At 45.1% G+C, this 1153433-nt stretch overlaps 1 protein-coding gene across 2 annotated transcripts; it reads left to right on the top strand.

The window, feature by feature from the left end:
* The first annotated feature begins 93675 nt into the window (after positions 1-93675).
* Positions 93676-95745, top strand: LOC141252948 (uncharacterized). Of its 2 annotated transcripts, none has more exons than XM_073670706.1 (2): positions 93676-93947; positions 94149-95745. In XM_073670706.1, the coding sequence occupies exon 2, from the start codon at positions 94777-94779 to the stop codon at positions 95611-95613; it is 837 nt and encodes a 278-aa protein (XP_073526807.1). In that variant the 5' UTR covers positions 93676-93947; positions 94149-94776; the 3' UTR covers positions 95614-95745. The 2 variants fall into 2 exon arrangements, with proteins under 2 accessions (XP_073526807.1, XP_073526806.1); XM_073670705.1 differs by having other exon boundaries at positions 94146-95745.
* Positions 95746-1153433: the final 1057688 nt, after the last annotated feature.

The following is a 1153433-nucleotide window of genomic DNA, read 5'->3' as shown; positions in this document are numbered from 1 at the left end:
ATTAGATGACTTTATTCTTCAGGTCGGTGTGATTACAGCAATACCAGAATCATATGGGGTTTTTATGACTGACTGCTGTCACACACTAAAAGACGCATTTTTTGTAAAATCTAGTTTTTGCATCGCCATATTTTGAGAGCTATAATTTTTCCAGATTTTGGCAGACAGTTATGTGATGGCTCGTTTTTTGCGGGATAACTTGACGTTGTTATTGGTGCCATTTTCAGGCACGTGACATTTTTTGATCGCTTTCTATTCCGATTTTTGGGAGGCAGAATAAAAAAAAACCAACAATTCAGGAATTGTTTTTTTGTTTTTTTTTATTCTGTTCCGCGGGTGGTAAAATTGATAAGGTAGCTTTATTCTTTGGGTCAGTACGTTTACAGCGGTACCACATTTATATTGTTTTTCTATGTTTTGCACTTTTACATAATAAAAGCAATTTTATAGAAAAAAATATTTTTTAGCATAGCTTTATTCTGAGAGCTATAACTTTTTTATTTTTCGGATGATGGAGCTGTATGGCAGCTTGTTTTTTGCGGGACGAGATGACGTTTTCAGCGGTACCATTTTTATTTATATTTGTCTTTTTGATCGTGTGTTATTCCATTTTTTGTTTGGCAGTATGGAGATAAAGCATTGTTTTTTGCTTCTTTTTTTTTTTTTTTTTTACAGTGTTCACTGAAGGGGTTAACTAGTGGGACAGTTTTATAGGTCAGGTTGTTCCGGACGCGGCGATACCAAATATGTGTACTTTTTTTTTTATTATAATATTTATTGATGGGTACATTATATTTTTATTTTTGGTGGATTAATTTTTTTATTTTTTTTTAATATTTTTGCTTTTTTTTTTTCTATATTTTTTTTCACTTTCTGGAAGCTTATATAATTTATTACTATGTCCCACTCTGGGACTTTCACTTTTTTTTCTCTGATCGCCTGCATGGCACAGGAATGCAGCACCATCCCTGTGCCATGCAGGCTGTCAGCGCAGGACAGGGAGAAGATTGTTTGGAGATGCACTGCGCATGTCCAAACAATCTTCCTGCTGTCTGGTGACCTGGATGTTGTCATGACGACATCGGGTCGTCATGGCAACACCCGGGAACTCTTTGCAGACAGCGCTGGAAGCCGAAAGAGGAGGTGAGTATCTGCGATCACCTCCCCTTGCCCCCGCAATGCTGCGATCGACTTCGATCGACTTCGATCGCTGCATCGCGGGGTTTAATGTGCTGGGAGCGGTACCTTTGGAAACCGCACTGATCGGAAGAATGGGGACATTTTATCCCTGACAGGACACTTTTATTCCCATTTTAAAATGGAGTGGCAAGTGGGATGTCTGACCGCATGTCCATTCATTCTCATTGGGGCTTCCAGAAAAAAACAAGCGCAGCGCTTGCAGCCACTGAAACAATGAATGGATCAGTGGTCAAGTTACACATGCCGCTCCAGTCTAATGGGGATAAAAGCTCCACATTCTGACGATCAGTGCGGGTCCCAGCGGTCAGACCACCACCAATCAATAAGTTATCACTTATCCTGTGGAGAGGTGATTATTTGTTTTCACCAGAGAACCCCTGTAAGTGCATCTTGTTCCAAATATGTAATCACTAATGGAAATTAAGAATCTTCTCCTAATTAAAATCAGAGAGAACAAATGACTTCCATACACAATTCACTATACCAAGATTAATAATACCACTTACATGCGAGAAATACTGCTACATTATGATTGGACTACATGCTGTATATAGTGACCAAATAATACCACATACAAGGGAGAAACACCTCTACACCGTGACCAGACCGCATATTACAAGCATAAAGTGACCAAACAATTCCACATACAAGGGAGAACTGCCGCCACACCATGACCAGACCACATATTGACCGAATAATACTACATACAAGGGAGAAATATCGCGACATCCGTGACCAGACTACATATTACCAGCATAAAGTGACCAAATAATTCTACATATAAGGGAGAACTACCGCTACACCATGATCAGACCACATAGTGACTGAATAATACCACATACAGCGATAAAAACGGCCACACCATGACCGGACCACATATTACCACCACATAGTGACCGAATAATTCCACATACAGGGATAAACACCGCTACGCCATGACAAAACCACATATTACGACATAGTGACTGAATATTACAATACTGATCATTTATAAAAACCATAATACTGACAACACTGTTATTACAAACAGTGACATTATGCACCCCACTGTATATGGTATACAGTGTATAGTGTAAGTGTACAGGGATCACCAATGACATTATACACAGGCGCTCTGTATATATTGTCAGTATACAGGTGATACAGTGATCACAGGTGAAATTATACACAGGAGCTCTGTATATAGTGTACAGTGTACATTTAATACAGGAATCAACACCAATGACATTATACACAGGAGCCCTGTATAAAGTGTCAGTGTAAAGGTAATACAGTGATCACTGGAGACATTATACACAAGAGCTGTGTATATATTGTCAGTGTACAGGTAATACAGTGATCACCGGTGACATTATACACAAGAGCTCTGTATATACTGTCAGTGTACAGGTAATCTCTCTCAAGTAAAACTTACAGGTCAAGCAAATTCTTATCCTCTCTTGCTGACAACTTTATCTTCCAAAAGTTAGGGGAGAAAACAAGTGGATCTGCTACTTTGGATATAATCTTTACAAGCAGGGAGGAAATGGCTGTGGAGATAAAAGTGTCTGGGACTCTAGGAGGCAGTGATCATGCTATTATAGAATTTTGGATAACTAGAGGAGGAAGACATGTGAAGACTCAAACTTCAAGGTTAGATTTCAGAAAGGCAGATTTTAAGCGACTCAGAAAGAGAATAGGAGGGATCCAATGGCTGGATGTCCTTAAGGACAAAAATGTCCAGGAAGGATGGGAAATTTTTAAAAATGAGATTCTCAAAGCACAATCGTTAACAATCCCAAAAAGTAGGAAGAATGGGAAGCATTTAAGGAAACCAGGATGGATGAACACAGAACTTAAACACATGCTAAAAAGAAAGAAAGAAATGTTTATCAAATGGAAAGAGGGAGGCATATGTAAAAAAGATTATTATGGAGTCTGCAGAACCTGCAGGGCACGTATCAGGTTAGCTAAAGCTGACAATGAATTAAGGCATGCAAGAGATGTCAAAAGCAATAAAAAATGATTTTGGGGGTATATCAAAAGTAAAAGAAAAGTCAAAGATGCTATAGGATTTTTACAGGATGAAAATGGTGAAATGGTAAGAAAGGATGTTAAGAAGGCCGAACTTTTTAATTCCTATTTTGCATCAGTTTTCTCTCAGAAAGAAAACGTAACATCAACTGATCTTCACTGTCCTATTAAAGGAATAGAAGAATCCAGGTTATCTGTAAACAGAAAGATTGTGAGGGAATATTTAGCTAACATAAATGAGTTCAAGTCTCCAGGTCCAGATGAATTACACCCCAGAGTACTGAAGGAGATCGTAGAAGAAATTTTAGAACCATTCTCCATAATCTTTGAAAATTCTTGGAGAACAGAAGTCCCAGAAGACTGGAGAAGAGCAAATGTTGTTCCTATCTTCAAAAAGGGGAAGAAAGTGGACCCAGGGAACTATAGGCTGGTGAGTCTGACTTCTATACCAGGAAAGATCTTTGAACAAATTACTAAACAACTTGTATGTAAGTACCTGGATAAAAATGAAGTGATTAACCAGAGTCAGCATGGTTTTGTAACTAACAAGTCATGTCAGACTTTACTTAATTTCCTTCTATGACAGAATCACTGACTGGGTGGATCAGGGAAATGCTGTAGATATAGTATATCTTGACTTCAGCAAAGCATTTGACAAAGTATCTCACACCATCCTTATTGAAAAAATGACCAAGTATGGCATGGACAAGGCAACTGTTAGGTGGATTCATAACTGGCTTAGTGATCGGACTCAAAGAGTGGTCGTAAATGGCTTCACATCCAGTTGGATGAATGTCTCAAGTGGGGTACCACAGGGCTCTGTCCTGGGACTTGTATTGTTCAACATCTTTATCAATGATTTAGATGAAGGAATTGAGAGTAAACTGATTAAATTTGCTGATGACACAAAGTTAGGAGGGATATCTAACACTAGAGAAGAGAGAGAGAGGATTCAAAACGACCTAAATAAACTGGAGCAGTGGGCAGCAACTAACAGAATGGTTTTTAACAGGGAAAAATGCAAAGTACTACATCTGGGCAATAAACATGAAAAAAGTATATACAGAATGGGAGGAGTAGAGCTAAGCAACAGTACATGTGAAAAAGACTTAGGTATACTGATAGATCATAGACTAAATATGAGTCAACAGTGTGATGCAGCAGCAAAAAAGGTAAATACAATTCTGGGATGTATTAACAGAAGCATACAGTCTAGATCACGTGAAGTCATTATCTCACTTTACTCCTCTTTGGTCAGACCTCATCTGGAATACTGTGTCCAGTTTTGGGCACCATATTTTAAAAAAGACATTGACAAACTGGAGCAAGTTCAGAGAAGAGCGACCAGAATGGTGACCGGTCTGCAAACCATGTCCTATTAGGAACGGATTTGGGAATGTTTAGCTTGCAAAAAAAGAAGACTGATAGGAGACTTAATAGCTGTCTACAAATATCTCAAGGGCGGTCACATTGTAAAGGGAGCATCTTTATTCTCATTTGTGCAAGGAAAGACTAGAAGCAATGGGATGAAACTGAATGGGAGGAGACACAGATTAGATATTAGAAAAAACTTTTTGACAGTTAGGGTGACCAATGAGTGGAACAGGCTGCCATGAGAGGTGGTGAGTTCCCCTTCAATGGACGTCTTCAAACAGAGGCTGGACAGACATCTGTCTGAGATGATTTAGTGAATCCTGCTTTGAGCAGGGGGTTGGACCAGATGACCCAGGAGGTCCCTTCCAACTCTACCATTCTATGATTCTATGATTCTAATACAGTGATCACCGATGACATTATACACAGGAGCTCTGTATATAGTATATAGTGTACAGTTAATACAGGGATAACCAGGGACATTATGCACAGGAGCTCTGTATATAGTGTCAGTGTACAGGTAATACAGGTATCAAGAGTGACATTATACACAAGAGCTCTGTATATACTATATATAGTGTACAGGTAATACAGTGATCACCAGTGACATTATACACAGGACTTATGTATATAGTATTCAGTGTATAGTGTATGTGTACAGGTAACACACTGACTTACCAGTGACGTCTGTAGATGAAATCCTTCATCTTCACTTTTTTCCTTCATCCAGCACAGTTTGCCATTACTTCTTCCAGCCGGGACTTGTCTCTTCAGAAAATAACACACAGTTATCAGTAGCTGATTACTTCTAGAACACATTCACAGACTTATACACTACGCCAGATGAAGAAAAAAAGTGACATAGTGGCGCCCTTTACAGTAGCAGGATCCCCCTTTTGTCCCCCCATGTAAAACAATATTCTAAAAGGTAAATTATTGTACAGCAATCCATCACCTTGACAATCCAGCACCCACACAATCCAGCACCCTCACAACCCAGCATCCTGAAAATCCATCTGAGCCCCTCCTCTGACCCTGGAGCCAAGACCCCTATGTCCCTTGTGCCAAACTGGGGCTGAGCTCCCCAATTATTATTATTATTGTTTATTATTATAGCGCTATTATTCCATGGCGTTTACATGTGAAAGGGGGTATACATACAAAAACAATTACTATAATCTTGAACAAAACGTGACAGCGACAGTAACAGGAGGAGCGAGGATCCTGCCCACGAGGGCTCGCAGTCTACAAGGGATGGGTGAGGATACAGTAGGTGAGGGAGAGCTGGTCATGCAGCGGTATGGAGTAGCAGTGGTTACTGCAGGTTGCAAGCTTGTTGGAAGAGGTGGGTCTTCAGATTCCTTTTAAAAGTTTCCACGGTAGACGAGAGTCTGATATGTTGGGGTAGAGAGTTCCAGTGTAAGGGGGATGCATGGGAGAAACCTTGTATGTGATTGTGGGAGGAGGAGATAAGAGGGGAGTAGAACAGGAGATCTTGTGATGATCGGAGGAATGTACCAGGAGACTAGATCACAAATATATGGAGGAGACAGGTTGTGGATAGCTTTATATGCCATGGTTAGGGTTTTGAACTGGAGACTCTGGGCAGTGGGGAAGCAATGAAGGGATTGACAGAGAGGATAGGCTGGGAAACAGCGGGGTGACAGGTGGATTAGTCGGGCAGCAGAGTTTAGGATAGATTGGAGGGGTGAGAGTGTGACGCCCAGCTGCGCTCGGTATCACAGATCCTAGAAGGGTGTATTGATGGATTCCTCCACAATAGGCCCCCATAACCATTCACATATCTCCACCTTCCACCTCAGACCACCAGAGGGAGCCCGTTAGGGATAGATAAATAGGGGAGGTGGAGCCAGGCAGCAGTTAGTTGTGAGTCTAGTTCAGTCTGGTTTAGCAGTGAGTCCAGTGCAGCCTGAGAGGAGTTACCTCAGAGGACAAAAGCCTGTTCCAGCTCCTGCAATTGCTATCCTGCAGTGTAGCTTATCCATATCAAGACTCCGGGTAGCTCAGAGAGGTGAGCTTTGGGTGTGCCAGCGCCATAAGTTCGGTGAAGCGCGGCAAGCTGCCGTTAGTGTGAGTAGCCTAGTGAGGGCCCGAGCAGGCCAAAGATGAGACGAGAGTTAGTACATAGGGGGCAGAGGAGCTTAACTGGCTCACCCCGAAACAGTTACCGGACACCGGGTCCGAAGCTTACCGGGATCTCCACGACCCAGCAAGATAAGCCGGAATCCCTGGAGAACTACAAGTCCCAGGATCACTAAAGTGCTGATACATAACAGAGCCAGGAGACACATAGGCCCCGTAAGTCGGGAGCATGCACTCAAAGAAAAGGACCTACCACAAGGTCAGCCAGCGCAGGACAGAGAAAAGTTAGGCCTAGCTCCAGGCAGGTCAGAAACTTACTACGCAGAAGCAAGAGACAGGAGGCCCAAAACCCGCTCATTGGGGAGGATCCTGACATACACTCTTCACCCTACAGTGCTCCGGGACCTGTCTGAATTTCTATCAGTAAAAGGTACTGAAGTGACTATCATGTCTGTCCTTGTTCTTGCTCTGACCCGGCTGGGTCTCGCCTGTCCTGCATCCATTTCCCTACACTGCCCTGAGGCCTAGCTCCACCTGTGGGGAGCTATACCATCAAGCTGCCTTATCATCTGCCTCAGTGGACTGCGCAGCGCTGGTGATCTCACCAGAAGCCACAGGTGGCGTCACAAACTCTTTAATAAAATAAACAACCATAACCGCTTTTTAAGGAGCGACCCCAGGGTACCGGCCCGGGAGCCGACCACCGCGACATCCCTACAAGGCCAGGCTAAAGGCCCAGGTACCGAGTCATCCCCATTCCCCTGGGCGAATCATCTCCAACTGGCATCATGAACAGGATCACGTGCCCGCTGCAACGTCGGAGTGTTATGCCCGTTGCCACCGTGTACTGTGTGCCTTTATTCTGAACTGTGTACGTAAAGTTGTGGTGAAGATTGCCGCCATTGTTGGGTCGCTGAGCGAGAAGAAGGGCGTAACCGTGGGAAAATTAGGGCGTACCTACAAAAGAGCGCGAAGTCCCGGACACGCCCCACGCCTCAACGTCAAATTGGAAAGCACCAGGTCCTGTAAGGAACTTCGTTGAACGCACTGACGAAGGATGCCAGCGACGCAACGTCCTGAAGACAACCGTCACCTGCGGAGCTGCGGCCTACCAAAAAAAAAGTCAGAAGGTAGGACACGGTTAACTAGGGGGGCGCCAAGATGTCCGATGAACAGCAGAACGTCGACCTGCCGGTCAATGTCCCTGAGGTTCAACCCGCGCCCGATGATGAGCAGGCCAAAGCCGCTGCTCCACCAGCAGCGCCTGTAACACCTGTCATTCCTATGACTTTACCGTACATTCCTGAAGCAACGGCAAACCAGATACCCTGTCTGGATTCAAACGGAAGATATGTGGTATCTTGGACATGTACTCTATGACCGGCAAACAAAGAGCCGCCATTGTATTAGGACAACTGACCGGTGCTGCGGAACGGGAAGTGGAAACATGGTCGGCCGCAGACCTGGAGTCAGTGTCCGCAATATTCCAAAAATTACAGACTGTCTTTGAGGACCTTACTGAGGCAGACCTCCGGATGAGGTTCTACAGTTGTTCCCAGACTGAGGTCTCCAGAGGAAAGCAGGACTGTGCGTTGGTGGCCCCTGGATCATCCAGATGCCACCTTTGACAACCTTAAGGACATGGCTATAAAAGGACTGCAGCCCCTGGAAACAAATGCCATCCAACGTTACCAGGGTGGGGCTAGCACAGAGCCTGATACACCCACCTTTTCCCCAGTGGCTGCTGAAGCAAAGGTTCCAGCAATGTCCCCTAAAGAGCTGGACAGTTTGCGCTCTGAGGTGCGTCAGTGGAGCAAAACCCTGACCACTGTGCTGAGTGCTCTGCAGTTGTGGACGGAGCCCGAGGAAGGAGGGAAAATCCTGCTAGCTGATAGCCCTGAGAATGACCCCTGGATGCGAAGGAGGAGGAGGCTAACACTGCCCTCGCCGAGGACCAGTGACAAGCGCCGTCCACCAAGGGACCCAACCTGCTACCAATGCCGTAAGACCGGACACCTCGCCCAGAAGTGTCCTTTAAACGAGAAAACCCTGGGTCCGAGGGCCGACACCCAGGAGTAACCTCACCAGGCCCATCAGACTGGTACAACAGGTTCGTCGGAGGAAGACCTTTCCTGTCCATTGTGTTGGATGGGATCCCGACGCATGCTCTGCTGGACACAGGATCTCAGGTAACGATCATGCCTGATGTCCTCTACAAGAGGTTCTGGTCCATGGACGACTTACGTCCGCCAGCTCCAAATTTGTCTGTATATGCCTCAAATGGACTCCCCCTTAACTTACTCGGGGTTAAGAATGTGACGGTAAAGGTGGGGAGAGTGGAGCTGATGGACCAGGGACTAATTGTAGTTGAGACTAATCCTGATGACACCAACCCGTATATGATACTTGGCACTAATATTGTTGGTAATTGTTTGGGAGAAGTTGTGTTCTTGCTCCAACCGATAGCCGACACTGCCAGGCCAAGACAGAGGAGGGCACTGCAAAGGGAAATCCGAGTCCTGATGTATCAACAACAAGTAAGGTTAACAGACGGTGAAATCGGTAACGTGCGGGTAAAAGACCCCATACCCATTGTCGTTCCCCCAATGAGTGAAATGCTCATCTGGTGTAGAGCTGCCATAGGTCTTAGAGGACAGAGCTACTAGGCGGTAGTAGAACCCCTTTGCTCCGAGCATAGACCCACGCTCTTAACCGCCAGGGGAGTGGTAGATGTACGTAATGGGAGGGTGCCCGTCCATCTTCTCAATTTAGGGGAAGAGGAGGTCAAACTGCCACGTTATGCCACTGTTGCCAAATTACATGCTGTCAATAACAATTGCATTCACGAGGCGGAGTGCTTAACTTCACCAGACGAAGTGGAGGATAATGACCCTGCAACCCAGGTGGAGGATTGGTGTCAACAGCTCCATGTTGGAACAGACACCACTTCTGCCCTCAAAAACGGTGTACACCGGGTGGTTCAAGAATACTCGCAGGTGTTCAGTAAACATCCACTTGACTTCGGGAGGGTTAAGGGGGTTCAACATCATATCCCCACAGGCAACCATTCCCCAATCAAAGAACGTTATAGGCCTACACCCCCAGCTCACTACCAGAAGGCAAAAGAAATGCTGCACGACATGAGGAAGGTGGGAGTAATAAGGAATAGTTGTAGTCCCTGGGCGGCTCCCCTAGTGCTGGTTAGGAAAAAGGACGGGAGCATGAGAATGTGTGTAGATTACCGTCAAGTAAATCGCATTACACATAAGGATGCATACCCTTTACCACGCATAGAGGAGTCTCTAGCTGCCTTAAAGTCTGCAAATTACTTTTCCACCCTTGACCTCACTAGTGGGTACTGGCAAGTAGTTGTGGCTGAGGAGGATTGGGAGAAGACGGCCTTCACCACCCCGATGGGACTCTGCGAGTTCAACAGTATGCCGTTTGGACTCTGCAATGTCCCTGGAACATTCCAGAGATTGATGGAGTGCTGCCTGTGACACCGCAACTTCGAGACTGTGTTACTTTACCTGGATGACGTGATAGTGTACTCCAGAACGTACGAGGACCACTTGAAACACCTGGCAGATTTATTTGAGTCACTGTCCCGGTACGGGATGAAGTTGAAGCCCTCAAAGTGCCACCTGCTCAAGAGGAAGGTACAGTACCTGGGGCACATTGTCAGTCCGGAAGGGGTATCACCAGACCCGGAGAAAGTCACAGCCATCTAGAAGTGGCCAAAGCCGAAAAACCTCAAGGAGGTGCGTCAGTTCCTGGGACTAGTAGGATACTACCGGAGGTTCGTAAAGGACTACACTAAGAAAGCAGCTCCTCTGCAAGACCTCCTGGTAGGGCAGTCCCCCAAAGGCAAAAATCCCCCATTCCACTGGGGTAAGGAGCAAGCTGAGTCATTTCAGGAGATGAAGGAGATTCTGACAGGCGATGAGATCCTAGCCTACCCTGACTACAGTCAACCTTTCCTGCTTTATACAGGTGCCAGCAACGAAGGGCTGGGCGCTGTTCTAAGTCAGAAGCAGAATGGCCAAGAGAAGGTGATCGCATACGCAAGCAGGAAGCTCCGCCCGACTGAGAGGAACCCAGAGAACTATAGCAGCTTTAAGTTGGAGTTCCTGGCCTTGGTCTGGGCCATCACTGAGAGGCTAAAGCACTACCTGGCCTCCAGCAAGTTCACTGCCTTTACTGATAACAACCCCTTGACCCATCTTGAAACAGCTAAGTTGGGGGCACTGGAACAACGATGGATGGCTCGGCTGTCGAACTACCAATTTACAATTAAATACCGGGGGGGCGCAAGAACGCCAACGCCGATACCCTGTCTAGGATGCCACACCAGTCAGACACAGAAGAAGAAGTGGATGACCTGGAAGAGATAGAGCTACCTGCCTTTCATCGGAGTGGGATGTTCCACAAGCAACGAGCCTCCAGGAAACAGCATGGAAAGACGTTAAACCCCCTGCCTCACCACAGCTGGAAGGAGACCCAGGACAGTGACCTGGTTGTCAGCCGCATTAAGGAGCTGATAACCCAAGATGGTGCCTCCCTGGAGAAAGAAGCGTCTCTGCAAGCAAAGCAGCTGTGGAACGAGAGAAGGCAGCTGTTTATCTACCGTGAGAAGCTGAGCCAGAGGTACGTCAATCCGAAAACCCATGAGATGGTATGGCAGATAGTGGTCCCGAAGACAGACATCCAAATGGTGTTGGAGGCCTACCATGATCAGGCGGGGCACTTTGGCTGGAAAAAGCTAGAGACCCTGCTGAAGTGTTGATTCTACTGGGTAGGAATGCGCAGCTCCATTGAGAGCTGGTGCAGGGACTGTGGACCTTGTGGCCTAAGAAGAAAAGACTTCAGCAGCCAGAAGGCACCCCTGCAACCCATTAAGATGACTCGACCCCTGGAGATCGTGGCCCTGGACCATGTCAAGCTGTCCCCCAGCAGATCAGGGTACTCCTATGCTCTAACTATGGTGGATCACTACTCACGTTTCCTGGTGGTCGCCCCCGTCAAAGACCTGACGGCAGAGACAGCAGCAAAGACGTTCCAAGCGTATTTCTGTAGACCTCATGGTTACCCTGAGCAGGTGCTGACGGACCATGGCCCGGCCTTTGAGGCTGAGTTGTTCAAGGAGTTCTGCCATTTGTACGGGTGTAAGAAGATAAGAACTTCACCGTACCACCCACAAACCAACGGTCTCTGTGAAAAGATGAACAACATCATCATCGACCTGCTAAAAACCATACCACTTGAGGAGAGAAATCAGTGGCCAGACCTACTACCTGACCTAGTTGATCTGTATAATCATATACCAGTAAGTTCCACCAATTGCACTCCGGCATATCTCATGCGGTCAAGGCCAGGAAAGCTGCCCATGGATCTGGAGCTTGGTGTTGATGAGCCTGAAGCTGATATGACCACTGAGGACTGGGACAAGACCAGACAAGAGCAGTACAGAAGGGTACAAGCTTGTGTTGAGGACAGTCTTACTCGGGTGAGAGAAAAGCAGGAAATGCACCACAACTAAAACGCACCCGCAGAGCCTTTCATACCAGGTGAAACAGTATTGAAAAGGAAAAGACGTAACCACAAACTTGATGACCAGTGGGAGGGGAGAGAGAAGCCTACACTGTGTTACCGTCAGGTTTGACAACAAAAAGACTTGTATAATCAGTCGAGATGAAGGAAAAACATCTACAACAGTGTCCAGGGACCACTTAAAGTTGTGTCCAGATTTACTGAAACCTCAGGAACAAGTGCCTCACACAATCCAGGAAGAACCTGAAGAAGCGGTGATACAAACTGATCTAGGAGACTTCCCAGCAGATTGGCCTCAGATAGGAGGAGCAGCAATCATCCCAGTACTCCAATTCTATGAACAGCCAGAAAACCCTCCACAGCAAGTTGAACCTGTAAGTGCTGCAGAAGAGCCAGCTCAAGAAGTATCCCCGGATGAAGGATTCCCGGTAGGAGCAGAGCAAGAGGGCCCAGCCAATGGTAGACTTGCCAGTCCTAGAGAGAGGTTAAGGCAGTTTTACAACATGGTCACACGTAGAGCTGGTAGAGTAACTGAGAATACAGACACTTACACCCCACCAACCACCGCACTACGCAGATCAGCACGCAGCACGAGAGGTAAACCCCCTGCTAGGTACACGCAGTAGATGGTCAAAATTTCTGAAAGTGTAGATAGTTACCCTTGCGGTATTAAATTGTAATGTACTGTATTACTGTGTGTTTTCAGGCATATGTTTATTAATTTGTGCTTTGCCTATTTACTTCCTTAAGTATCTAAGAACTGCGTGGCTGAGGACTGTGTGCAGCCCAAAAACTGCTTTTGTATATAATTGTGCTCCCTGGAGTGCCCCTTTTGGTGACCTCAGAAGAAAAACCTGTCTGGAGTGGCTCTTTTGGAGGTCCAACTTGGGATCTTCATGCCCTGCAGCCACCCCAGGGCCTACGTAGAGGGTTTAGGACAGGTCCCTCAAAAACCACAAAGTACTCTATCTTGTGAGATGGACATCCAGTTTTGGAACCTCACCATAGGAGACTTGAATTCTGAGGACACTCTGTATTTGTTATTGTTGTGTAACGTTTAAGATTCGTGCCTCCCATAAAGGGAAGATTGTTTTTGTATTGCTTACGTTTACTATTGTTATTGTTTTATAAAATGGACTTCAGCCCGGGAGTCCTGAGTTTAACTAGGGGGGAATGTGACGCCCAGCTGCGCTCAGTATCACAGATCCTAGAAGGGTGTATTGAAGGATTACTCCACAAGAGGCCCCCATAACCATTCACATATCTCCACCTTCCACCTCAGACCACCAGAGGGAGCCCGTTAGGGATAGATAAATAGGGAAGGTGGAGCCAGGCAGCAGTTAGTTGTGAGTCTAGTTCAGTCTGGTTTAGCAGTGAGTCCAGTGCAGCCTGAGAGGAGTTACCTCAGAGGATTAAAGCCTGTTCCAGCTCCAGCAATTGCTATCCTGTAGTGGAGCTTATCCAGATCAAGACTCCGGGTAGCTCAGAGAGGTGAGCTTTGGGTGTGCCGGCGCCATAAGATCGGTGAAGCGCGGCAAGCTGCTGTTAGTGTGAGTAGCCTAGTGAGGGCCAGAGTAGGCCGAAGGCGAGTGGAGAGTTAGTATATAGGGGGCAGAGGAGCTTAACTGGCTCACCCCGAAGCAGTTACCGGACACCGAGTCCGAAGCTTACCGGGATCTCCACGACCCAGTAAGATAAATCGGAATCCCTGGAGAACTACAAATCCCAGGATCGCTAAAGTGCTGATACGCAACAGAGCCAGGAGACACATAGGCCCCATAAGTCGGGAGCGTGCACTCCAAGAAAAGGCCCTACCACAAGGTCAGCCAGCGCAGGACAGAGACAAAGTTAGGCCTAGCTCCAGGCAGGTCAGAAACTTACTACGCAGAAGCAAGAGACTGGAGGCCCGAAACCCGCTCATTGGGGAGGATCCTGACATACACCCTTCACCCTACAGTGCTCCGGGACATGCCTGAATTTCCATCAGTAAAAGGTACTGAAGTGACTATCGTGTCTGTCCCTGTTCTTGCTCTGACCTGGCTGTGTCTCGCCTGTCCTGCATCCATTTCCCTACACTGCCCTGAGGCTAGCTCCACCTGTGGGGAGCTATACCATCAAGCTGCCTTATCATCGGCCTCAGTGGACGGCGCAGCGCTGATGATCCTCACCAGAAGCCACAGGTGGCGTTACAAACTCTTTAATAAAATAAACAACAATAAAAGCTTTTTAAGGAGCGACCCCAGGGTACGGGCCCGGGAGCCGACCACCGCGACATCCCTACAAGGCCAGGCTAAAGTCCCGGGTACCGAGTCATCCCCATTCCCCTGGGCAAGTCAAGAGAGTGTTGGAAGGGAGACCACAGAGCAGGAGGTTGCAGTTGTCAAGGCGGGAGATGATAAGGGTGTGCACTAGTGTTTTTGAAGATTTGTGGTTGAGGAATGTGGAGATATTTTTGAGTTGGAGTCTGCAGGAAGTGGAAAGGGCTTGGATATGTGGTTTGAAGGAGAGATCAGAGTCCAGGGTTACCCCAAGGCAGTGAGTTTGCGGGTCTGGGGAGAGTCAACAGCCTTTGACGTTGATAGATAGGTCAGTTGGGGGGGTTGAATGAGATGGTGGAAAGATGATGAATTCTGTTTTATCCATGTTAAGTTTTAGAAATCTAGCAGAGAAGAAGTATGAAATAGTGGACAGACATTGTGGGATTTTGGTTACTATGGAGGAGATGTCGAGTCCAGAGAGGTAGATCCATGCGTCATCAGCATAAAGGTGATGCTGAAAGCCGTGAGACTCTATGAACTGTCCTTGGCCGAAGGTGTAGATGGAGAAGAGCAGGGGACTTAGAAATGAACCTGGGAGAAGGCGCTGGGGGACTGGCGAGAGAATTGAAGGTCTTGAACAGCTGTTTAGGGTTGTGAGACAGGGATGATATGAGAGATGAGAAGTATTTTTGCTTTGCTGCAGTGAGTGTGGGCTTGAAGGTAGTGAGGGACTGTTTGAATGCGATGAAGTGCTCATTGGAAAGAGACCTTTTCCATCTACGCTCGGCAACCCTGGAGGCCGTCGCAGTTCTTTGCTTTGGCTGGTGTGCCAGGGTTGCCTGTTGATTGTGCAAGCTTTGGTATGAGTGAGGGGGCCAACCGAATTGAGAGCTTAGCACCAGGGACATGGGGGGTGTGGCTCAGCAGTTGAACCTTCCTATGTCCCTGGCCTCATATGAAGCACAAAAAAAGAAGAAAAAAAAAGCCTGCACCATGTTGCTATTGCGGTACAGACTTTCTGCACCGCAATACATTTCAACTTAATGTGCGTCCTCGGACGCACATTCAGTTGAAACCTGCGGACCCCCTCTATGTCCTGCTCGGGAGTTCGCAGGGAGGTGCTTGTAAGAAAATATCCCAGAAAGTCGAGATACAGCACTCTCATGTGATTATAACTGACAAAATTTATATCAAAAAAGTTTTTTTTACTCAAACGTGATTGCTATAACTTCACTATTATACAATACAATTATTAGAATGTCTTCTGTGACTTTTCAAAATAATGTTTCAGCTCATCCTGAATCTTGTTCACATATGCACAGTGTTCAGAGGGAAGATGGCACCAATGAAAACACCAAAAGATGCTGGCACAGAAAGCCACAGAAGGAATCTGTGCAAGAGATATGAATATTGCAAAGTTATAACTTTCTTCCATTATATCACAATCACATTTGACACAAGCGTTTGAATCACGCTTGGACAAAAGCCCTCGGCTCTTGGATCAGAGACCCCGCAATGTCATCGCGGGGTTCCAATATTTGCCATGGTGGCCCAATGGCAGATGGAGGCACTATGGATGCCGTCTGGCCTGGGATCCCACGGTGTCCGTCTTTTTATTAGGTGTGCAAAAAAGTGCAGTTGGCCACAGTTTTGTGAACCTCTGAAAAAAAAGGACACCACTAAACAGAGGCCAGACACAGTCCAGAGTAACTCTGCTGCCTTATTATAGTGAATGCAAATGCCCATTTCCCTTTTGAGCCCCACAGTGTGCTGAAACAGCAGTTAGCATCCACATGTTTGGCATTTCTGTAGCGGTGATAGCCCACCTAATTTACAGGTGCATGTCTACAGAAGCATGAGCTGGGTATAACGTACTGGTCACTACAATGGCAGTTTGCAATTTTCTCTCAGCAACATCCAATGCTGCTTGTTTCTGGAAAACACCCATGTAGTTAAAATCTTCACCACACCTGTAGATAAATTCCCAAAGGGGTATAATTTCCAAAATGGGGTTATTTGAGGGGGGATTATGCTCTTCTAGCACTTAGGGACTCTGTATATGGAGTCCACAAACTATTCTAGGAAAAATCTGTGCACCAGGAGGAAAATAGCGCTCATTCCCTCCCAAGTCTCGCAGTGTGGCTAAGCAGTACTGTATAGCCACATATTGGGTATTTCTACATTCAGCAAAAATTGTGTGACAAATTTTGGTGTCAGTTTTACCCATTTCCTAGGGTGAAAATGTAAAATCTGGGGCTAAAACTAAACTTTGGTGTTAAAAATATAATTATACTTTCTTCACTGCTCATTGTTGTAAGTCAACATGCTCACTGCACCCATAGATGAATTAATTGAGAGGTTTAATTTGTAAAATGGGGTCTCTTATTCTGCTGTTCTGGCACATTAGAGGCTCTGGCAATATGACATGGCGCCATCAAACTATCTCAGCAAAATATGAACTCCAATATGGCGCTTCTTCCTTTCTGAGCTTTGCCCTGTGCCTCAAAGTACGTTGACCACATATGGGGTATTGGCATGCTGAGGAGAAATAATACAACAAATTTTGGGGTAAATTTTCTCCTGCTATCCTTGTGAAAATGAAAATATTGGGGGCTAAAACATTTTTGTGGGAAAAATATATTTTTTTCATTTTCACAGATCAACTTTGTAAAATTCTGTGATGCAGCTGTGGGTTGAAGGTGCTCTTCACACATGTAAATAAATTCCTCGAGGGGTCTAGTTTCCAAAATTGGGTCACTTGTGAAGGTTTCCACTGTTTAGACACATCAGGGGCTCTCCAAACATGACACGGTGTCTGCTAATTATTCAAGCAAATTTTACATTCAAAAAGTTAAATGGGGCTCCTTCCCTTCTGAGCCCTGCCGTGAGCCCAAACAGTGGTTTTCCCCCACATATGGGGTATCAGTTTACTCAAGAGAAATTGCACAACAAATGGTGTGGTTAAATTTGCCCTGTTACCCTTATGAAAACACAAAATTTGGGGCTAAAATCATTTTTGTAGGAAAAATGTAAAACATTTTTTTTATGGCTCAATGTTATGAACTTTTGTGAAGTACCTGGGGGTTCAAGGTGTTCATTGCACATCTCTATAAGTCCCCTGAGGGGTCTAGTTTTCAATATGGTGTCACTTGTGGGGGGTTTCCACTGTTTAAGCACATCAGGGGTTCTCCAAACGCGACATGGCTTTTGCTAATTATTCAAGCAAATTTTACCTTCAAAGAGTCAAATGGCGCTCCTTCCCTTCCGAGCCCTGCCGTAAGCCAAAACAGTGTTTTTTCCCCCAAATATGTGGTAATGCGATGCTCAGGAGAAATTACACAACAAATTTTGGGGTCGATTTTTTTCTGCTACCCTTGCGAAAATGAAAAAATTATTGTCTAAAGATAAATTTTTGCGAAAAAAAGTTAAACGTTCATTGTTTTATTTCACATTCCAAAAATTCCTGTAATGAACCTGAAGGGTTAATAAACTTCTTGAATATGGTTTTGAGCACCTTGAGGGGTGCAGTTTTTAGAATCGTGTCACTTTTGGGTATCTTCTGTCATATAGGCCCCTCAAAGTCACTTCAAATGTGATGTGGTCCCTAAAAAATGGTTTTGTAAATTTTGTTGTTAAAATTAGAAATCACTGGTCAACTTTTAAAATTTATTATTTCCTAACAAAAAAAATTTTGATTCCAAAACTGTGCTGATGTAAATTAGACATGTGGGAAATGTTATTTATTAACTATTTTGTGTTACATATCTCTCTGATTTAAGGGCATGAAAATTCAAAGTTTGAAAATAGCAAAATTTTCTAAATTTTCCCCAAATTTCCAATTTTTTCACGAATTTTACCACTATCATGAAGTACAATATGTCATGAAAAAAACATTCTCAGAATCAGTGGGATCCGTTGAAGTGATCCAGAGTTATTACCTCATAAAATGACACTGGTCAGAATTGTAAAAATTGGCCTGGCCGTTAACGTGCAAACAGCCTTTGGGGTTTAAGGGGTTAAAGAAAGAAAAAGAAGGTTATGGAATAGCTGATACACCTAGAAGTAGACGACCATGGAAAACTTCCTCCAGAGTTGATCACATTATTAAGAAAAAGTCAGGATCTGATGTCCATAAAAGTACTGTACAGATTTCGCAAGAAATGAAAGAAGAATATGGGGTCAAAGTGAGTCGCCAAACTGTGGTGCGATGGCTAAGAGCAGTAGGGTTGAATGCATGAGTTCCAATCAAGAATCATTTCACCTCTGCAAAGAACCGGAATGTCCGACTTCAGTTTGCCAAAGAACACAGCCAATGGAAAGAGACAGATTGGTCTAAGGTGTTGTGGTCGGATGAATCCAAGTTCAATCTGTTTGGTGATGATGGCAAGCACTATATATACTGCCCAATTGGAAAACGTAATGATGTAAGGTACCAAACATCTACAGTGAAACATGATGGTGGCAATGTCATGGTTTGGGGCTGCTTTTCTGCATCTGCCATTCTGCCATTGGCCTTCTGTATAGAATTGATGGAAATATGAATGCTACTATTGAGAAGGATATACTGAAGAATGTAATGCTGCCACATGGCAAAACCAAAGTAGCCAAGGGATAGAAAGTCCAGCAAGGCAATGATCCTAAGTACACATCCAATTAAGTAAAAAATTGGTTAGCAAAGAAAAATGTTCGCCCATTTCAATGGCCAAGCTAATCACCTGATTTAAACCCTATAGAGCACCTTTGGGATGAGTTAGGGTGAAGAGTTGAGGCCGGTACCCATAGCAATAAAGATGAATTGTTTGCAGATTTCCAAATGGAATGGAGCAAGATCCCTCTATTGAATACCCAAGTGGCATCAATGCCCTGTTGGTGTAGTGCAGTAATTAAAGCAAGAGGTTATTCTACAAAATACTATGTTATGGTATTGTAAACAATGAATTACTTTTATATTGTGATCAATAAATAGTATATGCAGAACTTTTGGCAGTCAGTTTTCTTTAATTAAATGACCATACCTATATTCAAAAGCATTTTGGTTAAAATTAAGGTCTTGCATGATAACAACTTCATGCACTTTCAATTCATCACCAGGAAAATGGCATTACAACAACCAGACAGAAGTAATCATACTTTAAAAAAAAAGCAAAGCTTTTGGTTACTTCTGTATAAGCACAGTAAAAACTGAAGTTATCAGACATTACATCATATTCTCCCCAGATTATAATCATCATAATTATTGTAGCAGTCATCATATACCCCTATCTAAGTTTATTAAAAGGATTGTCCGGTCTCACAAGAAAGGTATATAGTGACAGCAGACTGCTGAATGGTTAGAATGTGAGTATTAACAATGCATGACAACCTCACTTGTCACTGGTTCACTCCTCTGAATGGTACGCCTTGCGTGTAAGCAATCTGGTGGACCCAGTTGTAAGACCAGATCCCTGTACAGGGGGTAAAGGGTGAAGGTCATGGTTCTTCTGGAATAAGCTAGATAGAGTGGCTTGTGCTAAGTCTGTCCGAGGTAGACTTTTGGAGCTTCAGGCCTCTCACAGAACATCATTGTTCTCAGCAGACCATATACTTCAAGAAGTCCAGAGCGTGAATGCAGAGTGATACTAACAGCTGCACTATGGACAGTTGAGCCCTTGCTGCTTGTTTCACCTGCACATAACAATAACACAGATGCTGCTACTGGCTGCTGCCAGTCTAAGTGTATCAGTCAATGAAGGAAACAGACATTTGCCACGCTTTATCAGACTCCTCAAAGTGCCACCTGAGGCGAGACGCTCATCTCATGGATGGACTTTCCCTGATGTGTGTGTGTATATATAGTGTCTATATATACAGATGTGAAGACCCGGCGTCTTCCGTGGTCATAACACTACTCAGACAACACAGAGTGAGGGTAAAACGGAGTGGCAATACTTTATTGAACCACAAAACGAACAATAAAAATATAGAACAGTACCAGCAAGTACCCAAGATGGTAAAATATTACACAGTCCTAACCCTTCCGCTGGCCCGCCTTGGATAGAACAGCTGCGACTTTGGGACTTTCAGGTCCAACTACCTCAACAACCAAAGGCCCCCGCTTTTGGCGGGCCTCTACCAAGAGGAGATAGCGGCGAGCTTAGGAAGCTAGCAGTCCTTTGAGGTACAAGGCCATGGGACCTGAGTGTCCCACCCTGGCTTCTCCGAGAGTTTCCATTAGGCCAGATGACTGGCTATTCCCAATCTAGCTTCTCCGAATGTCTCAATGGGTTCCAGGCGACCGACTTGAGGTTCCACCTGGTAACCTCAAACAACATATCCATGAAGCCAGGTGACTTCATCGTAACAACCTGGTCTCCCCAAATGTATCCATGGGCTTTCTGATGGTCAATCGAGCAGATCCGTATGTTTCCAGTCAGGGCCTTATACCCTTAGGCTGGAATCATGTAGAATCCAAATCTAGGTCTCTTTGGTTAAAGCCATGCTTCCAAGCTGATGGTCTGAAAGAGGCACGTGTCTTTTTTAAGTATACATCCACAGATTAAGGGTTAGGGATGATATTATTCCACAGGGCTCAGGTCTCATTGTTAGTGCATTTAATCAATTTACATAGTTGGTATAACAGGGGGCTCCTTTAATCAACATTCAGATGGCTTTAGTATAATATGTAATTAGCATATTAACAAACATCATTGTTCACAGACCCAAGGGGAGACAACAATCAGGTTTATACAAATAGTATGACCTTCTTGACCAGCCACAGAAATACACATATATTCATAAGTCAACAGAAACACAATAGTCTATTTCTCTTGGTGTAAAAAATCTAATCATCTGGCTGATTAAGATTATAAACTGTATCGTCACAACAGTCATGGCCAAAAGTGTTGGCACTCTTGAAATTGTTCCAGAAAATAAAGTATTTCACCCAAAACATTATTACAATTACACATGTTTTGTTATACACATGTTTATTTCCTTTGTGTGTATTAGAACAACACAAAAAAACAGAGAAAAAAAGGAAATTGGACAATTTCACATAAAACCCCAAAAATGAGTTTCCAAAGAAATTCAAGCTGTCCTGCATGATCAGGGTGAAGCTGTGTCAGCATGAACTATCCGTCGGCATTTGAATGAAATGAAACGCTATGGCAGGAGGCTCAGGAAGACCCTACTGCTGACACAGAGTCATAAAGCTAGACTGCAGTTTTCCAAAATGGACGTGAGCAAGCCAAAATCTTTCTGGGAAAGCGTCTTGTGGACAGCTGGTGTCATTACTTTCTATGGCTATTTGCACCTCTCTTTCTTCATGTGTTCAATACCTTTACCTGTGTCAGTTCTCATTATTACATGAAACTTAATTTACAGACATCTATGTTTTGATTTCTTTACCTGTGGTGATTGAATGACTGGTTACCGACATCTGGTGAGAATTTCATGTCAATAGAACCTTTAGAAATATATTTACTTAGAAAATTGGTGACGTCACGTGTAGAGATGAGCGTTGTTCTACTCGAACTGTTCGCCAATCTCAAATTCGAGCTGTTTTGGGCGGTGTTCGAGCCGTCCGGCGAACACGAACAATTTGAGAAAAATTCGGCTGTTCGAGGTTATGTTCGATAACTGTTCGTGCACCAAAATCATAACTGGATTTTTTCTCAGTAATGATGAAAATTAATGTTAATACGCAGTTTGAGTGTACAGCGGGGTGGGGGGAGGGGCAGGGGATGGATCTCTGCAGGAACAATGAAGATCTCCATTTTTTTTTCTCTTTCCCGCATTTGCAGTGGGGAGGTGCAATCTGTCGGCCTATCAGCAGCGCACACACGGAGTGAAGTGCTTTTTTTCACACAAGCAAGGGCATGGGTCATTGGCAGTGTATGTCACATGTCCTTGCCCTATAAGACCAAGCCATTTTCCCCGTCGCCACCATTTTCTCACTGCTGCAGCTGCGTGTTAGACGGCACCGCTGTTGCTGTGTGCGCTATACCTTGTTAATTTCAAGCCAATTTTCGCACAAATCTACAGATAGCTTGGGAGTAGGGAATAGTTGTGATTGCAGTCCTTTTAAGGACTAGGTTACAGCATTTCCTACGACTTTTATCAGGCAGGTCTGTGCTCTTAAATAGATAGATTGTGGGAGTAAAGACTAATTGTAATTGGAGTCCTTTTCAGGACTAGGTTACATCAGTTCCTATCAGTTTTTGCCAGGCAGGTCTGTGCCAGTGCTGTGCAAGTTTTTTTCACAGCATTTGGCTGAATCTAGCAAAGCTAATCCTTTTTGGCCTATTGCAGAGTGTGTTAGTCAGTGGAGTAGCCTATCTGTGTTGCAAGATATACCACCTGTGTATAGAATACCAATTTTTTTACTGCACCTAGTGAAGTAAAATCTTTTGGGCATAGCATCATTCTGTTAGTCCATCTATACTGACCTCCATCAGGTTGCAAATTGAATATAATTTTTTTCTGCATCTAGCTCTGAAAAAATATTGGGCTTCTAGCTGTGTGTGGGACTTGTTCTATTAATCCATCTATACAGACCTCCATCAGGTTGCAAACTGAATATATTTTTTTCTGCATCTACCTCTGAAAAAATATTGGGCTTCTAGCTGTATGTGGGACTTGTTCTATTAATCCATCTATACAGACCTCCATCAGGTTGCAAACTGAATATATTTTTTTCTGCATCTACCTCTGAAAAAATATTGGGCTTCTAGCTGTGTGTGGGACTTGTTGTATTAGTCCATCTATACTGACCTCCATCAGGTTGCAAACTGAATATATTTTTTTCTGCATCTACCTCTGAAAAAATATTGGGCTTCTAGCTGTGTGTGGGACTTGTTGTATTAGTCCATCTATACTGACCTCCATCAGGTTGCAAACTGAATATATTTTTTTCTGCATCTACCTCTGAAAAAATATTGGGCTTCTAGCTGTGTGTGGGACTTGTTCTATTAATCCATCTATACAGACCTCCATCAGGTTGCAAACTGAATATATTTTTTTCTGCATCTAGCTCTGAAAAAATATTGGGCTTCTAGCTGTGTGTGGGACTTGTTCTATTAATCCATCTATACAGACCTCCATCAGGTTGCAAACTGAATATATTTTTTTCTGCATCTACCTCTGAAAAAATATTGGGCTTCTAGCTGTGTGTGGGACTTGTTCTATTAATCCATCTATACAGACCTCCATCAGGTTGCAAACTGAATATATTTTTTTCTGCATCTACCTCTGAAAAAATATTGGGCTTCTAGCTGTGTGTGGGACTTGTTCTATTAATCCATCTATACAGACCTCCATCAGGTTGCAAACTGAATAAATTTTTTTCTGCATCTACCTCTGAAAAAATATTGGGCTTCTAGCTGTGTGTGGGACTTGTTGTATTAGTCCATCTATACTGACCTCCATCAGGTTGCAAACTGAATATATTTTTTTCTGCATCTATCTCTTAAAAATTATTGGGCTTCTAGCTTTGTGTGGGACTTGTTCTATTAATCCATCTATACAGACCTCCATCAGGTTGCAAACTGAATATATTTTTTTCTGCATCTACCTCTGAAAAAATATTGGGCTTCTAGCTGTGTGTGGGACTTGTTCTATTAATCCATCTATACAGACCTCCATCAGGTTGCAAACTGAATATATTTTTTTCTGCATCTACCTCTGAAAAAATATTGGGCTTCTAGCTGTGTGTGGGACTTGTTCTATTAATCCATCTATACAGACCTCCATCAGGTTGCAAACTGAATATAATTTTTTTCTGCATCTACCTCTGAAAAAATATTTGGGCTTCTAGCTGTGTGTGGGACTTGTTCTATTAGTCCATCTATACTGACCTCCATAAGGTTGCAAACTGAATATAATTTTTTTCTGCATCTACCTCTGAAAAAATATTTGGGCTTCTAGCTGTGTGTGGGACTTGTTCTATTAGTCCATCTATACTGACCTCCATAAGGTTGCAAACTGAATATAATTTTTTTCTGCATCTACCTCTGAAAAAATATTTGGCCTTCTAGCTGTGTGTGGGACTTGTTCTATTAGTCCATCTATACTGACCTCCATAAGGTTGCAAACTGAATATAATTTTTTTCTGCATCTACCTCTGAAAAAATATTGGGCTTCTAGCTGTGTGTGGGACTTGTTCTATTAGTCCATCTATACTGACCTCCATCATTTTGCAAATTGAATATAATATTTTTCTGCATCTAACTCTGAAAAAATATTTGGCCTTCTAGCAGTGTGTGGGTCTCATTGTATTAGGCCATCTATACCAAGCTCCACCAGCTTTTCAATTAATAATAATTTTTCGCTGCATCTAGCCCTGAAAATAATTTTTCTTCCCAATAGTGGTAGCAATAGAAATATGGGGCGCACTCCTGGCTTACAAAAATATACGCTTCATAACAAAAAACACCAGCTTAGCGCACTGCATTAATAAGATGGCATCATCGTCTCTCCCAGTGCTAGGCCTACTACCCAGGCTAGCATTCCTGTGCCTAAAACACAATGTATGGGTCCGCGCTAGCCACTATGCTGAGGGGTCTAAAGCTGCTGCTAACGCTTTATAACAATTCAATTGGCAGATTTTCACAGAGCTCTTCCACAATACCCACCCATCGGGACAACAGTTGCCCACCTTCCCTATGGGATCTAGTGGCGAATAGTTGATGCCATTAATCAGAGCGTCAGTTGCCCCGTCGACGTGGCAAGCATACGGTAAGGCATGGGAAGAGTGGACACGACTAGTAGCAGGCAGACGGGTTGACCAATGTGAACAAGCCAGATCACAAGTCACCATAGAATTTCTCCACCAGCTAATGATGAGGGGCATATCAGGGGCGTCAGCGCAGCAGTGTCTGACCGGAGTAGCATTTCACTTCCAACTACTGAATTGGGGAGATGTGACAAAGATTCATCATCAGACAATCCATAAAAGGGTGGAAAAGGGGTCAGCCAAGTCAGGAGTGTAGACGTCCCGTCCCGTGTCACTAAAACTGATTTCTCACATCATATCCCTAACACCATTAACATGACACTCACAATTTGAAGCAACACTACTGTCTACTGCATTTGTGATCGCCTTCTTCGGGGCGCTATGCATAAGCGAATTAGTCCCTCAATCCAAAATTAGCACCAGTGGAGGCTTATTACACCAGGACGTAGTCATAGGCAATAATGCAATACGTCTACGCATACACAAATTGAAAATGGTTCCAGCGGGCAGGGGCACTTGGGTACTTCTACAACCCACAAACGGTACACTGAGTCGGGTAACAATAGTAAAACCATATCTAACCATCAGATCACAAAGTAATTTGTTCCTATCACACATTGATGGGACGCCATTATCAAGATACCAGTTCCAAGCTATATTTAATAAATGCATAACATCGGCAGGGAACCACCCCAAAGATTACGGGACACACTCATTCCGCATAGGCGCGGCCACAGAAGCAGCAAGAGCAGGACTGTCAGAAACGGAAGTTCAGAAGATAGAGAGATGGTGATCCACGTGTTTGGCAAGATACATAAGACCGGACTTGTTATCCTAACGTGGTTTGTTTCTTTTACAGGTGACGCTAAGCCAACAGTGTGGGTGATATGCCACTCGTATATATATTGGGCAGATTAAAGGGCGAAAGTCCGCCCAGGCGGGAGGAAATTAGAGTTTCATAACACATATTTCAACTGGAGAGGTATTAGAGGCCTGCTATGGCCACAGGTACTAATGGAGGTAATCAAGGTAGGGAGAGAGGCAAGATGTCTGGTCATCTTAGTTATACAGGCCGGTGGAAACAACCTAGGTCATCACAAGAGCGCATAACTAATGGCAATAATGAAACTAGACACTGAGCGCTTCAGAGAATTTTTCACAAAACTAGCTATAGTATGGTCAGAGATTGTGCCGATAGCGGTATGGCAAGGTGCGCGAGACATCACGGCCATCGAACGGACAAGGCGGGTAATAAATATTCGGATGGCAAAATTTAGAAGAGACAGAGGCGGTGTAGTGGTACGACACCGACAACTGGAAGGAGATAAAGCAGGCCTCATACGGCCCAACGGTGTTCACTTAATGGATATTGGACTGGACATATTCCTGTCAGGACTCCAGGACGGAGTGGAACAAGCGTTAAGAGTGATGGGTGGGGGTCAGAGTCCTGCATACGAGTACGCAGGATCCTCCGTGGCCTGGAAATAGAAAGGACATGTTGGAGAGTTACACTTGTTGGCCAAGTTGCCGGAGTGGAGACCCAGGGCATGCTGCAACAAGCTGAATTATTTTAGAAATAAAATGTCTTTCTAATGGAATGAGTATAAAGAGTTAATAAAGCTGTGACCGATCCTCACCCATCCAGTTGTAAGAGTTACATTATTGTATTGTCAAGGAAAGGGGGGCTGTAGGGGGGCTGAGCGTCTGGGTTTGGTTGGGGGTCCCCACAGTCTGCCTAGGCTAGATGCATTTAAAAATTCTTATTAGATACACAGGCGGTGCAGCTTGCTTCGCAGCTGGGCTACTACGCCCAAAGTATTGCCTAGGCTAGATGCAGTTAAAAATTCTACGCTGACTAGCAGACACTGAAGATTTGGAGCAGACCTCTGAGTAAACAGCTCTTCAGACTCAATCATCTGTGTTACCCCAAGCCATAGTGTATGTAGTTTCTTACAGTTAAAAGGGGGGGGGGAGCGACCCAACCCACCTGGAATTGACGATGCCAACGTCACGTAAGACACAGCAAGGGGACTCCAAAAAGAGTTTCCATTTTTTCCCAAAATTGTGGCACAGACACCACTTAACCCTAGAACGCATACCTGGGGCCTCGCAGTCCCGCCCTGTTAATTGTTTTCTATTTTCTGCAAGATTACTTTAGTTAGAATTTTGAAACTCTAGGTATTCTTCATGTATATAGTTGTTTGTCATTTGAGTTTGAGTTATTCAATGTTATTTGCACACGGGCCTAAAAGGCCCCAGGTATATGAAAGTGTAGATTTTTATGGTCATGCGTTCTAGGGTTAAGTGGCATCAATTGCCCCACAGTTGCTTAAAACGGTTGGTGAGGTGATATTACCAAATCCTCAAGCTTTTAGCCTCCCAAGGAAAACACAGGATTAGAAAAGTCCTTGCGAATCCATGATTTGTTCATCTTTATGAACGTGATTCTGTCTACATTCTCAGTGGACAGCCGCGTGCGCTTATCTGTCAGCACACCATCAGCAGCGCTGAACACACGTTCAGAGAGAACAATGGCTGCAGGGCATGACAAGATCTCCAAGGCGTGAGTGGCGAGCTCCGGCCATTTTTCCAGATTGGAATACCAAAATGAGCAAGGGTCCAGTGACACAGTCATGGCTTCGATGTTCACTTGGAGATACTCCTGCACCATCCTCTCTAGGCATTGACTATGTGTCAGACTTCTTGTCTCCTGTGCCCTTGCAAAGGATGGTCTAAAAAAGTGGTGAAACGATTTCACAAAATTGCTGTTACCAGCAGATACTGTGTTACTGTTACGGTTTGAGTGATGAAGACTCGACAGTCCCGCGGTTGGCAAGTTAGAACTGTGAGATTCACTTCGTGCACCACTGGTGTTTTGTGGAAAAACACATGTAAGATTCTGCAACAGCGTCTGCAGATACTCCTGCATGCGTCAATCCCTTTTTATGGCAGGAATTATTTCGGCAAATTTACTTTTGTACCGGGGATCTAAGAGTGTGGCAACCCAGTAGTCGAGATTACTTCGAATTCTGCAATCTGAGGGTCATGTTGCAGGTAGTGCAGCAAGAAGGCACTCATGTGTCTTGCGCATCCAGGAGGACCAAGTCCTTGTTGTGTTGGTAGCGAGGTAAGAATCATGCTTCTTTCCTCTGCCCTCTCCCCCCAACCTCGCACAACAGAAATGTGATCAAGGTCTCCCTCATCTGATGAGTCTTCCATGCCCATCGCCAGTTCATCCTCCACTTCTTCCTCGGCTCCTGCACCTTCCTCAACAGTTTGGCTGCTACCATGCGCCCTGTTTAATCCCTCTCCCCCACCCTCCCATGCCTGCCTCCTTGGTGCTGCCAACCGTCTGGACCTTGGAGATGTTATCCCTTCCGCATACGACTCCTCCTCTACTTCCTCCACCTCCTCTTGTCCGACCACCTGACTCTGAATTCTGTTTAATGTGTGCTCCAGCATGTAAATCACCGGAATAGTTATGCTGATAATGGCATCGTCGTCAGCACTAAACATCTTCGTCGCCATTTCAAAACTGTGCAGAAAGGTGTGTAGCGCCCCTGAGGGTGCAGTCACCACAGAGTTACTGCATCTCACCCAGAGGTGTGGTATCTCACCCTCAGGTAAGGAAGGCGTATGGCTCGGGACCCTAACATCTGCACCCAACACATACCCGCAGTGGGGTTAGGGCGAGATTGCTCCTAAGGGAGAGCACAGTCCCAGGTCCCTAGCTGGTGGGAGGATCCTATGTAGTGGGTGCTTAGGGGAGCAGCTTAGGGGAGCACATGACAGGGAGAGTATAAATAGGAAGCCATCTTAGAAAGAGCAAGCCAGTCAGAGGAGGAAAAGTGACAGGAGCAGAGGCTCGGCATGAGCTCTGCTCCGGAGGCGGGCCTAGCCTGGGAGGCCCAGGACTGAAGGAGAGAAGAGAGGAGTGGGAGCAGGAAGGCTCCAGGAACCGAAGGGACCCTAGGGCTACGGGCCGTGCAGAAGGCCACCTGTACTCCCGCTGCTACCAGGAGGTAGAGGGGTCAGGCCAGATAAGGGGAACCGGTCCCTCAACTAGAGGAGAAACAGCAAGGCTCAACTAGAAACCGGAGGCTGCAGCATTTCATGTACTGCAGGCAAAAGTCCACACCAGTCTCACTAAGAAGGTAGCCACATAGGACCCAGGGGACGGAACACAAGTCGCCCGCCAAGGCCCGAGGATACCGGATAGGAGTGTCACTGGGTGTGAGGTGCAGGGAGAAGGCCAGAGAAAGGACACACAGAAGGGGGTCCTGCTAAGTACTCCGGAGCTATCTAGGGGTGGACTGAGCCCCTCACTGAGTACGCACAGTACGACGGGTGAGATAGCTCTGGTACCTGTAATCTGGACTGCAACAACTGTGAGTAAAGATCTTGGGACTGCATCACACGGACTCTGTGTTCATTACTGACTCCCTGCACTACAACCACCATCATCCACCCACACTGCCCTGAAGCTACACTCTTCCTGTGGTGAGTAATAATACCATTGCAGCAAAACCACCAGCTTCAGAGGACTGTTCCGCAGCGGCGGCCCCTTTGGCCGCACTCCACAGGTGGCGTAGTCGGACATTATAAAATCCATATATACAAATTACCGTTTGATTGACCGCCCTGGGTCACGGACCGGGTCACCGCTACAGTGACTACAACCCCCAGCGTCTACCGGCCCGGCTCTGGGTACCCCACGGCCCAGGGGGTGCGTCAACTTCATAGGTCCCTGATCTGAGACCACTCCTGCTGTGTGATTTGCCCCACCTCTGGATCTCGTTGGCCCAGGCTATACGTCAGAAAATATTGCACCAGGGCTTGTCGGTGCTGCCACAGTCGCTGCAACATGTGCAGAGTTGAATTCCACCGTGTCGGCACATCGCATTTCAGCCGGTGAACTGGCAGGCCCAACGACTTCTGTAGAGATGTAAGTCGTTGAGCTGCGGGATGTGAACGGCGGAAGTGAGCACACAGCGACCGTGCCCTCTGCAGAAGGCCATCTAGTCCGGGATAGTGGGCTAAAAATTTATGGACAACCAGGTTCAACACGTGAGCCATACAAGGCACGTGTGTAACATTGCCCCGGCGAAAGGCCGCACCCAGGTTTGCAGCATTGTCGCACACGGCCTTCCCTGGTTGCAGGTCCAGTGGAGACAACCATTCATGAAACTGGGTCCCAGAGCTGACCACAAGTCCTCAGCTGTGTGACTCACATTTCCCAGACATTTCAAAGTAAACACTGATGCCGTTGAGCCCTGCTGCCAGCATAGTAAGGAGGTGCGCAGTTAGAAAGCAGGTGGCATTACCAGACAGGCTTTGGGTGCAGGTGGAGGACCGAGAGGAGGTTGAGGAGGCAGAAGCAGTGGAGGAACTTCTAGATAAAGAGGATTGACGTACAACTCGCGGGGACGGCAAGACTTGGACAGCAGCCCCTTGTCCTGCTGTCACCATAGTTACCCAGTGCCCTGTCAGCGACATGTAACGCCCCTGTCCATGCCTACTCGTCCAAGTGTCTGTGGTGAAATGCACCCTGTCACACACAGAGTTTCTCAAAGAAGCGGTGATGTTGTGTACGACATGCTGGTGGAGCGCAGGCACACCTTTCTTTGAGAAGTAGTGCCGACTGGGCATCTGGTACTGGGGCACTGCGACGGACAAAAGGTCTCAAAAATCCACTGTGTCCTCCAGGCGGAAAGGCAGCATTTCTGTAGCCAACAGCTTGCAGATGGTGAAATTCAACCTCTTAGCTTTCTCATGGCTAGGAGGAAATGATCTTTTACTTGTCCACATCTGAGGGACCGAGGGCTGGCTGTTGTGCTTTGACGGGGTTGAGTAGGGTGTCCCTGGCAAACTGCCGGTCTGTGAGGAAGATGCAGGCGGACATGTTAGGTTGCCTTGATCCAAAGGTGGTGCTCTCGATGTCAGAGAGCTCTCAACACCAGCAGGTGTTTCCACTTCCCAATGAACTGACGACCTGCCAATCACACTGGCTGTTGCAGGTAAAGAGGTGGCAGGTCTGCGTCCAAAAACATGTGTGACTGCTGTCCCCCCAGTCACAGAGGATGAAGAGGCCGCGGATGCACAAGATGGGGCAGACGGTGGTTGGCCCAGCCTGCTAGGCCGCATTGTAGCACAGTGAGCTTCCCACTGCAACTTATGCTTCATATCCATGTGACGGTACATGCATGAAGTACTTAAACTATGGATTTTTTGGCCTCTACTTAGCTTTTGGTGACAAATATTACAGATAACACGAGTTGGGTCATCCTTATCGATCTGAATAAATGCCCAGGCTATGCAAGGCTTAGAGCCCATGCGACCTGAAGAGCCACTACGACTTGTGGTCAGAGGCGGAGTTGTGGTTGAGGATGCAATTGTTGACGTGCTTCCAGTACTCCGTCTCTGTCCAGGAAGGCGCAACCTAACCTCGTCGTCAATAGCATCTGTGACGCCCCGCTGCGCTTGGTATCACAGATCCTAGAAGAGTGTATTGATGGAATCCTCCACAAGAGGCCCCCATAAACATTCACACATCTCCACCTTCCACCTCAGACCAGCAGAGGGAGCCCGTTAGGGATATAAATAGGGAAGGTGGAGCTAGGCAGTTCAGTTCCCCTGAAGAGTTCCTGCAGTAGAAAAGCCTAAGAGAGGTCAGTCTGCAGTGGAGTTCAGTCTAGTCTAGAGAACTCAGTTAATAGTTCAGCAGTGGAGCACGAGGCTCCTGCTAGCTAGATTCAGGGAGCCCAGATAGAGCTTAAGGTGTGCCGGCGTCATAAGATCGGTGAAGCGCGGCAAGCTGCCGTTAGTGTGTATAGCCTATTGAGGGCCCGAGTAGGCCGAAGGCGAGTGGCGAGTTAGTACATAAGGGGCAGAGGAGCTTAACCAGCTCACCCCGAAGCATTTACTGGACACCGGATCCGAGCTTACCGGGATCTCTATGACCCAGTAAGGCATAACCGGAATCCCTGGAGAACTACAAGTCCCAGGATCGCTAAGGTGCTGATACGTAACAGAGCCAGGAGACGCTTAGGCCCCGCATACTGGGAGCGTGAACTTCAAGAGAAGGCCCTACCACAAGGTCAGCCAGCGCAGGACAGAGACAAAGTTAAGCCTAGCTCCAGGCAGGTCAGAAACTTACTGCGCAGAGGCAAGAAACAGGAGGCCCTACACCCGCTCATTGGGGAGGATCCTGATATGCACCCTTCACCCTACAGTGCTCCAGGATGTGCCTGAATTTCCTCCAGTAAAAGGTACTGAAGTGACTACCGTGTCCGTTTCCGTTCTTGCTCTGACCCAGCTGGGTCTCGCCTGTCCTGCATTCCCCCTGCATACGCTGCCCTGAGACCTAGCTCCACCTGTGGGGAGCTATACCATCGAGCTGCCTTATCACGGGCCTCAGTGGACTGCTGCAGCACTGGTGCTTCTCACCAGATACCACAGGTGGTGTCACAAACTCTTATAAAATTAACAATTATCCACCCTTTTAAAGAGTGACCCCAGGGTACGGGCCAGGGAGCCGACCACCGCGACATCCCAAAGGCCAGGCAAAGGCCCGGGTGACCTCATCGACTGGCTGACTGTGGGTTGACAGTAAGTGGGATCTCCAACCTTGTCATCATCACCCTGTGTGTTATCACACCCGTCGTCCTCAAAGCCAACCTCTTCCTGCCCTGACCGAAAAGTCAAGTTGTCGCTCCAATCAGGTATTTGAGTCTCATCATCATCTTCATCATTGTCTCCACCAACAGGAGTTACAGTTTGGGAACGAGGGTCTACATTATGCTCAGAACCTTCTTCATCTGGTCCTGGATCCGACTTATAAAGATTCTGGGCATCAGTGCAGATCATTTCCTCGTCTGGATTAACAGAAGCTCTGGAGCAGACCTCCGTTTCCCAGGCTATAGTATGAGTAAACAGCTGTGCAGACTCAACCATCTGTGTTACCCCATACTCAGACGGGCAGCTGGAGACTTGGGAGCTGTGAGGAAGCAAGTGCGATTGGGGTGACACCTCTGAGGACTGGAGTATTTGTGATGTTGAAGTTGAGGTGGAGGAGAGCCCACTTGAAGGAGCACTTGATATCCGCTGAAGCACCTGCTGTTTTTGTGCCTCATCTGGAATTTGTAGCGATGGGCGTGTCCGTAACAAAGGGATCGTATCACATTGTCCACGAAAAGAAGTCGACATGTTAGTTTGGCTGGAAGATGGTCTTTCTTCTGCAGATGTTACTCCCCCCCCACCGCGGGGGGCTCGACCCACCAGCGGACAGGCACCAATATTAGGAGAGGGGGGCTGGCCGTCAGGGTCCACCGCGGCTCTGGCACAAACCCGGCGACACGGAGGTGGCACGGGCAGGAACGGACTGGCCGTGTCGGCTTCTCACTTTTTGGATTGTAGAAGGGCATGACATGCCTATATCTGTGTCTCCCCCTCCTTTTACTCCTCCACCTCTTTTATTTTCGCATGACTATATGTACTTGTCACTTTTCCATGTGTTAGTTATGTCTTCTGAGCAGTTTGTCAGCTTTTGGACACCTTTGAAGGTGTTTTCTATGTGTTTCTATGTGTTTTTGTTTGCCTGCCATTGGTTTTAACGGTGTTCGAAGGTGTTCGACGAACAGTTCGACGAACAGTTCGGCGAACACACGGGTGTTCGACGAACCGAACCGAACTCGAACACTACGGGGGTGGCTCAACACTAGTCACGTGTTCAATACTTATTTCACCTGCTATATATCTATATGTACACACGCCTAACTCATCTTAAATCACCCAAAGAATATTTGCAAGTAATGATGTTTTTTTCTATAACTCAAGAAGTAGCTACATCATAATGAGCACATTATTGTGATTGGGCAAGCATTACAGAATGACCAGGTGAACACTGTCGACTTTTACTCTGGTTGAAAAGTGAAAGCTGCAACCTATCTTTTGATTGAACCATGTGACACAGTGCTGCAATCATAGGAATGACGCAGGTCCAGGAGGTAAATATGCTTTTTTTATTTTATGATGCACAGTGGAGTTGTTAATAAGGGGTTGTCCTGTATTAGTATTAGTACTGTGGTAGATCGCTCACTCAGCTGCACAAGGAGGTAGACACAGGTACGCTGTCTCTTTAAACTTTTGATTGGTTTATTGAGATGCAGCATAAACCAACACTAAATCCATAAAAGAAAACACGGCCCTTTGAGCAAAACAGGGAAAACAAAAGCAAAATGGTAACACAAAAGCACAGTCTTTGTGGTAGCAGGGATCCGCCTGCTCAGAGTTCAGCTACTCCACGTGGTTCAGGATAGCTCCACACAAACATGTCTGTAGTTCCTCTCTCCAGAACAACCGAACAACTAATGCCTCAGCGCGCCCCTTTACAAATGATGGATTAAGCCCTCTCAGCAAATAAAAAGCTGGAGGAAACTTAAAGGTTTTAATTCACTGAAGCTAATAGCCTCAGGGAAACATCTCCCCTCCAGCACTTTAACAGTGACTTTGTCACAGTACAAACACAAACGGAGATCCTGCTTTGATCGCATTAAAAGGATTGTGACATAATCAATGCCAATACTATGAATGTGTCCAGTGCCGCCTATTAGACGTAGGCATTATTGCAGGTAAGGGCATTGCATAGCTTATAAGTCTGCAAGAAAAAAACTCACCTCTTAGACATACTGTAAATGAACATATAGCCTAAGGTCCATTACAAGCAACTTCTCTATTGCTGGGGCATTGTTAGAAACCAAATACTTTTTACAGTCATGGCCGAAAATGTTGGCACCCTTGAAATTGCTCCAGAATATGATGTATTTCTCTCATAAAATTATTGCAATTACACATGTTTGTTATCCATATGTTTATTTCCTTTGTGTTTATTAGAACAACACAAAAAAAACAGAGAAAAAAATGGCAAATTGGACATCATTTTACACAAAACCCCAAAAATGGGTCAGACAAAATTGTTGGCTCCCTCAACTTAATATTTGATAGTACACTCTTTGGAATAAATAACTGCAATCAGTTACTTCTTATAACCATCAACAAGCTACTGACACCTCTCAAATAGAATTTTGGACCACTCCTCTTTTGCAAACTGGTGAAGATCTCTCATATTTGAAGGGTGCCTTCTCCCAACAGCAATTTTAAGATCTCTCCACAGGTGTTCAATGAGATTTAGATCCGGACTCATTGCTGGCCACTTCAGAACTCTCCAACGCTTTATTTTCCTTCAATTCTGGGTGCTTCTTGTAGTATGTTTGAGGTCATTTTGCTGCTGGAAGACCAATAACCTAGGACGCAAACTCAACTTTCTTAAACTGGGCACTACATTGCAACCCAAAATCTTTTGGTAATCTTCAGATTTCATGATGCCTTTCACACAGTCAAGGCACCCAGTGTCAAAGGCAGCAAAAACAACACCAAAACATCTGTGAATCTCCACCATATTTGACTGTAGGTACTGTGTTCTTAGTAGAATGATGTGCTTTACCTAAAAGATCTATCTTGTCTCATATTGCCACCAGAAGTTTTCCAAGAAGGATTTTGGCTTATTCATGTACATTTTGGCAAACTGCAGTCTAGCTTTTTTATGTCTCTGTGTCAGAAATGGAGACCTCCTAGGTCTCCTGTCATAGCATTTAATTTCATTCAAATGTCTACAGATAGTGTCGATTGTCACCGCTGCACCCTGAGCCTGCATGACAGCTTGAATTTCTTTGGAACTTGATTGGACCTGCTTACCCACCATCTGTACTATCCTGCATTGCAACCTTTAATCAATTTTTCTCTGCCGTCCACGTTGGGTAGATTAGCTACAGTGCCATGGGTTGTAAATTGCTTGATTATTTTACGCACCATGGTCAAAGGAACATCGAGATCTCTGCAGATGCACTTGTAACCTTGAGATTGTTGATATTTTTCAATAACTTTGGTTCTTAGACAGTTCTCTTCTCTTTCTTTTCTCCATGCTTAGTGTGGCACACACACACAATGCCAAGATTGAGACAACTTCTACTCCTTTAACTAGTTTCAGGAGTGATTTTAATATTGTCCACACCTGTTATTTGCCACAGGTGAGTTTGAAGGAGCATCACATACTGAAAACAAAGTTTCTTACCCACATTTTTGGGAAGGTGCCAACAATTTTGTCGGGCTTGTTTTTGAGATTTTGTGTGAAAATATGCCCAATTTGCCTTTTTTCTCTGTTTTTTGTGTTGTTGCAATGCACAAAAAGGAAATAAACGTGTGTATAACAAAACATGTGTAATTGCAATAATTTTCTCTGTGAGAAATGCTTCATTTTTTGGAACAATTTCAAGGATGTCAATACTTTCGGCCATGACTGTATATGCTCTATTGGGCTCAGCCTTTCCTGGTATTATATGGTTATATGGTCAGCCCTCCATTTGTATGTTGACAATATAATACCAAATATTCATATTTCAGCAAACCCAAAATACACTATGTAAGCAAAAGTAGAAGAACACACCTTAATCACTAAATCAAAGTTTTTCATTGCCACAAATCAGTTTGTGTAACTTCTTTCCACCTAAATATTCTAGCCATGAATGGTATTATAGAAAAATGGAAGTGTTTAGGAACCACAGCAGCCATGAAGTGATAGATCACTTAAAGTTATATAGAGGTAGGGCTGAAGCTCATAGTTCAATAAAGTCACCAACACCAACGCTCTGCAGACTCAATAACTGTTCCATACCTCCTTTGGAAATTAACATCACAAAAAGCATGGGCTTGGAGTTTCATGACATGGTTTCCAAGCCAAGCAGCTGCATTCAAAATTACCAAACACAATGACAAGTGTCAAGTAAAGCTCGCTGCCGCTGGACTCAGAAGCAGTGGGCTTCTATGAAATCAAGAATCACAATTTTATATCTTGAAGTATAATGCATGAGTCTGGGTTTGGTGAAAGTTAGGAGAATGTTACTAGCCTGACTGCATTGTATCAACTGTACAGATTGTTGGAGGAGGAATAATGTTATATGGGTGTTGTGGAGGGCTTGGCCTAGGGTCTGACGCCTTTTTACCACATATAGGCATTTTGACTTTGCTGCATAGGCCGCGACAAAGCAGTTATTGCCTGGTAGAGTGAATAATGGAAAGTAGTGTCAGAAACTTGGATCAAAACCAGAGATACCTGGACAATGATAAAATTGGATTTCAAAGGAATAGTCAGAGGATAGTCGGGTTCACATGAAGAGGATCAGACGGAGATGTATGGCAATTGCAGCCCATGGGTCAAGTCCAGAATAGCACTCCTCCTACAGTAGAGTAACAAGCAAAGCATGCTGTGTGGCTTCTACACCACCACTGAAGTTAACTCCTCCTTCCTTGTTTTGTGTGATGCCATGGGAAAATCTACCAGTAGATGCAGCTGCCATGGGGAGAGGGAATGGTAGGCATGTAACATCACGTCTCTGATTATTAGTTAAATTCAGTTATGACACTGCTCTAAATCTTTCTGAGTGACCCATAACAAGGACACTATTGAAGAGGGAAACAGCTGGGACTGTTGCCCAGGTGCTTCAACAATTCCAACTCTTAGGGGAAAAAAGCCAATAACTTGTAAAAATGTATCTACTGTATATGGAATCTCAGAATTAGATTTTTTTATGTAACTGAGCGATTCTGAAATCAAGTCTGATTTATTACATACCTTAAAAAAATATTGTTATTCAATAAAATATTACAAAATCTGTTGGGCATGCATATGTCTTCGACAATGACACCATAACCTTCATTTTTTTAATTACAAAATGTAATGTAGTACAAAACAATACTCAATACTAGCTACAAGATTGTGTGACATAGGCAAAAAGGAGAAGACTGGAGTCAATGATCCTGAAAAAAGAATCATAATTTTATTTAACAAAGTTGAAAAATAGGAAAAAGATCTATAAAAACAGGATAAAAAAGGGAGGATACACAAACCCTCCTGCATGAATTATATATATCTAAATAAAGAGCTAAGTGCCTTAAAGGGTAACAGCATGTCATATATTGCGTCAAAGTCCAAGACTAAGCAAATCTGCACACGTATGTATAGATACATGTTACACGCACGCCGCTAGATTCAGATAGGGGTGAGACAGGTTACATGAATTCTTTGGAATCCTGGAGGAACCATTTCTCAGAGCGACCATAGACCATGTGCTGCAGCTTCTCTCAGGCGCACAGGGGTATTGACCCTCAGGTACAGACACGTAGGTTGTTTCACTTGCTGACCAGACACACTTGACAAGAGTCCTCATAAATGGTAGAACAGTAGCATTTAATAAGCCGCACAGCCCGTGCAACTTAAGTCTTATGAGCAACAAGTTCCAGTGACAAACAGTACAATTTCCTTAGCAGCACAGCAGTTCACAGTTTTCCCAGTAGCACAGGACAGCACAGTTCTAATGCAAAGGCACATTAATGAACACAGCATTCCTTACAGCACAGCAGTGAGATGGAGGAGGGGGGAGGGTTTGCTGAGGGAGATGATCCCTGTGACACAATTTTTTCCAGTCCTTATCTTTCTGCCTGACAATACTCTGCACTGCTAGTTCAGGAACTCTACCTGACCTGTGCTTAGCTTCACTCCTGACTTGAATCCTTTTCACTTACAGGGGCACTTCTGTGAGATACAGAACACACACACCACCTTTCTCTTTGGCTCCAGCCAGACAATAAACAACTTCCCCACAATCCCCCTAGGGCTCTGCTAAAACACCCCCCTTCACCTGTGACTGTGTTAACCCCTCTAGTTGCTTGATGCTTCTGGAGCACAACGCTTCCTGTTTCCTGTGCTTGTGTTACTTTTAATAGTTGCTGAATGGCTTTAAAGCAACAGCACTACTTCTGTATGTCACACTCTGCAACAGCACTACTTCTGCATGTCATATACAGGTAGGTGGAACAGAACAAAAACTTTTTTATACTATATTGTGCATATAAATGTATATAGTCAAATCACTCAGAATAAGAGTAAAAAAACCTGATTTTTTTATCCCATATCTTACCAAACTAATGCAGGGGGAATGAGAAGGTATGGAGGGGAAGAAACAGGTCCCCAATAAGCCTCGACACGCACTTCGCGTTATATGTGGTGGCTTTATCAAAGGGGAAATACCTTGCCTCACATCAGCAAAAGGACCTTAATATAGACAGATTCAGCGGTCACATGGAGTCATAGACTGTGTATTGCGGCGCACACCCTCCCAGGCTGCTGCATCACCGAGGAATGTCCAAAGCCGTCATGCTGAGCGGCGCATGCACGTCAGTATTACTGACGAATAAGGGGCTGTGTCCTCGAAACGCGTCCAGTTGTTCCCCTCCTAGGGACATGTTGTGACTTTTAATTTTGAAATAAAAGGATTTATCGCATGTGGCACCGGATTTTACCTCTTCATATATTTTTACAAGAGTCAGCCTGTCAGCATTTTCAGTTGACAGGCGGATGCGCCTATCAGTTATAATTCCACCGGCAGCACTAAAAACCCGCTCTGACAAAACGCTAGCGGCAGGGCAGGCCAGGACCTCCAAGTCGAAGAGAGCCAATTCATACCATGTGTTCAGCTTGGATACCCAATAATTATAAGGCACAGAAGAATCACGTTAAGTTTAAATTAATGGATTTTTATCGATGAAATATGGAACAGATCTGGCTTTATTCTGCAGTGAGAACAAGCAAATGGAGCAGAAAAATGGTGCATTCTGGATTGCTTTTTAAGCAAATAACCAGGATTAAGATAACAAAAAATTTGCCCTGGCCCCTGATATCTGGGGCTATGTCTATAAATATCTGTAAGAACAGCAGCAGCAGGAACGTTCAATGGACCCTATTGCACTATATGCACTGCAGTCTGCCACATACACTGCCTGCCTGCCAAATTCCTGCTATCACCACTGAATATATGCATCTGGATCAGTCCTCAGAAGAACTGTTAGTTCATTTGGATATATATATGTATATATATATATATATATATATATATATAAATATATGTTGTGGAATACCTATACTAACTATGAAGAAGCAAATCTCTCCCTGACACAGCAGCAGCCCTCCGTACTCTGCCTGATTTAGGGGTAAACTGTAATAAGAATGGCAGCACCCGGTCTTACATACACCTGATGATGCTGTGCGGCCAGCCAATCACTGTAATGCCCACAACCAACATGGCTACGGCATTACAGTGCATGGCAGGCAATCCCTGCATGTTCATTGGCTCTCTAAAGAGTGCCAAACATGCAGGGAGGGGACCCGAGTTCCCGCCTGAGCAATACTCGCTGAGCGCCGAGCTCGTCGAGCACAGTGATGCTTTGGCGAGCGCGTTCGCTCATCACTAGTAGTAACACCTTTCACACTGCTGATGGTAAGAAAGAGTACAAGATCCAGCAACGTATTACTTGTCGTATTGAAAACGTAATCTATTGGGCAACCTGTGGGTGTAATCTTTTCCCATACACTATAATACAGCATTATGGTATGTTAGCCATCCATTCTAGAGTAGGGGTATGTTTTTTAATCTTGATTTTAGTTTTGTATGCTAATTACTCCTTTCTATTTTCATTATCTGGTTCCTGTTGTTTCTTTTGTGCTGGTGCCCCCCCCCAGCAACCTTAATTCTTGGTTTATCCCTTGGGACTGCATCTTCTTGTAAAAATGGATGCTCTGGAGGATTTATAAATCGTACTTTCAAGTTTCGGTCGGACTGTACAGAGATGGGACAAATGAGATATTCATTACAACTAGTGTTGAGCGAGCACTAAAATGCTCGGGTGCTCGAAGCTCGGGCTGAGCTCACCGTGATACTCGAGTGCTCGACCCGAGCAACGAGCCCAATGTTAGTCTATGGGAGACCCGAGCATTTTTGCGGCGGCACCCCCGGCAGTCTGTAGAACGCCTAGAAAGTGCCCAGAACGATAGTGACAGTGTTCAAATGACATGGGGACAGCATGGGGATCGCCCCAGGAAGTATTTCTGACCCCCAGGTCACTGCTGTCAACAACGTGGTCAGCGGTATTAAGCCACTTTTACGGGCTCACAATAAAATATTCAAAAACGAAACTCAAACTGTTTTCCTGTGAAATATGTTAAGGAACATCCTTTCCTCCTTTCCAGGGTAAAGACTTGGGTATAAGGTAAAATCAATAACCAAAAACAAAAATACTCCTCCACACCTTGGGCTATGTTCACACAGTTGGACACTGGGATGCAACACGTCCTCCAGACTTAAAGGATTGCGGGTCCTGGGTCAATCAGGCTTCAACACAAAGTTCAGAAGGTAGACAGCATAAGTGGTTGGCCTCCTACACAACGAGTAAATTATTCATGATCATGAGGCCATCCATCTCCTTAGCTTTCTGTTCCTTGGAATGCAAGCGCATGTATGTAGTAGCGGCTAGGCCTGAGGTGGTAAGCATTTTGGCGCATATCCTACCTCCTCCGAGGATTGCTTGATGTTTTCCTGCTACTATCCCAGTTCTATGACTCCCGTTAAAACAAAGCTTCAGGTGATGAATGATGGATGAGGTGGTGGCAAAGGAGAAAGAGCAGGAGGAACAGGGACCATTCAAATCAATATCAGGCCAGTCAACCAGACATGTCTTGAAGGATATGTTTCTGTACCAAAAGGAGCGGTTCGGCTACACAGTTATAGGGCATACAGTGAGTGCAATGCCTACCAAAATTTTCGAGGCACTCCAATGCCCCTTGGAAGTGACATGGAGGTCAGAGGGCCTTAACTAAACTGTTTTTTCCATTTATAGCAACTGGGTCTCCTGTACACTGTTGGCCTGAGCAGTGAATGTAAGGCTTTCCAAAAACTATGAGGAACTGCAATGCCCCTTGAAAAAGACGTGGATTACAGCGTACTAAAAACCTTCTACCCGTTATTGGGGAGTGGGTCTCCCTTAGTGTTCGCCTATGCATTGAAAAGCAAAAGCTGACTAAAATTAGGAGGAAATGCAATGCCCGTTGGAAGAGACGTGGAGGTTAGAGTTAATTATAAACAACATTTCAATGCCCCTTGGAAGAGCTGTGGAGTTCAAAGTGGTTTAATAAGACGGTTTTAATGCCCCTTCGAAGAGACGTGGAGGTCACAGTAGCTTAACAAGATGGTTTTAATGCCCCTTGGAAGAGATGAGGAGTTCAGAGTGGTTTAACAAGATGGTTTTAATGCCCCTTGGAAGAGACGTGGAGGTCCCAGTGGAATAAAAAGACAATATCAATGCCACTTGGAGAAGTGGTGGAGGTTACAGTGGAATAAAAAGACAAAATCAATGCCCCTTGGAAGAGTGATAGAGGTCGCAGTGGAATAAAAAGACAATATCAATGCCCCTTGGAAGAGTGGTGGAGGTCGCAGTGGAATAAAAAGACAATATCAATGCCCTTTGGAAGAGTGGTGGAGGTCCCAGTGGAGTAAAAAGACAATATCAATGACCCATGGAAGAGACGTGGAGGTCACAGTAGCTTAAGAAGACGATTTTAATGCCCCTTGGAAGAGACGTGAAGTTTAGAGTGGTTTAACAAGATAGTTTTAATGCCCCTTGGAAGAGACGTGGAGGTCCCAGTGGAATAACAAGAAAATATCAATGCCCCTTGGAAGAGTAGTGGAGGTCCCAGTGGAATAAAAGACAATATCAATGACCCTTGGAAGAGACGTGGAGGTCACAGTAACTTAACAAGACAATTTTAATGCCCCTTCGAAGAGACGTGGAGTTCAGAGTGGTTTAACAAGAAGGTTTTAATGCCCCTTGGAAGAGACGTGGAGGTCACAGTAGCTTAACTAGACAGTTTTAATGCCCCTTGGAAGAGACTTGGAGGTCACAGTAGCTTAACAAGAGGGTTTTAATGCCCCTTGGAAGAGACGTGGAGGTCACAGTGGAATAAAAAGACAATATCAATGCCCCTTGGAAGAGATGTGGAGGTCCCAGTGGAATAAAAAGACAATATCAATGACCCTTGGAAGAGACGTGGAGGTCACAGTAGCTTAACAAGACGAATTTATTGCCCCTGACAAGACCCATGCAGTACAGCATATTAAAAACATTATTCCCATTATTGGGGAGTGTGTCTCCCATAGTCTTTGCCTATGCATTCCAAGCAAAAGCTGCCAAAAATTAGGACAGATGAACTTGCAATGCCCCTTACAAGAGCCATGCAGTATAGCATATTAAAAACATTATTCCCATTATTGGGGAGTGGGTCTCCCATAGTCTTTGCCTATGCCTTCCAAGCAAAAGCTGCCAAAAATTAGGATGGAGGAACTTGCAATGCCCCTTACAAGAGCCATGCAGTACAGCATATTAAAAGCCTAATTCCCTTTATTTGGGAGTGGGTCTCTCATAGTCTTTGCCTATGCCTTCCAAGCAAATGCTGCCAAAAATTAGAACGGAGGAACTTACAATACCCCTTACAACAGCCATGCAGTACAGCATATTAAAAACATTATTCCAATTATTGGGGAGTGGGTCTCCCAGAGTCTTTGCCTATGCCTTCCAAGCAAAAGCTGCCAAAAATTAGGACTGAGAAACTTGCAATGCCCCTTATAAGAGCCATGCAGTACAGCATATTAAAAACATTATTCCCATTATTGGGGAGTGGGTCTCCCATACTCTTTGCCTATGCCTTCCAAGCAAAAACTGCCAAAAATTAGGATGGAGGAACTTGTAATGCCCCTTACAAGAGCCATATAGTAAAGCATATTAATAACATTATTCCCATTATTGGGGAGTGGGTCTCCCATACTCTTTGCCTATGCCTTCCAAGCAAAAGCTGCCAAAAATTAGGATGGAGGAACTTGCAATGCTGGTAACATGGACCACAGTCACCCTGGTGGTATACTGGTGGTGGAGGCTGAGGATAAGGAGAAGAGCAAAAACAGCCAAAATGAGGAAGCATATACCCATGTGTGGCTGTGAAGCGGTGCATGGGAATACACCTCCCAAAATAACACAGTGGATTTGACTTTATGTTACTCTGCTGTCATTTGGTGGTGATGAGAAGTCTGGCCCAATCCAGCCCTTGTTCATTTTGATAAGTGTCAGCTTGTCAGCATTGTCAGTTGTCAGGCGAGTGCGATTATCAGTTATAATTCCCCCAGCGGCACTAAAAACACGCTCCGATAACACGCTAGTGGCAGGGCAGGCCAGTACCTCCAAGGCGTACAGAGCGAGCTCATTCCAAGTGTCCAGCTTGGATACCCAATAATTAAAAGGCACAGAGGAATCACGGAGGACGCTGGTACGGTCGGCAAGGTACTCCCTCACCATCTTTTGAAACTTTCCACTCCTTGTGAGAGTACCCCACGCCTCAGAGCCTGTAAGCTGGGTGGGTCTCTGAAAACTGTCCCAGAACGATGACAGTGTTCCCCTGCTGCTTCTGGATTGGAGCTGCGTCTCTCTCGCCTGTATGCCTTGGTTGGTCAATGAACTGTGACCTCTGCCGCTAGCGTGTTCAGATGGGAATTTTTTTAACAATTCTGCAGCAAGGGCCTTCTGGTACTGCTCCATTTTTGTAGACCTCTCCACCTCAGGAATAAGAGAGTGAAAGTTCTCCTTGTAGCAGGGGTCTAAAAGTGTCACCAACCAGTAATGACTGTCACCCAACATTTTGACAACGCGAGGGTCATGGTTAAGGCAGCGTAACATAAAGTCAGCCATGCGTGCCAGACTGGTAACTGGCAAGACTTCCGTGTCCTCACCAAGATGATGACTGACCATGCTCTCCTCCTCCTCCTCCTCCCCCCTGTCCTCAGGCCACCCACGGTGAACCGACGGTATGACAGTTGTACAGGTAAAACCATCTACAGTGCATGAAACCAGCTCCTGTTCTTCCTCCTTCTCTTCCTCATTGTCCCTCAATGCACGTTGGGATGAGATGAGGCTGGGCTGTGTGTAATCGCCCGCTATGGCTTCTTAATCCATCTCATCATACTCTGGCTGCAATGCCTCCTCTTTAATTCTCTGCAGAGAGCGTTGCAAAAGACAGACAAGTGGGATGATGACTCTAATGATGGCGTCATCGCCACTCACCATCTTGGTGGACTCCTCAAAGTTTGTCAGAATGGTATATATGTCAGACATCCAGGTCCACTCCTGAGGTCTTATGTGTGGAGTCTGATCTGAATATTGACGGCCTTGTTGCAGATGGTACTCCACAACTGCTCGCTTCTGCTCACAAATCCTTTGCAACATGTGGAGGGTAGAGTTCCAACGTGTGGGGACATCACACACCAGTCGGTGTGCCGGAAGCTGCAAACGCTGCTGCAACACAGGAAGGGTGGCGGAAGCTGCAGCCGACTTCCGAAAATGAGCTGACAGGCGGTGTACTTTGTCAAGCTGATCTGGCAACTCGGGGTACGATTTAAGAAACCGATGAACCACGAGGTTAAGCACATGAGCTAGGCATGGTACATGTGTGATCTCGCCTCGCCTCAGAGCCGCCACCAGGTTACGGCCATTGTCACACACGACCATGCCTGGATGTAGGTTCAGCGGTCTCAGCCACAGATCTGCCTGCTCTTTCACAGCTGTCCACAACTCGCAAGCAGTGTGAGGTTTGTCACCTAAGCTTATGAGTTTCAGCAAGGCCTGTTGCCGCTTGGCTGAGACAGTACTGCAGTGCTTCAGCTTGTAACTGATGTGGTGATGACTGAGATGAAGGCTGAACATGAGGAGGAGGATGATGCGCAGGAGCTGTACACTGTGGGGACAACTCTGACTGACATAGGGCCCCAATCCTCAGTGTGGGGAGGATGTGTTCCGTCCCAAGGTCCGTCAGGGTCCCGGCTTCCACTATGTTTACCCAGTGTGCCGTCAGGGAGATGTACCGTGCCTGGCCACAAGCACTTGTCCACGTGTCCGTTGTCAGGTGGACTCTCCCAGTAACTGCGTTGTTGAGGGCACGGCAGATGTTTTGGGACACATGCTTGTGTAGTGCGGGGATGGCACACCGGGCAAAATAGAGTCGGCTGGGGACCGAGTACCGAGGGACGGCCACCTCCATAAGGTTGCAGAAGGATTCCCTCTCCTCCAGCCTAAAAGGCAGCATTTCCAACGCAAGCAGTTGTGAAATGTGTGAATTTAGGAATGTGGCCTGTGGGGCGTTGGCTGCGAATTTCTGCATTCTTTCAAAGGTCTGGGATATGGACAATTGAACGCTGTTGTGGGACGTGGACGTGGACGTTGATGCTGTTTCTTGAGAAACTGCCATAACAAGTGAAGACTGAGAGGAGGGGGCATCTTTGCGTGCCGTATGGACAGGGGATTGCCTTGCACGCAAAACAGGGGGTTCTATTACACACACAACAGCGTAAGAAGCAGTGGTGACACCCGCTGACACTGGTCGTGGACCCTGGGGTTCGCCCCACAAAGTCGGGTGCTTTGCTGACATGTGCCTGATCATGCTGGTGGTGGTCAGGCTGGTAGTTTTGTCACCCCTGCTGATGCTGTCCTGGCAGGTGGTACAAATGGCCTTTTTGGGGTTATCAGCAGAGTCTTTAAAAAAATTCCAGACTCTGGAAGACCTACCGGTTGTACTGGCGACGTCCCTCGTGTTGGTGTTATGGAGAACGGTTGCCCGTCTTCTGTGTGCGGCCACCACACTGCTTCTTCCTGCCTGTTGGGGTACTCTGCCTCCCTCCCCCTGTGTGCTGCTGGCCTCGCTCTGTGTGTCCTCCTGCCACGTTGGGTCAGTTACTAGATCATCCACCACCTCCTCCTCTTCCACTTGCGCACCACGGTCCTCCTCCTCACTTCATGGCAATTGTGTCTCGTCATCGTCCACCTCTTGTGACAAATTGCCAGCTTCGCCTTCATGTGGCCGTGGCTGTTCAAATATTTGGCCATCGCTGCATGGGATCTCCTCTTCCACCACTTCAAGCGGAGCAGGCGAGGGGCCTAAATATGGAAATGGACCAGTGAAAAGCTCTTCAGAGTGTCCAACTGTGGGATCAGTTGCTGTCTGAAGACATTCGGCATGGTGGGAGGAAGAAGCATCAGGGTGATCAGTTCGCAATAGTGGTGTTGTTGTGTGCTTCCATAGTAATTCGGTCAAGAACTGGGAGCGAGAAGATGTGGCTGTTGGTTGTGGCACATTTTCACCTTGGCCACGGCCCCATCCTCTGCACGCACCATCACCAGAACGTCCAGTTCCACGTCCCTTGCCATGCGCCTTGCCCATTGTAAATGAAGTAAAATAGCTAACACTCACACTATCAATGGCAAAAGGGTAATAAAAAGGAGATTTGAACCGTGGAAGAGGAAAACCACAGTTCTATTTCTCTGGCCTGCGCCAGAATCTTTTAAACAGATATATTTGTGTCTGAACAGTCAGCGAGACACTCAAACTGTTTTTTTCATGTAAAAAAGGCAAAAAGGTGGATTACACACCTGATTTGAACCGTGGAAGTGGAAAACCACAGTTCTATTTCTCTGGCCTACACCAGAATCTTTTAAATAGATATATTTGTGAATGAACAGTCAGCGAGACACTCAAACTGTTTTTTTTATGTAAAAAAGGCAAAAATGTGGATAACACCCATATTTGAACCGTGGAAGAGTAAAACCACAGTTCAGTTTCTCTGGCCTGCACCAGAATCTTTTAAACAGATATATTTGTGTCTGAACAGTCAGCGAGACACTCAAACAGTTTTTTTATGTAAAAAAGGCAAAAAGGTGGATTACACCCAGATTTGAACTGTGGAAGAGGAAAACCACAGTTATATTTCTCTTGCCTACCCCAGAATCTTTTAAACAGATATATTTGTGACTGAACACTCACAGACACACTCAATTATTCTTTTTGGGGGGGGGGGGATACCAAAATGTTAATAAGACGGGTATTTGAACAGTCTGACTGAGAAAGAAAAAAAAAAAAGAGGATTTAGTTAAAAAAAAAAATATTTTTCCTGGCCCCTGAGACCTGGGGCTAAGTCTAGCAATTTGAGCAGCAGGAACACACAGGACTGTAATGCAGTGTTTGTTGGTATAACCACTGCGTCTCCTATACAGCCTGCCTGCCTGCCTGATATCTGGGATGGATATTAGTCCTCAGAAGGACTGTTTGTTTGATTTAGCAGGCTTTAGAGACCCTACACTACCTATTTCGCAGTATAAATCTCTTCCTAGCTCAGCAGCACTCTCCCTCCACTTTCTGATCCGGAGCGACTGTGTCCAAGATGGCGGCGCGTTTTTAATTACTCAAGGAGACGCTGTGCGGCTTGCCAATCACTGTAATGCCCACAAACAACATGGCTGCGGCATAACAGTGACTGGCTGGCAATCCCTGCATGTTCATTGTCTCTGTAAAGAGCGCCAAATGTGCAGGGCGGAGACCCGAGCTCCCGCCCGAGTAACCTGAAAATGCTCGGTGCTCACCGAGCATCCCGAGTAGTGAGATGCTCGGGCGAGTACCGAGCAGTGTCGAGCATGCTCACTCAACACTAGTTACAACATGTGCTAAGATTGATTACAATAATGTCGTTAATATCTGTATCTCATTTTATTGTTCCCGTGCCTTGATTTGTCTTAGTGGGTAATGATTGGTAATTCCTAGTTTTTTTCTTCCCTTCTCATTTTTTCTCCTCCTCCCATGTGGTGTGCGTGCGCCCCTCTGGCCTTCCGATGTCTGCCGGGCGCTCTCCCGGCATCTCCGTGTGCGCGGCGCATCCTCAGGTGCCTGGACTCCCCAGTGCTCCCGCGCATGCGCCGCACAGCATGGCGGCCGTGGGCGTTCCTCGTTGACGTGGCAGTCTGGGAGGGTGTGAGCCGCAATTGACAGTCTAGTGCTCAGGACCTGCAGTCACATTGGATGCCATTTGACCGCTGGATACACCTATATTAAGGTCCTTTTGCTGATGTGAGGCAAGGCATTTCCCCTTTGATAAAGCTACTACATGTAACGCGAAATGCGTGTCGGTGCTTATTGGGGACCTGTTTCTTCCCCTCCATACCTGCTCATTTCCTCGCATAAGTTCGGTAAGATATGGGCTAAAAATGACATTTTTTTACTCTTATTCTGAATGACTTGACTATATACAGTACATTTATGTGCACAATATAGTATAAAAAAGGTTTTTTTGCTCTGTTCCGCTTACCTGTATCTATGTACACATGTGCTGATTTGCTTAGTCTTAGACTTTGATGCAATATATGATATGCTACCCTTTAAGGCACTTAGCACTCCGGTGTTTTCTCCGCTCCATCCGGTCTCTTGTATGGGTCGCGGTGGTGTGACGGACCTGCCATGACGTCATTTGGTCATTTGACAGGTCACGCGACTGCTGAAATCGGCGGTCGCGTGACCTGTCACATGACTCAATTACATCACCGCAGGTCCTTTCCCACCACTGCAACCCATACAACACACCGGACGCAGCGGAGATAATACCGGGGGCCATCGGAAGATAAGTATAATCTTTATTTTTTATTTTTTAACATTCTTTTTTTTTAACTATTACTTGGTCACACTATATAAATCCATGCCAGTTGCATGGATTTATATAGTGTGACCAAGTTGTCAAGCACTTTTCCAAGTGATGCTAAAATCGCTTGGAAAAGCGCTTGATAACTGTTATGATCTGCAACATGTACTAAGGAAAGAAAGGGGAAAGCTGTCCCTACAGTAAGACTAAGCTGAATCCCTACGATGTAGCGGGCTTAATGTTCCTTGTGAACAGACCCGACTTAGTCCTCGGCTAGTCTGAACGAAGACATATAGAATAAAGGAAGGAGTCCCTAAAAGAACTAAGGACAGGAACAAAAATGGGACACCTCCTGAACAGAGAAAGTTGTTGCAGAACACAAAAAGACAAACTGACAAAAAGGTAATAGAGGTCCCAGAAGGACCAAGCGAACTGACAGAGATAAGCACAGAAACATCTGGCTAGAAAAAGTCAAACAACACTGAAGTCCAGCACAGCAAAAAGGGCGGAGCTGGAATATAAAGGCAGATGGTTACATGACCGCAAAACACAAGATGGAAAAAACAAACAGGAGGGTTCTAACAGTACCCCCTCTTTTATGAGGATCCTCCGGATCTTCCAGGCCCACGCCTATCCGGAAACCTCTTGTGGAAAGCTCTAACAAGCCTAGGAGCAGAGACATATCTGCCCTTACCCAGGAGTTATCTTCGGGACGGAAACCCTTCCAGGAGGCAAGATACTGTAATCTCCCATTATGCCATCTAGAATTCAAGATACGACAAATTTCATATTCATCGTCTTCCACCACAGGAGGAACTGTGACAGTGGCATCCCTATCTGATACATCAGCCTTTTTCAACAAGGAAACATGAAACACAGGATTAATCTTCCAGGAAGTAGGGACATCCAACCTAACTGCAGATGGGTTAACAACCTGAAGCACTTTAAATGGACACACAAACTTAGGACCCTGTTTTTTAGAGGGAATCCTCAACCGCAGGTTCTTTGAAGACAACCAAACCAAGTCACCCACAGTAAACAAAATCTCCTTACATTTCCTGTCAAAATACTTCTTGGACTTCTTGATAGCCTCTTGAAGGTTGCAACATACATTAGTCGAAATTCTCTCCAAATCACCGGAAAAATTCTCGTCCTCCGCCACAAAACAACGCAAAAGCTGTTCTACATCCTGGTTCTTTCTTTCAGTCTGTGCATTAGACTCAGGATTATACCCAGACAAAAATGACAAATGGACTCCCAACCTGTCACAAAAAGCACACCAAAAGCGAGCCACAAATTGAGGTCCTCTATCAGAAACAATATACATGGGAACGCCAAGAAGCTTGACAATCTCCTTAACAAACGCCTTAGCGAGTGTCTTGGTGCAGGGTAACTTAATGACTGGAACCAAACGACACATCTTACTAAAACGGTCCACGACCACGCAGATGACAGTAAAACGCTTGGGCACAGGAAGATCAGTAATAAAATCCATTGTGAGATGCGTCCAAGGCACACTAGGAACCTCCAGACGGCAAAGCAACACTGCAGCAGGAGTATGTGAAGCCTTTGACCTAGCACACACTGTACATTGATTCACCCACTTCCACTTAATGACTTCTTTCTGCCATCCAGGCCACCAAAAACTGCGACTGATAAGTCTCCTAGTCTCCGAAATTCCTGGATGACCTGCCAACCGAGACTCATGACACTCCACAAACAAATCTCTCCTAAAGGTTCTAGGTACTAACAACCTCCCATGGGGAGTGTTAGATGGAGCATCATCTTCAGCTTTCAGAATCCCATTCTCCAAAATGGAGTCCAATGCCGCCATCGCAACTCCTTTCTGTAAAATGCTCTCCTCCTCCTCGGCACCGACCGTAGGAGAGAAGCTGCGAGATAATCGGCTTTAACATTCTTAGTACCAGGAACATAGGTAAAAGAAAAATGAAATCGAGAAAAAAAAAGTGCCCATCTAACTTGACCGGCAGCACCCAGATAGATCAAATTCTTATGATCTGTGAATACCTGAATAGGAAATCTAGCGCCTTCCAAAAAATTACGCCAACGTTCAAATGCGGGTTTAAAAGCCAGCAACTCCCGATTTCCAACATCATAATTCAGTTCGGTTTCCGAAAATTTTTTCGAAATGAAGGCACAAGGTTGTACTCCATCCCTGTTCTCCTGAGACAAAACTGCTCCGACCCCCACCGATGAAGCATCGACCTCGACCAAAAATGGCTTGGTCTCATCAGGCTGCTTAAGGATAGGGGCAGAACTGAACCTCTCTTTGAGATACTTAAACGCTTCAATGGCCTCAGTAGTCCACTGGACCGTATTCGCACCTTTCCTGGTAAGATCAGTTAGAGGCTTAACAATTACAGAAAAATTCTTAATGAATTTCCTGTAATAATTGGAAAAACCCAAAAATCTCTGTATAGATTTCAAACCAATAGGCCTAGGCCATTTCTGCACAGCTTGAACTTTCACCGGGTCCATCTCAAAGCCCTCGCTGGAGACTATGTAGCTCAATAACTAATTTTCTGCACAGCAAACTCACATTTCTCCAGCTTAGCAAAGAGTGAATTATCACTCAATAACTGCAAAACTTCACGTGCACTCTACCAAAGGGACTCTAGATTTGGTGAATAAATCAAAATGTCATCCAAATACACAATCACATTCTTACCAATCAAAGGTCTCAGGATGTCATTAATATGGTTCTGAAAAAATAAATGCAGGTGCATTGGCAAGACCAAAAGGCATCACCAGATTCTCAAAATTACCTACCGGAGTGTTAAAAGCAGTTTTCCATTCATCACCCTCCTTCACTCTTAACAAATTGTATGCCCCCCCGGAGATCAATCTTAGAGAACCACTTGGCCCCCACTAACTGGTTAAACAAGTCAGGAATTAAAGGCAATGAGTAGGAATTGCGTACGGTAAACTTATTAATTTCACGAAAATCCAGACATGGATGTAAACCCCTGTCCTTTTTTTTAACAAAGAAAAATCCGACTGCCACAGGTGTCTTAGAAGGTCTAATGTGACCAGCAGCCAGGCTAGTCTATATGTACTCCTCCAAGGCCTTTCTTTCAGGGATAGTCAGATTAAACAAGCGACTCTTGGGAAGAGTAGCTCCCGGAACAAACTCAATGGCGCAATCATAATCCCTATGAGGAGGTAAAACTTTTGACTCCTCCTCCAAAAAGACCTCCAAAAATTTTGAATATTACCAGAAATTCCCCTTTTTCCACAGCCGCAATGCTATTTATCATATCACTTCGGACTCCAAGACTTAATCACATTAGTAGACCAGTCCAGTAAAGGATTGTGCAGTTTTAACCAAGGCAAGCCAAGAACGACCGGAGAGGGTAAATTATCTAATACAACCAAGTCCAAAATTTCTTGGTGTACTCCATTGATAGTGAGGGGAAATGCAGCAACCTTGTGAGTAATACATTTCAAGGGAGTGTTATCAATTGCAATCACAGAAATAGGTGATGACAAAGATTTGGATTTCAATTTAAGTTTTTCCAAAAACCCTTTATCAATCACATTAAGTGTTGAACCACAATCCACAAATACCTGAAATTCAATCAAATTTTCCTGCAAAGTAGTACTCCCTGAAAGAAATACTCCTGCAGAGCGTAAACAAGCTATATGGGTGTACCTGACCTATTTTTTTTTCCTTTACTTAAACGAAGCTCACAATACTTAATCAAATAGTCAGCTTTACTACAATAAAGACACAATCCCTCAGCGAACCTCCGGTCTCTTTCCTGAGAGCTGAGTGACATCGCCCCAACCTCCATCGGTTCTCCGCCGTTTGAGCAGATTTTCTGGGGGCTAGGACCTGGCATTACAGGAGTCTTTACCTCATTCAGCCTGGACCTCAGCCTCCTATCCACACGAACAGCTAATTGCATGGCATCCTGCAGAGTCTCAGGTGCGGGGAATGCAATTAGCAAATCCTTAACCCTTTCACTCAGATCAGCAAGAAATAGACATTTCAGAGCAGGATCATTCCATTTGACTTCTGAAGCCCATCTTCTAAAGTGTGTGCAATAATTTTCAACATCACCTGACCCCTGATTCAAACGCCTGAGTTCTGCCTCAGCAGATGAGATTCGATCAGGATCGTCATATAATAGACCCATAGCAGAAAAAAATTCTTCTACCAACCTTAAGCATGGATCATTAGGTTGGAGAGAAAAGGCCCACCCCTGTGGTTCATTGTGCAAAAGTGATATAATAAAACCAATGCGCTGTGATTCATTCCCAGAGGACCTTGGTCTCAAATGAAAATATAAGAAACAAGCATTTTTAAAGGAAAAAATAATCTTGCTGTTTACCATAAAAAACATCAGGCAGTCCTACCTTGGGTTCCACAAAATGTGCTCCAGAACAGCTACTCACGTGTTGCTGGAGCTCGGCCACCTCCAGAGACAGTCCCTGCAAGCGTTGAGCCAAATCCTGGAATGAAACCATACTGATCCCCGAATTTCTTTCCTTTTAGTTTTTTAGGCTGGACTTACTGTTATGATTTGCAACATGTACTAAGGAAAGAAAGGGGATAGCTGTCCCTACAGTAAGACTAAGCTGAATCCCTACGATGTAGCGGGCTGCCTGTTCCTTGCGAACGGATGCACTTTAGTCCTCGGCTAGTCTGAATGAAGACCTATAGAATAAAGGAATGAGTCCCTAAAAGAACTAAGGGCTGGAACAAAAATGGGACACCTCCTGAACAGAGAAAGTTGTTGCAGAACACAAAAAGACAAACTGACAAAACGGTACTAGAGGTCCCAGAAGGACCAAGCGAACTGACAGAGATAGGCACAGAAGCACCTGGCTAGAAAAACACTCAACACTGAAGTCCAGCACAGCCAAAAGGGCGGAGCTGGAATATAAAGCCAGATGGTCACATGACTGCAAAACACAAGATGGAAAAACAAACAGGAGGGTTGTAACAATAACCCGTATGTAGAAATGCATGCAAAAACGCTTGACAAACGCTTCTACCTGGCAGGAAAAACGCATGTAAAATCTGCATGCATTTGTCCTGCCAGGGAGAAGTGGAAAAAATATGCAGCATTTCTGCATCGTGGGCACTTAGCCTAAACATGCAAATATCCTCTTCAAAGACGAGGAGGAGGACTTGAAATCTAGCGTCAGATTCTAAAAGTTAATATAGACCCTTTAACAAACTTTACTACATGACTGAGGATAAGAAGCCAAACGGGAAATACCATTTGCAGATACATGTTTTAGGGTGTTTACCCCTCCTCAAAACAAACCAGAAAATCTGGTTTGTGCAGGTGAGAGGCCTCTGACAGTGGATCTAAGGGGGAACTTATGTCCATTTGAAGAGTGCCAAAGCTAGCGGAAGGAGACTTATTGGCCATACAATGCTCCTCTGCGAATTTATATATGCAAATATCCTCTTCAAAGAGGAAGTTGACTTGAACTCTAGCACTACCTATTGGATGTAGCAATCCCAAAAGTCAATATCAACTCTTTAATGAGCCTTGACACATAACTTTGAAGTTCAAGTCTTTTTCCTCTCTGAAAAGGCTATTTGTAGAGATGGGCAAACCCAAACAGTAAAGTTCGGGGTTTGTATTGAACACCTACTGTTCGGACATGGACCCCTAACATGGACTTCCTCAGGAAGCCAGTGTTACTGTTCAGATTTGGCAGCCCAAACATCTGTGGTTTCCCATACTGTTATATGCATGACAGCGGGGGAAACACGGGCTCTGATTGGCGATAAGCTCGTTACCGAAGGTTAGAGAGCTACGGGCTCAAGCTGAATAAAGACACAGCCTGAATAACGACACAGCCTGAAAAAAATACTTCATTTGAAATAAAAGTCCACACCATTTTACACATTTATTTAAAAATAAAAAACACAGTAATACTCACCTAACGCCTAATCCAATGAAGCCATTGTCCCTTATAAAAAAATAAATAAAAAAGCAAATTTATACTCACCTGACATCTAATCCCTGAAGCCAAGAATAAAAAACAACCATATCCCTCACCTGTCTGAAGAGTAGAGATAATCCATAATCCAAGTCCCACAACAATCCGGAAAACTTGGAGAGCAGTCACATCAGCAGTCATTGCTGTGACTGCTCTCCAGGAAAGCAGGCTCACACTGACACAGGAGTGTAATCGCTCCTGTGTCAGTGTGTAGCGCTAAGCTGCGATGAGAAGTTAACTGGAGTTTATCAGCTGATGAACCCTGGTGAACTCACTTATGGTGAGAACAGTCACATGGATTATCTTCACAGCAGACAGGTGAGTTTTACAGTGGTTTATTATTTTTTATCTTTCACAGGTGACAAGGGCATTGAGGATTAGGCATTAAGATGAATACTCCCATCAGCAATGCCTGCTCTTGCTGCTGTCAGCAACATCAGATGTAGGCTGATGGGAGTAGTACTGTCATCAGCTGACGTGTTTGATTAGCAGTATGCTTTTTACCGCTGGTCACAGTCGCAGCTGCCGGCTTACTGTCATCTGACAGCTTGAGCCTGCTGCTCTCTGACCAGCGGTAATGATCTTACCACCGATTAGAACCCGTGTGCATAACAGAGTGAGAAACAACAGCTGTTAGGGCCCCCCATCCATATGAATGTGGTCCAAGTTTGGTTTCAAGTTCGGGCACCATTCTGGTACCCAAACCCAATTTTTTATAGAAGTTCAGTAGAACCCGCCAGACCCGAACATCCATGGGTTCACCCAACACTTGCTATTTGCATATTTAAATTCCCACAAGAGCATTGTATGGTCTATAAGTCTCTTTACGATGGCTTGGCACTCTCCACAAAGAGAAACGTTCCCCCTTAGACCACCAGACAGATGTCTCTCACCTGGCCAAATCAGATTTCCTTCTTTGCACTGAGGAGTAGTAAACTCCCCGAAACACATGTCTGCAAATGGAATTTCTGGTTTGGCTTCTTATTGTCATGCCTTGGCTTGGGGATTCAATCCAGTAACCTTTTGCTTCATAGTCAGTTCTCCTGCCTGCTGAGCTATTGCTTTTTTCTTCCCTGTCCTTATGCAGATGGTTGTTATTGCCCTTATTTTTCCTTTCTGGGTTTATTCCCCTTCAGGTGTTTCCCATTGTCCCATTTTGGTTGCATTAGGGGTTGGGCTACATATATTTTCCCTTCACTACACTTGCTTTCTGGTTATACTTCTAAGTGAGTTATTGCTAAAGAGTTCAAGCTCTTAAGCGAAGTGATTTTCCCAGTTAGGCAAACACCAATTATGTTTCTGCTAAGAGTTTGTTGGTCTGCCTTCCCAGCACCGTTCCTTTCTCCTCAGTTAGGTTGGTGAGAGATTATTCTTGTTTCATTTATTTATTCTCCTTAGTTCCCCTGTGTGCATGTGTTTAAGTTTTCTCATTTCCTTCTGCACACTTTCTCTATCTTGATTAGCTGTGCACAGTGGCCTCCCCTCTGGTTCCTCAGGAGGTACGAGAAACTCCTTAGATGACCTTTTAAGGATCCAGGTCTGAGGTGGTGTATTTTAGTTGTGCGGCTATGGATTGTCTAATCTGTACAGGGTCTAGTAGGGTGTGGGTGCAGCTTCTCTGTGTTGCAGGCTTTATTATTCCCTTTACCCCTGTATTTACAGTGGTGGCCAAAAGTATTGGCACCCCTGCAATTCTGTCGGATAATACTCAGTTTCTTCCTGAAAATGATTGCAATCACAAATTCTTTGGTATTATTATCTTCATTTAATTTGCTTGCAAGGAAAAAACACAAAAGAGAATGAAGCAAAAATCAAATCATTGATCATTTCACACAAAACTCCAAAAATGGGCCAGACAAAAGTATTGGCACCCTCAGCCTAATACTTGGTTGCACAACCTTTAGCCAAAATAACTGCGAACAACCGCTTCCGGTAACCATCAATGAGTTTCTTACAATGCTCTGCTGGAATTGTAGACCATTCGTCTTTTGCAAACTGCTCCAGGTCCCTGATATTTGAAGGGTGCCTTCTCCAAAATGCCAGTTTGAGATCTCTCCACAGGTGTTCTATGGGATTCAGGTCTGGACTCATTGCTGGCCACCTTAGAAGTCTCCAGTGCTTTCTCTCAAACCATTTTATAGTGCTTTTGGGAGTGTGTTTTGGGTCATTGTCCTGCTGGAAGACCCATGACCTCTGAGGGAGACCCAGCTTTCTCACACTGGACCCTACATTATGCTGCAAAATTTGTTGGTAGTCTTCAGACTTCATAATGCCATGCACACGGTCAAGCAGTCCAATGCCAGAGGCAGCAAAGCAACCCCAAAACATCAGGGAACCTCCGCCATGTTTGACTGTAGGGACCGTGTTCTTTTCTTTGAATGCCTCTTTTTTTTCCTGTACACTCTATGTTGATGCTTTTTCCCAAAAAGCTCTACTTTTGTCTCATCTGAGCAGAGAACATTCTTCCAAAACGTTTTTGGCTTTCTCAAGTAAGTTTTGGCAAACTCCAGCCTGGCTTTTTTATGCCTCGGGGTAAGAAGTGGGGTCTTCCTGGGTATCCTACCATACAGTCCCTTTTCATTCAGACGCCGACAGATAGTATGGGTTGACACTGTTGTACCCTTGGACTGCAGGGCAGCTTGAACTTGTTTGGATATTAGTCGAGGTTCTTTATCCACCATCCGCACAATCTTGAGTTGAAATCTCTTGTCAATTTTTCTTTTCCGTCCACATCTAGAGAGGTTAGCCACAGTGCCATGGGCTTTAAACTTCTTGATGACACTGCGCACGGAAGACACAGGAACATTCAGGTCTTTGGAGATGGACTTGTAGACTTGAGATTGCTCATGCTTCCTCACAATTTGGTTTCTCAAGTCCTCAGACAGTTCATGGTCTTCTTTCTTTTCTCCATGCTCAATGTGGTACACACAAGGATACAGGACAGAGGTTGAGTCAACTTTAATCCATGTTAACTGAATGCAAGTGTGATTTAGTTATTGCCAACACCTGTTAGGTGCCACAGGTAAGTTACAGGTGCTGTTAATTACTCGAATTAGAGAAGCATCACATGATTTTTCAAACAGTGCCAATACTTTTGTCCACCCCCTTTTTTAGGCTTGGTGTGGAATTATATCCAATTTGGCTTTAGGACAATTCTTTTTGTGCTTTTTCATTGAAGACAAATTAAATGAAGATAATAATACCAAAGAATTTGTGATTGCAATCATTTTCAGGAAGAAACTGAGTATTATCTGACAGAATTGCAGTGGTGCCAATACTTTTGGCCACCACTGTATTTATTTATTTTGCTCAATTATATAGCACCATTAATTCCACAGCGCTTTACAGACATTATGGGCACTGTCCCCATTGGGGCTCACAATCTAAGTTCCCTATCAATATGTCTTTTGGAATGTGGGAGGAAACCGGAGAACCCGGAGGAAACCCACGCAAACACGGGGAGAACATACAAACTCCTTGCAGATGTTGTCCTTGGTTGTATGAGGGAGTTACGTACATAACACATCCTTAGTTATGTGGCAAGGCTTGTTAAGATCTATGTTGACTTTTAGGATTTCTAAATCCAATAGGTGGAGCTATGGTTCAAGTCCTATTCCTCTTTGAAGAGGCTATTTGCATGTCCACATAGTTTAACACTGTCCAAACACTACTGTTTACAAGGGTAGCAATAAGTTGTCAAAGGATTTTCAATAGGACTAGCGTATGAAAGGCAACCAGCAAAATTCTAAAAAAGATGTTCCACAACTATTGTACTGAAATGCCATGAGAGCTGTCAAGCCAGGTTTACCACTTATAAATGCAACATGCATCAATATTTTTGTTTAAAATGCCTCAGTTTAATAAATTATCATCGGTCAGACTTTTATACTGAGAAAATGCAGCATGTTCAAATACCAACAACAAAAATATTTCTTAAACAAGTCATGAATTACACATTATAAATAGATAAAATGTGATATATGTGCATTCAGTTCACCAAGTATATAGCCATTAGCCAGTAAACATAATTGAAGGCAGCTATCGGTTAACATGCAAAAATTATCTTCATACTCAGACGGTAGACATGATCTGTGACTGTAATCTCTGCCTCATAAATGACTTCTGCTCTATTTATTGGATAAAAAGTAGGATTATTATGTTACACAGAGGATGAATGCTCTGCAGCATTATTTCAGATATGAATCATTTATGATTCACGATATTACACTATTTTTAATGATGATGATAACAAATTAGAGTGTTAGATCCATAACTCAGAATAATAAATGTAGCAAAAAAAGTATAATATTAACCATTTTTATTGCTCTGAAATAAAAAAGTAACTTTGCAGGTGATGTTTAACATCTTATTTTGTTTGCATGCAACCCTATGATAACAGTCTACAAACACATCTTGGTATTAAACTCCTTTCCAACTCCTCCCTACAGATCCACCCTTACCTTGTATGGAATTTGGTTAAGGACTACAATTTTTCCCAAAAGAAATGTAAGACAATACCATGATATGCATGCAAAACCCTTGGCTGCTGTCATTCCTATCCTTACCACTGAGCTACCAAATATTAACATTTATATCATATTTATATCATATACAGTGGGGACAAAAAGTATTTAGTCAGCCATCAATTGTGCAAGTTCTCCCACTTAAAAAGATGAGAGAGGACTGTAATTGACATCGTAGGTAGACCTCAACTATGAGAGACAAAATGAGAAAACAAATCCTGAGAATCACATTGTCTGATTTGGAAAGAAATTTTTTTCAAATTTTGGTGGATAATAAGTATTTGGTCAATTACAAACAAGCAAGATTTCTGGCTCTCACAGACCTGTAACTTCTTCCTTAAGAGGCTCCTCTGCCCTCCACTCATTACCTGTAGTACTGGCACTTGTTTGAACTTGTTATCAGTATAAAAGACACCTGTCCGCAACCTCAAGCAGTCACACGCCAAACTCCACTAGGGTGAAGACCAAAGACCTGTCAAAGGACACCAGAAGCAAAATTGTAGCCCTGCACCATGCTGGGAAGACTGAATCTGCAATAGGCAAGCAGCTTGGTGTGAAGAAATCAACTGTGGGAGCAATAATTAGAAAATGGAAGACATAAAAGACCACTGATAATCTCGCTCGATCAGGGGCTCCACACAAGATCTCACCCTGTGGGGTCAAAATGATCTCAAGAACGGTGAGCAAAAATCCCAGAACCACACGGGGGGACCTAGTGAATGACCTGCAGACAGCTGGGACCAACGTTACACAGGCTACCATCAGTAACACACTAAACCGCCAGGGACTTAGATCCTGCAGTGCCAGACATGTCACCCTGCTTAAGCCATTACATGTTCGGGCTCTTCTGAAGTTTGCTAGAAAGCATTTGAATGATCCAGAAGAGTATTGGGAGAATGTCATATGGTCAGATAAAACCAAAGTAGAACTGTTTGGTAGAAACACAACTCGTTGTGTTTGGAGGAGAAAGAATGCTGAGTTGCATCCAAAGAATATCATACCTACTGTGAAGCATGGGGGTAGAAACATCATGCTTTGGGGCTGTTTCTCTGCCAAGGGACCAGGACAACTGATCCGTGTACATGAAAGAATGAATGGGGTCATATATCGTGAGATTTTGAGTGCAAACCTCCTTTCATCAGCAAGGCATTGAAGATGAAACGTGGCTGGATCTTTCAGCATGACAATGATCCCAAGCACACCGCCAGGGCAACAAATGAGTGGTTTCGTAAGAAGTATTTCATAGTCCTGGAGTGGCCTAGCCAGTCTACAGATCTAGACTCTATAGAAAACCTTTGGAGGGAGTTGAAAGTCTGTGTTACCCAGCGACAGCCCCAAAACATCACTGCTCTGGAGGAGATCTGCATGGAAGAATGGGCCAACATACCAGCAACAGTGTGTGCCAACCTTGTGAAGACTTACAGGAAATGTTTGACCTCTGTCATTGCCAACAAAGGATATATAACAAAGTATTGAGATGAACTTTTTTAATTTACCAAATACTTATTTTCCACTAAAATTTGAAAAAAAATTCTTTCCAAATCAGACAATGTGATTTTCAGGATTTGTTTTCTCATTTTACTCTCATAGTTGAGGTCTACCTATGATGTCAATTACAGGCCTCTCTAATCTTTTTAAGTGGGAGAACTTGCATAATTGGTGGCTGACTAAATACTTTCTTTCCCCACTGTACATTTTATGACAGAATATCACAAAATCATATATTTTTAAAGCTTGCAATCTCATGCCACATACAGTTAGGTACAGAAATATTTGGACAGTGATTCAACTTTTAGCATTTTAGCTGTTTACCAAAACTTTTTCAGGATTCAGGGATATAATCAGTATGGGCTTAATGTGCAGACTCTCAGCTTTAATTTTAGGGTATTCACATCCAATTGGAGTATGAGTTTAGAATTTACAGCTATTTAATATTTAGCTGCCTCTTTTTAAAGGGATCAAAAATAACTGGAGAATTATCTGAAAAGCTCTCTAATGGGCTTTATGGGCTTTTCCCTCACTAATCCATTATCACTTAAGCAGGTAAATGGTCTGGAGCTGATTTCAGGTGTGGCATTTGCATTTGGAATCTGTTGCTTTGAATCGACAAAATGTGGTCAAAAAAGCTCTCAATTGAATAAAATCAGACCTCTGTTAGGCTGAAAAAAAAGAAATCCATCAGACAGATAGCAGAAATGTTAGGAGTGGCCAAATCAACAGTTTGGTAAATTCTGCCAAAAAAATAATGCACTGGTGAGTAGAGATGAGCGGTGTTCAACTTGAACTGTTCGCCAATCTCAAATTAGAGCTATTTTGGGCTGTGTTCGAGCCGTTCGACGAACACGAACGATTTGAAAAATATTCGGCTGTTCGAGGTTATGTTCGATAACTGTTCGTGCACCAAAATCATAACTGGATTTTTTCTCAGTAATGATGAATATTAATGTTAATATGCTGTTTGAGTGTACAGCGGGGCGCGAGGAGGGGCAGGGGATGGATCTCTGCAGGAATAATGAAGATCTCCATTTTTTTTTTCTCTTTCCCGCATTTACAGTGGGGAGGTGCAATCTGTCAGCCTATCAGCAGCGCACACACGGAGCGAAGTGCTTTTTTGCACACAAGCAAGGGCATGTGTCATTGGCAGTGTATGTCACATGTCCTTGCCCTATAAGACCCAGCCATTTTCGCAGTCGCCACCATTTTCTCACTGCTGCAGCTGCGTATTAGGCAGCACCGCTGTTGCTGTGTGCGCTATACCTTGTTAATTTCAAGCCAATTTTCGCACAAATCTAAAGATAGCTTGGGAGTAGGGAAGAGTTGTGATTGCAGTCCTTTTAAGGACTAGGTTACAGCATTTCCTACGACTTTTATCAGGCAGGTCTCTGCTCTTAAATAGATAGGCTGGGAGTAAAGACTAATTGTAATTGCAGTCCTTTTCAGGACTAAGTTAGATCAGTTCCTATCAGTTTTTGCCAGGCAGGTCTGTGCCAGTGCTGTGCTAGTTTTTTTCACAGCATTTGGCTGAATCTAGCAATGCTAATCCTTTTTGGCCTATTGCAGAGTGTGTTAGTCAGTGGAGTAGCCTATCTGTGTTGCAAGCTACACCACCTGTGTATAGAATACCAATTATTTTACTGCACCTAGTGAAGTAAAACCTTTTGGGCATAGCATCATTATATTAGTCCATCTATACTGACCTCCATAAGGTTGCAAACTGAATATAATTTTTTTCTGCATCTACCTCTGAAAAAATATTTGGGCTTCAAGCTGTGTGTGGGACTTGTTCTATTAGTCCATCTATACTGACCTCCATCAGGTTGCAAATTGAATATAATTTTTGTCTGCATCTAGCTTTGAAAAAATATTTGGCCTTCTAGCAGTGTGTGGGACTTGTTCTATTAGTCCATCTATACTGACCTCCATCAGGTTGCAAATTGAATATAATATTTTTCTGCATCTAGCTCTGAAAAAATATTTGGCCTTCTAGCGGTGTGTGGGACTTGTTCTATTAGTCCATCTATACTGACCTCCATCACATTGCAAATTGAATATAATATTCCTCTGCATCCAGCTCTGAAAAAATATTTGGCCTTCTAGCAGTGTGTGGGACTTGTTCTATTAGTCCATCTATACTGACCTCCATCAGGTTGCAAATTGAATATAATTTTTTTCTGCATCTAGCTCTGAAAAAATATTTGGCCTTCTAGCAGTGTGTGGAACTTGTTCTATTAGTCCATCTACACTGACCTCCATCACGTTGCAAATTGAATATAATTTTTTTCTGCATCTAGCTCTGAAAAAATATTTGGGCTTCTAGCTGTGTGTGGGACTAGTTCTATTAGTCCATCTATACTGACCTCCATAAGGTTGGAAACTGAATATAATTTTTTTCTGCATCTACCTCTGAAAAAATATTTGGGCTTCTAGCAGTGTGTGGGACTTGTTCTTTTAGTCCATCTATACTGACCTGCATCAGGTTGCAAATTGAATATAATATTTTTCTGCATCTAGCTCTGAAAAAATATTTGGCCTTCTAGCAGTGTGTGGGACTTTTACTATTAGTCCATCTATACTGACCTCCATCAGGTTGCAAATTGAATATAATATTTTTCTGCATCTAGCTCTGAAAAAATATTTGGGCTTCTAGCAGTGTGAGGGACGTGTTCTATTAGTCCATCTATACTGACCTCCATCAGGTTGCAAATTGAATATAATTTTTTTCTGCATCTTGCTCTGAAAAAATATTTGGCCTTCTAGCAGTGTGTGGGACTTGTTCTATTAGTTCATCTATACTGACTTCCATCAGGTTGCAAATAGAATATAATATTTTTCTGCATCTAGCTCTGAAAAAATATTTGGGCTTCTAGCAGTGTGTGGGACTTGTTCTATTAGTCCATCTATACTGACCTCCATCAGGTTGCAAATTGAATATAATATTTTTCTGCATCTAGCTCTGAAAAAATATTTGGCCTTCTAGCAGTGTGTGGGACTTGTTCTGTTAGTCCATCTATACTGACCTCCATCAGGTTGCAAATTAATATAATTTTTTTCTGCATCTAGCTCTGAAAAAATATTTGGGCTTCTAGCAGTGTTTGGGACTTGTTCTATTAGTCCATCTATACTGACCTCCATCAGGTTGCAAATTGAATATAATTTTTTTCTGCATCTAGCTCTGAAAACATATTTGGGCTTCTAGCTGTGTGTGGGACTTGTTCTATTAGTCCATCTATCCTGACCTCCATCAGGTTGCACACTGAATATAATTTTTTTCTGCATCTAGCTCTGAAAAAATATTTGGCATTCTAGCAGTGTGTGGGACTTGTTGTATTAGTCCATCTATACTGGCCTCCATCAGGTTGAAAGTAGAATATAATTTTTTTCTGCATCTAGCTCTGAAAAAATATTTGGCCTTCTAGCTGTGTGTGGGACTTGTTCTATTAGTCCATCTATACTGACCTCCATCAGGTTGCAAACTGAATATAATTTTTTTCTGCATCTACCTCTGAAAAAATATTTGGGCTTCTAGCAGTGTGTGGGACTTGTTCTATTAGTCCATCTATACTGACCTCCATCAGGTTGCAAATTGAATATAATATTTTTCTGCATCTAGCTCTGAAAAAATATTTGGCCTTCTAGCAGTGTGTGGGACTTGTTCTGTTAGTCCATCTATACTGACCTCCATCAGGTTGCAAATTAATATAATTTTTTTCTGCATCTAGCTCTGAAAAAATATTTGGGCTTCTAGCAGTGTGTGGGACTTGTTCTATTAGTCCATCTATACTGACCTCCATCAGGTTGCAAATTGAAAATAATTTTTTTCTGCATCTAGCTCTGAAAACATATTTGGGCTTCTAGCTGTGTGTGGGACTTGTTCTATTAGTCCATCTATCCTGACCTCCATCAGGTTGCACACTGAATATAATTTTTTTCTGCATCTAGCTCTGAAAAAATATTTGGCATTCTAGCAGTGTGTGGGACTTGTTGTATTAGTCCATCTATACTGGCCTCCATCAGGTTGAAAGTAGAATATAATTTTTTTCTGCATCTAGCTCTGAAAAAATATTTTGCCTTCTAGCTGTGTGTGGGACTTGTTCTATTAGTCCATCTATACTGACCTCCATCAGGTTGCAAACTGAATATAATTTTTTTCTGCATCTACCTCTGAAAAAATATTTGGGCTTCTAGCAGTGTGTGGGACTTGTTCTATTAGTCCATCTATACTGACCTCCATCAGGTTGCAAATTGAATATAAAATTTTTCTGCATCTAGCTCTGAAAAAATATTTGGCCTTCTAGCAGTATGTGGGACTTGTTCTATTATTCCATCTATACTGCCCTCCATCAGGTTGCAAATTGAATATAATTTTTTTCTGCATCTAGCTCTGAAAAAATATTTGGGCTTCTAGCAGTGTGTAGGACTTGTTCTATTAGTCCATCTATACTGACCTCCATCAGGTTGCAAACTGAATATAATTTTTTTCTGCATCTAACCCAGACAATAGTTTTGGCCTAATACCACAGTTTGGCCACTCAGCTCTGCTCGGTTCCAATTCATTGTTTTTTTTGTGAAAACAACTCCAGAGTTGTGAATTAGTTAACCACCAAAATGAGTGGAAAAAGGCCTGCTGCTGGTGGAAAGGGGAATAGGCGTGTTGGGAGGGGGAAAAAAGGTTGTGTCCGTGGAGTAGGTGTTAAAGCAACAGTAACATCTGCAGAAGAAAGACCATCTTCCAGCAAAACTAAAATGTCTACGTCTTTTAGCGGGCAATGTGATAAGATCCCTTTCTTACGGCCACACCAATCGCTACAAATTCCAGATGAGGCACAAAAACAGCAGGTGCTTCAACGGATATCAAGTGCTCCTTTAAGTGGGCTCTCTTCCACATCAACTTCAACATCACAAATACTCCAGTCCTCAGAGGTGTCACCCCAATCGCACTTGCTTCCTCACAGCTCCCAAATCTCCAGCTGCCCGTCTGAGTATGAGGTAGAACAGATGGTTGAGTCTGCAGAGCTGTTTACTCATACTATAGCCTGGGAATCAGAGGTCGGCTCCAGCGCTTCTGTGAATCCAGACGAGGAAATGATCTGCACTGATGCCCAGAATCTTTATGAGTCGGATCCAGGACCAGACGCAGAAGGTTCTGACCATAATGTAGACCCTCATTCCCAAACTGTAACTCCTCTTGGTGGAGACAATGAGGAACACGATGATGAGACTCAAATACCTGATTGGAGCGACAACTTTAGTTTTTTGTCAGGGCAGGAGCAGGTTGGCTCTGAGGACGACGGGTGTGATAACGCACAGGGTGATGATGATGAGGTTGGAGATCCCACTTACTGTCAACCCACAGTTAGTGTTGAGCCACCCCCGTAGTGTTCGAGTTCGGTTCGGTTCGTCGAACACCCGTGTGTTCGCTGAACTGTTCGTCGAACACCTTCGAACACCGTTAAAACCAATGGCAGGCAAACAAAAACACATAGAAACACATAGAAAACACCTTCAAAGGTGTCCAAAAGCTGACAAACTGCTCAGAAGACACAACTAACACATGGAAAAGTGACAAGTACATATAGTCATGCGAAAAGAAAAGAGGTAGAGGAGTAAAAGGAGGGGGAGACACAGATATAGGCATGTCATGCCCTTCTAAAATCCAAAAAGTGAGAAGCCGAGACGGCCAGTCCGCTCCTGCCCGTGCCTCCTCCGTGTCGCCGGGTTTGTGCCAGAGCCGCGGTGAACCCTGACGGCCAGCCCCCCTCTCCCAATACTGGTGCCTGTCCGCTGGTGGGTCGAGAGAGCCCCCCTGTGGTGGAGGCAGCTCTAAGCTTTTTAATTTAAATTGTCCCTCTAATTTGAATGAATACACTTTAAATCCATTTAAAAGGATCTATTGGAGGGCAAGTCTCATGCCAGCAGCCGCGTAATTCCAGCTCCTGTAGCGTCCACTAAAGCTGCTGCAGTTAAAAAGCTTTTATAAGGATCGAGCTCGGCTGTCCACCGCAAGGCATCCTAGTGCCAGTCCCAGCCCCTATGCCTTGGGGTGCCTCCTGATGCTCTTCACTAAGTATCCCGTGGTCCCGAAGCATTTCCTTTGAAAAAATTAAGTGTCCAAACTACAGGTGGTGTAGCTTGCTTAACAGCCGGGATAATCCGCTGACTAGCAGACACTGCTACTAGGCACAAAGTATTTCCTGGGCTAGATGCAGTTAAATATTTGTAAGTAGATACTCTCGTTGGATGCTGAGAAAGCATTCCATAGAGTCTCCTGGCACGCCATATATGATTCTCTTAAAAAGCTTGGGGTAGGGGTCTAGGGGACCCTTTTATAGCCAAAATCACGGCCCTGTATCACAATACGTCACCTAGGCTGAAGATAAATGGAACTGTAGCACCGAGGGCTCGGTTGCTACAGACGTATTGCACCTCACCCAGAGGTGTGATATCTCACTCTCAGATAAGGATGGAGTGTGGATCAGGACCCGACACCTGCATGCATTACACCACATTGCCGTGGGGCAGGGCGACCAATATGCCCCTGAGATGGGCACGACAGTCCCTGTCCCTGGCTGGAGTGGGGGGAGGGAACACTGAGGAAGGGGAACCCTGCAGTGCAGGAGCAGGGAGGAAGCAGTTCCTGGGTGCATTGAGAAGGGAGTATAAAAGGTGGGCACCATCTTAGTTCAGTGCAGAGAAGTCTGAGCAGAAGTGGCAGGGAGCAGGGGCTCTGCATGAGCTCTGCTCCGGAGGCGGGCCTAGTAACAGAGGCCCAGGCCTGCAAGAGGGAGAAGGAAGGAAGAGGAGCGGAGAAGGCTCCAGGAACGAGGAATGAAGGGATCCCAGGGGTGCGGACGGGCGAGTCGCCACCGCACGCCCGAATCCACCTGCGTGGAGGGGTCAGGCCAAAGGGGGAGACCGGTCCCCGAACTAGTGGAGGCAGGAAACGACCCTCAGCTAGAAACCGGAGGCTCTGACATTTTATGTGGTACAGCCCCTTGCTCCACCCGCTAGGAAGGCACCACATAGGGTCAGGGAAACTGGCGCCAAGTTTACCAAGAGGAGGCCCGAGGCAGCCGGACAGAAGTGTTGGTAAGAAAGGCCAGACAAAGGACACACAAAGGGGGTCCTGTGAAGCGCTCCAAAGTTATCTGGGAGTTGTCTGAGCCCCTCACCTGGTGAGCACAGTACGACGTGGGCAGCCGTTACCTGCAGACGTGGTCTGGATAATAAGAACTGTGAGTAAAGGCCCTGAACTGCATCACTGACTCCGTGTCGTTACTGCTGCTGCCCTGCACCAGCACCCCCACCCTCCGCATACACTGCCCTGAGGCTATACTCCTCCCGTGGGGAGTTATGCTACGCTCTGCTGCACCCACAACACCAGCCTTAGCGGTCTGCCCTGTAGCGGCGGTTCACTCTGACCGCAATCCACGGGTGGTGTAGTCGGACATTTAAACATCAAAACCACATAAATAGTTCCGCCACTGGTTTGACCGCCCTGAGCCACGGAACCGGATCGCCGCCACGAAGACTACAACCACCAGCATCCACCAAAAAGGGTCCGGCTCCGGGTGTCCCAAGGCCCAGGGGGTGCGTCAGAACATTTTCATCACCTTTCACAATCACCAATGGGACAAGGCAGGGATGTCCTCTGTCCCCTCTCTTATACATCCTAGTGACGGAGCACCTGCTCTCATCAATTCGCCATAACCCCAATATTAGGTGGATTGAGGTGGGAGGCACCGAGTAGAGATGAGCGTAGTTCTACACGAACTGTTCGCCAATCTCAAATTCGAGCTGTTTTGGGCGGTGTTCGAGCCGGTCGGCGAACACGAACAATTTGAGAAAAATTCGGCTGTTCGAGGTTATGTTCGATAACTGTTCGTGCACCAAAATCATAACTGGATTTTTTCTCAGTAATGATGAAAATTAATGTTAATACGCAGTTTGAGTGTACAGCGGGGCGGGGGGAGGGGCAGGGGATGGATCTCTACAGGAACAATGAAGATCTCCATTTTTTTTTCTCTTTCCCGCATTTGCAGTGGGGAGGTGCAATCTGTCAGCCTATCAGCAGCGCACACACGGAGCGAAGTGCTTTTTTTCACACAAGCAAGGGCATGTGTGATTGGCAGTGTATGTCACATGTCCTTGCCCTATAAGACCAAGCCATTTTCCCCGTCGCCACCATTTTCTCACTGCTGCAGCTGCGTGTTAGACGGCACCGCTGTTGCTGTGTGCGCTATACCTTGTTAATTTCAAGCCAATTTTCGCACAAATATACAGATAGCTTGGGAGTAGGGAATAGTTGTGATTGCAGTCCTTTTAAGGACTAGGTTACAGCATTTCCTACGACTTTTATCAGGCAGGTCTGTGCTCTTAAATAGATAGATTGTGGGAGTAAAGACTAATTGTAATTGGAGTCCTTTTCAGGACTAGGTTACATCAGTTCCTATCAGTTTTTGCCAGGCAGGTCTGTGCCAGTGCTGTGCAAGTTTTTTTCACAGCATTTGGCTGAATCTAGCAAAGCTAATCCTTTTTGGCCTATTGCAGAGTGTGTTAGTCAGTGGAGTAGCCTATCTGTGTTGCAAGATATACCACCTGTGTATAGAATACCAATTTTTTTACTGCACCTAGTGAAGTAAAATCTTTTGGGCATAGCATCATTCTATTAGTCCATCTATACTGACCTCCATCAGGTTGCAAACTGAATATAATTTTTTTCTGCATCTAGCTCTGAAAAAATATTTGGGCTTCTAGCAGTGTGTGGGACTTGGTCTATTAGTCCATCTATACTGACCTCCATCAGGTTGCAAATTAAAAATAATTTTTTTCTGCATCTAGCTCTGAAAAAATATTTGGGCTTCTAGCAGTGTGTGGGACTTGGTCTATTAGTCCATCTATACTGACCTCCATCAGGTTGCAAATTAAAAATAATTTTTTTCTTCATTTATCTCTGAAAAAATATTTGGGCTTCTAGCAGCGTGTGGGACTTGTTCTATTAGTCCATCTATACTGACCTCCATCAGGTTGCAAATTAAAAATAATTTTTTTCTGCATCTAGCTCTGAAAAAATATTTGGGCTTCTAGCAGTGTGTGGGACTTGGTCTATTAGTCCATCTATACTGACCTCCATCAGGTTGCAAACTAAAAATAATTTTTTTCTGCATCTAGCTCTTAAAAAATATTTGGGCTTCTAGCAGTGTGTGGGACTTGGTCTATTAGTCCATCTATACTGACCTCCATCAGGTTGCAAATTGAATAAAAAAATTTTCTGCATCTAGCTCTGAAAAAATATTTGGGCTTCTAGCGGTGTGTGGGACTTGGTCTATTAGTCCATCTATACTGACCTCCATCAGGTTGCAAATTAAAAATAATTTTTTTCTGCATCTAGCTCTGAAAAAATATTTGGGCTTCTAGCGGTGTGTGGGACTTGGTCTATTAGTCCATCTATACTGACCTCCATCAGGTTGCAAATTAAAAATAATTTTTTTCTGCATCTAGCTCTGAAAAAATATTTGGGCTTCTAGCAGTGTGTGGGACTTGGTCTATTAGTCCATCTATACTGACCTCCATCAGGTTGCAAATTGAATAAAAAAATTTTCTGCATCTAGCTCTGAAAAAATATTTGGGCTTCTAGCGGTGTGTGGGACTTGGTCTATTAGTCCATCTATACTGACCTCCATCAGGTTGCAAATTAAAAATAATTTTTTTCTGCATCTAACCCAGCCAATAGTTTTGGCCTAATACCACAGTTTGGCCACTCAGCTCTGCTCGGTTACCATCCATTGTTTTTTTGTGCAAACAACTCCAGAGTTGTGAATTAGTTAACCACCAAAATGAGTGGAAAAAGGCCTGCTGCTGGTGGAAAGGGGAATAGGCGTGTTGGGAAGGGGAAAAAAGGTTGTGTCCGTGGGGTAGGTGCAGAAGAAAGACCATCTTCCAGCCAAACTAAAATGTCTACTTCTTTTAGCGGACAATGTGATAAGATCCCTTTCTTACGGCCACGCCAATCGCTACAAATTCCAGATGAGGCACAAAAACAGCAGGTGCTTCAACGGATATCAAGTGCTCCTTTAAGTGGGCTCTCCTCCACATCAACTTCAACATCACAAATACTCCAGTCCTCAAAGGTGTCACCCAAATCGCACTTGCTTCCTCACAGCTCCCAAATCTCCAGCTGCCCGTCTGAGTATGAGGTAGAACAGATGGTTGAGTCTGCAGAGCTGTTTACTCATACTATAGCCTGGGAATCAGAGGTCGACTCCAGCGCTTCTGTGAATCCAGACGAGGAAATGATCTGCACTGATGCCCAGAATCTTTATGAGTCGGATCCAGGACCAGACGCAGAAGGTTCTGACCATAATGTAGACCCTCATTCCCAAACTGTAACTCCTGTTGGTGGAGACAATGAGGAAGACGATGATAAGACTCAAATACCTGATTGGAGCGACAACTTTAGTTTTTTGTCAGGGCAGGAACAGGTTGGCTCTGAGGACGACGGGTGTGATAACGCACAGGGTGATGATGATGAGGTCGGAGATCCCACTTACTGTCAACCCACAGTCAGCCAAGAGATGAGGTCAGCAGAGGAGGTGGAGGAAGATGCTAGTGACGACGAGGTCAGGTTGCGCCTTCCTGGACAGAGACGTAGTACTGGAAGCACGTCAACAACTGCATCCTCAAACACAACTCTGCCTCTCACCACAAGTCGTGGTGGCTCTTCAGGTCGCATGGGTGCTAAGCCTTGCATAGCCTGGGCATTTTTTCAGATCGATAAAGATGACCCAACTCGTGTTATCTGTAACATTTGTCAGCAAAAGCTAAGTAGAGGCCAAAAAATACATAGTTTGAGTACTTCATGCATGAACCGGCACATGGACATGAAGCATAAGTTGCAGTGGGAAGCTCAGTGTGCTACAATGCGGTCTAGCCGGCCGGGCCAACCACCGTCTGCCATATCTTGTGCATCCGCGGCCTCTTCATCCTCTGTGACTGGGGGGACAGCAGTCACACCTGTTTTGGGGCGCAGACCTGCCACCTCTTTACCCGCAACAGCCAGCGTGATTGGCAGGTCATCATTTTCTTTGGAGGTGGTAACACCAGCTGGTCTTGAGCGCTGTCCGACATCGATAGCACCACCTTTGGATCAAGGCAACCTAACATGTCCGCCTGCATCTTCCTCACAGACCGGCAGTTTGCTGGGGACACCCTTATCAACCCCGTCTAAGCACAATAGCCAGCCCTCGGTCCCTCAGATGTGGACAAGTAAAAGACCATTTCCTCCTAGCCATGAGAAAGCTAAGAGGTTGAATTTCACCATCTGCAAGCTCTTGGCTACAGAAATGCTGCCTTTCCGCCTGGTGGACACAGAGGATTTTCGAGACCTTATGTCCGTCGCAGTGCCCCAGTACCAGATGCCCAGTCGGCACTACTTCTCAAAGAAAGGTGTGCCTGCGCTCCACCAGCATGTCGCACACAACATCACCGCTTCTTTGAGAAACTCTGTGTGTGACAGGGTGCATTTCACCACAGACACTTGGACGAGTAGGCATGGACAGGGGCGTTACATGTCGCTGACTGGGCACTGGGTAACTATGGTGACAGCAGGACAAGGGGCTGCTGTCCAAGTCTTGCCGTCCCCACGAGTTGTGCGTCAATCCTCTTTATGTCATTTTTCCTCCACTGCTTCTGCCTTCTCAACCTCCTCTCGGTCTTCCACCTGCACCCAAAGGCTGTCTGGTCATGCCACAAGCTTTCTAACTGCGCAGAAGGGATCCTGCACACCTCCTTACTATGCTGGCAGTAGGGCTCAACGTCATCAGGCGGTTTTTACATTGAAATGTCTGGGAAATGTGAGTCACACAGCTGAGGAGTTGTGGTCAGCTCTGGAGAACCAATTTCATGAATGGTTGTCTCCACTGGACCTGAAACCAGGGAAGGCCGTGTGCGACAATGCTGCAAACCAGGGTGCGGCCCTTCGCCGGGGCAATGTCACACACGTGCCTTGTATGGCTCACGTGTTGAACCTGGTTGTCCAGCAATTTTTAGCCCACTATCCCAGACTAGATGGCCTTCTGCAGAGGGCACGGTCGCTGTGTGCTCACTTCCGCCGTTTGCATCCCGCAGCTCAGCGACTTACATCTCTACAGAAGTCGTTGGGCCTGCCACTTCACCGGCTAAAATGCGATGTGCCTACCCGGTGGAATTCAACTCTGCACATGTTGCAGCGACTGTGGCAGCACCGACAAGCCCTGGTGCAATACGTTCTGACGTATAGCCTGGGCCAACGAGATTCAGAGGTGGGGCAAATCACGCTGGAGGAGTGGTCTCAGATCAGGGACCTATGCACCCTTCTGCACAGTTTTGAAATGGCGACGAAGATGTTTAGTGCTGACGATGCCATTATCAGCATGACTATTCCGGTGATTTACATGCTGGAGCACATGTTAAACAGAATTCGGAGTCAGGTGGTGGCACAAGAGGAGGTGGAGGAAGTAGAGGAGGAGGAGTTGTATGCGAAAGGGCTAACATCTGCAAGGTCCAGACGGTCGGCAGCACCAAGGCGTCAGGCATGTAAGGGTGGGGGAGATGGTTTTATCAGGGCGCATGGTAGCAGCCAAACTAGTGAGGAAGGTGCAGGAGCCCAGGAAGAAGTGGAGGATGAACTGATGGAAGACTCATCAGATGAGGGAGACCTTGATCACATTTCTGTTGTGCGAGGTTGGGGGGAGAGGACAGAGGAAGGAAGCATGATTGTTACCTCGCCACCAACACAACAGGGACTTGGTGCTCCTGGATGCGCAACACACATGAGTGCCTTCTTGCTGCACTACCTGCAACATGACCCTCGAATTGTGAGAATTAGAAATAATCCTGACTACTGGGTTGCCACACTGTTAGATCCCCGGTACAAGAGTAAATTTGCAGAAATTATTCCTGCCATAGAAAGGGATGCACGCATGCAGGAGTATCAGCAGAGACTGTTGCAGAATCTTACATGTGCTTTTCCACAAAATACCAGTGGTGCACGTAGTGAATCTCACAGTTCCAACTTGCCAACCGTGGGACCGTCAAGTGTTCAGCACTCAAACCGTAACAGAACCACAGTATCTGGTGGTAACATCAATTTTGCGGAATCATTTCACCACTTTTTTAGCCCATCCTTTGCAAGGCCACAGGAGACAAGAAGTCTGACACATAGTCAACGCCTAGAGACGATGGTACAGGAGTATCTCCAAGTAAACATTGAAGCCACGACTGTGTCACTGGACCCTTGCTCTTTTTGGGCTTCCAATCTGTATAAATGGCCGGAGCTAGCCAGCTAGAAACCGGAGGCTCTGACATTTTATGTGGCGCAGCCCCTTGCTCCACCCGCTAGGAAGGCACCACATAGGGTCAGGGAAACTGGCGCCAAGTTTACCAAGAGGAGGCCCGAGGCAGCCGGACAGAAGTGTTGGTAAGAAAGGCCAGACAAAGGACACACAAAGGGGGTCCTGTGAAGCGCTCCAAAGTTATCTGGGAGTTGTCTGAGCCCCTCACCTGGTGAGCACAGTACGACGTGGGCAGCCGTTACCTGCAGACGTGGTCTGGATAATAAGAACTGTGAGTAAAGGCCCTGAACTGCATCACTGACTCCGTGTCGTTACTGCTGCTGCCCTGCACCATCACCCCCATCCTCCGCATACACTGCCCTGAGGCTATACTCCGCCCGTGGGGAGTTATGCTACGCTCTGCTGCACCCACAACACCAGCCTTAGCGGTCTGCCCTGTAGCGGCGGTTCACTCTGACCGCAATCCACGGGTGGCGTAGTCGGACATTTAAACATCAAAACCACATAAATAGTTCCGCCACTGGTTTGACCGCCCTGAGCCACGGAACCGGATCGCCGCCACGAAGACTACAACCACCAGCATCCACCAAAAAGGGTCCGGCTCCGGGTGTCCCAAGGCCCAGGGGGTGCATCAGAACATTTTCATCACCTTTCACAATCACCAATGGGACAAGGCAGGGATGTCCTCTGTCCCCTCTCTTATACATCCTAGTGACGGAGCACCTGCTCTCATCAATTCGCCATAACCCCAATATTAGGTGGATTGAGGTGGGAGGCACCGAGTACAAGTGCTCTCTATTTGCTGATGATGTCCTAGTATATATCACTCAATCACATATATCCATCCCTGCTGTTATGGCTGAAATAGATCACTTTGTTACATGGTAAAATTTTAAAATCAATGCAGCGAAGTCTGAGGCCCTCGATGTCTCCCTCCCTAAATCCATATAGGATTCCATCCAGTCCAACTTTCCCTTTGCCTGGCCCTCACAGGGTATCAAATACTTAGGAATTCCTATTCATAGAGACCTCTCCCATCTATGTTATCTTAATTTTGGGCCCTTTATTGAACAATTCCATACAGACCACAGTTGGCAAGTTGGAACTGTGAGATTCACTACGTGCACCACTGGTATTTTGTGGAAAAGCACATGTAAGATTCTGCAACAGTCTCTGCTGATACTCCTGCATGCGTGCATCCCTTTCTATGGCAGGAATAATTTCTGCAAATTTACTTTTGTACCGGGGATCTAACAGTGTGGCAACCCAGTAGTCAGGATTATTTCTAATTCTCACAATTCGAGGGTCATGTTGCAGGTAGTGCAGCAAGAAGGCACTCATGTGTGTTGCGCATCCAGGAGCACCAAGTCCCTGTTGTGTTGGTGGCGAGGTAACAATCATGCTTCCTTCCTCTGTCCTCTCCCCCCAACCTCGCACAACAGAAATGTGATCAAGGTCTCCCTCATCTGATGAGTCTTCCATCAGTTCGTCCTCCACTTCTTCCTGGGCTCCTGCACCTTCCTCACTAGTTTGGCTGCTACCATGCGCCCTGGTAAAATCATCTCCCCCACCCTCACATGCCTGCCGCCCTGGTGCTGCCGACCGTCTGGACCTTGCAGATGTTAGCCCTTCCGCATACAACTCCTCCTCCTCTACTTCCTCCACCTCCTCTTGTGCCACCACCTGACTCCGAATTCTGTTTAACATGTGCTCCAGCATGTAAATCACCGGAATAGTCATGCTGATAATGGCATCGTCAGCACTAAACATCTTCGTCGCCATTTCAAAACTGTGCAGAAGGGTGCATAGGTCCCTGATCTGAGACCACTCCTCCAGCGTGATTTGCCCCACCTCTGAATCTCGTTGGCCCAGGCTATACGTCAGAACGTATTGCACCAGGGCTTGTCGGTGCTGCCACAGTCGCTGCAACATGTGCAGAGTTGAATTCCACCGGGTAGGCACATCGCATTTTAGCCGGTGAAGTGGCAGGCCCAACGACTTCTGTAGAGATGTAAGTCGCTGAGCTGCGGGATGCGAACGGCGGAAGTGAGCACACAGCGACCGTGCCCTCTGCAGAAGGCCATCTAGTCTGGGATAGTGGGCTAAAAATTGCTGGACAACCAGGTTCAACACGTGAGCCTACAAGGCACGTGTGTGACATTGCCCCGGCGAAGGGCCGCACCCAGGTTTGCAGCATTGTCGCACACGGCCTTCCCTGGTTTCAGGTCCAGTGGAGACAACCATTCATGAAATTGGTTCTCCAGAGCTGACCACAACTCCTCAGCTGTGTGACTCACATTTCCCAGACATTTCAATGTAAAAACCGCCTGATGACGTTGAGCCCTACTGCCAGCATAGTAAGGAGGTGTGCAGGATCCCTTCTGCGCAGTTAGAAAGCTTGTGGCATGACCAGACAGGCTTTGGGTGCAGGTGGAAGACCGAGAGGAGGTTGAGGAGGCAGAAGCAGTGGAGGAAAAATGACATAAAGAGGATTGACGCACAACTCGTGGGGACGGCAAGACTTGGACAGCAGCCCCTTGTCCTGCTGTCACCATAGTTACCCAGTGCCCAGTCAGCGACATGTAACGCCCCTGTCCATGCCTACTCGTCCAAGTGTCTGTGGTGAAATGCACCCTGTCACACACAGAGTTTCTCAAAGAAGCGGTGATGTTGTGTGCGACATGCTGGTGGAGCGCAGGCACACCTTTCTTTGAGAAGTAGTGCCGACTGGGCATCTGGTACTGGGGCACTGCGACGGACATAAGGTCTCGAAAATCCTCTGTGTCCACCAGGCGGAAAGGCAGCATTTCTGTAGCCAAGAGCTTGCAGATGGTGAAATTCAACCTCTTAGCTTTCTCATGGCTAGGAGGAAATGGTCTTTTACTTGTCCACATCTGAGCGACCGAGGGCTGGCTATTGTGCTTAGATGGGGTTGATAAGGGTGTCCCCGGCAAACTGCCGGTCTGTGAGGAAGATGCAGGCGGACATGTTAGGTTGCCTTGATCCAAAGGTGGTGCTATCGATGTCGGACAGCGCTCAAGACCAGCTGGTGTTACCACCTCCAAAGAAAATGATGACCTGCCAATCACGCTGGCTGTTGCGGGTAAAGAGGTGGCAGGTCTGCGCCCCAAAACAGGTGTGACTGCTGTCCCCTCAGTCACAGAGGATGAAGAGGCCGCGGATGCACAAGATATGGCAGACGGTGGTTGGCCCGGCCGGCTAGACCGCATTGTAGCACACTGAGCTTCCCACTGCAACTTATGCTTCATGTCCATGTGCCGGTTCATGCATGAAGTACTCAAACTATGTATTTTTTGGCCTCTACTTAGCTTTTGCTGACAAATGTTACAGATAACACGAGTTGGGTCATCTTTATCGATCTGAAAAAATGCCCAGGCTATGCAAGGCTTAGCACCCATGCGACCTGAAGAGCCACCACGACTTGTGGTGAGAGGCAGAGTTGTGTTTGAGGATGCAGTTGTTGACGTGCTTCCAGTACTACGTCTCTGTCCAGGAAGGCGCAACCTGACCTCGTCGTCACTAGCATCTTCCTCCACCTCCTCTGCTGACCTCATCTCTTGGCTGACTGTGGGTTGACAGTAAGTGGGATCTCCGACCTCATCATCATCACCCTGTGCGTTATCACACCCGTCGTCCTCAGAGCCAACCTGTTCCTGCCCTGACAAAAAACTAAAGTTGTCGCTCCAATCAGGTATTTGAGTCTTATCATCGTCTTCCTCATTGTCTCCACCAACAGGAGTTACAGTTTGGGAATGAGGGTCTACATTATGGTCAGAACCTTCTACGTCTGGTCCTGGATCCGACTCATAAAGATTCTGGGCATCAGTGCAGATCATTTCCTCGTCTGGATTCACAGAAGCGCTGGAGTCGACCTCTGATTCCCAGGCTATAGTATGAGTAAACAGCTCTGCAGACTCAACCATCTGTTCTACCTCATACTCAGACGGGCAGCTGGAGATTTGGGAGCTGTGAGGAAGCAAGTGCGATTTGGGTGACACCTTTGAGGACTGGAGTATTTGTGATGTTGAAGTTGATGTGGAGGAGAGCCCACTTAAAGGAGCACTTGATATCCGTTGAAGCACCTGCTGTTTTTGTGCCTCATCTGGAATATGTAGCGATTGGCGTGGCCGTAAGAAAGGGATCTTATCACATTGTCCGCTAAAAGAAGTAGACATTTTAGTTTGGCTGGAAGATGGTCTTTCTTCTGCACCTACCCCACGGACACAACCTTTTTTCCCCTTCCCAACACGCCTATTCCCCTTTCCACCAGCAGCAGGCCTTTTTCCACTCATTTTGGTGGTTAACTAATTCACAACTCTGGAGTTGTTTGCATAAAAAAACAATGGATGGTAAACGAGCAGAGCTGAGTGGCCAAACTGTGGTATTAGGCCAAAACTATTAGCTGGGTTAGATGCAGAAAAAAATTATTTTTAATTTGCAACCTGATGGAGGTCAGTATAGATGGACTAATAGAACAAGTCCCACACACCGCTAGAAGCCCAAATATTTTTTCAGAGCTAGATGCAGAAAAAAATTATATTCAATTTGCAACCTGCTGGAGGTCAGTATAGAAGGACTAATAGAACAAGTCCCACACACTGCTAGAAGCCCAAATATTTTTTCAGAGCTAAATGAAGAAAAAAATTATTTTTAATTTGCAACCTGATGGAGGTCAGTATAGATGGACTAATAGACCAAGTCCCACACACTGCTAGAAGCCCAAATATTTTTTCAGAGCTAGATGCAGAAAAAAATTATTTTTAATTTGCAACCTGATGGAGGTCAGTATAGATGGACTAATAGACCAAATCCCACACACTGCTAGAAGCCCAAATATTTTTTCAGAGCTAGATGCAGAAAAAAATTATTTTTAATTTGCAACCTGATGGAGGTCAGTATAGATGGACTAATAGACCAAGTCCCACACACCGCTAGAAGCCCAAATATTTTTTCAGAGCTAGATGCAGAAAAAAATTATATTCAATTTGCAACCTGCTGGACGTCAGTATAGAAGGACTAATAGAACAAGTCCCACACACTGCTAGAAGCCCAAATATTTTTTCAGAGCTAAATGAATAAAAAAATTATTTTTAATTTGCAACCTGATGGAGGTCAGTATAGATGGACTAATAGACCAAGTCCCACACACTGCTAGAAGCCCAAATATTTTTTCAGAGCTAGATGCAGAAAAAAATTATTTTTAATTTGCAACCTGATGGAGGTCAGTATAGATGGACTAATAGACCAAGTCCCACACACCGCTAGAAGCCCAAATATTTTTTCAGAGCTAGATGCAGAAAAAAATTATATTCAATTTGCAACCTGCTGGAGGTCAGTATAGAAGGACTAATAGAACAAGTCCCACACACTGCTAGAAGCCCAAATATTTTTTCAGAGCTAGATGCAGAAAAAAATTATATTCAGTTTGCAACCTGATGGAGGTCAGTATAGATGGACTAATAGAATGATGCTATGCCCAAAAGATTTTACTTCACTAGGTGCAGTAAAAAAATTGGTATTCTATACACAGGTGGTATATCTTGCAACACAGATAGGCTACTCCACTGACTAACACACTCTGCAATAGGCCAAAAAGGATTAGCTTTGCTAGATTCAGCTAAATGCTGTGAAAAAAACTTGCACAGCACTGGCACAGACCTGCCTGGCAAAAACTGATAGGAACTGATGTAACCTAGTCCTGAAAAGGACTCCAATTACAATTAGTCTTTACTCCCACAATCTATCTATTTAAGAGCACAGACCTGCCTGATAAAAGTCGTAGGAAATGCTGTAACCTAGTCCTTAAAAGGACTGCAATCACAACTATTCCCTACTCCCAAGCTATCTGTATATTTGTGCGAAAATTGGCTTGAAATTAACAAGGTATAGCGCACACAGCAACAGCGGTGCCGTCTAACACGCAGCTGCAGCAGTGAGAAAATGGTGGCGACGGGGAAAATGGCTTGGTCTTATAGGGCAAGGACATGTGACATACACTGCCAATCACACATGCCCTTGCTTGTGTGAAAAAAAGCACTTCGCTCCGTGTGTGCGCTGCTGATAGGCTGACAGATTGCACCTCCCCACTGCAAATGCGGGAAAGAGAAAAAAAAATGGAGATCTTCATTGTTCCTGCAGAGATCCATCCCCTGCCCCTCCCCCCGCCCCGCTGTACACTCAAACTGCGTATTAACATTAATTTTCATCATTACTGAGAAAAAATCCAGTTATGATTTTGGTGCACGAACAGTTATCGAACATAACCTCGAACAGCCGAATTTTTCTGAAATTGTTCGTGTTCGCCGACCGGCTCGAACACCGCCCAAAACAGCTCGAATTTGAGATTGGCGAACAGTTCGAGTAGAACAACGCTCATCTCTACCCACAGTCAACCAAGAGATGAGGTCAGCAGAGGAGGTGGAGGGGGATGCTAGTGACGACGAGGTCAGGTTGCGCCTTCCTGGACAGAGACGTAGTACTGGAAGCACGTCAACAACTGCATCCTCAAACACAACTCTGCCTCTGACCACAAGTGGTGGTGGCTCTTCAGGTCGCATGGGTGCTAAGCCTTGCATAGCCTGGGCAATTTTTCAGATCGATAAAGATGACCCAACTTGTGTTATCTGTAACATTTGTCAACAAAAGCTAAGTAGAGGCCAAAAAATACATAGTTTGAGTACTTCATGCATGAACCGGCACATGGACATGAAGCATAAGTTGCAGTGGGAAGCTCCGTGTGCTACAATGCGGCCTAGCCGGCCGGGCCAACCACTGTCTGCCCCATCTTCTGCATCTGTGGCCTCTTCATCCTCTGTGACTGGGGGGACAGCAGTCACACCTGTTTTGGGACGCAGACCTGCCACCTCTTTACCCGCAACAGCCAGCGTGATTGGCAGGTCATCATTTTCTTTGGAGGTGGTAACACCAGCTGGTGTTGAGCGCTGTCCGACATCGATAGCACCACCTTTGGATCAAGGCAACCTAACATGTCCGCCTGCATCTTCCTCACAGACCGGCAGTTTGCCTGGGACAGCCTTATCAACCCCATCTAAGCACAACAGCCAGCCCTCAGTTCCTCAGATGTGGACAAGTAAAAGACCATTTCCTCCTAGCCATGAGAAAGCTAAGAGGTTGAATTTCACCATCTGCAAGCTCTTGGCTACAGAAATGCTGCTTTTCCGCCTGGTGGACACAGAGGATTTTCGAGACCCTATGTCCGTCGCAGTGCCCCAGTACCAGATGCCCAGTCGGCACTACTTCTCAAAGAAAGGTGTACCTGCGGTCCACCAGCATGTCTCACACAACATCACCGCTTCTTTGAGAAACTCTGTGTGTGACAGGGTGCATTTCACCACAGACACTTGGACGAGTAGGCATGGACAGGGGCGTTACATTTCACTGACTGGGCACTGGGTAACTATGGTGACAGCAGGACAAGGGGCTGCTGTCCAAGTCTTGCCGTCCCCACGAGTTGTGCATCAATCCTCTTTATCTCAAAGTTCCTCCACTGCTTCTGCCTCCTCAACCTCCTCTCGGTCCTCCACCTGCACCCAAAGCCTGTCTGGTCATGCCTCAAGCTTTCTAACAGCGCAGAAGGGATCCTGCACACCTCCTTACTATGCTGGCAGTAGGGCTCAACGTCATCAGGCGGTTTTTACTTTGAAATGTCTGGGAAATGTGTGTCACACAGCTGAGGAGTTGTGGTCAGCTCTGGAGAACCAATTTCATGAATGGTTGTCTCCACTGGACCTCAAACCAGGGAAGGCCGTGTGTGACAATGCTGCAAACCTGGGTGCGGCCCTTCGCCGGGGCAATGTCACACACGTGCCTTGTATGGCTCACGTGTTGAACCTGGTTGTCCAGCAATTTTTAGCCAACTATCCCGGACTAGATGGCCTTCTGCAGAGGGCACAGTCGCTGTGTGCTCACTTCCGCTGTTCGCATCCCGCAGCTCAGCGACTTACATCTCTACAGAAGTCGTTGGGCTTGCCACTTCACCGGCTAAAATACAATGTGCCTACCCGGTGGAATTCAACTCTGCACATGTTGCAGCGACTGTGGCAGCACCGACAAGCCCTGGTGCAATACGTTCTGACGTATAGCCTGGGCCAACGGGATCCAGAGGTGGGGCAAATCACGCTGGAGGAGTGGTCTCAGATCAGGGACCTTTGCACCCTTCTGCACAGTTTTGAAATGGCGACGAAGACGTTTAGTGGTGACGATGCCATTACCAGCATGACTATTCCGGTGATTTACATGCTGGAGCACATGTTAAACAGAATTCGGAGTCAGGTGGTGGCACAAGAGGAGGTGGAGGAAGTAGAGGAGGAGGAGTTGTATGCGGAAGGGCTAACATCTGCAAGGTCCAGACGGTCGGCAGCACCAAGGCGGCAGGCATGTGAGGGAGGGGGAGATGGTTTTACCAGGGCACATGGTAGCAGCCAAACTAGTGAGGAAGGTGCAGGAGCCCAGGAAGAAGTGGAGGACGAACTGATGGAAGACTCATCAGATGAGGGAGACCTTGATCACATTTCTGTTGCGCGAGGTTGGGGGGAGAGGACAGAGGAAGGAAGCATGATTGTTACCTCGCCACCAACACAACAGGGACTTCGTGCTCCTGGATGCGCAAGACACATGAGTGCCTTCTTGCTGTACTACCTGCAACATGACCCTCGAATTGGGAGAATTAGAAATAATCCTGACTACTGGGTTGCCACACTGTTAGATCCCCGGTACAAAAGTAAATTTGCAGAAATAATTCCTGCCATAGAAAGGGATGCACGCATGCAGGAGTATCAGCAGAGACTGTTGCAGAATCTTACATGTGCTTTTCCACAAAACACCAGTGGTGCACGTAGTGAATCTCAGAGGTCCAACTTGCCAACCGTGGGACCGTCGAGTGTTCAGCACTCAAACCGTAACAGAAACACAGTATCTGCTGGTAACATCAATTTTGCGGAATCATTTCACCACTTTTTTAGCTCATCCTTTGCAAGGCCACAGGAGACAAGAAGTCTGACACATAGTCAACGCCTAGAGACGATGGTACAGGAGTATCTCCAAGTAAACATTGAAGCCATGACTGTGTCACTGGACCCTTGCTCTTTTTGGGCTTCCAATCTGGATAAATGGCCGGAGCTCGCCACTTACGCCTTGGAGATCTTGTCATGCCCCGCAGCCAGCGTTCTGTCTGAACGTGTGTTCAGCGCTGCTGGTGGTGTGCTGACAGATAAGCGCACGCGCCTCTCCACTGATAATGTAGACAGACTCACGTTCATAAAGATGAACAAATCATGGATCCGAAACGACTTTACTACCCCTGTGTCATCCTGCGGAGAGTAAAAGCTTGATGATTGGTTAAAATCACCTCACCAACCGTTTTAAGCTTTCAAATTACTAATCATGTTTATCTGTATCTTGGCTGGAAAATAATTTGGGCTTTGTAGCAATGTGCAGTACTGATTCTATTAGGCCATCTATACTAAGCTCCACCAGATTTAAAATTAATAATAATTTTTAGCTGCATCTAGCCCAGAAAATAATTTTGGGGCTCCGAGATGCGCAAGACACATAAGAGCCTTCTTGCTGCACTACCTGCAACATGACCCTAGGATTGTCAGAATTCGAAGTAATCCTGACTACTGGGTTGCCACACTCTTAGATCCCCCACACTCTTCGATCAACCTTTTCATTTTAATAAAGACCAAAAAAATGGTTATTTTTTAAATTATAAGCATTAGCAGGTTATTAGAAACTGAAATCAAACAGTTTTCAACTCAAAACTTTATTCTAGGTGATGTTACATTTGCACATAGGACCCCTTGTTCGAAAGGAGCTTCTGAACTCTCTCGTCCATTGAATTTGTCAGGTTTTGGATGGTTTCTGCTTCAATTGTTTTGCATGAGGACAGAAAACCCTCCCAGAGCTGTTGCTTAGATGTGAACTGCCTCCCGCCATCATAGACACTCCTTTTGATGATGCTCCAGAGGTTCTGAACGGGGTAGAGGTCAGGGGAGCATGGGGGTCACACCATAAGTTTGTCCCCTTTTATGCCCATATCAGCCAGAGATGCAGATGTATTATGTGCAGCATGAGACGGTGCATTATCATGCATGAAAATGATCTTGCTGCGGAATACACGGTTCTTCTTCTTGAACCATGGCAGGATGGGGATCCTAAAGGTGCTGACAATCTCTCTCCCCATGATTCCAGCCCAAAACATTACTCCACCTCCTCCTTGTTGGCGCTGTAGCCGTGTTTGCGTGGGGTGTCCATCAACCAGCCATCCTCCACTCCATCCATCTGGACCATCGAGCGTTGCACGGCACTCATTCGTGAACAAAACAGTTTTGAAATCAGTCTTCATGTAATGCTTGGCCCACTGGAGCCGTTTCTGCTTGTGTGCAGTGGATAGAGGAGGTCGACAGGATGGCGTACGCACAGCTGCAAACCTTTGAAGGACCCTGCAACTTGTTGCTCGGGGGACGTTGGAGGCACCAGCAGCTTCAAAAACTTGTCTGCTGCTATGACAAGGCTTTTTTGCCGCTGCTCTTTTAACCTGACGTAATTGCCTGTAGGAAAGAGTCCTCAATTTGCCCTTATCAGCACGCACACGTGTGTACTGTGAATCAGCTACATACTTCTTGATTGCCAAGACACTTCATCCTGATCATCGCACAATGTTGATTGTAGTCATGCCTTGACCAAAACACTCCACAATTTGTTGCTTCTCAGCAGCCGACACATCCTTTTTCTTTCCCATTTTGGCAGAAAATGTAGGCTGCTTAATAATGTGAGACAGCCTTCTTAAGTAGTCTTGCCGTTCATTGGACACACCTGCCAAACTAATTATCACAGGTGTCTGCAATTGCTTACAGTGATATAAAGAGCCCTGACACACATCACCATCAATGAGTTTAAATGACAAACAAACAAATTCTTCCCTTATCACTCCTAAACACTTTTTGCATAATAATTTGGAACACAGTGTACATGTCCTTTTCCACAAAACACCAGTGGTTCACGTAGTGAATCTTACAGTTCTAACTTGCCAACCGTGGTCTGTATGGAGTTGTTCAATAAAGGGCCCAAAATTAAGATAACATAGATGGGAGAGGTCTCTATGAATAGGAATTCCTAAGAATTTGATACCCTGTGAGGGCCAGGCAAAGGGAAAGTTGGACTGGATGGAATCCTATATGGATTTGGGGAGGGAGACATCGAGGGCCTCAGACTTCGCTGCATTGATTTTAAAATTTGACCATGTAACAAAGTGATCTATTTCAGCCATAACAGCATGGATGGATATATGTGATTGAGTGATATATACTAGGACATCATCAGCAAATAGAGAGCACTTGTACTCGGTGCCTCCCACCTCAATCCACCTAATATTGGGGTTATGGCAAATTGATGAGAGCAGGTGCTCCGTCACTAGGATGTATAAGAGAGGGGACAGAGGACATCCCTGCCTTGTCCCTTTGGTGATTATGAAAGGTGATGAAAATGTTCTGATGCGCCCCCTGGGCCTTGGGACATCCGAAGCCTTTTTGGTGGATGCTGGTGGTTGTAGTCTCCATGGCTGCGACCCGGTTCCGTGGCTCAGGGCAGTCAAACCAGTGGCGGAACTATTTATGTGGTTTTGATGTTTAAATGTCCGACTACGCCACCTGTGGATTGCGGTCAGGGTGAACCGCCGCTGCAGGGCAGACCGCTGAGGCTGGTGTTGTGGGTGCAGCAGAGCGTAGCATAACTCCCTGAGGAGTATAGCCTCAGGGCAGTGTATGCGGAGGATGGGGGTGATGGTGCAGGGCAGCAGCAGTAACGACACGGAGTCAGTGATGCAGTCCAGGGCCTTTACTCACAGTTCTTATTATCCAGACCACTTCTGCAGGTAACGGCTGCCCACGTCGTACTGTGCTCACCAGGTGAGGGGCTCAGACAGCTCCCAGATAACATTGGAGCGCTTCACAGGACCCCCTTAGTGTGTCCTTTGTCTGGCGTTTCTTACCAACCCTTCTGTCCGGCTGCCTCGGGCCTCCTCTTGGTAAACTTGGCGCCAGTTTCCCTGACCCTATGTGCTGCCCACCTAGCGGGTGTAGCGAGGGGCTGCGCCACATAAAATGTCACAGCCTCCGGTTTCTAGCTGAGGGTCGTTTCCCACCTCCACTAGTTTCGGGGACCGGTCTCCCCCTTTGGCCTGATACCTCCACGCAGGTGGATTCGGGCGTGCGGTGGCGACTCGCCCTTCCACTCCCCTGGGATCCCTTCGTTCCTCGTTCCTGGAGCCTTCTCCACTCCTCTTCCTTCCTTCTCCCTCTTCCAGGCCTGGGCCTCTGTTACTAGGCCTGCCTCTGGAGCAGAGCTCATGCAGAGCCCCTGCTCCCTGTCACTTCTGCTCTGACTTCTCTGCACTGAACTAAGATGGTGCCCACCTTTTATACTCCCTTCTCAATGCACCCAGGAACTGCTTCCTCCCTGCTCCTGCACTACAGGGTTCCCCTTCCTCAGTATTCCCTCCCCCCACTCCAGCCAGGGACTGGGACTTTCGTGCCCATCTCTGGGGCATATTTTTTCGCCCTGCTCCACGGCAATGTGGTGTAATGCATGCAGGTGTCGGGGTCCTTATCCACACTCCATCATTACCTGAGAGTGAGATATAACACCTCTAGGTGAGGTGCAATACCTCTGCAGCAACCGAGCTCTCGGGGTGCTACAGTTCCATTTATCTTCAGCCTAGGTGACTCATTGCAATACAGGGCCGTGATTTTGGCTATAAAAGGGTCCCCTAGACCCCTACCCCAAGCTTTTTAAGAGAATAATATATGGCGTGCCAGGAGACTCTATGGAATGCTTTCTCAGCATCCAACGAGAGTATCTAATTACAAATTTTTAACTGCATCTAGCCCAGGAAATACTTTGTGCCTAGTAGCAGTGTCTGCTAGTCTGCGGAATATCCCGGCTGGTAAGCAAGCTACACCACCTGTAGTTTGGACACTTAATTTTTTCAAAGGAAATGCTTTGGGACCACGGGATACTCAGTGAAGAGCATCAGGAGGCACCCCAAGGCATAGGGGCTGGGACTGGCGGTAGGACACCTTGCGGTGGACAGCCGAGCTCGATCCTTATAAAAGCTTTTTAACTGCAGCAGCTTTAGTGGACGCTATTGGAGCTAGAATTACGCGGCTGCTGGCATGAGACTTGCCCTTCAATAGATCCTTGTAAAAGGATTTAAAGTGTATTCATTCAAATTAGAGAGACAATTTAAATTAAAAAGCTTAGAGCTGCCCCCACCACAGGGGGGCTCGCTCGACCCACCAGCGGACAGGCACTAGTATTGGGAGAGGGGGGCTGGCCGTCAGGGTCCACCGCGGCTCTGGCACAAACGGAGGTGGCACGGGCAGGAACGGACTGGCCGTGTCGGCTTCTCACTTTTTGGATTTTAGAAGGGCATGACTTGCCTATATCTGTGTCTCCCCCTCCTTTTACTCCTCCACCTCTTTTCTTTTCGCATGACTATATGTACTTGTCACTTTTCCATGTGTTAGTTATGTCTTCTGAGCAGTTTGTCAGCTTTTGGACACCTTTGAAGGTGTTTTCTATGTGCTTCTATGTGTTTTTGTTTGCCTGCCATTGGTTTTAACGGTGTTCGAAGGTGTTCGACGAACAGTTCGACGAACAGTTCGGCGAACACAAGGGTGTTCGACGAACCGAACCGAACTCGAACACTACGGGGGTGGCTCAACACTACTGGTGAGCTTGGGAACTCAAAAAGGTCTTGATGTCCACGAAAACCACCAGTGGTGGATGATTGCAGAATGCTTTCCATGGTGAAGAAACACCCCTTCACAACATCCACCCAAGTGAAGAACATTTTCCAGGAAGTAAGTGTTTCAGTATCTAAATCTACCATAAAGAGAGTAAATACACAGGGTTCACCACAAGATGCAAACCATTAATCAGCCTAAGAAATAGAAAGGTCAGATTAGATTTTACGAAAAAATAATCTAAAGAAGCCAGCCAAACCAATTCAACCTGTACGAGAATGATGGAAAGAAAAAAGTATGGCGAAGTCTTGGAACGGCTCATGACCCGAAGCATATCACATCCTCTGTAAAACATGGTGGAAGTAGTGTGATGACATGGGTATGCATGGCTTTCAGTGGTACTGGGTCACTAGTGTTTATTGATGATGTGACTGAAGACAGAAGCAGGATGAATTCTGAAGAATACAGGGCAATACTTTCGGCTGAGCTTCAACCAAATGCAGCAAGGATGATTGATGGAACTTCACAGTACAGCTGGACAGTGACCCAAAACATAATGTGAAAGCAACCCAGGAGTTTTCTAAGGTAAAAAAGTGGAATAAGTCCAAGTCAATCACCAGTTCTCAACTCTATCGAATATGCATTTCACATGCTTAAGACAAAACTTTGCTTTGAAAAGAGGAGAATACATCACATAAGATGAATGTAATAAAAACTTATATACAGGGAATATGATCTCACCTCATTTATATAAACTATGGTAATTAATATTGGCTTTCCTTTAGTATAGCATAGTCTTCTACATAAGAACTGTGGAGACATGTCTTTCATGTACTGTGTTTGTAACGAAATTTACATATACCAAACTGTATATAAGTTTGTATTGCATTCATCTTATGTTATGTTTTCTCCTCTTTTCAGAGCCAGATATAACTTACTCCTATTTCATACAGATGAGCTTACATTATTATCTTCTTTGGTTTATAATGATCTGGCCAGTGATACCTCTTTAGTGTCCCATGCTCCATGATGACTGTTGGAATCCATGAACCCCTTGAACCCCTCTGGTGACACATAAACCAGCACTTTCCTGCGTCGTGATCCACGTAATCACCGATGGAACGCATACTTCCTACTTATGACATGCACGCCGTTCACATGACGACTCTCAAGTCACGCCTCCTACCAATCACAAACTATGCACTGTCTGCAATACCCTCACTTCCAGGGGTGACGTCACATCCTGTAACGCTTCGGGCACTTCCCTCCCATTGGTAGCACGTTCCTCTTTAGTCCAGCCCCCCATCTTAATATATTAGAGATCTCTTTAGGTTAGTGGCACTCACTATGAACCAGCTTAGATACCGCATTCACCATGCCGCCTCTATCTCTGGCACATAAGAATTTGAGTATGTTTTCCTGCATGACATGTATTCTTCTATGCGTGGTACTTTGGTTTAGATGTGGCTTTTACTTATCCTCTGTTCATTGACATTTACAGATGATATGGTTTTCTGGATACTGTGTCCTTCTTTTTTACTTGCTGAGCAGTCAGGTAGGTTTAATATGACATATTACTAGCCCCATAGATAGAATATACTAATGTACCTTCTAAAGTTAGTTTGAAGAGGCAGTATGTAATTTTATGTATTTTCTCATTAACTATTTTATAAATGTACATTGACCATTTTCCTCTATCTGGATGATGGTATTTATGTTGATAAGGTTTCCTTTTTCATTTTATTTGTAGTACACTGATGAAGGTCTTATAGACCAAAATGTCTGTCTATGGTTTCCAGACTTCAGGCAGTCATTGCCTGCAAAGGATTCTCTACAAAGTATTAAAAATGAAAATTTTACTTACAATAAGGTAAAGTTAATTTGTCCAATTACTTTTGAGTCCTTGAAAATTCCTAACCGTTTCACAGGATATAATTGTTCAACTTCTCTAATTAAACTGGAAGTCTGCACTTCAATTGCATCTTAGCTGTTTCATTTTATTTAAAAAAAATAGTGGCGTGCTGAACCCAAATCACAAAGATTCTGTCACAGTCCAAATATTTCTGGGCCTGACTGTATCTTGGGATTTGTTGACCCAAGAGTATAGGTCTTCTTACAAATTACAGTTCTTGCATTTTTTGTCAAATGTCTTTTCATTAAAGGACAACTCTGGTGATTTTTTAATTTTTTTTTCCCATTGGTAGCAATGATGAAAGTATGTGTAAATAGTGGAGTAACATATACAGGGTGGTCCAAAAGTAGGTGGCCAGAAAATAATAACATTCATTTTGATTTATATATAAAATTATATTTACTAACACAAGCATAACATTGACAATTAAATTTTATTCTGAAAAATAATACAAAAGCCCTTAAATTTTATCAACGCAGGTGCTCAAACTGTTTTTCATTATAATTTGCACAGCTTTGAAGTCTGCCTCTTAAGCTTCGACAAACTTTTTTGCACAAGTCTCTTTGGGTATTAATTTCTTGAAATGCATCTCTTATGTAATTTTTCAAATCACTGACACTTTTTGGTTTTCGACTATAAACTTTGTCCTTGAGTACTCCCCAAAAGAAAAAATCCATTGGAGTCAAGTCTGTTGAACGTGCTGGCCAATCAAGTGGGCCTCTTCGGCCAATCCATTTATTAGGAAATGTTACATCAAGATACTCGCATACTACTCTTGTATAATGTGGAGGGGCCCCATCTTGTTGGAAATAAAGGTCATTTGAATTAGGCTGTTGCTGTAACTAGGGAACGACTTGATTCATTAGAATTTCAAGATACTTATCTCCTGTGACTGTTCCATCAAAAAATATTGGTCCTAAAACACTAAAACTTGAAATACCACCCCAAACATTGACACCAGGCTCATTTAGTTGTTGCTCTAATGTTATATGCATGTTCTCATTATACCAGTGAATACAATTATGTCTGTTAATATGGCCGGATAATTTGAAAGAAGCTTCATCACTCCACATAATGTTATCTAAAATTACTGGATTTTCTTCAATTTCGTTAAGCATAATCTCACTAAATTGCAGCCGCCTGTCTGGATCATCCTCCAATAAACCATGGATTAGACGTGGACGATAAGCTTTCCACCCAATAGATTTCAGGATTCGCATGATAGAAGCTCGTGAAATTCCCAATTCCAAAGAGGCTCTTCTAGTGGACTTTTTTGGACTCTGAACAAATGTTTCAGCAACAAGTTGTTTATTATCTTCTGCACAGACTGTTTTGGGTCGACCAGTTTTTGGAGCATTAAGGATTGTGCCAGTGGCATTGAATTTGTCACGAATGCGGTAAATGGTTTGTCTCTTTGGGGCTTGAGTACAAAATGTTTCAACCCAATTTGCTCTAAAGGTTTCAGCATTTTGAGATTTCCACTACTCTGTTAAAATCCATTTTCTTTGATCTGTATTTATATTATTTGCCATTATGTGTTATCTGAATTATCTGAAAAGGAAACAGATTTGGGGGAGATCTGTGAAAACTAGATCTGTGAAACTGGCTCAGTTTCCCTTAGCAAACAATCAGATTCCACCTTTCATTTTCCAAAGAGTCTGTGAGGAATGAAAAGTGGAATCTGATTGGTTGCTAAGGGCAACTGAGCCAGTTTCACTTTACACCATGTTTGATAAATCTCCCCCTTCATAACCTTATTACACTTTCTGTCCACCTTCTTTTGGACCACCCTGTATTTACCGGTCACCATCTTCTGCCATTTTCAGCAGCGCTCACGTCCACTCCAGTATGACGTGACCAAAGTTGTGACCTGCCCAATTACACAGTGTCTCATGTATGAAGTGGAGGTCACTTTTAATATTTTATAAAGGCAAATCCATGAGACACAGAATGAGACTCTCTTAAGATTTTTAACGAATTTATAAAGCAAATGACAAACTTTGTGAGGTATGCATTGTGTTTTACTACAGCCAGGTGTGCAAAGTTTGTCAGTAATATCTGTAAAGTCACCAGATAGGTCCAATAATGTGTGCTCTGTTAAAAGGAATCTGTCACCTCCAGAAACATTATTTACTTTGCAGATATATTGCTAATTTGCAGACAAAAGAGCATTGGAATTATGCCTTGAAGGCTTATTGGGGCAGTGACTAAAGGGAGAAGATAAAGTTATGTGCTCCCTACAGCTGCTTGCTTCCACTCATTGGGGTGGTACAGGAAGTCGTTACAGTCACTGCTCACTACATAGCGAGTATGCTATATATGTAACAAATTTTTATTTTTTTTTGTTCCTGGGTACAAAGTATGTTTTCCTAACCTGTTATGCCTGAAACAAATAGAAATAGTTGTTGTTCCACAAAAACTTTGCTTCTTTGATCAGGACAATGAAATTTTGAAATTTGTCTGTTTTCGGGAAAATTCTCAATTCGTATTCAATACTGAATAGTCTTCTAGAATATTCTTGAACTGCTACAATTGTGCAGAAGATTCTACAAATTTCCAGAATTATCTAGAAGTTTCTAGAAACTTTTAGAACTTTCTAGAACGTTCTCGGACTATTCAATAGTAGTCATACAAGTATAAAAAGCACAGGTGACTTGAACCAACATTTCGGTTTAAGTTATTGCTGAGTAAGAGAATAACGAATCATAGTTAAAAGGACACTGTCAGGTCATTTTTCAGTATGATACTAATATTACCCTTGAATAGGGCCTGGGCAGACATTTTAAAAACGTGTAAAATCATTATTCTACCCTTTGTAGTTTCCATCATATCAGCATTGTCAGTCCCTGCAGTGAGCTGGTTCATTAGTCCTCTCCATTATAAACAAACAGGAATAGTCCGGCTGCCATATAAACTGTCATGTAATTATGCACTTCCTCTCAGCAGCTCCCTCCTCCCTCCTCCCTTGGCTTTCAGTGCAGCGTCAGATTTCAGTTTCCATAGGAGCTACTGTACTGTTCTGTTGAGGACACGGAGGGAGAGAGCTATTTGTTTTAGATGGCATCAAGAGGTTGTTTGCGCCCAGCAGATGCATTTTGCTATGTGTGTTGACAATTTATAAAGACAAGAGCGAGAAAGTATTCCATGAAAGCATGATGTGCGAGGCCTGCAAGGCATATTTCGGCATGCCTGTCGGGGATCAAGACAAATTCTGGGCACCTCATTTCACATGCGAATATTGCAAAAAAACTCTTGAAGATAAGGTGAACAATTGCTGCTCGTTTAGATGGTAGTGCTTTATTTTATAGAATTTCAATGAATTAGATCTACTACAGTTTAAGGAGTTGCAATTGACAAAATTTTCACATATGTCAATGCACTATATTAAAATATGTATTAAGCAATGTGTAAAATTTCCTGCTTTCAAATTTATATAATTAATTATGTCTGCTATGTTACAGCAGAAAAGAGAGCCATGAAGTTTGCTATCAGGCGAATTTGGCAGCAACCGACAGACCACTCAAGCAACTGCTACTTCTGCATGGTGGATCCTGCCAAACGTCACACAGGCAAGAATGCACCTCAAATCGTTTATCCAGACATTCCTTCTTCCATTGCCCCAGTACCACACTGCCCCGAACTGCCTGTCCCAACTCCCCTGAAGAGGGATCAGCCATCTTCAGGAAAAAGCAGCAAGTCAGACAGTGAGGAAAATATTGGAGATCAAGATTAAGTTTTCACAGATGTGGTTGAGGAGAGAAGGCCATACTTTCCTAACCAGAAAGACGTCAAAGATCTTATCATTGACCTTCGCTTCCCAAGTTCAATGCTGAGCTTCTGACATCCAGGCTCAAGCAGTGGAACTTGTTGGAAGAAAGCGTGCAAGTCACAGATCAGAGAAAGCGTCACCAAACATTTTCCAACTTCTTCAGTCGGGAAGATGGGCTGTGCTTCCGCAACAATGTGGCCGGTCTTTTTGAGGATATAGGTATCACCTGTAACCCAAGTGAATAGTGCCTATTCATAGACAGTTCATCCCAGAACCTGAAAGCCGTGCTGCTTCACAACGGACACAACTACCTGTCTCTCCCTATGGCTCACTCTGTGTATCTCAAAGAGGATTACCTCAGTATCAAGATTTTGCTAAGTGCCTTGAAGTATGACGACTATGGATGGGAGGTCATCGGAGACTTCAAAATGGTGTCATTCCTGATGGGCCTTCAAGGCGGTTTCACAAAATTTCCTTGTTTCTTTTGCCTCTGGGACAGCCGTGACACTAAGGCGCACTATCACAGAAAGGACTGGCCACAGCGGACCGAGTTCTCTGTGGGGAAGAGCAACGTCAAGTGGGAGCCGCTGATAGAACCTCTGAAGGTGCTGATTTCATCACTACACATCAAGTTAGGCCTCATCAAGCAATTTGTCACGACTCTTGACAAGGAGTCAGCAATTTTCAATTACCTCCAAGATCTCTTTCCAAAGCTATCCGAGGCAAAGGTCAAGGCTGATATCTTCGTCGGACCCCAGATCAAGAAGATCATAGAATGTGACGAGTTCGCCAAGCTGCTGAACAGGACGGAGAAAACAGCTTGGAACAGTTTCATTGCAGTGGTTCATCGCTTCCTGGGTAATCACAAAGATGAAAACTATATGCAGCTGATTCAGACTCTCATAAAGAGTTACGCCATAATAGGATGCAGAATGTCTCTCAAAGTCCATATCATTGATGCTCATCTTGACAAGTTCAAGGAGAACATGGGAGCTTACTCAGAGGAGCAAGGTGAGTGCTTTCATCAAGATATATTGGACTTTGAACATCGTTACCAAGGACAGTATAACAAAAACATGATGGGGGACTACATTGGGGGGCTTCTTCAAGAACGCGATTTGCAGTACACTCGCAAATCTAGAAAACCTACTTATTTCTGAACTTTTTTCAGTGATTTTTGACTGTCTTTGTCTATTTACCATGCAAGTGTTGTTTTTTATCAGACCGCATGAATGACAATGTAATAATTTCCTTTTTTAATACAATACAAATACAATAATTACAACATTTTTCTGGGCTGTGGTCATAAAATCAAAGTTTGTGCTGAATGTAGTCGTTTTTCCCTAGACTTTAACCCATTTAAAGCCCATGACGTACTAATATGCATCTGTGCCCTGGGACTTAAGAGCCTGGCCCGTATTAGTACGTCATGGTGATGGCGCATGCACACAGGCTGTGCGGGCGCGATCGCCGCCGGGTGTCAGCTGATTGTCACAGCTGACACCCGGTACAATGTGCAGGGAGCGGTCCCGCACCGCTCCTGGCACATTAAGCCCCGCAATGCTGCTATCGAAGTCGATCGCAGCATTGCGGTAGCTTAGGGGAGGTGATCGGGATACTCACCTCCTCTTCCGGCCTCCAGCGCTGTCTGCCGTGGCTTCCCGGATGTTGCCATGATGACCCGATGTCGTCATGACAACATACGGGTCACCAGACAGCAGTAAGATCATTTGGTCATGCGCAGTACATGACCAAACGATCTTCTCACTGTGCAGCGCTGACTGCCTGCATGGCACAGGGATGGTGCTCCATCCCTATGCTATGCAGGCGATCAGAATAAAAAAAGTGAAAGTCCCATAGTGGGACAAAGTATACAAAAAAAAAACTGTCAGAAAGTAAAAAAAAAAAAAAAATGTTTTTTTAAAAATATTAAAAAATAAATAAAAAAAATAATCCACCAAAAATAAAAATATAATGTACCCATCAGGAACGACCTGACCTATAAAACTATTCCACTAGTTAACCCCTTCAGTGAACACGGTAAAAGGAAAAAAAAAAAATGAAGCAAAAAACAATGCTTTATCATCATACTGCCAAACAAAAAATGGAATAACATGCGATCAAAAAGACGGATGTAAATACAAATGGTACCGCTGAAAACGTCATCTTGTCCCGCAAAAAACAAGCCACCATACAGCTCCATGAGCCTAAAAATAAAAAAGTTATAGCTCTCAGAATAAAGCGATGCAAAAAAATAATTCTTTCTATAAAACAGCTTTTATTGTGTAAAAGCACCAAAACATAGAAAAACAATATAAATGTGGTGCCACTGTAAATGTACTGACCCGAAGAATAAAGCTGCCTTATCAATTTTACCACACGCGTAGCAGAATAAAAAAAAATAAATAAAACAGTTCCTGAATTGTTGGTTTTTGTTTATTCTGCCTCCCAAAAATCGGAATAGAAAGCGATCAAAAAATGTCATGTGCCCGAAAATGGTACCAATAAAAACCTCAACTTGTCCCGCAAAAAACAAGCTGTCACATGACTCTGTCGGCCAAGATATGGAAAAATTATAGCTCTCAAAATATGTGTCTTTTAGTGTGTGACTGCTGTCAATCATAAAAACCCAATATGATTCTGGTATCGCTGTAATCGCACCGACCCATAGAATAAAATAGTCTAATCACTTATACCACACTAGGAACGGCGTTAAAAAAAAAACGCTAAGGCTGGGGTTGGGGTTGGTGTTAGGGTTGGGCTAGGGTTAGGGTTGGGGTTGGGGTTAGGGTTGGGTTTAGGGTTGGGGTTAGAGTAGGGGTTAGAGTTGTTTTGTTTGTTATTTCAAAAAAAAAAAAAAAGATGATATGGCGACTAGTGTTGAGAGCAAGTGCTCGCTACTTGAGTTTGCATTGGGTGCTCGGGTATGCACTGAGTATCGCGGGTGCTCAGGTGACATGCTCGAGTCTCTGTCCCATATGCCTCATGGCCAAAAAAAATCTCACGGGGATTGCCTGCCATGCATGAGCGATCCCCGCATGGGTTTTTTTGGATGTCTAATAACCGTGAAACATGCGGACAGGGACTCGAGCATGTCACTCGAGCACCTGCGATACATGGTGCATACCTGAGTATCCGATGCAAACTCAAGTAGCGAGCACTTGCGTTCAAGACTGATGACAATTTGTTCAATATGATGACCTAATGTTATCAAATTCTGTGTCGTACCTCTGGGTTCAAAATGTTCACTATACCCCTTGATAAAATCTTTGAGGGGTGTAGTTTCCAAAATGGGGTCACATGTGGGGGGTTTCGATTATTTCGGCACATCAGGGGCTCTCCAAACGCGACATGGCGTCCGCTCTCGATTCCAGCCGATTTTGCGTTCAAAAAGTCACACAGTGCTCCTTCCCTTCTGAACTCTGCCGTGCACCCAAGCACTGTATTTTCCCCACATATGGGGTATTGGCGTACACAGGAAAAATTGCACAAACGTTTTTGGGGTCCATTTTCTCCTCTTACCCTTGTGAAAATAAAAAAATTGGGGCTAAAACATCATTTTTGTGGAAAAAGTTAGATTTTTTTATTTTCACAGCTCCATGTTATAAACTTCTGTAAAGGACTTGGGGGTTCAAGGTGCTCACCACACATCTAGATAAGTTCCCTGAGGGTCTAGTTTCCAAAATGGTGTCACTTGTGGGGGGTTTCCACTGTTTAGGTACATCAGGGGCACATCCGCTAATTATTCAAGCTAATTTTACAATCAAAAAGTCAAATGGCGCTTCTTCCCTTTTAAACCTTGCCGTGCGCTCAAACAGTGGTTTTCCCCCACATATGGGGTATCTGCTTACTCAGGAGAAATTGTACAATAAACTCTATGGTGCAATTACTCCCATTATCCTTATGAAAATGCAAAAGTGGGGGCTGAAAAACATTTTTGTGGGAAAAATGTGTAAATTTTTTTTTTACGTTCAATGCTATAAACTTCTGTGAAGCACCTGGGGGTTGAAGGTGCTCACCACACATCTAGATAAGTTCCCTGAGGGGTCTAGTTTCCAAAATGGTGTCACTTGTGGGGGGTTTCTACTGTTTAGGCACATCAGGGGCTCCCCAAATGCAACATGGCGTCCGCTAATTATCAAGCAAATTTTACATTCAAAAAGTCAAATGGCGCTCCTTCCCTTCCGAACCCTGCCGTGCGCCCAAACAGTGGTTTTTCCCCACATATTGGGTATCGGCATGCCCAGGGGAAATTGCACAACAAATTTTGGGGTCCATTTTTTCCTGTTACCCCTGCAAAAATAAAAAAAATTAGGTCTAAAGTAACATTTTTGTGAAAAAAGTTAAATGTTAATTTTTTTCTTCCACATTCCAAAAATTCCTGTGAAGCACCTGAAGGGTTAATAAAGTTCTTGAATGTGGTTTTGAGCACCTTGAGGGGTGCAGTTTTTAGAATGTTGTCAATTTTCGGTATTTTCTGTCAAAGTGACTTCTAATATGATGTGGTCCCTAAAAAAATGGTTTTGTAAATTTTGTAGGAAAAATGAGAAATTGCTGGTCAACTTTTAACCCTTATAGCTCCCTAATAAAAAAAAAATTGGTTACAAAATTGGACTGATGTAAAGTAGACATGTGGGAAATGTTATTTATTAACTATTTTGTGTGACATATCTCTCTGATTTAAGGGCATAAAAAAGTCAAATTTTGAAAATTGCAAAATTTTCAAAATTGTTGCCAAATTTCCATTTTTTTGACAAATAAACGCAAGTGATATTAAATAAATTTTACCACTATCATGAAGTACAATATGTCATGAAAAAACATTCTCAGAATCAGGGGGATCCGTTGAAGCGTTCCAGAATAATTACCTCATAAATTGACAGTGGTCAGAATTGTAAAAATTTGCCTGGTCCTTAACGAGCAAACCACCTTGGGTTGTAAAGGGTTGTAAGCAGTTGAAATATTACACTTGGAAGCCATGAACAAAAATTTTGTTACATAATCTCTCCCCTGCACTCTGACTGACAGCCTCCACTGCAGCATGTGTTTGCAGTGTTTGTTTACAGAACAGGATTTTAATCAATGTGTAGGGGAGTGATTAAAGCTGCACTCATTAAATAGTGAGCGGTGATGGTAACAATCCCCTGCCTTGACCAATGACTGAGAGCAGGTGGCTGCAGGGAGAATACAAGTTAATTTCCTGGTACTCCAATAAGCCTGCCAGGCAAGATTTAAAGAGAAGCCATTACCATAGAGCAGAAGGAGCTGAGTAGATTGATATATAGTTCTGTGAGAAAAGATTCAGTGTAACCTATGTTTTAATAATTTAAACCTCTGCTCTTTCTGGTATTTTGGGTCCAGTGGGTGGTCCTATCAGTAATCGACAGCTACCTCTGTATGCACACTTAGGGCTCTTTCACATGTCAGTGTCCGGTATGTGTAGTTACAGTTTCCACATTCACTGGGGACACTGACACACGTAAACCAATTCAACATGTCAGTGTGTTTCCACAGACCATGTGTCCATGTGATCCACACGTAGACATGTCCATTTTTGGCTGGCAGCACCGATCACATGGACCCATGCAAGTCAATAGGTCCGTGTAAACACGTACTGCACATGGGTGCCATCCGCATGACACGTACCGGCGCTTGGGAATTAGCGGTACAGTTAGTGCTGTTCCCAAACGCCGGGTGCTGAACGCTGCCCTCATCATAGTCTCCTGCTGGTGCTGCGATCAGGCTTGAGCGATCATATGGACTGCATCGGGGGACACTTAGGACAAGTGAGCATATGGATTTTACTCTTATTTTACAGGTGGAGACACCGGGAGCAGACTACAACTCTCATTATTAACCTCTGCTGGTGCTGATTGCAGCACCAGCATGGGACTATAATGAAGGCAGCATTCAGCACCCGGCGCTTAGGAACAGCGCTAACTGTACCACTGTTTCCCAAGCGCCAGTACGTGTACTCCTGATGTGCACACGGGCTGCACATGTGTGCCACACAGGAGCACATGGACACACGGACACGGATATCTCCAGTAAGGGTTTTTCAAGTACCGGAAATACCAGGATGTGTGAAACCTGCCTTATGCAAAGAAAGCTGTCAGTCACTGTTAGAACTGCCCACTGGATCAAAAATTCCAGAAAGAGGAGATGTTTAACCCTTTATTGACCTTGCAATTTTCCGTTTTTGAGCTTTGGCTTTTTTCCTCCCCTTATTCCAAGAGCCATAACTTTTGATATTTTTCTCTCCCCATAGTCATATGAGGGTTTGTTTTTTGCAGGATGAGTTGTACTTTTCAAAGACACCATTCATTCTATCATGTGATGTAATGGAATGCTGAAAAAAAAAATACCAAGTGCGTTGAAATTGCAAAAAAAGTGCAATTCCACAATTGCTTTTTGGGTTTTTTATTTACCATGTTCACTATATGCTAAAACTTATCTGGCAATATGATTGTCCAGGTCAGTATAACTATGCAGATCCCAAACATGTACATTTTTTTTTCATTTAAATTGTGAAAAAAATGCAGAAATTTGTAAAAAAAAAAATGTTTTGCTTAAGTCACTATTTTCCGAGACCCGTAACGTTTTCATTTTTCGGGATCTGGGGCTGTGTGATTCTTCTGTTTTGATTTTTTTTTTATTGTTATGCTGTTTACCTATCAGATTAATTTATTTTATATTATTGATAGTTCAGACTTTTACGAACACAGCATTACCAAATATGTGCATTTATTTCAACTGTTTTATTTTTAATGGGGCAAAAACTTTTGTGTTTTTTTATTTTTTTTATATTTTTAAAAACATTTTTTCTCCCTCTTTACTGTATTTGTATATACAGTAAATACAGACTGTCTTTAGGATCATTTGATTGCTTCTGCTGTACGTAGCAGTGCAATAGCACTGGTATGTATAGCAGAAATTATGATCTCCTACAAACACCAGACCCCCGGCTGTCATGACAACCCATCGGCGCCCCTCCTTAACCTGGTGACAGTCACACCGATGGGCGGGCTGAATGACGTGCTTCCTGCTGGCATGAAAACTTGTTAAATACCACTGTCAATCACTGCCAGCATGTGCTGGGAAAGATGTGGGCTCGGTGTGCGAGCCGGAATCAAAGGCAGGGACACGTAAATGTACGTCAAAGGTCATGGAGGGGTTTAATTATTAAAACACAGGTTACACTGAATCTATATATAAATCCACTCAGCTCCACCTGCTCTACAACATGGTGCTTGCCAATTGGTCTGCATTTTCATGGTGACAGCTCCTTTTAAATGATATTTACCTGCAAGTCACCACTACATCTGCAGATAAATAGCATTTCGGGAAGTTAAAGGTTTCCTTTAACCGCTTCTGACATTGTATGTAACAATACGTCCCTGTGCCCTGGGCTTATGGACCAGGTATGTATTTATTATGTCTCCTCTTTAATGCGGCACCGCGACCGAAGTTGCGGTGACAGCATTAGAGTTCTGGTGCCATCTTACCTCAGGGTAGATGGCGTCGTTATCCTGGGGGGTGTCGCCGCCCCCAGCAACTACGATCGCTGTGATTGGCTGTTCAATTTTCATAAGCCAATCACTGCATTTCTCAGATTTCCTGAAACACTGATGTCCAGACTAGGATCGGTGCTGTAAGAGCTCCTGGTGCCTGGAAATGCCAGGCCTCACCTGAGCCCGCTCACAGCGGACAGGCCCGGTGTGACCTGGCGGTGACTACTCTGCACTTCCTCATAGTAGCTGGGGATTTGTACAGGGCGGTCACACGGTCCAATCGTGCGCTGTGCTGGGCCTTGTGGTGCCAAAAAAGCCTGTGACACCACAATCCCTGCTCCTGTTGCGTGCTCCTGGTGAAGAAAGATGAAAGAAGACAGAAGAAAGAAGACTGAATAAAGAAGACAACTGTAATAAGATCCCTTCCTGATCTCTCCCCATCCACCCCAATCCCCATCTCTTGCCTTCCCCCCTATTTTTCCCCTCTCTCCACCCTCTCTTTCTGCTACCAAGCACTGATCAGTACTTGATCGCTTGATTTTCTGCAATTTTTATTTCCTGCGTCCTGCAACGGCCAAGCGCTGATCAGTGAAGCAATTCACTGATCAACGTCCGTGCTCGCTGTTTTCCAGGACTTTTTTTGTCCCTGTCCATTTTTCTCCCCTGCCCTTTGCACCACTTCTGTGTGCACATCCAGCTGCTGCCAAGCGTTGATCAGTGAATCAAATCACTGATCTGCACTAATGCTCTCTGTTTTACACTTTTTTTCACTGACATTTTTTTCTTCCCCCTTTTGCACCACCTCCATGTTCACATCCAGCTGCCACCAAGCATTGATCAGTGACGCAAATCACTGATCAGCACTCGTGCTTACTGTTTTACACTTTTTTTTGACTGACTTTTTTTGTACAGGGCAGTTACACTGTCCGATCGTGCACCGTGCTGGGCCTTGTGGTACCACAGAATCGCTGCTCCTGCTGCTGAAGGATACAGAAGACAGAATAAAGTAGATAGAAGAAAGAAGACAACTGTAAGAAGATCCCTGCCTGAACTCTCCTCATCTACCTCAATCCCCCTCTCCATCGTTCCCCCCTCTTTTTACCCCCTTCCCACTCCCCCTTTCTGATCCGCACTTGTGCTTGCTGTTTTAAATTTTTTTTCTTCCCCCCTTTGCACCACCTTCATGCGCACATCCAGTAGCTGCTGAGCGTTGATCAGTGATGCAAATCACTGATCAGCACTTGTGCTCACTGTTTTACACTTTTTTTTTCACTGAATTTTTTTTGTGCAGGGTGGTCATGCTGTCTGATTGTGGGTCGTGCTGGGCCTTGTGGTACCACAGAAGCCTGTGAAACCAGTTGCTGCTCCTGCTGCTGAAGAAGTCAGAAGACAGAAGAAAGAAGACAGAAGACAACTATAAGTAGTCATTCACCCCTGTCCCCCTCCCCCCTTCCCTCCTCCCCATCCCCCCATTCTGCCACCGAGCACTGATCAGTACTTGATCTCTTGATTTTTGCCAGTTTTATTTTTTCAGGCGTCCTGCAGCGGCCGAGTACTGATTAGTGACGTAGATCACTAATCCACACTTGTGCTCGCAGTTTAAACACTTTTTTTCTCCCCCATTTGCACCACCTCCGTGCTCACATCAAGCAGCCGCCGAGCATTGATCAGTGACAAACACTACACAACTGACGCATGACACTACAATATAAAAGTCACATACCAGGAAACAGTAGATCAGTTCCAAAAAGAAGGCGCATGTTGGTCATTTTCACTGTTTAGGCACATCAGGGGCTCTGCAAATGCGACATGATGCCCACAGATCATTCCATTAAAGTCTGAATTCTAAAACGTCACTCCTTCCCTTTCGAGCCCTGATGTGTGCCCAAACAGTAGTTTACTCCCACATATCGGGTATCAGCATACTCAGGAGAAATTTCACAACAGATTGAGAGGTTCACTTTCTCCTGTTACCCTTGTAAAAAAAATTTTTTTGTGCTAAAATAACATTTTTGTGGAAAAAATTTGAATTTTTTTATTTTCACAAATCAAAGTTATAATTTTCTGTGAAGCACCTTGGGGTTCAAGATGCCCACCACATATCTAAATAAATTCATTGGAGGGTCTAGTTTCCAAAAATGGGCACTTGTTGGGCATTTCCACTATTTAGGCACATCAGGGGCTCTGCAGACGCGACATGACACGCAACAAACCATTCCATCAAAGTCGGCATTCAAAAACGTCACTCCTACCCTTCCGAGCCCTGACGTGTGCCAAAACAGAAGTTTTCTCCAACATGTGGGGTATCAGTGTACTCAGGAAAAAGTGCACAACAACTTTTGGGGTCCAATTTCTCCTGTTACCCTTGTGAAAATAAAAAATTGGGGCTAAAAGATTAGTTTTGTGGAAAAAAAGGGATCTTTTTCACGGCTCTACATTATAAAATTTGGTGAAACACTTGGGGGTTCAAAGTGCTCACCACACATCTAGATAAGTTACTTAAGGGATATAGTTTCCAAAATAAGGTCACTTGTGGGGGGTTTCCACTGTTTAGGCACATCAGGGGCTCTCCAAACGCGACATTTCGTCTGCTCTCAATTCCAGCGAGTTTTGCATTGAAAAAGTCAAACAGTGCTCCTTCCCTTCCAAGCCCTGCCATGCGCCAAAAGAATGGTTTTCCGCATTGCATATGGGGTATCAGCGTACTCAGGAGAACTTGCACAACAAATTTTGGGGTCCAATTTTTCCTGTTTCCTTTGTGAAAATAAAATAATTTGGATCTAAAGTAAAATTTTAGTGAAAAAAAGTTAAATGTTCATTTTTTCCTTTCACATTCAATTAATTGTTGTGAAGCACCTGAAGGGTTAATAAACTTCTTGAATGTGGCTTTGAGCACCTTGAGGGGAGAAGTTTTTAGAATGGTGTCACTTTGGGGTATTTTCTGTCATATAGACCCCTCAAAGTGACTTCAAATGTGGTCCCTAAAAAAATGGTTTTGTAAATTTTGGTGGAAAAATGAGAAATTGCTGGTCAACTTTTAACCCCTATAACTTCCTAACAAAAGAATAATTTTGTTCCAAAATTGTGCTGATGTAAAGTAGACATGTGGAAAATGTTATTTATTAACTATTTTGTGTGGCATATCTCTCTGATTTAAGGGCATGAAAATTCAAAGTTAGAAAATGGCGAAATTTTCATAATTTTTGCCAAATTTCAGATTTTTTCACAAATAAACGCATGTCATATCAAATAAATTTTACCACTATCATGAAGTACAATATGTCAAGAAAAATCTTTCAGAACCAGTATGATCCGTTTAAGCATTCCAGAGTTATTACCTCAAAGTGACACTGGTAAGAATTGTAAAAATTGGGCTGGTCATTAATATGCAAATAGCCTTTGGGGTAAAGGGGTTAAAGGAGTTTTCCCTCGAACAAAGTTAATTTTTTCAACATTATAATCAATATTTAAATAATAATTTGTTACACAATTGGATGTGTTTAAAAAATTGTTCCTGTACTGAGATAATCTTATATACAGTATGTGCCCCTGCTATGTGCTGTGTAATGGCTGTATCTGATCATGCCATAGCTCCTGGGCAAGGCTGGAAATTTCGAGTATACAGGCATTACTACAGGGGATCGCAGCTGATTCTTTCTGTGAAGTAAAACTTTTCACTGCCTGATTTTAAGCAATGTTTTACCTATAAGAAAGAATCAGCTGCAATACCGTGCTGTAATGTCTGTATACTATCTTTTGCTTCCTCCTCTGCCCAGAAGATGTGGTATGATCAGACCATGTTTTGTGCATGGTCAGACACAGCCATGTGACCGGGCTTTGAAGGAGACTATGATTTTTATAATATGCAGCAATACTGTGGTGTTGCTGTATATAGTATGGGTGATCAGATGATCACATGTTCAAGTACAAGTACAGTGAAAAGTGAAAAAAAAATGTTGTAAAGAATATGAAAAAAGTAAAAAAATATATAAAAGTTCAAATCATCCCCCTTTTCCCTTATTAAAACTACAGATAATAAAAAACTTAAAAAACGCTTTCAGAAAAGTCTGATCTATCAAAAAAAGAATTAACGAGTCTCGGAAAATGGTGACACAACCCCTAATTTTTTTTATAGACTTCTGACTTTTTTTTCATCACTAAAATAATAAAAAAAACTGTATGTAACGACATAATCATACTTATGAGCAGAGTCATATTGCAAGGTAATTTTTACCACACAATGTTCGCTGTAAAAACAATACCCAAAAAAACTATGTCAGAATTGCATTTTTTTACAATTTCACTGCACTTGGAATTTTTTCCCCATTTACAGTACACTATTTTGTAAAATTAATGTTATGTCTCAAAAGTACAGCTCGTCCCACAAAAAACAAACCCTCATATGTCTATGTGTACAAAAAAAAGAAAATAGTTAAGTGACCAGGGCCGGACTGGATCAAAAAAGCAGCCCTGCCCCACAAACCCTAACAGCCCACATACTATAAGGGTATGTGCACACGGTCGGTATTGACAGCTCTTTGAACGCAGCATACTTTATAATTTATGTTGTGTCCAAAGCGCTGCACACAGGTGAATCCTCATGTGTTCATTGAACCATGCTGATTCACCGCATCCTATATATTGCACTGATATAATTTCTCTTGCGGAGACTAGCGCAATTCATTGTCGGCTCATCTTTATGCCGTCACAGCCAGACACTGCAGAGCGCAAGCATGCCTGCGCTTCTCAGTGTCTGCGGGATGACAGGCTGGATGGCAGCTTTCTGCTGCGGTCCAGCCTGTTATCTCGATGTAGCAGAGCTGAAGCTGTCGAGGGAACCATGGAAAGGTAAGGATGAGGTTGCTTTATTATTTTTCTTTTATTGCAGGAGATCGTTGGCTTCAGCTGGAATGGGCGTGATGGTAAGTATGGTTTAATTTAGAACAATAAAGGAATGTGTCTTTATTTCAATTAAAGGACTTTATTCTGGGTGTTTGTGTTTTCTTTAAACTTTGACTATGGGGTTAGTAATGGGGGTGTCTTATAGACGCCTCTCCATTACTAACCTGGGCTTGATGTCAGCTGGCATTATAAGCTGACATCAACCCCAACCCTATTACCCCACTGCCACCGCTACAGGGCAGTGGGAAGAGCGAGGCTAAGTGCCAGAATTGGCGCATCCTAAGGATGCGCCATTTCTGGGGCGGCTGACGGCTGGTGTTTCTAGCCTGGGAGGGGGCCAATATTCATGGAACCCTTCCTGGACTATTAATATCAGCCCCCAGCTGTCTGCCTAGCCTTTGCTAGCTATTAAAATAGGGGGGACCTCACGTCATTTTTTTGGAGGGTCCCCCATTTTAATAGCTAGTAAAGGCTAGGTATTCCGCTGGGGGCTGATATTAGTAGCCTGGGAAGCTCCGTGGGTATTACCCCCTTCCCAGGCTTCAAACATCTGCCCCAGCCGTCTGGTTAACCTCCGCTAGAGCCTAAAATTATGGGGATCCCCACGCCAATTTTTTTTTAAATAAATCCTTTATTTTAACACTAAATGACAAGTACAGTAATCAACACTGTCACTGTACTTCATATATATGTGACTGACATGTTTCTATCTATCTAATCTATGTGTGATTCTCTATTCCTTCTATTCTAAATTGTCGGGTACAGATGCTGAATTGCCGGCCGGCTTTTTTAAAGAGACAATGCATGAAAACACTATTATTTTTTTTAATAAATCCTTTACACTAAATGACAAGTACAGTAATCAACACTGTCACTGTACTTCATATATATGTGACTGACATGTTTCTATCCATCTAATCTATGTGTGAAGCTCTATTCTGTCTGTTATAAATTGTCGGGTACCGCTGCTGAATTGCCGGCCGGCTTTTTTAAAGAGATGGTGCATGAAAACACTATTATTTTTTTTGATAAATCCTTTACACTAGATGACAAGTACAGTAAGCAACACTGTCACTGTGCTTCTTATATGTGTGACTGACATGTTTCTATGTATCTAATCTATCTAATCTATGTGTGATGCTCTATTCTTTCTGTTCTACATTGTCGGGTACCGGTGTATGCCGCTGATGAATTGCCGGCTTTTCATGTTTCACTGTTGGCACTGTTCCCATCGATTTGGGCAATCACTGTAATGCCACAACCACCATGGCTGTGGCATTACAGTGAGTGGCAGACAATCCCTGCATGATTGGTGCTCTAAATAGCGCCAGACATGCAGGACACGCTTTTGGTGCACGAACAGTTATCGAACATAACCTCGAACAGCCGAATTTTTTGCAAATCGTTCGGGTTCGTCGAACAACTCGAACACCGCCCAAAACAGCTCGAATTTGAGATTGGCGAACAGTTCTAGTCGAACACCGCTCATCTCTACTCATTACCCCCGATCAGTGAATTTTGCTTTTCTTTGTAGTGCCCCTCACTCTCCTAAAAGGAGTTATTTGAAGAGCCGCATGTGAATGGCGCCACAGTGTGTATGATCTGCCACAGCTCCATTTACATGGTGCTCTACAGAGCCCCGATTCTCTGGATCATGGGGGTCCCAACAGTGAAATCTCCAGCGATTGGACAGTTATCCCCTATCCAGAGGAGAAAGAATTACTTGGGATAATCAATTTAAACAGGTTTTCCAATATTTATTTTTATTTGGCCATAATAATATTTAAAATACTAAGCCAATATTAACACCTCTCCGACAACAGGACTGGAGAAGTGGTACTGTGCAGTGTATATACAGGACAGGAGGAGTGGTACTGTGCAGTATATATATAAAGGACAGGAGAAGTTGTACTGTGCAGTGTATGTATACAGGACAGGGGGAATGGTAGTGTGCAGTGTATCTATACAGGACATGAGAAGTGGTACTGTGCAGTGTATATATACAGGGCAGGAGGAGTGGTACTGTGTGGTGTATATACACAGGACAGGAGAAGTGGTACAGTGCAGTGTATATATACAGGACAGGAGAAGTGGTACTGTGCAGTGTATATATACAGGACAGGAGGAGTGGTACTCTGCAGTACATATATACAGGACAGGAGAAGTGGTACTGTGCAGTGTATATATACAAGACAGGAGGAGTGGTTCTCTGCAGTACATATATACAGGACAGGAGAAGTGTTACTGTACAGTGTATATTCACTGGACAGGAGAAGTGGTACTGTGCAGTGTACTGTATATACACAGGACAGAAATGGTAAGGGCAGTGTATATACCTTGTCAAATCTGAACACTTGCCACCTTAACATAGCCCAGCTCTGCTTCATGAACACTGTCATTTTGTAACCACATTAGTATTTTCCCAGTGAATACTGGAGGAATGGTACCAGTTTGAATGACTGTTCTGACAATGACAAACTCTTCAGAGCAAACTCTGCAGTTAGAGGCATTAGAAGCTATTAATTAGTTCACAATATACAAGACAAGCTTTTCAAAGTCAAATCTGTGTCTGGATTGCCCATCCTAAAGTCTTAGAACACTGAGTTGTCCACTCATTTGTTTATTTACCTATCATAAAGATAAGTAGATAAGCAGATAACCTCAGACTCCACACAGAATGCGTGACTCACTGATACACAATGGTAAACTGACAACAGTAGACGGGCAGCCCATTTTATGACCTAACAGACCATCCCACCGGGCATCTGCCTGATAAGGCATATTAGCAGTCCGGGCTTTCAAGTGACTGATAAATGGCTATTTGACTAGTTTGTTTGTGGTCTGTTACCATTGACACTTATAAGAAGTATGAGGTACATTTGATGTAAAGGTAGAACATTCCTTTTATTGAATTCAATTTTTTAAAGAACATTCTAGTGTGAAATATGTGGTGTGGGGTTATGTAGAGCAAGCGAGAAGATTTCTACATTATCCCAGAATCAAAATAATGTGTATTCTGGGATAATGGCAAAATGATTGAAGATACTGCAATACCTTATTGGAGTTAAGTATGGAATCTAAATTTACAAAAAGCTGTTATGGTTAATAATCAAGTTGTTTTCAGCTATGATATCTGTTAAACTAGTCACAATTATATTACCCAGTTGGAGTTCATCACAATCAGAAATACACTAGTAGTTGATTAAATGTTGCAGCATGTATCCCAGCTAGCTGAAGGACACATATTTACCTTAATTTCAGATGGATTTCACAAGTCAGCTGTGAAATAATTCATGAGATTACTTTATGAATCTAGCAGTATTAAATATTCATTCAAAACCACAATGAATATACATTGAATAGATGCATTGTTCAGCATGCATTAGTCGACTCGTTACAAATAGCAATCAATATTTTTTCTGTCTTACAGAACATTTTTTTCACTTGAATAATTATGTTTCATTTATCCCTAATCACCAGTTTGTTTTGCTTATCATATCCTACAGTGAATCTGAACTTTTTCAGCCATAAAAATTATTTTCCTATATATATTTTGACAATTCAAGCTCATGGGATTGTCATGTACTGGGTTAGATAGAATGAAATAGTTGACAACAAGAATGTTCACACCAACCTGGAGAATTTTCAATTAAGAGTCACTTCGATTAGCTATATATACTTGAAATGTACGCAGCAAATCAAGCAACAGTTTTATGATCTACTATATATACAACTATAAATAAGGTTTAGGAGGTACAGCTTTCATTGGCTCAGACAAAATTTGCAAAACACTAAACATTTTCAGCTTTCCTGTCTCTGACCTCATGTTAAAGGGGTTACCAATGCTGGCAGCATCTGGAAGTGCTCAATTGTGTAGCTTTACAGCACAGCCCAGCTCCATCATTGATATCATGGCTACTGCTGGGTACTGCACATCCACACACCGAAGTATAGTATCTGGCCACGGATGGATATCTCAGCCCTACCAATCAGATATTGATTGAACTATCCTAAGGATAGGCCATCAGTGTAAAAGTCCTAGACAACTCCTTTAACAAATTGAACACTGGTCAACATGACCATTAATGAGACCAGCAGCTTCACCCAATCTTAATGGGGACCACACATAAATCATGTACACAAACACTGTTCTACAACCAATCTACCTGCTATTCCATAAAAGTCCAGAACAATAAATAGCTATTTTATAAAAAATGTTATAGATGAGCAGATCTTTCGAAATTCAAATTCATGCTGGGGAGAGGAGAAAGAGAGAGAAAGCCATAAGGGCTTACAAAAGTGAAAGGATTATTAGCACGAGACAAAGAAGTGGGTACATAAGTGAATGTATATCTGTAAGGGCATATATATATGTGTCCTATTAATTAATGACCCAAATAAGGACAATCGAATGAATATGCAAAAACCACGAGAAAAAAATTAGAAAAAAAGTCCAATGTAAATCATGCAATTTTATTAAACAATGAATGTGACTGACAACGTAGATAACAAGCAAGGGGATAAAAAAAGTGAGAGGACCCAACTGAACATAATAGCTTACACTCTACAGGGAGAAAGAGAGAGAGACGATCTTGTTGACCACACTTATAAGTTACATAAGAGATAGACGTAGCTTACACTCTACAGGGAGAAAGAGAGAGAGACGATCTCGTTGATCACACTTATACATTACATGAGAGATAGACATACCCTGTGACTCTGGAGATGGAAAACAACTCTGCTGTAGAAATTGTGCTCCACTGGGGTTGCTAATCTATGCTGGCCCAGGTACTAATCACCATTGTTCGATGTATGATAATTAGTGATAAGCGAGGACTAAAACGCTCAGGTGCTCGATTCTCGGGTCAAGCAAATTGGAATGCTCGGGTGCTTGACCCAAGCAACGAGCCCAATGTAAGTCTATGGAAAACTCGAGCATTTTTCAGGCGGCTCCACCCGGCTGTCTGCAGAGCGCTTAAAAATTGTCCAAATCGATGGAAACAGTGCTCAAATGACATAAGGACAGCATGGGGAAGACCCCTGGAAGCATTTCTGACTCCCAGGTCACTGCTGTCGACAACGTTGTCACTGGTATTACGCCACTTTTACGGACTCACAATAAAACATACAAAAGCGAAACCAAAATGGATTTTCCTGGGAAATATGTTAAGGAACATCCTTTCCAGGCTATTGACTTTTATATAAGGCAAAATAAATAAACTAAAATACTTCTCCACACCTTGGGCTATGTTCACATGTAGCGTTTATGATGCGTTTTTTACCTTTTGCATTGCTTTTAACTGTGACAAATGTATTCAACGGGAAATGTCATTTTAACATTTTACAACCTTATCCGGCCATGTGGTGTGTGAGACATGATCAGACATATCCTGTTTCATTTATGATGGAGGGATTCTGAAAGTCACAAAGCCTATTTTTAGGGGGCCATCAGGCGGCCTTTACTATTCTTAAAGGGCCAGCAGTGGGCCCTCACTATTATTAGAGAGCCATCAGCCAGCTATGCTTTGTTGCTCCCATTACTAAAGAGGTCTCCTAAACTGTTATTGCATATGCAGAGAATGGCAGGTCTGCTCATAATTTGGAACCTACTCCAATGCCCGTTGGAAGAGACGTAGAGGAGGGCCTTCTGAAAAAAAATGTTCCCATTAGGAAGTGGGTATCCCATTGTGTTTGCCTATGCAGTGAATAAAAGGGTTGCCAAAAATTTGGAGGCACTCCAATGCCCCATGGAAGAGACGTGGGGGTCGGAGGGCCTCCTGAAAACAATGTTCCCATTATTAGGGAGTGGGTCTCCCATACTGTTGGCCTATGCAGTGAATGCAAGGGCTGCCAAAAATTGAGAGGCACTCCAATGCCCCTTGAAAGAGACGTAGAGGGTCTCATGAAAAAGTGTTCCCATTATTAGGAAGTGTTGCTCCCATAGTGTTGGCCTATGCAGTGAATGCAGCACCTTCGAAAAGACATGAAGGAGGGCCTCATAAAAAAAATGTTCCCATTAGAAAGGAGCGGGTCTCCTATACTTGTAATGCCCATGCAAGTGTATAGACTGACAAACATTTACCCCTGGGGGGGTATACATGAACATACTGTATAAAAAATGTTTTTTACGGGCATCATAAACACCCTTGAAAAAAATTATGTGGGTGTTGGATCACGGACCACGGTCCCCCTAGTGATATGGTGGTGGAGGATGAGGACGAGGAGAAGGAGGAGGACAAGAACAAATAGTCAAAATCATGAAGCGTATACCCATGTGTGGGTGTGAAAAGGTGCACCAAAAAAAGACACTGGATTTGAGTTTATGTTACGCTGCTATCATTCGGTGGTGTTGAGAAGTCTGGCCCAATCCAGCCTTTGTTCATTTTTATAAGAGTCATCCTGTCAGCACTTTCAGTTGACAGGCAGATGCGCTTATCAGTTATAATTCCACCAGCAACACTAAAAACCCGCTCTGATAAAACGCTAGCAGCAGGGTAGGCCAGGACGTCCAAGGTGTAGAGAGCCAGTTCATTCCACGTATCCAGCTTGGATACCCAATAATTATAAGGCACAGAGGAATCATGGGGGACGTTGATACGGTCAGCAAGGTACTCCCTCAGCATCTTGTGAGAGTACCCCACGCCTCAGGGCCTGTGCAATGGGAGGGGCTGAGAAAACTCTCCCAGAACTTTGAAAGTGTTCCCCTGCCTCACCTAGATTGGAGTTGTGTTTCTCTCGCCTGTACTCCTTGGTTGTCCAACGAACTGTGACCTCTACCGACAGCGTTTTCAGATGGGAATTTTTTTTAATAGTTCAGCAACAAGGGCCTTCTGGTACTGCACCATTTTTGTAGACCTGTCCACCTCAGGAATAAGAGATATAAAGTTCTCTTTGTAGCATGGGTCTAGAAGTGTCACCAACCAGTAATGACTGTCACCCCAAATTTTGAGAACGCAGGGGTCATGGGAAAGGTAGCGTAACATAAACTCAGCCATGCATACCAGACTGCTAACAGGCAAGACTTCCGTGTCCTCATCAAGAGGACGACTGACCATGCTCTCCTCCTCCTCCTCTCTGTCCTCAGGCCATCCACGCTGAACAGACAGTATGACAGTTGTGCAAGTAGTACCATCTATCGCGTATGAAACTACCTCCTGTTCTTCCTCCTCCTCCTCTTCCTCATTGTCACCCAATCCACTTTGGGATGATATTAGGCTTGGCTGTGTGTCATCACCCTGTATGAAGCACCGGAACATAAAATATTTCTATTGTAGTAGTATAGGCATTTGTTGCAAAAAACGTGTGTGCACAACCAACTTGTCATTTGTACTTGCAATCTTGTGATTAGTGGCTTACACAGAGGTGGAAACTTCTCATGTACTCACACTTCATCATTGAGATTGTTGTTTGTTTTTAATTGTTTTTTCATGGTGTCCATATGTTTACCTAATAAACTTTGTATATACTTTTTGGTTAACTTATGGTTTTATGGGCTACATTTATTGGTACTATAGAAATATTTTATCTTCCGGTGCTTCATATTGCATTATAGTAGGTCACAGTTCAGGAGTTTCATTTGTGGGTGCAATTGCACGGAACATTCTTATATACCTTTGTAGTATGCTGACCTTTCCTTTTGTTTCAATAATCACCATGTATAGTTCCTTGCTCCATCTCATCGTGCTCCGCCTGCAATGCATCCTCTTTGATTGCGAGCAGAGAGCGTTTCAGAAGACAGAGAAGCGGGATGGTGATGCTAATTATGGCGTCATCAACACTCACCATCTTGGTGGAGTCCTCAAAGTTTTGGAGGATGGTACAGATGTCTGACATCCATGTCCACTCCTGAAGTCTTATGTGTGGAGTCTGAACTGAATACCGACGGCCTTGTTGAAGCTGGTACTCAACAATAGAGATGAGCGTTGTTCTACTCGAACTGTTCGCCAATCTCAAATTCGAGCTGTTTTGGGCGGTGTTCGAGCCGTTCGGCGAACACGAACAATTTGAGAAAAATTTGGCTGTTCGAGGTTATGTTCGATAACTGTTCGTGCACCAAAATCATAACTGGATTTTTTCTCAGTAATGATGAAAATTAATGTTAATACGCAGTTTGAGTGTACAGCGGGGTGGGGGGAGGGGCAGGGGATGGATCTCTGCAGGAACAATGAAGATCTCCATTTTTTTTTCTCTTTCCCGCATTTGCAGTGGGGAGGTGCAATCTGTCAGCCTATCAGCAGCGAACACACGGAGCGAAGTGCTTTTTTTCACACAAGCAAGGGCATGTGTCATTGGCAGTGTATGTCACATGTCCTTGCCCTATAAGACCAAGCGATTTTCCCCGTCGCCACCATTTTCTCACTGCTGCAGCTGCGTGTTAGACGGCACCGCTGCTGCTGTGTGCGCTATACCTTGTTAATTTCAAGCCAATTTTCGCACAAATCTACAGATAGCTTGGGAGTAGGAAATAGTTCTGATTGCAGTCCTTTTAAGGACTAGGTTACAGCATTTCCTACGACTTTTATCAGGCAGGTCTGTGCTCTTAAATAGATAGATTGTGGGAGTAAAGACTAATTGTGATTGGAGTCCTTTTCAGGACTAGGTTACATCAGTTCCTATCAGTTTTTGCCAGGCAGGTCTGTGCCAGTGCTGTGCAAGTTTTTTTCACAGCATTTGGCTGAATCTAGCAAAGCTAATCCTTTTTGGCCTATTGCAGAGTGTGTTAGTCAGTGGAGTAGCCTATCTGTGTTGCAAGATATAACACCTGTGTATAGAATACCAATTTTTTTACTGCACCTAGTGAAGTAAAATCTTTTGGGCATAGCATCATTCTATTAGTCCATCTATACTGACCTCCATCAGGTTGCAAACTGAATATATTTTTTTTCTGCATCTACCTCTGAAAAAATATTGGGCTTCTAGCTGTGTGTGGGACTTGTTCTATTAATCCATCTATACAGACCTCCATCAGGTTGCAAACTGAATATATTTTTTTCTGCATCTACCTCTGAAAAAATATTGGGCTTCTAGCTGTGTGTGGGACTTGTTCTATTAATCCATCTATACAGACCTCCATCAGGTTGCAAACTGAATATATTTTTTTCTGCATCTACCTCTGAAAAAATATTGAGCTTCTAGCTGTGTGTGGGACTTGTTGTATTAGTCCATCTATACTGACCTCCATCAGGTTGCAAACTGAATATATTTTTTTCTGCATCTACCTCTGAAAAAATATTGGGCTTCTAGCTGTGTGTGGGACTTGTTGTATTAGTCCATCTATACTGACCTCCATCAGGTTGCAAACTGAATATATTTTTTTCTGCATCTACCTCTGAAAAAATATTGGGCTTCTAGCTGTGTGTGGGACTTGTTCTATTAATACATCTATACAGACCTCCATCAGGTTGCAAACTGAATATATTTTTTTCTGCATCTACCTCTGAAAAAATATTGGGCTTCTAGCTGTGTGTGGGACTTGTTCTATTAATCCATCTATGCAGACCTCCATCAGGTTGCAAACTGAATATATTTTTTTCTGCATCTACCTCTGAAAAAATATTGGGCTTCTAGCTGTGTGTGGGACTTGTTCTATTAATCCATCTATACAGACCTCCATCAGGTTGCAAACTGAATATATTTTTTTCTGCATCTACCTCTGAAAAAATATTGGGCTTCTAGCTGTGTGTGGGACTTGTTCTATTAATCCATCTATACAGACCTCCATCAGGTTGCAAACTGAATATATTTTTTTCTGCATCTACCTCTGAAAAAATATTGGGCTTCAAGCTGTGTGTGGGACTTGTTCTATTAATCCATCTATACAGACCTCCATCAGGTTGCAAACTGAATATATTTTTTTCTGCATCTACCTCTGAAAAAATATTGGGCTTCTAGCTGTGTGTGGGACTTGTTGTATTAGTCCATCTATACTGACCTCCATCAGGTTGCAAACTGAATATATTTTTTTCTGCATCTACCTCTGAAAAAATATTGGGCTTCTAGCTGTGTGTGGGACTTGTTCTATTAATCCATCTATACAGACCTCCATCAGGTTGCAAATTGAATATAATTTTTTCTGCATCTAACCCAGCCAATAGTTTTGGCCTAATACCACAGTTTGGCCACTCAGCTCTGCTCAGTTCCCATCCATTGTTTTTTTGTGCAAACAACTCCACAGTTGTGAATTAGTTAACCACCAAAATGAGTGGAAAAAGGCCTGCTGCTGGTGGAAAGGGGAATAGGCGTGTTGGGAAGGGGAAAAAAGGTTGTGTCCGTGGGGTAGGTGTTAAAGCAACAGTAACATCTGCAGAAGAAAGACCATCTTCCAGCCAAACTAAAATGTCTACTTCTTTTAGCGGACAATGTGATAAGATCCCTTTCTTACGGCCACGCCAATCGCTACAAATTCCAGATGAGGCACAAAAACAGCAGGTGCTTCAACGGATATCAAGTGCTCCTTTAAGTGGGCTCTCCTCCACATCAACTTCAACATCACAAATACTCCAGTCCTCAAAGGTGTCACCCCAATCGCACTTGCTTCCTCACAGCTCCCAAATCTCCAGCTGCCCGTCTGAGTATGAGGTAGAACAGATGGTTGAGTCTGCAGAGCTGTTTACTCATACTATAGCCTGGGAATCAGAGGTCGACTCCAGCGCTTCTGTGAATCCAGACGAGGAAATGATCTGCACTGATGCCCAGAATCTTTATGAGTCGGATCCAGGACCAGACGCAGAAGGTTCTGACCATAATGTAGACCCTCATTCCCAAACTGTAACTCCTGTTGGTGGAGACAATGAGGAAGACGATGATAAGACTCAAATACCTGATTGGAGCGACAACTTTAGTTTTTTGTCAGGGCAGGAACAGGTTGGCTCTGAGGACGACGGGTGTGATAACGCACAGGGTGATGATGATGAGGTTGGAGATCCCACTTACTGTCAACCCACAGTCAGCCAAGAGATGAGGTCAGCAGAGGAGGTGGAGGAAGATGCTAGTGACGACGAGGTCAGGTTGCGCCTTCCTGGACAGAGACGTAGTACTGGAAGCACGTCAACAACTGCATCCTCAAACACAACTCTGCCTCTCACCACAAGTCGTGGTGGCTCTTCAGGTCGCATGGGTGCTAAGCCTTGCATAGCCTGGGCATTTTTTCAGATCGATAAAGATGACCCAACTCGTGTTATCTGTAACATTTGTCAGCAAAAGCTAAGTAGAGGCCAAAAAATACATAGTTTGAGTACTTCATGCATGAACCGGCACATGGACATGAAGCATAAGTTGCAGTGGGAAGCTCAGTGTGCTACAATGCGGCCTAGCCGGCCGGGCCAACCACCGTCTGCCATATCTTGTGCATCCGCGTCCTCTTCATCCTCTGTGACTGGGGGGACAGCAGTCACACCTGTTTTGGGGCGCAGACCTGCCACCTCTTTACCCGCAACAGCCAGCGTGATTGGCAGGTCATCATTTTATTTGGAGGTGGTAACACCAGCTGGTGTTGAGCGCTGTCCGACATCGATAGCACCACCTTTGGATCAAGGCAACCTAACATGTCCGCCTGCATCTTCCTCACAGACCGGCAGTTTGCCGGGGACACCCTTATCAACCCCGTCTAAGCACAATAGCCAGCCCTCGGTCCTTCAGATGTGGACAAGTAAAAGACCATTTCCTCCTAGCCATGAGAAAGCTAAGAGGTTGAATTTCACCATCTGCAAGCTCTTGGCTACAGAAATGCTGCCTTTCCGCCTGGTGGACACAGAGGATTTTCGAGACCCTATGTCCGTCGCAGTGCCCCAGTACCAGATGCCCAGTCGGCACTACTTCTCAAAGAAAGGTGTGCCTGCGCTCCACCAGCATGTCGCACACAACATCACCGCTTCTTTGAGAAACTCTGTGTGTGACAGGGTGCATTTCACCACAGACACTTGGACGAGTAGGCATGGACAGGGGCGTTACATGTCGCTGACTGGGCACTGGGTAACTATGGTGACAGCAGGACAAGGGGCTGCTGTCCAAGTCTTGCCGTCCCCACGAGTTGTGCGTCAATCCTCTTTATGTCAAAGTTCCTCCACTGCTTCTGCCTCCTCAACCTCCTCTCGGTCTTCCACCTGCACCCAAAGCCTGTCTGGTCATGCCACAAGCTTTCTAACTGCGCAGAAGGGATCCTGCACACCTCCTTACTATGCTGGCAGTAGGGCTCAACGTCATCAGGCGGTTTGTACTTTGAAATGTCTGGGAAATGTGAGTCACACAGCTGAGGAGTTTAAAAAAGCCGGCCGGCAATTCAGCAGCGGTACCCGACAATTTATAACAGACAGAATAGAGCTTCACACATAGATTAGATAGATAGAAACATGTCAGTCACATATATATGAAGTACAGTGACAGTGTTGATTACTGTACTTGTCATTTAGTGTAAAGGATTTATTAAAAAAAATAATAGTGTTTTCATGCACTGTCTCTTTAAAAAAGCCGGCCGGCATTTCAGCATCTGTACCCGACAATTTAGAATAGAAGGAATAGAGAATCATACATAGATTAGATAGATAGAAACATGTCAGCCACATATATATGAACTACAGTGACAGTGTTGGTTACTGTACTTATCATTTAGTATAAAGGATTTATTTAAAAAAATAATAGTGTTTTCATGCACTGTCTCTTTAAAAAAGCCGGCCGGCAATTCAGCATCTGTACCCGACAATTTAGAATAGAAGGAATAGAGAATCATACATAGATTAGATAGATAGAAACATGTCAGCCACATATATATGAAGTACAGTGACAGTGTTGCTTACTGTACTTGTCATTTAGTATAAAGGATTTATTAAAAAAAATAATAGTGTTTTCATGCACTGTCTCTTTAAAAAAGCCGGCCTGCAATTCAGCAGCGGTACCCGACAATTTAGAATAGAAGGAATAGAGAATCACACATAGATTAGATAGATAGAAACATGTCAGTCACATATATATGAAGTACAGGGACAGTGTTGATTACTGTACTTGTCATTTAGTGTTAAAATAAAGGATTTATTTAAAAAAAAATTGGCGTGGGGATCCCCATAATTTTAGTCTCTAGCGGAGGTTAAGCAGACGGCTGGGGCAGATGTTTGAAGCCTGGGAAGTGGGTTATACCCACGGAGCTTCCCAGGCTACTAATATCAGCCCCCAGTGGAATACCTAGCCTTTACTAGCTATTAAAATGGGGGACCCCCCAAAAAAATGACGTGGGGTCCCCCCTATTTTGATAGCTAGCAAAGGCTAGGCAGACAGCTGGGGGCTGATATTAATAGCCCAGGAAGGGTTCCATGAATATTGGCCACCTCCCAGGCTAGAAACACCAGCCGTCAGCCGCCCCAGAAATGGATGCGCCAATTCTGGCACTTAGCCTCGCTCTTCCCACTGCCCTGTAGTGGTGGCAGTGGGGTAATAGGGTTGGGGTTGATGTCAGCTTATAATGCCAGCTGACATCAAGCCCAGGTTAGTAATGGAGAGGCGTCTATAAGACACCCCCATTACTAACCCCATAGTCAAAGTTAAAAGAAAACACAAACACCCAGAATAAAGTCCTTTAATTGAAATAAAGACACATTCCTTTATTGTTCTAAATTAAACCATACTTACCGTCACGCCCATTTCAGCTGAAGCCAACGATCTCCTGCAATAAAAGAAAAATAATAAAGCAACCTCATCTTTACCTTTCCATGGTTCCCAGGACGGCTTCAGCAAGCATGCCTGCGCTTCTCAGTGTCCGCGGGATGACAGGCTGGATGGCAGCTTTCTGCTGCGGTCCAGCCTGTCATCTCGATGTAGCAGAGCTGAAGCTGTCGTGGGAACCATGGAAAGGTAAGGATGAGGTTGCTTAATTATTTTACTTTTATTGCAGAAGACATTGGCTTCAGCTGGAATGGGCGTGACGGTAAGTATGGTTTAATTTAGAACAATAAAGAATTGTGTGTTTATTTCAATTAAAGGACTTTATTCTGGGTGTTGGGTTTTTTTAAATACTTTACTAGAAATTCATGGTGGTCATGTCTAATATTGGCGTGACCCCATGAATTTCGGGCTTAGGGCCAGCTGATAATGCCAAGCTGGCCTTAACCCCTTTATTACCCAGTGAGCCACCGCACCAGGGCCCAGGATGAGTTGGGTACGCGCCAGAAGATGGCGCTTCTATGAACGCGCCATTTTCTGGGGCGGCTGCGGACTGCAATTTGCAGCGGGTGGGGCCCAGAAAGCTTGGGCCTCCCTGCGCTGCGGATTCCAGCTCCCAGCTGCCTAGTTGTACCTGGCTGCGCACAAAAATAGGGCGAAGCCCCACGCATTTTTTTTTTTAATTATTTCATGAAATTCATGGAATAATTAAGAAAAAAAGGGCTTCCCTATATTGTATATTATTATATAACAGAACCACAGTATCTGCTGGTAACATCAATTTTGCGGAATCATTTCACCACTTTTTAAGCCCATCCTTTGCAAGGCCACAGGAGACAAGAAGTCTGACACATAGTCAACGCCTAGAGACGATGGTACAGGAGTATCTCCAAGTAAACATTGAAGCCACGACTGTGTCACTGGACCCTTGCTCTTTTTGGGCTTCCAATCTGGATAAATGGCCGGAGCTAGCCACTTACGCCTTGGAGATCTTGTCATGCCCCGCAGCCAGCGTTCTGTCTGAACGTGTGTTCAGCGCTGCTGGTGGTGTGCTGACAGATAAGCGCACGCGGCTCTCCACTGATAATGTAGACAGACTCACGTTCATAAAGATGAACAAATCATGGATCCGAAACGACTTTTCTACCCCTGGGTCATCCTGGGGAGAGTAAAAGCTTGATGATTGGTTAAAATCACCCTACCAACCGTTTTAAGCTTTCAAATTACTAATCATGTTTATCTGTATCTTGGCTGGAAAATAATTTGGGCTTTGTAGCAGTGTACAGCACTGATTCTATTAGGCCATCTATACTAAAGCTTCACCAGATTTAAAATTAATAATAATTTTTAGCTGCATCTAGCCCGGAAAATAATTTTGGGGCTCCGAGATGCGCAAGACACATAAGTACCTTCTTGCTGCACTACCTGCAGCATGACCCTCATATTGTCAGAATTCGAAGTAATCATGACTACTGGGTTGCCACACTCTTAGATCCCCCAAACTTTTCGATCAACCTTTTCATTTTAATAAAGACCAAAAAAATTCTCATTTTTGAAATTATAAGCATTAGCAGGTTGTTAGAAACTGAAATCAAACAGTTTTCAACTCAAAACTTTATTCTAGGTGATGTTACATTTTCACATAGGACCCCTTGTTCGAAAGGAGCTTCTGAACTCTCTCGTCCATTGAATTTGTCAGGTTTTGGATGGTTTCTGCTTCAATTGTTTTGCATGAGGACAGAATACCCTCCCAGAGCTGTTGCTTAGATGTGAACTGCCTCCCGCCATCATAGACACTCCTTTTAATGATGCTCCAAAGGTTCTGAATGGGGTAGAGGTCAGGGGAGCATGGGGGTCACACCATAAGTTTGTCCCCTTTTATGCCCATATCAGCCAGAGATGCAGATGTTTTATGTGCAGCATGAGATGGTGCATTATCATGCAGAAAAATGATCTTGCTGTGAAATACACGGTTCTTCTTCTTGAACCATGGCAGGAAGTGCTGTTTGAAAAAATCCACATACATTATGGAGTTCATCTTTAGCGCCTTCAGGGATCCTAAAGGGGCCGACAATCTCTCTCCCCATGATTCCAGCCCAAAACATTACTCCACCTCCTCCTTGTTGGCGCTGTAGCCGTGTTTGCGTGGAGAGTCCATCAACCAGCCATCCTCCACTCCATCCATCTGGACCATCGAGCGCTGCACGGCACTCATCCGTGAACAAAACAGTTTTGAAATCAGTCTTCATGTAATGTTTGGCCCACTGGAGCCGTTTCTGCTTGTGTGAAGTGGATAGAGGAGGTCGACAGGATGGCGTATGCACAGCTGCAAACCTCTGAAGGACCCTGCATCTTGTTGTTCGGGGGACGTTGGAGGCACAAGCAGCTTCAAAAACTTGTCTGCTGCTATGACAAGGCTTTTTTGCCGCTGCTCTTTCAACCTGACGCAATTGCCTGTAGGAAAGAGTCCTCAATTTGCCCTTATCAGCACGCACACGTGTGTACTGTGAATCAGCTACATACTTCTTGATTGCCAAGACACTTCATCCTGATCATCGCACATTGTTGATTGTAGTCATGCCTTGACCTAAACACTCCACAATTTGTTGCTTCTCAGCAGCCGACACATCCTTTTTCTTTCCCATTTTGGCAGAAAATGTAGGCTGCTTAATAATGTGAGACAACCTTCTTAAGTAGTCTTGCCTTTCATTGGACACACCTGCCAAACTAATTAGCACAGGTGTCTGCAATTGCTTACAGTGATATAAAGAGCCCTGACACACATCACCATCAATGAGTTTAACTGACAAACAAACAAATTCTTCCCTTATCACTCCTAAACACTTTTTGCATAATAATTTGGAACGCAGTGTACATGTGCTTTTCCACAAAACACCAGTGGTTCACGTAGTGAATCTTACAGTTCTAACTTGCCAACCGTGGTCTGTATGGAGTTGTTCAATAAAGGGCCCAAAATTAAGATAACATAGATGGGAGAGGTCTCTATGAATAGGAATTCCTAAGTATTTGATACCCTGTGAGGGCCAGGCAAAGGGAAAGTTGGACTGGATGGAATCCTATATGGATTTGGGGAGGGAGACATCGAGGGCCTCAGACTTCGCTGCATTGATTTTAAAATTTGACCATGTAACAAAGTGATCTATTTCAGCCATAACAGCATGGATGGATATATGTGATTGAGTGATATATACTAGGACATCATCAGCAAATAGAGAGCACTTGTACTCGGTGCCTCCCACCTCAATCCACCTAATATTGGGGTTATGGCGAATTGATGAGAGCAGGTGCTCCGTCACTAGGATGTATAAGAGAGGGGACAGAGGACATCCCTGCCTTGTCCCATTGGTGATTGTGAAAGGTGATGAAAATGTTCTGATGCACCCCCTGGGCCTTGGGACACCCGGAGCCGGACCCTTTTTGGTGGATGCTGGTGGTTGTAGTCTTCGTGGCGGCGACCCGGTTCCATGGCTCAGGGTGGTCAAACCAGTGGCCGAACTATTTATGTGGTTTTGATGTTTAAATGTCCGACTACGCCACCCGTGGATTGCGGTCAGAGTGAACCGCCGCTGCAGGGCAGACCGCTGAGGCTGGTGTTGTGGGTGCAGCAGAGCGTAGCATAACTCCCCACAGGAGGAGTATAGCCTCACGGCAGTGTATGCGGAGGATGGGGGTGATGGTGCAGGGCAGCAGCAGTAACGACACGGAGTCAGTGATGCAGTTCAGGGCCTTTACTCACAGTTCTTATTATCCAGACCACGTCTGCAGGTAACGGCTGCCCACGTCGTACTGTGCTCACCAGGTGAGGGGCTCAGACAACTCCCAGATAACTTTGGGCTAGATGTAGTTAAAAATTTGTAATTAGATACTCTCGTTGGATGCTGAGAAAGCATTCCATAGAGTCTCCTGGCACGCCATATATGATTCTCTTAAAAAGCTTGGGGTAGGGGTCTAGGGGACCCTTTTATAGCCAAAATCACGGCCCTGTATCACAATACGTCACCTAGGCTGAAGATAAATGGAACTGTAGCACCCTGAGGGCTCGGTTGCTACAGAGGTATTTCACCTCACCCAGAGGTGTGATATCTCACTCTCAGGTAAGGATGGAGTGTGGATCAGGACCCGACAACTGCATGCATTACACCACATTGCCGTGGGGCAGGGCGACCAATATGCCTCTGAGATGGGCACGACAGTCCCTGTCCCTGGCTGGAGTGGGGGGAGGGAACACTGAGGAAGGGGAACCCTGTAGTGCAGGAGCAGGGAGGAAGCAGTTCCTGGGTGCATTGAGAAGGGAGTATAAAAGGTGGACACCATCTTAGTTCAGTGCAGAGAAGTCTGAGCAGAAGTGGCAGGGAGCAGGGGCTCTGCATGAGCTCTGCTCCGGAGGCGGGCCTAGTAACAGAGGCCCAGGCCTGGAAGAGGGAGAAGGAAGGAAGAGGAGCGGAGAAGGCTCCAGGAACGAGGAACGAAGGGATCCCAGTGGTGCGGACTGGCGAGTCGCCACCGCACGCCCGAATCCACCTGCGTGGAGGGGTCAGGCCAAAGGGGGAGACCGGTCCCCGAAACTAGTGGAGGCAGGAAATGACCCTCAGCTAGAAACCGGAGGCTCTGACATTTTATGTGGCGCAGCCACTCGCTAAACCCGCTAGGAAGGCACCACATAGGGTCAGGGAAACTGGCGCCAAGTTTACCAAGAGGAGGCCCGAGGCAGCCGGACAGAAGGGTTGGTAAGAAAGGCCAGACAAAGGACACACAAAGGGGGTCGTGTGAAGCGCTCCAAAGTTATCTGGGAGTTGTCTGAGCCCCTCACCTGGTGAGCACAGTACGACGTGGGCAGCCGTTACCTGCAGACGTGGTCTGGATAATAAGAACTGTGAGTAAAGGCCCTGGACTGCATCACTGACTCCGTGTTGTTACTGCTGCTGCCCTGCACCATCACCCCCATCCTCCGCATACACTGCCCTGAGGCTATACTCCTCCCATGGGGAGTTATGCTATGCTCTGCTGCACCCACAACACCAGCCTCAGCGGTCTGCCCTGCAGCGGCGGTTCACTCTGACCGCAATCCACGGGTGACGTAGTCGGACATTTAAACATCAAAACCACATAAATAGTTCCGCCACTGGTTTGACCACCCTGAGCCACGGAACCGGGTCGCCGCCACGAAGACTACAACCACCAGCATCCACCAAAAAGGGTCCGGCTCCGGGTGTCCCAAGGCCCAGGGGGTGCATCAGAACATTTTCATCACCTTTCACAATCACCAATGGGACAAGGCAGGGATGTCCTCTGTCCCCTCTCTTATACATCCTAGTGACGGAGCACCTGCTCTCATCAATTCGCCATAACCCCAATATTAGGTGGATTGAGGTGGGAGGCACCGAGTACAAGTGCTCTCTATTTGCTGATGATGTCCTAGTATATATCACTCAATCACATATATCCATCCATGCTGTTATGGCTGAAATAGATCACTTTGTTACATGGTCAAATTTTAAAATCAATGCAGCGAAGTCTGAGGCCCTCGATGTCTCCCTCCCCAAATCCATATAGGATTCCATCCAGTCCAACTTTCCCTTTGCCTGGCCCTCACAGGGTATCAAATACTTAGGAATTCCTATTCATAGAGACCTCTCCCATCTATGTTATCTTAATTTTGGGCCCTATATTGAACAACTCCATACAGACCACGGTTGGCAAGTTAGAACTGTAAGATTCACTACGTGAACCACTGGTGTTTTGTGGAAAAGCACATGTACACTGTGTTCCAAATTATTATGCAAAAAGTGTTTAGGAGTGATAAGGGAAGAATTTGTTTGTTTGTATGTTAAACTCATTGATGGTGATGTGTGTCAGGGCTCTTTATATCACTGTAAGCAATTGCAGACACCTGTGCTAATTAGTTTGGCAGGTGTGTCCAATGAAAGGCAAGACTACTTAAGAAGGCTGTCTCACATTATTAAGCAGCCTACATTTTCTGCCAAAATGGGAAAGAAAAAGGATGTGTCGGCTGCTGAGAAGCAACAAATTGTGGAGTGTTTAGGTCAAGGCATGACTACAATCAACATTGTGCGATGATCAGGATGAAGTGTCTTGGCAATCAAGAAGTATGTAGCTGATTCACAGTACACACGTGTGCGTGCTGATAAGGGCAAAATGAGGACTCTTTCCTACAGGCAATTACGTCAGGTTAAAAGAGCAGCGGCAAAAAAGCCTTGTCATAGCAGCAGACAAGTTTTTGAAGCTGCTGATGCCTCCAACGTCCCCCGAACAACAAGATGCAGGGTCCTTCAGAGGTTTGCAGCTGTGCATACGCCATCCTGTCGACCTCCTCTATCCACTTCACACAAGCAGAAACGGCTCCAGTGGGCTAAACATTACATGAAGACTGATTTCAAAACTGTTTTGTTCACGGATGAGTGCCGTGCAGCGCTCGATGGTCCAGATGGATGGAGTGGAGGATGGCTGGTTGATGGACACCCCACGCAAACACGGCTACAGCGCCAACAAGGAGGAGGTGGAGTAATGTTTTGGGCTGGAATCATGGGGAGAGAGATTGTCGGCCCCTTTAGGATCCCTGAAGGCGCTAAAGATGAACTCCATAATGTATGTGGATTTTCTCAAACAGCACTTCCTGCCATGGTTCAAGAAGAAGAACCGTGTATTTCACAGCAAGATCATTTTTTTGCATGATAATGCACCATCTCATGCTGCACATAAAACATCTGCATCTCTGGCTGATATGGGCATAAAAGGGGACAAACTTATGGTGTGACCCCCATGCTCCCCTGACCTCTACCCCATTCAGAACCTCTGGAGCATCATCAAAAGGAGTGTCTATGATGGCGGGAGGCAGTTCACATCTAAGCAACACCTCTGGGTGGGTATTCTGTCCTCATGCAAAACAATTGAAGCAGAAACAATCCAAAACCTGACAAATTCAATGGACGAGAGAGTTCAGAAGCTCCTTTCGAACAAGGGGTCCTATGTGAAAATGTAACATCACCTAGAATAAAGTTTTGAGTTGAAAACTGTTTGATTTCAGTTTCTAATAACCTGCTAATGCTTATAATTTAAAAAATGACCATTTTTTTGGTCTTTATTAAAATGAAAAGGTTGATCGAAAAGTTTGGGGGATCTAAGAGTGTGGCAACCCAGTAGTCATGATTACTTCGAATTCTGACAATATGAGGGTCATGTTGCAGGTAGTGAAGCAAGAAGGCACTTATGTGTCTTGCGCATCTCGGAGCCCCAAAATTATTTTCCGGGCTAGATGCAGCTAAAAATTATTATTAATTTTAAATCTGGTGGAGCTTAGTATAGATGGCCTAATAGGATCAGTGCTGCACACTGCTACAAAGCCCAAATTATTTTCCAGCCAAGATACAGATAAACATGATTAGTAATTTGAAAGCTTAAAACGGTTGGTAGGGTGATTTTAACCAATCATCAAGCTTTTACTCTACCCAGGATGACACAGGGGTAGAAAAGTCGTTTCGGATCCATGATTTGTTCATCTTTATGAACGTGAGTCTGTCTACATTATCAGTGGAGAGCCGCATGCGCTTATCTGTCATCACACCACCAGCAGCGCTGAACACACGTTCAGACAGAACGCTGGCTGCGGGGCATGACAAGATCTCCAAGGCGTAAGTGGCTAGCTCCGGCCATTTATCCAGATTGGAAGCCCAAAAAGAGCAAGGGTCCAGTGACACAGTCATGGCTTCAATGTTTACTTGGAGATACTCCTGTACCATCGTCTCTAGGCGTTGACTATGTGTCAGACTTCTTGTCTCCTGTGGCCTTGCAAAGGATGGGCTAAAAAAGTGGTGAAATGATTTCGCAAAATTGATGTTACCAGCAGATACTGTGGTTGTGTTACGGTTTGAGTGCTGAACACTTGACGGTCCCACGGTTGGCAAGTTGGAACTGTGAGATTCACTACGTGCACCACTGGTGTTTTGTGGAAAAGCACATGTAAGATTCTGCAACAGTCTCTGCTGATACTCCTGCATGCGTGCATCCCTTTCTATATCACGAATAATTTCGGCAAATTTACTTTTGTACCGGGGATCTAACAGTGTGGCAACCCAGTAGTCAGGATTATTTCTAATTCTCACAATTCGAGGGTCATGTTGCAGGTAGTGCAGCAAGAAGGCACTCATGTGTGTTGCGCATCCAGGAGCACCAAGTCCCTGTTGTGTTGGTGGCGATGTAACAATCATGCTTCCTTCCTCTGTCCTCTCCCCCCAACCTCGCACAACAGAAATGTGATCAAGGTCTCCCTCATCTGATGAGTCTTCCATCAGTTCGTCCTCCACTTCTTACTGGGCTCCTGCACCTTCCTCACTAGTTTGGCTGCTACCATGCGCCCTGGTAAAACCATCTCCCCCACCCTCACATGCCTGCCGCCTTGGTGCTGCCGAAAGTCTGGACCTTGCAGATGTTAGCCCTTCCGCATACAACTCCTCCTCCTCTACTTCCTCCACCTCCTCTTGTGCCACCACCTGACTCCGAATTCTGTTTAACATGTGCTCCAGCATGTAAATCACCGGAATAGTCATGCTGATAATGGCATCGTCAGCACTAAACATCTACGTCGCCATTTCAAAACTGTGCAGAAGGGTGCATAGGTCCCTGATCTGAGACCACTCCTCCAGCGTGATTTGCCCCACCTCTGGATCTCGTTGGCCCAGGCTATACGTCAGAACGTATTGCACCAGGGCTTGCCGGTGCTGCCACAGTCGCTGCAACATGTGCACAGTTGAATTCCACCGGGTAGGCACATCGCATTTTAGCCGGTGAAGTGGCAGGCCCAACGACTTCTGTAGAGATGTAAGTCGCTGAGCTGCGGGATGCGAACGGCGGAAGTGAGCACACATCGACCGTGCCCTCTGCAGAAGGCCATCTAGTCTGGGATAGTGGGCTAAAAATTGCTGGACAACCAGGTTCAACACGTGAGCCATACAAGGCACGTGTGTGACATTGCCCCGGCGAAGGGCCGCACCCAGGTTTGCAGCATTGTCGCACACGGCCTTCCCTGGTTTCAGGCCAGTGGAGACAACCATTCATGAAATTGGTTCTCCAGAGCTGACCACAACTCCTCAGCTGTGTGACTCACATTTCCCAGACATTTCAATGTAAAAACCGCCTGATGACGTTGAGCCCTACTGCCAGCATAGTAAGGAGGTGTGCAGGATCCCTTCTGCGCAGTTAGAAAGCTTGTGGCATGACCAGACAGGCTTTGGGTGCAGGTGGAAGACCAAGAGGAGGTTGAGGAGGCAGAAGCAGTGGAGGAACTTTGACATAAAGAGGATTGACGCACAACTCGTGGGGACGGCAAGACTTGGACAGCAGCCCCTTGTCCTGCTGTCACCATAGTTACCCAGTGCCCAGTCAGCGACATGTAACGCCCCTGTCCATGCCTACTCGTCCAAGTGTCTGTGGTGAAATGCACCCTGTCACACACAGAGTTTCTCAAAGAAGCGGTGATGTTGTGTGCGACATGCTGGTGGAGCGCAGGCACACCTTTCTTTGAGAAGTAGTGCCGACTGGGCATCTGGTACTGGGGCACTGCGACGGACATAAGGTCTCGAAAATCCTCTGTGTCCACCAGGCGGAAAGGCAGCATTTCTGTAGCCAAGAGCTTGCAGATGGTGAAATTGAACCTCTTAGCTTTCTCATGGCTAGGAGGAAATGGTCTTTTACTTGTCCACATCTGAGGGACCGAGGGCTGGCTATTGTGCTTAGACGGGGTTGATAAGGGTGTCCCCGGCAAACTGCCGGTCTGTGAGGAAGATGCAGGCGGACATGTTAGGTTGCCTTGATCCAAAGGTGGTGCTATCGATGTCGGACAGCGCTCAACACCAGCTGGTGTTACCACCTCCAAAGAAAATGATGACCTGCCAATCACGCTGGCTGTTGCGGGTAAAGAGGTGGCAGGTCTGCGCCCCAAAACAGGTGTGACTGCTGTCCCCCCAGTCACAGAGAATGAAGAGGCCGCGGATGCACAAGATATGGCAGACGGTGTGTGGCCCGGCCGGCTAGGCCGCATTGTAGCACACTGAGCTTCCCACTGCAACTTATGCTTCATGTCCATGTGCCGGTTCATGCATGAAGTACACAAACTATGTATTTTTTGGCCTCTACTTAGCTTTTGCTGACAAATGTTACAGATAACACGAGTTGGGTCATATTTATCGATCTGAAAAAATGCCCAGGCTATGCAAGGCTTAGCACCCATGCGACCTGAAGAGCCACCACGACTTGTGGTGAGAGGCAGAGTTGTGTTTGGGGATGCAGTTGTTGACGTGCTTCCAGTACTACGTCTCTGTCCAAAAAGGCGCAACCTGACCTCGTCGTCACTAGCATCTTCCTCCACCTCCTCTGCTGACCTCATCTCTTGGCTGACTGTGGGTTGACAGTAAGTGGGATCTCCAACCTCATCATCATCACCCTGTGCGTTATCACACCCGTCGTCCTCAGAGCCAACCTGTTCCTGCCCTGACAAAAAACTAAAGTTGTCGCTCCAATCAGGTATTTGAGTCTCATCATCGTCTTCCTCCTTGTCTCCACCAACAGGAGTTACAGTTTGGGAATGAGGGTCTACATTATGGTCAGAACCTTTTGCGTCTGGTCCTGGATCCGACTCATAAAGATTCTGGGCATCAGTGCAGATCATTTCCTCGTCTGGATTCACAGAAGCGCTGGAGTCGACCTCTGATTCCCAGGCTATAGTATGAGTAAACAGCTCTGCAGACTCAACCATCTGTTCTACCTCATACTCAGACGGGCAGCTGGAGATTTGGGAGCTGTGAGGAAGCAAGTGCGATTGGGGTGACACCTTTGAGGACTGGAGTATTTGTGATGTTGAAGTTGATGTGGAGGAGAGCCCACTTAAAGGAGCACTTGATATCCGTTGAAGCCCCTTTTGTTTTTGTGCCTCATCTGGAATTTGTAGCGATTGGCGTGGCCGTAAGAAAGGGATCTTATCACATTGTCCGCTAAAAGAAGTAGACATTTTAGTTTGGCTGGAAGATGGTCTTTCTTCTGCAGATGTTACTGTTGCTTTAACACCTACCCCACGGACACAACCTTTTTTCCCCTTCCCAACACGCCTATTCCCCTTTCCACCAGCAGCAGGCCTTTTTCCACTCATTTTGGTGGTTAACTAATTTAAAACTCTGGAGTTGTTTGCACAAAAAAACAATGGATGGGAACCGAGCAGAGCTGAGTGGCCAAACTGTGGTATTAGGCCAAAACTATTGGCTGGGTTAGATGGAGAAAAAAATTATATTCGATTTGCAACCTGATGGAGGTCAGTATAGATGGACTAATAGAACAAGTCCCACACACTGCTAGAAGGCCAAATATTTTTTCAGAGGTAGATGCAGAAAAAAAATATATTCAGTTTGCAACCTGATGGAGGTCAGTATAGATAGACTAATAGAACTAGTCCCACACACAGCTAGAAGCCCAAATATTTTTTCAGAGGTAGATGCAGAAAAAAATTATATTCAGTTTGCAACCTGATGGAGGTCTGTATAGATGGATTAATAGAACAAGTCCCACACACAGCTAGAAGCCCAATATTTTTTCAGAGGTAGATGCAGAAAAAAAAATATTTTTAATTTGCAACCTGATGGAGGTCAGTATAGATGGACTAATAGAGAAAGTCCCACACACTGCTAGAAGGCCAAATATTTTTTCAGAGCTAGATGCAGAAAAAAATTATATTTAGTTTGCAACCTGATGGAGGTCAGTATAGATGGACTAATAGAAGAAGTCCCACACACAGCTAGAAGCCCAAATATTTTTTCAGAGGTAGATGCAGATAAAAATTATTTTTAATTTGCAACCTGATGGAGCTCAGTATAGATGGACTAATAGAGAAAGTCCCACACACTGCTAGAAGGCCAAATATTTTTTCAGAGCTAGATGCAGATAAAAATTATTTTTAATTTGCAACCTGATGGAGGTTAGTATAGATGGACTAATAGAGAAAGTCCCACACACTGCTAGAAGGCCAAATATTTTTTCAGAGCTAGATGCAGATAAATATTATTTTTAATTTGCAACCTGATGGAGGTCAGTATAGATGGACTAATAGAGAAAGTCCCACACACTGCTAGAAGGCCAAATATTTTTTCAGAGCTAGATGCAGAAAAAAATTATTTTCAGCTTGCAACCTGATGGAGGTCAGTATAGATGGACTAATAGAACAAGTCCCACACACAGCTAGAAGCCCAAATATTTTTTCAGAGGTAGATGCAGATAAAAATTATTTTTAATTTGCAACCTGATGGAGGTCAGTATAGATGGACTAATAGAGAAAGTTCCACACACTGCTAGAAGGCCAAATATTTTTTCAGAGCTAGATGCAGATAAAAATTATTTTTAATTTGCAACCTGATGGAGGTCAGTATAGATGGACTAATAGAGAAAGTCCCACACACTGCTAGAAGGCCAACTATTTTTGAAGAGCTAGATGCAGAAAAAAATTATATTCAGTTTGCAACCTGATAGAGGTCTGTATAGATGGATTAATAGAACAAGTCCCACACACAGCTAGAAGCCCAATATTTTTTCAGAGGTAGATGCAGAAAAAAAATATATTCAGTTTGCAACCTGATGGAGGTCAGTATAGATGGACTAATAGAGAAAGTCCCACACACTGCTAGAAGGCCAAATATTTTTTCAGAGCTAGATGCAGAAAAAAATTATATTCAGTTTGCAACCTAATGGAGGTCAGAATAGATGGACTAATAGAACAAGTCCCACACACAGCTAGAAGCCCAAATATTTTTTCAGAGGTAGATGCAGATAAAAATTATTTTTAATTTGCAACCTGATGGAGGTCAGTATAGATGGACTAATAGAGAAAGTCCCACACACTGCTAGAAGGCCAAATATTTTTTCAGATCTAGATGCAGATAAAAATTATTTTTAATTTGCAACCTGATGGAGGTCAGTATAGATGGACTAATAGATTAAGTCCCACACACTGCTAGAATGCCAAATATTTTTTCAGAGCTAGATGCAGAAAAAAATTATATTCAGTCTGCAACCTGATGGAGGTCAGTATAGATGGACTAATAGAACAAGTCCCACACACTGCTAGAAGCCCAAATATTTTTTCAGAGCTAGATGCAGAAAAAAATTATATTCAATTTGCAACCTGATGGAGGTCAGTATAGATGGACTAATATAATGATGCTATGCCCAAAAGATTTTACTTCACTAGGTGCAGTAAAAATATTGGTATTCTATACACAGGTGGTATATCTTGCAACACAGATAGACTACTCCACTGACTAACACACTCTGCAATAGGCCAAAAAGGATTAGCTTTGCTAGATTCAGCCAAATGCTGTGAAAAAAAACTTGCACAGCACTGGCACAGACCTGCCTGGCAAAAACTGATAGGAACTGATGTAACCTAGTCCTGAAAAGGACTGCAATTACAATTAGTCTTTACTCCCACAATCTATCTATTTAAGAGCACAGACCTGCCTGATAAAAGTCGTAGGAAATGCTGTAACCTAGTCCTTAAAAGGACTGCAATCACAACTATTCCCTACTCCCAAGCTATCTGTAGATTTGTGCTAAAATTGGCTTGAAATTAATAAGGTATAGCGCACACAGCAACAGCGGTGCCGTCTAACACGCAGCTGCAGCAGTGAGAAAATGGTGGCGACGGGGAAAATGGCTTGGTCTTATAGGGCAAGGACATGTGACATACACTGCCAATGACACATGCCCTTGCTTGTGTGAAAAACAGCAGTTCGCTCCGTGTGTGCGCTGCTGATAGGCTGACAGACTGCACCTCCCCACTGCAAATGCGGGAAAGAGAAAAAAAAATGGAGATCTTCATTACTCCTGCAGAGATCCGTCCCCTGCCCCTCCCCCCACCCCGCTGTACACTCAAACTGCGTATTAACATTAATTTTCATCATTACTGAGAAAAAATCCAGTTATGATTTTGGTGCACGAACAGTTATCGAACATAACCTCGAAGAGCCGAATTTTTCTCATATCGTTCGTGTTCGCCGAACGGCTCGAACACCGCCCAAAACAGCTCGAATTTGAGATTGGCGAACAGTTCGAGTAGAACAACGCTCATCTCTAGTGTGCAGTCAGCGAGATATACCGTCCCTGCCCACAAGCACTTGTCCATGTGTCAGTGGTTAGGCGAACTTTCCCTGTAACTGCATTGTTGAGGGCACAGCTAATGTTGTGGGACACGTGATTGTGTAATGCGGGGATGGCACACCGGGAGAAAAAGTGGCGGCGGGGGACCGACTACCAAGGGATGGCCACCGCCATCAGTTTGCGGAAATCTCCCGTCTCCATGAGCCTAAAAGGCAACATATCGAGCACAAGCAGTTGCGAAATGTGGGAATTTAGTAATGTGGCCTGTGGGCCGTTGGCTGCGTATTTGCGCTTGCGTTCCAAGGACTGGGGTATGGACAACTGAAGTCTGTGCTGGGACAAGGACGTGCTTGCTGATGGTGCTAGATGAGCGTGTGCAATGACAGGTGCAGGGCAGAAGGCATCTTCGCATGCACTATGGACACGGGATTGGCTTGCACGCACAACAGCGGAAGAAGCAGTGGTGTCACCCGCAGACACTGTTTCTGGACCATGGGGTTCAGCCCACAAAGTCGGGTGCCTTGCTGCCATGTGCCTGATCATGCTGGTGGTGGTAAGGCTGGTAGTTTTTCTACCCCTGCTGATAGCGGCCTGGCAGGTGGTTCAAATGGCCTTTTTTGGGTTATTGGCAGAGTCTTTAAAAAACAACCAGACTCGGGAAGACCTAACAGTTGTACTGGCAACGTCCGTCATGCTGGTGTTACGGGGAACGGTTGCCCGCCTTCTGTCTGCGGCCACCACACTGCCGCAGACACTTCCTGGCTGTTGTGGTGCTCTGCCTCCCTCCCCCTGTGTGCTGCTGTCCTCGCTCTGCATGTCCTCCTGCCAGGTTGGGTCAGTTACTATATCATTCACTACCTCGTCTTCCACTTCCGCACCCTGGTCCTCCTCCTGACTTTCTGGCAATTGTGTCTCAACATCGTCCACCTCTTGTGACACTTTTCCACTGTCGCCTTCGTATGACATGTCTGCGGCAATACAGTGTGTGGCAGACAATCCCTGCATGTTGATTGGCACTCTAAAGAGTGCCAAACATGCAGGGAGGGGACCCAAGCTCCCGCCCTAGCAACCTGGAAATACTCGCCGAACGCCGAGCTTGTCGAGCACCGTGATACTCGGGCGACTACCGAGTAGTGGCGAGTACGATCGCTTATCACTAATGATAATCCGTAAGATTTCATAACTGCAGGGCATTGTGGGGAGGCCTGTACAGCCACACAAAAAGAAAAATGGTGATAGGCAAGTTTTTTTTTTTGCTAACCACGAATCAAATCTCAAAGTGTTTAAATTTGCGTGAAATCGCGTTTTTTAGGAAATTTGACTCAAACTGGGCCCTCTGTGAATCGATCCATTCATGTCTAAGAAATGTAGGCAACTAGTTTTGCCGATCTCAGAAAATTTAGCGTTCCTGGATTTCTTTACCTTATCCAGCTTCTCAGGGTGAGATGCACCTTTCCTCCAGCACCTTTCATACTACTATGGATTTAAGGAAATATTATCCTCCCCTCCTATTTTTGCAAAAAACTTTGCTGAAATCTTATGTTGCATATAATTGTGTGAATACAGGCAGCTTACTTTACATGAGGCTACAGCAGGGCAAAGTGTATATGCAGCATGTGCCGTGCTGTGTATACATTATTTTTGTTATCTGCTCATTGAGCAGTCAAATCTTACACACAGACTTCTGTAAAGTTTGACTGTTTAGTAGTGTTGAGCAATACCTTCCGATATCGGGAAATATCGGATCGGATTAGATCGGACCGATACCCAAAAAATATCGGATATCGTCGATTCCGATACCAGAAACCAATGCAAGTCAATGGGACCCAAATATCGGAATGAAATCCCAGCGTGAGAGAATTCTCCTGATTGTTTAAAAGCGGGCGGGCGGTAAAAAGTTTTAAACAATCACACAGCCCCATACAGCTTCCCCGCAGCCTCCCATACCGATCCTCCGATCCCCCCCGCCACCTCCCATTATGATCCAAAGTTAGGACCGGGCGGGGAGCGCAGCAACAAGGAGTGGGGAGCGAAGGACCCGGGCGGGGAAGCCGGCAGTGAAAAGACTTCACCGCCGGCTTTCCCATTCTGTGCTGCGCTCCCCGCTCCCTAATGTACGCTCCCCGCACCCTGGTACTTCGCTCCCCGCCCGGTCCTAACTTAGGATCGGGATGGGAGGCGGCGGGGGGAGCGGGGAGCGTACATCAGGGAGCGGGCAGCGCAGCACAGAACTGGAAAGCCGGCGGTGAAATCTTTTCACCGCCGACTTTCCCGCCGTTTTTTCAAAGGAACAGCGGAGGTATCAGCTGATCCTGATCAGCTGTTCATTTGAAGTAGCAGCGGTGCCCTCAGAGGGTTCATGTGAGTTCATGCTTGACTGCATGAACTCACATGAACTTTCCCACGGACGCACAGTTCAGCCACACCTCTGGTAGAGAATCTCTACCAGAGATGTAGCTGAGCTAAAGAAGAAGACTACATTTGACTACCTCAGACTGAAGATAATTTTTTTAATAAAGATGGAGTCTCTAAGTGTTTTTTTGTTTTATTTCTAATAAAATATTTTTTTCTATGTGTTGTGTTTCTTTTAAATGCTTTACTAGAAATTCATGGCGGTCATCCCAGACCATCCCATCAATCTAGGAAGACGAGAATCCCATACCATTCCCAACTTCCTGGATCATGGCTGAGCACCTGGGGTGGTACAAGAGGATGGAGCTGAATGTCCCGGTCATGATTGGTGTGTGGGCGGTGTCTGCGGGTGTCTGCCGGTGTCTGCGGGTGTCTGCGGGTGTTTGCGGGTGTCTGCCCGTGTCTGCGGGTGTCTGTGCGGTGTCTGAGGGTGTCTGCACAATGTCTGCAGGTGTCTGCGGGTGTCTGCGTGCCGGCAGACATTGGCCGATGTGACACTACTACTCCCATCAGCCTATGTCTGTCCCCGTCCACTCGTGCCAGCAGGATCAGCTCGATGGGAGCAGTAGTTCCCATCAGCCTGATCCTGCTATTTAAATTGCCCTACTGTGTCCTTTAAACTGCCCCATATGTTATTTTGGCCCCCATAGGTTTATATTTTTGCCCCTATACATGTTTTATTTTTTTAGGCCCCCATATTTTTTTTTGTTTGTTTTTGGTCCCCAATAAATTTTAAATACATTTCATTGGTGGCCAGTGGTTACCTAAAATAAATTAGTTTATACATTACCTGCCCCCGCCGATCGCCACCTAAAATAAAGTAAAAAATAAAAAAATACACCTATACTCACCTAGACACCTAATTCCCCGAAGCCATCGATCTCCTGTAATAAAATATAAAATAATAAACCACAATTTTATCCTTACCCCTCCGTAGTAGTCCAAATCGAGTCCAAATCGAGTGTCCCACGATGATCTCCAGTTTAGAGCAGCCACATAAAATATGACCGCTCTAAACATCTGCCGCCGCTACAAAGACGGGGCCGGTACAGCAGGGCGGTAAAGGAGGTCACCGGAGCTGCGCTGACTGAATGCACTCCGGTGACCTCAGTCAGGGGCTCACGCTGCCAGGAGTCGATGTGTTCCCGGCAGTGTGAGCTAACAGCAGCAATGACAGCTGTCACATATCCAGATGTGACAGCTGTGCATGGGATATCAGGGCAGAAACGTGGACAGGTAACTATTTATTTTTTTTAGTAAACTAAGAATTAAATAAAATTGTGTGTTTTATTTCAAATAAATTATTTTTTTCTGGGTGTAGTGTGTGTTTTTTCTTTTTAACACTTTGTAGGTTAGTAATGGGGGTGTCATATGTCAAATGAACTCACATGAACCCTTCCGAGGGCACCGCGGCTACTTCAAATGAACAGCTGATTAGCATCAACTGATACCTCAGCTGTTCATTTGAAATAACCGGTGGGAAAGCCAGCAGTGAAAAGACTTCACCGCCGGCTTTCCAGCTCGGTGCTGCGCTGCCCACTCCCTGATGTACGTTCCCCGCTCCCCCCCGCCACCTCCCATTCCGATCCTAAGTTAGGACCGGGCGGGGAGCGAAGCACCAGGGTGCGGGGAGCGTACATCAGGGTGCGGGGAGCGTACATTAGGGTGCGGGAATCGTACATCAGGGAACGGGGAGCGCAGCACAGAACGGGAAAGCCGACTGTGAAGTCTTTTCACTGCCGGCTTCCCCGTCCGGGTCCTTCGCCCCCCACTCCTTGGTGCTGCGCTCCCCGCCCGGTCCTAACTTAGGATTGGGATGGGAGGTGGCGGGGGGAGCGGAGGATCAGTATGGGAGGCAGCGGGGAAGCAGTATGGGGCTGTGTGATTGTTTAAAAGCCGGCGGCTTTTTACCGCCCGCCGGCTTTTAAACAATCAGGAGAATTCTCTCACGCTGGGATGGCATTCTCATGACAGGCTGGATCGCAGCTGAGCGCTGCCATCCAGCTTGTCATCCTTCAGAGACACTGCAGAGCGCAGGCATTATGGGAACTTCCGATTCCAGTACCGATATTCTAAAAGTATCGGAACTCAGTATCGGAACTCCGATACCGCGAATATTGGTCGATACCTGATATTTCAGTATCGGAATGCTCAACACTACTGTTTTGTGAACAGATAATGCTGGTTTGTGTACATACAGTCCAGTAAGGCTACATGCCCACTATGCGTTTTTCAAGCGTTTTTGCCGCGGAATTTCTGCAGCGGAAACGCTTAAAAAACACTTGGTAATACGTGCCCCATGGTCCCAAATGATAATCCGCATGTGCATGTGCTGTCCATTATTTTTGCAGAAACGCAACGTAATTGCCGCCATTGACTTGAATTGAATCGCTTAATATTCGCATGACTACATGTGCACATGCGGATATTAAGCGATTGAATGTGAAGCTGGTACCTAGGTCTGGAGATGAGGAGACTCTCCTCCAGACCCGGGCACCATAGTACCTGTTAAAAAAAAGAATTTAAAATAAAAAATATACTTTATGCTCACCTTCTGATGGCCCGCAGTCTTCTCTCTGGTGAGTCCTGGCTCCCCGGTGGCTCGCGATGGTGTAAAAGGACCATCCATGACGTCATTTAGTAATGTGACAGGTCACGCAACCACTGACGTCGGCGGTCGAATGACCTGTCACATGACTAAATGATGTCATGGAAGGTCCTTTTACACCACAGCGAGCAGCCCAAGGCACCGGACGCACAGGAGAGAAGACAGGGGGCCATCAGAAGGTGAGTATAATGGGGTTTTTTTTGTTTTTTTTTACCATTTTTATTCTTTTTTTAACTATTAACTTGGTCACACTATATGAATTCATGCCGATTGCATGGATATATATAGTGTAACCACGTTGTCAAGCACTTGTTCAAGTCATGCTAAAATCGCTTCTACCTGGCAGGAAAAACGCATGTAAAATCTGCATGCATTTTTCCTGCCAGGGAGATGCAGAAAAAATAAGCAGCATTTCTGCATCGTGGGCACTTAGCCTTAATCTGTGGAGTTATTGCTCTGCAAGAGCAATATACTTTAGCTGCAAGGGGATTGAAATGGGATCTGCCACTCAATTACAAAAACAGAGAATACCTGAGGGCTGAACCCCACTACTTTGGGGTCTATTAAGACTGGTGTTTCATATGCCAGTTTTAATGAAAACCTCGCAGGAGTATGATGCACCAATTCCATATTAAGATGTGCACGCCTCTGGGCGCCTTGCTAAAAATGTTACTCCAGAGTACAATTCCTGGCGTGAAAAAAACTGAACTTTTTCAGAATTTGAATGTGAACTAAGCCACATCCATCATGTTACAGTTCCTCCCTCTCTCCTTACCAGCTTGGCGTAGTTGCTTCAAACTGGCATGAAAATCCCAAAAGATGCAACACTTTTGTGCAACCCTGCATTATGCTAAAATTTTGAAATTTTTTTTTGTATTTTCTGCCAATTTTCTAGCTTAAAAGTTTTGGTGAATTGCACCATTTATGTTTTGGATCGCATTGACCCATTGAGGTAGAAGTACTACCAAGTTATTTTTGCATTAATAATGTATGATGTTTTTTGCCATGTTCAATCTTTATTGTATTTGTGTGGATCATTGAATTTGCAGTATGAATTTGTGTGCAACTGTAACATGGTGCAGGGCATTAGCCAAGGACAGGTACTCATTTTTCACACCCCGGTACCCTACATGAAGGTGGGGGTCCTGGCTGGGTGTGTGGACTTTGTCCACAAATGCTTCCTTTACAACATCGAGAATCTTCACACACGGTCTATCTTTTCTTTTCTAGCCTCGCTTGATTCTGCGTCAACTAGTTCCTCTGCCTTCACCACAGCCCAGCAAAGTACTTCTGGAGGTTCCCCAGTCCCCATTAATGGTACCACAGTCCAGTAAGTCAGAGTCCTGTCCTCAACCCGTGGTTCCGCGACCTTTTTTCCCCTTACTGCAGGTAGATTGCGACTATGGCCTTTACTTAGCTTCTCTGTTTGCTGATGCCTTGAAACTCCCGCCTAGGGCACTCTCTTTGTCTCACATTCCCTGGTCCATCCTGAACTGTTACCTCTCTAAATTGCAAACTCGAGGCCGTACTGCTAGGCGCCCTGTCCCAGGACCTGTCTGCAGTGCTTCACTCTGTTTTTCTGGTGCTTTTCCTCATCTCTACTCTAGATCTCGCTGTCCATTGTCTCAGTCTCCACTCACATCAGGGAGACCCATGTCACGTGACTCTGCTGACTAGTCGGACCATAGGTTTGTAGGTTTGATTCTGTTGCACACTGAACCCTATCTGACTTCCTGACAGGAAACTGTCTCTGTCCCTGCACTTTAGCCTCTCCCGCTCTTGACTAGTCCTAATCATTAACCCATTAACCCTAAATGTCCCTACTGTAGGGCAGAACATAATATTATTACATGTCACAATACACATTACAACAATAAACGTGTCTTCACTTCAGGAGGGAACATGGGCATTATGTCCATCTCGTTACACGACAAGATATCCAACAGGGCGAAGTGATGCACAGGTTAGTGAGTCCCAATAAGTATGCCTGACTGATAGTTTGCAGTAATTGTTAAGGACTGAACTGCTGCTCCTAAGGTGTGAGGATCAAACCATATCTACGTGTCAATGGATAAATATCTGAGTATTATTGGTAAGGTCATTGGTTCATTAGGCAATGTGTGAGGGATTCAAATGAATCTGCACTCTCCTTTAGCATATCAAAAAGTTAAGTTTGAGTCTTCACAGTAACAGGGGTAAGATGCAGAGCATGGAGATAACAGAAAGGAGCTGTCACAATTTGAGAAAGTCTAGAATAATTACTAATTACCATAATGCAATTATAAATGTATATATATACTGTATTTTATTGCACAACTGGTTACATTTAAAATTGAAAACATACATAAAATGGACACTATTAATGGAAACAAGTCGCAAAATATGTGTTGCAGCTTGGATTGGAGGGAATAGTGGATCATATTCATCTTTAACCTGGGACAGTATGGGCAATTGTTTCTCTAGTTTATTTGAACATAAAGCTTTATTCTACACTTGAATTATAAATGAATTTGTTCGGATTCTGGCTGTTTTTTAATTTTCATATGATGATATTAAAGTATACAGACTCTTTCATGTAGCCCTTGTGGTTCTGTCCCATCTTAGTCACATACTTGCTTAATTGCTCACTAAGGCAACAATTGGCCATTAGGGTTATCAGGAGGCGATCAAATTTTTTAAAAATCAAATTCAACAAATTTTTTTTTATTTGATCTACGCCAAATAAATTTGTTGCAAATAGTAGGTACTTCTATTGCCCTGAAGAATATACAGTATATAACACTGATATCTCCTAGGACTGCATCCAGCTCCTTTCAATCTGTTTGTCACAAATACAGCCAATTCACATAATTGAAGGATGGATGAATGGTCAAATGTACTGAGACATTCTTGAAAAAAATGTGCTGCCATCTACCGGGATGATGAAGATGAAACAATGATGGACATTTCAGCAAGACAATGATTCCAAACACACAGCCAAGGAAACTCTTAAATGTTTTCAGAGGAAAAAATAAAGCTGCTAGAATAACTCAGCCAATCACCTGACCTGAATCCAATAGAAAATTTATTGAAGGAACTAAACCTCATAGCTCATAGAAGGAGCCCACAGAACCTTCAGGATTTGAAGTGTTTGTGTGAAAGAATGGGCCAAAATCACACCTGAGCAATGCATGAGACTAGTTTCTCCATACAGGACAGAGTCATCTTGAAGCTGTCATCACAAACAAAGGTTTTTGCACAAAGTATTAATTAAATTTCAGTAAGCGTGTTCAATACTTTTCCTCTGTGTCATTTCTCATTATTACACATTACTTAATTTATAGATATCTCTGGTTTGATTCCTTTGCCTGTGTGGGTTGGATGGGTTGTTACCGACATTTGGTGAGAATTTCATGTCAATAGCACCTTTAGAAATATATTTACTTAGTAAATTGGTGACGCATTCAATACTTATATTGACCTACAAACCTGGATCAGTTACACCAGTTTTTTCAGGAGGAATGGGCACAAATTCCGACCAACTTATGTGAGAAGCTTGAGGAGGGATATCCCAAAAGTTTGACCCAAGTCATTCAGTTTAAGGGTAATGGTACCAAATACTAATGAAATGCATGTAAACTTTTGACTTTGCAGTAAGTAATAAAAATGCCTTAAAATATTCTCTCTCTCATTATTCTGGCATTTGGCAAATATTAAAAATTATGGAAATCCTAGTTGACCTAAAACGGGAAAGGGTTATTCTGATTTCATGTCAGATATTGAGAAAAGCATGCATATGTGTCTTTTTATATAATGTATGTAAACTTCTATTTTTTCCCTTAACCTGGACCTCATCCTGATTTACACAGCTCAAAAAAATAAAGACAACACTCAAATAACACATCCTAGATCTGAATGAATGAAATATTCTCATTGAATACTTTGTTCTGTACTGTGCTGCCAATAGTGTTGAGCTGGATAATAAGAACTGTGAGTAAAGGCCCTGGACTGCATCACTGACTTTCTGTCGTTACTGCTGCTGCCCTGCACCATCACCCCCATCCTCCGCATACACTGCCCTGAGGCTATACTCCTCCCGTGGGGAGTTATGCTACGCTCTGCTGCACCCACAACACCAGCCTCAGCGGTCTGCCCTGCAGCGGCGGTTCACTCTGACCGCAATCCACGGGTGGCGTAGTCGGACATTTAAACATTAAAACAACATAAATAGTTCCGCCACTGGTTTGACTGCCCTGAGCCACGGAACCGGGTCGCCGCCACGGAGACTACAACCACCAGCATCCACCAAAAAGGGTCCGGCTCCGGGTGTCCCAAGGCCCAGGGGGTGCGTCAGAACATTTTCATCACCTTTCACAATCACCAATGGGACAAGGCAGGGATGTCCTCTGTCCCCTCTCTTATACATCCTAGTGACGGAGCACCTGCTCTCATCAATTCGCCATAACCCCAATATTAGGTGGATTGAGGTGGGAGGCACCGAGTACAAGTGCTCTCTATTTGCTGATGATGTCCTAGTATATATCACTCAATCACATATATCCATCCATGCTGTTATGGCTGAAATAGATCACTTTGTTACATGGTCAAATTTTAAAATCAATGCAGCGAAGTCTGAGGCCCTCGATGTCTCCCTCCCCAAATCCATATAGGATTCCATCCAGTCCAACTTTCCCTTTGCCTGGCCCTCACAGGGTATCAAATACTTAGGAATTCCTATTCATAGAGACCTCTCCCATCTATGTTATCTTAATTTTGGGCCCTTTATTGAACAATTCCATACAGACCACGGTTGGCAAGTTAGAACTGTAAGATTCACTACGTGAACCACTGGTGTTTTGTGGAAAAGCACATGTACACTGCGTTCCAAATTATTATGCAAAAAGTGTTTAGGAGTGATAAGGGAAGAATTTGTTTGTTTGTCAGTTAAACTCATTGATGGTGATGTGTGTCAGGGCTCTTTATATCACTGTAAGCAATTGCAGACACCTGTGCTAATTAGTTTGGCAGGTGTGTCCAATGAAAGGCAAGACTACTTAAGAAGGCTCTCTCACATTATTAAGCAGCCTACATTTTCTGCCAAAATGGGAAAGAAAAAGGATGTGTCGGCTGCTGAGAAGCAACAAATTGTGGAGTGTTTAGGTCAAGGCATGACTACAATCAACATTGTGCGATGATCAGGATGAAGTGTCTTGGCAATCAAGAAGTATGTAGCTGATTCACAGTACACACGTGTGCGTGCTGATAAGGGCAAATTGAGGACTCTTTCCTACAGGCAATTACGTCAGGTTAAAAGAGCAGCGGCAAGAAAGCCTTGTCATAGCAGCAGACAAGATTTTGAAGCCGCTGGTGCCTCCAATGTCCCCCGAACAACAAGATGCAGGGTCCTTCAGAGGTTTGCAGCTGTGCATACGCCATCCTGTCGACCTCCTCTATCCACTTCACACAAGCAGAAACGGCTCCAGTGGGCCAAACATTACATGAAGACTGATTTCAAAACTGTTTTGTTCACGGATGAGTGCCGTGCAGCGCTCGATGGTCCAGATGGATGGAGTGGAGGATGGCTGGTTGATGGACACCCCACGCAAACACGGCTACAGCGCCAACAAGGAGGAGGTGGAGTAATGTTTTGGGCTGGAATCATGGGGAGAGAGATGGTCGGCCCCTTTAGGATCCCTGAAGGCGCTAAAGATGAACTCCATAATGTATGTGGATTTTCTCAAACAGCACTTCCTGCCATGGTTCAAGAAGAAGAACCGTGTATTTCACAGCAAGATCATTTTTCTGCATGATAATGAACCATCTCATGCTGCACATAAAACATCTGCATCTCTGGCTGATATGGGCATAAAAGGGGACAAACTTATGGTGTGACCCCCATGCTCCCCTGACCTCTACCCCATTCAGAACCTTTGGAGCATCATTAAAAGGAGTGTCTATGATGGCGGGAGGCAGTTCACATCTAAGCAACAGCTCTGGGAGGGTATTCTGTCCTCATGCAAAACAATTGAAGCAGAAACCATCCACACCTGACAAATTCAATGGACGAGAGAGTTCAGAAGCTCCTTTCGAACAAGGGGTCCTATGTGAAAATGTAACATCACCTACAATAAAGTTTTGAGTTGAAAACTGTTTGATTTCAGTTTCTAACAACCTGCTAATGCTTATAATTTCAAAAATGACCATTTTTTTGGTCTTTATTAAAATGATAAGGTTGATCGAAAAGTTTGGGGGATCTAAGAGTGTGGCAACCCAGTAGTCATGATTACTTCGAATTCTGACAATATGAGGGTCATGCTGCAGGTAGTGCAGCAAGAAGGCACTTATGTGTCTTGCGCATCTCGGAGCCCCAAAATTATTTTCCGGGCTAGATGCAGCTAAAAATTATTTTTAATTTTAAATCTGGTGGAGCTTATTATAGATGGCCTAATAGGATCAGTGCTGCACACTGCTACAAAGCCCAAATTATTTTCCAGTCAAGATACAGATAAACATGATTAGTAATTTGAAAGCTTAAAATGGTTGGTAGGGTGATTTTAACCAATCATCAAGCTTTTACTCTCCCCAGGATGACACAGGGGTAGAAAGTCGTTTCGGATCCATGATTTGTTCATCTTTATGAACGTGAGTCTGTCTACATTATCAGTGGAGAGCCGCGTGCGCTTATCTGTCAGCACACCACCAGCAGCGCTGAACACACGTTCAGACAGAACGCTGGCTGCGGGGCATGACAAGATCTCCAAGGCGTAAGTGGCTATCTCCGGCCATTTATACAGATTGGAAGCCCAGAAAGAGCAAGGGTCCAGTGACACAGTCGTGGCTTCAATGTTACTTGGAGATACTCCTGTACCATCGTCTCTAGGCGTTGACTATGTGTCAGACTTCTTGTCTCCTGTGGCCTTGCAAAGGATGGGCTAAAAAAGTGGTGAAATGATTCCGCAAAATTGATTTTACCAGCAGATACTGTGGTTCTGTTACGGTTTGAGTGCTGAACACTTGACGGTCCCACGGTTGGCAAGTTGGAACTGTGAGATTCACTACGTGCACCACTGGTATTTTGTGGAAAAGCACATGTAAGATTCTGCAACAGTCTCTGCTGATACTCCTGCATGCGTGCATCCCTTTCTATGGCAGGAATAATTTCTGCAAATTTACTTTTGTACCGGGGATCTAACAGTGTGGCAACCCAGTAGTCAGGATTATTTCTAATTCTCACAATTCGAGGGTCATGTTGCAGGTAGTGCAGCAAGAAGGCACTCATGTGTGTTGCGCATCCAGGAGCACCAAGTCCCTGTTGTGTTGGTGGCGAGGTAACAATCATGCTTCCTTCGTCTGTCCTCTCCCCCCAACCTCGCACAACAGAAATGTGATCAAGGTCTCCCTCATCTGATGAGTCTTCCATCAGTTCGTCCTCCACTTCTTCCTGGGCTCCTGCACCTTCCTCACTAGTTTGGCTGCTACCATGCGCCCTGGTAAAACCATCTCCCCCACCCTCACATGCCTGCCGCCTTGGTGCTGCCGACCGTCTGGACCTTGCAGATGTTAGCCCTTCCGCATACAACTCCTCCTCCTCTACTTCCTCCACCTCCTCTTGTGCCACCACCTGACTCCGAATTCTGTTTAACATGTGCTCCAGCATGTAAATCACCGGAATAGTCATGCTGATAATGGCATCGTCAGCACTAAACATCTTCGTCGCCATTTCAAAACTGTGCAGAAGGGTGCATAGGTCACTGATCTGAGACCACTCCTCCAGCGTGATTTGCCCCACCTCTGAATCTCGTTGGCCCACGCTATACGTCAGAACGTATTGCACCAGGGCTTGTCGGTGCTGCCACAGTCGCTGCAACATGTGCAGAGTTGAATTCCACCGGGTAGGCACATCGCATTTTAGCCGGTGAAGTAGCAGGCCCAACGACTTCTGTAGAGATGTAAGTCGCTGAGCTGCGGGATGCGAACGGCGGAGGTGAGCACACAGCGACCGTGCCCTCTGCAGAAGGCCATCTAGTCTGGGATAGTGGGCTAAAAATTGCTGGACAACCAGGTTCAACACGTGAGCCATACAAGGCACGTGTGTGACATTGCCCCGGCGAAGGGCCGCACCCAGGTTTGCAGCATTGTCGCACATGGCCTTCCCTGGTTTCAGGTCCAGTGGAGACAGCCATTCATGAAATTGGTTCTCCAGAGCTGACCACAACTCCTCAGCTGTGTGACTCACATTTCCCAGACATTTCAAAGTAAAAACCGCCTGATGACGTTAAGCCCTACTGCCAGCATAGTAAGGAGGTGTGCAGGATCCCTTCTGCGCAGTTGGAAAGCTTGTGGCATGACCAGACAGGCTTTGGGTGCAGGTGGAAGACCGAGAGGAGGTTGAGGAGGCAGAAGCAGTGGAGCAACTTTGACATAAAGAGGATTGACGCACAACTCGTGGGGACGGCAAGACTTGGACAGCAGCCCCTTGTCCTGCTGTCACCATAGTTACCCAGTGCCCAGTCAGCGACATGTAACGCCCCTGTCCATGCCTACTCGTCCAAGTGTCTGTGGTGAAATGCACCCTGTCACACACAGAGTTTCTTAAAGAAGCGGTGATGTTGTGTGCGACATGCTGGTGGAGCGCAGGCACACCTTTCTTTGAGAAGTAGTGCCGACTGGGCATCTGGTACTGGGGCACTGCCACGGACATAAGGTCTCGAAAATCCTCTGTGTCCACCAGGTGGAAAGGCAGCATTTCTGTAGCCAAGAGCTTGCAGATGGTGAAATTGAACCTCTTAGCTTTCTCATGGCTAGGAGGAAATGGTCTTTTACTTGTCCACATCTGAGGGACCGAGGGCTGGCTATTGTGCTTAGACGGGGTTGATAAGGGTGTCCCCGGCAAACTGCCGGTCTGTGAGGAAGATGCAGGCGGACATGTTAGGTTGCCTTGATCCAAAGGTGATGCTATCGATGTCGGACAGCGCTCAACACCAGCTGGTGTTACCACCTCCAAAGAAAATGATGACCTGCCAATCACGCTGGCTGTTGCGGGTAAAGAGGTGGCAGGTCTGCGCCCCAAAACAGGTGTGACTGCTGTCCCCCCAGTCACAGAGGATGAAGAGGCCGCGGATGCACAAGATATGGCAGACGGTGGTTGGCCCGGCCGGCTAGGCCGCATTGTAGCACACTGAGCTTCCCACTGCAACTTATGCTTCATGTCCATGTGCCGGTTCATGCATGAAGTACTCAAACTATGTATTTTTTGGCCTCTACTTAGCTTTTGCTGACAAATGTTACAGATAACACGAGTTGGGTCATCTTTATCGATCTGAAAAAATGCCCAGGCTATGCAAGGCTCAGCACCCATGCAACCTGAAGAGCCACCACGACTTGTGGTGAGAGGCAGAGTTGTGTTTGAGGATGCAGTTGTTGACGTGCTTCCAGTACTACGTCTCTGTCCAGGAAGGCGCAACCTGACCTTGTCGTCACTAGCATCTTCCTCCACCTCCTCTGCTGACCTCATCTCTTGGCTGACTGTGGGTTGACAGTAAGTGGGATCTCCAACCTCATCATCATCACCCTGTGTGTTATCACACCCGTCGTCCTCAGAGCCAACCTGTTCCTGCCCTGACAAAAAACTAAAGTTGTCGCTCCAATCAGGTATTTGAGTCTTATCATCGTCTTCCTCATTGTCTCCACCAACAGGAGTTACAGTTTGGGAATGAGGGTCTACATTATGGTCAGAACCTTCTGCGTCTGGTCCTGGATCCAACTCATAAAGATTCTGGGCATCAGTGCAGATCATTTCCTCGTCTGGATTCACAGAAGCGCTGGAGTCGACCTCTGATTCCCAGGCTATAGTATGAGTAAACAGCTCTGCAGACTCAACCATCTGTTCTACCTCATACTCTGACGGGCAGCTGGAGATTTGGGAGCTGTGAGGAAACAAGTGCGATTTTGGTGACACCTTTGAGGACTGGAGTATTTGTGATGTTGAAGTTGATGTGGAGGATAGCCCACTTAAAGGAGCACTTGATATCCGTTGAAGCACCTGCTGTTTTTGTGCCCCATTGGAATTTGTAGCGATTGGCGTGGCCGTAAGAAAGGGATCTTATCACATTGTCCGCTAAAAGAAGTAGACATTTTAGTTTGGCTGGAAGATGGTCTTTCTTCTGCAGATGTTACTGTTGCTTTAACACCTACCCCACGGACACAACCTTTTTTCCCCTTCCCAACACGCCTATTCCCCTTTCCACCAGCAGCAGGCCTTTTTCCACTCATTTTGGTGGTTAACTAATTCACAACTCTGGAGTTGTTTGCACAAAAAAACAATGGATGGTAACCGAGCAGAGCTGAGTGGCCAAACTGTGGTATTAGGTCAAAACTATTGGCTGGGTTAGATGCAGAAAAAAATTATATTCAATTTGCAACCTGATGGAGGTCAGTATAGATGGACTAATACAACAAGTCCCACACACAGCTAGAAGCCCAATATTTTTTCAGAGCTAGATGCAGAAAAAAATATATTCAGTTTGCAACCTGATGGAGGTCAGTATAGATGGACTAATACAACAAGTCCCGCACACAGCTAGAAGCCCAATATTTTTTCAGAGGTAGATGCAGAAAAAAATATATTCAGTTTGCAACCTGATGGAGGTCAGTATAGATGGACTAATACAACAAGTCCCACACACAGCTAGAAGCCCAATATTTTTTCAGAGGTAGATGCAGAAAAAAATATATTCAGTTTGCAACCTGATGGAGGTCAGTATAGATGGACTAATACAACAAGTCCCACACACAGCTAGAAGCCCAAATATTTTTTCAGAGGTACTGTAGATGCAGATAAAAATTATTTTGAATTTGCAACCTGATGGAGGTCAGTATAGATGGACTAATAGAGAAAGTCCGACACACTGCTAGAAGGCCAAATATTTTTTCAGAGCTAGATGCAGAAAAAAATTATATTCAGTTTGCAACCTGATGGAGGTCTGTATAGATGGATTAATAGAACAAGACCCACACACAGCTAGAAGCCCAATATTTTTTCAGAGGTAGATGCAGAAAAAAATATATTCAGTTTGCAACCTGATGGAGGTCAGTATAGATGGACTAATACAACAAGTCCCACACACAACTAGAAGCCCAAATATTTTTTCAGAGGTACTGTAGATGCAGATAAAAATTATTTTGAATTTGCAACCTGATGGAGGTCAGTATAGATGGACTAATAGAGAAAGTCCGACACACTGCTAGAAGGCCAAATATTTTTTCAGAGGTACTGTAGATGCAGATAAAAATTATTTTTAATTTGCAACCTGATGGAGGTCAGTATAGATGGACTAATAGAGAAATTCCGACACACTACTAGAAGGCCAAATATTTTTTCAGAGCTAGATGCAGAAAAAAATTATATTCAGTTTGCAACCTGATGGAGGTCAGTATAGATGGACTAATACAACAAGTCCCACACACAGCTAGAAGCCCAATATTTTTTCAGAGGTAGATGCAGAAAAAAATATATTCAGTTTGCAACCTGATGGAGGTCAGTATAGATGGACTAATACAACAAGTCCCACACACAGCTAGAAGCCCAATATTTTTTCAGAGGTAGATGCAGAAAAAAATATATTCAGTTTGCAACCTGATGGAGGTCAGTATAGATGGACTAATAGAGAAAGTCCGACACACTGCTAGAACGCCAAATATTTTTTCAGAGCTAGATGCAGAAAAAAATTAGATTCAGTTTGCAACCTGATGGAGGTCAGTATAGCTGGACTAATAGAATGATGCTATGCCCAAAAGATTTTACTTCACTAGGTGCAGTAAAAAAATTGGTATTCTATACACAGGTGGTATATCTTGCAACACAGATAGGCTACTCCACTGACTAACACACTCTGCAATAGGCCAAAAAGGATTAGCTTTGCTAGATTCAGCCAAATGCTGTGAAAAAAACTTGCACAGCACTGGCACAGACCTGCCTGGCAAAAACTGATAGGATCTGATGTAACCTAGTCCTGAAAAGGACTCCAATTACAATTAGTCTTTACTCCCACAACCTATCTATTTAAGAGCACAGACCTGCCTGATAAAAGTCGTAGGAAATGCTGTAACCTAGTCCTTAAAAGGACTGCAATCACAACTATTCCCTACTCCCAAGCTATCTGTATATTTGTGCGAAAATTGGCTTGAAATTAACAAGGTATAGCGCACACAGCAACAGCGGTGCCGTCTAACACGCAGCTGCAGCAGTGAGAAAATGGTGGCGACGGGGAAAATGGCTTGGTCTTATAGGGCAAGGACATGTGACATACACTGCCAATGACACATGCCCTTGCTTGTGTGAAAAAAAGCACTTCGCTCCGTTTGTGCGCTGCTGATAGGCTGACAGATTGCACCTCGCCACTGTAAATGCGGGAAAGAGAAAAAAAAATGGAGATCTTCATTGTTCCTGCAGAGATCCATCCCCTGCCCCTCCCCCCACCCCGCTGTACACTCAAACTGCGTATTAACATTAATTTTCATCATTACTGAGAAAAAATCCAGTTATGATTTTGGTGCACGAACAGTTATCGAACATAACCTCGAACAGCCGAATTTTTCTCAAATTGTTCGTGTTCGCCAAACGGCTCGAACACCGCCCAAAACAGCTCGAATTTGAGATTGGCGAACAGTTCGAGTAGAACAACGCTCATCTCTACTCACTACTCGGGATGTTCAGCGAACACTGAGCATTTCCGGGTTACTTGGGCGAGAGCTCGGGTCTCCGCCCTGCACGTTTGGCGCTCTTTACAGAGCCAATCAACATGCAAGAATTGCCAGCCAATCACTGTAATGCCGCAGCCGTGTTGTTTGTGGGTATTACAGTGATTGGCTGGCCGCACAGCGCCACCTTGAGTATTTAAAACCGGGCGCCGCCATCTTGGACACAGTCGCTCCGGATCAGATAGTGTAGGGTCAGTGCTGCAGAGCTAGGGAGAGATTTATACTGCAAAATAGTTAGTGTAGGGTCTCTAAAGCCTGCCAAATAAAACAAACAGTCCTTCTCAGGGCTAATATCCATCCCAGATATCAGACAGGCAGGCAGGCAGACTGTATAGGAGATGCAGTGGTTATACCAACAAACACTGCATTACAGTCCTGTGTGCTCCTGCTGGTCAAATTTCTAGACTTAGCCCCAGGTCTCAAGGGCCAGGAAAAATCCTTTTTTTTCATCTAAATCCTGTTTTTTTTTTTTTTCCTCAATCAGACTGTACAAATACCCATCTTATTAACCTTTTGGTATTTTTCCCCCTAAAAAAAAATTGAGTGTGTCTGTGAGTGTTCAGACACAAATATATCTATTTAAAAGAGTCTGGTGTAGGCCAGAGAACTAGAACTGTGGTTTTCCTCTACAACGGTTCAAATCTGGGCGTTATCAACCTGCTTGCCTTTTTTCCTAAAAAAAAACAGTTTGAGTGTGTCGCTGACTGTTCAGACACCAATATATCTATTTTAACAAGTCTGGTATTCACCAGGAAATTATAACTGTGGTTTTGCAGTTCCACGGTTCAAATCTCCTTTTTATTACCCTTTTGCCATTGATAGTGCGAGTGTAAGCTATTTTACTTAATTTATAATGGGCAAGGTGCGTGGCAAGGGACGTGGAACTGGACGTTCTGGTGATGGTGCATGCAGAGGATGGGGCAGAGGCCAAGGTGAAAATGTGCCACAACCAACAGCCACATCTTCTCGCTCCCAGTTCTTGACCGAATCACTAGGGAAGCACACAACAGCACCACTATTGCAAATTGATCAGTGTGAACAGGTTATTAATTGGAAAGCAGATAATACTTCCAGTCACCTGGGCACCACCACCTCCGGTCTATCTTCCACATGGTCAACTCTTACTAGCCGTGAGTCTCGACTGCATACTACTCCTCACCCTGATGTGCCTTCCTCCCACCATGCTGAGTGTCGTCAGACAGCAACTGATCCCACAGTTGGACACTCTGAAGAGCTGTTCACTGGTCCATTTCCATATTTGTGCCCCTCGCCTGCTCCGCTTGAGTGGTGGAAGAGGAGATCCCATGTAGCAATGGCCAAATATTTGAACAGCCACGGCCACAGGAAGGCAACACTGGCAATTTGTCAGAATAGGTGGACGATGACGAGACACAATTGCCATGAAGTGAGGAGGAGGACGGTGGTGCAGAAGTGGAAGAGGAGGAGGTGGTGGATGATCTAGTAACTGACCCAACGTGGCAGGAGTACACGCAGAGCGAAGCCAGCAGCACACAGGGTGAGGGAGGCAGAGTACCCCAACAGGCAGGAAGAAGCAGTGTGGTGGCCGCAGACAGAAGGCGGGCAACCGTTCCCTGTAACAACAACACGAGGGACATTACCAGTACAACCGATAGGTCTTCCAGAGTCTGGAATTTTTTTAAAGACTCTGCTGATAACCCCATAAAGGCCATTTGTACCACCTGCCAGGCCAGCATCAGCAGGGGTGACAAAACTACCAACCTGACCACCACCAGCATGATAAGGCACATGTTAGCAAAGCACCCCACTTTGTCGGGCGAACCCCAGGGTCCACGCCCAGTGTCAGCGGGTGTCACCACTGCTTCTTCCGCTGTTGTGCTTGTAAGAGAACCCCCTGTTGTGTGTGCAAGGCAATCCCCTGTCCATACTGCATGAAAAGATGCCCCCTCCTCTCAGTCTTCACTTGTTATGGCAGTTTCTCAAGAAACAGCAACAACGTCCACGTTCACGTCCCACCGCAGTGTTCAATTGTCCATATCCCAGACCTTTGAATGAAAGCGGAAATTCGCAGCCAATGCTTGGTCCCCAGCCAACACTATTTTGCCCGGTGTGCCATCCCCGCACTACACAAGCACGTGTCCCGAAACATCTGCCGTGCCCTCAACAACGCAGTTACTGGGAGAGTCCACCTGACAACGGACCCATGGACAATTGCTTGTGGCCAGGGACGGTACATCTCCCTAACGGCACACTGGGTAAACATAGTGGAAGCCGGGACCCAGTCGGAACTTGGGACGGAACACATCCTTCCCACACCGAAGATTGCGGGCCCTATGTCAGTCTGAGTTGCCCCCACAGTGTACAGCTCCTGCGCATCATCCTCCTTCTCATGTTCAGCCTCCATCTCAGATATCACCACATCAGTTACAAGCTGGAAGCACTGCAGTACTGCCTCAGCAAAGCAGCAACAGGCTGTACTGAAACTCATAAGCTTCGGTGATAAACCTCACACTGCTTGTGAGTTGTGGATAGCTGTGAAAGAGCAGGCAGATCTCTGGCTGAGACTGCTGAACCTACATCCAGGCATGGTCATGTGTGACAATGGCCGTAACCTGGTGGCGGCTCTGAGGCGAGGCGAGATCACACACGTACCATGCCTGGCTCATGTGCTTAACCTCGTGGTTCAGCGGTTTCTTAAATTGTACCCCCAGTTGCCAGATCTGCTTGTCAAAGTACCCTGCCTGTCAGATCATTTTCGGAAGTTGGCTACAGCTTCTGCCGCCCTTGCTGTGTTGCAGCAGCGTTTGCACCTTCCCGCACACCGACTGGTGTGTGATGTCCCCACATGTTGAAACTCTACCCTCCACATGTTGCAAAGGATTTGTGAGCAGAAGAGAGCAGTTGTGGAGTACCAGCTGCAACAAGGCCGTCGATATTCAGGTCAGACTCCACACATAAGACCTCAGGATTGGACCTGGGTGTCTGACATATGTACCATCCTGACAAACTTTGAGGAGTCCACCAAGATGGTGAGTGGCGATGACGCCATCATTAGCATCAGCATCCCACTTGTCTGTCTTTTGCAACGCTCTCTGCAGAGAATTAAAGAGGAGGCACTGCAGTCAGAGTATGATGAGATGGATCAAGAAGCCGTAGCGGGCGATTACACACAGCCCAGCCTCATCTCATCCCAATGTGCATTGGGGGACAATGAGGGAGAGGAGGAGGAGGTGGAGGAAGAACAGGAGCTTGTTTCATGCGCTGTAGACGGTAGTACCTGTACAACTGTCATACCGTCGGTTCAGCATGGGTGGCCCGAGGACAGAGGGGAGGAGGAGGAGGAGTAGGAGAGCATGGTCAGTCGTCATCTTGTTGAGGACATGGAAGTCTTGCCCGTTACCAGTCTGGCACGCATGGCTGACTTTATGTTATGCTGCCTTAACCGTGATCCTCACGTTGTCAAAATGTTGGGTGACAGTCATTACTGGTTGCCGACACTTTTAGACCCCCGCTACAAAGAGAACTTTCACTCTCTTATTCCTGAGGTGGAGAGGTCTACAAAAATGGGGCAGTACCAGAAGGCCCCTGCTGCAGAACTGTTAAAACAATTCCCATCTGAACACGCTAGCGGCAGAGGTCAAAGTTCATTGACCAACCAAGGAGTACAGGCGAGAGAGATGCAACTCCAATCCAGCAAAGGCAGGGGAACACTGTCAACATTCTGGGACAGTTTTCTGAGACCCGCCCAGCTTACAGGCCCTGAGGCACGGGGTACTCTCACAAGGATGGTGAGGGAGTACCTTGCCGACTGTTCCAGCTTCCTCCGTGATTCCCCTGTGCCTATTAATTATTGGGTATCCAAGCTGGACACTTAGAATGAACTCGCTCTGTACGCCTTGGAGGTCCTGGCCTGCCCTGCTGCTAGCGTGTTATCAGAGCGTGTTTTTAGTGCCGCTGGGGGAATCATAACTGATAAGCGCACTAGCCTGTCAAATGAACAAGAGCTGGATTGGGCCAGACTTCTCATCACCACCAAATGACAGCAAAGTAACATAAATTCAAATCCACTGTGTTGTTTCCGGAGGTGTATTCCCATGTAACGCCTCACACCCACACATGGGTATACACTTCCTCATTTCGGCTGTTTTTAGCTCTACTCCTTATCATCAGCCTCCACCACCAGTATACCACCAGAGTGACCGTGGTCCGTGTTGCCAGCATTGCAAGTTCCTTCGTCCTAATTTTTGGCAGCTTTTGCTTGGAAGGCATAGGCAAAGACTATGGGAGACCCACTCCCCAATAATGGGAATAATATTTTTAATATGCTGTACTGCATGGCTCTTGTAAGGGGCATTAAAACTGTCTTGTTAAGCTACTGTGACCTACACGTCACTTCCAAGTGGCATTAAAACCATCTTGTTAAGCTACTGTGACCTCCACGTCTCTTCCAAGGGGCATTAAAACCATCTTGTTAAGCTACTGCGACCTCCACGTCTCTTCCATGGGGCATTAAAACCATCTTGTTAAGCTACTGCAACCTCCACCACTCTTCCAAGGGGCATTGATATTGTCTTTTTATTCCACTATGACCTCCACGTCTCTTCCAAGGGGCATTAAAAACGTCTTGTTAAGCAACTGCGACCTCCACCACTCTTCCAAGGGGCATTAAAACTATCTTGTTAAGCTACTAAAACCTCCACCACTCTTCCAAGGGGCATTGATGTTGTCTTTTTATTCCACTGTGACCTCCACGTTTTTTCCAAGGGGCATTAAAACCATCTTTTTAAGCTTCTGCGACCTCCACCACTCTTCCAAGGGGCATTTAAACCGTCTTGCTAAGCTACTGCGACCTCCAGCACTCTCCCAAGGGGCATTAAAACCATCTTGTTAAGCTACTGTGACCTCCATGCCTCTTCCAAGGGGCATTAAAACCGTCTTGTTAAGCTACTGCGACCTCCACCACTCTTCCAAGGGGCATTAAAACCATCTTGTTAAGCTACTGCGAGCTCCACCATTCTTCCAAGGGGCATTGATATTGTCTTTTTATTCCACTGTGACCTCCATGTCTCTTCCAAGTGGCATTAAAACCATCTTGATAAGCTATTGCGACCTCCACCACTCTTCCAAGGGGCATGGATATTGTCTTTTTATTCCACTGTGACCTCCACGTTTCTTTTAAGGGGCATTAAAACCGTCTTGTTAAGCTATTGCGACCTCCACCACTCCTCCAAAGGGCATTAAAACCGTCTTGTTAAGCTACTGCGACCTCCACCACTCTTCCAAGGGGCATTGATATTGTCATTTTATTCCACTGTGACCTCCACGTTTCTTTTAAGGGGCATTAAAACCGTCTTGTTAAGCTACTGCGACCTCCACCACTCTTCCAAAGGGCATTAAAACCGTCTTGTTAAGCTACTGCGACCTCCACCACTCTTCCAAGGGGCATTGATATTGTCTTTTTATTCCACTGTGACCTCTACGTCTCTTCCAAGGGGCATTAAAACCATCTTGTTAAGCTACTACGACCTCCACCACTATTCCAAGGGGCATTAAAACCGTCTTGTTAAGCTACTGTGCCCTCCACATCTCTTCCAAGGGGCATTAAAACCGTCTTGTTAAGCTACTGCGACCTCCACCACTCTTCCAAGGGGCATTAAAACCGTCTTGTTAAGCTACTGCGACCTCCACCACTCTTCCAAGGGGCATTGATATTGTCTTTTTAGTCGAATGTGACCTCCACATCTCTTCCAAGGGGCATTAAAACCGTCTTGTTAAGCTACTGCAATCTCCACCACTCTTCCAAGGGGCATTAAAACCGTCTTTTTAAGCTACTGTGACCTCCATGTCTCTTCCAAGGGGCATTAAAACTGTCTTGTTAAACCACTGTGACCTCCACGTCTCTTCCAAGGGGCATTAAAACCGTCTTGTTAAACCACTCTGAACTCCACGACTCTTCCAACGGGCATTGCATTTTCTCCTAATTTTAGTCTGCTTTTGCTTTTCAATGCATAGGCGAACACTACGGGAGACCCAGTCCCCAATAATGGGTAGAAGGTTTTTAGTACGCTGTAATCCACGTCTGTTTCAAGGGGCATTGCAGTTCCTCATCATTTTTGGAAAGCCTTCCATTCACTGCTTAGGCCAACAGTGTACAGGAGACCCAGTTTTTATAAATGGAAAAAACGCCTCGAAATTTTTGGTAGGCATTGCACTCACTGTATGCCCTATAACTGTGTAGCCGAACCGCTCCTTTTGGTAAAAAAACATATCCTACAAGAAATGTGTGGTTGACTGGCCTGATATTGATGTGAATGGTCCCTGTTCCTCCTGCTCTTTCTCCTTTGCCACCACCTCATCCATCATTCATCACCTGAAGCTTTGCTTTAACTGGAGTCATAGAACTGGGATAGTAGCAGGTAAACATCCAACAATCCTCGGAGGAGGTAGGATATGCGCCAAAACGCTGACCACCTCAGGCCTAGCTGCTACTACATACATGCGCTTGCATTCCAAGGAACAGAAAGCTAAGGAGATGGATGGCATCATGATCATGAATAATTTACTCGCTGTGTAGGAGGCCGACAACTGCTGCTGTCTACCTTCTGAACTTTGTGTTGAAGCCTGATAGACCCAGGACCCGCAATCCTCTATGTCTGGAGGACGTGTTGCATTCCAGTGTCCAACTGTGTCCCGACTTCCACAATATTAACCCAGTGTGAAGGCTTCAGTGAGATGGAAAATCCCTGGCCACATTCAGTTGTCCACGTGTTTGTGGCTAGGCTGTCCTTCAAATAGGGTCAGCTGGGGACCGTTTATGGACACCCGGCCGCCCCCAAGCGGCTGGGGACTGTGTGTGGGCACCTGTCCGCGGGGTGGCTGGGGACTGAGTATGGACACCCGGTCGCCCCTGGCGGCTGGGGACCAAGCGTGGACACCCGGCTGCGGGGCGGCTGGGGACTGAGTATGGACACCCGGCCGCCCCCTGGCGGCTGAAGACCGAGTGTGGACACCTGGCCGCCGGGCGGCTGGGGACTGAGTATGGATACCAGGCCGCCGACGCAGCCATGACGTGGTGGCCAGATTCCGCCTCCACATGCCTAAAAGGCCCAATTTCAATTGCAAGCAAGCAGTATGGTATTGCAGCCTGGGGGTGGGTGGGTGGCCGGCTGCATACTTGCGCTTGCAAGGAAATGGGGGAGGTACAATTGAACACTGCCCTGGGACAAGGACTTGAACGGGGATAGCTGCAAGTCTGCAACTTCTGATGCGGCAAGGATCACTTCTGATGGCACACTTTTAGGCAGTGACCTGGATGTCAGAGATGCTTCCAGGGGTCTTCCCCATGCTGTTCCCATGTCTTTTCAGCACTGTATGCATGTGTCACACAGCACTTGGCCAGATAAGATAGTAAAATGTTAAAATGACATTTCCCGGTGAATGCATTTATCACCGTTGAAAGCAATACAAAAGTGAAAAACCGCATAGTATAATGCACCCCCATAGTCCTCCATACAGTGTAATGCACTCTCCATATTCATCCATATAATAAAATGCACCCTCCATATTCCTCCATATAGTATAATGCGCCTCCATATATATTATACAGCCCATAGTCCTCCAAATTAGTATAATACACAGCCCATATCCTTCATTTAATATAATGCACAGCCCATAGTCCTCCATGTTAGTATAATACACAGCCCATATCCTTCATATAATATAATGCACAGCCCATAGCCCTCCATATTAGTATAATATACAGCTCATATCCTTCATATAATATAATGCACAGCCCATAGTCCTCCATATTAGTATAATATACAGCCCATATCCTTCACATAATATAATTCACAACCCATAGACCTTCATATTAGTATAATACACAGCCCATACCCTTCATATAATATAATGCACAGCCCATAGTCCTCCATATAGTATAATGCACAGCCAATAGTCCTCCATATAATATTATGCATTCTCCATAGTCCTCCATATCATATGCTGCACAGCCTATAGTCCTCCATATAATATAATGCTCCCCATAGTCATCCATGTAGTAGTATGACCACCATGTGCTCACTGATTTAAAAAAAAGAAATACTCACCTTCCTTCTGCTCCCCCCGCAGCATGACGTCTTCTTCTGAAGCTGGCAGCTGACTTCAGCATGCAAGTGACAGGAGCACATGACGTCACTGTCATGCACCCCCAGTCACGTGCACGTCAACGTCTGCTGCTGGCCTCTGATTGGCCGGCAGTGTTTTGACACACATGGACTTAAATGGTCTGCGCGCCGCAGTACACTTCAGCTGAATGTGTACCCTCGGATGCACATCCAGCTGAAGTATTTGCTATCATTGGTGGGCACTTCGCCCGCCAAGCCCGGTCGCGATGGCGACTGCTGCGACAGAGGTAGATACGCCTCTGTCCTCTATATATATATATATATATATACATATATACAGTATATTATAATTTTACTGTGGTAATTATAATAGGTTAAAAAACACTGTGAGAAAAAGCCTGCTATGAGAACGTATTGATCAGTTATTGTCGAAAGGTCAAGGAAAGGATTGAATCTAATAGTAGCAGACACCAGAGGAGTCTTAGATTAAAGGCCTGTGGGTGAGAAAGTGGCAGTCTAAAGATGAATGGCTAAATTTGAAGAATTGACTACAGCTGCCAGAGAGGTGTTGGCCGCTGTAATATGTGCTCAAGTTCCAGGCAGGAGTTACTGTCAAATCACCCTTCCATAAGATGGGACTAAGTGAGTACCACTGTATAGGTATTCCAGCTGGTGATGTGCTGAATGTGCAAGTTAACAGTTAACTAACAGCCAGAGTTAAACCCAAGAGTGCGAGTGGAGTTTCACAGTGGAAACCCCACTCCTATTTGCAAGTATATTGCTGCCTCCATAAGCTTGTTACCTCTGAAAAAAGAACACTAACTAGTCTATGTTTGTACCTCCCCATAAGCGCACAAACTTTAGGACACAATCTGTCTAGTCTGAGCTCTTCTTTTGATGGACTAGGTTCATTTCCATTATTTTTTTTTGTCTTTCTACATCTCTGCTGTCTGGTGAACTAGAGCATAGTGGTGTGATTCTGTGATTGGCATAGTGTTTTGGCACTGTGGATAGTATTATGGTGGATTAATGTTTCATAGTTTCATAGTTTATAAGGCCGAAAAAAGACAAGCGTCCATCCAGTTCAGCCTATTTCTTGTGCACTGCAGTTATTCCGCAGCGTTGATCCAGGGGAAGGCAAAAAAAAAAAAAACCATGCGGTATAGGCCAATTTACATCATTGAGGAAAAATTCACTTCCCGACACCAATCTGGCAGTCAGATTAAATCCCTGGATTAATTAACTAAGCATAAGATGTAATTTTATTGTTCTCAAGAAAGGCGTCCAGGCCTCTCTTGAACTCATTAAGTGAGTTGGACATCACCACTTCCTCTCCCAGAGAGTTCCAGAGTCTCACAGCTCTGACCGTAAAGAATCCCCTTCTATGCTGGTGCAGGAACCTCCTTTACTCCAGATGCATAGTATGCCCCTTCGTCTTTGTCACCATCCTTGGTATAAACAGGTCATGGGAGAGATCTCTGTACTGCCCCCTGATGTATTTATACATGTTTATGAGGTCTCCCCTAAGCCTTCTCTTTTCCAACGTAAATAGGCCTAATTTTGACAACCTCTCTGGGTATTCTAGTCCCTCCATTCCCTTTATTACCTTAGTCGCCTTAGTGTTGGTACTCTGGTTGGCAATGTGGTGGGACTTTGTGGTACTGTTCCTACAGCATATCACCTAACCACAATTCAAATGTACAATAAACAAAATCTACTCTTATGCTTAAAATTATTATGTCTGCCTAGTAAGTCTTATAATTGGAAAAATAAGGCATATCAAAAAAACATATAGTGCATGTGATGAAAAGTTGTTCCCTTGGAATACTGTGGTCTTAAAGGGATTGTCCAGTTTAGAATGACAAGTGTGCAGTCACTCTGTGTGACTGCAGACTTGTGAATCCTCCCAAGGCACGCACTGTGTGCTGTGAGGATTCGCAACTGTCTGCACCATGAACGGAGGTCAAGTATGCAATATGCATTCTCCCAGCCAGAACTCGTCTAGTTGGCACTGCCTTGCTCAATACTGTTAGAACTCTCCTGTTAGGTTTTTTCTATTTTGCTGGTCACATGACCTTTTTTGCCTATTTAATCCTGCTCCGCCCTTCTGTCCATGCTGGACTTCATTGTAATTTCTACTCTTTAGCTAGCCAGGTGCTTTGTAACCTTTCTCAGTCAGTTTTGCTAGGTCTTTTGACCTTTATGTTCTATGTTGTGTGTTTGTCTTTTTACTGCTACAATTTCTGCTAGGAGGTGTCCATCTTTCTCCAAGTCCCTAGTTCTTGTAGGGATCCCTCCCTCACATCTATAGGTCTTCGTTCAGACTAGCTGAGGACTTTAGCGGGTCTGATCGCAGGATCAGGTTCCCCGTTACATCGTAGGGATCTAGCTTAGTTCTATTGTAGGGACAGATCTCCTGTCTTTCCTTAGTGCTTGTAGCCTATCATAACAAATGCATTCCTATAAATACTCCCATTACATTCCCAGTCCTCACAGCGTGCCCTGGGAGGATTCAAAAGTCTGCAGTCACACAGAGTGACTGCAGATTTGTCATTATAAACCAGACAAGCCCATTAATTTGAATAAAAATGAGGACAAATCATCATGTAGTTTGCTGCTGTGGTGACATGTTTGTATCTGAATGTCATAGATAAAGCAGGAAGTACTGTACATAGACCAACAAGTGTTCAAATAAGAGCGTAAGGGAATTAGTAAAATGAGAATGATGTATTTTTATTCCTTTTGATTTATTTTACTTGTTTATATAGCGCCATTAATTTTCACAGCACTTTACAGACATCATCATCACGGTTCCCATTGGGCTTATAATCTAAATTCTAAAATATATAAAAAAAAATTGTAAGTTATAAGCACTCCTCAATGTATTTACTTTAAATGCGCTCCTCAATATGTAATTCTAGTTCTGATTGCTAAACATCTTACCTTTAAAGTTCTCTGTTCAGATAATTAAAAATCAAATTTCATATTCATGGGATCAATAGTATTTTTTTTTCCATTTATAGACCGCAATTTCCTGCTTAAAGTAGTTTGTCAAAAAAATGTGTATTTTCTTGTCAAAAATACATGACTATATTCCTTGCACCTGCTGTGTTAGCTGCCAGTATCAATTTTTTCAGTGATTTTATTCAATGCTGTTCTTATGGTGAATATAAATTATGTACATGTTGAATCTCCATTTTCATGATACCTTTGTGTAATATGATAAGCAGTCTGCACAAAACTTTCTGTAGATTCTGTTTCAGGAGTTGATTTATAATACACTTATTTATGCAGTTTTTTTGCTTATCCTACTATATCAAGATCTTTGAAGTTAATAAAATAAAAAAAATCTCAAAAAAGTCTCCAGGAACCCAAATATGATTTACATTTTTCCATTGTGGGATTTAAAATAATTAGATTAATGGGTCAAAGTTATTAACCCTGCTAACAGCATAAATTTACACAATGCAGTCTGAAAATGGCAGGAGACATTGAAGTGGACAGACATAGTGGCCAACGGACGTGACGCCTAGGGTGGCAATCTTTACAGCAAAGATTGCATAACTTTTTAATTGGTATATTTTGAATATATATTAATTACAAAATGAATAAAGTAAATATTTCCTGCAAAATGCAAGGATATGAGTTCGTGGCACAACCCTTTTAAAAGTATATATAATTAATATGAGAGTTTTCCCTCCAGTTATCCATTACACAGTCATTCAACATTCCTAAAAATTACACAATGGCATAGAAATTGTCTGGCAATGTATAATAAGTTAAAACTGTTTAGAAAAATCTGTTCTTCTTGTCCACAAATAGCACAATGTCTGTCCGTGGACTGTGTTTGACTTTACAACTTAGCTCCACACACTTGGCACCATTTCAGGAAAAGCTGATTTTTTTCTAAAAGGTGACTTTAGCTGTTCAAATCTTTACCGGATAGTTTGTTGCAGATTCGATAATATCTGAAAAATAGCACTGGCTTTTTTTTTTTGTTAAAACAATGGACACCTTGAAGAGAACTTATTGATCCCAGGACAAGCCAATAGTGTTTTTTTCTGCAAAACTTCATAGACCAGCTGGATATCCTCTATGAGATCCAGTACTTTTCACATGCAAAACATGTGGACTGCACCTTGGAACTGTCGTTATGTTGAAAGGTTCACTTCTCTGGCAACAGTGGCAATTACTGCAAGGGACAATATTTGTCTTTCATAGTCCAATGACAGTTTTTATTTGTTATCCACATGCTGCAAACAAGGATTGCAGTTTAATACCCATTTCTCCTCATACCCAAAAACCTGAAACCAAGGCTTGTGTGTCACAGAAAGTGTACTTCCTGGCTTAACAGATAGGCAAGCTACATTTTTTAAAAAACAAAAGTTGCCACAATCCAGAAATGTAAATGCAATTATCTACCTCACAAAGTGTGAATGTTGTAAAAAAATATTTTTTTTTCTTGCACACTTCTTTGTAGCAATAGTCTAGTGAAAATTAAGAACTAATGAGAAAACTTGGTGGAGGGAGAGTGTGGAAAAGAGAAGTAGAAGATGGCAGATCAGGAAAGAGAGAAGGGGTAAGGAAGCCAGGGAAATAAGGGAGGAATATGGAGGTAGACAAGTTCTCAGAGAATAATGATAGAGGTCACAAGAAGCATTGCATCAAGAATTACACTGGTTACTAAGTTTCTAAGTAAATGATCCATTAGGTGTGGTCATGTAGAAAAGTAACGTAAACAAAACTGAAGCGTATATGAGTACACAGACAACATCTACAGAGTTCAGTGTTGAAGTAATCTGCAGTTTTAAAACATAGCTGATACAATGCTCAATTAGCACTAATTATAATATAAATCATAAAAAGATAAACAGATTATGCATGTTTATTATATTTAACCAGAGACTAGTGTTGAGCCACCCCCGTAGTGTTCGAGTTCGGTTCGGTTCGTCGAACACCCGTGTGTTCGCCGAACTGTTCGTTGAACTGTTCGTCGAACACCTTCGAACACCGTTAAAACCAATGGCAGGCAAACAAAAACACATAGAAACACATAGAAAACACCTTCAAAGGTGTCCAAAAGCTGACAAACTGCTCAGAAGACACAAATAACACATGGAAAAGTGACAAGTACATATAGTCATGCGAAAAGAAAAGAGGTGGAGGAGTAAAAGGAGGGGGAGACACAGATATAGGCATGTCATGCCCTTCTAAAATCCAAAAAGTGAGAAGCCGACACGTTCAGTCCGCTCCTGCCCATGCCACCTCCGTGTCGCCGGGTTTGTGCCAGAGCCGCGGTGAACCCTGACGGCCAGCCCCCCTCTCCCAATACTGGTGCCTGTCCACTGGTGGGTCGAGCGAGCCCCCCTGTGGTGGAGGCAGTTCTAAGCTTTTTAATTTAAATTGTCTCTCTAATTTGAATGAATACACTTTAAATCCATTTACAAGGATCTATTGGAGGGCAAGTCTCATGCCAGCAGCCGCGTAATTCCAGCTACAGTAGCGTCCACTAAAGCTGCTGCAGTTAAAAAGCTTTTATAAGGATCGAGCTCGGCTGTCCACCGCAAGGCATCCTACTGCCAGTCCCAGCCCCTATGCCTTGGGGTGCCTCCTGATGCTCTTCACTGAGTATCCCGTGGTCCCGAAGCATTTCCTTTGAAAAAATTAAGTGTCCAAACTACAGGTGGTGTAGTTTGCTTAACAGCCGGGATAATCCGCTGACTAGCAGACACTGCTACTAGGCACAAAGTATTTCCTGGGCTAGATGCAGTTAAAAATTTGTAATTAGATACTCTCGTTGGATGCTGAGAAAGCATTCCATAGAGTCTCCTGGCACGCCATATATGATTCTCTTAAAAATCTTGGGGTAGGGGTCTAGGGGACCCTTTTATAGCCAAAATCACGGCCCTGTATCACAATACGTCACCTAGGCTGAAGATAAATGGAACTGTAGCACCCTGAGGGCTCGGTTGCTACAGAGGTATTGCACCTCACCCAGAGGTGTGATATCTCACTCTCAGGTAAGGATGGAGTGTGGATCAGGACCCGACACCTGCATGCATTACACCACATTGCCGTGCGGCAGGGCGACCAATATGCCTCTGAGATGGGCACGACAGTCCCTGTCCCTGGCTGGAGTGGGGGGAGGGAACACTGAGGAAGGGGAACCCTGTAACGCAGGAGCAGGGAGGAAGCAGTTCCTGGGTGCATTGAGAAGGGAGTATAAAAGGTGGGCACCATCTTAGTTCAGTGCAGAGAAGTCTGAGCAGAAGTGACAGGGAGCAGGGGCTCTGCATGAGCTCTGCTCCGGAGGCAGGCCTAGTAACAGAGGCCCAGGCCTGGAAGAGAGAGAAGGAAGGAAGAGGAGTGGAGAAGGCTCCAGGAACGAGGAATGAAGGGATGCCAGAGGTGCGGACGGGCGAGTCGCCACCGCACGCCCGAATCCACCTGCGTGGAGGGGTCAGGCAAAAGGGGGAGACCGGTCCCTGAAACTAGTGGAGGCAGGAAACGACCCTCAGCTAGAAACCGGAGGCTGTGACATTTTATGTGGCGCAGCCCCTCGCTACACCCGCTAGGAAGGCACCACATAGGGTCAGGGAAACTGGCGCCAAGTTTACCAAGAGGAGGCCCGAGGCAGCCGGACAGAAGGGTTGGTAAGAAAGGCCAGACAAAGGACACACAAAGGGGGTCCTGTGAAGCGCTCCAAAGTTATCTGGGAGTTGTCTGAGCCCCTCACCTGGTGAGCACAGTACGACGTGGGCAGCCGTTACCTGCAGACGTGGTCTGGATAATAAGAACTGTGAGTAAAGGCCCTGGACTGCATCACTGACTCCGTGTCGTTACTGCTGCTGCCCTGCACCATCACCCCCATCCTCCGCATACACTGCCCTGAGGCTATACTCCTCCCGTGGAGAGTTATGCTACGCTCTGCTGCACCCACAACACCAGCCTCAGCGGTCTGCCCTGCAGCGGCGGTTCACTCTGACCGCAATCCACGGGTGGCGTAGTCGGACATTTAAACATCAAAACCACATAAATAGTTCCACCACTGGTTTGACCACCCTGAGCCACGGAACCGGGTCGCCGCCACGAAGACTACAACCACCAGCATCCACCAAAAAGGGTCCGGCTCCGGGTGTCCCAAGGCCCAGGGGGTGCATCAGAACATTTTCATCACCTTTCACAATCACCAATGGGACAAGGCAGGGATGTCCTCTGTCCCCTCTCTTATACATCCTAGTGACGGAGCACCTGCTCTCATCAATTCGCCATAACCCCAATATTAGGTGGATTGAGGTGGGAGGCACCGAGTACAAGTGCTCTCTATTTGCTGATGATGTCCTAGTATATATCACTCAATCACATATATCCATCCATGCTGTTATGACTGAAATAGATCATTTTGTTACATGGTCAAATTTTAAAATCAATGCAGCGAAGTCTGAGGCCCTCGATGTCTCCCTCCCCAAATCCATATAGGATTCCATCCAGTCCAACTTTCCCTTTGCCTGGCCCTCACAGGGTATCAAATACTTAGGAATTCCTATTCATAGAGACTTCTCCCATCTATGTTATCTTAATTTTGGGCCCTTTATTGAACAACTCCATACAGACCACGGTTGGCAAGTTAGAACTGTAAGATTCACTACGTGAACCACTGGTGTTTTGTGGAAAAGCACATGTACACTGTGTTCCAAATTATTATGCAAAAAGTGTTTAGGAGTGATAAGGGAAGAATTTGTTTGTTTGTCAGTTAAACTCATTGATGGTGATGTGTGTCAGGGCTCTTTATATCACTGTAAGCAATTGCAGACACCTGTGCTAATTAGTTTGGCAGGTGTGTCCAATGAAAGGCAAGACTACTTAAGAAGGCTGTCTCACATTATTAAGCAGCCTACATTTTCTGCCAAAATGGGAAAGAAAAAGGATGTGTCGGCTGCTGAGAAGCAACAAATTGTGGAGTGTTTAGGTCAAGGCATGACTACAATCAACATTGTGCGATGATCAGGTTGAAGTGTCTTGGCAATCAAGAAGTATGTAGCTGATTCGCAGTACACACGTGTGCGTGCTGATAAGGGCAAATTGAGGACTCTTTCCTACAGGCAATTACGTCAGGTTAAAAGAGCAGCGGCAAAAAAGCCTTGTCATAGCAGCAGACAAGTTTTTGAAGCTGCTGGTGCCCCCAACGTCCCCCGAACAACAAGATGCAGGGTCCTTCAGATGTTTGCAGCTGTGCATATGCCATCCTGTCGACCTCCTCTATCCACTTCACACAAGCAGAAACTGCTCCAGTGGGCCAAACATTACACGAAGACTGATTTCAAAACTAATTTGTTCACGGATGAGTGCCGTGCAGCGCTCGATGGTCCAGATGGATGGAGTGGAGGATGGCTGGCTGATGGACACCCCACGCAAACACGGCTACAGCGCCAACAAGGAGGAGGTGGAGTAATGTTTTGGGCTGGAATCATGGGGAGAGAGATTGTCGGCCTATTTAGGATCCCTGAAGGCGCTAAAGATGAACTCCATAATGTATGTGGATTTTCTCAAACAGCACTTCCTGCCATGGTTCAAGAAGAAGAACCGTGTATTTCACAGCAAGATCATTTTTTTGCATGATAATGCACCATCTCATGCTGCACATAAAACATCTGCATCTCTGGCTGATATGGGCATAAAAGGGGACAAACTTATGGTGTGACTCCCATGCTCCCCTGACCTCTACCCCATTCAGAACCTCTGGAGCATCATCAAAAGGAGTGTCTATGATGGCGGGAGTCAGTTCACACCTAAGCAACAGCTCTGGGAGGGTATTCTGTCCTCATACAAAACAATTGAAGCAGAAACCATCCAAAACCTGACAAATTCAATGGACGAGAGAGTTCAGAAGCTCCTTTCGAACAAGGGGTCCTATGTGAAAATGTAACATCACCTAGAATAAAGTTTTGAGTTGAAAACTGTTTGATTTCAGTTTCTAATAACCTGCTAATGCTTATAATTTCAAAAATGACCATTTTTGGTCTTTATTAAAATGAAAAGGTTGATCGAAAAGTTTTGGGGATCTAAGAGTGTGGCAACCCAGTAGTCATGATTACTTCGAATTCTGACAATATGAGGGTCATGTTGCAGGTAGTGCAGCAAGAAGGCACTTATGTGTCTTGCGCATCTCGGAGCCCCAAAATTATTTTCCGGGCTAGATGCAGCTAAAAATTATTATTAATTTTAAATCTGGTGGAGCTTAGTTTTGATGGCCTAATAGGATCAGTGCTGCACACTGCTACAAAGCCCAAATTATTTTCCAGTCAAGATACAGATAAACATGATTAGTAATTTTAAATCTGGTGGAGCTTATTATAGATGGCCTAATAGAATCAGTGCTGCACACTGCTACAAAGCCTAAATTATTTTCCAGCCAAGATACAGATAAACATGATTAGTAATTTGAAAGCTTAAAACAGTTGGTAGGGTGATTTTAACCAATCATCAAGCTTTTACTCTCCCCAGGATGAAACAGGGGTAGAAAAGTCGTTTCGGATCCATGATTTGTTCATCTTTATGAACGTGAGTCTGTCTACATTATCAGTGGAGAGCCCCGTGCGCTTATCTGTCAGCACACCACCAGCAGCGCTGAACACAAGTTCAGACAGAACGCTGACTGCGGGGCATGACAAGATCTCCAAGGCGTAAGTGGCTAGCTCCGGCCATTTATCCAGATTGGAAGCCCAAAAAGAGCAAGGGTCCAGTGACACAGTCATGGCTTCAATGTTTACTTGGAGATACTCCTGTACCATCGTCTCTAGGCGTTGACTATGTGTCAGACTTCTTGTCTCCTGTGGCCTTGCAAAGGATGGGCTAAAAAAGTGGTGAAATGATTCCGCAAAATTGATGTTACCAGCAGATACTGTGGTTCTGTTACGGTTTGAGTGCTGAACACTTGACGGTCCCATGGTTGACAAGTTGGAACTGTGAGATTCACTACGTGCACCACTGGTGTTTTGTGGAAAAGCACATGTAAGATTCTGCAACAGTCTCTGCTGATACTCCTGCATGCGTGCATCCCTTTCTATGGCAGGAATAATTTCTGCAAATTTACTTTTGTACCGGGGATCTAACAGTGTGGCAACCCAGTAGTCAGGATTATTTCTAATTCTCACAATTCAAGGGTCATGTTGCAGGTATTGCAGCAAGAAGGCACTCATGTGTGTTGCGCATCCAGGAGCACCAAGTCCCTGTTGTGTTGGTGGCGAGGTAACAATCATGCTTCCTTCCTCTGTCCTCTCCCCCCAACCTCGCACAACAGAAATGTAATCAAGGTCTCCCTCATCTGATGAGTCTTCCATCAGTTCGTCCTCCACTTCTTCCTGGGCTCCTGCACCTTCCTCACTAGTTTGGCTGCTACCATGCGCCCTGGTTAAACCATCTCCCCCACCCTCACATGCCTGCCGCCTTGGTGCTGCCGACCGTCTGGACCTTGCAGATGTTAGCCCTTCCGCATACAACTCCTCCTCCTCTACTTCCTCCACCTCCTCTTGTGCCACCACCTGACTCCGAATTCTGTTTAACATGTGCTCCAGCATGTAAATCACCGAAATAGTCATGCTGATAATGACATCGTCAGCACTAAACATCTTCGTCGCCATTTCAAAACTGTGCAGAAGGGTGCATAGGTCCCTGATCTGAGACCACTCCTCCAGCGTGATTTGCCCCACCTCTGGATCTCGTTGGCCCAGGCTATACGTCAGAACGTATTGCACCAGGGCTTGTCGGTGCTGCCACAGTCGCTGCAACATGTGCAGAGTTGAATTCCACCGGGTAGGCACATCGCATTTTAGCCGGTGAAGTGGCAGGCCCAACGACTTCTGTAGAGATGTAAGTCGCTGAGCTGCGGGATGCGAACGGCGGAAGTGAGCACACAGTGACCGTGCCCTCTGCAGAAGGTCATCTAGTCTGGGATAGTGGGCTAAAAATTGCTGGACAACCAGGTTCAACACGTGAGCCATACAAGGCACGTGTGTGACATTGTCCCGGCGAAGGGCCGCACCCAGGTTTGCAGCATTGACGCACACGGCCTTCCCTCGTTTCAGGTCCAGTGGAGACAACCATTCATGAAATTGGTTCTCCAGAGCTGACCACAACTCCTCAGCTGTGTGACTCACATTTCCCAGACATTTCAAAGTAAAAACCGCCTGATGACGTTGAGCCCTACTGCCAGCATAGTAAGGAGGTGTGCAGGATCCCTTCTGCGCAGTTAGAAAGCTTGAGGCATGACCAGACAGGCTTTGGGTGCAGGTGGAAGACCGAGAGGAGGTTGAGGAGGCAGAAGCAGTGGAGGAACTTTGACATAAAGAGGATTGACGCACAACTCGTGGGGACGGCAAGACTTGGACAGCAGCACCGTGTCCTGCTGTCACCATAGTTACCTAGTGCCCAGTCAGCGACATGTAACGCCCCTGTCCATGCCTACTCGTCCAAGTGTCTGTGGTGAAATGCACCCTGTCACACACAGAGTTTCTCAAAGAAGCGGTGATGTTGTGTGCGACATGCTGGTGGAGCGCAGGCACACCTTTCTTTGAGAAGTAGTGCCGACTGGGCATCTGGTACTGGGGCACTGCGACGGACATAAGGTCTCGAAAATCCTCTGTGTCCACCAAGCGGAAAGGCAGCATTTCTGTAGCCAAGAGCTTGCAGATGGTGAAATTCAACCTCTTAGCTTTCTCATGGCTAGGAGGAAATGGTCTTTTACTTGTCCACATCTGAGGGACCGAGGGCTGGCTATTGTGCTTAGACGGGGTTGATAAGGGTGTCCCCGGCAAACTGCCGGTCTGTGAGGAAGATGCAGGCGGACATGTTAGGTTGCCTTGATCCAAAGGTGGTGCTATCGATGTCGGACAGCGCTCAACAAAAGCTGGTGTTACCACCTCCAAAGAAAATGATGACCTGCCAATCACGCTGGCTGTTGCGGGTAAAGAGGTGGCAGGTCTATGTATTTTTTGGCCTCTACTTAGCTTTTGCTGACAAATGTTACAGATAACACGAGTTGGGTCATCTTTATTGATCTGAAAAAATGCCCAGGCTATGCAAGGCTTAGCACCCATGCGACCCGAAGAGCCACCACGACTTGTGGTGAGAGGCAGAGTTGTGTTTGAGGATGCAGTTGTTGACGTGCTTCCAGTACTACGTCTCTGTCCAGGAAGGCACAACCTGACCTCGTCGTCACTAGCATCTTCCTCCACCTCCTCTGCTGACCTCATCTCTTGGCTGACTGTAGGTTGACAGTAAGTGGGATCTCCAACCTCATCATCATCACCCTGTGCGTTATCACACCCATCGTCCTCAGAGCCAACCTGTTCCTGCCCTGAGAAAAAACTAAAGTTGTCGCTCCAATCAGGTATTTGAGTCTCATCATAGTCTTCCTCATTGTCTCCACCAACAGGAGTTACAGTTTGGGAATGAGGGTCTACATTATGGTCAGAACCTTCTGCGTCTGGTCCTGGATCTGACTCATAAAGATTCTGGGCATCAGTGCAGATCATTTCCTCGTCTGGATTCACAGAAGCGCTGGAGTCGACCTCTGATTCCCAGGCTATAGTATGAGTAAACAGCTCTGCAGACTCAACCATCTGTTCTACCTCATACTCAGACGGGCAGCTGGAGATTTGGGAGCTGTGAGGAAGCAAGTGCGATTGGGGTGACACCTTTGAGGACTGGAGTATTTGTGATGTTGAAGTTGATGTGGAGGAGAGACCACTTAAAGGAGCACTTGATATCCGCTGAAGCACCTGCTGTTTTTGTGCCTCATCAGGAATTTGTAGCGATTGGCATGACCGTAAGAAAGGGATCTTATCACATTGTCCGCTGAAAGAAGTAGACATTTTAGTTTGGCTGGAAGATGGTCTTTCTTCTGCAGATGTTACTGTTGCTTTAACACCTACCCCACGGACACAACCTTTTTTCCCCTTCCCAACACGCCTATTCCCCTTTCCACCAGCAGCAGGCCTTTTTCCACTCATTTTGGTGGTTAACTAATTCACAACTCTGGAGTTGTTTGCACAAAAAAACAATGGATGGGAACCGAGCAGAGCTGAGTGGCCAAACTGTGGTATTAGGCCAAAACTATTGGCTGGGTTAGATGCAGAAAAAAATTATATTCAATTTGCAACCTGATGGAGGTCAGTATAGATGGACTAATAGAGAAAGTCCCACACACTGCTAGAAGGCCAAATATTTTTTCAGAGCTAGATGCAGATACAAATTATTTTTAATTTGCAACCTGATGGAGGTCAGTATAGATGGACTAATAGAGAAAGTCCCACACACTGCTAGAAGGCCAAATATTTTTTCAGAGGTAGATGCAGAAAAAAATTATATTCAGTTTGCAACCTGATGGAGGTCAGTATAGATGGACTAATAGAACAAGTCCCACACACAGCTAGAAGGCCAAATATTTTTTCAGAGGTAGATGCAGATAAAAATTATTTTTAATTTGCAGCCTGATCGAGGTCAGTATAGATGGACTAATAGAGAAAGTCCCACACACTGCTAGAAGGCCAAATATTTTTTCAGAGCTAGATGCAGACAAAAATTTATTTTGAATTTGCAACCTGATGGAGGTCAGTATAGATGGATTAATAGAGAAAGTCCCACACACTGCTAGAAGGCCAAATATTTTTTTCAGAGCTAGATGCAGATAAAAATTATTTTTAATTTGCAACCTGATGGAGGTCAGTATAGATGGACTAATAGAGAAAGTCCCACACACTGCTAGAAGGCCAAATATTTTTTCAGAGCTAGATGCAGAAAAAAATTATATTCAGTTTGCAACCTGATGGAGGTCAGTATAGATGGACTAATAGAACAAGTCCCACACACAGCTAGAAGCCCAAATATTTTTTCAGAGGTAGGTGCAGAAAAAAATTATATTCAGTTTGCAACCTGATGGAGGTCTGTATAGATGGATGAATAGAACAAGTCCCACACACAGCTAGAAGCCCAAATATTTTTTCAGAGGTAGATGCAGAAAAAAATTATATTCAGTTTGCAACCTGATGGAGGTCTGTATAGATGGATTAATAGAACAAGTCCCACACACAGCTAGAAGCCCAATATTTTTTCAGAGGTAGATGCAGAAAAAAAATATATTCAGTTTGCAACCTGATGGAGGTCAGTATAGATGGACTAATAGAGAAAGTCCCACACACTGCTAGAAGGCCAAATATTTTTTCAGAGCTAGATGCAGATATAAATTATTTTTAATTTGCAACCTGATGGAGGTCAGTATAGATGGACTAATAGAGAAAGTCCCACACACTGCTAGAAGGCCAAATATTTTTTCAGAGCTAGATGCAGCAAAAAATTATATTCAGTTTGCAACCTGATGGAGGTCAGTATAGATGGACTAATAGAACAAGTCCCACACACAGCTAGAAGGCCAAATATTTTTTCAGAGGTAGATGCAGAAAAAAATTATATTCAGTTTGCAACCTGATGGAGGTCTGTATAGATGGATTAATAGAACAAGTCCCACACACAGCTAGAAGCCCAATACTTTTTCAGAGGTAGATGCAGAAAAAATATATATTCAGTTTGCAACCTGATGGAGGTCAGTATAGATGGACTAATAGAGAAAGTCACACACACTGCTAGAAGGCCAAATATTTTTTCAGAGCTAGATGCAGAAAAAAATTATATTCAGTTTGCAAACTGATGGAGGTCAGTATAGATGGACTAATAGAACAAGTCCCACACACAGCTAGAAGGCCAAATATTTTTTCAGAGGTAGATGCTGATAAAAATTATTTTTAATTTGCAGCCTGATGGAGGTCAGTACAGATGTACTAATAGAGAAAGTCCCACACACTGCTAGAAGGCCAAATATTTTTTCAGAGCTAGATGCAGACAAAAAATTATTTTGAATTTGCAGCGTGATGGAGGTCAGCATAGATGGACTAATAGAACAAGTCCCACACACTGCTAGAAGCCCAAATATTTTTTCAGAGCTAGATGCAGAAAAAAATTATATTCAATTTGCAACCTGATGGAGGTCAGTATAGATGGACTAATAGAATGATGCTATGCCCAAAAGATTTTACTTCACTAGGTGCAGTAAAAAAATTGGTATTCTATACACAGGTGGTATATCTTGCAACACAGATAGGCTACTCCACTGACTAACACACTCTGCAATAGGCCAAAAAGGATTAGCTTTGCTAGATTCAGCCAAATGCTGTGAAAAAAACTTGCACAGCACTGGCACAGACCTGCCTGGCAAAAACTGATAGGAACTGAAAGGGACTGCAATTACAATTAGTCTTTACTCCCACAATCTATCTATTTAAGAGCACAGACCTGCCTGATAAAAGTCGTAGGAAATGCTGTAACCTAGTCCTTAAAAGGATTGCAATCACAACTATTCCCTACTCCAAAGCTATCTGTAGATTTGTGCGAAAATTGGCTTGAAATTAACAAGGTATAGCGCACACAGCAACAGCGGTGCCGTCTAACACGCATCTGCAGCAGTGAGAAAATGGTGGCGACGGGGAAAATGGCTTGGTCATATAGGGCAAGGACATGTGACATACACTGCCAATGACACATGCCCTTGCTTGTGTGAAAAAAAGCACTTCGCTCCGTGTGTACGCTGCTGATAGGCTGACAGATTGCACCTCCCCACTGTAAATGCGGGAAAGAGAAAAAAAAATGGAGATCTTCATTATTCCTGCAGAGATCCATCCCCTGCCCCTCCCCCCACCCCGCTGTACACTCAAACTGCTTATTAACATTAATTTTCATCATTACTGAGAAAAAATCCAGTTATGATTTTGGTGCACGAACAGTTATCGAACATAACCTCGAACAGCCGAATTTTTCTCAAATCGCTCGTGTTCGCCGAACGGCTCGAACACCGCCCAAAACAGCTCGAATTTGAGATTGGCGAACAGTTCGAGTCGAACAACGCTCATCTCTACCAGAGAGTCACTTGTGATGGACAGTTAAACCAACCATGACCTGGTGGGTCATAGAACTATCAGTACAAAGATCTCCAAATAAAGGCTCATGACGAGTCAAGAGCAAATATGAGGATAGACACAGAATATTCTGAAAGATATGAAAAGAAGCGATCAAACTAGGCATGCTGACACCAAATTGTAATGTCTGATCAAGTACGTAGTGCGTTGAAAGCAACAGAGGGGGGATGGATATCCTGTTGCTGCAGAAATCTTGAACCTTCTTGAATCCTCTTTTGGAGAAGAGTTCATCAAATAAATTTATTGTTGACCTGGAGAGATTGGAAACATGAAATGACATCTCTTGGGCCACTCTCTAGTATGTAGCTGGGTTTAGCAATTCAATATGCTTTAAAGATCGATGATCCTTTCTGGAGGGTTTTAATGCAATGATGTTAGAGACATACCGACTTAGCTGAGAAGAGGATACAGACTCTGGGATACCTCAGAGTTTTAACTTGCTTCTCCAGAGGTTATCATCAAAACTGGAAAGTCGCCTCTGTAATGCACAGATTTATTTTTGTATAGACAGATAAGAGTCTCTCATTGCACTTTGGTTTTGCATTATGTCTGTTAATTTGCTTTCCATCTCAACAACATTAGAAGTAGTGATTGTAGATGTAGAAGAGATAGCATCGATCTGCAGTGAGAAAGATCTGTTGAAATGATAGTCTCAGTGGCAGTATGATGCTTTTGACAAACAACTCTGTCAGAGCTGCTGTAGAAGCTGGTATAAGATATAGGGAATCATTAACTGGGTTGATTTGAGTGTACAATACAAGGATTTTTGGAGCATAGTAGATATACTCCCTGTAAACCCTTATGAAACTAATTTAAAGAACCTAAGAGTTAAAAAAAAAAAAATACTGGAAACCTACATCTACTCTGGTTGCAGCCATGGAAAAATAATTTAAAATTGTATAAATTCAATTACTTTATTAATCAAGAAAATATGTAAAAAAACACAAATTACCCAAAAGAGCTAAAAACACGCCATTAAAAATTTATAGTACAATGTGGCCAACAGGTTGCTGAATACAGGCTAATTACAACCTATACAATACCTATACTATTCAAATAATGAATATGGAATAAATTATGGAAGGTGACAAGTGCAGGTCAGAGCAACAGGATCAATTCATACAAAACTAGAAATATAAAGTGATCCAAGTTAATAAACAAATACAAACAATCTTGTGCCACTGGGCAGTAAGGTGTTTGGAAGACATGGCTTATAGATGGTAAGGGCTTTGATTTTTTGATTGTCTAGTCTTAAGGGGTTTGTTTGGATTTATTTATGAATTTAGAATACTTTGCATTTCTAGTTTGTATGAATTGATACTGTTGCTCTAAACTGGCCATAATATTAAGACTTGTATTCCATACAGTATATGTAACCTGTGTTCTGCAACTTATTGACTAAAGTGTTCAATAAGTTTTCAATGGGGCACTGTATTTACACTATTTTGATTTTTATTGTATGACTTCATCTGGAGTAGATGTAGGTTTTCATGAGATATTCACCTGTCCTTAAGGCTGGAACAGACTGACACTCTTATTGCAACCACCATATCTTTCAGATATGCTTCAGTCACAGAAGCATTTGAAGGTGGTATATTTCATAGGGAACTGTCATTATTAAAGATGTTTTCCACTACTTTTACACTGATGGCCTATCCTGACTTTTGGAGCAAAAATTGGCTGCAATAGATTGCCGGCGCCATGTCGCGTTTGCATAGCCCCTGATGTGCCTAAACAGTGGAAATTCCCACAAGGGACCCTATTTTGGAAACTACACCCTTAAGTCAAGGAATTTATTAACAGGTGTTTTTCCCACATAAAATTTAGGTTTTTTTGCACCAAGTTTTTCATTTTTACAAAAGGGTAACAGGAGAAAATGGACCATATAATTTTGTGACGCTAGTCTCTACTCACGGACAAGCCATGAGATGGGAAAATCGAGGCGTTCGAGAGTGAAAGCCAGGAGGGTGCATCATAAACAGAGGTGTGAGGCAAAGGTGTAGTCAGGTCACAGTCCAGGGTTAGAAGTCCGGGGTCAGTGCATCAGCACTGCAATGCATTATACCTGTCAGTTCAGCACTAACAGAACGCCTTTTAGACAACGCTCATTGCATGGTCTAAACAGGCCACCATACCCAAACCCAGAGGTCTACATGATGACCTTGGGATGCAATGACGACGTTCAGCAGCCCGCGATGACTTAGTGGGTGTGTCGATCATGTGGGAGCTGGCACTGCTTCTTGACTTGGCAGTCAGAGCTTATCTATTACTTACTCAGAGCTTCCGGCAGCGATTGTGTGAGCACAGCACTTTTGCCCGCATGATCACCATCATGTAAGTGTACATCATGGGTCGTGAACCCTTTCCTGACAATAATGTAAATTTGAATCAAAGGTCGTGAAGGCGTTAAAGATATATTACTAGAATACAGTAGAAAATGTATACCCTCTGGTAATAAAATGTCCAGGAATAAAAAGAAATCATTTTAGTTTAATAGTGCAGTGAAAAGTATAATAAGACTGAAGCAGAGGGTATTTAAAAGCTTGAAGGCCGAGAAGTAATAAATAGTGTTGAGCCACCCCCGTAGTGTTCGAGTTCGGTTCGGTTCGTCGAACACCCGTGTGTTCGCCGAACTGTTCGTCGAACTGTTCGTCGAACACCTTCGAACACCGTTAAAACCAATGACAGGCAAACAAAAACACATAGAAACACATAGAAAACACCTTCAAAGGTGTCCAAAAGCTGACAAACTGCTCAGAAGACACAACTAACACATGGAAAAGTGACAAGTACATATAGTCATGCGAAAAGAAAAGAGGTGGAGGAGTAAAAGGAGGGGGAGACACAGATATAGGCATGTCATGCCCTTCTAAAATCCAAAAAGTGAGAAGCCGAGACGGCCAGTCCGCTCCTGCCCGTGCCACCTCCGTGTCGCCGGGTTTGTGCCAGAGCCGCGGTGAACCCTGACGGCCAGCCCCCCTCTCCCAATACTGGTGCCTGTCCGCTGGTGGGTCGAGAGAGCCCCCCTGTGGTGGAGGCAGCTCTAAGCTTTTTAATTTAAATTGTCCCTCTAATTTGAATGAATACACTTTAAATCCATTTACAAGGATCTATTGGAGGGCAAGTCTCATGCCAGCAGCCGCGTAATTCCAGCTCCAGTAGCGTCCACTAAAGCTGCTGCAGTTAAAAAGCTTTTATAAGGATCGAGCTCGGCTGTCCACCGCAAGGCATCCTAGTGCCAGTCCCAGCCCCTATGCCTTGGGGTGCCTCCTGATGCTCTTCACTAAGTATCCCGTGGTCCCGAAGCATTTCCTTTGAAAAAATTAAGTGTCCAAACTACAGGTGGTGTAGCTTGCTTAACAGCCGGGATAATCCGCTGACTAGCAGACACTGCTACTAGGCACAAAGTATTTCCTGGGCTAGATGCAGTTAAAAATTTGTAAGTAGATACTCTCGTTGGATGCTGAGAAAGCATTCCATAGAGTCTCCTGGCACGCCATATATGATTCTCTTAAAAAGCTTGGGGTAGGGGTCTAGGGGACCCTTTTATAGCCAAAATCACGGCCCTGTATCACAATACGTCACCTAGGCTGAAGATAAATGGAACTGTAGCACCGAGGGCTCGGTTGCTACAGACGTATTGCACCTCACCCAGAGGTGTGATATCTCACTCTCAGATAAGGATGGAGTGTGGATCAGGACCCGACACCTGCATGCATTACACCACATTGCCGTGGGGCAGGGCGACCAATATGCCCCTGAGATGGGCACGACAGTCCCTGTCCCTGGCTGGAGTGGGGGGAGGGAACACTGAGGAAGGGGAACCCTGCAGTGCAGGAGCAGGGAGGAAGCAGTTCCTGGGTGCATTGAGAAGGGAGTATAAAAGGTGGGCACCATCTTAGTTCAGTGCAGAGAAGTCTGAGCAGAAGTGGCAGGGAGCAGGGGCTCTGCATGAGCTCTGCTCCGGAGGCGGGCCTAGTAACAGAGGCCCAGGCCTGCAAGAGGGAGAAGGAAGGAAGAGGAGCGGAGAAGGCTCCAGGAACGAGGAATGAAGGGATCCCAGGGGTGCGGACGGGCGAGTCGCCACCGCACGCCCGAATCCACCTGCGTGGAGGGGTCAGGCCAAAGGGGGAGACCGGTCCCCGAAACTAGTGGAGGCAGGAAACGACCCTCAGCTAGAAACCGGAGGCTCTGACATTTTATGTGGCGCAGCCCCTTGCTCCACCCGCTAGGAAGGCACCACATAGGGTCAGGGAAACTGGCGCCAAGTTTACCAAGAGGAGGCCCGAGGCAGCCGGACAGAAGTGTTGGTAAGAAAGGCCAGACAAAGGACACACAAAGGGGGTCCTGTGAAGCGCTCCAAAGTTATCTGGGAGTTGTCTGAGCCCCTCACCTGGTGAGCACAGTACGACGTGGGCAGCCGTTACCTGCAGACGTGGTCTGGATAATAAGAACTGTGAGTAAAGGCCCTGAACTGCATCACTGACTCCGTGTCGTTACTGCTGCTGCCCTGCACCATCACCCCCATCCTCCGCATACACTGCCCTGAGGCTATACTCCTCCCGTGGAGAGTTATGCTACGCTCTGCTGCACCCACAACACCAGCCTTAGCGGTCTGCCCTGTAGCGGCGGTTCACTCTGACCGCAATCCACGGGTGGCGTAGTCGGACATTTAAACATCAAAACCACATAAATAGTTCCGCCACTGGTTTGACCGCCCTGAGCCACGGAACCGGATCGCCGCCACGAAGACTACAACCACCAGCATCCACCAAAAAGGGTCCGGCTCCGGGTGTCCCAAGGCCCAGGGGGTGCGTCAGAACATTTTCATCACCTTTCACAATCACCAATGGGACAAGGCAGGGATGTCCTCTGTCCCCTCTCTTATACATCCTAGTGACGGAGCACCTGCTCTCATCAATTCGCCATAACCCCAATATTAGGTGGATTGAGGTGGGAGGCACCGAGTACAAGTGCTCTCTATTTGCTGATGATGTCCTAGTATATATCACTCAATCACATATATCCATCCCTGCTGTTATGGCTGAAATAGATCACTTTGTTACATGGTAAAATTTTAAAATCAATGCAGCGAAGTCTGAGGCCCTCGATGTCTCCCTCCCTAAATCCATATAGGATTCCATCCAGTCCAACTTTCCCTTTGCCTGGCCCTCACAGGGTATCAAATACTTAGGTATTCCTATTCATAGAGACCTCTCCCATCTATGTTATCTTAATTTTGGGCCCTTTATTGAACAATTCCATACAGACCACGGTTGGCAAGTTAGAACTGTAAGATTCACTACGTGAACCACTGGTGTTTTGTGGAAAAGCACATGTACACCGCGTTCCAAATTATTATGCAAAAAGTGTTTAGGAGTGATAAGGGAAGAATTTGTTTGTTTGTCAGTTAAACTCATTGATGGTGATGTGTGTCAGGGCTCTTTATATCACTGTAAGCAATTGCAGACACCTGTGCTAATTAGTTTGGCAGGTGTGTCCAATGAAAGGCAAGACTACTTAAGAAGGCTCTCTCACATTATTAAGCAGCCTACATTTTCTGCCAAAATGGGAAAGAAAAAGGATGTGTCGGCTGCTGAGAAGCAACAAATTGTGGAGTGTTTAGGTCAAGGCATGACTACAATCAACATTGTGCGATGATCAGGATGAAGTGTCTTGGCAATCAAGAAGTATGTAGCTGATTCACAGTACACACGTGTGCGTGCTGATAAGGGCAAATTGAGGACTCTTTCCTACAGGCAATTACGTCAGGTTGAAAGAGCAGCGGCAAAAAAGCCTTGTCATAGCAGCAGACAAGTTTTTGAAGCTGCTTGTGCCTCCAACGTCCCCCGAACAACAAGATGCAGGGTCCTTCAGAGGTTTGCAGCTGTGCATACGCCATCCTGTCGACCTCCTCTATCCACTTCACACAAGCAGAAACGGCTCCAGTGGGCCAAACATTACATGAAGACTGATTTCAAAACTGTTTTGTTCACGGATGAGTGCCGTGCAGCGCTCGATGGTCCAGATGAATGGAGTGGAGGATGGCTGGTTGATGGACACCCCACGCAAACACGGCTACAGCGCCAACAAGGAGGAGGTGGAGTAATGTTTTGGGCTGGAATCATGGGGAGAGAGATTGTCGGCCCCTTTAGGATCCCTGAAGGCGCTAAAGATGAACTCCATAATGTATGTGGATTTTCTCAAACAGCACTTCCTGCCATGGTTCAAGAAGAAGAACCGTGTATTTCACAGCAAGATCATTTTTCTGCATGATAATGCACCATCTCATGCTGCACATAAAACATCTGCATCTCTGGCTGATATGGGCATAAAAGGGGACAAACTTATGGTGTGACCCCCATGCTCCCCTGACCTGTACCCCATTCAGAACCTTTGGAGCATCATTAAAAGGAGTGTCTATGATGGCGGGAGGCAGTTCACATCTAAGCAACAGCTCTGGGAGGGTATTCTGTCCTCATGCAAAACAATTGAAGCAGAAACCATCCAAAACCTGACAAATTCAATGGACGAGAGAGTTCAGAAGCTCCTTTCGAACAAGGGGTCCTATGTGAAAATGTAACATCACCTAGAATAAAGTTTTGAGTTGAAAACTGTTTGATTTCAGTTTCTAACAACCTGCTAATGCTTATAATTTCAAAAATGACCATTTTTTTGGTCTTTATTAAAATGAAAAGGTTGATCGAAAAGTTTGGGGGATCTAAGAGTGTGGCAACCCAGTAGTCATGATTACTTCGAATTCTGACAATATGAGGGTCATGCTGCAGGTAGTGCAGCAAGAAGGCACTTATGTGTCTTGCGCATCTCGGAGCCCCAAAATTATTTTCCGGGCTAGATGCAGCTAAAAATTATTTTTAATTTTAAATCTGGTGAAGCTTATTATAGATGGCCTAATAGGATCAGTGCTGCACACTGCTACAAAGCCCAAATTATTTTCCAGTCAAGATACAGATAAACATGATTAGTAATTTGAAAGCTTAAAACGGTTGGTAGGGTGATTTTAACCAATCATCAAGCTTTTACTCTCCCCAGGATGACACAGGGGTAGAAAAGTCGTTTCGGATCCTTGATTTGTTCATCTTTATGAACGTGAGTCTGTCTACATTATCAGTGGAGAGCCGCGTGCGCTTATCTGTCAGCACACCACCAGCAGCGCTGAACACACGTTCAGACAGAACGCTGGCTGCGGGGCATGACAAGATCTCCAAGGCGTAAGTGGCTAGCTCCGGCCATTTATCCAGATTGGAAGCCCAAAAAGAGCAAGGGTCCAGTGACACAGTCGTGGCTTCAATGTTTACTTGGAGATACTCCTGTACCATCGTCTCTAGGCGTTGACTATGTGTCAGACTTCTTGTCTCCTGTGGCCTTGCAAAGGATGGGCTAAAAAAGTGGTGAAATGATTCCGCAAAATTGATGTTACCAGCAGATACTGTGGTTCTGTTACGGTTTGAGTGCTGAACACTTGACGGTCCCACGGTTGGCAAGTTGGAACTGTGAGATTCACTACGTGCACCACTGGTATTTTGTGGAAAAGCACATGTAAGATTCTGCAACAGTCTCTGCTGATACTCCTGCATGCGTGCATCCCTTTCTATGGCAGGAATAATTTCTGCAAATTTACTTTTGTACCGGGGATCTAACAGTGTGGCAACCCAGTAGTCAGGATTATTTCTAATTCTCACAATTCGAGGGTCATGTTGCAGGTAGTGCAGCAAGAAGGCACTCATGTGTGTTGCGCATCCAGGAGCACCAAGTCCCTGTTGTGTTGGTGGCGAGGTAACAATCATGCTTCCTTCCTCTGTCCTCTCCCCCCAACCTCGCACAACAGAAATGTGATCAAGGTCTCCCTCATCTGATGAGTCTTCCATCAGTTCGTCCTCCACTTCTTCCTGGGCTCCTGCACCTTCCTCACTAGTTTGGCTGCTACCATGTGCCCTGGTAAAACCATCTCCCCCACCCTCACATGCCTGCCGCCTTGGTGCTGCCGACCGTCTGGACCTTGCAGATGTTAGCCCTTCCGCATACAACTCCTCCTCCTCTACTTCCTCCACCTCCTCTTGTGCCACCACCTGACTCCGAATTCTGTTTAACATGTGCTCCAGCATGTAAATCACCGGAATAGTCATGCTGATAATGGCATCGTCAGCACTAAACATCTTCGTCGCCATTTCAAAACTGTGCAGAAGGGTGCATAGGTCCCTGATCTGAGACCACTCCTCCAGCGTGATTTGCCCCACCTCTGAATCTCGTTGGCCCAGGCTATACGTCAGAACGTATTGCACCAGGGCTTGTCGGTGCTGCCACAGTCGCTGCAACATGTGCAGAGTTGAATTCCACCGGGTAGGCACATCGCATTTTAGCCGGTGAAGTGGCAGGCCCAACGACTTCTGTAGAGATGTAAGTCGCTGAGCTGCGGGATGCGAACGGCGGAAGTGAGCACACAGCGACCGTGCCCTCTGCAGAAGGCCATCTAGTCTGGGATAGTGGGCTAAAAATTGCTGGACAACCAGGTTCAACACGTGAGCCATACAAGGCACGTGTGTGACATTGCCCCGGCGAAGGGCCGCACCCAGGTTTGCAGCATTGTCGCACACGACCTTCCCTGGTTTCAGGTCCAGTGGAGACAACCATTCATGAAATTGGTTCTCCAGAGCTGACCACAACTCCTCAGCTGTGTGACTCACATTTCCCAGACATTTCAATGTAAAAACCGCCTGATGACGTTGAGCCCTACTGCCAGCATAGTAAGGAGGTGTGCAGGATCCCTTCTGCGCAGTTAGAAAGCTTGTGGCATGACCAGACAGGCTTTGGGTGCAGGTGGAAGACCGAGAGGAGGTTGAGGAGGCAGAAGCAGTGGAGGAAAAATGACATAAAGAGGATTGACGCACAACTCGTGGGGACGGCAAGACTTGGACAGCAGCCCCTTGTCCTGCTGTCACCATAGTTACCCAGTGCCCAGTCAGCGACATGTAACGCCCCTGTCCATGCCTACTCGTCCAAGTGTCTGTGGTGAAATGCACCCTGTCACACACAGAGTTTCTCAAAGAAGCGGTGATGTTGTGTGCGACATGCTGGTGGAGCGCAGGCACACCTTTCTTTGAGAAGTAGTGCCGACTGGGCATCTGGTACTGGGGCACTGCGACGGACATAAGGTCTCGAAAATCCTCTGTGTCCACCAGGCGGAAAGGCAGCATTTCTGTAGCCAAGAGCTTGCAGATGGTGAAATTCAACCTCTTAGCTTTCTCATGGCTAGGAGGAAATGGTCTTTTACTTGTCCACATCTGAGGGACCGAGGGCTGGCTATTGTGCTTAGACGGGGTTGATAAGGGTGTCCCCGGCAAACTGCCGGTCTGTGAGGAAGATGCAGACGGACATGTTAGGTTGCCTTGATCCAAAGGTGGTGCTATCGATGTCGGACAGCGCTCAACACCAGCTGGTGTTACCACCTCCAAAGAAAATGATGACCTGCCAATCACGCTGGCTGTTGCGGGTAAAGAGGTGGCAGGTCTGCGCCCCAAAACAGGTGTGACTGCTGTCCCCCCAGTCACAGAGGATGAAGAGGCCGCGGATGCACAAGATATGGCAGACGGTGGTTGGCCCGGCCGGCTAGACCGCATTGTAGCACACTGAGCTTCCCACTGCAACTTATGCTTCATGTCCATGTGCCGGTTCATGCATGAATTACTCAATCTATGTATTTTTTGGCCTCTACTTAGCTTTTGCTGACAAATGTTACAGATAACACGAGTTGGGTCATCTTTATCGATCTGAAAAAATGCCCAGGCTATGCAAGGCTTAGCACCCATGCGACCTGAAGAGCCACCACGACTTGTGGTGAGAGGCAGAGTTGTGTTTGAGGATGCAGTTGTTGACGTGCTTCCAGTACTACGTCTCTGTCCAGGAAGGCGCAACCTGACCTCGTCGTCACTAGCATCTTCCTCCACCTCCTCTGCTGACCTCATCTCTTGGCTGACTGTGGGTTGACAGTAAGTGGGATCTCCGACCTCATCATCATCACCCTGTGCGTTATCACACCCGTCGTCCTCAGAGCCAACCTGTTCCTGCCCTGACAAAAAACTAAAGTTGTCGCTCCAATCAGGTATTTGAGTCTTATCATCGTCTTCCTCATTGTCTCCACCAACAGGAGTTACAGTTTGGGAATGAGGGTCTACATTATGGTCAGAACCTTCTGCGTCTGGTCCTGGATCCGACTCATAAAGATTCTGGGCATCAGTGCAGATCATTTCCTCGTCTGGATTCACAGAAGCGCTGGAGTCGACCTCTGATTCCCAGGCTATAGTATGAGTAAACAGCTCTGCAGACTCAACCATCTGTTCTACCTCATACTCAGACGGGCAGCTGGAGATTTGGGAGCTGTGAGGAAGCAAGTGCGATTTGGGTGACACCTTTGAGGACTGGAGTATTTGTGATGTTGAAGTTGATGTGGAGGAGAGACCACTTAAAGGAGCACTTGATATCCGTTGAAGCACCTGCTGTTTTTGTGCCTCATCTGGAATTTGTAGCGATTGGCGTGGCCGTAAGAAAGGGATCTTATCACATTGTCCGCTAAAAGAAGTAGACATTTTAGTTTGGCTGGAAGATGGTCTTTCTTCTGCACCTACCCCACGGACACAACCTTTTTTCCCCTTCCCAACACGCCTATTCCCCTTTCCACCAGCAGCAGGCCTTTTTCCACTCATTTTGGTGGTTAACTAATTCACAACTCTGGAGTTGTTTGCACAAAAAAACAATGGATGGTAACCGAGCAGAGCTGAGTGGCCAAACTGTGGTATTAGGCCAAAACTATTGGCTGGGTTAGATGCAGAAAAAAATTATTTTTAATTTGCAACCTGATGGAGGTCAGTATAGATGGACTAATAGACCAAGTCCCACACACCGCTAGAAGCCCAAATATTTTTTCAGAGCTAGATGCAGAAAAATTTTTTATTCAATTTGCAACCTGATGGAGGTCAGTATAGATGGACTAATAGACCAAGTCCCACACACTGCTAGAAGCCCAAATATTTTTTCAGAGCTAGATGCAGAAAAAAATTATTTTTAATTTGCAACCTGATGGAGGTCAGTATAGATGGACTAATAGACCAAGTCCCACACACCGCTAGAAGCCCAAATATTTTTTCAGAGCTAGATGCAGAAAAAAATTATTTTTAATTTGCAACCTGATGGAGGTCAGTATAGATGGACTAATAGACCAAGTCCCACACACTGCTAGAAGCCCAAATATTTTTTCAGAGCTAGATGCAGAAAAAAATTATTTTTAATTTGCAACCTGATGGAGGTCAGTATAGATGGACTAATAGACCAAGTCCCACACACTGCTAGAAGCCCAAATATTTTTTCAGAGCTAGATGCAGAAAAAAATTATTTTTAATTTGCAACCTGATGGAGGTCAGTATAGATGGACTAATAGACCAAGTCCCACACACCGCTAGAAGCCCAAATATTTTTTCAGAGCTAGATGCAGAAAAAAATTATATTCAATTTGCAACCTGCTGGAGGTCAGTATAGAAGGACTAATAGAACAAGTCCCACACACTGCTAGAAGCCCAAATATTTTTTCAGAGCTAGATGAAGAAAAAAATTATTTTTAATTTGCAACCTGATGGAGGTCAGTATAGATGGACTAATAGACCAAGTCCCACACACTGCTAGAAGCCCAAATATTTTTTCAGAGCTAGATGCAGAAAAAAAATATTTTTAATTTGCAACCTGATGGAGGTCAGTATAGATGGACTAATAGACCAAGTCCCACACACCGCTAGAAGCCCAAATATTTTTTCAGAGCTAGATGCAGAAAATTTTTTTATTCAATTTGCAACCTGATGGAGGTCAGTATAGATGGACTAATAGACCAAGTCCCACACACTGCTAGAAGCCCAAATATTTTTTCAGAGCTAGATGCAGAAAAAAAATATTTTTAATTTGCAACCTGATGGAGGTCAGTATAGATGGACTAATAGACCAAGTCCCACACACTGCTAGAAGCCCAAATATTTTTTCAGAGCTAGATGCAGAAAAAAATTATTTTTAATTTGCAACCTGATGGAGGTCAGTATAGATGGACTAATAGAACAAGTCCCACACGCTGCTAGAAGCCCAAATATTTTTTCAGAGATAAATGAAGAAAAAAATTATTTTTAATTTGCAACCTGATGGAGGTCAGTATAGATGGACTAATAGACCAAGTCCCACACACTGCTAGAAGCCCAAATATTTTTTCAGAGCTAGATGCAGAAAAAAATTATTTTTAATTTGCAACCTGATGGAGGTCAGTATAGATGGACTAATAGACCAAGTCCCACACACCGCTAGAAGCCCAAATATTTTTTCAGAGCTAGATGCAGAAAAAAATTATATTCAATTTGCAACCTGCTGGAGGTCAGTATAGAAGGACTAATAGAACAAGTCCCACACACTGCTAGAAGCCCAAATATTTTTTCAGAGCTAAATGAAGAAAAAAATTATTTTTAATTTGCAACCTGATGGAGGTCAGTATAGATGGACTAATAGACCAAGTCCCACACACTGCTAGAAGCCCAAATATTTTTTCAGAGCTAGATGCAGAAAAAAATTATATTCAGTTTGCAACCTGATGGAGGTCAGTATAGATGGACTAATAGAATGATGCTATGCCCAAAAGATTTTACTTCACTAGGTGCAGTAAAAAAATTGGTATTCTATACACAGGTGGTATATCTTGCAACACAGATAGGCTACTCCACTGACTAACACACTCTGCAATAGGCCAAAAAGGATTAGCTTTGCTAGATTCAGCCAAATGCTGTGAAAAAAACTTGCACAGCACTGGCACAGACCTGCCTGGCAAAAACTGATAGGAACTGATGTAACCTAGTCCTGAAAAGGACTCCAATTACAATTAGTCTTTACTCCCACAATCTATCTATTTAAGAGCACAGACCTGCCTGATAAAAGTCGTAGGAAATGCTGTAACCTAGTCCTTAAAAGGACTGCAATCACAACTATTCCCTACTCCCAAGCTATCTGTATATTTGTGCGAAAATTGGCTTGAAATTAACAAGGTATAGCGCACACAGCAACAGCGGTGCCGTCTAACACGCAGCTGCAGCAGTGAGAAAATGGTGGCGACGGGGAAAATGGCTTGGTCTTATAGGGCAAGGACATGTGACATACACTGCCAATCACACATGCCCTTGCTTGTGTGAAAAAAAGCACTTCGCTCCGTGTGTGCGCTGCTGATAGGCTGACAGATTGCACCTCCCCACTGCAAATGCGGGAAAGAGAAAAAAAAATGGAGATCTTCATTGTTCCTGCAGAGATCCATCCCCTGCACCTCCCCCCGCCCCGCTGTACACTCAAACTGCGTATTAACATTAATTTTCATCATTACTGAGAAAAAATCCAGTTATGATTTTGGTGCATGAACAGTTATCGAACATAACCTCGAACAGCCGAATTTTTCTCAAATTGTTCGTGTTCGCCGACCGGCTCGAACACCGCCCAAAACAGCTCGAATTTGAGATTGGCGAACAGTTCGAGTAGAACAACGCTCATCTCTAGTAATAAATAGCATTTCAGGAGTATAAAGATCTCAACAGTAAATGTAAAAAGAAATCAAGCTAGCAAAGATATTTTTAGAAAAGTAAATCAACAATAGCTCATCAACAATAGTGATGAGCGAACCCGTGGAAGTTAGGGTTCAGCAGGTTTGGCCGAACTTGAGTTAAAAGTTTGATTCAGGTCCGACCTTGACACCGAACCCGAAACCAATAGAAATCAATTGGGACCCAAGCTTTGGTGCTGAAAAATGAATGCAAAATGGTCAGAAGGAGGAGAGAGAGCAGGGGGCATGGTTGGAGCTTGTCACGCTGAAAACATATGGAAGATCGCAGCAGTCGAATAGAGCTAGTGGGTGCCGTACCTGCAGGTGATTTCAGCCAAAGTAAAGAAGACGGGAAGGTGATTGCAGCACAGCTATCAAGGTAAGATAAAATTTTATTTTATTATATCATGATAAAAAGTTTAAAACAGAGAGAAACATCTCAGGTCCTGACTAGTGTTGAGCGAACACTAAAATGCTCGGGTGCTCGAAGCTCGGGCCGAGCTCGCCGTGATACTCGGTTGCTCGACCCGAGCAACGAGCCCAATGTTAGTCTATGGGAGACCCGAGCATTTTTGCGGCGGCACCCCCTGCAGTCTTTTAAAAGCCTAACAAATGCCCAAAACGATAGTGACAGTGCTTAAATGACATGGGGACAGCATGGGGATCGCCCCAGGAAGCATTTCTGACCCCCAGGTCACTGCTGTCAACAACGTGGTCAGAGGTATTAAGTCACTTTTAAGGGCTCACAATAATACGTTCAAAAACGAAGCTGAAACTGCTTTCCTGTGAAATATGTTAAGGAAGTTCCTTTCCAGAGTAAAGACTTGTGTATAAGGTAAAATAAATAACCCAAAAAAAAAATACTCCTCCACACCTTGGGCTATGTTCACAAGTAGCATTTTTTATTCGTTTTTGCACTTTTGTATTGCTTTCAACCGTGACAAATGCATTCACCGGGAAATGTCATTTTAACATTTTACAACCTTATCTGGCCATGTGCTGGGTGACACATGAATACAGTGCTGAAAAGACATGGGAACAGCATGGGGAAGACCCCTGGAAGCATCTCTGACACCCAGGTCACTGCCTAAAAGTGTGCCCATCAGAAGTCATCCTTGCCGCATCAGAAGATGCAGACTTGCAACTATCCCCGTGCAAGCTTTTGTCCCAGGTCAGTGTTCAATTGTACCTCCCCCATTCCTTGCAATGCAAGCGCAAATATGCAGCCAACCACCCACCCACCCCCTGACTGCAATGCCATACTGCTTGCTTGCACTTGAAATTGGGCCTTTTAGGCATGTGGAGGCGGAATCTGGCCACCACGTCATGGCTGCGTTGGCGGCCTGGTATCCATACTCAGTCCCCAGCCGCCCGGCGGCCGGGTGTCCACACTCGGTCCCCAGCCGCCAGGGGGCAGCCGGGTGTCCATAAACGGTCCCCTGCCTCCCCTATTTCTCCTGTCAACTTCCCCCCAAACAATTTTCTTAGCCCGGCCTGTTTTAGGGCAGCATTGGACGAGCCCACCAGAGAACCAGACTCCTCCGGTGGGCCCTGGCTTCTTCATCAGGGGAGTTGAGAGTGCCAAGGTGAGGACCATGATGATGATGATAGAAGTTAGCATCTGCTTTGTTTTCTTTGAATGCAAGCGTAAGTGTGCAGCCTGCCACCCACCTACCCCCAGGCTGCAATACCATACTGCTTGCTTGCTTGCACTTGAAATTGGGCCTTTTAGGCATGTGGAGGCGGAATATGGCCACCACATCATGGCTGCGTTGGCGGCCTGGAATCCATACTCAGTCCCCAGCCACCCCTGGGGACGAGCCCACCAGAGAACCAGACTCCTCCGGTGGGCCCTAGATTCTCCATCAGGGGAGTTGAGAGTGCCAAGGTGAGGAGCTTTGTTTTCTCTTAATGCAGGCGTAAGTGTGCAGCCTGCCACCCACCCACCCCCAGGCTGCAATGCCATACTGCTAGCTTGCACTTGAAATGGGGCCTTTTAGTTTGGAGGAGGCCGAAGCTGGCCACTACCTCATGGCTGCGTCGGCAGTAAGGTATCTATACTCAGTCCCCTGCCACCCCTATTTTTCTCGGTGTGCCTTATACATAAGATTAAGCGCACATACCAAAACATTACCTGTGCCCTCCCCAGTGCATTTAGTGGGAAGGACAGCCAATTCCACTGTAGTGTGTGCATGCCAAACCCCTGTTCATGGTACATGTGAAGATGCCTCCCACCCTGCACCTGTCGTTGCAGACTTGCAACTATCCCCGTTCAAGTCCTTGTCCTAGGGCAGTGTTCAATTGTACCTCTCCCATTCCTTGCAATGCTAGCGCAAGTGTGCAGCCTGCCACCCACCCACCTCAAGGCTGCAATACCATACTGCTTGCTTTCTTGCACTTGAAATTGGGCCTTTTAGGCATATGGAGGCGGAATCTGGCCACCACGTGATGGCTGCGTTGGCGGCCTGGTATCCATACTCAGTCCCCTGCCGCTCGGCTTCCGGGAGTCCATAATCGGTCCCCAGCCGCCCCTATTTCTCCTTGGAACATCCCCCCACACACTTTTCTTAGCCCGTCCTGCTTTAGGGCAGCATTGGACGAGCCCAGCAGAGAACCAGACTCCTCCGGTGGGCCCTGGCTTCTCCATCAGGGGAGTTGAGAGTGCCAAGGTGAGAACCACGATGATGATGATACAAGTTAGCATCTGCTTTGTTTTCTTGGAATGCAAGCGCATATATGTAGTAGCAGCTAGGCCTGAGGTGGTCAGCATTTTGGCGCATATCCTACCTCCTCCGAGGATTGCTGGATGTTTTCCTGCTACTATCCCAGTTCTATGACTCCCATTAAAACAAAGCTTCAGGAGATAAATGATGGATGAGCTGGCAAAGGAGAAAGAGTAGGAGGAACAGGGACCGTTCACATCAATATAAGGCCAGTCAACCACATATGTCTTGTAGGATGTGTTTCTGTAACAAAAGGAGCGGTTCGGCTACACAGTTATAGGGCATACAGTGAGTGCAATGCCTGCCAAAAATTTTGAGGCTCTCCAATGCCCCTTGGAAATTACATGGAGGTCAGAGGGCCTTAACTAAACTGTTTTTTCCATTTATAGCAACTGTGTCTCCTGTACACTCTTGGCCTAAGCAGTGAATGGAAGGCTTTCCCTAAAATTATGAGGAACTGCAATGCACCTTGAAACAGACGTGGATTACAGCGTACTAAAAACCTTCTACCCATTATTGGGGAGTGGGTCTTCCTTAGTTTTCGCCTTTGCATTGAAATGCAAAAGCTGACTAAAATTAGGAGGCAATGCAATGCCCGTTGGAAGAGTCGTGGAGGTTAGAGGTAATTAAAAACAACATTTCAATGCCCCTTGGAAGAGCTGTGGAGCTCAGAGTGGCTAAAGAAGATGTTTTTAATGCCCCTTTGAAGTGACGTGGAGGTCACAGTAGATTAACAAGATGGTTTTAATGCCCCTCGGAAAAGACGTGGAGGTCCCAGTAGCTTAACAAGATGGTTTTAATGCCCCTCGGAAAAGTGATGGAGGTCGCAGTAGCTTAACAAGACGGTTTTAATGCCCCTTACAAGAGCCATACAGTACAGCATCTTAAAAACATTATTCCCATTATTGTGGAGTGTGTCTCCCATAGTCTTGGCTTATGCCTTCCAAGCAAAAGCTGCCAAAAATTTGGACGAAGGAACTAGCAATGCCCCTTACAAGAGCCATGCAGTACAGCATATTACAAACATTATTCCCATTATTGGGGAGTGTGTCTCCCATAGTCTTTGCTTATGTCTTCCAAGCAAAAGCTGCGAAAAATTAGGATGGAGGAACTTGCAAGGCCCCTTACAAGAGCCATGCAGTACAGTATATTACAAAAATTATTCCCATTATTGGGGAGTGGGTCTCCCATAGTCTTTTCTTATGCCTTCCAAGCAAAAGCTGGCAAAAATTAGGACGGAGGAACTTGTAATGCCCCTAACAAGAGCCATGCAATACTGCATATTACAAACATTGTTCCCATTATTGGGGAGTGTGTCTCCCATAGTCTTTGCTTATGCCTTCCAAGCAAAAGCTGCCAAAAATTAGGAGGAAATGCAATGCCCGTTAGAAGAGTCGTGGAGGTTAGAGTTAATTAAAAACAACACTTCAATGCCCCTTGGAAGAGCTGTGGAGTTCAGAGTGGTTTAACAAGATGCTTTTAAAGCCCCTCGGAAAAGTGGTGGAGGTCGCAGAAGCTTAACAAGACGGTTTGAATGCCCCTCGGAAAAGTGGTGGAGGTAGCAGTAGCTTAACAAGATGCTTTTAATGCCCCTTCCAAGAGCCATACAGTACAGCATCTTAAAAATATTATTCCCATTATTGGGGAGTGGGTCTCCCACAGTATTTGCTTATGCCTTCCAAGCAAAAGCTGACAAAAATAAACACGGAGGAACTTTCAATAATGGCAACACGGACCACGGTCACCCTGGTGGTATAGTGTTGGTGGAGGCTGAGGATAAGGAGAAGAACATAAAACAGCCGAAATGAGGAAGCGTATACCCATGTGTGGGTGTGAAGCGGTGCATGTGAATACACCTCCCGAAATGACACAGTGGATTTGACTTTATGTTACTCTGCTGTCATTTGGTGGTGATGAGAAGTCTGGCCCGATCCAGCCCTTGTTCCTATTGATAAGGGTCAGCTTGTCAGCATTGTCAGTTGACAGGCAAGTGCGCTTATCAGTTATAATTCCCCCAGCGGCACTAAAAATACGCTCCGATAACACGCTAGCGGCATGGCAGGCCAGGACCTCCAAGGCATACAGAGCGAGTTCATTCCAAGTGTCCAGCTTGGATACCCAATAATTAATAGGCACAGAGGAATCACGGAGGACGCTGGTACGGTTGGCAAGGTACTCCCTCACCATCTTTTGAAACTTTCCACTCCTTGTGAGATTACCCCGCACCTCAGGGACTGTCCGAAGGGAGGGTCTGAGAAAACTGTCCCAGAATATTGACAGTGTTCCCCTGCCTCTGCTGGATTGGAGTTGCCTCTCTCTTGCTTGTACGCCTTGGTTAGTCAACGAACTGTGACCTCTGCTGCTAGCGTGTTCAGATAGGATTTTTTTTAACAGTTCTGCAGCAAGGTCCTTCTGGTACTACCCCATTTTTGTAGACCTCTCCACCTCAGTAATAAGAGAGTGAAAGTTCTCCTTGTAGTGGGGGTCTAAAAGTGTCACCAATCAGTAATGACTGTCACTCAACATTTTGACAACGCGAGGGTCACGGTTAAGGCAGCGTAACATAAAGTCAGCCATGCGTGCCAGACTGGTGACGGGCAAGACTTCCCTGTCCTTACCAAGATGATGACTGACCATGGTCTCCTCCTCCTCCTCCTCCCTGTCCTCAGGCCACCCACGCTGAACCGACGGTATTACAGTTGTACAGGTACTACCGTCTACAGCGCATGATACAAGCTCCTGTTCTTCCTCCTCCTCCTCCTCCTCCTCTCCCTCATTGTCCCCCAATGCACGTTGGGATGAGATGAGTCTTGGCTGTGTGTAATCGACCGCTATGGCTTCTTGATCCAACTCATCATACTCTGGCTGCAATGCCTCCTCTTTAATCCTCTGCAGAGAGCGTTGCAAAAGACAGACAAGTGGAATGCTGACGCTAATGATGGCGTCATCGCCACTCACCATCTTGGTGGACTCCTCAAAGTTTGTCAAGATGGTACAGATGTCAGACATCCAGGTCCACTCCTGAGGTCTTATCTGTGGAGTCTGACCTGAATATCGATGGCCTTGTTGCAGCTGGTACTCCACAATTGCTCTCTTCTGCTCACAAACCCTTTGCAACATGTGCAGGGTAGAGTTCCAACGTGTGGGGACATCACACACCAGTCGGTGTGACAGAAGCTGCAAACGCTGCTGCAACACAGCAAGGGCGGCGGAAGCAGTAGCCGACTTCTGAAAATGAGCTGACAGGCGGCGTACTTTGACGAGCAGATCTGGCAACTCGGGGTACGATTTAAGAAACCGCTGAACCACGAGGTTAAGCACATCAGCCAGGCATGGTACGTGTGTGATCTTGCCTCGCCTCAGAGCCGCCACCAGATTACAGCCATTGTCACACACGACCATGGATGTAGGTTCAGCAGTCTCAGCCACAGATCTGCCTGCTCTTTCACAGCTGTCCACAACTCACAAGCAGTGTGAGGCTTCTCACCTAAGCTTATGTGTTTCAGCACAGCCTGTTGCCGCTTGGCGGAGGCAGTACTGCAGTGCTTCCAGCTTGTAACTGATGTGGTGATATCTGAGATGGAGGCTGAACATGAGGAGGAGGAGGAGGAGGATGCGCAGGAGCTGTACACTGTTCGGGTAACTCTGACTGACATAGGGCCCGCAATCCTCGGTGTGGGGAGGATGTTTTCCGTCCCAAGGTCCGAGTGGGTCCCAGCTTCCACTATGTTTACCCAGTGTGCCATCAGGGAGATGTACCATCCCTGGCCACAAGCACTTGTCCATGTGTCCGTTGTCAGATGGACTCTCCCAGTAACTGCGTTGTTGAGGGCACGGCAGATGTTTTGTGACACGTGCTTGTGTAGTGCGGGGATGGCACACCGGGCAAAAGAGTGTCGGCTTGGGACCGAGGGACGGCCACCACCATAAGGTTGCGGAAGGATTCAGTCTCCACCAGCCTAAAAGGCAGCATTTAGAACGCAAAGCAGTCATGAAATGTGCGAATTTAGGACTGTGGCCTGTGGGGCATTAGCTGTGAATTTCTGCTTTCATTCAAAGGTCTGGGATATGGGCAATTGAACACTGCGGTGGGACGTGGACGTGGACGTTGATGCTGTTTCTTGAGAAACTGCCAAAACAAGTGAAGACTGAGAGGAGGGGGCATCATTGCATGCAGTATGGACAGGGGATTGCCTTGCACACAAAACAGGGGGTTCTATTGCACGCACAACAGCGGAAGAAGCAGTGATAACACCCACTGACACTGGTCGTGGATCCTGGGGTTCGCCCCACAAAGTCAGGTGCTTTGCTGCCATGTGCCTGATCATGATGGTGGTGGTCCGACTGGTAGTTTTGTCACCCCTGCTGATGCTGGCATGGCAGGTGGTACAAATGGTCTTTTTTGGGCTATCAGCAGAGTCTTTAAAAAAATTCCAGTCTCTGGAAGACATACCGCTTGTACTGGCCACGTCCGTCGTCTTGGTGTTACGGGGAATGGTTGCCCGCCTTCTGTCTGCGGCCACCACACTGCTTCTTCCTGCCTGTTGGGGTACTCTGCCTCCCTCACCCTGTGTGCTGCTGGCCTCGCTCTGCATGTCCTCCTGCCACGTTGGGTCAGTTAATAGTTCATCCACCACCTCCTCCTCTTCCACTTGCGCACCACGATCCTCCTTGTCACTTCCTGGCAATTGTGTCTCGTCATCGTCCACCTCTTCTGACTAATTGCCAGCATTGACTCCCTGTGACCGTGGCTGTTCAAATATTTGGGCATCGCTACATGGGATCTCCTCTTCCACCACTTCAAGCGGAGCAGGCGAGGGGCACAAATCTGGAAATGGACCAGTGAACAGCTCTTCAGAGTGTCCAAGTGTGGGATCAGTTGCTGTCTGACGACACTCGGCATGGTGGGAGGAAGGAGCATCAGGGTGAGAAGGAGTATGCGGTCGAGACTCACAGCTACTAAGAGTTGACCATGTGGAAGACAGACCGGAGGTGGTGGTGCCCAGGTAACTGGAAGTATTATCTGCTATCCAATTAATAACCTGTTCACACTGATCAGTTCGCAATACTGGTGTTGTTCTGTGCTTCCCTAGTAATTCGGTCAAGAAGTCGGAGCGAGAAGATGTAGCTGTTGGTTGTGGCACATTTTCACCTTGGCCACGGCCCCGTCTTCTGCACGCACCATCACCAGTACGTCCACTTCCACGTCCCTTGCCACGCGCCTTGCCCATTGTAAATGAAGCAAAAAAGCTTACACTCGCACTATCAATGGAAAAAGGGCAATAAAAAGTAGATTAGAACCGTGGAAGAGGAAAACCACAGTTCTATTTCTCTGACCTACAGCCGACTCTTTTAAGCAATCTGAACAATCAGGGAGAAACTAGTACTGTTTTTCTTTACGGAAAAAAAAACACCAAAAGCTGAATAATAGAGATTTTTTACCGTGGAATGGCAAAACCACAGTTATTGTTTACTGGGGTATACCAGAAAATTTTAAATAGATATATTTGCGGCTGAACAGTGAGCGACACACTCAAACTGTTTTTTTTTTAGGTAAAAATGGCCCAAAAGTGGATGATACAGAGATTTGACCGGTGGAAATGCAAAACCACACTCGTATTTCTCGGGCCTACACCAAACATTGCAGACATTGCACCTATTGCTGGAACACCTTGCCAAATTAAAAGTATGTCATCCACATATCTCCCATACCAATTTAGGTATGGGAAAAATAGATTTTTTTTCTGAAAAAAAATGTGAGATTCCTCCCACCATGACATAAATAGAATGGCTAGGGACCGGGAGAATAACTGCTATAGTTATCAAGGTGGTGTTTGATGGATGTCATTGCTAGCTAGTGAGGAATGCAAGAATATAAGTTTATGACATCACAAGTTATAAAACCATAGTTGTCCTGCCAGTAAACTTTATCAAAAACCATCAAGACTGTAGAGGTGTCTCTAAGATATCCAGGTGTTCTTGGGATTAGGGGTTGTAGTAAGGGCTAGGGCGCTGCAAAAGGAAGCAAAATGGGGGTAAAAGCAGGACAATGCCCTGCAAACAAATGTTGATAGAAAAATGACTTAAATCCCTTAAATTAGTCAGTAAAAATTGAGTTAATTAGTTTACCCAACAGGCTGGATAGAATCAATACAATGGTGAGGCTAGATAACACACAGTCCAATATCAATGTAAGTCAACGAAGACTATTCTTATCAATGTCATGTGTAAATATCCATCCATTCATTGAAACCCACCCAGAGTTAAATCACATTAGTAAGAAAATCAGACAGCTGTGAGCTAGTGTTATTATTCTGGGATGGGGCCAATATCCATAAAGGTTCCCAACCTATTAATGACAGCTCACAGCTGTCAGCATAGCCTTTACTGGTTATTTAAAAGTGGGACCCCAAAAATAAAATATGATGTGGGGTCCCCCTTATTTTTAATAACCAGAAAAGGCTAAGCAGACAGCTGCAGGCTGATCTTAATAGGCTGGGAAGGGGCCATGGATATTGGTCCCCTCCCAGACTAATAACACCAGCCCTCGGCAACCCCAAAAGTGGCAAATCCATTAGAGGCGCCAATTCTGGTGCCTAGCCGCGGCTCTTCCCGCTTGCCCCGGTGTGTTGGCATGCAGGGCAATAGTTTATGGGGTTGATGTCAGCTGGGTAATGTCCGCTGACATCAAAACCAAAAGTTAGTAATGGAGAGGTGTCTATCAGACATCCTCATTACTTACTCCCTAGTCAAAAGTAATAAAGACAAACACACAGAAAAGTCCTTTAATTGTACAAATCACTCCCTGACAATTACCCTTTTACCCATTTATTAACATAAAAATAAAAAATAAAAGTAATCCTCACCTGTCTGTCATTAATCTATACTGATGAGGTCCCACGACGATCCCCGACTCCTCAACATCCGGATGCAGTGCTGAGCGGTGACATCAGTAATGTGACCACTCAGCATGACAGCCTAAATCCAAAGAGAGTATCATGAGAACCCAGCTGCAGTGACAAGCAGTGAAGTCATTAATGTTACCGTAGGTCACAAGCAGCGGTTCTCATGGTAAGCTCTGTGTGAGCCGAGCTGTGAACTGCGGTAACCTTACTGTAAGGTCACCTTAGTTCATAGCAGCTGGTTCTCACCCTGGCCCCCTCCCAGACTAATAACTCCTTCCCTCAGCATCCCCAGAAATGGCGCATCCATTAGATGCTCTAATTCTGGCACTTAGGCTCGGCTCTTCCTGCTTGTCCTGGTGCGTTGGCAAGTGGGGTAATAGTTTATGGGGTTGATATCAGCTTTGTAATGTCAGCTGACATCAAGCACAGAAGTTAGTAATGGAGAGGCGTCTATCAGACACCCCCAATTACTAGCCAAGTAAATTAAAAGAAAAAAATACACACACAGGAAAAAAACATTTTATTTGAATAAAGACTCCCCCACACTTTCCCTGGTTTACCCATTTATGGATTACGCCCTCGAGAAATGACCAGACCTGAACAGGAAACTGGAAACTAAGAAGTCCGTGTTCGGGTCCCAGTATTTTGCAGTTCAGGTTTGCTCATGTCTAGCCAACAACATTAAAATAAATACCCCAAATTTTTCTAATTATATTACTGCCAAAAAGAAAAATATACAATGGTTTTAAAGATGACCATAGAAAAATAATTGAAGAGGACAAGGAGAAGGTGAGATATTAAACTTGTACTTTTCATCCGTGTTCACTAATAAGCTGCCTGTGCCAGTTATCATTCATCAAGGCAGAAGCCATAGTTCACCATCCAACTATCAACTAATAACTAATGTAGCACAAGAAGAAGTACGGCTGCATCTGAGCAAATTAAATATTGACAGTGCCCCAGAGCCGGTTGGCATTCATCGACGGATATTGAGGGAGTTTAGCTTAGCAATTGATAGACCGCTGTATCTCATTTTCTTACAGTCTTTTATATGAGTAACAGGGTTTGTGCCACAGAATTGGAGGATGGTCGACGTGGGAGTGACATTTAAGAAAGATAGGAAGGTGGATCCAGGCAACTTTCGTCCAGTAAGTTTGACATCAGTAGTGTGCAAAATGTTTGATGCATTATAAGAAATGACCTGCAAAAATATATTGCAAAGAATAATATAATTACTGATAACCAGCAAGAATTCATGACAAATAAGTCATGTCTAACCAACATACTGGGTTTCTATGAGGAGGTAAGTGCACATCTGGATGTTAGTCATGTGGCCGATGTGATTTATCTGGACTTTGATACTGTACCACACAACAGCCTTATACTGAAGCTCAAGAAGCAAGGACTAGAGAACACTCTATGCAGATGGGTAAAAAACTGGCTAAATAAGAGGAAAGAAAGAGTTGTCGTGTTACCGCAAGATTCTGTGCTAGGGTCAATTCTTTTTAATCTCTTTATTATTGACCTTTTAGATGGGATTGAGAGTAAAGTGTCAATCTTTATTGATGACACGAAACTATGTAGTATAATAAAAGCTGAGTTTAACATTTTAATATTGTAAAATTATATTGATGAGATATCTGCATGGAGAAACACATGGCAGATAAGGTTTAATGTTAATAAAAGCACCTTTTCCAGAGTAATCCTATTGTTGCATATATTTTAAACAGAAATATATTAGGGACTACAGAATAGAAGGACTTGAGTATTCTGGTTACAAGTAAGCTGAGCAACAGTTCTCAATGTCAAGTAGCCGCTGAAAAAGCAAGCACGATTTTAGGGTTTATAAAAAAGTGATAAAATCCTGTGATTACATGGTATTATTACCCCTCTAAAAATCACTTGTAAGGCCACATCTAGAATATGGGATCCAGCTTTGGGCTTTACATTTTAAAAAAGATATTCGGAAAGTAGTCAGCTCAAAGTCGGGCAACTATATTATTACAAGGGATAGAATGCCTCTCATATGTTAGCCTTGTTTATCTCAGAAAAAAAGACGCCTCAGAGGAGATCTCATTTACATGTACAAAATATGTGTGGTCAATACAAAGGACTGGCAGATGACTTATTCCTTCCAAAAACCATACTAAGGACTAAGGGGCTCTCATTACGGGTGGAGGAAAAGCGATTCCGGCAGTTAAATAGTACACAGTTCTTTATAGTTCAGACTATGGAATGTCCTACCACAAGAGATAGTAATGCCAGATACTATAACAGCATTTATAAAAGGGCTAGATGCTTTTATTGCAACAAATGACATTGTGGGTTATAAATAATCTAGCGATAGAGAATATATAATTGGTGGAGAAAGGTTGAACTTGATGGGCCTATGTCTTTTTTCGACCTATATAACTATGTAAAAAAAAATTATGATTTTGCAACTATTCTACTAGTTGAATTTAACAACCGTATGTGTCACAACAATACCTACAGTACCTAGCAACATAGTTGTTTAACTTTACAGAATATTTGTAAAGGGGCCGATAATTTATAACTGTTTTACTAGTACAATCTACCAAGAATACACACACCAGCAATACTGCTGCCTGTTGCCACAAATTAGTTTTTATGTCTGTAACAACGTAATGACATAGTTTTTGGGGTTACATAATTTTTGTTAAAAGAGGTGAGAATTTAAAACAAAAAATATCTATAAAATAAAAAACTGGTAATTTTTTGCATAACTGTTTTACTGGGTTTCATTTTTTAATCAAGGGGGATGAAAGTATTTAAAGAAATTAAAACATTGTACATATGTTTTACTTTTTGTACACCTGTTATAATATTTCAATTTGGCAACAATGCAGCCCACAACAATACTGTAAAACTATTTAAGCTATGTTTTTACTTTACCTTCCAGTATTTGTTGTTATGTCATGTTGTTTTGGTCAGGAGGAATTAATCTTCTTTAAGCACAAATCTACGAATGAGTTACTACAGTAAATTGACTGATTTAACTGTGCAGGTCTGTTTTGGCAGAACTGTTTAAATTGTCATAGGAGACAAATACACACCATACTGATATTACAGGCAGGCTGTTGTAGCATCAGCTTTTTTGCCTGCATGTGAACACTGCATAGCATTTTTTGTTGATTCCAAATTTTTCCAGGGTTAACTAATTTTGGTAAAAGTTATTTGTAAAGGACTCAAACTTTATACTCATGTCCAAAATGCATACGAAAAGAAAAAGTGGCACTGGCGATGGACGTGGTAGGATGAGAGAAAAAAATTCCCTGTACCACTGCTAAAAATGTAGGAATTACTAGCATCAGCACCACCACCGCTCGCTACAACTGACTCCACAGTAGTAGTACCAAACACATTTCACGCTTGACCTCCTTGCTTCTGGCAAGAATATCAGTGGGGAAGAAGCAGAGAGCATAATTGAATATATGTGGCATTACTTTTGTCAGTCAGAGTAGGATAATGTAGCCTCTGACAGCAACACCATCAGCTTGAGTCAGTGTTCTGCTCAGTCCACCTCCACTTCAGCAGTAGTCATAGATAGTGATGAGCAAGCATACATGCAAGTACTCAGTACTCGCCCGAGCATCTCAGTACTCGAGATGCTCGGAGCTTGCCAAGTACTTGCGAGATGCTCAGGCAGATACTCGGGTCCCCTCCCTGCATGTTTGGCGCTCATTAGAGCACCAATCAACATGCAGGGATTGCCTGCCACTCATTGTAATGCCGCAGCTATGCTGGTTGTGGCATTACAGTGATTGGCTGGCCGCACAGCGTCATCAGGTCTATATCAGACCTGGCGCCACTGTGCTCGTCTGTCTACTCTGCAATCAGGCAGTGTAGGGAGAGGTGCTGTTGAGCTAGGGAGAGATTTGGTTGTGTACTAGGTAGTGTAGGGAAAAAACAAGTACATTACACATATCCATCTCAACAAACAGTCCTTCTGAGGACTAATCCATCTGCAGAGATATCAGGCGGGCAGTGTGACGCGCCCCCTGGGCCTGTGCTGTGCAGGGGAACCCGGAACCGGACCTGTTGTAGAATGCTGGGGGTTGTAGTCTCCGTGTGGCGGTGACCCAGTCTGTGCCCAGGGTGGTCAAACCAGTGGCAGTCTTAATGTATAGCAAATGTCCGACTACGCCACCCATGGATTGCGGTCAGTGGGGACCGCCGCCGCGCTGCAGACCGCTGAGGCTGATGTTGTTTGCGCAGCTGAGTATGGGATAACTCCCCACGGGAGAAGTATTGCCTCAGGGCAGCTAATGTGAGAGATGATGGGAGTGATGGTGTGAGCGTCCCAGTGCTAATGGTGCTGGTGCGGCGAGGAACCACAGAGACGTGCGGTTGCAGTTTTCAATGCTTTACTCACAGTTGTTGTTCATGTCAATGCTGCAGGCGATGACTGCCCGAGCCGTGCTGCGTCCACCAGGTTAGGGACTCGGTCAACTCCCAGGTAATTCTAGAGTGTGGTTCAGAGCTCCCTTCTATACCGTTCTCTGGCAGTCCCCACCAGTGACCCACCTTTGTCCAGCTTCCTCGGGCCTTCTGTTGGCGAAACCTCTCCCGGTTTCCCTGACCCTATCCGGCATGCCTTTCTGGTGGATGTAGTGAGGGGTCGCACCAAGATGTGGTAACAACCTCCGGTCTTTGGCTGAGGAATCATTTGCCTCCACCAATTTGGGTTCCGGTACCCTGTTCTGCCAACCCTTCACCCTGTATCTCCTCTGGGCATATGGGGTTCCTTCTGTCCTCGTGTCTTTGGGCCTTTCTCTGTGTTCCTTGCTTCCTTTCTCCTCTGTTCCAGTTCCCTTCTTACTTTCCTTTCCGCTCCTTCTCCTCTCTCTTTCTGCTGTTTCTGGCCTCCACTCCAGGCCTGCCTCTGGAGCTGGGCCCAGACTGAGCCACAGCTCCCTGTCAGCCCTCTCTGGCTGAACTCCTGTCTTCTTCTCCTCCTCTCTGAACTGAACTGGCTCCTGTCCTAAGATGGAGCCCACCTTTTATACCTCCTTCTAACACCCGAGCCCAGGTGACTAGCAACCAATGGACTCCTGCCTATGCCCAGAGACCCACCCCTATCTGCTCCTACACCACTGGGTATTCCTCCCCCCACCCCACTCCAGCCAGGGACAGATGCTGTCGTGCCTGCACTTCTGTCTAGTGGGAGCACCGTTGAGCTGTCCCTCGGAAATGGGGTGTGTGTGGTGCATGCAGCTTACTGAGTCCTGGTCCACACTCCATCCTTATCCGGGAGTGGAATATCACACCTCTGGTTTGAGGTGCAATACCCCTGTAGCAGCCGAGCCCTCGGGGTGCTACATTCCCCCCTGGTAAATCACAGCACGTCCTCGGGCTGGAAAAGGGCAAAACAATTTAAACATACAAATTTTTAGAATGCATTCGTATATAAGACAATAACTATAAACCCATCCCTTTATGGGAGGCACTTTTCTCTTTTAACGTTGCTGGTACTCTTTTTCTTTTCTTTAACATTCTTCTGTCACTAGCTATGGTCAAGACTACCGGAACTCTTTTAGCATATAAAACATCACATGAAACATTTGCATTATTATTCTAGCAGCATATAAAACTTTTCAATATAAAACTTTTTCAAGTAGAACATTCTTGAGCTCTGGCCGCTGTGCAACTTGCGACCAGGAAAAGGTGCAACAGTCCATTTAATCTGCCTTGAGGTAGACGTTGCGGTTTTTGTATAAAACCAGTAGGGGGCGCTTTAAGAAGCGCAACTATTTACAAGGGTGGCCGCTCTCAGTCCTCGGCCAGTGGGGATAGGGGAATGGCTGTTCACAGTCCTCAGCCTGGTTAGGGATTGAGGGGGTTAACCTGCACACGGGTAACAGTCCTTTAACTATTCCACACTAGTCCCAACGGGGACCACACTTCAATCAGCAACAGTTCTTATACCCGTACGGGTAACTATGTACAGTTCCACTTTACCGTTTACTGGTAACGGTGTCCTCCTGATGCTCCTTGCTCTTCTGGGTAATCTTCTGGTCAGTCCAGACCCTCAGTGTACTCCGTGTCTGGGCGGTACTGCAGTTCCTCCTCCGTGAGCCGGTGAACGTGGAGGGCGTACAGTCCCTTTGCGCCCTTGTGCCAGGTGTAGGTGACCAAGTCACCGGGGTACAGGTCACGGCCGTGATGTCCCTCTGGCAGGTGGCTTTCAACGTCCCTTCTAGTGACGAAGACGTCGGTGTCAGCCTCCGGGTCTCTGATGAAGCCCCAGCCGTGATCCCCTGGAACTTGACTACGGTCCCGGTGGCTCTGGGACCGCGGAGGGCTTGGGAGTCCTGACGGGCCCTCCACTTTTGTTCCGCGCTCCTGGCTTGGAGTCGCTCCTCCCTGATGCGCCTCTGCCGCCGCTCCCTTTCATATTTGGCCAGCTGCTGACGGCAGCAAACCAGGCGCTGGGCCGCTTCCGCCCGGGTCTCCTGGGTGAACCCCATGAGACTCTCGCCGGTGGGGTCCCATGCAAACTGGGCATCCTCCAGCCGGGGTGGAGCGATGTTGGCGGGCTCCGGGGCCGGGATCAGAGGCTCGCTCAGGGGTTGTTCTCCCCGGAGATGGGGGTTGTCAAACTCTGGTGGCCACTCAAAGGGCAGCCCGTCCGGGCTGGTATGTTGGGTGTACAGGTCTGCACCCCGGGGCGGCACCGCGGGCTTTGGACGTGTGGCAGCGCCCGGGGGCACTCGGCCTTGCGACCAGGCCGGTGGTCGCTTGTTGGTCGCGCCCGGGGGTGGCACCGCCAAGGTAGGGGGCGCTGGTGAGGCTGTGGTGCCCGGGTGTGCTGGGCCTTGCGTCCTGGCCTGTGACGTCTCCCGCGTTACGGCGCCCAGGTTCAGAGGGCACAGCATGAAGCGGGGCGTGATGACGGTTCTTGCTGCCTGAGGCCTAGCTGGCGGCGGTGGAGGCGTGGTGTCAGGTACAGTCCCCGGGGCTTTGGGTCCCGCAACGGAGGGTGAGGGCAGGCTGGTGTTCCCAGGGCTTGGGGTAGTGGCGTCCCCATTACCTGCCTCGGTCTCCATGGCCTCCTCCGCGGCGTCGTCTGCAGCTGCCGGTCCCGGCGGGGTCCTCCGCTGGCTGCCTTCGTGCTGCCGGGTCATCTCCTCCTTCCACCCGGCAAACACATCCCGCTGCGCCCGGACTATTCTTCTGTTTAGGTCTTCCAGCGCTGCACGCGCACTGTCCGGGTCTCTAGGCAGCTGGGCCAGCAACTCAGTCAGGCTGCAGGGTGGCTCAGCTTGCAGCAGGCTGCGGGCCAGGGTGCTGGTGGAGTTCTCTGCTCCTTCCATCTCCGGGTGCAGCAGGTCCAGACTGATCAAGGCCGCACCCAGCCCCTCAGTTTTCTTTCCTATCTGCCCCCATGGGGGTTGGTCTTGGGGGCATCTGCTGACAATCACCCTCAGGGGCAGCCCCCCCACATTGATGGACATCTCCACTGCTGCACTCATGGCTGGTGGGGGCGGGCTCCTTCTTTGGCGCCATTCTGGGACCTGGCCCACGATGGGAGGTGGCTTCCTGCTGTCCTTTGGTGCGCACATAATGGCGTCCGCTCTGCCAGGGCAGGAAAAACGGATGAAGACGGCGGGAAATGGTCCAAGATGGCGTCCGATGGCGGGAATCGGCTCCGGATGGCGGGAAACGACTCCGGACGGCGGGAAACTTCTGGAAATGGCGGGAGACTTCTTTTTAAGGTACATGTGCAGTTTTCTCCAGGCACGCAATACCCGCTTGTGGCGGGTTGGTAATGATCCTGCCGACTACGCCAAAGTTGACGCGCCCCCTGGGCCTGTGCTGTGCAGGGGAACCCGGAACCGGACCTGTTGTAGAATGCTGGGGGTTGTAGTCTCCGTGTGGCGGTGACCCGGTACGTGCCCAGGGTGGTCAAACCAGTGGCAGTCATAATGTATAGCACATGTCCGACTACGCCACCCGTGGATTGCGGTCAGTGGGGACCGCCGCCGCGCTGCAGACCGCTGAGGCTGATGTTGTTTGCGCAGCTGAGTATGGGATAACTCCCCACGGGAGAAGTATTGCCTCAGGGCAGCTAATGTGAGAGATCATGCGAGTGATGGTGTGAGCGTCCCAGTGCTAATGGTGCTGGTGCGGCGAGGAACTACAGAGACGTGCGGTTGCAGTTTTCAATGCTTTACTCACAGTTGTTGTTCATGTCAATGCTGCAGGCGATGACTGCCCGAGCCGTGCTGCGTCCACCAGGTGAGGGACTCGGTCAACTTCCAGGTAATTCCAGAGTGTGGTTCAGAGCTCCCTTCTCTACCTTTCTCTGGCCGTCCCCACCAGTGACCCACCTTTGTCCAGCTTCCTCGGGCATTCTGTTGGCGAAACCTCTCCCGGTTTCCCTGACCCTATCCGGTATGCCTTTCTGGTGGATGTAGTGAGGGGTCGCACCAAGATGTGGTAACAACCTCCGGTCTTTGGCTGAGGAATCTGTTGCCTCCACCAATTTGGGTTCCGGTACCCTGTTTTGCCAACCCTTCACCCTGTATCTCCTCTGGGCATATGGGGTTCCTTCTGTCCTCGTGTCTCTGGGCCTTTCTCTGTGTTTCTTGCTTCCTTTCTCCTCTGTTCCAGTTCCTTTCTTACTTTCCTTTCCGCTCCTTCTCCTCTCTCTTTCTGCTGTTTCTGGCCTCCACTCCAGGCGTGCCTCTGGAGCTGGGCCCAGACTGAGCCACAGCTCCCTGTCAGCCCTCTCTGGCTGAACTCCTGTCTTCTTCTCCTCCTCTCTGAACTGAACTGGCTCCTGTCCTAAGATGGTGCCCACCTTTTATACCTCCTTCTAACACCCGAGCCCAGGTGACTAGCAACCAATGGGCTCCTGCCTATGCCCAGAGACCCACCCCTATCTGCTCCTACACCACTGGGTATTCCTCCCCCCACCCCACTCCAGCCAGGGACAGATGCTGTCGTGCCTGCACTTCTGTCTAGTGGGAGCACCGTTGAGCTGTCCCTCGGAAATGGGATGTGTGTGGTGCATGCAGCTTACTGAGTCCTGGTCCACACTCCATCCTTATCCGGGAGTGGAATATCACACCTCTGGTTTGAGGTGCAATACCCCTGTAGCAGCCGAGCCCTTGGGGTGCTACAAGTGTATATAGGCAGGCAGTGTATATAGCAGTCTGTAGTGCATATAGCACAAGAGGCTCCATTCCAGTTCTGCCTTCTGCTGTTCTTAGATATTTCTAGACAAAGGCCCAGGTCTCAGGGGCCAGGAATAATTTTTTTGGACCTTAATCCTCATTATTTGCTTAAAAAGCATTCCAGAGAACACCGGTTTTCGGCACCATTTGCTTGTTGGCACTGCAGAATACAGCCAGGTCCTTTCCATATTACAGCGCTAAAAATCCAGCTATTTAAAACTGTGGTTTGTCCGTCACACAGATCACATATAATTGTGCTGGAAATACTGCCATTTTTGGCCTCCATTCAAATTTTTTTTCAGTGTGTCAGCAAAGTTTTTGGCACCGGTTTGCTGTTCAAAATAGTTACCTACAGGCCAGGTATTTAAAACTGTGGTTTCTCCGTCACAGGGATCACATTCACATTTAATTGCGCAGAAAATACTGCCATTTTTGGCCTCCATTCAAATAGTTTTTCAGTGTGTCAGCAAAGTTTTTGGCACCGGTTTGCTGTTCAAAATAGTTACCTAAAGGCCAGGTATTTAAAATTGTGGTTTGTCGGTCACACGGATCACATATACGTTTTCTGAAAATTCTGCCATTTCTGGCCTCCATGCTAATTTTTTTTCAGTGTGTCAGCAAAGTTTTTGGCACTGGTTTGCTGTTCAAAATAGTTACCTACAGGCCAGGTATTTAAAACTGTGGTTTCTCCGTCACAGGGATCACATTCACATTTAATTGCGCAGAAAATACTGCCATTTTTGGCCTCCATTCAAATAGTTTTTCAGTGTGTCAGCAAAGTTTTTGGCACCGGTTTGCTGTTCAAAATAGTTACCTAAAGGCCAGGTATTTAAAATTGTGGTTTGTCGGTCACACGGATCACATATACGTTTTCTGAAAATTCTGCCATTTCTGGCCTCCATGCTAATTTTTTTTCAGTGTGTCAGCAAAGTTTTTGGCACCGGTTTGCTGTTCAAAATAGTTACCTACAGGCCAGGTATTTAAAACTGTGGTTTTTACGTCACACAGATCACATTCACATATAATTGCGCTGAAAATACTGCCATTTTCGTGAACATGGAAAATATTGTCCTCCATTTAAAATGGGCAAGGCACGTGGCAAGGGATGGGGTACTGGACGTGATGGTGATGGTGCATGCAGAGGCCAAGGCCGAGGCCGTGGGCAAGCTGAAATTGTGCCACAACAAACACCCACATCTTCTCATCCTGTCCCAATTCCTAGGGGACCGCAGCACACCACTATTGAACCCAGAGCAGTGTCAAAAGGTTGTTGGTTGGATAGTGGATAATGCTTCCAGTCACCTAGCCACCACCCCCACCACCCTGTCTTCCACATGGTCAAGTCTCAGTAGCCGTGAGTCTGGACCGCATATTCCTCACCCTGATCCTCCTTCCTCCCACCATGCCAAGTGCCCGGAGACACCTGATCTCACACTTGGACACTCTGAAGATCTGTTCACTTTTCCATTTATAGAGGAAGGAGATTGCATGTAACGATGCCCAAATATGTGAGCAGCCACGATCACATGAAGGCGACCGTGCGAAAGTGTAACAAGAGGTGGACGATGATGAGACACAATTGCCAGAAAGTCAGGAGGAGGACCAGGGTGTGGAAGTGGAAGACGAGTTGGTGGATGATATAGCAACTGACCCAACCTGGCTGGAGTACATGCAGAGCAAGGACAGCAGCACACAGGGGGAGGGAGGCAGAGCACCCCAACAGGAAGGAAGAAGCAGTGTGGTGGCCGCAGACAGAAGGCATGCAACCGTTCCCCGTAACACCAACACGACGGAAGTTGCCAGTACGACTGTTAGGTCTTCCTGAGTCTGGTTGTTTTTTAAAGACTCTGTTAATAACATCAAAAAGGCCATTTGCACCACCTGCCAGGCCAGCATCAGCAGGGGTGGCAAAATGACCAGCCTGACCACCACCAGCATGATCAGGCACATGGCAGCAAAGAACCCGACTTTGTGGGCCGAACACCAGGGTCCAGGAACAGTGTCTGCAGGTGGCAACATTGCTTCTTCCGCTGTTGTGCATGCAAGCCAATCCCCTGTCCATGGTGCATGCGAAGATGCCTCCTGCCCTGCTAGTTTTTTCACACTCTCAAGTAGCAACATCAGGAAGCACGTTCACGTCCATGTCCCAGCACAGCGTTCAGATGTCCATACCCCAGTCCATGGAACGCGAGCGCAAATACGCAGCCAATGCCCCACAGGCCCAACTACTAAATTCCCACATTTCAAGTCTGCATGCGCTCGAAATGTTGCCTTTTCGGCTCGTGGAGATAGAACCATTCCACAACGTAATGGCACCGGCCGTCCTTTGGTGCTCGGTCCCCAGCCGCCACTATTTCTTCTGGTGTGCCATTCCCGCATTACATAAGTACGTGTCCCAAAACATTAGCCGTGCCCTCAACAATGCAGTTACCCGGAAAGTACACCTAACCACGGACACATGGACAAGTGCTTGTGGGCAGGGACGGTACATCTCGCTGACAGCACACTGGGTTAACATAGTGGAAGCTGGGACCCAGTCGGACCTTGGGACGCAACACGTCCTCCCGACACCGAGGATTGCGGGCCCTAGGTCAATCAGAGTTGCCCCCAGAGGCTACAGCTCCTGCACCTAATCCTCCTCAGCCTCATCCTCCTCTTCAGCCTCCACATCCGAAATGACCACATCAGTCACAAGCTGGAAGCACTGCAGCACTACTTCGGCCAAGCGGCAAAAGGCTGTGCTGAAGCTAATATCCATGTACCAACATCAACAAGGCCGTCGCTATTCAGTTCAGACTCCACACATGAGACCTCAGGAGTGGACATGGATGTCAGACATATGTACCATCCTCCAAAACTTTGAGGACTCCAGCAAGATGGTGAGCGGCGATTACGCCATAATTAGCGTTACCATCCCGCTTCTCTGTCTTCTGAAATGCTCTCATCTCACAATCAAAGAGGATGCATTGTAGGCTGAGCATGATGAGATGGAGCAAGGAACCATACAGGGTGATTACACACAGCCCAGGCTCATCTCATCCCAACGTGGATTGGGTGACAATGAGGAAGAGGAGGAGGAGGAGGAAGAACAGGAGCTAGTTTCATGCGCTATAGACAGTACTACCTGCACAGCTGTTATACCATCTGTTCAGCGTGGATGGCCAGAGAACAGAGAGGAGGACGAGGAGGAGAGCATGGTCAGTCATCCTCTTGGTGAGAACACGGAAGTCTTGCCAGTTAGCAGTCTGGCACGCATGGCTGAGTTTATGTTACGCTGCCTTTCCCATGATCCTCGAGTTCTCAAAATTTTGGGTGACAGTCATTACTGGTTGGTGACACTTCTAGACCCATGCTACAAGGAGAACTTTATATCTCTTATTCCTGAGGCGGACAGGTCTACAAAAATGGGGCTGTACCAGAAGGCCCTTGTTGCGGAACTATTAAAATAATTCCCATCTGAAAACGCTGGTGGCAGAGGTCACAGTTCGTTGCACAACCAAGGAGTACAGGCGAAAGAGACACAACTTCAATCCAGCAGAGGCAGGGGAACACTGTCAAAGTTCTGGGAGAATTTTCTCAGTCCCTCCCATCGCACAAGGACTGAGGCGCGGGGTACTTTCCCAAGGAGTGCAAAGTTTGGGAAGATGCTGAGGGAGTACCTTGCCGACCATACCAACATCCTCCGTGATTCTGCTGTGCCTTATAATTATTGGGTATCCAAGCTGGATACGTGGAATGAACTGGCTCTCTATGCCTTGGAGGTCCTGGCCTGCCCTGCCGCCAGTATTTTATCAGAGAGGGTTTTTAGTGCCGCTGGTGGAATTACAACTGATAAGCGCATCCGCCTGTCAACTGGAAATGCTGACAGGCTGACTCTTATAAAAATGAACAAGGGTTGGATTGGGCCAGACTTCTCAACACCACCGAATGCTAGCAGCGTAACATAAACTCAAATCCAGTGTCTTTTTTTGGGAGGTGTATTCCCATGCACCTCTTCACACCCACACATGGGTATACGCTTCCTGATTTTGGCTATTTGCTCTTGTCCTCCTCCTTCTCCTCATCGTCAACCACCAAATCACCTGTGTGACCGTGGTCTGTGATGCAACACCCACATAATTTTTTTAAAGACTGTTTATGATGCCCGTAAAAAAAATTTTTTATACAGTATGTTCATGTATATCCCCAAGGGGTAAATGTTTGTCAGTCCATACACTCAGTGCATGGGCATTACAAGTATAGGAGACCCGCTCCATTCTAATGGGAACTTTTTTTTATGAGGCCGTCTTCCACGTCTCTTCCAAGGGGCATTGGAGAGCCTCCCAATTTTTGGCAGCCCTTGCATTCACTGCATAGGCCAATACAATGGGTGACCCACTTCCTAACTATGGGAACATTTTTTTAAGGAGGCCATCTGACCTCCACATCTCTTCCAAGAGGCATTGGAGTGCCTTCAAATTTTTGGCAACCCTTGCATTCACTGCATAGGCAAACACAATGGGAGACCTACTTCCAATAATGGGAACATTGTTTTCAGGAGTCCCTCCTCTAAGTTTTTTCAAAGGGGTATTTGGGTGCTTCCAAATTTTCAAAGTGGTATTAGGGTGCGTTCAAATTTTTGGCAGCCCTGCCACTTACTGCATAAGCAATAACAGTATAGGAGACCCACCCTTTAGTAATGGGAACAATAAAACATAGCCGGATGATGGCTCTCTAAGAATAGTGAGGGCCGACTGCTGGCCCTTTAAGAATAGTAAAGGCCGTCTGATGGCCCTATAAAAATAGACTTTGTGACATTCAGAGTCCCGCCTTAATAAATGAAACTCGATGTGTCTGATGACATCTCACAAACCACATGGCCAGATAAGGTTGTAAAATGTTAAAATTACATTTCCTGGTGAATTTATTTGTCATGGCTGAAAGCAATGCAAAAGGGAAAAAACGCATGAACGTGTGAACATAGCCCAATGTGTGGAGGAGCATTTTTGTTTTTGGTTATTTATTTTCCAGTCATTACCCTGGAAAGGATGTTCCTTAACATATTTCCCAGGAAAATGCATTTTGGTTTAGCTTTTGTGTGTTTTATTGTGAGTCCGTAAAAGTGGTGCAATACTCTGACAATGTTGTTGACAGAAGTGACCTGGGAGTTAGAAATGCTTCCAGGCGTCTACCCCATGCTGTCCTCATGTCATTTGAGCACTGTTTTCATCGATTTGGGCAATTTTTAGGCCCTCTGCAGGCCACCGGGGGGAGCAGTCTGAAACATGCTCGAGTTTCCCATAGACTTACATTGGGCTCGTTGCTCGCGTCAAGTACCCGAGTATTCCAATGTGCTCGACCCGAGCATGGAGCACCCGAGCATTTTAGTGCTCGCCCATCACTAGTCATAGCACTTAAAAATATACTTGATGAGTAGGTGCTGACACTGCTATCACACATTAGTCTATGGGAAAAATACTTCTATTCCGTCACAGTGGTACTCAGGTTAATAACAAGGAAGGATTCTATTATTTATTCTAAAAATATAAACGAGGTCACACTCACCACTGACGTAACCAAAATGTTCATTTGTTCATGGATTTTATAGCGACACAATCTCATACAACAGCTGTTTTCTGTGTTAACGCCTCTTCTGACCCTGAAATATTAGTAGACCACCCCTTAAATATTTTAAATTAACATGCTTAATTAGCCACATACATAAATTTAAAAATTGTAAAATAGGGTAGACATGATAACACAAATAAATAAAACCATTTTAACATTCTTGGTGCTAGTCACAGAAAAGTGTTCAAATAATTTCACTCATTTAGAACTAAAGGACCCAATTAGAGATGGATGAATTTGAGTGGAAATAATTTTGTACTCAAATGTTGTAAAGATTTGCACTCTTGGAAATACCATTTTTTTGTAATTTGCTGCAGTCAACTGCAGCCACCATCTTGCTGGAAAGTGGAGGGCTGGAAAAAAGTTAAAAAGAAAAAAATCATCTTATCATTTATCTATCCGAATGCCTAGCTACTCCCTGTCCATTGTCCTTTATTTTGCGTCACCGTTGCATCTCAAGACAAGTGTTTACTTTAGACAGAGGTTTCCAGAGGTGAGCTGGGCCGGAAGTTCACTGCGGATTGTGAAGACCCGGGGTCTTCCATTGGTGTACCCAGACAACACAGGGTGAGGGTAAAACAGTGTGGCAATACTTTATTGAACCACAAAGTGGACAATAAACAGATAGAACATTCCCAGCAAGTACCCAAGATGGTGCAAACTACAGAGTCCTCACCCTTCCCATGGCCCGCCGGGAATAGAGTAGCTGCAATTTTGGGACTTCCAGGGCCAACTACCTCAACCAGTGTCCCCCCGTTTCTGGCAGGCCCCCACAGAGAGAAGGTAATGGCAAGCTTAGGAAACTAGCAGTCCATCAAGGTACAAGGCCAGGAGACCCGAAGGTCTCACCCTGGCCTCTCTGAGAGTTTCCATGGGGCCAGATGAGAAGCTTGTCCCAATCTGGCTTCTCCGAATGTCTCCATGGGTTCCAGGAGACCGGAGGGTCCCATATGGTTTCCCCAAACAACATATCTATAGGGCCAGATGACTTCATCGTCCCAACAAGGTCTCCCCAAATGTATCCATGGGCTCTCTGATGGTCAATGGAGCTGATCCGCATCTTTCCAGTCAGGGCCATATACCCTTATGCCGGAATCATGTAGAATCCAAATCTGTGTCTCTTTGGTTAAAGCCATGCTTCCTATCTGATGGTCTCAGAGAGTCTGATATTTGATTCTCCTTGTAAAGTCTCTTTCCAATCTCTGTTTCAAGTCTGACTGCTACAGAATCATTTCTCCTTTTTAAGTACACATCCACAGGTCTAGGATTAGGCATGATATCATTCCACAGGGCTCAGGTCTCATTGTTTGTGCATTTAATTAACTTACATAGTTGGTTATAGGAGGGGGCTCTTTAAATCAACATCTAGCTAGCTTTTATTACAATATGTCATTATCTTATTAACAAATATTATTGTTTCCAAACAAAGAGAAGTCAATATTCAGTTTTATACAAATAATATTATGTCCTTCTTGACCAGCCACAGAAATACACATACATATACAAGTCAACACAAAGATAATAGTGTATTTCTCTTGTATTAACAAATCTAAACGTCTGGCTGATTAATATTATAAGCTGTATCGTCACATGTATGGAGCAATATATGGGGCCCATTATTCTGTATGGAGCAATATATGGGGCTCATTATACTGTATGGAGGACTATGTAGTGCCCATAATACATATGGAGGACTATACTGTCCGGTCTAAAATGAAAAATTTTTAATCAGCCCAGGGCGTGCACTGTATGCTGCGAGGATTCAACAGTTTATTACTCATGTAATGTAAGAAGAAAGTGAAATCTTTGCCATTGTGCTATACCTATATTTTTTTGCTGTATCTGTGCATCATAAATCATGGTATGTGTTGAAGGGGCCCACTGAGACTCTTTCACCTGAGGCCCAGGAAAACCTGGAGCCGGCCCTGCCCTAGAGCATAGGTGTCAAACTCAAAGCTCGTGGACCATTACTGCCATGTCCTTCTATGTGGTCCATGAGGTCAGAACACACTTCAACACTGCTTTGACCAGGATTCTGTACGGGGAAAGTAGAGAGCCAGTCGGAGCAGTGTTGAAGTGTGTGCCGGAGCCCAAAATCCAAGTTGGCGCCTTCCCCTCTACTAAGTACTGGCTGCATTCTACTTTAACACAGCTAGTGCTTAGCAGAGGGAGCGGAGCTGGCACAGAGATGCACTTTTTGAATCAGAGCAGATGCAGCGACTGGTAAACACAGGGGACGGCGCTAGCACAAGGAGCAGGTGCCATCATTGTCAGAGTGAATAGTGCACACCGTGTATGCAGTTAGCCTGCACAAATGGTGAATGCAGTGATCAAAGTCAGCAGGCACAAATGGTGAACGCAGTAATTGCAGTTAGTCTGCAAAAACTGAAGGCAATTATTGCATTAAGGCTGTGTGCCCACTATGCGTTTTTTAGAGTCTCCGCAGTGACAATTCCTCTGCAGAAACGCTTAAAAAATGCTTGGTAGAAGGTCTGCCATATTCCCCAATTACAATCCGCATGTGCTATGCACATGCTGCGGAAATTTCCGCTGCGGATTATCATTGCGGAAAAATCTGCAGCACTACCAATTATTTTGCGGAATCGCGGCGTTTTCGCCGCCATTGACTTGCATTTGACTGCATGACATCCGCATCACTACATATGCACATGCGGATATCATGCGGATATCATACGGTTCAATGTGCAGATGGTACCCGGGTTTGGAGAAGAGGAGACTCACCTCCAGACCCGGGTACCATAGTACCTGTAAAAAAAAGAATAAAATAAAAAATAAATATTATACTTACCTTCTGATGGCCCCTGGTGTCCTTATCTGTTCTGTCCTGGCTTTGCCGGCAGCTCGTGATGGTCTAAAAGGACCTGCCATGGCGTCATTTAGTCATGTGACGGGTCACAAGACCGCCGACGTCAGTGGACGCGTGACCCGTCACATGACTAAATGACGTCATGTCAGGTCCTTTTAGACTATCGAAGGCTGCCGGCAATCAGGACGGATCGGATAAGGACTCCGGGGGCCATCAGAAGGTAAGTATAATATTAATTTTTTATTTTTTTCCATTCTTTTATGGACCAAGTTGTCAAGCACTTTCCAAGTGATGCTAAAATCACTTGGAAAGCGCTTGTCAACCCGCATGCGGAAATGCATGTGAAGAGCGCTTCACATCCGCTTGTCCCTGGCAGGAAAAACGCATGTACAATCCGCATGACTTTTTTCTGCCAGGGAGATGCAGAAACGCTCAGGAAAAATCCGGAGCATTTCTGCATCGTGGGCACATAGCCTAAGGCAGCACAAACAGTGAACACCGTGAACGTATGCAGTTATCGCATTCAGCCAACACAAACACTGAACGCCCCACTACCCAGGAACAGCTGTCTTAGCCCTACTACCCAGGTACAGCTCTCTTAGCCCTACTATGCAGAGAAAGCTCACTTAGCCCTACTATCCAGGAACAGCTCTTTTATCCCTACTACCCAGGGACAGTTATCTTAATCACTACTATCCAGGGAAAGCACTCTTAGCCCCACTACCCAGGAACAGCTCTCTTAGCCCTACTACCCAGGGACAGCATTCTTAGCCCTACTACCCATGAATAGCCCTCTTTTAGCCCATCGCCATTTCATGCATTGCAGTCCATGCTCATACCGTGCTGCACAGACGTCTGCATGAGCCCTTACAAAATTGGCCCTTTGAAGGCAACCATAGTACAGATGTGGTTCTCGGTGCAAATGAGTTTGACACCCCAACCCTAGAGCATGTGCAGTGAACTCACAGCTTACAGTGAACACCCGGCTGTGATTTCCAGGCGTAGGCTCTGGATGTCACCGTGCATACATAGCCGCAGTATAAAGTGAAGACTGGGCTGGAGATGCAATACAATGGAGGCACAGAGGACTGGACAGCAGGCAGGGAGTAGTGAGAGCAGCCATAAAGATAAGTGTATAACTACAGTATATTTTTACATCTTACTTGTATTATGCTCTAGAGTCTGGAAATAACAAAGAGCATACTAAGGGACATTAAATTTGTGTACAGTAGCTTCTTTGCGAATTAAAATTCCCAGTGCTATCAGATAAATTCAAATTTTGAAGCAATTTCCCACACTGAGGCAAATGTCAGCCAAAACAGGTATGATGATGATGATGATTGTGTGTACAAGACCTGGTAACCAGACATTGGTGCCCAGAGATGAGGTTATCAAAAGAGAAGGGTGTAGGCCTTGGCGATACACAGCACAGGTGCGGTGCGGGTAAAAGGTCCTCAAAATCTGTTTGTTCTGCGGTTAGCTCTGTAGCAGGTGATACTGCATGCATTATAGGTGGAGGAGGCTCAGCAGTACTAAATTTGCTGCAGACTGATTTTTTTGAGGAAAATTAGGTGAAGTGGGTGAATTTGAATTTCAAAAGAAGTTTCTGCACATCTCTAGTGGTTATTGATTATATCATGCAGCAGGCAAACTGAAGCTTGTTTTACCTTGATATCACCCATTAGTGAGTGAAGAGGGATACATGTTTCTTACTGAATCCATTCGAAGAGGCTACAAAATTTGCTAGTATGGACTTTTTATTGTCTTCTACATGATGGAATCCCTGGCTCTAGTTTTGATTAGCCAGCCTGGCACTAATTTAAGCCGGCTAATCAAAAGAAGATCAGTGGATGCAAGGAGGTAGGAGATGGCTCTCAGTGCTCCAGTCTGACAGTCACAGATTTTTGATGTGGCTGATAGATTGCGTCCTGTGTATCAATTTGAATAATCTCTAATGAATAGCAAATTATTTGAAATATTTGCTGTAGCTGATTAATAGCTGGACAATCGATAATACAATTTAGGTGTGTTAATTATGTCATCCTGTGAATATTTCAGGCTTTATTGATTCTTAATAAAGTATAGGTTACATCTGAGAACTTTAATGTGAACTTGAAATGTTTTCTGTGAACCAGTATATTTATGGCGTTTTTTCTTATGAGATATCTACTTGTGCAATATAGAAGCTTTCCAAATCCTTACTTTTGTCTGCAGTAGATTTAATACCCTGCAAAGTTAAGAGGCTCATCTCATCCTTGCCGAGTCAGAAATGAAAGAATTATCATAATTCTCATGTATGAACTGAACAAGGTTTAATATTTCTCTGAGGCAAGAATGTAAATTTCCTCTTGCAAAATATATGGGAGTAATGAGAATGTTAAGACATCACATGCACTTGCATTTATTTTTATTCTAAATATGCACCATGTGTAGTGATTCCTTTTGTTAAAAGCACAGGTAAGCCATTTACTATACCAATCTGCAATATCTGATCAAACCAGAAGGAACTATGAACATTTAGTTAAGGTCATTACTGAATTTACATCTACAGAGCTTGAAGGCATTAAATGTTCTTTGACATTTGGATAACAGCACTGACTCAATGGTTGCTTGGATATTTTGCCATACATCTATATATTAAATGAAGAATAATGTGTCAACTTCCTAATTATAGTGATGAAAACCTTTTCTTTAAGGTTGCCTGTAGGCACTTGCCAAAATTATGATCCATTTTGGGGTAAAGATGACACGATTGATTTACAAGTGTACCAATAGGATTTCTTGCAGCAATCCCCATCTTTCAGTGTCATTGTGCATCATGAAAAGAGTGAAGAATTAAAGAGATGCTCCTTCTTTGACCAGTTACAATCTGGCTTCTGACAGCATCATTCAACCGAAACTGCCCTAACTAAAGTCACCAATGACCTACTAACTGCCAAAGCCAAATGACACTACTCTGTCCTCCTCCTCCTGGACCTGTCCTCAACCTTTGACACGTTCCCACTTACTACAGATCCTCTCATCTATTGGCATCACAGACTTGGCCCTATCTTGGTTCTCTTCATACCTGACAGACTAGACATTCAGTTTCTCCCACTCACAAACCACTTCCTCATCTCACTCCCTATCTGTCGCGTCTCCCAAGGTTCAGTTCTGGGACCCCTGCTCTCCTCCATCTACAGCTTCGGCCTGGGACAGTTCATAGAGTTCCATGGCTTTAAATATCATCTCTATGCTGATGACACACAGATCTACCTCTCTGGACCTGATATCACCTAATTTCTAATCAGAATCCCACAATGTCTGTCTGCTATTTCATCCTTCTTCTCTGCTTAATTCTAAAACTTAACATGTACAAAACCATAATTCATCATCTTCCCCCATCTCACTCAACCCCCCCAACAGATCTATCCATCAAAGTCAATGGCTGTACACTCTCCCCATCCCGCAAGCTCGCTGCATCGGGGTAACCCTTGACTCTGCTCTCTCCTTCAAACCACATATCCAAGTCCTCTCTATCTCCCGCTGACTCCAACTCAAAAGTATTTCCCAGATTCGTACATTCCTTAACTAAGAATCTGCAAAAACACTAGTGAGTGCCCTCATCATCTCCCGCCTTGATTACTGCAACCTCCTGCTCTGTGGTTAACACTCTCACACCCCTCAATCTATCCTAAACTCTGCTGCCCGACTAATCTACTTGCCCCCCCCACTATTCCCCGGCCTCTCCTCTCTGCCAATCCTGTCACTGGCTCCCCATTGCCCAGAAAATCCAGTTCAAAACCAAAACCATAACATACAAAGCCATCCGTAAGCTGTCTCCTCTGTATATCTGTGACCTAGTCTCCCAGTACTTACCTGCACGCAACCTCCGATCCTCACAAGATCTCCTTCTCTGCTCCCCTCTTTTCTCCTCTTTCCACAATCGCAAGCAAGATTTCTCCCTTGTATCCCCCCTAGTCTGTAACTCTCTACCCTAACATATCAGACTCTCGCCTACCGTGGAAACCTTCAAAAAAGAACCTGAAGACCTAGTTCTTTCGACAAACCTACAACCTGCAGTAACCATTGTTCCACTTTATCGCTGCATGACCAGCTCTACCTTCACCTACTGTATCCTCACCCATTCCTTATAGACTGTGAGCCCTCCCAGTCAGGGTCCTCTCTCCTCCTGTACCAGTTGGTGACTTGTATTGTTCATGATTATTGTAAAGCGCCTGTAAAGCTCCATGGAATAACTGGTGCTATAATAATAAATAATAAGAATTAGTAAATAAATGGCACTTCTTTTTTAGCTCATAAATGAGTTTTACTTTACTTGAAATTTATTTTTTTAATCAACTTTAGAGTGAAACAATAATAATATTAAAGGGAATCTGTTAACAGCTTTTTCTACATCGTCAGAGAGCAGCATAATGTAAGAAAAGAGACCCTTATTTCAGCGATGTGTCACTTAGTTTACTGGGTGCAGCAGTTGGGACACAATCAGAGTTTTTAGATGTGGCATTAAGCAGAGCTCAGAAAGCTAACCCCGCCAACACCACTGATTTCTTTGTACATTGTCTATTGACAGCAAGCTGTTAATCAGAGGAGGGGGAGTGGTTGGACTATTTATCACTCAAGCTGTAATCCAGGCAGTGATAATCTCCAGGTAATAAAAAATGCATTGCATTAAAACAACAGCACACAGCCAAATAAATTAGACATCTCTGAAATTTGTTTCTCACCCCCTACCTTATACTGCCCTCAGATTGCATAGCAAAAACCTGCTTACTGATTCCCTTTAATGACATTAGGGAGAAAAATTAGAAAATGTGATACTTCATTCAATGATTTAGAGCAGTGTTCCCCTACCTTTCTTAACTTGAGAGCCACATTCAGATCTGAGAGTTGGTTGCAAGTCACATCCAGCACTGTCCCCTACACAGATGTAAAACTCAGAGCCCCCCATTACCAGTAAAATGACAGCCAAAGCTACCTCACACAAAGCACACTGAGAACATGTCCCCTGGTGCCTTATCAGCAGTATACCTACATCCAGGGGTTCTAACTTTATTCCCATTCAGTATTTTCTCTTCAGGAATACACTACTTTATTCAGCTTCAAGTGTCTCCTCTGACTGGCATTTTACCGTATTTATCATCCCCAACTTCTCTCCAATAGTATATGCACATTAAGATCTCCTCTCTTGTTCTGGGCTACTCACAAAAGTCAAAATCTGGTGACCTCTTTATAGCTGTTTGTTAGACCTGGTGCTAATGCACCAAGCTGGCAGACAGATGCGAGCAACAAATTACGGGTCTATGAGCTATAGGATGGGGACCCCACTGGTTTAGAGCTTCAAGACCACAAAGTCCATTTCCTACTACAACCTAAAGGTATTTATGATATTGATTACATATCTTCGCGATAGGTCATTAATGTTATATAGATGGTGGTCTGACACCCAGCACCCTCACCAATTAGCTGCTAGCCGCTCCTGCGATGGGCAGATGTAAACATTGCACTGTGCATCTCCATTCAATGTGTGTTGTCCGCGGCTTATTACAGCAGATTGGAACTTATTCAAGAGAACAGTAGCACCAGGCAGTGGCCACTATACATTGAAAGGAGCTGCATAATGCAGCTAAATTCAGTGTTTACATCTGGCTCCAGCAGGAGCTAATATAGCTGATTGGTAGAGGAAACTGGAGTCACACCCACACTGATGAGATATTGATGAACTGTCTAACAGATAAATCATCAATAGCATATGCCTTGAGAACCCCTAACTGATACATTAGCTTGAACCTACTTCCCTACTTTTGTTTCCCAGCGATCAACCATTGAGTTTTGCTAACCTTCAAATTACAGTTTAATTCACAACACTCAATTGCTGAAGCAAAAAAGCTTATAATATAACTAAAATGGTATATATCCGATTTACAGATAAAGGACATTCAGCAATTATCTGTGAGTCGTATCTATACATTGATGGTAGGCTGAAAAAAGTAGATGGTGATACTATTATTAGGCAGATACTCTTCTTTCTGTGCCTATTCTGTCACTACTCCTATTTTACTAATGAAATGGTAGTAGATCTTGGGATTCTTACATCATCTTTCCCCAACCAGCTAAAGAGCAAAATGAATATTCTAAAGTTATTGATCCAATACTCAAGGACAATAATGCAATACCAATGGGATATGAGTGTTGCATTATTGACCTCTATGGGCATTGCTCTTCTGACCCTGATGTCTTGCTGTGAATTGTATGGTACAGGTATCACTGTACTTATTGGGTCACCTACAGTGCATAGTGAAAGTATTTGGCCCCCTTGAACTTTTCTACCTATTGCCACATTTCTGGCTTCAAACAAAGATATAAAACTCTAATTTTTGGGGGAAGAATCAACAACAAGTAGGACACAATTGTGAAGTGGAACGAAATTTATTGGATATTTTAAACTTTTTTAACAAATTCAAAACTGAAAAGTGGGGCGTGCAATATTATTCGGCCCCCTTGAGTTAATACTTCGTAGCGCCACCTTTTGCTGCAAATACAGCTGCAAGTCACTTGGGCTATGTCTCTATCAGTTTTGCACATCGAGAGGCTGAAATTCTTGGCCATTCTTCCTTGCAAAACAGCTCGAGCTCATTGAGGTTGGATGGAGGCCGTTTGTGAACAGCAGTTTTCAGCTCTTTCCACAGATTCTCGATTGGATTCAGGTCTGGACTTTGAATGGGCCATTCTAACACCTGTATACGTTTATTTTTTAACCATTCCATTGTAGATTTTGCTTTATGTTTGGGATCATTGTCTTGTTGGAAGATAAATCTCTGTCCCAGTCTCAGGTCTTTTGCAGACTCCAAAAGGTTTTCTTCCAGAATGGTCCTGTATTTGGCTCTGTCCATCTTCCCATCAATTTTAACCATCTTCCCTGTCCCTGCTGAAGAAAAGCAGGCCCAAACCATGATGCTGCCACCACCATGTTTGACAGTGGGGATGGTGTTTTGAGGGTGATGAGCTGTGTTACTTTTACACCAAACATATCATTTTGCATTGTGGCAAAAAAGTTTGATTTTGGTTTCATCTGACCATAGCACCTTATTCCACATGTTTGGTGTGTCTCCCAGGTGGCAAACTTCAAACAAGACTTTTTATGGATATCTTTGAGAAATCTCTTTCTTCTTGCCACTCTTCCATAAAGGCCAGATTTGTGCAGTGTACGACTGATTGTTGTCCTATGGATAGACTCTCCCACCTCAGCTGTAGATCTCTTCAGTTCATCCAGAGTGATCATGGGCCTCTTGGCTGCATCTCTGATCAGTCTTCTCCTAGTTCGAGATGAAAGTTTAGAGGGACGGCCAGGTCTTGGTAGATTTCCAGTGGTCTGATACTCCTTCTATTTCAATATGATCGCTTGCACAGTGCTCCTTGAGATGTTTAAAACTTGGGAAATCTTTTTGTGTCCAAATCCGGCTTTAAACTTCGCCACAACAGTATCTCGGACCTGCCTGGTGTGTTCCTTGGTCTTCATGATGCTCTCTGCACTTGAAACAGAACCCTGAGACCAGGGGTGAATTAAGAGTAGCAAGGGCTCCAGACAGTTTAGAAGTCACGCCCCCCCCACACACACCTGATGTATCACGTGACATGTCACATGATCCCCTTTGATAGATCATGTGATGGTTCACATGAAATTAATTTGGCACAATATTAATATATTAATTATACTAATTCTTTTTTACATTAATTGTATGACTTAATATTGTGCACAGTTAAGTATGTTGACATCCCCTATATACAGTATGAGACCCTAAACACATTATGAGCTGCCACAATCCTCCTATACACAGCAGGAGGCCGCACGTAGCCATCTATACACAGCGGGAGGCCGCATGTAGCCATCTATAGACAGCAGGAGGCCGCACGTAGCCATCTATACACAGCAGGAGGCCGGACGTAGTCATCTAAACACAACTGGAGGCCGAACGTAGCCATCTATGCACAGCAGGAGGCTGCACGGTGCCATCTATACACAGCAGGAGGCTGCATGGTGCCATCTATACACAGCAAGAGACCGCACGTAGCCATATATACACAGCGGGAGGCCGCACGTAGCCATCTATACACCACAGGAGGCCGCACATAGCCATCTATACACAGCGTGAGGCCACACGTAGCCATCTAAACACAGCAGGAGGCCGCACGTAGCCATCTATACACAGTGGGTGGCCGCACGTAGCCATCTATACACAGCGGGAGGCAGAACGTAGCAATCTATACACAGCGGGAGGCCGCACGGTGCCATCTATACACAGCAGGAGACCGCATGGTGCCATCTATACACAGCGGGAGGCCACAAGGCGCAATCTATACACAGCGAGAGGCCACACGGCACCATCTATACACAGCAGGAGGCCACACGGCGCCATCTGTACACAGCGGGAGGACGCACGGCACCATCTATACACAGCGGGAGGCTGCACTGTGCCATCTATACACAGCAGGGAGCCGCACGTAGCCATCTCTACACAGCAGGGGGCCTCACAGAGCCATCTATACACAGCAGGAGGCCGCACATAGCCATCTATAAACAGCGGGAGGTCGCATGTAGCCATCTATACACAGCAGGGGGCCACACGTAGCCATCTATACACAGCAGGGGGCCTCATGTAGCCATATATACACAGTGGGAGGCCGCACGGCGCCATATATACACAGCGGGAGGCCGCACGGCGCTATCTGTACAAAGCGTGAGGCCGCACGTAGGAATCTATACACCGCGGGAGGCCACACGTAGCCATCTATACACAGCAGGAGGCCGCACATAGCCATCTATACACAGCAGGGGGCCGCACATAGCCATCTATACACAGCAGGAGGCCGCATGGCGCCATCTATACACAGCGGGAGGCTGCACATAGCCATCTATACACAGCAGAAGGCCGCACGGCACCATCTATGCACAACGGGAGGCCGCACGGCCCCATCTATACACAGCGGGAGGCCGCAGGTAGCCATCTATACACAGCAGGAGGCCGCACGGCCCCATCTATACACAGCGGGAGGCCGCATATAGCCATCTATACACAGCGGGAGGCCGCACGTAGCCATCTATACACAGCAGGAGGCCGCATGTAGCCATCTATTCACAGCGGAAGGCCGCACGTAACCATTTATACAAAGCAGGGGGCCGCACGTAGCCATCTATACACAGCAGGAGGGTACACGGTGCCATATATACACAGCGGGAGGCTACACATAGCCATCTATATACAGCAGGAGGCTGCACGGCACCATCTATACACAGCAGGAGGCCGTATGGCCCCATCTATACACAGCGGGAGGCCGCACGTAGCCATCTATAAACAGCGGGAGGCCGCACGTAGCCATCTATACACAGCAGGAGGCTGCATGTAGCCATCTATACACAGCAGGAGGCCGCACAGTGCCATCTATACACATTAGGAGTCCGCACGGTGCCATCTATGCACAGCGGGAGGCTGCACGGCGCCCCCCAGATAGAGTGGGAGGCCGCACGGCGCCCCCCCAGAGACAGCGGGAGGCTGTACAATGCCCCCCACGGAGACAGCAGGAGGCCCCACAGCGCCCCCCCAGAGACAGTGGGAGGCCGCATGGCGCCCCCCCAGATACAGCGGGAGGCCGCACGGTGCCCCCCCAGATACAGCGGGAGGCTGCATGCAGTCACGCACACACGCAAACATATACAGACATATACAGTACAGACCAAAAGTTTGGACACACCTTCTCATTTAAAGATTTTTCTGCATTTTCATGACTATGAAAATTGGACATTCACACTGAAGGCATCCAAGCTATGAATTAACACATGTGGAATTATATACTTAACAAAAAAGTGTGAAACAACTAAAAATATGTCTTATATTCTAGGTTCTTCAAAGTAGCCACCTTTTGCTTTGATGACTGCTTTGCACACTCTTGGCATTCTCTTGATGAGCTACAAGTGGCAGTCACCGAAAATGGTTTTCACTTCACAGGTGTGCCCTGTCAGGTTTAATAAGTGGGATTTCTTGCCGTATAAATGGGGTTGGGACCATCAGTTGTGTTGTGCAGAAGTCTGGTGGATACACAGCTGATAGTCCTACTGAATAGACTGTTAGAATTTGTATTATGGCAAGAAAAAAGCAGCTAAGTAAAGAAAAACGAGTGGCCATCATTACTTTAAGAAATGAAGGTCAGTCAGTCTGAAAAATTGGGAAAACTTTGAAAGTGTCCCCAAGTGCAGTTGCAAAAACCATCAAGCGCTACAAAGAAACTGGCTTACATGAGGACCGCCCCAGGAAAGGAAGACCTAGAGTCACCTCTGCTTCTGAGGATAAGTTTATCCGAGTCACCAGCCTCAGAAATCGCAGGTTAACAGCAGCTCAGATTAGAGACCAGGTCAATGCCACACAGAGTTCTAGCAGCAGACACATCTCTTCAACTACTGTTAAGAGTAGAGATGAGCATTGTTCTACTCGAACTGTTCGCCAATCTCAAATTCGAGCTGTTTTGGGCGGTGTTCGAGCCGTTCGGCGAACACGAACGATTTGAGAAAAATTCGGCTGTTCAAGGTTATGTTCGATAACTGTTCGTGCACCAAAATCATAACTGGATTTTTTCTCAGTAATGATGAAAATTAATGTTAATACGCAGTTTGAGTGTACAGCGGGGTGGGGGGAGGGGCAGGGGATGGATCTCTGCAGGAATAATGAAGATCTACATTTTTTTTTCTCTTTCCCGCATTTACTGTGGGGAGGTGCAGTCTGTCAGCCTATCAGCAGCGCACACACGGAGCGAACTGCTGTTTTTCACACAAGCAAGGGCATGTGTCATTGGCAGTGTATGTCACATGTCCTTGCCCTATAAGACCAAGCCATTTTCCCCGTCGCCACCATTTTCTCACTGCTGCAGCTGCGTGTTAGACGGCACCGCTGTTGCTGTGTGCGCTATACCTTGTTAATTTCAAGCCAATTTTCGCACAAATCTAGAGAAAGCTTGGGAGCAGGGAATAGTTGTGATTGCAGTCCTTTTAAGGACTAGGTTACAGCATTTCCTACGACTTTTATCAGGCCACACTCTTAGATCCCCCAAACTTTTCGATCAACCTTTTCATTTTAATTAAAACCCAAAAAATTGTCATTTTTGAAATTATAAGCATTAGCAGGTTATTAGAAACTGAAACCAGTTTTCAACTCAAAACTTTATTCTAGGTGATGTTACATTTTCACATAGGACCCCTTGTTCGAAAGGAGCTTCTGAACTCTCTCGTCCATTGAATTTGTCAGGTTTTGGATGGTTTCTGCTTCAATTGTTTTGCATGAGGACAGAATACCCTCCCAGAGGTGTTGCTTAGATGTGAACTGCCTCCCGCCATCATAGACACTCCTTTTGATGATGCTCCAGAGGTTCTGAATGGGGTAGAGGTCAGGGGAGCTTGGGGGTCGCACCATAAGTTTGTCCCCTTTTATGCCCATATCAGCCAGAGATGCAGATGTTTTATGTGCAGCATGAGATGGTGCATTATCATGCAAAAAAATGATCTTGCTGTGAAATACACGGTTCTTCTTCTTGAACCATGGCAGGAAGTGCTGTTTGAGAAAATCCACATACATTATGGAGTTCATCTTTAGCGCCTTCAGGGATCCTAAAGCGGCCGACAATCTCTCTCCCCATGATTCCAGCCCAAAACATTACTCCACCTCCTCCTTGTTGGCGCTGTAGCCGTGTTTGCGTGGGGTGTCCATCAACCAGCCATCCTCCACTCCATCCATCTGGACCATCGAGCGCTGCACGGCACTCATCCGTGAACAAAACAGTTTTGAAATCAGTCTTCATGTAATGTTTAGCCCACTGGAGCCGTTTCTGCTTGTGTGAAGTGGTTAGAGGAGGTCGACAGGATGGCGTATGCACAGCTGCAAACCTCTGAAGGACCCTGCATCTTGTTGTTCGGGGGAAGTTGGAGGCACCAGCAGCTTCAAAAACTTGTCTGCTGCTATGACAAGGCTTTTTTGCCGCTGCTCTTTTAACCTGACGTAATTGCCTGTAGGAAAGAGTCCTCAATTTGCCCTTATCAGCACGCACACGTGTGTACTGTGAATCAGCTACATACTTCTTGATTGCCAAGACACTTCATCCTGATCATCGCACAATGTTGATTGTAGTCATGCCTTGACCTAAACACTCCACAATTTGTTGCTTCTCAGCAGCCGACACATCCTTTTTCTTTCCCATTTTGGCAGAAAATGTAGGCTGCTTAATAATGTGAGACAGCCTTCTTAAGTAGTCTTGCCTTTCATTGGACACACCTGCCAAACTAATTAGCACAGGTGTCTGCAATTGCTTACAGTGATATAAAGAGCCCTGACACACATCACCATCAATGAGTTTAACTGACAAACAAACAAATTATTCCCTTATCACTCCTAAACACTTTTTGCATAATAATTTGGAACACAGTGTACATGTGCTTTTCCACAAAACACCAGTGGTTCACGTAGTGAATCTTACAGTTCTAACTTGCCAACCGTGGTCTGTATGGAGTTGTTCAATAAAGGGCCCAAAATTAAGATAACATAGATGGGAGAGGTCTCTATGAATAGGAATTCCTAAGTATTTGATACCCTGTGAGGGCCAGGCAAAGGGAAAGTTGGACTGGATGGAATCCTATATGGATTTGGGGAGGGAGACATCGAGGGCCTCAGACTTCCCTGCATTGATTTGAAAATTTGACCATGTAACAAAGTGATCTATTTCAGCCATAACAGCATGGATGGATATATGTGATTGAGTGATATATACTAGGACATCATCAGCAAATAGAGAGCACTTGTACTCGGTGCCTACCACCTCAATCCACCTAATATTGGGGTTATGGCGAATTGATGAGAGCAGGTGCTCCGTCACTAGGATGTATAAGAGAGGGGACAGAGGATATCCCTGCTTTGTCCCATTGGTGATTGTGAAAGGTGATGAAAATGTTCTGATGCACCCCTGGGCCTTGGGACACCCGGAGCCGGACCCTTTTTGGTGGATGCTGGTGGTTGTAGTCTTCGTGGCTGCGACCCGGTTCCGTGGCTCAGGGTGGTCAAACCAGTGGCGGAACTATTTATGTGGTTTTGATGTTTAAATGTCCGACTACGCCACCCGTGGATTGCGGTCAGAGTGAACCGCTGCTGCAGGGCAGACCGCTGAGGCTGGTGTTGTGGGTGCAGGAGAGCGTAGCATAACTCCCCACAGGAGGAGTATAGCCTCAGGGCAGTGTATGCGGAGGATGGGGGTGATGGTGCAGGGCAGCAGCAGTAACGACACGGAGTCAGTGATGCAGTCCAGGGCCTTTACTCACAGTTCTTATTATCCAGACCACGTCTGCAGGTAACGACTGCCCACGTCGTACTGTGCTCACCAGGTGAGGGGCTCAGACAACTCCCAGATAACTTTGGAGCGCTTCACAGGACCCCCTTTGTGTGTCCTTTGTCTGGCCTTTCTTACCAACCCTTCTGTCCGGCTGCCTCAGGCCTCCTCTTGGTAAGCTTGGCGCCAGTTTCCCTGACCCTATGTGGTGCCTTCCTAGCGGGTGTAGCGAGGGGCTGCGCCAAATAAAATGTCACAGCCTCCGGTTTCTAGCTGAGGGTCGTTTCCTGCCTCCACTAGTTTCGGGGACCGGTCTCCCCCTTTGGCCTGACCCCTCCACGCAGGTGGATTCGGGCGTGCGGTGGCGACTCGCCCGTCCGCACCCCTGGGATCCCTTCATTCCTCGTTCCTGGAGCCTTCTCCGCTCCTCTTCCTTCCTTCTCCCTCTTCCAGACCTGGGCCTCTGTTACTAGGCCCGCCTCCGGAGCAGAGCTCATGCAGAGCCACTGCTCCCTGCCACTTCTGCTCAGACTTCTCTGCACTGAACTAAGATGGTGCCCACCTTTTATACTCCCTTATCAATGCACCCAGGAACTGCTTCCTCCCTGCTCCTGCACTACAGGGTTCCCCTTCCTCAGTGTTCCCTCCCCCCACTCCAGCCAGGGACAGGGACTGTCGTGCCCATCTCAGAGGCATATTGGTCGCCCTGCCCCACGGCAATGTGGTGTAATGCATGCAGGTGTCAGGTCCTGATCCACACTCCATCCTTACCTGAGAGTGAGATATCACACCTCTGGGTGAGGTGCAATACCTCTGTAGCAACCGAGCCCTCAGGGTGCTACAGTTCCATTTATCTTCAGCCTAGGTGACGTATTGTGATACAGGGCCGTGATTTTGGCTATAAAAGGGTCCCCTAGACCCCTACCCCAAGCTTTTTAAGAGAATCATATATGGCGTGCCAGGAGACTCTATGGAATGCTTTCTCAGCATCCAACGAGAGTATCTAATTACAAATTTTTAACTGCATCTAGCCCAGGAAATACTTTGTGCCTAGTAGCAGTGTCTGCTAGTCAGCGGATTATCCCGGCTGTTAAGCAAGCTACACCACCTGTAGTTTGGACACTTAATTTTTTCAAAGGAAATGCTTCGGGACCACGGGATACTCAGTGAAGAGCATCAGGAGGCACCCCAAGGCATAGGGGCTGGGACTGGCAGTAGGATGCCTTGCGGTGGACAGCCGAGCTCGATCCTTATAAAAGCTTTTTAACTGCAGCAGCTTTAGTGGACGCTACTGGAGCTGGAATTACGCGGCTGCTGGCATGAGACTTGCCCTCCAATAGATCCTTGTAAATGGATTTAAAGTGTATTCATTCAAATTAGAGAGACAATTTAAATTAAAAAGCTTAGAGCTGCCTCCACCACAGGGGGGCTCGCTCGACCCACCAGCGGACAGGCACCAGTATTGGGAGAGGGGGGCTGGCCGTCAGGATTAACCGCGGCTCTGGCACAAACCCGGCGACACGGAGGTGGCACGGGCAGGAGCGGACTGAACGTGTCGGCTTCTCACTTTTTGGATTTTAGAAGGGCATGACATGCCTATATCTGTGTCTCCCCCTCCTTTTACTCCTCCACCTCTTTTCTTTTCGCATGACTATATGTACTTGTCACTTTTCCATGTGTTAGTTGTGTCTTCTGAGCAATTTGTCAGCTTTTGGACACCTTTGAAGGTGTTTTCTATGTGTTTCTATGTGTTTTTGTTTGCCTGCCATTGGTTTTAACGGTGTTCGAAGGTGTTCGACGAACCGAACCGAACTCGAACACTACGGGGGTGGCTCAACACTAGTTAAGAGGAGACTTTGTGCAGCAGGCCTTCATGGTAAAATAGCTTCAAGGGAACCACTGCTAAGGATAGGCAACAAGCAGAAGAGACTTGTTTGGGCTAAAGAACACAAGGAATGGACATTAGACCAGTGGAAATTTGTGCTTTGGTCTGATGAGTCCAAATTTGAGATCTTTGGTTCCAACCACCGTGTCTTTGTGCGATGCAGAAAAGGTGAACGGATGGACTCTACATGCCTGGTTCCCACCGTGAAGCATGGAGGAGGAGGTGTGATGGTGTAGGGGGGTTTTGCTGGTGACACTGTTGGGGATTTATTCAAAATTTAAGGCATACTGAACCAGCATGTCTACCACAGCATCTTGCAGCGGCATGCTATTCCATCCGGTTTGCGTTTAGTTGGACCATCATTTATTTTTCAACAGGACAATGACCCCAAACACACCTCCAGGCTGTGTAAGGGCTATTTGACCAAGAAGGAGAGTGATCGGGTGCTACGCCAGATGACCTGGCCTCCACAGTCACCAGACCTGAACCCAATCGAGATGGTTTGGGGTGAGCTGGACCACAGAGTGAAGGCAAAAGGGCCAACAAGTGCTAAGCATCTCTGGGAACTCCTTCAAGATTGTTGGAAGACCATTGCCGGGGCCTACCACTTGAAGCTCATGAAGAGAATGCCAAGATTGAGCAAAGCAGTCATCAAAGCAAAAGGTGGCTACTTTGAAGAACCTAGAATATAAGACATATTTTCAGTTGTTTCACACTTTTTTGTTAAGTATGTAATTCCACATCTGTTAATTCATAGTTTGGATGTCTTCAGTGTGAATGTACAATTTTCCTAGTTATGAAAATACAGAATAATCTATAAATGAGAAGGTGTGTCCAAACTTTTGGTCTGTACTGTACATACACGCATAAACACATTTGAAACACAAAAATACATATAAACAGACATCACACAATAATATCTGCCTGCACACACACCAACTCACACACTCACTCACCATCCCCCGGCTCAGCTCCGGTCATCCAGCTCCACTCCAGTGGTAAGTAACAGTGCAGGACGCGCACTGCGTGACGTCACACTAGCAGACATGGCCGTGCACAGGGCCATGTCTCCTAGCTGTGACGCGGCCGGGCCAGCACACGGGGAAGTTAACAGGTGCATTGCTGGCCTAGTCAAAGAAAAAGCAGTGGCCGTGCGCAGCTACTGGGGGAGAAATCTGGGGGCCCCCCTCCTCTGACTGCCGGTATGTGCCGCGGCGCCACACATATTATAATAAGGGCAATCTGGCGAGGGCCCCGGGCAGTAGCCCAGATTGCCCTCATTATAATCTGCCTATGCCTGAGACTATCACAGAGCAGGTGCATTTATACGGAGACTTGATTACACACAGGTGGATTCTATTTACCAGTCATTTAGGACAACATTGGATCATTCAGAGATCCTCACTGAACTTCTGGAGTGAGTTTGCTGCACTGAAAGTAAAGGGGCCGAATAATATTGCACGCCCCACTTTTCAGTTTTGAATTTGTTAAAAAAGTTTAAAATATCCAATAAATTTCGTTCCACTTCATGATTGTGTCCCACTTGTTGTTGATTCTTCCCAAAAAATTAGAATTTTATATCTTTATGTTTGAAGCCAGAAATGTGGCAAAAGGTAGAAAAGTTCAAAGGGGCCAAATACTTTCACAATGCACTGTATGTAACTATAGCAATACTACTACAGTTACACCACCTGTATATTTTCAGAACATTATGATTAACCTTTTACCTCATTCAGGGTTTATTATATCAACTGATGGAGATTATTTTCTTTTTTTTTGTTTCAGTTTTTTAGCCTGATGAAGGGCAATTGCCTGAAGCGTTGATATGTGCATCCTTGCCATAATTGTCAACTATCTAACATGGAAAAATAAATCTTTCGCTAATTAATTTCACCTGCAAATTGGAGTGCTGCTGACCCTTTATTTTGCTTCATCAGCATGTATAACTTTAGTTATACCTAATGTGTTAATTATATCCATAGGATTTATGCGCATATAGTTAAATCGCATGGAGGCTCAAATCCAAGAACTGGTCTGATGTTAATAATTTCTGCCTACTCATCAGCATAAAAGAGTCACAGTTTGGAGGGAAATGCACTAAACATCTATATTATTATATTATTTCCTTTTTCACTGTAATTGTACACTGTAGATACACAACGAGTTACTTCAATTATCTGCCTTTGGTCTGTGAATAACAAGTGGCTTCCAATGTGAAAACACTGAAATTACAGCTTGATGAACATAATTTAGCTGTTTGCTTCAATAACCTCTTCCATTTAAATTAAGCATCTCTGCAGTTTTCTTGTCATTTGTGCTCACAGCTGTTGAGTCTTGGTGAGAACACACTACATGTGTGCTAATGGTGATATAATCTACTTTTTTCAGCAAGCCAGGTATACAGTAAAAATAAAATATATTTAGACCTTTTTATGTTTTATCCTATAATGATATTATTTTTAATCTGTTCTTTTAGAATATATACAAATATTTAATGTCAAAGTGAAAACTGATTTCTATTTATACTTAAAGAGGTTGTCCAGCCTTAGGCTATAAGTCTGCAGCCACTCTATGTGACAGCAGAATTGTGAATGCTCACATTGCAGTCACTGCATGCTGTGAGGAATCTCCGAAACCGGCGTCAGGAGCGGATGGTCATGTGACCACAAGTATGCGATTTACATTCTTACGGCCACACGCTTACTAGACTTGTCCAGCTTCGCTCAATACACATTGTAGGGATTCACTCTCTCAGGTAGGCATTAGGTAGTGTTCCACATTGACAGAAGTAAGCAAAACAAGAAGTAATGCAACACATGTGAAACAAACCAAGAATATGTGATAATCCTTTGATTATTTAAATACCATCATTATTTTAATATATGAAGGTCAATCTGGAGAAATAGCTGTTACCTTGAAGGTAATCTCAAATGTAGTCATGAAAACCAACAATTGATATGATGAAACTAGTTTTAATGAAGTTTGCCCCAGGAAAGGGAGACCAAGAATTACCTTACAGTTCATAGGTTCATCAGAGTATCCAGCCTCAGAAACCGCAAATTGACAGCCCTATAAATGATGCCAAATATTAGTAGCAGAACAACTCAGCATCCAGTCTGTATAGGAGACTGTGAGAAACAGGTCCTTATGATTGAATTGCAGCAAAGAAGCTACCACTGAAGACCGCAAAACAAGAGAAGAGACTTGTTTGGTTGAAACAACAAACCACGAAGGGAAATCTGTATTACAGTCTGATGAGTCAAAGTTTGAGATTTAAGGTACCAACTGTCATGTCTTTGTGCAATGTAGAAAAGGTGACCATTAAGCATGTAGGGGAATGTGTGATGGTGTGAGATGATTTATGATTTATTGGTGATTTATTCCAAATTTAAGTCACACTTCTACCACAGCATTCTGCAAAGATATGCCATCTCAGGTAATTGGAACCATCATTTCAGGTCAATTACCCCAAACACATACATCTAAAAGCTATGTGACCAAGAAGGAGTGGAAAGGACTGCTGCAATCGTTGACATAGCCTCCACAATCACCCAACCTCAACATTATTGATTTAATTTAAGATGAATTGGACGATAGAGTGGGGGCAAAGCAGACACGTGTTCAGCATTTATAGAGACTTATCTATTACTGTTGGAAAGCCATTCCAGGTAACCACCTAATGAAGCTGCTTGAGTGAATGCCACCAGTGTGTAATGCTGTTATCAGAGTGAAATGGGGTACTTTGTAGAATCTAAGGTTAAACATATACAGTGGGGGAAAAAGTATTTGATACACTGCCAATTTTGCAAGTTTTCCCACTTACAAAGAATGGAGAGGTCTGTAATTTTTATCGTAGGTACACTTCAACTATGAGAGACAAAATGTTAAAAAAAATCCAGAAAATCACATTGTATGATTTTTATATAATTCATTTTCATTTTATTGCATAAAATAAGTATTTGATACATTAGAAAAACAGAACTTAATATTTGGTACAGAAACCTTTGTTTGTGATTATAGAGATCAGACGTTTCCTGTAGTTCTTGACTATGTTTGCACACTCTGCAGCAGGGGTTTTGGCCCACTCCTTAGTTGCTCTGGCAGTGTGCTTTAGGTTATTGTTATGCTGGAAGACCAAGGCACAACCCATCTTCAATGCTCTTACTGAGGAAACGAGGTTGTTGGCCACATTCTTGTGATACATGACCCCATCCATCCTCCCCTCATTATAGTGCAGTCATCCTGTCCCCTGTGCAGAAAAGCACCCCCAAAGTATGATGATTGGTCCACCATGCTTCATGGTTAGGACGGTGTTCTTGGGGTACTCATCCTTCTTCTTCCTCCAAAAACGGCGAGTGGAGTTGATACCAAAAAGTTCTATTTTGGTTTCATCTGCCCACATGACATTCTCTCTTTCCTCTTCTGGATCATCCAGATAGTCACTGCCAAACTTCAAATGGGCTTGGACATGTGCTGGCGTGAGCAGGGGGACCTTGCGTTCCCTGCAAGATTTTAATCCATGACTGCGTAGTGTGTTACTAATGGTAATGTTTGAGATTGTGGTTCCAGCTCTCTTCAGGTCATTGACCAGGTCCTCCCATTTAGTTCTGGACTGATTCCTGACCTATGTCAGAATCATCCTTACCCCACAAGGCGAGATCTTACATGGAGCTCCAGACCAAGGAATATTGACAGTCATCTTGTGTTTCTTCCATTTTCTAATAATTGTGCCAACAGTTGTTGCCTTCTCACCAAGCTGCTTGCCTATTGTCCTGTAGCTCATCCTTGCCTTGTGCAGATCTGCAATTTTATCCCTGGTGTCTTTAGACAGTTGTTTGGTCTTGGTCATGGTGGAGAGGTTGGAATGTGATTGATTGAGTGTGTGGATAGGTGTCTTTTATACAAGTAACGAGTTCAAACAGGTATAACAAATACAGGTAATGAGTGCAGAGTAGGAGGGCTTCTTAAAGAAAAACTAAAAGGTCTGGAAGAGCCAGAATTCTTTCTTGTTGTTAGATGATCAATTACTTATTTCATGCAATGAAATGCAATTTAATTATTTAAAAATCAAACAATATGAATTTCTGTTTTTATTTTTAGATTCTGTCACTTACAGTTGAAGTGTATTTATGATAAAAATAACAGACCTCTCCATTCCTTGTAGGTGGGAAGACTTGCAAAATCGACAGTGTATGAAATACTTATTTTCCCCACTGTATTGTGTATTAGTTAAAATGTGTTTCTTTACTCCTTTCTTTCCATTTGTGGCCCCTCTTGGTTTTACTGCCTTCAGTCTGAATCTAAAATGTGCACATTCCAATAAGAAAAAGGAAAAGCATTGCATGAACAGGTGTGTCCAAATTTTTCACTGGTACTATACATCATTTACGTTTTCTAGCCATATCAGTGACCGGGGGTAGATATCTAAACATCTTGGAAAACCACATTAATTTATTCTTTCTTTACAGAAAGTATTTTCAAATTACCCCATGCATTGTAATGCATGCTGTCTTTATATCAAACAATGCCTTTTATTGAATAAAGATTCCTTTACTCCTCAGTCAATAGCTGTTATCCTATGATCTTGTATAAAATATTTCATTAAGAATAATGTTTCCAAAGTGACAATGATAATTCTAGTAATTAGTTCCCAGCAAAATATATAATGTGCAGTACACCTTTATCATTTATACAGTTCATATACTATTCCTCACAGATGCTATGCTGAGCATGAAAAGCCTCAGGCAATGCAACTATTAGACGTCACAACCCACACGTTTCATCTATAAACAGAACTTTTCTCGCTATGAGATTAAAGTGCAATAGACCATTCTGTCACGTAGCTATCAATGCTCCAAGGGATGAATGTTTTGAACATTGTCCTTCAAAACTAATAAAAATTATGTTGCTCAATAAATGCTTAATTTTAACATTTTCGTTAAGAGACAGTTTCAAGAAAACAATCTTTTTAACATGGCCTCTTAGGATACTACATCATTGACTGCAAAACAGGCTGGCGATTATAGCTGCCCCTGTACAGATACAGCTTTAAACTCAAAGATGCTTGTCTTATTGAGATAACCACTTTAATGTTCAAGTTAAAGAATATTAATTCTTTCAAATATCACTATAAGTTGTCATTAAAATTATTTATGATGTGCTGTTAAAATATCTTACATGAGCAGTCAATGCCCCAAAGAATAAAGGAAATGTAACAAAAATCAGTATGAGTAATTGTGTAAAAAAATAATTGTATATAATTATTATATTCCACAGAAAGTTTCAAGTAATAAAAATAGTATAGTTGCTAAAATTCATTGTAAATTGCATGTGATTTCAAACCAAACGGAAAAATAGCTTAGTCGCTGATCTAATTGTTTGCTGGTGGTGGTGGACATACTGTAGTTGCTTGAAATATTTCAATAATTGTTAAAAAAAAAGAGTAAGAAAGGATAATTGATGCATGGCATTGTATGGGATTTTTTTGTGCATGATAAAATATGAGGTTTGCGCAATACCAAATGTATTGTGTATCATGTGCAATTTGTATAAATTTAGCCTAATGTTTTCTATGTTTAAGGGACAACTCTGGCCAAGGTGGGATTTAGAGGCACTAATCACCAAATACATGAGTCTCTGGGTGTGTGTGATGTCCTTTTAGATGGATTTATTTTCAGACCTCATACTGCTGGATGATATAGCAGACCAGGACCCTATAATCTGATAAAGAAGTAGACGCTCAGGAATGCAAAAATAAATGGTTGTTTATTGAATGGATGGGTAGAACTTATGTATAGTAGATAGCAGGAATTAAACTTATAAATAAAATCTTCCGCATGATACAGAGGTACATGCTTTACGGTTTCAAGCGGCGGCATATATCTTGTAAGCAACGCTACAAAAATACAGCATACTTCAATGGGCGCCTCCATCTTCAACCCCCTAAGGGCGGCATGGGTCAAGGTGTGTTACTGCAACTCCTTACAATCTATCCTCTTCCTCAGATCACTCCCTTTAAGTACAAGTACCCTAGCCAGGCAAGCCAAGTATTTTTTCACCAATGCTCCCAGGTCTGTCCTACACATCAGCCTCAGTCCCATTTCACCTGTTGCTGTCTCAGGTCCAACCACAACCCACAACTGACTCCTAGACTTCCAGCTCTGTACTCTAGAAGCTGAGCTCTCCAGTCTTTTTTTCCATACAAGGCACCACAGCTTGCCTTCTGCCTTCAGATGTTTCTATCACTAGTCAAATCCAGTTTCTGACTTGCTTCCTGCATTGCAAGCCTCCTCTTTAACACACACCCAATGCTGGTCTGACAATGTGACCCTTTCTCTTTACTACAAAAACTGTTACTGACTAAAACCAGGAACTAACTTCCTAGTGCCACCTTAACACTTCCCAAAATCTGGTCTGTCTATTAACTATATTTTTACAAACTATCCAGCCTGGTGCAGAACTTGTGCTAGAAGTGTACTAGAAAAACATCTAAAACCACACTTTAAAATTATGTTATCACTAAACATATGTAATTTCTTCAAGGAGAGTGCGTTATTCATCTTTCTTACTCTTACAGTATGCACAAGGTATTGCTTCCAACACAACTGAAACATAGTCTCTATGCCTGCCCTAAATTAAACGAAGTTCTTCATCTGGTGTTTGTTCAATTGCTGACTACCTCGGTGTTTGTGCCGGCACATTTATTGGTAAGCTTATATATCTTTTACTTGTTTCTTGTGCACCTTTTAAATGCGAAGAAGTCTAGGTGCAAGAGAGGTGTCTGTGAAATAGCTTTTGTGGTTAGTTATGAACCAAGTCCTTTAATCCCTCTGATTGCCTCTACACCCTTTGACTTTCTCTCAATTCTAAGGCTTAGCTCAGAGAAAGCCCTTCTTGTAATCAAACTTAATGTCTTGAAAGTTGATATTTTTGTAACTTTTCTCCCCAAAAGACTAAGAATCACACACATTAAATTACATTATTACTAAAATTTATTGTAAATCTTCACAGAAATGCAATAAACACGTCAAACCATGTTTCACTTCCAACTCTTCAAAGCTTCATATACTCATGCATGCATTTAGCACATTACATTCAACGCATAACAAATGCAACATTTTCTGTAATATTTTAAAATGCAATTTTATAGTCTATGGTTACAGGTGTAGAGAGGTAATCTTCTTTCAGCAATCATTAGGTCAGACTAGGGAGCAATGGTGTACAACTAATAATGTCAGCCCACATGGTTGCTATGGGGTCCATGATTTGGTGGAGCCCAATAGGGTCCCCATCACACTTTTAACAGTTGAAAGCAATTATGGAACAAGGAGCAGTCAGCTCCGTCCTCCATCATTCTCCCTGTGATTCTGAGCTCTGACGCCTCAGCAGAATGGGCGTGATGAAGTAAAAATATTACTCCTGCTGTGTGGAGCTTCAGAACACACGCATAGACCTGAACACTTGGGGAATGGAGAAAGGTAATTTTTTTTTAAATCAATGTATGTATTCAATTAATTGGGGTACCTAGGCTATGTGGGGGCTATTTCACTGCTTGGAGGGTTACGTGGGAGGTCATTATACTGTTTGGAGTGCTATGTGAGGGTCATTATTATGTTTGGAGGGCTATGTGGGGATAATTTTACTGTTTGGAGGTCAATGTGGGTGGCCATTACAATGTTAGGAGGGCAATGTGGGGCATTATACTGTTTAAAGGGCTATATAGGACAGTATTTTACTATTTGCAGGGTTATTATTTGGGGGGACATTAAATTGTTCCTAGTGCTTTGTGAAGGCCATTATACTGTTTGAAGGGCTATGTGGGACTATTTTACTGTTTAGAGGGATAAGTGGTGGCCATTATACCGTTTGGAGGCCTATGTGGGGGCAATATACTGTTTGAGGATCTATGTCGGGCCATAATACAGTTTGGAGGGCAATGTGGGGGCCATTATCCTGTTTAGATGGCTATGTTGAGCCATTATACTGTTTGTAGGGTTGTGTGGGGCATAATATACTGTTTGTAAGGCTATGTGGTGGCCAATATGCAGTTTGCAGGGGGTGATTATACTGTGTGAAGAGCAGTGGAGGAAATTCTATGGGTATTATACTTTACTGGGGTGCTGATTGGGTTATTATCAGAGGCATAGCTGCGGGTTCAACTCAGGGGGGGCAAAACATCTGAGTGGACCCCTAACCACGTAACTCTGATTACAACTATGGTGGTGAACCCTGATCGAGTTTATAGAGGAATCTCAGCAGATGAGCTCGCTGTTACTGAAAATAAATCTCTACACTAAGACCAACTGTGGTACATATCAGTCTTGAAGACCGTACAAGTAATAACAGTACAGGTATATATATTAACTTACAATTGATGTTCTTTGTGGTGGAGTAGTTCATTTTCCCGTCTTTTCCATCTGGCCCAGACCGAAATGACAACTTCTTCCAGTCAGGACAGATTACAACTAAAACATATTCGACTTCTCACATTACCAGACCCCTCTCCATCTATCCCCATCCTGCACAAACTCCTCATCCAATACTGTGCCTCTGCTGCCATATGTGTCCCTATTACTGCACCTGCTGTGTGGTACAAAAGTAGGGATTCTCTTACTGCCCCACATAATAATACCCACCTCTGTGTCCATTAAATGTAATCATGTCTCATTTGTTCCCTCTAGATGGTAAAAGATTAATGCCATGTGCAAAAACCCTAGAAAAGTGTCCACATTTTGATCCTTTGACGGTTACAATACTCTGAGTGCCCCTGTAACAATGATGTTTCTCAATTGTCCACTAGATATTTAATAATGTCCACTTGGTCCCCAATATACAGCTCCACTATATACAGTATGGTGGGCCCACAGCTCCCATATACACAGAACCACCATCAGTACATGAATGCAGCACCAGAACCACTATTGGTATATTAATGCAGTGCCAGAACCAACCACCCTCAGTAGATGAAGACAGCACTACTGCCACACTTTTCCTCCTCTGCATACTGCCCACAAGATACTGTACCTTCACATTAACGTCCCTCATATACAAGAAAAGTCCCTATAACATTCGGCTCTATAAGGTGCTTACCTTTCCAACTTCGGCAGCAGGGAGATGGTGGCAGTAGAATGACAGCCACTGTAGGGAACCAATGGCAGAAAGGTGACCACCTCAGCCGAGTGACAACCTCTGATCAGTTATGGATTGGTACATTTGTACATGATCAGGACCACAGTCAGTACATAAATCCATTACCAGATCCACTGTCAGTACATGAATCTAACTCCTCCATACTGTGCCCCCATTTCTCCATATTGTCACCAAAGCTCTCACCTCTCCATACTTTCCACCCATGGTCCTATCTCTAAATATTATGTCCCCACTTCCCTATATTGTTCCCAAAGCTCTCACCTCTCCATACTGTCCCGCCACGTTCCCATTTCTAGACTGCCCCCCCACTTCTCCATATTGTCCCTATGCTCCAACTTCTCTATACTGTACACCCACTTCTCCATACAATCTCCCCCACACTCCCACTTCTCCATATGGTCCTCAGATCCTCCGAATTCTCCATCCTGTTTCCCTATATTATCCCCTACGCTCCCACCTCTACATACCGTTTGCCCTTATCCCCCCCACACCGATTCTTCATATTGAACGACAAGTTTTCCATACAGACCCCCCACCTCTCCATAATGTCCCCCACTGCTCGAAATGGTCCTCCACTACTCCATATTATCCCCCATGCTCACTCCTCTCCTTACTGTCCCAAAACTTCTTTATATGGCCCACCCACCCCCATGCTGCTCCCTCACACAATTTTCCCCACCCCCATAATATCACAAGCACCGGCGTGTCCTTCCTTTGCCACTCTGCTGTTCACTGATCACAGCAGCAGCATGATGAGGTCAGCAGTGTCTGATCTCATCACTCCCCTGCACATCGGGGAGGGGAGCTGATCAGAGCTCCCCTCCTCCCAGTGCTGCGGTGTTCCTCAGATGTATTCACATCAAAATGTGAGTACATCTGAGCACATGGAGTAGGGAGCCGATGGACTGGGTGGAGAGTCACATGCTGCGCAGCCCTAGCTTAAGTATATCGGAGTGCTGTGCACTCTGATGTAGTTAAGGGTAGCGTAGCTCCAAGTGGGTACCCCGTGGTGGGCTCCCCTGAGCATGGGGCCCAGTGTGACTGCACCTTCTGTTCCCCCGGTAGCTACGTTACTGGTTATTTTGTTATTAAACTGTGCATTTGGAGAAATTCAGTGTGGGGATATCAAACTGTGTTTGGGGAGTACTTTTGTTTCCATTATTCTTTATAGGGGCTATTCAAGGGGTATCTTAGTGTGTGGGAATGCTAAAGGGCTTCAATAGGAGCAACATTACTTTGTAAGGGCTGCAAAGTTGTGAGATTTGCTCTGCAGTGATGCCACTGAGGTGGAGGTTGGTGGGTTGGGGAGGCAAATAGAACTTCTGCTATGGGGTGCACTGATTTCTATGTAAACTTCTGTGCAGAAGTTGCAATAAATTTTACCTCTCAAGCGGTTGTCTAATCTTCTATCTTCAGGGAAGCTCCACTTCCTTGTCTTCTGACATCCTGCTTGCTGAGGGGCGGTGGGTGCGCTACCAAAGATTAACAGTTTGGACCAGAAGTATTTTGAAGTGACAGGTCCAAACTGTGCTTTCTCTCATGATGGTAGCAGAGGCAGCATTTGACTCTACAACATCAGCTGCAGCTCATTGAATTCAGTGATCTGGCCGGCTTCAAAACTGTGCTTGCAAACTCTAAAGCAAACAGCTTGCAAATGTGCACTTCTTGCCTAGGAAACTGGACACCTTTGACAGACTGCAGAGGTGGCCAATTACCCAGGCAATAAGCAGTACATAATTAAATTAAAAATACTTTTGTTCTTGGGAACTGAGAGGATTTTTAATAAGCAAATTGTAAAGTTCTTGTTTTTACAATCACTTTGCAAGTCTACTCATTTAACCACTTCGCACCAGAGCCTGTTTTTGCATTCGTGACCGGGCCAATTATTTCAATTCTGACCACTGTCAATTTATGAAGTAATTACTCTGGAATGCTTCAACGTATTCCCCTGATTCTGAGACTGTTTTTTCATGACATATTATACTTTTTTTTTAGGGACCACATCATATTTGAAGTCACTTTGAGGGGTCTTTATGACAGAAAATACCCAAAAGTGACACCATTATAAAAACTGCACCCCTCAAGGTGCTCAAAACCACATTCAAGAACTTTATTAACCCTTCAGGTGCTTCACAGGAATTTTTGGAATGTGGAAGAAAAAAATTAACATTTGACTTTTTTCACAAAAATGTTAATTTAGACCCAATTTTTTTTATTTTCACAGGGGTAATAGGAAAAATTGCACCATGAACTTTGTTGTGCAATTTCTCCTGAACACGCTGGTACCCCATATGTGGAGGCAAACCACTGTTTGGGCGCACGGTAGGGTTTGAAAGGGAAGGAGAGCCATTTCACTTTTTGAATGTAAAATTTGTTTGAATAATTAGCGGACACCATGTTGCATTTGGGGAGCCCCTGATGTGCCTAAACAGTGGAAACCCCCCACAAGTGACACCATTTTGGAAACTAGACCCCTTAGGGAACTTATCTAGATGTGTGATGAGCACCTTGAACCCCAAGGTGCTTCACAGAAGTTTATAATATTGAGCTGTAAAAATAAAATTTTCACATTTTTCCCACAAAAACGTTTTTCATCCCTTAATTTTGCATTATCATAAGGGTAATAGGAAAAATTGCACCATGAAGTTTGTTGTGCAATGTCTCCTGAACACGCTGATACCCCATATGTGGAGGCAAACCACTGTTTGGGCGCACGGCAGCGTTTGAAAGGGAAGGAGCGCCATTTGACTTTTTGAATGTAAAATTTGTTTAAATAATTAGCAGACGCCATGTTGCATTTGGGGAGCCCCTAATGTGCCTAAACAGTGGAAACCCCCCACAAGTGCCACCATTTTGGAAACTAGACCCCTTAGGGAACTTATCTAGATGTGTGGTGAGCACCTTGCACCCCCAGCTGCTTCACAGTAGTTTATAATATTGAGCCGTAAAAATAAAATTTTCACATTTTTCCCACAAAAAATGTTTTTCATTCCCTAATTTTGTATTATCATAAGGGTAACAGGAAAAATTGCACCATGAAATTTGTTGAGCAATTTCTCATGAGTATGCCGATACCCCATATGTGGGGGAAAACCACTGCTTTGGTGTACGGCAGGGTTCAGAAGAGAAAGGAGCGCTATGTTGGCAGGGATAGGCAGCAGACACCATGTCACATTTGAAGAGTCGCTGACATGCCGAAACAGCAGAAACCCCCACAAGTGACAGCATTTTGTAAACTACACCTCTCAAGGAATTCATCTAGGGAAGTAGTGAGTATTTTTTAATTTTTAAATTTATACCATTGGGCAGTGAAAAAAGCATAATTATATTTTTACCACAAAAATATGTTTTACCCTCAGATTTTACATTTTCACACAGGGCAATGGGTAAAAATGGTGCCGAAATGTGTCACACAATTTCTTCTAAAAGTGGCAATACCCCATATGTGGCTGTATCGTACCGCTCAGCCATATGGCGAGATCTCGGGGGGACGGAGTGCTATTTGACAATTGGAGAACAAATTATTGTAGAATAGGAATTTGGATTTGGGAGCACAAAATTTTCTGAATTTCTTTTGGGGGGCAAGGGCCATTTCGCTTTTCCAGAGCCTTTCTGCTACCAGTAACTTGGAAGTCCCTTATATTTTTAACAGATGACGGACCTTAGTGGGGACTAGCTTTTTTTGAGGACTGAGTTGAAATTTTTATTGGGAACATTTTATGTAACATTTATCCGGCGCTCTAGGCTGAGCACTTGCATCGGGGTTTCCATCTAAATTTCCAAGTGATGTAATTCAGATGAAACCCCTGCCGGATCCATTTACTGTTATGAAGCAGCAGAGTTACTCTGGACTCTGTATTGCGGTGTCCTTTTTTTCAGAAGTGCACAAAACTGTGGCCAGCCGCACTTTTTTGCACGCCTAAAACAAATGACACCGTGGGATCACAGGCCAGACGGCATCCACAGTGGCCTAAATCTGCCTCATTACAGGGAATCTTCCGTCATGGGTTCCGGCTGAATCACATATTTCAGAGATTTACACGGAAACTCTGGTGTAAGCGCTTAGCGCAGAGCGCAGGATAAATGTGAGCAGAGCCTTACTGCGATCTTTGGGAGACATAATAAACAAATCAGTAGCAGGTGAAGAATTGGTTTTATTTATTTATTAATGCTGTTCCTAGAGTGATATAACTGATTAGATTACTTTATTCTTCGGGTCGGTGCGATTACAGAGATACCAGATTTATATTGGGTTTTTATGACTGACAGCTGTCACACACTAAAAGACGCTTATTTTTGCAAAATCAAGTTTTTGCATCACAATATTTTGAGAGCTATAATTTTTCCATATTTCAGCCGACAGAGTCATGTGATGGCTTGTTTTTTGTGGGACGAGTTGACATTTTTATTGGTACCATTTTTGGGTACGTGACATTTTTTGATCGCTTTCTATTCCGTTTTTTGGGAGGTAAAATTAACAAAAACAAACAATTCAGGAATTGTTTTTTGAGGTTTTTTTTTATGCCGTTCTGCGTGTGGTAAAAGTGATCAGGCAGCATTATTCTTTGGGTCAGTACATTTACAGCGATACTACACTTACTGTATTTTTTTTTATATTTTGGCGCTTTTACACAATAAAACAATTTTAGAGAAAAAAATATTTTTTTTGCATTGCTTTATTCTGAGCACTATATCTTTTTTATTTTTTGGCTGATGGAGCTGTTTGGTGGCTTTTTTTTTGCGGAACAAGATGACGTTTTCAGCGGTACCATATTTATTTCTATTTTGTTTTTTGATCACATTTTTTTCCACTTTTTGTTTGGCAGTAAGATGAAAAAGCATATTTTTTTGCTCCGTTTTTTATTTATATTTATTACGGTGTGCTCAGAAGGAGTTAATTAGTGTGACAGTTTTATAGCTTGGGTTGTTTCAGACGCGGCGATATCAAAAATGTGTACTTTTTTTGGTTTTGTAAAAATATACGGATTTATTGGTTTAATATTTAATTTATTTATTTTTATTTATTTTGTGATTTTTTTTTAACAGTTTAAAGACTTTTTTTTAACTTTTTTTTACATTTTTACTTATTCACTGTATGGGACATTAATTTTTATTTTTCTGATCACTGATCTCATGTAATGTAATAGACATGTATTACATTACATGAGATCTTCGCTGACTGTTTCACAGTCAGTCTCCTGCCTGGCTTCAGCTGCAGGCTGAGCCAGGCAGGACACCATATATGGCAGATCTGGAGGCGGTCATGTGACCTCCAGCTGCCATAGCAACCCCAGGTCCTGGAAGCTATCAGGGGTTGTCGGAGAGGTAAGTAAGACGACCCCCTCTCCTCCTTTTATCTTCTATATGCCACGATCACTATAGATCGCGGCATATAGAACATAGCAAAGGGTTAACATCACTGGGACCTGATTCAATCAGGTCCCGATGATGTCCCCTGTCAGAGCTAACGCTCTGCACCGGAATCGCAGCACTTGCAGGACCCTGGGGGTCCTGAACGCTGCGAGACACCCACCGTTTTTATACGTCGGCTCTGCACAGAGCCCACCAAGCGCCGACGTTTATCTACAGTGGGCGGTCGGGAACCAGTTAAGAAGTTGAGACAACCTCTTTTGTAAATAATCAGTTGCATAAATTACATCCCAATTTTGCAAAATTAATCAAATTCAGATATATACGGCACTGTGCAAAAGTTTAAGGAGAGGGTGAAAAAATTCTGCAAAGTAAGAATTCTTTCAAAAATAAAAATTGTCTCTTCAGAGAGGAAGAGGACAAGAACTCTAGGGCTACCTATAGGAAGTAGCAATCCTAAAAGTCAATATTGATTCTCTAATGAGCCTTGTAACTTAGAATAAAAGCCAGAATCAAAAAGAAATGCATTAATAGTTTTTTTTTTGCAATTACCAAAATGCAAAGCGAATGAACAAAAGAGAAATCTTAATGAAATCTTATTTTACGTGATCACTCGTTGCAATCAAAATAGCATCAAAGTATCATTTTTCTAGGTACACTTGCACACAGTTTTTGAAGGACCTCGGCAGAGAGGTTGTTCCAAAAATCTTGGAGAACTAACCATAGATCTTCTGTGGATGTAAACTTGTGAAAATTCTTCTGTCTCTTCAAGTAATCCCAGGCAAATTCAATGATGTTAAAGTCATGGCACTGTGAGGGCCATATCATCACTTTTACAACTCCTTGTTCTTCTTTACACAGAAGATAGTTTCTAAGGACATTTGTTGCATGTTTGAGATGGTTGTCCTGCTGCAGAATAAGTTTGGAGCCAATCAACAGTGTCCATTTTAGGACATGATCAGATATCAAAATCAAACATCAGAATAATGTCAGTTTGAGGCTAAATACCCTGTCTGAGAACTGATTTTGATAAGTGATTCTGTCAAGTGATTCTGACAAGTGATTTTGATAAGTGATTTTGACAAGTGATTTTGATGAGTGATTCTGAAGAGTGATTCTGACGAGTGATTCTGAAGAGTGATTCTGACGAGTGACTTTGACAAGTGACTTTGACAACTGTAATAATAATAAAAAAAAAAAGTAACTGTTTGGTGATGGGACTTGAACCCAAAATTCTATGTTCCAAAGCCAGTGCACTAACCACTGAGTTATAAACTCAATTGTAAAAATTAAGAGTTTTATTTGGTTATATGATTTTCAGTGCAAACTTGTCTAAAACTCATTGGGACTTATGCACAGACTGTAAGCAAGCCAAATTCAAATGATGTTTGATTTTGATGTGTGAGTTTGATGTGTGACTTTCTTCAAACATCAAAATCAGAATCGCAATGACTGTTAGTCACCCTGAGTATTTTCATGGTTGATCTCATAAGACAAGGAAAGCTGCTAGCTCCTATCGCTTGACTCGATAGCGTAATGGTAAGGCATCAGCCTCTGAAACTACATTGTTAGAGTTCAAAACCTGATAGGAAGAAGATTTTTTTTTTTTTTAATTATGGCTATTAAGCACACAAACTACAGGGGTGTTTTACTTTTAATATCTGATACTCTGATTGTCATCCTGATGTGTTAAGAGTTTCAGACACGCTGTCTATTTGCATGGTAAATTACATAGCAAAAGTAAATTGGGAGTTTGCAGCCAGTACTTAAGTGGATGGAAATAAAAATTTACAATAAAGACATTTTATCATTAGACCCCTTTAAGAAATTATGCAAATATAAAGTCACTTGGAAATAGATATGTAGTAAATTATTGCCTCCCAATTTACTTTGGCTATGTAATTTACCATGCAAATAGACAGCGTGTCTGAAACTCTTAACACATCAGGATGACAATCCTTGCAGTCTGGGCTTAAGTCCCAGTGAGTTTTAGACAAGTTTGCACTGAAAATCATATAACCAAATAGAACTCGTAAGCTTTTACGACTGAGTTTATAGCTCAGTGGTTAGTGCACTGGGTTTGGGACAGAGAGCTTTGGGTTCAAGTCCCATCAGCAAACAGTTACTTTTTTATTATTATTATTACAGTTGTAAAAGTCACTTGTCAGAATCACTTGTCAAAATCACTTGTCAGAATCACTCATCAGAATCACTTATCAAAATCAGTTCTCAGACAGGGTATTTAGCCTCAAACTGACATCATTCTGATGTTTGATTTTGATATCTGATCATGTCCTAAAATGGACACTGTACCAATCAGATGCCTCCCTGATAATATTACAAGATGGAGAAGTATCTGCTTCAATTTCTAAGCAAAAAAACATAAAAGAATCAAATCACCCCTCTATTCCCCATCCAAAAAGTAACTAAAAATTAAACAAATAAACATATTTCTTATCTCCACATCCAAAAAGTCTGATCTACCAAAATATGAAATGATCTATACCATAAGATAATGCTGCATGCAAAAAAAAATAAAAAAAGAAATGCAAGCATTGCAGTTTCTTGGTTATTGCAACCCCCCTTCAATGATTTAAACTGGCACTGTTCATTCAAAGCAGAAAAACTGAGGTGCAGCTCATCAAGACCAGTCTTGATGCTGGGTGCTCTGTGTCAGATGCGTCAAATTCATAAATGGGTGTACTCCAGTCTTGGATTGGCATGAATTTTTGTTTTAATTTATCCCACTTTTATGAGAGAAATCATGTTGAATATGCCAGATATTCCTTGCCCACACTCACTCCTGTTAATTTTCCTCCCCTTTTCAAAAAGTTAACTAAGCTGGTAAAAACATGGCAAAAACTTTTTACTCAACTACAAGTTATGAAAAAAAATTTGCCACATTTCAAACAGTTCATCGACAGATTTCTGGCTCAAGCTGTGTAAGGAATTAGCTCCTATGAGTATTAAGTTGGCAATTTCTTTTGTATCATCAGTAGTGTTGAGCATTCCGATACTGAAATATCGGGTATCGCCTGATATTCGCGGTATCGGAATTCCGATACTTAATTCCGATACTTTTAGAATATCGTATACCGGAAACGGAAGTTCCCATTATGCAATGAGCCAGTTTCATTTTATTCAGCCAATGAGGATCCTAAGAAGTGTGGGCACATCCTGTTAGGCATGTAGGCATGTTGACTAATGGCATGGCTGTGATTGGCTGCTGAAATGATGTCATGATGCACTATAAAAGCCGCCGCCGCCATTTTGAGCTCACTCTGCTGTGAATTCAGTTGGGGATAGGACGCTGTTGTTCTGAGGGACAGTTTTAGCTACCTATTTGCTCTATTCTGCTGTACCCAAGCTACTTTATAAATCGCTGTGCCTTGCAGCGCTAGTGCACAGTTCTCTGTGCTGTTCACTGCTGTCTGCAAGGTCTGTGTGTGTGAGTGCAGTTCACGCTGTAGTGTGTGCTTCAGCCACGTCTGGTTGTAGAGCGCTTAGCGTGCGTCACTGCATCATACATTATCCTTTTTTGCTAATTGATAATTTTTCCTGATATCTCCTATTAGTGTGGTGGTTCCATCCGTATTCAGCTAAATTGGTTCCAAACACAGTATATAGGAGTAGATAGAGAATTTTTTTTTTGTCTTGCAGCGCTAGTGCACAGTGCTCTGCATCTGCACTGTTCACGCCTGTCTACAAGGTCTCTGTGTGTGAGTGCAGCTCACGCTGTAGTGTGTGCTTAGCCACGTCTGGTTGTAGTGCGCTCAGCGTACGTCACTGCCTCATACATTGTCCTTTTTTGCTAATTGATCATTTTTCCTGATTTCTCCTATTAGTGTGGAGGTTCCATTCGTATTCAGCTACATTGTTTCCAAACACACTATATAGGAGTAGATAGAGGAGCCTTTCTGCAGCATTGTGCGCTGCAGCCCCAGCCAGATTAGTATTAGCCTATTTTTTGTAGCCTCATCTATTGCATTGTAGGTTACTTTCCTACATTGTAATAGCTACAAAATGTTTGTGATACTATCGGTATTACATCTTTGGGCACATCCAGTGTCTTTTTGTAACAAAAAAAACCTAAATAAAGTTCACCAAACACTCCACTTTACAGTTGTGCAGGCCACATTAGCTCATATTAAAGTCTAGTCCACACTTTATAAAATTAGTGTTTCTTATACCTGTTAGCAGCTGTTCAGGAATAAGCACACTAAGCCCTTAGTACTTTTCTGCCTATCTTTATCAGTCTACCAAGATGAAGAAGGCAAGGAGTAAGGCATGTGGTCGTAGTCATGGGCGTAGGCGTGGAGTTTCTGCAGGGAGAGGACGTGAGGATTCTGTGCCTGCAGGGAGAGGACATGGGGATTCTGTGCCTGCTGCAGGCACCAGTCACTTAGCATCCCCCAGTTTTACCAGGGAACAGTCCTTTATGCGCAGCTTTGTAGGAGCTATCCATACCACACTGCTGTGGGAGGACCAAATTGAAGCCGTTGTCGGATGGATGCCAGCTAACGCATCGACTTCAATTAGTTTCAGATCCGCTCAGGTCCTGAGCACTGAAGAGCACCCATCTGTCTCTTCACCACCTGCCAAATTGCCCAGGCAGTCAGAGAGCCCTGGACAGGAGCCATCTCTACTTCTGTTCTCTGAATCTCTTGGCTTGGAAAGAGGGGGCCAGCCAAGCAGAATTCGAGAATTTGAAGAAGAGGTAGCATGCAGTGATGCGCAACTGTTTTGTCTCTCTGAATCTGAAGAGGCGGGTGGGCCAGTGCCTATGGTCAGCAGCACACCTCAGTATGCATCTGATGATGAGACTCAGGTGCCACTTTCTGGAGCGTACTGTGCTGTCGAGACTACCCAGGAGAAGCAGTTGTTTGAAGAGGGTGGTGTAGATGATGGGGTCCTTGACCCATCATGGCGTGTGGGACAGGAAGGTGGTGGGAGCAGCTCTGAGGAAGAGATTCCCCTAACGGCGCAAAAAGGAGGGAGAGGGAGGGGACAGTCTTGGTTGCCTGTAGCCTCCACTTCGGCACCCATTAGGAGCATGGCTCTTCCAAAATCCAAAGTGGGCGCTCCCAAGACTTGCAGTGCCTGGTCCTTTTTTGACACAGTTGCAGATGACATTTGCTTTGTCAAATGCAAGCTGTGTAATCAGAAGGTGAAAAGAGGGAAAAGTGTCAGCAACCTCAATACCACAAATATGTGGAAACATGTGCGGACCAAGCACGTGGTGGAGTTACAAAAACACACTGAATACCTAGGCCAACCTACAGCGCCACCCACCACCTCTTCAGCTCGTGTTGTAGCCTCTTCCTCCAGCTCACACACAGCTGGTTCGGCTTCCTCACAGGATCGCCACGGAAGAATCTCTGGCACGGTTGTACAGAGACACAGTGTAATTCCACCCACAGCACCACTTTCCCTGTCATCCTCACACTCTCAGGCCAGTCTACAGCCATCGTTAGCACAGGCATGGGAGAAAAGGCGCCCATACTCGGCAAACCACCCCCGAGCACAGGCTCTGAATGCTGGCATTGCTAAACTACTGGCCCTTGAAATGCTATCATTCAGGCTGGCGGAGACTGACACCTTCCATAACTTTATGGCATTGGCAGTCCCACAATACAACGTGCCCAGCCGCTTTTATTTCAGCAGGCAAGCTGTCCCTGCCCTGCAACAGCATGTGGAGGGAAAAATTAAACATGCGCTACAAAACGCCGTCAGTAGCAACGACCACCTTACATAGTTACATAGTTACATAGTTTATAAGGCCGAAAAAAGACAAGCGTCCATCCAGTTCAGCCTATTTCTTGTGCACTGCAGCTACTCCGCAGCGTTGATCCAGGGGAAGGCAAAAAAAAAAAACATGCAGTATAGGCCAATTTACATCATTGAGGAAAAATTCACTTTCCAACACCAATCTGGCAGTCAGATTAAATCCCTGGATTAATTAACTATCACTAAGCATAAGATGTAATTTTATTGTTCTCAAGAAAGGCGTCCAGGCCTCTCTTGAACTCATTAAGTGAGTTGGACATCACCACTTCCTCTCCCAGATAGTTCCAGTGTCTCACGGCTCTGACCATAAAGAATCCCCTTCTATGCTGGTGCAGGAACCTCCTTTCCTCCAGACGCATAGTGTGCCCCCTCGTCTTTGTCACCATCCTTGGTATAAACAGGTCATGGGAGAGATCTCTGTACTGCCCCCTGATGTATTTATACATGTTTATGAGGTCTCCCCTAAGCCTTCTCTTTTCCAACGTAAATAGGCCTAATTTTGACAACCTCTCTGGGTATTCTAGTCCCTCCATTCCCTTTATTACCTTAGTCGCCCTCCTTTGTACCCTCTCTAGCTCCAATATGTCTTTCCTGAGCACCGGAGCCCAGAACTGTGCACAATATTCTAAGTGCGGCCTTACCAGCGCTTTATACAGAGGAAGAACAATGTTCTCATCATATGCCCCTATTCCTCTTCTGATGCATGCCATGACTCTATTTGCCTTCGCAGCTGCTGCCTGACACTGGGCACTCCAATTTAATTTGCTATTAACCAAGACGCCCAGGTCCTTCTCCATGTCAGATTTCCCCAACGGTTTCCCATTTAATATGTATGGGTGACTGCTGTTTTTCTTTCCCATGTGCATGACCTTACATTTATTGGCATTGAACCCCATTTGCCATTTTTTGGCCCAACTCCCCAATTTATCTAAATCCTCCTGTAGCTGTGCCATATCCTCATCTGTATTAACTACTTTACAAAGTTTAGTATCATCTGCAAATATTGCTATTTTACTATGCAACCCTTCCACTAGATCATTAATAAATATATTAAATAATATAGGGCCCAAGACAGACCCTTGAGACACCCCGCTAGTAACCCTGACACCCCCTGAGCTTACTCCATTGATAACCACCCTCTGCTTTCTATCACTCAGCCAGCTATTTACCCACTTGCACACATTATCCCCCAGACCAAGCATTCTCATTTTATATACCAAACTTTTGTGTGGCATGGTATCAAACGCTTTGGAGAAGTCAAGGTATACAACATCCACTGACTCTCCCCGGTCCAGCTGTGAGCTCACCTCCTCATAGAAGGCGATCAGGTTTGTTTGGCAGGAGCGATCCCTCCTGAATCCATGTTGATATGGAGTTAGACAGTTATTATCATTAAGATATTCTACAATAGCATCTCTAAGAAATCCTTCAAACTATTTACCCACAACAGACGTTAAGCTGACTGGTCTATAGTTCCCAGGGTCACTTTTAGACCCCTTTTTGAATATTGGTACCACATTTGCTTGGCGCCAGTCTAGTGGGACAGTCCCTGTCCATAAAGAGTGCTTGAATATAAGATACAGCGGTCTCTCTATCACATTACTTAATTCTTTTAGTACCCGGGGGTGTATGCCATCTGGGCCTGGTGACTTGTCTATTTTGATATTATTTAGGCGTTTCTGAACTTCCTCCTGGGTTAGGTGGGTGATATTTAGCGGAGGGTTTACTTTATCACTCTGCATTTCCTCCGATAAATTGCTTTCTTTTGTGAAAACAGTGGAGAAGAAGCTATTGAGTAGGTTTGCTTTACCCTCATCGCCCTCTATGATTTTACCCAGGTTATTTTTCAATGGGCCAACTCTATCAGTTTTAATCCTTTTACTGTTTATATAGTTAAAGAACAGTTTGGGATTTGTTTTACTTTCCTTGGCAATTAGTCTCTCTGTCTCCTCTTTTGCTATTCTTATTTGTTTCTTACAGATTTTGTTTTTTTCCCTATAAGATATTAGCGCTTCCTCGCTGCCTTCTTGTTTAAGTTTACCGAAAGCCCTTTTTTTGTTTTTCATTGCCCTCTTGACTTCCTTATTTAGCCACATTGGCTTCCTCCTATTCCTAGCCCTTTTATTCCCATAAGGTATGTACCGTCTACAGTGACTATGTAGGACTGTTTTGAAAATTTCCCATTTTCTATCCGTGCTCCTATTACTAAAGATACTATCCCAGTCAATAAGGTGAAGGGCATCTCTTAGCTGATCAAACTTTGCCCTCCTGAAGTTCAGTGTTTTTGTGACTCCCTTGCTGGGCACCCTACTGAAGCACAAGTAGAATTGTATAATGTTGTGGTCACTATTTCCCAGGTGCCCCCCGACCTGCACCTCAGTTATTCTGTCTGGCCTGTTGGTTAATATTAAGTCTAAAAGAGCCGTCCCTCTAGTTGCTTCCTGCACAAGTTGTGACAAATAATTGTCTTTGATAATTGACAGAAACCTGTTTCCTTTCTGAGATCTACAGTTTTCGGCTTCCCAGTCTATATCGGGGTAGTTGAAGTCCCCCATAATAATCACCTCGTTATTTTTTGCTACTTCGTCTATTTGTCTCATTAATAGACTTTCCGTGGTTTCTGCTATATTTGGTGGTTTATAACAGACTCCTATGATAATTTTATTATTGTTTTTTGCCCTATGTATCTCCACCCATAAGGACTCGACCTCCTCATTTCCCTCCCATACATCCTCCCGTATTGTAGGCTTTAGACACGTCTTTACATATAGACAGACTCCACCCCCTTTCCGACTTCTTCGATCCCTTCTAAACAGACTGTAACCCTGTAAGTTAACTGCCCAGTCATAGCTTTCATCTAACCATGTCTCGGTTATTCCCACTATGTCATAGTTACCTGAAGATATTTCTGCTTCCAGTTCATCCATCTTGTTTGTCAGACTCCTGGCATTTGCTAGCACGCAGTTTACACGATTTTGTTTTGTTCCAATCTTCTCCCTGTGGATTGTATTAGAAATTTTCTTACCTCAATTCCAAGTATCTTGTCTTGGACCTTCTTTGTCGCACTTCATATCTTTCATTAGTATGTTCTCTGTTTGCATGTTCGTGTCCGGAGTTTTTCTTCCCATCCCCTCTTCTTCTAGTTTAACGCCCTCCTGATGAGTGTTGCGAGTCTCCTGGCGAATGTGTGTTTCCCGGGTTTGTTGAGGTGTAGTCCGTCACTGGCAAGGAGTCCGTCATAGAGGTAATTCACACCGTGGTTCAGGAATCCAAATCCTTGTTGTCTGCACCATCGTCTCAGCCAGTTGTTCACATCAAGGATCCTGTTCCATCTCCTGACGCCATGCCCGTCTACTGGAAGGATAGAAGAAAAAACTACCTGCGCATCCAGTTCTTTTACTTTCTTCCCCAATGCTTCAAAGTCCTTGCAGATTGTCGGTAGGTCCTTCTTTGCCGTGTCATTGGTGTCAACATGTATCAGAAGAAATGGGTGGACATCCTTGGAACTGATGAGCTTTGGTATCCTATCGGTAACATCCTTGATCTTCGTCCCTGGGAGGCTGCATACTTCTCTTGCGGTTATGTCCGGTCTGCAGATAGCTGCTTCTGTTCCTCTCAGTAGTGAGTCTCCCACCACCACCACTCTTCTTCCCTTCTTGGCTGTCCTTTTTCTTGTCGCTTCTGGGTGTTTCTGGGTACTCTTATCTTTTTTGCTTGCTGGTAGTTCCTCATCCTTAGGTGTGCCATCTTCGTCCTCCACAAGTCCTTGGAATCTGTATCTCAGTTGTGTGGTTGGTGGTGTCTCCATGGTCTTCTTGCTTCTTTTGGTCACTTGCCTCCACTTGTCTGCCTCTGGAGGTTCTCTGACGCTTCCTTCACTTTCCGTGACCAGTAGTGACGCTTCTGTTCTGTCCAGGAAGTCTTCATTTTCTTTGATGAGTTTTAATGTCGCAATTCTTTCTTCCAGTCCCAGCACCTTTTCTTCTAAAAGAGCCAGTAGTCTACACTTCTGGCAGGTGAAGTTGGTTTCAGCTTCTGGTCGATCTGTGAACATGTAGCACATGTTGCAGCTCACCATGTAGGTTGTCACATCTGCCATGCTACTCCTTGTCCCTGCTGACTTGATGTCTGTCTTCTTTCTTGTGATACCCTAGCATAAACAAATTAAACAAATTCGCGCGCCGTCAGGAGATGCTTTCCAAGCAGTTGGTCCCGGCTGTACCCAACGATCTTCTAGCTGAAGGAGACTCTTCGCTTTTCCCAGAAGGCACCTGGAATATGCAAATTGTCCTCTTGAAGCTTCAATCCCTGGTTTGGCGATGCTTTCCAAGCAGCTGGTCCCGGCTGTACCCAACGATCTTCTAGCTGAAGGAGACTCTTCGCTTTTCCCAGAAGGCACCTGGAATATGCAAATTGTCCTCTTCAAGCTTCAATCCCTGGTTCTGTCCCTGACCACCGATGCATGGACCAGTAAGCATGGACAGGGACGATACCTTTCCCTCACTGCCCAATGGGTAAATGTTGTGGAGCTGGGTACAGATCTTGAGAGTGGCGCTGTACGTGTTCTGCCAACTCCAAGGATTGCAGGAATCCAGTCTGTACACATTGACTCCTCCTCATACTCCAGTTCCTCTGAATCAGCGCTGCAGGAGCCGTCACAGTCTTCCTCCACATCGACCCGTGAACGGTTACCTGTTATGATGACCTATATGAGCACAGCCATGGCCAAACGTCAACAGGCCATATTAAAATTAATATCTTTGGGGAATCTAAGCCACATAGCGCAGGAGCTCTGGAATGCCATCAAGCAGCAGAGCGACGTGTGGTTTGTGCCAGCGAATCTCCAGCCAGGCATGGTAGTGTGTGACAATGGCCGAAATCTGGTGGCAGCTCTGGGCCTAGGCAACCTCACTCACATCCCATGTCTGGCACATGTGCTCAACTTGGTCATGCAGAGTTTTTTGAGGGACTATCCGGATCTTGATGCACTGCTTCACAAGGTCTGCATAGAGTGCGCTCACTTGCGGCGTTCCAGCAACGCAAGATCGCACATTGCAGCTCTGCAGCGCCGATTACGTCTTCCGGAACATCGCATCATATGTGACCTACCCACCAGGTGGAATTCAACGTTACATATGTTGGAGAGGTTGTGTGAGCAGCAGGCAGCAGTAATGGAGTACCAGCTGCAGCAGGCACAAACAAGTCGTAGTGCGCGCCGTTCACACTTCACCACCACTGAGTGGGCTTCTATGAAGGACATTTACCACGTTTTGCGTGCCTTCGATTATTCCACATGGATGGCGAGTGCAGATGATGCACTAGTCAGCATGACTATCCCCCTTATCTGCCTGCTTGAAAAAACACTGCAAGCACTAAGGGAGGAGGTTTTGGAAGAGGTGGAGGATGAGGAGTCACAAATGCCATCTGCTTCTCTACTGTCTGCGCAACGTGGATCCTCACAAAGGCCTAGGCAGGGGACACTTTGTGAGGAGCATGAGGAGGAGTCAATGGATGAGGAAGACATCTGTCCAGAGGAGGGAGGTACACAATGCTCTAGTAGACAGTATCTAGAGCGAGGGTGGGGTGATGCAGAGCAGGCAGAGATCACGCCTCAAGCAGGGGACAGCGTTTCTTGGCCAGTTGGCAGTCTGCAGCACATGGTTGATTTCATGCTGCAGTGCCTGAGAAACGACCGCCGCATCGCCCACATTCTCAGCACGGCTGATTATTGGGTGTCCACCCTTCTAGATCAACGCTACCGGGACAACTTACAAAGCCTCATAGCACCGTTGAACCGGGAGCGTAAAATGCGGGAGTACCAAGACGCACTGGTGCATTCCATCATGTTCTCCATTCCAATCGAGAGCAGTGCTGCTAGTGCTTTACAAAGCAGCTCAGTGCGCCGAGGCAGTGGAGGAAGCTCTGCACAAAGAGGGAGGAGAAGCAGCGCCTCAGCACAAGGCAAGACCAGTATGGCCCAAATGTGGCAAAGTTTTGTGTGCCCGCCGCTGCAAATGTCTACACCATCACAGACGGCTCCAGTCAGAAGGAGGCAATGTTTCCGTCAGATGGTGACAGACTACATGTCTTGCCCTCTCAGTGAACTCCCAGATGGCTCTTCCCCCTTCAAGATTTGGGTCTGTAAGCTGGATACATGGCCAGAGCTTAGCCAGTATGCATTGGAGGTGCAAGCTTGCCCTGCTGCTAGTGTATTATCGGAACTCGTCTTTAGTGCCGTAGGTGGTCTACTAACAGACCGTCGCAAGCGACTATCCTCCGATAACGTTGACCGGCTTACTTTTCAGAAAATGAACAAGGCCTGGATCTTGCATGAATTTGCCAGTCCTCTTCCAGAATAAATAATTGGTTGGCAACAGTATCCAGGTCTCCTGTTGTGTTCATGTTTCTACCACCTGAACTGTAATCCCTGAGCTTATACACCGCCAGTTGCTGCTCAGAAGTGCCGTCTGCACAGTCAATGCTTGCTGACGTGTTATTGGGGTTCAGTAACGTCAGCTGTTCCCCTGCTGTGTGTCCGGCAAATTCTCCTGCTCTGTCCACATCCACTGTACTACTAATTTAAAACTTGCTCCAATTACACCTCTGGCTCCTCTGTTTTTAGTATTTACCCTGGGCTTCAACACCGCTAGTTGCTGCTCAGAAGTGCCATCTGCACAGTCAACGCTTGCTCCAGTGTTATTGGGGTTCAGTAACGTCAGCTGTTCCCCTGCTGTGCGTACGGCAATTTCTCCTGCTCTGTCCACATTCACACTACTACTTATTTTAAACTTGCTCCAATTAGGCCTCTGACTCCACTCTGTTTTTAGTATTTACCCTGGGTTCCAGCACCACCAGCTGTTTCCCAGCAGTGTCTTTGGCACGTGTACTCCCTCCTGCCCAGCCTGGTTCCAGCACGCCAGCTGTTTCCGGGTAGTGTCAACGTCACTTTGCCTCCAATGCGTTGTCCTGTCGTGTTGCGGTCGGGTTAGCCGACTCTATGGTGCCTGTAGTTTAGGTGACTCCTATGTGGGCTGCGGGATCTGGCAAAGAAGGCTGGTTCCATAGTGCCAATAAGACAAGCACCCCCTGTAGGACTGTGGGTTTCGGTAACTGCGGCCAGCTCGCGGCCTTGCAACTTTTTTTTACATGCGTACCTTCTGCTACCCATCTGGGTTCCAGTACCGTCAGCTGGATCTCGCCAGTGCCGTTGGCTTAGGTGCCTCCTTCTCGGTATCCAAGTTCCACCAACGTCTGCTGGTCCTTGGTAGTGCTTTCTGGCACAGGTACCTCCTGCTTAGTAACCGAGTTCCAGTACCGTCAGCTGGTCCTCGGTAGTTCCATTGGCTCTTGTACCTTCTGCTACCCATCCGGGTTCCAGTACTGTCAGCTGGTTCTCGGCAGTGCCTTTGGCTTAGGTGCCTCCTTCTTGGTATCCAAGTTCCACCAACGTCTGCTGGTCCTTGGTAGTGCTTTCTGGCACAGGTACCTCCTGCTTAGTAACTGAGTTCCAGTACCGTCAGCTGGTCCTCGGTAGTTCCATTGGCTCTTGTACCTTCTGCTACCCATCCGGGTTCCAGTACCGTCAGCTGGTCCTCGGTAGTTCCATTTGCTCTTGTACCTTCTACTACCCAACCGGGTTCCAGTACCATCAGCTGGTTCTCGGCAGTGTCTTTGGCACGGGTACTCCCTCCTGCCCAGCCTGGTTCCAGCAAGCCAGCTGTTTCCGGGTAGTGTCAACGTCACTTTGCCTCCAATGCGTTGTCCTGTCGTGTTGCGGTCGGGTTAGCCGACTCTATGGTGCCTGCAGTTTAGGTGACTCCTATGTGGGCTGTGGGATCTGATAATGAAGGCTGGTTCCATAGTGCCAATAAAATGCTCGGGTGCTCGAAGCTCGGGCCGAGCTCACCGTGATACTCGGGTGCTCGACCCGAGCAACGAGCTCAATGTTAGTCTATGGGAGACACGACCATTTTTGCGGCCGCACCCCCGGCAGTCTGTAGAAAGCCTAAAAAGTGCCCAAAACGATAGTGACAGTGCTCAATTGACATGGTGACAGCATGAAAAACGCCCCAGGAAGCATTTCTGACCCCCAGGTCAGGGCTCACAATAAAACATTCAAAAACGAAACTGAAACTGCTTTCTTGTGAAATATGTTAAGGAACATCCTTCCCAAGGTAAAGACTTGTGTATAAGGTAAAATAAATAACCAAAAACAAAAATACTCCTCCACACCTTGGGCTATGTTCACAAGTAGCATTTTTTATTCGTTTTTGCACTTTTGCATTGCTTTCAAGCCTTGACAAATGCATTCACCAGGAAATGTCATTTTAACATTTTACAACCTTATCTGGCTGTGTGCTGTGTGACACATGCATACAGTGCTGAAAAGACATGGGAACAGTTTGGGGAAGACCATTGGAAGCATCTCTGACACCCAGGTCACTGACTAAAAGTGTGCCCATCAGAAGTGATCCTTGCCGCATCAGAAGATGCAGACTTGCAACTATCCCAGTGCAAGTCCTTGTCCCAAGGCAGTGTCCAATTGTACCTCCCCCATTCTTTGCAATGCAAGCGCAAGTATGCAGCATGCCACCCACCCACCCCCAGGGTGCAATACCATACTGCTAGCTTGCTTGCACTTGAAATGAGGCCTTTTAGGCTTGTGGAGGCAGATGCCGGCAACCATGTCATGGCTGCGTTGGCAGCCTGGTATCCATACTCAGTCCCCAGCCGCCCGGCGGCCAGGTATCCATACTCAGTCCCCAGCCGCCCCGCGGCCGGGTATCCACACTCGGTCCCCTGCCGCCAGGGGGCAGCCGGGTGTCCATACTCGGTCCCCAGCCGCCCCTATTTGTCCCGGTAACCTTCCCCACACTTTTCTTAGCCTGGCCTGCTTTAGGGCAGCATTGGCCGAGCCCACAAGACAACCAGACTCCTCCGGTGGGCCCTGGCTTCTCCATCAGGTGAGTTGAGAGTGCCAAGGTGAGGAGCATGATGATGATGATAGAAGTTAGCATGTGCTTTGTTTTCTTGGAATGCAAGCGTAAGTGTGCAGCCTGCCACACACTCACCCCCAGGCTGCAATACCATACTGCTAGCTTACTTGCACTTGAAATGAGGCCTTTTAGGCTTGTGGAGGCAGACGCCGGCCACCATGTCATGGTGGCGTCGGAGGCCTGGTATCCATACTCAGTCCTCAGCCGCCCGGCGGCCAGGTATCCATACTCAGTCCCCAGCCGCCCGGCGGCCGGGTGTCCAGACTCGGTCCACAGCCGCCAGGGGGCAGCAGGGTGTCCATAAACGGTCCCCAGCCGCACCTATTTGTCCCAGTGCGCCTTATACACAAGCGTGTATACCAAAACATTACCTGTGCCCTCCCCAGTGCATTTAGTGGAAAGGACAGCCTAACCACAAACACGTGGACAAGTGAATGTGGCCAGGGATGGTCCATCTCACTAACGCCTTCACACTTGGTTAATATTGTGGAAGCCGGGACACAGTTGGACACTGGGATGCAACACGTCCTCCAGACATAGAGGATTGCGGGTCCTGGATCAATCAGGCTTCAACACAAAGTTCAGAAGGTAGACAGCAACAGTGGTCGACCTCCTACACAACGAGTAAATTATTCATGATCATGAGGCCATCCATCTCCTTAGCTTTCTGTTCCTTGGAATGCAAGCGCATGTATGTAGTAGCGGCTAGGCCTGAGGTGGTCAGCGTTTTGGCACATATCCTACCTCCTCCGAGGATTGCTGGATGTTTTCCTGCTACTATCCCAGTTCTATAACTCCCGTTAAAACAAAGCTTCAGGTGATGAATGATGGATGAGGTGGTGGCAAAGGAGAAAGAGCAGGAGGAACAGGGACCATTTACATCAATATCTGGCCAGTAAACCACACATGACTTGTAGGATATGTTTCTGTACAAAAAGGAGCTGTTCAGCTACACAGTTATAGGGCATACAGTGAGTGCAATGCCTACCAAAAATTTCAAAGCACTCCAATGCCCTTTGGAAGAGACATGGAGGACAGAGGGACTTAACTTAGCCCTTTTTTTCTTTTATAGCTACTGGGTCCCTGTACACTGTTGGCCTAAGCAGTGAATGGAAGGCTTTCCAAAAAATATGAGGAAATGCAATGCCCCTTGAAACAGATGTGGATTACAACGTACTCAAAACCTACTACCCATTATTGGGGAGTGGGTCTCGCTTAGTGTTCGCCTATGCATTGAAAAGCAAAAGCTGACTAAAATTAGGAGGAAATGCAATGCCCATTGGAAGAGTCGTGGAGGTTAGAGGTAATTAAAAACAACAATTCAATGCCCCTTGGAAGAACTGTGGAGTTCAGAGTGGCTTAACAAGACAGTTTTAATGCCCCTTGGAAGAGACGTGGAGGTCACAGAAGCTTAACAAGACAGTTTTAATGCCCCTTGGAAGAGACGTGGACGTCAGAGTGGTTTAGCAAGATGGTTTTAATGCCACTTGGAAGAGACGTGGAATTCAGAGGGGTTTAACAAGACAGTTTTAATGCCCCGTGGAAGAGACGTGAGGTCAAAGTAGCTTAACAAGACGGTTTTAATGCCCCTTGGAAGAGTGGTGGAGGTCGCAGTGGAATAGAAAGACAATATAAATGCCCCTTGGAAGAGTGGTGGAGGTCGCAGTGGAATAAAAAGACAATATCAATGTCCCTTGGAAGAGTGGTGGAGGTCGCAGTGGGATAAAAAGACAATATCAATGCCCCTTGGAAGAGTGGTGGAGGTCGCAGTGGAATAAAAAGACAACATCAATGCCCATTGGAATAGTGGTGGAGGTCGCAGTGGAATAAAGAGACAATATCAATGCCCCATGGAATAGACGTGGAGGTCATAGTAGCTTAACAAGACGGTTTTAATGCCCCTTGGAAAAGACGTGGAGTTCAGAGTGGTTTAACAAGACGTTTATAATGCCCCTTGGAAGAGACGTGGAGTTCACAGTAGCTTAACAAGACGGTTTTAATGTCCCTTTGATGAGACGTGGAGGTCAGAGTGGTTTAACAAGACGGTTTTTAATGACCCTTGGAAGAGATGTGGAGGTCACAGTTGCTTAACAAGACGGTTTTAATGCCCCTTGGAAGAGACGTAGAGGTCACAGTAGCTTAACAAGATGGTTTTAATGCCCCTTGGAAGAGTGGTGGAGGTCAGAGTGGTTTAACAAGATGGTTTTAATGCCCCTTGGAAGAGACATGGAGGTCACAGTAGCTTAACAAGACAGTTTTAATGCCCCTTGTAAGAGTGGTGGAGGTCAGAGTGGTTTAACAAGATGGTTTTAATGCCCTTTGGAAGTGACTTGGAGGTCAAAGTAGCTTAACAAGACGGTTTTAATGCCTCTTGGAAAAGTGGTGGAGGTCAGAGTGGTTTAACAAGATGGTTTTAATGCCCCTTGGAAGAGCCATGCAGTACAGCATATTAAAAACATTGTTTCCATTATGGGGGAGTGGGTCTCCCATAGTCTTTGCCTATGCCTTCCAAGCAAAAGCTGCCAAAAATTAGGATGGAGGAACTTGCAATTCTTGCAACACAGACCACGGTCACCCTGGTGGTATAGTGGTGGTGGAGGCTGAGGATAAGGAGAAGAGCAAAAACAGCCAAAATGAGGAAGCGTATACCCATGTGTGGGTGTGAAGCGGTGCATGGGAATACATCTCCCAAAATAACATAGTGGATTTGACTTTATATTACTCTGCTGTCATTTGGTGGTGATGAGAAGTCTGGCCCAATCCAGCCCTTGTTCATTTTGATAAGGGTCAGTTTGTCAGCATTGTCAGTTGACAGGCTAGTGCGCTTATCAGTTATAATTCCCCCAGCGGCACTAAAAACACGGTCCGATAACACACTAGCGGTAGGACAGGCCAGGACCTCCAAGGCGTACAGAGAGAGTTCATTCCAAGTGTCCAGCTTGCATACCCAATAGCTAAAAGGCACAGAGGAATCACGGAGGACGCTGGTACGGTCGGCAAGGTGCTCCCTCACCATCTTTTGAAACTTTCCACTCTTTGTGAGAGCACCCCGCACCTCAAGGCCTGTAAGCTGGTCGGGTCTCAGAAAACTGTCCCAGAACATTGACAGTGTTCCCCTGCCTCTGCTGGATTGGAGTTGTGTCTCTCTCGCCTGTACGCCTTGGTTGGTCAACGAACTGTGACCTCTGCCCTTAGCGTGTTCAGATGGGAATTTTTTTAACAGTTCTGCAGCAAGAGCCTTCTGGTACTGCCCCATTTTTGTACACCTCTCCACCTCAGGAATAAGAGAGTGAAAGTTCTCCTTGTAGTGAGGGTCTAAAAGTGTCACCAACCAGTAATGACTGTCACCCAACATTTTGACAACGCGAGGGTCACGGTTAAGGCAGAGTAACATAAAGTCAGCCATGCGTGCCAGACTGGTAACGGGCAAGACTTCCGTGTCCTCACCAAGATGACTACTGACCATGCTCTCCTCCTCCTCCCCCCTGTCCTCAGACTACCCCCGCTGAACCGACTGTATGACAGTTGTACAGGTACTACCGACTACAGCGCATGATACCAGCTCCTGTTTTTCCTCCTTCTACTCTCCCTCATTGTCCCCCAATGCACGTTGGGATGAGAGGAGGCTGGGGTGTGTGTAATCGCCTGTTATGGCTTCTTGATCCATCTCATCATACTCTGGCTGCAATGCCTCCTCCTTAATTCTCTGCAGAGAGCGTTGCAAAAGACAGACAAGTGGGATGCTGACGCTAATGATGGCATCATCGCCACTTACCATCTTGGTGGACTCCTCAAAGTTTGTCAGGATGGTACATATGTCAGACATCCAGGTCCTCTCCTGAGGTCTTATGTGTGAAGTCTGACCTGAATATCGACGGCGTTGTTGCAGCTGGTACTCCACAACTGCTCTCTTCTGCTCACAAATGCTTTGCAACATGTGGAGGGTAGAGTTCCAACGTGTGGGGACATCAAACACAAGTCGGTGTGCCGGAAGCTGAAAACGCTGCTGCAACACAGCAAGGGCATCGGAAGCTGTAACCGACTTCTGAAAATGAGCTGACAGGCGGCGTACTTTGACAAGCAGATCTGGCAACTCGGGGTACGATTTAAGAAACCGCTGAACCACGAGGTTAAGCACATGACCCAGGCATGGTACGTGTGTGATCTTGCCTCGCCTCAAAGCCGCCACCAGGTTACGGCCATTGTCACACACGACCATGCCTGGATGTAGGTTCAGCGGTCTCAGCCACAGATCTGCCTGCTCTTTCACAGCTGTCCACAACTCACAAGCAGTGTGAGGTTTCTCACCCAAGCTTATGAGTTTCAGCACAGCTTGTTGCCGCTTGACTGAGGCAGTACTGCAGTGCTTCCAGCTTGTAACTGATGTGATGATATCTGAGATGGAGGCTGAACATGAGGAGGAGGAAGAGGATAATACGCAGGAGCTGTACACTGTGGGGGCAACTCTGACTTACATAGGGCCCGCAATCTTCGGTGTGGGGAGGATGTGTTCCGTCCCAAGGTCCGACTGGGCCCCGGCTTCCACTATGTTTACCAAGTGTGCCGTCAGGGAGATGTACCATCTCTGGCCACAAGCACTTGTCCACGTGTCCATTGTCAGATGGACTCTCTCAGCAACTGCGTTGTTGAGGGCACGGCAGATGTTTTGGGACACGTGCTTGTGTAGTGCGGGTATGGCACACCGGGCAAAATAGTGATGGCTGGGGACCGAGTACCGAGGGACGGCCACCGCCTTAAGGTCGCAGAAGGATTCCGTCTCCACCAGCTTAAAAAGCAGCATTTCCAACGCAAGCAGTCATGAAATGTGCGAATTTAGGACTGGGGCGTGTGGGGCGTTGGCTGCGAATCTGCGCTTTCGTTCAAAGGTCTGGGATATGGACAATTGAACACTGTGGTGGGACATGGACGTGGATGTTGATGCTGTTTCTTGAGAAACTGCCATAACAAGTGAAGACTGAGAGGAGGGGGCATCTTTACATGCAGTATGGACAGGGGATTGCCTTGCATGCAAAACAGGGGGTTCTCTTACACGCACAACAGCGGAAGAAGCAGTGGTGACACCCGCTGACCCTAGTCGTAGACCCTGGTCTTCGCCCCACAAAGTCGGGTGCTTTGCTAACATGTGCCTGATCATTCTGGTTGTGTTCAGGCTGGTAGTTTGCCACCCCTGCTGATGCTGGCATGGCAGGTGGTACAAATGGCCTTTTTGAGGTTATCAGCAGAGTCTTTAAAAAAATTCCAGACTCTGGAAGACCTACCGGTAGTACTGGCAACGTCCCTCGCGTTGGTGTTACAGGGAACGGTTGCCCGCCTTCTGCCTGTGGCCACCACACTGCTTCTTCCTGCCTGTTGGGGTACTCTGCCTCCCTCCCCCTGTGTGCTGCTGGCCTCGCTCTGCGTGTCCTCCTGCCATGTTGGGTCAGTTACTAGATCATCCACCACCTCCTCCTCTTCCACTTCTGCACCACGGTCCTCCTCCTCACTTCGTGGCAATTGTGTCTCGTCATCGTCCACCTCTTGTGACAAATTGCCAGTGTCGCCTTCCTGTGGCCGTGGCTGTTCAAATATTTGGCCATCTCTACATGGGATCTCCTATTCCACCACTTCAAGCAGAGCAGGCGAGGGGCACAAATATGGAAATGGACAAGTGAACAGCACTTCAGAGTGTCCAACTGTGGGATCAGTTGCTGTCTGACGACACTCGGCATGGTGGGAGGAAGGAGCATCAGGATGAGGAGGAGTATGCAGTCGAGACTCACGGCTACTAACACTTGACCGTGTGGAAGACACAACGGAGGTGGTGGTGCCCAGGTGACTGGAAATATTATCTGCTATCCAATTAATAACCTGTTCACACTGATCAGTTCGCAATAGTGGTGCTGTTGTGTGCTTCCCTAGTAATTCGGTCAAGAACTGGGAGTGAGAAGATGTGGCTGTTGATTGTGGCACATTTTCACCTTGGCCTCGGCCCCGTCCTCTGCACACCATCACCAGAACGTCCAGTTCCACGTCCCTTGCCACGCACCTTGCCCATTGCAAATGAAGTAAAAGAGCTTAAACTCGCACTATCAATCGCAAAAGGGTAATAAAAAGGAGATTTGAACCGTGGAACTGCAAAACCACAGTTAAAATTTCCTGGTGTATACCAGACTTGTTAAAATAGATATATTTGTGTCTGAACAGTCAGCGACACACTCAAACTGTTTTTTTTTTATGGAAAAAAGGTAAGCAGGTTGATAACACCCAGATTTGAAACGTGGAAGAGGAAAACCACAGTTCTTGTTCTCTGGCCTACACCAGACTCTTTTAAACAGATATATTGGTGTCTGAACAGTCAGCGAGACACTGAAAATTTTTTTTTTATGGAAAAAAGACAAAAAGTGGATAATACAGAGATTTGAACCGTAAAACTGCAAAACCACAGTTATAATTTCCTGGTGTATACCAGACTTGTTAAAATAGATATATTTGTGTCTGAACAGTCAGCGACACACTCAAACTGTTTTTTCTTATGGAAAAAAGGCAAGCAAGTTGATAACACCCTGGTTTTAACAGTGGATGAGGAAAACCACAATTCTATTTCTCTGGCCTACACCAGACTCTTTTAAAAATATATATTTGTGTCTGAACACTCACAGACACAATCAATTTTTTTTTTTTGGGGGGGGGGATACCAAAAGGTTAATAAGACGAATATTTGTACAGTCTGACTGAGGAAAAAAACAAACAAACAGGATTTAGATGAAAAAAAATGTATTTTTCCTGGCCCCTGAGACCTGGGGATAAGTCTAGCAATTTGACCAGCAGGAGCACACAGGACTGTAATGCACTGTTTGTTGGTATAACCACTGCGTCTCCTATACAGCCTGCCCGTCTGCCTGCCTGATATCTGGGATGGATATTAGTCCTGAGAAGGACTATTTGTTTGATTTGGCAGGCTTTAGAGACCCTACACTAACCATTTCACAGTATAAATCTCTCCCTAGCTCAGCAGCACTGACCCTACACTGTCTGATCCGGAGCGACTGTGTCCAAGTTGGCGGCGCCCGGTTTTAAATACTCGAGGTGACGCTGTGCGGCCAGCCAATCACTGTAATGCCCACAAACAACATGGCTGAGGCATTACAATGACTGGCTGGCAATCCCTGCATGTTCATTGGCTCTGTAAAGGGCGCCAAACGTGCAGGGCGGAGACCCGAGCTCCCGCCCGAGTAACCCAGAAATGCTCGGTGCTCGCCGAACATCACGAGTAGCGAGATGCTCGGGCGAGTACCGAGCAGTGACGAGCATGCTCGCTAAACACTAGAGACAACCTGTTAAGCCTCTGTTTTTCTGATTATCCATTTTAGATCCAACACCTCCACTCCGTATTTTCCATCCTGTTTTAGCAACCCACAGGATTTTAATCAAATAGTTTTAATTCACATTGCATGCCAATCATGGAATTGTCCTTTTTTATGCTAATCGAGTTCTATAGGTTTATATACTCCAACCTCTTCAGCAACTGACTCTGTGGTTAACTACTAATTGTATGATTTGCTTGAAAATTGCAAAAATGCACTGAAGCAAATTATCATGATGCTATTTTAGAAAACATAGTTGTTTCAATTTCCGTCTCTGTTCTAAAAAGTTTAATAGCAAAAAAGATCATTGTAGTTTTGCTGTGCTTTAATGTACATTGAATTGTATAACCACATTAAATTATTCTACAAAATGCAGCAACACAGACTCAGGTCCATAAACATTTTTTCATGTATTTCTGTCCCAATCTACTAAAGAAATGCACTTCCTTTTAAACATCTACATAAAAATTGGAGCGAGAATTGGTGCTACTGATGAGCCCATTGAAGTTTCTTGCTGCTGCACGAAAAGAAATGCTATTAAATTGAAAATAAATAGAAAATCATCAAAATTCCAGTGAAAGGATTTTATAATGGTAATTCTGAAAACATTGCATATCTATTTAAATACCCTTGTGGCAGGGCATATATGGGACAATCAACAAAGACAGATTAAATTGAGAGTAAATGAATATTGATCTTTTATTTGAGTTTTTGAAAACAAAGAAAGAACAAAAATATAAAAGTGGCACATTTAACAGATATAGTGGAAAGGTCCAAAAATTACAATAACTGGCTATAAAGAAAACAAATCATTAAAGGGAATCTGTCAACAGGTTTTTGCTACCTAATCTGAGTGCAGCATAATGTAGTGTCAGAAACCCTGATTCCAACAATGTATCACTTACTGGACTGCTTAACATAGTTTTAATAACATCACAGTTTTATGAGCAGATTATCTATATAGGACTAGTAATCCTGCTGCCAGGTAGTCATGCATATTCATATGCTCTATATCACACGGCCTCCACCACTGATTTGCAGTTTTCTATACACACTGTACATAGGCAGAAAGCTGCCAATCAGTGATGTGGAGGGGGTTATACAGAGCTCAGCATTCAAAGAACTGTTAGATCTGCAGCAGATAAAACAGTGATTTTATCAAAATGACATCAAGCAGCTCAGTATGTGACATCACTGGTCTAAAAGTCCCTTCCTATACATCATTCTGTTCTCGGATAGGGTATCAAATACCTAGTGACAGATTCCTTTTAAAGCATATAAAATATTGCCAAAGCCATTATAAGGTCGATAAATTACGACAAAACAAAATAACGTATTAAATTACTGCAAAGCAAATACTGGTAGTTACCCATTTATATCTTGAGACGTTAGGGGGAGCTAAATGGACCGTAAATCAGATGAGCATCTAAAATTATTATTTCCAGACTTCCGATGCATATATTATAAACAACCTTTTTATCTGAGAAACATTTAAAGGGGTTTTCCATGTTTGCAATGTTGATAACTTTTCTTTAGAATAAGTCAGCACCCCACAGATAAATTGTTTGTAGCACCAGTGCCAGCTACATGTAAACAGTGTATGGAACCAAAAAACTCAGCTCCTTTACAACATGTAGTGGCCATTCTCAGATACTGCAGCTTAGCTCAACTCAATAGTAACTGAGCTGAAATACTCAAATAATCGTAATTAGTGGGTAATAAAGCTTGCATTCTCCTTATCAATAAACTGCCCCTATTGTTTGCAGTTTACTACCCTAATAATCTTGATGATTCAGCTTTACATCACTTATTTTCCCTTCTCCATCTTTATGTCCTTTTGCATATAAACAAATAAGTTCCGATTTTTTGCTAAAATATCTTTTTATGTTTTAATATGTCTAAATATGAAAGACCAAAATAATCTCAAACTCTTTATGCTTGTAATTAGTGATGAGCGAGCACTAAAATGCTCGGGTACTGTTTGCTCGGGTAGAGCAAATTGTAATACTCGGGTGCTCGACCCGAGCAACGAGCCCAATGTAAGTTTATGGGAAACTCAAGCATTTTTCAGGCGGCTCCCCCCGGCGGTCTGCAGAGGGCATAAAAATTGCCCAAATCGATGGGAACAGTGCTCAAATGACATGGGAACAGCATGGGGAAGACCCCTGGAAGCATTTCTGACTCCCAGGTGACTGCTGTCAACAACGTTGTCAGAGTATTACGCCACTTTTACGGACTCACAATAAAACATACAAAAACAAAACCAAAATGGATTTTCCTGGGAAATATATTAAGGAACATCCTTTCCAGGGTAATGACTTGTATATAAGGCAAAATAAATAACCAAAACCAAAAATACTCCTCCAGACCGTGGGCTATGTTCACACGTAGCGTTTTTGATGCGTTTTTTCACTTTTGCATTGCTTTCAACCGTGACAAATACATTCACCAGGAAATGTCATTTTAACATTTTACAACCTTATCTGGCCATGTGGTGTTTGACACATCATCAGACACATGCATACAGTGCTGAAAAGACATGGGAACAGCATGGGGAAGACCCCTGGAAGCATTTCTGACTCCAGGTCACTGCCTAAAAGTGTGTCCATCATAAGTGATCCTTGGCAATTGCGAAGATGCCTCCCGCTATGCACCTGTTGTTGCAGATTTGCAACAATCACCATCCACATCCTTGTCCCTGTGCAGCGTTCAGTTGTCCCTACCCCATTCCTTGGAATACAAGCGCAAGTATGCAGCCAGCCACCCACCCACCCACCGGCTGCAATACTATACCGCCAAATTTTTGACAGCTGCTTGCACTTGAAATGTGTCCTTTTAGGCTCGTGGAGGCGGAAGCTATTCATAACCTCATGCTGGCGGCGGCCGGGTGTCCATACTCGGTCCCCAGCCACCACTGTTTCTCCCGGTGTCGTCTCCGCCTTCCACAAGCATGGGTCCCACAAAATTACCCGTGCCCTCCCCAGAGCACTTACTGGGAAGGACTGCCTAACCACAAACACGTGGACATGTGAATGTGGCCAGGGACGGTACGGAGCCAGTCCACAGCTTTTTTTGCTGGGAGTTGTATTTAGCTCGGTGAAAGGACTGGCATAGAGGGAAACCGTATCTACCCTGGGTGTCATTTCTCCCAGGAAGTCCTATAATGCAACTTGTTGCAGAAGCAATGGCAGCCCGTCCAACATCAACTCGCACTTGTTGGTGGTGCTTTGACACACAAACATCTTTCTTTGCGCTTTTAATTTCATGAATACAGAGTTTGACAATGGCCTTATCTGCAATGCGGTTTAAGAAATAACATGCATAAGCATGTCCAATCCACATTAAAAAAACAGCCATAGAGTGTCCGGGAACCTTCCCCCACACTTTACTTAGCCATGGCCGGGTGTCCATACTTGGTCCTCAGCCGCCACTGTTTCTCCTGATGTCGTCTCCGCCTTCCACAAACACGGGTCCCACAACATTACAGTGCCCTCCCCAGTGCACTTACTGGGAAGGACCGCCTAACCACAAACACGTGGACAGGTACAGAGCCAGTTCACAGCTTTTTTTGATGAGAGTTGCATTTAGCTCGGTGAAAGGACTGGCATAGAGGGAAACTGCATCTACTCTGGGTGTCATTTCTCTGCCACCAGATTCCGCCCATTGTCACACACGACCATGCCTGGCTGTATGTTCACCAGTGAGAGCCACAGATCAGGCTGCTGTGTTATAGCTTTCAACAACTCTGCAGCGCTGGGCGGTTTGTCAATTAAGCATTAAGCATGTTATCTTCAGCACAGCCTGTTTCCGCTTGGCCAAGGCAGTGCTGCAGTGCTGTCAGCTTGTGACTGATGAGGTCATTTCGGAGATAGAGGAGGAGGTGCAGGAGCTGAACAATGTGATTACTTTGAGGTTAAATTGGTGACGCTGTTTTTATACTAAAGAAAGATCCTATTGTTTTGTTTATTTTACGTTATTTTTTAAGACAAATGCATTCACCGGGAAATGTCATTTTAACATTTTCCAACCTTATCTGGCAATGTGGTGTGTGACACATCATCAGACACATCCTGTTTTATTCATCATGGAGGGACTCTGAAAGTCATAAAGCCTATTTTTATAGGGCTATCAGACGGCCCTTACAATTCTTAAAAGGCCAGCAGTCGGCCCTCGCTATTATTAGAGAGCCGGCTATGCTTTGTTGTTTCCATTATTAGCAAGTGGGTCTCCTATACTGTTATTGCATATCCAGTGACTGCAAGGGCTGCCAAAAATTTGGACGCAACCCAATACCCCTTTGAAGAGACATGGAGGAGGGTCTCAGTAAAAAAAATGTTCCCATTATAAAGGAGCGGGTCTCCTATAGTGGTAATGCCCATGCTGTGACTGCAAGGGCTGCCAAAATTTGGGGAAAACCCCACTAAGAATTTAAAGGCACATAGAGCAGGGCCACAGTAATGACAAGTTCCCATTAGAAAGGGAGAGTCTGCTAAACAGTTATAGGGTATGCAGTGCGTCCAACAGCTGACCAATTTTAGGAAAAACCCCACTAAGAATTTAAAGACACATAGAGCAGGGCCACAGTAACGACAAATTCCCATTAGAAAGGAGAGAGTCTGCTTTACAGTTATAGGGTATGCAGTGAGTCCAACGGCTGACCAATTTTAGGAAAAACCCCACTAAGAATTTAAAGACACACAGAGCAGGGCCACAGTAACAAGTAAGACAAATTCCCATTAGAAAGGAGAGAGTCTGGTATATAGTTATAGGGTATGCAGTGAGTCCAACGGCTGACCAATTTTAGGAAAAACCCCACTAAGAATTTAAAGACACATAGAGCAGGGCCACAGTAACGACAAATTCCCATTAGAACGGAGAGAGTCTGCTATACAGTTATAGGGTATGCAGTGATTCCAACGGCTGACCAATATTAGGAAAAACCCCACTAAGAATTTAAAGACACATAGAGCAGGCAAACAGTAACGACAAATTCCCATAAGAAAGGAGAGAATCTCCCATAGTGTTTGCCTATGCAGTGAATGCAATGGCTGCCAAAAATTTGGAGGCACTTCAATGCCCCTTGGAAGAGACATGGAGGAGAGCCTCATAAAAAAATCTTCCCATTAGAAAGAAGCAGGCCTAATATACTTGTATTGTCCATGCACTAAGTGTATGGGCTGACAAACATTTACCCCTGGTGGTATACATGAGCATACTGTATAAAAATTTTTTTTACGGGCATCACAAATACCTTTTAAAAAAATTATGTGGGTGTTGCATCACGGACCACGGTCACCCTGGTAATATGGTGGTGGAAGATGAGGAGATGGAGGAGGACAAGAGCAAATAGCCAAAATCAGGAAGCGTATACCCATGTCTGGGTGTGAAAAGGTGCATGGGAATACACATCCCAAGAAAAGACACTGGATTTGAGTTTATGTTACGCTGATATCATTTGGTGGTGTTGAGAAGTCTGGCAAAATCCAGCCATTGTTCATTTTTATAAGAGTCAGCTTGTCAGCATTTTCAGTTGACAGGCGGATGCGCTTATCAGTTATAATTCCACCAGTGGCACAAAAAACCCGCTCTAATAAAACGCTGGCGGCAGGGCAGGCCAGGACCTCCAAGGCATAGAGAGCCAGTTCATTCCATGTATCCAGCTTGGATACCCAATAATTATAAGGCATTGAGGAATCACGAGGACGTTGGTACGGTCGGCAAGGTACTCCCTCAGCATCTTCCAAAACTTTGCACTCCTTGTGATAGTACCCCGCTCCTCAGGGCCTGTGCGATGGGAGGGTCTGAGAAAACTCTCCCAGAACTTTGACAGTGTTCCCCTGCCTCTGCTGGATTGGTGTTGTGTCTCTCTCGCCTGTACTCCTCGGTTGTCCAACGAAGTGTGCCCTCTGCCGCCAGCGTTTTCAGATGGGAATTTTTTTAATAGTTCCGCAACAAGGGCCTTCTGGTACAGCCCCATTTTTGTAGACCTGTCCACCGCAGGAATAAGAGATATAAAATTTTCCTTGAAGCGTGGGTCTAGAAGTGTCACCACCCAGTAATGAATGCCAACCTAAATTTTGAGAACGCGAGGGTCATGGGAAGGGCAGCGTAACATAAACTCAGCCACGCGTGCCAGACTACTAACAGGCAAGACTTCCATGTCCTCACCAAGAGGATGACTGACCATGCTCTCCTCCTCCTCCTCTCTGTGCTCTGGACATCCACGCTGAACAGACGGCATGACAGCTGTGCAGGTAGTACCGTCTATAGTGCATGAAACGAGCTCCTGACCTTCCTTCTCCTCCTCCTCTTCCTCATTGTCACCCAATCCACGTTGGGATGAGATGAGGCTTGGATGTGTGTAATCACCCTGTATGGTTCCTTGCTCCATCTCATCGTGCTCCGCCTGCTATGCATCCTCTTTGATTGTGAACAGAGAGCGTTTCAGAAGACAGGAAAGCGGGATGGTGATGCTAATTATGGCGTAATCACTGCTCACCATCTTGGTGGAGTCCTCAAAGTTTTGGAGTATGGTACATATGTCTGACATCCATGTCCACTCCTGAGGTCATATGTGTGGAGTCTGAACTGAATAGCGACCGCCTTGTTGATGCTGGTACTCAACAACTTCCCTCTTCTGCTCACAAATCCTTCCCAACATCTGCAGTGTAGAGCTCAAACGCGTGGGGACTTCACACACCAGTCTGTGAGCCGGAAGCTGCAAACGCTGCTGAAACACGGCAAGGGCGGCAGAAGCTGTAGCTGACTTTCTAAAATGGGCACACAGGTGGCGTACTTTAACAAGCAGATCCGGCAGCTCCGGGTGAGATTTGAGAAACCGCTGAAACACGAGTTTAAGCTCATGGGTCAGGCATGGTACATGTGTGAGCTCGCCTCGCCTCAGAGCCGCCACCAGGTTCCGGTCATTGTCATACATGACCAAGCCTGGCTGTAGGTTCAGCGGTGTGAGCCACAAATCTGCCTGCTCTTTCAGAGCTGTCCACAACTCTTCAGCATTGTGCGGTTTGTCACCTAAGCATATTAGCTTCAGCACAGCCTGTTGCCGCTTGGCCAAGGCAGTGATGCAGTGCTTCCAGCTTGTGACTGATGTGGTCATTTACAGAGATGGAGGCTGAAGAGCAGGAGGAAACTGAGGAGGATGAGGTGCAGGAGCTGTAGACCGTGGGGGCAACCCTGATTGACCTAGGGCCCGCATTCCTTGGCATCGGGAGGACGCGTTCCGTCCCAAGGTTCGACTGGGTCCTGGCTTCCACTATGTTAACCCAGTGTGCCATAAGCCAGATGTACCATCCCTGCCCACAAGCACTTGTCCACGTGTCCGTGGTTAGGTGGAATTTCCCGGTAACTGCGTTGTTGAGGTCGCGGCTAATGTTTTGGGACACGTGCTTGTGTAATGCAGGGACAGCACACCGGGAGAAATAGTGGCGGCTGGGGACTGAGCAACGAGGGACGGCCGCCGCCATCAGGTTGCGAAATGCTTCCGTCTCCACGAGCCTAAAAGGTAACATTTCGAGCGCAAGCAGTCGTGAAATATGAGAATTTAGTAGTGTGGCCTGTGGGGCGTTGGCTGCATATTTGCGCTTGCGTTCCAAGGACTGGGGTATGGATAACTGAACGATGCGCTGGGACAAGGACATGGACGTGCTTCCTGATGCTGCTACTTGAGAGTGTGCAATGACAGGTGCAGGGCAGGAGGCATCTTTGCATGCACCATGGACAGTGGATTGGCTTGCATGCACAACAGCGGAAGAAGCAATGGTGTCACCTGTGGACACTGTTCCTGGACCCTGGGGTTCGGCCAACGAAGTCAGGTGCTTTGCTGCCATGTGCCTGATCATGCTGGTGGTGGTCAGGTTGGTCGTTTTGCCACCCCTGCTGATGCTGGCCTGGCAGGTGGTGCAAATGGCCTTTTTGGGGTTATCGGCAGAGTCTTTGAAAAACAACCAAACTCGGGAAGACCTAACAAATGTACTGGCAACTTCCTTCATGTTGGTGTTACGGGGAACGGTTGCCTGCCTTCTGTCTGCGGCCACTACACTGCTTCTTCCTGCCTGTTGGGGTGCTCTTCCTCCCTCCCCCCATGTGTTGCTGTCCTCGCTCTGCATGTCCTCCTGCCAGGTTGGGTTAGTTACTATATCATCCACGACCTCATCTTCCACTTCCGCATGCTGGTCCTCCTCCTGACTTTCTGGCAATTGTGTCTCATCATCGTCCACCTCTTGTGGCACTTTCCCACTGTCACCTTCGTGTGACCGTGGCTGCTCAAATATTTGGGCATCGCTACACGCGATCTCCTCTTGCCCCGCTTCAAGTGGACCAGGCGAGAGGCCCGAATCTATAAATGGAAAAGTGAACAGCTCTTCAGAGTGTCCAAGTGTGGGATCAGTTGTCTCTGGGTACTCGAAATGGTGGGAGGAAGGAGGATCAGTGTGAGGAATATGCGGTCCAGACTCACGGCTACTGAGACTTGACCGTGTGGAACACAGGGTGGTGGTGGTGGTGGCTAAGTGATTAGAAGCATTATCCGCTATTCAAACAACAACCTTTTGACATTGCTCTGCGTTCAATAGTGGTGTGCTGCGGTCCCCTATAAATTGGGACAGGAAGGTCAGGCGAGGAGATGTGGGTGTTTGTTGTGGCACAATTTCAGTTTTCCCACGGCCTTGACCTCGGCCTCTGCATGCACCATTACCATCACGTCCAGTTCCCCGTCCCTTGACACGTGCCTTTCCCATTTTAAATGGAGGACAGTGTCTTCCACGCTCACAACAAATGACTGAGTTTGAAGCGAACTTATATGTGATCTATGTGACAGAGAAAACAGAGTTTTAAATACCTGGCCTGTAGGTAAGTAGTTTGAACAGCAAACTGCTGTGAATTGCTTCACTGACACACTGAAAGAAATTTTTAATGGAGGCCAGAAATGGCAGTATTTTCTGACAACATATATGTGATCCGTGTGATGGAGAAAACAGAGTTTTAAATACCTGGCCTGTAGGTAAGTAGTTTGAACAGCAAACTGCTGTGAATTTTTTCACTGACACAACAAAGGAAATTTTTAATGGAGGCCAGAAATGGCAGTATTTTCTGACAATGTATATGTGGCACCCCAGGGGTCTGGTTGCCACAGTAATAGAAATATTATGTCTGAGAGCAAGTGGGAGGTTTCTCTGGTCAGGAGCCCTAAGCATGCACCACTGCCCACCCAGACCTGGGAGGGGAGGAATCTGCCCTTATAAACTGGGTCTGGGGCGGGATTAGAAAGAGACAGAGCCTGCAGAACAAGCAGAGCAGACAGAGTCTGAGAGTCAGTGCCTGGAGAGGGAAAGTGACAACAGGAGCTCTGTAGGAGCAGGAGCGAGTGCCAGAGGCTGGAAGCTAGAAAGCTCGCCTTGGCTGAAGACACTAAACCCGGACACGGAGTCCGAGGCTGTGGGGACATCCAGGTCCAGCAGCAGAATCCAACCGGCAGGGGATTCCATGTCCTCTGGCCATAGAAGCCCGGATGCACGGTCACAAGCAAGGGACCAGCACCGCCATCGTGAAGCGGAGGCTAACGGAAGGCCCCAAGTCACCGGCCATACGGGTGAGCACCACACGGTATACTCAGGGATGTGGGCTACTTCTACCCGCATAGAGCAAGGTAGCCAGGAAAGAGTGCAGATAGTCGGGGAGGCCTACAACTCCACCTGGCCAGGGGAGATCCTACTTGCTTACAGACTGACCAGGCCCCTACTGCTAACCAGTACTCCCGGGAGGGTCTGCGTTATTCCATCAGTAAAGACCCTGAACTGCACCACACGTCTCTGTGTTTCATCGCCGCACCAGCACCATCAGTACTGGGATGCTCACACCATCACTCCCATCATCCACACTTGCTGCCCTGAGGCAATACTTCTCCCGTGGGGAGTTATCCCATACTTGGCCGCGCTTACAACATCAGCCTCAGCGGTCTGCAGCGCAGCGGCGGTCCACACTGACCGCAATCCACGGGTGGCGTAGTCGGACATTTGTTATCACACTCAGACTGCCACTGGTTTGACCGCCCTGGGCACGGACCGTGTCACAGCCACGGAGGACTACAATCCCCAACGATCCGGCTCCAGGTATCCCCTGCACAGCACAGGCCCAGGGGGCGCGTCATATATGTGATCCGTGTGACGGAGAAAACAGAGTTTTAAATACCTGGCCTGTAGGTAAGTAGTTTGAACAACAAACTGCTGTAAAATACTTCACTGACACACTGAAAGAAATTTTTAATGGAGGCCAGAAATGGCAGTATTTTCTGACAACATATATGTGATCCGTGTGATGGAGAAAACAGAGTTTTAAATACCTTGCCTGTAGGTAAGTAGTTTGAACAGCAAACTGCTATATACTCTGCCTGCCAATATACACTGCCTGCCTGATTTCTCTGCAGATGGATTAGTTAGTCCTCAGAAGGACGATTTGTTAATAGTGTTGAGCGAGTATGTTCTGTTAACGCTTTCGCTGAGTACGCTCGGGCCGAGCTCCGAGTATTTATAGCTGCTCGGTGATATGCTTGAATCACTCCCGTGTGCATGATTTGCAACTGTTTGACAGTTTTATTACATGTGAGGAATGTCTATTTCTTACACATTCCTCACATGTAATAAAGCTGCCAAACAGTTGCAAATCATGCACACGGGAGCGATTCAAACATATCACCGAGCAGCTATAAATACTCGGACAGAACATACTCGCTCAACACTATTTGTTAAGATGAATATGTATAATGTACGGATTTTCTCCCTACACTACCTAATACACAAGCAAATCTCTCCCTGACGCAGCAGCACCTCTCCCTACACTGTCTAATTCCTGAGTGACTGTGATGAGCATGGCGGCTCCAGGACTAATATAGACCCGATGATGCTATGTGGCCAGCCAATCACTGTAATGCCACAACCAACATGGCTATGGTATTACAGTGAGTGGCAGGCAATCCCAGCATGTTGATTGGCGCTCTAAAGAGCGCCAAATATGCAGGGAGGGGACCCGAGTTCCCGCCGAGCAACCCCGGAAATACTCAGCAAGCGCCGAGCATCTCGTGTAGTGAGATGCTCGGATGAGCACCAAGCAGTAGCGAGCACTGAGCAGTAGCGAGCACCGAGCAGTAGCGAGCACCAAGCTGTAGCGAGCGTGCTCGCTCATCACTATTTGTAATCTTTTTAGTCAGCCAGTAGTACGTATCCATTACTGAGGATTCTCAGCTTTTATGTTTTACTTTTATTTAGTATTAGAATTTACTTGATTTATTTATGAAATTTATTCTGTTCTATGTTATATCAGCCTGCAAAATAAGCATTTTGGCAAAAATATAATATTTAACTTTGAGTTTCAATTAAAAATGTTGCAGTATTTGGCTTTTACAGGTTATCTTTTTACTGCAGAATCAGTCAACCAAGAATCCGTCAGTGAGATCATACTGATACGGAGTTTATAACTCTGTTATCTGTCTTTTAACTTCTTTAATTTACAGTATCTTTAATGACCACATCCAAGGTGAGCTGAACATTGATTATGTCATAAATCAGCTGAGAGGAGCTAAAAAACAGTTGCAGTTACAGACTCTATAATAAAGAGATCACAGACGGATTCTTAGTTTATTCATTCTCCAGAAGTGTTCAGAGAAATAAAAAGCTTGCAAAAGCCAAATAGCGCAAAATTTTAAATGAAATCCGTTTAAAAAAATATTTATAGCTCAAAACACAAGAATGTAAGTAAGCAACCCCCCCCAAGTGTCCATAGCCTTTAAAATAAAAAATGCTGGCTGCCTTCAACTGATTCTAGGGTTACTATAGGAGTTCGTGGCACACAACATAATTACTTAGAATTGTATTGTTTAAAGGGGTTTTCTGTTTTGAAATTGGTCAGAGGGGATGTGATAAATGTAAAAAATGTAGTACTTACATCCAAAATATCCAGCCGTTCTAGTGCTGCTGCATCGGCACTCCACATGGGACCACTGCAGCCAATCATTAGTGTTGTGCGATTCACACGACGTTAGTGTTGTGCTAAGGCCAGGCATTGATAGCAGTGGAATTGCTGGGAATTTTATAGGTAAGAAGTACTAAATCTTGTTGTTGCTGTTAAAGGGAATCTGTCTCCAGGTTTATGCTACCTCACTAAAATACTCGGTGAGAAAGTGCGGTTGCACCCCAATCTCTTCTTTATCTTTATGGTAAACTGTTCTTTAAAAGGAATCTGTCCCCAGAAGTTTGCTGCCTCATCTATGAGCAGCATTATGTAGGGGCAGAGACTTTGATTTCAGGGATGTATCACATACTGGGCTGCTTGTTGTAGTTTTGATAAAAATCACTGATGTGCTGCAGATCTACCAGTGCTCTGAATGATGAGCTCTGTGAAAGCCCAATCACACCACTGATTGGCGGCTTTCTGTGTACATTTTCCATAGGCAGATAGCTGCAGATCCGAGGTGGGGGCTCGGTTCTTTAAAGCTCATAAATATTGATGACTACATGGTAGCAGGTCTACCAGTCCTCTTGTGACAATCTTCTTCTGTTAAAACAGTGGTATTATCAAAACTACAGTCATGACTAAGAGACTGCCACACATTTTGATTTTCACAAAATCTGCTGCTTCAGTGTTCTTAGATCTTTTAGACAGATGTTTCTATGGTTCCTGAAGCACAATGTTAAGCATTACATAAGTTAAAAAAAAAAATACATAATTTTATGCAAAGACTGTAAAATCATTTTTACAGTGTTGACCCTTATTTTTTAAGACCTCTTCAGTTTGCCCTGGCATGCTGGATTTGAACTTGTGAGCCAAATCCAAACTGATGGGCACTAGAGATAAACTGATTGATTGTGGGACTCGGGTCAAGCGTCCAGGTCAGTGGTACCTGGCCGCCAATGAGGAGGCCCTCAAATCTCCTATGCTCTGGCCTACCTGGCAGTGCTTTTCATTAGTGAGGGATGGCACAACGTCATCTGTGTGTCGCATCACACATCTATTTTTTCTTTTGTCTTTTTTGTGTTGTTCAAATACACACAAAGGAATTAAACACGTGTATAACAAAACATGCGTAATTGCAATAATTTTCTGGGAGAAAAACTGATTTTTCTAGAACAATTTCAAGGGTGCCAACACTTTCGGCCATGACTGTAGATCGGGTATGAGAGTTTGGTGAGATGGAGGAAAGATGATGAACAGCAGAGAATTGACGTCTAGGCCAGAGAAGTAGATTTGAGTGTCATCAGCATACAGATGGAAGCCATGGAACTTTGAGTAGACCTAGGTCAAAGGTATAGATTGAGAAGAGTGGTAGTCCCAGTACAGAGCCTTGAGGGATACCAACAGAGAGGGGGTGAGATGAGGAGGTTGTTTGGGAGTGGGAGAAGCTAAATGTGTGGTTAGAAAGGTATGAGGAGATCCAAGAGAGGGAAAGGTCATTGACGCCAAGGGAAGAGAAAATCTGTAGTAGTAGGGAGTGATTGACTGTGTCGAAGGCAGAAGACAAGTCTAGAAGGAGGAGTATAGAGAATTGTCTGTTAGCTTTGGCAGTAAGTAAATCGTTAGTAATTTTGGTCGAGGCAGTTTCACTGAAGTGGTAAGGGTTGGAAGCAAGATTGTAGGTTATCAAAATACGAGTTAGATGAGAGGTGGGAGGAAAATTCAGCATGCACATGTTGATTAAGGGGTTTGGAGGCAAACAGGAGCAGCGATATTGGATGATAGCTAGACGCAGACGTTGAGGAGAGGGATGGTTTCTTCATTATTGTAGCGTCGGCATCCCTGCCTCCTGCTAGGCAGGGACGCTGTTCCCCTCACCTCTCCACTCCGTGCCCGGCGTCCTCCTCCCGCTCTGCTGGCAGCGCGCGCTGCTTCCCGGTCACTGTGCTTAGGGCGCGCGCGCGCTCCCCCTCTCTTTAGGACGCCGCGCGCGCCGTCCTAAGGAGTCCCCGGCCAATGGCCGCAGGACCTCACCATATATAAGGCACCTCCTCCAACATGGAGGTGCCCGAGCAATGTTGTTGCAAAGCCTTCACTCTGCTTCAGCCCTCAGGTCCCATTACCAGTTACCTGCCAGTCACCTGTCAGATTCCTGCTTGATACCTGCCTGATATCCGATTACCTGCTTGAAAGCCTGCGGTCCGATGGTCTGCCTTCCGACACCTGTCAGTCTGTCTATGGACCAGCCTGCCCGCTCACCTGGGAGCGCTCATCTGCTACCTGCCTGCTAGCCTACCAGGAGGCTCCGCCGTCACTTGCCGTGACCACCTGCCTGACCAGAGACTCTTGCCTGCTCACCTGGGAGCGCTCACCTGCTACCTGCCTGCTAGCCTACCTGGAGGCTCCGCCGTCACTTGCCGTGACCTCCTGCCTGTCCAGAGACTCTTGCCTGCTCACCTGGGAGCGCTCACCTGCTACCTGCCTGCTAGCCTACCTGGAGCCTCTGCCGTCACTTGCCGTGACCACCTGCCTGTCCAGAGACTCTTGCCTGCTCACCTGGGAGCACTCACCTGCTACCTGCCTGCTAGCCTACCTGGAGGCTCTGCCGTCACTTGCCGTGACCACCTGCCCATCCAAAGACTCTCGCCCGCTCACCTGGGAGTGCTCACCAGCCACCTGCCTGCTGTCCTTCTACCCAGAGACTGTCCCTGTCACTTGCCGTGAGTACCCGTCCTTCTACCCAGAGACTGCCCCTGTCACTTGCCGTGACTACCTGCCCTTCTACCCAGAGACTGTCCCTGTCACTTGCCGTGACTACCTGCCCGTCTTCCCTGGGAGCCAGCCACTTCCTTACAAGGACTGCCCCCTTGTATAGTTGCTCAGAGGTTCCGCCTCCCAGACCCATTACAATTATATTTGTGATTGTGGCATGTTTGAAAGCAGAAGGGAAATAATAGATTCAAGAGATGGGTTAGGGCCAGGATAAGCGTGGTGGTGAGGTTGGGGAGGAGGTGGGATGGGGTCAAGTGCACCAATAGTGAGGCACGATTTGCAGAGAAGATAAGTGAACTCTCCTTCAATGATGATGGGGAGGAAGGGCATTTCTGTTATATGGAAGTGTTGTGGTGGTTGTGCAAAAGAAAACAGTAAAGACTTGCCTTGTATGGTTTATCTTATTTTTGAAATGTTCAGCAAAGTCTTCTACAAAGATGAGATAGGTTGGATGGGGCAGTGGTGGGCAGAGTGGGAAGTTAAAAGTGTTGACCAACTGTTTGGGGTTGTGGGATAAGGATGATACGAGAGTTGTGAAGTATTTCACTTTAGCAGAGGTGAGGGATGACTTGAATGTCAAAGTTGCTTGTTTAAATGTGGTGAAGTCATTTACAAGTGCATTTTCTTCCATCACCGCTCCGTAGCCCTGGACACTTTTCGAATGTTTTTAGTGAGGTTGTTGTGCCAGGGTTGTCTATTGATTCTGATGCGCCCAGGGGATGGGGACGACTCAGCGCCCGGGCCTTGTTGATAGTGCTGGGGGGGATGCCGCGGTGGCCGGTTCCCGGGGCCGTACCGTGGGGTCACTCTTAAAAGCAAGGAATAATGGGGGAAAAGGTGTATGGGAAAGGGGAAAGTTCGTGACGCCACCCGTGGTGTCTGGTGAGGATCACCAGCGCTGCTACAGTCCTCTGAAGCCGGTGGTCAGGCAACTTAGTTGGTGCGGCTCCCCACAGGTGGAGCAGGGCCTCAGGGCAGCATAGGAGAAGGGATGCAGGATAGAGCATTGGCTGGTGTAGTGCCGCGGAGAAAAGAACAGAAAGAGGCAGTATTTGAAGTCATCCACGTCTTTACTCACAGTGGTGCTTTCTCAGCTGAGAGCTTCTCTCTGCTGTCACACGGCGAGCTGCGGCCGCCAGGGTGGGGTTCAGCACACTCCAGGTAGTTCAGGAGCGCTTGACAGGACCCCTTCTCTAAAGTGTTCCTCTCCTGGCGTACTTCTCCCTCCTTGTGTCCCCCACTGTGTCCCGTACGGGTACTGCGATGTCCTTGATGGGTAGCTCCCGGACCGACTGGGTGCCCTTCTTGGTTACTAATGGGGAGAACTTGGCATAAGGTCGGGTCCCTCTGGATGAACTCAGATAAGAGAATACAGGTAGTGACTCCGCTCCGTCCGTATACCCCTCGGATCCACATAAGCCTCCGGACTTTTCCGACAGAGACGTGAAGTGCAAAGTCAGGTAATCGGGGACCGGTACCCCCTCTTGCGGCAGGGTCTCTCTGGCAGGGCCAGAATAAGGTATGCAGGTGACGACTCCGCTCCGTCCGCACCCCCTGAGATCCTTTAGCCTGTGGAGCTTAACTCCTCTGCTCCCCTCTTGGGCCTTCTTGGTTGGACTCTGACCGGGGACAGAGCCGGTTTTAACTCTGCCCCAATCCCCTGTCTCGAGGCCTGAGACCAGGAACCGCGGACCTTGAGGCGGCTGCAGCCTTGTGCTGACTTGCTGTTCCATAGACCCACGACTAAAGACCCAGTTATTAAAATGGCCTCCAGTTATATATGATTTCTATTAAGTGCTAAAGTAAAGTGCTTCCTCTACCCTCACTCACTACTTGGTTCCCCCTAACTTTGGTTTCCCCCAACTCCTCCTTTCCGGAACGGGGTAGCACTATGGTGCTTTTAGGCCCCCTGCAGAACTGGAGTGGTGTAGTGTTGAGTGTGTGGTTGGGGTCCTGTGTGGCACTCCATCCTTACCTTGGAGAGGAGATACCACACCTCATTCTGAGGTGCAGTACCCCTGTGGTGACTGAACCCTCAGGGGCACCACAATTCTATGCACTCTGCCATGCATAAGGGGCAACCGAGTCAATAGCTGAAACCAGTATGGCATTATAGAAAATGGTTGCTGTGTCTGTGTCATAGACTTAAGATATGGAGGACAGTAGTAGAATAGAATCAGAGAGTGTGTGAATGTCAAGGTGTGCGAGGTTTCTGCGGGGGTGTGCTAGTTGCTGGACATAGGGGCAGGCGAGGAGGACAGAGATGAGAAAATGAGTAGATGGTGGTAAGATAGGGGGAGAGGTGAGGTTGTGAAGTTATATAGGGAGCAGAAGCTGGTGAGGATAAGGTCTAATGTATATTCGACCAAGTGGGTCGCTGCGGTGGACCACATTGAATGCGGGAGGCAAAGAGGCATTCCAAAGTGCTTCAGAGAGAAGTAATGACTGAGTGGGTGTCAAGGGAAAGGGTTTTATGTTTCAGAGATTGTGGTAGTTTCCAGTTTGATTTCCAGGATTGATAGGAGGGAGAAGTAGTGATGGTTATTAGCTGTGGAGGACCAGGATTGAGATACATATTGCCAGTAAAGAGGAGAAGCAAATAGAACAAACAAGTGATAGAAGGATAGTGCCCAGCTTGTTTTGTGTTTTAGTAGAGGGATGTGAGGTTTAAGAGCAGGTCTGCAGATGAGGTCAGATGGGGGGTAAGAGAGAAGGTGAGATAGTCATTTGTTTGGAGAGTGCTGGAATTTTGTGATAGCAAAGGAGAGAATGGATTAGTGGAGAAATGACTAAGGGCATATGCAAGCATGGTGAGAGAGTAAAGCCCCCGTCTCACATAGCGATCTCGCTAGCGAGATCGCTGCTGAGTCACAGTTTTGGTGACTCACCAGCGACCTCACCAGCGACGTCGCTATGTGTGATACTTTGCAACGATCAGGCCCCTGCTGTGAGGTCGCTGATCGCTGCAAAGTGTCCTGGACCATTTTTTGGTCGTTGGCCTCCCGCTGGCCAGCACACATCGCTGTGTGTGACCAGCGGGACCTACGATCTGGCTGGTAACCATGGTAAACATCGGGTTACTAGGGGCATCGCTAATACATCGCTGTTGAGCTGTCAAACAGGCAGGCTCACCAGCGATCAGGGGAGCAGCGATATCGTGGAAAGAATCGTTCCACGATGTCCTGCTCCCGTTACCAGTCTGCTGCTTAAGCAGGAGCAGGCTGGTAACTATGGTAAACATCGGGTTACTAAGTGCGCATGTGCCCCTAGTAACCCGATGTTTACCATGGATACCACTCTGCTACGGTGCGCGGAGGCTACCGTTCACCTTGGCAGAGTCGTATCCATGATAAACATCGGGTTACTAAGTGCGCGTATGCCCCTAGTAACCCGATGTTTATCATGGATACGACTCTGCTAAGGTGAACGGTAACCTCCCGCGCACCGTAGCAGAGTGGTATCCATGGTAAACATCGGGTTACTAGGGGCACACGCGCACTTAGTAACCCGATGTTTACCATAGTTACCAGCCTGCTCCTGCTTAAGCAGCAGACTGGTAAAGGGAGCAGGACATCGTGGAACGATTCTTTCCACGATATCGCTGCTCCCCTGATCGCTGGTGAGCCTGCCTGTTTGACAGCTCAACAGCGATGTATTAGCGATGCAGCAACGATCCCTGACAGGTCGTATCATTGTCGGGATCGCTGCTGCATCACTTAGTGTGACGGGGCCTTAAGTATGGGAAAATAAAGAGATAAGCACAGTTAATAAACAGTGGTAGCTCTTACCTTCTGGTCTTTTCTGGCACACTGCTGGTAAATTTGTGCTGTGAACTTAAAAAAGCTGCACTTGAAAATGCTGCACGCATAGACTATGGTTGTAGTCCGATTTTGTTGATGAATAATGATTTTTCCAGCTTGATGGAGCACCATTTACAAGGGAAAAGTCATAACTAAGTGGCTCGGTGAACAAAACATTGACATTTTGTGTCCCTGGCCAGGAAACTCCACATCCCTTTGAGAAACTGGGGTCAATCCTCAAAAAGCAGGTGGACAAACAAAAACATAGAAATTGTGATATACTCCAAGTACTGATTAGGCAAGAATGAGTGGCCATCATTAAGGATTTGTCAATAAAAGTCTATTATACATATGAAATACTTATCATTGTACTTCAGTAACCATAGAAAAATCTGATTAAAAGATCTAAAAACACTGAAGTAGCAAACTTTGTGAAAACCAACATTTGTTTCAGTCTCAAAACTTTTGGCTGGACTGGCATTTTTACAAATCTTGCAAATGCCAGATAGGCAGGTCTGGCCGTAGGCCGCATTGACAGCGACACTGGTAACAGTATCACCGTCTGTAGAATGCCTGTACTATTAATTGCAGGTAACTTTGGGCGGTGAGATAAAGTCACTGCATTGCACCAGCTGCATCCACTGAGGAATAATATAGAAGAGAAGATAGCGGCTGTAGTGGATGGGGAGCCTGGATTAGGTGAGTATAAGGTGGTTTTTTTTGGAAGTCTGTGCTGGAACCAGCATACGTTATGTGGGGGTGTGTGGTAACCATCATACGCTATGGAAGGCTGCATGGGGATCAGCATACTGTATGGGAGGACTGTATGGGGCTGTGTAGGGACCAGGATATGTTGTGGAGGACTGTCTATTATGTATGGAGGATGTATGGGGACCAGCATACATTATGGGGGGCTGCGTGAGGACCATCATATGTTATGGGGGGCGGTGTGGGGACCAACATTATTATTACATGGTCACTATTTCGATAATATCAGTAGTGTTGAGCCACCCCCGTAGTGTTCGGGTTCGGTTCGGTTCGTCGAACACCGAGATGTTCGAGGAACTGTTCGTCGAACACCTTAGAACACCGTCGAACACCGTTAAAACCAATGGCAGGCAAACAAAAACACATAGAAACACATAGAAAACACCTTCAAAGGTGTCCAAAAGCTGACAAACTGCTCAGAAGACACTCTCTTTAAAAAAGCCGGCCGGCAAATTCAGCAGCGGCATACACCGGTACCCGACAATTTAGACAAGAAGGAATAGAGCATCACACATAGATTAGATAGATAGAAACATGTCAGTCACACATATAAGAAGCACAGTGACAGTGTTGGTTACTGTACTTGTCATTTAGTGTAAAGGATTTATTAAAAAAAATATTAGTGTTTTCATGCACCGTCTCTTTAAAAAAGCCGGCCGGCAATTCAGCAGCGGTACCCGACAATTTATAATAGATAGAATAGAGCATCACACATAGATTAGATAGATAGAAACATGTCAGTCACATATATAATAAGTACAGTGACAATGTTGCTTACTGTACTTGTCATGTAGTGTAAAGGATTTATTTAAAAAAATAATAGTGTTTTCATGCACCGTCTCTTTAAAGAAGCCGGCCGGCAATTCAGCATCTGTACCCGACAATTTAGAACAGAAAGATAGAGCATCACACATAGATTAGATAGATATAAACATGTCAGTCACATATATAAGAAGTACAGTGATAGTGTTGGTTACTGTACTTGTCATTTAGTGTTAAAATAAAGGATTTATTTAAAAAAAAATTGGCGTGGGGTTCCCCATAATTTTAGGCTCTAGCAGAGGTTAAGCAGACGGCTGGGGCAGATGTTTGAAGCCTGGGAAGGGGGTAATACCCACGGAGCTTCCCAGGCTACTAATATCAGCCCCCAGCTGAATACCTAGCCTTCACTAGCTATTAAAATGGGGGACCCCCCAAAAAATTGACGTGGGGTCCCCCCTATATTAATAGCTAGCAAAGGCTAGGCAGACAGCTGGGGGCTGATATTAATAGCTCAGGAAGGGTGCCATGAATATTGGCCCCCTCCCAGGCTAGAAACACCAGCCGTCAGCCGCCCCAGAAATGGCGCATCCTAGCAACTAGCCCAATGTTAGTCTATGGGAGACTCGAGCATTTTTGCGGTGGCACCCCCGGCAGTCTTTTAAAAGCCTAACAAGTGCCCAAAACGATAGTGACAGTACTCAAATGACATGGGGACAGCATGGGGAAGCATTTCTGACCCCCAGGTCAATGCTGTCAACAACGTGGTCAGAGGTATTAAGCCACTTTTACGGGCTCACAATAAAACGTTCAAAAACGAAAGTGAAACTTTTTTCCTGTGAAATAAGTTAAGGAACATCCTTTCCAGGGAAAAAGACTTGTGTATAAGTTAAAATAAATGACCAAAAACAAAAATACTCCTCCACACCTTCGGCTATGTTCACAAGTAGCATTTTTTATGCGTTTTTGCACTTTTGTATTGCTTTCAACTATGACAAATGCATTCACCGGGAAATGTCATTTTAACATTTTACAACCTTATCTGGCCATGTGCTGTGTGACACATGCATAAAGTGCTGAAAAGACATGGGAACAGCATGGGGAAGACCCCTGGAAGCATCTCTGACTCCCAGGTCACTGTCTAAAAGTGTGCCCATCATAAGTGATCCTTGCCGCATCAGACTTGCAACTGTCCCCATGCAAGTCCCAGGGCAGTGTTCAATTGTACCTCCCCATTCCTTGCAATACAAGCGCAAGTATGCAGCCTGCCGCCCACCCACCCCCAGGCTGCAATACCATACTGCTTGCTTGCTTGAACTTGAAATTGGGCCTTTTAGGCATGTGGAGGCGGAATCTGGCCACCACGTCATGGCTGTGTTGGCGGCCTGGAATCCATACTCAGTCCCCAGCCGCCCGGTGGCCGGGTGTCCATACTCGGTCCCCAGCCGCCCCACGGCCGGGTGTCCACACACGGTCCCCAGCCGCCTGGGGCAGCCGGGTGTCCATAAACGGTCCCCAGCCGCCCCTATTTCTCCTTGGAACATCCCCCCACACACTTTTCTTATCCCGGCCTGCTTTAGGCAGCATTGGACGAGCCCACCAGAGAACCAGACTCCTCCGGTGTGCCCTGACTTCTCCATCGGTGGAGTTGAGAGTGCCAAGGTGAGGAGCATGATGATGATGACAGAAGTTAGCATCTGCTATGTTTTCTTTTAATGCAAGTGTAAGTGTACAGCCTGCCACCCACCCACCCCCAGACTGCAATTCCATACTGCTAGCTTGCACTTGAAATGGGGCCTTTTAGTTTGGAGGAGGCTGAAGCTGGCCACTACCTCATGGCTGCTTCGGCAGCGAGGTATCCATACTCAGTCCCCAGCTGTCCCTATTTGTCGTGGTGTGCCTTATACATAAGATTAAGCGCGTATACCAAAACATTACCTCTGCCCTCCCCAGTGCATTTAGTGGGAAGGAGAGACTATTCCGCTGTAGTGTGTGCATGCCAAACCCCTGTTCATGGTACATGCGAAGATGCCTCTGTCATTGCAGACTTGCAGCTATCCCCATTCAAGTCCTTGTCCCAGGGCAGTGTTCAATTGTACCTCTCCGATTCCTTGCAATGCAAGCGCAAGTATGCAGCTTGCCTCCCACCCACCCCCAGGCTGCAATACCATACTGCTTGCTTGCTTGCACTTTAAATTGGGCCTTTTAGGCATGTGGAGGCGGAATCTGGCCACCATGCCATGGCTGTGTCGGCGGCCTGGTATCCATACTTAGTCCCCAGCCGCCTGGTGGCCGGGTGTCCCCGCTTGCTCCCCAGCCTCCAGGGGGTGGCCGGGTGTCCATACTCGGTCCCCAGCCACCCCTATTTGTCCTGGTAACCTTTCCCACACTTTTCTTAGCCTGGCCTGCTTTAGGGCAGCATTGGCCGAGCCCACCGGACTATCAGACTCCTCCGGTGGGCCCTGGCTTCTCCATCAGGGGAGTTGAGAGTGCCAAGGTGAGGAGCATGATGAGGATGATAGAAGTTAGCATCTGCTTTGTTTTGTTGTAATGCAAGCGAATGTATGTAGTAGCGGCTAGGCCTGAGGTGGTCAGCGTTTTGGCGCATATCCTACCTCCTCCGAAGATTGCTGGATGTTTTCCTGCTACTATCCAAGTTCTATGACTCCCGTTAAAACAAAGCTTCAGGTGATAAATGATGGATGAGGTAGTGGCAAAGGAGAAAGAGCAGGAGGAACAGGGACCATTCACATCAATATCAGGCCAGTCAACCAGATATGTCTTGTAGGATATGTTTCTGACACAAAAGGAGCGGTTCGGCTACACAGTTATAGGGCATACAGTGAGTGCAATGCCTACCAAAAATTACGAGCCACTCCAATGCCCCTTGGAAATGACATGGAGATCTGAGAGCGTTAACTAAACCTTTTTTTTCCATTTATAGCAACTGGGTCTCCTGTGCACTGTTGGCCTAAGCAGTGAATGGAAGGGTTTCCAAAAATTATGAGGAACTGCATTGCCCCTTACAAGAGCCATGTGTTGCACCCCAGGGGTCTGGTCACCACAGTAATAGAGATATAACGTCAGAGAGCAAGTGGGAGGTTTCCTGGTCAGGATCCCTTAAACATGCAACATCCTCCTGCCCCAGTCCTGGGAGGGGAGAATTCTGCCCTTATAAACTGGATCTGGGGTGGGGTTGAGTGAGTCAGAGAACAGAGAACAGTCAGAGTCAGAGTGAGAGCAAGGGAAAGTAACAGCAAGGAGCTCTGTAGGAGCTAGGAGCTAAAGACCAGGGGCTGGAAGCTGAGCAGAGCTCGACCTGGCAGAAGACAATAGGAACCAGACACAGGAGTCCGAGGCTGTGAGGATTTATATATCCAGCAGCAGAAACCAGCCGGCAGGGGATTCCTGGTCCTCTGGCCATAGAAGCCCGGAGGCTCAGACACATGCAAGGGACCAGCACCGCCGTCGTGGAGCGGAGGCTAACAGAAGGCCCCAAGTCACCAGCCATACGGGTGAGCACTACTAGGTACACTCAGGGACGTGGGCTACTTATACCCGCTTGCAGCAAGGTAGCCAGGAAGAGTGCAGACAGACGGGGAGGCCTACAACTCCACCTGGCCAGGGGAACTCCTGCTTGCTCACAGACTGACCAGGCCTCTTATGCTAGCCAGTACTCCCGGGAGGGTCTATCTTATAATCATCAGTAAAGACCCTGAACTGCACTGCAAAGACTCTGAGTCGTTTCTGCTGCGCTCGTGCACCATCACCCCCATCATCCACACTCACTGCCCTGAGGCTATACTCCTCCCAGTTATCCCATTCTCTGCTGCGCACACAACACCAGCCTCAGCGGCCTGCCTCGCAGCGGTGGAACTCCCTGACCGCAATCCACGGGTGGCGCAGTCGGACAATTAACCTCAAAACCTAAGAAAGACTGCCACTGGTTTGACCAGCCTGAGCCACGGGACCGGGTCACCGCCACGGAGACTACAGACCCCAGAGACCCGGCACCGGGTATCCCACACACGTGTACACACGGCCCAGGGGGAGCGTCTCATGCAGTACAGCATATTACAAACATAAGTCCCATTATTGGGGAGTGGGTGTCCCATAGTATTTGCTTATGCTTTCCAAGCAAAAGCTGCCAAAAATTAGGACAGAGCAACTTGCAATTAGTGTTGAGCCACCCCCGTAGTGTTCGAGTTCGGTTCGGTTCGTCGAACTGTTCGTCGACCACCTTCGAACACCGTTAAAACCAACGGCAGGCAAACAAAAACACATAGAAACACATAGAAAACACCTTCAAAGGTGTCCAAAAGCTGACAAGCTGCTCAGAAGACACAACTAACACATGGAAAAGTGACAAGTACATATAGTCATGCGAAAAGAAAAGAGGTGGAGGAGTAAAAGGAGGGGGAGACACAGATATAGGCATGTCATGCCCTTCTAAAATCCAAAAAGTGAGAAGCCGACACGTTCAGTCCGCTCCTGCCCGTGCCACCTCCGTGTCGCCGGGTTTGTGCCAGAGCCGCAGTGAACCCTGACGGCCAGCCCCCCTCTCCCAATACTGGTGCCTGTCCACTGGTGGGTCGAGCGAGCCCCCCTGTGGTGGAGGCAGCTCTAAGCTTTTTAATTTAAATTGTCTCTCTAATTTGAATGAATACACTTTAAATCCATTTACAAGGATCTATTGGAGGGCAAGTCTCATGCCAGCAGCCGCATAATTCCAGCTCCAGTAGCGTCCACTAAAGCTGCTGCAGTTAAAAAGCTTTTATAAGGATCGAGTTCGGCTGTCCACCGCAAGGCATCCTACTGCCAGTCCCAGCCCCTATGCCTTGGGGTGCCTCCTGATGCTCTTCACTGAGTATCCCGTGGTCCCGAAGCATTTCCTTTGAAAAAATTAAGTGTCCAAACTACAGGTGATGTAGCTTGCTTAACAGCCGGGATAATCCGCTGACTAGCAGACACTGCTACTTGGCACAAAGTATTTCCTGGGCTAGATGCAGTTAAAAATTTGTAATTAGATACTCTCGTTGGATGCTGAGAAAGCATTCCATAGAGTCTCCTGGCACGCCATATATGATTCTCTTAAAAAGCTTGGGGTAGGGGTCTAGGGGACCCTTTTATAGCCAAAATCACGGCCCTGTATCACAATACGTCACCTAGGCTGAAGATAAATGGAACCGTAGCACCCTGAGGGCTCGGTTGCTACAGAGGTATTGCACCTCACCCAGAGGTGTGATATCTCACTCTCAGGTAAGGATGGAGTGTGGATCAGGACCCGACACCTGCATGCATTACACCACATTGCCGTGGGGCAGGGCGACCAATATGCCCCTGAGATGGGCACGACAGTCACTGACCCTGGCTGGAGTGGGGGGAGGGAACACTGAGGAAGGGGAACCCTGTAGTGCAGGAGCAGGGAGGAAGCAGTTCCTGGGTGCATTGATAAGGGAGTATAAAAGGTGGGCACCATATTAGTTCAGTGCAGAGAAGTCTGAGCAGAAGCGACAGGGAGCAGGGGTTCTGCATGAGCTCTGCTCTGGAGGCGGGCCTAGTAACACAGGCCCAGGCCTGGAAGAGGGAGAAGGAAGGAAGAGGAGCGGAGAAGGCTCCAGGAACGAGGAACGAAGGGATCCCAGGGGTGCGGACGGGCGAGTCGCCACCGCACGCCCGAATCCACCTGCGTGGAGGGGTCAGGCCAAAGGGGAAGACCGGTCCCTGAAACTAGTGGAGGCGGGAAACGACCCTCAGCTAGAAACCGGAGGCTGTGACATTTTATGTGGCGCAGCCCCTCTCTACACCCGCTAGGAAGGCACCACATAGGGTCAGGGAAACTGGTGCCAAGTTTACCAAGAGGAGGCCCGAGGCAGCCGGACAGAAGCGTTGGTAAGAAAGGCCAGACAAATGACACACAAAGGGGGTCCTGTGAAGCGCTCCAAAGTTATCTGGGAGTTGTCTGAGCCCCTCACCTGGTGAGCACAGTACGACGTGGGCAGTCGTTACCTGCAGACGTGGTCTGGATAATAAGAACTGTGAGTAAAGGCCCTGGACTACATCACTGACTCCGTGTCGTTACTGCTGCTGCCCTGCACCATCACCCCCATCCTCCGCATACACTGCCCTGAGGCTATACTCCTCCCATGGGGAGTTATGCTACGCTCTGCTGCACCCACAACACCAGCCTCAGCGGTCTGCCCTGCAGCGGCGGTTCACTCTGACCGCAATCCACGGGTGGCGTAGTCGGACATTTAAACATCAAAACCACATTAATAGTTCCGCCACTGGTTTGATCACCCTAAACCACGGAACCGGGTCGCCGCCACGAAGACTACAACCACCAGCATCCACCAAAAAGGGTCCGGCTCTGGGTGTCCCAAGGCCCAGGGGGTGCGTCAGAACATTTTCATCACCTTTCACAATCACCAATGGGACAAGGCAGGGATGTCCTCTGTCCCCTCTCTTATACATCCTAGTGACGGAGCACCTGCTCTCATCAATTCGCCATAACCCCAATATTAGGTGGATTGAGGTGGGAGGCACCGAGTACAAGTGCTCTCTATTTGCTGATGATGTCCTAGTATATATCACTCAATCACATATATCCATCCATGCTGTTATGGCTAAAATAGATCACTTTGTTACATGGTCAAATTTTAAAATCAATGCAGCGAAGTCTGAGGCCCTCGATGTCTCCCTCCAAAAATCCATATAGGATTCTATCCAGTCCAACTTTCCCTTTGCCTGGCCCTCACAGGGTATCAAATACTTAGGAATTCCTATTCATAGAGACCTCTCCCATCTATGTTATCTTAATTTTGGGCCCTTTATTGAACAACTCCATACAGACCACGGTTGGCAAGTTAGAACTGTAAGATTCACTACGCGAACCACTGGTGTTTTGTGGAAAAGCACATGTACACTGTGTTCCAAATTATTATGCAAAAAGTGTTTAGGAGTGATAAGGGAAGAATTTGTTTGTTTGTCAGTTAAACTCATTGATGGTGATGTGTGTCAGGGCTCTTTATATCACTGTAAGCAATTGCAGACACCTGTGCTAATTAGTTTGGCAGGTGTGTCCAATGAAAGGCAAGACTACTTAAGAAGGCTGGCTCACATTATTAAGCAGCCTACATTTTCTGCCAAAATGGGAAAGAAAAAGGATGTGTCGGCTGCTGAGAAGCAACAAATTGTGGAGTGTTTAGGTCAAGGCATGACTACAATCAACATTGTGCGATGATCAGGATGAAGTGTCTTGGCAATCAAGAAGTATGTAGATGATTCACAGTACACACGTGTGCGTGCTGATAAGGGCAAATTGAGGACTCTTTCCTACAGGCAATTACGTGAGGTTAAAAGAGCAGCGGCAAAAAAGCCTTGTCATAGCAGCAGACAAGTTTTTGAAGCAGCTGGTGCCTCCAACGTCCCCCGAACAACAAGATGCAGGGTCCTTCAAAGGTTTGCAGCTGTGCATACGCCATCCTGTCGACCTCCTCTATCCACTTCACACAAGCAGAAACGGCTCCAGTGGGCCAAACATTACATGAAGACTGATTTCAAAACTGTTTTGTTCATGGATGAGTGCCGTGCAGCGCTCGATGGTCCAGATGGATGGAGTGGAGGATGGCTGGTTGATGTACACCCCACGCAAACACGGCTACAGCGCCAACAAGGAGGAGGTGGAGTAATGTTTTGGGCTGGAATCAATCATGGGGAGAGAGATTGTCGGCCCCTTTAGGATCCCTGAAGGCGCTAAAGATGAACTCCATAATGTATGTGGATTTTCTCAAACAGCACTTCCTGCCATGGTTCAAGAAGAAGAACCGTGTATTTCACAGCAAGATCATTTTTTTGCATGATAATGCACCATCTCATGCTGCACATAAAACATCTGCATCTCTGGCTGATATAAGCATAAAAGGGGTCAAACTTATGGTGTGACCCCCATGCTCCCCTGACCTCTACCCCATTCAGAACCTCTGGAGCATCATCAAAAGGAGTGTCTATGATGGCGGGAGGCAGTTCACATCTAAGCAACAGCTCTGGGAGGGTATTCTGTCCTCATACAAAACAATTGAAGCAGAAACCATCCAAAACCTGACAAATTCAATGGACGAGAGAGTTCAGAAGCTCCTTTCGAACAAGGGGTCCTATGTGAAAATATAACATCACCTATAATAAAGTTTTGAGTTGAAAACTGTTTGATTTCAGTTTCTAATAACCTGCTAATGCTTATCATTTCAAAAATGACCATTTTTTTGGTCTTTATTAAAATGAAAAGGTTGATCGAAAAGTTTGGGGGATCTAAGAGTGTGGCAACCCAGTAGTCATGATTACTTCGAATTCTGACAATATGAGGGTCATGTTGCAGGTAGTGCAGCAAGAAGGCACTTATGTGTCTTGCGCATCTCGGAGCCCCAAAATTATTTTCTGGGCTAGATGCAGCTAAAAATTATTATTAATTTTAAATCTGGTGGAGCTTAGTATAGATGGCCTAATAGGATCAGTGCTGCACACTGCTACAAAGCCCAAATTATTTTCCAGTCAAGATACAGATAAACATGATTAGTAATTTTAAATCTGGTGGAGCTTATTATAGATGGCCTAATAGAATCAGTGCTGCACACTGCTACAAAGCCCAAATTATTTTCCAGCCAAGATACAGATAAACATGATTAGTAATTTGAAAGCTTAAAACGGTTGGTAGGGTGATTTTAACCAATCATCAAGCTTTTACTCTCCCCAGGATGACACAGGGGTAGAAAAGTCGTTTCGGATCCATGATTTGTTCATCTTTATGAACGTGAGTCTGTCTACATTATCAGTGGAGAGCCGCGTGCGCTTATCTGTTATCACACCACCAGCAGCGCTGAACACACGTTCAGACTGAACGCTGGCTGCGGGGCATGACAAGATCTCCAAGGCGTAAGTGGCTAGCTCCGGCCATTTATCCAGATTGGAAGCCCAAAAAGAGCAAGGGTCCAGTGACACAGTCATGGCTTCAAAGTTTACTTGGAGGTACTCCTGTACCATCGTCTCTAGGCGTTGACTATGTGTCAGACTTCTTGTCTCCTGTGGCCTTGCAAAGGATGGGCTAAAAAAGTGGTGAAATGATTCCGCAAAATTGATGTTACCAGCAGATACTGTGGTTCTGTTACGGTTTGAGTGCTGAACACTTGACGGTCCCACGGTTGGCAAGTTGGAACTGTGAGATTCACTAAGTGCACCACTGGTGTTTTGTGGAAAAGCACATGTAAGATTCTGCAACAGTCTCTGCTGATACTCCTGCATGCGTGCATCCCTTTCTATGGCAGGAATAATTTCTGCAAATTTACTTTTGTACCGGGGATCTAACAGTGTGGCAACCCAGTAGTCAGGATTATTTCTAATTCTCACAATTCGAGGGTCATGTTGCAGGTAGTGCAGCAAGAAGGCACTCATGTGTGTTGCGCATCCAGGAGCACCAAGTCTCTGTTGTGTTGGTGCCGAGGTAACAATCATGCTTCCTTCCTCTGTCCTCTCCCCCCAACCTCGCACAACAAAAATGTGATCAAGGTCTCCCTCATCTGATGAGTCTTCCATCAGTTCGTCCTCCACTTCTTCCTGGGCTCCTGCACCTTCCTCACTAGTTTGGCTGCTACCATGCGCCCTGGTAAAACCATCTCCCCCACCCTCACATGCCTGCCGCCTTGGTGCTGCCGACCGTCTGGACCTTGCAGATGTTAGCCCTTCCGCATACAACTCCTCCTCCTCTACTTCCTCCACCTCCTCTTGTGCCACCACCTGACTCCGAATTCTGTTTAACATGTGCTCCAGCATGTAAATCACCGGAATAGTCATGCTTATAATGGCATCGTCAGCACTAAACATCTTCGTCGCCATTTCAAAACTGTGCAGAAGGGTGCATAGGTCCCTGATCTGAGACCACTCCTCCAGCGTGATTTGCCCCACCTCTGGATCTCGTTGTCCCAGGTTATACGTCAGAACGTATTGCACCAGGGCTTGTCGGTGCTGCCACAGTTGCTGCAACATGTGCAGAGTTGAATTCCACCAGGTAGGCACAACGCATTTTAGCCTGTGAAGTGGCAGGCCCAACGACTTCTGTAGAGATGTAAGTCGCTGAGCTGCGGGATGTCAACGGCGGAAGTGAGCACACAGCGACCGTGCCCTCTGCAGAAGGCCATCTAGTCTGGGATAGTGGGCTAAAAATTGCTGGACAACCAGGTTCAACACGTGAGCCATACAAGGCACGTGTGTGACATTGCCACGGCGAAGGGCCGCACCCAGGTTTGCAGCATTGTCGCACACGGCCTTCCCTGGTTTCAGGTCCAGTGGAGACAACCATTCATGAAATTGGTTCTCCAGAGCTGACCACAACTCCTCAGCTGTGTGACTCACATTTCCCAGACATTTCAATGTAAAAACCGCCTGATGACGTTGAGCCCTACTGCCAGCATAGTAAGGAGGTGTGCAGGATCCCTTCTGCGCAGTTTGAAAGCTTGTGGCATGACCAGACAGGCTTTGGGTGCAGGTGGAAGACCGAGAGGAGGTTGAGGAGGCAGAAGCAGTGGACGAACTTTGACATAAAGAGGATTGACGCACAACTCGTGGGGACGGCAAGACTTGGACAGCAGCCCCTTGTCCTGCTGTCACCATAGTTACCCAGTGCCCAGTCAGCGACATGTAACGCCCCTGTCCATGCCTACTCGTCCAAGTGTCTGTGGTGAAATGCACCCTGTCACACACAGAGTTTCTCAAAGAAGCGGTGATGTTGTGTGCGACATGCTGGTGGAGCGCAGGCACACTTTTCTTTGAGAAGTAGTGCCGACTGGGCATCTGGTACTGGGGCACTGCGATGGACATAAGGTCTCGAAAATCCTCTGTGTCCACCAGGCGGAAAGGCAGCATTTCTGTAGCCAAGAGCTTGCAGATGGTGAAATTCAACCTCTTAGCTTTCTCATGGCTAGGAGGAAATGGTCTTTTACTTGTCCACATCTGAGGGACCGAGGGCTGGCTATTGTGCTTAGACGGGGTTGATAAGGGTGTCCCCGGCAAACTGCCGGTCTGTGAGGAAGATGCAGGCGGACATGTTAGGTTGCCTTGATCCAAAGGTGGTGCTATCGATGTCGGACAGCACTCAACACCAGCTGGTGTTACCACCACCAAAGAAAATGATGACCTGCCAATCACGCTGGCTGTTGCGGGTAAAGAGGTGGCAGGTCTGCGCCCCAAAACAGGTGTGACTGCTGTCCCCCCAGTCACAGAGGATGAAGAGGCCGCGGATGCACAAGATATGGCAGACGGTGGTTGGCCCGGCCGGCTAGGCCGCATTGTAGCACACTGAGCTTCCGACTGCAACTTATGCTTCATGTCCATGTGCCGGTTCATGCATGAAGTACTCAAACTATGTATTTTTTGGCCTCTACTTAGCTTTTGCTGACAAATGTTACAGATAACACGAGTTGGGTCATCTTTATCGATCTGAAAAAATGCCCAGGCAATGCAAGGCTTAGCACCCATGCGACATGAAGAGCCACCACGACTTGTGGTGAGAGGCAGAGTTGTGTTTGAGGATGCAGTTGTTGACGTGCTTCCAGTACTACGTCTCTGTCCAGGAAGGCGCAACCTGACCTCGTCGTCACTAGTATCTTCCTCCACCTCCTCTGCTGACCTCATCTCTTGGCTGACTGTGGGTTGACAGTAAGTGGGATCTCCAACCTCATCATCATCATCCTGTGCGTTATCACACCCGTCGTCCTCAGAGCCAACCTATTCCTGCCCTGACAGAAAACTAAAGTTGTCGCTCCAATCAGGTATTTGAGTCTCATCATCGTCTTCCTCATTGTCTCCACCAACAGGAGTTACAGTTTTGGAATGAGGGTCTACATTATGGTCAGAACCTTCTGCGTCTGGTTCTGGATCCGACTCATAAAGATTCTGGGCATCAGTGCAGATCATTTCCTCGTCTGGATTCACAGAAGCGCTGGAGTCGACCTCTGATTCCCAGGCTATAGTATGAGTAAACAGCTCTGCAGACTCAACCATCTGTTCTACCTCATACTCAGACGGGCAGCTGGAGATTTGGGAGCTGTGAGGAAGCAAGTGCGATTGGGGTGACACCTTTGAGGACTGGAGTATTTGTGATGTTGAAGTTGATGTGGAGGAGAGCCCACTTAAAGGAGCACTTGATATCCGTTGAAGCACATGCTGTTTTTGTGCCTCATCTGGAATTTGTAGCGATTGGCGTGGCCGTAAGAAAGGGATCTTATCACATTGTCCGCTAAAAGAAGTAGACATTTTAGTTTGGCTGGAACATGGTCTTTCTTCTGCAGATGTTACTGTTGCTTTATCACCTACCCCACGGACACAACCTTTTTTCCCCTTCCCAACACGCCTATTCCCCTTTCCACCAGCAGCAGGCCTTTTTCCACTCATTTTGGTGGTTAACTAATTCACAACTCTGGAGTTGTTTGCACAAAAAAACAATGAATGGGAACCGAGCAGAGCTGAGTGGCCAAACTGTGGTATTAGGCCAAAACTATTGGATGGGTTAGATGCAGAAAAAAATTATATTCAATTTGCAACCTGATGAAGGTCAGTATAGATGGACAAATAGAATAAGTCCCACACACTGCTAGAAGCCCAAATATTTTTTCAGAGGTAGATGCAGATAAAAATTATTTTTAATTTGCAACCTGATGGAGGTCAGTATAGATGGACTAATAGAGAAAGTCCCACACACTGCTAGAAGGCCAAATATTTTTTCAGAGCTAGATGCAGACAAAAAATTATTTTGAATTTGCAACCTGATGGAGGTCAGTATAGATGGACTAATAGAGAAAGTCCCACACACTGCTAGAAGGCCAAATATTTTTTCAGAGCTAGATGCAGAAAAAAATTATATTCAGTTTGCAACCTGATGGAGGTCAGTATAGATGGACTAATAGAACAAGTCCAACACACAGCTAGAAGCCCAAATATTTTTTCAGAGGTAGATGCAGAAAAAAATTATATTCAGTTTGCAACCTGATGGAGGTCTGTTTAGATGAATTAATAGAACAAGTCCCACACACAGCTAGAAGCCCAATATTTTTTCAGAGGTAGATGCAGAAAAAAAATATATTCAGTTTGCAACCTGATGGAGGTCAGTATAGATGGACTAATAGAGAAAGTCCCACACACTGCTTGAAGGCCAAATATTTTTTCAGAGCTAGATGCAGACAAAAAATTATTTTTAATTAGCAACCTGCTGGAGGTCAGTATAGATGGACTAATAGAGAAAGTCCCACACACTTCTAGAAGGCCAAATATTTTTTCAGAGCTAGATGCAGATATAAATTATTTTTAATTTGCAACCTGATGGAGGTCAGTATAGATGGACTAATAGAGAAAGTCCCACACACTGCTAGAAGGCCAAATATTTTATCAGAGCTAGATGCAGACAAAAAATTATTTTGAATTTGCAAGCTGATGGAGGTCAGTATAGATGGACTAATAGAGAAAGTCCCACACACTGCTAGAAGGCCAAATATTTTTTCAGAGCTAGATGCAGATAAAAATTATTTTTCATTTGCAACCTGATGGAGGTCAGTATAGATGGACTAATAGAGAAAGTCCCACACCCTGCTAGAAGGCCAAATATTTTTTCAGAGCTAGATGCAGAAAAAAATTATATTCAGTTTGCAACCTGATGGAGGTCAGTATAGATGGACTAATAGAACAAGTCCCACACACAGCTAGAAGCCCAAATATTTTTTCAGAGGTAGATGCAGAAAAAAATTATATTCAGTTTGCAACCTGATGGAGGTCTGTATAGATGGATTAATAGAACAAGTCCCACACACAGCTAGAAGCCCAATATTTTTTCAGAGGTAGATGCAGAAAAAAAATATATTCAGTTTGCAACCTGATGGAGGTCAGTATAGATGGCCTAATAGAGAAAGTCCCACACACTGCTTGAAGGCCAAATATTTTTTCAGAGCTAGATGCAGACAAAAAATTATTTTTAATTAGCAACCTGCTGGAGTTCAGTATAGATGGACTAATAGAGAAAGTCCCACACACTGCTAGAAGGCCAAATATTTTTTCAGAGCTAGATGCAGATATAAATTATTTTTAATTTGCAACCTGATGGAGGTCAGTATAGATGGACTAATAGAGAAAGTCCCACACACTGCTAGAAGGCCAAATATTTTATCAGAGCTAGATGCAGACAAAAAATTATTTTGAATTTGCAAGCTGATGGAGGTCAGTATAGATGGACTAATAGAGAAAGTCCCACACACTGCTAGAAGGCCAAATATTTTTTCAGAGCTAGATGCAGATAAAAATTATTTTTCATTTGCAACCTGATGGAGGTCAGTATAGATGGACTAATAGAGAAAGTCCCACACACTGCTAGAAGGCCAAATATTTTTTCAGAGCTAGATGCAGAAAAAAATTATATTCAGTTTGCAACCTGATGGAGGTCAGTATAGATGGACTAATAGAACAAGTCCCACACACAGCTAGAAGCCCAAATATTTTTTCAGAGGTAGATGCAGAAAAAAATTATATTCAGTTTGCAACCTGATGGAGGTCTGTATAGATGGATTAATAGAACAAGTCCCACACACAGCTAGAAACCTAAATATTTTTTCAGAGGTAGATGCAGAAGTTATATTCAGTTCGCAACCTGATGGAGGTCTGTATAGATGGATTAATAGAACAAGTCCCACACACAGCTAGAAGCCCAATATTTTTTCAGAGGTAGATGCAGAAAAAAAATATATTCAGTTTGCAACCTGATGGAGGTCAGTATAGATGGACTAATAGAGAAAGTCCCACACACTGCTAGAAGGCCAAATATTTTTTCAGAGCTAGATGCAGAAAAAAATTACATTCAGTTTGCAACCTGATGGAGGTCAGTATAGATGGACTAATAGAACAAGTCCCACACACAGCTAGAAGGCCAAATATTTTTTCAGAGGTAGATGCAGATAAAAATTATTTTTAATTTGCAGCCTGATGGAGGTCAGTATAGATGGACTAATAGAGAAAGTCCCACACACTGCTAGAAGGCCAAATATTTTTTCAGAGCTAGATGCAGACAAAAAATTATTTTGAATTTGCAACCTGATGGAGGTCAGTATAGATGGACTAATAGAGAAAGTCCCACACACTGCTAGAAGGCCAAATATTTTTTCAGAGCTAGATGCAGACAAAAAATTATTTTTAATTTGCAACCTGATGGAGGTCAGTATAGATGGACTAATAGAGAAAGTCCCACACACTGCTAGAAGGCCAAATATTTTTTCAGAGCTAGATGCATAAAAAAATTATATTCAATTTGCAACCTGATGGAGGTCAGTATAGATGGACTAATAGAATGATGCTATGCCCAAAAGATTTTAGTTCACTAGGTGCAGTAAAAAAATTGGTATTCTATACACAGGTGGTATATCTTGCAACACAGATAGGCTACTCCACTGACTAACACACTCTGCAATAGGCCAAAAAGGATTAGCTTTGCTAGATTCAGCCAAATGCTGTGAAAAAAACTTGCACAGCACTGGCACAGACCTGCCTGGCAAAAACTGATAGGAACTGATGTAACCTAGTCCTGAAAAGGACTGCAATTACAATTAGTCTTTACTCCCACAATCTATCTATTTAAGAGCACAGAACTGCCTGATAAAAGTCATAGGAAATGCTGTAACCTAGTCCTTAAAAGGACTGCAATCACAACTATTCCCTACTCCCAAGCTATCTGTAGATTTGTGCGAAAATTGGCTTGAAATTAACAAGGTATAGCGCACACAGCAACAGCGGTGCCGTCTAACACGCAGCTGCAGTAGTGAGAAAATGATGGCGAAGGGGAAAATGGCTTGGTCTTATAGGGCAAGGACATGTGACATACCCTGCCAATGACACATGCCCTTGCTTGTGTGAAAAAAAGCACTTCGCTCCGTGTGTGCGCTGCTGATAGGCTGACAGATTGCACCTCCCCCCACCCCGCTGCGGGAAAGGGAAAAAAAAATGGAGATCTTCATTATTCCTGCAGAGATCCACCCCCTGCCCCTCCCCCCACCCCGCTGTACACTCAAACTGCGTATTAACATTAATTTTCATCATTACTGAGAAAAAATCCAGTTATGATTTTGGTGCACGAACAGTTATCGAACATAACCTCGAACAGCCGAATTTTTCTCAAATCGTTCGTGTTCGCCGAACGGCTCGAACACCTCCCAAAACAGCTCGAATTTGAGATTGGCGAACAGTTCGAGTCGAACAACGCTCATCTCTACTTGCAATGCCCCTTACAAGAGCCATGCAGTACAGCATATTACAAACATAAGTCCAATTGTTGGGGAGTGGGTGTCCCTTAGTATTTGCTTATGCCTTGCAATCAAAAGCTGCCAAAAATTAGGACGTAGCAACTTGCAATGCCCCTTACAAGAGCCATGCAGTACAGCATATTACAAATATAAGTCCCATTATTGGGGAGTGGGTCTCCCATAGTATTTGCTTATGCCTTGCAAGCAAAAGCTGCCAAAAATTAGGACTGAGCAACATGCAATGCCCCTTACAAGAGCCATGCAGTACAGCATATTACAAACATAAGTCCCATTATTGGGGAGTGGGTCTCCCATAGTATTTGCTTATGCCTTGCAAGCAAAAGCTGCCAAAAATTAGGACGGAGCAACTTGCAATGCCCCTTACAAGAGCCATGCAGTACAGCATATTACAAACATAAGTCCCATTATTGGGGAGTGGGTGTCCCATAGTATTTGCTTATGCTTTCCAAGCCAAAGCTGCCAAAAATTAGGACGGAGCAACTTGCAATGCCCCTTACAAGAGCCATGCAGTACAGCATATTACAAACATAAGTCCCATTATTGGGGAGTGGGTGTCCCATAGTATTTGCTTATGCCTTGCAAGCAAAAGCTGCCAAAAATTAGGACGGAGCAACTTGCAATGCCCCTTACAAGAGCCATGCAGTACAGCATATTACAAACATAAGTCCCATTATTGGGGAGTGGGTGTCCCATAGTATTTGCTTATGCCTTGCAAGCAAAAGCTGCCAAAAATTAGGACGGAGCAACTTGCAATGCCCCTTACAAGAGCCATACAGTACAGCATATTACAAACATAAGTCCCATTATTGGGGAGTGGGTCTCCCATAGTATTTGCTTATGCCTTGCAAGCAAAAGCTGCGAAAAATTAGGACGGAGCAACTTGCAATGCCCCTTACAAGAGCCATGCAGTACAGCATATTACAAACATAAGTCCCATTATTGGGGAGTGTGTGTCCCATAGTATTTGCTTATGCTTTCCAAGCAAAAGCTGCCAAAAATTAGGATGGAGCAACTTGCAATGCCCCTTACAAGAGCCATGCAGTACAGCATATTACAAACATAAGTCCCATTATTGGGGAGTGGGTCTCCCATAGTATTTGCTTATGCCTTGCAAGCAAAAGCTGCCAAAAATAAGGACAAAGGAACTTGCAATGCTGGCACCCTGGTGGTATAGTGGTGGTGGAGGCTGAGGATAAGGAGAAGAAGATAAAACAGCCGAACGAGGAAGCGTATACCCATGTGTGGGTGTGAAGCGGTGCATGTGAATACACCTCCCGAAATAACACAGTGGATTTGTCTTTATGTTACTCTGCTGTCATTTGGTGGTGATGAGAAGTCTGGCCCAATCCAGCCCTTGTTCGTTTTGATAAGGGTCAGCTTGTCAGCATTGTCAGCTGACAGGCGATTGCGTTTATCAGTTATAATTCCCCCAGCAGCACTAAAAACACGCTCCGATAACACGCTAGCGGCAGGGCAGGCCAGGACCTCCAAGGCGTAGAGAGCGAGTTCATTCCAAGTGTCCAGCTTGGATACCCAATAATTAAAAGGCACAGAGGAATCACGGAGGACGCTGGTACGGTCGGCAAGGTACTCACTCACCATCTTTTGAAACTTTCCACTCCTTGTGAGAGTACCCCACGCCTCAGGGCCTGTAAGCTGGGCGGGTGTCAGAAAACTGTCCCAGAACGTTGACAGTGTTCCCCTGCCTCTGCTGGATTGGAGTTGCATCTCTCTCGCCTGTACGCCTTGGTTGGGCAATGAACTGTGACCTCTGCCGCTAGCTTGTTCAGATGGGAATTTTTTTAAGAGTTCTGCAGCATGGGCCTTCTGGTACTGCCCCATTTTTGTAGACCTCTCCACCTCAGGAATAAGAGAGTGAAAGTTCTCCTTATATCGGGGGTCTACAAGTGTCACCAACCAGTAATGACTGTCACCCAACATTTTGACAATGCGAGGGTCACGGTTAAGGCAGCGTAACATATAGTCAGCCATGCGTGCCAGACTGGTAACGGGCAAGATTTCCATGTCCTCACCAAGATGACGACTGACCATGCTCTCCTCCTCCTCCTCTTCCTCCTCCCCCCTGTCCTCAGGCCACCCAAGCTGAACCGATGGTATGACACTTGTACAGGTACTACCGTCTACAACGCATGATAGCAGCTCCTGTTCTTCCTCCTCCTCCTCCTCCTCTCCCTCATTGTCCCCCAATGAACATTGGGATGAGATGAGGCTGGGCTGTGTGTAATCGCCCGCTATGGCTTCTTGATCCATCTCATCATACTCTGGCTGCAATGCCTCCTCTTTAATTCTCTGCAGAGAGTGTTGCAAAAGACAGACAAGTGGGATGCTGACACTAATGATGGCGTCATCGCCACTCACCATCTTGGTGGCCTCGGCAAAGTTTGTCAGGATGGCACGTGTGTCAGACATCCAGGTCCTCTCCTGAGGTCTTATGTGTGGAGTCTGACATGAATATTGACGGCCTTGCTGCAGCTGGTACTCCACAACTGCTCTCTTCTGCTCACAAATCCTTTGCAACATGTGGAGGGTAGAGTTCCAACGTGTGGGGACATCACACACAAGTCGGTGTGCCGGAAGCTGCAAACGATGCTGTAACACAGCAAGGGCGGCGGAATCTGTAGCCGACTTGCGAAAATGAGCTGACAGGTGGCGTACTTTCACGAGCAGATCTGGCAACTCGGGGTACAATTTAAGAAACCGCTGAACCACGAGGTTAAGCACATGAGCCAGGCATGGTACGTGTGTGATCTCACCTCGCCTCAGAGCCGCCACCAGGTTACGGCCATTGTCACACACGACCATGCCGGGATGTAGGTTCAGCGGTCTCAGCCACAGATCTGCCTGCTCTTTCACAGCTGTCCACATCTCACAAGCAGTGTGAGGTTTATCACCTAAGCTTATGAGTTTCAGCACAGCCTGTTGCCGCTTGGCGGAAGCAGTACTGCAATGCTTCCAGCTTGTAACTGATGTGGTGATATCTGAGATGGAGGCTGAACATGAGGAGGAGGAGGAGGATGCGCAGGAACTGTACACTGTGGGGGCAACTCTGACTGACATAGGGCCCGCAATCTTCGGTGTGGGGATGATGTGTTCCGTCCCAAGGTCCGACTGGGTCACGGCTTCCACTATGTTTACCCAGTGTGCCGTCAGAGAGATGTACCGTCCCTGGCCACAAGCACTTGTCCACGTGTCCATTGTCAGGTGGACTCTCCCAGTAACTGCGTTGTTGAGGGCACGGCAGATGCTTTGCGACTCATGCTTGTGTAGTGCGGGGATGGCACACCGGGCAAAATAGTGTCGGCTGGGGACCGAGTACCGAGGGACGGCCACCGCCATAAGATTGCGGAAGGATTCCGTCTCCACCAGCCTAAAAGGCAGCATTTCCAACGCAAGCAGTCGTGAATTGTGTGAATTTAGGACTGTGGCCTGTGGGGCGTTAGCTGCGAATTTCCGCTTTCGTTCAAAGGTCTGGGATATGGACAATTGAATGCTGCGGTGGGACGTGGACGTGGATGTTGATGCTGTTTCTTGAGAAACTGCCATAACAAGTGAAGACTGAGAGGAGGGGGCATCTTTACATGCAGTATGGACAGGGGATTGCCTTGCACACACAACAGGGGGTTCTATTGCATGCACAACAGTGGAAGAAGCAGTGGTGACACCCGCTGACACTGGTCGTGGACCCTGGGTTTCGCCCCACAAAGTCGGGTGCTTTGCTGCCATGTGCCTGATCATGCTGGTGGTGGTCAGGCTGGTAGTTTTGTCACCCCTGCTGATGCTGGCATGGCAGGTGGAACATATGGCCTTTTTGGGGTTATCAGCAGAGTCTTTAAAAAAATTCCAGACTCTGGAAGACCTACCGCTTGTACTGGCAACGTCCTTCGTGTTGGTGTTACGGGGAACGGTTGCCTGCCTTCTGTCTGCGGCCACCACACTGCTTATTCCTGCCTGTTGGGGTACTCTGCCTCCCTCCCCCTGTGTGCTGCTGGCCTCACTCTGCATGTCCTCCTTCCACGTTGGGTCAGTTACTAGATCATCCACCACCTCCTCCTCTTCCACTTGCGCACCACGATCCTCCTCCTCACTTCCTGGCAATTGTGTCTCGTCATCGTCCACCTCTTGTGACAGATTGCCAACGTCGACTTCCTGTGGCCGTGGCTGTTCAAATATTTGGGCATCGCAACATGGGATCTCCTCTTCCACCACTTCAAGCGTATCAGGCGAGGGGCCCAAATATGGAAATGGACCAGTGAACAGCTCTTCAGAGTGTCCAAGTGTGGTATCACTTGCTGTCTGACGACACTCGGCATGGTGGGAGGAAGGAGCTTCAGGGTGAGGAGGAGCATTCGGTCGAGACTCACGGCTACTAAGAGTTGATCGTAGCAAAAAAGAAGCAAGACAAAAATATATCTCATACCCTACCATAATTATATATAAATGTAAAGCAAAGTTGCATAATAAATATAGGGTACTTAGTGAACTATTTTTGATCAAAAAAAGTATACAAGCCGTCCCACCAGCGGCAAGGTGACCCTAAATTGGGACGGTACCTATACTGCCTATATTAAAAACCTTACTGTATATCAAAGTTGAAATAATGCATATAAAAGGGTAGACAAATAGGACCGGGTCCCAACTCCAGACCACCTAGGCCCGTGGTAAGCTACATATATACCAATCAGCTCAACAAAGGGCATGCCACACCCTTAAATTGCACAGAATGCAAACAAGTCAAAAAAAAGCTTGAGCTGATTGGTATATATGTAGCTTACCACGGGCCTAGGTGGTCTGGAGTTGGGACCCGGTCCTATTTGTCTACCCTTTTATATGCATTATTTCAACTTTGATATACAGTAAGGATTTTTAATATAGGCAGTATAGGTACCGTCCCAATTTAGGGTCACCTTGCCGCTGGTGGGACGGCTTGTATACTTTTTTTGATTAAAAATAGTTCACTAAGTACCCTATATTTATTATGCAACTTTGCTTTACATTTATATATAATTATGGTAGGGTATGAGATATATTTTTGTCTTGCTTCTTTTTTGCTAGTGTGAACATGCCTCTGTTTCTTGTATGTCTGCCATCTTAGACCTCAGTTCACAATGTCTGGTTTTTTGACTTGTTTGCATTCTGTGCAATTTAAGGGTGTGGCATGCCCTTTGTTGAGCTGATTGGTATATATGTAGCTTACCACGGGCCTAGGTGGTCTGGAGTTGGGACCCGGTCCTATTTGTCTACCCTTTTATATGCATTATTTCAACTTTGATATACAGTAAGGTTTTTAATATAGGCAGTATAGGTACCGTCCCAATTTAGGGTCACCTTGCCGCTGGTGGGACGGCTTGTATACTTTTTTTGATCAAAAATAGTTCACTAAGTACCCTATATTTATTATGCAACTTTGCTTTACATTTATATATAATTATGGTAGGGTATGAGATATATTTTTGTCTTGCTTCTATTTTGCTAGTGTGAACATGCCTCTGTTTCTTGTATGTCTGCCATCTTAGACCTCAGTTCACATTGTCTGGTTTTTTGACTTGTTTGCATTCTGTGCAATTTAAGGGTGTGGCATGCCCTTTGTTGAGCTGATTGGTATATATGTAGCTTACCACGGGCCTAGGTGGTCTGGAGTTGGGACCCGGTCCTATTTGTCTACCCTTTTATATGCATTATTTCAACTTTGATATACAGTAAGGTTTTTAATATAGGCAGTATAGGTACCGTCCCAATTTAGGGTCACCTTGCCGCTGGTGGGACGGCTTGTATACTTTTTTTGATCAAAAATAGTTCACTAAGTACCCTATATTTATTATGCAACTTTGCTTTACATTTATATATAATTATGGTAGGGTATGAGATATATTTTTGTCTTGCTTCTTTTTTGCTAGTGTGAACATGCCTCTGTTTCTTGTATGTCTGCCATCTTAGACCTCAGTTCACATTGTCTGGTTTTTTGACTTGTTTGCATTCTGTGCAATTTAAGGGTGTGGCATGCCCTTTGTTGAGCTGATTGGTATATATGTAGCTTACCACGGGCCTAGGTGGTCTGGAGTTGGGACCCGGTCCTATTTGTCTACCCTTTTATATGCATTATTTCAACTTTGATATACAGTAAGGTTTTTAATATAGGCAGTATAGGTACCGTCCCAATTTAGGGTCACCTTGCCGCTGGTGGGACGGCTTGTATACTTTTTTTGATCAAAAATAGTTCACTAAGTACCCTATATTTATTATGCAACTTTGCTTTACATTTATATATAATTATGGTAGGGTATGAGATATATTTTTGTCTTGCTTCTTTTTTGCTAGTGTGAACATGCCTCTGTTTCTTGTATGTCTGCCATCTTAGACCTCAGTTCACATTGTCTGGTTTTTTGACTTGTTTTCATTCTGTGCAATTTAAGGGTGTGGCATGCCCTTTGTTGAGCTGATTGGTATATATGTAGCTTACCACGGGCCTAGGTGGTCTGGAGTTGGGACCCGGTCCTATTTGTCTACCCTTTTATATGCATTATTTCAACTTTGATATACAGTAAGGTTTTTAATATAGGCAGTATAGGTACCGTCCCAATTTAGGGTCACCTTGCCGCTGGTGGGACGGCTTGTATACTTTTTTTGATCAAAAATAGTTCACTAAGTACCCTATATTTATTATGCAACTTTGCTTTACATTTATATATAATTATGGTAGGGTATGAGATATATTTTTGTCTTGCTTCTTTTTTGCTAGTGTGAACATGCCTCTGTTTCTTGTATGTCTGCCATCTTAGACCTCAGTTCACATTGTCTGGTTTTAAGAGTTGATCGTGTGGAAGACAGACCGGAGGAGGTGGTGCCCAGGTAACTGGGAGTATTATCTGTTATCCAATTAATAACCTGTTCACACTGATCAGTTCTCAATACTGGTGTTGTTCTGTGCTTCCCTAGTAATTTGGTCAAGAAGTGGGAGCGAGAAGATGTGGCTGTTGGTTGTGGCACATTTTCACCTTGGCCACGGCCCCTTCCTCTGCACGAACCATCACCAGAACTTCCACTTCCACGTCCCTTGCCATGCGCCTTGCCCATTGTAAATGAAGTAAAATAGCTTACACTGGCACTATCAATGGAAAAAGGGTAATAAAGAGTAGATTAGAACCATGGAAGAAGAAAACCACAGTTATTGTTTACTGGGGTATACCACACTTTTTTAAATAGAGATATTTGCGGCTGAAGAGTGAGCGACACACTCAAACTGCTTTTTTTTTAGATCCCAAAGGCCCAAAACTGGATAGTACAGCGATTTGACCCGTGGAACTGCAAAACCACACTGGGATGTCGGGCCTACACAAGACTATTTTCAACAGATATATTTTTGTGTCACAACAGTCAGGAGACACTACTGTTTTTCTTTACGGAAAAAACTACCAAAAGCTGAATAATAGAGATTTTTTACCGTGGGATGGCAAAACCACAGTTATTGTTTACTGGGGTATACCACACTTTTTTAAATAGAGATATTTGCAGCTGAACAGTGAGCGACACACTTAAAATGCTTTTTTTTAGATACCAAAGGCCCAAAACTGGATAATACAGCGATTTGACCCGTGGAACTGCGAAACCACACTGGGATGTCGGGCCTACACAAGACTATTCTCAACAGATATATTTTTGTGTCACAACAGTCAGGAGACACTACTGTTTTTCTTTACGGAAAAAACTACCAAAAGCTGAATAATAGAGATTTTTACGTGGGATGGCAAAACCACAGTTATTGTTTACTGGGGTATACCACACTTTTTTAAATAGAGATATTTGCGGCTGATCAGTGAGCGACACACTCAAACTGCATTTTTTTTAGATACCAAAGTCCCAAAACTGGATAGTACAGTGATTTGACCCGGATAACTGCGAAACCACACTGGGATGTCGGGCCTACACAAGACTATTTTCAACAGATATATTTTTGTGTCACAACAGTCAGGAGACACTACTGTTTTTCTTTACGGAAAAAACTACCAAAAGCTGAATAATAGAGATTTTTTACCGTGGGATGGCAAAACCACAGTTATTGTTTACTGGGGTATACCACACTTTTTTAAATAGAGATATTTGCGGCTGATCAGTGAGCGACACACTCAAACTGCATTTTTTTTAGATACCAAAGGCCCAAAACTGGATAGTACAGTGATTTGACCCGGGGAACTGCGAAACCACACTGGGATGTCGGGCCTACACAAGACTATTTTCAACAGATATATTTTTGTGTCACAACAGTCAGGAGACACTACTGTTTTTCTTTACGGAAAAAACTACCAAAAGCTGAATAATAGAGATTTTTACGTGGGATGGCAAAACCACAGTTATTGTTTATTGGGGTATACCACACTTTTTTAAATAGAGATATTTGCGGCTGATCAGTGAGCGACACACTCAAACTGCATTTTTTTTAGATACCAAAGGCCCAAAACTGGATAGTACAGTGATTTGACCCGGGGAACTGCGAAACCACACTGGGATGTCGGGCCTACACAAGACTATTTTCAACAGATATATTTTTGTGTCACAACAGTCAGGAGACACTACTGTTTTTCTTTACGGAAAAAACTACCAAAAGCTGAATAATAGAGATTTTTTACCGTGGGATGGCAAAACCACAGTTATTGTTTACTGGGGTATACCACACTTTTTTAAGTAGAGATATTTGCGGCTGAACAGTGAGCGACACACTCAAACTGCTTTTTTTTTAGATACCTAAGGCCCAAAACTGGATAGTACAGCGATTTGACCCGTGGAACTGCGAAACCACACTGGGATGTCGGGCCTACACAAGACTATTTTCAACAGATATATTTTTGTGTCACAACAATCAGGAGACAGTACTGTTTTTCTTTACGGAAAAAACTACCAAAAGCTGAATAATAGAGATTTTTTACCGTGGGATAGCAAAACCACAGTTATTGTTTACTGGGGTAGACCACACTTTTATAAATAGAGATATTTGCGGCTGAACAGTGAGCGACACACTCAAACTGCTTTTCTTTTAGATACCAAAGGCCCAAAACTGGATAGTACAGCGATTTGACCCATGGAACTGCGAAACCACACTGGGATGTTGGCCCTACACAAGACGATTTTCAACAGATATATTTTTGTGTCACAACAGTCAGGAGACACTACAGTTTTTCTTTACGGAAAAAACTACCAAAAGCTGATTAATAGAGATTTTTTACCTGGGATAGCATAACCACAGTTATTGTTTACTGGGGTATACCACACTTTTTTAAATAGAGATATTTGCGGCTGAACAGTGAGCGACACACTCAAACTGCTTTTCTTTTAGATACCAAAGGCCCAAAACTGGATAGTACAGCGATTCGACCCGTGGAACTGCGAAACCACACTGGGATGTTGGGCCTACACAAGACTATTTTCAACAGATATATTTTTGTGTCACAACAGTCAGGAGACACTACTGTTTTTCTTTACAGAAAAAACTACCAAAAGCTGAATAATAGAGAGTTTTTACCGTGGGATGGCAAAACCACAGTTATTGTTTACTGGGGTTTACCACACTTTTTTAAATAGAGATATTTGCAGCTGAACAGTGAGCGACACACTCAAACTGCTTTTTTTTAGATACCAAAGGCCCAAAACTGGATAGTACAGCGATTTGACCCGTGGAACTGCGAAACCACACTGGGATGTCGGGCCTACACAAGACTATTTTCAACAGATATATTTTTGTGTCCCAACAGTCAGGAGACACTACTGTTTTTCTTTACGGAAAAAACTACCAAAAGCTGAATAATAGAGATTTTTTACCGTGGGATGGCAAAACCACAGTTATTGTTTACTGGGGTATACCACACTTTTTTAAATAGAGATATTTGCGGCTGAACAGTGAGCGACACACTCAAACTGTTTTTTTTTTAGATACAAATGGCCCAAAATGGATAATACAGAGGTTTGAACCGTGGAAGTGCAAAACAACACTTCTGTTTCTCTAGCCTACACCAGACTATTTTCAACAGTTATATTTGTGTCTGAAAAATCAGAGACATGCTTTTTTTTGGGGGGGGGGACACACCAAAAGGTTACTAAGACGGGTATTTGTACAGAGTGAAGGAGGAAAAAAAAAGGAGGATTTAGATGAAAAAAAAAGGATTTTTCCTGGCCCCCGACACCTGGTGCTAAGTCCAGCAATTTCAGCAACAGGAGCACACAGGACTGTAATGCAGCGTTTGCTGGTATAACCACTGTGTCTCCTATACAGCCTGCCTGCCTGGTATCTGGGATGGATATTAGTCCTGAAAAGGACTGTTTGTTTGTTCTGGCAGCCTTTACAGACCCTACACTAACTATTTCGCAGTTTATGTCTCTCCCTAAATCAGCAGCACTGTCCCTACACTGTCTAATCCGGAGCGACTGTGTCCAAGATGGCGGCCCCCGGTTTTAAATACTCGAGGTGACGCTGTGCGGCCAGCCAATCACTGTAATGCCCACAACCAACATGGCTGCAGCATTACAGTGACTGGCTGGCAATCCCTGCATGTTCATTGGCTCTTTAAAGAGCGCCAAACATGGAGGGCGGAGACCCGAGCTCCCGCCCGAGTAACCCGGAAATGCTCGGTGCTCGCCGAACATCCCGAGTAGCGTGATGCTCGGGCGAGTTCCGAGCAGTGCCGAGCATGCTCGCTCAACACTAATTATTATACAATCGTATTATTGGAAATCTAGGTTTTGTAGGAAATCTTGATTCCCTCCAGGCTGGGTAATATTAGTAATGGAGACCTCCATCTGCGGAAGCAATGGGGTGCAGCATGGGCCTGTATGTGTTACAGGAGCTAGAGAAAGCAAAATAATATAAATAACACACAACTTTGCATAATTTTTGTTGCATTTTTTATTCAGCAATTTTTATTATTCCACTGTACTTATTTAATGAGCAATGACATTTCAGCATAAATAATTTATATATTTTTTTTTTATAGACTTAAAAGAGTAAGTACAGCATATTTAGTGCAATTCTTAGAAATAAATAATGAAGGACAGAGAAGGACCATTTTATTGTTTTATTTATATATTAAATTTATGATACTGCTCTAAACTATAAGCTGGAAGGTTTGCATTACAGTTTATCGCTAGGTTGTGCCTGGCCTTTAAACCTTTTGCTTGAATTCAGAGCTACTCAGAGTCCATTTCCTTCCCCTCCATTTACTGGATCTGCATTGATTTGTAATAAATAGTGTATGAGCAGCTGGAAGTGGACTGCTTACATAAGCTCCTGTTACAGTTGTTTCTGTGGCACCAAAAGTCAGCAAACACTTGATTGATGCTGTCCTTACTCAGTCGCAAAGTATTTCGCTTATGTTTTATAACTTTAATTTCCGTTATTGGTGTTGCAGAATTTTATCTGTGGAGGAACTGTTTAATATCAACACTATGTTATTGGCAAAGCATACAGTACAGGATCCTGGCACTAGTAAGGAAAACCAGAATTGTAAAACTAATGGAATCAGAAACTACTCATAAATCTATTTAAATTTTATTCAATACCACTACTGAACCAGAACAAAATCTAATAACAACTCACAGGGACGGGAATTTCAGCCTTGTTCTGATTTCATCTTCAGCCTTTTACATCCACACAATCCAATGTACTGTAGACAAACGTTTCCATCCAAGGATATATCCCTTTAACGGTATGTACATAATTACATAGAGGAATGTAGCAACATTCATACAGCAATATAGGGAATATTACTCTGTTTTCTCTGGAATTTATTGAAGCACATGCACAGTTGGGTTCAGATGTATTTGACGGTGACCACATTTTCATGGTATACCTTCTTGACACCAGTGCAATACTTTTGAAACCCAATAAGATGTGATTGAAAAGTAAGTTTTCACTCCCTCCAATTTCTCAGGCTAAAAAGTAACTAAATATGTGGCCAAAACTGTTAGAACGATGCTTCACAGTACAGATGGATAATGACCAAACCATAGCGCCAAAACAACCCAATAGCTTCTTAAAGGGTATATGTCACCAGGTTTGACCGATAAGAGATACGGCCACCACCTTTTAGCCCTCACATACAGCATTCTATAATGCTGTATATAAGACCCCAATCCGACCAGCAAAACAAGAAATAGAGCTTTTATTATACTTACCTGGGAGGCAGTGCAGTCTGACGGGTGTTGCTCATCTTGGTTCGGCGCCTCCCTTCTTCCTGCTTCATGTGGATGATTATGTCCCTATGACATTCATAAAGTCTCACCAGCATCTCGCTCATGCGCCGACGTACTTCTCTGCCCTGACGAGGGCAGAGCAAAGTACTGCAGCGTGCATGCTCCGGGAAAGGTCAGAGAGCTCTGGTTCATGTGCACTGCTGTACTTTACTCTGGCCTAGTCAGGGCAGAGAAGTATGCCGGTGCAAGAGCACGATGTTGGGTACATTGTGTGGATGACCTAGGCACGAGTCATTCACACAAAGCAAGAAGGAGGATGGCATTGAAAGAAGATAGGAGGTGCCGGACCAGGACGACTGATACCCCTCAGTCTGGACCGCCCCCCTCAGGTGAGTATAATAAAAGCACTTTATCTTGTTTTGCAGGTCGGATGAGGGGCAGATATACAGCATTATAGAATGCTGTATATGAGGGTTGAAAGGAGATGGTCGTATCTCATATCGGTCAAACCTGGTGACAGGTTCCCTTTAATGTGAAGAAATTGAATATTATTTAATTGCCAAGATACATGATGTCAAGTTAATTGAGCATGATTTTCCAGAATACCGTAAAGGTTTAGCAGAGCATCTCAAACTAGAAACTTAAGTACTTGATGATACTTCCCTGATTTCATGCAGAGAATTCTTAATTATAGAATTTTGTTAATCTATACTTCAATCCTATCTTGATGGATTTTTTTTTTATATATCAATCGCACTGGTATACAGAGGCTAAATTATTAAAACTGTCACCGTCCCAATACTTCCGAAGCAACTGAACACAGACTATGGTGCTTGTCCTAAGTCATCCAAATAGTTTACATTCAACCTACCTTCGAAACAGAAATAGCCTGACATATCCAAATTCTGGACTTTTGCTACCTCATGCTGATCTAAAAACAAATATGTCACAATTTTACTACAGTATGAAAAGATAGATAGATAGATAGATAGATAGATAGATAGATAGATAGATAGAAAGATAGATGTTTATATTATGAATATGACTACAGGAATATATAATCTGTCATCATTATAGTACTCATGAATGATATACAATGTCTTGGTTTATAGCTAAAAATTCTAAATCATATAGCAATATTCACTAGCTTTGTATGACTTTTTCCATTATCATATATCATTTTTTACTTTATCTTAAAACTAGGGGCTTTTGTAAATGACTCCCATCGGAGACTACTCTAAATGAATATAGAAATCTCATTAGTTTCTTCTCAAACTCTCCGATAACATAGTATGCTTAGAGTACCAAGGCTTAGCTGCACATTATTGGATTTGACACAGGCACTGGTAATTTAATAAAGAAAACATTTTATGCCAGAACATGCAGGTTTCTTTTCCGGCAAAATGCAACATTGTTTTAGGAGGGGGATGTTAGCACCACTGTAATTTCACAGTGCAGAAAATAGCTGGATATAATGAAATTGACATGCAGAAGAGAAAGAAGCGTATATCTCTACCTTATGTATTTTACGGTCAGGTGCTCTGTGTGTCAGGAATCACGTTGGGCTTCACTTCATAGATTCTTCATTTTCTTTATTATCATTTAACCATTAGATACCCGATTTCATGCACGATAGCTAACCTTACAAAATTGTAGTTTTTATTCATTCGCTTTTTTTTTTTTCTATTATTCTTAATGTTACTTTATCTTGCCCTATCATTTTACATTTTTTATAAATTCTTTAAAAGGCTGGATCTTTGTCTGGTGATCACTCAGTAAGGGCTCATTCAGATGTCCGTTTTTTTGCATGACTTCTAGCTGTAATTTTCCGGGATGGAACTCTTAGTAAGTGTCAGATCATGGAAGTCTATATGTGCATGAAAAAAATCAGACAGGAATCAGATGCGATCCTAGTTTTTCACGGACCGCTAGATGAAAGAAGTAAGAAAAACTTTTTTTTCTCTCATCTGAAAAAAACTAATAAAACTCCACCAAAATAGGATGCCACTCTGATGAAAATCTGCTGAACAAAATCACTGTTGAAGCTAGGCCTGTTTTTCTCGTATTTGAAAATAGCAGACGACTGAATGAGCTTTAAAGGCGTTGTCCGGTACTTTTTTTTTAATTGCCCAATGTATTCAGCATGTGAGCATAAGTACATTTGTAAATACCTTGTGTTGCTGATAATGCCTGTAAGTGGCGCTATCGGTGGCCGCTCACAGGCATCACATGACCCCGCGCTGACGTCACAACAAGTGAGTCGTGACTCAGCGCTGGGGTCCTCACGGTGGCTGCTGGGTTGTGGGTGGGGTTATTCCCCTCGTCACACCCAGCATCCACCGCACACTTTACCAATGAATGGGGAAAGGGAGAGCGCGCGGTGGATGCTGGGTGTGACGTAGGGGAATAACCCCGTCCACAACCCAGCAGCCACCGGTGGAACGCGGAAGAGGGACCCTCGGCTGCAGCCTGGACTTGTCGTAACGTCAGCGGATGTCAGCGCCGGCTGCAGCCGGGGGTCACGTGATGCCTGTGAGCGGCCAGTCACAGCGCCACTCGCAGGAATTATCAGCAAGGTATTTACAAATATACTTATGCCCACATGCTGAATACATTGGGCAATTTAAAAAAAGTACCAGACAACTTCTTTAAGGCTATGTGCCCACGATGCAGAAATGCTCCGAATTTTTCCTGAGCGTTTCTGAAACTCCCTGGCAGAAAAAACGTATGCGAATTGTACATGCGTTTTTCCAGCCAGGGACATGCGGATGTGAAGCGTTCTTCACATGCATTTCCGCATGTGGGTTGACAAGCGCTTTCGAAGCGATTTTAGCATCACTTGGAAAGTGCTTGTCAAATTGGTCACACTATATTAATACATGCAAACGGCATGGATTTATATAGTGTGACCCCAAAGAATGGTTAAAAATAAAAAAAGAAATCTATACTTACCTTCTGATGGCCCCCGCAGTCTTGATTCGCTCCGTCCTGGCTGCCGGCAGATCGCGGTACACTGAAGGACCTGCCGTGACATGACTATGACGTCAGCGCAGATCCTTCAGTCCATCGCGAGCTGCGGGCATGGGAGGACGAGCGCAGCAGGGGCCGCCAGAAGGTAAATATAACATTTATTTTTTATTTTATTCTTTTTTTTACAGGTTCTATGGTACCCGGGTCTGGAGGAGAGTCTCCTGTCCTCCACACTCGGGTACCATCCGCACATTGGAACGCAAGGATTCCGCATCTACAGATTCAGTGATGCGGAATTCATGCGTTCCAATGCAAGTCAATAGCGGCGAAAACGCAGCGCTTGCGCAAAATAATTGGTAGTGCTGCGTTTTTTTCCGCAATGATAATCCGCACTGGAAATTTCTGCAGCATGTGCACAGCACATCCGGATTATCATTGGGGAAAATGGCAGGCCTTCTACCATGCGTTTTTTAAGCATTTCTGCAGCGTTTTTGCCACTGCGGAAACGCTTAAAAAACGCATCGTGGACACACAGCCTAAGGCTGTTTTTTTGTACAACATCTTAGGCCACGTGCACACGTTGCGTATTTGGTGAATTTTCTTACCTCAGTATTTGTAAGCCAAAACAAGGAGTGTATAAAGATACAGAAGTGGTGGCATGTTTCTATTATACTTTTCCTCTGACTGTTCCTGGTTTTGGCTTACAAAAAGTTAAAGGTAAAAGATAAAAAACTCAACAAATACTCAACATGTGCACGTGGCCATAGAGTATTGTTATTTTATTACACATCAGCTTTTAGGGCATGGTGATGACACCTTTACTGTTGGATATACAGTAGTGAGCAAAGGTTTTAGGCAGAAGAGGAAGACTGCTGTGAAGTAAGAGTGCTATCAAAAATTATTTATTATTTAAATAAAATAACTTATTAATAGTTAATTTTATTAATTAACAAAACACAAAATTAATTAACAAAAGAGAAGTCTAAATGAAATCAACAAACTGCGTGGACAATTATTAGGCAATTTGTATTTTCGATGATTAATCTATTATTGAACAATTACAATATTGTCATTCAATCCAAAAGGTTAATGAACCTGAATATTTAAGAAAGTGAAAGTGAGGTTTTGTCTTTCTTAGGAGAATATCTATGTGTGCATAATTATTTTTTGCAACTCTTAGATTGAAGAATTATTATGCAAGTAAATGAAAATTGTACATTTTTTCTTTTAAACTGTTTACTTTCATTTGTTAAAGTGAGAATAATAATCAGACAACTCAAAATGTACAAACATAAAGTGCCTTGAAAAAGTATTTATACCTCGTAAACTTTTCCACATTTTTTCACGCTACATCCACAAACATTTCACAAAAATATATTTTATTGAGATTTTATGTTAAATATCAATGCAAAGTAGTAAGTATTTGTGAAGTGTAAAGGAAATGATACATGGTTTTCTAATTATTTTAAAAATATAAATCTGAAAATTGTGACGTGCATTTGTACAGTATTCAGCCTCCTGCTGTGTGATACCCCTAAATAAAATATGAAGTGACCAATTGTCTCCAGAAGTCACACAATTAGCAAATGTAGTCCACCTGTGTGAAATTTATTCTCATTATAACTACAGCTATTCTTTGAAGGCCTCACAGGCTTGTTTGAGAACATTCAAGATCAAACAGCATAATGAAATTCAAGGAACACACCAGACAGGTCAGGGATAAAGTTGTGGATGAATAAAGCAGGGTTATGCTATAAAACAATAGCCCAAGCTCTGGACAACTCATGGATCACTGTTCAATCAATCACTGAAAAATGGAAGGAGTAAATCAGAACTGCAAACCTACCAAAACATGGCTGTCCAACTAAACTGACATCCCAGGCAAGAAGAGCACAAATTAGAGAAGCAGACAAGAGGCCCATGGTCACTCTGGAGGAGCTGCAGAGATCCACAGCTCAGGTGGGAGAATCTGTCCACAGGACCACCATTAGTCATATACTCCATGGACCTAGCCTTTATGGAAGAAGACCCTAGCCTTTATGTCAATAAGAAATCCATTTTTGAAAGCAAGCCATAAGAATTCCCATTTGCAGTTTGCAAAAAGCCATGTACAGGATACAGCTAGCATGTGGAAGAAGGTGGTCTGGTCAGATCAGACCAAGGTAGAATTTTTTTGGGCTAAATGTAAAACTCTATATGTGGCAGAAAACTAAGACTTCACATCACCCTGAAAACACCATCTATATCGTCAAACACGGTAGTAGCAGCATCATGCTGTGTGCATGCATTTCTTCAGTAGGAACAGGGAAGCTGGTAAGAGTTGATGGGAAGGTGGATGGCGCTAAATACAAGGCAGTCTTGGAGGAAACTCTGTTAGAGGTTGTAAAAGACTTGAGACTGGGATGAAAGTTGACCTTCCAGCAGGACAGCAATCCTAAACATACTCCCAGAGCTACAATAGAATGTTTAAATCATACCATATTCATGTGTTTGAATGGCCCAGTAACAGTGCAGACATAAACCCATTGAGAATCTGTGACAAGACTTGAAAATTACTGTTCACAGACACTTTCCATCCAATCTCCCAAAGATAAAGCGAGTTTGCAAAGAATGAATAACAATTTCAGCCACAAGATGTGCAAAACTGGTAGAGACATACTCCCAAAGACTTGCAGCAGTAATTCCTGAGAAAGGTGGTCCTACAAAGTATTGACTCACGGGGGCTGAATACAAATGCACATCACAATTTTCAGATTTTTTTTTAATATTTAGAAAACCATGTATTATTTATTTTACACTTCACAAATACTTTCTACTTTGTGTTGGTATATCACATAAACATTTGTGGGTGTAACGTGAAAAAATGTGGAAAAGTTCATGGTGTATGAATAATTTTTCAAGGTACTGTATATTTCTGACATATCAAAAAAACATCAGTGACCAATATACCCACCCTTCTTTTCAATATCAGTCATAAGTCTTAAAACAATGGAGTCTGTCAGAATCTTAATCTCTTGACAATCAACTTTTTGGGCAGCACCAACTACAGCCTCCCAGACACTGTTCAGAGTGGTGGACTATTTTCCTTCATGGCTTACACAAAAATTCCCTAAAATCAGAATTTACTAGAATTGATTAAAATAAATCAAAACCCCAAACAAAACAAAATATATATTGTATATCAATAACAATTATCAGCAAAATTAGGTGTACAATTCCAAATAAAATAAGTGCGATAATGGATGGGGTAAATATCTCAAGGGGCATAAGGGAAAAGGTCACAAACTATTCAAACCAAGCTTGAATTAGATAAGTATGATTCAATGAAACCTAACCACTTGTTAATATAACATGCAACTAAAAGTCTAATATACAGTATGATAATATCAGGCCTTGATCTTATCCCTGCCTTGCACCGAGGTTGGCACCCTAGAATAAAATATGTAAATAGTGCCCCTGCTCAGCAAGGAATGGTCCTAACAGGCCTTAGATGTACATTCAACAATACATTACAAAATAGATAAAAGGTCAAATCATACAATAAAGCCACAAATGGTGTCCCAGCTCAGCGAGGTTTAACCTAAACCTCTTTCTTATAGTAACCCAAATTAATATCAGTAGATATTTTCAATAGAAATATCACAACAAACTCCTATTAATGCAGAACATATCGCCTTGATAAAAAATCTTAATGTTACAGCAATATACAGTACTTGTTCCTTCAATATTCTATTTCCACAATAGACAAAACAGATAAAAAACAGATAAAAAAACGGAGATTCATGTGTTTCTTATCAGTCCACATGATATGCCTCAACGCGTGTCCCCTTCTGATTATATGTTTATCAGGAGGCCAATTATGAAGGATGCAAAGAAGGAGTAGATGTCCTGCTGATAGTGTGCTCGTTTAATATTCCTCTGTCTATATCGATCAATGTAAGCCACTGTTTTCATTAACCATAAATCTGACATTTAAGAAAGGCCCACAAGTTCTCAGTTGCATTTAGGTCAGGTGAGGAAGGGGCCATGTCATTATTCTTTCATCTTTAATGCTTTTACTTGCTAGCCAAGCAGTGGAGTACTGTGATGCATGCAATAGAGTATTGACCTGCATAACAATCAAGGTTTTCTTGAAAGATGCAGACTTTTTCCTGTATCATTACTTTAAAAAAGTGTCTTTTAACAATTGGCAATAAGTTTTGGAGTTGATTTTGAGTATCTTTAAGAGGTCTTTCACACGTCCTGTTATTTCCGATTCAGTAAAAACCAGTACTGGAGATATCCGTGTTCGTGTGTCCGTGTGTACTTGTGTGGCATAGGTGTGGCAACCCTGTGCCACCCATGTACTGCATCAGAATCACACGTACCGGCACCTGGGAATCAGCGGTACAGTTAGCTCTGTTCCCAAGTGCCACGTGCTGAAGGAATCTCAGATCATTGTCCCCTGCTTGCACTGCGATCAGCGCGAGCAAGGGACAATGTTGAGAGTTATAGTATGCCCCCGATGTCACCAACAAGTGTAAAAATAAGAATACAATAAAAAAAATACATTATACTCACCTTTACACTTAATTCCCTGAAACCATTGTCCCCTGTAAGCAAACCAAAAATAAAATAAGAACAATATCCCTTACCTGTCCGAGTATCAAATAATCCAGTGTCCCACACAGTAATCCATCTGACCGACATTTCTTCATCAGCGTGTGCAGTGGCTTGAGGCGACCGCCCACGCTGAGGAGCAGAGGTGAATGACTTGCTGCTGCGAGTGGGCCACTGACATGCGCCAAGCTCACTGAACGGTGTTCTCTCACTTGTTGTGGATTTTTTATTAAATGATTGCTTAAAATCATTGCCCTCAGCAGCACATCACCATGGGAAAACTGCAAATATGCTGCTGATAGCCTGATATTGAATGGGGACAGGTTGATCCACTAGATATCGTTGTGTGCCCATCATTCTTCCACAGCCGATGTAAAGAGGCTGGGAAACAAGCATCAAACTACTTCAATATTGTCGATCAAGCCGATTTAATGGCCTGAACTCAGCGCATGTAAATACAACTGAAATGTTTCTGTGTAATGGTGCAATATGTTAGCATTTTGGCGCCCCACTTTGTCTAAAACCAGCCCTGCTTATTTAATCTCTACTACATTATCAGTACTCAAAGAGGCACCACTGAGTGTTATTTGTAGTATTACAGAAAATTTCTGCTACATTGTCTGCGGGAAAATGAGTTTTTAATTTTGATTAATATTACTTTCATTTTATAGGTGAGTGAGAAGTGTGTAACTGGATATGTTCTGCAGAAATGGGGTTGATTTACCTCTCGCAAATAAAGATCCTGTTGTTAAAAATGTAAATCCTATCCCTGCCAAGACAAACTCGATGATGGTGAGATCAGAGATGTATTGGAGCTATATTACTACTTACTAGACTCCTCGCCTTGCTTTTCTTTATGCTGAAGATAGTTCTTTATGACACATTATAATCACTAACTTCTGATCCAATCATCCATCTCTCTCATTCACAAGTATGTCTGCTTCTGACCGAGGATACTGAACCCAGAATCCCCCAATTGTTTGGATTCATATTCACACCTCTCTTTATCTGTCACAGTGGTAACTTGCTTGCTTTCTCACCACCGCCCTACACGCCATAGTCACCTCGCTGCATCTCCTTGCATCAGGTCGGTTCACTGAGATTTGTTTCCTGCTTCACTCCTTTGCACTGCTACTAAAGCATGGTGGTTCCATCTGGCCTGAGGGGGGCGTAGCCAGTCTCTGCAGGAATTTAACCGTGCTGTGTCCTGCAGAGATTTGGCTCCCAGGTCTATTCCATGCGAACAGGCTCTATTAAAGGCAGCTCCTCTCTCCACCCCTTGCTCGAACATGGTTTCTGCTCTGTTAGTCTATGTGCATGCAACCTCCTGTATCCAGCCTCCTGTTACGAACCTGGCCTGTTTATCTGTCCTGCATGACCCCTCTGGTCCAGACCTTGATTACGTTTTCTGATCCTGTACAGCCTGACCTGACCTTGCACCATTTGTCTTCGCCTCTGTCTTGTCCCCTTCCGTACCGCATACCCATGCCTTGGAACCTTCGGGTAGCTGCCGCAGTGCTATGGACTGCCCTGGAATGCAACTTGGAGACTACCTGCGGCCAAGCCTAACCACACCCGCTCTAGTGAACACCAAGTAGTCACTTAGTCACGTCCCTAAAGGGTAAGCTCAGCTCGTGGCGCAGTGGGTCCACACCCACCAGCGTTACAGTATCTATTTCTGGTATATGTCTGTTTTCATTTACTTTCCTGCTGTGTATATTATCAAATTGCTTAAATTAACCCCTTTTTCCTAGTACATTCATCCCTTTGATTCTCTGACCTGTCTCCCTGCAGCTCTTCACATTTTTCACATCTGATAACTTTCAAGTGTAATTAAAGTTGTACATATTCAGAGCCCTAGGTGTATGGTGATCGTGGTCTGTGCATGCAGCTAATTCAAGAACAGCTTGTAAAGTGTACAATAGAAATATACCATAACTATTTCAGACATGAGCAGAAGGTAAGAACTACAACCGATTACTAACTGCACCTCCATTTTCATCACCATGCTTACATATTCCCTTCTAGTTATAGCTCTAATAATCTTGCTCTCCTTTGCTATCCCAAAGACCTGTCATCCAGTGACTAACCTTCCCTATTACCCTCGCCTGATCTCATCTACAAACCTGCTCCTAAACCTCAGCCACCGCCTTTTTAAACATAAAACATGCCATTCAACTCTCCTTCTCTGACCAGCTATCATCAAAAAAATGTTTCTAAAAGAATAAAAACTTAAAAAAACAAAACCAAAAAAAAGTAATATAAATCTGGTACTGCTGCAATCATACTGACTCAAAGAATAAGGCTGTCTTATCAATACACAGTATTGTGAATTGCGTAAAAAACAAATAAATTAAAGCAATTCTGCCTCTTTTAAATCACAATAAGGCTCTATTCACATGTGCCCTGTGCTTTCCAGGAAAAACTTGTGCCAGTTTTCTTCTAAGTCTCAAAAAGAAAACCAGGATTCAGTCAACATCCTTGACAGAATTATTGATAGTATTGACGCAGATGGAGACACTTAGGACTCAGGCAGGGTCCCGTATTTTTTGGCATTAACAAAAGCACAGTAAACTATGATTTTGTGGACCTCTAAAAAGATGGACATTGCCAAACAGAGGCCAAAGTCCAGATTAACTAAGCACTCTTTCCTTTAAGAGCCCTGCCATGTGGGCAAACCATGTTGTATAACCAGATGTGGGGTGTTAACTCATTTAGGAGAAATTGTAGAACAAATTGTGTGGCCATTTTTACCTATTAGCTTTTGTGAAAATATAAAATCTGGGCTTAAAATAATATTTTAGTGGTAAAATTTTTTTTTTTGTTCATCTCCCAAAGGTATGCAATTCCGTAAAGCGCCTATAGTATCAACTAGATTAGTACAGCTTTAGATGAATTCAATGAGGTGTATAGCTTATTAACTTTTGTCACTATGGGTGCTTCTGCTGTTCTGGCATCTCAGGGGCTCTGCAAATGTGACATCACACACTCAAACCATTCCAACATAATCTGCACTTCAAATGTTAGATATCTTCATACAAAACAGCAAATCATATTGTCCTAAATTTACCATGAACATTAAGTACAATGTGTCACGAAGAAACAGTTTCAAAATCACACGGATATGTACAAGCATTCCAAAGTTATTACCACATAAAGTGATATATGTCAGATTTGAAAAATTTGGCGTGATCAGGAAGGTGAAAACAGGCTTTGGTAAGATTGGGATAATTTTTATTTACCATATTTTTTGGACCATAAGTAGTGATGAGCGAGCACTAAAATGCTCGGGTGCTTGAAGCTCGGGTTGAGCACATTGGAATACTCGGGCGCTCGACCCGTGCAACGAGCCCAATGTAAGTCTATGGGAAACTCGAGCATTTTCCTGGCGGTCCCCCCTGCTGTCTGCAGAAGGTCAAAAATTGCCGAAATCAATGGGAACAGTGCTCAATTAGCCCCCTTAAAGCCCATGATGTATTAATACGCTTCAGTGCCCTGGGCTTTAAGAGCTTTAAGAGCCTGACCCGTATTAGTATGTCATAGCGATCGCACGCGCACACAGGCTGTACTATGTGCAGGGAGCGGTCCCGGCACTTTAAGCCCCGCAATGCTTGAAGTCGATCGCAGCATTGCGGTGGCTAAGGGGAGGTGATCGGTATACTCACCTCCTATTCCGGCCTCCAGCGCTGTCTGCCGCGGCTTCCCGGATGTTGCCATGACGACCCGATGTCATCATGACAACATCCGGGTCACCAGACAGCAGGAAGATTTTTTGGTCATGCACAGTACATGACCAATCTATCTTCTCCCTGTGCAGCGCTGACAGCCTGCATGGCACAGGAATGGTGCTCCATCCCTATGCTATGCAGGCGATCAGAATATAAAAAGGGAAAGTTCCATAGTGGGACAGTAAACAAATAAAAAAACTGTCAGAAAGTGAAAAAAAATTTTTTTTAAAAATTGTAAAAATATAAAAAAAAAATAAAAATAATAATCCACCAAAAATAAAAATATACAGTTAGGTCCATATATGTTTGGACAGAGACAACATTTTTCTAATTTTGGTTCTAGACATTACCACAATAAATTTTAAACAAAACAATTCAGATGCAGTTGAAGTTCTGACTTTCAGCTTTCATTTGAGGGTATCCACATTAAAATTGGATGAAGGGTTTAGGAGTTTCAGCTCCTTAACATGTGCCACCCTGTTTTTAAAGGGACCAAAAGTAATTGGATAATTGACTCCAAGGCTCTTTCATGGACAGGTGTGGGCAATCCCTTCGTTATGTCATTCTCAATTAAGCAGATAAAAGGCTTGGAGTTTATTTGAGGTGCGATGCTTGCATTTGGAAGATTTTGCTGTGAAGTAAACATGTGGTCAAAGGATCTCTCCATGCAGGTGAAACAAGCCATGCTTAAGCTGCAAAAACAGAAAAAAAACATCCGAGAAATTGCTACAATATTAGGAGTGGCAAAATCTACAGTTTGGTACATTCTGAGAAAGAAAGAAAGCACTGGTGAACTCATCAATGCAAAAAGACCTGGGTGCTCACGGAAGACAACAGTGGTGGATGATCGCAGCATAATCTCCATAGTGAAGAGAAACCCCTTCACAACAGCCAACCAAGTGAGCAACACTCTCCAGGAGGTAGGTGTATCAATATCCAAATCTACCATAAAGAGAAGACTGCATGAAAGTAAATACAGAGGGTTCACTGCACGGTACAAGCCACTCATAAGCATCAAGAATAAAAAGGCTAGACTGGTCTTTGCTAAAAAAAAACATCTAAAAAAGCCAGCACAGTTCTGGAAGAACATTCTTTGGACAGATGAAACCAAGATCAACCTCTACCCGAATGATGGAAAGAGAAAAGTATGGTGAAGGCGTGGTACAGCTCATGATCCAAAGCATACCACATCATCTGTAAAACACGACGGAGGCAGTGTGATGGCTTGGGCATGCATGGCTGCCAGTGGTACTGGGTCACTAGTGTTTATTGATGATGTGACACAGGACAGAAGCAGCCGAATGAATTCTGATGTCTTCAGAGCCATACTGTGTGCTCAGATCCAGCCAAATGCAGCCAAACTGATTGGTCGTCGTTTCATACTACAGATGGACAATGACCCAAAACATAAAGCTAAAGCAACCCAGGAGTTTATTAAAGCAAAGAAGTGGAATATTCTTGAATGGCCAAGTCAGTCACCTGATCTCAACCCAATTGAGCATGCATTTCACTTGTTAAAGACTAAACTTCAGACAGAAAGGCCCACAAACAAACAGCAACTGAAATCCACCACAGTGAAGGCCAGGCAGAGCATCATAAAGGAGGAAACCCAGCGTCTGGTGATGTCCATGAGTTCAAGACTTCAGGCAGTCATTGCCAACAAAGGGTTTTCAACCAAGTACTAGAAATGAACATTTTATTTACAATTATTTAATCTGTCCAATTACTTTTGGTCCCTTTAAAAACAGGGTGGCACATAAGGAGCTGAAACTCCTAAACCCTTCATCCAATTTTAATGTGGATACCCTCAAATGAAAGCTGAAAGTCTGAACTTCAACTGCATCTGAATTGTTTTGATTAAAATTCATTGTGGTAATGTCTAGAACCAAAATTAGAAAAATGTTGTCTCTGTCCAAATATATATGGACCTAACTGTAATGTACCCATCAATAAATATTATTATGAAAAAAAAACAAACAAACAATAAAAGTACATATATTTGCAATCGCTGCGTCCGGAATGACCTGACCTATAAAATTGTCCCACTAGTTAACCCCTTCAGTGAACACGGTAAAAAAAAAAAAAAAAAAAAAGCAAAAAACAATGCTTTATCATCATACAGCCAAACAAAAATGGAATAACACACGATCAAAAAGACGAATAAGAATAAAAATGGTACTGCTGAAAACGTCATCTTGTCCCATAAAAAACAAGCCACCATACAGCTCCATCATCCGAAAAATCAAAAAGTTATAGCTCTCAGAATAAAGCGATGCAAAAAAATATTTTTTTCTATAAAATAGCTTTTATTGTGTAAAAGCGCCAAAACATAGAAAAACAATATAAATGTGGTACCAATGTAAATGTACTGACCCGAAGAACAAAGCTACCTTATCAATTTTACCACACGCGGAGTAGAATAAAAAATAAATAAAAAAATACAATTCCTTTATTGTTGTATTTTGTTTATTCTGCCTCCCAAAAGCTGGAATAGAAAGCGATAAAAAAATGTCACATGCCTGAAAATGGCACCAATAAAAACGTCAACTCATCTCGCAAAAAACAAGCCATCACATGACTCTGTCGGCCAAAATATGGAAAAATTATAGCTCTCAAAATATGGTGATGCAAAAACTAGATTTTACAAAATGTGTCTTTTAGTGTGTGACAGCTGTCAATCATAAAAACCCGATATGATTCTGGTATCCCTGTAGTCACACCGACCCGAAGAATAAGGTCATCTAATCACTTATACCGCACTAGGAACGGCGTAAAAAATAAACGCTAGGGCTGGGGTTGTGGTTAGGGTTGTGCTAATGTTAGGGTTGGGGTTAGGATTGGGCTAGGGTAGGGTTAGGGTTGGGGTTAGGGTTGTTTTTTTTTTCAAAAGTAAAAAAAAAATAAAAGACAATATGGCAACTAGTGTTGAACGCAAGGGCTCGCTACTTGAGTTTGCATCGGGTGCTCAGGTATGCATTGAGTATCGCGGGTGCTTGAGTCTCTGCCCCATATGCTTCGAGGCCCAAAAAATCTCGCGGGGATTGCCTGCCATGCACGAGCGATCCCCGCATGTTTTTTTCACTTGAGCACCCGTGACACATGGTGCATACCTGAGTACCCGATGCAAACTCAAGTAGTGAGCACTTGCGCTCAAGACTAATGACAACTTATTCAATTTGATGACCTAATGTTATCAAATTCTGAGTTGTACCTCTGGGTTCAAAATGTTCACTATGCCCCTTGATAAAATCCTTGAGGGGCATAGTTTCCAAAATGGGGTCACTTGTGGGGGGTTTCCACTATTTAGGCACATCAGGGGCTCTCCAAACGTGACATGGCGCCCGCTCTCATTTCCAGCCGATTTTGCGTTGAAAAAGTCACACATTGCTCCTTCCCTTCTGAACTCTGCCGTGCGCCCAAACACTGTATTTTACCCACATATGGGTTATTGGCGTACTCAGGAGAAATTGCACAAAATTTTTTGGGGTCCATTTTCTCCTCTTACCCTTGTGAAAATAAAAAAATTGGGGCTAAAACATCATTTTTGTGGAAAAAGTTGGATTTTTTTATTTTCACGGCTCCATGTTATAAACTTCTGTAAAGGACTTGGGGGTTCAAGGTGCTCACCACACATCTAGATAAGTTCCCTGAGGGGTATAGTTTCCAAAATGGTGTCACTTGTGGGGGGTTTCCACTGTTTAGGCACATTAGGGGCACATCCGCTAATTATTCAAGCAAATTTTACAATCAAAAAGTCAAATGGCGCTCCTTCCCTTCTGAACCCTGCCGCGTGCACAAACAGTGGTTTTCCCCTTCATATGGGATATCTGCTAACTCAGGAGAAATTGCAAAACAAACTGCATAGTGCAATTTTTTCTTTTACCCTTATGAAAATGCAAAAGTGGGGGCTGAAAAACATTTTTGTGGGAAAAATGTGAAAATTGTATTTTTACAGCTCAATGTTATAAACTTCTGTGAAGCACCTGGGGGTTCAAGATGCTCACCGCACATCTAGATAAGTTCCCTGAGGGGTCTAGTTTCCAAAATGGTGTCACTTGTGGGGGGTTTCCACTGTTTAGGCACATCAGGGGCTCCCCAAATGCAACATGGCATCTGCTAATTATTCAAGCAAATTTTACATTCAAAAAGTCAAATGGCGCTCCTTCCCTTCCGAACCCTGCCGCGCACCTAAACAGTGGTTTTCGCCCACATATGGGATATCTGCGTGACCAGGGGAAGTTGCACAACAAATTTTGGGGTCCATTTTTTCCTGTTATCCCTGCAAAAATAAAAAAATTGGGTCTAAATTAACATTTTTGTGAAAAAAGTTAAATGTTAATTTTTTTCTTCCTCATTCCAAAAATTCCTGTGAAGCACCTGAAGGGTTAATAAAGTTCTTGAATGTGGTTTTGAGCACCTTGAGGGGTACAGTTTTTAGAATGGTGTCACTTTTTGGTGTTTTCTGTCATAAAGACCTCTCAAAGTGACTTTAAATATAATGTGGTCCTTAAAAAAATGGTTTTGTAAATTATTTTTGGAAAAATGAGAAATCGCTAGTCAACTTTTAACCCTTATAGCTCCCCAATAAAAAAAAATTTTGGGTCCAAAATTGTGCTGATGTAAAGTAGACATGTGGGAAATGTTATTAATTAACTATTTTGTGTGACATACTGTATCTCTCTGATTTAAGGGCATAAAAATTCAAATTTTGAAAATTGCTTAATTTTCCAAATTTTCGCCAAATTTCCGTTTTTTTCACAAATAAACGCAAGAGATATTGTAGAAATTTTACCACAATCATGAAGTACAATATGTCATGAAAAAAACTGTCTCAGAATCAGGGGGATCCGTTGAAGTGTTCCACAGTAATTACCTCATAAAGTGACAGTGGTCAGAATTGTAAAAATTGGCCTGGTCATTAACGTGCAAACCACCTTGGATTATAAAGGGGTTAAATGTCAGGTAGGCAGAATATAAAGGCAGACAGGTAGGCAGGGTATATAGGAGGGTGCATGAAAAACATAGCAGGGCACTTGAAACACACTAGTGCCCTCCATTTTTCATGCACCCATCTCTTTAAAAAAGCCGCTACAGGGCAGTGGGAAGAGCGAGGCTAAGTGCCAGAATTGGTTCATCCTATGGATGCGCCATTTCTGGGGTGGCTGACGGCTGGTGTTTCAAGCCTGGGAGGGGTCCAATATTCATGACACCCTTCCTGGGCTATTAATATCTCCCACCAGGTGTCTGTCTAGCCTTTGCTAGCTATTAAAATAGGGGGGACCCCACGTCGTTTTTTTGGGGGGTCCCACATTTTAATAGCTAGTAAAGGCTAGTTATTCAGCTGGAGGCTGATATTAGTAGCCTGGGAAGCTCCGTGGGTATTACCCCCTTCCCAGGCTTCAAACATCTGCCCCAGCTGTCTGCTTAACCTCCGCTAGAGACTAAAATTATGGGTATCCCCACGCCAATTTTTTTTTTAATAAATCCTTTATTTTAACACTAAATGACAAGTACAGTAACCAACACTGTCACTGTACTTATCATATATGTGTCTGACATGTTTCTATCTATCTAATCTATGTGTGATGCTCTATTCTTTCTGATCTAAATTGTCCGGTACCGGTGTATGCCGCTGCTGAATTGCCGGCCGGCTTTTTTAAAGAGACAAAAACACTATTATTTTTTTTTTAATAAATCCTTTATTTTAACACTAAATAAAAAGTACAGTAACCAACACTGTCACTGTACTTATTATATATGTGACTGACATGTTTCTATCTATCTAATCTATGTGTGATGCTCTATTCTTTCTGTTCTAAATTGTCCGGTACCGGTGTATGCCACTGCTGAATTGCCGGCTTTTCATGTTTCACTGTGAGCACTGTTCCCATCGATTTGGGCAATCACTGTAATGCCACAGCCACCATGGCTGTGACATTACAGTGAGTGGCAGACAATCCCTGCATGATTGGTGCTCTAAATAGCGCCAAACATGCAGGACAGGGGCCTGAGCTCCCGCCCGAGCATCTCGAAAGTACTCGGCGAGCTCCGAGCATCTCCAGTACTGAGATGCTCTGGCAAGTACCGAGCAGTGGCGAGCATGCTCGCTCATCACTAACCATAAGACAAACTTTTTTCCCCAAATTTGGGAGGAAAATGGGGGGTGCGTCTTATGGTCTGAACGTAGAGCTTACCTGATAGCTGCGGTGGAGCGGGATCGCAGGGCCCTCTGTTCCCTCCCTCCTTCAAGAACCCGGTGGCAGCAGCTGAAGAGGTGAGATGCTGCAAGCCGGTGTCTGGCTGAGGTCTGGTGAGTGGTGTGGCAGCGCGGCATGTGCGGCTTTCCGGTGTGTGCGGCCATCTTCCTGAAGCTGTGATCTACAGGAAAATGTCTGCTCGAGTCGGCGCATGCTGATTACAGCATCAGGAAGATGGCCGCACACACCAGAAAGCCACGCATGACGTTCTGCCACACCACTAACCAGCCCCCAGCCTGACACCGGCCCTGGCCCCCAAACAGATACTGGCCCCGGCCCTCAGCCAGACACTGGCATCCGCCCCCAGCCAGACACCAGCCCCCACCGAGACACCGGCCCCCACTGTGACCCCCGCTCCACCGCCCCCCAGGTAAGATACCATACCTATTCAGACTATAAGATGGACCCTCATCTTATAAAAAATATTTTTTTCTTATATTACACGCCAAAATTTGGGGTGCGTCTTATAGTCTGAAAAATACGACAATAGATCCTTCAATTTCTTCAAGTGGGGTCTGCAAACAGGCAAAAATTGTATCATTCAGCTCTAGGATTTGGAGCTGTGTAACTAAAAAATTGATCACAAATTGGTGGAAAACTTTAAAAGATGTAATTTATTCATCAACTTGATATCACAACACTTTACTGCAAAGTCTACCCATCCTGCCTATATCATTCTCTACACATTTTGTCCTGCATACAATGAGATGCTGTGTATCATTATAGGGGTTAGACTGCTACATACATTACATTGATGAGCCTGGTTGCTGCTGTAGATCTTCTCAATAGCAAAATGATTCCCTCTCACCTTTTCTCCAACAGCTCTTGATAAGACTGATTGCCAAGGACATTGGAAAACAAGACTATCAGAAGAGAAAAATGGCTCTACCAGACCTTTCATTTGATTTATTTTTTGCAATCTATTATCTCAATTTTTCATTGCTGCTTAATTCAATTAGATATTTTTTTCAGCCTGCACGGTAGAAAGAAAATAGCAAGACATGCTGTAAAATAATAAAGGGAATGAATAGAGGCACTGTATCTTCAACAAAAACGACACAGTGCTTTCAAAGGGGCATGCTGTACTACTAAAACATTTTCCTACATATATTTATTTGCCTAAACAAAAGGGAATATGTTAACTATTAGAAAAATATCTAGCATTTTATTTTATATTTTAATTTTATCTAAAATTAGAAAGCACTGTTTGTGGTACATTATACTGTAACATTTGCACAATAAGGGAGGGATCTAAGGGGTAATGTTTCTCCTTGTGGAGAGTGACAAGCCAGGCTTGGCATGTCAGAATGAGGAGACTTATATGCCATAAGATACTTCTCTGGGAAATTAAACATGCAAATTGCCTCTTAAAAGTGGAAAAGGACTTAAACTTTAGTGCTACCTATTGGAAGTAGCAATCCTAAAAATCACTATTGACCCTTTAACAATCCTTGCCATATGACTTAGGAAAAAAGCTAAATTGGAATCTCAATTTGCAGGCACAGTATTTTGGGGTATTGCCCCTCATCAGTGCAAAGTAAGAAATCTGATGTGGCTAGGTGAGAGGCTTAAATCTGGGACCTAACTAAAGGGTAATGTTTCTTCATATGGAGAGTGACAATCCAGGCAGAGCGCATACTTTTCACTCACGAGGGGCAACTCCCCAAAACACTGTGTCTGCAAATTGAGATTGTGGTTTAGAGACATATTTAGAGTAGTTTGCAGGTCGAACAATTTTCTATTCCATTTGTGCAAATCACCAAAAAATTGCCTGCCAGAATTTTACACATTGCAGAAGAGTGCATCATTCACAGAAGGCTCACATTACTTCATGTGTGACCACATAGGCTTCCCCATAATTCCCTGCAACTAGCACATCACATGGAATGATGTTGCAGCCAAATTGTGGGGACTTTCATAGTCTGTACAAAAGTCTGGGCAGGGAATTCAGCAACCATTTTGGGATATGTTCACACATGTTGTGTTTTTTTCTGCTGGAAATCTGCTGCAAATATGCTGCTAACTTTTCTCTGGCAGGAAAACAGCTGTGTTAAAAACCCAAGTTTTGGTGCATTTTTTGTTGAATTTTTTGCTGTGTTTTTTTGATCACCCATTACTTCCTATGGGTGAAAAAACGCTACAAATACGCAGAAAAAATGCAGGTGCATTTTCTGCTGCAAAAAGGCTGAAAGAAGTGACATGCTCTATTTTCCAAAAACACAACCAAGTCACAAAATACGCAGTAAAAAAATAACAACATGTGTGAACAGAGAATTCTGGTTTCTCATAGACTTTGCTGGTACTGCAAAACGCAGCTGAAAATTTGCATAAAAATCTGCAACAAAATACGCTGCAAATCCCAAAGTGTGTGAACATAGCCTTAGGGTGATTTTAGGATAGTGAGATGACACCAGAGTTCACACATTAGCAATAGAGATGGGAAGAAAAAGCCCTAAAACATTGGGTATATACTCCAGATGATAATGTGTTGTACAACTGCAGTAGAGAAGAACTAGTCTGTGAATAATGCAGAAATTCAATTGATATGGAGACAGAGAGATAAGAGTAGTAAGTTAACAGCAGTGACAGATTGATCAGAATGATATAGTGCAGCTGGCATTTGTCCTGCTGCATTAGAATTCCAAGTACACATTTTTATTCCTTCATTCTTAATGCACTGGAAAGCCACAGCAAGCAACAGAAAAAAAATCTAAAATCAGTGTCAGTCAGAGACAGTGTACTGGTTAGCCACAAGAGCCTTTACTGAGGATTTTCATTTCTTGCGCAAACATTTTTTTTGAACAGGGGAATCATTTATTTTTTTTAAATATATTCCCTAAAATAGAGAAATTTAACTCCAACTGTCTACATTGCAAAGTCTGTGTGTGTCACAAACATTTACTTTTTTATACATCTGCTTTACTAGTCAAATTTTACATCTGTACAGTGCCCTGTGGCAGGTGCTGGCTTTTTGGAAATTTACGCTACTGACGTCTCTAATTTTGTCATTTTGTCATTTTTTGAAGGAGGTTAAATTAAAAAAAAATAAAATAGAAAGCAAAATAAAAATTTACTTAGTTGGAGAAAAAACATCATTTTAATTTTTCTTTTTCATAATTTAATAGTTTACTTCACATGAAAATAGGAGTTTAATATTCTACATATCTTCAAAAATTGTCAGGTTCAGTTATGAAATGATTCATTTCTTAATGATATTGACCTCCTGAATTCAAATCTGACTATGAACATTTTTAGTTGGCTCTTGTTTCTATGAGATCAAAGAGTTTTCCTTTTTAACTAATGCATAAAAGTTTCAGTACTTTAAAACATTATTAATTTTGCAAATATAAAGATGCAAAATATTTAGTTATGCCAATTTTTTGATATTTATTTAAAGGAAACTTAGCAAGATATAATTATGATGTACTATACAAATTTATATTGTGGTACCATGTTAGCCAGAAAAACCGATGTAAATACTTTTATGCCAAAAAATGCCAAAAGTATTCTCAGAGTGCTACCTTTATTGGCTAACCAGAAATATGTATATATGCAAGCTTTCAGCGCACAGAGGCTCCTTTGTCAGGCAAGATTACAAATGAATTCATAAGACAAAAGGCACAACATTTGAGAGATGTTACAAAAAGACATTTGTTCATGAAGTGTAAGTTGTGATGCCTCCTACTGATAAGTTAGGGAGATCAAATTAGTTTTTTTTGCAGTAAAATGAGAGGCCTCGGGAATGTTTAATTATCTGGAGGTGTGAATTGTGTCCATGTAGTGAGTCATAAAGCCAGGTGTTATATTTAGTCCTGTTGTCAGTGAACTGAACATCCTTATCAATTTGAATTCCCAAATTTTTCTTTCTCTGTTGCCCTTGAAGTGACCTTTTAGTATGAAAACTTTTAGATCTTTCATACAGTGTCCTCGGCCAAAAAAATGTTTTCCCACAGGTGTGTCCAGTTCATTCTTTATTGTGTGCCTGTGTAAATTCATTCTCATTTCAGTTTTTGCATAGTTTCTCCAATATAAACTTCTTCTGGGCACCTTGTACATTGTATCATGTACACCACATTGGAAGATGTACAGTACAGACAAAAAGTTTGGACACACCTTCTCATTGAAAGATTTTTCTGTATTTTTATGACTATGAAAATTGTACATTCACACTGAAGGAATCAAAACTATGAATTAACACATGTGGAATTATATACTTAACAAAAAAGTGTGAAACAACTGAAAATATGTCTTATATTCTAGGTTCTTCAAAGTAGCCACTTTTTGCTTTGATGACTGCTTTGCACACTCTTGGCATTCTCTTGATGAGCTTCAAGAGGTAGTCACCGGAAATGGTTTTCACTTCACAGGTGTGCCCTGTCAGGTTTAATAAGTGGGATTTCTTGCCTTATAAATGGGGTTGGGACCATCAGTTGTGTTGTGCAGAAGTCTGGTGGAAGCACAGCTGATAGTCCTACTGAATAGATTGTTAGAATTTGTATTATGGCAAGAAAAAAGCAGCTCAGTAAAGAAAAACAAGTGGCCATCATTACTTTAAGAAATGAAGGTCAGTCAGTGTGAAAAATTGGGAAAACTTTGAAAGTGTCCCCAAGTGCAGTTGCAAAAACCATCAAGCGCTACAAAGAAACTGGCTGACATGAGGACTGCCCCAGGAAAGGAAGACCAAGAGTCACCTCTGCTTCTGAGGATAAGTTTATCCGACTCACCAGCCTCAGAAATCGCAGATTAACAGCAGCTCAGATTAGAGACCAGGTCAATGCCACACAGAGCTCTAGCAGCAGACACATCTCTACAACAACTGTTAAGAGGAGACTTTGTGCAGCAGGCCTTCATGGTAAAATAGCTGCTAGGAAACCACTGCTAAGGACAGGCAACAAGCAGAAGAGACTTGTTTGGGCTAAAGAACACAAGGAATGGACATTAGACCAGTGGAAATCTGTGCTTTGGTCTGATGAGTCTAAATTTGAGATTTTTGGTTCCAACCACCGTGTCTTTGTGCGACGCAGAAAAGGTGAACGGATGGACTCTACATGCCTGGTTCCCACCGTGAAGCATGGAGGAGGAGGTGTGATGGTGTGGGGGTGCTTTGCTTGTGACACTGTTGGGGATTTATTCAAAATTGAAGGCATACTGAACCAGCATGGGTACCACAGCATCTTGCAGCGGCATGCTATTCCATCCAGTTTGCGTTTAGTTGGATCATCATTTATTTTTCAACAGGACAATGACCCCAAACACACCTGCAGGCTGTGTAAGGGCTATTTGACCAAGAAGGAGAGTGATGGGGTGCTACGCCAGATGACCTGGCCTCCACAGTCACCAGACCTGAACCCAATCGAGATGGTTTGGGGTAAGCTGTACCGCAGAGTGAAGGCAAAATGATCAACAAGTGCTAAGCATCTCTGGGAACTCCTTCAAGATTGTTGGAAGACCATTTCCAGTGACTAACTCTTGAAGCTCATCAAGAGAATGCCAAGAGTGTGCAAAGCAGTCATCAAAGCAAAAGGTGGCTACTTTGAAGGGCCTAGAATATAAGACATATTTTCAGTTATTTCACACTTTTTTGTTAAGTATATAATTCCACATGTGTTAATTCATAGTTTTCATGCCTTCAGTGTGAATGTACAATTTTCATAGTCATGAAAATACAGAAAAATCTTTAAATGAGAAGGTGTGTCCAAACTTTTTGTCTGTACTGTATATGAAAAGACATCCATGATTTTGTCCTAATTTGTGTTAGGTATGCAGACTGTATTTGATGGTAATAGGAGGAGATTCCTTAAGTTAGGGGGCTGTTTGTAGGAGAGAAGTGGTAGTTCTGGGAATATTTCTTTCAGTTTGTGGTCTCTGTGGAATATGGGTTGGAGATCAGCACCAATTTTCCTTAGGATGTTCATGTGGGGGTTGTATGTGACCACAAGACGTACCCTGTTGTTGTCCTCCCTTTGTCTGTAATTCAGGAGGCTACTTCTTGGTATTCTTGTAGCTCTGTGAATCTGTTCATCTATTACCAGTGGATGGTATCCTTGTCATAGGAATGTATGTGTCAGTGATTGTAGCTGCAGTTTGCTGTCCTTGCTGTCTGAACAGATTTGAATGTATCTCAGAGCTTGACTGTATATGATGGATTTTTTTGTGTGTCTTGGATGAAAGCTTTTCCATCTAAGATATGCCGAACGTCCTGTGGGCTTATGGTAAATTGATGTTTGTATGGTGTTGTCTTTGATGTATATGGTCGTGTCCAGAAAATGTATTTGGGATTTTGAGAAGTTGAGGGTGAGCTTTATGGTTGGGTGGAACCTGTTGAAGTTATCGTGGAAGGTGAGCAGATCATCTTTTGAGCCTGTCCAGATTATTATCAAATCATCAATGTAGCGGAAGTATGCTAGGGGTTTAATAGAGCAAGATGACAAAAACTCCTCCTCTAGTTTAGCCATAAATAGGTTAGTGACGCGCCCCCAGGGCCGTGGGGTACTCGGCAGCCGGGCCTCCGGTAGCCGGGGGATATCACTTTGGCTGGCCCGGTCCGTGACCCAGGGTGGTCAGTGAAATGGGGAAACTTCTATTATTTGGGGGTTTTGGAATTATTCATGATGCCACCTGTGGTGTCTGGTGATGATCACCAGCGCTGCAACAGTCCTCTGAGGCAGATGTTAGGGCAGAAAATTATGGGACAGCTCCCCACAGGCCAGCAGGCCTCAGGGCAGTGTAGGGGATGTACTGGATGGTGGTGCAAGGGAGAGACGGCAGGTCGGTCCCGGAGGAAGGATGGACAGTCACACAGGGGTAAGCTTCAGTACCTTTACTGGTGATGCTGCAGGCACGGTCCAGGGTACTCCAGGTGAAGGGCGCACTTCGGGACTCTCCCCAGTTAGCGGGTACAGGGCCTCCTGATCCGTTGCGTTAATCTCTAGGCTTCTGGCCTGCCTGGAGCTGGGCCTAGCTTGGTTACTGACTCTCTTAGCACCTGGTGGTAGGGCCTTCTCTTTGGAGATCACTCTTCCTGGACGCTGGGACCTCCGTGACTCCTAGCCCTGGTACTACAATCAGCATTCGGTGGACCTGGGACCAGTAGTACTCCAGGGGTTCCAGTGGTTCCTACTGGGTATAAGGAGTCCCTGTAGGCACGGACCCGGTGTCCGGTATATAAATATATCGGGGTGAGCTGACTATGCTCCTCTGCCCCCTCTCTCTTTCTCCTCGCCGTCGACCACACTTGGGGCCCTCACTACTTGGCAGCTAGCGTGCTGCGTCTTCACCGCTCTCTGAGCGTCAGCACACTCTCAGCTCCCTGTGAGCTGTGTTCCTCTCTGAACACTCACTGCTGAATCACTTCTAGACTGAGACTGAGCTGCCTAGCTCCACCCTCCCTATATATATCCCTAACGGGCTCCCTCTGCTGGTCTGAGGTGGGAGGTGGAGGTGTATGAATGTAGTGAGGGCCTCTTGTGGAGAAGTCCGTCCATGCACCCTTCTGGGTTCTATGGCACCAATGCGCAGCAGGGGCGCCACATTAGCATATTGTGGGGACCTTTTGCTTCCCATGGCGCTACCCATACATTGTTGGTATAAATTGTTCCCAAAGGAGAAATAATTGTGATGGAGCACAAACCCGATGAATTGCAGAGTTGGTTCTGTGGCCAGATTGTTTTTTTGTAGGAAATGTTTGCATGCTGAAATCCCATCCTCATGAGGAATGTTGGAGTAGAGAGACTCTACATCCATGGTGGCTAGTATTGTGTCCTCCGGAAGTGGGCCCAGGACTGACAATTTGCAGAGAATATCCATGGTGTCCTGGATATAGCTGGGTGTGCATCTCACCAAGGGTTTCAGAATGTTCTCCACCCAGCCTGAGATATTAATGTCCCAATGCCAGAAATGATTGACCTCCCAGGATTACCTTTTTTATGTATTTTAGGTAACATGTAGAAGGTACCTGTTTGGGGATGGTCTGGTATTAGTTCCAGTAGTGAGGATGAAGTAGAATCAAACCCATTGATGATATGTATTAGTTCCTCTGTGTATTTTTTGGTGGGATCTTCCTGAAGTGGAGTGTAGTATTTTATATCCAAGAGTTGTCTGTGTGCTTCTTGGATGTAATCTGACATGTTCATAATGACTACAGCTCCTCCTTTGTCTCCTGGTTTGATGATGATATTGTTGTTGGCTTTTAATGATTGCACGGCTTTTCTTTCCTCCATACTAATATTGTGTGGCACTTTGTGGTGTCTGTCCAAAATGTCAGATTTAACTTTTTTACGGAAACAGTCTATAAGGTGCCCAGAAGGAGTTTATATTGGAGAAACAATGCAAAAACTGCAAACGAGAATGAATTTACACAGACACACAATAAAGAATGAACTGGACACACCTATGGGAAAAAATTTCTCTGGCCGGGGACACTGTATGAAAGATCTAAAATAGTGTTGAGCGAGCATGCTCAACACTGCTCGGTACTTACCCGAGCATTTCACTACTCGGGATGTTCGGCGAGCACCGAGCATTTCCGGGTTACTCGGGCAGGAGCTCGGGTCTCCGCCCTGTACGTTTGGCGCTCTTTACAGAGCCAATGAACATGCAGGGATTGCCTGCCAATCACTGGAATGCCGCAGCCATGTTGTTTGTGGGCATTACAGTGATTGGCTGGCCGCACAGCGTCACCTCGAGTATTTAAAACCGGGCGCCGCCATCTTGGACACAGTCGCTCTGGATCAGACAGTGTAGGGAGAGTGCTGCTGAGTTAGGGAGAGATATATAGTGCGAAATAGGTAGTGTAGGGTCTCAAAAGCCTGCCAAATCAAACAAACAGTCCTTCTCTGGACTAATATCCATCCCAGATATCAGGCAGGCAGGCTGTATAGGAGACGCAGTGGTTATACCAGCAAACGCTGCCTTACAGTCCTGTGTGCTCCTGTTGGTCACATTGTTGGACTTATTCCCCGGTCTCAGGGGCCAGGATAAATTCTTTTTTTTTTCATCTAAATCCTGTATTTTTTTTCCTCAGTCAGACTGTACAAATACGCATCTTATTAATCTTTCGGTATCCCCACCCCCCCCCCAAAAAAAAAAAAAAATTGAGTGTGTCTGTGCCTGTTCAGACACCAATATATCTGTTTAAAAGAGTCTGGTGTAGGCCAGAGAAATAGAGCTGTGGTTTTGCAGTTCCACGGGTCAAATCTTTGTATTATCCTGCTTTTGGCATTTTTTGCCGTAAAAAAACTGTAATAGTGTCTCCCTGACTGGTCAGACACCAATATATCTGTTTAAAAGAGTCTGGTGTAGGCCAGAGAAATAGAATTGTGGTTTTGCAGTTCCACGGGTCAAATCTCTGTATTATCCTGCTTTTGGCATTTTTTGCCGTAAAAAAAAACTGTAATGGTGTCTCCCTGACTGGTCAGACACCAATATATCGGTTTAAAAGAGTCTGGTGTAGGCCAGAGAAATAGAACTGTGGTTTTGCAGTTCCACGGGTCAAATCTCTGTATTATCCTGCTTTTGGCATTTTTTGCTGTAAAAAAAAAACTTTAATAGTGACTCCCTGACTGGTCAGACACCAATATATCTGTTTAAAAGAGTCTGGGGTAGGCCAGAGAAATAGAACTGTGTTTTTCCTCTTCCAAGGTTCTAATCTCCTTTTTATTACCCTTTTTAAATTGATAGTGCGAGTGTAAGCTATTTTACTTCATTTACAATGGGCAAGGCACGTGGCAAGGGACGTGGAACTGGACGTTCTGGTGATGGTGCGTGTAGAGGACGGGGCAGTGGCCAAGGTGAAAATGTGCCACAACCAACAGCCACATCTTCTCGCTCCCACTTCTTGACCGAATTACTAGGGAAGCACACTACAACACCAGTATTGCGAACTGATCCGTGTGAACAGGTTATTAACTGGATAGCAGAAAATACTTCCAGTTACCTGGGCACCCCCACCTCCAGTCTGTCTTCCACACGGTCAAGTTTTAGTAGCCGTGAGTCTCGACTTCATACTCCTCCTCACCCTGATGCTCCTTCCTCCCACCATGCTGAGTGTCGTCAGACATCAACAGATCCCACAAATGGACTCTCTGAAGAGCTGTTCACTGGTCCATTTCCATATTTGTGCCCCTCGCCTGCTCCGCTTGAAGCGGTGGAAGAGGAGATCCCATGTAGCGATGCCCAAATATTTGAACAGCCAGGGCCACAGGAAGTCGACGCTGGCAATTTGTCACAAGAGGTGGACGATGACGAGACACAATTGCCACAAAATTAATAGGAGGATCGTGGTGTGCAAGTGGAAGAGAAGGAGGTGGTGGATGATCTATTAACTGACCCAACGTGGCAGAAGGACACGCAGAGCGGGGCCAGCGGCACACAGGGGGAGGGAGGCAGAGTACCCCAACAGGCAGGAAGAAGCAGTGTGGTGACCGCACACAGAAGGCGGGCAACAGTTCCCCGTAACACCAACACGAGGGACGTTGTCAGTACAAGCGGTAGGTCTTCCAGTGTCTGGTTGTTTTTTAAAGACTCTGCTGATAACCTTAAAAAGGCCATTTGTACCACCTGCCATGCCAGCATCGGCAGGGGTGACAAAACTACCAGCCTGACCACCACCAGCTTGATCAGGCACGTGTCAGCAAAGCATCCCATTTGTGGGGCGAACCCCAGGGTCCACGACCAGTGTCAGCGGGTGTCACCACTGCTTCTTCTGCTGTTGTGCGTGTAATAGAACCCCCTGTTGTGCATGCAAGGCAATCCCCTGTCCATACTGCATGCAAAGATGCCCCCTCCTCTCAGTCTTCACTTGTTATGTCAGTTTCTCAAGAAGCAGTATCAACGTCCACGTCCACGTCCCACCGCAGCGTTCAATTGTCCATATCCCAGAGCTTTGAATGAAATCGCAAATTCGCAGCCAACGCCCCACAGGCCACAGTCCTAAATTCGCACATTTCACGACTGCTTGCATTGGAAATGCTGCTTTTAGGCTGGTGGAGACGGAATCCTTCCGCAACCTTATGGCGGTGGCCGTCCCTCGGTACTCGGTCCCCAGCCGACATTAATTTGCCCGGTGTGCCATCCCCGCACTACACAAGCATGTGACCCAAAACATCTGCCGTGCCCTCAACAACGTGGTTACTGGGAGAGTCCACCTGACAACGGACACGTGGACAAGTGCTTGTGGCCAGGGACGGTACATCTCCCTGACGGCACACTAGGTAAACATAGTGAAAGCCGGGACCCAGTCGGACCTTGGGACGTAACACATCCTCCCCACACCAAGGATTGAGGGCCCTATGTCTGTCAGAGTTGCCCCCACAGTGTACAGCTCCTGTGCATCATCCTCCTCCTCCTCCTCATGTTCAGCCTCCATCTCAGATATCACCACATCAGTTACAAGCTGGAAGCACTGCAGTACTGCCTCAGCCAAGCGGCAACAGGCTGTGCTGAAACTAATAAGCTTAGGTGCTAAACCTCACACTGCTTGTGAGTTGTGGACAGCTGTGAAAGAGCAGGCAGATCTGTGGCTGAGACCACTGAACCTACATCCAGGCATGGTCGTGTGTGACAATGGCCGTAACCTGGTGGCGGCTCTGAGACGAGGCGAAATCATACACCTACCATGGCTGGCTCATGTACTTAATCTCGTGGTTCAGCGGTTTCTTAAATCGTACCCCGAGTTGCCAGATCTGCTCGTGAAAGTATGCCACCTGTCATCTCATTTTCGGAAGTCGGCTATAGCTTCCGCTGCCCTTGATGTGTTGCGGCAGCGTTTTCAGCTTCTGGCACACCGACTTGTGTGTGATGTCGCCACACGTTGGAACTCTATCCTTCACATGTTGCAAAGGATTTGTGAGCAGAAGAGAGCAGTTGTGGAGTACCAGCTGCAACAAGGCCGTCGATATTCAGGTCAGACTCCACACATAAGACCTCAGGAGTGGACGTGGATGTCTGACATATGTACCATCCTGACAAATTTTGAGGAGTCCACCAAGATGGAGAGTGGCAATGATGCCATCATTAGCATCAGAATCCCACTTGTCTGTCTTTTGCAACGCTCTCTGCAGAGAATTAAAGAGGAGGCATTGCAGCCAGACTATGATGAGATGGATCAAGAACCCATAATTGGCGATTGCACACAGCCCAGCCTCATCTTATCCCAACATGCATTGGGGGACAATGAGGGAGAGGAGGAGGAGGAAGAACAGGAGCTGGTATCATGCGCTGTAGATGGTAGTACATGTACAACTGTCATACAGTCGGTTCAGCATGGGTGGCCCGAGGACAGCGGGGAGGAGGAGGAGGAGGAGAGCATGGTCAGTCATCATCTTGGTGAGGACACGGAAGATTTGCCCATTACCAGTCTGGCACGCATGGCTGACTTTATGTTACTCTGCCTTAACCGTGACAATCGCATTGTCAAAATGTTGGGTGACAGTCATTACTGGTTGGTGACACTTTTAGACCCCTGCTACAAGGAGAACTTTCACTCTTATTCCTGAGGTGGAGAGGTCTACAAAAATGTGGCAGTACCAGAAGGCCCTTGCTGCAGAACTGTTAAAAAAATTCCCATCTCAACACGCTAGCGGCAGAGGTCACAGTTCGTTGCCCAACCAAGGCGTACAGGCGAGAGAGACGCAGCTCCAATTCAGCAGAGGCAGGGGAACACTGTCAACATTCTGGGACAGTTTTCTGAGACCCGCCCAGCTTACAGGCCCTGAGGCGCGGGGTACTCTCACAAGGAGTGGAAAGTTTCAAAATATGGTGAGGGAGTACCTTGCCGACCGTACCAGCGTCCTTCGTGATTCCTCTGTGCCTTTTAATTATTGGCCATTCAAGCTGGACACTTGGAATGAAATCGCTCTGTGCGCCTTGGAGGTCCTGGCCTGCCCTGCCGCTAGCGTGTTATTGAAGCTTGTTTTTAGTGCCGCTGGGGGAATTATAACTGATAAGTGCACTCGCCTGTAGTGTTGAGCCACCCCCGTAGTGTTCGAGTTCGGTTCGGTTCGTCGAACACCCGTATGTTTGCCGAACTGTTCGTCGAACTGTTCGTCGAACTGTTCGTCGAACACCGTCGAACACCGTTAAAACCAATGGCAGGCAAACAAAAACACATAGAAACACATGGAAAACACCTTAAAAGGTGTCCAAAAGCTGACAAACTGCTCAGACGACACAACTAACACATGGAAAAGTGACAAGTACATATAGTCATGCGAAAAGATAAGAGGTGGAGGAGTAAAAGGAGGGGGAGACACAGATATAGGCATGTCCTGCACTTCTAAAACCAAAAAAGTGCGAAGCCGACACGGCCAGTCGGTTCCTGATCGTGCGACCTCCGTGTCGCCGGGTTTGTGCCAGAGCCACGGTGGACCCTGACGGCCAGCCCCCCTCTCCCAATACTGGTGCCTGTCCGCTGGTGGGTCGAGCGAGCCCCCCTGTGGTGGAGGCAGGTCTAAGGTTTTTAATTTAAATTGTCTCTCGTTGGATGCTGAGAAAGCATTCCATAGAGTCTCCTGGCACGCCATATATTATTCTCTTAAAAAGCTTGGGGTAGGGGTCTAGGGGACCCTTTTATAGGCAAAATCACGGCCCTGTATCGCAATACGTCACCTAGGCTGAAGATAAATGGAACATTTTCATCACCTTTCATAATCACCAATGAGCCTAGGCAGGGATGTCCTCTGTCCCCTCTCTTATACATCCTAGTGACGGAGCACCTGCTCTCATCAATTCGCCATAACCCCTATATTAGGTGGATTGAGGTGGGAGGCACCGAGTACAAGTGCTCTGCATTTGCTGATGATGTCCTAGTATACATCACTCAATCACATATATGGATCCCTGCTGTTATAGCTGAAATAGATCACTTTTTTACATGGTCAAATTTTAAAATCATTGCAGTGAAGTCTGAGGCCCTCGATGTCTCCCTCCCCAAATCCATACAGGATTCCATCCAGTCCAACTTTCCCTTTGCCTGGCCCTCACAGGGTATCAAATACTTAGGAATTCGTATTCATAGAGACCTCTCCCGTCTATGTTATCTTAATTTCGGGCCCTTTATTGAACAACTCCATACAGACCACGGTTGGCAAGTTAGAACTGTAAGATTCACTACGTGAACCACTGGTGTTTTGTGGAAAAGCACATGTACACTGTGTTCCAAATTATTATGCAAAAAGTGTTTAGGAGTGATAAGGTAAGAATTTTTTTGTTTGTCAGTTAAACTCATTGATGGTGATGTGTGTCAGGGCTCTTTATATCACTGTAAGCAATTGCAGACACCTGTGCTAATTAGTTTGGCAGGTGTGTCCAATGAAAGGCAAGATTACTTAAGAAGGCTGTCCCACATTATTAAGCAGCCTACATTTTCTGCCAAAATGGGAAAGAAAAAGGATGTGTTGGCTGCTGAGAAGCAACAAATTGTGGAGTGTTTAGGTCAAGGCATGACTACAATCAACATTGCCAAGACACATCATCCTGATCATCGCACAATCAAGAAGTATGTAGCTGATTCACAGTACACACGTGTGCGTGCTGATAAGGGAAAATTGAGGACTCTTTCCTACAGGCAATTACGTCAGGTTAAAAGAGCAGCAGCAAAAAGGCCTTGTCATAGCAGCAGACAAGTATTTGAAGCTGCTGGTGCCTCCAACGTCCCCCGAACAACAATATGCAGGGTCCTTCAGAGGTTTGCAGCTGTGCGTAAGCCATCCTGTCGACCTCCTCTATCCACTGTACACAAGCATAAATGGCTCCAGTGGGCCAAACAATACATGAAGACTGACTTCAAAACTGTTTTGTTCACCGATGAGTGCCGTGCAACGCTCGATGGTCCAGATGGATGGAGTGGAGGATGGCTGGTTGATGGACACCCCATGCAAACACGGCAATGACGCCAACAAGGAGGCGGTGGAGTATTGTTTCGGGCTGGAATCATGGGGAGAGAGATTGTCGGCCCTTTTAGGATCCCTGAAGGCGCTAAAGATGAACTCCATAATGTATGTGGATTTTCTCAAACAGCACTTCCTGCCATGGTTCAAGAAGAAGAACCGTGTATTTCACAGCAAGATCATTTTTTTGCATGATAATGCACCATCTCATGCTGCACATAAAACATCTGCATCTCTGGCTGATATGGGCATAAAAGGGGACAAACTTATGGTGTGACTCCCATGCTCCCCTGACCTCTACCCCATTCAGAACCTCTGGAGCATCATCAAAAGGAGTGTCTATGATGGCGGGAGGAAGTTCACATCTAAGCAACAGCTCTGGGAGGGTATTCTGTCCTCATGCAAAACCATTGAAGCAGAAACCATCCAAAACCTGACAAATTCAATGGACAAGAGCGTTCAGAAGCTCCTTTCGAACAAGGGGTCCTTTGTGCAAATGTAACATCACCTATAATAAAGTTTTGAGTTGAAAACTGTTTGATTTCAGTTTCAGTTTCAGTTTCAGTTTCTAATAACCTGCTAATGCTTATAATTTCAAAAATGACCATTTTTTGTTCTTTATTAAAATGAACAGGTTGATCGAAGAGTGTGGGGGATCTAAGAGTATGGCAACCTAGTAGTCAGGATTATTTCGAATTCTGACAATCTGAGGGTCATGTTGCAGGTAGTGCAGCAAGAAGGCATTCATGTGTCTTGAAAATCTAGGAACCCCAAAATTTTTTTCTGGACTAGATGCAGCTAAAAATTATTATTAATTTGAAAGCTGATGGAGCTTATTATAGATGGCCTAATAGAATCAGTACTGCACACTGCTACAAGGCCCAAATTATTTTCTAGCCAAGATACAGATAAACATGATTAGTAATTTTAAATCTGGTGGAGTTTAGTATAGATGGCCTAATAGAATCAGTACTGCACACTGCAACAGGGCCCAAATTATTTTCCAACCAAGATACAGATAAACTTGATTAGTAATTTTAAATCTGGTGGAGTTTAGTATAGATGGCCTAATGGAATCAGTACTGCACACTGCTACAAGGCCCAAATTATTTTCCAGCCAAGATACAGATAAACATGATTAGTAAATTGAAAGCTTAAAACGGTTGGTGAGGTGATTTTAACAAATCATCAAGCTTTTACTCTCCCCAGGATGACACAGGGGTAGAAAAGTTGTTTCTGATCCAAGATTTGTTCATCTTTATGAACGTGAGTCTGTCTACATTATCAGTGGAGAGCCGCGTGCGCTTATCTGTCAGCACACCACCAGCAGCGCTGAACACACGTTCAGACAGAACGCTGGCTGCGGGGTATGACAAGATCTCCGAGGCGTAAGTGGCGAGCTCCGGCAATTTATCCAGAATGGAGGCCCAAAAAGAGCAAGGGTCCAGTGACACAGTCATGGCTTCAATGTTTACTTGGAGATACTCCTGTACCATCGTCTCTAGGCGTTGTCTATGTGTCAGACTTCTTGTCTCCTGTGGCATTGCAAAGGTTGGGCTAAAAAAGTGGTGAAATGATTCTGCAAAATTGATGTTACCAGCAGATACTGTGTTTCTGTTACGTTTTGAGTGCTGAACACTTGACGGTCCCACGGTTGGCAAGTTGGAACTGTGAGATTCACTATGTGCACCACTAGTGTTTTGTGGAAAAGCACATGTAAGATTCTGCAACAGTCTCTGCTTATACTCCTGCATGCGTGCATCTCTTTCTATGGCAGGAATAATTTCTGCATATTTACTTTTGTACCGGGGATCTAACAGTGTGGCAACCCAGTAGTCAGGATTATTTCTAATTCTCACAATTCGAGGGTGATGTTGCAGGTAGTGCAGCAAGAAGGCAATCATGTGTCTTGTGCTTCCAGGAGTACCAAGTCCCTGTTGTGTTGTTGGCGAGGTAACAATCATGCTTCCTTCCTCTGCCCTCTCCCCCCAACCTCGCACAACAGAAATGTGATCAAGGTCTCCCTCATCTGATGAGTCTTCCATCAGTTCGTCCTCCACTTCTTCCTGGGCTCCTGCACCTTCCTCACTAGTTTGGCTGCTACCATGCGCCCTGGAAAAACCATCTCCCCTACCCTCACAAGCCTGACGCCTTGGTGCTGCCGACCGTCTGGACCTTGCAGATGTTAGCCCTTCTGCATACAACTCCTCCTCCTCTACTTCCTCCACATCCTCTTGTGCCACCACCTGACTCCGAATTCTGTTTAACATGTGCTCCAGCATGTAAATCACCAGAATAGTCATGCTGATAATGGCATCGTCAGCACTAAACATCTTCGTTGCCATTTCAAAACTGTGCAGAAGGTCCCTGATCTGAGACCACTCCTCCAGCGTGATTTGCCCCACCTCTGGATCTCGTTGGCCAAGGCTATATGTCAGAACGTATTGCACCAGGGCTTGTCGGTGCTGCCACAGTCGCTGCAACATGTGCATAGATGAATTCCACCGGGTAGGCACATCGCATTTTAGCCGGTGAAGTGGCAGGCCCAACGACGTCTGTAGAGATGTAAGTCGCTGAGCTGCGGGATGCGAACGGCGGAAGTGAGCACACAGCGACTGTGCCCTCTGCAGAAGGATATCTATTCTGGGATAGTGGGCTAAAAATTGCTGGACAACCAGGTTCAACACGTGAGCCATACAAGGCACATGTGTGACATTGCCCCGGCGAAGGGCCGCGCCCAGGTTTGCTGCATTGTCGCACACGGCCTTCCCTGGATTCAGGTCCAGAGGAGACAACCATTCACGAAACTGGTTCTCCAGAGCTGGCCACAACTCCTCAGCTGTGTGACTCACATTTCCCAGACATTTCAAAGTAAAAACTGCCTGATGACGTTGAGCCCTGCTGCCAGCATAGTAGGGAGGTGTGCAGGATCCCTTCTGCGCAGTTAGAAAGCTTGTGGCATGACCAGACAGGCTTTGGGTGCAGGTGGAGGACCGAAAGGAGGTTGAGGAGGCAGAAGCAGTGGAGGAACTTTGAGATAAAGAGGATTGACACACAATTCGTGGGGACGGCAAGTTTTGGACAACAGCCCCTTGACCTGCTGTCACCATAGTTACCCAGTGCCCAGTCAGCGACATGTAACGCCCCTGTCCATGCCTACTCGTCCAAGTGTCTGTGGTGAAATGCACCCTGTCACACACAGAGTTTCTTAAATAAGCGGTGATGTTGTGTGCGACAAGCTGGAGGAGCGCAGGCACACCTTTCTTTGAGAAGTAGTGCCGACAGGGCATCTGGTACTGGGGCACTGCCACGGACATAAGGTCTCTAAAATCCTCTGTGTCCACCAGGCGGAAAGGAAGCATTTCTGTAGCCAAGAGCTTGCAGATGGTGAAATTCAACTGTAGCACCCTGAGGATTCGGCTGCTACAGGGGTATTGCACCTCAACCCAGAGGTGTGATATTCCACTCCCGGGTAAGGAAGGAGTGTGGAACTGAGCTCAGATAGACTGCATGCACTACATACATCCCATTCCAGAGGAGCAGGCCGACGGCACTCCCACTTAGAAATGTGCAGGTGCGACCGAGCCTGTTCCTGGCTGGAGTGGGAGGGGGGAGGAACATCCCATGTAGTGTAGGGGCAGATAGGGGGAGCAGTCTGGGTAGTGGTAGGAGCTCATTGGGTGCTGGTCACCTGAGCTCACACATAGAGGGATATATAAGGAGGGCACCAACTAGGATCAGGGTCAGACGCAGAGAGTAAGTCAGACGCAGAGGAGCCTGTCAGACGCAGAGAGTAAGTCAGATGCAGAGGACAAGCCTGCAGAAAGAAACACCAGCCCTGGAGAGAGAGTGGAGTAAAGAAGGAGACCCAGAGGGGGACAAAGAAGGGACCCAAGAACCCAAATAAGAACACCGGGTGAGGAGTCAGCAGAAGGGTACCGGAACCCAAGCTGGTGGGGGTAAAGACATTCCCCAGCCAGAGACCGGAGACCGTGGGCAGAGTCTGTCACGGTCACCCACTACATTCACCCTGAAGGCACACCACATGGAGGGTCAGGGAACCTGAGGCCAAAGGTTGCCCCACAGAAGGCCCGAGGGAGCTGGATTTAGGTGAATCACTGGTGGGGACGGCTGAAGGAAGGACAGAGGGAGAGCTCAGGGCCACGCTCCGGACTTGTTTGGGGGTTGGCCGGATCCAGGACCTGGTGGACGCAGCACGGCTCGGGAGGTCACTTGGAGCTAGAGTGACCAGGAACATCTGCAGTAAGTAAAGACCCTTAACTGCACTACCCGAGTCTGTCATCATTACCGGCTGCACCGCACCACCACAACCCCCATCCTCTGCGCCTGTCCCCTCTGAGGCTATACCCCTCCCGTTGGGGGTTATCCCACCAAGCTGCGCATCCACCATCAGCCTCAGCGGACCCTGCTGCAGCGGCGGCCACAGTGACCGCATCACAACGGGTGGCGTAGTCGACACAACGAACTTTAATAACATCAGTAAAGACTGCCACATAACCCTGAGCTTGACGCCCTGGGCACGGGACCGGGTCACAGCCGCTCGGAGACTACAACCCCCCATCTGATCCGGTGCCGGGTATTCCCCTCAAAAAGGAATATGTCCCAGGGGGCGCGTCAACTTTGGCGTAGTCGGCAGGATTACGTGCCCGCAACACCCGGGTACTGCGTGCCTGAAGAAAAGTGCAAGTTTACCTCAGAAAGAAGTCTCCCGCCGGTTCCGGAGGGTCCACGCCATCGGACTCCATCACCAGTCGTTTCCCGCCGATTGTCCGCCATTTCCAGCTTGTTCCCGCCATCTGCAGAGTTTCCCGCCACTGGGCGACGCTTCCCGCCAAAACCGCAGATTTCCCGCCTTGGAAGAGCAGCGGACGCCATTATGGGCGTGCCAAAGGAGGGCAGGAGGCCGCCTCCCATCGTGGGCCGGGACAGAAAATGGCGCCAAAAGTGGAAACCGCCCCCACCAACAGAGACTGTGATGCTGGAGGTGTCTGTCAGCGTGAAAGAACTACCCCTGGAGCTGACAGTCACCGAGTTGCCCCGGGACCGCCCTCGAAGTGGGAGGAGACGAAAGAAAAGAGCAAAGATGGGTGTCGCTTGGAGCAGTCTAGAACGAGCGCACCCGGAGGCAAGGTGTCCAGAGCGAGAGCACCCGGAGTCGAGGAGAGGAAGAGTAGACCCGGGAATGGAGCGGCAGCAGAGCAGCACCGGCCCGCTGGCCAGGAGCCTGCAAAAGGAAAAAGGAGGAGAGCAGAGCAGCACCGGCCCGCTGGCCAGGAGCCTGCCGGAAGCAGAGCAGAGCAGCACCGACCCGATGGTCAGGAGCCTGCTAGAGTCAACAACCCCGCTAGGCTTAGCGGAGATCCTGGCGCAGCTTCCCCGAGATCGGGAGTGCGCGCGGAGTGCCCTGGAGGGCCTCGCGGGAAGGATGGCCCGAGTGCAGAGGGAGATCCTGGCGGAGTGGGGCCGGGAGATGGCCCAGCAAGCTGGAATCCGCCCACGGAACCCGCTCCCTTGGAAGAAGACGTCGACTACCTCTGCGGATGACGCGGGAGGACCCAAGGCCGGAGACGGCGCAGAAGAGGGAGCGAGACGCATGGCAGCAGGTAAGGGGGACGCCTATACCCCATACCGGAAGACCACCCACCTGCCCCAGCTCCCCGTCGCAGAGCCCGAAAGTCCCCCTGCCGTACCCGAGACCGCCATGACACCGCCACCGACTAGGCCCCGACCGGAAGCCGCCGTCGCGACCCCAGTGACGTCACGCGTCGTGACCCGGAGCGTGGCGCAGGAAGAAGAGCCTCCGGCCTGGTCACAGGGCCTAGCGTTTCCGGGCGCCGCATCCAAAGCAGAGCCATCTACCTCCGCGGAGCCTCCGGCCTGGTCGCAAGGCCAGGTAACCCAGGGCGCCGCCGTCCTTACGGTGCCCTTCACCTTCCAGGTGCCCCAGGCCTGGCCGCAAGGCCTGGGCAACCCGGGCGCCATCACCACCGCGCCCGCGCCCGTAATACCAAGGGTGCCACACCTGGGGGAGGACCTCTTCGGCCAGCTCACATGGCCGGACGGGCGGCCCTTCATCTGGCCCGAAGGGTACCCTGAGCTAGAGCGGCAGCAAAGACTAGGGCCCTTGTGTGAGCCCCTGATCCCGGCTCCAAAGCCCGTGACTCGGGTCTCGCCTCCACTCGAGGAAGCCCAGTTCGTGTGGGACCCCACGGGAGAAGATTTGATGGGGTTCACCGGAGAGACTCGGGCAGCTGCAGCAGAGCGTACCGAGTGTTGCCGTCAACAGCTGGCAGAGTTCAAGAGAGAGCGGGAGGAGAGGCGGGCCAGAGAGCAATGGGCCCGGACCCGCAGCGCGGAGCAAAAGAGCCGGACCAGAAGGGACCCCCGTGCAGCAGATCGTCCCCGTACCATCGGGACGGTAATAAAGTTTAATGCGCAGCATGGGTGGGGCTTCATAAAGGACCAGAACACCATGGGTGACGTCTTCGTTACCCGACGGGATGTCGAGTCTCACCTGCCAGAGGGTCACAAAGGCCGTGACCTCTACGTCGGTGACGAGGTAACGTTCACCCGGCACAAGTGTGCCAAGGGACCTTACGCCCTCCACGTGCATCGCCTGACAGAGGAGGAGTTGCGGTGTAGGGAGGAAGAGCCAGAAGACCCGGACGGGTTCAAGGCTAGGAGGTACTACGATTAAGAACAGTAGTAAAGAAAAACTGTATATAGTTACCCGTCGGGGTACACAAGAAACCGTGGCTGCTTTAACGTTTAGTCCCCGTTGGGACCAGTGAACAGTTTAACCCGTGTGTCCCTTACCCAAACCAGGCTGAGGACTGTGAGCAGCCATCCCTTTCCCTTACCTGGCCGGGGACTGAGAACGGCCAAAACTTCCCTGTACATAGTTGCGCTTCCTAAGGCGCCCCCTACTGGTTTTATAAGGAACTGCTTTTCAAAAGACTGTCGCACTTTACCTGGTCACGAGTTGCACGGTGACCAGAGGAGGAAGAAAGAAAGAGACGACGAGAATGTTATGATGATGTTTATATGAAAAAGTTATATATATATAATATTTTATATGTTTTATATGTTTATAAAAATTTGTATGTTTTGGTGTTTTTGTCTTTGCAGCCCGAGGACGTGCTGTGGTTTACCAGGGGGGAATGTAGCACCCTGAGGATTCGGCTGCTACAGGGGTATTGCACCTCAACCCAGAGGTGTGATATTCCACTCCCGGGTAAGGAAGGAGTGTGGAACTGAGCTCAGATAGACTGCATGCACTACATACATCCCATTCCAGAGGAGCAGGCCGACGGCACTCCCACTTAGAAATGTGCAGGTGCGACCGAGCCTGTTCCTGGCTGGAGTGGGAGGGGGGAGGAACATCCCATGTAGTGTAGGGGCAGATAGGGGGAGCAGTCTGGGTAGTGGTAGGAGCTCATTGGGTGCTGGTCACCTGAGCTCACACATAGAGGGATATATAAGGAGGGCACCAACTAGGATCAGGGTCAGACGCAGAGAGTAAGTCAGACGCAGAGGAGCCTGTCAGACGCAGAGAGTAAGTCAGATGCAGAGGACAAGCCTGCAGAAAGAAACACCAGCCCTGGAGAGAGAGTGGAGTAAAGAAGGAGACCCAGAGGGGGACAAAGAAGGGACCCAAGAACCCAAATAAGAACACCGGGTGAGGAGTCAGCAGAAGGGTACCGGAACCCAAGCTGGTGGGGGTAAAGACATTCCCCAGCCAGAGACCGGAGACCGTGGGCAGAGTCTGTCACGGTCACCCACTACATTCACCCTGAAGGCACACCACATGGAGGGTCAGGGAACCTGAGGCCAAAGGTTGCCCCACAGAAGGCCCGAGGGAGCTGGATTTAGGTGAATCACTGGTGGGGACGGCTGAAGGAAGGACAGAGGGAGAGCTCAGGGCCACGCTCCGGACTTGTTTGGGGGTTGGCCGGATCCAGGACCTGGTGGACGCAGCACGGCTCGGGAGGTCACTTGGAGCTAGAGTGACCAGGAACATCTGCAGTAAGTAAAGACCCTTAACTGCACTACCCGAGTCTGTCATCATTACCGGCTGCACCGCACCACCACAACCCCCATCCTCTGCGCCTGTCCCCTCTGAGGCTATACCCCTCCCGTTGGGGGTTATCCCACCAAGCTGCGCATCCACCATCAGCCTCAGCGGACCCTGCTGCAGCGGCGGCCACAGTGACCGCATCACAACGGGTGGCGTAGTCGACACAACGAACTTTAATAACATCAGTAAAGACTGCCACATAACCCTGAGCTTGACGCCCTGGGCACGGGACCGGGTCACAGCCGCTCGGAGACTACAACCCCCCATCTGATCCGGTGCCGGGTATTCCCCTCAAAAAGGAATATGTCCCAGGGGGCGCGTCACAACCTCTTAGCTTTCTCATGGCTAGGAGTAAATGGTCTTTTACTTGTCCACATCTGAGGGACCGAGGGCTGGCTGTTGTGCTTAGGCGGGGTTGAGAAGGGTGTCCCCGGCAAACTGCCGGTCTGTGAGGAAGATGCAGGCGGACATGTTAGGTTGCCATGATCCAAAGGTGGTGCTATCGATGTCGGACAGCGCTGAACACCAGCTGGTGTTTCCACCTCCAAAGAAAATGATGACCTGCCAATTACGCTGGCTGTTGCATGTTTAGAGGTGGCAGGTCTGCGTCCCAAAACAGGTGTGACTGCTGTCCCCCCAGTCACAGAGGATGAAGAGGCCGCAGATGCACAAGATGTGGCAGACGGTGGTTGGCCCCGCCGGCTAGGACGCATTGTAGCACGGTGAGCTTCCCACTGCAACTTAAGCTTCATATCCATGTGCCGGTTCATGCATGAAGTACTCAAACTATGTATTTTTTGGCCTCTACTTAGCTTTTGCTGACAAATGTTACAGATAACACGAGTTGGGTCATCTTTATCGATCTGAAAAAATGCCCAGGCTATGCAAGGCTTAGCACCAATGCAACCTGAAGAGCCACCACGACTTGTGGTCAGAGGCAGAGTTTTGCTTGAGGATGCAGTTGTTGACGTGCTTCCAGTACTACGTGTCTGTCCAGGAAGGCGCAACCTGACCTCGTCGTCACTATCATCCTCCTCCACCTCCTCTGCTGACCTCATCGACTGGCTGACTGTGGGTTGACAGTAAGTGGGATCTCCAACCTCGTCATCATCACCCTGTGTGTTATCACACCCGTCGTCCTCAGAGCCAACCTCTTCCTGCCCTGACAAAAAACTAAAGTTGTCACTCCAATTAGGTATTTGAGTCTCATCATCGTCTTCCTCATTGTCTCCACCAACAGGAGTTAGAGTTTGGGAACTTGGGTCGACATTATGGTCAGAACCTTCTGCGTCTGGTCCTGGATCCGACTCATAAAGATTCTGGGCATCAGTGCAGATCATTTCCTTGTCTGGATTCACAGAAGCTCGGAGCCGACCTATGATTCCCAGGCTATAGTATGAGTAAACAGCTCTGCAGACTCAACCATCCGTTCTACCCCATACTCAGACGGGCAGCTGGAGACTTGGGAGCTGTGAGGAAGCAAGTGCGATTCGGGTGACACCTCTGAGGACTGGAGTATTTGTGATGTTGAAGTTGAGGTTGAGGAGAGCCCACTTAAAGGAGCACTTGATATCCTTTGAAGCACCTGCTATTTTTGTGCCTCATCTGGAATTTGTAGCGATTGGCGTGGCCGTAAGAAAGGGATCTTATCACATTGTCCGCTAAAAGAAGTAGACATCTTAGTTTGGCTGGAAGATGGTCTTTCTTCTGCAGATGTTACTGTTGCTTTAACACCTACCCCACGGACACAACCTTTTTTTCCCTTCCCAACACGCCTAATCCCCTTTCCACCAGCAGCAGGCCTTTTTCCACTCATTTTGGTGGTTAACTAATTCACAACTCTAGAGTTATTTGCACAAAAAACAATGGATGGGAACCGAGCAGAGCTGAGTGGCCAAACTATGGTATTAGCCCAAAAGTATTGGCTGGGTTAGATGCAGATAAAAATTATTTTGAATTTTCAACCTGGTGGAGGATAGTATAGATGGATTAATAGAACAAGTCCCACACACTGCTACAAGCCGAAATATTTTTTCAGAGCTACATGCATAAAAAAAATTATATTGAATTTGCAACCTGGTGGAGGTTAGTATAGATGGACTAATAGAACAAGTCCCACACACTGCTACAAGCCAAAATATTTTTTCAGAGCTAGATGCAGAAAAAAATTATATTGAATTTGCAACCTGGTGGAGGTTAGTATAGATGGACTAATAGAACAAGTCCCACACACTGCTACAAGCCGAAATATTTTTTCAGAGCTAGATGCAGAAAAAAATTATATTGAATTTGCAACCTGGTGGAGGTTAGTATAGATGGACTAATAGAACAAGTCCCACACACTGCTACAAGCCAAAATATTTTTTCAGAGCTAGATGCAGATAAAAATAATTTTGAATTTGCAACCTGGTGGAGGTTAGTATAGATGGACTAACAGAACAAGTTCCACACACTGCTTCAAGCCGAAGCCCAAATATTTTTTCAGAGCTAGATGCAGAAAAAAATTATATTGAATTTGCAACCTGGTGGAGGTTAGTATAGATGGACTAATAGAACAAGTCCCACACACTGCTACAAGCCGAAATATTTTTTCAGAGCTAAATGCAGAAAAAAATTATGATGAATTTGCAACCTGGTGGAGGTTAGTATAGATGGACTAATAGAACAAGTCCCACACACTGCTACAAGCTGAAATATTTTTTTCAGAGCTAGATGCAGAAAAAAATTATATTGAATTTGCAACCTGGTGGAGGTTAGTATAGATGGACTAATTGAACAAGTCCAACACACTGCTACAAGCAGAAATATTTTTTCAGAGCTAGATGCAGAAAAAAATTATATTGAATTTGCAACCTGGTGGAGGTTAGTATAGATGGGATAATAGAACAAGTCCCACACACTGCTACAAGCCGAAATATTTTTTCAGAGCTAGATGCAGATAAAACTTATTTTGTATTTGCAACTTGGTGGAGGTTAGTATAGATGGACTAATAGAATGATGCTATGCCCAAAAGGTTTTTCTTCACTAGGTGCAATAAAAAAATTGGTATTCTATACACAGGTGCTGTAGATTGCAACACAGATAGGCTACTCCACTGACTAACACACACTGCAAGAGGCCAAAAAGGATTTGCTTTGCAAGATTTAGCCAAATGCTGTGAAATAAACTTGCACAGCACTAAAACAAACCTGCCTGGGAAAAAAGTGATAGGAAATAATGTAACCTAGCCCTCAAAAGGACTGCAATTACAATTAGTCTTTACTCCCAACCTATCTATTTAAGAGCACAGACCTGCCTGATAAAAGTAGTAGGAACTGATGTAACTTAGCCCTGAAATGGACTGTAATTACAATTAGTCTTTACTCCCAACTTATCTATTTAAGAGCACAGACCTGCCTGATAAAAGTCGTAGGAAATGATGTAACCTAGTCCTTAAAATGACTGCAATCACAACTATTCCCTACTCCCAAGCTATCTGCAGATTTGTGCGAAAATTGGCTTGAAATTAACAAAGTAGAGATCACACAGCAACAGCGGTGCCGTCTAACACACAGCTGCAGCAGTGAGAAAATGGTGGCGACGGGGAAAATGGCTGGGTCTGATAGGGCAAGGACATGTGACATACACTGCCAATGACACATGCCCTTGCTTGTGTGAAAAAAAGCACTTCGCTCCGTGTGTGCGCTGCTGATAGGCTGACAGATTGCACTTCCCCACTGTAAATGCGGGAAAGAGAAAAAAAAATGGAGAACTTCATTATTTCTGCAGAGATCCATCCCCTGCCCCTCCCCCCGCCCCGCTGTACACTCAAACTGCGTATTAACATTAATTTTCAGCATTACTGAGAAAAAATCCAGTTATAATTTTGGTGCACGAACAGTTATCGAACATAACCTCGAACAGCCAAATTTTTTTAAAATTGTTCGTGTTCGCCGAACGGCTCGAACACCGCCCGAAACAGCTCAAATTTGAGATAGGCCAACAGTTCGAGTCGAACACCGCTCATCTCTACTCGCCTGTCAACTGACAATGCTGACAAGCTGACACTTATCAAAATGAACAAGGGCTGGATTTTGCCAGACTTCTCATCACCACCAAATGACAGCAGAGTAACATAAAGTCAAATCCACTCTGTTATTTCGGTAGGTGTATTCCCATGCACCGCTTCACACCCACACATGGGAATATGCTTCCTCATTTCGGCTGTATTTTGCTCTTCTCATTATCCTCAGCCTCCACCACCACTATACCACCAGGGTGACCATGGTCCGTGTTGCCAGCATTGCAAGTTCCTCCGTCCTAATTTTTGGCAGCTTTGCTTGGAAGGCATATGCAAAGACTATGGGAGACCCACTCCCCAATAATGGGAATCATTTTTTAATATGTTGTACTGCATGGCTCTTGTTTGCCAGCATTGCAAGTTCCTCCATCTTAATTTTTGGCAGCTTTTGCTTGGAAGGCATAGGCAAAGAATATGAGAGACCCACTCCCCAATAATGGGAATAATGTTTTTAATATGCTGTACTGCATGGCTCTTATAAGGGGCAAGAAAACCGTCTTGTTAAGCTACTGCGACCTCCACCACTTTTCCAATGGGCATTGATATTGTCTTTTTATTCCTCTGCTACCTCCACCATTCTTCCAAGGGGCATTATAAACGTCTTGTTAAGCTACTGCGACCTCCACGTCTCGTCCAAGGGGCATTAAAACCATCTTGTTAAGCTACTGCAACCTCCACGTCTCTTCCAAGGGGCATTAAAACCATCTTGTTAAGCTACTGCGACCTCCATGTCTCTTCCAAGGGGCATTAACACCGTCTTGTTAAGCTACTGCGACCTCCACGTCTCTACCAAGGGGCACTAAAACCGTCTTATTAAGCTACTGCGACCTCCACCACTTTTCCAAGGGGCATTGATATTGGCTTTTTATTCCACTGCGACCTCCACCATTCTTCCAAGGGGCATTAAAACCATCTTGTTAAGCTACTGCGACCTCCACGTCTTTTTTCAGGGGCATTAAAACCATCTTGTTAAGCTACTGCGACCTCTACCACTTTTCCCAGGGGCATTGATATTGTCTTTTTATTCCACTGCGACCTCCACCATTATTCCAAGGGCATTAAAACTGTCTTGTTAAGGAACTGCGACCTCCACGTCTCTTCCAAGGAGAATTAAAACCATCTTGCTAGCTACTGCGACCTCCACCACTTTTCCCAGGGGCATTGATATTGTCTATTTATTCCACTATGACCTCCACCATTCTTCCAAGGGGCAATAAAACCGACTTGTTAAGCTACAGCAACCTCCACGTCTCTTCCAAGGGACATTAAAACCGTCTTGTTAAGCTACTGCGACCTCCACCACTTTGCCAAGTGGCATTGATATTGTCTTTTTATTCCACTGCGACCTCCACCATTCTTCCAAGGGGCATTCGAATCGTCTTGTTAAGCTACTGCGACCTCCACGTCTCTTCCAAGGGGCATTAAAACCGTCATGTTAAGCTATAGCGACCTCCACATCTCTTCCAAAGGGCATTAAAACCATCTTGCAAAGCTACTGCGACCTCGACCACTTTTACCAGGGGCATTGATATTGTCTTTTTATTCCACTGCGACCTCCACCATTCTTCCAAGTGGCATTAAAACCGTCTTGTTAAGCTACTGCGACCTCCACGTCTCTCCCTAGGGGCATTAAAACCGTCTTGTTTAGCTACTGCGACCTCCACCACTTTTTCAAGGGGCATTAAAACCGTCTTGTTAACCCTCCGTCACATACAATAGGCCTGACAGGCACATCTCTTTTACTTTCATTTCTCCTTCCTCGCCAGATTGTGAGGAAATCCCCTCCCTCCAGGTAGTCTCCTGTCTCTAGCAGCTCTGTGAAACCTCATACCACAGTTGGATTGCAGAGCTTCAGGAGGACAGATATAACTGCGCTAATCTCTCAGGCTGATTGTATGTGAACACATCACACTCAATAAGGTTGGTATTTTATGTTTTTATTCATCACAATTGTTCATTTAGCTTGTTTTATGAATGTATAGCACAAAGTGTGAAGATATTTCATAGAAATAAGGCAGATTAAAAAAGAAAGTGTGCTGCTCAGACATATACAGTAGTTCCCTAACACATATTCCTTCTCTTGCTTCAGATTATCTGCTGAAATGGAGAGGAAAATGTACTATTTATCAAAAAACCTTGATGTTGAGGAAGTAACTAACATGCTGTTAGATGATGCAGACCCCACACTGAATGAGGATTTAGGAGAGGAAAGTGAGATTGATTCTCATGATGAGGTGGAAGTATGTGAAGTGGATTCTGAAACAGAGCAAGATGGTGACAGTGATGAGGATGAAGATGTAGAATCTTATTATATGGGAAAAGATAAAAAATCCCAATGGAACAAGAAGCCACTCCAGAAAAAACGTAGGGAACCTCAAAACATTATTACTCACCTTCCTGCAGTTATAGGAACTGCAAGTAATGCAAAAACTGCAGTTGAATGCTGGAATAGTTTATTCACAAATGACATTCTGGACTCTATTGTCACATATACCAACCATTATATAGACATTGTAAAGGACAAGTTCATCTGCAACAGAACCATCAAGGCCACAGATGAAATAGAACTGCGTGCTTTTTTTGGATTATTATACCTTGCAGGAGCTTATAGGGCAAATAGACAAAGTTTGGAGGAACTTTGGAGTAAAGATGGGGATGGAGTTGAAAAATTTGGCCTTGTTATGTCCATAAACAGATTCAAGCTTCTAATTCGTTGCCTTCGGTTTGACGACAGAACTACCCGAACCGAACGTAAAACAAATGACCGACTTGCTCCAATTCGTGATATATTCCAAAAATTTGTTGAAAACTGTAAAAAAAAGCTATTGCCCTGGGGAGAATCTCACTGTTGACGAAATGCTTCCTGGTTTCCGTGGTAAATGTGCCTTTCGTCAATATATTCCATCAAAGCCTAACAAATATGGAATAAAAATGTATGCCCTTGTTGATGCCAGTAAGACCTACACTTACAACTTGGAAGTTTATGCAGGAAAACAACCAGAAGGTCCTTACTGTGTCAGCAACAAACCCAGTGATGTTGTAAAAAGACTGGCTGAGCCCTTATTTGGATCGGGTCGCAATATAACAGCTGACAATTGGTTTTCAAATTGTGATCTGATTGATTATCTGAAAATGCAGAAGCTTTCATATGTCGGAACTGTAAGAAAAAATAAAAAAGAATTGCCTACACAGTTTGTAAGTGTGAAAGGGAGACAACAGTACAGCAGTATGTTCGCATTCCATAATGGAAAGGTTTTGGTTTCCTATGTACCACAAGCAAAAAAAATTGGCACAAAAAACCCCGGAGATAATTACATTTTATAATGCAACCAAAGGGGGTGTTGATACAGCTGATCAGATGTGCTCAACTTTCAACGTCAGCAGAAACACCAAACGCTGGCCAATGGTCATATTTTTTGCTATGTTGAATTTGGGTGGTATAAATTCACAAGTCATTTACCTTGAAAACAAGCTTGAACCACTCCGTAGACGATTCTATCTGAAAAAATTGGCCCATGAACTAGTGCTTGGAGAGCTACGCAGGAGAAGTATGAAAACAATCGGTATCCCCTCTCGCCTTCAAGTTCAGCTCAAAAGATTCCGCCCAGAAGATGATAGTGAAAATTCACCACCTGCACCTCCTCCCAAAAGAAGGAGATGCAACACCTGCACCACGGAAAGCGGAATCAGAAGGCTTTCTAATTATGAATGTCACAAATGTCATAATGCAATCTGCCTGACACATGCAAAAATGATGTGTAATTCTTGCTCTTTGCTCTGCAAGTGTAATTTTTCTGGGGAAACTTCAGGATCTAATTCGGATTGAATATGTGTTTAATAGTACTTAAGGTACCTTAAAATTAAGTTTGTTTCCATAAATTTTCTTTGTAGAGTTTTTTGACAGAGTCGAACTGGGGACTATTTGGCGGGAGTTTTGAAATGTTTGTATTTCAGAGTTATTAGTTTTATGTTAAGTAAATGGTTTTTTTTTGCTCCTGATTATGTGTAGTCTCTTTTATTACATCCCTATGAAGGTCACTGATCACTTTTAGAGCACTGAAATTGCAAACATTAGATATTATAGGTATTTTTCTAGCCTGCGCCTGACAGTCACATTGTATGTGAACTCGTTAGAACCGATATTGTATGTGACGGAGGTTTAAGCTACTGTGACCTCCACCACTTTTCCAAGAGGCATTAAAACCATCTAGTTAAGCTACTGCGACCTCCTCCACTTTTCCATGGGGCATTAATATTGTCTTTTTATTCCACTGCGACCTCCACCATTCTTCCTTGGGGCATTAAAACTGTCTTGTTAAGCTACTGCGACCTCCACCACTTTTCCAAGGGGCATTTATACCATCTTGTTAAGCTACTGCGACCTCCACATCTCTTCCAAGGGGCATTGAAACCGTCTCGTTAAGCTACTGCGACCTCCACCACTTTTCCAAGGGGCATTGATATTGTCTTTTTGTTCCACTGCGACCTCCACCACTTTTCCAAGGGGCATTAAAACCGTCTTGTTAAGCTACTGCAACCTCCACGTCTCTTCCAAGGGGCATTAAAAAAGTCTTGTTAAGCTACTGCGACCTCAACCACTTTTCCAAGGGGCAGTGATTTTGTCTTTTTATTCCACTGTGACCTCCACCATTCTTCCAACGGGCATTGCATTTCCTCCTAATTTTAGTCAGCTTTTGCTTTTCAATGCATAGGCGAACACTAAATGAGACCCACTCCCCAATAATGGGTAGAAGGTTTTTAGTATGCTGTAATCCACGTCTGTTTCAAGGGGCATTGCAGTTCCTCATAATTTTTGGAAAGCCTTCCATTCACTGCTTAGGCCAACAGTGCACAGGAGACCCAGTTGCTATAAATGGAAAAAATGGTGACTATTTGGCGGGAGTTTTGAAATGTTTGTTTTCAGAGTTATTAGTTTTATGTTAAGTAAATGGGGTTTTTTTGCACCTGATTATGTGTAGTCTCTTTTATTACATTCCTATGAAGGTCACTGATCACTTTTAGAGCACTGAAATTGCAAACATTAGATATTATAGGTATTTTTCTAGCCTGCGCCTGACAGTCACGTATGTGAACTCGTTAGAACCGATATTGTATGTGACGGAGGGTTAAGCTACTGTGACCTCCACCACTTTTCCAAGAGGCATTAAAATCATCTAGTTAAGCTACTGCGACCTCCTCCACTTTTCCATGGGGCATTGATATTGTCTTTTTATTCCACTGCGACCTCCACCATTCTTCCTTGGGGCATTAAAACTGTCTTGTTAAGCTACTGCGACCTCCACCACTTTTCCAAGGGGCATTTATACCATCTTGTTAAGCTACTGCGACCTCCACATCTCTTCCAAGGGGCATTGAAACCGTCTCCTTAAGCTACTGCGACCTCCACCACTTTTCCAAGGGGCATTGATATTGTCTTTTTGTTCCACTGCGACCTCCATCACTTTTCCAAGGGGCATTAAAACCGTCTTGTTAAGCTACTGCAACCTCCACGTCTCTTCCAAGGGGCATTAAAAAAGTCTTGTTAAGCTACTGCGACCTCAACCACTTTTCCAAGGGGCAGTGATTTTGTCTTTTTATTCCACTGTGACCTCCACCATTCTTCCAACGGGCATTGCATTTCCTCCTAATTTTAGTCAGCTTTTGCTTTTCAATGCATAGGCGAACACTAAATGAGACCCACTCCCCAATAATGGGTAGAAGGTTTTTAGTATGCTGTAATCCACGTCTGCTTCAAGGGGCATTGCAGTTCCTCATCATTTTTGGAAAGCCTTCCATTCACTGCTTAGGCCAACAGTGCACAAGAGACCCAGTTGCTATAAATGGAAAAAATGGTTTAGTAAAGGCCCTCTGATCTCCATGTCACTTCCAAGGGGCATTGGAGTGCCTCGAAATTTTTGGTAGGCATTGCACTCACTGTATGCTCTGAAACTGTGTAACCGAACCGCTCCTTTTGGTAGAGAAACATATCCTTCAAGACATGTGTGGTTGACTGGCCTAATATTGATGTGAATGGTCCCTGTACCTCCTGCTCTTTCTCCTTTGCCACCACCTCATCCATCATTCATCACATGAAGCTTTGTTTTAACGGGAGTCATAGAACTGGGATAGTAGCAGGAAAGCATCCAGCAATCCTCGGAGGAGTTAGGATATGAGCCAAAATGCTGACCACCTCAGGCATAGCCGCTACTACATACATGTGCTTGCATTCCAAGAAAATAAAGCAGACGCTAACTTCTATCATCATCATCATGTTCATCACCTTGGCACTCTCAACTCCCCTGATGGAGAAGCCAGGGCCCACCGGAGGAGTCTGGTTCTCTGGTGGGCTTGTCCAATGCTGCCCTAAAGCAGGCAAGGCTAAGAAAAGTGTGGGGGAAGTTCCAAGGAGAAATAGGGGCAGCTGGGGACCGTTTATGGACACCCGGCAGCCCACAGGCGACTGGGGACCGTGTGTGGACACCCGGCCGCGGGGCGGCTGGGGACCAAGTATGGACACCCGGCCGCCCCCTGGTGGCTGGGGACCAAGCGAGGACACCCGGCCGCCGTGCGGCTGGTGACTGAGTATGGATACCTCGCTGCTGAAGCAGCCATGAGGTAGTGGCCAGCTTTGGCCTCCGCCAAACTAAAAGGCCCCATTTCAAGTGCAAGCTAGCAGTATGGTATTGCAGCCTGGGGGTGGGTGGGTGGCAGGTTGCACACTTACGCTTGCATTCCAAGAAAACAAAGCAGATGCTAACTTCTATCATCATCATCATGCTCCTCTCCTTGGCACTCTTAACTCCCCTGATGGAGAAGCCAGGGCCCACCGGAGGAGTCTGGTTCTCTGGTGGGCTCGTCCAATGCTGCCCTAAAGCAGGCCAGGCTAAAAAAAGTGTGGGGGAAGTTCCAAGGAGAAATAGGGGCAGCTGGGGACCGAGCGTGGACTCCCGGCCACCGGGCGGCTGGGGACTGAGTATGGATACCTCGCTGCCGAAGCAGACATGAGGTAGTGGCCAGCTTCGGCCTCCTCCAAACTAAAAGGCCCCATTTCAAGTGCAAGCTAGCAGTATGGTATTGCAGCCTGGGGGTGGGTTGGTGGCAGGTTGCACACTTACGCTTGCATTCCAAGAAAACAAAGCAGATGCTAACTTCAATCATCATCATCATGCTCCTCACCTTGGTACTCTCAACTCCCCTGATGGAGAAGCCAGGGCAAACCGGAGGAGTCTGGTTCTCTGGTGGGCTCGTCCAATGCTGCCCTAAAGCAGGACAGGCTAAGAAAAGTGTGGGGGAAGTTCCAAGGAGTAATAGGGACGGCTGGGGACCGTTTATGGACACCCGGCCACCCACAGGCGGCTGGGGACCCTGTGTGGACACCCGGCCGCGGGGCGTCTGGGGACCGTTTATGGACACCCGGCCGCCCACAGGCAGCTGGGGACCATGTGTGGACTCCTGGCCGCGGGACGGCTGGGGACCGAGTATGGACACCTGGCTGCCCCCTAGCGGCTGGGGACCGAGCGTGTACACCCGGCCGCCGTGCGGCTGGGGACTGAGTATGAATTCCAGGCCGCCGGCGCAGCCATGACATGGTGGCAGGCGTCTGCCTCCACATGCCTAAAAGGCCCAATTTCAAGTGCAAGCAAGCTAGTAGTATGGCATTGCATCCTGTGGTTGGGTGGGTGGCAGGTTGCACACTTACGCTTGCATTGCAAGGAATGGGGGAGGTACAATTGAACACTGCCCTGGGACAAGGACTTGCATGGGGATAGTGCATCTTCTGATGCGGCAAGGATCACTTCTGATGGGCACACTTTTAGGCTGTGACCTGGGTGTCAGAGATACTTCCAGGGGTCTTCCCCATGCTGTTCCCATGTCTTTTCAGCACTGTATGCATGTGTCACACAACACATGGCCAGATAAGGTTGTAAAATGTTAAAATGACATTTCCCAGTGAATGCATTTGTCACGGTTGAAAGCAATACAAAAGTGCAAAAACGCATAACAAAATGCTACTTGTGAACATAGCCCAAGGTGTGTAGGAGTATTTTTGTTTTTGGTTATTTATTTTACACAAGTCTTCACCCTGGAAAGGAAGTTCCTTAACATATTTCACAGGAAAACCGTTTCAGTTTCGTTTTTGAACGTTTTATTGTGAGCCCGTAAAAGTGGCTTAATACATCTGACCACGTTGTTGACAGCAGTGACCTGGGGGTCAGAAACGCTTCCTGGGGCGATGCCCATGCTGTCCCCATGTCTTTTGAGCACTGTCACTATCGTTTTGGGCACTTTTTAGGCTTTCTATAGACTGCCGGGGGTGCCGCCGCAAAAATGCTCGGGTCTCCCATAGACTAACATTGTGCTCGTTGCTCGGGTCGAGCACCCGAGTATCACGGTGAGCTCGGACCGAGCTTCGAGCACCCGAGCATTTTAGTGCTCGCTCAAAACTAATCTAAAAGTTTTAATACTAAAAAGGTCACTTCAAGGGCAACAGAGATAGAAAAATTTGGGAATTCAAATTGATAAGGATGTTCAATTCACTGATAACAGGACTAAATATAACACCTGGGTTTATGACTCACTACATGGACACAATTCACACCTCCACATAATTAAACATTCCCAAGGCCTCTCATTTTACAAAAAAAAATAATAATTGTCAGTAGGAGGCATCACAATTTACACTTGATGAACAAATGTCTTGTTGGAGCATCTCTCAAATATTGTGCCTTTTATCTTATGAATTTATTTGTAATCTTGCCTGACTAAGGAGCCTCTGTGCTCTGAAAGCTTGCATATATATATATATATATGTATATATATATATATATATATATTTCTGGTTAGCCAATAAAGGAATCACTCCGAGAATACTTTTGGCATTTTCGACATAAAAGTATTTACTTCAAGATATAATTAGCAATAGGTGTGGCAACCTGAATTAACTTTGTTTAAATAGCGATGGGGGTAAAAATTTATCTTTAATCGTATAACATTGAAAATGGATAAATAAACAAACACCCAAAGTGCAATATACATAGACTAACATACAGACAAAAAAATGTATGGTGTATAGAGGTACAGGATCTCCTGTTTTTTAAAGGGGTTTTCCCACGAACAAAAGTTCATTTAAAAATTGTCTGCATCTGCCCGGGGAGGAAGCAAAAGACAATACAGACATTACAGCAGGGGTTCACAGCGGATTCATTTTGTGAGGTAAAATATTGTTTAAAAACAGGTAGGGAAATATTTTAGCTCACAAAATGAATCTGCTGTGAACCCCTGCTGTAATGTCTGTATACTCGTTTCCTCCCCTGCCCAGGAGCTGTGGTATGTGCCTTACACGGTCAGACACAGCAAATTTTTAAAATGAACTTTTGTTCGTGGGAAAACCCTTTTAACAGTAATTCTATGGGGAACAGATCACTCCAAGATAAATAGGTACTATTAAAGCTACTGTATGCATGGAATTTTTCTTTTCACCATACACAGCGCAACCTGTACACCAAACATTGCTGGGACATTTATGCATCCTATATGAATTGCATGATGTGTCATAAAACATCCAGCAGCAGTAACCATTCGTATACAATACTGAATATGCATTGTTTTGTCAAGACACAGTCTTAATTAATATATATATATATATATATATATATATATATAATATATATATATACTTACAGTACAGACCAAAAGTTTGGACACACCTTCTCATTTAAAGATTTTTCTGTATTTTCATGGCTATGAAAATTGTACATTCACACTGAAGGCATCAAAACTATGAATTAACACATGTGGAATTATATGCTTAACAAAAAAGTGTGAAACAACTGAAAATATGTCTTATATTCTAGGTTCTTCAAAGTAGCCACCTTTTGCTTTGATGACTGCTTTGCACACTCTTGGCATTCTCTTGATGAGCTTCAAGAGGTAGTCACCGGAAATGGTTTTCACTTCCCAGGTGTGCCCTGTCAGGTTTAATAAGTGGGATTTCTTGCCTTATAAATGGGGTTGGGACCATCAGTTGTGTTGTGCAGAAGTCAGGTGGATACGCAGCTGATAGTCAGGCAAGATTATTTTCAAAACAGTTTAGATCTAATATTTTCATTATTTTCATTGTTAAGACGTATCTTGGCCATATGAAGTGCTGCTGCATTCGTTTGATATATATTATAGTTACGGCAGCTGGCACCAGTTCACACTAGGAGGTGCTGGTCAGGTTTCTCTGGTTTGTATTACTATAGGGGGGTGTAGCTGCCTCTTGCCTGATTCTGCACTCCTCCCATTAACCAGCAGGTGTTGTATAAACTGCTCTGCTTGCCCTTTAAATGTAGGTGTTTTTAGCCCAGAAGAAGACATGTTTGTCCGTTTAGTTGTAGGCTTGTAGCCCAAAAGTGGCATGTTAGGCAGAGTAGTTACCCATCAGAGGGAGGTTACCTTGCCGTGGTTGATGGGCACACATGAATTGGCCAATTTATGCGCTAAAAACCTTCATTGATTGTAACTACTTGTTACTAAGCAAAGCAGTTTAGATCTAATATTTTCATTATTTTCACTGTTAAGACGTATCTTGGCCGTATGGAGTGCTGCTGTATTCTTTTGATATATTTTATAGTTACGGCAGCTGGCACCAGTTCACACTAGGAGGTGCTGGTCAGGTTTCTCTGGTTTGTATTACTATAGGGGGGTGTAGCTGCCTCTTGCCTGATTCTGCACTCCTCCCATTAACCAGCAGGTGTTGTATAAACAGCTCTGCTTGCCCTTCAAATGTAGGTGTTTTTAGCCCAGAAAAAGACATGTTTGTCCGTTTAGTTGTAGGCTTGCAGCCCAAAAGTGGCATGATAGGCAGAGTAGTTACCCATCAGGGGGAGGTTACCTTGCCGTGGTTGATGGGCACACATGAATTGGCCAATTTATGCGCTAAAAACATTCATTGTTTGTAAGTACTTGTTACTAAGCAAAACAGTTTAGATCTAATATTTTCATTATTTTCATTGTCAAGACGTATCTTGGCCATATGGAGTCCTGCTGCATTCTTTTGGTATATATAGATAGATAGATAGATAGATAGATAGATAGATAGATAGATAGATATAGATATATCTATCTATATCTATAGAGATAGATAGATAGATAGATAGATAGATATACTAGATGGTGGCCCGATTCTAATGCATCGGGTATTCTAGAATATGTATGTAGTTTATTTATGAAGATTTAAGAATAATGCAATGAATACACAGGATTTTCCGGGTAAAATATATACATTATCATTAAATTTTATTGCTCATAGAACTTAATACAACTGATCAAAATTATTAAACAGATCATCAAAATATATAAACCATTACATGAATATCTAACGTGATTGAACTACGTGGCACTGTGACTGATAGAACTTATTCAGTCAACGTGACTGAACTACATGACACTGTGACTGACAGAACTGGTTCAGTAAACGTGAGTGAACTATGTGTTAGGGTTGTGCTAGGGTTAGGGTTGTATTAGGGTTAAGGTTGTATTAGGGTTGAGGTTGTGTTGGGGTTGGGATTTTTTCAAAAGTAAAGAAAAAAATTATGAAGATATGGCGACTAGTGTTGAGCGCAAGTACTCGCTACTTGAGTTAGCATCGAGTGCTCGGGTATGCACCAAGTATCACGGGTGCTCGAGTGACATGCTCAAGTCTCTGCCCCATATGTTTTGCGGCTGTTATAAAGCCAAAAAAAAACTTGCGGGGATTGCCTGCCATGCACAAGCAATCCCCAAATGTTTTTTTTTGGGTGTCTAATAACCGTGAAACATGCGGGGCAGGGACTCGAACACCCATGTTGCATAGTGCTTACCCGAGCACCTGATGCAAACTCAAGTAGCGAGCACTTGCGCTCAAGACAACTTATTCAATATGATGACCTAATGTTATTAAATTCTGTGTCATATCTCTGGATTCAAAATGTTCACTATACCCGTTGATAAAATCCTTGAGGAGTGTAGTTTCCAAAATGGGGTCAGTTGTTGGCGGTTTCCACTGTTTAGGAACATCAGGGGCTGCCCAAACGTGATACGGTGTCCGCTAATTATTCAAGCAAATTCAAAGAGTCAAAGACGCTCTTTCCCTTCTGAACCCTGCCGTGCGCCCAAACAGTGTTTTTCTCCCACGTATGGTGTATCGGCTTAATCAGGAGAAATTTCAAAACAAGTAGCAGGGTGCAATTTCTCCTGTTACTCTTATGAAAATGCAAAATTGGGGCTGAAAAACATTTTTGTGGGAAAAATGTGAAAATTTTATTTTTACAGCTCAATGTTATAAGCTTCAGTGAAGCACCTGGGGGTTCAAGGTGTTCACCACACATCTAGATAAGTTCCCTGAGGGGTCTAGTTTCCAAAATGGTGTCACTTGTGTTGTTTTTTCACTGTTTAAGTACATCAAGGGCTCCCCAAACGGGACATGGTGACTGCTAATTATTCAAGCAAATTTTACATTCAAAAAGTCAAATGGTGCTCCTTCCCTTCGAAACCCTGCCGTGCACCCCCATAGTGGTTTTCTCTCACATATGGGGTATCAGCTTACCCAGGAGAAATTGCTCATCAAGCTGCATGGTGCAATTTCTCCGGTTACCCTTATGAAAATGCAAAATTGGTGGCTGAAAAACATTTTTGTGTGGAAAAATGTGAAAATTTAATTTCTACGGCTCAATGTTATAAACTTCTGTGAAGCATCTAGAGAAGTTCCTTTCTGGGTTATTTCTTATCGTTCGCCGATTTTCGCATGGATCCGGCTAAAGTCCGGGCAGTACTAGATTCGGATCATCCTGAAGACTTAAAAGCTTTACAAAGGATTTTGGGGTTTGCTAATTACTACCATAAGTTCATCAAGAACTTTTCGAAGTAGCCAAATCATTGACGGATATGACCAGAAAAACAATTGAGTTTTCTAAATGGTTCAGTCTGGCCAGTGAGGCATTTGCTACTTTAAAGAGATGTTTTGCTTCTGTGCCAATTCTTAAACAGCTTGATGTCACTCAGCCATTCGTTGTAGAGGTTGTTGCGTCAGAGGTGGTTTTTGGGCTGTATTGTCGCAGTGCTCATCTACAAGTAAATGGCAGTCATGGGCATACTTTTCCATACTTTTAACAAGGAGCATTGCAAAGTTCTACATCTGGGCAAGAAAAATGAAAAAAAAAACATATACAGAATGGGAGGAATAGGGCTAAGCAACAACACATGTGAAAAAGACTTGGGTATGCTAATAGATCACAGACTGAACATGAGTCAACAATGTGATGCAAAAGAAAAAAATGCAAACACAATTCTGGGTTGCATTAACAGAAGCATACAGTCTTGATCACATGAAGTAATTATCCCCCTCTACTCCTCTTTAGTCAGACCTCATCTGGAATACTGTGTCCAGTTTTGGGCACCACATCTTAAAAAAGACATGAAGAAACTGGAGCAAGTCCAGAGCAGAGTGACCAAAATGGTGACTGGATTGCAAACAATGTCCTATGAGGAACGGTTAGTGGATTTGGGAATGTTTTGCTAGCAACAGTGAAGACTGAGAGGTGACTTAACAGCTGTCTGCAAATATCTCAAGGGCTGTCACACTGTAGAGGGATCAGATTTAGTGATGAGCGAGCATGCTCGCTACTGTTCGGTGCTCGCCTGAGCATCTCACTACTCGAGATGCTCAGCGCTCGCTGAGTATTTCTGGGTTGCTCGGGTGGGAACTTGGGTTCCCTCCCTGCATGTTTGGCGCTCTTTAGAGAGCCAATGAACATGCAGGGATTGCCTGCCATGCACTAAAATGCCATAGCTATGTTGGTTTTGGGCATTACAGTGATTGGCTGGCCGCACAGCGTCATCAGGTCTATATCAGACCTGGTGCCACCATGCTCGTCACAGTCACTCCGGATCAGACAGTGTAGGGAGAGCTGCTGCTGCATCAGGGACAGATTTGCTTGTGTATTAGGTAGCGTAGGTAGAAAAACCATACATTACACATATCCATCCTAACAAACAGTCCTTCTGAGGACTAATCCATCTGCAGAGATATCAGGCAGGCAGGGTGTATAGGCAGGCAGTGTATATAGCAGACTTCAGTGCATATAGCACAAGAGGCTCCATTCCAATTCTGCCATCTGCTGCTGTTAAATATTTCTATACAAAGGCCCAGGTCTCAGGGGCCAGGAATACTTTTCTTTGGATCTTAATTGCACTATTTGCTTAAAAAGCAATCCAGAGAACACCGTTTTTCTGCACCATTTGCTTGTGTAGGGAGAGGTGCTGCTGTGTCAGGGATAGATTTGCTTGAGTATTAGGTAGTGTAGGGAGAAAAACCGTACATTACACAAATCCATCTTAACAAACAGTCCTTCTGAGGACTAATCCATCTGCAGAGATATCAGGCAGGCAGGGTGTATAGGCAGGCAGTGTATATAGAAGACTGCAGTGCATATAGCACAAGAGGCTCCATTCCAATTCTGCCTTCTGCTGCTGTTAAATATTTCTATACAAAGGCCCAGGTCTCAGGGGCCATAAATACTTTTCTTTGAATCTTAATCCTCATTATTTGCTTAAAAAACAATCCAGAGAACAGCAGTTTTTCTTCGTCATTTGCTTGTTGGCACTGCAGAATACAGCCAGGTCCTTTCCATATTAGAGCGCTAGAAATCCAGATATTTAAAACTATGTTTTCTCCGTCAAATGGATCACATATACGTTGTCAGAAAATACTGCCATTTCTGGCCTATATTAAAAATTTCCTTTAGTGCATTATTGAAGCAATTCACCGCAGTTTGCCGTTCAAACTACTTACCTACAGGCCAGGTATTTAAAACTCTGCTTTCTCCGTCACACGGATCACGTACACATTGTCAGAAAATACTGCCATTTCTGGCCTCCATTAAAAATTTCCTTTAGTGTGTAACTGAAGCAATTCACCGCAGTTTGCTGTTCAAACTACTTACCTATAGGCCAGGTATTTAAAACTGTGTTTTCTCCATCACACGGATCACATATAAGTTCTCTCCAAACTCAGTCATTTGTAGTGAGTGTGGAAGTTACTGTCCTCCATTTAAAATGGGCAAGGCACATGGCAAGGGACGGGGAACTGGATGTGATGGTAAAGGTGCATGCAGAGGCCGAGGACAAGGCAGTGGGCAAGCCGAATTTGTGCCACAACAAACACCCACATCTTCTCGCCTGACCTTCCTGTCCCAATTTCTAGGGGACCGCAGCACACCACTATTGATCCCAGAGCAGTGTCAAAAGGTTGTTGGTTGGATAGCGGATATTGCTTCCAGTCACTTAGCCACCAACACCACCACCCTGTGTTCCACACGGTCAAGTCTCAGTAGCCGTGAGTCTGGACCGCATATTCCTCACCCTGATCCTCCTTCCTTGCCGAGTACCCAGAGACAACTGATCCCACACTTGGACACTCTGAGGAGCTGTTCACTTTTCCATTTATAGATTTGGGCCTCTCGCCCAGTCTACTCAAAGCGGGGCAAGAGGAGATCGCATGTAGCGATGCCCAAATATTTGAGCAGCCATGGTGAAGGCGACGGTGGGAAAGTGTCACAAGAGGTGGACGATGATGAGACACAATTGCCAGAAAGTCAGGAGGAGGACCAGGGTGCGGAAGTGGAAGACGAGGTGGTGGATGACATAGTAACTGACCCAACCTGGCAGGAGTACATGCAGAGCGAGGACAGCAGCACACAGGAGGAGGGAGGCAGAGAACCCCAACAGGCAGGAAGAAGCAGTGTGGTGGCCGCAGACAGAAGGCAGGCAACCGTTCCCCGTAACACCAACACGAAGGAAATTACAGTACAACTGTTAGGTCTTCCCGAGTCTGGTTGTTTTTTAAAGACTCTGCCGATAACCGCAAAAAGGTCATTTGCACCACCTGCCAGACCACCATCAGCAGGGGTGGCAAAACGACCAGCCTGACCACCACCAGCATGATCAGGCACATGGCAGCAAAGCACCCGACTTTTTGGGCCGAACCCCAGGGTAAAGGAACAGTGTCTGCGGGTGGAAACATTGCTTCTTCCTCTGTTGTGCATGCAAGCCAATCCCCTGTCCATGGTGCATGCGAAGACGCCTCCTGTCCTGCACCTGTCGTTGCACACTCTCAAGTAGAGGCATCAGGAAGAACATCCATGTCCTTGTCCCAGTGCAGCGTTCAGTTGTCCATACCCCAGTCCTTGGATTGCAAGCGCAAATATGCAGCCAACGCCCCACAGGCCATACTACTAAATTCTCACATTTCACGACTGCTTTCGCTCAAAATGTTGCCTTTCAGGCTCGTGGAGATGGAAGCATTCTGCAACCTGATGGCGGCGGCCGTCCCTCAGTAATCGGTCCCCAGCCGCCACTATTTCTCCTGGTGTGTCGTCCCCGCATTACACAAGCACGTGTCATAAAACATTAGCCGTGCTCTCAACAATGCAGTTACCGGTAAAGACCACCTAACCACGGACACGTGGACCAGTGCTTGTGGGCAGGTACGGTACATCTCACTGACGGCACACTGGGTTAACATAGTGGAAGCCGGGACCCAGTCGGACCTTGGGACGGAACACGTCCTCCCGACGCCAAGGATTGCGGGCTCTAGGTCAATCAGGGTTGCCCCCATGGTCTACCGCTCCTGCACCTCATCCTCCTCAGCCTCCTCCTACTCTTCAGCCTCCATCTCCGAAATGACCACATCAGTCACAAGCTCGAAGCACTGCAGCACTGCCTCGGCCAAGGGGCAACAGGCTGTGCTGAAGCTAATATGCTTAGCTGAAAAACTGCACAATGCTGAAGAGTTGTGGACAGCTCTGAAAGAGCAGGCAGATCTGTGGCTCACACCGCTGAACCTACAGCCCAGCATGGTCGTGTGTGACAATGGCCGGAACCTGGTGACGGCTCTGAGGCAAGGCGAGCTCACACACGTACCCTGCCTGGCCCATGTGCTTAACCTCGTGGTTCAGCGGTTTCTCAAATCTCACCCGGAGCTGCCGGATCTGCTTGTTAAAGTACGCCACCTGTGTGCCCATTTTAGAAAGTCAGCTACAGCTTCTGCCGCCCTTGCAGTGTTTCAGCAGCGTTTGCAGCTTCCGGCTCACAGACTGGTGTGTGAAGTCCCCACGCGTTGGAACTCTACACTGCAGATGTTGGGAAGGATTTGTGAGCAGAAGAGGGCAGTTGTTGAGTACCAGCATCAACAAGGTCGTCGGTATTCAGCTCAGACTCCACACATAAGACCTCAGGAGTGGACATGGATGTCAGACATATGTACCATCCTCCAAAACTTTGAGGACTCCACCAAGATAGTGAGTGGCGATGACGCCATAATTAGCATCACCATCCTGCTTCTCTGTCTTCTGAAACGCTCTCTGCTCACAATCAAAGAGGATACATTGCAGGTGGAGCACGATGAGATGGAGCAAAGAACCATTTTGGGTGATTATACACTGCCAAGCCTCATCTCATCCCAACGTGGAATGGGTGACAATGAGGAAGAGGAGGAGGAGGAGGAATGACAGGAGCTACTTTCACTATAAATGGTACTACCTGCACAGCTGTCATACCATCTGTTCAGCGTGGATGGTCAGAGGAGAGAGAGGAGAAGGAGGAGGAGAGCATGGTCAGTCATCCTCTTGGTGAGGACACGGAAGTTTTGCCTGTTAGTAGTCTGGCACGCATAGCTGAGTTCATGTTACGCTGCCTTTCTCAAGACTCTCCCGTTCTCAAAATTTTGGGTGAGAGTCATTACTAGTTGGTGGCACTTCTAGACCCACGCTACAAGGAGAACTTTCTATCTCTTATTCCTGAGGCGGACAGGACTACAAAAATGGGGCTGTACCAGAAGGCCCTTGTTGCGGAACTATTAAAGAAATTCCTATCTGAAAACGCTGGCGGCAGAGGGCAACTTCGTTGGACAACCAAGGAGTACAGGCGAGAGAGACACAACTTCAATCCAGCAGAGGCAGTTTCGTTTTTGAACGTTTTATTGTGAGCCCGTAAAAGTGGCTTAATACATCTGACCACGTTGTTGACAGCAGTGACCTGGGGGTCAGAAACGCTTCCTGGGGCGATGCCCATGCTGTCCCCATGTCTTTTGAGCACTGTCACTATCGTTTTGGGCACTTTTTAGGCTTTCTATAGACTGCCGGGGGTGCCGCCGCAAAAATGCTCGGGTCTCCCATAGACTAACATTGTGCTCGTTGCTCGGGTCGAGCACCCGAGTATCACGGTGAGCTCGGACCGAGCTTCGAGCACCCGAGCATTTTAGTGCTCGCTCAAAACTAATCTAAAAGTTTTAATACTAAAAAGGTCACTTCAAGGGCAACAGAGATAGAAAAATTTGGGAATTCAAATTGATAAGGATGTTCAATTCACTGATAACAGGACTAAATATAACACCTGGGTTTATGACTCACTACATGGACACAATTCACACCTCCACATAATTAAACATTCCCAAGGCCTCTCATTTTACAAAAAAAAAAAATAATTGTCAGTAGGAGGCATCACAATTTACACTTGATGAACAAATGTCTTGTTGGAGCATCTCTCAAATATTGTGCCTTTTATCTTATGAATTTATTTGTAATCTTGCCTGACTAAGGAGCCTCTGTGCTCTGAAAGCTTGCATATATATATATATATATGTATATATATATATATATATATATATATTTCTGGTTAGCCAATAAAGGAATCACTCCGAGAATACTTTTGGCATTTTCGACATAAAAGTATTTACTTCAAGATATAATTAGCAATAGGTGTGGCAACCTGAATTAACTTTGTTTAAATAGCGATGGGGGTAAAAATTTATCTTTAATCGTATAACATTGAAAATGGATAAATAAACAAACACCCAAAGTGCAATATACATAGACTAACATACAGACAAAAAAATGTATGGTGTATAGAGGTACAGGATCTCCTGTTTTTTAAAGGGGTTTTCCCACGAACAAAAGTTCATTTAAAAATTGTCTGCATCTGCCCGGGGAGGAAGCAAAAGACAATACAGACATTACAGCAGGGGTTCACAGCGGATTCATTTTGTGAGGTAAAATATTGTTTAAAAACAGGTAGGGAAATATTTTAGCTCACAAAATGAATCTGCTGTGAACCCCTGCTGTAATGTCTGTATACTCGTTTCCTCCCCTGCCCAGGAGCTGTGGTATGTGCCTTACACGGTCAGACACAGCAAATTTTTAAAATGAACTTTTGTTCGTGGGAAAACCCTTTTAACAGTAATTCTATGGGGAACAGATCACTCCAAGATAAATAGGTACTATTAAAGCTACTGTATGCATGGAATTTTTCTTTTCACCATACACAGCGCAACCTGTACACCAAACATTGCTGGGACATTTATGCATCCTATATGAATTGCATGATGTGTCATAAAACATCCAGCAGCAGTAACCATTCGTATACAATACTGAATATGCATTGTTTTGTCAAGACACAGTCTTAATTAATATATATATATATATATATATATATATATATATATATATACTTACAGTACAGACCAAAAGTTTGGACACACCTTCTCATTTAAAGATTTTTCTGTATTTTCATGGCTATGAAAATTGTACATTCACACTGAAGGCATCAAAACTATGAATTAACACATGTGGAGTTATATGCTTAACAAAAAAGTGTGAAACAACTGAAAATATGTCTTATATTCTAGGTTCTTCAAAGTAGCCACCTTTTGCTTTGATGACTGCTTTGCACACTCTTGGCATTCTCTTGATGAGCTTCAAGAGGTAGTCACCGGAAATGGTTTTCACTTCCCAGGTGTGCCCTGTCAGGTTTAATAAGTGGGATTTCTTGCCTTATAAATGGGGTTGGGACCATCAGTTGTGTTGTGCAGAAGTCAGGTGGATACGCAGCTGATAGTCAGGCAAGATTATTTTCAAAACAGTTTAGATCTAATATTTTCATTATTTTCATTGTTAAGACGTATCTTGGCCATATGAAGTGCTGCTGCATTCGTTTGATATATATTATAGTTACGGCAGCTGGCACCAGTTCACACTAGGAGGTGCTGGTCAGGTTTCTCTGGTTTGTATTACTATAGGGGGGTGTAGCTGCCTCTTGCCTGATTCTGCACTCCTCCCATTAACCAGCAGGTGTTGTATAAACTGCTCTGCTTGCCCTTTAAATGTAGGTGTTTTTAGCCCAGAAGAAGACATGTTTGTCCGTTTAGTTGTAGGCTTGTAGCCCAAAAGTGGCATGTTAGGCAGAGTAGTTACCCATCAGAGGGAGGTTACCTTGCCGTGGTTGATGGGCACACATGAATTGGCCAATTTATGCGCTAAAAACCTTCATTGATTGTAACTACTTGTTACTAAGCAAAGCAGTTTAGATCTAATATTTTCATTATTTTCACTGTTAAGACGTATCTTGGCCGTATGGAGTGCTGCTGTATTCTTTTGATATATTTTATAGTTACGGCAGCTGGCACCAGTTCACACTAGGAGGTGCTGGTCAGGTTTCTCTGGTTTGTATTACTATAGGGGGGTGTAGCTGCCTCTTGCCTGATTCTGCACTCCTCCCATTAACCAGCAGGTGTTGTATAAACAGCTCTGCTTGCCCTTCAAATGTAGGTGTTTTTAGCCCAGAAAAAGACATGTTTGTCCGTTTAGTTGTAGGCTTGCAGCCCAAAAGTGGCATGATAGGCAGAGTAGTTACCCATCAGGGTTAGGTTACCTTGCCGTGGTTGATGGGCACACATGAATTGGCCAATTTATGCGCTAAAAACATTCATTGTTTGTAAGTACTTGTTACTAAGCAAAACAGTTTAGATCTAATATTTTCATTATTTTCATTGTCAAGACGTATCTTGGCCATATGGAGTCCTGCTGCATTCTTTTGGTATATATAGATAGATAGATAGATAGATAGATAGATAGATAGATAGATAGATAGATAGATAGATAGATATAGATATATCTATCTATATCTATAGAGATAGATAGATAGATAGATAGATAGATAGATAGATAGATAGATAGATATACTAGATGGTGGCCCGATTCTAATGCATCGGGTATTCTAGAATATGTATGTAGTTTATTTATGAAGATTTAAGAATAATGCAATGAATACACAGGATTTTCCGGGTAAAATATATACATTATCATTAAATTTTATTGCTCATAGAACTTAATACAACTGATCAAAATTATTAAACAGATCATCAAAATATATAAACCATTACATGAATATCTAACGTGATTGAACTACGTGGCACTGTGACTGATAGAACTTATTCAGTCAACGTGACTGAACTACATGACACTGTGACTGACAGAACTGGTTCAGTAAACGTGAGTGAACTATGTGTTAGGGTTGTGCTAGGGTTAGGGTTGTATTAGGGTTAAGGTTGTATTAGGGTTGAGGTTGTGTTGGGGTTGGGATTTTTTCAAAAGTAAAGAAAAAAATTATGAAGATATGGCGACTAGTGTTGAGCGCAAGTACTCGCTACTTGAGTTAGCATCGAGTGCTCGGGTATGCACCAAGTATCACGGGTGCTCGAGTGACATGCTCAAGTCTCTGCCCCATATGTTTTGCGGCTGTTATAAAGCCAAAAAAAAACTTGCGGGGATTGCCTGCCATGCACAAGCAATCCCCAAATGTTTTTTTTTGGGTGTCTAATAACCGTGAAACATGCGGGGCAGGGACTCGAACACCCATGTTGCATAGTGCTTACCCGAGCACCTGATGCAAACTCAAGTAGCGAGCACTTGCGCTCAAGACAACTTATTCAATATGATGACCTAATGTTATTAAATTCTGTGTCATATCTCTGGATTCAAAATGTTCACTATACCCGTTGATAAAATCCTTGAGGAGTGTAGTTTCCAAAATGGGGTCAGTTGTTGGCGGTTTCCACTGTTTAGGAACATCAGGGGCTGCCCAAACGTGATACGGTGTCCGCTAATTATTCAAGCAAATTCAAAGAGTCAAAGACGCTCTTTCCCTTCTGAACCCTGCCGTGCGCCCAAACAGTGTTTTTCTCCCACGTATGGTGTATCGGCTTAATCAGGAGAAATTTCAAAACAAGTAGCAGGGTGCAATTTCTCCTGTTACTCTTATGAAAATGCAAAATTGGGGCTGAAAAACATTTTTGTGGGAAAAATGTGAAAATTTTATTTTTACAGCTCAATGTTATAAGCTTCAGTGAAGCACCTGGGGGTTCAAGGTGTTCACCACACATCTAGATAAGTTCCCTGAGGGGTCTAGTTTCCAAAATGGTGTCACTTGTGTTGTTTTTTCACTGTTTAAGTACATCAAGGGCTCCCCAAACGGGACATGGTGACTGCTAATTATTCAAGCAAATTTTACATTCAAAAAGTCAAATGGTGCTCCTTCCCTTCGAAACCCTGCCGTGCACCCCCATAGTGGTTTTCTCTCACATATGGGGTATCAGCTTACCCAGGAGAAATTGCTCATCAAGCTGCATGGTGCAATTTCTCCGGTTACCCTTATGAAAATGCAAAATTGGTGGCTGAGAAACATTTTTGTGTGGAAAAATGTGAAAATTTAATTTCTACGGCTCAATGTTATAAACTTCTGTGAAGCATCTAGAGAAGTTCCTTTCTGGGTTATTTCTTATCGTTCGCCGATTTTCGCATGGATCCGGCTAAAGTCCGGGCAGTACTAGATTCGGATCATCCTGAAGACTTAAAAGCTTTACAAAGGATTTTGGGGTTTGCTAATTACTACCATAAGTTCATCAAGAACTTTTCGAAGTAGCCAAATCATTGACGGATATGACCAGAAAAACAATTGAGTTTTCTAAATGGTTCAGTCTGGCCAGTGAGGCATTTGCTACTTTAAAGAGATGTTTTGCTTCTGTGCCAATTCTTAAACAGCTTGATGTCACTCAGCCATTCGTTGTAGAGGTTGTTGCGTCAGAGGTGGTTTTTGGGCTGTATTGTCGCAGTGCTCATCTACAAGTAAATGGCAGTCATGGGCATACTTTTCCATACTTTTAACAAGGAGCATTGCAAAGTTCTACATCTGGGCAAGAAAAATGAAAAAAAAAACATATACAGAATGGGAGGAATAGGGCTAAGCAACAACACATGTGAAAAAGACTTGGGTATGCTAATAGATCACAGACTGAACATGAGTCAACAATGTGATGCAAAAGAAAAAAATGCAAACACAATTCTGGGTTGCATTAACAGAAGCATACAGTCTTGATCACATGAAGTAATTATCCCCCTCTACTCCTCTTTAGTCAGACCTCATCTGGAATACTGTGTCCAGTTTTGGGCACCACATCTTAAAAAAGACATGAAGAAACTGGAGCAAGTCCAGAGCAGAGTGACCAAAATGGTGACTGGATTGCAAACAATGTCCTATGAGGAACGGTTAGTGGATTTGGGAATGTTTTGCTAGCAACAGTGAAGACTGAGAGGTGACTTAACAGCTGTCTGCAAATATCTCAAGGGCTGTCACACTGTAGAGGGATCAGATTTAGTGATGAGCGAGCATGCTCGCTACTGTTCGGTGCTCGCCTGAGCATCTCACTACTCGAGATGCTCAGCGCTCGCTGAGTATTTCTGGGTTGCTCGGGTGGGAACTTGGGTTCCCTCCCTGCATGTTTGGCGCTCTTTAGAGAGCCAATGAACATGCAGGGATTGCCTGCCATGCACTAAAATGCCATAGCTATGTTGGTTTTGGGCATTACAGTGATTGGCTGGCCGCACAGCGTCATCAGGTCTATATCAGACCTGGTGCCACCATGCTCGTCACAGTCACTCCGGATCAGACAGTGTAGGGAGAGCTGCTGCTGCATCAGGGACAGATTTGCTTGTGTATTAGGTAGCGTAGGTAGAAAAACCATACATTACACATATCCATCCTAACAAACAGTCCTTCTGAGGACTAATCCATCTGCAGAGATATCAGGCAGGCAGGGTGTATAGGCAGGCAGTGTATATAGCAGACTTCAGTGCATATAGCACAAGAGGCTCCATTCCAATTCTGCCATCTGCTGCTGTTAAATATTTCTATACAAAGGCCCAGGTCTCAGGGGCCAGGAATACTTTTCTTTGGATCTTAATTGCACTATTTGCTTAAAAAGCAATCCAGAGAACACCGTTTTTCTGCACCATTTGCTTGTGTAGGGAGAGGTGCTGCTGTGTCAGGGATAGATTTGCTTGAGTATTAGGTAGTGTAGGGAGAAAAACCGTACATTACACAAATCCATCTTAACAAACAGTCCTTCTGAGGACTAATCCATCTGCAGAGATATCAGGCAGGCAGGGTGTATAGGCAGGCAGTGTATATAGAAGACTGCAGTGCATATAGCACAAGAGGCTCCATTCCAATTCTGCCTTCTGCTGCTGTTAAATATTTCTATACAAAGGCCCAGGTCTCAGGGGCCATAAATACTTTTCTTTGAATCTTAATCCTCATTATTTGCTTAAAAAACAATCCAGAGAACAGCAGTTTTTCTTCGTCATTTGCTTGTTGGCACTGCAGAATACAGCCAGGTCCTTTCCATATTAGAGCGCTAGAAATCCAGATATTTAAAACTATGTTTTCTCCGTCAAATGGATCACATATACGTTGTCAGAAAATACTGCCATTTCTGGCCTATATTAAAAATTTCCTTTAGTGCATTATTGAAGCAATTCACCGCAGTTTGCCGTTCAAACTACTTACCTACAGGCCAGGTATTTAAAACTCTGTTTTCTCCGTCACACGGATCACGTACACATTGTCAGAAAATACTGCCATTTCTGGCCTCCATTAAAAATTTCCTTTAGTGTGTAACTGAAGCAATTCACCGCAGTTTGCTGTTCAAACTACTTACCTATAGGCCAGGTATTTAAAACTGTGTTTTCTCCATCACACGGATCACATATAAGTTCTCTCCAAACTCAGTCATTTGTAGTGAGTGTGGAAGTTACTGTCCTCCATTTAAAATGGGCAAGGCACATGGCAAGGGACGGGGAACTGGATGTGATGGTAAAGGTGCATGCAGAGGCCGAGGACAAGGCAGTGGGCAAGCCGAATTTGTGCCACAACAAACACCCACATCTTCTCGCCTGACCTTCCTGTCCCAATTTCTAGGGGACCGCAGCACACCACTATTGATCCCAGAGCAGTGTCAAAAGGTTGTTGGTTGGATAGCGGATATTGCTTCCAGTCACTTAGCCACCAACACCACCACCCTGTGTTCCACACGGTCAAGTCTCAGTAGCCGTGAGTCTGGACCGCATATTCCTCACCCTGATCCTCCTTCCTTGCCGAGTACCCAGAGACAACTGATCCCACACTTGGACACTCTGAGGAGCTGTTCACTTTTCCATTTATAGATTTGGGCCTCTCGCCCAGTCTACTCAAAGCGGGGCAAGAGGAGATCGCATGTAGCGATGCCCAAATATTTGAGCAGCCATGGTGAAGGCGACGGTGGGAAAGTGTCACAAGAGGTGGACGATGATGAGACACAATTGCCAGAAAGTCAGGAGGAGGACCAGGGTGCGGAAGTGGAAGACGAGGTGGTGGATGACATAGTAACTGACCCAACCTGGCAGGAGTACATGCAGAGCGAGGACAGCAGCACACAGGAGGAGGGAGGCAGAGAACCCCAACAGGCAGGAAGAAGCAGTGTGGTGGCCGCAGACAGAAGGCAGGCAACCGTTCCCCGTAACACCAACACGAAGGAAATTACAGTACAACTGTTAGGTCTTCCCGAGTCTGGTTGTTTTTTAAAGACTCTGCCGATAACCGCAAAAAGGTCATTTGCACCACCTGCCAGACCACCATCAGCAGGGGTGGCAAAACGACCAGCCTGACCACCACCAGCATGATCAGGCACATGGCAGCAAAGCACCCGACTTTTTGGGCCGAACCCCAGGGTAAAGGAACAGTGTCTGCGGGTGGAAACATTGCTTCTTCCTCTGTTGTGCATGCAAGCCAATCCCCTGTCCATGGTGCATGCGAAGACGCCTCCTGTCCTGCACCTGTCGTTGCACACTCTCAAGTAGAGGCATCAGGAAGCACATCCATGTCCTTGTCCCAGTGCAGCGTTCAGTTGTCCATACCCCAGTCCTTGGATTGCAAGCGCAAATATGCAGCCAACGCCCCACAGGCCATACTACTAAATTCTCACATTTCACGACTGCTTTCGCTCAAAATGTTGCCTTTCAGGCTCGTGGAGATGGAAGCATTCTGCAACCTGATGGCGGCGGCCGTCCCTCAGTAATCGGTCCCCAGCCGCCACTATTTCTCCTGGTGTGTCGTCCCCGCATTACACAAGCACGTGTCATAAAACATTAGCCGTGCTCTCAACAATGCAGTTACCGGTAAAGACCACCTAACCACGGACACGTGGACCAGTGCTTGTGGGCAGGTACGGTACATCTCACTGACGGCACACTGGGTTAACATAGTGGAAGCCGGGACCCAGTCGGACCTTGGGACGGAACACGTCCTCCCGACGCCAAGGATTGCGGGCTCTAGGTCAATCAGGGTTGCCCCCATGGTCTACCGCTCCTGCACCTCATCCTCCTCAGCCTCCTCCTACTCTTCAGCCTCCATCTCCGAAATGACCACATCAGTCACAAGCTCGAAGCACTGCAGCACTGCCTCGGCCAAGGGGCAACAGGCTGTGCTGAAGCTAATATGCTTAGCTGAAAAACTGCACAATGCTGAAGAGTTGTGGACAGCTCTGAAAGAGCAGGCAGATCTGTGGCTCACACCGCTGAACCTACAGCCCAGCATGGTCGTGTGTGACAATGGCCGGAACCTGGTGACGGCTCTGAGGCAAGGCGAGCTCACACACGTACCCTGCCTGGCCCATGTGCTTAACCTCGTGGTTCAGCGGTTTCTCAAATCTCACCCGGAGCTGCCGGATCTGCTTGTTAAAGTACGCCACCTGTGTGCCCATTTTAGAAAGTCAGCTACAGCTTCTGCCGCCCTTGCAGTGTTTCAGCAGCGTTTGCAGCTTCCGGCTCACAGACTGGTGTGTGAAGTCCCCACGCGTTGGAACTCTACACTGCAGATGTTGGGAAGGATTTGTGAGCAGAAGAGGGCAGTTGTTGAGTACCAGCATCAACAAGGTCGTCGGTATTCAGCTCAGACTCCACACATAAGACCTCAGGAGTGGACATGGATGTCAGACATATGTACCATCCTCCAAAACTTTGAGGACTCCACCAAGATGGTGAGTGGCGATGACGCCATAATTAGCATCACCATCCTGCTTCTCTGTCTTCTGAAACGCTCTCTGCTCACAATCAAAGAGGATACATTGCAGGTGGAGCACGATGAGATGGAGCAAAGAACCATTTTGGGTGATTATACACTGCCAAGCCTCATCTCATCCCAACGTGGATTGGGTGACAATGAGGAAGAGGAGGAGGAGGAGGAAGGACAGGAGCTACTTTCACTATAAATGGTACTACCTGCACAGCTGTCATACCATCTGTTCAGCGTGGATGGTCAGAGGAGAGAGAGGAGGAGGAGGAGGAGAGCATGGTCAGTCATCCTCTTGGTGAGGACACGGAAGTTTTGCCTGTTAGTAGTCTGGCACGCATAGCTGAGTTCATGTTACGCTGCCTTTCTCAAGACTCTCCCGTTCTCAAAATTTTGGGTGAGAGTCATTACTAGTTGGTGGCACTTCTAGACCCACGCTACAAGGAGAACTTTCTATCTCTTATTCCTGAGGCGGACAGGACTACAAAAATGGGGCTGTACCAGAAGGCCCTTGTTGCGGAACTATTAAAGAAATTCCTATCTGAAAACGCTGGCGGCAGAGGGCAACTTCGTTGGACAACCAAGGAGTACAGGCGAGAGAGACACAACTTCAATCCAGCAGAGGCAGGGGAACACTGTCAAAGTTCTGGGAGAGTTTTCTCAGACCCTCCCATCGCACAGACCCTGAGGCGCGGGGTGCACTCACAAGGAGTGCAAACTTTGGGAAGATGCTGAGGGAGTACCTTGCCGACCGTACCAACGTCCTCTGTGACTCCGCTGTGCCTTATAATTATTGGGTATCTAAACTGGATACGTGGAATGAACTGGCTCTCTATGCCTTGGAGGTCATGGACTGCCCTGCCGCCAGCGTTTTATCAGAGCGGGTTTTTAGTGCCGCTGGTGGAATTAGAACTGATAAGCGCATCCACCTGTTAACTGAAAATGCTGACAGGCTGACTCTTATAAAAATGAACAAGGGTTGGATGGGCCAGACTTCTCAGCACCACCGAATGATAGCAGCGTAACATAAACTCAAATCCAGTGTCTTTTCTTGGGAGGTGTATTCCCATGCACCTTTTCATATCCACATATGGGTATACACTTCCTGATTTTGGCTATTTGCTCTTGTCCTCCTCCTTCTCCTCAACCTCCACCACCATATCACCAGGGTGACCGTGGTCCATGATGCAACACCCGCATAATTTTTTTAAAGGGTGTTTATGATGCCTGTAAAAAAAATTTTTTAAACAGTATGTTCGTGTATACCCCCCCAGGGGTAAATGTTTGTCAGCCCATACACTTAGTGCATGGGCATTGCAAGTATAGGAGGCCCGCTCCTTTCTAATGGGAACATTTTTTTATGAGGCTCTCCTCCACGTCTCTTCCAAGGGTCATTGAAGTGCCTCCAAATTTTTGGCAGCCCTTGCATTCACTGCATAGGCCAATACTATGGGAGACTTTATCCTTTCTAATGGGAATTTGTCGTAACTGTGACCCTGCTCTATGTGTCTTTAAATTCTTAGCGGGGTTTTTACTAAAATTGGTCAGTCGTTGGACTCACTGCATACCCTATAACTGTATTGCACACCCTCTCCTTTCTAATGGGAACATGTCGCACCTTGTTATTGTGACCCTGCTCTATGTGTCTTTAAATTCTTAGTGGGGTTTTTCCCAAAATTGGTAAGCCGTTGGACTCACTGCATACCCTATAACTGTATAGCAGACCCTCTCCTTTCTAATGGGAATTTGTCGTTACTTAGGCCCTGCTCTATGTGTCATTAATTTCTTAATGGGGTATTTCCTAAATTTATTCAGCCGTTCGACTCACTGCATACCCTATAACTGTATAGCAGAACCTCTCCTTTCTAATGGGAACATGTCGTACCTTGTTACTGTGACCCTGCTCTATGTGTCTTTAAATTCTTAGTGGGGTTATTCCTAAAATTGGTCAGCCGTTGGACTCACTGTATAGCAGAATCTCTCCTTTCTAAATGGAATTTGTCGTTACTGTGGTCTTGCTCTATGTGTCTTTAAATTATTTGTGGGGTTTTTCCCAAATTTTGGCTGCCCTTGCAGTCACAGCATGGGCATTACCACCCGCTCCTTTATAATGGGAACATTTCTTTTACTGAGACCCTCCTCTATGTCTCTCCAAAGGGGTATTGGGTTGCGTCGAAATTTTTGGCAGCCCTTGCAGTCACTGGATATGCAATAACAGTATAGGAGACCCACTTGTTAATAATGGGAACAACAAAGCATAGCCGGCTGATGGCTCTCTAACAATAACGAGGGTTGACTGCGGGCCTTTTAAGAATAGTAAGGGCTGTCTTATGGCGCTATAAAAATAGGCTTTATGACTTTTAGAGTCCCTCCATCATAAATAAAACGGGATGTTTCTGATGATGTGTCACACACCACATTGCCAGATAAGGTTGTAAAATGTTAAAATGACATTTCCCGGTGAATGCATTTGTCTTAAAAAATAACGTAAAAAAAACAAAACAATAGGATCTTTCTTTAGTATAAAAAACAGCGTCACCAATTTAACCTCAATGTAATCACATTGTTCAGCTCATGCACCTCCTCCTCCATCTCTGAGATGACTACATCAGTCACAAGCTGACAGCACTGCAGCACTGCCTTGGCCAAGCGGCAACAGGCTGTGCTGAAGATAACATGCTTAATGCTTAAATGACAAACCACCCAGCGCTGGAGAGTTGTTGAAAGCTGTAACACAGGAGCCTGATCTGTGGCTCTCACTGCTGAACATGCAGCCAGGCATGGTCGTGTGTGACAATGGGCAGAACCTGGTGACGGAGAAATGACAGCCGAGGTCGATACGGTTTCCCTCTATGCCAGTCCTTTCACCGAGCTAAAGAATATGGCTGTGGTGAAATATAACTCCCACTGAGAAGCAGTTTCAGATTGAAAAACATTGTGCCCACCAGAGGATTTGATTCTGAGGGATAACCTTTCTCACCCGCTCAAGAGCCCCATAGCAGCTGCAAAGTTAGTGCTATCATGAACTCTCCTAAGGTAGAAGCCAAATCACACCAGAGGATTCTCTGGTGGGACGGTTCAACCCTGCTGAGAAGCAGTCCTTGCTAAGAAAAGTGTGTGGCAAGGTACCCGGACACTCTATTTTTACTGAGGAGGAAACACACACAAACACGGGGAGAATATACAAAGTCCTTGCAGATGTTGTCATTGCTGGGATTTGAACCCAGGATCCCAGCGCTGCAAGGCTTCAGTGCTAACCACTGATCCAATGTGCTACCGTTCACCCTCTAATGTCTAACAGGCTGGAGAAACTTGCACCTACTGCCACTCTATCTTCAGCTCCTTTGTGAGAAAATGTATTTGGGCAGCCACTCAGTCTACCAAATAAAAATCCTGAGAAGGAAATTGGGGATGGCTTTGCTACTGGTACTGGGGGCAGTGCTAATACCATGGCGTTGTACCATAGTTTGCTGGAAATATTCCAGGCTGGTAGGAGGCAAGCAAATTCCCACAGAAAAGTACCAGCAGTAATGTTCAGGCCACATTTCAAGTGCAAGCAGCTTTACAAGACTTCCTGGGAGAAATGACACACAGGGTAGATACGGTTTCCCTCTATGCCAGTCCTTTCACCGAGCTAAATACAACTGTCAGCAAAAAAAGTTGTGGACCGGCTCTGTACCGTCCCTGGCCACATTCACCTGTCCACGTGTTTGTGGTTAGGCGGTCCTTCCCAGTAAGTGCACTGGGGAGGGCACGGGTAATGTTGTGGGACTCGTGCTTGTGGAAGGCGGAGGCGATGCCGGGAAATATAGTGGCGGCTGGGGACCGAGTATGGACACCCGGCCGCCGCCGGCATGAGGTTGTGAAAAGCTTCTGCCTCCACAAGCTTAAAAGGCCATATTTCAAGTGCAAAGAGCTGCCCAGAAATCTGGCAGTTTAGTGTTGCGGCCTGTGGGTGGCTGGCTGGCTGCATACTTGCACTTGCATTCCAAGTAACAGAAAACTAAGCAGATGGTGGCCTCTATCATCATCATGGCCTCACCTCGGCACTATGAACTCTCCTGAAGGAGAAGCCAGGGCCCGTCGGAGGAGTCTCCGGTTCTCTGGTGGGCCCGTCCATCCCTGCCGAGAAGCAGCCCTGGCTAAGAAAAGTGTGAGGGAAGGTACCCGGACACTCTAAGGATGCTTTTTTAATGTGGATCGGCCATGTTTATGCATGTTATTTCTCAAAACGCATTACAGATCAGGCCATTGTCCAACTCTGTATTCAAGAAATTAAATGCGCAAAGAAAGATGTGTGTGTGTCAAAGCACCACCGACTAGTGCGAGTTGATGTTGGACGGGCTGCCATTGCTTCTGCAACAAGCTCAATTACAGGACTTCCTGGGAGAAATGACACGCAGGGTATTTCCCTCTATGCCTGTCCTTTCTCCGAGCTAAATACAACTTTCAGCAAGAAAAGTTGTGGACTGGCTCCGTACAGTCCCTGGCCACATTCACCTGTCCACCTGTAAGTGCACTGGGGAGGGCACGGGTAATATTGTGGGACCCGTGCTTGTGGAAGGCGGAGGCGATACCGGGAAATATAATGGCGGCTGGGGACCAAGTATGGACACCCAGCCGCCGCTGGCATGAGGTTATAAAAAGATTCTGCCTCCACGAGCCTAAAAGGCCACATTTCAAGTGCAAGCAGCTGTCAAAAATTTGGCAGTAAAGTATTGCAGCCTGTGTGTGAGTGGGTGGCTGCCTGCATATTTGCGCTTGCATTCTAAGGAATGGGGTAGGGACAACTGAACGCTGCATTGGGACAAGGACGTGGATGGTGATTGTTGCAAGTCTGCAACAACAGGTGCATGGCGGGAGGCATCTTCGCATACACCAAGGATCACTTATGATGGGCACACTTTTAGGCAGTGACCTGGGAGTCAGAGATGCTTCCAGAGGTCTTCCCCATTCTGTTCCCATGTCTTTTCAGCACAGTATGCATGTGTCTGATGATGTGTCACACACGACATGGCCAGATAAGGTTGTAAAATGTTAAAATGACATTTCCTGGTGAATTCATTTGTCTTGGTTGAAAGCAATGCAAAAGTGCAAAAACGCATCAAAAACGCAACGTGTGAACATAGCCCAAGTTGTGGAGGAGTATTTTTGTTTTGGTTATTTATTATGCCTTATATACAAGTCATTACCCTGGAAAGAATGTTCCTTAACATATTTCCCAGGAAAATCCATTTTGGTTTCGTTTTGTATGTTTTGTTGTGAGTCTGTAAAAGTGGCGTAATACTCTGACCACATTGCTGACAGCAGTGATCTGGGAGTCAGAGATGCTTCCAGGGGTCTTCCAAATGCTTCTCCCATGTCATTTGAGCACTGTTCCCATCGATTTGGGCAATTTTTAGGCCCTCTGCAGACCGCCCGGTGGAGCCGCCTGAAAAAGGCTCGAGTTTCCCATAGACTTACATTGGGCTCATTGCTCGGGTCGAGCACCCGAGTATTCCAATTTGCTCGACCCGAGCAACGAGTACCCGAGCATTTTAGTGCTCGCTCATCACTAATCAGATTTTTTCTCATTTGCACAAAGAAACACTAGAAACAATGGGATGAGACTAAATGGGAGAAGATGCAGATTTCATATTAGAAATTTTTTTTTGACAGTGATGATGATTAATGAGTGCACCAGGCTGCCACGAGAGGAGGTGAGTTCTCCTTCAATGGAAGTCTTCAAACAGAGGCTGTACAGACATCTGTCCTAAATGATTTAGTGAATCCTGCATTAAAGAGGGGGTTGGACCAGATGACCCTGGAGTTCCCCTCCAGCTCTAACATTCTATGATTCTATGATTAAGAAACTTTTGTTTTCCGAGAGAAACTATGACATTTGTAATTGGGAACTCTTGGCAATAAAATGGGCCTTTGTGGAGTGGCATCATTTTTTTGAGGGCACAATTCATCTGGTCATGGTAATCACCAATCATAAAAATCTTTTGTATTTGAAATCTGAAAAACGACTGACGCCTAGACAGGCAAGATGGTCATTATTCTTTACCAGATTTGACTTTTTGTGATTGATTGGCTGGGGGATAAGAACATTAAGATGGATGCTTTTTCTCGTTGTTTTCCAAGGGGAGAAAGTAATTGCGAGCCGGGTTCCTATATAACAGAAAGGGATAGTTATTGCTACTATATGTTCTCATCTAGAGAAGGAGGTTGTAGAGGCTCAGGGGGACGCCCCTGCTGCCTGTCCTTCAGGTAAACTGTTTGTTCTGGTGTACCTCTGTCTTAAAATTTTGAGTGAACATCATTATTTGGTCTTGGCTGGACATCCTGGTAGTAAAGCCACCAGTGATCTTCTTACTCTGTATTTTTGGTTGTCTGGGGTGCATGAAAATTTTCAGGAGTATGCAGCTGCCTGTAGTACTTGTGTGTGTTCTAAGACCCCACATACTCATTCATCTGTATGGGACTCTTCAACCTTTGGCGATTCCCTGTAGTCTATGGACTCATTTACCAGTAGATTTTATCACTGATCTACGCGTATCATCTGGTAACATTGTAATATTGGTGGTGGTGGACAGATTCAGCAAGATGACTCATTTCATTGTGCTACCTACTTTACCAAATGCTAAGACTTTGGCGCAAATTTTTATTATGGAAATTGTAAAATTACGTGGGATTCCATCTGATATTTTTTGTAACCTGGGGGTTCAATTTATTTCCAAATTTTGGAAAGCATTTTGTGCTCGTTTGGGGATTTATCTTTTATTTTCATCCACCTTTCATCGACAGTCAAAATCAACATTTTTTTTATGGGATACCATACTGCAAAATACTCCCACAAATGTGGGCCATTGATTTCAAACAGGAATTGTTATTTGGTACACCCAAAAAAGTAATTTTCTCTAGCAAATTAATTCAAGACCATATTGCAAAAATGAGTACACCCCAATTAAAGTTTTAGAAGCAAAGTTAGAATTTAGATTACAAAATTCTTATTAACAAAATTTCAACAACAGGTAAGTTTAGATATTCATTAAATAGCAGACAGTTGTCTATAAATGGCCGGTACTTAAAAAAGAAAACCCCTTCCCATATCATGCTATTATCAATGGCACCACATGGAAGAGAAATGTCACAAAACCTTAGAAAGAAAATAATTTGTCTACACAAGAAAGGTCAAAGATACACGAAGATCAGCAAAGCTCTACATATTAGTCAGAATACTATAGGAAAAGTGATACAAAAATATAGCAAAGGTGGATCTGCAACTCACAGAGATATCAAGGTGAACCTTGGAAGTTATGATCAAAATAGGAGCATCTTCTGATGAGAAGAGTTGAAGAAAACTGACATGCAAGTTCTCTACAGTTAGCTACAGAAGTAGAAAACCAAACTGGGGTTAGTGTTTCTCATGACACAATACGGCATACACTGCAGAGGAATAGCAAGCATGAGTATTGTTCCCAAAGGAAGCCTCTCCTAAAACCAATGCACAAAAAAGCTGCCTACAATTTGCCTCTGCCCATGTTGAAAAATATGAAGACTTACAAGGACTATATACTCAGGAGTGATGAAACCAACATAAATGTTTTTGGAACTAATAGATTCAAATCTGTTTGGCGTCACAAAGGTGAGGACTACAAAGGAAAATGCATTATGCTTACAGTGAAACATGATGGTGGTAGTGTCCTTATGTTGGGTTGCATGAGTGCTGCTGGTGTCAGGGAGCTACATTTCATTGCTGGTATCATGAATTCACAGATGTACTGAACTATACTGAAAGAATAGATACTAACATCACTCTGTGCCCTTGGTTGATGTGCACTTTTCCAGCATGATTTTGACAAAAAACACACATACAGTTAGGTCCATATATATTTGGACAGAGACAACATTTTTCTAATTTTGGTTCTAGACATTACCACAATGAATTTTAAACAAAACAATTCAGATGCAGTTGAAGTTCAGACTTTCAGCTTTCATTTGAGGGTATCCACATTAAAATTGGATGAAGGGTTTAGGAGTTTCAGCTCCTTAACATGTGCCACCCTGTTTTTAAAGGGACCAAAAGTAATTGGACAATTGACTACAAGGCTATTTCATGGACAGGTGTGGGCAATCCCTTCATTATGTCATTCTCAATTAAGCAGATAAAAGGCATGGAGTTGATTTGAGGTTGTAGCGCTGGCGTCCCTGCCCTCTGCTAGGCAGGGACGCTGCTCCCCTCACCGCTCTGTTCCGTGCCCGGCGTCCTCTCCCCGCTCTGCTGTCAGCGCGCGCTCCTTCCCGGCGTCCTCCTCCCACTCTGCTCTCAGCGCGCGCTCCTTCCCGGCCCCTGTGCTTAGGGCGCGCGCGCGCGCGCTCCCCTCCTCTTAAAGGGGCCGCGCGCGCCGTCCTAAGGAGTCCCCGGCCAATGGCCGGAGGACTTCATCATATATAAGGCACCTCCTCCAAAATGGAGGTGCCCGAGCAATGTTGTTTGCACCAGTGTCTCACCTGTGCTTCAGCCCTCAGGTCCCGTTGCCAGTTACCTGCCAGTTACCTGCCAGTTTCCTGCCAGTTTCCTGCTAGTTACCTGCCTGATTCCTACCTGAATACTTGTTACCTGCCTGCCTGCCTGAGGTCCGACGGTCTGCCTTACAACTCCGGTCAGTCTGTCTAAGGACCAACTTGTCCGCTCACCTGGGAGCACACATCAGCTACCTGCCTGCTTGCCTGAGGTCCGACGGTCTGCCTTACAACTCCGGTCAGTCTGTCTATGGACCAGCTTGCCCGCTCACCTGGGAGCGCTTCTCCGCTACCTGCCTGCTTGCCAGCCCGGAGGCTCCGTTGTCACGTGCTGTGACCACCAGCTATCTCAGAGACTCTTGCCCGCTCACCTGGGAGCGCTTCTCCGTTACTTACCTGCCTGCCAGCCCGGAGGTTCCGCCGTCACGTGCCGTGACCACCTGCTATTCCAGAGACTCTCGCTTGCTCACCTGGGAGCACACATCTACCATCTGCCTGCTAGCCTACCCGGAGGTTCTGCCATCACAGGTCGTACCTACCCGTTCACCCGGAGACTGCCACCCGCTCCCGTACAAGGGCCGCCCCCTTGTATAGTAGCTCAGAGGTTCCGCCTCCCGGACCCGTTACAGTTTGCTCGGGCCATGGAACCCGGTGGCACCCAAGCTCCCTCGCTCTCGGACCTCTGTCTTGAACTGTCCCGTCAGAGGTCCCAACAGGAGGCCATCCTGGGTCACCTGCGGAATGTTAATACTCGCCTGAACACTCTGTTTGATCCACCAACAACCTCCGCCAGTGCCATATCTTGCAAACCGGCAGCCCCGCTGCCCACTAATACTATGGTATCCTACCCCGGACCCCGGCTCTCTGCACCTCCTCGCTTCGGAGGCGACCCCGTCCAGGCTCGGGGCTTCATAAATCAGTGCACCCTGCACTTTGAACTTTTGTCCCATCAGTTTAATTCCGACCGGGCCAAAATTGCCTTTATCATGTCCCATCTCACCGGGGAGGCCCTGGCCTGGCTAAATCCTCTATGGGAGAGAGGAGACCCCCTGGTGTCCAACTTGCCTGCTTTTCTCTCGGCTTTCCGGAAAGTCTTCGACGAACCCGGACGGAAGACCTCATCCGCATCCTCTCTGCTACGCCTCCGTCAGGAGGGTCTCACCGTGGGCCAATATGCCATACGGTTCCGCACCCTTGCCTCGGAGCTGGCCTGGGATAACGACGCTCTGGCATCCGTCTTCTGGGAGGGTCTGTCCGGTCGTATTAAAGATGCACTTGCTGGTCGGGACATTCCTACCTCTCTCGATGATCTAATAACCCTTGCCACCCGGATTGACCTACGGTTCCAGGAGCGTGCCAAAGAGGTCACCCGTGAGAGAGGGATTCCACGTTTTGCTCCTACTTTCCAGAAACCCGTCATTCCCTCCATCTCTCCCCAGGTACACTCTCCTGAGCCTATGCAGGTCGACCAGACCAAGATGGTCAAAACCCGTCAGGACTCACGCCGTGCCGAGGGGAGCTGCTTCTACTGTGGCAGTAAGGAGCACCGGATCCGTGCCTGCCCGGAGAGGTCGGGAAACGCCTGTGTCTAGGTTCGCTCAGAGAGGTCCACCTAGACAAGAATAAATCCTCTCCATCCCTGCTGTTGTCAGTTTCGATCATCTACGGGGAGAACCGTTATTTCGAACTAGCCCAACTTGACTCTGGAGCAGCCGGGAACCTTATTTCACAGTCCCTGGTTGAGAAATACCGCATCCCCACCAAACCTCTGGCTGTACCCTTGTCTGTCGCTGCCGTGGGTGGGGACCTCTTACCTCGCCCCATTCAACTCATCACCGAATCCATTACCCTGCAGGTGGGAATGCTGCATTCTGAAAGTATCTCCTTTCATGTTCTGCCTGGACTCTCTCACGCCCTCTTGCTAGGTCTGCCCTGGCTCCAGAGACATGCACCCGTGCTAGACTGGCAAACCGGAGAGGTCCTTCGCTGGGGACAAGACTGTCATAAAACCTGACTGGTTCCCGTCCATCCCGTCCGTCCCTCTCCTACCCCAGCTAATCTACCTGGACTTCCGATTCCTTATTGGTCTTATGCAGATGTCTTTAATAAAAAGGAGGCAGAGACATTACCACCACATAGACCATACGACTGTCCCATCGATCTGCTACCCGGTACTACTCCTCCCCGTGGGCGTATCTATCCTTTATCCGCTGCTGAGACCCGGTCTATGTCCGAATATATTGAGGAGAATCTGGCCAGAGGATTCATCCGGAAATCTACCTCCCCGGCGGGAGCAGGCTTCTTTTTCGTCAAAAAGAAGGACGGCTCTCTCCGTCCCTGTATAGACTATAGAGGCCTAAACCTGATCACGGTGAAGAATAAGTACCCCCTTCCGCTCATTCCAGAATTATTTGATCGCCTGAGGGGGGCTAGGATCTTCACCAAACTGGACCTTCGTGGGGCGTACAACTTGGTTCGTATTCGTCAGGGGGATGAATGGAAGACGGCATTCAACACCCGGGACGGCCACTATGAATACCTGGTAATGCCCTTTGGTCTCTGTAACGCTCCTGCCGTCTTTCAAGAGTTGGTCAATGACATCTTCCGGGACCTTCTCTACTCCTGCGTAGTAGTGTACCTGGACGACATCTTGGTCTTCTCTCCGGATCTCCAGACTCACCGGAGGGACGTTCGTCAGGTCCTGCTCAGGCTAAGGCAGAACCATCTCTATGCTAAATTTGAGAAGTGCCTCTTTGAGCAGACCTCGCTTCCGTTTCTGGGCTACATTATCTCTCAGACCGGCCTACAAATGTATCCTGAGAAACTGTCTGCCATCGAGAAATGGCCCCGACCAGAGGGGTTGAAGGCCATTCAGCGATTCCTGGGCTTCGCCAACTACTACCGCCTCTTCATACCACACTTCTCTTCCCGGACGGCTCCAATTTCTGCGCTCACCCGTAAAGGTACTAATCCCAAAGAGTGGCCACCCGAAGCAGAGGAGGCCTTTCTTTCCCTTAAACAGGCCTTCTCTTCCGCCTCGGTGCTGCATCGCCCAGATGGCAACAAACAGTTCTTCCTGGAAGTTGACGCCTCCTCCTCTGGAGCCGGAGCGGTACTTACTCAAAAATCATCTTCCGGGAGGATGGTAACTTGTGGCTTCTTCTCTAAACTCTTCTCCTCTTCTGAGCGCAACTATTCCATAGGAGACCGAGAGTTATTGGCCATCAAACTGGCATTGGAGGAGTGGCGTTACCTGCTCGAGGGGGCTCTTCACCCGGTAATAATTTACACTGACCACAAGAACTTGGCTTACCTCCAGCATGCCCAGAGACTTAACCCGCGCCAAGCCCGGTGGTCCTTGTTTTTTGCTCGTTTTGATTTTGTCCTTCATTTTCGCCCGGCTGACAAAAACGTCAAGGCGGACGCCTTGTCTCGGTCCTTTCTGGTGTCTGATCTCGAGGAGGATCCGAAACATATCATCGATCCCGCCAGAGTAATGCAGGTGGCTCCCGTGAGTCTAAATCGTCTTCCTCCTGGTAAGACGTTCGTACCAGTACCTGATCGGGAGAAGATCCTTCACTGGGGTCATTCGTCTAAACTAGCTGGCCACGCCGGTCAGAAAAAGACCCTCCAGCTTATTACCCGGCACTACTGGTGGCCTAACCTGCACAAGGATGTAATAGACTTTGTTTCTGCCTGTGTGTCCTGCGCCCGCAACAAAGTTCCGAGACACCTGCCGGCCGGCCGCCTCCTACCTCTGCCAGTACCTGCAGCCCCCTGGCAGCATATAGCGATGGACTTCATTACTGATCTACCCATCTCTGCCGGTTGTACGGTCATTTGGGTGGTCGCTGACCGCTTCTCCAAGATGGCTCACTTCATTCCACTGCCAGGTCTTCCGTCTGCACCCGAGCTGGCTAAAGACTTTATCCGCCACATCTTCCGTCTTCATGGCCTGCCCCTCCACATCGTGTCGGATCGTGGGGTACAGTTCACTTCCCGTTTCTGGAGAGCCACTTGTAAATTGCTGGACGTCACCCTGGACTTTTCCTCCGCTTACCATCCACAGTCTAATGGTCAAGTGGAGCGGATCAATCAGAACCTGACCAGTTACCTTCGGCACTTCGTTAATGCCCACCATTCTGACTGGGTGGATCTCCTGCCATGGGCCGAATTCTCGTACAACAATCACGAGAGCGAGTCTTCCTCCAAATCCCCGTTTTTTGTAGTCTACGGTCAGCATCCTCGGATCCCGTTTCCCGTCTCCACCTCGGTGGACAATCCGGCTGCGGAATCTCTTGTTAACAAATTTTCCTCCATATGGGAGAGTACCCGGTCCGCACTCCTTCTGTCTTCCGAGCGTATGAAAAGACACGCTGACAAAAAACGTCTGGACCCTCCTCAATTCCGCCCTGGGGATAAAGTCTGGCTCTCGTCCAAATATGTCCGGCTCAAGATCCCTTCCTATAAGTTAGGGCCTCGGTTCATCGGCCCACTGGAGGTCATCAGTCAGATCAACCCGGTGGCCTATAAATTGAAACTCCCGGCCAACTTACGGATCCCTAACTCCTTCCATGTGTCTCTCCTCAAACCTGTGGTGCTTAACTCTTTTTCCAAGTCTACAGGTACGCCTCCTGCTCCGGTTTCTGCTGAGGACGAGTTTGAGGTAGAGAACATTCTTGCCACCAAAAGGGTAAGAGGAAAGACCTTTTTTCTAGTAGATTGGAAGGGGTTTGGTCCTGAGGAGAGAACGTGGGAGCCCCGGGAGAACATCCATGCCCCTCTCATCCTAGCTAAATTTCTGTCTGGCCTAAAAAAGGGGGGGCCTAAAGGGGGGGGTACTGTAGCGCTGGCGTCCCTGCCCTCTGCTAGGCAGGGACGCTGCTCCCCTCACTGCTCTGTTCCGTGCCCGGCGTCCTCTCCCCGCTCTGCTGTCAGCGCGCGCTCCTTCCCGGCGTCCTCCTCCCGCTCTGCTCTCAGCGCGCGCTCCTTCCCGGCCCCTGTGCTTAGGGCGCGCGCGCGCGCGCTCCCCTCCTCTTAAAGGGGCCGCGCGCGCCGTCCTAAGGAGTCCCCGGCCAATGGCCGGAGGACTTCATCATATATAAGGCACCTCCTCCAAAATGGAGGTGCCCGAGCAATGTTGTTTGCACCAGTGTCTCACCTGTGCTTCAGCCCTCAGGTCCCGTTGCCAGTTACCTGCCAGTTACCTGCCAGTTTCCTGCCAGTTTCCTGCTAGTTACCTGCCTGATTCCTACCTGAATACTTGTTACCTGCCTGCCTGCCTGAGGTCCGACGGTCTGCCTTACAACTCCGGTCAGTCTGTCTAAGGACCAACTTGTCCGCTCACCTGGGAGCACACATCAGCTACCTGCCTGCTTGCCTGAGGTCCGACGGTCTGCCTTACAACTCCGGTCAGTCTGTCTATGGACCAGCTTGCCCGCTCACCTGGGAGCGCTTCTCCGCTACCTGCCTGCTTGCCAGCCCGGAGGCTCCGTTGTCACGTGCTGTGACCACCAGCTATCTCAGAGACTCTTGCCCGCTCACCTGGGAGCGCTTCTCCGTTACTTACCTGCCTGCCAGCCCGGAGGTTCCGCCGTCACGTGCCGTGACCACCTGCTATTCCAGAGACTCTCGCTTGCTCACCTGGGAGCACACATCTACCATCTGCCTGCTAGCCTACCCGGAGGTTCTGCCATCACAGGTCGTACCTACCCGTTCACCCGGAGACTGCCACCCGCTCCCGTACAAGGGCCGCCCCCTTGTATAGTAGCTCAGAGGTTCCGCCTCCCGGACCCGTTACAGAGGTGTGGTGCTTACATTTGGAAGATTTTGCTGTGAAGTAAACAAGGAGCTCTCCATGCAGGTGAAACAAGCCATCCTTATGCTGCAAAAACAGAAAAAACCCATCCGAGAAATTGCTACAATATTAAGAGTGGCAAAATCTACAGTTTGGTACATCCTCAGAAAGAAAGAAAGCACTGGTGAACTCATCAATGCAAAAGACCTGGGCGCCAACAGAAGACAACAGTGGTGGATGATCGCAGAATAATCGCCATGGTGTAGAGAAACTGTGGCGCCCTGCTCCGCACAGGAGCCACAGAACCCAGTAGGGTGCATGGATGGACTTCTCCACAAGAGGCCCTCATTACATTCACACACCTCCACCCTACCACCTCAGACCAGCAGAGGGAACCCTGTTAGGGAGATATATAGGGAGGGTGGAGCCAGGCATCTTAGTTAGTTTCAGTCTTTAGAGAGAGTCGGAGAGCGTGCTGACACTGAGAGCAGCGAAGACATCGTTCGTCTGCTGCTGCCGTGTGAGGGCCCTGAGTGTGGCCGACGGCAAGGATGAAAGGAGAGAGGAGTTGAGGGGGCAGAGGAGCGTACCAGGCTCACCCCGAGATATACACCGGACACCGTCAGCGCCTACCGGGCCCCTTTATACCCAGTAGGGACCACCTGACACCTGGAGGACTACAAGTCCGAGGTCGACCAACGCTGACTACAGTATCAGGGCTAGGAGTCACGGAGGCCCCAGCATCCAGGGAGAGTGATCTCCAAGAAGAGGCCCTATCACCAGGTCAGCAGGTGCAAGAGAGAGAGACAGCAATTAAGCCAGGCCTAGCTCCAGGCAGGTCAGAAGCATAACAAGTGGAAGCAACGGATCAGGAGGCCCAATACCCACTCACTGGGGAGAGTCCAGAAGTGCACCCTGCCTACCGAGTACCCTGGACCATACCTGCAAATACATCAGTAAAGGTACCGAAGCGAACTCCCGTGTGAGTGTCCGTCATTTCTCCCTGACCCGTCCTGGCCGACTCTCCCCTGCACCACCATCCATTACCCCCCACGCTGCCATGAGGCCCGGTCCACCTGTGGGGAGCCATTCCATCACAAGCTGCCCTAACATCTGCCTCAGAGGACTGCTCCGCAGCGGCGGCTACCTTTAGCCGCATTCCACAGGTGGCGTCACGAGCACTTTACAAATCCCCTATAAATAATCCCCTTTTAGGTGACCACCCTGGGCCACGGACCAGGCCAGCCACCGTGATATGCCCCACCGGCATCCAGAGGCCCAGCTGCCGAGTACCCCACGGCTCTGGGGGCGAGTCATCTTCTGGTGTCACGAACAGTATTGCGTGCCAGCTGCCACCGGGTACTTTGTGACTTAAAAGACTGTAACACTCACTGTGGTGAAGTTTTCATGCCAATTGTCGCTGTTTCCCGCCATTGTCTGCCATTTTACTGTCGCTGCACGGGAAGAAGAGGGGCGTAACCGCTGGAAGTGCGAGAAGCCCAGGACACGCCCCACCCTTGACGTCGAACCAGGAAGCGTCAGGTCCTGGAAGGAGACCAGAGGACGCTCTGACGTCAGACGCAAGCGACGCAAGGTCCTGGAAGAAGACGGTCGCCCGCGGAGCTGCCGCCTACCTGATAAAATGTGGAGAAGGTAGGCTACGGTTTACTAGGGGGGCGCAACCATGGCCAACGACCAGCAAGCCGCCGGAGCACCGGTTAACGCTCCTGATGCCCAACTTGCGCCCTGCGCTGCACAGGCCGGAGCTGCCGCTCCATCAGCAGGGGTCGTGACTCCTTTAATACCCATGGCCCTGCCGTATATCCCTGGAGCAAAAAGGCTTCCCCAGTATGATGGCAAACCAGACACCCTGTCTGGGTTCAAGAGAAAAATATGCGGTGTACTGGACATGTATTCTATGACAGGTAAGCAGAGAGCCGCTGTTGTGCTGGGACAATTGACTGGTGCCGCAGAGCGGGAAGTTGAAACCTGGCCAGCCGCAGACCAGGAATCAGTATCCATCATCTTTAAGAGACCGCAAACTGTGTTTGAAAACCGCACTGAGACAGATCTCCGGATGAGGTTCTACCACTGTGTCCAGAACACTGAGGACAGTATCCAGGACTATGCCTGGTGCTTACAGGAAGCCTTGCGGGCCCTGAAACAGGTTAGTCCAGCCTGCATACAAGATGAAAATAAAATGCTGACGGAACAGTTCATCCGGGGATTGAGGTCCCAGGAGGAGAGCAGAACTGTACTGTGGTGGGCTTTAGATCATCCAGACCCCACCTTTGACACCCTCAAGGACATGGCTATTAAGGGTCTGCAGCCCCTGGAAACATCAGGGACTGCTATCCAGCATTACCAGGGTGTGGCCACCCCAGTGCCTGCAGCACCCACTGCTCCTTCATTAACGGCTGAAACAAAGACGCAAACAGTGCCCCCTATCAAGCTGGACAGCCTGCGCTCTGAAGTGTGCCAGCTAAGTAAAACCCTGGCCACTGTGCTGAGCACCCTGCAGCTACAGACAGAGCCTGAGCCGGAAGGAAGGATCCTATTCACCGACAGTCCTGAGGATGTCCCCTGGATGAGGAGAAGAAGGAGGACAACGCCACCCCGGAGGAGGACAACGCCACCCTGTGGGAGGACTAACGACCAACGTCGCCCTCCGGGAGACTTCATCTGCTACCGCTGCCACAAGGCAGGCCACTTAGCGCGGAACTTTCCTTTAAATGAGCAAACCCTGGGGCCGTGGGCCGACACCCAGGAGTAAAGTAACCAGGCCCATCAAGCTGGTACCATCGGTTCGTAGGAGGAAGGCCTTACCTGTCCATCGTGCTGGACGGGATAGCAACACCTGCATTACTGGACACCAGCTCACAGGTAAACATCATACCTGATGTCCTCTACAAAAGGTACCGGTCCGTAGATGAACTCCAGCCGCCTGCCCCGAACTTCTCTGTATATGCCTCTAACGGCCTTCCTCTTAACCTAGTAGGGGTTAAGGACGTGAAAGTGAAGGTGGGGAGAGCGGAACTTAGGGACCAAGGACTGATTGTAGTGGAATCTAACCCTGGTGATACAGACTTGTATATGATAATTGGTACAAATATTGTTGGTAACTGTTTGGGTGAAGTGTTGTTTTTACTCCAACAGATTGCTGACACTGCCAAACCAGGGCAGAGGATGGTGCTCCAGAGAGAGATTCGAGCCCTCCTGTACCAGCAACAGGTAAAACTAACAGGTGGTGAGATTGGTAATGTACGGGTAACAGACCCGATACCCATTGTGATTCCCCCAATGAGTGAGATGCTGATATGGTGTAGGGCAGCAATAGGTCTCAAGGGACAAGTGGAGCCCCTTAGCTCAGAGCACAGACCTACACTCTTAACTGCTAGAGGGGTAGTTGATGTACGCAATGGTAGGGTACCCGTACGTCTCCTAAATTGTGGGAAGGATGAAGTTAAATTACCAAAATACGCCACTGTAGCCTGTTGTCAGGTTGTATACTGTGAATGATGATGCCATATACACAGTGGAATCCTTGACCCCACCAGATACAGTGGAGGACAATGACTCTGAAGCTCAGCTGGAGGATTGGTGTCAACAGCTCCATGTTGGGACTGACGCCACTCCTGTCCATCAAAAACAAGGTGTACACAGGGTGGTCCAGGAATATGAACAGGTATTCAGCAAACACCCACTTGATTTTGGGAGGATTAAAGGGGTACAACACCATATACCCACAGGTGACCATCCACCCATCAAAGAACGTTACAGGCCCATACCACCAGCACACTACCAAAAAGCGAAGGAAATGTTGCATGACATGAAGAAAGCAGGGGTAATAAGAGATAGCTGTAGTCCCTGGGCAGCTCCCCTGGTCCTGGTCAGGAAAAAGGATGGAAGCATGAGGATGTGTGTAGATTACAGACAGGTAAACCGCATAACACATAAAGATGCATACCCTTTGCCCCATATAGAGGAATCCCTGGCTGCATTAAAGTCTGCAAATTACTTCTCTACCCTTGACCTCACTAGTGGGTACTGGCAAGTAGCAGTTGCTGAGGAGGATCGGGAGAAGACGGCCTTCACTACCTCGATGGGACTATGCGAGTTCAACAGTATGCCGTTCAGACTCTGCAATGCCCCTGGAACGTTCCAGAGATTGATGGAGTGCTGTTTGGGACACCGTAACTTCGAGACCGTGCTGCTATACCTGGATGACGTGATAGTGTACTCCAAGACGTATGAGGACCACTTGAAGCACCTGGCGGAGGTATTTGAATCATTGTCCCGGTATGGGATGAAATTGAAGCCTTCCAAGTGCCACCTGCTCAAACGGAAGGTTCAGTACCTGGGGCACATCGTCAGTCCAGAAGGAGTAGCACCAGACCCGGAGAAGGTCACTGCCATCCAGAAATGGCCGGAACCGAAGAATCTCAAGGAGGTACGTCAGTTCCTGGGACTGGTCGGGTATTACTGGAGATTTGTAAAGGACTACACCAAGAAGGTGTGTTAAGTCAGAAGCAGTATGGCAAAGAGAAGGTGATTGCCTATGCCAGCAGGAAGCTTCGTCCTACCGAGAGGAATCCAGAAAACTATAGCTCCTTCAAGTTGGAGCTCCTGGCCTTGGTCTGGGCCGTCACTGAAAGATTCAAGCACTACCTGGCCTCCACTAAGTTCACGGCCTATACTGACAACAACCCCTTGACACATCTAGAGACAGCCAAGTTGGGAGCCATGGAACAGCGTTGGATGGCCCGACTGTCAAACTATCAGTTCACCATCAAGTACCGGGCAGGCCACAAGACCGCCAACGCTGATGCCCTATCCAGAATGCCTCACCAGTTGGACACTGAAAAAGAAGTGGATGACCAGGAGAAGATTGAGCTACCTGCCTTCCACAGAAATGGGATGGTCCACGAGCAGCGCACCTCCAGGAGGTATCGTGGTAAGACACTAAACCCTTTACCTCATCACAGTTGGAAGGAGACCCAGGACAGCGACCCGGTTGTAAGCCATATCAAAGAACTGATAACCCAGGAAGGTTCCTCCCTGGAGAAGGATGCCCCTCCACAAGCCAAGCAACTGTGGAATGATAGAAGCCGGCTGTTCATCTATAGAGAGAAGCTGTGCCGAAGGTATGTCAACCCTAGGACCCATGAGTAGTGTTGGGCCACCCCCGTAGTGTTCGAGTTCGGTTCGGTTCGTCGAACACCCGTGTGTTCGCCGAACTGTTCGTCGAACTGTTCGTCTAACACCTTCGAACACCGTTAAAACCAATGGCAGGCAAACAAAAACACATAGAAACACATAGAAAACACCTTCAAAGGTGTCCAAAAGCTGACAAACTGCTCAGAAGACACAACTAACACATGGAAAAGTGACAAGTACATATAGTCATGCGAAAAGAAAAGAGGTGGAGGAGTAAAAGGAGGGGGAGACACAGATATAGGCATGTCATGCCCTTCTAAAATCCAAAAAGTGAGAAGCCGACACGTTCAGTCCGCTCCTGCCCGTGCCACCTCCGTGTCCCCGGGTTTGTGCCAGAGCCGCGGTGAACCCTGATGGCCAGCCCCCCTCTCCCAATACTGGTGCCTGTCCGCTGGTGGGTCGAGCGAGCCCCCTTGTGGTGGAGGCAGCTCTAAGCTTTTTAATTTAAATTGTCTCTCTAATTTGAATAAACACACTTTAAATCCATTTACAAGGATCTTTTGGAGGGCAAGTCTCATGCCAGCAGCCGCGTAATTCCAGCTCCAGTAGCGTCCACTAAAGCTGCTGCAGTTAAAAAGCTTTTATAAGGATCGAGCTCGGCTGTCCACCGCAAGGCATCCTAGTGCCAGTCCCAGCCCCTATGCCTTGGGGTGCCTCCTGATGCTCTTCACTGAGTATCCCGTGGTCCCGAAGCATTTCCTTTGAAAAAATTAAGTGTCCAAACTACAGGTGGTGTAGCTTGCTTAACAGCCGGGATAATCCGCTGACTAGCAGACACTGCTACTAGGCACAAAGTATTTCCTGGGCTAGATGCAGTTAAAAATTTGTAAGTAGATACTCTCGTTGGATGCTGAGAAAGCATTCCATAGAGTCTCCTGGCACGCCATATATGATTCTCTTAAAAAGCTTGGGGTAGGGGTCTAGGGGACCCTTTTATAGCCAAAATCACGGCCCTGTATCACAATACGTCACCTAGGCTGAAGATAAATGGAACTGTAGCACCGAGGGCTCGGTTGCTACAGACGTATTGCACCTCACCCAGAGGTGTGATATCTCACTCTCAGATAAGGATGGAGTGTGGATCAGGACCCGACACCTGCATGCATTACACCACATTGCCGTGGGGCAGGGCGACCAATATGCCCCTGAGATGGGCACGACAGTCCCTGTCCCCGGCTGGAGTGGGGGGAGGGAACACTGAGGAAGGGGAACCCTGCAGTGCAGGAGCAGGGAGGAAGCAGTTCCTGGGTGCATTGAGAAGGGAGTATAAAAGGTGGGCACCATCTTAGTTCAGTGCAGAGAAGTCTGAGCAGAAGTGGCAGGGAGCAGGGGCTCTGCATGAGCTCTGCTCCGGAGGCGGGCCTAGTAACAGAGGCCCAGGCCTGCAAGAGGGAGAAGGAAGGAAGAGGAGCGGAGAAGGCTCCAGGAACGAGGAATGAAGGGATCCCAGGGGTGCGGACGGGCGAGTCGCCACCGCACGCCCGAATCCACCTGCGTGGAGGGGTCAGGCCAAAGGGGGAGACCGGTCCCCGAACTAGTGGAGGCAGGAAACGACCCTCAGCTAGAAACCGGAGGCTCTGACATTTTATGTGGCGCAGCCCCTTGCTCCACCCGCTAGGAAGGCACCACATAGGGTCAGGGAAACTGGCGCCAAGTTTACCAAGAGGAGGCCCGAGGCAGCCGGACAGAAGTGTTGGTAAGAAAGGCCAGACAAAGGACAGACAAAGGGGGTCCTGTGAAGCGCTCCAAAGTTATCTGGGAGTTGTCTGAGCCCCTCACCTGGTGAGCACAGTACGACGTGGGCAGCCGTTACCTGCAGACGTGGTCTGGATAATAAGAACTGTGAGTAAAGGCCCTGAACTGCATCACTGACTCCGTGTCGTTACTGCTGCTGCCCTGCACCATCACCCCCATCCTCCGCATACACTGCCCTGAGGCTATACTCCTCCCGTGGGGAGTTATGCTACGCTCTGCTGCACCCACAACACCAGCCTTAGCGGTCTGCCCTGTAGCGGCGGTTCACTCTGACCGCAATCCACGGGTGGCGTAGTCGGACATTTAAACATCAAAACCACATAAATAGTTCCGCCACTGGTTTGACCGCCCTGAGCCACGGAACCGGATCGCCGCCACGAAGACTACAACCTCCAGCATCCACCAAAAAGGGTCCGGCTCCGGGTGTCCCAAGGCCCAGGGGGTGCGTCAGAACATTTTCATCACCTTTCACAATCACCAATGGGACAAGGCAGGGATGTCCTCTGTCCCCTCTCTTATACATCCTAGTGACGGAGCACCTGCTCTCATCAATTCGCCATAACCCCAATATTAGGTGGATTGAGGTGGGAGGCACCGAGTACAAGTGCTCTCTATTTGCTGATGATGTCCTAGTATATATCACTCAATCACATATATCCATCCCTGCTGTTATGGCTGAAATAGATCACTTTGTTACATGGTAAAATTTTAAAATCAATGCAGCGAAGTCTGAGGCCCTCGATGTCTCCCTCCCTAAATCCATATAGGATTCCATCCAGTCCAACTTTCCCTTTGCCTGGCCCTCACAGGGTATCAAATACTTAGGAATTCCTATTCATAGAGACCTCTCCCATCTATGTTATCTTAATTTTGGGCCCTTTATTGAACAATTCCATACAGACCACGGTTGGCAAGTTAGAACTGTAAGATTCACTACGTGAACCACTGGTGTTTTGTGGAAAAGCACATGTACACCGCGTTCCAAATTATTATGCAAAAAGTGTTTAGGAGTGATAAGGGAAGAATTTGTTTGTTTGTCAGTTAAACTCATTGATGGTGATGTGTGTCAGGGCTCTTTATATCACTGTAAGCAATTGCAGACACCTGTGCTAATTAGTTTGGCAGGTGTGTCCAATGAAAGGCAAGACTACTTAAGAAGGCTCTCTCACATTATTAAGCAGCCTACATTTTCTGCCAAAATGGGAAAGAAAAAGGATGTGTCGGCTGCTGAGAAGCAACAAATTGTGGAGTGTTTAGGTCAAGGCATGACTACAATCAACATTGTGCGATGATCAGGATGAAGTGTCTTGGCAATCAAGAAGTATGTAGCTGATTCACAGTACACACGTGTGCGTGCTGATAAGGGCAAATTGAGGACTCTTTCCTACAGGCAATTACGTCAGGTTGAAACAGCAGCGGCAAAAAAGCCTTGACATAGCAGCAGACAAGTTTTTGAAGCTGCTTGTGCCTCCAACGTCCCCCGAACAACAAGATGCAGGGTCCTTCAGAGGTTTGCAGCTGTGCATATGCCATCCTGTCGACCTCCTCTATCCACTTCACACAAGCAGAAACGGCTCCAGTGGGCCAAACATTACATGAAGACTGATTTCAAAACTGTTTTGTTCACGGATGAGTGCCGTGCAGCGCTCGATGGTCCAGATGAATGGAGTGGAGGATGGCTGGTTGATGGACACCCCACGCAAACACGGCTACAGCGCCAACAAGGAGGAGGTGGAGTAATGTTTTGGGCTGGAATCATGGGGAGAGAGATTGTCGGCCCCTTTAGGATCCCTGAAGGCGCTAAAGATGAACTCCATAATGTATGTGGATTTTCTCAAACAGCACTTCCTGCCATGGTTCAAGAAGAAGAACCGTGTATTTCACAGCAAGATCATTTTTCTGCATGATAATGCACCATCTCATGCTGCACATAAAACATCTGCATCTCTGGCTGATATGGGCATAAAAGGGGACAAACTTATGGTGTGACCCCCATGCTCCCCTGACCTGTACCCCATTCAGAACCTTTGGAGCATCATTAAAAGGAGTGTCTATGATGGCGGGAGGCAGTTCACATCTAAGCAACAGCTCTGGGAGGGTATTCTGTCCTCATGCAAAACAATTGAAGCAGAAACCATCCAAAACCTGACAAATTCAATGGACAAGAGAGTTCAGAAGCTCCTTTCGAACAAGGGGTCCTATGTGAAAATGTAACATCACCTAGAATAAAGTTTTGAGTTGAAAACTGTTTGATTTCAGTTTCTAACAACCTGCTAATGCTTATAATTTCAAAAATGACCATTTTTTTGGTCTTTATTAAAATGAAAAGGTTGATCGAAAAGTTTGGGGGATCTAAGAGTGTGGCAACCCAGTAGTCATGATTACTTCGAATTCTGACAATATGAGGGTCATGCTGCAGGTAGTGCAGCAAGAAGGCACTTATGTGTCTTGCGCATCTCGGAGCCCCAAAATTATTTTCCGGGCTAGATGCAGCTAAAAATTATTTTTAATTTTAAATCTGGTGAAGCTTATTATAGATGGCCTAAGGCTGTGTGCCCACGTAGCGTTTTTCAAGCGTTTTTGATGCGGAATTTCCGCAGCGGAAACGCTTGTAAAACGCTTGGTAACCCGCACCCCATGGTCCCCAATGGGATTCCGCAAGTTCTATGCACATGCTGCGGATTTTTCCGCAGCGTTTATGCTGCGTTCAAAAATCTGCAGCATGTCAATTAATTTTGCGTTTCCGCAAGCAGAATTGCCATAGTCCAATGCATAAAAAACGCAAGGCAATTCCGCATGTGGAAAACGCGTGATAAACGCGCGAAAAACGCGCGATAAACGCGTGCGGAATTCCGCATGCGTTTTTCCGGGAGAGGACTTGCATTTATGCAGCAGAAATTTTCTGCTTCATAAATGCAACGTGGGCACATAGCCTAATAGGATCAGTGCTGCACACTGCTACAAAGCCCAAATTATTTTCCAGTCAAGATACAGATAAACATGATTAGTAATTTGAAAGCTTAAAACGGTTGGTAGGGTGATTTTAACCAATCATCAAGCTTTTACTCTCCCCAGGATGACACAGGGGTAGAAAAGTCGTTTCGGATCCATGATTTGTTCATCTTTATGAACGTGAGTCTGTCTACATTATCAGTGGAGAGCCGCGTGCGCTTATCTGTCAGCACACCACCAGCAGCGCTGAACACACGTTCAGACAGAACGCTGGCTGCGGGGCATGACAAGATCTCCAAGGCGTAAGTGGCTAGCTCCGGCCATTTATCCAGATTGGAAGCCCAAAAACAGCAAGGGTCCAGTGACACAGTCGTGGCTTCAATGTTTACTTGGAGATACTCCTGTACCATCGTCTCTAGGCGTTGACTATGTGTCAGACTTCTTGTCTCCTGTGGCCTTGCAAAGGATGGGCTAAAAAAGTGGTGAAATGATTCCGCAAAATTGATGTTACCAGCAGATACTGTGGTTCTGTTACGGTTTGAGTGCTGAACACTTGACGGTCCCACGGTTGGCAAGTTGGAACTGTGAGATTCACTACGTGCACCACTGGTATTTTGTGGAAAAGCACATGTAAGATTCTGCAACAGTCTCTGCTGATACTCCTGCATGCGTGCATCCCTTTCTATGGCAGGAATAATTTCTGCAAATTTACTTTTGTACCGGGGATCTAACAGTGTGGCAACCCAGTAGTCAGGATTATTTCTAATTCTCACAATTCGCGGGACATGTTGCAGGTAGTGCAGCAAGAAGGCACTCATGTGTGTTGCGCATCCAGGAGCACCAAGTCCCTGTTGTGTTGGTGGCGAGGTAGCAATCATGCTTCCTTCCTCTGTCCTCTCCCCCCAACCTCGCACAACAGAAATGTGATCAAGGTCTCCCTCATCTGATGAGTCTTCCATCAGTTCGTCCTCCACTTCTTCCTGGGCTCCTGCACCTTCCTCACTAGTTTGGCTGCTACCATGCGCCCTGGTAAAATCATCTCCCCCACCCTCACATGCCTGCCGCCTTGGTGCTGCCGACCGTCTGGACCTTGCAGATGTTAGCCCTTCCGCATACAACTCCTCCTCCTCTACTTCCTCCACCTCCTCTTGTGCCACCACCTGACTCCGAATTCTGTTTAACATGTGCTCCAGCATGTAAATCACCGGAATAGTCATGCTGATAATGGCATCGTCAGCACTAAACATCTTCGTCGCCATTTCAAAACTGTGCAGAAGGGTGCATAGGTCCCTGATCTGAGACCACTCCTCCAGCGTGATTTGCCCCACCTCTGAATCTCGTTGGCCCAGGCTATACGTCAGAACGTATTGCACCAGGGCTTGTCGGTGCTGCCACAGTCGCTGCAACATGTGCAGAGTTGAATTCCACCGGGTAGGCACATCGCATTTTAGCCGGTGAAGTGGCAGGCCCAACGACTTCTGTAGAGATGTAAGTCGCTGAACTGCGGGATGCGAACGGCGGAAGTGAGCACACAGCGACCGTGCCCTCTGCAGAAGGCCATCTACTCTGGGATAGTGGGCTAAAAATTGCTGGACAACCAGGTTCAACACGTGAGCCATACAAGGCACGTGTGTGACATTGCCCCGGCGAAGGGCCGCACCCAGGTTTGCAGCATTGTCGCACACGGCCTTCCCTGGTTTCAGGTCCAGTGGAGACAACCATTCATGAAATTGGTTCTCCAGAGCTGACCACAACTCCTCAGCTGTGTGACTCACATTTCCTAGACATTTCAATGTAAAAACCGCCTGATGACGTTGAGCCCTACTGCCAGCATAGTAAGGAGGTGTGCAGGATCCCTTCTGCGCAGTTAGAAAGCTTGTGGCATGACCAGACAGCCTTTGGGTGCAGGTGAAAGACCGAGAGGAGGTTGAGGAGGCAGAAGCAGTGGAGGAAAAATGACATAAAGAGGATTGACGCACAACTCGTGGGGACGGCAAGACTTGGACAGCAGCCCCTTGTCCTGCTGTCACCATAGTTACCCAGTGCCCAGTCAGCGACATGTAACGCCCCTGTCCATGCCTACTCGTCCAAGTGTCTGTGGTGAAATGCACCCTGTCACACACAGAGTTTCTCAAAGAAGCGGTGATGTTGTGTGCGACATGCTGGTGGAGCGCAGGCACACCTTTCTTTGAGAAGTAGTGCCGACTGGGCATCTGGTACTGGGGCACTGCGACGGACATAAGGTCTCGAAATCCTCTGTGTCCACCAGGCGGAAAGGCAGCATTTCTGTAGCCAAGAGCTTGCAGATGGTGAAATTCAACCTCTTAGCTTTCTCATGGCTAGGAGGAAATGGTCTTTTACTTGTCCACATCTGAGGGACCGAGGGCTGGCTATTGTGCTTAGACGGGGTTGATAAGGGTGTCCCCGGCAAACTGCCGGTCTGTGAGGAAGATGCAGGCGGACATGTTAGGTTGCCTTGATCCAAAGGTGGTGCTATCGATGTCGGACAGCGCTCAAGACCAGCTGGTGTTACCACCTCCAAAGAAAATGATGACCTGCCAATCACGCTGGCTGTTGCGGGTAAAGAGGTGGCAGGTCTGCGCCCCAAAACAGGTGTGACTGCTGTCCCCCCAGTCACAGAGGATGAAGAGGCCGCGGATGCACAAGATATGGCAGACGGTGGTTGGCCCGGCCGGCTAGGCCGCATTGTAGCACACTGAGCTTCCCACTGCAACTTATGCTTCATGTCCATGTGCCGGTTCATGCATGAAGTACTCAAACTATGTATTTTTTGGCCTCTACTTAGCTTTTGCTGACAAATGTTACAGATAACACGAGTTGGGTCATCTTTATCGATCTGAAAAAATGCCCAGGCTATGCAAGGCTTAGCACCCATGCGACCTGAAGAGCCACCACGACTTGTGGTGAGAGGCAGAGTTGTGTTTGAGGATGCAGTTGTTGACGTGCTTCCAGTACTACGTCTCTGTCCAGGAAGGCGCAACCTGACCTCGTCGTCACTAGCATCTTCCTCCACCTCCTCTGCTGACCTCATCTCTTGGCTGACTGTGGGTTGACAGTAAGTGGGATCTCCGACCTCATCATCATCACCCTGTGCGTTATCACACCCGTCGTCCTCAGAGCCAACCTGTTCCTGCCCTGACAAAAAACTAAAGTTGTCGCTCCAATCAGGTATTTGAGTCTTATCATCGTCTTCCTCATTGTCTCCACCAACAGGAGTTACAGTTTGGGAATGAGGGTCTACATTATGGTCAGAACCTTCTGCGTCTGGTCCTGGATCCGACTCATAAAGATTCTGGGCATCAGTGCAGATCATTTCCTCGTCTGGATTCACAGAAGCGCTGGAGTCGACCTCTGATTCCCAGGCTATAGTATGAGTAAACAGCTCTGCAGACTCAACCATCTGTTCTACCTCATACTCAGACGGGCAGCTGGAGATTTGGGAGCTGTGAGGAAGCAAGTGCGATTTGGGTGACACCTTTGAGGACTGGAGTATTTGTGATGTTGAAGTTGATGTGGAGGAGAGCCCACTTAAAGGAGCACTTGATATCCGTTGAAGCACCTGCTGTTTTTGTGCCTCATCTGGAATTTGTAGCGATTGGCGTGGCCGTAAGAAAGGGATCTTATCACATTGTCCGCTAAAAGAAGTAGACATTTTAGTTTGGCTGGAAGATGGTCTTTCTTCTGCAGATGTTACTGTTGCTTTAACACCTACCCCACGGACACAACCTTTTTTCCCCTTCCCAACACGCCTATTCCCCTTTCCACCAGCAGCAGGCCTTTTTCCACTCATTTTGGTGGTTAATTAATTCACAACTCTGGAGTTGTTTGCACAAAAAAACAATGGATGGTAACCGAGCAGAGCTGAGTGGCCAAACTGTGGTATTAGGCCAAAACTATTGGCTGGGTTAGATGCAGAAAAAAATTATTTTTAATTTGCAACCTGATGGAGGTCAGTATAGATGGACTAATAGACCAAGTCCAACACACCGCTAGAAGCCCAAATATTTTTTCAGAGCTAGATGCAGAAAATTTTTTTATTCAATTTGCAACCTGATGGAGGTCAGTATAGATGGACTAATAGACCAAGTCCCACACACTGCTAGAAGCCCAAATATTTTTTCAGAGCTAGATGCAGAAAAAAATTATTTTTAATTTGCAACCTGATGGAGGTCAGTACAGATGGACTAATAGACCAAGTCCCACACACCGCTAGAAGCCCAAATATTTTTTCAGAGCTAGATGCAGAAAAAAATTATTTTTAATTTGGAACCTGATGGAGGTCAGTATAGATGGACAAATAGACCAAGTCCCACACACCGCTAGAAGCCCAAATATTTTTTCAGAGCTAGATGCAGAAAAAAGTTATATTCAATTTGCAACCTGCTGGAGGTCAGTATAGAAGGACTAATAGAACAAGTCCCACACACTGCTAGAAGCCCAAATATTTTTTCAGAGCTAAATGAAGAAAAAAATTATTTTTAATTTGCAACCTGATGGAGGTCAGTATAGATGGACTAATAGACCAAGTCCCACACACTGCTAGAAGCCCAAATATTTTTTCAGAGCTAGATGCAGAAAAAAATTATTTTTAATTTGCAACCTGATGGAGGTCAGTATAGATGGACTAATAGACCAAGTCCCACACACTGCTAGAAGCCCAAATATTTTTTCAGAGCTAGATGCAGAAAAAAATTATTTTTAATTTGCAACCTGATGGAGGTCAGTATAGATGGACTAATAGACCAAGTCCCACACACCGCTAGAAGCCCAAATATTTTTTCAGAGCTAGATGCAGAAAAAAATTATATTCAATTTGCAACCTGCTGGAGGTCAGTATAGAAGGACTAATAGAACAAGTCCCACACACTGCTAGAAGCCCAAATATTTTTTCAGAGCTAAATGAAGAAAAAAATTATTTTTAATTTGCAACCTGATGGAGGTCAGTATAGATGGACTAATAGACCAAGTCCCACACACTGCTAGAAGCCCAACTATTTTTTCAGAGCTAGATGCAGAAAAAAATTATTTTTAATTTGCAACCTGATGGAGGTCAGTATAGATGGACTAATAGACCAAGTCCCACACACCGCTAGAAGCCCAAATATTTTTTCAGAGCTAGATGCAGAAATTTTTTTTATTCAATTTGCAACCTGATAGAGGTCAGTATAGATGGACTAATAGACCAAGTCCCACACACTGCTAGAAGCCCAAATATTTTTTCAGAGCTAGATGCAGAAAAAAATTATTTTTAATTTGCAACCTGATGGAGGTCAGTATAGATGGACTAATAGACCAAGTCCCACACACTGCTAGAAGCCCAAATATTTTTTCAGAGCTAGATGCAGAAAAAAATTATTTTTAATTTGCAACCTGATGGAGGTCAGTATAGATGGACTAATAGAACAAGTCCCACACGCTGCTAGAAGCCCAAATATTTTTTCAGAGATAAATGAAGAAAAAAATTATTTTTAATTTGCAACCTGATGGAGGTCAGTATAGATGGACTAATAGACCAAGTCCCACACACTGCTAGAAGCCCAAATATTTTTTCAGAGCTAGATGCAGAAAAAAAATATTTTTAATTTGCAACCTGATGGAGGTCAGTATAGATGGACTAATAGACCAAGTCCCACACACTGCTAGAAGCCCAAATATTTTTTCAGAGCTAGATGCAGAAAAAAATTATATTCAGTTTGCAACCTGATGGAGGTCAGTATAGATGGACTAATAGAATGATGCTATGCCCAAAAGATTTTACTTCACTAGGTGCAGTAAAAAAATTGGTATTCTATACACAGGTGGTATATCTTGCAACACAGATAGGCTACTCCACTGACTAACACACTCTGCAATAGGCCAAAAAGGATTAGCTTTGCTAGATTCAGCCAAATGCTGTGAAAAAAACTTGCACAGCACTGGCACAGACCTGCCTGGCAAAAACTGATAGGAACTGATGTAACCTAGTCCTGAAAAGGACTCCAATTACAATTAGTCTTTACTCCCACAATCTATCTATTTAAGAGCACAGACCTGCCTGATAAAAGTCGTAGGAAATGCTGTAACCTAGTCCTTAAAAGGACTGCAATCACAGCTATTCCCTACTCCCAAGCTATCTGTATATTTGTGCGAAAATTGGCTTGAAATTAACAAGGTATAGCGCACACAGCAACAGCAGTGCCGTCTAACACGCAGCTGCAGCAGTGAGAAAATGGTGGCGACGGGGAAAATGGCTTGGTCTTATAGGGCAAGGACATGTGACATACACTGCCAATGACACATGCCCTTGCTTGTGTGAAAAAAAGCACTTCGCTCCGTGTGTGCGCTGCTGATAGGCTGACAGATTGCACCTCCCCACTGCAAATGCGGGAAAGAGAAAAAAAAATGGAGATCTTCATTGTTCCTGCAGAGATCCATCCCCTGCCCCTCCCCCCGCCCCGCTGTACACTCAAACTGCGTATTAACATTAATTTTCATCATTACTGAGAAAAAATCCAGTTATGATTTTGGTGCACGAACAGTTATCGAACATAACCTCGAACAGCCGAATTTTTCTCAAATTGTTTGTGTTCGCCGACCGGCTCGAACACCGCCCAAAACAGCTCGAATTTGAGATTGGCGAACAGTTCGAGTAGAACAACGCTCATCTCTACCCATGAGATGGTATGTCAGATCGTAGTGCCCAGGACAGACATCCAGATGGTTTTGGAGGCATACCACAATCAAGCAGGGCACTTTGGCTGGAAGAAGCTGGAAACCCTCCTGAAGAGTCGGTTTTATTGGGTTGGAATGTGGAGTTCCATAGAGAGGTGGTACCGGGATTGTGGACCCTGTAGTCTCAGAAGAAAAGACTACAGGAGCCAGAAAGCACCCTTGCAGTCCATCAAGACAACCCAGCCCCTGTAGATCGTAGTTCTGGATCACGTCAGTCTGTCACCCAGCAGGTCAGGCTACTCCTATGCCCTGACCATGGTGGATCACAACTCCTGGTTCCTGGTGGTAGCCCCCGTCAAGGATTTGACAGCAGAAACTGCAGCAAGGACGTTTCAGGCATACTTCTGCAGGCCCCATGGATACCCAGATAAGGTGCTGACGGATCAAGGCCCTGCCTTTGAAGCCGAGCTGTTCAAAAAGTTTTGCCATCTGTACGGGTGTAAGAAGATTCGGACTACGCCGTTCCACCCTCAAACCAATGGTCTATGTGAAAAGATGATTAATATCGTCATAGACCTGCTGAAGACCTTACCTCTAGAAGAAAGGAGTCAGTGGCCAGACAAACTACCTGACCTGGTAGATCTGTACAATCACATACCTGTGAGTTCCACCAATTGTACTCCAGCGTACCTCATGAGAGCAAGACCCAGAAAGTTGCCCATGGACCTGGAGCTTGGAGTGGTAGAGCCAGAAGCAGATATGTCCACTGAAGACTTGGATATGACCCGACAGGAGCAGTACAAGAGATACAGGCCTGTGTCGAAGACAGTCTAAATAGGATGAGAGATAAGCAGGAAGCACAGTAAAACAAGAGTGCACTCGCAGAACCCTTAACACCTGGAGAAGTTGTGCTGAAGCAAAAGAGAAGAAACCACAAGCTTGACGACCAGTGGGAAAGAGAGCCTTACACTGTGTTGCATTCCAGGTTCAACAATAGAAAAAGCTGTCTAATCAGTAAAGATGGAGGTAAGACAACTGCAGCAGTCTCAAGAGACCACTTGAAGTTGTGCCCAGGTCTATTGAAGCCCCAGGAAGAAGTGACTGAAGAACCCAAAGAAGATGTACTCTATACTGTCTTAGGAGATTTCCCAGCAGATTGGCCTCAAATGGATGGAGCCGTAATAATACCTGTGATGCACTTCTACCAACAGCCAGAAGACCCTCCACTGCAATTAAGACCTGTAAGTGCCCCAGAAGAGCCTGCTCAGGAAGAATCCCCGGAAGAAGGGTCAACGGCAGAAGCAGAGCCAGCAGGCCCAGTAACCAGTGTACTTGCCAGTCCCATAGAGAGGTTAAGACAGTTCTACAATTTACCCACACGTAGATCTGACAGGGTAGCAGGCATTGCAAACACAGACCTCAACAACACCCCAGTACTCCGTAGGTCAACACGCAGTACAAAAGGCCAGATCCCTGCCAGGTATAGGGAATAAGTAGAAATACCTGTAGTGTAAATAGTTGCCCAGTTGTGCATCGCTAACTGTATTGTTTATTGTATAAACTGAAATTTATATGTGCATTTAGTTACCCATCAGGGTACAGAGACTTGTAGGCTGAGGACTGTGAGCAGCCCAAAAACTGTCCTGTACATAGTTGCACTCCCTGGAGTGCCCCTTAAGTGACCACGGAACAAAAACCCATTTGGCATGGCCGAAGACCTGGTCCAGCACCTGGATCACCTATGCCCTGTAGCCACGCCCAGGGCCTACGTTGAGGGTTTTCAGGCGGGTCCCTCATGTTCTTTCATCAGTGAAATGGACACCAGGTTACAGAACTTACTGTGACTTAATTAATGTTATTATTATTATTGCTGTTATTTATAATTATTATTGTTGTTACCTGTTTTGAAAAAAAAAAATGCTTCAGTCCAGGAGTACTGAATTGTACTAGGGGGGAATGTGGCGCCCTGCTCCGTACAGGTGCCACAGAACCCAGTAGGGTGCATGGATGGACTTCTCCACAAGAGGCCCTCATTACAATCACACACCTCCACCCTACCACCTCAGACCAGCAGAGGGAGCCCTGTTAGGGAGATATATAGGGAGGGTGGAGCCAGGCAGCTTAGTTAGATTCAGTCTTTAGAGAGAGTCGGAGAGCGTGCTGACGCTGAGAGCAACGAAGACGCAGCTCGTCTGCTGCCGTGTGAGGGCCCTGAGTGTGGCCGATGGCAAGGAGGAAAGGAGAGAGGAGTTGAGGGGGCAGATGAGCATACCAGGCTCACCCCGAGATATACACCGGACACCAGGTCCGCGCCTACCGGGCCCCTTTATACCCAGTAGGGACCACCGGACACCTGGAGGACTACAAGTCCCAGGTCTACCAACGCTGACTACAGTATCAGGGCTAGGAGTCACGGAGGCCTGAGTGTCCAGGGAGAGTGATCTCCAAGAGGAGGCCCTATCACCAGGTCAGCAGGTGCTAGAGCGAGAGACAGCAATTAAGCCAGGCCTAGCTCCAGGCAGGTCAGAAGCTTAACAAGTGGAAGCAACGGATCAGGAGACCCAATACCCACTCACTGGGGAGAGTCTAGAAGTGCTCCCTGCCTACCGAGTACCCTGGACCATACCTGCAACTACATCAGTAAAGGTACCGAAGCGAACCCTCGTGTGAGTGTCCGTCATTTCTCCCTGACCCGTTCTGGCCACCTCTCCCCTGCACCACCATCCATTACCCCCACGCTGCCCTGAGGCCTGGTCCACCTGTGGGGAGCCGTTCCATCACAAGCTGCCCTAACATCTGCCTCAGAGGACTGCTCGGCAGAGGCGGCTCCCTTTAGCTGCATTCCACAGGTGGCGTCACGAACACTTTACAAATCCCCTAAAAATAATCCCTTTTTGGTGACCGCCCTGGGCCACGGACCGGGCCAGCCACTGTGATATCCCCCACCTGCATCAAGAGGCCCGGCTGCCGAGTACCCCACGACCCCGGGGGCGATTCAAAACCCCTTCACAACAGCCAACCAAGTGAACAACACTCTCCAGGAGGTAGGTGTATCCATATCCAAATCTACCATAAAGAGAAGACTGAATGAAAGTAAATACAGAGGGTTCACTGCACGGTGCAAGCCACTCATAAGCATCAAGAATAAAAAGGCTAGAATGGACTTTGCTAAAAAGCATCTAAAAAAGCCAGCACAGTTCTGGAAGAACATTCTTTGGACAAATGAAACCAAGATTAACCTCTACCAGAATGATGGAAAGAGAAAAGTATGGCGAAGCCGTGGTACAGCTCATGATCCAATGCATACCACATCATCTGTAAAACACGGCGGAGGCAGTGTGATGGCTTGGGCATGCATGGCTGCCAGTGGCACTGGGTCACTAGTGTTTATTGATGATGTGACACAGGACAGAAGCAGCCAAATGAATTCTGATGTATTCAGAGCCATACTGTGTGCTCAGATCCAGCCAAATGCAGCCAAACTGATTGGTCGTCATTTCATACTACAGATGGACAATGACCCAAAACATAAAGCCAAAGCAACCCAGGAGTTTATTAAAGCAAAGAAGTGGAATATTCTTGATTGGCCAAGACAGTCACCTGATCTCAACCCAATTAAGCATGCATTTCACTTGTTAAAGACTAAACTTCAGACAGAAAGGCCCACAAACAAACAGCAACTGAAAACCACCACATGTGAAGGCCTGGCAGAGCATCAAAAAGGAGGAAACACAGCATCTGGTGATGTCCATGAGTTCAAAACTTCAGGTAGTCATTGCCAACAAAGGGTTTTCAGCAAAGTACTAGAAATGAATATTTTATTTACAATTATTTAATCTGTCCAATTACTTTTAGTCCCTTTAAAAACAGGGTGGCACATGTTAAGGAGTTGAAACTCCTAAACCCTTCATCCAATTTTAATGTGGATACCCTCAAATGAAAGCTGAAAGTCTGAACTTCAACTGCATCTGAATTGTTTTGTTTAAAATTCATTGTGGTAATGTCTAGAACCAAAATTAGAAAAATGTTGTCTCTGTCCAAATATATATGGACCTAACTGTATAAGGCCACTGTTGCATTTCAAAAGAAGAATAGGGTGAAAGTTACTCAGTAACCAAGTATGCCTCCTGATATGAACCCAATCAAAAAGATATTGGAAATTCTGAAGAGACAAGTAGAGCATCACCTTCCATCCAGCAATCAGGCTCTAGAAGAGGTTGTTCTTGAAGAATGCAAAAAATAAACATGTTGAAATATGTCGTTATCTTGTTAATTCCATTCATTGTTAAAAGACTTGTTGCTGTCTTTAAAAATCATAGGGCTCATAGAAAATACTAGATGTATTTGTTTTTCATTTTTGTATTAACTATTTTTAGTAAAACCCAAGATTTTGGAATAAAAGTTATATTATTAACTGTAGTTTCGTGTTACAGGTTAAAAAAATACTTAATAAAACTCAGTCTTGTCAAAATTTTGGAAATTGTTCTTGTTTACGCTGAGCTGTATATACAGTGGGGGAAATAAGTATTTGATCCCTTGCTGTTTTTGTAAGTTTGCCCACTGACAAAGACATGAACAGTCTATATTTTTAAGGGTATGTTAATTTTACCATTGAGAGATAGAAAAAATCAAGAAAATCACATTGTATAAATGAAATAATTTTTTTTGCATTTTGCAGTGAGAAATAAGTATTTTATGCTTCTGGCAAACAACACTTAATACTTGGTGGCAAAACCCTTGTTGGCAAGCACAGCAGTCAGACATTTTTTGTAGCTGATGATGAGGTTTGCGCACATGTCAGGAGGAATTTTGGTCCACTTCTCTTTGCAGATCTTCTCTAAATCATTAAGATTTTGAGGCTGTCACTTGGCAACTCGGAGCTTTAACTCCCTCCATAAGTTTTCTATGGGATTAAGGTCTGGAAACTGGCTAGGTCACTCCATGACTTTACTGTGCTTCTTTTTGAGCCACTCCTTTGTTGCCTTGGCTGTATGTTTTGGGTCATTGTCTTGCTGGAAGACCTAGCCACGACCCATCTTCAATGCTCTTACTGAGGGAAGGAGGTTGTTAGCCAAAATCTCGCGATACATGACCCTATCCATCTTCCCTTCAGTATGGTGCAGTCGTCATGTCCCCTTTGCAGAAAAGCACCCCCAAAGTATAATGTTTCCCCCATCATGCTTCAGTTGGGACGATGTTCTTAGGGTTGTACTCATCCTTCTTCTTCCTCCAAACACGGCGAGTTGAGTTAATGCCAAAGAGCTCAATTTTTGTCTCATCTGTCCACAGCACCTTCTCCCAATAACTCACAGAAACATCCAGGTGTTCATTGGCAAACTTCAGAAGGGCCTGCACATGTGCCTTCTTGAGCAGGGGTACCTTGTGGGTACTGCAGGATTTTAAACCTTTAAGTCGTAATGTGTTACCAATTGTTTTCTTGGTGACCGTGGTCCCAGCTGCCTGGAGATCATTAACAAGTTCCTCCCGTGTAGTTTGAGGCTGATCTCTCACCTTCCTCATGATCAAGGATACCCCACGAGGTGAGATTTTTCAGGGTGCCCCAGATCGATGTCGATTAACAGTCATTTTGTATTTCTTCCATCTTACTATTGCACCAACAGTTGTCTCCTTCTCACCAGCATCTTACTTATGGTTTTGCAGCCCATTCCAGCTTTGTGCAGAGCTATGATCTTGTCCCTGACATCCTTAGAAAGCTCTTTGGTCTTGCCCATGTTGTAGAGGTTAGAGTCTGACTGATTAATTGAGTCTGTGGACAGGAGTCTTTTATACAGGTGACTATGTAAGACAGCTGTCTTCAATGCAGGTAATGAGTTTATTAGGAGCGTCTAACTGGTCTGTAGGAGCCAGAACTCATAATGGTTTGTAGGGGATCAAATACTTACTTCTCACTGCAAAATGCAAAAAAAATTATCTAATTTATACAATGTGATTTTCTTGATTTTTTTTGGATATTCTATCTCTCAATGTTAAAATGAACCTACCCTTAAAATTGTAGACGGTTCATTACTGTCAGTGGTCAAACTTACAAAAACAGCAAGGAATCAAATACTTATTTCCCCACTGTATAATGTAGGGATGGTACTCACTCAGGTGCGTTTTGAGGAATACAGGAGGCATGTTCCTTTAAATGTCTGTAACTTTTTTTATCTTCATAAACCTTTCAAAAGGAAAATGCAAACAAAACAGCCTTTAGTGCAGGCAAACAACAAAGATAGTCCTTTTAGCAAAGTCTCTGGATGTCCAGCGCTGTGGTCACACAGGCTGGTGTAGCGTCCAGTGTCCCGGCTTTGTCTGGAGACAAAACACACACAGGAGGCCTTATCCGTTCAAGCACACAGAACTTGTGCCAAACAACAGCCTCCAATCTGTTAACCACACCCAGAGGTGAAGTATGTGAGTTGCTGGACCGCCCATTCTAGCAACCTGTAACCCGGCTCCCAGGTTCACCAATTGGTCCTCTTAGTGCATGCGTGCACTAGAGAAAATACTCCGAGTTACATCATAGACACACCTCCCATCGACTACACGACCATTAGCCACCTTACATACCTCCCCCCTGCCTGAAGCCGTGGGGCTGGTAACTTCTACTGCCAGACAGGAGATTCTCAAGAGGGCATCGGCATTACCAGGTAGCTTCCCTGCTCTATGTTCTACATGGAAGTTAAAATCCTCTAGGGCTAAAAACCAGCTGGTTACCCTGGCATTTTTTCCCTTTGTTTCTCTCATGCATCTGAGTGGGGCATGATCAGATACTAGTCTAAATTTTCGATATAAGAGGTAGTACTGTAACGTATCCACCACCCACTTTATGGCCAAGCTCTCTTTCTCTATGACCAAATAATCTCTCTCGCAGGAGGACAGCTTTCTACTAAGGTAGAGGACAGGGTGCTCCTACCCATGTATCTCCTGGGAAAGGACTGCTCCCAAACCTACATCTGAGGCATCCGTTTGGAGTATAAACTCTTTCTTAAAGTCGGGGGCCACCAGGATCGGTTTCTTGCACAGCGCCACCTTCATTTCTTGAAAGGCCGACTCCGCCTCTGCAGTCCACTTGGTCATAGTCGATTTCATCCCCTTAAGAAGGTCAGTCAGGGGTGTGGCCATCATGGCGAAGTTTGGGATGAACCTCCTGTAGTATCCCACAATCCCCAGGAAGGCTCTAACCTGCTTTTTGACAGCGGTCTCGGCCAGGTTTGGATTGCCTCCACTTAACTGATTTGGGGTTTGATCTGGCCTCTACCAACCACATAACCCAGGTATGTGGCTTCTTCTTTCCCCATGTCACATTTTTTCGGGTTTACTGAAAACCCTGCCTTCCTGAGAGCATCAAACACCACCTGGACCTTTTCTGGATGACTCTCCCTTTCAGGACTGAAGATAACAATATTGTCCAGGTATGCCGTGGCTTATTGCTTATGGGGTGCAATAATTCGATCCATAGCTCTCTGAAAGGTTGCAGGGGCCCCCTGCAGTCCAAACAGCATCCGGACATACTGGAAGCATTCATCCGGCATAGAAAACGCAGTCTTCTCCTTGGCTCCCTGTGCCATGGGGATCAGCCAATATCCCTTCATCAAATCCAAAGTGGTTATGTATCTTGCTGTCCCAAGCCTCTCGATCAGCTCGTCGACACGTCGCTTGGGATATGTGTCAAATTTGGAGACTTTATTCAACTTCCGATAGTCATTGCACAATCTCCACTACCATCAGACTTTGGGACTAAGACGATCGGGCTTGACCAACCACTCTTGGATTCTTCAATGACACCAAGTTTCAGCACATGAGCCACCTCTTTGGAGATCGACTCTCATCGGGCCTCAGGTATCCGATAGGGCTTCAAGTTCACCCGCATATGTGGATCCGTCAGAACCTCATGTTCTATGATCATTGAGCAGCCCGGCAATTCTGATAACAGATCCCGGTTCTTCTGCAGTAACTCCCGACACTGCTGTTTTTTCCACCCCTAGATGTCCCCCTAAGATATGCGAATGCGCCATCTCCAACACCTTCTGTCTATAGGGACCCGCCACTATTAACTGTTCACCAGCTCTTCCCTCACTTTCGTGACTCGGTACAACAACTCCCCTCTCATCATAAAATAGGGAGACCTTGTGTCACCCCCCGGCTTCTATGCAACCCCATTTATGACGGTGACATTATTGAAGGCTTTCTTCAGAGTTAGGTCCCTATGTTGGGCCGACCCAAAATTCTCACTGGTCACCCCTAGTTCTGGAATATCAGACTCATGGGACACTATCTCCTCATCCCCCACAAGGACACAAAAGGGAAACCTGTCTGACTCTGGGTGTGGTGCTAGCTCATCAGGGTTAACGGGTTTCCTATCTAAACCAGCGAACCCGGAACCCTTCCCCCACAGATCCCAAAATAAACAAAAGTCCCGGTCTAAAATTATAGGGTGAGACAAATCCTGAACGACGCTGACCTTGTGGGACTCAGTACTGTGGCTCTTTTCAATGTCTACTCTGGCCATAGGGTAGCCCTTAGCATCACCATGGATGCACCGTAAGCCGACTTTTCCCCCCGGGATCAGTTGGAGAGGAAAGGTGGCCCTCACAAGGGTCACCAGACTCCCAGAGTCTAGCAGTGAAATTACCAGTCGCCCGTTCACCTTCATGGGACACGCTTGTGGCCCCTCGCTGGGTGGACAGTAGAGATGAGCGTTGTTCTACTCGAACTGTTCGCCAATCTCAAATTCGAGCTGTTTTGGGCGGTGTTCGAGCCGGTCGGCGAACACGAACAATTTGAGAAAAATTCGGCTGTTCGAGGTTATGTTCGATAACTGTTCGTGCACCAAAATCATAACTGGATTTTTTCTCAGTAATGATGAAAATTAATGTTAATACGCAGTTTGAGTGTACAGCGGGGCGGGGGGAGGGGCAGGGGATGGATCTCTGCAGGAACAATGAAGATCTCCATTTTTTTTTCTCTTTCCCGCATTTGCAGTGGGGAGGTGCAATCTGTCAGCCTATCAGCAGCGCACACACGGAGCGAAGTGCTTTTTTTCACACAAGCAAGGGCATGTGTGATTGGCAGTGTATGTCACATGTCCTTGCCCTATAAGACCAAGCCATTTTCCCCGTCGCCACCATTTTCTCACTGCTGCAGCTGCGTGTTAGACGGCACCGCTGTTGCTGTGTGCGCTATACCTTGTTAATTTCAAGCCAATTTTCGCACAAATATACAGATAGCTTGGGAGTAGGGAATAGTTGTGATTGCAGTCCTTTTAAGGACTAGGTTACAGCATTTCCTACGACTTTTATCAAGCAGGTCTGTGCTCTTAAATAGATAGATTGTGGGAGTAAAGACTAATTGTAATTGGAGTCCTTTTCAGGACTAGGTTACATCAGTTCCTATCAGTTTTTGCCAGGCAGGTCTGTGCCAGTGCTGTGCAAGTTTTTTTCACAGCATTTGGCTGAATCTAGCAAAGCTAATCCTTTTTGGCCTATTGCAGAGTGTGTTAGTCAGTGGAGTAGCCTATCTGTGTTGCAAGATATACCACCTGTGTATAGAATACCAATTTTTTTACTGCACCTAGTGAAGTAAAATCTTTTGGGCATTGCATCATTCTATTAGTCCATCTATACTGACCTCCATCAGGTTGCAAACTGAATATAATTTTTTTCTGCATCTAGCTCTGAAAAAATATTTGGGCTTCTAGCAGTGTGTGGGACTTGGTCTATTAGTCCATCTATACTGACCTCCATCAGGTTGCAAATTAAAAATATTTTTTTTCTTCATTTAGCTCTGAAAAAATATTTGGGCTTCTAGCAGTGTGTGGGACTTGTTCTATTAGTCCTTCTATACTGACCTCCAGCAGGTTGCAAATTGAATATAATTTTTTTCTGCATCTAGCTCTGAAAAAATATTTGGGCTTCTAGCGGTGTGTGGGACTTGGTCTATTAGTCCATCTATACTGACCTCCATCAGGTTGCAAATTAAAAATAATTTTTTTCTGCATCTAGCTCTGAAAAAATATTTGGGCTTCTAGCAGTGTGTGGGACTTGGTCTATTAGTCCATCTATACTGACCTCCATCAGGTTGCAAATTAAAAATAATTTTTTTCTTCATTTATCTCTGAAAAAATATTTGGGCTTCTAGCAGCGTGTGGGACTTGTTCTATTAGTCCATCTATACTGACCTCCATCAGGTTGCAAATTAAAAATAATTTTTTTCTGCATCTAGCTCTGAAAAAATATTTGGGCTTCTAGCAGTGTGTGGGACTTGGTCTATTAGTCCATCTATACTGACCTCCATCAGGTTGCAAATTAAAAATAATTTTTTTCTTCATTTAGCTCTGAAAAAATATTTGGGCTTCTAGCAGTGTGTGGGACTTGTTCTATTAGTCCTTCTATACTGACCTCCAGCAGGTTGCAAATTGAATATAATTTTTTTCTGCATCTAGCTCTGAAAAAATATTTGGGCTTCTAGCGGTGTGTGGGACTTGGTCTATTAGTCCATCTATACTGACCTCCATCAGGTTGCAAATTAAAAATAATTTTTTTCTGCATCTAGCTCTGAAAAAATATTTGGGCTTCTAGCAGTGTGTGGGACTTGGTATATTAGTCCATCTATACTGACCTCCATCAGGTTGCAAATTAAAAATAATTTTTTTCTGCATCTAGCTCTGAAAAAATATTTGGGCTTCTAGCAGTGTGTGGGACTTGGTCTATTAGTCCATCTATACTGACCTCCATCAGGTTGCAAATTAAAAATAATTTTTTTCTGCATCTAGCTCTGAAAAAATATTTCGGCTTCTAGCAGTGTGTGGGACTTGGTCTATTAGTCCATCTATACTGACCTCCATCAGGTTGCAAATTGAATAAAAAAATTTTCTGCATCTAGCTCTGAAAAAATATTTGGGCTTCTAGCGGTGTGTGGGACTTGGTCTATTAGTCCATCTATACTGACCTCCATCAGGTTGCAAATTAAAATAATTTTTTTCTGCATCTAGCTCTGAAAAAATATTTGGGCTTCTAGCAGTGTGTGGGACTTGGTCTATTAGTCCATCTATACTGACCTCCATCAGGTTGCAAATTGAATAAAAAAATTTTCTGCATCTAGCTCTGAAAAAATATTTGGGCTTCTAGCGGTGTGTGGGACTTGGTCTATTACTCCATCTATACTGACCTCCATCAGGTTGCAAATTAAAAATAATTTTTTTCTGCATCTAACCCAGCCAATAGTTTTGGCCTAATACCACAGTTTGGCCACTCAGCTCTGCTCGGTTACCATCCATTGTTTTTTTGTGCAAACAACTCCAGAGTTGTGAATTAGTTAACCACCAAAATGAGTGGAAAAAGGCCTGCTGCTGGTGGAAAGGGGAATAGGCGTGTTGGGAAGGGGAAAAAAGGTTGTGTCCGTGGGGTAGGTGCAGAAGAAAGACCATCTTCCAGCCAAACTAAAATGTCTACTTCTTTTAGCGGACAATGTGATAAGATCCCTTTCTTACGGCCACGCCAATCGCTACAAATTCCAGATGAGGCACAAAAACAGCAGGTGCTTCAACGGATATCAAGTGCTCCTTTAAGTGGGCTCTCCTCCACATCAACTTCAACATCACAAATACTCCAGTCCTCAAAGGTGTCACCCAAATCGCACTTGCTTCCTCACAGCTCCCAAATCTCCAGCTGCCCGTCTGAGTATGAGGTAGAACAGATGGTTGAGTCTGCAGAGCTGTTTACTCATACTATAGCCTGGGAATCAGAGGTCGACTCCAGCGCTTCTGTGAATCCAGACGAGGAAATGATCTGCACTGATGCCCAGAATCTTTATGAGTCGGATCCAGGACCAGACGCAGAAGGTTCTGACCATAATGTAGACCCTCATTCCCAAACTGTAACTCCTGTTGGTGGAGACAATGAGGAAGACGATGATAAGACTCAAATACCTGATTGGAGCGACAACTTTAGTTTTTTGTCAGGGCAGGAACAGGTTGGCTCTGAGGACGACGGGTGTGATAACGCACAGGGTGATGATGATGAGGTCGGAGATCCCACTTACTGTCAACCCACAGTCAGCCAAGAGATGAGGTCAGCAGAGGAGGTGGAGGAAGATGCTAGTGACGACGAGGTCAGGTTGCACCTTCCTGGACAGAGACGTAGTACTGGAAGCACGTCAACAACTGCATCCTCAAACACAACTCTGCCTCTCACCACAAGTCGTGGTGGCTCTTCAGGTCGCATGGGTGCTAAGCCTTGCATAGCCTGGGCATTTTTTCAGATCGATAAAGATGACCCAACTCGTGTTATCTGTAACATTTGTCAGCAAAAGCTAAGTAGAGGCCAAAAAATACATAGTTTGAGTACTTCATGCATGAACCGGCACATGGACATGAAGCATAAGTTGCAGTGGGAAGCTCAGTGTGCTACAATGCGGCCTAGCCGGCCGGGCCAACCACCGTCTGCCATATCTTGTGCATCCGCGGCCTCTTCATCCTCTGTGACTGGGGGGACAGCAGTCACACCTGTTTTGGGGCGCAGACCTGCCACCTCTTTACCCGCAACAGCCAGCGTGATTGGCAGGTCATCATTTTCTTTGGAGGTGGTAACACCAGCTGGTCTTGAGCGCTGTCCGACATCGATAGCACCACCTTTGGATCAAGGCAACCTAACATGTCCGCCTGCATCTTCCTCACAGACCGGCAGTTTGCCGGGGACACCCTTATCAACCCCGTCTAAGCACAATAGCCAGCCCTCGGTCCCTCAGATGTGGACAAGTAAAAGACCATTTCCTACTAGCCATGAGAAAGCTAAGAGGTTGAATTTCACCATCTGCAAGCTCTTGGCTACAGAAATGCTGCCTTTCCACCTGGTGGACACAGAGGATTTTCGAGACCTTATGTCCGTCGCAGTGCCCCAGTACCAGATGCCCAGTCGGCACTACTTCTCAAAGAAAGGTGTGCCTGCGCTCCACCAGCATGTCGCACACAACATCACCGCTTCTTTGAGAAACTCTGTGTGTGACAGGGTGCATTTCACCACAGACACTTGGACGAGTAGGCATGGACAGGGGCGTTACATGTCGCTGACTGGGCACTGGGTAACTATGGTGACAGCAGGACAAGGGGCTGCTGTCCAAGTCTTGCCGTCCCCACGAGTTGTGCGTCAATCCTCTTTATGTCAAAATTCCTCCACTGCTTCTGCCTCCTCAACCTTCTCTCGGTCTTCCACCTGCACCCAAAGCCTGTCTGGTCATGCCACAAGCTTTCTAACTGCGCAGAAGGGATCCTGCACACCTCCTTACTATGCTGGCAGTAGGGCTCAACGTCATCAGGCGGTTTTTACATTGAAATGTCTGGGAAATGTGAGTCACACAGCTGAGGAGTTGTGGTCAGCTCTGGAGAACCAATTTCATGAATGGTTGTCTCCACTGGACCTGAAACCAGGGAAGGCCGTGTGCGACAATGCTGCAAACCTGGGTGCGGCCCTTCGCCGGGGCAATGTCACACACGTGCCTTGTATGGCTCACGTGTTGAACCTGGTTGTCCAGCAATTTTTAGCCCACTATCCCAGACTAGATGGCCTTCTGCAGAGGGCACGGTCGCTGTGTGCTCACTTCCGCCGTTCGCATCCCGCAGCTCAGCGACTTACATCTCTACAGAAGTCGTTGGGCCTGCCACTTCACCGGCTAAAATGCGATGTGCCTACCCGGTGGAATTCAACTCTGCACATGTTGCAGCGACTGTGGCAGCACCGACAAGCCCTGGTGCAATACATTCTGACGTATAGCCTGGGCCAACGAGATTCAGAGGTGGGGCAAATCACGCTGGAGGAGTGGTCTCAGATCAGGGACCTATGCACCCTTCTGCACAGTTTTGAAATGGCGACGAAGATGTTTAGTGCTGACGATGCCATTATCAGCATGACTATTCCGGTGATTTACATGCTGGAGCACATGTTAAACAGAATTCGGAGTCAGGTGGTGGCACAAGAGGAGGTGGAGGAAGTAGAGGAGGAGGAGTTGTTTGCGGAAGGGCTAACATCTGCAAGGTCCAGACGGTCGGCAGCACCAAGGCGGCAGGCATGTGAGGGTGGGGGAGATGATTTTACCAGGGCGCATGGTAGCAGCCAAACTAGTGAGGAAGGTGCAGGAGCCCAGGAAGAAGTGGAGGACGAACTGATGGAAGACTCATCAGATGAGGGAGACCTTGATCACATTTCTGTTGTGCGAGGTTGGGGGGAGAGGACAGAGGAAGGAAGCATGATTGTTACCTCGCCACCAACACAACAGGGACTTGGTGCTCCTGGATGCGCAACACACATGAGTGCCTTCTTGCTGCACTACCTGCAACATGACCCTCGAATTGTGAGAATTAGAAATAATCCTGACTACTGGGTTGCCACACTGTTAGATCCCCGGTACAAAAGTAAATTTGCAGAAATTATTCCTGCCATAGAAAGGGATGCACGCATGCAGGAGTATCAGCAGAGACTGTTGCAGAATCTTACATGTGCTTTTCCACAAAATACCAGTGGTGCACGTAGTGAATCTCACAGTTCCAACTTGCCAACCGTGGGACCGTCAAGTGTTCAGCACTCAAACCGTAACAGAACCACAGTATCTGCTGGTAACATCAATTTTGCGGAATCATTTCACCACTTTTTTAGCCCATCCTTTGCAAGGCCACAGGAGAAAAGAAGTCTGACACATAGTCAACGCCTAGAGACGATGGTACAGGAGTATCTCCAAGTAAACATTGAAGCCACGACTGTGTCACTGGACCCTTGCTCTTTTTGGGCTTCCAATCTGGATAAATGGCCGGAGCTAGCCACTTACGCCTTGGAGATCTTGTCATGCCCCGCAGCCAGCGTTCTGTCTGAACGTGTGTTCAGCGCTGCTGGTGGTGTGCTGACAGATAAGCGCACGCGGCTCTCCACTGATAATGTAGACAGACTCACGTTCATAAAGATGAACAAATCATGGATCCGAAACGACTTTTCTACCCCTGTGTCATCCTGGGGAGAGTAAAAGCTTGATGATTGGTTAAAATCACCCTACCAACCGTTTTAAGCTTTCAAATTACTAATCATGTTTATCTGTATCTTGACTGGAAAATAATTTGGGCTTTGTAGCAGTGTGCAGCACTGATCCTATTAGGCCATCTATAATAAGCTTCACCAGATTTAAAATTAAAAATAATTTTTAGCTGCATCTAGCCCGGAAAATAATTTTGGGGCTCCGAGATGCGCAAGACACATAAGTGCCTTCTTGCTGCACTACCTGCAGCATGACCCTCATATTGTCAGAATTCGAAGTAATCATGACTACTGGGTTGCCACACTCTTAGATCCCCCAAACTTTTCGATCAACCTTTTCATTTTAATAAAGACCAAAAAAATGGTCATTTTTGAAATTATAAGCATTAGCAGGTTGTTAGAAACTGAAATCAAACAGTTTTCAACTCAAAACTTTATTCTAGGTGATGTTACATTTTCACATAGGACCCCTTGTTCGAAAGGAGCTTCTGAACTCTCTCGTCCATTGAATTTGTCAGGTTTTGGATGGTTTCTGCTTCAATTGTTTTGCATGAGGACAGAATACCCTCCCAGAGCTGTTGCTTAGATGTGAACTGCCTCCCGCCATCATAGACAGTCCTTTTAATGATGCTCCAAAGGTTCTGAATGGGGTACAGGTCAGGGGAGCATGGGGGTCACACCATAAGTTTGTCCCCTTTTATGCCCATATCAGCCAGAGATGCAGATGTTTTATGTGCAGCATGAGATGGTGCATTATCATGCAGAAAAATGATCTTGCTGTGAAATACACGGTTCTTCTTCTTGAACCATGGCAGGAAGTGCTGTTTGAGAAAATCCACATACATTATGGAGTTCATCTTTAGCGCCTTCAGGGATCCTAAAGGGGCCGACAATCTCTCTCCCCATGATTCCAGCCCAAAACATTACTCCACCTCCTCCTTGTTGGCGCTGTAGCCGTGTTTGCGTGGGGTGTCCATCAACCAGCCATCCTCCACTCCATTCATCTGGACCATCGAGCGCTGCACGGCACTCATCCGTGAGCAAAACAGTTTTGAAATCAGTCTTCATGTAATGTTTGGCCCACTGGAGCCGTTTCTGCTTGTGTGAAGTGGATAGAGGAGGTCGACAGGATGGCGTATGCACAGCTGCAAACCTCTGAAGGACCCTGCATCTTGTTGTTCGGGGGACGTTGGAGCACAAGCAGCTTCAAAAACTTGTCTGCTGCTATGACAAGGCTTTTTTGCCGCTGCTCTTTCAACCTGACGTAATTGCCTGTAGGAAAGAGTCCTCAATTTGCCCTTATCAGCACGCACACGTGTGTACTGTGAATCAGCTACATACTTCTTGATTGCCAAGACACTTCATCCTGATCATCGCACAATGTTGATTGTAGTCATGCCTTGACCTAAACACTCCACAATTTGTTGCTTCTCAGCAGCCGACACATCCTTTTTCTTTCCCATTTTGGCAGAAAATGTAGGCTGCTTAATAATGTGAGAGAGCCTTCTTAAGTAGTCTTGCCTTTCATTGGACACACCTGCCAAACTAATTAGCACAGGTGTCTGCAATTGCTTACAGTGATATAAAGAGCCCTGACACACATCACCATCAATGAGTTTAACTGACAAACAAACAAATTCTTCCCTTATCACTCCTAAACACTTTTTGCATAATAATTTGGAACGCGGTGTACATGTGCTTTTCCACAAAACACCAGTGGTTCACGTAGTGAATCTTACAGTTCTAACTTGCCAACCGTGGTCTGTATGGAATTGTTCAATAAAGGGCCCAAAATTAAGATAACATAGATGGGAGAGGTCTCTATGAATAGGAATTCCTAAGTATTTGATACCCTGTGAGGGCCAGGCAAAGGGAAAGTTGGACTGGATGGAATCCTATATGGATTTAGGGAGGGAGACATCGAGGGCCTCAGACTTCGCTGCATTGATTTTAAAATTTTACCATGTAACAAAGTGATCTATTTCAGCCATAACAGCAGGGATGGATATATGTGATTGAGTGATATATACTAGGACATCATCAGCAAATAGAGAGCACTTGTACTCGGTGCCTCCCACCTCAATCCACCTAATATTGGGGTTATGGTGAATTGATGAGAGCAGGTGCTCCGTCACTAGGATGTATAAGAGAGGGGACAGAGGACATCCCTGCCTTGTCCCATTGGTGATTGTGAAAGGTGATGAAAATGTTCTGACGCACCCCCTGGGCCTTGGGACACCCGGAGCCGGACCCTTTTTGGTGGATGCTGGTGGTTGTAGTCTTCGTGGCGGCGATCCGGTTCCGTGGCTCAGGGCGGTCAAACCAGTGGCGGAACTATTTATGTGGTTTTGATGTTTAAATGTCCGACTACGCCACCCGTGGATTGCGGTCAGAGTGAACCGCCGCTACAGGGCAGACCGCTAAGGCTGGTGTTGTGGGTGCAGCAGAGCGTAGCATAACTCCCCACGGGAGGAGTATAGCCTCAGGGCAGTGTATGCGGAGGATGGGGGTGATGGTGCAGTGCAGCAGCAGTAACGACACGGAGTCAGTGATGCAGTTCAGGGCCTTTACTCACAGTTCTTATTATCCAGACCACGTCTGCAGGTAACGGCTGCCCACGTCGTACTGTGCTCACCAGGTGAGGGGCTCAGACAACTCCCAGATAACTTTGGAGCGCTTCACAGGACCCCCTTTGTGTGTCCTTTGTCTGGCCTTTCTTACCAACACTTCTGTCCGGCTGCCTCGGGACTCCTCTTGGTAAACTTGGCGCCAGTTTCCCTGACCCTATGTGGTGCCTTCCTAGCGGGTGGAGCAAGGGGCTGCGCCACATAAAATGTCAGAGCCTCCAGTTTCTAGCTGAGGGTCGTTTCCTGCCTCCACTAGTTCGGGGACCGGTCTCCCCCTTTGGCCTGACCCCTCCACGCAGGTGGATTCGGGCGTGCGGTGGCGACTCGCCCGTCCGCACCCCTGGGATCCCTTCATTCCTCGTTCCTGGAGCCTTCTCCGCTCCTCTTCCTTCCTTCTCCCTCTTGCAGGCCTGGGCCTCTGTTACTAGGCCCGCCTCCAGAGCAGAGCTCATGCAGAGCCCCTGCTCCCTGCCACTTCTGCTCAGACTTCTCTGCACTGAACTAAGATGGTGCCCACCTTTTATACTCCCTTCTCAATGCACCCAGGAACTGCTTCCTCCCTGCTCCTGCACTACAGGGTTCCCCTTCCTCAGTGTTTCCTCCCCCCACTCCAGCCAGGGACAGGGACTGTCGTGCCCATCTCAGGGGCATATTGGTCGCCCTGCCCCACGGCAATGTGGTGTAATGCATGCAGGTGTCGGGTCCTGATCCACACTCCATCCTTACCTGAGAGTGAGATATCACACCTCTGGGTGAGGTGCAATACGTCTGTAGCAACCGAGCCCTCAGAGTGCTACAGTTCCATTTATCTTCAGCCTAGGTGACGTATTGCGATACAGGGTCGTGATTTTGGCTATAAAAGGGTCCCCTAGACCCCTACCCCAAGCTCTTTAAGAGAATCATATACGGCGTGCCAGGAGACTCTATGGAATGCTTTCTCAGCATCCAACGAGAGTATCTAATTACAAATTTTTAACTGCATCTAGCCCAGGAAATACTTTGTGCCTAGTAGCAGTGTCTGCTAGTCAGCGGATTATCCCGGCTGTTAAGCAAGCTACACCACCTGTAGTTTAGACACTTAATTTTTTCAAAGGAAATGCTTCGGGACCATGGGATACTTAGTGAAGAGCATCAGGAGGCACCCCAAGGCATAGGGGCTGGGACTGGCAGTAGGATGCCATGCGGTGGACAGCCGAGCTCGATCCTTATAAAAGCTTTTTAACTGCAGCAGCTTTAGTGGACGCTACTGGAGCTGGAATTACCGCGGCTGCTGGCATGAGACTTGCCCTCCAATAGATCCTTGTAAATGGATTTAAAGTGTATTCATTCAAATTAGAGAGACAATTTAAATTAAAAAGCTTAGAGCTGCCTCCACCACAGGGGGCTCGCTCGACCCACCAGCGGACAGGCACCAGTATTGGGAGAGGGGGGCTGGCCGTCAGGGTTCACCGCGGCTCTGGCACAAACCCGGCGACACGGAGGTGGCACGGGCAGGAGCGGACTGGCCGTGTCGGCTTCTCACTTTTTGGATTTTAGAAGGGCATGACATGCCTATATCTGTGTCTCCCCCTCCTTTTACTCCTCCACCTCTTTTATTTTCGCATGACTATATGTACTTGTCACTTTTCCATGTGTTAGTTATGTCTTCTGAGCAGTTTGTCAGCTTTTGGACACCTTTGAAGGTGTTTTCTATGTGTTTCTATGTGTTTTTGTTTGCCTGCCATTGGTTTTAACGGTGTTCGAAGGTGTTCGACGAACAGTTCGACGAACAGTTCGGCGAACACACGGGTGTTCGACGAACCGAACCGAACTCGAACACTACGGGGGTGGCTCAACACTAGTGGACAGTTCACACTGCAGGCTGGATATGCATAATATGAGCAATGGCATCCTATGCTGCAGTCCATCAGCTCAGAGGTCAGGGGACAACGGGCAGCTATATGGCCTGGGCCGTGGCACCTCCAGGAATCAACATCATCCGTAGGGACCTTGGGCACCACCTCCCCGCCCTTTTGGACCTTGGACACCCCACCCCATTTTGGGCCTCCGTCCCCTGCTGGGACCCCCAGTATGGAGTGGGCTACCTTCCCAAAGAACCTTCAACCCCCTGGTATCTCTCGACCAGTCAGATCAGTTCATCCGCAGTTTTTAGCTTGCCATACTCTTTGGCATCCAGCAAACCTAAATCATAGTACGCCTTCTGGGGCTCTCCCATCAAGTATGGCACCAGTATCTCTGCCCACTGCTCTGGGAAAAGTTTCTTCCTCTCGGCGACCCTTTCAAACACAATCAGGAAGGCATTAATGTCATCTCCTGGGTCATTTTCTGAAAAGCCCGTCTTATCATTTCTGGACGTGGGAGTCATCAGTTGGACCTGGGGTTGGGGCGCTCGTTCTGCCCTGGATGGCGGTTGCCAAAAGCTGCATCTGCTACCTGCCATTGTTCCTGCTGGTGCTGCTAGATCTGCTGTAACAACAGCCTGTTGGTCTCCTGCTGCTGAGACTGGACCAAGTCTTTTAGCAGGTCCTCCATTTTGTCTGGTGATGCTTGCTGGCTTGCGACAGACTTGACTCAAGACATGCAGTCCTTCCTGTAGCAGTCACACGTGTCTGCTGAGAATGCTGCCCGCACATCTAACACCATTTATAGGAATGGTACTCACTAGAGAAAATACTCCGGGTTACATCACAGAGACCAGCCATCTCTGTGATACATACCTCCCATCGACTACTCGACCATTAGCCACCTTACAATATACTGAACAAAAACATAAACTAGACACTTTTTTCATGCTTTAATTTTTCATGAGCTGAATGAATTTAGAGATCTAAGACTCTTTCTATGTATATAAAAGGCCTTTTTCTCTCAAATATTATTCACAAATTTGTCTAAATCTGTGTTAGCAAGCACTTCCTCTTTGCCCAGATAATCCATCCACCTGACAGATTTGGCATATCAAGATGCTGATTAGACAGCATGATTATTTCACAGGTGTGCCTTAGGCTGGCTACAGTAAAAGGCAACTCTAAAACGTGCAGTTTTACAGTATTGGGGGCTTCAATGGGAAGTCTGAAAACCATGACTATCTGGCGACAACCATTTGCCTCACGCAGTGCAACACATCTCCTTCGCATAGAGTTGTTGATTGTGGCCTGTGGAATGCTGGTCCACTCCACTTCAGTGGCTGTGCGAAATTGCTGAATATTGGCAGGAACTTGAACATGCTGTTATATACACTGATCCTGTTCATCCCAAACAGGCTCAATGGGTGACTTGTCCGGTGAGTTTGCTGGTCATACAAAAAGTGTTTTTATCTTCCAGGAATTGTGTACAGATCCTTGCAACATGGGGTTATGCATTAACATGCTGCAACATGAGGTGATGGTTGTGGATGAATGGCACAACAATTGGCTTCAGGATCTCGTCACAATTTATTCTGTGCATGTAAAATGGCATCAATAAAATGCACCTGTGTTTGTGGTTCATAACATATGCCTGCCCATACCATAACCCCACTCCCACCATGGGCCACTCGATTCACAACGTTGACATCTGCAAACAGCTCACCCACACGATGCTATACACATAGTTTGCCATCTGTCCTGTTCAACTTGCCAGACACTTGACAGACAATGTGAGCATTTGCCCACTCAAGTAGGCTATGACGACAAACTGCAGTCAGGTGAAGACCCCAATGAGGATGACGACCATGCAGATGAGCTTCACTGAGATGGTTTCGGACAGTTTGTGAAGAAATTCTTTGGTTATGTAATCCGATTGTTGCAGCAGCTGTCCAGTTGACTGGTCTCAGATGATCTTGGAGGTGAAAATGCTGGATATTGATGTCCTGGGCTGGTGCGGTAGCACATGGTCTGTGGTTGTGAGACAGGTTGGATGTATAATACTGCCAAATTCTCTGAAATGCCTTTGGAGATGGCTTATTGTAGTGAAATGAATATTCAATTAATGGGCAACAGCTCTGGTGGACATTCCTGCAGTCAGTATGCCAATTGCACGCTCCCTCAAAACTGACTACATCCGTGGCATTGTGCTTTGTGATAAAACTGCACATTTTAGATTAGCCTTTTATTGTGGCCAGCCTTAGACACATCTGTGCAATAATCATGCTGCCTAATCAGCATCTTGATATCCCATCCCTTGTAGACTGTGAGTCCACGTTGGCAGGGTCCTCGCTCCTCCTGTACAAGTCGCCGTCACGTTTTGTTCAAGATTATTGTAATTGTTTTCGCTATGTATACCCCTTTCTCACATGTAAAGCACCATGGAATAAATGGCGCTATAATAATAAATAATAATAATAATACCACACATGTGAGGTGGATGGATTATCTCAGCAAAGGAGAAGTGCTCACTAACGCAGATTTAGACAATTTTGTGACCAATATTTGAGAGGAAAAAAGCCTTTTGTGTACATAGAAAAAGTCTTAGATCTTTGAGTTCAGCTCATAAAAAATGGGAGCAAAAACAAAATTGTTGGGTTTATATTTTTGTTCATTATATGTGCAGTACATGCACTTCAATGCATTTCATCTTAATTATATACTGATTTATGGTCATGCTGTTTATATTAAGATTATTTCTATAGTATGTGCATAGCTACTTGTATTTTACAAAAAAGCAATAAATAAAGAATAAGTATGAACAAAAAATCCTTAGTAAGCTGAAAGAAATAAAAAATATATCATGGTAAATGGATATTTAGATGCAGAAAAATATGACTCTCAAATTTCTTCATTTATCAGCTGTTCCAGCTGCAAAACTGGGGCAAACAGCACTAAATCTATCTTGTAAAGGCATCCCAATTGAAATCAATGAGATGTTATATACAGTGCAGTATTTTTCCTCTCACTGTGGAGGAAGTAAGACATTGACAAATGACAGCACTACAGAGTTTCATAGCCTTCCTCAACAGACTGTGAAACTGCTTTCCTATTGCTGCTTATATAGTATGTTGTAGAAAATGAACCTAAATCTTGTTTAGCATTGCGATGGTGTTTTCGTGCTTTGTCCAGGGAAATTAGGTAGAATTTAAATTGCTTGAGGTTGGAGAGTCACCCAGTCAAAACTAGAGTCTAGAAATAATATTAAAAAGTTTTGGGTTGATTTATTTATATTTATTTATTCTACTCACTTATATAACACCACTTTACAGACATTATCAGCACTGTCCCCATTGGGGCTCACAATCTAAATTCTCTATCAGTATGTCTTTGAACTGTGGGAGGAAACCGGAGTACCCGGAGGAAACCCATGCATATTTGCCTATAATAGACAATGGTTTCTAAATCTAAGGATTATCTCATCATGATAATCTGTCTTTTCATAGCAACACATAGCTAACCGCCATATATTTCCAGCATCAGAAAACCAAATGACAGATGTTATTGGCAGGCTAATATGTCAGCATTATTTGTTAATATGAGAAAACTTTAAGTACACTTTTATTATGTTCATATGACCTATGCTGCTATCCAACAAAAAAACACTTATCCCTTAATCACAGCTATTTCTACAAAAGTAGATCCCATGTAGTGATTACTGTACATACCAAATCAGACTATATATACTGTACGTAGCCATTGAGTCTCCATGCATTACTGTACATGCTCAGTGTAGAGCATTCAGCAGTATGCCACATCTCATTGCCATTAGCTGCTTTATAGATATGATATACTTTGTAGGACCATTTAAACTACCCTATATTTCTACTCACTTTAAAACCAAGTTTTAAAGATAAGCAAATCTTTTGAAATTTGAATTCTCCAGTGTCACAGTTAGGGCCTCACTTATAAACATTGCAAAAAGGCAATGGTATTTACCAGCCAAAGTCACAGAAACTAATTCACAAACAGAATGCAGCAGAGCCCCCTTAATGAAACTGGAGGTAACACAAGTGCAAAATATTGATGAAACTAACACTCACAACATACTAGCTCATGGAGGGGGTGATAGTCCAGTATTCGAATTGCACACAGATGAAGCTTGTAGGGTGCAAGTCACACACATGTATAGTTCAGTGCCCAGCTAGCAGCCTATTACACGCCCATACTATTAGATTAGTCAATCTGCCTGGAACTCTATAAGTGCATCACAGGCTCTCACTTACCCTCTGTGAAGTGGGGTGAAGGTGACTATAGGGGGTCCATGTCACTCTACAGCTCAATCTCACACTCACCCATGACTCAGGCTACAGATTGAACACAGAACGTGCTACCAATCAGTCCACACACTAGACACACTCAATGCTGCCACCACTTACGAATGGGTGGTAAGTCCCATTAGTCATGTACCCAATGTACTCCCTTCCCACAGGCCATAGACAGGTCATATGCACAAACTACCGCTTAGTCTTTACAGAGACTCTAAGGTTCTTTAGAGCAGCAAGGCAAAACTAGGCTTTAATACCCCAAAAGTGCAGTTCTTAATAGGTATAAAAATAGGACAATAACAGATATACATAAAGATACAAAAACACAGTTATTAAAATAAAAGGTGAAAAAAAACAGGAAAGTTCTGTATTTAGGAGTCATCTGTAAGAAAGTCCCATTCTGCTTCCAGGTATATGGGTAGATTATGCACAAGTCCAATTGGCTTGGGTACCCAACTTGTGTCACATCAGGAAAATAATTAATTAATCATATATAGTTTATCATTGGGGATGGGGTGTAACATTATTCTCCTCCTTCCTGGGTCCACCCATGGAGAGGGTTTTTCATTACACATCCTCCGCTCCCTATCCTCTTCAACTATTGTATATAATATATTACACAGATGTCGCTCATTTGACTTAGCAGCCATATGTTTCCACTAGATTACACTCTGAGTTACCATAGTAAGGGTGGGGTGCGAGGAGTCTGAGGTGGAAGCCATATGCTAATTGTGTTCCCCAAGCAGGACACATTTATACACATTAAAATTTACTAGTGATGGGCGAGCACTAAAATGCTCGGGTGCTCGATGCTCGGGTCGAGCACATTGGAATACTCGGGTGCTCGACCCGAGCAACGAGCCCAATGTAAGTCTATGGGAAATTCGAGCATTTTTCAGGCGGCTCCCCCCGGCTGTCTGCAGAGGGCCTAAAAATTGCCCAAATCGATGGGAACAGTGCTCAAATTACATTGGGACAGCATGGGGAAGACCCCTGGAAGCATTTCTGACTCCCAGGTCACTTTTATCAACAACGTTGTGAGAGGTATTACGCCACTTTTACGGACTCACAATAAATCATAAAAAAACTAAACCAAAATGGATTTTCCTGGGAAATATGTTAAGGAACATCCTTTCCAGGGTAATGACTTGTATAAAAAGCAAAATAAATAACCAAAAACAAAAATGCTCCTCCACCCCCTGGGCTATGTTCACACGTAGTGTTTTTGATGCGTTTTTTTACTGTTGCATTGCTTTCAACCGTGACAAATGCACTCACCAGGAAATGTCATTTTAACATTTTACAACCTTATCTGGCCTGCTGAATACAATGTTCCCATTATTAGGAAGTGAGTCTCCCATTGTGTTTGCCTATGCAGTGAATGAAAGGGTTGCCAAAAATTTGGAGGCACTCCAATGCCCCTTGGAAGAGACGTGGAGGTCAGAGGGCCTCCTGAAAGCAATGTTCCCATTATTAGGAAGTGAGTCTCCCATTGTGTTTGCCAATGCAGTGAATGCAAGGGTTGCCAAAAATTTGGAGGCACTCCAATGCCCCTTGGAAGAGACATGGAGGTATGAGGGCCTCCAGAAAGCAATGTTCCCTTTATTTAGATGTGGGTCTCCTATTGTGTTTGCCTATGCAGTGAATGAAAGTGTTGCCAAAAATTTGGAGGCACTCCAATGTCCCTTGGAAGAGAAGTAGAGGAGGGCCTCCTGAAAAAAAATGTTCCCATTATTAGGAAGTGGGTCTCCCATTGTGTTTGCCTATGCAGTGAATGCAAGGGCTGCCAAAAATTGGGAGGCACACCAATGCCCCTTGGAAGAGACGTGGAGGAGGGCCTCATAAAAAAATGTTTCCAATAGAAAAGAGCGGGACTTCTATACTTGTAATGCCCATGCACTAAGTGTATGGGCTGACAAACATTTACCCCTGGAGGGTATACATGAATATACTGTATAAAAATTTTTTTTCCAGGCATCATAAACACCCTTTAAAAAAACTATGTGGGTGTTGTATCACGGACCACATTCACCCTGGTGATATGGTGGTGGAGGATGTGGATGAGGAGAAGGAGGAGGACAAGAGCCACTAGCCAAAATCAGGAAGCGTATACCCATGTGTTGGTGTGAGGAGGTGCATGGGAATACACCTCCCAAAAGAAGACACTGGATTTGAGTTTATGTTACGCTGCTATCATTCGGTGGTGTTGAGAAGTCTGGCCCAATCCAGCCCTTGTTCATTTTTAAAAGAATCAGCCTGTCAGCATTTTCAGTTGACAGGCGGATGCGCTTATCAGTTATAATTCCACCAGCGGCACTAAAAACCCTCTCTGATAAAACGCTGGCGGCAGGGCAGGCCAGGACCTCCAAGGAATAGAGAGCCAGTTCATTCCACATATCCAGCTTTGTTTACCCAACAATTATAAGGCACAGAGGAATTACGGAGGACATTGGTACGGTCGGCAAGGTGCTCCCTCAGCATCTTCTCAAACTTTGCACTCCTTGTGAGAGTACCCCGCGCCTCAGGGCCTGTGAAATGGGAGGGGCTGAGAAAATTCTCCCAGAACTTTGATAGTGTTCCTCTGCCTCTGCTGGATTGAAGTTGTGTCTCTCTCACCTGTACTCCTTGGTTGTCCAACGAACTGTGACCTCTGCCACCAGCGTTTCCAGATGCTAATTTTTTACATTTTTCCGCAACAAGGGTCTTCTGGTACAGCCCCATTTTTGTAGACCTGTCTGCCTCAGGAATAAGAGATATAAAGTTTTCCTTTTAGCGTGGGTCTAGAGGTGTCACCAACCAGTAATGACTGTCACCCAAAATTTTGAGAACACGAGGGTCATGGGAAAGGCAGCATAACATAAACTCAGCCATGCGTGCCAGACTGCTAACAGGCAAGACTTCCGTGTCCTCACCAAGTGGATGACTGACCATGCTCTCCTCTTCCTCCTACTCCTCGCTGTGCTCTGGCCATCCACACTGAACAGACGTTATGACAGCTGTGCAGGTAGTACCGTCTAAAGCGCATGAAACTAGTTCCTGTTCTTCCTCCTCCTCTTCCTCATTGTCACCCAATCCACATTGGGATAGGTGAGGCTGGGCTGTGTGTAATCACGCTGTATGGTTCCTTGCTCCATCTCATCATGCTCCGCCTGCAATGCATCCTCTTTGATTGTGAGCAGAGAGTGTTTCAGAAGACAGAGAAGCAGAATGGTGACACTAATCATGGCGTCATCGCCGCTCACCATCTTGGTGGAGTCCTCAAAGTTTTGGAGGATGGTACATATGTCTGTATGTCTGACATCCATGTCCACTCCTGAGGTCTTATGTGTGGAGTCAAAACTGAATACAGACGGCCTTGTTGATGCTGATACCCAACAACTGCCCTCTTCTGCTCACAAATCCTTCCCAACATCTGCAGTGTAGAGTTCCAATGCGTGGGGACATCACACACCAATCTGTGAGCTGGAAGCTGCAAACGCTGCTGAAACACGGCAAGGGCGGCGGAAGCTGTAGGAAGCTGTAGGTGACTTTCTAAAATGGGCACACAGGCGGCGTACTTTAACAAGCAGATACTGCAGTTCCGGGTAGGATTTGAGAAACCGCTGAACCATGAGGTTAAGCACATGGACCAGGCATGGTAAGTGTGTGAGCTCACCTCGCCTCAGAGCCGCCACCAGGTTCCGGCCATTGTCACACACGACCATGCCTGGCTGTAGTTTCAGCGGTGTGAACTGCCTGCTCTTTCAGAGCTGTCCACAACTCTTCAGCATTGTGTGGTTTGTCTCCTAAGCATATTAGCTTCAGCACAGCCTGTTGCCGCTTGGCCGAGGCAGTGCTGCAGTGCTTCCAGCTTGTGACTGATGTGGTCATTTTGGAGATGGAGGCTGAATAGGAAGGGGAGGCTGAGGAGGATGAGGTGCAGGAGCTGTAGACCATGGGGGCAACCCTGATTGACCTAGGGCTTGCAATCCTTGGCGTTGGGTGGACGTGTTCCGTCCCAAGGACCGACTGGGTCCCGGCTTTCACTATGTTAACCCGGTGTGCCGTCAGCGAGATGTACCGTTCCTGTCCACAAGCACTGGTCCACGAGTCCGAGGTTAGGTGGACTTTCCCGGTAACTGCGTTGTTGAGGGCACAGCTAATGTTTTGGGACACGTGCTTGTGTAATGCGGGGACGGCACACCGGGAGAAAAAGTGGCGGCTGGTGACCGAGTACCGAGGGACGGCCACCGCCATCAGGTTGCGGAATCCTTCCATCTCCACGATCCTAAGAGGCAACATTTTGAGCGAAAGCAGTCGTGAAATGTGAGAATTTAGTAGTGTGGCCTGTGGGGCGTTGGCTGTGTATTTTGGCTTGCGTTCCAAGGACTGGGGAATGAACAACTGAACGCTGCACTTGGACAAGGACGTGGAAGTGCTTCCTGATGCTGCTACTTGAGAGTGTGAAATGACAGGTGCAAGCCAGGGGGCATCTTCGCATGCACCATGGACAGGGGATTGGCTTGCATGCACAACAGCGGAAGAAGCAATGGTGCCACCCGCAGACACTGTTCCTGGACCCTGGGGTTCGGCCCACAATGTCGGGTGCTTTGCTGCCATGTGCCTGATCATGCAGGTGGTGGTCAGGCAGCTAGTTTTTGCCACCCCTGCTGATGCTGTCCTGGCAGGTGGTGCAAATGGCCTTTTTGGGGTTATCGGCAGAGTCTTTAAAAAACAACCAGACTCGAGAAGACCGAACTGTTGTACTGGCAACTTCCTTCGTGTTGGTGTTACAGGGAAGGGTTGCCTGCCTTCTGTCTGCGGCCACCACATTGCTTGTTCCTGCTTATTTGGGGGCTCTGCCTCCCTCCCCCTGTGTGCTGCTGTCCTCGCTCAGCATGTACTCCTGCCAGGTTGGGTCAGTTACTATATCATCCACCACCTCGTCTTCCACTTCCGCACCCTGGTCCTCCTCCTGACTTTCTTGCAATTGTGTCTCATCATTGTCCACCTCTTTTGACACTTTCCCACCGTCGAGTTCATGAGACCGTGGCTGCTCAAATATTTGGGCATCGCTTCAAGCGATCTCCTTGCCCCGCTTCAAGTGGACCGGGCGAGAGGCCCGAATCTATAAATCTCTGAATCTATAAATTCAGAGTGTCCAAATGTGGGATCATTTGTCTCCGGGCACTCGGTATGGTGGGAGGAAGGAGGATCAGGGTGAGGAATATGCGGTCCAGACTCACGGCTACTGAGACTTGACCCTGTGGAAGACAGGGTGGTGGTGGCTAAGTGACTGGAAGTATTATCCGCTATCCAACCAACAACCTTTTGACACTGCTTTAGGTTCAATAGTGGTGTGCTGCGGTCCCCTAGGAATTGAGACAGGAAGGTTGGGTGAGAAGATGTGGTTGTTTGTTGTGGCACAATTTCAGCCTGCCCACGGCCTTCGCCTCGTCCTCTCCATGCCCCATCACCATCACGTCCAGTTCCCCATCCCTTGCCACGCGCCCATTTTAAATGGAGGACAATATCTTCCACGGTCACTACAAATGGCTGAATTTGGAGCGAAGTTATATGTAATTCGTGTGATGGAGAAACCACAGTTTTAAATACCTGGCCTGTAGGTAACTATTTTGAACAGCAAACCAGTGCCAAAAACTTTGCTGACACACTGAAAAAAAATTTGAACGGAGGCCAAAAATGGCAGTATTTTCAGCGCAATTATATGTCATCCATGTGACGGACAAACCACAGTTTTAAATAGCTGGATTTTTAGTGCTGTAAGGACCTGTCTGTATTCTGCAGTGCCAACAAGCAAATGGCACAGAAAAACGGTGTTCTCAGGATTGCTTTTTAAGCAAATAATGAGGATTAAGATCCAAAAAAATTATAATAGTACCTATGAGTCTACACATGTGGCTCAGAATGTCATATGGATCTAAGTGTCATAGTAGGTAATGCAATACCTCTCAATCCCACAGGGTCTGCAAGAATCCGACGCGCGTTTCGCCGATGGCTTTAACGAGACATCCTAGTTAAAGCCATCGGCCAAACGCGCGTCGGATTCTTGCGGACCCTGTGGGATTGACAGGTATTGCATTACCTACTATGACACGTAGATCCATATGACATTCTGAGCCACATGTGTAGACTCATAGGTACCATTATAATCTCTTTCTAACCAAGGGGCTCGATATATACACCAATTATGTGCCTTACTATGTGTACATATACAGTGTACTTCTATAATTGTGATTTGTGAGTGCCCTCAAACCCATGTGGGTTGAATATCTATAGCACTATGCACTTTACTGAACTCTTAGATTAAATTTGAGCAATATTAGATTGGTGAGTTTAATGGTGTACCTTATTTATTGAGATCAGTGTCCTTTTGTCATTTCACCTGTTGACCCCGGATTCCCGCAACACCAGGGTATTTTCTTCCTCTATTTATTATTGTTTTGGTGTTTTTAACTTCTCTAATAAAATGAATAATATTTTATCATATCTGACTGGGTGTCACATTTATAGGCATATTTAGTTTTGGTGGACACACAGTTATTCAATACTGTTAATTGTTGGATTGACCCCCATCTCATTGTAGATTGCATGCTCATCTTTATTTTTGCTTTAATTATTGTATTATCTTTAACTGTTACTTATGACTGTTGTATAAGAACCTCTGAATTGTAAAGCGCTGCGGAATGTTTGTGCTAAATAAATAAAGACTATTATTATTATTATAATTATTAATAAAAAATTGTATTCTTCTGCTAACTGATAACTTTGAACAATGAGATCCCTTTTCTGTATTGCAAGATGTTTACAGACAATGGTTTTTGCTGTAAAATGCAACCAACAAAATGTCAGGAAAATCTTACTAGAAGACCTAAATATTATCTGTAGCTAATCAGAATCACTGCAAGTGACAGCATCTGTGTACTGAATAATATTTAACATGAAATTAAATGTGATTGTCTAATTCTGAACACAACCACATACCCAATTACAGGTGCCTCTCACAAAATTAGAACATCATCAAAAAGTTAATTTATTTCAGTTCTTAATACAAAAAGTGAAACTCATATATAAAGCCATTGCAAACAGAGTGATCTATTTCAAGTGTTTATTTCTGTTAATGTTGATGATTATGGCATACAGCCAATGAAAGCACAAAAGTCATTATCTCAGTAAATTAGAATAATTAACAAAAAACACATGCAAAGGCTTCCTAAGCATTTAAAAAGGTCCCTTAGTCTGTTTCAGTAGGCTCCAAAATCATGGGGAAGCCTGCTGACTTGACAGATGTCCAGAAGGCAGTCACTGACACACTCCACAAGGAGGGTAAGCCACAAAAGGTCATTGCTAAAGAAGCTGGCTGTTCACTGAGTGCTGTATCCAAGCATATTAATGGAAAGTTGAGTTTAAGGAAAAAGTGTGGAAGAAAAAGATGCACAAGCAACAGTGATAAACACAGCCTTGATAGGATTGCTAAGAAAAGGCCATTCAAAAATTTCACAAGGAGTGGACTGCTGCTGGAGTCATTGCTTCAAGAGCCACCACACACAGACGTATCCAGAACAAGGGCTACAGTGTCGCAATCCTTGTGTCAAGCCACTCATGATCAATAGACAATGCCAGAAGCGTCTTAGCTGGGCCAAGGAGAAAAAGACCTGGACTGTTGCTCGGTGGTTGAAGGTGTTTTCAGATGAAAGTAAATTGTGCATTTAATTTGGAAATCATGGCCTCAGAGTCAGGAGAAAGAGTGGAGAGGCACACAATCCAAGCTGCTTGAGGTCTAATGTGAAGTTTCCACAATTAGTGATGGTTTAGGGATCCATGTAATTTGCTGGTGTAGGTCCACTGTGTTTTATCAAGACCAAAGTCAGTGCAGCCGTCTACCAGGAAATGTTAGAGCACTTCATGCTTCCCTCTGCCGACAAGCTTTTTGGAGATGGCCAAAAAAAAAACACTGCCAAAAGTACCAATACTTTGTTTAAAAACAACAGTATCACTGTGCTTGATTGGCCAGCAAACTCGCCTGTCTTTAGAGAATCTATGGGGTATTGTCAAGAGGAAGATGAGAGACACCAGACCTTACAATGCAGATGAGCTGAAGGCTGCTATAAAAGCACCTTGGGCTTCCATAACACCTCAGCAGTGCCACAGGCTGATCGCCTCCATGCCACACCGCATTGATGCAGTAATAATGATGCAGTAAAGGGAGCCCCGACCAAGTATTGAGTGCATTTAATGAACATACATTTCAGTTGGCCAACATTTCGGATTATTAAAATCATTTTTAAAGCTGTTGTTATAAATAATGATGGGTGAGTGCTAAAATGCTCAGGTACTCATTGTTTGAGTCAAGCAAATTGGAAGGCTCGGGTGCTCGATCCGAGCAACGAGCCCAATATAAGTCTATGGAAAACTCATGCATTTTTCCGGTGACCCCCCCCCACTCCCGACGGTCTGAAGAAGGCCTAAAAATTGCCCAAATCGATGGGAGCAGTCCTTAAATGACATGAGAACAGCATGCGGAAGACCCCTGGAAGAATCTCTGACTCCCAGGTCACTGCTGTCAACAATGTTGTCAGAGCATTACGCCACTTTTACAGACTCACAATAAAACATACAAAAACTAAACCAAAATGGATTTTCCTGGGAAAAATGTTAAGGAACATCTTTTCCAAGGAAATGACTTGTATCTAAGGTAAAATAAATATACAAAAACAAAAATGTTCCACCATACCTTGGGCTATGTTCACACAAAGTGTTTTTGATGCGTTTTTGCATTGTTTTCAATGGTGAAAAATAAATTCAACGATACAGTGGGTATGGAAAGTATTCAGACCTCTTTAAATTTTTCACTCTTTGTTTCATTGCAGCCATTTGGTAAATTCTAAAAAGTTAATTTTTTTGTCTCATTAAAGTACACTCTGCACCCTATCTTGACTGAAAAAAAACAGAAATGTAGAAATTTTTGAAAATGTATTAAAAAAGAAAAACTGAAATATCACATGGTCATAAGTATTCAGACCCTTTGCTCAGACACTCATATTTAAGTCACATGCTGTCCATTTCCTTGTTATCCTCTTTGAGATGGTTCTACTCCTTCATTGGAGTCCAGCTGTGTTTAATTAAACTGATAGGACTTGATTTGGAAAGGCACACACCTGTCGATATAAGACCTCACAGCTCACAGTGCATGTCAGACCAAATGAGAATCATGCACTCAAAGGAACTGCCCAAGGAGCTCAGAGACAGAATTGTGGCAACGTACAGATCTGGCCAAGGTTATAAAAGAATTTCTGCATTACTCAAGGTTCCTAAGAGCACAGTGGCCTCCATAATCCTTAAATGGAAGAAGTTTGGGACCACCAGAAGTCTTCCTAGATCTGGCCGTCCAGCCAAACTGAGCAATCATGGGAGAATAGCCTTGGTGAGAGAGGTAAAGAAGAACCCCAAGATCATTGTGGCTGAGCTCCAGAGATGCAGTAGGGAGATGTGAGAAAGTTCCACAAAGTCAACTATCTGTGCAGCCCTCCAACAGTTGGACTTTTATGGCAGAGTGACCAGACAGAAGCCTCTCCTCAGTGCAAGACATATGAAAGCCTGCATAGAGTTTGCTCAAAAACACATGAAGGACACCCTGACTATGAGAAATACAATTCTCTGGTCTGATGAGACGAAGATAGAACTTTTTGGTGATAATTCTAAGCGGTATATGTGGAGAGAACCAGGCACTGCTCATCACCTGCCCAATACAATCCCAACAGTGAAACATGGTGGTGGCAGCATCATGCTATGGAGATGTTTTTCAGCTGCAGTGACATGATGACTCGTTGCAATTGAAGGAAACATGAATGCGGCCAAGTACAGAGATATCCTAGATGAAACCTCTTCCAGAGTGCCTTGGACCTCAGACTTGGCTGAAGGTTCACCTTCCAACAAGACAATGACCCGAAGTACACAGCTAAAATAACAAAGGAATAGCTTCAGAACAACTCTGTGACCATTCTTGACTGACCCAGCCAGAGCCCTGACCTAAACCCAATTTAGCATCTCTGGAGAGACATGAAAATGGCTGTCCACCAACGTTCACCATCCAACCTGACGGAACTGGAGAGGATCTGCAAGGAAGAATGGCCAAGGATCCCCAAATCCAGGTGTGAAAAACTTGTTGCATCATCCCCAAGAAGACTCATGGCTGTGCTAGCTTAAAACGGTGCTTCTACTCAATATTGAGCAAAGGGTCTAAATACTTTTGACCATGTGATATTTCAGTTTTTCATTTTTAATAAATTTGCAAAAATTTCTACATTTCTGTATTTTTCAGTCAAGATGGGGTGCAGATTGTACTTTAATAAGAAAAAAAATGATATTTTTAGAATTTACCAAATGGCTGCAATGAAACCTTTGTTTTATTAAAAAATTTAAAGGGGTCTGAATACTTTCCAACCTACTGTAAATGTCATTTTAACATTGTACTACCTTATCTGGCCATTTGTGTGTGAAACATGATCAGACACATCCTTTTTCATTTATGAAGGAGGGACTCTGAAAGTTACAAAGCCTATTTTTATAGGGCCATCAGGTGGCGCTTACTATTCTTAAAGGGCCAGCAGTCGGCCCTCACTATTACTAGAGGGCCATCAGCCGGCTATGCTTTGTTGCTCCCATTATTAACAAGTGGGTCTCCTATACTGTTATTGCGTATGTAATGAATGCAAGGGCTGCCAAAAATACCCCTTTGAAGAGACTTAGAGGAGGGCTTCAGCAAAAAAAAAAATGTTCCCAACTGGGTTTCCTATAGTGGTAATGCCCATGCAGTGACTACAAGGGCTGCTAAAATTTAGGAAAAACCCCAATAAAAATGTAAAGACACATAAAGGTGGGCCTCAGTAACGACATGTTCCCATTAGAAAGGAGCGGTTCTGCTACACAGTTGTAGGGTATGCAGTGAGTACAATGGCTGCCAAAATTTAAGAAAAACCCCACTAACAATTTAAAGACACATAGAGGTGGGCTTCAGTAACGAGTACGACATGTTCCCATTATAAAGGAGCTGGTCTGCTATACAGTTATAGGGTATGCACTGAGTACAACAGCTGCCAAAATTTGGGAAAAACCCCAATAACAATTTAAAGACACAGAGATGTGGGCTCCAGTAGTGACATGTTCCCATTAGAAAGGAGCAGGTCTGTTGTAAAGTTATAGGGTTGAGTACAACGGCTGCCAAAATTTGGGAAAAACCCCTGTAACAATTTAAAAACACATAGAGGTGGGCCTCTGTAACAACATGTTCCCATTAGAAAGGAGCGGTTCTGCTATACAGTTATAGGGTATGCAGTGAGTACAACGGCTGCCAAAATTTAGGAAAAACCCCACTAACAATTTAAAGACATATAGAGGTGGGCCTCAGTAACGAATATGACATGTTCCCATTACAAAGGAGTGGGTCTGCTATACAGTTATAGGGTATGCAGTGAGGACAACGGATGCCAAAATTTGGGAACAACTCCAATAACAATTTAAAAACACATAATAATTAATAATAATAATTTTCTATATATATAGTGCCAACATATTCCGCAGCACTTTACAATTAAGTGGGGACATGTACAGACAATAAATAAATGCAATTTAAGACAGTTTAAACAGTTACATTAGGAGTGAGGTCTCTGCTCGCAAGCTTACATACTACAAGGAAATGGGGGGACACAATAGGTGAAAAGTGCTTGTTATTTCATGTCTGGCAATTATAATAAATAGGGATTTTCATATAAAGTTTCATGATCCGGTCATTAGCCAGTATGTTTGTAACATCCCTGGCGGCGTGCTTGCATAGTGCACCATCTCCCACTATGCAAGACCGCAATCTTACCTGTCAGTCCAGCCTACAAACCTTGCTCCAGTTCATGCTATGTGCATGTCTCTTGACTGACTGTTTAGGGCGGCGGCCCGGTTACTTCCTGATTCTTATAGCTGCTGTGGGCGCACCCCTAATGCGTATCCAGCCTATTGCTGTGATTCACTGGATATTTAAACCCCCCCACCCAGTAGGAGGTGTCTGAGCAACACCTTCACTCAGTTAGTCTTTGCTACTGAATTGCCAGGTCCTGTCCTCTTTCTAGTCTGTTTCCGCCATTCTGGGGGCTGCATTCCCAGGCCTGTTACCTGTGACTTCTAGTCTGTTCCCGCCACTCTGGGAGTTGTATACCCAGGCTCGTTCTTGTATCTCATTGCAGTAGCAGTTCCTGTCTGAACTGTATCCTATCCTGTTACCTGTTTGTCTCTATGTCAGTACCTTCCCTTTTCCTGCAGTATCTGAACCTGCACCTAACTCCAACTCGTTGTCTATGTACTTCTGTTTGTGAGTTTTGTGTCCACTCGCTACTTCATGTGAAGTAGCTTGTGTTTATCTGGTTCTGCTTGTCCCTTTTCCCTTCCTCCGTATCTTCCTCCTGTGTTCTAGCCATCTTCCTGCATTTTCCTGTCTGTTCCATGTGTACAGAGCCCTGTCCTCTCTGCCTTGTCCACCGCACCTGCAGTTTCGCTCTGCTCTGTCTTGCCCACCGCTCCGGCGGTTTCTCTCCACTCTGACTTTCCCACCGCTCCGGCGGCTTCCCTCTGCTCTGCCTTACCCACCGCTCCGGCGGTTTCTCTCTGCTCTGACTTGCCCACTGCTCCAGCGGCTTCTCTCTGCTCTGCCTTGCCCATCGCTCTGGTGGTTTCTCTCTGTTGTGCCTTGCTCACCGCACCAGTGGTTTCTCTCTGCTCTGACTTGCCCACCTCTCCGGCGGCTTCTCTATGCTCTGCCTTCCCCACCGCTCCGGCGGCTTCTGTCTGCTCTGCCTTGTCCACCGCACCTGCGGTTTCTCTCTGCTCTGCCTTGTCCACCGCTCCGGCGGTTCCGCTCTGGTCTGCCTTGCCCACCGCACCTGCAGTTTTCACTCCACTCTGCTTGCTCACCGCACCAGCAGTTCCTCTCTGCCTTGTCCTCCACTCTGGCGGTTTCGCTTTACTCTGCTTGTCTACCGCATCTGCGGCTCTGTACCTGTCTCCCAGTCTGTACTGGACCCTATCCAGCCTGCGCTCCAACCTGCTAATATCTCCCTGTCTGCATACCAGCCGTGCTTGCCAGTATCTCTCTGTCCACATACCAGCCGTGCTTGCCAGTGCCCACCTGTCTGCTTACCAGTCATGCTTGCCAGTGCCCACCTGTCTGCATACCATCTGTGCTTGCCAGTGCCCACCTGTCTGCATACAAGCCGTACTTGCCAGTACCCACTTGTCTGCATACCAGCCATACTTGCCAATACCCACCTGCCTGTATGCCAGTCTAACCTGCCTGTTCCTGCATTCCCCGATGTTGGTCCTCAACTGTGACCGAGGTCTGACCTGGAGTCGCACCTGGTCCCTCTGCTCAGTTCCTCCTTGGTCCACGGAGTCGACTAATCCGCCGTGCGACCTTGGTCGGATCGGGTTGATACTTAGTTATGCCCCTCCAAGCACTCCTCGGTTCATGGTACAGTGGGATCACTAATCACGCTCATGCCAGTCAGTCCGGGCGTGAGCGTAACAATGTTTAAGTGCAATACTCAAGAATCGAGTGCAGTTATGGTGTGCATGGAGGGTGTGGAGACAGATGACTAGTAGGGTGCAGATTCTGAATAATATTTAGAAGAAGGGGACAGGGGAAAGTTAGTTTACTGAGTAGTTGAGGTGGTAGGCTTGTTTAAAGAGATGGGTTTTTAAAGCGAGCTTGAAGATATGGGGCTATGCATCAGTCGGATCGTCTGGGGTAGTGCATTCCAGAGAATTGGTGCAGCACGAGAAAAGTCTTGGAGACGAAGGTGTGATGTTCGGATTATGGGGGATGTTAGTCTTAGGTCATTTGTAGAACCGGAGGGCACGTGTAGGGCGATAGAGAGATAAGAGAGGAGATATAAGTCGGTGCAGAACTGTGGAGAGCTTTGTGGGTGAGAGCGATGAGCTTATATTGGACCCTGTAGCGAATGGACAACCAGTGTAATTAATGGCACAAGGTGGAGACATCAGTGAAGCGGATGGACAGAAATACGGCTCTGGCTGTTGCATTCAGGATGGATTGGAGAGGAGAAAGTTTGGTAATAGGGAGACCAATCAGAAGAGAGTTGCAGTAGTCCAGACGAGAGTGAATAAGAGCAACAGTAAGAGTTTTAGCAGTTTCAAAGGTGAGAAAAGGTCGGATTCTGGAGATGTTTTTAAGATGCAGGTGACAAGAGCGAGTGAGTGATTGGATATAGGGAGTAAAGGAAAGGTTAGTGTCGAATAAGACCCCAAGGCAGCGGGTGTGCTGCTTGGGAGTTATGGTTGATGTAGCATCGGCGTCTCTGCCTCCTGCCGGGCAGAGACGCCATTCCCCTCACCGCCACGGCCCTGGTCCGGCGTCTTCCGGCTCCCGTCCAGCAGCTACTGTGGCGCGCACTGCGCACAGCTTCCCAAGCCCTGTGCTTAGGGCGCGTGCTCCCTCCCTCTTAAAGGGGCCATGCGCGCTGTCCTAAAAAGTCCCAATGGCTGGAGGACTTAAAGCACCTCCTCCAATATGGAGGTGCCTGTGCAATGTTGTTGTTCTGTGTGCTAACACTTGCTTCAGCCCTCAGGTCCCACTGCCTGTCAGTCCTGCCCTCTAGTCTGCCTGTCTGTCCTGCTCACCATTCTGCCTGCCAGTTACCTGCCGTGCTCACCAGCCTGCCTACCTGGAAGCACCTGCCAGTTACCTGTCGTGCCCGCCAGCCTGCTTACCTGGAAGCACATGCATGTTACCTGTTGTGCCTGCCTGCCAGCCTACCTGGATAACCTACCTGTTATCTGTCGTGCCCACCAGCTTGCCTACCCGGGGCACCCGTCTGGCTATCTGCCAAACCAGCCTGCTTATCTATCCGAACCACTCGTCAGTCTTCCAGCCGTGCTCATCCGCTGTACCGGTCAGATCCTGCCATCTGATCCATGGTAGTCACCTGCTCTCACACAAGGTTGGTCCCAGAGTGGCACCTGGTCCCCCTGCTCGGTCCCTCCCTGGTTCACAGAGTCGATTGAGCCACTGTGCGACCTTGGTCAGGCCGAGTAGGCACTTAGTCACGCCCCTCTGGTCCTTCCTTGCACCGAAGCACAGAGGTTCCACCTAGTGTTGAGCGAACATGCTCGACACTGCTTGGTACTCGCCCGAGCATCACGCTACTCGGGATGTTCGCCGAGCACCGAGCATTTCCGGGTTACTTGGGCGGGAGCTCGGGTCTCCGCCCAGCATGTTTGGCGCTCTTTACAGAGCCATTGAACATGCAGGGATTGCCAGCCAGTCACTGTAATGCGGCAGCCATGTTGGTTGAGGGCATTACAGTGATTGGCAGGCCGCACAGCGTCACCTTGAGTATTTAAAACGGGGCACCGCCATCTTGGACACAGTCGCTCCGGATTAGACAGTGTAGGGACAGCGCTGCTGATTTAGGGAGAGATATAAACAGCAAAATAGTTAGTATAGGGTCTGTAAAGGCTGCCAGAACAAACAAACAGTCCTTTTCAGGACTAATATCCATCCCAGATACCAGGCAGGCAGGCTGTATAGGAGACACAGTGGTTATACCAGCAAACACTGCATTACAGTCCTGTGTGCTCCTGTTGCTGAAATTGCTGGACTTAGCACCAGGTGTCGGGGGCCAGGAAAAATCCATTTTTTTTCATCTAAATCCTCCTTTTTTTTCCCTCCTTCACACTGTACAAATACCGGTCTTATTAACCTTTTGATGTGTCCCCCCCTCCCCCCCCAAAAAAAAGCGTGTCTCTGATTTTTCAGACACAAATATAACTGTTGAAAATAGTCTTCTGTAGGCTAGAGAAACAGAAGTGTTGTTTTGCACTTCCACAGTTCAAACCTCTGTATTATCCATTTTGGGCCATTTGTATCTAAAAAAAAAAACAGTTTGAGTGTGTCGCTCACTGTTCAGCCGCAAATATCTCTATTTAAAAAAGTGTGGTATACCCCAGTAAACAATAACTGTGGTTTTGCCATCCCACGGTAAAAAATCTCTATTATTCAGCTTTTGGTAGTTTTTTCCGTAAAGAAAAACAGTAGTGTCTCCTGACTGTTGTGACACAAAAATATATCTGTTGAAAATAGTCTTGTGTAGGCCCGACATCCCAGTATGGTTTCGCAGTTCCACGGGTCAAATCGCTGTACTATCAAGTTTTGGGCCTTTGGTATCTAAAAAAAAAGCAGTTTGAGTGTGTCGCTCACTGTTCAGCCGCAAATATCTCTATTTAAAAAGTGTGGTATACCCCAGTAAACAATAACTGTGGTTTTGCCATCCCACGGTAAAAAATCTCTATTATTCAGGTTTTGGTAGTTTTTTCCGTAAAGAAAAACAGTAGTGTCTCCTGACTGTTGTGACACAAAAATATATCTGTTGAAAATAGTCTTGTGTAGGCCCAACATCCCAGTGTGGTTTCGCAGTTCCACGGGTCAAATCGCTGTACTATCCAGTTTTGGGCCTTTGGTATCTAAAAAAAAGCAGTTTGAGTGTGTCGCTCACTGTTCAGCCGCAAATATCTCTATTTAAAAAAGTGTGGTATACCCCAGTAAACAATAACTGTGGTTTTGCCATCCCACAGTAAAAAATCTCTATTATTCAGGTTTTGGTAGTTTTTTCCGTAAAGAAAAACAGTAGTGTCTCCTGACTGTTGTGACACAAAAATATATCTGTTGAAAATAGTCTTGTGTAGGCTCGACATCCCAGTGTGGTTTCGCAATTCCACGGGTCAAATCGCTGTACTATCCAGTTTTGGGCCTTTGGTATCTAAAAAAAAAAGCAGTTTGAGTGCGTCGCTCACTGTTCAGCTGCAAATATCTCTATTTAAAAAAGTGTGGTATACCCCAGTAAACAATAACTGTGGTTTTGCCATCCCACAGTAAAAAATCTCTATTATTCAGGTTTTGGTAGTTTTTTCCGTAAAGAAAAACAGTAGTGTCTCCTGACTGTTGTGACACAAAAAAATATCTGTTGAAAATAGTCTTGTGTAGGCCCGACATCCCAGTGTGGTTTCGCAGTTCCATGGGTCAAATCGCTGTACTATCCAGTTTTGGGCCTTTGGTATCTAAAAAAAAAAGCAGTTTGAGTGTGTCGCTCACTGTTCAGCCGCAAATATCTCTATTTAAAAAAGTGTGGTATACCCCAGTAAACAATAACTGTGGTTTTGCCATCCCACGGTAAAAAATCTCTATTATTCAGCTTTTGGTAGTTTTTTCCGTAAAGAAAAACAGTAGTGTCTCCTGACTGTTGTGACACAAAAATATATCTGTTGAAAATAGTCTTGTGTAGGCCCAACATCCCAGTGTGGTTTCGCAGTTCCACGGGTCAAATCGCTGTATTATCCAGTTTTGGACCTTTGGTATCTAAAAAAAATGCAGTTTGAATGTGTCGCTCACTGTTGAGCCGCAAATATCTCTATTTAAAAAAGTGAGGTATACGCCAGTAAACAATAACTGTGGTTTTGCCATCCCACGGTAAAAAATCTCTATTATTCAGGTTTTGGTAGTTTTTTCCGTAAAGAAAAACAGTAGTGTCTCCTGACTGTTGTGACACAAAAATATATCTGTTGAAAATAGTCTTGTGTAGGCCCGACATCCCAGTGTGGTTTCGCAGTTCCACGGGTCAAATCGCTGTACTATCCTGTTTTGGGACTTTGGTATCTAAAAAAAAAGCAGTTTGAGTGTGTCGCTCACTGTTCAGCCGCAAATATCTCTATTTAAAAAAGTGTGGTATACCCCAGTAAACAATAACTGTGGTTTTGCCATCCCACGGTAAAAAATCTCTATTATTCAGCTTTTGGTAGTTTTTTCCGTAAAGAAAAACAGTAGTGTCTCCTGACTGTTGTGACACAAAAATATATCTGTTGAAAATAGTCTTGTGTAGGCCCGACATCCCAGTGTGGTTTCGCAGTTCCACGGGTCAAATCGCTGTACTATCCAGTTTTGGACCTTTGGTATCTAAAAAAAAAGCAGTTTGAGTGTGTCGCTCACTGTTCAGCCGCAAATATCTTTACTTAAAAAAGTTAGGTATTTGCCAGTAAACAATAACTGTGGTTTTGCCATCCCACTGTAAAAAATCTCTATTATTCAGGTTTTGGTAGTTTTTTCCGTAAAGAAAAACAGTAGTGTCTCCTGACTGTTGTGACACAAAAATATATCTGTTGAAAATAGTCTTGTGTAGGCCCGACATCCCAGTGTGGTTTCGCAGTTCCACGGGTCAAATCGCTGTACTATCCAGTTTTGGGCTTTTGGTATCTAAAAAAAAGCAGTTTGAGTGTGTCACTCACTGTTCAGCCGCAAATATCTCTATTTAAAAAAGTTTGATATACCCCAGTAAACAATAACTGTGGTTTTGCCATCCCACGGTAAAAAATCTCTATTATTCAGGTTTTGGTAGTTTTTTCCGTAAAGAAAAACAGTAGTGTCTCCAGACTGTTGTGACACAAAAATATATCTGTTGAAAATAGTCTTGTGTAGGCCCAACATCCCAGTGTGGTTTCGCAGTTCCACGGGTCAAATCGCTGTACTATCCAGTTTTGGGCCTTTGGTATCTAAAAAAAAAGCAGTTTGAGTGTGTCGCTCACTGTTCAGCCGCAAATATCTCTATTTAAAAGAGTGTGGTATACCCCAGTAAACAATAACTGTGGTTTTGCCATCCCACGGTAAAAAATCTCTATTATTCACGTTTTGGTAGTTTTTTCCGTAAAGAAAAACAGTAGTGTCTCCTGACTGTTGTGACACAAAAATATATCTGTTGAAAATAGTCTTGTGTAGGCCCGACATCCCAGTGTGGTTTCGCAGTTTCACGGGTCAAATCGCTGTACTATCCAGTTTTGGGCCTTTGGTATCTTAAAAAAAAAGCAGTTTGAGTGTGTCGCTCACTGTTCAGCCGCAAATATCTCTATTTAAAAAGTGTGGTATACCCCAGTAAACAATAACTGTGGTTTTGCCATCCCACGGTAAAAAATCTCTATTATTCAGGTTTTGGTATTTTTTTCTGTAAAGAAAAACAGTAGTGTCTCCTGACTGTTGTGACACAAAAATATATCTGTTGAAAATAGTCTTGTGTAGGCCCCACATCCCAGTGTGGCTTTGCAGTTCCAGGGGTCAAATCGCTGTACTATCCGGTTTTGGGCCTTTGGTATCTAAAAAAAAAGCAGTTTTAGTGTGTCGCTCACTGTTCAGCCGCAAATATCTCTATTTAAAAAAGTGTGGTATACCCCTGTAAACAATAACTGTGGTTTTCCTCTTCCACGGTTCTAATCTACTCTTTATTACCCTTTTTCCATTGATAGTGCAAGTGTAAGCTATTTTACTTCATTTACAATGGGCAAGGCGCGTGGCAAGGCACGTGGAAGTGGACGTTCTGGTGATGGTTCGTGCAGAGGACGGGGCCGTGGCCAAGGTGAAAATGTGCCACAACCAACAGCCACATCTTCTCACTCCCACTTCTTGACCGAATTACTAGGGAAGCACAGAACAACACCAGTATTGAGAACTGATCAGTGTGAACAGGTTATTAACTTGATAGCAGATAATACTTCCAGTTACCTGGGCACCACCACCTCCGGTCTGTCTTCCACACGGTCAACTCTTAGTAGCCGTGAGTCTCGACTGCATACTCCTCCTCACCCTGATGCTCCTTCCTCCCACCATGCCGAGTGTCGTCAGACAGCAAGTGATCCCACACTTGGACACTCTGAAGAGCTTTTCACTGGTCCATTTCCATATTTGGGCCCCTCGCCTGATACGCTTGAAGTGGTGGAAGAGGAGATCCCATGTTGCGATGCCCAAATATTTGAACAGCCACGGCCACAGGAAGTCGACGTTGGCAATCTGTCACAAGAGGTGGACGATGACGAGACACAATTGCCAGGAAGTGAGGAGGAGGATCGTGGTGCGCAAGTGGAAGAGGAGGAGGTGGTGGATGATCTATTTAGTGACCCAACGTGGAAGGAGGACTTGCAGAGCGAGGCCAGCAGCACACAGGGGGAGGGAGGCAGAGTACCCCAACAGGCAGGAAGAAGCAGTGTGGTGGCCGCAGACAGAAGGCAGGCAACCGTTCCCCGTAACACCAACACGAGGGACGTTGCCAGTACAAGCGGTAGGTCTTCCAGAGTCTCGAATTTTTTTAAAGACTCTGCTGATAACCCCAAAAAGGCCATATATTCCACCTGCCATGCCAGCATCAGCAAGGGTGACAAAACTACCAGCCTGACCACCATCAGCATGATCAGGCATATGGCAGAAAAGCACCCGACTTTGTGGGGCGAACCCCAGGGTCCACGACCAGTGTCAGCATGTGTCACCACTGCTTCTTCCACTGTTGTGCGTGCAATAGAACCCCCTGTTGTGTGTGCAAGGCAATCCCCTGTCCATACTGCATGTAAAGATGCCCCCTCCTCTCAGTCTTCACTTGTTATGTCAGTTTCTCAAGAAACAGCATCAACGTCCACGTCCCACCGCAGCGTTCAATTGTCCATATCCCAGACCTTTGAACGAAAGCGGAAATTTGCAGCTAACGCCACACAGGGCACAGTCCTAAATTCGCACATTTTGCGACTGCTTGCATTGGAAATGCTGCCTTTTAGGCTGGTGGAGACGGAATCCTTCCGCAATCTTATGGCGGTGGCCGTCCCTCGGTACTCGGTCCTCAGCCGACACTATTTTGCCGGTGTGCCATCCCCGCACTACACAAGCACGTGTCCCAATGCATCTGCCGTGCCCTCAAAAACGCAGTTACTGGGACAACTGGGACACCTGACAACGGACACGTGGACAAGTGCTTGTGGCCAGGGATGGTACATCTCTCTGACGGCACACTGGGTAAACATAGTGGAAGCCGGGACCCAGTCAGAACTTGGGATGGAACACATCCTCCCCACACCGAGGATTGCGGGCCCTATGTCAGTCAGAGTTGCCCCCACAGTGTACAGCTCCTGCGCATCCTCCTCCTCCTCCTCATGTTCAGCCTCTATCTCAGATATCACCACATCAGTTACAAGCTGGAAGCATTGCAGTACTGCCTCCGCCAAGCGTCAACAGGCTGTGCTGAAACTCATAAGCTTAGGTGATAAACCTCACACTGCTTGTGAGTTGTGCACAGAGCAGGCAGATCTGTGGCTGAGACCGCTGAACCTACATCCAGGCATGGTCGTGTGTGACAATGGCTGTAACCTGGTGGCGGCTCTGAGGCGAGGTGAGATCACACACGTACCATGCCTGGCTCATGTGCTTAACCTCGTGGTTCAGCGGTTTCTTAAATTGTACCCCGAGTTGCCAGATCTGCTCATGAAAGCACGCCGCCTGTCAGCTCATTTTCGCAAGTCGGCTACTCCTTCCGCCGCCCTTGCTGTGTTGCAGCAGCGTTTGCAGCTTCTGGCACACCGACTGGTGTGTGATGTCTCCACACATTGGAACTCTTCCCTCCACATGTTGCAAAGGATTTGTGAGCAGAAGAGAGCAGTTGTGGAGTACCAGCTGCAACAAGGCCGTCGATATTCAGGTCAGACTCCACACATAAGACCTCAGGAGTGGACCTGGATGTCTGACATATGTACCATCCTGACAAACTTTGAGGAGGCCACCAAGATGGTGAGTGGCGATGACGCCATCATTAGTGTCAGCATCCCACTTGTCTGTCTTTTGCAACGCTCTCTGCAGAGAATTAAAGAGGAGGCATTGCAGCCAGAGTATGATGAGATGGATCAAGAAGCCATAGCGGGCGATTACACACAGCCCAGCCTCATCTCATCCCAACGTGCATTGGGGGAAAATGAGGGAGAGGAGGAGGAGGAGGAGGAGGAAGAACAGGAGCTGCTATCATGCGTTGTAGAAGGTAGTACCTGTACAAGTGTCATACCGTCGGTTCAGCGTGGGTGGCCTGAGGACAGGGGGGAGGAGGAAGAGGAGGAGGAGAGCATGGTGAGTCATCATCTTGGTGAGGACACGGAAATCTTGCCCATTACCAGTCTGGCACGCATGGCTGACTTTATGTTACGCTGCCTTAACCGTGACCCTCGCGTTGTCAAAATGTTGGGTGACAGACATTACTGGTTGGTGACACTTGTAGACCCCCGCTACAAGGAGAACTTTCACTCTCTTATTCCTGAGGTGGAGAGGTCTACAAAAATGGGGCAATACCAGAAGGCCCTTGCTGCAGAACTCTTAAAAAAATTTCCATCTGAACACGCTAGCGGCAGAGGTCACAGTTCGTTGCCCAACCAAGGCGTACAGGCGAGAGAGATGCAACTCCAATCCAGCAGAGGCAGGGGAACACTGTCAACGTTCTGGGACAGTTTTCTGACACCCGCCCAGCTTACAGGCCCTGAGGCGCGTGGTACTCTCACAAGGAGTGGAAAGTTTCAAAAGATGGTGAGGGAGTACCTTGCCGATCGTACCAGCGTCCTCCGTGATTCCTCTGTGCCTTTTAATTATTGGTTATCCAAGCTGGACACTTGGAATGAACTCGCTCTGTACGCCTTGGAGGTCCTGGCCTGCCCTGCCGCTAGCGTGTTATCGGAGCGTGTTTTTAGTGCCGCTGGGGGAATTATAACTGATAAGCGCACTCGCCTGTCAACTGACAATGCTGACAAGCTGACCCTTATCAAAATGAACAAGGGCTGGATTGGGCCAGACTTCTCATCACCACCAAATGACAGCAGAGTAACATAAAGTCAAATCCACTGTGTTATTTCGAGAGGTGTATTCACATGCACCGCTTCACACCCACACATGGGTATACGCTTCCTCGTTTCGGCTGTTTAATTTTCTTCTCCTTATCCTCAGCCTCCACCACCGCTATACCACCAGGGTGCCAGCATTGCAAGTTACTCCGTCCTTATTTTTGGCAGCTTTTGCTTGCAAGGCATAAGCAAATACTATGGGACACCCACTCCCCAATAATGGGACTTATGTTTGTAATATGCTGTACTGAATGGCTCTTGTAAGGGGCATTGCAAGTTGCTCCGTCCTAATTTTTGGCAGCTTTTGCTTGGAAAGCATAAGCAAATACTATGGGACACCCACTCCCCAATAATGGGACTTATGTTTGTAATATGCTGTACTGCATGGCTCTTGTAAGGGGCTTTGCAAGTTGCTCCATCCTAATCTTTGGCAGCTTTTGCAGGGAAAGCATAAGCAAATACTATGGGACACCCACTCCCCAATAATGGGACTTATGTTTGTAATATGCTGTACTGCATGGCTCTTGTAAGGGGCATTGCAAGTTGCTCCGTCCTAATTTTTGGCAGCTTTTGCTGGGAAAGCATAAGCAAATACTATAGGACACCCACTCCCCAATAATGGGACTTATGTCTGTAATATGCTATACTGCATGGCTCTTGTAAGGGGCATTGCAAGTTGCTCCGTCCTAATTTTTGGCAGCTTTTGCTGGGAAAGCATAAGCAAATACTATGGGACACCCACTCCCCAATAATGGGACTTATGTTTGTAATATGCTGTACTGCATGGCTCTTGTAAGGGGCATTGCAAGTTGCTCCATCCTAATTTTTGGCAGCTTTTGCTGGGAAAGCATAAGCAAATACTATGGGACACCTGCACCCCAATAATGGGACTTATGTTTGTAATATGCTGTACTGCATGGCTCTTGTAAGGGGCATTGCAAGTTGCTCCATCCTAATTTGTGGCAGCTTTTGCTGGGAAAGCATAAGCAAATACTATGGGACACCTGCACCCCAATAATGGGACTTATGTTTGTAATATGCTTTACTGCATGGCTCTTGTAAGGGGCATTGCAAGTTGCTCCATCCTAATTTGTGGCAGCTTTTGCTGGGAAAGCATAAGCAAATACTATGGGACACCCACTCCCCAATAATGGGACTTATGTTTGTAATATGCTGTACTGCATGGCTCTTGTAAGGGGCATTGCAAGTTGCTCCGTCCTAATTTTTGGCAGCTTTTGCTGGGAAAGCAAAAGCAAATACTATGGGACACCCACTCCCCAATAATGGGACTTATGTTTGGAATATGCTGTACTGCATGGCTCTTGTAAGGGGCATTGCAAGTTGCTCCGTCCTAATTTTTGGCAGCTTTTGCTGGGAAAGCATAAGCAAATACTATGGGACACCCACTCCCCAATAATGGGACTTATGTTTGTAATATGCTGTACTGCATGGCTCTTGTAAGGGGCATTGCAAGTTGCTCCGTCCTATTTTTTGGCAGCTTTTGCTGGGAAAGCATAAGCAAATACTATGGGACACCCACTCCCCAATAATGGGACTTATGTTTGTAATATGCTGTACTGCATGGCTCTTGTAAGGGGCATTGCAAGTTGCTCCGTCCTAATTTTTGGCAGCTTTTGCTGGGAAAGCATAAGCAAATACTATGGGACACCCACTCCCCAATAATGGGACTTATGTTTGTAATATGCTGTACTGCATGGCTCTTGTAAGGGGCATTGCAAGTTGCTCCATCCTAATTTTTTGCAGCTTTTGCTTGGAAAGCATAAGCAAATACCATGGGACACCCACTCCCCAATAATGGCACTTATGTTTGTAATATGCTGTACTGCATGTGACGTGCCCCCTTTGCCGTGTGTACACGTGTGTGGGATACCCTTTGCCGGGTCTCAGGGGTCTGTAGTCTCCGTTGCGGTGACCCGGTCCCGTGGCTCAGGCTGGTCAAACCAGTGGCAGTCTTTCTTAGGTTTTGAGGTTAATTGTCCGACTGCGCCACCCGTGGATTGCGGTCAGGGAGTACCACCGCTGCGAGGCAGGCCGCTGAGGCTGGTGTTGTGTGCGCAGCATAGAATGGGATAACTCCCCTCGGGAGGAGTATAGCCTCAGGGCAGTGAGTGTTGATGATGGGGGTGATGGTGCACGAGCGCAGCAGGAATGACTCAGAGTCTTGGCAGTGCAGTTCGGGGTCTTTACTGATGATTATAAGGTAGACCCTCCCGGGAGTACTGGCTAGCATAAGAGGCCTGGTCAGTCTGTGAGCAAGCAGGAGTTCCCCTGGCCAGGTGGAGTTGTAGGCCTCCCCGTCTGTCTGCACTCTTCCTGGCTACCTTGCTGTAAGCGGGTAGAAGTAGCCCACGTCCCTGAGTGTACCGTGTAGTGCTCACCCGTATGACTGGTGACTTGGGGCCTTCTGTTAGCCTCCACTCCACGACGGCGGTGCTGGTCCCTTGCTTGTGACTGAGCTTCCGGGCTTCTATGGCCAGAGGACCTGAAATCCCCTGCCGGCTGGTTTCTGCTGCTGGATATATAAGTCATCACAGCTTCGGACTCCTGTGTCCGGTTCCTATTGTCTTCTGCCAGGGCGAGCTCTGCTCAGCTTCCAGCCCCTGGTCTTTAGCTCCTAGCTCCTACAGAGCTCCTTGCTGTTACTTTCCCTTGCTCTCACTCTGACTCTGACTGTTCTCTAACTCACTCAACCCCTCCCCAGATCCAGTTTATAAGGGCAGAATTCTCCCCTCCCAGGATTGTGGCAGGAGGATGTTGCATGTTTAAGGGATCCTGACCAGGAAACCTCCCACTTGCTCTCCGACGTAATATCTCTATTACTGTGGTGACCAGACCCCTGGGGTGCCACACATGGCTCTTGTAAGGGGCATTGCAGTTCCTCAAAATTTTTGGAAAGCCTTCCATTCACTGCTTAGACCAACAGTGCACGGGAGACCCAGTTGCTATAAATGGAAAAAAAGGTTTAGTTAACGCCCTCTGACCTCCATGTCATTTCCAAGGGGCATTGGAGTGGCTCAAAATTTTTGGTAGGTATTGCACTCACTGTATGCCCTATAACTGTGTAGCCGAACTGCTCCTTTTGTTACAGTAACATATCCTACAAGACATATCTGGTTGACTGGCCTGATATTGATGTGAATGGTCCCTGTTCCTCCTGCTCTTTCTCCTTTGCCACTACCTCATCCATAATTTATCACCTGAAGCTTTGTTTTAACGGGAGTCATAGAACTTGGATAGTAGCAGGAAAACATCCAGCAATCCTCGGAGGAGGTAGGATATGCGCCAAAACGCTGACCACCTCAGGCCTAGCTGCTACTACATACATGCGCTTGCATTACAACAAAACAAAGCAGATGCTAACTTCTATCATCCTCATCATGCTCCTCACCTTGGCACTCTCAACTCCCCTGATGGAGAAGCCAGGGCCCACCGGAGGAGTCTGATAGTCCGGTGGGCTCAGCCAATGCTGCCCTAAAGCAGGCCAGGCTAAGAAAAGTGTGGGAAAGGTTACCGGGACAAATAGGGGTGGCTGGGGACCGAGTATGGACACCCGGCCACCCCCTGGAGGCTGGGGAGCAAGCGGGGACACCCGGCCACCAGGCGGCTGGGGACTGAGTATGGATACCCGGCCGCCGACACAGCCATGGCGTGGTGGCCAGATTCCGCCTCCACATGCCTAAAAGGCACAATTTAAAGTGAAAGCAAGCAAGCAGTATGGTATTGCAGCCTGGGGGTGGGTGGGTGGCAGGCTGCATACTTGCGCTTGCATTGCAAGGAATGGGAGAGGTACAATTGAACACTGCCCTGGGACAAGGACTTGAATGGGGATAGTTGCAAGTCTGCAACGACAGGTGCAATGTGGGAGGCATCTTCTCATGTACCATGAACAGGGGTTTGGCATGCACACACTACAGCGGAATAGGCTCTCCTTCCCACTAAATGCACTGGGGAGGGCACAGGTAATGTTTTGGTATACGCGCTTAATCTTATGTATAAGGCACACCCGGACAAATATGGGCGGCTGGGGACTGAGTATGGATACCTCGCTGCCGAAGCAGCCATGAGGTAGTGGCCAGCTTTGGCCTCCTCCAAACTAAAAGGCCCCATTTCAAGTGCAAGCTAGCAGTATGGAATTGCAGTCTCGGGGTGGGTGGGTGGCAGGCTGCACACTTACACTTGCATTAAAAGAAAACATAGCAGATGCTAACTTCTGTCATCATCATCATGCTCCTCACCTTGGCACTCTCAACTCCACCGATGGAGAAGTCAGGGCCCACCGGAGGAGTCTCGTTCTCTGGTGGGCTCGTCCAATGCTGCCTAAAGCAGGCCGGGCTAAGAAAAGTGTGTAGGGGGATGTTCCAAGGAGAAATAGGGGCGGCTGGGGACCGTTCATGGACACCCGGCCGCGGGGCGGCTGGGGACCGAGTATGGACACCCGTCCGCCGGGCGGCTGAGGACTGAGTATGGATTCCAGGCTGCCAACACAGCCATGATGTGGTGGCCAGATTCCGCCTCCACATGCCTAAAAGGCCCAATTTCAAGTTCAAGCAAGCAAGCAGTATGGTATTGCAGCCTGGGGGTGGGTGGGTGGCAGGCTGCATACTTGAGCTTGTATTGCAAGGAATGGGGGAGGTACAATTGAACACTGCCCTGGGACTAGAACTTGCATGGGGATAGTTGCAAGTCTGCATCTTCTGATGCGGTAAGGATCACTTATGATGGGCACACTTTTAGACAGTGACCTGGGAGTCAGAGATGCTTCCAGGGGTCTTCCCCATGCTGTTCCCTTGTCTTTTCAGCACTTTATGCATGTGTCACACAGCACATGGCCAGATAAGGTTGTAAAATGTTAAAATGACATTTCACGGTGAATGCATTTGTCATAGTTGAAAGCAATACAAAAGTGCAAAAACGCTTAAAAAATGCTACTTGTGAACATAGCCGAAGGTGTGGAGGAGTATTTTTGTTTTTGGTCATTTATTTTAACTTATACACAAGTCTTTACCCTGGAAAGGATGTTCCTTAACATATTTCACAGGAAAAAAGTTTCACTTTCGTTTTTGAACATTTTATTGTGAGCCTGTAAAAGTGGCTTAATACCTCTGACCATGTTGATGACAGCAGTGACCTGGGGGTCCCCATGCTGTCCCCATGTCATTTGAGCACTGTCACTATCGTTTTGGGCACTTGTTAGGCTTTTAAAAGACTGCCGGGGGTGCCACCGCAAAAATGCTCGAGTCTCCCATAGACTAACATTGGGCTTGTTGGTCGGGTCGAGCACCCGAGTATCACGGCGAGCTCGGCCCGAGCTTCGAGCACCCGAGCATTTTAGTGCTCGCTCAACACTAGTTCCACCACCCGGATCCGTACCAGTTGAATTATGGTAGAGTTAGGTTAGAAGAGGGGAGAAACACGAGAAGTTCAGCTTTGGAGAGATTCAGTTTAAGCTAGAGGAAGGACATGATGTTAGAGACAGCAGACAGACAATCCTTGGTATTTTGTATTAGGGTAGGGGTGATGTTAGGGGACGAAGTGTATAATTGGGTGTCGTCAGGATAGAGATGATACTAGAACCCAAATCTGCTGATTGTTTGTCCAATAGGGGCAGTGTATAGAGAGAAGAGGAGGGTGCCTAGGACTGTACCCTGAGGAACCCAAATAGTAAGGGGACGAGGAGAGGAAGATGAGCCGGCAAAAGATACAGTGAAGTAGCGGTCAGAGAGGTAGGAGGTGAACCAGGAGAGAACGGTTTCCTTGAGACCTATAGAGCAGAGCATAGTGAGGAGGAGCTGGTGATCCACAGAGTCAAATGCGGCAGAGAGATCCAGGAGAATCAGCAGGGAGCAGTGATCTTTGGATTTAGCTGTTAGTAGATCATTAGAGACTTTAGTGAGGGCAGTTTCAGTGGAGTGTAAATAGCGGAAACCAGATTGTACAGGGTCAAGAAGAGAGTTTTCTGAGAGATAGCGTATTAGATGGGAGTGGACCAAGCGTTCCAGGAGTTTAGAGATGAAGGGAGGATTAGAGACCGGTCTGTAGTTAGCAGTGCTGTTCCGGTCCAGGGATGGCTTTTTACGTAAAGGGGTTATTATGGCATGTTTAAATGAGGAGGGAAAGATACCTGAAGAAAGAGAGAGGTTATACATTTTAGTCAGGTGAGTGGTGACGACCGGTGAGAGAGACTGCAGGAGATGTGAGGTAATGGAGTCACTGTTGCAGGCTGTAGGTCAAGAAGAAATGAGAAGCTGGGTAACTTCATCTTCTGTAACAGGCTAAAAGATGGCTAGTGAGCTTGAAGTGCGGCAGAGAAGGGGAATCAGGCACTGAGGAGATTGGGCTGATATGTCCTGATGGATGTGGTTGATTTTTTCTAGGAAATAAGTGGCCAGATCCTCACCGCTGAGGTTGGTGTTGGGGGCCTGTGCTTTAGGGCTCAGGAGGGAGTTTAAGGTTTCAAAAAGTCATTTTGGATTGTTGGATAGTGAAGTAATGAGGGTGGTGAAGTAGGATTGTTTGGCCAGATGAAGGGCAGAGTTATAAGTTTTGAGCATGAATTTATAGTGGATGAAATCCTCTGCTAAAAGAGATTTTCTCCACTGACGCTCAGCACACCTTGAGCAACGCTGAAGAAAACGTGTTTGCATTTTGTGCCAGGGCTGCCGTTGTCTGTGTCGGGTCTTTCTGCGTGTAGAAGGTGCTGCTTCATCTAGGGCACTCTTCAGTGTATTATTGTAGTGTGACACATACAGGTGGGCCTCTATAACGAGTCAACAAGTTCCCATTAGAAAGGAGCGAGTCTTCTATACAGTTATAGGGCAAGCAGTGAATACAACGGCTGCCAAAATTTGGGAAAAACCCCACTAAAGATTTAAAGACACATAGAGATAGGCCTCTGTAATGACATGTTTCCATTAGAAAGGAGCGGTTCTGCTATACAGTTATAGGGTATGCAGTGACAACGGCTGCCAAAATTTGGGAAAAAAACCCACTATCAATTTAAAGACACATAGAGGTGGGCCTCATTAACAAAATTTTCCCATTAGAAAGGAGCTGGTCTCCCATACTGTCCTTTCGTTTGCAGTGACAGCAATGGCTACCAAAAATTTGGAGGCACTCCAATGCCCTTCCAAGAGATGTAGAGGAGGGCCTCATGAAAAGAAAGTTCCCATTATTAGGAAGTGGGTCTCCCATACTGTTTGCCTATGAAGTGAATGCAAAGGCTGCAAAAAATGTATAATTGGGACAGGAAGGTCGAGCGACAAGATGTGGGTGTTTGTTGTGGTACAATTTCAGCTTGCCCACAGCCTCGGCCTCTGCATGCACCATCACCATCACATCCACTTCTTCGTCCTTGCCCATTTTAAATGGAGGACAATATTTTCCACGTTCACTACAAATGGCTGAATTTTGACCTCAGTTATATGTGATACGTCTGTGTGAATAGCTTCACTGACATACTGCAACAAACTGTAAATGGAAGCCAGAAATGCCTGAATTTGGATCTCAGTTACATGTGATACGTCTGATGGACAACCACAGTTTTAAATAGCGGCCCTGTAGTTTACTATTCTTCACAGTGACCTCGTGTGAATAGCTTCACTGACACTCTGCAACAAACTGTAAATGGAAGACAGAAATGGCTGAATTTGGACCGCAGTTATATGTGATACGTCTGATGGACAACCACAGTTTTAAATAGCGGCTCTGTAGTTTACTATTCTTCACTGTGATCTCGTGTGAATAGCTTCACTGACACACTGCAATAAACTGTAAATGGAGACGTTTATTTTCTACATTCACTACAAATTTCTGGATTTTTATCGCTGTAATATGGAAAAGATCTGGCTGTTTTCTGCAGTGCTAACAAGCAAATGAAGCAGAAAAATTGTGTACTCTGCATTGTTATTTAAGCAAATAATCAGGATTAAGATTCAAATAAATTAGTCATGACCCCTGATATCTGGGGTTATGTCTACAAATAGACCCGATAACGCTATGCGGCCAGCCAATCACTATAATGCCACAACCAACATGGCTATGGCATTACAGTGCGTGGCAAGCAATCCCTGCATGTTCATTGGCACTCTAAAGAGCGGCAAATATGCAGGGTGGGGACCCGAACTCCCACCCGACCAAACCGGAAATGCTCGCCGAGCGCCGGCACAGTGATGCTCGGGCGAGTAGCGAGTAGTGGCGAGCACGTTCGCTCATCACTAGTTATGAAGTATTCTAATTTAGTGAGATAATGACTCTTGTGTTTTCATTGGCTGTAAACCATAATCATCAACATTAACACAAATAAACACTTGAAATAGATCACTCTGTTTGTAATGACTCTATATAATATATGAGTTTCACTTTTTGGATTGAAGAACTGAAATAAATTAACTTTTTGATGATATTCTAATTTTGTGAGAAGCACCTGTATAAGAAGAGGGTGTTCATATTCTGCCAATGGAATTTTGCTTTAGTTTTGTTATTTTTATTCCCCCCTCAAAAGTACCATATTTTTCGGACTATAAGACGCATCAGATCATAAGTCGCACCCCAAATTTTGGGGTGGAAAATAGGAAAAAAATATTTTTTATAAGATGGGGGTCCGCCTTATTGTCGGCGGAAGTGGAGGAATGCTGTGGACCCTGGGTGGGAGAAGGGGGTGCCCCAGTAGTGTGGGGTTGCAGTAGTCAAGCGGGATTGCAGGAAGCAGGGCCCCTACCACTTCAGGAACACAGCGGAGGCAGCAGAAGTGGTGAGATGCTGCGAGGCAGTTGTCTGGCTTTCAGCGGTCAGGCAGAGTGGCGTGCGTCGGTTTTCCGGCGGCTGTGGCCATCTTCCTGAAGCTGATATCTACAGGAAAATGGCTGCCCGAGCCAGCACATGAATAGACTGGGAGCTCGGAGGCCATCTTCCTGAAGCCGTGGGCCTCCTGGAAATGGTCGCCGAGCTCCCAGTCTGCAAATGTGCCGACACAGACCCCGTAGCATCACACCGCTACTGCTGCCACCGCCGGGTTCCTGAGGGAGGGAATGGAGGGACTCTGCTTCCTGCGATCCTGCACCACTGCAACTCCCCGGTAAGCTACGTTCGGACCATAATACGCACCCCTCATTTTCCTCCCAAATTTGGGGGGAAAAAGTGCTTCTTATGGACAGAAAAATATGGTATTTCAGTTTGTTTCTCAATTAATTATATAGATCATAGGTGACATATAAGGTGGTAAAAGCTCTGAAATTATTCTTCTTGATATAGTTTTTAACATGACAAAAAACTTGTATTTTAACAGGGGTGTGCATATTTTTATATCTATTGTGTCATAGATGTAATTGCAAAATCTGTAAAACCATCTCATAATTCTAATAAGTGAACCTTGAAGCAAGACTAACACTCTATAACATTCATATGACCTTTATTCTCAGCTGGGTCCACCGCCCCCTGCTGCAAACAGGTAATTAAAGTTGGTTAATTGATGGATCGCAGACCAGCACGGCTGACAGAGAGAATTGGAAGACGACAGATTTATGGCCAGTGGAGATAACCTTTCACCCTTGGCCCCACGATGATCAGAAAGGTAAGCAGACTACTTTGAGCTCCTTTGTCCTCCTTTCCAAATGATGAATCTTATTGTTTTATGAATGACATACAATAGATTTGACAGATACGAGAGACATATTTGCGACGTCATGATGAAGTGGCGAACGTAACGCATTGTTTTACATCACTGGGCGGTTGCTGCAGCACCTCCAAATTAATATTGGTTAGATAGATGACAATATCTATGACATGTTTCCTATCTATAGAAAGATAAAATCATTAAAGGAAATATAGCATTAATCTGCCGCCTGGGACCTCCAGGGACAAAGATATTGTGAAAGTTGAGGATCACATAATTTTCTAAAGACCAAGCCACATACCATGACCAGCCCTGTTATAAGTCTTCGAAGGACAGATTTCAACTCACCCCAAAGATTTTCAATGGGATTGAGGATTTTTTCTTTTTAAACTATTCCTGTGTATTTTTGGATGTATGCTTTGGGTCATTGTTTTGCTGGAGGGCCCATGATCTTCGACTCAAACCAAGTTTTCTTACACTGGCTAGTACATTTTGCTCTAAAGTCTCTTGACAATTCTCTGATTTCTTTTATGTCTTTTCTTTAACAATGGTTTCTTCCTTGGCTTTCACCCATAAAGCTCTGTTTGTGTGCTGCGTATGGTACTTGTTGAAACCATGACCCAGACTATTTGAGGTTGGCCTTCAGGTCTTTGGATGTTTGATGTGGTGTTGTTGTTTTTTTTACCATTCGCACCAAGCTTTGAAGACATCTCTTGTCAATTTTCCTTTTTTCCCCCACGTCCAGGGAGGTTCTTGACGGTTCCATGCTTGGAAAACTTCTTAATAACATTGTGCACTGTTTAAACTAGGATATCAAGGTCTTTGGCAATGGCCTTATACCCTTTGGAAGTCTTGTGTTGGCTAATAATAGCAGCTCTGATGTCCTAAAACTGCTCCTTTGTCTTCGCCATTGTGACAAAGAAACAGGGCCTACCATGTGGCTTTTTAAAACACTGAAGTCATCATTCATTGGCTAATTCATGTCCCATGGGCACCGACAATTAAGCACAGGTGAATCTCTTTTGTGATTTACCACAGGCGAATCAAAATGTCTTTCCATAATAAATTAATGTAAAGGGTGCCAATACCAGTCACACAGCAAGCTTTAGGTTTCTCCTCCCATTGTTTTTTGTTTTAAATTATTGTTTATCATTTGCTCTTTTGTATTTAACACGAGTGTTCTATGCAAAAAAACAGTTTTACTTGATTCATTTTTTTCAGGAGATATTACACATTATGTGCTTAAACTTTATGGATGGCAATAACGATGAGCAGGACTGTACATATATGTGTTTATATATGTTACTGTAAAAGTCAGAAGGCCGGTAAAACCTAGGATTTACCGGTCAATCTGGACATTTACCGAGGCCGTCGGTAAACGCTCAAAATGAAAAGTAAAATTGGACTTTTACCTGTGAAGTCTTGGTAAATGTTAACATTTACCGTCGAGCGTGGTAAAAGTCAGAAATATCAGGTGTGAAGATGGAACATCTGACTTTAACCAAGCGCAGTTGGTAAATGTGCACATTTACCACGTCTTCTTTGTAAATGTCAGAAGGCCGGTAAAACCTAGGATTTACCGGTCAATCTGGACATTTACCGAGGCCGTCGGTAAAAGCTCAAAATGAAAAGTAAAATTGGACTTTTACCGGTGAAGTCTTGGTAAATCTTAACATTTCTTAACAGCGTTGGTAAAAGTCAGATGTATTCCATATAAACGAACGATTTTGGACTTTTACCTGGGCGAATTGGTAAATCTTTACATTTACCAGCATGTGTTGGTAAAAGTAACTACCAGCATGTGTTGGTAAAAGTAACTTTGAGTCACAGAATTCTGACTCTTACCAGCAGATGATGGTGGTAAAAGTTAACTAAACGCAATTTCCGACTCTGATGAAGGCCTTAATCGTTAGAAATATTTTTATTCTTCAAAATGCAAATGCAAATGAACAAATATAAATAGGAAAATGCAAATAGAAAACATTTATGTAGGAAAATACTTCTCAAAAATGACAAATTACCGCAAATACAAGAATAACGCAACTTCAAAACTATGTATTTCTGAATGCAAATAGGAAAATGCAAATAGAAAACATTTATGTAGGAAAATACTTCTCAAAAATGACAAATTACCGCAAATACAAGAATAACACAACTTCAAAACTATGTAATTCTGAATTCAAATAGGAAACATTTATGTAGGAAAATACTTCTCAAAAATGTCAAATTAACGCAAATACAAGAATAACGCAACTTCAAAACTATGTAATTCTGTAATTGTGACTAGGGATAAGCGGATAGATCCGTCCAGACCCCTTATCCGAGCGGATAACGGGCTGTACGGATACGGATAATCCCGATATCTGTCGGATATATCTGTGCCTTCCGATAATGCATGTTTCATGCATCATCGCAAGGCATGGATGGTGCGATTGTGCAGTGCAGACAGGTATAAAGCTAAATTGCTACTTACCGGAGGTTTCCCAGGTCTCGTCGTCCGCATTCTCCTTCCGGGTCACATGACTGCATACGTCACCACGCAAGTGATGCATGCGTATGTCATGTGACACAACTCGTGTCACATGACTTATGCACCTGTCACTTTTGTGGTGACGTATGCAGTCATGTGACCCGGAAGAAGGAGGATGCGGCCGGCCGACGAGACCTGGGAAGCCTCTGGTAGCCTCCGGTAAGTAGTGATCTTTAAGTGGTGGAGAAGGGGGGTCCGGCCAGAGGGCGGGATGACCCTAGTGGGCGGGGAGTTCCTACTGCAGTGACGCAGCGAGGATCTCCTCACTCAGGTATGCCCCGGTCGAGTCCCCACCATCACTGGTGACGGCAGGGATGCCCACCGGCGTGCAGGGAGTCTCCCCCGCATCACTGGTGATGCAGGAGGGATGTCCCTGCACATGGATAGTTGTACCATAGACTTAAATGGGACACGGATAGGATCCGGACAGATATCCAGCTATCCACTCAACTCTAATTGTGACCCGTTAAATTGCACTTAATTTTTCATCTCAATGAAAAAGACATACAACAAACACAAAGAGGACCAATTTGTTGCAACATTGTTGGGAATTGTGACACTTTGAATGGCACTTCATTTTTGCCAGCCTACAAACACATTTCTTGTTTTAGGCACTTCTTTAAATAGTTGCATTTCTTCAATCCCTGACCTCCCACCAACGATTGTTGAGAAACCGCCGTGCGAAGGCTGATCTGAACTTTTTTCACATCCTGCAATCCTATGAAATTTTCCTGACAGATGGTGAACTGATTGCGATAATATAATGCTATTAGGATCCCAGCGGTAGTCCTCACTTGGTAGAAGTCATCTTCTTTTTTTTTAATAATAGCAATGATCGACTTAGGGTCCATTTTTGAACGGTCGACGTCTGGAATTCTGATTCTGATGTTCTGTCCAATGTTAGGTTTGGGTAATTTTTGACTGGAACATTTCAACATTTTCTTGGCCTGTGTTTCAAGTCCTTCTCTTGCAGCTTTTTGAACTCTTCTGACCTCACCAATTCTTCTATTGATTGTATACGAAATCAAAACGTCGGGTTGCTGATCATCATGAAGTTCTCCATCTTTCTTAGAAGGCTTTGACTTGACACTTTTTTCTTTTAGGTATTCATTATTCTTGGATGGCAAAATTGGTGGAGTTTCATATGCTGTTAAGGTGTGCGGACAGTTGGATAAGTCCAAAGCTTCTCCATCCGTTGTGAACAGCTGATGACAATTAGATTCATCCGAAGCTTCTGCTGCTGTCGGTGCTGACGTGTGATGAAAGTTAGATTCATCTGACCCTTCGGCTTCTGTTGGTGATGTTGGTTCACTAGGTTCCTCTTGCAAACCAACAAACATTTTTTCAAGATCTTCTTCTGAAGAGAGATTTCTGATCCCATCACTAGGAATTTTGGAGGTAGCTAGACCCATCTTCATTGGTACTCCGAACATAGCTTCATTGGGTGAGCATTTTATTCGCTCATGGTATGCTCTATTTTTCATTGCTTGTACAAAGCGAAGGCCCTCAGACCACTTGTGTGTCTTATTTGTTTCCATCCACGTTGACAACATGTTTTCAATGTCTTGATTTGCTCTTTCCACGGAGCCTTGGGACTGGCTGTGTCTTGGTTTACCATGCACTATTTTCATATCAGGCCACATCGCGCACAAACTCTGTATGACCTTGTTACAAAATTCCCTCCCATTATCAGAATGCAGAATACACGGGGCACCAAAAGTGGAAAAAATGTCAAGGAGGTGGTACGCAACCTCTTCTGCTCTTTTAGTGCATAAAGCACATAGAAGAACAAATTTAGTGACGTGGTCTTGATAGACGAATATGAACTTGAAATCATTATCACAATTGGATTGCATGTCAATGAGATCGACTTCAGCACGAGAATTCATTTCACTATGTAGGATGGGTTTCACAGCAAGGCCTTTTTTGGTAATCTTCTGTTTTTTCTGGCATGGCTGGCAGAGTCACAGATAAATAACTATTGACTCCGTTGTGACATTTTTGAACTTACGGTTCACCTCCTTTAGGATCCTGGTCCGCCCTCTGTGGCCGGTACTGATGTGCGCATTATGAATGACACTAAAGAGTTCTGCACACCGAACGTAATGCAACACGCTGTCTTTTTCACACGAGATTGATGCAATTAACTTTTCATCACTTCCGACGGTCATTATGTCGTACCTCTTCAAACGCCTGTAGTGAATACTCTGTTTAGGTACCGCCTCCTTAGCCTCCTTCACTTCTTTCAATATATTTTCGTATTTATCGTCCGTGAGATAAAAATTATTATCACGCTTTTTCTCCACCACTTCATTCAAGAGCTCCGAAAAACGATCTTTCATTTCCTCACTCATGATCTGACAATCAGCTAGTGCCTGTGCAGCTTTGACAGGCAGTCGGCTATGCAGCTTTGAGCAGTATGTGCTAAGATTCATAGGACGTTCTCTTTTGCATATTTTAGTGTGGGGTTAGTGTTTGTATGTTAGCGGGAAGTGGGCACTTTTTGTATGATCGGAACAATAATCATAGGATAGTCAGGATTGACATCTGTATATATAGAACATACATACGTTAAGGATAGTCAGGATTGACATCTGTATATATAGAACGTACATACGTTACAGGGTAGCAGATACCTTACAGGGTAGCAGATTTTGTTCATTGTTATTACCATATTTTCCCCATTTACTCTTATTACATTTATAAAAACTTTGAACACTGTGTCCTCCATTTCCTCGCCGTATCTGCCTAATCAGTCTCCTTTCCCACTGTGTCCTCCATTTCCTCGCCGTATCTGCCTAATCAGACACCTTTCCCGCGGTGGCTTACACTTTTTATTACACCCTTCTCAGCTACATTTACCAAGAAGCCGTGGTAAATGTGCACATTTACCGACTGCGCTTGGTTAAAGTCAGATGTTCCATCTTCACACCTGATATTTCTGACTTTTACCACGCTCGACGGTAAATGTTAACATTTACCAAGACTTCACAGGTAAAAGTCCAATTTTACTTTTCATTTTGAGCTTTTACCAACGGCCTCGGTAAATGTCCAGATTCACCGGTAAATCCTAGGTTTTACCGGCCTTCTGACTTTTACTGTAACATATACACTGCTCAAAAAAATAAAGGGAACAGTTAAACAGCACAATGTAGCTCCAAGTCAATAACACTTCTGTGAAATCTACCTGTCCAGTTATGAAGCGACACTGATTGTGAATCAATTTCTCCTGCTGATGTGCAAATGGAACAGACAACTGGTAGAAATGGTAGCAATTAGCAAGATACTCCCTATGAAGGAGTGGTTCTGCAGGTCACCATTTCTCTGTTCTCATCCTTTTTGGCTGTTGTTTTGGTCACTTTTTCATTTTGCCATTGCTCTCACCCCTAGAGGTACAGTAGTATGAGGCGGTGTCTACAGTACAACGCACAGAAGTTGCTCAGGTAGTGCAGTTCATTAAGGATGACACATCAGTGCGAGCTGTGGCAAGAAGGGTAGCTGTGTCTGTCAGCACAGTGACCAGAGCATGGAGCAGATACCAGGAGATGTGAAGGGAGCCATAGGAGGGCAACAACCCAGCAGCAGGACCGTTACCTCCTCCTTTGTGCAAGGAGGAACAGGAGGAGCACTGCCAGAGCCTTGCAAAATGACCTCTAGCAGGCCACAAATGTGCATGTGTCTGCACAAACGGTTAGAAACTGACTCCATGAGGGTGGTATGAGGGCCCGACGTCCACAGATGGGGGTTGTGCTCACAGCCCAACACCGTGCAGGACACTTGGCATTTGCCACAGAACACCAGGATTGGCAAAGTCGCCACTGGCGCCCTGTGCTCTTCACAGATGAAAGCAGGTTCACACTGAGCACATGTGACAGACATGACAGAGTCTGGAGACGCCGTGGAGAGTCATCTGCTGCCTGAAAAATCCTTCAGCATGACCGGTTTGGCAGTGGGTCAGTAATGGTCTGGGGTGGCATTTCTTTGGAGGGCCGCACAGCCCTCCATGTGCTCACCAGAGGTAGCCTGACTGCCATTAGGTACCGAGATGAGATCCTCAGACCTCTTGTGAGACCATATGCTGGTGCGGTTGGCCCTGGGTTGGTCCTAATGCAGGACAATGCCAGACCTCATGTGGCTGGAGTGTGTCAGCTGTTCCTGCAAGATGAAGGCATTGAAGCTATGGACTGGCCCGCCCGTTCCCAGACCTGAATCCGATTGAGCACATCTGGGACATCATGTCTCGCTCCATCCACCAACGTCACGTTGCACCACAGACTGTCCAGGAGTTGGCGGATGCTTTAGCCCAGGTCTGGGAGGAGATCCCACAGGAGACCATCCACAGCCTCATCAGTAGCATGCCCAGGCATTGTAGGGAGGTCATACAGACACGTGGAGGCCACACACAATACTGAGCCTCATTTTGACTTGTTTTAAGGACATTACATCAAAGTTGGATCAGCCTGTAGTGTGTTTTTCCACTTGAATTTTGGGGGTGACTCCAAATCCAGGCCTCCATTGGTTAATAAATTTGATTTCCATTGATGATTTTTGTGTGATTTTGTTGTCAGCACATTCAACTTTGTACAGAACAAAGTATTCAATGAGAATATTTCATTCATTCAGATATAGGATGTGTTATTTGAGTGTTCCCTTTATTTTTTTGAGCAGTGTATATATTCCAGATGTTGGAATCAAATGTGTTTATACTATAAGCTCACTGTGAATTTCCTAATAACTGGCCTAGTAGTGAGAACAGCCGTGGTCTATCACTTTTCGGTCAATTGTGTAATTGTCCTGACGATTTGAGGCAGCCGACTGTGTTCCCCTGACACATTGGTGGCAGTGGTGGAATCTGTGTGATTCCTCTTCCATTCTCCCTGACAAATTGGTGGCAGCGGTGGGATCTGTGTGATTCACCCAGTTGTGATCCTTGAAAAATTGGGTGGGATCTGCGGGATTTCCCCAGCTGTTATCCTTGACATATTGCATAATTGTAGTTTATAATAGTGGATAATAGTGCTATTATCCTTTTTTACATTTTTGTTATTGATAATAAAACGACATATATATTTTTAAGACGTCCTCGTCTATCTCTGGTTGGGAGATCATTATGTGTGATATAGCTGCAGTTGCTTTCTGTTTTATTAAATCAATGTTAATTTTAGAATCAAATTAAATAATACAGGTTAGACAGATGAAATGGTTGGCACTGTATGATGACTTTCATTGGAATCTGCACTCTGAATGGAATCCAAGTGAATATTAATAAGGATCTCTTTTTATAAGAGAAAAAACAGAGTGGGAGAGAACAAGTGACTAAGAGGTACAATTCAGATTGCATGTGACGCTGTCAATTTACTTGCAATAGACAAAATCATTGTTAGCAAATGCTGGATAAAATGTTACAAACTCATTATTTTCAGATAAAAATGTGTCTTTAATACTATTACTCCATTCTCATGATAAGTAGAGGTAGCAGGATATGATTATCACAAGACACTCTTCTTAAACGCATTGTCCGGACCTCAAGTTATTAACCTATCTGTTAGATTGGTCATCAGTATCAGATCAGTGGGGGTCGAACACTCAGCAGCTTTGAAGGAGGCAGGATATAAACACATTAAATAGATCATCTCCATTCAATGCGTATCAGAAGTTTTAGGTTACTGCAGAACAGCAACTTTTCAGAAGCTTCTACACATTGAATGAACTGAGCAATGCAGCTCTACTCAATGTGTTTACATCCATCCTGAGCTAATAACAGAGGATCGTTGGGGGGTTGGACCCTGTGGATCTGATAATGATGACCAATCCAAAGGATAGATCATTATCCATATCTGGTGATGGGATAACCCATTTAAAGGGAGGGTCTGTTGATAACCTTATATTGCAACCTCTACAGATCAGAAAAATGGAATCGCTGCACTGCAAAGGCTGAAGGGAACACAGACTGCAATAAGCCCCGGTGCAAAAATTGACCCTCCTCTCCGCAATTGCCGATGGCTTGAGCTCAGTTTCTGAACTTGTTATTGTGCTGTACTTGTGTGTAGACAGTACAGCGCGTGAAAGGGTAATGCATTTAAAGACAAGGTTTATTTTGGCCATATTTTTTAATTATCTTTTTTTGTATACTTAACACACCACTCATTTCTGATGCAGCAATTGCTACTGATTGCTGGCATAATCTTGGTTAAACATTCAGATTCATAAGTGGGTTTGCCACAAACAAAATTTTTCGGATGGGGCCGAGGTGGGAGTTACAAGACAGCTTCCAAATCTGGCTGATAGATTGGTTCCTGAACAAGTATTCCCCACTAAGATGTTACAGTTAGTGGTTTGAAACTGATGTTGGTTTAAAAAAAAAAGCACAAAAAACTGCACCAGTCTTACCACACCTGATTTAATGCTGCTTAGTCCTTCAGTCATCCAAGTCTCTAGTTACTGCTCCAGTGATTGATTACATTCCCTTCATAAGGACATGTGACTGCTTCCGCCGATTACTGATCACAGCAGTGATCTGCTGCAAACAAGTGATTGGCTGCAGTGGTTTTATGTACTTGTAACAGTTACATAATTGCTGCAGCAATAATTGGGGACCGGCTAATAGCATCATCTTTTTTTTTATTTATCTAACCTAATCTAGGCATTGTGTCCAATAATGTTACTCACCAGAAAACTTCTGTAAGTTTGAAGTAGCGGCCCGACTACATGAATTTTGTATACTGCAGATAGAGGTTGTGTGGCGCTCAGCTGTGCTTGGTACCACAGATCCTAGGAGGGTGTAATAAAGGATTCATCCACCAGAGGGCTCTCTAAGCACACACACACCTTCACCTCCCACCTCAGACCACCAGAGGGAGCCCGTTAGGGATATAAAGAGGGGAGGTGGAGCTAGGTAGAGGGAGTCTAGGCTGGAGTGCACAAAGAGCAAGTGTACAGAGTAGAACCCAGGTTGCTGTGTGAGGTAAGCTAAGCCTCCAGCCCAGTCCTGACCCAAGTGGCTTTAATCAGTTAGAGCCCAAGGCGTGCCGACGCCGTTAAGAGCGGTGAAGCATGGCAAGCTGCCGTTAGTGAGTAGCCTAGAGAGGGCCCGAGCATGGCCGAAGGCGAGTCGAGAGTTAGTAGCAGTGGGGGCAGAGGAGCTATACCGGCTCACCCCGAAACGAATACCGGACATCGGGTCCGAAGTTACCGGGATCTCTATGACCCAGTAAAGTACAAGCGGAATCCCTGGAGGACTACAGGTCCCAGGACCACTAAAGTGCTGATACGTAACAGAGCCAGGAGACACATAGGCCCCGCAAGCTGGGAGCGTGCACTCCAAGAGAAGGCCCTACCACAACGTCAGCCAGTGTAGGACAGAGACAAAGTTAGGCCTAGCTCCAGGCAGGTCAGAAACTTACCACACAAAGACAAGAATCAGGAGGCCCTATCCCCGCTCCCTGGGGGAGAATCCGGCAATGCACACTCCACCCTACAGTGCTCCAGGATGTGCCTGAATTCCATCAGTAAAAGGTACTGAAGAGAACTGTGTGTGTTTGCCTGTCTTTCCGTAGGCCTGGCTGGCCTCTTCATCCTGCGCTCCCCTCTACATACGCTGCCCTGAGGCCTAGCTCCACCTGTGGGGAGCTATACCACCGAGCTGCCTTATCATCGGCCTCAGCGGACTGCCGCAGCGCTGGTGAATCTCACCAGATACCACAGGTGGCGTCATGAACTTTCATTTAATTTGTCCATCCTTTCAAAAGAGAGGCCCAGAGTACGGGCCAGGAGCCGACTACAGCGACATCCCCAGTAACAAGGCCCGGGCTCCGAGTAACCCCATTCCCCTGGGCAATACAGTTGTTTTAGCAGTAACAATTTTTTAGCATCATATAGCTTGATAGCTAACTATTCAAATAAGCGGTTACATCAAAAGAGTTTTGAGCGAAAAAGATCTAGGGTTAATGAGTGTGATAGGTTTATAGAGTTACAAATGGGAAACAGGAAAGAAATTATAAGTAAAGCATTCCTTTTTGTCACGGGTGTGCCAGGGGTGTCCAGCTGTAGAAGGTTGCTGCGTTTGGCCATACAAACATCTCCCTTATCCTTTTTATGATTCCTCTCTTTAGGACCCAGTGGTGATCCTCACCTTGTTTGGGCATTATACCTTTCCCTTTAGGACCCTGAGGTATCCTAACATTTCTGCTGTTAATGAGCACTTCCTTGCTGAGTCCTTAAATATACTTAGTTTGCTCAGAGAGTTGCTGGTAATAGTGTGTTATACCTATTCAGGCTTGGGATTCTAGTAGTTAGCTAGAATTACCTTGAAATTCCTTTGTGGATTGTTGCCGTGCTTTCTCTGGTGTCTTCTTGGAGCTAAGTGTATTCAACTGTTTGTTTTCCCTGTGTGTACTTTAGTTGGTAGTGAGGCTGACTCAGTGCTCACACCTCTCACTCCCTACCTAGGGCCTAGGCTTAGGGTTCACTAGGGCCAGGTTTCCTGCTCGGCGATAGATGCAGAACCTATTTAGGGTCTATAGGGGAGTTAAGGTTTGTTGTTTAGATCTGTTTAGGGGTCTCCACTCTTACTTTCCCTAGTGGTAGGGCTCCCTCTCCTTTTCCCGTTATTATGCGCTGGGTTCTCTCCATATCTAGCGTGACACTTTTATCTTGACTTACTTATATTTATAGAAGTCCAACAGTTGCGAAAATTGTGTGTATGTTAAGCAATTGTAATCATCATACTGTAGAATTAAAAAATCCTTTATTGTTCTCTTACCATCATTCAAGTAACTTGGGGAATCAATTAATGAGATTGGATATTGGCAGTTCTAAAGGGTGAATTTAAACTTTTTTGGTACCACCAAACCAATAAGGCATTATGTCACTCAATGTTAACGTCAGCTGAGCAAGCCAATTCTCCCTTGGGTTTGTACGGCTGAACCGGCTGTACATGGGGTCTGTCCACTCCCTGTCCCAGTTATGACAGAACTATATAGTCTGTGGGGAGTAGTGTAGACAACTGAGCCTTGTTTTCACAATAGCTAAAGGTCCTTATACCGCAAACTGTTACTGGAATATCAAGAAAACTTAGAAGATTGTGTCCTACCAGAGGAGAATTCATTGACTTGTTTTTTTTTAACAATTTTAATAAAGCTTTCCAGGATTAACCATTGATAAAAATTTCCTTAGAATTCCTAAGGTTTGGGACTCCCACTAAGCACTAGAACATGAGTGAAGGGGCAATGGTCCATAACCCCTTCACTCATGTTCTAGAAAAATAGATGTCTTTTCTTACCTTTGTTCTTGACTGAGTTGCATGAGATTACCTGCTTAAAAAAAACTAAACTTGATTTTGTGATTTGTCATATAATCTGTATACCGTATGCACAATCAATCCAGTAGTTGTGGTATGGTTAGGGAATTAGGAACTTGGATCTGCTTTTAATTAATTTCATCCTTGTTCCTTTTAATAGGCTCTTAGAGTACTCTTCTTAATATAAAAGTGAATGACATAACATATGAATTGCCATCATTTTTACCCAAGGCTAAATAAATCCCTACAATGATCTAAAACCATAGAAAGGCTGAACAGCACTCAACCCTATACTGGAAAATAGTGATTCATTCACACAGTAGTATTGCAGTCTTTGCCTTCTTCTTCTTCAATCCATCAAACATTATAGATGGTCAGTCTACAGCGCTGTCTGAACATAAGTCAAATCTCTCTCATCCCCTTATTTTCCAGACAGAATGCACAAAGGGTTAAATATGACATTTCTATATCACAAAATATTGACCATGGAAAAAGCCTTATACTCAGTATGTTTATAGAAAATACAGATTTATTACATAAGAGTCTCACCTGAACTATGGTGCTATGAAACACTTTTGCATCTCCAGAGAGGAATTCTGCTTAGATAATAAATAAATGCAACTAGTATCATGGCAAAATAAAAAATAGAGAAAGAAAGATGACATTCAAGAAAGTCACCTAGTTTGTAGCGGTAAAGCATTGAGATCATATTTTTACAATGCTGAAACCTATGTGTTCATCCACTAGTTATTCATTTCATTTCAGCACCCATGCACTTATTCCTCCTCCAGCTCTATAGGTTGCGCAGATTACACTGGGTAAATGTATTGACTAATGCATTATTCATAAAGGATCTGGAAATTGGGCCATGCATTTACATTTCCAATCTGTGCAAAATTAGGCTTTGCTTGATATGAGAAAAAAATAAATAATGTAGTATTCAGAGATATTTTTTCCTAGCAAAATGAATGTTAAATGTTCCAAGTTGTATCTCATTAGGCATTCACCACATTAATCTGACATCAGCATTCCTTATGTCAGAGATCTAGAATTGCCTTCCTCTCATGAAGACTCTGAAAGTAGAAAAAAATATGTTCAGTAAAGCAGAGGTGGGTCATATATCAATGTGACAGCCAGAAACAAAGCTTCCTAAAAGCCCTACTCTTTAGAAACCAGGTGACAGTCCCAACTACTAGAGTATTATTTGTGAAAGTAAATGTATTCCAGTGATTCTTTCCTTTGGAAACTTTTCTTCTTATGGAGATACATTTATATTGAAGGCATTTTCCTTCTTTGTTCTATTGGCTTGCACTAAGTTGAAATAATATCAAGAGTTGTTACGCTCCATCTGCTGCTCCATCAATGCTTCTCCATTGCTACTCTGGTCTTTGTTTGCACACTGCAGCAATGACATCACACCTACAGCCCATCTCTGTTACAGCCAATCACTGAGTTCGGTGGCCTCTGCCATCTACATTGGAGAGGTGTCATTGGAGCAGTGGAGAGTAAGTAATACCTCTTTTAATTATTTTAAACCAGGGCAAGCCAATTTGCATAAGGAATTGATTTCCGAAAAGCAACTTAAATATATAGTCTATTTCATTAGTGTTAGGTATTGTGATATCTCAAAAGTATGATCCAGTGGGTAAAAAGTAAGAGACAGATGTTGCAGTTCAATTGATTATTTTAAATTGAACATCACAGCTATACAGTGATTACGTAAGATTTTTGAGTGAAGTTATGACAAAATATAGGCTATGCACGACTATGCAGCCATGGTTCTCTGGAGGGCTGCCTTATACTACAGCCTGCCCCAACTATGCATCACTCAGGATGGTGCACAAGTGACTTTGAAGCTTTGAAGGGTAATACTGAGTACATCTGTGGATCTCTTGGCTGCTATACCACTTCCATTCACAGACCTCCCATCAGCACAATCTTCCTACAGTGTAATATTGACACTGCAAACAGAGAACAGTCCTTCGCCAATAAGGCAACAACCATTCTTATTCAATTTCCTCAATGACTATAGAGGCCATTATTTTAGTTGAAAATAACAAGAATATAATTTTTTTCAACAGCTTAGTTGTAGACACTCAAGATGAGAAGCAATGTTTTGGGGAGTTCTCCAACTGGAAATAGTATTCATTCAATTCCTGGACAAAACTAATTTCTGTCCATTGGTCAACATCCAGGCGTCTTTTCTCAACTCCCTAGATAGGTGCTCTTTTTGTCACTTTCATTAACTCAGGAGCCTCTCTTTCCTCAGAGATGTGTCTTATTAGAATTGTGCCCAGTATGCAACTTTTATTGCACTTGTAGCAGATTATTCTGGCCACATGGTTGGAACCACACTCCCAGCACCATCTGCTAATTTAATCACCTCCTAGCAAATATAAATATTTGGCTGCTTATTATCTATAGAACTATCCATTATTGCACAGTGTTTTCCTTTATTGTGTATAGTGCGGTTCCTTATTACATAGTTCTCTTATTATGCACAGTTTAGTGACAACCCTCGTTGAATACAGTGTCTTCCTTTATTATGTATAATGGCATTCATAATTGCATAGTGTCCTGCCTTATTATGTATAGCATCATACTTCATTAGTAAATAAAAGAAACAGCACTGTTCAGTCAGTTGTGCAGTCCCTTCTATATCAGAAAGTTCAGAAAGCCAAGAAAGTTCTTTGGTTTAGCAAAAAAGCAAAAATGAAGGCAGCACTCAAGGGCTCCAAGAGAAAAAAATGAGGAAGTTAATTACCTATCTATATGCACTTAAATGGGTGAATAAAACTGCACATTTGTTTTTACGTGAATACATTGAGTGTTGCCTCCACTTTTGCTTTTTTTTCCATCCCTTAATAGTGTCCTCCGTTGTTGTATGCAATGACTAATGTTTCTGTGTGTTGTATGTTTTGTATTAGTCTGGAGTGGAGTTTGTATTCATGTTGAGTCAAATGACATAGGTTGTGCAAAGCATATGGAAAATATTTTTATTTGGTGAAATACAAACAGCACATTTTCGCTGTCCTTTCATTGTCTTCCTAATGTACACTTGAGCATCTGTTTGTCACATAACCTGTCATATAGCATATGACCCGTCAGTTGACTTGAGGGGGGTCTACACAGTCAGAACTTGCCGGGGCTTTAATCCGCTCCTGAATGCTATAACTAGAGCACAGCAAACATTGATACTGTTCACAAGTACAGAATGGTGCTTTTGCCTATTAATTTAATGCACATACCAAATTCTGGCCATAAGTTAACACAGGTTTGCAGACTATCAAAATATCCTCAGGAGGTAGATAAAAAGTGGACTTGTTATAATAGGGTAATACTAATATTTAATCTTGTAAAGTGCTATGAATGAATTTGAGTATAAAACAAACATAACTTTTTATAGACGCTGCGGGGATAAGGTACTGGCAATGACAGCATTTTCTTCCCGATGGGAAGGATTTGAATGGCCTTCACATCCGAGTTCTGTTCCTGAGTTCATTTTCATGATACCTTTGGGGTCATTGCTACTCATTGCACGCAGCCTTAATCAGCTTTATTGATGTTGCCGGCTTTGATTTTTTTTTTCCTTCTTACAGCTGATTTTACTGACCAGAGCATTCAATAAAGCAAATCACTACAGGGAATATTTTACTGCAGATTGAGCAAGAACACTGAGAAACAATGATGCTGTACAAAAGCCTATGTTTTCTGTAAAGGGATGCCAATTATATAAAAGGGCTGAACCATCTATCAATGCCAAGGTCTTTACCATGATGAGTCAGTAATCCTAAAGGGGTATTCTAGTCATTAACACTTTTATCCTATCAATGAGATCACTAGAAAGTTAGACTTAGGTCTCTCATCCCTCCTAGTGATGAGAGAGTATGTTCTGTTAACCCTTTCGGCGAGCATGCTCGGGTGCTCACCGACTATCTTCAGCGCGCTCGGGTGTTATGTTTCAGTCACGCCATGCTCATGATTTGCGAATGTTTGACAGCTTTAATACATGTGAGGAATGCCTAGGAAACAGGCATTCCTCACATGTATTAAAGCTGTATGGTAGATCAGCTGACTCGGCTATTCAATGAGGTATAAACGGAACACTGTCTCTTTAAATTTTCAGTTTGTTTATTTGAGCAGCATAAACCAATGTAATGTTCATGAACAGAAACACAGCCCATCCAGCCTAATGGCAAACAAAATAAGAAAAGAGTCCAGCAAAGTCCTTGCACCGGCCGGCGTCCGGCCACTCAAAGACATGCTCCTCTCTCTGAAGCTGGCCTCCAGATACTGACCACCTCTTGAGTCAAAAGGCAGGCTTTTTATAGCCCCTAAACCATGCCATGGAGTGGATATAGGGTGGATAGCTTCCCTCGCAGCACTTAGCTATCCACCTGTAAAGCATGCCCTAGTATCTCTGGCTATTAACCCTCTCTGCACCTAATGTGCAGGAGAAATCTCCATGTTTTACATCACTGAAGCAAAAAGTCTCAGAGACACGTATCTCCCCTCCAGTATTCTGCCAGTGACTTTGTCACAGCTGTCAAACAGTTGCAAATCATGAGCACAGCGTGACTGAAACATAATGTGGCACCCCAGGAGTCCGGTTGCCTCCCTCACAAGAGGTGATGCCATGCCTCGAAGCAAGCAGGGGTCCCCTAGTCAGGTATACTAACATGCAACACTTTCCTGGCTCCAGACCAACAAGGGGAGCTCCTCCCCTTAGCAACTGGGATCTGGAGGCGGGGTTAGTAAGAGTTAGTGAGAGGAGTTGAAGTAAGGACGTCGATGAGGAAAGACCTAGGGAGTGGAGCTGCACGGCAGTTCACCCCTGAGGATAGGAGCACGGAAAGACCGGACACCGGAGTTCGAGGTTGTGGGGCACCGAAGGCCCAGCAGCAGAAACCGGAGGGCTGGAGACTGCAAGTCTCCTGGCCCCACCAGACACCCGGAGGCTCAGCAGCACCGCAAGGCCCAGCACTGCCACGTGGGAGCGATGCATCAGCAAGGCCCGCGCTGCCTGCCATGCGGGTGAGCACAAGGACGTTGTACTCAGGGACGAGGGTCACAGCACAGCTACAAGCAGCAGGGCCAGAGAGATTAGTGCAAAAGGGAAGGCCTACAACTCCACCTGGCGAATTGGATTCCTTACTTGCTTCCAGGCTGCCCAGACTACCACTTCTAGCCGTGTCCCGGTCTGCCTAATCACCGCAAGTAAACATAAGAGGAAACCGCCATTGAGTTGTGGACTGATTATTAACTGCGCCATCACCCCTGCACTACAACGCCCAGCATCACCTATAACATCTACAACATTTCTACACTGCCCTGGAGCTAAGCTCTACCTGTGGAGAGCTAAACCAACTCTGCTGCTTTAAATACCAGCTTCAGAGGATCTGTGCTGCAGCGGCGGCTACATATAACCGCATACCACAGGTGGCATCACGAATTGCATACATAAAAACTATAAAATTCCCCTTTTTACTGACCACCCTGGGTCACGGACCGGGTCACCGCCCCCGTTACATCTCCCCTTGCAACGACCGGCCCGGCACCAAGTACCCCACGGCCCAGGGGGCGCTTCAACTTGGCGTCACGAACAGGATTCACGAAGCCCGGTATAACCGGGTCCTGTGTACCATAGACTTTACTAAACGGTATTATCACGTGGTTTGCCACCCGCCGAGGGGAAGCAAGAAGCCCCGATCTGGAACCCCCGGGTTAGAGATCCTTCCGCCTGCAGAGCAGCATACTGGTACGTCAGCAGACGCCCAGGCCCTGGCTGAGGTTCACTAGGGGGGGAGGAAGATGCCCAGCATGGGAAAGGATTCAGCCGCGGGCGCGGCCGCCGCCACTGTAATGCCGTTATCAATGCCGAATATACCAGGGGCGGCGTGGTTGCCCCAGTACTCAGGGGAGTCGCACATCCTGAATGACTTTGAGGAGAGACTGCGCAGTTTGTTTAAAGTGTACCCCCTGTCTGAGGAGCAAAAAGTCAGCATCCTCATAGGACAGCTAATCGGTGCAGCCCAGAGAGGTGAAGTCCTGGCCGGGCAGGGACAAAGGCACTGTCAAGGAAATAATGGCCTGGTTGAAGGATACCTTTGACACCCGCACCGCAGCAGAAATAAAGATGAAGTTCTACGGGTGCAAACAGAGGGTGCATGACAGTGTACGGGACTATGCTCTAAACCTGCAGGAGTCGCTGCGGGCCATCAAACAGGTAGACCCTGACAGTGTGCGAGATGAGGACAGATTGCTAACTGAGCAGTTTATTGAGGGGCTCCTGTCTGGTGCTCACAGGACACAGCTGCGCATTATGGCTCTGCAAAATCCTGATCAGAACTTTGCACAATTTAAAGACAGAGCCATCCGGGTGCTGCGAGAATCAATCCCAAGTGGCACTGCATCCCTCCGGCGTCCAGCTATCACATACCACCAGGAGGTGGCGTCCTTTCCCCCAGCACCTATGGAGGCTGACGCGCAGACCCTAGATAATGATCCATCTGCAGACCTGCGCCTTCAGGTCCAGGAGCTGACCAAAAGTGTGGCTACACTAACTAAAATCGTGCAGGCCATGCAAGTGTCTCCAAAGGAAAAGATCCAGCTGGCTTCCAGTCCAGATGACGTCCCATGACGGCGACAGAGAAGAATTCCACCGACCAGAGAGAGGAACAGCGATGGCTACGACCAGGACGTACATCCCATCTACCGCCGCTGTCAAAAGGCGGTGTACTTCACAAGATTCTGTAATTTAAACGAGCAACCCCTGGGGCAGAGGGCTAACTTCCAGGAGTAAGGCGACCAGGCCCACAAAGCTGGCGAGACAAGTACGTTGGAGGACGACCGGTCCTACCTGTCATGCTTGATGGCATCCCGATGAGCGCACTGCTGGACACTGTGTCCCAGGTGACAATGATGCCATATATCCTTTACAAACAATACTGGACTGATTCAGACATTACCCTCCGTCCAGGTGAACATCTTAGTATCTATGCCAGCAATGGTCAGCCCTTGCCTCAGGTGGGGTATAAAGAGGTGACCATAAAAGTTGGCAAAGTAGAATTGCCATCACAAGGAATGATTATTGTTGAAATTGATCGCCAAAAAAGTCACCCTATGATAACCTTAGGCACCAATGTGATAGAAAATTGTCTTGGACAAATTATTCTTTTGTTGCAACAGGTCGCAGAGGCTGCCAGTTCCAGTCAGCAGCTAGTTTTCCAGAAGGAAATCAGAGCCCTGATGAAAAGACAACAGGTAGAGCTGTCTGGTGGAGTAGTTGGCAGTGTCAGGATGAGTGATCCATTCCCCATTGCAATGTCCCGTAGGAGTGAAATGATAATATGGTGTCGGGCAGCAATAGGTCTCAGGAGTCAAGATTATGAGGCCCTGGTAGAACTCGTGTACTCTGACAGTAGGCCCACCATCTTGACAGCCAGGGGGGTAGTCGATGTCCGCAAGGGGAGAGTACTGATACGCATCCTGAATTGTGGGGAGAAAGAGGTCCATTTACCCCGGTATGCTACCCTTGCTAAGCTGTTCACTGTCAGTAACAACGCAATAAAGACAGTGGAACCCTTGCCTCCATCCAAACCGGCGGAGGATAATGGCTCCAAGGGGCGGATGGAGGATTGGTGTCAGAAGCTACAAGTAGGCACTGACTGCACCTCTTTGCACCAAAAGCATGGAGTATACCGGGTGGTCCAAGAATATGAGCGAGTCTACAGCAAACATCCACTAGACTTTGTGCAGGTAAAAGGGGTCCAACATCATATCCCCACAGGAGATCATCCGCCCATTAAAGAGAGGTACCGGCCTGTACCCCCAGCTCACTATCAATGTGCCAAAGGAATGTTATGGGAGATGAAGGAGGCTGGGGTGATCAGAGATAGTTGTAGCCCCTGGGCAGCTCCATTAGTTCTCGTTAGAAAGAAAGATGGTACAATGAGGATGTGTGTGGATTACAGGCCGATTAACTGCATTACGCATAAGGACGCCTACCCATTACCCAGAATTGAGGAATCATTAGCAGCATTGAGATCAGCTAACTATTTCTCCACTTTGCATATCACCAGTGGGTACTGGCAGATTCCTGTGGCAGAGGCGGACAGAGAAAAGACCGCGTTTACAACACCAATGGGCCTCAGAGAGTTCAACTGCATGCCATTTGGGCTCTGCAATGCCCCAGGAACCTTCCAGCAGTTAATGGAGTGTTGCCTAGGACACAAAAACTTTGAAACCGTCCTGCAGTACCTAGACGATGTAATTGTCTATTCAATGACATATGAAGACCACCTGGAGCACCTGGCCGAGGTGTTCGAAGCCCTTTCTGGTTTTGACCTGAAGGTAAAGCCATCCAAGTGCTGCCTGTTGAAGCCCAAGGTGCAGTACCTAGGTCATGTGGTAAGCGCCGAAGGTGTAGCACCAGACCCTGAAAAAGTCACCGTGATCAAGGACTGGCCAAGACCCTACACTATCAAGGAAGTGCGGCAGTTCCTCGGGCTGGTGGGCTACTACAGAAGATTCATCAAGGGTTTCACCAAGATAGCAGCACCCATGCATTACCTCTTAGTGGGCTAGTCCAAGAAGGCCAAGAACCCGAAACCTCCGTTCAAATGGGGTAAACAAGAAGACAAATCGACTGAAAATGGCTCTTACTGGAGACGTGGTCCTGGCCTACCCCGACTATGGCCAACCTTTTATACTTCATACGGAAGCTAGTAACATGGGATTGGGAGCGGTGCTGTCCCAGGTACAGCAAGGCTGACAGAGTGATTGCCTATGCCAGCAGGAAGCTCCGCCTTACGGAAAGGAACCCCGACAACTATAGTTGCTCCAAGTTGGAGTTTTTAGCCATAGTCTGGGCTGTAACAGAGTGTTTCAAACACTACGTCGCCTGCTCCAGATTTACAGTCTTCACAGACAACAACCCGCTGACGCACCTGGAGACTGCAAAGCTTGGTGCCCTAGAGCAACGATGGATGGCCTGACTGTTTAACTACGAGTTTACCAGCAAGTATCAGGCGGGGCATAAAAACACAAATGCTGATGCACTGTCCAGGATGCCCAACTTGCCAGATGGGGGAGAAGACCCTGAAGAGCTGGTGGAGATAGAGCTACCCACTTTCCATCGTCACGGGGTGACCCAGTGCTCCCACTGTGTGAGGGACAAGCGCTCCGCCAACAGAGAGGCCACGTTCAACCCATTGCCCCACCATGGATGGGCAGAGACACAGGATAGCGACCTGGCTGTCTGCCTGGTAAAGGAGTTGTTGACACAAGCTGACTCGCACCCTGATCCAGATGCTCCACAGGAGACCCAACAGTTGTGGAAGGAGAAGGGCAAACTGTTCATCTACGAAGAAAAGCTGTGTCGAAGAAGCATCAACTCCTGGACACACGAACTGGTATGGCAGGTGGTAGTCCAGAGGTGGGATGCGCCAATTGTCTTAGAAGCGTACCACGATGGAGCAGGACACTTCGGGTGGAAGAAGTTGGAAGTCCTGCTGCGTGAGCGATTCTACTGGGTTGGCATGAGGAAAGCAATCGAGAGATGGTGTCGAGAATGTGGTCCATGCAACCTGAGACGGAAAGACAGTCATATCCAGAGGGCTCCCCTGCAGCCCATAATCACCAAACAACCACTTGAACTGGTAGCCTTGGACCATGTGAAGCTAGCCCCAAGCCGGTCAGGCTATGTCTACGCTCTCACCATAGTAGACCACTACTCCCGGTTCTTGGTAGTAGTGCCAGTGAAAGACCAGACGGCTCAGATGGCAGCCAAAGCGTTCCAACAGCACTTTTGTCGCCCGCACGGTTACCCTGAACGAGTGCTTACCGACCAAGGTCCAGCCTTTGAAGCAGAGGTGTTCCAGGAATTCTGTAACTTGTATGGCTGCAAGAAAATCTGGACGATGCCGTATCATCCCCAGACCAATGGGTTGTGTGAGAAGATGAACCAGGTGGTAATAGACCTGTTGAAGATGTTGCCCCTTGAAGAACGTAGCCTGTGGCCAGAGAAGTTACCAGATTTGGTGGACCTATATAACCACATCCCGGTGAACTCCACCAACTGTACACCCGCTTACCTGATGAGAGCAAGACCTGGTAAGCTACCCATTGACTTAGACATGGGAGTCTTAACACCAGAGACGACATCACCAGATGCAGATTGGGATACAGAGCGGCAGCAACAATACCGCAAGGTGCAAGAATGTGTGGAGAGAAGTTTGTCCCAGGTGAGACAGAAGCAGGGGAAAACTTAAAATCAGCACGCGCCTGCAGTTCCCTTGTCACCTGGAGAACAAGTGCTTAAGAGGAAAAGACGAGTCCACAAGTTAGATGACCAGTGGGAGGTTGAGCCATACACCATCCTACCCTCAAATTACGATAACACCAAGGTGTGCCTCATCAGCAAAGATGGAGGGGAAACTTCAACGGCAGTTTCAAGAGACCACTTGAAGATATGTCCTGAATAGTTGAAACACAGAGAAGACCAAGACAGCCCTCAGCCCACAGAAGGGGTGCAAGAAACGGTCCAGACAGTCCTTGGAGCATTTCCCCGTTCTTGGATGCAGGTGAACAGAGCATTGTGGTACCGGTCCTGACCTTCCTCCAAGCGGCCTCACCGGAAGCTGCAGAGGCTCCAGAACATCTGGAAGACCAGTCGGCCCAAGAGACAGATGCTTCATCAGCAGCAGATTAGGAGAATCTACCCTCTGCTAGCAGTGAACCTGTCGTACCCAGAGTGAGCCAAAGAATTCGTAGGAGATTACCAAGCCTACCGGTGTTATCTCAGACTACCTGTAGTGTAGTTCACACTGAACCCACCACACCAGGGGTAGACACTAGAGACCAGGGTAGGTCAGTGACAACAAATGTACTACGTAGATCGACCCAAAGTACTAAAGGTCAGCTCCCTGCCCGCTGGATGAACTAAAGTGTAAGATAACTAAAGAGTATGTTATAAATAGTTTTAATCGTTAAATAATGCTAGAAATATATATATTTGTTAAATTTATGGACAATTGGACCACAGGACTAGGTGTGGTCAGGACAATATTGAAAATAGTTAGTAATTGGCCAAGAAAATAAACCGCAGGCGTGGCTGAAGACCAGGCCCACTGAAAGAGTGCCCTGAAGCCATGCCCAGGGACGATACACAAAGTGGGTTGATGCGCTTCCCACCAGCCAAATTTTGGTTACCCTGATTGTGGTGTAAAGTCTAAGCGCCGCAATGACTGTTTCCAATTCTAGTTTGTTTTTTGTAATTTTTGACTTTGTACATTGTTTGTAACGTGGATTGTTATTGTTAATTTTAAAAGGTATCCTCAGTCTGGGAGTACTGAAGTTAACTAGGGGGGAATGTGGCACCCCAGGAGTCCGGTTGCCACAGTGGCATTGCCTACCTCACAAGAGGTGATGCCATGCCTGGAAGCAAGCAGGGGTCACCTAGTCAGGTATACTAACATGCAACACTTTCCTGGATGCAGACCAGCAAGGGGAGCTCCTCCCCTTAGCAACTGGGATCTGGAGGCGGGGTTAGTAAGAGTTAGTGAGAGGAGATGAAGTCAGGACGTCGATGAGGAAAGACCTAGGGAGTGGAGCTGCGCGGCAGTTCACCCCTGAGGATAGGAGCACGGAAAGACCGGAAACCGGAGGGCAGGAGACTGCAGGTCTCCTGGCCCCACCAGATGCCTGGAGGCTCAGCAGCACCACAGGGCCCAGCACCGGCACGTGGGAGCGACGCATCAGCATGGCCCGAGTTGCCTGCCATGCGGGTGAGCACAAGGACGTTGTGCTCAGGGACAAGGGCCACAGCACAGCTACAAGCAGCAGGGCCAGAGAGATTAGTGCAAAAGGGAAGGCCTATAACTCCACCTGGCGCATTGGATTCCTTACTTGCTTCCAGGCTGCCCAGACTACCACTTCTAGCCAGCACCCGTGTCCCGGTCTGCCTGATCACCGCAAGTAAACATAAGAGGAAACCGCCATTGAGTTGTGGACTGATTATTAACTGTGCCATCACCCCTGCACTACAACGCCCAGCATCACCTATAACATCTACAACATTTCTACACTACCCTAGAGCTAAGCTCTACCTGTGTAGAGCCAAACCAACTCTGCTGCATCAAATACCAGCTTCAGAGGACCTGTGCTGCAGCTGCGGCTACATATAGCCGCATACCACAGGTGGCGTCACGAATTGCATACATAAAAACTATAAAATTCCCCTTTTTACTGACCACCCTGGGTCACGGACCGGGTCACCGCCACTGTGACATCTACCCTAGCAACGACCAGCCCGGCATCGAGTACCCCACGGCCCAGGGGGCGCGTCAATAACACCTGAGCATGCGCTGAAGATACTCGGAAAACACCAGAGCATGCTCGTAAATCTCGAGTAACGAGCATGCTTAATCATCACTAATCCCTCCTCATCAGTACATCCACAAAGAGATGGAGTTGTATGAAAGCTATTATTTGTACCTCCAATACAGGTATATGGGGAGGTAGAATTACTGCTTGACCATCCATTCAAATCCTTCCCGTTTCTGACTTGCTAATAGGGTCAGGGACTGGTGAATCTCATTACCAATTAGTAAGTGGATAAGTGAAAAATTTTAAATAGTTGTGTAGTTCAAAAAAAGTATAAATATATGAAGGGGGTTGGCTTACTGCTCCTTTCAAAACCTCCCAGCCAATGTACAGGCAGAAAAAGAGGCTGAATTAACTATTGAAATAAGCCTGTCGGCCAGTCCCCCTTAAATATAGCCCTGATGATACAAAGATACATGAAACTCTTTCCTCATATTGAGCATAAGATGGCTCACCACAGGATAGGTACACCTCTCAAGACAGGACAAGACATCAGAATCTGAAACAGGAGGGGATATCTGATAACTAAAAAGATATATTAAGAATAATTATTTTTTTAACTTGATATTCCTTTTAAAAAGCTTAAATAACTATTAAAACTATTTTATAAATGTTATAAAATACTATATACTATTCCAGGTTTTACTGGCATACATAATGTATAACAGCACATCATGTTATATAAAACAATAAGTGTAATTGCGGATATATATTTTCACCAACTACCCTCTCCAATTTTATGGGCATAAAATTGATCATTATTATTAAAGGGAGTCTGTCAGTATAATCAATCCTCCTAAGCAGTCTATATGGGCATGTAGGTCACAGGAAGCTGAATAAAATAATACCTGCCATATGATGTCTAATTCCAGAGAAATCCATGTTTTTCTTATATGTAAATGGTTCAGGACTATGGGCTGGACATTGATCTGCATGAGAATCTGACTCCAGAGATTATCTTAAATAAAAGGGGGAGTAACCAGTGTGAGACAAGTAACTAACACAGAAAAGGAGAAATTAAATTTGTCTTCTTGCAAACACCTTTTTTGCAGCTCTCTGAGCTCTGCTGGATTGCAACAATATTGTAGCACTGTCTCTCTGTGACGTAGAGTGCAGAAGCTGAGAGGAACCTGCAGATGTGTCAGTTATATTCACACACAGCTCTGCAGTGAGATCAGGAGAGCAGAGAGCGGCCATTACACATCACACTGATAACTTCACTTCTACAGCCATGGCCGAAAGTGTTGGAACCCTTGAAATTGTTCCAAAAAATGAAGTATTTCTCCCACAAAGTTACTACAATTACACTTGTGTCACGGCAGTGACTCCGCAGGCCTTCCCAGCGCCGCTCTGCTCACCATGCGGTTGATCCTCATGTCTAGCCATCCCACTGAGGCTACTTCATGTAGCAATGCTGCACCTGAATGTGACTTCCATTTAGCCTTAGGTGGCGTAGCCAGTCTCTGCAGGAATTTAACTATGCTGTGTCCTACAGAGATTAGCTACCCCGGCCTATCCTGTGCTATTAGGGTCTATATCAGGCAGCTCCACCTACCACTCCCTGCCTGAACATTGGTTCCTAGCTAGTTTGTCTGCTAGTGTCCTGTTTGTGCGTTTGCGTGTATTGATTCTCCATTTTTGACCCGGCTTGCCTACCCATCCTGTCTGATCTCTCCGCTCCAGGCCCTGGCTATTCCAATTGATCCTGTGCTGCCTGTCCTGATCTCGGACGGTCTGACTTTGCTTTGTCTTTGCCCCCCTGTAACACGCCTCTGACCCTCCGGTCAGCAGCTACAGACCCAGGGGCTGCCCTGGAGGGGTATGTGGTGACTACCTGCGGTCAAGCCTATTCTCACCAGCAATTTTGTCCAGCCCTTTTTGGGGTTTAGTGTGAAATGATGTCCAATTTGCCTTTTTTTTCTCAGTTTTTTTGTGTTGGTGCAATACACACAAAAGAAATAAACATGTGTATAACAAAACATGTGTAATTGCAATAATAAGGTGCCAACACTTTCGGCCATGACTGAATATAAAATTTGCTCTGGAGGCAGTTATTTTCCAGGCAACATCCTCCCCAGAGCCTGGAAGAGGTCATTTACATGAAGTGATATAAGATGATTTATCAACAGCAAGGCATCTGATATGAGGCATACAAAGAGGACTTTTTTCAACAGTCTATATATGTTCATGTTAATAATTTAGATAGGTCAACTGTGGTGACAGATTTCCTTTAATAATGATCTTAACCTTGTTGACTTAAATTGTTATTATTTATGGGGTTAATTAAAGGGGCTGTTTGTGCAAAAAGAAAAGTTCATAGCGGCTTATAGCGGTAAAAAAAAATAAACTCACCTATCAGCACCCACCTGGATCTAGCACTGGCTGCTTTGTGATCTGTTCTAATAAGAAGAGGAGACATTTTTCTGAGGATGCACTATTCTGGTCACCTGACCACTGCAGCCAACCACAGGCTGCAGCGGTCCTGCTGCAGAAGGAATGATTAAGTCTCATGTTCCTGTGTCAGCGCAGGCCATGGAGTGGACAGCACTGGATCCAGTTGGGTGCCGATATGTGAATATAAATGTGTATGTTTTTTATTACAGCTCCAAGTTCCTGGTTAACTTTTCTTTTTGACGGGACAACCCCCTTAAGGACACTCTGCTAGTTGGTGCTGTGTAGCAGTCATTGAAGCTGTGGTTTGTGCCTCGGGGGTGGTGTGACCAGAAGTCATGGGGACTCAGCCTTGCAGCAAGGGTGCTCTGAGGCACCATTTTGTCCGCTCTACTGGTGCACTGTTGCTGTGATGGTGGTTTGCGCACGGAGCCAGATATTTAAGGTTAGGGACACTCTGAGAGGTTCACTGTGACGTGGCAGTGGGCTTTATACAGGCTGATCAGAATGTTAAACCAAGAACCTCATGTTCAGTTTTGTAAATTTTTTTCTTGCGGCATTAGCTCATTGTATGATTTTTGGATGTGCGGTTCATGTAATTTTTCTCCAGTTGTAGTATAAATATAGTATAAATTATGGTAGATTATAAAAATATATTGTAAGTGTTGTACATATTTGCCTTTGTGAAAAAAAAGTGGCTAATTAAACACTTTATTTTTATATTTATGTACACCACTAAAAGCTCTGTCTGCTCTGAAAGCCCTCAGTTGCTTTAGTCAGATGAAACTATACAGATTGCAATGAAATGCAAGGGGTCGAAAGTTATTCGGAATAATTGCATTCACAGAAGAATAATAAATAACGAGTAGGAAGTGTGAAGATACATAGAAGCTGACGGAACTGATAACTAGAATAATGATGTGGGTTATTAGTAGAGGCATAATAAGTAGTGTTGAGCCACCCCCGTAGTGTTCGAGTTCGGTTCGGTTCGTCGAACACCCGTGTGTTCGCCGAACTGTTCGTCGAACTGTTCGTCGAACACCTTCGAACACCGTTAAAACCAATGGCAGGCAAACAAAAACACATAGAAACACATAGAAAACACCTTCAAAGGTGTCCAAAAGCTGACAAACTGCTCAGAAGACACAACTAACACATGGAAAAGTGACAAGTACATATAGTCATGCGAAAAGAAAAGAGGTGGAGGAGTAAAAGGAGGGGGAGACACAGATATAGGCATGTCATGCCCTTCTAAAATCCAAAAAGTGAGAAGCCGAGACGGCCAGTCCGCTCCTGCCCGTGCCACCTCCGTGTCGCCGGGTTTGTGCCAGAGCCGCGGTGAACCCTGACGGCCAGCCCCCCTCTCCCAATACTGGTGCCTGTCCGCTGGTGGGTCGAGAGAGCCCCCCTGTGGTGGAGGCAGCTCTAAGCTTTTTAATTTAAATTGTCCCTCTAATTTGAATGAATACACTTTAAATCCATTTACAAGGATCTATTGGAGGGCAAGTCTCATGCCAGCAGCCGCGTAATTCCAGCTCCAGTAGCGTCCACTAAAGCTGCTGCAGTTAAAAAGCTTTTATAAGGATCGAGCTCGGCTGTCCACCGCAAGGCATCCTAGTGCCAGTCCCAGCCCCTATGCCTTGGGGTGCCTCCTGATGCTCTTCACTAAGTATCCCGTGGTCCCGAAGCATTTCCTTTGAAAAAATTAAGTGTCCAAACTACAGGTGGTGTAGCTTGCTTAACAGCCGGGATAATCCGCTGACTAGCAGACACTGCTACTAGGCACAAAGTATTTCCTGGGCTAGATGCAGTTAAAAATTTGTAAGTAGATACTCTCGTTGGATGCTGAGAAAGCATTCCATAGAGTCTCCTGGCACGCCATATATGATTCTCTTAAAAAGCTTGGGGTAGGGGTCTAGGGGACCCTTTTATAGCCAAAATCACGGCCCTGTATCACAATACGTCACCTAGGCTGAAGATAAATGGAACTGTAGCACCGAGGGCTCGGTTGCTACAGACGTATTGCACCTCACCCAGAGGTGTGATATCTCACTCTCAGATAAGGATGGAGTGTGGATCAGGACCCGACACCTGCATGCATTACACCACATTGCCGTGGGGCAGGGCGACCAATATGCCCCTGAGATGGGCACGACAGTCCCTGTCCCTGGCTGGAGTGGGGGGAGGGAACACTGAGGAAGGGGAACCCTGCAGTGCAGGAGCAGGGAGGAAGCAGTTCCTGGGTGCATTGAGAAGGGAGTATAAAAGGTGGGCACCATCTTAGTTCAGTGCAGAGAAGTCTGAGCAGAAGTGGCAGGGAGCAGGGGCTCTGCATGAGCTCTGCTCCGGAGGCGGGCCTAGTAACAGAGGCCCAGGCCTGCAAGAGGGAGAAGGAAGGAAGAGGAGCGGAGAAGGCTCCAGGAACGAGGAATGAAGGGATCCCATGGGTGCGGACGGGCGAGTCGCCACCGCACGCCCGAATCCACCTGCGTGGAGGGGTCAGGCCAAAGGGGGAGACCGGTCTCCGAACTAGTGGAGGCAGGAAACGACCCTCAGCTAGAAACCGGAGGCTCTGACATTTTATGTGGCGCAGCCCCTTGCTCCACCCGCTAGGAAGGCACCACATAGGGTCAGGGAAACTGGCGCCAAGTTTACCAAGAGGAGGCCCGAGGCAGCCGGACAGAAGTGTTGGTAAGAAAGGCCAGACAAAGGACACACAAAGGGGGTCCTGTGAAGCGCTCCAAAGTTATCTGGGAGTTGTCTGAGCCCCTCACCTGGTGAGCACAGTACGACGTGGGCAGCCGTTACCTGCAGACGTGGTCTGGATAATAAGAACTGTGAGTAAAGGCCCTGAACTGCATCACTGACTCCGTGTCGTTACTGCTGCTGCCCTGCACCATCACCCCCATCCTCCGCATACACTGCCCTGAGGCTATACTCCTCCCGTGGGGAGTTATGCTACGCTCTGCTGCACCCACAACACCAGCCTTAGCGGTCTGCCCTGTAGCGGCGGTTCACTCTGACCGCAATCCACGGGTGGCGTAAACATCAAAACCACATAAATAGTTCCGCCACTGGTTTGACTGCCCTGAGCCACGGAACCGGATCGCCGCCACGAAGACTACAACCACCAGCATTCACCAAAAAGGGTCCGGCTCCGGGTGTCCCAAGGCCCAGGGGGTGCGTCAGAACATTTTCATCACCTTTCACAATCACCAATGGGACAAGGCAGGGATGTCCTCTGTCCCCTCTCTTATACATCCTAGTGACGGAGCACCTGCTCTCATCAATTCGCCATAACCCCAATATTAGGTGGATTGAGGTGGGAGGCACCGAGTACAAGTGCTCTCTATTTGCTGATGATGTCCTAGTATATATCACTCAATCACATATATCCATCCCTGCTGTTATGGCTGAAATAGATCACTTTGTTACATGGTAAAATTTTAAAATCAATGCAGCGAAGTCTGAGGCCCTCAATGTCTCCCTCCCTAAATCCATATAGGATTCCATCCAGTCCAACTTTCCCTTTGCCTGGCCCTCACAGGGTATCAAATACTTAGGAATTCCTATTCATAGAGACCTCTCCCATCTATGTTATCTTAATTTTGGGCCCTTTATTGAACAATTCCATACAGACCACGGTTGGCAAGTTGGAACTGTGAGATTCACTACGTGCACCACTGGTATTTTGTGGAAAAGCACATGTAAGATTCTGCAACAGTCTCTGCTGATACTCCTGCATGCGTGCATCCCTTTCTATGGCAGGAATAATTTCTGCAAATTTACTTTTGTACCGGGGATCTAACAGTGTGGCAACCCAGTAGTCAGGATTATTTCTAATTCTCACAATTCGAGGGTCATGTTTCAGGTAGTGCAGCAAGAAGGCACTCATGTGTGTTGCGCATCCAGGAGCACCAAGTCCCTGTTGTGTTGGTGGCGAGGTAACAATCATGCTTCCTTCCTCTGTCCTCTCCCCCCAACCTCGCACAACAGAAATGTGATCAAGGTCTCCCTCATCTGATGAGTCTTCCATCAGTTCGTCCTCCACTTCTTCCTGGGCTACTGCACCTTCCTCACTAGTTTGGCTGCTACCATGCGCCCTGGTAAAATCATCTCCCCCACCCTCACATGCCTGCCGCCCTGGTGCTGCCGACCGTCTGGACCTTGCAGATGTTAGCCCTTCCGCATACAACTCCTCCTCCTCTACTTCCTCCACCTCCTCTTGTGCCACCACCTGACTCCGAATTCTGTTTAACATGTGCTCCAGCATGTAAATCACCGGAATAGTCATGCTGATAATGGCATCGTCAGCACTAAACATCTTCGTCGCCATTTCAAAACTGTGCAGAAGGGTGCATAGGTCCCTGATCTGAGACCACTCCTCCAGCGTGATTTGCCCCACCTCTGAATCTCGTTGGCCCAGGCTATACGTCAGAACGTATTGCACCAGGGCTTGTCGGTGCTGCCACAGTCGCTGCAACATGTGCAGAGTTGAATTCCACCAGGTAGGCACATCGCATTTTAGCCGGTGAAGTGGCAGGCCCAACGACTTCTGTAGAGATGTAAGTCGCTGAGCTGCGGGATGCGAACGGCGGAAGTGAGCACACAGCGACCGTGCCCTCTGCAGAAGGCCATCTAGTCTGGGATAGTGGGCTAAAAATTGCTGGACAACCAGGTTCAACACGTGAGCCATACAAGGCACGTGTGTGACATTGCCCCGGCGAAGGGCCGCACCCAGGTTTGCAGCATTGTCGCACACGGCCTTCCCTGGTTTCAGGTCCAGTGGAGACAACCATTCATGAAATTGGTTCTCCAGAGCTGACCACAACTCCTCAGCTGTGTGACTCACATTTCCCAGACATTTCAATGTAAAAACCGCCTGATGACGTTGAGCCCTACTGCCAGCATAGTAAGGAGGTGTGCAGGATCCCTTCTGCGCAGTTAGAAAGCTTGTGGCATGACCAGACAGGCTTTGGGTGCAGGTGGAAGACCGAGAGGAGGTTGAGGAGGCAGAAGCAGTGGAGGAAAAATGACATAAAGAGGATTGACGCACAACTCGTGGGGACGGCAAGACTTGGACAGCAGCCCCTTGTCCTGCTGTCACCATAGTTACCCAGTGCCCAGTCAGCGACATGTAACGCCCCTGTCCATGCCTACTCGTCCAAGTGTCTGTGGTGAAATGCACCCTGTCACACACAGAGTTTCTCAAAGAAGCGGTGATGTTGTGTGCGACATGCTGGTGGAGCGCAGGCACACCTTTCTTTGAGAAGTAGTGCCGACTGGGCATCTGGTACTGGGGCACTGCGACGGACATAAGGTCTCGAAAATCCTCTGTGTCCACCAGGCGGAAAGGCAGCATTTCTGTAGCCAAGAGCTTGCAGATGGTGAAATTCAACCTCTTAGCTTTCTCATGGCTAGGAGGAAATGGTCTTTTACTTGTCCACATCTGAGGGACCGAGGGCTGGCTATTGTGCTTAGACGGGGTTGATAAGGGTGTCCCCGGCAAACTGCCGGTCTGTGAGGAAGATGCAGGCGGACATGTTAGGTTGCCTTGATCCAAAGGTGGTGCTATCGATGTCGGACAGCGCTCAAGACCAGCTGGTGTTACCACCTCCAAAGAAAATGATGACCTGCCAATCACGCTGGCTGTTGCGGGTAAAGAGGTGGCAGGTCTGCGCCCCAAAACAGGTGTGACTGCTGTCCCCCCAGTCACAGAGGATGAAGAGGCCGCGGATGCACAAGATATGGCAGACGGTGGTTGGCCCGGCCGGCTAGACCGCATTGTAGCACACTGAGCTTCCCACTGCAACTTATGCTTCATGTCCATGTGCCGGTTCATGCATGAAGTACTCAAACTATGTATTTTTTGGCCTCTACTTAGCTTTTGCTGACAAATGTTACAGATAACACGAGTTGGGTCATCTTTATCGATCTGAAAAAATGCCCAGGCTATGCAAGGCTTAGCACCCATGCGACCTGAAGAGCCACCACGACTTGTGGTGAGAGGCAGAGTTGTGTTTGAGGATGCAGTTGTTGACGTGCTTCCAGTACTACGTCTCTGTCCAGGAAGGCGCAACCTGACCTCGTCGTCACTAGCATCTTCCTCCACCTCCTCTGCTGACCTCATCTCTTGGCTGACTGTGGGTTGACAGTAAGTGGGATCTCCGACCTCATCATCATCACCCTGTGCGTTATCACACCCGTCGTCCTCAGAGCCAACCTGTTCCTGCCCTGACAAAAAACTAAAGTTGTCGCTCCAATCAGGTATTTGAGTCTTATCATCGTCTTCCTCATTGTCTCCACCAACAGGAGTTACAGTTTGGGAATGAGGGTCTACATTATGGTCAGAACCTTCTGCGTCTGGTCCTGGATCCGACTCATAAAGATTCTGGGCATCAGTGCAGATCATTTCCTCGTCTGGATTCACAGAAGCGCTGGAGTCGACCTCTGATTCCCAGGCTATAGTATGAGTAAACAGCTCTGCAGACTCAACCATCTGTTCTACCTCATACTCAGACGGGCAGCTGGAGATTTGGGAGCTGTGAGGAAGCAAGTGCGATTTGGGTGACACCTTTGAGGACTGGAGTATTTGTGATGTTGAAGTTGATGTGGAGGAGAGCCCACTTAAAGGAGCACTTGATATCCGTTGAAGCACCTGCTGTTTTTGTGCCTCATCTGGAATTTGTAGCGATTGGCGTGGCCGTAAGAAAGGGATCTTATCACATTGTCCGCTAAAAGAAGTAGACATTTTAGTTTGGCTGGAAGATGGTCTTTCTTCTGCACCTACCCCACGGACACAACCTTTTTTCCCCTTCCCAACACGCCTATTCCCCTTTCCACCAGCAGCAGGCCTTTTTCCACTCATTTTGGTGGTTAACTAATTCACAACTCTGGAGTTGTTTGCACAAAAAAACAATGGATGGTAACCGAGCAGAGCTGAGTGGCCAAACTGTGGTATTAGGCCAAAACTATTGGCTGGGTTAGATGCAGAAAAAAATTATTTTTAATTTGCAACCTGATGGAGGTCAGTATAGATGGACTAATAGACCAAGTCCCACACACCGCTAGAAGCCCAAATATTTTTTCAGAGCTAGATGCAGAAAATTTTTTTATTCAATTTGCAACCTGATGGAGGTCAGTATAGATGGACTAATAGACCAAGTCCCACACACTGCTAGAAGCCCAAATATTTTTTCAGAGCTAGATGCAGAAAAAAAATATTTTTAATTTGCAACCTGATGGAGGTCAGTATAGATGGACTAATAGACCAAGTCCCACACACTGCTAGAAGCCCAAATATTTTTTCAGAGCTAGATGCAGAAAAAAATTATTTTTAATTTGCAACCTGATGGAGGTCAGTATAGATGGACTAATAGACCAAGTCCCACACACCGCTAGAAGCCCAAATATTTTTTCAGAGCTAGATGCAGAAAAAAATTATATTCAATTTGCAACCTGCTGGAGGTCAGTATAGAAGGACTAATAGAACAAGTCCCACACACTGCTAGAAGCCCAAATATTTTTTCAGAGCTAAATGAAGAAAAAAATTATTTTTAATTTGCAACCTGATGGAGGTCAGTATAGATGGACTAATAGACCAAGTCCCACACACTGCTAGAAGCCCAAATATTTTTTCAGAGCTAGATGCAGAAAAAAATTATTTTTAATTTGCAACCTGATGGAGGTCAGTATAGATGGACTAATAGACCAAGTCCCACACACTGCTAGAAGCCCAAATATTTTTTCAGAGCTAGATGCAGAAAAAAATTATTTTTAATTTGCAACCTGATGGAGGTCAGTATAGATGGACTAATAGACCAAGTCCCACACACCGCTAGAAGCCCAAATATTTTTTCAGAGCTAGATGCAGAAATTTTTTTTATTCAATTTGCAACCTGATGGAGGTCAGTATAGATGGACTAATAGACCAAGTCCCACACACTGCTAGAAGCCCAAATATTTTTTCAGAGCTAGATGCAGAAAAAAATTATTTTTAATTTGCAACCTGATGGAGGTCAGTATAGATGGACTAATAGAACAAGTCCCACACGCTGCTAGAAGCCCAAATATTTTTTCAGAGATAAATGAAGAAAAAAATTATTTTTAATTTGCAACCTGATGGAGGTCAGTATAGATGGACTAATAGACCAAGTCCCACACACTGCTAGAAGCCCAAATATTTTTTCAGAGCTAGATGCAGAAAAAAATTATTTTTAATTTGCAACCTGATGGAGGTCAGTATAGATGGACTAATAGACCAAGTCCCACACACTGCTAGAAGCCCAAATATTTTTTCAGAGCTAGATGCAGAAAAAAATTATTTTTAATTTGCAACCTGATGGAGGTCAGTATAGATGGACTAATAGACCAAGTCCCACACACCGCTAAAAGCCCAAATATTTTTTCAGAGCTAGATGCAGAAAATTTTTTTATTCAATTTGCAACCTGATGGAGGTCAGTATAGATGGACTAATAGACCAAGTCCCACACACTGCTAGAAGCCCAAATATTTTTTCAGAGCTAGATGCAGAAAAAAATTATTTTTAATTTGCAACCTGATGGAGGTCAGTATAGATGGACTAATAGAACAAGTCCCACACGCTGCTAGAAGCCCAAATATTTTTTCAGAGATAAATGAAGAAAAAAATTATTTTTAATTTGCAACCTGATGGAGGTCAGTATAGATGGACTAATAGACCAAGTCCCACACACTGCTAGAAGCCCAAATATTTTTTCAGAGCTAGATGCAGAAAAAAATTATTTTTAATTTGCAACCTGATGGAGGTCAGTATAGATGGACTAATAGACCAAGTCCCACACACCGCTAGAAGCCCAAATATTTTTTCAGAGCTAGATGCAGAAAAAAATTATATTCAATTTGCAACCTGCTGGAGGTCAGTATAGAAGGACTAATAGAACAAGTCCCACACACTGCTAGAAGCCCAAATATTTTTTCAGAGCTAAATGAAGAAAAAAATTATTTTTAATTTGCAACCTGATGGAGGTCAGTAAAGATGGACTAATAGACCAAGTCCCACACACTGCTAGAAGCCCAAATATTTTTTCAGAGCTAGATGCAGAAAAAAATTATATTCAGTTTGCAACCTGATGGAGGTCAGTATAGATGGACTAATAGAATGATGCTATGCCCAAAAGATTTTACTTCACTAGGTGCAGTAAAAAAATTGGTATTCTATACACAGGTGGTATATCTTGCAACACAGATAGGCTACTCCACTGACTAACACACTCTGCAATAGGCCAAAAAGGATTAGCTTTGCTAGATTCAGCCAAATGCTGTGAAAAAAACTTGCACAGCACTGGCACAGACCTGCCTGGCAAAAACTGATAGGAACTGATGTAACCTAGTCCTGAAAAGGACTCCAATTACAATTAGTCTTTACTCCCACAACCTATCTATTTAAGAGCACAGACCTGCCTGATAAAAGTCGTAGGAAATGCTGTAACCTAGTCCTTAAAAGGACTGCAATCACAACTATTCCCTACTACCAAGCTATCTGTATATTTGTGCGAAAATTGGCTTGAAATTAACAAGGTATAGCGCACACAGCAACAGCGGTGCCGTCTAACACGCAGCTGCAGCAGTGAGAAAATGGTGGCGACGGGGAAAATGGCTTGGTCTTATAGGGCAAGGACATGTGACATACACTGCCAATCACACATGCCCTTGCTTGTGTGAAAAAAAGCACTTCGCTCCGTGTGTGCGCTGCTGATAGGCTGACAGATTGCACCTCCCCACTGCAAATGCGGGAAAGAGAAAAAAAAATGGAGATCTTCATTGTTCCTGCAGAGATCCATCCCCTGCCCCTCCCCCCGCCCCGCTGTACACTCAAACTGCGTATTAACATTAATTTTCATAATTACTGAGAAAAAATCCAGTTATGATTTTGGTGCACGAACAGTTATCGAACATAACCTCGAACAGCCGAATTTTTCTCAAATTGTTCGTGTTCGCCGACCGGCTCGAACACCGCCCAAAACAGCTCGAATTTGAGATTGGCGAACAGTTCGAGTAGAACAACGCTCATCTCTAATAATAAGGTTCAAACAGACAGGCAACAAAAGAAGTCTAAATGTTCTGTGAATTACAACATTCGAAGAAATACCACTAAGGGGACATTTCACTGAGTGCCTCATGCTCATGTACATAAGGCTTGCGCCACATTGTTTCTCATTCTGTGAAACATTTTGTGTATTTGGTGCATACCCTGATATCTTTATGGCATACTTTGTATCGACAATAATTCTTTAAACTGTGCTTTATAGTACATCGGTGCTGATACTGTATATTGTACATTACCTAAAAAAACTGCTTATTGGCTTCATTTATTTCAGAATATTTTTTCTAATCCTGGACAACAATTTAAAATATTAGAAATATTGAAAATAAATGTAATTATATTACAAACAATAGAAAAATGTTTATTCTTGTTCACGATATAAAAAGGGTTGCCCACTTTCTCTTGTTAGTGCAACTTTCCCCACAAAGTTACTAAGCTTCTGTCCATAAAATGGCTGCTGTTGGAGGACCATGTGACCAGGCCAGTCCTTTAGCATCCTCCAATAGAAAGGCAGGTTTCCCATATTAGGTATTTTACTACTGGAGGAGGCTGATGGACTGATCTGGTCTTGAAATGGCTTGTTCACGTCTATAGTAAAGTTAAAAATGGTGTAAGTACAATAAAATAAGAAAAGATACATTTCTTATCTGCTTAAATTCCAGTGCATTTACCTATTGACCCATTTTCATTTATGAACAACATGGCAGGTCTTAGCTATGTGCTTCGCTTTAGCTATGGCACAGGGTGGCAGCCTCTAGAATACAGTGTGGGCAACAGAGAGTCAGGTTCAAGATATTTGCGCTCCGCTTCCTATTTACCCACTGCCATAACACCTATTGGAGCAGAGAACCGTCAGATCTCTGATCCACTATTCAGTTTGTGTAGAAGTTGAAGGTCCTTCATGTGACTCGGTAGCAGAAGATGCTCACCAACAGGAGGTGCATGGCTACAGTTGTGACAGTAAACTGGAGTCTTTGTGGATGTCTTCAAAGGAAATCTGTCAATAGAATAATGTTGTCCAAACCATGGACAGCATGAATCAGATCCTTGTGGCTTCACTACAGCCAGATATATTTTCATCTGAAATGCAAGTATGCAAACATACTTTGAAAAGCTAACTAGGGACAGTGTCTCCACTGGCAAGTTTGATGCAGTCCCAGCCAGCTGCTCCTCACCCCAATCCCACCAACTTACAGGCATCTCACTATATAAACACACAGGAAGAGACCTACCAGTTAATGGGAACAGGGCAGGGAGAATCTAGCGGTGGATCTGCATTGGAGAAGTCAGTGGAGACACATTGTCCTCAGTCAGCTTTTCAAAGTATGTTTACTCTCTAAACACTGCAGTATTTCACAATAAAACATTCCAGTCTGCAGTCACCTAGCCAGTGTGGTGTAGAGCACATGGGAGCCATGTTAATGTGTGTGGGGATTCTTTGGGGCTTTTGTGGTCCCCTTCAGTAACTTGTGAAGAAGCTCGGATATCTTAGCGAATTTCAAGATGAAACGTTGAAAATATCCCGTTAGTCCCAGGAAGGCTCACGGCTCTAGAAGGGTCGGTGGTGGAGGCCAGTTCCTTACATCTTCCACTTTGCTTCCATCCAGGCAGATTCCACCAGAAGACACGACATGCCCTAGATATTCAATTCCTGTCTGAAACAAATGACACTTTCGGGACTTCAACTTCTGACCATGTCAGCACTTGTCGCAGTCTTTGTATATGTTGCTCAAATGTGGAGGCATGAACGATGACGTCGTCCAGATAGATGGATTCAAAATTCAGCTCACCCAAACAGTGTTCCATTAACCGCTGAAACATCCCAGGTGCATTGATGAGTCCGAAAGGCATTCTATTGAACTCATACAGGCCCATTGGTAAAATAAAAGCTTCCTTGGGCTTGTCTCTTTCAGCCACCGAAACCTGCCAGTAGCCACTTGCCAGTTCTAAGATGGATAAATACTTGGCCTGTTGAAGCACTGTCAGAGACTCTTCCACTCTACGCAAAGGCTAAGCGTCTTCTATGGTGACACTATTCAACTTGCAATAGTCGACACAGAATCTCAAGCTTCCGTCCTTCTTTCGGACAAGCACTTTTTGTTGTGGCCCATGGACTCTGACTCTCCCGCATTACTCCACTACTCAGCATCTGTGATAGCATGGCTTTTACTTCCTGGTAAAAATTACAAGGAATTTGTCAATATCACTCACGGATAGGAGGTGTGTCTCACGTCAGAATCCTGTGTTCAATGAGGGTTGTACATCCAAAATCATCTTCATGTCTGGAGAAAGCAGCTTGAAACTCCCATAACAGGTCTTCTATAAATTGAATTTGTTTGGAGAACAGACTGGTGTCCAGTTGCATTATTTTGAGGATCGTCAGGTCATTCCACTCCGGAGCCAACTCTGTCCTTGGAGCTTTGGACATAGAAACAGTCCACGGTTTCTGTTCCTCAGCAATCAGGGCCAGTTGGACTTTGGGGACTGTCTCTCTTCCATACACTTAAAAATCCGCACCTTTTTTGTATGCACGAAGCACGAGAGGATAATGATGTACATTGGCACACTGGACAGCCACTTGTCCATCCACCACTGTTGCCATGGTATGTGCTATCACCAGGCCTTGTCTGGGTCCTGTTGACTTCAGGGGCTCAAAAATGACCTATTCTGTTGAGTCTTCGGTGGCTACTCACATCCATTTGAACGATCTGCTCCTGACAAGGCGAGATAATATTTTGACTCCCTGGTGGGACGGTCGCAATCACAACTACTTCGTCTTCGGGAACATTTTAGCGAATCCCACCTACCTGGCTAAGTCTCTTGAATGTCTTCTGTGTAGGCTGATGTTTGGTGGCTCTCTGCCAGTATCTCAGATCATCTTTGTGGAACATCAGCTGGTCCAGATGATGCAGGATATTCATTCCTAATATAATCAAGGTTCCTGACCTTGAATCCCCATCCACCAGCACGATCCATTCTTGACCCACATCTAGGTTTCCAATCTTCATGTGCATCCGCATTATCCTGTAGACTGGAATCTTCGCCTGGTTAATGACCATCAGCTCAATCAGTTTTCCTTGCTCGGCTTTGATAAAATGACCAAAATGGATTTTGAAGTACTTCAGTGTCATTCTGGAGACTTCGGCTCCTGTATCCACAAGGCCGCGCACGATCTTGTCTTCAATCAGTACGTCCATCAATGGACTTCGGGACACCAGGTTCTTAGGGAATTTCAGGCCATTCCTACATGGGTCATTTCCTCCAGTGCGCCCCCTAATGGAGGTGATCCTCGCTTACATGTCCTGGCTCGCACTCTTCCATCCATTGTCTGAGCTGGAGGCAGCTACTGAAGACATGCCCTCTTTTTCAGCACTCTCCGGGGTAGAGAGTGTTCAAGAGTTCTCGGGTTTGATGCTGGTTTGAACGAGATTGTCTTTGGGGGTAGGTCAGTTCGGTCCCAGGTCTCTTCTGGTGAACTATACAAAGGGATGTTTGTCAGATGTCTCAGTTTTTACCAACCCATCTGTTGGGGTGAGGAGTCATACGTTGAATGGACCGGCTTTCCCCACTGCACTTGACTGGGCTTGAGACATTCTTAGCTGATCCACTTGCCGGGTCAGTTTCTGGATTGTGCCCCTCGTCTCAGCCAAGGAGTTGGACTGCTGATTTTCAGCCTGGACTCCCTGTCCTCCAGGGCCATACATCCGCACAGTACTGGGACCGATATCATCCTCGTCTTCACGAGCCAAAGCTTCTGCGGCAACCTGAGAAAACTGAAGTGTCTCATTTGCCTGTATCTAATCTCGCAATGTCCACCTCAGCGATGTACCCATCAGTCCCTGAACAAACTGTTCTTTCAGGATGGTGTCAGTATCGGTGAAAATAGTGGCTCAAGCCTTGCATTTTTGGCAGGTCTGTAACATTTTCTGTAAAGCATTTATATACTGGGAGATGCTTTCGTCTTCTTGCTGACACCCATTAAAGAAGCGCATCCGGAAACTAGCGGCCAAGCCTCTCTCTGTCTGTAAACCTCTAAACCTCCTCTAATATAGCCACAATGTCTTCTAGAGTTATCCGTGTTGACATGGGACGCCGTGTCATCATTTCCCGGGCTTCTCCTTCTAGTGCGTGCAGCTTGACGTCAGAGTGCAGCAGCGCAGCTAAGTTGTACAGTTTGTATGTACTTCGCATACAATCGGCCCATTCTTTGATTGATATGTTATTGCCGTAAAGTTGTCTCAGTATGGACCTTGCTGAAAAGCTCAAGTTTGAAGTCGGTGGGAGAACGACTGGGACAGGTACTTCCGTGGACCCTGCAGCCTGTACTGCACCATCCCCAGTCGCGTTCTGCATTGTGATGCTGTACCCTGCTTTCAGCATCAAATGAAACGTGGATGAGGGATGGCCACAGGATGGGGGGTACAGCAGCAATCAGCAGACAAGCACAAATATTAGATAATATAATATGAACATTTACAGTTTATAAAACTAAGGAAAGGATGGTAGGTAAACTGCGTATATATAACAAATATAATGGCAGCAGTTATTTTAAATAACACGGACTAAGTGTATACACAGGTAAAGGTTAACAGAATTAACAGTTATATGCAAGCAAACAGTTTTTTTGAAGTGTCTCTTACAAAAGAGGCCTTTTCTCATAACTAACTAGACCTCAATAAAGTCATTTATATATGCGCATATATATTCAGTTGTAAATGGTACCAGTACGTCATGAGACTGAGTCCCGAATAATCTGAAACGCTGACTGAATCTCTTAGAGAATGTAAATCTCTCAAACACAGGGCTTCTCTAAGTCCTTAGAAATCAGGCCTCACATGGCCCAGCCCAAGATACTGTGTCCTTGGTTTTCCTCACCGAGTCAGCTCATGTCAAGCCGAACAACGCGTCCCAGAGTCACCAAAAACAGATCAGAGTTGCACCGCTCTATCCAGATGATTTTTCCAATGATGCTCAGCTTCACTATCTCCTTGAACTCCCCTAGCAACAGTCACCAACTGCCAAACCCCTGTGCTGCAACTCTGGCCTCTCCGCTGCCCTCTACTGGCCAGATCATATATTATATCACAAATCTCCAACAATACAGTAAACTGTGATTAACCCTTACAAACCTATTGGAGATTAAACAGTGATCTTAGCATAATGACAGCAAACATCCCAGTAAGTAATATATCACTGGAAACAGCATTATGCTTTTAAAGTTAATCATAAAGATAGAGAAGAGGTAGGTGGATACAACTGCAATTTCTCACGCAATTTTTAAGTAAAGCAGCATAGAAAGGTGAGACTCGAGAGAGCAGCAGGAAAAAAATAAATCTGATGCCTCAGAGCTCACATCACAACTGGAATAAAAAACAAGAAAAAGACATTTACTCAGCAAGAATTGAGAGAGAAAACATGCATTTAGAAAAATAAGCAGATTATAAATATAATTGCACCTCAGACATTAGATTTCATGCTGCATTAATTCTTATTCACATCGACTTCTGAAATTTTGTTTTGAAACACTTTACATGCATGCAGTAATATTTAAAAAAAACATTGCTATTTATACATTCACATTCTCTTTGTCTAGTATTATGTTTTATTTAACCCCTTAATAACATCTGACGTACTAATACGCGTCTGTGCCCTGGGACTTAAGAGCCAGACCCGTATTAGTACGTCATGGCGATCGCGCGCGCACACAGGCTGTGCGGGCGCGATCGCCGCCGGGTGTCAGCTGATTGTCACAGCTGACACCCGGTACTATGTGCAGGGAGCGGTCACGCACCGCTCCCAGCACATTAACCCCCGCGATGCTGCGATCGAAGTCGATCGAAGTCGATCGCGGCATTGCGGGGGCAAGGGGAGGTGATCGCCGATACTCACCTCCTCTTCCGGCTTCCAGCGCAGTCTGCAAAGGCTTCCCGGGTGTTGCCATGACGACCCGATGTCGTCATGACAACATCCGGGTCACCAGAGAGCAGGAAGATTGCTTGGACATGCGCAGTGCATCTCCAAGCAATCTTCACACTGTGCACTTCTGACAGCCTTCATGGCATAGGGATGGTGCTCCATTCCTGTGCCATGCAGGCGATCAGAAAAAAAAAAGTGAAAGTCCCAGAGTGGGACAAAGTAATAAAGTGTATAAACTGTGTGAAAGTGGAAAAAAAAAAAAAAAAAAATGTGCAAAAATATTATAAAAAAATAAAAAAAATAATACACCAAAAATAAAAATATAATGTACCCATCAATAAATATTATTATAAAAAAAATAAAAAAAAAACAATAAAAGTACACATATTTGGTATCGCCGCGTCCGGAACAACCTGACCTATAAAACTGTCCCACTAGTTAACCCCTTCAGTGAACACGGTAAAAAAAAAAAAAAAAAAAACAAGCAAAAAACAATGCTTTATCACCATACCGCCAAACAAAAAGTGGAATAACACGCGATCAAAAAGACGCATATAAATAAAAATGATACCGCTGAAAACGTCATCTCGTCCCGCAAAAAACAAGCCGCCATATAGCTCCATCAGCCGAAAAATAAAAAAGTTATAGCTCTCAGAATAAAGCGATACTAAAAAATATTTTTTTCTATAAAATAGCTTTTATTGTGTATAAGCGCCAAAACATAGAAAAATTATACAAATGTGGTACCGCTGTAAACGTACTGACCCGAAGAGTAAAGCTGCCTCATCAATTTTACCACACGCGGAACAGAATAAAAAAAAAAAAAAAAAAACAATTCCTGAATTGTTGGTTTTTGTTTATTCTGCCTCCCAAAAATCGGAATAGAAAGCGATCAAAAAATGTCACGTGCCTGAAAATGGCACCAATAACAACGTCAAGTCATCCCGCAAAAAACGAGCCGTCACATGACTGTCTGCCAAAATTTGGAAAAATTATAGCTCTCAAAATATGGCGATGCAAAAACTAGATTTTACAAAAAATGCGTCTTTTAGTGTGTGACAGCTGTCAGTCATAAAAACCCCATATGATTCTGGCATTGCTGTAATCACACCGACCCGAAGAATAAAGTCGTCTAATCACTTATACCGCACAAGGAACGGCGTCAAAAATAAACTCTTGAGTTAGGATTGGGCTAGGGTTAGGGCTGGGTTTGGGGCTAGGGTTGTGCTGGGGCTAGGGTTGTGCTGGGGCTAGGGTTGTGCTGGGGCTAGGGTTGTGCTGGGGCTAGGGTTGTGCTAGGGTTAGGGCTGGGGTTGGGATTTTTTTCAAAAGTAAGAAAAAAAGATGACGATATGGCGACTAGTGTTGAGAGCAAGTGCTCGCTACTTGAGTTTGCATCGGGTGCTCTGGTATGCATTTAGTATCGTGGGTATTTGAGTGACATGCTCGAGTCTCTGCCCCATATGCTTCGCGGCCAAAAAACTTTACGGGGATTGCCTGCCATGCACGAGCGATCCCCGCATGTTTTTTTTTGGGTGTCTAATAACCGTGAAACATGCGGAGCAGGGACTCGAGCATGTCACTCGAGCACACGCTGTACATGGTGCATACCTGAGTACCCGATGCAAACTCAAGTAGCGAGCACTTGCGCTCAAGAATAATGAAAACTTATTCAATATGATGACCTAATGTAAACAAATAATGTGCCGTACCTCTGGGTTCAAAATGTTCACTATACACCTTAATAAAATCTTTGAGGGGTATAGTTTCCAAAATGGGGACACTTGTGGGGGAGCTCCACTGTTTAGGCACATCACGGGCTCTCCAAACGCGACATGGTGTCCGCTAACAAATTGAATGGAAAATCGGCTCAAATTGTTAGCGGACGCCATGTTGCGTTTGGAGAGCCCCTGTGTGTCCAAACATTGGAGCTCCCCCACAAGTGACCCCATTTTGGAAACTAGACCCCCCAAGGCACCTATCTAGATGCATAGTGAGCACTTAGAACCCCCAGGTGCTTCACAAATTGATTCGTAAAAATGAAAAAGTGAAAATAAAACACTTTTTCATTTTTATGAATCAATTTGTGAAGCACCTGGGGTTCCAAGTGCTCACTATGAATCTAGATAGGTGCCTTGGGGGGTCTAGTTTCCAAAATGGGGTCACTTGTGGGGGAGCTCCAATGTTTGGGCACACAGGGACTCTCTAAATGCAACATGGTATCCGCTAACAAATTGAATGGAAAATCGGCTCAAATTGTTAGCGGACACCACATTGCGTTTGGAGAGCCCCTCTGTGCCCAAACTTTGGAGCTCCCCCACAAGTGACCCCATTTTGGAAACTAGACCCCCCAAGGCACCTTTCTAGATGCATAGTGAGCACTTGGAACCCCCAGGTGCTTCACAAATTGATTCGTAAAAATGAAAAAGTGAAAAAAAAAACACTTTTTCATTTTTATGAATCAATTTGTGAAGCACCTGGGGTTCCAAGTGCTCACTATGAATCTAGATAGGTGCCTTGGGGGGTCTAGTTTCCAAAATGGGGTCACTTGTGGGGGAGCTCCAATGTTTGAGCACACAGGGACTCTCCAAATGCAACATGATATCCGCTAACAAATTGTCGGCTCAAATTGTTAGCGGATATCATGTTGCATTTGGAGAGTCCCTGTGTGCCCAAACATTGGAGCTCCTCCACAAGTGACCCCATTTTGGAAACTAGACCCCCCAAGGCACCTATCTAGATGCATAGTGAGCACTTGGAACCCCTAGGTGCTTCACAAATTAATTCGTAAAAATGAAAAAGTGTTTTTTTTTTCACTTTTTCATTATTACGAATCAATTTGTGAAGCACCTGGGGGTTCCAAGTGCTCACTATGCATCTAGAAAGGTGCCTTGGGGGGTCTAGTTTCCAAAATGGGGTCACTTGTGGGGGAGCTCCAAAGTTTGGGCACAGAGGGGCTCTCCAAACGCAATGTGGCGTCCGCTAACAATTTGAGCCGATTTTCCATTCAATTTGTTAGCGGATACCATGTTGCATTTAGAGAGTCCCTGTGTGCCCAAACATTGGAGCTCCCCCACAAGTGACCCCATTTTGGAAACTAGACCCCGTAAGGCACCTATCTAGATGCATAGTGAGCACTTGGAACCCCTAGGTGCTTCACAAATTGATTCGTAAAAATGAAAAAGTGTTTTTTTTTTCACTTTTTCATTATTACGAATCAATTTGTGAAGCACCTGGGGGTTCCAAGTGCTCACTATGCATCTAGAAAGGTGCCTTGGGGGGTCTAGTTTCCAAAATGGGGTCACTTGTGGGGGAGCTCCAAAGTTTGGGCACAGAGAAGCTCTCCAAACGCAATGTGGTGTCCGCTAACAATTTGAGCCGATTTTCCATTCAATTTGTTAGCGGATACCATGTTGCATTTAGAGAGTCCCTGTGTGCCCAAACATTGGAGCTCTCCCACAAGTGACCCCATTTTGGAAACTAGACCCCCCAAGGCACCTATCTAGATGCATAGTGAGCAGTTGGAACCCCCAGGTGCTTCACAAATTGATTCATAAAAATGAAAAAGTGTTTTTTTTTTCACTTTTTCATTGTTACGAATCAATTTGTGAAGCACCTGGGGGTTCCAAGTGCTCACTATGCATCTAGATAGGTGCCTTGGGGGGTCTAGTTTCCAAAATGGGGTCACTTGTGGGGGAGCTCCAATGTTTGGGCACACAGCAGCTCTCCAAACGCAACATGGTGTCGCTAACAATTTGAGCCAATTTTGCGTTAAATTTGTTAGCGGACACCATGTTGCATTTAGAGAGCCGCTGTGTGCCCAAATATTGGAGCTCCCCCACAAGTGACCCCATTTTGGAAACTAGACCACCCAAGGCACCTATCTAGATGCATACTGAGCACTTGGAACCCTCAGGTGCTTCACAAATTGATTCATACAAATGAAAAAGTGTTTTTTTTTTCACTTTTTCATTGTTACGAATCAATTTGTGAAGCACCTGGGGGTTCCAAGTGCTCACTATGCATCTAGATAGGTGCCTTGGGGGGTCTAGTTTCCAAAATGGGGTCACTTGTGGGGGAGCTCCAATGTTTGGGCACACAGGGACTCTCTAAATGCAACATGGTGTCCTCTAACAAATTTAACGGAAAATCGGCTCAAATTGTTAGCGACACCATGTTGCGTTTGGAGAGCCGCTGTGTGCCCAAACATTGGAGCTCCCCCACAAGTTACCCCATTTTGGAAACTAGACCCCCCAAGGCACCTATCTAGATGCATTGTGAGCACTTGGAACACTCAGGTGCTTCACAAATTGATTCATAAAAATGAAAAAGTGTTTTTTTTTTTCACTTTTTCATTGTTACGAATCAATTTGTGAAGCACCTGGGGGTTCCAAGTGCTCACTATGCATCTAGAAAGGTGCCTTGGGGGGTCTAGTTTCCAAAATGGGGTCACTTGTGGGGGAGCTCCAAAGTTTGGGCACACATGGGCTCTCCAAACACAACATGGCGTCCGCTAATTATTTAAGCAAATTTTACAATCAAAAAGTCAAATAGCGCTCCTTCCCTTCCGAGCCCTGCCGTGCGCCCAAACAGTATTTTTTCCCCAAATATTGGGTATCTGCGTGCCCAGGGGAAATTGCACAACAAATTTTGGGGTCCATTTTTTCTTGTTACCCCTGTGAAAATAAAAAAAATTGGGTCTAAATTAACATTTTTGTGAAAAAAGTTAAATGTTCATTTTTTTCTTCCACATTCAAAAAATTCCTGTGAAGCACCTGAAGGGTTAATAAAGTTCTTGAATGTGGTTTTGAGCACCTTGAGGGGTGCAGTTTTTAGAATGGTGTCACTTTTGGGTATTTTCTGTCATAAAGACCTCTCAAAGTGACTTCAAATGTGATGTGGTCCCTAAAAAAATGGTTTTGTAAATTTTGTTGGAAAAATGAGAAATCGCTGGTCAACTTTTAACCCTTATAGCTCCCTAACAAAAAAAAATTTTGGTTCCAAAATTGTGCTGATGTAAAGTAGACATGTGGGAAATGTTATTTATTAACTCTTTTGTGTGACATATCGCTCTGATTTCAGGGCTTAAAAATTCAAATTTTGAAAATTGCAAAATTTTCAAAATTTTCGCCAAATTTCCGTTTTTTTCACAAATAAACGCAAGTGATATCGAAGAAATTTTTCCACAATCATGAAGTACAATATGTCACGAAAAAACAATCTCAGAATCAGGGGGATCCGTTGAAGCGTTCGAGAGTAATTACCTCATAAAGTGACAGTGGTCAGAATTGTAAAAATTGGCCCGGTCATTAACGTGCAAACCACCCGCGGGGCTTAAGGGGTTAAAGCCTTTATATCCAATTGTGTTTTGCACCTTAATTCCCAAAATAAAGTTTCAAATACTGGAGCCCTGCACTCTAAAGATATTTTTTTTTATTTCTTAGTCTCACAAAATTATTTGTATTTTTATTGTATTTTAACGCAGTCTAGAAAAAAATGTATTAGAACTAGTGATAGGCGAGCACTAAAATGCTCCGGTGCTCGATGCTCGGGTAGAGCAAATTGGAATGGTCGGGTGCTCGACCTAAGCAACAAGCCCAATGTAAGTCTATGGCAAACTCAAGCATTTTTCAGGTGGCTCCCCCAGGCGGGCTGCAGAGACAGAGAGCCTAAAAATTGCCCAAATCGATGGAAACAGTGCACAAATGACATGGGAACAGCTTGGGGAAGACCCCTGGAAGCATTTCTGACTCCCAGGTCACTGCTGTCAACAACGTTGTCAGAGGTATTACGCCACTTTTACAGACTCACAATAAAACATTCAAAAACGAAACCAAAATGGATTTTCCTGGGAAATATGTTAAGGAACATCCTTTCCAGGGTAATGACTTGAATATAAGGCAAAATAAATAACCAAAACCAAAAATGCTTCTCCACACCTTGGGCTATGTTCACACGTAGCGTTTTTGATGCGTTTTTGCACTTTTGCATTGCTTTCCACCAAGACAAACGCATTCACTGGGAAATGTCATTTTAACAATTTACAACCTTATCTGGCCATGTGGTGTGCGACACATCATCAGACACATGCATACAGTGCTGAAAAGACATTGGAACAGCATAGGCAAGACCCCTGGAAGCATCTCTGACTCCAAGATCACTTCCTAAAAGTGTGCCCATCATAAGTGATACTTGGCGCATACGAAGATGCCTCCCGCCATGCATCTGTTGTTGCAGACTTGCAACAATCACCGTCCACGTCCTTGTCCCAGTGCAGCATTCAGTTGTCCTTACCCCATTCATTGGAATTCAAGTGCAAGTATGCAGCCAACCAGCCAGCCACCCACCCACCCACAGGTTGCAATACTATACTGCCAAATTTTTGACAGCTGCTTGAACTTGAAATGTGGCCTTTTAGGCTCGTGGAGGCGGAAGCTATCCACAATCTTATGGCAGCTGCAACCAGGTATTCATACTTGGTCCCCAGCCGCCACTATTTCTCCCTGTATCGTCTCCACCTTCCACAAGCACGGGTACCACAACATTACCCATGCCCTCCCCAATGGACTTACTGGGAAGGACCGCCTACCCACAAACACGTGGTCAAGTGAATGTGACCAAGGACGTTACAGAGCCAGTCCACATCTTGTCGGTGAGTTGTATTTAACCACAGACATATTGTTTAGCTTGGTGAAAGGACTTGGAAAACCGTATCTACTCCAGCTGTCATTTCTTCCAGGAAATCCTCTAAAGCTGCTTGCACTTGAAATGTGGCCTTTTAGGCTAGTGGAGGCGGAAGCTATCCACAACCTCTTGCCGGTGGCTGCCAGGTATCCATACTCAGTCCCTAGCCGCCACTATTTCTCTCGGTATCGTCTCTGCCTTGCACAAGCACGTGTCCCACATCATTACCCGTGCCCTTCCCAGTGGACTTACTGGGAAAGACCGCCTACCACAAACACGTGGTCATGTGAATGTGGCCAGGGACGGTACAGAGCCAGTCCACAGCTTGTCAGTGAGTTGTATTTCACCACAGCCATATTCTTTAGCTTGGTGAAAGGACTTGGAAAACCGTATCTACTCCAGCTGTCATTTCTTCCATGAAGTTCTCTAAAGCTGCTTGCACTTGAAATGTGGCCTTTTAGGCTGTTACGGGCCTGGGTGGTGGAGCCTCTGTGATTCGGTGCAAGGAGGGATTAGAGGGGCGTGACTAAGTGCTTACTCGGCCTGACCCAGGTGACACGGCGGCTTAGTCGACTCCGTGAACCAGGGAGGGACCGGCAGGTGAACCAGGTGCCACTCTGGGACCGACCTTATGTGAGAGCAGGTGACTCCCATGGGTCAAATGACAGGGACTGACCGGTATAGCAGATGAGCACGGCAGGAAGGCTGATGGGTGGTCTGGGTAGATCCGCAGGCAAGTACGGCAGATAGACAGGTGCTCCAGGTAGGCAAGTAGGCGGGTGCGGTGGATAGCCAGACAGTTGCTCTGGGTAGGCAGGCTGGCGGGCATGGCGGTTACTGACTGATTCTCCAGGCAGGCAAGCTGGCGGGCATGGCAGGTAACTGGCAGGTGCTCCAGGTAGGCAGGCTGGTGGACACGGCAGGTAACTGGCAGGTGCTCCAGGTAGGCATGCTGGCGGGCACGGCAGGCAACTGGCAGGTGCTCAAGGTAGGCAGGCTGGCAAGCACGGCAAGTAGCTGGCAGGCTGGTGGGCAAAACTATTAGGCAGACTGGCAGGCTGGACTGTAGACAGACTGGCAGGCTGGACTGTTAGATAGACTGGTGGACAGGACTGACTGGCAGCGGGACCTGAGGGCTGAAGCAAGTGTTAGCACACAGAACAACAACCTTGCACAGGCCCCTCCATTTTGGAGGAGGTGCCTTATATAGGAGAAGTCCTCCAGCCATTGGCCGGGAACTCTTTAGGACGGCGCATGTGGCCCCTTCAAGAGGGAGGGAGCAGGCGCGCCCTAAGCACTGTCCCCGGGAAGCTGCGCGCGGTGCATGCCACAGCAGCAGGGGAGCAGGAAGACGCCGAACCAGGACCGCGGTGGTGAGGGGAACGGCTTCTCTGTCCAGCAGGAGGCAGAGACCCCATTGCTACATAGGCTTGTGGAGGCTAAAGCTGTCCACAACGTCATGCCGGTGGCGGCCAGGTGTCCATACTCGGTCCCCAGCCGCCACTATTTCTCCCGGTATTGTCTCTGCCTTCCACAAGCACGTGTCCCACAACATTACCCGTGCCCTCCCCAGTGGACTTACTGGGAGGGACTACCTGCCCACAAACACGTGGTCAAGTGAATGTGGCCAGGGATGGTATGGAGCCAGTCCACAGCTTGTCGGTGAGTTGTATTTAACCACAGCCATATTCTTTAGCTTGGTGAAAGGACTTGGAAAACCGTATCTACTCCAGCTGTCATTTCTTCCACGTAGTCTTCTAAAGCTGCTTGCACTTGAAATGTGGCCTTTTAGGCTGTTACGGGCCTGGGTGGTGAAACCTCTGTGCTTTGGTGCAAGGAGGGATCAGAGGGGCGTAACTAAGTGCCTACTCAGCCTGACCCAGGTGACATGGCGGCTTAGTCAACTCCATGAACCAGGGATCGACCGGGCAGGTGAACCAGGTGCTACTCTGGGACCGACCTTATGTGAGAGCAGGTGACTCCCATGGGTCAGATGACAGGAGCTGACCAGTACAGTGGATGAGCACGGCAGGAAGGCTGATGGGTGGTCCGGGTAGATCCACAGGCAGTTATGGCAGATAGTAAGACAGGTGCTCCTGGTAGGCAAACAGGCGGGAATGGCGCATAGCCAGACAGTTGCTCTGGGTAGGCAGGCTGGCGGGCATGGCGGTTACTGGCTGGTACTCCAGGTAGACAGGCTGGTAGGCACGGCAGGTAACTGGCAGGTGCTCCAGGTAGGCAGGCTGGGGACAAGGCAGGCAACTGGCAGGTGCTCCAGGTAGGCAGGCTGGCAGGCATGGCAGGCAACTGGCAGGCTAGCGGGCAAAACTATTAGTCAGACTGGAAGGCTGGACTGCAGACAGACTGGCGGGCTGGACTGTTAGGTAGACTGGTGGGCAGGACTGACTGGCAGCGGGACCTGAGGGCTGAAGCAAGTGTTAGCACACAGAACAACAACCTTGCACAGGCATCTCCATTTTGGAGGAGGTGCCATATATAGGAGGGACTCTTTAGGATGGTGCGTGTGGCCCCTTTAAGAGGGAGCGCACCCTTAGTACAGTGCCCGGGAAGCTGCATGCCACTGCAGCAGGGGAGAAGGAAGACGCCGGACCAGGACCTTGGCGGTGAGGGAAACGGCGTCTCTGCCCGGCCAGGTGTCCATACTTAGTCCCCAGCGGCCACTATTTCTCCCAGTATCGTCTCTGCCTTCCATAAGCACGTATCCCACAACATTACCCGTGTCCCCCCCAGTGGAGTTACTGGGCAGTACTGCCTACCCACAAACAAGTGGTTAAGTGAAAAGTGAATGTGGCCAGGGACTGTACGGAGCCAGTCTACAGTTTGTCAGTGAATTGTATTTCACTAGTGTTGAGCGAGCATTCTCGACACTGCTCGGTACTCGCCTGAGCATCTCACTACTCGGGATGTTCGGCAAGCACTGAGCATTTTCGGGTTACTCGGGCGGGAGCTCGGGTCTCTGCCCTGCATGTTGGGTGTTCTTTACAGAGCCAATGAACATGCAGGGATTGCCAGCCAGTCACTATAATGCCGCAGTCATGTTGGTTGTGGGCATTATAGTGATTGGCTGGCCGCACAGCGTTACCTCGAGTATTTGAAACCGGGCGCCGCCATCTTGGACACAGTCGCTCCGGATCAGACAGTGTAGGGAGAGTGCTGCTGAGCTAGGGAGATATTTATACTGCGAAATTGGTAGTGTAGGGTCTCTAAAGCCTTCAAAATCAAACAAGCAGTCCTTCTGAGGACTAATATCCATCCCAGATATCAGGCAGGCAGGCAGGCTGTACAGGAGACCCAGTGGTTATAACAGCAAACACTGCATTACAGTCCAGTGTGCTGCTGCTCAAATTGCTAGACTTAGCCCCAGGTCTCAGGGACCAGGAAAAATCCTTTTTTTTTCATCTAAATCCTATTTTTTTTTTTTTTCCTCAGTCAGACTGTACAAATACCCGTCTTATTAACCTTTTGGTATCCCCCCCCCCAAAAAAAAACAAAACTGAGTGTGTCTGTGAGTGTTCAGACACAAATATATCTGTTTAAAAGAGTCTGGTTTTGGCCAGATATCTAGAACTGTGGTTTTGCAGTTCCACGGTTCAAATCTCTGTATTATCCACTTTTTTGCCTTTTTTCCATAAAAAAAAACAGTTTAAGTGTCTTGCTGACTGTTCAGACACAAATATATCTGTTTGAAAGATTCTGGTTTAGTCCAGAGAACTAGAACTGTGGTTTTCCTCTTACACTGTTCAAATCTGGGTGTTATCCACCTTTTTGCCTTTTTTACATTAAAAAAAAAACAGTTTGAGTGTCTCGCTGACTGTTCAGACACAAATATATCTGTTTAAAAGATTCTGGTGTAGGCCAGAGAACTAGAACTGTGGTTTTCCTCTTCCACGGTTCTAATCTCCTTTTTATTACCCTTTTGCATTGATAGTGCAAGTGTAAGCTATTTTACTTCATTTACAATGGGCAAGGTGCATGGCAAGGGTCGTTGAACTAGACGTTCTGGTGATGGTGTGTGCAGAGGACGGGGCCGTGGCCAAGGTGAAAATGTGCCACAACCAACAGCCACATCTTCTCGCTTCCAGTTCTTGACCGAATTACTAGGGAAGCACACAACAACACCACTTTTGCCAACTGATCAGTGTGAACAGGTTATTAATTGGATAGCAGATAATACTTCCAGTCGCCTGGGCACAACCACCTCCGGTCTGTCTTCCACACGGTTAAGTCTTAGTAGCCGTGAGTGTCGACCGCCTACTCCTCCTCACCCTGATGCTCCTTCCTCTCACCATGCCGAGTGTCGTCAGACAGCAACTGATCCCACAGTTGGACACTCTGAAGAGCTGTTCACTGGTCCATTTCCATATTTGGACCCCTCACCTGCTCCGCTTGAATTGGTGGAAGAGGAGATCCCATGTAGCGATGGCCAACTATTTGAACAGCCACGGTCACAGGAAGGCGACGCTGGCAATTTGTCACAAGAGGTGGACAATGACGAGACACATTTTCCACAAAGTGAGGAGGAGGACCGTTGTGCGGAAGAGGAAGAGGAGGAGGTGGTGGATGATCTAGTAACTGACCCAACGTGGCAGGAGGACATGCAGAGCGAGGCCAGCAGCACACAGGGGGAGGGAGGCAGAGTTCCCCAACAGGCAGGAAGAAGCAGTGTGGTGGCCGCAGACAGAAGGCGGGCAACCATTCCCCGTAACACCAACACGAGGGATGTTGCCAGTACAACCGGTAGGTCTTCCAGAGTCTGGAATTTTTTTAAAGACTCTGCTGATAACCCCAAACAGGCCACTTGTACCACCTGCCAGGCCAGCATCAGCAGGGGTGACAAAACTACCAGCCTGACCACTACCAGCATGATCAGGCACATGTCAGCAAAGCACACGACTTTGTGGGGCGAACCCCAGGGTCCACGACCAGTGTCAGCGGGTGTCACCACTGCTTCTTCCGCTGTTATGCGTGTAAGAGAACCCCCTGTTGTGCATGCAAGGCAATCCCCTGTCCATACTGCATGCAAAGATGCCCCCTCCTCTCAGTCTTCACTCGTTATGGCAGTTTATCAAGAAACAGCATCAATGTCCACATCCATGTCCCACCGCAGCATTCAATTGTCCATATCCCAGACCTTTGAATGAAAGCGGAAATTCGCAGCCAACGCCCCACAGGCCACAGTCCTAAATTCGCACATTTCACGAATGCTTGCGTTCGAAATGCTGCCATTTAAGCTGGTGGAGACGGAATCCTTCCGCAACCTTATGGCGGTGGCCATCCCTTGGTACTCGGTCCCCAGATGACACTATTTTGCCCGGTATGCCATTGTGGCACTACACAAACACGTGTCCCAAAACATCTGCCGTGCCCTCAACAACACAGTTACTGGGAGATTCCACCTGACAACGGACACGTGGACCAGGGACGGTACATCTCCCAGACGGCACACTGGGTAACCATAGTGGAAGCCGGGACCCAGTCGGACATTGGGACGTAACACATCCTCCCCACACCGAGGATTGCGGGCCTTATGTCAGTCAGAGTTGCCCCAATAGTGTACAGCACCTGTGCATCATCCTCCTCCTCCTCCTCCTCATGTTCAGCCTCCATCTCAGATATCACCACATCAGTTACAAGCTGGAAGCACTGCAGTACTGCCTCAGTCAAGTGGCAACAGGCTGACCTGAAACTCATAAGCTTAGGTGATTAACCTCACACTGCTTGTGAGTTGTGGACAGCTGTGAAAGCAGGCAGATCTGTGGCTGAGACCGCTGAACCTACATCCAGGCATGGTCGTGTGTGACAATGGCCATAACCTGGTGGCGGCTCTGAGGGAAGGCGAGATCACACACGTGCCATGCCTGGCTCATGTGCTTAACCTCGTGGTTCAACGGTTTCTTAAATCGTACCCTGAGTTTCCACATCTGCTCGTCAAAGTACGCCGCCTGTCAGCTCATTTTCGGAAGTCGGCTACAGCTTCCACCGCCCTTGCTGTGTTGCAGCATTTGCAGCTTCCGGCACACCGACTGGTGTGTGATGTCACCACACGTAACTCTACCCTCCACATGTTGCAAAGGATTTGTGAGCAGAGGAGAGCAGTTGTGGAGTACCAGCTGCAACAAGGCCGTCGATAATCAGGTCAGACTTCACACATAAGACCTCAGGAGTGGACGTGGATGTCTGACATATGTACCATCCTAACAAACTTTGAGGAGTCCACCAAGATGGTGAGTGGCGATGGCGCCATCATTAGCATCAGCATTCCACTTGTCTGTCTTTTGCAATGCTCTCTGCAGAGAATTAAAGAGGAGGCATTGCAGCCAGAGTATGATGAGATGCATCAAGAAGCCGTAGCGGGCGATTAGACACAGTTCAGCCTAATCTCATCCCAATGTGCATTGGGGGACAATGAGGGAGAGGAGGAGGAGGAGGAGGAAGAACAGGAGCTGGTATCATGCGCTGCAGACGGTAGTACCTGTACAACTGTCATACCGTCGGTTCAGCGTGGGTGGCCTGAGCACAGGGGGGAGGAGGAGGAGAGCATGGTCAGTCGTCATCTTGGTGAGGACACGGAAGTCTTGCTTGTTACCAGTCTGGCACGCATGGCAGACTTTGTTACGCTGCCTTAACCGTGACCCTCGCGGTGTCAAAATGTTGGGTGACAGCCATTACTGGTTACTGACACTTTTAGACACTCGCTACAAGGAGAATTTTCACTCTCTTATTCATGAGGTGGAGAGGTCTACAAAATTGGGACAGTACTAGAAGGCCCTTGCTGCAGAACTGTTAAAAAAATTCCCATCTGAACACGCTAGTGGCAGAGGTCACAGTTCGTTGCCCAACCAAGGCGTACAGGCGAGAGAGATGCAACTCCAATCCAGCAGAGGCAGGGGATCACTGTCAATGTTCTGGGCCAGTTTTCTGTGACCGGCCCAGTTTACAGGCCCTGAGGCGCGGGGTATTCTCACAAGTAGTGGAAAGTTTCAAAAGATGGTGAGGGAGTACCTTGCCGACCAAACCAGCATCCACCGTGATTCCTCTTTGCCTTTTAATTATTGGGTATCCAAGCAGGACACTTGGAATGAACTCTCTGTACGCCATGGAGGTCCTGGCCTGCCCTGCCACTAGCGTGTTATCGGAGTGTGTTTTTAGTGCCGCTGAGGGAATTATGACTGATAAGCGCACTCGCCTGTCAACTGACAATGCTGACAATCTGATCCTTTTCAAAATGAAAAAAGGCTGGATTGGGCCAGACTTTTCATCACCACCAAATGACAGCAGAGTAACATAAAGTCAAATCCACTGTGTTATTTCGGGAGGTGTATTCTCATGCACCACTTCACAACCACACATGGGTATACGCTCCTCATTTTGGCTGTTTTTTGTTCTTCTCCTTATCCTTAGCCTCCACCACCACTATACCACTGGGGTGACCGTGGTCCATGTTTCCAGCATTGCAAGTTCTTCCGTCCGAATTTTTGGCAGCCTTTTCTTGGAAGGCATAGGCAAAGAGTATGGGAGACCCACTCCCCATTAATGGGAATAATGTTTTTTATATGCTGTACTGCATGGAACTTGTAAGAGGCATTGCAAGTTCCTCGGTCCTAACTTTTGGCAGCTTTTGCTTGGAAGGCATAGGCAAAGACTATGGGGGACCCAATCCCCAATAATGGGAATAATGTTTTTTATATGCTGTACTGCATGGCTCTTGTAAGGGGCATTGCAAGTTCCACAGTCCTCATTTTTGGCAGCTTTTGCTTGGAAGGCACAGGCAAAGACTATGGGAGAACCACTCTCCAATAATGGGATTAATGTTTTTAATATGCTGTACTGCATGGCTCTTTTGAGGGGAATTGCAAGTTCCTCCGTCCTAATTTTTGTCAGCTTTTGCTTGGAAGGCATAGGCAAAGACTATGGGGTACCCACTCCCCAATAATGGGAATAATGTTTTTAATATTCTGTACTGCATTGCTCTTGTAAGGGTCATTGCAAGTTCCTCCGTTCTAATTTTTGGCAGCTTTTGCTTGGAACGCATAGGCAAAGACTAGGGGTGACCGACTCCCCAATAATGGGAATAATGTTTTTAATATGCTGTACTGCATGGCTCTTGTAAGGGGCATTGCAAGTTCCTCCGTCCTAATTTTTGGCAGCTTTTGCTTGGAAGGCATAGGCAAATACTATGGGAGATCCACTCTCCAATAATGGGAATAATGTTTTTAATATGCTGTACTGCATGGCTCTTGTAAGGGGCATTGCAAGTTCCACCATCCTAATTTTCGGCAGATTTTGCTTGGAAACCATATGCAAAAGCTATGGGACAACGACTCCCCATTAATGGGAATAATGTTTTTAATATGCTGTACTGCATCGCTCTTGTAAGGGGCATTGCAAGTTCCTCCGTTCTAATTTTTGGCAGCTTTTGCTTGGAACGCATAGGCAAAGACTATGGGAGACCCACTCCCCAAAAATGAGAATAATGTTTTTAATATGCTGTACTGCATGGCTTTTTTAAGGGGCATTGCAAGTTCTGCCATTCTAATTTTTGGCAGCTTTTGCTCGGAAGGCATAGGCAAAGACAATGGGAGACACAATCCCCAATAATGGGAATAATGTTTTTAATTTGCTGTACTGCATGACTTTTGTAAGGGGCTTTGCAAATTCCTCCGTCCTAATTTTTGGCAGCTTTTGCTTGGAAGGCATAGGCAAAGACAATGGGAGACTCACTCCCCAATAATGGGAATAATGTTTTTAATATGCTGTACTGCATGGCTCTTTTGAGGGGCATTGCAAGTTCCTCCATCCTAATTTTTGGCAGCTTTTGCTTGGAAGGCATAGGCAAAGACTATGGGAGACCCACTCCCCAATAATGGGAATAATGTTTTTAATATGCTTTATTGCATGGCTCTTGTAATGGGCATTGCAATTTCCTCCATCCTAATTTTAGGCAGCTTTTGCTTGGAAGGCATAGGCAAAGATTATGGGAAACCCACTCCCCAATAATGTAAATAATGCTTTTAATATGCTGTACTGCATGGATTTTTTAAGGGGCATTGCAAGTTCCTCCGTCCTAATTTTTGGCAGCTTTTACTTGGAAGGCATAGGCAAAGACTATGGTTGACCCACTCCCCAATAATGGGAATAATGTTTTTAATAAGCTGTACTGCATGGCTCTTGTAATGGGAATTGCAAATTCCTCCATCCTAATTTTTGGCAGCTTTTGCTTGTAAAGCATAGGCAAAGACTATATGGGACCGACTCCCCAATAATGGGAATAATGTTTTTAATATGCTGTACTGCATGGCTCTCGCAAGGGGCATTGCAAGTTCCTCCGTCCTAATTTTTGGCAACTTTTGCTTGGAAAGCATAGGCAAAGACTATGGGAGACCCAATCCTCAATAATGGGAATAATGTTTTTAATATGCTGTACTGCATGTATATTGTAAGTGGCATTGCACGTTCCTCCATCCTAATTTTTGGCAGCTTTTGCTTGGAAGGCATAGGCAAAGACTATGGGAGACCCACTCCCCATTAATGTAAATAATGTTTTTAATATGCTGTACTGCATGGCTTTTTTAAGGGGCATTGCAGGTTTCTCCGTCCTAATTTTTAGCAGCTTTTGCTTGGAAGGCATTGACAAAGACTATGCGAGACCCACTCCCCAATAATGGGAATAATGTTTTTAATATGCTGTACTGCATGGCTCTTGTAAGGGGCATTGCAAGTTCCTCCCACCTAATTTTTGGCAGCTTTTGCTTGGAAGGCATAGGCAAAGACTATGGGAGACCCACTCCTCAATTATGGGAATAATGTTTTTAATATGCTGTACTGCATGGCTCTTGTAAGGGGCTATTCAAGTTCCTCCATCCTAATTTTTGGCAGCTTTTGCTTGGAAGGCATAGGCAAAGACTATGGGAGGAGACCCACTCCCCAATAATAGGAATAATGTCTTTAATATGCTGTATTGCATGGCTCTTTCTAGGGGCATTGCAAGATCCTCCATCCTAATTTTTGGCAGCTTTTGCTTGGAAGGCATAGGAAAAGACAATGGGAGACCCACTCCCCAATAATGGGAATGATGTTTTTAATATGCTGAACTGCATGGCTCTTGTAAAGGGCATTGCAATTTCCTCCGTCCTAATTTTTGTCAGCTTTTGCTTGGAAGGTATAGGCAAAGACTATGAGAGACCCACTCCCCAATAATGGGAATAATGTTTTTAATATGCTGTACTGCATGGCTCTTGTAAGGGGCATTGCAAGTTCCTCGGTCCTACTTTTTGTCAGCTTTTGCTTGAAAGGCATAGGCAAAGATGATGGGAGACCCACTCCCCAATAATGGGAATAATGTTTATAACGTGCTATACTGCATGGCTCTTGTAAGGGGCATTGCAAGATCCTACATCCTAATTTTTGGCCGCTTTTGCTTGTAAAGGCATAGGCAAAGACTAAGGGAGACCCACTCCCCAATAATGGGAATAATGTTTTAATATGCTGTACTGCATGGCTCTTGTAAGGGGCATTACAAGTTCCTTCGTCCTAATTTTTTCGCAGCTTTTGTTTTTAAGGCATAGGCAAAGACTATGGGAGACCCACTCCCCAATAATGGGAATAATGTTTTTAATATGCTGTACTGCATGGCTATTGTAAGGGGCATTGAAAGTTCCTCCGTTCTAATTTTTGGCAGCCTTTGCTTGGAAGGCATAGGCAAAGACAATGGGAGACCCACTCCCCAATAATGGGAATAATGTTTAATATGCTGTACTGCATGGCTTATGTAAGGGGCATTACAAGTTCCTCCATCCTAATTGTTGGCAGCTTTTGCTTGGAAGGCATGGGCAAAGACTATGGGAGACCCACTCCCCAATAATGGGAATAATGTTTTTAATATGCTGTACTGCATGGCTCTTGTAAGGGGCATTGCAAGTTCCTCCGTCCTAATTTTTGGCAGCTTTTGCTTGGAAGGCATAGGCAAATACTATGGGAGATCCACTCTCCAATAATGGGAATAATGTTTTTAATATGCTGTACTGCATGGCTCTTGTAAGGGGCATTGCAAGTTCCACCATCCTAATTTTCGGCAGATTTTGCTTGGAAACCATATGCAAAAGCTATGGGACAACGACTCCCCATTAATGGGAATAATGTTTTTAATATGCTGTACTGCATCGCTCTTGTAAGGGGCATTGCAAGTTCCTCCGTTCTAATTTTTGGCAGCTTTTGCTTGGAACGCATAGGCAAAGACTATGGGAGACCCACTCCCCAAAAATGAGAATAATGTTTTTAATATGCTGTACTGCATGGCTTTTTTAAGGGGCATTGCAAGTTCTGCCATTCTAATTTTTGGCAGCTTTTGCTCGGAAGGCATAGGCAAAGACAATGGGAGACACAATCCCCAATAATGGGAATAATGTTTTTAATTTGCTGTACTGCATGACTTTTGTAAGGGGCTTTGCAAATTCCTCCGTCCTAATTTTTGGCAGCTTTTGCTTGGAAGGCATAGGCAAAGACAATGGGAGACTCACTCCCCAATAATGGGAATAATGTTTTTAATATGCTGTACTGCATGGCTCTTTTGAGGGGCATTGCAAGTTCCTCCATCCTAATTTTTGGCAGCTTTTGCTTGGAAGGCATAGGCAAAGACTATGGGAGACCCACTCCCCAATAATGGGAATAATGTTTTTAATATGCTTTATTGCATGGCTCTTGTAATGGGCATTGCAATTTCCTCCATCCTAATTTTAGGCAGCTTTTGCTTGGAAGGCATAGGCAAAGATTATGGGAAACCCACTCCCCAATAATGTAAATAATGCTTTTAATATGCTGTACTGCATGGATTTTTTAAGGGGCATTGCAAGTTCCTCCGTCCTAATTTTTGGCAGCTTTTACTTGGAAGGCATAGGCAAAGACTATGGTTGACCCACTCCCCAATAATGGGAATAATGTTTTTAATAAGCTGTACTGCATGGCTCTTGTAATGGGAATTGCAAGTTCCTCCATCCTAATTTTTGGCAGCTTTTGCTTGTAAAGCATAGGCAAAGACTATATGGGACCGACTCCCCAATAATGGGAATAATGTTTTTAATATGCTGTACTGCATGGCTCTCGCAAGGGGCATTGCAAGTTCCTCCGTCCTAATTTTTGGCAACTTTTGCTTGGAAAGCATAGGCAAAGACTATGGGAGACCCAATCCTCAATAATGGGAATAATGTTTTTAATATGCTGTACTGCATGTATATTGTAAGTGGCATTGCACGTTCCTCCATCCTAATTTTTGGCAGCTTTTGCTTGGAAGGCATAGGCAAAGACTATGGGAGACCCACTCCCCATTAATGTAAATAATGTTTTTAATATGCTGTACTGCATGGCTTTTTTAAGGGGCATTGCAAGTTTCTCCGTCCTAATTTTTAGCAGCTTTTGCTTGGAAGGCATTGACAAAGACTATGCGAGACCCACTCCCCAATAATGGGAATAATGTTTTTAATATGCTGTACTGCATGGCTCTTGTAAGGGGCATTGCAAGTTCCTCCCACCTAATTTTTGGCAGCTTTTGCTTGGAAGGCATAGGCAAAGACTATGGGAGACCCACTCCTCAATTATGGGAATAATGTTTTTAATATGCTGTACTGCATGGCTCTTGTAAGGGGCTATTCAAGTTCCTCCATCCTAATTTTTGGCAGCTTTTGCTTGGAAGGCATAGGCAAAGACTATGGGAGGAGACCCACTCCCCAATAATAGGAATAATGTCTTTAATATGCTGTATTGCATGGCTCTTTCTAGGGGCATTGCAAGATCCTCCATCCTAATTTTTGGCAGCTTTTGCTTGGAAGGCATAGGAAAAGACAATGGGAGACCCACTCCCCAATAATGGGAATGATGTTTTTAATATGCTGAACTGCATGGCTCTTGTAAAGGGCATTGCAATTTCCTCCGTCCTAATTTTTGTCAGCTTTTGCTTGGAAGGTATAGGCAAAGACTATGAGAGACCCACTCCCCAATAATGGGAATAATGTTTTTAATATGCTGTACTGCATGGCTCTTGTAAGGGGCATTGCAAGTTCCTCGGTCCTACTTTTTGTCAGCTTTTGCTTGAAAGGCATAGGCAAAGATGATGGGAGACCCACTCCCCAATAATGGGAATAATGTTTATAACGTGCTATACTGCATGGCTCTTGTAAGGGGCATTGCAAGATCCTACATCCTAATTTTTGGCCGCTTTTGCTTGTAAAGGCATAGGCAAAGACTAAGGGAGACCCACTCCCCAATAATGGGAATAATGTTTTAATATGCTGTACTGCATGGCTCTTGTAAGGGGCATTACAAGTTCCTTCGTCCTAATTTTTTCGCAGCTTTTGTTTTTAAGGCATAGGCAAAGACTATGGGAGACCCACTCCCCAATAATGGGAATAATGTTTTTAATATGCTGTACTGCATGGCTATTGTAAGGGGCATTGAAAGTTCCTCCGTTCTAATTTTTGGCAGCCTTTGCTTGGAAGGCATAGGCAAAGACAATGGGAGACCCACTCCCCAATAATGGGAATAATGTTTAATATGCTGTACTGCATGGCTTATGTAAGGGGCATTACAAGTTCCTCCATCCTAATTGTTGGCAGCTTTTGCTTGGAAGGCATGGGCAAAGACTATGGGAGACCCACTCCCCAATAATGGGAATAATGTTTTTAATACGCTGTACTGTATGGCTCTTGTAAGGGGCTATTCAACTTCCTCTGTCCTAATTTTTGGCAGCTTTTGCTTTGAAGGCATAGGCAAAGACTATGGGAGGAGACCCACTGCCCAATAATGGGTATAATGTCTTTAATGTCCTGTATTGCATGGCTCTTGTAAGGGGCATTGTAAGATCCTCCATCCTAATTTTTGGCAGATTTTGCTTGGAAGGCATAGGCAAACACTATGGGAGACCCACTCCCCAATAATGGGAATAATGTTTTTAACATGCTGTATTACATGGCTCTTGTAAGGGGCATTGCAAGTTCCTCCGTCCTAATTTATAGCAGCTTTTGCTTGGAAGGCATAGGCAAACACAATGGGAGACCCACTCCCCAATAATGGGAATAATGTTTTTAATATGCTGTACTGCATGGTTTTTGTAAGGGGCATTGAAAGTTCCTCCATTCTAATTTTTGGCACCTTTTGCTTGGAAGGCATAGGCAAAGAATATGGGAGACATACTCCCCAATAATGGGAATAATGTTTTTAATATGTTATACTGCATGGCTCTTGTAAGGGGCATTGAAAGTTTCTCCATCCTACATTTTGGCAGCTTTTTCTTGGAAGGCAAGGGCAACGACTATGGGAGACCCAGTTCCTAATAATGGGAATGATGTTTTTAATATGCTGTACTGCATGGCTCTTGTAAGGGGCATTGCAAGTTCCTCCATCCTAATTTTTGTAAGCTTTTGCTTGAAAGGCATAGGCAAGAGACTATGGGAGAGCCACTCCCCAATAATGGGAATAATGTTTTTAGTATGCTGTACTGCATGGCTTTTTTAAGCGGCATTGCAAGTTCCTCCATCCTAATTTTTTGGTTGGAAAGCATAGACAAAGATTATGGGTGACCCACTCCCCAATAATGGGAATAATGTTTTTAACATGCTGTATTACATGGCTCTTGTAAGGGGCATTGCAAGTTCCTCCGTCCTAATTTTTGGCAGCTTTTGATTGGAAGGCATAGGCAAAGACATGCTGTATTACATGGCTCTTGTAAGGGGCATTGCAAGTTCCTCCGTCCTAATTTTTGGCAGCTTTTGCTTGTAAAGCATAGGCAAAGACTATGGGAGACCCTTTCCCCAATAATGAAAATAATGTTTTTAATATTCTGTACTGCATGGCTCTTGTAACAGGCATTGCATGTTCCTCCATCCTAATTCTTGGCAGCTTTGGCAAACTGGGAATAATGTTTTTAATATGCTGTACTGCATGGCTCTTGTAAGGGGCATTGCAAGTTCCTCCATCCTAATTTTTGTCAGTTTTTGCTTGGAAGGCATAGGCAAAGACTATGGGATACCTACTCACCAATAATGGGAATAATGTTTTTATTATGTTCTACTACATGGCTCTTGTAAGTGACATTGAAAGTTCCTCCATCCTAATTTTTGGCAGCTTTTGCTTGGAAGGCATAGGCAAAGACTATGGGAGACCCACTCCCCAATAATGGGAATAATGTTTTTAATATGCTGTACTGCATGGCTCTTGTAAGGGGCATTGCAAGTTCCTCCATCCTAATTTTTGGCAGCTTTTGCCTTGAAGGCATAGGCAAAGACTATGGGAGACCCACTCCCCAATAATGAAAATAATGTTTTTAATATGCTGTACTGCATGGCTCTTGGAAGGGGCATTGCAAGTTCCTCCGTCTTAATTTTTGGCAGCTTTAGCTTGGAAGGCATAGGCAAAGACAATGGAAGACCCACTCCCCAATAATGGGAATAATTTTTTTAATATGCTGTACTGCATGGCTCTTGTAAGGAGCTTTGCAAGTTCCTCTGTCCTAATTTTGGCAGCTTTTGCTTGAAAGGCATAGGCAAAGACTATGGGAGACCCACTCCCCAATAATGGAAATAATGTTTTTTATATGCTGTACTGCATGGCTCTTGTAAGGGGCATTGCAAGTTCCTCCGTCCTAATTTTTGGCAGCTTTTGCTTGGATAGCATAGGCAAAGACTATGGGAGACTCACTCCCCAATAATGGGAATAATGTTTTTAATATGCTGTACTGCATGGCTCTTGTAAGAGGCATTGCAAGTTCCTCCATCCTAATTTTTGTCAGCTTTTGCTTGGAAGGCATAGGCAAAGACTATGGGATACCTACACACCAATAATGAGAATAATGTTTTTAATATGTTATACTACATGGCTCTTGTAAGGGGCATTGCAAGTTCATCCATCCTAATTTTTGTCTGTCTTTGCCTTTGCCTTCCAAGCAAAAGCTATGGGAGACCCACTCCCCAATAATGGTAATAATATTTTTAATATACTGTACTGCATGACTGTTGAAAGGGGCATTTGTTAGTTCCTACGACCTAATTTTTGGCAGCTTTTGCTTGGAAGGCATAGGCAAAGACTATGGGAGACCCACTCCCCAATAATGGGAATAATGTTTTTAATATGCTGTACTGCATGGCTTTTGTAAGGAGCATTGCAAGTTACTTCATCCTAATTTTTGGCAGCTTTTGCTTGGAAGGCATAGGCAAAGACTATGGAAGATCCACTCCCCAATAATGGGAATAATGTTTTTAATATGCTGTACTGCATGTCTCTTGTAAGGGGCATTGCAAGTTCCTCCGTCCTAATTTTTGGCAGCTGTTGCATGGAAGGCATAGGCAAAGACAATGGGAGACCCACTCCCCAATAATGGGAATAATTTTTTTAATATGCTGTACTGCATGGCTCTTGTAAGGGGCATAGCAAGTAGAGATGAGCGTTGTTCTACTCGAACTGTTCGCCAATCTCAAATTCGAGCTGTTTTGGGCGGTGTTCGAGCCGTTCGGCAAACACGAACGATTTGAGAAAAATTCGGCTGTTCGAGGTTATGTTCGATAACTGTTCGTGCACCAAAATCATAACTGGATTTTTTCTCAGTAATGATGAAAATTAATGTTAATACTCAGTTTGAGTGTACAGCGGGGTGGGGGGAGGGGCAGGGGATGGATCTCTGCAGGAATAATGAAGATCTCCATTTTTTTTTCTCTTTCCCGCATTTACAGTGGGGAGGTGCAATCTGTCAGCCTATCAGCAGCGCACACACGGAGCGAAGCGCTTTTTATCACACAAGCAAGGGCATGTGTCATTGGCAGTGTATGTCACATGTTCTTGCCCTATAAGACCAAGCCATTTTCCCCGTTGCCACCATTTTCTCACTGCTGCAGCTGCGTGTTAGACGGCACCGCTGTTGCTGTGTGCGCTATACCTTGTTAATTTCAAGCCAATTTTCGCACAAATCTACAGATAGCTTGGGAGTAGGGAATAGTTGTGATTGCAGTCCTTTTAAGGACTAGGTTACAGCATTTCCTACGACTTTTATCAGATAGGTTGTGGGAGTAAAGACTAATTGTAATTGGAGTCCTTTTCAGGACTAGGTTACATCAGTTCCAATCAGTTTTTGCCAGGCAGGTCTGTGCCAGTGCTGTGCAAGTTTTTTTTCACAGCATTTGGCTGAATCTAGCAAAGCTAATCCTTTTTGGCCTATTGCAGAGTGTGTTAGTCAGTGGAGTAGCCTATCTGTGTTGCAAGATATACCACCTGTGTATAGAATACCAATTTTTCTACTGCACCTAGTGAAGTAAAATCTTTTGGGCATAGCATCATTCTATTAGTCCATCTATACTGACCTCCATCAGGTTGCAAATTGAATATAATTTTTTTCTGCATCCAGCTCTGAAAAAATATTTGGCCTTCTAGCAGTGTGTGGGACTTTCTCTATTAGTCCATCTATACTGACCTCCATCAGGTTGCAAACTGAATATATTTTTTTCTGCATCTACCTCTGAAAAAATATTGGCCTTGTAGCTGTGTGTGGGACTTGTTCTATTAATCCATCTATACAGACCTCCATCAGGTTGCAAACTGAATATAATTTTTTTCTGCATCTACCTCTGAAAAAATATTTGGGCTTCTAGCTGTGTGTGGGACTTGTTCTATTACTCCATCTATACTGACCTCCATCAGGTTGCAAACTGAATATAATTTTTTTCTGCATCTAGCTCTGAAAAAATATTTGGCCTTCTAGCAGTGTGTGGGACTTTCTATATTAGTCCATCTATACTGACCTCCATCAGGTTGCAAATTAAAAATCATTTTTATCTCCATCTAGCTCTGAAAAAATATTTGGCCTTCTAGCTGTTTGTGGGACTTGTTCTATTACTCCATCTATAGTGACCTCCATCAGGTTGCAAATTGAATATAATTTTTTTTGCATCTAGCTCTGAAAAAATATTGGGCTTCTAGCTGTGTGTGGGACTTGTTGTATTAGTCCATCTATACTGACCTCCATCAGGTTGCAAACTGAATATATTTTTTTCTGCATCTACCTCTGAAAAAATATTGGGCTTCTAGCTGTGTGTGGGACTTGTTCTATTAATCCATCTATACAGACCTCCATCAGGTTGCAAACTGAATATAATTTTTTTCTGCATCTAGCTCTGAAAAAATATTTGGCCTTCTAGCAGTATGTGGGACTTTCTCTATTAGTCCATCTATACTGACCTCCATCAGGTTGCAAATTAAAAATAATTTTTATCTGCATCTACCTCTGAAAAAATATTTGGGCTTCTAGCTGTGTGTGGGACTTGTTCTATTAGTCCACCTATACTGACCTCCATCAGGTTGAAAATTTAAAATAATTTTTTGTCTGCATCTAGCTCTGAAAAAATATTTGGCGTTCTAGCAGTGTGTGGGACTTTCTCTATTAGTCCATCTATACTAACCTCCATCAGGTTGCAAACTGAATATATTTTTTTCTGCATCTACCTCTGAAAAAATATTTGGGCTTCTAGCTGTGTGTGGGACTTGTTCTATTAGTCCATCTATACTGACCTCCATCAGGTTGCAAATTGAATATAATTTTTTTCTGCATCTAACCCAGCCAATAGTTTTGGCCTAATACCACAGTTTGGCCACTCAGCTCTGCTCGGTTCCCATCCATTGTTTTTTTGTGCAAACAACTCCAGAGTTGTGGATTAGTTAACCACCAAAATGAGTGGAAAAAGGCCTGCTGCTGGTGGAAAGGGGAATAGGCGTGTTGGGAAGGGGAAAAAAGGTTGTGTCCATGGGGTAGGTGTTAAAGCAACAGTAACATCTGCAGAAGAAAGACCATCTTCCAGCCAAACTAAAATGTCTACTTCTTTTAGCGGACAATGTGATAAGATCCCTTTCTTACGGCCACGCCAATCGCTACAAATTCCAGATGAGGCACAAAAACAGCAGGTGCTTCAACGGATATCAAGTGCTCCTTTAAGTGGGCTCTCCTCCACATCAACTTCAACATCACAAATACTCCAGTCCTCAAAGGTGTCACCCCAATCGCACTTGCTTCCTCACAGCTCCCAAATCTCCAGCTGCCCGTCTGAGTATGAGGTAGAACAGATGGTTGAGTCTGCAGAGCTGTTTACTCATACTATAGCCTGGGAATCAGAGGTCGACTCCAGCGCTTCTGTGAATCCAGACGAGGAAATGATCTGCACTGATGCCCAGAATCTTTATGAGTCGGATCCAGGACCAGACGCAGAAGGTTCTGACCATAATGTAGACCCTCATTCCCAAACTGTAACTCCTGTTGGTGGAGACAATGAGGAAGACGATGATGAGACTCAAATACCTGATTGGAGCAACAACTTTAGTTTTTTGTCAGGGCAGGAACAGGTTGGCTCTGAGGACGACGGGTGTGATAACGCACAGGGTGATGATGATGAGGTTGGAGATCCCACTTACTGTCAACCCACAGTCAGCCAGGAGATGAGGTCAGCAGAGGAGGTGGAGGAAGATGCTAGTGACGATGAGGTCAGGTTGCGCCTTCCTGGACAGAGACGTAGTACTGGAAGCACGTCAACAACTGCATCCTCAAACACAACTCTGCCTCTCACCACAAGTCGTGGTGGCTCTTCAGGTCGCATGGGTGCTAAGCCTTGCATAGCCTGGGCATTTTTTCAGATCGATAAAGATGACCCAACTCATGTTATCTGTAACATTTGTCAGCAAAAGCTAAGTAGAGGCCAAAAAATACATAGTTTGAGTACTTCATGCATGAACCGGCACATGGACATGAAGCATAAGTTGCAGTGGGAAGCTCAGTGTGCTACAATGCGGCCTAGCCGGCCGGGCCAACCACCGTCTGCCATATCTTGTGCATCCGCGGCCTCTTCATCCTCTGTGACTGGGGGGACAGCAGTCACACCTGTTTTGGGGCGCAGACCTGCCACCTCTTTACCCGCAACAGCCAGCGTGATTGGCAGGTCATCATTTTCTTTGGAGGTGGTAACACCAGCTGGTGTTGAGCGCTGTCCGACATCGATAGCACCACCTTTGGATCAAGGCAACCTAACATGTCCGCCTGCATCTTCCTCACAGACCGGCAGTTTGCCGGGGACACCCTTATCAACCCCGTCTAAGCACAATAGCCAACCCTCGGTCCCTCAGATTTGGACAAGTAAAACACCATTTCCTCCTAGCCATGAGAAAGCTAAGAGGTTGAATTTCACCATCTGCAAGCTCTTGGCTACAGAAATGCTGCCTTTCCGCCTGGTGGACACAGAGGATTTTCGAGACCTTATGTCCGTCGCAGTGCCCCAGTACCAGATGCCCAGTCGGCACTACTTCTCAAAGAAAGGTGTGCCTGCGCTCCACCAGCATGTCGCACACAACATCACCGCTTCTTTGAGAAACTCTGTGTGTGACAGGGTGCATTTCACCACAGACACTTGGATGAGTAGGCATGGACAGGGGCGTTACATGTCGCTGACTGGGCACTGGGTAACTATGGTGACAGCAGGACAAGGGGCTGCTGTCCAAGTCATGCCGTCCCCACGAGTTGTCCGTCAATCCTCTTTATGTCAAAGTTCCTCCACTGCTTCTGCCTCCTCAACCTCCTCTCGGTCTTCCACCTGCACCCAAAGCCTGTCTGGTCATGCCACAAGCTTTCTAACTCCGCAGAAGGGATCCTGCACACCTCCTTACTATGCTGGCAGTAGGGCTCAACGTCATCAGGCGGTTTTTACTTTGAAATGTCTGGGAAATGTGAGTCACACAGCTGAGGAGTTGTGGTCAGCTCTGGATAACCAATTTCAAGAATGGTTGTCTCCACTGGACCTGAAACCAGGGAAGGCCGTGTGCGACAATGCTGCAAACCTGGGTGCGGCCCTTCGCCGGGGCAATGTCACACACGTGCCTTGTATGGCTCACGTGTTGAACCTGGTTGTCCAGCAATTTTTAGCCCACTATCTCAGACTAGATGGCCTTCTGCAGAGGGCACGGTCGCTGTGTGCTCACTTCCGCCATTCGCATCCCGCAGCTCAGCGACTTACATCTCTACAGAAGTCGTTGGGCCTGCCACTTCACCGGCTAAAATGCGATGTGCCTACCCGGTGGAATTCAACTCTGCACATGTTGCAGCGACTGTGGCAGCACCGACAAGCCCTGGTGCAATACGTTCTGATGTATAGCCTGGGCCAACGAGATCCAGACGTGGGGCAAATCACGCTGGAGGAGTGGTCTCAGATCAGGGACCTATGCACCCTTCTGCACAGTTTTGAAATGGCGACGAAGATGTTTAATGCTGACGATGCCATTATCAGCATGACTATTCCGGTGATTTACATGCTGGAGCACATGTTAAACAGAATTCGGAGTCAGGTGGTGGCACAAGAGGAGGTGGAGGAAGTAGAGGAGGAGGAGTTGTATGCGGAAGGGCTAACATCTGCAAGGTCCAGACGGTCGGCAGCACCAAGGCGGCAGGCATGTGAGGGTGGGGGAGATGGTTTTACCACCGCGCATGGTAGCAGCCAAACTAGTGAGGAAGGTGCAGGAGCCCAGGAAGAAGTGGAGGACGAACTGATGGAAGACTCATCAGATGAGGGAGACCTTGATCACATTTCTGTTGTGCGAGGTTGGGGGGAGAGGACAGAGGAAGGAAGCATGATTGTTACCTCGCCACCAACACAACAGGGACTTGGTGCTCCTGGATGCGCAACACACTTGAGTGCCTTCTTGCTGCACTACCTGCAACATGACCCTCGAATTGTGAGAATTAGAAATAATCCTGACTACTGGGTTGCCACACTGTTAGATCCCCGGTACAAAAGTAAATTTGCAGAAATTATTCCTGCCATAGAAAGGGATACACGCATGCAGAAGTATCAGCAGAGACTGTTGCAGAATCTTACATGTGCTTTTCCACAAAACACCAGTGGTGCACGTAGTGAATCTCACAGTTCCAACTTGCCAACCGTGGGACCGTCAAGTGTTCAGCACTCAAACCATAACAGAACCACAGTATCTGCTGGTAACATCAATTTTGCGGAATCATTTCACCACTTTTTTAGCCCATCCTTTGCAAGGCCACAGGAGACAAGAAGTCTGACACATAGTCAACGCCTAGAGACGATGGTACAGGAGTATCTCCAAGTAAACATTGAAGCCATGACTGTGTCACTGGACCCTTGCTCTTTTTGGGCTTCCAATCTGGATAAATGGCCGGAGCTAGCCACTTACGCCTTGGAGATCTTGTCATGCCCCGCAGCCAGCGTTCTGTCTGAACGTGTGTTCAGCGCTGCTCGTGGTGTGCTGACAGATAAGCGCACGCGGCTCTCCACTGATAATGTAGACAGACTCACGTTCATAAAGATGAACAAATCATGGATCCGAAACGACTTTTCTACCCCTGTGTCATCCTGGGGAGAGTAAAAGCTTGATGATTGGTTAAAATCACCCTACCAACCATTTTAAGCTTTCAAATTACTAATCATGTTTATCTGTATCTTGGCTGGAAAATAATTTGGGCTTTGTAGCAGTGTGCAGTACTGATTCTATTAGGCCATCTATAATAAGCTCCACCAGATTTAAAATTACTAATCATGTTTATCTGTATCTTGACTGGAAAATAATTTGGGCTTTGTAGCAGTGTGCAGCACTGATCCTATTAGGCCATCTATACTAAGCTCCACCAGATTTAAAATTAATAATAATTTTTAGCTGCATCTAGCCCGGAAAATAATTTTGGGGCTCCGAGATACGCAAGACACATAAGTGCCTTCTTGCTGCACTACCTGCAACATGACCCTCATATTGTCAGAATTCGAAGTAATCATGACTACTGGGTTGCCACACTCTTAGATCCCCCAAACTTTTCGATCAACCTTTTCATTTTAATAAAGACCAAAAAAATGGTCATTTTTGAAATTATAAGCATTAGCAGGTTATTAGAAACTGAAATCAAACAGTTTTCAACTCAAAACTTTATTCTAGGTGATGTTACATTTTCACATAGGACCCCTTGTTCGAAAGGAGCTTCTGAACTCTCTCGTCCATTAAATTTGTCAGGTTTTGGATGGTTTCTGCTTCAATTGTTTTGCATGAGGACAGAATACCCTCCCAGAGCTGTTGCTTAGATGTGAACTGCCTCCCGCCATCATAGACACTCCTTTTGATGATGCTCCAGAGGTTCTGAATGGGGTAGAGGTCAGGGGAGCATGGGGGTCACACCATAAGTTTGTCCCCTTTTATGCCCATATCAGCCAGAGATGCAGCTGTTTTATGTGCAGCATGAGATGGTGCATTATCATGCAAAAAAATGATCTTGCTGTGAAATACACGGTTCTTCTTCTTGAACCATGGCAGGAAGTGCTGTTTGAGAAAATCCACATACATTATGGAGTTCATCTTTAGCGCCTTCATGGATCCTAAAGGGGCCGACAATCTCTCTCCCCATGATTCCAGCCCAAAACATTACTCCACCTCCTCCTTGTTGGCGCTGTAGCCGTATTTGCGTGGGGTGTCCATCAAACAGCCATCCTCCACTCCATCCATCTTGACCATCGAGCGCTGCACGGCACTCATCCGTGAACAAAACAGTTTTGAAATCAGTCTTCATGTAATGTTTGGCCCACTGGAGCCATTTCTGCTTGTGTGAAGTGGATAGAGGAGGTCGACAGGATGGTGTACGCACAGCTGCAAACCTCTGAAGGACCCTGCATCTTGTTGTTCGGGGGACGTTGGAGGCACCAGCAGCTTCAAAAACTTGTCTGCTGCTATGACAAGGCTTTTTTGCCGCTACTCTTTTAACCTGATGTAATTGCCTGTAGGAAAGAGTCCTCAATTTGCCCTTATCAGCACGCACACGTGTGTACTGTGAATCAGCTACATACTTCTTGATTGACAAGACACTTCATCCTGATCATCGCACAATGTTGATTGTAGTCATGCCTTGACCTAAACACTCCACAATTTGTTGCTTCTCAGCAGCCGACACATCTTTTTTCTTTCCCATTTTGGCAGAAAATGTAGGCTGCTTAATAATGTGAGACAGCCTTCTTAAGTAGTCTTGCCTTTCATTGGACACACCTGCCAAACTAATTAGCACAGGTGTCTGCAATTGCTTACAGTGATATAAAGAGCCCTGACACACATCACCATCAATGAGTTTAACTGACAAACAAACAAATTCTTCCCTTATCACTCCTAAACACTTTTTGCATAATAATTTGGAACACAGTGTACATGTGCTTTTCCACAAAACACCAGTGGTTCACGTAGTGAATCTTACAGTTCTAACTTGCCAACCGTGGTCTGTATGGAGTTGTTCAATAAAGGGCCCAAAATTAAGATAACATAGATGGGAGAGGTCTCTATGAATAGGAATTCCTAAGTATTTGATACCCTGTGAGGGCCAGGCAAAGGGAAAGTTGGACTGGATGGAATCCTATATGGATTTGGGGAGGGAGACATCGAGGGCCTCAGACTTCGCTGCATTGATTTTAAAATTTGACCATGTAACAAAGTGATCTATTTCAGCCATAACAGCATGGATGGATATATGTGATTGAGTGATATATACTAGGACATCATCAGCAAATAGAGAGCACTTGTACTCGGTGCCTCCCACCTCAATCCACCTAATATTGGGGTTATGGCGAATTGATGAGAGCAGGTGCTCCGTCACTAGGATGTATAAGAGAGGGGACAGAGAACATCCCTGCCTTGTCCCATTGGTGATTGTGAAAGGTGATGAAATTGTTCTGACGCACCCCCTGGGCCTTGGGTCACCCGGAGCCGGACCCTTTTTGGTGGATGCTGGTGGTTGTAGTCTCCGTGGCGGCGACCCGGTTCCGTAGCTCAGGGCGGTCAAACCAGTGGCGGAACTATTTATGTGGTTTTGATGTTTAAATGTCCGACTACGCCACCCGTGGATTGCGGTCAGAGTGAACCGCCGCTCCAGGGCAGACCGCTGAGGCTGGTGTTGTGGGTGTAGCAGAGCGTAGCATAACTCCCTACGGGAGGAGTATAGCCTCAGGGCAGTGTATGCGGAGGATGGGGGTGATGGTGCAGGGCAGCAGCAGTAACGACACGGAGTCAGTGATGCAGTCCAGGGCCTTTACTCACAGTTCTTATTATCCAGACCACGTCTGCAGGTAGCGGCTGCCCACTTCTTACTGTGCTCACCAGGTGAGGGGCTCAGACAACTGCCAGATAACTTTGGAGCGCTTCACAGGACCCCCTTTGTGTGTCCTTTGTCTGGCCTTTCTTACCAACCCTTCTGTCCGGCTGCCTCGGGCCTCCTCTTGGTAAACTTGGCGCCAGTTTCCCTGACCCTATGTGGTGCCTTCCTAGCGGGTGTAGCGAGTTGCTTCGCCACATAAAATGTCACAGCCTCCTGTTTCTAGCTGAGGGTCGTTTCCTGCCTCCACTAGTTTCGGGGACCGGTCTCCCCCTTTGGCCTGACCCCTCCACGCAGGTGGATTCGGGCGTGCGGTGGCGACTCGCCCGTCCGCACCCCTGGGATCCCTTCGTTCCTCATTCCTGGAGCATTCTCCGCTCCTCTTCCTTCCTTCTCCCTCTTCCAGGCCTGGGCCTCTGTTACTAGCCCTGCCTCCGGAGCAGAGCTCATGCAGAGCCCCTGCTCCCTGCCACTTCTGCTCAGACTTCTCTGCACTGAACTAAGATGGTGCCCACCTTTTATACTCCCTTCTCAATGCACCCAGGAACTGCTTCCTCCCTGCTCCTGCACTACAGGGTTCCCCTTCCTCAGTGTTCCCTCCCCCCACTCCAGCCAGGGACAGGGACTGTCGTGCCCATCTCAGGGGCATATTGGTCGCCCTGCCCCACGGCAATGTGGTGTAATGCATGCAGGTGTCGGGTCCTGATCCACACTCCATCCTTACCTGAGAGTGAGATATCACACCTCTGGGTGAGGTGCAATACCTCTGTAGCAACCGAGCCCTCAGGGTAATACAGTTCCATTTATCTTCAGCCTAGGTGACGTATTGCGATACAGGGCCGTGATTTTGGCTATAAAAGGGTCCCCTAGACCCCTACCCCAAGCTTTTTAAGAGAATTATATACGGCGTGCCAGGAGACTCTATGGAATGCTTTCTCAGCATCCAACGAGAGTATCTAATTACAAATTTTTAACTGCATCTAGCCCAGGAAATACTTTGTGCCTAGTAGCAGTGTCTGCTAGTCAGCGGATTATCCCGGCTGTTAAGCAAGCTACACCACCTGTAGTTTTGACACTTAATTTTTTCAAAGGAAATGCTTCGGGACCACGGGATACTCAGTGAAGAGCATCAGGAGGCACCCCAAGGCAAAGGGGCTGGGACTGGCAGTAGGATGCCTTGCGGTGGACAGCCGAGCTCGATCCTTATAAAAGCTTTTTAACTGCAGCAGCTTTAGTGGACGCTACTGGAGCTGGAATTACGCGGCTGCTGGCATGAGACTTGCCCTCCAATAGATCCTTGTAAATGGATTTAAAGTGTATTCATTCAAATTAGAGAGACAATTTAAATTAAAAAGCTTAGAGCTGCCTCCACCACAGGGGCGCTCGCTCGACCCACCAGCGGACAGGCACCAGTATTGGGAGAGGGGGGCTGGCCGTCAGGGTTCACCGCGGCTCTGGCACAAACCCGGCGACACGGAGGTGGCACGGGCAGGAGCGGACTGAACGTGTCGGCTTCTCACTTTTTGGATTTTAGAAGGGCATGACATGCCTATATCTGTGTCTCCCCCTCCTTTTACTCCTCCACCTCTTTTCTTTTCGCATGACTATATGTACTTGTCACTTTTCCATGTGTTAGTTGTGTCTTCAGAGCAGTTTGTCAGCTTTTGGACACCTTTGAAGGTGTTTTCTATGTGTTTCTATGTGTTTTTGTTTGCCTGCCATTGGTTTTAACGGAGTTCGAAGGTGTTCGACGAACAGTTCGACGAACAGTTCGGCGAACACACGGGTGTTCGACGAACCGAACCGAACTCGAACACTACGGGGGTGGCTCAACACTAATAGCAAGTTCCTCTGTCCTATTTTTTGGCAGCTTTTGCTTGGAAGGCATAGGCAAAGATTATGGAGACCCACTCCCCAATAATGGGAATAATGTTTTTAATATGCTGTACTGCATGGCTCTTGTAAGGGGCATTGCAAGTTCCTCCGTCCTCATTTTTGTCAGCTTTTGCTTGGAAGTCATAGGCAAAGACTATGGGAGACTCACTCCCCAATAATGGGAATAATGTTTTTTTAACGTGCTATACTGCATCGCTCTTGTAAAGGGCATTGCAAGTTCCTACGTCCTAATTTTTGGCAGCTTTTGCTTGGAAAGGCATAGGCAAAGACTATGGTAGACCCACTCCCCAATAATGGGAATAATGTTTTTAATATGCTGTACTGCATGGCTTATGTAAGTGGCATTACAAGTTCCTCCATCCTAATTTTTGGCAGCTTTTGCTTGGAAGTCATAAGCAAAGACTATGGGAGACCCACTCCCCAATAATGGGAATAATGTTTTAATATGCTGTACTGCATGGCTCTGTAAGGGGCTATTCATGTTCCTCCGTCCTAATTTTTGGCAGCTTTTGCTTGGAAGGCATAGGCAAAGACTATGGGAGGAGAGCCACTCCCCAATAATGGGAATAATGTCTTTCATATGCTGTATTGCATGGCTATTGTAAGGGGCATTGCAAGATCCTCCATCCTAATTTTTGGCAGCTTTTGCTTGGAAGGCATAGGAAAAGACTATGGGAGACCCACTCCCCAATAATGGGAATGATGTTTTTAATATGCTTAACTGCATGGCTCTTGTAAAGGGCATTGCAATTTCCTCCGTCCTAATTTTTATCAGCTTTTGCTTGGAAGGCATAGGCAAAAACTATGAGAGACCCACTCCCCAATAATGGGAATAATGTTTTTAATTTGCTGTACTGCATGGCTCTTGTAAGGGGCATTGCAAGATCCTACGTCCTAATTTTTGGCCGCTTTTGCTTGTAAAGGCATAGGCAAAGACTATGGGAGACCCACTCCCCAATGATGGGAATAATGTTTTTAATATGCTGTACTGCATGGCTATTGTAAGGGGCATTGAAAGTTCCTCCGTCCTAATTTTTGGCAGCCTTTGCTTGGAAGGCATATTCAAAGACTATGGGAGACCCACTCCCCAATAATGGGAATAATGTTTTCATATGCTGTACTGCATGGCTTATGTAAGAGGCATTACAAGTTCCTCCATCCTAATTTTTGGCAGATTTTGCTTGGAAGGCATAGGCAAAGACTATGGGATACCCACTCCCCAATAATGGGAATAATGTTTTTAATATGCTGTACTGCATGGCTCTTGTAAGGGGCTATTCAAGTTCCTCCGTCCTAATTTTTGGCAGCTTTTGCTTGGAAAGCATAGGCAAAGACTATGGGAGGAGACCCACTCCCCAATAATGGGAATGATGCTTTTAATCTGCTGAACTGCATGGCTCTTGTAAAGGGCATTGCAGTTTCCTCAGTCCTAATTTTTGTCAGCTTTTGCTTGGAAGGCAAATCATAGAATCATAGAATGGTAGAGTTGGAAGGGACCTCCTGGGTCATCTGGTCCAACCCCCTGCTCAAAGCAGGATTCACTAGATCATCTCAGACAGATGTCTGTCCAGCCTCTGTTTGAAGACGTCCATTGAAGGGGAACTCACCACCTCTCGTGGCAGCCTGTTCCACTCATTAATCACCCTAACTGTCAAAAAGTTTTTTCTAATATCTAATCTGTGTCTTCTCCCATTTAGTTTCATCCCATTGCTTCTAGTCTTTCCTTGTGCAAATGAGAATAAAGATGATCCTTCTACAATGTGACAGCCCTTGACATATTTGTAGACAGCTATTAAGTCTCCTCTCAGTCTTCTTTTTTGCAAGCTAAACATTCCCAAATCCTGCAACCGTTCCTCATAGGACATGGTTTGCAGACCAGTCACCATTCTGGTCGCTCTTCTCTGAACTTGCTCCAGTTTGTCTATGTCTTTTTTAAAATGTGGTGCCCAAAACTGTACACAGTATTCCAGATGAGGTCTGACCAAAGAGGAGTAAAGACCGATAATGACTTCACGTGATCTAGACTGTATGCTTCTGTTAATACATCCCAGAATTGTATTTGCCTTTTTTGCTGCTGCATCACACTGTTGACTCATGTTCAGTCTATGATCTATTAGTATACCTAAGTCTTTTTCACATGTACTGTTTCTTAGCTCTATTCCTCCCATTCTGTATATGCTTTTTTCATATTTATTGCCCAGATGTAGTACTTTGCATTTTTCCCTGTTAAAAACCATTCTGTTGGTTGCTGCCCACTGCTCCAGTTTATTTAGGTCTTTTTGAATCCTCTCTCTCTCTTCTCTAGTATTAGCTATCCCTCCTAGCTTTGTGTCATCAGCAAATTTAATCGGTTTACCCTCAATTCCTTCATCTAAATCATTGATAAAGATGTTGAACAATACAGGTCCCAGGACGGAGCCCTGTGGTACCCCACTTGAGACATTCATCCAGCTGGATGTGAAGCCATTTACAACCACCCTTTGAGTCCGATCACTAAGCCAGTTATGAATCCACCAAACAGTTGCCTGGTCCTTTGCATACTTGGTCATTTTTTCAATAAGGATGGTGTGAGATACTTTGTCAAATGCTTTGCTGAAGTCAAGATATACTATATCTACAGCATTTCCCTGATCCACCCAGTCAGTGATTCTGTCATAGAAGGAAATTAAGTTAGTCTGACATGACTTGTTAGTTACAAACCCATGCTGACTCTGGTTAATCACTTCATTCTTATCCATGTACTTACATACATGTTGTTTAATAATTTGTTCAAAGATCTTTCCTGGTATAGAAGTCAGACTCACCGGCCTATAGTTCCCTGGGTCCACCTTCTTCCCCTTTTTGAAGATAGGAACAACATTTGCTCTTCTCCAGTCTTCTGGGACTTCTCCTGTTCTCCAAGAATTTTCAAAGATTATGGAGAGTGGTTTTAAAATTTCTTCTACGATCTCCTTCAGTACTCTGGGGTGTAATTCATCTGGACCTGGAGACTTGAACTCATTTATGTTAGCTAAATATTCCCTCACAATCTTTCTGTTTACAGATAACTTGGATTCCTCTATTCCTTTAAAAGGACAGCGAAGATCAGTTGATGTTACAACTGATCTTCACTTCACTTCACAAAGGCAAAGACTATGAGAGACCCACTCCCCAATAATGGGAATAATGTTTTTAATATGCTTTACTGCATGTCTCTTGTAAGGGGCATTGCAAGTTCCTCCGTCCTCATTTTTGTCAGCTTTTGCTTGGAAGGCATAGGCAAAGACTATGGGGGACTCACTCCCCAATAATGGGAATAATGTTTTAATCGTGCTATACTGCATGGCTCTTGTAAGGGGCATTGCAAGTTCCTACGTCCTAATTTTTGCCCCTTTTTGCTTGGAAAGGCATAGGCAAAGACTATGGGAGACCCACTACCCAATAATGGGAATAATGTTTTTAATATGCTGTACTGCATGGCTTATGTAAGGGGCATTACAAGTTCCTCCATCCTAATTTTTGGCAGCTTTTGCTTGGAAGGCATAGGCAAAGACAATGGGAGACCCACTCCCCAATAATGGGAATAATGTTTTAATATGCTGTACGGCATGGCTCTGTAAGGGGTTATTCAAGTTCCTTCGTCCTAATTTTTGGCAGCTTTTGCTTGGAAGGCATAGGCAAAGACTATGGGAGGAGAGCCACTCCCCAATAATGGGAATAAAGTCTTTAATATGCTGTATTGCATGGCTCTTGTAAGGGGCATTGCAATTTCCTCCATACTAATTTTTTTCAGTCTTTGCCTATGCCTTCCAAGCAAAAGCTATCAGAGACCCACTCCCCAATAATGGGAATAATGTTTTTAATTTGCTGTACTGCATGGCTCTTGTAAGGGGCATTGCAAATTCCTCCGTCCTAATTTTTGTCAGCTTTTGCTTGTAAAGGCATAGGCAAAGACTATGAGAGACCCACTCCCCAATAATGGGAATAATGTTTTTAATTTGCTGTACTGCATGGCTCTTGTAAGGGGCATTGCAAGTTCCTCCGTCCTAATTTTTGTCAGTCTTTGCCTATGCCTTTCAAGCAAAAGCCGACAAAAATTAGGACGGAGGAACTTGCAATGCGCCTTACAAGAGACATGCAGTACAGCAAATTAAAAACATTATTCCCATTATTGGGGAGTGGGTCTCTCATAGTCTTTGCCTATGCCTTTCAAGCAAAAGCTATGGGAGACCCACTCCCCAATAATGGGAATAAGGTCTTTAATATGCTTTATTGCATGGCTCTTGTAAGGGGCATTGCAAGTTCCTCCGTTCTAATTTTTGGCAGCTTTTGCTTGAAAAGCATAGTCAAAGATTATGGGAGACTCACTCCCCAATAATGGGAATAATGTTTTTAATATGCTGTACTGCATGGTTTTTTTAAGGGGCATTGAAAGTTCCTCCATCCTAATTTTTGGCAGCTTTTTCTTGGAAGGCAAGGGCAACGACTATGGGAGACCCAGTCCCCAATAATGGGAATGATGTTTTTAATATGCTGAACTGCATGGCTCTTGTAAGGGGCATTGCAAGTTCCTCCGTCCTAATTTTTGTAAGCTTTTGCTTGAAAGGCATAGGCAAAGTCTATGGGAGACCCACTCCCTAATAACGGGAATAATGTTTTTAATATGCTGTACTGCATGGCTTTTTTAAGGGGCATTGCAAGTTCTTCCATCCTAATTTTTTGGTTGGAAAGCAAAAGCAAAGATTATGGGAGACCCACTCCCCAATTATGGGAATAATGTTTTTAACATGCTGTATTACATGGCTCTTGTAAGGGGCATTGCAAGTTTCTCCGTCCAAATTTTTGGCTGCTTTTGCTTGGAAGGCATAGGCAAAGACTATGGGAGACCCACTCCCCAATAATGGGAATAATGTTTTTAACATGCTGTATTACATGGCTTTTGTAAGGGTCATTGCATGTAGTGTTGAGCCACCCACGTAGTGTTCGAGTTCGGTTCGGTTCGTCGAACACCCGTTTGTTCGCCGAACTGTTCGTCGAACTGTTTGTCGAACACCTTCGAACACCGTTAAAACCAATGACAGGCAAACAAAAACACATAGAAACACATAGAAAACACCTTCAAAGGTGTCCAAAAGCTGACAAACTGCTCAGAAGACACAACTATCACATGGAAAAGTGACAAGTACATATAGTCATGCGAAAAGAAAAGAGGTGGAGGAGTAAAAGGAGGGGGAGACACAGATATAGGCATGTCATGCCCTTCTAAAATCAAAAAGTGAGAAGCCAACACGTTCAGTCCGTCCTGCCCGTGCCACCTCCGTGTCGCCGGGTTTGTGCTAGAGCCGCGGTGAACCCTGACGGCCAGCCCCCCTCTCCCAATACTGGTGCCTGTCCGCTGGTGGGTCGAGCGAGCCCCCCTGTCGTGGAGGCAGCTCTAAGCTTTTTAATTTAAATTGTCTCTCTAATTTGAATGAATACACTTTAAATCCATTTACAAGGATCTATTGGAGGGCAAGTCTCATGCCAGCAGCCGCGTAATTCCAGCTCCAGTAGCGTCCACTAAAGCTGCTGCAGTTAAAAAGCTTTTATAAGGATCGAGCTCGGCTGTCCACCGCAAGGCATCCTACTGCCAGTCCCAGCCCCTATGCCTTGGGGTGCCTCCTGATGCTCTTCACTGAGTATCCCATGGTCCCGAAGCATTTCCTTTGAAAAAATTAAGTGTCCAAACTACAGGTGGTGTAGCTTGCTTAACAGCCGGGATAATCCGCTGACTAGCAGACACCGCTACTAGGCACAAAGTATTTCCTGGGCTAGATGCAGTTAAAAATTTGTAATTAGATACTCTCGTTGGATGCTGAGAAAGCATTCCATAGAGTCTCCTGGCACGCCGTATATAATTCTGTATTGCACCTAACCCAGAGGTGTGATATCTCACTCTCAGGTAAGGATGGAGTGTGGATCAGGACCCGACACCTGCATGCATTACACCACATTGCCGTGGGGCAGGGCGACCAATATGCCCCTGAGATGGGCACGACAGTCCCTGTCCCTGGCTGGAGTGGGGGGAGGGAACACTGAGGAAGGGGAACCCTGTAGTGCAGGAGCAGGGAGGAAGCAGTTCATGGGTGCATTGAAAAGGGAGTATAAAAGGTGGGCACCATCTTAGTTCAGTGCAGAGAAGTCTGAGCAGAAGTGGCAGGGAGCAGGGGCTCTGCATGAGCTCTGCTCCGGAGGCGGGCCTAGTAACAGAGGCCCAGGCCTGGAAGAGGGAGAAGGAAGGAAGAGGAGCGGAGAAGGCTCCAGGAACGAGGAATGAAGGGATCCCAGGGGTGCGGACGGGCGAGTCGCCACCGCACGCCCGAATCCACCTGCGTGGAGGGGTCAGGCCAAAGGGGGAGACCGGTCCCCGAACTAGTGGAGGCAGGAAACGACCCTCAGCTAGAAACCGGAGGCTCTGACATTTTATGTGGCGCAGCCCCTCGCTACACCCGCTAGGAAGGCACCACATAGGGTCAGGGAAACTGGCGCCAAGTTTACCAAGAGGAGGCCCGAGGCAGCCGGACAGAAGTGTTGGTAAGAAAGGCCAGACAAAGGACACACAAATGGGGTCCTGTGAAGTGCTCCAAAGTTATCTGGGAGTTGTCTGAGCCCTTCACCTGGTGAGCACAGTACGACGTGGGCAGCCGTTACCTGCAGACGTGGTCTGGATAATAAGAACTGTGAGTAAAGGCCCTGGACTGCATCACTGACTCGGTGTCATTACTGCTGCTGCCCTGCACCATCACCCCCATCCTCCGCATACACTGCCCTGAGGCTATACTCCTCCCGTGGGGAGTTATGCTACGCTCTGCTGCACCCACAACACCAGCCTCAGCGGTCTGCCCTGTAGCGGCGGTTCACTCTGACCGCAATCCACGGGTGGCGTAGTTTGACATTTAAACATCAAAACCACATAAATAGTTCCGCCACTGGTTTGACCGCCCTGAGCCACGGAACCGGGTCGCCGCCACGAAGACTACAACCACCAGCATCCACCAAAAAGGGTCCGGCTCCGGGTGTCCCAAGGCCCAGGGGGTGCGTCAGAACATTTTCATCACCTTTCACAATCACCAATGGGACAAGGCAGGGATGTCCTCTGTCCCCTCTCTTATACATCCTAGTGACGGAGCACCTGCTCTCATCAATTCGCCATAACCCCAATATTAGGTGGATTGAGGTGGGAGGCACCGAGTACAAGTGCTCTCTATTTGCTGATGATGTCCTAGTATATATCACTCAATCACATATATCCATCCCTGCTGTTATGGCTGAAATAGATCACTTTGTTACATGGTAAAATTTTAAAATCATTGCAGCGAAGTCTGAGGCCCTCGATGTCTCCCTCCCCAAATCCATATAGGATTCCATCCAGTCCAACTTTCCCTTTGCCTGGCCCTCACAGGGTATCAAATACTTAGGAATTCCTATTCATAGAGACCTCTCCCATCTATGTTATCTTAATTTTGGGCCCTTTATTGAACAATTCCATACAGACCACGGTTGGCAAGTTAGAACTGTAAGATTCACTACGTGAACCACTGGTGTTTTGTGGAAAAGCACATGTACACTGCGTTCCAAATTATTATGCAAAAAGTGTTTAGGAGTGATAAGGGAAGAATTTGTTTGTTTGTCAGTTAAACTCATTGATGGTGATGTGTGTCAGGGCTCTTTATATCACTGTAAGCAATTGCAGACACCTGTGCTAATTAGTTTGGCAGGTGTGTCCAATGAAAGGCAAGACTACTTAAGAAGGCTCTCTCACATTATTAAGCAGCCTACATTTTCTGCCAAAATGGGAAAGAAAAAGGATGTGTCGGCTGCTGAGAAGCAACAAATTGTGGAGTGTTTAGGTCAAGGCATGACTACAATCAACATTGTGCGATGATCAGGATGAAGTGTCTTGGCAATCAAGAAGTATGTAGCTGATTCACAGTACACACGTGTGCGTGCTGATAAGGGCAAATTGAGGACTCTTTCCTACAGGCAATTAAGTCAGGTTAAAAGAGCAGCGGCAAGAAAGCCTTGTCATAGCAGCAGACAAGTTTTTGAAGCTGCTGGTGCCTCCAACGTCCCCCGAACAACAAGATGCAGGGTCCTTCAGAGGTTTGCAGCTGTGCATACGCCATCCTGTCGACCTCCTCTATCCACTTCACACAAGCAGAAACGGCTCCAGTGGGCCAAACATTACATGAAGACTGATTTCAAAACTGTTTTGTTCACGGATGAGTGCCGTGCAGCGCTCGATGGTCCAGATGGATGGAGTGGAGGATGGCTGGTTGATGGACACCCCACGCAAACACGGCTACAGCGCCAACAAGGAGGAGGTGGAGTAATGTTTTGGACTGGAATCATGGGGAGAGAGATTGTTGGCCCCTTTAGGATCCCTGAAGGCGCTAAAGATGAACTCCATAATGTATGTGGATTTTCTCAAGCAGCACTTCCTGCCATGGTTCAAGAAGAAGAACCGTGTATTTCACAGCAAGATCATTTTTCTGCATGATAATGCACCATCTCATGCTGCACATAAAACATCTGCATCTCTGGCTGATATAGGCATAAAAGGGGACAAACTTATGGTGTGACCCCCATGCTCCCCTGACCTCTACCCCATTCAGAACCTTTGGAGCATCATTAAAAGGAGTGTCTATGATGGCGGGAGGCAGTTCACATCTAAGCAACAGCTCTGGGAGGGTATTCTGTCCTCATGCAAAACAATTGAAGCAGAAACCATCCAAAACCTGACAAATTCAATGGACGAGAGAGTTCAGAAGCTCCTTTCGAACAAGGGGTCCTATGTGAAAATGTAACATCACCTACAATAAAGTTTTGAGTTGAAAACTGTTTAATTTCAGTTCCTAACAACCTGCTAATGCTTATAATTTCAAAAATGACCATTTTTTTGGTCTTTATTAAAATGAAAAGGTTGATCGAAAAGTTTGGGGGATCTAAGAGTGTGGCAACCCAGTAGTCATGATTACTTCGAATTCTGACAATATGAGGGTCATGCTGCAGGTAGTGCAGCAAGAAGGCACTTATGTGTCTTGCGCATCTCGGAGCCCCAAAATTATTTTCCGGGCTAGATGCAGCTAAAAATTATTTTTAATTTTAAATCTGGTGGAGCTTATTATAGATGGCCTAATAGGATCAGTGCTGCACACTGCTACAAAGCCCAAATTATTTTCCAGTCAAGATACAGATAAACATGATTAGTAATTTGAAAGCTTAAAACGGTTGGTAGGGTGATTTTAACCAATCATCAAGCTTTTACTCTCCCCAGGATGACACAGGGGTAGAAAAGTCGTTTCGGATCCATGATTTGTTCATCTTTATGAACGTGAGTCTGTCTACATTATCAGTGGAGAGCCGCGTGCGCTTATCTGTCAGCACACCACCAGCAGCGCTGAACACACGTTCAGACAGAACGCTGGCTGCGGGGCATGACAAGATCTCCAAGGCGTAAGTGGCTAGCTCCGGCCATTTATCCAGATTGGAAGCCCAGAAAGAGCAAGGGTCCAGTGACACAGTCGTGGCTTCAATGTTTACTTGGAGATACTCCTGTACCATCGTCTCTAGGCGTTGACTATGTGTCAGACTTCTTGTCTCCTGTCGCCTTGCAAAGGATGGGCTAAAAAAGTGGTGAAATGATTCCGCAAAATTGATGTTACCAGCAGATACTGTGGTTCTGTTACGGTTTGAGTGCTGAACACTTGACGGTCCCACGTTTGGCAAGTTGGAACTGTGAGATTCACTACGTGCACCACTGGTATTTTGTGGAAAAGCACATGTAAGATTCTGCAACAGTCTCTGCTGATACTCCTGCATGCGTGCATCCCTTTCTATAGCAGGAATAATTTCTGCAAATTTACTTTTGTACCGGGGATCTAACAGTGTGGCAACCCAGTAGTCAGGATTATTTCTAATTCTCACAATTCGAGGGTCATGTTGCAGGTAGTGCAGCAAGAAGGCACTCATGTGTGTTGCGCATCCAGGAGCACCAAGTCCCTGTTGTGTTGGTGGCGAGGTAACAATCATGCTTCCTTCCTCTGTCCTCTGCCCCCAACCTCGCACAACAGAAATGTGATCAAGGTCTCCCTCATCTGATGAGTCTTCCATCAGTTCGTCCTCCACTTCTTCCTGGGCTCCTGCACCTTCCTCACTAGTTTGGCTGCTACCATGCGCCCTGGTAAAACCATCTCCCCCACCCTCACATGCCTGCCGCCTTGGTGCTGCCAACCGTCTGGACCTTGCAGATGTTAACCCTTCCGCATACAACTCCTCCTCCTCTACTTCCTCCACCTCCTCTTGTGCCACCACCTGACTCCGAATTCTGTTTAACATGTGCTCCAGCATGTAAATCACCGGAATAGTCATGCTGATAATGGCATCGTCAGCACTAAACATCTTCGTCGCCATTTCAAAACTGTGCAGAAGGGTGCATAGGTCCCTGATCTGAGACCACTCCTCCAGCGTGATTTGCCCCACCTCTGAATCTCGTTGGCCCAGGCTATACGTCAGAACGTATTGCACCAGGGCTTGTCGGTGCTGCCACAGTCGCTGCAACATGTGCAGAGTTGAATTCCACCGGGTAGGCACATCGCATTTTAGCCGGTGAAGTGGCAGGCCCAACGACTTCTGTAGAGATGTAAGTCGCTGAGCTGCGGGATGCGAACGGCGGAAGTGAGCACACAGCGACCGTGCCCTCTGCAGAAGGCCATCTAGTCTGGGATAGTGGGCTAAAAATTGCTGGACAACCAGGTTCAACACGTGAGCCATACAAGGCACGTGTGTGACATTGCCCCGGCGAAGGGCCGCACCGAGGTTTGCAGCATTGTCGCACACGGCCTTCCCTGGTTTCAGGTCCAGTGGAGACAACCATTCATGAAATTGGTTCTCCAGAGCTGACCACAACTCCTCAGCTGTGTGACTCACATTTCCCAGACATTTCAAAGTAAAAACCGCCTGATGACGTTGAGCCCTACTGCCAGCATAGTAAGGAGGTGTGCAGGATCCCTTCTGCGCAGTTAGAAAGCTTGTGGCATGACCAGACAGGCTTTGGGTGCAGGTGGAAGACCGAGAGGAGGTTGAGGAGGCAGAAGCAGTGGAGGAACTTTGGCATAAAGAGGATTGACGCACAACTCGTGGGGACGGCAAGACTTGGACAGCAGCCCCTTGTCCTGCTGTCACCATAGTTACCCAGTGCCCAGTCAGCGACATGTAATGCCCCTGTCCATGCCTACTCATCCAAGTGTCTGTGGTGAAATGCACCCTGTCACACACAGAGTTTCTCAAAGAAGCGGTGATGTTGTGTGCGACATGCTGGTGGAGCGCAGACACACCTTTCTTTGAGAAGTAGTGCCGACTGGGCATCTGGTACTGGGGCACTGCGACGGACATAAGGTCTCGAAAATCCTCTGTGTCCACCAGGCGGAAAGGCAGCATTTCTGTAGCCAAGAGCTTGCAGATGGTGAAATTCAACCTCTTAGCTTTCTCATGGCTAGGAGGAAATGATCTTTTACTTGTCCACATCTGAGGGACCGAGGGCTGGCTATTGTGCTTAGACGGGGTTGATAAGGGTGTCCCCGGCAAACTGCCGGTCTGTGAGGAAGATGCAGGCGGACATGTTAGGTTGCCTTGATCCAAAGGTGGTGCTATCGATGTCGGACAGCGCTCAACACCAGCTGGTGTTACCACCTCCAAAGAAAATGATGACCTGCCAATCACGCTGGCTGTTGCGGGTAAAGAGGTGGCAGGTCTGCGCCCCAAAACAGGTGTGACTGCTGTCCCCCCAGTCACAGAGGATGAAGAGGCCACGGATGCACAAGATATGGCAAACGGTGGTTGGCCCGGCCGGCTAGGCCGCATTGTAGCACACTGAGCTTCCCACTGCAACTTATGCTTCATGTCCATGTGCCGGTTCATGCATGAAGTACTCAAACTATGTATTTTTTGGCCTCTACTTAGCTTTTGCTGACAAATGTTACAGATAACACGAGTTGGGTTATCTTTATCGATCTGAAAAAATGCCCAGGCTATGCAAGGCTTAGCACCCATGCAACCTGAAGAGCCAACACGACTTGTTGTGAGAGGCAGAGTTGTGTTTGAGGATGCAGTTGTTGACGTGCTTCCAGTACTACGTCTCTGTCCAGGAAGGCGCAACCTGACCTCGTCGTCACTAGCATCTTCCTCCACCTCCTCTGCTGACCTCATCTCTTGGCTGACTGTGGGTTGACAGTAAGTGGGATCTCCAACCTCATCATCATCACCCTGTGTGTTATCACACCCGTCGTCCTCAGAGCCAACCTGTTCCTGCCCTGACAAAAAACTAAAGTTGTCACTCCAATCAGGTATTTGAGTCTTATCATCGTCTTCCTCATTGTCTCCACCAACAGGAGTTACAGTTTGGGAATGAGGGTCTACATTATGGTCAGAACCTTCTGCGTCTGGTCCTGGATCCGACTCATAAAGATTCTGGGCATCAGTGCAGATCATTTCCTCGTCTGAATTCACAGAAGCGCTGGAGTCGACCTCTGATTCCCAGGCTATAGTATGAGTAAACAGCTCTGCAGACTCAACCATCTGTTCTACCTCATACTCAGACGGGCAGCTGGAGATTTGGGAGCTGTGAGGAAGCAAGTGCGATTTGGGTGACACCTTTGAGGACTGGAGTATTTGTGATGTTGAAGTTGATGTGGAGGAGAGCCCACTTAAAGGAGCACTTGATATCCGTTGAAGCACCTGCTGTTTTTGTGCCTCATCTGGAATTTGTAGCGATTGGCGTGGCCATAAGAAAGGGATCTTATCACATTGTCCGCTAAAAGAAGTAGACATTTTAGTTTGGCTGGAAGATGGTCTTTCTTCTGCAGATGTTACTGTTGCTTTAACACCTACCCCACGGACACAACCTTTTTTCCCCTTCCCAACACGCCTATTCCCCTTTCCACCAGCAGCAGGCCTTTTTCCACTCATTTTGGTGGTTAACTAATTCACAACTCTGGAGTTGTTTGCACAAAAAAACAATGGATGGTAACCGAGCAGAGCTGAGTGGCCAACCTGTGGTATTAGGCCAAAACTATTGGCTGGGTTAGATGCAGAAAAAAATTATATTCAATTTGCAACCTGATGGAGGTCAGAATAGATGGACTAATACAACAAGTCCCACACACAGCTAGAAGCCCAATATTTTTTCAGAGGTAGATGCAGAAAAAAATATATTCAGTTTGCAACCTGATGGAGGTCAGTATAGATGGACTAATACAACATGTCCCACACACAGCTAGAAGCCCAATATTTTTTCAGAGGTAGATGCAGAAAAAAATATATTCAGTTTGCAACCTGATGGAGGTCAGTATAGATGGACTAATACAACAAGTCCCACACACAGCTAGAAGCCCAATATTTTTTCAGAGGTAGATGCAGAAAAAAATATATTCAGTTTGCAACCTGATGGAGGTCAGTATAGATGGACTAATACAACAAGTCCCACACACAGCTAGAAGGCCAAATATATTTTCAGAGGTACTGTAGATGCAGATAAAAATTATTTTGAATTTGCAACCTGATGGAGGTCAGTATAGATGGACTAATAGAGAAAGTCCGACACACTGCTAGAAGGCCAAATATTTTTTCAGAGGTACTGTAGATGCAGATAAAAATTATTTTTAATTTGCAACCTGATGGAGGTCAGTATAGATGGACTAATAGAGAAAGTCCGATACACTACTAGAAGGTCAAATATTTTTTCAGAGCTAGATGCAGAAAAAAATTATATTCAGTTTGCAACCTGATGGAGGTCAGTATAGATGGACTAATACAACAAGTCCCACACACAGCTAGAAGCCCAATATTTTTTCAGAGGTAGATGTAGAAAAAAATATATTCAGTTTGCAACCTGATGGAGGTCAGTATAGATGGACTAATACAACAAGTGCCACACACAGCTAGAAGCCCAATATTTTTTCAGAGGTAGATGCAGAAAAAAATATATTCAGTTTGCAACCTGATGGAGGTCAGTATAGATGGACTAATACAACAAGTCCCACACACAGCTAGAAGCCCAATATTTTTTCAGAGGTAGATGCAGAAAAAAATTAGATTCAGTTTGCAACCTGATGGAGGTCAGTATAGATGGACTAATAGAATGATGCTATGCCCAAAAGATTTTACTTCACTAGGTGCAGTAAAAAAATTGGTATTCTATACACAGGTGGTATATCTTGCAACACAGATAGGCTACTCCACTGACTAACACACTCTGCAATAGGCCAAAAAGGATTAGCTTTGCTAGATTCAGCCAAATGCTGTGAAAAAAACTTGCGCAGCACTGGCACAGACCTGCCTGGCAAAAACTGATAGGAACTGATGTAACCTAGTCCTGAAAAGGACTCCAATTACAATTAGTCTTTACTCCCACAACCTATCTATTTAAGAGCACAGACCTGCCTGATTAAAGTCGTAGGAAATGCTGTAACCTAGTCCTTAAAAGGACTGCAATCAGAACTATTCCCTACTCCCAAGCTATCTGTATATTTGTGCGAAAATTGGCTTGAAATTAACAAGGTATAGCGCACACAGCAACAGCGGTGCCGTCTAACACGCAGCTGCAGCAGTGAGAAAATGGTGGCGACGGGGAAAATGGCTTGGTCTTATAGAGCAAGGACATGTGACATACACTGCCAATGACACATGCCCTTGCTTGTGTGAAAAAAAGCACTTCGCTCCGTGTGTGCGCTGCTGATAGGCTGACAGATTGCACATCCCCACTGTAAATGCGGGAAAGAGAAAAAAAAATGGAGATCTTCATTGTTCCTGCAGAGATCCATCCCCTGCCCCTCCCCCCACCCCACTGTACACTCAAACTGCGTATTAACATTAATTTTCATCATTACTGAGAAAAAATCCAGTTATGATTTTGGTGCACGAACAGTTATCGAACATAACCTCGAACAGCCGAATTTTTCTCAAATTGTTCGTGTTCGCCGAACGGCTCGAACACCGCCCAAAACAGCTCGAATTTGAGATTGGCGAACAGTTCGAGAAGAACAACGCTCATCTCTAATTGCAAGTTCCTCCGCGCTCATTTTTGGCAGCTTTTGCTTGGAAGGCATAGGCAAAGACTATGCGAGACCCAATGCCCAATAATGGGAATAATGTTTTTAATATGCTGTACTGCATGGCTCTGTAAGGGGCTATTCATGTTCCTCCTTCCTAATTTTTTGGCAGCTTTTGCTTGGAAGGTATAGGTAAAGACTATGGGAGGAGACCGACTCCCAAATAATGGGAATAATGTCTTTAATATGCTGTATTGCATGGCTCTTGTAAGGGGCATTGCAAGATCCTCCATCCTAATTTTTGGCAGCTTTTGCTTGGAAGGCATAGGCAAAGACTATGAAAGACCCACTCCCCAATAATGGGAATAATGTTTTTAATTTGCTGTACTGCATGGCTCTTGTAAGGGGCATTGCAAGTTCCTCCGTCCTAATTTTTGTCAGCTTTTGCTTGAAAGGTATAGGCAAAGACTATGGGAGACCCACTCCCCAATAATGGGAATAATGTTTTTAACGTGCTATACTGCATGGCTCTTGTAAGGGGCATTGCAAGATCCTACGTCCTAATTTTTGGCCGCTTTTGCTTGGAAAGGCATAGGCAAAGACTATGGGAGACCCACTCCCCAATAATGGGAATAATGTTTTTAATATGCTGTACTGCATGGCTATTGTAAGGGGCATTGAAAGTTCCTCAGTCCTAATTTTTGGCAGCCTTTGCTTGGAAGGCATAGGCAAAGACTATGGGTGACCCACTCCCCAATAATGGGAATAATGTTTTAATATGCTGTACTGCATGGCTTATGTAAGGGGCATGACAAGTTCCTCCATCCTAATTTTTGGCAGCTTTTGCTTGGAAGGCATAGGCAAAGACTATGGGAGACCCACTACCCAATAATGGGAATAATGTTTTTAATATGCTGTACTGCATGGCTCTTGTAAGGGGCATTGCAAGTTCCTCAGTCCTAATTTTTGGCAGCTTTTCCTTGGAAGGTATAGGCAAAGACTATGGGAGGAGACCCACTCCCCAATAATGGGAATAATGTCTTTAATATGCTGTATTTCATGGCTCTTGTAAGGGGCATTGCAAGATCCTCCATCCTAATTTTTGGCAGCTTTTGCTTGGAAGGCATAGGAAAAGACTTTGGGAGACCGACTCCCCAATAATGGGAAAAATGTTTTTAATATGCTGTACTGCATGGCTCTTGTAAGGGGCATTGCAAGTTCCTCCTTCCTAATTTTTGGCAGCTTTTGCTTGAAAAGCATAGGCAAAGATTATGGGAGACCCACTCCCCAATAATGGGAATAAAGTTTTTAACATGCTGTATTACATGGCTCTTGCAAGGGGCATTGCAAGTTAATCCGTCCTAATTTTTGGCAGCTTTTGCTTGGAAGGCATAGGCAAAGACTATGGGAGACCCACTCCCCAATAATGGGAATAATGTTTTTAATATGCTGTATTGCATGGTTTTTGTAAGGGGCATTGAAAGTTCCTCCATTCTAATTTTTGGCACCTTTTGCTTGGAAGGCATAGGCAAAGACTATGGGAGACCTACTCCCCAATAATGGGAATAATGTTTTTAATATGCTATACTGCATGGCTCTTGTAAGGGGCATTGAAAGTTCCTCCATCCTAATTTTTGGCAGCTTTTTCTTGGAAGGCAAGGGCAACGACTATGGGAGACCCAGTCCCCAATAATGGGAATGATGTTTTTAATATGCTGATCTGCATGGCTCTTGTAAGGGGCATTGCATGTTCCTCCATCATAATTTTTGGCAGCTTTTGCTTGAAAGGCAAGGGCAATGACTATGGGAGACCCACTCCCCAATAATGGGAATGATGTTTTTAATATGCTGAACTGCATGGCTCTTGTAAGGGGCATTGCAATTTCCTCCGTCCTAATTTTTGTCAGCTTTTGCTTGGACGACATAGGCAAAGGCTATGGGAGACCCACTCCCCAATAATGGGAATAATGTTTTTAATATGCTGTACTGCATGGCTCTTGTAAGGGGCATTGCAAGTTCCTCAGTCCTAATTTTTGTAAACTTTTGCTTGAAAGGCATAGGCAAAGACTATGGGAGACCCACTCCCCAATAATGGGAATAATGTTTTTAATATGCTTTACTGCATTCCTTTTTTAAGGGGCATTGCAAGTTCCTCCGTCCTAATTTTTGGCAGCTTTTGCTTGGAAAGCATAGGCAAAGATTATGGGAGACCCACTGCCCAATAATGGGAATAATGTTTTTAACATGCTGTATTACATGGCTCTTGTAAGGGGCATTGCAAGCTCCTCCGTCCTAATTTTTGGCAGCTTTTCCATGGATAGCATAGGCAAAGACTATGTGAGACTCACTCCCCATTAATGGGAATAATTTTTTTAATATGCTGTACTGCATGGCTTTTCTAAGGGGCATTGCAAGTTCCTCCATCCTAATTTTTGGCAGCTTTTGCTTGGAAGGCTTAGGCAAAGACTATGGGATACCTACTCACCAATAATGGGAACAATGTTTTTAATATGCTGTACTGCATGGTTTTTGTAAGGGGCATTAAAAGTTCCTCCATACTAATTTTTGGCACCTTTTGCTTGGAAGGCATAGGCAAAGACTATGGGAGACCCACTCCCCAATAATGGGAATAATCTTTTTAATATGCTGTACTGCATGGCTCTTGTAAGGGGCATTGCAAGTTCCTCCGTCCTAATTTTTGGCAGCTTTTGCTTGAAAAGCATAGGCAAAAATTATGAGAGACCCACTCCCCAATAATGGGAATAATGTTTTTAACATGTTGTACTGCATGTCTCTTGTAAGGGGCATTGCAAGTTCCTCCGTCCTAATTTTTGTCAGCTTTTGCTTGGAAGGCATAGGCAAAGACTATGGGAGACCCACTCCCCAATAATGGGAATAATGTTTTTAATATGCTGTGCTGCATGGTTTTTGTAAGGGGCATTGGAGGTTCCTCCATTCTAATTTTTGGCACCTTTTGCTTGGAAGGCATAGGCAAAGACTATGGGAGACCTACTCCCCAATAATGGGAATAATGTTTTTAATATGTTATACTGCATGGCTCTTGTAAGTGGCATTGAAATTTCCTCCATCCTAATTTTTGGCAGCTTTTTCTTGGAAGGCAAGGGCAACGACTATGGGAGACCCAGTCCCCAATAATGGGAATGATGTTTTTAATATGCTGAACTGCATGGCTCTTGTAAGGGGCATTGCAAGTTCCTCCGTCCTAATTTTTGTAAGCTTTTGCTTGAAAGGCATAGGCAAAAACTATGGGAGACCCAATCCCCAATAATGGGAATAATATTTTTAATATGCTGTACTGCATGGCTTTATTAAGGGGCATTGCAAGTTCCTCCGTCCTAATTTTTTGGTTGGAAAGCATAGGCAAAGATTATGCGAGACCCACTCCCCAATAATGGGAATAATGTTTTTAATATGCTGTACTGCATGGCTTTTGTAAGGGGCATTGCAGGTTCCTCCATCCTAATTTTTGGCAGCTTTTGCTTGGAAGGCATAGGCAAAGACTATGGGAGACCTGCTCCCCATTAATGGGAATAATGTTTTTAAAATATTAAACTGCATGGCTCTTGTAAGGGGCATTGCAATTTCCTCCATCCTAATTTTTGTCAGCTTTTGCTTGGAAGGCATAGGCAAAGACTATGGGAGACCCACTCCCCAATAATGGGAATAATGTTTTTAATATGCTGTACTGCATGGCTCTTGTAAGGGGCATTGCAAGTTCCTCCGTCCTAATTTTTGGCAGCTTTTGCTTGAAAAGCATAGGCAAAAATTATGAGAGACCCACTCCCCAATAATGGGAATAATGTTTTTAACATGTTGTACTGCATGTCTCTTGTAAGGGGCATTGCAAGTTCCTCCGTCCTAATTTTTGTCAGCTGTTGCTTGGAAGGCATAGGCAAAGACTATGGGAGACCCACTCCCCAATAATGGGAATAATGTTTTTAATATGCTGTGCTGCATGGTTTTTGTAAGGGGTATTGGAGTTTCCTCCATTCTAATTTTTGGCACCTTTTGCTTGGAAGGCATAGGCAAAGACTATGGGAGACCTACTCCCCAATAATGGGAATAATGTTTTTAATATATTATACTGCATGGCTCTTGTAAGTGGCATTGAAAGTTCCTCCATCCTAATTTTTGGCAGCTTTTTCTTGGAAGGCAAGGGCAACGACTATGAGAGACCCAGTCCCCAATAATGGGAATGATGTTTTTAATATGCTGAACTGCATGGCTCTTGTAAGGGGCATTGCAAGTTCCTCCGTCCTAATTTTTGTAAGCTTTTGCTTGAAAGGCATAGGCAAAAACTATGGGAGACCCACTCCCCAATAATGGGAATAATATTTTTAATATGCTGTACTGCATGGCTTTTTTAAGGGGCATTGCAAGTTCCTCCATCCTAATTTTTTGGTTGGAAAGCATAGGCAAAGATTATGGGAGACCCACTCCCCAATAATGGGAATAATTTTTTTAATATGCTGTACTGCATGGCTTTTGTAAGGGGCATTGCAAGTTCCTCCATCCTAATTTTTGTCAGCTTTTGCTTGGAAGGCATAGGCAAAGACTATGGGAGACCCACTCCCCAATATGGGAATGATGTTTTTAATATGCTGAACTGCATGGCTCTTGTAAGGGGCATTGCAATTTCCTCCATCCTAATTTTTGGCAGCTTTTCCATGGAAGGCATAGGCAAAGACTATGGGAGACCCACTCCCCAATAATGGGAATAATGTTTATAATATGCTGTACTGCATGGCTTTTGTAAGAGGCATTGCAAGTTCCTGCATCCTAATTTTTGGCAGCTTTTGCTTGGAAGGCTGGGGCAAATACTATGGGAGACCCACTCCCCAATAATGGGAATGATGTTTTTAATATGCCGAACTGCATGGCTCTTGTAAGGGGCAATGCAATTTCCTCCGTCCTAATTTTTGTCAGCTTTTGCTTGGATGGCATTGGCATAGACTATGGGAGACCCACTCCCCAATAATGGGAATAATGTTTTTAATATGCTGTACTGCATGGCTCTTGTAAGGGGCACTGCAAGTTCCTCCATCCTAATTTTTGGCAGCTTTTGCTTGGAAAGCATAGACAAAGACTATGGGAGCCTCACTCCCCAATAATCTGAATAATGTTTTTAATATGCTGTACTGCATGGCTCTTGTAAGGGGCATTGCATGTTCCTCCATCCTAATTTTTGGCTGCTTTTTCTTGAAAGGCATAGGCAAAGACGAAGGGAGACCTACTCCCCATTAATGGGAATAATGTTTTTAATATGTTATACTGCATAGCTCTTGTAAGGGGCATTGAAAGTTCTTCCATCCTAATTTTTGGCAGCTTTTGCTTGGAAGGCACAGGCAAAAACTATAGGAGACCCACTCCCCAATAATGGGAATAATGTTTTTAATATGCTGTACTGCATGGCTCTTGTAAGGGGCATTGCAAGTTCCTCCGTCCTAATTTTTGGCAACTTTTGCTTGGAAAGCATAGACAAAGACTACGGGAGCCTCACTTCCAAATAATGGGAATAATGTTTTTAATATGCTGTACTGCATGGCTCTTGTAAGGGGCATTGCAAGTTCCTCCATCCTAATTTTTGTCAGCTTTTGCTTGGAAGGCATAGGCAAAGACTATGGGAGACCCACTCCCCAATAATGGGAATTATGTTTTTAATATGCTGTACTGCGTTGCTCTTGTAAGGGTCATTGCTAGTTTGTACGTCCTAATTTTTGGCAGCTTTTGCATGAAAGGAAAGGGCAATGACTATGGGAGACCCACTCCCCAATAATGGGAATGATGTTTTTAATATGCTGAACTGCATGGCTCTTGTAAGGGGCATTGCAAGTTCCTCAGTCCTAATTTTTGTAAGCTTTTACTTGAAAGGCATACGCAAAGACTACGGGAGACCCACTCCCCAATAATGGGAATAATGTTTTTAATATGCTGTACTCCAGGCTATTTTAAGGGGCATTGCAAGTTCCTCCATCCTAATTTTTGGCAGCTTTTACTTTGAAAGCATAGGCAAAGATTATGGGAGACCCACTCCTCAATAATGGAAATAATGTTTTTAACATGCTGTATTACATGGCTCTTGTAAGGGGCATTGCAAGTTCCTCCGTCCTAATTTTTGGCAGCATTTGTTTGGAAGGCATAGCCAAAGACTATGGGAGACCCACTCAACAATAATGAGAATAATGTTTTTAATATGTTGTACTGCATGGCTCTTGTAAGGGGCATTGCAAGTTCCTCCGTCCTAATTTTTGACTGCTTTTCCATGGATAGCATAGGCAAAGACTATGGGAGACTCACTCCCCATTAATGGGAATAATTTTTTTAATATGCTGTACTGCATGGCTTTTCTAAGGGGCATTGCAAGTTCCTCCATCCTAATTTTTGGCAGCTTTTGCTTGGAAGGCATAGGCAAAAACTATGGGATACCTACTCACCAATAATGGGAATAATTTTTTTATTATGTTATGCTACATGGCTCTTATAAGAGGCATTGAAAGTTCCTCCATCCTAATTTTTGGCAGATTTTGCTAGGAAGGCATAGGCAAAGACTGTGGGAGGCCAACTCCCCAATATGGGAATGATGTTTTTAATATGCTGAACTGCATGGCTCTTGTAAGGGGCATTGCAATTTCCTTCATCCTAATTTTTGGCAGCTTTTCCATGGAAGGCATAGGCAAAGACTATGGGAGACCCACTCCCCAATAATGGGAATAATGTTTTTAATATGCTGTACTGCATGGCTTTTGAAAGGGGCATTGCAAGTAACTCCATCCTAATTTTTGGCAGCTTTTGCTTGGAAGGCATAGGCAAACACTATGGGAGACCTACTCCCCATTAAAGGGAATCATATTTTCAAAAATGTTATACTGCATGGCTCTTGTAAGGGGCATTGAAAGTTCCTCCATCCTAATTTTTGGCAGCTTTTGCTTGAAGGCAAGGGCAAAGACTATGGGAGACCCACTCTCCTATAAGGGGAATGATGTTTTTAATATGCCGAACTGCATGGCTCTTGTAAGGGGCATTGCAAGTTCCTCCGTCCTAATTTTTGGCAGATTTTGCATGAAAAGCATAGACAAAGACTATGGGAGCCTCACTCCCCAATAATGGGAATAATGTTTTTAATAGGCTGTACTGCATGGCTCTTGTAAGGGGCTTTTCAAGTTCCTCCATCCTAATTTTTGGCAGCTTTTGCTTGGAGGGCAAGGGCAAAGACTATGGGAGACCCACTCCCCAATAATGGGAATAAAGTTTTTAATATGCTGAACTGCATGGCTCTTGTAAGGGGCATTGCAATTTCCTCCGTCCTAATTTTTGTCAGCTTTTGCTTTGAAGGCATAGGCAAAGACTATGAGAGACCCACTTCCCAATAATGGGACTAATGTTTTTAATATGCAGTACTGCATGGCTATTGTAAGGGGCATTGCAAGTTCCTCCATCCTAATTTTTGGCAGCTTTTGCTTGGAAGGCATAGGCAAAGACTATGGGAGACCCACTCCCCAATAATGGGAATAATGTTTTTAGTATGCTGTACTGCATTGCTTTTGTAAGGGGCATTGCAAGTTCCTCCGTCCTACTTTTTGGCAGCTTTTGCTTGGAAGGCATAGGTAAAGACTATGGGAGACCCACTCCCCAATAATGGGAATAATGTTTTTAATATGCTGTACTGCATTGCTCTTGTAAGGGTCATTGCAAGTTTCTACGTCCTAATTTTTGGCAGCTTTTGCTTGGAAGGCAAGGGCAAAGACTATGGTAGACCCACTCCCCAATAACTGAAATAATGTTTTTAATATGCTGTACTGCATGGCTCTTGTAAGGGGCATTGCATGTTCCTATGTCCTAATTTTTGTCAGCTTTTGCTTGGAAAGCATAGGCAAAGATTATGGGAGACCCACTCCCCAATAACGGGAATAATGTTTTTAACATGCTGTATTACATGGCTCTTGTAAGGGGCATTGCAAGTTCCTCCATCCTAATTTTTGGCAGCTCTTGCTTGGAAGGCATAGGCAAAGACTATGGGAGACCCACTCCCCAATAATGGGAATGATGTTTTTAATATGCTGAACTACATGGCTCTTGTAAGGGGAATTGCAAGTTCCTCCATCCTAATTTTGGCAGCTTTTGCTTAGAAGGCACAGGCAAAGAATATGGGAGACCCACTCCCCAATGTTGGGAATAATGTTTTTAATATGCTGTACTGCATTGCTATTGTAAGGGGCATTGCAAGTTCCTCTGTCCTAATTTTTGGCAGCTTTTGCTTGGAAGGTGTAGGCAAAGACTATGGGAGACCCACTCCCCAATAATGGGAATAATGTTTTTAATATGCTGTACTGCATGGCTCTTGTAAGGGGCATTGCAAGTAGTGTTGAGCCACCCCCGTAGTGTTCGAGTTCAGTTTGGTTCGTCGAAAACCCGTATGTTCGCCGAACTGTTCGTCGAACTGTTCGACGAACACCTTCGAACACCGTTAAAACCAATGGCAGGCAAACAAAAACACATAGAAACACATAGAAAACACCTTCAAAGGTGTCCAAAACCTGACAATCTGCTCAGAAGACCCAACTAACACATGGAAAAGTGATATGCACATATAGGCATGCGAAAAGAAAAGAGGTGGAGGAGTAAAAGGAGGGGGTGACACAGATATTAGGCATGTCATGCCCTTCTAAAACCAAAAAAGTGCGAAGCTGACACGGCCAGTCCGTTCCTGCCCGTGCGACCTCCGTGTCGCCGGGTTTGTGCCAGAGCTGCGGTGGACCCTGACGGCCAGCCCCCCTCTCCCAATATTGTTGCCTGTCCGCTGGTGGGTCGAGTGAGCCCCCCTGCGGTGTAGGCAGGTCTAAGCTTTTTAATTTAAATTGTCTCTCTAATTTGAATGAGTACACTTTAAATCCTTTTACAAGAATCTATTGGAGGGCAAGCCTGATGCCAGCAGCTGCGGGAATTCCAGCTCCAGTAGCGTCCACTAAAGCTGCTGCAGTTACAAAGCTTTTATAAGGATCGAGCTTGGCTGTCAACCGCAAGGCGTCCTACCGCCAGTCCCAGCCCCTGTGCCTTGGGGTGCCTCCAGATGCTCTTCACTGAGTGTCTTGGGGGCCCGCAGCATTTCCTTTGAAAAAATTAAGTGTCCAAACTACAGGTGGTGTAGCTTGCTTAACAGCTGGGATAATCCGCTGACTAGCAGACACTGCTACTAGGCACAAAGTATTTCCTGGGCTAGATGCAGTTAAAAATTTTTAATTAGATACTCTCGTTGGATGATGAGAAAGCATTCCATAGAGTCTCCTGGCACGCCATATATTATTCTCTTAAAAAGCTTGGGGTAAGGGTCTACGGGACCCTTTTATAGCCAAAATCACGGCCCTGTATCGCAATACGTGACCTAGCCTGAAGATAAATGGAACATTTTCATCACTTTAATACCTACTTCATTGTGTGGTTATCCTGGAACCCCTATTGCTGTACTTTGTTTTGTTTGTTTTTTTAACATTTTCATCACCTTTCATAATCACCAATGGGACAAGGCAGGGATGTCCTCTGTCCCCTCTCTTATACATCCTAGTGATGGAGCACCTGCTCTCATCAATTCGCCATAACCCCAATATTAGGTGGATTGAGGTGGGAGGCACCGAGTACAAGTGCTCTGCATTTGCTGATGATGTCCTAGTATATGTCACTCAATCACAAATTTCCATCTCTGCTGTTATGGCTGAAATAGATCACTTTGTTACATGGTAAAATTTTAAAATCAATGCAGCGAAGTCTGAGGCCCTCGATGTCTCCCTCCCCAAATCCATAAAGGATTCCATCCAGTCCAACTTTCCCTTTGCCTGGCCCTCACAGGGTATCAAGTACTTAGGAATTCGTATTCATAGAGACCTCTCCCGTCTATGTTATCTTAATTTTGGGCCCTTTATTGAACAACTCCATACAGACCACGGTTGGCAAGTTAGAACTGTAAGATTCACTACGTGAACCACTGGTGTTTTGTGGAAAAGCACATGTACACTGTGTTCCAAATTATTATGCAAAAAGTGTTTAGGAGTGATAAGGGAAGAATTTTTTTGTTTGTCAGTTAAACTCATTGATGGTGATGTGTGTCAGGGCTCTTTATATCACTGTAAGCAATTGCAGACACCTGTGCTAATTAGTTTGGCAGGTGTGTCCAATGAAAGGCAAGACTACTTAAGAAGGCTGTCCCACATTATTAAGCAGCCTACATTTTCTGCCAAAATGGGAAAGAAAAAGGATTTGTCGACTGCTGAGAAGCAACAAATTGTGGAGTGTTTAGGTGAAGGCATGACTACAATCAACATTGCCAAAACACTTCATCCTGATCATCGCACAATCAAGAAGTATGCAGCTGATTCACAGTACACACGTGTGCATGCTGATAAGGGAAAATTCAGGACTCTTTCCTACAGGCATTTACGTCAGGTAAAAAGAGCAGCGGCAAAAAAGCCTTGTGTAGCGCCGGCGTCCCTGCCCTCTGCTAGGCAGGGACTCTGTTCCCCTCACCCCTCTGCTCCGAGCCCGGCGTCCTCCTCCCGCTCTGCTGGCAGCGCGCACTCCTTCCCGGCCACTGTGCTTAGGGTGCGCGCGCGCGCACTCCCTCCCTCTTAAAGGGGCCGCACGCGCCGTCCTAAGGGGTCCCCGGCCAATGGCCGGAGGACTTCACCATATATAAGGCACCTCCTCCAAAATGGAGGTGCCCGAGCAATGTTGTTGCACTGTTCACTACTCTGCTTCAGCCCTCAGGTCCCGTTGCCAGTTACCTGCCAGATTCCTGCCAGTTGCTGTCTGATTCCTGCCTGATATTCCGCTTACCTGCCTGCTAGCCTGAGGTCCGACGGTCTGCCTACCGACTCCTGTCAGTCTGTCTAAGGACCAGCTTGCCCGCTCACCTGGGAGCGCTCTTCTGCTACCTGCCTGCTAGCCTGAGGTCCGACGGTCTGCCCCCCAACTCCTGTCAGTCTGTCTATGGACCAGCTTGCCCGCTCACCTGGGAGCGCACATCTGCTACCTGCTTGCTAGCCTACCTGGAGGCTCCGCCGTCACGTGCTGTGACCACCTGCCATTCCAGAGACTCCTGCCCGCTCACCTGGGAGCGCACACCTGTTACCTGCCTGCTTGCCTACCTGGAGGCTCCGCCGTCACGTGCTGTGACCACCTGCCATTCCAGAGACTCTCGCTTGCTCACCTGGGAGCACACATCTACCATCTGCCTGCTAGCCTACCTGGAGGCTCTGCCATCACAGGTCGTACCTACCCTTTACCCAGAGACTGCCCCGGTCACTTGCCGTGACCTAATGCCCGTTCATCCAGAGACTGCCCCGGTCACTTGCCGTGACCTCCTGCCCGTTCATCCAGAGACTGCCCCGGTCACTTGCCGTGACCTCCTGCCCGTTCATCCACAGACCGCCCCAGTCACTTGCCGTGACCTCCTGCCCGTTCATCCAGAGACTGCCCCGGTCACTTGCCGTGACCTCCTGTCCGTTCACCCAGAGACTGTCCCGGTCACCTGCTGTGACTGCCTGCCCGCCTTCCCTGGTCGCCACCCGCTCCCTTACAAGGACCGCCCCCTTGTATAGTAGCTCAGAGGTTCCGCCTCCCAGACCCGTTACAGTTTGCTCGGGCCATGGAACCCGGTGGCACCCAAGCTCCCTCACTCTCGGACCTGTGTCATGAACTGTCCCGTCAGCGGTCCCAACAGGAGTCCATCCTGGGTCACCTGCGGAATGTCAATTCTCGCCTGGACACTCTGACTACTCCACCAGCAACCACCGCCAGGGCCATGACTCGTAATCCGACAGCTCCGCTGCCCACCAATACTATGGTATCCTACCCCGGACCCCGGCTTTCTGCACCTCCTCGCTTCGGAGGCGACTCCGCTCAGGCTCGGGGCTTTATAAATCAGTGCACCCTGCACTTTGAACTCCTGTCCCACCAGTTTAACTCCGACCGGGCCAAAATTGCCTTCATCATGTCCCATCTCACCGGGGAGGCCCTGGCCTGGCTAAATCCTCTATGGGAGAGAGGAGACCCCCTGGTGTCCGACTTTCCTGCCTTTCTCACGACTTTCCGGAAAGTCTTCGACGAACCTGGACGGAGGACCTCATCCGCATCATCTCTGCTACGCCTCCGTCAGGGAAGTCTCACCGTGGGCCAATATGCCATACGGTTCCGTACCCTTGCCTCGGAGCTGGCCTGGGATAACGACGCTCTGGTATCTGTCTTCTGGGAGGGTCTGTCCGGCCGTATTAAAGATGAACTTGCCGGTCGAGACATTCCTACCACTCTCGATGACCTAATAACTCTTGCCACCCGGATTGACCTACGGTTCCAGGAGCGTGCCAAAGAAGTCACCCGTGAGAGGAGGTTTCCACGTCTAGCTCCTACTTTTCAGAAATACGTCACTCCCTCCGTTTCTCCCCAGGTACACTCTCCTGAGCCTATGCAGGTCGACCAGACCAAGATGGTCAAAACCCGTCAGGACTTACGCCGTGCCGAGGGGAGCTGCTTCTACTGTGGTAGTAAGGAGCACCGGATCCGTACCTGCCCGGAGAGGTCGGGAAACGCCTGTGTCTAGGTTGGCTCAGAGAGGTCGACCTAGACAAGAATAAATCCTCTCCATCTCTGCTGCTGTCAGTCTCAATTATCTGCGGGGAGAATCGTTTTTTCGAACTAGCCCAACTTGACTCTGGAGCGGCCGGGAATCTTATTTCACAGGCCCTGGTAGAAAAATACCGCATTCCCACCAAACCTCTGGCTATACCATTATCTGTCGCTGCTGTGGATGGGGGCCTCTTACCACGTCCCATCCAACTCATCACCGAATCCGTAACTCTGCAGGTGGGAATGCTGCATTCTGAGAGCATCTCTTTTCGTGTTCTGCCTGGACTCTCTCACGCCCTCTTACTAGGTCTACCTTGGCTCCAGAGACATGCACCCGTGCTTGACTGGCAGACCGGAGAGGTCCTTCGCTGGGGACAGGACTGTCATAAGACTTGTTTGGTTCCTGTTCATCCCGCCCGTCCTTCTCCTATCCCAACTAATCTACCTGGACTTCCGATTCCCTATTGGTCAATTGCTGATGTCTTTAATAAAAAGGAGGCAGAGACATTACCCCCTCATAGACCATACGACTGTCCTATCGACCTGTTACCCGGTGCTATGCCTCCCCATGGGCGTATTTACCCATTGTCCGCTGCTGAGACCCGGTCGATGTCCGAATATATTGAGGAGAATTTGGCCAGGGGATTCATCCGGAAATCTACCTCCCCGGCGGGAGCAGGCTTCTTTTTCGTAAAAAAGAAGGACGGCTCTCTCCGTCCCTGTATAGACTATAGAGGCCTTAACCAGATCACGGTGAAGAATAAGTACCCCCTTCCGCTCATTCCAGAATTATTTGATCGTCTGAGGGGGGCTAGAATCTTCACCAAACTGGACCTCCGTGGGGCGTACAACCTGGTCCGTATCCGTCAAGGGGATGAATGGAAGACTGCATTCAACACCCGGGATGGCCACTATGAATATCTGGTAATGCCCTTTGGTCTCTGTAACGCTCCTGCCGTCTTTCAAGAGTTGGTCAATGACATCTTCCGGGACCTTCTCTACTCCTGCGTAGTGGTGTACCTGGACGACATCTTGGTCTTCTCTCCGGATCTCCAGACTCACCGGAGAGACGTTCGTCAGGTCCTGCTCAGGCAGAATCACCTCTTCGCTAAATATGAGAAGTGCCTCTTTGAGCAGACCTCGCTTCCGTTTTTGGGCTACATTATTTCTCAGACCGGCCTACGAATGGATCCAGAGAAACTGTCTGCCATCGAGAAATGGCCCCGACCGGAGGGGTTGAAGGCCACGCAGCGGTTCCTGGGCTTCGCCAACTACTACCGCCTCTTCATACCGCACTTCTCTTCCCGGACTGCCCCAATTTCCGCGCTCACCCGTAAGGGCACTAATCCCAGAGAGTGGCCGCCCGAAGCAGAGGAGGCCTTTCTTTCCTTAAAACAGGCCTTCTCTTCCGCCCCGGTGCTGCATCGCCCAGATGGCAACAAGCAGTTCTTCCTGGAGGTTAACGCCTCCTCCTCTGAAGCCGGAGCGGTACTTACCCAAAAATCATCTTCCGGGAGAATGGTAACTTGTGGCTTCTTCTCCAAACTCTTCTCCTCTTCTGAGCGCAACTATTCCATTGGAGATCGAGAGTTATTGGCCATCAAGCTGGCATTGGAGGAGTGGCGTTACCTGCTCGAAGGGGCTCTTCACCCGGTAATAATTTACACTGACCACACGAACTTGGCTTACCTCCAGCATGCCCAGAGACTTAACCCGCGCCAAGCTTGGTGGTCCTTGTTTTTTGCTCGCTTTGATTTTATTCTTCATTTTCGCCCGGCTGACAAAAACATCAAGGCGGACGCCTTATCCCGATCCTTTCTGGTGTCTGATCTCGAGGAAGAACCGAAACACATCATCGATCCCGCCAGAGTAATGCAGGTGGCTCCCGTGAGTCTAAATCGTCTCCCTCCCGGTAAGACGTTCGTATCAGTACCTGATCGGGAGAAGATCCTACACTGGGGTCACTCGTCTAAACTAGCTGGCCACGCCGGTCAGAAAAAGACCCTCCAGCTTATTACCCGGCACTACTGGTGGCCTACCCTGCACAAGGACGTAATAGACTTTGTTTCTGCCTGTGTGTCCTGCGCCCGCAACAAGGTTCCGAGACATCTGCCAGCCAGTCGCCTCCTTCTGCTCCCAGTACCTGCTGCCCCCTGGCAGCATATAGCAATGGACTTTATAACTGATCTCCCCGTCTCTGCCGGTTGTACGGTCATTTGGGTGGTCGCTGACCGCTTTTCCAAGATGGCTCATTCCGTTCCCCTGCCAGGCCTCCCGTCTGCACCCGAGCTGGCTAAAGACTTTATCCGCCACATCTTCCGTCTTCATGGCCTGCCCCTCCACATCGTGTCGGATCGTGGGGTACAGTTCACCTCACGCTTCTGGAGAGCTACTTGTAAACTGCTAGACGTCACCCTGGACTTCTCCTCCGCTTACCACCCACAGTCTAATGGTCAAGTGGAGCGGATCAATCAGAACCTGACCAGTTACCTCCGGCACTTCGTTAATGCCCACCATTCAGACTGGGTGGATCTCCTGCCATGGGCCGAATTTTCTTACAACAATCACGAGAGCGAATCTTCCTCCAAATCCACGTTTTTTGTAGTTTTCGGTCAGCATCCTCGGATCCCATTTCCCGTCTCCACCTCGGTGGACAATCCGGCTGCGGAATCTCTTGTTAACAAATTTTCCTCCATATGGGAGAGTACCCGATCCGCACTCCTTCTGAAAAGACATGCTGACAAAAAACATCTGGATCCTCCTCAATTCCGTCCAGGGGATAAGGTCTGGCTCTCGTCCAAGTATGTCCGGCTCAAGATTCCTTCCTATAAGTTAGGGCCTCGGTTCATCGGTCCTCTGGAGGTCATCAGTCAGATCAAACCGGTGGCCTATAAATTGAAACTCCCGGCCAACTTGCGGATACCTAACTCCTTCCATGTATCTCTCCTCAAACCTGTGGTACTTAACTCTTTTTCCAAGTCTACAGGTACGCCTCCTGCTCCGGTTTCCGCTGAAAACGAATTTGAGGTAGAGAACATTTTGGCCACCAAAAGGGTAAGAGGGAAGACCTTTTTTCTAGTAGATTGGAAGGGGTTTGGTCCTGAGGAGAGAACGTGGGAGCCCCGGGAGAACATCCATGCCCCTCTCATCCTAGCTAAATTTCTCTCTGGCCTAAAAAAGGGGGGGCCTAAAGGGGGGGGTACTGTAGCGCCGGCGTCCCTGCCCTCTGCTAGGCAGGGACGCTGTTCCCCTCACCCCTCTGCTCCAAGCCCGGCGTCCTCCTCCCGCTCTGCTGGCAGCGCGCGCTCCTTTCCGGCCACTGTGCTCAGGGCGCGCGCGCACTCCCTCCCTCTTAAAGGGGCCGCGCGCGCCGTCCTAAGGAGTCCCCGGCCAATGGCCGGAGGACTTCACCATATATAAGGCACCTCCTCCAAAATGGAGGTGCCCGAGCAATGTTGTTGCACTGTTCACTACTCTGCTTCAGCCCTCAGGTCCCGTTGCCAGTTACCTGCCAGATTCCTGCCAGTTGCTGTCTGATTCCTGCCTGATATTCTGCTTACCTGCCTGCTAGCCTGAGGTCCGACGGTCTGCCTACCGACTCCTGTCAGTCTGTCTAAGGACCAGCTTGCCCGCTCACCTGGGAGCGCTCTTCTGCTACCTGCCTGCTAGCCTGAGGTCCGACGGTCTGCCCCCCAACTCCTGTCAGTCTGTCTATGGACCAGCTTGCCCGCTCACCTGGGAGCGCACATCTGCTACCTGCTTGCTAGCCTACCTGGAGGCTCCGCCGTCACGTGCTGTGACCACCTGCCATTCCAGAGACTCCTGCCCGCTCACCTGGGAGCGCACACCTGTTACCTGCCTGCTTGCCTACCTGGAGGCTCCGCCGTCACGTGCTGTGACCACCTGCCATTCCAGAGACTCTCGCTTGCTCACCTGGGAGCACACATCTACCATCTGCCTGCTAGCCTACCTGGAGGCTCTGCCATCACACGTCGTACCTACCCTTTACCCAGAGACTGCCCCGGTCACTTGCCGTGACCTAATGCCCGTTCATCCAGAGACTGCCCCAATCACTTGCCGTGACCTCCTGCCCGTTCATCCAGAGACTGCCCCGGTCACTTGCCGTGATCTCCTGCCCGTTCATCCACAGACTGCCCCGGTCACTTGCCGTGACCTCCTGCCCGTTCATCCAGAGACTGCCCCGGTCACTTGCCGTGACCTCCTGCCCGTTCATCCACAGACTGCCCCGGTCACTTGCCGTGACCTCCTGCCCGTTCATCCAGAGACTGCCCCGGTCACTTGCCGTGACCTCCTGTCCGTTCACCCAGAGACTGTCCCGGTCACCTGCTGTGACTGCCTGCCCGCCTTCCCTGGTCGCCACCCGCTCCCTTACAAGGACAGCCCCCTTGTATAGTAGCTCAGAGGTTCCGCCTCCCAGACCCGTTACACCTTGTCATAGCGGTAGACAAGTTTTTGAAGCTGCTGGTGCCTCAAACGTCCCCCGAACAACAAGATGCAGGGTCCTTCAGAGGTTTGCAGCTGTGCGTAAGCCATCCTGTCGACCTCCTCTATCCACTGTACACAAGCAGAAACGGCTCCAGTGGGCCAAACAATACATGAAGACTGACTTCAAAACTGTTTCGTTCACCGATGAGTGCCGTACAACGCTCGATGGTCCAGATAGATGGAGTGGAGGATGGCTGGTTGATGGACACCTCACGCAAACACGGCTACGGCACCAACAAGGAGGAGGTGGAGTAATGTTTTGGGCTGGAATCATGGGGAGAGAGATTGTCAGCCCCTTTAGGATCCCTGAAGGGGTAAAGAATTCAATAATGTATGTGGAGTTTCTCAAACAGCACTTCCTGCCATGGTTCAAGAAGAAGAACCGTGTATTCCGCAGCAAGATCATTTTCATGCATGATAATGCACCGTCTCATGCTGCACATAACACATCTGCATCTCTGGCTGATATAGGCATAAAAGGGGACAAACTTATGGTGTGACCCCCATGTTCCCCTGACCTCAACCCCATTGAGAACCTATGGAGCATCATCAAAAGGAGTGTCTATGATGGCGGGAGACAGTTCACATCTAAGCAACAGCTCTGGGAGGGTATTCTGTCCTCATGCAAAACAATTGAAGCAGAAACCATCAAAACCTGACAAATTCAATGGACGAGAGAGTTCAGAAGCTCCTTTCGAACAAGGGGTCCTATGTGCAAATGTAACATCACCTAGAATAAAGTTTTGAGTTGAAAACGGTTTGATTTCAGTTTCTAATAACCTGCTAATGCTTATAATTTAAAAAATGACCATTTTTTTGTTCTTTATTAAAATGAAATGGTTGATCGAAGAGTGTGGGGGATCTAAGAGAGTGGCAACCCAGTAGTCAGGATTATTTCGAATTCTGACAATCTGAGGGTCATGTTGCAGGTATTGCAGCAAGAAGGCACTCATGTGTCTTGCGCATCTAGGAGCCCCAAAATTATTTTCCGGGCTAGATGCAGCTAAAAATTATTATTAATTTGAAAGCTGGTGGAGCTTAGTATAGATGGCATAATAGAATCAGTACTGCAAACTGCTACAAAGCCCAAATTATTTTCCAGCCAAGATACAGATAAACATGATTTGTAATTTTAAATATGTTGGAGTTTAGTATAGATGGCCTAATAGAATCAGTACTGCACACTGCTACAAGGCCCAAATTATTTTCCAGCCAAGATACAGATAAACATGATTAGTAATTTTAAATCTGGTGGAGTTTAGTATAGATGGCCTAATAGAATCAGTACTGCACACTGCTACAAGGCCCAAATTATTTTCCAGCCAAGATAGGGATAAACATGATTAGTAATTTGAAAGCTTAAAATGGTTGGTGAGGTGATTTTAACAAATCATCAAGCTTTTACTCTCCCCAGGATGACACAGGGGTAGAAAAGTCGTTTTGGATCCATGATTTGTTCATCTTTATGAACGTAAGTCTGTCTACATTATCAGTGGAGAGCCCCGTGCGCTTATCTGTCAGCACACCACCAGCAGCGCTGAACACACGTTCAGACAGAACGCTGGCTGCGGGGCATGGCAAAATCTCCAAGGCGTAAGTGGCGAGCTCCGGCCATTTATCCAGATTGGAAGCCCAAAAAGAGCAAGGGTCCAGTGACACAGTCATGGCTTCAATGTGTACTTGGAGATACTCCTGTACCATCGTTTGTAGGCGTTGACAAATTTCTTGTCTCCTGAGCCTTGCAAAGGATGGGCTAAAAAAGTGGTGAAATGATTCCGCAAAATTGATGTTACCAGCAGATGCTGTGTTTCTGTTACATTTTGAGTGCTGAACACTCGACGGTCCCACGGTTGGCAAGTTGGAACTGTGAGATTCACTACGTGCACCACTAGAGTTTTGGGGAAAAGCACATGTAAGATTCTGCAACAGTCTCTGCTGATTCTCCTGCATGCGTGCATCTCTTTCTATGGCAGGAATAATTTCTGCAAATTTACTTTTGTACCGGGGATCTAAGAGTGTAGCAACCCAGTAGTCAGGATTATTTCTATTTCTCACAATTCGAGGGTCATGTTGCAGGTAGTGCAGCAAGAAGGCACTCATGTGTCTTGCTCATCCAGGAGCACCAAGTCCCTGTTGTGTTTGTGGCGAGGTAACAATCATGCTTCCTTCCTCTGCCCTCTCCCCCCAACCTCGCACAACAGAAATGTGATCAAGGTCTCCCTCATCTGATGAGTCTTCCATCAGTTCGTCCTCCACTTCTTCCTGGGCTCCTGAACCTTCCTCACTAGTTTGGCTGCTACCATGCGCCCTGGTAAAACCATCTCCCCCACCCTCACATGCCTGCCGCCTTGGTGCTGCCGACCGTCTGGACCTTGCAGATGTTAGCCATTCCGCATACAACTCCTCCTCCTCTACTTCCTCCACCTCCTCTTGTGCCACCACCTGACTCCGAATTCTGTTTAACATGTGCTCCAGAATGTAAATCACCGGAATAGTCATGCTGATAATGGCATCGTCAGCACTAAACATCTTCGTCGCCATATCAAAACTGTGCAGAAGGGTGCATAGGTCCCTGATCTGAGACCACTCCTCCATCGTGATTTGCCCCACCTCTGGATCTCGCTGGCCCAGGCTATACGTCAGAACATATTGCACCAGGGCTTGTCGGTGCTGCCACAGTCGCTGCAACATGTGCAGAGTTGAATTCCACCGGGTAGGCACATCGCATTTTAGCCGGTGAAGTGGCAGGCCCAATGACTTCTGTAGAGATGTAAGTCGCTGAGCTGCAGGATGCGAACGGCGGAAGTGAGCACACAGCGACCGTGCCCTCTGCAGAAAGCCATCTAGTCCGGGATAGTGGGCTAAAAATTGCTGGACAACCAGGTTCAACACGTGAGCCACACAAGGCACGTGTGTGACATTGCCCCGGCGAAGGGCGGCACCCAGGTTTGCAGCATTGTCACACACGGCCTTCCCTGGTTTCAGGTCCAGTGGAGACAACCATTCATGAAACTGGTTCTCCAGAGCTGACCACAACTCCTCAGCTGTGTGACTCACATTTCCCAAACATTTCAAAGTAAAAACCGCCTGATGACATTGAGCCCTGCTGCCAGCGTAGTAAGGAGGTGTGCAGCATTCCTTCGGTGCAGTTAGAAAGCTTGTGGCATGTCCAGACAGGATTTAGGTGCAGGTGGAGGACCGAGAGGAGGTTGAGGAGGCAGAAGCAGTGGAGGAACTTTGAGATAAAGAGGATTGACACACAACTCGTGGGGACGGCAAGACTTGGACAGCAGTCCCTTGTCCTGCTGTCACCATAGTTACCCAGTGCCCAGTCAGCGACATGTAACGCCCCTGTCCATGCCTACTCGTCCAATTGTCAGTGGTGAAATGCACCCTGTCACGCACAGAGTTTCTCAAAGAAGCAGTGATGTTCTGTGCGACATGCTGGTGGAGCGCAGGCACACCTTTGTTTGAGAAGTAGTGCCGACTGGGCATCTGGTACTGGGGCACTGCCATGGACATAAGGTCTCGAAAATCCTCTGTGTCCACCAGGCGGAAAGGCAGCATTTCTGTAGCCTAGAGCTTGCAGATGGTGAAATTCATCCTCTTAGCTTTCTCATGGCTAGGAGGAAATGGTCTTCTTCTTGTCCACATCTGAGGGACCGAGGGCTGGCTATTGTGCTTAGACGGGGTTGATAAGGGTGTCCCCGGCAAACTGCCGGTCTGTGAGGAAGATGCAGGCGGACATGTTAGGTTGCCTTGATCCAAAGGTGATGCTATCGATGTCGGACAGCGCTGAACACCAGCTGGTGTTTCTACCTCCAAAGAAAATGATGACCTGCCAATCACACTGGCTGTTGCGGGTAAAGAGGTGGCAGGTCTGCGTCCCAAAACAGGTGTGACTGCTGTCCCCCCAGTCACAGAGGATGAAGAGGCTGTGGATGCACAAGATGTGGCAGACGTTGGTTGTCCCGGCCACCTAGGCCGCATTGTAGCACTGTAAGCTTCCCACTGCAACTTATGCTTCATATCCATGTGCCGGTTCATGCATGAAGTACTCAAAATATGTATTTTTTGGCCTCTACTTAGCTTTTGCTGACAAATGTTACAGATAACACGAGTTGCGTCATCTTTATTGATCTGAAAAAATGCCCAGGCTATGCAAGGCTTAGCACCCATGCGACCTGAAGAGCCACCACGATTTGTGGTGAGAGGCAGAGTTGTGTTTGAGGATGCAGTTGTTGACGTGCTTCCAGTACTACATCTCTGTCAAGGAAGGCGCAACCTGACCTCGTCGTCACTAGCATCCTCCTCCACTTCCTCTGCTGACCTCATATCTTGGCTGACTGTGGGTTGACAGTAAGTGGGATCTCCAACCTCGTCATCATCACCCTGTGTGTTATCACACCCGTCGTCCTCAGAGCCAACCTCTTCCTGCCCTGACAAAAATCTAAAGTTGTCGCTCCAATCAGGTATTTGAGGCTCATCATCGTCTTCCTCATTGTCTCCACCAACAGGAGTTACAGTTTGGGGACGAGGGTCTACATTATGGTCAAAACCTTCTGTGTCTGGTCCTGGATCTGACTCATAAAGATTCTGGGCATCAGTGCAGATCATTTCCTCGTCTGGATTCACAGAAGCTCTGGAGCCGACCTCTGATTTCCATGCTATAGTATGAGTAAACAGCTCTGCAGACTCATCCATCTATTCTACCCCATACTCAGATGGGCAGCTGGAGATTTGGGAGCTGTGAGGAAGCAAGTGCGATTGGGGTGACAAATCTGAGGAATGGAGTATTTGTGATGTTGAAGTTGAGGTGGAGGAGAGCCCACTTAAAGGAGCACTTGATATCCGTTGAAGCACCTGCTGTTTTTGTGCCTCATATGGAATTTGAAGCGACTGGCGTGGCCGTAAGAAAGGGATCTTATCACATTGTCCGCTAAAAGAAGTAGACATCTTAGTTTGGCTGGAAGATGGTCTTTCTTCTGCAGATGTTACTGTTGCTTTAACACCTACCCCACGGACACAATCTTTTTTTCCCTTCCCAATACGCCTATTCCCCTTTCCACCAGCAGTAGGCCTTTTTCCACTCATTTTGGTGGTTAACTAATTCACAACTCTGGAGTTGTTTGCACAAAAAACAAAGGATGGGAACCGAGCAGAGCTGAGTGGTCAAACTGTGGTATTAGCCCAAAAGTATTGGCTGGGTTAGATGCAGAAAAAAAATTATATTGAATTTGCAACCAGGTGGAGGTCAGTATAGATGGACTAATAGAACAAGTCCCACACACTGCTACAAGACGAAACATTTTTTCAGAGCTAGATGCAGAAAAAAATTATATTGAATTTGCAACCTGGTGGAGGTTAGTATAGATGGACTAATAGAACAAGTCCCACACACTACTACAAGCCGAAATATCTTTTCAGAGCTAGATGCAGAAAAAAATTATATTGAATTTGCAACCTGGTGGAGGTTAGTATAGATGGACTAATAGAACAAGTCCCACACACTGCTACAAGACGAAATATTTTTTCAGAGCTAGATGCAGAAAAAAATTATATTGAATTCGCAACCTGGTGGAGGTTAGTATAGATGGACAAATAGAACAAGTCCCACACACTGCTACAAGCCGGAATATTTTTTCAGAGCTAGACGCAGAAAAAAATTACATTGAATTTGCAACCTGGTGGAGGTTAGTATAGATGGACTAATATAACAAGTCCCACACACTGTTACAAGCCGAAATATTTTTTCAGAGCTAGCAGAAAAAAATAATATTGAATTTGCAACCTGGTGGAGGTTAGTATAGATGGACTAATAGAACAAGTCCCACACACTGCTACAAGCCGAAATATTTTTTCAGAGCTAGAAGCAGAAAAAAATTATATTGAATTTGCAACCTGGTGGAGGTTAGTATAGATCGAATATTAGAACATGTCCCACACACTGCTACAAGCCGAAATATTTTTTCAGAGCTAGATGCAGATAAAAATTATATTGAATTTGCAACCCGGTGGAGGTTAGTATAGATGGACTAATAGAGCAAGTCCCACACACAGCTACAAGCCGAAATATTTTTTCAGAGCTAGATGCAGAAAAAATTTATATTGAATTTGCAACTGGTGGAGGTTAGTATAGATGGACTAATAGAACAAGTCCCACACACTGCTACAAGCCGAAATATTTTTTCAGAGCTAGATGCAGATAAAAATTATATTGAATTTGCAACCTGGTGGAGGTTAGTATAAATGGACTAATAGAACAAGTCCCAGAAACTGCTACAAGCCGGAATATTTTTTCAGAACTAGATGCAGAAAAAAATTATATTGAATTTGCATCTTGGTGGAGGTTAGTATAGATGGACTAATAGAACAAGTCCCACACACTGCTACAAGCCGGAATATTTTTTCAGAGCTAGACGCAGAAAAAAATTACATTGAATTTGCAACCTGGTGGAGGTTGGTATAGATGGACTAATAGAACAAGTCCCACACACTGCTACAAGCCGAAATATTTTTTCAGAGCTAGATGCAGAAAAAAATTATATTGAATTTGCAACCTGGTGGAGGTTAGTATAGATGGACTAATAGAACAAGTCCCACACACTGTTACAAGCCAAAATGTTTTTTCAGAGCTAGATGCAGAAAAAAATAATATTGAATTTGCAAGCTGGTGGAGGTTAGTATAGATGGACAAATAGAACAAGTCCCACGCACTGCTACAAGCCGAAATATTTTTTCAGAGCTAGATGCAGAAAAAAATTATATTGAATTTGCAACCTGGTGGAGGTTAGTATAGATGGAGTAATAGAACAAGTCCCACACACTGCTACAAGCCAAAATATTTTTTCAGAGCTAGATGCAGATAAAAATTATATTGAATTTGCAACTCGGTGGAGGTTGGTATAGATGGACTAATAGAGCAAGTCCCACACACTGCTACAAGCCGGAATATTTTTTCAGAGCTAGATGCAGAAAAAAATTATATTGAATTTGCAACCTGGTGGAGGTTAGTATAGATGGACTAATAGAACAAGTCCCACACACTGCTACAAGCCGGAATATTTTTTCAGAGCTAGACACAGAAAAAAATTACATTGAATTTGCAACCTGGTGGAGGTTAGTATAGATGGACTAATAGAACAAGTCCCACACACTGTTACAAGCCGAAATATTTTTTCAGAGCTAGATGCAGAAAAAAATTATATTGAATTTGCAACCTGGTGGAGGTTAGAATAGATGGACTAATAGAACAAGTCCCACACACTGTTACAAGCCAAAATGTTTTTTCAGAGCTAGATGCAGAAAAAAATAATATTGAATTTGCAACCTGGTGGAGGTTAGTATAGATGGACTAATAGAACAAGTCCCACGCACTGCTACAAGCCGAAATATTTTTTCAGAGCTAGATGCAGAAAAAATTATATTGAATTTGCAACCTGGTGGAGGTTAGTATAGATGGACTAATAGAACAAGTCCCACACACTGCTACAAGTAAAAATATTTTTTCAGAGCTAGATGCAGATAAAAATTATATTGAATTCGCAACCCGATGGAGGTTAGTATAGATGGACTAATAGAGCAAGTCCCACACACAGCTACAAGCCGAAATATTTTTTCAGAGCTAGATGCAGAAAAAAATTATATTGAAATTGCAACCTGGTGGAGGTTAGTATAGATGGACTAATAGAACAAGTTCCACACACTGCTACAAGCCGAAATATTTTTTCAGAGCTAGATGCAGATAAAAATTATATTGAATTTGCAACCTGGTGGAGGTTAGTATAGTTGAACTTATAGAACAAGTCCCACATACTGCTACAAGCCTAAATAGTTTTTCATAGCTAGATGCAGAAAAAAATTATATTGAACTTGCAACCTGGTAGAGGTTAGTATAAATGGACTAATAGAACAAGTCCCACACACTGCTACAAGCCGAAATATTTTTTCAGAGCTAGATACAGATAAAAATTATATTGAATTTGCAACCTGGTGGAGGTTAGTATAGTTGGACTAATACAACAAGTCCCACACACTGCTACAAGGCTAAATAGTTTTTCATAGCTAGATGCAGAAAAAAATTATATTGAACTTGCAACCTGGTGGAGTTTAGTATAGATAGACTAAAAGAACAAGTCCCACACACTGCTACAAGCCGAAATATTTTTTCCGAGCTAGATGCAGAAAAAAATTATATTGAATTTGCAACCTGGTGGAGGTTAGTATAGATGGACTAATAGAACAAGTCCCACACACTGCTACAAGCCGGAATATTTTTTCAGAGCTAGACGCAGAAAAAAATTACATTGAATTTGCAACCTGGTGGAGGTTAGTATAGATGGACTAATAGATCAAGTCCCACACACTGTTACAAGCCGAAATATTTTTTCAGAGCTAGATGCAGAAAAAAATAATATTGAATTTGCAACCTGGTGGAGGTTAGTATAGATGGACTAATAGAACAAGTCCCACACACTGCTACAAGCCGAAATATTTTTTCAGAGCTAGATGCAGAAAAAAATTATATTGAATTTGCAACCTGGTGGAGGTTAGTATAGATGGACTATTAGAACAAGTCTCACACACTGCTACAAGCTGAAATATTTTTTCAGAGCTAGATGCAGATAAAAATTATATTGAATTTGCAACCCGGTGGAGGTTAGTATAGATGGACTAATAGAGCAAGTCCCACACACAGCTACAAGCCGAAATATTTTTTCAGAGCTAGATGCAGAAAAAAATTATATTGAATTTGCAACCTGGTGGAGGTTAGTATAGATGGACTAATAGAACAAGTCCCACACACTGCTACAGGCCGAAATATTTTTTCAGAGCTAGATGCAGATAAAAATTATATTGAATTTGCAACCTGGTGGAGGTTAGTATAAATGGACTAATAGAACAAGTCCCACAAACTGCTACAAGCCGGAATATTTTTTCAGAACTAGATGCAGAAAAAAATTATATTGAATTTGCACCTTGGTGGAGGTTAGTATAGATGGACTAATAGAACAAGTCCCACACACTGCTACAAGCCGGAATATTTTTTCAGAGCTAGACGCAGAAAAAAATTACATTGAATTTGCAACCTGGTGGAGGTTGGTATAGATGGACTAATAGAACAAGTCCCACACACTGCTACAAGCCGAAATATTTTTTCAGAGCTAGATGCAGAAAAAAATTATATTGAATTTGCAACCTGGTGGAGGTTAGTATAGATGGACTAATAGAACAAGTCCCACACACTGTTACGAGCCAAAATGTTTTTTCAGAGCTAGATGCAGAAAAAAATAATATTGAATTTGCAACCTGGTGGAGGTTAGTATAGATGGACAAATAGAACAAGTCCCACGCACTGCTACAAGCCGAAATATTTTTTCAGAGCTAGATGCAGAAAAAAATTATATTGAATTTGCAACCTGGTGGAGGTTAGTATAGATGGACTAATAGAACATGTCCCACACACTGCTACAAGCCAAAATATTTTTTCAGAGCTAGATGCAGATAAAAATGATATTGAATTTGCAACCCGGTGGAGGTTAGTATAGATGGACTAATAGAGCAAGTCCCACACACTGCTACAAGCCGGAATATTTTTTCAGAGCTAGATGCAGAAAAAAATTATATTGAATTTGCAACCTGGTGGAGGTTAGTATAGATGGACTAATAGAACAAGTCCCACACACTGCTACAAGCCGGAATATTTTTTCAGAGCTAGACACAGAAAAAAATTACATTGAATTTGCAACCTGGTGGAGGTTAGTATAGATGGACTAATAGAACAAGTCCCACACACTGCTACAAGCTGAAATATTTTTTCAGAGCTAGATGCAGAAAAAAATTATATTGAATTTGCAACCTGGTGGAGGTTAGTATAGATGGACTAATAGAACAAGTCCCACACACTGTTACAAGCCAAAATGTTTTTTCAGAGCTAGATGCAGAAAAAAATAATATTGAATTTGCAACCCGGTGGAGGTTAGTATAGATGGACTAATAGAGCAAGTCCCACACACAGCTACAAGCCGAAATATTTTTTCAGAGCTAGATGCAGAAAAAAATTATATTGAAATTGCAACCTGGTGGAGGTTAGAATAGATGGACTAATAGAACAAGTTCCACACACTGCTACAAGCCGAAATATTTTTTCAGAGCTAGATGCAGATAAAAATTATATTGAATTTGCAACCTGGTGGAGGTTAGTATAGTTGGACTAATACAACAAGTCCCACACACTGCTACAAGGCTAAATAGTTTTTCATAGCTAGATGCAGAAAAAAATTATATTGATCTTGCAACCTGGTGGAGTTTAGTATAGATAGACTAAAAGAACAAGTCCCACACACTGCTACAAGCCGAAATATTTTTTCAGAGCTAGATGCAGAAAAAATTTATATTGAATTTGCAACTGGTGGAGGTTAGTATAGATGGACTAATAGAACAAGTCCCACACACTGCTACAAGCCGAAATATTTTTTCAGAGCTAGATGCAGATAAAAATTATATTGAATTTGCAACCTGGTGGAGGTTAGTATAAATGGACTAATAGAACAAGTCCCAGAAACTGCTACAAGCCGGAATATTTTTTCAGAACTAGATGCAGAAAAAAATTATATTGAATTTGCAACCTGGTGGAGGTTAGTATAGATGGACTAATAGAACAAGTCCCACACACTACTACAAGCCGAAATATCTTTTCAGAGCTAGATGCAGAAAAAAATTATATTGAATTTGCAACCTGGTGGAGGTTAGTATAGATGGACTAATAGAACAAGTCCCACACACTGCTACAAGCCGAAATATTTTTTCAGAGCTAGATGCAGAAAAAAATTATATTGAATTCGCAACCTGGTGGAGGTTAGTATAGATGGACAAATAGAACAAGTCCCACACACTGCTACAAGCCGGAATATTTTTTCAGAGCTAGACGCAGAAAAAAATTACATTGAATTTGCAACCTGGTGGAGGTTAGTATAGATGGACTAATAGAACAAGTCCCACACACTGCTACAAGCCGAAATATTTTTTCAGAGCTAGATGCAGAAAAAAATTATATTGAATTTGCAACCTGGTGGAGGTTAGTATAGATGGACTAATAGAACAAGTCCCACATACTGCTACAAGCCGAAATATTTTTCAGAGCTAGATGCAGATAAAAATTATATTGAATTTGCAACCTGGTGGAGGTTAGTATAGATGGACTAATAGAACAAGTCCCACACACTGCTACAAGCCGAAATATTTTTTCAGAGCTAGATGCAGATAAAAATTATATTGAATTTGCAACCTGGTGGAGGTTAGTATAGATGGAATAATATAACAAGTCCCACACACTGCTACAAGATGAAATATTTTTTCAGAGCTAGATGCAGAAAAAAATTATATTGAATTTGCAACCTGGTGGAGGTTAGTATAGTTGGACTAATAGAACAAGTCCCACACACTGCTACAAGGTTAAATAGTTTTTCATAGCTAGATGCAGAAAAAAATTATATTGAACTTGCAACCTGGTGGAGGTCAGTATAGATGGACTAATAGAACAAGTCCCACTCACTGCTACAAGCCGAAATATTTTTTCAGAGCTAGATGCAGATAAAAATTATATTGAATTTGCAACCTGGTGGAGGTTAGTATAGATGGACTAATAGAATGATGCTATGCCCAAAAGGTTTTACTTCACTAGGTGCAGTAAAAAAAATTTTGTATTCTATACACAGGTGGTGTAGCTTGCAACACAGATAGGCTTCTCCACTGACTAACACACACTGCAAGAGGACAAAAAGGATTTGCTTTGCTAGATTTAGCCAAATGCTGTGAAAAAAACTTGCACAGCACTGGCACAGACCTGCCTGGCAAGAGTTGATAGGAACTGATGTAACCTAGCCCTCAAAAGGACTGCAATTACAATTAGTCTTTACTCCCAACCTATCTATTTAAGAGCACAGACCTGCCTGATAAAAGTGATAGGAACTGATGTAACCTAGTCCTTAAAAGGACTGCAATCACAACTATTCCCTACTCCCAAGCTATCTGTAGATTTGTGCGAAAATTGGCTTGAAATTAACAAAGTATAGCGCACACAGCAACAGCGGTGCCGTCTAACATGCAGCTGCAGCAGTGAGAAAATGGTGGCGGCGGGGAAAATGGCTGGGTCTTATAGGGCAAGGACATGTGACATACACTGCCAATGACACATGCCCTTGCTTGTGTGAAAAAAAGCTCTTCGCTCCGTGTGTGCGCTGCTGATAGGCTGACAGATTGCACTTCCCCACTGTAAATGCGGGAAAGAGAAAAAAAAATGGAGATCTTCATTATTTCTGCAGAGATCCATCCCCTGCGCTCCCACCGCCCCGCTGTACACTCAAACTGCGTATTAACATTAATATTCAGCATTACTGAGATAAAATCCAGTTATAATTTTGGTGCACGAACAGTTATTGAACATAACCTCGAACAGCCGAATTTTTTTCAAATTGTTCGTGTTCGCCGAACGGCTCGAACACCGCCCAAAACAGCTTGAATTTGAGATTGGCGAACAGTTCGAGTCGAACAACGCTCATCTCTAATTGCAAGTTCTTCCGTCCTAATTTTTGGCAGCTTTTGCTTGGAAACCATAGGCAAAGATTATGGGAGACCCACTCTCCAATAATGGGAATAATGTTTTTAATATGCTGTACTGTATGGCTCTTGTAAGGGGCAATACAAGTTCCTCCGTCCTAATTTTTGGCAGCTTTTGCTTAAAAGGCATAGGCAAAGACTATGGGAGACCCACTCCCCAATAATGGGAACAATGTTTTTAATATGCTGTACTGCATGGCTCTTGTAAGGGGCTTTGCAAGTTCCTCTGTCCTAATTTTTGGCAGCTTTTGCTTGGAAGGCATAGGCAAAGACTATGGGAGACCCACTCCCCAATAATGGGAATAATGTTTTTAATATGCTGTCCTACATTGCTCTTGTAAGGGGCATTCCAAGTTCCTCCATCCTAATTTTTGGCAGCTTTTGTTTGGAAGGCATAGGCAAAGACTATGGGAGACCCACTCCCCTATAATGGGAATAATTTTTTAATATGCTGTACTGCATGGCTCTTGTAAGGGGCATTAAAATTGTCTTGTTAAGCTACTGTGACCTCCACGTCTCTTCCAAGGGTCATTGATATTGTCTTTTTATTCCACTGCGACCTCCACCACTCTTTCAAGGGGCATTAAAACCATCTTGTTAAGCTACTGTGACCTCCACGTCTCTTCCACGGGGCATTGATATTGTCTTTTTATTCCACTGTAACCTCCACCACTCTTCCAAGGGGCATTAAAACCATCTTGTTATGCTACTGTGACCTCCACGTGTCTTCGAAGGTGCATTAAAACCGTCTTGTTAAACCTCTCTGAACTCCGCAGCTCTTCCAAGGGGTATTGAAAGGTTGTTTTTAATTACCTCTAACCTCCACAACTCTTCCATCGGGCATTGCATTTCCTCCTAATTTTAGTCAGCTTTTGCTTTTTAATGCATAGGCGAACACTAAGGGAGACCCACTCCCCAATAATGGGTAGAAGGTTTTTAGAACGCTGTAATCCACGTCTGTTTCAAGGGGCATTGCAGTTCCTCATAATTTTTGGAAAGCCATCCATTCACTGCTTAGGCCAACAGTGTACAGGAGACCCAGCTGCTATAAATGGAAAAACCAGTTTAGTTAAGGCCTTCTGACCTCCATGTCACATCCAAGGGGCATTGGAGTGCCTCAAAATTTTAGGTAGGCATTGCACTCACTGTATGCCCTATACCTGTGTAGCTGAACCACTCCTTTTGGTACAGAAACATATCCTACTAGACATGTGTGGTTGACTGGCCTGATATTGATTTGAATGGTCCCTGTTCCTCCTGCTCTTTCTCCTTTGCCACCACCTCATCCATCATTCATCACCTGTAGCTTTGTTTTAACGGGAGTCATAGAACTGGGATAGTAGCAGGAAAACATCTAGCAATCCTCGGAGGAGGTAGGATATGCACCAAAACGCTGACCACCTCAGGCCTAGCCGCTACTACATACATGCGCTTGCATTCCAAGGAACAGAAAGTTAAGGAGATGGATGGCCTCATGATCATGAATAATTTATGTAACGGGTCTGGGAGGTGGAACCTCTGAGCTACTATACAAAGGGGCAGTCCTTGTAAGGAAGTGGGTGGCTCCCAGGGAAGGCGGGCAGGTAGTCACGGCAAGAGACAGGAACAGTCTCTGAGTAGAAGGGCAGGAGGTCGTGACAAGTGACGGGAACAGCCTCTTGACAGGCGGGTGGTCATGGCAAGTGACAGCAGGGTAAGAGTCTCTAGACAGGCAGGTGGTCACGGCAAGTAACGGCAGAGCCTCCAGGTAGGCTAGCAGGCGGGTAGCAGGTGTGCGCTCCCAGGTGAGCGGGTAAGAGTCTCTTGGCTGGCTGGTAGGTGGTCACGGCAAGTGACGGCAGAGCCTCCAGGTAGGCTAGCTGGCGGGTAGCAGGTGAGCGCTCCCAGGTGAGTGGGTAAGAGTCTCTCGGCTGGCTGGCAGGTGGTCTCAGGCAGGTATCAGGCAGGTATCAGGCAGGTGCTTCCTGATCCGCCGGCGGACTGGTCCATAGACAGACTGGGGGATGCAGGTAGACAGACTGTCGGACCGCAGGAATGCAAGCAGGTAGACAGAGATGGAAAGCAGACTGGCAACGGAACCTGGGGGCTGAAGCAGAGGTGAAAGGCTTTGCAACAACTTTTCTCGGGCACCTCCATTTTGAAGGTGGTGCCTTATATATGGGAGCTCCACCGGCAATTGGCCGGGGACTCCTTAGGATGGCGTGCGCGGCCCCTTTAAGAGGGAGCGCGCGCCCAAAGCACAGTGCCCGGGAAGCTGCGAGCGCTGCCAGCAGCGTGGGAAGAGGACGCCGAGGACAGAGCAGGGAGGTGAGAGGAACGGCGTCTCTGCCTAGCAGGAGGCAGGGACGCCGATGCTACAATTTACTCATTGTGTAGGAGGCCGACCACTGCTGCTGTCTACCTTCTGAACTTTGTGTTGAAGCCTGATTGACCCAGGACCCGCAATCCTCTATGTCTGGAGGATGTGTTGCATCCCAGTTTCCAACTGTGTCCCGGCTTCCACAATATTAACCCAGTGTGAAGGCGTCAGTGAGATGGACCATCCCTCACCACATTCACTTGTCCATGTGTTTGTGGTTAGGCTGTCCTTCCCACTAAATGCACTGGGGAGGGCACAGGTAATGTTTTGGTATGCGCGCTTGTGTATAGGGCGCACCGGGACAAATAGGGCTGGCTGGGGACCGTTTATGGACACCCGGCCACCACCAGGCGGCTGGGGACCGTGTGTGGGCACCCAGCCACGGGATGGCTGGGGACCGAGTATGGACACCCGGCCGCCCCCTGGTGGCTGGGGGCCAAGCGTGGACACCCGGCCGCCGGGCGGCTGAGTACTGAGTATGGATACCAGGTCGCCGACGCAGCCATGACGTGGTGGCCATATTCCGCCTCCACATGCCTAAAAGGCCCAATTTCAAGTAAAAGCAAACAAGCAGTATGGTATTGCAGCCTGGGGGAGAGTGGGTGGCAGGCTGCATACTTGCGCTTGCATTGCAAGGAATGGGGGAGGTACAATTGAACACTGCCCTGTGACAAGGACTTGAACGGGGATAGTTGCAAGTCTGCAACGACAGGTGCAGGGCAGGAGGCATCTTCGCATGTGTCATGAACAGGGGGTTGGCGTGCACACACTACAGCGGAAAAGGCTGTCCTTCCCACTAAATGCACTGGGGAGGGCACAGGTAATGTTTTGGTATGCGCGCTTGTGTATAAGGCGCACCGGGACAAATAGGGGTGGCAGGGGACCGAGTATGGACACCCGGCCTCCCCCTGGTGGCTGGGGACCAAGTGTGGACAACCGGCCTCCGGGCGGCTGGGGACTGAGTATGGATAACAGGCCGCCGACGCAGCCATGACATGGTGGCCAGCGTCTGCCTCCACAAGCCTAAAAGGCCTCATTTCAAGTGCAAGCAAGCTAGCAGTATGGTATTGCAGCCTGGGGGTGGGTGGGTGGCAGGCTGCACACTTACGCTTGCATTCCAAGAAAACAAAGCAGATGCTAACTTCTATCATCATCATCATACTCCTCACCTCTCAACTCCCCTGATGGAGAAGCCAGGGCCCACCGGAGGAGTCTGGTTGTCTGGTGGGCTCGTTCAATGCTGCTCTAAAGCAGGCCAGGCTAAGAAAAGTGTGGGGAAAGTTACCAGGACAAATAGTGGCGGCTGGGGAATGAGTATGGAGACCTCTCTGCCAAAGCAGCCATGAGGTATGGGCCAGCTTCGGCCTCCTCTAAACTAAAAGGCCCCATTTCAAGTGCAAGCTAGCAGTATAGTATTGCAGCCTGTGATTGGGTGGGTGGTTGGCTGCTTATTTGCGCTTGCATTGCAAGGAATGGGGGAGGTACAATTGAACACTGCCCTGGGACAAGGACTTGCACGGGGATAGTTGCAAGTCTGCATCTTCTGATGCGGCAAGGATCACTTCTGATGAGCACACTTTTAGGCAATGACCTGGGTGTCAGAGATGCTTCCTGGGGTCTTCCCCATTCTGTTCCCATGTCTTTTCAGCACTGTATGCATGTGTCACACAGCACATTGCCAGATAGGGTTGTAAAATGTTAAAATGACATTTCCCGGTGAATGCATTTGTCACAGTTGAAAGCAATACAAAAGTGCAAAAATGCATAAAAAATGCTACTTGTGAACATAGCCCAAGGTATGGAGGAGTATTTTTGTGTTTGGTTATTTATTTTACCTTATGCACAAGTCTTTACCCTGGAAAGGATGTTCCTTAACATATTTCACAGGAAAACCATTTCAGTTTTGTTTTTGAATGTTTTATTGTGAGTCCATAAAAGTGACTTAATACCTCTGACCACGTTGTTGACAGCGGTGACCTTAGGGTCAGAAATGCTTCCTGGGGCGATCCCAATGCTGTCCCCATGCCATTTGAGCACTGTCACTATCGTTTTGTGCACTTTTTAGGCTTTCTACAGACTGCCGGGGATGCCGCCGCAAAAATGCTCGGGTCTCCCATAGACTAACGTTTGGCTCGTTGCTCGGGTCGAGCACCCAAATATCACGGTGAGCTCGGCCTGAGCTTCGAGCACCCGAGCATTTTAGTGCTTGCTCAACACTATATTTCCCCACGACTATATTTTTTAGCTTGGTGAAAGGACTTGGGAAACCGTATCTACTCCAGCTGCCATTTCTCCCAGGAAGTGCTCTAAAGCTGCTTGCACTTGAAATGTGGCCTTTTTGGCTCGTGGAGGTGGAAGCTGTCCACAACCTCATAACGACGGCGTCCAGGTGTCCATGCTCGGTCCCCAGCCGCCACTATTTCACCCGGTATTGTCTCTGCCTTCTACAAGCAAGGGTCCCTGAACATTACTGCTGGTACTTTTCTGTGGGAATCAGCTTGCCTCCTACCAGCCTGTAATATTTCCAGTGAACTATGGTACGACGCCATGGTATTAGCACTGCTCCGAGTACCAGTAGCGAACCATCCCCAATTTCTTTCTCAGGAATTCTATTTTGTAGACTGAGTGGCTGCCTATATACATTAGTTTCTCACAAAGAAGCTCAAGATAGAGTGACAGTAGGTGCAAGTTTCTCCAGCCTGTTAGATATCACAGGGTGAACGGCAGTACATTGGTTCAGTGGTTAGCACTGAAGCCTTGCAGCGCAGTGATCCTGGGTTCAAATCCCAGCAGGGACAACATCTGCAAGGATTTTTTATGTTCTTACCGTGTTTGCATGCTTTTCCACCTCAGTAAAAAAGGAGCCATAGAATGTCTGGGAACCTTCCCTCACACTTTTCTTAGCCAGGACTACTTCTTGGCAGGGTTGGACAGTCCCATCAGAGAGTCCTCGGGGTGGGCCCTGGCTTCTCCATCAGGAGAGTTCATGATAGCGCAAACTTTGCAGCATATATGGGGCTCTTGAGTAGAGATGAGCGGTATTCGACTAGAACTGTTCGCCAATCTCAAATTCGAGCTGTTTTGTCGGTGTTCGAGTCGTTCGACGAACGCGAACGATTTGAAAAAAATTCGGCTGTTCGAGGTTATGTTTGATAACTGTTCGTGCACCAAAAGCGTGTCCTGCATGTCTGGCGCTATTTAGAGCACCAATCATGCAGGGATTGTCTGCCACTCACTGTAATGCCACAGCCATGGTGGTTGTGGCATTACAGTGGTTGCCCAAATTGATGGGAACAGTGCTCACAGTGAAACATGAAAAGCCGGCAATTCAGCAGAGGCATACACCGGTACCCGACAATTTAGAACCGAAAAAATAGAGTATCACACACAGATTAGATAGATAGAAACTAGAGATGAGCGGTGTTCGACTAGAACTGTTCGCCAATCTCAAATTCGAGCTGTTTTGGGCGGTGTTCGAGTTGTTCGACGAACCCGAACGATTTGCAAAAAATTCGGCTGTTCGAGGTTATGTTCGATAACTGTTCGTGCACCAAAAGCGTGTCCTGCATGTCTGGTGCTATTTAGAGCACCAATCATGCAGGGATTGTCTGCCACTCACTGTAATACCACAGCCATGGTGGTTGTGGCATTACAGTGATTGCCCAAATCGATGGGAACAGTGCCAACAGTGAAACATGAAAAGCCGGCAATTCAGCAGCGGCATACACCTGTACCCGACAATTTAGAACCGAAAGAATAGAGCTTCACACATAGATTAGATAGATATAAACATGTCAGCCACATATATACGAAGTACAGTGAAAGTGCTGCTTACTGTACTTGTCATTTAGCGTAAAGGATTTATCAAAAAAAATAATAGTGTTTTCATGCACCGTCTCTTTAAAAAAGCCGGCCGGCAATTCAGCATCTGTACCCGACAATTTATAACAGACAGAATAGAGCTTCACACATAGATTAGATAGATAGAAACATGTCAGTCACATATATATGAAGTACAGTGATAGTGTTGGTTACTGTACTTGTCATTTAGTATTAAAACAAAGGATTTATTATTAAAAAAATTGGCGTGGGGTTCCCCTTAATTTTAGGCTCTAGCGGAGGTTAAGCAGACGGCTGGGGCAGATGTTTGAAGCCTGGGAAGGGGGTAATACCCACGGAGCTTCCCAGGCTACTAATATCAGCCCCCAGCTGAATACATAGCCTTTACTAGCTATTAAAATGGGGGACCCCCCAAAAAAAATGACGTGGGGTCCCCCCTAATTTAATAGCTAGCAAAGGCTAGGCAGACAGCTGGGGGCTGATATTAATAGCCCATGAAGGGAGCCATGAATATTGGCCCCCTCCCAGGCTAGAAACACCAGCCGTCAGCCGCCCCAGAAATGGCGCATTCATAGGATGCGCCAATTCTGGCACTTAGCCTCGCTCTTCCACGCTGCCCTGGTGCGGTGGCAGGGGGTAATAGGGTTGGGGTTGATGTCAGCTTATAATGCCAGCTGACATCAAGCCCAGGTTAGTAATGGAGAGGCGTCTATAAGACACCCCCATTACTAACCCCATAGTCAAAGTTAAAAAAAACACAAACACCCAGAATAAAGTCCTTTAATTGAAATAAAGACACAATCCTTTATTGTTCTAAATTAAACCATACTTACCGTCACGCCCATTCCAGCTGAAGCCAACGATCTCCTGCAATAAAAGAAAAATAATAAAGCAACCTCATCCTTACCTTTCCATGGTTCCCACGACAGCTTCAGCTCTGCTACATCGAGATGACAGGCTGGACCGCAGCAGAACGCTGCCATCCAGCCTCTCATCCCGCAGACACTGAGAAGCGCAGGCTTGCTTGCGCTGCTCAGCGTCTCTCTGTGACGACATCCAGATGAGCCGAGTTCATGTCCAATGAACTCAGCTCACCTCATGTACGTCACTGACAGCGTGGGAAAATACTCACGCTGAAGCGGTGAGTGCACGAGAATTCTCCCACGCTGTCAGTGACTTGCATAAGGTGAGCTCATGTCCAATGAACTCAGCTCACCTCCTGCACGTCACTGACAGCGTGGGAGAATTCTCCTGCACTCAGCGCTTCAGCGTGAGAATTCTCCCACGCTGAAGCGCTGAGTGCAGGAGAATTTTCCCACGCTGTCAGTGACGTGCATAAGGTGAGCTCATGTCCAATGAACTCAGCTCACCTCCTGCACGTCACTGACAGCGTGGGAGAATTCTCCTGCACTCAGCGCTTCAGTGTGAGAATTCTCCCACGCTGTCAGCGACGTGCATGAGGTGAGCCGAGTTCATTGGACATTAACTCGGCTCATCTGGATGCCCTCACAGAGAGACACTGTGGAGCGCAAGCAAGCCTGCGCTTCTCAGTGTCTGCGGGATGACAGGCTGGATGGCAGCGCTCTGCTGCGGTCCAGCCTGTCATCTCGATGTAGCAGAGCTGAAGCTGTCATGGGAACCATGGAAAGGTAAGGATGATGTTGCTTTATTATTTTTCTTTTATTTCAGGAGATCGTTGGCTTCAGCTGGAATGGGCGTGACGGTAAGTATGGTTTAATTTAGAACAATAAAGAATTGTGTGTTTATTTCAATTAAAGGACTTTTTTCTGGGTGTTGTGTTTTTTTAAATACTTTACTAGAAATTCATGGTGGTCATGTCTAATATTGGCGTGACCCCATGAATTTCGGGCTTAGGGCCAGCTGATAATGCAAAGCTGGCCCTAACCCCTTTATTACCCAGTGAGCCACCGCATCAGGGCCCTGGATGAGTTGGGTACAGCGCCAGAAGATGGCGCTTCTATGAACGCGCCATTTTCCGGGGTGGCTGCGGACTGCAATTTGCAGCGGGGGTGGCCCAGAAAGCTTGGGCCTCCCTGCGCTGCGGATTCCAGCCCCCAGCTGCCTAGTTGTACCTGGCTGGACACAAAAACAGGGCGAAGCCCCACGTCAATTTTCTTTAAATTATTTCATGAAATAATTAAGAAAAAAAGGGCTTCCCTATATTGTTGTGTCCGGCCAGGTACAAATAGGCAGCTGGTGGTTGGGGGCAGCCCGTTCCTGCCTGCTGTACCTGGCTGGACACAAATATAGTGCGAAGCCCCACGTCAATTTTTTTTAAATTATTTCATGAATTTCCTGAAATAATTTAAAAAAATTGAAGTGGGGCTTCGCACTATATTTGTGTCCAGCCAGGTACAGCAGGCAGGAACGGGCTGCCCCCATCCACCAGCTGCCTATTTGTACCTGGCCGGACACAACAATATAGGGAAGCCCTTTTTTTCTTAATTATTTCATGAATTTCATGAAATAATTAAAAAAAATTGAAGTGGGGCTTCGCACTATATTTGTGTCCAGCCAGGTACAGCAGGCAGGAACGGGCTGCCCCCAACCACCAGCTGCCTATTTGTACCTGGCCGGACACAACAATATAGGGAAGGCCTTTTTTTCTTAATTATTTCATGAATTTCATGAAATAATTAAAAAAAAAGTACGTGGGGCTTCGCCCTATTTTTGTGTCCAGCCAGGTACAACTAGGCAGCTGGGGGCTGGAATCTGCAGCACAGGGAGGCCCAAGCTTTCTGGGCCACCACCGCTACAAATTGCAGTCCGCAGCCACCCCGGAAAATGGCGCGTTCATAGAAGCGCCATCTTCTGGCGCTGTACCCAACTCATCCAGGGCCCTGGTGCGGTGGCTCACTGGGTAATAAAGGGGTTAGGGCCAGCTTGGTATTATCAGCTGGCCCCAAGCCCAAAATTCATGGGGTCACGCCAGTATTAGACATGACCGCCATGAATTTCTAGTAAAGTATTTAAAAAAAACACCACACCCAGAATAAAGTCCTTTAATTGAAATAAAGACACAATTCTTTATTGTTCTAAATTAAACCATACTTACCATCACACCCATTCCAGCTGAAGCCAACGATCTCCTGCAATAAAAGAAAAATAATAAACCAACCTCATCCTTACCTTTCCATGGTTCCCACGACAGCTTCAGCTCTGCTACATCGAGATGACTGGCTGGACCGCAGCAGAACGCTGCCATCCAGCCTGTCATCCCGCAGACACTGAGAAGCGCAGGCATGCTTGCGCTCCTCACTGTCTCGCTGTGACGGCATCCAGATGAGCCGAGGTCATGTCCAATGAACTCGGCTCACCTCATGCACGTCACTGACAGCGTGGGAAAATTCTCACGCTGAAGTGCTGAGTGCAGGAGAATTCTCCCACGCTGTCAGTGATGTGCATGAGGTGAGCTCATGTCCAATGAACTCAGCTCACCTCCTGCACGTCACTGACAGCGTGGGAAAATTCTCCTGCAATCAGCGCTTCAGCGTGAGAATTTTCCCACGCTGTCAGTGACGTGCATGAGGTGAGCCGAGTTCATTGGACATGAACTCGGCTCATCTGGATGTCGTCACAGAGAGACGCTGAGCAGCGCAAGCAAGCCTGCGCTTCTCAGTGTCTGCGGGATGACAGGCTGGATGGCGGCGTTCTGCTGCGGTCCAGCCTGTCATCTCGATGTAGCAGAGCTGAAGCTGTCGTGGGAACCATGGAAAGGTAAGGATGAGGTTGCTTTATTATTTTTCTTTTATTGCAGGAGATCGTTGGCTTCAGCTGGAATGGGCGTGATGGTAAGTATGGTTTAATTTAGAACAATAAAGGATTGTGTCTTTATTTCAATTAAAGGACTTTATTCTGGGTGTTTGTGTTTTTTTTAACTTTGACTATGGGGTTAGTAATGGGGGTGTCTTATAGACGCCTCTCCATTACTAACCTGGGCTTGATGTCAGCTGGCATTATAAGCTGACATCAACCCCAACCCTATTACCCCCTGCCACCGCACCAGGGCAGCGTGGAAGAGCGAGGCTAAGTGCCAGAATTGGCGCATCCTATGAATGCGCCATTTCTGGGGCGGCTGACGGCTGGTGTTTCTAGCCTGGGAGGGGGCCAATATTCATGGCTCCCTTCCTGGGCTATTAATATCAGCCCCCAGATGTCTGCCTAGCCTTTGCTAGCTATTAAATTAGGGGGGACCCCACGTCATTTTTTTTGGGGGGTCCCCCATTTTAATAGCTAGTAAAGGCTATGTATTCAGCTGGGGGCTGATATTAGTAGCCTGGGAAGCTCCGTGGGTATTACCCCCTTCCCAGGCTTCAAACATCTGCCCCAGCCATCTGCTTAACCTCCGCTAGAGCCTAAAATTAAGGGGAACCCCACGCCAATTTTTTTAATAATAAATCCTTTATTTTAATACTAAATGACAAGTACAGTAACCAACACTATCACTGTACTTCATATATATGTGACTGACATGTTTCTATCTATCTAATCTATGTGTGATGCTCTATCTTTCTGTTCTAAATTGTCGGGTACCGCTGCTGAATTGCCGGCCGGCTTTTTTAAAGAGACAGTGCATGAAAACACTATTATTTTTTTAAATAAATCCTTTACACTAAATGACAAGTACAGTAAGCAACACTATCACTGTACTTATTATATATGTGACTGACATGTTTCTATCTATCTAATCTATGTGTGAAGCTCTATTCTTTCTGTTCTAAATTGTCGGGTACAGATGCTGAATTGCCGGCCGGCTTTTTTAAAGAGACGGTGCATGAAAACACTAATATTTTTTTTAATAAATCCTTTACACTAAATGACAAGTGCAGTAACCAACACTGTCACTGTGCTTCTTATATGTGTGACTGACATGTTTCTATCTATCTAATCTATGTGTGATGCTCTATTCCTTCTTGTCTAAATTGTCGGGTACCGGTGTATGCCGCTGCTGAATTTGCCGGCCGGCTTTTTTAAACAGAGTGTCTTCTGAGCAGTTTGTCAGCTTTTGGACACCTTTGCAGGTGTTTTCTATGTGTTTCTATGTGTTTTTGTTTGCCTGCCATTGGTTTTAACGGTGTTCGACGGTGTTCTAAGGTGTTCGACGAACAGTTCGACGAACAGTTCCTCGAACATCCCGGTGTTCGACGAACCGAACCGAACCCGAACCCTACGGGGGTGGCTCAACACTAATAGAAACATGTCAGTCACATATATAAGAAGTACAGTGACAGTGTTGATTACTGTACTTGTCATTTAGTGTAAAGGATTTATTAAAAAAAATATTTTTGTTTTCATGCACCGTCTCTTTTAAAAAGCCGGCCGGCAATTCAGCACCGGTACCCGACAATTTATAACAGAAAGAATAGAGCATCACACATAGATTAGATACATAGAAACATGTCAGTAACATATATAAGAAGTACAGTGATAATGTTGATTACTGTACTTGTCATTTAGTGTTAAAATAAAGGATTTATTTGAAAAAAAATTGGCGTGGGGTTCCCCGTAATTTTAGTCTCTAGCGGAGGTTAAGCAGACGGCTGGGGCAGATGTTTGAAGCCTGGGAAGGGGGTAATACCCATGGAGCTTCCCAGGCTACTAATATCAGCCCCCAGCAGAATACCTAGCCTTTACAAGCTATTAAAATGGGGGACCCCCAAAAATATGACGTGGGGTCCCCCCTATTTTAATAGCTAGCAAAGGCTAGGCAGACAGCTGGGGGCTGACATTAATAGCCCAGGAAGGGTGCCATGAATATTGGCCCCCTCCCAGGCTAGAAACACCAGCCGTCAGCCGCCCCAGAAATGGCGCATCCGTAGGATGCGCCAATTCTGGCACTTAGCCTCGCTCTTCCCACTGCCCTGTAGCGGTGGCAGTGGGGTAATAGAATTGGGGTTGATGTCAGCTTATAATGCCAGCTGACATCAAGCCCAGGTTAGTAATGCAGAGGCGTCTATAAGACACCCCCATTACTAACCCCATAGTCAAAGTTACAAAAAAACACAAACACCCAGAATAAAGTCCTTTAATTGAAATAAAGACACAATTCTTTATTGTTCTACATTAAACCATACTTACCATCACGCCCATTCCAGCTGAAGCCAACGATCTCCTGCAATAAAAGTTAAATATTAAAGCAACATCATCCTTACCTTTCCATGGTTCCCACGACAGCTTCAGCTCTGCTACGTTCACATGACAGGCTGGACCGCAGCAGAATGCTGCCATCCAGCTTGCCATGCGTCAGACACTGAGAAGCGCAGGCATGCTTGCGCTCCTCAGTGTCTGGCTGTGACGGCATCCAGATGAGCAGAGTTCATGTCCAATGAACTCAGCTCACCTCATGCACGTCACTGACAGCATGGGAAAATTCTCCTGCGCATGCGGTGAGTGCAGGAGAATTTTCCCACGCTGTCAGTGACACGCATGAGGTGAGCTCGTGTCCAATGAACTCGGCTCACCTCATGCATGTCACTGACAGCGTGGGAAAATTCTCAGCGCTCAGTGCTTGAGCAGGAGAATTCTCCTACGCTGGGATGGCATTTAGATGACAGGTTGGATCACAGCTGAGCGCTGCCATCCAGCATGCCATCATTCATAGACACTGCAGAGCGCAGGCATGCTTACGCTCTGCAGTGTCTCTGAAGGATGACAAGTGGATGGCAGCGCTCAGCTGTGATCCAGCCTGTCATCTCAATGCCATCCCAGCGTGGGAGAATTCTCCTGCTCAAGCACTGAGCGCTGAGAATTTTCCCACGCTGTCAGTGACATGCATGAGGTGAGCCGAGTTCATTGGACACGAGCTCACCTCATGCGTGTCACTGACAGCGTGGGAAAATTCTCCTGCACTCACCGCAAGCGCAGGAGAATTTTCCCACGCTGTCGGTGACATGCATGAGGTGAGCTGAGTTCATTGGACATGAACTCGGCTCATCTGAATGCCGTCACAGCCAGACACTGAGGAGCGCAAGCATGCCTGCGCTTCTCAGCGTCTGCCGCATGGCAAGCTCGATGGCAGTGTTCTGCTGCGGTCCAGCCTGTCATGTGAATGTAGCAGAGCTGAAGCTGTCATGGGAACCATGGAAAGGTAAGGATGGTGTTGCTTTATTATTTTACTTTTATTGCAGGAGATCGTTGGCTTCAGCTGGAATGGGCGTGATGGTAAGTATGATTTAATTTAGAACAATAAAGAATTGTGTCTTTATTTCAATTAAAGGACTTTATTCTGGGTGTTTGTGTTTTTTTGTAACTTTGACTATGGGGTTAGTAATGGGGGTGTCTTTTAGACGCCTCTCCATTACTAACCTGGGCTTGATGTCAGCTGGCATTATAAGCTGACATCAACCCCAACCCTATTACCCCACTGCCACCGCTACAGGGCAGTGGGAAGAGCGAGGCTATATGCCATAATTGGCGCATTTCTAGGGCGGCTGACGGCTGGTGTTTCTAGCCTTGGAGGGGGCCAATATTCATGGCACCCTTCCTGGGCTATTAATATCAGCCCCAGTTGTCTGCCTAGCCTTTGCTAGCTATTAAAATAGGGGGGACCCCACGTCATTTTTTTGGGGGTCCCCCATTTTAATAGCTAGTAAAGGCTAAGTATTCAGCTGGGGGCTGATATTAGTAGCCTAGGAAGCTCCGTGGGTATTACCCCCTTCCCAGGCTTCAAACATCTGCCCCAGCCGTCTGCTTAACCTCCGCTAGAGACTAAAATTACGGGGAACCCCACGCCAAGTTTTTTTTTAATAAATCCTTTATTTTAACACTAAGTGACAAGTACAGTAATCAACACTATCACTGTACTTCTTATAAATGTGACTGACATGTTTCTATCTATCTAATCTATGTGTGATGCTCTATTCTTTCTGTTATAAATTGTCGGGTACCGATGCTGAATTGCCGGCCGGCTTTTTAAAGAGACAGTGCATGAAAACACTAATATTTTTTTTTAATAAATCCGTTAACACTAAATGACAAGTACAGTAACCAACACTGTCACTGTACTACTTATATATGTGACTGACATGTTTCTATCTATCTAATCTATGTGTGATGCTCTATTCCTTCTTGTCTAAATTGTCAGGTACCCGTGTATGCCGCTGCTGAATTGCCGGCCGGCTTTTTTAAAGAGAGTGTCTTCTGAGCAGTTTGTCAGCTTTTGGACACCTTTGAAGGTGTTTTCTATGTGTTTCTATGTGTTTTTGTTTGCCTGCCATTGGTTTTAACGGTGTTCGACGGTGTTCTAAGGTGTTCGACGAACAGTTCCTCAAACACTACTCTTGAGTGGGGGAGAAAGATGAGCCCTCAGAATCAAATCCTCTGGTAGACCCAATGATTTTCATTTTGAAACTGCTTCTCTGTGGGAGTTGTATTTCACCACAGCCATATTCTTTAGCTCAATGAAAGGACTGGCATAGAGGGAAACAGTATCTACTCTGGCTGTCATTTCTCCATCACCAGGTTCCGCCCATTGTCACACATGACCATGCCTGACTGTATGTTCAGCGGTGAGAGCCACAGATTAGGCTGCTGTGTTACAGCTTTCAACAACTCTGCAGCGCTGGGCGGTTTGTCACCTAAGCATTAAGCATGTTATCTTTAGCACAGCCTGTTGGCGCTTGGCCAAGGCAGTGCTGCAGTGCTTTCAGTTTGTGACTGATGTGGTAATTTTGGAGATGGAGGAGGAGGTGCAGAAGTTGAACAATGTGATTACATTGAGGTTACATTGGCAACTCTGTTTTTTATACTAGAGAAAGATCCTACTGTGGTCCTACTCATAGAGTAGGACCACAGTAATGACAAATTCCCATTAGAAAGGAGAGAGTCTCCCATACTGTTTGCAAGAGACGTAAAGGTCGGAGAGCCTCCTAAAACAATGTTCCCATTGTTAGTAAGTGGGTCTCCCATACTGTTTGCCTATGTAGTGAAGCAACGGCTGCCAAAAATTTGGAGGAACTCCAATGCCCCTTGCAAGAGTGACGGAGAGGTCCGAGAGCCTCCTAAAATCAATGTTCCCACATTCTTTGGAAGTGGTCTCCCATAGTGTTTGCCTACGAAGTGAAGCAACAGCTGCCAAAAATTTGGAGGCACTCCAATGCCCCTTGCAAGATACATGGAGGTCAGAGGGCCTCCTGAAAACAATGTTCCCATTATTAAGAAGTGGATTTCCCATTGTGTTTGTCTATGCAGTGAATGCAAGGGTTGCCAAAAATTTGTAGGCACTCCAATGCCCCTTGGAAGAGACGTGGAGGTCAGAGGGCTTCCTGAAAACATTGTTCCCATTATTAGGATGTGGGTTTCCCATTGTGTTTGCCTATGCAGTGAATTCAAAGGTTGCCAAAAATTTGTAGGCACTCCAATGCCCCTTGGAAGAGACGTGGAGGTCAGAGGGCCTCCTGAAAACAATGCTCCCATTATTAAGAAGTGGGTTTCCCATAGTGTTGGCCTATGCAGTGAATGCAAGGGCTGCCAAAAATTGGGAGGCACTCCTATGTCCCTTTGAAGAGACATGGAGGAGGGCCTCATAAAAAAATGTTCCCATTAGAAAGGAGCGGGTCTCCCATACTTGTAATGCCCATGCACTAAGTGTATGGGCTGACAAACATTTACCCCTGGGGGGTATACATGAACATACTGTATAAAAAAATTTTTTTACATGCATTATAAACACCCTTTAAAAAAATTATGTGGGTGTTGCATCATGGACCACGGTCACTCTGGTGATATGGTGGTGGAGGATGAGGATGAGGAGAAGGAGGGGGACAAGAGCAAATAGCCAAAATCGGAAAGCGTATACCCATGTGTTGGTGTGAAAAGGTGCATGGGAATACACCTCTCAAAAAAATACACTGGATTTGAGGTAATGTTACGCTGCTGTCATTCGGTGGTGTTGAGAAGTCTGGCCCAATCCAGCCCTTGTTCATAAGCGGATGCGCTTATCAGTTATAATTCCACCAGCGGCACTAAAAAATCGTTCTAATAAAACGCTATCTGCAGGGCAGGCGAGGACCCCCAAGTCGTAGAGAGCCAGTTCATTCCACGTATCCAGCTTGGATACCCAATAATTATAAAGCACAGAGGAATCATGGAGGAATTTGGTACGGCAAGGTACTCCCTCAGCATCTTTCCAAACTTGTCACTCCTTGTGAGAGTACCCCGCGCCTCAGGGCCTATCCCCCTCCTAATTATATTGGAGAAAATGCTGACAAGAATGCAACAAGGTTGGGAACAAGAATAGCAACTTCCTAACTTATCCTCCTGCAGTGGGTCTGTTAGGGCCCCATGGTGCTCCCCATTGCTTTTTGACAGGCTGCAGTGTATGTCTTTACCCTTGCTGTTTCAAATTGTTTTTGAAATTTCGTTATTACCTTCTTAGGGCTTTCCTTGGAATATGATGGTCAAGAAAATATAAAACTTTTAGATATTTTGCTGTTGCACTGCAAAAACAAAGTTATTTTGCCAAATAATAAGCAATTGCTTCCATGGTTACTTATTTATCATCTTTACTTTTTTAATAAAAATTTGGATTTTTGGGAGTTTGGAACTCACACCAGTTAATGCCCGTAAGATGCTATATTTTACAAAAAATAAGGAACAATGATAGCCATTACTGATGAACAAGCGTGCTCGTTTAACCCTTTAACCAAGCATGCTTGGGTGCTTCCGAGTAGCTTCGGCGTGCTCTTATATTATGTTCGAGTCCCTACGTCTGCATGATTTACAACTGTAAGACAGCCTCAACACATGCCGCTTCTCCATCTTCTGAAACGCTCTCTGCTCACAATCAAAGAGAATGCATTGCAGGCGGAGCACGAAGAGATGGAGCAAGGAACCATACAGATTGATTACACACAGCCCAGCCTCATCTCATTCCAATGTGGATTGGGTGACAATGAGGAAGAGGAGGAGGAAGAACAGGAGCTAGTTACATGCGATATAGATGGTACTATCTGCACAAATGTCATACCATCTGTTCAGCATGGATGGCCTGAGGACAGAGAGGAAGAGAAGCAGGAGGAGGAGCGCATGGTCACTAGTCCTCTTGGTGAGGACACAGAAGTCTTGCCTGTTAGCAGTCTGGCACGCATGGCTGAGTTTATGTTATGCTGCCTTTCAAATGACCCCCGCAATCTCAAAATTTTGGGTGACAGTCATTACTGTTTGGTGACCCTTCTAGACCCACGCTACAAGGAGAACTATATATCTCTTATTCCTGAAGCTGACAGGTCTACAAAAATGGGGCAGTACCAGAAGGCCCTTGTTGCGGAACTATTAAAAAAATTCCCATCTGAAAACCCTGGCGGCAGAGGTCACAGTTCGTTGGACAGGCAAGAGAGTCACAACTCCAATTCAGCAGAGGCAAGGGAACACTGTCAAAGTTCTGGGAGAATTTTCTCAGCCCCTCCCATCACCGCTCACCATCTTGGTGAAGTCCTCAAAGTTTCGTAGGATGGTACATATGTCTGACAACCATGTCCACTCCTGAGGTCATATGGGTGGAGTGTGACCTGAATACCGACGACCTTGTTGATACTGGTACTCAACAACTGCCCTCTTATGCTCACAAATCCTTCCCAACATCTGCAGCGTAGTGTTTCAACGCGTGGGAACATCACACACCAGTCTGCAAGACGGAAGCTGCAAATGCTGCTGAAACACGGCAAGGGCGGTGGAAGCTTTAAGTGACTTTCTAAAATGGGCATACAGGTGGCATACTTTCATACCCCATGAAAGAGATACACCACTGGGGAGACACATTAAAGGGATTCATCATGGCAATATAAAAGAGGTCTCATTTAACATCTTGGAAAATGTAAGAAGTAATGCAAGAAAGGGAGATCATGATAAACGGGTACTCCAGAATGAGTATGAATGGATATTTAGACTAAATAGTATCACACCTAAAGGCATTAATGTGCAGCTGTCATATGCCCCTTTCCTATGGTTTTTTTTTATGGTTTGTTGTTTCTTCTGAGAGATTTTCTGGTACATCACTCAGGACCACTTTTGGACTAAAAATTGATTGTTGACCTGCCATGATCTATGGGTTGTCCTATACTTGGGACACCCGCATCTTGATTTATCTTAACATCGTGGGTATTCTCCTTCCCGGTCCATTAGGTTTACCTTTATGTACATCATACTTGTATATGGATAAAATAAACCCCCACTCTAAGCGGAACCCCTTAATTTTTTTTTATCAAATCTGTACTCCTCCCTTTAGTATTGTAGTCTATAGAGTGACATTTCTATATCTTCTATAAGTGACAGGTAAAGTGTCTATATCTGCTGGCCTGTCTGCTGATTGCACATCTATGCGCACCGATTTTGTGGCCTCTTGATGGGGTTACACCCCCTTCTGATGTCTCTAGCTGTGGGGCGCATCGACCCTGGCTGATCCTTTGCGCTGTTGAGTAGTTGTCAGCACTATGTGTTCCAAGAAGTGGAACGTAAGTGCTTTTCTGGGGAGCGCCGGATGTGACGCATTAAGCCTTTAGCCTTGCGCTCCAAGGACTGGAACGCACAAACACCACATTGCCGAGCACTGGAAGTGACGTCGGAGGAAACCGGAGGCTATGAGTTCCACGATGTGGAGCGCACGCAGACCTGCCAGGTCTAAGACTGCTGGATTAGATTAGCGATGGAGACTATGGAGCACAACACATGGAGTATGGGGCCTATTTGTTTACAGGTTGCACACCTGGTATCTATTATTGGGACTTATTGGAACCAATGGAATCAGGGGGGAGGATGTATTTAAACCAAGACTAGTGGAAGATTTGAGTTACCTACCCTAGTTCTGACTATCAAAATGGGCTGATCATCATTGTGCATCTATAAATTATATATCTATACCCTGGACATTATTTCTGTATCAGCCTCCTGAGGAACCGTACATTTGGGGAAACGCGTTGAGGCACTGGGAGACTAATCAGAGACCTGAGACATGAGGACACGATTTTGAGGCTTTAGACTTCCATCATCTATCTGGGACCATTTTTTATCTTTGGTCATGATGAGTCCTCCATTGGAGACACTGGGACACTGTTAAAAGGCTGAAACCTTCGTTATACATCCTGGACCATCTCCTTATGGCAAGATAAGTTATCTATTTACATTACTCTCATAGTTTTTTTGCTGGGTTTACAATATATGCCTTTGATTGCATCAGATTGTTGTGCAATTAGGAATTAACTAGATGGTGGCCCGATTCTAATGCATTTGGTATTCTAGAATATGTATGCGGCCGACCGGGCGCAATCAGCAATGCGGTGTTAAAATTTGGCACCTATATCGCAGATTGGTCACGGCTGGAGGTCGCGACCAATCAGCAGAGCGGGGTTTAAATTTGGCGCCAATAATGCTGATTGGTTGCAGCCGGCGGTTGCGACCAATCAGCAGAGCGTTGGTTAAATTTGGCGCCAATGTGGCTGATTGGTCGCGGCTGGCAACCGCGAACAATCAGCAGAGCGCTGTTTAAATTTGGCACCAATCTCGCTGATTGGTCGCGACTGGAGTCTGCGACCAATCAGCATAGCGTTGATTAAATTTGGCGCCAATCTCGCTGATTGGTTGCGGCTGGCGTCCGCGACCAATCAGCAGAGCGTTGTTTAAATTTGGCGCCAATCTCGCTGATTGGTCGCAGCTGGCAGCCGCAACCAATCAGCACAGCAGTGTTTAAATGTGGCACCAAGATCGGTGATTGGTCGCGGCTGGCATCCGTGACCAATCAGCATAGCGTTGTTTAAATTTGGCGCCAATCTCGCTGATTGGTCGTGGACGCCAGACGCGACCAATCAGCAGAGCGTTGTTTAAATTTGGCGCCAATCTCGCTGATTGGTCACGGCTGGAGACCACGACCAATCAGCATAGCGTTGTTTAAATTTGTCACCAAAATTGCTGATTGGTCGTGCCCGGCCACCACGACCAATCAGCAGAGCGGAGTTTACATTTGGCGCCAATATCGCTGATTGGTCGCAACCGCCGGGCGCGACCATCAGCAGAGCGGGGTTTAAATTTTGCGCCAATACTGCTGATTGTTCGCGGCCGGCGACCGCGACCAATCAGCAGAGCGTTGTTCAAATTTGGCGCCAATCTCGCTGATTTGTCGCGGCTGGCGACCAATCAGCAGAGCAGCGTTTAAATTTGCCGCCCATCTCGCTGATTATTCGCAGCCGGCCACCGCGACCAATCAGCAGAGCGGCGTTTAAATTTGCCACCCATCTCGCTGATTGGTCACGGCCGGCCACCGCGACCAATCAGCACAGCAGCGTTTAAATTTACCGCCCATCTCGCTGATTGGTCACGGGCGGTCGGCCGGCCACCGCGACCAATCAGCAGAGTGGCGTTTAAATATGCCGCCCATCTCGCTGATTGGTCGCGGTGGCCGGCCGCGATTAATCAGCAGAGCAGCGTTTAAATTTGCCGCCCATTTTGATCATTGGTCGCGGCCGGCTACTGCGACCAATCAGCACAGCGGCGTTTAAATTTGCCGCCCATCTCGCTGATTGGTCGCGGTGGCCGGCCACGATTAATCAGCAGAGCGGCGTTTAAATTTGCCACCCATTTTGATCATTGGTCGCAGCCGGCTACCGCGTCCAATCAGCACAGCGGTGTTTAAATTTGCCGCCCATCTCGCTGATTGGTCGCAGCCGGCCACCGCGACAAATCAGCGTCGTATTAATGTGGGGCCGGGAGCGGCGCTGCTTGTGCGGCTCCGTATTAGCGAGGACCGGGGAGCGGCGCTGCCTGTGCAGCTCCTTCTGCTGCGAGAAGCCGGGAGATGAGCGGTTGATCGCAGCAGAAGCATCCCGACCGGCGGTGCCGCTCCCCAGTCCACTGTTCACATTTGCTGTCGGGAGATCAGCGGGCCAAGCCGCTGGTCTTCCGACGTTAGTCGCATGGAGGTCAGCGGCGCCGGTCGGGGTAGTTGTGCTGCTAGCGCCGCTCATCTCCCCGCTGCATCGCCGCTGACCTCCGTCCGCCAGATGAGCCGCTAACGGCCGCCATATTTTTTCAGAAATCCCGCGGCGCTGATTGGCCGCTGCCAGACCAATGAGCGACGCGGGATTTCCAGGACAGACAGACAGACAGACGGGATAAGACAATTATATAGTAGATTCTAGGGCGAGCCAGGATATTTAGGGATAGCCGGCGTGGAGCGTGGGCGCCAAAATCGCCAACTTTAATTAGGGTGTCAACCTTCGCAGATAGGCAGGAATCAGCATAGAGGTAATAATTTAGGGCCTGGTCAGTGGTATATTTATTGTAGAGGTCTATGGAAGAGTGATCCTCCTTGTTTGTTTTAATTATGCAATATAATCACTTTGTTCACTGGGTTGCACTTATCCTTGTGAGGTACTGAAAGACTCACTATATGATTCTATCTATATGAATAAAGGAAGGGATTACTTGATTATGATTAATGGTATACTAGCTATGTGAGATACCCCCTTCTTTTGCCATTAGGGCTCTATGGAACAAACCAATGGTGTCCAGTACCTCTAGTGTGTTTTTTTCACATTAATATGTATGTTTGTCCACTTTTAAAGAGATTTTTATGATTAAAGGATTTTTTATTCTGAGGTTACATGTTAGCCACACTTTTTCCTCAGAACAGTTGTATTATAATATAAAAAATTACTGTGGCATACTTTAACAAGAAGATCCGGCAGCTCCGGGTAGGATTTGAGAAACTGGAGAACCACGAGGTTAAGCACATGGGCCAGGCATGGTACGTGTGTGAGCTCACCTCGCCTCAGAGCGGCCACCAGGTTCCGGCCAATGTCACACATGACCATACCTGACTGTAGGTTCAGGGGAGTGAGTCACAGATCTGCCTGCTCTTTCAGAGCTGTCCACAACTCTTCAGCATTGTGCAGTTTGTCACCTAAGCATATTAGCTTCAGCACAGCCTGTTGCCGCTTGGCCAAGGCAGTGCTGCAGTGCTTCCAGCTTGGGACTGATATGGTCATTTCAGAGATTGAGGCTGAAGAGGAGGCTGAGGAGGATGAGGTGCAAGAGCTGTAGACTGTGGGGGCAACCTTGATCAACTTAGGGACCGCAATCCTTGGCAACGGGAGGACAGGGTCCCAGCTTCCACTATGTTAACCAAGTGGGCCATCAGCGAGATGTACCCACATGTACTTGTCCACGTGTCCGAGGTTAGGTGGACTTTCCCAGTTACAGCGTTGTTGAGGGCACTGCTAATGTTTTGGGACAAGTGCAATGCGGGGACGGCACACCGGGACAAATAGTGGCGGCTGGGGACCGAGTACCAAAGGACGGCCGCCATCTTCAGGTTGCGGAATACTTCCGTCTCCATGAGCCTAAAAGGCAACATTTCTAGCTCAAGCAGTCGCGAAATGTGGGAATTTTGTAGGGTGGACTGTGGGGCGTTGGCTGCGTATTTGCGCTTGCATTTCAATGACTGGGGTATGGACAAATGGACACTGTGCTCGGACAAGTACGTGGACATGCTTCCTGATGCTGCTATTTGAGAGTGTGCAATGACAGGTGCAGGGCAGGAGGCATCTTCGCATGCACCATGGACAGAGGATTGGATTGCATGCACAACAGCAGAAGAAGCAATAGTGCCACCCGCAGACACTATTCCTGGACCGTGGGGTTCGGCCCACAAAGTCGGTTGCTTTGCTGCCGTGTGCCTGATCATGCTGGTGGTGTTCAGGCTGGTAGTTTTGCCACCCCTGCTGATGCTGGCCTGGCAGGTGGTGCAAATGGCCTTTTTGGGGTTATCGGCAGAGTCTTTAAAAAACAACCAGACTCGGGAAGACCGAACAGTTGTACTGGCAACTTACTTCATGTTGGTGTTACGAGGAACAGTTACCTGCCTTCTGTCCATGGCCACCACACTTCTTCTTCCTGCCTGTTGGGGTGCTCTACCTCCCTCCCCCTGTGTGCTGTTCTCCTCGCTCTGCATGTCCTCCTGTCAGGTTGGGTCAGTTACTATATCATCCACCACCTCATCTTCCACTTCCACACCCTGGTCCACCTCCTGACTTTCTGGCAATTGTGTCTCATCATCATCCACCTCTTGCGACACTTTACCACCGTCGCCTTCATGTGACCGTGGCTGCTCAAATATTTGGGCATCTCTACATGCGATCTCCTCTTGTCCCACTTCAAGTGGACCGGGCAAAAGGCCCGAATCTATAAATGGAAAAGTGAACAGCTCTTCGGGGTGTCCAAGTGTGGGGTCAGTTGTTTCCAGGCACTCAGGATGGTGGATGGAAGGAGGTTCAGGGTGAGGAATATGCAGTCCAGACTCACGGCTACTGAGACTTAACCGTGTGGAAGACAGGGTGGTGGTGGTTTCAAAGTGACTGGAAGCATTATCCGCTATCCAACCAACAACCTTTTGACACTACTCTGTGTTCAATTGTGGTGTGCTGCGGTCCCCTAAGAATTGGGACAGGAAGGTTGGGTGAGAAGATGAGGGAGATTGTTGTGGCACAATTTCAGCTTTCACATGGCCTCGGCCTCTGCATGCACCATCACCATCGCGTGCAGTTTCCCGTCCCTTGCCACGCACCTTGCCAATTTTAAATGGAGGACAATATCTTCCACGCTCACTACAAATGGCTGAACTTGTGATCCGTGTGACAGACAAACCACAGTTTTAAATACCTGGCATGTAGGTAACTATATTGAACAGCAAACTGATGTCAATAGCTTCACTGACACACTGAAACAAATTAATAATAGAGGCCAGAAAGGGCAGTATTTTCTGAAAACGTATATGTGATCCGTGTGACGGAGAAAACACAGTTTTCAATAGCTGGCCTGTCGTAACTGTTTTGAACAGCAAACTGACACACTGAAACAAAATCTCAATGGAGGCCAGAAATGGCAATATTTTCAGCACAATTATATGTGATCCGTGTGACGGACAAACCACAGTTTTAAATATCTGGATTTTTAGCACTGTAATATGGATAGCACCTGGCTGTATTCTGCAGTGAAAACAAGCAAAAAAAAACGGCGCAGAAAAACGGTGTTCTCTGGATTGCTTTTTAAGCAAATAATGAGGTTTAAGATATAAAAAAAAAAATTATTCCTGGCCCCTGAGACCTGGGCCCATGTCTAGAAATATCTAACAGCAGCAGCAGCAGACAAAACTGGAATGGAGCCTCTTGTGCTATACACACTGCAGTCTGCAGTATACACTGCCGGCCTGCATATATACCCTACCTGCCTGATATCTCTGCAGATGGATTAGTACTCAGAAGAACTGTTTGTTGAGATGAATATGTGTAATATACTTCTGTTCTACCTACACTACCTAATAAACAAGCAAATCTCTCCCTAGCTCAGCAGCACCTCTCCCTATACTGTCTGATTCCAGACTGATTGTGACAAGCATGGCGGCGCCAGGTCTGATATAGACCTGATGACGCTGTGCGGCCAGCCAATCACTGTAATGCCACAACTAACATGGCTGCGGCATTACAGTGAGTAGCAGGCAATCCCTGCATGTTCATTGGCTCTGTAAAGAGAGCCAAATATGCAGGGAGGGGACCCGAGCTCCCGCCCAGCAACCCCAGAAATACTCGGGGAGCGCCGAGCATCTCGAGCAGTGAGATGCTCGGGAGGGCACCGAGCTGTAGCGATCATGCTCGCTCATCACTAATTAGAATATAAACAAGCAACTCTTTATAATTCTGACATATTTTACACTGAAAATTAAATCTATAGCAGGTATAGTTTTATACCCAAATCCTGCCCAGCTTTTGTCTTTTGAATATTTATAAAATATTAATAAAAGGTGGAAAGAAAAGGCTACCATGCCATATTCTGACATACAGTGTTCAGCATAAATGAGTGAAAATCTTCGAAAAGTAAATGTGACACTACTCACAGACAAGCATTGAGGCAGGGTATTCAAATGTTCCAGGGTCAGATACCAAGAGAGCACATAGTAAACTAAAGGGGAAAGGCAAGGACGAAGTCAGGTCAAGGTCCAAGGTCATAATACTAGGAAGATAGTGGATCAGAGAAAAGGAGCTAGTCAAACAGATGGTTAGAAGAGGGCCAACGACAGGCAATAGTAGATCAACAAACAGAGCACAGGAATACATGTCAAACCACTGAGCAAATGCTACGTCTGTCAGAGATCTGGGACTGACAGCTTAGCTTAGTAGCTGGGTAATCACTTGGAACAGGGAACACCTTAAGGAAGCTCAGTACCTCACAGTCTTAGATTGGATGGCTGAGCTGTCAATCAAAATGCCGACAGCTCAACGTGCCCCTGCACTAGATTGGATGACTGAGGTGTCGGTCACTGTGTCCAAGACACATTGAGCGGAGGAATTATGACATTAAGATTGTAATCAATATCTCACTGAACACCAGAGCAATTTCCAAAATTTTGACAAGACTGAGCTTCATAGAACATTTTATTAACCCATACCATGGAAGTAAGGTTAATAACTTTCATTACAAAATCTTCAGTTTTACTCAAATTAGTTGATGCAAAAGAGAATACACCCTCACATCACAAACTAATACATCTATTTTTTTCTACAGTATGATGTCCATGATTTTTATGGACAGCACCAAGTCTTCTAGGCGTGGAATGAACAAATTAGCAACATATTACAACATGTATCTTTTTCCATTTTTCAAGAATGACCTCTTCTAGAGCCAGGATGCTGAATGGAGAATAATGTTCAACATGTTTTTTCAGAATTCCCATGTTTCGGTTGGGTTCTGATAAAGAGACATTCTTGGCTACTGAATCATGTTCACCCTATTCTTCAGAGATGCAACAGATATGTGTTTTGGATCATTGTCATGTTGGAGAATTGCACGTCTACCAAATGCACAGAGTCATGGAAGCATCTTCTATTTTTTTATATTGCAGTACATCTGTGAATTCATGATAACATCAATGAAATGTAGCTCCCTGACAATGGGAGAACTCATGCAGCCATACATAATGACACTACCATCCCCATATTTTACTTTAGGCATCATACATTTAGAAAAAATCCACATCTACCAAAGGCATGGAGTGATGATAGCATCTTCTCTTTTAAAATAGACCAGTATATCTGTGAATTCATGACACTGTCAATGAAATGTATCTCCACGACACCAGCAGCATTAATGTAGCCCCACCTAAGAACAATGCCCTTTCATGTTTTACTGTGGGCACTATACATTTTTTTTATTTTTGTAAATGTATGGCGCCTACAGTGAAATATTTTGGTGGCAGTGTCTTTATGTCTATGTTTACTCTGGCCTTGTACATCCAGATGCGATCAGGCCCTGGGTGACCCACAAGTCCCCGGAGCTTGTGTTACCTTGATATCAGCTATTTGCAAGTGGCGAGGCATGTTTATTAAATTATTGGGCACTTTCAAAGACTTTCATTTTTGTTTTTACTTGAGACAACTGTGGCATAAGTTATGTTATCCCCCTCCTAATTATATTGGAGAAAATGCTGACAAGAATGCAACAAGGTTGGGAACAAGAATAGCAACTTCCTAACTTATCCTCCTGCAGTGAGTCTGTTAGGGCCCCATGGTGCTCCCCATTGCTTTTTGACAGGCTGCAGTGTATGTCTTTACCCTTGCTGTTTCAAATTGTTTTTGAAATTTCGTTATTACCTTCTTAGGGCTTTCCTTGGAATGTGATGGTCAAGAAAATATAACATTTTTAGATATTTTGCTGTAGCACTGCAAAAACAAAGTTATTTTGCCAAATAATAAGCAATTGCTTCCTTGATTATTTATTTATCATCTTTACTTTTTTAATAAAAATTAGGATTTTTGAGGATTTTGGAACTCACACCAGTTAATGCCCGTAAGATGCTATATTTTACAAAAAATAAGGAACAATGATAGCCATTACTGATGAACAAGCGTGCTCGTTTAACCCTTTAGCCAAGCATGCTTGGGTGCTTCCGAGTACCTTCGGCGTGCTCTTATATTATGTTCGAGTCCCTACGTCTGCATGATTTACAACTGTAAGACAGCCTCAACACATGCAGGGATTGCCTCTTTGTTAGGGAATCCTCACATGTGTTGAGGCTGTCTTACAGCTGTAAATAATGCAGACACAGAGACTCGAACATAATATACGAGCTCGCCGAAGCTACTAAGTAAGCACCCGAGCATGCTTGGTTAAAGGCTTAGATGAGCACGCTCGCTTATCACTAGTAGCCATGTATTTCATGTATTTTTTTTTTCTTTTAAATTTTAGCTTTTAGTGCCAAGTCCTGTCCCAGACCTAAGGTGTAGATGGAGAAGAGCAGGGGTCCTAGAACTGAACCTGCGGGACTCCGACAGATAGGGGGTGAGATGAGGAGAAGGTGTGTGAGTGGGAGACACTGAATGTCTCCCACTGAATGTTAGGTATGAGGAGATCCAGGATAGGGCCAAGTCCGAGAGATGAGAGAGTTTGTAGTAAGAGATAATGGTCCACTGTGTCGAAGGCAGATGACAGGTCTAGGTGGAGGAGGACAGTGTAGTGTCGCTTAGATTTGGCGGTTAGTAGGTCATTGGTGACTTTAGTCAGTGCAGTTTCAGTAGAATGGTGCGGTCAGAAACCAGATTGTAGACGGTCGTAGCGGGAGCAGGAGGAGATGTGGGAGGATAGCTCAGAATAGACGTGTTGTTCCTGTAGTTTTGAGGCATAGGGGAGGAGTGATATGGGGCAATAACTAGTCAGAGAGGATGGGTCAAGGGAGGGCTTTTTGAGGATGCGTGTGATTGAGGCACGTTTGAAGCATGAGGGGAAGACACTAGTTGTTAGTGACAGGTTGAAGAGGTGGGCTGGGGCTGGGATGAACATAGTGGTAAGGTTTGGGATGAGGTGGGACGGGATTGGGTCAAGTTTACAGGTGGTGAGGTGTGATTTGGAGAGTAAAGAGGAAAGTTGATCTTCCGTAATGGTGGAGAAGGTGGTTTTGGAGGAGGAGGGTTGAGTAGGTGTGGGGAGGGGCTATGGGGGCTTTAGGCAAAAGCTTTGTCTGATGGTGTCAATCTTCTGCTTGAAGAATGAGGCAAAGTCTTCGGCTGAAATAAGAGGAGAGGGAGGAGGCACTGGGGGACGGAGGAGAGAATTGAAGGTGTTGAATAGTTGTTTGGGGTTGTGAGACAGGGAGGATATAAGAGATGTGAAGTATGTTTGTTTTGCTGCAGTGAGCGTGGACTTGAAGGTAGTGAGGGACTGTTTGAATGCGATGAAATGCTCATTGGAGTGGGACCTTTTCCATCTACGCTCAGCAACCCTGGAGGCCCGTCGTAGTTCTTAAGTTAGGCTGGTGTGCCAGGGTTGTCTGTTGATTGTGCGAGCTTTGGTGTGTGTGAGGGGGGCGACCAAATCGAGAGCTGCAGCTGTTGTGGTGTTGTATAAAGTGGCAGCAACATCTGCATCATGTAAGGAACTAATGTCTGTAAGAGGGAGAAGGGATTCAGAGAGTGAGTGTAGGTCAAGGTGTTTGAGATTTCTGTGAGGGTATGCAAGATTGTGGAGTGGGGATTGTTGCCCTGGAGAGGAGAGGGAAGAGAATGTAAGTAGGTTGTGGTCAGAGAGAGGGAGAGGTGAGTTAGAGAGGTTAGATAGGGAACAGAGGCGGGTGAAGATGAGGTCCAGTGTGTGGCCATCTTTGTGGGTGGGTGTGGAAGACCACTGAGTAAAACTGAAGGAGGAAGTGAGGAATAGAAGCTTACAGGCAGCTGAGAGGGAAGTGTCAATGGGGATGTTAAAGTCACCCATGAGGATAGTGGGGATGTCAACGGAGAGGAAATGAAGTAGCCAAGTGGTGAAGTGGTCAAAGAAAGTGATGGTTGATCCTGGGGGGCGGTAAATGACAGCCAGTTGGAGGTTGGAGGGGGAGTAGATGCGCACGCAGTGCACTTCAAAAGAGGGGAGAGTAATTGAGGGCGGCAGTGGGATATGGGTGAAGGAGCAGTTATCTGAGATGAGGAAACCTATTCCTCCATCGTGCTTGCCGGTGGGGCAGGGGGTATGGGAGAGGTGGAATCTGCCGTACGAAAGTGCAGCAGGAGAGGCCGTGTCAGAGGGGGTGAGCCAGGTTTCAGTGATGCAGAGGAAGGAAACTTGTTAGTGATGAAGAGGTCGTGTATGTAGGAAAGTTTCTTGCAGACGGAGCGAGCATTCCATAGAGCTCCTGCTAGAGAGACTGGGGAAGTGGGGGCTGGGCGGATGGGTATAAGGTTAGAAGAGTTACGAGAGTTTGGGATAGATCGTGGGTAGGAGGAGGAAGTGACTGTAGGGATGTGGTGAGGAAGGCCGGGATGTGGAAAGATGTCGCCGGCAGTGAGGAGGAGCAGAGAAAGCATTAGTAGGAGGGAGCAGGAGATGGCATGAGGTGGCTGTTTGTGTTTGGAGACAAAGGATTGTATGTTGAGGAATAGCTCTGAGGAGGAGGTGAGATGGGTGGGGAGAATGGAGGGAGAGATGAAGAGTTCATTACTAGGTGTAGGGATTAGGGGTGGTTGGAAAAGGAAGGATTAAGGGGGTAAGAATGAAAACAAAGACAAACATTGTTTACTGTGACTTAGTATCCAGTTACCTTCAATTCACTTCAGGTTCAATTCAGGATTAATTCATATTTCTCAAACTTAAGCAATGGACACTTAAGATGATGGACAAGACTAAAGTCTAACAGACTCCTGGCCCACAATATATTAGTAACAGAATGCATTCAGCTGTGAACCAGAGGGGAGTGGTCTGTGCTCATCTTGATCAGCTGATTAAGGCTGAACCAGTTGCTGGATAGTCAAAGGCTAAGTAAATAAGGTCATAAATGAAAGTGGGGAGTAGCTGGTGTAACTTGAAGAACATACCATTAGTAAATAGAAGCAGAGAGATATAGAGAAGTCTGCATGGAAGTCAGGATGGGAAAGCTGAGTCACGTACCTTTAGTAAATAGGAGCAGAGAGGTATAGAGAAGTCTGCATGGAAGTCAGGATGGGAAAGCTGAGTCACGTACCATTAGTAAATAGGATCAGAGAGGTATAGAGAAGTCTGCATGAAATAAGTATTTGATCCCCTACAAACCATTTTGAGTTCTGGCTCCTACAGACCAGTTAGATGCTCTTAATCAACTTGTTACCTGCATTAAAGACAGCTGTCTTACATAGTCACCTGTATAAAAGGCTCCTGTCCACAGATTCAATTAATCAGTCAGACTCTAACATCTACAACATGGGCAAGACCAAACAGCTTTCTAAGGATGTCAGGGACAAGATCATAGACCTGCACGAAGCTGGAATGGGCTACAAAACCATAGGTAAGATGCTGGGTGGGAAGGAGACAACTGTTGGTGCAATAGAAAATGGAAGAAATACAAAATGACTGTCAGTCAACATTGATCTTGGGCAACATGCAAAATCTCACCTGGTGGGGTATCTTTGATCATGAGGAAGGTGATAGATCAGCCTAAAACTACACGGGGGGGACTTGTTAATGATCTCAAGGCAGCTGGGACCACAGTTACCTAGAAAACCATTGGTAACACATTATGCCTTAAAGGTTTAAAATCCTGCAGTACCCATAAGAAAGCACATGTGCAGGCCCGTCTGAAGTTTGCCAATGAACACCTGGATGATTCTGTGAGCTATTGGAGAAGTTGCTGTGGTCAGATGAGACAAAAATTTAGCTCTTTGGCATTAACTCAACTCCCCGTGTTTGGAGGAAGAGAAATGCTGCCTATGATCCAAAGAACACCGTCCCCACTGTCAAGCATGGAAGTGGGAACATTATGTTTTGGGAGTGGTTCTCTGCTAAGGGCACAGGACTACTTCACCACATCAATGGGAGAATGGAAGGAGCCATGTACCGCAAATCCTGAGTGACAACCTCCTTCCCTCCGCTAGGACATTAAAAATGGGTCGTGGCTGGGTCTTCCTGCAAGACAATGGCCCAAAACATACAGCCAAGGCAACAAAGGAGTGGCTCAAAAGAAGCACATTAAAGGGAATCTGTCACCACTTTGGAGTTATCAGCACTCTCTAATATGGGCATACAGGGTATAGAAAAGTAAATCTATACATACCTGTATGGCCCATAGTAGAGGTCTGAATGCCGAGAAATGTAGTTTTATCTTCTTGGTTTTTCATAGGCTTGGTGTCACCCGGATGCCAAGCTATCCCCGCTCATCTGCTTATTATTCCACCAATTCCCCGCCTATGTACACGTTTGTCATATCCCCCCCCCCGCACATCACAGGGCTCTTTTTTCCCTCATTTCCCGGTGCATGCTCAAAGCGCGGCTCACAAGGAGAGCGCTTTGTTTTCTCCCGGGCCCATTTGGCTGAGCACAGTGCCACAGTGCTCTATTGCAGACGCCGGGAAGTCACTGAAGTTTGTATGTCACTGAAAGTGTAATAACCTGTAATTTCTGTATTTTGAGCAGTGCAAGCCAAATTTAGATTTATTTTCCTGAGACCTAAAAACAACTCTTCACCTAACAAAATGTGCGCGTTGGTAAAATAATGCTTTTATTCTGCTTCATTGCTCTAATAGCCTAATACTAGATGTATAAACATGTACCTTGACTACTGCAGCCAGTTGCAAGTGCTTGCTTTGGGGGTGTGATTCTACCTACAGTACAGACCAAAAGTTTGGACACACCATCTCATTTAAAGATTTTTCTGTATTTTCATGACTATGAAAATTGTACATTCACACTGAAGGCATCAAAACTATGATTTAACACATGTGGAATTATATACGTAACAAAAAAGTGTGAAACAACTGAAAATATGTCTTATATTCTAGGTTCTTCAAAGTAGCCACCTTTTGCTTTGATGACTGCTTTGCACACTCTTGGCATTCTCTTGATGAGCTTGAATAGGTAGTCACCGGAAATGGTTTTCACTTCACAGGTGTGCCCTGTCAGGTTTAATAAGTGTGATTTCTTGCCTTAAAAATGTGGTTGGGACCATCAGTTGTGTTGTGCAGAAGTCTGGTGGATACACAGCTGATAGTCCTACTGAATAGACTGTTAGCTGCATTTTTCCTGCTATAATACAAATTCTAAGTAAAGAAAAACGAGTGGCCATCATTACTTTAAGAAATGAAGGTCAGTCAGTGCGAAAAATTGGGAAAACTTTGAAAGTGTCCCCAAGTGCAATTGCAGAAACCATCAAGCGCTACAAAGAAACTGGCTCACATGAGGACCGGCCCAGGAAAAGAAGACCAAGAGTCACCTCTGCTTCAGAGGATAAGTTTATCCGAGTCACCAGCCTCAGAAATCGCAGGTTAACAGCAGCTCAGATTAGAGGCCAGGTCAATGCCACACAGAGTTCTAGCAGTAGACACATCTCTTCAACAACTGTTAAGAGGAGACTTTGTGCAGGAGGCCTTCATGGTAAAATAGCTGCTAGGAAACCACTGCTAAGGACAGGCAACAAGAAGAAGAGACTTGTTTGGGCTAAAGAACACAAGGAATGGACATTAGACCAGTGCAAATCTGTACTTTGGTCTGATGAGTCCAAATTTGAGACTTTGGTTCCCACCACCGTGCCTTTGTGCAATGCAGAAAAGGTGAACGGATGGACTCTACATGCCTGGTTCCCACCGTGAAGCATGGAGGAGGAGGTGTGATGGTGTGGGGGTGCTTTGCTGGTGACACTGTTGGGGATTTATTCAAAATTGAAGGCATACTGAACCAGCATGGCTACCACAGCATCTTGCAGCGGCATGCTATTCCATCCGGCTTGCATTTAGTTGGACCATCATTTATTTTTCAACAGGACAATGACCCCAAACACACCTCCAGACTGTGCAAGAGCTATTTGACCAAGAGAGAGAGTGATGGGGTGCTACGCCAGATGACCTGGCCTCCACAGTCACAAGACCTGAACCCAATGGAGATCTTTTGGGGTGAGCTGGACTGCAAAGTGAAGGCAAAAGGGCCAACAAGGGCTAAGCATCTCTGGGAACTCCTTCAAGATTGTTGGAAGACCATTTCCAGTGACTACCTCTTGAAGCTCATCAAGAGAATGCCAAGAGTGTGCAAAGCAGTCATCAAAGCAAAAGGTGACTACTTTGAAGAACCTAAAATATAAGACATATTTTCAGTTGTTTCACACTTTTTTGTTAAGTATATAATTCCACATGTGTTAATTCATAGTTTTGATTCCTTCAGCGTGAATGTACAATTTTCATAGTCATGAAAATACAGAAAAATCTTTAAATGAGGTGTATCCAAACTTTTGGTCTGTACTGTATATTTTCTAGTCTCATCCTAGTATGTAAAGGCACATTGTTGTTTTTATTTTTTTTTTACCTTTAGTATAAAATATTTCTTTTTATTTTTTACTGTTTGATTTTTTTCTCTGATAATTCGATTTTGGTGCACAGGGTGTTACACTCCTGTCACGTGTTCATGCCTTGCTTCTCTCTGCTAGACGCTGCTATGCTCCACATCAGGCTTTGCAAATGGCTTAGCATCATCCCATGTGAGCATCTGCCCAGGCTTGTATAAGGCTCGCTGAGATATACCCTTGTGTCTTGGTATAGCATTAACTCTTCTGTGTTGCTGGACCTTAGCTTACTACACACCTGTGCCGCCTGTCTGCAGTATCATTCTATGCCTGCCTGCAGTTTCCTGATGTCCTCGCTTTCCTGCCTGCAGTCTCTGTTAGAATCTGTTTCTTTGGGACCATCCGCCATTTTGTTGTGGTTTTCTGACTGTTGTTTTTTTCCCCTGGTGCTTGTTTTGACTAAGGTCAGGTGATTGTATCACCCTTTATTACCCAGCACCTGCCTCCTAGTCCTTACCGGACAACAGTGTTAATCTGCGAGAGTTCTGGCTAGGAGGTTTGGTAGTAGTACTTTCTGTGTTTAGTTTTGTGCAGTTCTTGGATCCTCCAGTTCTGCCTGCTGAAGATTCCTTTATTCCCTTTTTCGTTTCGGCAGATTCCTCTAGTTTCCTGTTAGGAGGTCACCTGTTTTCTCCCAGTCCTTAGGTCTTTCTGGGTCTCCTTCCCCTCTTCCTTTAGGTCTTCTTTTGAGTTTAGTCTAGGAAACGTCGGTGGGTCTATTCGCTAGGAATAGGTTGCCCACTCCACCGCAGGGCTTCAGTCTAGTTCCAGTGCAGGGATAGCTTTTCCCTCTTCAGCCCTAGTGTGGAAATGCAGTTTCGTAACAGTCTCCTCTTCCTTGGCTGTCCGTATTCAGTTTGCCCCTCCTATCTGCTGTGCTGACACCATTGGTCCTTGTGCCCACCCAGACATTAGGCTTGGAAGATCCAACTCTCCTGGTGAGTCTAACACAGGGGCTGGACTGTGCAATGGGTCTTATCCTCCCTGTCTGTGAATCCCCAACCCAACTTCCTGCCTGCGATCTATGAATGAGAGGCCACTGTTGAGATTTCAAATAGGCAGGTCATTCACAGACCCAAGGCAGGCGGAGGGGCTGGAGAATCATAGACAGGCAGGTAAAGACTCAGCCCCTGTGCACCAAAATCTAATTAGCAGAAAACTTCAAATTGTGATTAAAGAAAAACAAAGCGGATTTCTTCACCATAGGTATTAATGTAATCTGTATTACATCACAATTATAGCCATGTCTTTACATTACAAATTCTTGGTAGTAAATTTTCTTTTACTACTGAAGGAAACACAGCAATACTACTGGCTGTTGCCGCAAATTACTTTTCGTTCATGTACCTATGTAGCAACCTCTTTATTTGAGGTTCAGCATTTATTCTTAACTAGCAGCCCGAGTTCCGAAACAAATACGTTTCGGAAGCTAGAAAAGTGTGCTCTACATAATAAAAACTAACTCAAATTACCCGTGTCTATTAACTTTAGCCTTTTTACACGATCACCAACAAAATTGTCATAATTAAAAAATTAGTAAATGGCATTATGGAAAAAAAAAATTTAGAAGATTACAGAGACATTTGCCAATTCAAATAGAATTGCGTGGAAATCTCTCTGTAAGCCTTATAATATTCAGCTGATCCTGTTAAAATCTCTGCCTCAAGAACATTTCTATTCAATGATGTTACAACTAATCGTGTACCATTGCGCAGTCCTCATTTTGTATTCAAATTTCTCAACAACATAATAATGCTCAGGTTGCATGGACCACATTCTCGACACCATCTCTCTATTGCTTTCCTCATGCCAACCCAGTTGAATCGCTCACGTAGCAGGACTTCCAACTTCTTCCACCCGAAGTGTCCTGCTCCATCGTGGTACACTTCTAAGACCATTGGCACATCCCACCTCAGGACTGCCACCTGCTAGACCAGTTCGTGTGTCCGGGAGTTGATACTTCTTCGACACAGCTTTCCCTCGTAGATGAACAGTTTGGCCTTCTCCTTCCACAACTGTTGGGTCTCATGTGGAGCATCTGGATCAGGGTGCGAGTCAGCTTGTGTCAGCAACTCCTTTACCAGGCGGACACCTGGGTCGCTATCCTGCGTCTCTGCCTATCCATGGTGGGGCAATGGGTTGAACGTGGCCTCTCTGTTGGCGGAGCGCATGTCCCTCACACAGTGGGAGCACTGGGTCACCCTGAGACGATGGAAAGCGGGTTGCTCTCTCTCCTCCAGATCTTCCGGGTCTTCTCCCCCATCTGGCAAGTTGGGCATCCTGGACAGCACATCAGCATTAGTGTTTTTATGCCCCACCCGATGCTTGATGGCAAACTCGTAGTTAGACAGTCGGGCAATCCATCGTTGCTCTAGGGCATCAAGCTTCGCAGTCTCCAGGTGCGTCAGCGGGTTGTTGTCTGTAAAGACTGTAAATCTGGAGGAGGCGAGGTAGTGTTTGAAGCACTCTGCTACAGCCCAGACTATGGCTAAAAACTCCAACTTGAAGGAACTATAGATGTCGGGGTTCCTTTCCGTAGGACGGAGCTTCCTGCTGGTGTAGGCAATCACTTTCTCTCTGCCCTGCTGTACCTGGGACAGCACACCTCCCAATCCCACGTTGCTGGCATCCTTATGAAGTATAAAGGGTTGGCCATAGTCGGAGTAGGCCAGGACTTTGTCTCCAGTAAGAGCCATTTTCAGTAGAGTGTAAGATTCGTCTTCTGGTTTACCCTATTTGAACGGAGGTTTCGGGTTCTTGGCCTTCTTGGACTGGCCCACTAAGAGGTCCTGCATGGGTGCCGCTATCTTGGTGAAGCCCTTGATGAATCTCCTGTAGTAGCCTACCAGCTCGAGGAACTGCCGCACTTCCTTGATAGTGGAGGTTCTTGGCCAGTCCTTGATCACAGTGACTTTTTCAGGGTCTGGTGCTACACCTTCGGCACTTACCACATGACCTAGGTACTGCACCTTGGGCTTCAACAGGTTGTAACAGGTCTGGGAGGCGGAACCTCTGAGCAACTATACAAGGGGGCGGTCCTTGTAAGGAAGCGGGTGGCTCCCAGGGAAGACGGGCAGGTAGTCACGGCAAGTGACAGGGACAGTCTCTGGGTAGAAGGGCAGGTAGTCACGGCAAGTGACAGGGACAGTCTCTGAGTAGAAGGACGGGTTCTCACGGCAAGTGACAGGGACAGTCTCTGGGTAGAAGGACAGCAGGCAGGTGGCTGGTGAGCGATCCCAGGGGAGCGGGCGAGTCTTTGGACAGGCAGGTGGTCACGGCAAGTGACGGCAGAGCCTCCAGGTAGGCTGGCAGACAAGTAGCAGGTGAGCGCTCCCAGGTGAGCAGGCAAGAGTCTCTGGACAGGCAGGTGGTCACGGCAAGTGACGGCAGAGCCTCCAGGTAGGCTAGCAGACAGGTAACAGGTGAGCGCTCCCAGGTGAGCAGGCAAGAGTCTCTGGACAGGCAGGTGGTAACGGCAAGTGACGGCGGAGCCTCCAGGTAGCCTAGCAGACAGGTAGCAGGTGAGCGCTCCCAGGTGAGCAGGCAAGAGTCTCTGGGCAGGCAGGTGGTCACGGCAAGTGATGGCGGAGCCTCCAGGTAGGCTAGCAGACAGGTAGCAGGCGAGCGCTCCCAGGTGAGCGGGCAGGCTGGTCCATAGACAGACTGACAGGTGTCGGAAGGCAGACCGTCGGACCGCAGGCTTGCAAGCAGGTAAACGGATATCAGGCAGGTATCAAGCAGGAATCTGGCAGGTGACTGGCAGGTAACTGGTAACGGGACCTGAGGGCTGAAGCAGAGTGAAGGCTTTGCAACAACATTGCTCGGGCACCTCCATTTTGGAGGAGGTGCCTTATATATGGTGAGGTCCTCCGGCCATTGGCCGGGGACTCCTTAGGACGGCGCGCGCGGCCCCTTTAAGAGAGGGGGAGCGCGCGCCCTAAGCACAGTGGCCGGGAAGCAGCGCGCGCTGCCAGCAGAGCGGGAGGAGGACACCGGGCACGGAGTGGAGAGGTGAGGGGAACAGCGTCCCTGCCTAGCAGGAGGCAGGGACGCCGACGCTACACAGGTGTCACTTGGATGGCTTTACCTTCAGGCCAAAACCAGAAAGGGCTTCGAACACCTCGGCCAGGTGCTCCAGGTGGTCTTCATATGTCTTTGAGTATACAATTACATCATCTAGGTACAGCAGGACGGTTTCGAAGTTTTTGTGTCCTAGGCAACACTCCATTAACTGCTGGAAGGTACCTTGTTCATTGCAGAGCCCAAATGGCATGCAGTTGAACTCGTTGAGGCTCATTGGTGTTGTAAACGTGGTCTTTTCTCTGTCCGCCTCTGCCACAGGAACCTGCCAGTACCCACTGGTGAGATCCAAAGTGGAGAAATAGTTAGCTGATCTCAATGCTGCTAATGATTCCTCAATTCTGGGTAATGGGTAGGCGTCCTTATGTGTAATGCAGTTAATATGCCTGTAATCAACACACATCCTCACTGTACCATCTTTCTTTCTAACGAGAACTAATGGAGCTGCCCAGGGGCTACAACTATCTCTGATCACCCCAGCCTCCTTCATCTCCCGTAACATTCCTTTGGAACATTGATAGTGAGCTGGGGGTGAAGGCCGGTACCTCTCTTTAATGGGCGGATGATCTCCTGTGGGGATATGATGTTGGACCCCTTTTACCTGCCCAAAGTCTAGTGGGTGTTTGCTAAAGACTCGCTGATATTCTTGGACCACCCGGTATACTCCATGCTTTTGGTGCAAAGGGGTGGAGTCATTGCCCACTTGTAGCTGCTGACACCAATCCTCCATCTGCCCCTTGGAGCCATTATCCTCTGCCGTTTTGGATGGAGGCTAGGCTTCCACTGCCTTTATTGCATTGTTACTGACAGTGAACAGCTTAGCAAGGGTAGCATACTGGGGTAAATGGACCTTTCTCCCCACAATTCAGGATGCGTATCGGTACTCTCCCCTTGCGGACATCAACTACCCCCCTGGCTGTCAAGATGGTGGGCCTACTATCAGAGAACACGGGTTCTACCAGGGCCTGATAATCTTGACCCCTGAGACCTATTGCTGCCCGACACCATATTAACATTTCACTCCTAGGGAGCATTGCAATGGGGAATGGATCACTCATTCTGACACTACACTGCCAAATTCTCCATCAGACAGCTCTAGCTGTTGTCTTTTCATCAGGGCTCTGATTTCCTTCTGCAGAACTCGCTGCTGACTGGAACTGGCAGTCTCTGCGACCTGTTGCAACAAAAGAATAATTTCCCCAAGACTATTCTCTATCACATTGGTGCCTATAGTTATCATAGGATGACTTCCTCGGCGATCAATATCCACAATAATCATTCCTTGTGATGGCAGTTCTACTCGGCCAACTTTTATGGTCACCTCTTTATACCCCACTACAGGCAAGGGCTGACCATTGCTGGCATAGATCTTAAGATGTTCATCTGGACGGCGGGTAATGTCTGAATCAGGCAAGTATTGTTTGTAAAGGATATATGGCATTGTTGTCACCTGGGACCCAGTGTCCAGCAGTACGTTCATCGGGATGCCATCAAGCATGACATGTAGGACCGGCCATCCTCCCACGTACTTGTCTTGCCAGCTTTGTGGGCCTGGTCATCTTACTCCTGGTGGTTGGCCCTCTGCCCCAGGGGTTGCTCGTTTAAATTACAGAATCTTGCGTAGTGCTCCGCCTTTTGATAGCACTGTTCCTACCTCTGGTCAGTGGAATTCTTCTCTGTCGTCGCCATGGGACTTCATCTGGACTGGAAGCCAGCTGGATCTTTTCCTTTGGAGACACTTGCATGGCTTGCACGGTTTTAGTTAGTTTAGCCACACTTTTGGTCAGCCCCTGGACCTGAAGGCGTAGGTCTGCAGACAGGTCATTTTCTAGAGTCTGCGCGTCAGCCTCCACAGGTGCTGGGGGAAAGGATGCCACCTCCTGGTGGTATGTGATACCTGAATGCCGGAGGGATGCAGTGCCGCCTGGGGTTGGTTCTCGCAGCACCCGGATGGCTCGGTCTTTAAATTGCGCAAAGTCCAGATCAGGGTTTTGCAGAGCCATAATGCGCAGCTGTGTCCGGTGAGCATTAGACAGGAGCCCCTCAATAAACTGCTCAGTTAGCAATCTGTCCTCGTCTCGCACACTGTCGGGGTCCACCTGTTTAATGGCCCGCAGCGCCTCCTGCAGGTTTAGAGCATAGTCCCGTACACTGTCCTGCACCCTTTGTTTGCACCCGTAGAACTTCATTTTAATTTCTGCTGCGGTGCGGGTGTCAAAGGTATCCTTCAACCGGGCCAGTATTTCCTTGACAGTGCCTTTGTCCCTGCCCGGCCAGGACTTCACGTCTCTCTGGGCTGCACCGATTAGCTGTCCTATGAGAATGCTGACTTTTTGCTCCTCAGACAGGGGGTACACTTTAAACAAACTGCGCAGTCTCTCCTCAAAGTCATTCAGGGTGTGCGACTCCCCTGAGTACTGGGGCAACCACGCCGCCCCTGGTATATACGGCATCGATAACGGCATTACAGTGGCAGCGGCCGCGGCCGAATCCTCTCCTAGGTTGGGCATCCTCCTCCCCCCTAGTGAACCTCAGCCAGGTCCTTGGCGTCTGCTGATGTACCAGTATGCTGCTCTGCAGGCGGAAGGATCCCTTACCCGGCGGTTCCGGATCGGGGCCTCCTGCGTCCCCTCGGCTGACAGCAAATGACGTGATAACACAGTTCAGTACAGTCTATGGCACACAGGACCCGGTTATACCGGGCTTCATGAGTCCTGTTCGTGACGCCAAGTTGACGCGCCCCCTGGGCCGTGGGGTACTCGGTGCCTGGCCGGTCGTTGCTAGGGGAGATGTCAATGTGACGGTGACCCGGTCCGGGTCCCAGGGCGGTCAGTAAAAAGGGGATATTTACAGGGGAATTAAAGTTCTTATATACAGTTCGTGATGCCACCTGTGGTATGCGGCTAAAGGGAGCCGCCGCTGCGGAGCAGATCCTCTGGAGCTGTTGTTAATGCAGCAGAGTTGGTTTAGCTCTCCACAGGTAGAGCTTAGCTCCAGGGAAGTGTAGACATTGCTGTTATAGTGTAGTGCAGAGGATGGCGCAGTTAATAATCAGTCCACAACTTAATGGCGGTTTCCTCTTATCTTTACTTGCGGTGATTAGGCAGACCGGGGCACGGGTACTAGCTGGTGGTAGAGGTCTGGGCGGCCTGGAAGCAAGTTGGGGGATCCACCTAGGCAGGTGGAGTTGTAGGCCTTCCCTTTGCACTACCTCTTTGACCCTGCTGCATATAGGTATGCTGCGGCCCTCGTCCCTGAGTAAACGTCTTTGTGCTCACCCGTATGGCAGGCAGCTTGGGGCTTCCTGGAGTGTCGCTCCCACGTGGCGGTGCTGGGCCCTATCGTGCTGCTGAGCCTCTGGGCGTCTGATGGGGCCAGGAGACCTCCAGTCTCCTGCCCTCCAGTTTCTGCTGCTGGGCCTTCGGTGCCCTACAACCTCGAACTCCGGTGTCCAGTTCTTCTGCGCTTCCTTCTGGGGTGAACTGCAGTGCACCTCCACTCCCTAGGTCTTTCCTCGTTGACGTCCTGACTTCAACTCCTGTCTGTTCTCCTCACACTAACTAACCCCGCCTCCAGATCCAGTTGCTAATGGGAGGAGCTCCCTTGCTGGTCTGGAGCCAGGAAAGTGTTGCATGCTAGCAAAACCTGATTAGGGGACCCCTCCTTGCTTCCAAGCATGGCATCACCCCCTAGTGAGGGAGGCAATGCCACTGTGGCAACCGGACTCCTGGGGTGCCACAGATACATGTGATGGAAAACCACAGTTTTAAATTGCTGGCCTGTAGGTTACTATTTTTCACAGCACCCTAGTGTCAATAACTTCATTAACACAATGCAACAAAATTTAAATGGAGGCCAGAAAACTGAATTGGAGTGAACTTGTATGTGATACGTGTGACGGAAAATGACAGTTTAAAATAGCTGGCCTGTAAATTATTTTTTTTCACAGTGACCTGGTGTCAGTAACTTCACTAACACACTGCAAAAAAATTTAAATGGAGGCCAGAAATGGCTGAATTTGGAGCAAACTTGTATGTGATACGTGTGATGAAAAACCACTGTTTTAAATAGCGGGCCTGTAAATTACTATTTTTCACAGCGACCTTGTGTCAATAACTTCACTAACACAATGTAACAAAATATAAATGGAGGCCAGAAATGGCTTAATTTGAAGCGAACTTGTATGTGATTTGTGTGACGGAAAACCACAGTTTTAAATAGCTGGCCTGTAGGTTACTATTTCACACAGTGACCTGGTATCAAAAACTTCACTAACATACTGCAACAAAATATAAATGGAGGCCAGAAATAGCTGAATTTGGAGTGAACTTGTATGTAATACCCTTGACGAAAAACCACAGTTTTACATAGCTGGCCTGTAAATTACTATTTTTCACAGCGACCTTGTGTCAATAAATTCACTAACACACGGCAACAAAATTTAAATGGAGGCTAGAAATCAGAAATACCTGAATTTGGAGCGAACTCGTATGTGATACGTGTGACGGAAAACCACAGTTTTATATAGCTAGCCTGTAGGTTGCTATTTTTCACAGCAACCTTGTGTCAATAACTTCACTAACATCCTGCAACAAAATTTAAATGGAGGCCAATATTTTCCACGTTCACTACAAATTTCTGGATTTTTATCGCTGTAATATGGAAAGGACCTGGCTGTATTCTGCAGTGACAACAAGCAAATGGAGCAGAAAAGCAGTGTTCTGTGGATTGCTTTACAAGCAAATAATCAGGATTAAGATAAAGAAAATGATCCCTGGCCCCTGATACCTGGGGCTATTTCTAGAAATATCTGCAACAGCAGCAGACAGAACTGAAATGGAGCCTCTTGTGCTGAATGAACTGCAGTCTGCCACATACACTGCCTGCCTAACTCCTGCTGTCACCACTGAATAGATGCAGCTGGATTAGTCCTCAGAAGGACTATTAGTTCAGATGGATATATATAGATGTTGTGGTATACCTACACTGACAAGTAAAGAAGCAAATCTATCCCTAGCTCAGCAACAGCTCTCCCTACTCTGCCTGATTCCGGGGTAGACTGTGATGAACAAGACGGTGCCAGATCTTATATAGACCTGATGACGCTGTGCGGCCAGACAATCACTGTAATGCCACAACCAACATGGCTATGGCATTACAGTGTGTGGCAGGCAATCCCTGCATGTTCATTGGCTCTCTAAAGAGCACCAAACATGCAGGGAGGGCACCTGAGCTCCCGCCCAAGCAGCCTGGAAATACTCGCAGAGCGCCGAGCATCTGAAGCAGTGAGATGCTCGTGTGAGTGCTCATCACTAGTAATAAGAAGATTCCTTTCCACCTGCATTGAGTACAGCCATAGTATTACAGAGTTATTAAAGGTGTAATTCCCCAAGACAGCTAGAAGGAGTGGGTACAAAGGGGATCGTATTAGCCAGTCCTAGAAGATAGGAGTTTGTATTCTGACCAGGAGGGGACACAAAGGATCACCTGTACCGGAGAATAAAAGAAGTGAAGTCCAGAGCTAGAAAGCTTGAGAAGTACTCTGACACTCATCTATAATACCAATACCATCATAATGTCGTGTGTGTTACTTATAAGAAGACCTCTGTATGATACAGAAGATTTGTACCTAAACTGTATTGCCTGCCAACGATTGTCACAATTCTATTTAAGGAATTCCAGTAAAGATGTTTTTATTTATTTACATCATACTCTGGTCTCCCTGATTCATTGTATATTTTCAAGGTCTCCAGTCAAGTCAAGGAGTCCGAGGTAAAAAGCCAGGAGGGTACATCAAGGGCAAAGGGATAAGACAAACAAATTGTCAGAGGTATAATCCTGCACCAGTTAACTAAGGTCGTCCGAGTTCAAAAGTCAGGAGGGTACATCAAGGACAAAGGGATAAGATAAACGGATAGTTAGAGGCAAAGTCTGGGGGGGGCAGGTAACTTAGGTCAGAATGCATCAAAGGCAAAAGGGGCAATACAAATGAGTAGTCAAAATGCAAATGCAAGGTCCAGCAATTAAGAACAGGAAATCAGAACACAGAGTACAGAGCTACACACCACTGAGCAATGCTACAGCTGGCTACCATCTAACCATTGCCAGCCAGCTAAATAGCCAGGTAATCACCCTGAACAGGTGACACCTGGAGGAATCCCCAGAGGCCCAGCCACATAGGACCGCCAGGCTGTCATTTACAATACTGAAAGTCCAGCACTCCCCTGCCTCAGATTGGATGACTGGGCTGTCACTCACAATACTTGACAGCCCAGCACACCCTTTATCCCATAGGCCAGCTTATCTGTCACTCACAGCATCCCTAGGAAAACTGTGAGTGGAGAAATTGTAACACTTTTAAATTATACAATTCACATTGAATTTATTTGCTGTGAATCAAATTTTGGGAGACAACTTGGCAAAGCTTGTGAATTTGAACTTTAAAAGTTCTAATACGAAACATATACACACACAAATATATATACAGTGGGGCAAAAAAGTATTTATCAGCCAACAATTGTGCAAGTTCTCCCACTTAAAAAGATGAGAGAGGCCTGTAATTGACATCATAGGTAGACCTCAACTATGAGAGACAAAATGAGAAAACAAATCCTGAAAATTATTGTCTGATTTGGAAATTATTTTTTTCAAATTATGGTGGAAAATAAGTATTGGTATTTGGTCAATTACAAACAAGCAAGATTTCTGGCTCTCACAGATCTGTAATTTCATCTTTAAGAGGCTCCTCTGTCCTCCACTCATTACCTGTAGTATAGGTACCTGTTTGAACTTGTTATCAGTATAAAAGACACCTGTCCACAACGTCAGACAGTCACACTCCAAACTCCACTATGGTGAAGACCAAAGAGCTGTCGAAGGACACAAGAAACAAAATTGTAGCCCTGCACCAGGCTGGGAAGACTGAATCTGCAATAGGCAAGCAGCTTGATGTGAAGAAATCAACTGTGGGAGCAATAATTAGAAAATGGAAGACATACTAGACAACTGATAATCTCCCTCGATCTTTTTGGTATATGCAACAGTTGTGGACTTCTTTATTTGTGTGAAGGAGGACTTTATGCTGATCGTACAGTAGATGGCGATGTTGTGTAAAGTTTCCTTGTTTACTGTATTGTAAAAAGAAAAAGTCTCTCTTGTATTTTCTGTTTTGCACTTACCTCCTGGTACAGTACTGTGTGACTGTGCGTTTTTTCCTCTACCTCATGTTCTGAGAAGTAAAAGCTTGTTATCCCATGTAATCTGCTCTGTTTCTATTGCAAGTGTGGGTATCCAGAAGCTGTGCAACAGGTTATGGGCCCAGGCACCGAGGACCCCAGACACCCAGGACACCGGAACTTTCAGCAAGACCCTGGTGAATGCAGAAGAATTCAGTACAATTCTCTCCAAACAAGTAAGACAAGTTAAAGATGACAAGTAGCACGGACCTAAAACTCACAGTAGCTAAGCTGAATAATGAGAATTATCAGTTATGGAAGTTCAAAGTAGAAATGTTATTGTCTAAAGATGATTTATGGGAAGTAATCACTACAGATAGACCTGATAAGGATAATCAGACATGGGATAAGAAAAATAGACACGTAAGAGCTACCATCAGCTTATGAGTGGATGATGCTCAATTAATCCACATAAGGAATGAGGATACAGCAAAGGGAATGTGGGAGGCACTAAGAAAGCTACATGAAAGACCCAGCTTAAATCACAAGTTATTTCTGCTAAGAAAGCTTTACAGTATGAGACTAAGTGCAGACAATGACATGCAGAAGCATATATTCTCTATTATGGAAGTGATATCACATCTGAGATCAATTGGTGAAGATGTTAAGGAAAGCCATGTAGCAGCAATATTATTGTGCAGTTTACCGGACTCATATACTGCTTTGGTAAATGCACTAGAGACAAGACCTGAAACAGACATTACATTAGAGTTTGTGAAGACCAGACTCATAGATGAATACCAAAGAAGGAAAGAACAAACAAATGATTCTTCTACTGAAAAAGATAATGGAAATGCTCTTAAAGCTACAGAATCAAAAAGACCCTATAATAAAGAGACAAGAGAATGTTTCAGATGTAAGAAAAAAGGCATTTAAAGAATGACTGTACTATATGGAAAGCAGAACAACAGAAATGACATCATAAAGAGAATACACAGAAGGTGAAAAACACAATTTCTGATTCATGTGAAAATAACTGGAATGGCACATTTAAAGTGACTGATAAGAAATCATCGTTGGGTTGGTTTATTGACTCAGGATCAACAAGTCACATGACAAGTAATAAAAATGTCTTTACTGAACTTAATTTAAATAAGAAGGAAGCCATTTATCTTGCAGATGGAAGCAAAATAACTGCAGAAGGTGTTGGACAAGGAATGCTAAACTGTTCTAACAAGTTTGGGCATGATTCAAAAATACTTGTACAGGATGTACAAGATTAGATTAGGATTAGAAGGAGGATTGTTATCTGTAAAACGTCTAACAGCTAAAGGATTTACTGTAAAATTCAAAGATGATGAGTGTACAATCCTAGCAGGAAACAAGGTAATAACCAATGTCAAGGCAGATGAACAATTAAATAATCTAGACACATTAAAGGAACAGATGAAGTTGTGTACACATGATCACAAGAATTGTATTCACATGTGGCATACACGTCTAGGACATAGACATCCTGAAAGTATAATGGAGCTAAAAGGAAAGAATTGACAAAGGATCTATTGATATCTGATTGCTCAGTTACCGTAAGATGTGAATGTTGTATAAAATCCAAAGCCACAAAGATATCTATTCCTAAAGAAAGTGAAACGAAAAGCACAAGACCACTTGATTTGGTGCATACTGACATATGTGGACCCATGAAAGTGACTATATCAGGAGGCAATAGATATATGGTGACTTTTACAGATGACTACTCAAGATACACAGTAACATACTTGATCAAGAAAAAAAGCGAAGTTTTCAATAAACTAGTAGACTATGTGACAAAGTCGAACAAATTTCAGAGGAAGCCAATTATCATTAGAAGTGATAATGGAGGTGATTTCACAGGCACCAAATAGAAAACTACTTAAGAAAAAAGGTATAGAGCATCCAAAGACTGTTTCTTTCACACCTGAAAAAAATGGAGTAGCAGAAAGGAAAATAGAACTCTGACTGAAATGATAAGGTGTATGCTGACAGATTCCAAACTATCAGAGAAATATTGGGGTGAAGCAGCAATGACAGCTACATATCTACAGAACCGACTTTTTTCTAGAAAACTGAAGAAAAAAAACATATGAAGTGTGGCAAGGTATGAAGTGTAAATCATTTAAGAGTTTTTGGTTGTAAAGTTTTTGTATTCATTCCAACAGAAAAACGTTCCAAACTTCAAAATAGGTCCATGGAAGGAATATTTGTTGGATACATTGAAAATTGCAAAGGACATAGAATACTAGATCCCAAAACAGACAGAGTTATGGTGAGTAACAGTGTGACATTCAATGAGGATATAAATGAAGACACTATGATTTCACTGGAAATAAAAAATGAGAAAAACAGCAATGATATAGTTGAAGGAATATTTGATGAAAAAGAAGTTGAAATGAATAAAAAACAGAATACTGAAAGTGTAGAGAAACAACTACAAACAGACACAGAACCAAGACGTTCAATAAGAGAAAACAAAAGAAAACCACCAATACGCCAATACAAGGCAAGTACAAGTAAAATTTATGAGCTTACCTCTTGGGAAGACATATCTCGACTTGCTGAAGAAGAAGACAATAAATGGATAGAGGCAACAGAAATAGAAATAAAATCTATGCATGACTCAAAACATGGACACTAACAGAATTACCAGAAGGAAGAAAAGCAATAGGATGTACAGTATAGACCAAAAGTTTGGACACACCTTCTCATTTAAAGATTTCTCTGTATTTTCATGACTATGAAAATTGTACATACACACTGAAGGCATCAAAACTATGAATTAACACATGTGGAATTATATACTTAACAAAATAGTGTGAAGCAACTGAAAATAGGTCTTATATTCTAGGTTCTTCAAAGTAGCCACCTTTTGCTTTGATAACTGCTTTGCACACTCTTGGCATTCTCTTGATGAGCTTCAAGAGGTAGTCACCGGAAATGGTTTTTCACTTCACAGGTGTGCCCTGTCAGGTTTAATAAGTGGGATTTCTTGCCTTATAAATGGGGTTTGGACCATCAGTTGTGTTGTGCAGAAGTCTGATGGATACACAGCTGATAGACCTACTGAATAGGCTGTTAGAATTTGTATTATGGCAAGAAAAAAGCAGCTAAGTAAAGAAAAACGAGTGGCCATCATTACTTTAAGAAATGAAGGTCAGTCAGTCCGAAAAATTGGGAAAACTTTGAAAGTGTCCCCAAGTGCAGTTGCAAAAACCATCAAGCGCTACAAAGAAATTGGCTCACATGAGGACTGCCCAAGGAAAGGAAGACCAAGAGTCACCTCTGCTTCTGAGGATAAGTTTATCTGAGTCACCAGCCTCAGAAATCGCAGGTTAACAGCAGCTCAGATTAGAGACCAGGTCAATGCCACACAAAGTTCTAGCAGCAGACACATCTCTTCAACAACTGTTAAGAGGAGACTTTGTGCAGGAGGCCTTCATGGTAAAATAGATGCTGGGAAATCACTGCTAAGGACAGGCAACAAGCAGAAGAGACTTGTTTGGGTTAAAGAACACAAGGAATGGACATTAGACCAGTGGAAATCTGTACTTTGGTCTGATGAGTCCAAATTTGAGATCTTTGGTTCCAACCACCGTGTCTGTGTGCGATGCAGAAAAGGTGAACGGATGGACTCTACATGCCTGGTTCCCACCGTGAAGCATGGAGGATCAGGTGTGATGGTGTGGGGGTGCTTTGCTGGTGACACTGATGGGGATTTATTCAAAATTGAAGGCATACTGAACCAGCATGGCTACCACAGCATTCGGTTTGCATTTAGTTGGACCATCATTTATTTTTCAACAGGACAATGACCCCAAACACACCTCCAGGCTGTGTAAGGGCTATTTGACCAAGTAGAAGAGTGATGGGGTGCCACGCCAGATGTCCTGGCCTCCACAGTCACCAGACCTGAACTCAATCGAGATGGTTTGGGGTGAGCAGGACCGCAAAGTAAAGGCAAAAGGGCCAACAAGTGCTAAGCATCTCTAGGAACTCCTTCAAGATTGTTGGAAGACCATTTCCGGTGACTACCTCTTGAAGCTCATCAAGAGAATGCCAAGAGTGTGCAAAGCAGTCATCAAAGCAAAAGGTGGCTACTTTGAAGAACCTAGAATATAAGACATATTTTCAGTTGTTTCACACATTTTTGTTAAGTATATAATTCCACATGTGTTAATTCATAGTTTTGATGTCTTCAATGTGAATGTACAATTTTCATAGTAATGAAAATACAGAAAAATCTTTAAATGAGAAAGTGTGTCCAAACTTTTGGTCTGTACTGTAAATGGGTTTTTATAGTAATGTACCGAACAGATGGCACAGCTGAACGATACCGAGCAAGACTCGTAGCTAAAGGTTTTTCTCAAAAATATGGAGAAGACTATGATGAAACATTTGCTCCAGTTGTCAAACATACTACAATAAGAACTTTGTTTGCTGTTGCGGCAATGAAGCAAATGGAACTGAAAAATCTGGATGTAAAGACAGCATTTTTGAATGGAAGAACAAAAGATATTTACATGGAACAACCTCCAGGATTCAAAGATGAAAGTAACCCAAAAATGGCTTGCAAATTACAGAAAAGTATATACGGTTTAAAACAAGCTGCTAAAGAGTGGAATGATAAAATCACGAAGGTGCTCACAAATGAAAAATTTAAAAGAAACAAAGCTGATCCTTGCCTATACAGAAAAAGACTAATGGACAGATGGATCTATGGACTCATATATGTTGATGACATTTTAGTTTGTTTTGAAAAAGAAAGGGATAAAGAGGACATACTACAAATCCTGATTCAACATTTCGAGATCAAAGACTTGAGAAATGTGAAACAGTACTTAGGAATACAGATAGAAAGAGAAGAAGATGGAAGTTTCCTACTTAATCAAAATCACATGATTCAAGACATAACCTAAACATTTGGATTGAAGGATGCAAAGCCAGCAAAGTCTCCAATGGAAACTAATTATCTTAACGAGATGAGTCGTGAGAAAAATGTGTTACCAAATAATGAAGAGTACAAAATGGTGATAGGAAAATTACTGTATCTTGCGACTATTACAAGGCCAGACATTGCAGCAGCAGTAGGAATTCTGAGTAGAAAAGTGTCCAAGCCAAATAAAGCGGATTGGAATGCTGTGAAGAGAGTAATACGTTATTTGAAACGAACCAGCAATGTTAAACTGAAACTGCCTACAAGTGATAAATGCATTTTAACTGGATACGTTGATGCAGATTGGGCTGGAGATCCAACTTACAGAAAATCTTCCAGTGGCTATCTTTTCTTTCTCTCAGATGGACTAATTAGTTGGACTAGTAAAAAACAATCAATAGTAACGCTGTCTCAACAGAAGCAGAATATGTTGCAGCAGCACATGCGAGTCAAGAAGTTCTATGGTTAAGACAATTGCTAACAGACCTAGGACAAGCACAGTTGGAACCAACAAAAATAAATGAGGACAATCAGGGATGTCTTGTTCTTGCTCAGATGGAAAGAGTTAACCCAAGAACCAAGCACATTGATGTGAAGTATCATTTCTTGAGGGACCATCAGGATCAAGGAATCTTGAAATTAGAATATTGTCTAACTGAAGATATGACAGCAGACATTTTCACAATGGCATTGACTGCTGAAAAACATCAGAGACTAATGAAGAAATTGGGTTTGACTGAATAAGTCCTTACTGTTGAGAAAGGGTGTTGGTATATGCAACAGGTGTGGACTTCTTTGCTTGTGTGAAGGAGGACTTTATGCTGATCGGACAGAAGATGGCAATGGCGACAATTGGTGGCTGACTAAATACTTCTTTTCCCCACTGTATACACGTATATATGTGTTTCTGCATATACAAGTCGATAGAGAGAGAATATGTACATAGAGTGGCTTGCGAAAGTATTCACCCCTTTTGGCTTTTTACCTATTTTGCTACATTACAACATGTGTTTAATTATTTTTGTAATCCGATTTGTGTGATGCACTAAAGTCTAAGTTGGTGAAGTGAAGTGAGAAAAATATAGACATAAATTTAATTTATGTAATCAAATAACTAAAAATTGGCATGAGCATATGTGTTAACCCCTTTTGTTATGAAGCCCCTAAAAAATTCTGGTGCAAGCAATTAGCTCCATAAGTCATATGCTTAACGAATGGAACTCCACCTGTGTAAAATCTAACTGTCATATGGTCTGTCGGTATATACACACCTTTTCTGAAAGGCCACAGAGGGTGCAACTCCATTAAGCAAGAGGCACTATTAACCAAACAACACCATGAAGACAAAAGGAGATCTACAAACAAGTCAGGGACAAAGTTGTTGAGAAAACAAGTCAGGGTTGAGTTATGAAAAAATATCTCAATCAATGATGATCCCTCGGAGCACCATCAAATCCATTATCATCAGATGAAAAGAACATGGTAAGACAATAATCCTGCCAATAGAGGGCCACCCACCAAAACTAGCAAGGAGAGCATTAATCAGAGAGGCAGCACAGAGACCAAAGTGTTATGTTCTGCTACCAGAGCTAAGGAAAGAGAGGAGATCTGTCCCTACGATAGAACTCAGCTTAATCCCTACAATGTAACAGGGGACCTGATCCTGCGATCAGACCTGCTAAAGTCCTAAGCTAGTCTGTACGGAGACCTATAGATGTGGGGAGGGAATCCCTACAAGTACTAAGGACTGGGAGGAATATGGGACACCTCCTAACAGAAATAGTAGCAGACAGACGAACAAACAAAATATATAGAACATAGAGGTCAGTAGACCAAGCAAACTAACAGAGTTAGATACAGAGCACAGGCTAGCTAGAAAGTAGATATACAATGAAGTCCAGCAAAGCCAGAAGGGCGGAGCAGGATTAAATAGGCCAACAAGGTCATGTGACCAGCAAAGGAAAAAAAAACCTAACAGCAAGGTTCTAACAGTACCCCCCCTTCTAAGAGGATCCTCCGGATCCCCTAGGACCAGGCTTATCAGGAAATCTCCTGTGAAACGCTCTGATAAGTCTGGACGCGGAAACATCATCTGACCTCACCCAAGAGTTATCCTCGGGTCCGAAACCTTTCCAGGCCACAAGATACTGCAAACTACCTCTATACCGTCTAGAGTCAAGGATGCGAGAAAATTCATATTCCCCGTCCTCCACCACCGGAGGAACAGAGGCAGAGGCGTCACCATCCGACACAACAGCTTTTTTTAACAGAGAGACATGAAAGACCGGATTAATTCTCCAGGAGGTAGGAACCTCCAACCTAACAGCAGATTGGTTGACAACTTGAAGCACCTTAAAGGGCCCTACAAACTTGGGACCCAATTTCTTAGAAGGAATCCTCAACCGCAGATTCCTAGAGGACAACCAAACCATGTCACCAACAGCGAACAAAACCTCCTGTCGTTTCCTATCAAAGTAGTCTTTAGATTTTCTGTTGGCCTCCTGAAGATTACCACGCACATCCGTCCAAACTCTTTCCAAATCACCGGAAAAATTCTCCTCCTCAGGCATGGCAGATCCCAACTTGGAGAACGACCCAAACGACGGATGTCTCCCAGAACAACAAAAAAAAGGCGAACAACCAGCAGAAGAAGATGTATGATTGTTCAGAGCAAATTCGGCAAGTGACAGAAACTCAGACCACCCCTCTTGATTGTCTGCCACAAAACAACGCAAGAACTGCTCAACATCCTGGTTTTTCCTTTCTGTCTGGCCATTAGATTCAGGATGATATCCGGACGAAAACGACAAATGAATTCCCAACCTGTCACAAAAGGCACGCCAAAAACGAGCCACGAACTGAGGACCCCTATCAGAAACAATGTCAGTAGGAACGCCATGAAGTCTGACAATTTCCTTGACAAAGGCCTTAGCGAGAGTTTTAGCGCAGGGCAGTTTGACGAAGGGAACCAAGTGACACATCTTGCTAAAACGGTCCACGACCACCCAGATGACAGTAAAACCCTCAGAGGGGGGAAGGTCAGTTATAAAGTCCATAGCCAAATGTGTCCAAGGAGCACTGGGGACCTCCAAAGGACAAAGCAACCCTGCAGCAGGAGTATGTGAGGACTTAGATCTAGCACATATAGTAAATTGGCGCACCCACTTAATGACTTCCTTCTGCCATCCAGGCCACCAAAAACTGCGACCCACCAGTCTCTTGGTCTCAGAGATTCCGGGATGACCTGCCAACCGAGATTCGTGACACTCAACAAACAAATCTCTCCTAAAGGTCCCAGGCACAAACAACCTCCCATGAGGAGTGTTAGATGGGGCATTCTCCTGAGCTTTAAGAATCTCATCTTCCAAAACGGACTCTAAAGCAGCTATCACAACACCTTCTTGTAAAATGTTTTCCTCTTTCTCAGCACCGACTATGGGAGAAAAACTGCGAGACAAGGCATCCGCCTTAACATTCTTAGTACCAGGGATGTAAGTAACGGAGAAATTAAACCGCGAGAAAAACAGTGCCCACCTAGCCTGACGGGCATTCAGGCGCTTGGCAGCATCAAGATATATCAGATTTTTATGATCCGTAAGAACCTGAACGGGAAATTCCGCACCTTCCAAGAAGTGGCGCCAGTGTTCAAATGCGAGTTTAATAGCCAATAATTCCCGATTACCAATATCGTAATTCAATTCAGTCTCCGAAAATTTTTTTGAAAAAAAGGCACAGGGATGTAATCCATCCCCGTTATCCTGAGACAATACTGCGCCAACCCCCACAGAGGAAGCATCAACCTCAACCAAAAACGGCCTAGTAACATCAGGCTGCATAAGGATGGGAGCAGAGGTGAACCTCTCCTTGAGATACACAAAAGCTTCAATGGCCTCAGAAGACCACTGAACCGCATCAGCACCTTTCCTGGTGAGATCAGTCAGAGGTTTGACAATACTAGAAAAAATTTTTATGAATTTTCTATAGTAATTGGCGAAACCCAAAAACCTCTGTATCGATTTCAAACCAATAGGCCTAGGCCATTCCTGCACAGCCTGAACCTTAACCGGATCCATCTCAAAACCTTTGCTGGAGATAATGTGGCCCAAAAAACTAATTCTCTGTACAGCGAACTCACATTTCTCCAGCTTAGCAAAAAGCGAATTGTCCATTAATAACTGTAATACCTCACGCACGCTCCGCCAATGAGACTCCAGATCTGGCGAATAAATCAAAATGTCATCCAAATACACAACCACATTTTTACCGATCAAAGGTCTAAGGATGTCATTAATCAGATTCTGAAAAAATGCAGGAGCATTAGTAAGACCAAAGGGCATAACCAGATTCTCAAAATGACCCACAGGAGTGTTAAAAGCAGTCTTCCATTCATCACCCTCCTTCATGCGCAACAGATTGTATGCCCCCTTAAGGTCAATTTTAGAGAACCACTTGGCCCCCAATAACTGGTTAAACAGATCAGGAATCAATGGCAGTGGGTAAGGATTGCGTACCGTAATTTTGTTAATCTCACGAAAATCCAGACAAGGACGTAAACCGCCGTCCTTTTTTTTTACAAAAAAAAATCCAACCGCCACAGGAGACTTAGAGGGCCTAATGTGACCGGCGGCCAAACTTGTCTGTATGTATTCCTCCAAAGCCTTCCTCTCAGGAATAGTAAGGTTAAATAAACGACTTTTAGGAAGAGTCGCTCCAGGGACAAATTCAATAGAACAATCATAGTCTCTATGGGGAGGCAAAACCTGCGATTCTTTCTCAGAAAAAACTCTCCAAAAATCCTGAATAGGAACAGGCAATTCTCCCCTATCCAAAGCTGCAATACGCCCGTTACAACACTTGTCATAACATTTATGGCTCCAGGATTTAATTTCACTGGTAGACCAATCCAGTACAGGATTGTGAAATTTTAACCAGGGCAAACCCAATATTACTGGAGAAGGCAAGTTATTCAACACTACCAAATCCAATTTCTCATGGTGAACACCATTAATAGTGAGAGGAAATTCACTGACCTTGAGAGTAATATTCTTCAAAGGGGAGCCATCCACAGAAACCACAGCAATGGGGGATGATAAAGGTTCAGGTTTTAAATTGAGTTTTTCCACGAATCCCCCATCAATTACATTCAGTGTAGACCCGCAATCAACAAACACCCGAAATTCCATTAATTTTTCCTGAGCAATCGTGGAAGCAGCTAAAAATATACCCTTGGAATTTAAACAGGCAATACGGGCGTGACTGACCATTTTTTTTTCTTTCTTCATACGAAGCTCACAGCCTTTAATCAAATGACCAGATTTTCCGCAATAGAAACACAAGCCTTCCGAAAAACGACGGTCTTTTTCTTGAGAGCGAGGTGCCACCGATCCAATCTCCATCGGTTCACCACTGTTAGTACACACATTATCATAACCAGAAACTGACATAGCAGAGGATTTGCTCTCATTAACCCTAGCACGCAGTCTTCTATCCACCCGTATAGCTAATTGCATAGCCTGTTGCAAATCCTCAGGTGTAGGATAAGCAATTAGCAGGTCTTTAACCCTTTCACTGAGCCCAGCAAGAAATAGACTTTTCAGAGCAGAATCGTTCCACCCTGTTTGAGTCGACCAACGACGGAAATGAGTACAATATTTTTCAACATTACCTGATCCTTGTTTTAAACGTCTCAACTCAGTCTCAGCTGATGCGACACGGTCAGGATCATCATATAATAGTCCCAAAGCAGAAAAAAAACTATCCACTGATCTGAAGCATGAATCACTAGGTTGCAAAGAAAAGGCCTACTCCTGAGGCTCTTTGCGCAAAAGTGACATTATGAACCCTACGCGCTGGGATTCATCCCCAGAGGACTTAGGTCTCAAACGAAAATACAATAAGCAAGCATTTTTAAATGAAAAAAATTCTCGGTGTTCACCAAAAAATAAATCCGGCAAACATACCTTAGGCTCCAAGAAATGTGCTCCAGGACAGTTACTCACGTGCTGACGGAGCTCGGCCACCTCCAGAGAGAGTCCCTGCAGGCGATGAACCAAATCCTGAACCGACACCATGATGGAACAGAAAAATCTTTCCTTAGAGAATTTGCTGGCTGGACTTACTGTTATGTTCTGCTACCAGAGCTAAGGAAAGAGAGGAGATCTGTCCCTACGATAGAACTCAGCTTAATCCCTACGATGTAACAGGGGACCTGATCCTGCGATCAGACCTGCTAAAGTCCTAAGCTAGTCTGTACGGAGACCTATAGATGTGGGGAGGGAATCCCTACAAGTACTAAGGACTGGGAGGAATATGGGACACCTCCTAACAGAAATAGTAGCAGACAGACGAACAAACAAAATATATAGCACATAGAGGTCAGTAGACCAAGCAAACTAACAGAGTTAGATACAGAGCACAGGCTAGCTAGAAAGTAGATATACAATGAAGTCCAGCAAAGCCAGAAGGGCGGAGCAGGATTAAATAGGCCAACAAGGTCATGTGACCAGCAAAGGAAAAAAAAACCTAACAGCAAGGTTCTAACACAAAGGTGATCCTAAAGAAGCTGCAGCGTTCCCAAGCAGAGACTGGAATATCTGTCCATGTGATCACTATAAGTTGAACACTCCATAAAAGTGATCTTTATGGAAAAGTAGGCAGAAAAAAGCCTTTACTTACACAAATAAACTGTAAGGCTTGTTTGGGTTTGCCAAAGACATGTGGGAGACTCCCCAAATGTATGGGCGAAGGTGCTGTACTTTTTGGCCACCAAGGTAAATGTTATGTCTGGTGCCAAATCAACACAGTGCATCACTTCAAGAACGCCATCCACACAGTAAAACATGGTGGTGGCAGCATCATACCATGGGGATGTTTTTTTGCCACCAGGGACAGGGAAAATGGTCTGAGTCCAAGGGAAGATGGATGGTGCCAAACAGGGATATTCCCGAGCAAAACCTGTTTCAGTCTGTTCAGTGATTTGAGACTGGGAAGGAGGATCACATTCCAATAAGACAATGACCCAAAGCATACTGCTAAAGCAACATTCGAATGGTTTAAGGGGAAAGGTGTAAATGTTTTGGCGTGGCTTAGTCAAAGCTCAGACCTTAATCCAATTGAGAATCTGTGGTCAGACTTGAAGATTGCTGTTCACGAGAGGAAACCATATGACTTAAAGGAGATGAAGCAGTTTTGCTTTGTGGAACAGGTACAAATCCCAGTGACAAGATGTTTAAAGCTCATGGAGACTTAGTCAAAGTGGCTTGCAGCTATAATTGCCACAAAAGGAGGCTCTACAAAGTACTAACTTTAGGGGGATGAATAGTTATGCACAATGAAGTTTTCAGTTATTTTGTCATACCTGTTGTTTGCTTCACAATAAATAGAAAACCAAATGTTCACAGTTGTAGGCATGTTCTTTACATGCAAACCCTCAAAAAAAACAGTGAAATTCCAGGTTGTGAGGCAGCAAAACATGAAAAATGGCAAGAGGGGAGGGTGGGTGGGTTGAATACTTTCACAAGATACTATATACATACGTATAAATGATAGTGAAGTTATGTAGTATTTAGAAACCTTTTTACACTTTTACTAGTTCTAATCCTCATAGGGTAAACTGTAATCAGTAATTTTATGATAGCTATCAAGAATGCCAGTCTTTGCTTTCATCTCCTTATCAGAAAGATAAATCTGAAATATAACCCTAGGAGAATAGCAGTCAGGTCACTCTGGGAAGTGTAGGAACCTGTGGTTCTGTGTATTGACAGAACTCTCCAGGGAGCAATACCTATTTATATCTTGAGTAGTGTCTTCTCTTAAAGTCATTTTGCTACCAGGTTTCAAGCACAGAAAGTTTGCACAGTGAATTAAGTTAAGGAGAATTAGATATTATTTATAGTCATCAACATTGTCTAGAACAATATAGCTTCCATTAAGCCTTAAACAAGCAAATCCTAGACCAACATTGTATCTGTTTATGTGAATACAGATTCTACTATATTAATCATATTCATTTAGAACAAATGGAGACAGAATTCTACAAGCAACAAAAGGAAAAAAAATGCAATTAAGCATGTTTTTTTGTAGCCTGTCAACGAATATAATGTCGAAATTAAAGATTGAGCTACAGCTCACTGTCTTCTGACAAGAAAAAAAAATACCTGGTTTATTTATTTGAAAACTCATATAATACTTCAGGAATTTTATCAACATCACCTATCTCAATATCTTTAAAATCAGTATAATTTAATTCCACCACTACTTTCATTTTGGTGTCTATATCTGCAGCATACAAAAATGAAAACAGTGCATAAATAATACAGCCTTAGAAACGTATACAGTGTAATAATGTCAAATAGTGCTACATTACAGAGTGCTCAAACAATACTGCCATGTATTGAGTAAAATATGAATATAGCTACAAATATCTATTTCATATAGTCAAAAAATTAAACAAATGTACAGTGAGATGTAAAAGTTTTTGCACCCCTGGTCAAAATTACTGTTATTGTGAACAGCTAAGAAAGTTGAAGATGAAATTATCTCTAAAAGTCCTACAGTTAAAGATGACAAATTTCCTCTGTATTTTAGGCAAAAAAAATATTCAAATCTTTTACATTTTAAAAGTTACAAAAAGGAAAATGGACACATGCTAAAGTTTGGGCACCCTTGGAAATTTTTGTGCTCAGATAACTTTCACCAAGATTTCAAACATTAATTAGCCTGTTAGGGTTATGGCTTGTTTACCATCATCATTAGGAAAGGCCGGGTGATGCCTCCTCTAACCTTGTGTAAAAAAACATCAGCCAAGGGTTCTTCTAAGCAGCTAAAAACCTACAAGAAGCAAAATGAAAATAAACTCTTATTCACACAGAGGTCAACTTTGACACATGGTAAGGTTTTTAATATTAGACAGAGTAGGTTCTGTCCCGAACGGGTTCACCTTGTCGCTGGTGGGATAGCTTTCATACTATTTTTGATCAAAAATAGTGTTACTAAGAGCTCTATTTTATTTAAATGCACTTGCTTTTTATTTATTTACAGCAGGGTTTATTTTCATTTTGCTTCTTGTTCTTTTTCTGCTGTATGTATACCATTTTAAACCAAGCTCAAATTTAGAGTTTTTTTTCTTTGTATATTTTGCATTCTTTGCAAGCCTGGGTGTGGCCTCCCTTCCTAGAGCTGGATAACTGTTATGATCTGCAACAAGTACTAAGGAAAGATAGAGGAAAGCTGTCCCTACAGTAAGACTAAGCTGAATCCCTACGATGTAGCGGGCTGCCTGTTCCTAGTGAACAGACCCACCTTAGTCCTCGGCTAGTCTGAACGAAGACCTATAGCATAAGGGGAGGGGTCCCTAAAAGAACTAAGGACCGGGACAAAAATGGGACACCTCCTAAACAGAGAAGTTGTTGCAGAAGACAAAAAGACAAACAGACAAAAAGGTACTAGAGGTCCCAGAAGGACCAAACAAACTGACAGAGAAAGGCACAGAAGCACCTGGCTAGAGAAAAAGTCAAACACTGAAGTCCAGCACAGCCAGGAGGGCAGAGCTGGAATATAAAGGCAGGTGGTCACGTGACCGCAAAACTCAAGATGGAAAAACAAACAGGAGGGTTCTAACAGTACCCCCGCTTTTATGAGGATCCTCCGGATCCTCCAGGCCCAGGCCAATCTGGAAACCTCCTGTGGAAAGCTCTAACAAGCCTAGGCACAGAGACATCATCCGCCCTTACCCAGGAGTTAACTTCGGGACCGAAACCCTTCCAGAAGACAAGATACTGTAATCTCCCTCTATGCCATATAGAATTCAGGATACGAGAAATTTCATATTCGCCGTCTTCCACCACAGGAGGAACTGTGACAGTGGAATCCCTATCTGATACATCAGCCTTTTTCAACAAGGAAACATGAAAAACAGGATTAATCTTCCAGGGAGTAGGGGTATCCAACCTAACCGCAGATGGGTTAACAACCTGAAGCACTTTAAATGGACCCACAAACTTAGGACCCAGTTTTTTAGAGGGAATCCTCAACCGCAGGTTCTTCGAGGACAAACAAACCATATCACCCACAGTAAACAAAACCTTCTTACGTTTCATGTCAAAATACTTCTTGGACTTCTTGTTAGCCTCTTAAAGGTTGCAACGTACATTAGTCCAAACTCTCTCCAAATCGCCGAAAAATTCTCCTCCTCCGGCACCGCCGACCCCAATTTGGAGAACGAACCAAAAAACGGATGTCTCCCAGTACAACAAAAGAAAGGACAAAAACCCAGCAGAGGAGGATATATGATTGTTAAGAGCAAATTCTGCAAGAGGCAGAAACTCAGACCACACCTCTTGATTGTCCGCCACAAAACAGCGCAAAAACTGTTCTACATCCTGGTTCTTTCTTTCAGTCTGTCCACTAGACTCAGGATGATACCCAGACGAAAATGACAAATGGACTCCCAACCTGTCACAAAAAGCACACCAAAAGCGAGCCACAAACTGAGGTCCTCTATCAGAAACAATATCCGTGGGAACGCCATGAAGCTTGACAATCTCCTTAACAAACGCCTTAGCGAGTGTCTTGGCGCATGGCAACTTAATGAATGGAACCAAATGCACATCTTACTAAAACGGTCCACGACCACCCAGATGACAGTAAAACCCTTGGACACAGGAAGATCAGTAATAAAATCCATTGTGAGATGCATCCAAGGTGCACTAGGAAGCTCCAGAGGGCAAAGCAACCCCGCAGCAGGAATATGTGAAGCCTTTGACCTAGCACACACAGTACATTGACACACCCACTTGATGACTTCCTTCTGCCATCCAGGTCACCAAAAACTGCGACTGATAAGTCTCTTAGTCTCCGAAATTCCTGGATGACCTGCCAACCGAGACTCATGACACTCCACAAACAAATCTCTCCTAAAGGCTCTAGGCACGAACAACTTCTCATGGGGAGTGTTAGATGAAGCATCGTCTTGAGCTTTCAGAATCCCATTCTCCAAAACGGAGTCCAATGCAGCCACCACAACTCCCTTCTGTAAAATGCTCTCCTCCTCCTCGGCAGCGACCGTAGGAGAGAAGCTGCGAGATAAAGCATCGGCTTTAACATTCTTAGTACCAGGGATATAGGTAACAGAAAAATGAAACCGAGAAAAAAAGAGTGCCCACCTAGCTTGACGGGCATTCAAGCGCTTGCCAGCATCCAGATAGATCAAATTCTTATGATCTGTGAACACCTGAATAGGAAATCTAGCTCCTTGCAAAAAATGACACCAATGTTCAAATGCGAGTTTAATAGCCATCAACTCCCGATTTCCAACATCATAATTTAGTTCGGTTTCCGAAATTTTTTTCCAAAAGAAGACACAAGGATGTACTCCATCCTTGTTCTCCTGAGACAAAACTGCTCCGACCCCCACCGATGAAGCATTGACCTCGACCAAAAAAGGCTTGGTCTCATCAGGCAGAAGTGAACCTCTCTTTGAGATACTCAAACGCTTCAATGGCCTCAGTAGTCCACTGGACCGTATTCGCACCTTTCCTGGTGAGATCGGTCAGAGGCTTAACAATTACAGAAAAATTCTTAATGAATTTCCTGTAATAATTGGCAAAACCCAAAAAATCTCTGTATAGATTTCAAACCAATGGGCCTAGGACATTCCTGCACAGCCTGAACCTTCACCGGGTCCACCTCAAAGCCCTCGCTGGAGACTATGTAGCCCGAAAAAAACTAATTTTCTGCACAGCGAACTCACATTTCTCCAGCTTAGCAAAGAGTGAATTATCACTCAATAACTGCAAAACTTCACGTACACTCTGCCAATGGGACTCTAGATCTGATGAATAAATCAAAATGTAATCCAAATACACAACCATATCATTCTTACCAATCAAAGGTCTCAGGATGTCATTAATAAGGTTCTGAAAAAATGCAGGTGCATTGGTAAGACCAAAAGGCATCAGAAGATTCTCAAAATGACCTACCGGAGTGTTAAAAGCAGTTTTCCATTCATCACCCTCCTTCACTCGTAACAAATTGTATGCCCCCCGGAAATCAATTTTAGAGGATCACTTGGCCCCCACCAACTGGTTAAACAAGTCAGGAATTAACAGCAATGGGTAGGAATTGCGCACGGTAATCTTATTCATTTCACGAAAATCCAGACAAGGACGTAAACCCGCGTCCTTTTTTTTAACAAAGAAAAATCCAACTGCCACAGGTGACTTAGAAGGTCTAATGTGACCAGCAGCCAGGCTAGTCTGTATGTACTCCTCCAAGGCCTTTCTTTCAAGGATAGTCAGATTAAACAAGCGACTCTTGGGAAGAGTAGCTCCTGGAACAAACTCAATGGTGCAATCATAATCCCTATGAGGAGGTAAAACTTGCGACTCCTCCTCCGAAAAAACCCTCCAAAAATCTTGAATAGGTACAGGTAATTCCCCTTTTTCCACAGCCGCAATGCGACCATTGCAACATTTATCATAGCACTTCGGACTCCAAGACTTAATCACATTAGTAGACCAGTCCAGCAAAGGATTGTGCAGTTTTAACCAAGGCAAACCTAAACCAACCGGAGAGGGTAAATTATCTAATACAACCAAGTCCAAAATTTCTTGGTGAACTCCATTGATAGTGAGGGGAAATGCAGCAACCTTGTGAGTAATGCATTTCAAGGGAGTGTTATAAATTGCAATCACAGAAATAGGTGATGACAAAGGTTTGGATTTCAATTTAAGTTTTTCCAAAAACCTTTTATCAATCACATTAAGTGTCGAACCACAATCCACAAATACCTGAAATTCAATCAAATTTTCCTGCAAAGTAGTGCTCCCAGAAAGAAATACTCCTGCAGAGCGTAAACAAGCTATACAGGTGTAACTGACCTTTTTTTTCTCTTTACTTAAACGAAGCTCACAATACTTAATCAAATGGTCAGCTTTACCACAATAAAGACACAATCCCTCGGCAAACCTCCGGTCTCTTTCCTGAGAGGGGAGCGACTTCGCCCCAACCTCCATCAGTTCTCCGCTGTCAGAGCAGATTTTCTGGGGACTAGGACCTGGCATTACAGGAGTCTTTACCTCATTCTGTCTAAATCTCAGTCTCCTATCCACACGAACAGCTAATTGCATGGCATCCTGCAGAGTCTCAGGTGCGGGGAATGCAATTAGCAAATCCTTAACCCTTTCACTCAGACCAGCAAGAAATAGACATTTCAGAGCAGGATCATTCCATCTAACTTCCGAGGCCCATCTTCTGAAGTGTGTGCAATAATTTTCAACATCACCTGACTCCTGATTCAAACGCCTGAGTTCTGCCTCAGCAGATGAGACTCGATCAGGATCATCATATAATAGCCCCATAGCATAAAAAAAATCTTCTCCAAACCTTAAACATGGATCATTAGGTTGGAGAGAAAAGGCCCACCCCTGTGGTTCTTTGCGCAAAAGTGACATAATAAAACCAACGCGCTGTGATTCATTCCAAGAGGACCTTGGTCTCAAACGAAAATATAACAAGCATTTTTAAAGGAAAAAAAATCTTGCTGTTTACCATAAAAAACATCAGGCAGTCCTACCTTGGGTTCCACAAAATGTGTTTCAGAACAGCTACTCATGTGTTGCTGGAACTTGGCTATCTCCAGAGACAATCCCTGCAGGCGTTGAGCCAAATCCTGGATGGAAACCATACTGATCCCTGAATTTCTTTCCTTTTAGTTTTTTTGGGCTGGACTTACTGTTATGATCTGCAACAAGTACTAAGGAAAGATAGGGGAAAGCTGTCCCTACAGTAAGACTAAGCTGAATCCCTACGATGTAGCAGGCTGCCTGTTCCTAGCGAACAGACCCACCTTAGTCCTCGGCTAGTCTGAACGAAGACCTATAGCATAAGGGGAGGGGTCCCAAAAAGAACTAAGGACTGGGACAAAAATGGGACACCTCCTAAACAGAGAAGTTGTTGCAGAACACAAAAAGACAGACAAAATGGTACTAGGGGTCCCAGAAGGACCAAACAAACTGACAGAGAAAGGCACAGAAGCACCTGGCTAGAGAAACAGTCAAACACTGAAGTCCAGCACAGCCAGGAGGGCGGAGATGGAATATAAAGCAGGTGGTCACGTGACCGCAAAACACAAGATGGAAAAACAAACAGGAGGGTTATAACAATAACACATTTAAAAGCTTCCCTTTGCTGGTGTTTCCAGTTTGGGACCTGAGCCTCAGTCTGCCCTTATTCAAACAGAGGTCAACTTTGACACATGGTAAGGTTTTTAATATTAGACAGCCAACTTGACGGCCAAGCACCGCAGGTAAGGACTTCCAGCCAGCGGCCACCGCCGCCTCCACCAATAGCACCTGATCGACGGGTGTGCCAAGTGCGGCCGATCATACATTGATGCCCCATCCTATGGATAGGGCATCAATGTAAAAGTAGTGGATAACTTTTTTATGCATGGCGGTGGATCAATCATGCTTTGGGGTTGTGTTGCAGCCAATGGCACAGGGGAACATTTCACGGGTAGAAGGAAAAATGGATTCAATGAAATTTCAACAAATTCTTGATGCAAATATTACACCATTTGTAAGAAAGCTGAAGTTGAAAAAAAGATGGCTTCTATAAATGGATAATAATCCTAAACACACGTCAAAATTCACAATAGACTACCTCAAAAGGTGCAAACTGAAGGTTTTACAATAGCCTTCACAGTCCCCTGATCTGAACATTAGTGATGAACGAGCATGCACGCTACTGCTGGGTACTCGCCCGAGCATTTCACTGCTTGAGATGCTCGGCGCTCACCAAGTATTTCCGGGGTTGCTCTGTGGGAGCACGGGTCCCCTCCCTGCATGTTTGGTGCTCTTTAGAGAGCCAATGAACATGCAGGGATTGTCTGCCACACACTGTAATGCCGCAGCCATGTTGGTTGTAGCATTACAGTGATTGGCAGGCCGCACAGCATCATCAGGTCTATATCAGACCTGGCGCCGCCATGCTCATCACAGTTTACTCCAGAATCAGGCAGTGTAGGGAGAGGTGCTGCTGAGCTAGGGAGAGATTTGCTTGTTTCTTAGTTAGTGTAGGTATACCACAATATATTATACACATATCCATTTCAACTAACAGTCCTTCTGGGGACTAATCCAGCTGCATAGACATCAGTGCTAGGCAGGCAGTCAGTGTATGTGGCAGACTACAGTGCATATAGCAAGAGGGTCCATTCGAGTTCTGTCTTCTGCTAGTTCTTTTACAGATATTTTCTGGAATAGCCTCAGGTATCAGGAGACAGGAATAATTTTTTTTTGGATCTTAATCCTGATTATTTGATTTAAAAGCAATCCGGAGAACACTGTTTTTCTGCTCCATTTGCTCATTTGCTTGTTTGCACTGCAGAATACAGCCAGATCCTTTCCATATTACAGCGATAAAAATCTATCTATTTAAAACTGTGGTTTCCGTCACACGTATCACATACAACCCCTGGCAAAAAATTATGGAATCACCGGGCTCGGAGGATGTCCATTCAGTTGTTTAATGTTTTTGAAAAAAAGCAGATCACAAACATGGCACAAAACTAAAGTAATTTCAAATGGCAACTTTAGGGCTTTAAGAAACACTAAAAGAAATCAAGATTAAAAATGTGGTACTCAGTAAGGGTAATATTTTGCACACCAAGCAGAGGGAAAAAATTATTAAATCACTCAATTCTGAGGAAAAAATAAAGGAATCATGAAAAACAAACACACAAAAGAACACTTTGATAGTCTGAAGAGCGGTTCACTTTTCCATTTATAGATTCGGGACTCTAGCTCGGTCCACTTGAAGTGGGGCAAGAGGAGATCGCATGTAGCGATGTCCAAATATTTGAGCAGCCACGGTCACACAAAGGCAACGGTGGGAAACTGTCACAAGAGGTGGATGATGATCAGACACAATTGCCATAAAGTCAGGAGGAGGACCAGGGTGCGGAAGTGGAAGATGAGGTGATGGACGATGAAGTCACTGACCCAACCTGGCAAAGTGACATGCAGAGCAAGGACAGCAGCACACAGGAGGAGGGAGGCGTAGCACCACATCAGGCAATAACAAGCAGTGTGGTTGCCACAGACAGAAGGCGGGCAACTGTTCCCCGTAACATCAGCACTTCGGAAGTTGCTAGTACAACTGTTAGGTCTTCCCGAGTCTGGTTGTTTTTTTAAAGACTCTGCTGATAACCCCAAAAAGGCCATTTGCACCACCTGCCAGGCCAGCATGAGCAGAAATAGCAAAACTAGCAGCCTGCCCACCACCAGCAAGATCAGGCACATGGCAGCAAAGCACCCGACTAAGTGAGCCGAACCCCAGGGTCCAGCAACAGTGTCTGCGGGTGACATCACTGCTTGGTCCGCTGTTGTGTGTGCACGCCAATCCCCTGTCCATGGTGCATGCCAAGATGCCTCTCGCCCTGCACCTGTTTTTGAACACTCTCAACTAGCACCATCAGCAAGCACGTCCACATCTTTGTCCCAGCGCAACATTCAGTTGTCCCTACCCCATTCCTTGGAACACAAGCGCAAATACGCAGCTAACACCCCTCAGGCCACACTACTAAATTCACACATTTTGCGAATGCTTGCACTCGAAATGTTGCCTTTTAGGCTCATGGAGATGGAAGCTTTCCACAATCTCATGGCGGTGGCCGTCCCTTGGTACTCGGTCCCCAGCCGCCACTATTTCTCCCGGTGTGCCATCCCTACATTACAAGAGCATGTGTCCCACAACATTAGCCCTCAACAGCGCAGTTACTGGGAAAGTCCACCTAACCACAGACACGTGGACAAATTCTTCTGGACAGGGATGGTACATCTCGCTGAAGGCACACTGGGTTATCATAGTTGAAGCTGGGACCCAGTCGGACCTTGGGATGGAACACGTCCTCTCGACGCCGAGGATTGCGGGCCCTTGGTCAATCAGGGTTGCCCCCAATTTCTACAGCTTCTTCAGCTCCTAGACCTCCTGCTTTTCAGCATCCATCCCCAAAATGATCACATCAGTCACAAGCTGGAAGCACTGCAGCACTGTCTCGGCCAAGCGGCAACAGGCTGTGCTGAAGCTAATATGCTTAGGTGACAAACCACACAACGCTGAAGAGTTGTGGACAGCTCTGAAAGAGCAGGCAGATCTGTGGCTGACTCCGCTGACCCTACAGCCAGGCATGGTCGTGTGTGACAAGGGCTGGAACCTGGTGGCGGCTCTGAGCCGAGGTGAGCTCACACATGTACCATGCCTGGCCCATGTGCTTAACCTTGTGGTTCAGCAGCTTCTCAAATCCAACCCAGAGCTGCGGGATCTGCTTGTAAAAGTACGCCATCTGGGTGCCCATTTTAGAAAGTCACCTACAGCTTCTGACACCCTTGCCATGTTTCAGCAGCGTTTGCAGCTTCCGGCTCACAGACTGGTGTGTGATGTCCCTATGAGTTGGAACTCTACACTGCAGATGTTAAGATGGATTTGTGAGCAGAAGAGGACAGTTGTTGACTACCTGCATCAACAAGGACGTCGGTATTCAAGTCAGACTCCACACATAAGGCCTCAGGAGTGGACATGGATGTCAGACATATGTACCATCCTCCAAAACTTTGAGGAATCCACCAAGATGGTGAGCGGCGATTTTCCCGTGACCCTCGCGTTGTCCAAATTTTGGGTGACAGTCATTACTGGTTGGTGACGCATCTAGACCCACGCTACAGGGACAACTTTATGTATCTTATTCCTTTGCAGGACAGGCCTAATAAAATGGAGCAGTACGAGAAGGCCCTTGTTGCAGAAATAGTGAAAAAATTCCCACCTGAAAACGCTGGGGGCAGAGGTCACAGTTCGTTGGACAACAAATGACTACAAACAAGAGAGACACAACTTCAATCCAGCAAATGCAGGGGAGCACTGTCAAAGTTCTGGGACAGTTTTCTCAGACTCTCCCATCGGACAGGCTCTGATGCGGGGGGTCCTCTCACAAGGAGTGCAAAGTTTGGGAAGATGGTGAGGGAGTACCTTGCCGACCGTACCAAAGTTCTCTGTGATTCCTCTGTGCCTTATAATAATTGGGTATCCAAGCTGGATACGTGGCATGAACTGGCTCTCTACACCTTGGAGGTCCTGGCCTGCCCTGTCGCTAGCATTTTATCAAAGCGTGTTTTAGTGCCGCTGATGGAATTATAACTGATAAGAGCATCCGCCTGTCAACTAAAAATGCTGAAACGCTGACTCTTATAAAAATGAACAAGGGTTGGATTGGGCCAGACTTCTCAACACCACCAAATGATAGCAGCGTAACATAAATTCAAGTCCAGTGTCTTTTTTTGGGAGGTGTATTCCCATGCACCTTTTCACACCCACACATGGGTATACGCTTTCTGATTTTGGCTATTTGCTCTTGTCCTCCTCCTTCTCTTCATCCTCATCCTCCACCACCATATCACCAGGGTGACCGTGGTCCGTGATGCAAGGGTGTTTATGATGCCAGTTAAAAAAAAATGTATACATTATGTTCATGTATACCCCCAGGGGTAAATATTTGTCAGTCCATGCACTTAGTGCATGGGCTTTACAAGTATAGGAGACCAGCTCTTTTCTAATGGGAACATTTTTTTTATGAGGCCATCCTTCACGTCTCTTCCAAGAGGCATTGGAATGCCTCCCAATTTTTGGCAGCCCTTGCATTCGCTGCATGGGCCAACCCTATGGGAGACCCACTTCTTAATAATGGGAAATTTTTTTCATGAGGCCCTCTAGGTCTCTTCCAAGGGGCATTGGAGTGCCTCCCAATTTTTGGCAGCCCTTGCATTCACTACATAGGCCAACACTATGGGAGACCCACTTCCTAATAATGGGAATATTGTTTTCAAGAGGCCATCTAACCTCCACGTCTCTTTCAAGTGGCATTGGAGTGCTTCCAAATTTTTGGTAACCCTTGCATTCACTGCATAGGCAAACAGAATGGGAGACCCACTTCCTAATAATGGGAACATTGTTTTCAAGAGGCCCTGCTTGAAGTCTCTTTAAAGGGGTATTGGGGTGCATCCAAATTTTCAAGGGGGTATTCGCATGCGTTCAAATTTTGGGCAGCCTTGCCACTCACTGTATATGCAATAACAGTATATGAGACCCACTTTTTAGTAATGGGAACAATAAAGCATAGCCGGCTGATGGCTCTCTAAGAATAGTAAAGGCCGCCTGATGGCCCTATAAAAATAGGCTTTGTGACTTTCAGACTTTTTTTTTTTTTCTCTGTCTGCTGTTTGCTACCTCCCGTGGAGAGGGGAAGATAAAGCCCTTCTGATTACTAAAAAGACTGGTGTTAAACTGTTTACTGCAATGTGATTTGATTGATGTTAATGCCACTCAGGATATATACTTGTAAACCTGCAAACCACCCCAATTGATTGGTTCATCATTTACTATGGCTCACTGTCTGCTAAATAACTGTTTTTAATTGTTTGTCAGCATATATGTAAAATAAATGGATTGATACGTTTTCACAAAAATTGCTGCATGTGTAATTACTCTGTTTTTCTAAGTAAAATGCTTAATAATGGAGTTAGCATGATTTATATCCAAGTCTGGTTCTTTTTGTGGTATATTATAACTTTTTCTGTGTTTTTCACAGCAACCAGCATTCCTAATATGGATTATAAGGCACGTGAAGTGATATGGCTATCTAAAGTCAATGGAATCATCTGTGATGAACCGACATTGGTTTTAAATAAAGGCAATAAAGACACACAGGAAATGATTGAGAGATTAAAGGGGTTGCTGATGAAGCGGACACGTATCTGGTGGAATAGAGCGTTTTTGGGTAAATACCGGGAGAAAAATTTAATTCCAAGAGGACTCAGAGTCCAGGTGTTCCCATATTTTGAAATACGAGATGAATGCTTTAGGCAAAAATGGGAGGAAGCAGCTACATCTTGCTCCTTGACCTTCTTAGGCTTACTATCTCAGCTCAACTCAGAGTGTATTACAGAGATGGATGGGGAAATTGAGGAACTACAGAAAAATCTGCAGGAAACTCTTGATAAGGAAGCCTTAAGCTAGCTAAATCAAGAATTGGAGACTAGCTTAAAAAATGGGAGACAGAAATCTATGAGAGTAAGACCAAGAAATTTCAGAGGGACATCTGGGATCTCAGCCAGAATAACATCTATAGGTGGCGAAGAAGATCTCGAGGTGGCAAAAAAACTAAAAACCCTGATCTAAAACCCAGGTCAAATTCTATAATATCACAGACCTCAGGGGAAGACCAAACAGAAGATGAGGGCAAAACATCAGGTCAAAGGGTACTAAGATCTGCAGTAAAAGTACCAAAAGGAAAAAATAACCCCCCCCAATCGAGCAACAAAAATAAAAGTAGGATGGAGGTAATAAACCTGTCTACTCATGTTCTCTCCCCGGCACAAATTCAGGTGCTGGAGAAGGGGCTGACGTTCTCACCCACTAATACTTTTGATTTATTTTCAGCTGTAAAAGATCTAAATTTGTTTGCGAGAAAATTGGTTCTTCACAAAGTACATAATCGAGGGATGGATAGTAACAATCCGGAAGACAGGACCCTCCACCAAATAGAAGATGATGCCCTGATGTCTTTAGAAAGGCTGAGTGAAGAACAAACAGAGGTAGGACCAAGTAAGTTCCCTACAAATATTCTGCCTGGATCCGCAGCATTTCCCCCCTTGTCCGCCTGTCCGGCAGTGGAGATCTTTGTAAACTTGGTCACCAATGATTTCCAAAAGATCACCACAAGAAAACGGTTAGACAACCTGTCCAGAGCAGAATGTCAAGCTCTGGACGATTTAAAATCATATGATGACATTGTGATCAAACCAGCGGACAAGGGGGGGAAATGTGGTACTGTGGCCAAAAGAAAAGTATGAAAGAGAAGCATATAAACAACTAAAAGACAGGGATACATATCTAAAAGTTCAAAATAACCCACTCCCTAGCTTCTCAGCGGAACTGGAAATGATCCTCTATGAAGCCTTTTCACAAGGTGTAATACCGAAGAAAGTATATGAGGGATTATTGGTGAAATCTCCCAAGATCCCTACAATATACTTCATTCCAAAAGTACATAAGAACCCTCTGGAGCCCCCAGGACGCCCTATTGTGTCGGGCCTGGAGGGTCTTTGTCAACCCATTTGTATCTTACTATTTAAAACTTTTAGCTCAGACCTTACCCTCATATGTGAGGGACTCAACTGAGGTCCTCACCCAGATTAATAACATTACCCTAGAAACAGATATGATACTTGTAACCTCAGATGTAGAGGCTCTTTACACCTGTATAGATCATGGGCAGGGTATAGAAGCGGTCCGCTTCTTCCTTGGAATGAGCAACTGGGATGGTCGAACATGTGAGTTGGTGGTCGAGCTGCTGGAGTACATCCTCACACATAATTTTTTTGTTTTTAAAGATCAGTTCTCTGTGCAGAAGCGGGGCACATCAATGGGGGCGGCCTGCGCGCCCTCGTACGCAAACCTTTTTATGGGTTATTGGGAAAGAACAATTTTTGGCGACGAGGGCGCGCAGATGATGTCATCCGTCCCCATGTGGCTCCGCTACATAGACGACATTTTGTTTATTTGGCAGGGTGATGGGGATGTGCTCTGGCAGTTCATGACCTCTCTCAACATGAATGAATTCAACATTAAACTGACCTACAAATGCAGCAGGGAGAAGATCGAATTCTTGGACATTTTGATAGAAGTGGATGAGAAACTACAAATACAAACAGATGTCTATAGAAAAGAGACTGCGGTCAACTCCCTGCTGCATGCAGGGTCAGGTCACCAATATTCAACGGTTAAAGCCATCCCAGTTGGTCAATTTCTGAGGATTAAGCGGATCTGCTCAACTAAAGAGAGATTTGAGAGGCAGGCTCAGGATCTGAAGGTGAGATTCTCAGAACGTGGGTATAGTAAAAGAACAATAAAATACGGCTATAATAGAGCAAAAGGGGTGTCACGTGATGCGTTGTTGCGGCCGACCCAAGTAGGCGCCGGTAGGGGTGGCACCATAAGATTTATTTCAACGTATAACTCAGAATGGCAGACCATGAGATCTGTTCTGGAAAAACAATGGCCAGTTTTACAGACTGAACCATCTTTTTCCGGAGTGTTGTTTAAAAATCCACAGATGACCTCCAGGAGGAGTAAAAATTTGAGAGATATCCTGGTAAAGAGTCACTATACTCTGGCAAAATGCAGTCTGTTTAACTTAGGACCACCGCGTAATGGCTGTTACCCATGCGGCGCCTGCGTGGCCTGTTGCAACATCGTAAGAACAAAGACTTTCTCAACATCTGATGGCAGTAGGGAATTTTTTATTAGACAGAGGATAACCTGCAATACGTCACAAGTGATATACTACGCCACCTGTAACTGCAACAAAATTTATATAGGCTTAACAACACGCCAACTTAAAATCAGAACCCGTGAACACGTGCTTGATATAATAGCCTCCAAGACACAGGATAACATTGAAGAATTAAAAACTATCCCACGACACTTCAAACTGGAACATGGGAGTAACCCCAAAGATTTGAAAGTAAGAGGTATAGAACATGTCCAGTTGGGTATTAGAGGGGGCGATATTAGAAAAATCCTGGCACAACGGGAATGTAAATGGATCTATATTCTGGGAACTAGAGCCCCCATGGGTTTGAATGAAGCTTTCAGCTTTGCCCTTTTCTATAATAGTTTCCCCTAGGGCCCATGTTCTACTAAAACGCTCCGCATCAGCAGCACCCTTTGGTCAATTGAAACTTATGAAAATTGCCTTGGTTTTTAACAAAACCATTTTATTTCAAAAAATATTTTTTAACCTGTTTGTCTTTTCTAAACACATTATCTCATTTTATGTGTATTCGGGCTCTAATCAAATTGCCCTTATTATTTTCAGGCCGAATGTCGATTCATTCTGATGATTCCACATGTTGAATATGAAAGACAGAACACTAAAGAAACTGAAATCCCATATAAAGTCTGCATGACTCCTATTTGAAGGAATTATATGAGTGCAGACTGGCAGACATTGCCCAGTAGGTAATGTAACAATGAAGTTTACTAAAAAAGTGGTTAATTTATAAGGTTTTGGGTTCTGCAAGATTTAAGTCATGCCGGTCTGCACATTGACATTTGAAAATGTAATAAGCAGATTGAGGAATGTTCTATAGAGATTATCTGTGTGTTCTCCTTTAAGATCTGATTTTCTGGCACTCGGCCCCAAAACAGACTCTATAGGGTTAACCTTTGTTTACAGTGCTCTCTCCTGTTCCTGATTAGGTGCGCGTGCCTTGCGCCCCCTCCCTCTCCACAGTCCATCGCTGTCAGTATCCATGCTTGACACAGGTGACTTAATCCTGATGTCCAGATATGCGTGGTTGAGGAGCGAGGGACAGTGGGGGGAGGGTAGGAGGGGCTGAATGCATGCGCCGCCTTCTGATCGGCATTGGACAGATTGAAGCACGTGATCTCTTAGCCCGACATAAAAGAGTGATTGGCTGAGCCTGTAGCCAAGCCCCCTTGAGGAAGCTAGTGCGAAATGCGCATTGGGGCCAGGGGTCACGTGGTAAGTGGGTCCTAACAGCTTTCCTGACTGGTAATAGCATGTAACACATGATTTGACACTGCTAACACCACAAAATGAGATATTCTTGCTTGATTCAGTGAGGTGTCACAGTAACTGGGGTTTGAGATTTCAGTACAGGGTAACTGTGCACTGGGTACATGAGCACTGATAGTTTGCAGCCTGCATTTATGATTGCACTTGAGGCATAGACTGAGATATGCATATAATGGTGTGCTGTTAAACTGTGACTTGTGGGTGTTTTTTTTTTTGTTTTTTGTTTTTTTTTCTCTGCCTGCTGTTTGCTACCTCCCGTGGAGAGGGGAAGATAAAGCCCTTCTGATTACTAAAAATACTGGTGTTAAACTGTTTACTGCAATGTGATTTGATTGATGTTAATGCCACTCAGGATATATACTTGTAAACCTGCAAACCACCCCAATTGATTGGTTCATCATTTACTATGGCTCACTGTCTGCTAAATAACTGTTTTTAATTGTTTGTCAGCATATATGTAAAATAAATGGATTTATACTTTTTCACAAAAATTGCTGCATGTGTAATTACTCTGTTTTTCTAAGTAAAATATGCAATAACAGTATAGGAGACCCACTTTTTAGTAATGGGAGCAATAAAGCATAGCCGGCTGATGGCTCTCTAAGAATAGTAAAGGCCGCCTGATGGCCCTATAAAAATAGGCTTTGTGACTTTCAGAATCCCTCCCTCATAAATGAAACAGGATGTGTCTAATCATGTCTCACACACCACATGGCCAAATAAGGTTGTAAAATGTTAAAATGACATTTCCCGGTGAAAGCATTTGTCACAGTTGAAAGCAATGCAAAAGTACAAAAACACATCAAAAACGCTACATGTGAACATAGCCCAAGGTGTGGATGAATATTTTTGCTTTTGGTATTTATTTTGCCTTATATACAAGTCATTACCCTGGAAAGGATGTTCCTTAACATTAGTGTTGAGCCACCCCCGTAGCGTTCGAGTTCGGTTCGGTTCGTCGAACACCCGTGTGTTCGCCGAACTGTTCGTCGAACTATTAGTCGAACACCTTCGAACACCGTTAAAACCAATGGCAGGCAAACAAAAACACATAGAAACACATAGAAAACACCTTCAAAGGTATCCAAAAGCTGACAAACTGCTCAGAAGACATAACTAACACATGGAAAAGTGACAAGTACATATAGTCATGCGAAAATAAAAGAGGTGGAGGAGTAAAAGGAGGGGGAGACACAGATATAGGCATGTCATGCCCTTCTAAAATCCAAAAAGTGAGAAGCCGACACGGCCAGTCCGCTCCTGCCCGTGCCACCTCCGTGTCGCCGGGTTTGTGCCAGAGCCGCGGTGAACCCTGACGGCCAGCCCCCCTCTCCCAATACTGGTGCCTGTCCGCTGGTGGGTCGAGCGAGCCCCCCTGTGGTGGAGGCAGCTCTAAGCTTTTTAATTTAAATTGTCTCTCTAATTTGAATAAATACACTTTAAATCCATTTACAAGGATCTATTGGAGGGCAAGTCTCATGCCAGCAGCCGCGTAATTCCAGCTCCAGTAGCGTCCACTAAAGCTGCTGCAGTTAAAAAGCTTTTATAAGGATCGAGCTCGGCTGTCCACCGCAAGGCATCCTACTGCCAGTCCGAGCCCCTATGCCTTGGGGTGCCTCCTGATGCTCTTCACTGAGTATCCCATGGTCCCGAAGCATTTCCTTTGAAAAAATTAAGTGTCCAAACTACAGGTGGTGTAGCTTGCTTAACAGCCGGGATAATCCGCTGACTAGCAGACACTGCTACTAGGCACAAAGTATTTCCTGGGCTAGATGCAGTTAAAAATTTGTAATTAGATACTCTCGTTGGATGCTGAGAAAGCATTCCATAGAGTCTCCTGGCACGCCATATATGATTCTCTTAAAAAACTTGGGGTAGGGGTCTAGGGGACCCTTTTATAGCCAAAATCACGGACCTGTATCGCAATACGTCACCTAGGCTGAAGATTAATGGAACTGTAGCACCCTGAGGGCTCGGTTGCTACAGAGGTATTGCACCTCACCCAGAGGTGTGATATCTCACTCTCAGGTAAGGATGTAGTGTGGATCAGGACCCGACACCTGCATGCATTACACCACATTGCCGTGGGGCAGGGCGACCAATATGCCCCTGAGATGGGCACGACAGTCCCTGTCCCTGGCTGGAGTGGGGGGAGGGAACACTGAGGAATTGGAACCCTGTAGTGCAGGAGCAGGGAGGAAGCAGTTCCTGGGTGCATTGAGAAGGGAGTATAAAAGGTGGGCACCATCTTAGTTCAGTGCAGAGAAGTCTGAGCAGAAGTGGCAGGGAGCAGGGGCTCTGCATGAGCTCTGCTCCGGAGGCGGGCCTAGTAACAGAGGCCCAGGCCTGGAAGAGGGAGAAGGAAGGAAAAGGAGCGGAGAAGGCTCCAGGAACGAGGAATGAAGGGATCCCAGGGGTGCGGACGGGCGAGTCGCCACCGCACGCCCGAATCCACCTGCGTGGAGGGGTCAGGCCAAAGGGGGAGACCGGTCCCCGAACTAGTGGAGGCAGGAAACGACCCTCAGCTAGAAACCGGAGGCTCTGACATTTTATGTGGCGCAGCCCCTCGCTACACCCGCTAGGAAGGCACCACATAGGGTCAGGGAAACTGGCGCCAAGTTTACCAAGAGGAGGCCCGAGGCAGCCGGACATAAGTGTTGGTAAGAAAGGCCATACAAAGGACACACAAAGGGGGTCCTGTGAAGTGCTCCAAAGTTATCTGGGAGTTGTCTGAGCCCCTCACCTGGTGAGCACAGTACGACGTGGGCAGCCGTTACCTGCAGACGTGGTCTGGATAATAAGAACTGTGAGTAAAGGCCCTGAACTGCATCACTGACTCCGTGTCGTTACTGCTGCTGCCCTGCACCATCACCCCCATCCTCCGCATACACTGCCCTGAGGCTATACTCCTCCCGTGGGGAGTTATGCTACGCTCTGCTGCACCCACAACACCAGCCTCAGCGGTCTGCCCTGTAGCGGCGGTTCACTCTGACCGCAATCCACGGGTGGCGTAGTCGTACATTTAAACATCAAAACCACATAAATAGTTCCGCCACTGGTTTGACCGCCCTGAGCCACGGAACCGGGTCGCCGCCACGAAGACTACAACCACCAGCATCCACCAAAAAGGGTCCGGCTCCGGGTGTCCCAAGGCCCAGGGGGTGCGTCAGAACATTTTCATCACCTTTCACAATCACCAATGGGACAAGGCAGGGATGTCCTCTGTCCCCTCTCTTATACATCCTAGTGACGGAGCACCTGCTCTCATCAATTCGCCATAACCCCAATATTAGGTGGATTGAGGTGGGAGGCACCGAGTACAAGTGCTCTCTATTTGCTGATGATGTCCTAGTATATATCACTCAATCACATATATCCATCCATGCTGTTATGGCTGAAATAGATCACTTTGTTACATGGTCAAATTTTAAAATCAATGCAGCGAAGTCTGAGGCCCTCGATGTCTCCCTCCCCAAATCCATATAGGATTCCATCCAGTCCAACTTTCCCTTTGCCTGGCCCTCACAGGGTATCAAATACTTAGGAATTCCTATTCATAGAGACCTCTCCCATCTATGTTATCTTAATTTTGGGCCCTTTATTGAACAACTCCATACAGACCACGGTTGGCAAGTTAGAACTGTAAGATTCACTACGTGAACCGCTGGTGTTTTGTGGAAAAGCACATGTACACTGCGTTCCAAATTATTATGCAAAAAGTGTTTAGGAGTGATACGGGAAGAATTTGTTTGTTTGTCAGTTAAACTCATTGATGGTGATGTGTGTCAGGGCTCTTTATATCACTGTAAGCAATTGCAGACACCTGTGCTAATTAGTTTGGCAGGTGTGTCCAATGAAAGGCAAGACTACTTAAGAAGGCTCTCTCACATTATTCAGCAGCCTACATTTTCTGCCAAAATGGGAAAGAAAAAGGATGTGTCGGCTGCTGAGAAGCAACAAATTGTGGAGTGTTTAGGTCAAGGCATGACTACAATCAACATTGTGCGATGATCAGGATGAAGTGTCTTGGCAATCAAGAAGTATGTAGCTGATTCACAGTACACACGTGTGCGTGCTGATAAGGGCAAATTGAGGACTCTTTCCTACAGGCAATTACGTCAGGTTGAAAGAGCAGCGGCAAAAAAGCCTTGTCATAGCAGCAGACAAGTTTTTGAAGCTGCTTGTGCCTCCAACGTCCCCCGAACAACAAGATGCAGGGTCCTTCAGAGGTTTGCAGCTGTGCATACGCCATCCTGTCGACCTCGTCTATCCACTTCACACAAGCAGAAACGGCTCCAGTGGGCCAAACATTACATGAAGACTGATTTCAAAACAGTTTTGTTCACGATTGAGTGCCGTGCAGCGCTCGATGGTCCAGATGGATGGAGTGGAGGATGGCTGGTTGATGGACACCCCACGCAAACACGGCTACAGCGCCAACAAGGAGGAGGTGGAGTAATGTTTTGGGCTGGAATCATGGGGAGAGAGATTGTCGGCCCCTTTAGGATCCCTGAAGGCGCTAAAGATGAACTCCATAATATATGTGGATTTTCTCAAACAGCACTTCCTGCCATGGTTCAAGAAGAAGAACCGTGTATTTCACAGCAAGATCATTTTTCTGCATGATAATGCACCATCTCATGCTGCACATAAAACATCTGCATCTCTGGCTGATATGGGCATAAAAGGGGACAAATTTATGGTGTGACCCCCATGCTCCCCTGACCTCTACCCCATTCAGAACCTTTGGAGCATCATTAAAAGGAGTGTCTATGATGGCGGGAGGCAGTTCACATCTAAGCAACAGCTCTGGGAGGGTATTCTGTCCTCATGCAAAACAATTGAAGCAGAAACCATCCAAAACCTGACAAATTCAATGGACAAGAGAGTTCAGAAGCTCCTTTCGAACAAGGGGTCCTATGTGAAAATGTAACATCACCTAGAATAAAGTTTTGAGTTGAAAACTGTTTGATTTCAGTTTCTAACAACCTGCTAATGCTTATAATTTCAAAAATGACCATTTTTTGGTCTTTATTAAAATGAAAAGGTTGATCGAAAAGTTTGGGGGATCTAAAAGTGTGGCAACCCAGTAGTCATGATTACATCGAATTCTGACAATATGAGGGTCATGCTGCAGGTAGTGCAGCAAGAAGGCACTTATGTGTCTTGCGCATCTCGGAGCCCCAAAATTATTTTCCGGGCTAGATGCAGCTAAAAATTATTTTTAATTTTAAATCTGGTGAAGCTTTAGTATAGATGGCCTAATAGGATCAGTGCTGCACACTGCTACAAAGCCCAAATTATTTTCCAGCCAAGATACAGATAAACATGATTAGTAATTTGAAAGCTTAAAACGGTTGGTAGGGTGATTTTAACCAATCATCAAGCTTTTACTCTCCCCAGGATGACACAGGGGTAGAAAAGTCGTTTCGGATCCATGATTTGTTCATCTTTATGAACGTGAGTCTGTCTACATTATCAGTGGAGAGCCGCGTGCGCTTATCTGTCAGCACACCACCAGCAGCGCTGAACACACGTTCAGACAGAACGCTGGCTGCGGGGCATGACAAGATCTCCTAGGCGTAAGTGGCTAGCTCCGGCCATTTATCCAGATTGGAAGCCCAAAAAGAGCAAGGGTCCAGTGACACGGTCGTTGCTTCAATGTTTACTTGGAGATACTCCTGTACCATCGTCTCTAGGCGTTGACTATGTGTCAGACTTCTTGTCTCCTGTGGCCTTGCAAAGGATGGGCTAAAAAAGAGGTGAAATGATTCCGCAAAATTGATGTTACCAGCAGATACTGTGGTTCTGTTACGGTTTGAGTGCTGAACACTTGACGGTCCCACGGTTGGCAAGTTGGAACTGTGAGATTCACTACGTGCACCACTGGTATTTTGTGGAAAAGCACATGTAAGATTCTGCAACAGTCTCTGCTGATACTCCTGCATGCGTGCATCCCTTTCTATGGCAGGAATAATTTCTGCAAATTTACTTTTGTACCGGGGATCTAACAGTGTGGCAACCCAGTAGTCAGGATTATTTCTAATTCTCACAATTCGAGGGTCATGTTGCAGGTAGTGCAGCAAGAAGGCACTCATGTGTGTTGCGCATCCAGGAGCACCAAGTCCCTGTTGTGTTGGTGGCGAGGTAACAATCATGCTTCCTTCCTCTGTCCTCTCCCCCCAACCTCGCACAACAGAAATGTGATCAAGGTCTCCCTCATCTGATGAGTCTTCCATCAGTTCGTCCTCCACTTCTTCCTGGGCTCCTGCACCTTCCTCACTAGTTTGGCTGCTACCATGCGCCCTGGTAAAACCATCTCCCCCACCCTCACATGCCTGCCGCCTTGGTGCTGCCGACCGTCTGGACCTTGCAGATGTTAGCCCTTCCGCATACAACTCCTCCTCCTCTACTTCCTCCACCTCCTCTTGTGCCACCACCTGACTCCGAATTCTGTTTAACATGTGCTCCAGCATGTAAATCACCGGAATAGTCATGCTGATAATGGCATCGTCAGCACTAAAAATCTTCGTCGCCATTTCAAAACTGTGCAGAAGGGTGCATAGGTCCCTGATCTGAGACCACTCCTCCAGCGTGATTTGCCCCACCTCTGAATCTCGTTGGCCCAGGCTATACGTCAGAACGTATTGCACCAGGGCTTGTCGGTGCTGCCACAGTCGCTGCAACATGTGCAGAGTTGAATTCCACCGGGTAGGCACATCGCATTTTAGCCGGTGAAGTGGCAGGCCCAACGACTTCTGTAGAGATGTATGTTGCTGAGCTGCGGGATGCGAACGGCGGAAGTGAGCACACAGCGACCGTGCCCTCTACAGAAGGCCATCTAGTCTGGGATAGTGGGCTAAAAATTGCTGAACAACCAGGTTCAACACGTGAGCCATACAAGGCACGTGTGTGACATTGCCCCGGCGAAGGCCCGCACCCAGGTTTGCAGCATTGTCGCACACGGCCTTCCCTGGTTTCAGGTCCAGTGGAGACAACCATTCATGAAATTGGTTCTCCAGAGCTGACCACAACTCCTCAGCTGTGTGACTCACATTTCCCAGACATTTCAATGTAAAAACCGCCTGATGACGTTGAGCCCTGCTGCCAGCATAGTAAGGAGGTGTGCAGGATCCCTTCTGCGCAGTTAGAAAGCTTGTGGCATGACCAGACAGGCTTTGGGTGCAGGTGGAAGACCGAGAGGAGTTTGAGGAGGCAGAAGCAGTGGAGGAACTTTGACATAAAGAGGATTGACGCACAACTCGTGGGGACGGCAAGACTTGGACAGCAGCCCCTTGTCCTGCTGTCACCATAGTTACCCAGTGCCCAGTCAGCGACATGTAACGCCCCTGTCCATGCCTACTCGTCCAAGTGTCTGTGGTGAAATGCACCCTGTCACACACAGAGTTTCTCAAAGAAGCGGTGATGTTGTGTGCGACATGCTGGTGGAGCGCAGGCACACCTTTGTTTGAGAAGTAGTGCCGACTGGGCATCTGGTACTGGGGCACTGCGACGGACATAAGGTCTCGAAAATCCTCTGTGTCCACCAGGCGGAAAGGCAGCATTTCTGTAGCCAAGAGCTTGCAGATGGTGAAATTCAACCTCTTAGCTTTCTCATGGCTAGGAGGAAATGGTCTTTTACTTGTCCACATCTGAGGGACCGAGGGCTGGCTATTGTGCTTAGACGGGGTTGATAAGGGTGTCCCCGGCAAACTGCCGGTCTGTGAGGAAGATGCAGGCGGACATGTTAGGTTGCCTTGATCCAAAGGTGGTGCTATCGATGTCGGACAGCGCTCAACACCAGCTGGTGTTACCACCTCCAAAGAAAATGATGACCTGCCAATCACGCTGGCTGTTGCGGGTAAAGAGGTGGCAGGTCTGCGCCCCAAAACAGGTGTGACTGCTGTCCCCCCAGTCACAGAGGATGAAGAGGCCGCGGATGCACAAGATATGGCAGACGGTGGTTGGCCCGGCTGGCTAGGCCGCATTGCAGCACAGTGAGCTTCCCACTGCAACTTATGCTTCATGTCCATGTGCCGGTTCATGCATGAAGTACTCAAACTATGTTTCTTTTGGCCTCTACTTAGCTTTTGCTGACAAATGTTACAGATAACACGAGTTGGGTCATCTTTATCGATCTGAAAAAATGCCCAGGCTATGCAAGGCTTAGCACCCATGCGACCTGAAGAGCCAGCATGACTTGTGGTGAGAGGCAGAGTTGTGTTTGAGGATGCAGTTGTTGACGTGCTTCCAGTACTACGTCTCTGTCCAGGAAGGCGCAACCTGACCTCCTTGTCACTAGCATCTTCCTCCACCTCCTCTGCTGACCTCATCTCTTGGCTGACTGTGGGTTGACAGTAAGTGGGATCTCCAACCTCATCATCATAACCCTGTGCGTTATCACACCCGTCGTCCTCAGAGCCAACCTGTTCCTGCCCTGACAAAAAACTAAAGTTGTCGCTCCAATCAGGTATTTGAGTCTCATCATCGTCTTCCTCATTGTCTCCACCAACAGGAGTTACAGTTTGGGAATGAGGGTCTACATTATGGTCAGAACCTTCTGCGTCTGGTCCTGGATCCGACTCATAAAGATTCTGGGCATCAGTGCAGATCATTTCCTCGTCTGGATTCACAGAAGCACTGGAGTCGACCTCTGATTCCCAGGCTATAGTATGAGTAAACAGCTCTGCAGACTCAACCATCTGTTCTACCTCATACTCAGACGGGCAGCTGGAGATTTGGGAGCTGTGAGGAAGCAAGTGCGATTGGGGTGACACCTTTGAGGACTGGAGTATTTGTGATGTTGAAGTTGATGTGGAGGAGAGCCCACTTAAAGAAGCACATGATATCCGTTGAAGCACCTGCTGTTTTTGTGCCTCATCTGGAATTTGTAGCGATTGGCGTGGCCGTAAGAAAGGGATCTTATCACATTGTCCGCTAAAAGAAGTAGACATTTTAGTTTGGCTGGAAGATGGTCTTTCTTCTGCAGATGTTACTGTTGCTTTAACACCTACCCCACGGACACAACCTTTTTTCCCCTTCCCAACACGCCTATTCCCCTTTCCACCAGCAGCAGGCTTTTTTCCACTCATTTTGGTGGTTAACTAATTCACAACTCTGGAGTTGTTTGCACAAAAAAACAATGGATGGGAACCGAGCAGAGCTGAGTGGCCAAACTGTGGTATTAGGCCAAAACTATTGGCTGGGTTAGATGCAGAAAAAAAATATATTCAATTTGCAACCTGATGGAGGTCTGTATAGATGGATTAATAGAACAAGTCCGACACACAGCTAGAAGCCCAATATTTTTTCAGAGGTAGATGCAGAAAAAAATATATTCAGTTTGCAACCTGATGGAGGTCAGTATAGATGGACTAATACAACAAGTCCCACACACAGCTAGAAGCCCAATATTTTTTCAGAGGTAGATGCAGAAAAAAATATATTCAGTTTGCAACCTGATGGAGGTCTGTATAGATGGATTAATAGAACAAGTCCCACACACAGCTAGAAGCCCAATATTTTTTCAGAGGTAGATGCAGAAAAAAATATATTCAGTTTGCAACCTGATGGAGGTCTGTATAGATGGATTAATAGAACAAGTCCCACACACAGCTAGAAGCCCAATATTTTTCAGAGGTAGATGCAGAAAAAAATATATTCAGTTTGCAACCTGATGGAGGTCTGTATAGATGGATTAATAGAACAAGTCCCACACACAGCTAGAAGTCCAATATTTTTTCAGAGCTAGATGCAGAAAAAAATTATATTCAATTTGCAACCTGATGGAGGTCAGTATAGATGGACTAATAGAATGATGCTATGCCCAAAAGATTTTACTTCACTAGGTGCAGTAAAAAAATTGGTATTCTATACACAGGTGGTATATCTTGCAACACAGATAGGCTACTCCACTGACTAACACACTCTGCAATAGGCCAAAAAGGATTAGCTTTGCTAGATTCAGCCAAATGCTGTGAAAAAAACTTGCACAGCACTGGCACAGACCTGCCTGGCAAAAACTGATAGGAACTGATGTAACCTAGTCCTGAAAAGGACTGCAATTACAATTAGTCTTTACTCTCACAATCTATCTATTTAAGAGCACAGACCTGCCTGATAAAAGTCGTAGGAAATGCTGTAACCTAGTCCTTAAAAGGACTGCAATCACTACTATTCCCTACTCCAAAGCTATCTGTAGATTTGTGCGAAAATTGGCTTGAAATTAACAAGGTATAGCGCACACAGCAACATCGGTGCCGTCTAACACGCAGCTGCAGCAGTGAGAAAGTGGTGGCGACGGGGAAAATGGCTTGGTCTTATAGGGCAAGGACATGTGACATACACTGCCAATGACACATGCCCTTGCTTGTGTGAAAAAAAGCACTTCGCTCCGTGTGTGCGCTGCTGATAGGCTGACAGATTGCACCTCCCCACTGCAAATGCGGGAAAGAGAAAAAAAAATGGAGATTTTCATTGTTCCTGCAGAGATCCATCCCCTGCCCCTCCCCCCACCCCGCTGTACACTCAAACTGCGTATTAACATTAATTTTCATCATTACTGAGAAAAAATCCAGTTATGATTTTGGTGCACGAACAGTTATCGAACATAACCTCGAACAGCCGAATTTTTCTCAAATTGTTCGTGTTCGCCGAACGGCTCGAACACCGCCCAAAACAGCTCGAATTTGAGATTGGCGAACAGTTCGAGTAGAACAACGCTCATCTCTATTCATCAGTGTTTTGGATCAGTGTGTCATCAGTGTGGCATCTGTATTTTCCAGACACACGGTCCGTGTAAACACACGGACATGTGCGAGGCAGCATAGGTTAAAACAGGTACATGTGGCATCCATGAAAAAAAATGGATGCCACACGTACTGCAAACGCAGACATGTTAAGGGGGTCTTTTGGATCATTAAAATAAATCAGACATTGGGATTTCATAAAATATAAATGGTTTAATTTTTCACATTATTTTCTAAAGAGAGCATTGATTTTAACATGTCCAATCACTTAGGGTCTGTATATTTCCAGACACTGTTCAGATTTGGAGCTTCTTTGTTTCTAGTGCCATGACAATATTTCCTTAATAAGGGGAATAGTAATCCCATCTACAGTGGGTACAGAAAGTATTCAGACCCCTTTAAATTTTTTACTCTTTGTTTCATTGCAGCCATTTGGTAAATTCTAAAAGTTCATTTTTTTTCTCATTAAAGTACATTCTGCACCCCATCTTGACTGAAAAAAAAAAAGAAATAGAGACATTTTTGCAAATTTATTAAAAAAGAAAAATTGAAATATCACATGGTCAGAAGTATTCAGACCCTTTGCTCAGTATTGAGTAGAAGCACCCTTTTAAGCTAGTACAGACATGAGTCTTCTTGGGAATGATGCAACAAGTTTTTCACACCTGGATTTGGGGATTCTCTGCCATTCTTCCTTGCAGATCCTCTCCAGTTTCATCAGGTTGGATGGTGAACATTGGTGGACAGTCTTTTTCAGGTCTCTCCAGAGATGCTCAATTGGGTTTAGGTCAGGGCTCTGGCTGGGCCAGTTAAGAATGGTCACAGAGTTGTTCTGAAGCCACTCCTTTGTTATTTTAGCTGTGTGCTTAGGGTCATTGTCTTGTTGGAAGGTGAACCTTCGGTCAAATCTGAGGCCAGAGCACTCTGGAAGAGGTTTTCATCCAGGATATCTCTGTACTTTAATGTTTCCTTCAATTGCAACGAGTCATCTTGTCCCCGCAGCTGAAAAGCACCTCCATAGCATGATGCTGCCACCACCATGTTTCACTGTTAGGATTGTATTGGGCAGGTGATGAGCAGTGCCAGGTTTTCTCCACACATACCACTTAAAATGAACACCAAAAAGTTCTATCTTCATCTCATCAGACCAGAAAATCTTATTTCTCATTGTCTGGGAGTCCTTCATATGTTTTTGAGCAAACGCTATGCGGGCTTTCATATGTCTTGCACTGAGGAGAGGCTTCCTTCAGGCCACTCTGCCATAAAGGCCCGACTGGTGGAGGGCTGCAGTGATAGTTGACTTTGTGGAACTTTCTCCCATCTCCCTACTGCATCTCTGGAGCTCAGCCACAGTGATCTTGGTTCTTCTTTACCTCTCTCACCAAGGCTCTTCTCCCACGATTGCTCAGTTTTTCTGGACAGCCAGATCTAGGAAGACTTCTGGTGGTCCCAAACTTCTTCCATTTAAGGATTATAGAGGCCACTGTGCTCTTAGGAACCTTGAGTAATGCAGAAATTCTTTTGTAAGCTTGGCCAGATCTGTGCCTTGCCACAATTCTGTCTCTGAGCTCCTTGGGCAGTTCCTTTGAGCTCATGATTCTCATTTGGTCTGACATGCACTGTGAGCTGTGAGGTTTTATATAGACAGGTGTTGTGTGCTTTTCCAAATCAAGTCCTATCAGTTTAATTAAGCACAGCTGGACTCCAATGAAGGAGTAGAACCATCTCAAGGAGGCTCACAAGGAAACGGACAGCATATGACTTAAATATGTGTCTGAGCAAAGGGTCTGAATACTTATGACCATGTGATATTTCAGCTTTTCTTTTTTAATAAATTTGCAAAAATTTATACATTTCTGTTTTTTTTTCAGTCAAGATGGGGTGCAGAGTGTACTTTAATGAGAAAAATTAACTTTTTAGACTTTACAAAATGGCTGCAATGAAACAAAGAGTGAAAAATTTAAAGGGGTCAAAATACTTTCCGTACCCACTGTAATACATCAATGAAACCCTTGAAGACTTTAGTCTTTTGATGCTTTACTTTATACTTGTGTTTTGTTATATCTATTCCTTATTCAAGACCATTGATTGAGAATTTAGACATGTACTGTGAAACAAAATAACAAATATACTTCAAAGGCACTTTTTTCACATAAAAGTTGGCAAATGAAAAACTGCTAAAATTATGGTGTTACCAAAGTATATAAAGATAATTAGATGCCATAATATGGAGTTGAATTTTCTTGTTTTTAACATAAGATGGCACATACACATACACAGACAAAGTATTGGGACAGAGCTCTAAGTCAGTAAATTCAGGTTTTTCATTGAATCCCACTGACATGGGTGTATAAAATCAAGCCCTCAGCTGTGCAGTCTACCATGATAAATATTTGTGATATAATGGCTCATTCTAAAGCGTTCACTGAATTTATGTGTGGTACAATCTGCAGGACTTCCTAAGCTTTTTCTACTGGAACCTCACAAGACTGAGAGAAGATGGTGTATGGGATTCACAGTGAGAAGAGGAAGCCAATCAATTAATTAAAATTTTCTCTTAATTTTACTTTCAGTCTGAGCACAGTATAACATTATAATAAGTACAGTATGTGTTAACTGTGTTGGCAAAATAACATTTGCTGTCATAAAAAGCACTAAGCAGCAAAGGGTCACTTCTACAAAATCTGCCTCCCAAGTGTGACTCAACAGCAACTTAGGGGCACCTCACTGTTGAGGTCAGCCTCACTTTTTTAGAATTATTGCTGTAATAGGATGCCCCCATTGAAACAATAAATATTTTTCCTCTGAAATATTGCAATATAAACTGTGAGTGGTATTATTGAAAAGAAAAAGCGTTTAGGAACCAAAGGAGCTCAACAACAAAGTGAAAGAATACAATCGAGTGGTTGCCAGTGTTTGCTCATACCGACTCCCATTGACCCACTCATTGGTGCATTTGTACCGATGAGTTATCATGTCTGCCAGGATCCTCATGAAGGCCCCATTGGCAACCATTCTGGTTCTTCATTAAAGCTCACCCATTGGCTAAGTTCAATAAGAGGCCATGATTTTTCCTATATACTGCAATACAGTGGTATTGCAGAATATAGTACAGGTGATCAAACGATCGCAGGCTCGTGTCCCATAGGGGGACTAAAATAGTCAATAAAGAATAAAAAAAAGCTTTCAAAGTATAAATAAAATATATAAAAGTTCAAATCACCCCATTTCCCTCTGTTAACAACAAGAAAAGGTGAAAAAAACATATTTGTCATCATTGTTTTTGTAAGTCTGATCTACCAAAATATAAAATTAATTAACCCATTTAATAAACACCATAAAGAGAAAAAAAATTGAAACGCCAGAATTGTGGGGTTATTTTTGTCACCCCTCTTCCTAATAAATGCAATAAAAAGCAGTCAAAACATTGTAAGTATCCCAAATTGATACTAATAGAAATGTCAGCTCACCAAGCAAAAACAAATCCTAACCCAGCTCCAACAATGGAAAAATAAAAATGTTATAGGTCTTGGAAAATTATTAAATATAGCAAAAAAAATATTTTTTACAGAATTCAGAATTGTTTTAATCACTTAAATAGAAAACATTACTGCAAATTTGGTATCACCATAATCACACTGACTTGGACAATGGCAAAATTGCATTTTTTTCACCATTTCATCCTATTTGAAAAAAAAGTGATAGAATTTAGAGCAAATTGATTGGCAAATTTGAATTGATTGTTGAATTGTAACTGGAAAATTCAAACAATTTGCAATTTGAATTGCACAGATAATAAAAAAATGCCCACTACCATTTTAAACAAAGCAGAAGATTACATGAGTCAGAGAAGTCTCGCAGTGCCCCAAGTCCCAGATGCTTCTGCATAATGCATAGCCAGTCAGGAGGTACTCCATCAGCCATTTTACCATTTCATAGTGTATCTGAATAGTGAGAGTACGTCACAGCTTAGTAATAGAGATGGGGAGAAAAAAATGAAAACACTGAATAAACATTACTGATAGTGTGTGACAGCACATCAGTGTGGAATAGTAACCATCCATACACCTCAGCCATAAGTTTTGAGCTCACTTTGACATTACCAAGACTATATTTATATTAAGAAGCTTAAAAAGAGCTTGAAAAGTGTTCAATACAATCCAAGTGGTCCTCAGAGTGCTTTCAGGGAAATTGTAGGCTCTGCAGTGCTTGCGATTTGCGTCAAATCGAATTGTTGCAAATGGATTTTTTGGAAAAAATCAGACAAAGATGATGAATTCAAGTTTCACAAGGTTTGCTCATCTCTATTTGAATTTCATCAGAAAAGTCTAATAAGTATTAAATAGATTAAAATATATAAAGAAACAACATTTTAAAGTGTTGTTGGATTTTAGCCATCTAATTTTTTGGAAACCGGAGCTCTTATCCAGGGAATAGGAAATTAATTATGGCAATCATACAATACAAGGAAATAAATAATATTATTTCATACATATGTGCATGTCTGCTTGATAAATCACACTGACTACACAATTTCTTAATTGAATTATGGTGACTGACTAATAGAGTCCTAATTAAGATGAGTTATCATGAATAGCATTTCATTCCTGTAACTGGAAACTTATTAATGCAGTTTCTTATCTCTATTTCGTCAGTGTTCACAAACATTTTACAAGACAATATTGGGAATGAAAGAGGTAAATCAGTCTAATGGATGCTAATTATATTTGACTCTGACTGTTTAGTAATTTCTAAAATGATTCATTAGAACTGGAAAACGCAGTGTCAAATACTAATATGCATAGCTATATGATGGAAAAGATGTCCATGCCTTTAACCAACGAAAGCACACAACAATCATACTGACCAGTATTTATTTTTTGCAAATCATGCTACACCCAGTTTTAGGCTATGTGCACATGGTCCATATTTGAAGCAGAAATTTCCTGTGCCTTTTTGCATCTCCTTAGCAGGAAAAACGCATACGGATTTTCCACCAGTTTTTGACGCGTTTTTTGCATGTGTTTTCGAAGCGTTTTTTAAAGCGTTTTTGTACATCAATGAATGCTTTTTAGAGCTATATAAAGTTATTTGGTGGGCATTGCTTAAACCTTGAATTACCATCAGAACTGGAGTGAGTACATTGATTAATTTGAATGATTAAAGAATGTGTCTGTTGTAATTCAAATAAAGTGTTTACTCTGTGTCTGTGTGTTTATTTAACTCTTTACTTTACTTTAATTGGGTTTGGTCATGTAAAGGTCTTGACATTACCAAACAAAAGAGCTAGGTGTCAGCTGAACCCATTCACCCAATACCATTAGCATTCCCATTCATGTAATTTATGCGGCTGCTGTGAGCTGCTATTTTTAGCCTGGGAAGGTGACATTTGCAAACATTTTCCCTGGCCATAATTAACATCTCACAGCTGTTTCGTTAGCCGCTAAGTCCCCATGAACAGCAACAAGCAGCGCTTTGGACGCAGAATATTTTTTTTAATGCCTCACTTTTGTTGTTGGTAAATGTGAATCCACCGTATATAATGACACTTCAATCAGTCAAAATCTCAAGCGGAGACTAGCGTGTCCACTACAGAAATGTACATGGGTGAGTTTGGGTACGTGGCCACGGTCAGGAGCCGCTGCAGGTTTGAGGCTGCGTGTCTATACAGCATCAAACCCGCAGCATCCAGATGTTACAGTATAGTGGATGGGATCTCTAGAAATTCAATGTCCACTATGCGTGCATCAAAGGCTGCGAATCACCAGTGGACACGGACATGCAGTGTGTCTTTCAGGACCGCAGCATGTCAAATTCTCTTGCGGAGTCGCTAGTCTCTACAACAGAAATTTTAATGTATAGAATGTACTAGAATGTATAGAATGTGGTAAATACGCATGGTTCAGGGAACATATGTGGATTTACCTGTGTTCAATAGAATGCAACGTTTTGGACACAGCAAAAAATATGCTGTGTCCAAAGCATTGCAATGTCCAAATCGTGAGCTCAGAGCCTAAAATTAAAAAACAAAAAATTGCATGGGCTCCCGTGTCATTTTTAGAACCAGCAGAGGGAAAGCCAACCGCTGGGGGCTAATATTAGCAGCCGGAGTAGGGGCCATTAGCCAACAATGTTCCCTGGCCATTAATATCAGCCCACAGCTGTTTGGTTAGCTTTTACTGGCTAGATTACAGGGGGACCCCAGAAAAAAATTGATGTGGGGTCCCCCTATAAAATCTAACCAGCAAACGCTAAACTAGACAGCTGCGGGCTGATATTAATAGACAGGGAAGGGGCCATGGATACTAGCCCCCTCCGTGGCTAATAATATCACCCCTCAGCAGTCCCAGAAATGTCGCATCCATACGATGCACCAAATCTGGTGCTTAGCCTCCTCTCTTCCCACTGCCCTGTAGCGGTGGCTAGTAGGGTAATGGGGTTGAGGTTCAATTCAGCCTTGTATTGGCAGCTGACATGAAGCCCAGGTTAGTAATGGAGGGTGTCTATAAGATTCCCCCATTACTAACCGCATAGTAAAATGGTCACCGCTTTTTCAATAAAAGACACGGCCAGAATAAAGTATTTTAATTAAATAAAAAAACACACGGTTCTACAATTTATTTTTTTTTCTACAATTTTTTTTAATTACCCTCTGTGCACGAAGCTCTCAATCTCCTGAAAGAAGCGTAAAATAACAAACAACCATATCCCTCACTGGTCCTCCGTCAACGACGCAGTTCATGATTACACCAACGAGTGTCCCACTGCGATCCGTGTCACTTCTACAGTAGTGACATCAGAAATCACTGATGTCACTGCTGTAGAAGACAGCATTGTACACTGACAAGGAGTGTAAAATCATTCCTGTCAGTGTACATTGCTGTGCAGGAGTGCGGTCACTGGGGTTGATCAGCTGAAGATGCTGTTGATCAGCTGAAGAAGGTGAGCTTACCACCCTGGGAACATTCTTGCGATTGGTTCCCAGGGTCAGGGCCAGGGTCAGGTTTTGAGCACCTTGAGGGGTGCAGTTTTTAGAATGGTGTCACTTTTGGGTATTTTCTGTCATAAAGACCTCTCCAAGTGACTTCAAATGTGATGTGGTCCCTAAAAAATGGTTTTGTAAATTTTGTTGGAAAAATGAGAAATCGCTGGTCAACATTTAACCCTTATAGCTCGCTAACAAAAAAAAATTTTGGTTCCAAAATTGTGCTTATGTAAAGTAGACATGTGGGAATGTTATTTATTAACTCTTTTGTGTGACATATCGCTCTAATTTCAGGGCTTAAAAATTCAAATTTTGAAAATTGCAAAATTTTCAAAATTTTCGCCAAATTTCCGTTTTTTTCACAAATAAACGCAAGTGATATCGAAGAAATTTTTCCACAATCATGAAGTACAATATGTCACGAAAAAACAATCTCAGAATCAGGGGGATCCGTTGAAGCGTTCCAGAGTAATTACCTCATAAAGTGACAGTGGTCAGAATTGTAAAAATTGGCCCGGTCATTAACGTGCAAACCACCCGCGGGGCTTAAGGGGTTAAAGAATGTGTCTGTTGTAATTCAAATAAAGTGTTTACTCTGTGTCTGTGTGTTTATTTAACTCTTTACTTTACTTTAATTGGGTTTGGTCGTGTAAAGGTCTTGATATTACCAAACAAAAGAGCTAGGTGTCAGCTGATCCCATTCACCCAATACCATTAGCATTCCCATTCATGTAATTTATGCGGCTGCTGTGAGCTGCTATTTTTAGCCTGGGAAGGTGACATTTGCAAACATTTACCCTGGCCATAATTAACATCTCACAGCTGTTTCGTTAGCCGCTAAGTCCCCATGAACAGCAACAAGCAGGGCTTTGGACGCAGAATATTTTTTTTAATGCCTCACTTTTGTTGTTGGTAAATGTGAATCCACCGTATATAATGACACTTCAATCAGTCAAAATCTCAAGCGGAGACTAGCGTGTCCACTACAGAAATGTACATGGGTGAGTTTGGGTACGTGGCCACGGTCAGGAGCCGCTGCAGGTTTGAGGCTGCGTGTCTATACAGCATCAAACCCGCAGCATCCAGATGTTACAGTATAGTGGATGGGATCTCTAGAAATCCAATGTCCACTATGCGTGCATCAAAGGCTGCCAATCACCAGTGGACACGGACATGCAGTGTGTCTTTCAGGACCGCAGCATGTCAAATTCTCTTGCGGAGTCGCTAGTCTCTACAACAGAAATTTTAATGTATAGAATGTACTAGAATGTATAGAATGTGGTAAATACGCATGGTTCAGGGAGCATATGTGGATTTACCTGTGTTCAATAGAATGCAACGTTTTGGACACAGCAAAAAATATGCTGTGTCCAAAGCATTGCAATGTTCAAATCGTGAGCTCAGAGCCTAAAATTAAAAAACAAAAAATTGCATGGGCTCCCGTGTAGAGATGAGCGTTGTTCTACTCGAACTGTTCGCCAATCTCAAATTCGAGCTGTTTTGGGCGGTGTTCGAGCCGGTCGGCGAACACGAACAATTTGAGAAAAATTCGGCTGTTCGAGGTTATGTTCGATAACTGTTCGTGCACCAAAATCATAACTGGATTTTTTCTCAGTAATGATGAAAATTAATGTTAATACGCAGTTTGAGTGTACAGCGGGGCGGGGGGAGGGGCAGGGGATGGATCTCTGCAGGAACAATGAAGATCTCCATTTTTTTTTCTCTTTCCCGCATTTGCAGTGGGGAGTGGAATCTGTCAGCCTATCAGCAGCGCACACACGGAGCGAAGTGCTTTTTTCACACAAGCAAGGGCATGTGTGATTGGCAGTGTATGTCACATGTCCTTGCCCTATAAGACCAAGCCATTTTCCCCGTCGCCACCAGCTGCAGCTGCGTGTTAGACGGCACCGCTGTTGCTGTGTGCGCTATACCTTGTTAATTTCAAGCCAATTTTCGCACAAATATACAGATAGCTTGGGAGTAGGGAATAGTTGTGATTGCAGTCCTTTTAAGGACTAGGTTACAGCATTTCCTACGACTTTTATCAGGCAGGTCTGTGCTCTTAAATAGATAGATTGTGGGAGTAAAGACTAATTGTAATTGGAGTCCTTTTCAGGACTAGGTTACATCAGTTCCTATCAGTTTTTGCCAGGCAGGTCTGTGCCAGTGCTGTGCAAGTTTTTTTCACAGCATTTGGCTGAATCTAGCAAAGCTAATCCTTTTTGGCCTATTGCAGAGTGTGTTAGTCAGTGGAGTAGCCTATCTGTGTTGCAAGATATACCACCTGTGTATAGAATACCAATTTTTTTACTGCACCTAGTGAAGTAAAATCTTTTGGGCATAGCATCATTCTATTAGTCCATCTATACTGACCTCCATCAGGTTCCAAACTGAATATAATTTTTTTCTGCATCTAGCTCTGAAAAAATATTTGGGCTTCTAGCAGTGTGTGGGACTTGGTCTATTAGTCCATCTATACTGACCTCCATCAGGTTGCAAATTAAAAATAATTTTTTTCTTCATTTAGCTCTGAAAAAATATTTGGGCTTCTAGCAGTGTGTGGGACTTGTTCTATTAGTCCTTCTATACTGACCTCCAGCAGGTTGCAAATTGAATATAATTTTTTTCTGCATCTAGCTCTGAAAAAATATTTGGGCTTCTAGCGGTGTGTGGGACTTGGTCTATTAGTCCATCTATACTGACCTCCATCAGGTTGCAAATTAAAAATAATTTTTTTCTGCATCTAGCTCTGAAAAAATATTTGGGCTTCTAGCAGTGTGTGGGACTTGGTCTATTAGTCCATCTATACTGACCTCCATCAGGTTGCAAATTAAAAATAATTTTTTTCTTCATTTATCTCTGAAAAAATATTTGGGCTTCTAGCAGCGTGTGGGACTTGTTCTATTAGTCCATCTATACTGACCTCCATCAGGTTGCAAATTAAAAATAATTTTTTTCTGCATCTAGCTCTGAAAAAATATTTGGGCTTCTAGCAGTGTGTGGGACTTGGTCTATTAGTCCATCTATACTGACCTCCATCAGGTTGCAAATTAAAAATAATTTTTTTCTGCATCTAGCTCTGAAAAAAATATTTGGGCTTCTAGCAGTGTGTGGGACTTGGTCTATTAGTCCATCTATACTGACCTCCATCAGGTTGCAAATTGAATAAAAAAATTTTCTGCATCTAGCTCTGAAAAAATATTTGGGCTTCTAGCGGTGTGTGGGACTTGGTCTATTAGTCCATCTATACTGACCTCCATCAGGTTGCAAATTAAAAATAACTTTTTTCTGCATCTAGCTCTGAAAAAATTTTTGGGCTTCTAGCAGTGTGTGGGACTTGGTCTATTAGTCCATCTATACTGACCTCCATCAGGTTGCAAATTAAAAATAATTTTTTTCTTCATTTAGCTCTGAAAAAATATTTGGGCTTCTAGCAGTGTGTGGGACTTGTTCTATTAGTCCTTCTATACTGACGTCCAGCAGGTTGCAAATTGAATATAATTTTTTTCTGCATCTAGCTCTGAAAAAATATTTGGGCTTCTAGCGGTGTGTGGGACTTGGTCTATTAGTCCATCTATACTGACCTCCATCAGGTTGCAAATTAAAAATATTTTTTTCTGCATCTAGCTCTGAAAAAATATTTGGGCTTCTAGCAGTGTGTGGGACTTGGTCTATTAGTCCATCTATACTGACCTCCATCAGGTTGCAAATTAAAAATAATTTTTTTCTGCATCTAGCTCTGAAAAAATATTTGGGCTTCTAGCAGTGTGTGGGACTTGGTCTATTAGTCCATCTATACTGACCTCCATCAGGTTGCAAATTGAATAAAAAAATTTTCTGCATCTAGCTCTGAAAAAATATTTGGGCTTCTAGCGGTGTGTGGGACTTGGTCTATTAGTCCATCTATACTGACCTCCATCAGGTTGCAAATTAAAAATAATTTTTTTCTGCATCTAACCCAGCCAATAGTTTTGGCCTAATACCACAGTTTGGCCACTCAGCTCTGCTCGGTTACCATCCATTGTTTTTTTGTGCAAACAACTCCAGAGTTGTGAATTAGTTAACCACCAAAATGAGTGGAAAAAGGCCTGCTGCTGGTGGAAAGGGGAATAGGCGTGTTGGGAAGGGGAAAAAAGGTTGTGTCCGTGGGGTAGGTGCAGAAGAAAGACCATCTTCCAGCCAAACTAAAATGTCTACTTCTTTTAGCGGACAATGTGATAAGATCCCTTTCTTACGGCCACGCCAATCGCTACAAATTCCAGATGAGGCACAAAAACAGCAGGTGCTTCAACGGATATCAAGTGCTCCTTTAAGTGGGCTCTCCTCCACATCAACTTCAACATCACAAATACTCCAGTCCTCAAAGGTGTCACCCAAATCGCACTTGCTTCCTTACAGCTCCCAAATCTCCAGCTGCCCGTCTGAGTATGAGGTAGAACAGATGGTTGAGTCTGCAGAGCTGTTTACTCATACTATAGCCTGGGAATCAGAGGTCGACTCCAGCGCTTCTGTGAATCCAGACGAGGAAATGATCTGCACTGATGCCCAGAATCTTTATGAGTCGGATCCAGGACCAGACGCAGAAGGTTCTGACCATAATGTAGACCCTCATTCCCAAACTGTAACTCCTGTTGGTGGAGACAATGAGGAAGACGATGATAAGACTCAAATACCTGATTGGAGCGACAACTTTAGTTTTTTGTCAGGGCAGGAACAGGTTGGCTCTGAGGACGACGGGTGTGATAACGCACAGGGTGATGATGATGAGGTCGGAGATCCCACTTACTGTCAACCCACAGTCAGCCAAGAGATGAGGTCAGCAGAGGAGGTGGAGGAAGATGCTAGTGACGACGAGGTCAGGTTGCGCCTTCCTGGACAGAGACGTAGTGCTGGAAGCACGTCAACAACTGCATCCTCAAACACAACTCTGCCTCTCACCACAAGTCGTGGTGGCTCTTCAGGTCGCATGGGTGCTAAGCCTTGCATAGCCTGGGCATTTTTTCAGATCGATAAAGATGACCCAACTCGTGTTATCTGTAACATTTGTCAGCAAAAGCTAAGTAGAGGCCAAAAAATACATAGTTTGAGTACTTCATGCATGAACCGGCACATGGACATGAAGCATAAGTTGCAGTGGGAAGCTCAGTGTGCTACAATGCGGTCTAGCCGGCCGGGCCAACCACCGTCTGCCATATCTTGTGCATCCGCGGCCTCTTCATCCTCTGTGACTGGGGGGACAGCAGTCACACCTGTTTTGGGGCGCAGACCTGCCACCTCTTTACCCGCAACAGCCAGCGTGATTGGCAGGTCATCATTTTCTTTGGAGGTGGTAACACCAGCTGGTCTTGAGCGCTGTCCGACATCGATAGCACCACCTTTGGATCAAGGCAACCTAACATGTCCGCCTGCATCTTCCTCACAGACCGGCAGTTTGCCGGGGACACCCTTATCAACCCCGTCTAAGCACAATAGCCAGCCCTCGGTCCCTCAGATGTGGACAAGTAAAAGACCATTTCCTCCTAGCCATGAGAAAGCTAAGAGGTTGAATTTCACCATCTGCAAGCTCTTGGCTACAGAAATGCTGCCTTTCCGCCTGGTGGACACAGAGGATTTTCGAGACCTTATGTCCGTCGCAGTGCCCCAGTACCAGATGCCCAGTCGGCACTACTTCTCAAAGAAAGGTGTGCCTGCGCTCCACCAGCATGTCGCACACAACATCACCGCTTCTTTGAGAAACTCTGTGTGTGACAGGGTGCATTTCACCACAGACACTTGGACGAGTAGGCATGGACAGGGGCGTTACATGTCGCTGACTGGGCACTGGGTAACTATGGTGACAGCAGGACAAGGGGCTGCTGTCCAAGTCTTGCCGTCCCCACGAGTTGTGCGTCAATCCTCTTTATGTCATTTTTCCTCCACTGCTTCTGCCTCCTCAACCTCCTCTCGGTCTTCCACCTGCACCCAAAGCCTGTCTGGTCATGCCACAAGCTTTCTAACTGCGCAGAAGGGATCCTGCACACCTCCTTACTATGCTGGAAGTAGGGCTCAACGTCATCAGGCGGTTTTTACATTGAAATGTCTGGGAAATGTGAGTCACACAGCTGAGGAGTTGTGGTCAGCTCTGGAGAACCAATTTCATGAATGGTTGTCTCCACTGGACCTGAAACCAGGGAAGGCCGTGTGCGACAATGCTGCAAACCTGGGTGCGGCCCTTCGCCGGGGCAATGTCACACACGTGCCTTGTATGGCTCACGTGTTGAACCTGGTTGTCCAGCAATTTTTAGCCCACTATCCCAGACTAGATGGCCTTCTGCAGAGGGCACGGTCGCTGTGTGCTCACTTCCGCCGTTCGCATCCCGCAGCTCAGCGACTTACATCTCTACAGAAGTCGTTGGGCCTGCCACTTCACCGGCTAAAATGCGATGTGCCTACCCGGTGGAATTCAACTCTGCACATGTTGCAGCGACTGTGGCAGCACCGACAAGCCCTGGTGCAATACGTTCTGACGTATAGCCTGGGCCAACGAGATTCAGAGGTGGGGCAAATCACGCTGGAGGAGTGGTCTCAGATCAGGGACCTATGCACCCTTCTGCACAGTTTTGAAATGGCGACGAAGATGTTTAGTGCTGACGATGCCATTATCAGCATGACTATTCCGGTGATTTACATGCTGGAGCACATGTTAAACAGAATTCGGAGTCAGGTGGTGGCACAAGAGGAGGTGGAGGAAGTAGAGGAGGAGGAGTTGTATGCGGAAGGGCTAACATCTGCAAGGTCCAGACGGTCGGCAGCACCAAGGCGGCAGGCATGTGAGGGTGGGGGAGATGATTTTACCAGGGCGCATGGTAGCAGCCAAACTAGTGAGGAAGGTGCAGGAGCCCAGGAAGAAGTGGAGGACGAACTGATGGAAGACTCATCAGATGAGGGAGACCTTGATCACATTTCTGTTGTGCGAGGTTGGGGGGAGAGGACAGAGGAAGGAAGCATGATTGCTACCTCGCCACCAACACAACAGGGACTTGGTGCTCCTGGATGCGCAACACACATGAGTGCCTTCTTGCTGCACTACCTGCAACATGACCCTCGAATTGTGAGAATTAGAAATAATCCTGACTACTGGGTTGCCACACTGTTAGATCCCCGGTACAAAAGTAAATTTGCAGAAATTATTCCTGCCATAGAAAGGGATGCACGCATGCAGGAGTATCAGCAGAGACTGTTGCAGAATCTTACATGTGCTTTTCCACAAAATACCAGTGGTGCACGTAGTGAATCTCACAGTTCCAACTTGCCAACCGTGGGACCGTCAAGTGTTCAGCACTCAAACCGTAACAGAACCACAGTATCTGCTGGTAACATCAATTTTGCGGAATCATTTCACCACTTTTTTAGCCCATCCTTTGCAAGGCCACAGGAGACAAGAAGTCTGACACATAGTCAACGCCTAGAGACGATGGTACAGGAGTATCTCCAAGTAAACATTGAAGCCACGACTGTGTCACTGGACCCTTGCTCTTTTTGGGCTTCCAATCTGGATAAATGGCCGGAGCTAGCCACTTACGCCTTGGAGATCTTGTCATGCCCCGCAGCCAGCGTTCTGTCTGAACGTGTGTTCAGCGCTGCTGGTGGTGTGCTGACAGATAAGCGCACGCGGCTCTCCACTGATAATGTAGACAGACTCACGTTCATAAAGATGAACAAATCATGGATCCGAAACGACTTTTCTACCCCTGTGTCATCCTGGGGAGAGTAAAAGCTTGATGATTGGTTAAAATCACCCTACCAACCGTTTTAAGCTTTCAAATTACTAATCATGTTTATCTGTATCTTGACTGGAAAATAATTTGGGCTTTGTAGCAGTGTGCAGCACTGATCCTATTAGGCCATCTATAATAAGCTTCACCAGATTTAAAATTAAAAATAATTTTTAGCTGCATCTAGCCCGGAAAATAATTTTGGGGCTCCGAGATGCGCAAGACACATTAGTGCCTTCTTGCTGCACTACCTGCAGCATGACCCTCATATTGTCAGAATTCGAAGTAATCATGACTACTGGGTTGCCACACTCTTAGATCCCCCAAACTTTTCGATCAACCTTTTCATTTTAATAAAGACCAAAAAAATGGTCATTTTTGAAATTATAAGCATTAGCAGGTTGTTAGAAACTGAAATCAAACAGTTTTCAACTCAAAACTTTATTCTAGGTGATGTTACATTTTCACATAGGACCCCTTGTTCGAAAGGAGCTTCTGAACTCTCTCGTCCATTGAATTTGTCAGGTTTTGGATGGTTTCTGCTTCAATTGTTTTGCATGAGGACAGAATACCCTCCCAGAGCTGTTGCTTAGATGTGAACTGCCTCCCGCCATCATAGACACTCCTTTTAATGATGCTCCAAAGGTTCTGAATGGGGTAGAGGTCAGGGGAGCATGGGGGTCACACCATAAGTTTGTCCCCTTTTATGCCCATATCAGCCAGAGATGCAGATATTTTATATGCAGCATGAGATGGTGCATTATCATGCAGAAAAATGATCTTGCTGTGAAATACACGGTTCTTCTTCTTGAACCATGGCAGGAAGTGCTGTTTGAGAAAATCCACATACATTATGGAGTTCATCTTTAGCGCCTTCAGGGATCCTAAAGGGGCCGACAATCTCTCTCCCCATGATTCCAGCCCAAAACATTACTCCACCTCCTCCTTGTTGGCGCTGTAGCCGTGTTTGCGTGGGGTGTCCATCAACCAGCCATCCTCCACTCCATTCATCTGGACCATCGAGCGCTGCACGGCACTCATCCGTGAACAAAACAGTTTTGAAATCAGTCTTCATGTAATGTTTGGCCCACTGGAGCCGTTTCTGCTTGTGTGAAGTGGATAGAGGAGGTCGACAGGATGGCATATGCACAGCTGCAAACCTCTGAAGGACCCTGCATCTTGTTGTTCGGGGGACGTTGGAGGCACAAGCAGCTTCAAAAACTTGTCTGCTGCTATGACAAGGCTTTTTTGCCGCTGCTGTTTCAACCTGACGTAATTGCCTGTAGGAAAGAGTCCTCAATTTGCCCTTATCAGCACGCACACGTGTGTACTGTGAATCAGCTACATACTTCTTGATTGCCAAGACACTTCATCCTGATCATCGCACAATGTTGATTGTAGTCATGCCTTGACCTAAACACTCCACAATTTGTTGCTTCTCAGCAGCCGACACATCCTTTTTCTTTCCCATTTTGGCAGAAAATGTAGGCTGCTTAATAATGTGAGAGAGCCTTCTTAAGTAGTCTTGCCTTTCATTGGACACACCTGCCAAACTAATTAGCACAGGTGTCTGCAATTGCTTACAGTGATATAAAGAGCCCTGACACACATCACCATCAATGAGTTTAACTGACAAACAAACAAATTCTTCCCTTATCACTCCTAAACACTTTTTGCATAATAATTTGGAACGCGGTGTACATGTGCTTTTCCACAAAACACCAGTGGTTCACGTAGTGAATCTTACAGTTCTAACTTGCCAACCGTGGTCTGTATGGAATTGTTCAATAAAGGGCCCAAAATTAAGATAACATAGATGGGAGAGGTCTCTATGAATAGGAATTCCTAAGTATTTGATACCCTGTGAGGGCCAGGCAAAGGGAAAGTTGGACTGGATGGAATCCTATATGGATTTAGGGAGGGAGACATCGAGGGCCTCAGACTTCGCTGCATTGATTTTAAAATTTTACCATGTAACAAAGTGATCTATTTCAGCCATAACAGCAGGGATGGATATATGTGATTGAGTGATATATACTAGGACATCATCAGCAAATAGAGAGCACTTGTACTCGGTGCCTCCCACCTCAATCCACCTAATATTGGGGTTATGGCGAATTGATGAGAGCAGGTGCTCCGTCACTAGGATGTATAAGAGAGGGGACAGAGGACATCCCTGCCTTGTCCCATTGGTGATTGTGAAAGGTGATGAAAATGTTCTGACGCACCCCCTGGGCCTTGGGACACCCGGAGCCGGACCCTTTTTGGTGGATGCTGGTGGTTGTAGACTTCGTGGCGGCGATCCGGTTCCGTGGCTCAGGGCGGTCAAACCAGTGGCGGAACTATTTATGTGGTTTTGATGTTTAAATGTCCGACTACGCCACCCGTGGATTGCGGTCAGAGTGAACCGCCGCTACAGGGCAGACCGCTGAGGCTGGTGTTGTGGGTGCAGCAGAGCGTAGCATAACTCCCCACGGGAGGAGTATAGCCTCAGGGCAGTGTATGCGGAGGATGGGGGTGATGGTGCAGGGCAGCAGCAGTAACGACACGGAGTCAGTGATGCAGTTCAGGGCCTTTACTCACAGTTCTTATTATCCAGACCACGTCTGCAGGTAACGGCTGCCCACGTCGTACTGTGCTCACCAGGTGAGGGGCTCAGACAACTCCCAGATAACTTTGGAGCGCTTCACAGGACCCCCTTTGTGTGTCCTTTGTCTGGCCTTTCTTACCAACACTTCTGTCCGGCTGCCTCGGGCCTCCTCTTGGTAAACTTGGCGCCAGTTTCCCTGACCCTATGTGGTGACTTCCTAGCGGGTGGAGCAAGGGGCTGCGCCACATAAAATGTCAGAGCCTCCGGTTTCTAGCTGAGGGTCGTTTCCTGCCTCCACTAGTTCGGGGACCGGTCTCCCCCTTTGGCCTGACCCCTCCACGCAGGTGGATTCGGGCGTGCGGTGGCGACTCGCTCGTCTGCACCCCTGGGATCCCTTCATTCCTCGTTCCTGGAGCCTTCTCCGCTCCTCTTCCTTCCTTCTCCCTCTTGCAGGCCTGGGCCTCTGTTACTAGGCCCGCCTCCGGAGCAGAGCTCATGCAGAGCCCCTGCTCCCTGCCACTTCTGCTCAGACTTCTCTGCACTGAACTAAGATGGTGCCCACCTTTTATACTCCCTTCTCAATGCACCCAGGAACTGCTTCCTCCCTGCTCCTGCACTGCAGGGTTCCCCTTCCTCAGTGTTCCCTCCCCCCACTCCAGCCAGGGACAGGGACTGTCGTGCCCATCTCAGGGGCATATTGGTCGCCCTGCCCCACGGCAATGTGGTGTAATGCATGCAGGTGTCGGGTCCTGATCCACACTCCATCCTTATCTGAGAGTGAGATATCACACCTCTGGGTGAGGTGCAATACGTCTGTAGCAACCGAGCCCTCGGTGCTACAGTTCCATTTATCTTCAGCCTAGGTGACGTATTGTGATACAGGGCCGTGATTTTGGCTATAAAAGGGTCCCCTAGACCCCTACCCCAAGCTTTTTAAGAGAATCATATATGGCGTGCCAGGAGACTCTATGGAATGCTTTCTCAGCATCCAACGAGAGTATCTACTTACAAATTTTTAACTGCATCTAGCCCAGGAAATACTTTGTGCCTAGTAGCAGTGTCTGCTAGTCAGCGGATTATCCCGGCTGTTAAGCAAGCTACACCACCTGTAGCTTGGACACTTAATTTTTTCAAAGGAAATGCTTCGGGACTACGGGATACTTAGTGAAGAGCATCAGGAGGCACCCCAAGGCATAGGGGCTGGGACTTTCACTAGGATGCCTTGCGGTGGACAGCCGAGCTCGATCCTTATAAAAGCTTTTTAACTGCAGCAGCTTTAGTGGACGCTACTGGAGCTGGAATTACGCGGCTGCTGGCATGAGACTTGCCCTCCAATAGATCCTTGTAAATGGATTTAAAGTGTATTCATTCAAATTAGAGGGACAATTTAAATTAAAAAGCTTAGAGCTGCCTCCACCACAGGGGGGCTCTCTCGACCCACCAGCGGACAGGCACCAGTATTGGGAGAGGGGGGCTGGCCGTCAGGGTTCACCGCGGCTCTGGCACAAACCCGGCGACACGGAGGTGGCACGGGCAGGAGCGGACTGGCCGTCTCGGCTTCTCACTTTTTGGATTTTAGAAGGGCATGACATGCCTATATCTGTGTCTCCCCCTCCTTTTACTCCTCCACCTCTTTTCTTTTCGCATGACTATATGTACTTGTCACTTTTCCATGTGTTAGTTGTGTCTTCTGAGCAGTTTGTCAGCTTTTGGACACCTTTGAAGGTGTTTTCTATGTGTTTCTATGTGTTTTTGTTTGCCTGCCATTGGTTTTAACGGTGTTCGAAGGTGTTCGACGAACAGTTCGACGAACAGTTCGGCGAACACACGGGTGTTCGACGAACCGAACCGAACTCGAACACTACGGGGGTGGCTCAACACTACTCCCGTGTCATTTTTAGAACCAGCAGAGGGAAAGCCAACCGCTGGGGGCTAATATTAGCAGCCGGAGTAGGGGCCATTAGCCAACAATGTTCCCTGGCCATTAATATCAGCCCACAGCTGTTTGGTTAGCTTTCACTGGCTAGATTACAGGGGGACCCCAGAAAAAAATTGATGTGGGGTCCCCCTATAAAATCTAACCAGCAAACGCTAAACTAGACAGCTGCGGGCTGATATTAATAGACAGGGAAGGGGCCATGGATACTAGCCCCCTCTGTGGCTAATAATATCACCCCTCAGCAGTCCCAGAAATGTCGCATCCATACGATGCACCAAATCTGGTGCTTAGCCTCCTCTCTTCCCACTGCCCTGTAGCGGTGGCTAGTAGAGTAATGGGGTTGAGGTTCAAGTCAGCCTTGTATTGGCAGCTGACATAAAGCCCAGGTTAGTAATGGAGGGCGTCTATAAGATTCCTCCATTACTAACCGCATAGTAAAATGGTCACCGCTTTTTCAATAAAAGACACGGCCAGAATAAAGTATTTTAATTAAATAAAAAAACACACGGTTCTACAATTTATTTTTTTTTCTACAATTTTTTTTAATTACCCTCTGTGCACGAAGCTCTCAATCTCCTGAAAGAAGCGTAAAATAACAAACAACCATATCCCTCACCTGTCCTCCGTCAACGACGCAGTTCATGATTACACCAATGAGTGTCCCACTGCGATCCGTGTCACTTCTACAGTAGTGACATCAGAAATCACTGATGTCACTGCTGTAGAAGACAGCATTGTACACTGACAAGGAGTGTAAAATCATTCCTGTCAGTGTACATTGCTGTGCAGGAGTGCGGTCACTGGGGTTGATCAGCTGAAGATGCTGTTGATCAGCTGAAGAAGGTGAGCTTACCACCCTGGGAACATTCTTGCGATTGGTTCCCAGGGTCAGGGCCAGGGTCAGGTTTTGAGCACCTTGAGGGGTGCAGTTTTTAGAATGGTGTCACTTTTGGGTATTTTCTGTCATAAAGACCTCTCCAAGTGACTTCAAATGTGATGTGGTCCCTAAAAAAATGGTTTTGTAAATTTTGTTGGAAAAATGAGAAATCGCTGGTCAACTTTTAACCCTTATAGCTCCCTAACCAAAAAAAATGTTGGTTCCAAAATTGTGCTTATGTAAAGTAGACATGTGGGAATGTTATTTATTAACTCTTTTGTGTGACATATCGCTCTGATTTCAGGGCTTAAAAATTCAAATTTTGAAAATTGCAAAATTTTCAAAATTTTTGCCAAATTTCCGTTTTTTTCACAAATAAACGCAAGTGATATCGAAGAAATTTTTCCACAATCATGAAGTACAATATGTCACGAAAAAACATTCTCAGAATCAGGGGGATCCGTTGAAGCGTTCCAGAGTAATTACCTCATAAAGTGACAGTGGTCAGAATTGTAAAAATTGGCCCGGTCATTAACGTGCAAACCACCCGCGGGGCTTAAGGGGTTAAAGAATGTGTCTGTTGTAATTCAAATAAAGTGTTTACTCTGTGTCTGTGTGTTTATTTAACTCTTTACTTTACTTTAATTGGGTTTGGTCATGTAAAGGTCTTGACATTACCAAACAAAAGAGCTAGGTGTCAGCTGATCCCATTCACCCAATACCATTAGCATTCCCATTCATGTAATTTATGCGGCTGCTGTGAGCTGCTATTTTTAGCCTGGGAAGGTGACATTTGCAAACATTTTCCCTGGCCATAATTAACATCTCACAGCTGTTTCGTTAGCCGCTAAGTCCCCATGAACAGCAACAAGCAGCGCTTTGGACGCAGAATATTTTTTTTAATGCCTCACTTTTGTTGTTGGTAAATGTGAATCCACCGTATATAATGGCACTTCAATCAGTCAAAATCTCAAGCGGAGACTAGCGTGTCCACTACAGAAATGTACATGGGTGAGTTTGGGTACGTGGCCACGGTCAGGAGCCGCTGCAGGTTTGAGGCTGCGTGTCTATACAGCATCAAACCCGCAGCATCCAGATGTTACAGTATAGTGGATGGGATCTCTAGAAATCCAATGTCCACTATGCGTGCATCAAAGGCTACGAATCACCAGTGGACACGGACATGCAGTGTGTCTTTCAGGACCGCAGCATGTCAAATTCTCTTGCGGAGTCGCTAGTCTCTACAACAGAAATTTTAATGTATAGAATGTACTAGAATGTATAGAATGTGGTAAATACGCATGGTTCAGGGAACATATGTGGATTTACCTGTGTTCAATATAATGCAACGTTTTGGACACAGCAAAAAATATGCTGTGTCCAAAGCATTGCAATGTCCAAATTGTGAGCTCAGAGCCTAAAATTAAAAAACAAAAAATTGCATGGGCTCCCGTGTCATTTTTAGAACTAGCAGAGGGAAAGCCAACCGCTGGGGGCTAATATTAGCAGCCGGAATACGGGCCATTAGCCAACAATGTTCCCTGGCCATTAATATCAGCCCACAGCTGTTTGGTTAGCTTTTACTGGCTAGATTACAGGGGGACCCCAGAAAAAAATTGATGTGGGGTCCCCCTATAAAATCTAACCAGCAAACGCTAAACTAGACAGCTGCGGGCTGATATTAATAGACAGGGAAGGGGCCATGGATACTAGCCCCCTCCGTGGCTAATAATATCACCCCTCAGCAGTCCCAGAAATGTCTCATCCATACGATGCACCAAATCTGGTGCTTAGCCTCCTCTCTTCCCACTGCCCTGTAGCGGTGGCTAGTAGGGTAATGGGGTTGAGGTTCAAGTCAGCCTTGTATTGGCAGCTGACATGAAGCCCAGGTTAGTAATGGAGGGCGTCTATAAGATTCCCCCATTACTAACCGCATAGTAAAATGGTCACCGCTTTTTCAATAAAAGACACGGCCAGAATAAAGAATTTTAATTAAATAAAAAAACACACGGTTCTACAATTTATTTTTTTTTCTACAATTTTTTTTAATTACCCTCTGTGCACGAAGCTCTCAATCTCCTGAAAGAAGCGTAAAATAACAAACAACCATATCCCTCACCTGTCCTCCGTCAACGACGCAGTTCATGATTACACCAACGAGTGTCCCACTGCGATCCGTGTCACTTCTACAGTAGTGACATCAGAAATCACTGATGTCACTGCTGTAGAAGACAGCATTGTACACTGACAAGGAGTGTAAAATCATTCCTGTCAGTGTACATTGCTGTGCAGGAGTGCGGTCACTGGGGTTGATCAGCTGAAGATGCTGTTGATCAGCTGAAGAAGGTGAGCTTACCACCCTGGGAACATTCTTGCGATTGGTTCCCAGGGTCAGGTCACGTGCGCAAAAGTTGATCGGTGACGTCAGCGCAGGTCCTGGCAGCTCGGTACACTGTGGGGAGCGAGCCCGCTCCCCATAGTATACCGCTGGCCGCCAGGGAGAGAGCATCACCAGGGACCAGGAGGACACCGGGGGCCACCGGACAGGTGAGTATGAGGTTTATTATTTTATTTTAATTTTTTTTTTACAGCAGGCACGTGGGCTGGGCCGAGCAGACTACTGCTCCTCCCATCCACGCCGCTCTCGCTCTCGCTGTTATCAGCGGGAGCAGTGGTTGATGAGAGGAGTTGTAGTCCTCCTCTCCCGACCAGAATATCACACGTAGCGCGTTTCCGGCGCAAATTTGTGCCCATTGACTTTCATTGAAACCCAGCAAATCTGCATGTATATATAGTATACCTGCAGGCTTGCTGCAATTCAATGCAAGTCAATGTGCGCAAATTCGCGACGGAAACGCCCGAACAATGGTCCTGCTGCGGTTTTTAACGTAATGCGAATTTCCGCATCATGTGCACAGCACATCCGGATTCCAATTGCACTACCAAACAGACCTATTTACAAGCGTTTCAGCATCGTGTGAACTTAACCTTAGTCTTTACTAAGTACCCTGGACATTTTTCATTTTTGCACTTTTTTTTTTACTTCTTCCCTTCACCATTATATTTTTCCATTAACGTACCCACATAAGTGCTTGTTTTGTGTGGGATGAGTGGTAGTTTTCATTGCCTCATTCACTTTATCATAAAATGTACTGAAATACAGGAAAAAAAATCCAAATATGGGTAAATAGTTAAAAAAAATAAAACACAATTCTACCATTGATTTTTGTTTTTACTGTATTCTTTGAAAAATAAAATGGGCTGACAATATGATTCTCCAAGCATGATTACAGTGATATCAAGCTTGCATAGATTTTTTATATTCTAGTGGTTAAAAAATTCCATTCTAAACTTTAAAAAGAAATGTGATTTGTGTCATCATTTTCTGAAACACATAACTTTTTTTATTTTTCCATTGGGCTTGTTTTTGTGTCGTGCGCTAATATGTTTACTGAATGTTTTCATTCCTTTTTTCTTTACTATGTTTGCCTTATGGGTTCATTTAATATTTTTATAAATCAGACGAACAAATGTCACAATACCAAATTAAATTTAGTTTTTAATGTATTTTTTGGACTATAAGACGCACTGGATTATAAGACTCAATCCAAATTTTGCGGTGGAAAATAGGAAAAAAAAGATTTTTAGAAGATGGGGGTCCATCTTATAGTCCAAATTTAAGGTATCTTACCTGGGAGCAGTGGCGGTGGAGCAGGGTCCCAGGAGGCATGGTTCCTTCCTCAGGAAGCCAGCGGAGGCAGAATTGGGGCAATGCTGTGGGCCTTGCATGGGAGGATGGAGTGTCCAAGCGGTAAGATGCTGCGGGCCCAATGTCGATGGTGAGGCAGCGCAGAGTGCATTGCGTGGAGCAGGGTCCCTTCCTCAGGAAGCCAGCAATGGCAGAAGTGGAGTGATGCTGAGGGGCCGTTGTCAGCGGTGAGCAGAGTGGAGTGCATCATTAAGCTTCCCGGCGGACATACTCCTGAAGCTGTGGGACCGCCTCGGGCCGTCATTTTCCTGAAGCCTGGGGCGCCCCATAACTTTAGGAAAAGGGCCACCAGGAAAGCAATGATGGCCTTCACTCTGCTCACCACCGACACTAGACCAGTTTCCTGAGGAAGGGACCCTGCTCCACCACCGCCGCAATCCCCTGGTAAACCTGCATTCGGACTATATGACGCACCACCCATTTTCCTCCCAAATTTGAAGGGGGGAAGTGCATCTTATAGTCAGGAAAATACAGTACTTTTTTAACTTCTTTTTGTTTTATGGGGGAAAGGGAGGGCTGAATCGAATTGTCAGGTTTTGAAGTGTTGAACTGGTGATTGCTTGTACTATATACATTGTACCGCAATATTTCAATATTGCATCATATAGTTAAAATAACTATTTCTTATGTTACCTGGCCACTCTGTACACTCCTCTGCTCTGCGAGTGCTGACCCCCCGGACACTGAACCCCAACTGTGCAAGGTACTGGTTAATGGTACCCAACAGAGGCCATTTTAGACTCGGGGAGCCTAGTGACTTTAGTACATGAGTCGCTAGTGGCAGGAGACAACCCCAGTGGACGGACCTTCGGGTTTGTGGGTATCCATGGGGACCTCCGAGCATACCCAAACATGGAGGTACTGTTGTCCACTCCATGTGGGGACATGAAACATGTGGTGGGGGTGGTAAAAACTCTTCCCTATAGGACTGTGTTGGGAAGAGACTTGCCCCTGTTCTGGACTCTGTGGAAAAACAAAAAACACTCTTCCCTGGTAAAATTTATTACGGGCGCTGTACCCAAAGAACCCGAGTCAGGGGTACCTGCCGTAGGGGTGTCCAACCTAGGGACAGAGTGTAACCCTGATAGGTTTCCCCTAGAGATGCTGGCAGGAGAGGTCGAGGAGACCCCATTGATCCCCAAGCTGGAAATGTCCCGGGGCACGTTTGGGACAGCTCAGCTACAGGATCCCACCCTGACTCTGGCCCAAAAGGGTGTTAGAGGTAAATGGTGTAGCTTAACAGCCCGGGGCAGATACTGTGATTCCACGCATGGTTGGTCAACGGTGAGTTGCTCTATAGGGTAGACAAAATCAGGGACGTGGTCGTGAAACAGTTAGTGGTACCTCAGTCGTACTGTCGGGTGGTTCTGGAGATGGCACACACACACCTGCTGGGTGGACACTTAGAGGTTAAAAAGACGCAAGAGCGTATCTTGCAGCGGTTCTTTTGGCCGGGGATTTATGCGGAGGTCCAAAAGTACTGCGACTCCTGCCCAGAATGTCAGCTGACCACACCCACTGCAAGCTTCCGTATCCCCTTGGTACCTCCGGCAGTGAGAGAGGTACCTTTTGAACGGATTGCAATTGACTTTGTAGGGCCCATTGTAAAATCTGCTCGTGGCCACCAACATATACTTGTGGTCGTTGACTGTGCCACCCGGTACCCGGAGGCTACACTGCTATGTCACACCTCAGCGAAACTGATTGCACGGGAGCTGTTTGCCATGTTCTGTCGCCTTGGGCTACCTAAGGAGATCCTGACGGATCGAGGGACCCCTTTTATGTCCAAGGTGACGAGGGAACTGTGCAAACTGCTAAACATAAAACAATTGCGCACCTCGGCGTACCACCCTCAAACAGACAGGCTAGTAGAATGGTTCAATAAAACCCTCAAGTCCATGTTAAAAAGAGTGATTTCTAAGGATGGAAGGGATTGGAACAAGTTACTACCCTATAAGATGTTCGCTGTCTGTGAGGTACCCCAGGCTTCCACAGGGTTCTTTCCCTTTGAGCTATTGTACGGCAGACACCCTAGGGGTCTGTTGGACATAGCCAAAGAGACGTGGGAACAAGAGCCGACTCCACATAGGAGTATAATTGAACACGTGGCAAGTATGCAGGACCGGATCTCGGAGGTCATACCCATCGTGAAAGACCATCTGTTAGATGCCCAGGCAGCACGGAGACACACATATAATAAAAGAGCCAAGGTCAGGTCTTTTAGCAAGGGCGATCGGGTGGCTGACGTGTACCCTCAGCCAGGGGTGCATCAGGGGGAGAGGTCAAGATAAGTGATGCTGTCACTAAACAGCAGCGACGGGAGGCTCGCTCGCTGGTGCAGCAGAATACCGACGTGTTCTTAGAGCTACCGGGTAGGACGGGGGTTCTCCAACATGACATTGAACCTGGGGTAAGGGTACGAATGAGACCGTACCAGGTACCCGAAGCCCGGAGGCAAGCCATCACGGCTGAGGTAAAACAAATGCTCCAGTTAGGAGTCATCAAGGGATCACGGAGTGAATGGGCTAGCCCCATCGTACTGATCCTGAAACCAGACAAATCATTACGCTCCTGTAACGATTTCTGGAAATTAAATGAAGTGTCGAAGTTGGAACCTTGTCCAATGCCAAGGAGAGGAATTTGCGAGTCACCAGGTCACTGCAAAATTTCAGTTTCTCTGTAGAAGTCACAGGCAAATGCGGATGCCCTGTCCCGGGCACCCTGTATGGTGACAAATGTTCAACCCCACAAGTTTGAACAGAGGGGGGGGATATGTGATGCAGTGACTGGGATCGTATACGAGGGATGGTATATATCTCCCAGAATGTGTACAGAGACCTATTAAACCCATTGGAGTGCATTGCAGTCACACACACAGCTGCGGCTGCAATGCAGGAATGAAGGTGAGAATTGACCTGGTCAGGCTATCTGGCTAAGGTAGATTAAGTAAAACCCAGTAGGGCCTTCATTTCTTGAAGGAGGCTACAGGAAGGCAGTGGGGTGGCCTCCTCCCTCCAACCCGGGTTTTCCAGTGGCTCTTGCCACAGGTCCAAGAGAAACCCTGCATTAATGATTAGTGTTGTTCAGTGTTGGGAACTGCTAAGAGCATAGCAGGAAAGCTCGGCGGACCTGTGAGTAGCTGAACCCACGCCTGGGAAGGCACTGCAACCGTCAGGCTCTGAATGTCCTGGTGCGGCCGTTGCCCCCGGCAACCGTTGTTATGGACTTGTGTTAACCCGGCTGCAAACCGTAGGGCTTTTCTGTTTACCCGTGAGTCGGCTGAATGAAAGCTGTTTATGTTGGACTTGCTTGGGTCACTGCCTCAGTTACTGCATGGTGTGAACACCGTTGCCTTACAGATGTGAGCTCAAAACATCATGTCTATTAAGAAACATCATTTTTTGATAATGTAACAGATGAACACATTTCCTGGGAACATGGGAATTGATTTGTAATTGCTAAATTTACTAGGCTCTGCAGTTTATCCCTCATGTTTTCTTGTTTTTATTGTTGTTTGTTAAATTGTATTTAATAAAGATTGATTATTAATTTTAATGGGAGTATCTCTTATTGGCTATTATGACTTGAATATAACCCCTACTTACTTATTAGGCTAATCAGACTTTAAGACATGTTCAAACTTTCCTCTCTGGCTTCAGATCAGTTTTGCAAAGTTGAGAAAATCACCCTTGTTTCATTATGTAAATATTCTGAAAAGTGCTATAACGGTTGCCCTAGTCGCTGCAAGTGCTTTTGTTCTCCTCAACCAATTCAAGACTGGACCATTTATCTCTGTTTCTAACCAGGCACTTTTTCATACATATGGTTAAAAGAGCTATAAATTTGATTGTTTAGATGTTCTAGTAGTTTTTGCTTCTTTTTTTCATAGGGTCTTGTTTTTTGTCATTGTCATGTTCTTAGTTTTTTGGGGGGTTTTTGCTGATATCGGGTGATATTGGTGGAAAAAATAAGAGAAATAAGTATCTGTTTTTTCCATTTATTTATTTTTTTATGATGACAAAATACAATGAAAAAATGTGTTCCCCATTCTGTAACAATTATTTTTATATATTGGACACCTTTTTTTATGAGCCCGGTGGTAGTAACAGAGATTTGGATTGACACTGGCATTTTTGTTTTTTATTTTATTTATTTTTTACCTGTTACTTATTTACACATTATATTCCCCATAAGGTCATAAATGACCTTGGTGAATTATTTAAATATTTTTATTTTCATCTCATTTCCCTTATAACTGGGGCTGGTTTATTGGCTCCAGTTACAGAGGAAATGCAGCCTGCTGACTGCATAGCTGAGCTCTCTGGGTCTTTTATGACCAAACAGCTCCTGCTCCCTCACAATATACAGCAATCACATGACCACTGTGTATGGAGAAGGAAGCACTGTCAGCACTTCCTATAATTGTGTACTAAGTGCTTCTTTAGTGAAGTAAATACAGAGATAGAGAAAGCAGAGATGGAAATAAACCATCTGTAGCCTCTCTATGTGGGCTCTGGCTGTCTCTGACAGCTGGATCGCAGCTTCCACTGAATCGCATTTAGCTGCGTTTCTACACAGTAACATTTTGGAACGTCACTGCATAATTGAAGCAGGACCGTCCAGACATTTTGAAGTCTATGAGAGGTCTGGATGTAGTTAATAAACTATCTTCTTCCACTTGGTTTTCATTAATGGCTTTACTATTGAGACACCTCAAGGTCAAATAGGAGGAATTAAGTGGGATTTAGTGAGCACAGATTGAACACTTGCAGAAACTGTATCTGCCCTCAGAGCATTATATGATCAAACAAAGGTATGTTTGAATAGAGAGTCATTTTAGTAGGCATAAACTATCTGACTGATTTCTCTTCAATAAAAACGGAGCTTATGAATCTTCAAGTACTCAATATTTTTTTGGGTTTAATTTTGAAAGGTGGCACAGTTCAATCTAATTTGGAGATATTATGAATATTTTGTGTGTGATATGCCCAAGGACTTTTCTTTTTGTTTGTGGCAACTATTTGTGAGCATTCTTTTTTCTGAATGAGAAAAAAGATGAAAATGCAGAGTATAAAAACGGTAAATGAATGAACAAGTAAGCAGATGAGTGCATAATATGACATGATGAGTAATATACTTTTGATGAAGGTGTGCTTTTAGGCTCTAATAATATTCATAGTTCATTGAACAGAAAACATATGCAACATGTACTACATCAGTATTAAAAAAATAATAATATATCAGACAGAACTCGCTAACACAGTAAGATAAAGATCAGTCAAAGTACTACTGATCCTAATCTTACTGTGTGTTCTGTCCCTCTTATATTATCGTTTTTATTATATAGAATGTGGGCTAACAGTGCTTTTTCAGAACGCAGCTTTCCACTATTTCTCACTAGTTATTAGTGGCAGCGCTATTGCATACCTTTTTCCTAATCAGTATTAAAAAATAGATGACAATTCAATATGAATCAAAAGTGGAAATACAGCATAAAAAGAAAGTATGGGGAGTGCTTTTCCAGTTTTATGACAGATAGGAGAAGGAGAAACACCAGAAGGAAGTAGATGGGGGAAACTACACCAAAATATTTCAAATATTTAAATGAATGAAAAGAGTGATATTGGTAGTCTCATAAAGGAGAGAAAAATATTGTGAGATTAACTTGTTTAGCCTGTGTAGGCTAGGTGCCTAAGGGTGAATTGTATACAGTCCATGGAAACCATATTCTTTGGAAGTTTTCATATTTTCATTCTGACCAGGTGAACAGCTGTTCTAGTCTGCATAATCAGAAAACTTTGTTGAGCAATTGATCAAAAAAGGGAGTGATAATTGCAGTGAGATGAGTGATTTAGCCAAAGCTTTTGGATGTGTCATTATTTTGTTTTTTATTTTAGTCAAAACAGAATAAAGGGGTTTTTAACCTCTGTCTGTATTCTAGTCTTGCTCTGCTACAAATTAAGCCTTAAAGAGTACATTCATTTGGGTCTACCATTTTTATTTATTACAAGAGTGGGCAGCAGCAGACTGGTGATCTTTATTAATTATAAGTTAGTGACAAAAGTGCTTATAAGTGCTCTTAATGTCCCCCAAATGGACCTGACTTTCTATTAACCCCTTCACACCTGGGCGGTTTTCCGTTTATTTTTTTTCGTTTTTGATTTTTTTCTTCCTCTTCTTCCAAGAGCCAAAACTTTTTTATTCTTCTGTCCCCATGACCATAATATGAGGGTTTGTTTTTTGCAAGATGAGTTGCATTTTGAATGCCACCATTCATTTTATCATGTGATGCACTAGAAAGCAGGAAAAAAATTCCAAATGTGTTGAAATTGCAAAAAGAAAAACAATTTCACAGTTTTTTTTATTTTATTTTATTTACCATGTTCACTGTGCAATAACACTGACCTGGAAATATGATTCTCCATGGCAGTACAAGTACGCAGATACCAAACACGTATAGTTTTTTTTATTTAAGTGGTGAAAAGAAATTCATAAATTTGTAAAAAGAAAAAATATTACTTTTGTCGCCATTTTCCAAGATCCGTAACATTTTTATTTTTTGGAATATTGGGTTGTTTGAGGGCTTATTTTTTTGCTCCCTAAGCTGTCATTTTTACTGATAACATTTTAGGGTAGATATGATGATTTGATTGTCTCTCATTACATTACATTGCAATGTTGCGGCAGCAAAAAAATTTAATTCTGCCATTTTGATTTAAATTGCAGGCTACGAGTGAGAGACTACATCAAAAGCAGGGGCATGACCTTTGATGTACATATATGTCAAAGGTCTTGAAGGGGTCAAAGTCAAACCAGAACTTCTGGTTTGTTGAATCTCGGTATATAGAATGGGATCCATCAAACCTCTAAGGCCAATTTCTCAGTGAAAGAGTGTACTTTGCCAAACTCTAAGCAAACAATAACATAATTACAGCTGTTAATATTTTGTAACAGCTTAGTAAAGTAAGCGACAGCACTGGACTAATGGAAGGATCCTACTCTTTCATTTCCAAGTGGATGCAGAGTGTTGTAGGATCCCACTCTGCATTCCAGGAACCCAAAACATGGAGATTTAGGTCCCACTCTGGTATAAAGATGAGCCTGTTTTGTGGTATAAGGAGCATTTATGAGCTTTTATTACACCAACTTAAATTTAATAAAATCACCAGTTTTGGGGCTGAATAATTTTTAATAAGTGAAAAGGGTAGCCTCAAATAGGTGATAGGTTTCTGTAACTGTTGTAAATGCAGTCTAACTATCTTCAAGCCAAGTTGTTGCCTCTTAAGATTGTTGAAGCCATCCATCCCATTGCCTCACCCATCCATCAAGCTTGTTACCTACTTGTAAGTAAAGTTGCTGTAATGACATCTGTATACATCTGCATTCATTCTGCCAAAACTCAGTGGGTAACCACTCTACCATCTAGAGCAATACATGTTATAAATTGTTTAAACTGGCAGATCACCAAGAAAACAATACCTTAAAGAACCACTGCAGCAGTAAATGGGGGGGGAATTTCAGCGCTGGAGTGTTGCTTATAATCTAAGGTCCCTGCCTACAGTCTTATACTTACTTGCCGACATCTTCACCTTTTAACTGTGCGACTCCAGTCCCACGACACCATTTTGTAACGGGACTTCTGACTGGCCAGAAGTCAGAAGTAATGGTCACAAGCTATCAATGCATGTCTATGAGAGACAGAACGAGGCTCTCTTAGTCTTGCATTGAAAAGTGAGCTCTGGCTCACTCCAGCAAACAGTGGAGCGATCTGGCAGGTCACAAATTGCTAGAGACCAACCGGAGCAGTAGTGATAGAAGATGAAGACGGCGGTAGGTAAGTATAAGAGTAGGAGCAGAGAAGGCCACTCCAGCTGTAAAATAAAATGAAAAAAAATAATGCTAAAGCGGTGTTTTAAATGAGTGGCATGTCTCATCCTTCTCTTCAAATGAGGATTTAATAGTGATATTGAATGATAATTGCCACAGTTGGACAGATCTTTGCCATCCTTCATCAACAACATTTTTCTGTTAGAAAAAGGTAACAAATTGTATTAAAAAAAAGCCCATCAGGACTCAGGCTTTTTAGGGTTGAATACTATAGTGAGACCCCTGGGGGGTGTCGAGGCTAGAAAGGTTTAAGATGGAAAGAAATCTTTTCAGTTCACAGTTTCTGTCTTTGTCTAAGATATATCTTTGCCCTAAGCCTTATAATACACTGAGATATTCTGTATGGTAGAGATCACAGTCTTCTCAGTTTCATCACCTCCATAAAAATAGCACAGCACCACACCATTGACAATAGGTGATTGATAAAGCTAACCTCCTTGGAGGAGGAAGGATGACTTGGCTGATCTTCTCAGACACATAGAGAATATTTCTTTATATATTTCAAAGTTATAATTACAAAATGAAGCACAATAGGATCTGAGATTTTTTTTACATACATATTTGTGTGCATTGTCTGTATTTATTATTCCTTTAAGTCTATTTAGCCACCAAATTATTGAAGGATTTACCTTATTCGACTGAACTTATTTTAGGGAGAATTTTTTTTCTGGCAACACTGCATTCATGAATCATAACGATTTTTTTTTAACATAGCTCTCTGAGGATTTGCTTATTGTAGGTTTAATTGTATTTATCAATGGCACCATATTGGGGTGCTATAACTTACTGAATTACTTTTATTAAAGGTAACCAGTCAGCAAAAAAAGGTATTTGCTTGCAGTCATAGTGGTAATCTACAGGTAAATACTGTTTGAAACATGTTCAGGCTTATTGGAACAGCGGCTACAAATAAAAACTAAAAGTTATATTCTCCCTGCAGCTGAACACTTCCAGTCATCGGGGTGTCCTATAATCACTTCACCTGCTCCCTCAGGGCGGTTTCACACGTCCGTATATTTCCAGTACCAGAAAAACCGGTAAGCAAGATATCCATGTCTTGTGTGTCCGTGTGTGTCACACATGTGCCGCATCATGATTACACATACTGGCGCCTGGGAATCAGTGTACAGTTAGCACTGTTCCAAAACACCAAGTGCTTAATGCTACCCTCATCATTGTTCCTTGCTCGCGCTGTGATCAGCACGACCAAGAGACAATGTTGGGAGCAGTAGTGTCTGCTCCCGCAGTGTCCCTGTGTAAAAATAAGAAAAAAATAATAAAATCCTTATACTCACCTGTTCAGAGATGTCCCCTGCTGTAATCCTCTGACCACTGATGCTGAGGAGCCGTGGAGATTGAGCTGCTTCAGCAAGGGTCAGGACACTACTCCTGGGCTCAGCGCAGCTCCAGGGCATGCTCGCTGGAGCGAGTCATTCTCTCCGGCTCCTCAGTCTCTATATAATCAGCAGCCCCCAGTGACACCCTAATGACTGGAAAGTGAGCAGCTGTAGGAAGAATATAACTTGATTTTCTCCTTGTAGTCACTTTTCTAGTTATAGTGCCGAACATGTTTAAAATGGCATTTATCGGCAGATTAACACTGTGGCCTAATTTCATTAAGACCAGCATTTTGCACGCTAGTCATAATTAGGGGTATGTAGAAATAAGATACGCCAAATTATTGAGAGGCACGGGCCACTTATTGAATTTGGCACATGCTACCACTGCCACTTCGATTAATTTGACATAGCCACGCACCTTCCCGTCCAAGATCCTCCCTAACTCAAAAGTCATTATATTTTTAAAAAGTATTTTACACCAGTTTTCAGTTCACTGATGAATCGGGTCTCTTATCTACAGGTAAATGGCATTTTTTGCTGAAAGATTTCTTGAACTTTTTTTGGGTAATAAATATTAAAAAATATCAGTTTTGCTATATTTTTGGCTTTTCAGATGTATGCCTTTTACAATGTGGCATATATATAACATGTTATTTTGCTGGTCAGAACAATATGTCGAGTAAGCAAAATGTGAGTATCTATTAAAATATAACTTTTACCATATAAGGCGTTGATCCTTTCCATACCAGTCTAAATTCACAGCGGGATTCAAATAAAACCCTAACAGGCCCTGTTTCCCATGACTCCCACCCTGACAAGGGCAGTCCACATCTGGCCCGATGTGGTTATATAGTCCTATGGGGTCCCTAGTGCGCCTCCCGACGCTTTTCTTCCAGGTGGAGTTTTCAGGGGAGAAATTGGCACATTCTATACAAATAACATGGCACAGTGTCCTGATGGTTGACCTGGCAATAAACTGGTATATATACAGTGTATAATGTGCCAATTTCTTCCCTTTTCTTTGAATCCCGCTGTGAATTTGGACTAGTGTGGACTGGATCAGTGCCTTAAAAGGTGAACTTTCCTCTGGATTCACCAAATTGGGTGAGAGAGTTCTTTTTTATATATTTCCTGTCAGTTATCAACACAGTTGCCTTGAGTGCTAATTTGGGACCTGACCGATGTTGGGTTCGTCTCTGTGTTGGCTTTAGTTTGATAAACAGTGGAATTGACCACTGTCTTTACCACGACTTTTTACCTTGCTGGAATACGATGTGTTCCTCTAGCATAGTAGGAATATGTTTACTGCCTATTTGGTGTGGGTAATATTTTAAGTGTGTTTTTTGTATAATATTTTTATAATAGAATTATTAAAAGTTATGTTTTAGATAGATATTCACATTTTGCTTACTCAATATTGATTAGTGAATGGGTAGAACTTGTTATTTTGGGATTAGTACCTTGGTATCCCTGTCTTGCTTATTCGGAACAATATGAATAGTATTATCATTTTTGTTTTACACTTTTTGCACAACAATAGTACATTTAATAAGAAAAGAAAACTTAATAATATATGATTATTTTTTCAGACATGATTTATATAACCTCTAGTTAGTGGTACCCTAAGCCATTTAAACACATGGAGGAAACAACATGAGAATAATTTATTTTGTTTTCCTTTATTTGCTATTAGTTAGTTAACCATTTAAAGACCAGACCATTTTTTTAACTAATGTTGATCAGTCACATTTTAAAAATGTTTTGTATATGTGATTTTAAGAGCTCTAAAAACAATTTTGTTATTCAGATATTCAAATAATTATAACTAAATGGATGCAGCACCACTCATATTTTCTGGTTGGGAAAATTACTCTATTAAGAAGGTTCCCCCATCAATAGAAATCAAAAGATAATTTGATAGAATATTCTCACATTAATATAAAACCTGCAAATAACAACAGCATGCAGTAATAAAGGAACTACGCATAAATAACTAAATATAATTTTATTAACGCATAATTAAAAATTCATTTAAAATCATAATGAGTAGTGATGAGCGAGTACTAAAATGCTTGGGTACTCGTTACTTGGGTTGAGTAAATTGTAATGCTCGACCTGAGTAACGAGTATAATGTAAGTCAATGGGAAACTCGAGCTTTTTTCTAGCGGCCACCCCTGGAGGTCTGGAGAGGGTCTAAAAATTGGTAAAATCAATGGAAACAGTGCTGAAATTACATGGAAACAACACGGGGAAGACCCCTGGAAGCATCCCTGAATCCCAGGTCACTGCTGTGAACAATGTTGGCAGAGTATTACGCCACTTTTATCGACTGATAGTAAAACATACAAAAATGAAGCTAAAATGAATTTTCCTGGAAATTTTTTTAAGAAACATTCTTTCCAGGGTAATGACTTGTATATAAGGCAAAATAAATAACCAAAAACAAAAATGCTCCTCCGCACCTTGGGCTATGTTCACACGTAGAGTTTTTGATGCATTTTTGCACTTTTGCATTGCTTTCAATGGTGAAAAATCTTATCTGGCCATGAAGTGTGAAAGACATGATCAGACACATCCTGTTTCATTTATAAAGAAGGGACTCTGAAAGTCACAAAGCCTATTTTTACAGGGCCATCAGGCGGCACTTACTATTGTTAGAGGGCCATCAGCCAGCTATGCTTTTCATAGCCATATATTGCTACTGCAATATAGTGTATCCATCTGAGGTGGTCAAATTTTCTTTTTCGTATATATTCTGTAAAGTTTGAAATTTGGATGTCCAGCAGGCGGCCCTCACAATTTATATATGTCCAGCAGGCGGCCCTCAGAATTTATACAGTGCCAGCAGGTGGCCTTCACTATTTTTAGAGGGCCAGCAGGTGTCTTGTAGACAGATGAGACCAAGATAGAGCTTTTTGGTAAAGCACATCACTCAACTGTTTACTGTAATTGAAATGAGGCCTATAAATAAAATAACACAGTACTTACAGTCAAATATGGTGGAGGTTCAAAGATATTAGGAGTTGTTTTGCTGCCTCTTTCACTGAGTGCCTTGACTGTGTGAAAGATATCATGAAATGTGAAGATTCCCAAAGGATTTTGGGTCACAATGTAGTGCCCAGTGTCATGAAGCTGGCTTTGCATCCTAGGTCTTGGGTCTACCAGGACAATAACCCCAAACATACTTCAAGAATCACCCAAAAATGGATAGAAACAAAACACTGGAGAGTTCTGAAGTGGTAATTCCAGCTTGAAGCTCCAGTAGCGTCAAGTCTCCCATAACTACCTCTTACATATAGAAGCTACAGAGAAACTGCGAATGGACACATTAAATCATTAAATTTTATTAACTTTAATTTCTGTCAAATTTGAAAAATTTCTGCCAACTTCAATGAATTTCTGTCAACTGTGATAAATTTCTGTCAACTTTCATTAATTTCTGGGTACAGATCACTGTAAAAATAATGAATCGGTCAATGAGTGTATGGAAAGAAATCAATCTAGTTATGGACTGTGGAAGAGATGTATGCAACCAAAATGAACACTCCTTTCCAGCAGATGTTACCACTTAGCACCTGTCGCTATTGTAAATGCAGCTAACAGCAGCATGAATAGGGAATAGAATAGATCTTTTATTTTTGTAGCAGCAGCATGGAGTATAAGGCAATAATCCCTGACTAGATGCCTGTAATACGCTATCCCAACTGCTATAGCTCATCCATACACGAATTGCAGATAAGAGAGGTAATATTGTACAATAAAAAATAGATTTAACCGGCCCTGAAGAGTTTTTTTTTGGACGTGCCTGCTTTCATGAATTTGTGAGTAGAGATCACAGTTAAAAACTATGAATCGGTCAATGAGTGCATGGAAGAAATAAATCAAGTTATACACTGTGGAAGATATGTATGTGACAAGAATGAACACTCATTTCCAGCTGATGATACCTAGCACCTATTCTAAATGCAGCTAACAGAGGTATCAATAGGGAATAGAATATATATAAATTTTTTGTTTGGTTGCAGCAGCGAGGGGTATAAGGCAATAATCCGTGGCTTGATCCATGTAAAACACTATCCCTACTGCTAGAGCTCACTCGTACATGAATTGCAGATAAAAGAGGTAATATTGTAAAATATAAAATAGATTTTAACCGGCCCCAAAGGGTTGTATACTGCAATTGCTCCCTCGTACACGAATTTCAGATAAGAGAGTTAATATTGTAGACTATAGAATCGATTTGAATTGGCCTTCCCATTATTAAAGAGTGGGTCTCCTATACTGTTATTGTGTATGCAGTAAGTGCAAGGACTACAAAAAATTAGGACGCACTCCAATACCCTTTTGAAGAGACGTAATAGAGTGCCTCATCAAAATTTTTTCCCCATTATTAAGGAATTGGTCTCCTAGACTGGGCTGAAAAATATTTACCCCCGGGGGGTAAACATATATATTTTATAGAATGCTAGAGGTAGGCCTTAAAAAAAGTTCCAACGGGCATCATAAACACCCTTAAAAATTTTTTTTTTATTTTTTTGTGGGTGTAGCATGATGGTCACCCTGGTGATATGATGGTAGAGGAAGGGGAGAAGGAGAAGGACGAGGACGACATAAAATAGATGAAATCCTGAAGCGTATACCCATGTCTGGGTGTGAAGGAGTTCATGCGAATAGACCTCCCACAAAAAATACTGGATTTGATTTTATGTTCCGCTGCTATCATCCAGTGATGTAGAGAAGTCTGGCCCAATCCAGTCCTTTTTCATTTTGATAAAAGTCAGCCTGTCATCATTTTCAGTTGACAGGCGGATGCGCCTATCAGTAATAATACCACCGGCAGCACTGAAAACCCACTCCTACAAAACACTTGTGGCAGGCCAGGCCAGGACCTCAAAAGCATAGAGAGACAGTTCATGCCACGTGTCCAGTTGGATACCCAATAGTTGTAAGTCACAGACGAATCAAGGAGGAAGCTGGCAAGGTCACAAAGGTACTCCTCCAGCATCTTCCAAAACTTTTCCCTCCTTGTCAGAGTACGCCACGCATCAGGGCCTGGGTCCTGTGAGGATCTGAGAAAACTATCCCAGAACTTTGACAGTGTTCCCCTTCCTCTGCTGCATCTGGTTTGTGTCTCCTTTGCCTTTACTCCTTTGTTGTCCAAAAAACTGTGACTTTTGCCACCAGCGTTGTCAGATGGGAATGTATTTAAAAATTCTTCAAAAAGGGCCTTCTGGTACTGCAACATATTATTAGACCTCTCTGCCATGGGAAGGAGAGATAGAAAGTTCTCCTTGTAGCGTGGGGCTAGAAGTGTGACCAACCCGTAATTACTGTTTCCTAAAACGCGAGGGTCACAGGAAAGGCAATGGAACATAAACTCAGCCATGTGTGCCAGACTGCCAACAGTCAAGACTTCCCTGTCCCCACCAAGAGGATGTCTGGCCACGTTCTCCTCCTCATCCTCCCCCTGGTCTTCCTCCTCATCATCCCCCACTTCAGACTATCCATGTTAAACAAACAATATGAATGTGGTGTGGGTAGTACCATCTGTAGCGCAGGAAACCAGTTCCTGTTCCTGCTCCTCCTCCTCCTCATTATCACCCAATCCGTGTTGAGATGACATGAGGCTGGGCTGTGTAGCATCACCCTGTATAGTTCCTTGCTCCATCTCATCGTGCTCCGCCTGCAATGTCTTTCCTTTAATTGTCAGCAGTGAGCATTTCTGTAGGCAGAGAAGTGGGATGGTGACGCTAATTATGGTGTCATTGCTGCTCAGTCTCTTGGTAGAGTCCTCAAAGTTTTGGAGATCGGCACAGATGTCAGACATCCATGCCCACTCATCAGCTCTTATGTGCTGAGGCTGATCAGAATACCTACGGGTGTGTTGAAGCTGGTACTCAACAACTGCCCTCTGCTGCTCAGAAATCCTTCCCAACATATGCAACGTTCGCACACCAGTTGGTGAGCTGGAAGTTACAAACGCTGCTAAAGCACTGTCATGACGGCGGAAGCTGTAGCTGACTTTAAGAAATGGGCACACACGCGGCATATTTTCACAAGTAGCTCAGGCAGATGAGGGTAGGTTTTGAGAATCCGCTGAACCACTATGTTAAGCACATGGGCCAAGCATGGAACATGTGCAAGGTTGCCAAGCTTCAGAGCCTCCACCAGGTTTCGGCCATTGTCACACACGATCATGCCTGGTTGTAGGTTCAGCAGTGAGAGCCACGGATCTGCCTGATCTGTTACAGCTTTCAACAACTGCAGCGGTGTGCGGTTTGTCACCTAAGCAGATTAGCTTCAGCAGAGCTTGTCCGAGAAAGTGCTGCAGTGCTTCCGGCTTCCGACTGATGTGATAGTTTCTGAGAAACTTCGGTTAAAGAGGAAAAGGAGGTGAGGGAGCTATAGAATGTGGGGGAAACCCTGATTGACCCCGGGCCCGCAATCCATGGTATTGAGAGGACATGTTCCATCCTAGGGTCTGACTGGGTCCCGGCTTCCACCCAGTGTGTCGTCAGTGAAATGTCCGTGTGTCCGTGTGTCCGTGGTTAGATGGACCTTCCTAGTAACTGCATTGGTGAGGGCAAGGGTAATGTTCTGGAACACGTTCTTGTGTAAGGCGCGGACGGTACACCAGGAAAACTAGTGGCGGCTGGGGACCGAGTGAAGCCATGAGGTTGCAGAGAGGTTCCTTCTCCATGATCCTAAAAGGCAACATTTCTAGCGCAAGCAGTCAAGAAATGTGGCAGTTTAGTATTGTGGCCTGTGGGTGGGTGTCTGTGTATTTGCGCTTGTGTTCCAAGTACTGGGGTAGGGACAACTGAACACTGCACTGGGACAAGGAAATGGACATGGTTGCTTACGGTGGTGGTTGCAAGTAGTGTTGAGCCACCGTCGTAGTGTTCGAGTTCGGCTCGGTTCGTCGAACTGTTCGTCGAACACCTTCGAACACCGTTAAAACCAATGGCAGGCAAACAAAAACACATAGAAACACATAGAAAACACCTTCAAAGGTGTCCAAAAGCTGACAAACTCCTCAGAAGACATAACTAACACATGGAAAAGTGACAAGTACATATAGTCATGCGAAAAGAAAACAGGTGGAGGAGTAAAAGGAGGGGGAGACACAGATATAGGCATGTCATGCCCTTCTAAAATCCAAAAAGTGAGAAGCCGAGACGGCCAGTCCGCTCCTGCCCGTGCCACCTCCGTGTCGCCGGGTTTGTGCCAGAGCCGCGGTGGACCCTCACGGCCAGCCCCCCTCTCCCAATACTGGTGCCTGTCCGCTGGTGGGTCGAGAGAGCCCCCCTGTGGTGGAGGCAGCTCTAAGCTTTTTAATTTAAATTGTCCCTCTAATTTGAATGAATACACTTTAAATCCATTTACAAGGATCTATTGGAGGGCAAGTCTCATGCCAGCAGCCGCGTAATTCCAGCTCCAGTAGCGTCCACTAAAGCTGCTGCAGTTAAAAAGCTTTTATAAGGATCGAGCTCGGCTGTCCACCGCAAGGCGTCCTACCGCCAGTCCCAGCCCCTATGCCTTGGGGTGCCTCCTGATGCTCTTCACTGAGTATCCCGTGGTCCCGAAGCATTTCCTTTGAAAAAATTAAGTGTCCAAACTACAGGTGGTTTAGCTTGCTTAACAGCCAGGATAATCCGCTGACTATCAGACACTGCTACTAGGCACAAAGTATTTCCTGGGCTAGATGCAGTTAAAAATTTGTAATTAGATACTCTCGTTGGAAGCTGAGAAAGCATTCCATAGAGTCTCCTGGCACGCCATATATTATTCTCTTAAAAAGCTTGGAGTAGGGGTCTAGGGGACCCTTTTATAGCCAAAATCACGTCCTTGTATCGCAATGCGTCACCTAGGCTGAAGATAAATGGAACTGTAGCACCCCGAGAGCTCGGTTGCTGCAGAGGTATTGCACCTCACCCAGAGGTGTGATATCTCACTCTCAAGTAAGGATGGAGTGTGGATCAGGACCCCGACACCTGCATGCATTACACCACATTGCCGTGGGGCATGGCGACCAATATGCCCTTGAGATGGGCACGACAGTCCTGTCCCTGGCTGGAGTGGGGGGAGGGAACACTGAGGAAGGGGAACCCTGTAGTGCAGGAGCAGGGAGGAAGCAGTTCCTGGGTGCATTGAGAAGGGAGTATTAAAGGTGGGCACCATCTTAGTTCAGTGCAGAGAAGTCTGAGCAGAAGTGACAGGGAGCAGTGGCTCTGCATGAGCTCTGCTCCAGAGGCGGGCCTAGTAACAGAGGCCCAGGCCTGGAAGAGGGAGAAGGAAGGAAGAGGAGCGGAGAAGGCTCCAGGAACGAGGAACGAAGGGATCCCAGGGGTGTGGACGGGTGAGTCGCCACCGCACGCCCGAATCCACCTGCGTGGAGGGGTCAGGCCAAAGGGGGAGACCAGTCCCCGAAACTAGTGGAGGCGGGAAACGACCCTCAGCTAGAAACCGGAGGCTGTGACATTTTATGTGGCGCAGCCCCTCGCTATACCCGCTAGGAGGGCAGCACATAGGGTAAGGGAAACTGGCGCCAAGTTTACCAAGAGGAGGCCCGAGGCAGCCGGAGAGAAGGGTTGGTAAGAAAGGCCAGACAAAGGACACACAAAGGGGGTCCTGTGAAGCGCTCCAAAGTTATCTGGGAGTTGTCTGAGCCCCTCACCTGGTGAGCACAGTACGACGTGGGCAGCCGTTACCTGCAGAAGTGGTCTGGATAATAAGAACTGTGAGTAAAGGCCCTGGACTGCATCACTGACTCCGTGTCGTTACTGCTGCTGCTCTGCACCATCACCCCCATCCTCCGCATACACTGCCCTGAGGCTATACTCCTCCCGTGGGGAGTTATGCTACGCTCTGCTGCACCCACAACATCAGCCTCAGCGGTCTGCCCTGCAGCGGCGGTTCACTCTGACCGCAATCCACGGGTGGTGTAGTCAGACATTTAAACATCAAAACCACATAAATAGTTCCACCACTGGTTTGACCGCCCTGAGCCATGGAACCGGGTCGCCGCCACGGAGACTACAACCACCAGCATCCACCAAAAAGGGTCCGGCTCCGGAAGTCCCAAGGCCCAGGGGGCGCATCAGAACATTTTCATCACCTTTCATAATCACCAATGGGACAAGGCAGGGAAGTCCTCTGTCCCCTCTGTTATACATCCTAGTGACGGAGCACCTGCTCTCATCATCGCCATAACCCCAATATTAGGTGGATTGAGGTGGGAGGCACCGAGTACAAGTGCTCTCTATTTGCTGATGATGTCCTAGTATATATCACTCAATCACATATATCCATCCCTGATGTTATGGCTGAACTAGATCACTTTGTTACATGGTCAAATTTTAAAATCAATACAGCGAAGTCTGAGGCCCTCGATGTCTCCCTCGCAAAATCCATACAGGATTCCATCCAGTCCAACTTTCCCTTTGCCTGGCCCTCACAGGGTATCAAATTCTTAGCAATTCCTATTCATAGAGACGTCTCCCGTCTATGTTATCTTAATTTTGGGCCCTTTATTGAACAACTCCATACAGACCACGGTTGACAAGTTAGAACTGTAAGATTCACTACGTGAACCACTGGTGTTTTGTGGAAAAGCACATGTACACTGTGTTCCAAATTATTATGCAAAAAGTGTTTAGGAGTGATAAGGGAAGAATTTGTTTGTTTGTCAGTTAAACTCATTGATGGTGATGTGTGTCAGGGCTCTTTATATTACTGTAAGCAATTGCAGACACCTGTGCTAATTAGTTTGGCAGGTGTGTCCAATGAACGGCAAGACTACTTAAGAAGGCTGTCCCACATTATTAAGCAGCCTACATTTTCTGCCAAAATGGGAAAGAAAAAGGATGTGTCGGCTGCTGAGAAGCAACAAATTGTGGAGTGTTTAGGTCAATGCATGACTACAATCAACATTGTGCGATGATCAAGATGAAGTGTCTTGGCAATCAAGAAGTATGTAGCTGATTCACAGTACACACGTGGCAATTACGTCAGGTTAAAAGAGCAGCGGCAAAAAAGCTTTGTCATAGCAGCAGACAAGATTTTGAAGCTTCTGGTGCCTTCAACTTCACCCGAACAACAAGATGCAGGGTCCTTCAGAGGTTTGCAGATGTGCGCACGCCATCCTGTCGACCTCCTCTATCCACTGCACACAAGCAGAAATGGCTCCAGTGGGCCTAACATTACATGAAGACTGATTTCAAAACTGTTTTGTTCACGGATGAGTGCCATGCAACGCTCGATGGTAAAGATGGATGGAGTGGAGGATGGCTGGTTGATGGACACCTCACGCAAACACGGCTACAGCACCAAAAAGGAGGAGGTGGAGTAATGTTTTGGGCTGGAATCATGGGGAGAGAGATTGTCAGCCCCTTTAGGATCCCTGAAGGGGTAAAGAACTCAATAATGTATGTGGAGTTTCTCAAACAGCACTTCCTGCCATGGTTCAAGAAGAAGAACCGTGTATTCCGCAGCAAGATCATTTTCATGCATGATAATGCACCGTCTCATGCTGCACATAACACATCTGCATCTCTGGCTGATATGGGCATAAAAGGGGACAAACTTAAGGTGTGACCCCCATGCTCCCCTGACCTTTACCCCATTCAGAACCTCTGGAGCATCATCAAAAGGAGTGTCTATGATGCCGGGAGGCAGTTCAAATCTAAGCAACAGCTCTGGGAGGGTATTCTGTCCTCATACAAAACAATTGAAGCAGAAACCATCCAAAACCTGACAAATTCAATGGACGAGAGAGTTCAGAAGCTCCTTTCGAACAAGGGGTCCTATGTGCAAATGTAACATCGCCTAGAATAAAGTTTTGAGTTGAAAACTGTTTGATTTCTGTTTCTAATAACCTGCTAATGCTTAAAATTTCAAAAATTACCATTTTTTTGGTCTTTATTCAAATGAAAAGGTTGATCGAAGAGTGTTGGGGATCTAAGAGTGTGGCAACCCAGTAGTCAGGATTACTTCGAATTCTGACAATATGAGGGTCATGTTGCAGGTAGTGCAGCAAGAAGGCACTTATGTGTCTTGCGCATCTCGGAGCCCCAAAATAATTTTCCGGGCTAGATGTAGCTAAAAATTATTATTAATTTTAAATCTGGTGGAGCTTAGTATAGATGGCCTAATAGAATCAGTACTGCACACTGCTACAAAGCCCAAATTATTTTCCAGCCAAGATACAGATAAACATGATTAGTAATTTGAAAGCTTAAAACGGTTGGTGAGGTGATTTTAACCAATCATCAAGCTTTTACTCTCCCCAGGATGACACAGGGGTAGAAAAGTCGTTTCGGATCCATGATTTGTTCATCTTTATGAATGTGAGTCTGTCTACATTATCAATGGAGAGCCGCGTGCACTTATCTGTCAGCACACCACCAGCAGCGCTGAACACACGCTCGGACAGAACGATGGCTGCGGGGCATGACAAGATCTCCAAGGCGTAAGTGTCGAGCTCCAGCCATTTATCCAGATTGGAAGCCCAAAAAGAGCAAGGGTCCTGTGACACAGTCATGGCTTCAATGTTTACTTGGAGATACTCCTGTACCATCGTCTCTAGGCGTTGACTATGTGTCAGACTTCTTGTCTCCTGTGGCCTTGCAAAGGATGAGCTAAAAAAGTGGTGAAATGATTCCGCAAAATTGATCTTACCAGCAGATACTGTGTTTCTGTTACCGTTTGAGTGCTGAACACTCGATGGTCCCACGGTTGGCAAGTTGGAACTGTGAGATTCACTACGTGCACCACTGGTGTTTTGTGGAAAAGCTCATGTAAGATTCTGCAACAGTCTCTGCTGATACTCCTGCATGCGTGCATCCCTTTCTATGGCAGGAATTATTTCTGCAAATTTACTTTTCTACCGGGGATCTAACAGTGTGGCAACCCAGTAGTCAGGATTATTTCTAATTCTCCCAATTCGAGGGTCATGTTGCATGTAGTGCAGCAAGAAGGCACTCATGTGTCTTGCGCATCCAGGAGCACCAAGTCCCTGTTGTGTTGGTGGCAAGGTAACAATCATGCTTCCTTCCTCTGTCCTCTCCCCCCAACCTTGCACAACAGAAATGTGATCAAGGTCTCCCTCATCTGATGAGTCTTCCATCAGTTCGTCCTCCACTTCTTCCTGGGCTCCTGCACCTTCCTCACTATTTTGGCTGCTACCATGCGCCCTGGTAAAACCATCTCCCCCAACCTCACATGCCTGCCGCCTTGGTGCTGCCGACCGTCTGGACCTTGCAGATGTTAGCCCTTCCGCATACAACTCCTCCTCCTCTACTTCCTCCACCTCCTCTTGTGCCACCACCTGACTCAGAATTCTGTTTAACATGTGCTCCAGCATGTAAATCACCGGAATAGTCATGCTGATAATGGCATCGTCACCACTAAACATCTTCGTCGCCATTTCAAAACTGTGCAGAAGGGTGCATAGGTCCCTGATCTGAGACCACTCTTCCAGCGTGATTTGCCCCACCTCTGGATCCCGTTGTCCCAGGCTATACGTCAGAACGTATTGCACCAGGGCTTGTCGGTGCTGCCACAGTCGCTGCAACATGTGCAGAGTTGAATTCCACCTGGTAGGCACATCGCATTTTAGCCGGTGAAGTGGCAGGCCCAACGACTTCTGTAGAGATGTAAGTCGCTGAGCTGCGGGATGCGAACAGCGGAAGTGAGCACACAGCGACCGTGCGCTCTGCAGAAGGCCATCTAGTCCGGGATAGTGGGCTAAAAATTGCTGGACAACCAGGTTCAACACGTGAGCCATACAAGGCACGTGTGTAACATTGCCCCGGCGAAGGGCCGCACCCAGGTTTGCAGCGTTGTCGCACACGGCCTTCCCTGGTTTCAGGTCCAGTGGAGACAACCATTCATGAAATTGGTTCTCCAGAGCTGACCACAACTCCTCAGCTGTGTGACTCACATTTCCCAGACATTTCAAAGTAAAAACCGCCTGATGACGTTGAGCCCTACTGCCAGCATAGTAAGGAGGTGTGCAGGATCCCTTCTGCGCAGTTAGAAAGCTTGTGGCATGACCAGACAGGCTTTGGGTGCAGGTGGAGGACCGAGAGGAGGTGGAGGAGGCAGAAGCAGTGGAGGAACTTTGACATAAAGAGGATTGACGCACAACTCGTGAGGATGGCAAGACTTGGACAGCAGCCCCTTGTCCTGCTGTCACCATAGTTACCCAGTGCCCAGTCAGCGACATGTAGCACCCCTGTCCATGCCTACTCGTCCAAGTGTCTGTGGTGAAATGCACCCTGTCACACACAGAGTTTCTCAAAGTAGCGGTGATGTTGTGTGCGACACGCTGGTGGAGCGCAGGCACACCTTTCTTTGAGAAGTAGTGCTGACTGGGCATCTGGCACTGGGGCACTGCGACGGACATAAGGTCTCGAAAATCCTCTGTGTCCACCAGGCGGAAAGGCAGCATTTCTGTAGCCAAGAGCTTGCAGATGGTGAAATTCAACCTCTTAGTTTTCTCATGGCTAGGAGGAAATGGTCTTTTACTTGTCCACATCTGAGGGACTGAGGGCTGGCTGTTGTGCTTAGACGGGGTTGATAAGGGTGTCCCCGGCAAACTGCCGGTCTGTGAGGAAGATGCAGGCAGACATGTTAGGTTGCCTTGATCCAAAGGTGGTGCTATCGATGTCGGACAGCGCTCAACACCAGCTGGTGTTACCACCTCCAAAGAAAATGATGAATTGCCAATCACGCTGGCTGTTGCGGGTAAAGAGGTGGCAGGTCTGCGTCCCAAAACAAGTGTGACTGCTGTCCCCCCAGTCACAGAGGATGAAGAGGCCGCAGATGCACAAGATGGGGCAGACGGTGGTTGGCCCGGCCGGCTAGGCCGCATTGTAGCACAGTGAGCTTCCCACTGCAACTTATGCTTCATGTCCATGTGCCGGTTCATGCATGATGTACTCAAACTATGTATTTTTTGGCCTCTACTTACCTTTTGGTGACAAATGTTACAGATAACACGAGTTGGGTCATCTTTATCGATCTGAAAAAATGCCCAGGCTATGCAAGGCTTAGCACCCATGCGACCTGAAGAGCCACCACGACTTGTGGTCAGAGGCAGAGTTGAGTTTGAGGATGCAGTTGTTGATGTGCTTCCAGTACTACGTCTCTGCCCAGGAAGGCGCAACCTGACCTCATCGTCACTAGCATCCTCCTCCACCTCCTCTGTTGACCTCATCTCTTGGCTGACTGTGGGTTGACAGTAAGTGGGATCTCCAACCTCATCATCATCACCCTGTGTATTATCACACCCGTCGCCCTCAGAGCCAACCTGTTCCTGCCCTGACAAAAAACTAAAGTTGTCGCTCCAATCAGGTATTTGAGTCTCATCATCGTCTTCCTCATTGTCTCCATCAACAGGAGTTACAATTTGGGAATGAGGGTCTACATTATGGTCAGAACCTTCTGCGTCTGGTCCTGGATCTGACTCATAAAGATTCTGGGCATCAGTGCAGATCATTTCCTCGTCTGGATTCACAGAAGCGCTGGAGCCGACCTCTGATTCCCAGGCTATAGCAAGAGTAAACAGCTCTGCAGACTCAACCATCTGTTCTACCTCATACTCAGACGGGCAGCTGGAGATTTGGGAGCTGTGAGGAAGCATGTGCGATTGGGGTGACACCTCTGAGGACTGGAGTATTTGTGATGTTGAAGTTGATGTGGAGGAGATCCCACTTAAAGGAGCACTTGATATCCGTTGAAGCACCTGCTGTTTTTGTGCCTCATCTGGAATTTGTAGCGATTGGCGTGGCCATAAGAAAGAGATCTTATCACATTGTCCGCTAAAAGAAGTAGACATTTTAGTTTTGCTGGAAGATGGTCTTTCTTCTGCAGATGTTACTGTTGCTTTAACACCTACTCCACGGACACAACCTTTTTTCCCCTTCCCAACACGCCTATTCCCCTTTCCACCAGCAGCAGGCCTTTTTCCACTCATTTTGCTGGTTAACTAATTCACAACTCTGGAATTGTTTGCACAAAAAAACAATGGATGGGAACTGAGCAGAGCTGAGTGGCCAAACTGTGGTATTAGGCCAAAACTATTGTCTGGGTTAGATGCAGAAAAAAATTATATTCAGTTTGCAACCTGATGGAGGTCAGTATAGATGAACTAATAGAACAAGTCCCAAACACTGCTAGAAGCCCACATATTTTTTCAGAGCTAGAGATGCAGAAAAATATTATATTCAATTTGAAACCTGATGGAGGTCAGTATAGATGGACTAAATAGAACAAGTCCCACACACAGCTAGAAGCCCAAATATTTTTTCAGAGCTAGATGCAGAAAAAAATTATATTCAATTTGCCACCTGATGGAGGTGAGTATAGATGGACTAATAGAACAAGTCCCACGCACTGCTAGAAGCCCAAATATTTTTTCAGAGCTAGATGCAGAAAAATATTATATTCAATTTGCAACCTGATGGAGGTCAGTATAGATGGACTAATAGAACAAGTCCCACACACAGCTAGAAGCCCAAATATTTTTTCAGAGCTAGATGCAAAAAAAAATTATATTCAATTTGCAACGTGATGGAGGTCAGTATAGATGGACTAATAGAACAAGTCCCACACACTGCTAGAAAGCCAAATATTTTTTCAGAGCTAGATGCAGAAAAATATTATATTCAATTTGCAACCTGATGGACGTCAGTATAGATGGACTAAAAGAACAAGTCCCACACACAGATAGAAGCCCAAATATTTTTTCAGAGCTAGATGCAGAAAAAATTATATTCAATTTGCAACCTGATGGAGGTGACTATAGATAGACTAATAGAACAAGTCCCACACACAGCTAGAAGCCCAAATATTTATTTCAGAGGTAGATGCAGAAAAAAATTATATTCAATTTGCAACCTGATGGAGGTCAGTATAGATGGACTAATAGAACAAGTCCCACACACAGTTAGAAGCCCAAATATTTTTTCAGAGCTAGATGCAGAAAAAAATTATATTCAATTTGCAACGTGATGGAGGTCAGTATAGATGGACCAATAGAAAAGTCCCACACACTGCTAGAAGTCCAAATATTTTTTCAGAGCTAGAGGCAGAAAAATATTATATTCAATTTGCAACCTGATGGAGGTCAGTATAGATGGACTAATAGAACAAGTCCCACACACTGCTAGAAGGCCAAATATTTTTTCAGAGCTAGATGCAGAAAAAAATTATATTCAATTTGCAACCAGATGGAGGTCAGTATAGATGGACTAATAGAACAAGTCCCACACACAGCTAGAAGCCCAAATATTTTTTCAGAGCTAGATGCAGAAAATTATTATATTCAATTTGCAACCTGATGGAGGTCAGTATAGATGGACTAATAGAAAAAGTCCCACACACTGCTAGAAGGCCAAATATTTTTTCAGAGCTAGATGCAGAAAAATATTATATTCAATTTGCAACCTGATGGAGGTCAGTATAGATGGACTTTTAGAACAAGTCCCACACACAGCTAGAAGCCCAAATATTTTTTCAGAGGTAGATGCAGAAAAAAATTATATTCAGTTTGCAACCTGATGGAGGTCAGTACAGATGGACTAATAGAACAAGTCCCACACACTGCTAGAAGGCCAAATATTTTTTCAGAGCTAGATGCAGAAAAAAATTATATTCAATTTGCAACCTGATGGAGTTCAGTATAGATGGACTAATAGAACAAGTCCCACACACTGCTAGAAGGCCAACTATTTTTTCAGAGCTAGTTGCAGAAAAATATTATATTCAATTTGCAACCTGATGGAGGTCAGTATAGATGGACCAATAGAACAAGTCCCACACACTGCTAGAAGGCCAAATATTTTTTCAGAGCTAGATGCAGAAAATTATTATATTCAATTTGCAACCTGGTGGAGGTCAGTATAGATGGACTAATAGAAAAAGTCCCACACACTGCTAGAAGGCCAAATAGTTTTTCAGAGCTAGATGCAGAAAAATATTATATTCAATTTGCAACCTGATGGAGGTCAGTATAGATGGACTAACAGAACAAGTCCCACACACAGCTAGAAGCCCAAATATTTTTTCAGAGGTAGATGCCGAAAAAAATTATATTCAGCTTGCAACCTGATGGAGGTCAGTATAGATGGACTAATAGAACAAGTCCCACACACAGCTAGAAGCCCAAATATTTTTTCAGAGCTAGATGCAGAAAAAAATTAGATTCAATTTGCAACGTGATGGAGGTCAGTATAGATGGACTAATAGAATAAGTCCCACACACTGCTAGAAGGCCAAATATTTTTTCAGAGCTAGATGCTGAAAAATATTATATTCAATTTGCAACCTGATGGAGGTCAGTATAGATGGACTAACAGAACAAGTCCCACACACTGCTAGAAGGCCAAATATTTTTTCAGAGCTAGATGCAGAAAAAAATTATATTCAATTTGCAACCTGATGTAGGTCAGTATACATGGACTAATAGAACAAGTCCCACAGACTGCTAGAAGGCCAAATATTTTTTCAGAGCTAGATGCAGAAAAAAATTATATTCAATTTGCAACCTGATGGAGGTCAGTATAGATGGACCAATAGAACATGTCCCACACACTGCTAGAAGGCCAAATATTTTTTCAGAGCTAGATGCAGAAAATTATTATATTCAATTTGCAACCTGATGGAGGTCAGTATAGATGGACTAATAGAAAAAGTCCCACACACTGCTAGAAGGCCAAATAGTTTTTCAGAGCTAGATGCAGAAAAATATTATATTCAATTTGCAACCTGATGGAGGTCAGTATAGATGGACTAATAGAACAAGTCCCACACACAGCTAGAAGCCCAAATATTTTTTCAGAGCAAGATGCAGAAAAAAATTATATTCAATTTGCAACGTGATGGAGGTCAGTATAGATGGACTAATAGAACAAGTCCCACACACTGCTAGAAGGCCAAATATTTTTTCAGAGGTAGATGCAGAAAAAAATTATATTCAATTTGCAACCTGATGAAGGTCAGTATAGATGGACTAATAGAACAAGTCCCACATACTGCTAGAAGGCCAAATATTTTTTCAGAGCTAGATGCAGAAAAAAATTATATTCAATTTGCAACCTGATGGAGGTCAGTATAGATGGACTAATAGAACAAGTCCCACACACTGCTAGAAGGCCAAATATTTTTTCAGAGCTAGATGCAGAAAATTATTATATTCAATTTGCAACCTGATGGAGGTCAGTATAGATGGACTAATAGAAAAAGTCCCACACACTGCTAGTGTTAGAACCTTGCTCTTAGGTTTTTTCCTTTGCTGTTCACATGACCTTGTTGGCCTATTTAATCCTGCTCCGCCCTTCTGGCTTTGCTTGACTTCATTGTATAACTACTTTCTAGCTAGCCTGTGCTCTGTATCTAACTCTGTTAGTTTGCTTGGTCTACGGACCTCTATGTTCTATATATTTTGTTTGTTCGTCTGTCTGCTACTATTTCTGTTAGGAGGTGTCCCATTTTCCTCCCAGTCCTTAGTACTTGTAGGGATTCCTTCCCCACAACTATAGGTCTCCGTACAGACTAGCTTAGGACTTTAGCAGGTCTGATCGCAGGATCAGGTTCCCTGTTACATCGTAGGGATTCAGCGGAGTTCTATCGTAGGGACAGATCTCCTCTCTTTCCTTAGCTCTGGTAGCAGAACATAACAGTAAGTCCAACCCGCAAATTCTCTAAGGAAAGATTTTTCTGTTCCATCATGGTGTCGGTTCAGGATTTGGCTCATCGCCTGCAGGGACTCTCTCTGGAGGTGGCCGAGCTCCGTCAGCACGTGAGTAACTGTCCTGGAGCACATTTCTTGGAGCCTAAGGTATGTTTGCCGGATTTATTTTTTGGTGAACACCGAGAATTTTTTTCATTTAAAAATGCTTGCTTATTGTATTTTTGTTTGAGACCCAAGTCCTCTGGGGATGAATCCCAGCGCATAGGGTTCATAATGTCACTTTTGCGCAAAGAGCCTCAGGAGTGGGCCTTTTCTTTGCAACCTAGTGATACATGCTTCAGATCAGTGGATAGTTTTTTTTCTGCTTTGGGACTATTATATGATGATCCTGACCGTGTCGCATCAGCTGAGACTGAGTTGAGACGTTTGAAACAGGGATCAGGTAATGTGGAGAAATATTGTACTCATTTCCGTCGTTGGTCTACTCAGACAGGGTGGAACGATTCTGCTCTGAAAAGTCTATTTCTTGCTGGGCTCAATGAAAGGGTTAAAGACCTGCTAATTGCTTATCCTACACCTGAAGATTTGCAACAGGCTATGCAATTAGCTATACGGGTGGATAGGAGACTGCGTGCAAGGGTTAATGAGAGCAAATCCTCTGCTATGTCAGTTTCTGGTTATGAGAATGTGTGTACTAACAGTGGTGAACCAATGGAGATTGGATCGGTGGCACCTCGCTCTCAAGAAAAAGACCGTAGATTTTCTGAAGGCTTGTGTTTCTATTGCGGAAAATCTGGTCATTTGATTAAAGGCTGTGAGCTTCGTATGAAGAAAGAAAAAAAAATGGTCAGTCATTCCCGTATTGCCTGTTTAAATTCCAAGGGTGTATTTTTAGCTGCTTCCACGATTGCTCAGGAAAAATTAATGGAATTTCGGGTGTTTGTTGATTGTGGGTCTACTCTGAATGTAATTGATGGGGGATTCTTGGAAAGACTCAATTTAAAACCCGAACCTTTATCATCCCCCATTGCTGTGGTTTCTGTGGATGGTTCCCCTTTGAAGAATATTACTCTCAAGGTCTGTGAATTTCCTCTCACTATTAATGGTGTTCACCATGAGAAATTGGATTTGGTAGTTTTGAATAACTTGCCTTCTCCAGTAATATTGGGATTGCCCTGGTTAAAATTTCACAATCCTGTACTGGATTGGTCTACCAGTGAAATTAAATCCTGGAGCCATAAATGTTATGACAAGTGTTGTAACGGGCGTATTGCAGCTTTGGATAGGGGAGAATTGCCTGTTCCTATTCAGGATTTTTGGAGAGTTTTTTCTGAGAAGGAATCGCAGGTTTTGCCTCCCCATAGAGACTATGATTGTTCTATTGAATTTGTCCCTGGAGCGACTCTTCCTAAAAGTTGTTTATTTAACCTTACTATTCCTGAGAGGAAGGCTTTGGAGGAATACATACAGACAAGTTTGGCCGCCGGTCACATTAGGCCCTCTAAGTCTCCTGTGGCGGTTGGATTTTTTTTTGTAAAAAAAAAGGACGGCGGTTTACGTCCTTGTCTGGATTTTCGTGAGATTAACAAAATTACTGTACGCAATCCTTACCCACTGCCATTGATTCCTGATCTGTTTAACCAGTTAATGGGGGCCAAGTGGTTCTCTAAAATTGACCTTAAGGGGGCAAACAATCTGTTGCGCATGAAGGAGGGTGACGAATGGAAGACTGCTTTTAACACTCCTGTGGGTCATTTTGAGAATCTGGTTATGCCTTTAGGTCTTACTAATGCTCCTGCATTTTTTCAGAATCTTATTAATGACATCCTTAGACCTTTGATCGGCAAAAATGTGGTTGTGTATTTGCATGACATTTTGATTTATTCGCCGGATCTGGAGTCTCATTGGCGGAGCGTACGTGAGGTATTACAGTTATTAATGGACAATTCGCTTTTTGCTAAGCTGGAGAAATGTGAGTTCGCTGTACAGAGAATTAGTTTTTTGGGTTACATTATCTCCAGCGAAGGTTTTGAGATGGACCCGGTTAAAGTTCAAGCTGTACAGGAATGGCCTAGGCCTATTGGTTTGAAATCGATACAGAGGTTTTTAGGTTTCGCCAATTATTACAGAAAATTCATAAAAAATTTTTTTAGTATTGTCAAACCTCTGACCGATCTCACCAGGAAAGGTGCTGATGCGGTTCAGTGGTCTTCTGAGGCCATTGAAGCTTTTGTGTATCTCAAGGAGAGGTTCACCTCTGCTCCCATCCTTATGCAGCCTGATGTGACTAAGCCGTTTTTGGTTGAGGTTGATGCTTCCTCTGTGGGGGCTGGCGCAGTATTGTCTCAGGATAACGGGGATGGATTACATCCCTGTGCCTTTTTTTCAAAAAAATTTTCGGAGACTGAACTGAATTACGATATTGGTAATCGGGAATTATTGGCTATTAAACTCTCATTTGAACACTGGCGCCACTTCTTGGAAGGTGCGGAATTTCCCGTTCAGGTTCTTACGGATCATAAAAATCTGATATATCTTGATGCTGCCAAGCGCCTGAATGCCCGTCAGGCTAGGTGGGCACTGTTTTTCTCGCGGTTTAATTTCTCCGTTACTTACATCCCTGGTACTAAGAATGTTAAGGCGGATGCCTTGTCTCGCAGTTTTTCTCCCATAGTCGGTGCTGAGAAAGAGGAGAACATTTTACAAGAAGGTGTTGTGATAGCTGCTTTGGACTCCGTTTTGGAAGATGAGATTCTTAAAGCACAGGAGAATGCCCCATCTAACACTCCTCATCGGAGGTTGTTTGTGCCTGGGACCTTTAGGAGAGATTTGTTTGTTGAGTGTCACGAATCTCAGTTGGCAGGTCATCCCGGAATCTCTGAGACCAAGAGACTGGTGGGTCGCAGTTTTTGGTGGCCTTGATGGCAGAAGGAAGTCATTAAGTGGGTGCGTCAATGTACTATATGTGCTAGATCTAAGTCCTCACATACTCCTGCTGCGGGGTTGCTTTGTCCTTTGGAGGTTCCCAGTGCTCCTTGGACACATTTGGCTATGGACTTTATAACTGACCTTCCCCCCTCTGAGGGTTTTACTGTCATCTGGGTGGTCGTGGACCGTTTTAGCAAGATGTGTCACTTGGTTCCCTTCGTCAAACTGCCCTGCGCTAAAACTCTCGCTAAGGCCTTTGTCAAGGAAATTGTCAGACTTCATGGCGTTCCTACTGACATTGTTTCTGATAGGGGTCCTCAGTTCGTGGCTCGTTTTTGGCGTGCCTTTTGTGACAGGTTGGGAGTTCATTTGTCGTTCTCGTCCGGATATCATCCTGAATCTAATGGCCAGACAGAAAGGAAAAACCAGGATGTTGAGCAGTTCTTGCGTTGTTTTGTGGCAGACAATCAAGAGGGGTGGTCTGAGTTTCTGCCACTTGCTGAATTTGCTCTGAACAATCATACATCATCTTCTGCTGGTTGTTCGCCTTTTTTTTGTTGTTCTGGGAGACATCCGTCGTTTGGGTCGTTCTCCAAGTTGGGATCTGCCGTGCCTGAGGAGGAGAATTTTTCCGGTGATTTGGAGAGAGTTTGGATGGATGTGCGTGGTAATCTTCAGGAGGCCAACAGAAAATCTAAAGACTACTTTGATAGGAAACGACAGGAGGTTTTGTTCGCTGGTGGTGACATGGTTTGGTTGTCCTCTAGGAATCTGCGGTTGAGGATTCCTTCTAAGAAATTGGGTCCCAAGTTTGTTGGGCCCTTTAAGGTGCTTCAGGTTGTCAACCAATCTGCTGTTAGGTTGGAGGTTCCTACCTCCTGGAGAATTAATCCGGTATTTCATGTCTCTCTGTTAAAAAAAGCTGATGTGTCGGATGGTGACGCCTATGCATCTGTTCCTCCGGTGGTGGAACACGGGGAATATGAAATTTCTCGCATCCTTAACTCTAGACGGTATAGAGGTAGTTTGCAGTATCTTGTGGCCTGGAAAGGTTTCGGACCCGAGGATAACTCTTGGGTGAGGTCAGATGATGTTTCCGCGTCCAGACTTATCAGAGCGTTTCACAGGAGATTTCCTGATAAGCCTGGTCCTAGGGGATCCGGAGGATCCTCTTAGAAGGGGGGGTACTGTTAGAACCTTGCTCTTAGGTTTTTTCCTTTGCTGGTCACATGACATTGTTGGCCTATTTAATCCTGCTCCGCCCTTCTGGCTTTGCTGGACTTCATTGTATAACTACTTTCTAGCTAGCCTGTGCTCTGTACCTAACTCTGTTAGTTTGCTTGGTCTACGGACCTCTATGTTCTATATATTTTGTTTGTTCGTCTGTCTGCTACTATTTCTGTTAGGAGGTGTCCCATTTTCCTCCCAGTCCTTAGTACTTGTAGGGATTCCTTCCCCACAACTATAGGTCTCCGTACAGACTAGCTTAGGACATTAGCAGGTCTGATCGCAGGATCAGGTTCCCTGTTACATCGTAGGGATTCAGCGGAGTTCTATCGTAGGGACAGATCTCCTCTCTTTCCTTAGCTCTGGTAGCAGAACATAACAGCTAGAAGGCCAAACATTTTTTCAGAGCTAGATGCAGAAAAATATTATATTCAATTTGCAACCTGATGGAGGTCAGTATAGATGGACTAATAGAACAAGTCCCACACACAGCTAGAAGCCCAAATATTTTTTCAGAGCAAGATGCAGAAAAAAATTATATTCAATTTGCAACGTGATGGAGGTCAGTATAGATGGACTAATAGAACAAGTCCCACACACTGCTAGAAGGCCAAATATTTTTTCAGAGGTAGATGCAGAAAAAAATTATATTCAATTTGCAACCTGATGGAGATCAGTATAGATGGACTAATAGAACAAGTCCCACACACTGCTAGAAGGCCAAATATTTTTTCAGAGCTAGATGCAGAAAAAATTATATTCAATTTGCAACCTGATGGAGGTCAGTATAGATGGACTAATAGAACAAGTCCCACACACTGCTAGAAGGCCAAATATTTTTTCAGAGCTAGATGCAGAAAATTATTATATTCAATTTGCAACCTGATGGAGGTCAGTATAGATGGACTAATAGAACAAGTCCCACACACAGCTAGAAGCCCAAATATTTTTTCAGAGGTAGATGCAGAAAAAAATTATATTTAGTTTGCAACCTGATGGAGGTCAGTATAGATGGACTAATAGAACAAGTCCCACACACAGCTAGAAGCCCAAATATTTTTTCAGAGCTAGATGCAGAAAAAAATTATATTCAATTTGCAACGTGATGGAGGTCAGTATAGATGGACTAATAGAACAAGTCCCACACACTGCTAGAAGGCCAAATATTTTTTCAGAGCTAGATGCAGAAAAAAATTATATTCAATTTGCAACGTGATGGAGGTCAGTATAGATGGACTAATAGAACAAGTCCCAGACACTGCTAGAAAGCCAAATATTTTTTCAGAGCTAGATGCAGAAAAAAATTATATTCAATTTGCAACCTGATGGAGGTCAGTATAGATGGACTAATAGAACTAGTCCCACACACTGCTAGAAGGCCAAATATTTTTTCAGAGCTAGATGCAGAAAAAAATTATATTCAATTTGCAACCTGATGGAGGTCAGTATAGATGGACTAATAGATTAAGTCCCACACACTGCTAGAAGCTCAAATATTTTTTCAGAGCTAGTTGCAGAAAAATATTATATTCAGTTTGCAACCTGATGGAGGTCAGTATAGATGGACCAATAGAAAAAGTCCCACACACTGCTAGAAGGCCAAATATTTTTTCAGAGCTAGATGCAGAAAATTATTATATTCAATTTGCAACCTGATGGAGGTCAGTATAGATGGACTAATATAAAAAGTCCCACACACTGCTAGAAGGCCAAATAGTTTTTCAGAGCTAGATGCTGAAAAATATTATATTCAATTTGCAACCTGATGGAGGTCAGTATAGATGGACTAACAGAACAACTCCCACACACAGCTAGAAGCCCAAAAATTTTTTCAGAGGTAGATGCAGAAAAAAATTATATTCAGCTTGCAACCTGATGGAGGTCAGTATAGATGGACTAATAGAACCAGTCCCACACACAGCTAGAAGGCCAAATATTTTTTCAGAGCTAGATGCTGAAAAAAATTATATTCAATTTGCAACGTGATGGAGGTCACTATAGATGGACTAATAGAATAAGTCCCACACACTGCTAGAAGGCCAAATATTTTTTCAGAGCTAGATGCAGAAAAAAATTATATTCAATTTGCAACCTGATGGAGGTCAGTATAGATGGACTAATAGAACAAGTCCCACACACTGCTAGAAGGCCAAATATTTTTTCAGAGCTAGATGCAGAAAAAAATTATATTCAATTTGCAACGTGATGGAGGTCACTATAGATGGACTAATAGAATAAGTCCCACACACTGCTAGAAGGCCAAATATTTTTTCAGAGCTAGATGCAGAAAAAAATTATATTCAATTTGCAACCTGATTGAGGTCAGTATAGATGGACTAATAGAACAAGTCCCACACACTGCTAGAAGGCCAAATATTTTTTCAGAGCTAGATGCAGAAAAAAATTATATTCAATTTGCAACCTGATGGAGGTCAGTATAGATGGACAAATAGAACAAGTCCCACACACTGCTAGAAGGCCAAATATTTTTTCAGAGCTAGATGCAGAAAATTATTATATTCAATTTGCAACCTGATGGAGGTCAGTATAGATGGACTAATAGAAAAAGTCCCACACACTGCTAGAAGGCTAAATATTTTTTCAGAGCTAGATGCAGAAAAATATTATATTCAATTTGCAACCTGATGGAGGTCAGTATAGATGGACTAATAGAACAAGTCCCACACACAGCTAGAAGCCCAAATATTTTTTCAGAGGTAGATGCAGAAAAAAATTATATTCAGTTTGCAACCTGATGGAGATCAGTATAGATGGACTAATAGAACAAGTCCCACACACTGCTAGAAGGCCAAATATTTTTTCAGAGCTAGATGCAGATTAAAATTATATTCAATTTGCAACCTGATGGAGGTCAGTATAGATGGACTAATAGAGCAAGTCCCACACACTGCTAGAAGCCCAAATATTTTTTCAGAGCTAAATGCAGAAAAATATTATATTCAATTTGCAACCTGATGGAGGTCAGTAGAGATGAGCGGTGTTTGACTAGAACTGTTCGCCAATCTCAAATTCGAGCTGTTTTGGGTGGTGTTCGAGTTGTTCGATGAACCCGAACGATTTGCAAAAAATTTGGCTGTTCGAGGTTATGTTCGATAACTGTTCGTGCACCAAAAGCGTGTCCTGCATGTCTGGCGCTATTTAGAGCACCAATCATGCAGGGATTGTCTGCCACTCATTGTAATGCCACAGCCATGGTGGTTGTGGCATTACAGTGATTGCCCAAATCGATGGGAACAGTGCTCACAGTGAAACATGAAAAGCCGGCAATTCAGCAGCGGCATACACCGGTACCCGACAATTTAGAACCGAAAGAATAGAGCTTCACACATAGATTAGATAGATAGAAACATGTCAGTCACACATATAAGAAGCACAGTGACAGTGTTGCTTACTGTACTTGTCATTTAGTGTAAAGGATTTATCAAAAAAAATAATAGTGTTTTCATGCACCGTCTCTTTAAAAAAGCCGGCCGGCAATTCAGCAGCGGTACCCGACAATTTATAACAGACAGAATAGAGCTTCACACATAGATTAGATAGATAGAAACATGTCAGTCACATATATATGAAGTACTGTGACAGTGTTGCTTACTGTACTTGTCATTTAGTGTAAAGGATTTATTAAAAAATATAATAGTGTTTTCGTGCACCGTCTCTTTAAAAAAGCCGGCCGGCAATTCAGCAGCGGTACCCGACAATTTATAACAGACAGAATAGAGCTTCACACATAGATTAGATAGATAGAAACATGTCAGTCACATATATATGAAGTACTGTGACAGTGTTGCTTACTGTACTTGTCATTTACTGCAAAGGATTTATTTAAAAAAATAATAGTGTTTTCATGCACCGTCTCTTTAAAAAAGCCGGCCGGCAATTCAGCATCTGTACCCGACAATTTATAACAGACAGAATAGAGCTTCACACATAGATTAGATAGATAGAAACATGTCAGTCACATGTATAATAAGTACAGTGACAGTGTTGGTTACTGTGCTTGTCATTTAGTATTAAAATAAAGGATTTATTATTAAAAAAAATTGGCGTGGGGTTCCCCGTAATTTTATTCTCTAGCGGAGGTTAAGCAGACAGCTGGGGCAGATGTTTGAAGCCTGGGAAGGGGGTAATACCCACGGAGCTTCCCAGGCTAATAATATCAGCCCCCAGCTGAATACCTAGCCTTTACTAGCTATTAAAATGGAGGACCCCCCCAAAAAAAATGACGTGGGGTCCTCCCTAATTTAATAGCTAGCAAAGGCTAGGCAGACAGCTGGGGGCTGATATTAATAGCCCAGGAAGGGAGCCATGAATATTGGCCCCCTCCCAGGCTAGAAACACCAGCCGTCAGCCGCCCCAGAAATGGCGCATCCACAGGATGCGCCAAATCTGGCACTTAGCCTCGCTCTTCCACGCTGCCCTGGTGCGGTGGCAGGGGGTAATAGGGTTGGGGTTGATGTCAGCTTATAATGCCAGCTGACATCAAGCCCAGGTTAGTAATGGAGAGGCGTCTATAAGACACCCCCATTACTAACCCCATTGTCAAAGTTAAAAGAAAACACAAACACCCAGAATAAAGTCCTTTAATTGAAATAAAGACACAATCCTTTATTGTTCTAAATTAAACCATACTTACCGTCACGCCCATTCCAGCTGAAGCCAACGATCTCCTGCAATAAAAGTAAAATAATAAAGCAACCTCATCCTTACCTTTCCATGGTTCCCACGACAGCTTCAGCTCTGCTACATCGAGATAACAGGCTGGACCGCAGCAGAACGCTGCCATCCAGCCTGTCATCCCGCAGACACTGAGAAATGCAGGCATGCTTGCGCTCTGCAGTGTCTGGCTGTGACGGCATAAAGATGAGACGAGTTCATGTCCAATGAACTCGGCGCACCTCATGCACGTCTCTGACAGCGTGGGAGAATTCTCCTGCACTCAGCACTTCAGCGTGAGAATTCTCCCACGCTGTCAGTGACGTGCATGAGGTCAGCTGAGTTCATTGGACATGAATGAGCTCACCTCATGCACGTCACTGACAGCGTGGGAGAATTCTCACGCTGTAGCGCTGAGTGCAGGAGAATTTTCCCACGCTGTCAGTGACGTGCATGAGGTGAGCTGAGATCATTGGACATGAATGAGCTCACCTCATGCACGTCACTGACAGCGTGGGAAAATTCTCCTGCACTCAGCGCTTCAGCGTGAGAGTTTTCCCACGCTGTCAGTGACGTGCATGAGGTGAGCTCATTCATGTCCAATGAACTCAGCTGACCTCATGTACGTCACTGACAGCGTGGGAGAATTTTCACGCTGAAGTGCTGAGTGCAGGAGAATTCTCCCACGCTGTCAGTGACGTGCATGAGGTGCGCCGAGTTCATTGGACATGAGCTTGTCTCATCTTTATGCCGTCACAGCGAGACACTGAGGAGCGCAAGCATGCCTGCGCTTCTGAGTGTCCGCGGGATGACAGGCTGGATGGCAGCGTTCTGCTGCGGTCCAGCCTGTCATCTCGATGTAGCAGAGCTGAAGCTGTCGTGGGAACCATGGAAAGGTAAGGATGGGGTTGCTTAATTATTTTACTTTTATTGCAGAGGACATTGGCTTCAGCTGGAATGGGCGTGACGGTAAGTATGGTTTAATTTAGAACAATAAAGAATTGTGTGTTTATTTCAATTAAAGGACTTTATTCTGGGTGTTGTGTTTTTTTAAATACTTTACTAGAAATTCATGGTGGTCATGTCTAATATTGGCGTGACCCCATGAATTTCGGGCTTAGGGCCAGCTGATAATGCCAAGCTGGCCTTAACCCCTTTATTACCCAGTGAGCCACCGCACCAGGGCCCTGGATGAGTTGGGTACAGCGCCAGAAGATGGCGCTTCTATGAACGCGCCATTTTCTGGGGCGGCTGCGGACTGCAATTTGCAGCGGGTGGGGCCCAGAAAGCTTGGGCCTCCCTGCGCTGCGGATTTCAGCTCCCAGCTGCCTAGTTTTACCTGGCTGGGCACAAAAATAGGGCGAAGCCCCACGCATTTTTTTTTTAAATTATTTCATGAAATTCATGGAATAATTAAGAAAAAAAGGGCTTCCCTATATTGTTGTGTCCAACCAGGTACAAATAGGCAGCTGGTGGTTGGGGGCAGCCCGTCCCTGCCTGCTGTACCTGGCTGGACACAAATATAGTGCGAAGCCCCACGTCAATTTTTTTTTATTTATTTCATGAAATAATTTTTTTAAAAAAGGGCTTCCCTATATTGTTGTGTCTGGCCAGGTACAAATAGGCAGCTGGTGGTTGGGGGCAGCCCGTTCCTGCCTGCTGTACCTGACTGGACACAAATATAGGGCGAAGCCCCACGTCAATTTTTTTTAAATTATTTCAGGAAATTCATGAAATAATGAAAAAAAAATTGATGTCGGGCTTCGCCCTATATTTGTGTCCAGTCAGGTACAGCAGGCAGGAACGGGCTGCTCCCAACCACCAGCTGCCTATTTGTACCTAGCCGGACACAACAATATAGGGAAGCCCTTTTTTTCTTAATTATTCCATGAATTTCATGAATTTAAAAAAAAAATACGAGGAGCTTCGCCCTATTTTTGTGTCCAGCCAGGTACAACTAGGCAGCTGGGGGCTGGAATCTGCAGCGCAGGGAGGCCCAAGCTTTCTGGGCCCCACCCGCTGCAAATTGCAGTCCGCAGCCGCCCCGGAAAATGGCGCGTTCATAGAAGCGCCATCTTCTGGCGCTGTACCCAACTCATCCAGGGCCCTGGTGCGGTGGCTCACTGGGTAATAAAGGGGTTAAGGCCAGCTTGGCATTATCAGCTGGCCCTAAGCCCGAAATTCATGGGGTCACGCCAATATTAGACATGACCACCATGAATTTCTAGTAAAGTATTTAAAAAAAACACAAACACCCAGAAAAAAGTCCTTTAATTGAAATAAACACACAATTCTTTATTGTTCTAAATTAAACCATACTTACCGCCACGCCCAATCCAGCTGAAGCCAATGATCTCCTGCAATAAAAGTAAAATAATAAAGCAACATCATCCTTACCTTTCCATGGCTCCCACGACAGCTTCAGCTCTGCTACATCGAGATGACAGGCTGGACCGCAGCAGAACGCTGCCATCCAGCCTGTCATCCCGCAGACACTGAGAAGCGCAGGCATGCTTGCGCTACTCAGTGTCTGGCTGTGACGGCATCCAGATGAGCCGAGGTCATGTCCAATGAACTCGGCTCACCTCATGCACGTCACTGACAGCGTGGGAAAATTCTCACGCTGAAGCGCTGAGTGCAGGAGAATTTTCCCACGCTGTCAGTGACGTACATGAGGTGAGCCGAGTTCATTGTCGGCTCATCTGGATGCCGTCACAGTCAGACACTGAGGAGCGCAAGCATGCCTGCGCTTCTCAGTGTCTGCGGGATGACAGGCTGGATGGCAGCGTTCTGCTGCGGTCCAGCCTGTCATCTCGATGTAGCAGAGCTGAAGCTGTCCTGGGAACCATGGAAAGGTAAGGATGATGTTGCTTTATTATTTTTCTTTTATTGCAGGAGATCGTTGGCTTCAGCTGGAATGGGCGTGATGGTAAGTATGGTTTAATTTAGAACAATAAAGAATTGTGTCTTTATTTCAATTAAAGGACTTTATTCTGGGTGTTTGTGTTTTTTTTTTTGACTTTGACTATGGGGTTATTAATGGGGGTGTCTTATAGACGCCTCTCCATTACTAACCTGGGCTTGATGTCAGCTGGCATTATAAGCTGACATCAACCCCAACCCTATTACCCCCTGCCACCGCACCAGGGCAGCGTGGAAGAGCGAGGCTAAGTGCCAGAATTGGCGCATCCTATGGATGCGCCATTTCTGGGGCGGCTGACGGCTGGTGTTTCTAGCCTGGGAGGGGGCCAATATTCATGGCTCCCTTCCTGGGCTATTAATATCAGCCCCCAGCTGTCTGCCTAGCCTTTGCTAGCTATTAAATTAGGGGGGACCCCACGTCATTTTTTTGGGGGGGGTCCTCCATTTTAATAGCTAGTAAAGGCTAGGTATTCAGCTGGGGGCTGATATTATTAGCCAGGGAAGCTCCGTGGGTATTACCCCCTTCCCAGGCTTCAAACATCTGCCCCAGCTGTCTGCTTAACCTCCGCTAGAGACTAAAATTACGGGGAACCCCACGCCAATTTTTTTTAATAATAAATCCTTTATTTTAATACTAAATGACAAGTACAGTAACCAACACTGTCACTGTACTTATTATATATGTGACTGACATGTTTCTATCTATCTAATCTATGTGTGAAGCTCTATTCTGTCTGTTATAAATTGTCGGGTACAGATGCTGAATTGCCGGCCGGCTTTTTTAAAGAGACGGTGCATGAAAACACTATTATTTTTTTTAATAAATCCTTTGCAGTAAATGACAAGTACAGTAAGCAACACTGTCACTGTACTTCATATATATGTGACTGACATGTTTCTATCTATCTAATCTATGTGTGAAGCTCTATTCTGTCTGTTATAAATTGTCGGGTAACGCTGCTGAATTGCCGGCCGGCTTTTTTAAAGAGACGGTGCACGAAAACACTATTATATTTTTTAATAAATCCTTTACACTAAATGACAAGTACAGTAAGCAACACTGTCACTGTACTTCATATATATGTGACTGACATGTTTCTATCTATCTAATCTATGTGTGATGCTCTATTCCTTCATGTCTAAATTGTCGGGTACCGGTGTATGCCGCTGCTGAATTGCCGGCCGGCTTTTTTAAAGAAAGCGTCTTCTGAGCAGTTTGTCAGCTTTTGGACACCTTTGAAGGTGTTTTCTATGTGTTCCTATGTGTTTTTGTTTGCCTGCCATTGGTTTTAACGGTGTTCGACGGTGTTCTAAGGTGTTCGACGAACAGTTCGACGAACAGTTCCTCGAACATCCCGGTGTTCGACGAACCGAACCCGAACACTACGGGGGTGGCTCAACACTAGAGGTCAGTATAGATGGACTAATTGAACAAGTCCCACACACTGCTAGAAGCTCAAATATTTTTTCAGAGCTAAATGCAGAAAAATATTATATTCAATTTGCAACCTGATGGAGGTCAGTATAGATGGACTAATAGAACAAGTCCCACACACTGCTAGAAGGCCAAATATTTTTTCAGAGTAAGATGCAGAAAAATATTATATTCAATTTGCAACCTGATGGAGGTCAGTATAGATGGACTAATAGAACAAGTCCCACACACTGCTAGAAGGCCAAATATTTTTTCAGAGCTAGATGCAGTAAAATATTATATTCAATTTGCAAGGTGATGGAGGTCAGTATAGATGGACTAACAGAACAAGTCCCACACACTGCTAGAAGGCCAAATATTTTTTCAGAGCTAGATGCAGAAAAATATTATATTCAATTTGCAACCTGATGGAGGTCAGTATAGATGGACTAATAGAACAAGTCCCACACACTGCTAGAAGGCCAAATATTTTTTCAGAGCTAGATGCAGAAAAAAATTATATTCAATTTGCAACCTGATGGAGGTCAGTATAGATGGACTAATAGAACAAGTCCCACGCACAGCTAGAAGCCCAAATATTTTTTCAGAGGTAAATGCAGAAAAAAATTATATTCAATTTGCAACCTTATGGAGGTCAGTATAGATGGACTAATAGAATGATGCTATGCCCAAATGGTTTTACTTCACTAGGTGCAGTAAAAAATTGGTATTCTATACACAGGTGGTGTAGCTTGCAACACAGATAGGCTACTCCACTGACTAACACACTCTGCAATAGGCCAAAAAGGATTAGCTTTGCTTGATTTAGTCAAATGCTGTGAAAAAAACTTGCACAGCACTGGCACAGACCTGCCTGGCAAAAACTGATAGGAGCTGATTTAACTTAGTCCTGAAAAGGACTGCAATTACAATTAGTCTTTACTCCCAACCTATCTATTTAAGAGCACAGACCTGCCTGATAAAAGTCGCAGGAAATGCTGTAACCTAATCCTTAAAAGGACTGCAATCACAACTATTCCCTACTCCCAAGCTATCTGTAGATTTGTGCGAAAATTGGCTTGAAATTAACAAGGTATAGCGCACACAGCAACAGCGGTGCCGTCTAACACGCAGCTGCAGCAGTGAGAAAATGGTGGCGACGGGGAAAAAGGTTGGGTCTTATAGGGCAAGGACATGTGACATACACTGCCAATGACACATGCCCTTGCTTGTGTGAAAAAAAGCACTTCACTCCGTGTGTGCGCTGCTAATAGGCTGACAGATTGCACCTCCCCACTGTAAATGCGGGAAAGAGAAAAAAAAAATGGAGATCTTCATTATTCCTGCAGAGATCCATCCCCTGCCCCTCCCCCCGCCCCGCTGTACACTCAAACTGCGTATTAACATTAATTTTCATCATTACTGAGAAAAAATCCAGTTATGATTTTGGTGCACGAACAGTTATCGAACATAACCTTGAACAGACGAATTTTTTTCAAATTGTTCGTGTTCGCCGAACGGCTCGAACACCGCCCAAAACAGCTCGAATTTGAGATTGGCGAACAGTTCAAGTCGAACACAGCTCATCTCTAGTAGAGATGAGCGATGTTCGACTTGAACTGTTTGCCTGCATCTTCCTCACAGACCGGCAGTTTGCCGGTGACACCCTTATCAACCTCATCTAAGCACAACAGCCAGCCCTCAGTCCCTCAAATGTGGACAAGTAAAAGACCATTTCCTCCTAGCCATGAGAAAGCTAAGAGGTTGAATTTCACCATCTGCAAGCTCTTGGCTACAGAAATGCTGCCTTTCCACCTGGTGGACACAGAGGATTTTCGAGACCTTATGTCTGTCGCAGTGCCCTAGTACCAGATGCCCAGTCGGCGCTAGTGTTGAGCCACCCCCGTAGTGTTCGAGTTCGGTTCGGTTCGTCGAACACCCGTGTGTTCGCCGAACTGTTCGTCGAACTGTTCGTCGAACACCTTCGAACACCGTTAAAACCAATGGCAGGCAAACAAAAACACATAGAAACACATAGAAAACACCTTCAAAGGTGTCCAAAAGCTGACAAACTGCTCAGAAGACACAACTAACACATGGAAAAGTGACAAGTACATATAGTCATGCGAAAAGAAAAGAGGTGGAGGAGTAAAAGGAGGGGGAGACACAGATATAGGCATGTCATGCCCTTCTAAAATCCAAAAAGTGAGAAGCCGACACGTTCAGTCCGCTCCTGACCGTGCCAACTCCGCGTCGCCGGGTTTGTGCCAGAGCCGCGGTGAACCCTGACGGCCAGCCCCCCTCTCCCAATACTGGTGCCTGTCCGCTGGTGGGTCGAGCGAGCCCCCCTGTGGTGGAGGCAGCTCTAAGCTTTTTAATTTAAATTGTCTCTCTAATTTGAATGAATACACTTTAAATCCATTTACAAGGATCTATTGGAGGGCAAGTCTCATGCCAGCAGCCGCGTAATTCCAGCTCCAGTAGCGTCCACTAAAGCTGCTGCAGTTAAAAAGCTTTTATAAGGATCGAGCTCGGCTGTCCACCGCAAGGCATCCTACTGCCAGTCCCAGCCCCTATGCCTTGGGGTGCCTCCTGATGCTCTTCACTGAGTATCCCGTGGTCCCGAAGCATTTCCTTTGAAAAAATTAAGTGTCCAAACTACAGGTGGTGTAGCTTGCTTAACAGCCGGGATAATCCGCTGACTAGCAGACACTGCTACTAGGCACAAAGTATTTCCTGGGCTAGATGCAGTTAAAAATTTGTAATTAGATACTCTCGTTGGATGCTGAGAAAGCATTCCATAGAGTCTCCTGGCACGCCATATATGATTCTCTTAAAAAGCTTGGGGTAGGGGTCTAGGGGACCCTTTTATAGCCAAAATCACGGCCCTGTATCGCAATACGTCACCTAGGCTGAAGATAAATGGAACTGTGGCACCCTGAGGGCTCGGTTGCTACAGAGGTATTGCACCTCACCCAGAGGTGTGATATCTCACTCTCAGGTAAGGATGTAGTGTGGATCAGGACCCGACACCTGCATGCATTACACCACATTGCCGTGGGGCAGGGCGACCAATATGCCCCTGAGATGGGCACGACAGTCCCTGTCCCTGTCTGGAGTGGGGGGAGGGAACACTGAGGAAGGGGAACCCTGTAGTGCAGGAGCAGGGAGGAAGCAGTTCCTGGGTGCATTGAGAAGGGAGTATAAAAGGTGGGCACCATCTTAGTTCAGTGCAGAGAAGTCTGAGCAGAAGTGGCAGGGAGCAGGGGCTCTGCATGAGCTCTGCTCCGGAGGCGGGCCTAGTAACAGAGGCCCAGGCCTGGAAGAGGGAGAAGGAAGGAAGAGGAGCGGAGAAGGCTCCAGGAACGAGGAACGAAGGGATCCCAGGGGTGCGGACGGGCGAGTCGCCACCGCACGCCCAAATCCACCTGCGTGGAGGGGTCAGGCCAAAGGGGGAGACCGGTCCCCGAAACTAGTGGAGGCAGGAAACGACCCTCAGCTAGAAACAGGAGGCTGTGACATTTTATGTGGCGCAGCCCCTCGCTACACCCGCTAGGAAGGCACCACATAGGGTCAGGGAAACTGGCGCCAAGTTTACCAAGAGGAGGCCCGAGGCAGCCGAACAGAAGGGTTGGTAAGAAAAGCCAGACAAAGGACACACAAAGGGGGTTCTGTGAAGCGCTCCAAAGTTATCTGGGAGTTGTCTGAGCCCCTCACCTGGTGAGCACAGTATGACGTGGGCAGCCGTTACCTGCAGACGTGGTCTGGATAATAAGAACTGTGAGTAAAGGCCCTGGACTGCATCACTGACTCCGTGTCGTTACTGCTGCTGCCCTGCACCATCACCCCCATCCTCCGCATACACTGCCCTGAGGCTATACTCCTCCCGTGAGGAGTTATGCTACGCTCTGCTGCACCCACAACACCAGCCTCAGCGGTCTGCCCTGGAGCGGCGGTTCACTTTGACCGCAATCCACGGGTGGCGTAGTCGGACATTTAAACATCAAAACCACATAAATAGTTCTGCCACTGGTTTGACCGCCCTGAGCCACGGAACCAGGTCGCCGCCACGGAGACTACAACCACCAGCATCCACCAAAAAGGGTTCGGCTCCGGGTGTCCCAAGGCCCAGGGGGCGCGTCAGAACATTTTCATCACCTTTCACAATCACCAATGGGACAAGGCAGGGATGTTCTCTGTCCCCTCTCTTATACATCCTAGTGACGGAGCACCTGCTCTCATCAATTCGCCATAACCCCAATATTAGGTGGATTGAGGTGGGAGGCACCGAGTACAAGTGCTCTCGATTTGCTGATGATGTCCTAGTATATATCACTCAATCACATATATCCATCCATGCTGTTATGGCTGAAATAGATCACTTTGTTACATGGTCAAATTTTAAAATCAATGCAGCGAAGTCTGAGGCCCTCGATGTCTCCCTCCCCAAATCCATATAGGATTCCATCCAGTCCAACTTTCCCTTTGCCTGGCCCTCACAGGGTATCAAATACTTAGGAATTCCTATTCATAGAGACCTCTCCCATCTATGTTATCTTAATTTTGGGCCCTTTATTGAACAACTCCATACAGACCACGGTTGGCAAGTTAGAACTGTAAGATTCACTACGTGAACCACTGGTGTTTTGTGGAAAAGCACATGTACACTGTGTTCCAAATTATTATGCAAAAAGTGTTTAGGAGTGATAAGGGAAGAATTTGTTTGTTTGTCAGTTAAACTCATTGATGGTGATGTGTGTCAGGGCTCTTTATATCACTGTAAGCAATTGCAGACACCTGTGCTAATTAGTTTGGCAGGTGTGTCCAATGAAAGGCAAGACTACTTAAGAAGGCTGTCTCACATTATTAAGCAGCCTACATTTTCTGCCAAAATGGGAAAGAAAAAGGATGTGTCGGCTGCTGAGAAGCAACAAATTGTGGAGTGTTTAGGTCAAGGCATGACTACAATCAACATTGTGCGATGATCAGGATGAAGTGTTTTGGCAATCAAGAAGTATGTAGCTGATTCACAGTACACACGTGTGCGTGCTGATAAGGGCAAATTGAGGACTCTTTCCTACAGGCAATTACGTCAGGTTGAAAGAGCAGCGGCAAAAAAGCCTTGTCATAGCAGTAGACAAGTTTTTGAAGCTGCTGGTGCCTCCAACGTCCCCCGAACAACAAGATGCAGGGTCCTTCAGAGGTTTGCAGCTGTGCATACGCCATCCTGTCGACCTCCTCTATCCACTTCACACAAGCAGAAACGGCTCCAGTGGGCCAAACATTACATGAAGACTGATTTCAAAACTGTTTTGTTCACGGATGAGTGCCGTGCAGCGCTCGATGGTCCAGATGGATGGAGTGGAGGATGGCTGGTTGATGGACACCCCACGCAAACACGGCTACAGCGCCAACAAGGAGGAGGTGGAGTAATGTTTTGGGCTGGAATCATTGGGAGAGAGATTGTCGGCCCCTTTAGGATCCCTGAAGGCGCTAAAGATGAACTCCATAATGTATGTGGATTTTCTCAAACAGCACTTCCTGCCATGGTTCAAGAAGAAGAATCGTGTATTTCACAGCAAGATCATTTTTTTGCATGATAATGCACCATCTCATGCTGCACATAAAACATCTGCATCTCTGGCTGATATGGGCATAAAAGGGGACAAACTTATGGTGTGACCCCCATGCTCCCCTGACCTCTACCCCATTCAGAACCTTTGGAGCATCATTAAAAGGAGTGTCTATGATGGCGGGAGGCAGTTCACATCTAAGCAACAGCTCTGGGAGGGTATTCTGTCCTCATGCAAAACAATTGAAGCAGAAACCATCCAAAACCTGACAAATTCAATGGACCAGAGAGTTCAGAAGCTCCTTTCGAATAAGGGGTCCTATGTGAAAATGTAACATCACCTAGAATAAAGTTTTGAGTTGAAAACTGTTTGATTTCAGTTTCTAACAACCTGCTAATGCTTATAATTTCAAAAATGACCATTTTTTTGGTCTTTATTAAAATGAAAAGGTTGATCGAAAAGTTTGGGGGATCTAAGAGTGTGGCAACCCAGTAGTCATGATTACTTCGAATTCTGACAATATGAGGGTCATGCTGCAGGTAGTGCAGCAAGAAGGCACTTATGTGTCTTGCGCATCTCAGAGCCCCAAAATTATTTTCCGGGCTAGATGCAGCTAAAAATTATTATTAATTTTAAATCTGGTGAAGCTTTAGTATAGATGGCCTAATAGGATCAGTGCTGCACACTGCTACAAAGCCCAAATTATTTTCCAGTCAAGATACAGATAAACATGATTAGTAATTTTAAATCTGGTGTAGCTTATTATAGATGGCCTAATAGAATCAGTGCTGCACACTGCTACAAAGCCCAAATTATTTTCCAGCCAAGATACAAATAAACATGATTAGTAATTTGAAAGCTTAAAATGGTTGGTAGGGTGATTTTAAACAATCATCAAGCTTTTACTCTCCCGAGGATGACACAGGGGTAGAAAAGTCGTTTCGGATCCATGATTTGTTCATCTTTATGAACGTGAGTCTGTCTACATTATCAGTGGAGAGCTGCGTGCGCTTATCTGTCAGCACACCACCAGCAGCGCTGAACACACGTTCAGACAGAACGCTGGCTGCGGGGCATGACAAGATCTCCAAGGCGTAAGTGGCTAGCTCCGGCCATTTATCCAGATTGGAAGCCCAAAAAGAGCAAGGGTCCAGTGACACAGTCATGGCTTCAATGTTTACTTGGAGATACTCCTGTACCATCGTCTCTAGGCGTTGACTATGTGTCAGACTTCTTGTCTCCTGTGGCCTTGCAAAGGATGGGCTAAAAAAGTGGTGAAATGATCCGCAAAATTGATGTTACCAGCAGATACTGTGGTTCTGTTACGGTTTGAGTGCTGAACACTTGACGGTCCCACGGTTGGCAAGTTGGAACTGTGAGATTCACTACGTGCACCACTGGTATTTTGTGGAAAAGCACATGTAAGATTCTGCAACAGTCTCTGCTGATACTCCTGCATGCGTGCATCCCTTTCTATGGCAGGAATAATTTCTGCAAATTTACTTTTGTACCGGGGATCTAACAGTGTGGCAACCCAGTAGTCAGGATTATTTCTAATTCTCACAATTCGAGGGTCATGTTGCAGGTAGTGCAGCAAGAAGGCACTCATGTGTGTTGCGCATCCAGGAGCACCAAGTCCCTGTTGTGTTGGTGGCGAGGTAACAATCATGCTTCCTTCCTCTGTCCTCTCCCCCCAACCTCGCACAACAGAAATGTGATCAAGGTCTCCCTCATCTGATGAGTCTTCCATCAGTTCGTCCTCCACTTCTTCCTGGGCTCCTGCACCTTCCTCACTAGTTTGGCTGCTACCATGCGTCCTGGTAAAACCATCTCCCCCACCCTCACATGCCTGCCGCCTTGGTGCTGCCGACCGTCTGGACCTTGCAGATGTTAGCCCTTCCGCATACAACTTCTCCTCCTCTACTTCCTCCACCTCCTCTTGTGCCACCACCTGACTCCGAATTCTGTTTAACATGTGCTCCAGCATGTAAATCACCGGAATAGTCATGCTGATAATGGCATCGTCAGCACTAAACATCTTCGTCGCCATTTCAAAACTGTGCAGAAGGGTGCATAGGTCCCTGATCTGAGACCACTCCTCCAGCGTGATTTGTCCCACCTCTGGATCTCGTTGGCCCAGGCTATACGTCAGAACGTATTGCACCAGGGCTTGTCGGTGCTGCCACAGTCGCTGCAACATGTGCAGAGTTGAATTCCACCGGGTAGGCACATTGCATTTTAGCCGGTGAAGTGGCAGGCCCAACGACTTCTGTAGAGATGTAAGTCGCTGAGCTGCGGGATGCGAACGGCGGAAGTGAGCACACAGCGACCGTGCCCTCTGCAGAAGGCCATCTAGTCTGGGATAGTGGGCTAAAAATTGCTGGACAACCAGGTTCAACACGTGAGCCATACAAGGCACGTGTGTGACATTACCCCGGCGAAGGGCCGAACCCAGGTTTGCAGCATTGTCGCACACGGCCTTCTCTGGTTTCAGGTCCAGTGGAGACAACCATTCATGAAATTGGTTCTCCAGAGCTGACCACAACTCCTCAGCTGTGTGACTCACATTTCCCAGACATTTCAATGTAAAAACCGCCTGATGACGTTGAGCCCTACTGCCAGCATAGTAAGGAGGTGTGCAGGATCCCTTCTGCGCAGTTAGAAAGCTTGTGGCATGACCAGACAGGCTTTGGGTGCAGGTGGAAGACCGAGAGGAGGTTGAGGAGGCAGAAGCAGTGGAGGAACTTTGACATAAAGAGGATTGACGCACAACTCGTGGGGACGGCAAGACTTGGACAGCAGCCCCTTGTCCTGCTGTCACCATAGTTACCCAGTGCCCAGTCAGCGACATGTAACGCTCCTGTCCATGCCTACTCGTCCAAGTGTCTGTGGTGAAATGCACCCTGTCACACACAGAGTTTCTCAAAGAAGCGGTGATGTTGTGTGCGACATGCTGGTGGAGCGCAGGCACACCTTTCTTTGAGAAGCAGTGCCGACTGGGCATCTGGTACTGGGGCACTGCGATGGACATAAGGTCTCGAAAATCCTCTGTGTCCACCAGGCGGAAAGGCAGCATTTCTGTAGCCAAGAGCTTGCAGATGGTGAAATTCAACCTCTTAGTTTTCTCATGGCTAGGAGGAAATGGTCTTTTACTTGTCCACATCTGAGGGACTGAGGGCTGGCTGTTGTGCTTTGACGGGGTTGATAAGGGTGTCCCCGGCAAACTGCCGGTCTGTGAGGAAGATGCAGGCAGACATGTTAGGTTGCCTTGATCCAAAGGTGGTGCTATCGATGTCGGACAGCGCTCAACACCAGCTGGTGTTACCACCTCCAAAGAAAATGATGACCTGCCAATCACGCTGGCTGTTGCGGGTAAAGAGGTGGCAGGTCTGCGCCCCAAAACAGGTGTGACTGCTGTCCCCCCAGTCACAGAGGATGAAGAGGCCGCGGATGCACAAGATATGGCAGACGGTGGTTGGCCCGGCCGGCTAGGCCGCATTGTAGCACACTGAGCTTCCCACTGCAACTTATGCTTCATGTCCATGTGCCGGTTCATGCATGAAGTACTCAAACTATGTATTTTTTGGCCTCTACTTAGCTTTTGCTGACAAATGTTACAGATAACACGAGTTGGGTCATCTTTATCGATCTGAAAAAATGCCCAGGCTATGCAAGGCTTAGCACCCATGCGACCTGAAGAGCCACCACGACTTGTGGTGAGAGGCAGAGTTGTGTTTGAGGATGCAGTTGTTGACGTGCTTCCAGTACTATGTCTCTGTCCAGGAAGGCGCAACCTGACCTCGTCGTCACTAGCATCTTCCTCCACCTCCTCTGCTGACCTCATCTCTTGGCTGACTGTGGGTTGACAGTAAGTGGGATCTCCAACCTCATCATCATCACCCTGTGCGTTATCACACCCGTCGTCCTCAGAGCCAACCTGTTCCTGCCCTGAAAAAAAACTAAAGTTGTCGCTCCAATCAGGTATTTGAGTCTTATCATCGTCTTCCTCATTGTCTCCACCAACAGGAGTTACAGTTTGGGAATGAGGGTCTACATTATGGTTAGAACCTTCTGCGTCTGGTCCTGGATCCGACTCATAAAGATTCTGGGCATCAGTGCAGATCATTTCCTCGTCTGGATTCACAGAAGCGCTGGAGTCGACCTCTGATTCCCAGGCTATAGTATGAGTAAACAGCTCTGCAGACTCAACCATCTGTTCTACCTCATACTCAGACGGGCAGCTGGAGATTTGGGAGCTGTGAGGAAGCAAGTGCGATTGGGGTGACACCTTTGAGGACTGGCGTATTTGTGATGTTGAAGTTGATGTGGAGGAGAGCCCAATTAAAGGAGCACTTGATATCCGTTGAAGCACCTGCTGTTTTTGTGCCTCATCTGGAATTTGTAGCGGTTGGCGTGGCCGTAAGAAAGGGATCTTATCACATAGTCCGCTAAAAGAAGTAGACATTTTAGTTTGGCTGGAAGATGGTCTTTCAGATGTTACTGTTGCTTTAACACCTACCCCACGGACACAACCTTTTTTCCCCTTCCCAACACGCCTATTCCCCTTTCCACCAGCAGCAGGCCTTTTTCCACTCATTTTGGTGGTTAACTAATTCACAACTCTGGAGTTGTTTGCACAAAAAAACAATGGATGGGAACCGAGCAGAGCTGAGTGGCCAAACTGTGGTATTAGGCCAAAACTATTGGCTGGGTTAGATGCAGAAAAAAATTATATTCAATGTGCAACCTGATGGAGGTCAGTATAGATGGACTAATAGAACAAGTCCCACACACAGCTAGAAGCCCAAATATTTTTTCAGAGGTAGATGCAGAAAATTTTTTTATTCAGTTTGCAACCTGATGGAGGTCTGTATAGATGGATTAATAGAACAAGTCCCACACACAGCTACATGCCCAATATTTTTTCAGAGGTAGATGCAGAAAAAAAATATATTCAGTTTGCAACCTGATGGAGGTCAGTATAGATGGACTAATAGAGAAAGTCCCACACACTGCTAGAAGGCCAAATATTTTTTCAGAGCTAGATGCAGACAAAAAATTATTTTGAATTTGCAACCTGATGGAGGTCAGTATAGGTGGACTAATAGAACAAGTCCCACACACTGCTAGAAGGCCAAATATTTTTTCAGAGCTAGATGCAGAAAAAAATTATATTCAGTTTGCAACCTGATGGAGGTCTGTATAGATGGATTAATAGAACAAGTCCCACACACAGCTAGAAGCCCAAATATTTTTTCAGAGGTAGATGCAGATAAAAATTATTTTTAATTTGCAACCTGATGGAGGTCAGTATAGATGGACTAATAGAGAAAGTCCCACACAATGCTAGAAGGCCAAATATTTTTTCAGAGCTAGATGCAGATAAAAATTATATTCAATTTGAAACCTGATGGAGGTCAGTATAGATGGACTAATAGAGAAAGTACCACACACACTGCTAGAAGGCCAAATATTTTTTCAGAGCTAGATGCAGATAAAAATTATATTCAATTTGCAACCTGATGGAGGTCAGTATAGATGGACTAATAGAACAAGTCCCACACACAGCTAGAAGCCCAAATATTTTTTCAGAGGTACTGTAGATGCAGATAAAAATTATTTTTAATTTGCAATCTGATGGAGGTCAGTATAGATGGACTAATACAACAAGTCCCACACACAGCTAGAACCCCAATATTTTTTCAGAGGTAGATGCAGAAAAAAGTATATTCAGTTTGCAACCTGATGGAGGTCAGTATAGATGGAGTAATAGAACAAGTCCCACACACAGCTAGAAGCCCAAATATTTTTTCAGAGGTAGATGCAGATAAAAATTATTTTTAATTTGCAACCTGATGGAGGTCAGTATAGATGGACTAATAGAACAAGTCCCACACACTGCTAGAAGGCCAAATATTTTTTCAGAGCTAGATGCAGAAAAAAATTATATTCAGTTTGCAACCTGATGGAGGTCTGTATAGATGGATTAATAGAACAAGTCCCACACACAGCTAGAAGCCCAAATATTTTTTCAGACGTAGATGCAGATAAAAATTATTTTTAATTTGCAACCTGATGGAGGTCAGTATAGATGGACTAATAGAGAAAGTCCCACACACTGCTAGAAGGCCAAATATTTTTTCAGAGCTAGATGCAGATAAAAATTATTTTTAATTTGCAACCTGATGGAGGTCAGTATAGATGGACTAATAGAGAAAGTCCCACACACTGCTAGAAGGCCAAATATTTTTTCAGAGCTAGATGCAGATAAAAATTATATTCAATTTGCAACCTGATGGAGGTCAGTATATATGGACTAATAGAACAAGTCCCACACACAGCTAGAAGCCCAAATATTTTTTCAGAGGTATTGTAGATGCAGATAAAAAATATTTTTAATTTGCAACCTGATGGAGGTCAGTATAGATGGACTAATACAACAAGTCCCACACACAGCTAGAAGCCCAATATTTTTTCAGAGGTAGATGCAGAAAAAAATATATTCAGTTTGCAACCTGATGGAGGTCAGTATAGATGGAGTAATAGAACAAGTACCACACACAGCTAGAAGCCCAAATATTTTTTCAGAGGTAGATGCAGATAAAAACTATTTTTAATTTGCAACCTGATGGAGGTCAGTATAGATGGACTAATAGAGAAAGTCCCACACACTGCTAGAAGGCCAAATATTTTTTCAGAGCTAGATGCAGACAAAAAATTATTTTGAATTTGCAACCTGATGGAGGTCAGTATAGGTGGACTAACAGAACAAGTCCCACACACTGCTAGAAGGCCAAATATTTTTTCAGAGCTAGATGCAGAAAAAAATTATATTCAGTTTGCAACCTGATGGAGGTCTGTATAGATGGATTAATAGAACAAGTCCCACACACAGCTAGAAGCCCAAATATTTTTTCAGAGGTAGATGCAGATAAAAATTATTTTTAATTTGCAACCTGATGGAGGTCAGTATAGATGGACTAATAGAGAAAGTCCCACACAATGCTAGAAGGCCAAATATTTTTTCAGAGCTAGATGCAGATAAAAATTATATTCAATTTGCAACCTGATGGAGGCCAGTATAGATGGACTAATAGAGAAAGTACCACACACTGCTAGAAGGCCAAATATTTTTTCAGAGCTAGATGCAGATAAAAATTATATTCAATTTGCAACCTGATGGAAGTCAGTATAGATGGACTAATAGAACAAGTCCCACACACAGCTAGAAGCCCAAATATTTTTTCAGAGGTACTGTAGATGCAGATAAAAATTATTTTTAATTTGCAATCTGATGGAGGTCAGTATAGATGGACTAATACAACAAGTCCCACACACAGCTAGAAGCCCAATATTTTTTCAGAGGTAGATGCAGAAAAAAAAAAAAATCAGTTTGCAACCTGATGGAGGTCAGTATAGATGGAGTAATAGAACAAGTCCCACACACAGCTAGAAGCCCAAATATTTTTTCAGAGGTAGATGCAGATAAAAATTATTTTTAATTTGCAACCTGATGGAGGTCAGTATAGATGGACTAATAGAAAAAGTCCCACACACTGCTAGAAGGCCAAATATTTTTTCAGAGCTAGATGCAGATAAAAATTATATTCAATTTGCAACCTAATGGAGGTCAGTATAGATGGACTAATAGAGAAAGTCCCACACACTGCTAGAAGGCCAAATAATTTTTCAGAGCTAGATGCAGACAAAAAATTATTTTGAATTTGCAACCTGATGGAGGTCAGTATAGGTGGACTAATAGAACAAGTCCCACACACTGCTAGAAGGCCAAATATTTTTTCAGAGCTAGATGCAGAAAAAAATTATATTCAGTTTGCAACCTGATGGAGGTCTGTATAGATGGATTAATAGAACAAGTCCCACACACAGCTAGAAGCCCAAATATTTTTTCAGACGTAGATGCAGATAAAAATTATTTTTAATTTGCAACCTGATGGAGGTCAGTATAGATGGACTAATAGAGAAAGTCCCACACACTGCTAGAAGGCCAAATATTTTTTCAGAGCTAGATGCAGATAAAAATTATTTTTAATTTGCAACCTGATGGAGGTCAGTATAGATGGACTAATAGAGAAAGTCCCACACACTGCTAGAAGGCCAAATATTTTTTCAGAGCTAGATGCAGATAAAAATTATATTCAATTTGCAACCTGATGGAGGTCAGTATATATGTACTAATAGAACAAGTCCCACACACAGCTAGAAGCCCAAATATTTTTTCAGAGGTATTGTAGATGCAGATAAAAATTATTTTTAATTTGAAACCTGATGGAGGTCAGTATAGATGGACTAATACAACAAGTCCCACACACAGCTAGAAGCCCAATATTTTTTCAGAGGTAGATGCAGAAAAAAATATATTCAGTTTGCAACCTGATGGAGGTCAGTATAGATGGAGTAATAGAACAAGTCCCACACACAGCTAGAAGCCCAAATATTTTTTCAGATGTAGATGCAGATAAAAATTATTTTTAATTTGAAACCTGATGGAGGTCAGTATAGATGGACTAATAGAGAAAGTCCCACACACTGCTAGAAGGCCAAATATTTTTTCAGAGCTAGATGCAGATAAAAATTATATTTAATTTGCAACCTGATGGAGGTCAGTATAGATGGACTAATAGAGAAAGTCCCACACACTGCTAGAGGGCCAATATTTTTTCAGAGCTAGATGCAGATAAAAATTATATTCAATTTGCAACCTGATGGAGGTCAGTATAGATGGACTAATAGAACAAGTCCCACACACAGCTAGAAGCCCAAATATTTTTTCAGAGGTACTGTAGATGCAGATAAAAATTATTTTTAATTTGCAACCTGATGGAGGTCAGTATAGATGGACTAATACAACAAGTCCCACACACAGCTAGAAGCCCAATATTTTTTCAGAGGTAGATGCAGAAAAAAATATATTCAGTTTGCAACCTGATGGAGGTCAGTATAGATGGAGTAATAGAACAAGTCCCACACACAGCTAGAAGCCCAAATATTTTTTCAGATGTAGATGCAGATAAAAATTAGTTTGAATTTGCAACCTGATGGAGGTCAGTATAGATGGACTAATAGAGAAAGTCCCACACACTGCTAGACGGCCAAATATTTTTTCAGAGCTAGATGCAGATAAAAATTATATTCAATTTGCAATCTGATGGAGGTCAGTATAGATGGACTAATAGAGAAAGTCCCACACACTGCTAGAAGGCCAAATATTTTTTCAGAGCTAGATGCAGATAAAAATTATATTCAATTTGCAACCTGATGGAGGTCAGTATAGATGGACTAATAGAACAAGTCCCACACACAGCTAGAAGCCCAAATATTTTTTCAGAGGTACTGTAGATTCAGATAAAAATTATTTTTAATTTGCAACCTGATGGAGGTCAGTATAAATGGACTAATAGAGAAAGTCCCACACACTGCTAGCAGGCCAAATATTTTTTCAGAGCTAGATGCAGAAAAAAATTGTATTCAGTTTGCAACCTGATGGAGGTCAGTATAGATGGACTAATAGAGAAAGTCCCACACACTGCTAGAAGGCCAAATATTTTTTCAGAGCTAGATGCAGAAAAAAATATATTCAGTTTGCAACCTGATGGAGGTCTGTATAGATGGATCAATAGAACAAGTCCCACACACAGCTAGAAGCCCAATATTTTTTCAGAGGTAGATGCAGAAAAAAATATATTCAGTTTGCAACCTGATGGAGGTCAGTATAGATGGACTAATACAACAAGTCCCACACACAGCTAGAAGCCCAATATTTTTTCAGAGGTAGATGCAGAAAAAAATATATTCAGTTTGCAACCTGATGGAGGTCAGTATAGATGGACTAATACAACAAGTCCCACACACAGCTAGAAGCCCAATATTTTTTCAGAGCTAGATGCAGAAAAAAATTATATTCAATTTGCAACCTGATGGAGGTCAGTATAGATGGACTAATAGAATGATGCTATGCCCAAAAGATTTTACTTCACTAGGTGCAGTAAAAAAATTGGTATTCTATACACAGGTGGTATATTTTGCAACACAGATAGGCTACTCCACTGACTAACACACTCTGCAATAGTCCAAAAAGGATTAGCTTTGCTAGATTCAGCCAAATGCTGTGAAAAAAATTTGCACAGCACTGGCACAGACCTGCCTGGCAAAAACTGATATGAACTGATGTAACCTAGTCCTGAAAAGGACTCCAATTACAATTAGTCTTTACTCCCACAATCTATCTATTTAAGAGCACAGACCTGCCTGATAAAAGTCGTAGGAAATGCTGTAACCTAGTCCTTAAAAGGACTGCAATCACAACTATTCCCTACTCCCAAGCTATCTGTAGATTTGTGCGAAAATTGGCTTGAAATTAACAAGGTATAGCGCACACAGCAACACCGGTGCCGTCTAACACGCAGCTGCAGCAGTGAGAAAATGGTGGCGACGGGGAAAATGGCTTGGTCTTATAGGGCAAGGACATGTGACATACACTGCCAATGACACATGCCCTTGCTTGTGTGAAAAAAAGCACTTCGCTCCGTGTGTGCGCTGCTGATAGGCTGACAGATTGCACCTCCCCACTGTAAATGCGGGAAAGAGAAAAAAAAAATGGAGATCTTCATTGTTCCTGCAGAGATCCATCCCCTGCCCCTCCCCCCACCCCGCTGTACACTCAAACTGCGTATTAACATTAATTTTCATCATTACTGAGAAAAAATCCAGTTATGATTTTCGTGCACGAACAGTTATCGAACATAACCTCGAAAAGTCGAATTTTTCTCAAATTGTTCGTGTTCGCCGAACGGCTCGAACACCGCCCAAAACAGCTCGAATTTGAGATTGGCGAACAGTTCGAGTAGAACAACGCTCATCTCTAGTCGGCACTACTTCTCAAAGAAAGGTGTGCCTGCGCTCCACCAGCATGTCGCACACAACATCATCGCTTCTTTGAGAAACTCTGTGTGTGACAGGGTGCATTTCACCACAGACACTTGGACGAGTAGGCATGGACAGGGGCGTTACATGTCGCTGACTGGGCACTGGGTAACTATGGTGACAGCAGGACAAGGGGCTGCTGTCCAAGTCTTGCCGTCCCCACGAGTTGTGCGTCAATCCTCTTTATGTCAAAGTTCCTCCACTGCTTCTGCCTCCTCAACCTCCTCTCGGTCCTCCACCTGCACGCAAAGCCTGTCTGGTCATGCCACAAGCTTTCTAACTGCGCAGAAGGGATCCTGCATACCTCCTTACTATGCTGGCAGTAGGGCTCAACGTCATCAGGCGGTTTTTACTTTGAAATGTCTGGGAAATGTGAGTCACACAGTTGAGGAGTTGTGGTCAGCTCTGAAGAACCAATTTCATGAATGGTTGTCTACACTGGACCTGAAACCAGGGAAGGCCGTGTGCGACAATGCTGCAAACCTGGGTGCGGCCCTTCGCCGGGGCAATGTCACACACGTGCCTTGTATGGCTCACGTGTTGAACCTGGTTATCCAGCAATTTTTAGCCCACTATACCGGACTAGATAGCCTTCTGCAGAGGGCACGGTCGCTGTGTGCTCACTTCCGCCGTTCGCAACGCGCAGCTCAGCGACTTACATCTCTACAGAAGTCGTTGGGCTTGCCACTTCACCGGCTAAAATGCGATGTGCCTACCGGGTGGAATTCAACTCTGCACATGTTGCAGCGTCTGTGGCAGCACCGACAAGCCCTGGTGCAATACGTTCTGACGTATAGCCTGGGCCAACGGGATCCAGAGGTGGGGCAAATCACGCTGGAGGAGTGGTCTCAGATCAGTGACCTATGCACCCTTCTGCACAGTTTTGAAATGGAGACGAAGATGTTTAGTGGTGACGATGCGATTATCAGCATGACTATTCCGGTGATTTACATGCTGGAGCACATGTTAAACAGAATTCGGAGTCAGGTGGTGGCACAAGAGGAGGTGGAGGAAGTAGAGGAGGAGGAGTTGTATGCGGAAGGGCTAACATCTGCAAGGTCCTGACGGTCGGCAGCACCAAGGCGGCAGGCATGTGAGGGTGGGGGAGATGGTTTTACCAGGGCGCATGGTAGCACCCAAACTAGTGAGGAAGGTGCAGGAGCCCAGGAAGAAGTGGAGGACGAACTGATGGAAGACTCATCAGATGAGGGAGACCTTGATCACATTTCTGTTGTGCGAGGTTGGGGGGAGAGGACAGAGGAAGGAAGCATGATTGTTACCTCGCCACCAACACAACAGGGACTTGGTGCTCCTGGATGCGCAAGACACATGAGTGCCTTCTTACTGCACTACCTGCAACATGACCCTCGAATTGGGAGAATTAGAAATAATCCTGACTACTGGGTTGCCACACTGTTAGTTCCCCGGTACAAAAGTAAATTTGCAGAAATAATTCCAGCCATAGAAAGGGATGCACGCATGCAGGAGTATCAGCAGAGACTGTTGCAGAATCTTACATGTGCTTTTCCACAAAACACCAGTGGTGCACGTAATGAATCTCACAGTTCCAACTTGCCAACCGTGGGACCGTCGAGTGTTCAGCACTCAAACCTTAACAGAAACACAGTATCTGCTGGTAACATCAATTTTGCGGAATCATTTCACCACTTTTTTAGCTCATCCTTTGCAAGGCCACAGGAGACAAGAAGTCTGACAATCTGGATAAATGGCCGGAGCTCGTCACTTACGCCTTGGAGATCTTGTCATGCCCCGCAGCCAGCGTTCTGTCTGAACGTGTGTTCAGCGCTGCTGGTGGTGTGCTGACGGATAAGCGCACGTGGCTCTCCACTGATAATGTAAACAGACTCACGTTCATAAAGATGAACAAATCATGGATCCGAAATGACTTTTCTACCCCTGTGTCATCCTGGGGAGAGTAAAAGCTTGATGATTGGTTAAAATCACCTCACCAACCGTTTTAAGCTTTCAAATTACTAATCATGTTTATCTGTATCTTGGCTGGAAAATAATTTGGACTTTGTAGCAGTGTGCAGTACTGATTCTATTAGGCCATCTATACTAAGCTCCACCAGATTTAAAATTAATAATAATTTTTAGCTGCATCTAGCCCGGAAAATAATTTTGGGTCTCCGAGATGCGCAAGACACATAAGTGCCTTCTTGCTGCACTACCTGCAACATGACCCTCAGATTGTCAGAATTCAAAGTAATCCTGACTACTGGGTTGCCACACTCTTAGATCCCCACACTCTTCGATCAACCTTTTCATTTTAATAAAGACCAAAAAAATGGTCATTTTTGAAATTATAAGCATTAGCAGGTTATTAGAAACTGAAATCAAACAGTTTTCAACTCAAAACTTTATTCTAGGTGATGTTACATTTGCACATAGGACCCCTTGTTCGAAAGGAGCTTCTGAACTCTCTCGTCCATTGAATTTGTCAGGTTTTGGATGGTTTCTTCTTCAATTGTTTTGCATGAGGACAGAATACCCTCCCTGAGCTGTTGCTTAGATGTGAACTGCCTCCCGCCATCATAGATACTCCTTTTGATGATGCTCCAGAGGTTCTGAATGGGGTAGAGCTCAGGGGAGCATGGGGGGTCACACCATAAGTTTGTCCCCTTTTATGCCCATATCAGCCAGAGATGCAGATGTGTTATGTGCAGCATGTGACGGTGCATTATCATGCATGAAAATGATCTTGCTGCGGAATACACGGTTCTTCTTCTTGAACCATGGCAATAAGTGCTGTTTGAGAAACTCCACATACATTATTGAGTTCATCTTTACCCCTTCAGGGATCCTAAAGGGGCTGACAATCTCTCTCCCCATGATTCCAGCCCAAAACATTACTCCACCTCCTCCTTGTTGGCGCTGTAACCTTTTTTGCGTGGGGTGTCCATCAACCAGCCATCCTCCACTCCATACATCTGGACCATCGAGCGTTGCACGGCACTCATCCGTGAACAAAACAGTTTTGAAATCAGTCTTCATGTAATGTTTGGCCCACTGGAGCCATTTCTGCTTGTGTGCAGTGGATAGAGGAGGTCGACAGGATGGCGTACGCACAGCTGCAAACCTCTGAAGGACCCTGCATCTTGTTGTTCGGGGGACATTGGAGGCACCGGCAGCTTCAAAAACTTGTCTGCTGCTATGACAAGGCTTTTTTGCCGCTGCTCTTTTAACCTGACGTAATTGCCTGTAGGAAAGAGTCCTCAATTTGCCCTTATCAGCACGCACACGTGTGTACTGTTAATCAGCTACATACTTCTTGATTGCCAAGACACTTCATCCTGATCATCACACAATGTTGATTGTAGTCATGCCTTGACCTAAACACTCCACAATTTGTTGCTTCTCAGCAGCCGACACATCCTTTTTCTTTCCCATTTTGGCAGAAAATGTAGGCTGCTTAAGTAGTCTTGCCGTTCATTGGACACACCTGCCAAACTAATTAGCACAGGTGTCTGCAAATGCTTACAGTGATATAAAGAGCACTGACACACATCACCATCAATGAGTTTAACTGACAAACAAACAAATTCTTCCCTTATCACTCCTAAACACTATTTGCATAATAATTTGGAACACAGTGTACATGTGCTTTTCCACAAAACACCAGTGGTTCACATAGTGAATCTTACAGTTCTAACTTGCCAACCGTGGTCTGTATGGAGTTGTTCAATAAAGGGCCCAAAATTAAGATAACATAGATGGGAGAGGTCTCTATGAATAGGAATTCCTAAGAATTTGATACCCTGTGAGGGCCAGGCAAAGGGAAAGTTGGACTGGATGGAATCCTGTATGGATTTTGGGAGGGAGACATCGAGGGCCTCAGACTTCGCTGTATTGATTTTAAAATTTGACCATGTAACAAAGTGATCTAATTCAGCCATAACAGCAGGGATGGATATATGTGATTGAGTGATATATACTAGGACATCATCAGCAAATAGAGAGCACTTGTACTCGGTGCCTCCCACCTCAATCCACCTAATATTGGGGTTATGGCGAATTGATGAGAGCAGGTGCTCCGTCACTATTATGTATAAGAGAGGGGACAGAGGACTTCCCTGCCTTGTCCCATTGGTGATTATGAAAGGTGATGAAAATGTTCTGACGCGCCCCCTGGGCCTTGAGACATCCGAAGCCGGACCCTTTTTGGTGGATGCTGGTGGTTGTAGTCTCCGTGGCGGCGACCCGGTTCCGTGGCTCAGGGCGGTCAAACCAGTGGCGGAACTATTTATGTGGTTTTGATGTTTAAATGTCCGACTACGCCACCCGTGGATTGCGGTCAGAGTGAACCACCGCTGCAGGGCAGACCGCTGAGGCTGGTGTTGTGGGTGCAGCAGAGCGTAGCATAACTCCCCACGCTGTGTCATGTCCCACGCTGTCAGTGACGTGCATGAGGTGAGGTCATGTCCAATGAACTCAGCTCACCTCATGCACGTCACTGACAGCGTGGGAGAATTCTCACGCTGAAGCGCTGAGTGCAGGAGAATTCTCCCACGCTGTCAGTGACGTGTATGAGGTGAGCCGAGTTCATTGTCGGCTCATCTGGATGCCGTCACAGAGAGACGCTGAGGAGCGGAAGCATTCCTGCGCTTCTCAGTGTCCGCGGGATGACAGGCTGGATGGCAGCGTTCTGCTGCGGTCCAGCCTGTCATCTCGATGTAGCAGAGCTGGAGCCATCGTGGGAACCATGGAAAGGTAAGGATGAGGATGCTTTATTATTTTACTTTTATTGCAGGAGATCGTTGGCTTCAGCTGGAATGGGCGTGACGGTAAGTATGGTTTAATTTAGAACAATAAAGAATTGTGTCTTTATTTCAATTAAAGGACTTTATTCTGGGTGTTGTGTTTTTTTTAAATACTTTACTAGAAATTCATGGTGGTCATGTCTAATATTGGCGTGACCCCATGAATTTCGGGCTTAGGGCCAGCTGATAATGCCAAGCTGGCCTTAACCCCTTTATTACCCAGTGAGCCACCGCACCAGGGCCCTGGATGAGTTGGGTACAGCGCCAGAAGATGGCGGTTCTATGAACGCGCCATTTTCCGGGGCGGCTGCGGACTGCAATTTGCAGCGGGTGGGGCCCAGAAAGCTTGAGCCTCCCTGCGCTGCGGATTCCAGCCCCCAGCTGCCTAGTTGTACCTGGCTGGACACAAAAATAGGGCGAAGCCCCACGTATTTTTTTTTTAAATTATTTCATGAAATTCATGAAATAATTAAGAAAAAAAGGGCTTCCCTATATTGTTGTGTCCGGCCAGGTACAAATAGGCAGCTGGTGGTTGGGGGCAGCCCGTTCCTGCCTGCTGTACCTGGCTGGACACAAATATAGGGCGAAGCCCCACATCAATTTTTTTTTAATTATTTCATGAATTTCCTGAAATAATTAAAAAAAAATTGATGTGGGGCTTCGCATTATATTTGTGTCCAGCCAGGTACAGCAGGCAGGAACGGGCTGCCCCCAACCACCAGATGCGTATTTGTACCTGGCCAGACACAACAATATAGGGAAGCCCTTTTTTTCTTTATTATTTCATGAATTTCATGAAATAATTAAAAAAAAAAATACGTGGGGCTTCTCCCTATATTTGTGTCCAGCCAGGTACAACTAGGCAGCTGGGGGCTGGAATCTGCAGTGCAGGGAGGCCCAAGCTTTCTGGGCCCCCCCCCCACTGCAAATTGCAGTCCGCAGCCACCCCGGAAAATGGCGCGTTCATAGAAGCTGGATGCTGTACCTGGCTGGCATACAAAAATATGGCAAAGCCCACGTCAAAATTTTTGGGAAAAATTAATTAAAAAATAAATAATAATTTAGGGACTGCATCTTTATTAACTCCTCAAATGTCATTTAATGTTAAAATAAAGGATTTATTTAAAAAAAAAATTGGCGTGGGATCCCCCATAATTTTAGTCTCTAGCGGAGGTTAAGCAGACGGCTGGGGCAGATGTTTGAAGCCTGGGAAGGGGGTAATACCCACGGAGCTTCCCAGACTACTAATATCAGCCCCCAGCTGAATACCTAGCCTTTACTAGCTATTATAATGGGGGACCCCCCCAAAAAAATGACGTGGGGTCCCCCCTATTTTAATAGCTAGCAAAGGCTAGGCAGACAGCTGGGGGCTGATATTAATAGCCCAGGAAGGGTGCCATGAATATTGGCCCCCTCCCAGGCTAGAAACACCAGACGTCAGCTGCCCCAGAAATGGCGCATCCATAGGATGCGCGAATTCTGGCACTTAGCCTCGCTCTTCCACGCTGCCCTGGTGCGGTGGCAGGGGGTAATAGGGCTGGGGTTCATGTCAGCGCCAGCTGCCATGAAGCCCAGGTTAGTAATGATGGGCGTCTATAAGACACCCCCATTACTAACCTACAAAGTGTTAAAAAGAAAAAACACACTACACCCAGAAAAAAATAAGTTATTTGAAATAAAACACACAAATTTATTTAATTCTTAGTTTACTAAAAAAAAATAGTTACCTGTCCACGTTCCTGCGCTGATCTCCCATGCACAGCTGTCACATCTGGAGATGGTGACAGCTGTACATGGCTGCTGTAAGCTCACACTGCCGGGAACACGTCCGCTCCCGGCAGCGGGAGCCACTGACTGAGGTCACCGGAGTGCATTCAGGCAGCGCAGCTCCGGAGACCTCCTTTACGGCACTGCTGTACCGTGGGAATTTCTCACGATACAGCAGGGCCGTAAAGGAGCTGACCGGAGCAGCGCTGCCTGAACTCCGGTGAACCCGCTTATGCAATGACGGGGCTGCTTTACGGCCCCGTCATTCTGGCGGCGGCAGCGGTTCAGAGCGGTCACATTCTATGTGGCTGCTCTGAACTGGAGATCTTCGTGGGACACTCGTGGACTACTACGGAGGGGTAAGGATAAGGTTGTGGTTTATTATTTTATATTTTATTACAGGAGATCGATGGCTTCGGGGAATTAGGTGTCTAGGTGAGTATAGGTGTAGTTTTTTATTTTTTACTTTATTTTAGGTGGCGATCGGCGGGGACAGGTGATGTATGAAGTAATTTATTGTAGGTAACCACTGGCCACCAATGACATGTATTTAACATTTATTGGGGACACAGTAGGGCAATTTATATAGCAGGATCAGGCTGATGGGAACTACTGCTCCCATCGAGCTGATCCTGCTGGCACGAGTGGACGGGGGACAGACATAGGCCGATGGGAGTAGTAGTGTCACATCGGCCTATGTCTGCCTGCACGCGCACACCCGCAGACATCGCACAGACACCGCGCACACACCCGCAGACACCGCACACATACCGCCTTTCACCCGCACACATCCGCAGACACCGCGCACACACGCACACATCGCACAGACACCGCGCACACACACCAATCATGACGGGTCTGGGAGGTGAGGCTGACCTGTGCGACCGTGGGAAAGTTCATGTGAGTTCATGCAATGCAGTCAAGCATGAACTCACATGAACCCTCTGAGGGCACCGCGGCGACTTCAAATGAACAGCTGATCGGCATCACCTGATACCTCAGCTGTTCATTTGAAATAACCGGCGGGAAAGCGCAGCACAGAACGGGAAAGCCGGCGGTGAAGTCTTTTCACTGCCGGCTTCCCCGCCCGGGTCCTTCGCTCCCCGCTCCTTGGTGCTGCGCTACCCGCCCGGTCCTAACTTACGATCGGGATGGGAGGTGGCGAGGGGAGCGGAGGATCGGGGTGGGAGGCTGCGGGGAAGCAGTATGGGGCTGTGTGATTGTTTAAAAGCCGGCGGCTTTTTACCGCCCGCCGGCTTTTAAACAATCAGGAGAATTCTCCCACGCTGGGATGGCATTCTGATGACAGGCTGGATCTCAGCTGAGCGCTGCCACCCAGCTTGTCATCGTTCAGAGACACTGCAGAGCGCAGGCATTATGGGAACTTCCGATTCCGGTATTCGATATTGTAAAAGTATCGGAATTACGTATCGGAATTCCGATACCGCGAATATCGGCCGATACCCGATATTTCAGTATCGGAATGCTCAACACTAGTGATGAGCTCATCACTAATAATTAGGTCTACTAGGAGAATGCAAGGATAAAGAAGGAAACAATACTCATGACAATAACATAATTATGGGACAGTATATCTCAAATAAACAAAGTAGGAGTTCATAAACAGTGATGTGACAGCATGATTATATATAATGGGCACATGTTTAAAGTCAATACAAGGACCAACATTAGCATTATTTAATAGTAAGATTAAATAATACAACTGTTTTGAGAAGTTCAGGGTGCCTACTGGGTGAAGTGGATCCACTAAGCTCAAGGTCCAGGTGGTCACTGTGACGCTGAGTCACTTTTCATGGAGTCTGATGTCAAAGCCAGAAGGGTATGTCATAAACAGAGGGAAGCAGCAAAGGCATAGTCAGGTAAAGTACCATTGGTCAGAATTCCAGGAGGACAGCAGATCAGAGCAGAAAGCTTTAAACAGACGGATGGTCAGAACAAGGTCCAAGGTCAGGCAACAGAAGATCAATAAACAGAATACAAGGCACAGAGAACAAACCATACACTAGCTGAATGTACATCTGGCAGAGATCTGTGACAAACAGCTCAGTTAAGTAGCCAGGCATTCACCTGAGATAATGAACACCTGAAGATAGCCAGTGCCTCCCAGTCTCAGATTGGACAGCTGAGCTGTCAATCACCACATTGACAGCTATTGCACGCCCCTGTAACAGATTGGATGGTCGAGCTGTCAATCACAGTACTGACAGCTACAGCACGCTCCTGTACAAGATTGGACGGCTGAGCTGTCAGTAACTGCGCCCCAGACACAGCGAGGGGTGGAAAAGTGACAGTCACATGGGCCACGGGTGTTGGTGCAGCAGGTTGGTGAGTAGAGGGACTGGAAATCATAGGTAGATAGGTGGAATGCGGGAAACCTTAGGCAGGCGGAGGATGTTAGAAAACCACAAACAAGCAGAGGATGTCAGGAAACCGCAGGCAAGCAGATGGTGGCAGGCAAGTGGTGTGTTGAAAACTGCAGGCAAGCGGATAACATCAGGAAACCACAAGAAAGCAGGTGGAGTTAAAGAAATCACAGGCAGGTGGAGGACATCAGGAAAGTGCAGGCGAGCAGGTAGAGTGCAGGAAACCACAGTTAGGTAGCAGATAACACTCCCAGGTAACAGGAGAGTCAGCAACCAAGGAAGCTGCACAAATCCAGGCAGATGTCCTGGAAACCACACATGGACACAAAGTAGAGGTCCAGGAGACCCGGGGACAGGTAGCCAAGAGATCGCTGGAATCACTAGAAGACGCAGACATGTAGATTGAAGCACTAGACGCTGCTGGTCTACAGGAGAAGACCTGCAGCATGCAGCTAGGCTATTTTGCACACACAAACTGTACGTCTAGTCACAGATTCAATACCAAGGCCGGGGTTTGTGTCTTAGAAGTTAGAATAATGAAGTCTTCAAAGGTGTAGGGGGTGATGGGACAGAGCACGCATGCACACATTGGGGTGCAAATTTTCGAAGCTCAAGGGGAGAACCATTTTGTGTAAGTGAAATGTGTGTAAAGAATAATACACAGTGACATTTACTGGATAAAGTGATAAATGCAATTGAATTTATACAGTGTAATAAATCAAAATAAATAAGGATACAATAATCAAAATTGTATTAATAAAAAAATAACAAAAAACATATAGTGATAAAATATTAAAATGTGCATAAAAGTGAATATAAATAATAATACATTTCACTATCTTCTCTTTTTAGATTTTCTCCTAGTCAGTCATAGCACCAAATGTTCCCAATTGTCATCTTAGCTGTAAGTCATGTAAATCATCAAAATTTTAAAGAAAACTAAAAACAAGGCAAAGTAAAAAAAATGTAATTAAAATATAGAAATGTCATATTTATAGAAATTTTTCATTTAGCCCCAAAGGTAACATTGTATTCAATGTCAAAATTCACCAACATTCGAGTTCCACAAACTCCCCATACTAGTGTGAATTTTGTCAATACCACATACTAGAAACTGACTTGGATCACAGCCATGAAAATGTGTTGAAATGGTCTTAAAGGGGTACTACAGGGAGTTAAAGTATTCAAATGGCCATGCCTTCATAAATTAGAAAGATAACATGAATAGTGCTGTCCCTAATACTGCTATTAACAGCCAGCCGACTGATGACATTTCCCTCCATGCAGTCGAGGATCAGGGGTCGTAGTAGGGGCATGGTCTCTTTGTTTGTTATGATAACTTTGTAGGCTTGTCTGCAGATCTATATAAAATCACTAGGACAGTCAGCACAACTACATGTGCATTTAAATGCAGCTTCTGTGCTGACAGATTCGGAGAGGGTAGGCGGGTAGACCACAGACTGACTGCTTCTTGGAAAGGCTTAGCCACACCCCCACCATGCCCCCTTATCTCAAACTGCATGGAGGGAGATGTCATCAGGGTGCTGACTGTTTATAGGAGCAGGCCAGGCCCTTTGATCTGTGATATAACATCCCAGTAGGGAGGAGGAGAACCAAGGAGTGGATCCATCATCACACTGAATTGCAGGTACTGTCAGCATTAGAAACAGAATTATTCATATTATCTTTTTAGGTCATGAAGGCATGGCCATTTGAATACTTTTTTATTTTCTTGGAGCACCTCTTTAAGTATGCCTAACATGCTCTCTTCAAAACACGTAGCTCTTGTGAAGTGAAACCAATGTATATTGGAACAGGGACATGTGACATAATAAATAACTTTTCTAGTGGTATATGATATAATTAGTTATTTTAAATTCTTTATTACCATCTGAGTACATAAACAAAATCACCCTATAGAAATTCCTACATGCCCTACAGCCACTACATGCATAACTTTCTCATTTAGGTCCCTTATTACAAAAAAAATCCCCTGTTTAGGCATGGGAATTTCAAAAGGTTTGTGGCTCTTGTCGGATCTGTTTTCAAAACTGGCCAGTGCTTATTGAGAACATTGTGTATATTTTCCCATTGGTAATTAAAAGTTGAAATAAAATGTGTTTTATGGTCAATCTCAATATTTCATTTCATATGGGTTAAAAGTCTATCAGGACAAGTCATTGTGTATCTATAGTGAGCCTATATTATATTCCTGTGACTATATCCCCTGTCAATGAATCTCTGTTTAAGGTCCACAGCTTATTTCTCAAATCTATCTTTATTAGAGCACATCTTCCTTATCCTGAGGAATAGGTAAGTTGAGATGGCACAGAATATGGAACAGCTACTAGCTGAGAACGGTATTCATGTACCAATGATTAACAGGTGTGTTCTTGCAGAAAACATCAGCATAGATAAGTAGTGTTGAGCCACCCCCGTAGTGTTCGAGTTCGGTTCGGTTCGTCGAACACCCGTGTGTTCGCCGAACTGTTCGTCGAACTGTTCGTCGAACACCTTCGAACACCGTTAAAACCAATGGCAGGCAAACAAAAACACATAGAAACACATAGAAAACACCTTCAAAGGTGTCCAAAAGCTGACAAACTGCTCAGAAGACACAACTAACACATGGAAAAGTGACAAGTACATATAGTCATGCGAAAAGAAAAGAGGTGGAGGAGTAAAAGGAGGGGGAGACACAGATATAGGCATGTCATGCCCTTCTAAAATCCAAAAAGTGAGAAGCCGACACGTTCAGTCCGCTCCTGCCCGTGCCACCTCCGTGTCGCCGGGTTTGTGCCAGAGCCGCGGTGAACCCTGACGGCCAGCCCCCCTCTCCCAATACTGGTGCCTGTCCGCTGGTGGGTCGAGCGAGCCCCCCTGTGGTGGAGGCAGCTCTAAGCTTTTTAATTTAAATTGTCTCTCTAATTTGAATAAATACACTTTAAATCCATTTACAAGGATCTATTGGAGGGCAAGTCTCATGCCAGCAGCCGCGTAATTCCAGCTCCAGTAGCGTCCACTAAAGCTGCTGCAGTTAAAAAGCTTTTATAAGGATCGAGCTCGGCTGTCCACCGCAAGGCATCCTACTGCCAGTCCGAGCCCCTATGCCTTGGGGTGCCTCCTGATGCTCTTCACTGAGTATCCCATGGTCCCGAAGCATTTCCTTTGAAAAAATGAAGTGTCCAAACTACAGGTGGTGTAGCTTGCATAACAGCCGGGATAATCCGCTGACTAGCAGACCCTGCTACTAGGCACAAAGTATTTCCTGGGCTAGATGCAGTTAAAAATTTGTAATTAGATACTCTCGTTGGATGCTAAGAAAGCATTCCATAGAGTCTCCTGGCACGCCATATATGATTCTCTTAAAAAGCTTGGGGTAGGGGTCTAGGGGACCCTTTTATAGCCAAAATCACGGCCCTGTATCGCAATACGTCACCTAGGCTGAAGATAAATGGAACTGTAGCACCCTGAGGGCTCGGTTGCTACAGAGGTATTGCACCTCACCCAGAGGTGTGATATCTCACTCTCAGGTAAGGATGCAGTGTGGATCAGGACCCGACACCTGCATGCATTACACCACATTGCCGTGGGGCAGGGTGAGCAATATGCCCCTGAGATGGGCACGACAGTCCCTGTCCCTGGCTGGAGTGGGGGGAGGGAACACTGAGGAAGGGGAACCCTGTAGTGCAGGAGCAGGGAGGAAGCAGTTCCTGGGTGCATTGAGAAGGGAGTATAAAAGGTGGGCACCATCTTAGTTCAGTGCAGAGTAGTCTGAGCAGAAGTGGCAGGGAGCAGGGGCTCTGCATGAGCTCTGCTCCGGAGGCGGGCCTAGTAACAGAGGCCCAGGCCTGGAAGAGGGAGAAGGAAGGAAGAGGAGCGGAGAAGGCTCCAGGAACGAGGAACGAAGGGATCTCAGGAGTGCGGACGGGCGAGTCGCCACCGCACGCCCGAATCCACCTGCGTGGAGGGGTCAGGCCAAAGGGGGAGACCGGTCCCCGAAACTAGTGGAGGCAGGAAACGACCCTCAGCTAGAAACAGGAGGCTGTGACATTTTATGTGGCGCAGCCCCTCGCTACACCCGCTAAGAAGGCACCACATAGGGTCAGGGAAACTGGCGCCAAGTTTACCAAGAGGAGGCCCGAGGCAGCCGGACAGAAGGGTTGGTAAGAAAGGCCAGACAAAGGACACACAAAGGGGGTCCTGTGAAGCACTCCAAAGTTATCTGGGAGTTGTCTGAGCCCCTCACCTGGTGAGCACAGTACGACGTGGGCAGCCGTTACCTGCAGATGTGGTCTGGATAATAAGAACTGTGAGTAAAGGCCCTGGACTGCATCACTGACTCCGTGTCATTACTGCTGCTGCCCTGCACCATCACCCCCATCCTCCGCATACACTGCCCTGAGGCTATACTCCTCCCGTGGGGAGTTATGCTATGCTCTGCTGCACCCACAACACCAGCCTCAGCGGTCTGCCCTGGAGCGGCGGTTCACTCTGACCGCAATCCACGGGTGGCGTAGTCGGACATTTAAACATCAAAACCACATAAATAGTTCCGCCACTGGTTTGACCGCCCTGAGCCACGGAACCGGGTCGCCGCCACGGAGACTACAACCACCAGCATCCACCAAAAAGGGTCCGGCTCCGGGTGTCCCAAGGCCCAGGGGGCGCGTCAGAACATTTTCATCACCTTTCACAATCACCAATGGGACAAGGCAGGGATGTTCTCTGTCCCCTCTCTTATACATCCTAGTGACGGAGCACCTGCTCTCATCAATTCGCCATAACCCCAATATTAGGTGGATTGAGGTGGGAGGCACCGAGTACAAGTGCTCTCTATTTGCTGATGATGTCCTAGTATATATCACTCAATCACATATATCCATCCATGCTGTTATGGCTGAAATTGATCACTTTGTTACATGGTCAAATTTTTAAAATCAATGCAGCGAAGTCTGAGGCCCTCGATGTCTCCCTCCCCAAATCCATATAGGATTCCATCCAGTCCAACTTTCCCTTTGCCTGGCCCTAACAGGGTATCAAATACTTAGGAATTCCTATTCATAGAGACCTCTCCCATCTATGTTATCTTAATTTTGGGCCCTTTATTGAACAATTCCATACAGACCACGGTTGGCAAGTTAGAACTATAAGATTCACTACGTGAACCACTGGTGTTTTGTGGAAAAGCACATGTACACTGTGTTCCAAATTATTATGCAAAAAGTGTTTAGGAGTGATAAGGGAAGAATTTGTTTGTTTGTCAGTTAAACTCATTGATGATGATGTGTGTCAGGGCTCTTTATATCACTGTAAGCAATTGCAGACACCTGTGCTAATTAGTTTGGCAGGTGTGTCCAATGAAAGGCAAGACTACTTAAGAAGGCTGTCTCACATTATTAAGCAGCCTACATTTTCTGCCAAAATGGGAAAGAAAAAGGATGTGTCGGCTGCTGAGAAGCAACAAATTGTGGAGTGTTTAGGTCAAGGCATGACTACAATCAACATTGTGCGATGATCAGGATGAAGTGTCTTGGCAATCAAGAAGTATGTAGCTGATTCACAGTACACACGTGTGCGTGCTGATAAGGGCAAATTCAGGACTCTTTCCTACAGGCAATTACGTCAGGTTGAAAGAGCAGCGGCAAAAAAGCCTTGTCATAGCAGCAGACAAGTTTTTGAAGCTGCTTGTGCCTCCAACGTCCCCCGAACAACAAGATGCAGGGTCCTTCAGAGGTTTGCAGCTGTGCATACACCATCCTGTCGACCTCCTCTATCCACTTCACACAAGCAGAAACGGCTCCAGTGGGCCAAACATTACATGAAGACTGATTTCAAAACTGTTTTGTTCACGGATGAGTGTCGTGCAGCGCTCGAAGGTCCAGATGGATGGAGTGGAGGATGGCTGGTTGATGGACACCCCACGCAAACACGGCTACAGCGCCAACGAGGAGGTGGAGTAATGTTTTGGGCTGGAATCATGGGGAGAGAGATTGTCGGCCCCTTTAGGATCCCTGAAGGTGCTAAAGATGAACTCCATAATGTATGTGGATTTTCTCAAACAGCACTTCCTGCCATGGTTCAAGAAGAAGAACCGTGTATTTCACAGCAAGATCATTTTTCTGCATGATAATGCACCATCTCATGCTGCACATAAAACATCTGCATCTCTGGCTGATATGGGCATAAAAGGGGACAAACTTATGGTGTGACCCCCATGCTCCCCTGACCTCTAGCCCATTCAGAACCTTTGGAGCATCATTAAAAGGAGTGTCTATGATGGCGGGAGGCAGTTCACATCTAAGCAACAGCTCTGGGAGGGTATTCTGTCCTCATGCAAAACAATTGAAGCAGAAACCATCCAAAACCTGACAAATTCAATGGACGAGAGAGTTCAGAAGCTCCTTTCGAACAAGGGGTCCTATGTGAAAATGTAACATCACCTAGAATAAAGTTTTGAGTTGAAAACTGTTTGATTTCAGTTTCTAACAACCTACTAATGCTTACAATTTCAAAAATGACCATTTTTTTGGTCTTTATTAAAATGAAAAGGTTGATCGAAAAGTTTGGGGGATCTAAGAGTGTGGCAACCCAGTAGTCATGATTACTTCGAATTCTGACAATATGAGGGTCATGCTGCAGGTAGTGCAGCAAGAAGGCACTTATGTGTCTTGCCCATCTCGGAGCCCCAAAATTATTTTCCGGGCTAGATGCAGCTAAAAATTATTATTAATTTTAAATCTGGTGAAGCTTTAGTATAGATGGCCTAATAGGATCAGTGCTGCACACTGCTACAAAGCCCATATTATTTTCCAGTCAAGATACAGATAAACATGATTAGTAATTTTAAATCTGGTGGAGCTTATTATAGATGGCCTAATAGAATCAGTGCTGCACACTGCTACAAAGCCCAAATTATTTTCCAGCCAAGATACAGATAAACATGATTAGTAATTTGAAAGCTTAGAACGGTTGGTGGGGTGATTTTAACCAATCATCAAGCTTTTACTCTCCCCAGGATGACACAGGGGTAGAAAAGTCGTTTCGGATCCATGATTTTTTCATCTTTATGAACGTGAGTCTGTCTACATTATCAGTGTAGAGCCGCGTGCGCTTATCTGTCAGCACACCACCAGCAGCGCTGAACACACGTTCAGACAGAACGCTGGCTGCGGGGCATGACAAGATCTCCAAGGCGTAAGTGGCTAGCTCCGGCCATTTATCCAGATTGGAAGCCCAAAAAGAGCAAGGGTCCAGTGACACAGTCGTGGCTTCAATGTTTACTTGGAGATACTCCTGTACCATCGTCTCTAGGCGTTGACTATGTGTCAGACTTCTTGTCTCCTGTGGCCTTGCAAAGGATGGGCTAAAAAAGTGGTGAAATGATTCCGCAAAATTGATGTTACCAGCAGATACTGTGGTTCTGTTACGGTTTGAGTGCTGAACACTTGACGGTCCCACGGTTGGCAAGTTGGAACTGTGAGATTCACTACGTGCACCACTGGTATTTTGTGGAAAAGCACATGTAAGATTCTGCAACAGTCTCTGCTGATACTCCTGCATGCGTGCATCCCTTTCTATGGCAGGAATAATTTCTGCAAATTTACTTTTGTACCGGGGATCTAACAGTGTGGCAACCCAGTAGTCAGGATTATTTCTAATTCTCACAATTCGAGGGTCATGTTGCAGGTAGTGCAGCAAGAAGGCACTCATGTGTGTTGCGCATCCAGGAGCACCAAGTCCCTGTTGTGTTGGTGGCGAGGTAACAATCATGCTTCCTTCCTCTGTCCTCTCCCCCCAACCTCGCACAACAGAAATGTGATCAAGGTCTCCCTCATCTGAAGAGTCTTCCATCAGTTCGTCCTCCACTTCTTCCTGGGCTCCTGCACCTTCCTCACTAGTTTGGCTGCTACCATGCGCCCTGGTAAAACCATCTCCCCCACCCTCACATGCCTGCCGCCTTGGTGCTGCCGACCGTCTGGACCTTGCAGATGTTAGCCCTTCCGCATACAACTCCTCCTCCTCTACTTCCTCCACCTCCTCTTGTGCCACCACCTGACTCCGAATTCTGTTTAACATGTGCTCCAGCATGTAAATCACGGAATAGTCATGCTGATAATGGCATCGTCAGCACTAAACATCTTCGTCGCCATTTCAAAACTGTGCAGAAGGGTGCATAGGTCCCTGATCTGAGACCACTCCTCCAGCGTGATTTGCCCCACCTCTGGATCTCGTTGGCCCAGGCTATACGTCAGAACGTATTGCACCAGGGCTTGTCGGTGCTGCCACAGTCGCTGCAACATGTGCAGAGTTGAATTCCACCGGGTAGGCACATCGCATTTTAGCCGGTGAAGTGGCAGGCCCAACGACTTCTGTAGAGATGTAAGTCGCTGAGCTGCGGGATGCGAACGGCGAAAGTGAGCACACAGCGACCGTGCCCTCTGCAGAAGGCCATCTAGTCTGGGATAGTGGGCTAAAAATTGCTGGACAACCAGGTTCAACACGTGAGCCATACAAGGCACGTGTGTGACATTGCCCCGGCGAAGGGCCGCACCCAGGTTTGCAGCATTGTCGCACACGGCCTTCCCTGGTTTCAGGTCCAGTGGAGACAACCATTCATGAAATTGGTTCTCCAGAGCTGACCACAACTCCTCAGCTGTGTGACTCACATTTCCCAGACATTTCAATGTAAAAACCGCCTGATGACGTTGAGCCCTACTGCCAGCAAAGTAAGGAGGTGTGCAGGATCCCTTCTGCGCAGTTAGAAAGCTTGTGGCATGACCAGACAGGCTTTGGGTGCAGGTGGAAGACCGAGAGGAGGTTGAGGAGGCAGAAGCAGTGGAGGAACTTTGACATAAAGAGGATTGACGCACAACTCGTGGGGACGGCAAGACTTGGACAGCAGCCCCTTGTCCTGCTGTCACCATAGTTACCCAGTGCCCAGTCAGCGACATGTAACGCCCCTGTCCATGCCTACTCGTCCAAGTGTCTGTGGTGAAATGCACCCTGTCACACACAGAGTTTCTCAAAGAAGCGGTGATGTTGTGTGCGACATGCTGGTGGAGCGCAGGCACACCTTTCTTTGAGAAGTAGTGCCAACTGGGCATCTGGTACTGGGGCACTGCGACGGACATAAGGTCTCGAAAATCCTCTGTGTCCACCAGGCAGAAAGGCAGCATTTCTGTAGCCAAGAACTTGCAGATGGTGAAATTCAACCTCTTAGCTTTCTCATGGCTAGGAGGAAATGGTCTTTTACTTGTCCACATCTGAGGGACCGAGGGCTGGCTATTGTGCTTAGACGGGGTTGATAAGGGTGTCCCCGGCAAACTGCCGGTCTGTGAGGAAGATGCAGGCGGACATGTTAGGTTGCCTTGATCCAAAGGTGGTGCTATCGATGTCGGACAGCGCTCAACACCAGCTGGTGTTACCACCTCCAAAGAAAATGATGACCTGCCAATCACGCTGGCTGTTGTGGGTAAAGAGGTGGCAGGTCTGCGCCCCAAAACAGGTGTGACTGCTGTCCCCCCAGTCACAGAGGATGAAGAGGCCGCGGATGCACAAGATATGGCAGATGGCGGTTGGCCCGGCCGGCTAGGCCGCATTGTAGCACACTGAGCTTCCCACTGCAACTTATGCTTCATGTCCATGTGCCGGTTCATGCATGAAGTACTCAAACTATGTATTTTTTGGCCTCTACTTAGCTTTTGCTGACAAATGTTACAGATAACACGAGTTGGGTCATCTTTATCGATCTGAAAAAATGCCCAGGCTATGCAAGGCTTAGCACCCATGCGACCTGAAGAGCCACCACGACTTGTGGTGAGAGGCAGAGTTGTGTTTGAGGATGCAGTTGTTGACGTGCTTCCAGTACTACGTCTCTGTCCAGGAAGGCGCAACCTGACCTTGTCGTCACTAGCATCTTCCTCCACCTCCTCTGCTGACCTCATCTCTTGGCTGACTGTGGGTTGACAGTAAGTGGGATCTCCAACCTCATCATCATCACCCTGTGCGTTATCACACCCGTCGTCCTCAGAGCCAACCTGTTCCTGCCCTGACAAAAAACTAAAGTTGTCGCTCCAATCAGGTATTTGAGTCTCATCATCGTCTTCCTCATTGTCTCCACCAACAGGAGTTACAGTTTGGGAATGAGGGTCTACATTATGGTCAGAACCTTCTGCGTCTGGTCCTGGATCCGACTCATAAAGATTCTGGGCATCAGTGCAGATCATTTCCTCGTCTGGATTCACAGAAGCGCTGGAGTCGACCTCTGATTCCCAGGCTATAGTATGAGTAAACAGCTCTGCAGACTCAACCATCTGTTCTACCTCATACTCAGACGGGCAGCTGGAGATTTGGGAGCTGTGAGGAAGCAAGTGCGATTGGGGTGACACCTTTGAGGACTGGAGTATTTGTGATGTTGAAGTTGATGTGGAGGAGAGCCCACTTAAAGGAGCACTTGATATCCGTTGAAGCACCTGCTGTTTTTGTGCCTCATCTGGAATTTGTAGCGATTGGCGTGGCCGTAAGAAAGGGATCTTATCACATTGTCCGCTAAAAGAAGTAGACATTTTAGTTTGGCTGGAAGATGGTCTTTCTTCTGCAGATGTTACTGTTGCTTTAACACCTACCCCACGGACACAACCTTTTTTCCCCTTCCCAACACGCCTATTCCCCTTTCCACCAGCAGCAGGCCTTTTTCCACTCATTTTGGTGGTTAACTAATTAACAACTCTGGAGTTGTTTGCACAAAAAAACAATGGATGGGAACCGAGCAGAGCTGAGTGGCCAAACTGTGGTATTAGGCCAAAACTATTCGCTGGGTTAGATGCAGAAAAAAATTATATTCAATTTGCAACCTGATGGAGGTCAGTATAGATGGACTAATAGAGAAAGTCCCACACACTGCTAGAAGGCCAAATATTTTTTCAGAGCTAGATGCAGAAAAAAATATATTCAGTTTGCAACCTGATGGAGGTCTGTATAGATGGATCAATAGAACAAGTCCCACACACAGCTAGAAGCCCAATATTTTTTCAGAGGTAGATGCAGAAAAAAATATATTCAGTTTGCAACCTGATGGAGGTCAGTATAGATGGACTAATACAACAAGTCCCACACACAGCTAGAAGCCCAATATTTTTTCAGAGGTAGATGCAGAAAAAAATATATTCAGTTTGCAACCTGATGGAGGTCTGTATAGATGGATTAATAGAACAAGTCCCACACACAGCTAGAAGCCCAATATATTTTCAGAGGTAGATGCAGAAAAAAATATATTCAGTTTGCAACCTGATGGAGGTCAGTATAGATGGACTAATACAACAAGTCCCACACACAGCTAGAAGCCCAATATTTTTTCAGAGGTAGATGCAGAAAAAAATATATTCAGTTTGCAACCTGATGGAGGTCTGTATAGATGGATTAATAGAACAAGTCCCACACACAGATAGAAGCCAATATTTTTTCAGAGGTAGATGCAGAAAAAAATATATTCAGTTTGCAACCTGATGGAGGTCAGTATAGATGGACTAATACAACAAGTCCCACACACAGCTAGAAGCCCAATATTTTTTCAGAGGTAGATGCAGAAAAAAATATATTCAGTTTGCAACCTGATGGAGGTCTGTATAGATGGATTAATAGAACAAGTCCCACACACAGCTAGAAGCCCAATATTTTTTCAGAGCTAGATGCAGAAAAAAATATATTCAGTTTGCAACCTGATGGAGGTCAGTATAGATGGACTAATACAACAAGTCCCACACACAGCTAGAAGCCCAATATTTTTTCAGAGGTATATGCAGAAAAAAATATATTCAGTTTGCAACCTGATGGAGGTCTGTATAGATGGATTAATAGAACAAGTCCCACACACAGCTAGAAGCCCAATATTTTTTCAGAGGTAGATGCAGATAAAAATATATTCAGTTTGCAACCTGATGGAGGTTAGCATAGATGAACTAATACAACAAGTCCCACAAACAGCTAGAAGCCCAATATTTTTTCAGAGGTAGATGCAGAAAAAAATATATTCAGTTTGCAACCTGATGGAGGTCTGTATAGATGGACTAATACAACAAGTCCCACACACAGCTAGAAGCCCAATATTTTTTCAGAGGTAGATGCAGAAAAAAATATATTCAGTTTGCAACCTGATGGAGGTCAGTATAGATGGACTAATACAACAAGTCCCACACACAGCTAGAAGCCCAATATTTTTTCAGAGGTAGATGCAGAAAAAAATATATTCAGTTTGCAACCTGATGGAGGTCTGTATAGATGGATTAATAGAACAAGTCCCACACACAGCTAGAAGCCCAATATTTTTTCAGAGGTAGATGAAGAAAAAAATATATTCAGTTTGCAACCTGATGGAGGTCAGTATAGATGGACTAATACAACAAGTCCCACACACAGCTAGAAGCCCAATATTTTTTCAGAGGTAGATGCAGAAAAAAATATATTCAGTTTGCAACCTGATGGAGGTCTGTATAGATGGATCAATAGAACAAGTCCCACACACAGCTAGAAGCCCAATATTTTTTCAGAGGTAGATGCAGAAAAAAATATATTCAGTTTGCAACCTGATGGAGGTCAGTATAGATGGACTAATACAACAAGTCCCACACACAGCTAGAAGCCCAATATTTTTTCAGAGGTAGATGCAGAAAAAAATATATTCAGTTTGCAACCTGATGGAGGTCTGTATAGATGGATTAATAGAACAAGTCCCACACACAGCTAGAAGCCCAATATATTTTCAGAGGTAGATGCAGAAAAAAATATATTCAGTTTGCAACCTGATGGAGGTCAGTATAGGTGGACTAATACAACAAGTCCCACACACAGCTAGAAGCCCAATATTTTTTCAGAGGTAGATGCAGAAAAAAATATATTCAGTTTGCAACCTGATGGAGGTCTGTATAGATGGATTAATAGAACAAGTCCCACACACAGATAGAAGCCAATATTTTTTCAGAGCTAGATGCAGAAAAAAATATATTCAGTTTGCAACCTGATGGAGGTCAGTATAGATGGACTAATACAACAAGTCCCACACACAGCTAGAAGCCCAATATTTTTTCAGAGGTATATGCAGAAAAAAATATATTCAGTTTGCAACCTGATGGAGGTCTGTATAGATGGATTAATAGAACAAGTCCCACACACAGCTAGAAGCCCAATATTTTTTCAGAGGTAGATGCAGAAAAAAATATATTCAGTTTGCAACCTGATGGAGGTTAGTATAGATGAACTAATACAACAAGTCCCACACACAGCTAGAAGCCCAATATTTTTTCAGAGCTAGATGCAGAAAAAAATATATTCAGTTTGCAACCTGATGGAGGTCTGTATAGATGGACTAATACAACAAGTCCCACACACAGCTAGAAGCCCAATATTTTTTCAGAGGTAGATGCAGAAAAAAATATATTCAGTTTGCAACCTGATGGAGGTCAGTATAGATGGACTAATACAACAAGTCCCACACACAGCTAGAAGCCCAATATTTTTTCAGAGGTAGATGCAGAAAAAAATATATTCAGTTTGCAACCTGATGGAGGTCTGTATAGATGGATTAATAGAACAAGTCCCACACACAGCTAGAAGCCCAATATTTTTTCAGAGGTAGATGAAGAAAAAAATATATTCAGTTTGCAACCTGATGGAGGTCAGTATAGATGGACTAATACAACAAGTCACACACACAGCTAGAAGCCCAATATTTTTTCAGAGCTAGATGCAGAAAAAAATTATATTCAATTTGCAACCTGATGGAGGTCAGTATAGATGGACTAATAGAATGATGCTATGCCCAAAAGATTTTACTTCACTAGGTGCAGTAAAAAAATTGGTATTCTATACACAGGTGGTATATCTTGCAACACAGATAGGCTACTCCACTGACTAACACACTCTGCAATAGGCCAAAAAGGATTAGCTTTGCTAGATTCAGCCAAATGCTGTGAAAAAAACTTGCACAGCACTGGCACAGACTTGCCTGGCAAAAACTGATAGGAACTGATGTAACCTAGTCCTGAAAAGGACTCCAATTACAATTAGTCTTTACTCCCACAATCTATCTTTTTAAGAGCACAGACCTGCCTGATAAAAGTCGTAGGAAATGCTGTAACCTAGTCCTTAAAAGGACTGAAATCACAACTATTCCCTACTCCCAAGCTATCTGTAGATTTGTGCGAAAATTGGCTTGAAATTAACAAGGTATAGCGCACACAGCAACAGCGGTGCCGTCTAACACGCAGCTGCAGCAGTGAGAAAATGGTGGCGACGGGGAAAATGGCTTGGTCTTATAGGGCAAGGACATGTGACATACACTGCCAATGACACATGCCCTTGCTTGTGTGAAAAAAAGCACTTCGCTCCGTGTGTTCGCTGCTGATAGGCTGACAGATTGCATCTCCCCACTGTAAATGCGGGAAAGAGAAAAAAAAAATGGAGATCTTCATTGTTCCTGCAGAGATCCATCCCCTGCCCCTCCCCCCACCCCGCTGTACACTCAAACTGCGTATTAACATTAATTTTCATCATTACTGAGAAAAAATCCAGTTATGATTTTGGTGCACGAACAGTTATCGAACATAACCTCGAACAGCCGAATTTTTCTCAAATTGTTCGTGTTCGCCGAACGGCTCGAACACCGCCCAAAACAGCTCGAATTTGAGATTGGCGAACAGTTCGAGTAGAACAACGCTCATCTCTATAGATAAGTCTCCAAACTGTAATTTAATATCCAAAAATTCATTCTTTTTTGTGTGCCATGTGGAAGTCAATTTAATAATTAATGGATTAGCTTCCAATGTTTGCATAAAGCGCCTAAGCTCAAATTCTGACTGCTGCAAAATAAACAGAAGATCATCTATATATCTAAGCCAGCACTGCAGGAACACGTTTGCATACAACAAGGCACACGCCGCACCCATGGCAGTGCTGCACCTCTGCAAATAAAATTTATCTTTGAATACAAAAAAATTATGAATGAGAATATATTGTGTTAATTTCAAAATCAATTAACATAATTAGGCTGTCCGAACTGCTCATCACCAGGAATAAGCAGAACGCTTCTAGTCTGTCTTCATGACTAATGCATGTATACAGAGATTCAATGTCTGCTACAATCAAAAACATATCAGAAGTCAAGTAGTAACCATCAACTTTAATAAGGATTTTGCTAGTATTCCTGACATGGGAGAGCAATGTTTCAACCATACATTTAAAGTAATGATTAGTGATGAGCGAGCATGCTCGCCACTGCTCGGTACTCGCCCGAGCATCTCACTGCTCGAGATGCTCAGTGCTCGCCGAGTATTTCTGGGTTGCTCAGGCGGGAGCTCGGGTCCCCTCCCTGCATGTTTGGCGCTCTATAGAGAGCCAATGAACATGCAGGGATTGCCTGCCACCGGTTGTGGGCATTACAGTGATTGGCTGGCCGCACAGCGTCATCAGGTCTATATAAGACCCGGCGCCGCCATGCTCGTCACAGTCACTCCGGATTCAGGCAGTGTAGGGAGAGCTGCTGATGAGCTAGGGAGATATTTGCTTGTTTATTAGTTAGTGTTGGTATACCACATCATCTATATATATCCAACTGAACTAACAGTCCTGAGGACTAATCCAGCTGCATATTTTCAGTGGTGAATAAGATAGCAGGAGTTAGGCAGGCAGTGTGTGTGTGGTAGACTGCAGTGCATATAGCAAGAGAGTCCATTGAACATCCTGTTAGTCTAGGTATTGCACAACATATATGTATATATATACAAATACATGTACATATATATATATATATATCAGAGCTAGGCAGGCAGGCAGTGTATGTGGCATACTGCAGTGTATAATACAGCACAAGAGTGTCCATTCCAGTTCTGTCTGCTGCTGCTGTTACAGATATTTCTAGAAATAGCCCTAGGCATCAGGGGCCAGGGATAGTTATTTTTTTATCTTAATCCTGATTATTTGCTTAAAAAGCAATCCAGAGAACACTGTTTTTCTGCACCATTTTCTTGTTGCCACTGCAGAATACAGCCAGATTCTTTCCATAATACAGAGATAAAAATCCAGAAATTTGTAGTGAACGTGGAAAATATTGGCCTCCATTTAAATTTTGTTGCAGTGTGTTAGTGAAGTTATTGACAAGAGGTCATTGTGAAAAATAGTAACCTACAGGCCAGCTATTTAAAACTGTGGTTTTCCATCACACGTATCACATATAAGTGTGCACCAATTTCAGCCATTTCTGGCCTCTATTTAAATTTTGTCGCAGTATGTCAGTGAAGTTATTGGCACGAGGTAGCTGTGAAAAATAGTAACCTATAGGCCAGCTATTTAAAACTGTGGTATTCCGTCACATGTATCACATATGAGTTCGCTCCAAATTCACCCATTTCTGGCCTCCATTTAAATTTTGTTGCAGTGTGTCAGTGAAGTTATTGACATGAGGTCGCTGTGAAAAATAGTAACCTACAGGCCAGCTATTTAAAACTGTGGTTTTCCATCACACGGATCACATATCACTGCGGTTCAAATTCAGCCATTAGTAGTAAACGTGGAAAATATTGTCCTCCATTTAAAATGGGCAAGGCGCGTGGCAAGGGATGGGAAAGTGGACGTGATGGTGATGGTGTATGCAGAGGATGAGGCCGAGGCCGTGGGCTAGCTGAAATTGTACCATAACAAACACCCACATCTTGTCGCTCGACCTTCCTGTCCCAATTAATAGGGGACCGCAGAACACCACTATTGAACACAGAGCAGTGTGAAAAGGAACTGTCCATTGAAAATGCTGACAGGCTGACTCTTCTAAAAATGAACAAGGACTGGATTGGGCCAGACATCTCAACACCACCGAATGATAGCAGCGTAACATAAACTCAAATAGAGTGTCTTTTTTTTAGTGAGGTCTAACTCTATTCCCATCCACCTCTGTCTTCACACCCAGACATGGGTATACGCTTCCTGATTTTGTCTATTTTCTCTTGTACTTCTCCTTCTCCGCATCCACATCCTCCACCACCATATCACCACCATATGTACCATATCAACATATCTACATCTCTTGCAAGGGGCATTGGAGTTCCTCCAAATTTTTGTAGCCATTGCTTCACTGCATAGGCAACCACTATAGGAGACCCACTTCCTAATAATGGAACATTGTTTTTAGGAGGCCCTCTGGCTCTATATCTCTTGCAAGGGGCATTGGAGTTCCTCCAAATTTTTGGCAGCCGTTGCTTCATTGGATAGGCAAACACTATGGGAGACCAACTTCCTAATGATGGGAACACTGTTTTCAGGATGCCCTCTGAACTCTACATCTCTTGCAAGAGGCATTGGAGTGCCTACAAATTTTTGACAGCCATTGCAGTCACTGCATAGGCAAACAGTATGGGAATATGTCATTACTGTGGCCCTGCTCTATATGTCTTTAAATTGTTAGTGGGGTTTTTCCCAAATTTTGGAAGCCCTTGCTGTCACAGCTTGGGCATTACCAATATAGGAGACACGCTCCTTTATAATGGGAATTTTTTTTTTTACTGAGACCCTCCTCTATGTCTCTTCAAAGGGATTTTGGGTTGCGCCCAAAGTTTTGGCAGCCCTTGCAGTCACTTCATACACAATAACAGTATAGGTGACCCACTCATTAATAATGGGAACAACAATGCATAGCCGGCTTATGGCTCTCTAACAATAGTGAGGGCTGACTTCTGGCCCTTTAAGAATAGTAAGGGCCACCTGATGACCCTACAAAAATAGGCTTTGTGACTTTCAGAATCCCTCCATCATAAATGAAACAGGATGTGTCTAATGACGTGTCACACACCACATGGCCAGATAAGGTTGTAAAATGTTAAAATAACATTTCCCGGTGAATGCATTTGTGTTAAAAAATAACGTAAATTTAAAAAAAAAAAAACACAGTAGGATATTTGTTTAGTATAAAAAGCAGACTCGCCAATGTAACCTCAATGTAATCACATTGTTCAGCTCCTGCACCTCCTCCTCCAGTTCGGACTCCATCTCCAAAATGACTACATCAGTTACAAGCTGAAAGCACTGCAGAACTGCCTTGGCCAAGCGGCAACAGTCTGTGCTGAAGATAACATGCTAAATGCTTAGGTGACAAACCATCCACCGCTGCAGAGTTATTGAAAGCTGTGACACAGCAGCCTGATCTGTGGCTCTCACCGCTGAACGTACAGCCAGGCATGGTCGTGTGTGACAATGGGCAGAACCTGTCGATGGAAAAATGACTGCAGGAGTAGATACGGTTTCCCTCTATGCCAGTCCTGTCACAGAGCTAAAGAATATGGCTGTGGTGAAATACAACTCCCACTGAGAAGCAGTTTCAAACTGAAAAACTTTTGGACCACCAGAGGATTTGATACTGAGGGCTTACCTTTCTCCCCCGCTCAAGAGTCCCATAGCTGCTGCAAAGTTTGCGCTATCCTGAACTCTCCTGATGGAGAAGCCAGGGCCCAACTGAGGATTCTCTGGTGGGACCGTCTAACCCTGCCGAGAAGCAGTCCTGGCTAAGAAAAGTGTGTGGGACACTCTATGCCTGCTTTTTTAATGTGGATTGGATGTGCTTAATTGCATGTTATTTCTGAAATCGCATTGCAGATCAGGGTATTGCCCAACTCTGTTGTCATGAAATTAAAGGGCAAAGAAAGATGTTTGTGTGTCGAAGGACCACCGACGAGTGCGAGCTGATGTTGGATGGGCTGCTGCCATTGCTTGTGTGCAAAGCTGCATTAGAGGACTTCCTGGGAGAAATGACAGCTGGAGTAGATACGGTTTACCAAACGTCAGTCCTTTCACCGAGCTAAAAAATATGGCTGTGGTGAAATGCATCTCTCACCGACAAGCTGTGGACTGGCTCCGTACCATCCTTGGCCACAGTCACTTCTCCACGTGTTTGTGGTTAGGCGGTCCTTCCCAGTAAGTGCACTGGGGAGGGCACAGGTAATGTTGTAGTACTCATGCTTGTGGAAGGCGGAGACGATACGGAGACAAATAGTGGCGGCTGGGGACCGAGTATGAACACCCCGTCACCGCTGCCATAAGGTTGTGGACAGCTTCCGCCTCCACGAGCCTAAAAGGCCGCATTTCAAGTGCAAGCAGCTGTCAACAATTTGGCAGTATAGTATTGCAGCCTGTGGGTGGGTGGGTGTCTGGCACTATGAACTCTCCTGAAAGAGAAGCCAGGGCCCACCAGAGGAGTCTCCGGTTCTCCAGTGGGCCTGTCCAACTCTGCCGAGAAGCCCTGGCTAAGAAAAGTGTGTGGGAAGGTTCCCAGACACTCTATGGCTGCATTTTTAATGTGGACTGGCTCTGTACCATCCCTGGCCATATTCACCTGTCCTCGTGTTTGTGGTCAGGCGGTCCTTCCCAGTTAGTGCATTGGGGAGGGCACAGGTAATGTTCTGGGACCCGTGCTTGGAAAGGCGGTAACGACACCGGGAGAAATAGTGGTGGCTGGGGACTGAGTATGGACTCCCGGCCATCGCCGCCATGAGGTTGTTGACAGCTTCCGCATCCACGTGCCTAAAAGGTCACATTTCAAGTGAAAGCAACTGTCAAAAATTTGGCAGTATAGTATTGCAGCTTGTGGGCGGGTGGGTGGCTGGCTGCATACTGGCGCTTGAATTCAAAGGAATAGGGTAGGGACAACTGAATGATGCTCTGGGACAAGGAAGTGGAAGGTGATTGTTGCAAGTCTGCAACGACAGGTGCATGGCGGGAGGCATCCTCTCATGCGCCAAGGATCACTTATGATGGGCACACTTTTAGGCAGTGACCTTGGAGTCAGAGATGCTTACGGGGGTCTTCCCCATGCTGTTCCATGTCTTTTCAGCACTGTATGCATGTGTCAGATAAGGTTGTAAAATGTTAAAATGACATTTCCCAGTGAATGCATTTGTCTTGGTTAAAAGCAATGTAAAAGTGCAAAAACACATCAAAAACGCTACATGTGAACATAGCCCAAGGTGTGGAGGAGCATTTTTGTTTTTGTTTATTTATTTTGCCTTACATACAAGTCATTACCCTGGAAAGGATGTTCCTTAACATTTTTCATCAAAGGCCTTGAGCTCTTTAAGGGCCCTTCTTTGCTGAGATGTCAAATTATCATGCGTAATTCTAGTACGTAATTCTAGTCTTTGCACTCTGCCTGGTGAGGGAGGCAGAGAGCAGAGATGCCGTCTCACTCACAACTCCCTCTTTCTTCTTCTGCTGCTACTTCTCGGAGTCTGCGGATGGCTTTCAGATCTCCGGGCACAGTGCTTAGGGCGCGCGTGTGTGGTCCGGTCCTCTTAGAGGGACAGCTTACGTCATCCTAAAGTATTCCCAGCCAATGGCTGGGAGACACTTATTATTTACAGCACCTCCACCTGATGGAAGGTGCCTGAGCAACGTGTTAGTTTAGTCTTACATGCTTGCTAGTTCTCAGGTCCCCAGTGCTCGTATCCCAGTATATCGACCCAGTATATCCACGTCTACCATGCCTACCTGTGTGACAGTTATATCTTCCAGATCACATGCCTGTTTACCAGCCTTAGCCGCCAGCTTCTGATTGCTTGTATTTCTGCCAAGTCCGTCAGCACCTGCCTGCCGGTATACCAGCCAGTCCCGTCCGCACCTGCAGTACCCATCAGTATATCTGCCGGACCCGCCTGCACAAGCCATGCCAATCTGCATTTCAGCTGGACCCGTCAGTACTCGCCGTGCCAGTCTGTATATCAACCAGTTCCGCCAGTACCAATGTTGCCTGTCTGTACATCAATCGACCCATCTGCATCTGTGGTTCCTATGTTCCTGCTGTGCCTGTATGTATCAGCTGTACTCTGTTACCGAGCCGTTCCAGCTACCAGTCCCTTGAGGGTAAGCTGCCGTGTACCCGAGGTCGGTCCTGATGTAGCATCTGGTCACGCCTCCCCGGGCTCTCCTCGGACCGCGGCACCATCAGTTGCCATGCATCTGGGATCAGCTTTGGTATGGCACTGAATCACACCCCTCTAGGCTCTCCTCTGATCTTGGCACAGTGGTTCCATCACCCTGTCCGTTACATACATATTTGTCTGAGGTCCTCCATGACCAATTTAGCGAAGAACTCAACTTAAAGCTGATGAACAAGGAGGGGAAAGCTCTGATACAATGGAGGAGAGGAACATACCTGTATGATTAATTGTCTGTTCTCTTAACCCCCTTCATAACATGATGATTTTCCATTTTTTCATTTTAGTTTTTTCCTCCCCTTCTTCCAAAAGCTATAACTTTTTTATTTTTCCATCAATATAGCTGTATGAGGGCTTAGTTTTTCAAGATGAGTTGTATTTTTGAATGACATCATACATTCTGTCACATAGTGTACTGGAAAACAAGAAACAAAATTCCAAGTGCATTGAAATTGCAAAAAAAAGTGCAATTTTACATTTTTTTTTAATGTTCTTTAATTACCATGTTCACTATATGATGAAACTGACTAGGCAACACGATTCTCCAGATCAGTATGAATATGCCGATACCAAACATGTATAGTTTTATTTTTTTTCTTTAAGTGGTGATTGAAAGAAGTCGGAATTTGTAAAAAAAAAAATTGTTGCTGTTGACGCATTTTCAGAGACCATTAGTATTTTCATTTTTCTGGATATGGGACTGTGTGAGGGATCATTTTTTGTACCCTGAACTGATGTTTTTGCTGATACCATTTTGGGGTAGATACAATGTTTTGATCGCCTCTAATTGCATTTTATTGCAATGTTTTGGCAACGAAAAAAGGTTAATTTTGAGGTTAACGCTGCTTTCCGATTATTTCATATTTTGATAGATCACGATTTTTCTGAATGCAGCTATACCAAATATGTGTATTTTATATATTTTTTTCTATAAGGGCAAAAAAGAGGTTATTTGAACTTTTGTGTTTTTTTTATTTTTTTCATATTTCTAAAAACTTTTTTTTTACTGTTTTTAACAGGCCCCTTAGGGGACTTAAAACTGTGATCATCTGATCTCTTGTGCTATACATAGCAGTACATCAGCACTGCTACACATAGCTTAAATCACGATCTCCATGGGCTGGCTTTCAGAGGAAGATCATAAAGACAGGCACAGGGGTCATCAGCAGATACCCAGCAGTCATGACAACCCATCAGCCCACCGCAATCACGTCACGGGTGTGCCTATGGGAGCGTGGAATGACGTGCCCCTCTTCTAGTGCATATTAAGTGCTGCAGTCAGAGATTGATGGAGGGATTTAAACAGTTAACAGAGGCGGAGGAGCTACAAAGGCAGCTGTTAAAGCCACATGATTAAATCAGCCATCATATGCGGGGGAAAGATGCAGGTTCGGAGTCCGCATCAAAGGCAGGGACATGACATATGATGTAAGTTTAAGTCATATTTCGTGAAGTGGTTAATAACTCAATTACAGTCCAGGCCTCCCATTTACTCTCACTATCAATACCCAGTCTCATCTCTGGTTGATGATTTAATTTTTTGGGGAATTAACTTTCAGCAAAAGATGTGGAGATCTTTCATGGCTGTGAAGAAGTTAAAACCATCACTGAGTACAAATTAATGACCTAAGCGCAACACATCTGTGCATCTGACAGGACACGTGCCTACATCTTTTTTTCATGATATGTTATTGGGTGAAAAAAGAGAAAAGTGGCATTTGCTTTTTACATTTTTAAAAGATATATAACCAAAAAGACCATTAAAATAAATTTTTAATTTTTTTCACCTCACAAATAAGCTCATAAATGCTCACAAATAAGCTCATACTGTAAGCTCATAGAAAAGCCTTAGTGGCTGCTTAAACAATCTATGTATATATATACTGTGTATACTGTATATTACTACAGTATATAATTTCACCTGTAACTAGTATTGGTATATTAGCTCTAGTTACAGAGCAAATGCAGCCTCCTGGCTGCACAAGAGAGGTTTGGGCTTGCTAGGACGTATACAGTTCCTGTTCTTTCTCGGCACTCAGCAATCACATGATCGCTGTGCCTGAAGGAGGAAGCACTGTTATCACTGACCGTATTGTATGCACAATATTAATTTTGGGTTGTCTAAACAGTGATCAGAAAGACAGAGATGGTAATAAACCATATCTGCCTTCTCTATGGGGTGTCCAACTATGTCTGACAGTTGGTTCTCCACTTCTGTAGCTGCATAATCTCCTGTATCTTCTTACTCACCAATGATGTTTTAGAACATCATTGCAGAATCATATGCAGACTGCACAGACATTTTAAATCTATGGGCTCTCCTGAAGTAATTAATTTTGTTCTCTTTTACATTATAGTTGTTTAATTGAGTTTATTTTACTTTGTCTTTATAGCTGTATGTATATTACAGTGTCTTTTTCTCAATGTCTTTTTTTCCATATAACGAAGTTCTATACCTAAAATTCCTTGTACATTTGAAATGTCAGCCGCTACATGAACTGCATGGAAAAAAATAAAGGTTAACAAAAACATCCATGCTTCAAGGACAAGATAAAAAGACTTGTTCTATGAACATCAAAATGGTCAGTGACGTAGGTAAGCAATGTTCTGTAGGTCAAAAATAGCATAAGTGACCCTTGTCTATGACAAACTTCAGTAAAATATAAAATAGTAATGAGGAAAGAAATGTCCTCTTCTCTGTTCTTAATGGCATGAAAATCACAGAAGTGGGGACCGCAGACAGTAAAATTCGCAGTAATGATGATAAAGATGAATGTTATGGGAAGAACTGAAGATGAATGGGCTATGCGGTAGTTTAACATGTCACCATACAGGGACTGTAAATGAGTATTAAATATATAGTATCAGCAAGCTGTGGTATGGGAAGCATCTCTCTATGATATGATGGTTTTATGTGGCATGCTCCTCGTGTCTGCCATTTCTATATTTTCTCATTAGTGGCTGTTTATGTGCTTGTGCTAAATGTGAGTGAAATGTTATTGCAGATTCCATTATACTCAGTAAGTTACAGCATTTACTGTACATTCATCTCATCTGAGAAAATGACTAAATGCAGCTGTAATGTGAAATTACTGTAGCTCAATAGCAAGGTCTCACTGCTATACTTCATTTTACTATATTATATAATCTTTGGTTTTTAAGGAATCTAGGTATGTCTTTATATGCTGGCAGGTTTTGGTTATTTATGCAAGGTGATCTGATTGTCAGATAAGAGTGGATTCACATTTTGTACTGTAAATGCAATCCAAATTAACAGCCAAATTCATCAAAGTGTTCTGGCCAGAAAACACCTTGAACTGTTGCTAAAGTTTTCTGCAAGTCACAGTTGCATAAACATTTGACAACTTTTGCCGTTTTTATGCCAGCTCTGTCAAAGTGGGCAAAACTGGGGTTGGATGCGGCCACTTACGCCACTGTAAACAGGTACGCGATTGAAGCGGCACAGAAGATAAAGACTCAGTGGTAACTTGAACCAATTGATTATTTATTTACTACAAACATTTAGGTGACCAAAAATGAAAGATCTAAAGGTTTAGTGATTTACAAGAAACAGTAAATGAGTTCACAATACTGGAGGTTATTATTCTAGGTATACAGGATATTAACAGTATCTTTGTTTTGCAACACAGTTTTAAAATCACAAACTTAACTAATATACCAAATGATATTTATAACTGGTAGCCCATTCTGTGGTATGCCAAATCCGTGTGGCAGTTATTACAGTTGTCACCGAAACACTACGTCTGTCATGGTAGTCACTCTAAGAGGCCTCAATGGAAGTCAGCTCTTGTTCTCTATTAGGCCGCAAATCTATTGCCATAGTGTATTAACAAATCACTTCACCAACATGCCGTTCCAGCTGCCTCGGTCTCCTAGAGCACAGCCCAGGTCCTCTCCATACTGTCGCCTAGGACTTTGGGTTTCAGCTCATCGGGTTGTCTAAATCTCGAAACGCAAACTTAATTTTCCGTATCCCTTTAACCGCTCACTTAATTGTCCATATTCCTTTAACCGTTCACTGGATTGTCCTTATGCTGTTAACCACTCACTTGAAGACCCTTTCCTACCCTGTCACCTGGGTGGTTCTTTGATTTTGTTATTCTGGCTTCTTGGTCTAAGAAAAGGAACTCATCCTGCAGTTCTCACATGTCTTAGATGAGGCAGTAAGTCACTTCAGCTAGCACTCTGCATCTGACCTGACACACGACTAGGCGATGACTCTGCCCTGGCCTTAGGGGCTTTTTATATTTTCTAACTGTGACACAACTTGTCACATGAAATTGTGTCTCTTGCTTCTTCTTCCTATCCAACAACACACATTCTCTTTTTAGTTTCCGCTTGGTTTCTATTTGTTCTTGTTCTTATAGTCCCCAATCATTAGGTGGCAGTGTTTGTTTACTTAGACTCCTCCCTGCATTCAGCTATATCAGTCTTTCACCTCCTTACACCAATAAAGTGGCATAAATTACAGCAAAAATGTTTTCCTGGAGTAACTGAAGTAACTGGAGTGGCTGGAGTAACATTTCTGGCAAAGGCACATGGCAGTTTTAAGATGCCCCTAATTCATTAAGAGACTCACATTTCTTAATAAATTAGGCGCATCTTACTCCTGCTGTTTTAATGAAAACCGGCAAAAAAAAGACAGAATCAATTAATCGGACCCTAGTGGTAAGTTCACATTCAGCACTTTCACATTGTTTTTTTTAACAGCTTTTTATACAAATAATAATCTGCGCTCTACAGTACTAGCAAAAGATATGAGATTTAAGAAATTTCATGCAAATGCTTGTTTTTTTCTGACTGAATTGGAGAACTGCAGCATTCTTTTAAATCTGCAGCATGTCAATTCTTTCAGCAATTTTGCAGCTTTTTTTACCCATAGAAACCAATAAGAACATGCAAAAAATGTAGCAAATATGTTGTACAGCATTTTTGGTGAATAAGACGAAGTTTATTAAATGTATATTATACAAAATACATATGTACTCCACAGAAAAAAAAACGCTGCAAAAATGCCGCAGAACCTGTATTTTGAACGCAGCATTTTTACTGCAAAGAAAGAAGGTTTTGGCTGCAGAAAAAAAAATCTGCGTGTCAACATAACCCAGGACTTTCAGAATTTGGGATGTGTTAAAACCATAACCGTGGTTAGACTTTCTTTACCCATTGCAAAGGATTACTTTGTTGTTCTTGCCTGTATCTACAGTTTAAACCAGAAGTTTATATACACTATATAAAATGACACATATGTATGTTTTTCTCAATATTTGACAGGAAATTAGAATAAACCTTTCCCATTTTAGGTCAATTAGGATTACCATAATTTTTAATATTTGCCAAATGCCAGAATAATGAGAGAGAGAGAATGTTTTAAGGCATTTTTATTACTACTGCAGTTTTTTTGGCAACATCTGAGTTAATTAGAGACACACCTGTGGATGTATTTTAATGCACACCTGAAACACACTGCTCCTTTATGTAGCATCATGGGGAATTCTAAAGGAATCAGCCAAGATATCAGGAAGAGAATTGTGGACATGAACAAGTCTGTCTCATTCTTGGGTACAATTTCAAGATACCTGAATGTGCCTCATTCATCTGTACAAACAATTATATGCAAGTACAAATAAGATGGGAATTTCCAGACATCATACCACTCAGGAAGAAGATGGGTTCTGTGTCCCAGAGATGAACGTGCTTTGGTCTGAAATGTGCATATTAACCCAAGGACAAAAGCAAAAGACCTTATGAAGATGATGGCAGTAGCTGGTAATATTGTGTCAATATCCACAGTGAAACGAGTACTGTATCAACATGGACTGAAAGGCCACTCTGCCAGAAAGAAGCCATTACTCCAAAAGAAACATAAAAAAGCCAGATTAATGTTTGCAAATGCACACAGGAACACAGACCTTAATATTTGGAGACATGTTCTGTGGTCTGATGAAACTAAAATTGAACTTTTTGGGCATAATGACCATCGTTACTTTTGAAAGAAAAGAGATGAGCTTGGAAACCTAAGAGCACCATCCCAACTGTGAAACACGGGGGTGGCAGCATCATGTTGTGGGGTTACTTTGCTGCAGGAGGGACTGGTGCACTTCACAAAATAAATGGCATCATGAGAAAAGAAGATTATGTGGCAATACTGAAGCAACATCTCAAGACATCAGCTAGGAAGTTAAAGCTTGGGTGGAAATGGGTCTTCCAAATGAACCCGAAGCATACTGCCAAAATGGTAGCAAAGTGGCTTAAGGATAACAAAGTCAATGTTTTGGAGTGGCCATCACAAAGCCCTGATCTCAATCCTATTAAAAATTTATGGGCAAAGTTGAAAAGGCAGGTGCAAGCAAGGTGACCTACAAACCTGGATCGGTTACACCAGTTTCGTCAAGAGGAATGGGCCCAAATTCCGACCAACTATTGTGAGAAGCTTGTGAAAGAATATCCCAAACGTTTGACCCAAGTCATTCATTTTAAGGGCAATGGTACCAAATACTGATCAAATGTATGTAAACTTTTGACTTTGCTGTAACTAATAAAAATGTCATAAACCATTCTCTCTCTCTCTCATTATTCTGGCATTTAGCAAATATTAAAAATTATGGTAATCCTAATTAACCTAAAACAGGAAAGGTTTATTCTGATTTCATGTCAGATATGGAGAAAAATATGCATATCTGTCTTTTTAAAAAGTGTATGTAAACTTCTGGTTTCAACTGTAAATACCATACACAATGTCTTCTTGGCACCCTCTCTGGTACCCAAGGGACATACTCGCTTGCCTTCATTCCACAGGCAAATCAATATTCTGAAGCAAAATGTCCCCAATTTTCTGATAATAATTGAGAATTATAAACTCAGTCTCAATTGTAAGATAAGAATTCTTACCAACAGTATATCATAATCCTGACTTAAAGAGTAGTGTTGAGCCACCCCCGTAGTGTTCGAGTTCGGTTCGGTTCGTCGAACACCCGTGTGTTCGCCGAACTGTTCGTCGAACTGTTCGTCGAACACCTTCGAACACCGTTAAAACCAATGGCAGGCAAACAAAAACACATAGAAACACATAGAAAACACCTTCAAAGGTGTCCAAAAGCTGACAAACTGCTCAGAAGACACAACTAACACATGGAAAAGTGACAAGTACATATAGTCATGCGAAAAGAAAAGAGGTGGAGGAGTAAAAGGAGGGGGAGACACAGATATAGGCATGTCATGCCCTTCTAAAATCCAAAAAGTGAGAAGCCGAGACGGCCAGTCCGCTCCTGCCCGTGCCACCTCCGTGTCGCCGGGTTTGTGCCAGAGCCGCGGTGAACCCTGACGGCCAGCCCCCCTCTCCCAATACTGGTGCCTGTCCGCTGGTGGGTCGAGAGAGCCCCCCTGTGGTGGAGGCAGCTCTAAGCTTTTTAATTTAAATTGTCCCTCTAATTTGAATGAATACACTTTAAATCCATTTACAAGGATCTATTGGAGGGCAAGTCTCATGCCAGCAGCCGCGTAATTCCAGCTCCAGTAGCGTCCACTAAAGCTGCTGCAGTTAAAAAGCTTTTATAAGGATCGAGCTCGGCTGTCCACCGCAAGGCATCCTAGTGCCAGTCCCAGCCCCTATGCCTTGGGGTGCCTCCTGATGCTCTTCACTAAGTATCCCGTGGTCCCGAAGCATTTCCTTTGAAAAAATTAAGTGTCCAAACTACAGGTGGTGTAGCTTGCTTAACAGCCGGGATAATCCGCTGACTAGCAGACACTGCTACTAGGCACAAAGTATTTCCTGGGCTAGATGCAGTTAAAAATTTGTAAGTAGATACTCTCGTTGGATGCTGAGAAAGCATTCCATAGAGTCTCCTGGCACGCCATATATGATTCTCTTAAAAAGCTTGGGGTGGGGGTCTAGGGGACCCTTTTATAGCCAAAATCACGGCCCTGTATCACAATACGTCACCTAGGCTGAAGATAAATGGAACTGTAGCACCGAGGGCTCGGTTGCTACAGACGTATTGCACCTCACCCAGAGGTGTGATATCTCACTCTCAGATAAGGATGGAGTGTGGATCAGGACCCGACACCTGCATGCATTACACCACATTGCCGTGGGGCAGGGCGACCAATATGCCCCTGAGATGGGCACGACAGTCCCTGTCCCTGGCTGGAGTGGGGGGAGGGAACACTGAGGAAGGGGAACCCTGCAGTGCAGGAGCAGGGAGGAAGCAGTTCCTGGGTGCATTGAGAAGGGAGTATAAAAGGTGGGCACCATCTTAGTTCAGTGCAGAGAAGTCTGAGCAGAAGTGGCAGGGAGCAGGGGCTCTGCATGAGCTCTGCTCCGGAGGCGGGACTAGTAACAGAGGCCCAGGCCTGCAAGAGGGAGAAGGAAGGAAGAGGAGCAGAGAAGGCTCCAGGAACGAGGAATGAAGGGATCCCAGGGGTGCGGACGGGCGAGTCGCCACCGCACGCCCGAATCCACCTGCGTGGAGGGGTCAGGCCAAAGGGGGAGACCGGTCCCCGAACTAGTGGAGGCAGGAAACGACCCTCAGCTAGAAACCGGAGGCTCTGACATTTTATGTGGCGCAGCCCCTTGCTCCACCCGCTAGGAAGGCACCACATAGGGTCAGGGAAACTGGCGCCAAGTTTACCGAGAGGAGGCCCGAGGCAGCCGGACAGAAGTGTTGGTAAGAAAGGCCAGACAAAGGACACACAAAGGGGGTCCTGTGAAGCGCTCCAAAGTTATCTGGGAGTTGTCTGAGCCCCTCACCTGGTGAGCACAGTACGACGTGGGCAGCCGTTACCTGCAGACGTGGTCTGGATAATAAGAACTGTGAGTAAAGGCCCTGAACTGCATCACTGACTCCGTGTCATTACTGCTGCTGCCCTGCACCATCACCCCCATCCTCCGCATACACTGCCCTGAGGCTATACTCCTCCCGTGGGGAGTTATGCTACGCTCTGCTGCACCCACAACACCAGCCTTAGCGGTCTGCCCTGTAGCGGCGGTTCACTCTGACCGCAATCCACGGGTGGCGTAGTCGGACATTTAAACATCAAAACCACATAAATAGTTCCGCCACTGGTTTGACCGCCCTGAGCCACGGAACCGGATCGCCGCCACGAAGACTACAACCACCAGCATCCACCAAAAAGGGTCCGGCTCCGGGTGTCCCAAGGCCCAGGGGGTGCGTCAGAACATTTTCATCACCTTTCACAATCACCAATGGGACAAGGCAGGGATGTCCTCTGTCCCCTCTCTTATACATCCTAGTGACGGAGCACCTGCTCTCATCAATTCGCCATAACCCCAATATTAGGTGGATTGAGGTGGGAGGCACCGAGTACAAGTGCTCTCTATTTGCTGATGATGTCCTAGTATATATCACTCAATCACATATATCCATCCATGCTGTTATGGCTGAAATAGATCACTTTGTTACATGGTAAAATTTTAAAATCAATGCAGCGAAGTCTGAGGCCCTCGATGTCTCCCTCCCTAAATCCATATAGGATTCCATCCAGTCCAACTTTCCCTTTGCCTGGCCCTCACAGGGTATCAAATACTTAGGAATTCCTATTCATAGAGACCTCTCCCATCTATGTTATCTTAATTTTGGGCCCTTTATTGAACAATTCCATACAGACCACGGTTGGCAAGTTAGAACTGTAAGATTCACTACGTGAACCACTGGTGTTTTGTGGAAAAGCACATGTACACCGCGTTCCAAATTATTATGCAAAAAGTGTTTAGGAGTGATAAGGGAAGAATTTGTTTGTTTGTCAGTTAAACTCATTGATGGTGATGTGTGTCAGGGCTCTTTATATCACTGTAAGCAATTGCAGACACCTGTGCTAATTAGTTTGGCAGGTGTGTCCAATGAAAGGCAAGACTACTTAAGAAGGCTCTCTCACATTATTAAGCAGCCTACATTTTCTGCCAAAATGGGAAAGAAAAAGGATGTGTCGGCTGCTGAGAAGCAACAAATTGTGGAGTGTTTAGGTCAAGGCATGACTACAATCAACATTGTGCGATGATCAGGATGAAGTGTCTTGGCAATCAAGAAGTATGTAGCTGATTCACAGTACACACGTGTGCGTGCTGATAAGGGCAAATTGAGGACTCTTTCCTACAGGCAATTACGTCAGGTTGAAACAGCAGCGGCAAAAAAGCCTTGTCATAGCAGCAGACAAGTTTTTGAAGCTGCTTGTGCCTCCAACGTCCCCCGAACAACAAGATGCAGGGTCCTTCAGAGGTTTGCAGCTGTGCATATGCCATCCTGTCGACCTCCTCTATCCACTTCACACAAGCAGAAACGGCTCCAGTGGGCCAAACATTACATGAAGACTGATTTCAAAACTGTTTTGTTCACGGATGAGTGCCGTGCAGCGCTCGATGGTCCAGATGAATGGAGTGGAGGATGGCTGGTTGATGGACACCCCACGCAAACACGGCTACAGCGCCAACAAGGAGGAGGTGGAGTAATGTTTTGGGCTGGAATCATGGGGAGAGAGATTGTCGGCCCCTTTAGGATCCCTGAAGGCGCTAAAGATGAACTCCATAATGTATGTGGATTTTCTCAAACAGCACTTCCTGCCATGGTTCAAGAAGAAGAACCGTGTATTTCACAGCAAGATCATTTTTCTGCATGATAATGCACCATCTCATGCTGCACATAAAACATCTGCATCTCTGGCTGATATGGGCATAAAAGGGGACAAACTTATGGTGTGACCCCCATGCTCCCCTGACCTCTACCCCATTCAGAACCTTTGGAGCATCATTAAAAGGAGTGTCTATGATGGCGGGAGGCAGTTCACATCTAAGCAACAGCTCTGGGAGGGTATTCTGTCCTCATGCAAAACAATTGAAGCAGAAACCATCCAAAACCTGACAAATTCAATGGACGAGAGAGTTCAGAAGCTCCTTTCGAACAAGGAGTCCTATGTGAAAATGTAACATCACCTAGAATAAAGTTTTGAGTTGAAAACTGTTTGATTTCAGTTTCTAACAACCTGCTAATGCTTATAATTTCAAAAATGACCATTTTTTTGGTCTTTATTAAAATGAAAAGGTTGATCGAAAAGTTTGGGGGATCTAAGAGTGTGGCAACCCAGTAGTCATGATTACTTCGAATTCTGACAATATGAGGGTCATGCTGCAGGTAGTGCAGCAAGAAGGCACTTATGTGTCTTGCGCATCTCGGAGCCCCAAAATTATTTTCCGGGCTAGATGCAGCTAAAAATTATTTTTAATTTTAAATCTGGTGAAGCTTATTATAGATGGCCTAATAGGATCAGTGCTGCACACTGCTACAAAGCCCAAATTATTTTCCAGTCAAGATACAGATAAACATGATTAGTAATTTGAAAGCTTAAAACGGTTGGTAGGGTGATTTTAACCAATCATCAAGCTTTTACTCTCCCCAGGATGACACAGGGGTAGAAAAGTCGTTTCGGATCCATGATTTGTTCATCTTTATGAACGTGAGTCTGTCTACATTATCAGTGGAGAGCCGCGTGCGCTTATCTGTCAGCACACCACCAGCAGCGCTGAACACACGTTCAGACAGAACGCTGGCTGCGGGGCATGACAAGATCTCCAAGGCGTAAGTGGCTAGCTCCGGCCATTTATCCAGATTGGAAGCCCAAAAAGAGCAAGGGTCCAGTGACACAGTCGTGGCTTCAATGTTTACTTGGAGATACTCCTGTACCATCGTCTCTAGGCGTTGACTATGTGTCAGACTTCTTGTCTCCTGTGGCCTTGCAAAGGATGGGCTAAAAAAGTGGTGAAATGATTCCGCAAAATTGATGTTACCAGCAGATACTGTGGTTCTGTTACGGTTTGAGTGCTGAACACTTGACGGTCCCACGGTTGGCAAGTTGGAACTGTGAGATTCACTACGTGCACCACTGGTATTTTGTGGAAAAGCACATGTAAGATTCTGCAACAGTCTCTGCTGATACTCCTGCATGCGTGCATCCCTTTCTATGGCAGGAATAATTTCTGCAAATTTACTTTTGTACCGGGGATCTAACAGTGTGGCAACCCAGTAGTCAGGATTATTTCTAATTCTCACAATTCGAGGGTCATGTTGCAGGTAGTGCAGCAAGAAGGCACTCATGTGTGTTGCGCATCCAGGAGCACCAAGTCCCTGTTGTGTTGGTGGCGAGGTAGCAATCATGCTTCCTTCCTCTGTCCTCTCCCCCCAACCTCGCACAACAGAAATGTGATCAAGGTCTCCCTCATCTGATGAGTCTTCCATCAGTTCGTCCTCCACTTCTTCCTGGGCTCCTGCACCTTCCTCACTAGTTTGGCTGCTACCATGCGCCCTGGTAAAATCATCTCCCCCACCCTCACATGCCTGCCGCCTTGGTGCTGCCGACCGTCTGGACCTTGCAGATGTTAGCCCTTCCGCATACAACTCCTCCTCCTCTACTTCCTCCACCTCCTCTTGTGCCACCACCTGACTCCGAATTCTGTTTAACATGTGCTCCAGCATGTAAATCACCGGAATAGTCATGCTGATAATGGCATCGTCAGCACTAAACATCTTCGTCGCCATTTCAAAACTGTGCAGAAGGGTGCATAGGTCCCTGATCTGAGACCACTCCTCCAGCGTGATTTGCCCCACCTCTGAATCTCGTTGGCCCAGGCTATACGTCAGAACGTATTGCACCAGGGCTTGTCGGTGCTGCCACAGTCGCTGCAACATGTGCAGAGTTGAATTCCACCGGGTAGGCACATCGCATTTTAGCCGGTGAAGTGGCAGGCCCAACGACTTCTGTAGAGATGTAAGTCGCTGAGCTGCGGGATGCGAACGGCGGAAGTGAGCACACAGCGACCGTGCCCTCTGCAGAAGGCCATCTAGTCTGGGATAGTGGGCTAAAAATTGCTGGACAACCAGGTTCAACACGTGAGCCATACAAGGCACGTGTGTGACATTGCCCCGGCGAAGGGCCGCACCCAGGTTTGCAGCATTGTCGCACACGGCCTTCCCTGGTTTCAGGTCCAGTGGAGACAACCATTCATGGAATTGGTTCTCCAGAGCTGACCACAACTCCTCAGCTGTGTGACTCACATTTCCCAGACATTTCAATGTAAAAACCGCCTGATGACGTTGAGCCCTACTGCCAGCATAGTAAGGAGGTGTGCAGGATCCCTTCTGCGCAGTTAGAAAGCTTGTGGCATGACCAGACAGGCTTTGGGTGCAGGTGGAAGACCGAGAGGAGGTTGAGGAGGCAGAAGCAGTGGAGGAAAAATGACATAAAGAGGATTGACGCACAACTCGTGGGGATGGCAAGACTTGGACAGCAGCCCCTTGTCCTGCTGTCACCATAGTTACCCAGTGCCCAGTCAGCGACATGTAACGCCCCTGTCCATGCCTACTCGTCCAAGTGTCTGTGGTGAAATGCACCCTGTCACACACAGAGTTTCTAAAAGAAGCGGTGATGTTGTGTGCGACATGCTGGTGGAGCGCAGGCACACCTTTCTTTGAGAAGTAGTGCCGACTGGGCATCTGGTACTGGGGCACTGCGACGGACATAAGGTCTCGAAAATCCTCTGTGTCCACCAGGCGGAAAGGCAGCATTTCTGTAGCCAAGAGCTTGCAGATGGTGAAATTCAACCTCTTAGCTTTCTCATGGCTAGGAGGAAATGGTCTTTTACTTGTCCACATCTGAGGGACCGAGGGCTGGCTATTGTGCTTAGACGGGGTTGATAAGGGTGTCCCCGGCAAACTGCCGGTCTGTGAGGAAGATGCAGGCGGACATGTTAGGTTGCCTTGATCCAAAGGTGGTGCTATCGATGTCGGACAGCGCTCAAGACCAGCTGGTGTTACCACCTCCAAAGAAAATGATGACCTGCCAATCACGCTGGCTGTTGCGGGTAAAGAGGTGGCAGGTCTGCGCCCCAAAACAGGTGTGACTGCTGTCCCCCCAGTCACAGAGGATGAAGAGGCCGCGGATGCACAAGATATGGCAGACGGTGGTTGGCCCGGCCGGCTAGACCGCATTGTAGCACACTGAGCTTCCCACTGCAACTTATGCTTCATGTCCATGTGCCGGTTCATGCATGAAGTACTCAAACTATGTATTTTTTGGCCTCTACTTAGCTTTTGCTGACAAATGTTACAGATAACACGAGTTGGGTCATCTTTATCGATCTGAAAAAATGCCCAGGCTATGCAAGGCTTAGCACCCATGCGACCTGAAGAGCCACCACGACTTGTGGTGAGAGGCAGAGTTGTGTTTGAGGATGCAGTTGTTGACGTGCTTCCAGTACTACGTCTCTGTCCAGGAAGGCGCAACCTGACCTCGTCGTCACTAGCATCTTCCTCCACCTCCTCTGCTGACCTCATCTCTTGGCTGACTGTGGGTTGACAGTAAGTGGGATCTCCGACCTCATCATCATCACCCTGTGCGTTATCACACCCGTCGTCCTCAGAGCCAACCTGTTCCTGCCCTGACAAAAAACTAAAGTTGTCGCTCCAATCAGGTATTTGAGTCTTATCATCGTCTTCCTCATTGTCTCCACCAACAGGAGTTACAGTTTGGGAATGAGGGTCTACATTATGGTCAGAACCTTCTGCGTCTGGTCCTGGATCCGACTCATAAAGATTCTGGGCATCAGTGCAGATCATTTCCTCGTCTGGATTCACAGAAGCGCTGGAGTCGACCTCTGATTCCCAGGCTATAGTATGAGTAAACAGCTCTGCAGACTCAACCATCTGTTCTACCTCATACTCAGACGGGCAGCTGGAGATTTGGGAGCTGTGAGGAAGCAAGTGCGATTTGGGTGACACCTTTGAGGACTGGAGTATTTGTGATGTTGAAGTTGATGTGGAGGAGAGCCCACTTAAAGGAGCACTTGATATCCGTTGAAGCACCTGCTGTTTTTGTGCCTCATCTGGAATTTGTAGCGATTGGCGTGGCCGTAAGAAAGGGATCTTATCACATTGTCCGCTAAAAGAAGTAGACATTTTAGTTTGGCTGGAAGATGGTCTTTCTTCTGCACCTACCCCACGGACACAACCTTTTTTCCCCTTCCCAACACGCCTATTCCCCTTTCCACCAGCAGCAGGCCTTTTTCCACTCATTTTGGTGGTTAACTAATTCACAACTCTGGAGTTGTTTGCACAAAAAAACAATGGATGGTAACCGAGCAGAGCTGAGTGGCCAAACTGTGGTATTAGGCCAAAACTATTGGCTGGGTTAGATGCAGAAAAAAATTATTTTTAATTTGCAACCTGATGGAGGTCAGTATAGATGGACTAATAGACCAAGTCCCACACACCGCTAGAAGCCCAAATATTCTTTCAGAGCTAGATGCAGAAAATTTTTTTATTCAATTTGCAACCTGATGGAGGTCAGTATAGATGGACTAATAGACCAAGTCCCACACACTGCTAGAAGCCCAAATATTTTTTCAGAGCTAGATGCAGAAAAAAATTATTTTTAATTTGCAACCTGATGGAGGTCAGTATAGATGGACTAATAGACCAAGTCCCACACACTGCTAGAAGCCCAAATATTTTTTCAGAGCTAGATGCAGAAAAAAATTATTTTTAATTTGCAACCTGATGGAGGTCAGTATAGATGGACTAATAGACCAAGTCCCACACACCGCTAGAAGCCCAAATATTTTTTCAGAGCTAGATGCAGAAAAAAATTATGTTCAATTTGCAACCTGCTGGACGTCAGTATAGAAGGACTAATAGAACAAGTCCCACACACTGCTAGAAGCCCAAATATTTTTTCAGAGCTAAATGAAGAAAAAAATTATTTTTAATTTGCAACCTGATGGAGGTCAGTATAGATGGACTAATAGACCAAGTCCCACACACCGCTAGAAGCCCAAATATTTTTTCAGAGCTAGATGCAGAAAATTTTTTTATTCAATTTGCAACCTGATGGAGGTCAGTATAGATGGACTAATAGACCAACTCCCACACACTGCTAGAAGCCCAAATATTTTTTCAGAGCTAGATGCAGAAAAAAATTATTTTTAATTTGCAACCTGATCGAGGTCAGTATAGATGGACTAATAGACCAAGTCCCACACACTGCTAGAATCCCAAATATTTTTTCAGAGCTAGATGCAGAAAAAAATTATTTTTAATTTGCAACCTGATGGAGGTCAGTATAGATGGACTAATAGAACAAGTCCCACACGCTGCTAGAAGCCCAAATATTTTTTCAGAGATAAATGAAGAAAAAAATTATTTTTAATTTGCAACCTGATGGAGGTCAGTATAGATGGACTAATAGACCAAGTCCCACACACTGCTAGAAGCCCAAATATTTTTTCAGAGCTAGATGCAGAAAAAAATAATTTTTAATTTGCAACCTGATGGAGGTCAGTATAGATGGACTAATAGACGAAGTCCCACACACCGCTAGAAGCCCAAATATTTTTTCAGAGCTAGATGCAGAAAAAAATTATATTCAATTTGCAACCTGCTGGAGGTCAGTATAGAAGGACTAATAGAACAAGTCCCACACACTGCTAGAAGCCCAAATATTTTTTCAGAGCTAAATGAAGAAAAAAATTATTTTTAATTTGCAACCTGATGGAGGTCAGTATAGATGGACTAATACACCAAGTCCCACACACTGCTAGAAGCCCAAATATTTTTTCAGAGCTAGATGCAGAAAAAAATTATATTCAGTTTGCAACCTGATGGAGGTCAGTATAGATGGACTAATAGAATGATGCTATGCCCAAAAGATTTTACTTCACTAGGTGCAGTAAAAAAATTGGTATTCTATACACAGGTGGTATATCTTGCAACACAGATAGGCTACTCCACTGACTAACACACTCTGCAATAGGCCAAAAAGGATTAGCTTTGCTAGATTCAGCCAAATGCTGTGAAAAAAACTTGCACAGCACTGGCACAGAACTGCCTGGCAAAAACTGATAGGAACTGATGTAACCTAGTCCTGAAAAGGACTCCAATTACAATTAGTCTTTACTCCCACAATCTATCTATTTAAGAGCACAGACCTGCCTGATAAAAGTCGTAGGAAATGCTGTAACCTAGTCCTTAAAAGGACTGCAATCACAACTATTCCCTACTCCCAAGCTATCTGTATATTTGTGCGAAAATTGGCTTGAAATTAACAAGGTATAGCGCACACAGCAACAGCGGTGCCGTCTAACACGCAGCTGCAGCAGTGAGAAAATGGTGGCGACGGGGAAAATGGCTTGGTCTTATAGGGCAAGGACATGTGACATACACTGCCAATCACACATGCCCTTGCTTGTGTGAAAAAAAGCACTTCGCTCCGTGTGTGCGCTGCTGATAGGCTGACAGATTGCACCTCCCCACTGCAAATGCGGGAAAGAGAAAAAAAATGGAGATCTTCATTGTTCCTGCAGAGATCCATCCCCTGCCCCTCCCCCCGCCCCGCTGTACACTCAAACTGCGTATTAACATTAATTTTCATCATTACTGAGAAAAAATCCAGTTATGATTTTGGTGCACGAACAGTTATCGAACATAACCTCGAACAGCCGAATTTTTCTCAAATTGTTCGTGTTCGCCGACCGGCTCGAACACCGCCCAAAACAGCTCGAATTTGAGATTGGCGAACAGTTCGAGTAGAACAACGCTCATCTCTATTAAAGAGTAACTTTGTTTTTGTTTCACCTAAATTAATAGTACAGGTAAAGATTAAAAAACTGTAATATATATTTTCAGAGAAATAAACATTTTCGTATTTTATACTGAACATTTGCTCTTAATTCAGTGGTAAAATCTGTCTTCAGTGAAGACAGATTTTCAGCTCACTGGGTATAAAGACAGTTGATGTTCATAAAATTCTATGGAGAGGGAAGAAGTAGAGGTAGAAGTTAGAGCAGACACAGGCAATCTGACACAAGCTACAAGTCAGAATTTTGAGTTTTATTTCAAAAGTCTACTTTAGATATTTATATCAAAAACAGCATATGAAAATAAAACTCTAGAGTTACAAAAGTTCATACATATATTGCCACTCAAGTCCAGAAATACTTAAAGGGTTACTTTTTTTCTCCTCAAAATGTGATGAAATTTTATTAGGATATAACAACATATTTTGACCGCTTAGAGTGAAAATGTCATCCATTATGTAGCTAGGGCAAATCCTACTGATATGCTATCACTTTATAAATGGTAATAACCCTTTAAATATGAAATGTACATTCCAAATGACCCATCATAGCCCATATTTCAAGAGAGGAGACACAATAGGAAGATTTGAAATAGAACATCCAATCTGTACATTCTTGTTCATTTATTTATGTTATGCTGTGTTAAGATGTTTTAGTGGAACTGCAATCTGCACATTAGCCTAAATCCCATATATGTATGGTAAGGGCATTTTATATGAGAAGGCTCATTGTTAATGTATAAAGCCTTTTTTATTTTGTGTCTTGACTTGGAAATCTTGTAAATCCTTTTTGCAACCTCAATTACCATTTCCAATCCTAAATTCACACCTTTTCATATTTATTCCTTGGAATTGCACTTTAGTGTTTACAAGGGTCATCACAGTTGTACCCTGTAGTAGTACAGGGAAAGTTTCAATGTACCGTACATTTGAGGGGGTTGTTTCAGGACAACAACACTATCGATAATTTTTTTCCCAGCTTCGTTGACTAGCTACTACTAGTTGCTCGCCTGAGCATCTCATTGTTCGAGATGCTCGGTGCTCACCGAATATTTCCAGGGTTTCTCGGTGGGAGCTCGGGTCCCCTCCCAGCATATTTGGTGCTCTTTAGACTGCCAATGAACATGAAGGGACTGTCTGCCACACACTGTAATGCTGCAGCCATGCTGGATGTGGCATTACAGTGATTGGTTGGCCGCACAGAGTCATCAGGTCTATATCAGACCTGGCGCTGCCATGATCGTCACAGTCTACTCCGCAATCAGGCAGTGTAGGGAGAGGTGCTTCTGAGCTAGGGAGAGATTTGCTTGTTTCTTAGTTAGTGTAGTTATACCAGCATATAATATTCACATATCAATCTCAGCTAACAGTCCTTCTGAGGACTAATCCAGCTGCATAGATATCAGTGCTAGGCAGGCAGGCAGTGTATGTGGCAGACCGCAGTGCACATAGCAAGAGGGTCCATTCCAGTTCTTAATCCTGATTATTTGCTTAAAAAGCAATCTAGAGAACACCGTTTTCTGCTACATTTGCTTGTTGGCACTGCAGAATACAGCCAGATCCTTTCCATATTACAGCACTAAAAATCCATCTATTTAAAACTGTGGTTTGTCCTTCACACGGATCACATATAAGAGCGTTGAAAATTATGCCATTTCAGGCCTCTATTGAAATTTTGTTGCAGTGTGTTAGTGAAGTTATTGACATGAGGTCGCTGTTAAAAATAGTTAACTAAAGGCCAGCTATTTAAAACTGTGGTTTGTCCGTCACACGGATCACATATAAGTGCGCTGAAAATTCTGCCATTTCTGGCCTCCATTGAAATTTTGTTGCAGTGTGCTAGTGAAGTTATTGACACAAGTTCACTGTTAAAAATAGTTATCTACTGGCCAGCTATTTAAAACCGTGGTTTTCCATCACACATACACATATCACTGCGGTTCAAATACAGCCATTTGCAGTGAACGCGGAAATATTGTCCTCCATTTAAAATGGGCAAGGCTCGTGACAAGGGACGGGGAACTGGACGTGATGGTGTTGATGGTGCATGCAGAGGACGAGGCCGTGGGCTAGCTGAAATTGAAACAAACACCCACATCTTCTCACTGGACCTTCCTGTCCCAATTAAAAGGGGACTGCAAAACACCACTATTGAACACAGAGCAGTGTGAAAAGGTTATTGGTTGGATAGCAGATAATGTTTCCAGTCACTTGGCCACCACCACCTCCACCCCGTCTTCCACACGGTCAAGTCTCAGTAGCCGTGAGTCTGGACTGCATATTCCTCACCCTGATCTTCTTTCCTCGGACCATGCCGAGTGCCAGGAGAAAACTGATCTCACACTTGGACACTCCAAAGAGCTGTTTACTTTTCCATTTATTGATTTGGGCCTCTCGCCCGGTCTACTTGAAGCGGGGCAAGAGGATATCGCATGTAGCGATGCCCACGGTCACACAAAGGCGACGGTGGGAAACTGTCCCAAGAGTTGGATGATGATGAGACACAATTGCCAGAAAGTCAGGAGGAGGACCAGGGTGCGGAAGTGGAAGACGAGGCGGTGGATGATATAGTAACTGACCCAGCCTGGCAGGGGGACATACAGAGTGAGGTCAGAAGCACACAGGGGGAGGGAGGCGTAGCACCACAACAGGCAGGAAGAAGTGTGGTGGCTGCAGACAGAAGGCAGGCAATCATTCCTCGTAACATCAACATGATGGAAATTGCCAGTACAACTGTTAGGTCTTACTGAGTCTGGTTGTTTTTTAAAGACTCTGCCGATAACCCCAAAAAAGCCATTTGCACAACCTGCCAGACCAGCATCAGCAGGGGTAGCAAAACTACCAGCCTGACCACCACCAGCATGATCAGGCACATGGCAGCAAAGCACTCGACTAAGTGGGCCGAACCCCAGGGTCAAGGAACAGTGTCTGCGGGTGGCACTACTGTGTCTTTCGCTGTTGTGTGTGCAAGCCAATCCTCTGTCCATGGCGCATGCGAAGTTGACTCCTGCCCTGCACCTGTCGGTGCACACTCTCAACTAGCACCATCAGCAAACACGTCCACGTCCTTGTCCCAGCGCCTGTCATTGCACACTCTCAACTAACACCATCAGCAAGCACATCCACATTCAATTGTCTCTACCCCAGTCCTTGGAATGCAAGCGCAAATACACAGCCAACGCCCCACAGGCCACACTGCTAAATTCACACATTTTGCGACTGCTTGCGCTCGATATGCTGCCTTTTACGCTTGTGGAGATGGAAGCTTTTCGCAACCTGATGGCGGCAGCCATCCCTTGGTACTCGGTTCCCAGCTGCCACTATTTCTCCCGGTGTGCCGTCCCCGCATTACACAAGCACGTGTCCCGCAACATTAGCCGTGCCCTCAACAACGCAGTTACTAGGAAGGTCCACCTAACCAAGGACACGTGGACAAGCGATTGTTGGCAGGGATGGTACATCTCGCAGACGGCACACTGGGTTAACACAGTGGAAGCCGAGACCCAGTCGGACCTTGGGACTTATCACGTCCTCCCGATGCCGAGGATTGCGGGCCCTGGGTCAATCAGGGTTACACTTTCTACAGCTCCTGCACCATCTCCTCCTCATCCTCAGCATCCATCTTCAAAATGACCACATCAGTCCCAAGCTGGAAGCACTGCAGCACTGCCTCGGCCAAGTGGCAACAGGCTGTGCTGAAGCTAATATGCTTAGGTGACAAACCACACAACGCTGAAGAGTTGTGGACAGCTCTGAAAGAGCAAGCAGATCTGTGGATGACACCGCTGAACCAACAGCCAGGCATGGTCATGTGTGACAATGGCCGGAACCTGGTGGTGGCTCTGAGGCTCGGTGAGCTCACACACATACCATGCCTGGCCCATGTGCTTAATCTTGTGGTTCAGCAGCTTCTAAAAAGCTACCCAGCACTGCCGCATCTGCTTGTCAAAGTATGCCGCCTGTGTGCCCATTTTAGAAAGTCACCTAAAGCTTCCGCTGCCATTGCCGTGTTTCAGCAGCGTTTGCAGCTTCTAGCTCACTGACTGGTGTGTGATGTCCCCACACGTTGGAACTCTACATTGCAGATGTTAGGAAGGATTTGTGAGCAGAAGTCTGGCCCAATCCATCCCTTATTAATTTTTATAAGAGTCATCCTGTCAGCATTTTCAGTTGACAGTCGGATGCGCCTATCGGTTATAATTCCACCGGCGGCACTAAAAACCCGCTCTGATAAAACGCTAGTGGCAGGGCAGGCCAGGACCTCCAAGGCATAGAGAGCCAGTTCACTCACGTGTCCAGCTTGACAGGTGCAGGGCAGGAGGCATCTTTACATGGACAGAAGATTGGCTTGCACGCACAACAGCGGAAGAAGCAGTGGTGCCACCTGCAGACACTGTTCATTGACCCTGGGGTTCGGCCCACTTAGGTGCTTTGCTGCCATGTGCCTGATCATGCTGGTGGTGGTCAGGCTGGTAGTTTTGCTACTCCTGCTGATGCTGGCCCGGCAGGTAGTGCAATTTGCCTTTTTGGGGTTATCGGCAGAGTCTTTAAAAACAACCAGACTTGGTAAGACCTAACAATTGTACTGGCAACTTCCGTTGTGTTGATGTTATGGGGAACTGTTTCCTGCCTTCTGTCTGCGGCCTCCACACAGCTTCTTCCTGCCTGTTGTGGTGCTACGCCTCCCTTCCACTGTGTGCTGTTGTCCTCACTCTGTATGTCCCCCTGCCAGGTTGGGTCAGTTACTATATCATCCACCACCTCGTCTTCCACTACCGCACCCTGGTCCTCCTCCTGACTTTCTGGCAATTGTGTCTCGTCTCATCATCGTCCACCTCTTGTGACAGTTTCCCATCGTCGCCTTCGTGTGATCGTGGCTGCTCAAATATTTGGGCATCGCTACATGCGATCTCCTCATACCCTGCTTCAAGTGGACCGGGCGAGGGGCCTGAATCTATAAATGGAAAAGTGAACAGCTCTTTGGAGTGTCCAAGTGTGGGATCAGCTGTCTCCGGGCACTGGTGGGAGGAAAGAGGATCAGGGTGAGGAATATGCAGTCCAGACTCATGGCTACTGAGACTTGACCGTGTGGAAGACAGGGTGGTGGTGGTGGTAGTGGCTAAGTGACGGGAAGCATTATCTGCTATCCAACCAATAACCTATTCAATAGTGGTGTTCTGCGGTCCCCTATTAATTGGGACAGAAAGCTCGAGCGAGAACATGTGAGTGTTTGTTGTGGAAAATTTCAGCTAGCCCACGGCCTCGGCCTCATCCTCTGCATGCACCATCATCACCATCATCTCCAATTCCCCATCCCTTGCCATGCACCTTGCCCATTTTAAATGAAGGACAATATTTTCCACGTTCAGCAGAAATGGCTGGATTTGAAAAAATTTCAATGGAGGCCCGAAATGGCAGAATTTTCAGCACACTTATATGTGATCCATGTAACGGATAAACCATAGTTTTAAATAGCTGGCCTGTAGGTAACTATTTTAACAGCGAACTGGTGTCAATTACTTTGCTAACACACTGCAACAAAATTTCAATGGAGACCAGAAATGGCAGAATTTTCAGCACACTTATATGTGATCCGTGTGACGGACAAACCACAGTTTCAAATAGCTGGCCTGTAGGTAACTATTTTTAACAGCGACCTCGTGTCAATAACTTCACTGACTCACTGCAACAAAATTTCAATGGAGGCCTGAAATGGCAGAATTTTAGTGTACTTATATGTGATCCGTGTGACGGACAAACCACAGTTTTAAATAGCTTGACTGTAGGTAACTATTTTTAACAGCGAGTTGGTGTCAATAACTTCGCTAACACACTGCAACAAAATTTCAACTTGAAGACAAAAAGGGCAGAATTTTCAGCGCACTTATATGTGATCCATGTGGCGGGCAAACCACAGTTTTAAATAGTTGGACTGTAGGTAACTATGTTTAACAGCGACCTCGTGTCAATAAATTCACAGACACACTGCAACAAAATTTCAATGGAGGCCAGAAATGGCAGAATTTTCAGCTCACTTATATGTGATCAGTGTGACAAACAAACCACAGTTTTAAATAGATGGATTTTTACCACTGTAATATGGGAAGGATCTTGCTGTATTCTGCAGTGCCCACAAGCAAATGGTGCAGAAAAACAGTGTTCTCTGGATTGCTTTTTAAGCAAATAATCAGGATTAAGATCCTAAAAAAAATTATTCCTGGCCCCTGATATCTGGGGCTATTTCTACTTTATACTGAGCAAAGGGTCTGAATACTAATGACCATGTGATATATCAATTTTCATTTTTTAATAAATTTGCAAAAATGTCTACATTTCTGTTTTTTTTTTCAGTCAAGATGGGGTGCAGAGTGTACTTTAATGAGAAAAAAAAAGAACTTTTTAGAATTTACCAAATGGCTGCAATGAAACAAAGAGTGAAAAATTTAAATGGGTCTGAATACTTTCCGTACCCACTGTACCTACACTAACTAAGAAACAAGCAAATCTCTCCCTAGCTCAGCAGCATCTCTCTCTACACTGCCTGATTCTGGAGTAGACTTTGACGAGCATGTTGGCGCCAGGTCTGATATAGACCTGATGATGCTGTGCGGCCAGCCAATCACTGTAATGCCACAACTAACATGGCTGTGGCATTGCAGTGTGTGGCAGACAATCCCTGCATGTTCATTGGTGCTCTAAAGAGTGCCAAACATGCAGGGAGGGGACTCGGGTTCCCGCCGAGCAACCCCGGAAATACTCGGCGAGCAAAGAGCATCTCATTGCTTATTATTTCTAGAAATCCCTAAATAAAAGTTTTACACATACAGTACAGACCAAAAGTTTGGACACACCTTCTCATTTTAAGATTTTTCTGTATTTTCATGACTATGAAAATTGTACATTCACACTGAAGGCATCAAAACTATGAATTAACACATGTGGAATAATATACTTAACAAAAAAGTGTGAAACAACTGAAAATATGTCTTATATTCTAGGTTCTTCAAAGTAGCCACCTTTTGCTTTGATAACTGCTTTGCACACTCTTGGCATTCTTTTGATGAGCTTCAAGAGGTAGTCACCGGAAATAGTTTTCACTTCACAGGTGTGCCCTGTCAGGTTCATTAAGTGGGATTTCTTGCCTTATAAATGGGGTTGGGACCATCAGTTGTGTTGTGCAGAAGTCTGGTGGATACACAGCTGATAGTCCTACTGAATAGACTGTTAAAATTTGTATTATGGCAAGAAAAAAGCAGCTAAGTAAAGAAAAATGAGTGGCCATCATTACTTTAAGAAATGAAGGTCAGTCAGTCCGAAAAATTGGGCAAACTTTGAAAGTGTCCCCAAGTGCAGTTGCAAAAACCATCAAGCGCTGAAAAGAAACTGGCTCACATGAGGACCGCCCGAGGAAAGGAAGACCAAGAGTCACCTCTGCTTCTGAGGATAAGTTTATCCGAGTTACCAGCCTCAGAAATCGCATGTTAACAGCAGCTCAGATTAGAGACCAGGTCAATGCCACACAGAGATCTAGCAGCAGACACATCTCTTCAACAATTGTTAAGAGGAGACTTTGTGCAGCAGGCCTTCATGGTAAAATAGCTGCTAGGATACCACTGCTAAGGACAGGCAACAAGCAGAAGAGACTTGTCTGGGCTAAAGAACACAAGGAACGGACATTAGACCAGTGGAAATCTGTGCTTTGGTCTGATGAGTCCAAATTTGAGATCTTTGGTTCCAACCACCGTGTCTTTGTGCGAAGCAGAAAAGGTGAACGGATGGACTCTACATGCCTGGTTCCCACCGTGAAGCATGGAGGAGGAGGTGTGATGTGTGGGGTTGCTTTGCTGGTGACAATGTTGGGGATTTATTCAAAATTGAAGGCATACTGAACCAACATGGCTACCACAGCATCTTGCAGCGGCATGCTATTCCATCCCGTTTGCGTTTAGTTGGACCATCATTTATTTTTTAACAGGACAATGACCCCAAACACACCTCCAGGCTGTGTAAGGGCTATTTGACCAAGAAGGAGAGTGATGGGGTGCTACGCCAGATGACCTGGCCTCCACAGTCACCAGACCTGAACCCAATCTAGATGGTTTTGGGTGAGCTGGACCGCAAAGTGAAGGCAAAAGGGCCAACAAGTGCTAAGCATCTCTGGGAGCTCCTTCAAGATGGTCGGAAGACCAATTCCGGTGACTACCTCTTAAAGCTCATCAAGAGAATGCCAAGAGTGTGCAAAGCAGTCATCAAAGCAAAAGGTGGCTACTTTGAAGAACCTAGAATATAAGACATATTTTCAGTTGTTTCACACTTTTTTGTTAAGTATATAATTTCACATGTGTTAATTCATAGTTTTGATGCGTTCAGTGTGAATGTACAATTTTCATAGTCATGAAAATACAGAAAAATCTTTAAATGAGGTGTGTCCAAACTTTTGGTCTGTACTGTACTTTGTGTTAAGGCTCCAAAGGTGAAGTGGATTCTCTAAGCCTTAGGTCCGAGTGGGCACACGGACCCCTTACATCAGTGCAGCAAGCAGGAAGGCAGCAAGGATTGTAAAGGCTCACCAGGAATCTCAGGATAAGCAGGACAGATGAAGAGGAACCTAGCAGGGATGAATGGAAGCACAAACATAAAACACAAACAGCACAGAAGGCGGAGCACACCTAATATAGGACTAGGACTCTTAATCCCAAGACAAATACGTGCATGTTAATGGTCTTGACTAGAGATGAGCGTTGTTCTACTCGAACTGTTCGCCAATCTCAAATTCGAGCTGTTTTGGGCGGTGTTCGAGCCGTTCGGCGAACACGAACAATTTGAGAAAAATTCGGCTGTTCGAGGTTATGTTCGATAACTGTTCGTGCACCAAAATCATAACTGGATTTTTTCTCAGTAATGATGAAAATTAATGTTAATACGCAGTTTGAGTGTACAGCGGGGTGGGGGGAGGGGCAGGGGATGGATCTCTGCAGGAACAATGAAGATCTCCATTTTTTTTTCTCTTTCCCGCATTTGCAGTGGGGAGGTGCAATCTGTCAGCCTATCAGCAGCGCACACACGGAGCGAAGTGCTTTTTTTCACACAAGCAAGGGCATGTGTCATTGGCAGTGTATGTCACATGTCCTTGCCCTATAAGACCAAGCCATTTTCCCCGTCGCCACCATTTTCTCACTGCTGCAGCTGCGTGTTAAACGGCACCGCTGTTGCTGTGTGCGCTATACCTTGTTAATTTCAAGCCAATTTTCGCACAAATATACAGATAGCTTGGGAGTAGGGAATAGTTGTGATTGCAGTCCTTTTAAGGACTAGGTTACAGCATTTCCTACGACTTTTATCAGGGAGGTCTGTGCTCTTAAATAGATAGGTTGTGGGAGTAAAGACTAATTGTAATTGGAGTCCTTTTCAGGACTAGGTAACATGAGTTCCTATCAGTTTTTGCCAGGCAGGTCTGTGCCAGTGCTGTGCAAGTTTTTTTCACAGCATTTGGCTGAATCTAGCAAAGCTAATCCTTTTTGGCCTATTGCAGAGTGTGTTAGTCAGTGGAGTAGCCTATCTGTGTTGCAAGATATAACACCTGTGTATAGAATACCAATTTTTTTACTGCACCTAGTGAAGTAAAATCTTTTGGGCATAGCATCATTCTATTAGTCCATCTATACTGACCTCCATCAGGTTGCAAACTGAATATAATTTTTTTCTGCATCTAGCTCTGAAAAAATATTTGGGCTTCTAGCAGTGTGTGGGACTTGGTCTATTAGTCCATCTATACTGACCTCCATCAGGTTGCAAATTAAAAATAATTTTTTTCTTCATTTAGCTCTGAAAAAATATTTGGGCTTCTAGCAGTGTGTGGGACTTGTTCTATTAGTCCTTCTATACTGACCTCCAGCAGGTTGCAAATTGAATATAATTTTTTTCTGCATCTAGCTCTGAAAAAATAGTTGGGCTTCTAGCGGTGTGTGGGACTTCGTCTATTAGTCCATCTATACTGACCTCCATCAGGTTGCAAATTAAAAATAATTTTTTTCTGCATCTAGCTCTGAAAAAATATTTGGGCTTCTAGCAGTGTGTGGGACTTGGTCTATTAGTCCATCTATACTGACCTCCATCAGGTTGCAAATTAAAAATAATTTTTTTCTGCATCTAGCTCTGAAAAAATATTTGGGCTTCTAGCAGTGTGTGGGACTTGGCCTATTAGTCCATCTATACTGACCTCCATCAGGTTGCAAATTAAAAATAATTTTTTTCTGCATCTAGCTCTGAAAAAATATTTGGGCTTCTAGCAGTGTGTGGGACTTGGTCTATTAGTCCATCTATACTGACCTCCATCAGGTTGCAAATTAAAAATAATTTTTTTCTTCCTTTAGCTCTGAAAAAATATTTGGGCTTCTAGCAGTGTGTGGGACTTGGTCTATTAGTCCATCTATACTGACCTCCATCAGGTTGCAAATTAAAAATAATTTTTTTCTGCATCTAGCTCTGAAAAAATATTTGGGCTTCTAGAGGTGTGTGGGACTTGGTCTATTAGTCCATCTATACTGACCTCCATCAGGTTGCAAATTAAAAATAATTTTTTTCTGCATCTAGCTCTGAAAAAATATTTGGGCTTCTAGCAGTGTGTGGGACTTGGTCTATTAGTCCATCTATACTGACCTCCATCAGGTTGCAAATTAAAAATAATTTTTTTCTTCATTTAGCTCTGAAAAAATATTTGGGCTTCTAGCAGTGTGTGGGACTTGTTCTATTAGTCCTTCTATACTGACCTCCAGCAGGTTGCAAATTGAATATAATTTTTTTCTGCATCTAGCTCTGAAAAAATAGTTGGGCTTCTAGCGGTGTGTGGGACTTGGTCTATTAGTCCATCTATACTGACCTCCATCAGGTTGCAAATTAAAAATAATTTTTTTCTGCATCTAGCTCTGAAAAAATATTTGGGCTTCTAGCAGTGTGTGGGACTTGGTCTATTAGTCCATCTATACTGACCTCCATCAGGTTGCAAATTAAAAATAATTTTTATCTGCATCTACAGTACCTCTGAAAAAATATTTGGGCTTCTAGCAGTGTGTGGGACTATTTGTATTAGTCCATCTATACTGACCTCCATCAGGTTGCAAATTCAAAATAATTTTTTTCTGCATCTAACCCAGCCAATAGTTTTGGCCTAATACCACAGTTTGGCCACTCAGCTCTGCTCGGTTACCATCCATTTTTTTTTTGTGCAAACAACTCCAGAGTTGTGAATTAGTTAACCACCAAAATGAGTGGAAAAAGGCCTGCTGCTGGTGGAAAGGGGAATAGGCGTGTTGGGAAGGGGAAAAAAGGTTGTGTCCGTGGGGTAGGTGTTAAAGCAACAGTAACATCTGCAGAAGAAAGACCATCTTCCAGCCAAACTAAAATGTCTACTTCTTTTAGCGGACAATGTGATAAGATCCCTTTCTTACGGCCACGCCAATAGCTACAAATTCCAGATGAGGCACAAAAACAGCAGGTGCTTCAACGGATATCAAGTGCTCCTTTAAGTGGGCTCTCCTCCACATCAACTTCAACATCACAAATACTCCAGTCCTCAAAGGTGTCACCCAAATCGCACTTGCTTCCTCACAGCTCCCAAATCTCCAGCTGCCCGTCTGAGTATGAGGTAGAACAGATGGTTGAGTCTGCAGAGCTGTTTACTCATACTATAGCCTGGGAATCAGAGGTCGACTCCAGCGCTTCTGTGAATCCAGACGAGGAAATGATCTGCACTGATGCCCAGAATCTTTATGAGTCGGATCCAGGACCAGACGCAGAAGGTTCTGACCATAATGTAGACCCTTATTCCCAAACTGTAACTCCTGTTGGTGGAGACAATGAGGAAGACGATGATAAGACTCAAATACCTGATTGGAGCGACAACTTTAGTTTTTTGTCAGGGCAGGAACAGGTTGGCTCTGAGGACGACGGGTGTGATAACGCACAGGGTGATGATGATGAGGTCGGAGATCCCACTTACTGTCAACCCACAGTCAGCCAAGAGATGAGGTCAGCAGAGGAGGTGGAGGAAGATGCTAGTGACGACGAGGTCAGGTTGCGCCTTCCTGGACAGAGACGTAGTACTGGAAGCACGTCAACAACTGCATCCTCAAACACAACTCTGCCTCTCACCACAAGTCGTGGTGGCTCTTCAGGTCGCATGGGTGCTAAGCCTTGCATAGCCTGGGCATTTTTTCAGATCGATAAAGATGACCCAACTCGTGTTATCTGTAACATTTGTCAGCAAAAGCTAAGTAGAGGCCAAAAAATACATAGTTTGAGTACTTCATGCATGAACCGGCACATGGACATGAAGCATAAGTTGCAGGGGGAAGCTCAGTGTGCTACAATGCGGCCTAGCCGGCCGGGCCAATCACCGTCTGCCATATCTTGTGCATCCGCGGCCTCTTCATCCTCTGTGACTGGGGGGACAGCAGTCACACCTGTTTTGGGGCGCAGACCTGCCACCTCTTTACCCGCAACAGCCAGCGTGATTGGCAGGTCATCATTTTCTTTGGAGGTGGTAACACCAGCTGGTGTTGAGCGCTGTCCGACATCGATAGCACCACCTTTGGATCAAGGCAACCTAACATGTCCGCCTGCATCTTCCTCACAGACCGGCAGTTTGCCGGGGACACCCTTATCAACCCCGTCTAAGCACAATAGCCAGCCCTCGGTCCCTCAGATGTGGACAAGTAAAAGACCATTTCCTCCTAGCCATGAGAAAGCTAAGAGGTTGAAGTTCACCATCTGCAAGCTCTTGGCTACAGAAATGCTGCCTTTCCGCCTGGTGGACACAGAGGATTTTCGAGACCTTATGTCCGTCGCAGTGCCCCAGTACCAGATGCCCAGTCGGCACTACTTCTCAAAGAAAGGTGTGCCTGCGCTCCACCAGCATGTAGCACACAACATCACCGCTTCTTTGAGAAACTCTGTGTGTGACAGGGTGCATTTCACCACAGACACTTGGACGAGTAGGCATGGACAGGGGCGTTACATGTCGCTGACTGGGCACTGGGTAACTATGGTGACAGCAGGACAAGGGGCTGCTGTCCAAGTCTTGCCGTCCCCACGAGTTGTGCGTCAATCCTCTTTATGTCAAAGTTCCTCCACTGCTTCTGCCTCCTCAACCTCCTCTCGGTCTTCCACCTGCACCCAAAGCCTGTCTGGTCATGCCACAAGCTTTCTAACTGCGCAGAAGGGATCCTGCACACCTCCTTACTATGCTGGCAGTAGGGCTCAACGTCATCAGGCGGTTTTTACATTGAAATGTCTGGGAAATGTGAGTCACACAGCTGAGGAGTTGTGGTCAGCTCTGGAGAACCAATTTCATGAATGGTTGTCTCCACTGGACCTGAAACCAGGGAAGGCCGTGTGCGACAATGCTGCAAACCTGGGTGCGGCCCTTCGCCGGGGCAATGTCACACACGTGCCTTGTATGGCTCACGTGTTGAACCTGGTTGTCCAGCAATTTTTAGCCCACTATCCCAGACTAGATGGCCTTCTGCAGAAGGCACGGTCGCTGTGTGCTCACTTCCGCCGTTCGCATCCCGCAGCTCAGCGACTTACATCTCTACAGAAGTCGTTGGGCCTGCCACTTCACCGGCTAAAATGCGATGTGCCTACCCGGTGGAATTCAACTCTGCACATGTTGCAGCGACTGTGGCAGCACCGACAAGCCCTGGTGCAATACGTTCTGACGTATAGCCTGGGCCAACGAGATTCAGAGGTGGGGCAAATCACGCTGGAGGAGTGGTCTCAGATCAGGGACCTATGCACCCTTCTGCACAGTTTTGAAATGGCGACGAAGATGTTTAGTGCTGACGATGCCATTATCAACATGACTATTCCGGTGATATACATGCTGGAGCACATGTTAAACAGAATTTGGAGTCAGGTGGTGGCACAAGAGGAGGTGGAGGAAGTAGAGGAGGAGGAGTTGTATGCGGAAGGGCTAACATCTGCAAGGTCCAGACGGTCGGCAGCACCAAGGCGGCAGGCATGTGAGGGTGGGGGAGATGGTTTTACCAGGGTGCATGGTAGCAGCCAAACTAGTGAGGAAGGTGCAGGAGCCCAGGAAGAAGTGGAGGACGAACTGATGGAAGACTCATCAGATGAGGGAGACCTTGATCACATTTCTGTTGTGCGAGGTTGGGGGGAGAGGACAGAGGAAGGAAGCATGATTGTTACCTCGCCACCAACACAACAGGGACTTGGTGCTCCTGGATGCGCAACACACATGAGTGCCTTCTTGCTGCACTACCTGCAACATGACCCTTGAATTGTGAGAATTAGAAATAATCCTGACTACTGGGTTGCCACACTGTTAGATCCCCGGTACAAAAGTAAATTTGCAGAAATTATTCCTGCCATAGAAAGGGATGCACTCATGCAGGAGTATCAGCAGAGACTGTTGCAGAATCTTACATGTGCTTTTCCACAAAATACCAGTGGTGCACGTAGTGAATCTCACAGTTCCAACTTGCCAACCGTGGGACCATCAAGTGTTCAGCACTCAAACCGTAACAGAACCACAGTATCTGCTGGTAACATCAATTTTGCGGAATCATTTCACCACTTTTTTAGCCCATCCTTTGCAAGGCCACAGGAGACAAGAAGTCTGACACATAGTCAACGCCTAGAGACGATGGTACAGGAGTATCTCCAAGTAAACATTGAAGCCTCGACTGTGTCACTGGACCCTTGCTCTTTTTGGGCTTCCAATCTGGATAAATGGCCGGAGCTAGCCACTTACGCCTTGGAGATCTTGTCATGCCCCGCAGCCAGCGTTCTGTCTGAACGTGTGTTCAGCGCTGCTGGTGGTGTGCTGACAGATAAGCGCACGCGGCTCTCCACTGATAATGTAGACAGACTCACGTTCATAAAGATGAACAAATCATGGATCCGAAACGACTTTTCTACCCCTGTGTCATCCTGGGGAGAGTAAAAGCTTGATGATTGGTTAAAATCACCCTACCAACCGTTTTAAGCTTTCAAATTACTAATCATGTTTATCTGTATCTTGACTGGAAAATAATTTGGGCTTTGTAGCAGTGTGCAGCACTGATCCTATTAGGCCATCTATAATAAGCTTCACCAGATTTAAAATTAAAAATAATTTTTAGCTGCATCTAGCCCGGAAAATAATTTTGGGGCTCCGAGATGCGCAAGACACATAAGTGCCTTCTTGCTGCACTACCTGCAGCATGACCCTCATATTGTCAGAATTCGAAGTAATCATGACTACTGGGTTGCCACACTCTTAGATCCCCCAAACTTTTCGATCAACCTTTTCATTTTAATAAAGACCAAAAAAATGGTCATTTTTTAAATTATAAGCATTAGCAGGTTGTTAGAAACTGAAATCAAACAGTTTTCAACTCAAAACTTTATTCTAGGTGATGTTACATTTTCACATAGGACCCCTTGTTCGAAAGGAGCTTCTGAACTCTCTCGTCCATTGAATTTGTCAGGTTTTGGATGGTTTCTGCTTCAATTGTTTTGCATGAGGACAGAATACCCTCCCAGAGCTGTTGCTTAGATGTGAACTGCCTCCCGCCATCATAGACACTCCTTTTAATGATGCTCCAAAGGTTCTGAATGGGGTAGAGGTCAGGGGAGCATGGGGGTCACACCATAAGTTTGTCCCCTTTTATGCCCATATCAGCCAGAGATGCAGATGTTTTATGTGCAGCATGAGATGGTGCATTATCATGCAGAAAAATGATCTTGCTGTGAAATACACGGTTCTTCTTCTTGAACCATGGCAGGAAGTGCTGTTTGAGAAAATCCACATACATTATGGAGTTCATCTTTAGCGCCTTCAATGATCCTAAAGGGGCCGACAATCTCTCTCCCCATGATTCCAGCCCAAAACATTACTCCACCTCCTCCTTGTTGGCGCTGTAGCCGTGTTTGCGTGGGGTGTCCATCAACCAGCCATCCTCCACTCCATCCATCTGGACCATCGAGCGCTGCACGGCACTCATCCGTGAACAAAACAGTTTTGAAATCAGTCTTCATGTAATGTTTGGCCCACTGGAGCCGTTTCTGCTTGTGTGAAGTGAATAGAGGAGGTCGACAGGATGGCGCATGCACAGCTGCAAACCTCTGAAGGACCCTGCATCTTGTTGTTCGGGGGACGTTGGAGGCACAAGCAGCTTCAAAAACTTGTCTGCTGCTATGACAAGGCTTTTTTGCCGCTGCTCTTTCAACCTGACGTAATTGCCTGTAGGAAAGAGTCCTCAATTTGCCCTTATCAGCACGCACACGTGTGTACTGTGAATCAGCTACATACTTCTTGATTGCCAAGACACTTCATCCTGATCATCGCACAATGTTGATTGTAGTCATGCCTTGACCTAAACACTCCACAATTTGTTGCTTCTCAGCAGCCGACACATCCTTTTTCTTTCCCATTTTGGCAGAAAATGTAGGCTGCTTAATAATGTGAGAGAGCCTTCTTAAGTAGTCTTGCCTTTCATTGGACACACCTGCCAAACTAATTAGCACAGGTGTCTGCAATTGCTTACAGTGATATAAAGAGCCCTGACACACATCACCATCAATGAGTTTAACTGACAAACAAACAAATTCTTCCCTTATCACTCCTAAACACTTTTTGTATAATAATTTGGAACGCAGTGTACATGTGCTTTTCCACAAAACACCAGTGGTTCACGTAGTGAATCTTACAGTTCTAACTTGCCAAGCGTGGTCTGTATGGAGTTGTTCAATAAAGGGCCCAAAATTAAGATAACATAGATGGGAGAGGTCTCTATGAATAGGAATTCCTAAGTATTTGATACCCTGTGAGGGCCAGGCAAAGGGAAAGTTGGACTGGATGGAATCCTATATGGATTTGGGGAGGGAGACATCGAGGGCCTCAGACTTTGCTGCATTGATTTTAAAATTTTACCATGTAACAAAGTGATCTATTTCAGCCATAACAGCATGGATGGATATATGTGATTGAGTGATATATACTAGGACATCATCAGCAAATAGAGAGCACTTGTACTCGGTGCCTCCCACCTCAATCCACCTAATATTGGGGTTATGGCGAATTGATGAGAGCAGGTGCTCCGTCACTAGGATGTATAAGAGAGGGGACAGAGGACATCACTGCCTTGTCCCATTGGTGATTGTGAAAGGTGATGAAAATGTTCTGACGCACCCCCTGGGCCTTGGGACACCCGGAGCCGGACCCTTTTTGGTGGATGCTGGTGGTTGTAGTCTTCGTGGCGGCGACCCAGTTCCGTGGCTCAGGGCGGTCAAACCAGTGGCGGAACTATTTATGTGGTTTTCATGTTTAAATGTCCGACTACGCCACCCGTGGATTGTGGTCAGAGTGAACCGCCGCTACAGGGCAGACCACTGAGGCTGGTGTTGTGGGTGCAGCAGAGCGTAGCATAACTCCCCACGGGAGGAGTATAGCCTCAGGGCAGTGTATGCGGAGGATGGGGGTGATGGTGCAGGGCAGCAGCAGTAACGACACGGAGTCAGTGATGCAGTTCAGGGCCTTTACTCACAGTTCTTATTATCCAGACCACGTCTGCAGGTAACGGCTGCCCACGTCGTACTGTGCTCACCAGGTGAGGGGCTCAGACAACTCCCAGATAACTTTGGAGCACTTCACAGGACCCCCTTTGTGTGTCCTTTGTCTGGCCTTTCTTACCAACACTTCTGTCCGGCTGCCTCGGGCCTCCTCTTGGTAAACTTGGCGCCAGTTTCCCTGACCCTATGTGGTGCCTTCCTAGCGGGTGTAGCGAGGGGCTGCGCCACATAAAATGTCAGAGCCTCCGGTTTCTAGCTGAGGGTCGTTTCCTGCCTCCACTAGTTCGGGGACCGGTCTCCCCCTTTGGCCTGACCCCTCCACGCAGGTGGATTCGGGCGTGCGGTGGTGACTCGCCCGTCCGCACCCCTGGGATCCCTTCATTCCTCGTTCCTGGAGCCTTCTCCGCTCCTCTTCCTTCCTTCTCCCTCTTCCAGGCCTGGGCCTCTGTTACTAGGCCCGCCTCCGGAGCAGAGCTCATGCAGAGCCCCTGCTCCCTGCCACTTCTGCTCAGACTTCTCTGCACTGAACTAAGATGGTGCCCACCTTTTATACTCCCTTCTCAATGCACCCAGGAACTGCTTCCTCCCTGCTCCTGCACTACAGGGTTCCCCTTCCTCAGTGTTCCCTCCCCCCACTCCAGCCAGGGACAGGGACTGTCGTGCCCATCTCAGGGGCATATTGGTCGCCCTGCCCCACGGCAATGTGGTGTAATGCATGCAGGTGTCGGGTCCTGATCCACACTCCATCCTTACCTGAGAGTGAGATATCACACCTCTGGGTGAGGTGCAATACGTCTGTAGCAACCGAGCCCTCAGGGTGCTACAGTTCCATTTATCTTCAGCCTAGGTGACGTATTGTGATACAGGGACGTGATTTTGGCTATAAAAGGGTCCCCTAGACCCCTACCCCAAGCTTTTTAAGAGAATCATATATGGCGTGCCAGGAGACTCTATGGAATGCTTTCTCAGCATCCAACGAGAGTATCTAATTACAAATTTTTAACTGCATCTAGCCCAGGAAATACTTTGTGCCTAGTAGCAGTGTCTGCTAGTGAGCGGATTATCCCGGCTGTTAAGCAAGCTGCACCACCTGTAGTTTAGACACTTAATTTTTTCAAAGGAAATGCTTCGGGACCATGGGATACTTAGTGAAGAGCATCAGGAGGCACCCCAAGGCATAGGGGCTGGGACTGGCAGTAGGATGCCTTGCGGTGGACAGCCGAGCTCGATCCTTATAAAAGCTTTTTAACTGCAGCAGCTTTAGTGGACGCTACTGGAGCTGGAATTACCGCGGCTGCTGGCATGAGACTTGCCCTCCAATAGATCCTTGTAAATGGATTTAAAGTGTATTCATTCAAATTAGAGAGACAATTTAAATTAAAAAGCTTAGAGCTGCCTCCACCACAGGGGGGCTCGCTCGACCCACCAGCGGACAGGCACCAGTATTGGGAGAGGGGGGCTGGCCGTCAGGGTTCACCGCGGCTCTGGCACAAACCCGGCGACACGGAGGTGGCACGGGCAGGAGCGGACTGGCCGTGTCGGCTTCTCACTTTTTGGATTTTAGAAGGGCATGACATGCCTATATCTGTGTCTCCCCCTCCTTTTACTCCTCCACCTCTTTTATTTTCGCATGACTATATGTACTTGTCACTTTTCCATGTGTTAGTTATGTCTTCTGAGCAGTTTGTCAGCTTTTGGACACCTTTGAAGGTGTTTTCTATGTGTTTCTATGTGTTTTTGTTTGCCTGCCATTGGTTTTAACGGTGTTCGAAGGTGTTCGACGAACAGTTCGACGAACAGTTCGGCGAACACACGGGTGTTCGACGAACCGAACTCGAACACTACGGGGGTGGCTCAACACTAGTCTTGACATAGGTCTAGGGAGATCATGTCAGTGAGCCATGCAACTTGCAAACCCTGACATGGAGCATAACCCAGGGCAGTGGACCCAGGGGAAGGTGAAGAAATCATGGACTAGGATAACTAGGACAAGTGTGTAACACTTTACTGTTTGAAAAGAACTAAACAAGATGATAAATTGAAAACAATATCTTTTTTACATCATGATGGAAGTAACAAGGTCACATGCCTTAGGTTGTAAAAAATAATGAGACCTCTTTCATTTATATATTTTTTTATGTTAGTAAGGATTTCTTCACATTGAGTTTCATATCATCCATTGGAGTTATACGTTCTAAGGAGCTTTCAACGTATGAACCAAAAGAATGTTACCTTTATGCTCTTTTGCTTCAATGTTTTTAAAATAATATCCCTGAAGTATGTTTTTATACTGGGCATTTCTGGATGGAATAGCTCAGTTTATTGACTGCATTTGTGGATCGTAGAAGTACAATAAAGAACTGTAACTGACATCTTAGGCAAGTACACTAAGGTATTCCCATGAGAATTGTAATTGGTATTATAGGCTTGCATGACAAGCAATTATTTGGTGAGTGAGTGACTTGAACACTGATTTGCCTTTTCTGCAGCTGCATGTAAAAAGTTACAATTTAGTGTGTACCAAGGGAGTAACTATGTAATAAGTGACCTGTCACATGAATTGTGCCAAGTGGCTTGCATGGAGTACTGTGCCAAAAAAATTTACTTGCAGCAGTTGGAAACCACCTGCTTTGAGTTAGTTGTGAACTATATAAAGAGACAGCTTCTGTTGCAGTTTCTAATACCTAGGTTCTATGTTTCAACTTTGAAGTGTAACCATCAATTACCTTATCATTATTCTGTTGTGTAACCACCAGGCTCTTTGCCTTAATTCTGTGTGTAACTACCCAGAGAGTGCCCTCACTGAGAATGTACCTGCTTTGCTAAGTTGTCTTGTGCTAAGTAAAGCCTGCTCCATTTGAAATTTACCTTGCATTTGTGAATCCTTCTTACAAGCATCCTTACCTAACTCCAAGTATGTATATATTTACGAACTTCTAACTTCGTATATTTTTTATACCTTTTCTAATAGCTTTAAAAACCTTTAAAAAAACGTTTTTTTACCAGAAGAAAAGAGCACTGGACAGATCAGTAGTACAGGTGCTTCTCACAAAATTAGAATATCATCAAAAAGTAAATTTATTTCAGTTCTTCAATACAAAAAGCGAAACTCATATATTATAGAGTCATTACAAACAGAGCGATCTATTTCAAGTGTTTATTTCTGTTAATGTTGATGATTATGGCTTACAGCCAATGAAAACACAAAAGTCATTATCTCATTAAATTAGAATAATTAACAAAAACACCTGCAATGACTTCCTACACATTTAAAAAGGTCCCTTAGTCTGTTTCAATAGGCTCCACAATCATGGAGAAGACTGCTGACTTGACAGATGTCCAGAAGGCAGTCATTGACACACTCCATAGGAGGGTAAGCCACAAAATGTCATTGCTAAAGAAGCTGGCTGTTCAAAGATTGCTGTATCCAAGCATATTAATAGAAAATTGAGTGGAAGGAAAAAGTGTGGTAGAAAAAGGTGCACAAGCAACCGGGATAACTGCAGCCTAGAAAAGATTGTTAAGAAAAGGCCATTCAAAAATTTGGGGGAGATTCACAAGGAGTGGACTGCTGCTGGAGTCATTGCTTCAAGAGCCACGACACACAGACGTATCCAGGACATGGGCTACAAGTGTCGCATTCCTTGTGTCAAGCCACTCATGACCAATAGACATCTCCAGAAGCATTTTACCTGGGCCAAGGAGAAAAAGACCTGGACTGTTGCTTAGTTGTCCAAGGTGTTATTTTCAGATTAAAGTAGTTTTTGCATTTCATTTGGAAATCAAGGTCCCAGAGTCTAGAGGAAGAGGGAAGAGGCACACAATCCAAGCTGCTTGAGGTCTAGTGTGAAGTTTCCACAATCAGCGATGGTTTGGGTAGCCATGTCATCTGCTGGTGTAGGTCCACTATGCTTTATCAAGACTAAAGTCAGCGCAGCTATCTACCAGGAAATTTTAGAGCACTTCATGCTTCCGTCTGCCGATAAGCTTTTTGGATATGGACATTTCATTCTCCAGCAGGACTTGGCACCTGTCCACACTGCCAAAAGTACCAATACCTGGTTTAAAAACAACAGTATCACTGTGCTTGATTGGCCAGCAAACTCACCTGACCTTAACCCCATAGGGGGTATTGTCAAGAGGAAGATGAGAGACACCAGACCCAACAGTGCAGATGAGCGGAAGGCTGCTATCAAAGGAACCTGGGCTTCCATAACACCTCAGCAGTGCCACAGGCTGATCGCCTCCATGCCACGCTGCATTGATGCAGTTATTGATGCAAAAGGAGCCCAGAACAAGAATTGAGTGCATTTACTGAACATACATTTCAGTAGGCCAAAATTTCAGATTTTAAAAATATTTTTCAAGCTATTGTTAAAAAGTATTCTAATTTATTGAGATATTGACTTTTATGTTTTCATTCGCTGTAAGCCATAATCATCCACATTAACAGAAATAAACACTTGAAATAGATCGCTCTCTTTGTAATGACTCTATATAATTTATGAATTTCACTTTTTGTATTGAAGAACTGAAATAACTTAACTTTTTGGTAATATTCTAATTTTGTGAGAAGCACCTGTATATAATCAGGTATTGTATATTACCCTTACATCCTTTAAGTTTCTTTTATTAAATAGATATTTAAAAATATGCGGGACTGCATCGAACACCCCTAGTGAAAAATCAGATTAGTACACCCCCCAGTGTCATGATGTTTCATAAACAACCGTTTTTTTATCAAATGGAGAAAAACTGATTTCAGCACTCAAAATTTCCCTCTAAATTCGAGTTTAGCCCTGTTGAATTAAATACAATGGTATCTCACTAAACAGGAACCCAATATAGAACCAATCAGTGAGGGTATCAGCTAGTATGTGACTAAAGTGCATACAAAAATAAAGTGATAATGTGCATAATAAAATCAAAAACATTGAGGCTTTATCATAATAAATGATTTCTAAGGTATTCACCAATGTTTAAACAGACAAGAAGAGCTAAAATAACAAATAATAAATAAATTACATATCCTGAAATGCTCATCACCTACCTACCAGTGGAGGTTGGCACCCTAGTTAAGGTTGACTATGTGATGCCCCCGCTCCTCGGCAGCTCTCCCTCTCTGACCCTATTTCACCCTCAGATGTAATAACTAGACAGGTAGAAAACATAAACATTCACTAAGTGAGGTAATAGAACTTATCTTATACAATAAAGCCCCATGGATGCTTCATGTTGATGTCTCAAACAAATCAGAACTGCCGGCCTGTAATTAGGGTCTATTTCTCTACATTACACTACTTTTAAATGAGGTGGTAAAAAACTTGTGACAGACTCCAATTAAAATCCCTTATCTCCTCACTGTAGTTTCATTAAAAACAGTTTTTTGGAGGGGGTATAGCCAGTAGCTGAAGAAGGTGGCTACATGAGTTCTCAGCTCTTAGAAGACACAAACTGAAAACAGAGGAAAGCAGATGCCGCAAGGTAAACGTTACTGGAGCTGAATATCTCAGGACAGAAAAGGAATTTGCAGAGGTTTCTGATAAGGGCTATCTAGGCATGCACGTATGTGGCTGCCATCTCCTGCTCTCGCCATCTTCGATCAGTGACTGCAATCACAGGCACAAGGCATATATTAATGCCAGACAAATTTCTCACGCCAGTTAGAGTGATCAGGAACATCTACTGCATCTGCTCCCAATCAGCCAAACATGAACTTTCACCAGAAATGTAATCCAGTCAGTGCCTGGAGTATATTTCCGTCAAAGTTTAAGTCTAGATGAAGTAGACAAGCTAGCACAGCCAAGCCCCATTCCACTGTTGCCCATTTTGGCAAAGCTGTACAGGACTGGTGTAAAAACAGCAAAAGTCGCAATATTTTTGTGTAAATAAGTGTTGTGCAAAACTTTTGCGACATTTCAAAGTGTTTTACACAACCTGGCCTAAACACTTTGATGAATCAGGGCCTAATGTTCTTTTTTCCATAAACCTTGATATTGCAGAAAATTGTTGTCCATGTGTGTCTACAGGGGTAAACGTACCAGATTTATTCCAGATCTGCCCTCAAATCCATAACGTTTGGATAGAGGTGAAGAAAATAATCTATGATTAAAAAATAAACAGATTCCTCTAGATCCAAGGTTCTATTAATGTTTCACAAATTGAATTAGGATAGACTTTAAGGTAACTACTATATGTTTCTAGCAGTGAGGCTTACATATCGATCATCAAATATAATCTGACAGGTGCCACGCCCCTATTAAAGTGTTTCAAAACGTGTGAGTTCTCTCCTTCCTCCCCTCCCACTACACAAAGTTCAATCCCCTATGAGATCTTTTGTCAGCAACCGTGTGTGCATCCCTGTAGTTTATATGCTTTTGATAGTGTAATTCCCAGTTCATGTAATTGTTGTTCCATTCTTTTTGATAGTGTTATTTCCAATTCAGTTAATGTGTTGTGGATATTATTTTTTATAGCTTTATTGGGCACATATATATAATATGGCTAATAATGCTATTCCCATCTCCTTATATCTCCCACTCAGTAGTTACAGATCCCAAGTATAATAGTGTGTATTTTATACGGTTTGTAAAAAATGAAAGACAATATTGTAAAGTGTATATAGCTTATTAAACAAGTACAAATTACATTACACAGCACAAATACTATTACATTTGTTACAGATTGAGTTTGCTGACGCATTCTGTTGTCTGTTTTGAGATAACCGTGTGGATATGAGTAGTCTACATAACCTTCCTGGTGTGTCTTTTTAAGCTGATAGCATTTGGTCTCAATAAGGTGGTATTGTGTTAGTAGCCAACAGCCGGATATCCTTAACACTCAATACTGAAACATGTCCTGTGTTGTCCCAATACTTACATCATGAAATAATCATGTATAAATCAGGCACAGTTCATTTTAGGTTATTAGGGTAATTTCATACAATTATTTCACAGTTATTATAGAGTAATGTAAAGCATTACAACTTTTGTTATTTTACAATTATTAATATAATGTATTACAATAATATACAGCGATCTGTATTTAATAATATATACCATAACAATTGTTACTGAATGACACAGAGCATTACAATTTATGTATTTCACTTAGGAATCACAGCAGTTACATTGTTAACCACATGGATTGTAGGAGCGGTAGAGTCCTTTTTATAGGCAGCAAGGTCCCTTGTGTGATACCTAATGGTAGAGAATGTAAAGATTGAATAACATGACGTGGTGTGGATATCACGCGAGGTGTAGATTCCACAGAAGGCTCATTGATGGATATTTTTAATCTGTCTAAAATCTCTCTAGTAGTAGGATTACCCACAATGGTGGAGGGTATGTTTAATTTGGCCATTGCCTGCATAAGAGTATCCAAGCACCGAGGTAAATTCCTGCTGGTCAAGACATGACTTTGTGTAGTATTAAGTATCAAATCCATCATGTTAGCCAGGGGAATTACAGACCCCTTGAAAATAAATTCCCTTTTATCGATCCATGTCGTAATATTATTGTTCTGCAACAACCTGTTTAGTAAAAATTCTGCATGCTTTTTATATCGCTAATTAACATGACTCACAATTTCACTGACAGGGTAGTTTTTATCAGGGTCAGAAATTCACAGTTGTTGGTGATCAGATTCAGGAGTGCTAATGAGCGTTAAAGATGATAGTTCCTTTGAATCATGTTTAGCTTGAATCAAGTATCACTTTAGTACTTAACTATGTTTTTTAATTTTCACATCATCAGGCATATGACAGAGATGTAAAATCTCAATAATTTCATCATCAAGGTGCCGGATAAAACAATGCTTTATTATGCGCTTCTTTTTCTTTATTGGTTGTGATTTATCACTCAGGGTTCTTATAGCTTTACGCCTCTTCTTTGGTACATTTTTTACCACTCTTTCAGAGGATTTCGGCCTTTTAAGATGTTTAAAGCAATCTGCCCTATGGCTGTAATAAATGTGTTGCTTGCATTGCCCAAAATAGATTTTCTGACAGAAGGAGCTTCCTTCACCAGCATTTTTAAGAGAGCCCAGTTACATTGTATTCTCTCAGACATCCTTACAACACTGCGTACACATCGTAGAATGTCTGTTTTTGTCTAATACTCACCTTTTAGAAGTATTTTTCTTTTGAACATACACACAGTTGGTGGAAACAAGTCCATCTTTAAGCGCAGATCCTCAGGGGCATTGGCTCATAAGTCTACCAGCAAATACCCACATGGCATCCTCAAAAGCTTGTAAGAAGAATTGTGTTTTTCCAGGGTACATCTGTCACCCTAAAGTTAGAATTTGTAATTTATCTTTTGGGTTATTAAAAAGGACCATGTACTTTGTACTTAAATTTATCATTCAGCTTTCCTTTCCTTGACAAAATATGTTTTGTAACAGATGGAAAATGCTCAGATTTCTGTACTGTACATAGTTAGTAAATGCTACGAGGTGTTACCTAGAATAAAAGGGAGCGCTATCTAAATGTAGTATTAGATTGTGTCATAATTAGTAGCAGATGAGGAGTGTTGCTCACTTTATGAGGATGTACATACAGGTACAACTATACGATAACTTTTATACCGTATTAATTCTTGATAGTGGTATGCTCACAACTTGGTATACCGTGGAGGGTCCTTCAAAAGGTTCCAACGTTACATGTGTATTTGTTGGAGAAAAACAAGAAATGTGTGCTTTCACTCTGTTATTCCAGGATTCTTCTATAAGGTTTATTAAAATACAGTGTTAAAACACAACGTGTTTCAGCTTACCAACCTTCATCAGGTAAATAGTTCAAAATAACACATTGAGATTATTTTTTTTTAATAAACTTGGTGCTATGATGTTTTTGATTATTTTTCCTCCTTGGAAGGTGATAGACTTTTTTTAAATTAATTTCTGCAGAATTTAGTCTTTTCTTAACAAGTACCAATATTTACTTAAAATTTTTCTAATCCCCCTATTATGCATGGTGATAAAATTCTACTTCAATATATCATATTCTTGGATTGATTAGTTTGATCCATCAATTTCTTTTTACTGTTGAAACACTCCTTGTGTTTCAGAAGGAGACTATCTTCTGTGGAGTTACAATTTTTTCTAATATGGTGGAATTGACTTGGGGAGATGTTTTTCTTCCATTTCATTTTAAACATCCACTGGTTTAAAATGTGTTATACTTTTGATGGAATGGTCCTCATGATACAATTCCAAATCCAGGTATGCTATACTGTCTCTAGTAATATGTGCTATAAATGACAGACCCCACATATTGTTATTCAGCATTTCCACAAAAGCTGCCGCTTCAACCTCTGTACCATGCGAAAAATACAAAAATAGTAAAAAATGAACAATGGTAATATGCCACCTGTTCCTTATGTAAGAATGTTATTTGATTTATTATAAATTCATTTCAACATTTTATGAAACATTCTATAAAATAAGTTTTCTAATTTTTAGAAAAAGACTCTTCTTTTTAAAACTGATTTGAACCATGGGATTGCAGAGAGTGATGTTGTTAACTTTTTGTATGCAAAGGTACGTTCTATTGTTTTATTTTGAATGGGGCTAAAGGGGGGTGATTTGAACTTTTATATTTTTTTTAAAAAAAATTATATTTTTAGAAACATTTTTCTTTTACTGTTCACTAGCTTCAATAGTCTCCATGGGATACTAGAAGCTGTGATCATCTGATCAATCGCTTGTGCTACACACAGCAGAGCTTCAGCCCTGCTTTCTGAAGCAAAAATTCTCACTTGCTATGAGAGCATTTTTTAGGCCTATCAGCCTTTATCGAGACCTCTGTAGATAACAGGCTGCTAGAGACAAGAAATGCTTATGCAGATATAAAAGCTGGATTTTATACATTATTTGTGTACACAGATATAATACAGTATTAACTTTTGGGGGACAGCTATGTCCAACTTCTCAGACCTGATGTGGTAAGCGGTAACAGTGATGACATTATCATCATTCAGTACACAAGACCCAATTACGTGCCTCTATATAAGCAACATTTTGATTCCGTGACAATCTCTATTCTATTAGACCAAAGAACCCCTGTTAAATTCAAGTAAAAAAGTATTGTGCGATTACATTTTAGATCTTCCAGGTATTTGCCACGATAAAATGCTGTCTCAAAGGGAGTATCGTGACCCCACCATTTATGTCCGCTACTATATTGCTCAGTAGGATCATGGTTTAGGGGGCTTTCGTGGTGATGAGTACATGTATGGTGCGGTTCTTGCCGGAATATTTAGAAGAGCAGTGCCCCTTGTCAGAAAAGGCATAGAATTTGTAAAACCACATGAAGATGGCCATCAAAACCATTGCCAAAGATGTGGTTGCAACCGTCTCATCAGCCGTTATGAATAGGATAAACAAACCACTGCAGGAGGAATCAGGCATAGTTTATGTTGCTAAAAAGCAGTAAAAAATAAAAAGACGAGTGCGCAATTCACAGTTGCCAATACTCATAAATTAAAATGTGTTCAAGAGATGACGTAATCCTAATTACAGCTGTATCACCTACTTTTATAAATGCTCTCTGTGTAAGGTATACAGTTTTAGGATTTCTTAGCTTAGTGTCTTAGCATATTGACATGTTTCTATATATTTTTTCAGATATACTTCATTCTTGTATTAAAGTGGATAGTTTCTGCTACATATGTGGAGAAATCACATTTGCGTCACAAAGATGAAAGTTGACTATCATGGTAGGAAAAGCCTACAACCTGTATTTTGGCTGCAGAATGGGAGATCAGGACAAGAGTTGGGCTCCACACATATGCTGCAATAGATTTGCATCACATCTTATCCAGTGGTTGCATGGGAAGAGGCAATCATTTATGCCTTTTGCAGTCACAATGATCTGGAGAGAGCCAACCGATCGCACTGCTAATTGCTATTTCTGCATGGTAACCCCCATTAGGAAAGGAGTTTCAAGGAAGAAGAAGTCAAGTGAGGAAAAAGAGGGCGCTTTGTGTCATGAAGCATCTTCCTCTCAAGACCCAGACATTCTGTCAGCAACCTCAACTGAACCACACTTTATAACACAAAGTGAAGTGAATGATCTTGTTAGAGATTTGGATCTGCCCAAGAGTAAGGCTGAGCTCTTAGGTTCCAGGCTACAGCAGTGGAATCTTCTGGCAGGCGATGTTTGGATTTCTTTGCTCCGCAACCGTGATAAAGATCTTTCCGCAATGAGATAAAGATCTTGTCCAATACTTCTTCATGGAGGGTGATCTTGTGGCATGCAACAACATCAACAGCTTAATGGAAGCGCTGAAGATAAGTCACAATTTAGAGGAATGGAAGCTCTTCATCGATTCATCCCAAACAAGCCTAAAAGCTGTCTTGCTGCATAATGGCAATGCTCTACCTTCAATTCCAGTTGGTTATGCAGTCCACATGAAAGAAACCTATGACAACATGAAACAGCTGTTGAGGCGCCTGAACTATGAACAATCTTTGTGGCCCCTCTGTGGGGACTTAAAGGTGGTTGTCCTCTTACTTTGTCTCCAGGGTGGATATATAAAGTACTGCTGCTTTCTGTGTGAGTGGGATAGTCGTGCAAGACAATATCACTACAATAAAAGAGACTGGCCTCTCTGACATTCACTTCAGACAGGAAGTAAAAATATCCTGCATCCAGCACTTATTGACCCACGTAAGACTTTGCTACCACTATTGCATATCAAGTTGGGCCTAATGACGAACTTTGTAAAGGCAATGGCTGTAAATGCAAAATAATTCAAGTATATTTGATAAATTTTCAATGCTGAGTGAAGCAAACATAAAGAAAGGAGTCTTTATTGGACCTCAGATTCATAAGCTTCTTCAAGATGAGGAGTTTCTCCATTTGTTGCAGGGTGTAACATCCCTGGCGGCGTGCTTGCATGGTGCACCACCTCCCACCATGCAAGACCGCAATCTTACCTGTCAGTCCAGGCTGCACATTTTGTTTCAGTATCTGCTGTGTCCATGTCTCTTGTCTGACTGCATAGGGCATCGGCGCGGCTTCTGCCTGTTTCTTATAGTTACTGTGTGCACAGTCCTAATGCGTCCCCAGCCTATTGCTGTGAGTCACTGGATACTTAAACCCCTTCCACCCAATAGGAGGGGCCTGAGCAACACTTTCACTCAGTTTGTCTTTCACAACTGAGTTGCCAGGTCCTGTCCTGTATCTAGTCTGTTCTGCCACCCTGGGGGCTGAGTACCCAGGGCCGCTACCTGTACCTCTGAATTTTAGTCTGTTTCCGCCACCCTGGGGGCTGAGTACCCAGGGCCGCTACCTGTATCTCTGACTTCTAGTCTGTTTCCGCCACCCTGGGGGCTAAGTTCCCAGGCTTGTTCCTGTATCTTGTTCCAGGTTTGGATCCTGTCTGAACAGTGTCCTAGCCCATTACTTGTTTGTCTCTATGTCTGTATCTTCCCTTTTCCAGCAGTGTCTGAACCTGCATCTAACTCCAACTCTTTGTCTCTGTACTTCTGTTTGTGAGTTTTGTGTCCATTCGCTACTTCATTGCAAGTACCTTGTGTGTATCTGGTTCTGCTCATTCTGTTTCCCTGCCTCTGTATCTAACTCCTGTGTTCCAGCTATCCTCTTGTGTTTTCTAGTCTGCTCCATGTGAACAGAGCCCTGTCCTGTTTACCGCATCTGCGGGTTTTGCTTTGCTCTGCTTGCTCACCGCACCTGCGGTTTTGCTCTGCTTTGCTTGTTCACTGCATCTGCGGGTTTTGCTCTGCTTTGCTTGTTCACCGCATCTGCGGGTTTTGATCTGCTTTGCTTGTTCACCGCATCTGCGGTTTTGCTCTGCTTTGCTTGTTCACCGCATCTGCGGATTTTGTCTGCTTTGCTTGTTCACCGCATCTGCGGATTTTGCTCTGCTTTGCTTGTTCACCGAATCTGCGGGTTTTGCTCTGCTTTGCTTGTTCACCACATCTGCAGGTTTTGCTCTGCTTTGCTTGTTCACCGCATCTGCTGTTTTGCTCTGCTTTGCTTGTTCACCGTATATGCAGTTTTGCTCCGCTTTGCTTGTTCACCGCATCTGCAGGTTTTGCTCTGCTTTGCTTGTTCACCGCATCTGCGGTTTTACTCTGCTTTGCTTGTTCTCCGCATCTGCGGGTTTTGCTCTGCTTTGCTTGTTCACCGCATCTGCGGGTTTTGCTCCGCTCTGCTTGTCTACCGCACCTGCGGCTCTGTTCCTGTATCCCAGTCTGTACTGGTCGCTATCCTGCCTACGTTCCTACTAGCCAGTACCCGCCTGTCTGCATGTCAGCCGTGCCTGCCTGTGTCCACCTGTCTGCATGCCAGCCGTGCCTGCCAGTGCCCACCTGTCTGCATACCAGCCATGCCTGTCAATATCCACCTGTCTGCATACCAGCCATGCCTGCCAGTACCCACCAGTCAATATGCCAGTTTAACCTGCCTGTTCCTGCATTCCTTGGTGTGGGTCAACAGCTGTGACCGGGGTCTGACCAGGAGTAGCACCAGGTCCCTCTGCTCGGTTCCTCCCTGGTTCACGGAGTCGACTTAGCCGCCGTGCGACCTTGGTCGGATCGGTTTGATACTTAGTTACGCCCCTCCAGGCACTCCTCTGTTCATGGTACAGTGGGATCACTAATCACTCTCACGCCAGTCAGTCCGGGCGCGAGCGTAACACAGGGCAAGCGAAAGGTTGCATGGGAAGTATTGGCATTAGCAGCTATGGTGAAAAGATATCAAGGATAATGGAATCCATCAATGCTTGCAGATTACCGTTCGACAATTGTAAGAGATGATCCAATGCAGAAGTACAAGAGACAAGCAAAAAAGAGTTCTCACTGAATGGGGACCAAATTTTGCAGTGCAATTTCTGTAACTGTTTATAATTCGCAATAGTGTTGTTACGCAGGGTGTGGGAAAGACAGAGGGAAGAGGGAAAGGGAGCCCAGACACTAGGGAAAGGGGTTAGTGGAGACCTCCTAGTCTGGTCTAGTGTCACACTGTCTCAACTACCGTCCCTATATTGGCTCTTCACCAATCGCGTGCCTCGCCCTGACTTTCCCTGGCGTATAGCTAAGGCTGGAGAAGATGAGCACTAGTCGATCTCCACTAAACTCTATAGACAACAAGGGTTGACAAACAGGGGGATATTGCCAAATGCGCACACAGCCTCAAGCTCCAAAGAGGACAAAGTACTGCTCTTGCTAAAGCCTCACAACTAGTAATGAATATCGCCGGCACTTCCCTCTTAGACACACCAGGTATTTATACACTCAGGCCAGGGAGCTAATTAGCCAGAGGGAGGTAGCTGCTGGGTTATAGTGACAACCAGCCTCTAAGAAGATGTCTGTAATGCCAAACGTAGAGATCTCCTGCAATCAACTGCAGGGCGATTGTCTGTCACCTCTGACACACCCGTGACAAGTGTTTAAACATGTTATAATTATTTGAATTGTTACTAAGTTTCCTCTAAAAAAATTTCAGAAAATTGTCATGACAAAATATTCTGCATCTTTGTCTTTGCAAAAATAAAAATGTTTCAAAGTACTGAAACTTTTATGCATTAATTATATGTAAATAACAAAGAGAATGCCCTATAATAACTGCGAAAACATGGGCGGATAGCTAGTCAAGTGACGAGCATCTGTCCAACAGCATGCTGAAAGAACATATCAAAAAGAGGAGGAGAACTCAGCGTATCTTTGCAAAAAGGTATATTTATTTAAACATTAAGAAAAAAGGTGAGTATTTAACCAGACAGAAATGGGAATGAGGTGACTGGATAGAAAAATACTGGAAAATCAGGTACATATAATAATCAGACAATGATTTTAGCCCTTTGGTATAGATAGAAGGGCGGTCATGAGAAAGCGGTTTTACCGCGAAACACGCGTCGGGCTTCCTGCTACCACCATCCTTTCTCTCCCCCCTCTCTCCACTCTGACTGTGATAGTTTCTACAGGTAATCTATTTATGATTATACATTCTGTTTTGGCACCAGGTATATGTTGGTGTGCCCCCTTGCCACATGGCATGGCAGTGTTCCCCCTTGTTATATTAATGGTACCTGTTTACCCCATATAGGTGGAATGTCTCTATTATATTTATTATATTTATGACTCACGATGGGCAATTGTGCAATTCTATCTATACCAAAGGGCTAAAATCATTGTCTTATTATTATATGTACCTGATTTTCCAGTATTTTTCTATCAAGTCACCTCATTCACATTTTTGTCTGGTTAAATACTCACCTTTTTTCTTAATGTTTAAATAAATAAACCTTTTTGCAAAGATACGCTGAGTTCTCCTCCTCTTTTTGATTAATTATATGTTGCAGTAAAAGGAAAACTCTTTGATATCTTAGAAACAAAGGCCAACTAAAAATTGTCATTGTCAGATTTTAATTCAGGAGTAGAGATGAGCGTTGTTCTACTCGAACTGTTCGCCAATCTCAAATTCGAGCTGTTTTGGGCGGTGTTCGAGCCGTTCGGCGAACACGAACAATTTGAGAAAAATTCGGCTGTTCGAGGTTATGTTCGATAACTGTTCGTGCACCAAAATCATAACTGGATTTTTTCTCAGTAATGATGAAAATTAATGTTAATACGCAGTTTGAGTGTACAGCGGGGTGGGGGGAGGGGCAGGGGATGGATCTCTGCAGGAACAATGAAGATCTCCATTTTTTTTTCTCTTTCCCGCATTTGCAGTGGGGAGGTGCAATCTGTCAGCCTATCAGCAGCGCACACACGGAGCGAAGTGCTTTTTTTCACACAAGCAAGGGCATGTGTCATTGGCAGTGTATGTCACATGTCCTTGCCCAATAAGACCAAGCCATTTTCCCCGTCGCCACCATTTTCTCACTGCTGCAGCTGCGTGTTAGACGGCACCGCTGTTGCTGTGTGCGCTATACCTTGTTAATTTCAAGCCAATTTTCGCACAAATATACAGATAGCTTGGGAGTAGGGAATAGTTGTGATTGCAGTCCTTTTAAGGACTAGGTTACAGCATTTCCTACGACTTTTATCAGGCAGGTCTGTGCTCTTAAATAGATAGGTTGTGGGAGTAAAGACTAATTGTAATTGGAGTCCTTTTCAGGACTGGGTTACATCAGTTCCTATCAGTTTTTGCCAGGCAGGTCTGTGCCAGTGCTGTGCAAGTTTTTTTCACAGCATTTGGCTGAATCTAGCAAAGCTAATCCTTTTTGGCCTATTGCAGAGTGTGTTAGTCAGTGGAGTAGCCTATCTGTGTTGCAAGATATACCACCTGTGTATAGAATACCAATTTTTTTACTGCACCTAGTGAAGTAAAATCTTTTGGGCATAGCATCATTCTATTAGTCCATCTATACTGACCTCCATCAGGTTGCAAACTGAATCTAATTTTTTTCTGCATCTAGCTCTGAAAAAATATTTGGCCGTCTAGCAGTGTGTCGGACTTTCTCTATTAGTCCATCTATACTGACCTCCATCAGGTTGCAAATTCAAAATAATTTTTATCTGCATCTACAGTACCTCTGAAAAAATATTTGGGCTTCTAGCTTTGTGTGGGACTTGTTGTATTAGTCCATCTATACTGACCTCCATCAGGTTGCAAACTAAATATATTTTTTTCTGCATCTACCTCTGAAAAAATATTGGGCTTCTAGCTGTGTGTGGGACTTGTTGTATTAGTCCATCTATACTGACCTCCATCAGGTTGCAAACTGAATATATTTTTTTCTGCATCTACCTCTGAAAAAATATTGGGCTTCTAGCTGTGTGTGGGACTTGTTGTATTAGTCCATCTATACTGACCTCCATCAGGTTGCAAACTGAATATAATTTTTTTCTGCATCTAGCTCTGAAAAAATATTTGGCCTTCTAGTAGTGTGTCGGACTTTCTCTATTAGTCCATCTATACTGACCTCCATCAGGTTGCAAATTAAAAATAATTTTTATCTGCATCTACAGTACCTCTGAAAAAATATTTGGCCTTCTAGCAGTGTGTCGGACTTTCTCTATTAGTCCATCTATACTGACCTCCATCAGGTTGCAAATTCAAAATAATTTTTATCTGCATCTACAGTACCTCTGAAAAAATATTTGGGCTTCTAGCTGTGTGTGGGACTTGTTGTATTAGTCCATCTATACTGACCTCCATCAGGTTGCAAACTGAATATATTTTTTTCTGCATCTACCTCTGAAAAAATATTGGGCTTCTAGCTGTGTGTGGGTCTTGTTCTATTAATCCATCTATACAGACCTCCATCAGGTTGCAAACTGAATATAATTTTTTTCTGCATCTAGCTCTGAAAAAATATTTGGCCTTCTAGCAGTGTGTCGGACTTTCTCTATTAGTCCATCTATACTGACCTCCATCAGGTTGCAAATTCAAAATAATTTTTATCTGCATCTACAGTACCTCTGAAAAAATATTTGGGCTTCTAGCTGTGTGTGGGACTTGTTGTATTAGTCCATCTATACTGACCTTCATCAGGTTGCAAACTGAATATATTTTTTTCTGCATCTACCTCTGAAAAAATATTGGGCTTCTAGCTGTGTGTGGGACTTGTTGTATTAGTCCATCTATACTGACCTCCATCAGGTTGCAAACTGAATATATTTTTTTCTGCATCTACCGCTGAAAAAATATTGGGCTTCTAGCTGTGTGTGGGACTTGTTGTATTAGTCCATCTATACTGACCTCCATCAGGTTGCAAACTGAATATATTTTTTTCTGCATCTACCTCTGAAAAAATATTGGGCTTCTAGCTGTGTGTGGGACTTGTTGTATTAGTCCATCTATACTGACCTCCATCAGGTTGCAAACTGAATATAATTTTTTTCTGCATCTAGCTCTGAAAAAATATTTGGCCTTCTAGTAGTGTGTCGGACTTTCTCTATTAGTCCATCTATACTGACCTCCATCAGGTTTCAAATTAAAAATAATTTTTATCTGCATCTACAGTACCTCTGAAAAAATATTTGGCCTTCTAGCAGTGTGTCGGACTTTCTCTATTAGTCCATCTATACTGACCTTCATCAGGTTGCAAATTCAAAATAATTTTTATTTGCATCTACAGTACCTCTGAAAAAATATTTGGGCTTCTAGCTGTGTGTGGGACTTGTTGTATTAGTCCATCTATACTGACCTCCATCAGGTTGCAAACTGAATATATTTTTTTCTGCATCTACCTCTGAAAAAATATTGGGCTTCTAGCTGTGTGTGGGACTTGTTGTATTAGTCCATCTATACTGACCTCCATCAGGTTGCAAATTGAATATAATTTTTTTCTGCATCTAACCCAGCCAATAGTTTTGGCCTAATACCACAGTTTGGCCACTCAGCTCTGCTCGGTTACCATCCATTGTTTTTTTGTGCAAACAACTCCAGAGTTGTGAATTAGTTAACCACCAAAATGAGTGGAAAAAGGCCTGCTGCTGGTGGAAAGGGGAATAGGCGTGTTGGGAAGGGGAAACAAGGTTGTGTCCGTGGGGTAGGTGTTAAAGCAACAGTAACATCTGCAGAAGAAAGACCATCTTCCAGCCAAACTAAAATGTCTACTTCTTTTAGCGGACAATGTGATAAGACCCCTTTCTTACGGCCACGCCAATCGCTACAAATTCCAGATGAGGCACAAAAACAGCAGGTGCTTCAACGGATATCAAGTGCTCCTTTAAGTGGGCTCTCCTCCACATCAACTTCAACATCACAAATACTCCAGTCCTCAAAGATGTCACCCAAATCGCACTTGCTTCCTCACAGCTCCCAAATCTCCAGCTGCCCGTCTGAGTATGAGGTAGAACAGATGGTTGAGTCTGCAGAGCTGTTTACTCATACTATAGCCTGGGAATCAGAGGTCGACTCCAGCGCTTCTGTGAATCCAGACGAGGAAATGATCTGCACTGATGCCCAGAATCTTTATGAGTCGGATCCAGGACCAGACGCAGAAGGTTCTGACCATAATGTAGACCCTCATTCCCAAACTGTAACTCTTGTTGGTGGAGACAATGAGGAAGACGATGATAAGACTCAAATACCTGATTGGAGCGACAACTTTAGTTTTTTGTCAGGGCAGGAACAGGTTGGCTCTGAGGACGACGGGTGTGATAACACACAGGGTGATGATGATGAGGTTGGAGATCCCACTTACTGTCAACCCACAGTCAGCCAAGAGATGAGGTCAGCAGAGGAGGTGGAGGAAGATGCTAGTGACGACGAGGTCAGGTTGCGCCTTCCTGGACATAGAAGTAGTACTGGAAGCACGTCAACAACTGCATCCTCAAACACAACTCTGCCTCTCACCACAAGTCGTGGTGGCTCTTCAGGTCGCATGGGTGCTAAGCCTTGCATAGCCTGGGCATTTTTTCAGATCGATAAAGATGACCCAACTCGTGTTATCTGTAACATTTGTCAGCAAAAGCTAAGTAGAGGCCAAAAAATACATAGTTTGAGTACTTCATGCATGAACCGGCACATGGACATGAAGCATAAGTTGCAGTGGGAAGCTCAGTGTGCTACAATGCGGCCTAGCCGGCCGGGCCAACCACCGTCTGCCATATCTTGTGCATCCACGGCCTCTTCATCCTCTGTGACTGGGGGGACAGCAGTCACACCTGTTTTGGGGCGCAGACCTGCCACCTCTTTACCCGCAACAGCCAGCGTGATTGGCAGGTCATCATTTTCTTTGGAGGTGGTAACACCAGCTGGTGTTGAGCGCTGTCCGACATCGATAGCACCACCTTTGGATCAAGGCAACCTAACATGTCCGCCTGCATCTTCCTCACAGACCGGCAGTTTGCCGGGGACACCCTTATCACCCCGTCTAAGCACAATAGCCAGCCCTCGGTCCCTCAGATGTGGACAAGTAAAAGACCATTTCCTCCTAACCATGAGAAAGCTAAGAGGTTGAATTTCACCATCTGCAAGCTCTTGGCTACAGAAATGCTGCCTTTCCGCCTGGTGGACACAGAGGATTTTCGAGACCTTATGTCCGTCGCAGTGCCCCAGTACCAGATGCCCAGTCGGCACTACTTCTTAAAGAAAGGTGTGCCTGCGCTCCACCAGCATGTCGCACACAACATCACCGCTTCTTTGAGAAACTCTGTGTGTGACAGGGTGCATTTCACCACAGACACTTGGACGAGTAGGCATGGACAGGGGCGTTACATGTCGCTGACTGGGCACTGGGTAACTATGGTGACAGCAGGACAAGGGGCTGCTGTCCAAGTCTTGCCGTCCCCACGAGTTGTGCGTCAATCCTCTTTATGTCAAAGTTCCTCCACTGCTTCTGCCTCCTCAACCTCCTCTCGGTCTTCCACCTGCACCCAAAGCCTGTCTGGTCATGCCACAAGCTTTCTAACTGCGCAGAAGGGATCCTGCACACCTCCTTACTATGCTGGCAGTAGGGCTCAACGTCATCAGGCGGTTTTTACTTTGAAATGTCTGGGAAATGTGAGTCACACAGCTGAGGAGTTGTGGTCAGCTCTGGAGAACCAATTTCATGAATGGTTGTCTCCACTGGACCTGAAACCAGGGAAGGCCGTGTGCGACAATGCTGCAAACCTGGGTGCGGCCCTTCGCCGGGGCAATGTCACACACGTGCCTTGTATGGCTCACGTGTTGAACCTGGTTGTCCAGCAATTTTTAGCCCACTATCCCAGACTAGATGGCCTTCTGCAGAGGGCACGGTCGCTGTGTGCTCACTTCCGCCGTTCGCATCCCGCAGCTCAGCGACTTACATCTCTACAGAAGTCGTTGGGCCTGCCACTTCACCGGCTAAAATGCGATGTGCCTACCCGGTGGAATTCAACTCTGCACATGTTGCAGCGACTGTGGCAGCACCGACAAGCCCTGGTGCAATACGTTCTGACGTATAGCCTGGGCCAACGAGATTCAGAGGTGGGGCAAATCACGCTGGAGGAGTGGTCTCAGATCAGGGACCTATGCACCCTTCTGCACAGTTTTGAAATGGCGACGAAGATGTTTAGTGCTGACGATGCCATTATCAGCATGACTATTCCGGTGATTTACATGCTGGAGCACATGTTAAACAGAATTCGGAGTCAGGTGGTGGCACAAGAGGAGGTGGAGGAAGTAGAGGAGGAGGAGTTGTATGCGGAAGGGCTAACATCTGCAAGGTCCAGACGGTCGGCAGCACCAAGGCGGCAGGCATGTGAGGGTGGGGGAGATGGTTTTACCAGGGCGCATGATAGCAGCCAAACTAGTGAGGAAGGTGCAGGAGCCCAGGAAGAAGTGGAGGACGAACTGATGGAAGACTCATCAGATGAGGGAGACCTTGATCACATTTCTGTTGTGCGAGGTTGGGGGGAGAGGACAGAGGAAGGAAGCATGATTGTTACCTCGCCACCAACACAACAGGGACTTGGTGCTCCTGGATGCGCAACACACATGAGTGCCTTCTTGCTGCACTACCTGCAACATGACCCTCGAATTGTGAGAATTAGAAATAATCCTGACTACTGGGTTGCCACACTGTTAGATCCCCGGTACAAAAGTAAATTTGCAGAAATTATTCCTGCCATAGAAAGGGATGCACGCATGCAGGAGTATCAGCAGAGACTGTTGCAGAATCTTACATGTGCTTTTCCACAAAATACCAGTGGTGCACGTAGTGAATCTCACAGTTCCAACTTGCCAACCGTGGGACCGTCAAATGTTCAGCACTCAAACCATAACAGAACCACAGTATCTGCTGGTAACATCAATTTTGCGGAATCATTTCACCACTTTTTTAGCCCATCCTTTGCAAGGCCACAGGAGACAAGAAGTCTGACACATAGTCAACGCCTAGAGACGATGGTACAGGAGTATCTCCAAGTAAACATTGAAGCCACGACTGTGTCACTGGACCCTTGCTCTTTTTGGGCTTCCAATCTGGATAAATGGCCGGAGCTAGCCACTTACGCCTTGGAGATCTTGTCATGCCCCGCAGCCAGCGTTCTGTCTGAACGTGTGTTCAGCGCTGCTGGTGGTGTGCTGACAGATAAGCGCACGCGGCTCTCCACTGATAATGTAGACAGACTCACGTTCATAAAGATGAACAAATCATGGATCCGAAACGACTTTTCTACCCCTGTGTCATCCTGGGGAGAGTAAAAGCTTGATGATTGGTTAAAATCACCCTACCAACCGTTTTAAGCTTTCAAATTACTAATCATGTTTATCTGTATCTTGACTGGAAAATAATTTGGGCTTTGTAGCAGTGTGCAGCACTGATCCTATTAGGCCATCTATAATAAGCTCCACCAGATTTAAAATTAAAAATAATTTTTAGCTGCATCTGGCCCGGAAAATAATTTTGGGGCTCCGAGATGCGCAAGACACATAAGTGCCTTCTTGCTGCACTACCTGCAGCATGACCCTCATATTGTCAGAATTCGAAATAATCATGACTACTGGGTTGCCACACCTTTAGATCCCCCAAACTTTTCGATCAACCTTTTCATTTTAATAAAGACCAAAAAAATGGTCATTTTTGAAATTATAAGCATTAGCAGGTTGTTAGAAACTGAAATCAAACAGTTTTCAACTCAAAACTTTATTCTAGGTGATGTTACATTTTCACATAGGACCCCTTGTTCGAAAGGAGCTTCTGAACTCTCTCGTCCATTGAATTTGTCAGGTTTTGGATGGTTTCTGCTTCAATTGTTTTGCATGAGGACAGAATACCCTCCCAGAGCTGTTGCTTAGATGTGAACTGCCTCCCGCCATCATAGACACTCCTTTTAATGATGCTCCAAAGGTTCTGAATGGGGTAGAGGTCAGGGGAGCATGGGGGTCACACCATAAGTTTGTCCCCTTTTATGCCCATATCAGCCAGAGATGCAGATGTTTTATGTGCAGCATGAGATGGTGCATTATCATGCAGAAAAATGATCTTGCTGTGAAATACACGGTTCTTCTTCTTGAACCATGGCAGGAAGTGCTGTTTGAGAAAATCCACATACATTATGGAGTTCATCTTTAGCGCCTTCAGGGATCCTAAAGGGGCCGACAATCTCTCTCCCCATGATTCCAGCCCAAAACATTACTCCACCTCCTCCTTGTTGGCGCTGTAGCCGTGTTTGCGTGGGGTGTCCATCAACCAGCCATCCTCCACTCCATCCATCTGGACCATCGAGCGCTGCACGGCACTCATCCGTGAACAAAACAGTTTTGAAATCAGTCTTCATGTAATGTTTGGCCCACTGGAGCCGTTTCTGCTTGTGTGCAGTGGATAGAGGAGGTCGACAGGATGGCGTATGCACAGCTGCAAACCTCTGAAGGACCCTGCATCTTGTTGTTCGGGGGACGTTGGAGGCACCAGCAGCTTCAAAAACTTGTCTGCTGCTATGACAAGGCTTTCTTGCCGCTGCTCTTTTAACCTGACGTAATTGCCTGTAGGAAAGAGTCCTCAATTTGCCCTTATCAACACGCACACGTGTGTACTGTGAATCAGCTACATACTTCTTGATTGCCAAGACACTTCATCCTGATCATCGCACAATGTTGATTGTAGTCATGCCTTGACCTAAACACTCCACAATTTGTTGCTTCTCAGCAGCCGACACATCCTTTTTCTTTCCCATTTTGGCAGAAAATGTAGGCTGCTTAATAATGTGAGAGAGCCTTCTTAAGTAGTCTTGCCTTTCATTGGACACACCTGCCAAACTAATTAGCACAGGTGTCTGCAATTGCTTACAGTGATATAAAGAGCCCTGACACACATCACCATCAATGAGTTTAACTGACAAACAAACAAATTCTTCCCTTATCACTCCTAAACACTTTTTGCATAATAATTTGGAACGCAGTGTACATGTGCTTTTCCACAAAACACCAGTGGTTCACGTAGTGAATCTTACAGTTCTAACTTGCCAACCGTGGTCTGTATGGAATTGTTCAATAAACGGCCCAAAATTAAGATAACATAGATGGGAGAGGTCTCTATGAATAGGAATTCCTAAGTATTTGATACCCTGTGAGGGCCAGGCAAAGGGAAAGTTGGACTGGATGGAATCCTATATGGATTTGGGGAGGGAGACATCGAGGGCCTCAGACTTCGCTGCATTGATTTTAAAATTTTACCATGTAACAAAGTGATCTATTTCAGCCATAACAGCAGGGATGGATATATGTGATTGAGTGATATATACTAGGACATCATCAGCAAATAGAGAGCACTTGTACTCGGTGCCTCCCACCTCAATCCACCTAATATTGGGGTTATGGCGAATTGATGAGAGCAGGTGCTCCGTCACTAGGATGTATAAGAGAGGGGACAGAGGACATCCCTGCCTTGTCCCATTGGTGATTGTGAAAGGTGATGAAAATGTTCTGACGCACCCCCTGGGCCTTGGGACACCCGGAGCCGGACCCTTTTTGGTGGATGCTGGTGGTTGTAGTCTTCGTGGCGGCGACCCGGTTCCGTGGCTCAGGGCGGTCAAACCAGTGGCGGAACTATTTATGTGGTTTTGATGTTTAAATGTCCGACTACGCCACCCGTGGATTGCGGTCAGAGTGAACCGCCGCTACAGGGCAGACCGCTGAGGCTGGTGTTGTGGGTGCAGCAGAGCGTAGCATAACTCCCCACGGGAGGAGTATAGCCTCAGGGCAGTGTATGCGGAGGATGGGGGTGATGGTGCAGGGCAGCAGCAGTAACGACACGGAGTCAGTGATGCAGTCCAGGGCCTTTACTCACAGTTCTTATTATCCAGACCACGTCTGCAGGTAACGGCTGCCCACGTCGTACTGTGCTCACCAGGTGAGGGGCTCAGACAACTCCCAGATAACTTTGGAGCACTTCACAGGACCCCCTTTGTGTGTCCTTTGTCTGGCCTTTCTTACCAACACTTCTGTCCGGCTGCCTCGGGCCTCCTCTTGGTAAACTTGGCGCCAGTTTCCCTGACCCTATGTGGTGCCTTCCTAGCGGGTGTAGCGAGGGGCTGCGCCACATAAAATGTCAGAGCCTCCGGTTTCTAGCTGAGGGTCGTTTCCTGCCTCCACTAGTTCGGGGACCGGTCTCCCCCTTTTCCCTGACCCCTCCACGCAGGTGGATTGGGGCGTGCGGTGGCGACTCGCCCGTCCGCACCCCTGGGATCCCTTCATTCCTCGTTCCTGGAGCCTTCTCCGCTCCTCTTCCTTCCTTCTCCCTCTTCCAGGCCTGGGCCTCTGTTACTAGGCCCGCCTCCGGAGCAGAGCTCATGCAGAGCCCCTGCTCCCTGCCACTTCTGCTCAGACTTCTCTGCACTGAACTAAGATGGTGCCCACCTTTTATACTCCCTTCTCAATGCACCCAGGAACTGCTTCCTCCCTGCTCCTGCACTACAGGGTTCCCCTTCCTCAGTGTTCCCTCCCCCCACTCCAGCCAGGGACAGGGACTGTCGTGCCCATCTCAGGGGCATATTGGTCACCCTGCCCCACGGCAATGTGGTGTAATGCATGCAGGTGTCGGGTCCAGATCCACACTCCATCCTTACCTGAGAGTGAGATATCACACCTCTGGGTGAGGTGCAATACGTCTGTAGCAACCGAGCCCTCAGGGTGCTACAGTTCCATTTATCTTCAGCCTAGGTGACGTATTGCGATACAGGGCCGTGATTTTGGCTATAAAAGGGTCCCCTAGACCCCTACCCCAAGCTTTTTAAGAGAATCATATATGGCGTGCCAGGAGACTCTATGGAATGCTTTCTCAGCATCCAACGAGAGTATCTAATTACAAATTTTTAACTGCATCTAGCCCAGGAAATACTTTGTGCCTAGTAGCAGTGTCTGATAGTCAGCGGATTATCCCGGCTGTTAAGCAAGCTACACCACCTGTAGTTTAGACACTTAATTTTTTCAAAGGAAATGCTTCGGGACCATGGGATACTTAGTGAAGAGCATCAGGAGGCACCCCAAGGCATAGGGGCTGGGACTGGCAGTATGATGCCTTGCGGTGGACAGCCGAGCTCGATCCTTATAAAAGCTTTTTAACTGCAGCAGCTTTAGTGGACGCTACTGGAGCTGGAATTACCGCGGCTGCTGGCATGAGACTTGCCCTCCAATAGATCCTTGTAAATGGATTTAAAGTGTATTCATTCAAATTAGAGAGACAATTTAAATTAAAAAGCTTAGAGCTGCCTCCACCACAGGGGGGCTCGCTCGACCCACCAGCGGACAGGCACCAGTATTGGGAGAGGGGGGCTGGCCGTCAGGGTTCACCGCGGCTCTGGCACAAACCCGGCGACACGGAGGTGGCACGGGCAGGAGCGGACTGGCCGTGTCGGCTTCTCACTTTTTGGATTTTAGAAGGGCATGACATGCCTATATCTGTGTCTCCCCCTCCTTTTACTCCTCCACCTCTTTTATTTTCGCATGACTATATGTACTTGTCACTTTTCCATGTGTTAGTTATGTCTTCTGAGCAGTTTGTCAGCTTTTGGACACCTTTGAAGGTGTTTTCTATGTGTTTCTATGTGTTTTTGTTTGCCTGCCATTGGTTTTAACGGTGTTCGAAGGTGTTCGACGAACAGTTCGACGAACAGTTCGGCGAACACACGGGTGTTCGACGAACCGAACCGAACTCGAACACTACGGGGGTGGCTCAACACTATTCAGGAGGTCAAAATCATTAAGAAATGGCTCATTTCATACCTGAACCTGACAACTTTTGAAAATATGTATAACTGTGGAATAAGAACTTTAATGCATATTAAATAAAATATCATTTTAATGGGGCAAAAATAATTATATATATATTTTCCAAGAGCCTCGTATGTATTTTATTTGGATCATGGATGTGCTGCATATATCTATTTTTTAAAGTTTATCTAAGGGTCACATGTAAAATTGACAGTCACCCAGTGATATGGGACATGTGGAGTCTTTTTGCCTAGGTGCATTTTTGAGCTCAAACTCATGAGAAAAGTCATATTGCGCGGTTATTTCTACCATGCAATGTATGCTGTAAAAACAATTCCCAAAATACAGTCGGATTTTAAGATTTTTTTCACAACTTCGCCAAACTTTGGGATTTGATTCCTGTTTTCCAACACACTATGTGGTAAAATAAATGGCGACATTTAAAAGTACAACTTGTCCTGCAAAAATAAGCCCTCATACTCTATCAGGACAGAAAAATAAAAAGCTTATGAATCTTGGAAAAAGGGGATGTTAAAAACAAAAATGCAAAAAAGGAAATTGGCCATGTTGGGAAATCTCAAAGTTTAGACTTCAAACACATCTTAATGTCTTTGTTTCAAATACATTGTATGGTGAGGGTGTACTGACTAACCATATATGACCCCTTGAGCCAATCACTTGCTGGAACACAATTGGTGGCGCAGATGTGGCAGGAGATTTGGTCAGTTTTTTTACCTCAGTATTTGTAAGCCAAAACCAGGAGTGGGTGATAAATATGGAAGTGGTGACACGTTTCTATTATACTTTTTCCTCTGATTGTTCCTCACCTGATTTTGGCTTACAGATACTGAGATAAAATACTGACCAAATATTCAACGTGTGCACATGGCCTTGGGGTCTGATGTCCTGAAACCTTGCATCCATATTGATAAAAATGAGAACAAGAGAGGACCAGAGTATAACTGGTGTATCAAAACAATTTTATTAATAATTAGAATAACATTCACAAATCTTTAAATAACATCATAAAGATGTCTGTGTTTATGATGTTATTTAAAGATTTGTGAATGTTATTCCAATTATTAATAAAAAAAATTCAGACGCCAGTTATACTCTTGTTCTCCCTTGTTCTCATATCTGTTTTGAGTTAGAATTTCTATGTGTAGGTGCCTGGCCTACTTAGGACTGGGCATCTGGCACCTTTGAGTGTTATTATGTATTGGGCCATTTCTTTTTCATTATATTGATAAAAATGTTGTGCTTTTCCACATCTGTGAGTATGATGCAATGTGGCAATTTTTAAAAAATCTATTTTAAGGATCTGCTACTGACATCTTGATGTCAGACACCAGAGGAGACCTTCAGAGGGAATATGTTGCAAGGTATTTGCCACTTAATCTGATAGCAACATCATGTAGAGACAGAGACAGTGATTCCTGAAATGTATCAGGCTGCTTACTACAGTTTTGATAAATACACTGTTTTATTAGCAAGAAAATAATGTAAAGATTGGCCTGCTGCCATATAGTCTTCCATATTTATGAGCTCTGTATAACCCCACCACTGATTGGCAGCTTTCTACCTATGCACAATGTATACAGAAAGCTGCCATTCAGTGGTGTGGACGGGGTTATACAGAGCTCAGCATTCAGAGAATTGGTAGATCTGCAGCAGATAAAACAGTGATTTTATTAACCCCTTAATTACCGGGGACGTATTAGTGCGCATATTTGCGTACTGCCCGTTCAGTGAGGGCTGCTGCGCTGAGCCCTCACTGAACGGAGCACATGTCAGCTGATTCTTACAGCTGACATGTGCCCGCAACAGCCGCGGGTGGAATCGCGATCCACCCGCGGCTGTTAACATGTTAAATGCCGCTGTCAATCTCTGACAGCAACATTTAACGCGCGCTTCCGGGTAGCGCGTCATAAGCCCCGCCCACCGGCGACCCCGTCACGTGATCGCGGGTCGCCGATGGGTGGGCATGACAACCCAGGGTCTGCAGCAGATGCCTGTGGTTGTCATGATCTTGTCGCTATGAGCGCCACCTAGTGGTCGGCGCTCATAGCACAGGACCATTTCTGCTGCATGCAGGGGACCTGCTCGTCCCTCTATGTAGAAGAGGCGATCGGATAGTTGCTGCTTCTAGTCTCCTATGGAGACTATAGAAGCATGCAAAAAGTAAAAAAAAAAAGTTTTTAAAAATATAAAAAAAAATAAAAAAATATAAAAGTTTAAATCACCCCCCTTTTGCCCCATTCAAAATAAAATAATAAAAAATAAACCCCACATACACATATTTGGTATCGCTGCGTTCAGAATCGCCCGATCTATCAATATAAAAAAAGAATTAATCCGATCGGTAAACGCCAGAATTACGTTTTTTGGTCGCCGCAAAATTGCAATAAAATGCAATAACGGGCGATCAAAACATCAGATCTACCCCAAATGTTATCAATAAAAATGTCAGCCCGGTGTGCAAAAAATAAGCCATCAACCAGCCCCAGATCACGAAAAATGGAGACGCTACGGGTCTTAGAAAATGGCGCTATTTTTTTATTTATTTTTTTACCAAATTTTTGAATTTTTTTTCACCACTTAAATATAAAAGAACCTATGCATGTTTGGTGTCTATGAACTCGTAATGACCTGTAGAATAAGAAGGGCAGGTCAGTTTTAGCATTCAGTGAACGTGGTAAAAAAATAAATAAAAAACAACTGTGGTATTGCACTTTTTTTGCAATTTTACCGCACTTGGAATTTTTTTCCCGTTTTCCCGTACAGGATATGGTAAAACTAGTAATGGCATTGAAAAGTACAACTCGTCCCACAAAAAATAAGCCCTCACATGGCCATATTGACCAAAAAATAAAAACGCTATGGCTCTGGGAACAAGGGAAGCAAAAACGAAAATGCAAAAACGGAAAATGCTCCGGGGCTTAAGGGGTTAAAACTGCAGCAAGCAGCCCAGTAAGTGATACATCACTGGAATAAGGATCCATGCCTCTATATCATGATATTCTCAGATTGGGTAGCAAAAACCTTTTGACATACTACCTTTAAAACCCACGTTTAAAGAATTCCAACATACAGTGGACAAATATCAATGCCATACAACAGTCTGTTATTGAGCAAACAAATAAAATGCTTTATCTAATAAGAAAATAAAATAAATGTCTCAAGGACCAACTTTGTCACATTGAACCCATTGTAATATGTTAAAACCCACTTGTATGATAACATAGAAACATAGATTTTAGCTAATTTCCAAAACCATTCCCACAAGCATTTTGAATGAAATACTATTCATCCTGTTACTGGTAGAGAACTAGAGAAGAAAATGAAATATGACAAGTGCTGACCCTGCTGAGTCTGAGCGCTAATATACCGAAAACTGCAACACCCATTTCATATTGGCAGTAAGTCCTGTGATTGTAGCTGTGGATATAATTAAATGTAAAAATTTGTATAATGTCAGTGTAAGACAACTGAATAAAATAAGGATAGGCTCTCCTTAGGAGAAATATTTAATCAACAAAAATATTGTATGTTTATTATTAGTTTTTTCATTTTTGCAAAGCCCCAATTTGCATGACAGTATTGTGCCTGATCGTGACAGGCAGGATAAAAGACAGATTAGTCACAGCACCAGCTCTACTATTAAAAATTAAACCCTTTATTAATTTCTGTAAAACTGAAAAGAATAACAAGAACACAACACATACTTTTATCATAAAACCTTAGTCACAGAAAAACAACAGCTTCAGAGATACAACTTGGCATCAGCATAATTATACTGTGATGCTCCGTTCAGTCGATGGATGTTTCAATGCCAAACAATCCGTAATTTAGACAAATAACTGTAATGGGCCAAATATAATACAGAAAAAGAAAGGAAATAAACATCAAAGAAACAAATGAACTTGAATCAGACACAAATCGGATGATTTCCTAGCTACAAAAAGAAAAAAATATTTTCAGAAAGAAGTATATACATATATGGATATATGGTTTTTCAATAGGTGTTAACTAGTTCCCATTTGCACATTTTTACATATACACATGTTTACATATACCCACCCCCATTGGTAGCAAGAGCAGGGAAAGCCCAGCAATATCTAACACTAATAGTACATTTCTCTTTTAGGCAAAGATATGGCAAAATTTGCATTGTATCATGCAGGAATAGGGAATACATCAGATTTGTGCTTCTCAAAGGGGTTTTCCAATCTTAAACTACAAGTCTGCAGTCACTCTATGTGACTGCAGACTTGTGAATCCCCACATCGCACGCAAAGAGTGATTGCAGGCTTGTAGTTTAAGACCAGACAACCCCTTTGGGCTCGCTCACATGACATATAACACGTATAACACAACCGAGTGCTATGTGATGTTTTATTGGATAGTACTCAGACCAATGTTATACTATGGGCAGTAAAAATGTAAAATTTTTTCTACAGACCGAATCGGTTTGTGGAAAAAATTGCGGCATGCTGCTAGTGGCTTTGGAATTGGGATGTGCGTCATCCATACAAGTCTATGGGTGTGTTTGAAATATCGGACTGCACTTCAAGTGACAACCGCGGAGCCAGACAAGGGAGAAGATGGAAAAATTAAGTTCTCCATCGTCTCCACACCTGTGCTCTGATTCTCACCTGTGAGAGAATCGGATAACACTAACATGACTCTCGGATCAAACATTGACAGAGTTGGAGCCGAATGTCAATAGCATAATCTAGCCGATGCTCTTGCATGAGAGAATCATCGCTCTTGTGACTTTGGGCCTAAATCTGACTGCAGCATAAAATACGGACAGATACGTGATTTCAGTACTGTGTCATTTGCTACCATTCTGTTTTATCTACTGCAGCTCTGATAGTCCTCTCAATATTAAGCTCTGTCTATCCCCATACCATGCCTTTGATTAATAGGCATCTGCATTGGCAGAAAGCTGACAGTCAGTGGTTTGGGTAGTGATACATGGAGTTCTTGAATATTCAGGCACTCATCATTGAAAGGACTAGCAGAGCAATTGCTGATACAACAGTGTTTTATTAAAACATAGGGATAAAATTTAGCCGAATTAGCTTAGGGAAATGAATACAACCCCTGGCAAAAATGATGGAATCACCGGGCTTGGAGGATGTTCATTCAGTTGTTTAATGTTGTTGAAAAAAAGCAGATGACTGACAGGGCACAAAACTAAAGTAATTTCAAATGGCAACTTTATGGCTTTAAGAAACACTAAAAGAAATCAATAAAAAAAATGTGGTACTCTGTAAAGGTAACTTTTTTCAGACCAAGCCGAGGGAAAAAATTATATGAACCACCCAATGTATCCCCCCGGGGCCCAGAAGTGTTTTTGTAAATACCTTGCAGTACCTTTTCGGCCTCTGAGCGGCGCTATTGCTGGCCGCTCAGAGGCATCACGTGACCCATCACTAATGTCACATCAAGTGAGGCGTGACATCAGTGATGCGCTCCCCGTGGTGGACGGGGTTACCCAGCATCCACCGCGTGTTTTCCCAGTGAATGAGTAGAGGGAGAGCGCACGGTGGATGCCGGATGTGATGCGTGGGGTAACCCCACCCACAACCCAGCAGCCACCAATGGAACACAGAAGTAAGTCACCCCCGGCTGCAGCCGAAACTTGTCGTGACATCAGCGGATGTCAGAGCCGGCTGCAGCCGGCGGTCACGTGATGCCTGTGAGCGGCCAGTGATAGCGCCGCTCACAGACAGAAAAGGGACCGCAAGGTAATTAGAGAAACACTTATGGGTCCTGGAGTAATACATTGGGGGATCATATAAAGTAGTGGACAACCCTTTTAATTTACAGGATGATCCGCACTATAAGCTTTCTAATTAGATTATTCTGCACTTCAACTCAGAGTTACTGCATTTAGGATGAGACACTTTGAGGGGCTGTGCAGCTGACTCTCTAACTTTCCACAGGCTTCCATCACTGTACACGGCAAAACCTACTTATTCTGTTCTTGCATACAGATCATCACCACTAAACAATACGAAAAATCAGTAAACAGTTTGTTACTTTTTTCAACTGTGAAATAGTGTCAAACGGTAGTAAAAGTAAAGATCTAGCACTATGATTACCAATGTTTGGTTGTGCATTCAGCCCATGCAACTTAGCAAAGATATTATGTGTATGAAATTTAGCAGGAAAAGATTTAGAAGTTCTACCAAAATCAACAAGAAGGGTCTTTATTGGGACATTTCTAATCTGAAAAGCATATAAAAGTATTTGAATGTTAAAACAGATGCTTTATCAATAGAATTGAGGTGGATACTGACACATTTTCATTCTGTGTGGTATGCTTAATCATTTCGAATGCAGGAATGGTTAGATAGCTGCTGAAAGTTAAATTATTGAGAACTAGAGATGAGCGGTGTTCGACTCGAACTGTTCGCCAATCTCAAATTCGAGCTGTTTTGGGTGGTGTTCGAGCCGTTAGGCGAACACGAACGATTTGAAAAAAATTTGGCTGTTCGAGGTAATGTTCGATAACTGTTCGTGCACCAAAATCATAACTGGATTTTTTCTCAGTAATAATGAAAATTAATGTTAATACGCAGTTTGAGTGTACAGCGGGGCGGAGGGAGGGGCAGGGGATGGATCTCTGCATAAATAATGAAGATCTCCATTTTTTTTTCTCTTTCCCGCATTTACAGTGGGGAGGTGCAATCTGTCAGCCTATCAGCAGCGCACATACGGAGCGAAGTGCTTTTTTTCACACAAGCAAGGGCATGTGTCATTGGCAGTGTATGTCACATGTCCTTGCCCTATAAGACCCAGCCATTTTCCCCGTCGCCACCATTTTCTCACTGCTGCAGCTGCGTGTTAGACGGCACCGCTGTTGCTGTGTGTGCTATACTTTGTTAATTTCAAGCCAATTTTCGCACAAATCTACAGATAGCTTGGGAGTAGGGAAGAGTTGTGATTGCAGTCCTTTTAAGGACTAGGTTACATAATTTCCTATGACTTTTATCAGGCAGGTCTGTGCTCTTAAATAGATAGGTTGGGAGTAAAGACTAATTGTAATTGCAGTCCTTTTCAGGGCTAGGTTACATCAGTTCCTATCACTTTTTGAGAGGCAGGTCTGTGCCAGTGCTGTGCAAGTTTTTTTCACAGCATTTGGCTAAATCTAGCAAATCAAATCCTTTTTGGCCTATTGCAGTGTGTGTTAGTCAGTGGAGTAGCCTATCTGTGTTGCAAGCTACACCACCTGTGTATAGAATACAAATTTTTTTTACTGCACCTAGTGAAGTAAAACCTTTTGGGCATAGCATCATTCTATTAGTCCATCTATATAATCTCCACCAGGTTGCAAATTGAATATAATTTTTTCTGCATCGAGCTCTGAAAAAATATTTAGGCTTCTAGCAGTGTGTGGGACTTGTTCTATTAGTCCATCTATACTAACCTCCATCAAGTGGCAAATTCAATATAATTTTTATCTGCATCTAGCTCTGAAAAAATATTTAGGCTTCTAGCAGTGTGTGGGACTTGTTCTATTAGTCCATCTATACTAACCTCCATCAGGTTGCAAATTCAATATCATTTTTTTCTGCATCTAGCTCTGAAAAAATATTTCAGCTTGTAGTTGTGTGTGGGACTTGTTCTATTAGTCCATCTATACTGACCTCCATCAGGTTGCAAATTCAATATAATTTTTTTCTGCATCTAGCTCTGAAAAAATATTTAGGCTTCTAGCAGTGTGTGGGACTTGTTCTATTAGTCCATCTATACTGACCTCCATCAGGTTGCAAATTCAATATAATTGCAGCGAATGTGGCAGCACCGACAAGCCCTGGTGCAATACGTTCTGACGTATAGCCTGGGCCAACGAGATCCAGAGGTGGGGCAAATCACGCTGGAGGAGTGGTCTCAGATCTATGCACCCTTCTGTACAGTTTTGAAATGGCGACGAAGATGTTTAGTGCTGACGATGCCATTATCAGCATGACTATTCCGGTGATTTACGTGCTGGAGCACATGTTAAACAGAATTCGGAGTCAGGTGGTGGCACAAGAGGAGGTGGAGGAAGTAGAGGAGGAGAAGGAGTTGTATGTGGAAGGGCTAACATCGGCAAGGTCCAGACGGTCGGCAGCACCAAGGCGGCAGGCATGTGAGGGTGGGGGAGATGGTGTTACCAGGGCGCATGGTAGCAGCCAAACTAGTGAGGAAGGTGCAGGAGCCCAGGAAGAAGTGGAGGACGAACTGATGGAAGACTCATCAGATGAGGGAGACCTTGATCACATTTCTGTTGTGCGAGGTAGGGGGGAGAGGACAGAGGAAGGAAGCATGATTGTTACCTTGCCACCAACACAACAGGGACTTGGTGCTCCTGGATGCGCAAGACACATGAGTGCCTTCTTGCTGCACTACCTGCAACATGACCCTCGAATTGTGAGAATTAGAAATAATCCTGACTACTGGGTTGCCACACTGTTAGATCCCCGGTACAAAAGTAAATTTGCAGAAATTATTCCTGCCATAGAAAGGGATGCACGCATGCAGGAGTATCAGCAGAGACTTTTGCAGAATCTTACTTGTGCTTTTCCACAAAACACCAGTGGTGCACGTAGTGAATCTCACAGCTCCAACTTGCCAACCGTGGGACCGTCGAGTGTTCAGCACTCAAACCGTAACAGAAACACAGTATCTGCTGGTAACATCAATTTTGCGGAATCATTTCACCACTTTTTTAGCCCATCCTTTGCAAGGCCACAGGAGACAAGAAGTCTGACACATAGTCAACGCCTAGAGACGATGGTACAGGAGTATCTCCAAGTAAACATTGAAGCCATGACTCTGTGTCACTGGACCCTTGCTCTTTTTGGGCTTCCAATCTGGATAAATGGCCGGAGCTTGCCACTTACGCCTTAGAGATCTTGTCATGCCCCGCAGCCAGCGTTCTGTCTGAACGTGTGTTCAGCGCTGCTGGTGGTGTGCTGACAGATAAGCGCACGCGGCTCTCCACTGATAATGTAGACAGACTCACGTTCATAAAGATGAACAAATCATGGATCCAAAACGACTTTTCTACCCCTGTGTCATCCTGGGGAGAGTAAAAGCTTGATGATTTGATAAAATCACCTCACCAACCGTTTTAAGCTTTAAAATTACTAATCATGTTTATCTGTATCTTGGCTGGAAAATAATTTGGGCTTTGTAGCAGTGTGCAGTACTGATTCTATTAGGCCATCTATACTAAGCTCCACCAGATTTAAAATTACTAATCATGTTTATCTGTATCTTGGCTGGAAAATAATTTGGGCTTTGTAGCAGTGTGCAGTACTGATTCTATTAGGCCATCTATACTAAGCTCCACCAGCTTTCAAATTAATAATAATTTTTAGCTGCATCTAGCCCGGAAAATAATTTTGGGTCTCCTAGATGCGCAAGACACATGAGTGCCTTCTTGCTGCAACATGACCCTCAGATTGTCAGAATTCGAAGTAATCATGACTACTGGGTTGCCACACTCTTAGATCCCCCACACTCTTCGATCAACCTTTTCATTTTAATAAAGAACAAAAAAATGGTCATTTTTGAAATTATAAGCATTAGCAGGCTATTAGAAACTGAAATCAAACAGTTTTCAACTCAAAACTTTATTCTAGGTGATGTTACATTTGCACATAGGACCCCTTGTTCGAAAGGAGCTTCTGAACTGTCTCGTCCATTGAATTTGTCAGGTTTTGGATGGTTTCTGCTTCAATTGTTTTGCATGAGGACAGAATACCCTCCCAGAGCTGTTGCTTAGATGTGAACTGCCTCCCGCCATCATAGACACTCCTTTTGATGATGCTCCAGAGGTTCTGAATGGGGTTGAGGTCAGGGGAGCATGGGGGTCACACCATAAGTTTGTCCCCTTTTATGCCCATATCAGCCAGAGATGCAGATGTGTTATGTGCAGCTTGAGACGATGCATTATCATGCATGAAAATGATCTTGCTGTGGAATACACGGTTCTTCTTATTGAACCATGGCAGGAAGTGCTGTTTGAGAAACTCCACATACATTATGGAGTTCATCTTTACCCCTTCAGGGATCCTAAAGGGGCCGACAATCTCTCTCCCCATGATTCCAGCCCAAAACATTACTCCACCTCCTCCTTGTTGGCGCTGTAGCCGTGTTTGCGTGGGGTGTCCATCAACCAGCCATCCTCCACTCCATCCATCTGGCCATCGAGCGTTGCATGGCACTCATCGGTGAGAAAAACAGTTTTGAAGTCAGTCTTCATGTATTGTTTGGCCCACTGGAGCCGTTTCTGCTTGTGTGCAGTGGATAGAGGAGGTCAACAGGATGGCTTACGCACAGCTGCAAACCTCTGAAGGACTCTGCATCTTGTTGTTCAGGGGACGTTGGAGGCACCAGCAGCTTCAAAACCTTGTCTGCTGCTATGACAAGGCTTTTTTGCCGCTGCTCTTTTAACCTGACGTAATTGCCTGTAGGAAAGAGTCCTCAATTTTACCTTAACAGCACGCAGACGTGTGTACTGTGAATCAGATACATACTTCTTGATTGTGCGATGATCAGGATGAAGTGTCTTGGCAATGTTGATTGTAGTCATGCCTTCACCTAAACACTCCACAATTTGTTGCTTCTCAGCAGCCGACACATCCTTTTTCTTTCCCATTTTAGCAGAAAATGTAGGCTGCTTAATAATGTGGGACAGCCTTCTTAAGTAGTCTTGCCTTTCATTGGACACACATGCCAAACTAATTAGCACAGGTGTCTGCAATTGCTTACAGTGATATAAAGAGCCCTGACACGCATCACCATCAATGAGTTTAACTGACAAACAAAAAAATTCTTCCCTTATCACTCCTAAACACTTTTTGCATAATAATTTGGAACACAGTGTACATGTGCTTTTCCACAAAACACCAGTGGTTCACGTAGTGAATCTTACAGTTCTAACTTGCCAACCGTGGTCTGTATGGAGTTGTTCAATAAAGGGCCCAAAATTAAGATAACATAGACGGGAGAGGTCTCTATGAATAGGAATTGCTAAGTATTTGATACCCTGTGAGGGCCAGGCAAAGGGAAAGTTGGACTGGATGGAATCCTGTATGGATTTAGGGAGGGAGACATCGAGGGCCTCAGACTTCGCTGCATGGATTTTAAAATTTGACCATGTAACAAAGTGATCTATTTCAGCCATAACAGCAGGGATGGATATATGTGATTGAGTGATATATGCTAGGACATCATCAGCAAATGCAGAGCACTTGTACTCGGTGCCTTCCACCTCAATCCACCTAATATTGGGGTTATGGCGAATTGATGAGAGCAGGTGCTCCGTCACTAGGATGTATAAGAGAGGGGACAAAGGACATCCCTGCCTTGTCCCATTGGTGATTATGAAAGGTGATGAAAATGTTCTGACGCACCCCCTGGGCCTTGGGACACCCGGAGCCGGACCCTTTTTGGTGGATGCTGGTGGTTGTAGTCTCCGTGGCGGCGACCCGGTTCCGTGGCTCAGGGCGGTCAAACCAGTGGCGGAACTATTTATGTGGTTTTGATGTCTAAATGTCCGACTACGCCACCCGTGGATTGCGGTCAGAGTGAACCGCCGCTGCAGGGCAGACTGCTGAGGCTGGTGTTGTGGGTGCAGCATAACGTAGTATAACTCCCCACGGGAGTATAGCCTCAGGGCAGTGCATGCGGAGGATGGGGGTGATGGTGCAGGGCAGCAGCAGTAACGACTCGGAGTCAGTGATGCAGTCCAGGGCCTTTACTCACAGTTCTTATTATCCAGACCACTTCTGCAGGTAACGGCTGCCCACTTTGTACTGTGCTCACCAGGTGAGGGGCTCAGACAACTCCCAGATAACTTTGGAGCGCTTCACAGGACCCCTTTATGTGTCCTTTGTCTGACCTTTCTTACCAACCCTTCTGTCCGGCTGCCTCGGGCCTCCTTTTGGTAAACTTGGCGCCAGTTTCCCTGACCCTATGTGGTGCCTTCCTAGCGGGTGTAGCGAGGGGCTGCGCCACATAAAATGTCACAGCCTCCGGTTTCTAGCTGAGGGTCGTTTCCCGCCTCCACTAGTTTCGGGGAACGGTCTCCCCCTTTGGCCTAACCCCTCCACGCAGGTGGATTCGGGCGTGCGGTGGCGACTCGCCCGTCCGCACCCCTGGGATCCCTTCGTTCCTCGTTCCTGGAGCCTTCTCCGCTCCTCTTCCTTCCTTCTCCCTCTTCCAGGCCTGGGCCTCTGTTACTAGGCCCGCCTCCGGAGCAGAGATCATGCAGAGCCCCTGCTCCCTGTCACTTCTGCTCAGACTTCTCTGCACTGAACTAAGATGGTGCCCACCTTTTATACTCCCTTCTCAATGCACCCAGGAACTGCTTCCTCCCTGCTCCTGCACTACAGGGTTCCCCTTCCTCTGTGTTTCCTCCCCCCACTCCAGCCAGGGAAAGGGACTGTCGTCCCCATCTCAGGGGCATATTGGTCACCCTGCCCCACGGCAATGTGGTGTAATGCATGCAGGTGTCGGGGTCCTGATCCACACTCCATCCTTACCTGAGAGTGAGATATCACACCTCTGGGTGAGGTGCAATACCTCTGTAGCAACCGAGCCCTCGGGGTGCTACAGTTCCATTTATCTTCAGACTAGGTGACGTATTGCGATACAGGGCCATGATTTTGGCTATAAAAGGGTCCCCTAGACCCCTACCCCAAGCTTTTTAAGAGAATAATATATGGCGTGCCAGGAGACTCTATGGAATGCTTTCTCAGCATCCAACGAGAGTATCTAATTGCAAATTTTTAACTGCATCTAGCCCAGGAAATACTTTGTGCCTAGTAGCAGTGTCTGCTAGTCAGCGGATTATCCCAGCTGTTAAGCAAGCTACACCACATGTAGTTTAGACACTTAATTTTTTCAAAGGAAATGCTTTGGGTCCCGGGATACTCAGTGAAGAGCAACAGGAGGCACCCCAAGGCATAGGGGCTGGGACTGGCGGTAGGACGCCTTGCGGTGGACCGCCAAGCTCAATCCTTATAAAAGCTTTTTAACTGCAGCAGCTTTAGTGGACGCTACTGGAGCTGGAATTACGCGGCTGCTGGCATGAGACTTGCCCTCCAATAGATCCTTGTAAAAGGATTTAAAGTGTATTCATTCAAATTAGAGAGACAATTTAAATTAAAAAGCTTAGAGCTGCCTCCACCACAGGGGGGCTCGCTCGACCCACCAGAGGACAGGCACCAGTATTGGGAGAGGGGGGCTGGCCGTCAGGGACCACCGCAACTCTGGCACAAAGCCGGCAACACGGAGGTCGCACGGGCAGGAACGGACTGGCCGTGTCGGCTTCGCACTTTTTTGGTTTTAGAAGGGCATGACATGCCTATATCTGTGTCTACCCCTCCTTTTACTCCTCCACCTCTTTTCTTTTCGCATGACTATATGTACTTGTCACTTTTCCATGTGTTAGTTGTGTCTTCTGATCAGTTTGTCAGCTTTTGGACACCTTTGAAGGTGTTTTCTATGTGTTTCTATGTGTTTTTGTTTGCCTGCCATTGGTTTTAACGGTGTTCGAAGGTGTTCGACGAACAGTTCGACGAACAGTTCGGCGAACATACGGGTGTTCAACGAACCGAACTCGAACACTACAGGGGTGGCTCCACACTATTGAGAACATTTGTAATATAGATGACACTGCAAGAAACACATGCCAAAATATTATCTAAATAGCTCTGACTCATATTTCCTAAGATGTTTTAACTTCATAGTCATAGTATTTCTAACAAGCAGGTTACAGTGTTTAATAGAAAATACCCTGATACCTCAATTCTAGCAACCTCTGGGCCTAGGAAGAAGCATAGAACAGGTAGTTGATGGCCCATGGAACATTTTTGATCAAAGTAGAGTATATACAGTGGGGAAAATAGTACAGGTATTTGATATACTGCCAATTTTGCAAGTTTTCCCACCTACAAAGAATGGAGAGGTCTGTAATTTTTTTTGTAGGTACACTTAAACTGTGAGAGACAGAATTTAAAAAAAAAATCCAGAAAATCACATTGTATGATTATTAAATAATGAATTAGCATTTTATTGCATGAAAAAAATATTTGATACATTAAAAAAACAGAACTTAATATTTGGTACAGAAACATTTGTTTGCAATTACAGAGGTCAGACATAGTTCTTGACCAAGTTTGCACACACTGCAGCAGAAATTTTGGCCCACTCCTCCATACAGATCTTCCCCGGATCTTTCAAGTTTCTGGGCGCTCACTGGACAACATTGAGCTCCCTCCAAAGATTTTCTATTGGGTCCAGATCTGGAGAGTTGCTTCGCCACTCCAAGACCTTGAAATGCTTCTTACTGATCCACTCCTTAGTTGCCCTGGCTGTGTGTTTCAGGTCATGTCATGCTGGAAGACCCAGCTATGACCCATGTTCAATGCTCTTACTGAGGGAAGGAGGTTGTTGGCCCAAATCTTGCAATACTTGACCCAATCCAATGGTGTTCTTGGGGTTGTACTCATCCTTTTCCTTCCTCCAAACACGGCAAGTGGAGATGATACCGAAAAGTTCTATTTTGGTCTCATCTGACCACATGACCTTCTCCCATGCCTCCTCTGGATCATCCAGATAGTCATTGGCAAACTTCAAACAGGCCTGGACATGCTCTTGTTTGAGCTTGCATGCCCTGCAGAATTTTAATCCATTATGGCTTAGTGTGTTCCTAACGGTAATGTTTGAGACTGTGGTCCGAGCTCTCTTCAGGTCATAAACCATGTCCTCCTGTTTAGTTCTGGGTTGATTCCTGACCTTTCTCAGAATCATTCTCACCCCACGAGGTGAGATCTTGCATGTAGCCCCAGACCGAGGAAGATTAACAGTCATCTTGTGCTTCTTCCATTTTCTAATAATTGTGCCAACAGTTGTTGCTTTTTCACGAACTGCTTGCCTATTGCCTGCAGCCGATCCCAGCCTTGTGCAGGTCTACAATTTTGTCCCTGGTGTCCTTAGAAAGCTCTTTGGTCTTGGCCATGGTGGAGAGGTTGTAGTGGGATTAATTGAGTGTGTGAAAAGGTGTCTTTCACACAGGAAACAAGGTCAAACAGGTGCAATTAATAAAGTTATTGAGTGCAGAGTAGGAGGGCTTCTTAAAGAAAAACTAACAGGTCTGTGTGAGCCAGAATTTTTGGTGGTTGGCAGGTGATCAAATTCTTATTTCAAGTGTGACATGCAGAAATAGTGCTGTTGCTTTAAAAAGCATTCAGCAACTATTAGAAGCAACACAAGCACATGAAACAGGAAGTATTGTGCTCCAGAAGCATCCAGCAACTAGTGGGGTCAACACAGTCACGGGCGAAGGGGAGTGTTTTAGCAGAGCCCCAGGGGGATTGTGGAGAAGTTGTTTACTGTCTGACTGGAGCTGAAGAGAAAGGTGGTATTTGTTATCTCTATCTCACAGAAGCACCCCTGCAAGTGAAAAGGATTCAAGTCAGGAGTGAAACTAAGCACAGGTCAGGTATAGTTCCTGAACTAGCAGTGCAGAATATTGTCAGGCAGAAAGATAAGGACTGAAAGAAATTGTGTCACAGGGATCATCTCTCTCAGCAAACCCTCACCCATCCTCCATCTCACTGTGTTGTAAAGAATGCTGTGTTCATTAATGTGCCTTTGCATTGAACTGTGCTGTCCTGTACTACTGGGAAGACTGTGAACTGCTGTGCTGCTAAGGAAACTGTACTGTTTGTCACTGGAGCCTGTTGGTCATAAGACTTAACTTGCTCTGGCCGTTTGGCTTCTTATTAAATGCTACTGTTCTACCGTTTATGAGGACTCTTGTCAAGTGTGTCTGGTCAGCAAGTGAAACAACCTACGTGTCTGAGCCTGAGGGTCAATACCTCTGTGTGCCTGAGAGAATCTGCAGCTCATGGTCTATGGTCGCCCTGTGTAACGGTTCCCCAAGGATTTCAAAGAATTCATGTAACCTGTCTCGCCCCTATCAGAACCTAGCGGTTGCATATAACACATGTAATAAAATGCAATTTAAGTATTAAAAAGTAAACAATGCGATTTTCTAGTTTTTAATTTTAGATTCTGTCTCTCTTTGTAGTTGAGAAAACACAATCATCAGTGAGTGTATCAAATACTTATTTTCCCCACTATATACAGTCATGGCCAAAAGTGTTGGCAACCTTGAAATTGCTCCAGAAAATGATGTATTTCTCCCATAAAATTATTGCACCTACACATGTTTTGTTATACACATTTACATTTAATTCCTTTGTGTGTATTGAAACAACACAAAAAAACTGAAAAAAAAGCAAATTGGACATAATTTCACACTAACCCCAAAAATGGGCCAGACAAAATTGTTGGCACCTTTCCAAAAGCAAGAATGCAAGAGAATGCCAAGAGTGTGCAAAGCAGTCATCAAAGCAAAAGGTGGCTACTTTGAAGAATCTAGAATATAAGACATATTTTCAGTTGTTTCAGTTGTTTCACACTTTTTTGTTAAGCATATAATTCCACATGTGTTAATTGATAGTTTTGATGCCTTCAGTGTGAATGTACAATTTTCATAGTCATGATAATGCAGAAAAATCTTTAAATGAGAAGGTGTGTCCAAACTTTTGGTCTGTACTGTACATATATATGTATATTCTGTATATATTGTAGCAAAGTGTCTCGCTCTGCTGCACTTGGAGGTAGATATTGGACATTGTTTCTTTAAATGACGTGGTTTATTATACAAGTCAGCATAAACCATAACCAAGTGGAAAACATAAACATAGACTTTCTGACATAACAGAAAAAAACAAAGGAAAAAAAACAAAGGTACAAACAGTCTTTACTTCGCCCGAGGTCCAGCCACTCAGGGTTAGCAAGTTGCACACAGTCAAGTTTAGCACTAACAGAAACTTCTCTCTCTCAGGAGCTGGCATCCACACACTGAACACACCTGAGTGTCAAGGCTGGCTATTTAAAGCCCAGACCACTCCCTGCAATGGAGATATGGTGGATGACAACCCACCTTGCACTTCGTCATCCACTAAAAAGATTTACATATCTCCCTTCTGTAACACTGCTATTGACTTTGTCACATACCCCCCCATCTGCCAAAAGTCGGGGGTTTTGGCACCTTCACTCATTAGACAGGGAAGTCTGGACAGGGCATCGGCATTAACATGCAGTTTCCCGGGTCTGTGCTCAACCAAAAAACTAAAGTCCTGAACGGCCAGGAACCACCTGGTCACTAGGGCATTTTTCCTCATCCTTTCTCTCATCCATGTCAGGGGGGAATGGTCTGCGACCAGTCTGAATTTGCGGCCCAACAGGTAGTACCTAAAAGTGTCAACTGCCCACTTGATGGCCAGGCACTCCTTTTCCACAATTGCATAGTTTTTTTTACAGGCCGAGAGTTTTCTGCTCAGGTACAGAATGGGGTGTTCCTTGCCATTTACGATAAGATGGCCCCTATGCCAATGCCTGAGGTGTCTGTCTCGAGCACAAACTCTTTACGGAATCAAGTGCTATCAAGATCGGCTGATTACACAGGGCATGTTTCTGCTCCTGGAACACTATCTCTGCCTCAGAAGACCACTTAGCCATCGCCATCTTCGTATCTCTAAGTAGGTTGGTCAGGGGTGCTGCTATTGTGGCGAAATTCGGGATAAATCACCGATAATACCCCACGATTCCCAGAATTTCCCGTATCTGTTTCTTGGAGGCTCCACCTTGTTCATTTGTGTTTTTATTTCGCCCCTTCCATCCACGCAGCCCAAGTATTTCACATCTGGCACATTTTCTTGGATTTATGGTAAACCCATAATTTCTCAATGCATCCAGAACTGCCTGGACCTTCTGCAGGTGGGTTCCCCAATCTGTGCTGAAAATCACAATGTACATGTAAGCGGCAGCGTATTTTTTATTTGAGCCCAGAATCTGGTCCATGACCCTCTGGAAGGTAGCTGTGACTCCCTGTAGTCCGAACGGCATCCTGGCGTATTGAAAACACCAGTTGGGTGTAGAGAAGGCCGTTTTCTCCTTGGCACCTGAGACCAGGCAAATTTGCCAATACCCTTTTGTTAGGTCCAGGGTAATGATGTGAGGCGTCAAACTTGGACACGCCGTTTAACTTCCTGTAATCATTACCGAAACGCCATTCTCCGTCCAGCTTGGGTACAAGAACAATCGGGCAGGACTAGCCGCTCTTAGACTCCTCGATAACGCCCAGGCTCAACATTCTCCTCACGTCCTTGGAGATCACCTCTTGGCGGGCTTCGGGAATTCTATACAGCCTCTGGTTCACCCATACGTGCGGTTCCGTCAGGATCTTATGCTCCACAACGTGCGTACATCCAGGCAGTTCTGAGAACAGGTCTCGGTTTCTCTGCAAGAGTTTTCGCACTGATGTTTTTGGGCTGGTGACAGTGTCTATGCCACTGTGACGTTCTCAGCCCTGGCTTCAGGATCGGCTCCTAGAGACGTAGCTTCCACCGGTTCCCTGTCTCGCCACAGCTTAAGTAAGTTGATGTGGTAGATCTGGTACGGCTTCCTTCTACCCGGCAGGTGGAAATTGTAATTAACTTCACTCTGCTTCTCAACCACTTTGTAAGGCCCTTGCCATTTAGCCAGGAACTTACTCTCGACCAAGGGCACCAACACTAACACCCGATCTCTCAGGCTGAATTGTCTCAGCCTTGCAGCCCAATTGTAGACCCTCACCTGGGCTTCTTGTGCCTGTAGAAGGCTCTCCTTCACAAATGGTATTACCCTCTAGATCCGGTCCTGCATTTGGGCCACATACTCAATGACACTCCGTTGGGGTGTAACCTCTGTTTCCTAGGTCTCTTTTGCTATGTTCATAAGTCCCTGAGGGTGTCGTCTGTATACCAATTCACACAGAAAGAACCCAGTAGAGCTCTGGGGAACTTCCCTAGTGGAGAACAGCAGGTATGGAAACAGGCAATCTCATTCTCGCCAATCCTTCTCCACAACTTTCTTCAACATCGACTTCAAGGTCTTGTTGAAACGCCCTACCATTCCGTCCGTATGCGAGTGGTATACCGACGTTTGGAGTTGTGTAATTTGGAGGGCCTTACACAACTCCCTCATCACCTTCGACATAAACGGAGTTCCCTAGTCCATCATGATCTCCTTCGGAAGACACATCTGGGAGAAAATATACACAGGTTTTCTGGCGATACTTCTGGTGGAAGAATTCTTTAATGGTACCACTTCCGGATACCGAATTGCATAGTTCAATACAACCAGAATGTATTGGTGCCCCCGGCCAGATTTCACCAGGGGCCTGACAAGGTCCATGGCAATCTGGTCAAATGGGACCTCTATGATAGGTAATGGCACTAGGGGGCTGCGGAAATGGGATACGGGAGCCGTCAGCTGACAGGTGGGACAGGACCGGCAGTAGTTCACAATCTCCCGGTGACATCCAGGCCAGTAGAACCTCTGTAGGACCCACTCCCGAGTCTTGTCTACCCCTAAATACCCACCCAAGATGTGAGAATGGGCCAGGCCTAACACTCTACGCCTATAGGGTCCCGGCACTACCAACTGTTCTATTACTTCCCCTTTTGGGTTAGTGACCCGATAAAGAAGCTCCCCATTAAGTGAAAAATATGGGAACAAGTTGTCAGCCCCTGGCTCTTGAGCAATCCCATTGATCAAAGGACAAGGTTAATGGTCAATATTGAATGCTCATGATCTACAGACCATCAGGCAGCACTGCTTTAGAAACAGGCAGGATTTGGCCCAGCAAATCACTGCATGGGTTCTGGAATACTTTCAGAAATCATTGTCTGTGATTGCCGTTCACCGTGAAATCCATAAAAATAAATGAAAGCTCTATTATGCAAAGAAGAAGCCATATATCAGCGCAATCTATAAATGAGGCAGTCTTCTCTGGGCCACAGGCAAAATGGACCACTATTCTGTGGTCAGAAACAAAATTTAAATCCTTTATGGAAATCATAGACGTTGTCCACTGCATACTCAGAAGGACTATCCAGTTTGTTATCAGTGTACTCTTCAAAAGCCTTCATCGCTGAGGGTATGTGGTTGCATTATTGCCTATGCTCATGGGCAGTTTACACACCTGGAAATGATCAATGTTGAGCATTATATGGAGGTTTTAGAACAACATGTGCTCCCATTCAGACAATGTCTATTTCAGCGAAGGCTTTGCATATTACAGCAAGACGATACTAAACCACATAGTGCATCTATCACAACAGCATGGCCTCACAGAGGAAGAGTTCAGGTGATGAACTGGTCACCTGCAGTACAGACCTTTCACCAATAAAAAGAATATTAGATACATTACGAAACAAAAAATCCATCAAAGACCCAGGACTGTTGAGCAGCTAGAATGTTACATCAGAATGGGCAACATATCTCTCTCACAACTTCAGCTATTGGTCTCCTTACTTCCCAGTCGTTTACTGACTGTTGTAAAAAGAAGAAGGGATGTTACACAATGAATAAAATGTACAAGAACATGAAAAGCCTCACCGTGTCTTGTTACGGCATCAATAGTAAGTACCGCTATCCATGCTGCCAACCTGCAGTGTGCAATGAGCAAAAACAAGAGAAAGGATCGGTACTTGAATAAAACTTCCATTTATTTCATCTGTTAAAAAAAAGGATATCCATTATTTAAAAAATACAGAGTGATTCTAACGTGTTTCTGGCATAACTGCCCTTAGTCATAGAATATACAAAATTATATAAAGTGCCATATATATAGGAAAAGATTGCTAACCACCTGATCACATTTCTCCTCTCCTTCTCTTACACATATTAATTTCAAGGATCAAATAATGATTTCCAATACTATGCTTAAGCATCTGAAAGCATGCAAATGAAACATACTAAATAGCAACAGCAATATAAGGTTTATTAATGTTCAAAGGTGCAGATGAATATCAAGCGCAGATGGATAAATGGATGGCTTCTGATAGCAACTTCACATTCAAATGTTAGATCCACGCCGTGGAGATATCCTGGAATATGCGTTTATAAACATAATCATCTGTGACAGCCTCCAACGTGACCTTGTCTCTTCACAATGAGAATACACATGGACCTGCGTCTCGACAATGAGGATGCGCAAAATGCGCAACAGAAAACAGAAAAAAAACATATAGAAAGGTAAGAAGAGCAAGATTGATATATTAATGATTCAATAAATAAAGATAGTATAATTTCTATAATTTATGCCCTTAGGAAATGTTGTATCTAGTTTGATGATCCAAAATGCTTCTCTGAGGAATGGTTTCTTTTTCCAATCCCCTTCTCTATTGGATTTTGAAGACCAAAAAAAAAAAAACAATCAGCACTACATTATGCATGTCAATAAAGTGCCTTGTGGCACCTGAATATGATCTATTACTGTTAATATTTTGCATATCTTCTTTATTAATTGTAATTCACAATATGTGGTTTATTGCATAGGTTGTGATATTTGTCAGATTAAATATATTGGATGTTCCAGTCGAAAATTGAAGAAAAGGATCTCTGAACATATGCAAAATATTAACAGCAATAAAAATTTCCTCCTTCGGGACACATGTAGAAGTTTGGAGTCCTCTCTCTTTATCACTTGGATCCCTCCCTCCCCCTTTTTGAGTTTTTGTCATTTGTATAAATTTTGATGTCCTCAGACAGCTCCTTTATCTTCACCATTATGAGAAAGGATCAGGGCCTACCATGTGGCTTTTTAACACACTGAAGTCTTCATTCACTGGCTAATTCATGTCACATGGACACTGACAATTAATCACAGGTTAATCTCTTTTGTGATTTCCATACTAAATTAATGTAAAGGGTGCCAATACCAGTGTCACAGCAAGCTTTAGGCTTTTCTATTTTTCCCTCCAATTGTTTTTTTTGTTTTAAATTATTGTTTATCATTTGCTCTTTTGTATTTAAAGAGAATGCCCCGTCGATTTAAAAGGGGTAAATAAGATTTTTTGTAAATACCTCCCGTGGTCATTGTTGCCTGTGAGCGGCACTATTGCTGACCGCTCACCAGGCATCACGTGGCCCAGCTGCAGCTGGCTCTGACATCCGCTGATGTCATGTCAAGCTCTGGTTGCAGTCAGGCAAGACCCAGCATCCACAGCGCGTTTTCCCAATGAATGCAGCGGATGTCAGAATCAGCTGTTGCCGGGTCACGTGATGCCTGTTGAGCGGTTAGCAGTAGCGCCACTCATAAGCAACAATGACCATGGGAGGTATTTACAAAAAATCTTATTTACACCTTTTAAATCGACGGGGGCATTCTCTATAAATTCTCTAAATTTTGCAATTTTCAAACTTTTAATTTTTATGCCCTTGAATCAGAGAGATATGTCACACAAAATAGTTAATAAATAACATTTCCTACATGTCTATTTTATATCAGCGCAATTTTTGAATGAATAATTTTTTTTTGTTATGAAGTTACAGTGGGGAAAAAAAGTATTTAGTCAGCCACCAATTGTGCAAGTTCTCCCACTTAAAAAGATGAGAGGGGCCTGTAATTGACATCATAGGTAGACCTCAACTATGAGATACAAAATGAGAAAACAAATCCTGAAAATCACATTGTCTGATTTGGAAAGAAATTTTTTTCAAATTTTGGTGGATAATAAGTATTTGGTCAATTACAAACAAGCAAGATTTCTGGCTCTCACAGACCTGTAACTTCTTCTTTAAGAGGCTCCTCTGTCCTCCACTCATTACCTGTAGTATTGACACCTGTTTGAACTTGTTATCAGTATAAAAGACAACTGTTCGCAACTAGAGATGAGCGTTGTTCTACTCGAACTGTTCGCCAATCTCAAATTCGAGCTGTTTTGGGCGGTGTTCGAGCCGGTCGGCGAACACGAACAATTTGAGAAAAATTCGGCTGTTCGAGGTTATGTTCGATAACTGTTCGTGCACCAAAATCATAACTGGATTTTTTCTCAGTAATGATGAAAATTAATGTTAATACGCAGTTTGAGTGTACAGCGGGGCGGGGGGAGGGGCAGGGGATGGATCTCTGCAGGAACAATGAAGATCTCCATTTTTTTTTCTCTTTCCCGCATTTGCAGTGGGGAGGTGCAATCTGTCAGCCTATCAGCAGCGCACACACGGAGCGAAGTGCTTTTTTTCACACAAGCAAGGGCATGTGTGATTGGCAGTGTATGTCACATGTCCTTGCCCTATAAGACCAAGCCATTTTCCCCGTCGCCACCATTTTCTCACTGCTGCAGCTGCGTGTTAGACGGCACCGCTGTTGCTGTGTGCGCTATACCTTGTTAATTTCAAGCCAATTTTCGCACAAATATACAGATAGCTTGGGAGTAGGGAATAGTTGTGATTGCAGTCCTTTTAAGGACTAGGTTACAGCATTTCCTACGACTTTTATCAGGCAGGTCTGTGCTCTTAAATAGATAGATTGTGGGAGTAAAGACTAATTGTAATTGGAGTCCTTTTCAGGACTAGGTTACATCAGTTCCTATCAGTTTTTGCCAGGCAGGTCTGTGCCAGTGCTGTGCAAGTTTTTTTCACAGCATTTGGCTGAATCTAGCAAAGCTAATCCTTTTTGGCCTATTGCAGAGTGTGTTAGTCAGTGGAGTAGCCTATCTGTGTTGCAAGATATACCACCTGTGTATAGAATACCAATTTTTTTACTGCACCTAGTGAAGTAAAATCTTTTGGGCATAGCATCATTCTATTAGTCCATCTATACTGACCTCCATCAGGTTGCAAACTGAATATAATTTTTTTCTGCATCTAGCTCTGAAAAAATATTTGGGCTTCTAGCGGTGTGTGGGACTTGGTCTATTAGTCCATCTATACTGACCTCCATCAGGTTGCAAATTAAAAATAATTTTTTTCTGCATCTAGCTCTGAAAAAATATTTGGGCTTCTAGCAGTGTGTGGGACTTGGTCTATTAGTCCATCTATACTGACCTCCATCAGGTTGCAAATTAAAAATAATTTTTTTCTTCATTTATCTCTGAAAAAATATTTGGGCTTCTAGCAGCGTGTGGGACTTGTTCTATTAGTCCATCTATACTGACCTCCATCAGGTTGCAAATTAAAAATAATTTTTTTCTGCATCTAGCTCTGAAAAAATATTTGGGCTTCTAGCAGTGTGTGGGACTTGGTCTATTAGTCCATCTATACTGACCTCCATCAGGTTGCAAATTAAAAATAATTTTTTTCTGCATCTAGCTCTGAAAAAATATTTGGGCTTCTAGCAGTGTGTGGGACTTGGTCTATTAGTCCATCTATACTGACCTCCATCAGGTTGCAAATTAAAAATAATTTTTTTCTGCATCTAGCTCTGAAAAAATATTTGGGCTTCTAGCAGTGTGTGGGACTTGGTCTATTAGTCCATCTATACTGACCTCCATCAGGTTGCAAATTAAAAATAATTTTTTTCTGCATCTAGCTCTGAAAAAATATTTGGGCTTCTAGCAGTGTGTGGGACTTGGTCTATTAGTCCATCTATACTGACCTCCATCAGGTTGCAAATTAAAAATAATTTTTTTCTGCATCTAGCTCTGAAAAAATATTTGGGCTTCTAGCAGTGTGTGGGACTTGGTCTATTAGTCCATCTATACTGACCTCCATCAGGTTGCAAATTAAAAATAATTTTTTTCTGCATCTAGCTCTGAAAAAATATTTGGGCTTCTAGCAGTGTGTGGGACTTGGTCTATTAGTCCATCTATACTGACCTCCATCAGGTTGCAAATTAAAAATAATTTTTTTCTGCATCTAGCTCTGAAAAAATATTTGGGCTTCTAGCAGTGTGTGGGACTTGGTCTATTAGTCCATCTATACTGACCTCCATCAGGTTGCAAATTGAATAAAAAAATTTTCTGCATCTAGCTCTGAAAAAATATTTGGGCTTCTAGCGGTGTGTGGGACTTGGTCTATTAGTCCATCTATACTGACCTCCATCAGGTTGCAAATTAAAAATAATTTTTTTCTGCATCTAGCTCTGAAAAAATATTTGGGCTTCTAGCAGTGTGTGGGACTTGGTCTATTAGTCCATCTATACTGACCTCCATCAGGTTGCAAATTAAAAATAATTTTTTTCTGCATCTAGCTCTGAAAAAATATTTGGGCTTCTAGCAGTGTGTGGGACTTGGTCTATTAGTCCATCTATACTGACCTCCATCAGGTTGCAAATTAAAAATAATTTTTTTCTGCATCTAGCTCTGAAAAAATATTTGGGCTTCTAGCAGTGTGTGGGACTTGGTCTATTAGTCCATCTATACTGACCTCCATCAGGTTGCAAATTGAATAAAAAAATTTTCTGCATCTAGCTCTGAAAAAATATTTGGGCTTCTAGCGGTGTGTGGGACTTGGTCTATTAGTCCATCTATACTGACCTCCATCAGGTTGCAAATTAAAAATAATTTTTTTCTGCATCTAGCTCTGAAAAAATATTTGGGCTTCTAGCAGTGTGTGGGACTTGGTCTATTAGTCCATCTATACTGACCTCCATCAGGTTGCAAATTAAAAATAATTTTTTTCTGCATCTAGCTCTGAAAAAATATTTGGGCTTCTAGCAGTGTGTGGGACTTGTTCTATTAGTCCTTCTATACTGACGTCCAGCAGGTTGCAAATTGAATATAATTTTTTTCTGCATCTAGCTCTGAAAAAATATTTGGGCTTCTAGCGGTGTGTGGGACTTGGTCTATTAGTCCATCTATACTGACCTCCATCAGGTTGCAAATTAAAAATAATTTTTTTCTGCATCTAGCTCTGAAAAAATATTTGGGCTTCTAGCAGTGTGTGGGACTTGGTCTATTAGTCCATCTATACTGACCTCCATCAGGTTGCAAATTAAAAATAATTTTTTTCTGCATCTAGCTCTGAAAAAATATTTGGGCTTCTAGCAGTGTGTGGGACTTGGTCTATTAGTCCATCTATACTGACCTCCATCAGGTTGCAAATTAAAAATAATTTTTTTCTGCATCTAGCTCTGAAAAAATATTTGGGCTTCTAGCAGTGTGTGGGACTTGGTCTATTAGTCCATCTATACTGACCTCCATCAGGTTGCAAATTAAAAATAATTTTTTTCTGCATCTAGCTCTGAAAAAATATTTGGGCTTCTAGCAGTGTGTGGGACTTGGTCTATTAGTCCATCTATACTGACCTCCATCAGGTTGCAAATTGAATAAAAAAAATTTCTGCATCTAGCTCTGAAAAAATATTTGGGCTTCTAGCGGTGTGTGGGACTTGGTCTATTAGTCCATCTATACTGACCTCCATCAGGTTGCAAATTAAAAATAATTTTTTTCTGCATCTAGCTCTGAAAAAATATTTGGGCTTCTAGCAGTGTGTGGGACTTGGTCTATTAGTCCATCTATACTGACCTCCATCAGGTTGCAAATTAAAAATAATTTTTTTCTGCATCTAGCTCTGAAAAAATATTTGGGCTTCTAGCAGTGTGTGGGACTTGGTCTATTAGTCCATCTATACTGACCTCCATCAGGTTGCAAATTAAAAATAATTTTTTTCTGCATCTAGCTCTGAAAAAATATTTGGGCTTCCAGCAGTGTGTGGGACTTGGTCTATTAGTCCATCTATACTGACCTCCATCAGGTTGCAAATTGAATAAAAAAAAATTCTGCATCTAGCTCTGAAAAAATATTTGGGCTTCTAGCGGTGTGTGGGACTTGGTCTATTAGTCCATCTATACTGACCTCCATCAGGTTGCAAATTAAAAATAATTTTTTTCTGCATCTAGCTCTGAAAAAATATTTGGGCTTCTAGCAGTGTGTGGGACTTGGTCTATTAGTCCATCTATACTGACCTCCATCAGGTTGCAAATTAAAAATAATTTTTTTCTGCATCTAGCTCTGAAAAAATATTTGGGCTTCTAGCAGTGTGTGGGACTTGTTCTATTAGTCCTTCTATACTGACGTCCAGCAGGTTGCAAATTGAATATAATTTTTTTCTGCATCTAGCTCTGAAAAAATATTTGGGCTTCTAGCGGTGTGTGGGACTTGGTCTATTAGTCCATCTATACTGACCTCCATCAGGTTGCAAATTAAAAATAATTTTTTTCTGCATCTAGCTCTGAAAAAATATTTGGGCTTCTAGCAGTGTGTGGGACTTGGTCTATTAGTCCATCTATACTGACCTCCATCAGGTTGCAAATTAAAAATAATTTTTTTCTGCATCTAGCTCTGAAAAAATATTTGGGCTTCTAGCAGTGTGTGGGACTTGGTCTATTAGTCCATCTATACTGACCTCCATCAGGTTGCAAATTAAAAATAATTTTTTTCTGCATCTAGCTCTGAAAAAATATTTGGGCTTCTAGCAGTGTGTGGGACTTGGTCTATTAGTCCATCTATACTGACCTGCATCAGGTTGCAAATTGAATAAAAAAATTTTCTGCATCTAGCTCTCAAAAAATCTTTGGGCTTCTAGCGGTGTGTGGGACTTGGTCTATTAGTCCATCTATACTGACCTCCATCAGGTTGCAAATTAAAAATAATTTTTTTCTGCATCTAACCCAGCCAATAGTTTTGGCCTAATACCACAGTTTGGCCACTCAGCTCTGCTCGGTTACCATCCATTGTTTTTTTGTGCAAACAACTCCAGAGTTGTGAATTAGTTAACCACCAAAATGAGTGGAAAAAGGCCTGCTGCTGGTGGAAAGGGGAATAGGCGTGTTGGGAAGGGGAAAAAAGGTTGTGTCCGTGGGGTAGGTGCAGAAGAAAGACCATCTTCCAGCCAAACTAAAATGTCTACTTCTTTTAGCGGACAATGTGATAAGATCCCTTTCTTACGGCCACGCCAATCGCTACAAATTCCAGATGAGGCACAAAAACAGCAGGTGCTTCAACGGATATCAAGTGCTCCTTTAAGTGGGCTCTCCTCCACATCAACTTCAACATCACAAATACTCCAGTCCTCAAAGGTGTCACCCAAATCGCACTTGCTTCCTCACAGCTCCCAAATCTCCAGCTGCCCGTCTGAGTATGAGGTAGAACAGATGGTTGAGTCTGCAGAGCTGTTTACTCATACTATAGCCTGGGAATCAGAGGTCGACTCCAGCGCTTCTGTGAATCCAGACGAGGAAATGATCTGCACTGATGCCCAGAATCTTTATGAGTCGGATCCAGGACCAGACGCAGAAGGTTCTGACCATAATGTAGACCCTCATTCCCAAACTGTAACTCCTGTTGGTGGAGACAATGAGGAAGACGATGATAAGACTCAAATACCTGATTGGAGCGACAACTTTAGTTTTTTGTCAGGGCAGGAACAGGTTGGCTCTGAGGACGACGGGTGTGATAACGCACAGGGTGATGATGATGAGGTCGGAGATCCCATTTACTGTCAACCCACAGTCAGCAAAGAGATGAGGTCAGCAGAGGAGGTGGAGGAAGATGCTAGTGACGACGAGGTCAGGTTGCGCCTTCCTGGACAGAGACGTAGTACTGGAAGCACGTCAACAACTGCATCCTCAAACACAACTCTGCCTCTCACCACAAGTCGTGGTGGCTCTTCAGGTCGCATGGGTGCTAAGCCTTGCATAGCCTGGGCATTTTTTCAGATCGATAAAGATGACCCAACTCGTGTTATCTGTAACATTTGTCAGCAAAAGCTAAGTAGAGGCCAAAAAATACATAGTTTGAGTACTTCATGCATGAACCGGCACATGGACATGAAGCATAAGTTGCAGTGGGAAGCTCAGTGTGCTACAATGCGGCCTAGCCGGCCGGGCCAATCACCGTCTGCCATATCTTGTGCATCCGCGGCCTCTTCATCCTCTGTGACTGGGGGGACAGCAGTCACACCTGTTTTGGGGCGCAGACCTGCCACCTCTTTACCCGCAACAGCCAGCGTGATTGGCAGGTCATCATTTTCTTTGGAGGTGGTAACACCAGCTGGTGTTGAGCGCTGTCCGACATCGATAGCACCACCTTTGGATCAAGGCAACCTAACATGTCCGCCTGCATCTTCCTCACAGACCGGCAGTTTGCCGGGGACACCCTTATCAACCCCGTCTAAGCACAATAGCCAGCCCTCGGTCCCTCAGATGTGGACAAGTAAAAGACCATTTCCTCCTAGCCATGAGAAAGCTAAGAGGTTGAATTTCACCATCTGCAAGCTCTTGGCTACAGAAATGCTGCCTTTCCGCCTGGTGGACACAGAGGATTTTCGAGACCTTATGTCCGTCGCAGTGCCCCAGTACCAGATGCCCAGTCGGCACTACTTCTCAAAGAAAGGTGTGCCTGCGCTCCACCAGCATGTCGCACACAACATCACCGCTTCTTTGAGAAACTCTGTGTGTGACAGGGTGCATTTCACCACAGACACTTGGACGAGTAGGCATGGACAGGGGCGTTACATGTCGCTGACTGGGCACTGGGTAACTATGGTGACAGCAGGACAAGGGGCTGCTGTCCAAGTCTTGCCGTCCCCACGAGTTGTGCGTCAATCCTCTTTATGTCAAAGTTCCTCCACTGCTTCTGCCTCCTCAACCTCCTCTCGGTCTTCCACCTGCACCCAAAGCCTGTCTGGTCATGCCACAAGCTTTCTAACTGCGAAGAAGGGATCCTGCACACCTCCTTACTATGCTGGCAGTAGGGCTCAACGTCATCAGGCGGTTTTTACATTGAAATGTCTGGGAAATGTGAGTCACACAGCTGAGGAGTTGTGGTCAGCTCTGGAGAACCAATTTCATGAATGGTTGTCTCCACTGGACCTGAAACCAGGGAAGGCCGTGTGCGACAATGCTGCAAACCTGGGTGCGGCCCTTCGCCGGGGCAATGTCACACACGTGCCTTGTATGGCTCACGTGTTGAACCTGGTTGTCCAGCAATTTTTAGCCCACTATCCCAGACTAGATGGCCTTCTGCAGAGGGCACGGTCGCTGTGTGCTCACTTCCGCCGTTCGCATCCCGCAGCTCAGCGACTTACATCTCTACAGAAGTCGTTGGGCCTGCCACTTCACCGGCTAAAATGCGATGTGCCTACCCGGTGGAATTCAACTCTGCACATGTTGCAGCGACTGTGGCAGCACCGACAAGCCCTGGTGCAATACGTTCTGACGTATAGCCTGGGCCAACGAGATTCAGAGGTGGGGCAAATCACGCTGGAGGAATGGTCTCAGATCAGGAACCTATGCACCCTTCTGCACAGTTTTGAAATGGCGACGAAGATGTTTAGTGCTGACGATGCCATTATCAGCATGACTATTCCGGTGATTTACATGCTGGAGCACATGTTAAACAGAATTCGGAGTCAGGTGGTGGCACAAGAGGAGGTGGAGGAAGTAGAGGAGGAGGAGTTGTATGCGGAAGGGCTAACATCTGCAAGGTCCAGACGGTCGGCAGCACCAAGGCGGCAGGCATGTGAGGGTGGGGGAGATGGTTTTACCAGGGCGCATGGTAGCAGCCAAACTAGTGAGGAAGGTGCAGGAGCCCAGGAAGAAGTGGAGGACGAACTGATGGAAGACTCATCAGATGAGGGAGACCTTGATCACATTTCTGTTGTGCGAGGTTGGGGGGAGAGGACAGAGGAAGGAAGCATGATTGTTACCTCGCCACCAACACAACAGGGACTTGGTGCTCCTGGATGCGCAACACACATGAGTGCCTTCTTGCTGCACTACCTGCAACATGACCCTCGAATTGTGAGAATTAGAAATAATCCTGACTACTGGGTTGCCACACTGTTAGATCCCCGGTACAAAAGTAAATTTGCAGAAATTATTCCTGCCATAGAAAGGGATGCACGCATGCAGGAGTATCAGCAGAGACTGTTGCAGAATCTTACATGTGCTTTTCCACAAAATACCAGTGGTGCACGTAGTGAATCTCACAGTTCCAACTTGCCAACCGTGGGACCGTCAAGTGTTCAGCACTCAAACCGTAACAGAACCACAGTATCTGCTGGTAACATCAATTTTGCGGAATCATTTCACCACTTTTTTAGCCCATCCTTTGCAAGGCCACAGGAGACAAGAAGTCTGACACATAGTCAACGCCTAGAGACGATGGTACAGGAGTATCTCCAAGTAAACATTGAAGCCACGACTGTGTCACTGGACCCTTGCTCTTTTTGGGCTTCCAATCTGGATAAATGGCCGGAGCTAGCCACTTACGCCTTGGAGATCTTGTCATGCCCCGCAGCCAGCGTTCTGTCTGAACGTGTGTTCAGCGCTGCTGGTGGTGTGCTGACAGATAAGCGCACGCGGCTCTCCACTGATAATGTAGACAGACTCACGTTCATAAAGATGAACAAATCATGGATCCGAAATGACTTTTCTACCCCTGTGTCATCCTGGGGAGAGTAAAAGCTTGATGATTGGTTAAAATCACCCTACCAACCGTTTTAAGCTTTCAAATTACTAATCATGTTTATCTGTATCTTGACTGGAAAATAATTTGGGCTTTGTAGCAGTGTGCAGCACTGATCCTATTAGGCCATCTATAATAAGCTTCACCAGATTTAAAATTAAAAATAATTTTTAGCTGCATCTAGCCCGGAAAATAATTTTGGGGCTCCGAGATGCGCAAGACAACCTTTTCATTTTAATAAAGACCAAAAAAATGGTCATTTTTGAAATTATAAGCATTAGCAGGTTGTTAGAAACTGAAATCAAACAGTTTTCAACTCAAAACTTTATTCTAGGTGATGTTACATTTTCACATAGGACCCCTTGTTCGAAAGGAGCTTCTGAACTGTCTCGTCCATTGAATTTGTCAGGTTTTGGATGGTTTCTGCTTCAATTGTTTTGCATGAGGACAGAATACCCTCCCAGAGCTGTTGCTTAGATGTGAACTGCCTCCCGCCATCATAGACTCTCCTTTTAATGATGCTCCAAAGGTTCTGAATGGGGTAGAGGTCAGGGGAGCATGGGGGTCACACCATAAGTTTGTCCCCTTTTATGCCCATATCAGCCAGAGATGCAGATGTTTTATGTGCAGCATGAGATGGTGCATTATCATGCAGAAAAATGATCTTGCTGTGAAATACACGGTTCTTCTTCTTGAACCATGGCAGGAAGTGCTGTTTGAGAAAATCCACATACATTATGGAGTTCATCTTTAGCGCCTTCAGGGATCCTAAAGGGGCCGACAATCTCTCTCCCCATGATTCCAGCCCAAAACATTACTCCACCTCCTCCTTGTTGGCGCTGTAGCCGTGTTTGCGTGGGGTGTCCATCAACCAGCCATCCTCCACTCCATTCATCTGGACCATCGAGCGCTGCACGGCACTCATCCGTGAACAAAACAGTTTTGAAATCAGTCTTCATGTAATGTTTGGCCCACTGGAGCCGTTTCTGCTTGTGTGAAGTGGATAGAGGAGGTCGACAGGATGGCATATGCACAGCTGCAAACCTCTGAAGGACCCTGCATCTTGTTGTTCGGGGGACGTTGGAGGCACCAGCAGCTTCAAAAACTTGTCTGCTGCTATGACAAGGCTTTTTTGCCGCTGCTGTTTCAACCTGACGTAATTGCCTGTAGGAAAGAGTCCTCAATTTGCCCTTATCAGTACGCACACGTGTGTACTGTGAATCAGCTACATACTTCTTGATTGCCAAGACACTTCATCCTGATCATCGCACAATGTTGATTGTAGTCATGCCTTGACCTAAACACTCCACAATTTGTTGCTTCTCAGCAGCCGACACATCCTTTTTCTTTCCCATTTTGGCAGAAAATGTAGGCTGCTTAATAATGTGAGAGAGCCTTCTTAAGTAGTCTTGCCTTTCATTGGACACACCTGCCAAACTAATTAGCACAGGTGTCTGCAATTGCTTACAGTGATATAAAGAGCCCTGACACACATCACCATCAATGAGTTTAACTGACAAACAAACAAATTCTTCCCTTATCACTCCTAAACACTTTTTGCATAATAATTTGGAACGCGGTGTACATGTGCTTTTCCACAAAACACCAGTGGTTCACGTAGTGAATCTTACAGTTCTAACTTGCCAACCGTGGTCTGTATGGAATTGTTCAATAAAGGGCCCAAAATTAAGATAACATAGATGGGAGAGGTCTCTATGAATAGGAATTCCTAAGTATTTGATACCCTGTGAGGGCCAGGCAAAGGGAAAGTTGGACTGGATGGAATCCTATATGGATTTAGGGAGGGAGACATCGAGGGCCTCAGACTTCGCTGCATTGATTTTAAAATTTTACCATGTAACAAAGTGATCTATTTCAGCCATAACAGCAGAGATGGATATATGTGATTGAGTGATATATACTAGGACATCATCAGCAAATAGAGAGCACTTGTACTCGGTGCCTCCCACCTCAATCCACCTAATATTGGGGTTATGGCGAATTGATGAGAGCAGGTGCTCCGTCACTAGGATGTATAAGAGAGGGGACAGAGGACATCCCTGCCTTGTCCCATTGGTGATTGTGAAAGGTGATGAAAATGTTCTGACGCACCCCCTGGGCCTTGGGACACCCGGAGCCGGACCCTTTTTGGTAGATGCTGGTGGTTGTAGTCTTCGTGGCGGCGATCCGGTTCCGTGGCTCAGGGCGGTCAAACCAGTGGCGGAACTATTTATGTGGTTTTGATGTTTAAATGTCCGACTACGCCACCCGTGGATTGCGGTCAGAGTGAACCGCCGCTACAGGGCAGACCGCTAAGGCTGGTGTTGTGGGTGCAGCAGAGCGTAGCATAACTCCCCACGGGAGGAGTATAGCGTCAGGGCAGTGTATGCGGAGGATGGGGGTGATGGTGTAGGGCAGCAGCAGTAACGACACGGAGTCAGTGATGCAGTTCAGGGCCTTTACTCACAGTTCTTATTATCCAGACCACGTCTGCAGGTAACGGCTGCCCACGTCGTACTGTGCTCACCAGGTGAGGGGCTCAGACAACTCCCAGATAACTTTGGAGCGCTTCACAGGACCCCCTTTGTGTGTCCTTTGTCTGGCCTTTCTTACCAACACTTCTGTCCGGCTGCCTCGGGCCTCCTCTTGGTAAACTTGGCGCCAGTTTCCCTGACCCTATGTGGTGCCTTCCTAGCGGGTGGAGCAAGGGGCTGCGCCACATAAAATGTCAGAGCCTCCGGTTTCTAGCTGAGGGTCGTTTCCTGCCTCCACTAGTTCGGGGACCGGTCTCCCCCTTTGGCCTGACCCCTCCACGCAGGTGGATTCGTGCGTGCGGTGGCGACTCGCCCGTCCGCACCCCTGGGATCCCTTCATTCCTCGTTCCTGGAGCCTTCTCCGCTCCTCTTCCTTCCTTCTCCCTCTTGCAGGCCTGGGCCTCTGCTACTAGGCCCGCCTCCGGAGCAGAGCTCATGCAGAGCCCCTGCTCCCTGCCACTTCTGCTCAGACGTCTCTGCACTGAACTAAGATGGTGCCCACCTTTTATACTCCCTTCTCAATGCACCCAGGAACTGCTTCCTCCCTGCTCCTGCACTGCAGGGTTCCCCTTCCTCAGTGTTCCCTCCCCCCACTCCAGCCAGGGACAGGGACTGTCGTGCCCATCTCAGGGGCATATTGGTCGCCCTGCCCCACGGCAATGTGGTGTAATGCATGCAGGTGTCGGGTCCTGATCCACACTCCATCCTTATCTGAGAGTGAGATATCACACCTCTGGGTGAGGTGCAATACGTCTGTATCAACCGAGCCCTTGGTGCTACAGTTCCATTTATCTTCAGCCTAGGTGACGTATTGTGATACAGGGCCGTGATTTTGGCTATAAAAGGGTCCCCTAGACCCCTACCCCAAGCTTTTTAAGAGAATCATATATGGCGTGCCAGGAGACTCTATGGAATGCTTTCTCAGCATCCAACGAGAGTATCTACTTACAAATTTTTAACTGCATCTAGCCCAGGAAATACTTTGTGCCTAGTAGCAGTGTCTGCTAGTCAGCGGATTATCCCGGCTGTTAAGCAAGCTACACCACCTGTAGTTTGGACACTTAATTTTTTCAAAGGAAATGCTTCGGGACCACGGGATACTTAGTGGAGAGCATCAGGAGGCACCCCAAGGCATAGGGGCTGGGACTGGCAGTAGGATGCCTTGCGGTGGACAGCCGAGCTCGATCCTTATAAAAGCTTTTTAACTGCAGCAGCTTTAGTGGACGCTACTGGAGCTGGAATTACGCGGCTGCTGGCATGAGACTTGCCCTCCAATAGATCCTTGTAAATGGATTTAAAGTGTATTCATTCAAATTAGAGGGACAATTTAAATTAAAAAGCTTAGAGCTGCCTCCACCACAGGGGGGCTCTCTCGACCCACCAGCGGACAGGCACCAGTATTGGGAGAGGGGGGCTGGCCGTCAGGGTTCACCGCGGCTCTGGCACAAACCCGGCGACACGGAGGTGGCACGGGCAGGAGCGGACTGGCCGTCTCGGCTTCTCACTTTTTGGATTTTAGAAGGGCATGACATGCCTATATCTGTGTCTCCCCCTCCTTTTACTCCTCCACCTCTTTTCTTTTCGCATGACTATATGTACTTGTCACTTTTCCATGTGTTAGTTGTGTCTTCTGAGCAGTTTGTCAGCTTTTGGACACCTTTGAAGGTGTTTTCTATGTGTTTCTATGTGTTTTTGTTTGCCTGCCATTGTTTTTAACGGTGTTCGAAGGTGTTCGACGAACAGTTCGACGAACAGTTCGGCGAACACACGGGTGTTCGACGAACCGAACCGAACTCGAACACTACGGGGGTGGCTCAACACTATTCGCAACCTCAAACAGTCACACTCCAAACTCCACTATGGTGAAGACCAAAAAGCTGTCGAAGGACACCAGAAACAATATTGTTGCCCTGCACCAGGCTGGCAAGACTGAATCTGCAATAGGCAAGTGGCTTGGTGTGAAGAAATCAACTGTGGGAGCAATAATTAGAAAATAGAAGACATACAAGACCACTGATAATCTATCTCGATCTGGGGCTCCACACAAGATCTCACCCCGTGGGGTCAAAATGATCTCAAGAATGGTGAGCAAAAATTTCAGAACCACACGGGGGGACCTAATGAATGACCTGCAGAGAGCTGTGACCAACGTTACACAGACTACCATCAGTAACACACTACGCTGCCAAGTACTCACATCCTGCAGTTCCAGACGTGTCTCCCTGCTTAAGCCATAACATGTCCGGGCCCATCTGAAGTTTGCTAGAGAGCATTTGGATTATCCAGAAGAGTATAGGGAGAATGTCATATGGTCAGATGAAACCAAAGTAGAACTGTTTGGTAGAAACACAACTCATCGTGTTTGGAGGAGAAAGAATGCTGAGTTGCATCCAAAGAACACCATACCTACTGTGAAGCATGGGGGTGGCAACATCATGATTTGGGGCTGTTTCTCTGCCAAGGGACCAGGACGACTGATCCGTGTAGATGAAAGAATGAATGGGACCATGTATCGTGAGATTTTGAGTGCAAACCTCCTTCCATCACCAAGGGCATTGAAGATGAAACGTGGCTGGGTCTTTTAGCATGATAAGGATCCCAAGCACACCGCCAGGGCAACGAACGAGTGGCTTTGTAAAAAGCATTTCAAGGTCCTGGAGTGGCCTAGCCAGTCTCCAGATCTAAACCCTATAGAAAACCTTTGGAGCGAGTTGAAAGTCCGTGTTGTCCAGCGACAGCCCCAAAACATCACTGCTCTAGAGGAGATCTGCATGGAGGAATGGGCAAACATACCAGCAACAGTGTGCGCCAACCTTGTGAAGACTTAAAGAAAACGTTCGACCTCTGTCATTGCCAACAAAGGATATATAACAAAGTATTGAGATGAACTTTTGTAATTGACCAAATAGTTATTTTCCACCAAAATTTGAAAAAAAATTTCTTTACAAATCAGACAGTGTGATTTTCAGGATTTGTTTTCTTATTTTGTCTCTCATAGATGAGGTCTACCTATGATGTCAATTACAGGCCTCTCTCATCTGTTTAAGTGGGAGAACTTGCACAATTGGTGGCTGACTAAATACTTTCTTTCCCCACTGTATAAGGGTTAAGAGTTGACCAGTGATTTCTCATTTTTCTAACAAAATTTATAAAACCATTTTTTTAGGGACCACCTCACATTTAAGGTGACTTTGAGGGGTCTATATGACAGAAAATACCCAAAAGTGACACTATTCTAAAAACTACACCCTTCAAGGTGCTCAAAACCACATTCAAGAAGTTTATTAATCCTTCAGGTGCTTCACAGGAATTTTGGAATGTGGGGAAAAAATTAACATTTAACTTTTTTTAACAAAAATATTACTTTTGACGCAATTTTTTTTTATTTTTGCAAGGTTGACAGGAAAAAATGGACCCCAAAATTTGTTGTGCAATTTCTCCTGAGCACCGTGATACCCCATATGTGGGGTAAAACCGCTGTTTGGGCACACGGCAGAGCTCGGAAGGGAAGGACCGCCATTTGACTTTTTGAATGTAAAATTTGCTTGTATAATTAGCGGACGCCATGTCGCGTTTGGAAAGTCCCTGATGTGCCTGAACAGTGGAAATCCCCCACAAGTGATACCCTTTTGGAAACTAGACACCCTCAGGGAACCTATCTATATGTATGGTGATCACCTTGAAGCCCCAGGTGCTTCACAAAAGTTTATAATGTTGAGATGTGAAAATAAAAAAATCATATTTTTCCCACAAAAATGTTATTTTAGCACCAATTTATTTATTTTCACAACGGTAAGAGGAGAAATTGCACCATGCAATTTGTTGTGCAATTGCTCCTGAGTATGCAGATACCCCATATGTGGGGGAAAACTACTTTTGAGGCACAGTGCAAAGCTCAGAAGGGAAGGAGCGCCACATTATAGTGCAGATTTTACTGTTATAGTTAGCGGGTGCCATGACCCACTAGGAGAGCCCCTGATGTGCCAGGACAGCAGAGAGCCCCATAAGTGACCCCATTTTACAAACTACATGTCTCAACGAATTCATCTAGGGGTGCAGTGATCATATTGGTCAGGGAAGAAAAAATAATTACATTTTTACCACCAAAATTTTGTTTTACCCCCACATTTTACATTTTCACACAATAAGTGGGTAAAAATGGCACCAAAATTTGTCCCATAATTTCTGATGAACGTGGCAATACCCCATATGTGGCTGTACAGTACTGCTTAGCCACACGGTGAGACTCGGGAGGGAAAAAGTGTTATTTGCCTCTTGGAGCGCAGATTTTCCTAGAATAGTTTGCAAACTTCATATACAGAGCCCCTAATTGCTAGAAGAGTAGGAACCCCCCTCAAGTGACCACATTTTGGAAATTATACCCCTTTTCGAACTTATTTACAGGTGTAGTGACAATTTTGACTCCATTGGTGTTTTCCAGAAACAAGCAGCATTGGATGTTGCTGAGTGAAAATTGCAAACTGCCATTGTAGTGACCAGTACGTTATGCCCAGCTCGTGCTTCTTTAGACATGCACCTGTAAATTAGGCAGGCTCTGATCGGTACAGAAATGCCAAACATGTGGATGTTATATGTGTTTCAGGCACACTAGGGCTCCGAAGGGAGGGGCGGTATTTGCATTTGGGAGCACAGAATTTGCTGAATTTCTTTTGGAGGGTGAGGGGCCATTTCACTTTTCCAGAGCCTTTGTGCTACCAGTACCATAACATGGAAGCCCCCTATATTTCCAATAACAGATGACGGATCTGAAATGGGGCTTTTTAGTAAATGGAGATGAAGCTTTTGTTAGGAACATTTTACGTTTTGGATCACGATCATCCTGCACTCTACGCTGAGCACTTATATTGGGGTTTTAATCTAAATCTCTGAGTGATGTGATTCAGATGAAATCCCTAAGGGATCCATTCATTATAATGAGGCAGCAGTGTTACTCTGGACTCCATCTGGCCTGTGTTCAGCAGTGTGCGTCTTTTCAGAGGTTCACAAAACTGTTGACAACGGCACTTTTATGCACGCCTAAAAAGACGGACACCACCTAATCATAGGCAGCCAGACTGTGTCCACAGTGCCTCCATCTTCCTCATTATAGGAAATCTTTCACCAGGGGGTTCCGTCTGAATCACATATTTCAGAGAGTTACGTGGAAACCCCGATGTAAGCGCACAGTGTAGAGCGCAGGCTAAATATGTGCCAAGCCTTACTGCGATCTTTGGAAGATAGAATGAACAAAGAAAACAGCAGGTGAAAAATTGGTTTTGTATTTTTTTTATGCCGTTTTTATCAGTAGAATTTTCTGGCATATGATATTTTTTGATGGCTTTCTATTATGATTTTTGTGAGGCAGAATGAACAAAAACCAGCAATTCAGGAATTGCTTTTTTTTGCTTTTATTTTATGCCGTTCTGTAAAATTGGTCAGGCAGCTTTATTCTTCGGGTCAGTACAATTACAGCGCTACCACATTTATATTGTTTATTTTATGTTTTGGTGCTTTTACACAATATTCTGAGAGCTATAACTTTTTTATTTTTTGGCTGATGGAGCTGTATGGCAGCTTACTTTTTGCAGTACAAGATGATGTTTCCAGCGGTACAATTTTTATTTATATTCGTCTTTTTTATCACGTTCTATTCCACTTTTTGTTTGGCGGTATGATAATAAAGCATCGTTTTTTGCCTCATTTTTTTTTTGTTGTTTTTTATGGTGTTCACTAAAGGCGTTAACTAATGGGATAGTTTCATAAGTCGGATCATTCCGGATGCGGCGATGCTAAAAATATGTACTTTTTTGGTTTATATTTTTTTTCATACAAATATTTATTTATGGGTACAATATATATATATTTTTGATTATTATTTTTTTTTTTATATTTTCACAATTTTTTTCACTTTTTTTCACTTTCTTTCACTTTTTTACTTTGTCCCACTATGGGACTTTAATTTTTTGCAGGCTGATCGCTTGTATAGCATAGGGATGCAGGAGCATTGAGTATGATCTAACTAAATTGCTGGTGCCTGGTGACCCGGATGTTGTCATGATGACATTGGGTCACCAAAGCAACGATCAGGACCCCGTGATGATGTCGCAGGGTCTCCGATCCAAGATAAGAGAGGCCTTCTTTCATCTGCCTGCTCCCGAAATACTGTGACCGATTTTGAGGGTTAATGTGCCGGGAGCGATGCGAGACCTCTCCTGGCACCATGTACTGGGTGTCAGCTGTCAGAATCAGCTGACACCCAGCGGCGATCATGCGCGTAGCTCCTGTGTGAGCAAAATCTCCAGGCCGTATCCATATGTCCCTGATCAATAAGTACCAGGGCACAGAGACCTATGGATACGTCCCCTGTCAGAAAGGGGTTAATAAACTAAATAAACTTCATAACTGTATATAGTTTTCCATCTAAACTTAGAGACATTTTTCCTGAATTATTATTTTTCTTAATAGTTATTTATCAGATGAATTTGTACTGTCTATACTCCGATATAATAATCCATACAGCCATACGATTTGTTTTAGTAACAACAAGCATTTATTATTTTTCAGTATATGTTGTAGGTATATCTGTACAACACATATATTCATATGGAATATATAATATTATACTTTATTATATCAGTTTTTGATTTTATTAATGATTTAGTCCTCCAACTCATGCTTGTAGTAATGTTCTCACGAGCGGTTACTGACAGGTGTAATTGTTCCCCTAATTTCCATCTGAAGTAACCTCAATCTATCTACTATGTAAGAACTATAGTTCCTTTCTCCTTTTGAAACGCCATATTTGCTATTTGCAGTCTTCTATGTTTTATATTATTAGTGCTGGGAAATGTGAAATGTTTAATGTCGGATACTAATTATTCTATGACATCATATCTGACTTTATGAAATAAAGAGTATATTTTTTATAACTTTGCCATGTGGATCTCTTTTTCTTCTTCATACAGCCTATAGTCTAGTCTGAGATCAGTTAACGCTCCAATTTTTGGTTATATATCACTCCATAAAGAGTTCTCCCAGGTTGATATCTCTGGCCACAAAGAAATGCTATGCAATACAACACTTAATTATTGTCCAGAGTGCCTAAGATTTGAATTTTGTTTTATCCAATTTTTCAATACCTTCTTAGAAAAATAATGAAGCTAATGAAAGAGAATCTGTTATTGTAAAAAATGCAGTCCTGCCTTCAGTCATCAAGTTATAGAGCAAAGGAAGCTGAGCAGATTCATATATAGTTTTGTGAGAAAAGATTCTTTATAACCTGTGTTTTAACCATTTAAACTTCTGCTCTTTATGGGATTTTCAGTCCAGTGGGTGGTCCTATTAGTGACTGACAGCTTTCTTTGCATAAGTGTGCATACAGTGGCAACCAAAAGTTTTGCTTTTTTTTTTTAAAGTGTGATTACTTCTTTCTGGTGGTTGTGATGCAATTTTCCTGGTGATTTTAGTAAACCAGAAGCAAATTGTTGTCAGCCATAAGGATGAAAATTGTGTTTGACATCCCTTTATGTGTTCAACATTTGCAGGACCAAATGTTTTGCATATTTTGTCATGGGTAGTCGAATTTTGCTTAAAAATTTATTTTTTCATGTGTGTGCTTTTAGGCTAAAACATGGCAAAGAAAAAAACTAATTTATCACCAGATGTCAGGAAGTTTCTTATTCTGAGAGTGAAGTTAGGCAAAAGCCAAAAAGAGGTAGCTATGGAATACAACTGTTCTCAGAGTCAAGTGTCACATATATTAAAGAAAGAAAAAGAAGTTTACGGAACAGCTGACGAACCTAGAAGTGGACGACCATGAAAAACTTCCTCCAGAGTTGATCATATTGTTAAAAAAAAAAATCAGTATCTGATGTCCATGAAAGTGCTGTGCAGATTTCACACTAAATAAACAAAGAATATGGTGTCAAAGTGAGTCGCCAAACTATGGTGCAATGGCTAAGAGCAGTAGGGTTGAATGCACAAGTTCCAGTCAAAAAGCCTTTCCTCTCTGAAAAGAACCGGTAGATCCGACTTGAGTTTGCGACTTGGTGTCATGGTCAGATGAATCAAAGTTCAATCTGTTTGATAGTGATGGCAAGCACTATGTATACTGCCCAATTTGAAAACATAGTTATGTAAGGTACCAAACACCTACACAGAACCATGGTTGTGGCAATGTCATGGTTTGGGGCTGCTTTTCTGCATCTGCCATTGGACCTCTGCATAGAATTGATGGAAATATGAATGCTACCGTGTACAAGCATATACTGGAGAATGTAATTCTGCCACATGGTAAAACCAAAGTAGGCAGGAGATGGAAATTCCAGCAAGACAGTGATCCTAAGCACACATCCAATTTAGTCAAAAATTGGTTAACAAAGAAAAATGTTCGCCTGTTGCAATGGTCAAGCCAATCACCTGATTGAAACCCTATAGAGCACCTTTGGGATGAGTTAGGGCGACGAGTTGGGGCCTGTAATCATAGCAATAAAGTTGAATTGTTTGCAGATTTGCAAATGGAATGAAGCAAGATCCCTCAAGATGTCGTGAATACCCTAGTGGCTTCAATGCCCCGTCGGTGTAGTGCAGTAATTAAAACAAGAGATTATGCTACAAAATACTAGGTTATGGCATTGTAAACAAAGAATTACCGTATTTTCAGACAATGAGATGCACTTCTTTGCTCTAAAATTTTGTAAGAACGTGGACGGTACGTCTTATAGTCCAGATGTAAGGTGCCTTTATAGTCCAGCTGTGGATGGTGGGGTGGAGGAGAGCAGCAGAGGAGCAAGTCACAGGAGGCAGGAGCTGCCTGCTGCGGCTAACACTGTGCCTGCTGTTAAAGAAAATGAATAGTCATTGTTCCTCACGTCCATGGGAGTGGAGAGCAGTGAATATTCATTTTCCTTAAAAGCAGGCACACAGTTAGCCGCAGCCATGGCTCCTGCAGCTGCTCAGTGATCACGTGTGCCCGCTATTAAAGAGAATGAATATTCACTGCTTTCCACTCCCATGGATGTGGGGAGCAGTGAATATTAATTCTCTTTAATGGTGGGCACACGTCATCACCCAGCTGTTGCAGGAGCTGCAGCTGCGGCTAACAGTGTGCCGGCTAGTGGAGAGCAGTGAATATGCTGGCAGTTGACCTCAGCGTGATTGCACATGGCAGTGACGTCATGCGCTGCTTACATGCTGATGTCAGCTGCTGGCATCAGGACAGGACACTGCTGGAGCTGAGGGAAGGTGAGTAGAATCCTTTATTTTTTTATGTGTGCGGTGTGAGGGAGCCATATATACCAGGATGGAGATCGGGGGCCATGTATACCAGGATGGAGATGGGGGCCATGAATACCAGGATGGTGGGTTGTGTATACCAGGATGGGGGGCCGGGTATACCAGGATGGGGATGGAGGGCTATGTATACCAGGAAAGGGGGCCATGTATACCAGGATGGGAAAGTCATGTATACCAGGATGGGGGAACCATGTATACCAGTATGGGGGGGCCATGTATATCAGGATGGGGGGGCCATGTGTATCAGGATGGGGTGCCATCTATATCAGGATGGGGCAATGTATACCAGGATGGGGGCTATGTATACCAGTATGGGGATGGGGATCCATGTACAATACAGACCAAAAGTTTGGACACACCTTCTCATTTAAAGATTTTTCTGTATTTTCTTGACTATGAAAATTGTACATTCACACTGAAGGCATCAAAACTATGAATTAACACATGTGGAATTATATACTTAACAAAAAAGTGTGAAACAGCTGAAAATATGTCTAATATTCTAGGTTCTTCAAAGTAACCACCTTTTGCTTTGATGACTGCTTTGCACACTCTTGGCATTCTCTTGATGAGCTTCAAGAGACCAAACTTTTGGTCTGTACTGAATACCAGGATGTGGATGGGGGCCATGTATATCAGAATGGGGGGCTTATATTCCTGGATGGAGGCATATATATATATATATACCAGGATGGGAGATATTAGTACAGAATTGGGGGACATTAACCCTATAACAGTCTCAGCAGCAGATTCCCCCCTCCATAACAGTGCATCATAACCACATTTTTTGCTTCCATTTTTCTTTTCTGTTTTCCTACTCTAAAACCTAGGTGCATCTTATGGTCCGGTGCGTCTTATAGTCTGAAAAATATGGTATGCTCTATGCTGTGATCAATAAATAGTATATGCAAAACTTTGGGAGTCAGTTTTCTTTAATTAAATGACCATACCTATATTCAAAAGCATTTTGGTTAAAATCAAGGTCTTGCATGATGACAACTCCATGCACTTTCAATTCATCACCAGGGAAATGGCATCACATCAACTAGACAGAAGTTATCACACTTTAAAAGAAAAAATACAAAACTTTTGTTCGCCACTGTATATACATAGCTTTCAGTCACTGATAAGGCTGCCCTCTGGACAAAAAATCCCAGAAAGTGCAAAGGTTTAAATGTTTAAAACACAGGTTATACTGAGACTTTTATCATAAAACTATATATTGATCTGCTTAGCATCTGACGCGCCCCCTGGGGCCGTGGGGTACTCAGTAGACGGGCCGGTCGGTTCTTTTTGGGGTAGTCACGGCGGCAGTGACCCGGACCGTGGCCCAGGGTGGTCAATAAATGGGAAGTCAATTGGGAATAAAGGGGAATAAAGTTTGTGACGCCACCCGTGGTATGCGGCTATATGTGGCTACCGCAGCTGTTCAGATCCACTGGGGCTGTTGGTGATGCAGCAAAGATGGTTCAGAGCTCCACAGGCAGAGCTAAGCTCCAGGGCAGTATATAGGGCTTAGAATGTTGGTGTTGTGCAAGGTAGGTCATGCAGCAATTAAGTGAAGAACACAGCGGGGTGCAGTCTTCAAGTGTTTACTCACAGTTATTATGGAGTTCCAGGTTACAACTGACAGATTATAACCACCTACGTCGTCCTATGTCTTCCGGGGAAGTGATACAGCCAACTCTCAGATAATTTAGGTGCACTTGAACGGGACCCCTTTCTTATGTACCTTCCCAGGTTGTCTCTCTCTGCGCTGGCTCTCTCTCTCTCCTGCCCTGCACCTCACACACAGTGTCCCAAGCCCGTGGCCCCAGGCCTTGTTGGGCGACGCCCTGTCTGTCCCCTTTGTCCTATATGGCCACCTTTTCAGCGAATGTGTGTGGTTGTTGGTTACGGCACATGAAGATACCTCAACCTCCGGTTTGCTAGCTGAGTCTTGTAGTCCTCCACTAGTCTGGGGCCGGTCCCCTTCTGCGGCCTGATCCCTCCACGATCACCGTGAACTCGGGCACACTCGCCATGCCCCTAGGATCCCTTCTATCTCTGGAGCCTTTCTCACTGCTCCAGTGTTCTCTCCTCCCTCTCCTCCTGGGCATCTCTGACTGGGCCCTACTCCTCTCTCAACTCCTCTGGAACTGCTAACTGCTAGATGTTTCTACCCTTGCTTTTATACTGTTCTTTCAGTGCTCCCCTAAACTACTTCCTCCACCCACCTCCTCTACTTAGTTCCACCTTCCTAACAGGGACCAGGCCTGTGCTCTCCCTTAGGAGCTACCTGGACCTTCCCTTTTGAAGTGGTGTAGTGTTGGATGTGAGTGGTTGGGTCCCGGGTAGTGCTCCCTCCTTACCTGAGAGCGGGGTACCACACCTCTGGCTGAGATGCAGTACGTCTGTGGCAACTGGACCAGCAAGGGCACAACACATCCTTCTGTTCTATAACATGGTGCCTGCAGACTGGACTGCATTTTCATGGTGACAATATTTGCAAAAGTTGCCTATGTTCTTAGTTTGCTTTAGGAGGGCAGAACCATAGAAGAGCACTAAGTCCTATACTATAGCGCACAGCTGGACATATGTTTATCTGTAAATGCATATTGCAAATGAAAAAGCAGTGAAACTTCATCTCAATTTTTGTTTTTTTATTAATATTATTATTATTTATTTATTTTTAAAACACCATTAATTCTAGGCTGCTATATGTGTGGATAAGGATAAGGATTACATCTATGACATACAGATAACATATCTTATATAAAACATACTTTTTATAATAAAGAAAACAAAGTGACAGACTGATACAGACAAAGAGAGGACCCCACCCTCATGGGCTTAAAATGTACATCTTATTTTCTCCACTGAGTGACTTTTAGTCTTTTCAGTAACTAAATTGTGCTATCTCAAAGAATTTGCTAGGATATTGATGACCGATCATAAAGGAAGACTGTCAATTCATCATCAAGTATTTTTTACAGGGGACAATGGCTTCAGGGATTTGGTGTTAGGTGAGTATAACTGTTTTTTATTTTTATTTCAATATGTATTTATTTTAACTTTATTTTACTTTGAGCACAGGCTCCGGCTGATGAATGCTTCTATTACTGGTGCCTGCTCTCACTGTTATTAGTGACAGCAGGCGCAGGCTGATGGGAGTAGTAGTACTCTCATCGGCCAAGGCCTGTGACCAGTGATAAGCTTTTTGCCAAGGGTCACAGTGGCCGCTACGGAATCACGCTGACATCTGACAGCATTATCCTGCAGCACTATGACTTGCAGTAACGATGTTCCTGCCAATCAGAGCCCGTGTTTCCCACGCTGTCACGCAGATGACAGAGCGGGAAACCATGGATGTTCTGGCCTCTTATTCATATGAATGGGGTCCAGGTTCGGGTATTGTTATGGTATCCGAACTTTTAATAGATGTTCGGCCGAACCCGCCGGCCACAAAACATCCAAGGGTCTGCCCATCACTAGTGGGGGTCAGTACCTGGCTATCACATGTCAGCAGTTCCCAGTGGAGCACAGTTTATATAGTGGAGCCGTTTTCCATCTCAAGAGTCACTGGGTAAGTATTTCTATTCTGTAGTGTATAAGGTCTTATGGTCAACAGGATCCTCTCTCTCTTGCTTATAGAATGTAAGCTCTTATGGCCTCTGCTGTCCTCTTGGTCTCTCTCTGCTGTAGAGTGTACGCTCATAATTTTGATAAGCAAAGTCCTCTCTTTAATGTAGAGAATAATCTCTTGCTGTCCTCAGGGTTCTCTCTCTAGAAGAGTGTAAGCTTTTATGATCAGCAGGGTTCTCTCTCCCTCTCTCTCCTCTCCCCCACATGTCTTTTCTGAGCAATTACAAACTTATCGGTATTGAAATTTGCACAAATTTATAAGCCGCAAATCAAATTTTTGAGGAAAATTCATTGAAGTCAGTCGATTTGAATTTCAAAAGATCCGCTCATGTCTAAACATCACCAATCACACTTGGTGACTTAGCCTAATGATATGCCATCAACGTAAAATCCCAAATCATCTCTTTATGACTATATTTCTTTGCCTATGACAGAGGACTGTTGCTTACAAAAACTTAGCATCATATAAGTTATATTTATTTGCAGTGCTGTACATAGAGCTATAACCAATATAATTGGAGTGGTATACTTCTCAGTATTAAGGAGAGCAAAGGAAAATAGACTTGCAATGTGATTACTGGATAAGGATGACCATTGTTACTATTAAAATTGTCTGTGATACATTCTATTATGCAACGAGCTTCTCCCGAGCTCCTCCAGAGCTCTCCTGTCATAAGGAAAGAAGAAAACAAGTACAATTTCAAACAGTTAACACGGTCTGATATAATTGGTAATGTCATCCAAGTTAGAGCTGCCAACCTTGAGAGGAGAATTGATTTACCAGTATTTCAACTAAGCAGTGAGCCAAATAATCATTACTCCTCTGATGCAGCAGGGAACCACAGTGTTACCAGCTATAGAAAGGCCAATACGAATCAAATTGAAGTATACAAAGTCATTGAATTATCGATGCAAAGTATTCATATTTAAGCTGTGTTATTATCAGCAAATATATAATTAAGATCCAATGTTTCCATCCCTAAGCAATTTAATATTCTAAAGCAGGAGAACTCAGCTTTAAAAATTGCATTATTTGATTCATGAATTGTGGAAGATGATAATCCTGGAGATTTATTTACAGAGAATTAATAGGGAGAAGTAAGGAAAGAATAATAGCATTTTGGAAAACAAGAAGACATTAATTTGGGATCAGGTGGAGTCGTACCCTTCGAACATCCATCAATCATCAGAACACAGGGTCTCATGAACTCTAGCAAGATGCAGCAGCTGGTCAAGCATATATGACTGTGTTTTGTACTGTAGCTCAGTGGGGGTCCTTGGGGTCAGACCATGAGGACCCCCACTTATCAGCAGAATTAATTTGCTTAGGTTATACATTGATTGAAAAAAAATACATAATTATTCTTTTGTAGATACTAGAGTATTAGTAAAATCATTTTTTAAAAATGTACATTTGGTTGTCTCATAATTGTTAAGATACAAGGAGTAAATTTATCCTATGCAGAGAAAATGAAACCACAAAAACCACAGTTGAATTTCATTTTTCTCATCATCCTCACAAAAAAACGAGTTTGTCAGTACATTATGTGTACCCAAAAATCAAGTAATTATAATCTACATACAGCTCAACAAAACCTCAAACTTTAACTTGATGGCTAGAGAAATTATGTCATGAAAAAAAAATTCAATACCCAAAATAAGGGGTTAAGGAATTCATGTACATTTGTAACAATGTTTGGGTAAATGTACAGTTTGTGGCTACTGTCAGACCCACACACTTAAGAGGTATCCATCAGACAGTAGCCCAAGCCTAAATAGATGCATCAGTGGCATACTGCAAATGGCAGCAAGCCACACGACCGCTATGGGGACATGAGCTGGGGGGGGGGCTTGGTGCCAGCGCAGGCATCTGAGACCCCTCCCATCATCGGAAGTTCAGCTGTATCACCATCCTGGATGCCAATACAGTTGACAGCAACGATGGAAGAGGGACCGTCAGCTGGCGCTCCCTCTCCCATCAATCTTCCTTAGCATCTGACATCTCAGCGTAGCGGGCGTAATGACATCACTACATTAAGCCCGCTGAGTTATGTGCGGCGCTTCAGAATGTTCACTGCAAAGACCCAGAGCAGCAGAGGAACTATGGGGAGAAGATTATACTACATGGAGGACTACGGGGAGTGCATTATACTATATGGAGGACTATGGGGAGAGCATTACACTATGTGAAGGACTATGGGATGCATTATACTATATGGAAGAATATGGAGTGCATTATGCAATATTGAAGGCTATGTGGGTGGCAATTATAATATTTGGAGGGCTATATGGGAGCCTTTGTACTGTATGCAAGCAATTATACAGTGTGAAGGTTTGTATGGGGTCTATTATACTGTGTGGAGGGCTGTGTGGGGGCTATTATACAGTGTGGAGAGGTGTGGAGCCATTTTACTGTATATAGGCCCATGTTTGTCACACTTAAATGTTTCAGATCACAAAACAAATTTAAATATTAGACAAAGATAACACAAGTAAACACAAAATGCAGTTTTCAAAAGAAGCTCTTTATTATTAAGGGAAAAATAAATCCAAACCTACAGAGCCCTGTGTGAAAAAGTGATTGCCCCACCCCCTTAAAACATAAATTAATTGTGGTTTATCATATCTTTGGGAAACTGAGTTAAATTTCCCTAGTCACACACAGGCCTGATTACTGCCACACAGTCTCAATCAAGAAATCACTTAATTAGGACCTGCCTGACAAAGTGAAGTAGACCAAAGGATCCTCAAAAGCTAGACATCATGCTGCAATCCAAAGAATTTCAGGAGCAAGTGAGATTCAAAGCAGTTGAGATCTATCACTCTGGAAAAGGTTATAAAGCCATTTCTAAAGATTTGGGACTACAACAAACCACAGTGAGAGTCATTATCCACAAATGGCGAAAACATGGAACAGAGATGAACCTTCACAGGAGTGGCTGGCCAACCAAAATTACCCCAAGAGCGCAGTAACGACTCATCCAAAAGGTCACAAAAAATCCCACAACAACATTCAAAAAACTGCAAGCCTCACTTGTCTCAGTTAAGGTCAGTGTTCATGACTCCACCATAAGAAAGAGACTGGGTGAAAAATGGCATGCATGGCAGAGTTCCAAGATGAAAACATTTTGATGATTGCCAAAACTTTTTGGAGAATACTCTCTGGAATGACTAGACATAAGTTGAACTTTTTGGAATGTGTATGTCCAATTACATCTGGCGTATAAGTAGCACAGCATTTCAGAAAAGGAACATCATGCCAACAGTAAAATATGGTGATGGTAGTATGATGGTCTTGGGCTGTTTTGCTGCTTCAGGAATTAGAAGACATACTGTGGTAAATGGAACCATGAATTCTGCTGTCTGCCAAAAAATCCTGAAGGAAAATGTCTGGCAATCTATTTGTGACTTCAAGTTGAAGCGCACTTGGGTTATGCAGCAGGACAATTATCCAAAAAACACCAGCAAGTCCACCTCTTAAGAAAAAAAATAAGACTTTGGAGTGGCCTAGTCAAAGTCCTGACCTTAATCAATGTTTGCAACTTAGAAAATTTTTCTTGGTATGTGGCATCAAAATTCTGTGGTTCAGCAACTTGTTGTCTCAGGATGGCTGCAACAGGCTCCATATTGTGCTCGAGATTATTCTATTAGGAACTGATCTGGGTTGGAGTAGTGGTATTGCAACCACTAGGGGTAGCACTGGCAGGTAGCATAGTCAGGAAAAGTCAGGAATCGGTACACAAGAACAGCAGTATAGTCTGGAAGGATTTAGCAGGTTGCGTAGTCAGGAACAAGACAGGAATTGGTACATGGAAACAGCAGTATAGTCTTGAAGGATTTAGCAGGTTGCACAGTCAGGAAAAAGCCAGGAATCGGTACAGAGAAACAGCAATATAATCTTGTATGAGGCAGCAGGTGAAGGGAGAGCTTGACTAAAGTTTGGGAGCTCAATAATCTCACAAGGAAGGAGGTGCCAGGCCAGATTTAAATAGGGTGTTCAATCAGGAACTCACACGATAAAGCCAATAATTTATAAATGACATTTCCCATATGTCTGTTAACATTAGCACCAGTTTTGAAACATGATTTATTTTGTTAGGGAGTTAGAAGGGTTCAAGGTTTATCACCAATTTCTCATTTTTCCAACAAAATGTACAAAAATATTTTTTTAGTGACCACATGATGTTTGAAGTGACTTTGAGGGGCCTACATGACAGAAAATACCCTTTAGGTGCTTCACAGGAATTAAAGTGATGTGGAAGGAAAAAATGAGCATTTAAATTTTTCCCACAAAAATTTTCATTTACCCCCAAATTTTAAATTTTTACAAGGGTAAAAGGAGAAAATGAACCATACAAGTTGTTGTGCAATTTCTCCGGAGTACACTGCTATGCAATATGTGGAAGAAAACTACTGTTTGGGCACATGGCAGGGCTCGGAAGGGAAAGAGTGCCATTTGACTTTTGGAGCATAAAATTGGCAGCAAAAGATAGCGGACTCCATGTCGCATTTGCAGAGCCTCTGATGTATCTAAACAGTGGAAACCCCCTACAAGTAACCCCATTTTGGAAACTACACCCCTTATGGAATTTATCTAGAGGTGTGATGAGCATCTTGAATGCACAGGTGCTTCACAGAATTTTAAAACGTTGACCTGTGAAAATGAAAAAAATATATATTTTTGGGCAAAAATGTTGCTTCAGCCCCAAAATTTTAATAACAGGAGAAACTGGACATTACAATTTGTTGTGCAGTTTCTCCTGAGTATGTCGATGCCCCATATGTGGCAGAAAACTACTGTTTGGGAACACAGCAGGGCTAGGAAAGGAAGGAAAGCCATTTGAATTCTAGGGCACAATTTTGGCTGAAATAGACTGCGGATGCCATGTCACATTTGAAGAGTACTTTACATGCCAAAACAGCAGAAACAAGTGATCCCATTTTGGAAACTACACCTCTTAAGGAATTCATCTAAGTGTGTAGTGAGCATTTGTAACCCTCAAGCGATTCACAGAATTATATGACATCGGGCTAAGCGATACCAGATTTACATTTTTTTATGTTTGGCTGCTTTCACACACCAAAAGATGCTTTTCTTTGCAGAACAAAGTTTTTCCATCACCATATTTTGAGAGCTAGAATTTTTTATATTTCAGCCAATAGAGTCATGTGAGGGCTTGTTTTTTGCAGGATGAGTGACGATTTTATTGGTACATGATATTTTTTGATAGCTTTTTATTCCAATCTTTGGGAGACAGAATGAACATAAACCAGCAATTCAGTAATCGTTTATTGTGGGAGGATTTTATGCCGTTCACCGTGTGGTAAAAGTGATAAGGCAGCTGTATTGTTTGGGTCAGTACGATTACAGCAATACCAAATTTATATCATTTTTTTTTGATTGCCGCTTTTACACAATAAAGACATTAAAAAAAAGAATTGTTTTTGCACGGCTATATTCTGAGAGCTATAGCTTTTTTATTCTTCTGCTGATGGAGCTGTAAGGCAGCTTGATTTTTTGCAGGACATGGTGATGTTTTCAGCCATTTCATTTTTATTTACATTTGACTTTTGATCACGTTTTATTCCATTTTTTGTTCAGCGGCATGATGAAAAAGCATTGTTTTTTGCCAAATTTTCTATTTATTTTTTTTTTATGGTGTTTACTGAAGGGAAAACACAATTATCACAATAATGCAAGCCAATAAAATCACTGAAATCTTTATTATTAATATATAAAACCAGACAAACAATAGTTACAAAAAGTAGACAAAGAATGGAATACACAGGCAATGAAAAAATGGGGGATATCACCATGGAAAAAATAAAGCCTTAGTGCAATCCTTGATTGATCGATAATAAATGTAGCCACAGGAGTATGGAAAAAAAAAAAAAAAATATATATATATATATATTTTTATACAGGAGTATATTTACTGCAAATAATAACTCACTGTATAGTATAGGCAGGTAACTAAAATAAATAAAAAGGTATTCCCATCTCCAAGATCCTATCCCAATATGTAGTAGATTGAATAATAATAATAATAATAATAATAATAATAATAATAATAATAATAATAGCAAATACCTCCAATTAGAAATGTAGTATAGTTTTTCTGATTCACAATGTCTCTGTCCTCATGTGCAGGCATTGCAGGTATCCTTAGGTATCCTTTAAGTATATATGGGAGTATGGGAGTAAGGTAAGTAGATATAATATCTAAAATAAACCCCCATCTAACCAAAAAAATCAAAATTAAGCATGACAGAAAGACCTGTTATATGCCCACATGACTCCAATAATATAGCACCAAGGTAGACGGTGATGTCCCAACCGACCCGTGTTTAGAAAGAACAGCTTCGATCAGGGGTTTACTGTTCACTGAAGGGGTTAAGTAGTGTGACAGTTTTATAGCTCTGATCATTCAGGACATATGTACGTTACTTGTTTTGTTTTGTTTTTTACATGAATATATGCATGTATATATGTATGTTTTTTCTTTATTGTGTGATTTCTTTTTAATATGTTTAAAAAAGTTTAAAACTTTTCTTTTTTTACTTTTTTACCTTGTCCCAGGATAGGACATCAACTTCCCCGTCTCTAATCGCTGAGTTAATACCCTGCAATGCATTGCAAGCATTAGATCAGGCAATTGGACACAGGGAGGAGCCATGTCAGCTTTTTCACGCTGCGAACGGTGATGTCAGTAAGGTTAAAGCAGTTCACAGGCCGGCTCACACTGAGCTTACTGTGAGTATCGCTGACTGTGACCTGCGGTAACCTTAATTACGTCACCGCTCGTCACTGCAGCTGGAAATTTCTCACGGTACTCTCACTGTGTTTTGGCTGGCTTGTTGAGCGGTCACATTTCTGATGTCACCACTCAGCGCACAATCCAGATGTAGCAGAGTTGGGGATCGTCGAATGACCTCCTTATTATGGAATCATGGCAGACAGGTGAGTATAACCTTGATTTCTATGTGAATAAATGGCTGAAAGAGGGTTGGGAGTGTTCAATTAAAGGACTTTTCTCAGTGTTTCTTTATTATTTTTGACTATGGGGTTAGTAATGGGGGTGGATAGACACCTCTCCATTACTAACCCCTGGGCTTGATGTCAGCGGACATTAAACAGATGACATCAAACCCAAAAATATTACCCTGCTTGCTAACCCACCAGGGCAAGCGGGAAGAGTTGAGGCTAAGCGCCAGAATTGGCATATCTAATGAATGAGCCATTTATGGGGTGGCTGAGGGATGGTGTTATTAGTCTGGGAGGGGGCTAGACTAATAAAACATTTGTTTCCCTATGGATGACACTAGAGGCATATGGAGGTACAGTATGTTCATATAGACTTTTATTGATGCCATATTATGGCTTGAAGTTGGTATAGAGCAATTGACAATGGCATACATACTGAAGAGACAGAAAATGTAGCTGTTAATAAGTTCTTAAAGGGGTTTTCCCATGAACAATGTAGATTTTAATCAATAGATGTTAAAATAATAATAAGTTCCACAAATTGAATCTGACCGTGCAGGAGCATGGTCTGATCAGACCACAGCTCCTGGGCTGGGTGAAAAAATACTATTAGCATGCAGATATGGGGTTAATCTGCAGGTTAATAGGGTTGTGAACCTGTCCAGCACTGGCACTGGAGGAAAAAAAATAGTATACAGACAAGATAGCATATGATCGCAGCTGATTCTTTCTGTGAGGTAAAGCATTTTGTGCTTGTTTTTAAACATGTTTTACCTCACATAAATAATCAGCTAAGATTTCATGCTGTCCTGTCTGTATACTTTCTTTTGCTTCCTCCTCTGCCCAGTAAGTGTGGTATGTTCAGACCATGTTCCTGCACAGTCAGACATATGGCGTAACTAGGGGTGAAGGGGTTAAGCAAATGCGGGAACATTAGGTTTGTTATACTTTCCAATGGTATGAATAGATTTTGTTCTTGCATAGGAGATTTTCAGAATATGTCCGGGTGCCAAGTCGCAGTAGATAAATGCTGAAGTGTTAGTGAACATGAAAGCAGTAGGTTGGGGAAATGCGACTTCTAGTAATGGGAATATGTATCTTCTTGTTATGAACCGCTGGGTCTCTGGATGTTCAATACCAGCTGTTCTGTCTGTGCACATTGATTCCTTGCTACTTTAAAAGCTGGGTAATTGATGGAAAACAAACACTAGAAGGGTTGCCAGACCTCACAAACACAGAACTGATCTATGCATTAGCCTAGGTTCTCTCAGGGGGTATACACTATCAAAAGAGTTTCTCTGCTGTCATTGCTAGAGACAAGAGGTAGAGATGTGAATGTGAAATCTTTATACGCACAATGAGAGCAGAGCCAAGAGAGAGTAGAGGCCAAGCAGGGTCACGTCTCAGACAACTTCATTTCAGAGTTGGCAAAGCAACAAAAACATAATAACGGCAGGGCAGAACTTCTTAAAAGGCCAGCAAAAAGAAGTAATATTGCAACATTGTATAAAATATGTTATTTTTGTTACACGAGTATACTGTGATCACTTTATTATATTAGTATATGATAAGGAGGCTTCTAGGTTACATAACTGCTACAAAGCATGAGAAATAGTGTTCACCAATTGAGGAAACACAGCTATTTCATACATGTGTTCTGTAGGACTGCCTGCATCCATTGAACTTAAAGGGAACCTGTCACGTGAAAAACTCTATTAACCTGCAGATATGGAGTTAGATCGATGCTTCAGGAAGGAAATTGACTTTAATCCTCCCAGCAGCATTTGGGTTTCAGTCACGAGAGAGGCGCCTGTGCGGGTTTAAGGCCCCTTCACACTAAGCGACGCTACAGCAATCCCAACAACGATGCAACCTGTCAGGGATCGTTGCTGCGTCGCTGTGTGGTCGCTGGTGAGATGTCAAACAGTCAGATCTTCCTAACGACGCAGCAACGATGCGGCGACCCGTAACGATCTGTATAACGATGCACACCTATGTGTTTCTGTGTCTGAGTCATCAACAAGGTCGTTGGTAAGGTGTCAAACACACCGATCCATGCTACCCAGCGGGGCCTCAACGATCAAAGAAATGTCCAGACCATTCCGACACGACCAGCGATCTCACAGCAGGGGCCAGGTCACTGCTAAGTGTCAAACGTAGCGAGATTGCTACTGAGGTCGCTGTTGCGTCACAAAACTTGTGACTCAGCAGAGATCTCGCTAGCGATCTCGCTTAGTGTGATGGGGGCTTTAGTCTCCGCTCTGTGTATAGTGCACTGTGGCTGTAACTCTGCCCCTGGAACTGACTGATAGCAGGCTCAGCAATGGAGTCAGCTGTCAGTCAGTGCTGAAGTTATGGTTACAGTTGCTACAGTACACTACTGAGAGGAATAATGTTCATTTCCTCCTGGGAGCGGGGTCTAAGTGTCGGCGCCATGCAGATTCGCAACATTATTAACCTGTAGATTAACCCCATATCTGCAGGCTTGTTCATGTTATAGAGGTCTTTTCACAAAATATTTCATGTTCAACTGGACACATATTGTAAACGTGGTGGAATAAAATTTATTTCTTTTTTTAATTTTGCCTCTTCGATGAGATATTAGTGATCAAAGTACTTGGCACTTAAACAGTTAAAAAAGATTAAATACTTTTTATTGTTTCTAATGCTGACCAATTATGACAAAGGGAAATACACTGGGACTGGGTAAAGAAAGGCACAACCCCACAATAGCATTAGCAGACAGTGTGCTCTCCTCTATGCAGTGTGATGGCATGCGCTGGAACACAGCAGATCAGGGTATGAATAACTGACATCTTCCAGCTCTCATCTCTGGCATTCATTGTTGGCAGACGGTCAGTACTGCAGAAGTTGAGTCTCACTGCAAACACTTTTAGTAGCTCTCCATTCAAATTCAAATAAGCTTTTTTGGCAGAACCAAATAAACATTGGCATTGCCAAAGCAAGTGTAGTGATGCCTACTCTGCTATACTGCCTCTCCCCCTGCACTGACTGCTAGAGATGAAAGATGTTAATCACACTCAGGTCTACTATTCTCCAGCACATGTAATCACTCTGCTGTCTGAGGAGAGAAGACTGCGTCATTATTGCTCACACAGAGCCTGCTCTAAGCTACAGTGTGGGCATGTTCTTTTTCCCCTTGTATGTGGATGCCATCTTATGATAAGCAGAGCTGATGGCACTATAAGAGGAGCGCTACTATAAGTGTTTATAATAAAACTGCCAGATATAAGAGCTGAAAGATGTTAGTCGATCACACTCAGGTCTGCTGAGTTCCAGTACATTTCATCACACTATAATGAGGAGAGCAGACTTTTTGTCAATACTATTGTGGGATCTCTTCTTCTTTACCTACTGGGTTGCAGCCTGCTTATGAATGGTCAGAAAGAGGAAGAAGTACAAGTCCCCAGCGAATTCTCTCTTAATGCCCACTTGGACTTAAAAAAAATACACCTGTTTCAGCACCAAATACTTTGATTCTGAATATGTCAACAGAGGCAGCATTAAAAAATATATATTCTGCTTTGCAGCGCCTATTACATCGTGTATTCAGTTCAACATGAAAAAATTGGTGAAAGGTCCTATTTAATGTGTACCTATTGCTGTCTAAAGCTTTATTTTTAATGGAGTGCCATGAAAAGAAAAATAATTATTCCTGAAATACTAGCGCTAGTCAAAGTGATAGAGGTTACAGAAGTAGTAGTAATACCCATACTTAAGTGCCTGAGGGACCCAAATACCCCTTTGCTGCACATAAAGACATCAGTATTTAAAACAGCACATAGTGAATATGAGGTATATTTCATGTTTATACACTGACACATAACATCTCCGAACACTTGCAAGAACAAAGTGATCAGTTCTTATCCACAATAAAAATGTCAATACCAGATAACCTTTAACATGGTAACAGAACAGTGAAAAAAGACACAGTTCCATCAAGTCTATGTCATTATCCTATAGTGTTGACCAAAGGTAGGTAAAAAAAACCATACAAGATGGTTGCCAATTTAAATGGAACCGGTTATGGACCAAAATGCTATTAGCCTGCAGTTATGGGATTAATCTGCATGTTAATAGCATTCTAAAGCCATGTAGCCAAGATACATGAGTCCATCTACTGGGTGGAAATTAACAATATTCCTCCTAGCTGCTTCAGTCTTAGGGGTGCGGTCTGCGTGGCTTCAGTTACCACTCAGTACATAGTAAGCAGCAGCTGTAACCACACCTCAGCACTGACTGACAGTCAGCTCACTAGTGCATCAGTGCATAGCTGGCTGTCAGTCTGTGCCAGGGTGTGATTACAGCTGTCTGAAGCCAAGCAGCCCGCTCCTCTATGACTGAAAGCAGGAGGCTGCTGGAAGGAATAAAGTTAATTTCCTTCCAGCAGCAGTGCTTTACAGTGCGGCAGACACAGGGCTTTCGAATGCTATCAAACTGCAGATTAATCCTATATCTGCAGGTTAATAGCATTTTGGGACATGACAAGTTCTCTTTAAAGAGTAACTGTTGTTTAAATTTTTACTTCATAAATAGTGTTGAGCGATACCTTCCGATATCAGGAAATATCGGATCGGATTGGATCGGGCCGATACTCAAAAAGTATCGGATATCGCCGATTCCAATACCGGAAACCAATGCAAGTCAATGGGACACAAATATCGGAATGAAAATAAACCCTTTCTTTCCTTGTAGGTTAATTCTACATGAAGGAAAACAACTAACAATAATGTAGAATGTATTGGGGGAGGTGGTTGCCCAAATCGATGGGAACAGTGCTCACAGTGAAACATGAAAAGCCGGCAATTCAGCAGCGGCATACACCGGTACCCGACAATTTAGAACAGAAAGAATAGAGCTTCACACATAGATTAGATAGATAGAAACATGTCAGTCACATATATAATAAGTACAGTGACAGTGTTGGTTACTGTACTTGTCATTTAGTGTAAAGGATTTATTTAAAAAAATAATAGTGTTTTCATGCACCGTCTCTTTAAAAAAGCCGGCCGGCAATTCAGCAGCGGTACTCGACAATTTAGAACAGAAAGATAGAGCATCACACATAGATTAGATAGATAGAAACATGTCAGTCACATATATAATAAGTACAGTGACAGTGTTGGTTACAGCGTGGGGTTCCCCGTAATTTTAGTCTGTAGCGGAGGTTAAGCAGACAGCTGGGGCTGATGTTTGAAGCCTGGGAAGGGGGTAATACCCACAGAGCTTCCCAGGCAACTAATATCAGCCCCCAGCTGAATACTTAGCCTTTACTAGCTATTAAAATGGGGGACCCCCAAAAAAAATGACGTGGGGTCCCCCCTATTTTATTAGCTAGCAAAGGCTAGACAGACAGCTGGGGGCTGATATTAATAGCCCAGGAAGGGTGCCATGAATATTGGCCCCCTCCCAGGCTAGAAACACCAGCCGTCAGCCGCCCCAGAAATGGCGCATCCATAGGATGCGCCAATTCTGGCACTTAGCCTCGCTCTTCCCACTGCCCTGTAGCGGTGGCAGTGGGGTAATAGGGCTGGGGTTGATGTCAGCTTATAATGCCAGCTGACATCAAGCCCAGGTTAGTAATGGAGAGGCGTCTATAAGACACCCCCATTACTAACCCCATAGTCAAAGTTACAAAAAAACACAAAGACCCAGAATAAAGTCCTTTAATTGAAATAAACACGCAATTCTTTATTGTTCTAAATTAAACCATACTTACCGTATCGCCCATTCCAGCTGAAGCCAACGATCTCCTGCAATAAAAGAAAAATAATAAACCAACATCATCCTTACCTTTCCATGGTTCCCAGGACAGCTCCAGCTCTGCTACATCGAGATGACAGGCTGGACTGCAGCAGAAAGCTGCCATCCAGCCTGTCATCCCGCAGACACTGAGAAGCGCAGGTATGCTTGCGCTCCTCAGTGTCTGGCTGTGACGGCATCAGATGAGCCGACAATGAACTCAGCTCACCTCACCTCATGCACGTCACTGACAGCGTGGGAGAATTCTCCTGCGCATGCGGTGAGCGTGAGAGAATTACTCTATGGATGCGCCATTTCTGGGGCGGCTGACGGCTGGTGTTTCTAGCCTGGGAGGGGGCCAATATTCATGGCACCCTTCCTGAGCTATTAATATCAGCCCCCAGCTGTCTGCCTAGCCTTTGCTAGCTATTAAAATAGGGGGGACCCCACGTCATTTTTATTGGGGGGTCCCCCATTTTAATAGCTAGTAAAGGCTAGGTATTCAGCTGATATCAGTAGCCTGGGAAGCTCCGTGGGTATTACCCCCTTCCCAGGCTTCAAACATCTGCCCCAGCTGTCTGCTTAACCTCCGCTAGAGCCTAAAATTACGGGGAACCCCGCGCCAATTTTATTTTAAATAAATCCTTTATTTTAACACTAAATGACAAGTACAGTAAGCAACGCTGTCACTGTACTTCTTATATATGTGACTGACATGTTTCTATCTATCTAATCTATGTGTGATGCACTATTCTTTCTGTTGTAAATTGTCTGGTACCGCTGCTGAATTGCCGGCTGGCTTTTTTAAAGAGACGGTGCATGAAAACACTATTATTTTTTTAAATAAATCCTTTACACTAAATGACAAGTACAGTAAGCAACACTATCACTGTACTTCTTATATATGTGACTGACATGTTTCTATCTATCTAATCTATGTGTGATACTCTATTCTTTCTATTCTAAATTGTCGGGTACCGCTGCTGAATTGCCAGCCGGCTTTTTTTAAGAGACGGTGCATGAAAACACTATTATTTTTTTTAATAAATCCTTTACACTAAATGACAAGTACAGTAAGCTGAGCGCTGCCATCCAGCTTGTCATCCTTCAGAGACACTGCAGAGCGCAGGCATTATGGGAACTTCCGATTCCGGTATTCGATATTCTAAAAGTATCGTAACTCAGTATCGGAACTCCGATACCGCGAATATCGGTCGATACCCGATATTTCAGTATCGGAATGCTCAACACTATTCATAAACCATTAGTGCACATGAAAGTAAGCAACTGTTTTTTCTCCTCCTGGACTGATATTTCACACTTAGTTAATGGGTAACATCTGTATTCAGTGAAGATAGATCTTCACTTTACTAATATAGAAAAAGATGGCTGGTGGTTATAATATTCTATGTAGAGGGGAGGAGCGAGGAGCTACAGGTGGACACAGAGATTCTGTTGCAAGTTCTCTTAAAACTATAGTTACATTTCTCTATAGAAACTTATGAGCACCAACTCCTATCTCAGTAATAAAAAAATCTGTATTCACTGAAGAAAGATTTTACCCATGAATTCAGAATTTTGAGAATGGAAGAACAATCCGCTAGGAGAAAGAAGAAGTCAAATTATGATATATTACAAAACTGCTTATTATTATGTGTGATATAAAAAAATTAAATGATGGTTACTATTTAAGTTAAATAGCTCCATGGATCAACGACTAATTCAAGTAACCTTCTAAATATACCTTGACATATTATATCTTTCAAAGATGGCATCTAGAGCCCAAGTAAAAACTCAACTCAATCAACATTCACTTTAATAATGTATTTCAATAAAATTACAGAGAGTGATCATAGGCAGGTATAAACATGCCACATGTGCAACCTGTACAGCTGCTGTACTTAAAGGCTGACAAGTGGTCGCAGGGAGCAAGATCAAATAATATTGCTTTATACTATTTAATACGTTGCATTTAAATGACTGAGCTAATGGTTATTTTCTACAGAGATATATAAGAGGTACTTTATGATGGCCTGTTGGAGAGCAATGGACTTATATATTATTTTTGTACATGAATCCAATGTTGTCTCTATCTGCCCTAGATCTTAAAATGGTTATGCAATTTATATTGTGATTTTTTTATTTTGCATCTGCATAAATAAATCTTGATAAATATTCTACATACTGATCATTCAGTAAAATAATATATATTCAGTATGACAAATTCCTGCAAATGTAAAGCAATGTTCACTTCTTGAAGTCATATATTTTACAACAGTTGTCATACAGGGGAGGAGTCCTGAGGAGACAATTTGCATATTCTCACTGTATTTTGGGATAAGTCAAGAGTCTCCACGAGCGTTGAACCGAATTTTGGAGTGTTTTTCACTGTTTTCATAACATATCAACAATAAGAACATTGAAGAGTCCAGGAGCCATTTGGTGAGCTGCATATCCTGCTACATGTTCACAGACTTGCCAGTGGAAAAGCCAAACTTCACATGCCAGAAATGCAAGCTTGTGTCCCTGTTGGAGGAAAAGTTGCGAAATCTAGAAGAGAGGTTAACTACCTTGAAAATCATTAAGGAAGGTGAAGAGTTCTTAGACAGAGCAGAATTATCTCTTCATGATACAGAAAGAGAAGAAATTCGAACTGCACCTGATGAAACAGAGGAATGGAAGCATGTAACCCAGAGAAGCAGGAGGATCGAGAGGCAGTCAGCACCTATACTGCTCAGGAACCAGTACCAGGCTCTCACGCAGGAAAACCACGAAGAAATATAGCAAGATAAGACTTTGCCCACAATGAAGAACCTTGTAAGCCCTCAAAATCCTCCTGGATGGAGAAAGAAAAATGTTGTGAAGAAAAAACAGAGAGTGGTGGTCATGGGGGATTCCCTGTTGAAAGGAACAGAGGCCGCTATCTGCAGACCAGACATAACCTCAAGAGAAATGTGCTGTCTTCCAGGAGCAAAAATTAAAGATGTGTCTGACAGGATATCAAGACTCTTCAGACCTACAGATCACTACCCATTCCTGCTAATACATGTGGGGACAAACGACACCGCAAGAAAGGACCTGGAAACCATCTGCAGTGACTTTGAAGACTTAGGCAAGAAAGTGAAGGAATTGGGAGTGCAGGTGGTCTTCTCATCCATCCTCCCTGTGGATGGCCATGGAACAATGAGGTGGAATAAGATTCTACAGGTGAACAACTGGCTACGTCGATGGTGCCATCAACAAGGATTTGGATTTCTGGATCACGGAATGAATTACCTATATGATGGACTCCTTGCTAGAGATGGGGTGCACCTTACGAAGACTGGAAAAGATGTATTTGGAAGTCGCCTTGCTACACTCATCAGGAGAGCTTTAAACTAGAACAATGAGGGAAGGGAAGCAAAAGGACAGAAAAAGATATACAGCTGACAAATATTATTGAGATCTCTGCTACTGGAAGTGGAAAGGAAGAACCAAAGGCAAAAAAAATTAAATAATAAAAATATGGGAGGAAGAGAAACCAATCACAAACTAAAATGTTTTTATACAAATGCACAAAGCATGGGCAACAAACAAGGAGAATTGGAACTACTAACGCAGGAAAAGGATATTGATGTCATTGGAATCACTGAAACTTGGTGGGACGATACACATGATTGGAATACAAGGCTAAAAGGATACAACTTATTTGCAAGAAACAGACTTGATAAACGAGGAGGAGGTGTCGCATTGTATGTTAGAAAAGTGTATATCTGCACAGAGATTGAAGCAGAGACTGGGAGTTCTGTGGAAACTGTTTGGGTAAGAATACAAGGAGAGAACAACGGAAAGGACACCATTGTAGGCATTTACTACAGGCCACCTGGGCAAGCTGAAGATATGGATGAACTCTTTATGTATCAAATGACCAAGTTCTCCAAAAAATATGACGTAGTGGTCATGGGAGATTTCAACTATCCAGACATTTGTTGGGAATCTCTCACAAGTAAAACTAACAGGTCATGCAAATTCGTATCCTCTCTTGCTGACAACTTTATCTTCCAAAAGGTAGGGGAGAAAACAAGGGGATCTGCTACTTTGGATCTAATCCTTATAAACAGAGATGAAATGATTGAGAAGAAAAAAGTGGCTGGGACCAAGGGAGACAGCGATCATGCTATTATAGAATTTTGGATAACTAGAGGAGGAAGACATGTGAAGACTCAAACTTCAAGGTTAGATTTCAGAAAGGCTGATTTTAAGCGACTCAGAAAGAGAATAGGAGGGATCCAATGGCTGGATGTCCTTAAGGAAAAAAATGTCCAGGAAGGATGGGAAATTTTTAAAAATGAGATTCTCAAAGCGCAATTGTTGACAATCCCGAAAAGTAGGAAGAATGGGAAGCATTTAAGGAAACCAGGATGGATGAACACAGAACTTAAACGCATGCTAAAAAGAAAGAAAGAAATGTTTATCAAATGGAAAGAGGGAGGCATATCTAAAGAAGATTATAATGCAGTCTGCAGATCCTGCAAGGCACGTATCAGGTTAGCTAAAGCTGACAATGAATTAAGGCTTGCAAGAGATGTCAAAAGCAATAAAAAAGGATTTTGGGGGTATGTCAAAAGTAAAAGAAAAGTCAAAGATGCTATAGGATTTTTACAGGATGAAAATGGTGAAATGGTAAGAAAGGATGTTGAGAAGGCCGAACTTTTTAATTCCTATTTTGCATCTGTTTTCCCTCAGAAAGAAAATGTAACATCAACTGATCTTCACTGTCCTATTAAAGGAATAGAAGAATCCAAGTTATCTGTAAACAGAGAGATTGTGAGGGAATATTTAGCTAACATAAATGAGTTCAAGTCTCCAGGTCCAGATGAATTACACCCCAGAGTACTGAAGGAGATCGTAGAAGAAATTTTAGAACCACTCTCCATAATCTTTGAAAATTCATGGAGAACAGGAGAAGTCCCAGAAGACTGGAGAAGAGCAAATGTTGTTCCTATCTTCAAAAAGGGGAAGAAGGTGGACCAATGGAACTATAGGCCTGTGAGTCTGACTTCTATACCAGGAAAGATCTTTGAACAAATTATTAAACAACATGTATGTAAGTACCTGGATAAGAATGAAGTGATTAACCAGAGTCAGCATGGGTTTGTAGCTAACAAGTCATGTCAGACTAACTTAATTTCCTTCTATGACAGAATCACTGACTGGGTGGATCAGGGAAATGCTGTAGATATAGTATATCTTGACTTTAGCAAAGCATTTGACAAAGTATCTCACACCATCCTTATTAAAAAATGACCAAGTATGGAATGAACAAGGCAACTGTTAGGTGGATTCATAACTGGCTTAGTGATCGGACTCAAAGAGTGGTCGTAAATGGCTTCACATCCATTTGGATGAATGTCTCAAGTGGGTTACCACAGGGCTCTGTCCTGGGACCTGTATTTTTCAACATCTTTATCAATGATTTAGATGAAGGAATTGAGGGTAAACTGATTAAATTTGCTGATGACACAAAGCTAGGAGGGATAGCTAACACTAGAGAAGAGAGAGAGAGGATTCAAAAAGACCTAAATAAACTGGAGCAGTGGGCAGTAACTAACAGAATGGTTTTTAACAGGGAAAAATGCAAAGTACTACATCTGGGCAATAAAAATGAAAAAAAGCATATACAAAATGGGAGGAATAGAGCTAAGCAACAGTACATGTGAAAAATACTTAGGTATACTAATAGATCATAGACTGAACATGAGTCAACAGTGTGATGCAGCAGCAAAAAAGGCAAATACAATTCTGGGATGTATAAACAGAAGCATACAGTCTAGATCACGTGAAGTCATTATCGGACTTTACTCCTCTTTGGTCAGACCTCATCTGGAATACTGCGTCCAGTTTTGGGCACCACATTTTAAAAAAGACATCGACAAAGTGGAGCAAGTTCAGAGAAGAGCGACCAGAATGGTGACCGGTCTGCAAACCATGTCCTATGTGGAACGGTTACAGGATTTGGGAATGTTTAGCTTGCAAAAAAGAAGACTGAGAGGAGACTTAATAGCTGTCTACAAATATCTCAAGCGCTGTCACATTGAAGAATCAAGAAGCAATGGGATGAAACTGAATGGGAGGAGACACAGATTAGATATTAGAAAAAACTTTTTGACAGGGTGATCAATGATTTTGAACAGGCTGCCACGAGAGGTGGTGAGTTCCCCTTCAATGGACATCTTCAAACAGAGGCTGGACAGACATCTGTCTGAGATGATTTAGTGAACCCTGCTTTGAGCAGGGGGTTGGACCAGATGACCCAGGAGGTCCCCTCCAACTCTACCATTCTATGATTCTATGATTCTACAATGTAAATGTTCCAGACAAACAAACAAACCATATTGATAAAAAATGATTGCATGGGAACACAGTCTGCTTTTTCTTGGATTAAGTACAATTCTGATTCATGAGTCCATCCTTCCGGTGTTGCAGCTCATTCTGACTGACTTGTTTGGAAATGAACAGAAAATTCAAACACAGCCCATTGACTAAAGCAGTGATATTTTTCAGTGGAAAAAGTTGAAGCATGGCAGTTTGTACCAGTAGAATGATTGCATCACTGGTCAAAACTTTGTGGTTTCTGATGTTGCTAGCAGAAGCAGCCACCTTCAGAATAGCGCTCGAAAGCTCTAAAATAAAGGTTTTTGCTACCTCATCTGAGAGCAGCATAAAATAGGCAAAGAGACCCTGATTCCATGAATGTATCACTTAGTTTACTGGGTGCAGCAGTTGTGACACAATGAGAGCTCCTAGATGCAGTTCATCATGAATATGTAGAAGGACGTGGCACTCACCATCCCTTTAAAATCTCCTTTCATTTGAAAAGGTTAAAACATAGGAGCAGATTCAGAATGTGACGCAATGTGGATGATGGCCGTTTCGCGCTCCACTGCGCTTCAACGGGTCCCGAATGAATGGAAGTCAAGGGCTCCACCTTATAGAGGAACAGTTCCCTGACATGAACGCTATGTTAACCCTTGAGACTAAGAACTACCATAAAAAGGTCATTAACATAAAACAACAATATTAGAACATATACTGTAATTCATAAAAACTCTGACATATCGAATTTCTCATTGAATCCCAACCTACCTTGTGCAATGTACGCATTATCCATCTGGCTTCTCTCCTTAAAAGGCGCTTATGATGATTACCCCCCTGTTCTGGTAAATTACCTCAGGATTTGAATGGTGAACCTCCTGAATGTGCTGAATAAGTCTGCAAGAACCCTTACCTGATGCAATGGACCTAAAATGTTCTCTAAAATGGACAAAAAAAGGGTCTGATAGTTTTTCCTATGTAAAATAAACCACAGGGAAAAAAATAATATAAACCACAAATCATGTTTTGCAAGGGATAAAATCCTGTACCCGATGTGTGATATCCCCTATCTGTAATGATCTGGAGGTTGGATGGAACCTACAAAAAGAATAATCCACACATTTGAAATCGCCTACCAATTGCTAACCAATTTTTGGATTCAATTTTCAAACGATTGTGGCCAAAGTGTCTTTTAAATTAGTACAGTGCATTGTGAAAGTATTTGGCCCCCTTGAACTTCTCTACCTTTTGGCCACAATTCTGGCTTCAAACATAAAGATATAAAATTCTTATTTTTTGGGGAAGAAAAAAGTGGGACACAATCGTGAAGTGGAACGAAATTTATTGGATATTTTACATTTTTTTAACAAATTACAAACTGAAAAGTGGGGCATGCACTATTATTCGGCCCCCTTGAGTTAATACTTTATAGCGCCACCTTTTGCTGTGATTACAGCTGCAAGTCACTTGGGGTATGTCTCTATCAGTTTTGCACATCGAGAGGCTGAAATTCTTGCCCTTTCTTCCTTCCAAAAGAGCTCGAGCTCATTGAGGTTGGATGGAGGCCATTTGGGAACAGCAGTTTTCAGATCTTTCCACAGAATCTCAATTCGATTCAGGTCTGGACTTTGACTTGGCCATTCTAACACCTGGATATGTTTATTTTTGAACCATTCCATTGTAGATTTTGCTTTATGTTTGGGATCATTGTCTTGTTGGAAGATAAATCTCCGTCCCAGTCTCAGGTCTTTTGCAGACTCTAACAGGTTTTCTTCCAGAATGGTCCTGTATTTGGCTCTGTCCATCTTCCCATCAATTTTAACCATCTTCCCTGTCCCTGCTGAAGAAAAGCAGGCCCAAACCATGATGCTGCCACCACCATGTTTGACAGTGGGGATGGTGTTTTGAGGGTGATGAGCTGTGTTGCTTTTATGCCAAACATATCGTTTTGCATTGTGGACAAAAAGTTCAATTTTGGTTTCATCTGACTAGAGCACCTTATTCCACATGTTTGGTGTGTCTCCCAGGTGGCTTGTGGCAAACTTCAAACGAGACTTTTTATGGATATCTTTGAGAAATGGCTTTCTTGTTGCCACTCTTCCATAAAGGCCAGATTTGTGCAGTGTACAACTGATTGTTGTCCTATGGGCAGACTCTCCCACCTCAGCTGTAGATCTCTGCAGTTCATTCAGAGTGATCATGGGCCTGTCACGGGTGTGTCGCCATGAAGATCGTCACGATTACACAGCCTGACTTCTCGCAGCTGACTTTTTGGTGCTTTGTGTTTTTCGGCAGTGAGGGAGTTAATTCTCTCTCTCTCTGTGCTAGACGAGGTCCAGCCTCGCCCAGCTGCAATCAATGCTGCTGTAGTGAGACTCCTTCAAATGCCTGCTGGTCTGTTAGGGAAGTGTCGGTGAAAGCATTTCATGCAGACTAACAGAGCGGATCGTGGTATTTGGAGTTTCAGAGATAAGTGTATTTGGAGTGTTTTTTCCCTTCCTCGCTTTATCATTTATCTCCTTTCCCGTTGGTGTTCCCTCTGTTGTAGTTGTGTAGTTTTTGTATGCAAGGTGGTTTTGGTTTTTCCCTTGTACTGTCTCGTTCGTCTAAGTACTGTGTGTGGGCATATTATTACTTGTCCCCTTTTGTTGTGATCCGGGTCCTTCTCAGGACTAGATTACTTAGGTGCAGGGATCCTCAGGAGGTAGGGGTTACACTGGCGGCCTGGACCTCTGTACCTTTAACAGTACCTCCAGGTTGAGGGATTAGTCAGGGCCCCAGCTTAGGGTCAGCTTAGGCCCCCTACCTCCAGTATACAGAGACAGCGTGACATTTTCACCGACCACTTAGTTTTTCTCCAGCTACCATGGATCCAGTAGCCGGTCTAGCTCGGCAGTTGCAGCGTTTGTCCATGGAGCTGGCGAACGTTAGGTCCAAGGTTTTGTATCCTCAGGAGCAAGCCGGACCAGAACCTAAAGTAGCTCTCCCTGACAGGTTTACTGGGGTCGGGCCAAGTTTTTTGTTTTCCGGGAGGCATGCAAGTTGTACTTTCGGCTGCGGCCTCGGTCATCGGGGAGTGAAGAACAAAGGGTGGGAATTGTCATCTCGCTCCTACAAGGGGACCCACAATCTTGGGCGTTCTCTCTTCCCCCGGGCTCCCCGGCTCTCCAGTCAGTGGATAGGTTTTTCGCTGCTCTGGGACTCGTATATGATGACCCAGATCGGATCTCCCTTGCTGAGTCTAAGTTACGTAGGATTCAGCAGGGAGATCGTCCGGCGGAGGAATTCTGTTCGGAGTTCCGTAGGTGGGCCACGGACACCCAGTGGAATGACCCGGCTCTTAGGAGCCAGTTTTGTCAAGGTTTATCCGACAAATTACAGGATGTGTTGGCACAGTATGACTCTCCCGCGTCACTGGAAGCTGCTATGGCCCTTGCTATTCGCGTTGACAGACGGCTTCGGGAGAGGTGCGGGATAACTCTACCCCCTGTGATGACTCCACCTCCTACAAGGTCCCCTCATATGGTGGTTCCCCTGGTCAGTCCAGAGGAGCCTATGCAATTAGGAGGGACATCATTTCGGGGGAGGGGACCGGTGGTGCGCCATAAGACAGGAAGGTGTTTCTTCTGCGGGAGAAAGGGACATTTTATTGGGGGGTGTCCATCCCATCACTTGCAGAGTGAAGAGTCGTCGGAAAACTGTTGATCCCAGGTTGTGTGGTGGACGGCAATCTGGGAGTAGGTATTTCGTCCCTAGGTTCGTCTCAGTTTCTCGTACCGGCGGAGGTGGTGGTGGGTACGAGAACTGAGAGGATATCTGTTCTTCTGGATAGTGGGGCCGGGGCTAATCTGGTTGATGCTCGGTTTGCCCAGGTTCAAGGTATGCGATTGAGTGAGTTGGCTAAACCCATCCCCATATTCTCGATCGATGCCAGGCCTCTCGGTCAGGGAAGTTTTTTGCAAGCTGTGCATGATGTAAAACTTCAAGTGGGGGCGATACATAAAGAACTGTTGTCTTGCTACGTGTTGGAGGGTCTTCCCACTCCTATAGTGTTGGGCCTTCCTTGGTTAACTAAGCATAACCCGGTTATTAATTGGCAAACCAGAGAGATAAGCCAATGGAGTAAATTCTGTAATAAAAACTGCATGAACACGGTCATCGGTGCGGTTACTCCTTGGGTCTTACCTCCATTTCTGGCGGACTTTGAGGATGTATTCTCGGAGAAAGGGTGTCAGGAACTACCTCCTCATCGCGAGTATGACTGTTCTGTAAAACTGCTCCCTGAGGCCAAGTTACCTAAAGCTAGGTTGTATAACCTTTCTGGTCCTGAGAGGCAGGCCATGAAGGATTATATTTCAGAAAGTCTGGCTAAGGGGCATATTAGACCTTCATCTTCACCGGTGGCTGCGGGGTTCTTCTTTGTTAAGAAGAAAGATGGAGGCCTACGCCCTTGCCTGGATTTCCGTGAACTTAATCGGATTACGGTCCGAGATCCGTATCCGCTCCCACTTATTCCCGATCTCTTTAATCAGATCGTGGGCGCCAAATGGTTCTCTAAGTTGGATCTCAGGGGGGCGTACAATCTGATTAGGATGAAGGAGGGGGATGAGTGGAAGACGGCGTTTAACACTCCGGAGGGGCATTATGAGAACCTTGTCATGCCATTCGGTCTGACTAATGCCCCGGCGGTGTTCCAACACTTTGTTAATGACATTTTTTGCCGCCTGGTGGGACAGTTTGTTGTCATATATCTGGATGATATCTTAATTTACTCACCGGATCTGGTGTCTCATCAGGAGCACGTTAGGCAGGTGTTACAGATCTTGCGGGATAATAAACTGTATGCCAAATGGGAAAAGTGTGTGTTCGCCGTACAGGAACTCCAGTTTTTAGGCTTCCTGGTTTCAGCGTCCGGTTTTCGTATGGACCCTGGGAAAGTGCGGGCAGTTCTTGAGTGGGATCGGCCAGAGAATCTTAAGGCACTACAACGTTTCCTGGGGTTTGCTAATTATTACCGGAAGTTCATTCGTAATTTCTCGTCCATGGTTAAGCCTCTCACAGACATGACTAAAAAGGGGACGGATTTTTCTAGGTGGTCTGACAAGGCTTGTCAAGCATTCTCCTCCTTGAAAAAATGTTTTGCCTCGGCACCCATACTCATTCAACCTGATGCGTCACAGCCATTCATTGTAGAGGTAGACGCTTCCGAGGTAGGGGTGGGAGCAGTATTGTCACAAGGTTCGTCCCCTGGTAAGTGGCATCCGTGCGCCTTTTTCTCTAAAAAATTGTCGTCCGCTGAGAGGAATTACGATGTCGGCAATAGGGAACTCTTGGCCATTAAGTTAGCTTTTGAGGAGTGGCGCCATTTTTTGGAGGGGGCAGTCCATCCGGTCACCGTCATCACCGATCACAAGAACCTGCTATATCTGGAGTCCGCGAAACGTCTGAATCCCAGACAAGCTAGGTGGTCATTGTTTTTTACCAGGTTTAATTTTGTCGTTACATATCGTCCTGGGTCAAAAAATTTAAAGGCGGATGCCTTATCTCGTAGTTTCCCTGGGGCCGGGAATACGGATGACCCGATTCCTATCCTTCAGGAGGGGGTGGTGGTTTCGGCAGTATGCTCTGAGCTGGAGGAGGAGGTATTGGAGGCTCAGGGGGACGCCCCTGTTGGACCTCCGGGGAGACTGTTTGTTCCAGATCAGTTGCGACAAAAGGTGATCGAGGCACACCATAACTCAGTTTTTGCAGGACACCCGGGGAGTAGAGCAACTGTGGATCTCCTCTCGCGTCGGTTTTGGTGGCCTAACTTACATAAGGAGGTGGTAACTTTTGTCGCGTCCTGTGGGGTTTGTGCGCGCTCTAAGACCTCACATACCCGTCCGTCTGGGGCCCTCTTACCTTTGAAGATCCCGGAGCGTCCTTGGACTCATCTGTCTATGGACTTTATTACGGACCTCCCTCCGTCTTCGGGTAAAACGGTCATACTCGTTGTAGTGGACAGGTTCAGCAAGATGGCACATTTTATCGCTCTTCCGGCTCTCCCTAATGCTAAAACTCTTGCGCAGGTGTTCATTGGGGAGATTGTGAGGCTTCACGGTGTACCCTCCGAGGTGGTGTCTGATCGGGGGTCTCAGTTTGTGTCCAAGTTCTGGAAGGCGTTTTGTGCACGGCGGGGGATGCATTTGTCGTTCTCATCGGCTTTTCATCCTCAGACCAATGGTCAGACGGAACGTATGAACCAGAGCTTGGAGACATATCTCCGGTGTTTTGTGTCAGAGAACCAGGAGGACTGGGCTTCTTTCTTACCTCTGGCAGAGTTTGCTCTTAATAATAGGCGGAGCGAGTCCACTGGTAAGTCCCCGTTTTTTGGGGCATATGGTTTTCACCCCCAGTTTTGTACTTTCAGTAGGGGGGCTCTTCGGGGGTTCTTGAGGAGGAACGATTTTCCTCATCACTCGCTTCAGTATGGAGAGGGGTGCTGAAGAATCTGAATACTATGGGGAACCGATACAAACGTATGGCTGATAGGAGGAGAGTGTCTGGTCCGGACCTAAGTGTGAACGATCGGGTATGGTTGTCTACCAGGAATATAAAACTTAAGGTTCCCTCCTGGAAACTGGGTCCCAGGTTCATCGGGCCGTACAGAATCAGTTCTATTATTAATCCGGTGGCATTCTGTCTTGACCTCCCCCCTACGTTTAAAATTCACAACGTGTTCCACAGATCGTTGCTTAAGAGGTATGTGGCGCCGGTGGTACCGTCACCTTTACCTCCCCCTCCAGTGGTGGTCAAGGGTAACTTGGAGTTCCAGGTATCGAGGGTCATCGATTCACGCTTTAATCGCCGGTCCCTTCAGTACCTGGTTCATTGGAAAGGGTATGGTCCTGAGGAGAGGATGTGGGTTCCTGCGTCGGATATTAACGCAGACCGATTAGTTCGGGCCTTCAACACGACTCACCCGGATAAACCTGGCCCTGAGGGTCCGGAGGCCCCTCGTAGAAGGGGGGGTACTGTCACGGGTGTGTCGCCACGAAGATCGTCACGATTACACAGCCTGACTTCTCGCAGCTGACTTTTTGGTGCTTTGTGTTTTTCGGCAGTGAGGGAGTTAATTCTCTCTCTCTCTGTGCTAGACGAGGTCCAGCCTCGCCCAGCTGCAATCAATGCTGCTGTAGTGAGACTCCTTCAAATGCCTGCTGGTCTGTTAGGGAAGTGTCGGTGAAAGCATTTCATGCAGACTAACAGAACGGATCGTGGTATTTGGAGTTTCAGAGATAAGTGTATTTGGAGTGTTTTTTCCCTTCCTCGCTTTATCATTTATCTCCTTTCCCGTTGGTGTTCCCTCTGTTGTAGTTGTGTAGTTTTTGTATGCAAGGTGGTTTTGGTTTTTCCCTTGTACTGTCTCGTTCGTCTAAGTACTGTGTGTGGGCATATTATTACTTGTCCCCTTTTGTTGTGATCGGGGTCCTTCTCAGGACTAGATTACTTAGGTGCAAGGATCCTCAGGAGGTAGGGGTTACGCTGGCGGCCTGGACCTCTGTACCTTTAACAGTACCTCCAGGTTGAGGTATTAGTCAGGGCCCCAGCTTAGGGTCAGCTTAGGCCCCCTACCTCCAGTATACAGAGACAGCGTGACAGGGCCTTTTGGCTGCATCTCTGATCAGTCTTCTCCTTGTCTGAGATGAAAGTTTAGAGGGACGGACGGGTCTTGGTAGATTTGCAGTGGTCTGATACTCCTTCCATTTCAATATGATCGCTTGCACAGTGCTCCTTGAGATGTTTAAAACTTGGGAAATCTTTTTGTATCCAAATCCGGCTTTAAACTTCGCCACAACAGTATCTCGGACCTGCCTGGTGTATTCCTTGGTCTTCATGATGCTCTCTGCACTTGAAACAGAACCCTGAGACTATCACAGAGCAGGTGCATTTATACGGAGACTTGATTACACACAGGTGGATTCTTTTTATCATTCATTACCAGTCATTTAGGAAAACATTGGATCATTCAGAGATCCTGACTGAACTTCTGGAGTGAGTTTGCTGCACTGAAAGTAAAGGGGCTTTAATAATAATATTGCACGCCTCACTTTTCAGTTTTTAATTTGTTAAAAAAGTTTAAAATATTCAATAAATTTCGTTCCACTTCACGATTGAAAAAATTAATTAAAAATTAATGTCGCATACAGGACTAAGTAAAAATGTAAAAAAAAAGTCTAAAAAATTTTTTTAAACTGTTAAAAAAAAATCACAAAATAAATAAAAATAAATACATAAAATATTAAACCAATAAATCCGTATATTTATGCAAAAACAAAAAAAGTACACATATTTGGTATCGACGCGTCCGAAACAAACCGATCTATAAAACTGTCACACTAATTAACTTCTCCTGTGCACACCATAATAAAAATAAATAAAAAACGGAGCAAAAAACTATGCTTTTTCATCATATCGTCAAACAAAAAGTGGAAAAAAATGCGATCAAAAAGCAAAATGGAAATAAAAATGGTACCGCTGAAAACGTCATCTTGTTCCGCAAAAAAAAGCCACCATACAGCTCCATCAGCCAAAAAATAAAAAAGTTATAGCTCTCAGAATAAAGCGATGCAAAAAAAATATTTTTTCTATAAAATTGTTTTATTGTGTAAAAGCGCCAAATCATAAAAAAATATACAGTAAGTGCAGTATCGCTGTAAATGTACTGACCCGAAGAATAATGCTGCCTTATCACTTTTACCACACACAGAACGGCATAAAAAAAACCTCCAAAAACAATTCCTGAATTGTTGGTTTTTGTTAATTTTACCTCTCAAAAAACGGAATAGAAAGCGATCAAAAAATATCACGTACCCAAAATGGGTACCAATAAAAATGTCAACTTGTTCCGCAAAAAACAAGCTGTCACATGACTCTGTCGGCCAAAATATGGAAATATTATAGCTTTCAAAATATGGCGATACAAAAACTAGATTTTGCAAAAAAAAGCGTCTTTTAGTGTGTGACAGCTGTCAGTCATAAAAACCCGATATAAACCTGATATCGCTGTAACCGCACCGACCCAAGGAATAAAGTAATCTCATCACTTATACCGCACTAGGAACGGCATAAAAAATAAATAAAACCAATTCTTCATCTGCTACTGATTTGTTTATTATGTCTCCCAAAGATCGCAGTAAGGCTCTGCTCACATTTATCCTGCTCACTGCGCTGAGCACTTGCACCGGGGTTTCCGTGTAAATCTCTGAAATACATGATTCAGACGGAACCCATGACGGAAGATTCCCTCTAATGGGGCAGATATAGGCCACTGTAGATGCCATCTGGCCTGTGATCCCACAGTGTCAGTTTTTTTAGGCGTGCATAAAAGTGCGGTTGTCCACAGTTTTGTGCACTTCTGAAAAAAAGGACACCGCTAAACAGAGGCCAGACGGAGTCCAGAGTAACTCTGCTGACTCCTAACAGTGAATGGATCCCGCAGGGGTTTCATCTGAATTACATCACTTGGAAATTTAGATGAAAACCCCGATGTAAGTGCTCAGCCTAGAGCGCCGGATAAATGTTACGTAAAATGTTCCCAATAAAAGCTTCAACTCAGTCCTCAAAAGCTAGTCCCCACTCAGGTCCGTCATCTGTTAAAAATATAAGGGGCTTCCAAGTTACTGGTAGCAGAAAGGCTCTGGAAAAGCGAAATGGCCCTTGCCCCCCAAAAGAAATTCAGAAAATTTTGTGTTCCCAAATCCAAATGCATATTCAACAATAATTTGTTATCCAATTGTCAAATAGCGCTCCGTCCCTCCCAGATCTTTCTGTATGGCTAAGCAGTATGATACAGCCACATATGGGGTATTGCCACTTTTAGAAGAAATTGTGTGACACATTTCGGCACCATTTTTGCCCATTGCCCTGTGTGAAAATCATAGAATCATAGAATGGTAGAGTTGGAAGGGACCTCCTGGGTCATCTGGTCCAACCCCCTGCTCAAAGCAGGATTCACTAAATCATCTCAGACAGATGTCTGTCCAGCCTCTGTTTGAAGACGTCCATTGAAGGGGAACTCACCACCTCTCGTGGCAGCCTGTTCCACTCATTAATCACCCTAACTGTCAAAAAGTTTTTTCTAATATCTAATCTGTGTCTCCTCCCATTTAGTTTCATCCCATTGCTTCTAGTCTTTCCTTGTGCAAAAGAGAATAAAGATGATCCTTCTACAATGTGACAGCCCTTGACATTGTTAGAACCTTGCTGTTAGGTTTTTTTTCCTTTGCTGGTCACATGACCTTGTTGGCCTATTTAATCCTGCTCCGCCCTTCTGGCTTTGCTGGACTTCATTGTATATCTACTTTCTAGCTAGCCTGTGCTCTGTATCTAACTCTGTTAGTTTGCTTGGTCTACGGACCTCTAGGTTCTATCTATTTTGTTTGTTCGTCTGTCTGCTGCTATTTCTGTTAGGAGGTGTCCCATATTCCTCCCAGTCCTTAGTACTTGTAGGGATTCCCTCCCCAAATCTATAGGTCTCCGTACAGACTAGATTAGGACTTTAGCAGGTCTGATCGCAGGATCAGGTTCCCTGTTACATCGTAGGGATTCAGCTGAGTCTTATAGTAGGGACAGATCTCCTCTCTTTCCTTAGCTTTGGTAGCAGAACATAACAGTAAGTCCAGCCTGTAAATTCTCTAAGGAAAGATTTTTTTTTGTTCCATCATGGTGTCGGTTCAGGATTTGGCTAAACACCTGCAGGGACTCTCTCTGGAAGTGGCCGAGCTCCGTCAGCACGTGAGTAACTGTCCTGGAGCATATTTCTTGGAGCCTAAGGTATGTTTGCCGGATTTATTTTTTTGGTGAACATCGAGAATTTTTTTCATTTAAAAATGCTTGCTTATTGTATTTTCGTTTGAGACCCAAGTCCTCTGGGGATGAATCCCAGCGCGTAGGGTTCATAATGTCACTTTTGCGCAAAGAGCCTCAGGAGTGGGCCTTTTCTTTGCAACCTAGTGATACATGCTTCAGATCAGTGGATAGTTTTTTTTCTGCTTTAGGACTATTATATGATGATCCTGACCGTGTGGCATCAGCTGAGACTGAGTTGAGACGTTTAAAACAAGGATCAGGTAATATGGAAAAATATTGTACACATTTTCGTCGTTGGTCCACTCAAACAGGGTGGAACGATTCTGCTCTGAAAAGTCTATTTCTTGCTGGGCTCAGTGAAAAGGTTAAAGACCTGCTAATTGCTTATCCTACACCTGAGGATTTGCAACAGGCTATGCAATTAGCTATACGGGTGGACAGAAGACTGCGTGCTAGGGTTAATGAGAGCAAATCCTCTGCTATGTCAGTTTCTGGTTATGATAATGTGTGTACTAACAGTGGTGAACCGATGGAGATTGGATCGGTGGCACCTCGCTCTCAAGAAAAACACCGTCGTTTTTCAGAAGGCTTGTGTTTCTATTGTGGAAAATCTGGTCATTTGATTAAAGGCTGTGAGCTTCGTATGAAGAAAGAAAAAAAAATGGTCAGTCACGCCCGTATTGCCTGTTTAAATTCCAAGGGTATATTTTTAGCTGCTTCCACGATTGCTCAGGAAAAATTAATGGAATTTCGGGTGTTTGTTGATTGCGGGTCTACACTGAATGTTATTGATGGGGGATTCGTGGAAAAACTCAATTTAAAACCTGAACCTTTATCATCCCCCATTGCTGTGGTTTCTGTGGATGGCTCCCCTTTGAAGAATATTACTCTCAAGGTCAGTGAATTTCCTCTCACTATTAATGGTGTTCACCATGAGAAATTGGATTTGGTAGTGTTGAATAACTTGCCTTCTCCAGTAATATTGGGTTTGCCCTGGTTAAAATTTCACAATCCTGTACTGGATTGGTCTACCAGTGAAATTAAATCCTGGAGCCATAAATGTTATGACAAGTGTTGTAACGGGCGTATTGCAGCTTTGGATAGGGGAGAATTGCCTGTTCCTATTCAGGATTTTTGGAGAGTTTTTTCTGAGAAAGAATCGCAGGTTTTGCCTCCCCATAGAGACTATGATTGTTCTATTGAATTTGTCCCTGGAGCGACTCTTCCTAAAAGTCGTTTATTTAACCTTACTATTCCTGAGAGGAAGGCTTTGGAGGAATACATACAGACAAGTTTGGCCGCCGGTCACATTAGGCCCTCTAAGTCTCCTGTGGCGGTTGGATTTTTTTTTGTAAAAAAAAAGGACGGCGGTTTACGTCCTTGTCTGGATTTTCGTGAGATTAACAAAATTACGGTACGCAATCCTTACCCACTGCCATTGATTCCTGATCTGTTTAACCAGTTATTGGGGGCCAAGTGGTTCTCTAAAATTGACCTTAAGGGGGCATACAATCTGTTGCGCATGAAGGAGGGTGATGAATGGAAGACTGCTTTTAACACTCCTGTGGGTCATTTTGAGAATCTGGTTATGCCTTTTGGTCTTACTAATGCTCCTGCATTTTTTCAGAATCTGATTAATGACATCCTTAGACCTTTGATCGGTAAAAATGTGGTTGTGTATTTGGATGACATTTTGATTTATTCGCCAGATCTGGAGTCTCATTGGCGGAGCGTGCGTGAGGTATTACAGTTATTAATGGACAATTCGCTTTTTGCTAAGCTGGAGAAATGTGAGTTCGCTGTACAGAGAATTAGTTTTTTGGGCTACATTATCTCCAGCAAAGGTTTTGAGATGGATCCGTTTAAGGTTCAGGCTGTGCAGGAATGGCCTAGGCCTATTGGTTTGAAATCAATACAGAGGTTTTTGGGTTTCGCCAATTACTATAGAAAATTCATAAAAAATTTTTCTAGTATTGTCAAACCTCTGACTGATCTCACCAGGAAAGGTGCTGATGCGGTTCAGTGGTCTTCTGAGGCCATTGAAGCTTTTGTGTATCTCAAGGAGAGGTTCACCTCTGCTCCCATCCTTATGCAGCCTGATGTTACTAGGCCGTTTTTGGTTGAGGTTGATGCTTCCTCTGTGGGGGTTGGCGCAGTATTGTCTCAGGATAACGGGGATGGATTACATCCCTGTGCATTTTTTTCAAAAAAATTTTCGGAGACTGAATTGAATTACGATATTGGTAATCGGGAATTATTGGCTATTAAACTCGCATTTGAACACTGGCGCCACTTCTTGGAAGGTGCGGAATTTCCCGTTCAGGTTCTTACGGATCATAAAAATCTGATATATCTTGACGCTGCCAAGCGCCTGAATGCCCGTCAGGCTAGGTGGGCACTGTTTTTCTCGCGGTTTAATTTCTCCGTTACTTACATCCCTGGTACTAAGAATGTTAAGGCGGATGCCTTGTCTCGCAGTTTTTCTCCCATAGTCGGTGCTGAGAAAGAGGAAAACATTTTACAAGAAGGTGTTGTGATAGCTGCTTTAGACTCCGTTTTGGAAGATGAGATTCTTAAAGCTCAGGAGAATGCCCCATCTAACACTCCTCATGGGAGGTTGTTTGTGCCTGGGACCTTTAGGAGAGATTTGTTTGTTGAGTGTCACGAATCTCGGTTGGCAGGTCATCCCGGAATCTCTGAGACCAAGAGACTGGTGGGTCGCAGTTTTTGGTGGCCTGGATGGCAGAAGGAAGTCATTAAGTGGGTGCGCCAATGTACTATATGTGCTAGATCTAAGTCCTCACATACTCCTGCTGCGGGGTTGCTTTGTCCTTTGGAGGTCCCCAGTGCTCCTTGGACACATTTGGCTATGGACTTTATAACTGACCTTCCTCCCTCTGAGGGTTTTACTGTCATCTGGGTGGTCGTGGACCGTTTTAGCAAGATGTGTCACTTGGTTCCCTTCGTCAAACTGCCCTGCGCTAAAACTCTCGCTAAGGCCTTTGTCAAGGAAATTGTCAGACTTCATGGCGTTCCTACTGACATTGTTTCTGATAGGGGTCCTCAGTTCGTGGCTCGTTTTTGGCGTGCCTTTTGTGACAGGTTGGGAATTCATTTGTCGTTTTCGTCCGGATATCATCCTGAATCTAATGGCCAGACAGAAAGGAAAAACCAGGATGTTGAGCAGTTCTTGCGTTGTTTTGTGGCAGACAATCAAGAGGGGTGGTCTGAGTTTCTGCCACTTGCCGAATTTGCTCTGAACAATCATACATCTTCTTCTGCTGGTTGTTCGCCTTTTTTTTGTTGTTCTGGGAGACATCCGTCGTTTGGGTCGTTCTCCAAGTTGGGATCTGCCGTGCCTGAGGAGGAGAATTTTTCCGGTGATTTGGAAAGAGTTTGGACGGATGTGCGTGGTAATCTTCAGGAGGCCAACAGAAAATCTAAAGACTACTTTGATAGGAAACGACAGGAGGTTTTGTTCGCTGTTGGTGACATGGTTTGGTTGTCCTCTAGGAATCTGCGGTTGAGGATTCCTTCTAAGAAATTGGGTCCCAAGTTTGTAGGGCCCTTTAAGGTGCTTCAGGTTGTCAACCAATCTGCTGTTAGGTTGGAGGTTCCTACCTCCTGGAGAATTAATCCGGTCTTTCATGTCTCTCTGTTAAAAAAAGCTGTTGTGTCGGATGGTGACGCCTCTGCCTCTGTTCCTCCGGTGGTGGAGGACGGGGAATATGAAATTTCTCGCATCCTTGACTCTAGACGGTATAGAGGTAGTTTGCAGTATCTTGTGGCCTGGAAAGGTTTCGGACCCGAGGATAACTCTTGGGTGAGGTCAGATGATGTTTCCGCGTCCAGACTTATCAGAGCGTTTCACAGGAGATTTCCTGATAAGCCTGGTCCTAGGGGATCCGGAGGATCCTCTTAGAAGGGGGGGTACTGTTAGAACCTTGCTGTTAGGTTTTTTTTCCTTTGCTGGTCACATGACCTTGTTGGCCTATTTAATCCTGCTCCGCCCTTCTGGCTTTGCTGGACTTCATTGTATATCTACTTTCTAGCTAGCCTGTGCTCTGTATCTAACTCTGTTAGTTTGCTTGGTCTACGGACCTCTAGGTTCTATCTATTTTGTTTGTTCGTCTGTCTGCTGCTATTTCTGTTAGGAGGTGTCCCATATTCCTCCCAGTCCTTAGTACTTGTAGGGATTCCCTCCCCAAATCTATAGGTCTCCGTACAGACTAGATTAGGACTTTAGCAGGTCTGATCGCAGGATCAGGTTCCCTGTTACATCGTAGGGATTCAGCTGAGTCTTATAGTAGGGACAGATCTCCTCTCTTTCCTTAGCTTTGGTAGCAGAACATAACAGACATATTTGTAGACAGCTATTAAGTCTCCTCTCAGTCTTCTTTTTTGCAAGCTAAACATTCCCAAATCCTGCAACCGTTCCTCATAGGACATGGTTTGCAGACCAGTCACCATTCTGGTCGCTCTTCTCTGAACTTGCTCCAGTTTGTCTATGTCTTTTTTAAAATGTGGTGCCCAAAACTGTACACAGTATTCCAGATGAGGTCTGACCAAAGAGGAGTAAAGACCAATAATGACTTCACGTGATCTAGACTGTATGCTTCTGTTAATACATCCCAGAATTGTATTTGCCTTTTTTGCTGCTGCATCACACTGTTGACTCATGTTCAGTCTATGATCTATTAGTATACCTAAGTCTTTTTCACATGTACTGTTGCTTAGCTCTATTCCTCCCATTCTGTATATGCTTTTTTCATTTTTATTGCCCAGATGTAGTACTTTGCATTTTTCCCTGTTAAAAACCATTCTGTTGGTTGCTGCCCACTGCTCCAGTTTATTTAGGTCTTTTTGAATCCTCTCTCTCTCTTCTCTAGTATTAGCTATCCCTCCTAGCTTTGTGTCATCAGCAAATTTAATCAGTTTACCCTCAATTCCTTCATCTAAATCATTGATAAAGATGTTGAACAATACAGGTCCCAGGACGGAGCCCTGTGGTACCCCACTTGAGACATTCATCCAGCTGGATGTGAAGCCATTTACAATCACCCTTTGAGTCCGACCACTAAGCCAGTTATGAATCCACCTAACAGTTGCCTGGTCCATTGCATACTTGGTCATTTTTTCAATAAGGATGGTGTGAGATACTTTGTCAAATGCTTTGCTGAAGTCAAGATATACTATATCTACAGCATTTCCCTGATCCACCCAGTCAGTGATTCTGTCATAGAAGGAAATTAAGTTAGTCTGACATGACTTGTTAGTTATAAACCCATGCTGACTCTGGTTAATCACTTCATTCTTATCCAGGTACTTACATACATGTTGTTTAATAATTTGTTCAAAGATCTTTCCTGGTATAGAAGTCAGACTCACCGGCCTATAGTTCCCTGGGTCCACCTTCTTCCCCTTTTTGAAGATAGGAACAACATTTGCTCTTCTCCAGTCTTCTGGGACTTCTCCTGTTCTCCAAGAATTTTCAAAGATTATGGAGAGTGGTTCTAAAATTTCTTCTACGATCTCCTTCAGTACTCTGGGGTGTAATTCATCTGGACCTGGAGACTTGAACTCATTTATGTTAGCTAAATATTCCCTCACAATCTTTCTGTTTACAGATAACTTGGATTCTTCTATTCCTTTAAAAGGACAGTGAAGATCAGTTGATGTTACATTTTCTTTCTGAGAGAAAACAGATGCAAAATAGGAATTAAAAAGTTTGGCCTTCTCAACATCCTCTCTTACCATTTCACCATTTTCATCCTGTAAAAATCCTATAGCATCTTTGACTTTTCTTTTACTTTTGACATACCCCCAAAATCCTTTTTTATTGCTTTTGACATCTCTTGCAAGCCTTAATTCATTGTCAGCTTTAGCTAACCTGATACATGCCCTGCAGGATCTGCAGACTGCATTATAATCTTCTTTAGATATGCCTCCCTCTTTCCATTTAATAAACATTTCTTTCTTTCTTTTTAGCATGTGTTTAAGTTCTGTGTTCATCCATCCTGGTTTCCTTAAATGCTTCCCATTCTTCCTACTTTTCGGGATTGTTAACGATTGTGCTTTGAGAATCTCATTTTTAAAAATTTCCCATCCTTCCTGGACATTTTTGTCCTTAAGGACATCCAGCCATTGGATCCCTCCTATTCTCTTTCTGAGTCTCTTAAAATCTGCCTTTCTAAAATCTAACCTTGAAGTTTGAGTCTTCACATGTCTTCCTCCTCTAGTTATCCAAAATTCTATAATAGCATGATCGCTGCCTCCTAGGGTCCCAGCCACTTTTACCTCCTCAACCATTTCCTCCTTGTTTATAAGGATTAGATCCAAAGTAGCAGATCCCCTTGTTTTCTCCCCTACCTTTTGGAAGATAAAGTTGTCAGCAAGAGATGATAAGAATTTGCTTGACCTGTTAGTTTTACTTGAGAGAGATTCCCAACAAATGTCTGGATAGTTGAAATCTCCCATGACCACTACGTCATATTTTTTTGAGAACTTGGTCATTTGATACATAAAGAGTTCATCCATATCTTCAGCTTGCCCAGGTGGCCTGTAGTAAATGCCTACAATGGTGTCCTTTCCGTTGTTCTCTCCTTGTATTCTTACCCAAACAGTTTCCACAGAACTCCCAGTCTCTGAAGCTTCAATCTCTGTGCAGATATACGCTTTTCTAACATACAATGCGACACCTCCTCCTCGTTTATCAAGTCTGTTTCTTGCAAATAAGTTGTATCCTTTTAGCCTTTTATTCCAATCATGTGTATCGTCCCACCAAGTTTCAGTGATTCCAATGACATCATATTTCTTTTCCTGCGTTAGTAGTTCTAATTCTCCTTGTTTGTTGCCCATGCTTTGTGCATTTGTATAAAAACATTTTAGTTTGTGATTGGTTTCTCTTCCTCCCATATTTTTATTATTTAAATTGTTTTGTCTTTGTTCTTCCTTTCCACTTCCAGTAGCAGAGATCTCAATAGTATTTGTCAGCTGTATGGCTTTTTCTGGCCTTTTGCTTCCCTTCCCACATTGTTCTAGTTTAAAGCTCTCCTGATGAGTGCAGCAAGGCAATTTCCAAATACATGTTTTCCAGTCTTCGTAAGGTGCACCCCATCTCTAGCAAGTAGTCCATCGTATAGGTAATTCATTCCGTGATCCAGAAATCCAAATCCTTGTTGACGGCACCATCGACGTAGCCAGTTGTTCACCTGTAGAATCTTATTCCACCTCATTGTTCCATGGCCATCCACTGGGAGGATGGATGAGAAGACCACCTGCGCTCCCAATTCTTTCACTTTCTTGCCCAAGTCTTCAAAGTCACTGCAGATGGTTTCCAGGTCCTTTCTTGCGGTGTCATTTGTCCCCACATGTATTAGCAGGAATGGGTAGTGATCTGTAGGTCTGAAGAGTCTTGATATCCTGTCAGACACATCTTTAATTTTTGCTCCTGGAAGACAGCACATTTCTCTTGAGGTTATGTCTGGTCTGCAGATAGCAGCCTCTGTTCCTCTTAACAGGGAATCCCCCATGACCACCACTCTCCGTTTTTTCTTCACAACATTCTTCTTTCTCCATCCAGGAGGATTCTGAGGGCTTACAAGGTTATTCATTGCTGGCAAAGTCTTATCTTGCTGTATTTCTTCATGGTTCTCCTGCGAGAGAGCCTGGTACTGGTTCCTGAGCAGTATAGGTGCTGACTGCCTCTCTATCCTCCTGCTTCTCTGGGTCACATGCTTCCATTCCTCTGTTTCCTCAGGTGCAGTTTGAATTTCTTCTCTTTCTGAATCATGAAGAGATAATTCTGCTCTGTCTAAGAACTCTTCACCTTCCTTAATGATTTTCAAGGTAGTTAACCTCTCTTCTAGATTTCGCAACTTTTCCTCCAACAGGGACACAAGTTTGCATTTCTGGCATGTGAAGTTTGGCTTTTCCACTGGCAAGTCTGTGAACATGTAGCAGGATATGCAGCTCACCAAATGGCTCCTGGACTCTTCCATGTTCTTACTGTTAATGTTCTGAAAACAGTGAAAAAAGCTTAAAAAAAAATCTTCAAAATGCGGCGCGCGGTTTACCGATGTCCTCTTTTCAGCTCCAACAGCCAAAATCCAGTGTTCTTTGAGCTCACGGAGACTCTTCACTTACCCCAAAATGCAGTGGGAATATGCAAATTATCTCCTCAGGACTCCTCCCCTGGTTTACCGATGTCCTCTTTTCAGCTCCAACAGCCAAAATCCAGTGTTCTTTGAGCTCACGGAGACTCTTCACTTACCCCAAAATGCAGTGGGAATATGCAAATTATCTCCTCAGGACTCCTCCCCTGGTTTACCGATGTCCTCTTTTCAGCTCCAACAGCCAAAATCCAGTGTTCTTTGAGCTCACGGAGACTCTTCACTTACCCCAAAATGCAGTGGGAATATGCAAATTATCTCCTCAGGACTCCTCCCCTGTAAAAGCTGAGGGTAAAACATTTTTTTGTGGTAAAAATATAATTATGTTTTCTTCACTGCCCAATGGTATAAATTTAAAAATTAAAAAATACTCACTACTTCCGTAGATGAATTCCTTGAGAGTTGTAGTTTACAAAATGGGGTCACTTGTGGGGGTTTCTGCTGTTTCGGCATGTCAGCGACTCTTCAAATGTGACATGGTGTCTGCAACCCATCCCAGCCAACATAGCGCTCCTTTCTCTTCCGAACCCTGCCGTACATCAAAGCAGTAGTTTTCCCCCACATATGGGGTATCGGCGTACTCAGGAGAAATTGCACAACAAATTTGATGGTGCAATTTCTCTTGTTATCCTTACGATAATGCAAAATTAGGGGATGAAAAAGATTTTTTGTGGGAAAAATGTGAAAATTTTATTTTTATGGCTCAATATTATAAACTTCTGTGAAGCACCTGGGGGTGCAAGGTGCTCACCACACATCTAGATAAGTTCCCTAAGGGGTCTAGTTTCCAAATTGGTGTCACTTGTGGGGGTTTTCCACTGTTTAGGCACATCAGGGGCTCTCCAAATGCGACATGGCGTCCACTAATTATTCAAACAAATTTTACATTCAAAAAGTCAAATGGCGCTCCTTCCCTTCTGAACCCTGCAGTGTACCCAAATAGTGGTTTTCCCACACATATGGGGTATCAGCATACTCAGGAGAAATTGCACAGCAAATTTCATGGTGCAATTTCTCCTGTTACCCTTATGATAATGCAAAATTAGGGGATGAAAAACGTTTTTGCGGGAAAAATGTGAAAATTTTATTTTTACAGCTCAATATTATAAACTTCTGTGAAGCACCTTGGGGTTCAAGGTGCTCACCACACATCTAGATAAGTTCCCTAAGGGGTCTAGTTTCCAAAATGGTGTCACTTGTGGGGGTTTTCCACTGTTTAGGCACATCAGGAGCTCTCCAAACGCAACATGGCATCCGCTAATTATTCAAACAAATTTTACATTCAATAAGTCTAATGGTGCTCCTTCCCTTTCGAACCCTGCAGTGCGCCCAAACTGTGATTTTCCCTCACATATGGGGTATCAGCGCGCTCAAGAGAAATTGAACTACAAATTGTGTAGTACATTTTTTCCTGTTACCCTTGTGAAAATAAAAAAATTGGGTCTAAAGTAACATTTTTGTGAAAAAAAGTTAAATGTTCATTGTTTTCTTCCACATTCCAAAAATTCCTATGAAGCACCTGAAGGGTTAATAAACTTCTTGAATGTGGTTTTGAGCACCTTGATTGATGCAGTTTTTAGAATGGTGTACTTTGGATATTTTCTGTCATAAAGGCCCCTCAAATAACACTTCAAATAAGATGTGGTCCCTAAATAAATGTTTTTGTAAATTTTGTTGGAAAAATGAGAAATCGCTGGTCAACTTTTAACCCTTATAGCTTCCTAACAAAAAAAAATTTTGGTTCCAAAATTGTTCTGATGTAAAGTAGACATGTGGGAAATGTTATTTATTAACTATTTTGTGCGACATATCTCTCTGATTTAAGGGCATGAAAATTCAAAGTTTGAAAATTGCAAAATTTTTGCCAAATTTCTGATCTTTTCACAAATAAATGTGAGTGATATCGAAGAAATTTTACCACTAACATGAAATGCAATATGTCACGAAAAAACAGTCTCAGAATCAGGGGAATCCGTTGAAGCGTTCCAGAGTAATTGCTTCATAAAGTGACAGTGGTCAGAATTGAAAAAATTGGCCTGGTCACGAAGGCAAAAACAGGCTCTGACGCGAAGTGGTTAAAATTGAAGATAAACCCTAACCCCCTCTTGCCTTTTGATCTTCTGGCCATACCGTAATAAATCATTTTGAGAAGCATAACTTGCTCTGTCTAATGCTGCATCTAATAAGGTTCCTGTATCCTCTTTTTAAATCATCAGTTTGTTTCCAAAAATGTGCCTCATTATTAATTGTTCTCAACCTTCGAAACTGGCTGTAGGGGAGGGATTGTTTGGCATGTTGGGGATAGGCACTTTTGAAATGTAACAAGTTTGTGGAGGTAGGCTTTCTATGGATCTCTGTCAAGAGTGTCCCTTTGTGTACTTGGATTTTTACGTTCAAGAATTCTACATTCTGACCCCCCAAAACGGAAGTGAATCGCATATTCATGGTATTGGCTTCATTTAGATAACCAACAAAATCCTCAAACTGAGCTCTGGTATAAGACCAAATGATGAAAATATCGTTAACATATCTCAAAAGATAGAAGAAGCCAGGTCGATAATGCATACACGCGCAAAAGGTCCGGAGAGATTCAATGAGAAATTTGATATGTTGGTGCTTTTAGGAATCATATGTTTCAATATTGACAATGAGCTGCTTATTATAGGAAGGGGCGTGGTCGGTATGGAAAGCTTGTGCCATGTAGTCCTGACAATGATAATCACCAGGTGATAAAACCTTCATTGTAAGTAAATAACAGCACACAGCCAAAAAAGTGAACACATTGTTAAAATCTGTGTTTAACCCCTATCTCATGTTGTCCTCAGATTACACAGCAAAAACCTAATGGCAGATTCCCTTTAAAGGTTAAACACCTCTCATAGACTGCAGTACACTATAGAAAGGTTCTGTCCAAATTTTCATTATGTGCAAATTTGCAGACAAAATTAGAATATTGTGGGGAAAGAAAGAAATAAAAAAATAGAAATTGATCTAGTGTTTCCAGTACCCAAGGCCAGAATTCAGTTTGGTGCCCCCTCCTATACACAACACAAGCCGTTTGACTATTCGTCATGTGACCCCTTATATGTGATTTACACAATTACAGTCGCGTGTCCACTAGCTGCTCTTTTAAATTGTTCATTGAAAAACTACATCTCCTGCTTCATTGAGAGAAGCAGGAAGAAAATCTAGCTGTCACGTGATTGTAAATATGAAAATCGCAAGAATGGCCATGTGATGACTGCTTGAACTGGTAAACAGCCAAATCTTTACAGTGAGTATATTACATGCTGTTAGGATTGGACATACAAAGAAGACAATTAAAAAACATATAAAGGAATGAGACACCACAGCTAAGATAGAAAACGGGGGACATCCACAAACAGAAATTAAACCATAAAAGGAACCTTGCTGAATTGTATGTAAGCAGGAGAGATTATATTCAATTGTGGGAAATTAACAGATAAGAAATAAGTAAGTAATATAGGAAGTAAGGCAATTGATAATGTAATATCTAAATAAGTCTCCTACATGACATATAAATGCATATAAAAGTGAAATCACAGTAATCATAGTAAATATCCACATGACTCCAATAATAAATCAAGGTGAAGGAAGGGTCCCACTGCAGATATACTCTCTCCGGCTTACATACAATTCAGCTATTCTATCTTACCTGGGGTATCTCATTTATCATTTATCTTTTCATGCAAGAAAATGTAATGCTGGCACAGTACTTATTTGATATTGATCACCTATAGGTGCATCTCACTAAATTAGAATATCATCAAAAAGTTAATTTATTTCAGTTGTTCAATACAAAAAGTGAAACTCATTTATTACATAGAGTCATTACAAACAGAGTGATCTATTTCATTGTTTATTTCTGTTAATGTTGATGGTTATGGCTTACAGCCAATGAAGACACAAAAGTCATTATCTCAGTAAATTAAAATTGTTACGGATCCGGGTGGTGGAACCTCTGTGCTGCGGTGCAAGGAGGGACCAGAGGGGCGTAACTAGGTATCAACTCGGACTGACCAAGGTCGTACGGCGGCTCATTCGACTTCGTGAACTAGGGAAGGACCGAGCAGAGGGACCAGCTGCTACTCTGGACCAGTCCTTGTATGAGAGCAGGTGACTCCCACGGGTCAGAAGGCAGGGACTGACTGGTACAGCAGATGAGCACGGCAGGCAGGCTGACGAGTGATCCAGGAAGACGGACTGACAGACACCACGGGTAACTGGCAGGAGCCTCCAGGTAGGCTGGCTGGTAGGCACGGAAGGTAACTGGTATGTTCTCCGAGTAGGCAGGCAAGCTTGGCCCATAGACAGACTGGTGGGTTAGGACCGTAGGCAGACCGTCAGGCTAGAGAGTGTACTTTGCTGGCGGACACAGGTAGACAGGCAGGTGGACTGGTAGTCAGGCTGGCGGACTGGACTGGTAGTCAGGCTGGCGGACTGGACTGGTAGTCAGGCTGGCAGCGGGACCTGAGGGCTGAAGCAGAGTTTAGAACACAGAGCTACAACCTTGCATGGGCACCTCTATTTTGGAGGAGGTGCCTTTTATATGAGAGGTCCTCCGGCCATTGGCTGGGGACTCCTTAGGACGGCGTGCACGGCCCCTTTTAGAGGGAAAGAGCATGCGCGCGCCCTAAGCACAGTGCTCGGGAAGCTACGCGCGCTGGCAGCAGCAGCAGAAGGGCCGGAAGATGCCGGGCCAGGAGCGCGGCAGTAAGGGGGATGGCGTCTCTGCCTCTCAGGGGGCAGAGATGCCGATGCTACAAAAATAATTAACAAAAAACACCCGCAAAGGCTTCCTAAGCATTTTAAAGGTCCCTTAGTCTGTTTCAGTAGCTTCGACAATCATGGGGAAGACTGATGACTTGACAGATGTCCAAAAGGCAGTCATTGACACGCTCCACAAGGTCCCAGAGTTAAAATTTTCACTTTTAAATCAAGGTACCAGAGTCTGGAGGAAGAGAGGAGAGGCACATAATCCAAGCTGCTTGAGGTCTAGTGTGAAGCTTCCACAATCAGTGATGGTTTGGGGAGCCATGTCATCTGCAAGTGTAGGTCCACTGTGTTTTATCAAGACCAAAGTCAGTGCAGCCTGTCTCCCAGGAAATGTTAGAGCACTTCATGCTTCCCTCTGCCGACATGCTTTTTGGAGATGGAAATTTCATTCTCCAGCAGGACTTGGCACCTGTCCACACTGCCAAAAGTACCAATACCTGGCTTTAAAAACAACAGTAATACTGTGCTTGATTGGCCAGCAAACTCGCCTTCCCTTAACCCATAGAGAATCTCTGGGGTATTGTCAAGAGGAAGATGAGAGACACCAGACTCAACAATGCAGACGAGCTGAAGGCTACCATCAAAGCAACCTGTGCTTCCATAACACCTAAGTAGTGCCACAGACTGATCGCCTCCATGCCACGCCATATTGATGCAGTAATTGATGCAAAAGGAGCCCCAATCAAGTATTGAGTGCATTTACTGAACATACATTTCAGTAGGCCAACATTTCGGATTTTAAAAACATTTTTCAAGCTGTTGTTATAAAGTATTCTAATTTACTGAGATAATGACTTTTGTGTTTTCATTGGCTGTAAGCCATAATCATCAACACTAACAGAAATAAACACTTGAAATAGATTAATCTGTTTGTAATGACTATATAATATATGAGTTTCACTTTTTGTATTGAAGAACTGAAATAAATTAACTGTTTGATGATATTCTAATTTAATGAGATGCATCTCTATTATTGATGAGTGAGCATGCTCGTTGCTCGAGATTTACGAGCATGCTCGGGCGAGCACCTATTATCTTCAGCGTGCTCGGGCGTTAAGTTTTCGTTGCTGTGTGAACATGATTTGCGACTTTGACGGCTTTAATACATGTGAGGAATGCCTGTTTTTCCTGAATTCCTCACATGTATTAAAGCTGTCAAACAGTCACAAATCATGTTTACGGAGCGACAAAAACTTAACGCCCGAGCACGCTGAAGATAATAGGTGCTCGCTCGAGCATGCTCGTAAATCTCGAGCAACAAGCATGCTCGATCATCACTAATCTCTATATGTATATGTATATTGTTATGTTCTGCAAATTAGAACTAAGGAATAGGAGGGAAAAGCTGTCCCTGCACTGAGACTCAGCTCAAACCCTATGCTGGGATGGATGCACTATTCTTTGTGAATAGCCAAACCGACACTCCTGCACTGAACTCAAATGAAGACCTGATGGAAGATGAAAGGGTGTCCCTAAAAGATCTAAGAACTGGGAGCAAAAACAGGAGACCTTCTCAAAGAAAAGTAAGTTGAAGAAACGAAGATAAAAGGAAACAAAACAGGTGGAACAAGAAGTCTCAGGATATCAATTGTCCTAAGCACAAAGAACTAACAAGGCAACTCAGCCAGAGCACAAGCGAAACAACACTGATGTCCAGCGGGGAATGAGAGACAGGTGCTGAGTAATAAAGAGTGAGGAGATCACATGACCAAGACACCCAGCACCAGAGGAAAAGATTAGAAGCCAGCAAACCACAAAAAGATGGCTGAAAAGTAAAACAACATAGATTCTAACATATATACAGTTGTGCTCAAAAGTTTACATACCCCGGCAGAATTTTTCCTTTCTTGGCCTTGTTTCAGAGAATATGAATGATAACAAAAAACTTTTTCTCCACTCATGGTTATTGGTTGGGTGAAGCCATTTATTGTCATATTACTGTGTTTTCTCTTTTTAAATCTTAATGTCAACCTGCTCAATGTTTGGATATAAGGGAATATTCTTTTGTATTTTATATGATGGAAAAACAATATAAAAACTAGTTACAGTCTCTTGTAACAAGCATAGTTACATAGTTACATAGTTTATAAGGCCGAAAAAAGACAAGCGTCCATCCAGTTCAGCCTATTTCTTGTGCACTGCAGCTATTCCGCAGCGTTGATCCAGTGGAAGGCAAAAAAAAAAAACATGCAGTATAGGCCAATTTACATCATTGAGGAAAAATTCACTTCCCGACACCAATCTGGCAGTCAGATTAAATCCCTGGATAAATAACTAAGCATAAGATGTAATTTTAGTGTTCTCAAGAAAGGCGTCCAGGCCTCTCTTGAACTCATTAAGTGAGTTGGACATCACCACTTCCTCTCTCAGAGAGTTCCAGAGTCTCACGGCTCTGACCGTAAAGAATCCCCTTCTATGCTGGTGCAGGAACCTCCTTTCCTCCAGACGCATAGTGTGCCCCCTCGTTTTTCTCACCATCCTTGGTATAAACAGGTCATGGGCGAGATCTCTGTACTGCCCCCTGATGTATTTATACATGTTTATGAGGTCTCCCCTAAGCCTTCTCTTTTCCAACGTAAATATGCCTAATTTTGACAACCTCTCTGGGTATTCTAGTCCCTCCATTCCCTTTATTACCTTAGTCGCCCTCCTTTGTACCCTCTCTAGCTCCAATATGTCTTTCCTGAGCACCGGAGCCCAGAACTGTGCACAATATTCTAAGTGCGGCCTTACCAGCGCTTTATACAGAAGAAGAACAATGTTCTCATCATATGCCCCTATTCCTCTTCTGATGCATGCCATGACTCTATTTGCCTTCGCAGCTGCTGCCTGACACTGGGCACTCCAATTTAATTTGCTATTAACCAAGACGCCCAGGTCCTTCTCCATGTCAGATTTCCCCAATGGTTTCCCATTTAATATGTATGGGTGACTGCTGTTTTTCTTTCCCATGTGCATGACCTTACATTTATCGGCATTGAACCCCATTTGCCATTAGAAAGCATAAGCAAGCACACACTGGTTTCAGATTTTATTTCTGTAAAAAATATTGTGCTGCCTTGCTTATGCTTTCTAATGCCTTGTAACTGAAGCAAAAATATGTAATTGTAATTCAAATGCATTACACAATTTCACTAATCTATCACACTGGTACTGCTTCTGGCATCTCTTAACTAAATTTCTGTATTTTTCCAATACTACTACTCTCATCTTCTTCAGGAATACAGTTATACAACACATTACTGTTTGGAATATTTGGCCAAAGTTTTAGTTTTTCTCTTGTTATCTCTGTTGCTGAAATGTGAGCTCTGATGTATTCTCATTATCCTAAAATCACCCCAAAATGGCTGCTGCATTCCTTGCCAAGGCTGTTACAGAGGCTATGATAATCATTCTTGATTGGCTGCACTTTACCATGCAATAAAATAGCTACAAGGCATTATGGGATGCCCACGTGTTTCTGCCTGAGGTCATGTCAGCCTTCTGTGACTGATGCAATCTTCAGTAGTGTGCAGAAATATAGTGGGCAATTTTATGACGATTCACACAATTAAATTGCATATTTTTACTTTTAACTTTTACCGGAACCTGATCATTTTATAAAATTTGACTCTAAAAAAAAAGACATCACTTCTTGGTGTGATACCATCCAACTAAGATTGATCAAGTGAATCTCAACCTAAAACTGCTCACCTTATGGAGATGTGCTGTGATCGCAACTCCAGTTTTACGCTTCTCTGAATGAACACTGCTGCGTCCTCACTGCTCAATATCAGGATACATATCATCCTCAATACTATTGAAATCAATAAACATGTGGTGTTGCCACAGGCACAGATTGGAGATTATTCTTTTTTGGATGGTGCTGATTAGTCGCCGCTTTGGTTCAGATCAATATTGTTCTGTAGATATCATATAAAACGCCTTTATGTGAATTGAATTAAAAAACGTTTTATTTACAAAAAGTAGCGCGATTTGATCTCGACATATTTTCTTCAAACTTATATCAAATAGACTCCAAACAATGTACATTTCAGCACCATTCTCCTTGGAAATTCCTAGAACATACCCTCCAAATGAATCAAAATACCTTTGTGTACAATTATAGAAGATTCAAGTTCACGTATCAGATAGTTTTAATACAGCAAATAGGAGATCGAGGACTCCATGCACACTTTTGCTATTTCAACCAAAATGGGTTCACGTGCTGGCAACCTTGAGTATATCTTCTACAAACCCTAAGTAAATATCTAGTCCTCCTGAATTGTTTGCAAGCAATATCTCAGAATCTCCTAGTGTCGCTGCATCAAATATATATTTTTTTAGACTTTCCTTCCCTGATGGAAAATATATCACCAAAATCATTGGTCCATCAAGAACAATGGAATATGATAAAAAAATATTTTCCCCTTGTGCAGACAAAAACTCCAAATAAAAAAAAATTGGGAGCAGAGACTCTAGCTTAAGATATAGATACAGAGCTGCCCGGAGATCTAGAGACAAAGATATTTAATTTATCATCTCAAGTCCTGACAGAAAATAAAATTTCTGTTCTGAGCAAAGGATTGTCTTTTTGCAGGGGACTTTGATTTGTTTTTGGATTTAAATGCTTTTAAAAACTTACTCTCATGTAGCATCTTAAAAGCCTAAATAAAAAAGTGTGTAAATATAACAAGTGAAGATTTTATTGTGAAGTAAATCGTTTTATACACTTTTATATTGTTCCTAAATCAAACTTTTCTCAGCACCACCATAGGGGTCACTTTTTACAGACTTTTTTTTTGGTCTATAATGATTTTCAGATGCTAACATCTATAATAGTTCAATCAGTGAATAAAAAGGAGAGCGATCATGTTTCAGAATTAGGCTTTATGCGAAAAATAATCTTTCGTATTTTGGGGGATAAGAATTACTCTAGAAAACTTGTTTACAATCCTTTGGGGATCATGTGGGATTGATAAACAAAATTAAAAAAAACGTATTTGTAAGTCAACCAATTGACCCCTTCTTCTATCATCTTCTGAAAATCCATAAGGATAAAAATAATTGGGAGAACCATGATATCATGCATTGGTTCTCTAATCAGCTATTTATTTCATTGATCTCCACTTACAACCATTAGTGACACAATTTCCATCTTACTTGAAGGATTTAGCCATACCGAATAGGGATTTGAAACATATAAAATAGAAACATGACTTTTTATTTTTAACTTTAGATGTAATATCTCTTTATTCAAATGTTACGCACACATCGACTGCGTTTAGATAGGGGCGAGACAGGTTACATGAATTCTTTGGAATCCTGTGGGAACCGTTACTCAGGGTGACCAGTGCTACAGCTTCTTTCAGGCACTCAATGAACTCACTTGCTGACCAGACACATCTGACAAGAGTCTTCATAAACAGTTGAACAGTGGAGTTTAATCAAGTCCGGCCAGTAACATTTAACTCTTTGGAAGCAACAGGCTTCTCAACAGTACAGTATATTAAAGCAGGCACAGTAGCTACAGTCTCTTCAGTAGCACAGTTCAGCACAGATCAAATCTCTTAGCAGCATACCTCTATTCATACACAACAGCAGTGCTCCCACCAGCAGTCCCTGGTCCACAGTGTCCCAGGCCTTACCTTCTAGTGCAGTGAGGTACGAGGGGGGTGTTAGAACAGAAGGATGAGTCCAGTCCTCAGACATGGTGTTCAATCCTTGCTTCTGCTAGACAACAGTTGACTTCTTTCTTCACTACTTCCTCCTGTAGCTACCACTAGCAACCAGATGGCAGTTGCAGTGAGAGAGTCCCAGGTCCTTCATCATCCTGGTGAAGAGGTCTGCATCATTTAAGCTCACTCCCCAACACAGAATTGACTCTCCTCAGTCTATCTGAGGCAGGCCTGGCCACTCCCCCCCTAGCCGCACCCTGTTAAACCCTCTAGTTACTGGATGCTAGACAACACCATGTGTGGTATCTGCCGGTCACACAAATATTGAGCACCCTTGAGGGTTATACACTGTTAAATTGTTCTTGGATGAAAGTGGTATTATACATCCACTTTCGTGTTGGAAGGTTTGAAGTATATACTGACCTGTAATATTTTATATATGGGGATGGGCTGTATTATAAGATAAGGCTAATAGTGATGGAGACTCGGTTCATTTCTAGTTAAGAAAATTTGTTTATGTGTGGACTGCTAAAAAGCAATCCAGAGAACACCATTTTTCTGCGCCATTTGCTTGTTGGCACTGCAGAATACAGCCAGGTCCTTTCCATATTACAGCGCTGAAAATCCAGCTATTTAAAACTGTGGTTTGTCCGTCACATGGATCACATATACGTTGTCAGAAAATACTGCCATTTGTGACCTCCATTAAAAATTTGTTTCAGTGTGTCAGTGAAGCTATTGACTAGTGTTGAGCCACCCCCGTAGTGTTCGAGTTCGGTTCGGTTCGTCGAACACCCGTGTGTTCGCCGAACTGTTCGTCGAACTGTTCGTCGAACACCTTCGAACACCGTTAAAACCAATGGCAGGCAAACAAAAACACATAGAAACACATAGAAAACACCTTCAAAGGTGTCCAAAAGCTGACAAACTGCTCAGAAGACATAACTAACACATGGAAAAGTGACAAGTACATATAGTCATGCGAAAATAAAAGAGGTGGAGGAGTAAAAGGAGGGGGAGACACAGATATAGGCATGTCATGCCCTTCTAAAATCCAAAAAGTGAGAAGCCGACACGGCCAGTCCGCTCCTGCCCGTGCCACCTCCGTGTCGCCGAGTTTGTGCCAGAGCCGCGGTGAACCCTGACGGCCAGCCCCCCTCTCCCAATACTGGTGCCTGTCCGCTGGTGGGTCGAGCGAGCCCCCTTGTGGTGGAGGCAGCTCTAAGCTTTTTAATTTAAATTGTCTCTCTAATTTGAATGAATACACTTTAAATCCATTTACAAGGATCTATTGGAGGGCAAGTCTCATGCCAGCAGCCGCGGTAATTCCAGCTCCAGTAGCGTCCACTAAAGCTGCTGCAGTTAAAAAGCTTTTATAAGGATCGAGCTCGGCTGTCCACCGCAAGGCATCCTACTGCCAGTCCCAGCCCCTATGCCTTGGGGTGCCTCCTGATGCTCTTCACTAAGTATCCCATGGTCCCGAAGCATTTCCTTTGAAAAAATTAAGTGTCTAAACTACAGGTGGTGCAGCTTGCTTAACAGCCGGGATAATCCGCTTACTAGCAGACACTGCTACTAGGCACAAAGTATTTCCTGGGCTAGATGCAGTTAAAAATTTGTAATTAGATACTCTCGTTGGATGCTGAGAAAGCATTCCATAGAGTCTCCTGGCACGCCATATATGATTCTCTTAAAAAGCTTGGGGTAGGGGTCTAGGGGACCCTTTTATAGCCAAAATCACGGCCCTGTATCGCAATACGTCACCTAGGCTGAAGATAAATGGAACTGTAGCACCCTGAGGGCTCGGTTGCTAAAGACGTATTGCACCTCACCCAGAGGTGTGATATCTCACTCTCAGGTAAGGATGGAGTGTGGATCAGGACCCGACACCTGCATGCATTACACCACATTGCCGTGGGGCAGGGCGACCAATATGCCCCTGAGATGGGCACGACAGTCCCTGTCCCTGGCTGGAGTGGGGGGAGGGAACACTGAGGAAGGGGAACCCTGTAGTGCAGGAGCAGGGAGGAAGCAGTTCCTGGGTGCATTGAGAAGGGAGTATAAAAGGTGGGCACCATCTTAGTTCAGTGCAGAGAAGTCTGAGCAGAAGTGGCAGGGAGCAGGGGCTCTGCATGAGCTCTGCTCCGGAGGCGGGCCTAGTAACAGAGGCCCAGGCCTGGAAGAGGGAGAAGGAAGGAAGAGGAGCGGAGAAGGCTCCAGGAACGAGGAATGAAGGGATCCCAGGGGTGCGGACGGGCGAGTCGCCACCGCACGCCCGAATCCACCTGCGTGGAGGGGTCAGGCCAAAGGGGGAGACCGGTCCCCGAACTAGTGGAGGCAGGAAATGACCCTCAGCTAGAAACCGGAGGCTCTGACATTTTATGTGGCGCAGCCCCTCGCTACACCCGCTAGGAAGGCACCACATAGGGTCAGGGAAACTGGCGCCAAGTTTACCAAGAGGAGGCCCGAGGCAGCCGGACAGAAGTGTTGGTAAGAAAGGCCAGACAAAGGACACACAAAGGGGGTCCTGTGAAGTGCTCCAAAGTTATCTGGGAGTTGTCTGAGCCCCTCACCTGGTGAGCACAGTACGACGTGGGCAGCCGTTACCTGCAGACGTGGTCTGGATAATAAGAACTGTGAGTAAAGGCCCTGAACTGCATCACTGACTCCGTGTCGTTACTGCTGCTGCCCTGCACCATCACCCCCATCCTCCGCATACACTGCCCTGAGGCTATACTCCTCCCGTGGGGAGTTATGCTACGTTCTGCTGCACCCACAACACCAGCCTCAGTGGTCTGCCCTGTAGCGGCGGTTCACTCTGACCACAATCCACGGGTGACGTAGTCGGACATTTAAACATGAAAACCACATAAATAGTTCCGCCACTGGTTTGACCGCCCTGAGCCACGGAACTGGGTCGCCGCCACGAAGACTACAACCACCAGTATCCACCAAAAAGGGTCCGGCTCCGGGTGTCCCAAGGCCCAGGGGGTGCGTCAGAACATTTTCATCACCTTTCACAATCACCAATGGGACAAGGCAGTGATGTCCTCTGTCCCCTCTCTTATACATCCTAGTGACGGAGCACCTGCTCTCATCAATTCGCCATAACCCCAATATTAGGTGGATTGAGGTGGGAGGCACCGAGTACAAGTGCTCTCTATTTGCTGATGATGTCCTAGTATATATCACTCAATCACATATATCCATCCATGCTGTTATGGCTGAAATAGATCACTTTGTTACATGGTAAAATTTTAAAATCAATGCAGCGAAGTCTGAGGCCCTCGATGTCTCCCTCCCCAAATCCATATAGGATTCCATCCAGTCCAACTTTCCCTTTGCCTGGCCCTCACAGGGTATCAAATACTTAGGAATTCCTATTCATAGAGACCTCTCCCATCTATGTTATCTTAATTTTGGGCCCTTTATTGAACAACTCCATACAGACCACGGTTGGCAAGTTAGAACTGTAAGATTCACTACGTGAACCACTGGTGTTTTGTGGAAAAGCACATGTACACTGCGTTCCAAATTATTATACAAAAAGTGTTTAGGAGTGATAAGGGAAGAATTTGTTTGTTTGTCAGTTAAACTCATTGATGGTGATGTGTGTCAGGGCTCTTTATATCACTGTAAGCAATTGCAGACACCTGTGCTAATTAGTTTGGCAGGTGTGTCCAATGAAAGGCAAGACTACTTAAGAAGGCTCTCTCACATTATTAAGCAGCCTACATTTTCTGCCAAAATGGGAAAGAAAAAGGATGTGTCGGCTGCTGAGAAGCAACAAATTGTGGAGTGTTTAGGTCAAGGCATGACTACAATCAACATTGTGCGATGATCAGGATGAAGTGTCTTGGCAATCAAGAAGTATGTAGCTGATTCACAGTACACACGTGTGCGTGCTGATAAGGGCAAATTGAGGACTCTTTCCTACAGGCAATTACGTCAGGTTGAAAGAGCAGCGGCAAAAAAGCCTTGTCATAGCAGCAGACAAGTTTTTGAAGCTGCTTGTGCCTCCAACGTCCCCCGAACAACAAGATGCAGGGTCCTTCAGAGGTTTGCAGCTGTGCATGCGCCATCCTGTCGACCTCCTCTATCCACTTCACACAAGCAGAAACGGCTCCAGTGGGCCAAACATTACATGAAGACTGATTTCAAAACTGTTTTGTTCACGGATGAGTGCCGTGCAGCGCTCGATGGTCCAGATGGATGGAGTGGAGGATGGCTGGTTGATGGACACCCCACGCAAACACGGCTACAGCGCCAACAAGGAGGAGGTGGAGTAATGTTTTGGGCTGGAATCATGGGGAGAGAGATTGTCGGCCCCTTTAGGATCCCTGAAGGCGCTAAAGATGAACTCCATAATGTATGTGGATTTTCTCAAACAGCACTTCCTGCCATGGTTCAAGAAGAAGAACCGTGTATTTCACAGCAAGATCATTTTTCTGCATGATAATGCACCATCTCATGCTGCACATAAAACATCTGCATCTCTGGCTGATATGGGCATAAAAGGGGACAAACTTATGGTGTGACCCCCATGCTCCCCTGACCTCTACCCCATTCAGAACCTTTGGAGCATCATTAAAAGGAGTGTCTATGATGGCGGGAGGCAGTTCACATCTAAGCAACAGCTCTGGGAGGGTATTCTGTCCTCATGCAAAACAATTGAAGCAGAAACCATCCAAAACCTGACAAATTCAATGGACGAGAGAGTTCAGAAGCTCCTTTCGAACAAGGGGTCCTATGTGAAAATGTAACATCACCTAGAATAAAGTTTAGAGTTGAAAACTGTTTGATTTCAGTTTCTAACAACCTGCTAATGCTTATAATTTCAAAAATGACCATTTTTTTGGTCTTTATTAAAATGAAAAGGTTGATCGAAAAGTTTGGGGGATCTAAGAGTGTGGCAACCCAGTAGTCATGATTACTTCGAATTCTGACAATATGAGGGTCATGCTGCAGGTAGTGCAGCAAGAAGGCACTTATGTGCCTTGCGCATCTCAGAGCCCCAAAATTATTTTCCGGGCTAGATGCAGCTAAAAATTATTTTTAATTTTAAATCTGGTGAAGCTTTAGTATAGATGGCCTAATAGGATCAGTGCTGCACACTGCTACAAAGCCCAAATTATTTTCCAGTCAAGATACAGATAAACATGATTAGTAATTTGAAAGCTTAAAACGGTTGGTAGGGTGATTTTAACCAATCATCAAGCTTTTACTCTCCCCAGGATGACACAGGGGTAGAAAAGTCGTTTCGGATCCATGATTTGTTCATCTTTATGAACGTGAGTCTGTCTACATTATCAGTGGAGAGCCGCGTGCGCTTATCTGTCAGCACACCACCAGCAGCGCTGAACACACGTTCAGACAGAACGCTGGCTGCGGGGCATGACAAGATCTCCAAGGCGTAAGTGGCTAGCTCCGGCCATTTATCCAGATTGGAAGCCCAAAAAGAGCAAGGGTCCAGTGACACAGTCGTGGCTTCAATGTTTACTTGGAGATACTCCTGTACCATCGTCTCTAGGCGTTGACTATGTGTCAGACTTCTTGTCTCCTGTGGCCTTGCAAAGGATGGGCTAAAAAAGTGGTGAAATGATTCCGCAAAATTGATGTTACCAGCAGATACTGTGGTTCTGTCACGGTTTGAGTGCTGAACACTTGACGGTCCCACGGTTGGCAAGTTGGAACTGTGAGATTCACTACGTGCACCACTGGTATTTTGTGGAAAAGCACATGTAAGATTCTGCAACAGTCTCTGCTGATACTCCTGCATGCGTGCATCCCTTTCTATGGCAGGAATAATTTCTGCAAATTTACTTTTGTACCGGGGATCTAACAGTGTGGCAACCCAGTAGTCAGGATTATTTCTAATTCTCACAATTCGAGGGTCATGTTGCAGGTAGTGCAGCAAGAAGGCACTCATGTGTGTTGCGCATCCAGGAGCACCAAGTCCCTGTTGTGTTGGTGGCGAGGTAACAATCATGCTTCCTTCCTCTGTCCTCTCCCCCCAACCTCGCACAACAGAAATGTGATCAAGGTCTCCCTCATCTGATGAGTCTTCCATCAGTTCGTCCTCCACTTCTTCCTGGGCTCCTGCACCTTCCTCACTAGTTTGGCTGCTACCATGCGCCCTGGTAAAACCATCTCCCCCACCCTCACATGCCTGCCGCCTTGGTGCTGCCGACCGTCTGGACCTTGCAGATGTTAGCCCTTCCGCATACAACTCCTCCTCCTCTACTTCCTCCACCTCCTCTTGTGCCACCACCTGACTCCGAATTCTGTTTAACATGTGCTCCAGCATGTAAATCACCGGAATAGTCATGCTGATAATGGCATCGTCAGCACTAAACATCTTCGTCGCCATTTCAAAACTGTGCAGAAGGGTGCATAGGTCCCTGATCTGAGACCACTCCTCCAGCGTGATTTGCCCCACCTCTGAATCTCGTTGGCCCAGGCTATATGTCAGAACGTATTGCACCAGGGCTTGTCTTTGCTGCCACAGTCGCTGCAACATGTGCAGAGTTGAATTCCACCGGGTAGGCACATCGCATTTTAGCCGGTGAAGTGGCAGGCCCAACGACTTCTGTAGAGATGTAAGTCGCTGAGCTGCGGGATGCGAAAGGCGGAAGTGAGCACACAGCGACCGTGCCCTCTGCAGAAGGCCATCTAGTCTGGGATAGTGGGCTAAAAATTGCTGGACAACCAGGTTCAACACGTGAGCCATACAAGGCACGTGTGTGACATTGCCCCGGCGAAGGGCCGCACCCAGGTTTGCAGCATTGTCGCACACGGCCTTCCCTGGTTTCAGGTCCAGTGGAGACAACCATTCATGAAATTGGTTCTCCAGAGCTGACCACAACTCCTCAGCTGTGTGACTCACATTTCCCAGACATTTCAATGTAAAAATCGCCTGATGATGTTGAGCCCTACTGCCAGCATAGTAAGGAGGTGTGCAGGATCCCTTCTGCGCAGTTAGAAAGCTTGTGGCATGACCAGACAGGCTTTGGGTGCAGGTGGAAGACCGAGAGGAGGTTGAGGAGGCAGAAGCAGTGGTGGAACTTTGACATAAAGAGGATTGACGCACAACTCGTGGGGACGGCAAGACTTGGACAGCAGCCCCTTGTCCTGCTGTCACCATAGTTACCCAGTGCCCAGTCAGCGACATGTAACGCCCCTGTCCATGCCTACTCGTCCAAGTGTCTGTGGTGAAATGCACCCTGTCACACACAGAGTTTCTCAAAGAAGCGGTGATGTTGTGTGCGACATGCTGGTGGAGCGCAGGCACACCTTTCTTTGAGAAGTAGTGCCGACTGGGCATCTGGTACTGGGGCACTGCGACGGACATAAGGTCTCGAAAATCCTCTGTGTCCACCAGGCGGAAAGGCAGCATTTCTGTAGCCAAGAGCTTGCAGATGGTGAAATTCAACCTCTTAGCTTTCTCATGGCTAGGAGGAAATGGTCTTTTACTTGTCCACATCTGAGGGACCGAGGGCTGGCTATTGTGCTTAGACGGGGTTGATAAGGGTGTCCCCGGCAAACTGCCGGTCTGTGAGGAAGATGCAGGCGGACATGTTAGGTTGCCTTGATCCAAAGGTGGTGCTATCGATGTCGGACAGCGCTCAAGACCAGCTGGTGTTACCACCTCCAAAGAAAATGATGACCTGCCAATCACGCTGGCTGTTGCGGGTAAAGAGGTGGCAGGTCTGCGCCCCAAAACAGGTGTGACTGCTGTCCCCCCAGTCACAGAGGATGAAGAGGCCGCGGATGCACAAGATATGGCAGACGGTGGTTGGCCCGGCCGGCTAGACCGCATTGTAGCACACTGAGCTTCCCACTGCAACTTATGCTTCATGTCCATGTGCCGGTTCATGCATGAAGTACTCAAACTATGTATTTTTTGGCCTCTACTTAGCTTTTGCTGACAAATGTTACAGATAACACGAGTTGGGTCATCTTTATCGATCTGAAAAAATGCCCAGGCTATGCAAGGCTTAGCACCCATGCGACCTGAAGAGCCACCACGACTTGTGGTGAGAGGCAGAGTTGTGTTTGAGGATGCAGTTGTTGACGTGCTTCCAGTACTACGTCTCTGTCCAGGAAGGCGCAACCTGACCTCGTCGTCACTAGCATCTTCCTCCACCTCCTCTGCTGACCTCATCTCTTGGCTGACTGTGGGTTGACAGTAAGTGGGATCTCCGACCTCATCATCATCACCCTGTGCGTTATCACACCCGTCGTCCTCAGAGCCAACCTGTTCCTGCCCTGACAAAAAACTAAAGTTGTCGCTCCAATCAGGTATTTGAGTCTTATCATCGTCTTCCTCATTGTCTCCACCAACAGGAGTTACAGTTTGGGAATGAGGGTCTACATTATGGTCAGAACCTTCTGCGTCTGGTCCTGGATCCGACTCATAAAGATTCTGGGCATCAGTGCAGATCATTTCCTCGTCTGGATTCACAGAAGCGCTGGAGTCGACCTCTGATTCCCAGGCTATAGTATGAGTAAACAGCTCTGCAGACTCAACCATCTGTTCTACCTCATACTCAGACGGGCAGCTGGAGATTTGGGAGCTGTGAGGAAGCAAGTGCGATTTGGGTGACACCTTTGAGGACTGGAGTATTTGTGATGTTGAAGTTGATGTGGAGGAGAGCCCACTTAAAGGAGCACTTGATATCCGTTGAAGCACCTGCTGTTTTTGTGCCTCATCTGGAATTTGTAGCGATTGGCGTGGCCGTAAGAAAGGGATCTTATCACATTGTCCGCTAAAAGAAGTAGACATTTTAGTTTGGCTGGAAGATGGTCTTTCTTCTGCACCTACCCCACGGACACAACCTTTTTTCCCCTCCCCAACACGCCTATTCCCCTTTCCACCAGCAGCAGGCCTTTTTCCACTCATTTTGGTGGTTAACTAATTCACAACTCTGGAGTTGTTTGCACAAAAAAACAATGGATGGTAACCGAGCAGAGCTGAGTGGCCAAACTGTGGTATTAGGCCAAAACTATTGGCTGGGTTAGATGCAGAAAAAAATTATTTTTAATTTGCAACCTGATGGAGGTCAGTATAGATGGACTAATAGACCAAGTCCCACACACCGCTAGAAGCCCAAATATTTTTTCAGAGCTAGATGCAGAAAATTTTTTTATTCAATTTGCAACCTGATGGAGGTCAGTATAGATGGACTAATAGACCAAGTCCCACACACTGCTAGAAGCCCAAATATTTTTTCAGAGCTAGATGCAGAAAAAAATTATTTTTAATTTGCAACGTGATGGAGGTCAGTATAGATGGACTAATAGACCAAGTCCCACACACTGCTAGAAGCCCAAATATTTTTTCAGAGCTAGATGCAGAAAAAAAATATTTTTAATTTGCAACCTGATGGAGGTCAGTATAGATGGACTAATAGAACAAGTCCCACACGCTGCTAGAAGCCCAAATATTTTTTCAGAGATAAATGAAGAAAAAAATTATTTTTAATTTGCAACCTGATGGAGGTCAGTATAGATGGACTAATAGACCAAGTCCCACACACTGCTAGAAGCCCAAATATTTTTTCAGAGCTAGATGCAGAAAAAAATTATTTTTAATTTGCAACCTGATGGAGGTCAGTATAGATGGACTAATAGACCAAGTCCCACACACTGCTAGAAGCCCAAATATTTTTTCAGAGCTTGATGCAGAAAAAAATTATTTTTAATTTGCAACCTGATGGAGGTCAGTATAGATGGACTAATAGACCAAGTCCCACACGCTGCTAGAAGCCCAAATATTTTTTCAGAGATAAATGAAGAAAAAAATTATTTTTAATTTGCAACCTGATGGAGGTCAGTATAGATGGACTAATAGACCAAGTCCCACACACTGCTAGAAGCCCAAATATTTTTTCAGAGCTAGATGCAGAAAAAAATTATTTTTAATTTGCAACCTGATGGAGGTCAGTATAGATGGACTAATAGACCAAGTCCCACACACCGCTAGAAGCCCAAATATTTTTTCAGAGCTAGATGCAGAAAAAAATTATATTCAATTTGCAACCTGCTGGAGGTCAGTATAGAAGGACTAATAGAACAAGTCCCACACACTGCTAGAAGCCCAAATATTTTTTCAGAGCTAAATGAAGAAAAAAATTATTTTTAATTTGCAACCTGATGGAGGTCAGTATAGATGGACTAATAGACCAAGTCCCACACACTGCTAGAAGCCCAAATATTTTTTCAGAGCTAGATGCAGAAAAAAATTATATTCAGTTTGCAAACTGATGGAGGTCAGTATAGATGGACTAATAGAATGATGCTATGCCCAAAAGATTTTACTTCACTAGGTGCAGTAAAAAAATTGGTATTCTATACACAGGTGGTATATCTTGCAACACAGATAGGCTACTCCACTGACTAACACACTCTGCAATAGGCCAAAAAGGATTAGCTTTGCTAGATTCAGCCAAATGCTGTGAAAAAAACTTGCACAGCACTGGCACAGACCTGCCTGGCAAAAACTGATAGGAACTCATGTAACCTAGTCCTGAAAAGGACTCCAATTACAATTAGTCTTTACTCCCACAATCTATCTATTTAAGAGCACAGACCTGCCTGATAAAAGTCGTAGGAAATGCTGTAACCTAGTCCTTAAAAGGACTGCAATCACAACTATTCCCTACTCCCAAGCTATCTGTATATTTGTGCGAAAATTGGCTTGAAATTAACAAGGTATAGCACACACAGCAACAGCGGTGCCGTCTAACACGCAGCTGCAGCAGTGAGAAAATGGTGGCGACGGGGAAAATGGCTTGGTCTTATAGGGCAAGGACATGTGACATACACTGCCAATCACACATGCCCTTGCTTGTGTGAAAAAAAGCACTTCGCTCCGTGTGTGCGCTGCTGATAGGCTGACAGATTGCACCTCCCCACTGCAAATGCGGGAAAGAGAAAAAAAAATGGAGATCTTCATTGTTCCTGCAGAGATCCATCCCCTGCCCCTCCCCCCACCCCGCTGTAAACTCAAACTGCGTATTAACATTAATTTTCATCATTACTGAGAAAAAATCCAGTTATGATTTTGGTGCACGAACAGTTATCGAACATAACCTCGAACAGCCGAATTTTTCTCAAATTGTTCGTGTTCGCCGACCGGCTCGAACACCGCCCAAAACAGCTCGAATTTGAGATTGGCGAACAGTTCGAGTAGAACAACGCTCATCTCTACTATTGACACCAGTTTGCTGTTCAAAATAGTTACCTACAGGCCAGCTATATAAAAGTGTGGTTTGTCCGTCACACGGATCACATATAAGTTTGCTCCAAATTCGGCCATTTGAAGTGAGTGTGGAAGATATTGTCCTCCATTTAAAATGGGCAAGGCACGTGGCAAGAGACGGGGAACTGGACAAGATGGTGATGGTGATGGTGCATGCAGAGGCCGAGGCCGTGGGCAAGCAGAAATTGTGCCATAACAAACACCCACATCTTCTCGCTCGACCTTCCTGTCCCAATTAATAGGGGACCGCAGAACACCTCTATTGAACACAGAGCAGTGTGAAAAGGTTATTGGTTGGATAGCAGATAATGCTTCCAGTCACTTAGCCACCACCACCACCCTGTCTTCCACACGGTCAAGTCTCAGTAGCCGTGAGTCTGGATCGCATATTCCTCACCCTGAATCTCCTTCCTTCCGCCATGCGGAGTGCCCAGAGAAAACTGATCCCACACTTGGACACTTCCAAGACCTGTCACTTTTTCATTTATAGATTCGGGCCTCTTGCCTGGTCCACTTGAAGTGGGGTAAGAGGAGATCGCATGTAGAGATGCCCAAATATTTGAGCAGCCACGGTAACAAGAAGGCGACGGTCAGAAAGTGTCACAAGAGGTGGATGATGATGAGACACAATTGCCAGGGCACGCAAGTGGAAGACGAGGTGGTGGATGATATAGTAGCTGACCCAACCTAGCAGGAGGACATACAGAGCGAGGAGAGCAGCACACAGGGGGGGAGGGAGGCAGAGCACCCCAACAGGCAGGAAGAGGCAGTGTGGTGGCTGCAGACAGAAGGCAGACAACTGTTCCCCACAACACCAACACGAAGGAAGTTGCCAGTACAACTGTTAAGTCTTCCCGAGTCTGGTTGTTGTTTAAAGACTCTGCCGATAACCCCAAAAAGGCCATTTGCGCCATCTGCCAGGCCAGCATCAGCAGGGGTTGCAAAACTACCAGCCTGACCACCACCAGCATGATCAAACACATGGCAGCCAAGTATCTGACTTTGTGGGCTGAACCCCAGGATCCTGGAACAGTGTCTGAAGGTGGCACCACTGCTTCTTGCGCTGTTGTGCATGCAAGCCAATCCCCTGTCTATGGTGCATGCGAAGATGCCTCATGCCCTGCACCTGTCATTGCACACCCTTAATTAGCAGCATCAGGAAGCACGTCAACATCCTTTTCCCAGCGCAGCATTCAGTTGTCCATACCCCAGTCCTTGGAACGCAAGCGCAAATACGCAGCCAACGCCCCACATGCCACACGACTAAATTTCCACATTTCACGACTGCTTCCACTCAAAATGTTGCCTTTTAGGCTCGTGGAGATGGAAGCATTCCGCAACCTGATGGCAGCGGCCGTTCCTTGGTACTTGGTCCCCAGCCGCCACTATATCTCCCGGTGTGCCGTGCTTGCATTACACCATCAAGTGTCCCAAAACATTAGCCGTGCCCTCAACAATGCAGTTACCGGGAAAGTCTACCTAAACCCGGATACGTGGACAAGTGCTTGTGAGCAGGGACGGTACATTCCGATGACGGCACACTGGGTTAACATAGTGGAAGCCGGGATCCAGTCAGACCTTGGGACAGAACACGTCCTCCCGACGCCAAGCATTGCAGGTCCTAGGTCAATCAGGGTGGCCCCTACAGTCTACAGCTCCTGGTCCTCATCCTCCTCTTCAGCCTCCATCTCCAAAATGACCACATCAGTTACAAGCTGGAAGCACTGCCTCGGCAACAGGCTGTGCTGAAGCTAATATGTTTAAGTGACAAACTGCACAATGCTGAAGAGTTGTGGACAGCTCTGAAAGAGCAGGCAGATCTGTGGCTCACACCGTGTACCTACAGCCAGGCATGGTCGTGTGTGACAATGGCCAGACTATGGTGGCGGCTCTGAGGCGAGGCGAGCTCACACACGTACCATGCCTGGCCCATGTGCTTAACCTCGTGATTCAGCGGTTTCTCAAATCCTACCCGGAGCTGCCAGATCTGCTTTTTAAGTACACCACCTGCGTGCCCATTTTAGAAAGTCACCTACTGTTTCTGCCGCCCTTGCCGTGTTTCAGCAGCATTTGCAGTTTCCGGTTCACAGACTGGTGTGTGATGTCCCCATGAGTTGGAACTCTACATTGCAGATGTTGGGAAGGATTTGTGAGCAGAAGAGGGCAGTTGTTGAGTACCAGACGTCGGTATTCAGTTCAGACTCCACACATAAGACCTCAGGAGTGGACATGGATGTCAGACATATGTACCACCCTCCAAAACTTTGAGGACTTCACCAAGATGGTGAGCGACGATGACGCCATAATTAGCGTCACCATCCCGCTTCTCTGTCTTCTGAAATGCTCTCTGCTCACAATCAAAGAGGATGAATTGCAGGTGGAGAATGATGAGATGGAACAAGGAACCATACAGGGTGATTACACACAGCCCAGCCTCATCTCATCCCAACATGGATTGGGTGACAATGAGGAAGAGGAGGAGGAAGAACAGGAGCTAGTTTCATGCGCTATAGAGGGTACTACCTGCACAACTGTCATACCGTCTATTCAGCAGGGAAGTCCTGAGGACAGAGAAGAGGAGGAGAAGGAGGAGGAGAGCATAGTCACTCGTCCTCTTGGTGAAGACACGGAAGTCTTGCCTGTTAGCAGTCTGGCACGCATGGCTGAGTTTATGTTACGCTGCCTTTCCCATTACCCTTGCGTTCTCAAAATTTTGGGTGACAGTCATTACTGGTTGGTGACACTTCTAGACCCACTCTACAAGGAGAACTTTATATCTCTTATTCCTGAGGCGGAGAGGTCTACAAAAATGGGGCAGTACCAGAAGGCCATTGTTGTGGAAGTATTAAAAAAATTTCCATCTGAAAACGCTGGTGGCAGAGGTCACAGTTCGTTGGACAACCAAGGACTACAGGCAAGAGAAACACAACTCCAATCCAGCAGAGGCAGGGGAACACTGTCAAAGTTCTGGGAGAATTTTCTCAGCCCCTCTCATCGCACAGGCCCTGAGGCGCGGGGTACTCTCACAAGGAGTGCAAAGTTTGGGAAGATGCTGAGGGAGTACCTTGCTGACTGTACCAATGTCTTCCGTAATTCCTCTGTGCCTTATAATTATTGAGTATCCAAGCTAGATACGTGGAATGAACTGGCTCTCTACGCCTTGGAGGTGCTGGCCTGCCCTGCCACTAGCGTTTTATCAGAGCGTGTTTTTAGTGCCGCTGATGGAATTATAACTGATAAGCGCATCCGCCTGTCAACTGAAAATGCTGACAGGCTGATTCTTATTAAAATGAACAAGGACTGGATTGGGCCAGACTTCTCAACACTACCGAATGAAAGCAGCATAACATAAACTCAAATTCAGTGTCTTTTTTTTGGGAGGTGTATTCCCATGCACCTTTTCACACCCACACATGGGTATACGCTTCTTTATTTTGGCTATTTGCTCTTGTCCTCCTCCTTCACCTCATCCTAATTCTCCACCACCATATCACCAGGGTGACCGTGGTCCGTGATGCAACAACCATATAATTTTTTTAAAGGGTGTTTATGATACCCATAAAAAAAAAATTTATACAGTATGTTCATGTATACCCCCCAGGGGTAAATGTTTGTCAGCCTTTACACTTAGTACATGGGCATTACAAGTATAGGACACCTGCTCCTTTCTAAAGGGAACATTTTTTATGAGGCGCTCCTCCACGGCTTTTCCAAGGTGCATTGGAGTGCCTCCCAATTTTTGGCAGCCCTTGCATTCACTGCATAGGCCAACACTATGGGAGACCCACTTCCTAATAATTGGAACATTGTTTTCAGGAGGCCCTCTACGTCTCTCCCAAGGGGCATTGGAGTGCCTCCCAATTTTTGACAGCCCTTGCATTCACTGCATAGGCCAAAACTATGGGAGACCCACTTCCTAATAATGGGAAGATTTTTTCATGAGGCCCTCTACGTCTCTTCCAAGGGGCATTGGAGTGCCTCCCAATTTTTGGAAGCCCTTGCATTCTCTGCATAGGCCAACAATATGGGAGACCCACTTCCTAATAATGGGAACATTGATTTCAGTGGCCCTCTGACCTCCACGTCTCTTCCAAGGGACATTGGAGTGCCTCCAAATTTTTGGCAACCCTTGCATTCACTGTATAGGCAAACACAATGGGAGACCCACTTCCTAATAATGGGAACATTGTTTTCAGGAGGCCCTCCCTATTTCTCTTCAAAGGGGTATTGGGGTGCGTCCATATTTTCAAAAAGGTATTGGGGTGTGTTCAAATTTTCAAAGGGGTATTGTGGTGGGTGCGTCCAAATTTTGGACAGACCTGCCACTCACTGCATAGGCAATAACAGTATAGGAGACCCAATCTTTAGTAATCGGAACAACAAAGCATAGCCAGCTGATGGCTCTCTACGAATAGGCTTTGTGACTTTCAAAGACCCTCCTTAATAAATGAAACAAGATGTGTGAATGCATTTGTCACGGTTGAAAGCAATGCAAAAGTGCAAAAACGCATAAAAAACGCTACGTGTGAACATAGCCCAAGGTGTGGAGGAGTATTTTTGTTTTTGCTTATTTATTTTGCCTTATATACAAGTCATTACTAGTGTTGAGCGAACATGCTCGACACTGCTCGGTACTCGCCCGAGCATCACGCTACTCGGGATGTTCGGCGAGCACCGAGCATATCCGGGTTACTCGGGCGGGAGCTCGGGTCTCCGTCCTGCATGTTTGGCGCTCTTTAGAGAGCCAATGAACATGCAGGGATTGCCAGCCAGTCACTGTAATGCCGCAGCCATGTTGTTTGTGGGCATTACAGTGATTGGCTGGCCGCACAGCGTCACCTCGAGTATTTAAAACCGGGCGCCGCCATCTTGGACACAGTCGCTCCGGATCAGACAGTGTAGGGACAGCGCTGCTGATTTAGGGAGAGATATATCTTGCAAAATAGTTAGTGTAGGGTCTGTAAAGGCTGCCAGATCAAACAAACAGTCCTTCTCAGGACTAATATCCATCCCAGGTATATCAGGCAGGCAGGCAGGCTGTATAGGAGACGCAGTGGTTATACCAGCAAACGCTGCATTACAGTCCTGTGTGCTGCTCCTGTTGCTGAAATTGCTGGACTTAGCTCCAGGTCCCGGGGGCCAGGAAAAATCCTTTTTTTTAATCTAAATCCTCCTTCACAAGGTACAAATACCCATCTTATTAACCTTTTGGTGTCCCCCCCCCCCCAAAAAAAAGTGTGCCTCTGATTTTTCAGACACAAATATATCTGTTGAAAATAGTCTGCTGTAGGCCAGAGAAATAGAAGTGTGGTTTTGCAGTTCTATGGGCCATTTGTATCTAAAAAAAACAGTTTGAGTGTGTCGCTCACTGTTCAGCCGCAAATATATATATTTAAAAAAGTCTGGTATACACCAGTAAATTATTACTGTGGTTTTGATGTTCCACGGTAAAACATCTCTATTATCCTGTTTTTGGCATTTTTTGCTGTATAAAAATAATAATAGTGTCTCCCTGATTTTTCAGACACAAATATATCTGTTGAAAATAGTCTGGTGTAGGCCAGAGAGACAGAAGTGTGCTTTTGCTGTTCCACGGTAAAAAATCTCTATTATCCTGCTTTTTGCATTTTTTGCTGTAAAAAAAAAAATAATAGTGTCTCCCTGATTTTTCAGACACAAATATATCTGTTGAAAATAGTCTGGTGTAGGCCCGAGAAATACAAGTGTGGTTTTGCAGTTCCACGGTACAAACCTCTGTATTATCCACTTTTGGGCCATTTGTATCTAAAAAAAACAGTTTGAGTGTGTCGCTCACTGTTCAGCCGCAAATATATATATATTTTAAAAAGCCTGGTATACACCAGTAAATTATAACTGTGATTTTGCTGTTCCACAGTAAAAAATCTGTTATCCTGCTTTTGGCATTTTTTGCAGTAAAAAATAAATAGTGTCTCCTGATTGTTCAGACACAAATATATCTGTTGAAAATAGTCTGGTGTAGGCCCGAGAAATACAAGTGTGGCTTTGCAGTTTCACGGTTCAAACCTCTGTATTATCCACTTTTGGGCCATTTGTATCTAAAAAAAACAGTTTGAGTGTGTCGCTCACTGTTCAGCCGCAAATATCTCTATTTAAAAAAGTGTGGTATACCCCAGTAAACAATAACTGTGGTTTTGCCATCCCACGGTAAAAAATCTCTATTATTCAGGTTTTGGTAGTTTTTTCCGTAAAGAAAAACAGTAGTGTCTCCTGACTGTTGTGACACAAAAATATATCTGTTGAAAATAGTCTTGTGTAGGCCCGACATCCCAGTGTGGTTTCGCAGTTCCACGGGTCAAATCGCTGTACTATCCAGTTTTGGGCCTTTGGTATCTAAAAAAAAATCAGTTTGAGTGTGTCGCTCACTGTTCAGCCGCAAATATCTCTATTTAAAAAAGTGTGGTATACCCCAGTAAACAATAACTGTGGTTTTCCTCTTCCACGGTTCTAATCTACTCTTTATTACCCTTTTTCCATTGATAGTGCAAGTGTAAGCTATTTTACTTCATTTACAATGGGCAAGGCGCGTGGCAAGGTACGTGGAAGTGGACGTTCTGGTGATGGTTCGTGCAGAGGACGGGGCCGTGGCCAAGGTGAAAATGTGCCACAACCAACAGCCACATCTTCTCGCTCCCACTTCTTGACCGAATTACTAGGGAAGCACAAAACAACACCAGTATTGAGAACTGATCAGTGTGAACAGGTTATTAATTGGATAGCAGAAAATACTTCCAGGTACCTGGGCACCACCACCTCCAGTCTGTCTTCCACACAGTCAACTCTTAGTAGCCGTGAGTCTCGACCGCACACTCCTCCTCACCCTGATGCTCCTTCCTCCCACCATGCCGAGTGTCGTCAGACAGCAAGTGATCCCACACTTGGACACTCTGAAGAGCTGTTCACTGGCCCATTTCCATATTTGGGCCCCTCGCCTGATACGCTTGAAGTGGTGGAAGAGGAGATCCCATATTTGAATAGCCACGGCCACAGGAAGTCGACGTTGGCAATCTGTCACAAGAGGTGGACGATGACGAGACACAATTGCCAGGAAGTGAGGAGGAGGATCGTGGTGCGCAAGTGGAAGAGGAGGAGGTGGTGGATGATCTAGTAACTGACCCAACGTGGAAGGAGGACATGCAGAGTGAGGCCAGCAGCACACAGGGGGAGGGAGGCAGAGTACCCCAACAGGCAGAAAGAAGCAGTGTGGTGGCCGCAGACAGAAGGCAGGCAACCATTCCCCGTAACACCAACAGGGGTGACAAAACTACCAGCCTGACCACCACCAGCATGATCAGGCACATGGCAGCAAAGCACCCGACTTTGTGGGGCGAAACCCAGGGTCCACGACCAGTGTCAGCGGGTGTCACCACTGCTTCTTCCACTGTTGTGCATGCAATAGAACCCCCTGTTGTGTGTGCAAGGCAATCCCCTGTCCATACTGCAGGTAAAGATGCCCCCTCCTCTTAGTCTTCACTTGTTATGGCAGTTTCTCAAGAAACAGCATCAACGTCCACGTCCACGTCCCACCGCAGCGTTCAATTGTCCATATCCCAGACCTTTGAATGAAAACGTAAATTCGCAGCTAACGCCCCACAGGCCACAGTCCTAAATTCGCACATTTCATGATTGCTTGCATTGGAAATGCTGCCTTTTAGGCTGGTGGAGACGGAATCCTTCTGCAATCTTATGGCGGTGGCCGTCCTTCGGTACTCGGTCCCCAGCCGACACTATTTTGCCCGGTGTGCCATCCCCGCACTACACAAGCACGTGTCCCAAAGCATCTGCTGTGCCCTCAACAACGCAGTTACTGGTAGAGTCCACCTGACAACGGACACGTGGACAAGTGCTTGTGGCCAGGGACGGTACATCTCTCTGACGGCACACTGGGTAAACATAGTGGAAGCCGGGACCCAGTCGGACCTTGGGACGGAACACATCCTCCCCACACCGAGGATTGCGGGCCCTATGTCAGTCAGAGTTGCCCCCACAGTGTACAGCTCCTGCGCATCCTCCTCCTCCTCCTCCTCCTCATGTTCAGCCTCCATCTCAGATATCACCACATCAGTTACAAGCTGGAAGCATTGCAGTACTGCCTCCGCCAAGCGGCAACAGGCTGTGCTGAAACTCATAAGCTTAGGTGATAAACCTCACACTGCTTGTGAGTTGTGGACAGCTGTGAAAGAGCAGGCAGATCTGTGGCTGAGACCGCTGAACCTACATCCCGGCATGGTCGTGTGTGACAATGGCCGTAACCTGGTGGCGGCTCTGAGGCGAGGTGAGATCACACACATACAATGCCTGGCTCATGTGCTTAACCTCGTGGTTCAGCGGTTTCTTAAATCGTACCCCGAGTTGCCTGATCTGCTCGTGAAAGTACGCCGCCTGTCAGCTCATTTTCGCAAGTCGGCTACAGCTTCCGCCGCCCTTGCTGTTTTGCAGCAGCGTTTGCAGCTTCCGGCACACTGACTGGTGTGTGATGTCCCCACACGTTGGAACTCTACCCTCCACATGTTGCAAAGGATTTGTGAGCAGAAGAGAGCAGTTGTGGAGTACCAGCTGCAACAAGGCCGTCGATATTCAGGTCAGACTCCACACATAAGACCTCAGGAGTGGACCTGGATGTCTGACATATGTACCATCCTGACAAATTTTGAGGAGGCCACCAAGATGGTGAGTGGCGATGACGCCATCATTAGTGTCAGCATTCCACTTGTCTGTCTTTTGCAACGCTCTCTGCAGAGAATTAAAGAGGAGGCATTGCAGCCAGAGTATGATGAGATGGATCAAGAAGCCGTAGCGGGCGATTACACACAGCCCAGCCTCATCTCATCCCAACGTGCATTGGGGGACAATGAGGGAGAGGAGGAGGAGGAGGAAGAACAGGAGCTGCTATCATGCGTTGTAGACGGTAGTACCTGTACAAGAGTCATACCGTCGGTTCAGCGTGGGTGGCCTGAGGACAGGGGGAAGGAGGAAGAGGAGGAGGAGGAGGAGAGCAAGGTCAGTCGTCATCTTGGTGAGGACACGGAAATCTTGCCCATTACCAGTCTGGCACACATGGCTGACTTTATGTTACGCTGCCTTAACCGTGACCCTCGAGTAGTCAAAATGTTGGGTGACAGTCATTACTGGTTGGTGACACTTGTAGACCCCCGCTACAAGGAGAACTTTCACTCTCTTATTCCTGAGGTGGAGAGGTCTACAAAAATGGGGCAATACCAGAAGGCCCTTGCTGAAGATCTCTTAAAAAAATTCCCATCTGAACACGCTAGCGGCAGAGGTCACAGTTCATTGCCCAACCAAGGCGTACAGGCGAGAGAGATGCAACTCCCATCCAGCAGAGGCAGGGGAACACTGTCAACGTTCTGGGACAGTTTTCTGACACCCGCCCAGCTTACAGGCCCTGAGGCGCGGGGTACTCTTACAAGGAGTGGAAAGTTTCAAAAGATGGTGAGGGAGTACCTTGCCGATCGTACCAGCGTCCTCCGTGATTCCTCTGTGCCTTTTAGTTATAGGGTATCCAAGCTGGACACTTGGAATGAACTCGCTCTGTACGCCTTGGAGTCCTGCCCTGCCCTGCCGCTAGCGTGTTATCGGAGCGTGTTTTAAGTGCCGCTGGGGGAATTATAACTGATAAGCGCACTCGCCTGTCAACTGACAATGCTGACAAGCTGACCCTTATCAAAATGAACAAGGGCTGGATTGGGCCAGATTTCTCATCACCACCAAATGACAGCAGAGTAACATAAAGTCAAATCCACTGTTATTTCGGGAGGTGTATTCACATGCACCGCTTCACACCAACACATGGGTATATGTTTCCTCGTTTTGGCTGTTTAATCTTCTTCTCCTTATCCTCAGCCTCCACCACCACTATACCACCAGGGTGCCAGCATTGCAAGTTCCTCCGTCCTAATTTTTGGCAGCTTTTGCTGGGAAAGCATAAGAAAATACCATGGGACACCCACTCCCCAATAATGGGACTTATGTTTGTAACATGCTGCACTGCATGGCTCTTGTAAGGGGCATTGCAAGTTGCTCCATCCTAATTTTTGGCAGCTTTTGCTGGGAAAGCATTAGCAAATACTATGGGACACCCACTCCCCAATAATGGGACTTATGTTTGTAATATGCTGTACTGCATGGCTCTTGTAAGGGGCATTGCAAGTTGCTCCGTCCTAATTTTTGGCAGCTTTTGCTTGGAAAGCATAAGCAAATACTATGGGAGACCCACTCCCCAATAATGGGACTTATGTTTGTAATATGCTGTACTGCATGACTCTTGTAAGGGGCATTGCAAGTTGCTCCGTCCTAATTTTTGGCAGCTTTTGCTTGCAAGGCATTAGCAAATACTATGGGACACCCACTCCCCAATAATGGGACTTATGTTTGTAATATGCTGTACTGCATGGCTCTTGTAAGGGGCATTGCAAGTTGCTCCGTCCTAATTTTTGGCAGCTTTTGCTGGGAAAGCATAAGCAAATACTATGGGAGACCCACTCCCCAATAATTGGACTTACGTTTGTAATATGCTGTACTGCATGGCTCTTGTAAGGGGCATTGTAAGTTGCTCCGTCCTAATTTTTGGCAACTTTTGCTGGGAAAGCATAAGCAAATACTACGGGAGACCCACTCCCCAATAATGGGACTTATGTTTGTAATATGCTGTACTGCATGGCTCTTGTAAGGGGCATTGCAAGTTGCTCCGTCCTAATTTTTGGCAGCTTTTGCTGGGAAAGCATAAGCAAATACTATGGGAGACCCACTCCCCAATAATGGGACTTATGTTTGTAATATGCTGTACTGCATGGCTCTTGTAAGGGGCATTGCAAGTTGCTCCGTCCTAATTTTTGGCAGCTTTTGCTGGGAAAGCATAAGCAAATACTATGGGAGACCCACTCCCCAATAATGGGACTTATGTTTGTAATATGCTGTACTGCATGCCTCTTGTAAGGGGCATTGCAAGTTGCTCCATCCTAATTTTTGGCAGCTTTTGCTTGGAAAGCATAAGCAAATACTATGGGAGACCCACTCCCCAATAATGGGACTTATGTTTGTAATATGCTGTACTGCATGGCTCTTGTAAGGGGCATTGCAAGTTGCTCCGTCCTAATTTTTGGCAGCTTTTACTGGGAAAGCATAAGCAAATACCATGGGACACCCACTCCCCAATAATGGGCCTTATGTTTGTAATATGCTGTACTGCATGGCTCTTGTAAGGGGCATTGCAAGTTGCTCCGTCCTAATTTTTGGCAGCTTTTGCTGGGAAAGCATAAGCAAATACTATGGGAGACCCACTCCCCAATAATGGGACTTATGTTTGTAATATGCTGTACTGCATGGCTCTTGTAAGGGGCATTGCAAGTTGCTCCGTCCTAATTTTTGGCAGCTTTTGCTGGGAAAGCATAAGCAAATACTATGGGAGACCCACTCCCCAAGAATGGGACTTATGTTTGTAATATGCTGTACTGCATGGCTCTTGTAAGGGGCATTGCAAGTTGCTCCGTCCTAATTTTTGGCAGCTTTTGCTGGGAAAGCATAAGCAAATGCTATGGGAGACCCACTCCCCAATAATGGGACTTATGTTTGGAATATGCTGTACTGCATGACTCTTGTAAGGGGCATTGCAAGTTGCTCCGTCCTAATTTTTGGCAGCTTTTGCTTGCAAGGCATAAGCAAATACTATGGGAGACCCACTCCCCAATAATGGGACTTATGTTTGTAATATGCTGTACTGCATGGCTCTTGTAAGGGGCATTGCAAGTTGCTCCGTCCTAATTTTTGGCAGCTTTTGCTTGCAAGGCATAAGCAAATACTATGGGACACCCACTCCCCAATAATGGAACTTATGTTTGTAATATGCTGTACTGCATGGCTCTTGTAAGGGGCATTGCAAGTTGCTCCGTCCTAATTTTTGGCAGCTTTTGCTTGCAAGGCATAAGCAAATACTATGGGACACCCACTCCCCAATAATGGGACTTATGTTTGTAATATGCTGTACTGCATGTGACGCGCCCCCTGGGCCGTGAGTACACGTGTGTGGGATACCCGGTGCCGGGTCTCTGGGGTCTGTAGTCTCCGTGGCGGTGACCCGGTCCCGTGGCTCAGGCTGGTCAAACCAGTGGCAGTCTTTCTTAGGTTTTGAGGTTAATTGTCCGACTGCGCCACCCGTGGATTGCGGTCTGGGAGTACCACCGCTGCGAGGCAGACCGCTGAGGCTGGTGTTGTGTGCGCAGCATAGAATGGGATAACTCTCCTCGGGAGGAGTATAGCCTCAGGGCAGTGAGTGTGGATGATGGGGGTGATGGTGCACGAGCGCAGCAGGAACGACTCAGAGTCTTTGCAGTGCAGTTCAGGGTCTTTACTGATGATTATAAGGTAGACCCTCCCGGGAGTACTGGCTAGCATAAGAGGCCTGGTCATGTCGGTGAGCAAGCAGGAGTTCCCCTGGCCAGGTGGAGTTGTAGGCCTCCCCGTCTGTCTGCACTCTTCCTGGCTACCTTGCTGTAATCGGGTAGAAGTAGCCCACGTCCCTGAGTGTACCGTGTAGTGCTCACCCGTATGGCTGGTGACTTGGGGCCTTCTGTTAGCCTCCGCTCCACGACGGCGGTGCTGGTCCCTTGCTTGTGACTGAGCCTCCGGGCTTCTATGGCCAGAGGACCTGAAATCCCCTGCCGGCTGGTTTCCGCTGCTGGATATATAAGTCCTCACAGCTTCGGCTCCTGTGTCCGGTTCCTATTGTCTTCTGCCAGGGCGAGCTCTGCTCAGCTTCCAGCCCCTGGTCTTTAGCTCCTAGCTCCTACAGAGCTCCTTGCTGTTACTTTCCCATGCTCTCACTCTGACTCTGACTGTTCTCTGACTCACTCAACCCTGCCCCAGATCCAGTTTATAAGGGCAGAATTCTCCCCTCCCAGGACTGGGGCAGGGGGATTTTGCTTGTTTAATGAATCCTGACCAGGAAACCTCCCACTTGCTCTCCGACGTAATATCTCTATTACTGTGGTGACCAGACCCCTGGGGTGCCACACATGGCTCTTGTAAGGGGCATTGCAGTTTCTTATAATATTTGGAAAGCCTTCCATTCACTGCTTAGGCCAACAGTGCACGGGAGACCCAGTTGCTATAAATCGAAAAAAAGGTTTAGTTAACGCCCTCTGACCTCCATGTCATTTCCAAGGGGCATTGGAGTGGCTCGAAATTTTTGGTAGGCATTGCACTCACTGTATGCCCTATAACTGTGTAGCCGAACCTCTCCTTTTGTTACAGAAACATATCCTACAAGACATATCTGGTTGACTGGCCTGATATTGATGTGAATGATTCCTGTTCCTCCTGCTCTTTCTCCTTTGCCACCACCTCATCCATCATTTATCACCTGAAGCTTTGTTTTAACGGGAGTCATAGAACTGGGATAGTAGCAGGAAAACATCCAGCAATCCTCGGAAGAGGTAGGATATGCGCCAAAACGCGGACCACCTCAGGCCTAGCCGCTACTACATACATGCGCTTGCATTCCAAGAAAACAAAGCAGATGCTAACTTCTATCATCATCATCATGCTCCTCACCTAGGCACTCTCAACTCCCCTGATGGAGAAGCCAGGGCCCACCGGAGGAGTCTGGTTCTCTGGTGGGCTCGTCCAATGCTGCCCTAAAGCAGGCCAGGCTAAGAAAAGTGTGGGGGAAGGTGACAGGAGAAATCAGGGCAGCTGGGGACCGAGTATGGACACCTGGCCGCCACCTGGCGGCTGGGGACCGAGCGTGGACACCCCGCCGCCGGGCGGCTGGGGACAGAGTATGGATACCTCGCTGCCGAAGCGTCCATGAGGTAGTGGCCAGCTTCGACCTCCTCCAAACTAAAAGGCCCCATTTCAAGTGAAAGCTAGCAGTATGGTATTGCAGCCTGCGGGTGGGTGGGTGGTTGGCTGCATATTTTCGCTTGCATTGCAAGGAATGGGGTAGGTACAATTGAACACTGCCCTGGGACAAGAACTTGCACGGGGATAGTTGCAAGTCTGCATCTTCTGATGCGGCAAGGAACACTTCTGATGGGCACACTTTTAGACAGTGACCTGCGGGTCGGAGATGCTTACAGGGGTCTTCCCCATGCTGATCCCTTGTCTTTTCAGCACTGTATGCATGTGTCACACAGCACATGGCCAGATAAGGTTGTAAAATGTTAAAATGACATTTCCCGGTGAATGCATTTGTCACGGTTGAAAGCAATACAAACGTGCAAAAACGCATAAAAAATGCTACTTGTGAACATAGCCCAAGGTGTGGAGGAGTATTTTTGTCTTTGGTTATTTATTTTACCTTATACACAAGTCTTTACCCTGGAAAGGATGTTCCTTAACCCCTTTCCGACCTGGTCAGTAATAGTGCGCACCAGGTCGGGAAGGCCGGTTCAGCGGGGGCTCCATCGGTGAGCCCTCACTGAAGCGAGCACATGTCAGCTGATTATTGGAATCGCAATCCATCCGCGGCTGTTAACATGTTAAATCTCTGACAGTGGCATTTAACTCGCGCTTCCGGGAGTCCTAAGCCCCGCCCATCAGTGACCCTGTCACGTGATCGCGGGTCACCAATGGGTGGGCATGACAACTCAGGGTCTGCAGCAGACGCCTGTGGTTGTCATGTCTCAATTTCTATGAGCACCACCTAGTGGTCAGCGCTCATAGCAAGTGAGCATTTCTCCTGCATACAAGCGATCTGCTCATCGCTTGTATGCAGTAGAAGCAATCAGACAACTGCTGCTTCTAGTCTCCTCTGGAGACTATAGAAGCAAGCAGAAAGTGTAAAAAAAAAGTTTTTAAAAAAATAAAAAAAATAAAAAATATATAAAAGTTTAAGTCACCCCCCTTTCGCCCCATTCAAAATAAAATATATATATATAAAAAAAAACACATACACATATTTGGTATCGCCGCGTTCAGAATCACCCGATCTATCAATATAAAAGAAGAATTAATACAATCAGTAAACGGCGTAACGAGAAAAAAATTTTAAACGCCAGAATTAAGTTTTTTTGGTCGCTACAACTTTGCAATAAAATGCAATAACGGGCGATCAAAACATCGGATCTACCCCAAAATGGTATCAATAAAAATGTCAGCCCGACACGCAAAAAATAAGCCCTCACCTGGCCCCAGATCCCGAAAAATGGAGAAGCTAAGGGTCTTGGAAAATGGCATGATTTTTGGGGTTTTTTTTAGCAAGCATTGGATTTTTTTCTCACCACTTAAATAAAAAAGAACCTATACATGTTTGGTGTCTATGAACTCGTAACGACCTGGAAAATAATGATGGCAGGTCAGTTTTAGCAATCTGTGAACGTGGTAAAAAAAGGACCCAAAAAACAACTGTGGAATTGCATTTTTTTTGCAGTTGGAATTTTTTTCTCATTTTCCAGCACACGATATGGTAAAACCAGTGATGGTGTTTAAAAGTACTACTCGTCCCGCAAAAAATAAGCCCTCACATGGCCATATTGAACAAAAATTAAAAAAGTTCTGGCTCTGGGAAGAAGGGGAGCAAAAAAGGAAAACACAAAAACAGAAAGACCCATGGTCATTAAGGGGTTAACATATTTCACAGGAAAGCACTTTCACTTTCGTCTTAAACGTTTTATTGTGAGCCTGTAAAAGTGGCTTAATACCTCTGACCACGTTGTTGACAGCAGTGACCTGGGGGGTCAGAAATGCTTCCAGGGGCGATCCCCATGCTGTCCCCATGTCATTTGAGCACTGTCACTATCGTTTTGGGCACTTTTTAGGCTTTCTACAGACTGCCGGGGGAGCCGCCGCAAAAATGTTCGGGTCTCCCATAGACTAACATTGGGCTCGTTGCTCGGGTCGAGCACCCGAGTATCACAGTGAGCTCGGCCCGAGCTTCGAGCACCCGAGCATTTTAGTGCTCGCTCAACACTAGTCATTACCCTGGAAAGGATGTTCCTTAACATATTTCCCAGGAAAATCCACTTTGGTTTAGTTTTTATATGTTTTATTGTGAGTTTGTAAAAGTGGCGTAATACCTCTGACAACATTGTTGACAGCAGTGACCTGGGAGTCAGAAATGCTTCCAGGAGTCTTCCCGATGCTGTTCTTATGCCATTTGAGCACTGTTCCCATCGGTTTGGGCAAATTTTAGGCCCTCTGCAGACCGCTGGGGGGAGCTGCCTGAAAAATGCTCTAGTTTCCCATAGACTTATATTGGGCTCGTTGCTCGGGTCGATCACCCAAGTATTCCAATGTGATCGACCCGAGCAACGAGCACCCGAGCATTTTAGTGCTCGCCCATCACTAGTGGGTATCCTATAATGCCTTGTAGCTATTTTATTACATGGTAAAGCGTAGCCAATCAAGAGTGATTATCATAGCCTCTATAACAGTCTTGGCAAGGAATGCAGCCATTTTGGGGTGGTTTTAGGATAATGAGAATACATCAGAGCTCACATTTCAGCAATAGAGATAACAAGAGAAAAACTAAAACTTTGGCCAAATATTCCAAACAGTAATGTGTTGTATAACTGTATTCCTGAAGAAGCTGAGAATAGTAGTATGGAAAAAATACAGAAATTTAATTGAGAGGTGCCAGAAGTAGTACCAGTGTGATAGATTAGTGAAATTGTGTAATGCATTTGAATTACTATTACATATTTTTTTCTTCAGTTACAATGCATTAGGAAGCATAAGCAAGACAGCAAAATATTTTTTACAGAAAAAAATCTGAAACCAGTGTGTGCTTGCTTGTTACAAGAGACTGTAATTAGTTTTTTTATTGTTTTTGTATCATATTAAATACAAAAGAATATTCCCTTATATCCAGAGGCATAGCTAGGGGTTCAGCTCAGGGGGGGCGAAACATCTGAGTGGGCCCCTAACCAGGTATCCATGATTACAACTACGGTGGTGCCCCCTAATTGTGGGTAAAGGGGAACCTCATCAGATGAAAATATATCTATATACAAAGACCAGCACTGATATTACCGCCATATGGTGACCATCTAGCGGTAGATACCAGTCCATAAACATAAACATAAATGAGATTACAGTACAGTACAGTTTCTGATGATGACTTACAGCTGACGTTCTTTCTTATGGAGTCGTTCACTTTTCCCGTCTTTTCCATCTGGCCAGACTGACATGACAACTTCTCTAGCCAGGACTCGTCTACAGAGATTACAACAAAAACACATTTAACTTCTCACATTTCCAACCTCACCCAACATCCTGATCCTACTGATACCCCAATGCTGAGCCGCTGTTGCCATATGTTTCACTGTTACTGCACCTGTTGTTTAGCACAATAACAGTGCTCCTCTTACTGCCCCACATAATAATGCCACCACTGTGCCATCATGTAATAATGCCACCACTGTACCCCTTACATAGTAATAATGGCTCCTTTGTTCTCTTTAGATGGAAAAATTGCCCCTTAGAAAATATTAATGCCCTGTGCTAGAGCCCTCCACATTTTGTCCCTAGAAAATGATAATTCCCAATATGCAACTTTGATGGTCACAATACTCTGAGTGCCCCTATAACAATACTTAAGTGCTTCCCTATACACCATATGATGTCCCCACTGCTCCCCTATACACGGTATGATGAGCCCACTGCTCGCCTATACACAGTATGATGTCCCTACAGCTCCCCTATACAACATATGATGTCCCTTTTGCTGACACTGTGCAGTGGGTGAGAGCCACACTGCTGGGAGGAAATTAACTTTATTCCACCTGGCAGCCTTGGTCTTTCAGTCATAAGGGTGACGCTGCCACGATTTCAGTCACCGCTCAGTGTATAGAGAGCTACTGGCGTCCCTTTAAACAATATGCTTCTTAAGTGCCCACTTAATATTTAAGAATGTCTCCTGAGTACACCCATGCACAGTACTAATGGCCCCAGCATCGCTGATGGGAGCAGGCGGTTATGTCACCACTAGACTCTTTCGGATTCTCTCAATTCTCTTTGATTGAGAGAAACCAAACTTATCTAGTCGACACATGCAAATAGCGAACACGTGGTCACATGACCATCTGATAACGCTGGTGACATTGGGGACTCATCACAGCAGCTGCACCATGTCATGATTTGGCAGTCTGCAGTTACATAAGGTGACTGCAGACATTTATCCTAAGCCTTTAATAACTTTATAATAATAAACTGCTTATTATAAAATTACTCCTAAACGTAAGTCCTCTGCCCCCGGTCGTATATTGTAATAGTGAGCAAGGGTGTAACCTTCCCCTGGGACTGAAGTAGTTAGAATTACATATCCCCATAGCTAGGCACTCTCTGAACGGCTATTAGGTTAAGTTACGGGGTTAATTTCAGTGGCGCAGTCAGTGGAGTAAGGGGGAAATGTAGTTACAGGGATAGACATTGGGCATGTCTAGAGGTTAGATATAATTCTTTGTGGGGCTGCAGTATTTTTTATCAGCCACAAGATGCCACTGCTGGGCAGTTGTCAGTGAGAGGCAAGGCAGTTGTGAAGCAGATGACTTAGTGGGTGGAGCCTCTGGGTGTGCTAAAAATAGCTGCATCCATTATTTTTGAGTCAATTGAAGCCCTGTCAGGGATGTGACATGAACCCTTACGTGCAGACGTTCAAGGAAATTGGCTGCTAGGGTAGACGGGGTCTCTCTACCCTCAGACAGTGAATCCGTAGTTTGAATATCTCCTCACGCGGGAGTCCCATTAGCCAACCGGAGAAACTCAACGGAGATATTGAGGACCAGGGGCACTACTAGTCAGCAGGTAGCAGAGGAAAATAGGACTCCAGGATAAGCCGTGAGGGAGATAAAGGATTTGGGCACACTGTCACAGGTGAGGAAGCGTCTGTTAGGCTAAGGAATAGAAATAGAGAGATGCTTCACCTAAAGAGGGCACCAGGGCTGAAGATGATTTTAGCACCTGTATGGGAGACAAGAACCTGTTGGGCCTTATCCGATCTACCAGATTGTAAATATTGTAATTACTCCTTTCCCCCAAGTAAAACCCCAGTTATGGTTAATAAATTTGTGTCCTCTGAAATTATTACTGCCCTTGTCCCAGAAGAGAAATGTCTGGAGACAGCCACGACCGCATGGTGTGAAGTAAATGAAGAATGTCACATGCACAGCCACTAGTGTTGAGCGAGCACTAAAATGCTCGGGTGCTCGAAGCTCGGGCCGAGCTCGCCGTGATACTCGGGTGCTCGACCCGAGCAACGAGCCCAATGTTAGTCTATGGGAGACTCGAGCATTTTTGCGGTGGCACCCCCGGCAGTATTTTAAAAGCCTATCAAGTGCCCAAAACGATAGTGACAGTGCTCAAATGACATGGGGACAGCATGGGGATCGCCCCGGGAAGCATTTCTGAACCCCAAGTCTCTGCTGTCAATAACGTGGTCAGAGGTATTAAGCCACTTGTACGGGCTCACAATAAAACGTTCAAAAACGAAAGTGAAACTTTTTTGCTGTGAAATATGTTAAGGAACATCCTTTCCAGGGAAAAGACTTGTGTATAAGTTAAAATAAATAACCAAAAACAAAAATACGCCTCCACACCTTCGGCTATGTTCACAAGTAGCATTTTTTATGCGTTTTTGCACTTTTGTATTGCTTTCAACTATGACAAATGCATTCACCGGGAAATGTCATTTTAACATTTTACAACCTTATCTGGCCATGTGCTGTGTGACACATGCATAAAGTGCTGAAAAGACATGGGAACAGCATGGGGAAGACCCCTGGAAGCATCTCTGACTCCCAGGTCACTGTCTAAAAGTGTGCCCATCATAAGTGATCCTTGCCGCATCAGAAGATGCAGACTTGCAACTATCCCCATGCAAGTTCTAGTCCCAGGGAAGTGTTCAATTGTACCTCCCTCATTCCTTGCAACACAAGCGCAAGTATGCAGCCTGCCACCCACCCACCCCCAGGCTGCAATACCATACTGCTTGCTTGCTTGAACTTGAAATTGGGCCTTTTAGGCATGTGGAGGCGGAATCTGGCCACCACATCATGGCTGTGTTGGCGGCCTGGAATCCATACTCAGTCCCCAGTCACCCGGCGGCCGGGTGTCCATACTCGGTCCCCAGCCGACCCGCGGCCGGGTGTCCGCACACGGTCCCCAGCCGCCTGGGGGCAGCTGGGTGTCCATAAACGGTCCCCAGCCGTCCCTATTTCTCCTTGGAACATCCCCCCACACACTTTTCTTAGCCCGGCCTGCTTTAGGCAGCATTGGACGAGCCCACCAGAGAACCAGACTCCTTCGGTGGGCCCTGACTTCTCCATTGGTGGAGTTGAGAGTGCCAAGGTGAGGAGCATGATGATGATGACAGAAGTTAGCATCTGCTATGTTTTCTTTTAATGCAAGTGTAAGTGTGCAGCCTGCCACCCACCCACCCCCAGACTGCAATTCCATACTGCTAGCTTGCACTTGAAATGGGGCCTTTTAGTTTGGAGGAGGCCGAAGCTGGCCACTACCTCAAGGCTGCTTCGGCAGCGAGGTATCCATACTCAGTCCCCAGCCGATCTGGCAACTCGGGGTACGATTTAAGAAACCACTGAACCACGAGGTTAAGCACATGAGCCAGGCATGGTACGTGTGTGATTTCACCTCGCCTTAGAGCCGCCACCAGGTTACGGCCATTGTCACACACGACCATTCCGGGATGTAGGTTCAGCGGTCTCAGCCACAGATCTGCCTGCTCTTTCACAGCTGTCCACAACTCACAAGCAGTGTGAGGTTTATCACCTAAGCTTATGAGTTTCAGCACAGCCTGTTGCCGCTTGGCGGAGGCAGTACTGCAATGCTTCCAGTTTGTAACTGATGTGGTGATATCTGAGATGGAGGCTGAACATGAGGAGGAGGAAGGGGGGGAGGATGCGCAGGAGCTGTACACTGTGGGGGCAACTCTGACTGACATAGGGCCCGCAATCCTCGGTGTGGGGAGGATGTGTTCCGTCCCAAGGTCCGACTGGGTCCCGGCTTCCACTATGTTTACCCAGTGTGCCGTCAGAGAGATGTACTGTCCCTGGCCACAAGCACTTGTCCACGTGTCCATTTTCAGGTGGACTCTCCCAGTAACTGCGTTGTTGAGGGCACGGCAGATGTTTTGGGACACGTGCTTGTGTAGTGCGGGGATGGCACACCGGGCAAAATAGTGTCGGCTAGGGACCGAGTACCGAGGGACGGCCACCGCCATAAGATTGCGGAAGGATTCCGTCTACTCCAGCCTAAAAGGCAGAATTTCCAACGCAAGCAGTCATGAAATGTGCGAATTTAGGACTGTGGCCTGTGGGGCGTTAGCTGCGAATTTCCGCTTTCGTTCAAAGGTCTGGGATATGGACAATTGAACGCTGCGGTGGGACGTGGACGTGGACGTTGATGCTGTTTCTTGAGAAACTGCCATAACAAGTGAAGACTGAGAGGAGGGGGCATCTTTACATGCAGTATTGACAGGGGATTGCCTTGCACACACAACAGGGGGTTCTATTGCACACACAACAGTGGAAGAAGCAGTGGTGACACCCGCTGACACTGGTCGTGGACCCTGGGTTTCGCCCCACAAAGTCGGGTGCTTTGCTGCCATGTGCCTGATCATGCTGGTGGTTGTCAGGCTGGTAGTTTTGTCACCCCTGCTGATGCTGGCATGGCAGGTGGAACATATGGCCTTTTGGGGGTTATCAGCAGAGTCTTTAAAAAAATTCCAGACTCTGGAAGACCTACCGCTTGTACTGGCAACGTCCCTCGTGTTGGTGTTATGGGGAACGGTTGCCTGCCTTCTGTCTGCGGCCAACATACTGCTTCTTCCTGCCTGTGGGGGAACTCTGCCTCCCTCCCCCTGTGTGCTGCTGGCCTTGCTCTGCATGTCCTCCTTCCACTTTGGGTCAGTTACTAGATCATCCACCACCTCCTCCTCTTCCACTTGCGCACCACGATCCTCCTCCTCACTTCCTGGCAATTGTGTCTCGTCATTGTCCACCTCTTGTGACAGATTGCCAATGTCGACTTCCTGTGGCCGTGGCTGTTCAAATATTTGGGCATCGCAACATGGGATCTCCTCTTCCACCACTTCAAGCGTATCAGACGAGGGGCCCAAATATGGAAATGGACCAGTGAACAGCTCTTCAGAGTGTCCAAGTGTGAGATCACTTGCTGTCTGACGACACTCGGCATCGTGGGAGGAAGGAGCATCAGGGTGAGGAGGAGTATGCGGTCGAGACACACGGCTACTAAGAGTTGACCGTGTGGAAGACAGACCGGAGGTGGTGGTGCCCAGGTAACTGGAAGTATTATCTGCTATCCAATTAATAACCTGTTCACACTGATCAGTTCTCAATACTGGTGTTGTTCTGTGCTTCCCTAGTAATTCGGTCAAGAAGTGGGAGCGAGAAGATGTGGCTGGTGGTCGTGGCACATTTTCACCTTGGCCACGGCCCCGTCCTCTGCACGAACCATCACCAGAACGTCCACTTCCACGTCCCTTGCCACGTGCCTTGCGCATTGTAAATGAAGCAAAATAGCTTACACTTGCACTATCAATGGAAAAAGGTTAATAAAGAGTAGATTAGAACCGTGGAAGAGGAAAACAACAGTTATTGTTTACTGGGGTATACCACACTTTTTTAAATAGAGATATTAGCGGCTGAACAGTGAGCGACACACTCAAACTGCTTTTTTTTTAGATACCAAAGGCCCAAAACTGGATAGTACAGCAATTTGACCCGTGGAACTGCGAAACCACACTGGGATGTCGGGCCTACACAAGACTATTTTTAACAGATATATTTTTGTGTCACAACAGTCAGGGGACACTACTGTTTTTCTTTACGGAAAAAACTACAAAAGCTGAATAATATAGATTTTTACCGTGGGATGGCAAAACCACAGTTATTGTTTACTGGGGTATACCATACTTTTTTAAATAGAGATATTTGCGGCTGAACAGTGAGCGACACACTCAAACTGCTTTTTTTTTAGCTATCAAAGGCACAAAACTGGATAGTACAGCGATTTGACCCGTGGAACTGCGAAACCACACTGGGATGTCGGGCCTACACAAGACTATTTTCAACAGATATATTTTTGCGTCACAACAGTCAGGAGACACTACTGTTTTTCTTTATGGAAAATATACCAAAAGCTGAATAATAGAGATTTTTTACCGTGGGATGGCAAAACCAAAGTTATTGTTTACTGGGGTATACCACGCTTTTTTAAATAGAGATATTTGCGGCTGAACAATGAGCGACACACTCAAACTGCTTTTTTTTTAGATACCAAAGGCCCAAAACTGGATAGTACAGCGATTTGACCCGTGGAACTGCGAAACCACACTGGGATGTCAGGCCTACACAAGACTATTTTCAACAGATATATTTTTGCGTCACAACAGTCAGGAGACACTACTGTTTTTCTTTACGGAAAAAACTACCAAAAGCTGAATAATAGAGATTTTTTACCGTGGGATGGCAAAACCACAGTTATTGTTTACTGGGGTATACCACACTTTTTTAAATAGAGATATTTGTGGCTGAACAGTGAGCGACACACTCAAACTGCTTTTTTTTTAGATACCAAAGGCCCAAAACTGGATAGTACAGCGATTTGACCCGTGGAACTGCGAAACCACACTGGGATGTCGGGCCTACACAAGACTATTTTCAACAGATATATTTTTGTGTCACAACAGTCAGGAGACACTACTGTTTTTCTTTACGGAAAATATACCAAAACCTGAATAATAGAGATTTTTTACCGTAGGATGGCAAAACCACAGTTATTGTTTACTGGGGTATACCACACTTTTTTAAATAGAGATATTTGCGGCTGAACAGTGAGCGACACACTTAAACTGCTTTTTTTTAGATACCAAAGGCCCAAAACTGGATAGTACAGCGATTTGACCCATGGAACTGCGAAACCACACTGGGATGTCGGGCCTACACAAGACTATTTTCAACAGATATATTTTTGTGTCACAACAGTCAGGAGACACTACTGTTTTTCTTTACGGAAAATATACCAAAAGCTGAATAATAGAGATTTTTTACCGTGGGATGGCAAAACCACAGTTATTGTTTACTGGGGTATACCAGACTTTTTTAAATATATAGATTTGCGGCTGAACAGTGAGCGACACACTCAAACTGTTTTTTTTTTTAGATACAAATGGATAATACAGAGGTTTGAACAGTGGAAGTGCAAAACAACACTTCTGTTTCTCTAGCATACACCAGACTATTTTCAACAGTTATATTTGTGTCTGAAAAATCAGAGGCACGCTTTTTTTGGGGGAGGGGGAGAACACACCAAAAGGTTAATAAGACGGGTATTTGTACAGTGTGAAGGAGGAAAAAAAAAGGAGGATTTAGATGATAAAAAAGGATTTTTCCTGGCCCCCGACACCTGGTGCTAAGTCCAGCAATTTCAGCAACAGGAGCACACAGGACTGTAATGCAGTGTTTGCTGGTATAACCACTGTGTCTCCTATACAGCCTGCCTGCCTGGTATCTGGGATGGATATTAGTCCTGAAAAGGACTGTTTGTTTGTTCTGGCCGCCTTTACAGACCCTGCACTAACTATTTCGCAGTTTATATCTCTCCCTAAATCAGCAGCGCTGTCCCTACACTGTCTAATCCGGAGCGACTGTGTCCAAGATGGCGGCGCCCGGTTTTAAATATTCGACGTGACGCTGTGCGGCCAGACAATCACTGTAAGGCCCACAACCAATATGGCTGCAGCATTACAGTGACTGGCTGGCAATCCCTGCATGTTCATTGGCTCTGTAAAGAGCGCCAAACATGCAGGGCGGAGACCCGAGCTCCCGCCCGAGTAACCCGGAAATGCTCGGTGCTCGCCGAACATCCCGAGTAGCGTGATGCTCGGGAGAGTACCGAGCAGTGTCGAGCATGTTCACTCAACACTAACAGCCACACATCAGAGGGAGGACACAAATTGTCTGTAAGGTGCCAAAGTGAGCAGGGGCCACAACTCGCCCACGACTACCACCTTACATTCTTACCCTCCGGCGTCCTCACCATTTTTTGGCGCCATCTTGTTAGCGCAGCTTCTGACTGTCCGGAAGTCAATATTACATCACAAGAGCGCAATATGTAAGTCTATGAGAGACGGAATGAGGCCAAAACGTGACCCTGATAGACTTACACTGATTAGTGACCTCTGACTCCATGAAATACTGGAGCAGCCGGCAGGTCACAAACTGCAGGAGATGGACTTTACCGAGGGCAAAAACAGTTGAAAACGCCAGAAGGTGAGTATCAGTCAGAGGGCCGGGGACTTGGATTTTCAGCACCACTACAGCAGTGAAATAAAAAAAAAAACACTGCAGTGGTGCTTTAAATACGATGCAGCTCATGGTTACTGTATAGGGGATTGTCATACTAATACTCATAAAAGACCCAGCTCCCAAGCATAAAGAGCCCCCTACATCCCCATCTCCAGCCTCCCAGACAGAAACTATTTCATGTGATGGATAACAAAACATTATAATAATCAGCCCCCCAATGCCCTGTCCCCTCACCCCAGCTCCCACATTACCCCCATCCTCTCACATTCACCCCACAGTTAATGTGACATGCCTAAATATAATCTAATAAATTCCATTCCCACTTACCTATGAAATTTGAAGGCAGTGAGGCAGGAGCAGGAAATCCAAAGTGGGCACTAGGACCAAGCTTCCCTGAGCCAGATCAGACGTGCACAGACTGAAGCAAACAGCAGGACTGCTGCCCAGCTGAAGCTCCTCAGGTCAGAGACAGCTAACCTGCCCTATACACTGCACAGACTAACACTCTGCTACTGGCCACTGTGGTAGCCCGTGTGCAGAGTAAGACAGGGGAGCAGGCATTTTTCAGCCTCTCCCTGACAGCTGAGTGTGCGCTGACTTTGGTCTTGATAAAACACATTGGACCTACACCAGCAGATGACATGGCTCCCCAAACCATCACTGATTGTGGAAACTTCACACTAGACCTCAAGCAGCTTGGATTGTGTGCCGCTCCGCTCTTCCTCCAGACTCTGGTACCTTGATTTCCAAATGTGCTGGAAAAGGTGCTGTCAAGTCAGCAGTCTTCCCCATGATTGTGGAGCCTACTGAAACAGACTAAGGGACCTTTTTAAACACGTAGGAAGCCTTTGCAGGTGTTTTTTGTTAATTATTTTAATCAACTGAGATAATGACTTTAGTGTTTTCATTGGCTGTAAGCCATAATCATCAACATCAACAGAAATAAACACTTGACATAGATCACTCTGTTTGTAATGACTCTATATAATAAATGAGTTACACTTTTTATATTGAAGAACAGAAATAAATTAACTTTTTGATGATATTCTAATTTAGTGAGACGCACCTGTATACATATATATATGTATATATATATATATATATATACATTCACACTGAAGGCATCAAAACTATGAATTAACACATGTGGAGTTATATACTTAACAAAAAAGTGTGAAACAACTGAAAATATGTCTTATATTCTAGGTTCTTCTAAGAAGCCACCTTTTGCTTTGATGACTGCTTTGCACACTCTTGGCATTCTCTTGATGAGCTTCAAGAGGTAGTCACCGGAAATGGTTTTCCCTTCACAGGTGTGCCCTGTTCAGGTTTAATAAGTGGGATTTCTTGCCTTATAAATGGGGTTGGGACCATCAGTTGTGTTGTGCAGAAGTCTGGTGGAAACACATACTCAGCTGATAGTCCTACTGAATAGACTGTTAGAATTTTTATTATGGCAAGAAAAAAGCAGCTAAGTAAAGAAAATTGAGTGGCCATCATTACTTTTAAGAAATGAAGGTCAGTCAGTCCGAAAAATTGGGCAAACTTTGAAAGTGTCCCCAAGTGCAGTTACAAAAACCATCAAGTGCTACAAAGAAACTGGCTCACATGAGGACCGCCCCAGTAAAGGAAGACCAAGAGTCACCTCTGCTTCGGAGGATAAGTTTATCCGAGTCACCAGCCTCAGAAATCGCAGGTTAACAGCAGCTCAGATTAGAGACCAGGTCAATGCCACACAGAGTTCTAGCAGCAGACACATCTCTACAACAACTGTTAAGAGGAGACTTTGTGCAGCAGGCCTTCATGGTAAAATAGCTGCTAGGAAACCACTGCTAAGGACAGGCAACAAGCAGAAGAGACTTGTTTGGGTTAAAGAACACAAGGAATGGACATTAGACAGTGGAAATCTGTGCTTTTGTCTGATGAGTCCAAATTTGAGATCTTTGGTTCCAACCACCGTGTCTTTGTGCGACGCAGAAAAGGTGAACGGATGGACTCTACATGCCTGGTTCCCACCGTGAAGCATGGAGGAGGAGGTGTGATGGTGTGGGGGTGCTTTGCTGGTGAAACTGTTGGGGATTTATTCAAAATTGAAGGCATACTGAACCAGCATGGCTACCACAGCATCTTGCAGCGGCATGCTATTCCATCCGGTTTGCATTTAGTTGGACCATCATTTATTTTTCAAAAGAACAATGACCCCAAACACACCTCCAGGCTGTGTAAGGGCTATTTGACCAAGAAGTAAAGTGATGGGGTGCTACGCCAGATGACCTGGCCTCCACAGTCACCAGACCTGAACCACTGAGCTGAACCGCAGAGTGAAGGCAAAAGGGCCAACAAGTGCTAAGCATCTCTGGGAACTCCTTCAAGATTGTTGGAAGACCATTTCCGGTGACTACCTCTTGAAGCTCATCAAGAGAATGCCAAGAGTGTGCAAAGCAGTCATCAAAGCAAAAGGTGGCTACTTTGAAGAAACTTGAATATAAGACATATTTTCTGTTGTTTCACACTTTTTTGTTAAGTATATAATTCCACATGTGTTAATTCATAGTTTTGATGCCTTCAGTGTGAATGTACAATTTTCATAGTCATGAAAATACAGAAAAATCTTTAAATGAGAAGGTATGTCCAAACTTTTGGTCTGTACTGTATATATTTAAAGGGATTAACATAAATAATCCACAGCAAAAGTGAAAATATGTTATATATAATGATGAGTGAGCATGTTCGCTACTGCTCGGTGCTCGCCAGAGCATCTCACTGCTCGACATGCTAGGTGCTCGTTAGAGATGAGCGTTGTTCTACTCGAACTGTTCGCCAATCTCAAATTAGAGCTGTTTTGGGCGGTGTTCGAGCCGTTCGGCGAACACGAACAATTTGAGAAAAATTCGGCTGTTCGAGGTTATGTTCGATAACTGTTCGTGCACCAAAATCATAACTGGATTTTTTCTCAGTAATGATGAAAATTAATGTTAATACGCAGTTTGAGTTTACAGCGGGGTGGGGGGAGGGGCAGGGGATGGATCTCTGCAGGAACAATGAAGATCTCCATTTTTTTTTCTCTTTCCCGCATTTGCAGTGGGGAGGTGCAATCTGTCAGCCTATCAGCAGCGCACACACGGAGCGAAGTGCTTTTTTTCACACAAGCAAGGGCATGTGTCATTGGCAGTGTATGTCACATGTCCTTGCCCTATAAGACCAAGCCATTTTCCCCGTCGCCACCATTTTCTCACTGCTGCAGCTGCGTGTTAGACGGCACCGCTGTTGCTGTGTGCGCTATACCTTGTTAATTTCAAGCCAATTTTCGCACAAATATACAGATAGCTTGGGAGTAGGGAATAGTTGTGATTGCAGTCCTTTTAAGGACTAGGTTACAGCATTTCCTACGACTTTTATCAGGGAGGTCTGTGCTCTTAAATAGATAGATTGTGGGAGTAAAGACTAATTGTAATTGGAGTCCTTTTCAGGACTAGGTTACATCAGTTCCTATCAGTTTTTGCCAGGCAGGTCTGTGCCAGTGCTGTGCAAGTTTTTTTCACAGCATTTGGCTGAATCTAGCAAAGCTAATCCTTTTTGGCCTATTGCAGAGTGTGTTAGTCAGTGGAGTAGCCTATCTGTGTTGCAAGATATACCACCTCTGTATAGAATACCAATTTTTTTACTGCACCTAGTGAAGTAAAATCTTTTGGGCATAGCATCATTCTATTAGTCCATCTATACTGACCTCCATCAGGTTGCAAACTGAATATAATTTTTTTCTGCATCTAGCTCTGAAAAAATATTTGGCCTTCTAGCAGTGTGTCGGACTTTCTCTATTAGTCCATCTATACTGACCTCCATCAGGTTGCAAATTAAAAATAATTTTTATCTGCATCTACAGTACCTCTGAAAAAATATTTGGGCTTCTAGCTGTGTGTGGGACTTGTTGTATTAGTCCATCTATACTGACCTCCATCAGGTTGCAAACTGAATATATTTTTTTCTGCATCTACCTCTGAAAAAATATTGGGCTTCTAGCTGTGTGTGGGACTTGTTGTATTAGTCCATCTATACTGACCTCCATCAGGTTGCAAACTGAATATATTTTTTTCTGCATCTACCTCTGAAAAAATATTGGGCTTCTAGCTGTGTGTGGGTCTTGTTCTATTAATCCATCTATACAGACCTCCATCAGGTTGCAAACTGAATATAATTTTTTTCTGCATCTAGCTCTGAAAAAATATTTGGCCTTCTAGCAGTGTGTGGGACTTGTTCTATTAGTCCACCTATACTGACCTCCATCAGGTTGCAAATTCAAAATAAATTTTTGTATGCATCTAGCTCTGAAAAAATATTTGGCCTTCTAGCAGTGTGTGGGACTTTCTCTGTTAGTCCATCTATACTGACGTCCATCAGGTTGCAAACTGAATATTATTTTTTTCTGCATCTAGCTCTGAAAAAATATTTGGCCTTCTAGCAGTGTGTCGGACTTTCTCTATTAGTCCATCTATACTGACCTCCATCAGGTTGCAAATTAAAAATAATTTTTATCTGCATCTACAGTACCTCTGAAAAAATATTTGGGCTTCTAGCTGTGTGTTGGACTTGTATTAGTCCATCTATACTGACCTCCATCAGGTTGCAAACTGAATATATTTTTTTCTGCATCTACCTCTGAAAAAATATTTGGGCTTCTAGCTGTGTGTGGGACTTGTTGTATTAGTCCATCTATACTGACCTCCATCAGGTTGCAAACTGAATATATTTTTTTCTGCATCTACCTCTGAAAAAATATTGGGCTTCTAGCTGTGTGTGGAACTTGTTGTATTAGTCCATCTATACTGACCTCCATCAGGTTGCAAACTGAATATATTTTTTTCTGCATCTACCTCTGAAAAAATATTGGGCTTCTAGCTGTGTGTGGGACTTGTTGTATTAGTCCATCTATACTGACCTCCATCAGGTTGCAAACTGAATATATTTTTTTCTGCATCTACCTCTGAAAAAATATTGGGCTTCTAGCTGTGTGTGGGTCTTGTTCTATTAATCCATCTATACAGACCTCCATCAGGTTGCAAACTGAATATAATTTTTTTCTGCATCTAGCTCTGAAAAAATATTTGGCCTTCTAGCAGTGTGTGGGACTTTCTCTGTTAGTCCATCTATACTGACCTCCATCAGGTTGCAAACTGAATATAATTTTTTTCTCCATCTAGCTCTGAAAATATATTTGGCCTTCTAGCAGTGTGTCGGACTTTCTCTATTAGTCCATCTATACTGACCTCCATCAGGTTGCAAATTAAAAATAATTTTTATCTGCATCTACAGTACCTCTGAAAAAATATTTGGGCTTCTAGATGTGTGTGGGACTTGTTGTATTAGTCCATCTATACTGACCTCCATCAGGTTGCAAACTGAATATATTTTTTTCTGCATCTACCTCTGAAAAAATATTGGGCTTCTAGCTGTGTGTGGGACTTGTTGTATTAGTCCATCTATACTGACCTCCATCAGGTTGCAAACTGAATATATTTTTTTCTGCATCTACCTCTGAAAAAATATTGGGCTTCTAGCTGTGTGTGGGTCTTGTTCTATTAATCCATCTATACAGACCTCCATCAGGTTGCAAACTGAATATCATTTTTTTCTGCATCTAGCTCTGAAAAAATATTTGGCCTTCTAGCAGTGTGTGGGACTTTCTCTGTTAGTCCATCTATACTGACCTCCATCAGGTTGCAAACAGAATATAATTTTTTTCTACATCTAGCTCTGAAAAAATATTTGGCCTTCTGGCAGTGTGTCGGACTTTCTCTATTAGTCCATCTATACTGACCTCCATCAGGTTGCAAATTAAAAATAATTTTTATCTGAATCTACAGTACCTCTGAAAAAATATTTGGGCTTCTTGCAGTGTGTGGGACTTGTTGTATTAGTCCATCTATACTGACCTCCATCAGGTTGCAAACTGAATATATTTTTTTCTGCATCTACCTCTGAAAAAATATTGGGCTTCTAGCTGTGTGTGGGACTTGTTGTATTAGTCCATCTATACTGACCTCCATCAGGTTGCAAACTGAATATATTTTTTTCTGCATCTACCTCTGAAAAAATATTGGGCTTCTAGCTGTGGGGGTCTTGTTCTATTAATCCATCTATACAGACCTCCATCAGGTTGCAAACTGAATATAATTTTTTTCTGCATCTAGCTCTGAAAAAATATTTGGCCTTCTAGCAGTGTGTGGGACTTTCTCTGTTAGTCCATCTATACTGACCTCCATCAGGTTGCAAACTGAATATAATTTTTTTCTGCATCTAGCTCTGAAAAAATATTTGGCCTTCTAGCAGTGTGTCGGACTTTCTCTATTAGTCCATCTATACTGACCTCCATCAGGTTGCAAATTAAAAATAATTTTTATCTGAATCTACAGTACCTCTGAAAAAATATTTGGGCTTCTTGCAGTGTGTGGGACTTGTTGTATTAGTCCATCTATACTGACCTCCATCAGGTTGCAAACTGAATATATTTTTTTCTGCATCTACCTCTGAAAAAATATTGGGCTTCTAGCTGTGTGTGGGACTTGTTGTATTAGTCCATCTATACTGACCTCCATCAGGTTGCAAATTGAATATAATTTTTTTCTGCATCTAACCCAGCCAATAGTTTTGGCCTAATACCACAGTTTGGCCACTCAGCTCTGCTCGGTTACCATCCATTGTTTTTTTGTGCAAACAACTCCAGAGTTGTGAATTAGTTAACCACCAAAATGAGTGGAAAAAGGCCTGCTGCTGGTGGAAAGGGGAATAGGCGTGTTGGGAAGGGGAAAAAAGGTTGTGTCCGTGTGGTAGGTGTTAAAGCAACAGTAACATCTGCAGAAGAAAGACCATCTTCCAGCCAAACTAAAATGTCTACTTCTTTTAGCGGACAATGTGATAAGATCCCTTTCTTACGGCCACGCCAATCGCTACAAATTCCAGATGAGGCACAAAAACAGCAGGTGCTTCAACGGATATCAAGTGCTCCTTTAAGTGGGCTCTCCTCCACATCAACTTCAACATCACAAATACTCCAGTCCTCAAAGGTGTCACCCCAATCGCACTTGCTTCCTCACAGCTCCCAAATCTCCAGCTGCCCGTCTGAGTATGAGGTAGAACAGATGGTTGAGTCTGCAGAGCTGTTTACTCATACTATAGCCTGGGAATCAGAGGTCGACTCCAGCGCTTCTGTGAATCCAGACGAGGAAATGATCTGCACTGATGCCCAGAATCTTTATGAGTCGGATCCAGGACCAGACGCAGAAGTTTCTGACCATAATGTAGACCCTCATTCCCAAACTGTAACTCCTGTTGGTGGAGACAATGAGGAAGACGATGATAAGACTCAAATACCTGATTGGAGCGACAACTTTAGTTTTTTGTCAGGGCAGGAACAGGTTGGCTCTGAGGACGACGGGTGTGATAACGCACAGGGTGATGATGATGAGGTTGGAGATCCCACTTACTGTCAACCCACAGTCAGCCAAGAGATGAGGTCAGCAGAGGAGGTGGAGGAAGATGCTAGTGACGACGAGGTCAGGTTGCGCCTTCCTGGACAGAGACGTAGTACTGGAAGCACGTCAACAACTGCATCCTCAAACACAACTCTGCCTCTCACCACAAGTCGTGGTGGCTCTTCAGGTCGCATGGGTGCTAAGCCTTGCATAGCCTGGGCATTTTTTCAGATCGATAAAGATGACCCAACTCGTGTTATCTGTAACATTTGTCAGCAAAAGCTAAGTAGAGGCCAAAAAATACATAGTTTGAGTACTTCATGCATGAACCGGCACATGGACATGAAGCATAAGTTGCAGTGGGAAGCTCAGTGTGCTACAATGCGGCCTAGCCGGCCGGGCCAACCACCGTCTGCCATATCTTGTGCATCCGCGGCCTCTTCATCCTCTGTGACTGGGGGGACAGCAGTCACACCTGTTTTGGGGCGCAGACCTGCCACCTCTTTACCCGCAACAGCCAGCGTGATTGTCAGGTCATCATTTTCTTTGGAGGTGGGAACACCAGCTGGTGTTGAGCGCTGTCCGACATCGATAGCACCACCTTTGGATCAAGGCAACCTAACATGTCCGCCTGCATCTTCCTCACAGACCGGCAGTTTGCCGGGGACACCCTTATCAACCCCGTCTAAGCACAATAGCCAGCCCTCGGTCCCTCAGATGTGGACAAGTAAAAGACCATTTCCTCCTAGCCATGAGAAAGCTAAGAGGTTGAATTTCACCATCTGCAAGCTCTTGGCTACAGAAATGCTGCCTTTCCGCCTGGTGGACACAGAGGATTTTCTAGACCTTATGTCCGTCGCAGTGCCCCAGTACCAGATGCCCAGTCGGCACTACTTCTCAAAGAAAGGTGTGCCTGCGCTCCACCAGCATGTCGCACACAACATCACCGCTTCTTTGAGAAACTCTGTGTGTGACAGGGTGCATTTCACCACAGACACTTGGACGAGTAGGCATGGACAGGGGCATTACATGTCGCTGACTGGGCACTGGGTAACTATGGTGACAGCAGGACAAGGGGCTGCTGTCCAAGTCTTGCCGTCCCCACGAGTTGTGCGTCAATCCTCTTTATGTCAAAGTTCCTCCACTGCTTCTGCCTCCTCAACCTCCTCTCGGTCTTCCACCTGCACCCAAAGCCTGTCTGGTCATGCCACAAGCTTTCTAACTGCGCAGAAGGGATCCTGCACACCTCCTTACTATGCTGGCAGTAGGGCTCAACGTCATCAGGCGGTTTTTACATTGAAATGTCTGGGAAATGTGAGTCACACAGCTGAGGAGTTGTGGTCAGCTCTGGAGAACCAATTTCATGAATGGTTGTCTCCACTGGACCTGAAACCAGGGAAGGCCGTGTGCGACAATGCTGCAAACCTGGGTGCGGCCCTTCGCCGGGGCAATGTCACACACGTGCCTTGTATGGCTCACGTGTTGAACCTGGTTGTCCAGCAATTTTTAGCCCACTATCCCAGACTAGATGGCCTTCTGCAGAGGGCACGGTCGCTGTGTGCTCACTTCCGCCGTTCGCATCCCGCAGCTCAGCGACTTACATCTCTACAGAAGTCGTTGGGCCTGCCACTTCACCGGCTAAAATGCGATGTGCCTACCCGGTGGAATTCAACTCTGCACATGTTGCAGCGACTGTGGCAGCACCGACAAGCCCTGGTGCAATACGTTCTGACGTATAGCCTGGGCCAACGAGATTCAGAGGTGGGGAAAATCACGCTGGAGGAGTGGTCTCAGATCAGGGACCTATGCACCCTTCTGCACAGTTTTGAAATGGCGACGAAGATGTTTAGTGCTGACGATGCCATTATCAGCATGACTATTCCGGTGATTTACATGCTGGAGCACATGTTAAACAGAATTCCGAGTCAGGTGGTGGCACAAGAGGAGGTGGAGGAAGTAGAGGAGGAGGAGTTGTATGCGGAAGGGCTAACATCTGCAAGGTCCAGACGGTCGGCAGCACCAAGGCGGCAGGCATGTGAGGGTGAGGGAGATGGTTTTACCAGGGCGCATGGTAGCAGCCAAACTAGTGAGGAAGGTGCAGGAGCCCAGGAAGAAGTGGAGGACGAACTGATGGAAGACTCATCAGATGAGGGAGACCTTGATCACATTTCTGTTGTGCGAGGTTGGGGGGAGAGGACAGAGGAAGGAAGCATGATTGTTACCTCGCCACCAACACAACAGGGACTTGGTGCTCCTGGATGCGCAACACACATGAGTGCCTTCTTGCTGCACTACCTGCAACATGACCCTCGAATTGTGAGAATTAGAAATAATCCTGACTACTGGGTTGCCACACTGTTAGATCCCCGGTACAAAAGTAAATTTGCAGAAATTATTCCTGCCATAGAAAGGGATGCACGCATGCAGGAGTATCAGCAGAGACTGTTGCAGAATCTTACATGTGCTTTTCCACAAAATACCAGTGGTGCACGTAGTGAATCTCACAGTTCCAACTTGCCAACCGTGGGACCGTCAAGTGTTCAGCACTCAAACCGTAACAGAACCACAGTATCTGCTGGTAACATCAATTTTGCGGAATCATTTCACCACTTTTTTAGCCCATCCTTTGCAAGGCCACAGGAGACAAGAAGTCTGACACATAGTCAACGCCTAGAGACGATGGTACAGGAGTATCTCCAAGTAAACATTGAAGCCACGACTGTGTCACTGGACCCTTGCTCTTTTTGGGCTTCCAATCTGGATAAATGGCCGGAGCTAGCCACTTACGCCTTGGAGATCTTGTCATGCCCCGCAGCCAGCGTACTGTCTGAACGTGTGTTCAGCGCTGCTGGTGGTGTGCTGACAGATAAGCGCACGCGGCTCTCCACTGATAATGTAGACAGACTCACGTTCATAAAGATGAACAAATCATGGATCCGAAACGACTTTTCTACCCCTGTGTCATCCTGGGGAGAGTAAAAGCTTGATGATTGGTTAAAATCACCCTACCAACCGTTTTAAGCTTTCAAATTACTAATCATGTTTATCTGTATCTTGACTGGAAAATAATTTGGGCTTTGTAGCAGTGTGCAGCACTGATCCTATTAGGCCATCTATACTAAAGCTTCACCAGATTTAAAATTAAAAATAATTTTTAGCTGCATCTAGCCCGGAAAATAATTTTGGGGCTCCGAGATGCGCAAGACACATAAGTGCCTTCTTGCTGCACTACCTGCAGCATGACCCTCATATTGTCAGAATTCGAAGTAATCATGACTACTGGGTTGCCACACTCTTAGATCCCCCAAACTTTTCGATCAACCTTTTCATTTTAATAAAGACCAAAAAAATGGTCATTTTTGAAATTATAAGCATTAGCAGGTTGTTAGAAACTGAAATCAAACAGTTTTCAACTCAAAACTTTATTCTAGGTGATGTTACATTTTCACATAGGACCCCTTGCTCGAAAGGAGCTTCTGAACTCTCTCGTCCATTGAATTTGTCAGGTTTTGGATGGTTTCTGCTTCAATTGTTTTGCATGAGGACAGAATACCCTCCCAGAGCTGTTGCTTAGATGTGAACTGCCTCCCGCCATCATAGACACTCCTTTTAATGATGCTCCAAAGGTTCTGAATGGGGTAGAGGTCAGGGGAGCATGGGGGTCACACCATAAGTTTGTCCCCTTTTATGCCCATATCAGCCAGAGATGCAGATGTTTTATGTGCAGCATGAGATGGTGCATTATCATGCAGAAAAATGATCTTGCTGTGAAATACACGATTCTTCTTCTTGAACCATGGCAGGAAGTGCTGTTTGAGAAAATCCACATACATTATGGAGTTCATCTTTAGCGCCTTCAGGGATCCTAAAGGGGCCGACAATCTCTCTCCCCATGATTCCAGCCCAAAACATTACTCCACCTCCTCCTTGTTGGCGCTGTAGCCGTGTTTGCGTGGGGTGTCCATCAACCAGCCATCCTCCACTCCATCCATCTGGACCATCGAGCGCTGCACGGCACTCATCCGTGAACAAAACTGTTTTGAAATCAGTCTTCATGTAATGTTTGGCCCACTGGAGCCGTTTCTGCTTGTGTGAAGTGGATAGAGGAGGTCGACAGGATGGCGTATGCACAGCTGCAAACCTCTGAAGGACCCTGCATCTTGTTGTTCGGGGGACGTTGGAGGCACAAGCAGCTTCAAAAACTTGTCTGCTGCTATGACAAGGCTTTTTTGCTGCTGCTCTTTCAACCTGACGTAATTGCCTGTAGGAAAGAGTCCTCAATTTGCCCTTATCAGCACGCACACGTGTGTACTGTGAATCAGCTACATACTTCTTGATTGCCAAGACACTTCATCCTGATCATCGCACAATGTTGATTGTAGTCATGCCTTGACCTAAACACTCCACAATTTGTTGCTTCTCAGCAGCCGACACATCCTTTTTCTTTCCCATTTTGGCAGAAAATGTAGGCTGCTTAATAATGTGAGAGAGCCTTCTTAAGTAGTCTTGCCTTTCATTGGACACACCTGCCAAACTAATTAGCACAGGTGTCTGCAATTGCTTACAGTGATATAAAGAGCCCTGACACACATCACCATCAATGAGTTTAACTGACAAACAAACAAATTCTTCCCTTATCACTCCTAAACACTTTTTGCATAATAATTTGGAACGCAGTGTACATGTGCTTTTCCACAAAACACCAGCGGTTCACGTAGTGAATCTTACAGTTCTAACTTGCCAACCGTGGTCTGTATGGAGTTGTTCAATAAAGGGCCCAAAATTAAGATAACATAGATGGGAGAGGTCTCTATGAATAGGAATTCCTAAGTATTTGATACCCTGTGAGGGCCAGGCAAAGGGAAAGTTGGACTGGATGGAATCCTATATGGATTTGGGGAGGGAGACATCGAGGGCCTCAGACTTCGCTGCATTGATTTTAAAATTTGACCATGTAACAAAGTGATCTATTTCAGCCATAACAGCATGGATGGATATATGTGATTGAGTGATATATACTAGGACATCATCAGCAAATAGAGAGCACTTGTACTCGGTGCCTCCCACCTCAATCCACCTAATATTGGGGTTATGGCGAATTGATGAGAGCAGGTGCTCCGTCACTAGGATGTATAAGAGAGGGGACAGAGGACATCCCTGCCTTGTCCCATTGGTGATTGTGAAAGGTGATGAAAATGTTCTGACACACCCCCTGGGCCTTGGGACACCCGGAGCCGGACCCTTTTTGGTGGATGCTGGTGGTTGTAGTCTTCGTGGCGGCGATCCAATTCCGTGGCTCAGGGCGGTCAAACCAGTGGCGGAACTATTTATGTGGTTTTGATGTTTAAATGTACGACTACGCCACCCGTGGATTGCGGTCAGAGTGAACCGCCGCTACAGGGCAGACCGCTGAGGCTGGTGTTGTGGGTGCAGCAGAGCGTAGCATAACTCCCCACGGGAGGAGTATAGCCTCAGGGCAGTGTATGCGGAGGATGGGGGTGATGGTGCAGGGCAGCAGCAGTAACGACACGGAGTCAGTGATGCAGTTCAGGGCCTTTACTCACAGTTCTTATTATCCAGACCACGTCTGCAGGTAACGGCTGCCCACGTCGTACTGTGCTCACCAGGTGAGGGGCTCAGACAACTCCCAGATAACTTTGGAGCACTTCACAGGACCCCCTTTGTGTGTCCTTTGTCTGGCCTTTCTTACCAACACTTCTGTCCGGCTGCCTCGGGCCTCCTCTTGGTAAACTTGGCGCCAGTTTCCCTGACCCTATGTGGTGCCTTCCTAGCGGGTGTAGCGAGGGGCTGTGCCACATAAAATGTCAGAGCCTCCGGTTTCTAGCTGAGGGTCGTTTCCTGCCTCCACTAGTTCGGGGACCGGTCTCCCCCTTTGGCCTGACCCCTCCACGCAGGTGGATTCGGGCGTGCGGTGGCGACTCGCCCGTCTGCACCCCTGGGATCCCTTCATTCCTCGTTCCTGGAGCCTTCTCCGCTCCTCTTCCTTCCTTCTCCCTCTTCCAGGCCTGGGCCTCTGTTACTAGGCCCGCCTCCGGAGCAGAGCTCATGCAGAGCCCCTGCTCCCTGCCACTTCTGCTCAGACTTCTCTGCACTGAACTAAGATGGTGCCCACCTTTTATACTCCCTTCTCAATGCACCCAGGAACTGCTTCCTCCCTGCTCCTGCACTACAGGGTTCCCCTTCCTCAGTGTTCCCTCCCCCCACTCCAGCCAGGGACAGGGACTGTCGTGCCCATCTCAGGGGCATATTGGTCGCCCTGCCCCACGGCAATGTGGTGTAATGCATGCAGGTGTCGGGTCCTGATCCACACTCCATCCTTACCTGAGAGTGAGATATCACACCTCTGGGTGAGGTGCAATACGTCTGTAGCAACCGAGCCCTCAGGGTGCTACAGTTCCATTTATCTTCAGCCTAGGTGACGTATTGTGATACAGGGCCGTGATTTTGGCTATAAAAGGGTCCCCTAGACCCCTACCCCAAGCTTTTTAAGAGAATCATATATGGCGTGCCAGGAGACTCTATGGAATGCTTTCTCAGCATCCAACGAGAGTATCTAATTACAAATTTTTAACTGCATCTAGCCCAGGAAATACTTTGTGCCTAGTAGCAGTGTCTGCTAGTCAGCGGATTATCCCGGCTGTTAAGCAAGCTACACCACCTGTAGTTTAGGCACTTAATTTTTTCAAAGGAAATGCTTCGGGACCATGGGATACTTAGTGAAGAGCATCAGGAGGCACCCCAAGGCATAGGGGCTGGGACTGGCAGTAGGATGCCTTGCGGTGGACAGCCGAGCTCGATCCTTATAAAAGCTTTTTAACTGCAGCAGCTTTAGTGGACGCTACTGGAGCTGGAATTACGCGGCTGCTGGCATGAGACTTGCCCTCCAATAGATCCTTGTAAATGGATTTAAAGTGTATTCATTCAAATTAGAGAGACAATTTAAATTAAAAAGCTTAGAGCTGCCTCCACCACAGGGGGGCTCGCTCGACCCACCAGCGGACAGGCACCAGTATTGGGAGAGGGGGGCTGGCCATCAGGGTTCACCGCGGCTCTGGCACAAACCCGGCGACACGGAGGTGGCACGGGCAGGAGCGGGCTGGCCGTGTCGGCTTCTCACTTTTTGGACTTTAGAAGGGCATGACATGTCTATATCTGTGTCTCCCCCTCCTTTTACTCCTCCACCTCTTTTATTTTCGCATGACTATATGTACTTGTCACTTTTCCATGTGTTAGTTATGTCTTCTGAGCAGTTTGTCAGCTTTTGGACACCTTTGAAGGTGTTTTCTATGTGTTTCTATGTGTTTTTGTTTGCCTGCCATTGGTTTTAACGGTGTTCGAAGGTGTTCGACGAACAGTTCGACGAACAGTTCGGCGAACACACGGGTGTTCGACGAACCGAACCGAACTCGAACACTACGGGGGTGGCTCAACACTAGTGCTCGTCGAGTATTTCCAGGGTTGCTCGGCGGTAGCTCGGATCTCCTCCCTGCATATTTGGTGCTCTTTAGAGAGCCAATGAACATGCAGGGATTGCCTGCCACTCACTGTAATGCCGTAGCCATGTTGGTTGTGGCATTACAGTGATTGGCTGGCCGCACAGCGTCATCAGGTCTATATCAGACCTGGCGGCGCCATGCTCTTCACAGTCATTCCAGAATCACACAGTGTAGGGAGAGCTGCTGGTGAGCTAGGGAGAGATTCACTTGTTTCTAGTCAGTGCAGGTGTAAAGACTATATTAGAGACACATATTCATCTCAACAAACAGTCTTTCTGAGGACTAATCCATCTGCAGAGATATCAGGCAGGCATTGTATATAGGCAGGCAGCCAGTGTATATAGGCCAGCAGGGTATATAGCAGATTGCAGTGCATATAGCACAAGAGGCGCCATTCCAATTCTGCCTTCTGCTGCTGTTAGATATTTCTCGACAAAGGCCCAGGTCTCAGGGGCCAGGAATACTTTTTTTGATTCTTAATCCTCATTATTTACTTAAAAAGCAATTCAGAGAACACCGTTTTTCTGCGCCATTTGCTTGTTGGCACTGCAGAATACAGCCAGGTCCTTTCCATATTACAGCGCTAAAAATCCAGCTATTTAAAACTGTGTTTTCTCCGTCACACGGATCATATATACATTGTCAGAAAATATTGCCATTTCTGGCCTCCATTAAAAAATTTTTTCAGTGTGTCAGCAAAGTTTTTGACACCAGTTTGCTGTTCAAAGCAGTTACCTACAGGCCAGGTATTTTAAACTGTATTTTCTCCGTTACACAGATTACATATATGCTTTCAGAAAATACTGCCATTTCTGGCCTCCTTTAAAAATTTGTTTAAGGCTATGTGCCCACGATGCAGAAATGCTCCGGATTTTTTCCTGAGCGTTTCTGCATCTCCCTGGCCGAAAAAATGCATGCGGATTGTACATGCGTTTTTTCTGCCAGGGACAAGCGGATGTGAAGCGTTCTTCACATGCATTTCCGCATGCGGGTTGTCAAGCGCCTTCCAAGCGATTTTAGCATCACTTGGAAAGTGCTTGACAACTTGGTCACACTATATAAATCCATGCAAACGGCATGGATTTATATAGTGTGACCGTAAAGAATGTTAAAAAATAAAAAAATAAATCTATACTTACCTTCTGATGGCCCCCGGAGTCTTTATCCGATGTGTATCGGCTTGCCGGCAGCTCGCGGTACACTACACTGAAGGACCTGACATCACATGACTAAATGACGTCAGCGCAGGTCCTTCAGTCCACCGCGATCTGCCGGCAAGCGAAGACGAGCACACTGTGGGCCATGAGAAGGTAAATATAATATTTATTTTTTATTTTATTCTTTTTTTTACAGGTTCTATGGTACCCGGGTCCGGAGGAGAGTCTCCTCTCCTCCATACCCGGGTACCATCCGCACATTGAAACGCTTGGATTCCGCATGTACAGATGCCGTGATGCGGAATCCAAGCGTTACAGTGCAAGTCAATGGTGGTGAAAACGCAGTGCTTCCGCAAAGTAATTGGTAGTACTGCGTTTTTTTCCACAATGATAACCCGCAGCGGAAATTTCCGCAGAATGTGCACAGAACATGCGTATTATCATTGGGAAACATGGTAGGCCTTTTACCATTTGCCGCTGTGGAAACACTTAAAAAACGCTTAGTGTGTCAGTGAAGCAATTGACATCAGATTGCTGTTCAAAATAGTTACCTACAGGCCAGGTATTTAAAACTGTGTTCTCTCCGTCGCACGGATCACATATACATTTTCAGAAAATACTGCCATTTCTGGCCTCCATTAAATTTTTTTTTCAGTGTGTCAGCAAAGTTTTTGACACTGGTTTGCTGTTCAAAACAGTTTCCTACAGGCCAGGTATTAAAAACTGTGTTTTCTCCGTCGCACGGATCACATATACGTTTTCAGAAAATACTGCCATTTCGGATCATCACTAAAAATTTGTTTCAGTGTGTCAGTGAAGCAATTGACAACTGATTGCTGTTCAAAACAGTTACCTATTGGCCAGATATTTAAAACTGTGCTTTCTCCGTCACACAGATTACATATACGTTCGCTCCAAATTCAGTAATTTGTTGTGAGCGTGGAAGATATTGTCCTTTATTTAAAATGGGCAAGGCACGTGGCAAGGGACAGGGAACTGGACGTGATGGTGATGATGGTGCATGCAGAGGCCGAGGCCGTGGACAACCAGAAATTTTGCCACAACAAACACCCACATCTTCTCGCTCAACCTTCCTGTCCCAATTAATAGGGGACCGCAGATCACCACCATTGAACACAGAGCAGTGTCAAAATGTTAATGGTTGGATATCAGATAATGCTTCCAGTCACTTAGCAACCACCACCATCACCTTGTCTTCCACACGGTCAAGTCTCAGTAGCTGTGAGTCTGGACCGCATATTCCTCACCCTAAACCTCCCTCCTCCCACCATGCCGAGTGCCCAGAGACAACTGATCCCACACTTTGACTGTCCGAAAAACTGTTTACTTTCCCATTTATAGATTCAGGCCTCTCGCCCGCTCCACTTGAAGCGGGGCAAGAGGAGATCGCATGTAGCGATGCCCAAATATTTGAGCAGCCACGGTCACACGAAGGCGACGGTGGGAAAGTGTCACAAGAGGTGGACGATGATGAGACACAATTACCAGAAAGTCAGGAGGAGGACCAGAGTGTGGAAGTGGAAGACGAGGTGGTGGATGATATAGTAACTGGTGCAACCTGGCAGGAGGACATGCAGAGCAAAGACAGCAGGACAAAGGGGGAGGGAGGCAGAGCACCCCAACAGACAGGAAGAAGCAGTGTGGTTCCCCGTAACACCAACACGAAAGAAGTTGCCAGTACAACTGTTAAGTCTTCCCGAGTATGGTTGTTTTTTAAAGACTCTGCCGCTAACCCCAAAAAGGCCATTTGCACCACCTGCCAGGCCAGCATCAGCAGGGGTGGCAAAACGACCAGCCTGACCAACACCAGCATGATCAGGCACATGGAAGCAAAGCACCCGACTTTGTGGGCTGAACCCCAGGGTCCAGGAACAGTGTCTGTGGGGGGCACCATTGCTTCTTCCGCTGTTGTGCATGCAAGCCAATCCCCTGTCCATGGTGCATGCAAAGATGCCTCCTGCCCTGCACCTGTCATTGCACACCCTAAAGTAGCAGCATCAGGAAACACGTCCACGTCCTTGTCCTTGTCCCAACGCAGCGTTCATTTGTCCATACCCCAGTCTTTGGAATGCAAGCGCAAATACGCAGCCAGCGCCCCACAGGCCACACTACTAAATTCCCACATTTCATGACTGTTCGCACTCGAAATGTTGCCTTTTAGGCTAGTGGAGACAGAGGCATTCCGCAACCTGATGGCGGCGGCCGTCCCTCGGTACTCGGTGCCCAGCCGACACTATTTCTCCCGGTGTGCTGTCCCCGCATTACACAAGCACGTGTCCCAAAACATTAGCCGTGCCCTCAACAACACAGTTACTAGGAAAGTACACCTAACCATGGACACGTGGAAAAGTGCTGGTGGGCAGGGACGGTACCTTTCGCAGACGGCATACTGGGTTAATATAGTGGAAGCCGGGACCCAGTCGGACCTTGGGACAGAACACGTCCTCCAGATGCCGAGGATTGCGGGCCCTAAGTCAATCAGGGTTGCCCCCACAGTCGACAGCTCCTGCACCTCAGCCTCCTCCTCCTCTTCAGCCTCCATCTCCGAAATGACCACATCAGTCACAAGCTGGAAGCACTGCAGCACTGCCTCGGCCAAGCGGAAACAGGCTGTGCTGAAGCTAATATGCTTAGGTGACTAACCGCACAATGCTAAAGAGTTGTGGACAGCTCTGAAAGAGTAGGTAGATCACTGGCTCACACCGCTGAGCATACATCCAGTCATGGTCGTGTGTGACAATGGCCAGAACCTGGTGGCGGCTGTGAGGCGAGGCAAGCTCACACACATACCATGCCTGGACCATGTGCTTAACCTTGTGGTTCAGCGGTTTCTCAAATTCTACCTGGAGCTGCCGGATCTGCTTGTTAAAGTACGCTGCCTGTGTGCTCATTTTAGAAAATCACCTACAGCTTCCGCCGCCCTTGCCGTGTTTCAGCAGCATTTGCAGCTTCCACCTCACAGACTGGTGTGTGATGTCCCCATGCAATGGGACTCTACACTGCAGATGTTGGGAAGTATTTGTGAGCAGAAGAGGGCAGTTGTTGAGTACCAGCATCAACTAGGCCGTCGATATTCAGTTCAGACTCCACACATAAGACCTCAGTAGTGGGCATGGATGTCAGACATATGTACCATCCTCCAAAACTTTAAGGACTCCACCAAGATGGTGAGCGGCGATAATGCCATAATTAGCGCCACCATCCCGCTTCTCTGTCTTCTGAAACGCTCTCTGCTCACAATCAAAGAGGATGCATGTGGAGGCGGAGCACCATGAGATGGAGCAAGGAACTATACAGGGTGATTACACACAGTCTAACCTCATCTCATCCCAACGTGGATTGGGTGACAATGAGGAAGAAGAGGAGGAGGAAGAACAGGAGCTAGTTTCATGCGCTATAGAGGGTACTACCTGCACAAATGTCATACCGTCTGTTCACCGTGGATGGCCAGAGGACAGAGAGGAGGAGGAGGATTAGAGCATGGTCAGTCATCCTCTTGATGAGGACACGGAAGTCTTGCTTGTTAGCAGTCAGGCACTCATGGATGAGTTTATGCTACGCTGCATTTCCCATGACCCTCGCGTTCTCAAACTTTTGGGAGACAGTCATTACTGGTTGGTGACATTTCTAGACCCACGCTAAAGGGAGAACTTTATATCTCTTATTCCTGAGGCGGACAGGTCTACAAAAATGGGGCAGTACCCGAAGGCTCTTGTTGCGGAACTATTAAAAAATTCCCATCTGAAAACGCTGGCGACAGGGTCACAGTTCGTTGGACAACCAAGGAGTACAGGCGAGAGAGACACAAATGCAATCCAGCAGAGGCAGGGAAACATTGTCAAAGTTTGGGACATTTTTCTCAGACCCTCCCATCACACAGGCCCTGAAGTGCGGGGTACTCTCACAAGGAGTGCAACGTTTGGGAAGATGCTGAGAGAGTACCTTGCCAACGTCCTCCGTGATTCCTCTGTGCCTTTTAATTATTGGGTATCCAAGCTGGATACGTGGAATGAACTGTCTCTCTACGCCTTGGAGGTCCTGGGCTGCCCTGCCGCTAGCATTTTATCAGAGCAGGTTTTTAGTGCCACTGGTGGAATTATAACTGATAAGCGCATCCACCTGTCAACTGAAAATGCTGACAGGCTGACTCTTATAAAAATGAACAAGGGCTGGATTGGGCCAGACTTCTCAACACCACCGAATGATAGCAGCGTAACATGAACTCAAATCCAGTGTCTTTTTTTGGGAGGTGTATTCCCCTGCACCTCTTCACATCCACAAATGGATATACGCTTCCTGATTTTGGCTATTTGCTCTTGTACTCCTCCTTCTCCTCATCCTCCACCATCATATCACCAGGGTGACCGTGGTCCGTGATGCAACACCCACATAATTTTTTTAAAGGGTGTTTATGATGCCAGTAAAAAAATAATAATTATACAGTATGTTCATGTATACCCCCCAGGGGTAAATGTTTGTCAGCCCATATACTTAGTGCATGGGCAGTCAAAGTATAGGACACTCGCTCATTTCTAATGGGAACATTTTTTTATGAGGCACTCTAAGTCTCTTCCAAGGAGCATTGGAGTGCCCACGAATTTTTGGCAGCCCTTCCATTCACTGCATAGGCAAACACTATGGGAGACCCTCTCCTTTCTAATGAGAATTTGTCGTTACTGTGGCCCTGTTCTATGTATCTTTAAATTCTTAGTGGGGTTTTTCCTAAAATTGGTCCGCCGTTGGACTCACTGCATACCCTATAATTGCATAGCAGACTCTCTCCTTTCTAATGGGAACATGTCGTAATTGTTACTGTGGCCCTGCTCTTTGTGTCTTAAAATTCTTAGTGGGGGTTTTCCTAAAATTGGTCAGCCATTGGACTCACAGCATACCCTATAACTGTAAATCAGACTCTCTCATTTCTAATGGGAATTTGTCGTCACTGTGGCCCTGCTCTATGTGTCTTTAAATTCTTAGTAGGGTTTTTTTCCTAAAATTGTTCAGCCGTTGGACTCACTGCATACCCTAGAATTGTATAGCAGAATCTCTCCTTTCTAATGGGAATTTGTCGTTACTGTGGCCCTGCTCTCTGTGTCTTTAAATTCTTAGTGGGGTTTTTCCTAAATTTGGTCAGCCGTTGGACTCACTGCATACCCTATAACTGTATAGCAGACTCTCTCCTTTCTAATGGGAACATGTCGTACATTTTTTTGTTTTTGCCTTCGTGACCAGGCCAATTTTTTTCAATTCTGACCACTGTCACTTTATGAAGTAATTACTCTGGAACGCTTCAACGGATTCCCCTGATTCTGAGAATTTTTTTTCGTGACATATTGTACTTCATGATAGTGGTAAAATTTCTTCGATACCACTTGCGTTTATTTGTGAAAAAATCGGAGACTTGGCGAAAATTTTGAAAATTATGCAATTTTCAAACTTTGAATTTTCATGCCTTTAAATCAGAGAGATATGTCACACAAAATAGTTAATAAAGAACATTTCCCACATGTCTACTTTACATCAGCACAATTTTGGAACCAAAATTTTTTTATGTTAGGAAGCTATAAGGGTTAAAAGTTGACCAGCGATTTCTCATTTTTCCAACAAAATTTACAAAAACATTTTTCTAGGGACCACATCTTATTTGAAGTGACTTTGAAGGGCCTTTATGACAGAAAATACCCAAAAGTGACACCATTCTAAAAACTGCACCCCTCAAAGTGCTCAAAACCACATTCAAGAAGTTTATTAACCCTTCAGGTGTTTCACGGGAACTTTTGGAATGTGGAAGAAAACAATGAACATTTAACTTTTTTTCACAAAAATGTTACTTTAGACCCAATTTTTTTATTTTCACAAAGGTAAAAGGAAAAAATGGAATACACAATTTGTAGTTCAATTTCACATTAGCGCGCTGATACCCCATATGTGAGTGAAAACCACTGTTTGGGCGCACTGCAGGGTTCGGAATGGAAGCAGCGCCATTAGACTTTTTGAATGTAAAATTTGTTTGAATAATTAGCAGATGCCATATTGCGTTTGGAGAGCTCCTGATGTGCCTAAACAGCGGAAACCCCCACAAGTGACACCATTTTGGAAACTATACCCCTTAGGGAACTTATCTAGATGTGTGGTGAGCACCTTGAACCCCCAGGTGCTTCACAGAAGTTTATAATATTGAGCTGTAAAAATAAAATTTTCACATTTTTCCCACAAAAACGTTTTTCATCCCTTAATTTTGCATTATCTTAAGGGTAATAGGATAAATTGCACCATGAAATTTGTTGTGAAATTTCTCCTGAACACGCCGATACCCCATATGTGGAGGAAAACCACTGTTTGGGCGCACGGCAGGATTTGGAAGGGAAGGAGTGCCATTAGACTTTTTGAATGTAAAATTTGCTTGAATAATTAGCGGATGCCATGTTGCATTTGGGGAGCCCCTGATGTGCCTAAACAGTAGAAACCTCCCACAAGTCACACCATTTTGGAAACTAGACCCCTTAGGGAATTTATCTAGATGTGTGGTGAGCACCTTGAACCCCCAGGTGCTTCACAGAAGTTTATAATATTGAGCCGTAAAAATAAAATTTTCACATTTTTCCCACAAAAAATGTTTTTCATCCCCTAATTTTGCATTATCATAAGGATAACAGGAGAAATTGCACCATGAAATTTGTTGTGCAATTTCTCCTGAGTACGCCGATACCCCATATGTGGGGGGAAACTACTGCTTTGGTGTACGGCAGGGTTCGTAAGAGAAAGGAGCGCTATGTTGGCTGGGATAGGTTGCAGACACCCTGTCACATTTGAAGAGTCGCTGATATGCCGAAACAGCAGAAACCCCCACACGTGACCCCATTTTGTAAACTACACCTCTCAAGGAATTCATCTAGGGAAGTAGTGAGTATTTTTTAATTTTTAAATTTATACCATTGGGCAGTGAAGAAAACATAATTGTATTTTTACCCCAAAAAAATGTTTTACCCTCAGATTTTACATTTTCACACAGGGCAATGGGTAAAAATGGTGCCAAAATGTGTCACACAATTTCTTCTAAAAGTGGTAATAACCCATATGTGGCTGTATCATACCGCTTAGCCATACGGCGAGACCTGGGAGGGACGGAGCGCTATTTGACAATTGGAGAATAAATTATTGTAGATTAGGTATTTGGATTTGGGAGCACAACATTTTCTGAATTTCTTTTAGGGGGCAAGGGCCATTTCGCTTTTCCAGAGCCTTTCTGCTACCAGTAACTTGGAAGTCCCTTATATTTTTAACAGATGACGGACCTGAGTGGGGACTAGCTTTTTTTGAGGACCGAGTTGAAGCTGCTATTGGGAACATTTTATGTAACATTTATCCGGCGCTCTAGGCGGAGCACTTACATCGGGGTTTCCATCTAAATTTCCAAGTTATGTAATTCAGATGAAACCCCTGCAGGATCCATTCACTATAATGAGGCAGCAGAGTTACTCTGGACTCCACCTGGCCTCTGTTTAGAGGTGTCCTTTTTTTCAGTAGTGCACAAAACTGTGGCCAACCGCACTTTTATGCACGCCTAAAAAAAATGACACCGTGGGATCACAGGCCAGATGGCATCCACAGTGGCCTATATCTGCCTCATTACAGGGAATCTTCCATCATGGCTTCCGTCTGAATCACGTATTTCAGAGATTTACACGGAAACTCTGGTGTAAGTGCTCAGCGCAGGGCACAGGATAAGTGTGAGCAGAGCCTTACTGCGATATTTGGGAGACATAATAAACAAATCAGTAGCAGGTGAAGAATTGGTTTTATTTATTTTTTACGCCGTTCCAAGTGTGGTATAAGTGATGAGATTACTTTATTCTTCGGGTTGGTGCGATTACAGAGATACCAGATTTATATCGGGTTTTTATGACTCACAGCTGTCACACACTAAGCGACACTTTTTTTTGCAAAATCTAATTTTTGCATCGCCATATTTTGAGAGCTATAATTTTTCCATAATTCGGCCGACAGAGTCATGTGAGGCTTGTTTTTTGCGGGACGAGTTGACATTTTTATTGGTTCCATGTTTGAGTACGTGACATTTTTTGATCGCTTTCTATTCCGTTTTTTGGGAGGTAAAATTAACAAAAACCAACAATTCAGGAATTGTTTTTTGAGGGGTTTTTCATGCCGTTCTGCGTGTGGTAAAAGTGATAAGGCAGCATTATTCTTCGGGTCAGTACGTTTACAGCGATACTACACTTACCGTATATTTTTTTATGTTTGGCGCTTTTACACAATAAAACAATTTTATAGAAAAAATATTTTTTTTGCATTGCTTTATTCTGAGAGCTATAACTTTTTTATTTTTTGGCTGATGGAGCTGTATGGTGGCTTTTTTTTTGCGGAACAAGATGACGTTTTCAGCGGTACCATTTTTATTTCCATTTTGCTTTTTGATCGCATTTTTTTCGACTTTTTGTTTGACGATATGATGAAAAAGCATAGTTTTTTGCTCCGTTTTTTATTTATTTTTATTACGGTGTGCACAGAAGGAGTTAATTAGTGTAACAGTTTTATAGATCGGGTTGTTTCGGATGCCGTGATGCCAAATATGTGTACTCTTTTTGTTTTTGCATAAATATATGGATTTATTGGTTTAATATTTTATTTATTTATTTTTATTTATTTTGTGATTTTTTTTTTTAACAGTTTGAAAACATTTTTTAGACATTTTTTTTTACATTTTTACTTAGTCCCTGTAAGGGACATTAATTTTTATTTTTCTAATCCCTGTTCTCATGCAATGCAATAGACATGTGTCGCATTGCATGAGAAGTTTGCTGACAGTTTCACACTGTCTGTCTCATGCTGGCCTGAGCTCAGCAGGACACCATATATGGCAGATCTGGAGGCGGTCATGTGACCTCCAGCTGCCATAACAAAGGCAGGTCCTGGAAGGCATCAGGAGGCCGTCAGAGAGGTAAGTGGATGACCCCCTCTCCTCTCACTATCTTCTATATGCCGCGATCACTATAGATCGCGGCATATAGAAGATAGCAAAGGGTTTACATCATTGGGAACTGATCCAATCAGGTCCCGATGATGTCCCCTGTTAGAGCTGTCACTCTGCACCGCAACCGCAGAACTTGCATGACCCTGGGGGTCCTGAGGGCTGTGGGACTACCGACCGTTCATAAACGTCATAAACGTGAAGCGGTTAAATTCTTAGTTCGGTTTTTCCTAAATTGGTCAGTCGTTGGACTCACTGCATACCCTATAACTGTACAGCAGACTCTCTACTTTTTAATGGGAACATGTCATACTTGGTACTGTGGCCCTGCTCTATGTGTCTTTCAATTCTTTGTGGGGTTTTTCCTAAATTTGGTAGCCGTTGGACTCACTGCATACCCTATAACTGTATAGCAGACTCTCTCCTTTCTAATGTGAATTTGTCGTTACTGTGGCCCTGCTCTATGTGTCTTTAAATTCTTAGTGGGGTTTTTCCTAAAATTGGTCAGCCGTTGGACTCACTGCATACCCTATAACTGTATAGCAGACCCTCTCCTTTCTAATGGGGACATGTCATACTTGTTACTGTGGCCCTGCTCTATGTGTCTTTCAATTCTTACTTGGGTATTTCCTAAAATTGGTCAGCCGTTGGACTCACTGCATGCCCTATAACTGTATAGCAAACTCTCTCCTTTCTAATGGGAATTTGTTGCTACTGTGGCCCTGCTCTATGTTTTTTCCAATTCTTAGTGGGGTATTTCCTAAAATTAGTCAGCCGTTGGACTCACTGCATACCCTATAACTGTACAGCAGACTCTCTCCTTTCTAATGTGAATTTTTCGTTACTGTGGCCCTGCTCTATGTGTCTTTCAATTCTTAGTGGGGTTTTTCCTAAAATTGGTCAGCCGTTGGACTCACTGCATACCCTATAACTGTATAGCAGACCCTCTCATTTCTAATGGGAGCATGTCGTACTTGTTACTTTGGCCCTGCTCTATGTGTCTTTAAATTTTCAGTGAGGTTTTTCCTAAAATTGGTCAGCCGTTGGACTCACTGCATACCCTATAACTGTATAGGAGACTCTCTCCTTTCTAATGGGAACATGTCGTACTTGTTACTGTGGCCCTGCTCTTTGTGTCTTTAAAATCTTAGTGGGGTTTTTCCTAAAATTGGTCAGCCATTGGACTCACTGCATACCCTATAACTGTATAGCAGACTCTCTCCTTTCTAATGTGAATTTGTCATTACTGTGGCCCTGCTCTATGTGTCTTTCAATTCTTAGTAGGGTATTTCCTAAAATTGGTCAGCAGTTGGACTTACTGCATACCCTATAACTGTATAGCAGACTCTCTCCTTTCTAATGGGAATTTGTCATTACTGTGGCCCTGCTCTATGTGTCTTTCAGTTCTTTGTGGGGTTTTTCCTAAAATTGGTCAGCCGTTGGACTCACTGCATACTCTATAACTGTATAGCAGACCCTCTCATTTCTAATGGGAACATGTCGTACTTGTTACTGTGGCAATGCTCTATGTGTCTTTAAATTTTCAGTGGGGTTTTTCCTAAAATTGGTCAGCCGTTGGACTCACTGCATACCCTATAACTGTATAGCAGACTCTATACTTTCCAATGGGAATTTGTCGTTACTGTGGCCCTGTTCTATGTGTCTTTAAATTCTTAGTGGGGTTTTTCCTAAAATTGGTCAGCCACTGGACACACTGCATACCCTATAACTGTATAGCAAATCCTCTCCTTTCTAATGGGTACATGTCGTACTTGTTACAGTGGCCCTGCTCTATGTGTCTTTCAATTCTTAGTGGGGTTTTTCCTAAAACTGGTCTGCCGTTGGACTCACTGCAAAGCCTTTAACTGTATAACAGACTCTTTCCTTTCTAATGGGAATTTGTCGTTACTGTGGCCCTGCTCTATGTGTCTTTAAAATTTTAGTGGGTTTTTTCCTAAAATTGGTCAGCCGTTGGACTCACTGCATACCTTATAACTGTATATAAACCAGAGAGACCATAGGTATTTTCAAAACCCCAAAATAACATAATTAAAACACAATATGTTGACTGAAAGAGATAAATGCTTTATTTATGTATTTTTAAGAAATAACACATAGGTATAAATAACATGTGTGAAGAGACATAACATGGGCATGTGAGGCAGAAGGGGGTAGATAGAAACACAGCTGGTATCAAATTCACATTGGACCTATAATAGGTCACATAGTCCAACCCATACAATCCATTAGTCTCAGACAATGTGTGCAGAAAAAGTTAAATAACACAGATCAAGTGACCTATAACAAGTCACAGTATAAACAACCATCAGAGGTTTTTTCAGCAACACATAAAAAGTACAAACATCACATGGAAAGGGTTAAGTAAGACATATTTAGTGAAAGTAAACAGGTGACCAGCAGTGCCAGGGGTGGCCCCGACACGTGTTTCCGTACTTCCTCAGGAGGCGTGGTGGGGTGTGTGGCCTTTTATATACATGTGGGTCCCATGTGAAGCAATTAGTTACTGACCAATAGCGGCGCATGTCGCCGCATAACAGCAGACATTGGTGACAGCGGCGCGGTCTCAGGCGGTGTCCAGGAAAAGGGGAAATCCCCCACTGACGTCACATGTTCCGGGACGCTGCCCACCCGAGACCGCGTCGCGGCCACATGACCGGAGCATCCGGCGCATGCGCACAAGGTCGGACCACAGGAATCGATCATGAGCATATAAGGAATAAATATGGAGCAGGACAGACTACTCAACAACGGAGAAGGAGATACATCAGATCGGTGGAGTGACAAGTGTCACCCCATTCGCCGTGCGCCAAAAGGTCATGCATATAATACATAACAGATGATGTTGCAATAAATGTCCATACTAAATAGGTATCCATGTCCACTCCTTATCCTTAAAGGGAAAGAGTTCTATTTAGATTCAACCAATTTGTCATCCAAAAACAATCAGGTTCTCTTCCAATGGTCAGATAGAGCTCCAGATATAGAGAGAGGCCGGGGGAGATAAAAGTGAGCTGAAAATAAAAATAAAAACACACACTTACTAAAAGACAGACTGAAAAAAGAGAGAGATATGGGGCAGAAATGCAGAGATAAATCGATAAAAAAAAAAAAATTAATTAATTAAAAAAAATGTAAAAAAAAAATATTTTTTTCTTTTTTCCCCCTTTTAAATAATATTAAAACAGTATATATAGGGGGAGGGGGGGATTTATTGTTACCCCCCTCAAAGTGCACCAGAGGGAGGTATCAAGGTTGGAGGACTTATAAAATCATGTCAAAAACAGTCACAAGAGAAGTCAAAAAACATACTAAATCTAATGGGTGAATCCCATAGATAATAAAGTAGCCAAGAAAGCATGGGTCATGCCCGGAGGGTGCCCGCGTACCAAGGAGGAGGAGACACGGAGGGGGCAGACGACCACCAATGGCTAGAGAAAGGGGGAAAAACTCAGTCGTTCGTTTAGGCCTGCTGGTGACATAGTTCCCAGTCTATAGATCCAACGGCATTCTAATTTGGCCAATGCCTTCTTTACATCATCTCCTGTTAGGCCCAAATGGACCTGATCAATGCCGCAGATCCGTAGACTCTTAGGGTCGCAATGATGATATTGCTTAAAATGTCTTGGCAGGGTCCGAAGTGATGATACATCCTCCACCTCCCCAGCCCCCAAAATATCCAAAACGTGCTCCCTCATGCGTCTCCTCAATTCCCTAGACGTGAGCCCCACGTAGATGAGCCCACATCCACAGGTGGCATGATAAATGACACCAACGCTGCTACAGGAAATATAATGCCTGAAGTCAAAAACTCTCATGCCATCTGCAATGGAAAATGTTTTAGTCCTGACTATGTTTCTGCAGGAGAGGCAAGAGCCACAGGGATAGCAGCCACATTTAGGGTTACCAACATTAAAGGGCAGGGCGCTCTGGCGTACATAATGACTATGCACCAGAGTATCCCTGAGACTCCTGCCCCTCCTTGCTGTCATGAGAGGACAATCCGGCAAAAACTCCTGGAGACTTGGGTCAGTTTTTAAGATCCGCCAGTGTCTATCAAGGATGCCCCTGATAGCGTGCCACTGATTATTAAATGTAGATATGAACCTCACCACGGGTTGGCCGGTAGACCCCGAAGGCGGCTTAGGTGCAAGTAGCTCTTGTCTGGAGGCTCGCTTCGCCCTCTGATAGCCCCTCTTAATGCTAGGATTACTGTAGCCTCTCGAGACAAATCTCTCCCGCATGTCCACCGCACACTCATTAAAATCCACATCATCAGAACAGATACGTCTAAGATGGAAAAACTGTCCTGTAGGTACTGCGTTAATTGTGGATCTTGTGTGCGCAGATGAAGCATGCAGGAGAGAGTTGACCGTGGTCTCCTTCCTGAATATGGTCGTACCCACCCCACCATCCTCATGAATTGAAATCCTGATATCCAGGAAATCAATACTCTTCAGATGATGTTTAAAGGTGAGGTTGATATTGTAATCATTCATATTCAGGGAAAAGATAAACCCCTCCATATCCTATAACTGTATAGCAGACTCTCTCCTTTCTAATGGTGATTTGTCGTTACTGTGGCCCTGCTCTAAGTGTCTTAAAATTCTTAGTGGGGTTTTTCCTAAAATTGGTCAGCTGTTGGACTCATTGCATACCCTATAACTGTATAGCAGACTCTCTCCTTTCTAATGGGAATTTGTCGTTACTGTGGCCCTGCTCTATGTGTCTTTAAAATTTTAGTGGGTTTTTTCCTAAAATTAGTCAGCTGTTGAACTCACTGCATACCCTATAACTGTATAGCAGACTCTCTCCTTTCTAATGGGAATTTGTCGTTAATGTGGCCCTGCTCTATGTGTCTTTAAAATTTTAGGGGGTTTTTTCCTAAAATTGGTCAGCCGTTGGACTCACTGCATACCCTATAACTGTATAGCAGACTCTCTCCTTTCTAATGGGAATTTGTCGTTACTGTGGCCCTGCTCTATGTGTCTTTAAATTCTTAGTGGGGTTTTTCCTAAATTGGTCAGCGGTTGGACTCACTGCATACCCTATAACTGTATGGCAGACCCTCTCCTTTCTAATGGGAACATGTCGTACTTGTTACTGTGGCCCTGCTCTATGTGTCTTTAAATTCTTAGTTGGGTTTTTCCTAAAATTGGTCAGCCGTTGGACTCACTGCATACCCTAAAACTGTATAGCAGACCCTCTACTTCCTAATGGGAACATGTCATACTTGTTACTGTGGCCCTGCTCTATGTGTCTATAAATTCTTATTTGGGTTTTTCCCAAATTTTTGGCAGCCCTTGCAGTCACTGCATATGCAATAACAGTTTAGGAGACCCACTTGTTAATAAAGGGAACAACAAAGCATAGCTGGCTGATGGCTCTCTAACAATAGAGAGGGCCGAGTTCTGGCCTTTTAAGAATATTAAGGGCCATCTGATGGCCCTATAAAAATAGGCTTTTTGACTTCCAGAGTCCCTCCATCTTAAATAAAACAGGATGTGTCTAATGATGTGTCACACACCACATTGCCTGATAAGGTTGTAAAATGTTAAAATTACATTTCCCGGTGAATGCATTTGTCTTAAAAAATAACGTAAAAAAAACCCAAAACAATAGGATCTTTCTTTAGTATAAAAAACAGCGTCGCCAATTTAACCTCAATGTAATCACATTGTTCAGCTCATGCACCTCCTCCTATATCTCCGAAATGACCACATCAGTCACAAGCTGACAGCACTGCAGCACTGCCTTGGCCAACCGGCAACAGGCTGTGCTTAAGATAACATGCTTAATGCTTAGGTGACAAACCACCCAGCACTGCAGAGTTGTTGAAAGCTGTAACACAGCAGCCTGATCAGAGGCTCTCACCACTGAACATATAGCCAGGCATGGTCGTGTGTGAAAATGAGCAGAATCTGGTGACGGAGAAATGACAGCCGGAGTAGATACGGTTTCCCTCTATGCCAGCCCTTTCACTGAGCTAAAGAATATGGCTGTGGTGAAATACAACTCCCACTGAGAAGCTGTTTCAGATTGAAAAACATTGTGCCCACCAGAGGATTTGATTCTGAGGGCTCACCTTTCTCCCCCACTCAAGAGCCCCACAGCATCTGCAAAGTTAGCGCTATCATGAACTCTCCTGAGGTACAAGCTAGGGCACACCAGAGGATTCTCTGGTGGAACGGTCCAACCCTGCCGAGAAGCAGTCCTGGCTAAGAAAAGTGTGGGGGAAGGTTCCCGGACATTCTATGGCTGCTTTTTTAATGTGGATTGGACGTGGTTATGCATGTTATTTCTCAAACCGCATTGCAGATCAGGCCATTGTCCAACTCTGTATTCATGAAATTAAATGCGCAAAGAAAGATGTTTGTCAAAGCACCACAGACAATTGCGAGTTGATGTTGGACGGGCTGCAATTGCTTCTGCAACAAGCTGCATTAGAGGACTTCCTGGGAGAAATGACACCCAGGATAAATATGGTTTCCCTCCTTTCACCGAGCTAAATACAACTCTCAGCAAAAAAAAGCTGTGGACTGGCTCCGTATCGTCCCTGGCCACATTCACCTGTTCACGTATTTGTGGTTAGGCAGTCCTTCCCAGTAAGTGCCCTGGGAAGGGCACAGGTAATGTTGTGGGACCCGTGCTTGTGGAAGGCGGAGAAAATACCGGGAGAAATAGTAGCGGCTGCGGACCGAGTATGGACACCCGGCCGCCGCCGGCATGAGGTTATGAAAAGCTTCCACCTCCACGAGCCTAAACGGCCATATTTCAAGTGCAAACAGCTGTCAAAAATTTGGCAGTATAGTATTGCAGCCTGTGGGAGGGTGGGTGGCTGGCTGCATACTTGCGCTTGCATTCCAAGGAATGGGGTAGGAACAACTGAACGCTGAACTGGGACAAGAACGTGAATGGTGATTGTTGCAAGTCTGCAACGACAGGTGCATGCCGGGAGGCATCTTCGCATGCGCCAAGAATCACTTATGATGGGCACACTTTTAGGCAGTGACCTAGGAATCAGAAATGCTTCCAGAGGTCTTCCCCATGCTGTTCCCATGTCTTTTCAGCACTGTATGCATGTGCCTGATGATGTGTCACACACCACATGGCCAGATAAGGTTGTAAAATGTTAAAATGACATTCCCAGTGAATGCATTTGTCTTTTTTCAAAGCAATGCAAAAGTGCAAAAACACATCAAAAACGCTATGTGTGAACATAGCCCAAGGTGTGGAGGAGTATTTTTGTTTTTGGTTATTTATTTTGCCTTATATACAAGTCATTACCCTGGAAAGGATGTTCCTTAACATATTTCCCAGGAAAATCCATTTTGGTTTTGTTTTTGTATGTTTTATTATGAGTCCCTAAAAGCGGTGTAATACTCTGACATCGTTGTTGATAGCAGTGATCTGGGAGTCAGAGATGCTTCCAGGGGTCTTCCCCATGCTGTTCACATTTTATTTGAGCACTGTTCCCATCGATTTGGGCAATTTTTAGGCCCTCTGCAGACCGCCGGGGGGAGCCGCCTGAAAAATGTTTGAATTTCCCATAGACTTACATTGGGCTTGTTGCTCGGGTCGAGTACCCGAGTATTCCAATTTGCTCGACCCGAGCAATGAGTACCCGAGCATTTTAGTGCTCGCTCATCACTAGATATATACTAATTCAGTCCAATGTGTGTCATTTTGTTAAATCCAGTTGTAAACCATCAATATCCTTGGTAAATCTAAGTAAATAAATTAGAACCAGTGCTTTCACTTTCATTATAAAGGCCCTGTCCATAATGTACACACAGCAACATATCCGGCCAAGGAGCTGTCCAGCAGCTGATTACAGGCAGGCAAGCTACAAATTCTAATCAATTATATCTCATTTGTCAGATGATTTGGCCCTGTGTAAAAAAAGACTCTTTATATCGAGGCAATAAGAAATACCAATGTATTTACCTATAAAAAATGTTGACCCTTTAATGCCCAGGCTTTTTTTTGTATTTTATTCACTTATTTTATTCCAAGAGTTTATAACTATAGGTTTTTTTTTATCGCTGTATGAGGGCTTCTTTTTCACTTTATTTACCATAAAATGAATTAAAAAATTGGAAAGAAATTGTGTGGTTGTTTTTTTTTATCACTGTATGAGGGCTTCTTTTTCACTTTATTTACCATAAAATGAATTAAAAAATTGGAAAGAAATTGTGTGGTTGTTTTTTTTTTGAAGATGGAGTTGAAGTTTTTACTGGTACCATTTTGTGGTATGCACAACTTTGTGATAATTTTTTATTCCTTTTTGGGGTAGACAAGAAGACCACTATACACATAAAAATTCTGTTTTTTTGTCACGGCGTTTATAAGGCAAGGACAGATGCTTAGTATTTAAATAGCATAATATTTAAAATATCCTTACTACTGATGAAATGCTATGGAGACGGGAAGAGTGAAAAGCTAGACTTAGAGCTCTTCCCTCCTCCTACTCCCTCACATCTACATAGAATCTTATCAGTAGCACCTGCCATCTCCTATCTCAGTAACGTAAAAGGCTGTCTTCACTGAATACAGATTTTAACCATAAAGTGAGAATTTTGAAAATGTTGAAAGATTAGTCCAGGAAGAGAAAAGCAGATTTGATAAAATTTATTACAAAATGTCTTCTTTTTTATGTGTAATATTGATTTAAGAAATAAAAATTAAAGCAACGGTTACTCTTTAAATATTGGTTTGCCAATTTAAGTTGATTTTTTGTGCAGTATTTCTGCTTGATGGATGTTCTTGGTAATGTTGTATGCAAAAAACTGTACAGTAGGTACGGAAAGTATTCAGACCCCTTTAAATTTTTCACTCTTTGTTTCATTGCAGCCATTTGGTAAATTCTAAAATGTTCACTTTTTTTTCTCATTAAAGTACACTCTGCACCCCATCTTGACTGAAAAAAACACAGAAATGTAAACATTTTTTGTAAATTTATAAAAAAAGAAAAACTGAAATATCACATGGTCATAAGTATTCAGACCTTTTGCTCAGTATTGAGTAGAAGCACCATTTTGAGCTAGTACAACCATGAGTCTTCTTGGGAATGATGCAAGTTTTTCACACCTGGATTTGGGGATCCTCTGCCATTCTTCCTTGAGGATACTCTCCAGTTCCATCAGGTTGGATGGTGAACATTGGTGTACAGCCATTTTCAGGTCTCTCCAGAGATGCTCAATTGGGTTTAGGTCAGGGCTCTGGCTGGGCCAGTCAAGAATGGTCAGAGTTGTTCTGAAGCCACTCCTCTGTTATTTTAGCTGTGTGCTTAGGGTCATTGTCTTGTTGGAAGGTAAACCTTCGGCCAATTCTGAGGTCCAGAACACTCTGGAAGAGGTTTTCATCCAGGATATCACTATACTTGGCCACATTCATGTTTCCTTCAATTGCAATCAGTCGTCCTGTCCCTGCAGCTTAAAAACGCCCCCATAGCATGATGTTGCAACCACCATGTTTCACTGTTGGGATTGTATTGGGCAGGTGATGAGCAGTGCCTGGTTTTCTCCACACATACAGCTTAGAATTATCACAAAAAAGTTCTATCTTTGTCTCATCAGACCAGAGAATCTTATTTCTCATAATCTGGGAGTCCTTCATGTGTTTTTGAGCAAACTCTATGTGGGCTTTCATATGTCTTGCACTGAGGAGCGGCTTCCGTCGGACCACTCTGCCATAAAGGCCCGACTGGTGGAGGGCATCAGAGATAGTTGATTTGTGGAACTTTCTCCCATCTCCCTACTGCATCTCTGGAACTCAGCCACAGTGATCTTGGGATTCTTCTTTACCTCTCTCACCAAGGCTCTTCTCCCATGATTGCTCAGTTATGCTGGACGGCCAGGTCTAGGAAGACTTCTGTTGGTCCCAAACTTCTTCCATTTAAGGATTATGGAGGCCACTGTGCTCTTAGGAACTTTGAGTAATGCAGAAATTCTTTTGTAACCTTGGCCAGATCTGTACCTTGCCACAATTCTGTCCCTGAGCTCCTTGGGCAGTTCCTTTGAGCTCATGATTCTCATTTGGTCTGACATGCACTGTGAGCTGTGAGGTTTTATATAGGCAGGTGTGTGCCTTTCAAAATCAAGTCCTATCAGTTTAATTAAACACAGCTGGACTCAAAAGAAGGAGTAGAATCATCTCAAGGAGGATCATAAGGAACTGGGCAGCATGTGACTTAAATATGAGTGTCTGAGCAAAGGGTCTGAATACTTATGACCATGTGATATTTCAGTTTTTCTTTTCTAATAAATTTGCAAATATGTCTACATTTCTGTTTTTTTCAGTCAAGATGGGGTGCAGAGTGTACTTTAATGAGAAAAAAAATGAACATTTTAGATTTTTCCAAATGGCTGCAATGAAGCAAAGAGTGAAAAATTTAAAGGGGTCTGAATAATTTCCATACCCACTGTATAATGGTATCACATTTAATGAGGGTAAAGGACTGTTTTCGATGTCCCTGTCACAATTCCTCTTTGCTTCTTATTTATTTTGTAATTGATCCCTAAATCCTGCAGGGGAAAATAAATAATCAGTGATTACAAAATTTCATGCATGTTTAAGAAAACAGCTAATATAGATAAAGTATCTCAAGAACAAACTTGATAACCTCTATATTCACTTCCAATAATCATTTAAGCATGATTTTGGTGAAATCTGCAGCAGAACCTAAACAAATTTTTATTTTTTTTAACATTATGAGTACATTGTATCAGTAACTATTGGAAACCTTTTTGCTTAGACAGGGTATAATGTAAGAGGCTCCTTTAAGAATTACATTGGATGGAGAATATGTACATGTGCAGAAGGCAGACACAGCATGATCAGCAGTCAGGTGTAGCCTGCATCTAAGGCATTTCAGCAGGGAATCTAGGAATTGGTGGAGGGCAGAGAAAGAACCCGACCAGTGAGTATAACATTATTCCCTTCCCACTTGTGCCTCATGGTCAACTTGACAATTGGACTGAGGACAATAGAACAAAGAGAAATTTAAAGTTGACCTCTAATAACTTGCAGAGTACATGCCACATCTAGGAATGAATTGAAATCCTCTGTCAGAGACAATATACAATTTCAGTCCTTGCAAATGAATAATGTGCTTCATGAACAACAAGGATTATAGTGGAGGGAAGTATAGGTAGGTTTGTCCATCTTGGAGAAAGAATCCACATTTACTTAGATAATCCTACAGTCTCAAGAGTTAGGCTATGTTCACACACCATGGCTTTTTTTATGCATTTTTTTATACAAATTTTCAGCTGCGTTTTACAGTACCAGCTAAGTCTATGAGATTCCAGAAATCTCATGCACACATCATGGGTTTTTTTGCTCAGGATTTTGTGCTTTGCATGTTTTTTTGCAAAATAAGAGAATGTCACTTCTTTCAGCTTCTGAAAAAATGCACCAAAAAATAAGCAAAAACACAAGAAAAATCCTGAACAACCTCCTGGCAAGAGATGCAGTTTGGCTGCAGAAAAAAAACGCTGAAAAAAACATGATATGTGAAGATAGCCTTAAGAGCATACGTTTTAAAGTCTATAGCAATATAATTCCAAGAAATATTTGGGACAGGTATAAAAAAGCAACAGATGATTTAATTTTAAACTGAAAGATTTATTAAGGGCATGGAACCTGTCAGCGGATTTATGCTACCCAACCTGTGGCAGTGTAGTAGAAGGCAATGAAACATCAGGAGAAGTCTTGCAGAAAATGCCAGTGGTGAGGAGAGACTGCCATCTGCTGGCCAGGCAAAATCAAGTGGAACCAAGTTGTGCTAGAAGATTTGAAGGAGGGGTGAATTCAAATTCTGGACCTGATCAGGTAACCTACAGGAAGGATTTCCTGGGTATAAAAGCCCTGCGTGCCAAACCACAGGCAGATTTTGCGCCAGGCTGCAGAGCGGAGTAGACATGCTCCAGAGGTACCGCAGAGCCCAGCGTGACAGGCCTCAGCTGGAGACTTGCGTCGCCTAAGTACCAGGATCTCCCTGATAAGGTCTGGACCCCTCAAAGAAGTGCCCCGAGTTCTGTGGATGTTGGCCAGAACCAGGACTCGCGCTCTGCCCTAATTAAGTTCCCGGGACCTGACGTCGCCTGTCAAGAGCCGAGGCCTGGACCCCCTTCCCCCAAGCCTGAGAGATTACCATCGACGGTCAAGCTGAGAAGAGCTGATAGAAGACCGCGACAGGAGAGGCGCACCAGCAGAAGCGGAGGAACAGCATGAGTGAGCAGGGCTGTCACTTCCAGCTTTCACCTACGGTACAGAGGACAGTTGGGATTAGGACTTCAGGTTGGGAGGGGGCCCGTTTGTGCATGGGAGGCTAAAAGGAATCTGATTGACTATATCCGGAAGAGACTTGCGGCCAAGTAGGAAGAACCATTGACCCCCGCTAGGGCCATATATATAGAAAGAGAACTTACGTGGTGACTCCCACGACTCGGTGCATCACATTTTTGCAAAGAACTTTACTGTTACTTATTGAAAATATGTCTTATTGTTATTATAAGTTATTGTTGATTCCATTGTTACTAACCCCTTTAAAATAATTGTTATATCTGTAAAGTGGTTTTATCAATCCCTAACTGCTTCCGCCTTGTGGTCTTTGTGCGTTGCAATCTGGCACCTGTGTTACAGCAGCATAAATCAGAGACTAGCCCAGCACCACCCAAAACAGCTTCTTCCCCCTGCATTACTCAAGCTGATTGATCAATCTCTTCCATATATGTACTCAACAACAAATCTGTTAATGACCTTGGAAAAGGAGTGCTGGGAATAGCTGGCTGGGGGAAACGCCAGACAAGTCCAATCTCTCCTTGTGGTCTCCAGCAAGCTATACATATTATACAAATGATATTTTCTCTGAAATGCCATAGCATTTCAGAGAAAAATATACCAGGCTGTAATTGTGCAGTCAGGCATTGATTCATGCTGCTCTTGGTTTGGTTAGCATGAATCTAATAGCAGACTCCCTTTAAGTCTTTAACATCATAGGAAAAAGTAGACCACTAGAAATGTTGATAAAGTCTTTAAAGGGACTTAGTAAGGGTAACCTTCTTAAGCAATCTATATGGGCATGTACTATAGGTCATAGAAAGCTGAATAAAATGATATCTTGATATCTGCAATCTGATGTCTTACTCCAGAGAAATCCACATTATATGTAAATGAGCTGCTCAGGACTATTGCCCAGACACTGATCTGCATGATAATCTGCCTCCAGAGCTTGTTTTAAATGAAAGGGAGCTGAAATCTATCAGTAATTAGAAAGCAATCTTGCCATTTAGTGAAAAATATTATCACCTGGTTCGCCTGATGGCCTATAAAAAGGTATCTCATTACCAAGGTGCCACACAAAAAACATCTCATGATACTTAAAACCGGTGAGCTGTCTCAACACCTTCGCAACCTTATTGTTGCAAACCATACTGATGGCAATGGTTAGAGAAGAATTTCTAAACTACTGAAGATTCCAGTGATCACTGTTGGGGCCATAATCTGGAAGTGAGAAGAACATTATTTCACCATAATCTAACCACAACCGGGTGCTCCCCACAAGATTTCAGACAGAGGAGTGAAATTAATTATCAGAAGAGTTCACCAAAAGCCAAGGACCACCTGTGAACTTTTACAGAAAGACCTGGAATCAGCAGGTACAATTGTGAAAACCTCCATTGCTTGTATGCACACTCACAATGCAACACTCCATAGCTGAATAAAAAGCATGTTCAAGCACATTTAAAGTTTGCTCAACAACATTTAGACAAGCCAGTCAAATACTGGGAGAATATAGTCTGGTCAGATGAGACTAAAATGTAACTCTTTGGATGCCATAGTACACACCATACTTGGAGGCCAAAAGGCACTGCATATCACCGCAAGGTTGGAGGTGGAATCATCATGGTGGATGCATGGACAAATGTACTGAGACATTCTTGGTTAAAAATCTGCTACCATTTACCAGGATGATGAAAATTAAATGAGGGTTGACATTTCAGCAAAACAATAATTCCAAACGCACAGCCAAGGAAACTCTCAATTGGTTTCAGAGAAAGAAAATAATTCTGCTAGAATGGCCCAGCCAATCACCTAACCTGAATCCAATATAAAATTTATGGAAGGTGTTAAAGCTCAGAGTTCATAGAAGGAGCCCACAGAACACTCAGGATTTGAAGAGTGTTTGTGTGAAAAAATGGGTGAAAAACAAACCTGAGCAATGCATGCGACTAGTTTGCATACGTCTTGAAGCTGTCATCACCAACAAAGGCATACGTACATTTTAGTTAGCATCTTCAATACTTTTTCCCTGTATCATTTCTCATTATTACACATAACTTAATTTATGGACATCCATGGTTTGATTTCTTTGCCTGTGTGGATTGGATGGGTTGTTACTGACATCTGATGAGAATTTCATATCAACAGCACCTTTAGAAATATATTTACTTAGAAAATTGGTGACATGCTCAATACTTATTTCGCTTGCTGTATATTTTTATGCGGGGGCATTTATGCATATAGCATTTATGCATACTTTATCGAAGTGCCATAATTTATCAAAGTGCAGCGGCAGTTAGAAAATGGCATTGCTAATATTCATGTTTCTTCTCTTCTTACAGGTATATATTTCTCACTCCTATGTGAGATCTATCCTGAAAACTGCCTTGTACCTCCATGCAATGCTCTGCAGGCTATCACTGGTATATTTTTCTCACTCCTATGTGTGATCTATCCTGAAAACTGCCTTGTACCTCCATGCAATGCTCTGCAGCCAATCACTGGTATATATTTCTCACTCCTATGTGTGATCTATCCTGAAAACTGCCTTGTACCTCCATGCAATGCACTGCAGCCTATCACTGGTATATATTTCTCACTCCTATGTGTGATCTATCCTGAAAACTGCCTTGTACCTCCATGCAATGCTTTGCAGCCTATCACTGGTATATATTTCTCACTCCTATGTGTGATCTATCCTGAAAACTGCCTTGTACCTCCATGCAATGCTCTGCAGCCTATCACTGGTATATATTTCTCACTCCTATGTGTGATCTATCCTGAAAACTGCCTTGTACCTCCATGCAATGCTCTGCAGCCTATCACTGGTATATATTTCTCACTCCTCTACGTTGTTTAATCCATGATACTTTAAGGTCACCACACTTACTTTAAGAGTTTATGATCCATGTTGAGTTGCCAGTCTGTTTTTTTTTTCTGCAGTTTTATTGTCTCCTGTTGTCTTAAGCTAGTTGATTGATTGCTAACGAGTTAAATCTGTGTAGATCTAAGCAAATACGTCCCTATATATTGAGACATAGTCAAGGGGCAGCATTTATGTGGGGGCATTTATGCATATAGCATTTATGCATACTTTATCGAAGTGCCATAATTTATCAATGTGCCGCGGCAGTTAGAAAATGGCAGTTGGACAGGGCAGGTGACAGGTAAGACATGCATGACAGTTAAACAAACTTGCTTCCAGGTTATCTTTTTGGCAAACAGTATTCACCATTTGTATCTGTGCCATTTATATTCTGGCTGCTACAATCATCCACATTCACCGTTCTCCCACAAATTCGGCACACTTCATCCATATTAACCCCTCACTCCTCTCTTCTCCTATGTACAGTTGTCATGATCTCTTCACAATGTTATACCACGCAGATCCATTCATTCCCACCATACAACACAGGAAACGCTCTTACAAATCACTCAACCATCTGCTCACTCTCTGTATCTTCCTTCTATTAGTCGCAGGTGATGTTTCTCCCAACCCAGGACCCTCCAGTAATAATAACACGAACTCTTTCCCTGTTACATTCAGAAACCCTGCTAATCTCATTAATATTCCCTGCATATCTTCTGTCTCATTCAACTGTGCCCTTTGGAATGCGCGTTCAGCTTGTAATAAACTCTCTTACATCCATGACTTTTTCCTCTCTAATTCCCTCAACCTTCTGGCTCTCACTGAAACCTGGATCCAGCAGTCGGACACCACTGCCGCTGCAGCTCTCTCCTATGGTGGCCTACATTTCTCTCATACCTCGCGACCTGACAACAAATCAGGGGGAGGTGTTGGTCTGCTTCTTTCAACAAAATGTACTTTTCAGGTTATCCCCCCTGTACCCTCCCTTATCTTCCCGTCTTTTGAGGCCCACACAGTCAGACTCTACCGGCCCTTCTCCCTGCGAGTGGCGGTTGTCTATCGCCCTCCAGGTCCCCCCCGTCAATACCTGGATCACTTTGCTGCCTGGCTTCCAAATTTTCTATCCTGCGACATCCCCATGATAATCATGGGAGATTTTAACATCCCAATTGGCGATTCTCTTTCCCCATCTGCCACGCATCTTTTATCACTAACCTCCTCCTTCGGCCATTCGCAGCTTGCTAATTCTCCTACACATGAAGACGGGAACACATTGCACCTGATCTTCTCCCGGCTTTGCTCAGTACATGACTTTACTAACTCTCCCCTTCCACTCTCTGACCATAATCTTCTTTCATTCTCTGTCAAGAACTGTGACTCTACTCAAGACACTCCCACCGTCCACACTTATAGAAATTTACGTGCCATTAACACCCAGAAATTTATAAAAAGGTTGCAATCATCATTGGCCCCAATCTCCTCCCTCTCATGTCCCGACTCTGCGTTGAAGCATTATAACAAAATAATGCTATGCGCCCTGGATGAAGCCGCACCTCCTACACAAAGAAAAATTCAGCATAGATGGCGACAACCCTGGCACACGCCTCAAACACGTCTTCTCCAGAGGTATTCCAGGTGCGCTGAACGGCTGTAGAGAAAATCAAATCTGCCTGAAGATTTCCTCCATTATAAATTTATGCTGAAAACATATAACTCTGCCTTTCACCTCTCCAAACAAACCTACTTTAACAACCTTATCATCTCACTTTCCAATAATCCTAAACGACTCTTTGACACGTTTCATTCTCTCCTCAATCAAACAACACTGGCCCCGACCACTGACCTCAGCGCTGACGATCTGGCCAATTACTTCAAAGAAAAAATTGACCATATCCGACAGGAAATTTTCTCCCAATCCCCAAATGTTATGCATGCTCTCCCCCCGCCACATTGTATCTTACTCACTTTCTGACTTCAAACCAGTCACGGAATATAAAGTGATCAGGCTCCTTGCATCTTCTCGCCCTACCACCTGCACCAGTGACCCTATTCCCTCACATCTCCTTCAGTCCCTTGCTCCAGCTGTCACCACTCACCTAACCAAAATTTTCAACCTTTCCCTCTCATCTGGTATCTTTCCCTCTTCTTTTAAACACGCCAGCATACAACCATTACCTAAAAAACCATCCCTTGACCAGAACAGCACGGCCCACTACAGACCTGTTTCCAATCTTCCCTTTATCTCTAAACTCCTGGAACGCCTTGTCCACTCCCGTCTCATCCGCTATCTCTCAGACAACTCTCTTCTTGACCCTTTACAATCTGGTTTCCGCTCTTTACATTCTACTGCAACTGCCCTCACTAAAGTCTCTAATGATTTACTAACAGCTAAATCTAATGGTCACTGCTCCCTGCTGATTCTCCTGGATCTCTCTGCAGCATTTGACACTGTGGATCACCAACTCCTCCTCACTATGCTCCGCACTATTGGCCTCAAGGACACTGTTCTCTCCTGGTTCTCCTCCTATCTTTCTGACCACTCCTTCTCTGTGTCTTTTGCCGGCTCCTCCTCCTCCCTACTTCCCCTTACTGTCGGGGTTCCTCAAGGATCAGTCCTAGGCCCCCTTCTTTTCTCCTTATACACCGCTCCTATTGGACAAACAATCAATAGATTCAGTTTTCAGTACCATCTCTATGCTGATGACACCCAATTATACACCTCTGCTCCAGACATCACCCCTGCATTACTACAAAAGACCAGTGATTGTCTTTCTGCTGTGTCTAACATTATTTCCTCCCTCTACCTAAAACTGAATCTGTCAAAAACTGAACTACTCGTCTTTCCTCCCTCCACTAACCTACCTGTGCCTGATATTGCCATTTCCGTTTGTGGCTCAACCATTACTCCCCAGCAACAAGCCCGCTGTCTTGGGGTCATTTTTGATTCAGATCTTTCTTTCACTCCTCACATCAAATCACTCGCTCATTCATGTCACCTACACCTCAAAAACATCTCAAGAATCAGGACTTTTCTCACCTTTGACTCGGCAAAAACTCTTCCTGTAGCTCTTATTCATTCTCGACTTGACTATTGCAACGCTCTGCTAATCGGTCTCCCTCTTACTAAACTCTCCCCTCTCCAATCCGTCCTTAACGCAGCAGCCAGGATCATATTCCTCGCCAACCGCTACACCGATGCCTCTTCCCTGTGCCAGTCATTGCATTGGTTGCCCATCCAATATAGAGTTCAATTTAAACTTATCATGCTTACCCACAAAGCGCTCCATGCTTCAGTACCCCCCTACATCTCCTCTCTTGTCTCAGTCTACCACCCTACATGTGCCCTCCGTTCTGCAAATGACTTAAAACTAAAATTCTCCATAATCCGAACTTCCCACTCCCGTCTCCAAGATTTCTCGCGTGCTGCGCCAATTCTTTGGAATGCACTAACCAGGGTTTGATGCCAGCTGAGATTTTTGACAAATCACAGCTGACATCAACCCGAAGCCCCATTAACCCAATTGCCCAACATACTAGAGCAATCGGGAAGAGCAAGGCAAAATGCCAGAATTGGCACATCTCATGTGATGTTCCACTTCTGGGGTGGCTGCCGGCTGGTATTTTTAGGCTGAGAAAAACCCAAGAGCCATGGACCTTCCCAGCCTGATAATATCAGCTGTCTGCTGTCTGCTTTACCTTTGCTGGTTATCAAAAATAAGAGGGACCCAACATCATTTTTTTAAATTATTTATTTATTGGGTTAAATCAGACAAAACACCCTTTAGTTCCACATGAAAGGCACTAAAGGGTTCAAATTTATTATATGTATGGGGCTTGTGAAATTATATATCAACAGGATATCTATTCTATTCTATCTATCTATCTATCTATCTATCTATCATCTATCTATCCTATCTCTCTATTCTGAGGGTTCTAGCTGTGAATTTACTGTTCTTGACTGATGACATTTCCTGGTTCCTTTGAGATGTGTGCGAGAAAAAAAAAGGGCGGCATATACATGGTGCCGTCCGATTTTTTTCGTGCACCCATTGGTAATGGCGAGTCTCATCTAATATACGCGGCAACTCTCACATGATCAGCACTGCCTCTTGCAATAACATTGGTCAGAGTGAAATGCGATTTTTTTTCTCGCATTGCACTCGTCCGATTTATGCGCAGATATGAGTGAACCCTCACAGAAACACATGCACCACTTCTTCATTTTTGATCCACTCCTGGTTTTGGCTTGCAAATATTGATGTGAAATACTGGCCAAATACTTCCATGCGAACGTAGTCTAATGCAGTATGGCATATGGAAGAACTGAAATGCCTTATTTATAATGCAGTAAAACATGGAAATTAGATTTTTACTGGTGAATTCCAAATGATTATAAAGTTTATAATTGATGTCATCTTATAACAATAATTGCTGCAGTATAATATATTACCAACAGCTTATTGAGAAGGAATATGAGGAGTTAAAACACGAGAACAATGTGGCTCATTGCACAAAGTGCCTGTTTGCTTGACATGCATTGATATATCTGACTGATAATTCCAAAGTAGGCCCAAAGAGAGCAGCGGCTATAAGCACAGTCGTATAATGCAGTTATTTATCTGCCAAGAATATTTATGCATGTAATATACTTCTGTCACTGTGTTCTCACTGCTGCATTATTGTGGGATGATTCGGCAGGATTGGGCTACACTTTTTTCATGAACTGACAACTTAGATTTTATTTTCTTGCAATGCCATTGTTGATGATCATGTTAAAGTTTCGGAAAAATAAATCATTTATAACTGCAGACTGACAATTAGATGAGAGTATGATACATCCCAGGCTACCTGCTGAAAATATGCTCAAATCTGGTTTCAAAAGACAGTTGTCCTGGAATAAAAAAAAACCTGTAAAAAATAATGTTTTTCTTTATCCAGTTACAATCACTTAAAGTGGTAATGTAAAGTAATATAAAAGTTTTATAGTCTGAATGTTGAGAATGCTAGGTGAGGCATTTGTCTGTCATTCTTTTTTACAACTTTTGTTATTATTTGGGAAATAAATTTACATTTTTAGTTAGTTGTTTTACATTTTTCTACTTATTTTTATATAATGTTTTTGCTTCTTTACCTTATTTTAATCTGTATGCCAAATAGCAGGGATGCTGTGCTTTGTGCTGTAATCACTTTAATTCCATATACATAGATAAATACTGGATATAACACTGACCTATATAATTATAATATATAATACTAACTCAACACTAATTAGCCATTTGGTCACTATAAACACTGACCTTGGTGATGATCTGCATATAGAGGTTTCCCGTCAGAGGACACAGATCTCATCCAGTCATCCCCTTATCATATGTCTACATAACAGGTGCCTGAGTTAGGGCCAAATTTACTAAACTGTATTTTGAATGCATAATTATATCCTATTAGCAAAAGGTATGTACAAGTTGGATTTCTATAGTCATTTCTTGGTTAAGTAGGGCATGAAAGTAAATCTCATATAATAATTTGGCCATATACTTAAATGGGGTGTCCAGGAATTTCACATTGATGGCCTACCCTCAGCATATCTGATTGGCGGAGGTGTGACACCGACACCCCCATCGATCAGCTGTTCCTGGTGCCGACGGCAGGCAGAAGCGATCAATTGAGGAGCTACACAGCACAGCTCTGTTAACAGTATAGTGGTCGTGCCAGGTACTGCACATGCGCCACCCATTCGAATCTGGCCATTCTACAGTTCATGGAGCTGTGGTGTGCAGCTCCACAACTAAGCACTTTTGCCTGCAGTCAGCACAGCTGATCAGTGGGGGTGTTAAGTGTTGCACCCCCACAAATCAGACATTGATGACCTATCCTAAGGGCTGGTACAGATGGCGGTAGATTGTCTCATCCGAGAGCCAATCATGACAATTATGCAAATAACGCTCTGACCAAACTATTCAGAGTGTGAACATAGTGTGAGCCAATTGTCTCTGATGAGGAGAAGATGGAGGAAAAAATTTCTCCATCTTCTCCATTCTGTCAGTCTGCAGAAATCTGACTCCACTCAGATGTCATCCGAGTGCAGTGCAATGTTTTCCACGCACTCATTGACTCGCATGGCCGAGTGCAATCCGAATATCGGATCAAACCTGGGCATGCTGAGATTCTTTCCTCGGACAGTTTCTGTCCGAGAAAAAAATCTGACATATGCACGGCTCTATAGATTAACATGTTTTGTCGGATTGCACTCAAACACCAAATACGCTCGTCGGCACCTGCCATAAGGATAGGCCATCAATGTGAAAACAGCAGTCAATCCCAATAAGACAAATTTTAAAATCTGTGCAAGGTCCATTACTATTCGATCACCTTGTTCTGATGACCTGATATGGCGCAGAGACACCCTATTCACGGCAACCGAATATACAAGATGTTTTTTATTAGAGCAATGGTTTTTGGTAAATACACAAGACAATAACTGTTCTGCGGTAAACATAACTGAAAAGGGAAAAGTGAATGTCAGGCACACAATAAAGCCCATCCTTTTCTTTCAGCACAAAGAGGCAGCATGAAAGGTTTGAGTACAAGCAGCAATGAGAGAAAACCTAATCCTCCTTCTGTATACATGCAAGACATATAAGGTTGTTCAATCTGTTATGGCCGAAGCAGGCTCACCATTTGCTATTTCCTTTCTTCTCATGCTCTCATCATTGCACGCTTTGATAGAATGCCTTCTACAGCTGTAATCTCTGACCTAAATCATTGAGTTGGCCGGCGTTTGGCGACTTGCTACAGTAATTATCTATAGTTACAGAGAATAATTGTGCAACTTTCATTCACATCTCCATAATTGCATTTTAATGAATTTATGTGTTAGATTATTCTGCGTGTCTGTTTCTTCATCCATAAATAGCAAATTCTCTATCTCCCTTTCATATTGAAAGTCCATTGCTGGCTATCGTCTAATAGGTTCTACTTAATCCTCTGGTTTTTTATATTTCAAGGAGATTTACTAAAACTAAAAACAGCATAGCTGTATGTGTACATACAGTTATATGAAAAAGTTTGGGCACCCCTATTAATCTTAAGCTTAATGTTTTATAAAAATTGGTGTTTTTGCAACAGCTATTTCAGTTTGATATATGTAATAACTGTTGGACACAGTAATGTTTCTGCCTTGAAATGAGGTTTATTGTACTAACAGAAAATGTGCAATCTGCATTCAAACAAAATTTGACAGGTGCATAAGTATGGGCACCTCACCAGAAAAGTGACATTAATATTTAGTAGATCCTCCTTTTGCAAAAATAACAGCCTCTAGTCGCTTCCTGTAGCTTTTAATGATTTCCTGGATCCTGGATGAAGGTATTTTTGACCATTCCTCTTTACAAAACAATTCCAGTTCAGTTAAGTTTGATGGTCGCCGAGCATGGACAGCCCTCTTCAAATGATCCCACAGATGTTCAATGATATTCAGGTCTGGGGACTGGGATGGCCATTCCAGAACATTGTAATTGTTCCTCTGCATGAATGCCTGAGTAGATTTGGAGCGGTGTTTTGGATCATTGTCTTGCTGACAGATCCATCCCCTGCGTAACTTCAACTTTATCACTGATTCTTGAACATTATTGTCAAGAATCTGCTGATACTGAGTGGAATCCATGCGTCCCTCAACTTTAACAAGATTCCCGGTGCCGGCATTGGCCACACAGCCCCAAAGCATGATGGAACCTCCACCAAATTTTACTGTGGGTAGCAAGTGTTTTTCTAGGAATGCTGTGTTTTTTTGCCGCCATGCATAACGCCTTTTTGTATGACCAAACAACTCAATCTTGGTTTCATCAGTCCACAGGACCTTCTTCCAAAAAGAAATTGGCTTCTCCAAATGTGCTTTTGCATAACTCAGCCGACTCTGTTTGTGGCGTGCTTGCAGAAACGGCTTCTTTCGCATCACTCTCCCATACAGCTTCTCCTTGTGCAAAGTGCGTTGTATAGTTGACTGATGCACAGTGACACCATCTGCAGCAAGTTGATGCTGCAGCTCTCTGGAGGTGGTCTGAGGATTGTCCTTGACTGATCTCACCATTCTTCTTCTCTGCCTTTCTGATGTTTTTCTTGGCCTGCCACTTCTGGCCTTAACAAGAACTGTCTCTGTGTTCTTCCATTTCCTTACTATGTTCCTCACAGTGGAAACTGACAGGTTAAATCTCTTAGACAGCTTTTTGTATCCTTCCCCTGAACAACTATATTGAATAATCTTTGTTTTCAGATCATTTGACAGTTGCTTTGAGGAGCCCATGATGCCACTCTTCAGAGGAGATTCAAACAGGAGAACAACTTGCAAGTGGCCACTTTAAGTAGCTTTTCTCATGATTGCATACACCTGGCTATGAAGTTCAAAGCTCAATGAGGTTACACAACCAAAAAAAGTGCTTTAGTAAGTCAGTAAAAAGTAGGTAGGAGTATTTAAAACAAGAAAATGATAAGGGTGCCCATACTTATGCACCTGTCAAATTTTGTTTGAATGCAGATTGCACATTTTCTGTTAGTACAATAAACCTCATTTCAAGGCAGAAACATTACTGTGTCCAACAGTTATTACATATATCAAACTGAAATAGCTGTTGCAAAAACACCAATTTTAAGAAAACATTAAGCTTAAGATTAATAGGGGTGCCCAAACTTTTTCATATAACTGTATATAAAGCTAGATATACAGTAGAGTTAAGTTTAGCGCAGCAATTAAAAATACATTTCCGATTTGAAATAAGCTGTGGTGCTGATTTTAAATTACTCTGCGTACTACTGCAGGCCTTCTATCCTAATGGATCCCTTATTAAGTTGCTTCATTAAATTTAATGAAGGCCTAGTTTTGGCTTCTAAAAGCAAATCTCAGGCAAAGAAGCACAAGAAGATATATTGTGTATGGGACACTTAGATAAGTAGTAAAGTGTGTCATTTACAAATTGATAAAAGTGTAAGAAGGATAAAAAGTACGGTAATAAGTTTTCACCATAAATTGACAATAAAAATAAGGTCATTATGTGATAAAGAGCATCGTTTATTCTTTATGGTACTTGAGATGAGTGAATTTATTTGAGTGGAATTCTTGAATTTTTCAAAAATTCGCATTCTATGGAATATGTATTTGCTGCAATTCGCTCCCACAAATTCAGCTAAATATTGGTGAGCTGGCTGCCATTTTGCTGAGCAGTAGAGTGCCGACAAAAGGTTAAAAAAAAGATTAATACCTCTTCGCAAATTGAATTTTCCCTATTATGCTCTGGGCTCTATCCAGACCCTGGAGCATAATGTACTTGTACATGAGATGTAAAAAAATAAAAAAGTAATTCTCACCTGACCGTTCACCTGTTTTGCTGCCCCTGCAGCCCGCCTTCCAGTCCTACATCACTATTTTTTTCGCCTCATCGGAAAGCAAAAACAAAATGTATGGAGTACGGGATGGTGGGCTACAGGGATGGCAGGATAGGTGAGCGGTTAGGTGAGAATTATATATTTTTTTACCTGCTATGTACATTATCCTCTGGATTCTGGATAGATGCTAGGACATAATAGGGAACATTAAATCTGCATAGAATAATTTTGATGTGAATCAAATTTCCCTGAAAAAGTAACATGATTCAGTCTTCTGTATAAGAGAAAGTATATAGTATGATGCATGTTGTATATTGTGACATGCAGAAGTAGTGCTGTTGCTCCAGAAGCTTCCAGTAACTAGAGGGGTTAACACAGTCACAGGAGACAGGGAGTGTTTTAGAAGAGCCTCAGTGGGATTGTGGGGAAATTGTTTACTGTCTGGTTGGAGCCGAAGAGAAAGGTGGTGTGTGATCTGTAAATCTCAGAAGGCAAGGCAACAGAATTCAGGTCAGGAGGGAAGCTAAACACAGGTCAGATAGATTCCTTGAGCTAACAGTGTGGAGTATTATCACGTAGAAAAATAAGGACTGGAAGGAATCGTGTTATATCTTTTCTCTCATCAAACCCTCCCCCCCTCCATCTCCATGCAGGATAAAGAATGCAGTGTACTATTGAGTCCTTGTGAAGGGAAAGCCTGTGGTTGTGTACGCATAGAAGTGTGCTGCTAAGAGATCTAATCTGTGCTGAATTATGCTACTGAAGAGACTGATGTTGCTATGCCTGCCTTATTAACCTGTACTGTAATGAAAATTGTGGCTGTTATATCCCTGAATTGCACTGGTCATGCTTCAGATTAAATTCCACTGTTAAAAAAGACTTTTGTCAGATGTTTCTGGTCAGCAACTGAATCTATCATGTGCTTGAGAGAAGCTGCTGCCTATGGTCACCCTGAGTGACGGTTCCCCCAGGATTCCAACGAAGTCATGAAATCCATCTCGCCCTATCTGAACCTAGCGGCGTGCGTGTAACAATATGCACATCAATAGATGTAAGAATACAAAGAACAGTACAGGATCTTTGTGCCCTGATTATATTTGGAGATTCATAAAACTCAAAAGAAAAATAAGGTACATCAGTTCCTCCAAGTGCAATCTTACTAGTGTCCCCCCAATCAGTAATCACAGCAGTGTCTCACAAATCATAGCATAAATGTATTTTTTTTTATTTATTTTACTCGCTTTTTTAGTGTCTTTAATTCCAAATCATTTTAGAAATATCACAGCATCACTATTCTCATTGGTGCTCACAATCTAAATTCCCTTTCAGTATGTCTTACGTATTTTCAGAAGTATCTAAACATCTTCCCTCTAGGATAAACAACAGTTTCTCACCATCCTCCATTAGTTAGTTCTAAAGATGAATTTAAATTTGCCATTATCCGCCAAATTTTCCCCAAAAATTTGATTGCCGGCAAATAAGTCTGCGCAAATCTCAATATTGGAAAGGTTGTAATTGCTCAGAAAGTACAAGTGGGAGAGAGGAGAGTGCAAGAATCTGACTAACCATAAGAGCTTACACTTTACAGGAGAGAGAAAAAAAGTACTCTGCTGACCATAAGAGATTACACTTTACAGAGAAGAGAGAGAACCCCAGTGACCAAATGAGCTTACACTCTATAGGTGAGAGAGAAAGAAAGTACTCTGCTGACCATAAGAGCTTACACTTTACAGAAAAGAGAGAGTGACCATAAGATCTTACACTCTACAAGGGAAAGAGAGAGGACCGTGTTGACCATAAGAGCTTACACTCTACAGGAGAGAGAGAGAGCACTCTGTTGACCATAAGAGCTTATATTTTACAGGTGAGAAAGTGAGTGAGAATCCAGCTGACCATAAGATCTTACACACTACAGGAGAGAGAGAGGACCCTGCTGACCATAAGAGCTTACACTCTACAAGAGAAAGATGACTCTGCTGACCATAAGAGCTTACACTCTACAGGATAGAGAGAGGACCCTGTTGACCATAAGAGTTACACTTTACAGCAGAGAGAAAGAGACAGAGAGGACTCCAGTGACCATAAGAGCTTATTGTTATGTTCTGCTACCAGAGCTAAGGAAAGAGAGGAGATCTGTCCCTACGATAGAACTTAGCTTAATCCCTACGATGTAACAGGGAACCTGATCCTGCGATCAGACCTGCTAAAGTCCTAAGCTAGTCTGTACGGAGACCTATAGATGTGGGGAAGGAATCCCTACAAGTACTAAGGACTGGGAGGAATATGGGACACCTCCTAACAGAAATAGTAGCAGACAGACGAACAAACAAAATATATAGAACATAGAGGTCAGTAGACCAAGCAAACTAACAGAGCAAGACACAGAGCACAGGCTAGCTAGAAAGTAGATATACAATGAAGTCCAGCAAAGCCAGAAGGGCGGAGCAGGATTAAATAGGCCAACAAGGTCATGTGACCAGCAAAGGAAAAAAAAACTAAGAGCAAGGTTCTAACAGTACCCCCCCTTCTAAGAGGATCCTCCGGATCCCCTAGGACCAGGCTTATCAGGAAATCTCCTGTGAAACGCTCTGATAAGTCTGGACGCGGAAACATCATCCGACCTCACCCAAGAGTTATCCTCGGGACCGAAACCTTTCCAGGCCACAAGATACTGCAAACTACCTCTATACCGTCTAGAGTTAAGGATGCGAGAAATTTCATATTCCCCGTCCTCCACCACCGGAGGAACAGAGGCAGAGGCGTCACAATCCGATACAACAGCTTTTTTCAACAGAGAGACATGAAATACCGGATTAATTCTCCAGGAGGTAGGAACCTCCAACCTAACAGCAGATTGGTTGACAACCTGAAGCACCTTAAAGGGCCTTACAAACTTGGGACCCAATTTCTTTGAAGGAATCCTCAACCGCAGATTCCTAGAGGACAACCAAACCATGTCACCAACAGCGAACAAAACCTCCTGTCGTTTCCTATCAAAGTAGTCTTTAGATTTTCTGTTGGCCTCCTGAAGATTACCACGCACATCCGTCCAAACTCTCTCCAAATCACCGGAAAAATTCCCCTCCTCAGGCACGGCAGATCCCAACTTGGAGAACGACCCAAACGACGGATGTCTCCCAGAACAACAAAAAAAAGGCGAACAACCAGCAGAAGAAGATGTATGATTGTTCAGAGCAAATTCAGCAAGTGGCAGAAACTCAGACCACCCCTCTTGATTGTCTGCCACAAAACAGCGCAAGAACTGCTCAACATCCTGGTTTTTCCTTTCTGTCTGGCCATTAGATTCAGGATGATATCCGGACGAGAACGACAAATGAACTCCCAACCTATCACAAAATGCACGCCAAAAACGAGCCACGAACTGAGGACCCCTATCAGAAACAATGTCAGTAGGAACGCCATGAAGTCTGACAATTTCCTTGACAAAGGCCTTAGCGAGAGTTTTAGCGCAGGGCAGTTTGACGAAAGGAACCAAGTGACACATCTTGCTAAAACGGTCCACGACCACCCAGATGACAGTAAAACCCTCAGAGGGGGGAAGGTCAGTTATAAAGTCCATAGCCAAATGTGTCCAAGGAGCACTGGGAACCTCCAAAGGACAAAGCAACCCCGCAGCAGGAGTATGTGAGGACTTAGATCTAGCACATATAGTACATTGACGCACCCACTTAATGACTTCCTTCTGCCATCCAGGCCACCAAAAACTGCGACCCACCAGTCTCTTGGTCTCAGAGATTCCGGGATGACCTGCCAACCGAGATTCGTGACACTCAACAAACAAATCTCTCCTAAAGGTCCCAGGCACAAACAACCTCCCATGAGGAGTGTTAGAAGGGGCATTCTCCTGTGCTTTAAGAATCTCATTTTCCAAAACGGAGTCCAAAGCAGCTATCACAACACCTTCTTGTAAAATGTTCTCCTCTTTCTCAGCACCGACTATGGGAGAAAAACTGCAAGACAAGGCATCCGCCTTAACATTCTTAGTACCAGGGATGTAAGTAACGGAGAAGTTAAACCGCGAGAAAAACAGTGCCCACCTAGCCTGACGGGCATTCAGGTGCTTGGCAGCATCAAGATATATCAGATTTTTATGATCCGTAAGAACCTGAACGGGAAATTCCGCACCTTCCAAGAAGTGGCGCCAGTGTTCAAATGCGAGTTTAATAGCCAATAATTCCCGATTACCAATATCGTAATTCAGTTCAGTCTCCGAAAATTTTTTTGAAAAAAAGGCACAGGGATGTAATCCATCCCCGTTATCCTGAGACAATACTGCGCCAACCCCCACAGAGGAAGCATCAACCTCAACCAAAAACGGCCTAGTAACATCAGGCTGCATAAGGATGGGAGCAGAGGTGAACCTCTCCTTGAGATACACAAAAGCTTCAATGGCCTCAGAAGACCACTGAACCGCATCAGCACCTTTCCTGGTGAGATCAGTCAGAGGTTTGACAATACTAGAAAAATTTTTTATGAATTTTCTATAGTAATTGGCGAAACCCAAAAACCTCTGTATCGATTTCAAACCAATAGGCCTAGGCCATTCCTGCACAGCCTGAACCTTAACCGGATCCATCTCAAAACCTTTGCTGGAGATAATGTAGCCCAAAAAACTAATTCTCTGTACAGCGAACTCACATTTCTCCAGCTTAGCAAAAAGCGAATTGTCCATTAATAACTGTAATACCTCACGCACGCTCCGCCAATGAGACTCCAGATCCGGCGAATAAATCAAAATGTCATCCAAATACACAACCACGTTTTTACCGATCAAAGGTCTAAGGATGTCATTAATCAGATTCTGAAAAAATGCAGGAGCATTAGTAAGACCAAAAGGCATAACCAGATTCTCAAAATGACCCACAGGAGTGTTAAAAGCAGTCTTCCATTCGTCACCCTCCTTCATGCGCAACAGATTGTATGCCCCCTTAAGGTCAATTTTAGAGAACCACTTGGCCCCCATTAACTGGTTAAACAGATCAGGAATCAATGGCAGTGGGTAAGGATTGCGTACAGTAATTTTGTTAATCTCATGAAAATCCAGACAAGGACGTAAACCGCCGTCCTTTTTTTTTACAAAAAAAAATCCAACCGCCACAGGAGACTTAGAGGGCCTAATGTGACCGGCGGCCAAACTTGTCTGTATGTATTCCTCCAAAGCCTTCCTCTCAGGAATAGTAAGGTTAAATAAACGACTTTTAGGAAGAGTCGCTCCAGGGACAAATTTAATAGAACAATCATAGTCTCTATGGGGAGGCAAAACCTGCGATTCCTTCTCAGAAAAAACTCTCCAAAAATCCTGAATAGGAACAGGCAATTCTCCCCTATCCAAAGCTGCAATACGCCCATTACAACACTTGTCATAACATTTATGGCTCCAGGATTTAATTTCACTGGTAGACCAATCCAGTACAGGATTGTGAAATTTTAACCAGGGCAATCCCAATATTACTGGAGAAGGCAAGTTATTCAACACTACCAAATCCAATTTCTCATGGTGAACACCATTAATAGTGAGAGGAAATTCACAGACCTTGAGAGTAATATTCTTCAAAGGGGAACCATCCACAGAAACCACAGCAATGGGGTATGATAAAGGTTCAGGTTTTAAATTGAGTCTTTCCACGAATCCCCCATCAATAACATTCAGAGTAGACCCACAATCGACAAACACCCGAAATTCCATTAATTTTTCCTGAGCAATCGTGGAAGCAGCTAAAAATACACCCTTGGAATTTAAACAGGCAATACGGGCATGACTGACCATTTTTTTTTTCTTTCTTCATACGAAGCTCACAGCCTTTAATCAAATGACCAGATTTTCCGCAATAGAAACACAAGCCTTCAAAAAATCGACGGTCTTTTTCTTGAGAGCGAGGTGCCACCGATCCAATCTCCATCGGTTCACCACTGTTAGTACACACATTCTCATAACCAGAAACTGACATAGCAGAGGATTTGCTCTCATTAACCCTTGCACGCAGTCTTCTATCCACCCGTATAGCTAATTGCATAGCTTGTTGCAAATCTTCAGGTGTAGGATAAGCAATTAGCAGGTCTTTAACCCTTTCACTGAGCCCAGCAAGAAATAGACTTTTCAGAGCAGACTCGTTCCACCCTGTTTGAGTAGACCAACGACGGAAATGAGTACAATATTTTTCCACATTACCTGATCCTTGTTTTAAACGTCTCAACTCAGTCTCAGCTGATGCGACACGGTCAGGATCATCATATAATAGTCCCAAAGCAGAAAAAAAACTATCCACTGATCTGAAGCATGTATCACTAGGTTGCAAAGAAAAGGCCCACTCCTGAGGCTCTTTGCGCAAAAGTGACATTATGAACCCTACGCGCTGGGATTCATCCCCAGAGGACTTAGGTCTCAAACGAAAATACAATAAGCAAGCATTTTTTAATGAAAAAAATTCTCGGTGTTCACCAAAAAATAAATCCGGCAAACATACCTTAGGCTCCAAGAAATGTGCTCCAGGACAGTTACTCACGTGCTGACGGAGCTCGGCCACCTCCAGAGAGAGTCCCTGCAGGCGATGAACCAAATCCTGAACCGACACCATGATGGAACAGAAAAATCTTTCCTTAGAGAATTTGCTGGCTGGACTTACTGTTATGTTCTGCTACCAGAGCTAAGGAAAGAGAGGAGATCTGTCCCTACGATAGAACTCAGCTTAATCCCTACGATGTAACAGGGAACCTGATCCTGCGATCAGACCTGCTAAAGTCCTAAGCTAGTCTGTACGGAGACCTATAGATGTGGGGAAGGAATCCCTACAAGTACTAAGGACTGGGAGGAATATGGGACACCTCCTAACAGAAATAGTAGCAGACAGACGAACAAACAAAATATATAGAACATAGAGGTCAGTAGACCATCCAAACTAACAGAGCAAGACACAGAGCACAGGCTAGCTAGAAAGTAGATATACAATGAAGTCCAGCAAAGCCAGAAGGGCGGAGCAGGACTAAATAGGCCAACAAGGTCATGTGACCAGCAAAGGAAAAAAAAACTAAGAGCAAGGTTCTAACACTTATAGTGTACAGGAGAGAGGACCGTGCTCACCACAAGAGCTTATATACACTGCTCAAAAAAATAAAGGGAACACTCAAATAACACATCCTAGATCTGAATGAATGAAATACTCTCATTGAATACTTTGTTCTGTACAAAGTTGAATGTGCTGACAACAAAATCACACAAAAATTATTAATGGAAATCAAATTTATTAACCAATGGAGGCCTGGATTTGGAGTCACCCCCAAAGTAAAAGTGGAAAAACACACTACAGTATTATGCTCACGCCCGGACTGACTGGCGTGAGCGTGGTTAGTGATCCCACTGGACCATGAACCGAGGAGTGCCTGGAGGGGCATGACTAAGTATCAACTCGGTCCGACCAAGGACGCACGGCGGCTCAGTCGACTCCGTGAACCAGGGAGGAACCGAGCAGAGGGACCAGGTGCTACTCCTGGTCAGACCCCGGTCACAGCTGTTGACCCACACCAGGGAATGCAGGAACGGGCAGGCACAGCTGGTATGCAGACAGATGGGTATTGGCAGGCACGACTGGTATGCAGACAGGCGGGTGCTGGCAGGCACGGCAGGTATGCAGACAGGCAGGTGCTGGCAGGCACGGCTGGTATGCGGACAGGCAGATACTGGCAGGTACAGACTGGGATACAAGAACAGAGCCGTGGGTGCAGTGGACTAGCAGAGCAGTACCACAGGCGCAGAGGACAAGCGGGGCAGAGCAGAGCAAAACCGCAAGTGTGGTGGACAAGCAGAGCGGAGTGAAGCCGCAGATGCGGTGAACAAGCAGAGCGGAGCAAAACCGCTGGTGCGGTGGACAAGCAGAGCGGCGCGAAACCGAAGGTGAGGTGGAAAAGCAGAGCGGAGCGAAACCGCAGGTGCGGTGGACAAGCAGAGCAGAGCGAAATCGCAGGTGCGGTGGACAAGCAGAGCAGAGCGAAACCGCAGGTGTGGTAAGTAAGCAGAGCAGAGCGAAACAGCAGGTGCGGTGAACAAGCAGAGCAGAGAAAAACCGCAGGTGCAGTGAACAAGCAGAGCAGAGCAAAACCGCAGGTGCGGTGAACAAGCAGAGCAAAACCGCAGGTGCGGTGAACAAGCAGAGCAGAGCAAAACCACAGGTGCAGAGAAAAAGCAGAGCAGAGTGAAACCACAGGTGCGGTGTACAAGCAGAGCAGAGCGAAACCGCTGGTGCGGTGAACAAGCAGAGCGAAACAACAGATGCAGTGGACAAGCAGAGCAAAGCGAAACCGAAGGTGAGGTGGACGAGCAGAGCAGAGCGAAACCGCAGGTGCGGTGAACAAGCAGAGCAGAGCAAAACTGCAGGTGCGGTGAACAAGCAGAGCAGAGCAAAACCGCAGGTGTGGTAAGTAAGCAGAGCAGAGTGAAACCGCAGGTGCGGTGAACAAGCAGAGCAGAATGAAACCGCAGGTGCGGTGAACAAGCAGAGCAGAGAAAAACCGCAGGTGCAGTGAACAAGCAGAGCAGAGCAAAACCGCAGGTGCGGTGAACAAGCAGAGCAGAGCGAAACCACAGGTGCGGTGGACAAGCAGAGCAAAACCGCATGTGCGGAGGACAAGCAGAGCAGAGAGAAACCGCAGGTGTGGTGAACAAGCAGAGCAAAACCACAGGTGCGGTGAACAAGCAGAGCAGAGCAAAACCGCAGGTGTGGTGAGTAAGCAGAGCAGAGCGAAACCGCAGGTGCGGTGAACAAGCAGAGCAGAGCAAAACCGCAGGTGCGGAGAACAAGCATAGCAGAGCAAAACCACAGGTGCGGTGAACAAGCAGAGCAGAGCGAAACTACAGGTGCGGTGGACAAGCAGAGCAGAGTGAAACCGCAGGTGCATTGGACAAGCAGAGCAGAACAGAGCAGAAGGTGCAGGCAGACAGGACAAGGCTCTGTTCACATGGAACAGACTGGAAAATACAGGAAGATAGTTAGAACACAGGAGGTAGATACGGAGGCAGGGAAACGGGACAAGCAGAACCAGATACACACAAGGTACTTACTATGAAGTAGCGAGTGGACACAAAACTCACATTCAGAAGTACAGAGACAACGAGTTGGAGTTAGGTGCAGGTTCAGACACTGCAGGAAAAGGGAAGGTTCGGACATAGAGACAAACAGGTAACGGGCTAGGACACCGTTCAGAAGATACAGGAACAAGTCTGGGAACTCAGCCCCCAGGGTGGCGGAGACAGAATAGAAGTCACAGATACAGGCAACAGGCCTGGGTATACAGCCCCCAGGGTGGCAGAACAGACAAGAAGTCACAGATACAGGTAACAGGCCTGGGTATACAGCCCCCAGGGTGGCGGGCACAGATAAGATACAGGACAGGACCAGACAACTCAGTTGCACAGAATACACTGTAAGAAAGTGTTGCTCAGGCCCCTCCTACTGAGTGGAGGGGGTTTAAGTATCCAGTGACTCACAGCAATAGGCTGGGGAGGCATTAGGAGTGCACACACAGTAACTATAAGAATCAGGCAGTAACCGCGCCGCCGCCCTAAGCAATCAGACAAGAGATACAGCAGGTACTGGAGCAAAGTGTGCAGCCTGGACTGATAGGTAAGATGGCGGTCTTGCATGGTGGGAGGTAGTAAGCCATGCCAGCGCGCAGCCAGGGATGTTACATACAGACTGATCCAACTTTCATGTAATGTCCTTAAAACAAGTCAAAATGAGGCTCAGTATTGTGTGTGGCCTCCACATGCCTGTATGACCTCCCTACAATGCCTGGGCATGCTCCTGATGAGGTTACGGATGGTCTCCTGTGGGATCTCCTCCCAGACCTGGACTAAAGCATCCGCCAACTCCTGGACAGTCTGGTGCAACGTGACGTTGGTGGATGGAGCAAGACATGATGTCCCAGATGTGCTCAATTGTATTCAGGTCTGAGGAACGGGCGGGCCAGTCCATAGCTTCAATGCCTTCATCTTGCAGGAACTGCTGACACACTCCAGCCACATGAGGTCTGGCATTGTCCTGCATTAAGAGAAACCCAGGGCCAATTGCACCAGCATATGTTCTCACAAGGGGTCTGAGGATCTCATCTCAGTATCTAATGGCAGTCAGGCTACCTCAGGTGAGCACATGGAGGGCTGTGCGGCCCTCCAAAGAAATGCCACCCCACACCATTACTGACTCACTGACAAACCGGTCATGCTGAAGGATGTTGCAGGCAGCAGATCGCTCTCCACGGCGTCTTCAGACTCTGTCACATCTGTCACATGTGCTTAGTGTGAACCTGCTTTCATCTGTGAAGAGCACAGGGAGCCAGTGGCGACTTTGCCAATCCTGGTGTTCTGTGGCAAATGCCAAGTGTCCTGTTGGGCTGTGAGCACAACCCCCATCTGTGGACGTCGGGCCCTCATACCACCCTCATGAAGTCAGTTTCTAACCGTTTGTGCAGACACATGCACATTTGTGGCCTGCTCGAGGTCATTTCGCAGGGCTCTGGCAGTGCTCCTCCTGTTCCTCCTTACACAAAGGCAGAGGTAGCGGTCCTGCTGCTGGGTTGTTGTCCTCCTACGGCCCCCTGCACGTCTCCTGGTGTACTAGCCTGTCTCTTGGTAGCGCCTCCAGCCTCTGGACACTACGCTGACAGACACAGCAAACCTTCTTGCCACAGCTCGCATTGATGTGCCATCCTGGAGGAGATCCCACAGGAGACCATCCGCAACCTCATCAGGAGCATGCCCAGGCATTGTAGGGAGGTCATGCAGGCACGTGGAGGCCACACACAATACTGAGCCTCATTTTGACTTGTTTTAAGGGCATTACATCAAAGTTAGATCATCCCGTAGTCTGTTTTTCCACTTTAATTTTGGGGGTGACTCCAAATCCAGGCCTCCATTGGTTAATAAATTTGATTTCCATTGATGATTTTTGTGTGATTTTGTTGTCAGCACAGTCAACTTTGTACAGAGCAAAGTATTCAATGAGAATATTTCATTCATTCAGATCTACTATGTGTTATTTGAGTGTTCCCTTTATTTTTTTGAGCAGTATACTATAGAAGAGACTTACCCAATGACTCTGGAGATAAAAACTGTTTTCCACTGGGAACCGCTGATCTGTGATGGTCCAGTTACTGATGGATAATCCGCAAGATGTCATAGCTGCAGGTTATTATCGGGAGGCCCATACGGCAACACAAAATTATGCTAGTTTGCTCTCTGATGGTGATGCAGTGTGGAATATGGTACTGGTTATAAGGTTTGTTTTCAGTTTTTCAAAATAGTGTAGGTTAAAGCGTACTTCCAGTTTCAGAAGATAATTATTATAGTGCAAGACTCATTTTTCTAAATCACTCTTTTAACGATTTTTGGTGAAAATCTGCATTACGGACCATCGAAGTCTGTTATGTTACCAAAATAAACTAAGCAGCTTCCTTCTCCTGGTGCTAGGCTACCATCTTCAGAGAAGGAGTGAATATCGTAGGATTTTTCATCACTCGCTCCCACACTGAACATGGTAGTTAAGAGTGATAATCAGGACACTGCTTAGTTTAGTGTAGCCCAAAGCACAGACTTTGGGTAGTCTGTACTTGCAAAAATCACTAATAGAGCTATTTAGAAAAATGATGATACTGCAGAGTCCTGCACCATAGTGATTTTGGTGTGGATCTGAAAGTAGGCTTTAACAAAATACTTAAGGACTTATTTTCTTTACAGTATTAATTGAATACTTGCCATATAGGAAGCTAAACAAAAAGAACAACTTGAAACATCATCTTCAAAGTAACAAACCTTAACACTTTCTATTGTTTTTTTACCATCATATGCTCTTTTTTTCCTCTTATTTCTCCATCTCTTACCATTGAACAACATTATTATGTAATGTTATTGAAGGTGAAGAATACTTCATAATTTCTTTGATGTTTATAATGACAGCAAAGTAAATACCAGCATATATTTTTACTAAGTGTTTTTACATACAATTGTGATTCTAAGTAAATAGCGTCCTTCTTCCATACATGCTCTGACATAACCATGCTATACTGCTGTGAAAAATGGTAATTAGAGGGATTTTCCTCTTTGAAACGGTCAATAAGCACAAAAAATGTAAATTCAGTATTGAACTATTGTATGTGGTCTAGATCAAATGTCTTAGGAGTCTTTTGGAAATGTTTTTTTAGATTATGCTTTGGCCTATGGATATAAACCAAACCATGAATTTAGGCTCCGATTAACCAAGATCAGCAATATTCATGCCAGTCTTGATGAGGGAGCGTGTTGGAGTCAGACAGAATAAACCCGAACATACCTGGTTTCCCATGCTGTCATCAGCTTGACAGCGTGGGAAACAGGGGCTCTGATCAGCGGTAACATCATTACTGCCAGTCACAGCGCTGCGGAATCACGCTGTCAGATGTCAGTGTGATCCTGCAGCTGTGACAGTGACTCGCGGTAAAAAGCTTACCACGGGTCAGAGGCGCTGGCTGTTGAGACTGCTACACCCATCAACCGGTGCTTGATGTCACTGTAAACAGCGAGTGCAGATGCCGCTGATGGGAGCAGTAGCCTTTCTTCAGCTGGCGCCTGTGCTAAAAGTAAAAAAAAAAAAGTTAAAATTAATAAATTTAATAAAAAAGAAAAAAATTATATTCACCTGTACGTAATCTCCGATGCTCTTGTCCCCTGCAAAAAAAAAATCACTACATACTAACCTTAACACCTAATCCCCGATGCCCATATCACCTGTAAATAAGAAAATATAATAAACCACCATAATCCTCACCTATCCGCCATAATCTCGAGTGTCCCACGCAGATCTAGGTAATAGAACAGCAATATCGTTAGATGTGACTGCTCTGTTCAGCAGCCGGCGATACACTGACAGGAGCATAATGGCCCACTGGAGTTTATCAGCTGATGAAGCTCTGGAGACCACACTACTGCATGAGAAAATTTGGCTTTCCCTCTACTGGTTATGAAAATGACGCGAGGGCCCACGACATTTTTTTTATTTAATTCTTCATTTTATTTCATAAACTCATCCGCAGAATGTCTATTTCTGTAGCGGAGACATGATTTTGACTGATTGAAATGTGATTAAATGTGGTGGATCCGCATGTACTGACATAGCAAGTGTGGCATTAGAAGTAATGGGATTAGGGGTAATGGGATTAGGTGGTGCTGACACCAAGCCCTAGCTTTAGTAATGAAGAGGAGTCAGCCAGACACACTCATTACTAACCCTATAAGTAAAGAGTTAAATAAACAAACACACCCACAATAAAACACTTTATTTGAAATAAAACAGACACATTCTTTAATCATTTAAATTAACCCAATATACTCACCCCAGGTTCAACAGTAATCCAAGGGTTAAAGTGATGCCTCACGTTTCTTTTTTCAAATACCTTTATTTAGCTCCAAAAAGCATTTATTGCTCTACAAAAATGCTAAAAAAAGCATGCAAAAACGTGCATTTTTTCTGCAGCATTTTTGCTGCCAAGAGATGCAGAAACCTTGCATAAATTTCTGCAATCAAATACTCAACATGCGCACATAGCCTTAAAGCAATGTTCCATGGGACTTCTTATAAACAAAATATAAAGAAGAATTAAATAAAAGAAATTACAAGGGCCCCCTTCTCATTTTCAAAACCAGCAGTGGGAAAGCCAACCACTGAGGGCTGATGTTACTAGCCAGGGTAGGGGCCATTAGCCAAAGATGTTCCCTGGCTATTATTAACAGCTCACAGCTGTTTGCTTAGCCTTTACTGGCTAGATTACATGGAGACCCCAGAAAAAATTGATGTAGGGTCCCCCTATAAAATCTAACCAGCAAAGGCTAGGCAGACAGCTGTGAGCTGATATTGATAGCCAGGGAAGGGGCCATGGATCCTGGCTCCCTCTGAGGCTAATAATATCAGCCCTCAGTGGCCTCAGAAATCTGGCGCTTAGCCTCCGCTCTTCCCATTTGCCCTGGTGCGGTGGCAAGTGGGGTAATATGGTTGAGGTTCATGTCAGCCTTGTATTGGCAGCTGACCTGAAGCCCAGGTTAGTAATGGAGAGGCATCTATAAGACACCCCCATTACTAACCCCATAGTACAGGCTTAGAAATAAACACATGGCCTGAAAAAAAATCTTTATTTGAAATAAAAATAAATATGGTTTTAATCATTTATTTAGAAATAGAAAACACCGCATACTCAACTAAGGCCTAATCCGCTGAAGCCATTGTCGCCTGTAAAAAATTAAAAAAAGCATATCCCTCACCTGTTTTACGTGATGACATAATCCCGAGTGTCCCACGGTGATCATTTGTAGGACAGTCACATCAGCAGTCACTGATGTGACTGCTCTACATGACACCAGGCTATACACTGACACAGGAGTGTAATCACTCCCGTGTCAGTGAATAGCTCTGAGCTGTGTGAGAGAGGTCAGTTGATGAGCCTCAGTGACCTCACTTACAGCACCACTGCTGTGTGAGAATTTTCTCACGCGGCAGTGCAGTAAGTGACGTCACATGAGCTCATCAGCTGATGAATTCGTGTGACCTCTCTCACGCAGCTTATCATAGAATCATAGAATCATAGAATGGTGGAGTTGGAAGGGACCTCCTGGGTCATCTGGTCCAACCCCCTGCTCAAAGCAGGATTCACTAGATCATCTCAGACAGATGTCTGTCCAGCCTCTGTTTGAAGACGTCCATTGAAGGGGAACTCACCTCCTCTCGTGGCAGCCTGTTCCACTCATTAATCACCCTGTCAAAAAGTTTTTTCTAATATCTAATCTGTGTCTCCTCCCATTTAGTTTCATCCCATTGCTTCTAGTCTTTCCTTGTGCAAATGAGAATAAAGATGATCCTTCTACAATGTGACAGCCCTTGACATATTTGTAGACAGCTATTAAGTCTCCTCTCAGTCTTCTTTTTTGCAAGCTAAACATTCCCAAATCCTGCAACCGTTCCTCATAGGACATGGTTTGCAGACCAGTCACCATTCTGGTCGCTCTTCTCTGAACTTGCTCCAGTTTGTCTATGTTTTTTTTAAAATGTGGTGCCCAAAACTGTACACAGTATTCCAGATGAGCTCTGACCAAAGAGGAGTAAAGACCGATAATGACTTCACGTGATCTAGACTGTATGCTTCTGTTAATACATCCCAGGATTGTATTTGCCTTTTTTGCTGCTGCATCACACTGTTGACTCATGTTCAGTCTATGATCTATTAGTATACCTAAGTCTTTTTCACATGTACTATTGCTTAGCTCTATTCCTCCCATTCTGTATATGCTTTTTTCATTTCTATTGCCCAGATGTAGTACTTTGCATTTTTCCCTGTTAAAAACCATTCTGTTGGTTGCTGCCCACTGCTCCAGTTTATTTAGGTCTTTTTGAATCCTCTCTCTCTCTTCTCTAGTATTAGCTATCCCTCCTAGCTTTGTGTCATCAGCAAATTTAATCAGTTTACCCTCAATTCCTTCATCTAAATCATTGATAAAGATGTTGAACAATACAGGTCCCAGGAAGGAGCCCTGTGGTACCCCACTTGAGACATTCATCCAGCTGGATGTGAAGCCATTTACAACCACCCTTTGAGTCCGATCACTAAGCCAGTTATGAATCCACCTAACAGTTGCCTGGTCCATTGCATACTTGGTCATTTTTTCAATAAGGATGGTGTGAGATACTTTGTCAAATGCTTTGCTGAAGTCAAGATATACTATATCTACAGCATTTCCCTGATCCACCCAGTCAGTGATTCTGTCATAGAAGGAAATTAAGTTAGTCTGACATGACTTGTTAGTTACAAACCCATGCTGACTCTGGTTAATCACTTCATTCTTATCCATGTACTTACATACATGTTGTTTAATAATTTGTTCAAAGATCTTTCCTGGTATAGAAGTCAGACTCACCGGCCTATAGTTCCCTGGGTCCACCTTCTTCCCCTTTTTGAAGATAGGAACAACATTTGCTCTTCTCCAGTCTTCTGGGACTTCTCCTGTTCTCCAAGAATTTTCAAAGATTATGGAGAGTGGTTCTAAAATTTCTTCTACGATCTCCTTCAGTACTCTGGGGTGTAATTCATCTGGACCTGGAGACTTGAACTCATTTATGTTAGCTAAATATTCCCTCACAATCTTTCTGTTTACAGATAACTTGGATTCCTCTATTCCTTTAAAAGGACAGTGAAGATCAGTTGATGTTACATTTTCTTTCTGAGAGAAAACCGATGCAAAATAGGAATTAAAAAGTTCGGCCTTCTCAACATCCTCTCTTACCATTTCTCGATTTTCATCCTGTAAAAATCCTATAGCATCTTTGACTTTTCTTTTACTTTTGACATACCCCCAAAATCCTTTTTTATTGCTTTTGACATCTCTTGCAAGCCTTAATTCATTGTCAGCTTTAGCTAACCTGATACGTGCCCTGCAGGATCTGCAGACTGCATTATAATCTTCTTTAGATATGCCTCCATCTTTCCATTTAATAAACATTTCTTTCTTTCTTTTTAGCATGTGTTTAAGTTCTGTGTTCATCCATCCTGGTTTCCTTAAATGCTTCCCATTCTTCCTACTTTTCGGGATTGTTAACGATTGTGCTTTGAGAATCTCATTTTTAAAAATTTCCCATCCTTCCTGGACATTTTTGTCCTTAAGGACATCTAGCCATTGGATCCCTCCTATTCTCTTTCTGAGTCTCTTAAAATCTGCCTTTCTAAAATCTAACCTTGAAGTTTGAGTCTTCACATGTCTTCCTCCTCTAGTTATCCAAAATTCTATAATAGCATGATCGCTGCCTCCTAGGGTCCCAGCCACCTTTACCTCCTCAACCATTTCCTCCCTGTTTATAAGGATTAGATCCATAGTAGCAGATCCCCTTGTTTTCTCCCCTACCTTTTGGAAGATAAAGTTGTCAGCAAGAGAGGATAAGAATTTGCTTGACTTGTTAGTTTTACTTGAGAGAGATTCCCAACAAATGTCTGGATAGTTGAAATCTCCCATGACCACTACGTCATATTTTTTGGAGAACTTGGTCATTTGATACATAAAGAGATCATCCATATCTTCAGCTTGCCCAGGTGGCCTGTAGTAAATGCCTACAATGGTGTCCTTTCCGTTGTTCTCTCCTTGTATTCTTACCCAAACAGTTTCCACAGAACTCCCAGTCTCTGAAGCTTCAATCTCTGTGCAGATATACGCTTTTCTAACATACAATGCAACACCTCCTCCTCGTTTATCAAGTCTGTTTCTTGCATAAGGGATACACTGCAGGAGCAATGATGCCAAACTGGTTTATTTCAGTGGGATCAGCCCACTATTTAATGTGTATGAGAGCCACCCAACCAGGGATGAACATAACACTGGTGAAGCCTATGCAGCCGCCCATCCAAGAGGTAAGGGGGCCACTTCCACCTCCAAATCAGATGCAATTAGTGTTGAGCGAGCACTAAAATGCTCGGGTGCTCGAAGCTCGGGCCAAGCTCACCGTGATACTCGGGTGCTTGACCCGAGCAACGAGCCCAATGTTAGTCTATGGGAGACCTGAGCATTTTTGCGGCGGCACCCCCGGCATTCTGTAGAAAGCCTAAAAAGTGCCCAAAACTATAGTGACAGTGCTCAAATGACATGGGGACAGCATGGGGATCACCCCAGGAAGCATTTCTGCCCCCCAGGTCACTGCTGTCAACAACGTGGTCAGAGTTATTAAGCCAATTTTACGGGCTCACAATAAAATGTTCAAAAACGAAACTGAAAGTGCTTTCCTGTGAAATATGTTAAGGAACATCCTTTCCAGGGTAAAGACTTGTGTATAAGGTAAAATAAATAACCAAAAACAAAAATACTCCTCCACACCTTGGGCTATGTTCATAAGTAGCATTTTTTATGCGTTTTTGCACTTTTGCATTGCTTTCAACCGTGACAAATGCATTCACCGGGAAATGTCATTTTAACATTTTACAACCTTATCTGGCCATGTGCTGTGTGACACATGCATACAGTGCTGAAAAGACATGGGAACAGCATGGGGAAGACCCCTGGAAGCATCTCTGACACCCAGGTCACTGCCTAAAAGTGTGCCCATCAGAAGTGTTCCTTTCCGCATCAGAAGATGCAGACTTGCAACTATCCCTGTGCAAGTCCTTGTCCCAGGGCAGTGTTCAATTGTACCTCCCCCATTCCTTGCAATGCAAGCACAAGTATGCAGCCTGCCACCCACTCACCCCCAGGCTGCAACACCATATTGCTTGCTTGCTTGCACTTGAAATTGGGCCTTTTAGGCATGTGGAGGCGGAATCATGCCACCACGTCATGGCTGCGTCGGCGGCCTAGTATCCATGCTTGGTCCCGTATTTTGTGGTGACGTGATCTGCTGCCTATTTATTCCAGCTCTGCCCTTCTGGCTTTGCTGGACTTCAGTGTTACTTTGACTCTTAATCTAGCCAGGTGCTTTGTACCTATCTCTATAGTTTGCTTGGTCCATGGACCTCTAAGTATTTTTGTCTGTTTGTCTTTTTGCTCCACTACAACTTCTGCTAGGAGGTGTCCAATTTTGTCCCAGTCATTAGTACTTTTAGGGACCCCTCCCTTATATCTATAGGTCTGCGTTCAGACTAGCTGAGGACAAAGGCGGGTCTGTTCACAAGGAACAGGTTGCCCGCTGGCTGCATCGTAGTAAATCAGCTTAATCCTATTGTAGGGACAGTTTTCCTATCTTTCCTTAGCTCTTGTAGCAGATCATAACAGGAAGTGCAGCCCAAAATCAAAAAAAAAAAATCCTAAGGAAAGAGATCCGGAGATCAGCATGGTGTCTGTTCGGGAATTGGCTCAACGTCTGCAGGGATTGTCTTTTGAGGTGGCCGAGCTCCAGCAACACGTGAGTAGCTGTCCTGGAGCGCATTTTGCTGAACCGAAGGTAGGACTGCCTGATTTTTTTTATGGTAAACAACAAGATTTTTTTTCCTTTAAAAATGCTTGTTTATTATATTTTCTTCTGCTATGGGGTTGTTGTATGACGATCCTGATCGAGTCTCTTCTGCTGAGACACAACTGAGACGTTTAAAGCAGGGGTCAGGTGATGTTGAAAATTATTGTACACAATTCAGAAGGTGGTCTTCTGAAGTGAGATGGAATGATTCGGCGTTAAAATATTTGTTTCTTGCTGGTTTAAGTGAAAGGGTTAAGGATCTGCTGATTGCTATTCCTGCACCTGGAACCTTGCAAGAAGCCATGCAATTAGCTATACAGGTGGACAGGAGACTGCGTGCCAGGGTTAATGAGGAGAAAACTCCTGCTACGGCAGCTCCTAGTCATCAGAGGGTCTTCTCGGACGACGGAGAACCGATGGAGATTGGGGCGATGTCACTCTGCTCTCAGGAAAAAGACCGCAGGTTTTCCAAAGGATTGTGTTTTTATTGTGGTAAATCTGACCATTCTGTTAAGAACTGTGAGCTTCTGTTAAACAAAGAAAGAAAAATGGTCAGTTACGCCCGTATTGCTTGTTTAAACTCTAAGGGAGTATTTCTTTCAGGGAGTACCTCATTGCAGGAGGAGTTGATTGAATTTCAGGTATTTGTGGATTGTGGTTCTACACTGAATGTGATTGATAAGGGTTTTTTGGAAAAACTTAAATTGGAACCCAAACCTTTGTCATCTCCTATTTCTGTGATTGCTGTTGATAACATTCCTTTGAAATGTGTTACTCACAAGGTTTATGAATTTCCCCTCACTATTAATGGTATTCACCAAGAGAATTTGGATTTAGTGGTATTAAATAATTTACCTTCTCCAGTAGCTTTAGGTTTGCTTTGGTTAAAACTGTACAATCCTTTACTGGACTGGTCTACTAATGAGATTAAATCTTGGAGTCCTAAGTGTTATGATAAATGTTGTAATGGTCGGATTGCTGCTGTGGAAAGAGGGGAATTACCTGTACCTATTCAGGATTTTTGGAAGGTTTTTTCAGAGGAGGAGTCGCAAATTCTACCTCCTCATAGGGACTATGATTGCACCATTGTGTTTGTTCCTGGAGCTACTCTTCCCAAGAGTCGCTTATTTAATCTTACTATCCTTGAAAGAAAGGCCTTGGAGGAATACATACAGACGAGTTTGGCTGCTGGTCACATTAGACCTTCTAAGTCACCTCTGGCTGTTGGATTTTTTTTTGTAAAAAAAAGGACGGCGGTTTACGTCCATGTCTGGACTTTCGCGAAATTAATAAAATTACCGTACGCAATTCCTACCCACTGCCGTTAATTCCTGACTTGTTTAACCAGTTAGTGGGGGCCAAGTGGTTCTCTAAAATTGATCTCCGGGGGGCATACAATTTGTTGCGAATGAAGGAGGGTGATGAATGGAAGACTGCTTTTAACACCCCGGTGGGTTATTTTGAGAATCTGGTTATGCCTTTTGGTCTTAGCAATGCACCAGCGTTTTTTCAGAACCTTATTAATGACATCCTGAGACCTTTGATTAGTAAGAATGTGGTGGTGTATTTGGATGACATTTTGATTTATTCGCCTGATCTTGAGTCTCATTGGCAGAGCGTACGTGAGGTATTGCAGTTATTAAGTGACAATTCACTTTTTGCTAATCTGGAGAAATGCGAGTTCGTTGTGCAGAGAATTAGTTTTTTGGGCTACTTTATCTCCAGCGAGGGCTTTGAGATGGACCCGGTGAAGGTTCAGGCTGTGCAAGAATGGCCTAGGCCTATTGGTTTAAAATCGATACAGAGATTTTTGGGTTTCGCCAATTATTACAGAAAATTCATTAAGGATTTTTCTATAATTGTTAAGCCGCTGACCAATCTCATCAGGAAAGGTGCGAATACGGCCCAGTGGACTACTGAGGCCATTGAAGCTTTTGTGTATCTCAAGGAGAGGTTCAGTTCTGCCCCCATCATTATGCAGCCTGATGAGACCAAGCCTTTTTTGGTCGAGGTTGATGCTTCTTCGGTGGGGGTCGGTGCGGTTTTGTCTCAGGAGAACAAGGATGGGGTTCATCCCTATGCTTTTTTTTCGAAAAAAATTTCTTAAACCGAACTTAATTACGATGTTGGTAATCGGGAATTGCTGGCTATCAAACTCGCATTTGAACATTGGCGTCATTTCTTGGAAGGTGCTAAATTTCCCATTCAGGTTTTCACTGATCATAAGAATCTGATCTATCTAGATGCTGCCAAGCGCTTGAATGCTCGTCAGGCTAGGTTGGGCTCTTTTTTTTTCGCGGTATAATTTTTCTGTTACTTATATCCCGGGTACTAAGAATGTTAAAGCTGATGCTTTATCTCGCAGCTTTTCTCCCATGGTTGGTACCGAGGAGGAGGAGAGCATTTTACAGGAAGGAGTTGTGATAGCAGCATTGGACTCCGTTTTGGAAGATGGGATTCTGAAAGCCCAGGAGGATGCCCCATCTAACACTCCCCATGGGAGGTTGTTTGTACCTAGAACCTTTAGGAGAGAGTTGTTTGTGGAGTATCATGAGTCTCGGTTGCAGGTCATCCAGGAATTTCTGAGACTAAGAGACTGGTAGGTTGCAATTTTTGGTGGCCTGGGAGGCAGAAGGAAATCATTAAATGGGTGCGTCAATGTACGGTGTGTGATAGATCAAAGGCTTCACATGCTCCTGCTGCGGGGTTGCTTTGCCCTCTGGATGTTCCTAGTGCACCTCGGACGCATCTTGCAATGGATTTTATTACTGACCTTCCTGTGTCCGAGGGTTTCACTGTCATCTGGGTGGTCGTGGACCGTTTTAGCAAGATGTGTCACTTGGTTCCTTTCATTAAACTACCCTGCGCTAAGACACTCGCTAAGGCTTTTGTCAAGGAAATTGTAAGACTCCATGGCGTTCCCACCGACATTGTTTCTGATAGGGGACCTCAGTTTGTGGCTCGTTTTTGGCGTGCTTTTTGTGACAGGTTGGAAGTCCATTTGTCATTTTCATCTGGGTATCATCCTGAGTCTTAAGCCCCCGTCTCACATAGCGATATCGCTAGCGATATCGCTGCTGAGTCACGGTTTTGGTGACTCACCAGCGACCTCACCAGCGATGTCGCTGTGTGTGACACTTTGCAACGATCAGGCCCCTGCTGTGAGGTCGCTGATCGTTGCAAAGTGTCCTGGACCATTTTTTGGTCGTTGGCCTCCCGCTGGCCAGCACACATCGCTGTGTGTGACCAGCGGGACCAACGATCTGGCTGGTAACTATGGTAAACATCGGGTTACTAGGGGCACGCGCGCACTTAGTAACCCGCTGTTTACCATGGATACCACTCTGCTACGGTGCACGGAGGCTCCCGCGCACCGTAGCAGAGTGGTATCCATGGTAAACAGCGGGTTACTAGGGGCACACGCGCACTTAGTAACCCGATGTTTACCATAGTTACCAGCCTGCTCCTGCTTGCAGCAGGCTGGTAACGGGAGCAGGACATCGTGGAACGATTCTTTCCACGATATCGCTGCTCCCCTGATCGCTGGTGAGCCTGCCTGTTTGACAGCTCACCAGCGATGTATTAGCGATGCAGCAACGATCCCTGACAGGTCGTATCGTTGTCGGGATCGCTGCTGCATCGCTTAGTGTGACGGGGCCCTAATGGACAGACAGAAAGAAAGAACCAGGATGTTGAGCAGTTTTTGCGTTGTTTTGTGGCATACAATCAAGAGGGGTGGTCTGAGTTTCTGCCACTTGCTGAATTTGCTCTTAACAACCATACATCCTCTTCTGCTGGGTGTTCTCCGTTTTTTTGTTGTACTGGGAGACATCCGTCGTTTGGTTCGTTCTCAAAATTGATGTCGGCTGTGCCGGAGGAGGAGAATTTTTCCGGTGATTTGGAGAGAGTTTGGACTGATGTACATGGTAACCTTCAAGAGGCTAACAAAAAGTCTAAGAAGTATTTTAACAGGAAATGTCAAGAGGTCTTGTTATGGTTGGTGACATGGTTTGGTTGTCCTCAAAGAATCTGCGGTTGAGGACTCCTTCTAAGAAATTGGGTCCGAAGTTTGTGGGACCATTTAAGGTGCTTCAGGTGGTTAACCAGTCTGCTGTTAGGTTGGAGGTAACCTCCTCCTGGAAGATTAATCCGGTGTTTCATGTTTCCTTGTTGAAAAAAGCTGATGTGTCGGATAGGGATGCCACTGTCACAGTTCTTCCGGTGGTGGAAGACGGTGAATATGAAATTTCTCGAATCCTGAATTCCAGAAGTCATAGAGTGAGATTGCAGTATCTCGTCGCTTGGAAAGGTTTCGGTCCTGAGGATAACTCCTGGGTAAGGGCAGATGATGTCTCTGCTCCTAGACTTATCAGAGCGTTTCACAGGAGGTTTCCTGATAGGCCTGGGCCTGGAGGATCCAGAGGAACCTAATAGAAGAGGGGGTACTGTTAGAACCCTCCTGTTAGTTTTTTTCTATTTTGTGGTCACGTGATCTGCTGCCTATTTATTCCAGCTCCACCCTTCTGGCTTTGCTGGACTTCAGTGTGACTTTGACTCTTAATCTAGCCAGGTGCTTTGTACCTATCTCTATAGTTTGCTTGGTCCTTGGACCTGTAAGTATTTTTGTCTGTTTGTCTTTTTGCTCCGCTACAATTTCTGCTAGGAGGTGTCCAATTTTGTTCCAGTCCTTAGTACTTTTAGGGACCCCTCCCTTATATCTATAGGTCTGCGTTCAGATGAGCTGAGGATGAAGGCGGGTCTGTTCACAATGAATAGGTTGCCCGCTGCATCGTAGGGAATCAGCTTAGTCCTATTGTAGGGACAGTTTTCCTATCTTTCCTTAGTTCCTGTAGCAGATCATAACAACAGTAGCTTAACAAGACAGTTTTAATGACCCTTGGAAGAGACGTGGAGGTCAGAGTGGTTTAACAAGACGGTCTTAATGCCCCTTGGAAGAGACGTGGAGGTCACAGTAGCTTAACAAGATAGTTTTAATGCCCCTTGGAAGAGATGTGGAGGTCGCAGAAGCTTAACAAGACAGTTTTAATGCCCCTTGGAAGAGACGTAGAGGTCAGGGTGGTTTAACAAGATGTTTTTAATTCCCCTTGGAGGAGACATGGAGGTCACAGTAGCTTAACAAGACGGTTTTAATGCCCCTTGGAAGAGACGTCGAGTTCAGAGTGGTTTAACAAGACGGTTTTAATGCTCCTTGGAAGAGATGTGGAGTTCAGAGTGGTTTAATAAGACGGTTTTAATGCCCCTTGGAAGAGACGTGGAGGTCACAGTAGCTTAACAAGACGGTTTTAATGCCCCTTGGAAGAGACGTGGAGGTCACAGTAGCTTAACAAGACAGTTTTAATGCCCCTTGGAAGAGACGTGGGGGTCAAAGTGGTTTAACAAGACGGGTTTAATACCCCTTGGAAGAGACGAGGAGGTCACAGTAGCTTAGCAAGACAGTTTTAATGCCCCTTGGAAGAGACGTGGAGGTCAGAGTGGTTTAACAAGATGCTTTTAATGCCCCTTGGAAGAGACGTGGAGCTCAGAGTGGTTTAACAAGATGGTGTTAATGCCCCTTGGAAGAGACGTGTGTAGCGTCGGCGTCCCTGCCTCCTGCTAGGCAGGGACTCCGTTCCCCTCACCTCTCCGCTCCGTGCCCGGCGGCTTCCTCCCGCTCTGCTGGCAGCGCGCGCTGCTTCCCGGCCTCTGTGCTTTGGGCGCGCGTGCTCCCTCTCTTAAAGGGGCCGCGTGCGCCGTCCTAAGGAGTCCCCGGCCAATGGCCGGAGGACCTCACCGTATATAAGGCACCTCCTCCAAAATGGAGGTGCCCGAGCAATGTTGTTGCAAAGCCTTTCAACTCTGCTTCAGCCCTCAGGTCCCGTTACCAGTTACCTGCCAGTTACCTGCCAGTCACCTGCCAGTCACCTGCCAGATTCCTGCCTGTTACTTATCTATCTGCGGTCCAACAGTCTGCCTACCAGCCCTGCCAGTCTGTCTATGGATCAGTCTGCCCGCTCACCTGGGAGCGCTCACCTACTACCTGTCTGCTAGCCTACCTGGAGGCTCCGCCGTCACGTGCCGTGACCACCTGCCTGTCCGGAGACTCTTGCCAGCTCACCTGGGAGCGCTCACCTGCTACCTGCCTGTAAGCCTACCTGGAAGCTCTGCCGTCACGTGCTGTGACCATCTGCCCATCCAGAGACTCTTGCCCGCTCACCTGGGAGCACTCACCTGCTACCTGCCTGCTAGCCTACCTGGAGGCTCTGCCATCACGTGCCGTGACCACCTGCCTGTCCAGAGACTCTTGCCCGCTCACCTGGGAGCGCTCCTCTGCTACCTGCCTGCTAGCCTACCTGGAGCCGTCACTTGCTGTGACCACCGGCCTGTCCAGAGACTCTTGCCCGCTCACCTGGGAGCGTCCACCTGCTACCTGCCTGCTAGCCTACCTGGAGGCTCTGCCGTCACTTGCCGTGACCACCCGCCAGTCAAGAGACTGTCCCCGTCACTTGCCGTGACCTCCTGCCCTTCTACCCAGAGACTGTCCCGTCACCTGCCGTGTCCTCCTGCCCTTCTACCCAGAGACTGTCCCCGTCAATAGCCTTGACTACCGGCCCGCCTTCCATGGGAGCCACCCGCTTCCTTACAAGGACTGCCCCCTTGTATAGTTGCTCAGAGGTTCCACCTCCCAAACCCTTTACAATGTGGAGTTCAGAGTGGTTTAACAACACGGTTTTAAGGCCCCTTGGAAGAGACGTGGAGTTCAGAGTGGTTTAACAAGACGGTTTTAATGCCCCTTGGAAGAGACATGGCGTTCCGAGTGGTTTAACAAGACGGTTTTAATGCCCCTTGGAAGCAACGTGGAGTTCAGAGTGGTTTAACAAGACGGTTTTAATGCCCCTTGGAAGAGACGTGGAGGTCACAGTAGCTTAACAAGAAGGTTTTAATGCCCCTTGGAAGAGACGTGTAGGTCAGAGTGGTTTAACAAGATGGTTTTAATGCCCCTTGGAAGAGACGTGGAGGTCACAGTAGCTTAACAAGACGCTTTTAATGCCCCTTGGAAGAGACGTGGAGTTCAGAGTGGTTTAACAAGACGGTTTTAATGCCCCTTGGAAGAGACGTGGAGGTCACAGTAGCTTAACAAGTAGGTTTTAATGCCCCCTACAAGAGCCATGCAGTACAGCATATTAAAAACATTATTCCCATTATTGGGGAGTGGGTCTCCCATAGTCTTTGCCTATGCCTTCCAAGCAAAAGCTGCCAAAAATTAGGACGGAGGAACTTGCAATGCTGTCAACATTGACCATGGTCACCCTGGTGGTATAGTGGTGGTGGAGGCTGAGGATAGGGAGAAGAGCAAAAAACAGCCGAAATGAGGAAGCGTATACCCATGTGTGGGTGTGAAGCGGCGCATGGGAATACACCTCCCGAAATAACACAGTGGATTTGACTTTATCTTACTCTGCTGTCATTTGGTGGTGATGAGAAGTCTGGCCCAATCCAGCCCTTGTTCATTTTGATAAGGGTCAGCTTGTCAGCATTGTCAGTTGACAGGTGAGTGCACTTATCAGTTATAATTCCCCCAGCGGCACTAAAAACACGCTCCGATAACATGCTAGCGGCAGGGCAGGCCAGGACCACCAAGGCGTACAGAGCGAGTTCATTCCAAGTGTCTAGCTTGCATACCCAATAATTAAAAGGCACAGAGGAATCAGGGAGGATGCTGGTACGGTCGGCAAGGTACTCTCTCACCATCTTTCGAAACTTTCCACTCCTTGTGAGAGTACCCCGCGCCTCAGGGCCTGTAAGCTGGGAGGGGGTCTCAGAAAACTGTCCCAGAATGTTGACAGTGTTCCCCTGCCTCTGCTGGATTGGAGTTGCGTCTCTCTCGCCTGCATGCCTTGGTTGGGCAGAGAACTGTGACCGCTGCCGCTAGCGTGTTCAGATGGGAATTTCTGATGCCGTTTCTGCAGCAAGGGCTTTCTGGTACTGCCCCATTTTTGTAGACCTCTCCACCTCAGGAATAAGAGAGTGAAAGTTCTCCTTGTAGCGAGGGTATAAAAGTGTCACCAACCAGTAATGACTGTCACCCATCATTTTGACAATGCGAGGGTCACAGTTAAGGCAGCGTAACATAAAGTCAGCCATGCGTGCCAGACTGGTAACGGGCAAGACTTCCGTTTCCTCACCAAGATGACGGCTGACCATGCTCTCCTCCTCCTCCCCCCTGTCCTCAGGCCACCCACGTTGAACCGACGGTATGACAGTTGTACAGATACTATCATCTACAGCGCATGATACCAGTTCCTGTTCTTCCTCCTCCTCCTCCTCTCCCTCATTGTCCCCCAATGCACGTTGGGAAGGGATGAGGCTGGGCTGTGTGTAATCGACCGCTACGGCTTCTTGATCCATCTCATCATACTCTGGCTGCAATGCCTCCTCTTTAATTCTCTGCAGAGAGTGTTGCAAAAGACAGACACGTGGGATGCTGACGCTAATGATGGCGACATCGCCACTCACCATCTTGGTGGACTCCTCAAAGTTTGTCAGGATGGTACATATGTCAGACATCCAGGTCCACTCCTGAGGTCTTATATGTGGAGTCTGACCTGAATATCGATGGCCTTGTTGCAGCTGGTACTTCACAACTGCTCTCTTCTGCTCACAAATCCTTTGCAACATGTGGAGGGTAGAGTTCCAACGTGTGGGGACATCACACACCAGTCGGTGTGACGTAAGCTGCAAACACAGCAAGGGCGGCGGAAGCTGTAGCTGTCTTCCGAAAATGAGCTGACAGGCGGCGTACTTTGACTAGCAGATCTGCAAACTCAGGGTACGATTTAAGAAACCGCTGAACCACGAGGTTAAGCACATGAGCCAGGCATGGTACGTGTGTGATCTTGCCTCGCCTCAGAGCCGCCACCAGGTTACGGCCATTGTCACACACCACCATGCCTGGATGTAGGTTCAGCGGTCTCAGCCACAGATCTGCCTGCTCTTTCACAGCTTTCCACAACTCACAAGCAGTGTGAGGTTTATCACCTAAGCTTATGAGTTTCAACACAGCCTGTTGGCGCTTGGCTAAGGCAGTACTGCAGTGCTTCCAGCTTGTAACTGATGTGGTGATATCTGAGATGGAGGCTGAACATGAGGAGGAGGATGATGGGCAGGAGCTGTACACTGTGGGGGCAACTCTGATGGACATAGGGCCCACAATCCTCGGTGTGTGGAGGATGTGTTCCGTCCCAAGGTCCGACTGGGTCCCGGCTTCCACTATGTTTACCCAGTGTGCCGTCAGGGAGATGTACCATCCCTGGCCACAAGCACTTGTCCACGTGTCCGTTGTCAGGTGGACTCTCCCAGTAACTGCGTTGTTGAGGGCACGGCAGATGTTTTGGGACACGTGCTTGTGTAGTGTGGGGATGGCACACCTGGCAAAATAGTGTCGGCTGGGGACCGAGTACTGAGGGATGGCCACCGCCTTAAGGTTGCAGAGGGATTCCGTCTCCACCAGGTTAAAAGGCAGCATTTCCAATGCAAGCAGTCGTGAAATGTGCGAATTTAGGACTGTGGCTTGTGGGGCGTTGGCTGCGAATTTGCGCTTTCATTCAAAGGTCTGGGATATGGACAATTGAACGCTGCGGTGGGACGTGGACGTCGATGCTGTTTCTTGAGAAACTGCCATAACAAGTGAAGACTGAGAGAAGGGGGCATCTTTGCATGCATCAGTTGTGTTGTGCAGAAGTCAGGTGGTTACACAGCTGATAGTCCTACTGAATAGACTGTTAGAATTTGTATTATGGCAAGAAAAAAGCAGCTAAGTATAGAAAAACGAGTGGCCATCATTACTTTAAGAAATGAAGGTCCGTCAGTCCGAAAAATTGGGCAAACTTTGAATGTATCCCCAAGTGCAGTTGCAAAAACCATCAAGCGCTACAAAGAAACTGGCTCACATGAGGACCGCCCCAGGAAAGGAAGACCAAGAGTCACCTCTGCTTCTGAGGATAAGTTTATCCGAGTCACCAGCCTCAGAAATCGCAGGTTAACAACAGCTCAGATTAGAGACCAGGTCAATGCCACACAGAGTTCTAGCAGCAGACACATCTCTTCAACAACTGTTAAGAGGAGACTTTGTGCAGCAGGCCTTCATGGTAAAATAGCTGCTAGGAAACCACTGCTAAGGACAGGCAACAAGCAGAAGAGACTTGTTTGGGCTAAAGAACACAAGGAATGGACATTAGTCCTGTGGAAATCCGTACTTTGGTCTGAGGAGTCCAAATTTGAGATCTTTTGTTCCAACCACCGTGTCTTTGTGCGATGCAGAAAAGGTGAACGGATGGACTCTACATGCCTGGTTCCCACTGTGAAGCATGGAGGAGGAGGTGTGATGGTGTGGGATGCTTTGCTGGTGACACTGTTGGGGATTTATTCAAAATTGAAGACATACTGAGCCAGCATGGCTACCACAGCATCTTGCAGCGGCATGCTATTCCATCCGGTTTGCATTTAGTTGGACCATCATTTATTTTTCAACAGGAAAGTGACCCCAAACACACCTCCAGGTTGTGTAAGGGCTATTTGACCAAGAAGGAGAGTGATCGGGTGCTACGCCAGATGACCTGGCCTCCACAGTCACCAGACCTGAACCCAATTGAGATGGTTTGGGGTGAGCTGGACCGCAGAGTGAAGGCAAAAGGGCCAACAAGTGCTAAGCATCTCTGGGAACTCCTTCAAGATTGTTGGAAGACCATTTCCGGTGACTACCTCTTGAAGCTCATCAAGAGAATGCCAAGAGTGTGCAAAGCAGTCATCAAAGAAAAAGGTGGCTACTTTGAAGAACCTAGAATATAAGACATATTTTCAGCTGTTTCACACTTTTTTGTTAAGTATATAATTCCACATGTGCTAATTCATAGTTTTGATGCCTTCAGCGTGAATGTACAATTTTCAAACTCATGAAAATACAGAAAAATCTTTAAATGAGGTGTGTCCAAACTTTTGGTCTGTACTGTATACATATATATATATATATTATATATATATATTATTCCCTGTTCAATTTTCTATATATGTTTCAATAAATAGGATTTTATTTAACATAATTCTCCTCCTTTGTGACTTTCCTGGCCTTCATGGGCCAGCGCGGTGGACGCTACCTACTATATCTAACTCTCCTACAAGGTTTATGGTGCCTTCTACGACCCACCGCAGGCTCATTGTGTGAAGTTATCAGTGCCCCTACCTGCCTTTTCCAATTTCCATATGCTGCTGCTTTTAACTCATAGCTTTATACCCATCATGCTCATTTAAGCGCTCCGCTGATGGCACGTGTGCTTCTGCTTTCTGAACAATTTCATGTAAAGGCAAGTTTTTGCAATACTTTTTCTAAAGAATTACTATATTTGCATTGCTTTTTTTGGTGCATACTAATATTTGAAAGTTAAATATAGATGTGAAAAGTAAAACATTTAACATATTAAGCTTTCACAATCTATGAGCGATCGCTGTGTGTACAATGCTGTTATGGGGAAGGCTTCTTGCTGGTTCATATCAGTGTGAATAATGAATGTGCAAATGAAAGAACATCAAACATTTTGACTTCTATGTTGGTATATAGATGAAATTTCCTTTAAAGGCAGCACTGAGAATTCTTCCGTAAGTATAACAGATTCTCTTATCATCAACTTTAGTTATGTCAACCCCTGTGTAAACTGATTCTGAGAAAAGTTTAATTTGAAATATATTTATTTCCAGTGACAACTGCATGATCCATTAGTTACAATAAATTACATTAGCCTCCAAATGTAGTTACTGGAAACTCAAAGGTCATTTTTTACCTGTTCTATAAACATTGAATTTAAATAATGAAGTTATAGAGGAAAAATTAAGTATCTTATTGTAGCTCATTTACATTCATCTTAAATATATGTCGCATTCGCGGCATCTTATGTATAGTATGCCAAAACAAATGCCAGGTTTTCACCAGTTTCTCTTCTATGCTACATGACTGTTACTAGTTTATCATGGACCCTGTGCCCTTTATGTAGCAGATCTCATCAGTTCACAACCATAAAAAGTTATATTAGAAACTACACTGCTCAAAAAATAAAGGGAACACTCAAATAACACATCCTAGATCTGAATGAATGAAATATTCTCATTGAATACTTTGTTCTGTACAAAGTTGAATGTGCTGACAACACAATCACACAAAAATCATAATTGGAAATCAAATTTATTAACCAATGGAGGCCTGGATTTGGAGTCACCCCCAAAATTAAAGTGGAAAAACACACTACAGGCTGATCCAACTTTGATGTAATGTCCTTAAAACAAGTCAAAATGAGGCTCAGTATTGTGTGTGGTCTCCACGTGCCTGTATGACCTCCCTACAATGCCTGGGCATGCTCCTGATGAGGTTGCGGATGGTCTCCTGTGGGATCTCCTCCCAGACCTGCACTAAACCATCCTCCTGGACAGTCTGTAGTGCAATGTGACGTTGGTGGATGGAGCGAGACATGATGTCCCAGATGTGCTCAATCGGATTCAGGTCTGGGAACTGGCCGGCCAGTCCATAGCTTCAATGCCTTCATCTTGCAGGAGCTGCTGACATACTCCAGCCACATGAGGTCTGGCATTGTCCTGCATTAGGAGGAACCCAGGGCCAACCGCACCAGCATATGGTCTCACAAGGGGTCTGAGGATCTCATCTTGGTACCTAATGGTAGTCAGGCTACCTCTAGCGAGCACATGGAGGGCTGTGCAGCCCTCCAAAGAAATGCCACCCCACACCATTACTGACCCACTGCCAAACTGGTCATGCTGAAGGATGTTGCAGGCAGCAGATCGCTCTCCACGGCGTCTCCAGACTCTGTCACGTCTATCACATGTGCTCAGTGTGAACTTGCTTTCATCTGTGAAGAGCACAGGGCGCCAGTGGTGACTTTGCCAATCCTGGTGTTCTATGGCAAATCCCAAGTGTCCTGCATAGTGTTGGGCTGTGAGTACAACCCCCATCTGTAGACGTCGGGCCCTCATACCACCCTCATGGAGTCGGTTTCTATCCGTTTGAGCAGACACATGCACATTTGTGGCCTGCTGGAGGTTATTTTGCAGGGCTCTGGCAGTGCTCCTCCTGTTCCTCATTGCACAAAGGCGGAGGTAGCGGTCTTGCTGCTGGGTTGTTGCCCTCCTACTGCCCCCTCCATGTCTCCTGGTGTACTGGCCTGTCTCCTGGTAGCGCCTCCAGCCTCTGGACACTACGCTGACAGACACAGCAAACCTTCTTGCCACAGCTCTCATTCATGTGCCATCCTGGATGAGCTGCACTACCTGAGCAACTTCTGTGGGTTGTATAGTCCATCTCATGCTACCACGAGTGTGAAAGCACAACCAACATTCAAAAGTGACCAAAACATCAGCCAGAAAGCATTGGTACTGAGATGTGGTCTGTGGTCCCCACCTGCAGAACCACTCCTTTATTGAGAATGTCTTGATAATTGCCAATAATTTCCATCTATTGTCTATTCCATTTGCACAACAGCATGTGAAATTGATTGTCAATCAGTGTTGCTTCCTAAGTGGACAGTTTGATTTCACAGACGTTTGATTTACTTGGAGTTATATTCTGTTGTTTAAGTGTTCACTTTATTTTTTTGAGCAGTGTATAAATATTTCTATCTATATTCTGCTTTCCGTAACATTCTTTAACATGGTAAAACCTACCCTATACAGAATTAGATGCAATGATCCGAACAAAATTAAAATTTTAATGAGAAAATGGCTTCTACTTGCAATTGACTTCATCTTTTTTTTTACAGATGGAGCAAATCTGAGATTACTGCACGGCAAAAGCATGAAATAGAGATCTAGGAATATTCCATTTTGGAAATGATATGGCACATTATGTGTCATGTCAATACGAAGTAAAAAAAAAAGGCATATCCCAAAATGTAATATTTTTATTCAGTAATGAAAAGAAACACCACATACAGATAAATTAAAGTCAATTAAAAACATGAACAAAACCAATGTGTCACAATGAGATTAACAGTCAAAGCTTAAATAATGAGACAAGAGGCTCCCTCACAGGAGGTATCATTAAATATCCAAGGAAAACCACCTGGAACTGTTAGGCAAGCATGCAACCAACAAATGCAAAAAATACAAGGGGAAAATAAAAAAATATATATACAGTGGAAAAAATAGTGGAAAAAATAGTACAGCATCAAATATCACATGAGCAGTACTGGTAATGAGAAAAATTAAATGTGAATACCAGTCCAGGGAAGAGGATAAGGGCGTTAGATGATAAGAAAAATTTCCTGTGAAGGGCAAATAAATCCCATTGCGTATCGCCAAAATTCAGAGTCCTCAGGCAGTCCTTATGAGTCATGTGCTTTCTTTCCATGATACATAAAGTACCTGATATTTAAGCCTACCTGTCATTTCACATAAAACCTGATTTTAATACACTTACCAGTCTAAAATGTACAGGAACTTTCCTGATTCTATCTGTAACTTGCTATACACTCTTTTGCAGTGTGTTTTACAGCTTGTTCAGCATTCTGTCAGCACTATAAGTGTGGGAACTTCCTTTCCCTCACTTCCCAACATTGTGCCTGTTATTGTCCAATGGTTTCCCTGCCTCAAACTGGAGGGGTGTCTATATGCAGTTTGACATACAGGAAGCAGGAGCAGAGAGACAAAGAACTGCATCCATTTCCTCTAATCCATCTTGGAATTTCCGCTGCTAGGGAAGGATTGCACTTGAGCGAGACAGGTACTTTGAAATGACGTTTGGAGGTACGAAAACCTAAGTTTTAAACAAAATTATTTTCAGATTACCTATTTAGCACATTACCTATCAAATGAGATCAAGTTGTTTGAGAGTATAGTCAACTCTTAACGTCTGGTAGCCATAGACAGAGTCAGAGGCAGAGACAGGACTTAAAGGGAATCTGTCACCATTTTGGAGTTATCAGACCTCTACTATGGCCATTCAGAGTATAGAAAAGTAAATCTATACATACCTGTATGGCCCATAGCAGAGGTCTGATTGCGGAGAAAAGCGCTTTAATCAACTCTATGTTGTACAGGCTTGGCGTCTGGGGCACGCCAAGCAATCCCCGCCTATGTGCTTATTATTCCCCCAAATCCCCACCTATATGCTTAATTATCATATTCCCCCCTCCCCTGCACATCATAGGGCCCTGTGTCACGCACTGTGCTCCCTGACTTCCCGGGCATGCACTCACATAGAGCGCAGTATGCTTCATCCCGGCCCCGTCTCCCTGTGCACTGCACTGCAGGGTTCTATTGCGCGGGCTCGGGAAGTCAATATCTCCCAGGGGGGTGACAGATTTCCTTTAAAGGTGTTCTGCTGGCATATCCATGACAATGTAAAATCTGTATAATTTTCTTTACAGTGCTAGAAAGTGTATGAAGCTAAGCTTTTCCAAAATACTCAAACATATACGAGAAAATATATGGTGTATATAAATGTATATATTTGATCAATCGGTAAAAATACATTAGTTTATGGTTGGTACAATTGGAAACAATAGCATCTGTATTAATGTAAATGTGTGCAAAGTTGATAGGGAGGCCAACATTTTTTATTATTATTATTTTTTATTATTTTATACCCCTTAATTTAAGTGGGAGCAATTAAATTAATCATATGTTAGTGCTCTATAATAAATGTAAAATTATGAATCTGTGGTTCTAGATATTGCACAGTAAATGAGTAAAGAAAGCAATGCACAGACGTATAATTCAATGCAGTGCTGTCAGCATAAGGTACCTTTTCCTTTCTATTCTTTTCTTTACCTGTGTAGAACAATATATTCTAAAATTGCTTTTTTCCTGCACGTTTTTGAAAAATGTATTATATTAATGGAAAACAGCACACATATCACTAGCTAGCTTAAATGTAACCCCCAATTGCCAAATTCTAGGTCCATGACTCTAGCAGGTAGAGTTAGTTTCCAGTTACAGGCAAAAATCTATGTTCACATAACATTAATATCTGCATTTTTATATATTCTATAATGTATTACTATAATATAGAATCTAGTGAAACAAACCAGATAAAGTGCGCTCCTGTCAGGATGAAAAAAACAAATGAATCCAATAAATGCGGATAAAACAAAAGAATTATATAAATCCTGTACATAAGGATTTATCTGAGTAAGGCTGGATGCAGTCGTAATCTGTAGTGTGTGTTTTTTAACCCTTTTACCCCCAAAGGCGGTTTGCATCTTAGTAACCAAGCCAAATTTTAGAATTCTGACCACTGTCACTTTATGAGGTAATAACTCTGGAACGCTTCAACGGATCCCCCTGATTCTGAGGGGTTTTTTTATGTGTCATATTGTACTTCATGATAGAGGTAAAATAAAATTTCTTCTATATGACTTGCATTTATTTGTGAAAAAAACTGAAAATTTAGAAAACTTAGCAATTTTCAAACTTTGAATTCTTATGCCCTTAAATCAGAGCGCTATGTCACACAAAATAGTTAATACATTTTTCCACATGTCTACTTTACATCAGCACAATATTTTAAACAATTTTTTTTTTAGGAAGTTATAAAGGTTAAAATTGATCAGTGATTTATCATTTTTCCAACAAAATTTACAATACCATTTTTTTAGGGACCATGTCACATTTGAAGTGGCTTGGAGTGGTCTATATGACAGAAAATACCTAAAAGTGACACCATTCTAAAAACTGCTCCCTTAAAGTTGCTCAAAACCACATCAAGAAGGTTATTAACCCTTCAGGTGCTTCACAAGAATTAATGAAATTTGGAACTAACATTTAACTTTCTTCACTAAAATTTAAATTTATATCTATTTTTTTTTTATTTTCACAAGGATAACAGGAAAAAATGGACCACAAAATTTGTTGTGCAATTTCTCCTGAACATGCCGATACCCCATACATGGGGGAAACCACTGTTTGGGCACAAGGCAGGGCTCAGAAGGGAAGGAACTGCATTTGACGTCTTGAATGCGAAGTTTGCAGGAATAATTAGCGGACGCCATGTCGTGTTTGGAGAGCCCCTGATGTGCCTAAACAGTAAAAAAAAACACAAATGACATAATTTTGGAAACTAGACCCCTCAAGGAACTTATCTAGATGTGTGGTGAGCACTTTGAACCCCCATTTGCTTCACAGAAGTTTATAATGTAGAGCCGTGGAAATAAAGATTTCTAATTTTTCCCATAAAAATGTTTTTGTAGTCCCAAATTTTGCATTTTCACCAGGGTAACAGGAGAAATTGTACCCTACAATTTGTTGTGCAATTTCTCCTCAGCATGCCGATACCCCATATGTGGGGAAAACCACTGTTTGGGTGCACAGCAGGGTTTGGAAGTGAAGAAGCGACATTTAACTTTTTGAATGTGACATTTGCTGGAATAATTAGCACACGCTATGTGGCATTTGGAGAGCCCCTGATGAGCATAAACAATGGAAATCCCCCACAAGTGACATCATTTTGGAAACTAGACCCCTCAGTGATCTTATCTAGATGTGTGGTGAGCACCTTGAACCCCAAGATGCTTTATTGGCGTGGAGAAGAGTGAATATTTATTCTCTTAGTAGTGGGCACACGTGATCACCGAGCCGCAGAAGGAGCTGTGGCCGCTGCTGACTGTGTGCGCTGTTAAAGAAAATGGCTATTCCCTCCTCTCCACACCCATAATCTTGGTATGGAGAGGAGTGAATATCCCCGCAGCTCACCTCGGGCAAATGGCAGTGACGTCATGTGCTGCTCAGATGCTGAAGTGAGCTGCTGGCAGAACAGGACGCAGCACTGGAGCAGAGGGAAGGAAGGTGAGTAGGAGTGTTTATTTTTTTCATATGTGCAGTGGTAGGGGACCATGTATACCAGGATAGGGGGCCATGCATACCAGGATTGGGGATGATGAGGCCAAGGATACCAGGATTGGGAATGATGGGGCCATGCATACTAGGATTGGAATGATGGGGCCATGCATACCAGGATTGGGAATGATGGGGCCATGCATACCAGGATTGGGAATGATGGGACCATGCAAACCAGGATTGGGAATGATGCGGCCATGTATTCCAGGATTGGGGATGAGGGGGCCATGCATACCAGGATTGGGAATGATGGGGCCATGCATACTAGGATTGGGATGATGGGGCCATGCATACCAGGATTGGGGATGATGGGGCCATGCATACCTGGATTGGGGATGATGGGGCCATGCATACCAGGATTGGGGATGAAGGGGCCATGCATACCAGGATTGGTGATGAGTGGAAAATGCTTTCCAAGATCAGGAAATTTACCAGTAGCTGCTGCATTTCGCACCCTCAGCTAATACTTGAGTCAATACGTTTTCCCAGTTTTTTGTTGTAAAATTAGGTGCCTCGGCTTATATTCAGGTCGGCTTATACTCGAATATATATGGTAAATAAAAAAGAACCTATAAACGTTTGATATCTGCATACCCATACTGACCTGGATAATCATATTGCTAGGTCAGTTTTAACATTTAGTGAACATGGTAAATAAAAATAAAAAAAAACATTTGTGTAATTGCACTTTTTTTACAATTTTGCCGCACTTGGAATTTGTTTCCTGTTTTCCAGTACACTATATGGTAAAATCAATGGTGTCATTCAAAAGTACAACTCGTCCCGCAAAAAACAAGCCCTCAGTTGGCCATATTGAGAGAAAACTAAAAAAGTTATGGCTATGGGAAGAGGAGGAGGAAAAAAACGAAAGCACAAAAACGGAAAATCACAAGGAGGTGAAGGGGTTAAAACTTTTCCATACTGCCTTCTCGACAGCCTGAAGTATATCATCAAACTGAATGTCCTTGCAAAACTCCCTAATCTGTGGGCCAACAAAGATACCCTCCTTCAACTTAACCAAGTTTTTCATTAGTCCTAGTTTGATGCGTAGCGGAGGGAGTAAAATCTTCTTAGAATCAACCAATGGTTCATTTTGTAAATTTTTTTGCACCAGGCTGAATTGTTTCTTTTCCCTGGATATTTCCAATCTAATGCAACCTAATTAGTGATGAGCAAGCACTAAAATGCTCAGGTGCTTGTTGCTCGAGTTGAGCAAATTGAAATGCTCGAGTGCTCGAACTGAGCAATGAGCCCAATGTAAGTCTATGGGAAACTTGAGCTCTTTTCCGGCTGCCCCCCTTCCTCCCCGGAGGTCTGCAGAGGGCCTAAAAATTGCCCAAATCAAGTGCTCAAATGACATGGGAACAGAATGGGGAAGACCCCTGGGAGCATCTCTGACTCCTAGGTCACTGCTGTGAACAATGTTTTCAGAGTATTACGCCACTTTTACGGGCTCACAATAAAACATACAAAAACACAACCAAAATGGATTTTCCTGGGTAAATGTTAAGGAACATTCTTTCCAGGGTAATGAATTATATATAAGGCAAAATAAATAACCAAGAACAAAAATGCTCCTCCACACCTTGGGCTGTGTTCACACGTACTGTTTTTTATGCGTTTTTGCACTTTTGCATTGCTTTCAATGGTGAAAAATACCTTTACCAGTAAATGTCATTTTAACACTGTACTACCTTATCTGGCCATGTGGTGTGTGAGACATAATCAGACACATCCTGTTTCATGTATGAAGGAGGGACTCTGAAAAAAGCCTATTTTTATAGGGCCATCAGGTGGCCCTTACTATTTTTAAAGGGCCAGCAGTCAGCCCTCACTATTGTTAGAGAGCCATCAGCCGGCTATGCTTTGTTGTTCCCATTATTTAAGAGTGGGTTTCCTATACTGTTATTGCGTATGCAGTGACTGCCAAAAATTTGGACGCACCCCAATACCCCTTTGAAGATACATAGAGGAAGGCCTCCGTAACAACATGTTCCCATTATAAAGGAGCGGTTCTGTCATACAATTATTGCGTATGCAGTGACTGCAATGGCTGCCTAAATGTAGGAAAAACCCCAACACCAATTTAAAGACACATAGAGGGGGACCTCTGTAACAACATGTTCCCATTATAAAGGAGTGGTTTTGCTATACAGTTATTGCGTATGCAGTGACTACAATGGCTGCCTAAATTTTGGCGTGGGAAAGACTAAGTGCAACACAAAAGGAAGAGGAGAAAGGAGCCCAGACTCTAGGGAAAGGGGGAGGAGAGACCTCCTAGGCTGATCTGATATCACCTTGTCTCCCCTATTGTCCCTATATTGGTTCCTCACCACAAGAACCTAAACCCTGTATTTCCCTAGTGCTTGGCCCTTGATAGGGAAGGGGGGAGGATGAGCACTAGTTAGTCCCCACTAACAACAAAAGACAACAAAGGAGACAAACATGGGGAAAAGTAACTTAGCTTGAGCCGACTTTAGAGAGATTATTCCTAACGTCCTCTAAGCACCAACGAGGAAGTAAGCAGACAGCAACAGCTCTAAGCCTTCACAAGAAACAAGTGAATACCACCGGCGCCTCCCTATTGCAAACATCAAGTATTTAAACACCCAGGCCTGGGTGTCAATTAGCCGAAGGGAGGTAGCCGCTGGGTCCTAGGGAGACAGCTAAGAAGGTGTCTGTAATGCCAAATGAAGAAATCTTCTGCAAGCAACTACAGTTCAACTGTCTGTCACTTCTGACACACCCGTGGCAGTAGGCAAGAGTAAGAAAATCTTCCCATTATAAAGGAGCTGTTCTGCTATACAGTTATTGCACATGCAGTGACTGTAAGGGCTGACAAAATATAGGAAAAACCCCAATGCCAATTTAAAGACACATAGAGGCGGGCCTCAGTAACGACATGTTCCCATTAGATAGGAGTGGGTCTCCCATACTGTTCTTGCGTATGCAGTGACTGCAAGGGCTGCCAAAAATTTGGACACACTCCAATGCCCCTTGGAAGAGACGTAGAGGAGGGCCTCATGAAAAAAATGTTCCTGTTATAAAGGAGCGGGTCTCCTATACTGTTCTTACCTGTGCAGTGACTGCAAGGGCTGCCAAAAATTTGGACAAACACCAATGCCCCTTGGAAGAGACGTAGAGGAGGGCGTCATGAAAAAAAAGTACCCATTATAAAGGAGAAGGTCTCCTATACTGTTCATGCATATGCAGTGACTGCAAGGATGCCAAAAATTTTGATGCACACTGTTACGGGTCCGGGTGGTGGAACCTCTGTGCCAAGATGCAAGGAGGGACCCAGAGGGGCGTGACAAAGTAACAACCCGAACCGACACTGGTCGTATGGCGGCTAACGACACCGTGATCAGGGAGGTTCCAGGCTGAGGGACCAGGTGCTACTCTGGGGGACGACCTTGTAAGAGAGCAGGTGGCTCCCACGGGTCAGAGAAGTCTCTGGTGGCAGACAGGTGGTCACGGTATGTGACGGCAGAGCAGGTAGTAGTCTCTGGTTTTACCAGACAGGTGGTCACAGCAAGTGACGGCAGAGCCTCCAGGCAGGCTGGCAGGAAACAGGCGGGCGCTCCCAGGAGAGCGGGCTGACCGACTAGGCAGGAAACAGGCAGGTAACAGGTGAGCGCTCCCAGGTGAGCAAGCTGACGGACTCTGCAGGTAATAGATGGATGCTCCCAGGTGAGCGGAGTGGCAGACAGGGCAGGTAACAGGTGGATGCTCCCAGGTGAGCGGACTGGCAGACAGGGCAGGTAACAGGCAGGTAACAGGTGAGCGCTCCAGGTGAGCAGGCTGGCAGGCTCGGCAGGTAACGGGCAGATAACAGGCTGGCAGGCAGGACGAGGAGTCAGGCCAGCAGCGGGACCTGAGGGGAGGGCTGAAGCAGAGATCAGACACTGTGCAACAACTTTGCTCGGGCACCTCCATTTTGGAGGAGGTGCCTTATATATGGGAGGTCCTCCGGCAATTGGCCAGGGACTCCTTAGGACGACGCGCGTGGTCCCTTTAAGAGAGGGGGAGCGCGCGCGCGCGTGCCCTAAGCACATTGCCGGGGAAGGAGCCGGCAGCAGCAGGGGGAGAAGCGCTGGAGGACGCCGCGCCAGGAGCGGGAAGGTGAGAGGGACGGCGTCTCTGCCTAGCTAGGGGCAGAGACGCCGATGCTACACACTCCAATGCCCCTTGGAAGAGACATAGAGGAGGGCATCATGAAAAAAATGTTCCCATTATAAAGGAGCAGGTCTCCTATACTGTTCTTGCAAATACAGTGACTGCAAGGGCTGCCAAAACTTTGGACGCACTCCAATGCCCCTTGGAAGAGACGTAGAGGAGGGCCTCATGAAAAAAGTGTTCCTATTATAAAGGAGCAGGACGTCTATACTTGTAATTCCCATGCACTAAGTGCATGGGTTGAAAAACATTTACCCCTGGGGGGTATACATGAACATACTGTATAACAAACAATTCCTACGGGCATCATAAACACCCTTAAAAATATTTATGCGGGTGTTGCATCATGGTCACCCTGCTGATATGGTGATGGAGGATGAGGATGAGGAGAAGGAGGAGGACAATAGAAAATAGACAAAATCAGGAAGCGTATAGCCATGTCTGGGTGTGAAGAAGTGCATGAGAATAGACCTCCCAAAAAAAAGCCACTGGATTTGAGTTTCTGCTATGCTGCTATCATTCGGTGGTGTTGAGAAGTCTGGCCCAATCCAGCCCTTGTTCATTTTTATAAGTGTCAGCTTGTCAGCATTTTCAGTTGACAGGCGAATGCGCCTATCAGTTATAATTCCCCCTGTGGCACTAAAAACCTGCTATGACAAAACGCTAGCGGCAGGGCAGGAACTCTAAGACGTAGAGAGCCAGTTCATGCCACGTGTCCAGCTTGGATATCCTATAATTATAAGGCACAGAGGAATCACGGCGGACGTTGGTACGGTCGGCAAAGTACTCCCTCAGCATCTTCCCAAACTTTTCCCTCTTTGTGAGAGTACACCGCGCATCAAGTCTTGTGTGATGGGAGGGTCTGAGAAAACTGTCCCAGAAGTTTGATAGTGTTCCCCTGCCTCTGCTGGATTGGATGTGTGTCTCTCTCGCCTGTACTCCTTTGTTGTCCAACGAACTGTGACCTCTGCCGCCAGCATTTTCAGATGGGAATTTTTTTAATAATTCTGCAACAAGGGCCTTCTGGTACTGCCCCATTTTATTAGGCCTGTCCATCTCAGCAATAAGAGATACAAAGTTCTCATTGTAGCGTGGGTCTATAAGTGTCACCAACCAGTAATGACTGTCACCCAAAATTTGGAGAATGCGACGGTCACGGGAAAGGCAGCATAGCATAAACTCAGCCATGTGTGCCAGACTGCTAACAGGCAAGACTTCCGTGTCCTCACCCAGAGGATAACTGACCATGCTCTACTCCTCATCCTCCTCCTCCTCCCTCTCCTCAGGCCATCCACACTGAACAGACGGTGTGACAGTTGTGTGGGTAGTACAGTCTATAGCGCAAGATACTAGCTCCTGTTCTTCCTCCTCTTCCTCATTGTCACCGAATCCATTTCGGGATGAGATGAGGCTGGGCTGTCTGGAATCACCCTGTATGGTTCCTTGCTACATCTCATCATGCTCCGCCTGCAATGCCTCCTCTTTAATTGTGAACAGCAATCGTTTCAGAAGACAGAGAAGAGGCATGGTGACGCTAATTATGGGGTCATTGCCGCTCACCATCTGGGTGGAGTCCTCAAAGTTTTGGAGGAAGGCACAGATGTCTGACATTCATGCCCACTCCTGAGCTCTTATGTGCAGAGGTTGACCTGAATAACAACGGGTGTTTTAAAACTGGTACTCAACACCTGCCCTGTGCTGCTCACAAATCCTTCCCAACATATGCACTGTTGAGTTCCAATGTACTGGAACATCGCACACCAGTCAGTGAGCTGGAAGCTACAAACGCCGCTGAAGCTCGGCAATGGCGGCGGAAGCTGTAGCTGACTTTCTAAAATGGGCACACACGTGACGTACTTTGACAAGCAGATCTGGTAGATACGGGTAGGTTTTGAGAAACCGCTGAACCACGAAGTTGAGCACATGGGTCAGGCATGGTACGTGTGTGAGCTCGCTTCGCTTAGGAGCTGCCACCTGGTTCCGGCCATTGTCACACAAGACCATGCATGGTTATAGGTTGTAGCCACAAATCTGCCTGCTCTTTCAGAGATGTCCACAACTCTTCAGTGTTCAGTGAAGTGCTAAGCATATTAGCTACAGCACAGCCTGTTGCCGCTTGGCTAAGGCAGTGCTGCAGTGCTTCCAGCTTCTCACTGATGTGGTCATTTCGGAGATGGAGGCTGAAGAGAAAGAGGAGGAGAAGGAGGAGGTGCAGGAGTTGTAGAATGTGGGGGCAACTCTGATTGACCCAAGGCCCGCAATCCTTGGCATCGAGAGGACGTGTTTCGTCCCAAGGTCCGACTGGCTTCCACTATATTAACCCAGTGTGCCGTCAACGAGATGTACCAACCCTACCCACAAGCACTTGTCCACGTGTCCTTGGTTAGGTGGCCCTTCTCAGTAACTGCGTTGTTGAGGGCATGGCTGATGTTCTGGGACAAGTGCTTGTGTAATGGGGGAACGGCACACCGGAAGAAATAGTGGTGGCTGGGGACTGAGTACCGAGGGATGGCCGCTGCCATCAGGTTGCAGAAAGCTTCAGTCTCCATAAGCCTAAAAGGCAACATTTTGAGCTCAAGCATGTGTTAAATGTGTTAGTTTAGTAGTGTGGCCTGTGGTGTGTTGGCTGCGTATTTTCGCTTGTGTTCCAAGGACTGGGGTAGGGACAACTGAACGCTGCGCTGGGACAAGAAAGTGGACGTGGCTGCTGATGGTGGTGCGGGGAAGGAGGCATCTTCGCATGCGCATGGACATGGGATTGGCGTGCACGCTCAACAGCGGAACAAGCAGTGGTGTCACCCGCAGACACTGTTTCTGGACCCTGGTGTTCGTCCCACCTAGTCGGGTGCTTTGCTGTCATGTGCTTGAGTATGCTGGTGGCGGTCAGGCTGCTAGTTTTGCTTACCCTGCTGATGATGGCATGGCGAATGGTGCAAATGGCCTTTTTGGGGTATCTGCAGAGCCTTTGAAAAACAACCAGACTGGGGAAGACCTAACAGTTGTACTGCTAACTTCGGTTGTGTTGGTGTTGTGGGAAACGGTTGCCCACACTGCTTGTTCCTGCCTGTTGTGGTGCTATGCCTCCCTCCCCCTGTATGCTGCTGTCCTCGCTCTGCATGTCACCTTGCCAGGTTGGGTCAGTGACTTCATCTTCCACCACCTCATCTTCCGCTTCCGCACCCTGGTCCTCCACCTAACTTTCTGCAATTGTGTCTCATCATCAACCACCTCTTGCAACAGTAATTGCACTTTCCCACAGTTGCCTTCATGTGACTGTTACTGCTCAAATATTTGGGCATTGCTACATGCGTTCTTCTCTTGCCCCCTTTGAAGCTGGCCGGGCGAGATGCACAAATTTATAAATAGAAAAGTGAACAGATCTTCGGAGTGTCCAAGTGGGGGATCACTTGTCTCTGGGCACTTGGCATGGTGGAAGAAAGGAGGATCAGGGTGAGTAATATGCAGTCCAGACTCACGGCTACTGAGACTTGACCATGTGGAAGACAGGGTGGTGGTGGTGGCAAAGTGACTGGTAGCATTATCTGCTATCCAACCAACAATCTTTTGACACTGCTCTCGGTTCAATAGTGGTATGCTGTGGTCCGCTAGTAATTGGGACAGGGAGGTAGGGCAACAAGATGTTGGTGTTTGTTGTGGCACAATTTCAGCTTGCCCACGGCCTCTACATGCACCATCACCATCACGTCCACTTCCCTGTCCCTTGCCCTGTGCCTTGCCCATTTTAAATGGAGGATATTTTGCACGGTCGCTACAAATGGCTGGATTTGTACCACAGTTATATGTGACTAGATGTTGGCCCGATTCTAACGCATCGGGTATTCTAGAATATGCATGCGGCCGACCGGGCGCAATCAGCAGAGTGGTGTTTAAATTTGACGCCAAAATCGCTGATTGGTCGCGGCCGGCGGCCACGACCAATCAGCAGAGCGGTGTTTAAATTTGGCGTCAATATCACTGATTGGTCGCGGCTGCCCTTCTGCGACCAATCAGCGAATCGTATTAGTCAGGACCGGAGGGTGGCGCTGCCTGTGCGGGTACTTCCGCTGTGAAGAGCCGGGAGATGACCGGCTGCTCGCAGCAGAAGTATCCCGACCGGCGGCACCGCTCCACGGTCCTCCCTTCGCATTTGCTGTCGGGAGATCAGCGGCCCTAGCCGAGGGTAGCCGCATGGAAGTCAGCAGCGCCGCCGGTCATCTTCCAGCTGCATCGCCGCTGACCTCCATGCGGCAGATGAGCCGCTAACGGCCGTCATCTTTTTCTGAAATCCCGCATCGCTGATTGGCCACGGCCGGACCAATCAACGACACCGGATTTCCTGGACAGAAGGACAGACAGACGGGATAAGACGATTATATATATTAGATACTTCTGACCCACACCAACGTAGTGGGCTTGTATTTTCTTATTAGCGCCAGTGACCACATGTGAATAGTTTCACTGACACACTGCTGCCAAACTGTAAATGGAGTACAGTATTTTACACGGTGGTTGCAAATGGCTGGATTTGTACCGCAGTTATATATGATATGTCTGACGGACGCCAATTCTTTTAAATAGCGGGTTTGTAATTTCCTATTATTGCCAGCAACCACGTGTGAATAGCTTCACTGACACACTGCTGCCAAACTGTAAACGGAGTACAATATTTTACACGGTCGCTACAAATGGCTGGATTTGTACCGCAGTTATATCTGATACATCTGACTGATGCCCACGGTTTTAAATAGCGGGCTTGTAGTTTACTATTATTGACAGCGACCACGTGTGAATAGCTTCACTAGCACACTGCTGCCAAACTATAAATGGAGTACAATATTTTCCACGTTCACTACAAATTTCTGGATTTTTAGCGCTGGAATATGGGATGACGTCTGATGATGGAAAAGATCTGGCTGTATTCTGCTGTGCTAAAAAGCAAATGGAGCAGTACAATGTTGGACTCTATTATATTTTAAGAAAATAATTAGGATTAAGAGAGAAAAAAAAACCCTAGTATGTAGTCAATGGCTCTCTGTAACAGGCAGCAGCGGCAGATGCAGAGAGAACGTACAGTGGACACTTGTGTTGTATAGTGTTCACAAATGTCTCTGCCTGCCTAACATCTGCTATCACCACTGAATATATGCAGCTGGATTAGACCTCAGAAGGACTGTTAGTTCAGATGGTTATGTATCCTGGGGTGGAATACCTATGGCTAAATATTACACCGCCAATTCTGTCCCTCACACAGTAGCACCTCTCCCTACTCTGCCTGTCTTAAGATTAGACTGTGACGAGCATAATGTCACCAGGTCTTACATAGACCCGATGATGCTATGTGGCTAGCCAATCACTGTAATTCCACAACTAGTGATGAGCGAGTATCGTAATATTCGTAATCGCTGTACTATACTTTGTAATAATCGCGTATTCATTCTGAATAGCGAGTACAATGTAAGTCAATGGGAAATGCGAGTAATTTTCTGATGGACCCTACAAAGGGGTCTGGGGGCCTGAGGAAAATTCTGAAATGGATGAGAAAGTGAAGAAACAGAATGGAAGAGCCTGGAGAATGTGCCTGCATGCATTTCTGACTCACATATGGTTTCTGGGAATAAGTTTGTCGCAGTATTACGCCACTTTTACAGCCACACATGAACAACTACCAAATAGTGATGAGCGAGCATGCTCACTACTGCTCGGTGCTTGCTCGAGCATCTCATTGCTCGAGATGCCCGGCGCTCGTCTAGTATTTCTGAGGTTGCTCGGCGGGAGCTCGGGTCTCGCCCCTGCATGTTTGCCGCGCTTTACAAAGCCAATGAACATGCAGGGATTGCTTGCCACTCACTGAAATGCCATGGCCATGTTGGTTGAGGCATTACAGTGATTGGCTGGCCGCACAGCGCCATCAGGTCTATATCAGACCTGGCAGCGCCATGCTCATCACAGACACTCCAGAATCAGATAGTGTAGGGAGAGGTGCTGCTGAGCTAGGGAGAGATTTGCTTGTTTCTAGTTAGTGTAGGTGTACCAAACTATATTAGAGACACAGATCCATCTCAACAAACAGTCCTTCTGAGGACTAATTCATCTGCAGAGATATAAGGCAGGCAGTGTATATAGGCAGGCAGGGTACATAGCAGACTGCAGTGCACATAGCACAAGAGGCTCCATTCCAGTTTTGTCTGCTGCTGCTGTTACATATTTCTAGAAATAGGCCAAGGTCTCAGGGGCCAGGAATAATTTTTTTTTGGATCTTAATCCTCATTATTTGCTTAAATGAAATCCAGAGAACACCGTTGTTCTGCGCCATTTACTTGTTGGCACTGCAGAATAAAGCCAGGTCCTTTCCATATTACAGCGCTAATAATCCAGCTATTTAAAACTGTGGTTTGTCCGTCACACGGATCACATATAATTGTGCTGAAAATACTGCCATCTCTGGCCTCCATTAAAAATTTGTTTCGGTGTGTTAGTGAAGCAATTAACACCAGTTTGCTGCTCAAAATAGTTACCTACAGGCCAGATATTTAAAACTGTGTTTTCTCCATCACACGGATCACATATACGTTTTCAGAAAATTCTACCATTTCTGGCCTCCATTAAATTTTTAAAAAAAATTTTCAGTGTGTCAGTGAAGCAATTGACACCAGTTTGCTGTTCAAAATAGTTACTTACAGGCCAGGTATTTAAGACTGTGGTTTGTCCGTCACACGGATCACATATGTGTTTTCAGAAAATACTGCCATTTCTGACCTCCATTAAAAATTTGTTTCAGTGTGTCAGTGAAGCAATTGACACAAATTTGCTGTTCAAAATAGTTAAAATGCCAAAACTTGGAATAATTCCAAATACCACTTGCAATTATATAATAACAATCTTTATTACCAAATATTAGTTAAAAGTCATTGCAAAGTGATCATAAAGTTTAAAAAGATTTTTTAGGAAAAAAAGGATGAAACAAAAAAATCAAGCACATTTAGACAAAAATAGTTTCCCAGTGGATTCGAATTCAAAATTTTTTTTAAACTTTATGATCATTTTACAATGATTTTTGTAACTAATATTTTGTTAATGAAGATTGTTATTATATAATTGCAAGTGGTATTTGGAATTATTCCAAGTCTTGGCGTTATGATTGGGGACCCACTGCATAGTTTTGTCTATGTTGATAAATAGGGAGATATGATATATTTATCTCTAGCTAATATGCACTATATATGCCTTTGGAGTAGTGTTTTGTTCAAAATAGTTACCTACAGGCCAGGTACTTAAAACTGTGTTTTTTTTCAATCACACGGATCACATATACTGTACGTTTTCAGGAAATACTGCCATTTCTGGCCTCCATTAAATTTTTTTTTCAGTGTGTCAGTGAAGCAATTGACACCAGTTTGCTGTTCAAAATAGTTACCTACAGTCCAGCTATTTAAAACTGTTTTCTCCATCACACGAATCACATATATATTTTCAGAAAATGCTGCCATTTCTGGCCTCCATTAAAAATTTGTTTCAGTGTGTCAGTGAAGCAATTGACCCCAGTTTGCTGGTCAAAATAGTTACCTACAGGCCAGGTATTTAAGACTCTAGTTTGTCTGTCACACGGATCACATATACATTTTCAGAAAGTACTGCCATTTTTGACCGCCATTAAAAATTTGTTTCTGTGTGTCAGTGAAGTAATTGACACCAGTTTGCTGTTACCTACAGGCCAGGTATTAAAACCATGGTTTGTTCGTCACACGGATCACATTTAAGTTCGCTCCAAATTCAGCCATTTGTAGTGAGCGTGGAAGATAATGTCCTCCATTTAAAATGGGCAATGCATGTGGCAAGGGTCGGGGAACTGGACGTGATGGTGATGGTGCATGCAGAGGCCGAGGCCGTGGGCAAGCTGAAATTGTGCCACAACAAATACGCACATCTTCTCGCTCGACCTTCCTGTCCCAATTAATAGGGGACCGCAGAACACCACTATTGAACACAGAGCAGTGTGAAAAGGTTATTGGTGGGATAGCAATTAATGCTTCCCGTCACTTAGCCACCAACACCTCCTTGTCTTCCACACGGTCAAGTCTCAGTAGCTGTGAGTATGGACCGCATATTCCTCACCCTGAACCTCCTTCCTCCCACCATGCTGAGTGCCCGGGGACAACTGATCCCACACTTGGACATTCTGAAAAGCTGTTCACTTTTCCATTTATAGATTCGGGCCTCTCGCCCTGTCAAATTGAAGCAGAGAAAGGGGAGATCGCTTGTAGCGATGCCCAAATATTTTGAGCAGCCACAGTCACACGAAGGCGACAGTGGGAAAGTGTCACAAGAGGTGAACGATGATGAGACACAATTGCCAGAAAGTCAGGAGGAGGACCAGAGTGCGGAAGTGGAAGACGAGGTGGTGGATGACATAGTAACTGACCCAACCTGGCAGGAGGACATGCAGAGTGGGGAGAGCAGCACCCAGGGGGAGGGAGGCAGAACATCCCAACAGGCAGGAAGAAGCAGTGTGGTGGCCGCAGAAAGAAGGCAGGCAACCGTTCCCCGTAACACCAACAAGAATCAAGATGCCAGTACAACTGTTAGGTCTTCCCGAGTCTGGTTGTTTTTTAAAGACTCTGCAGATAACCCCAAAAAAGCCATTTTCACCATCTGCCAGCCCAGCATCAGCAAAACGACCAGCCTGACCACCACCAGCATGATCAGGCACATGGCAGCAATGCACCCAACTTTGTGGGCCGAACCCGAGGGTCCAGGAACAGAGTCTGAGGGTGGCACCACTGCTTCTTCCGCTGTTGTGCATGCAAGCCAATCCCCTGTCTATGGTGCATGCAAAAATGCCACCTGCCCTGCACCTGTCATTGTACACTCTCAAGTAGCAGCATCAGGAAGCACGTCCACGTCCTTGTCCCAGTGCAGCATTTAGTTGTCCGCACCCCAGACCTTGGAACGCAAGTGCAAATACGCAGCCAACGCCCCACAGCCCACACTACTAAATTGCCACATTTCACGACTGTTGCCTTTTAGGCTCGTGGAGACGGATGCATTCCGCAACCTGATGGTGGCGGCCGTTCCTCGATACTTGGTTCCCAGCCGCCACTATTTCTTCCGGTGTGCCGTCCCCAAATGACACAAGAATGTGTCCCAAAACATTAGCCGTGCCCTCAACAACGCAGTTACAGGGAAAGTAGACCTAACCACGGACACGTGGACAAGTGCTCGTGGGCAGGGACGGTACATCTCGCTGACGGCACACTGGGTTTACATAGTGGAAGCCGGGACCCAGTCGGACCTTGGAACGGAACATGTCCTCCCGACGCAAAGGATTGCAGCACCTAGGTCAATCAGGATTGCCCCCATAGTCTACAGCTCCTGCACCTCATCCTCCTCAGCCTCCTTCTCCTCTTCAGCCTCCATCTCCAAAATGACCACATCAGTCACAAGCTGGAAGCACTGCAGCACTGCCTTGGCCAAGCAGCAACAGGCTGTGCTGAAGCTAATATGCTTAGGTGACCAACCGCACAATGCTGAAGAGTTGTGGACACCTCTGAAAGAGCAGGCAGATCTCTGGCTGACACCACTGAACCTACAGCCAGGCATGGTCGTGACAATGGCCAGAACCTGGTGGCGGCTCTTGGGCAAGGCGATCTCACACACGTACCATGCCTAGACCATGTGCTTAACATCGTGGTTCAGTGATTTCTCAAATCCTACCCGGAGCTGCTAAATATGCTTTTCAAAGTATGCCGCCTGTGTGCCCATTTTAGAAAGTCAGCTTCAGCTTCCGCCACCCTAGCCATGCTTCAGAGGTGTTTGCAGTTTCCGGCTCACAGACTGGTGTGTTATGTCCCCACGCGTTGGAACTCTACACTGCAGATGTTGGGAAGTATTTGTGACTGTGAGCAGAAGAGGGCAGTTGCTGAGTACCAGCATCAACAAGGCCGTCGGTATTCAATTCACACTCCACACATAAGACCTCAGGAGTGGACATGGATGTCAGACATAAGTACAATCCTCCAAAACTTTGATGACGCCATAATTAGCATTACCATCCCACTTCTCTGTCTTCTGAAACGCTCTCTGCTCACGATCAAAGAGGATGCATTGCAGGCGAAGCACAATGAGATGGAGCAAGGAACCATATGAGGTGATTACACACAGCCCATCCTCAACTCATCCCAACATGGATTGGGTGACAATGAGGAAGAGGAGGAGGAGGAAGAACAGGAGCTAGTTTCATGCGCTATAGACGGTACTATCTGCACAACTGTCATACCGTCAGTTCAGCGAGGATGGCCTGAGGACAGAGAGGAGGAGGAGGAGAGCATGGTCAGTCATCCTCTTGGTGAGGACACGAAAGTCTTGCCTGTTAGCAGTCTGGCACTCATGGCTGAGTTTATGTTACGCTGCCTTTCCCATGACCCTCGCGTTCTCAAAATTTTGACAGTCATTACTGGTTGATGACACTTCTAGCCCCATGCTACAAGGCAAATTTTACTTCTCTTATTCCTGAGGTGGACAGGTCTACAAAAATGGGGCAGTACCAGAAGGCCCTTGTTGCGGAACTAAAAAAAAAAAAAATTCCCATCTGAAAACGCTGGTGGGAGAGGTCATAGTTCATCGGACAAACAAGGACTACAGAGAAACACCTCCAATCCAGCAGAGGTAGGGGAACACTGTCAAAGTTCTGGGAGAATTTTTTCAGCCTCTCCCATTGCACAAGCCCTGAGGCGCGGGGTACTCTCACAATGAGTGCAAAGTTTGGAAAGATGCTGAGGGAGTACCTTGCCGACTGTACCAACATCCTCCGTGATTCCTCTGTGCCTTATAATTATTGAGTGTCCAAGGTGGATACGTGGAATGAACTGGTTCTCTATGCCTTGGAGTCCCTGGCCTGCCCTTTTATCAGAGCTGATTTTTAGTGCCACTGGTGGAATTATAACTGATAAGCGCATCCGCCTGTCAACTGAAAATGCTGACAGGCTGACTCTTATAAAAATGAATAAGGGCTGGATTGGACTAGACTTCTCAACACCACCGAATGATAGCAGTGTAACATAAACTCAAATCCAGTGTCTTTTATTGGGAGGTGTATTCCCATGCACCTCTTCACACCCACACATGGGTATATGCTTCCTGATTTTGGCTACTTGCTCTTGTCCTCCTCCTTCTCCTCATCTTCATCCTCCACCTCCATATCACCAGGGTGACTGTGGTCCGTGATGCAATACCCACATAATTTTTTTAAAGGGTGTTTATGATGCCAGTAAAAAAATTTTTTAAAACACTATGTTCATGTATACCCCCAGGGGTAAATGTTTGTCAGCCCATACACTTAGTGCATGGGCATTACAAGTATAGGAGACCCGCTCCTTTCTAATTTGAACATTTATTTATGAGGCCCTCTAAGTCTCTTCCAAGGGCCATTGGAGTGCCTCCCAATTTTTTGCAGCCCTTGGAATTCACTGCATAGGCCAACACTATGGGAGACCCACTTCCTAATAATGTGAACATTTTTTCATGAGGCCCTGTACGTCTCTTCCATGACGCATTGTATTGTCTCCCAATCTTTGGCAGCCCTTAGATTCACTGCATAGGCCAACACTATTGTAGACTCTCTCCTTTCTAATGGGAATTTCACGTTACTGTGGCCCTGCTCTATGTCTCTTTAAATTCTTAATGGGGTTTTTCCTAAATTTGGTCAGCCGTTGGACTCACTGCATACCCTATAACTGTATAGCAGACTCTCTCCTTTCTAATGGGAACATGTCATACTCGTTACTGTGGCCCTGCTCTATGTGTCTTTAAATTCTTAGTGGTGTTTTTCCTAAATTTAGTCAGCCGTTGGACTCACTGCATACCCTATAACTGTATAGCAGACTCTCTCCTTTCTAATGGGAACATGTCATACTCGTTACTGTGGCCCTGCTCTATGTGTCTTTAAATTCTTAGTGGGGTTTTTCCTAAATTTAGTCAGCCGTTGGACTCACTGCATACCCTATAACTGTATAGCAGACTCTCTCCTTGCTAATGGGAACATGTCGTACGCGTTACTGTGGCCCTGCTCTATGTGTCTTTAAATTCTTAGTGGGGCTTTTCCTAAATTTGGTCAGCTGTTGTACTCACTGTATACCCTATAACTGTATAGCACACCCGCTCCTTTCTAATGGAAACATGTCGTACTTGTTACTATGGCCCTGCTCTATGTGTCTTTAAATTCTTAGTGGGGTTTTTCCTAAATTTGGTCAGCCATTGGACTCACTGGATACCCTATAACTGTATAGCAGACTCTCTCCTTTCTAATGGGAACATGTCGTACTCGTTACTGTGGCCCTGCTCTATGTGTCTTTAAATTCTTAGTGGGGCTTTTCCTAAGTTTGGTCAGCTGTTGTACTCACTGTATACCCTATAACTGTATAGCACACCCGCTCATTTCTAATGGGAACATGTCGTACTAGTTAATGTGGCCCTGCTCTATGTGTCTTTAAATTCTTAGTGGGGTATTTCCTAAATTTAGTCAGCCGTTGGACTCACTGCATACCCTATAACTGTATAGCAGACTCTCTCCTTTCTAATGGGAACATGTCATACCCGTTACTGTGGCCCTGCTCTATGTGTCTTTAAATTCTTAGTGGGGTTTTTCCTAAATTTAGTCAGCCGTTGGACTCACTGCATACCCTATAACTGTATAGCAGACTCTCTCCTTGCTAATGGGAACATGTCGTACTCGTTACTGTGGCCCTGCTCTATGTGTCTTTAAATTCTTAGTGGGGCTTTTCCTAAATTTGGTCAGCTGTTGTACTCACTGTATACCCTATAACTGTATAGCACACCCGCTCATTTCTAATGGAAACATGTCGTACTTGTTAATGTGGCCCTGCTCTATGTGTCTTTAAATTCTTAGTGGGTTTTTTCCTAAATTTGGTCAGCCATTGGACTCACTGGATACCCTATAACTGTATAGCAGACTCTCTCCTTTCTAATGGGAACATGTCGTACTCGTTACTGTGGCCCTGCTCTATGTGTCTTTAAATTCTTAGTGGGGCTTTTCCTAAGTTTGGTCAGCTGTTGTACTCACTGTATACCCTATAACTGTATAGCACACCCGCTCCTTTCTAATGGGAACATGTCGTACTCGTTAATGTGGCCCTGCTCTATGTGTCTTTAAATTCTTAGTGGGGTTTTTCCTAAATTTGGTCAGCTGTTGTACTCACTGTAAACCCTATAACTGTATGGCACACCCGCTCCTTTCTAATGGGAACATGTCGCACTCGTTACTGTGGCCCTGCTCTATGTGTCTTTAAATTCTTAGTGGGGTTTTTCCTAAATTTGGTCAGCCGTTGGACTCACTGCATACCCTATAACTGTGTAGCAGACTCTCTCCTTTCTAATGGGAACATGTCGTACTCGTTACTATGGCCCTGCTCTATGTGTCTTTAAATTCTTAGTGGGGTTTTTCCTAAATTTGGTCAGCCATTAGACTCACTGCATGCCCTATAACTGTATAGCAGACTCTCTCCTTTCTAATGGGAACATGTCCTACTCGTTACTGTGGCTCTGCTCTATGTGTCTTTAAATTCTTAGTGGGGTTTTTGCCAAATTTTGGCTGCCCTTGCAGTCAGAGCATGGGCATTACCACTATAGGAGACCCCCTCCTTTATAATGGGAAAATTTTTTTTACTGAGACCCTCCTCTATGTCTCTTCAATGGGGTATTGGGTTGCGTCCAAATTTTTGACAGCCCTTGCAGTTACTGCATACGCAATAACAGCATAGGAGACCCACTCATTAATAATGGGAACAACAAAGCATAGCCGGCTGATGGCTCTCTAACAATAGTGAGGGCTGACTGCTGGCCTTTTAAGAATAGTAAGGGCCGCCTGATGGCCCTTTAAAAATAGGCTTTATGACTTTCAGAGTCCCTCCATCATAAATGAAACAGGATGTGCCTGATGATGTGTCACACACCACATTGCCAGATAAGGTTATAAAATGTTAAAATGACATTTCCGGGTGAATGCATTAGTCTTAAAAATTAACGTAAAAAACAATAGGATCTTTCTTTAGTACAAAAAACAGAGTAGTCAATGTAACCTCAATGTAATCACATTGTTTAGCTCCTGCACCTCCTCCTACATCTCCGAAATGACCAGATCAGTCACAAGCTGAAAGCACTGAAGCACTGCCTTGGCCAAGCGGCAACAGGCAGTGCTGAAGATAACATGCTTAATGCTTAGGTGACAAACCGCCCAGCACTGCAGAGTTGTTGAAAGCTGTAACACAGCAGCCTGATCTGTGACTCTCACCGCTGAACATACAGCCAGGCATGGTCATGTGTGACAATGGGCAGAACCTGGTAATGGAGAATGACAGCCAGAGTAGATACGGTTTCCCTCTATGCCAGTCCTTTCACCGAGCTAAAGAATATGACTTTGGTGAAATACAATTCCCACTGAGAAGCTATTTCAGATTGAAAAACATTGGGCCCACCAGAGGATTTGATGCTGAGGGCTCACCTTTCTCCCACACACATGAGGCCCATAGCAGCTTCAAAGTTAGCGCTATCATGAACTCTCTTGATGTAGAAGGCAGGCCACACCAGATGATTCTCTGTTGGGACCGTCCAACCCTGCCGAGAAGAAGTCCTGCCTATGAAAAGTGTGTGGGAAGGTTCCCGGACACTCTATGGCTGCTTTTTTACTGAGGTGGAAACCCACGCAAACATGGGGAGAACATGCAAAATCCTTGCAGATGTTGTCCTTGCTGGGATCCCAGCGCTGCAAGGCTTCAGTGCTAACCACTGATCCAATGTGCTGCCGTTCACCCTCTAATATCTAACAGGCTGGAGAAACTTGCACCTATTGCCACTCTATCTTCAGCTCCTTTGTGAGAAACTAATGCATTAGTCTACCAAATAAAATTCCTGAGAAGAAAATTGGGGATGGCTTCGCTCTGGTACTGGGGGGCAGTGCTAATACCATGGCGTCATACCATAGTTTACTGGAAATATTCCAGGCTGGTAGGAGGCAAGCAGATTCCCACAGAAAAGTACCAGCAGTAATGTTCAGGGACCCGCACTTGTCGAAGGCGGAGACAACAGCGGGAGAAATAGTGGCGGCTGGAGACCGAGTATGGACACGAGGCATGAGGCATGAGGTTGTGAAAAGCTTCCGCCTCCATGAGCCTAAAAGGCCACATTTCAAGTGAACGCAACTTTAGAGGACTTCCTGGGAGAAATGACAACTGGAGTAGATATGGTTTCCCAAGTCCTTTCACTAAGCTAAAGAATATGGCTGTGGTGAAATACAGCTCAGCAAAAAAGCTGTGGACTGGCTCCGTACCATCCCTAGCCACATTCACTTGACCACGTGTTTGTGGGTAGGCGGTCCTTCTCAGTAAGTTCACTGGGAAGGGCCAGGGTAATGTTGTGGGACCCGTGCTTATGGAAGGCGGAGACGACACCGGGACAAATAGTGGCGGCTGGGGACCGAGTATGAATACTCGGTCACCGATGCCATAAGATTGTGGACAGCTTCCGCCTCCACGAGCCTAAAAGGCCACATTTCAACTGCAAGCAGTTGTCAAAAATTTGGCAGTATAGTATTGCAGCTTGTGGGTGGGTGGGTGGCTGGCTGCATACTTGCGCTTGCATTCCAAGGAATGGGGTAGGGACAACTGAACGCTGCACTGGAACAAGGACGTGAACGGTACTTGTTGCAAGTCTGAAATGACAGGTGCATGGCGGGAGGCATCTTCGCATGCGCCAAGGATCACTTATGATGGGCACACTTTTAGGCAATGACCTGGGAGTCAGAGATGCTTCCAGGGATCTTCCCCATGCTGTTCCCATGTCTTTTCAGCACTGTATGCATGTGTCTGATGATGCATCACACACCATATGGCCAGATAAGGTTGTACAATGTTAAAATTACATTTCCCAGTGAATGCATTTGTCTTGGTTGAAAGCAAAGCAAATGCAAAAATGCATCAAAAACGCTACTTGTGAACATAGCCCAAGGTGTGGAGGAATATTTTTGGTTTTGTTTATTTTTGCCTTACCCTGGAAAGGATGTTCCTTAACATATTTCCCAGGAAAATCCATTTTGGATTCATTTCTGAATGTTTTATTGTGAGTCCGTAAAAGTGGCGTAATACCTCTGACAATGTTATTGACAGCAGTGACCTGGGAGTCACAAATGCTTCCAGGGGTCTTCCCCATGCTGTTCCCATGTCACTTGAGTACTGTTCTCATCGATTTGGGCAATTTTTAGGCCCTCTGCAGACCGCCGGGGGGAGCCGCCTGAAAAATGCTTGAGTTTCCCATAGACTTACATAGGGCTCGTTGCTCGGGTCGAGCACCTGAGTATTCCAATTTGCTTGACCCAAGCAACGACTACCCAAGCATTTTAGTGCTTGCTCATCACTACTACCAAACCTTACCTAAATTGCATTTAACAGACCAAAAAGGTTAAGAAACAGTTTTTCCTGCATAATCACTTGTATATAAGGCTAAATAAACCAGAGACACCTAAAAAATATCCCTTTTAGCCTTTGTTCACACATACTGTTGTAGCTTTTTTACAATCGCCTTTTAAAATTGGGAAGGTCCTGACTTACACATTTTGCAAGTCCCTCTGTCATACATCATTTTTAGTTCACTATTCCCCAGCACTTTACAAGCACAGCTGGAACGCACCAGAAGCTATGATGATCTTTGACCTGAGAGCCCTCAGGTGGCTCTGTAACATTCGTTTTGGAGGGACAGCTGTTACATTTGGGCGGTCCATCTATCATTGACACTCAGATAGTGGAATACATATTCCAAAGCAGTTTACAATGTGTACATTGTAGCGTTGGGCTTGACCCTCCTCCTCCTCCACCACCATGTGATACTGCGGCCCTAAATTCAAGTGTTCAGAGGGCCTGCAGTAGGCAGGAAAGCTGAGTTTCGTGAGAGCCCTCGTGTGGCCCTGTAACATACATTTTGAAGTGCCCTCTCTAGAAATTTTGCAGGGGTCTCTTGTGTACATTTGAGAGTGCCCTCACTTATTCATATTGTAGGGCCCTCACTATTATTGAACTCATTTAAGGGCAGAGACTACAGAGAAAATGACCAAGAGACATGGAGTACTAGAAGGTAGCAGTGAGACCGGCCTATGATCCTCAGGTATGACTGAACTCTGTGAACCAGAAAAATAAAGCTGCACTAGTCAACTGGATGACAAGCTCAAATATATCACTTGTGTAAGTCAATAGACAAAGGATATGTGGTCCCCCCCTCCAGGATGTGTTGGAGAAGCTTCTCCAAATGGCTTAGAGATTTTGATTGTCAACATTCCCCAGATTATATAGCAAGAGAAGACTTCTTGATACTGTACTACTTGGTCCAGTGCAGAATGTGCATCGTATTTCCAAAAATTACTCCTGAGGCTGGGGGCTGTGTCATAGGTGAAGGAAGATTCCATGACAAGGGCCTCCCTTGACAAACATTATCTACGATGGAGTACTATAGTAGTTGTGGCCCTCAATTTAAGTTTTCAGAGGGCCATCAGTCGGTCATCAACAGTCAGTGTAAATTTCTATTGAAAATGTATTCCCTATCTCAGTAACAATGTGGTAACAATCACAAATACTAGCTGGTAGGACTACTGTACATTCCAGATTTGTCAACTGCACAATGTGCATAGGGCTTGTGAAAATTAGCCCTATGGGCTGAGTCATGGTTGAGGCAGGAAGCCACCATCCCAAGGGTCTCCAATCACAAATAGTAGTTAGGCTTGAGAAGGAATACTGTCCTGGCATGTCCACTGCACAATGTGCATAGGATTTGTAAAAATTAGCCCTATGGGCTGTGTCATGGTTGACTCACTATTTTGGCTGTACCTGTGACAGCTAGCTTGGCTTGTGCCATCAACATCTGAAAATCTGTCAACAAAACCCAAAATGCCAAAAAAGCCTGTTGTTAAGGGACGTGGACGTGGTTTTGTCAGTGGTGCGCGAGAATGCACTTAGTCTGTGTCAGGTCAGAAGAAGCTTGATGCATCCTCTATGTTCCTGGAAAAAGTTCCCGGTCTGGAACGTAAACATATGTGGAAGCCAGAAGAGTGAGAGCAGATTCAGTCTTGGATAGCAGACAAGGCCTCTACGCATTTATCAAGAAGCAACAAATCTTTCACGACCACACAGTTTACTGTGGATACACAGAAGGCTGGCCCTTCCAATCCTGAAGCTGGTTCTCCTTCCTCCCGACATTATCAGTCAAAGGAGACATATGACCCACTCCGAGGATCAGTTTGGTACATATCCTTTGGTTGGCTCTGGCCTATCACCGTGCAGCATTGAAGAGGGACAAGAGGAAGTGGCGTGTGTTGATGCTCAAGTATTTGAGGACCTACGGCCAGAAGAAAGCCACTTGGAGGAACATAATATACTGTCTCCAGAGGTGGAGGTTGATGATGATGAGACACAGTTGCCATCAGATCAGCCTACAATGTCAACTGGGAAGGAGGATGAGATAGAAGACGAGGTGGTCGATGATGAGTCCACTGATCAGACCTGGACCGTTGGCATGCATAGCCATGACAGCAACACAGAGGAAGATGGATATGTAGCACCAACACAGGCACCAAGGGGTTGTGGTTTGCCCAGAATGAGAACTGGGTCAACTGTTCCCAAGAGCACCCTCGCTATGCAACAAGTCAGGGCTAGGGGGCGTTCAGCTGCTGTGTGGAATTTTTTTTTCTGAAAGTCCTTCAGAGAAAAACATTGTTGTCTGTAGCATCTGCCATACCAAGTTGAGCAGAGACCAGGGCAAAGGCAACCTGATCACCACCAGTATGAGAAACCACATGGCCGCCAAGCACCCCAGTAGGTGGACGGAACACCAGGGTACCAAATCTGCGTCTGTGGGTCAAACCAATAATAATAATACTCTTTATTAATATAGCGCCAACCTATTCCGCAGCGCTTTACAATTCAGAGGTTCATATTCAACAGTCATAAGTAAAATAGCTAAAGATAATACAATAATTAAAGCAAAAATAATGACAACCCTGCTCATAAGAGTTTACGATCTACAATGAGGTGGGGGTGACACAAAGGACAGGGGCTTATTTACAATGATGGTCCAGCCATCTTGAGGGGATGCGGGATAGATAAAGGCGGCATGAGCTCATTACCAGCCAGTATCTGTAGTGCTTTTAGGTTTGGTGGAGACATACGCCATGTCGCCTTGGCTATGTCCTTCAGAATCTGCTGTTCAAGAAACAGGCGCTCATACCTCCTGCCCACAAGCTGTGGTTGCTCTCACGCAACAAACATCAACCACATCCACTTCAATGTGCCAGCAAAGCGTCCAATTGTCCGTGCCAGAGAGCATGGAAAGAAAGGGTAAATACCCAGCCACGCACCCACAGGTACAAATACTAAACTCGCACATTGCCAAATTGCTAGCTGTGGAGATGTTGCTGTTTAGGCTGGTGGGAGCACAGTCTTCCGTGATCTATTGGCTGTGGCTGCCCCACGATACAGTGTTCCTAGCCGCCACTATTTTACCCTGTGTGCCGTCTCTGCGTTACACAAGCACGTGTTAAACAATCTGAACCGTGCTCTCACCAACGCCATAACCCGGAAGGTCCACCTAACAACAGACACCTGGACAAATTGTTGTGTACAGGGACAATACATTTCTGTCATGGCACACTGGGGGAACCTGGTGGAGGATGGGACTAAGGCGCAAACTGGAACATCACACATCCCACCCACGCTAAGAATAGCGGGCCCAACTTCTGTCAGGGTTTCCACCTCTTCATATTCCACTTCCTCTCTCCCCTTCTCCAGCCCCCCATCCTCTGCTGAATTAACCTCCCCATCACTGCCAAGCTGGGACCTGTGCAGCAGCGCATCGGCAAAGTGGCAAGATGCTCTGCTGAAACTGGTCTGTTTAGGTCAGAAAGCACATACTGCAACAGAGCTGTGGCAAGCTTTAAAGCAACAGACAGTGCTCTCCCCGCTGCACCTCCAACCCGGTCTGGTCGTCTGTAATAATGGGCGTAACCTGATAGTGGCTTTAAAGATTGGCAAGCTGGTACATGTGCCATGCATGGCTCACGTGCTGAACCTAGTTGTTTAGAAATTTCTGAAACCTTTCCGTGACTTTCTGTACCTACTTGAGAAGGTGCGCCGTATTAGTGCCCATTTCTACCATTCCTCTACTGCTTTTGCTGCTTTTACAGTGCTGCAAAAGCGCTTGAATTTGCCAAGTCAACGACTCATTTGCGACCTGCCCACGCGGTGGAACTCCACCTATCATATGTTGGCGAGGATTAGTGAACAGCAGAGGGCAGTAGCTGAATACCAGCTTCAGCATGCCGGTCAGACTGAGAGTCAGCCACCACACATAACAACTGTCGAGTGGGTGTGGATCGCTGACATTTGTGAGGTTCTTGAGAACTTGAGTACTGCACCAACCTTGTGAGTGGTGATCAGGCTATTATCAGCGTAACCATCCCGCTGCTGTTGAAACAATCACTGCATAATCTCAAAGAGGAAGCTTTGAATGCCCAGCTTGTTGGTATGGAGCCAGATTTCCCAATGGGTGATACTACTTAGCCTAGGCAATATTCTGAGGCAACATTGGGTGATGAGGAGGAAGATGAGGAGGGAGAGGACTTGTTTTTTTGTGCTACCAAGGGGACTCATAATGCGACAGAGGGGACATTCAACCCAAACTTCATGTCTCTCCAGCCTGGATTGGCTGGAGAGGAGGAGGTAGAGGAGGAGGCGAGTCAGTGTGAGGAGAGGATGGGTACTGTTTCTACTGTTGGGGACACAGAACATTTGCCTTTTTGCAGCTTGGCCCACATGGCACTGTTCATGTGTAAGTGTTTGTGGCAAGACCCTCGCGTGATACGCATTTTATCAAACAGTAATAATAATAATTTTTATTTATATAGTGCCAACATATTCCGCAGCACTTTACAATTAAGCAGAGACGTACATACAATAAATTCAGTTTAAACAGTTACATTAGGAGTGAGGTTCCTGCTCGCAAGCTTACATTCAACAAGGCAATGGGTGGACACAATAGGTGAAAAGTGCTTGTTATTTAAGGTCAGGCAATTATAATAAGTAGGGATTTTCATATAAGACTGCGTGATCCGGTCATCAGCCAATATGTTTAAGTGCAATAATCAAGTATCGAGTGTAGTTATCGTGTGCATGGAGGGTGTGGAGACAGATGAATAGTAGGGTGCAGATTCAGAATAATATTTAGAAGGAGGGAACAGGGGAAAGTTAGTTTACTGAGTAGTTGAGGTGGTAGACTTGTTTAAAGAGATGGGTTTTTAAAGCGCGCTTGAAGACGTGATGGCTAGGCATCAGTCGGATCATCTGGGACAGAGCATTTCAGAGAACTGGTGCAGCACGAGAGAAGTTTTGGAGATGGAGGTGCAAGGTTTGGATTATGGGGGATGTTAGTCTTAGGTCTTTTGTAGAATGGAGGGCACATGTAGGGCGATAGACAGAAATGAGAGAGGAGATATAAGTCGGTGCAGAATTGTGGAGAGCTTTGTGGGTGAGAGTGATGAGTTTATATTGGACCCTGTTGCAAATGGGCAATCAGTGTAATGACTGGCACAAGATGGAGGCATCGGTGAAGTGGCTGGACAGAAATATGACCTTGGCTGCCGCATTCAGGGCGGATTGAAGTGAAGAAAGTTTGATAAGAGGAGACTAATCAGAAGAGAGTTGCAGTAGTCCAGACGAGAGTGAATAAGACCGAAAGTAAGAGTTTTAGCAGTTTCAAAGGTGAGAAAAGGTCGGATTCTGGAGATGTTTTTATGTTGCAGGTGACAAGAGCGACCTATACTGGTCGGCCACCTTTCTCGATCCACGGCACAAGGAGAAATTTCCTTGTCTCCTTTTGGAGTCAACAAAGAGTTTTACAATTGAATTGTTGAAGAGGGCCGTTGTAGATCAGCTGCTGAAAACATCACCCTCTGACAATGCTGGTGGCAGAGGTACTGGCTCTTTTCAACACCAAGGGATAATGGGGAGAGACAAGAACACCAGCTCCAACAGAGGTGGGGGGAAAATGTGCACAAATTGGGCAATTTTCAGTAGACCAGCACAACAGTAAAGGCTATCCGTGCCTCTAACAATGCCAAGGAGGGATAAGTTGCAGAACATGGTCAAGGGGTACTTAAGTGACCATACGTGCGTCTTTTCTGACGCTTCAGTTTCCTTTAATTATTGGGTGTCTAAGCTAAACACTTGGCCTGACCTCTCCTTATATGCCTTGGAGGTGCTGGCCAGCCCGGCTGCTAGTGTGGTGTCTGAGCGTGTTTTCATTTCCGCTGGGGCAATCATTACTGATAGGCGCACACGCCTCTCCACGGAAAATACAGACAGACTTACTCTGATTAAATTCAACAAGGACTGGATATATCCACAGTTTGTAATCCCTCCAGAGGAGAGCAAGCCAACCTGAGTTTACCAAAAATGCAGATTCATGCTACTGCTGTTAACGTCACCCCCTTCCCTTAACAACCCGTTTCCTTCCTTCGTCAACCATGACTCAGCCCATAGGGCTAATTTTTAGAAACCCTATGCACATTGTGCAGTGGACAAACCAGGACAGTATTCCTACTCCAGCCTAACTACTCTTTGTGTTTGGAGGCCCTTGGGATGGTGGCTTCCTGAGTCAACCATGATTCAGCCCATAGGGCTAATTTTTACAAACCCTACGCAGATTATGCCGTGGACAAACCAGGACAGTATTCCTGCTCCAGCCTAACTACTATTTGTGATTGGTAGCCCTTGGGATGGTGGATTCCAAATTAGTGGTTAAAATGGCCTGGTGCTTGCTTTGTAGCAGGCAGTAGGAAATGTTTGGACTACTGCTTTGTGCAGGGCAATCAAAGATTTTTTACGTAGACCAATAAGGACAGAAGGCAGGCTGACACCTCAAAATGGTGGTTAAAATGGCCTGGTGCTTGTTTGTAGCAGGCAGTAGGAAATGTTTGGACTACTGCTTTGTGCAGGGCAATCAAAGATTTTTTACGAAGACTAAAATGGACAGAAGGCAGGCTGACACCCCAAAATAGTGGTTAAAATGGCCTGGTGCTTGTATGTAGCAGGCAGTAGGAAATGTTTGGACTACTGCTTTGTGCAGGGCAATCAAAGATTTTTTACGTAGACCAATAAGGACAGAAGGCAGGCTGACACCTCAAAATGGTGGTTAAAATGGCCTGGTGCTTGTTTGTAGCAGGCAGTAGGAAATGTTTGGACTACTGCTTTGTGCAGGGCAATCAAAGATTTTTTACGAAGACTAAAATGGACAGAAGGCAGGCTGACACCCCAAAATAGTGGTTAAAATGGCCTGGTGCTTGTATGTAGCAGGCAGTAGGAAATGTTTGGACTACTGCTTTGTGCAGGGCAATCAAAGATTTTTTACGTAGACTAAAATGGACAGAAAGCAGGCTGACATCCCAAAATAGTGGTTAAAATGGCCTGGTGCTTGTATGTAGCAGGCAGTAGGAAATGTTTGGACTACTGCTTTGTGCAGGGCAATCAAAGATTTTTTACATAGACTAATACAGACAGAAGGCAGGCTGACACCTAAAACAGCAGGGAAAATAGACCAGTGCTAACAGAAAAAAGGCTGCACACAATGCTAATTCTGTGTGTGCAGGAAAAATATTGCTTTGCCTCTGACAACAGCTGTTTTAAGATGGACACTGGAAGAATAGTTTATCCTCTCCCTAGCTAATGCACAAGCTCTCCCCTGTACTCTGACTTTGTTTTGTGTCGTCACCTCTGAAAAGAGCTATTTTTTTGTGGTATTATGGAGCTAGTGAGTGGCTCCTTTAAACACAGAACTAGTACACACTGCAAGTAGCCCTTACAATGGCTTTTGTTTGATCAAGAATCAAGAGGCCTAAACACTCTCCCTAGCAGCTCAGTGATCTCTCCCTATGCTTATAGAACGCAGGCTCCAGATGCAATGTACACAAAATGGCGGCAGCAGGGCTTAAATAGACCCTATGAAGCTGGGCGGCCAGCCAATCACAGTAATGCCACAATCAAGATGTCTGCGACATTACTGTGATTGGTTAAGAAGCCCAGCATGTTTAGTGGCTGCAAAGGAGGTGCCAAAACTGCAGGGTGGGATATCCGAATATAGCGAGGCGAGTACACAAATACTCATCAAATAACGATTAACCCGAATACTGTACTATCCATGCGAATAGTAACGAATACACTCGCTCATCACTAGCCACAGCCAAGATGGCTACGGCATTACAGTGAGTGGCAGACAATCCCTGCATGTTCATTGGCTCTCTAAAGAGTGCCAAACATACAGGGCGGGGACCCGAGCTCCTGACCGAGCAACCAGGAAATACTCGCCGAGCATCTCCAGCAGTGAGATGCTCGAATGAGTACTGACCAGTAGCAAGCACGCTCGCTCATCACTTAACCTTATATGAAAAAATTTATTCACTTCCAAACATTTACTGGATTATAATTCTCCAAGATCGACACTTCTAAATTAAAAACTAGAGTTAATTCTCAATTTTATCTGTCATTTTCATTTTTAGCAGCATCAAATCTATACGAACTAGCGACTTTTGTTCAGTTTACAATTTTGTTGTTCAACAGTGTAATCATCTGCTTCTCCATTCAATGTTAATGAAACTTATGGAGAAACCTGAGTAGATTACTGGGGTATTGGATTCGTTAGTTCTACAGTCTTACTCACTACTAGAGATGAGCGATGCTCGACTCGAACTGTTCGCCAATCTCAAATTCGAGCTGTTTTGGGCGGTGTTCGAGCCGTTCGGCGAACACGAACGATTTGAAAAAACTTCGGCTGTTCGAGGTTATGTTCGATAACTGTTCGTGCACCAAAATCATAACTGGATTTTTTCTCAGTAATGATGAAAATTAATGTTAATACGCAGTTTGAGTGTACAGCGGGGTGGGGGGAGGGGCAGGGGATGGATCTCTGCAGGAATAATGAAGATCTCCATTTTTTTTTTTCTCTTTCCCGCATTTACAGTGGGGAGGTGCAATCTGTCAGCCTATCAGCAGCGCACACATGAAGCAAAGTGCTTTTTTTCACACAAGCAAGGGCATGTGTCATTGGCAGTGTATGTCACATGTCCTTGTCCTATAAGACCCAGCCATTTTCCCCGTCGCCACCATTTTCTCACTGCTGCAGCTGCGTGTTAGACGGCACCGCTGTTGCTGTGTGCGCTATACCTTGTTAATTTCAAGCCAATTTTCGTACAAATCTACAGATAGCTTGGGAGTAGGGAATAGTTGTGATTGCAGTCCTTTTAAGGACTAGGTTACAGCATTTCCTACGACTTTTATCAGGCAGGTCTGTGCTCTTAAATAGATAGGTTGGGAGTAAAGACTAATTATAATTGCAGTCCTTTTCAGGACAAAGTTAGATCAGTTCCTATCAGTTTTTGCCAGGCAGGTCTGTGCCAGTGCTGTGCAAGTTTTTTTCACAGCATTTGGCTAAATCTAGCAAAGCAAATCCTTTTTGGCCTATTGCAGAGTGTGTTAGTCAGTGGAGTAGCCTATCTGTGTTGCAAGCTACACCACCTGTGTATAGAATACCAAATTTTTTACTGCACCTAGTGAAGTAAAACCTTTTGGGCATAGCATCATTCTATTAGTCCATCTATACTAACCTCCACCAGGTTGCAAATTCAATATAATATTTTTATGCATCGAGCTCTGAAAAAATATTTCGGCTTCTAGCAGTGTGTGGTACTTGTTCTATTAGTCCATCTATACTGACCTCCATCAGGTTGCAAATTCAATATAATTTTTTTCTGCATCTAGCTCTGAAAAAATATTTGGGCTTCTAGCAGTGTGTCGGACTTGGTCTATTAGTCCATCTATACTGACCTCCATCAGGTTGCAAATTCAATATAATTTTTTTCTGCATCTTGCTCTGAAAAAATATTTGGGCTTCTAGCAGTGTGTGGGACTTGGTCTATTAGTCCATCTATAATAACCTCCACCACGTGGCAAATTAAAAATAATATTTATCTGCATCTAGCTCTGAAAAAATATTTGGGCTTCTAGCAGTGTGTGGGACTTGGTCTATTAGTCCATCTATACTGACCTCCATCAGGCTGCAAATTCAATATAATTTTTTTCTGCATCTAGCTCTGAAAAAATATTTGGGCTTCTAGCAGTGTGTGGGACTTGGTCTATTAGTCCATCTATAATAACCTCCACCACGTTGCAAATTAAAAATAATTTTTATCTGCATCTATCTCTGAAAAAAATATTTGGGCTTCTAGCAGTGTGTGGGACTTGTTCTATTAGTCCATCTATACTAACCTCCATCAGGTTGCAAATTCAATATAATTTTTTTCTGCATCTAACTCTGAAAAAATATTTCGGCTTCTAGCAGTGTGTGGTACTTGTTCTATTAGTCCATCTATACTGACCTCCATCAGGTTGCAAATTCAATAAAAAAATTTTCTGCCTCTAGGTCTGAAAAAATATTTGGGCTTCTAGCAGTGTGTGGGACTTGGTCTATTAGTCCATCTATACTAACCTCCACCACGTTGCAAATTAAAAATAATTTTTATCTGCCTCTAGCTCTGAAAAAATATTTGGGCTTCTAGCAGTGTGTGGGACTTGTTCTATTAGTCCATCTATACTAACCTCCATCAGGTTGCAAATTCAATATAATTTTTTTCTGCATCTAGCTCTGAAAAAATATTTGGGCTTCTAGCAGTGTGTGGGACTTGGTCTATTAGTCCATCTATAATAACCTTCACCACGTTGCAAATTAAAAATAATTTTTATCTGCATCTAGCTCTGAAAAAATATTTGGGCTTCTAGCAGTGTGTGGGACTTGGTCTATTAGTCCATCTATACTGACCTCCATCAGGTTGCAAATTCAATATAATTTTTTTCTGCATCTAGCTCTGAAAAAATATTTGGGCTTCTAGCAATGTGTGGGACTTGGTCTATTAGTCCATCTATACTAACCTCCACCAGGTTGCAAATTAAAAATAATTTTTATCTGCATCTATCTCTGAAAAAATATTTGGGCTTCTAGCAGTGTGTGGGACTTGTTCTATTAGTCCATCTATACTAACCTCCATCAGGTTGCAAATTCAATATAATTTTTTTCTGCATCTAACTCTGAAAAAATATTTGGGCTTCTAGCAGTGTGTGGGACTTGGTCTATTAGTCCATCTATATTGACCTCCATCAGGTTGCAAATTCAATATAATTTTTTTCTGCATCTAGCTCTGAAAAAATATTTGGGCTTCTAGCAGTGTGTGGGACTTGGTCCATTAGTCCATCTATACTAACCTCCACCAGGTTGCAAATTAAAAATAATTTTTATCTGCATCTAGCTCTGAAAAAATGTTTGGGCTTCTAGCAGTGTGTGGGACTTGGTCTATTAGTCCATCTATACTGACCTCCATCAGGTTGCAAATTCAATATAATTTTTTTCTGCATCTAGCTCTGAAAAAATATTTCGGCTTCTAGCAGTGTGTGGGACTTGTTCTATTAGTCCATCTATACTAACCTCCACCAGGTTGCAAATTCAATATCATTTTTATCTGCATTTAACCCAGCCAATACTTTTGGCCTAATACCACAGTTTGGCCACTCAGCTCTGCTCGGTTCCCATCCACTGTTTTTTTGTGCAAACAACTCCAGAGTTGTGAATTAGTTAACCACCAAAAGGAGTGAAAAAGGCCTGCTGCTGGTGGAAAGGGGAATAGGCGTGTTGGGAAGGGGAAAAAAGGTTGTGTCCATGGGGTAGGTGTTAAAGCAACAGTAACATCTGCAGAAGAAAGACCATCTTCCAGCCAAACTAAAAAGTCTACTTCTTTTAGCGGACAATGTGATAAGATCCCTTTCTTACGGCCACGCCAATCCCTACAAATTCCAGATGAGGCACAAAAACAGCAGGTGCTTCAACGGATATCAAGTGCTCCTTTAAGTGGGCTCTCCTCCACCTCAACTTCAACATCACAAATACTCCAGTCCTCAGAGGTGTCACCCCAATCGCACCTGCTTACTCACAGCTCCCAAATCTCCAGCTGCCCATCTGAGTATGGGGTAGAACAGATGGTTGAGTCTGCAGAGCTGTTTACTCATACTATAGCCTGGGAATCAGAGGTCGGCTCCAGAGCTTCTGTGAATCCAGACGAGGAAATGATGTGCACTGATGCCCAGAATCTTTATGAGTCGGATCCAGGACCAGACGCAGAAGGTTCTGACCATAATGTAGACTCTCATTCCCAAACTGTATCTCCTGTTGGTGGAGACAATGAGGAAGACGATGATGAGACTCAAAGACATGATTGGAGCGACAACTTTAGTTTTTTGTCAGCGCAGGAAGAGGTTGGCTCTGAGGACGACGGGTGTGATAACACACAGGGTGATGATGATGAGGTTGGAGATCCCACTTACTGTCAACACACAGTCAGCCAAGAGATGAGGTCAGCAGAGGAGGTGGAGGAGGATGCTAGTGACGACGAGGTCAGGTTGTGCCTTCCTGGACAGAGACATAGTACTGGAAGCACGTCAACAACTGCATCCTCAAACACAACTCTGCCTCTGACCACAAGTCGTGGTGGCTCTTCAGGTCACATGGGTGCTAAGCCTTGCATAGCCTCGGCATTTTTTCAGATTGCTAAAGATGACCCAACTCATGTTATCTGTAACATTTGTCAGCAAAAGCTAAGTAGAGGCCAAAAAATACATAGTTTGAGTACTTCATGCATGAACCGGCACATGGACATGAAGCATAAGTTGCAGTGAGAAGCTCACTGTGCTACAATGCGTCCTAGCCGGCCGGGCCAACCACCGTCTGCCACATCTTTTGCATCCGCGGCCTCTTCATCCTCTGTGACTGGGGGGACAGCAGTCACACCTGTTTTGGGAGGCAGACCTGCCACCTCTTTACCCGCAACAGCCAGCGTGATTGGCAGGTCATCATTTTCTTTGGAGGTGGAAACACCAGCTGGTGTTCAGGGCTGTCCGACATCGATAGCACCACATTTGGATCAAGGCAACCTAACATGTCCGCCTGCATCTTCCTCACAGACCGGCAGTTTGCCGGGGACACCCTTCTCAACCCCGTCTAAGCACAACAGCCAGCCCTCGGTCCCTTAGATGTGGACAAGTAAAAGACCATTTCCTCCTAGCCATGAGAAAGCTAAGAGGTTGAATTTCACCATCTGCAACCTCTTAGCTACAGAAATGCTTCCTTTCCGCCTGGTGGACACAGAGGATTTTCGAGACCTTATGTCCGTCGCAGTGCCCCAGTACCAGATGCCCAGTCGGCACTACTTCTCAAAGAAAGGTGTGCCTGCGCTCCACCAGCATGTCGCACACAACATCACCGCTTCTTTGAGAAATTCTGTGTGTGACAGGGTGCATTTCACCACAGACACTTGGACGAGTAGACATGGACAGGGGCGTTACATGTCGCTGACTGGGCACTGGGTAACTATGGTGACAGCAGGACAAGGGGCTGCTGTCCAAGTCTTGCCGTCCCCACGAGTTGTGCGTCAATCCTCTTTATCTCAAAGTTCCTCCACTGTTCTGCCTCCTCAACCTCCTCTCGGTCCTCCACCTGCACCCAAAGCCTGTCTGGTCATGCCACAAGCTTTCTAACTGCGCAGAAGGGATCCTGCACACCTCCTTACTATGCTGGCAGCAGGGCTCAACGTCATCAGGCGGTTTTTACTTTGAAATGTCTGGGAAATGTGAGTTACACAGCTGAGGAGTTGTGGTCAGGTCTGGAAAACCAATTTCATGAATGGTTGTCTCCACTGGACCTGAAACCAGGGAAGGCCGTGTGCAACAATGCTGCAAACCTGGGTGCGGCCCTTCGCCGGGGCAATGTCACACATGTGCCTTGTATGGCTCACTTGTTGAACCTGTTTTCAGCTCAAAACTTTATTCTAGGTGATGTTACATTTGCACATAGGACCCCTTGTTCGAAAGGAGCTTCTGATCTGTCTCGTCCATTGAATTTGTCAGATTTTGGATGGTTTCTGCTTCAATTGTTTTGCGTGAGGACAGAATACCCTCCCAGAGCTGTTGCTTAGATGTGAACTGCCTCCCGCCATCATAGACACTCCTTTTGATGATGCTCCAGAGGTTCTGAATGGGGTAGAGGTCAGGGGAGCATGGGGGTCACACCATAAGTTTGTCCCCTTTTATGCCCATATCAGCCAGAGATGCAGATGTGTTATGTGCAGCATGAGACGGTGCATCCGTGAACAAAACAGTTTTGAAGTCAGTCTTCATGTATTGTTTGGCCCACTGGAGCCGTTTCTGCTTGTGTGCAGTGGATAGAGGAGGTCGACAGGATGGCTTACGCACAGCTGCAAACTTCTGAAGGACCCTGCATCTTGTTGTTCCGGGGACATTGGAGGCACCAGCAGCTTCAAAAACTTGTCTGCTGCTATGACAAGGCTTTTTTGCCGCTGCTCTTTTATCCTGACGTAATTGCCTGTAGGAAAGAGTCCTCAATTTTCCCGTATCAGCACGCACACGTGTGTACTGTGAATCAGCTACATAATTCTTGATTGGCAAGACACTTCATCCTGATCATCGCACAATGTTGATTGTAGTCATGCCTTGACCTAAACACTCCACAATTTGTTGCTTCTCAGCAGCCGACACATCTTTTTTCTTTCGCATTTTGGCAGAAAATGTAGGCTGCTTAATAATGTGGGACAGCCTTCTTAAGTAGTCTTGCCTTTCATTGGACACATCTGCCAAACTAATTAGCACAGGTGTCTGCAATTGCTTATAGTGACTGACACACATCACCATCAATGAGTTTAACTGACAAACAAAAAAATTCTTACCTTATCACTCCTAAACACTTTTTGCATAATAATTTGGAACACAGTGTACATGTGCTTTTCCACAAAACACCAGTGGTTCACCTAGTGAATCTTACAGTTCTAACTTGCCAACCATGGTCTGTATGGAGTTGTTCAATAAAGGGCCCAAAATTAAGATAACATAGATGGGAGAGGTCTCTATGAATAGGAATTCCTAAGTATTTGATACCCTGTGAGGGCCAGGCAAAGGGAAAGTTGGACTGGATGGAATCCTGTATGGATTTGGGAGGGAGACATCGAGGGCCTCAGACTTCGCTGCATTGATTTTAAAATTTGACCATGTAACAAAGTGATCTATTTCAGCCATAACAGCAGGGATGGATATATGTGATTGAGTGATATATACTAGGACATCATCAGCAAATAGAGAGCACTTGTACTCGGTGCCTCCCACCTCAATCCACCTAATATTGGGGTTATGGTGAATTGATGAGAGCTGGTGCTCCGTCACTAGGATGTATAAGAGAGGGGACAGAGGACATCCCTGCCTTGTCCCATTGGTGATTATGAAAGGTGATGAAAATGTTCTGACGCACCCCCTGGGCCTTGGGACACCCGGAGCCGGACCCTTTTTGGTGGATGCTGGTGGTTGTAGTCTCCGTGGCGGCGACCCAGTTCCGTGGCTCAGGGCGGTCAAACCAGTGGCGGAACTCTTTATGTGGTTTTGATGTTTAAATTTCCGACTACGCCACCCGTGGATTGCGGTCAGAGTGAACCGCCGCTGCAGGGCAGACCGCTGAGGCTGGTGTTGTGGGTGCAGCAGAGCATAGTATAACTCCCCACGGGAGGAGTATAGCCTCAGGTCAGTGTATGCGGAGGATGGGGGTGATGGTGCAGGGTAGCAGCAGTAACAACACGGAGTCAGTGATGCAGTCCAGGGCCTTTACTCACAGTTCTTATTATCCAGACCACTTCTGCAGGTAACGGCTGCCCACGTCGTACTGTGCTCACCAGGTGAGGGGCTCAGACAACTCCCAGATAACTTTGGAGCGCTTCACAGGACCCCCTTTGTGTGTCCTTTGTCTGGCCTTTCTTACCAACGCTTCTGTCCGGCTGCCTCGGGCCTCCTCTTGGTAAACTTGGCGCCAGTTTCCCTGACCCTATGTGGTGCCTTCCTAGCGGGTGTAGCAAGGGACTGCGCCACATAAAATGTCACAGCCTCCGGTTTGTAGCTGAGGGTCGTTTCCCGCCTCCACTAGTTTCGGGGACCGGTCTCCCCCTTTGGCCTGACCCCTCCACACAGGTGGAGTCGGGCGTGCGGTGGCAACTCGCCCGTTCGCACCCCTGGAATCCCTTCGTTCCTCATTCCTGGAGCCTTCTCCGCTCCTCTTCCTTCCTTCTCCCTCTTCCAAGCCTGGGCCTCTGTTACTAGGCCTGCCTCCGGAGCAGAGCTCATGCAGAGCCCCTGCTCCCTGTCACTTCTGCTCAGACTTCTCTGCACTGAAATAAGATGGTGCCCACCTTTTATACTCCCTTCTCAATGCACCCAGGAACTGCTTCCTCCCTGCTCTTGCACTACAGGGTTCCCCTTCCTCAGTGTTCCCTCCCCCCACTCCAGCCAGGAACAGGGACTGTCGTGCCCATCTCAGGGGCATATTGGTCGCCCTGCCCCACGGCAATGTGGTGTAATGCATGCAGGTGTCGGGGTCCTGATCCACACTCCATCCTTACCTGAGAGTGAGATATCACACCTCTGGGTGAGGTGCAATACCTCTGTAGCAACCGAGCCCTCGGGGTGCTACAGTTCCATTTATCTTCAGCCTAGGTGATGTATTGCGATACAGGGCCGTGATTTGGGCTAAAAAAGGGTCCCCTAGACCCCTACCCCAAGCTTTTTAAGAGAATAATATATGGCGTGCCAGGAGACTGTATGGAATGCTTTCTCAGCATCCAACGAGAGTATCTAATTACAAATTTTTAACTGCATCTAGCCCAGGAAATACTTTGTGCCTAGTAGCAGTGTCTGCTAGTCAGCGGATTATCCCAGCTGTTAAGCAAGCTACACCACCTGTAGTTTGGACACTTAATTTTTTCAAAGGAAATGCTTCGGAACCCCGGGATACTCAGTGAAGAGCATCAGGAGGCACCCCAAGGCATAGGGGCTGGGACTGGCGGTAGAACGCCTTGCGGTGGACCGCCAAGCTCGATCCTTATAAAAGCTTTTTAACTGCAGCAGCTTTAGTGGACGCTACTGGAGCTGGAATTACGCGGCTGCTGGCATGAGACTTGCCCTCCAATAGATCCTTGTAAAAGGATTTAAAGTGTATTCATTCAAATTAGAGAGACAATTCAAATTAAAAAGCTTAGACCTGCCTCCACCACAGGGGGGCTCGCTCGACCCACCAGCGGACAAGCACCAGTATTGGGAGAGGGGGGCTGGCCGTCAGGGTCCACCGCGGCTCTGGCACAAACCCAGGTGACACGGCGGTCGCACGGGCAGGAACGGACTGGCTTCTCACTTTTTGGGTTTTAGAAGGGCATGACATGCCTATAACTGTGTCTCCCCTTCTTTTACTCCTCCACCTCTTTTCCTTTCGCATGACTATTTGTACTTGTCACTTTTCCATGTGTTAGTTATGTCTTCTGAGCAGTTTGTCAGCTTTTGGACACCTTTGAAGGTGTTTTCTATGTGTTTCTATGTGTTTTTGCTTGCCTGCCATTGGTTTTAACGGTGTTCAACGGTGTTCGACAAACAGTTCGACGAGCAGTTCGGCGAACACACGGGTGTTCGACGAACCGAACCGAACTCGAACACTACGGGGGTGGCTCAACACTACTCACTACTCCATTTAAATGGGGGAAACAGGGAGACCTGTATTATTATGAATGGTAGGAGTCTCAGCAGTTGCAATGACTATGATGTTTGTGCAGAATGGACACTAATATTAAGTGCAATAAAATGACCACACTACACAAATAGCTACATCTGCATTTTTCTTAAAGGGGTTGTCTGGTCAAAATCGATAAGTCAAACAGTCACTCTGTGTGACTGCAGACTTATGAATCCCCCCAACACACACACTGTGCACTGCGGGGATTTGCCAGTTTCAGACCTGGGACCGGAGGATATGTGTGAGTTATACATACCCCCGGCCATTGGGTGCGGTCTCGCTTTCCATACACTTGTATGGATCGAGGCCGCGCCCTCTAGTCAGACATGCCCACTTGCCATCCATGTCACAAGACGGGGCGCGGCTTCGGCTCTATATAAGTTTATGGAGCGAGGCCACGCTCACTGGCTGGGAGTATGTACAGGTGCATCTCACTGAATTAGAATATCACCAAAAAGTTAATTTACTTTGGGGAGCCTACTGAAACAGACTTAGGAACCATTTTAAACGCTTCGGAAGCCTTTGCAGGTGTTTTTTGTTAATTATTTGAATTTACTGAGATAATGACTTTTGTGTTTTCATTGGCTGTAAGCCATAATCATCAACATTAACAGAAATAAACACTTGAAACAGATCACTCTGTTTGTAATGACTCTATATAACATATGAGTTTCACTTTTTGTATCGAAGAACTGAAATAAATTAACTTTTTGATGATATTCTAATTTAGTGAGATGCACCTGTATAACTCATACATATCCTCTGTTTCCGGATCTGAAACCGGCGAATCCCTGCAGCATGCGCTGGGGGGATTCTTAAGTCTGCAGTCACACAGAGTGACTGCAGACTTATCAGTTTTGACCGGACAACCCATTTAAGGACAGCATAAATGGGTCCTCTGCCTTTAACATTTGGTATGCCATCAGAATGCCTGTGTAAAAAAAAAGAAATAAAATAGCATGTACTCAACAGTCCAATGCTGTTTCTTCATAGCTGCTCCAGTATTTCTTTTATCTCTTATCTTTATCTATTCCTTTTTAATTGTAACTTTTATTTTAAATCAATTTCCTTTTCATACTTGTGAAGACTGGATCTTTTGCTTCTTGCATTGATATCCATATCAGCGTGCACTGTTTTGAAGCATTTGGTGCAAAAATGCCAATGAATACCACAAACCAAAAGTAAAAATAGCAACCACAAAAATCACAAATGATGAATAAGGGCCATAGTCTCAATCAAGCATGTCACTTATACAATGAAAGAAAGACATGGAGGATAAATTCCTGAGCTTACAGATTCACAAAAATATTTAAGTTTTGACTCACTCAAGTTCTACAAAAATTTTAAATACAGTTAAATGAAAATCCATTCTAAAATTCCTATGTAAATCTCCTGGAGTATCTGGGTGGAGAGATGAAAAAATAGGCTTAGATGCTTAAAGTAAAAGTAGAAGAAGATGAAACATTAGCATTGTGTAAAAGGTGAGTGTTTTAAATCTCAGCTTTAAGAACATGTCTGATGTAAGCTTAGTGATCTTGGGAAGAGAATGAATTTCTAATGTGTTCATGACGCGCCCCCTGGGACATATTCCTTTGTGAGGGGAATACCCGGCACCGGATCAGATGGGGGGTTGTAGTCTCCGAGCGGCTGTGACCCGGTCCCGTGCCCAGGGCGTCAAGCTAAGTGTTATGTGGCAGTCCTTACTGATGTTATTAAAGTTCGTTGTGTCGACTACGCCACCCGTTGTGATGCGGTCACTGTGGCCGCCGCTGCAGCAGGGTCCGCTGAGGCTGATGGTGGATGCGCAGCTTGGTGGGATAACCCCCAACGGGAGGGGTATAGCCTCAGAGGGGACAGGCGCAGAGGATGGGGGTTGTGGTGGTGCGGTGCAGCCGGTAATGATGACAGACTCGGGTAGTGCAGTTAAGGGTCTTTACTTACTGCAGATGTTCCTGGTCACTCTAGCTCCAAGTGACCTCCCGAGCCGTGCTGCGTCCACCAGGTCCTGGATCCGGCCAACCCCCAAACAAGTCCGGAGCGTGGCCCTGAGCTCTCCCTCTGTCCTTCCTTCAGCCGTCCCCACCAGTGATTCACCTAAATCCGGCTCCCTCGGGCCTTCTGTTGGGCAACCTTTGGCCTCAGGTTCCCTGACCCTCCATGTGGTGTGCCTTCAGGGTGAATGTAGTGGGTGACCGTGACAGACACTGCCCACGGTCTCCGGTCTCTGGCTGGGGAATGTCTTTGCCCCCACCAGCTTGGGTTCCGGTACCCTTCTGCTGACTCCTCACCCGGTGTTCTTATTTGGGTTCTTGGGTCCCTTCTTTGTCCCCCTCTGGGTCTTTCTGCACTCCACTCTCTCTCCAGGGCTGTTGTTTCTTTCTCTCTCTCTTGCTGCAGGCTTGTCCTCTGCATCTGACTTCCTCTCTGCGTCTGACCCTGATCCTAGTTGGTGCCCTCCTTATATATCCCTCTATGTGTGAGCTCAGGTGACCAGCACCCAATGAGCTCCTACCACTACCCAGACTGCTCCCCCTATCTGCCCCTACACTACATGGGATGTTCCTCCCCCCTCCCACTCCAGCCAGGAACAGGCTCGGTCGCACCTGCACATTTCTAAGTGGGAGTGCCGTCGGCCTGCTCCTCTGGAATGGGATGTATGTAGTGCATGCAGTCTATCTGAGCTCAGTTCCACACTCCTTCCTTACCCGGGAGTGGAATATCACACCTCTGGGTTGAGGTGCAATACTCCTGTAGCAGCCGAATCCTCAGGGTGCTACATTCCCCCCTGGTAAATCACAGCACGTCCTCGGGCTGCAAAGACAAAAAACACCAAAACATACAACATTTTATAAACATGTAAAACATATTAAATATTATACGAAATACTATATAAATATATATATAAACTTTTTCAGGTAAACAACATTCTCGTCGTCTCTTCCTTTCTTCTGTTCCTCTGGTCACCGTGCAACTCGTGACCAGGTAGAGTGCGACAGTCTTTTGGAAAAATGGTTTTTCCTATAAAAACCGGTAGGGGGCGCTTTAGCAAGCGCAACTATGTACAGGGAAATTTTTGGCCGTTCTCAGTCCCCGGCCAGGTAAAGGGAAAGGGATGGCTGCTCACAGTCCTCAGCCTGGTATGGAAAGGGTTACAGGTAACAGTTCGCTGGTCCCAACGGGGACTATTTTAGCAGCAACAACAGTTCCAGTTTCAGTTTCAGTTCCGATTCACTGTGCCCCGACAGGCAACTATCTACAGTCTCCTGCTCTGCCGCACTCAACGGCGTCTGCCTCCTGCTCTTATCTTACGGCTGGTGGTTTCTTCAGACCCGTCCGGGTCCTCTTGCTCCTCCTCCTCGCACCGCAACTCCTCCTCCGTCAAGCGATGCACGTGGAGGGCGTAAGGTCCCTTGGCACACTTGTGCCGGGTGAACGTTACCTCATCACCGACGTAGAGGTCACGGCCTTTGTGACCCTCTGGCAGGTAGGACTCGACGTCCCGTCGTGTAACGAAGACGTCACCCATGGTGTTCCGGTCCCTTATGAAGCCCCACCCATGCTGCGCATTAAACTTTATTACCGTCCCGATGGTACGGGGACGATCTGCTGCACGGGGGTCCCTTCTGGTCCGACTCTTTTGCTCCGCGCTGCGGGTCTGGGCCCATTGCTCTTTGGCCTGCCTCTCCTCCCGCTCTCTCTTGAACTCTGCCAGCTGTTGACGGCAACACTCTGTGCGCGCTGCTGCAGCTGCCCGAGTCTCTCCGGTGAACCCCATCAGATCTTCTCCCTTGGGGTCCCACGCAAATTGAGCCTCTTCTAGGGGAGGCGAGACCCGAGTCACGGGCTTTGGAGCCGGGATCAGGGGCTCACACAGGGGACCTAGTTGCTTCTGCCGCTCCAGCTCCAAGAATCCTTCGGGCCAGATGAAAGGCCGCCCGTCCGGCCACGCTAGCTGGCTGAAGGGGTCCTCTCCCAGACTTGGCACCCTAGGTATTACGGGCGCGGGCGCGGTGGTGGTGGCGCCCGGGTTGCCCAGGCCTTGCGGCCAGGCCTGGGGCACCTGGAAGGTGAAGGGCACCGTTAGGACGGCGGCGCCCTGGGTTACCTGGCCTTGCGACCAGGCCGGAGGCTCCGCGGAGGTAGATGGCTCTGCTTTGGATGCGGCGCCCGGAAATGCTAGGCCCTGTGACCAGGCCGGAGGCTCCTCTTCCGGCGCCACGCTCCGGGTCACGATGCGTGACGTCATCGGGGTCGCGACGGCGGCTTCCGGTCGGGGCCTAGTCGGTGGCGATGTCATGGCGGTCTCGGGTACGGCCGGGGGACCTTCGGGCTCTGCGACGGGGAGCTGGGGCAGGTAAGCGGTCTTCCGGTATGGGGTATAGGCGTCCCCCTTACCTGCTGCCATACGTCTCGCTCCCTCTTCTGCGCCGTCTCCGGCCTTGGGTCCTCCCGCGTCATCTGCAGAGGCAGTCGATGTCTTCTTCCAAGGGAGCGGGTTAAGTGGACGGGTTCCAGCTTGCTGGGCCATCTCCCGGCCCCACTCCGCCAGGATCTCCCTCTGCACTCGGGCCATCCTTCCCGCGAGGCCCTCCAGGGCACTCCGCGCGCACTCCCGATCTCGGGGAAGCTGCGCCAGGATCTCCGCTAAGCCTAGCGGGGTTGTTGACTCCAGCAGGCTCCTGACCATCGGGTCGGTGCTGCTCTGCTCTGCTTCCGGCAGGCTCCTGGCCAGCGGGCCGGTGCTGCTCTGCTCTCCTCCTTCTTCCTCCAGCAGGCTCCTGGCCAGCGGGCCGGTGCTGCTCTGCTGCCGCTCCATTCCCGGGTCCACTCTTTCTCTCCTCGACTCCGGGTGAGCTTCTCCGCTACTCCTCATTAGACCTCTTGCCTCCGGGTGCGCTCGCTCCAGACTGCTCCAAGCGACACCCATCTTTTCTCTTCTCTTTCGTCTCCTCCCACTTCGAGGGCAGTCCCGGGGCAACTCGGTGACTGTCAGCTCCAGGGGGAGTTCTTTCACGCTGACAGACACCTCCAGCATCACAGTCTCTGTTGGTGGGGGCGGTTTCCACTTTTGGCGCCATTTTCTGTCCTGGCCCACGATGGGAGGTGGCCTCTCGCCCTCCTTTGGCACGCCCATAATGGCGTCCGCTGCTCTTCCAAGGCGGGAAATCTGCGGTTTTGGCGGGAATCGCTTCCCAGTGGCGGGAAACTCGGCAGATGGCGGGAACAAGCTGGAAATGGCGGACAATCGGCGGGAAACGACTGGTGATGGAGTCCGATGGCGTGGACCCTCCGGAACCGGCGGGAGACTTCTTTCTGAGGTAAACTTGCACTTTTCTTCAGGCACGCAGTACCCGGGTGTTGCGGGCACGTAATCCTGCCGACTACGCCAAAGTTGACGCGCCCCCTGGGACATATTCCTTTGTGAGGGGAATACCCGGCACCGGATCAGATGGGGGGTTGTAGTCTCCGAGCGGCTGTGACCCGGTCCCGTGCCCAGGGCGTCAAGCTAAGTGTTATGTGGCAGTCCTTACTGATGTTATTAAAGTTCGTTGTGTCGACTACGCCACCCGTTGTGATGCGGTCACTGTGGCCGCCGCTGCAGCAGGGTCCGCTGAGGCTGATGGTGGATGCGCAGCTTGGTGGGATAACCCCCAACGGGAGGGGTATAGCCTCAGAGGGGACAGGCGCAGAGGATGGGGGTTGTGGTGGTGCGGTGCAGCCGGTAATGATGACAGACTCGGGTAGTGCAGTTAAGGGTCTTTACTTACTGCAGATGTTCCTGGTCACTCTAGCTCCAAGTGACCTCCCGAGCCGTGCTGCGTCCACCAGGTCCTGGATCCGGCCAACCCCCAAACAAGTCCGGAGCGTGGCCCTGAGCTCTCCCTCTGTCCTTCCTTCAGCCGTCCCCACCAGTGATTCACCTAAATCCGGCTCCCTCGGGCCTTCTGTTGGGCAACCTTTGGCCTCAGGTTCCCTGACCCTCCATGTGGTGTGCCTTCAGGGTGAATGTAGTGGGTGACCGTGACAGACACTGCCCACGGTCTCCGGTCTCTGGCTGGGGAATGTCTTTGCCCCCACCAGCTTGGGTTCCGGTACCCTTCTGCTGACTCCTCACCCGGTGTTCTTATTTGGGTTCTTGGGTCCCTTCTTTGTCCCCCTCTGGGTCTTTCTGCACTCCACTCTCTCTCCAGGGCTGTTGTTTCTTTCTCTCTCTCTTGCTGCAGGCTTGTCCTCTGCATCTGACTTCCTCTCTGCGTCTGACCCTGATCCTAGTTGGTGCCCTCCTTATATATCCCTCTATGTGTGAGCTCAGGTGACCAGCACCCAATGAGCTCCTACCACTACCCAGACTGCTCCCCCTATCTGCCCCTACACTACATGGGATGTTCCTCCCCCCTCCCACTCCAGCCAGGAACAGGCTCGGTCGCACCTGCACATTTCTAAGTGGGAGTGCCGTCGGCCTGCTCCTCTGGAATGGGATGTATGTAGTGCATGCAGTCTATCTGAGCTCAGTTCCACACTCCTTCCTTACCCGGGAGTGGAATATCACACCTCTGGGTTGAGGTGCAATACTCCTGTAGCAGCCGAATCCTCAGGGTGCTACATTCACTTCAAAAGAAATGAGAGACCTGACAATGGAAGAGAAATAGCCTGTTAATCCACTAAAGTTGCATTTAATGGTCTGTTTAATTTTTGTCTTGATAGGTATTTAATACACGACTAAGCATGAAGTCTCAGAATCACCTGCAGGCAGATGATACAGTTTCTGGCAGAATATTTATTCTTCTTCATTTGGGTATGTCATCTTAAAACGTTTAAGTCTTTTATCTGTTATGACTTATAAGTATTTTGGATGTAGAAATATTTTGCAGCATTTCAATGGTTTTCATATATTTTATATTCCATACAGTGCACTGTATTGTTTTATTTGCCACCAAAGATTCAGGCTACTTGGTATCTTAAAATTACAGACAAATCACTTCTGTAAAAAAAATATGACTTTGATAAGACTCTTGCTCCAGCAGCCACTAAATACCAGAGGATAGATCTTGTGCAGTTTTTAGGGAGTATCAGTGGAAGTATCAGCCATATAAAAGGATTTATACTGTATATTTTCAAAATTTATTATTTTCGCTATTGATCTAAGAATAACATTGTCTATAATATAAGCTTTTGGTATCTTCCGCTTATAAAGTATGCAGTCACAGCCTATGTACTTCCATACAATGGATACCACAATTGTAGCACGTATATCCAACTCCAGCCAGCAACAACCGTCCTTAAGATAGTTCCTCACATCCAAACGATGGATACCATGACCGTATCACATGTACCCAGCTCCAGCCGACAACAACATATAGTACAGTCCCAACAGGGGTTCTCCAAATGTCTTTGTGGGTTCAGTGATTGGCAGAAGAGCAGACCTGTATTGCACCAGATGGAGCCATGGTTCCTTAGGCTGTTCCTGGAGAGTCCCCAGACTTTATACCCACAGTTCCCATTCAGGACATTTCTCCATAGGATTGGGGTAAGGCGGGGGGAGATAATCCTTTACTGTTCAACTGTTCAACTAACCTGCATATTTGTCCTAAATTGTTTAGATTAGTAAACTGCAGTGGGCTGATGCAATATGTACTCAGCAGGCATTTACAAATTAACATACAACAAGAGTCAACGTACAGTCTCATATGAAACAATGATTCAGTTGAGGCCTTTGAGACATTAAAAAAAGTAATGGAATGATTGCTTTATCTGATTACCAATTTCATGTCTGGCCTTACGTATACATAAGAGCAAGCCTTCATGTCTTCCTCTGCTTACTGTCGCTGAATGGAAAAAGTGATTCCCGAAGCTGAACACTCTTCAACACTCTACACCTGCACCCCAAGCTGAAAAGTAAGCAAATCTCCAATACAACACAACAATAAGATCGACATAACCAGTTCTCCATGCTGCAAAAAGTCTGCATCCCTTAAAGCCGTGGACTCTGCTCTATTTACATTAGTCCAATAGTCTTTAGTCCGTGGCTAACTCCTCACTCTTCTCCCCCACTTTTTCAGCATGGCAAAAGATGGGCTCCAGTTCATGATGTTAACTATCCACCATCACTTAGTCGGGACAGGCCATCGGCTTTTTTTTTCAGCACAGACACGAATGTAGGAGGTTTCATCTTCATGAGAACGAAACTTTGTATCATCCTGTGTCCTTAAAGTATATTCCATGTTTTCCTTGCAAAAAAACTCAACAATCCCCATTCCATCAGCATAACAGACATTTCCAGCTTCTCTCATATGATATTTCAGATCCTATGGGGAAGCCCTGAGACGAGAACTCTGTATTCAGTTTGCTGGTATGGGGGGTCTGTTCCTCCCACAGGTTCCTCCATATCCTCCCCCTGATCACTGATTTGACCTGGGAAACTCCACACATACCCGACAAGAACCAAATTTGTATCCATTAGGCCCAATCAAGGCTTCCTCCACATTCCAAGTATCTAGGAAACTGATGAAGGCGAACGATGCAGCGTCCGGAATTCCACCTCTGACCCTTAATCTTTCTTCATGGATGGACTTAGAAATAGGAAAATCCATGGAAGGGTGATTGGGTTCGAAATATATGCAAAATACCTCTCAGAATATTCATTTATTTGAATTGATGGAGTATAACTACAGATACCAGTCTAATGTATTGTATGTGAATAGGGATGATTCCCTGAACCAAGATGGTATCTGTGACACCAGTGGCATAGAATAGAGTGTAATATATTGAATATAGATGACCGCAGGGTCACATTTGTAAAACGCTTGCCCGGATGACGTCACTATTGAATGGAAATACTATTGCGGGAGCGGACACTTCAAAGATGGCGACCCTAGTGTCACAAATGTAAAGCGCATGCCCAATGACGTCATGACATGGGCGGAACGTTTATGTTCCGGTCACCTGATGGAATGCAAAGTGGATTGTCGGAGACAAGCGCAGTGTAGAGTATAGGATGCTGAGAACAGTGTGACAAAACGATAATATGTATTATGCATGATTGTTGATAGGTGAGTCATATCCCCATATTTAGGATTTACACCTGACACTATTAACCATCAATTTAGTCACTTGGCACTTTATTTGGAATATGAATGGTGAAAACGTAAAGAAAATAATCTTATTTAAGATGGAGTTTATGAATATGTATTTTGTATTAATTTATTGTGAAAAAAATTATTGTATACCAATGAATTGTAATTATGGAAATCACAGGATATACCTACTGTATATATGTTTCACTATTTGCACTTGAACTCTGCTTGAAAAAGGTTTTATGAACTGAAACGTCGCCATTAGGGCTCAATAAAGTCCTGTTTTTCTAAGAACTGAATATCTTTGGAGTGCTGCCTTCTTATATATTTTTTTCTATCATGCTTCAATTTGGGCAGATTGTTTGGAGGCCTGGCACCCACCGTGAGTAATTGTTAAATGGTGCTGTTCCAATATATCTTTTCTATAACTGCTCAAATAAATAAAGGGAACACTTAAACAACAGAATATAACTCCAAGTAAATCAAACTTCTGTGAAATCAAACTGACCACTTAGGGAGCAACACTGATTGACAATCAATTTCACATGCTGTTGTGCAAATGGAATAGACAATAGATGGAAATTATTGGCAATTATCAAGACACCCTCAATAAAGGAGTGGTTCTGTAGGTGGGGACTACAGACCACATCTCAGTACCAATGCTTTCTGGCTGATGTTTTGGTCACTTTGTAATTTTGGTTGTGCTTTCACACTCGTGGTAGCATGAGACAGACTCTTCAACCCACTGAATTTGCTCAGGTAGTGCAGTTCATCCAGGATGGCACATCAATGCAAGCTGTGGCAAGAAGGTTTGCTGTGTCTGTCAGCGTAGTGTCCAGAAGATGGAGGAGCTACCAGGAGACAGGCCAGTACACCAGGAAACGTGGAGGGGGTCGTAAGAGGGCAACAACCCAGCAGCAGGACCGCTACCTCCATTTTTGTGCAAGGAGGAACAGCAGGAGCACTGCCAGAGCCCTGCAAAAGGACCTCCAACAGGCCACAAATGTGCATGTGTCTGCTCAAACGGTTGGAAACCGACTCCATGAGGGTGGTATGAGGGCCCGACGTCCACAGATGGGGGTTGTGCTCACAGCCCAACACCGTGCAGGACGCTTGGCATTTGCCACAGAACACCAGAATTGGCAAAGTCGCCACTGGCGCTTTGTGCTCTTCACAGATGAAAGCAGGTTCACACTGAGCACATGTGACAGACGTGACAGAGTCTGGAGACACCGTGGAGAGCGATCTGCTGCCTGCAACATCCTTCAGCATGACCGTTTGCAAGTGGGTCAGTAATGGTGTGGGGTGGCATTTCTTTGGAGGGCTGCAAAGCCCTCCATGCGCTTGCCAGAGGTAGCCTGACTGCCATTAGGTACCAAGATGAGATCCTCAGACCCCTTGTGAGACCATATGCTGGTGCGGTTGGCCCTGGGTTCCTCCTAATGCAGGACAATGCCAGGCCTCATGTGGCTGGAGTGTGTCAGCAGTTCCTGCAGGATGAAGTCATTGAAGCAATGGACTAGCCCGCCCGTTCCTCAGCCTGATTCCAATTGAGCACATCTGGCACATCATGTCTCGCTCCATCCACCAATGTCACGTTGCACCACAGACTGCCCAGGAGTTGGCGGATGCTTTAGTCCAGGTCTGGGAAGAGATCCCACAGGAGACCATCCACAACCTCATCAGGAGCATCCTCAGGTGTTGTAGGGAGGTCATACAGGCACGTGGAGGCCACACACAATACTGAGTCTCATTTTGACTTGTTTTAAGGACATTACTTCAAAGTTGGATCAGCCTGTAGTGTGTTTTTCCACTTTAATTTTGGGTGGTGACTCCAAATCCAGGCCTCCATTGGTTAATAAATTTGATTTCCATTGTCCATTGATGATTTTTGTGTGATTTTGATGTCAGCACATTCAACTTTGTACAGAACAAAGTATTCAATGAGAATATTTAATTCATTCAGATGTAGGATGTGTTATTTGAGTGTTCCCTTTATTTTTTTGAGCAATATATATACAGTATATACATATATATATATATATATATATATATATATATATACAGTACAGACCAAAAGTTTGGACACACCTTCTCATTTAAAGATTTTTCTGTATTTTCATGACTATGAAAATTGTAAATTCACACTGAAGGCATCAAAACAATGAATTAACACATGTGGAATTATATACTTAACAAAAAAGTGTGAAACAGCTGAAAATATGTCTTATATTCTAGGTTCTTCAAAGTGGCCACCTTTTGCTTTGATGACTGCTTTGCACACTCTTGGCATTCTCTTGATGAGCTTCAAGAGGTAGTCACCGGAAATGGTTTTCACTTCACAGGTGTGCACTGTCAGGTTTAATAAGTGGGATTTCTTGCCTTATAAATGGGGTTGGGACCATCAGTTGTGTTGTGCAGAAGTCTGATGGATACAGAGCTGATAGTCCTACTGAATAGACTGTTAGAATTTGTATTATGGCAAGAAAAAAGCAGCTAAGTAAAGAAAAACGAGTGGTCATCATTACTTTAAGAAATGAAGGTCAGTCAGTCCGAAAAATTGGGCAAACTTTGAAAGTGTCCCCAAGTGCAGTTGCAAAAACCATCAAGCGCTACAAAGAAACTGGATCACATGAGGACCGCCCCAGGAAAGGAAGACCAAGAGTCACCTCTGCTTCTGAGGATAAGTTTATCCAAATCATCAGCCTCAGAAATCGCAGGTTAACAGCAGCTCAGATTAGAGACCAGGTCAATGCCACACAGAGTTCTAGCAGCAGACACATCTCTACAACAACTGTTAAGAGGAGACTTTGTGCAGCAGGCCTTCATGGTAAAATAGCTGCTAGGAAACCACTGCTAAGGACAGGCAACAAGCAGAAGAGACTTGTTTGGGCTAAAGAACACAAGGAATGGACATTAGACCAGTGGAAATCTGTGCTTTGGTCTGATGAGTCCAAATTTGAAATCTTTGGTTCCAACCACTGTGTCTTTGTGCGACACAGAAAAGGTGAACTGATGGACTCTACATGCCTGGTTCCCACCGTGAAGCATGGAGAAGTAGGTGTGATGGTGTGGGGGTGCTTTGCTGGTGACACTGTTGGGGATTTATTCAAAATTGAAGGCATACTGAACCAGCATGGCTACCACAGCATCTTGCAGCGGCATGCTATTCCATCCGGTTTGCGTTTCGTTGGACCATCATTTATTTTTCAACAGGACAATGACCCCAAACCTACCTCCAGGCTGTGTAAGGGCTATTTGACCAAGAAGGAGAGTGATGGGGTGCTACCCAGATGACCTGGACTCCACAGTCACCAGACCTGAACCCAATCGAGATTGTTTGGGGTGAGCTGGACAGCAGAGTGAAGGCAAAACGACCAAAAAGTGCTAAGCATCTCTGTGAACTCCTTCAAGATTGTTGGAAGACCATTTCTGGTGACTACCTCTTGAAGCTCATCAAGAGAATGCCAAGAGTGTGCAAAGCAGTCATCAAAGCAAAATGTGGCTACCTTGAAAAACCTAGAATATAAGACATATTTTCAGTTGTTTCACACTTTTTTGTTAAGCATTAGTGTTGAGCAAACATGCTCGACACTGCTCGGTACTCGCCCGAGCATCACGCTGCTCGGGATGTTCGGCGAGCACCGAGCATTTCCGGGTTACTCAGGCGGGAGCTCGGGTCTCCGCCCTGCATGTTTGGCGCTTTTTACAGAGCCAATGAACATGCAGGGATTGCCAGCCAGTCACTGTAATGCTGCAGCCATGTTGGTTGTGGGCATTACAATGATTGGCTGGCCGCACAGCATCACCTCGAGTATTTAAAACCGGGCGCCGCCATCTTGGACACAGTCGCTCCGGATTAGACAGTGTAGGGACAGCGCTGCTGATTTAGGGAGAGATATAAACTGCAAAATAGTTAGTGTAGGGTCTGTAAAGGCTGCCAGAACAAACAAACAGTTCTTTTCAGGACTAATATCCATCCCAGATACCAGGCAGGCAGGCTGTATAGGAGACACAGTGGTTATACCAGCAAACGCTGCATTACAGTCCTGTGTGCTCCTGTTGCTCAAATTGCTGGACTTAGCACCAGGTGTCAGGGGCCAGGAAAAATCCTTTTTTTCCATCTAAATCCTCCTTTTTTTTCCTCCTTCACACTGTACAAATACCCGTCTTATTAACGTTTTGGTGTGTCCTCCCTCCCCCCCCCCCCAAAAAAAAGTGTGTCTCTGATTTTTCAGACACAAATATAACTGTTCAAAATAGTCTGGTGTAGGCTAGAGAAACAGAAGTGTTGTTTTGCATTTCCACGGTTCAAACCTCTGTATTATCCATTTTGGGTCATTTGTATCTAAAAAAAAAACAGTTTGAGTGTGTCGCTCACTATTCAGCCGCAAATATCTCTATTTAAAAAAGTGTGGTATACCCCAGTAAACAATAACTGTGGTTTTGCCATCCCACGGTAAAAAATCTCTATTATTCAGCTTTTGGTAGTTTTTTCCATAAAGAAAAACAGTAGTGTCTCCTGACTGTTGTGACACAAAAATATATCTGTTGAAAATAGTCTTATGTAGGCCCGACATCCCAGTATGGTTTCGCAGTTCCACGGGTCAAATCGCTGTACTATCCAGTTTTGGGCCTTTGGTAACTAAAAAAAAAGCAGTTTGAGTGTGTCGCTCACTGTTCAGCTGCAAATATCTCTATTTAAAAAAGTGTGGTATCCCCAGTAAACAATAACTGTGGTTTTTCCATCCCACGGTAAAAAATCTCTATTATTCAGCTTTTGGTAGTTTTTTCCGTAAAGAAAAACAGTAGTGTCTCCTGACTGTTGTGACACAAAAATATATCTGTTGAAATTAGTCTTGTGTAAGCCCGACATCCCAGTGTGGTTTCGCAGTTCCACGGGTCAAATCGCTGTACTATCCAGTTTTGGGCCTTTGGTATCTAAAAAAAAAGCAGTTTGAGTGTGTCGCTCACTGTTCAGCCGTAAATATCTCTATTTAAAAAAGTGTGGTATACCCCAGTAAACAATAACTGTGGTTTTGCCATCCTACGGTAAAAAATCTCTATTATTCAGCTTTTGGTAGTTTTTTCCGTAAAGAAAAACAGTAGTGTCTCCTGACTGTTGTGACACAAAAATATATCTGTTGAAAATAGTCTTGTGTAGGCCCGACATCCCAGTGTGGTTTCGCAGTTCCACGGGTCAAATCGCTGTACTATCCAGTTTTGGGCCTTTGGTATCTAAAAAAAAAGCAGTTTGAGTGTGTCGCTCATTGTTCAGCCGCAAATATCTCTATTTAAAAAAGTGTGATATACCCCAGTAAACAATAACTGTGGTTTTGCCATCCCACGGTAAAAAATCTCTATTATTCAGCTTTTGGTAGTTTTTTCCGTAAAGAAAAACAGTAGTGTCTCCTGACTGTTGTGACACAAAAATATATCTGTTGAAAATAGTCTTGTGTAGGCCCGACATCCCAGTGTGGTTTCGCAGTTCCACGGGTCAAATCGCTGTACTATCCAGTTTTGGGCCTTTGGTATCTAAAAAAAAAGCAGTTTGAGTGTGTTGCTCACTGTTCAGCCGCAAATATCTCTATTTAAAAAAGTGTGGTATACCCCAGTAAACAATAACTGTGGTTTTGCCATCCCGCGGTAAAAAATCTCTATTATTTAGCTTTTGGTAGTTTTTTCCGTAAAGAAAAACAGTAGTGTCTCCTGACTGTTGTGACACAAAAATATATCTGTTGAAAATAGTCTTGTGTAGGCCCGACATCCCAGTGTGGTTTCGCAGTTCCACGGGTCAAATCGCTGTACTATCCAGTTTTGGGCCTTTGGTATCTAAAAAAAAAGCAGTTTGAGTGTGTCGCTCACTGTTCAGCCGCAAATATCTCTATTTAAAAAAGTGTGGTATACCCCAGTAAACAATAACTGTGGTTTTCCTCTTCCACGGTTCTAATCTACTCTTTATTACCCTTTTTCCATTGATAGTTCAAGTGTAAGCTATTTTGCTTCATTTACAATGGGCAAGGCGCGTGGCAAGGGATGTGGAAGTGGACGTTCTGGTGATGGTTCGTGCAGAGGACGGGGCCGTGGCCAAGGTGAAAATGTGCCACAACCAACAGCCACATCTTCTCGCTCCCACTTCTTGACCGAATTACTAGGGAAGCACAGAACAACACCAGTATTGAGTACTGATCAGTGTGAACAGGTTATTAATTGGATAGCAGACAATACTTCCAGTTACCTGGGCACCACCGCCTCCGGTCTGTCTTCCACACGGTCAACTCTTAGTAGCTGTGAGTCTCGACTGCATACTCCTCCTCACCCTGATGCTCCTTCCTCCCACCATGCCGAGTGTCGTCAGACAGCAAGTGATCCCACACTTGGACACTCTGAAGAGCTGTTCACTGGTCCATTTCCATATTTGGGCCCCTTGCCTGATACGCTTGAAGTGGAGGAAGAGGAGATCTCATGTTGCGATGCCCAAATATTTGAACAGCCACGGCCACAGGAAGTCGACGTTGGCAATCTGTCACAAGAGGTGGACGATGACGAGACACAATTGCCAGGAAGTGAGGAGGAGGATCGTGGTGCGCAAGTGGAAGAGGAGGAGGTGGTGGATGATCTAGTAACTGACCCAACGTGGAAGGAAGACATGCCGAGTGAGGCCAGCAGCACACAGGGGGAGGGAGTCAGAGTACCCCAACAGGCAGGAAGAAGCAGTGTGGTGGCCGCAGACAGAAGGCAGGCAACCGTTCCCCGTAACACCAACACGAGGGACGTTGCCAGTACAAGCGGTAGGTCTTCCAGAGTCTGGAATTTTTTTAAAGACTCTGCTGATAACCCCAAAAAGGCCATATGTTCCACCTGCCATGCCAGCATCAGCAGGGGTGACAAAACTACCAGCCTGACCACCACCAGCATGATCAGGCACATGGCAGCAAAGCACCCGACTTTGTGGGGCGAAACCCAGGGTCCACGACCAGTGTCTGCGGGTGTCACCACTGCTTCTTCCACTGTTGTGTGTGCAATAGAACCCCCTGTTGTGTGTGCAAGGCAATCCCCCGTCCATACTGCATGTAAAGAAGCCCCCTCCTCTCAGTCTTCACTTGTTATGGCAGTTTCTCAAGAAACAGCATCAACGTCCACGTCCACGTCCCACCGCAGCGTTCAATTGTCCATATCCCAGACCTTTGAATGAAAGCGGAAATTCGCAGCTAACGCCCCACAGGCCACAGTCCTAAATTCGCACATTTCACGACTGCTTGCATTGGAAATGCTGCCTTTTAGGCTGGTGGAGACGGAATCCTTCCGCAATCTTATGGCGGTGGCCGTCCCTCGGTACTCGGTCCCCAGCCGACACTATTTTGCCCGGTGTGCCATCCCCGCACTACACAAGCACGTGTCCCAAACCATCAGCTGTGCCCTCAACAACGCAGTTACTGGGAGAGTCCACCTGATAACGGACATGTGGACAAGTGCTTGTCGCCAGGGACGGTACATCTCTCTGACGGCACACTGGGTAAACATAGTGGAAGCCGGGACCCAGTCGGACCTTGGGAAGGAACACATCCTCCCCACACCGAGGATTGCGGGCCCTATGTCAGTCAGAGTTGCCCCCACAGTGTACAGCTCCAGCGCATCCTCCTCCTCCTCCTCCTCCTCATGTTCAGCTTCCATCTCAGATATCACCACTTCAGTTACAAGCTGGAAGCATTGCAGTACTGCCTCCGCCAAGCGGCAACAGGCTGTGCTGAAACTCATAAGCTTAGGTGATAAACCTCACACTGCTTGTGAGTTGTGGACAGCTGTGAAAGAGCAGGCAGATCTGTGGCTGAGACCTACATCCCGGCATGGTCGTGTGTGACAATGGCCGTAACCTGGTGGCGGCTCTGAGGCGAGGTGAGATCACACACGTACCATGCCTGGCTCATGTGCTTAACCTCGTGGTTCAGCGGTTTCTTAAATCGTACCCCGAATTGCCAGATCTGCTCATGAAAGTACGCCGCCTGTCAGCTCGTTTTCGCAAGTCGGCTACAGCTTCCGCCGCCCTTGCTGTGTTGCAGCAGCGTTTGCAGCTTCCGGCACACCGACTGGTGTGTGATGTCCCCACATGTTGGAACTCTACCCTCCATTTGTTGCAAAGGATTTGTGAGCAGAAGAGAGCAGTTGTGGAGTACCAGCTGCAACAAGGCCGTCGATATTCAGGTCAGACTCCACACATAAGACCTCAGGAGTGGACCTGGATGTCTGACATATGTACCATCCTGACAAACTTTGAGGAGGCCACCAAGATGGTGAATGGCGATGACGCCATCATTAGTGTCAGCATCCCACTTGTCTGTCTTTTGCAACGCTCTCTGCAGAGAATTAAAGAGGAGGCATTGCAGCCAGAGTATGATGAGATGGATCAAGAAGCCGTAGCGGGCGATTACACACAGCCCAGCCTCATCTCATCCCAACGTGCATTGGGGGACAATGAGGGAGAGGAGGAGGAGGAGGAAGAACAGGAGCTGCTATCATGCGTTGTAGACGGTAGTACCTGTACAAGTGTCATACCGTCGGTTCAGCGTGGGAGGCCTGAGGACAGGGGGGAGGAGGAAGAGGAGGAGGAGGAGGATAGTATGGTCAGTCGTCATCTTGGTGAGGACACGGAAATCTTGCCCGTTACCAGTCTGGCACGCATGGCTGACTTTATGTTACGCTGCCTTAACCGTGACCCTCGCATTGTCAAAATGTTGGGTGACAGCCATTACTGGTTGGTGACACTTGTAGACCCCCGCTACAAGGAGAACTTTCACTCTCTTATTCCTGAGGTGGAGAGGTCTACAAAAATGGGGCAATACCAGAAGGCCCTTGCTGCAGAACTCTTAAAAAAATTCCCATCTGAACACGCTAGCGGCAGAGGTCACAGTTCGTTGCCCAACCAAGGTGTACAGGCGAGAGAGATGCAACTCCAATCCAGCAGAGGCAGGGGAACACTGTCAACGTTCTGGGACAGTTTTCTGACACGCGCCCAGCTTACAGGCCCTGAGGCGCGGGGTACTCTCACAAGGAGTGGAAAGTTTCAAAAGAGGGTGAGGGAGTACCTTGCCGATCGTACCAGCGTCCTCCGTGATTCCTCTGTGCCTTTTAATTATTGGGTATCCAAGCTGGACACTTGGAAAGAACTCGCTCTGTATGCCTTGGAGGTCCTGGCCTGTCCTGCCGCTAGCGTCTTATCGGAGCGTGTTTTTAGTGCCGCTGGGGGAATTATAACTGATAAGCGCACTCGCCTGTCAACTGACAATGCTGACAAGCTGAACCTTATCAAAATGAACAAGGGCTGGATTGGGCCAGACTTCTCATCACCACCAAATGACAGCAGAGTAACATAAAGTCAAATCCACTGTGTTATTTCGGGAGGTGTATTCACATGCACCTCTTCACACCCACACATGGGTATACGCTTCCTCGTTTCGGCTGTTTAATCTTCTTCTCCTTATCCTCAGCCTCCACCACCACTATACCACCAGGGTGCCAGCATTGCAAGTTCCTCCGTCCTAATTTTTGGCAGCTTTTGCTCGGAAGGCATAAGCAAATACCATGGGACACCCACTCCCCAATAATGGGACATATGTTTGTAATATGCTGTACTGCATGGCTCTTGTAAGGGGCATTGCAAGTTGCTCCATCCTAATTTTTGGCAACTTTTGCTGGGAAAGCATAAGCAAATACTATGGGAGACCCACTGCCCAATAATGGGACTTATGTTTGTAATATGCTGTACTGCATGGCTCTTGTAAGGGGCATTGCAACTTGCTCCGTCCTAATTTTTGGCAGCTTTTGCTTGCAAGGCATAAGCAAATACTATGGGACACCCACTCCCCAATAATGGGACTTATGTTTGTAATATGCTGTACTGCATGTGACGCGCCCCCTGGGCCGTGTGTACACGTGTGTGGGATACCCGGAGCCGGGTCTCTGGGGTCTGTAGTCTCCGTGGCGGTGACCCGGTCCCATGGCTCAGGCTGGTCAAACCAGTGCCAGTCTTTCTTAGGTTTTGAGGTTAATTGTCCGACTGCGCCACCCGTGGATTGCGGTCAGGGAGTACCACCGCTGCAAGGCAGACCGCTGAGGCTGGTGTTGTGTGCGCAGCATAGAATGGGATAACTCCCCTCGGGAGGAGTATAGCCTCAGGGCAGTGAGTGTGGATGATGGGGGTGATGGTGCACGAGCGCAGCAGGAATGACTCAGAGTCTTTGCAGTGCAGTTCAGGGTCTTTACTGATGATTATAAGGTAGACCCTCCCGGAAGTACTGGCTAGCATAAGAGGCCTGGTCAGTCTGTGAGCAAGCAGGAGTTCCCCTGGCCAGGTGGAGTTGTAGGCCTCCCCGTCTGTCTGCACTCTTCCTGGCTACCTTGCTGTAAGCGGGTAGAAGTAGCCCACGTCCCTGAGTGTACCGTGTAGTGCTCACCCGTATGGCTGGTGACTTGGGGCCTTCTGTTAGCCTCCGCTCCACGACAGCGGTGCTGGTCCCTTGCTTGTGACTGAGCCTCCGGGCTTCTATGGCCAGAGGACCTGAAATCCCCTGCCGGCTGGTTTCTGCTGCTGGATATATAAGTCCTCACAGCTTCGGACTCCTGTGTCCGGTTCCTATTGTCTTCTGCCAGGGCGAGCTCTGCTCAGCTTCCAGCCCCTGGTCTTTAGCTCCTAGCTCCTACAGAGCTCCTTGCTATTACTTTCCCTTGCTCTCACTCTGACTCTGACTGTTCTCTGACTCACTCAACCCCGCCCCAGATCCAGTTTATAAGGGCAGAATTCTCCCCTCCCAGGACTGGGGCAGGAGGATGTTGCATGTTTAAGGGATCCTGACCAGGAAACCTCCCACTTGCTCTACGACGTAATATCTCTATTACTGTGGTGACCAGACCCCTGGGGTGCCACACATGGCTCTTGTAAGGGGCATTGCAGTTCCTTATAATTTTTGGAAAGCCTTCCATTCACTGCTTAGGCCAACAGTGCACGGGAGACCCAGTTGCTATAAATCGAAAAAAAGGTTTAGTTAACGCCCTCTGACCTCCATGTCATTTCCAAGGGGCATTGGAGTGGCTCGAAATTTTTGGTAGGCATTGCACTCACTGTATGCCCTATAACTGTGTAGCCGAACCGCTCCTTTTGTTACAGAAACATATCCTACAAGACATATCAGGTTGACTGGCCTGATATTGATGTGAATGGACCCTGTTCCTCCTGCTCTTTCTCCTTTGCCACCACCTCATCCATCATTTATCACCTGAAGCTTTGTTTTAACGGGAGTCATAGAACTGGGATAGTAGCAGGAAAACATCCAGCAATCCTCGGAGGAGGTAGGATATGCGCCAAAACGCGGACCACCTCAGGCCTAGCGGCTACTACATACATGCGCTTGCATTCCAAGAAAACAAAGCAGATGCTAACTTCTATCATCATCATCATGCTCCTCACCTAGGCACTCTCAACTCCCCTGATGGAGAAGCCAGGGCCCACCGGAGGAGTCTGGTTCTCTGGTGGGCTCGTCCAATGCTGCCCTAAAGCAGGCCAGTCTAAGAAAAGTGTGGGGGAAGGTGACAGGAGAAATCAGGGCGGCTGGGGACCGAGTATGGACACCTGGCCGCCACCTGGCGGCTGGGGACCGAGCGTGGACACCCGGCCGCCGGGTGGCTGGGTACAGAGTATGGATACGTCGCTGCCGAAGCGGCCATGAGGTAGTGGCCAGCTTCGGCCTCCTCCAAACTAAAAGGCCCCATTTAAAGTGAAAGCTAGCAGTATGGTATTGCAGCCTGCGGGTGGGTGGGTGGTTGGCTGCATATTTTCGCTTGCATTGCAAGGAATGGGGGAGGTACAATTGAACACTGCCCTGGGACAAGGACTTGCACGGGGATAGTTGCAAGTCTGCATCTTCTGATGCGGCAAGGATCACTTCTGATGGGCACACTTTTAGACAGTGACCTGGGGTCAGAGATGCTTCCAGGGGTCTTCCCCATGCTGATCCCTTGTCTTTTCAGCACTGTATGCATGTGTCACACAGCACATGGCCAGATAAGGTTGTAAAATGTTAAAATGACATTTCTCGGTGAACGCATTTGTCACGGTTGAAAGCAATACAAAAGTGCAAAAACGCATGAAAAATGCTACTTGTGAACATAGCCCAAGGTGTGGAGGAGTATTTTTGTTTTTGGTTATTTATTTTACCTTATACACAAGTTTTTACCCTGGAAAGGAAATTCCTTAACATATTTCACAGGAAAACCGTTTCAGTTTCGTTTTTGAACGTTTTATTGTGAGCCCGCAAAAGTGGCTTAATACCTCTGACCACGTTGTTGACAGCAGTGACCTGGGGGTCAGAAATGCTTCCAGGGGCGATCCCCATGCTGCCCCCATGTCTTTTGAGCACTGTCACTATCGTTTTGGGCACTTTTTAGGCTTTCTACAGACTGCCGGGGGTGCTGCTGCAAAAATGCTCAGGTCTCTCATAGACTAACATTGGGCTCGTTGCTCGGGTCGAGCACCCGAGTATCACGGTAAGCTCGGCCCGAGCTTCGAGCACCCGAGCATTTTAGTGATCGCTCAACACTATCAGTCGTCATCTTGGTGAGGACACGGAAGTCTTGCCCGTTACCAGTCTGGCACCCATGGCTGACTTTATGTTACGCTGCCTTAACCGTGACCCTCGCATTGTCAAAATGTTGAGTGACAGTCATTACTGGTTGGTGACACTTTTAGACCCCCTCTACAAGGAGAACTTTCATTCTCTTATTCCTGAGTTGGAGAGGTCTACAAAAATGGGGCAGTACCAGATGGCCCTTGCTGCAGAACTATTAAAAAAATTCCCATCTGAACACGGTAGCGGCAGAGGTCACAGTTCGCTGCCCAACTAAGGCATACAGGCGAGAGAGACGCAACTCCAATCCAGCAGAGGCAGGGGAACACTGTCAACGTTCTAGGACAGTTTTCTGAGACCTGCCCAGCTTACAGGCCCTGAGGCGCAGGGTACTCTCACAAGGAGTGGAAAGTTTCAAAAGATGGTGAGGGAGTACCAGCGTCCTCCGTGATTCCTCTGTGCCTTTTAATTATTGGGTATCCAAGCTGGACACTTGGAATGAACTCACTCTGTATGCCTTGGAGGCCCTGGCCTGCCCTGCCGCTAGCGTGTTATCGGAGCGTGTTTTTAGTGCCGCTGGGGGAATTATAACTGATAAGCTCACTCGCCTGTCAACTGACAATGCTGACAAGCTGACCCTTATCAAAATGAACAAGGGCTGGATTGGGCCAGACTTCTCATCACCACCAAATGACAGCAGAGTAACATAAAGTCAAATCCACTGTGTTATTTCGGGAGGTGTATTCCCATGCATCGCTTCACACCCACACATGGGTATACGCTTCCTCATTTCAGCTGTTTTTTTCTCCTTATCCTCAGCCTCCACGACCACTATACCACCAGGGTGACCGTGGTCCATGTTGCCAGCATTGCAAGTTCCTCTGTCCTAATTTTTGGCAGCTTTTGCTTGGAAGGCATAGGCAAAGACTATGGGAGACCCACTCCCCAATAATGGGAATAATGTTTTTAATATGCTGTACTGCATGGCTCTTGTAAGGGACATTGCAAGTTCCCCCTTCCTAATTTTTGGCAGCTTTTGCTTGGAAGGCATAGGCAAAGACTATGGGAGACCCACTCCCCAATAATGGGAATAATGTTTTTAATATGCTGTACTGCATGGCTCTTGTAAGGGGCATTAAAATCGTCTTGTTAAGCTACTGTGACCTCCACGTCTCTTCCAAGGGTCGTTCATATTGTCTTTTTATTCCACTGCAACCTCCACCACTCTTCCAAGGGGCATGAAAAGCGTCTTGTTAAGCTACTGTGACCTCCACATCTCTTCCACAGAGCGCTGATATTGTCTTGTTAAGCTACTGTGACCTCCACATCTCTTCCACGGGGCATTGATATTGTCTTTTTATTCCACTGTAACCTCCACCACTCTTCCAAGGGGCATTAAAACTGTCTTGTTAAACCACTCTGAACTCCACCACTCTTCCAAGGGGCATTAAAACCATCTTGTTAAGCTACTGTGACCTCCACATCTCTTCCAAGGGGCATTAAAACTGTCTTGTTAAACCACTCTGAACTCCACGTCTCTTCTAAGGGGCATTAAAACTGTCTTGTTAAACCACTCTGAACTCCACAGCTCTTCCAAGGGGCATTGACATGTTGTTTTTAATTACCTCTAACCTCCACGAATCTTGCAACGGGCATTGCATTTGCTCCTAATTTTTGTCAGCTTTTGCTTTTCAATGCATAGGCGAACACTAAGGGAGACCCACTCCCCAATAATGGGTAGAAGGTTTTTAATACGCTGTAATCCACGTCTGTTTCAAGGGGCATTGCAGTGCCTAATAATTTTTGGAAAGCCTTCCATTTCCTGCTTAGGCCAATAGTGTACAGGAGACCCAGTTGCTATAAATGGAAAAAACGGGTTAGTTAAGGCCCTCTGACCTCCATGTCACTTCCAAGGGGCATTGGAGTGCCTCGAAATTTTTGGTAGGTATTGCATTCACTGTATGCCTTATAACTGTGTAGCTGAACCGCTCCTTTTGGTACAGAGACATATCCTACAAGACATGTGTGGTTGGCTGGCCTGATATTGATGTGAATGGTCCCTGTTCCTCCTGCTCTTTCTCCTTTGCCACCACCTCATCCATCATTCATCACCTGAAGCTTTGTTTTAACGGGAGTCATAGAACTGGGATAGTAGCAGGAAAACATCCAGCAATCCTCGAAGGAGGTAGAATATGCGCCAAAACGCTGACCACCTCAGGCCTAGCTGCTACTACATACATGCGCTTGCATTCCAAGGAACAGAAAGCTAAGGAGGTGGATGGCCTCATGATCATGAATAATTTACTCGTTGTGTAGGAGGCCGACCACTGCTGCTGTCTACCTTCTGAACTTTGTGTTGAAGCCTGATTGACCCAGGACCCGCAAACCTCTATGTCTGGAGGACGTGTTGCATCCCAGTGTCCAACTGTGTCCCGGCTTCCACAATATTAACCCAGTGTGAAGGCGTCAGTGAGATGGACCATTCCTGGCCACTTTCACTTGTCCACGTGTTTGTGGTTAGGCTGTCCTTCCCACTAAATGCACTGGGGAGGGCACAGGTAATGTTTTGGTATACGCGCTTGTGTATAAGGCGCACCGGGACAAATAGGGGCGGCTGGGGACCGTTTATGGACACCCGGCCACCCCCACGCGGCTGGGGACCAAGCGTGGACACCCGACTGTGTGTGGGCACCCGGCCGTGGTGCGGCTGGGGACTGAGTATGGACACCCACCCGCCCCCTGGCGGCTGGGGACCAAGCGTGGACACCCGGCCGTCGGGTGGCTGGAGACTGAGTATGAATACCAGGCTACCGACGCAGCCATGATGTGGTGGCCAGATTCCACCTCCACATGCCTAAAAGGCCCAATTTCAAGTGCAAGCAAGCTAGCAGTATGGTATTGCAGCCTGGGGGTGGGTGGGTGGCAGGCTGCATACTTGCGCTTGTATTGCAAGTTATGGGGGAGGTACAATTGAACACTGCCCTGGGACAAGGACTTGCACGGGGATAGTTGCAAGTCTGCATCTTCTGATGCGGCAAGGATCACTTCTGATGGGCACACTTTTAGGCAGTGACCTGGGTGTCAGAGATGCTTCCAGGGTTCTTCCCCATGCTGTTCCCATGTCTTTTTAGCACTGTATGCATGTGTCACACAGCACATGGTCAGATAAGGTTGTAAAATGTTAAAATGACATTTCCCGGTGAATGCATTTGTCACGGTTGAAAGCAATACAAACATGCAAAAACGCATAAAAAATGCTACTTGTGAACATAGCCCAAGGTGTGGAGGAGTAGTCTTTACCCTGGAAAGGATGTTCCTTAACCCCTTTCCAACCTGGTCAGTAATAGTACGCACCAGGTCGTGAAGGTCGGTTCAGCGGGGGCTCCGGCGGTGAGCCCACACTGAAGCGATCACATGTCAGCTGATTATTGGAATCGCAATCCACCCGCGGCTGTTAACATGTTAAATCTCTGACAGTGGCATTTAACTCGCGCTTCCGGGAGTCCTAAGCCCCGCCCATCAGTGACCCCATCACGTGATCGCGGGTCACCAACGGGTGGGCATGACAACTCAGGGTCTGCAGCAGACGTCTGTGGTTGTCATGTCTCAATTGCTATGAGCACCACCTAGTGGTCAGCGCTCATAGCAAGTGAGCATTTCTCCTGCATACAAGCGATCTGCTCATCAGACAACTGCTGCTTCTAGTCTCCTCTGGAGACTATAGAAGCAAGCAGAAAGTGTAAAAAAAAAGTTTTAAAAAAAATAAAAAAAATAAAAAATATATAAAAGTTTAAGTCACCCCCCTTTCGCCCCATTCAAAATAAAATATATATATATATATATATAAAAAAAAAAACACATACACATATTTGGTATCGCCGCGTTCAGAATCCCCCGATCTAGCAATATAAAAGAAGAATTAATACAATCAGTAAACGGTGTAACGAGAAAAAAATTTTAAACGCCAGAATTATGTTTTTTTGGTCGCTACAACTTTGCAATAAAATGCAATAACGGGCGATCAAAACATCGGATCTACCCCAAAATGGTATCAATAAAAATGCCAGCCCGGCACACAAAAAATAAGCCCTCACCTGGCCCCAGATCCCGAAAAATGGAGAAGCTAAGGGTCTCGGAAAATGGCGTCATTTTTTTTTGTTTTTTTAGCAAGCTTTGGATTTTTTTTTCACCACTTAAATAAAAAATAACCTATACATGTTTGGTGTCTATGAACTCGTAACGACCTGGAAAATAATGATGGCAGGTCAGTTTTAGCAATCTGTGAACGTGGTAAAAAAAGGACCCAAAAAACAACTGTGGAATTGCATTTTTTTTGCAGTTTCACTGCACTTGGAATTTTTTTCCCATTTTCCAGCACATGATATGGTAAAACCAGTGATGGTGTTTAAAAGTACAACTCGTCCCGCAAAAAATAAGCCCTCACATGGCCATATTGAACGAAAATTAAAAAAGTTCTGGCTCTGGGAAGAAGGGGAGCAAAAAAGGAAAACACAAAAACAGAAAGACCCATGGTCGTTAATGGGTTAACATATTTCACAGGAAAGCACTTTCACTTTCGTTTTTGAACATTTTATTGTGAGCCTGTAAAAGTGGCTTAATACCTCTGACCACGTTGTTGACAGCAGTGACCTGGGGGTCAGAAATGCTTCCAGGGGCGATCCCCATGCTGTCCCCATGTCATTTGAGCACTGTCACTATCGTTTTGGGCACTTTTTAGGCTTTCTACAGACTGCCGGGGGAGCCGCCGCAAAAATGTTCGGGTCTCCCATAGACTAACATTGGGCTCATTGCTCGGGTCGAGCACCCGAGTATCACAGTGAGCTGGGCCCGAGCTTCGAGCACCCGAGCATTTTAGTGCTCGCTCAACACTATTAAGCATATAATTCCACATGTGTTAATTCATAGTTTTGATGCCTTCAGTGTGAATGTACAATTTTCATAGTCATGAAAATACAGAAAAATCTTTAAATGAGAAGGTGTGTTCAAACTTTTGGTCTGTACTGTATATACAGTGCCTACAAGTAGTATTCAACCCCCTGCAGATTTAGCTGGTTTGATAAGATGCAAATAAGTTAGAGCCTTCAAACTGCAAACGAGAGTAGGTTTTATGAACAGAAGCATAAATCTTACAAACCAAAAAGTTATGTTGCTCAGTTGAATTTTATTAAATTTTAAACATAAAAGTGTGGGTCAATTATTATACAACCCCTATGTTTAATATTTTGTGGAATAACCCTTGTTTGCAATTACAGCTAATAATCGTCTTTTATAAGACCTGATCAGGCCGGCACAGGTCTGTGGAGTTATCTTGGCCCTCTCCTCCATGCAGATCTTCTCCAAGTTATCTAGGTTCTTTGGGTGTCTCATGTGGAATTTATTCTTGAGCTCCTTCCACAAGTTTTCAATTGGGTTAAGGTCAGGAGACTGACTAGGCCACTCCAACACCTTGACTTTTTCCCTCTTGAACCAGGCCTTGGTTTTCTTGGCTGTGTGCTTTGGGTCGTTGTCTTGTTGGAAGATGAAATTACGACCCATCTTAAGATCCTTGATGGAGGAGCGGAGGTTCTTTGCCAAAATCTCCAGGTAGGCCGTGCTATCCATCTTCCCATGGATGCGGACCGGATGGCCAGGCCCCTTGGCCGAGAAACAGCCCCACAGCATGATGCTGCCACCACCATGCTTGACTGTAGGGATGGTATTCTTGGGGTCGTATGCAGTGCCATCCAGTCTCCAAACGTCACGTGTGTGGTTGGCACCAAAGATCTCGATCTTGGTCTCATCAGACCTAGGAACCTTGAACCAGTCTGTCTCAGAGTCCTCCAAGTGTTCATGAGCAAACTGTAGACGAGCCTTGACATGACGCTTTGAAAGTAAAGGTACCATACAGGCTCATCTGGAACGGAGACCATTGCGGTGGAGTACGTTACTTATGGTATTGACTGAAACCAATGTCCCCACTGCCATGAGATCTTCCCGGAGCTCCTTCCTTGTTGTCCTTGGGTTAGCCTTGACTCTTCGGACAAGCCTGGCCTCGGCACGGGAGGACACTTTCAAAGGCTGTCCAGGCCGTGGAAGGCTAACAGTAGTTCCATAAGCCTTCCACTTACGGATGATGCTCCCAACAGTGGAGACAGGTAGGCCCAACTCCTTGGAAAGGGTTTTGTACCCCTTGCCAGCCTTGTGACCCTCCACGATCTTGTCTCTGATGGCCTTGGAATGCTCCTTTGTCTTTCCCATGTTGACCATGTCTGAGTGCTGTTCACAAGTTTGGGGAGGGTCTTAAATAGTCAGAAAAGGCTGGCAAAAGAGATCTTTAATCCACACATGTGAAGCTCATTATTCTTGGTGCCTGAACTACTTCTTAATACTTTAGGGGGAACAAACAGAATTCTTGTGGTTTGAGGGGTTGAATAATAAATGACACTCTGAATTAACTTTTAACGTTTTTAAAAAAAAACAAAAAACAAAAAACAAAAAAAAATTTGCTGCAGTGCATTTCCCACTTCCAGGCTGATCTACAGTACAAATGTCACAATGCCAAGTTAATTCCGCATGTGTCAACCAGCTAAATCTGCAGGGGGTTGAATACTACTTGTAGGCACTGTATATATATAAATAAAAGAGGGGGACCATCATACTATATATATGGGTGAAGTGGTAACCATCCTACTATATATTTTGGGGAAGTGGGGCCATCATACTATATATATGAGGAAGTGGGGACCATCGTACTCTATATATGGGCGAATAGGGAATCTTCATACTATATGGATGGGGAGAAGTGGGGACCATCATACTATATTTATATATAAATATGAGGGAAGTTGTGACCATGATGCTATGCTATATATGGGGGGGAGTAAGGAACCATTATGCTATATATATGGGGAAGTGGGGACCATCATGCTATATATTGGGACAAGTGGGACCATTGTATTATATATATGGGAGAAGTGTGACCATCATACTATATATATATGAGAAGAAGTGGGACCATCATACTATATATATGAGGGAAGTTGGAACCGACATACTATATATATGGGGGGAGTGGATACCATCATACTATATATATGAGGGGGAAGTGTGGACCATCATAGTATATATATGGCGGGAAGTGGGGACCAGCATACTATATATATGGGGGTGAGTGAGGACCGTCATACCATATGTTTAGGGGGGAAATGGGGACCATCATACTAAATATATTGGGGGAAAGTGGGGACCGTCATACTATGTATATGGCGGGAAGTGTGGATCATTATACTATATATATGGGGGGAAGTGGGGACTATCATGCTATATATACATGGGGGGAAGTGGGGACCATCATACTATATATATGGGAGGAAGTGGGGACCATCATACTATATACAGTGGCGACCAAAAGTTTAGCATTTTTTTAAAAGTGTGATTACTTTTGTCTGGTTGTTGTGATGCCATTTTCCTGGTGATTTTAGTAAACTGGAATCAAATTGTTGTCAGCTATAAGGACAAAAATTGTGTTTGACATTGTTTATCCATTTATGTGTTAGTTTTCAACATTTCCTGGGCCAAATGTTTTGCATATTTTGTCAAGAGTAGTCGAATTTTGCCTAAAAAAAAATTCTGTGTGCTTTTAGGTTAAAACTAGTGATGAGCGATCATGCTTGGTACTGCTCGGTGCTCGCCCGAGCATCTCACTGCTCGAGATGCTCTGCGCTCGCCGAGTATTTCCTCGTTGCTCGGGCGGGAACTCGGGTCCCCTCCCTGCATGTTTGGCGCTCTTTAGAGAGCCAATGAACATGCAGGGATTGCCTGCCATGCAATGTAATACCGTAGCCATGTTGGTTGTGGCATTACAGTAATTGGATGGCCGCACAGCGTCATCAGGTCTATATCAGACCTGGCGCCGCCAAGCTCGTCACAGTCACTCCGGATCAGACAGTGTAGCGAGAGCTGCTGCTGCGTTACGGAGAGATTTGATTGTGTATTAGGTAGTGTAGGGAGAAAAAACGTACATTACACATATCCATCTTAACAAATAGTCCTTCTGAGGACTAATCAATTTGCAGAGATATCAGGCAGGCAGGGTGTATTAGCAGGCAGGGTATATAGCAGACTGCAGTGCATATAGCACAAGAGGCTCCATTCCAATTCTGCCTTCTACTGCAGTTAGATATTTCTATACAAAGGCCCAGGTCTCAGGGGCCAGGAATACTTTTCTTTGGATCCTAATCCTCATTATTTGCTTAAAAAGCAATGCAGAGAACACCGTTTTTTCGGTGCCATTTGTTTGTTGGCACTGCAGAATACAGCCAGGTCCTTTACATATTAGAGTGCTAGAAATCCAGCTATTTAAAACTGTGTTTTCTCCGTCACACGGATCACATATACGTTGTCAGAAAATACTGCCATTTCTGGCCTCCATTAAAAATTTCCTTTAGTGTGTCAGTGAAACAATTCACAGCAGTTTGCTGTTCAAACTACTTACCTACAGGCCAGGTATTTAAAACTCTGTTTTCTCCGTCACACGGATCACATATAAGTTCGCTTCAAACTCAGTCATTTGTAGTGAGCGTGGAAGATACTGTCCTCCATTTAAAATGGGCAAGGCAGGTGGCAAGGCACGGGGAACTGGACGTGATGGTAATGGTGCATGCAGAGGCACATTACAAGGCCGTGGGTAAGCCGAAATTGTGCCACAACAAACATTTACATCTTCTCACCTGACCTTCCTGTCCCAATTTCTAAGGGACCGCAGCACACCACTATTGAACCCAGAACAGTGTCAAAAGGTTGTTGGTTGGATAGCGGATAATGCTTCCAGTCACTTAGCCATCACCACCACCACCCTGTCTTCCACACGGTCAAGTCTCAGAAGCCGTGAGTCTGGACCGCATATTCCTCACCCTGATCCTCCTTCCTCCTACCATGCCGAGTACCCAGAGACAACTGATCCCACACTTGGACACTCTGAAGATCTGTTCACTTTTCCATTTATAGATTCAGGCCTCTCGCCCGGTCCACTTGAAGCGGGGCAAGAGGAGATCGCGTGTAGCGATGCCAAAATATTTGAGCTGCCACGGTCACATGAAGGCGATGGCGGGAAAGTGTCACAAGAGGTGGACGATGATGAGACACAATTGCCAGAAAGTCAGGAGGAGGACCAAGGTGCGGAAATGGAAGACGAGGTGGTATATGATATAGTAACTGACCCAACCTGGCAGGAGGACATGCAGAGCGAGGACAGCAACACACAGGAGGAGGGAGGCAGAGCACCCCAACAGGCAGGAAGAAGAAGCGTCGTGGCCGCAGACAGAAGGCAGGCAACCATTCCCCGTAACATCAGCACGAAGGAAGTTGCCAGTACAACTGTTAGGTCTTCCCGAGTCAGGTTGTTTTTTAAAGACTCTGTCGATAACTCCAAAAAGGCCATTTGCACAACCTGCCAGGCCAGCATCAGCAGGGGTGGCAAAACAACCAGCCTGACCACCACCAGCTTGATCAGGCACATGGCAGCAAATCACCCGACTTTGTGGGCCGAACCCCAGGGTCCAGGAACAGTGTCTGAGGGTGGCACCATTGCTTCTTCCACTGTTGTGCATGCAAGCCAATCCCCTGTCCATGGTGCATGCGAAGATGCCTCTTGCCCTGCACCTGTCGTTGCACACTCTCAAGTAGCAGCATCAGGAAGCACGTCCATGTCCTTGTCCCAGCGCAGCGTTCAGTTGTCCTTACCCCAGTTCTTGGAATGCAAGCGCAAATATGCAGCCAATGTCCCACAGGCCACACTACTAAATTCTAACATTTCACGACTGCTTGCACTCGAAATGTTGCCTTTTAGGGTCATGGAGACGGAAGCATTCTGCAACCTGATGGCAACGGCCGTCCCTCGGTACTCGGTCCCCAGCCAACGCTATTTCTCCCAGTGTGCCGTCCCCGCATAACACAAGCACGTGTCCCAAAACATTAGCCATACCCTCAACAACGCAGTTACCGGGAAAGTCCAGATAACCATCGACATATGGACAAGTGCTTGTGGGCAGGGACCGTACATCTCGCTGATGGCACACTGGGTTAACACAGTGGAGCCGAGACCCAGTCGGACCTTGGGATAGAACACGTCCTCCCGACGCCAAGGATTGCGCGCCCTAAGTCAATCAGGGTTGCCCCCACGGTCTACAGCTGTTATGATCTGCAACAAGAGCTAAGGAAAGATAGGGGAAAGCTGTCCCTACGATAAGACTAAGCTGAATCCCTACCATGTAGCGGGCTGCCTGTTCCTAGAGAATAGTGTTGAGCCACCCCCGTAGTGTTCGAGTTCGGTTCGTCGAACACCCATATGTTCGCCGAACTGTTCGTCGAACTGTTCGTCGAACACCGTTAAAACCAATAGCAGGCAAACAAAAACACATAGAAACACATAGAAAACACCTTCAAAGGTGTCCAAAAGCTGACAAACTGCTCAGAAGACACAACTAAAACATGGAAAAGTGACAAGTACATATAGTCATGCGAAAAGAAAAGAGGTGGAGGAGTAAAAGGAGGGGGAGACACAGATATAGGCATGTCATGCCCTTCTAAAATCAAGAAAGGCTGGAGTAAAAATCTAAAATCAGCCTACCAACACCCAGACGTCGTGACAAGAAAATTATAAAAAGAAATATCTTTAGGTAGAATGGCGGTTCCATTCTGAACACTTTCCTTACAAGACGTAGTGGTATCCCCGTTGTGAGTTGTGCCAAAAACGGAACCCAATACATTCGGACTAATCCACAAATTGTCATATCCAAGGGGCTGGTCTGTAAACGACAACATCGACATGGAACCAAGTACAGTAGTATATACTGTACATCCTTTGACAAGGCAATCAGGCAGATCAAGAAGTTGGGAAGGGTCACCCTAATGGCCAAAACAGGCATTGATGCGGCATTCCAGTTACTTACTACCTGTGCCTCCGAATAGTTTCCACCTATTCGGCTGCTTCTGGGAAGGAGCATACTATATACAGTTATATGAAAAAGTTTGGGCACCCCTATTAATCTTAAGCTTAATGTTTTATAAAAATTGGTGTTTTTGCAACAGCTATTTCAGTTTGATATATGTAATAACTGTTGAACACAGTAATGTTTCTGCCTTGAAATGAGGTTTATTGTACTAACAGAAAATGTGCAACCTGCATTCAAACTAAATTTGACAGGTGCATAAGTATGGGCACCTCACCAGAAAAGTGACATTAATATTTAGTAGATCCTCCTTTTGCAAAACTAACAGCCTCTAGTCGCTTCCTGTAGCTTTTAATGATTTCCTGGATCCTGGATGAAGGTATTTTTGACCATTCCTATTTACAAAACAATTCCAGTTCTGTTAAGTTTGATGGTCGCCGAGCATGGACAGCCCTCTTCAAATGATCCCACAGATGTTCAATGATATTCAGGTCTGGGGACTGGGATGGCCATTCCAGAACATTGTAATTGTTCCTCTGCATGAATGCCTGAGTAGATTTGGAGCGGTGTTTTGGATCATTGTCTTGCTGAAAGATCCATCCCCTGAATAACTTCAACTTTGTCACTGATTCTTGAACATTATTGTCAAGTATCTGCTGATACTGAGTGGAATCCATGCGTCCCTCAACCTTAACAAGATTCCCGGTGCCGGCATTGGCCACACAGCCCCAAAGCATGATGGAACCTCCACCAAATTTTACTGTGGGTAGCAAGTGTTTTCTTGGAATGCTGTGATTTTTTGCCGCCATGCATAACGCCTTTTTGTATGACCAAACAACTCAATCTTGGTTTCATCAGTCCACAGGACCTTCTTCCAAAAAGAAATTGGCTTCTCCAAATGTGCTTTTGCATACCTCAGCCGACTCTGTTTGTGGCGTGCTTGCAGAAATGGCTTCTTTTGCATCACTCTCCCATACAGCTTCTCCTTGTGCAAAGTGCGTTGTATAGTTGACCGATGCACAGTGACACCATCTGCAGCAAGTTGATGCTGCAGCTCTCTGGAGGTGGTCTGAGGATTGTCCTTGACTGATCTCACCATTCTTCTTCTCTGCCTTTCTGATGTTTTTCTTGGCCTGCCACTTCTGGCCTTAACAAGAACTGTCCCTGTGTTCTTCCATTTCCTTACTATGTTCCTCACAGTGGAAACTGACAGGTTAAATCTCTGAGACAGCTTTTTGTATCCTTCCCCTGAACAACTATGTTGAATAATCTTTGTTTTCAGATCATTTGACAGTTGTTTTGAGGAGCCCATGATGCCACTCTTCAGAGGAGATTCAAACAGGAGAACAACTTGCAAGTGGCCACTTTAAGTAGCTTTTCTCATGATTGCATACACCTGGCTATGAAGTTCAAAGCTCAATGAGGTTACAAAACCAAAAAAAGGGCTTTAGTAAGTCAGTAAAAAGTAGGTAGGAGTATTTAAAACAAGAAAATGATAAGGGTGCCCATACTTATGCACCTGTCAAATTTTGTTTGAATGCAGATTGCACATTTCCTGTTAGTACAATAAACCTCATTTCAATGCAGAAACATTACTGTGTCCAACAGTTATTACATATATCAAACTAAAATAGCTGTTGCAAAAACACAAATTTTTATAAAACATTAAGCTTAAGATTAATAGGGGTGCCCAAACTTTTTCATATAACTGTAGATCGCTGTTTGCCCATGGGGTGCTCCAGATCCTGCTCACTATTTGAGGCGTTTAGTTGCTTCCTCGAATGGGTTGTAATGGACGTTTCTAAGGGGGCACATATTATCCATTACCTCGACAACTTCTTATGCCTGGGCCCAAAAGATTTGCCACAGTGTGAATACACACGGTAGTCCACCTGTGAGAAGGAGAGAGCTGGAGGGAGAGCGGACACCACAGAGCCGAGGGGATAGATGGAGAACGGAAGAAGGAAAGAGGGTGAGGGAGGTAAGGGAGTACAGTGGAAGGCCGACCTGAGCTCCCCCACATTCCTGCTGGGCGGGGAACAGCCCTTGGAAGAAAAGCCGCATGCGCATCCCTTTGAGGTTGCGGGCGCGAGCGGGCAGAGGGACTACGCTGGAGTGCCAAGCCAACACGACCAGTCCGTTCCTGCCCGTGCGACCTCCGTGTCGCCGGGTTTGTGCCAGAGCCGCGGTGGACCCTGACGGCCAGCCCCCCTCTCCCAATACTGGTGCCTGTCCGCTGGTGGGTCGAGCCCCCCCGTGGTGGGGGAGGGGTAACATCTGCAGAAGAAAGACCATCTTCCAGCCAAACTAAGATGTCTACTTCTTTTTGTGGACAATGTGATACGATCCCTTTCTTATGGACACGCCCATCGCTACAAATTCCAGATGAGGCACAAAAACAGCAGGTACTTCAACGGATATCAAGTGCTCGTTCAAGTGGGCTCTCCTCCACCTCAACTTCAACATCACAAATACTCCAGTCCTCAGAGGTGTCACCTCAATCGCACTTGCTTCCTCACAGCTCCCAAGTCTCCAGCTGCCCGTCTGAGTATGGGGTAACACAGATGGTTGAGTCTGCACAGCTGTTTACTCATACTATAGCCTGGGAAACGGAGGTCTGCTCCAGAGCTTCTGTTAATCCAGACGAGGAAATGATGTGCACTGATGCCCAGAATCTTTATGTGTCGGATCCAGGACCAGATGAAGAAGGTTCTGAGCATAATGTAGACCCTCGTTCCCAAACTGTAACTCCTGTTGGTGGAGACAATGATGAAGACGATGATGAGACTCAAATACCTGATTGGAGCGACAACTTGACTTTTTGGGCAGGGCAGGAAGAGGTTGGCTCTGAAGACGACGGGTGTGAGAACACACAGGGTGATGATGACGAGGTTGGAGATCCCACTTACTGTCAACCCACAGTCAGCCAGTCGATGAGGTCAGCAGAGGAGGTGGAGGAGGATGTGACTAGCCCAGGGGATGGGGATGACTCGGTCCCCGGGCCTTTGCCTGGCCTTTGGGATGTCGCTGTGGTCGGCTCCCGGGCCCGTACCCTGGGGTCACTCTTTAAAAGGGTGGATAATTGTTAATTTTATAAGAGTTCATGACGCCACCTGTGGTATCTGGTGAGAAGCACCAGCGCTGCAGTAGTCCACTGAGGCCGGTGATAAGGCAGCTCGATGGTATAGCTACCCACAGGTGGAGCTAGGCCTTAGAAAAGCGTATGCAGGGGGAATGCAGGACAGGCGAGACCCGGCTGGGTCAGAGCAAGAACGGGAACGGAGACGGTAGTCACTTCAGTACCTTTTACTGGTGGAAATTCAGGCACATCCCGGAGCACTTTAGGGTGAAGGGTGCATATCAGGATCCTCCCCAATGAGCAGGTGTAGGGCCTCCTGTTTCTTGCCTCTGCGTAGTAAGTTTCTGACCTGCCTGGAGCTAGGCCTAACTTTGTCTCTGTCCTGCGCTGGCTGACCGTGTGGTAGGGCCTTCTCTTGGAGTTCACGCTCCCACTATGCGGGGCCTAAGCGTCTCCTGGCTCTGTTACGTATCAGCACCTTAGCGATCCTGGGACTTGTAGTTCTCCAGGGATTCCGGTTATTCCTTACTGGGTCGTAGAGATCCCGGTAAGCTCCGATCCGGTGTCCGGTAAATGCTTCGGGGTGAGCTGGTTAAGCTCCTCTGCCCCCTATGTACTAACTCTCCACTCGCCTTCGGCCTATTCGGGCCCTCACTAGGCTATACACACTAATGGCAGCTTGCCGCGCTTCACCGATCTTATGGCACCGGCACACCTTAAGCTCTAACTGGGCTCCCTGAATCTAGCTAGCAGGAGCCTCGTGCTCCACTGCTGAACCATTCACTGAGTTCTCTAGACTAGACTGAGCTCCACTGCAGACTGACCTCTCTAAGGCTTCTCTACTGCAGGAACTCTTCAGAGGAACTGAATAGCCTAGCTCCACCTTCCCTATTTATATCCCTAACGGGGTCCCTCTGCTGGTCTGAGGTGGAAGGTGGAGATGTGTGAATGTTTATGGGGGCCTCTTGTGGAGGATTCCATCAATGCACTCTTCTAGGATCTGTGATACCAAGCGCAGCTGGGCGTCACAGATGCTGACGACGAGGTTAGGTTACGCCTTCCTGGACAGAGACGGAGTACTGAAAGCACGTCAACAACTGCATCCTCATCCGCAACTCTGCCTATGACTACAAGTCGTAGCAGCTCTTCAGGTCGCATGGGCTCTAAGCCTTGCATAGCCTGGGCATTTTTTCAGATCGATAAGGATGACCCAACTCGTGTTATCTGTAATATTTGTCACCAAAAGCTAAGTAGAGGCCAAAAAATCCATAGTTTGAGTACTTCATGCATGAACCGTCACATGGATATGAAGCATAAGTTGCAGTGGGAAGCTCACTGTGCTACAATGCGGCCTAGCGGGCCGGGCCAACCACCGTCTGCCCCATCTTATGCATCCACGGCCTCATCATCCTCTGTGACTGGGGGGACAGCAGTCACACATGTTTTTGGATGCAGACCTGCCACCTCTTTACCCGCAACAGCCAGTGTTATTGGCAGGTCATCATTTCATTTGGAAGTGGAAACACCAGCTAGTGTTGAGCGCTGTCCGACATCGAGAGCACCACCTTTGGATCAAGGCAACCTAACTTTTCTGCCTGCATATTCCTCACAGACCGGCAGTTTGCCGGGGACACCCTTCTCAACCCCATCTAAGCACAACAGCCAGCCCTCGGTCCCTCAGATGTGGACAAGTAAAAGACCATTTCCTCCTAGCCATGACAAAGCTAAGAGGATGAATTTCACTATCTGCAAGCTGTTGGCTACAGAAATGCAGCCTTTCCGCCTCGTGGACACAGAGGATTTTCGAGACCTTTTGTCCGTCGCAGTGCCCCAGTACCAGATGCCCAGTCGGCACTACTTCTCAAAGAAAGGTGTGCATGCGCTACACCAGCATGTCGCACACAACATCGCCGCTTCTTTGAGAAACTCTGTGTGTGACAGGGTGCATTTCACCACAGACACTTGGACGAGTAGGCATGGACAGGGGCGTTACATGTCGCTGACTGGGCACTGGGTAACTATGGTGACAGCAGGACAAGGGGCTGCTGTCCAAGTCTTGCCGTCCCCACGAGTTGTACATCAATCCTCTTTATCTAGAAGTTCCTCCACTGCTTCTGCCTCCTCAACCTCCTCTTGGTCCTCCACCTGCACCCAAAGCCTGTGTGGTAATGCCACCCGCTTTCTAACTGCGCAGAAGGAATCCTGCACACCTCCTTACTATGCTGGCAGCAGGGCTCAACGGCATCAGGCAGTGTTTACTTTGAAATGTCTGGGAAATGTGAGTCACACAGCTGAGGAGTTGTGGTCAGCTCTGGAGACCCAGTTTCATGAATGGTAGTCTCCACTGGACCTGCAACCAGGGAAGGCCGTGTGCGACAATGCTGCAAACCTGGGTGCGGCCCTTTGCCAGGGCAATGTCACACACGTGCCTTGTATGGCTCACGTGTTGAACCTGGTTGTCAAGCAATTTTTAGCCCACTATCCCGGACTAGATGGCCTTCTGCAGAGGGCACGGTCGCTGTGTGCTCACTTCCGCAGTTCGCATCCCGCAACTCAACGACTTACATCTCTACAGAAGTTGCTGGGCCTGCCAGTTCACCGGCTGAAATGCGATGTGCCGACACGGTGGAATTCAACTCTGCAAATGTTGCAGCGACTGTGGCAGCACCGACAAGCCCTGGTGCAATACGTTGTGACGTATAGCCTTGGCCAATGAGATCCAGAGGTGGGGCAAATCACGCTGCAGGCGTGGTCTCAGATCAGGGACCTATGAAGTTGACGCGCCCCCTGGGCCATGGGGTACCTGGAGCCAGGCCGGTAGACGCTGGGGGTTGTAGTCACTGTGGCGGCGACCCGGTCCGTGACCAAGGGCAGTCAATCCAAGGGTAATTTGTATATATTGGTTTTATAATGTCCGACTACGCCACCTGTGGAGTGTGGCCAAAGGGGCCTCTGCTGCGGAACAGTCCTCTGAAGCTGGTGGTTTTGCAGCAATGGTATTATTACTCCCCACAGGAAGAGTGGTACCTTCAGGACAGTGAGGGTGGATGATGGTGGTTGTAGTGCAGGGAGTCATTAATGAACACAGAGTCCGTGTGATGCAGTCCCAAGATCTTTACTCACAGTTGTTGCAGTCCAGATTACAGGTACCAGAGCAACCTCCCCCGTCGTGCTGTGCGTACTCAGTGAGGGGCTCAGTCCACCCCCAGATAGCTCTGGAGTACTTAGCAGGACTCCCTTCTGTGTGTCCTTTCTCTGGCCTTCTCCCTGCACCTCACACCCAGTGACACTTCTATCCGGTATCCTCGGGCCTTGGCGGGCGACGTGTGTTCCGTTCCCTGGGTCCTATGTGGCTACCTTCTTAGTGAGACTGGTGTGGACTTTGGCCTGCAGTACATGAAATGCTGCAGCCTCCGGTTTCTAGTTGAGCCTTGCTGTTTCTCCGCTAGTTGAGGGACCGGTTCCCCTTATCTGGAATGACCCCTCTACCTCCTGGTAGCAGCGGGCGTACGGGTAGCCTTCTGCACGGCCCGTACCCCTAGGGTCCCTTCAGTTCCTGGAGCCTTCCTGCTCTCACTCCTCTATTCTCTCCTTCAGTCATGGGCCTACCAGGCTAGGCCCGCATCTGGAGCAGAGCACATGCAGAGCCTCTGCTCCTGTCACTTCTCCTCCTCTGACTGGCTTGCTCTTTCTAAGATGGCTTCCTATTTATACTCTCCCTGTCATGTGCTCCCCTAAGTTGCTTTCTCCACCCACACCCACTACATAGGACTCTCCCGCCAGCTAGGGACCTGGGACTGTGCTCTCCCTTAGGAGCAATCTCGCCCTACCCCCACTTCGGGTATGTGTTGGATGCAGGTGTTAGAGGGTGAGATACCACACCTCTGGGTGAGATGCAGTACCTCTGTGGCGACTGAACCCTCAGGGTCGCCACACACCCTTCTGCACAGTTTTGAAATGGTGACGAAGATGTTTAGTGCTGACGATGCCAGTATCAGCATGACTATTCCGGTGATTTACATGCTGGAGTACACGTTAAACAGAATTCAGAGTCAGGTGGTGGGACAAGAGGAGGTGGAGGAAGTAGAGGAGTCGTATGCGGAAGGGATAACATCTCCAAGGTCCAGATGGTCGGCAGCACCAAGGCGGCAGGCATGGGAGGGTGGGGGAGAGGGATTAACCAGGGCGCATGGTAGCAGCCAAACTGTTGAGGAAGGTGCAGGAGCCGAGGAAGAAGTGGAGGACGAACTGGCGATGGGCATGTAAGACTCATCAGATGAGGGAGACCTTGATCACATTTCTGTTGTGTGAGGTTGGGGGGAGAGGGCAGAGGAAGGAAGCATGATTCTTACCTCGCAAGGTAAGAATCTTACACAACAAGGACTTGGTCCTCCTGGATGCGCAAGACACATGAGTGCCTTCTTGCTGCACTACCTGCTACATGACCCTTGGATTGTCAGAATTCGAAGTAATCCCGACTACTGGGTTGCCACACTCTTAGATCCCCGGTACAAAAGTAAATTTGCCGAAATAATTCCTGCCATAGAAAGGGATTCACGCATGCAGGAGTATCAGCAGAGGCTGTTGCAGAATCTTACATGTGCTTTCCCACAAATCACCAGTGGTGCACGTAGTGAATCTCACAGTTCTAACTTGCAAACCGTGGGACTGTCGAGTCTTCATCACTCAAACCGTAACAGTAACACAGTATCTGCTGGTAACAGCAATTTTGTGGAATCTTTTCACCACTTTTTAGACCATCCTTTGCAAGGCCACAGGAGACAAGAAGTCTGACACGTAGTCAACGCCTAGAGAGGATGGTACA

This window comes from Phyllobates terribilis, unplaced genomic scaffold (assembly GCF_046119375.1).
Source record: "Phyllobates terribilis strain yellow unplaced genomic scaffold, ASM4611937v1 Scaffold_2__4_contigs__length_985480577, whole genome shotgun sequence".
In the NCBI taxonomy this organism is placed as follows: Eukaryota; Metazoa; Chordata; class Amphibia; order Anura; family Dendrobatidae; genus Phyllobates; species Phyllobates terribilis.
This window is presented reverse-complemented; position numbering and strand designations above follow the sequence as displayed.

What these genes read in the sequence shown, in the direction of transcription:
- LOC141252948 (XM_073670706.1), top strand. Translation starts at nt 94,777, where the DNA reads ATGGCTCACTCTGTGTATCTCAAAGAGGATTACCTCAGTATCAAGATT.